The sequence below is a fragment of the Erythrolamprus reginae genome, chromosome 1 (assembly GCF_031021105.1).
Source record: "Erythrolamprus reginae isolate rEryReg1 chromosome 1, rEryReg1.hap1, whole genome shotgun sequence".
Classification (NCBI taxonomy): Eukaryota; Metazoa; Chordata; class Lepidosauria; order Squamata; family Dipsadidae; genus Erythrolamprus; species Erythrolamprus reginae.
Window position 1 is genome coordinate 111391880 of NC_091950.1, and position 1153433 is coordinate 112545312.

The 1153433-nt window shown below is 39.3% G+C and overlaps 2 protein-coding genes across 4 annotated transcripts; one reads left to right on the forward strand and one right to left on the reverse strand.

The window, feature by feature from the left end:
* Positions 1-304952: 304952 nt before the first annotated feature.
* On the reverse strand, positions 304953-306779 carry LOC139162605 (tigger transposable element-derived protein 1-like). The gene has a single exon (XM_070743199.1). It carries the CDS (start codon positions 306777-306779, stop codon positions 304953-304955), a length of 1827 nt encoding a protein of 608 aa, XP_070599300.1.
* Positions 306780-463986: 157207 nt separating this feature from the next.
* LUZP2 (leucine zipper protein 2) lies at positions 463987-941879 on the forward strand. 3 transcript variants are annotated; one of them, XM_070735253.1, is made up of 12 exons: positions 463987-464107; positions 716366-716483; positions 717359-717429; positions 735762-735843; positions 760443-760505; positions 823611-823673; positions 834197-834259; positions 861385-861459; positions 862237-862401; positions 907984-908073; positions 937534-937587; positions 941481-941879. In XM_070735253.1, the coding sequence occupies exons 1-12, from the start codon at positions 464046-464048 to the stop codon at positions 941583-941585; spliced, it is 1011 nt and encodes a 336-aa protein (XP_070591354.1). In that variant the 5' UTR covers positions 463987-464045; the 3' UTR covers positions 941586-941879. The 3 variants fall into 3 exon arrangements, with proteins under 3 accessions (XP_070591354.1, XP_070591345.1, XP_070591363.1); XM_070735244.1 differs by lacking the exon at positions 463987-464107 and adding an exon at positions 641572-641662; XM_070735262.1 differs by lacking the exons at positions 463987-464107; positions 907984-908073; positions 937534-937587; positions 941481-941879 and adding exons at positions 641572-641662; positions 867798-868077.
* The last annotated feature ends 211554 nt before the right edge of the window (positions 941880-1153433 follow it).

A 1153433-nucleotide genomic window follows, 5' to 3' on the forward strand; every position in this document is an offset into this window, starting at 1 on the left:
AAGAGGGGAAGTGCTAACTGAGGCAAGAAGGTGAAAGAAAATAAATCCCCAGGAGTCTCTGAGTTTATTGGACCCAATGCATTTTGGAAATGCAATTCCTTTCTTTAGGGAAAAATCTAAGGACTGCTTTCTACTTCATGGGTTTGCTTATATCATAGTATTCTTTTTCTATGTAGCCTTTAGAGTGCCCACAAAAGAGGAAATTGCATTTCTGAAAGTTATTGTGTTCAACTAAACCCTTTCACTTCCATGAATTTAGTTCTCCACCTCCTTTTTATTCTAAAATAAAAAATCCATAAGAAAGAATTCTGCCTTTGAAATAGTGCTTCTTAAACTATAATGGTACTTACTAACCAATTTGATAAAATTTTCTCAACAGTAGTAATAGTGTAGCAGAATTTTAGGACAGGGGGTCATAGTAACCTGAACCTATTTAAATCTTACTTTACAAAATACTGGATGGAAATTACCAAGAGTGCCAACCTGAGATTATGTCACTCTCTGATTCTGCCTAGAAACTAATCAGAGCTTAGTATTTCAAGATATTTAGAAACAAATCTAAACCTTCAGCTTGTGGCAGTCAGTCAAAATAACCATTTAAGAATCTTCTTTGCACCATACTTCTTTTTGACTCTTTGTCCTAGGCTAGTGTAACATAAAGTTGGCATTCTCTAAAGTGAAGAATTTCCCTTCGCACGCACACATATTCTTTGGTGTTTGTAACCAATCTGCTAAAATATATTGCTATAGCTATAATGTTGGAATCCTATTATTATATAGAAATAGAATTTCTATAATAGAGATCCCACTCTTTCTATTTTTTGCTCAATGTACTATTTCTTTTTTCAGGGTTTTTAATGTGGACATTGTGATCAGGGGTGGGCTTCAAAAATTTTAGCAACGGGTCCTCTGCCCAGTTGCTGGGTGGGCATGGCCATGGTGGGCGTGGCCTAGTCAGTCTTTTGCACAGAGCTGTGGGGGGCATTCTGGAGGCTTTCCTCGAGCCTCTGGGAATGCAAAAACAACTTCCCCAGGCTCTGGAGGTGCTTCCAAACTTCGTAGGCCCTTTGTAGATCCTGGTGACGAGTGCAATCCAGGCCCTGGGCTCAAACTGCTGCTGCTCAATGCCAGATCGGTCGTAAACAAAGCTCTCCTCATCCAGGATTTGATCCTGGATGAGGAGGCCGATCTGGTATGTGTGACTGAAACCTGGCTGGGCCCAGAGGGAGGAGTACCTCTCTTGGAAATATGCCCAGCCGGGTTTCAGATATCGCATCAGCCTCGACCCCAGGGAAGGGGGGGAGGAGTGGCTATTGTAGCCAAGGAGAACCTTCGCCTGTGTAGACTCGTTGCTCCTGAGATTGCGGGTTGTGAATCACTCCTTGTGAAGTTGGACTTAGGGGTTCAGGTGGGCTTGTTACTCACATACCTGCCTCCCAGCTGCGTGTCAAGAGCCCTGCCTGTGCTGCTCGAGGAAGTGGCCAGGTTGGCGGTGGAGTTCCCTGGACTCATTGTCCTGGGGGACTTCAATCTGCTGGATTAGCACAGGAGTTCATGGCCACCATGACAGCCATGGACCTGACTCAAGTAGTTCAGGGTCCAACTCACGAGGGTGGACACCCCCCCGACATGGTATTCCTCTCAGAGCAATTGAGTAATAGTCTGAGACTAAGGGGCTTAGAAGCATTGCCTTTGTCATGGTCAGACCAATTTCTACTGCGGCTTGATTTCCGGGCTTCAATCCTCCCCCGCAGAGAGGCGGAACTGATTAGGAGGTTCTGCACCAGATGCCTGATGGACCTTGAGGGCTTTCAGAAGGCACTTGGGGTTTTACCAGATTCACTCGTCCACAGCTCGGCAGAGTCTCTTGCTGAGGCCTGGAACAAGGCTGCAGCGGAGGCTCTTGACCAAATTGTGCCACTGCAACCTCTCTGTGACACTAGACCCCACAGAGCTCTCCATGGTTCAACGAGGAGCTCCGGGAGTTGAAACGCCAGAAGAGATGTCTAAAGAAGTGATGGAGGAAGAGTAAGTCTGAATCCAATCAAACACTTGTAAGAGCTTTTATTAAGACCTACAAAGTGGCTCTCAAGGTGGCAAGATGTGTGTATCATGCCACCTTGATTGCATCAGCAGAATCCCACCCGGCCGCTCTGTTTAGGGTGACCCGCTTCCTTCTAAATCAGGGGGGAGTTGGGGAGCCCTTACAGGGTAGTGCCGAGGAATTTAACTTGTTTTTCGCTGATAAAGTTGCTCGGATCCGAGTGGACCTCGACTCCAATTGCATAGCAGTATCGGCTGACGTTGAGTCATTTGAGGTGACTGGGGCTAAATGTCTTTGTTCATCTGTCTGGGAGGAGTTTGACTTGGTGACACTTGATGAAGTGGACAAGGCCATTGGAGCTGTAAGTTCCGCCACCTGTTTACTGGATCCGTGTCCCTCTTGGTTGGTTTTGGCCAGCCAAGAGGTGACATGGAGCTGGGTCCAGGAGATTGTCAATGCCTCCTTGGGGAGGGGGTCCTTTCCAGCCCTTTATAAGGAGGCACTTGTGCACCCCCCTCAAGAAGCCTTCCCTGGATACAGCTGTGCTTAATAACTACCATCCAGTCTCCAACCTTCCCTTTATGGGGAAGGTTGTTGAGATGGTGGTGGTGCTCCAACTCCAGTGGTCCTTGGAAGAAGCTGATTATCTAGGTCCTCAACAATCTGGATTCAGGCCTGGCTACAGCATGGAAACTGCTTTGGTCGTGTTGATGGATGATCTCTGGTGGGCCCGGGACAGGGGCTCATCCTCGGTCCTGGTGCTTCTTGACCCCTCAGTGGCTTTCGATACCATCGACCATGGTATCCTTCTGCGCCGGCTGGAGGGGCTGGGAGTGGGAGGCACTGTTCTTCAGTGGTTCTCCTCCTTCCTCTCCAGTCAGTTGCAGTCGGTGTTAGTGGGGGGGTCAGAGGTTGACCTCTAGGTCTCTCCCTTGTGGGGTGCCTCAGGGGTCGGTCCTCTCCCCCCTGCTATTTAATATCTACATGAAACCACTGGGTGAGATCATCCAAGGGCATGTAGTGAGGTATCACCAATATGCTGATTATACCCAGTTATACATCTCCACCCCATGTCCAGTCAAAGAAGCAGTGGAAGTGATGTGCCAGTACCTGGAGGCTATTGGGGCCTGGATGGGTGTCAACAAACTCAAACTCAACCCAGACAAGACGGAGTGGCTGTGGGTCTTGCCTCCCAAGGACAATTCCACCTGTCTGTCCATCATGTTTTTAGTAGAAATTTAGATTTGTTGTAAACTGTTTTTTCACTTTGTTGTGAGCCGCCCCGAGTCTGCGGAGAGGGGCGGCATACAAATCTAAATAAACATAAACAAACATAAACACCCTGGGGGGAGGAATTACTGACACCCTCAGAGAGGGCCTGCAACTTGGGCATCCTCCTTGATCCACAGCTGACATTGGAACATCATCTTTCAGTTGTGGTGAGGAGGGTGTTTGCCCAGGTTCGCCTGGTGCAGCAGTTGTGGCCCTATTTGGACAGGGAGTCATTGCTTACAGTCACTCATGCCCTCATCACCTCGAGGTTCGATTACTGCAACACTCTCTACATGGGGCTACCTTTGAAAAGTGTTCAGAAACTTCAGATCATGCAGAACGTGGCCGCGAGAGCCATCGTGGGGCTTCCCAGATTTGCCCACGTTTCTACAACTCTCTGTGGCCTGCATTGGCTGCCGATAAGTTTCCAGTCACAATTCAAAGTGTTGGTTATGACCTTTAAAGCCCTACATGGCATTGGACCAGAGTACCTCCAGTACTGCCTGCTACCACACGAATCCCAGTGATCGATAAGGTCCCACAGAGTTGGCCTCCTCCGGGCCCCATCGACTAAACAATGTCATCTGATGGGCCCCAAGGGAAGAGCCTTCTCTGTGGTGGCCCCGACCCTCTGGAATCAACTCCTCATGGAGATTAGAACTGCCCCCACCCTCCTTGTCTTTCGTAAACTACTCAAGACCCACCTATACAGTCAGGCATGGGGGATTTGAGACATCTTTCCCCCAGGCTCTTTATATTTTATGTTTGGTATGTATGCGTTGTCTGGTTTTAATATGATAGGGTTTTATATATTTCTTTTTAATATTAGATTTGTTTCACTATAATATTGTTTTTATCATTGTTGTGAACCACCCCGAGTCTTCGGAGAGGGGCGGCATACAAATCTAATTTTTTTATTATTATTATTATTATTATTATTATTATTATTATTATTATTATTATTATTATTATTTGACCTCCCTGAGCCCCCGTGCATGCCCTGCTCTTACCCCCTTCCAAAATGGACCACATGGGGATTCCTGGGAGGGGTGGGGTGGGATGAGCAGGACCAGACAGGAATTGGATTTGTGGGTTTTCCAAACTGCACAGAATCTTAGCTAGAGGTTCTCCCCAACCCATGTGAACCCCCAGCAGCCCACCCCTGAATGTGTGAAAGAAGATGGGAGAGAAATGGTACAGATTACTGTCCACTAGCAAGTTAGTTTTTTCTCAAGAATGCAATTGTGACTGTAGCATTTGGTCCCATCTGCAGCTACTTCATGTAATAATTCCAATTTACTCAGATTGATGAAATATAGGAAGAAACTATTATTTGGAGTGAAGTACGCCATGCTGTGAATTGTTAGTTCAGTTGTAGCTTCCAGGATTATCTCCTTCATAGTTATTGTAAAGGATTTGCTGGCCAAACTGCTTTTGAGATATATAAATACTCTGAGCCCTGTTTTGTGGGATATGAAATAGCATTACCTATACATAAAATGTGCTTCTTGAACAAAAGCAAAGCTCAAGTTTCTGGTAAACTGGATGCAATAAATCACATACGCAAAAAACAAAGAATCTGGCTACCTAGCATTTCTACAGAAAATTCATTCATTTATAAACTAGATTCTAATTTTGTTGTTGTGGAAAAGGTACTCTCAAATATATTTTGCATGAAACATTATTTATTTATTTACCCAGTTTATGTGGCTGCCCATTTATCCAAGAGACTCTGGCCAGTGACAGATCTTACCAAATAAATTTATGTTGGGAGTTAGTAAAACAGTAGAATCACTAATCACAAGCACCCATGCCAGAGCTTCCCTGGTAACATCTCAAATTCAATACCCAGAAGAAGCAAGAGGCCAATATAGCAGGTTCAAAAAAAGAAGAAGATGTCCCCATGGGTTTTATCCTGCTAGTTGTGACCAACTTTGTGTGTGTGTGTGTGTGTGTGTGTGTAAGCTTATCTCTATTTCTTAAGCCAAAGAGCTAGTGTTGTATAGAAATTTCCTGCAGTCATGTTTGTTTATTTATTTTATTTGCTTGTTTGTTTATTATGCCACTCACTCTCGATTGACATGGTTGGCATCCCATCACATTGCAGCATAAAGAGTACAGTGAAACATGGCATGCTCTTACTTTCTTACATGCGGTACCTATTTATCCACTTTCATTTATATGGTTTCAAACTTCTAGGTTTGCAGGAACTGGGTCAAGTGACAGGAATTTCATTCTTGAACTGCCAAGGTATGAACCTTTAATAGTTTAAGATTCAACATCTTAACAATCAAGCCATCACATCCCTAGAGTGGGAGGTAGACTACGGGTTCTAGAGTAGGGGTTGCTCATATTTCAGGAAAATAGCTGCTCCTTAGGACAGGCATCAAAACAGAGAAGACACACATTCAGGGATCTGCCAGATGGCATCTGAAACATGCTCACGTTGACATATCCAGCTCCAGTGGTCCTTGGAAGAAGCCAATTATCTAGGCCCTCAACAGTCAGGATTCAGGCCCAGCTACAGCATGGAAACTGCTTTGGTCGTGCTGATGGATGATCTCTGGCGGGCCCGGGAAAGGGGTTTATCCTCTGTCCTGGTGCTTCTTGACCTCTCAGCGGCTTTCGATACCATCGACCATGGTATCCTTCTGCGCCGGCTGGAGAGGTTGGGAGGCACTGTTCTTCAGTGGTTCTCCTCCTACCTCTCTGGTTGGTCACAGTTGGTGTTAGTGGGGGGTCAGAGGTCGATGTCTAGGTCGCCCCCTTTCGGGGTACCTCAGGGGTCGGTCCTCTCCCCCCTGCTATTTAATATCTACATGAAACCGCTGGATGAGATCATCCAAGGGCATGGGGTGAGGTATCATCACTATGTAGATGATACCCAGATCTACATCTCCACCCCTTGTCCAGTCAGCAAAGCAGTGGAAGTGATGTGCTGGTGCCTGGAGGCTGTTGGGGTCTGGATGGGTGTCAACAGATTCAAGCTCAACCCTGATAAGAGGGAGTGGCTGTGGGTTTTGCCTCCCAAGGACAATTCTATCTGTCTGTCCATCACCCAGGGGGGGAGTTATTGACCCCCTCAGAGAGGGTCCCCAACTTGGGTGTCCTCCTCGATCCACAGCTCACATTAGAGAAACATCCTTCAGCTGTGGCGAGGGGGGCATTTGCTCAGGTTCACCTGGTGCACCAGTTCTGGCCCTATTTGGACTGGGAGTCACTGCTCACAGTCACTCATGCCCTCATCACCTCGAGGTTTGACTACTGTAATGCTCTCTACATGGGGCTACCTTTGAAAAGTGTTCGGAAACTTCAGATCATGCAGAATGCAGCTGCGAGAGCAGTCATGGGCTTTCCCAAATATGCCCATGTTACACCAACACTCCGCAGTCTGCATTGGTTGCCGATCAGTTTCCGGTCACAATTCAAAGTGTTGGTTATAACCTATAAAGCCCTCCATGGCACTGGACCAGATTATCTCAGGGACCACCTTATGCTTCACGAATCCCAGCGACCAGTTAGGTCCCACAGAGTGGGCCTTCTCCGGGTCCCGTCAACTAAACAATGTTGTTTGGCGGGACCCAGGGGGAGAGCCTTCTCTGTGGCGGCCCCGGCCCTTTGGAACCAAATCCCCCCAGAGATTAGAATTGCCCCCACCCTCCTTGCCTTTCGTAAGCTTCTTAAAACCCACCTCCCATCAGGCACGGGGAAACTGAGACCTTCTTTCCCCCTAGGCCTTACAATTTACGCATGGTATGTTTGTATGTATGTTTGGTTTTATAATAAGGGTTTTTTTTAGTTGTTTAGTATTTGATTGTTACATGCTGTTTTTTTATCACTGTTGTTAGCTGCCCTGAGTCTGCGGAGAGGGGTGACATACAAATCCAATCAATAAATATCTGCATTTTAAAGGCTTAGTAGAATATTGTAATATGTTAATTTTGTGATTGTCCTTATTTTGCTAGTTAGAATTTTTGTTTCTTTTGTTCTTATGGGAGGAGGACATGAAATGACAAAGTTGTCAAACAAATCAAGTTAGGTCTGGTTTATTTGATGGTTTCTTTTATTCTGGATAAAAAATTAAGATGCAGTATCTGTAACCTTTCATTATATCCATTATCTTTCTTTTAAATCTTGTGATGACCTACCATTGACAGAATATAGATGAGGTGGGGCAAGCATCTTGAATGGGTCAACTTACTACTGAATATGCTATGCAGGAGCACCAATTAAGCCTATTCCATGGTAACCAGAAAAATGTAGTTTTTCTTTTGGATTGTGAACATAATCTATGAATGCAGAACTTCACCCTTCTTCAGGGATTTCAGGTAAATGTTTTGATCTTTGGCAGCTATAATTGCTGCCCTGATACAATCTGAGCTGAGTACCTTATATACTTTTCATTGAGAAAATTTGCTTGCATGTACAATGGGTTGGATGCCTTTTTGGCAATATCATACCTAAGATGTCCAGAAAACAGCTAATGATATCTGAGTTTGATCTCTTAAGGAAATAAATAAGATATATGGTCAGTTTTCATAAGTTTTTAATGTTTTATGAACCCCCAAGTTGGTTTGTAACTTTCTTCGAGATCTGTTCCTCCAAATGATGCCTGACAGTACTTATTCCACTTACTAGGACTTGTACATTTTAAACCCATTTTTGATATTCATCCATCCCTCCATTCAATAATCAAATAGATTTCAGTATGGCAGAATTTCACACGAAACATTAAAATACATTATACAATTGTCATCATAACATGTACTTCCACAATAAGAGGTGCTTAAATCACTCAGTGACTTAATGATGCTGGAGATGATCTTTGCTCCAGCAGTTCAAGTCCTAGCACTGCATGAAGGAATTAACTCCCATCACTTGCCTCATATTTGTCCACCTAGTTCAGAAGCAATTATATGCAAGTAGGTAACTAGTGAGTAAGCATGAACCAAACAAAGCTAGCAGTCTTAGACAGAGAAACCTGCAGTGTTCCAGTGTCCACTAGGGGCCACTCTAGGAGAGGAGTTATTGGTAAGCATTTATTGGCTACTCTGGTTGACAGCCTCCTATTTAAGGAGCTGTCAGAATCGTTTCCCTCAGATGAGTACTTAATGGTTTGCTGTTATCCTGAATAAATGTTTTGAGTTACCAAATTTTGTGTCCACTTCAGTTACTGCCCAGTTTGCTATTAAACATAGTACTGGTGATGAAGGATGAGAACTGAGACATTTTAGGCAGTCACTGAACAGATCACTCACAACAATATGTATTGCACTGAGTATTTTTTTTTCTTTCACCTTCCTGCTTTCTGACTGAAAATAATAAAGTCTACTCAACCCACACCTAGTCCTACCACACCTAGTCCTAACCATACTGAGCCTAGTTTCAGGGGACAACGTGACTCGTGAATTTTATTTCGGTTTCCCATTTGCATTGTGACTCCTGAATCATCTCCCCTGAATCTTTACTCTTCCAGTTTGCATTATCACTCTTGAATCTTGACTCCTGTGTTTTCTGTTTGCATCATCGTTCTTGAATCTTGGCTTCTATGGTTCCAATTTGCACTCCAGCTCAAATCTTGTTTCTTGCATCGTGGTTTCTGAATCTTGATTCCTGTGTGGCCAGTTTGCATTCCAGTCTGGTTCTTGTTTCTGGCAAAGGTAGCTTCTGAATCTTGACTTCTGCATTACCATTTTGCATTCCAATACTGGTTTTGGTTTCTTGCATTGTATAGTTTTGGAACTTGTGCCAAGTACAGTAAGACTTGCCAATTATCTCTTGGATTTCGGCCAGCTGTTAAGATAGTGAATTAATAACTGGGTTTTTTTTGAACAGAGTGACTTTTTCCTATCTTGTGCTTTGTACGTTTATAAGAAGTTATTATGAGATTTTGCTGTTTACTAAAAGAAAATGTGTTTGAAACTTTGTGTGTGTATAATTATTTGAGATTTTGGCAGAACAGCAGTGTTCTGGTGTCCCACTAGGGGCTGCTCTAGGAGCGGAGTTGTTGGTAAACATTGATTGGCTGCTCTGGTTGACAGCCACCTATTTAAGGAGCTGTCAGAAGCATTTCCTTAAGACAAGCTTAATGGTTATCTGATATCCTGAATAAATGTTTTGAGTTACCAGATTTTGTGTCCGCCTCAGTTATTGCCCAGCTCACTATTAAACATAGCAAAACTACCACTCTGTATAGCATTGTAGTTTTCTGGCTAATGTAGCATTGACATACAGTAAATAAAATGAAATATTCAACAATAAAACTAGCCATAGACATAGCCTAAATGATCAGAAATGTAATTTTGTTGTGGCATCTGAAGGATCCTTCCAACAGCACTTCAGACACTTTGGTTTAAATTTAATTTAATAAATTAATTTTGTGATGAATTAAGTAATACATGGATAAATATGCATCTGTAGGTTTATTTTCTATAATTATAAATAAGAGACTCACAATTGGCTCCAGCTCTTCAGTTAAAAACCTCTGCGCACTGTGTGAAAGTGATGCCCTGATTGACATATTTCAGACATAGAATAATCACTGCACACATACTGTACACACCTATCAAGTGACATTGATTAGGGCATTTTTCACTCTAGTATTATAAAACCTCAGATGCAGTTTTAAAGCACTTTCATAAATCATCAGAAAAGATTTCCTTCTGATAAGAATTGTTTGTGTAATATATGCAATGAACTTACCATAGCAACCAGTGGAATTCAGTAAACTGTTCACAAAACTGTTCAATATAATTCAAACCGCCAGCTTGTGTGGAATGGAAGTCTTCATGTGCCATCCAGAGTTCATCAACCACTAGACTAAACCTGCTGAGCAGCTGTCAACAGTTCAGCCACTTATAGATTTCCTGCCAATTTCCTGTCATGTAGAATTCATGTCATACTTACAAATTTCAAAGAATGGGCACCAATTGCAAAGTTTCTGCATTACCTGAGGAGATACAACAGCTATTTTGCATTAATTAGGACCAGAAATGTTTTTGCCAAAGGGAGGACTTTACATTACATAGAAAGAACACACTATTAATTAGGCCATATCATATTTTGATCACTTCAACTCATATTGTATAATATTGGCATGTTCACATAACCCTATAACTCCAACTGATTAGTGGGGATGAAAATGTTTCCCCTTTTCTCCTCAATCTGAATGATTCTTCAAACAGATGGCGGTCTCTTTATAGTTAAATATGCCCATGTGAATTTGGAGTGGCCATCACTTTGAGTAAGAAATAAATTCTTATTAGTTTCAAATGCCAAGAGCCAATTTGGTATAGTGTGTTGCAGTATAGCATGAATGTTAGAATAGGAATATATCATATTACCGTGTTTCCCCGAAAGTAAGACAGTGTCTTACTTTCTTTTTACCCCCAAAAGCCCCACTACGTCTTACTTTCGGGGTATGTCTTACATTGGAAAAAAATTGAAAGGGGCATCTCCCCAGAGTCCAGAACGGCAGCCGCGGGACAGGAGCCTCGTGAGCCCTTTTCCAAGTTCAACCTCAGGGCTCCAAGCGGCGTGCACGCGTGGAGCCACAGACGCGTGTCGGGGAAGCGTGTGTCTGGAGGGGAGGAGCCGCTCTGCGCAGTTAGGCAGCCCCACCTGCCTGCCGGAAAGGAGGCGGGCGAAGGAGGGCGCAGCTCCGGCCGCTCGCCTTGGAGCCGGTCGGCCTCGCTGGCCGCTTGCAGCCGAGCCTCGGCAGGGGAAGAGGTGGTGGCGCCGCGGCGAGGCGAAGGCAAGGGGCGCGCGGGGAGCTTGGAAGCGATGTCATCGGGCTCCCCCCCCGGCAATACCCCCGTGTTTCCCCGAAAGTAAGACATATGTCTTACTTTCGGGGTACGGCTTATATTAGCCGACCCCCCTGAAACCCCAGATATGTCTTACAATCGGGGGTGTCTTAGTATCAGGGAAACAGGGTATATATATCTGGACCTCTAGCATAAAAATGCTCTGCTTACCCTGATTCTATTATAGCCAGGATAGGATGGTATTAACTTGCTTAAGTCTGCACTTCTGGTGAATTTGCAACAGGAAGACAACTGACCATAAAAGGGTTCAATAAATATCTCACTGATAAACAAGGATACATCACTCCAAACAGGACGTTATATGATCAAAGGGGGAAATTTACATTGCCTGAAGCAAAACAGGATGAGACTGTGATAAAAGGAGATTGGTTGTGATAAGGAGAAGGCTTCAGAGAAATTAGGTGTGAGAAACATTTGCTCAAAGGAAATCATTCAAGGAAATTGGTTTGTGATATCTGGGGGAAAGGAAGGACTCAAAGATATGTCATGTTTGAAGTTATGTTATTGGATGTTTGTATATCACTTGACATGTACGTGTAATTATCCCCATCTGCTTATGCTCCCAAAATAAAAAGGGGTACACAGCTCCATACTGTGTCATTTCACCCAGAGAGAAATGTGTCCAAGTTTTCTTTCTAGGATTCGCGTTCGTGAGGGATCCCCCTTGGTTGGGTTGCTCTTAGCCCCTCTGAAGACATTGTCTTGATCAGGGACTTTGCAGCACCACAATAGTGGTTCAAGAAGCAGGCTAGATCAAGCTTTCCAGTCCTGTGTTTGCATGGAGCCAGATGGGTTACCTTGGTCCAGTCACTTTCTTTTAGCCCTAGGAGGGAACAGTGCTGAAAATCTGTGCTCAGGAAAAAAAAGTCACTTGTCTAGACAATCTCTGAAAACCTGACAACAAATGACCAGATTAAAAAAAAAATGTTTCAAAGTCCAGTTAGCTGTCACCAGCTAACTTATAGTTATCCACGGAGAACAGCCAATTTAAAAATCTGCTGGGAACAGAATGAATGACTAAACCTTATGAGTGTTAACTATGTAGAAGGGTTTAACAAAGTGAGGGACAGAGAAATTCACCTGTACATTTTAAAAACATTCTCATTCAGTTTGGTGAAAGCAAATATTATATGTAGTAGATATTTGGGATAACTTTTCATACTGATCTTGCGAAATGTAGAGAAATTTCGAACCAATTTCTGTGACACAAACATAATTTTGAGAATATCTTGGAACCAATTGTGTCCAGCCCAACTTATCATATAAACATGCATTTGAACCATATTTTTTTGACTTTGATTGAATGCAAAGTATGAAGACACTATGAGTCATTGGACAAAATTGCAGTTCATGACATGGAGTTTTATCCAAAATCCTTGTTAAATAAACCATGACCTATCTAAATCCAATATGAACGTTTACTGATTGATTGGTTGATTACCAATACCAAACAGAAACTTATATAAAAAGATAGACTGGTGATAGATTATGTTGCCTTTGGAATTTGTGGGAAAACTTAGCATGTCCAGTAACAATAACAAATTGCATACATGTGCAGGATTTCCATATCTATATGCAAAACAAGCTTTAGTTGAATATGAAAATGAATTATGATATATTTCATAATTCGCCTACCTTCATTACCACTAAGCTGTCATAATGCTTGCATAATGTTTAACTAATCACGGTTTAATATTCCTTAATCATTTCTTGAAACTAGCTAGTTTAAAACCAATTGTTTTTGAAATTAAATCTGCTTTGTAGTTAAGATTAATTATGTTTGGGAGGTAATGAGATTAACTGTAAACAGAAGAAAAAAAATCTATTTTCTTTGCAGCTGTGCTGGAAAAATGAGACAAAATCAGATGTTGGTGATTCATTCAGGTAACTCCTAACAATATTTAGCTTTATAATCAACCACTGTCATTCCGTTCAGCTCCCATATTTTACAGTAAGATTCACAGCAACAAAAACATATATTACTTGAAAATACAGGTATTTTACTTTTACTTCAATGTAATGATGAAGGATTCTTGTTTTTCAAGATTGTCTCAGTGGCCTGTCCTAGTGCTATAAATGGTGATATGAAATATAAGAATCACTTTAATAGGAATACAAATCTCTTAACTACTGAATTGAATAGTTCCTTTCTTTTCTACCAAAGCATTTTATTAATAGCTCTTTGCCTCATTTTTTTAAAAAAACTGCTGTAATGCCATCAAAAAAACTTCCGGTTCCGGTGGGAGGAGGGGGGTGGAATATAGCTCCACCGGACTATGGCTAAATATCAAAGAAAAAATATAGGAACCCCCCGTTGAGTCAGCAACTGCTTTGAAGTTCTGGGGAGGCGAAGTGTCCCCGTTTCCAGAAATCCTAGATTTGGCGGTGTTCGTGGCGGTGGCGAGCTGTTTGGCCACGAACGCGCCTGGAGTCGGGTTGGCGGAGACACGGAGGAATGGCGGCTGCTATTTACAACTGAGCCGCGCTGCCAGGAGTGAGTCGGGTGAGTCAGAGAAGGGAAGAGCAGAGGACCGTGACGGCCAGGGAGAGGGAGAGGGAGCCAACCAAGAAACAACTGGCTTGGACGACCCAGACTCCGGGGGAAGCCTTTTTTGGAGGAGGTCTCCTGAAGCTGACGGTCCCCTGGAGGGGTCTCGAGTGTGCAAGGAAGGACAGCTGATGGGAGGAGAGAGCGTGCACTGAGAGGAAAGGAGAGAGGGGAGAAAGAGGGGCGACGTCTGAAATTGCCCTCCCCCCACTGAATAGACTCGAGACGCCAAGGAGCTGTATGGTGGGAGCACCCGGCGCCGGAGGGACTATGGAGGAATGAACTAGTGGGAGGAAGGAGAGGAAAGAAAGAGGAAGGAGGAAAGAGGAACTGAGACTGAGGCAGTGCCTGGAGCTCGCCCCACTGAGCCCACATGGAGTTTCTATTAAGACCTCATAAGACTGCAGAGGGTCTGGAGACCTGGAAGCATTGTAAGAGCAGAGGAGTGGGAGTGACTGAGAACCCAGAGAAAGACCTGAGAGTGCCAGCCAGTGGCAGTGGCTGGCACCAAAAACTTAACAAAAATTTATATATGGTATGCTTGTGTGTGTGTCTGTTAGTATATGGGGTTTTTTAAATCTTTAAAATTTTAAATTGTTTGATTACTTATGATTTGTTTTTACATGTTGTGAGCCGCCCCGAGTCTTCGGAGAGGGGCGGCATACAAATCCAAGTAATAAATAAAATAAAATAATAAATAAATAAATAACAACAATATGCCAAGATTTCTCCCTCAACAACATCTTTCCCCTGATCAATTCTTTTTTCCCCCAGAACTCACCTTTAAGAACTGGTGTCAGTATTGCTGGCTTGATGGATAGTTGATTTTCAATTATTTCCTATATTTTTTAGCACTTTAGAACCTTGCACTTTACCAACTTTAATTCATAGCTAAGCCTTGATTTTATACTATTAACTATAAATCTATGAACTTTTTTATTCTCTATTTTATATTGTGATATATATTATTAGTATTTTAATTATTATTAATTTAATTCATTTTAATATTGCTAGGGGTTTTTGTAATTAATGGATGATTGGGGTAGATATGGGACGAATGATTGGTATGAATGTAATGGTTGGGGTGGGTGGGATTATGGTATGAATGTGATAAATGGAAACAGTATGAATGATAGACTTGGCCCACCTGACGTCGGAGAGGCAGGAGGGGAGGGGGCACTAATCTCTGGGGTGACAGAGGGTCAGAATATTCTGGTGTTGCTGGGGAGAGGCAGATATGGCGGGGGACACAGAGTTAGCCGTTCCAGGGGAATGAGGGACCGTTGCTTAATAACGGTCCCTTGTTCTGGCTCTGTGAGCTCAATCTTGGGTACTGGTGATGAGTGTAATTCTGGCCCTGGGCTCAGGTTGCTGCTGCTTAATGCCAGGTCGGTGGTAAATAAAGCTCTCCTCATCCGGGACTTAATCCTGGATGAGGAGGCCGACCTGGCATGTGTTACTGAAACCTGGCTGGGCCCAGAGGGAGGAGTTCCTCTCTCTGAAATTTGCCCAGCTGGGTTTCAGATATGGCATCAACCTCGACCCCAGGGAAGGGGGGGAGGAGTGGCTATTATAGCCAGGGAGAGCCTTTGCCTACGTGGACTCATTGCTCCAGAGATTGCGGGTTGTGAGTCTCTCTTGATGAAATTGGACTTAGGGGTTCAGGTGGGCTTGTTTCTCATGTACCTGCCTCCCAGCTGCATGTCAAAAGCCCTGCCTGTGCTGCTCGAGGAGGTAGCCGGGTTGGCGGTGGAGTTCCCCAGACTTATTGTCTTGGGGGACTTCAATCTGCCGTCACTCGGCGAAGCCTCTGGACTGGCACAGGAGTTCATGGCCACCATGGCAACCATGGACCTGACTCAAGTAATACAGGGTCCGACTCACGAGGGAGGACACGCACCCGACATGGTATTCCTCTCTGAGCAATTGAGCAATGGTCTGAGACTAAGGGGCTTAGAAGTGTTGCCTTTGTCATGGTCAGACCATTTTCTACTACGGCTTGACTTCCTGGCTCCAATCCTTCCCCGCAGGGAGGCGGAACCAATCAAGATGTTCCGCCCCAGATACCTGATGGACCCAGAGGGCTTTCAGACGGCGCTTGGGGTTATTCCAGAGGCACTCATCCACAGTTCGGCGGAGTCTCTTGCAGAAGCCTGGAACAACGCTGCAGCGGAGGCTCTTGATCGGATTGCGCCTTTGCGACCTCTCCGTGGCGCTAGACCCCGTAGAGCCCCATGGTTCAACGAGGAGCTCCGGGAGTTGAAACGCCAGAAGAGATGTCTAGAGAAGCGATGGAGGAAGTGTAAGTCTGAATCTGATCGAACACTTGTAAGAGCGTTTATTAAGACTTACAAAGTGGCGCTCAAGGCGGCAAGATGCGCGTACCATGCCGCCTTGATTGCATCAGCGGAATCCCGCCCGGCCGCTCTGTTTAGGGTGACCCGCTCCCTTCTTAATCAGGGGGGAGTTGGGGAGCCCTTGCAGAGTAGTGCCGAGGATTTTAACACATTTTTCGCTGATAAAATCACTCAGATGCGGGCGGACCTCGACTCCAATTGGAAAACAGAGTCGGCTGACGAGTCAGTTGAGGTGACTGGGGCCCGTACTTGTCCACCTGTCTGGGAAGAGTTTGATCTGGTGACACCTGATGAAGTGGACAAGGCCATTGGAGCTGTGAGTTCCGCCACCTGTCTACTGGATCCGTGTCCCTCCTGGCTGGTTTCGGCCAGCAGAGAGGTGACACGGAGCTGGGTCCAGGAGATTATCAACGCTTCCTTGGGGAGGGGATCCTTTCCATCATCCTATAAAGAGGCGCTCGTGCGCCCCCTCCCCAAGGAGCCTTCCCGGGACCCAGCCGTACTTAATAACTACCGGCCAGTCTCCAACCTTCCCTTTATGGGGAAGGTTGTCGAGAAGGTGGTGGCACTCCAGCTCCAGCGATCCTTGGAAGAAGCCGATTATCTAGGTTCCCAGCAGTCGGGTTTCAGGCCCGGTTACAGCACGGAAACTGCTTTGGTCGCGTTGATGGATGATCTCTGGCGGGCCCTGGACAGGGGTTTATCCTCTGTCCTGGTGCTTCTTGACCTCTCAGCGGCTTTCGATACGATCGACCATGGTATCCTTCTGCAGCGGCTGGAGGGGTTGGGGGTGGGAGGCACTGTTCTTCAGTGGTTCTCCTCCTACCTCTCCGGTCGGTCGCAGTCGGTGTTAGTGGGGGGTCAGAGGTCGACTCCAAGGTCTCTCCCTTGTGGGGTGCCTCAGGGGTCGGTCCTCTCCCCCCTGCTATTCAATATCTACATGAAACCGCTGGGTGAGATCATCCAAGGGCATGGGGTGAGGTATCATCAGTACACTGATGATACCCAGCTTTACATCTCCACCCCATGTCCAGTCAACGAAGCAGTGGAAGTGATGTGCCGGTGTCTGGAGGCTGTTGGGGCCTGGATGGGTGCCAACAGACTCAAACTCAACCCGGATAAGACGGAGTGGCTGTGGGTTTTGCCTCCCAAGGACAATTCCATCTGTCCTTCCATTACCCTGGGGGGGGGAATTATTGACCCCCTCGGAGAGGGTCCGCAACTTGGGCGTCCTCCTCGATCCACAGCTCACATTAGAGAACCATCTTTCAGCTGTGGCGAGGGGGGCATTTGCCCAGGTTCGCCTGGTGCACCAGTTGCGACCCTATCTGGACCGGGACTCACTGCTCACAGTCACTCATGCCCTCATCACCTTGAGGTTCGACTACTGTAATGCTCTCTACATGGGGCTACCTTTGAAAAGTGTTCGGAAACTTCAGATCGTGCAGAATGCAGCTGCAAGAGCAGTCATGGGCCTACCTAGGTATGCCCATGTTTCACCAACACTCCACAGTCTGCATTGGTTGCCGATCAACTTCCGGTCACAATTCAAAGTGTTGGTTATGACCTTTAAAGCCCTTCATGGCACTGGACCAGAATATCTCCGAGACCGCCTGCTGCCGCACGAATCCCAGCGACCGATTAGGTCCCACAGAGTGGGCCTTCTCCGGGTCCCATCAACTAAACAATGTCGGTTGGTGGGCCCCAGGGGAAGAGCCTTCTCTGTGGCGGCCCCGACCCTCTGGAACCAACTCCCCCCGGAGATTAGAACTGCCCCTACTCTCCTTGCCTTTCGTAAGCTCCTTAAGACCCACCTGTGTCGTCAGGCATGGGGGAACTGAGACATCTCCCCCGGGCATATACAATTTATGAATGGTATGTGCGTATGTATGTGTGTTTAGAAAATGGGGTTTTTAAAATGTTTTTAGTAGAAATTTAGATTTGTTATAAATTGTTTTTCACTTTGTTGTGAGCCGCCTCGAGTCTGCGGAAAGGGGCGGCATACAAATCTAAATAAATAAATAAATAAATCATTTTCCATGGTAGGGACCCAAAGCCTCATGGGGGTCATGTATTAGAAGAAGTGGTTTAGATCTAATCTTTTTATCTCAGTGATAAAAAATATGTCTTGATTTCTCCTAATCAGGTCTGAGATAAATTCATTCAGATACAGTTGTAGAACACTATTATTTATAACATTCAAGGTTGTTTTTTACATATTTGAGATATTTGAGCTTGTATCTAAATTCGGCACACTGCCAAAGGCTTCCCACCAGTGTCCTAAATTTTAATTAAACTAAAAAAAATACTAAGGGCAAGCAATTTGCAACTGTCCTAGTTTCAGATTTGCCTAAGATTATTACTTTCTTAGGAAAACAAAATTTAAATATTTAGCCCTAAAGCTAGTTTCATCATCCTCTTATCGACTCTCCCATGTTCTTCTGAAACACAATACTCTTTCAACTGATGAACCTTTGTCATATGAGCATGACACCATACTTGATAGTTTTACAAGAGGAGTATTTTGTTAATTTTCTTTTTTCTTTTAATGGTTGGTTTTACTCTATTGCTAGAAGTATTCTTGAGTTACAATACCTTTAGGGATACAAATCTCTCCCAAGAGGCTCAAAGTCTCAGTTGTATATTCCCACTTGCATAATAATAACATTATATAAATTTATAGGCTATGACTTTTAAGCATTTTCTGAATAATATGAGCATACTAATATTCTATTCATGGATTTTAGAAAACAAACACAGAGACATAAACAAACATACAGACATAAACTACATTTACAAAAATAAATTAAGAATATTACTACCCTAGCCTTCCTGATTTTGGTGTCTTCCATATGGATAGGTGTCCACATTTGGGAAGCCTTCTCCAAAATAAACTGAGAGTGTAATTTCATAATTATTCATCAGTATCTCTAATGGAATTTATTCTTAGGTAACTAAATGGGAATTGTAGCCCAAGTAAATAATGATCTGGGAGACATGTGAACTTGATTGGATCCTGCAGGAGAGGGAAATCACTTTTAGTTCAGTCAACCTTTTGACAGCTTTCAGAAAAGTAATTTTTATAACTTACCTGATTATTACTTGTACTTATATTTGATAGAAGGTAGATGAAAAAGAAATGCATAAAAATAATGTTGAAACTATTCAGCAATCTCTTTCCCGACAATATATTTAGGACTGGATCATTTTTTAAAAAATGGCATAAAATTACCATAAAAGATGTACAAACAAAAAAGCAAAAAATAAAATAAAATATAAAACATTGCATACCCATCCAAAATAGCCACTATAAGCCTTTGCAAAATCTTTATAACATCCATTCAATTGCTAATTCATGAACATGCTCAATGTTCTAAATTCACAAGCACAGACATGAAAATATGTCTGTCTGTCTGTCTGTCTGTCTGTCTGTCTGTCTGTATGTATGTATGTATGTATGTATGTATGTATGTATGTAACATATTATTACTGATACTGAAAAGGAAGGGATATTAGTATACATCTATTTCAAGCTATTTTGCTCTCATCAGCTAGCTATACCCTTACCGGGATTTCAACTTGCCTGTAAGGCAGCAGGTTTAACCGCTAGGTCATAGGTTCTCCTCCTCTCAGGTTGTACCAGGGAAGAGCTATAAGTTCTTTCCCCCTGTTGAATCAACCTGGTATACCCAAATATGGGAGGGAGCTTACTGCTTCCTTTTAGCCTCTCGCCCCCCTCCAGGGGTCATATCCAAGGCAGTTAAATTTGTTATAGCTGACAAATTATATTCTATATGTATAACATATTTTTGCTGATAATGAAAAGGGAGGGAGACTAGTTCAAGCTATTTTGTTCTCACCAGCTAGCCATACCCTTACCGTGATTTGAACCTGGAGACTCTGTCTGTATACACACACACACACCACACACACACAGTATATCCTCTACATTCCATTAACCTCATTATAGATTTGGTTTTTATGGCTCAGCATACTTTTCTTGAAGAAATCTGATTGCATTTCTCACATTGTGGCAGGACTGTAGCGCCTGTTATCTTATGCACAGATTATTTCCATAATAAGTCTTACACATTGAACAGCTTTACGTTTTTGAGTTTTTTAAATTAGTTATACAGCTACCTGGGAATATTGTTATCCAACATCTACCTAAGAATAGAATAGAACAGAACAGAACAGAATATAATTTTATTGGCCCAGTGTGATTGGACACACAAGGAATTTGTCTTGGTGCAGATGCTCTCAGCGTACATAAAAGAAAAAGATACATTTGTCAAGAATCATGTGGTACAAATAGGGGTCAAATAAGCAATGAAGAAACAATCAATATTAATAAAAATCTTCAGATACACGCAACAAGTTACAGTCATACAGTCCTAAGTGGGAGGAAAGGGATAGGAATGATGAGAAAAACTAGTAGAATAGAAGTGCAGACTTACTAAAAAGTTTGACAGTGTTGAGGGAATTATTTGTTTAGTAGAGTGATGGCGTTCAGGAAAAAACTGTTCTTGTGTCTAGTTGTCTTGGTGTGCAGTGCTCTGTAGTGACGTTTTGAGGGTAGGAGTTGAAACAGCTTATGTCCAGGATGCAAGGGGTCAGCAAATATTTTCCCCGCCCTCTTTTTGACTCGTGCAGTATACAGGTCCTCAATGGAAGGCAGGTTGGCAGCAATAGTTTTTTCTGCAGTTCTGATTGTCCTCTGAAGTCTGTGTCGTTCCTGTTGGGTTGCAGCACCAAACCAGACAGTTATAGAGGTGCAGATGACAGACTCAATGATTCCTCTGTAGAACTGTAGAAGCAGCTCTTTGGGCAGTTTGAGCTTCCTGAGCTGGCGCAGAAAGAACATTCTTTGTTGTGCTTTTTTGATGATGCTTTTGATGTTAGGTGACCATTTTAGGTCTTGAGATATGATAGAACCTAGGAATTTGAAGGTCTCTACTCTTGATACTGTGTTGTCTAGTATTTTGAGAGTTGGAACGGTGGAATAATTTCTCCTAAAGTCTACCACCTTTTGTACAGTTTTGAGTATGTTTAAGCATGTTTAACAAGATTTGCATGTATTTTTCTAAGATATTAGTCTGATACATATCCTTTGCAAGTCCAAACTATGTTTCTAGTGGTCATTGCATTGGTGTGAAGACAAACTTTAGCATCATTTCTTGAATCTATTCAAGTATCCGTGATATGCTTTCCACAGTATCTAAATTGAAAGCCAAGACCACTTAAAGGAGAAAAACACATAAAATGCCAAGTCCTGTTACTTACTGATCATATAGAGCCTTAAAACTCAAGGCTCCTAAGATTTGTAAATTTGCAAATTTCTTAGGTTGTACCATTTTGGTTTATTTCTCTGTCAGCAATTATAGTGCTTCTGCACACGTTTAAAAGTAAGCTGTTGCTATTTTTTTAGCTATTGCTTAATTCCCCTTAGAGTTAATCAACTTAGCTTGTAACAAATCTTACTACTACCATGAGTTTCTTTTTGTCTCTTTAGAGCTTGTCCTCCTCTGGAAATCTGTGGCGACTAGATCAATCTTTCATCATTTTGTCTCACTCATTAACTTGTCTCCCTCCCAGTTCTCTAAACCCACCAGAGATCACAATCTTGGACATGTTTTAGTTGGCTATCCTTTGCATTTTCCTGCTTTTTATTTATTGGACTTTGAAACACATGTGTGTTTTCTTTTTCTGCCCCTTTCTGCTCTATTTTATTAAGTAGAATATACAGTATTTTTCACTCGAGAAGGGAACATATAGTTTGCTGCATGGAAATGGGATGCATTTTAGTTGTTTTGCAACCTTCTGCTGAAGCCTGAATGAGAAATAGCAGTAATCAAATTTTGCTTATCAGTGTCAAAACACCATCTCTCTCCTGTCTGCTCTCACCTCTTGTTAACTCCCACTTTTCTTTGCCTTATTATTCTCAGTTTTCTCTTTTTCTCAACAGTTTTGTTCCTCAGCTCTCCTCTCTCAAGTTCCTCATTATCATTTCAGTTCATTCTGCATCATTTCTCAAGACTCTAAAGTCTTTCCTTGCTTCTTCTTCTTCTTCTTCTTCTTCTTCTTCTTCTTCTTCTTCTTCTTCTTCTTCTTCTTCTTCTTCTTCTTCTTACCTCTTACAAATGTATAATTCTTCCTTCCTTAAAGTTAAAAAAGAGTTCTATTCATCCATTTATTTACTTAGTTACAGAATGTGATTTATACTGTATTCTTAAATGTTGTGACTCTGATCATAACAGAAATTCTATATCTTAATATGTATCAAGGTAGATATTATGACAAATGGATATGATACTTATTGCAAATGAGTAATATAATGCATAGTTGGTAGATAGTCTATGCTGATTACTTCGTACTTGTAAAACTCTGATTTTAAGATGGAAAAAGCCACTACTAATGTGAAAAAATTGTTTGCCAGTCACAGCACCAAGCTGGCATTGATTTCTGGGAACACATAACAAGCATAAAGCATCCTGATTAACAGTGCTGAAATGAATACAATTATGTGTCATTTTTAGAAGTACAATATAATTAACATAATGGAGGCTTGACCTGAAACAAGGATGAGAAATGTCTACAGCAGAAAAAATACACACACAGGGTCAACCAAGAGTCACAGTCATTTGTTCTGATTGATCATGACAGATTAATGAATATTGAATGAAACATGTCCCCATTTATTGCTGATTTTAAATAATTAATGAGAAAGAGAAATAGGCACAAGGGTGTTTATTAAACATTACTGAGATGACTTGATTAATGTCCATTATTTTAAACTCTTTTCAGTGAAACCTCTGATGTGTCTTCTCTAGAGATAGATTTTTATCTTCAACCACCTTCCCTTATCACACAGCCAAGTGACAGGTCTATAATGGAAGTTCCCATGTACCCTTTCAACAAATTCTGCCTTATGATGGTTGATAATCATGCCAATTTTCATAATAATCTAGGAGCTTGGTCCTAACATATGCCGTACTTAGTTGTGTCATAATTGTGTTTTTCTGGTAATACTGAATAGCAAGTGTAGTATAGTAATTATTAGGATTTAGGAATACTAGTTTGAAGTCCAACTTCATCCATGGGACTCACTAGAAGACTTCAAATTGTCCACTGTCTCTAATCAATGTTTATTTTATTTAGCTGGGGTTGGGGTGGGAGATAGAGAAGGGAATTACATGTACTGAATTTAAAAATAACAAAAATCAGATGATAAACCTAATAATAATAATAGTATTAGTTATTGCCATAAAAACACCAACTAGTATTGTGACACACAATACTACAGAAATAAGCAGGACATATACAAAAAAGATTGGCACAGAAAAAGTGTCATTTGTAGCCTTGGCCATCTACCATGTTTTTTAAAAGATAAAAGTTTGGGGCATCATCTAAATATTTCAGCCTGATCTTCATGAACTCATTAAATCTCCTCAGAATTTCAAAGTACAGTTTGGTTATAAATTAGACTACTCAGCTTTGAGCCTATACCCCAAGTGCTGAATTGGATCCCCAGGAACATTGGCAAGATCAGCGCAAAGATGATTCATTTTTGTTGCAGAGATATTGTCAGTGTCAGCCCTTTGAAGTAGGGCATGTCAAGAAATGGATTCAGCAGGATTCTAGTCATGCTGATAAGGGTATTTATTATTTATTTATTTATTGGATTTGTATGCCACCCCTCTCCGAGGACTCGGGGCGGCTCACAATATATCAGAAACAATATAACAAATACATCTAAAAATCCAATTTATATGGCTAAAAATACTTTTAAAAGCTTTAATATGACTTAAAAACATTCATCACCATTCACTCAACTCAACTTACTAATACACTTTATTCTAATTTAGGGCATGGGTATATTAGCAAAATTTAGAAAAGCAATCCAAAACCTTGATCGCTTCTTCTTAAACAGAAAATGTCCTCAAATGAGTTTCTTTCTTCTGGTCTATTTTCCAGGACTAAGAAATTGTTTTTCTTAGTTTTCTTAGTTGTCTTTCTTAATTGTATTGCTGTTTTTGTTGTTTTTTAATTGGTCATCTCAAGATCAGATCTAAGAAGCCTGACAAAATATATGACTCTGAAGCAATGTTGACTAATGCAATGTTGCATTAGGAGAGATAGGAATCAAATTTAACATGATGAAATGCATAGGCCAATGACTCCTTTTTGTGACATATCATGTCAATCAGAGTTACCACAGCATTTTTCACATAAGGATACGATTTGGCCTCAACCACCTCAGAACTGAAACATCATCAAATCTACTAAAATGTCTGAAACATGATAAAATGCTTTGAGTGGGTCCCAGCTTTGATGCTGCTTCAGTGAGGTGATTTGATTGAAGCTTCGTGAAACCAAACCACTCCTTTGATGCTTTGCACAGCTGAAATGCTTCCACCTTAAGCCTTAGGAAATTGAAAAGAGCAATTCTGTACCATTTAAAATTTCTGGAATTCTACTGTAGCATCCAAAAGTCTGTGAGAACCAGTGGTGGGTTGTTGCTGGTTCAGATTGGTTCTTTAGAACCAGTAGCACTGACTCCAAGTCAAGAGAGAACCGGTTATCTGTATCCATGAAAATGGGCTCTCCTGCCGGCCTCTGGGTTATACTGACCTTTATTTCTGCTTCTGAAGCCCAACTGATCAGGGGATGCAGATTGAATGGCTGTTCCACAGCTGTTTTCCATGTTCATTGCAATGCTGAAGTTCTAATTGACTCAGCCTTCCATTCTTCCAAGGTCAGTAAAATGAGGACCCAGATTGTTGGGGACAATATGCTTATGCTCTGTAAACCACTTAGAGAGGGCTGTGAAGCACTGTGAAGCAGTATATAAATCTAAGTGATATAATGGTATTGCTATACAGTTATCCCTAGATTTTTGCGGGGGTTACGTTCCAAGACCTCCCGCAAAAATCGATTTTCCGCGATGTAGCGGCGCGGAAGTAAAAACACCATTTTTGGCTATGGACAGCCAAAAACTACCCCTCTCACCGGCTTTCTTCAGCCACGGGTCCTCCTGCAGCAGCGCTGGTGGCCACCGTTCCCCGTAGGCACTCGCCCGCCCGCCGTTTGCCGGTCCGCCCGCCGTTCGCCGGCCCGGCTGCCGTTCGCCCGCCATTCGCCCGCTCGCTCACTGCTCACCCGCTCGCCCATTCACTCGTTCACCCGTTCGCCCGCCCGCCGTTCGCCCGGCCATTCACTCGCCGCTCGCCCTTTCACCCGCCCGCCGCTTGCCCACCTGCTCCACCTCTCTTTCTCCTCTGCTGCAAGAGAGGCGGGACAGGCATTCTCTGGAGGCTGGTGGGTGCACGGGCCGGCGCATGAGAGAGAAAGAGGGGGGAGAGCAAGATATAGCAAGAGAGAGAGAAAGAGTGAGAGAAAGAAAACAAGAGAGGGAAAGTGAGAAAAAGAGAGAGAGCAAGAGGGGGAGAGATAGAGAAAGAGAGAGAAGGAAAGAAAGAAAGAGATGAGAGAGGGAGGAAGAGAGTGAGAGAGAGGAAGAAAGAGAGAGAGAGAAGAGTGGAAGGAAGAGAGAGAGAAATGATAGAAAAAAGGGGAGAAAAAAAGAGAAATGAGAAAATGATTGAAGCAGAGAATGACAGGAAAGAAAGAGAAAGAGACAGAGAAGTGATTCTTGGTGATGACATATGACGTCATCGGGTGGGAAAAACCGTGGTATAGGAAAAAAACCGTGGAGTATTTTTTAATTAATATTTTTTGAAAAACCGTGGTATAGCGTTTCGCGAAGTTTGAAGCCGCAAAAATTGAGGGATCACTGTATTCCTTCTGAATTGTACAGGCATGCACAGTGAAGCATGCAGTGAAACCCACTTGGAGAACCAGCAGTGATGAAAAGTGGAGCACACCCCTGGTGAGAACTATTCCTGTTTATTATAACATGATGTCTCATTGCTAGAAGATGGGAGGACAAGCTAACTTTAGAATAGAAGAGAAAAGATAAAAGGGTATAATAAAGAAAAAGAGATAAAAGGAACTTAGGTTTTTTCCTGCTTGTTCTTTTGTGCAGCTTTTGTTAAGCTATTATTCGACTTGCTTTGTTTTGGATTACCTAACTGATTTGCCTGTTTTGCTTGGTACATATAATAGGAACTCTGAAGTCATATTGACTAAACAATACTTTCAGCTGGAGTTTTCATCTATCAGAGTAAGGCTTCAGGCCTTTGAAAGACTTTAGGAGGCATATCAAGGACACACATAGGTTCTTTTGTTCAGAGAAGTTCTTTATCCATATGACAGTATCACCTGAACAAATGTCCAAGCAACAGAGATTTTGCTTTTATCATTTAGGAGTTAGAAACGTCTGTGTCACTGCTAATATGACTAAAGACTAGAAAACAGAAATGCACGAATGTTTTCTATTGTGAAATGTATTATATAATTTTCCAGTGTCTTTCTCCCTGCCGTTTATGAATTTGCTATTTTCATCTTCCTCTATGTCCCCATATGAAAAGCAATTTAAAGTGGATCTTTGATGGGCATAAATATCAAAATCGGTAAAATGAAGAGCCAATGATAAAAGTACTATGTCAACTTTTAAACTCAAGGTGAACGAGTTTGAGAACAATGACTCCGTACGCCAAAGGAAGTGTTTCGAGTAAATGAAGGCAAGGGTTACTATGGGATAATGATGGTTGAGTCATTTCATTCGTTATTGCAAGGGGAAGCTTCTATTGTGTGTGACATTCAGAATATTCTCACGCTGCAGAATCTGTTACTTTTTAAAGTCCAATGTAGCCTTTCAGCAGGTGACCTATTACAGTAGTTGGTGAAATATACTTCTTTAGATCTTTCTTCTTTGTTACCACAGCAGTTATGGAATATATTAAATGTGCAGCCCCCAGGAGGCTTAATCAACACTACAGCAGCACTGTACAGTTGTTCTGAGTTTGGCTTTTCTTCAAGGCTTTGTCTTTAGAAGATGAATTCCATTGGGATTCCATTTCCTGACTATCTTGATCCTCTTTTGATGGTCTATAGTTTACTTTTTATCCTATTTTTCCCAATGAGGGGCACGATAAAGTTGATATAAGAAGGCAGGATGTTATATACGATGTGCTGTTTGTTTCATAGGGAGAAAAAAGGAGATAAGTCAATATCATTTTAAGAATTCAGCCTTATTTTAAATTCCAGAAATAGCTTATTTGTGTGTCCGTTCCTCCATGCTGAGCATGCAACAGCCATCAAAATGAAATCTTGTCTGAAATACCGAGCTCCATTCTGAAGACAGCAGACAACTCTATCCCTCAGAGGGAAAGTGAGATGCCTACACTAGGTTTTATACCAGATTGCTTTGTTTAGTTATACAGAGGTAATTTTTGCTTGTTTTAGCTGAGTACTTAAGCAAGGATCTGTTTTAACAACTGCTGTTCCCATCTAAGCATGGTTCCACGGCCCTATAGAACAAGAGTGTCAAACTTGTGTCATTGAAAAGAAGCTGTAAAAACTTTTTTGAGAATGTTTGCACCTACTTAAGGAGCTGCTCTGAGACTAGCTATCAAATTACCTCTCTGACCCTTAATAGTTATATTAATCAAAGAGAGGCTGCCAGAGCAATTCCTGAAGGCATTAACTTGACCCAGGTGAAAATGATGGAGGCATAAATGAAATGATATAAAAATGCCACACTTGATTTTGTTTTTACAAAAAGTGCCAAAATTAATTAACTTTCTCCTAAAAATATTACGAGAATTGAAGGGGGGAAAAATACTGATGTGTCAATAGGCATTCTCAACTCCATTATTTGCGGTCAAATTCACAAGAGCTCCCATGGTTTTCAATGAGGATTCATTGTTATTTAGTGGAAGCATTTTGAATTAATTAATCCACTCCTTTGCCCTTCATGTCTGTTTAAAAAATAAAATGTCCCTGCATTTCCACCAAGAATGCACTTCCACCAGCATTTGTGTGCACTTCTCTAGCGATTTATAGAAGCAGGAGATATTTCAGCTCTTGAAATTCTTGATAAATGTTTCTTATCAGGAGAAAGCTGAAAACTTTCCCATAATTTCATATAAGCATGGAAATGGTATTTGTTATTCCATTAAGCTGATCACAACCAGAGCATAGAAAAAATCAAAGATATAGTGTAAGATCAGAAGACATGGAGAACCCTGGTCTATAGAATGATGAAGAGTCAGACTTCACTCTTATCATCATCATCATCATCATCATCATCATCATCATCATCCATCATACTACCATAACCACCATCTATTATTCATAGAATGGCAAATCACCTCCAGTGGGAACATCTTAGCATTAGCATTTAGACTTATATACAGTGGAACCCCGACATAAGAGCTGCTCTACTTAAGAGCAACTCGAGATAAGAGCTGGGAGGGGAGAGATATTTTTGTTCTACTTACAAGCCCAAATTCGAGATACAAGCGCCAAGGAGCTGTCTCCTGAAGCCAAACGCTAACTTCCGCGTTCGGCTTCAGGAGACAGCTGCGAAGCGGCGCACGTGTTTTAAAAGGTTGCAGCCGGCCTGGGGGGCTCGGGGGGGTGCTTGCAGCTTTCTTTCTTGCTCTTTTTCTTTCTCTCTTTTACCTTCCCTTCCTCTATTTCTTCTTTTCTTTCTCCTTCCCACCTTATTCCCTCCCTCCCTCCCTTCACTCATTCCTCTCTTACTCTCCCCTTTCATAAGTTTCCTTGCTTCCTTCCTCTGTTCCTGTCCCTTCCCTCTTTCCTTCCTTCCTTCCCACCCTCCGTCCATTCATTCACCCATTCCTCTCTTGATCGCTTAAAGCCGGTCCCTGGTGCAAAAAGGGTTGGGGACCTCTGTCCTACAGGATTGGGTGGCAGAGCAGTTGAACATATGTAAATTTAAAAGTTTAAGAAAGTTTACAAGTTAAGTGAAAGAAACTTCATTATTCATTTATATGTACATGTACATTTCTTCATTAAAAACATGTCTTTCTGCATAATTTAGACTAACTTTGTGAGTTTTTTGAGGGCTGGAACCAATTAAAATTATTTACATTAATTCCTATGGGGAAAAGTCGTTCGAGATAAGAGCTGCTCGACTTAAGAGCCCAGGTCCGGAACGAATTAAACTCGTATCTCGAGGTACCACTGTACTACTTAGTGCTTTTATAGCCCTTTAAGCGGTTTACAGAATCAGCATATCACCTCCAACAATCTGGGTCCTCATTTCACCCACATCGGAAGGATGGAAGGCTGAGTCAACCTTGAGCCAGTGGTAAGATTTGAACTGCTGAACTACAGCTAGCAGTTAGCTGAAGTGGCCTGCAGTGCTGCACTCTTTCCCAGTTGAATTGAAGGACTTTTTCCAATAATACAAAGTGGGCTGTTCCATCAATTAAAAAAAGAAAAAAGAAATGTCTGCTGTCATCTATAATTACCTGAGCAAAGAAGAATTTCTGGCTCTTCAGCAGTGAAGAAAAATCAGAATTTAAACATTTGAAATGAATCAATGCTAGCCTGCATTCAAAGTTTTGCACTTCACCAGGAATGTGTCCTACCAGAGGTGGCGCGGGGGGGGGAGTAGTTGACATAGAGCTTTGTAGCTATATTCTGGATAGTGTTTAGTTTCATGAATTTAGGTTGAGTAAATTCACATTAAACTGAAAAACAAAACTTGCCTTAACTTTAAATGTTAAATTTAGAGAAGCAAATGCAGTAGTAGGTCATCTTAAAATAAGTTGTTTTTGTGTTTTCATAGCTATGAATTGTGCAACATATTGTTTTGATTCTGTATCTCTATTGCTCATTAATTTATCATATCACTTTTAAGAGAAACAACATAAAATGTTCTAGAGGTGGCATTTAACACTGGCAAGATTGGCAAAAATGTATATTAATATGTGTATCACATGTGGTGGCGAAGTCCTAAGGTGAAGAAGTATTGGGAATGGATAAGGAGATGGCTATAAGAAATTATGAGAGAACAAATAGAATTTAAACTTGAACTATTTCTATTAAGAATCATTATCAAAAAGATAAAAAAAACCAACTCCAGTACATCTTTTTACAAATAGTAACTGCAGAAAGAATTGTATAAGCTCAATATTGGAAATTTGAAAATACACCAAGTGATGGATTTATCATACCACCTCAAGTCACCTTCCCACAGTGGAAGGCTGCCATCTGGGATTCCTCATTTATTGAAATAGTTCCATCCACAGCAATGAAAGGAAACCACAGGGGGAAAAATGTTATTGAAAAAGTAATACTGCATTTTTTATAGCCAGGTAAGATTACTTCTTTTGCTCTCTCGGTTCTAATCTCTCTGTGAAACCATCGAGATTATTAACTATTTTTTAAAAGATACAATTATACAATATTTCATCATTGCTGGGCAAGATGTGTTGTTAATTTTAGAAAATGAATTTTAAAAAAGATTTCCAGTTGACAACTTAACAGGCTAAATAATGAAATGAATGAAAGGATTAGGGTAAGACTGGAAAGTATAATTATGTGGAGTACCACATGTCTGAGAGGCTAACTATTGCTACAGTGTATCATTTACCCATCTTAAACAAGCATTTTAAGAATTTTGTTTTGAGGAAACTATTGTATCTGTTTCGTTTTCATGAACCCATGTTATTGTTTCAATAGGGATGACACTTACTGGAAAACATTTTCTTTTTATTGTTCTAAAGTGTAAGGCAGTTTCAGATTGGATTTTTACTTATTGTCATAATAAAGGCAATAGAGGCTTTCAGTAAAATCCTGACAGATCCAGAAATGATGCTCCATCTGCTATACTGTCACACAAGACATTCTTCTTCAAAAGCAGAACACCTCATGGGAGTCAATAAAACAATATGTGGAACTGAAATTCAAATTTGTGCTGCTGGATGACATGAGATCCTGAGCACTCCTTGCTATGCTGTAATTTAGGCGATGGGAATATATTCACTAAAAGAGAAATGTGAAATGTTATTAAACTTTTAATAACATTTGTTTATAATAAAAATAAAGTTTGATGGATCTCAGATTTTATTTTTGAAGATACCCAACTGTTAAATGTTGCATTTGATATGACAAGTAACCAACTCTTTATTTTCAATTAATAGCAATTACAAATCATTCAGGTTCTGCTGTGATGTCTCAACAAATCTGGGAGTGGAAGGAGAGAGGCGGCATACAAATCTAATAAATAAATAAATGAATAAATGAATAAATGAATAAATGGATAAATGAATAAATGAATAAATGAATAAATGAATAAATGGATAAATGGATAAATGGATAAATGGATAAATGGATAAATGGATAAATAGATAAATAGATAAATAAATAGATAAATAAATAAATAAATAAATCTGGGAGGGATGCATATGTTGAAAATATATACTCTCAGTATGGTCCTCAAAGGTTTGGAGATCATTCCAACTATGCAGCTAAAATAAGTATATCTATATTGGGTAACAGCTTGAAGTATCACTTACTGACAGTGGCAAAGGCATCATTTCATACTGCACAGGAGAAGACAATGCTTACCAAGAAATCTTCATGGATGGAGAGACAATATGAAGTAATTTATGATATGGGCCTCTTTCAAGGCAATATACTACTGAAGAATAGCTGAGGATTTTGGGAAGCATTGTGTTTTTGGTATGGCTAGTTTAGTGCTTCTGATGTTGTTATGCAGAAGAAGGAAAATTGAAGCTACAATAACAGCGGTGATCTGGAATATAAGAACATTCAACATGGTGAAAGAAATAATAAGAAAGAAATAATGTATTGATATCTGAAGCATCAGCAAATTGAAATGCATTAGAACTAAGAAAATCATGTTGTATATTATCTAGCACATGAAAAATGAAGAACAGTATTGCTTTTTAACCATCATAGATATGGCAAAGATGCTACTTCTATATAATGCAGTCAGTGACTGAATAATATTAATTATATATTTCAGACAACTCTTTAATATGATGGTTATCCCAATTTAATATACATCCATTGATATGGAATAAGAGGAGATTGATGGGTTTTATCATGAAAGTCAATCTGAAATTAACAGAACATGATCTTTCAAGGAGAATACCAGGCAGCCCTTCAGAGTCACAGGGATTGTGAAATGAAATAAAAGAAATTGTTAAGGCTGAAAGTGAAAACAGGGTTCCAAAGACTAAGAAACAGAAGGAAGCAAACCAGATGTCAGAACAAACAGTAGAAATTGCCAACAAGAGACAAGTAACCCAAACCAAAGATCTTAGGAAGGAACTGAATGAAGAACTTCAAAGAGGCATTAGAAGAGACAAGAAACAGTGTTACAATGACATGTATTAAGACATCAAAGGTGGAAATAAACAATAAGGAAGCATTCCAAAATTTTCCTAGACTCAGAAAAATGTTTCACTTGTTCTTTTTCTTTACAGACAATTGCCTTGTAGGCAATACTGTAAATGAATAATATGCAATCCCTACTAAGTTTCAGTTTACAGAAATTACAGTGTCAAAGGTTTTTTTTTTTTTAAATATTTTTTTCCACCAGAATATACAACTGAAGTTATTATTCTAATAATATGTAACATTAGCTTTTGCCAGCTGCTCTTACCTCACAATCAGGTGGTTGTGAGTTTGATCCTAGTTAGAGGCAATGTATGATCTTGTGCTTTGGCCGCGGATTAGTCTAGATGGCCTGCAAGGTTCTTACCAACTCTGTTAATCTGTTAGGTTTAATCTGTTTATTATTGCTGTCTTCATGCATCATCCCAGTGAATAAATGCATCTCAGATTCAGATGCATCATTTATGGTAATCATCGCATTTTTAAATGAAATTGCATTATATTTTTTTAAAAAAACCAGTTCCTGATCAGGTAAATGTGAATCTAAAATTGAAAAACTCAAGAGACAAATACTGTGATGGTTTAGAGCAGGGATGCCAAACTTGTGGCCTGTGGACCAGATGCGTCACATGCTGGCCACGCCCACCACCTGTTCTGACTCAGCTTCGAGTCCCCCAAAGTAATATGCACACCACCAGATTTAGTACTAAATGTTTACTACAAATAAAAGTCTTAACAGTTTTGAGTCTCTTCTAAAGCAAGTAAAATTTAATAAAGTCTTCACCACACTGCTAATAATTTCTTAGCAGCTGGCCAAAATTCCAAGAATAGATAAACACAACAATACTTATTAGATTGTACACAGTTCCTTATCATAAACTTATAGAGGTTGGCTGGAAGCCCAGAGCTAATTTATGCGGACAAGAATGGTTTTTTTAAAAATCACAAGCCGGAGACAATAGATACAGCAAGAATCTGGAACTGAAAATGGAAAATGAAGTTGTCCTCTGCATTGAAGTGTTGCATGACTTGCCTTAAATAGCCTGAGGCATGGCCCAGTAGCCAGCAGTTCTATTTATGAGTAATCCTCCTCCTGAGTAACCACTCTTGCCTCCTATAGGCCCTGCGAGTCCTAGCATCAAGAAGAGGCTCCTCCTTTTTTCCAGTCACTTATCTCAGGAGGTGCAGAAAGCCCTGGTTGCTCCTCAGCCTCTGACACCACATCCTCTTTGTTCTCAGGTTCAAGTGCCATGTCTCCACTGTCTCTGAGTCCTCTGGATCCATTGCTAATTGCACCAGAGGTGAATGGGCCACAAAATCCCCAGTTTAGCAAAGGAAGAAATAGTTGTGATATGCCACATGATGACAATGTGTCACTGTGAATTTGAAACCCCATTGTTTAGAGCAGGAGTGGGGAACTATGGCCCTTTTATAACCTGTGGATTTCAGCTCCCAAAATAACTGGCCCAGGAATTCTGGGAGTTGAAGTCTACAAATCATAAAGAGGCCAAAGTTCCCCACTTCTGGTTTAGAGAAAAGTGAATTTTAAATCCTGTTTAGAGGAATGAGAACTCACATATTGACTATTGTTAATAATTTATTAAATAAAATAATAGTGTACCTGAAAAATCAAATGTGCTTTTTATATGAAGACAATCACATCTGGGGTTTTTTTTCTGAAAAACAAAAAAATTAATGGGAACTATAAAAACCACAGAATTAAAATTCTTAGCCTATATGTTACTCAATTACTATTAGAATTACTCTAATTGTTTATTATACCTATTACATTTCACTAATTTCAATTTCTACATTTCTTTCCTTTTTCTTTTTGCAAAATACAGTGTTTCAGTCATTTCTGCTTTTCTTTTGTCCTCAAGTACCTGATGGGATTAGGATGAAGAATGAATGTGAAAAGGGAAATTGATTCTGTTGGAAATAATGGATGTCAAGAATGCTTGTTGACATGATTGTGTTCTATTAAATAAATACAAAGGATAACTAACTAGAGAGCTTGGGTTGCCAAGTGTTGCTGGGCAACAAAATTCACACTGAGCATGTGCCGTGACAAACTGATGACCCAGCATTGATTAAAATAGGGAAGAACTATTCAGTTTAAAGAAACAACAAATATGAGGAGTACAGCAAATATTCTCTTGATTGAATACAAAACAGTCTATCTAAGAGACATAAAAAGAATTGAAAGCTCAGGAATATAATCCAATATATTTATAGAAAATATTTTGTCAATTCTTAAACATCTTATTAAATTTAAATCAGTATCGAACAACTATTTAATTTCCTATCTACTTTAAAATGATAGAGACTGTCCTCAAATGATTATCTTCTATCTTGATTTGAAAAGACAAATTATTCCTATTCTTTTAAAACTTCATTTTAAAAGAGTTTGTTTTCTATCCAATGTTAAGTAGCATTGATTAAATAATTACAGAAATCCTTTATGCGTTTGAAATTATGCTAGGAAAATCACTTAAATATTACACAAGATTTTTTTACCCTTTCTCGTCTATCTGTCTGTCTGTCTGTCTGTCTGTCTGTCTGTCTGTCTGTCTATCTATCTATCTATCTATCTATCTATCTATCTATCTATCTATCTATCTATTTGATCTAATCTAATCTATCATCCCATTTATATGATACATATAAAGATATAAGAAAAGAAATTAAAGTTATATTGCCAAGCAGAGTTTTCAAGTTCCAAGCATATATGAACTTACTAATTCAGTCATATAAAATGTATAAATGCATAGCATAATTGGAATTAAATCTAACAATTGTCCAGCAACCTAAGACTTGATTTCTATATCTTATGTTCACTATTTTCTTCAAGATATTCATAAGAGTATTCTTCTGATGAATGCTAACTGACAAATCAACAGGCAATTTCTCCTTCTAGAAAAGTCATAGATATTGTTCAGTTCAATTTTGTCTACTTTTAATGTGTTCCTTGGGCAGGAGAGTGTTGGTTATAAAGATTTTTTTTTAAAGTGGCAATGAAATGACAGGAGTGAGCATGGAAGTAAATCTGTATTGTTTTCAATCTGGAATTTTAGCTTCTGCTATCTTTTTATCTCTGGACTGCATTCTTGGAATCTATTTATTTTATTTTATTTATTTGTTTTGTCAAGTATGTACTGGTAGTATACAAAGATATTTATATATATTTATATAGAACCCTGCATTCCTCTGCCCGTAACAGAATACCGTATGAAATTAAATTTACAATCCTGGGCCTAGAAAGCTTAGAACTACGCCTCCTTAAACATGATCTAAGTATTGCCTACAAGATCATATGCTGCAACGTCCTGCCTGTCAACGACTACTTCAGCTTCAACCACAACAACACAAGAGCACATAACAGATTCAAGCTCAATATTAACTGCTCCAAACTTGACTGTAAAAAATATGACTTTAGTAATAGAGCTGTTGAAGCATGGAACTCATTACCGGACTCCGTAATATCATCCCTTAACCCCCAACATTTTACCCTTAGACTGTCCACAGTTGACCTCTCCATATTCCTAAGAGGTCAGTAAGGGGCATGCATAAGTGCACTAGAGTGCTTCCGACCCCTGTCCTATTGTCTCTCCTGTATCCCATATATCTTCTCTTCTATCCCTTTACCTTTCTTCTATTCTCTCATTGATTTATTTTATCCTATACTCTCTCTTCTATTCCTTCTCTAATTTTATTTCCATGAAGGTGTCTTCTACTACCTTCATTGTGTATTATTGTGTATTGGACAAAATAAAATAAATAAAAAATTTAATTTAAAAAATGATACTAGTAAGAGAGAAACATTAGGACATTGCTTGTGAAAACTGTAAATACTTTTGAGGGTTTCCTAAATTGTCTTTCAACATAGATGTCAAGGAAAAGAAAGACATGTTTTATTTATTATTGTTTTTCTGCCCACATTTTCCATTACACTGAGGAAAATGTTGCCATAGATCCCAATGCTGTATATGACAAAGAAAGCAGTCCATGTCAACAAAGAATTCAGGAATTCTGGGAGTTGTAGTCCCAAAACACTTGAATGATGCCAAACCGGGGAAAGCTACATTAATCTTTTTTTTTTTTTTTTTGGCCAGCCATGAATGAAATGCACGTGAGAAATGATTGGCATATCTTGAAAAGCTGATTTAAACTCATATACACCTCTCACCATCTGTGAGTGAATATCTCCTTTTCTGGATATTCCAAAATTATTCCCTTTATTATTTTTGTTCTCCTTTGCACCAAGTAAAGCAGCTAAAAGCTATTCTTTGCACTCCTTAGAGAATGAAAGAAAGCATGAAATGCAATACTGGTTTTGATTATTCATATGTTCAGTTAGAAGGTATTTGCATAACAAACTTCATTGTTCATTAAATGTCACAAATTTCTATTACAGTAAAATAAATTGAGAAGAAGTAAACTACTATTCTTTATTCCACAAAAGCACTTCCTTCCATTTCAATCCAGCAGTTTCATAACACTATTTATTAACATTCATCTTGTGCTTACAGAGGAGGAAAGGAACTTTAATTCATGAAAGCACACCACAATATTCATATTATGCTGTCAGAAGGTCTTATGTATATTTCAGCCATGATATTCTTTTCCTTTTTGGTACCTGAAAGGTTATCGTTCCCAATTAACTTAGACATCTTTCAGGCCCTGGAGATCTTTCAGTCTTCATTTCACAACTGATTAAATATGTTCTAATAGAAAATTCCAGTGGCAAATGGAGCTAAGAAAACTGCAAATTAGAGTTTGCAAAGGTGATTTGGCACATGGGAAGAATAAACTTAGAACCCCGCTACAACTTTTTAAAACAGCTGCATCTCTTCCAATGATCAAGTGATTACCCACTGCAACTTCCACAGGATCCTAAAAAAATCCCCATTCAAGCTGTTTTAAAGAACCATAAATAGGTGCCACTCGGGTAGTTCTGACTTACCTCACTGCCAGTTCACTTCCTCACATGATGTGCATATGTGCAATGCGTGCATGCCATGTGTGTGCATGTGCAGAATTAAAACCCCAGCTTCTGCACATGCACAATAGCAAAAAACAAAATGGTGGTGGCATAGGCCACCATAGGTGAGAGAGCCAGTTCGGGGGCATGCCCAGCTGTCCATCACTACCGATTTGGTGAGCAGAGTGAAATTCCCAGTACTGGTTCTATACCGGTCTGAACTGGCAGGAAGCCCTACATGGCTTAGGACAAGATTACCTATGGGATTGTCTTCTGCCTCATTTATCTAAGCAACCAGTCAGGTCCCACAGAGTTAGCTTTCTCCAGATCCTGTCAGACAGGCAATGTCATCTGGTGGGGCCTAGAGGAAGAACCTGCTCTGTGGTGCCTCCATCCCTTTGAAACCAACTCCCTCTGGAGATTTATACCGCCCCCATCCTCCTGGTCTTTTGCAATGCTCTGAAGAGCTATATTTGCTGGCAGGCATGGGGAAGCATATAAGTGTTAAGAGTTAACTCCAGCTGATGCCATGACTGGCCAAAACCAGTTGGATGAATGTGGATGATTGCGTTTTTAGGAAAAATGGGGTTTTAGAAATATTATATTTCTCACATGTTTTGTATTTTGTATTTATTTTGTTGTAAGCCGCCCTGAGAGGTCTAGGCATATTCGGGTTTCTTCCCATGTAAGTTTCAGAGATTTCTGGTGACGTTTTGATGAGGTCCCACTCGTCATCTTCAGGCTGGTGCTTTTGTCCTTGTGCTAGGGTGAACACAGTGAGTCCTGTTTGTCAATTTGCAGCAACCATAAACACACGACCAGACCAGAAACTCGCGGCCAAATGAAAATTGTTATAACCCAGACACACATTACAAAACATCTAAGTAGTCTGCAAGCTCTCAGGATATCACCCCCAATCCACAAACATCAACTAATCAGCATACATCAATTACATAAATGACCCCAGGTGTTACCTCACTGACTCACCAGGAAGTTTCAACACAGCTTGCAGCTGCTGAGCCAGCACTCCACACCCACCCACCAGTATTTATAGAGGGAAGGCAGCTCAGGTCTCGCTGTGTTCGCCTTAGTACAAGGACAAAAGCATCAGCCTGAAGATGACGAGTGAGACCTCATTGAAACATTGCCAGAAATCTCTGAAACTTACATAGGAAGAAACCTGAATATGTCAAGACCTTCATACATGTACCCATGAAAATCTACGAAAACACACACACACACACACACACACACACACATATATATATATATCACATGTTTTTACTGAATTTGAAAATTAAGGGAGACTAGGATAGATCTATTTCAGCCTTATTTTGGCCTCATCAGGTAGCCATATTTTCACTGAGACTTGAACTTGCAACCTTGGCCTTGTAAGGCAGAGAATTAACCTCTAGGCTACAGTATCCAATCCCTTCAGCTCTGTACCAGGGAAGGGTTACATGTTATTTGTGTCGAACCCCCTGGTATATTGAAGGAACATCACAGCTCATTTTTTGCCTCTCGGCCCAACCGAGGGCCATACTATAATAGTATTTTGGAAGTGCCTTTTGGAAATCAAATTAGAAGCATTGTACAGATATAATGATTAGGATAATTGTAAATGATAAGGCTATACGTACTTAAAACTGAATTATTTCAGACCCTTAATGAGAATGGCAATTCTCATTAAGAGAATTCTGTCTATCTTTTCCATTGCTGCAAAAAATACATGATGTTGCCCTAAGATATTGTTAATCTGACTTTTAAAACAGAGGCTCTTTTCCAAGGCTGCTGAATTTCAAAGATATCCTTATGCTTGGAATACGTCTGAAATGCTTTTGAATAATTTTTGAGATGTTCACCTTAGCCTTAGGAGGTAACTTTCATGAATAGAATTATATACTTAAAGAAAATATTTTTGTTTTTTCACTCAGAGGAAAAGTCAGTTATGTGATAGGTTATTAATGTGTACTCCTAAATCACATCAATTGTTATAACACAGCAACCTAGAGGTAGCTTATACAGTATGTAGGTTTTATCAAAAGTAAATATGTAATAAATCAAGAGATGGAATTAAAGCAGTCGCAGAATGCTTGGAATGTCACAAAAGTGATATGCAGGTTTCATTCTTTACACTGAAATGTGTGAGCCCAATGTGCTTATTTTATGAAATGTGTCAAAAGCCATTCCCATCCATCTGAATTTAGATTATTTATCCTCTCTGCTTTGACTGCATTCCACGTATAAGTGTTGTAAAGGACTGTTTGACAAATATGTTCTAGGAAACAGCAGTACAAAAATAATCACAACCCTTGGAAATGTCACACAGCAATGTCTATAAGTCTACAAGGATATGGCACAATTGTCTGCTGAGTATTATTTATTTATTTATTCATTTATTTTATTCAACTTCTATGCCACCCAATCCCAAAGGACTCAGGGTGGCTTACAACAATATAAAAATACAATTTACAATAAAAAGAAGTCAACTATAAATATTAAAATGATAACCCCAGTTAATAAAACTCCCACAACTCAAACAATCTAATTCAACACACGCATACCATTCAATACAATTTGGCCATGAAAGATGTAAAATTCATGGCCCCCAAGCTTGCCTTCAAAGCCAGGTCTTTGGAGCCTTTCACAGCCTTTCAGAAGGCCAGAAGGGTGGGAGCAGTATGGACATTGGGGCGGGGGGGAGTTGGTTCCATAGAACTGGGGTGGCCTCAGAGAAGGTCCTTCCTCACAGCCCAGCCAACCTGCATTGCTTAGTCGATGGGATCTGGAGAAGGCCAACCCTGTGACGGTCCTGTAAATAGTCTGGACCTAAGCCAGAGTAAGTTTTTGTATATATATGAAAGCTTCCCTAAGCTAAATTCCATGTAATACAGAGTCCCAGCTAAAAAGGAACCATTCATCTCTGCATAAAAACTCCTTGCAATAAACAGCCATGTAGGGTGGTGCACAATCAACACTTCAGTAACATGATTTAAAAACAGGCTAACCACAACTCCTCAATATTTAAGCATATAATTTGAACATGTTTCCTCAGGAATGTTTACCTGTCAGTCAAAGTGTTTCATTTTGTTGGGCAATTTTTCTATTGGTTCCCCTGTTGGGGATTGACCTATTGTGGTTTGATAAGGTGTTAGGAAAACTATCCTATAATCTTCAATATTGCTAGGAAGCATGGAAGAAATACAAGGATTGGCAAAATGTGTGTTTTACGTTACATATGTGGATATTTCATTGATGAACAATAACCTGCACACACTGAACTCATTCTATACTGTCAATCCATGAAGAAGACTAGTCAAAAGACAAGACACTCCAAATATTACAGGAATGTTCTTTATTATTGTAGTATAGACTAACAGAATTGTGAAAGCCTGCCCATCTTATATTAAATAAAACAAGGGAGAGAATGCTCTGGATTTCTTTCTCATGCTTCTCTTTTTCTCAGAATTGTCAAATCACTTCTGTAGCCCTTCCTTAACAGCAATCTCATACCTTCCCCAAGGTCAGCTCTACATTCTTTTACATAAATTATGAATAAATGAATAAATTATCACCAACAAAATAATAGATATCTTTGGAGAGTTGTTTTGTTGCTTCTTTCCATGATTCTGATTTTTTTTAACCCAAATGATTACTTAAATAAAACTATGATCCACTGTTTACTGAGAAAGTTTCATATTGTATGCTTTCTATGATATATACTGCACAATGAACACAAGGACTAGAAGGGGGAAGGCAAGAGAAGAGATGAAATAATACCACAATGATTGCTTGAGTTATATTCCTTTGATGTCATAATTTCCAGTTTCATAAGCTGTCTATTTTATTGCCATGTAAAAGCTATCTGCATTCTTTTTCTACTCAGACCACTTCATCTGTGTCATATATCTCTACTTTTTATATCCTTTCAATTTTAAAATTAACATCTTTAATATCAACAAAGTCAATACCAGATATCTTTTTATCTTTCATTTCCTTTCTCTAAATCAGCAATATAATGCTGGAAACAGCAAAAGAACACATCATGTAAAATGTAATGTGTTTGAAGACATATCAGGACTACTCAAAAACTTGCTGGATATTTGTATGTGTTAAAAGTATGAAGTAATTTCTTCTGAAGATAAGACTAAAGCTGTTGACCACAATTACATTCCAAATGGTACTTTGTTGTATCATCATTGCTTATTATGTTAGCAATCTACAGCAAATGAAGTTCTGATGAAAAGGCCTGCCTTTATCACAGCTGTGTTAGATGCTAGGAACAAGGGAAAAGTCCCCTCAATGGAACTCACTGCCTATAGGTTAGGATGCTCTTTGGTTACTTTTGATGGATTGGTTAAGACTTTCCTATTTAACCCTGCTATTCTGCTCAAAAACACATCCTAAAGTTCTATTCCTGAGTCTATTTGACCCAGACTGAAAATTGTTCATTTTAGATACTTATATTTGGTCTTTTTGAAAGCTTTTTTCACTTGGAAACTAGTTTGAACATTTCTGCACACAATGAAATGAAAATTGAACTGAAAAAATTGATACTTATTGGTTTATTTTGCTCATAAAAGGCAGCCCCCATGCTTATACTCAAATAGGCTTATACTCAAGTAGGCTATGGTCTTATATTCAAAAATAAACCAATAAGCATCAATTTTTCAGTTCATTTATATTTTTCTTATGACCAGGAATGTTCAATTTTATATATCAAACCTTTTGGGGGAAAATCCCTTCGAGATTTGTAGCTTAAAAAAAGAATAAACTGACACGAAATGCTCGAAAATGGGGGTGGGGGCTTTTTGATCAAAATAAACCAATAAGCATCAATTTTTTCCAGTTCATTTATATTTTTCTTATGATCAGGAATGTTCAATTTTGTATATCAAACCTTTTGGGGAAAAATACCTTGGAGATTTGTAGCCTTAAAAAAAAAACCTGACACAAAATGCTCAAAAATGGGGGTGGGGGATTTTTGATCAAAATAAACCAATAAGCATCAATTTCTTCAGTTCAATTTTCATATCATTTTGTGCAGAAATGTTCAAACTAGTTTACCAGAAAAAAAAAGGTTTCAAAAAGACCAAATTTAAGTACCTAAAAAAATATTTTTGGTCCGGACCCTATATGACCCGAAACAGTAAAAGTGTAAGTTTTTTCCCCAAAAAAGAATTTGCCCCCACCCCCAAAAAATAGTTTTATGATGATCCCCAATGTTAAATTTAGTAAATCAATACCTAAGATGTTAAAAATATTTCGAATTTGGAGCGAAAATGAAAATGGTTGCAAGCAGCTGGGAGGGAAGGGGGGGAAGGAGGCCTTATTTCTGATTAAAAAAAACCCAATAAGCATCATTTTTTTCAGTTCATTTATATTTTTCTTATGTTCAGAAATGTTCAAACTACCAATCCCACACCAACTTTTGAACGCATTTTGCAGGCTAAACTATCTATAAATTGAAAAAAATATCACAAAAAAGCGGGGACAGAGGATTTTTGATCAAAATAAACCAATAAGCATCAATTTCTTCAGTTCAATTTTCATTTCATTGTGTGCAGAAATGTTCAGACTACCTTCCAAGTGAAAAATGTTTTCAAATTGACCAAACATAAGCACCTCAAATGAAGAATTTTCGGTCCGGGTCAAGCTGACCCGGGAACAGAACTTTAGGGACATTTTTTCAGCAAAAAAGAAGCCCCACTCCCCCAAAAATATCATAGAAAGAACCCCTGAAATGATGCAAAGTCATGAAATTTAAAGTTTCAGATATGCAGGGAAATTTTTTTACAGGGGCTCAAACTCACAGACCCGAACATAACATGCAAAAGCTTGTTACCTGGTTTAAAGAAAAATGACTAATAACATTATATGAAATCATATTTCAATCATAAGGAAAACATAAAGTTGGAGGATTTATACATCTCTGAAGTGATCGAGAAAACAGCATTTTTTTAAACTAAGGATTTTTGAAGTTATTTGAGGATATGTCTACACTTCGAGATTGCCCGATCATGAGTACATCTCATCAACAATTTATTGAAGGTAGGAATCAATGAATTTGTATTTTGTTCACCTTCAAGGCACTGAAAATGTTATTTATTTTCCTGCTCTGAACTGAAAGTTGTGTTTTTTAGCTTTGGCCATCTCAAGCCTTACTGGCCAGTTTGCTTGATGCACTCAGCATTATTCTAGCCAAACCCCTGTGGTTTGATTGACTACCGCACTGAGACAGGAACATCTTTTGACTTAAGTCAATGGTTGTAAGTCTGTAATCCCATTGCAGCTATTATAAAATAGATGCAGTAGGGGGGAAAAGGAGTCTCAAAAGTTTAGTGGTTATATCAGCAAACTGTCATGTAGAACATCACTCATTTGAAACCAGGCTGAATTAAAAAACAGAACAATATCTTTATTTTTTTCTTTTGGGCTACTCACTTTTTCATGAAGCATTTGTTTTTTAGTCCACAGTGCACTAATTCCCTGTTCATGTTTTTGTTTTGTTTTTTAAAATCATTTCTGGTAGAAGGATTTTCCAGTGTTACTATGAAACAGTATACGATGTCTTGCAATCTTTTTTAAAATTGTTGTTTTTTAGTACATATCCCAGATTGCTACTTCTGATCCATAGCTACTGACAACATTGAACATTAGGTAAAAGATTAGTCATCACTTGTGCACAGCAATCAATCCATTCTTTGAGGAGAAGATGATTTTTAAAATTATTATTATTTATTAGATTTGCATGCCGCCCTTCTCCAAAGACTTGGGGCGGCTCGCAGGATGCAGAAACAAAACAACAACCAATCTAATTAAAAATTACTACTAAAATCCCATATATATTAAAATCAGTCAGCCAATTTATTCACAACCACACATTACATCTCGTAAACAGGGGAAGGGGGCTTGATCTAATTGCCCCATGCCTGGCAACATAAATGAGTTTTGAAGCTCTTGCGAAAGGCAAGGAGGGTGGGGGCAGTGTGAATCTCTGGAAGGAGCTGATTCCAGAAGGCCAGGGCCACAGCAGAGAAGGCTCTTCCCCTGTGCCCCACCAGACAACATTGTCTAGCTGATTGGACCCAGAGAAGGCCAACTCTGTGGGACCTAACTGGTCGCTGTGACTTATATTATCACAGGAATAAATTCTTTCCGGTAACAGGGTTGTTATTCCAGCTCTGACATGAGAAGAAGTACTGAAAAGAACTTCATGAAGGCAATCTAGAAAATATATTCTGTGGCCATGGCTGAGTCAAAATATTAATATCAGGCTGTGAACTTTGTCAGGAAACTATCACTTTTAAAAAAAAAAAGTTTATAAAATGCAACACAGATTATGGAAGAGAATTTAAGCTGATATTTGTGAAGTGGAATATTACAAATACTTTAGTGTGGTTCGGTTCAATTTAGTTTAGTTTATTGTCATTGCACCTCCTACAATGAAATTAAATGCCAACTCCGGTGTACATTATAACTATAAAAATAAAACACAAACACACATCCTTCACATACCGTACTATACAATGAATTGAAAATGCCTGGTATTGCATTAATTTTGCACTCTACAGTAGAATTCAACATAGTTACTGCTTTGGTTTAGAAGCTGTTTTTCAGCCTATTTGTCTTTGTTTTTATTATCTTATACCATCTGGCAGATGGTAATAATTAAAAAAAACGGTGCCCAGAATGACATGGACCTTTAAGACTGTTTTGAACTTTATTAAGACAGTGAGAGCTATAAAGCTCTTCCAAAGAGGTGAGAGGGCAACCAATGATCCCTTGATACTTCAAGTTACATATAATTATTTCAGATATCTAAAGATCTACTGCCATTCATTGCTTAAAATACAATGGGTATCATGATTAATTGGTAATACCACAGATAAAGATACCTCTTTTTCTAGGAATTGTATTTGGAGGGAAATAAAGGATAGGTTTCTTCATATTAAAATCAGCCATCATTCTCTACATCAATAAGGAAACATACTAAATATATTTTTATTAAAATGAGAATAAGCATATGACTTTATTGAACATTTGTAACTATTGTGTCAATAACTATTCCAGAAACTGCCTTTCCCCCTAATGAATTTTGCTGTATTGACTCTTCAGTGTTACTATATAATCTGCATGTTTTCAAAGAAAACTGCTTTGAAGTTGTCAAGAGGTAGTATTGCATTGGCATCCTTCAGCCTCAAAAGACCATGGTATCATGCTCTGGATTCCCCAGAGCATGAAGCCTGGATAGGTTATTTCAATATTCCATTGAAATATTTCAGAGATGTAGAGAGGAGGGATCTACTGCTTGGGTAATAATCTACAGAGGTAGTATTATACAATCCTCATATCTATGACCTTCACAGATTTATAAAGCAAAGGAAACCAGTCACAATTTCAGTTAGCAATTGTTTCACTTAGTGACCAATTTGTCCATCATAATTGGAGTCACTAAATGAGGGCTGCAACAAAATATATCTCTGTACATTATAAAAAATCATACACAAACAAAAGCTGGTCAATTCCAAATTATTGTAATTTTGTTAACTGGGTGAATGGATTATTTGTTTAAACTACATTTTGCATACCAAATAAAAATGCTAGATATTAAAAAATAATCTGTGATACTGAAAATGATGGAGCAATTCAAATGACAAAATAAATTCTAACACAGGAATATCCATTCACAGTGACAGAATAACTCTTATCTAGGTTATTAAATGTGGCCTGCTGATCATGGAATCGATAGCAATGAATTTCCTTTCCGAATTTGAAAGCAAGTCTATGTATCAGAGTCAACACCAACCTTCAAATAACAATTTGATCATTATCATGGAGACCATCCTTTGCCAGAATTGTATTCAGGATATGAGGCCGAAATTACTTTGGAAGCTTAGGAGCATCTGTGCAGGAACTGTATTCAACAAGTTGGTCCTAGCGGGTTAATTCCTTCTCTAATTTTCTTTTCTTTTTTTTCCCTTGAAGGTGTCCTCTACTACCTTCATTGTGTATTATTGTGTATTGGACAAAATAAAATAATGAATGAATGAATGAATGAATGAATAAATAAATAAATAAACAGATGAGACACAATCAGGAGCAGCAGAGGGTTAATTCCAGTAAAGCAGCAGAACTGAATTTCATCACTTGAAGAAGGGAAAAAGTTGTGAGTTATGATTTTGATAATTGAACAGTAGACAGAGGAAGACCCTGGAAGGAAAATAAACAGGATTTAATTGTGAAGTGAGGCTTCTACTGGGAAAGCAAACTAACACTTATAAATGGATTATCAATAACTCAGAATTATTTTTAACTGAAAATTTCAGTCCCTAGGATAAAGAACCACCAGATGTCATTCACAGCTTCTGGTGACTGATTAAGTATCCAGATCATGAAAACTGTGCAGATTAGTTAAAATGACTTAGCGTTAAAGCATGGGGCTCTACTAAGAAATTAGGCATTATGATAATAGTAAACAAAAGCAGACTGCTTTACAAAATTAAAGTGTGATTTATCTCTCAGTTGGAGAATTCTAAGTTCCCACTAAGTTTTTTTCTCTCTCTCTCTCTTTCTCCCTCTCCCTCCCTCACTCCCCCCCGTACCAGCCATTCAGTAAACCTACAACCTCTTTCCGTATAAGATCCCGGTAGGAAGTTGTTGGCCAGCAGGAGATGAAAGAAGAAAAGATGTGATAAGAAGTGAACAGGAAGGAATAGGTTGAGAAAGCAATGCATTTCTCTAAAAATGGAGCCAATTAACAAGCAAACACGACTTGGTCTTATTTTAGAATTTCATGACACTTTGTACTTTGCATATTTGTCAGGATCTCATGGGTCATTGATATCATTAGGTTGCTTAAATAAAGGAAGAAACTGCTAGTGTGTAGGAATTTCAGGTTCCTTTGATAATTGTGAATAATTCTTCATCTTTCACATTTCCCTCAAGGATTTCTAGCTAGTGGCTCACTTTAATTGCCTTTAGTAACTAAGTGTGTAAGTCATGTGAGACCTGCTGTGAGCTTCCTGTAAGATTGTGATCAGCATTTTCTACTGTCTGGATCCAAGAAATGTTTCTTTCAAATCACAGACAACAAAAGTAGAAAAACATGATTTTTCTGTTTTGTATAGCATTTCAGTAGTAACCATATAATTATCTCCCATTCACCATCAAAATGGCAAATTGCCATTTTTGAACAGCTTGTTAATTTCCCCCCCTACAATTTTACTCTACAATTGTTTTACAGACTATTTTTAATTTGAACAAAATGTGATTGTACTATGGATTACTACTGCAGCATACAGCTGAGCATTCTCCAGTAATAGCAGTTTATCTATAAGGCCACAAGATTAGGTAATACCTTATCCATTTACCTCTGTTTCCCTTTAAAAGAAAATGAAGCCTCCACAAATCAAATCAAAATATTTTTCTATTTTGTTTAAAGCATTCATGAAATGCTTCCCACTAGGTAGAAAATGAAGACAAATGGGAACAGTGTACAAGAAAGCAGGTAGCAGGCATGTCAACAAAGCATTATGTCGTATTGACTTAAAAGAAAGAAAGCAAACCCTGCTGAACATTTGCTGCCAATTCAAATATCTGGACTGCATCCTCTTGTTTTTCTTCTTATTTAGATTTCCTTTCTGTTTCCTCCCTGCTATCTCTGAAATACAATGAATAATGCTTGTCAAAAACATATGTTTTCATAAGAGGAGACTTTAAACCTGAAAATAATTTCAGTCCCATTATGGGCTACTACGAGGGATTTGGAAAATTATTCCCATGCCGTCCACAGATGAGACCATGGCATATAAGAGTGAAATTATCTTCCTGATACTGACGTCTATTTTATTGATTTGTATCTTGCCTTTGTAGTTTTAATAAATAATTCAAGGTAGTGAACCTATGAGTAATATTCCTTCCTCCTCCCCCTTTCCCCACAACAATAGTCCAATGTGAGAGAGAATTATTGGCCCAAAATCACTAGCCAGCTTTCATGCTGGGATTAGAAGTCACAGTCTCCTGGTTTTCTAGCCAGATGCTTAGTCCAAACTTGCTCTCACCACATTGCTTCACTAGGACAAGTAAATATCCTTTCAGTTTGTTTCACAACTCTAAATTTCAAATTTTCAAAAGATATTGGTATCTTGCATAATTTTTTTCTCAATCTTTTCTGGAAAAGGAAAGATTGGGAAGAAATGGCTTAAAATGCTAAAGCTTAGTCAAGTAGCTGTTGTCCTGCAAACATTCTGGCCAGATAGTTGGTACAAGGAAAACACTGGGATAATGTTCTTTATCAGACTCTAGAGTCACAGAAGGCAATCTAGAAGCTACAGCTGGTACAAAATGCAGTAGGGATAAAGAATAACACCAATACATTGGCAGCTGCATTGGCTGATGGTTAACTTCCAGGTCCAATTCAAGATTCCATAAACCTCTTTTGTGGCTTGTTTACTGGTTAATAGTATAACTGAATTGTATCTGTAGAGTCTGATGAACCTTTACTCTGGCTGAATAAGCAACTGCACTATTTATCCTCAAGATGTAAAAGGAGAAGCCTATTCTAAAACAAGCCCTTTTGGCAAGAAATAGAATAGAATAGAAAATAGAATAGAATAGAAAATAGAATGGAATGGAATATAATTCTTTATTGGCCAAGTGTGATTGGACACACAAGGAATTTGTCATTGGTGCATATGCTCTCAGTGTACACTAAAATATATATACATTTTTCAAGAAACATAAGGTGCAATACTTAATGATTGTCATAGGGTACAAATCTATTGTTCCCTTCCTAGGTTAGGACAGTTTCTTCTTTGTTAATATTCTTGAAATCAGTGAAAAAAAGTTTAAAAAAATATTTAATCCAATACTTTTTAAAGATGTGTCTTCATGTGATACATTTTGTTGATAAAACCATGTTCCCTGAAATGCTTTCATATTATAAGTTTTACAGATAAAAGAATGTTCCCTGAAGAAGTTATAAAATGAAAGAAAAGAAGTTACTCAGTTTTTCTATATTTAACAATATGTTGTTAAACAGAGATAATTTGTATTCAATATATTGATTAGCTGAAAAGAAATATTCTTATTCTTATTTCTTATTATTTATTTGTCAACAAGTGCAAGGAACCAGGACACATGAAAAAATGAATGGATATAAAGAAGCAAAACATAGCAATAAACACATAAAATGATTACATATAATCATTTTGTCAGTAGGACAAGGATGGTAAGCACACTGATGCGCTTATGCATACCCCTTAGAGACCTCTTAAGAAATGTGTAAGATCCACGGTAAACAATTTAAGGTAAAAGGTATGGGAGTTAGGTAAACTAACAACAGGATCAGGTAAAGTGTTACAGACACTTACTACTCTATTGCAGAAGTCATATTTTCTGCAATCAAGATTAGAGTGGATTACATTTAGTTGGTGTCTGTTGTGAGTGACCCATGGCCAGCTCAGCTGGTCACGGACTTTGAGGAGGATGAGCTGGGTCCATCTGGGTATCCTAAGCCAGTGTTTTTGCCAGCTGAGTCTGAAAGTGAGAGTGAAGGGGAGTTAGAACCTGGGGGACCTGGGGGACCATCAGTGACTGTAGAATCCCCAGCTATGGTAATGTCTGAGTCAGAGGATGATGGGGACATTAAGGACCCAATATTAGAGGCTAGAATTAGAAGAATGAGAGACAGGCACAAATATCTCTATAGAGGTAGATTTAGATATTGAATATCTCTATGTAAATTCTGCCACCTCGGGCAGGATAAAAAGAGAGGCTCATGGGAAAGGGTGTGTGGAAAGTCAACATTCCTAAAATGGAGAGCAAAGTCTAGAAGCAAAAAAGCCTCTCCTAATCTTCCCGGATTATGAAACCTGGTTTTGACGAGAGCTGAGTGAGTAAACTGTCAAAGCCAAGAGTTAATGACTGAAAATTTATGAGCCTATTTAGGCTGGCATTCTAGACTCTGCTGATAGCGGCCGATAGTGGCTGAATTGGCAGTCAGCCCTGCATTCTGATGAAATCATTTCTGTTTTTTAGCATGTTACTCTATAAATATAGTTGCCTTTGCATCCTAGTTTTAATTGTGGATTAATTACTGATAATTAGTGGGCTGGGCAGAGCAGTATCTATTGATAGCCCTTGTAGTTGAAATTAAAGTAGTCATTAACAAGTAGGACGTTCGTTAAGGTAGATGATCTTGTGTACTAAGCTTAGGTTGGAATTTGGGAAAGACCTTGGGAGAAGGATGGAGAGATGCTACCTAAGGAATGTTCAGATAAGAGAGTATAGTTTGCAACTGGATAACAGATAGAGAAAAAAGGCTCAGAAAGGACCTTTAAGTTTTCAGGCCATAAAAATAGGATTTGCTCTTTCAGATTTGCAAGATTCTGCTAATGTAGCTTTGCAATAAAATAGAATTCGTTTATCTGATTCTGCTTAATGTTTGGTCTACTGATAACCTGACACTGGTTTGTTGAGCTCCTGGGTCAAAGTTGGACCTAGCTAGCATTTGGATGAAAAATCATTAGAAAACAGTAGAACTGTAAACTAAATTTAAAAGTTAGGGTAGCGGAATCAACTTTTAATCATTTTGTGGTTGTTGCATGTATATGTATAGGTATATGAAATCAGGAGGAGTTGATTCATATTGGGAATTTTGTCATTGTCATTATGTTTGTTGAATATTTAACAAATATTGCAGTTGTATCACTTATTAAGATACCAAATGAAGCATCAAGAGGTGAAAATGATTAAGTTAACTCACAGTAACAAAAATGATTGTGCCATATAATTTTAATACATAAATATATGTACTACATGTTCCCTATGTATAAGTCAGTAATACATTTATATTTAATGTATATGCAGAAAAGCTGTCTATAACAGAACTAAGATGTATAAATACACACACACACAAGCACACACACTCCTAATGTCCATAAGCTTTATATTCTAGGCATTTTTTTCTATTATCCTTTCAACTTAATAATCTTTCAGCTGTTCTTTTTCCTAGCCTTAAATGTTGGAGTCACCTTGACCACGTTTACATAACAGTTCCACCTGGCTGGATAATTGCTGGTCCCTACCTAGTCAGCATTCTAAACAGCTTTGTAAACATTATAAGTCAGCCACCTCGAATGAATTGGATTCTCAGTCCAATTCAGTAAATCACTGTATCTGATCCCTTCAATATAAGGTAGATATAACTGGCACAATTTCGAAGTCCATAAACCAGAAACACAGTTATTCTATGGCAGTTAAGAGTATCAGCAGCAGCCTGCACAAATAAATGAGGTACCTATTGCTGCCAGAGCTTGATAAAACAAATATGCTTGTGCAAATGTTATTCAGAAAGTTGTAACAAGGAATTCTGCAGGAAAGAGCATCCCTGCCTGAATTCATAATAAAATCTCATTAAACTCAATGGGCCAAATCCATCTGTTGAAACACACTGCCTGCACAACAGCAGAACCAATGAACTTAGTGCCAAGCAGTGGTTAGGCATTGTTATGGTGTAATGAAACTACACTGGAATAGTGGGGGAAAACTGTATATGTCATGGTAAATTGATTTGAGCTTCTCTGAATGACTCTTTGCCTGCAAGCTAAACATCTTTGAACTATATTTGAGTTGACTAAGAAATGGATACTATATCAGTCAGTCCTTCTAGCGTCATACTAAGGACAATATCTCCTGATGGTTTACTGTGTTAAGAACAAAAATATATATTGCTCATGTGCCAAGCTATTCTTTTACTTCTGGGTGCATTTAAGTCTGTATGCCAGGAATAAAACTGCTGACATGCTTTTCACTTGTTTATTCTGATCGCAGGAGAAATTTAGGTCTCCTAAATCAGAGTTTCTTTACATTGAGCACATGGTGATCACAGCTGACAAAATATTTCTTACCAACCCCCCCCCAACCATCTAATGCAATGATTTATATTAAATATTATTAAATGACAACTTTATGTCAATATCCCAGTACTAAAATATAAATGCAGGAAATCTATATAATGCTGCTATAATTTTGATTATATTATAAAAATTGCAATGATTAGATATGGACAGAAAAACAAACAACAAAAAACAATAGGTATATTCTTGGGAAAGAAATATTTGTTGAAATTTTCTGTCTGGAGAAAATCCAAAGTGATCAAAGAGTCAGCTTTAATTGCTGATGACTGCTTTAAAATAGAATTTCTGGAGAGGGAGGAGAGTGTACAGAAATGAGGAAAAACAGACTGATAAATAGTAGTATGAAATAGGTGCAAAAATAGGATATTAAATCCAAATATGCCAAGACTTTCATACCTGACAAGGTCCCACTCGTCATCTTCAGGCTGGTGCTTCTGTCCTTGTTCTAGGGTGAACACAGCGAGACCTGAACTGTCTTCCCTCTATAAATACTGGTGGGTGGGTGGGTGAGGTGTGCTGGCTCAGCAGCTGCAAGCTGTGTTGAAACTTCCTGGTGGGTAACACCTGGGATCATTGGGGTAACACCTGGGGTCATTGATGTAATTGATGTATGCTGATTAGTTGATGTTTGTGGATTTGGGTGATATCCTGAGTAGTTGGAGCTTGCAGGCTACTTAGCTGTTTTGTAATGTGTGTCTAGGGTGTAACAATTTTTGTTTGACTGTGAGTTTGTGGTCTGGTCATGTGTTTATGGTGTTTGTCGTTTTGCTTTGTGTGCATGTCAGAGGGGGCTGCAACAGTTGGAGGCACTGTTGCAGTTTGGCTTCTGGGTGGTGGTTATATTTGGTCTGTAAAGTGGGTGTGGGTTTGGGTCTGGTGGAGGTGATTGATGGTAGTGTCCTGTGTTGTCTGGTTTCAGTTTGTATTCAAAACAAGAAAAACATTCACCGGCTTCTGCACTTTCCTTGTTGCTCCCCCACCCCAAGTCCAATGCTCGGCTCCTTTGCACGACCTTGGAAAAGGCTGCACGGGGGTTTTTCTTTGTGTGCGCAGCCGCATGACCACGCACCTTAGAGGGAACACTGGCCAGGAGCACCTTCTGTCACTCACCCACGGGCCAGATAAATGGCCTCAGCGGCCAAATGCGGCCCATGGGCTGTAGTTTGGGGACTGCTGCGTTAAGTATATTAACAGTTATAGAACTTGATATATATAATTAATCTAATTATTTTATTTAAGTAAAGAAATATCTCTGTTTTATTTTATATAAGCCGATATAGAATATTAGGATGAATTGATTAGAGTGATAGGTTAACATTTTGATTAAACATAATTGATCATTAGTTTTAAAGATGGATAATTAAATATTAGAGTGAATGGAAATAGAGCGAATGAAAAACTTTTATTATTTGTTTATTATCTTATACAGGAGATCGGTTCAGGTCTATTTGGAAAATTTATTATGTTGAGAGATAAAAAGTTAAATAACTTGATACAATGTTGATTAAAAAATTAAGTTATAAAGAACATCAAAAATAAAACTGTGATACCCACTCAGTCCAATCATTCTGTTAGGAATTATATGCCAGAAACTAACCAAAAACCCTATGTGAATATTCTAGAATCAAAGCCCATGTTTAAAAATACCCATTTTGACCTGATGGAACATGGAAGAGAGTTTTACCAGATGAACTCACCTAAAAATGTTCTAAGGGAATACATAAACCTGCATCTCTGCAGAGATAACCAGTTCAGACTCTCATCTTTTAAACAGGATATGTAGATACAAGTACTAAATGTAATACCATGCCTTCTCCCCAGTAGTTTCTCTCTAGTACATTTTCCCCCAATCTTATCAATTTTAAGATGTGTGGATTTGAACTCTCAGAATTCCCCAGCCAGCCAACTCTCGGACAAAATACAAGACACCCAGCAGAGCTTCTAAATACAGCTAGCTTTCACCTATTTTCAAATAACTCAGGGTGGCTAGAGCTAGATTGAGAATGTGTTGCATTACTGCTTTCATGGAATAACATGATTTGTGCTGCTTTTAAATACTAGCATCAAACAGGATTAATATAATATGCTTTTCATCTTAGCTTCAGCAACTATAATACTGAAAAGAGTCTCTAGAAAGACAACTTAAAAGTTCAAGTAAGGCTATCTAAGTCTGGGAATGGGGATGCATCCTCAATCTCTTGAAATGAAGAAATTGACAGAATTTCCCACAGAGATCTGCGGCCTGACAAGAGGAGTTTAGCATAGACTGAACAGCACAGGCAGAACATGTCTATCTCTTTTAAAAAATGGAACAGGAGCATCTGGAATTGTGCTGGCATCTGGGAACTATCTGAATCTTATTGTCATCAACACTGATACCCAAGTTCAGTTTACATATTATTTGAAGAAAGCTATCACCACCTGCATATGAATTATCCATATCACTACACTAAAGTACAATCCAGAATTGTTGTGAGTTGAGTGGTGATAAATTTGAATTGGAAATGGATAAATGAAGTAAGTAATAGATTTACAAATTAACCCAGGGGAAAAACTACCCCTAATAAAAAGTCTTGGTATAGATGCACAAATTATTTTATTAACAGAGTAGCAAAAACTAGAATAACAAAGAAAAAGAATTTTTTTTTTTACCACCAGTGAAATTACAAGGAAAGCTAGAATCACAAAGAAAAAGAAACTATATTTACATACATACATACATACATACATACATACATACATACATACATACATGTGTGTGTGCATACGTAACATATTTTTGCTGATAATGAAAAGGAAGGGATATATATATATTACACCCCAGACACACATTACAAAACAGCTAAGTAGTCTGCAAACTCCAACTACTCAGAATATCACCCCCCAATCCACAAACATCATCTAATCAGCATACATAAATTACATCAATGACCCCAGGTGTTACTCCACTGACTCACCAGGAAGTTTCAACACAGCTTGCAGCTGCTGAGCCAGCACTCCACACCCACCCACCCACCGATATTTAAAGTATTTATAGTATAGTATTTATAGAGGGAAGGCAGTTCAGAGTTCACTGTGTTCGCCTTAGCACAGGGACAAAGGCAGTTGTTAGCTTTGTGCTGCTTTGAATATAGTACTATATTCATATATATACTATATATATAGTATATAGTATTATATATATAGTACTATATATACTATATATAATACTATATTCAAAGCAGCACGAAGCTAACAACTTCATCTTGTTAATGGTGAATATGATTTCACTGAAACGTTGCATAGACACTCAAAATATTACATGGGGTAAAACCCAAACTCAGAACAAACTGCATATATGTGTGTGTGTGGGTGTATGTATGTATATATGCACATTTTTTTGCTGAATTTTAAAACTAAGGGAGACTAGGATAGTACTATTCCTGCTTTGTTCTGGCCTCATCAGCTAGCCATACCCTTACTGGGATTTGATCCTGCAGCTTCTGCCTTGTAAGGCAGAGAGGGGTGGACATAAAAATGGAAACACTTGACTTTGGGGCATCATAATGTTTGAATATGTTTAAATCAATCAAAACTTGTCATATTTTAATATTTTTTAAAATTCTGTTATTTGATATGTTTTTTTAAACTACCTTTCCCCCCCCCAGAAATTTAAGGAAATTGGTTATAACCTTCTAGAAATGGCAGACCTCTCAGACTTTCAAAGAAGTCAAATTATTGGTGCTCGAACGGCAGGCGCTAATGTAACAGAAAATGCCCGAATGTTTGGCATTTCAAGAGGTAATGTCTCAAAAGTAATGACTGCTTTTGAAAGAGAAGGGAAAACATCCTCAGCCAAGCACAGGTCTGGCTGAAAGTCGAAGTTGTCTGAGAGAGACCGTTGGACTCTAAAGCGAATTGTTAGAGCGGATCACAAGACCACAGCTCCTAAAATCACTGCAGAGTTCAATAGACACATACAGAACCCAGTTTCCAGAAAAACTGTTCGAAGGGAGCTTCAGAAATCTAGATTCCACAGAAGAGCTGCAATTAGAAAACCTCTGCTCTCTAAGACAAATATTTCAAAGCGTTTAGAGTGGTGTAGAAACCACCAGAAATGGTCCCTCAAGCAGTGGCAAAATGTTATTTTCTCTGATGAATCATCGTTTACCATTTTTCTGACCTCCGGCCATATTTACGTTTGGAGACAGCCAAAAGAATCATTTCATCCAGACTGCCTGCTCCCAACCATCAAACATGGCGGGAGTTAAGTGATGATCTGGGGTGCTATTTCTTAGAAATCTGCCGGGCCAATGATTTCCCTTCATGGAAGAATTAACAACCATAACTATTTAGGAATTTTGGCCAATCAAATTCATCCTATGGTTCAAGAACTGTTTCCAGAGGGGGATGCCACCTTTCAAGATGATAATGCACCAATCCATAGAGCAGGGGTCCCCAAACTTTTTACACAGGGGGCCAGTTCACTGTCCCTCAGACTGTTGGAGGGCCGGACTATAAAAAAAACTATGAACAAATCCCTATGCACACTGCACATACCTTATTTTAATGTAAAAAACAAAATGGGAACGTACTATTTGGGGGGGGAAAGAAGTCTGAGATTCATATATGTTTATGTTTTGTTTTTAATTTTCTTTTGTTAACATCTGATTGGTTATACAAGGTTTTCTTGGTTTATAGAAAAATATAGAAAAATATTTATAGAAAAATATATAAAGAAAGAAGAAAGCACTTTGGCATAATGGTTAAGTTAGAAATATAATTGGTGTTGTACTTTTAGAAGGAACATTAAGGAGGGAATTTAATTAAAAGAAAAGTATGTACCTGGATCACAACATTAGAAAAAAAAACTTTTGCAACTTTTTTGATGATTGATATTAGTTACTGACAAAATACTGCATTTTATTCAGGGAAAATTAGATGGTACATTGTATTGTTTGAATGTATGTTGAGAGAAATTTTTTAAAAAATTTACACCGCCCCCCCAAAAAAGTCCTTCCTTCCTCCACCCCTCAATTCATTTCATTCTTCCTTCCTTCCTTGTTCCCTCCATTTCTTCTTCTTTCCCTCCCTCCCACTTCTCTTCCCTCTCCCCTTTTTTCCTTCTGTCTCATTTGTTTTGTTTCCCTCTCCCTCGTTCTTTCCCTCCATCATTTTCTCATTTTTCTCTTTCTCTCTCTCACATTCCCTCCCCCTCTCACTTGTTTTCTCTCCCTCTCTCTCATGCTTTCCTTCTCTCTCTCTCTCCTTTTCTTCTCTCTTCCTTCCTCTCTTCTTTTTTTTCTGCCCTGCAACGCGCCGCGAGCCAGTCGGCTGCAAGCAGAAGCTCCAAGACAGTGGCACCAACGTCGGGTCGCAGTACATTGCTGGCGCTGCGCTGGGCATGGGCACGGACTGGCACTGGCCCACTGGCTGGGCCGGGACAGAGGTGCCAGCCCCATGCCCAGCGCAGCGCCAGCAATGTGCGGCGTCCTGCAACACATCAAGCTGCCGCCGGCGCCAGTGCCTTGCAGCCAACCGCCCCACCGCCACCCCACGCAACTGCTCAGTGCCCTCCCGCTCGACCCACGTTTGGCTGCGCCACCTTCGCGGCTTGCCCTGCTGCCCCGCGCCCGCCAGAGCTGCCCGGTGCAGACTAAGTGCGGGGCAGAGTAGGCGGCGGCGGTGGCTTCAGGCCCGCCCCCAAACTGAGCTTCCTTTGGCTTTCTTCGAGGCAAAACTGCAAAGCTCACCTGCCGCCTCGAAGGAAGCCAAAGGAAGCTCAGCTCAACGAGGACCGGCTGTTGGTCTCTCGAAGCTGCAGCCGCCGCCGCCCACCAAGGAGATCCCTTCGCCCGAACAGAGGCGGCGGCGGCGGCGAGCTCAAGGAACCAAGAGCCGGTCTTTCTCCGCGCTGAATTGTTGCAGCTTCTGAGGCCGCATCCGCCTCCAGGCGAAGGGATCTCCTCGGTGGGCAGCCTCGGTCCGAAAAGGACCGGCTGTTGGCCCCTTGGCGGAGGCAGAGACGGCCTCAGAGGCTGCAACAATTCAGCGCGGAGAAAGACCGGCTCTTGGTTCCTTGAGCTCGCCGCCTCCGTTCGTTTTTTTTTGCGTTTTTTTTTGCACCGGTGAGGGAGAGAGAGAGCGGGAGAGTGCTGCTTTTTTGCTTCTTCGCTGCCCGCGGGAAGAGCCGGTCTTGTTTACTGCCCCCTCCAGACGCTCTTGCAGGGCTTCCAGGCTCCCCGCGGGCAGCGAAGAAGCAAAAAAGCAGCACTCTCCCGCTCTCTCTCTCCCTCACCGGTGCAAAAAAAACGCAAAAAAACCGAACGGAGGCGGCGGCGGCGAGCTCAAGGAACCAAGAGCCGGTCTTTCTCCGCGCTGAATTGTTGCAGCCTCTGAGGCCGCCTCTGCCTCCGCCAAGGGGCCAACAGCCGGTCCTTTTCGGACCGAGGCTGCCCACCGAGGAGATCCCTTCGCCTGGAGGCGGATGCGGCCTCAGAAGCTGCAACAATTCAGCGCGGAGAAAGACCGGCTCTTGGTTCCTTGAGCTCGCCGCCGCCGCCTCCGTTCGGTTTTTTTTGCGTTTTTTTTGCACCGGTGAGGGAGAGAGAGAGCGGGAGAGTGCTGCTTTTTTGCTTCTTCGCTGCCCGCGGGAAGAGCCGGTCTTGTTTACTGCCCCCTCCAGACGCTCTTGCAGGGCTTCCAGGCTCCCTGCGGGCAGCGAAGAAGCAAAAAAGCAGCACTCTCCCGCTCTCTCTCTCCCTCTCTTTCTTGCGTTATTTCTCTCTCACACTCCCTTTCTATGTCTCCCTCTTTCTCTCTCTCTCTCTCCCTCTCCGCAGCAGACCCCCCACACGCCAAAAGTGCCCAAGCGCGCGCAAACCTCACCGGTACAAAAAAAAAAAAAGGCAAAAAAGCGGCACTGGAGGGACAAAGACGGTCTGCAGCTGAGCGTCTGGAGGAGGAGGAGGCGGAAAGCCAGGGGGCGGGGAGGAAAGCAATTGGCCAATTTCTTTCTCAGAGGAACTGTTGCTGCTCTGCCATAGGGTGCTTTCCTCCCCGCCCTCCTGGCTTTCCTCTTCCTTGCCGCCGCCAGACGCTCGGCAGCAGAGTGGAGAGGACATTCGGAACTTAGTATATTATAGATGGTAAAATCTCGTACGCTGCCACGGGCCGGGTAAATGACCTCAGCGGGCCGCATCCGGCCCGCGGGCCGTAGTTTGGGGACCGCTGCCATAGAGGAAGAATTGTTAAAGAATGGCACAAGGAACATTCTAATGAAGTTCAGCATCTCATCTGGCCATCACAATCACCAGTCCTCAACATTATTGAGCATTTATGGTCGATTTTAGAGATTCAAGTAAGAAGTCGATTTCCACCACCATCATCTCTAAAAGAACTGGAGGGTGCTTTAACTGAAGAATGGGCTAAAATTCCTTTGGAAACAATTCACAATTTGTATGAATCAATACCTTGGAGAATTGAGGCTGTATGTGCCGCAAAAGGTGGACCAATACCATATTAAAATATATTTTGATGATTTTTCAAAGTGTTTCCATTTTTCTGTCCACCCCAATGAAATTACTTGGCTTACAAGGAAAGCACTTTCAATAACTACTGTACTGTGTCAATATGTATAATACCCGTGTCTCGTAATAGGATACATTGTGTTATACCTCCTCCCCTTTTCTTGGTCATTATGAATCCATTTGAAGAAATATAGACAAAGGAGAACAACACTTGCTAATAAAAAAGAGCAAATAAAATATGTTCTTAAATTGAGGGCTTGTTGAAAGGGTTTCTATTCATTACAGGTAAAAACAGGTAAGAGAGAATGATAATACCTGAAAATAATTTAAGAATTGAGTCCAGGGTAATTCAAGGATGGAAATCAGTCAATAAAAAGCGAAAGGGATAATGCATAGAAAACATTCTCATCATCTCAGCTGTACAGCTATTTCAGAAGTTATTTATAGTACACAGTCTTGTTCATAATAGTAGCAGATTTATTTATTTATTTATTTATTACTTAGATTTGTATGCCGCCCCTCTCCGAAGACTCGGGGCGGCTCACAACATGTGATGACCATTGATCAATCTATTGAATAGATCTTTGCAAAGTGTTGTAAACATGTCACAGTTCTAGACAGTGAAGGGCTACAATATTTTTACTACCACACTGTGGGCGTGGCTTATGCAGGACGCCCTGCATTTTCTTTCAACATCTTTCAGTGCAAATTGGGTGCTCTGGGGTGGAGCTCAATTTTTGCTACCCCACTGCGTCCTCCCCATCCTAATCCAGGCAATAGCCCACCCCTGATTCTAGAACAAGAACCTGAAGTACAAGCAGCATACAATTTATGACTTTAGCTCAGCTAGATGTTGAATCACCCATATAATATATATGTATTAAACCTCACATTAAAAGTTAAAAACAAGGGTGGAGGAAGGGGAGGGGATTTTTACGTATGAAAGACAGAAAGAACAACACTGAACTTTCTGTGTGATTTCCTAACATTGAGCTATAAGAAGTCATTAGATGCCAGCAAAGGGCGTTATGTTTTTCTGTATTATATTGCTGTCACCTGGCTATTACCCTTATACAGATTTTGGTCCTCGAATCTGATAGCTTTACACCAAATAACTACAGAGTTAAAGCCTTGATTAAAAAATACTGTTAAAACTGACGGTGCAGCTTATATAGTTAAGGAAATAATACAAGCAGTGCCAAAACATATTACCACTTTTAATAGAAGTGGAAGAATTCAAGAAATCAAAATGAAATCACACTTTCTATGAGCAGGAAAAGGGAAGCTTAACTCTCCCGTACCAGACTTCTTTTTTTTTTTTTAATTTTTTTATTATTTTTCATAAAATAGACATACAGACATACAAACATTAAACATAAAATGGGGATGTATTTCCCCGCTTCTTTTGAAAGTATACATTCAGATAGAAAAAAGAATACATAATCAAACATTTGTTAAATGTTAAAGAGTCTAGTAAAAAATTTTCAAATCTTAAATGCAATGTTAGTACGGTATAGGTAAAAATTCTTAATATGTTGTTTATGTGTAATATATTCATCTAATCAAACATTTAAACAAATCTCAGTTACTAAACATACATAAAACAAAATTCTTAATATGTTGTTTATAAGTAAACTATTATATCAAAGTCATCAACAAATACATTTGAACTAATATTAATATTGTTATTACCTAAATAAAAACAGATCTATCTCTTATTTTTTCTTATCTAACCATCTATATACATTATTCCATGTTTCATAAAATTTAGTGTCTTCTTGATCGTTTAATCGTCTTGTCATCATATCCATTTCAGCGCAATCTAATATTTTAGCTATAACTTCTTCTTTCTTGGGGATTTCCTCCCCCTTCCAGTTTTGCGCGTATATTATTCTAGCCGCGGTTAATATGTGTATGATTAAATAAAGAGTTTCTTTCTTATAAGTCTGTTTAGTAATTCCTAATAAGTAAAATTCCGGGGTATTATCTATATCAAGCTTTAATATTTCTTTTAATATCTTCTCAATCATTTTCCAATAGATTTTAGCTTTACCACATGTCCACCATTGATGGTAATAAGTTCCTATATCTTTCTTGCATTTCCAACATAGTGGGGATGTTTTAGGAAACATTTTTGCTATTCTGTTTGGTGGGAGGTGCCATCTATAAAACATTTTAATTTGGTTTTCTTTTAATGAAACTGACTTGGTCATTTTCCAATTGTTAATCCAAACTTTTTCCCAAGTATCTATGTCTATTTCCTTACCTATATTTCTGCACCATCTTATCATAGTATCTTTTAAAGTCAACTCTATATTTTTGTGAGCGATAAGAAATTTATATAGTTTCCCTATCATTTTTACTGAATTGGTAATAATTAAATTACTTAGCAAATTCTTACTTTTATTAAAAATGTAAAGAGTTTTATCCTTCTGGTATCTGGATCGAATCTGGGCATAATGCCACCAGTCTATTATTATTCCTTCATCTTGTAATTTATTCCTAGGTTTTAACTTCATCTGATCATCTAATAGTTCTTTATATCTATAAAATATTTTCGTGTCTTTTATAGATTTTGGGTGTGTTATTGCTTCTAGGGGGGCTATCCATTCTGGAACGTTTAAGAAGTGATTTTTCTTTATGTCTTTCCAAACCTCTAGTAAATACTTCCTTAATGTGTGTCTTTTAAAATATGAGTGATTTTTTTCCCTGTCATACCATATGAATGCATGCCAACCCAACATGAGATCATGTCCTTCTAAGTTTAATATCCTTTTATTCTCTAAAGTTATCCAATCTTTAATCCATGTTAGGGCGGCGGCCTGGTAATATAATTTCCAGTTTGGAAGACCAAATCCTCCTCTTTCTTTAATATCTTCTAAACAGTTTATTTTTATCCTTGCTTTTTTCCCTTGCCATATAAATTTTTTAACTAAATTTGTCAAAGTTCTAAAAAAAGTTCCCCCTGGATTTATTGGAATTACCTGGAAAAGAAATAAAACCTTAGGCAAAATATTCATCTTGATTGTAGCAATTCTTCCTAAAAATGATATTTTCAGGCTGTTCCATGTTTCTAAATCTTTTTTAATTTCTGATAATAATTTTATGTAGTTATCATTTTTTAATGTTATTGTTTTCGCTGTTAAATTTATTCCTAAATATTTTACTTTCTTTACGGTTTTTATTCCAGAAATATTTTCTAATTTAGTTTCTTGTATTTTATTCATATTTTTAGTTAAGAAAGAAGTTTTGCTTTTATTTATCTTTAAACCTGCTACCTTTCCGTATTGTTCAATAGTTTGCAATAACGAAGAAACTGTTGTTATCGGTTCTTCAATTATAAACGTTAAATCATCTGCAAAAGCTTGAAGTTTATAAGTTTCGCCTCCTATCGTTAAACCTTTTATTTCAGAATCCGCTCTTATTTTAATTAATAAAGTTTCAAGTGTCATAATAAATAGCAATGGTGATATAGGACATCCTTGACGAACTCCCTTATTTATATCAAGTGTTTGTAATTGGTTATTATTTAATATTATCTTAGTCGTTTGTTTTGAATATATAGTATCTATTAAGTTAACAAATTTTGGGCCAAATCTCATTTTGTTTAGTTGCATTTTTATAAATGTCCAGTTGACGTTGTCAAAGGCCTTTTGAGCATCTAAAAACATTAAAGATGCTGTCTTATCTGAATGTTGTTCATAATATTCTAATGTATTTATTACAGTTCTAAGATTGTTTTTAATTTGTCGCCCTGGTAGAAATCCATTTTGGTCTTGGTGTATTATTCCATTTATAATTCTTTTAAGTCTATCTGCATAAATGGCAATAAATATTTTATAATCTACATTTAATAAAGATATGGGTCTATAATTTTTAATTTTTACTGGGTCAGTACCGGATTTGTGTATTAAAGTTGTCAACGATTCTGACCAAGATTTCGGAATTTTACCCTCAAGTCTACATAAATTAAAGGTTTCTAACATATGATTTCTTACTATTTCATTTTCTATCTTATACCATTCTGCCGGTATAGCATCCGGACCAGTGGCTTTGTTGTTTTTCTGTTTTTTAATTATAGATAGGAGTTCTTCCATTGTTATTGGTCCATCCAACATAGTCTGTTGGTCTTCTGTTATTTGTGGTAATTTTGAAGCCTGTAAGTAATTAAAAACTTCATCTTCACTAACATTGTCTTTGGCATAAAGATCTTTATAAAAGTTATAGACAATATCTGCCTTTCCTTCTGTATCGTATTTTATTGTACCATCTTTATCTTCTAATTTTTTTATCAATTTGGATTGACTCTGCTTTCTAAGTTTATATGCTAACCATCTGCCTGGTTTATTTGCATGTTCAAAATAATGTTGTTTTGCTCTTTTAATTTTTTCAGTTATTTGATTTTGTTCTATAATTCTAATTTTATGTTTAATTACATTTATTTCTGTTTTAAAATCTCTGTTCTTGGTGTGTTGCTGCGATGCAAATTCCAGTTGTTTTAATTCATTTATTAATTGTAGATACTTTAATTTATTTTCCTTATTATATTTTGCTGTATAGGATATTGTTAACCCTCTTATATAAGCTTTGAGTGTGTCCCATAAATTCTGTGAAGTGGTGTCTGGAGTTTTATTAATTTCAAGAAATGTTTTTAATTCCTTTTCGATCCAATCCTTATATTTCTTATCATTCAATATATTTCTATTCATCCGCCAAGTATTCTGTTTATTATTCATTCTTATGTAAACCACTATTGGGTTGTGGTCGGCCCATGTATTAACATCTATCTCTACTTCCCTTATTTGTTCTGCAACCATTTTTGGTGTCCATACCATGTCTATTCTTGTCCAGATTTTGTGGGGATTAGAATAAAACGTAAATTGTCTTTTATGGGGGTGTCTTTCCCTCCATATATCATTTAACAGTAATTCTGTTTTCATTTTTTGGAAAGTACTGGGTAGTAGATTTCTTTTTGTTTTTTTCCTTTTATTATTACTCCCCCCCCCTGAATGATCTAATTGCCTGTTCACAATAGCATTAAAATCGCCTATTATTAATACATTCTCAATTGCTAAATCTATTATTATTTGATGTAAATTTTTATAAAATGTCATTTGGTCTTCATTGGGAGCATAGATAGAGACAACCACTATAGGTCTAGGTTCAATATCAACTTGTACAATCAGTATTCTACCGTCATTATCTTTGTATATTTGTTTGGAATTTATAGAATTCTCTACATACATCGCCACACCTCTTTTCTTTTGATCTGCTAATGCAGCATACATTTTTCCAATTTTAGGATTCAACAATAATTTTTGATTATCTTTTTTAATATGTACTTCTTGTAATATTGCAATTTGAGCATTTTGACTTCTGATTTTGGAAAAGATTTGTTTCCTTTTCCTTGGTTCATTAAGTCCATTAACATTTACCGAAAAGATCTTTAGATCTTTAGTTGTTGTCATTTAGTAGGTTTTTTGGTTTCTCGCTGGGGTTGAACTCTTCTAGCGCCTTGGTCCTGCTCTATTGCCATAGCAGTGGCCCCCAAAAGTTCTTCTTGTTGGATTACTAATTTCTCCCCTGGTTGGTGTTGTGCTGATTGTTGTTGAGCCTCTTGTTGGTTATCTGAAAAGTCCATGTGGCTGATGCCACTATTTTCAAAGAAATATCTAGCTTGTTCTACATTTTCCAGCTTGTATCTTGTAGAGCGCCATGTCAGAGAAAGACCTTGTGGGATTAACCAACGATAAGTTATATTTTCTTTGATCAAAATTCTGGTAAGAAAATGGTAATCTCTTCTGCTCTCTCTGACACTTTTTGGAACTTGTTTTAATATTTTTATTTCTACTCCTTGATGTTGGAGTTTGGAGTTTCTTGCCCAGTGGAGTATGTCATCTCGCAAAGTTTTCCTGGTAAATTTGATGTGAATCTCTCTTGGGAGGTTGTGGCGACGGATGTAACTATTCGAAGTTCGGTAAACTTCATCGATTTCTTTCACTAGCGCAGCAGGATCCTCCTGGAGTATTCCTCCAATAGTTTCCGCCATAGTCATTTTTAAATCTTCATCTTTTTCCTCTTTCATATTCTGAAATCGTAGTCCATACGAAGCACGTTGCATCTCCAGCTGTATGATTGATTCATCATGTCTTCTATGTCTTGCATCAGCTCTACCTTCAAGATAATCTATTCTTTTTGCGTTTTTGTCGGATTTCTCTTCAACCTTTTTCACTCGATCATCACTTTCTTGTAGTGTTTGTTGAATCACCTTTATCTGGTCTTTCACCTCAGCCATATCAACTTTCAATTGGGCCATCTCCTTTTTAAATTCTGTCAAGTCTGCTTTTATAGCTTCTCTTTGTTGTGTTGCATCCTCTTTTATAGCCTCTCTTTGTTGAGTAGCATTTTCTTGAGATTTGAACATAAAGTCCTGCATGTTGTTTAGAGTTTCTTGTAGTGTTGCAAAGTTGGACTGCATTGTTTTGTCTTTTTCTTTATCTTTGGAAGACATAGCTGACGCCTGGTGCGTCGGGGAAGGACGCGGCGACACTTGTGGAGAAGAGATTGTTGCAGTGGTTTGTTTTTTGACCGTTTTAACAACAGTTGAAGAAGTTGACATTATCAATTTTGAATCCACAGTTTAAAATTCAAATTAATTTAAATCAATCTAAATTTATATGTAGTGAAAGAGAGAAAATTTCTATAAATTCCAAATCTATTCAATCTGTTTTGTTAACAGTTACCCTTAAATTATAACTATTCAGTTGTCAGGAAAATTCAAAGTTGAAAATCCAATATATGTTATTATTGTTATTATTGTTATTATCTTGGAGATTTAAAAATTTAAAAATATAACAGCACAGAAAACAAATGTAACACTTTTAGGAATAAGAAACAAATAAGAGTTGAAAATAAATGGTCTGGTAAGAAAACAGAGTAAATAACAGCAAAGAAAGAATAATAACTATTTTAAAAAGGGAGATTCTAAGAAGGTAAAAGGAAAAGAAAAAAGAAGAGAAAAGAGACTTAATAAGGCAGTAAAAAGGGGTGAGAAAAAAGGAGAGAAAAAGGGGGAATATTTCAATTCAAATAATTGGAATAGAGCAGGAAACCAAGGTTTGCTAACAGTGCATCAAACTTCTTTTACAGATAGGTGTAAAAAAAAAGGAAAATCAGAAGGGAATCAAAAAAGAATTAATTAATCAAAAAGAAAACACAATATATATAGTTATAGTCTTCTTATAAATCAAGAGATTATACTGAATAAATGAAGAATATGAATCCAAATGTCAGAAGATACAGTTATACTTAATCCCAGTTGCAGGTCTCAAAACAAAAGTCAAATTAATAATTTCCTTGTGATTAAAATGGAGTCTATGTTCTTTTCGAAATTCAAGACAAAGGCAAAAAAAGTAGATCCCAAAATGGAGTCAGGTTAGAAGTCAGAAGTTCATATAACCAGGCAGATGTGAAAAGGTTCTCAGAAAAAAAATAATCCCAAGAATAAAGCAATCAGCAAGTAATCCAAAGTAATCCAAAGGCAATCAGCAAGTAGTCCAGCTAGGTTAATCCAAAGGAAAGGTATCAGTTCCTTCTATTTCCCTTTTGTTTTCAAGTTGTTATATAATGTTATTATGTTGCAAAGACAACAGGATGAGAGAAAAAAAATATGGCAACAAAGTTATATTCCTCCGCTGTTGAGATGTCAACCCGGAACACAATGTTTTTAACAGACTATAAAAAAAGAAGTTTTACTCATCATTGCTGATTTCTTTTAAGCATCAAAATCTTCTAAATAGTCATTTCCAATTTAAGTTCTTTTATTAAAGCATAAGGTAGAAAAATGTTTTATAGATTCCAAAATTCACTTGCAAGATGGAAACAATGAAAATGGGAAGGATTAGTCTCGGCTGTTATTTGCGGATGAGACTCAAAGAGAAAAACTTTCACTTTCGCCTCGTTAAAGAAAGCTTTCCCTTGAAGCTTCCGAACGATCAAATCTTCAAATTTTAGTCTTGAAACAAAGAGGAAATTTTTTACCTTGAGTCCTTTATCGAATGTATTCTTTTTCAGTTGGTTAAATATAAACTTTCACTTTAAAAATTTTTCTCAGCTTCCCGCTGGGCGAGGGGAGAAAGCGCTGGCCGGTCCTCTTAAGCAAAGAGGATCGGTTCTCCCGTCTTCGAAGCTGCGGGGCGAACCGCTGCCTCCGGAGTCTCAGCGATGGCTCCTCGGGCAGAGGAGAGCCCCCTGTTCTGGGATCGGGCCATCCGAGCCCGATCCGATCGCAAATGCGACCTTCGGAGGGGGTAGAAGGGATCGCCTGGCAGAGCCCTGCCAAAGATGTCCCGCCGCGATCTCCGCCAAGCCGGAAGTCCCCGTACCAGACTTCTAATTCTGCCACTTGCATATCTGATAACACATCAAAGATAGGGATGAAATTCAGTAGGTTCTGTTGTCCCACACAACTGGTCATGGATCCAGAGGACCAGGAGATGATTATGGCATGGCCAATTCATCCTGTGCACCTGGCAGCTGAATCCGATAGTGAGGAGAGCTTGGTACCAGAGGCTGAAAGCCAACCAGGGCCTTCTGCATCTGCTCAGTTTGAGCTGAGTGACTCAGGAGAAGAGGAGGAGTCTCTGCTTGATGCTAGGGCATGCAGGGCAGCTAGCAGACATGACTGGCTTTGTAGGAGGAGGTCTCCTCATGAGTAGAGCTGCAGGCAAATTGGCCACGCCCTCAGGCTATTTAAGGCATAAGCACATAGAGTCACTTGCTGGAGACAATGTGGTTTATTCATTATACCTGGCTTTGCCGTGTTCTGGCCTTCCTGCTTTTTGAACTCTAGATTATCGCTCTGTGAAAATAATTAGTACCAGGCTGCCAGCCAACTTCTGTGAGTTTTGATAAATGCAGAGTTAATTGCCTGTTTACTTTGAGGGTTTGATATCGGGTCAGTTCTTAAGATGAGAAAGTAACACTTTGACTTAATGAGAAAACAACCATTCTATTTTGTATGAACCTTCTATCACAGCCAATAAGACAATATATTTGTAGTGGATAGGATTGTTTGCCAAAAGTGGTCTGTGCGCCATTTCTAAGGGGACTCTGCACAGGTTCTGGAGAACCGGTAGCGAAAATTTTGAGTAGTCCAGAGAACCAGCAAATACCACCTCCGGCTGACCCAGAGTGGGGTGGGAATGCAGATTTTGCAGCATCCTTCCCCCAAGAGTGGGGAAGGGAAAGGGGATTTTGCAGTATCCTTCCCCTGCCATGCCCAATAAGCGATATCAACAGAAGTAGTAAGGAAATACTTTGAATTTCACCCCGATCAAAGAGTACATATTTGGAAGCTAAGGGTTAGGCTTTTAGGCAAAAATCAAACTTAACTAGGAGCTGGCCACATTAGGGTCCCGTATTGAATTAAACAGACAGACAGACAAACAGACATATGGCTCTGTTGAACCTGTTTGCAACAAAAAGGATTATAAAGATGTGATTGCATTTACTTCAATTTATTCTTGACTCAGATGATTCATGAAATAATAGCTTTAAGTTATAAAAGGACAGATACCCTTTATAACACATTTGTTGCATATTCTACTTGGATATGTGTTTTACAATATTGAATAGGATAAAATCCCAAAGAAGAAAATAATGCAATGTCTTCTTTGATTTTCATTGTAAATGTAGCAGACAGGCACTAGGGCAATGGCTTTTGATAATGACATAATGTAGAGTAAGAGGTTTTTTTTCTGTCTCACTGTTTAGAACATTTAAAAACCCATTTGAACTTTCTAATATTCTTTAACTGTTGTGTTTTCCAGAAGGGAAGATAACGGAATCAAAACTGCCAGTCATTCAAACTACAGAGATGTTCTAGGCTGAAACCTAGTGTCAACCTTTGTATGCATATAATGGTTTGAAGGAAGAAGAGGGAGGAGGGGGAAGCCTTAATACATATTATTGCTGTAGACATCAAGTTGGGATTTTAAACTGTTCGGAATATAAATTTAAGTTTGTAAGAGAAGGAGAAGTTTGTAAAAGAAGCAGCATCTTAAAAAGTCCTGAATTCAGGCTTGAATTTGGAAAATTATGGAACAGTTCTAAATCACTGAGAACTGAAATATCTTAACACGAATTAGAAATTTCAATACAGATTAGAAAAGGTTACTTCTACCAATGATGAATACCTGTGCCCTGGTGGCACAGTGGCTAGAATGCAGTACTGCAGGCCAGTGTTCCCTCTAATTTTTTGGGGGGTGGGCGGAAAAGTATAGTGTCTGAGCGGCAGTCCCTTCGGGACTGGGTGGCACAGAAATATTAAACAAACAAACAAACAAACAAAAAACCCACCCTGTTTTGCCTCAGAGAATTTCAAAATAAAATACTGTACTGTGTGTCTATAACAGTGAGCTCATAATAGGGCAACTCTATCAATATCAAAATGCCACTTAAATAGTTGAGCTAGTTTCAAACTAGATTTTGATTTTCTTTCTCTCTTCCTTACTCCCATTTTTTTTCTTTCTCTTTTCCTTCCTCTCTTTTTTCTATCTGTTTCTCTCTCTTCCTCTCTCTCTCCTTCCCTCTCACTCTTTCCCTCTCGGCTTCTGGGCAGGTTTGAAAAACTCTGAGTTGACGATGATTTTTAAGTGAGCGATTGCTCACTGCTCAGCTTAGAGGGAACTATACTGCAGGCTACTTCTGCTGACTGCCAGCTGCCAACAGTTCAGCAGCTCAGGTCACTCAACCCTTCCATCCTTCTGAGGTCAGTAAAACTAGGACCCAGATTATTGGGAACAATATGCTGACTCTGTAAACTGCTTAAAGCGGTCTGTAAATTTATTTATTTATTTATTCATTCCATTTTTTTTTAATGCCGACCTTCTCCTTAAACTCAGGGTGGCTTACAACATGTTAGCACTTTTTAACAGAGCCAGCATATTGCCTCCACAATCCGGGTCCTCATTTTACCCATCTCAGAAGGATGGGAGGCTGAGTCAACCTTGAGCTGGTGATGAGATTTGAACTGCTGACCTGCTGATCTATAGATCTACAGTCAGCTTTAGTGGCCTACATTACTGCACTCTACCATTTACTGTTTTCCACATTTGGTAATACATCAGTTCTCCCCCAAAAAAGCATATTCTTATTGGAATAAAAACAATAAATCATCTTTAATTATAAGTAGCCTATTGGCAAATTTTGCTCTTTTGTCATCTCCAAAGATCTTCCCCTAATGATTAAATTTGGCAGATTGCTAACAATGGGAAATGTCACTTCCTGCTAGTTTTGTTGGTAAATTTAAACAAATGAAATGGACAAATACCTTGGGATGGATTCTACTGTCAAGCTCTGAGGAAATCGGGAGAATCAGATAATTCAATGAGTACCAAGATTTATCACAAGCTGAAGCTCTCTACAAGAATCTCAGCAACTAACGTTCAAGGAAAATTAGCAGGAGTTAAGAAATGTATTCAAGATGGGCTGGACTTCGATGGACTCATGATTTATGATGTACTTGACCCTCCTTTAGGCTCCAATTGGTCATCTCTTATATCAATACAGTGAAACATTAAAGATCTTCAAAGTCTCTACATGACAAAAAATTCATTCAAAGAGAAAATTAAGCAGTTGTATAAAGTAAAGCTGACCTCCATATATCTAAAGACTATCACAATTATTTGTACACAAAAATATATAATGTCATGGTTGTTTCTTTTATGGAAACTATTTTTTAATATTTCAACCTTACGGGTACTATTAAGTAATTCATTTTCTCCAGAAACTACTTATGGGAATAAAAGCAACTTATTTTGCATTTTCATTAAAAAAAAACCCCAGCTCTGAGACTGTTCTGAAAACAAATATAGAAAAAACACACAACAACTATCACATGTTATTTTCCCAAAATGATTAGTATTATTTCATGGATACACATTTGTTTGTATAATGTATAAGCTGTGCTGATTGGCTCAGCCTTTGTTTGACCCCATAATATCTTGGCACTTCTGGCAATGCAGCTGAATAACTATAAAAATCATTCAGTTTTGCAACTGTTTCAAAAAATAGACAGAATCATTGCATTTATTCTAAAAATGTGAATGGATAGATCATTAATGGAAAATAACAACTTGCAATCCTCCCCACTCCTAGATTCAGGGTTCCAGAGTTTCTACTCTTTCCTTTAAAGGTCTTATGGTTCCTTGTTTAAACTTATATATATGTGTGTGTGTGTGCATCTTTGCCCACATGTACATTATAGTAATTTTTGCTCCTCTGAAGAACTGACTGAATGGTTTTCTTGCTTGACCTTTTTTCTGACCCCTGAAAGAAAATGCAGCAGAATTACATTAGTTAACTGCTGCTTTAAAGGTTTGTCCACTGGTGAGTTTACAGCAACATTGGTTGGCTCAAAAATTGAGAAAATGAGGACTGTTAAAGAAAAGTTCACATCCATTTGAATATTTTTGTGATAGTTTTGGATCAGGGAGAAGACCTTGGTTAGGAACTGGATGTCAAAGTTCCGACCGATGAATCCAACCAAGCAACCATTTTCATTTTATGATTGACACACTCATGCTCAATTGCATATCATCTTCTTGAGAAGAAGGAATATCTGATGAATGTTGATCAATTGTTGCATATTAGCAGGTAGCTCTTAGTCTGATTTTATGTAGACATTAATCTGTCCCTCCCCTGACAAAGGAGGAGGAGGAAGCGGAGGAGGAGGAAGGAAGATAAAAAGCAGAAATACACTACCTGTGTATATGCCATTTATGGTCTTAATGATCTTAATGAATTTGCGTTTGCTAAGTTCATTTGTGAGAACCACTCTGCAGAATTTGGGGGCTATTGAACCATCTCTATATTTGTATTCCGGGCCATCTCTGGTCACTTCAATGATTTTATCAGCTGGAAAATTGGATGCGATAATTTTTCAAATTTGGTCTATATCAGATTCATTAGTGACTTCAAACCCAAATACAATGGCATTATTCAATTTGGAATAGAATGTTATGTACATTAAAAGCTGACATGCCATTAAAAAAAATATGTGGGTAAACACACACAAAGAATTTGGCAGATAGCTCTTTGAAACTGAATTGGCTGACAGCACATAAAAATAAAATGGAAGAAGTGTCTTATTAAATTTACCAATCCAGAGTATCTGCCTTTCCTCTTCCACTTAACAAGTCTGGTCCCCAAAGGGTTAGCTTATAGAGTTTTGCTTTTCAGAAGCTGTTTCTTCTGTGTTTAATAAAGCACCCACACAATGTTTGAATACTAAAACAGCCAGATCAAACTGTTTCCCTACACTTTTTCATGGAATAAAAATTCTATGAATAAAGAGGTTAGAAATAAAAACAGAATATAAAGGACCTATTTTTTTTTCTTTTCCCCATCACGTGCTGTGAATATATAACTTATTGATATTATTTTTATATATTTGCCCCTCCCCTTTTCCTTATAAACTTAGAATCATCTGCCCTTATTTTATTGAACTCTAAAATAAATAGAGAACTGTGGGATTCCTTAAAATGGAATGAAGTTCTCAAATTTGTTTCAAACTTATTGCAAATGTTTGCACAAGAAAAAAAAAAGTACTGAAACATAATGAGGCCTTCCTCCTTTCCAGAGACATAATTCCTATATGTCTGTCTAAAATAATTCCTGGTTATTATTTTTGATTGAACAGACATGTACCATGGATGGGAAAGAGAGCGTCAGTGGTGTAGTGGTTAGAGTAGCTGCAAGCTACTTCTGCTGATCATTGGCTGCCAGCAGTTTGGCAGATCAAATCTCAGTAGGCTCAAGGTTGACTCAGCTTTCCATCCTTCCAAGGTCGGTAAAATAAGGACCCAGATTGTTGGCGAAAATATGCTTACTCTCTGTAAACGACTTAGAGAGGGCTATAAAGCACTGTGAAGTGTTATATAAGTCTAAATGCTATTGCTAAAGTTTATGTTGAGAAGAGTGATGGTGAAGCTATGGCATGCGTGCCACAGGTGGCATGTGGAGCCATATCTGAGGGCATGCAAGGCCCTAGGGCAGTGATGGCAAACCTATGGTATGGGTGCCACAGGTGGCATGTGGAGTCATATCTGCTGGCACGCAAGCCGTTGCCCTAGCTCAGTTCCAATGTGCATGTGTGTGCTGGCCAGCTGATTTTTAGCTCCCATAGAGGCACTGGAGGGCACCTTTGGCTTCCAGAGAGCTTCTGGGGGGATGGGGAAGGGTATTTTTTACTCTCCCCAGCTCCAGGGAAGCCTTTGTAACCTGGGAAGGGCAAAACATGAGCCTACTTGGCCCACCAGAAGTTGGGAAAACAGGCTATTTCTGTCCTCCAGAGGGCCTCGGGGGGGGGGGGCAGGGGAAGCTGTTTTCACCTTCCCCTGGCATTGAAGTAATGGTGTGGGCACTCGTGCATGCACGATAGCATGCACGCAGGCTCATTCGGCATTCAAGGTAAAAAAGGTTCGCCATCATTTCCCTAGGGTATTGCCCTCTGGCATCTCTAGCACACATGTGCATGCTAGTCAGCTGATTTTTGGACTTTTTTGGTGATTTTTCGCTATCCCCAGGGCTAAGGAAAGCCCCCTGAAGCCTCGGGACAGTGAAAGATGTCCCAATGACACAACCAGAAGTTCATTTCCAAACTTTCATTTGGCCCGTTTGGTCATTTTTCACTCTCCCCAGGGTTCAGGAGGATTTCCTGAACCCTGGGGAGAGCATAAAACAGCCCAACAGGCCTACCAGAAATCCAGAGGCTTCAGTGAGGCCTGTGCATATGCGCAGGAGGGGGATTGTGCACATGCCGTGGGGCAGCACATCTGCACAGGGGGAGGGCATTGCATTATGGGTGTGGGCACATGTGCACACACTATCTCGTATGCACGCATCCTTTTGGCACCTGAGCAAAAAAATGTTCGCTATCAATGGTATAGCATTTAGGAAGCCATCCCTCAAAACCCACCCAACTACCCAAGAATGTCCTAAATTGGGGCATACCCTTTTCTGCTGTGATCAACAGAGAGGAAGACAATATTTCAAAATGGAAGAAAGATATATCAAAAGGAGCAAGAAGGAAGAGGGTAATTATCACAATTTCCCAATATCGGTTTAATTTCTCTTGCGAAGTTTTAGCGGTGACTGGTGTTCCCTCTTCATCTTCCTCGTCTGGAAACACGAGAATATTTAGCCATCTACTGAATGTATGTGGAAGGAAAACTCTCCTATTTCAGTCTTTCCCCCCCAGGATAATCTGAATGCATCTATACAAGGTATAGATTTCTGTATTTTTCGGAGTATAAGATGCACCAAAGTATAAGATGCACCTTAGCATAGAGGGGGAAATCTGCCTATCAGATATTCATCTGGCTAACATCCTTAGTCTGGTCGGCTTCAGCACATTATGTTATCCCTTGGTTAAGGCTTTTAAAAAAACTTATTTGGAGAGAGTAACAATGAAAGAGCTTGCAAGTCAGTAAGAGCTGGCTTGGCAACTGGTTGGGGGAAAAACATTCAGAGCAAGTAAAAAATGGAAAAAGGCTGCAAAGACTTAGGGCTTGGGAAAACATCCTTCACAGAAAGTAACAATGAAAGAGCCTGCAAGGGCAGAGCTTGGAAGATTGTTAGCACCTAATTAGGGCTTGGGGAAAAAAGCTTTAAAAAATCTACATTCAAAGTAAAAGACACACCCAATTTTCCAGTTCACTTTTAGCAAGGAAAAAGGTGCATCTTAAACTCTAAAAAATACGGTACCTATCATGATCAGTTCCTATTGCGTCATGTTGTATGCAAGTCTGATTCTTAAGATTTGATACTTAAGATTATAAGTGGCTTGATATATACCTAGGAGGATCTGGGATAATGACTAGGGAAACTTAAGTAGCAGCCAAGAAGAAGAGATTTCCATAAACAGGCAGAGTAGGAAATAATTGCAAAACTCAATTATATAAAGATTATAGCTGGATAACTGCAAAGAAATGCAAAAGCCTCTTTATTGTTATCTGATGGTCTTCGGGATATTTTAAGCTCCAAACCAAATGCCTAATCTTTTTTTAAAAATATTGTATTTATTAAAATACAATGTTACAAAAATTTAAATAGCATAGAAATATAGTAGAAGAAACAGGATAAAAGATTATAAAAGATAAAAAGATAAAGAGAAGAATAACAAAAAGAATGAAAACTCAGCTAGAAAAAGCTCATAGACAATTAGATTTATATATAGTAACTACAGTGAAGTTCTTAAATGCACACAAAGGGAAGACTATAGAAACATCAACAATGAAAGGATGATTGTGAAGACGGCTCCATTTTATAGAAATGGTAAATTGACTTATTTGTAGGAAACTACAATTATTTTTATAAATGATGAGAAACTGTTTAGAGACTTTTGCTGAGAATGGATAAAAATGAACTGGTGACTTGAGGATTTATTGATTAAAAAGGTTTGTTTGTGGGAAGAAAATTATTATATGCAATGTAAGAGGGTAGAAATAGTAATTGCTATGTTTGTAACTGCTCCAAGGGAGAAATTGTTTCTTTAGATATTTTTCTTTCTAATAAGAAAAGTTCTGGTTTTATCTCAATGTAAAGATTTAAAACTTTCTGCATCACTTTGTACAAGTTCATCATGCATGATAAAATATACATTCATGTTTTTTACATTTTCGCGTTTAATATTTTTCTTTTCTTCATTCACTTCTTTCCCCCCTCTTCCTTTCCATTTTCATATTTACGGTCCTATTTTGTATCTTATTTTATTTTATAACCCATGTTTTTCACATTTTAAGTAATGATTACAAGTATTTTTACAAAAGTTAGACAACTTCTCTCGTATCCTAAACCAATGGTATATTGTTTTTAAAAAGTTTTCTTTTAAATTGTAAAACAATATGAATTTCAAATCTTTTAATTATTTTTCTTCCATTGATACATGTGAACGTTATACTCCAATCTTTGCTTTTTCCTCATTAATGCAATGCACCAAGCCATCAAATTATCTCCATTAATACACTCTCCATCCTAAAGTGTTGTCCAAAATTAGGACCAAATGATTGGTGAATGTCCTTAATTTATAGACTTCTTTTTTAAATTTTCACTTCAGCAATTATTTGGCTTATGCACTCTTGTCTCTGTTCAGAATAAATAGTCGGAATAAATAACAATTCTTCCTTTCTGCATTTTACAGTGTCATTTCCCTATTCACAATTATTTATGCTTTTTAACAAGTATATATTAATTTCACCCATGTAATAACATTTATATTCCAAAATGGAACCTCTTTCAGCATCTGTACTTTTCAAATTTTCAACAGAGCAGTTCAGTTGAAATTGTTTAAAGCTTTCTCCGCATCAAGAAATATTAAGACAATTTGTTTCTTATTCTGGAGCTCCCAGTACTTTAATAAAAAACATTTATAATATTAGTTCTTAGGTTCACAACCCTCCCCACCACCCTCCGCCAACACGCACACATTGGTCTTCATAGATAAAATCTAGTAAAATGTTTTCTGCTTTCCAGCTAAAATTGTCATAAATATTTTACAGTATTCATTAATGATATTGGACTGCAATGTGACCTAACTGGTCAGTCCTAGAGGTGAACAACCCTGCCTGCTCTTGGGCCAGATCCTGAAGATGAAACTGAAATACTTTGGCAACCTAATGAGAAGGAAGGACTCTCTGGACAAGAGCCTAATGCTGGGAAAGATTGAAGGCAAAAGAGGAAGGGGGTGACGGAGAATAGGTGCCTGCATGGAGCCACTGAAGCAGTAGGCGTGAGCTTACGTGGTCTTCAGAGGATGATAGAGAACAGGAAGGCCTGGACAAACATTGTCCATAGAGTCATGATGGGTCGGAAATGACTTTGCAACTAACGACAACAACAACAACAATAATATTGGCTTGTTATTATTTAAGATTTAGTCTTCAATACAATTCACAGTCTGGGACTGGTAAAAATGTAACAGTTCAAATCCTAAACAATGATCTAAGAGCTGTTAAGGAAAAAGTCTGAGTATATAGGCAATTCCGAGTAAGGTGTTGGGGTTTTGTTTTGTTTTTTCAAAATCAGAATATTTAGGTATGATAAGTTCAAATTTTCCATGTTTCTAGCCTTGGGTATTGTTCCTATTAGTATTGGTGCAACATTGATTTCTTTCTCCACAATTGTTCAATTTCAATTTGCAGATTGCACTATTTCATTATTTTTTCTAGTTCTTTCTCTTCAATTCGTGCATCACCTGATATTAAAATATCAATGAACCAGACTTCCCCCCACCCCCCACAATAGTGATGTCAGGCAAGTTATGGAGTAGATGTCTCTCTATTTGGATTCAAAAGTTTCACAAGATCTTGACCTGTTCATTTTGAAGAACTTTGTCAATTTGCTGTTCCCACTAATTTTTGCTGCATTAGAACCCAAATATCTGGCAAAGCTTCCAGTGTATGATTTTAGAAACTTGATCATGATGTTGTAAATAATCAGTTTGTGAGATTTTGCTGCAGCCGGTGATAAGGTGATCCACTGTTTCATATTTCTCATTACATAAGTGACATTTACTGTTGTTACTGACATGTTGAATTTTTGCTTTCATGGAATTGGTCTGCAGGGCTTGTTTTGGGGTAACCCAAAATGAAGCTTTCATTTTTTTGCTTGTCCACCCCTGATCTCAACAATCTCCATATTAGCTTTCTTTCTACCTTTCCTTTAGTGTTCTTGAGGCATTTACTTTACATAGGTTTTTTTCCACTTATAGGTAATGACCTATTAAGCCCTACATGGCATCAGACCAGAATACCTACGGGACCGCCTTCTGCTGCACGAATCCCAGTGGCCGATTAGGTCAAACAGAGTTGCCCTTCTCCGGGTCCCATCGACTAAACAATTTTGTGTGGTGGGACCTAAGGGAAGAGCCTTCTTTGTGGTGGCCCCGGCCCTCTGAAATCAATTCCCCCCAGAGATTCGAATTGACCCCACCCTCCTCACCTTCCACAAGATGTTGAAGACGCATTTATGTTGCTAGGCATGGGGGGGGGACTAATTCCCTTCCCCTCCATTTCTGACTGTAGCTTTTGAGAGTGGTATGACTGTGTAGTATTGATTGTTTTTTTTAATATTAATGGGTTTTAATTCTAGTTTTTATTAATATTGGATTTGTACTGTTATTGTTGTGAGCCACCCCAAGTCCTCGGAGGGAGCAGCATACATAACTAATAAATTATTATTATTATTATTATTATTATTATTATTAATTATTATTTTCAATATTCTGCTTTCAATCTCATCATTTTCAAGAGGTTTCCCTTGTTTGCCACCTTCATCAGAGGCTCTTTCGGGGGTTTTTTAATACAGTGGTACCTCTACCTAAGAACTTAATTCGTTCCGTGACCAGGTTCTTAAATAGAAACAATTTTTCCCATAGGAATCAATGTAAAAGCAAATAATGCATGCAAACCCATTAGGAAAGAAATAAAAGTTCAGAATTTGGGTGGGAGGAGGAGGAAGAAGAGGAGGAAGACAGTCACTGTCAAAGGAAGAAGGTAAAGTGAGGGGAATCAAAAAATTCCAAAAGTTTAAGAAAAAAAAGAGGGACTCTGAAGTGGTGAGGAGGAGCATGCGCCTCCCATACACCTGGGGTGAGGCTGCCTCCCATACACTGCGCTGGAGAGAGAAACCCAGGGGAATGGCAGGAAACTGGCCGGCCTTCATGCGGCTCTCAAGTTTCATGGGAAATTTTTCTGGGCTCGGGTTCTTAAGTAGAAAATGTTTCTTACTAAATCTTGAACATCCGGTTCTTATCTAGAAAAGTTCTTAAGTAGAGGCATTCTTAAGTAGAGGTACCACTCTACCACTCACTTGACATTTAAGCTGTGTTTTTTCTTCTTTCACAGTAAGTTTCATTTGTCCAGAACATTATCCATTGTCATTAGTTTTCTTGTCTTTCAATCCAAGTTATCAAGTTCTAGCTGAATCCAATTAATTATTCCAGTTGAGTATCAAATTACAGGCACTGCCCATGTGTTAATTGTCTTTCTAATGTTTCCTCCACTTAGATTTGATCTCAAGATTTACCTGACTTGCTTTTATGTATTTTGTTGTTCTGAACATATAAAGTACTTAAAATAGGAGTTATTTTCTAATTTTTCTTAATACAAAGTACCAAATAATGCCATTGATTAATTCCACAAACACATCCTATCAACAGACAATATTATCTTTCTCCTGCAGCAATAAACCTCTTTAAGGTCAAAGTATCGAGCCTTTGCCTTCTGGCACACAGCATTACTTGTACAAGGATTTAAGAGGTTCCAGATTAAGAGCAGTATTAATTTGATAAGGAAAACAGTTGCCTTCAGCCAACAGGCTTTCTTCTAAGATAATCAGGAAAATTGCTAAATTCTGTTCAGGAGCAAGGACTGTTGCATAGTCTTAAGTTTAATGCTTGAATTGTTAAATGGAAATTTGTATTTCTGTTAGATTAAGCATTGGTATATATTTTATTATTTTATATTTTATTAATATTCCTTTGTATTTATTTTTCAATCTTGTAATGATTGTCAGCATTGACCATACATTTATATTGTGTATAATGTAATGTGTGGTTGTGAATGAGTTGGCTGACTGATTTTAATATATATGGGATTTTAGTAGTAACAAGAAATTAGATTTGTTGTCGTGTGTTTTTTTTTATTCTGTGAGCCGCCACGAGTCTTTGGAGACCTCCATCTCATTGGCCATGCCTAATTTAGCTGTGCTAAATAAATAAATGAATAACCCTTTATTCTCTCTCTCTCGTGTATTGATATATTTTTTCCAAACCTAAGCTATTATGGGTTATTTTTAGGAAGGAAGGAAGGAAGGAAGGAAGGAAGGAAGGAAGGAAGGAAGGAAGGAAGGAAGGATACAAATAATTCCAAGGATAGTTTCTGGTATAGTATTTTGAAATGAAGGGAGGGAGGTAAATCATTGTGTTTGTCCAAGTCAAATTAGCAAATTAAGATATAAATTCAAAGTTCTCCTTATTACATTCTCTGAATGTAAAATACCATGAAGATAAACCTCACCAGGATTTGTGATGCTATTATCTAACACTGTGGTAAGATTAAAAAATATAGTGTGGCTTTAAAACCAGTTTATGTGCATTCATTTATAATCAAGCACATGAATAAATGTATTTATATATAGGCAGAAATTGTTCAATTATATATATATATATATATATATATATATATATATATATATATATATATATATGTTTTCGTAGATTTTCACGGGTACAGGTATGACGGTCTTGGTATATTCGGGTTTCTTCCCGTGTAGGATCTGGAAAATGTGTGGCTTTATATATATATATATATATATTTGTTTTCGTAAATTTTCACGGGTATATGTATGTAGATTGTTCTGAGTTCGGGTTTTGCCCTGTGTAATATTTTGCATGTCTATGCGACGTTTCGGTGAAATCACATACCTCAGCTACATCAACGACCCCAATTGTTACCCCTCTGACTCACCAGGAAGTTTCTACACAGCAGGCAATTGCTGAGCCATCAAACCACACCCAGCCACCAGTATTTATAGAAGGAAGGCAGCTTAGGTCTCGCAGTGTTCGCCTGAGAACAAGGACAGAAACACCAGCCTGAAGATGATGAGTATATATTTGTTTTCGTAAATTTTCACGGGTATATGTATGTAGATTGTTCTGAGTTCGGGTTTTGCCCTGTGTAATATTTTGCATGTTTATGCGACGTTTCGGTGAAATCACATTCACCATCATCAGGCTGAAGTTTCCAAGCTTCGTGCTGTTGTAAAATGTACAACAGCACGAAGCTTGGAAACTTCAGCCTGATGATGGTGAATGTGATTTCACCGAAATGTCGCATAAACATGCAAAATATTACACAGGGCAAAACCCGAACTCAGAACAATCTACACATATACATATACATATACATATACATATACATATACATATACATATACATATACATATACATATACATATACATATACATATACATATACATATACATATACATATACATATACATATACATATACATATACATATACATATACATATACATATACATATACATATACATATACATATACATATACATATACATATACATATACATATACATATACATATACATATACATATATATATATATATATATATATATATATATATATATATATATACAGTGATCCCCTGCTCGTTGCGAGGGTTCCGTTCCAGGACCCCCCGCAACGAGCGGGTTTTCGCGAAGTAGCGCTGCGGAAGTAAAAACACCATCTGCGCATGTGCAGATGGTGTTTTTAACTTCCGCAGCGCTAGCGAGGAGCCCAAGATTGGGGGAGCGCGGCTGTTTTAAAACGTCGCCGCCGGCATGGGGGGCTTCCTAGCAGCCCCCCAAACCCGGGTTGGAGGTCAGGGGGGTGCTGGCAAGCCCCCCATGCCGGCGGCGACATTTTAAAACAGCAGCGCGGCTTTCCAATGAGTCCCGAAGACAAACGTCAAACTTCCGCGTTTGTCTTCGGGACTCATTGGAAAGCTGCGCCGCTGTTTTAAAATGTCGCCGCCGGCATGGGGGACTTCCTAGCAGCCACCCAAACCCGGGTTGGGGGTCCGGGGGGTGCTGGCAAGCCCCCCATGCTGGCGGTGACGTTTTAAAACAGCCGCGCTGCCCCCAATCTTCGGCTCCTCGCTAGCGGGCAGGCAGGCGGCGGACAAGCCGTTCTCTGGCGCTCGCTCTCGCCACTTTCGAGCTGAGTCCTGAAGCGAATTGTCGGCTATCAATAAAATTAACTGCCTTGGAAATGGCCCTGGGTTGTGCCGAGAGGCAAAAAAGGAGCTGTGATGTTCCTTCAATATACCAGGGTGATTCAACACAAAATGTAACCCTTCCCTGGTACAGAGCTGAAGGGATTGGATACTGTAGCCTAGAGGATAATTCTCTGCCTTACAAGGCAAAGGTTGCAGGTTCAAGTCCCAGTGGGTATGGCTAGCTGATGAGGCCAAAATAAGGCCAAAATAGATCTATCCTAGTCTCCCTTAATTTTCAAATTCAGCTTAAACATGTGACATATATATATATATATATATATATATATATATATATATATATATATATATATACAGTGATCCCCCGGTTATTGCGTCCCCGACCATTGCGAACAGGGTAATTTGCGATTTTTGAACCCGGAAGTCAAAACACCATCTGCGCATGCGTGCCCTTTTTTCTATGGGCACACATGCGTAGATGGTGCCCGGCAGATCAGCTGCTGGGCGGCTTCCCTGGGTCTTCCCCCTCTTGCTGGCGGGAGGGCGAAGCCCCCCCCAGCACCCGCTCGCCCGCCCTTCGCCCTTCACCCGGGAAGTTCGCCAGGAGTCAGCGGAGAACGGCGCGCCTGTTTTAAAACGATCGGAGCCGGCCGGCTCCGATCGTTTTAAAGCAGGCGCGCCGTTCTCCGCTGACTCCTAAAGCGGGGAAGTTCGCCAGGTGTCAGCGGAGAACGGCGCAACTGTTTTAAAATGATCGGAGCTTTCCAATGAGTCCCGAAGACAAACGTCAAACTTCCGCGTTTGTCTTCGGGACTCATTGGAAAGCCGCGCGGGTATTTTAAAACGTCCCCGCTGACATGGGGGGCTCGCTAGCACACCCCCAAACCCCCAACCCTGGTTTGGGGGTGTGCTAGCGAGCCCCCCATGTCGGCGGGGATGTTTTAAAACACCCGCACGCCTTCACATCTGAGCCCTCAAGCCAAGCGCAGAAGTTCGCCTTTGGCGCTTGGCTTGAGGGCTCAGTTGTGAAGGCGCGCGGGTGTTTTAAAACGTCCCCGCCGACATGGGGGGCTCACTAGCACACCCCCAAACCTGGGTTGGGGGTTTGGGGGTGTGCTAGCGAGCCCCCCATGTCGGCGGTGACGTTTTAAAACAGCCGCGCCGCCCCCAATCTTCGGCTCCTCGCTAGCGCTGCGGAAGTAAAAACACCATCTGCACATGCGCAGATGGTGTTTTTACTTCCGCAGCGCTACTTCGTGAAAACCCGCTCATTGCGGGGGGTCCTTGAACGGAACCCTCGCAACGAGCGGGGGATCACTGTATATATATATATATATATATATATATATATATATATATATATATATATATACTGATGTTTCTGAATAGCATTGACAATTTTTTTATATGAGGCAAATTGGAAATTGAAATCCTACAACCAGAAATAGTGGTAATAGTAGTAGTAGTAAAAATAATAATATCCCTCAGTGAGATCTGTGTGTTCTGAGCTCACCCTGAGAGCTATGCCAGAAGTTCGCCCATACTAGGCAGATCTCATCAGAGGAGTCAGACAAAGAGTGCCTCTCCCATAAACAATATGATGAGGTGTATATTACAGAAACCCATATCAGCTTGTTGGCCACCTGGATCAATAAATATTGTATTAGATATTGAAATTTTCAAAGACGTCTGGTAAAAAATGATCTACAGGACTCAGGTCTGTTGGCTGAGCAGCCTAGGACAGTAGCTGCAAAATTACTAAAAGAAAAGGTGTTTACCCATGACAAATATACAGAAGTAGAAAATAGAAAACAAAGAAACAATTATCCGTTATTACAAATCAAGCCAATGAAAGGAGGAAAGCTGAAAAGAACACACCAGTTCTGGAAAGAACAATATCCAGGATCAGAAGAAACAGAGCAGATGCTAATGGATCAAGACTGAATATGAAATGAAGCATTAATACATTGGAAGGCTTGCAAAGGGTGTATAAATCAGTCTTGCCCAAAGTTGAGGCAAGCCAGGGGGAATCAAAGCTCTTTAACTAAAAACTCTCAAATGGAAGTTCTTGTGTCATGCGGTGGTTTCCTAAAGATGCAATTCAGTTGGTCCTGTCAGCATTTACTATCATTCAACTGGTATGTTTACCATTTTAAAATATTTTATTATTAAGACATTTTCTAGAACATCTTCATTGATATTCATTATTTATCAGTTAATGATGCTAACTTTAGCAAACAACCTATTATTGTACTTGAATTAAGATTTACCAAATTCTGCTGAACATAATTATTATTGTATGAAGGGATATAATATATGATAGATGAAAATAGTGCCTCTAATATATTGCTTATTTTAGAATAGCAGTATAGACATTAGCCACTTGTTTTGATAAAACTAAATTTCAGCATTCACATTTCCTGGAGACTTTATTAAAACTAGCCTTATCTATTTAATTAAAAGCAAACTTTACTATACTGAGGCAAACAGATTAACATAATATGTTTCAACAATCTTCTGGGATAATAAAAGTATTTATCCATTCTAATTGCTTCAGTTATATTTTTGTCAAAACTAATTGGTACTTTCAAAAAAAAAGTGCAGATATGAAAGATACAAGACAATGGTAAATAGTTCAACCTTTACTTATTCATATGAAGCATGTTATTTAAATGTAAATGCTTTTGTTGTTCTAATGAAGAGAAACAGTTTGGATAGCACGTTAATCAAATACTGCAAAATTCTTTGTGGAATTATATTGATTTCATAATCTAATGTATTATACTTTAAAAAAAATCATAACTATTTTTTTGTTACATGTGTTTAAACAAGAAGGATTAGTACCTTGACTACATAATGACACCAAGTGCATGGCAAACATTGTTCAGAGCTAGTAAATAAAAGCTTAATTTAAAAATATGTTAATATATCTCTGCCTATGGCACTGTAATTGTCAGTCTGGGTACATGTGCAACTAGCTGTTGCTACATCAAGTAAGAACTGGTGAAACTGATTTGGAAATCTGTGCACACAACTGTCTGCATAAATACACCTTTGCATATTTTGCTTCTGCCAAACTTGAAACCTGAGCCTTTCATTAGTGCAAGTTGGCTTGGGTGGAGGGGAGGAGAACTTGAGTTAAATATAAGGTATTTCAAGATGTAAAGGAAAGAGGAGGATTGTGTTTACCTGATCTGAAATTGTAGCCCAAAGGAATAATGTACATGACTGAGGGAAATTCTATTTGGGTCACTCTAGTTTTAGTTCAGGAGCTCAATTATGTGTATATCAATTACAGTTGAGTAAAAATATCTACATAGAAGTTAAACGCACTATCTTCAGAGGTTTCTGATTCAATATTAATCTTAAAAGATCTAAGCAAAGGTACTTACTTGTTCCTCTTCTTTTAAACTTTTGTATGAATTCCATCATTGAAGCTGTAACTAAAAACGAGTTTCTCCAACAAAGCTTTCCAAAAATCCATATCCATTCCCTCTGTATTAAAGATATAATCATCTTATCTCTGACAAAGCTGCCCTAAGGTGGAATATAGAAGTTTTAGAAGAATTTCTTTTTTCAGAAAAGAAAAATTGTCCATTAAAATGCTTTATTCATGAACAAGTGTATTACTAGTATTTACCTGAATTATGTTACATATTCTCTCTCACATATCTTAAATGGTACTTTGCATTGCAAAAGTATTATTTTATTTATGGAGCTTCATATGAATCTTGTCTATTAAAATATTAGCTAACATTAATGGAAAGAGTTTGTCCTAGTTAGCGTACTTATGACTGTACGACTGTAACTTGTTGCTTATATCCTTATAATTTATATTCATATTGATTGTTTCCTGATTGCTTATTTGTACCCTATGAAAATCATTAAGTGTTGTACCTTATGATTCTTGACAACTGTATCTTTTCTTTTACATACACTGAGAGCATATTCACCAAAGACAAATTACTTGTGTGTCCAATTACATTTGGCAAATAAATTATTCTATTCTATTCAGTGATGGGCTACCAAAATTTTTACAACCACACTGTGGGTGTGGCTTATGCATTTTGTTTCAACATCTTTCAATGCAAATTGGGTGCTCTGGGGTGGAGCTCCAAATTTTGCTACCGGAACTACGTTCCTGACCATTCCCATAGGAGCCCATCACTTGTTCTAGTCTAGTCTAGTCTAGTCTAGGTAGTTCTTAGATTGGCTAGAAATCACAAATGCTTTCTTCTAGTCTTCAAATGATTAGGAGACTAGAATCATTCTCCAGAAATGTCTGGAAGGATTCATTTGCTATAAGAGGGCCCAGGAAAGATTTATCTGGAAAGATTTATCAGATGTACATCAGGATATATTATTTTATTAACTTTAAGTTTTAATTTTAGCTTTATGTGATGGTGGTATCACAATAGTCTTTGTCCACAAATAAACTACTACTAAATGGTTAACCCATACATGTATACATGTATATATACCTAGTTACATATCAAATTGTAACTATCCTCCATCTGTGTTTAGCTATTGTAACATTGTACCCAAATTGAGTAAATTGGAGTGTGGTTTAGGTGTAGATATACTGAACTTTGTGCCATCGTGGAACTAATATTGAATAATCAAGTTTTCTGTTGTGTAAAACAGCATAAGCCATTTGATAAAACATTATTGTGCATTCATGGCCTGGTAATGTGGAAAGGAGAGAGTGAAGGGGAAGTTTAGAATAATAATCATCCTTGATTTTTATAATTTTGCAATGTGAGAAGCATCTAATAAGTCTCCTGCAGATGGAACATCAGTGTGTCTAGCAGTATGCACAGTTTTTTTGTCTCCATGTTAATTTGTTTTGAAATCTGTCCTTGAGTCTTTATTCTATATTGGTAAAGGAACACTGGCCCATCAGTGAAATTGCTTCCATTTATTTTAAAATGCATTATATCAGTGTCAAAATAAGGTGCAGCTGACAGTTTATTTACTCAAATGCATTGCAGAGATTGTTCTTTGTAAGTTCTTTGACCTCTAAAAACTTACAGCATATGTTTCTCCTCCTTTTGGAAAGAGGGTTAATACATTTAGGTGGGAACTGCAGCTGTCAGGAGCTGACAAGCTAATCCAGTGACCTCCTAGGCATGTGATTGACACTCAGTGATGATCTTGACAACACCTCTGGGACAAGGGTTAGTTTACACGTATCTGGCCAATCCATGCTATATTACTGCTGCAAGAAAACTTGATATTTTCAATTGCAAGTACATAAAGTGGAAAAGCAAAATATGTATAAAAATCAGTCATATGAGAATATACTTATTTTGGTTCCATCTTTTCATCTTCTTTAAAATTTTATATTTTTTATATTTTTCTTTAATAGTCTTTTTGATAAAGGAGGCAGTTTACAGATTATTGGCTATTCATCCTACATTCAAAGTTCTCCTGCAATCTATCTTGTCTGTCCATCTTGTCTGTCCATCATCCATCCCTCCATCCATCTACCCACCCACCCACTCACCCACCCACCCACCCACCCACCTACCCACCCACACACACACACACACACATCCATCCATCCATCCCCCATCTTTATTATTTTTACAAAAAACTTGATAGCGGACATATCCAACGCAAATTCCTCCTCTTCTTTTTCCCCAGAACAATACCTCTGTGAAGGGCTGAGAGACAGTGACTGATCCAACATAACCCAGCTGGATATCATGTCTAAGGAGGACTAGAATTAGTCTCTTGTTTTCTAGCCTGGTGCCTTAATCACAATCAGGGCTATCAAACTCCCAGCCCCCAGTCCAGATGTATCACAGCTAGCCACACCTATGCCCAGTTTAGCGAAGGGAAAAAAGTCCTGATACATAATGTGATGCTGCCATAATGATGTGAGTTTGACACCCCAGAACTAGATTAAACTGCCTATTAAATAATGAGCTCATAACTTTGACAGTGAGAGAGGAATGACAAAATAAGTGAAGGAAAGGAGTGGTTTCAGATTCAATCACCTTTAGCTCTAAAGCTCTTCTGCTTGCATACAGCCTAATCAATCTTTGTCACAAGAAGGGGGAAATGTTTTTCCTAATACCACTCTTGTTGAACAATCTCTCTTTTCCTCTCTCCCTCCCTCTCTACCCCTCTCTCTTCTACTTTAATTTGTATATGTCTATTAAAATCATTCATATGTCCCCAGATATCACAGGACCATATATTCCAAATAGGAAATAGACTTCTAAGTCAACCAAAATGTGATCATGGAATAAGCTGCTGATATCAGGGTAAACTGAGCCTTTATCTAGTCTCAAAGAAATGGAAAGCTGTTCAGAACAATCAGTCACTCCCTTAACTTTCTTGGAAATGTTTAGTGTTTGTTTTTTTTAAAAAAATAACTTAATAGGATAGAGACATGAATCTGCAAAATAATATTTCTCTAGAAATGAAGAACATTCAATCAAATAAACCCACGTGATTGCCTAATATCTACAAAACTAAAGACATGTATTTAATTCAATAATAATTAGATGTTTGGGTAACCCTGATCCTCCCCCCAATTTTCCCCCCCAATTTTTGCTTTCAGGAAATAAATGCCCCCTCCCCAGCCAATGGATTATCTCTGACTTTTATTCATTTGTCAACACAAGTCTTGTTATACCTAACTCCATTGAAGTGTCTTAGTCTGGGCTTTCAGATGGCTGCAGTAAGATAAAAATATATGATGAATGTAAGGGAAAATATTAGTCCAATCAGAAATACCCTGATATCAGAATTTATTCTGGGAGGGGAGACATTTTTCTACTAGTTTCTTCTCTTGGGATTCACCATTAGCAGTGGTAATGATTGATCATGATGATTTTGTGCCATCAGGTTGTTATTGACCCTTAGCAACCACATAGAAAATTTTTCTCCTAGATGATTTATCCATTTTGGCCTTTGGTCTCTAATCTGTCTATAACCTGGTCTTTCAGGACTTCCAATGTTGCATTTATCACCATTGTGACTCTATCTATTTTGCTACTGAACATTTTGCAACCAGTGATCCTCTTGTATTTCCTTTTTCGAGCATTAAAACCTTCTCCATAAAATCAGTGGTAATAAAATAGTTCATTTTTTTCCTTGATGTTTTCAGGTTTTGTTTTTCCGCCTCTATACACAATAAGAAAATGTCTATTGGGATCACAATGAAAGAAAAACTGCATCAACCACAGATTGATGCAGAATATTAAAAATGATATGTAGGTATGGACTTCTTTATCTTGTTTTTAAACAACAGAATTTTTCAATCTACAGAGTCAACAGCAGAATTGACAGCTCTGTAAAAGAATTACATCTCACAATGGCAAGAACATTTAATGTAATTTTAAGAAATGATTTCAAATTCTACTCAGAGATCAATTTAAAAAATAATTGCAAAACCTGATGTATACCAAACCTATTAATGAAATGTCCTATTAAACTAATATGTATGTAAACTGGTTTGATGATGTTGACTTTTTTCCTATTAATTTGATATGTTTTTCATCCACCTGAATAGGTACCATCTTTTTCTCTCTCCCTCGTTCATACACACATATGCACATCATGAGCATGCCCCTCCACACAGATATGCACAAATATATTGTATAGTCAGTGTTTGTGTAGAGTATATGTGGTGACGTTTCAACAAGGTCCCTTTGTTTGCCCAAGCACAAAGTTGAGGACAACAGCCTGAAGATGATGAGTGGGACCTTGTCGAAACATCACCAGGAATCTATCAACCTTACACAGGAAAAGACCCGAATATGCCTAGACCTACATATATATATATTTTCTGTCTCAAGTTGCAGTAATCCCAGTAAGGGTATGTCTAGCTGATGAGAGCATACACAAGAGGAGGAGAACCTGTGGTCTAGAGCAGAGGTCCCCAACCTTTTTTGCACCAGGGACCGGCTTTAAGCTAGACCAGTTTTCCATGGCCCGGTGGGGGGGGGAGCTAGCTGTCAGCGGCGCCATAAAAGGGGCGATCAAGAGAGGAATGGGTGAATGAGTGGACGGGGGGTGGGAAGGAAGGAAGGAAAGAGGGAAGGGACAGGAACAGAAGAAGGGTGCAAAGGAAGCAAGGAAAGGTGTGAAAGGGGAGAGTAAGAGAGGAAGGAGTGAAAGAAGGGAATGAGGGAGGAAAGAAGGGAGGAAGGAAAAGGAAAGCAAGAAATGGAGGGAGGAAAGGAAGGAAGGAAAGAAAGAAAGAAGGGGGGAAGGGACAGGAACAGAGGAAGGAAGCAAGGAAACTTATGAAAGGGGAGAGTAAGGGAAGAAGGTAGGAAGGAGAAAGAAAAGAAGAAATAGAGGAAGGGAAGGTAAAAGAGAGAAAGAAAAAGAGCAAGAAAGAAAGCAAGAAAGAGAAAGAAAGAAAGAAAGAAAGAAAGGCAACTTCAAAGAAAGGCTCACTGAGCATCTCTCACTCTCTCTCTCTTTCTATCCCTCTTTCTTTCTTTCTCTTCCTTTCTCTCTCTCCTCTTCCTTTATCTCCTCTCTCTCTCCCTCTCTCTTTCTCTCCCCCCTCTCTCCCCTTTCCCTCTCTCTTTCTCTCTCTCCCTCTCTTGCTATCTCTCCCCCCTTTCCCTCTCTCTTTCTCTCTCTCCCTCTCTTGCTATCTCTCCCCCCTCTCCCTCTCTCTTTCTCCCTCTCCCTCTCTTTCTCTCTCTCTCCCCCTCTTTCTCTCTCTTCTTCTCACTTTCTCTCTCTTGTTTTCTTTCTGTCTCTTTTGCTTTCTCTCTCTCTCACTCTTTCTTGTTTTCTTTCTCACGCTCTTTCTCTCTCTTGTTCTCTCTCTTGCTATCTCTTTCTCCCCCCCTTTCTCTCACTCTCTCTTTCTCACTTTCTCTCTATCTTGCTGTCTGTTGCTCTCACTCACTCTTGTTCTCCGTTCTTCTCAGCGGTGACGCGCGCACGCCTTGCCCGCCTCACCTTTGCGAGAGCACTTTCGCCCCGGGCTCTCAGCAAGGGGGTTTGCAGGAGAGGTGGGGCCGGCGAAGGTGATATTCAATGTCGGGGGCGCACAGGCGGTTGCACGCGCTCCCTATCTCCCTGCTAGCCCACTCGGAATATTCAAAATAAGAAAAGCCTTCGCCGGCAAAGGTTTTTCTTATTTTGAATACTCCGAGTGGGCTAGCAGGGAGATAGGGAGCGCGTGCAACCGCCCGTGCGCCCCCGACATTGAAGACCTCCGCTGAGAAAAGCCTTTGCCGGCATTTCCTCTCGGCGTCAAGGAGGCGCAGCGGCGGGCGGAGAGAGGGAAGGGGGGGCAGCGGCGTCCCTCCTGGCCTTGGCGGACCGCCCGACCCTCCCCACCTCCTGCAAACGCGGCGGGCAGCGGGGGGAGAGCGAGGAGCCGGTTCCGGCGGGCGCGGGGCTTGGCTGGCTGGTGGGGGGAGCGCCGCTGGTGGTGCGGAAAGGCTGAGGGGGCCCTGGCGCCGCGGACCGGCTGAAAACCCCCAATGGCCCGGTGCCGGTCCGCGGACCGGCGGTTGGGGACCTCTGGTCTAGAGGTTAGCTACTGCCTTACAGGCAGATTTCCCAGGTTCAAATCCCAGTAAGGGTATGGGTAGCCAATGAGAGCAAAATAGCTTGAAATAGAACTAAACTAGTCTCTCCTTTTCGTTATCAGCAAAAATATGTTACACCCACATCCACCCACTATATATATAGGTAAAATAGGTTATTTTCCATGGTCTTCTGTGCCAGCTCCTATCTGGACTTGTTTGCTTCTCTGTGTATGTCTGCATGTATTTATTTAATCATGGAGTTACAGCATACCTGCCCATGAGACAAGTAGTATTTTATGTTTCTTACTAATTTTCTATTTTCTCCCCACTATTTTCAGCCTTGAGGAAGTTAAAACATATTCCTAAACTTCTCATTGGAACTACTGTACTTCAAGGAACTCTTAAGAGATAACTTCAAAGTGTTCTGGAAAGACTGCAGGGTACATTTGAGGGTTGAAGCCACTTTCTCATTGTTTTGAATGATGAAAGCAGAATGTTATGATCTGGCTGAATGCATACTCTCCTTATTTAGAAAAAAGCGACTTCAAACATTGTATTGAATATTTAAAATGACATGATATGACTAAATTGCATACTGTCACAAAATCTGACCTTTAGAAAAAAAATATGCCCTATTCCAGTTAACAGATTTATAAATATGTATTCACAAGGATAATGAAAGAGGCTGAACTAATTTCTTTTGGTAGGACTGAAACGTCACTTTGGAAAAGCCACAAATCTGAACATTTCTTTTAAAAAACCATGGGAAGTGACTTTAAATTCAGGGAAGACAAACCTTCAAAGCTTCTAAAAGCATTACCTGTCATGGCCGGATATATTTGTTTCTTCAAGGTCAATTCTACAGCTTGCATTTTTTCCCCTTGCACTTGTTGTATTGCTGTTTCTTAGAACAGTGTCAGTAAAATGGGACCACTGACACCTGAATTTTCTTAAACAAAGCACGTCTACCTTTCCATGTAATCAAAATGCCTGAAGTGTGAATATTTTGAAAGTATTCACATCTTACTAAAGAGATTATCTGTACAGCTTGCTAGGAAAGGATTTCAGTTTTTCGTTCCCGGCAGAACCATGGTGGCATGATTGCTAACAGGAATGAATTCAGACTTGTGTTTATCTCTTTCCCCAAAGAAAATTCAACTTTCCCCTGCAAATTTATGAAATAGTTCTCTCCCTTTTCTTTTTACTCTTAATAAAATAAACATCTGGATGTAACTTCACCACAGATGCTACAAGCAGTAAATATACAAAAAGTATACAGTGAACCCTCGATCATCGCGAGGGTTCCGTTCCAGGACCCCAAGCGATGATCGATTTTTCGCGAAGTAGCGGTGCGGAAGTAAAAACACCATCCGCGCATGCGCAGATGGTGTTTTTACTTCCACCGCCGCCCGCCCTTCACCCGCCGTTGCCAGCTCCGCTTCCCAAGCCTGCTAATGAAATCCAACCCACGGCGGCCCTTTCCCTCTCCAGGCTGCGGGCGGGGTCTGGAGAACAATGCCTGGCGCCACGCTCCCGGCTGGGCTTTTTTCCCCCATTTCCCCTCGGGTGGAATTTCAGACCCTCCGCCGGTTGGATTTCATTAGCAGGCTCGATAGCAAGTTCTTCCTCCCTTTAGAAAGCCCCGCAGCCTCCTCCGCCCGGCGGGAGGAGGGAAAAGGCCGCCAGGGGACGGCGGGCAGGGGCATGAAGGATCTCTTGCGGGGGAAAAGCCGCTAGCCAGCTTTCGGAGCTCCTCCGCCATCACCTGGCTTCTGGTAGAAGCCTTCTCTCTTTTTTTTCGTGCGCTTGGCGAGGAAAGGCAGGCGGGGAGGAGGCGACGGGGCCAAAGGGGGCCGAGGGAAGCTCGGCTGCGGTCAAGAGAGAAACGGCTTGGGCTCGCCGCAAGAAAAAAAAGAGACAGGCTTTTAGTTTTGGCTGCGGGGGGAGGGAATCCCGCCGCAAGGTAAGCTTCGGGGCGGGGCGGGCGGGGCCCTTTTGTGCCAGTCGGGGAGGCGGTGGCGGCTGCAGCAGAGGCGGGCGGGGGAGGCCGGCCCGCCGGAGGGGCGATGCGGGCGGCGGAGACAGGCGAGGTCCCGGCCGCCCCCCGCCCACTTGGCCCCAGACCGGTGCAGCAGGAAAGGGACGGAGAAGGCTCACTGGCAGCCCTTGCCCATCGCCGCGCCTTCGCTTCCCCCCCTCCGTCAGGAGTTCCCTCCGGCTCAGCGGGGGGGGGTTTGTTTTGAAGGGGGGGAGAGGCCATGGGGCAGATGGGCAGTCAAAAAGGGCGGGGGAAGGAGGGTGCAGCGGCGAGGCGAAGGCAAGGGGCGCACGGCCGACCGGCTCCAAGGCGAGCGGCCGGAGCTGCGCCCTCCGTCGCCCGCCTCCTTTCAGGCAGCTCCCCGCACACCCCTCGCCTTCTGCCGAGGCTCAGCTGCAAGCGGCCAGTGAGGCAGACCGGCTCCGAGGCGAGCGGCCGGAGCTGCGCCCTCCTTCGCCCGCCAGGTGAGGCGAAGGCGAGGGGCGCGCGGCTGCAGCGAGGAGCCGAAGATCTGGGCGGGGAAGACCCAGGGAAGGTTCCTTCGTCCGCCTAGCAGCTGATCTGCTCGGCAGCGCAGCACCAGCGAGGAGCCGAAGATCTTCGGCTCCTCGCTGCTGCTGCGCTGCCGAGCAGATCAGCTGCTAGGCGGCCGCTCGAGAGCAAGAGGGGGAGAGATAGAGAAAGAGAGAGAAGGAAAGAAAGATGAGAGAGGGAGGAAGAGAGTGTGAGAGAGGAAGAAGCAACATAGAGAAAGAGGGGGAAGACCCAGGGAAGCCTCTGCCCGGCGGGGAAACTCCACCATCTACGCATGCGTGGAAGGGCACGCATGCGCAGATGGTGGAGTTTACTTCCGGGTTGAAAACTAGCGAAATAGCCCTTTCGCGATCCTTGAGGACGCGAAACTCGAGGGTTCACTGTATTTACAAATCATCTTATCTTGATTATCTATATTATGAACATAATCAACATACAGTGATACCTCATCTTATGAACTTAATTGGTTTCAGGATGAAGTTTGTAAAGTGAAAAGTTTGTAAGACAAAACAATGTTTCCCATAGGAATCAATGGAAAAGCGATTAATGCGTGCAAGCCCAAAACTCACCCCTTTTGCCAGCCGAAGTGCCTGTTTTTGTGCTGCTGGGATTCCCCTGAGGCTCCCCTCCATGAGAAACCCCGCCTCTGGACTTCCATGTTTTTGTGATGCTGCAATTTCGATGAGGTTCCCCTCGCTGGGAAACCCCACTTCTGGACTTCCATTGCCAGCAAAGCGCCTGTTTTTGTGCTGCTGGGATTCCCCTGCAGCATTGCAAAAACACAGAAGTCCGGAGGTGGGGTTTTCTATGGAGGGGAGCCTCAGGGGAATCCCAGCAGCGCAAAAACGGGCGCTTCGCTGGCAACAGAAGTCTGGAGGCGGGGCATCCCAGTGGCGGCGGCTTGGGTTTGTAAGGTGAGAATAGTTTGGAAGAAGAGGCAAAAAAATTTTAAACCCCAGGTTTGTATCTCGAAAAGTTTGTATGACGAGGGGTTTGTAGGATGAGGTATCACTGTATTTAAAAAATGGAGAGTAAAACAAAGTACAATTTAGGAATAAAATAATTCAAAGAATCTCCCAGGATCAACTTTTTATAATAAATTGATAAAGTCATAAAATAATTATTATTTCTCCTAAAGAAATCAATAATCCATCACTTACTGATAATTAACCCACTTATAAAAAGAACCCAAACCCGCAACTTTTCACAATTTTTTCTTTACCCAAAATATTTCACTATTAGTAAATTTACATTTTAATATTTCAGTTTTAATCAAAATCAGCAGGAAAATATGAATCTGAAAAAAGAATGATATTTATATAAATTAAAGAAGGGGTTATAATATTATTATACTCTGTTTACTTTTGCAGCTAGACAACCCATGATCTGTTCAGTCATTATTTCAGAGACATTTCTTTACTTTAACAGAAACAGAAAGAAGAGGAATGGAGGTGATTTCCAATTTCCTGTTGACTTTTCCATTGAGTTTCCTAGGAAATCTGAAATCCTTCCTTCCTTCCTTCCTTCCTTCCTTCCTTCCTTCCTTCCTTCCTTCCTTCCCATAGCTCATTTTAATGCTTTGGATCATTGTCATACATTGCATATTCTGTTTCCATGTTGTCATTTTTGGTGAATAGTTTGTAAATATACATTTTGTCCCCATCAAAATGGATAACCTACGTGGCCTTGGTCAGTTTAGAACAGTATTTTATAACCATGGCAACTTTCAGATACATAGATTTCAGCCATTTCCCAGTAACCCTGTCTGCTATTGACAATTAAACAAAGTCTCTGTCTGAATTTGGGGAATGATGATATCTTGGCTTTCTTTGGGATTCAAATCATCTGCCTTAATAGAACAAGGCTCCACATAAAAGCAGATTCTTTTGGCAGTGCTATGGCAATTAACAGGATAAAAAATAAAGTATAAAATATTACACACAAATCCCCAAATGTCTCTCTACTATGGAAGCAATAGTATATTCAAATTTAATAGATCCCACTAAAACTCTAACCTAGAAAGACATTTTACAATCAAATGGAGAATTGAAAACAAGACAAGAACTTGAGCAGCAAAATCATAAACTGGACTGGTGGATATACCTACAAATTAAATCAAGGTATAATAAAGATCGTGAAACCCCTGGAATTAATATCTTGACCCACACTTTGGATAAAATACTCACAGGATAGGATGATAAATTAATCACTAAAATTTACCAATATATGCTAGAAAAAGACAGGATACAGGAAATTTATTTATTTATTCATTCATTCATTCATTCATTCATTCATTCATTCATTTATTCCAATACACAATGAGGGTTTTAGTAGGTATATATCTATATACGCATAGTAAAATACATGATGAGGGTTATAGAGGAATTATTCATAGTAAAATATATCTAGGAAATAATAGAAAAGAAGATACAGTAATAGAACATATCAATGAAAGAATAGAAGAAGAGATATAGGAATAGAAGAAAGGTATAGGAGATATAGGAGAGCAATAGAACAGGGGACGGAAGGCACTCTAGTGCACTTGTACTCACCCCTTACTGACCTCTTAGGAATCTGGATAGGTCAACCGTAAATAATCTAAGGGTAAAGTGTTGGGGGTTTGGGGATGACACTATGGAGTCCGGTAATGAGTCCCATGCTTCGACAACTTGGTTACTGAAGTCATATTTTTTACAGTCAAGTTTGGAGCGGTTAATATTAAGTTTAAATCTGTTGTGTGCTCTTGTGTTGTTGTGGTTGAAGCTGAAGTAGTCGCTGACAGGCAGGATGTTGCAGCATATGATCTTGTGGGCAATACTTAGATCTTGTTTAAGGCGTCTTAGTTGTAAACTTTCTAGGCCCAGGATCGAAAGTCTAGTCTTGTAGGGTATTCTATTTCGAGTGGAGGAGTGAAGGGCTCTTCTGGTGAATTATCTTTGGACATTTTCAAGGGTGTTAATGTCTGAGATGCAATATGGGTTCCAAACATATTCGAGGATGGGTCTGGCAAAAATTTTGTAAGCAGTGGTAAGTAGTGTAAGATTGCCAGAGCAGAAGCTACGTAGGATTAGGTTTACAACTCTTGAAGCCTTCTTGGTTATATTGTTGCAGTGGGCTTTGGCACTTAAATCTTTTGTTATTAGTATACCAAGGTCTTTAACCGAGTGGGGATTATCTGTGATAATTTGATTATTCAGTTCGTATTTGGAGTTCAGATACTTCTTCCCAATGTGTAGGACAGAGCATTTGCTAGTTGAGATTTGGAGTTGCCATGTGTTAGACCACTCAGAAACAGCATCAAGGTCTTTTTGGACAGTAGTTGTGTTATCAGTGGTGTTGAAGAGTTTTACATCATCGGCAAAGAGGACCCAATGATTGCATGGGCCAAGAACATTCAACATAATATACATTTAACAGATTGGGAGAAATCATGGAACAATATTTGTAAAATCACGTTGTCGGCAACCTATAAGGACAATTTTTATAAACTCCTGTATAGGTGGTATTTACCCCCTCAGAGACTCGCTAAGATATATCCCAAACTTAAGGATACCTGTTGGAAATGTAAGAAACACCAGGGATCCTTTTTCATATGTGGTGGTCCTGCTCTAAGATTCAATGTGTATGGAAAACTATACATAAGTGGCTTACCAAAATTATGGAAGATGAAATTGAATATTCACCCGAAGGCATGCTTTTAGGGATCTGGAAACAAAATTAACCCAAGCAAAAACTTTATATTATGATGCATATAATTACCGCGGTCAGAATTTCAATAGCCCAAATGTGGAAAAAGGAACAAATCCTGTCCGAAAATCTAATTATTGAGAAAGTGTATAAATGCGCTGAAATGGATGAAATGACAAATGCAATCAAAGGAGTAAGAATCAAAGAAACTAAAGAGATATGGAAAAAATGGCACAAATGGATCCACAATAAAAATTAAATATATCAATATAAAGTATAAGGGTACATTTATTTAAGAAAGTTAAATATACTAACATCACAGGTTTTATTAACTTATGGAAATGTAATATAGTTTGCTTAAGACTCAGAAATATGATTTGTAATCTTAATGTGCAAAATGAAATTGTATTGGATCTGTAATAACAATTATATGAATTATCTTTTTTTAACAATAAAAGTTTAAATAAAAGTTTAAATAAAAAATAAAGTATAAAAATATTAAACTTATGGAAATGTATATAGTTTGCTTAAGACACAGATTTATTTATTTATTTATTTATTTATTATTTGGATTTGTATGCCGCCCCTCTCCAAAGACTCGGGGCGGCTCACAACAAGTGAAAAACAATCCAATACATAATCCAATTAATTAAAATATTTAAAAATTTAAAAAACCCCATATACTAACATACACACACACAAGCATACCATGTATAAATTCAATGTGCCCATGGGGAGATGTTTAGTTTCCCCATGCCTGATGGCAAAGGTGGGTTTTGAGGAGTTTACGGAAGGCAGGAAGAGTAGGGGCAGTTCTGATCTCCGGGGGGAGTTGGTTCCAGAGAGTCGGTGCCGCCACAGAGAAGGCTCTCCCCCTGGGGCCCGCCAACCGACATTGTTTAGTTGACGGGACCCGGAGGAGGCCCACTCTGTGGGACCTAATCGGTCGCTGGGATTCGTGCGGCAGAAGGCGGTCTTGGAGATATTCTGGTCCGATGCCATGAAGGGCTTTAAAGGTCATAACCAACACTTTGAATTGTGACCAGAAACTGATCGGCAGCCAGTGCAGACTGCGGAGTGATGGTGAAACATGGGCATACCTGGGTAAGCCCATGACTGCTCTCGCAGCTGCATTCTGCACGATCTGAAGTTTCCGAACACTTTTCAAAGGTAGCCCCATGTAGAGAGCATTACAGTAGTCGAACCTCGAGGTGATGAGGGCATGAGTGACTGTGAGCAATGAGTCCCGGTCCAGATAGGGCCGCAACTGGTGCACCAGGCGAACCTGGGCAAACGCCCTCCTCGCCAGAGCTGAAAGATGGTTCTCTAATGTGAGCTGTGGATCGAGGAGGACGCCCAAGTTGCGGACCCTCTCTGAGGAGGTCAATAATTCCCCCCCCCCAGGGTAATGGACGGACAGATGGGATTGTCCTTGGGAGGCAAAACCCACAGCCACTCCGTCTTATCCGGGTTGAGCTTGAGTCTGTTGACACCCATCCAGGCCCCAACAGCTTCCAGGCACCGGCACATCACTTCTACCGCTTCGTTGACTGGGCATGGGTTGGAGATGTAAAGCTGGGTATCATCGGCATATTGATGGTACCTCACCCCATGTCCTTGGATGATCTCACCCAGCGGTTTCATGTAGATGTTAAATAGCAAGGGGGAGAGGACCGACCCCTGAGGTACTCCACAAGGGAGAGACCTCGGAGTCGACCTCTGACCCCCCACTAACACCGACTGCGACTGGCCAGAGAGGTAGGAGGAGAACCACTGAAGCACAGTGCCTCCCACCCCCAACCCCTCCAACCGGTGCAGAAGGATACCATGGTCGATGGTATCGAAAGCCGCTGAGAGATCGAGGAGCACCAGGACAGAGGATAAACCCCTGTCCCGGGCCCGCCAGAGATCATCCATCAACGCGACCAAAGCGGTTTCCGTGCTGTAACCGGGCCTGAAGCCCGACTGCCGGGGACCTAGATAATCGGCTTCTTCCAAGGACCGCTGGAGCTGGAGTGCCACCACCTTCTCGACAACCTTCCCCATAAAGGGAAGGTTGGAGACTGGATGATAGTTGTTAAGTACGGCTGGGTCCAGGGAAGGCTTCTTGAGGAGGGGGCGCACAAGCGCTTCTTTATAGAGTGTTGGAAAAACTCCCCTCCCCAAGGAAGCGTTGGTAATCTCCTGGGCCCAGCTCCGTGTCACCTCCCTACTGGCCGAGACCAACCAGGAGGGACACGGATCCAGTAGAGAGGTGGCGGAACTCACAGCTCCAATGGCCTTGTCCACTTCATCAGGTGTCACCAGATCAAACTCTTCCCAGACAGGTGGACAAGTACGTGCCCCAGTCACTTCGACTGACTCATTGTCAGTCGACTCTGTTTTACAATTGGAGTCGAGGTCGGCCCGGATCTGAGCGACTTTATCAGCGAAAAACGTGTTAAACTCCTCGGCACTACTCTGCAAGGGCTCCCCAACTCCCCCCTGATTAAGAAGGGAGCGGGTCATCCTAAACAGAGCGGCCGCGCGGGATTCCGCTGATGTAATCAAGGCGGCATGGTACGCGCATCTTGCCGCCTTGAGCGCCACTTTGTAAGTCTTAATAAAAGCTCTTACAAGTGTTCGATCAGATTCAGACCTACTCTTCCTCCATCGCTTCTCTAGACGTCTCTTTTGGCGTTTCAACTCCCGGAGCTCCTCGTTGAACCATGGGGCTCTACGGGGTCTAGCGCCACGGAGAGGTCGCAAAGGCACAATCCGGTCAAGAGCCTCCGCAGCAGCCGTATTCCAGGCCTCCGCAAGAGACTGCGCCGAACTGTGGATGAGTGCCTCTGGAATAACCCCAAGCGCCGTCTGAAAGCCCTCTGGGTCTATCAGGCGTCTGGGGCGGAACATCTTCATTGGTTCCGCCTCCTTGCGGGGAAGGATTGGAGCCAGGAAGTCAAGCCGTAGTAGAAAATGGTCTGACCATGACAAAGGCACTGCTTCTAAGCCCCTTAGTCTCAGACCATTACTCAATTGCTCGGAAAGGAATACCATGTCAGGTGCGTGCCCCCCCTCATGAGTCGGACCCCGTACTACTTGAGTCAGGTCCATGGCTGTCATGGTGGCCATGAACTCCTGTGCCAACCCAGAGGTTTCGCCGAGTGATGGCAGGTTGAAGTCCCCCAAGACAATAAGTCTGGGGAACTCCACCGCCAACCTGGCTACCTCCTCGAATAGCACAGGCAGGGCTTTTGACATGCAGCTGGGAGGCAGGTACGTGAGAAATAAGCCCACCTGAACCCCTAAGTCCAACTTCATCAAGAGTGACTCGCAACCCGCAATTTCCGGAGCAATGAGTCCATGTAGGCAAAGGCTCTCCCTGGCTATAATAGCCACTCCTCCCCCCCTTCCCTGGGGTCGAGGTTGATGCCATATCTGAAACCCGGCTGGGCAAATTTCAGAGAGAGGAACACCTCCCTCCGGGCCCAGCCAGGTTTCAGTAATACACGCCAGGTCGGCCTCCTCATCCAGGATCAAATCCCGGATGAGGAGAGCTTTATTTACCACCGACCTGGCGTTAAGCAGCAGCAACCTGAGTCCAGGGCCAGAGTTACACTCATCACCAGTACCCAAGATTGGGCTCACAGAGCCAGAACAAGGGACTGTTATTAAGCAACGGTCTCTCGTTCCCCTGGAACGGCTAGCTCTGTGGCCCCCGCCATATCTGCCTCTCCCCAGCAACACAGGGATATTCCGACCCTCTGCCACCCCAGAGATCGGTGCCCCTTCCTCTCCCGTCTCCCGGGTGTCAGGTGGGCCAAATCTATCATTCACACTACTATCAAACCACTCATCCATGCCATAACCCCCACCCCACCCACCGACCCAATTATACCAATCATTCCATTCATACCTACAGGTATACTTATCCCAGTCATCCATTACTTAGCACCCCAATTATATTAAAAAACAATTAAATTTGTAACAGTATAAAATAACAATTGATAAAAATTTAAAACACTAAAACATTAAAATTATACTAATATAAATATAGGATAAAAATTATAAATTAGTAAAAAATGATTTTCTTTGATGGTATAAAATCAGATCTTAAAACATTTTATAATCATCAGTAATCAATCAGTCAGTCCAGGTACGGTGTTCCTTGGTCTCTATGGTCTAAGGTCTTAGTCTAGTTCAAAGAGTCTTGATGTTAAACCTCCTCTCTTCCTAGTTGTCTTTTTAAAATCAGACCACAAGGGGGCATAGTTCTTCAATCCATCCACAATCCACATAGTTCTTCAATCCATCCACAATCCACAAGGGGGCATAGTTCCTCAGCGATGATACACACAAATACACACAAATCAAGAATCAAGGTTAAGAGGGGAGGGGGAGAAGTTGGAGAACTAATCCTCAGTTCTTAGTTTTTTTTAATCTTGCCCCGGGCCCCCAGCAGCTCTCACCCATATGGGGGAGGGGGCTAAATTATTGCCCCTAGATGTCTTCATTCATCCATTGGCGTTGAAGCTGGTCACCGTCAATGGGCTCCATTCCTTCCCAAAAAAGCTGTCTCTCTCCCCCCGTCGTTCCCCGACACTGCCATCTCGACACCAGACCTCTCACCTCCGGAGTCGGGCTGGAGGTCTATCCCGGCGGGGACTCGGCTCCTCTCGCTCCCCTCGGCTCCTCTCATCGCCTCCCTGCCGGCGCTACGACCCTCCGTCCTCCATCCGGTTTGGTCCCTCCGCCCTTTCTCCGCATTTCTCCGCACCAGTAAGATGTTTCTCCAGTGCCATGCTCTCCCTCGGCTCTCCCACAGCATCTCCACAGCGGTGGCTCGCGTTCCTCCATCCTCTCCTTTCTCCAGAAGGCAGCATCTCCCAAAAGGCTGCTCCTCTGCGAGGCTCCATCAGACACCGCCGCCGCCGCCATCTCCGCGTCTTAACCGGCCACCTTTCCTTGCCGCGGTCTCACTCGGCGTCCCCCCCCAACAGGCGGGGACATTCCCAGCCCTCAAGCTCACAACAACAGGGGGACAAAGTGGCCCGTGGGCTCTGACCCAACGTCGACCGCCTCACTCCTGGACTGACCCATTTTTCTGATGATTTTCCGTTGTTTCAGAGGAGCAGCGGACCCACCATGCTCCTCACTGCTCGCACCGGAACCATGGTCATACAAGGCTCACATACATCAATTATTTAGCGTGATATATGATTAGTAATCTTAACATGCAAAATGAAATTGTATTGGATCTGTAATAACAATTATATGAATTATCTTTTTTTTAACAATAAAAGTTTAAATAAAAAAAATAAAGTCTAAAAATATAAAATATATAAAATTATTGTCTGCTCCAAATGAAATCTGAATTGGCAATAAATGACTTATCACATGCTGTAATCCCACTTGGGCCTGAAAAGCTCACATATTATTGTGATACTCTTTTTTAATAGAACAATTAATCATTGGAACAATTTGCCTCCAAAAGTGGTAAATGTTCCAACACCGGTAATTTTTAAGAAGATATTGGATAACCAGTTGTCTGAAATGGTGTAGAGTTTCCTGTTTCAGCAGGGGGTTGGAAAAGAAGACCTCCAAGGTTCCTTCCAACTCTGTTATTCTGTTCTGCTCTGATGATCAAGTAGGATTTGCAACCTAGTGCCAATTTTGGACTTCAATTTTATTTATTTATTTATTCAATTTTTATGCCGCCCTTCTCCTTAGACTCAGGTTGGCTTACAACATGTTAGCAATAGCACTTTTTAACAGAGCCAGCCTATTGCCCCCACAATCCGCGTCCTCATTTTACCCACCTCGGAAGGATGGAAGGCTGAGTCAACCTTGAGCCGGTGATGAGATTTGAACCGCTGACCTTCAGATCTTCAGTCAGCTTCAGTGGCCTGCAGTACAGCACTCTACCTGCTGCACCACCCCGGCAATTCTATAAGGTTTTATCAATAGTTATGTTGTTTATACTTTAAAGGAATATGGACCAGTTATGGGTTGCTACTTGTGCGGTAGGTGACTCACACTGGTAGCAGCCGCCAGATTGCGCAATTTGCATGGGACCACTCCAGTGCTGATACTTCAGGTACTGCCATCTTTTTTCTTGGATTTTTGGTCTTTTTTGCTTCCTGTATATGCACAGAAGCAAAATCTCATGAGGGGATGCGTGTGTGAGAGAGGATTTTGGAATGTGTGGAAGCCAAAAATCACCAAAATCTCTCTCCCCTCATGAGATTTTGGTGCATTTTTCCTTCCTGCACATACGCAGAAGAAATATCACACTAGGCTTGCGCACACATGTGCATGTATAGCGCATGCATGCACATGAGTGTTCTCATGCTGCACACACAGCGCACCACTAGCAGCAGGTAAGAGGAATCCACCTCTAGTATGGATGTACCATGTTTCTATTCTTTCAAGATAGATACCCAAATGATTCTTAATTGATGCTTGCTAAGGAAAAGGAGACCATTAAAAGAGGATGTTTTACTCTACTTTGCTGATTGGATCTAAGTCAAAAAAACATCCTCACACTGCTTTTGATAAAAGAGCAAAACAGATTTTTAAAGAAATGCATATATAAATCCATCAATAAAAATTGAGAGAAGTTGGATAGCATCTGGAAAAAAAAATACTACTAACCTGACTATTTCAGATATATACATTTAAAAGGACATTTTTTTCAATCATTACATATTTATATTCACCATAAAAGGAAGCAGAAAGAGAAGTGAAAGAGAAAACCATAGAAATAACAAAAACAGATTGCACATAACCTCCCACCTCCATCCCTGCTGTCTCGTTGACAGCTTAGTTTTCAGTTTATCATACGGTGAATATTACCAGCTGATTCTATTCGGACATAAGTATAACCAATTTTCAAATAACTTATGTTCTTTGATCCTCTTTCCCTATCTTCTCGCATACATAGTCAATTGTTACAAAGTTCCTCAATAAATGTAATACTTTTTAACCCTTTAAAATTTATTCACAAGTCTTTTACACAGCTTCCTTTTTTCTCCATTTTGTCAAACCATTCATAAAATTCTCTCCATATTTCATAATACTTTGAATCTTCTTGGTATTTAAGCTAACCTGACTTCCACTGAGGACCTGTGTCAAAAACAGGGCTGTAAAATATTTACTGACCCCTCACATCCCATAAATTGTTTCAACTCTTAACCTCAAAACAACTTTCTAGAGAACTGTACACCAAGACAACTAGAACATTTTCCCCTGAACAAATAAGTCCCTCACCACTGTCAAACTATTGACTAAGGCTGCATTACTATTACTATTAATCTTCTCATAATTTCTATCACCCATCGGCTCCCACTTATGACTGTATGCAGTGTTGGGTTCCACTTACCTGCATACTGCTGTACTGCCTGCACATCCTTGGCCAATTCTATTCTATTCTGTTCTGTTCTATTCTATTCTATTCTATTCCATTCCATTCCATTCTATTTATTCTATTCTATTCTAGTATGTAAGATATTAATGAATTATGCTAGTGTAAACAAATGTTTATTTTATGTCATTACATATAATTGATCATTGATCCAAGCAGATATGTATAGGATTAGGTAAGTGTTTTTATCATTTTGGTCTCATTCTCTGGACCGAAGTCAGTGTAAAAAAATTCATACATTAAAATTATAATGATGAGCAGTGACCACCTTTGGGTTTTTCCCCTATTCAGTTTCCCTCAGAAATCCAGGTCTTTATTAGTGAATTTGACAGGTCCAGAGATGTTTTATATTGTGTACTGAGTAGCATTGCTTTTTTTGCTTTGAAAATCATCTCAGCTGTTTCATAGACTGCTGCCTGGTAAATTGATAGTTGAATTTAGCCAAATGTCATCTGAACGAACACTACACATTTTGAAATCAAGGCAGCAAAATGAAAAGCTGGTAATGAGCAGTTGCATTATTAAAAACAACAAGGGAACTCCTGGGACTTTAAAACAAACTTCTCTAATTATCACAATTTAAATGTGCAGCATTAATACCCAACAAACCTATTATAAATAAAAGCTTAAAAGCTTTTAAGCAGAAAAAGAATTAAGCTCTTGAATTCCATTAGTGACATCTGATATTGGAAGACATTAAGAAAGTGAAACAGCATAGTGCTTGCTTATTCAGTTAAATCCATTTATGCTAAAGTGTATCAATTCCACCAGCTGCTCTTCTAAAGAAACCAAGACTTGAGGTCTAGCTTTCTGAATTCAGGGTTATGAAAATGAAAACAAAAAAGCCAATTACATACGGACTCACTCATTTACAATATTTGTGCTCCTTGTTGTAGCAGAAAGAACTGAACTTGTATAAGTGACCCTGGAAGCAAGAAAGGGAAGATACGTAGAATTTCATATAGAAGCTGAATTAGCGGTGAGTTATTCTATATATATTTTTCTTCAAAAATTTCAAAGGCATGGAGGATAGTGGACTGACAATTATAGAGTAGAGTAAGAGAATAACAGAGTTGGAAGGGACCTTGGTGGTCATCAAGTGCTCAGACAGAAAACCCCACAGCAGTGATGGTGAACCTTTTGGAGACTGGGTGCCTAAACCGCGACCCAAAACTCATGTATTTATCTTGGAGTGCCAATAGGGAAATTTACCCTATTTTTCAGACTATAATATGCACCAAGATTTAGAACAGGTAAGTAAGAAAAAAAGGTTTTGTCCTCACCAGCCTGCAGGAGCCCTTTTAGGCCTCTCAAACCCTCTGCATTTTTGCAAAAAATGGGCAAAAAACAGGCCCATTTTTGCCAAACATGGGCATGCAGAGAGGTTTGGGAAACCTGCAGAGGCCTTTCCTTAATTTTTTTTGCCTTGCCTTGCCCTGCCCCGCCCCGCCCCGCCTCGCCTCTATCTCCCTTCCTCTTTTTTGCAAAAAGGGGGTTTGGGGAAGTTTTTGCTGATTTTTATTTCCGTACATGAGCAGAAGCTGAGTTTCCAGCACTGCACATGCATCACCATCTTGATTCTGGCTTTAAAAAAAATTGCAAATTTTTGGCACTGCGCATGTATGCCTGTGTGGCCTGGCTACATGGCCCAGGGAGAAGCAAACTGCCAGTGAGCTAAGTTAGAACTCACCCTTGCTGCAGCACATATAGCTTCTCTATAAGAAGGAAGGTGAGTGCAGTCCAACAAGAAGCAGATACTGCAACTCTAAGAAAAACACAACAGCACAATTTCTTAACTTACCTTACAGTTAGTTTCAATAGAAGAGATTATTTGTAGCCCAGGGTTGAAATGAGAGCTCCTTGGTGTTTTCCTGAGCTTGGTTGTTTTCTTGCAGATGTTGCATAATGATGTTACCTAGTTTGGGTAATGAACCAATTGCAAGATCAACCAAACTCCCAAGAGTATCAAGAACTCCTTGCTTACAGTTAGTGTTAGGATATAAAATGAAGGAGAACTTTCCCATTAGTGCTATTTTGTCCTTCCAGAAGAAAAGTAGGACACTGATATAACCAACTAGAGCAACCAATGCCTTTTTCATCTTGTTTGTAAGCAGAGAAGTCAAAGGAAACATTTCATCCAATTTCCCCAAGGGCTAAATCAGTGCCAGAATTAATTCCCAACCATACAGTACTGTATGAAGAAAAAAAAATCTGACAGAAAGAGCCCTCAGATAAGCACAGAATACACATTCGTTTGTGCTTGTATTCTTTGTGCAAGATAAGTAAAGGAAATCTGCAGTGGGCAGAACTAGAAAAGTCTATATTCCTGGATTTTGTATTTTAACTATTGTCCCAATCTAATTATCTACTAGGCTGGTATAGCTAGCTATTGATTGTTACACACAATGATTTTGCTTGTTTTAGAGCCTATTTTCATACTCTGTGGGTTAAATTAGCTCCTTGGAGATCACATTTACTTCCTTAAGATAGAACTTTATTTACGCTTTTTAAAATTTCTAGCTGATTAATTTTCATTTATTTTTTAAGATTCCTTTTTCAGTTGGAAATGAAATAATGAATGATTCAATCAGCAAAACTGCCAATATATATATTAGTGTCTCCCAATCCAGCAGATCTCATGAAGACATTCAGGAGAAACAGCTGGAAAAGGCTTTCTTAGAGCATTCTGCTAATGAGAAGAGAAGGCCAGGAGACCACGGGAAATGCATGAAAGCCAGTTTGATTTAGTGGTTAAAGCACCAGACTAGAAATCAGTAGATTGTGAATCCTAGTGCTGCCTTAGACGTGAAAGCTAGCTAGGATAGTCACTCTCATTAAACCCTACCCACCTCACAGCATTGTTGTTTTGGTGGTGGGGGAATAGAAGAGGTAGGAATATTAGATATGTCTGCCATCTTGGGTTACTTATATAAATAACAGTGGGAAAAATAAGTTTTAAAAATGTACCCTCCTGAATATTTGCTCAAACTTCAAAATTACTGGCAAAGTAGTTTTTCTTACTATCTAGGATCTGCTAAATTAAGGTTATGGATAGTTTTACTGTCATGTTTTTAATATTTTCTATTGCAAACCCAATGTCAAAGTAGACTGCCATTTGATGATTGAGGAAAAATATGTATTTGGTCATGCATTGCTTTCCTACAACTGGGAATGGATTTTTCCATTAGTGGCAGCAACTTAAATCTCACTGTGGCACATGGACAGTGAATTTATCCAATTCTCCTTTTCTCTGCAAACCTGTCTGCCACTTTTAATTTAGGCCACTATCATTAGGGATTCACAGTCTTTAAGGAGCAGAATGTAATTAAGAATATGGTACTGAAAGGAGAAAGAGCAATTGATATGCTTGATATTTCCTATTACTTTTACGATATATTACAGTCTGCTTAAAGAGTGTCATTCATAAAGTATTTTGTAGGGTTCTTATTACTTGTTTCTTTATTAGTATATATCTATGTTAATGCCTTAGATCCTGCATAAAGAAGGCATTTATATTTTATCTTTAATTGTATGAATAGAATAGATATATACCTTAGATGTTAAGTGAAGTTATTAAGTTGTCAAATGAATCTGCTTGTAAGAAGTCTCTGCTTCTAAGAAGGTCTACTCTGCATTGGCTTTGTAAGAAGGTCACAAAAGACTTGAATTATGATACGGAAACAATAGCCCAAATTTGGATGAACACAACAAAATGTGTTGTGTTTATTTCTATTGACTATGTTAGGTTTAATTTAATTTGCTTATGTCACTGTTTGTCTAAACTTTTCTTTCTCGTTCTCTTCTACATTGCTACATTTACAGTAGGGGACACATTACGATATGTATCCTCCTAGAGCAGTGATTTTCAACCTTTTTTGAGCCGCGGCACACTTTTTACATTTACAAAATCCTGGGGCACACCACCAACCAAAATGACACAAAAAGACAGTAAATATTATTTATTTATTTATTTATTTATTTATTTATTTATTCATTCAATTTTTATGCCCCCTTCTCCTTAGACTCAGGGCGGCTTATAACATGTTAGCAATAGCATTTTTTAACAGAGCCAGTATATTTCCCCCACAATCTGGGTCCTCATTTTACTCACCTCGGAAGGATGGAAGGCTGAGTCAACCTGGAGCTGGGGATGAGATTTTAACTGCTGACCTTCAGATCTACAGTATTTCTACATGTATTTATACATAGAACATACAATCCCATGTAACATCCCCTTATAAATACAGTCAATCATCAATCATCCCTCCTCAAATTTATACTACTGTCTCATTTCTGTCTCTCCCCCCGCCCCTTATATGTCTGTGTGTACTCAAACCATTTCCAAAACCAGATGAGGGCTGGGGTTTTATTCTCTTTTATTCTTTTCAAAAACAGGTGAGGGCTGGGTTTTTTTTCTTATTATTTGGGTGCTTTTTACCATGCTTCAAGAATCACCTCTCTCTCTCTTGTTTCTCTCTCCTCTCATTCTCTGCCTCAATCATTTTCTCATTTCTCCTCCCCTTTTTGTTCTCATTTCTCTCTCTCTCCTTTCCTCTTCCTATCTGTCTCTCTTGCTTTCTTTTTTTCTCTCTCTCTCTTGCTTTCTTTCAGTATCTCTTGCTATCTCTCTTTTTCTCTCTTGCTTTTCTTCTCTCGTGCTTTTTCTTGTTCTTTCTCTCTCTCTGTTGCTCTCTCTCATTCTCTTATTTTCTCTCTCTCTCTTTTCTTTCTCTCTCTCTTAGTCTCTCTCTCTCTCTTGTTCTCTCTTATTTTCTTTCTCTCTCTTGTTCTTTCTCTCTCTCTCATGCTTTCTCTCTCTTGTTCATTCTCACTCTCTCTCTCTCTCTGTGTTGCTCTTTCTCGTTCTCTCTCTTCCTTTCTTCTCTGTGGAGGCCAGCGAAGGTTTCCCTTAGTTTGAATGTTCCGAGCAAGCAGCCCCTTTACTGACAGCCCAGTACGGGACTGTGAGAGGGGTGGGCGTTCCCACAGCGCTTGGAGTGGCTAGCGGCCAGATCGCCAGCGCCGCTGCAGCCACCACTGTGGAAGAAGCCGCACCCCAAAAAAGCCGGAGAGAAGGAAGGATCGGGTGGGCGGGGACAGCCACAAGTGGAAGCCTCAGCCCTGGAGCCCCCTCGCGCCCATGGCTTCTCGTCGATGTCTCTGCCTGCCTGATCCGCGGGAGTGCTAATAGCAGCGGCGGCGGGAATAGCGGGGGGGGCTCCTGCAAGTGGAAGCCTCAGCCCTGGAGCCCCCTCGCGCCCATGGCTTTTCGTCGATGCCTCTGCCTGCCCGATCCGCGGGAGTGCTAATAGCGGCGGTGGCGGGAATAGCGGGGGGGGCTCCAGGGCTGAGGCTTCCACTTGCAGGAGCCCCCCTGCTATTCCCGCCACCGCCGCTATTAGCACTCCCGCGGATCGGGCAGGCAGAGGCATCGACGAGAAGCCATGGGCGCGAGGGGGCTCTAGGGCTGAGGCTTCCACTTGCAGTAGCCCCCCCCCGCTATTCCCGCCACCGCCACTATTAGCACTCCCGATGCCACAAGGGAAAGCCTCAGCCACTGCTATTGCCATCCTGCCGAGTCCCAAGCTCACCTGCTGCAAAGAAGGCACGAAGAAGAAAGGCGCGAAAATGAAGGTGTGAAGAAGCAAGCCGGGACACTCAACTTCCGGTTTGGAAGCGGAACTTCACGGCACACCTGACCTTGTCTCGCGGCACACCAGTGTGCCGCGGCACAGCGGTTGGGAAACGCTGTCCTAGAGTTCAACTTTCATTATTCTGCTTTCCTTTTTTTATTTCTTGTTTTTATTCTTTTCTCTTTCATTTACTTTTCGAAAGCGGAGAGGATTTTACCAAGGAAAGCTATATTAGATTTCTCACAGAAGTTCCCAAAGACAGAAACCAAGTTGCTGTCAGTCTAGGAACAGTAATGATTGGTGGTGAAGGAATGACAGGAGAATGGGATCCTTAACTTCTCACTCTTTTTCTGCACAATACTAGAGTTTGATACAAAGAAGAATAGACCTCATTTTTAAAGGTTGTCAGAAGACAAACTCTCTCTGAAAAACTTCAATGTCCCAGGTCAGTTTTAATGATATAGATGCAAAAGAAGTAAAGGTTTGATGTTTTTAATTCTAGGACCTGAATAATATAGGAAGGCCAAGGATCACTTGGTTGCAATCATTGTCAAAAAAAGTAGGAAATTAGTTGTCATATGTTGTAGAAAATAGGTAAAAGTTTGATCTTAAACGTCGATTAATAACTCTGTAACAGCAATCTACTCCCCCTAGAAATTTCAGGGATAGCAATATACAGAACATTTTGAAGTATGTGCAATTACAAGCACAGATGATATGTTCAGGCAAGAGCATGGCTGGAAAACCAGAAAGGGCTTGTGATATGTTCAGAATTACCAGTTGCCTAGCAAAAAAGAGTATGTCCTCATATCCTCCATCTAGCAGATAGACTAAAAATAAAATATTGTCTGGATTTTGAGAGTCTTGGGTTCTCGGAGGTGTGGGTGGGAGGCTCCTGGTCCTGTCAAATTAGATTTCTTCATTGATGGAACTCATGACATTCACTTCCTGCTAGACCTAATGGGTCAGGTAGATGCATTTAGGGTAAGGCTGTCCCTCAAACAACCTGTCACATTCTATAGTTACCTGGATTTCACCCTAGTTTCCTGAAGATTCCAGCTATTTATCAGCCACTGTTTAAAAACTAATCTCATCTTTTCAGTATTGGTTGTAATATATTTTTGTGCAGGACTGATACTTTGTCTTCTTGCAATTTACTTTCATTCTTTTGGTTTAATATCTTTCCTTTCTTCTAAAAACATTTTCCCCCAGAATTTTTCTTTATGTTGTCAAATAATGAACCAAATAATAATTCATATTATTCAGAATATTCTATTCTTCAATAATTCTCTATTTCATTACAAACATTCAAATCAATCATGTTTTTATTCATCCCTTTTTCCACATAAATAATAATTAATAATAATAATAATAATAATAATAATAATAATAATAATAATAATAATAATAATTAATAATAATAATAATAATAATAATATTTGTATGCCGCCCCTCTCTGAAGACTCAGGGTGGCTCACAACAATAATAACAAGTGACAAATCCAATATTTAAAAAGCATCTAAAATCCCCTAATTAAAACCAGACAACACTGTCATACCATACATAAACTATATAAGCCTGGGGGTAGCTCAATTTCCCCATGCCTGGCGACATAGGTGGGTCTTCAGTAACTTACGAAAGGCAAGGAGGGTGGGGGCAGTTCTAATCTCTAGAGGGAGTTGATTCCAGAGGGCTGGGGCCGCCACAGAGAAGGCTCTTCCCCTGGGGCCTGCCAGAAAACATTGTTTAGTTGACAGGACCCAGAGAAGGCCAACTCTGTGGGACCTTATCGGTTGCTGGGATTCGTGTAGAGACGGTTCCAAAGGTATTCTGGTCCGATGCCATGTAGGGCTTTATAGGTCATTACCAACAATTTGAATTGTGACCGGAAACTGATCGGCAGCCAGTTCAGGCCATGGAGTTTTGATGAAATGTGGGCAAATCTAGGGAGCCCCACGATAGCTCTCACAGCTGCGTTCTGCATCATCTGAAGTTTCTGAACACTCTTCAAAGGTAGCCCCATGTAGAGAGCATTGCAGTAGTCGAACCTTGAAGTGATGAGGGCATGAACGACTGTGAACAATGACTCCCTGTCCAAATAGGGTTGCAACTGGTACACCAGGTGGACCTGTGCAAACGCCCTCCTTACCACACCCAAAAAATGGTACTCTGTTAGCTGTGGATCGAGGAGGACGTCCAAGTTGCAAACCCTCTCCGAGGTGTCAGCAATCCCCCCCAGAGTAATGGACGGACAGATGGGATTGTCCTTGGGAGGCAAAACCCAAAGCCACTCGGTCTTGTCAGGGTTGAGTTTGAGCCTGTTGACACCCATCCAGACCCTAACAGTCTCCAGGCACTGGCACATCACTTCCACTGCTTCACCGACTGGACATGGGGTGGAGATGTATAACTGGGTATCATCAGCATATTGATGATATCTCATCCCATGCCCTTGGATGATCTCACCCAGCGGTATCATGTAGATGTTAAATAGTAAGGGGGAGAGGACCGACCCCTGAGGTACCCCACAAGGGAGAGACCTAGAGGTCGACCTCTGACCCCCCACTAACACTGACTGTGACCGATCAGAGAGGTAGGAGGAGAACCACTGTAAAACAGTGTCTCCCACTCCCAACCCTTCCAACTGGTGCAGAAGGATACCATGGTCGATGGTATCAAAAGCCACTGAGAGGTCAAGAAGCACCAGGACAGAGGTGTTTTATCCTCATGTAGACACCTCTACATGAGGATAAACCCCTGTCCCAGGCCTGCTAAAATCATCCATCAGCACGACCAAAGCAGTTTCCGTGCTGTAGCTGCACCTAAATCCTGACTGTTGAGGGCCTAGATAATTGGCTTCTTCCAAGGATCATTGGAGCTGGAGTGACACCACCTACTCAACAACCTTCCCCATGAAGGGAATGCTGGAGACTGGACAATAGTTGTTAAGTATGGCTGGGTACAGGGAAGGCTTCTTGAGGAAGTCCTCCTTGTAGGGAGCCGGGAAGGACCCCTGCCCAAAAGAAGCATTGACAATCTCCTGGACTCAGCTCTATGTCACTTCCCTGCTGGCCGAAACCAGTCAGGAGGGACACAGATCCAGTAAACAGGTGGCAGAACTCACAACTCCAATGGCCTTGTCCACTTCATCAGGTGTCACCAGGTCAAACTCCTCCCAGACAGATGGACAAGGATGGGCTCCAGTCACCTTGACTGACTCATTGTCAGTCGACTCTGCTATTCAATTGGAGTCAAGATCCGTTCGGTTCCAAGTGATTTTATCAGTGAAAAACGTATTGAAATCCTCGGCACTGCTCTGCAAGGGCTCCTCAACTCTCTCCTGATTCAGAAAGGAGCGAGTCACCCTAAACAGATTGTCCGGACAAGATTCCGCTGATGCAATCAAGGCAGCATGATACGCGCATCTTGCCACCTTGAACTCCACTTTGTAGGTCTTAATATGAGCTCTTACAAGGGGATTTATTTTTCCTCCACCACTTCTCTAGACATTTCTTCTGGTGTTTCAATTCCTGGAGTTCCTCAATAAACCAAGGAGCTCTCCAGGGTCTAGTGCCACAGAGAGGTTACAATGGCGCAATGTGGTCGAGAGCCTCCGTTGCAGCCTTATTCCAGCCCACGGCAAGAGACTCTGCCGAACTGTGAACAAGTGAATTTGGTAAAACCCCAAGCGCCCTCTGAAAGCCCTCTGGGTCCATTAGGCGTCTGGGGCAGAACCACCTAATCAGTTCTGCCTACATGTGGGGGAGGATTGGAGCCATGAAGTCAAGCCATAGTAGAAAATGTAGTGTCTGCGGCTAAAACAGCTCTCACCACCATGGAAAACTGCCAAATCGGGGGGTCTCCAGAGTCAGGGGCAATTCACCTCACTGAACAGTTAGAACAAGTTTGCTGACTCGGATTAAAATGCCCTATATTCATGATGCTCCACAATAGTCCTGCGGAGCTGCAACTGCCTTGCTGCCCCATTGGAATGCATGGAAAGATATGTTTGAACTATATATTTGAGACAGACTTTTTCAATCATGTTTTTTATTCTATTTCCATTGATATGGATGAAATGACTTGATTAAACTATGTATTTTAAATATAGGCTTTTTGCTAAGCAGATAGACTCATCAGTCACAATTCTTATTCATTCTTGTATTTCCAAATGGTCTGTCACCTTTGCAATTCTCCACCGTCTATCCACTCATCCATTATTATCATCTAATGTAGTCACTTTTTAAAGAAAAATAATGGATCACAATCAATCAAAATGCAGTGCAAATTTCATGATTTTTTATGATTGAAATAAACTGATAAGTAGCATACAATTGTTCATGAACTTTCTATTGCTAAAATTTATATGATGTTATACCATTCTAGATGGCACCAATCCATTCATTATGACATATATTTAGCCCTGTCATTTATATGTAACTTATACACACACACAAACACACACACACACACACACACACACTCATTCAAATCTATAACATGTTTTTTTCTCCTATGATGTATTCAGACAGCTATTTTAACATGCATTCTTCCTAATTTCAGCAAACCAGATAACATTAAATAAATGTTCATGTAAACTGTGCTGCATCCATGGTTGAACTTTACTGATCTTAGCAGCAAGGTTGGTTGTTGTCATTGCCATTTTTAATCTACATCAATATATGGTGATATTTGGTAAGTTCCCTGCTGTCCTTTCCATCCAGTGACACTTGTTAGTAGAAAAAGCAACTATCGATATATCTACCTGGGACATTTGTATTTGTTCTTTGTTATAAGACTGTCATTCTTGTTAGAAATTAACAGCATAGTACTAACTGAAAGAAATACATAGAAATACATAGTGCCATTCACCTGAAATGCCTTGTGCAGAACAGCCAGGGATGTAACATCTTTTCATATAACTATTGATCTCCCAGGTTTACAGGAGATCTCTAGAGAATAGGAACCAGTGTGGTATAATAGTTAAAAGTGTTGCACTGGTCCCTGGGAAATCCAAATTTGAATCTACCTTTAGTCACAGTAATTGGTGTCTTTAGGCCAGTCATTCTCTCTCAGTGAATTCTATTTCATAGACATGTTGTAGGAAAATATATGGGGAAAAACTATGTACATTGCGTTAAGCACAAAAGAAAATATGACATATAAATGGATAGATGGAAAAAATACTTGCATACTTTCATCAGACCCTTTAAGGTGCAGAAGTCTGCACTCCCAGTGGTTATTGGTGCTAGGAGCATACCTGTTAGTACCTCTATCCAAACGGTTTGGTTGGTAATATATAAACAAGCCAACAATGTATGGTTATATGGATTCATGTAATATAGCTTTAAAATGTATGCTATGTTCTGATTTCCTATAGTGTTACAAATTGCCATAAGAGGGAGCTAGAAATCATGGCTTATTTTCCCTGTTGTTTCATTATTTCATTTATTTATTTATTTATTTATTTATTCATTCATTCATTCATTCATTTATTTTGTCCAATACACAATGAGGGTTTTAGTGGGTATATATCTATATACACATAGTAAAATACATGATGAAGGTTATAGAGGAGATACTCATAGTAAAATATATCTAAGAAAGAATAGAAAAGAAGATGTAGTAATAGAACATATCAATGAAAGAATAGAAGAAGAGATATAGGAATAGAAGAAAGGTATAGGAGATATAGGAGAGCAATAGGACAGGGGACGGAAGGCACTCTAGTGCATTTGTACTCACCCCTTACTGACCTCTTAGGAATCTGGATAGGTCAACCATAAATAATCTAAGGGTAAAGTGTTGGGGGTTTGGGGATGACACTATGGAGTCCGGTAATGAGTTCCACACTTCGACAACTTGGTTACTGAAGTCATATTTTTTACAGTCAAGTTTGGAGCGGTTAATATTAAGTTTGATTCTGATAATGACCTCTATGTTATACTGTTATTCTGATGTGTTTGTAAGCTATGATATCTTTGTTGGATGTAAATGACAAAGACAAAGATTATTGTTTTTCTAGAGATTGACTGATTTGAATGTGTATGACTTGGACTGTTTATTTGGACTGTGGTATTTGTTAAAGTATCTGTAAAGTGTATCTGTGTGTGAGAGACTGGATAATTGCTAATATCTACTGCAATATCCCATTTCTATGTGCATAGCCCTGATAACTCAAGGGTTGCTCTACATACACCTTAACAATCCCCAAAAGGAGGAAAGGAGAAAGGAACCCCTCCCACATATGAAGCAACCTATATTTACATCTTGAGCACCTCACTTCCTTGCTCCTTTTGCTGTGGTGTCCATCTCAGCCACCCCTGACTGACATGCCCTGTTTTTTCTCCTCACATATTTGGTTCAAAGTACAATTTTTGAACAGATCTGGCTGGAGAGCTTTTGCCTTCATTCATCACATATCCCTCACCAGAGGTGGGATTCAGCAGGTTCTGACCAGTTCTGGAGAACCAGCAGCAGAAATTTTGAGTAGTTCAGAGAACTGGTAAATGCCACTTCTCTCTGGCCCCACCTCCATCTATTGTCTGTCTCCCGAGTCACAGCTGATTGGGAGGAAATGGAGATTTTTGCAGTTCCTTTCCCCTGGAGTGTGGGGGGGGGATGGAGATTTTACAGTATCCTTCCCCTGCTATGCCCACCAAGACACATCACATTCCAAGCCACACCACATCCACCAAGCCACATCCACAGAACAGGTAGTAAAAAGTTTTGAATCCCATGACTGTCGCTCACTCAAGGCCTGATCTTGAAGTCAGCTCTGCTAGTCCCCTCCTTGTGTTAGGTTGTCTAACCTACATCTCTGGACAAGGAAGAAGACAAGGAAAGGTAGCAATAAAGAATGGTGAAGCTCTGATTGTCTGGAATGATTAGCCTGGCATTCCCTCCCCTAAAAAAAAATCATCTGGGGAATACTTCAAATGTTTTAATGTTTCCCCAGCGATTCAAGACAATTATTTTCTGTTCTATCTAATGAAGCACATTTATCACATCTCAAATGGGAAAACAGGAAACATGACCAAAAATGGCTAGGGTTTTTTTTTTTAGTTGAACTGATTTAATTATCAAAACTAAGCCTGGGGTTTATTTCTCTGCTTTCTTTCCCACCTACTTCCCCTTCTTTCAGTTGCCAAGAAAATTCTTGTTAGCTGTCTACAGTGGATGCAACTTTCTCATTACACATTTTTCATCCCTCTAAACTAGACCTGTTGCCTTTCTCTAAGATTTTAGTAAACTACAGGGAAGTTAATTATGTTGCAAGTGACCTGCTGAGCTATATTAACAGATCACCCAAGAGAACAAAGAGACATTTGATTGGGTGAAAGTGTGAATGGATATGAGAAAAATCTACACCATAATTTCACACCATCCCTACAGAGTCCAGTTTGTAGGAAAAATGATGTGAAAAGTTAAGCAACAAGTAAATGCAAAGGGGGAAAATACAGATCCTTTCAATTGAAATGCCCCACTTATAGAAGTCTAGGAGGGCAGTGAGCAATAAAAACTCTTTATCTTTGTAGAAGAATACTTCTTTCAAAAATGATGTTTTCATGGAAATATAGGTCCTTTTTCTGAGTTGCCAATCCTCATTTCTGTTATTTCAACTTGCAAGTGCTGAGGCAATGAGCCTATAGAAGTCCAATCTTTCTCACACCCAGAACAACATGGCAACAGAATTGTAGAGTCCTAAAACTGAAAAAGAAAGGAAAAATGCTTGCATCATTTATTTACCTAGCCAATAGACACCAAACAAATCATTAATTCATACCTTAGCATCCCCATGTTCATCAATGATCACTCCTAGATTGTGTACATGGCAAGATCTGTATATAAGAAAAAAGAGACAAAGTCCACTTCTACAGGGGAACAGCTAAACTGGGTTCTAGGCCACCATCTGAAACACAGTTTACAAAGAAGTCTCATGCTGTTTTATGAGGGATATGAGGATATGTTGCTAGTTTTACAAATGCACATTTTTGTCTTATTTTTATACTTGTCATTACCTTAGAAACTTTCTCTTTTTATACTCCAAATGGATTTTTCCACATATCAGGGTTGTCAACAGATGGACACCATGAATATGCACATCAAGGCTGTCATCTAATGCTTTTTAGAAAAAGAACAAGGAAAATATGCTACCAACCATACTCATTTCTCTGATATATGCATCATTTCCTACTATAACAATTGATAGGGACATAATCTCTGTCATTTTTGGCAGATTTTGGACAGAATGCCAGAAATTCAACAAAAGGTCAATATCACACCACGCACACATGTATATTATCCTATGCAAATGAGGATCTCTAATCTCAAGACTATCTTTCAATATTGTTGCTCCCAACCCACCAACTCAAATAACAAAGCTGGTTAAATATTCATGTACAGAGTTTGTCTAATGCAATTAGATTACGTTTAGAAATGTTGTCTATAAAGTCCTATCAATCTAAATAAAAATAAGATAAATAAAGCAATATACTCCTGACCATTTATTCTACCTTCGGTAGACTGAACTAAAATAAATGTTATTTTTTATTCATCTTGGGAAGGCACAAAATTGAAGAAAGCTGATATAGCTCAAAAACTCTGCATTATTTCAATAAAACATTAAAATATATCACATCTGGATATGAAGAACAAAATTAATTAATATGAATATGCCACTTAATGAACAATGTATATGTAATATAAATTGTAAAGCATTGTTTCTAATATTATAAAATGTAGAAAGGAATTGATTGGAACACCCTTTTCAATTTTATATTAGCTCATTTACTTAAATGCATTACTGATCCAGCTCCTATCATTACACCCACCAGCAAATTTTGCAATAGAACTTCACTTGTTTCATTATAAGCGGACAATGAATCTAACCTCCCTATGACATGAAGTATGAAAAGTATTCTACATATACTAGACAGATATTTTTATAATGATCAACCCATTGCTGAAACATCACATATTCTTTACTCTTTCACCACCATGAATAATGGATAGATATTAAAAAGCAACAACATTAAGAAACAACTCTGTCCTTAAAGGAATAGTGAGGGAGACATCATGGACCATGTAATATGTACATTGCAATAATCTGGCAGTATTAATTGTACCCTTTTGGAGAAAATTTATGGACAAGAAGTTCAAATATGTCTTCTCAGATATACCTATCTCTATCACCTGAATAAAGTTTTGCATCAGCACCAATCCTCCTACATCATCAGCAAGACATAAGATGCTTCAACATTATAAAGTTTATTGATCTTTTCGGGTTTTATTTTGATTTCATAGTATTAGAATTTCATAGTATTAGAAATAATTCATAAATCATGCTTATTACTGTACATATATGCCTATGCACAAACATGCACATTTTAAATATGTTTTAGGGCTGCTACTGTGATCCAATATTATTTTTGATACTGATTGCTTAGCTTTCTTCATTATTCTCCATTTTTATGGCATACTATGAAAACAAAACAATGCAAGCTCAATAGAAAAACAAACTAGTTAATAAAACAGACTATATTGTGTTCATTAATGATACTTCCATGTTCTCTTCAAATAAATTTTGTTTAATTAATTGAATGGTACAAATCATTTTAGCTATGCTGAAAGTACAGATTTTTTAAATGTATGACACTATTGTCCCCAGGTTAACAAAATAAATATTTTGAATGGATATTTTTGTAATTGCCAAACAACAGTAGTGTGTGTTAGATTCATTCTGCCTTTCAGTATGCCAAACTACTAGAAATAATTTGACATTAAGGTGGGCACTATATAAAAAAATTGAACAAACAAATATTGTGAGAGAAAGTTATCATAAATAGACTGATTTTTCCCGAATGTTTCCATTCTTCTTCTGTTTCTAAAACACCAAAGCACAAAGCACAAAAAAGAATTCACAGTTAAGGTACTCATGATACATGAGATTTGACAGATCCAGCCCAAACTGCTAGTGATATAGTTGCCAAGGCTGAATTACATTGACAATATTTATATAGCATGACTTATTCAAGAAAGAAAAAGAATCCTATGTGAAAACACAGAAAGCACTCCTGGGAAATATATTGACTCAGAAAATAATATACAATAATTTACTATGTGATGTAAAAGGTCTGATTGTTTTTTTATTACTGCACCACAGAGGATCATACATGGTAGACTATTGTCTTGACTTTGAAAAAAACAAAAACAAAAATTGTTTTGAAAGCTTTTACACAAGTTTCTCTAGGAACTGTGTTATTCACTAGATAGTCTTCCTAGAGAGAGTAATTAGGAGACTATTACATCTTGTTCCTGAACTTCTTCTATTTTTCAAGCAGTATTTATCACAGCACATTCTGTCTCAATAAAGTTCAGAGTTTAGCTGTCTTTTAATTGGCAAAATCATTAATGTGGGCTTTAGAATGCATACATTTCTGTGAACAATAGTGATGTCACATATCACCTATTTTTGAAAGAAGAAGCAGGGCTTTTGAAAGAAACTTTACCCATTGTCAAAGAGCTGACAAAGAATTTGTGGGAATGTTGCAGTTGAGTCAGAAAGCAATAAAAACAGCTGGAAGTAACCTTTTAGCTAATCAAGACACAGATGAGCAATTAACAAAATTGGACTTGAAGAAGGTTGGCAGATTGCCTACCCCATGAGGGTAAAAGTGCCTAAAAGTGGAATCTCAAACTTTTTGGTGCATGGGGCTAGAGGAAGGTGAGGAAAAAACAACAACTTAGGCACTATTTTTCTAAATATCAGTGGTGTACTTTATCAGGATTTTCAAGTGTATACGTTTTTAGTATCATTAATGCTGTGTTACTGATTTCAACAGCTATAGTTTTTTGGTGTTCTTATACTATTTCAGTTCCTATTACAGCTCCTTGAAACTGCAAACTAGCTGAGTTTACAGCATTTGGTTCACAATTATCTCAGGCTTATCAGTTTACTTCAGTGTAATTACTATTCTGTAAATAGAACTTTGGCCTTCCTTATGGTGTGCCTCTTAGTTAAACACTCTCAGAGAGCTCCAACTTAGGGCAGGATAAAAGCCAAAAGAAATAGCACATCCTTAAAGCCTAGAAAGCTCCCTGTTCAGGAATTGAACCATCCATCTATATAGTCTATTGTTGTAGACACAAACGAACATCAATCTTTCATGTTTTCAGTGAGGAATTTTCTTAACCAATCTGGAAATACCATAAGGATGTCTTTGGGGTTTCCAACATAGAGTAGATTTTATAACGTTGACTATGATTCAAAGGATTGAGTTTCAATGGGGAAAGAAGCGTACTTTGATTTGGCAATACAGTGAATGAAAAACAAGACCACATCATATCCCTTCTGCAGATAGAACAGAAGAAAGTTCAGCAAAAATGAAAATACCTGTAGAAACAAATGCTTTGTAGGGTATAGATAGTTCTTGTGGAGGAAATTTGTCATAGGAATAAAAGAAAGGAAACAGAATGTGCCACTGAAATTCTCTTGTTTTTTAAGGAAAAACGTAAAGCACATCTTTTAATTTTTTTTAAAAAAAGGTGTATCATTGATTTATCTCATTTCCATGAATAACACTTGCTTCTCAGATGAGAGTAATATGAAAGGAAATGGTTTGGAGATGTTGATTGATGTTTCTTATTGATCATGAAGGTTTGATTTAATTGACCAAATTCAAGCTTTTCATCATACAGTAGTGTTGACTGCATAGAACCTAAAAACAAAACCACCTACACTTTTTAGCATCAGATTTCCGATGAAACTTAAGAATGCAGAGGAATGTGACCTAAAGCCATAGCTGCATATTATGTTCTCTCTTTCTGCTGATAATTTGTAGAAAAACAAAAAACAGTATGATATAGTTGTGCTATTTGGTTTACTGTTGTAAGAAGTAGCCGCTTGGTGCCAGAAGCATATTGTCTTGCCTGCAGGCTACATGGTTTATAGATGGAGAAAGTTTATTTTAGGTGCCTACATGAATAATATAAACTTTAAAATAAATGAAGCTCTTCTATTTATAGTTTAGTTTGGATTATGAACAAATGCATGGACATTACAACTAGGCAATCTGTTTGGTGCAGGTGCATGGCTTGTGATGGCTTCATCAATAAAGCATTGTACAGCAAACAAAAAGGCTGTCATAGTTTGTTGGTGCCCAACAAAATCAATAACAAAACCTGAGATGTAACTATGGATCAGTGATGGGCTCCTATGGGTACAGTCAGGAACGCAGTACAGGTAGCAAAATTTGGAGCTCCACCCCAGAGCACCCAATTTGCACTGAAAGATGTTGAAACAAAATTTATTTATTTATTTATTTATTTATTTATTTATTACTTAGATTTGTATGCCGCCCCTCTCCGAAGACTCGGGGCGGTTCACAACACGTGGAAACAAATCATAAATAATTTGACAAATTTAAAAATATTTAAAGATTTAAAACAGACCCCATATACTAACAGACATACACACAAGCATACCATATATAAATTAAACATGCCCAGGGGGAGATGTTTCAGTTCCCCCATGCCTGACGGCAAAGGTAGGTTTTAAGGAGTTTACGGAAGGCAGGAAGAGTAGGGGCAGTTCTAATCTCCGGGGGGAGTTGGTTCCAGAGGGCCGGTGCCGCCACAGAGAAGGCTCTTCCCCTGGGGCCCGCCAACCGACATTGTTTAATTGACGGGACCCGGAGAAGGCCCACTCTGTGGGACCTAATCGGTCGCTGGGATTCGTGCGGCAGGAGGCGGTCTCGGAGATATTCTGGTCCAGTGCCATGAAGGGCTTTAAAGGTCATAACTAACACTTTGAATTGTGACCGGAAACTGATCGGCAGCCAATGCAGACTGCGGAGTGATGGTGAAACATGGGCATACCTAGGTAAGCCCATGACTGCTCTCGCAGCTGCATTCTGCACGATCTGAAGTTTCCGAACACTTTTCAAAGGTAGCCCCATGTAGAGAGCATTACAGTAGTCGAACCTCGAGGTGATGAGGGCATGAGTGACTGTGAGCAGTGAGTCCCGGTGCATAAGCCACGCCCACACTGTGGTACTAAAATTTTTGGTAGTCCATCACTGCTATGGATGGGCAAGCTGGCAAAAATGACTCATCAAATTAGGATGGCAATTGAATGTTTGGTGGACTAGAAAAGGAAAGGAATGAGAATTTTCCAGGTTGCAGAATCTGAAAATATCAAAGCAGGGCTGTGGGAGAATAACAGCTTGTTAAAGGGGAACAAGATGAAAGGACACTGAATGAAAGCAAAAGCTCTCTGTAAAAAAAAATACAGTGAGTATAAAGGTTATGCATGTCATCTAGCAATAAATACATGCATTATACCGAAAAGGGCAAAGCAAATGGATAGAGAAGTGCAAGAACAATCCAAGAATAGAGGAAATATCTAGCAGTTGTTATTTGAAGCACTTGGGCTGCACTACACTTGTTGAGCAAAATACAAACACAGCTAGAGAATCAAATGACATTAATATTTCATGGATGCATATTCATGGGGAGGCTGAATAATGAGGATTTGATTTAATGACAAAATAAACAGTACTGAAAATCAAATCCAATGCCAGCTTAATGTTTGGGGGGGAAATACAATTTCATCCTATAGACAGAATTGTCATATAATTCAACATCCATTTGGAAAGCACATTAAATTAGACTGCACGTTTTAAGCAGCATGACCCAATTTGGCAGGCCTGAAGGCCGGAATGAAGGGTATTGGTGATAAAACAAAGCAAAAGGAATAGAGAATGTATATGAGGGCTGAAAACAAATGTTAGAATAAGATAGCAGTTGCTTGCTTTCCCATCTGTTCCTTGTGGAGCATCTACCAAAGGATGGCATTTACCTTGTCATTTAAGCAAGCGCTTCTCACATTTTCTAAGAGAACAATATATATGTGTGTGTGTGTGTGTGTGTGTGTGTGTGTGTCACATGTTTTTTTTGCTGAATTTGAAAATTAAGGGAGACTAGGATAGATCTATTTCGGCCTTATTTTGGCCTCATCAGCTAGCCATACCCACTGGGACTTGAACCTGCAACCTTTGCCTTGTAAGGCAGAGAATTATCCTCTAGGCTACAGTATCCAATCCCTTCAGCTCTGCACCAGGGAAGGGTTACATATTTTTGTGTCGAATCACTCTGGTGTATTGAAGGAACATCACAGCTCCTTATTTGCCTCTCGGCCCAACCCAGGGCCATTTCCAAGGCAGTTCATTTTATTGATAGCCGACAATTCTATCTGTATGTATCACATGTTTTTTTGCTGAATTTGAAAATTAAGGGAGACTAGGATATATCTATTTCGGCCTTATTTTGGCCTCATCAGCTAGCCATACCCACTGGGACTTGAACCTGCAACCTTTGCCTTGTAAGGCAGAGAATTATATATATATGTGTGTGTGTGTGTGTGTGTATATAAATCCCAGTGAGGGTATGGCTACCTGATGAGGCCAAAATAAGGCCGAAATAGATCTATCCTAGTCTCCCTTAATTTTCAAATTCAGCAAAAAAACATGTGACACATACAGATAGAATTGTCGGCTATCAATAAAATTGGAAATGGAAACCGCCTCACAGCTGACCACCCTGCCGCCGCCCCATGGCTACTGCCCAATGCCGCTGCTGCAGCATGGTGTACGAGAAAGAGAGAGAGAAGGAAAGAGAGAGATAGCAAGAGAGAGAAAGAGATAGCAAGAGAGTGAGAGAGAGAAAGAGAGAGAAAGAGAGAAAGCAAAAAAGAGAGAGAGAGGGAGAGAGAGGGGGAGAGAGGAAGAGAGAGAAAGACAGTGAGAGAGAGAAAGCAAGAGAGAGAGAGAAAGAGGGGGGAGGAGGGGAGGGAAAGACATAGAGGGAGGGAAGGAGGGAGAGAGAAAGAGAGCAAAAAAGAGGAAGGAAGGGAGAAACAAAGAGGGATGGAGAGAGAGAGGGAAAGAAAGAGGAAGGAAGGAAGAGAGAGAAAGAGGGAGAGAGAGAAATAGAGCGAAAGGGAGGAAGAGAGATTTTTTTGTCCAAACATTTTTTAGCGCCCCCCCCCCCCGCTCAATGTTCCCCAGGATTTTGTAAATCTGAATAATGTGCCGCGGCTCAAAAAAGGTTGGGAAACACTGGTCTAGTTGACAGGACCTGTAGAAGGCTGAATCTGTGGGACCTAACCGGTCACTCGGATTCATGCAGAAGGAGGTGGTCCCGTAAGTAATCTGGTCCCATGCCATGTATGGCTTTATAGATCATAACCAACACTTTGAATTGAGTCTGGAAACCAATTGTTAGCCAGTGCAGACTGCGGAGTGTTGGAGAGATATGGACATGTCTGGGTAATCCTATGACTGCTCATACAGCTGCATTCTGGACTATTTGTAGTTTCCGAACACTCTTCAAAGGTAGCCTCATGTAGAGGGCATTGATTCATTATTAAGTTCTCTTAAGTTTTCAAAATAAATGGAAAAGCCAACTATAAAGACAAATGGTAAAGTTGATATAATATACAAATATGTGATTCCTCCTCCTCCTCCATCAATTCTCATTTTTCTCCAAAACACTGCAGATTATTTGACCAAAAATATGCTTACTGGTGGCACAGGAAAGTCTGTGAAAGTTAGCTCTTAAAATGAAGTTTATCCTGGATACTATTCCATTATAACTAGAATCTTATTGAATCTGGTATAGTTGAGAGAGCTTTTAAGGGAAACGAAAAGTGCATAATCTTCTCATGAACCAAACTCTTTAGAAACTCCTAGGATTTATTCCTTTGAGAATCAAACAATGTTTTGATTTCATTTTTTTTCAAAGCTCTTTATGGTGCTTCATTAATTCTATCTTTAAGTGGTTTAAAGAACAACATTATAATCAGCATGTCAGAAAACATAAACAACCCCATCAATGCCATCCACATATACTGTAGTATCTTTTAAATAATACTATGTTGTTATCAACTGTTCCAAATTGTAATCAAAACATCTCAAGTGGTAAGTACTAATTGCATTTTATTTTATTATTTGCCAATTCCCTATTCTCTCTGCATCATTTTTTATCATAGATTTAGTCCTTCTAGAAAGTCCTGGAACATGTCCAGAATCACTAAAAATAAACACCTAAAAATGATATGAAGAAAGTTGAAAGAAACTTTAATTTTAAAGGTATCTGTGTTACTTATTTATCTGTGTTATAAAATGATTCAGTTTACATAAATAAAATGAAATAGACAATAAAATTATATTGTATCACTATTTAATTAAGAACAGAAGACAATGTGCCATGTCTATATTAACTTAAGAAAACACTTCGCAAATATCACATGGGAAGTGGTAGCTATCATTGAAAGGGCTCTAGCTTAAACATCTAACATTCTGTTCTAGTACTAAGTATCAGAGGTGAACAGCAAAGTACTTTTCATTTCTAGAGTTAAGTGAAGGACAGTTTATGTTATGGAGAAGGCATTATATCTTGTATCCTGAATAGTTAATATGCTCCCATATTTAAAGGAAGCTGTGGATAGGAAGTTGCTTGGGTAGGAAATTGCACACCTATCTTTTCCCATCATTAAAGAAACTTTGGGGTGTGTTGCAAATAGTTTAGAAATACAATGGATTACACTGGAATGTATTAAATGTGGTAATTATGGTAAATGCTTCTTGGGCACTTTAAATTTCAGACTAATCTTGTTCCAGGGAAACATTATGTTATAATGTCAACAATTTAACTATAATTACAGGATCTATTTTTGGTCCCTAACAGGAATTTATTTCATATGTATTTATATTTATAAATTTCCTGGGAGCTCTCATTAATCTGTGGAAAAAAACCCCATTGCTTGATTTGCTTTTATTTAATAAACTGAAAAGTTAGCTATGTTGGGAAGAAAATATACTTTTATTATTAGAATAGCCCACCAGCATTTTTGTTAAAGTTTTGTTATAGCTTAGTGTTACTCTAATCATCATAGCTTATCTCAATTGCTTTATAACTGTGCTTAAATTATTGCCAATTAGTTAATTATTATCTTATTCAGCTGATTAATTAGTTGAAACATTAATCACTTTAAAAGCTTCCCAATGCTTGTGAATATAGGATAAGGAGTTGGTGGGACCTGGCAGCATCCAAATGGTACAGAACAGCAGTATGGAATAGCAGGTTAACACCAACATGACTTGAAAGGTTTTGAAGGTCTGCTAATATAATGAACAAGTCAGGATTCAGAGAAGCAATTGTGACTTTTCACTTTTGCAGCTTAAATGACTAGCAAAAAGTTAATCTATTTCTTCTGCTTGGTTAGGTGACCTATAGTTCATATCTGTGGCAATGACATTCTTTTTTGTTTTTTATTAAGCTTGTTGGTACTATGTACAAAACATTTGAGTTTGCAATACTCAAAACATTTGAGTTTGCAATGTTACAAGCTAACAATGAATATTTGTTTGTACTGAAGTACTATAGCTTTAAGAGGTAGTGTTGCAAATTGCCATAAGAGGGAGCCAGAAAGCATGATTCTTTCTCTCTGCTGTCTCTGCTCTTTCTGTTGATTCACTGTGACTAATGTAGTAAGCTCTGTGTGTTCTATAATAGTTTGATGTATTTTGTAAGCTGTAATGTTTGTCTGATATGTGAGGCAAAGACAGGCTTGTAATATTATTATTATATTGAGAGTTATTGACTGATTTGAATGTGGATGACCAGACTGTTTAACTTGACTGTGCTATTTCTAAAGTAAAAACTATTTTATAAACTTTAATGTATCTGTTTTGTATGACTGAATAATCACTCTTATCTCCTGGATATCTGCTGGAATTCCACATTTCTTCTGTGTATGTCCTTGATACCTCAAGGGTTCTGTATACCCATTAAAAAGCCAAATAGTTGTTCACAGAAAAAAAAGTGACAAGTTTATCTCATCTTATCTGCATTCTAGGAGATTTTCATCCTTTCTTTTATTCACTTTTGTCAGGGGTGGGTTCCACTTACATTCACCACCAGTTTGCATCACAACTCTTAGTGTGTGCGTTCAATCTGCTCATGCTCGCACGTATCCTCTCATGCAATTTGGCTTCTTCACATGCTCAGTAACAGGATTCAGCCTGAAACACAGCTGAGGAGCTGATCAGCTGTGCTTTGAGTGACAAATAAAGATCAGTATTAACCCTGAGCCAAGTAGGAGGGCTCTTTTTCAAGCAATAGAAGAGGAGAAGGCATCCAAACATAGAAAAGCTTGCAAAACATTCCCCAAAACAGATGGGTGGCATCTACAGAATGGCACTGACCAAACCAGATCCATGATGCCATCATCACATCATCAGCAGGTCACTAATGGTTCGGGCAGTCTGGTCCAAACTGGGAGGAACTCACCCCTGATTTATGTAGATTTAGTGGTCTTTTAGATATAATGCAACCCCATCTCCTTTGTTAGATCTGTTTCTTTTGAACAGTTTATATCCTTCTATCAGTAAGGGAAATCTATCAGGCAAACAGCAACAGAGGTTTTGTTCATTTCAAGCATGTATATATTGCTGAATTGGACTACAGAGACAACCTTAAATAAGGAATGAAAGAGTGGCTAAAGAAATGCCATCCCTGTAAAAGGGGAGGGAGGGGCAAACTCAAGGCTGTGTATCTTTAGGTCTGTTTGGTATAAGAAGAGGCAGAGAAAACTCTTTCAAACTTTCAAGACTATTTTATTATGCCTGACTATGATAAAGATTGTATAGTCTTTGGGGCAGCTGTTTTGTGACCAATCCTACCTAATAGTTGATAACAGCTATATGTCATCAAATAGCATTTCTATCTGAACTTATCTGACTCAAATGATAAGCAAAGAGTCAAGCTGATCATGAAGGAGACTTTATGTTTTTTGAAAAAAGTATGAACTATGTTCAATGATATCTCTATGTCTGAAGGACTCACTGAAGAATGTTGGGAAAGAGTGAGGGCAAAAAAAGATGGGCACACCAGAGAATTAGGTGGCTGGATTTGTTTGTTTGTTTGACTTCTATGCCACCCAATTCTGAAGGACTCAGGGCAGAGTCACTGAAGCAGTAGACATGAGTTAAATGGACTCCAGTGGATAGTAGAGGACAGGAAGGTCTGAAGGAATGTTGTCCTTGGGATTGTGATGGGTTGGACACACCTTCACAACTAACAACAAATGTATTTATATTTTATATTTCTTAACTGCCCACCTTTTCAAAGATGGGTGTACAATATAACCAATAAATAATGCAATGCATATGTCTACATGAAACAATAATAAACCTAATAATTGTTATATGAATGTTTTTGCAGCCTGCTTTCTGTTAAGAGATGAATCTTTCAAGTTAGGCTATTGTACAACAAATGCTAAAATGATTATCATACTACTGAATTGCACCCAAGAGCAACTGGATGTCAGTGCAGTTCACCCAATAGTGGTGTTACTTGAATGAACCAAGGAGCACCCAAAACCACATGTGTCATGTCATTCTGAACTAGTTGCAGCTTTTGGATGGTCATCAAGGGCAATTTCAAACAGACATGTATATTATGCTATTGTTATTGGGTTAGGGTTTGGTTTTGGTTTTGGTTAATTTACACTGTATTACTATTTTTTTTCTTTTAAGCAATTCTCCCCTCCTCTTTTCCCTCCTTTGTAGATTGTCGAATTTAGTGCTCTTTTAGGGATATAAATTCTTACTGAGTAACTTACATTGAAATTAATGTGTCTCATTTTTAATTATTTATAACATTCAATAAGAGTTATATTAAAAATGTATTAACTTGTTCAATATTATTCATAACTATGTTCCCCAGATAACTGCATTAGGATTCTAACATCCTTTGGAATTAAAAAAAAAGAAAAGAAAAGAAAAAAATGAACAAACTTTTTCATGATGCATTTCAAAGTGATAGTTACAAGATTGCCACTTATGTTAATATTGGTTGATCCTTTGTGTATTTTAAATCTTGTATGTCTAAGACTTTCCCAATAAAATAATCCCATTATTTATTAATTACAAAAGCTAAATCATTGGCAATTTGCAATCAAAATTTGTAGTCCGTACATTTTTTTTATATTGCTTTGGATCCTTTTGATACAATAATAATAGCCATATAACATCCCAAACTTAACAATTGCCAATAAGAAAGACAAAATGATCTGGATAACATATGTGGCAGTACTTGAGACAGCAGAATAGAAAAGAAAGAACTGAAGAAAATCACAAAATACAAAGATTTGCAAATATAAGTAGGATGACTGTGACAAGAAACACAAAGATAGTACCAATAGTAATTGGTACCTTGAATGCAATCTGAAAACATCTGGAACATCACTTATTAATACATAAGCATCAAACAGTGGCCATTAACTGAAGACCAAAATTGTTGGAGTCAATATGCTGATTCTGTAAACCACTTAAAGAGGACTGTAAACGCACTGTGAAGTGGTATATTAGTTTTGGTCACCATGATGCAAAAAGGATATTGAGACTCTAGAAAAAGTGCAGAGAAGAGTGACAAAGATGATTAGAGGACTGAGGCTAAAACATATGAAGAATGGTTGCAGGAACTAGGCATGGCTAGTTTAATGTAAAGAAGAACCAGGGGAGACATGATAGCACTGTTTCAATATTTCAGGGGTTGCCACAAAGAAGGAGTCAACCTATTCTCCAAACATCGGAGGGTACAACAAGAAGCAATGGGTGGAAACTAAACAAGGAGAGAAGTAACTTAGAACTAAGGAGAAACTTCCTGACAGTCAGAATAGTGCTGAGGGTCTTCATCCCCGGGCGCCTTTTGCTGGAGGCCCGGGAGACACTGGCACTTGGCGGAGCCGCCATCTTGGTTATCGGCCGAGATATCGTGAGACTTCGCGAGATCTTGGCCAATGATCAGGCCAGAATGGCCTGATCAGTGACGTGTCTGGGCGGGGCCAGCCAGGGCTGGCTGGCTTGGATTGTGCCTTTTCCCCGGACATCGTACAGCAGACACCCGCCCGTCCTCCCTATCTTTCAGTGTGCCACTTGGGGTCGCCCTAAGGGGCCGAATAGGAATTTTTGGTGGCCCTGGTGTTTTAGCAAGGGCCGTTTTTTCGCCTATTCCACACTGCGGAGACGGATAATCGGTTAGGGGGTGCTCGCACCTGTTTTAGGTTATTTGGCTTACCTCTGGTCATTTGGGTAGGCAGGTTAGGGGTGGAAAACTGGGTGGTGGTTTAGCAACTGCGTGTTCTCCGTTGGGCATCTTTGGGGATGATTGACAGGTTCTCTCCAAAGGCTTGTGGTTCTGACGGCCTGAGCAGTTGGGGGGAACCTGTGTCTTTGGGTCCCGCCCATGTTATTCCCCTTGTACGGGTTAGCCAGCGGGACCTCCCACATGCAAGTGCATGGCAAGGTCTCAGGTGAGGGAGTGGTCCCTCACCTGGATTAGCATGGAGCTATGCCCATAAGTTTCCCCGGAAGTTTATTATACGTCATTTTCCGCCCCGGAAGTAATTGTTTGACCCTGCGGGTCCTTGTTAGGGTTATAGTTAATTATGCTAATTATGCTAATTTATTTAAAATAAATTATGCAAATGTATTTTAATAAAAATGACCCAGTTTTAAATCCATCTCATTGTGTCTGTGTTGTTACTCCGCCTCTCCTGCAAAAGTTGATCAGTGGAACAGCGTGCCTCTAGAAGTTGTGAATGTCCCAACACTGGAAGTTTTTAAGCAGATGTTGGATAACCATCTATCTGAAGTAGTGTAGGGTTTCCTGCCTAAGCAATGGGTTGGACTAGAAGACCTCCAAGGTCCCTTCCAACTCTGTTATTATCATTGTTGTTGCTGCTGTTGCTGTTATATAAGTTTAAATGCAATATTTTATCAATATTGCTATTAACAAAAAATACCACCAGTCAATTGCAACATGTAGCTTTATTTGGGTTGGATTTCTATGCTGCCCTTCTAAATAGATTCAGGGCAGAGCTTTATTTGGAATAAATATTATTCTTAATTATACATTTAATATAATCAAACAGCATCTACCTATCTCAGGTCTTTGAGAAGGACTCTTTAGAGAGATAAAAATGTTAAATCCTGTGCAAATAACTACCCCTTTCTGCAAAGACCTATTAGAAAAATCATGTGATCATTTTGTGAAAACAAGTTACTTTTTAGACATTTTATTTAATTTATTCTGCTTCAATTGTTTTGATTAATTTTCTGACAACTGCTGGGTGACATCATATAACCTAAGCGTATAAAAAAGATAAAACAGATTAGTTTTATTGATCCTTTACTTCAGTCATTTGTGATGCTTAATCATTGTGTCATTCCATACACTTAATCTGCCCATTTTATTTTCAGCAAAGGCTCTCAATAAAAGTTTACTTGCCTCTCTAGCTACTGAGGAGTGCTTGCCAAAAATCCTTTGACACTGGAAGTCATTATATTGGACCATAGAAAGATTGTTAGTGAGACTCTGAAGTCGGAGACAAGCTTCCTCTTTCTTATTGTCCATGTCCAATACACAGCATACATTTGACAGAATGAAAATTATATATAATATATCTCCCACTTGATATTGATCAGAACATAAGATCTGTTATTGGTGTCCTCTAGATAGCAGAACAATGCTTTCAGTAGTAAATCTGGGAGTCTGATAGAAACATAGAAACATAGAAGACTGACGGCAGAAAAAGACCTCATGGTCCATCTAGTCTGCCCTTATACTATTTCCTGTGTTTTATCTTAGGATGGATATATGTTTATCCCAGGCATGTTTAAATTTAGTTACTGTGGATTTACCAACCACGTCTGCTGGAAGTTTGTTCCAAAGATCTACTACTCTTTCAGTGAAATAATATTTTCTCACGTTGCTTTTGATCTTTCCCCCAACTAACTTCAGATTGTGTCCCCTTGTTCTTGTGTTCATTTTCCTATTAAAAACACTTCCCTCCTGAACCTTATTTAACCCTTTAACATATTTAAATGTTTCAATCATGCCCCCCCCTTTTCCTTCTGTCCTCCAGACTATACAGATTGAGTTCATTAAGTCTTTCCTGATACGTTTTATGCTTAAGACCTTCCACCATTCTTGTAGCCCGTCTTTGGACTCGTTCAATTTTGTCAATATCTTTTTGTAGGTGAGGTCTCCAGAACTGAACACAGTATTCCAAATGTGGTCTCACCAGCGCTCTATATAAGGGGATCACAATCTCCCTCTTCCTGCTTGTTATACCTCTAGCTATGCAACCAAGCATCCTACTTGCTTTTCCTACTGCCCGACCACACTGCTCACTGATAGTTTCCAGATGCTTCATTAAAGTCCCTGTTACGTATTCTGAAATTGTTGATCCCATGATTTATTTGCATGTTTGTCCATAAAACTGAAAGTAGCTGGAGGCTGATAAGGTCCATGATTCTGAGTATTTCAACCTTAGTGAATTTGGTTAGATCAGAAGTATTGTGTAGGACTGCTGTTCTTATCTATGGATACAAATAGTCTTTTGAAGTCAAACAAAATCACATCTTCTATTTTTAGATTTTTGATTTTCTGAAGGGACTGTAGTGTGAATTGACACAATATTCACTCCTTTTGTGAGATGTCCAAACTCTTTTAAAAGTTGTTTAAACTCTGTTTAAACTTTAGCAAATGAGAGTCCATCATATCCTATGATAGTTTGTTCCATAGTTAAATAGTATTTATCTCTATGAATGTTTTTCTGATGTTAAACTGAAATCTGCTTCCTTTTAATTTAAATCCAATTTCTTTTAGTCTTGTTTTCTGGAAGAGCTCTGAACAATTTTGCTTCATCTTCTATATGATAGCCCTTTAGATATTTAAAGACAATCATTAGAATAGAATAGAATAGAATAGAATGGGATGGGATGGGATGGGACGGGATGGAATGGGATTGAATAGAATAGAATACTTTATTGGACATACAAGGAATTTGTCTTGGTGCATATGCTCTCAGTGTACATAAAAGAAAATATAGATTTGTCAAGAATCATGTGGCACAACACTTAATGATTGTCATAGATGTCAAATAAGCAATGAAGAAACAATCAATAGGATACAAGCAACACTTACAGTCATACAGTCCTAAGTGGGAGGGAAAGAATGATAGGAATGATGAGAAACAACTAGTAAAAATAGAACTGAGACTTATTAAAATGTTTGACAGTGTTGAGGGAAATATTTGTTTAGTAGAGTGATGGTGTTCGGGGAAAAAACTGTTCTTGTGTCTAGTTGTCTTGGTGTGCAGTGCTCTGTAGTTACATTTTGAGGGTAGGAGTTGAAACAGTTTATGTCCAGGATGCGACCTCTTTTTGACTCGTGCAGTATACAGATCCTCAATGGAAGGCAGGTTGGCAGCTATTTTTTTTTCCTGCAGTTCATCTTACATCTCTACACAGTCTTCTCTTCTCCATATTAAATATACTTCATATTGCAACCATTACTCAGAAGCTTTTTTCCCCTCTAGGTCTCTTACTATCTTTGTTCTTCTACACAGCTTGATAGTGCTGCCTGAGTGTGTATGATATTCACTTTCATTGTGAGTATTAATTGCAAAGGATGGGATACTGTTCTACTCGTGTTGTTTTCTTTCCTGTAATAAATTCTTAAATCAAAGTGTCTTAACTTCCTGCAGCAGCAAATGATTTAAAAGAGAAAACCCAATCCCTCTTCTCTCAAACCAGGTCAATTTGGCCATTGGACATAAGAGACATTTGGGCAGAAAGCTTCTTCCTACAATGTGGTACTCAGAACAATGCAGTTCTATTCTAAGCAGGTTCTGGAGAACTGGTAACAGAAATTTTGAGTAGTTTGCAGAACTGGCAAATACCACCTCTGGCTGGACCTAGAGTGGTGTAGGAATGAGGATTTTGTAGTATCCTTCCCTGGTATGGGATGGAATGGAAATTTTGTGGTACCCTTCCCTTGACATGCCCACCAGGCAATGCCCACCAAGCGACGGCCACTGAACCAATAGTAAAAAAAAAGGATTTCACCACTGATTTTCCCATTTCTGCTGGCATGCGAGCTGTTGCCCTAGCTCAGCTCCAATGTATATGTGTGTGCTGGCCAGCTGATTTTTGGCTCACACAGATGCTCTGGGAGAGTGTTTTTGGCTTCCAGAGAGCCTCTGTGGGGGAGGGTGTTTTTTACCATTTTACCCCTGGCTCCAGGGAAGGCTTTAGATCCTGAAAGGATGAAATATGAGCCTACTGGGCCCACCAGAAGTTGGGAAACAGTCCATTTCCAACCCCCAGAGGGCCTCCAGGGGGCAGGGGAAGCTGTTTTCATCCTCCATAGGCACTGAATTATGGGTGTGGGCATTCGCACATGCACGATAGCACATGCCCACTCTCTTTTGGCACTTGAGGAAAAAAAGGTTCACCATCATTGCCCTAGTACTTCACACAGCCTGCCCATTAATTGCTCTTCTGATCCCCCTAAAATAAAGACATCATTGAAGTAGGGGACCACTCTGAGGATGCTATGTAATAAGCATTCCATCATGCTCTGGAACAGACCCGGGCCCACACTGACTCCAAATTGCAGATGGTTGCATTTAAACACGCCCCTGTGTATCACTACTGTCTGGGTTTCTGCTGTGGCTGTGTCCACAGGCAGCTGCTGGGGTGTCTGGGCCAGGTCAAGTTTGGCAAAAAAAATTCCATCCCCAGCAAGTGAAATAGACGTTGCACAATGGGCACAGGGTATGCATTAGGTGGTAAGGCTTTGTTTATGGTCCCCTTATAGTCTGTGCAGATGGGAATTGAGCCATCTGGCTTCATTGGGGTCCCAATGGGGGTCTCCCACGTGATATGATTAACTGGTTGCAAGGCAATTTATTTGTCCAGTTGTTCATCCATTCATCGACTCCTTGGCCAGAGCATGAATGGGACTCTTCTGGGCTTAAATCTTAAATCTGGTTGCAAGGCAATTTATTTGTCCAGTTGTTCATCCACTCATCCACTCCTTGGCCAGAGCATGAATGGGACTCTTCTGGGCTTAAATCTAACACTGGGGTCTAGGTTAAATGATATGGGCTATTGAAAATGGTCTGGAGGTTTGCCAGAGGTTTGTCCAGTTTGTCCCCCATGATGTTAGTCATCCTAGTGATGTTGATGCCAAGTAGCTTGAGCGATTCCACTCCCAGCAGGGTCGGTCTGTGTCCTTCTACATTGGTTAAGGCTAGCTTCCCTCTGAAGTCATTGAAGGTAATAGGGATTTTTGCTTGGCTGAGCACTCAAATGGGATTTTCTTGGCGACTGTTTAGGCAAATATTTTAGGGTTATTGCCTTGGGATGGTTGGCATAAACTGCTTCAAGGTTTTCCAGGCCATAATGGTGAACACAGAGCCAGTGGCTAGCTCCATGTCACATGGAAGTCCCTCAATGGCTATGGTCATATGAAATTTCTTCCCTTGCCCAGTGTTGGAATGGCCCACAGTGGTATGGGAGATTCCCCTGGTATCTTGAGCATTTTGGTCATATCTTCACCTGCCCCATTGTCCCCCTGGATGATTCTGACTTTGTCTCCATGATCTCATGTGTGGGATTGGGGAGGTTGGTATAGGGATGGTTACATTGCTCTCCAAGCCTCTGCTATATGGCCCTGCTTTTGAATTTTCAGGCTGCCCTAGTATGACCCCCTAGGCAGTCAGAACACATTGGCTGCCTTTGTTCAAAGTCTCTGGAGCTCACCTGTCTTTCTTGTTGGATGAGGTGCATACGGTCATCATCCTCTGCTTCCTCCTCTGCATCCAGGACTTTGGTCAACCAATCAGTTTGGTGATGGGTGCAATGGATTCCACTGGTTCTCCAGATGTCAGCTGCTGAGTTGTCTAATGATTTGGTAGCTGTTGATTCTTTGATCACATCTTTAAAAGTTGTTCCCCTATGGATCAGCAATTTTTTATATAGATTGAGGTTCTTCATTCCTAAAATAATCCTGTCCTTCATAATCTTCTACAGGTTTATGAACTGGCACTTGGATTCGATTTCCTGGAGTTTTACCATGAAGTCATTGATGGATTCACCTTCGTGTTGGCACTGATGGTAACACACATTTCTGCTGATCATCATAGGGGCTGAGGGCTTGTAGTGTTCTTTCAATGTGGTTCATAGGGTTGTCAAAGAGATGGACTCAATGCCCGTTGGTGCCGCCAGTGTATTTTTGTGCCATCTTGTATGTTTGTGGCTCAGAGTAGGTGAGGAAGAGAGCCCTCTTCTATTGTTTGGTAGATTCTGGAAGTTGTTTGCCTCCTGAAACATGAGGAAATGAGACATGTAGGTTCACCATTATTCTATCTTCGGATCAAAGAAGGCTGGAACTGGAGATATTTGTGCAGCCATCCTCTATTTTGGCTGGAGCTGGTTTATGCTTGCTTCTAAGATGGCCACAGATGCCACAAGGTGCCTTTGTCCTGTAGCCTTTCTCAACCACCTTTGTTGCCAGGCCAGTGTTAGATTTGCATGCAAGTGAAGAGATGAGATGTGACATAGGAATTGTTCATTTCCTTTATTGTCTATTAGCTAGAACTAATGTGGACTTCCAATAGGTTGCAGGGAAGCCACTTTTAAGGGATTCCCTGAAAACTGCTAGCCACTGTCAGCAGTTTGTATCTCCTGCTGCTACATTAGCTAATCAACAGCGGTTATACAAGTTCATACTCCATACATCAGTACATAACAATCTTATACTAACAGTTAGGAAAACACTAGCAGATAGGGAAACCATCCCCCAATTTTGAAACAAAGGAGCAACATTTGCTTTTCTTTACTTTTCTGGTATGGTGTACATCTATCTTGGCCTCTCAAAAATGACAAAATTGTTTTCCAAGATTACATCTTAAAATATGTTATCAGATGTATTTGATTTGGCCTTGAAAGCTTAAACTCATTCATGATAATAGCACTTACTTCATTTACTTGTTTGCTATCTGCATATCATTTGATACCATCCTTATATTTTCTTCTAGAAACAAACCACCTCTTCCTTTTTCAGAAGGAGGAGGAGAAGAAATGATTTTCCCCTTTAATTTAGTTTTTCTTACAATTCTAAATTCCTATAATGATTTAGATATTAGCTACTTACTGGTAAATCTCCTGCTTGATCATTTCTTACATTTCCTTTTTTTCCAATCTAGTAATGTACCTGCATGTAACTGCATGTTTATTTTCTAGAAATAGCTTTTTATGCTCCCTGCCATAGATTTATGTACATGGGTTCCTATTTAAGATGTATCTTAGCTTATGATTTAGGAGAGAGAGAATTCCTCTGTCACTTCTTCCTTTGTCACTTCTGGAAAATAGGTAGGAAGATAACGGGAGAGTTGTGGAAATTCCTCTCAGTATTACTATGTTCTTCCTCCATGAAAGAGATGGTGTAAGAGCAGTTATCTTCATTCCATTTTGGCAAGAAAGAGCACATCCCCAGAATAATACATTTGTTGTTGCCTTTTGACTAAATATCAATACATATATGCACTCTTTACATATAATGTCCCTTCACTTCCCCACTCCTGTTACTTTTGAATAAGTTGTACCCATCAACCCTTCATGTTTCAGTAATGCTTGATAAATCATTTTTGCCTTTTCTGCATTACAATGCCTAGTTTTTCATGTTTCCCCCCCCCCCACACACACACACACTCTGCGCATACCCATCAACTTTTGCATCAGGCTGCTGAGCAGGGAGAGACAGGAGAAAAAGAGGCATTAGATCACTTCTTGCTGAGAGACCAGCTGCCTTTAATTCTTTTCAGCCTACATGAATTGTTTCAATGCCATCTGGTCGTGATAAGATCTATATCTTTAAAAAGTTGTGCAATGAGAGAGAAATTGGAGAAATGCTAACATACTGAGCCTCAAAACACCAGCAAGAATTGAGAAAGGAATTGGGGGTGAAGAGATTTTTTTAAAGTATCTGGGGTGGATTTGAGTACTGCTAACAGATAAACTGCGACTTGAGTTATATCAGTAGGGCACCACAGAAGTTTATAATTATAAGTTTATAAGTTCATTATAGGGATGTTTGGAAAACCATAGCTATATATTTCTATTTCATATGATTTTTTTAAAAAAAATAATTACATGGAATTGTAACAAGATCGAAGAAGAATGGAATGGAGTGGAGTGGATTAGAGTAGAGTAGAGTAGAGTAGAGTAGAGTAGGGTAGAATAGAATAGAATAGAATAGAATAGAATTTTATTGCCAAGTGGGATTGGACACACAAGGAATTATTTTACCTTCCCTCCAATGTGGTCCCTATTTTTTTTAACTTGCATTTTTACATGCTTTCAAACTGCTAGGTTGGCAAAAGCTGGGGCAAAGATTGCCTTGTTACTGATACTTGTAAGCCTCTCTGAGAAGCCTCTTTAAATTTATTTTTGATTATCAGAAGTGTTTATGCAACTGAACTGATTTTATTAAAATAAATTCAGTCTATACCATCAAATTCAGTTTCTTTCTCCATTGTTATAAATAAGCCAATTTGAGAGCTACACACACACACACACACAAATGTGTGTGTGTGTGTGTTTAACATATTTTTGCTGATAATGAAAAGGAAGGGAGACTACTATAGATCTATTTCAGGCTTATTTGCCCTCATCAGTTAGCCACACCCTTACTGGGATTTGAACCTGGAGCTCTGAGATATATACATATTCTCCCTTATCTTTGTGACTAACATGTATTTTTAAGTCAGAAGAAAAATATATGCCAACCTAATTTTGCTGCCTTGATCGGTGGACAGTAATCTATCTCAGTAGCAGAATAATAGAAAAACATGGTTTGGAAGCGGTCTCAGAGGAGGGGTGGGCTGCTGCCTGGACAGGGGGTGGGGAACGCAGAGGGGTAGCAAAAATGGAACTTCACCCCAGAGCACCCAATTTGCACTGAAAGATGTTGAAAGAAAATGCAGGGTGTCTTGCATAAGCCATGTCCACAGTGTGGTAGTAAAAGTTTTGGTAGCCCTTCACTGCCTCAGAGGTTTTCCAGTCCAACCCACTTCTCAAGCAGGAAACTCTATGCTAGCAAGGCTTACAAATGGACTGAGGCCAACCACTGTGATCAATTCAATTCAATTTATTAGATTTGTATGCCGCCCCTCCCCGAAGACTCGGGGCGGCTCACAACAATAATAAAAACAATATTCCAGCAAAAACAAATCTAATATTAAAAAGCACATAAAACCCTATCATATTTAAAAAGCAAACAACATATACATACCCAAATATAAATACAAAAAAAGCCTGGGGGAAAGGTGTCTCAACTCCCCCATGCCTGGCGGTATAGGTGGGTCTTGAGTAATTTACGAAAGACAAGGAGTGTGGGGGCAGTTCTAATCTCCGGGGGGAGTTGATTCCAGATGGCTGGGGCTGCCACAGAGAAGGCTCTTCCCCTGGCGCCCGCCAAACGACATTGTTTGGTCGACGGGACCCAGAGAAGACCAACTCTGTGGGACCTTATCAGTCGCTGGGATTCGTGCGGTAGAAGGCGGTTCCGGAGATACTCTGGTCCAATGCCATGCAGGGCTTTAAAGGTCATAACCAACACTTTGAATTGTGACCAGAAACTGATCGGCAGCCAATGCAGGCCACGGAGTGTTGCAGAAACGTGGGCGAATCTAGGAAGCCCAACAATGGCTCTCGCGGCCGTGTTCTGCACGATCTGAAGTTTCCGAACACTTTTCAGTGTTGATCAGTGATTGGAAGATTCCCCAGGTTTCATTTTACCTCCCTTCCAGGGTTTCCAGCTGGCAGAGAAGAAGACCAGAAATCTCTTTTCAAAGTGTGGAAGATAGGTTTTCAGGAATGTGAAGAAATACCTGGAATGGTATATTTAACTGGCTTTCATATTCTTCAGGACAGTGGTGGGTTCTAACTTACCTTGCTGCTGTTTCATTGCATGGCTGTACCTCATGGGCATGTGCAGGCTTTGCACAGTGGCAAAAAATCCCCCCACTCCAAAAAATTTTTTTTTAAAAAAAACTGAAAACAAGATGACCACATGCACAGTGCTGGAAACTGACTTCTGTGCATGTGCAGAAAATGAAAACTGGGAAATTTTTTTTTTTTTTTAAAAAAGTCCAAAATAATTCAAAATAAAAAGATGGCAGTGCCTGTGGACCGGCACCAACTGAACTGGTTTCATGACATCATTGTGACATCACCAGTAGGTCACTATTGGTTTGGGCAAACGAATCCGAACCAGGAGGAACCCACCTCTGGTCCAGGAGCAATGCCCAATGGGTCTACTACATCTATGCATGGTCCATTTGACAGATCAGTTGGTGGTGCAGCGGGAGTGAAGAGAGTTATCTAGGATACCTTTGAGCAGAGACTTACTAGTTTACTTACTTCTTTGAGTAAATTGGAAGAAGTTTTAAATTCCATTTCAGTCTCCAAACATTGTTTGTTCATAGGAGGGTAGTGCTGGCAATAAATGGCTACAATTGGCAGCATCTTGAAATATCCCACAAAGTACATAAACTAGCAGTACTCCCAGTGAAATAAAAATGATTGAAAGGATAGTGCAAAACTTCTTAGCAGGAGAAGCAACTGAAAACCTTCAAGGTACTCATCCATAGCAGAACCAATAATATATCTCTTTCCCAGTTTAAATCAACAGCAACCCTTATATTATTGCAACAGACAGGCCTAAGGGTCTACTGAAGGGCCACAAAATTGGTGTTTGATTATGGACTAGTGGTTTTCCAGAAGACTGGTTTACCTAGGAACATAAGGAGCTTGTGTTGGTCTAGAAATTTGTGAAGTATGAGTCAGGCATTAAACAGGTAGATATATCTATGAAAACCAGGTGTCTAGTTTCATATACAGTTCAAATTAAAATAGAATAGTAGACGGGAAGGGAATTCTCATAGCAGTCTCAGTTGGCCATCTGGAACTCAAAAGTGTCACAATCCCTTGACTACATCATAGGCAGATAATTTATAATTTATAATAAATTATACATCTTTCATGCACCAAAACTTGTGCTGCTATTTTAAATGTAGAAGTGTTATGAACAAACTTAGGCTGACTTCACCTTGGGCTAAAGACAAGACAAAGTTGTTTCATGAGAATTAAGACAGTTGCTGAAGGTGGGAAGCAGCTCGGCACCTCCTATCATCTTGGCTGAATCTATCAGCCCAGAATGCTCTGGGAAATTGTGGATGGGGCCAGGGCCCTATATCAAGGTTGGGTCACTTCCCACACTTCCCTTTTGCTTCTGAGCTCGTTCCCCTGCAGACACCCACCCTCCGCTCAATCCAGGGTTTTTCTGGAAAGGTTGCCCAAGAGGGGACTGAGTAGGAATTTTTTGCAATCTTAGAACACTTATTCCAGATTGTTTTTTTGCCTACTCCATCCTGGATGAGTGAGATGGAATTGTGGTTACGGGGTGCGTCTATTTGTAAATAGGCCTTTGTTGCAACATTCAGGTTTATATCTGGTCACTGTACGGCAGAAACGGGCGGAATGGGGTAGCAGTAGCAACTGTGTGTTCTCCCCTGAGCATCTTTTGGAAGATGATGGGCTCCCCAATTACATAACTCATGCTGTCTAACCATCTGGAGTGGTATGAAGGGGGTGCCCTTGGGGCTCACCTATGTCATTTCCGGTTCCGGGTCATGGGGGGTGAGCCCTCCCACACGCTTGTGTATGGCTTTTATGCCTGGGTGCAGGCGGGGCATGCTTCATCCTGACAAAGCATGGAGTTACACCCATTGGTTGCCCAAGCGTGTTGTGTTCAGGAAATTTTGCCCCATTTAGTGACTCTTGCAGGTCTATTTCTGTAAAGTGACCCCTTTATTATCCAGCTCGGTGTCCGAGTGTTAATTTCCCATCTGGTGCAACAAGTGTTAAAGTCAGTGAGATTAATTTGTCTGCAGTTTGTTTATTTATTTGTTTGTTTGTTTGTTTTGACAACAAGTACAAGGAAACCAGTATCAGTATAGACATAGACATGGACACATGAAAAAATGGCACAAATAAATAAGCCAAAACATAGCCATAAACACATAAAATGATTACACATAAATGGGGACAGCAGGACAGGGATGGTAGGCATGCTGGTGGGCTTATGCATGCTCCCGTAGGGACATCTTAAGAAAGGTGAAAGATCCACAGTAGACAGTTTGAGATAAAGCATAATGGAAGAATAATCCTTGTCTTTGAACAATTTGAAGCCTACCATCCTACATAGTCATTAAGCCATTAGAGGAGGCTTTGCTTCAAGACCTGGTAAAATGTTGTGGTATTACGAGGTAAGCTGTAGCCATATGAAAAAAAATTTAAAAAGAGAAATCAAAAGCTGCAAAATAAAGTTAATGGATTGCTGGTTTCTTAGTTTCAACTTCAGGAGTCAAAATGTAAATATGATATAGCAATATATCAAAATGACAGAAAGGTTATGGATCTCAAGAAATAGTCCCTTTCTTCTTGCATAAATGTTTCAACTTTGAAAAAGTACTTCCTGATAGTTAAGAGAGATAAACGATCAAAAATAGGCATGTTAAGTAAAATGGCCAAGTCAACTATGATACTGCTTAGATAATTTTCCAGGTTTAAATATGATACTCAGCCCATTTCTGACTAATTATTTAAAAAATCCATCACTGGCAATCATGACAAACACAATTTGTTGTTTAAAAGAAAATCTTATCTAAGAGTTCAATTTTTCTCTCTGAATTATTTGCTAAAGAATCTATTATTCATTTCCAGGTTCAGTACAATGGCAACTTATGCAGAAAGTTCTAGAAGAAATATCCATTTCAGATGTAACTACTGATACTTCGAAGTTAATCTCTGAAGACCTGCTGGTTTTGAATTACCCCAAGATTATTATCCATTGTGCCAAAAAATAAAAAGTATCGTAAATCTATAAAGGTCCTTCAAGGGAATCAAAGAACTGGCTTTGTTACATGATGAAAAAGGTCACTGAATCAGACAAAAAGAAAAAAGAAAGTAGCTACAATAATATGGACAGAAAAGGAAAGGCTGAGGAGAGAATATCTATTTCTATTAATTGATATTGTATTAACTCAATTGCACTTGACCTACTATGCATTTAATTATAAAATTCTGTGGTTCTCCATTTTTTAATTTTTTTTTCCACTTTCACAAATACAAATTCACATTTATATACCTTCCAGTACTACAATAACAATATACAAATACATATTTTTCTCCGTTGTCCAAAGAATTCAAAAGTCTATATTATTCATAACATTTCAATCCTAAGAATTAAAAAAGAAGAACCGATTTACTGGTTATGTAATGCCCAAAAATAATACCTCCAATAAAAAGTCTCCTTTTGTCTTCTGGGTTTTCTATAGAATTAACTCAACAATATAACCCCTTTAATTAATCACTATATCTTATTTAACCAAAATAATTATTACTCCATTTTATTTTTCATTTCTTAAGCTTAATACTTCCTCCCTTTCTTGAATCAGTTACTCAAAGTCTGTTTTTCTTGTCTCTCCTTTTAACGTAACCAAAAACCCCTAAAAAATATTTAAATATTTAGTCATACATATTATCTTAAATTCTTTTTCATTATTAATATTCAGATTTCATAGTAGGCAGGATTTCATCATACTATTTTAAAAATCATTAGTTAATTCAAGCTTCCCTATAATAAACATTTTTCCATTTAAACATGCCATAAATTAAAATATTTTTTAACTCATTAAGTATCAAATCAGTAGTTCATACAATCATTAATTATGTGATCTTTCCTCTATATAATAATATTTGTCTTACATGGGGGGGGAACCAAGCTCATAATAGATTTTACATACTAATACTTAACATCCAACCATTAGTATCAGAATTTAAATTCTTATAATATTATCATAACCATTGTGGTATTTACCTTCCATCAATTGTTTATAATTTAACATTTAGATTTTCTCAATACTCATACTATAAATCCTCAAATTATTACTGTTCTTATCTTAATATTTTAAAACCAGCATATACAATAAATGTACTTATTTCAGGGAGAAATAGATTTTTCTTTCAAATCTCTCATATATAGGTAACTTAAAAGTACTGTACTGTACTTGTTTCATTAAAAATAGTATCAGGAGCACTCAATAAAAGGAAAAAGAAAAGAACAATAAGAAATCACTCTATTATCTTCATCTCTATTTACTCTATTTCTAATTCTTATAAAAGTAAAAAAGAAAATCACAATAAGAACACAGAATGTTAATATTCTGACCGCTCTCAACCAATTCCTTAGTTTCTCAACTTTTCCCTTTTTAAATTTATATTTTCTCCATCCCCTTTTCTTTAATTTCCCCCTTTCCTTCTCCTTTTCTTTCTTTTTTCCTTCCTTTCTTCTCTTCTTTTTTCTATTATTCCACTGTCAATCTCCACTGTTTCTCCCAACTCTTTTTCTCTTTCATTAGTACTATTAGTCCCCACCTCTTAATAAAGAGCCCCCTCCCTCTTTTCCCTTCTTACTACTCTGGGTAGATCCATCATTTCCAAAGTAACAATCATATTTATAATTCTGTGCAGCAAATTCATTAGCAAAAGTATTGATTTTTATGTCAGTTCCAGTCCTTTATTTCTTCTTCTTCTTCTTCTTCTTCTTCTTCTTCTTCTTCTTCTTCTTCTTCTTCTTCTTCTTCTTCTTCTTCTTCTTCCTCCTCCTTGTATATTTTGATATTTCCATTAGTCTTCTTTTATAGCTTCTTCCTCTTTTTGTTGAGCTTGGATTTCTTTTCTGATCCTAATTTTTGGTTCCAGTCCCCAAATTTCTCTACAACCATCTATCAGTTCTTCAAGCATTTCTCTCAGATCTTCTAATTTTCCCCCCAAGAATTGCCAAAGACCAACGTTCTCTTCTTTTAAAGATACAAAGTCTCAAATAGTAGTGGAAACTCTGCTGCTGCAACTTTTTAGCTGTACCATAGAGTCATTACCATTGTCCAGCTGCTGCAACAATGCTTTCCCACAGCCTCCAATTCTCTGCCCAAAAGAAAATGGCGCTTCCATCTTGTTCTTTCCTACTCTCATCTTTTGTTTTCTTTTAAAGGTATATCTCCAAAACTATCCTCAAGTAATTATACTTAGGATTATTTGTACTGCCAACCAGTTTTAAAGAGTAAAATCCACTGTTTTTGAGTTTCTAGTTACAATTATTCATTTAAATTTAACTCAATAGTCTCCAATCGCCATGTTAGCTGCTTCCTGATTTCCGGTTTCTTTCAGTACCTTCTGACATTTTCAAAGTCTTTAAAAGTAGGTCTTTTGGCCAGATCACTCACCACCACAATTTCTGACACTTCTTCTCTGTTCCTCCTTCATGAACACCATGCCGTTCCAGTGTTTAGCCATGCTCTTCTAGATATGTTATTCATCCCATTTCTGCTTAATGGGGGCAATCATGGCAAGCACAATTGGTTGCTTAAAAGAAAATCTTATCCAAGAGTTCAATTTTTCCTCTCTGAATTATTTGCTAAAGAATATGTTGTTCATTCCCAGATTCAGTACAACGGCAACTTATGCAGAAAGTTCTAGAAGAAATATCAGTTTCAGATGCAACTGCTGATATTTGGAAGTTAATCTCTGAAGCCATGCTGGCTTTGAATTACTCCAAGATTATTATCCATTGTGCCAAAAAATAGAAAAGTATCGTAAATCTATAAAGGTCTTTTAAGGGAATCAAAGAACTGGCTTTGTTACATGATGAAAAAGGTCATTGAATCAGATAAAGAAAAAGAACATAGCTACAGTCTACAAGAAGGAAATGAGGAAGAGAGAATATCTGTTTCTATTAATTAATATTGTATCAACTCAATTGCACTTAACCTACTATGCATTTAATTGTAAAATTCTGTGGTTGCTTCCTACTGAGCTTTGTTGAAATTCCAAATTTATTTCCTCAAGGGAATAGTTTGTAACATTAGGAAGAATAGGAAATAAGTAGAGACATTTATTAGGTATTTGAACTAACTTTACCTGCTCATTTGTATAATTTCTGCAGAGATTTAGGAAAAATTACATCATTTTGGATTGACTATGTTTTCTTCTTTATAATTTGTGAAGCAGAACTTGTTCTTTTATCTAAGGTAGTCTAAGCTCAGTTAATTAAAAGTTTGCATTATCGAAACCAAATTGCAGTAATAATGATTTCTCCAAAGATAATTTTATTTTAACAGGCTCCAATCCTTTCATAATGAAAAGAGCTCTGATTAATTGCATCAGATGACTATCTATTCCTGAATTTCCTTCCCAGAATGACCAGCTGAAGCTATTGTGAAGATGAAATTTAGGACATCACCTCTATTAAATTATTTTGCTTGCATTATCTGGCAATATGAATTGTGCAATATATTGCTTTTGACATTGGAAGTATATTGCCTTCATGGCCAGTAGCCTCCCTAATATGTGTCTAGTATTTTGTGACTGAAATATGAATGCCATATTTTAATTAGGTGTTATGAGGAAAAACTCATTTTTTCTACATTTAATGAATTTACCACTTAGTAATTAAGTAAAATCCTTTCTATGCAAAAACATATCATTTCTAGTAGTGTTTAAAATGTGGCACAAATGAATAGATATCGGAGACTTAGAGGGTAGATATAGATATCGGAGATATAGATATCTATTTGATTATCTCTGAATTTCACCAGTGCAGTCTTGGAAGGATCAGAGAGTTGCTTGCAAAGTCTAGGAAAAATAGTTTGAATTTCCAATAGTTATTATCCAATAAACTTCTTAGGGACTATAGAGCTGCATGAAAATAAACTGGAATAAATAAACTCCTGTTTATTATCATAGCATCATAGATAATTGTAGGTAGGTAGGTAGGTAGGTAGGTAGTTAGGTAGGTAGGTAGATAGATAGATAGATAGATAGATAGATAGATAGATGATAGATAGATGATATACAATAGGTATAATGATAAATAATAGTAGAATAAAGTAGAGTAGAGTAGAGTAGAGTATAGAAGATGGAGACAGAGAGAGGCAGAGAGAGATAGAGACAGAGAGACACATAAATACGTTTTCTTGTGTCAGATGCTTTTATACCTATCTTTCATTGAAATATGCAGTATACACATACAGAAGAAACCTTGACTTTCATCCCATCATTGAAAAGAGACTACTACTGGAATCAGGTACAGCTTTGTAAATAATACTGTGCTTCAAGAAATATCTGAAATGTGCTATAAAATACAATGCATTTACAATATGATATTTTTCTATGACATGTTTTTCAGCAATTTTTTTGGTGAAATAGCCAATCAACATTTGGAAAATGAGAATATTGTTCTCTCCCTTTCCTGCCTCTTTCCCGTAAGAATTTTCAGTTGTAATATGGTAGATTTTGTCTTTCATGGATGATGCACAAGCAAATGAACATCGATTGTTTCGATGTGGGCTGCCTTGTTACATTGAAGTTCATGGAGATAAAACTGAAGCTAATTTAACCAAATTAAAAGATCAGTACTACAAGAATCACATATAGTGTGACATAAATAGAATGATGATCTAAAAAGCCTAAGGGTTTAAAAATGAATGTAAGAAAAACTTTTAAAAATTAAAGAATGTTTCTGCATAGGATGAAGTATGAATAAGATACACTGTTTTTCTTATTTTCAGGAGCATAATTATAAACTACCGGTAAGAGTGCATCTGAAATAATTTTTAGTTTATTGCAAACTACATCTATCTATTTTGACAACTATGAAAATCTTGTCATAATTCCCTTTTTTTAAAAAGATGCATACCTCCTTGCCTTAGGACAGTGATGGCAAACCTTTTAGGCACTGAGTGCCCAAATTATGCATGAGTGCATGCCCAAATTGACAGGTGCATGAGTAAGAGAAAATGTTTGCATAAGTGCACATGCACATACCCAAACACCAGCTGCCTTGTAGAAGGTGTGGGATCCCAACATTGGCAGCAGGGCAAAAAGTAAGATCTTTTTCTTTTGTGAGCTTCTGTTTTGTCATTTGCATTGATGGGAATAAGGAGATCGCTGACCATTTCAATAGCTACTTCTGTTCAGTTTTCTCAAAAGACACCTTACAAAATAATACTATAGAGGGATATAGCATTGCTTCCAGCTGTACGGATTCAGCTCCAGTGATCTTAGAAGCCGATGTCTTAGAAGAACTTGAAAGATTAAAGATAAATAAGGCAATGGGTCCAGATGGCATCCATCCCAGAGTTCTTAAAGAACTCAGATCTGTCATTGCTACCCCCCTGACTGATTTGTTTAACCAATCCCTGTTAACAGGAGATGTTCCTGAGGATTGGAGAATGGCCAGTGTTGTGCCTATCCACAAGAAGGGCAGTAGAGAAGAAGCTGGAAACTACAGGCCAGTTAGCTTGACATCAGTTGTAGTTAAAATGATGGAGACTCTACTCAAAAAGAGGATAAATCAGCATCTAAAAAACAATAACTTATTGGACCCAAATCAGCATGGCTTTACTGAAGGCAAATCGTGTCAGACTAATCTCATTGAGTTCTTTGACTATGTCACAAAGGTGTTGGATCAAGGTGGTGCCGTGGATTCGTGCCGCACGAATCCCAGCGACCGATTAGGTCCCACAGAGTGGGCCTTCTCCGAGTCCCGTCAACTAAACAATGTCAGTTGGCGGGCCCCAGGGGAAGAGCCTTCTCTGCGGCGGCCCCGGCCCTCTGGAACCAACTCCCCCCGGAGATTAGAACTGCCCCTACTCTTCCTGCCTTCCATAAACTCCTTAAAACCCACCTTTGCCGTCAGGCATGGGGGAACTGAAACATCTCCCCCTGGGCACGTTTAATTTATGCATGGTATGTCTGTGTGTGTGACTGTTAGCATATGGGGTTTTTTAAATATTTAAATATTTTAAATTTGTCTGATTGCTTATGATTTGTTTCTACATGTTGTGAGCCGCCCCGAGTCTTCGGAGAGGGGCGGCATACAAATCTAAGTAATAAATAAATAAATAAATAAATATTGCCTATCTGGACTTCAGCAAAGCCTTTGATACGGTTCCACATAAAGAGCAGATAGATAAATTAGTGAAGATTGGACTTAATCCCTGGATAGTTCAGTGGATTTCAAGCTGGCTGAAGCATAGACATCAGAGAGTTATTGTTAATGGCGAGTATTCTGAGCAGAGACAGGTTACAAGCGGTGTGCCACAAGGGTCTGTTCTGGGTCCTATTCTTTTTAATATGTTTGTGAGTGACATAGGGGAAGGTTTGGTAGGGAAGGTTTGCCTATTTGCCGATGACTCTAAAGTGTGCAATAGGGTTGATATTCCTGGAGGGGTCTGTAATATGGTAAATGATTTAGCGTTACTAGATAAATGGTCAAAGCAATGGAAACTGCAGTTTAATGTTTCCAAATGTAAAATAATGCACTTGGGGAAAAGGAATCCTAAATCTGAGTATTGCATTGGCAGTTCTGTGTTAGCAAAAACTTCAGAAGAGAAGGATTTAGGGGTAGTGATTTCTGACAGTCTCAAAATGAGTGAGCAGTGTGGTCGGGCGGTAGGAAAGGCAAGTAGGATGCTTGGCTGCATAGCTAGAGGTATAACAAGCAGGAAGAGGGAGATTGTGATCCCCTTATATAGAGCGCTGGTGAGACCACATTTGGAGTACTGTGTTCAGTTCTGGAGACCTCACCTACAAAAAGATATTGACAAAATTGAACGGGTCCAAAGACGGGCTACAAGAATGGTGGAAGGTCTTAAGTATAAAACGTATCAGGAAAGACTTAATGAACTCAATCTGTATAGTCTGGAAGACAGAAGGAAAAGGGGGGATATGATCGAAACATTTAAATATGTTAAAGGGTTAAATAGGGTTCAGGAGGGAAGTGTTTTTAACAGGAAAGTGAACACAAGAACAAGGGGACACAATCTGAAGTTAGTTGGGGGAAAGATCAAAGGCAACATGAGAAAGTATTATTTTACTGAAAGAGTAGTAGATCCTTGGAACAAACTTCCAGCAGACGTGGTTGGTAAATCCACAGTAACCGAATTTAAACATGCCTGGGATAAACATATATCCATTGTAAGATAAAATACAGGAAATAGTAAAAGGGCAGACTAGATGGACCATGGGGTCTTTTTCTGCCGTCAGTCTTCTATGTTTCTATGTTTCTATTTGCAGGGAAACAAAAGCTCACAAAAGAAATACCACGAAGATCTGACCTGGGGTGATGGCATAAGTTCACCATCACCAGCTTTAGGAACTCAATTCAGTAGCATATATTCTCATGTAAATATACTGCAACTTAAGAATGCCTCTACTTAAGAACTTTTCTAGATAAAAACTGGGTGTTCAAGATTTTTTTGCCTCTTCTTAAGAATCATTTTCTACTTAAGTACCCGAGCCCGGAAAAATGTCCCAGGAAATTTGAGAGCGGCACAAAGACCCAACCAGTTTCCTGCCATTTCCCTTTTAATCCTGGCCATCTCGGGTTTCTCTGGACTGCCAGAGGAGCCTTTTGGTGACGCTTAAGGAGGCTGTGGCAGTCCAGAGCAAATGAAACATTTTCCTTTCTTTGGGCCCTTGGAGAGGGAATAAACCTCTGCCAGCAACCAGAGAAAAGAAACACTCCCTTCACTCAGGGCAGCTGAGGAGTCGCCACAGCAAAGGAAAGGCGCTGGCTACAAAATGAGTGAGTGAGAGGAGAGGGGAGCCCTTCAGCATGGGAAGGAAGAGGTAGGAGGTAGCAGCAGCAGCAGCCAGTGTATGGGAGGTGGCGTATGGGAGGCAGCCTTGTACTGGGTGTATTGAAGGTGCATGCTCCTCTTCGCTGCCTCACAGTCCCTCTTTTTTTTAAGCCTTAAAGTTTTGGGTTTTTTTATTCCTCTCACTTCACCTTCTTCCTTCAGCAGTGACTCTCCACTTCCTCTCGGTCCTCAACCTCCTCCCACCGAAATTCCGAGCTTTTATTTCTTTCCTAATGGGTTTGCATGCATTATTTGCTTTTACATTGATTCCTATGGGAAAAATTGTTTCTTCTTAAGAATGTTTCTACTTAAGAACCTGGTCACGGAACGAATTAAGTTCTTAAGTAGAGGTACCACTACTTAATTATTATTATTATTAATAGGCTACATAGATCAGAAAGGAAAGCAGGCCATCTATACCCTTAGAGATATTCCAAAACTCATTTTTAATCCAAACTAAGGATTTTCTATCTACCTGGTATTTTTATGAAGCTAATGTACATTAGCAAATTTTCCCATCACATTCTCCCAATTAGTTGTGTTCGAATTTACCTGATATGCCTGTTCTCATAGGATGGAGCTAGCCTCTAAGAATGGAAAGAGACAGCGCCCTTAGCCAAGTTCCAACACCCCTTCTCCATGGTAGGTGGAGGTAGTCTCCAAGAATGGAACATTCCAAAGTAGTCGACACCTTGGAAGGGTAGTCTATGTCTGGCTGGGACACCCACTGTTCCGCACCACCTGTTGCATCACCCTTCTTCCAAAAGCCACCTCCTCTGAGACAAGAACATCCAGTTTATAATGATGGACGAACAGTGTAGGTAAATACATTTATTGTAAACAAATGCAAATAAACAAATCAATGATTGTGTGTGTGCGTGTGTGCATATGTGTATGTGTGTATGTATGCTAGCCTGTAATTCTACATTGTTTTGTAAGAAAAGAAACAAAGATTTTGTTAATTTGTAACTAGATACTCAGAGGTGGGAAGAAAACTTGCAATCTCACAGGACTTGCTGAGATTGTCCAACTTGAGTGCAGTAAAGACTGATTGATGTTCTCTGTAATGCTGCAGTCACAAAAGATATGTACTATAGATCTTACTTTAGGTCTGATAACAAATTAAAGAAAACCTGGAAGAGTCTTCTGTATACTCCTTTTATCAAAGGAAAAAGATTGTCTAGAACATTTCACAGTTAATGTTAATGGAAAAAATAGAATGGAATGGAATGGAATACTGGAGTCTCTATTCACAGCCGCTCACACCCTTATCACCTCAAGATTTGACTGCTACAATGCTCTCTACATGGGGCTTCCTTTGGAGAGTGTTTGGAAACTGCAAATCATGCAAAATGCAGCCGCGTGAGCAGTCATGGGCCTTCCTAGGCATGCCCATGTTTCTCCAATATTCCTTGGACTACATTGGCTGTCAATTGGTTTCTGGACACAATTCAAAGTGCTGGCAAGGACTATAAAGTCCTACATGGCATCGGGCCAGATTACTTGCGAGACCGCCTTCTGCCTTATGAGTCCTAGCAACTAGTTATGTGCCACAGAATCGACCTTCTCCAGGTCCCATCTACTAGACCAGGTTGGTTGGTGGGGCCTAGAGGAAGAGACTTCTCTGTGGGGACCCAGGCCCTCTGGAATCAGCTCCCCCCAGAGATTCGAACTGTCCCTATCCTCCTTACCTTCCATAAGAATCTTAAGACTCATTTATGCCACCAGGTTGGGACAATTAGACCTTAGCCCCCTGGCCAATGAATATTATGTATGGTTGTCTGAGTGGGTATGATTGATTTTTAATACAATTGGGTTTTTTAGATTTAGTTTACTTAATTTTAAATTAATTGGATTTATCTATCTATCTATCTATCTATCTATCTATCTATCTATCTATCTATCTATCTAATCTATCTAATCTATCTATCTATCTATCTATCTATCTATCTATCTATCTATCTATCTATCTATCTATCTATCTATCTATCTATCTACCTATCTATCTATTAGACTTCTTTGCCACCGCTGTATTTTATTGTTTCTTTTTATATGTTGTAAGCCATCCCAAGTCCTCAGAAAGAGGCGGCATATAAATCCAATTAATAAAAATAAAATACTTCTGTGATTGGACAAACTCAAGGAATTTGTTTCAGTGTACCTACAAGCAACAAAATAATATAATGAGACACAAATAGGAAAAACTAGTATAAAAGATGAAGGTAATAATAATAGAGTTCTACTACATTGGTAAGTATCCTAGACATAATATAGCACTGTGAGAATCAGATGTTTAGCAAAATGATGACATGAGATTAAAAAAAAGTGTCTAGCTGTTTTGGTATGGAATGCCCTATAGCAGTTTTCTGAGGCGAGCAGTCAAAACTGTTTATATCCAGGATGTGAAGGGTCAGTAGATATTTTCTCAGCCCCCTTCCTAACCCATGCAGTTTACTGCTTCTCAATGGAAGATAGGGTGATTATAATTGGTTTTTTTCCCCTTGAGGTCCTAACTATCCACTGAAGTACCTGCCCTGTTGGGTGGGAATATATTTTCCAGGCAAAAGAAAAGAACTCACCTGGGAGCTATAAATGATTCACTGAGCATGTGTAGAAGGACAGTGAAAAATAGATAGAAGGACCAGATTCAAGTTTATATTTGCAATAATTTTAGGCTTTGACAGGCAGAAAGGAAAGCTGCCTGGAATTGCTTCTAGTACAGAGAAATGAAGTTTGTGTAGTCACACACACATACAGAGAGAGTATATATTTTGAAATGAGGATGTTTGTGTAAGGATTGCTTCACTGCTAAAAGGACTAGGCTGATAACATAGGGAAAGCCAATCTCCTTTTCAGAAGATGGCTATCAATTATAATGAAAAGTGCAGCCTTTAGAAAAGCAGATGCTGGTGTATAGGGAGTTATTGGGCCAATTATACCTGCTTTGAGAAGCATTAAAAATTAACTACTGTGCAGGCAGATTTAGAAACAGTGTGAGCTATTTACCATGAAGTGCTGACTTGGACTCAAGCTGAACCCATTTATAAATGCTGCTGATTTTTGTAGGTTAAACAGAACTGTTAAGTCTGCTGTTTTGGCCTCAAAGCTGAGGCAGCAGCCATGCCTCAAGTTGACGTAAGTATCAATAGTTACATTATTTTTTAATACCTTGTATCGAGAGCAGAGCCTTGTATCCAAAGCAGGTAATACCCCATGATAGGTTAAAGCTGCATATTATAACACTCTTAATGTAGACTGCTCTTATGTATCTTTAAATATTCTGCATTTTTTTCTTAAGTCTTAGTTATGTTGTTTAATCAAATTTATACCCTAACAGGACTTTAGGTATTGTCGGTTTCATTCCTTGTCACTTAAGACATTTACTTTCTTAACAGATGACATTTCTCTGGGGTGATATATCATTTCTATAGAGTATAATGGAAATCGGCGAGTAGATCCAGAATTCCTCCCAAGGACTCCCAAGGCAGAGGGGTTTCCTGGGCATGCCAATGGACACACCGTTTAGTCAGTGCTCAGGTGGGAGTGGAGAGGAGAGAAGGGAAAGCCTCCGTTGACTGTCACCATAGAACAGGAAGCACAATCTTAGATCAGCTGCTGCCCTGACTGGTGGTTTGGAAGCCACAGAGCTGGAGTTGGGGCTGGGGGGGGGGGGAGAAAGAAATAAAGGTTTCTGCTGATTTCTTTGCATGCAGCCAAAAGTCTGTCTGTCTGTCTGTCTGTCTGTCTGTCTGTCTGTCTGTCTGTCTGTCTGTCTTTCTTTCTTTCTTTCTTTCTTTCTTTCTTTCTTTCTCTTTCTCTCCCCCATAACTCTAAGCTCTAGCCCTGCGGCTTCCAAACCCCAGACAGACGGCGATTGAGCTAGACTCTTCCTGGGGAGGGGAGCCTCACAGGGACCCTTGTCTGCCCTCAGGCTCTGCTTACTCTTTCCTGCAATGAGGCACCAGGCAACCATGCCGAGAGCAGCCCTGACAGACACAGCTCTTCCCGCAGCTGAGCTTGGCCTGTGGAGAGTAGGAGCTTCTGTAGCGCCTCAGTCATCCCTGCCAAACAGAAACCCCTTGTTCGGAGGGGCGGAAAAAGTGCACATTAAGACACAGCACCAAAACAGCGGACCTTTTGGCTGCATGCTGCATTATAAGAAATCTTTCTCCACTTTCACTCTGAGAAGGCTGCACAGGCGCGAAGACTCATTTCTGGCGGAGTTTGGCAGAAAGATTTCTTGCCTGCAGCCAAAAAGGTTCCGTGTTCTGGGGCTGTATCTCACCCACCTTGAGAGAACAAGAGAAGGAAGAAGGGAGGAAAGGCAGGTGCTTTACCTCGGACAGCCTGGACCCACCTTTCTGGAGGATTTCTTCCCGCTGGTGGCTCCCAGGCAGGATTGGTCACCGCTGTCGGCTGCAGAGACAGAAGCACCCTGTCAATCACTCCCAGAAGCCAGAAATGGGAAGAAATCCTCCAGGAACGTCGGCCCAGAGAGCATGCGCTTTCTGGACCCACCTAGTGGGGGGTGCTGTTGCTGCTGGCTAGGGCAGCGAGATTCGGCGTCTGCACATGCACAGAAGCCAAATCTCATGTGCACTGCACATACACGCATGTGCACAGCCGGCGATGATGGAGCTGTGCGTGCAGCTTCATTTTTGCCAGTGGAATGGCGTTTCATGCTGTGGTACTTGCTGCCCAACTCTGCATGTACAGGGTGCGTTCCAAAAGTAATGCAATTATTATTTTTAAGTAATTTATAGAACAGATTTGCACAAACACTTAAAATTCTTCAAAGTACTGTCCTTGGGCCTCTACACATTTTTTCCAGTGACTCCGCCATGATCAGTGTGTGCCCTGGAAGGCGTCTTTGGTGACCTCTCGCAAGGTCTTCGTCATGGCTGATTGAATCTCTTCTATGGACAAAAAAATGGGTTCCTTTCAGGGCTGCCTTAATCCGAGGGAACAAAAAGAAGTCTGCTGGGGCGATGTCAGGACTATAGATGGGCGGGGCAGCATTGGCACCTGGTGTTTAGCCAGGAGCTCGCGGATTCGTAGCGTGTTGTGGCAAGGTGCGTTGTTGTGATGGAGTTGCCAAGTAGCAAAGATGTCTTTTCTCATCCTGATGACCCTTTTTCAGAGTCTTTCCAGCACATCCATGTAGTAAGCAGCATTAACTGTCTGTCCTTGAGAAACAAACTCCTTATGAACCCCTCCTTTATTGTCGAAAAAGACAATGAGCATTGTTTTCACTTTTGATTTGCTCATTCTTGCCATTTTGGGGTTGGGAGACTGGTCATGTGCCACTCAGAGCTTTGACATTTTGTTTCTGGGTCGTATTCCAAAACCCAGGTTTCATCACCAGGGATGACGTTGTCCAAATAATCAGGTTCAATTCTATACATTGCAAAAGTTCATTTGAAATTTCCGATTCCATTTTTTTCATGACATGGTCGGCGCGCAGAGGTTTACAATAACTGACATCCTGCCGCTTCCACAGCTTGGAGAGCACTGAGACCAGTTTCGTGGCAAAGCTTAGCATCCCCCCCACCTACTCCAAGTGCTTCAGTCCCACTCTGACCAATAGGAGCGGTGTGAGAAATTCAATTGCATTATTTTTGGAATGCACCCTGCATGTTATATTGGTTGAAAATCCTCCTGAACTTTTCAGATATTTCTGCAATGTACAGAGTGACAGTGTTGCTACCTTTGTTGTTCTCTTCTTTGTCTGTAATGGAACAGCTCTAGCTAGGTCTTTTTTTGGATTTGATGCGGGCCCAGTTAAGGATAACCACAAGTTCTAAGGAATTCCTTGATTTATTTTAATTATTTTTCTCTTCCCTCTTTACGGTAAGCAAACTGAGCCCAGTGGTGTAGGGTTCTGATCACTCCTATTTTATGCTCCAGTGAGAGATTCAAAATGTAAATACCAATTGGAGGAGGGGGGGGGCGTTTCTGTAAACTTCAGTGTTAAAGTTTATATCAGTCTTTTTTTATTATTATTATTATTAAAATGAAAACATTTACATCATATAATACAACATAAGATACAATTCGAAACATAAGGACAAACAGTACAGAAAAAAAAAGGAAAAAAAAAAGAAAAACAAAAGAAAGACCTATAGACAAAACGAGTAAAAGTGTCGGCGAGTAAACGGGGGAGTTGTATTGAGAACGAAAATTGGGTCAAATTGTATATGCTCATTACCATGTTTCGAGGATTGTATCAGTCTTAATGTGCACAGCACAGTTCAGGAAAGCCAGATTGTTTTCCTTAACATCTTTTCATGCTCACTTATTTTATTTGTCCACAGAGTAGATGTATTCCACTTCCTGGAAACCTTCACCAAACATATCAAAACATATCAGTTCTCTAAGTATGGGTGCTGAAAATAACTATTTTGAGCCAAAAACTCAAAAGAGCTAAAAGAGCTGGTGTTCTGTTATGCACCAACCCCTACCCTGTTATAAGAGGTATATTAGCTTTAGACAGTATGGAATCTTTTGCTATCAAATAAAAATCCCTCTGCTAAATTGTGATATACACAGCAAAGGAGGGAGGAAGAGAAATGTTGAAACAACTTATTTATTAGGCCAGTTCAAAGTAACAGAATAATTTCCACATTTTTGAGTTAGTTAAAATTCTTCAATAGTGTTGGTTAGTTAAAATTCTTCAGTAGTGTTAAATCCTATTGGGGATTTAATTACTATGGAAGTTATTTTATGGCAGAAATGTTCCATTTTGATATCAACAAAGCATAACCCATTTACATTCTATTGATGTAAATGTGAAAGTTAAAATATGCTTAGCTATATTCTACATAAAGTAGTGAAATTGGAAACTGCATTGAACTTGATCAGACACCACACTGTTTTTCTATTTCAGTACTTTAAAAGATGTTAATTCTTTAGAGGCTGTAAAAATAAAATAAACAATAAGAATATTGTGTCATATTTTGATGCATTAATGGATAACACCAGATATGAATAAATTATTACACCCTCTTATCAGAAAGACTTCTTGTCTCCTCTGTTTTCCAAAAATGAAGAATATCTTCTAAATTACATCTAATTGTGCCATTGTTGTGATGCAGAACAAGTTTTAATATTGTCCCAGTCCCTACACTTTCCAAATCTGCTTTGGAAAGCTAGGGAACAAAATAGTGCACTAGGTCATAAAAAAGAAATCATTCACATAAGAGTAAATACATCTTTGCTATAGAGAATTCAGAAATAAATAGGATAAATGAAGTGACAAATTTCTGATACATTACTCTAATGCATTCTTCCTCAACCTAATAATCCTTCAAATAAATGGATTTTAAACTCCACAGTTCTTTGGACAGCATTATTATTGCTGAGGAATCACATAATTTAAGATTTTTTAAAATTTAAAGGATCTTTAGAAAATAATACAGTAATCTGATTTTTAGATAAATTCCATTTGAAAAATATACACAAGGATTTTTCCTATAAAATAGTTTGTTGAAGCATGCTAAGAGCACAATATTCTTATTGCAGATTTTATTATTAACAGCATTCTAAAGTATTAGCAGCTTTCAAAATACATTACCACGGTGGTGCAATTGTTAGAATGCAGTATTTATTTATTTATTTATTTTATTTATTTATTGGATTTGTATGCCGCCCCTCTCCGTGGACTCGGGGCAGCTAACAACAGTGATAAAAACAGCATGTAACAATCCAATACTAAAACAACTAAAAAACCCTTATTATAAAACCAGACATACATACAGACATACCATGCATAAATTATAGAGGCCTAGGGGGAAAGAATATCTCAGTTCCCCCATGCCTGACGGCAGAGGTGGGTTTTAAGGAGCTTACAAAAGGTGAGGAGGGTGGGGGCAATTCTAATCTCTGGTGTGGAGTTGGTTCCAGCGGGCCAGGGCCGCCACAGAGAAGGCTCTTCCCCTGGGTCCCGCCAAACAACATTGTTTAGTTGACGGGACCCAAAGAAGGCCCACTCTGTGGGACCTAATTGGTCGCTGGGATTCATGTGGCAGAAGGTGGTCCCGGAGATAATCTGGTCCGGTGCCATGAAGGGCTTTATAGGTCATAACCAACACTTTGAATTGTGACTGGAAACTGATCGGCAACCAATGCAGACTGCGGAGTGTTGGTGTGACATGGGCATATTTAGGGAAGCCCATGATTGCTCTTGCAGCTGCATTCTGCACGATCTGAAGTTTCCGAACACTTTTCAAAGGTAGCCCCATGTAGAGAGCATTACAGTAGTCGAGCCTCGAGGTGATGAGGGCATGAGTGACTGTGAGCAGTGACTCCCATTCCAGATAGGGCCGCAGCTGGTGCACCAGGCGAACCTGGGCAAACGCCCCCGTCGCCACAGCTAAAATATGTTTCTCTAATGTGAGCTGTGGATCAAGGAGGACACCCAAGTTGCGGACCCTCTCTGAGGGGGTTACTGATCCCCCCCAGGGTTATAGACGGACGGATGGAATTGTCCTTGGGAGGCAAAACCCACAGCCACTCCGTTTTATCAGGGTTGAGTTTGAGTCTGTTGACACTCATCCAGACCCCAACAGTTTCCAGGCACCAGCACATCACTTCCACTGCTTCACTGACTGGACAAGGGGTGGAGATGTAAATCTGGGTATCATCTGCATATTGATGATACCTCACCCCATGCCCTTGGATGATCTCACCCAGTATTGCAAACTGCATTCTACTGATTGCTGACCCATACATACAAGGGATATCCAAAATGGCTGCTTGCATTCTTTCATCGCATGGGGTTGAAGTGGTGCAGAAACCAGACCAAACATTGAGGAAGAGGGTGAGTGCCCGAAAGAAGCATTACTGAAGGAGGAGACATGCTCAATAATCTATCAAATTAACTGCAGCTATTGTGCAGGCCATTATGTAGAAGAAACAGCTAAACAACTGAGAACTAGAGTGCATGAACACAAACTAGCAATCTGACACAAGGAACAGTGTTCCCAAATTTGGATGCACATAAAGGAGCACATGGTCATGAGTTCAATTTCCAGGAGACCAATGATTTTGCCTATGATAAAACAAAATGACATCATTTTAAAGAAGCCTAGTTCTTTAATAACTATATCAATAGACATATTGCCATACCACCGGCATACCAAGCACTAAGATACCAGGAAGGTTTTATGGGAGACCGATCACTATAGAGGAATGGAGATCGGGCACATTTTCTCCCTTTAGACATAGAGATTGGCCCAATGAAGATGTGACAAAGCTTGATATCACATATACATATACAAGAAGAAATGATAGACATTGTTGTGAGTGTTCCTTGTCCACATTTCTTCTTGTATATGTATATGTGTTTAAATAAACAAATAAATACTTTATTGTCATTGTATGTCTATACACAGTATACCCATACAACAAAATTCACATGATGCCCAAAGACCAGTCCCAACACACATAACAATCCTCCAAAACATGCCTCACCCACTCACCAATTCCCCACCCTGAACCACCCAAATATAGACACAACAGACCAAGTAATACTGTCCAACAACTCACTGATAGTGACCCTTTAGTTCATTATTAAGTGCAAGTATAGTTTTGGGATTAAAAACTATTCAGAAAATGTGTGGTCTGAGTTTTAATTGTTTTGTGTCCTCTGCCAGAAGGTAACAGGTGAAAAAGACTGTAAGCAGGATGAAAAGAATCTCTGAGAATGTTATGCACCTTTCTAGAACAGCGAGATGTGAAGATATCGTCCAGGGCTGGTAGCTGGAGCCCAATGATATTCTGGACAGTTTTAATGATTCTCTGTAAAACTTTTTTTATCCACTATGGAGCTTCTCCCATACCATGTGAGAATGCCCTATGTCAGGACACTCTCAATGGTGGTGCGATAGTAGGACACCAATAGATGCTGAGATAGATTTATCTTCCTGAGCACAGCCTCTTTTTTGCCTTCTTCAGTAGCATGTTAACATTCATAGTTCATGAGAGGTCCTCTGAGATATGAATACCCAGAAACCTAAAACTACTAACCCTCTCACCTCCTCACCATTTATGTGCAATGGTAAATGTGCATTTTTCTTACTCCTGAACTCAATTATCAGTGCTTTAGTTTTTTTGATGTTAAGTGTAAGATTATTTTCTTTACACCACAATGTCAGCCCTTATACTTTGTTTCTATAAGCAGACTCATTGTTCTTATTAATGAGCCCCACCACTGTTGTATCATCCTCAAATTTAATAATTGCATTGGTGTTATACAATGAAGTGCAATCAGAGCCAGGGTGGTGCAGCAGGTAGAGTGCAGTACTGCAGGCCACTTAAGCTGACTGTAGATCTGTAGGTCAGCGGTTCAAATCTCATCATCAGCTCAAGGTTGACTCAGCCTTCCATCCTTGCGAGGTGGGTAAAATGAGGACCTCTGTTAAAAAGTGCTATTGCTAACATGTTGTAAGCTGCCCTGAGTCTAAGGAGAAGAGCGGCATAAAAATCAAATAAATAAATAAATAAAGAAGTAAGTAAGTAAGTAAGTAAGTAAGTAAGTAAGTAAGTAAGTAAGTAAGTAAGTATGTATGTATGTATGTATGTATGTATGTATGTGGGAGGGGGTATGGGTATGGATATTGCATAGGCATCCTTCAGTCTCAAAACACCATGGTATCATGCTCTAGATACACACACACACACGTGTGTGTGTGTGTGTTGACATATTTGGGTCTTTTCCAATGTAAGGTTGATAGACTCCTGGTGATGTTTCAATGAAATCCCACTCATCATCTTCAGGCTGTTGGCTTCAGCTTTGTGCTTAGGCGAACAAAGCTTTGTTTACTGGAGCATAAAGCCAAAGATAGATGACCAATTCGGACCTCGTCGAAGCACCGCCAGGAATCTATCAACCTTACATGGGAAAAGACCCAAATATGCCAAGACCTGTATGTATGTATGTATGTATGTATGTATGTATGTATGTATGTATGTATTCTTTTGAGACCAGGCAACAGAACTTCATTTTTATGTGTACCAGTATGTAAAAAATGTAAAAACATGACAATAAAATTTATCTCGTCTCGCCTATCCTGGCCTAATAATTAGCAAAGCATTGTTTGTATGGAAATAACCAATTTTCATACAAGACTTAATTGATCCAAAAATGTTTACTCCATTTTATTGAAATAAAATTTAATATTCCTGGCCTGTGCTTATTGCTGTGCTATAGACCAATGCACAAAAGTTTTTTTTATATATTAAAGGCATTAGTTTCTAGCTTGCTCAGATGATTACTCTGCTAAAAATTCTTTTTCAGAAAATAACTACATAAGTGTTTTTTTCTTTTATCTTGTGCTGCCAGCTCAGCTTTTCCTAACCTTGTGTTCTTCAAACATGTTAGATTTCAATTACCAGCTTGCTTTGAATTCTAGCAGTAAATGTTAAAACACATCTAGAAAGCACTCATTTGACCAATGAGTGTCTCCATTTAAGTAATGAAGATGACAATAATTATCCTCATTTTTAAATTAATCAAATCTAATCCTATGTGTGTCTCTCACTTGTAGGAAAATGGATTCAGAACTTCACCCTGAATTGCTTAGCTTTGTTTATAAACATTTCCTTCTTCATGCAGGCAACCAGGTAATTTGCTCAGTAGGGTTTGAATTGACTATTGATTTATTTATGATATTTTTAAAATCTTTATTTATGATATTTTTAAAATCTTATTACTTTCTAAATATTTCAAGATGGCGAACATATATTACTCTTTCCTTTGTCTGTTTTCTCCACAATAACAACCCTGTGAGGTGAGTTGGGTTAAGGGGGAATGACTGGCTCAAAGTCACCCAACAGATTTTCATGCCTAAAGAGGGACTAGATCTTAGCCTTCTGGCTTCTAAATCTTCTATGTCATCTGACCTTCTTAATAATCATATTTAGTTGCACCCTCAATAGTTTAATCACAACCAAATTTTTAATCTGTGATTGAAAGCTATTTTGACTCTCTGTATTTTTAATAAAGTTTAACTCTATTAAAAAAACATTGAATTACTACAAATAAGCCATGTAATAACTGCCTTCTCTAGAGTTATTCATGACTTTTATAAAGTATAATAATTTAATGTTTTAACTATTCTTAAGTAGGAAAAAAAGAAACATTACTGTTTGGGAGATTACTTAATTTTTCTTCCCTTATGTTGTTTTTCCTTTCTTTAAAATGCATGATTTTACATTATGTTCTCCTATATTACATATATCCTACATTACAATAAAATTTCATGTGTCATACTTTGCAATAAATGAGTATATATTAGATATAATGGTTTAGTCTTCAAGACAAACATATAATAACCGTAAATATTAGTTATACTTAAATTGCTTTTTCATCAGAAAATTTATGTCTGACCATTGTTTTTAACAAGTGCAACTGAATTAGCTTTCCTGAATTGGAGATTCATTTTAATACATCTTAAATAAATTAAAAATAAAGTTATGGGTCTGAAAAAGATTTATTCCTTGAGATGGACTCCACTATGTAATATTTTCTCAGGATATGTTCTATATATTCTATAGGAGTATACAATAGGCATTTATTATAGGATATAAAAATATACTAAGTACATAGGAGCCGGTGCAGATAAATTCATTTGGATTTTAAGTGGACATATATATGGATGAATACCTAGTGTATCAAATATTTGAAAATAACCTAAGATCATCTAGGAGGCTTCATAACTGGGCAGGGAACAATTTGGCCATCTCTCCCAAACTCTCACATCTTAGAATGGCTTTTGTATAATATGTTTGGGAATGGAGGGAGGTGAATAAAGCCCCCTTTCCAAATTTTTGTCTTAAAAACAATCATTCTTTAAACAATTAATTGGATAATCAAGAATTGATGTTTTGCTCCATAGTGTGTGAATAAGTGTGCCAGTGTGCCTACTTTCCCAGTCCTAATGTTTCCCTCTTATTAGTCCGCATCTCATGTATATAAAGACTGTAGATCTGTAGGTCAGCGGTTCACATCTCATCACCGGCTCAAGGTTGACTCAGCCTTCCATCCTTCCGAAGTGGGTAAAATGAGGACCCGGATTGTTGGGGCAATAGGCTGGCTCTGTTAAAAACTGCTATTACTAACATGTTGTAAGCCGCCCTGAGTCTAAGGAAAAGGGCGGCATAAAAATCGAATAAATAAACAAACAAAAAAACAAACAAACAAACAAACAAACAAACAAACAGCATTATATCTATGTATACTACCAATGTGTGCTTGACAAAATAAATAAATAAATGGTCTGATTGGAATAATGCACTTAAATTTAATTTTAGATTAAAAACTCAATGTACAATAAATTTCACCAAGTGAATATTATTTTCATTTTGATTCTTTAATGTGCTTAGCTTCCCAAGTTCATATGCTTGCTAAAATTCATATCCTGTGGTGCTCTACAAGATTAGGATTAAAGATTAGGAAGGGATTAAAAGCAAGACAAATGATTAATAGCTAAATTATTAAGATACTTTAAACTAATAAGAAAGCTAAAAGCTTAAGAAACCTTTGTCTTTATGCTAGGTTTATCAGCCAAGTGCAGTTTTTATTTAAGCCAATATAGACATATGTGTTTAGAAATAGTTCTGATGTTCACTTACTTTATGTATGTAAAATACACTAAAGAGTTTTTCAATTAATTTTAAATGTAACTCTCTTAACATTCCAATGTTTTAAAAGAGAAGCACATTATATTAAATGATAAAATAATGTAGCAAAAATTTAGACAGATAATGAAACCTTAACTATACAGTTAAGTATTGATTAATGTTTCAATTACTTTGGTGGTTTTCCTCATCAAAATCTTTCAAATGCTTGCTGCATAATTAAAAAATTGGTTTACATCTTAAAATATACTTATTTTATTACCATTACTTAATAAACATGAATATTAATACATGGGGTTCCACCTCTTACAATGCTAGACAACAAAGTATCAAGAGACCTTCAAATTTCTAGGTTCTACCATATTGCAAAATCTACAATGCACACCTAACATTAAAAATGTTATCAAAAATAACCAAGGAATGTTCTTTCTGCACAAGCTCAGAAAGCTCAAACTGCCCAAGGAGCTGCTGGTACAGTTCCACAGAGAAATTATTGAGTCTTTCATCTGCACCTCTATAATTGTCTGGTTTGGTTCTACAATCCAACAAGACAAACAGATTTCAGAGGATAATTAAAACTGCAGAAAAAACAATTGCTACCAACCTGTCTTCCATTGACGACCTGTATACTGCAAAAAAGAGTCAAAAAGAGGGCTGTGAAAATATTTACAGATCCCTTGCATCCTGGACGTAAACTGTTTCAACTCCTACCCTCAAAACAAAGCTATTGAGCATTGCACACCAGAACAACTAGATACAAGAACAGTTTTTTCGGAACTCCATCATTCTGCTAAACAAATAATTCCCACTGTCAAACTATTTACTAAGTTTGCACTATTAATCTTCTCATCGTTCCCATCACCCATCTCTTCCCACCAATATGACTGTAACTTTGTTGCTTGTATCCTTACAATTTATATTTACTAGGTCCTAATATAACTCTGTTGCTTATATGTACCCAGACTATCATTACCGTATTTTTCGGAGTATAAGACGAACCAAAATATAAGACACACCTTAGTTTTTTGGGAGGAAAATAGGGAAAAGAATCTGCTTACCAGGTATTCATCTAGCTAGCATCCTTAGTCTGGTCAGTTTCAGCACATTATTTTATCCCCTGGTTAAGGCCTTAATTTTTTTTTTAATTCTGAGAAAGTAACAATGAAAGAACTTGGAAGCCAGCAAGAACTGGGAACATTGTTAGCATTTGGAAAGAAACAGTCTGAGCAAGTGGAGCAGTGTAAAAAAACTCTACAAAGACTTAAGGCTTGGAAAACATTCTTCTTTGCAGAGAGTAACAATGAAAGAGCTTGCAAGCGGGTAAGAGCTGGGAACATTGTTAGCACCAGGTTAGGGCTGGAAAGAAACTTACTCAGAGCAAGTTAAAGTAATGAAACAAACCCTGCAAAGACTTAGGGCTTGGAGAATGTTCTTCACTTTTTGTATAGATTTTCTTTATAAGATGCTGATTTGGTCAATTTATAATTTATGTTCCATATTGTATTTTTTGATTTTTGAATTCTGATAGCCAATTTCCAATTGTGCCCATAATAGGGGTTTTTTTAAAAGGAAAACTAAATTCATAATTAATTGCATTTCATAAAGAAGTAAAAGTCAAACCATATGCCACTTAAAAAGTTTAAGAATCAGGAAAGTTAAGATTCCTGTCCTATATTCTAAATGTAATTTAGATAAAGACATCGATTTTTCCCATTAAATTTAATGATATCTACCTAGGAAGAAACTATGTAAAAATCATTTTGGTATATTTGCACCTCAAATGCTGTCACTTCTCATCTGTTCAACAGACATTTTAACCATCTGTTTATATTGGGGATTTTTTAAAAGATAAAAGCAGATGATTATAGTACACAGATTTGTAATATTTAATAGGATCATAATAATTAAAGAAGCTTTTTAAAGCAATCATCCATATTCATTTTACAACATATTGAAATCAAAGACTACTAGTAAAATATTCCCTGTGTTAACAAATAATCTCCTTGGTTATTTCCAGTGCTTGGAAAGTGAGACTAAAATTAGCTCTTTGGGGTGGGGGGAGGGGGAGAAGGAGTAAATATTATCTTTATTTGAAAAGCTCTAGGTCATTAAGGATAATTTGAGAAGATCTATTTTTTTTCTTTCACTTTATACGGGAGCTTGTTTTATACTAAGTGAACCATATATTTTTCCATGTTGGAAATGGTATTTAAGGCAAGACACATCTCTATAGTATGTAAAATAAAAAAGGATTAATAATAATTAACTGACCTGTTTTTTTTAAATTGGCATTTGTATAACTTCTAAGAAAACAAATTATATATCGTATATATTTAAAAATATGTTTTTTTTAAAAAAAATTAAGTGAATTCAATTTTTTTTGTCAATGTAAAGATCCAGATAAGAAAGCATGCAGAATTATTAGTATGAACTGGATTTTCTAAAGGAGAGCAACAGTTAGTGCTGGCATTTATGCTTTTAATAATGTCAATCATATAAAGCTTTGGAGGTAAAAGATACCAATCTGTCTCCATTTAATTTGGTTTTTAGTATACAATTTCTAGCATGCATAGCTTAAAATGAGCACAGACTCAAGAGAAAATTACAAGGCAGGTCTGAAGAAGGTAACGAAGCTTCTAGAGTGCTAGGGAAGATTTTAGTATTGCCCCAAAATGTTGTTTTCCCATTTGATAGAAATTCTATACTTCCAATCAAAAGCTATAAATCGAACTCAAATATATAAAAAGGAAGGATGTGTAGCTTATCTTCTTTTTAGCAAGGTGCTATGCATGCAAAAATGCAATATGGTAAATGAAAAACAGGCCAGGTGAGATAATTTTAAAAAGTGAACCAAGATATGTTTTCTTTGGATACCCTGAAAACTGGGAATACGCTGAGCAACATTATTTGATTTGTATGCCGCCCCTCTCCATAGACTCAGGGCGGCTAACAACAGTATAAAACAACATATGACAAATCTAATATTTAAAATAACTAAAAACCCTTATTAATAACCAAACATACACACAAATATACAATGCATAAATTGTATAGGCCTGGGGGGAATGAATATCTCAATTCCCCCGTGTCTGACGATAGAGTAAGGTTTTAAGGAGCTTAAAAAGGAGCAAGGAGGGTGGGGGCAATTCTGATCTCTGGGGGGAGCTGATTCCAGAGGGTCAGGGCCACCACAGAGAAGGCTCTTCCCCTGGGTCCTGCCAAACAACATTGTTTAGTCAACGGGACCCGGAGAAGGCCAACTCTGTGGGACCTAACTGGTCGCTGGGATTCGTGCAGCAGGAAGCGGTCCCGGAGATATTGTGGTCTGATGCCATGAAGGACTTTATAGGTCATAACCAACACTTTGAATTGTGACCAGAAACTGATCGGCAACCAATGCAGACTGCGGAGTGTTGGTGTGACATGGGCATACCTAGGGAAGCCCATGATTGCTCTTGCAGCTGCATTCTGCATGATCTGAAGTTTTTGAACACTCTTCAAAGGTAGCCCCATGTAGAGAGTGTTACAGTAGTCGAGCCTCGAGGTGATGAGTGACTGTGAGCAGTGACTCCCGATCCAAATAGGGTCGCAACTGGTGCACCAGGTGAATCTGGGCAAGCGCCCCCCTCGCCACACCTGAAAGATGTTTCTCTAATGTGAGCTGTGGATCAAGGAGGACGCCCAAGTTGTGGACCCTCTCTGAGGAGTCAATGATTCTCCCCTCAGGGTGATGGATGGACAGATGGAATTGTCCCTGGGAGGCAAAACCCACGGCCACTCCATCTTATCAGGGTTGAGTTTGAGTCTGTTGACACCCATCCAGACCCCAACAGCCTCCAGGCACTGGCACATCACATCCGCTGCTTCATTGACTGGACATGGGGTCAAGATATACAACTGGGTATCATCCACATACTGATGATACCTCACCCCATGCCCTTGGATGATCTCGCCCAACGGTTTCATGTAGATATTAAATAGCAGGTGAGAGAGGACTGACCCCTGAGGCACCCCACAAGGGAGAGACCTAGAAGTCAACCTCTGACCCCCCACTAACACCGATTGTGATCGACCAGAGAGCTAGGAGGAGAACCACTGAATAACAGTGCCTCCCACTCCCAAACCCTCCAGCCGGCGCAGAAGGATACCATGGTCGATGGTATCGAAAGCCACTGAGAGGTCAAGAAGCACCAGGACAGAGGATAAATCCCTGTCCCGGGCCTGCCAGAGATCATCCATCAACGCGACCAAAGCAGTTTCCATGCTGTAGCTGGGCCTGAATCCTAACTGCTGAGGGCCTAGATAATCGGCTTCTTCCAAGGACCGCTGGAGCTGGAGCACCACCACCTTCTCAACAACCTTCCCCCTAAAGGGAAGGTTGGAGACTGGCTGATAGTTGTTAAGAATGGCTGGGTCCAGGGAAGGCTTCTTGAGGAGGGGGCATACAAGTGCCTCCTTGTAGGGATCCAGAAAGGATCCCCTCCCCAAAGAAGCGTTGACAATCTCCTGGACCCAGCTCCATGTCACCTCCATGCTGGCCGAGACCAACCAGGAGGGACATGGATCCAGTAAACAGGTGGCGGAACTCACAGCTCCAATGGCCTTGTCCACTTCATCAGGTGTCACCAGATCAAACTCTTCCCAGACAGATGGATAAGTACGGGCCCCAGTCACCTCAACTGACTCATTGTCAGTCGATTCTGTTATCCAATCAGAGTCGAGGTCCACCCGGATCCGAGCAATTTTATCAGTGAAAAACATGTTAAAATCCTCGGCACTACTCTGTAAGGGCTCCTCAACTCCCCCCTGGTTAAGAAGGGACCGGGTCACCCTAAACAGAGTGGCGGGATTCTGCTGATGCAATCAAGGCGGCATGTTACGCGCATCTTGCCACCTTGAGCACCACTTTGTAAGTCTTAATATGAGCTCTTACAAGTGTTCGATCGGATTCGGACTTACTCTTCTTCCATCGCTTCTCTAGACGTCTCTTCTGGTGTTTCAACTCCTGGAGCTCCTCATTGAACCATGGAGCTCTACAGCGTCAAGTGCCCCGGAGAGGTCACAATGGCACAATCCGGTCAAGAGCCTCCGCTGCAGCCTTGTTCCAGGCCTCAGCCAGAGACTCTGACAAACTGTGGACGAGTGCATCTGGAATAACTCCAAGCGCCCTCTGAAAGCCCTCTGGGTCCATCAGGCGTCTGGGGTGGAACCACCTCGTAGGTGCTGCCTCCCTGTGGGGAAGGATTGGAGCCAGGAAGTCAAGCCGCAATAGAAAATGGGTTATGGGTGAATATAGATGCAAGCAACTTTTGTTACTAAGTAAACAGAACTTAACTGGATCAATTAGTCCAGTGTTTTAGTTCTACACTGCCATTAATACAATAGTATGGTAAGTGGAGACATGATACTTCTGTACTGAGAATATATGGAATCATGATTACCAGCCAAAAGTAGTATCAGCTTCTCTCATTTTGTCCAAGCAGATAACAGCACCTACTAAACAAAACTAAACTTTTAGGAGCAGCCATTGGGAAATTCCAAGATTACCAGGTGACAGTTTCCACTTTTTAATCTTTTCTCCCTGTTTTTTAAAACTATGTATTGGTACAGAGTTTCACTAGATAGGAAAATAGTTCCTTACTGTTTGCTGGTAAACTGATACTCAGGTGGTCACAAAGGATTGCAATTCACCAATTTGACATTGATTTTGATTTGGGGGGAAAAGTGACATGAAAATATCCTGACCTTTTCTTTCTGCAGCATTGAAGCTTCAAAATTGAGAGCCAGAATAAATGCAGAAGGCACCCCTCAATTCAAATGCAAATTTTAATGCAGTTTGCAGCCAGCAGTGATTACATTTCCTCAGATTACTATAGCCAAATAAAATGTGTTGGTGCCAGCATTGCTCAATCCATATCAGTATGATTTTGTATGTTGTAATATACAGTTTGATGAATTAAATTGTGACATGGGGAGTATCAAAGTCCATTTATACTTAATACTCTTTTTTTCTTCATCAATGTTATGAATGTCAAATAACAAGGAAAACAGTTGAGCAATTAATTATTCAAGGGAACAAAGCAGTAGCATTTCTTGGATAAACATTATTTATCTGTGGTATTTATAATTCATTATTTTTCCAAACAGGCTGAATTTTTTTTTCTTCTTCTTTGCAATATAGTTTTAAAATCAGATCATTTGAATGACTGGTCCATAGTTGTTTATTTATTTATTTATTATTTATTACTTAGATTTGTATGCCGCCCCTCTCCGAAGACTCGGGGCGGCTTGTTGCTGTTGTTGTTGTTGTTGTTGTTGTTGTTGTTGTTGATTATTATTATTATTATTAATATTATTAATTAGATTTGTATGCCGCCCCTCTCTGAAGACTCGGGGCTATCACAACAGTAATAAAACAATATAGTAGTAGAACAAATCTAATATTAAAAAACATATAAAACCCTATCATTTAAAAAATCCTGGGGGAAAGGTGTCTCAGCTCCCCCATGCCTGGCTGTATAAGTGAGTCTTGAGTAGTTTACGAAAGACAGGGAGGGTGGGGGCAGTTCTAATCTCCGGGGGGAGTTGGTTCCAGAGGGCTGGGGCTGCCACAGAGAAGGCTCTTCCCCTGGGACCTGCCAAATGACATTGTTTAGTCGACGGGACCCGGAGAAGGCCAACTCTGTGGGACCTTATCGGTCGCTGGGATTCATGCGGTAGCAGGCGGTTCCGGAGGTACTCTGGTCCAATGCCATGTAGGGCTTTAAAGGTCATGACCCAGAAAGATACTTTACTGGTAGTTTGTCTAACGTTATGTGCACTGTATAGCACTGGCAGTCAAATCAATCCCATCTTGTTGCAGGTCTTTTCAGAACTTCCTAAATTGAGGCTACTGTATTCCTCCTTAAAGACAAGCTTTCCAAGTAGTAAAGAATCTGCTATTGTTACAATAGAAATGGATGCTCATAAGAAGCTGTAATATCCTGTTTTATCTTAAGACAGATTGGTAGCCATAAACTCTATGTTGTTGTTGTTGTTGTTGTTGTTGTTGTTGTTTTTATGCAAAACTTTTAATAATAAGCTGCCCAGAGTAATTCAGAATCAGGCAAATCAAATTGATTAATTAATCAGTAACTGTCAGATTTAAACTAACAGAATTGGTTTATAGTACCTTTATATCCCTTCTTGTTTGCATCTCTAGATTAGAATCCCAGGGATGGGAGTATGGGAATAAGTCAATTGATTCTTACTCTCTTTTGTATCTTAATTACAGCCCCCCATTGCTTTCCATATGTTAGAGGATAGTATCTGCAGCAGGGAATCCGTTCCATTTTTTTGTCTCAGAGTTCTGGATGACATAGTGAAGTATGACAAGAATAGAACAAACCTTCAATCTGAAATACATGAACACCTATGCAATTACACTACTGTAGAGCTTCTTTTGCAATAATGAATCAATGCGTTGACTACTGCTGCTTTACCTGATACTGATAGAAGGATTGGTGCAACTAGACTCTAGAAGGTGTTTCATCACATGGTAGGTCTCATAATTCAAAATGATTAAATAATCATTAAGATTATGCCATCAACTAATCTTCTCTATCTAGCATGTGCCAAACTGAGCTGTACAATAATTCCTGCAGAGTAAGGCAAACCGCCGTATTCCTTTCTCATCTCATACAGAACAGAGGAAGAAAAACTGATGTCATTAAGGCTGATATGGCTCTTTGAAGAGGATTCCATCACTTGCTTCCTATTACAAACTTCACCATTCCTGGGTGGGACTTAGAAAAATGACAGATTTGTCTTATAGGGTCGTATAGTTTTACTTCCTCTGATTACTAGGTATAAAGCTTTGAATGCTTACTTGTCTCTGCCTAAGAAAAAAAGTGATAAAATGAGAATTCTTATCAGCTGTACTCCAGTTAAGCTATTCCACCATTCCTCTTATTTCACTTACTAGCTGAGGTGAAACTAGAATTCCTTTCAGTGGAGAAACAAAAAATATGTAGGATTTTTATTTCAGTTATATTTTGTTTTCTAGTAAGCACTATTGCCAGTTGCTAAATTCACTCCTTTTGGGATAGTTAGAACCAGTAATCTTTGAACTGAATGGCTATGTGAAGTGGAAAAAAATATAACTTCAGCAGCAACTTCTCCCATCTTATGACATATGTGACAATATGCAATAAACAATTTCCATTTCTCTTACATTTTTTTTTATTAACTTCATTCTATTGAATATTAAGAAACAATTTTTAAAAGCCTTATATAGACAAGAATTTGACTGGGATATTGTAGGGATTGTGTAAGCCAAATATTAGCTATGCTCTAGGATACACAGAAATAGTTATCTGAATAAGCATGGTGAAAATTTGCCCAGAGACAGTGATTCACAGGATAGCCATGAACTTTGGACAGACTAAGAAAAATTCCTCAACAGCACTCATGGCACGAGATAAGACACTAACGGTGTGATTGGCTAGCAACTCAGCCACCGATAGGTGCATTAAGTGAGAAGTTAGTAGCCTATTATAAGCTTTAGATGATACCTTTTGTAACCAATTAAGAAGCTCAAAAGAAATAGCCTATGAAAACTTGTGCATTTAGAAGCCTTATTTTTGCATATAGAAATAGCCTATAAAAACTTGTGTATTCAAAAGCCTTATTTTTAGCCTATAGAAACTTATATATTTGAAAACCTTATATTTGTAGCCTATAAGAAACGTATATTAGGAAAAATTAGACTTGTGTTTAGCCAATAGAAAATTACCAGTTGAACCCCTCATTTGCATATGAAGGGTATAAAAGAAGCATACTTGTAACAATAAAGCTTTGTCACTTTACCCAGACCATTGACTCCGTGTTTCATTGGTAAGCACTAGTAATGGTTTCAGGATCGGGCCTCGTAAAGTGAACCATCACAGGGTTGTCGAGACCCCCGTCCAGCAGGGATCGCGTCTCGTCAAGTGGTGAACCCAGACAGTGACCGATTGGCCTTAAGGACATCGCTGAGGGAGCAACGCTTGGATCACGCATCTCAGCGCACTCAACCTCCCATCTCTTACCAAGTGCACAAATACGTAAGTATGGAACAGGAACTTCATGTTCGGGAATTAGGACAGATAGTTGAAGCTAATAAAACTAATTTAAAAAAGAAAGGGCAATATCCCACAAAGAAGGGATTGGCCAAATTATTATTATATATCTGGCAAGAATGTCCAAGTTATCCTCATAAAGGAACATTACACACTGAGACATGGACAAAAATAGGTGAATATTTACATAAGAACAAAGGGCGCCTCCACCTATTAGGATATCATGCCTGCTGACTAAATTGTAGCTTAGTTTTATGCTATATGTTCACCTTGATTTTCATTAGTTGTAGGCTTTGGCTTTGTTTTCATTTGTGACAGTGATATTGCCTGTTTTCTGTTTAAATTTCTCTTTGAGCTATAAAGTGAGTAAATGAATGAATGAACCTGTGAGGTATAAATTGCCCCTGAGGAAGTCTCAGATCTGAGCCTGTTGGAACATAGATATAAATAGTTTCATATCACTTTTCTTCAAAAAGTATTTTCTAGAGAGTTGTCTCATTCTGTGCTCAGAAATAATTTCTTGTTTAGCCTCAGGAAAATTGGTCAACATCTATGGAGCAGCTAAATTAATATTGTCTGTTGACATCCCTTTCCCCTATCAGCCAGTGGCTGGACTTTCAGTGCAAGACAGATGCATCTGAGATTTCTCCATGATTGACAGCTGTAACACAGATTGGGCCTGGAAATCCCAAGGTCTTTTATTTACTTCTTCAGGCAATTGCCATATATAGTAACATCCCTTTAATAAAACAGATGGAGACAAATAGAAATTCTATGGAGAGTTACTCTGTAGAGAGAAGTCATAAAGGAAGACTGCCACATTGGAGCTACAAAAGTTCCAATAAACACTATTTGAAAACAGAAAGATATAAATTATTTATTGCCTATAAATAAGCTTTTGAATTTTTGTCACATGTGTCAGAGGTTGCCTGAGGCAGCAAACTTTTTTGTCCATTTCTTGCATGTTTTGCATATAGGCAGGGGTAAATTTAGGGCCCAGACCCTTCAAAAAAGGAACACGAGTATGTAGAACATGTAGCTGTCAACATTCAAGCTTCAAAGCATGGTCCTGTTGTGATGACGGGAGAGAGAAAGACGAGAAGTGAAATAAAGACTGCACAAGGACTGCAAAAGAGAAGTTAGAAATCCAAATAAATTAAGAGTTGGTGGGATCAGAAGCAGAGCAGAAAATGGTCTCTCAAGTATTCCTGAAATTGGATTAGGAAAGTCATCCTGGATACTTTCAAAGATAGTCTTGAAATAAGAAGAAGATGGAGTGGTTGAAAAAAGGAATAGTTTTTTGTTTGTTTATTTTCCTTCTGTACCTCTGAAATGCCAAGTGACCATTATCATTCCAATCGTGTTAATAGCAAGTGGTGAGAAAAACATCAATTCTAAAAGAAAAACATAAGAAAGTTGCTAACCACAAGAATTACCAGCCTTGAAAAGTAGAAAATGGAGAAAAGAGGACAAGAGACAGCAGAAAACAGTTTCAAGAGAGAGTTATCAGATAGCTGATATATAAATAAGAGGAAATGGCTGGATAGAAAGATAGATAAAAATTAATAATGCTGAGATAGAAAATGCACAAGTTTCTACAATTTGGTAAGTTAAAAGGATGAACTAAAATTAGGCTACAACAGAGTTAAATAAAGTCACTTCCAGAAAAAAGAGAAAGATTTTAAAATCCAGTTGGGATATTTTTAGAGCCATATTTTTTCGGAGTATAAGATGCACCAGAATATAAGATGCACCTTAGTTTTGGGGGAGGAAAACCTTGAAAAAAGGCCTCTGACTCCCAGCAATCTGCCAAACAGCAAACAGTACAGATGATATATACTGTTTGCTGTTTATTTCTGTACATTTGTGCCTGACCCATAGAAATAGCAAAGGATTGGAGAAATGTACATTATGGCAGTATATTAATCCCAAAACGTTTTCTTAAATATAATCACACTAACTCCTCCCAATTATTTAAATAGATCTGCTTCAAACATGAATAAGTCAGGATTTAACTCAGCTGTCTTATTTTAATATTACTACTTAATACTAATACTTAATATTAGAAAAGGACATTTCAGACTATACTTTTATAGATCTTTAAAATTAATGTGGCTTTCTGAAAGTATTTGCTGCAATTTAAAAGAAGATACAGTAGCTCTGGGCCTCTTCAGATCAAGCATTTATTTTAAAAAGCTTCTTCATTTTGTTAAGTTATCTAAAACAATAATAAAGCAGTCTTTAAAAAATAAGACTAATAATTTGAACATTCTATAGGCATTTATAGATATTGAGTTACTTCCTTGCAACAAAAAAACAGCCAGTTTCAGCCTTTGCCTCTCTCTGCAGCAATTTGCCTCCTGCAACTTTTGTTTCACTTTTATTTTAGCATGTAGATTTGCCGGCAACTTCAGCTGAGTGTCAGGAGGCAATAACCAGTGGCTTGTGCTATTCAGGCTTTGCTGCTATTTGCTGTGAAGAGGCAAATTGCTGGCAGGTAGAGACCAAACAGTGGGGATGGCTAGGTGGGGCGACATACAGTGTATAAGATGCACCCACTCTCTTTTGGGGGTAAAAAGCTGAATCTTATAATCTGAAAAATACTATGTATGATATGATATAAAAATATAAATGTGAATGAAAGAATGGCAGTGGATTAGAACAAAGATCCCAAAAAGTTCAAACATAAAAATAAACTCTAGGAGAGACACTGAATATGTTAGAATAAATAAGAAACAAAAAATATACAATAAATACAATAAGAACCAAATTCCTTGTGTATTTAATGAGCTAAATCCATTTTATAGTTAATATTGTCAATAATCATGATTAATACAATTAGTAATAATCATAGAATAACAGAGTTGGAAGAGACCTTGGAAGTATTCTAGTCTAATCCCCTGCTCAAGCTGGAAATTTTCCTATACCATTTCAGAAAAATGGTTGCCTAAATTCTTCTTAAGAACTTTTATTGTTGGAGCATTCACTACTTCTGGAGGCACTGTTGTTCCACTAGAGCCATGATGGTGAACCTATGGCACATGTTTTGGGGATCTGGGGAAGAAACCACAGAGTCAGGTAGTGCATTCCAGACATTGTTCACCCTGTTACTGAAATAGTACTTTTTGCAGTCGAGTTTCAAGCAGTTTACATTGAGTTTGAATCTATTTTATGCACGTGTTGTTGCAGATGGAGCTGAAGTATTCATTAACAGGTAGGAGATGTGGTATAAGATTTTATGAACTACATTTAAATCAGATTGAAGGCGACGCAGCTCTAGGTTATTTAAGTGTAAAATTTCAAATCTGGTGGAATAAGGTATTCTGTTGTGAGCAGAGGAGTGGAGGATTCTTCTTGTGAAACATTTTTGGACTCTTTCAATTGTATTAATGTTCAATATGCAGTGCGGGTTCCAGACAGGTGAGCTGTATTTGAGGATTGGTCTGCTCTGGTTAGCAGTTTAATATTGCTAGAGAAGATATGCAAGATTAGGTTAACAATTATTAGTGCCTTTTTTTGCAATGTTGTTACAATGAGCTCTGGCACTTAGGTCCTTAGATATGAGTACTCCAAGGCCAGTGATGGGCTACCAAAATTGTACTACCACACTGTGGGCATGGCTTATGCATTTTGTTTCAACATCTTTTAGTGCAAATTGAGTGCTCTGGGCAGTGTTCCCTCTAATATTTTTTTGGGGGGGGGGCGGAAAAGTATAGTGTCTGAGCGGCAGTCCTTTCAGGACTGGGCGGCACAGAAATAATAAATGATTAAATGATTAAATGATTAAATGATTAAACAAACAAACAAACAAACAAACAAACAAACAAATAAAAATCCCACCCTGTTTTGCATCAGAGAATTTCAAAATAAAATACTGTACTGCGTGTTTATAACAGTGAGCTCATAATAGGGCAACTCTATCAATATCAAAATGCCACTTAAATAGTTGAGCTAGTTTCAAACTAGATTTTGATTTTCTTTCTCTCTTCCTTACTCCCATTCTTTTTCTTTCTCTTTTCCTTCCTCTCTTTTTTCTATCTGTTTCTCTCTCTTCCTCTCTCTCTCCTTCCCTCTCACTCTTTCCCTCTCGGCTTCTGAGCAGGTTTGGAAAACTCTGAGTTGATGATGATTTTTAAGTGAGCGATTGCTCACTGCTCAGCTTAGAGGGAACTATGGCTCTGGGGTAGAGCTCCATTTTTGCACATACAGCTCTTCTAAAATTATACACATTCAACCTCATTTACTGTGATAGGAAAAACATACCCAGAGCCCGGAAGGGAAAAAAAGAAAAAAAATGAAAACTTTGCTACCAGTACTGCGTACCTGACCAAAATTTTGCTACTGGTACTGCGTACCTGACTGTACCTGTAGGAGCCCATCACTGTCCAAGGCCCTTAACAGAGTGAGGGTCATCTCCAAGTTTGTATTTTGTGTTCTGATTCTTTTTGCCAATGTGTAAGACAGGGCATTTATTGGTTGTGATTTGCAGTTGCCAATTATCAGACCATTGTGATTCATAGCTAGGTCCTTTTGAAGGGTAGAAGTATTGGTGTTGAATAGTTTATCATCAGCAAAGAGAATGCAGTTACTTATAATATGATCACAAAGGTCATTTATGTAACGAATGAATAGTGTTGGTCCTAAAATGCTGCCTTGAGGGACACCACTGTTAACAGGTACAAGATTTGATAGGGCACTCCCCATTTTAACACTTTGTTGTCTGTTTGACAAGAATACAGTTATCCAATTATGAAGGGGCAGAGATGCCATAAGAAAGGTGTTTCCAAAGTAGTTTGTCACATACTACTGAATCAAAGGTTGTTCAAAAGTCTATTGCATCTATTGATTTATCTTGATTGTGTTGTAAAGTCTATATGTTTTTGCAGTGTAGGAGTTGCAGGTTAGAGGTAATTTTTTTTCTGAAATCAAATTATTTGTTAGAGAGTAGGTTGTTAGTTTCTAGGTGAAGGACGATGGATTGATTTATGATCAATTCCATGTTTTTGCAGGTAATGCAATATAGAGAGATTGGTCTGTAATTTTCAATGTTACTTGGATCTCCTTTTTTGAAGATAGGGATGACTATGGCTAGTGACCATAAGTTGGGTGAAAGGCTAGTCCCAAAAGATTTTTCAAAAATTATGCTTGTAGGTTCAGCTATGGTTGAAGAGAGCTTTTTAAAGAAATATGCACATAGATCCCACAGGGTTGCTTGCCTTTGGGTCCCATCAGCTAAACAGTGTCGGCTTGTGTATCCATGGGAGAGAGTCTTCTCTGTGATTGCCCTCACTCTCTGGAATCAGCTACCTATTGAGATCTGCACTGCTCCCACTTTATTGGCCTTCTGAAATCCATAAAGACCTGGCATTTTTTACAGGCCTAAGGCCATTGACCTTGGTGGGTTTACTAGTGAGGTCGGCCCATGAATGTATGGATGGCTGCAATTATTTTAGATTGAAATATTTTTATAGTGATCCATGCTTATTTTTATTGTGAGCCACCCTGTCTCCCTTTTTTGTTTTGCTGGAAACTTATCTGTCTTTGATAATATGTTTGTTCTGCCTGCTGAGTCACAGTCACTGGTAAGGAATTATACCTGTCCTGATTCTTTAACTGGCACATAGCTAAGTCAACTTTCACTAATTTCCTGAAAGTGAGTATTGATTTGTATTAGACCAAAACAGTACTGAAGAAGTGAAAATTGATGACTTTTCCCCCCCAAATAAATATTTCACAGTCAGTGCTTTTCCTTTTAATCCAAACATGTTGAGAGTAAGGAAGGTGACCTTAACAAAAATATGCAGGAATCATGATGTAGGCAAGAGGCAGAAATATTTTAAAAGTTCAGAATAATAAAATAACAATAAATTTAAAGAACCTTACAAATTTTACTGCGCTATAAGAAAAGGGAGGAGGTACAGCAAATTCAGACTTGTAAGTCTCAATTATTATAGCAAATCTGAATTAAGTAAATTTTATTATTAATATAGAGTTGATTTCCTGATCTGGTCTAGCTGTTTTCTTTTTTAAAAATGTACTTCCATTTATGTTTTGTGCTTCATAATGAAAGTACAACTCCATCCACCACACTTAAGATCTTTTTTTTTGCATCTTATTGTCGGATTACATTCTCTTGTTACTGCCATCAAGTAACCCTACAAAGGGTCACAGATACTGAAGACCAAAAAGCTAGGAGAAGCTCCTAGAAGCTCCTCAAACTAGGAGTTCATTCATATATATATATATATATATATATATATCCTTTATAACCTACTTTTTCTTCATGTTTTTTTTAAAAATCTTTTTATTAATTTTCATAAAAGGACGCACAAACTTACAAACATTAAACATATAGTTTGGGGAGTTATCCTCCCCACTTATCTCAAAAGTGTAAATGCAGATATAGAAAAAAGAATACATAATTGAATACATAGTTAAATACTAATACATAAAAAATAGCTAATTAAAGAAAAAAACTAATAACAAGTAATTTAAACTAGGATAAAATCAAGCATTCTTCTCATCTTATTACTATTGTATATGTAAACTAATACTAATACCATTCTTTAAAAGAGGTAAATCTCAACCATTACATATATATTTGCTTCTTTACATATTTTGACTTTAATTTTCTTTTATTTTTTTCTTGTCTATCCATATATAGACTTTGTTCCATGTTTCATAAAATTTTGTTTCTTCTTGGTCATTTAAGCGTCTTGTCATCATATCCATTTCCGCGCAGTCTAATATTTTTGTAATGACTTCTTCCTCTTTGGGGATATTTTCCCCTTTCCAATTTTGCGCGTATATAATTCTTGCCACGGTTAAAATATGTATAATTAAATATAAAATTTCTTGCTTATAAACCTGGTTAGTAATTCCTAACAAACAAAACTCCGGGGTTATTTCTATATTTTGCATAACCATTTCTTTTATCATTTTCTCTATCATTTTCCAATATGTTTTAGCTTTACCACATGTCCACCATTGGTGGTAGTAGGTCCCTATTTCTTTCTTGCATTTCCAACATAACGGGGAAGTCTTGGGAAACATTTTTGCTATTCTATATGGTGGGAGATGCCATCTATAAAACATTTTAATTTGATTTTCTTTCAAAGACACTGATTTTGTCATTTTCCAATTATGTATCCAAACTTTCTCCCATGTGTCTATATCTATATCTTTACCTATATTTTTGCACCAAGCTATCATGTTATCTTTTAAAGTTAGTTCAATGTTCTTATGGGCAATCAAATATTTATATATTTTCCCAATTGTTCTATTTTGATTGATAGTAATTAAATTACTCAATAAATTTTTGTTTTTATTAAAAATATAAAGCGTGGTATCCTTCTGGTATCTAGATCTAATCTGTGCGTAATGCCACCAATCAATTATTGTTCCTTGTTCTTGTAATTTAATTCTAGATTTTAACTTCATTTGATCATCTAACAAATCTTTATATCTTATTATTTTTGTATCCTTAATAGAATTTGGGTGTATAATTGCTTCTAGAGGGACCACCCAGTCAGGGATGGTTAAAAAATGGTTTTTCCTTATATGTTTCCATACCTCCAATAGGTGTTTTCTTAATGTGTGTCTTTTAAAATATGAATGATTTTTATCTTTATCATACCAAACAAAGGCATGCCAGCCAAGCATAAGGTCATGATCTTCTAATTTTAATGTTCTTTTATCTTCCAGAGTTATCCAGTCTTTAATCCATGTTAAGGCGGCTGCCTGATACTATAATTTCCAGTTTGGGAGGGCAAAGCCTCCTCTCTCTTTTATGTCCTCTAGCATATTTATTTTTATTCTTGCCTTTTTACCTTGCCATAAGAATTTTTTAACCATATTTGTTAAATCTTTGAAAAAATTTCCCCCTGGATTTATTGGGATTACCTGAAACAAGAACAAGATTTCTTCATGTTTTTCAAATGCCGTACACAGTACTCCCTTGATAAAATCAACCCTTTATAGAAGGTTGGGTTGAAAGAGTGATTTCCCCAAAATCATCTGGTCTGCTTCCATGGCTGAACTTGAGTCAACTTGAGTCAACTTGAATTAGAAGCCCTCCCCCAGTGCTAGTCTAACACCTTGACCACTGCACCACATATTCTTCTTTAGATGATGGCAACTCTATAGAAGCGGATACAACAAACACATTTTTATTAGTCTGCCTTCCCATTGCAGCCTTGTCAGACTTTATCACATTTGGGGCGGACATCCTAAAGGTAAATCCTGTATCAGTCATACAGGGATTTAAATTACCGGTATGTGGGAATCTTCTATGCATCAAGAAGCTTCTTCTTTGAAATTTCCAGCTGCAATTTTGTAAGTAGTTGCTACTGAAAGAGAAAACAGTTGAGTTTACAGGGGTGCCGCTGAAAGAGAAGGCAGTTGAATTTACAGGGGTGGGCTACTACCCAGATTGGGGGAAGGGTAGCAAAAATGGAGTGCCACCCCAGAGCACCCAATTTGCACTGAAATATGTTGAAAGAAAATGCAGAGCATCCTGCATAAGCCACGCTCACAGTGTCATAGTAAAACTTTTGGTAGTCCTTCACTGGTGGAGTGGTACCCTATTGTCCCATCCCACATGGGCATGTTGGATAATGGAGTCCTAGGGACAAGTCTCTACTCTTTGCAACTATAGTCTGCAGTTAACTATGAGAAATATTTGGCATCCAACTACTTATAGTTAAGAGCACCTTTCTTGCAGTTCTTAACTGCAAAGCAATTAAACCAGTGGAAATTTGAAAGTCTGTGTGACATAGCATATTTTCAGATGTGGTGTTTTTCTCCTGAAAGCCACACATCTCTGATGTGAGGTTCTTGATGTAAATGTGGGAGTAGCATTCTATGATTTAAAAAGAAGCAATTAATTAGCTGCATTATAAAAATGTCTTTGGAAATTACTTCTTTAGATTTGCAATTCCTCTGAACAATGACTTCAGCCCAACAAATCATTCTGAGAATGTTTTGGATAATTGCTCTTTTTGTAGATTAATGGTTGTAAATCTACAAAAGATCAAATGAACTCACGTATAATTGAGATTATACAGCTTAGATGTAGGTTGTTCCTCTCATACCTGTTTCTAAGAAGGAAGTAGATATTGTTTGAACAAATTAGAACTAGAAGTGTTACAAGTTTTAATGCCCTTTGAAGACCTCAAGTTAATGATAGCACTAGACAGCAAGGAGAAGGCAGTGTTACATCATAACCTCCATGAAGTTATCTATAACTTCAGCAGATATATCTATAACAACTGGAAATTGATTAAAAATGAATCTGATATTAACTGCTCAGAGGTTAAGCCCTTTACTAAACCTAACCACAAGAAACTGACTGCATATATATTTAATTTGGAAGCAGAATGGAAAGAGTTTAACTTTTTGTTCCACTTCTAGTTTATGTTGCTGTCCTCTTAAATAACTTATCTCATGCAGTAAAAAATATATGGCTTTCTTATGACAAATAGCACTAGCATGATAGCAATTTAAACTGAACCTTCCTACCCTCAATGCCCTCCAGATGGATAGATTGATCTCTGCTTCCAGAACTCCTCCAGTCAACATGGAAATTGATGAGAATATTAGAAGTTGAAAATTATATACTGTACTTGGAAAGAAATGAAATTCTCCACTTTAGTTTTCATTTAAATTGAAAACCAGTGAAGTGCATTGAGCGAGGTTAATTAACTGCTGCTGAGTGATAACTCTTAATGGAGGAGTCAACATTGGGATCAGAAAGTAAGTAAGTTGAACTCCATAAATGTCTAACAAATTGCTATCTATCTATCTATCTATCTATCTATCTATCTATCTATCTATCTATCTATCTATCTATCTATCTATCTATATCTATCTTCTATCATCTATCTGAGTTCTCTTGTCAAACATCCTGCAATAATGGACTTCCAATGTCATAAAAAGTCTCATAAGATTCGAACAGCCCCCACCCTCCTCGCCTTCCGTAAAATGCTGAAGACCCACTTTTGTCACCAGGCATGGAGATAATTACCACCTTTCCCCCATTTTTTAATTATGTTTTTGGCCTTACTGTATGAGAGATTAGGTTGAATGTGTATGATTGCATAGTTAGGGATTTTATTATGTTATTAATGCTTTCTTAAATTGATTTAGTTTTTATTATTGGATTTGTAATGTATTGTATTACTGTCATGCTGTGAGCCATCCCGAGTCTTTGGAGAGGGGCAGCATACAAATCTAATAAACATAAACATAAATAAATTTCCTATAGAAAAATCAAATAAAACCACATTGAGAATATTCTAGAAACTTCAACATATTCAATACAAGTCCTATTCATAGTGGAATCAAAATTTAAATACTTTGGCCTATTTCTCATGCCTGCCTAGGCTATGGAGATACAAGTCATTCTTTGGAAGTGGGAGGGATAGTTTCATTGTATTTTATTTTGGAAATTAACTAAGCTAAGTCTGTTGGTTTTGAACTTACACTGCACAACAGGATAGTGAATCAATGTTTCACACCCAGGGAACAATGATTCAGCAGTCTCCTACCTTGCCAGTAGGGAGGTAGCTCTCATCAAGCTTATTCTTGTACAGTGATAAAGCAGTACAGCTTTCTGCTCTAGGCACATTATAACATTTACATATAAAATGATGTTCCACAATGGTAATTGAATAAACTGGAGATGGATATACTTAGAGCAGTAAAGTGGTAAGTAAGAAAGGGTAGACCCCCCCCCCCATTCCTTTCCTTCCTGGTTAATAATTTTGTAGCCTGTATTCTGTGGGACTGCATTATCTACACTGATTTATGGCGTCCACTAACTTATAACTTAGCCATTTGTAATAATTCTTAGGATTTCAACTTTTTAGCATAGTGCAGTTTGAGTGTTAACAAATGGAAGCAGCTAATGAAATTGTGCATGCCTCCAAAGAGTGATATTAAATATGTAAAGATATGAACCCAGTTTAAAGTACAAATGTCTTTTTTCTTCCGTGGGTCTGCACAAGGCCACCCAAAACCACAACTGCTTTTAATGAACTTCACAAGGATCTTGTTTTGCTCTTGTTTTTTTCCAGGCTTGCTTAGAAGTCTGGAGGTGAAAAAAAGAAGCAGTTTGAAAGTGTGTGTGTGTGTTTATACATACACACACACTCCCACACACATACACTGTATATAATGTGTGTGTATGTGTCATCCCACATTTTCTGAAACACCTGTTTCAAAGAATGTACCACCCATGTTTTCATTTTTATTAGTACATTTTCAAAATAATTTGGAATGTGGAGCTTATGTCTAACTAGAAATGCAAACCAAATTGCTGAGGTTGAGGAATTAATTGCTACCCTTCCTCAGAAATGAATGAGTTATTTCTTCTAAAGTTATTATGGAATTTTAGAGAGTTATCCTAATGTTTATTTTGCTCTTACTGTTTATTTTTCTTTCAATACTTGAGGAAATTTCTTAGTGGTCTTGGAGATTGGTTGTTTTTTTGCAGATGTAAGACAGTAACACAGACAGGAACACAACAAGATGAAGTGAAAACTAACTGACTAACAGCACCCAGCGAGTAGTCCTCAATGGGTCTATGTACACATGGAAAGAAGTAAGCAGCAGGGTACCACCCCAAGTCTACGGAGAGGGGCAGCATATAAGTCAAATAAATAAATAAATAAATAAATAAATAAATAAATAAATAAATAAATAAATAAATAAATAAATAAATAAATAAATAAATAAATAAATAAATAAATAAATAAATAAATAAATAAATAAATAAATAAATAAATAAAAAAATAAATAAAAAAATAAATAACACAAGGATTAGTCTTTAACATATTCATTAACAATTTAGATGAGGCAATAGAGGGGGGATTAATTAAATTCACAGACAACACCAAGCTGATGGGAATGGCCAATACCCCAGAGGATAGGCTCAGGATACAGAAAGATCTAGACAGATTTGTACAGTGGGCCAAAACAAACAAAATGAAGTTCAACGTAGAGAAAAGTAAAATCCTACATCTAGGTAAGAAAAACTCAAAACATACATACAAACTGGGTGAAACCACTCTCAACACAAGTGACTGTGAAAGAGATTTAGGAGTCTTGGTGGACAACCAACTAAATATGAGCCAGTAATATGCAGTGGCAGCTAAAAAGACCAACACAATCTTGAGCTGCATCATAAGAGGGATACAATCTAGGACTAAGAAGGTACTAATACCATTCTATAATACCCTAGCCAGACCACACCTAGAGTACTGCATTCAATTTTGGGCTCCACACTACAAAATAGTCATTGAAACTCTGATAAAGAAGAGAGCAACCAGAATGATAAATTGTCTGGAAATCAAAACATATGAGGAAAGGTTGCAGGAACTGGGCACGGATAGTCTAGCAAAGAGGAGGTCCAGAGGGCGACATGATAGCAGTCTTCAAATACTTGAGGGGCTGGCACAGTGAGGAGGGTGTCACACTGTTTTCAAAAGCACCAGAGGGCCAGACAAGGAACAGCTGATGGAAGCTGACCAAGGAGCGATTCAATCTAGAAATAAGGAAGAATTTTCTGATGGTGAGAGCAATCAACCAGTGGAATGGCCTGCCTGCGGAGGTTGTGAACGCCCCAACACTGGAGATCTTCAAGAAGAGACTGAACTGCCTTTTGTCTGGGATAGTATAGGGTCCCCTGCACCAGCAGGATGTTGGACTAGAAGACCCACAGGGTTCCTTCCAATACAAACTATAAATAAATAACATGTTTCATTACCCAACTATGTAACATCATCTGTGCTAGATGGGAGTAGGGTTTGCTCTCTCTTTATATGCAGTTGGCTTAACCTGTCCATGTTGGTTAACCTGTCCATGTTTTTGGTGATGCCCTGATTAGGTTATTTACTGTTTGATCATTTGTATGAATTGGTAGTTCCTTCATTAGGGTATCATACAATGCATTACATTATACAATATACAAATATTCTATTCTGTTGGCCTTTCAACACATTTTTGCAAGATACTATCAAATTTGTTGGTATAGGACACCATTAAAAAAGACCACTGACTTTCAGAAAATTATTTAATTCATGATCAAACAGTTAATTAAGCCATCCTTTCCCGTTTGGAAGACAGCTTTCCATGAGGCAGAATGGAATGTGAACACACCAAATCTTTATGGTTTTTAAAAACAATAGAAAATATCTGCTAAGAAACATTCCTTAATCCATAAAATGAATCTGGCGTGTCTTTTAAATGCATCACAATGCTGATATGCATAATTACTGAAGAGGGCTGGGGGGGGGGCTCTGATTATCAGTATTTGATATAATTAATTCTCAAGATGGGAAACAGAACTGTAGTTGCCGTTAAATTAGATAGATAGTTCTATTTAAAACAATTTTGCTGCACAGCACTATAACCTTCACCTTTTATAGTGCTTTCCATCACTCTATTTTGTAGGCATTTAGGCACCACTATTAAACTCAAGATGAAATTTTATTTCAAAAGAATATCTTGGTCTCAGACAACCCTAATCCATTAGTGTGTCTACATTTTCCTTCTTGTAGCAGGTAAACAATAATTGGAGTATCACCTTCTTTCTATGAAATGATCAGTAGATAATATTATATTTAAATCTCTCTTTCTCTCTCTCTCTCTGAAATCACAAGAAATATCTCTTCAGAACCTTAATGCTTGGGTAAAATAAAGTGTAATCAGTTTTCAGGGGACAGGAAACTATAATATACAAAGAGCGGTTGCACGAACTGTTGCATGGCTAGTCTAGCAAAGAGAAGGGCCAGGGGGGACATAGCAGTGTTCCAATGTTTGAAGGACTACCACAGAGAGGTGGGGTGTCAGGCTGTTTTCTAAGGCACCAGAAGGCCAAAGAAGAAATAATGGATGGAAACTGACCAAAGAGAGATTCAACCTGGAAATAAGGAGAAACGTTTTGACGATGGGAGCGATCAACCAGTGGAACAGCTTTCCTGTGGAAGTTGTGAGAGCTCCAACATTTGAGACTTTCAAAGGGAGATTGGACTGCCATTTGTCCAAAATGGTGTAGGGTCTCCTGCTTGAGTGGGGGGTTGGACTAGATGACCTACAAGGTTCCTTCCAACTCTAATAAGCTGTATTCTGTATTCAAATTTTCCTGATAAGAGACAACCCATGGATTAGTCTGTTAAAAAAAATCTAAGTTGCAACTCCTAATTATAAAGAGGAAATATTTTTCAACTGAAAGAAAAATAGCATTTTGTAGAAGTATAAGATGAAATATTTGTAATTGCCAATTTGTATATATAAATGTTTGATTTCCTCCTGGTCTTTTTATGTGTGTGTGTGTGTGTGTGTGTGTGTGTGTGAAACATTTGAACATTTCAAAAAAAAATTTTGGGGGGGAATGACTTAAATTACTCTTTTAGCTTATTGGCCATTATTCTTTAGTATCTTTGATCCTGTTCTGAATAGCATTTAATTCTTCAGGATGATGGGAAATATTGCTTTTTCAAATGTTGCCCACCTGCCCTGAATTCTGATTGGAATGAAAAATGAGATGGCCACATTACTCTAAGTAAACCCTAACTGTTAGCAAAACCATGATGAAGATTACATTTTAAAGATCTGAGTGAGTTAAAAGAAAAAGCTGTTGTGTTGTGTCATTCTTAACTCTACATCTTTGCAAGAAACTATAACATCAAAAAGGTTGCACATTTAGCCTAACATTGGCACAGTTTTAACTTTTCAAAACTGTTGTACAACATGAAGTGCATTCACATCTATGATATATACTGGAAAATACAAAAAAGCTAGCTATGAAGAAACAGCAAAAGCCTAAAAATTGTGTTGATGTTAATGGAACAGCTCCATGATTTTTTAAAAAAAGAATCTCATTTTAAATCAGTTGTGCAATGTACATTGACAAGTATCTAGCTGATTAGACTATAGTCCCTAATAACATGTATAAGTCTTAAAGTATACCAAGGTCATTGGTTTAATAATGCTCATGCGGGCTAGGGAATTCAAGTCCACAAGTCTTAAAGTTGAAAAGGTTGGACTCCCTTGCTCTGTAATTATGTTTTTCCACTTGGCACCTTATGAATCCAGATGGCTTCCCAAATACACTTGGAGAATTCCCAATATTGTTTGATGGTGATACATTCAGTGCCATGGATGATCCCTGGAATGCAGAGATGGCTCAGGTGGTTGATATAATTGCTCCTAATTGCCTTCTTCCCTCTTTGGAAGATAAATCATTCTTTGGCTTTATTAGTGACATTAAGTCATTTACTGTGCCCCTTGGTGTTGTTACCATTATATGATTATTATAATAATAATCCACTGCATGGAGAAAAGACATAGTTGATTGGATTGAAAGAGTTGACTGAGTTATGATTTAATGGGTTTTAAAGGAAGCTTGAAGTTATTCCCTAAACTCTGTTGCACGCTTTGGCTAATGCCTTAGTTGCTGTTTTCCCCCTTTTGGTTTCAAAGAAGGACTCTGGCAATGCTTTAGTTATTCTAAATTATGTCTTCTAAATTCTTTCGCTTGGTTTTTTTTCAGACAAGTGAGCAGAAGACAGATCTGGTGCTTTTGAAAGCATTCTTGCATCGTTGATTCTTTTGCACCAAGCAGCAGCCTCTTTTCAATAAGCTTAGGTAGTTTCAACTCATACATTGCAATCAGAAATATGGATTATTTACTCTTCCTTTCAAAATCAATTGTTCTGATGCTACAAGGCCTCAGCTGAAGAGTTTTGAAAGCCCAGTGGTATTACAGATGAAATCTAGGCAAAATGTTATGTGCTTGACCTTTCTTCAGTGTGCTATACTGCAGCCAAAAACAAAGCAAGCTGTCTAAATGTCAAAGCAGACAAATAAATAAGAAAATCCAATAACTGAGTCAGTAGCAAGCAGTATGTTTCTGTTTCTGCTCATGTCCTTGGCATGCAGCAAGGGAAATCTCATTTGTTCTCCGGCCTGTTTTCATTGTGTCATCTAGTTTTAGAGATGCTTCCATGTTGTTGGTAATCTAATCTTCAAATAATAGAATAAAATCATACTGGATAATATATAATTCAGTACTTTTCATTCCATCATAAAACTGAATATCCTTTTCAGATTAAAGTCTAATCCAGTGAACTCTGAAGTGGTCACCAACATTATTTCTTGGGAAAGGAGGATTTTGAAGTCAAAAGTGCTTTCATGAAAAGAATTGGAGAACAGATTCCAGTGAAACTTTGACTAAGACTTCACATAACTTTGTCCTATCTTTATAAGTTCCTCCAATAACCAAGTCCTGGATCTTCTTATAGCTGCCTGGTATACATTCATCATATTGCTTATATGGTATATGAAAGCATATGTATGATAGCAGCTCAAAGTCAATATCTGAAGGTTTTTCTATCTGTTCAGCCTCTTTATCTAAGAACTTGTAGGAAACTTGCATACATTTTTTCTATAAGAACTCTTATCTGTGTTCTTGAAGCTTAACAAAAAAGTAAATGATTAAAAGAAAGTCTCTTACTGCTGTCAATATTAAGGGTGCCCTTGACAAAATGCTCTTTGGAAAAACACTTGGCACTATGCTGCTATTTTCTACTTACAGGTTGCATTCTGGTCTCTTATGTACTACATTAAAAGAAAAAGCAAGAAAAATGAGTGTGTTTGCTGGTGCTGTTCAGTGTTGGTGTGGGTAGAGATTAAGGATTTAATGAAGATCTCTACCCAGATCAACACCACCACTAAAAAGCGCCAGTTTGATTGGAGCATCACAAAAAGAATTGGCCACACTCCCACTTGCCATGCTTGTGAGTTCATCAAAATCTGGCAGCTCTCAGAAACCAAATCAATTGCACAGCCATCAGACACAGCAACGACCTGCAACCAACCTATGCAATCCACCCCCAGTAGTTCACCTCCCAATGACCCTGACCTGATGTAACCTCCCTATCACAAGACCCATCACAAGACTCTCACTGATGATTCACACCTGACCCATCACATAACCCATCACAAGACACATCCACATCTGAACCCCTTTTAAACAGAAGAACAATGACACTGACATCCTCTAAACTCTCCTGAAGATGTCACCTAGCCTGGTAACAAAATGTTTGGAAACCAACCCACAAGCTTGGAGAATGAACCTTCATCCTCATTTTCCATTGTGACAGTCCACTTTTCTTTACTTCCACTTTTCCCAGAATTACAATCCCCTCAAGAGAACTTGATCTTCAAACTAGATGTTCAGAAAGTAATAATTTGAACCTGTTCGTCTGGGTTATTCCCTGAATTGTTCTACAATCCATGTTTATATCCTGGATTATTCATGATATTATATTGAGTCTTCTCCAGCACCAATGTTCAGATGAATCTTTCTATCCCGCTTCTGCAAAGTCCAACATTTGCTTCCATAGAATGTCACAAAGAAATGTTGACCTCTTTTTTATTTCTTTGCCTTTTTTGGTTATGCAGCTTGCATTAGTCATAAAATCTCTTGTTCTTCAGCCTTTATAAAATGTAACTTCAACATCTGGCTTTTCTTTTTCCAGGTAGAACAGTAATCTGTGCTGGATGATTCTAACCTTTATTTTGCTAGTATGTAGAATTAAGGCTATTATGCAATAGTTAACACTCACTACTAAGTCTCTTTTTAATCTCTTTATATGTAGATTGTAGAAGAACCTTTGAGTTCATTTAAACCAAACATTAGCACATCATCATTGAGCCAAAATGGTTAAATAAATAGTACCGAAGGCAAAAAAAAAAGCCTAAAAAGGAGAGGAGTTACAAATATGCAAATTACAATATATATATATATTTCATTTGGTTATAAATCATTGATTAGTTACAACATATCTATGTCAATGTGTTTAATAAGCTAGATGGGTGGGGCAATGGGTTCAAATACACTGGCTCCTTTGAACTGAAACAAAAGGCTGATACAGCAAGATTTAATCAAATTTAACCCAGTATTTGGTCACATCTAATGGACAGAATCCTGCAAAACTAAAGATATAACCTCAAACCTGGAAGATAAATTCCAAGGGGTTCTAGGCTGGGGTTACCCTGAACCTTTCCTTGATTCACCTCCTCCATTACAATTTATGAAATTGGGCAAAACACCCAGATCAAGTGGACTTTTATTGCATTGTATATATTTTTCTAGAAAACAGTGGCACCTGTGTTGTTAATAGTCTATATGCAAATGTTTCCTTCCTTGCTTCAGTAACATGAATACCTGAGAAAGATCCTACCTGATGTGCTAGTATTAGACCAATATATTCCTTTAATGCAGGTGTTAAAATATTAATTGCAACATTAGCTAGGTAACTACTGAAAGTAATATCATTCATAATACAGACAAGCATCCAACACCATTCATCAGGTGATTGACATTATGGGTATAATTGTGAAAAACTGGTATCCAACAATGTTACATGGTTAAAAAGCCTTTGATATCTTCCAAATTAAATATATGAAAAGCACCTTAGAAAGGTATGAGTTTTCATTGGATTAGATTATGTTCATTGGATGCAGTTCATTGGATCTCTGCATCTTGTGGCTAAAATTATCCCAAATGAAATTGTCTTTCAGTCCTTTAAACTACATTGGGATAGTCGCATAGACTCTTGTCTCTAATTTTCAATTTAGTTCTTGAATCACTGGATGCCTCTGTTAAACAGTATCACAATATTAAACACCTAGGGGCATTTGACATTGAAGCTAAACTTTCTTATATATTCTTTAAGCCAATTTATTATGATTATTCTTCATAATTATGTAATGTCATTATCAAACTTGTTGAAGTTATACAGCAATATGACTGATGTTCTACTTAGACTATAAATCAGAATCCATTTCATTTGGGATCTAAAACATCTATTGTAAGAAATTAGGATTTATGATTTGCATATGTTCTATAGAATACTCCCAAAGTTTATCCCAGTAAAGTTGAATTAAATATATTTAAATGTACAAATGCAATTTAAGTGGATATTATTCCATTGTTCAGGGTAAGATTAATGTTATTTAAATGAACATTACATTGAGGTTAATTACAGAGACCTCTAGAGGGATCTTTTTTTTTAAAGAAACTATATGGCAATACAGTAGTTATAAAAACATGTTTTAAGTCTCAAAAATGAAGAAAAAAGATGAAAGAAATCCAATTTCCCTCTGTCTCATCTTCATGCAGTATGAGAAAGGTTAGGAAAACATTATTGGGGGATACAACATTCTGTTACTTCAGCCTCTATCAGTAAAATCGAATTCTAACCTTCTTGTGGAATCTGTTTCTCGACTTTATCTACCTCAAAGAACTGAATATTGTGTATTTGGAAAGGGATTCTAAAATTAATTTTCATTAAATCTTCTGACTGAAACTATCCAATTCCAATTCAATTCAATTCAATCTGATGATGCCCAATATGTCAATCTGTGGTTGACTTAATCATTTACTGCAGCTTCCCACATTCATGTTCTTTTTCTGTAATTTGGTATCTGTGGCTTCATATTTTCTTCCTCAGCAGAGCAGCATCAGCAACTAGACATCTGGAAGAATTTAATTTAGCTGCATGATAAACATTGAAAGATCTTTAGCATTTTCTCATTAGCATGTTGAGTGCCATCTGATCTCAGAGGCCCATCCTCAGGCCCTATATCATTAATCACTTTATCTTGCCTATCTAGGTTATTTTCTTACTAAAATATGGAAATGGTTTATCACTTGTATCCAAGGGTGGGATTCTAGCACGTCAGACAAGTTTAGGCGAATCGGATGTTCCGATGATCAGCTGGAAGCAAACCAATTCACTCTGACAATCAGGTAGATCTGCCCATCCGCATGCCCCGCATAAACTCACATACATGACTAATTCCTGATTTTTATATATATTACCATATTTTTTGAAGTATAAGATGCACTGAAATATAAGATACACCTTAGTTTTGGGGGAGGAAAATAGGAGAAAAAAAATCTACTTACCAGGTAATCATCTCGTTAGCATCCTTAGTCTGTTCAACTTCAGCACATTATTTTATCCCCTGGTTAAGGTTGAAAAAGCCTTTTTCAGAGGGAGTAGGAATGAAAACAAGCCTGCAAAGACTTAGGACAGGAAGAAACTGCTTCAGAGGGAGTAGGAATTTTTTAAAAATGCTGCAAGCCAAGAAGATTGTTAGCACCACGTTAGGGCTGAAAAGCCTTTTTTCAGAAGGAATAGGAATAAAAACAAGCCTGCAAAGACTTAGGGCTGGGAAAAAAACCCTTCTTCAGAGGGAGTAGGAAGCCAGGAAAATAATTAGCACCTAGTTAGGGCTTGGGAAAAAAGCTTCAAAAAAGCTACATTCGGAGTATAAGATTCACTCAGTTTTCAGCCTCTTTTAGAGAGGAAAAGGGTGTGTCTTATACTCTGAAAAATATGGTACTTCTTTCTCTCATTATTCCACTCTCCCTCTCCGTATTCACTTTCCTTATTCCAATATATGCCATTTTATACATGTTTGCCAAATCATTTTTAAATATGCTTAAATTTCCTAAATATGTTTTTAATTTTTTTTAGTTTTCTGCTAGAATAGCTCAATAGAAATTATATATCAAGCTGTATATCTATTAATCTAGAAATTTTGCATAAAAATTAAAGGATTCGTGGCTTATTCTATTCCCTGCCACATGATTGGATAAACAAGTGCCTAGAAGTAACAAAAGTCACTAGAAACCCCAGAAGCTTTGTGTAAAAACCAATGTTACAGTAATAGAAGACACACTTGTTGGTAAATAATGACATACAAGAAGAGGTTGATATAAAGAGAGGAATCTTACAAGAAGAGTCTCTATCACCACTACTATTTGTCTTTGCATTGATTCCTCTGTCAACAATACTGAACAAGTATTGCTCTATCAAATTGATTATTAAACAACCAAACATCTGCTAGGCCAGTGATAGCAAACCTGTTTTGGTTTGCATGCCAAAAGAGTGTTTGTTGTTATGCTAGCATGCGTGCATGCGCCCACACCCCTTCTCCCCCCCCCACTGCCTTCACCCATGCGCACAATCCCCCCCACTCCTGCACATGTGCACAGGCCTCACTGAAGCATAGGCTGGTGAAAAAAGAAAAGCCAACAGGCAAACTGGAAGTTTGAAAAAACGGACTTCCAGTTTGCCCGTTGTGCTGTTTTTTGTACTCTGGAGTCTTCAAGGAAACTTCCTGAGGCTCCAGAGTGCAAAAAATAGTGCCCAGAGGTAGAAATGTCTTTTCTCCAAACCAAAAATTAACTGGATAGCATGTACATGCATGCTGGAGATGACATATGGCATTGCTTCATGTGCCCTCCAATATGGTTCCAAGGACTACCTGTGGCATGCGTGCCAGAGGTTTGCCATCACGGTGCTACATAAAGGCAGTGCTATCCATCCCCTTTATGTAGACAATTTTAAACTTTATGAAAGAGCATCATCTGAAAGAATCCCAACTCAATACTGGCCTTATATACAGCCAAGATATTGCAACAGACTTAACAAATGCACCATGCTCATTGTTAAACAGGGGGAAATAGTGAAAATAGAAGGAATCAAATTACCCTTATAGAAATAACATCAAAAGTCTAGATGAAGATGATCATTACAAATGGGATAAAATACAATTACCTTTGCTGGTAAGCTTGGAGATGTGAGCGCAGCCTCTTCTGCACATGTGCAGATCCATATTAAAATAGGAGCAATCCTCCTCTAGTACCGTTAATGTTACACTGTTTGCTATTGACACATCTGCAAGAAAACTATGAAATTCAGAGAGGAGTGCCAAGGACCCCAGAGTTCAAACTTGAGCTACAAATATTATCTTCTGTTGCAAAGCAAAGTATTACATGGGCAGAACACTAAAAAAATAATAATAAAAAGCATGCAAAATAAATAATAATAAAACCCATCAACGTCTAAGAGCCAGAAACTTCAAGAACGACCCAGAAGAGCTAATTCTGGATGCACAAGACCAAGCCTTAAGAAGGAATGTACTGTATATAAAGTCAGAATTGAACAAATAATAACAGACAGCAAATGCCACCTCTGCAGATAAACCAAAGAAACAGTGGACCACCTCATTAGCTGTTGCAAGAAGATCACACCAACTGCTTACAGACAGTGGCATGACAAAACATCAACAATGATGCATTGAAAGAAATACCATTTTCCTCCAAGCAAGATCTGATAGGACTACAAAATAAAGTAATAGGAAAAAATAATAATAAAGTTCTGTTGGACTTCAGAATTCAAACAGACAAGCACCTGTCACATAATATCCCAGATTTAACAATTGTTGATAAATAAACAAAAAACTCTGGATAATTGCATTACTTAGAAATAGCAGAGCAGAAAAGAAAGAACTGTAGAAAATCACAAAATACAAACAGAAGTAGAATAACTGTGGCAAAAGAAAACAAAGCTAGCACCAGTAGTGGTAAGTATCTTGGGGGCAACTGAAAAACATCTATAACAGTCCACTTGAATACCATCGGCAAAAGTTAATTGAAATTGCAAAAGTTAACTTTATTTCAAATAACTTACATCGTGCAATTATACCTTTAACAATCAAACATAAATATCTGCCTACCCCAGATCTTTGGAAGGGATGTAATAAAGGTTAAATCCAATCTAAACATCTGGCTGATTAGGCCACTGACAATGACAACAACAACAACAGCAATGCCTTGAATAGTAATAACTTTTAGACTTATATACCACTTCATAGTCTTTTACAGCCCTCTATAAGAGGTTTACAGAATCAGCATATTGCCATCAACAATCTGGGTCCTAATTTTACCCACTTCGGAAGGCTGGAAGGCTGAGTCAACCTTGAGCCAGTGGTGAGATTTGAACTGCTGAACTACTGCTAGCAGTGAGCTGAAGTAGTCTGCAGTGCTGCACTCTAACCACTGTGCCACCTCAGCTCTTGAAAAACAACACCTACCTATCAACACCTACCTATCAGTTTTTCAGGAAAGGTTTGAGAGACTTGTAAAAATTCAGCTTTTCATTCCATGAGGTCTTCAATATTATCAAAACAACAACTGCCTTTTCCACCTCATTTGAAAGGACTTGATAGGTGCACAAAAATGCCAAATCCAATATAACATCTGGATTATGGTGGAACTAATCATAACAATAAATACATTGCAGAGGTAGAAAACCCTTTTCTTGTAAGCTTTATTAATTTACATAAGAGTTGAAGAACTCCAGTTGATGAAGCTCCAATTTCATTAGTCCCAAGGAGTATAGCTAATGATCAAAGTTGGAAATTATTAGAATCCTATAATTTATGAGTGTCCAAAGGTTCCTCAAGTCTATTTTTCATGCTGATTGGTGGAGGTAATAAAAGATCTAACATTACAGAATGAGGTATATTTATATTCTTTGGAGTCATTTTAAATTAAAAAGCTTTGGAAATATTTTATTACACGAGATAATCTTCTATGTTTTTGCATTTTCTTTGTAATAAATACTTTGCATTTAATTATATATGGCTATTCATGCTGCCTTCATATATTATGCAAGAGACAAATTGGTTAGATATTTTTTAATTGAAAAAAGATGCTCACGATATATTCACCTGTACATTTGCTAGGTTTTCAATCAAATGATATATATTATTTATATGCTGCTCATAAAGCCTCTTGGAAAGGCTAACAATAGCAATACTGTATTAAAATACATAAATCAACTATAAATAAATAAAAACTAATTTAAAGGAGAGGGTAGAATGATTACAATCTGTGATATTCTTGCCTTTTCTTTCCTTTAATTAAATGTTGACTAATATCTGCTGTAGGAAACTATCCAAGTTAAGAGCTAATTTTAACTAGATTTTCTGCAAATGTATTACATGGTTAATAGCATCATCCTATTCATATCTATTTAAACATACACCTATACACATACATACACACACTCATGGTTGAAGGCTCTTTATATCCATTCCACATAGATACAGTTCTCCTTGAACTCACTTCCTACTATGAAATATAAGTAACTATCCATATTGAAAAACTTGTTCTTCTAAGACTTTTCCAGCTTTTTAATGGATTGATAGTATAAACTTAGGTATATAAGATCTGTTGTCAAGGTATTAAAAAGCTGAAAAGGTATTTACATTTTACTTTAGTTTGGTTTAGTTTATTTAGATTTGTATGCCGCCCCTCTCTGAAGACTCGGGGCGGCTAACAACAATAAAAAAACAATGTAACAAATCTAATATTAAAAAAGTAATCTAAAAAACCCCAATTTAAGAGATCAATCATACCAACAAACATACCATGTATAAATTCTATAAGCCTAGGGGGGAGGGAGAAAAAAATTTCAATTCCCCCATGCCTGATGATATTACTTTCCTAATGAATTGTTAATGTTTTAGTTTTGTGGAAAGCACACATAATGTATAATTATTACAGACTATTAAATGAAGTAACTAACTGATGACCCAGAAATTTTTTCATCATAATCACCCCACCCCCCGCTGCACATGTGCGCATGACCCCCTCTGATAGTCATTTTGAAAAATCCTTTCTTAGTGAGCCCAAGGAAACTAAGAGGAACATATGTGACAAATTTCAAGTTTGTAGGCTTTGCAGTTCTGGAGATGTCATGATTTCGCGTGAGTGGTTTTCACATAGACACACACACACACACAGAGAGAGAGAGAGAGAGAGTTTATATTTTTCTCAAATTTCTATTCTTTGCATGAAGTCATTAATCATTCTGAATCACTTAAGCAAAGATAAACGAAGTGTAAAATAACATTAATTCTCTACTTATTCCTGTTTTCAAATAGGTTGAACTTAGTTTTCTGCATTAGGATAAGTTCATACTAATTTACTTGCTCAGCTTAGAACACATGCTGACTCTATGATGGTTGAGGCAGGCGGCATGCCTTTGGGTACTATTTGTACACACACACACATATACCGACACCCACATATGTAACACATTTTTGCTGATAATGAAAAGGACGGGAAACTAGTATAGATCTATTTTGAGCTTGTTTGCTCTCTTCAGTTAACCATACCCTTATTGGGATTTGAACCTGTGGGTTCAATACACATACACACACACACACACACACACACACACACAATTCAGCAAGAAAGTTATAGTTGCAGTTTTTACAGCATATTCCATAGTGTTATTCCCATGGATTTCCTTGAACCTGCCATAATCATCAGTTTTTAACATTATTGTCAAAACTTTGAAACAACAATTCAGCAAAGTTTAAAAGCACAGGAAGCCAAGTTTGTTGCAATATGCTATGGCTATGCAATATGGTAAGCCTCATATTTCATGAACCATCCAAGACATAATTGTAAAATTGGATCCCTTTTTGTCACGCTGTGTATTGATAGCCCCAAAGACATTCAGAGACATTCAGTAATTAAATAGTTAACTCATGTATGTTAATTTAGCTCCGCCCATTATGATGTAAAATCCTGTCTAGTCACTTCCTCTCTGTCTGGGGAAGAAGGAGGAAGACCTCCATCTTTTGTTTTAACTTTCTAACCATGTAGACGTGCATGAAAGTCTGTGATCAGGCAAAATTGATTTTATTATTTTCTATCAATAAAAATAACTTTGTTTTGAAGCTTTTCTCTCATTTCATCCATCGACCTCGGGATTAGATCTTTGCAGCTCACGCGGGCTGTGATTGATGAGTTCTAATCCTTGACACTTTTAACATCCTTTTTCACACCCATGTTGAATACATTTAAGTCATGGTGCCATGTGACTTTGATTCCCCCCGCCAAACAAACAAACAAACAAACAAACAAACAAATCAAACAAATCAATCAATCAATCAATCCCTTAATGGGCATCTGATTTATTTTAAATGAAGAGATGAAAGAAGATTGACTAAAGAATCAAAGTATGAAATTCTTTCATGGTGACTTTAAAAAGCTTGTACGCTATTGTTAGAGGAATAATGGTGATTATGTGGAAGGCAAATTCAGGTAACCAAAGAGCTCATTTCAAAGAGCCTATTGTCCTGTTACATGTATTGAAATATCCCTACTTAAACTAAATATATGGAGGTGGAGGCATTAAAATCCATTTAACCTTCATATTTATCCTTTGCAATACTTTTATTTCAAATAGTGTTGGTTATTTCTAGTGTACAAAGCCCACAAAATTATTTCCATGTGGATCCCATCATCTAGGTACCTTACATATTTATTTGGAGCATGTGGTCTCAGTCACACCATTCCTTTGGCAAAGACCCCTACAGTTCATGATTATGTTACTAAAGTTTCATGCACTGCATGCCATTACAATAAAAAGAAAGTATAAATCAGGTATTTCACTTTGTTCTGTAAATATTTGTATCTTTTTTCCTGGCCCACGAAGCAAGCTGTGTGCATTATTTACTTTTTTTCTTTCACTATAATTGTTTTACACCTCAGGTACTAAAGTTTATCCTTCTACTTTTGTGATAACTTCTTAGTCATTAGTTACTTCCTTTTTACCCCGTATAATATTGGATTGTATAGAGCTCATTTCAAGTATTTTTGAGTAGCTGTGCCAATGTGCAGTCCTTTCAAAGCTTGTAAAATAGCTCTGAGCAACAACCAGACCCTTGAGTTTTTAAATAATTCTATTAGAAGTCTTTTACAAGTAGGCTCACCTTACTGATTCTTTTACTGAATCTAGTTTTCTAGAATTGGACTCTCAAAAATTTAATAATTTTAAAATCGTTTTCTCTGGCTATTCTGTATGGATTCTTCTTTACTATAGATGCTAGTTATAAAGACAACAACTGTCACAATATTATGATTTAGGAAGGCCATCCAAAAAATAAATAACTTCTGTGCTTTCAATACTTTTATTTCTGCTTAATCAGATCTGGGTGTGAAACAGTCGAGTCTTTAATTGCTTCTTTTGTCAATTGAAGAAACAAAATATTTTACCATTGTCTATCTTTTTAAACATTTGCTTTAATATTAGCACTATACTGTGAATTTCTCCTCATTAAATAGTGTATCTATATTTTGAACTGTTTATGATCCGCAGGTAACTAGTTATGGTCTTTGCAAACAGTCTTGAAAATTATTTTATTTATTTATTTATTTTATTACTTAGATTTGTATGCCGCCCCTCTCCGAAGACATAACAAACAAGGCAATATAGAGCGCTGGTGAGACCACATTTGGAATTCTGTGTTCAGTTCTGGAGACCTCACCTACAAAAAGATATTGACAAAATTGAACGGGTCCAAAGACAGGCTACAAGAATGGTGGAATGTCTTAAGCATAAAACGTATCAGGAAAGGCTTAATGAACTCAATCTGTATAGTCTGGAGGACAGAAGGGAAAGGGGGGACATGACCGAAACATTTAAATATGTCAAAGGGTTAAATAAGGTTCAGGAGGGAAGTGTTTTTTATAGGAAAGTGAACACAAGAACAAGGGGACACAATCTGAAGTTAGTTGGGGGAAAGATCAAAGGCAACATGAGAAAATATTATTTTACTGAAAGAGTAGTAGATCCTTGGAACAAACTTCCAGCAGACGTGGTTGGTAAATCCACAGTAACTGAATTTAAACATGCCTGGGATAAACATATATCCATCCTAAGATAAAATACAGGAAATAGTATAAGGGCAGGCTAGATGGACCATGAGGTCTTTTTCTGTCGTCAGTCTTCTATGTTTCTAAGATAGAAGTGGACTTTAGAAGTGAATAAACTATTGTCTCACTGAGATGATATACGTTTATATGGATGAATGGACGACCAAATGAGATATTCATATGCGCAAGCTGATGTGCCTGGTAGAGGAAAGAGTGATGCTAGAGTCTCGATAACTTGAGCTGTAAACTGAATTGACAATGACTTTTGATTTGCTGCTATGAAAAAAGTAAACTCATATCGGTAACTAGTAATCCATGCATACCTACATATCCATCATGATTTCCCTATATAGTTTATATAATTATAAAAACTATATTCAAAGCAGCACAAAGCTAACAATTTCAGCCTGATGATGGTGAGTGTGATTTCACCGAAACGTCGCATAGACACTCAAAATATGACATGAGGTAAAACCCGAACTCAGAACAATCTACATACATATACCCGTGAAAATCTATGAAAACAAATATAACATAACCCTTCCCAGGTACAAGCTGATACAGGAAATAATCCTGTAGCCTAAAGGATATCCCAGTAAAAGGGTATGGCTACCTGATGAAGGCAAATAAGCCTGAAATAGATCTATAGTAGTTTTCCTTCCTTTTCATTATTAGCAAAAATATGTTATATACATACTGTAATACATACATACACACACAGACACACACACCAGAACTCCATCCCCAGCACTATTTATAAGGAATAAATGGCAATTGCACACAAACCTTATTCAAAGCAGCATGAAGCCAATAACTTCAACCTGATGATGGCGAATGTGATTTCACTGAAACATCGCATAGACACTCAAAATATTACATGGAGAAAACCCAGAACTCAACAATCTACACACTCTAAACAGATAGAATTTAGCTATCACTTTTTGTTCATTCTTGGATGCTTAAATCATTTTTATCTGAAGGAGGGTTACTTTTTCATCTCATAGTAATTCATCCATTCACATTACATGCTATTTTTTTCTGGTTCATCAATTATCACTATGCACTGGAGCATAACGTGGTGCTATTACCCATGGATTTCTACTTCTATATGCACTCATTAAAACTAGATGTCATCAGTTCCTTCATTTTGACCTACATTTTAGCTCTTTTATTCATAATTAAACCTATACTTTTACTTCCATATCAGCTTCACAAAGTCAGAGAAATTTGATTCAAACATGTTATACTATTTCTCTTTCTCTTAGTTTTATAGACATACAATATGTCTATTTTTTACTTTACTGTATATTCATTTTAGGTTCCTATCTCCTGTCCTCCATATGCCATGGCTATTACCAGATGGACCTATAATGTACACTCCCAGTTAAAATAAAATTATTGGCACATTTTGGCCAGCATACAAAAATGTAACTGAAGCACAGTTTTATCCCTAGTATGCTTGAACTATTCTATGCAAGCTTGAATCTCTAATGTAGAAATTATCTTTCAAGTATATATGTTGTTATCTACATAAACAGATAACCTAAATTTACACCTTTTATACTTTTATCTCCCTTCTGTTTTCTTGCTACATTTCTTACTACTCTCCTCCCTCCACCTCTCTCCCTTTCCTACTTCTCTCCTCCCTCTCTCCCTTCCTTTCTACTTCTTCCTTCCTCTTGTTCTTCTCTGAGTACCTCTAATAACAATCCATTCTATAGTAAACAGACGACCAATTCAGTTTATCTATATTCGTTGTCTCATGTACCTCTTATTTTGGGGCAGTAATCATCCTGTTCCTCAATTTATATCTTTACTCATTTTTTATCCTGTCATCTCTAAATGCCCTAAATTTCATATCACCCTTTCAACTTTATTATAATTTTTAAAACTCATTCTCCATATTTAAATAAATTCTAATTTTATCACTACACTTCCATCCATTGGTTAATAACATTACCAACTTCCCAATATACAACAATAAAGAAAAAAAAAAGAACCCTTAATTATCTAAAATCTCTACAGCAAAAAATCCAGTTTATAAATTATATAATCTTATATAAAGACATTTAAAAATGATAATTATATAGATCTTACTAACATTCCAATGATTTCAGTAATTATCTAAATCCTTTTCAACATTAAATACAATGTATGTATTTACAAATCTTATGTAAAAACAAATCTTATAAAGAGAAGTACTAATTATTCAAATTTTATAACCTTCCAACAATTCACCTACTATAGTCTAATTTATTTCCCTTCTTTCCTTTATTTTTTACCCTTTCATTGTCAAAATTTAATTCAAACCATCACGTACTGGGGAGGCAGAGGGTCGGAATATTCCAGTGTTGCTGGGGAGAGGCAGATATGGCGGGGGCCACGGAGTTAGCCGTTCCAGGGGAACGAGGGACCGTTGCTTAATAACGATCCCTTGTTCTGGCTCCGTGAGCCCAATCTTGTGTACTGGTGATGAGTGTAACTCTGGCCCTGGGCTCAGGTTGCTGCTGCTTAATGCCAGGTCGGTGGTAAATAAAGCTCTCCTCATCCGGGATTTGATCCTGGATGAGGAGGCCGACCTGGCATGTATTAATGAAACCTGGCTGGGCCCAGAGGGAGGTGTTCCTCTCTCTGAAATTTGCCCAGCTGGGTTTCAGATATGGCATCAACCTCGACCCCAGGGAAGGGGGGGGAGGAGTGGCTATTATAGCCAGGGAGAGCCTTTGCCTACGTGGACTCATTGCTCCGGAAATTGCGGGTTGCGAGTCACTCTTGATGAAGTTGGACTTAGGGGTTCAGGTGGGCTTATTTCTCACATACCTGCCTCCCAGCCATTCTTAACAACTATCAGCCAGTCTCCAACCTTCCCTTTAGGGGGAAGGTTGTTGAGAAGGTGGTGGCACTCCAGCTCCAACGGTCCTTGGAAGAAGCCGATTATCTAGGTCCCCAGCAGTCAGGCTTCAGACCCGGTTACAGCACGGAAACTGCTTTGGTCGCGTTGATGGATGATCTCTGGCGGGCCCGGGACAGGGGTTTATCCTCTGTCCTGGTGCTCCTTGACCTCTCAGCGGCTTTCGATACCATCGACCATGGTATCCTTCTGCACCGGCTGGAGGGGTTGGGAGTGGGGGGCACTGTTCTTCAGTGGTTCTCCTCCTACCTCTCCAGCCAGTATGCTGATGATACCCAGCTTTACATCTCCACCCCATGTCCAGTCAACGAAGCAATGGAAGTGATGTGCCGGTGTCTGGAGGCTGTTGGGGCCTGGATGGGTGTCAACAGACTCAAACTCAACCCGGATAAGACGGACTGGCTGTGGGTCCTGCCTCCCAAGGACAATTCCATCTGTCCGTCCATCACCCTGGGGGGGAACCATTGACCCCCTCGGAGAGGGTCCGCAACTTGGGCGTCCTCCTCGATCCACAGCTCACATTAGAAAACCACCTTTCAGCTGTGGCGAGTGGGGCGTTTGCCCAGGTTCGCCTGGTGCACCAGTTGCGGCCCTATCTGGACCGGGACTCATTGCTCACAGTCACTCATGCCCTCATCACCTTGAGGTTCGACTACTGTAACGCTCTCTACATGGGGCTACCTTTGAAAAGTGTTCGGAAACTTCAGATCGTGCAGAATGCAGCTGCGAGAGCAGTCATGGGCTTACCTAGGTATGCCCATGTTTTGCCATCACTCCGCAGTCTGCATTGGTTGCCGATCAATTTCCGGTCACAATTCAAAGTGTTGGTTATGACCTTTAAAGCCCTTCATGGCATTGGACCAGAATACCTCCGAGACCGCCTCCTGCCGCACGAATCCCAGCGACCGATTAGGACCCACAGAGTGGGCCTTCTCTGGGTCCCGTCAACTAAACAATGTCGGTTGGCGGGCCCCAGGGGAAGAGCCTTCTCTGTGGCGGCCCCGACTCTCTGGAACCAACTCCCCCCGGAGATTAGAACTGCCCCTACTCTCCCTGCCTTCCGTAAAGTTCTTAAAACCCACCTTTGCCGTCAGGCATGGGGGAACTGAAACATCTCCCCCGGGCATGTACAATTTATGTTTGGTATGTTTGTGTGTGTGCTTGTTAGCATATTGAGGTTCTTTTTAAAACTTTTTTAAATATTTAAATTTAATTGAATCTATTTGGATTTGTACGATCTGTTTATGCTTTGTTGTGAGCTGCCCCGAGTTCGCGGAGAGGGGCGGCATACAAATATAAATAATAAATAAATAATAAATAAATAAATAAACCTGGTTCCAATCAGCTGGGATTCAAGTTTCCTGTTGAGTGTGGGAGTCCACCATAGTGCTGTGACATTGGCCATGCCCCTTCCACCATACATATGAATTCTAATGAAGAGGCAATGTACTTAGCAATATGTATGCTGATAAAATGTATGGCAATCTAATGACATATTAATAGCCATTTTCATTAGCCAAATAAGTATAATTGCTTGTTGAAAATAAACATTTTAAAAGTGATTCAGTGAGGACCTAGCTAATCATGAAAAATGTAATTTTGTGCAATGTGAAAAACTTAACATGGGTAAATGCAGCTGTAATCACCAATCATTATTAAAGGCTTTACCCCCCAGAGTCAGCTACTATCTTTAACTGCAATTATAGTACATAACTAAAGTCTAACCTTCAAAACCTGGAGGATGAATGTGACCTTAGTCAGTTGATTGCTAGCATAATGTCAGAAACTTCATTTAACCACAATAATTGAAATCACAAAGATATTTATTACTAAATAAACAACATTCTGTGTTGGTTAGAGAAATCTACATCCTCTTCTACTGATATTTGTCTATATATTTTGTTGTGGTTCCGTCTGAGGCCCTTCCGGGAACGGCTGACCTTCTGTCGGTTTCCAGCTCAGAGGGAGAGGCTGAGGAACAGGAGGTGCAGACAGACGAGGAGGAGGAATCCCAGGCTGAAGAAGAGGGAGGACAGCCAGAGTCCCACCAGGGGGAGCTCTCCCCAGCAAGCAGCCTGGATTCCTTAGAGGAAAGTGCACAAGCCATAATTGATCTGCGACAACGAAGAGCTACTCAGAGACGGAATCAATTGGCTAAATACTTTCAGCATTAAAGTGGCAACAGCTGGGTTTGGGTGTGGTGCTCTTGGGAAAGGTTAAAAGGCAGACCCACCCTTCCTGGCTTGTGGAGTTTTATCTTTGAAAGTCGTGGGACCTGACTGTGAACTTTGGCGTCTTGGAATCCTGGTTTGTGCCTTTGACTATTGAAACCTTGGGGGGGGGGGGTGCCAGCAAGAAGCTTGCTGTATTGTCTGGACATCAGGGCCCTGCTGTACTGTATTATAACCTGTCTGTTGGGAAGAACAGGTTTTCCTCTGTGCTTATTTTTTCCAGTTATAAAATACTTTTGGCTTTTACCAGAGTGTCTGGCTGTTTTTTCCAGTTGGTGTTGAGGTCTGGGGGAACCCAGACAGAACAATATATATATTTGTTTTCGTAGATTTTCACAGGTACAGATATGACGGTCTTGGCATATTCGGGTTTCTTCCATGTAGGATTCAGTGATTTCTGGCAATGTTTCGACGAGGTCCCACTCATCATCTTCAGGCTGGTGCTTCTGTCCTTGTTCTCGGGAAAACGCTACACTGAATCCTACATGGGAAGAAACCCAAATATGCCAAGACCTTCATGTGTGTGTGTGTGTGTGTGTGTGTTTGTGTGTGTAACTCACCATGCAGAATAAAATACGTTTCTTTCCTTCAAAGGAAAGCAACATTTAAGAGAAATGACATTTGTTGATATTTTACTAGGCTGATGAAGGCTAAAAACTAGGAGACTGTGAGTTTTAGTTCCACCTCAAGTATGAAAACCAGCTGGATTACTTTAAGCCTGTCACTTTTCCTCAGACCAGGGGACATCACAAGTTTGCTGTGGGGAAAATAAGAGGAATAAGGAATATTAGGTATGTCCGACATCTTGTTTTATTTATAAAAATAATTAAAGTAAGGTATAAATATATGAATGGATGAATATTTATTTACTTACTTACTTACTTACTTACTTACTTACTTACTTACTTACTTACTTACTTACTTACTTATTGTATTTCTATACCACCCCTTTCTGAAGACTCACAACATATAATAAAAAACAATAAAATACAATGGTAAATCCAATTAATTACCAAAATATCTAACCTAACATCCCTAATATTTTAAAAATCAATCATACACATTCAGACTTCAGCCACTCATAACATTCAACAGCCAGGGAGCCTAAGATCTAATTGCTCCAAGCCTGGTGACACAAATGACTCTTAAGACTCTTACGGAAGGCGAGGAGGGTAGGCGAGGAGGGTAGGGGAGCTGATTGCAGAGATCCGGGGGCCCCACAGAGAAGGCTCTTCCCCTAGGCCCTGCCAAGTGACATTGTCTGGTTGATGGGACCCAGAGAAGGCCAACTGTATGGGACCTAACCAGTGACCTAAGTGCTAAAGCCCACTGCAACAATATCGCCAAAAAAGCCTCTAGAGTTGTTAACCTGATCCTATGCAGCTTCTGCTCAGGCAATCTCACGCTACTCACAAGAGCCTACAAAACTTTTGCCAGACCCATCTTAGACTACTGCTCATCTGTCTGGAACCCATACCACATCTCAGACATCAACACCCTTGAAAATGTCCAAAGATATTTCACCAGAAGAACCCTTCACTCCTCCACTCGAAACAGAATATCCTACGAAAATAGACTTACAATCCTAGGCCTAGAAAGCCTAGAACTACGGCGTCTAAAACATTATTTGAGTATTGCCCACATGATCATATGTTGAAATGTCCTATCAGTCAATGACTACTTCAGCTTCAACCGCAACAACACAAGAGCACGCAACAAATTCAAACTCAATACGAACCGCGCCAAACTTGACTGTAAAAAATATGATTTCAACAATCGAGTTATGGAAGCGTGGAACTCATTACCAGACTCAATTGTGTCAACCCCTAACCCCCAACACTTTTCCCTCAGACTCTCCACGATTGACCTCTCCAGATTCCTAAGAGGCCAGTAAGGGGCGTACATAAGTGCACTGGTGTGCCTTTCGTCCCCTGTCCAATTGTCTTTCCTTTCTTTCACCTATCTTATATATTCTCTTCCTGTCATATATCCTCTCCTCTAAGCCCACTTTCACCCTTTTTATATTATCACATGTCTATTTTCTTCATATGTACTTGTGTATTGGACAAATGAATTAAAAAAAAAAGACAAATAATATATTATTTGTTCCCTCATTCATCCTTAGTTTCTGCATCATTTAATAGGGTTTAAAAATTAGATAGCCCCAGTTTTATTTTCCTAAACATTCTCAGAAATGCTCTAAAACGTTCTTGTCCTCTCCCTTAAAATAGAGAATGAGGCAGAGAATGAAATGCTCTCAGTTCACTTGTGCCTGCAGGTCATCGGAGAGCCAGTTGTGAAAGGAGTGCAAGGCTCCGTCTATCAGCCTGTACACTACCATTTTGGTTCTTTTATCCTCTGCACATGCACAGAACACTTTACGCAGGTGCATAGGGTAAAAGAACCCAAATGGCAGCATCTAGATGGGTGGGTGGAGCCTTGCACTTCCTTCGCAACTGGCTCTCCGATGATACAAAGGCACGAGCAAACTGTGAAAATTTCATCCCTGGAATGAAGCAATATAAAAATGATTGTTGGAATTTTTTTCATGGTTTGCTTTCTGCTAGCTGGGCATTCTGGAATTATAATACAAATCTACCAATAAAATACCAAATGGGGGAAAATGCTTTAAAATGTGTAATACAGATGTAATAACATATTGCACCATACAAAGTTTTGCTGTAAGTAAAAAATTAAGTTTTGATTCAAACCAGTGAACAAAAAAATTAGTAGATTTTTAGAAAAGAAACGTTACTATTTCTCAGCCTAAACTACCTCAGATTGTGGTTGTGTAAATAAGAGATAAGAAAGGCACTCTACATCATAGGTGAATCAGATCAAAAAACAGAATCCGGGGAGTTGACTTTTATAGATGTGAAGAGCTGACTTGCAGCCATGGTTCATAGCTTCCCGGCATAAGATATTTCTGTCAAATAAATAAATTCCATAGATTGCTGTGCACAGGTCCAAATTCTCAGTGCAGATACTTTTCTGCCAGTCAATCTCTTAAAAGAAAAAGAGATGGTGAATATAGTGCCATGCTTTAATAAAATTAAATTATGGAAGCTGCATTTTTATCTTTTATGCTTGGTACTTATAGAGGGAATTACTGTACTTTGTCTTGAACATCATGGCAGTTGAAGGGTAATCTGAAATGGAAGCTGGTATGAATTTTTGATATTACTATAGGATTTTTTTTTCAATAGGAGTCACCTCAACACACATAATGCTATTCTTACTATCTAGAGCAGATTAGGACAGTTCGTCAAGGAGAAATGAAATGAAGGGGAACAGAGACTGAAAGACAAATTGATTGTTAATATAGATTAAACTTGAATTACCCTGATATTTGGCAGGACTAAAATGAATAGAGCTTTTAAATACTGTACATGAAATCAGCTGAATATTCTCATTTAATGTATTCCCAAGGAAATGAATTACGGTAATGCATGACATCATGTTACCTTGAAATCAGATAATATTGAACAATCCAAAGGTGTTCCATATAACATTTGTAGGGCATTGACTCTGCTCCCCTCCTCCAAAAATAATATAATTTTTTTCATTTGTTTAATATAGTCCCCTAGAAAATAAAATGTGCATACAGTGTATATAAACCATAGCGTAATAGGAAGGAGCCAGTTAGCTGTTCCTGCAGAGAAAAAGAACAATTGTAACCAGCCTTCCTGCACATATTATTATTATTATTATTATTATTATTATTATTATTATTATTATTATGTCAATATAATACAGCAAACGAGATCACTATGCTGGATTTCGTATTTCATCACCAGTCGGGGGCTTCCCAAGTATCTAGGACTGCGTGATGTAGCGGCGGATTACGTTGGCCGATCCCAGTAAAGCTGCCTTTTGCAATTGACAGATGGAGATTTGTCAATTCCGGTGGTTTTCAAATGTCCACTGAGATCCTTTGCCTCTGTGCCCAGCGTGCCAAGTACCACTGGGATCACTTTCACTGGCTTATGCCAGAGTCATTGCAGCTCGATTTTTAGATCTTCATATTTCACTAATTTCTCTAGCTGCTTCTCCTCAATTCTGCTGTCCCCTGGGATTGCTATGTTGATGATCCATACTTTCTTTTTCTCCACAATCAGGATGTCTGGTGTGTTATGCTTCAGAATTCGGTCAGTCTGAAGTCAGAAGTCCCACAGTAGTTTTGCTTGCTCATTTTCGGCCTTATGATCCCACCAGTTCTTTGCCACTGGTGGGATCGCACAGACTGACTACAAGCATAGACATGATGCTGTGGCACAGATGATCCACTGGAACTTGTGCCGGAATTACCATCTACCTGTGGCAAAGAACTGGTGGGATCATAAGCCCGAAAAAGTGGTCGAAAATGAGCAAGCAAAACTACTGTGGTACTTGGCACTCTGGCATAAGCCAGTGAAAGTTGTCCCAGTGGTACTTGGCACGCTGGGCGCAGTGCCAAAGGATCTCAGTGGACATTTGAAAACCATCGGAATTGACAAAATCTCCATCTGTCAATTGCAAAAGGCCGCTTTACTGGGATCGACAAACATAATTCACCGCTACATCACACAGTCCTAGGTGCTTAGGAAGCGCCCGACTGCTGATGAAATACGAAATCCAGCATAGTGATCTCGTTTGCTGTGTTGTATTGACATAATAATTTATTAGATTTGTATGCTGACCCTCTCCGAGGACAGCAAAGTTGCATTACTGTTTATACAATTCTAAACCAATCAGGTTGTAGCTTATTTATCGTGACTCAGCAGTCTTTTCACTTTGCATAATTACACCCTTTCAATGTATTACTTCAGGACAGTACTAATCCTGACAGGTTTCCCTGTCAAACTGCTCTTATTGTTAGAAAACACCTGATACTGCCTTCCTGTAACTTAATCCCATTGTTCCATGTCCTGCATATTGGAAAGAACAGACAACAGGTTTCCTTTCTTTTATACGGCAAGTTTCTAGGTAGTGTATATGAAGAGTTCTATCATATTTTTCTTTATCCTTCTTTTCTCAAGGCTAAATATGCTTGATTCCTTTAACCTCTCTTCAGAGGTTTAGGGCTTAACTGTACTTCTCTGTCGCTTGTTAGAAATGAACATCATCCTATATCTATCCACTGCTCACCTTCAAAGTAAGCTCAGTATATGTTTTTCTGTTGTATTCCCAAAACATATTTTCCCATGTTATGTTGCCTCAAGTGCTCATGTTCCTTTGGATTAAGTTGGTTAAGTTAGTTGTAGCAATGCTCTGTCTACTTGGCCAAGGAAGGAATGGCCTTTCCATTCTACCAGTGATTACCATGTACCCTAATATGTTCTGTAACTCTCTTTAACTTCAAACACATGACTAAAAAAATAAATAAATGGCAATCCTTTGAACTTATTATTTTTTTAAGAGAAAGCTAGGAAGAAAACACATACTAAAGAAAAGAAGTGATTTTAAAATGTATTTCTATCAAGTTTTGAAATTATAATTTTTCTTTGGCTAAGCAAATATTAACATATTTCATCATTGCTGATAAAGGAAAATACAGAACATTTTATTAAATGTATGTGTTTCCCATCATTGTCAAGTTACAGTATTTGTATTTGTTGTTTATTCTTAACTTTTTTTTACAACAGTACACAATATAAGCAAAGTATAAGATAAACAACAGTAGCAAAATTAAATTAAACAGTCAGGAAAAAGAGGGGGGAAAGCATTCCACCTTTTATATGAAACACAGATAATCATTGCTTAATAATATAGACCATATACATTATAATTAGATAAAGTACATTATAATTAGATAAAAACATTGTTGTAAAATATAATAAAATCTGGGTCAAGATACAGAGCATATTGCTTTAATCTTTGATAAATATAAAATATTGTTTTTATTAGGACAGATACTTTATGCATTTCCAAAAGCCATTCCTTTACATCTGAAATAATGCCATTTTTTTCAATTGCTCATCTTGATTCTTTTAGCCAGCCCAATGCATTCTATAACCACAATTCCTCACAGATAGTCAGATTCCAGAGCTTTGATATATAATTCAATACCACATTAACTAATTTTGCATTTTAAGATTTCCCTACAAATCTATTAATATACAGAGAAGTGTCAAGAATGCATAGGATGAATTAATTCTCAAAGAATTTATCTCTAACAGTGACATTCTGATGTCCATTCTTTCAAGTAGATTTTTTGATAAAAATAACTGTAACTCCTGGGGTGGGTCCTAACTTACCTTGGTTCACTTAATCCCGTGCTCCATGGTTGCGCTGCATGGCCACGCATTCTCTTTGCATTTGTGTGCAGGTGCAGTGCAAAAAATAAAAAATAAATTTAAAAAGAGAGAGTAAGAAACAAGATGCTGACACAAGTGCAGTGCTAGAAACTCTGCTCCTGTGCAGGCAGAAACAAACTATGTTATGGATAACTTCATAACATGGCTAGATACATGACTAATGACTCTTCTTTTGTTGCTTGCCATATTTAGGTGAATATTCACTTCCTGTAGTCTTCTGACGTGGCAATGACTGATGCAATTTAACCTTCCATACTAGAGGTTCTTATAAGTAACAATTATTTTCTAATGTATTTTGGATGTTGACATATTCACTATACAGTATTATGGTTTACTCCTTTTATTTGATCCACCCATGACATTGGACCAGAATATCTCCGGAACCGCCTTCTACTGCACGAATCCCAGCGGCCAATAAGGTCCCACAGAGTTGGCTTTCTCCGGGTCCCGTCGACTAAACAATGTCGTTTGGCGGGCCCCAGGGGAAGAGCCTTCTCTGTGGCGGCCCCGGCCCTCTGGAATCAACTTCCCCCGGAGATTAGAACGGCCTCCACCCTCCTTGTCTTTCGCAAGTTACTTAAGACCCACCTATATCGCCAGGCATGGGGGAACTAAGACATCTCCCCCAGGCTTATTATATTTCATGTTTGATGTGTATGTGCTGTATGGTTTTTAATTGTTGAGGTTTTTATATATTTTATTATTAGATTTGTTCCATTGTTATACTCTTTTTATTACTGTTGTGAGCCGCCCCAAATCTTCGGAGAGGAGCGGCATACAAATCTAATAAATTGAATTGAATTGAATTATATGTAGTTCAATCTTCTTTAAAAAGATTCAACACATTTATTTCCACATTTAGAAATATTTGGGGGAATATAAAGTCCCAAGTACTGTACTTAACATAATTAGTTAAAATAAACTTCCCAACTCTTGGTATAAATGCGGTAATATATTGGAAACTAAGGAAAATAAAGATTTCTCCCAGTTAATCTTATAGCAATTTTGGATAAGTACTCCACTTCTCTGCCTCATTTTATATGGGTAGAAAAGATTTCAGAAGTAATCTTGTCTACCCATATAAAATGAGACAGAGAAGTAGAGTACTTATCCAAAATTGCTAACATATCATTGTCACGTAAAAAAAATTATTTACATTTACATCTCACCAAAGTAATACTCATAATACCCAAAGATTGCCTTTGCAATAATTTGTGTTCAAGAATCAAATTTAAAACCAAGAGCATAAGTGAGAATTTCCACTGAGTACTACATTGTACCTCAAAGGAGTCTGAAATCATTCTTATGTCTCTTGCACAGAGTTGCAGATAATGACAAAATCCCTTTGAAAATCTTCTTGAATCATCACTTTAAGCTGCTTATGCTTGCATGTATCTTAATTTTGATTGTATGTATAAATGTAACTTATTTTTGTGTATTTAAAATATATATGTGTCTGTGCATGTAAGACATATGTATTCATAAATACATATTCATAAATACATATGTCCAGGAAGTCCTGGCTACAGGAAGGAAAGAGATTTGGCAATTCTTTTTACTGAAAGAGAAAGATATGATGACATAACAGGAGGGAAGATAGGCTACTCTTAAGCATAATGGATCAGGTGCAGCTTAAATAATAAGTGTGGAAATGTTTTGCAAGATAAATGATCTCTCAAATAACAAGGACATATGCTATGAAGAGCTTTATAGCACTTTAAATTGTAACTAGAAGCCAACTAGTAAACTGGTGTGGCTCACCAACCAATGGTGTTACATGCAGGTAGTGTGGCATGCCCATAATTTTCTATGACATTGTATTCTTGAGTAGTTGCAGCTTCTAAGTGATATTCAAGGACAACTGTATGTGGATCACATTGAAATAAATAAATAAAATGTGAAGCTTTGATAATCACAAGTGTGGGTAAATTTGCCATACAAACTGAATTGTCTTCCTGCTGATGTGAATTTAAATCGCCTTCTCTAAATTACAGCTTCTACTTGATTTCAAGCAGGGGCTATGAGTCGTTGGTTTATGGAATTCACTTCCAGAAGAGGTCGTGACAGCTGTCAGCCTTGATAGCTTCAAGGCAGGATTAGACAGATTCATGGATGCCAAGTGTATCGGTGGTTATTGAGGCAGGCAGGATTCCCTTGGGTACCATTTGTTGGGGTCAGGGGAAAGGGAGGGTTTTGCCTTCTCTTTCTGCTCAAGATCCCCATGGAATATTGGTGACCCACTGTGTGACACAGAATGCTGGACTCGATGGGCTTTGGCCTGATTCAGCATGGCTCTTCTTATGTTCTTATGTAGTCCAACAAGACTTTCAAATTGCACACTGAAGATGGAAGTGCAACTCCATTCAGGACCAAATATTCAAATGCCTATGAAACCACTGAATCTTTCCAGACCAATGAATGACCTATCCAACACTCTCATAGACATTAAATAAGAAAAGCAAGAACCTTGAAATCGGGGGCACTCTATGATGATGTCACAGGAGAATGAAGCGGAATTATTACATCCCATTATCTGTAAATTTACATTGATTCCTGTATAATCCCCCATTAGAATCTTCTCAGTTTATTTATATTGGGATCATTTATTGGCAACCATCTGGATCCTTCTTTCATATTTTTTTTTGAAATTATAGTAATATTTATCTTCTTGTGATTGAACATCTGGCTTTTCACAGATTCCTAAGATTTCCAAAGATGAAATTTGGGTAAATTGTCAGATCTTCAGCATTTTAGCATGTAGGCCATCTTGTCCAACTTGGATGCAGTTCAAGTTGAAATTAAACGTTTAAGCTAATTCAGCCTTAGACATGAATCATGCTCTTTTCAGTTGCCCTACTGTGGTCTTGTGTTGTCTTGTTGTGGATTTGTGATTTAGCTGGTATTATTATAATTTTATCACAATATATCACATCATATCACATCACCATATCATATCACTCATTTCATTTGGAACTCCAGCTTTTCTGTTACAATTTCTACAATTATGGTTATCTATACTGTATGTCCTATTCTTCGGTAATCTGACACTCTTTTTGTCTCTTGTATGTATTTCACTTCCACATCTCTACTTCTTTCCTTCTTGTCCTCCCTCCTAAACTATCATACAATTCTTCTGCTGCCCTACATTTCTTTATCTCAATGGAATTGTTTTTTGACTGTGCACTTAATTTTCTTTCTAAAATAAATCCCCACTTATTTTCTCTTCCATTTAGTGTGGGAACGTGGGAACTAGTGTCTTGGAATGTGCGTGCAAAAAGCATAGACCTTGAGCATGACATGTATGATGACCCAGTTTCTCTAGCAACATTCTCCTTCCCAGCACTCTTATCTTGCCTTCTTTGCTGTTAGCCTAAGAAAGGTGCAACATTATATATCATGAGGTGGGCTGATGGGGCCCTTCTCTCGCTCTTGCTTTCTTTTTCTCATGAATCAGCACTTTGAAATGTAGCACAAGTTATGTGATTTTTATTGGTTATATTTTGTACGCTTAATACGTTATAAGTTTGAATTGGTGTAACAGACCCATGTGAAATGTAGCATCACAGAAGCCTGCCTTTCTTTGTTTGCTTTCAATAAAAGGGTCATCCTGGATTTAATCTAGGTTGCCTCACCAAAGAGAAAATCCAGGTTGTCTCACCAAAGAGAAAAAGTTGTTTTCAAGTTTCTTGTCCAAGGTTTTTTCTCTCAGTTGGATTTGTGAGTAACCCGCAGTCAGTTGCCAGCTGCGAGCCCCCATAATTTAGCTTCTCTGACATGGAACCTTACTCATGAAATGGTGTAGGGACTCCTGCTTGAGAGAGAGAGAGAGAGAGAGAGAGAGAGAGAGAGAGAGAGTATGTGTGTATACTAGATGACCTACAAGGTCCCTTCCAACTCTAGTAATCTAATTATGAGGGTTCTTTGGTGCTCTTCAAGCTTGGTTGTTTTCTTGCGGACATTTCATTATCCAAATTAGGTAGCATCATCAGGCCACTAATGATGTTACCTTATCTGAGTATTAAAGCACCTGCAAGAAAGCAACCAAGCTCAAATAGCACCAAAGACCCCTCGTTTTGACCCTGAGCTACAAACACTCTTCTATATTGGAACCTTATTTACCTTTGATGAGTTAATTAAAATATATTGTCTACTTTCTCAGGACCAAGAAAATGTCTTAAGCTTTGTTTCAAATCAGGAACTTCAATATCACATGGCCATCTTCTATAGTTTTCATCCTGCATCCATTTTTCCCCCACTGTCTTAACTTATGAATTTTAATGCCTATAGCTAAAAATATTTTGGATGAGATGCCCAATTCAATAAAGCTTCCAAAGTATCCACTTCACTGAAACATTGTAGGAGAATTCCCACGGCCGACTTACCGGCCGATGGGGTTTGCGGCGATCGGCGGGAGAGGAGGCCGCCATGTTGGGGGCGGGAGCCACGGCACCCACGCTGTACGGGGTGCCGTGATGACGTGGTGTGGTGCGTGTGCACCGATTGGCCGGGCGAGCCAGGCAGCCCTATATAAAGGGGCTGCCTCATGGCGCAGCAGTCTCGCCCGGATCAGCGTGAGGCAAGGCTGCTGCTGCTGCTGCCGGCTCGGGCTGCTGCGTCATAGGCCCGGAGGCCGGCGAAGCAGCCGATCGACGAGGGACGCTCGGCCTTTCGAGGCCAGAAGAGCCGCGAGCGGCGGCTGGAGGCTCAGTTCGCTTCGGCGACACCCCCGCACAGGGTTTGGAGGCGCATTTGAGCTGCGGCACATGGCGGGGGGGAGGGAGAAGCCGTTCGGGGGGCCGGCGGCGGGCTACGGGGGGCAGACCGGAGGGCCAGGCACCCCCCCCCACCGAGCCCCGCCGCACCGGTAGAACGCGGGCACCCAAGCGAGCGTGGAGCGAGGTTCCGGGGGCAAGGCTGGCCAGGAGGCCAGCTGTTGAGGGCAGTCCCATGGGGGAGGTGAGCCCCCGGGGGCGCGCATTGGGCCGAAGGGGAGCCTCATTAGGGGCGAGGGGCCGCCGCCAGGGCTGGGCCCTACCTGTGGAGGCACTGGGGGGGTCAGGCGAGGCTACTGGGGCGGAGGAGGGGGCCCTCAGCGGATCTGAACCAGGTCTGTCTGAGGCAGAGGCCCCCGCTGCTAGGCCTGCCAGGAGGGAGCAGGAGGTGGGGGATTCACTTTCGGTTTCCTCACATCTTCTGTCTTCCTTGCTTGAGAAACTTGATGAGAGGCCAAGGAAGCGAGGCAGGTCCCGGCGGGGCCTAGCCCCGCGCGTTGCCAGCGCAGAGGAGTCTCGGGGCTCATCGGAGTCGGCAGAGAGCCCGCAGAGAGCGCGGGGGGATCGTGCGCGCAAAAAAGAAGAGCAAGCGGAGGAAGGCCAGGAGGATGGTCTCCGGCTCCGAGGACGCAGACGATTACTCTTCTCACTGGGGTGAGTGCCCTGTGCCTAGGCACCGGTGGTCCCTCCCGAGGGGGCCACGTGGCAGGCTACGGGCTGCCAAACGCACGACACGGGTGGCTCACAGGACCTGGCGCTCGCGCACGGCTGCTCAGGTTTGGAGGAGGGGGCGTAGAAGGGAGTTGGCCAGGAGGCACAGGAGGAAGAGGGATACCTCAAAGGATAGCTCGGGGTCGACCACCTCTGGGTCCACCAGCACCTCTTTTGACAGCGATAACCCTTTCGCACCTGGCCTCCCGGACACTCCGCTCAGTATGCACATGTCCCAAGCCCTCAAGCGTAAGATTTGGCGTGGCGCTTATGTTGACATTTTTCAGATTTTACTACTTTTTTAGAAAAGTCTAAAAAGGATAGGGATAAGGAGGGCAAGAAGGGGTCGGATGACCCAAAGGACACCAAGATGGACAAAGGCATCCTGGCGTGGGCGTATGCATTTTTGGCCTACCACTCTGTGGTTGTGGAAGATGACGTCCATAAGACCCATGAGCTCATCTTGTACATGAACATGATTCTGAAGGCTTATCAGGAGTTTGGGGGCGAGGCTTGGAAGCAATATGACGAGACCTTTCGTAGGTTCGCCGCCCACAATAGACATTGGCCTTGGGATATGAGGCATAATGATTTGTGGCTTCAGGCCACGCAACAAGCGTCGACCCCGGCCAGTGGGCGGACCCCCACTGGTCATTTACTTTTGACGCCTGGCAAGGAGGCTACTCTTCCCCGCCCGGCGGTGGGTACGGGGACCCCGGCCTCCGGCCAACGTAGCGCAGCAGGTTCGTCCTTTCGGGGCCCGCCGTACTGTTACGAGTACGGCGCCAGGGGGGCCTGTTCCAGGTCATATTGCCGTTTTCGCCACGCTTGCGCCTTGTGCAATGGCCGGCACCCGACCTCCGCTTGTTACAGGGGAAGGGGAGGGACCGGCTCCAAAGACGCCGGGGCCCCAGCCAAACCCCAGCCGGGAGGAGCTCAAAGTAAGGGGCCCAACCCCCGTTAGGTTGGACAGATTGAAGGACTGGCTCACCGGCTACCGCCCCAAGAAGAGCGCTGATTTTCTGCTCGCAGGTTTTTCGAGGGCTTCAGGATCCCATACAGGGGGGCCTCGTAGGGCCTGCCTGGCGGATAATTTGAGGTCGGTGGCAGGTATGGGTCATGTAGTGCGGGACAAAATTATGCGGGAGGTGCGCGAGGGTCGGGTGTTGGGCCCCCTTTTCGGAGCCCCCCCTTCCCTTACTGCAGGTGTCCCCACTCGGGGTGGTGCCCAAGAGAGCTGCGGGGGAGTTCCGGCTCATACATCACCTGTCTTTTCCTCCGGGTGAATCGGTAAACGATCACATTCCCGAGGAGCTGTGCTCGGTATGCTACACACCATTCGAGACGGCCGTCGCGATGGTCCGGGCGTGCGGAGTAGGAGCGTTGATGGGGAAATGTGATATCAAATCGGCCTTTCGGCTTTTGCCTATTCACCCGGGGGATTTTGACCTGTTAGGTTTTCAGTTTGAGGGCGGGTTCTTTGTTGATAGGGCCCTGCCGATGGGTTGTTCTGTGTCCTGCTCCCTGTTCGAGAAGTTTAGTTCATTTTTGGAGTGGGCACATGTTAAAGGTACGGGGATTGAGTCTGTGGTGCACTATTTGGATGACTTTCTTTTCGCCGGACCGGCGGGTTCCAACGACTGTCAGCGGGGAATGACAGGTTTTCAGGATTTATGCTTGGATTTAGGCGTACCGTTGGCTCACGAAAAAACCGAGGGGCCTTCGACCAGACTGACATTTTTAGGCATCGAGGTGGACTCCGTTGCGCAAACGTGTAGGCTACCTGATGATAAACTGACGAGACTCAAGGTTGCGGTGAGGGTTGCCCGAGCCGCCAAGAAAGTGACTCTTAAGCAGGTTCAGGAGCTGGCTGGCCTGTTAAATTTTGCTTGTCGAGTGATAGCGCCAGGTAGGGCTTTTATGTTTAGACTGTATCGGGCGACGGTTGGCTTGACGAAACCGCACCACAGGATAAGGTTGTCTAGGAGTGTTAGGGAGGACCTCGGGGTGTGGCAAAGGTTTCTGGACGTGTACAACGGTGTGTCATTGTGGAGACAGGATATGCTGCTGAAAGCGGACTTTCAGGTGAAGTCTGACGCGGCGGGCATGACCGGTTTTGGAGTGGTATGGCAGGACAAATGGTTTTGGGCTGACTGGCCGCAGGAGTGGCGCGGCAAGGCCGTCTGTAGGGATTTGATGTTTTTGGAGCTATTCCCAATTGTCGTGGCCATCGAGCTGTGGTCCACCAGTTTTGCGGGAGAACGGTCCACTTTTGGTGTGACAACATGGCGGTGGTACACGTAGTGAACACACTCTCCTCTAGGAATGAACGGGTGATGGGTTTGGTCCGGCATATGGTAACGAGATGCCTAGCCAATAACATGCTTTTCCGGGCCCACCACGTTCCAGGGGTTCGAAACGGGGTGGCGGATGCACTGTCAAGGGGGCAGTTGGCTAGGTTCCGGCTGCTTGCCCCACAGGCCGAGGAGCACCCGGAAGCAGCCCCACAGCATCAGTGGCTGATTGGAGGGCCGACGTAAGCAAGGCCATGGATTTGTCCATAGCCCCAAGCACCAGGAGATCATACCAGCGGGCAGGTAGGGAATTTTGGGCTTTTCGTCATGATAGGAGATACGATCAGCTTTGGCCTGCCCCGGTGGAACACCTGCTCGAATTCTGCGCACTTAGCAGGCGCCGTGGGTTGTCGGCCCGGACGATTAGGGGCAAGCTTGCTGGCTTGGCCTTCGTAGCCAAGTCGCGGGGCTTTCCTGACACCACAGGGGATTTCAGGATTAGGAAGACACTGGAGGGTTGGATCAGGGAGAAAGGCCAGGTCCAGGGTGACAGTAGGCGTCCCCTAGAGCTCGCCCACCTGATGGGGCTTTATGAGCTGTGGGGCCAGCTCTGCCGCTCTGAGTATGAGGCAACACTGTACCACGCGGCTGCGGTGACTTTGTTTTTCGGGGCTTTTCGGGTCAGTGAGGTTCTTGCGGCTTCCCGAGCCGATAGCTCCGGCCAGGCTTTTACCACCAGGGATATCAAATTATGGAGGGGCTCGGTGTCCCTGAGGCTTAGACGGTCCAAGACCGACCAAAGGGGTCGAGGTGTGACGGTCAGACTTTCCCGGGCTGACAACCGGAGGGTGTGCCCGGTGGCGGCTCTGGTGGCATATTGGGCCCATAGGGGCAAAGAGCCAGGCTTTCTTTTTTGTCATGTGTCTGGCGAACCTCTTACCAGGTACCAATTTTGGGCTGTCACGTCCAAGGCGCTGGCCAGGCTGGGCTTGGATCCCAGACGTTACGGGACTCACTCCTTTAGGATAGGTGCAGCGTCGTTGGCAGCAGTCGAAGGCTTCAGCAGGCTGGATATAAAGACAGTGGGCCGCTGGAGATCTGGGGCCTTCCGGACGTACATCCGCCCTTAGGTGAGTGGGGCGGGGAGGGGTCCTGTCGGTGCCGCCACTTCTGATGCTGCTTTGTTTCCTCCCTTCCTCTAGACCGAATACAGGGCAGGCGCCGCAGAATCCTGATATGTGGCCACAGCATGGTGTACTGGGCCGAGAGGAGGGCCCGCGAGACGACGCCCGGCATGCAGTTGGAGATGGATCATCGAGTGGTTGTTCAGTGTCTGGGCCGTCGAGGCCTACGTTGGCGTGAGGTTCTTCCCCTGTTATTCAACAGTGGGAAGGTGCAAGGGGTGCCGGGCTGTTTGGTATTGCACGTTGGCGGTAACAATTTGGGATCGATGACAGGTGTCGATCTGCTGTGGCACATCTGGGAGGGCTTGCAAGTGATCTGGGAGCGGTGGCCAGACACGTGCGTGTGGTGGTCCAACATCCTGCCAAGGAGGTGTTGGCGGCAGGCTAGAATCCCTAAGGCGGTGGACGGGGCCAGGAAGAGAGTAAACAGAGCGGTTAAGAAGTGGGTAGTCCAGGCCGGGGGTGGAGTGATAGACCATCCTGAGATAAGGGCATCCTTAATAGACTTGTATAGACAGGACGGGGTACACTTGTCCGACAAAGGGAACGATAAGTTTATAGCGGACCTGCAGAGGTGCCTGCACATCTATGTGCAGGGGGGGGAGCAGGGGGAATAAATTAAAATTTCACCCCCTGCTGTGGCCGATAGGGGGCAGAAAATAAAGTAAATAGCAACTGGTGATCTCCTTTAGGGGCACCTCTACTGAGGTGAGGGGCGAGCTCCTTCTCGGATTACAGGGCTCGACCGGCTTGGGTTCGGGGAGGGGGTCGCTCCTGTGGCTCGCTTGCTGGTGATTAACATAGACCAGTAGCGAGCCATCCCACACGCCATGGGTGGCGTGGTAACGGTGCAGGGGACAGGTGTAGTTTACCAGGACCCGCACCCAGTTTTAAGGAGCTTTCGCCCGAGTGTTGCTCTGTTGAATTGGCTTAAAAGTTAATTCCGCCCCCATTTGATTTATGCACCCTGCAGGTCACGTGGGGTTAATTGTTTAAATAAGTTAATCGGTTAAAGAAGTTAAGTTGAGTTGTTTGAATAAAAGTGACCCCATTATACCCACACCTTGTGTCCGACTATTACTCCGCCTGCGCCGCAATTCCCACGGCCGACTTACCGGCCGATGGGGTTTGCGGCGATCGGCGGGAGAGGAGGCTGCCATGTTGGGGGCGGAGCCACGGCACCCACGCTGTACGGGGTGCCGTGATGACGTGGTGTGGTGCGTGTGCACCGATTGGCCGGGCGAGCCAGGCAGCCCTATATAAGGGGGCTGCCTCATGGCGCAGCAGTCTCGCCCGGATCAGCGTGAGGCACCCGCTCACCCTCCCTCTGTTACAGGGTGCATATGATGGGTCGCCCTCTGGGGGCCGAGTAGGAATTTTTTGCAGTCGCAGCAGAATTGGACGAGCTGCGATTGTTTTTTCGTCTACTCCACTCTGTGCGTGGGAGTGTGGTTAGGGGGTGGCCCCACCAACTAGCGCCCCCCCTTAGGGTCACTGGGGGAGGGGTGGCTGATAGGGGGCGGAAAATAAAGTAAATAGCAACTGGTGATCTCCTTTAGGGGCACCTCTACTGAGGTGAGGGGCGAGCTCCTTCTCGGATTACAGGGCTCGACCGGCTTGGGTTCGGGGAGGGGGTCGCTCCTGTGGCTCGCTTGCTGATGATTAACATAGACCAGTAGCGAGCCATCCCACACGCCATGGGTGGCGTGGTAACGGTGCAGGGGACAGGTGTAGTTTACCAGGACCCGCACCCAGTTTTAAGGAGCTTTCGCCCGAGTGTTGCTCTGTTGAATTGGCTTAAAAGTTAATTCCGCCCCCATTTGATTTATGCACCCTGCAGGTCACGTGGGGTTAATTGTTTAAATAAGTTAATCGGTTAAAGAAGTTAAGTTGAGTTGTTTGAATAAAAGTGACCCCACACCTTGTGTCCGACTATTACTCCGCCTGCGCCGCAACTGTATTATTCTATGATGGCAAAAAAATAAAAAAATAAAACCAGAAGGACTCTATTATCACCTTTGATGACTAAAACTTTTTATTAAAATGTGTAAGTTTTTTTGTGAGCTCTAAGAAATTAACCTTAGGTCGCAAATTCAGATGCTCTAACTAAGGTATCATCAGAAAACAGATTCTTAAATTGCAACAGGGATTTGCTTCAAAGTAGTAAATTGGATTAGGTGGCTTCAAAGTTTATTTTTAAAGCCCTTGATGCATTTAGTGATTTTTCTGCTCTTTCTAGGGCTCTTGCAAGCTATGTACAAAGCTGTAATTTCATTTATGTTTATGGAGAATACTGAATGAAGGATGAATTGTGTGCAGACTCTCTGACATTGACATGAGTATTCAACCAATTTATCACTGTATTTATCTATCAGAGATCTGCCAACACAATTGAGAATCCAATTTAGCTCCTTAGTATGAGTTCACGGCTAACCAATTGAGTAGATGCTCTTATGTTCCCAAAGTACATGAAAGCTAAGGAAGGCCTTTGCTAGGTAGGACCAGCTTGCCAATCAGGTAGATACCTAGAAATTTAATAATGAAAAAGAGCTGAATACACCACCTCCTTAGTTTTTAGATCATGCCAAACCCAACCACTTTAGAAATTCATTTTTTAGCAAAACATTTTTTTTATTCTTTGGAATTTTTAAGTCAGCATTAGATAAATGCTACTTTAGTTCTGACAGTCTAAACCTTTTGTTAGATAGATTTAAGGTTGCTGTGCTTTATTTTTCTCATTAGCATTATCTTTGAAAAGGAGATGCAGCAGATAGAGTTCAAGTTTATATTTAAAAGAGAAAACAACCTAAGATATTTAAGTATTTCAGATTGAATTGGCTTGCTTCCAGATCTTGAATCTGGGCCCTTTTTCAATGTTGAATCTCCAAATGAAATTAAATGAGAACTGAGTCATCCAGTCTTAATAATGTTTGCTGGCCAGCTCTCGGATGACATAATTTATCCCTTAACCAGAGACATACTATTTTGGCTACACTATTATAGACATGCGGTCATAATGAGCGCTCTAGCTCTTGGCCATAGTCCAGGTAATTGCATTACAATATTGTGACCATAGTTCCCTCTAAGCTGAGCAGTGAGCAATCGCTCACTTAAAAATCATCATCAACTCAGAGTTTTCCAAACCTGCCCAGAAGCCGAGAGGGAAAGAGTGAGAGGGAAGGAGAGAGAGAGGAAGAGAGAGAAACAGATAGAAAAAAGAGAGGAAGGAAAAGAGAAAGAAAAAGAATGGGAGTAAGGAAGAGAGAAAGAAAATCAAAATCTAGTTTAAAACTAGCTCAACTATTTAAGTGGCATTTTGATATTGATAGAGTTGCCCTATTATGAGCTCACTGTTATAGACACATAGTACAGTATTTTATTTTGAAATTCTCTGAGGCAAAACAGGGTGGGTTTTTTATTTGTTTGTTTGTTTGTTTGTTTGTTTATTTGTTTGTTTGTTTGTTTATTATTTCTGTGCCGCCCAGTCCCGAAGGGACTGCCGCTCAGACACTATACTTCCCCCCCCAAAAAAAAAAATTAGAGGGAACACTGATTGTGACTAGAGGTATTGCTTCCAAAAGGTGCAGAAAACCATTTGAATTTGTTCTTGCCATATAAATTATTCCATGATGTAGATTGTACCTGGTCATCAATTTCATTGGGAGCTTAATGTCAGAATCGGCAGTGGTGGCGGTTCCTCATTAGCTATTACAAACATTTTGTTGCAATGCAATTCCACTTCACTGAGATCATGCTCTGCTTCTTCATACCATGTTAGAACAGTTTATTAAATTTGGATCACCAAATTGCACTCTTTTTGGCAGAAAAGATGGCCCCAACATTATTTTTAAAATATATGTTGACAAAGATCTGTGGTCAAAATGATCACAACTCAAATTCAAACACCACTACAGAAAACACCAAATAACTGATGCAAGTGTAATGCTGCATACACTCTTATTGGTGGGAAAATGAAGACTATGTGCAGCAGAAATGGTTTATTTCTAAAAATAGTGTTTTTAGAAATTTAGGGTATTCTGAACATTTTGGAAAACTGGTTATGTGATAATTTAGAAAAAAATATTGGGCCTGATGTTAAAATTTGAACATCCATTAGAGCAGGTTTCTTGCGTTGTTTTCTTAGATAAATGGAGGGTGTTATCTGAAGTTCTTATTGTGAAAATCACCTCTATAGAGCTCTGTGTTGAAGAAAAAGAAGGAAAAAAATAATATTTAATAATGAGATTGCCTGGCCTTCACTGCTCCTTGTCCTCAGTGTTGAAGCCATCTCTGTCATCTTTGTAGATATCTACAGAGAAAAATTGTAATCCTGCTGATAATTTGCTACGTTTACACATCATGGTTATTCATGCCTTGCCTTTTACATCATTTATTTAATCGATTTAAAAGCTGCTCAATCTCTGAAGCAACTCATATATGTTTACAACAATAAAAGAATGCAAATTAGAGCAACGCAGAGATTGAAACCATTAAAAGAATGAAGAATCCGTATTGCAGAAAAAGCATAGAAATTGGACAACCTACAAGCATCAACTAGTTACAAACAAGTCAATATCAGAACCAGAATCATGAATCAACCTGTTTGGGGTTTCTTGAAAGAGCCAGGATTTTTTTTAACCACTATTTTTTAAACAAGCCAATAGCAATTCATAATATTAAGCCAGAAAATAAGCCATTATTGATAAGCTCATCCCTTTCAGTAAGCCATAGCCAAATAATTATATTGATTTAAATCAGGATTTTAAGCATTTTCATACAAACACTAGACAATATGTGACCTTTTGTATCATTTATTTATTTATTTTATTTATTTATTTATTTATTAATCAGATTTGTATGCCGCCCCTCTCCGTAGACTCGGGGCAGCTAACAACAACAATAATACAATGTAAACAAATCTAATATTTAAGTTAATTTTAAAAAAAACCAATTTAAGAAACCAATCATACATACTGACATACCGTGCATAAATTTTATAAGCCTAGGGGGAAGGGAAAGTCTCAATTCCCCCATGCCTGACGACAGAGGTGGGTTTTAAGGAGCTTACGTAAGGCAAGGAGGGTGGGGGCAACTCTGATATGTTATGTCCAGAAGTTTCCACAAAATTCTGTAACTGGGTAAAGTTTAAAACATGAGTTGTTAAGCAAGATTCACTATTTATAATAAGAATTGTTTACCTGCTTCTCATTGGCTGCTGTGGTTTGGCGCCAATCTTGGAGAGCTGTCAGGCGTTGCTTGTTGCCGGGCAAAATTGTATAAATAGAAGTGCCTCCGGTCTTACGCGTCTTCTGCCGAGCACGCGCCAGAGTGAAAGTGTTTCCGCGACTTGTTAGTCTCCTGCTGAGAATAAAGAATTAAAGTTAGAAACCATGTTTCTCGGTCATTTCACTGGCGACGAGGGTCTAGAGGCGATTTTTTCTTTACGGAAAAATCATTATGGCAACCCCTTCGATAATCCAGCCGCCTGAACTGTTTGACCCTGAGAGGTCAACTTGGACTGCCTATATGGCCAAATTTGAAATTTTTCTTGAAGCCACCGGCATGAAAGATGTGGATGATGGCCGGAAAAGGGCTTTATTTCTAAACTATTGTGGCACGCAAATTTTTGATTTGGCCGGTACTTTGACCGACCCTGAACCTGCTAATTCAGTGCCATGGCAAACTTTGAGAGAAAAGTTGGCAACTCATTTTAAGCCAACTAAACCTGCAAGGGTTTTCAGACACCAGTTCTCCCGAATGGCTCAAGCCGAGGGAGAAACTATTAACCAGTTTGCCACCCGCCTCAGAACTATATTAGCCAAGTGTCAATTTGAAAATCCTGAGGCAAGGTTGACAGATTCCATTATGTGAGAAATGTGTCCATCAGGAACAAACTGCTTGCAGCTGACGACTCTTCCCTACAGGATGTAATTAAGGCTGCTCAGACAGCAGAAGTTGCGGAAGCCGCTGCAGCTGAATTGAAGTCTAATGACAAGCTGACTACTGTCTGCAAAATTGCTGAGGCTCCGCGCGCCCCCGTCAATCATTCACATGACTACAACTCCTCTGATTTCGACGCATATGAGGACCACTGCTGCCACCTTCGAGGACCACCTGCCAGACAACCTCGTCCGCCTTTCCAAGCCTGTGCCGGATGCCGGGGTCAACATCCACAGTCCAGATGTCCCTTCAAGGATGCCTTCTGCCGCTGCTGTGACAAACGAGGCCACATTGCCGCCGTCTGCCGAGCCACCCTGCCCAATGACAGCCCCTTCAATCAGGACCTGCTGCCTATCTTTCCTGCTCAACGGTTCTACCGCCCATTCAGGCAACAAGGACGAGGAAACTGACGGCCATGGAACAACCAAGGTAACCGCACACACACAGACTGTGCCACCTTTCCACCTGCCCCTAATAAAATTGTTGTTCCTCTTTTGCTAAATCGGCACCCATGTCACATGGAGCTGGATACGGGCTCCAAATTTACCTTAATGCCGTGGCATAAACTGAGACTTTATATGCCTGGGTTATCACAGGACTCTTTGCAACCGCTGGACATTACAATCAAGGACTTCCAGGGGCACCCGATCAGGGTTTTGGGAAGCACTAGAGTGCCTGTAACGTTTAAGAATGTTCACCATCTGTTACTTATTCTGATTGTTGAGGGGGCTAATCATTCCCTTTTGGGTCTAAATTGGATGGCTCCCTTAGGGTTAGCTGTTACAGGTCTTCACAAACTGACTTGTCTGAAGGTACCTGATTTTGTACAAGAATTTCCTGAGGTTTTTAAGGATGGCTTAGGTACTTATAAGGGCCCCCCAATTTCTTTCTCCTTAGATCCTGCTGTTCCCCCCCTTCTGTTTTTTTGAAACAGAAAGCCTCCGCAGCTGAGCCGCTTCATCAACTTCTCCACAAGGGAGCGCCTTGGGAATGGGGTGAGACAGAACGACAGTCTTTTAATGCTGTTAAAGACCTCTTAACATCGCAAAGTATAGTGGTCCAGTACAGTTCTACGTTGCCCCTTAGGCTTACATGCGATGCATCCCCGTATGGGGTGGGTGGGGTCCTAGCCCATGTATTACCTAACAGCCAAGAAGCACCAGTGGCCTACTTTTCAAGAACATTGTCCCTAGCAGAACGCAATTATGCACAAATAGATAGAGAAGCATTAGCATTGGTGGCTGGGGTGAAAAAATTTCACAACTACTTATTGGGGAGACCATTCCAATTGGTCACAGACCATAAACCTTTGTTAGGATTGCTAGCCACCGGGCAGCCCACCCCTCCTTTTATGTCCACCCGCATGTCCAGATGGGCTATTTTTTTGGCAGGCTACGATTATATCCTTGTACATAAGGGGGGCTCCCTAATAAATCATGCAGATGGGTTGAGTCGCTGTCCATTGGGGCAGAGGGTGGAGGACCCAGCCCCTGCAGGGGATGTCCTCCTCATTGACTTAGGCACACCATCCCTTGTGACTGCTAAAGAGGTGGCCATTGAAACCAAACAGGACCAGGTGTTAGGGAAAGTGCTGCAGTACATTCTGAAAGGGTGGCCACCAAATGGGGAAGACCCCTCAGTGGGTGAATATAAAACTAAGAGGTTGGAACTCTCAGTGATGCACGACTGTATTTTGTGGGGTGACAGGGTGGTTATCCCCACTGCTCTTAGGCCACAGGTTATGCAAATGCTGCATGAAGGGCACCCAGGGGTGGTCAGAATGAAAGCCTTGGCCAGAGGATACTTATGGTGGCCAGGGTTGGACAAGGGAATTGAAGACTGGGTTGCCACATGTAGCCCATGTCAGTAAACAAGGCCAAATCCCCCCAAAACCACCCCTGCACAGTGGGACACTCCCCAGGGGCCATGGTCAAGGGTGCATATTGACCTGGCTGGGCCAGTGGGCACCAATATGTTTTTGATTGTGGTGGATGCATACTCCAAATGGTTAGATATAATTTTATTAGGGTCCACCACATCTACAGCTGTGATACATGCACTAAGGAAACTGTTTTCAACTCATGGGTGTCCAGATGTCCTGGTCTCGGACAATGGGCCCCAATTTACTTCCAGGCAACTAGAAATGTTCTTAGCCCACCTGGGGGTCAGACATGCCTTGGTATCACCCCACGCAGCTTGGGCTAATGGTATGGTGGAGAGATATGTCCGTGTGTCCAAGGAGGCCATCAAGAGGTCATTACCAGGGGACATACAGGAGAGACTGGATACTTTCCTACTTACACAGCACATCACGCCAAGCATAACAACAAATAAGAGCCCCACCGAGCTACTTATGGGGAGAAGGTTGAGGTCTCCCTTAGATAGGCTGCATCCCTCTTATGTAAAATTGAAGCCTGAGAATGTAACAACCCCTGAGCGCTCAGTGTTTGTGGGTCAAAATGTATATGCCAAAAATTTTGACAGGGGCAGACAGTGGGAGAGTGGAATAGTGACCGATCAAACAGGTCCTAAAACTTATATGATCAAACTGTGTGATGGCTGCCTCTGGAAGAGGCACATAGATCATATACAGGGGAGACTGGAAACAGCCAGTATAAGGGAAAATATGGCTAACACAAGTAATGGGGTCTCTACTCCTTCACGCCCCACAGGGAGTTATACCAGACCTAGCAGAACCCAGGAACAAATAGACTGGGACTTACCTGGGTTCAGTGACCAATCCAGCGCTGCCTCAGCTCGGTCATGTTCCAGCTATGGAAACTCTGCACCAACAACACCTGAGGAACCATCATCTTCTGTGGACACCCAGGTCCTGAACGAGCCTCGCAGGTCGGAGCGAACACCCAGGAGGCCTGCCCGTTTGGACGATTTTATTACTTGTTTGTCTGAATAAACATCTGTAAAAAATCCAGCCAGAAGGGGGAGGGGTGTTATGTCCAGAAGTTTCCACAAAATTCTGTAACTGGGTAAAGCAAGATTCACTATTTATAATAAGAATTGTTTACCTGCTTCTCATTGGCTGCTGTGGTTTGGCGCCAATCTTGGAGAGCTGTCAGGCGTCGCTTGTTGCCGGGCGAAATTGTATAAATAGAAGTGCCTCCAGTCTTACGCGTCTTCTGCCGAGCACGCGCCAGAGTGAAAGTGTTTCCGCGGCTTGTTAGTCTCCTGCTGAGAATAAAGAATTAAAGTTAGAAACCGTGTTTCTCGGTCATTTCATGATATCTGGGTGGAGTTGGTTCCAAAGGGTCAGGGCTGCCACAGAGAAGGCTCTCCCCCTGGGTCCCGCCAAAAGACATTGTTTAGTTGACAGGACCTGGAGAAGGCCAACTCTGTGAGACATAACTGTCGCTGGGATTCGCGCGGCAGCAGGCAGTCCCGGAGATATTCTGGTCCGGTGCCATGAAGGGCTTTATAGGTCATAACCAACACTTTGAATTGTGACTGGAAACTGATCGGCAACCAATGCAGACTGCGGAGTGTTGGTGTAACATGGCATATTTAGGAAAGCCCATGATAGCTCTCGCAGCTGCATTCTGCACGATCTGAAGTTTCCGAACACTTTTCAAAGGTAGCCCCATGTAGAGAGCATTACAGTAGTCGAGCCTCGAGGTGATGAGGGCATGAGACATTTCTGAGACATTTCCTTACCAGATTCCTTAACGCCTTCAGCAATGCCAGAGCTTTGAAAATAGACTATGTTGAACATAGCAAACACCAGCAAAGGAAATGTTTTATGATATTTTGTATTAAATCAGAAACTGTTTTATGACTATATTTATGTTACAAAGTGTTTTTGTAAAACTTATAAAACTTTCAATTCCAGAGAAGTTATAGATCCTGAATGTTGGAAACATTCTGTAAATTAAAGTACAGATTGAGGTATTTTTGTTGAAAAGGTTTTACCCTGTAGTGCACCATTTCACCCTGATAACTGCTGCAGAAACAAGATTTTTAGTAGCACATAGGTAGGTGACTGTAACCCTAATGCACCTGGGTATTTCTTTTTTTGTTCAGACTGGCTTTGCTTTAGCCTTCTCTGTAATGCAGTGTAATCCAGGCCATACAACATGATACATTCATTCTCCTACATTTATAGTACACCTCTCTTCTTTAGAACTTAAGGTAGATAGCTAGGGATTTCTCATTGTCTGCCATTTTATTAGCTTAGCTTCAGGAAAAGGGCTATTGTGTGTTTTCAGTCCAGAAGATATTGTAATAGCAGCTCTAGAAATAATAGCATAAGACTTCTTTAAGAAGCTTACATGGAGGTTAAAGGCCCCAGCTTACTCTCCTGAAGCACATTGTTAACCACTGTATTATAAGAATCTGGAGGGGAAAGGGAAGGATGGCTGGGATAAATTTGAAGAGGTCTAATGAGCAAGCATCCAAGTGAGTATCCATGAGATTTGTAATAGCAGCAAGTTAGAGGTCACACAAACTGTGAAAAAAGCACAAGTCTAATTTGATATGAAAAAGCGAAGAATTGAGCATGAAGTGACTGAAAGAAATAATGGGTTTCTCTTTTGAATATGTGATTCCATGTGATTCCAGTGGGGAATTGTAATGACACAGTAAGAATGCACTTAAATAGCTCTGTATTTCATAAATGGAATGCCTATTATGTGACAGGTATAATAAATTCCTTTATGCATGTACAGCTTTTGCAAAGAACATTAAGGACTGCAATGACACATCACAGAATCTGCATTCAAAATGGACTTATTTGGGTCCTCATTTCCAGTTAAAGGAATTTGGATCACAAGGTTAAAAATAAATCTCCTTGAAATTAGAGAGAGCTGTTGGCAATTAAAGAACTTGCAGAATCTTGTCCAACAAATTTGGGAAATACGGGAACTGATTCTAGCTGGACCCTCAGAATAGAGTTGCAAATTTTAGAATTTTTGAAATTACAGGCCTTGCGAAAGAATGTGACATGGGGATTGAAGAGTGATATTCAATCTTGGAAATGTTTGGTGTTATGAGAATGTTCTCTCCACTTTTTAAAATATTTTAAACTCTTTTAACTTTTAATATTTTTACTCTTAACAATTTACACTTTTAACTGCTCTTATTTATGCTTTCATATGATATCTTTTTAATTGTAAGCCGTTCAAAGTCATTTAAATGAATTGGGAGGTATAGAAATATGTTGATTAAGTAACTACTCAAAAAATCACTCCATCTTGTTTGGCAAAGCTTTTTGCAAGGAACAGTACAATACTTGCCCTTAGTAATAATAGAGATTAGTGATTACATTGTTTTCCTTTTCAGTTATATACTTTTCATCTTTTTCAACTTGAGTATATAATCAATATTCTTGCAAAATTCAATATATCTCAAATGTTCTTGACCACTTCCCACTCTTTAAAACAAGGGAGTTTTTTTTTCTTTTAAAAAGTCAGCAAGAATCAAATCAACTTGTTAGTTATGCCAAATACCATTTTGCATAAAACCAATAACCATTTTTACAATAATTTACTTAACTGTCAAAAACCAAAACTAAAATTTCATTTTTTTCTCTTTCATACAAGAAGTCCAAAAACAGTTTCTTAAAAATCGTAAAGCTATTTAGATTCTTGTCCCTAATTAATATAATCAGTTATGCTACCTTTGCAAGTTCTATCATGTTTTCAATCCATTCCTCCATTGTTGTAGTTAATGTTTCTTTTCATTTCTAGGTATATAGAATTCTTGCAGCTATCAACATGTAGTCATAAATTGTTGCTACAGAGTTCCATTTATTTTTCAATTCTTTACATATGGGTATGGCTAGCTGATGAGGCCAAAATAAGGCCGAAATAGATCTATCCTAATCTCCCTTAATTTTCAAATTCAGCAAAAAAAAAATGTGACACATACAGATAGAATTGTTGGCTATCAATAAAATTAACTGCCTTGGAAATGGCCCTGGGTTGGGCCTAGAGGCAAATAAGGAGCTGTGATGTTCCTTCAATACACCAGGATGATTCAACACAAAAATATGTAACCCTTCCCTGGTGCAAAGCTGAAGGGATTGGATACTGTAGCATAGAGGATAATTCTTTGCCTTACAAGGCAAAGGTTGCAGTTTCAAGTCCCAGTGGGTATGGCTAGCTGATGAGGCCAAAATAAGGATAGATCTATCCTAATCTCCCTTAATTTTCAAATTCAGCAAAAAAACATGTGACATACATACATACATACATACATACATACATACATACATATATATATATATATATATATATATATATATATTAGATTAGATAGATAGATAGAATTGGCCAAGTGTGATTGGACACACAAGGGATTTGTCTTTGGTGCATATTGGTGCTCTCCATGTACATAAAAGAAAATATACATTTGTCAAGAATCATGAGATACATAACTTAATGATTGTCATAGGGATCAAATAAGCAATGAGGACAAAAATCAATATTAATAAAAATCTTAAGGATACAAGCAAGAAGTTACAGTCATACAGTCATAAGTGGGATGAAATGGGTAACAGGAATAATGAGAAAAAACTAGTAGTGCAGACTTAGTAAATAGTTTGACAGTGTTAATAGAATTATTTGTTTAGCAGAGTAATGGCATTCAGGAAAAAAACTGTTCTTGTGTCTAGTTGTCTTGGTGTGCAGTGCTCTGTAGTGACATTTTGAGGGTAGGAGTTGAAACAGTTTATGTCCAGGATACGAGGGATCAGTAAATATTTTCCCCGCCCTCTTTTTGACTAGTGCAGTATACAGGTCCTCAATGGAAAGCAGGTTGGCAGCAATTGTTTTTTCTGCAGTTCTGATTATCCTCTGAAGTCTGTGTCGGTCCTGTTGGGTTGCAGCACCAAACCAGACAGTTATAGAGGTGCAGATGACGGCCTCAATGATTCCTCTGTAGAACTGTATGAACAGCTCCTTGGGCAGTTTGAGCTTCCTGAGCTGGCACAGAAAGAACATTCTTTCTGGTGCTTTTTTGATGATGTTTTTGATGTTAGGAGACCATTTTAGGTCTTGAAATATGATAGAACCTAGAAATTTGAAGGTCTCTACTGTTGATACTGTGTTGTCTAGTATTGTGAGAGGTGGAAGGGTGGAAGGGTTTCTCCTAAAGTCTACCACCATTTCTATGGTTTTGAGTGTGTTCAGTTCTAGATTGTTCTGGTCACACCACAAGGATAGTTGTTCAACTTCCCGTCTGTATGCGGATTCATCATTGTCTCGAATGAGTCCGATCATAGCATTTTATTCTTTAGGGTCACCCTTTATTCAGAGTCCAGGCCATATAGTGACATTCTTAAATGGTTCCATCATTATGGTCAATATTTATTCACTCTTGTGCCTTGCCATATTTTAAAATTTTAATAATTCATTTACATTTAAATAATGACTTTTCATCTATTTGTTTTAATTAATTGTTGTTCACTGTGGAAAGTCACTTTTTGTAAGATGAAGGGCCAAATACATTTGATAATGATGTTGATTGCAACCAATATATTAGGGAACATTTTTTAATTGATTCATTTCATTTATTTTGATTTTTCTTTTTCCCATAGTGAATGGTTTTTAATTTCCAGATTTAACAGGAAGGTTTTAGGCTGAATGCATTAGCAAGTACCAGGTGCACTTGATACTGGGTTCCATTTAGAATCCAGAAGCAAAGAATAATAGCAGACCCCTTCACCCTCTGAATTTTAAAAAGGCTTTTGATATCTTTTCTCCATGAGTGACAGGGTCGTTGCTATGATGAAAAGCAGACATTTCAAAAATGTTCATCATGACTGATGAAATATCATTTTCTATGGAGAAGAAAAGAATTCTCTGTTCTTCTCCATTTGTGAGTTGTGGGGGCAACTTAAAAAATTAGAACTAGTAGATCTTCCCCTTTAACAACTTTTTGGAAAAGTCATGTATGTAGAAAAGGTATAAAAGTGTGCACGAATGAAATAAAAAGGTCCCATTGTTTCCTGCTATTACATGCAAATTTCAGAGCAGAGAAAAAAGTGATAGCTTTCCCCACCCCCCAAATTAAAAGATTAGGATGTGAATAGCAAGAATCAATATTATCTACTACTTTAATTGACAGATGCAGATACAACGCTGATGAACAGGCAACACAACTTAACTATCACCATGGAAACTCACAAAAATCACAAATGTTCAAGTCAAGAGTAGTAATAATAGGAAAAAAATGTTCCACTTGATGTTTTTCTTTTAGATGATCATCTGTCATTAATTTTCCAGTTTCACTTATTTCAAGAAGATGAATTCACTCTGTCACAAACTGAAAAATCTCAGTGGCTAAGAATCCTATATAATACTAAAACTTTTGTGTTTCTTTGATACTTTGTAACCTACAATTAGGCAAAGTGCTGATTGCAAAGCAATGTACTTCAAATGGACTAACCTAAATATTGCATGCAAAATCCAGGATTCAGGGCCTATGAAAGTTGTGGATGTTTCAGTACCTCTATGTCTCCTGATTACATTTCCCAGAAATCTGTAGATTGTGTGGGAAAAGTCAAGGCACAATCTCCATTATGTTTCCCATCTGGCTGCTATATCCAATCAGATGGCACTAAATCTGCATGGGCGAGACTCCATTGGTTGGTTTGGAACCAAGACTGAAATTTGAAGTGTCTTAACAGCAAATGAGAGAGGGTCTCAGATTCCTGAATAGGGCTGGCTGCATCCATTTCATCCCTGGAGGGAAAGATGGAGTCAGTGATGCAATTTTGCTCATGGTCCTCCACTCCCCCCCCTCATCCCAGTAAAGTGGTAGGCAGTTCTGTGGGTCAGCCAAGAAGGACCAGGAAAAGGCTACCACTTGGTTCTCCTGAGTGTTATGAATGGAGGGAAGCAGTGAAAGCCTATACTATATCTAGAAAGAATGATGCAACTCTAAACGTATTAGATCCAAAAAGAGCCTTCTGCTGCACGAATCCAAGCGACCAGTTAGGTCCCACAGAGTTGGCCTTCTCTGGGTCCCGTCAACTAAACAATGTTGCGGCGCAGGCGGAGTAACAGTCGGACACAAAGGTGTGGGTATAAATAGGGTCACTTTTATTAAACAAAATTCAAATTAACTATTTAGCCAATTAAACCACGTGACCTGCAAAGGTGCATAAATCAAATGGGGGCGGAGTTAACTTTGCAACAAACTCACTTGAGCAACTCTAGGGCGAAAGCTCCTTGCCCGGGTGCAGGGTCAGGTAAAATTACACCTGCCCCCTGCCCAATGCTACGCCCCCACGGCGTGTGGGATGGCTCGCCACTGGTCTCTGATACGCCACAGGCAGCGAGCCACAGGAGCGACCCCCTCCCCGAACCCAAGCCGGTCGAGCCCTGTAATCCGAGAAGGAGATCGCCCCTCACCTCAGTAGAGGTGCCCCTAAAGGAGATCACACAGTTGCTGCTTACGCCCATTTCCGCCCCCTTTCGGCCACAGCAGGGGGTGAAATTATAAATTTATTCCCCCTGCTCCCCCCCCCTGCACATGAATGTGCAGGCACCTCTGCAGGTCCGCTATGAATTTGTCATTCCCCTCGTCTGTCAAATGTACCCCGACCCTTCTGAATAAAGCTAACTGTGATACTCTGAATGTTGGGGAGATCTATCACTCCACCCCCCGTCTGGAGTACCCATTCCTTCGCTGCCCTGTTGCCTCTCTACCTGGCATCCTCCACCACCTTGTGCTCTTGGCATACCACCGCACCTCCGATAATACATGGTATATCATGCGTGTGTCAGTCCACCTTTCCACATTCACCAGCAACAGGTGGTTGCCACCAGTGGGCCACACCAAACAATCTGGGTCCGGCCCCTCACTGCTCCCAACATCCACAACGGGAGAGGCCCATCATACGGAGACCTCCGAGCTCAAGCCCCTTCCACTGAAGCCCCAGTGACTCAGCAACTTCCACATTCCTGAAGACAATGTTGCAGCTGTACATCCAGCCGACCTGCCACGTAGTGGCCGCAGTTCGCTACTGTGGGCAAGGAAGGGCAACTCCATCGCACTTTGCGCGTAATAAAGTGGAGCAGGGCCAGGACCTAGAAAAACGATAAGAATAACAAGACAGTGTTAGCCACCCGCTCCCAAAAACGCTTGTACTCAGGCGCTCGAATCTACGCCATGAAAACCCACTGACTTCAATACGCCACCGTATTCGCTACTTTGCGGAGAACTCGCTGAAAACCGCAATCAGTATTGCTGAGGGAATACCACCCGATACCCCCAATCCTCCTAAAAACGGCCCCCACTGTTATTTGCTCATGGAGGCCAGTCTTATGGTACAAAGGGAACCATTCCCTGGCGTCCTCGCTGTACCTGGACTGGGTCCCTCACACCCAGGCCTCTGTCCTGTTAGCTACGCCTGGCCAGTGATCAATCCACCATCTGCGTTACTGGAGACTTCGAGCTCAACCAATGCGGTTGCCACAGCCTCCAAATGAACATCGATTTCCTGGCCCAGGGAACCGTACACGATCCACTACTGTGCGACCAGGACAGCACCTGGCATACCCCCGTGTCCCAAAGGCCATAGTTTTGGCTGTCGAGTGAAACGGCCTTGCCTCGCTAGGTGAGAAGCTGGGTCTCTCCCAATGCCGCTGCCCCTGGGACTGGGTAAGATATAGCGGCTTACTAATTCTCCCCCATCTGCGTCCTTTCCCTGGACCGTCCCTTGATCGCTCCCCCCGTCCTCAAATAGTCAGCCACCGGGTCTTTTGGTAGGAGAGCTAAGCCCCCCCTTGTTGCCCATACACGAGGGCGTGTAACCGTGCGGTCCCCACCTGCACTCCTTTGCTTGAGCGAAGGCGCCGCCCACCATTCTGGGTACCCTGTGCCCACGCCCATGCCATGTGGCTGCCAACCACCTGCCCCTGCGCACATACTCCCCGTTAACCGACCGGGCCTTCTGCTGCTGTCTCGCTTCCCCGCCACTACATCAGCTGTGCCACAGTCGCAGCCCCATGTTCCTGTATTCCTCTCAGGCAGTCACCATACTCTTCTTCCGCCTTAAAGTGCCTGGGAGACGCGCCAATGTGCTCCGTGGCCCTGGTCGCTCGCCCAGGGGGTAGAATAGGTGCGAGAAGTTTATGCAGTAAGCAAAGGCCCCTGCAAATGCCTTCTGCACCGTTAGCGCACGAATTGGCTTGACCAACATGACTTAGATCAATATAACCATAATTTTAATGGTAACATCCTGACACCCCCAACGTCGACATAGCTTGCGATAATAACCATTTATAAACAACCCCTCCCTGAAACAATTAGTATAATGCTTAATAACTCCTCTTAAGGTAAAATCCACTCAAGCGTGAATTTGATTCAGATGACCGCAAAACCTAGCATTCGTGCAAGCCCCCCCATTCCAGGAAAGGACCACACCCTTGCTCTGAACGACTAAAGGGGCTGCGATAAACTAACTAATTCGTTTATTTATTCATTTATGCCCTCGTCCTGCCGCCCTTTTCCCCAGACCCATGGCGGCTCACCACATGTCGGCCACAGCACGTTTCAAACAGAGCCAGGCTATTCCCCCACAATCCGGTTCCACATTGCTTACTTCTGAGTGGATTAACCAGAGATTAGGAGGGGGTCTGCAGGCTGTATTTATGACATTAATAGTGGCTCCCAGGTTTGTTGGCACAGAAAAAAGGCCTGCTACCAACTACACCCGTACTGTTATGGCCCTCAGTACAAATTGACATTTGAGAATGTGGCCAAATTCAGAACATTAGTAGTGAGGAGCCACCGACAGTCATGCCAACAGTGGTGATCTACCCCCCCAGTGTCGAGGGCAGTATTGATGCTATCGCATAATGGAAGAAATGCTTCCCTGGCGTAATGTCTCCCTTACCAATACCTTGTTCTCCTTATGTTTCTTGTCCTGAATGGAACTGCCATAGCATACAACAAGTTCAGGGAATCCCAAATTATTGGCCCCCATTGCCTAAATGGCCCTCGCCAATTTAACTACCTCCCTATGTAATAAGGCCAACAAGGACCTCGTGTGGACCACTTGCCCCGGCCAAATTGGCCAATGATAGAAACATAAAGGATTGATGGCAGGAAAAAGACTCCAAGGTCCATCCAGTCTGCCTCCACACTACTCCCCGTACACTATCCTGCAATGGATATGCTCATCCCAGACACGTTCAAATTCAGCCACTGCAGATCCACTGCCCCTGTCTGCTGTACATTCATCCCAAGGATCAACCACTCTTTCGATAGAACCATAAAATAATAAATGACAATGACAACGATAACACACGAGGCACCCAATCGGGGCGTGCTCACAAATACGCTCCACTCTGCTAGAGACGCAAGCCTTTACAGTGAGCGACTGTGCCCAGGCCGCCCACTGCAAGGGTGTGTATGTGTGTGTTCCAGGCTTTGCCCCAAACTGGGGAAAGGTGGGACTGCCATATGGGCAATCCCCCTACCTTGCAATGGGGGCATAGTAATGCTGCTGTCCAGCCAAATTACTGGTGCCTAGCTCATAAATCCCATAAAGTTAAAATAAAATATATCCTGAATAATAATAGTAATAATAATCATAATAACAATTCATTAATTTTCCATGTCACCCCCCTCTACCGACAATATATATAACATTGTAACGTTGATTGACTCTTTATGCATCCCGCAAGTCGAGAAACCCAACCTTTGGCTTATACCAGACCATTAGCTTGCAGGCAGGAGCCTTGTTTCTCTCATTCGGTATACTCTAAACCCAGTTAGTATGAAACTAATAAATTAAATTAATAGTATATTAAATAAAACTGAACCCAGTGGTTCAAATAATCCAACCACTTCATCAGCTGCAGCTTCCTAAAAAGGGGGGGAATTAGATCCATCAACCACTGTATTAATCCATATCTCTAGTGGAAGTTCCTCCTGAGCCCAGTGGATTAATAATAAATAGTACTTTAATTATTTTTTACAATTCATTGGTCAATAAATCAGTCAAGAATGAAATGCATCTTATCAAATAACTGGGTGCCATATTATATATATGCAAAATTAATCGGGAATAAATAATTCAATATTGGCATTATAATCGATAAATTACTCCTTTGTCCCGAAATGAGGGGAGAGGGGGGGGGCAATCCAATTATAATTTTATGACCAATTAATAAATCCCCCCCGCCCTCAATCCAGGCTGCCATGTCTCTACCAATTAATCCTGTGGGTTTCAGCGAACCAAACAACTTCTGCCCACAGCTGGAAACATTAGCCTTACCGATCACTACCATTAAAAACAGATTTATATGTAGTAATAATAATAATAATAATAACAACCACGATAATAATAATAATTTATTAAATTCGTATGCCGCCCCTCTCCGAAGACTCAGGGCGGCTCCCGCAAACGCTGTGTGCTAATAAATACTGGCAAGAGGCAACAACCATGTAAAACCTCTCCTCCACCAGGGGAAAAGGGGCCCCCAATCAGCGACAGCCAGTCTAGAGCTAATGGGGGAGGGGACGGTGGGAGGCAAGAACCCCCCCCCGGCGCCGCGCAAAGTCCAGCCACGTGGAGGAAGGGCGAACTGCCTATCTGCTGCTGTCGCCCACTCCCTAACAATCGCCCCGGCCTCCCCGCACTAAAACGCTCCAAGCGCTCAGCCCGCAGGGCCGAGAGAGCCCTGGCTCACCTGCCCGGGTGGCACACAGGCCCGGAAAACAAACAAACCCAGCCGGCAAGCCGTCGCCGCCCACGCGCGCCCTGCTGCCATATAAACAAAGTTGGGGGGGCGCCGGCCCGCGGCAGCCAACTGACCCCCTCCCCCCTTCCCAAGCAATCAAAACCAGGCAGGCAAAAGCAAAACGGCGAATCCCCCAAGTTCCCGCCGGCGCCGTCCTGCGCGCTGCCGGCAACGAAGAAGGAGAGGCGACGTCGCCATCCCGATGGGCGCCCGGCGAACAGCATGTTCCCGGGCGCTGGATGCCGCCGCCCCCCGTTCCCACAAACCCAAGCTGCCCCCGGCGATCGCAATCGATCCCAGGGGCTTCGCAAGTGCACCGCCGCCTCCTCATTTCTCCCGTCGGGGAGAAAAGGCTCGCTGGTCCCCCCTCGCCGGTAGGCAAGATCGGGGGGAAGAGATGTCCCGCGCCAGCGGGCAGGAGGCACTGCGCCACGAGGCAGCCCCTTTGTAGGGCTGCCTCCCTCCTGCCCGGTTCACTGGGTGACCGAGCACCCAGGCGCTGCGCTGCGGCCCCCGGGGATGACGTGGGGTCCGCAGGCTCCGCCCCAACATGGCGGCCTCCTTCCCCGGCCCACGCCGCAACCCTCGCCAGCGGTGAGTCGCCAGCGGCATTGTCTGGCGGGACCCAGAGGAAGAGCCTTCTCTGTGGCAGCCCTGACCCTCTGGAACCAGCTCCTCCCAGAGATCAGAATAGCCCCCACCCTCCTCGCCTTTCATAAGCTCCTTAAAACCCACGTCTGTCATCAGGCATGGGGGAATTGAGATATTCCTTCCCACCGGGCCTATACAATTTATGCATGGTATGTTTGTGTGTATGTTTGGTTTTTAATATGGGTATTTTAGTTATTTTAAATATTAGATTTATTATATACGGAGAGGGGCGGCATACAAATCTAATAATAAATAAAATAAATATCCTTACTAGATCCAAAAGAGCACAATGGGATTAATCTTCAGTTTAAGAAGTTTGTTACCTAAAAGGATTATAGTAACATCCTTTGCTAAATTGAAATAATAGGAAACAATTTCTCATCCAATCAATTCAAACCAAACCAAAGTCTCAGGACGGTACATTGCCCTTTGCAGGATACCAATAGATAGATCTAACCCTTCTGGAACATGGTGCGTGTGTGTACACATTTATTTTGGGGGTGTATGCATATGTTTTTGTGTGAGAGATGTGAATATGGAATCATATCTACAATTTGTTACCGAAGGTCATTTTTTTAAGCTGGCCTTATCAAGATTGCCTACAGTAGCAAATAGATCAAATTGCTTAAATACCACCTGAGGGAAATTTTAGAAAATATAGCCTAATAAGATGTAGTAGCCTGAAGAAACCTCAGAACATGAATAAAACTTCAATAATCAAAGTATGAGAGACATTTTGATTAGAAAGGGCAATGAAATAAAAGGAAGAATAGTTGATAACTGTGTATGTTTTGATATCAACATTTAACTGTTTCCTGTGTCATTTGATTTTTTTTTTTTAGTATTTTGGGATTTTCTTCATAGTGTTCCATCATCTTTTTATAAAAAGGCTTTTAAAAACTTCTTTCTGTCCTTAAATTGTTTGCTGTTTGAACACCAACTGAAACAGAGCAAGTCCAGGCAAGTCCTTTGTCGCCAGGCATGGGGGAGTTAAGATATTTCTTCCCCTAGGCCATTGCAAGTTATGCATGGTATGTTTGTTTGTTTGTGTGTATGTTTGGTTTTTATAATTAGGGTTTTTAGTTGTTTTATTAAATTGGATTGTTACATGTTGTTTTTACCATTGTTGTTAGCCGCCCCAAGTCTGCGGAGAGGGGTGGGATACAAATCAAATCAAATCAAATCGACCGATCAATCGATCGATCAAAAGATAGATAGATAGATAGATAGATAGATAGATAGATAGATAGATAGATAAATAAATAAATGAACGAATAAATATCCAAATCTTCTGTTGTGTGGAGAATGTGGAGAAGAAATTTAGCTTTTTCTCATCCACACACATAAGTTGATTAAGTTATCCAAGTTGAACAGAAACATGTCCAGGGGAAAAATGGGCAATGTATGCCTAACAGATAATATTGATTTTGAACTTCTAACAGTGCTCACCTGTACTGCTATTAGCAAGAAATGATGTACACTTATTGTAACTATTTTAACAAAGGATGATATCTCATGCAGAAGGTAAGGCTTTAAATATACAAAGTGTTTTACTGTAGAATTCTAAATTATATATTTGTGGTGTTTGCCTATAAATACAGTGATTTTTTTGTGCCCCTTTTAAACTTTCTCCTATATTTTATTTCCATATTATTCCATGGTTAAACTTTATCTGTATGTAATATCTTTGTCCATTCAAACACTATGTTCTTATATTTACTCGTCTTGTTCTCATTTCTCCTTTTTCATTTCTCTTTCAACACTTTCTTAATTCTCTTATATTTTAACTCTTGGGCTTTTACTACTTTTATTATCTTTTTTCTTTGTCTTCCCATTGTTTTCTTCTCCAGAGTAATTTCCTTTGCTTATTTTTTCAGTTTCTGCCTTCAACCACCAGGATCTGAGGTCACTTGTCCATTTGAGGTCAGTTGCTTATCATCTTCTGTTGCTGCAACACTATTCTTCTCTCAGCCTTTATCATTCTTCTAAGTTCTGAAATGGTGAATTCTATACTGGTGAATAAGCATCTTCTTTTTTGTCAACCCTCTTTTCTTGTTGTGGCTTTTCAAGGATTCTACAAAGCCATTTTATATTTTCTCCTTTCTTTGATCCTTTTTGGTCTCCTCTGAATGCCCCAAATTAAGGTCTGGAGAGGCAGATTACATATATTGTCAGCCTGAAGATGATACATAAAGATGTATAGAAATAAATGTAAATAACCACATGAAACATATGGCACAGTACTGCTAAACATGTTTATTGATATGTAAATTGGAAAAATGAAAAATTTAAATAATAAAAAAAAGAATGCCCTTAATCAAGTCACATCAAAATACCTTTTTCATTCCAATCACTTTTGCTCCTTGTATGACTTTAGTGCCTTCTGGTTTTCTTCTCCTTTTCCCTCTCCACCAGAGGTGGGTTCCTCTCAGTTTGGACCAGTTCTATAGGGAGTATACGACCAGTTCTAACTCGTAGTAATTTGGGTGCCTTGGTCATTGGAACCAGCAGCGACTCAGGCCAGCCACACCCCCAAACTAGTTTTCTCAGTGATGTCATAGGTGCCTCCATCTTATCTTTTGCTTTTGCGCAGCCTTTTATTTAGCTCACCTGTACTGCTATTATTTAAGTACTGGATATGCACAATGGGTCTGTCGTGATGTGAACTGGTGGGGAAGGTAAGTAGAACCCAGCTCTGCTCTCCAACCCTCGTTTTGTTGCAGACCAGTGAATGATAAGCTGAATATGAGCCAGCAGCGCGCAGCATCAGCCAGAAAAGCTTATACAATCCAGGATAAACAGAGGCATAAAATCAAGATCACATGAAGTATTAGAACAACTTTACAAAACTCTAGTACAGGAGTGGGCAATTAATTTTGCCATGGGGCCACATGAGAAATTGGGATGGTTTTAGAGGGCCGGACTAACATAATTAACTCAGTTCTACCCAATACTGTATAATTTCCTCCCTTCCTTTCTCCTCTCCTCTCCTTTCCTTTCCTTTCCTTCTTCCCTTCCTTTCTTTCCCTCTGTTTCATTTCTTTCCTCCTTCCCTCGTCTCCCCTCCCCTTCCTTCCCTTCCCTTCCTCTTTCTTTCATTTTCTTTCTTTCCTTTCCTCCCTCCCCTTTCCTTTCCTGTTCCATTCCTTTCCACCTTTCCTTTTCTTTTCTAAGTGGAAGTTTCATATTTTATTGCAAATCATTCTGATTGTGAAAAAATGAAATATAAATTGTTTTAATAAATAAGGAATGTCCTGTTATATTGCCAGCACACCTAAAGATGGGGTCCCCAAACTTGGCAACTTTAAGACTTGTGGACTTCAGCTCCCAGAATTCAACTCCCAGCTATGCTGGCTGGAGAATTCTGGGAGTTAAAAGTCCACAAGTCTTAAAGTTGCCAGATTTGAAGACTTCTGTTACAGAGCTTCTAATAAAAAAGAAAACCTTTTGTAGTATCATTTATCTTTTCCTCCATTCCCCCCCTCTTTCTCTTCCCTCTTCTCACCTTCTCTCCCCCCCCTCTCTTTCCCCTTTCCAAAGCTTTTTCTTTCATGGATTTTAACAAGCTCCACCATCCCCCACTGGCTTTGGCAAGCTGCAGCTCTTTTCTCTTGCGTCTGTATGAATACTCTGCCCAAGCCCATGCAGGAAAACGTACGGGTTTTGCAAGCTACTCCAAACTCTGAACTTTTTTCCTGCATGGCTTTTGGCTTGGAGAACAAGCTGCCTGCAGGTCTTTCTCTCTCTCTCTCTCTCTCTTTCACACACACACACACACCACACTGCCCAAAACCATGCAGGGAAACTTACCGGGTGTTCCAAGCCCCTCCCAACTCTTTTTCCTGCATGGCTTTCACTTTGGAGAACAAGCTGCCTGCAGTTCCCCCCCCCCCTTCTCAAAAAGCTCCAACAATCTCCAGCCGGCGTTCAAGCCTCTGGCTGCTAGGTAAAACCGAGACTCACAGATAGCTGACGGGCCAGTTACAGACAGTGGGCGTCTGAATGAGGCCTGTGGGCCGCACTTTGCCCAGGTCTGCTCTAGTAAGACCACACCTGGGCCTAAAATGTATGAAGAATGGCTGCATGATTTGGGTTTTGCTAGTCTAAAGAAAAGCGGAATTACAGGTGTCATGTTAGCAGTATTCCACTATCAAAGAGAGAATTGATCTGGAATTAAGGAGAAATTTCCTATCAACGAGGACAATTAACTAATGGAACAGCTTGCCATCAGAAAGGGTGAACACTCCATCACTGAAAATTTTAAAGAAGAAACTGGATATTCACTTATCTGAAATAGTATAGATTCTCCTGAGCAAGGGACTGGACTAGAAGATCTCCAGCTCTATACTATTCTAACCAACACCATTCCTACTCAACTGTCCTTATCTACTTCTTATTTCTAAGTGCCTCCTTCAAGAAAAGTTGTTCTGCATGTATTATAGGACCTTGTTGAGATGTCTTCACCAAGCTATTATCCAATAGTCGCTAGGAAATCACCTATAGCTTTTCCTGTTTCAATATAAGAATCCTTTACCCTGAAGGAAATGTTAACAAGAAAAATCTTCACATAACTGTACATGCCAGTATTAGAGTATTATCTCTAAAACAAAGAAATCTAATCCAAGATTCATTATTCTTAAATGTGGAAGTTAGATATGGTTTGAAAAAAATGGAAGCAGGACTTCCATAGCACTGCAATCATTAATACACATTTTTACAGCCCTTCAAACCAGGCAGAAAATTTTAAATGGCCTAATTTTCACCTTGTTAATCCCTGAAAGGTGTGACATTTATAAATTCTACTGCCAATCATAACTTCTTTTGACAGTGGTGAATTTTTAAAAAAAGAATGGGTGTTTCTAGGAAGCAGTGTTCCCATTCTACCCTTAAATTAGTGTTTCTCAAACTTAGTAAATGTGATTGAAGTCCATATATCTTAAAGCTGCTGAGCATGAGAACCTCTGCTTTAAGCTACTTTACCTTCCCAAATGCCTCATCTCCAAACATCAAGAGGGTGATATTGTTTAGCGTTTATAATATTAATGCTGGGAATATAAATTTGCTTTCAGAGATTTCCTTGTTCATTCTTTTTCCTAAACCTCCATCCCCCTCTCTCTTACACACAATGAAAAGATTCCGCCCTACCTGTTTCAATAACTTAATTACTTTGTCATTGGTTTTCTAAGAATAACAGAGTTGGAAGGGACCTTTTGAAGATCTTCTAGTCCAACTACTTAGGAAGCCCTATACTCACTTCCGTCACACCTATGGCATGTTTGCTGGAAGTAGCACACAGAGACATCTCTCTGGGCATGCCAGCCATCAGACATTGCCCTTCCAGGTTCTGGGATGCACATGCACCCAACCAGTTGGTGTTCACTCATACAGGAATGCCAGAAACTGGAAGGGCAACTCTCTGGCATGTATGTTCACGATGGGAAACTGAGCTTTCAGTTTCCAGCATGCAGTTGGTCTTCACATGTGCTTGTGTGCCCAAAACTGGAAGACCAGGTACATGTGCATACTAGAAACCAGAAGCTCAACTTCCCGGTGTGCGCATGCACACCAGGGAGCTGCACTTCCAGTTTCCGGTGCTACCATATGTATGCACTGCTGAGCTGCCCTTCCAGTTTCTGGAGCTTGCCCAGTGCTCCCATTTCAGCACTTATTGTCAAATGTTTCACCAACACTGCCCTATACCATTTCAGACAAATAGTTATCCAATCTCTTTAAAACTCCCAGTGTTGGAGCATTCACAACTTCTGGCAGCTGAAGAAGATATTCTGTCACCACCTAGGTGAATTTTATATAAAATTTCAATTAACATGTTCTGTCGCGCTCTCTGGTAAACTTCTCCCAAAAATTCACAGGTCCAAATTTCAGACACACACACGTTTGAAAATTAAAAACAATGTTCTTTATAATGAAAATTCACTTAAACTAAGCCCTCTTTTGGTATAGCAAAGAGCACTTGTCTCCAAACAAACTAGTAATTTGTACAAGTCCCTTATCAGTTCTGTGATACTTAGCTTGCAGCTGTGAGGCAATTCACAGTCCTTCTTCTTTCACAAAGTGAAACACACTTTGCTCTGGTTTAGTTTCAAAGCGGGGAAAAATAAGCACACAAAAGGTCAAAGTCAGTAAAGCAGTCACGAAACACAACGATCAGATAATCCTCCACAATGGCCAAACCCACAGGCTGCTATTTATAGCAGCCTCACTAATTACCACAGCCCCACCCAACCACAGGTGGCCTCATTTTCTTTGATAATAATCTTTCAATTGTTGTTGCCTATGCATCGCTCTCCGCATGCGTGGCTGTATCATTAACTCTTGTTCTGTATCCAAGGAGGAGCTAGATAATTGATCTCCTTCTGAGCTGTCTGCCACACTCTCCTCCTCCCTGTCACTCATGTCTTCTTGGTCAGAGGAGCCTTCATCAGCAGATTCCACCGGGGGAGGGGACAAAACAGGCCTGCAGCATGTGGATGTCTCCCCCACATCCACAGTCCTTGGGGCAGGAGCTGGGCTAGAGCTAACCACAACATGACATAGTTTATGTAACATACAAATATGCATAGTAATAAACAAAAATTCAACAATATTAGAAATCAGAATTAGTTTGTTGTCATTTTAAAACAAAACAACATATAGACTGTAATGAAACTTTAACTACTCAAACTTCTGACAAACTTGGAGGATACTAAAAAGAATTCTACATTCAGCCTCTAGTTCAGTGTTGGCAAATCTTTTCAGCACCGAGTGTTGAAAGGGGAGCATTGGAAACTGGAAGAGTAGCTCCCAGTGCCCATGTGTGTGCCAGGACACTGAGCTTCCAGTTTCCGGCACGTGCATGCACGCCAGTCACCTGGTTTTCTGGTTTTTAGCATATATGTGTGTGCAAAGACCAGCTGGCTGGCACATGCAAGCACTGGAAACTGGAAGTTCAGTGTCCCGGACTGCACATTCATGCTCCTGCATGTGAAGACCAGATGGCTAGGGCACATGTGCATACCATAACCCAGAAGAGCAACAGGCCATGGCTGGCATGCCCCGAGAGATGGTTCTGCATGCCACTTCCAGCATGTGTGTCATAGGTTCACCATAATGGCTCTAGTCTCTACTCTCCCTGAGACTCGAAGTCAAAGCAGATTCACACAATAGGTTTTTACTTTGGACTGCATCTGGTTGAATCTGACAGCAGACAGGAGGCAAAGTAATTCTGCCAACCAGGCTTTTTATCATGTAAGTTCCATAAAATAAAGATTTTATCTTAAATATGAGATTACAACCTATTTTCAAGCAATATTCTACCTTCCTCATTGTTTAATTTAGGATTACATCTGAGCTATAGTCCTATTTTCTGTGCTAGGCTTCTATTTAGTTTAACAATTTACCCATATCCTGTATTATAATCTCTTTTTTTAGCTTAGTTTTAATTCTTGCAATTTATTTTCTAGAAATATTCTGTCTTTTCTTGCCACCATTACTCAAAGTCACTCTGTGACTGTTGAATGTCCAGCTGTGTTGAGCACTGCCCGCTTTCTGATCTTCTTGGGATGACTGCTAGTACTCCAGGCCTTTCAGGGTGTTACAAGGATTCAGTGTTTTGTTCCAACACATCTGTGTTGGGTTTTTCCTGTCAGCTTCTGAGATGTCTTTCATTTCCAGCACTCTGAGCATTTTACAATTCCTAGCTCCTGGGCAGCTAAAAAACTATCAGCATCCTGGGCTTTGGAGGAATAACCAGGCTTTGACTCCAAAGCATTTGCAAGCACTTTGAGCTATTCTCAATTGCCAGAACTCTGAATTCTTCCAGTGAAATATCAGTTGATGTTTTCAGACATGATCCTCGGTTGCCAACTATTGTCACTCCTTGCAAACTCCATTCTCGCAGTTATGGTATCTCTTTATTTGTTCCCCTTTCTATCAGTTTTCATAGGGCTGCCATGGTCTCTTTAAAAAAAACATGCCTGTCTTGTCTGGAGCAGGACCTAGAAATTCCCCCCCCAAAAAAAAAAAAAAAATTAAAGAAGAAGAAAGTACCTAGGCTTCAGTAAGGTATCTTTAATGTTAATCTTGCAATAAATACAGAATCCTTGAAAGATAATATTTTAAATCCTATTGCATTAAACTGGAATCCCTTGGAATGATTTGAAACATGTGTTGGAAGAAATATCCAAACTGGGAGAAAGATACTAGAGACAAAATGGATGCTGGAGGCTGATTGGAAAGAGGGTCAATTTATTGAGGAACAGAATTACAAAGGTTGTGATTCTGGTCCAGCTGACCACATGGAGTTGAGTGTTTTATACCTTGCCTTGGGCTTTGCACTGGAGCTTCCTGTTCCTGTGCCAGAACATGTATTCTATTGGCTGTTGTCAGACTTCCATGGGGCCATGTCATAGTTGGCTCTATAGGTTGTCTGAGCTCCCAGGTTTGGTTGAAGTTTGAACTGCTGAGATGATGCAATGGAGAAGTTTGTGTTCTGAAAAGATGCTGGGCAATTCCTATTGTGGCTAAGGGCAAATCCTACCTTCCTTGGATCTTGGGTGAGGTATTAGCTTATGAATAGAGATCTATCTCTTTATTTCTTAAATATTGACATCTGCTGAGGGCTGCATAATTCTCCCTTTAGGGAAATATAATAGCCTACTTTTTAAATATTTCCTAAAATATTCCATTCTTTTAGGAGTGGGGTTGCTGCTAACTTTGTACACATGTATTACCAACTTTCTTGACAGTAGTTCCACCTTGAAAAACCAATGACCTGGATAGGGTTACCAGGTGTATAGTAGAAGGAGACCATGACATTTTTGTCCTCATGTTCTCAGTCTGGCAGGCATAGCTTTACAATGAAATTTTGATGAACTTTTTGAGCATCTAACAAGCTTCCTTTTCCTGACACATTTTCTCTCTGGTGCAAAGGCTCTCTAATAAGAGCTAACTACAAGTTCACAAGCTCTGCTCTGTGACCTTAATTATTTGATTAATACCCTCCTGCCTGGTTTCTGTTGCTGCCTGAAATTGACAAGAACTTAATCAGTTGCAGGCTGAACACTTTTATTTCTTAAGGCACATGCTGAGACTGAAAAACCAATTTTTTCTGATGCTAGAAGAAGTCATTTCATATACATGCTTATACATGCAAAAAGAAGTTCATATAATTCTTTCTGGCAGTTTTTCATTGTCATTTTTGACACCAAGGCCAAAAGGTTAAACAATTAGTGGGTCCTCCTTTTCAATTATCCATGCCCCCCACTTGCCTGTTCAGATAACTGGTAACACTAGCCTTGCATGATCTTATTAAGTACTTCCAAATAATTTCTGTAATGTCTGTTTAGCACAAGGCTGAGATTATAAATGTAGATTCATGCAGGTGAGAATCTGACCATGTCTCTATTTAAAAGAATGGTCTACCACGGTGAATGAAGAGTCTAACTTCATTTCAGGCTCTATGGAATGTCAGACATCTTACCCATCAAATATTGTACATAACTAGATCATCAGAGTTAACTGACTTAATCAACGCCAACATAACCAGTTCTGGTCAACTGGGAAAACTCCCTAAGTATTTGTTTTCTGCTTTGTGGGATAGTTGCTGAGTTCTTTTGCCTCAGTGGAGAGCAATAGAGTAGGAATAAAGCTGAATGCCTCCATGCTGCCATTCTTATCAATATTTCTGAAATAACTTAGTTGTAGTATAAACAAAAAGACTATAATGCAAAAGCAATAAGCTAAAATTAGATTTTGTTTTGTTTTTAGAATGTATAATCCACATTGGTGTTTTGCCCCACGCATATAAGCCAGTATCCTATAATAATGGTTACTAAGACATTCCGGTTCAACCAGCATACCTACCTATCTGCTTCATATAATCCACCAATGTGGATTATATATGGAGGAATTGATATATCCTTAGCTGCCTTTGAGTTTATGGATGGTGTGTTTGGGTTGTATAACTGTTTTAATAGGGGTTTTTAAAAGACATTGGATTTGTATATGATGTTTTATTTGTTGTGAGCCGCTCCGAGTCCTCGGAGAGAACCAGCATACAAATCTAATGAATTATTATTATTATTATTATTATTATTATTGTTGTTGTTGTTGTTGTTGTTGTTGTTATGTATGAGGAAAGAACATGTTCCCATTTATCCTATTTTTAGCTAGGTAAAAAAAAGGAACTGTTTTTACTCCCCATTGACTGAAACCAAGGAAAAACTGCTAAATGGGAAGGGGAGGGCACACCATGGAGAAAGAAGGTTCCACCAAATTAATTCAAGTCCAGTTGAGGAATTGTTATAGAGTAGAAACTAAAACAACCAGGGCCTGCAGCAAAATGTTGCACTATGGAATGCTTTCATATTTTATTCTCCTTTCCCTTGTAGCTGTCCTTTTTTCTCTATTTTTCTCAGTGAGCTGAGTTCTATCTGTATATCCATTTCTTTTAAATTTTTGTAGAAAGGAAAAAATATTAATGCCTGGAAATGGCACAATATACAGATAGGCAAATTCTCTTTTTAAGAAGTCAGAAGAGAGGAAGAAATATTTTTGCTTTTTCCCCCCCCAGGTTAATTTAATTTTTGGTAAAATATCTCCTCTTATACATTTTTCTCTGTCAGCTTCCTTTTTCATCCTGATGTCTTTCAATAACTCTACCTGAAATGTTACTAGGAACATTCTATATAGCACCTGGAGGTAAACCTGAAAATGACCTATCCAGACAAAGAACTTCTACTTTTTCTTTCTTAACAGCGATGTTTGTATTTCATTATCTCTCTCTTTCTAAAAATCCATGTTATATTTCTTCCATCCTGATCTGTATTGTTCTGAATCATGCAATTATGGTTTAGAGACATGGAAGATTTTAAACCAAAGTTTTAAATCAGGCCAAGTTAAACTCAAACCAATTTTGACTGTAATGTTTACATTTGTTTTCTCCCTAAATAGATATTTTTCTACATTAAATGATATCTTTTTCATTTTTGCTCAGTTTTCCACTCTGTCCAGATTAAACAGAAATCTTTTTCTGAGTCATTGTGATATAGTGGTTAAAGTGGAGTATTGCGGGCTCATTCTGCCCCTAGCCAGCAGTTTGATTCAGACTGCTCAAGGTTGACTCAGTCTTCCATCCTTCCGAGATCAGTAAAATGAGAACCCAGATTCTTGGGGGAAATTGCTGACATTTGTAAACTGCTCAGGGAGTGGTGTAAAGCACTGTCAAGTGGTATATCAGTGTAAGTGCTATTGGTATTGCCATTATTGAGGATTTAGGTGAGACAACATTGTGTTATTTTTCTCCTAGCATTTTCTCACAAGGGCAGGAGCCATTTTATCCCAGCTTGATAGAAACATAGAAACATAGAAGATTGACAGCAGAAAAAAGACCTCATGGTCCATCTAGTCTGCCCTTATACTATTTCCTGTATTTTATCTTAGGATGGATATATGTTTATCCCAGGCATGTTTAAATTCAGTTACTGTGGATTTACCAACCACGTCTGCTGGAAGTTTGATCAGGAATTGACCAACCAACTTGTTGCATAAACCTAATGTCATGGTGGACTGATGGAGAATGGCCCAAAGTTGCCCAGAGGACTTTCATGCCTAAGGCAGGACTAGAATTCAGTCTCCTGGTTTCTTAACCATCAGATGAAATTGGCCTTTCACTTCCCAATATGTTGTAATTTCTGCAAATTTGATAAGCAATCCATCATGGTGGTCATTTATAATCTTGAATAATACTGACCCCAAGACAAACCCTTATTTCATATGGTTATTTGATGTAGAGAAGCTATACTTTTCAATATATAGAGTTCTGGACAATTTGTCATTCTGGGCTCTGATGCAGCAAAATTGTATAGTTTACTGCTACTACAAGTTACTGCCGTGTAAAAATAAATGTCTGTGAAATATATATGCCTCTGCACATATATTTTGTACCACAAATTCTTAATGTAGGGTTCTTGTAGCAAAGGTAATCACTGAAGGAAACTCTTACTGTGGAAAACCTTTTAATGAACCCCTTGCATCACAGGCTAGACACACATTATAAACAATAGCAACAAATTAAATAACAGAATTATGCTTTGGTAGCCCCTGTTGCCTGCTTCTTCTTCCTCAACTAAATTCATTTAAACAGAAATTCCATTCATCTTCTTGCCATTCAGGTAGACAATTGATGTTAAAGAACCTTGTATTTTGCTCCCTCCCCCTTTTACAGACTTGCATATTAAACCCATAACTGAATTATTCACGTTTTAAAAAATGCTTGCCTTTTTTCCCCTCCCGCAATCCCAAAAATTAAAATGGAAACCCTACTCCCCCTTGCAAAACAAATGACACACCTTGATTTATTGGTTTATATTAAAATGTTTCCTCTAGGACCTTGGTAGCTCTTCTTCCTCCCCTACCGCAGAACAAGTAAAAGTCCATGCCTGTTAAACTCTCTTCTCTGGGAATTAAAATGCTCACAACTAGGCAGAATAAGATTCTATCCCTGGTGTAGATTTAGCCACACTAAAATAGACTGCCCAGTTTAGAAACAAGATGTGGAAAAATTGGATCTCCCAGCAGCAGCTACTAATCAGAGTAACACAGAGAAAAAGTAGGCTCCAGGCAGTTTATTTTTCTTGGTCTCCCTGGGTTTTTCAGGTGAACCAGAACAATTTAAGATTTATGCCATCACCAGAACTACAAGATTTCAATAAGTGCTATTTCCTCTTTCCAGTCTTGCATCTACCATATTTTTCATAGTATAAGATGCACCTCCCCCCCAAAAGAGGCTGATAATTTGGGTGCGTCTTATACTCTGAATGTAGTTCCCCTCCCAGCCCTAACTAGCTGCTAATGATCTTCCCAGCTCTTACTTTGCAGGCTCTTTCATTGTTTCTCTCTGTTTTCCAAGGTGCTAACAATGTTACCAGTTCTTAACAGCTTGTAAATCTCTTACAAAGAATGTTTTCCAAGCCCTAGGTTTTTGCAGGGTTTTTTCCATTGCTCTATTTCCTTCAAATATTTCTTTCCAGGTGCTAATGATGTTCCCAGCTCTTACTGGCTTGAAAGCTCTTTCATTGTTATTCTCCCAGAATAATTTTTTTAAGCCCTAAGCAGGGGATAAAATAATGTGCTAGCCAGATGAATACCTGGTAAGCAGATTATTTTCCCTATTTTCCTCCCCCAAAACTAAGGTGCGTCTTATACTCCAGTGCGTCTTATACTCTGAAAAATATAGTAGTTTCTGTTTTGTGAAGACTCACTGTTACTGTGTATCAGGGGTGAAATGCTCCCAGTTTGCTTGTGCCTGTCAGTCATTGGAGAGCCCGTAGTGAAGGGAGCGCGAGGCTTTACCCACCTGCTTGCATGCTGCCATTTGGGCTCTTTTACCCTCTGTGGTAAAAGAGGGTAAAAGAACCCAAATGGTGGTGTCCGGGCAGGTGGGCGGAGCCTCATGGTCCCTTCGCTATCAGCTCTCCAATGACTGATAGGTATGAGCAAACCTGGAGCATTTCACCCCTGCTGTGCATATAAAAGAGGGAACTCATATTTCAGATTCATATACTGGCATACTATACTTCAAAGTTACCCAAATCTCCCTAGTTTTAAATAACAGAAACCTCTAGCTCAATGTAAACCAGGAATAAAGTGAGGAAGCCAGCATATGGGAGAGGAGAAGGATGAGAGTTAAGTATGAAAGCCAGATGCTAGTACTTGGCTTCATGCTCTATGGTTGATCATGAGGGGAAATATATATATATTTTCAATCCCAGTGCAGCTCTTTACGAGATGTGTAGCATCTGCTGAAAATAGCATCCCTGTGTCTAAGTTGTAGTTGAATACAATCATATTCCGAATTGCTCCTTGCTCAGTTATTCAAGTAAATGAGGAACCTTGAAATGCAATGAAGTTACATGACAGATTATATTTTACCATCTGCTCCTCAAAGGAAGAAATGGAAAAGACGTAGCAATTATTTTGCTTTATCGTTCCCCCATCTCCTATCACCTACATTTCCGCCTTGAGATGATTTAACTGGAAGTTCAAGTCTAACATATTGAAACGGTCTCTTAAAAAAGCGAAACCTGCCTTGTGACCCAATGATGGGATGTTCTGTTAATGTTACTGGTATACCGGGGCAAAACACTCTTTCTCGAGTATGAGTATATCAAAGGGGAGGAGCTACAAAAAATCCAGTACTGCCTAATGATGCTGTTTTCTTTTGACAGTAAAGGCTGTATGATGACCAGGAAGAAATGTTGGAATAGAAAGAACTAGTTCAAAATTATTTAGCTGAAATATAGAATATACTTGAGAAATTTACTATAGAAATGTGAATTGGAATCAAAAGTGAGGGGGGGGGGATCACAAACATAAGATGTACTGATGATACTATTATGATGGATATTTGGGGGAAAGACTATGACAATGAAGACTATGCGGTTGTTAGTATGTAGTCATAACAAATTCTTTGTAGAAAGCCAAGGTCATCCTTTGTCTCTGCACCTCTGCACCTGCACGGAAGCAGATGGGTGGACTCTGACAGCATAGCAAGAGAAGATTGGATGGATCTGTGGGTGTGGGGGCAAGGACTTGAACTTTCAACTGGGTGGTGAAACCCAAAGGACTTCAGATTAGGGTTTCACCCAGATGAGCCAACAAGGCTCTATTTATAAATTGGAACTTTGAGGAATATTTATTTATTTATTATTTATTTAATTGGATTTGTATGCTTCCCTACGCCGAGGGCTGGAGGCGGCTCACAACATATATTAAAAAACAGTAGTAAAATCAATCCAATTAATATAGGTAAAAACAATCCTTAAAAATCTAACTTTAAAAGTTTCAATTAAACATTCATTCAACAAATCATACTAAAAACATTTGTTGCTCAGGGGGAAGATCTAGTAACCCTAGGCCTGGTGACAAAGATTAGTTTTTAAGCTCTTTCGGAAGGCAGGGATACTTTGCCTTGGACTCTGATTTAACCTGGGGTGCTATTTGGAATCCCGACACAAAGAGTGATAGAAGGCAAAATGACTAAATACTATCGCTGTCACATCAGCATAAGCTGAGAAAAACTATACAAACAGAAAAAGTTATATACAGTCAGTCTTGGCAAAATTAGCTCCATCAAGACATGAAGCATCAAAAGATATATGTCATGTTGATGTAAAAAATTATCTAGCAAATTATTTTTGTGTAATTACTTTTCCAAGTGTGGTGTTCACTATTCCATACACCAAAACAAGTAAAAACTAAGCTCATTGGCTTCCACATTGAGATGATTGTTTGCTAGAACGCTTATCCAAATGTTTATCTGTGGCTGAAGAATCTGTCCATTTATGGACTGAGATATATTAAATAGACTTTGAGCCTGGAAACTGAACGTTGGAACAAGAAAAATATTGAAAAGGATTATGAAATGCCTCAATATGTTAATTAATTGGTTTATAATGCCACGTATCTTAGGCAATTCTGGGTGATTCACAATAATAAATTAATAAATAATAACCATAAACAGTAAAACATTGAAACAAAAAGAAAACCCTACATCATAATTGCTCTCTTGGGATGCCCCATGCCAAGCTCAGCTGTTGTTCTTGTATATTTTTTAGGAGTGGCTTTTCAAAATGATAAATATAGTTCATTGTAAGAAAGTGAAAAGTCATGTATGTTGGTATCAAATTTTGTGTGTGCATGTATGTGTATGTATAAGAGATAAAGTGGGGAGGGAGGGTGGGACAGGGAGAAGTAGAGAGAGGGAGCGTATCTAATGTTACACATATATGAACCAACAGTGATCACAGAACTATACATTTTTCATTGGTCCTTCCCAATGGTGGGTTGCTCCTGGTTCAGCCCGGTTCTGTGAACCAGTATTGGTGGCAGCGGGAGACTCTGCCCACCCACCTGAGATGCTTTTGCACATGCACAGAAGTGTTGTTAGCTCGCACAAGCGCACACATGAACTAATAGTAATGGGTTTTAGAACCCACTACTGGTCCTTCCTGATCTTCAGAAAAGCTTATATAATTTTGATGGAACATACCAAATCATTTCATTTTTAAAGCTTTAAAACATTTTTATTAGCTGTATTTTATTTAAAAATATATCTACAGCTATATTTTAAGGCTTTGTTTATTCCACTGTATCTTTTTATAAAGGTGGGAATAAGAATATTATATCTTAATAGATCTGGCTTAATTTAAAATAATCTAAACTGGTTATTTGATTAATTAGTTAATTTTTAAACTACCCATCTCCCTAACAAAGGAACTCTGTGTTGTAACATATAACGAATGCTTACTTTGTCAAAAGACTAAGTTACAAACTCAAAAAAAAGTTATACTTGGCATAATCAAATCCAATTTATGCCACAGAACTGTAGGCTCTAGGTATGTTTAAGCATTCTACAAGAAGCAGAATGCTAGAGTTAAATAACTGACTTTTTTATACAGAAAAATAATGTCAAAGTGCATTATTTCACAGGCCGTACTTCAAGTGAACTTCAGTAATAAAGCAATTTGAACACACTCAGTAATTTTAAACTGAAGCCACCAGATGGCATAAGGAAATTAATATCATTAACTGTATATGTCCCCTGGTTTGGAGTTAATCCAAACTTAAATCCATGCTTCTTGGAAAGAAGAAAATTTGTATTATTTTAGCATGGAAGATAACATAAGAATAAAAAAATTAATAAACACATTTCAGGTAGGCGGGAACACAGTATGTCTTGGTATTATTTCCTGTATATTTGTTAGCCCAGTAACTTAATACTCAAAAGAAATATAATCTTACATGTTGTTCTCTTAGGACCTTTTTATTTCTATTTTTCATCTTTTTTTCTGCCATATGTTCTTCCCATTGAATGTGATGCTATCTGAGACTGAATAATTGGGAACGGCAGAAAATTGACATTTCTTTCTCTTTCTAAATTGCATTTTCCCAAGATAACTTTGTCTTTGAACAACACTCTCTGTTGTTCTATCAAGTGTTCATTAAACCAGTAAAAAAGTGAATAACATTTCTATATGAAACATTTCATACTGTCCATAGTCCTGGCTGAATGAGTCTTCCATTAGCCCAAATAAAAATAAAGCTACAAATTTCACAGCTTTGGGAAATTAAATGAATGTTAGGACAACCAGATCTGGGATGAAAGAATTCAGAAGATAAATAATGGTGGGAAAGTAATACAGAAAACATGAATTCTCCCCTGCATTTTAATACTGATAGGGATTTTTGTTATCCACACTTGATAGACCTAATAAATATTGATTAATGGAATGTAAAAGTTGCAAGTATTTAACTGGTAGGAAAATAGCCATATCTTTTGGAAGTCTTATGTGACATGATACTAAAAGTGCCTTCTTGCCAATATTCTTTGGAATAAATTACATTTTACTGTTATTTGGGTTTCAGAGTTGGGATTCAGCCAGTTTGGATTGGTTAGGATGAACCGGATGCTAATTTTACATGAGGGTTGCCAAACCAGGAGTTGCAAGGACTGGCTGGACCCACCTGCCCCACCCCTGCCAGGCCCATTTTGGATGCAAAGGGCATGCGAAGACTCTGGGAGGGCAAAAAAACAGGCCTCCCAGAAGTTCTGAAAGTCCAAAAATAGGCCCATTTCCAGCCTCGGGAAGACCTCTGGAACCTAGGGCAGGCCATTTTTGCCCTCATGGAGACTCAAGAACACCCCCCCCCCCATGGTTCAGGAGGCCAAGTGGGCCATGACCACAATGGGTATGCCCATTCAACAACCAGGCAAGAACCGGTTGCTAAAAATTTTGAATCCTACTTCTGTTCATCTGACAGGGGGAGGAGTTATTTTCACATATTCTTCAAACTCATTAGATGTCCTCATGGGGTTATCCTGCCACAATGGGTCAGCCCAGCTCCTTCAGTGTCCTGGGTTCCTGCATTAAGGGTCAAGTTCTAGAAGAAACATAGGGAGCCAGTCGGCCCTTCCTCAGCTATGTCCAGGTCAAGCCCTACAACACATGTCAGGACTTTCCAAAATCAAGAGATTCTGGCTTTGAAATCAGCTAGCTGAGAAGGTGAGAAAATGGGAGAAAGGATATCCAGTATTGGGTTTCTTCCTTTGAGTACAGAACCATTGGTGACCTTGAAAGGTATAATCTGACAAATCTTCAGGCTGTGTGTGAGGCTTTTACTACCTGCAGCGAAAGCTCTCTAGTGGAATATGAATACACTGAATAGTGTGAGATTGTGGACTATAGATTTATTTAAACTTATCTTTACTTAGATTTATTTAAACTTATCTTTACATAGAGTGGCAAGAGAATAGGATTTTTGACATTAAATGATTCTAGTGGTACTAAGGGTTTTTTCATAATTTTAGATGCTTTTGGAATAGTATAAAATGTATTAGCAGAACAAACTTTTACTGCCTTAAAGTTATACAATACGGATACCTGATTTTCTTACATATCCTTTGGGATCTCTTAGTCTAGATACAGTTAGAAGATTTTAAGTAGATCGATAGTTCTTACTAGTTTTCCTTGGCTTTAGTTTTCTGCACAATTGGGTGTGCTATTAGTTTGTCCATGTTACAGAAAATGCCAGAATGAGCTAAGCAGTTTAGGGACTTTAAGTTTTTATGATATAGTGTATCACAAAATGGAAAATGTAGGTTAGGGAAATGGAGAACATCAGTTTCACTCAGTTCTCATTTTTATATCTTTAAGATTTGGGGGGGGGGGGGGAAGGGTGTTTTGTTTTCTCATTTCCATCATTTTTCTTCTCGCCCTCCCCCCCAAAAAATGTTTATAGGAAAATTGATATGATTAGTTGCAAATTTCTTTATATATACACACATAGTTCATACATATTTTCCCTAATGCACTGACTTGAGTACACATTTCAATATGAGTATTTCTGTCTAAAGCTTTCCTTAATATAATAGATTGTTAAACAATGCCCTTAATTGATACATTATGCATATCTATAAAAGTGCAGAAATAATAGAATATATCTGCCTCTTCTGTTAAGTTCTTATGAATATAAAACATCAAGAAAAAAATGTTTTGCAAAAAAAGATAAAGCCGTACATAAACTTTGAAGTACTGACTGTTCATTCCCTAATGCTGTGCCTAGGGCTGTAAAGCTTTTTTAAATGCTACCATTGAATTTTAAATTTACATCACTTTTTTCTGCTGAATCAAAAACTGCTGAGCACATTGATAGAATCTCTTCTAAACTTTTCTGTTTTCATCTTACTAGTGAAATAAGTTTCCCTATATTTTGTCAGTGTATTCATATTCCACTAGAGAGCTTTCGCTGCAGGTAGTAAAAGCTATATAAAACAAAAGAATTACAGTCCTTTTTGTCTTCCTTGCTCCCAATAACTACATGCTATAGGAAACCCATGCACCCTGGAACATCAACTATTTAAGTTCAAAACATACCAGTTGAAACATACAGTATATCTATTTATACTGGATGAGTAAAGTAAGTGGAACATTTAAGTGTTCTTCTCAAACTGTGTAAATTAGGTGTGTTCTAGAGCCATGGTCACCAACTGGTGGTCTGTGGACCACTGGTGGTCCACAAGAAAATTTTGATGGTCTACTGAAAAATTATTTGCATTTTTTATATTGCACTAAATCAGGGGTCCTCAAACTATGCCCCCCTGGGCAGGATTTGTGCAATGAACACTTATATTGCTGCAGAGAATCTCCCCCTTTGGGGTCTTTTTGTGTGGGTTGGCAGGAGGGTAGAAATTCCGACATGAGGTCTGCTTCAGTGTCCCAGTGAAGGCTGGAGGGAAGTGCCACTGGTATAAAGAGCTGAAGGGCCTTTTTTCATTGGGACTGTATCATGGCCTGGAACCGACTGATCATCTCAGCCTGCTGAGCTTCCAGGCACTTCACTTCCCTCTGCTTGGAAAGCCTATGCTCATAGTCTTCAGTGAGGTGCTTCTGCTTAGCCTCCTTTTCGGTCAGATCCAGTATGAACTGAGCATGCTATTTTGCCAACTCTTTCTCATGGTGGCTGCTTAGCCCTAACAAATGATTCCTGTTGGGCCCTAAGGAACTTGAATAGGCAGGCAAATACTGGCTGGGAGGTAAGGGGTGAATAGAGACCGTCGAGGCACCCCTCAATGTGAGCAAGATCAAGTTGGCCATGCCCACCCAGTCATACAACCACTTACCCACGCTCACCCAGCCAGTCATTAAGCAGATCATATTAGTGGTCCATGGGATTTAAAATTATGAATTTAGCATAGCATTAGTATTTAGCATTTAGACTTATACAACATTTCACAGTGCTTTACAGCTTTCTCTAAACAGTTTACAGAGAGGAAGCATATTGCCCCCAACAATCTGGGTCCTCATTTTACTGACCTTGGAAGGAGGGAAGGCTGCGTCAACCTTTATTCTACTGAGATTTGACTTCTCAAATTGCTGGCAGCCAGAGATCAACAGAAGTAGCTTGCAGTACTGCACTCTAACCACTGCACCACCAAGGCTCTATAGTATTAGTAGTCCCTGAGGTCCAAAAGGTTGGGGACACCTGTTCTAGAGGTTATCAATCTACATTTCCAAATATGTAACTATTGATTATGATTTGAAAGGAGAAGGCTGCTGGAAGTTATATTTTAGCCATATTGGAATATCATAGCTTCCCTTTTCTTATTTAAGAAATACAAGCAGAGTTGACTGTGGGGATTGATCACGATGCCAATCCAGTTCCAATTATTTTCTTCAAGAAGACAGCATAACTTCTAAATATAATTTTATAAAAGGCTATTCTTGGGAAGTGTAAGGATGGTTGCTTTTGCTTCAGAAAAGTCTTTGGATCATGGCATTAATGTGATTTGCTTCATGAAGCTACTTTGCATTGCCTTAAGGTTTCATCTAGCAGTTCTACCTTCAAGAGACTTATGCACATGTACAATCCTTTTATAGAAGTAGAAATGCAATTGTTTCTTTTTGGAAAGACAAGAGAAGATTCTTTATGCCACAACTTTGAATACCTATTTTGAATTAAACATGATTAAAGCAAAGCACCCCTTCAAAGCGTTGCACAGATCTTCTACTTCCAAATGACAGCCAGTAGAGCAGCTCTTAACAGGATAGCATTTTCTGTTGTAATATTCACAATCTCTTTAAAAAATAACTAGGCTGTTAGCTTATGCATCACTTAACTTCCTTATTTGCACAGAACATCTATTCGTGCAATAACTTTAGGGTCAATTATATTCAGTAATTGGAGGAAGGAAAAAATATATCAAATATCTGAAAATATATTTATTGTACCATAATGCAATTCTGGCCATTCTATTACATTTCTAGCTTTTGAACTATCAAAGTGTCATGGTGGTTTCAAATTTGGAGGTGGATGATTTATTTATTTTTATTTATTTAATTTGTCATACATGTACAAGATAACAGGTGTAAGTATAAACAGGAAATGGATATGAATTATGGGGACAGTAGTACAGGGATGCTAGACATATTGATGCGCTTTTGTATGCTCTTATAGACCTCTTAGTAATGGGGTGAGATCCAGGGTAGACAGTTTAAGGTTGAAGCTATGGGGGTTTGATGAAGTAACAACGGAGTCAGGTAGAGCATTCCAGGCATTGACTACTCTATTGATGAAGTTGTATTTTCTGCAATCAAGTTTGGAACTGTTTACCTTGATTTTTTTTATTATTATTGCAGTTGAAGATGAAGTAGTCATTTACAGGTAGGACATTGTAGCAGATAATTTGTGTACTATTGTTTTGTCGGGCTCTCTGGTAGACTCCTCCCAAAAATTCACAGGTACAAATTTTAGACACACACACGTTTGAAAATTCAAAACAATGTTCTTTATAATGAAAATTCACTTAACCTAAGCCCTCTTTTGGTATAGCAAAGAGCACTCGTCTCCAAACAAACTGGTAATTTGTACAAGTCCCTTATCAGTTCTGTGATACTTAGCTTGCAGCTGTGAGGCAATTCACAGTCCTTCTTCTTTCACAAAGTGAAACACACTTTGCTCTGGTTTAGTTTCAAAGTGGGGAAAAATCAGCACACAAAAAGTCAGTAAAGCAGTCACAAAACACAACGATCAGATAATCCTCCACAATGGCCAAATCCACAGGCTGCTCTTTATAGCAGCCTCACTAATTACCACAGCCCCACCCAACCACAGGTGGCCTCATTTTCTTTGATAATAATCTCTCAGTTGTTGTTGCCTATGCATCACTCTCCACATGTGTGGCTGTATCATTAACTCTTGTTCTGAATCCAAGGAGGAGCTAGATAATTGATCTCCTTCTGAGCTGTCTGCCACACTCTCCTCCTCCCTGTCACTCATGTCTTCTTGGTCAGAGGAGCCTTCATCAGCAGATTCCACCGGGGGCAAAACAGGCCTGCAGCATGTGGATGTCTCCCCCACATCCACAGTCCTTGGGGCAAGAGCTGGGCCAGAGCTAACCACAACAACTATGATAAGGTCAGACTGTAGGTGGCGTAGTTGTAGGTTGTCCAAGCCCAATATTTGAAGCTTTGTGGCATAAGGTATTCTATTGTGAGCAGAGGAGAGGATTACTCTTCTTGTGAGGGTTGCTGACTGCTGATCCAGCTCAACCCAGCTCCAGAAGTGCTAATAGACAAGCAGCTAGGTCCACCAGATGGACTGCTTTCTGAGCAGTCAGAAGAGGTGGGGCAAGCCTACACCCATCAGAAATAGTTCCCATCACTCTCTGGAGATGAAGGCATATCATTATTTTCCTCTCCTTATGCAGTAGGCTGCAAAGAAAATAGCGCAAAGAAAGTTCACAAAACTGCTTTACATGTAAGCAATTTTGCTCTGCCAAATAAGCTGCAGTAGGACTGCTTCCATTAAAATGCAGCAGCAAGTACAAACAAGAGAACACCTTGCTGTGCAACAAAATTCTTAATGGAAAATAACTATCTTCATTCTTGTACGTTTGAAGAATCCAATCCTGTGAAGTCTAGTGTGGAATGACCTGATCCACACCGCAAGGAAGACTATGATTATTCATGAGCATGAACAGTTTTTGGTGTCTCAGTGTTGTGATTCAGTCTGAGGCTCCTCAGGGAACGGCTGGAACTCTGCCGGCTGCATGCTCAGAGGGGGAGGATGAGGAACAGGAGGAGGAGGAGGACCAGGCAGACGGGGAAGAGGAATGTCAGGACGAGGAGGAGAGAGAACAGCCTGAGACCCCCGAGGGGGGGGAGCTCTCCCCAGCGAGTAGCCTGGAGTCATTAGATGAGAACGCACAAGCCATCATAGATATGAGGCAGAGAAGGGCAGCACAACGAAGGGGACAATTAGCCAGGTATTTCCATCCCTAATAGGCAACAGCTGGGTTTGGGTGTGGTTCTCCTCAGAAAGGTTGAAAAGGCAGGCCCGCCCTTCCTGTATTGTGGAGAGTTATCTTTTGGGAGTCCTGTGACCTTGCTTCGATCCTTGGCGTCTCTGATTCTGGCTTGTGGCCTCGAAGGCTGAAAACTTGGGGGACGCGTGGGTTTTATTATCTACAGTGGTGTGTGTGCCAGCAAGAAGCCTGTTGTATTGTCTGGCCGTCGTGACTCTTCTGTGAAGATTCATAGCATTCCAGTTTGTAAGAACAGTTTTTGTTATCTGTGTTTGTTTTCAAAGATATAAAACTTTGCTTTTTACCAGCGTGTCTGGATACTCTTTTTAGTTGGTGTTGACGTCTGGGGGAACCCAGACAGAACACTCAGTGATGGTGTTTTTGGTGAGGTGGGGTGGAGTGGAGTTCAGAGTTTAACAAAAATATGTTTTGGAATATGCACTTAGATGGAAAGTACATTTGGAGACAATTTGATTTCATTTGTGTAATCAGATTGTAGGAAGTTAGCACTTATCCCTCCTCCTAGAAAAATGAAATATCCTAGGAAATATTAAAAAGGTGGAATATTAAATAGAATATCCCAGGCTGAAAAAGGGAGAAAGATGCTATTAGGCTAAAGTGACCAGATTTTAACATTGGTAAAGAGGGATACCATTGACCGGGTTGGTGTGGGGGTCTTGATTAAAAATTTGGTCTATATGGAGCAAAACAAAATCTCTTTCCTTTTCTTTCTGTCTCTCTTTCTCCCTCCCTTTCTCCCCCTCCCTCTTTCTTTCTCTTTCTTCCTTCCTCTTCTTCTCTCTCTGTCCCTCTTTCTTTCTCTCCCTTCCTCTCTTTTTTCTTTCTCTCTTCCTCCCTCCTTTCTCTCTATTTCTCTCTCTTTCTCTTCCTCCATCGTTTCTTCTTTCTTTATTTCTTTCTTCCCTTTCTTCCTCTCTTTTTTCTCTTTCTCCCTCCCTATTTCTCTTTCTCTCCCCCCTCCTTCCCTCCCTCTCACTCTTTCTCTCCCTTCCTTCTTCTTTTCTCTCTCTATTTCTCTCTCTCTTCCTTCCTCCCTTTCTCTTTCTTTCTGTCTCTCTCTCTCCTTCCGTCCCTCTCTCTCTTTCCTTCCCTTTCTATTTCTCTCTCACTCTCCCTTTCTATTTCTCTCTCTCTCTGCTCCCATTCTCTCTATTTCTCCCTCCCTCCCTCCCTCTTTTTCTTTCTCCTTCTTCCTTCCTCTTTTTTTTTCTCTCTGCAACTTTTCCACCCCTTCCCCTTCTAACTAAGGTGAGGTTGCCGGCCCTGAAACTGCTACTTTTCTGCTTCTGCTTCTGCTTCCTTGCAAAAGAAACGTCCCGGGTTTCCCCCCCACTGCACATGCCTCGTCCTCGTCCTCCCTCTGCCCCCCCCCCCACCATTTTCTTCCCTTGCTGAAAATGAAGTTGCGGGGGCAGTTAAACTACGAGGGGGCAGACATTGTTGAAAGTTTCCCTCCAGAGAGCCACCCAAATGGAGCAACAGGGCGCAAGTGGAGGGCACGTCAGGCGGGGACGGGGGGAAAGAGGCTCAAGGCGATGAAGGAGGACAGCTTCAAGACTCTCAAGAACAGCTGAGGCTGAGGTGGGAAGGGGACGAGGTTGGGCAAAGGCCAAAGAGGAGCCAGGTTTCCACTGACCGGCTGTCCATCCCCTTCCCTCCCCCTTCCCTCCCCCCGTCTTGAGAGAGAGAGGGAGGAAACACAGGCACACCAAAAGCCAAAGGAGAAAAATAAGTGCCCTTTACTGGTTAAAGGGGAAACCTCAGGAAATCATACTTAAAGAGACCAAACCCGAGGGCCGTTCCAGGGCTCAGTGCCACCGCCTCCTTGGCTCCTCGTAGTGCTGGCTCCTATGGTGGTCCCCGGGCACCATACCCCACCTCCAACTACTGCCTTTGACCAACCAAGACATGGTCAGCATGGCTTGGTTGGGGCAGGGATGGGGGCAGGAAAAAGACCTTGCTACCAACAAAGAGGAGGAGGAGAAGGGCAAAATTGAAACATTTATTTATTAAATTTATTTAAATTTATTTAAATTTATTTAAATTTATTTAAATTTATTTACATTTATTTAAATTTATTTACATTTATTTAAATTTATTTACATTTATTTAAATTCATTTAAATTCATTCATTCATTCATTCATTCATTCATTTTGTATGCCGCCCCTCTCTGGAGACTCGGAGTGGCTCACAACAACAAAACAGTATCATACATCTCATACAAACCATACATAAAGTAGAAACGGCCCAGGGGAATCAATTTCCCCATGCCTGATGGCAGAGGTGGGTTTTAAGGAGTTTTCAAAAGGCAAGGATGGTAGAGGCAATCCTAATATCCAGGGGAGTTGATTCCAGAGGGTCGGGACCACCACAGAAAAGGCTCTTCCCCTGGGTCCCGCCAGACAAGATTGTTTTGTTGATGGGACCCGGAGAAGGCCAACTCTGTGGGACCTAACAGGTCGCTGGAATTTGTGTGGCAGAAGCAAACATGCCCCTCCCCTCCTGCTCTCCCCCTGTTTGATTCCAAACGTTTTGGAAAACCGGCAGGATGCGGGACAAATAATTGGAAAGAATGACTGTACCGCGAAAAGCGGGACGTCTGGTCACCTTATTTTAGGCAAAACAAAAGACTTACTCCTAGTAGCCTCCACCTTTGTCAATGTGCCATCATGGAATGGCCCAGCTCACTCATCTCCTCCCCATCTTTGTTAATAGTCTGGACAAGTCTATTGTACATAACAAAGATCTATCCCTTCAAGCAGACCCATCTAGCAAACAGAAATTCAGCAAGGGTATCTGGGAAGATTACATCAGCCAAACCTGGGACACAGACAAAAGCCTAGAGAGTTATTAAGACCACCACCCCTGGAAATCTGATCACCAATCAGCAGTGAATTCTCAAATGGTATTTATGAAAGGGACGAAAGCTGATTCAAGTGATTGTTTAAATAAGGTCTTGCTTGTGCATAGAATAATGAAATTATTGGTTTTAGTAATTTGGTAAATCAGGTTCTGATCTACAAATCTGCAAAAAAAAATAATCTCAGATAAATATTATATTCCAGAATTTTTTAAAAAAAGATCAGCAAACATGAAAGCATAGGAAAAATCAGTCTTTGTAGTTATTTAATTTTCCTCCTGACGATTAAATGATAGGTTAGGATGTGTGCACTCTACCATGTGGTCAACACACTAATTTAAATATCCTAATTGAAACATTATAAATGGAGGTAAGAGCTGCTGTTGTTTACCTAATTAATTGGATAACACAATTAGCTTGAGAACATAGTAACAATATTACACATGAAACTACTAAAACTATCGCTCTTCAAGGCAGAAGTGCACACAAAGGTTATTCTTCATCTAGTCTACAAAACAGATGTAAAATAATTAGTGAGCTAAAACCATGATTTAGAATCGGTTGTTGCTTTATAAGGGGATAAATACACAAGGCAGTTGAATCTTCTTGGTGGCTAATCAATATAGTTAGCTTAAGTATGTATTCTTTATTCCCCTAAGCCAACCTTTTCCTTTCAATGAAAAAGAGGTCAATGGAATTCACATTTTACCTTCTTTCTTCTACGTGTATAATTTCCAAGCTGTTCCAAAGATCTTTACAACGCTTTGGATGTAGGGGGTTCATATGGAGTACAAAGGTAAGTAATTATTAGACATACCATCCAAATTCATTATGAACTTGATTGGATAAAAATAGTTCAAACTATTTAAGGTGTTTTGCTTTTGTGCACATAAGTGTGTGTGTGTGTGTGTGTGTGTGTGTGTGTTTTTCTGTCGAATCACCGTGGTATTTGGGAGGAAGCATCCTGTTTTCCTTTTGCCTTTCAGCCCCCACTAGGGACCATAGCCAAGATAATTTTTTTATAGTCGACAAATTATAAAGTCTCTCTCTACATGGGGCTACCTTTGAAAAGTGTTTGGAAATTTCAGATCGTGCAGAATGCAGCTGCGAGAGCAATCATGGGCTTTCCTAAATATGCCCATGTTACACCAACACTCCGCAGTCTGCATTGGTTGCCGATCAATTTCCGGTCACAATTCAAAGTGTTGGTTATGACCTATAAAGCCCTTCATGGCATCGGACCAGAATATCTCCGAGACCGCCTTCTGCTGCACGAATCCCAGCGACTGATTAGGTCCCACAGAGTCGGCCTTCTCTGGGTCCCGTCAACTAAACAATGTCGGTTGGTGGACCCCAGGGGAAGAGCCTTCTCTGTGGCAGCCCCGACTCTCTGGAACCAGCTCCCCCCAGAGATTAGAACTGCCCCTACCCTCCTTGCCTTTCGTAAACTCCTCAAAACCCACCTTTGTCATCAGGCATGGGGGAATTGAGATATCTCCCCCGGGCCTATATAATTTATGTATGGTATGTTTGTAGGTATGTCTGCTTAAAAATGGTTTTTTTAAACTATTTTAAATTTTAAATTGTATATTATTAGATCTGTCATGAATTGTTTTATTGTGTTGTGAGCTGCCCCGAGTCCACGGAAAGGGGCGGCATACAAATCTAATTAATAATAATAATAATAATAATAATAATAATAATAATAATAATATAAATATACATGTGTAACAGATTTTGCTGATAAATGAAAAGGAAGGGAGACTAGTATTGTCGAGCCAAGAGGCAAAAGGAAAGCATTATGCTTCCTTCCATATTTGGGAATATACATGTTTGAATATGGGAGGGGGAATTGCAGGAGAGAGGTCTTTATGTAGCCATAACAAATTCTTTCTAGATAGCCAAGGTCATCCTTTCTCTTAGTACTCCTGCACCTGCAGAGAAGGAGATGGCTGGATTCTGCCAGGTTGGCAGTTGAAGATTGGTCAATGTGATGGACTTGGCGGTGTGGGTGGAGAAACTCTGGGACTTCAGATTTGGGTTTCTACCAGATGTGCCAATATGGCTCTGTTAATAAATTGGAAATTTGAGGAATGCTTTGCCTCAGACTCTGTTTTAGTTTTTGTGCTATTTGGAACCCTGACACTCACTGAAATCAAGGGGAAAGCAGATATCACAAGGAAATTATACAATGAATGAAATTATAAGAAATGTAACTGAGTGCTATTTAATACTTACAGTATTGAATTAATAAAAGAAATTTTAAAAATAATAAAATGAAATAATGTTTGTACATTCAAATTATATGAGTTCTTACCTCGGAGTAAGACCATACATTTAAAAAGTATAAAAACTAAACAATGTTTTGCAGGAGTTCATTAACAAATATCTTGCCTTATTTTATTTTTTTTAAAAAACTACCTAGGTTTTTAATGTTGTTCTAAATACAGTGGAACCTCGGTTAATGAACACAATCCGTTCCGGAAAGCTTGTTCTAATATTAAATGTTCACTGTCCGAAATAATTTTCCCCATAAGAAATAAAGGAAATAGAAATAATTGCTTCCCAGCCCCTGCTGACTCGCTAATATAATAATAATAACATTAATAACATTAATAACATTAATAACATTAATAACATTAATAACATTAATAACATTAATAACATTAATAACATTAATAATATTAATAATATTAATAATATTAATAATAATATTAGTATTATTAGTAATATTAATAATATTAATAATATTAATATTAATAAGATGATTATTATGATAATTAATATTATTAATATTAACATTATTATTATATTAGCGAGCCAACAGGGACTGGGAACCAATTATTTCTATTTCTATTAATAATCATAATCATAATCATTTAGTTTTGTATGCCACCCCTCTCCGAGAACTTAGGGCGGCTCACAAAAATAAGTGTTACAGTATATAAGTAATAAATGTTACAGGTTATATAGGTACGTTTTTTTAATGAGAACAGTGCTGACCAATTGGCCCCCATCTTCACCCAAACCTTCAACAAATCACTAGAGTTGTGCTATGTTCCTTCCTGCTTCAAACGCTCGACTATCATCCCAGTGCCAAAGAAGCCCTCCATCAAGGAACTGAATGGCTACAGACCAGTTGCTCTAACATCTGTAGTTATGAAAACCTTTGAAAGGCTAGTGATGTTTCACTTGAAAACCATCACGGATCCACTGTTAGACCCCCTGCAATTTGTATACCGAGCAAATAGATCAACAGATGTTGCTGTTAATATGGCTCTACACTACATCCTTCAACATCTTGAATCTCCAATGACCTACGCTAGGTCTTTGTGGACTTCAGTTCAGCATTCAATAGCATCATACCAGACATTCTCTTAACCAAACTAAATCAGCTAGCGGTACCTGAACACACTTGTAAGTGGATCACAAGCTTCCTAGCAGACAGGAAGCAGCAGGTGAAGCTAGGAAAAATCACATCAGATACATGTACAATTAGCACAGGTGCCCCCCAAGGCTGTGTACTCTCACCACTTCTCTTCTCTCTATACACTAATGACTGCATCTCAAACGATCCATCTGTTAAACTACTGAAGTTTGCAGATGATACAACAGTGATCGGACTCATTCGAGACAATGATGAATTGCATACAGATGGGAAGTTGAACAACTATCCTTGTGGTGTGACCAGAACAATCTAGAACTGAACACACTCAAAACCGTAGAAATGGTGGTAGACTTTAAGAGAAACCCTTCCACCCTTCCACCTCTCACAATACTAGACAACACAGTATCAACAGTAGAGACCTTCAAATTTCTAGGTTCTATCATATCTCACGACCTAAAATGGTCACCTAACATCAAAAACATCATCAAAAAAGCATAACAAAGAATGTTCTTTCTGCGCCAGCTCAGGAAGCTCAAACTGCCCAAGGAGCTGCTGATACAGTTCTACAGATGAATCACTGAGTCTGTCATCTGCACCTCTATAACTGTCTGGTTTGGTGCTGCAACCCAACAGGACCGACACAGACTTCAGAGGATAATCAGAACTGCAGAAAAAACAATTCCTGCCAACCTGCCTTCCATTGAGGACCTGTATACTGCACGAGTCAAAAAGAGGGCGGGGAAAATATTTACTGACCCCTCACATCCTGGACACAAATTGTTTCAACTCCTACCCTCAAAACGTCGCACTGCACACCAAGACAACTAGACACAATAACAGTTTTTTCCGAATGCCATCACTCTACTAAACAAATAATTCCCTCAACACTGTCAGACTTTCTACTAAATCTGCACTTCTATTCTACTAGTTTTTCTCATCATTCCTTTCACCCATTTCCTCCCATATTGACTGTATGACCGTAACTTGTTGCTTCTATCCTAAGATTTTTATTAATATTGCTTCTTCATTGCTTATTTGACCCCTATGACAATCATTAAGTGTTGTACCACATGATTCTTGACAAATGTATATTTTATTTTATGTACGCTGAGAGCATGTGCACCAAGACAAATTCCTTGTGTGTCCAATCACACTTGGCCAATAAAAATTCTATTCTATTCTATTCTATTCTATTCTATAATACAGTACATAAAGAGTTAAATAAACATAAAAATATTAAAGAAAGCATTTAAACATTAAAAAACATTTAACTAAAGACAAGAAAAGCAAACTTTTTCACTGCAATGTGATGGCTTGAGTGGATGGAGGTGTGGGGTGGAAGCAGGGGTGGGCTACTGCCTGGATGGGGGGGGGGGCAGTGGAAGGCCAGTCCTAAAATGAAATATTCTGAAACTGTGGCCTTAAATTCAGAATACTGTGGAAACAATTATGTGACTTTAGAGTTTGGATATTCTACATAATACTTTTCTAAACTCACCAGTATTATTATATTATCAACTACCTACAGTTTTGCTAAATATTGGGACTAAAACACAGAATTTAACATATTTGATGTTCCATGTGAAATGAACATTCTATATAAAATATAACATTTCAATATTTTTCTCAAACAACAAAATTAGGACAAGGAGAAAATGTCTGGGGGTTTTTCTGCCTCCCACACCTTTTTTGAAAAAAAATATTTTGAAACTTCTTTCAAGGGAGAAGATAATTTTGATGAATTTCCGTGTGGAGTATAATTTTCTTATTTTACTTATGTGCCAAAGGTATATGTCTTTGTTCTGTTTTTATTGTAAATAATCTCCTCAGATGTCTGCAGCCTTTCCGCTTTTCCATGCTTCAATTAAATCTCAGGAAGGGATTCTTCCCTTGAGTTTTTCACAATAGGAAGTTTGGGCAGTCAGAAAGGTTTCGAGGAAATAGAATTAGAGAAAGAATAGAAGAGAGAGTATAGGATAAAATAATGAATGAAAGAATATAAGAAAGTTATAGGGATAGAAGAGAAGATATATGGGATATAGGAGAGACAATAGGACAGGGGTCAGAAGGCACTCTAGTGCACTTATGCACACCCCTTACTGACCTCTTAGGAATCTGGAGAGGTCAACCGTGGACAGTCTAAGGGTAAAATGTTGGGGGTTAGGGGATGATACTATGGAGTCCAGTAATGAGTTCCACGCTTCAACAACTGTATTACTAAAGTCATATTTTTTACAGTCAAGTTTGAAGTGGTTAATATTGAGCTTGAATCTGTTATGTGCTCCTGTGTTGTTGTGGTTGAAGCTGAAGTAGTCGTTGACAGGCAGGACATTGCAGCATATAATCTTGTAGGCAATACTTAGATCATGTTTAAGGCGTCTTAGTTCTAAGCTTTCTAGGCCCAGGATTGTAAGTCTAGTTTCATACAGTATTCTGTTACGGGAGGAGGAATGCAGGGCTCTTCTGGTGAAGTATCTCTGGACATTTTTGAGAGTGTTAATGTCTGAGATGCGGTATGGGTTCCAAACAGATGAGCTGTATTCTAGGATGGGTCTGGCAAAAATTTTGTATGCTCTGGTAAGTAGTGTGAGATTTCCAGAGCAGAAGCTACATAGGATTAGATTAACTACTCTTGAAGCCTTCTTGGCGATGTTGTTGCAGTGGGCTTTGGCACTTAGATCTTTTGTAATTAGTACACTGAGGTCCTTAACCGAATGGGGGTTATCTGTGATAATTTGATTATTCAGTTTGTATTTGGAGTTCTGATTCTTTTTGCCGATGTGTAGGACAGAGGATTTGCTGGTTGAGATTTGGAGTTGCCATGTGTTAGACCAATCAGAAACAGAGTCTAGGTCTTTTTTGGAGAGTAGTTGTGTTATTGGTGGTGCTGAAGAGTTTTACATCATTGGTGAAGAGAACACAGTTGCTTGTAATGAGATCACAAAGGTCATTGATGTAGAGAATGAAGAGAGTTGGTCCCACTACGCTACCTTGGGGGACACTGCTTTTAACAGGGACAGGGGTAGATAGATTGCGCATGTGCCGAATTGCTTTCTAGGCATTTCACCTCTGGCTCCGAACAAAGATAAAATGTAAAGAGTTTTCTCCCTCTTAAAAAGACTATAAATCTTCCTTAGAAAAATATAGGAAGAAACAAGAATCTGTCGGCATCAAAGTGAGTTTGAAGATTTATGATTTCAAGCAAAGACGGAGGCGCTTTCGCTGTAACAAGGAAGTGATAAGTGAGTACAATAAATCTTAAAATGGCGGAGGGAGGGAAAGACCCCTCTAGTCTGGCTAACATTGAGCAGAAGTTAGATAAACTTCTGGAGATTTGTAGCGGGTTTGAAGAGAGATTCAACAAAGTTGAGAATAAAATGGAACAGATGGATTTAGAAGTTAAACAAATTAAAAAGGAAGGGGATTCTTCTGCTGGAAAGATACTGAAAGTTGAGAAACAAGTGATGGATTACGATGGAAAAATAAGACAAATAAATGACAGAATCGCAAATTTGGAGGACAGACAGAGAAGGAGGAATTTGCGTTTACGAGGGTTCAGAATGGATTTGCCCTCTGAATTTAAGTTAACAGAAGCTGTCTGTGCTTGGTTAAATAAACAGACAGGCGTGGAGGTCAGCGTGGAGGAGCTGTTACGGGTTCATTGGGCAGCCCCCAGGAGAGACGGCAGACAGAGAGATGTGATCATCGCTTTCCTTAGTGAAAAAAAAGCAGAGATGATTTATAAAACTTTGAAGACTTCTACGAGCCTTAAACAAGACGGAAATGAGATAAGGGTTCTGAGGGATCTTTCCTGGGAAACCCTGAGAGCGAGAGCTGTGTTGAAACCAATTGCAAGCCGGCTATATCAAAGTGGAACCAGATTTAGCTGGGGCTATCCAGTGGCCATCTTGGTGTTCCAGGACAATAAAATGTACAGAGCACGCTCATTGGAGGAGGGAAAGGCTTTGCTGGATCAACTGGGGATTAAGTTTGATGAAACTGGAGCACTAGCATATGAAGAAGAAGAGGCTTTTGACGGTCGGAGTACCCCTGATGAGGAGGAAAGACGAAGGGAAGAGCAGCTGAAGGAGTTAAGCGGGCAGGTGGAGGCCATCAGAAAGGAGCAGAGAAGAACACGGGCTCAGCGTGAGAAGAGAGCCAGAAAGTGATGGTGTTTGGTCCCTTGTCTTGTTGTGGGGGGGGGGGGGGGAAAGGAAAAGGAAAAGAATTATTACTATTACTATTACTATTATTGTTGTTATTATTATTATTATTTTTCTTGGAGATGCCTTGGGATTCCTGTATATCTGTCATTCAGTGGGGGAAGTCTAAGGGGAAGAAAAAGGGGGTTTAAGAATTTAAAATTAAAGAAGAAATTAAAGAAGGAATTATTTAAAGGAGAAAGGAGGGGGGGAGAAATCTTCTCTTTTATAAAATTAAAAAGGGTTGAAAGAGGAGCTAGTTTGAGTGGGAACGCAATCCAGAAAATGTGCCTCAGGTATGGGCAAGGTTTTTTCTTGTCTTCTCCCCTCTCAGTGGGGGGAGCACAGGGGGAGGCACGTTGGGGGGGGGTAATAGGGGTAAAGAAAAGGGAAAAATATAAACCAAGGGCAAAACAAGAGGGGAAAAGGGTGTTTTTGGTATATTATGACGGAGTGTAAGATAATGGTTTTAAATGTGAATGGTTTGGGATCGGATTTGAAACGTTTTAGGATATTAAGGATGGCTAAGCAATATAAGGTGGATATTATGATTTTGACAGAAACACATAAAAGAAGGGGAGGAAGGGATAACTTGATTAATGATAGAAATTGGAAATGGGTGTTTGAGTCAAGAGGAACGCAAAATAGTCGAGGCACAGCGATTCTGATTCATCAGAGGGTTAATTTTGAAGAGGTGGGAATTCAGAAAGACAGAGAAGGAAGGTGGATATTTGTTAAAGGGAAAATAAATCAAAAGAAGTTGACATTAGCAGCAATTTATGCCCCAAATGGGAAAACAAAACAATTTATAATAAATACTAAGAAGAAGTTAGACAATTTTAAGGAGGGCTCAACTTTTTTGGCAGGAGATTTTAATATGCAATTAACAAATGGGAATGCAAATAGCAGGATGTTACATTTAAATAGACTTAATATGGTGGATCTACATGCAGATATTTTAAACAGAGCTACATATTATTCAGCAAGATATCACACATTTAGCTGCATAGACTACATATTAATGAACAGGGGAGGTAATATACAAGTTAAAAAAGTGGACATTAAAAGTATATGGATATCAGATCATGCCCCACTATTGGCAGAATTGGAAATAGGTCAGGAACGAAATCAAAAAATTTGGAGATATAATGCAGTTGTAACTGCTAGGGAACAAGATAAAGAGAAATTGCAAACAGAGTTATCAGAATATTTTAGAATTAATGATGTGGGTGGTATTAAACAATCAATTGTATGGGATGCATGTAAGGCCTTCATGAGGGGACAATGCATATGTATGGAAGCAGATATTAGGAAGAGGTGGGGTAGAGAGAGGGAAAGGAAGATAAGGGAAATAGATTTGATACAAGAGCAGTTAAGAATGACGAAAAGTAGAGATTGGAATAGTTTACTGAAATTGAAAAAGAAACAGTTGATGGTGTATGATGAGATTAAATGGAATAAGATGAGAATGGCGATGCGACAAAAAATACAGAGTTGGGGGACAAGATCAATGCAGCAAATGGCGAGATATCTGAAGAAGAGGAAAGAAAAATCATGTATTTTAGCATTGAGGGACACCAGTGGAGTGGTTAGATATGGTAATGACCAGTTAGAGGAGATAATGAGGAAATATTATGAAGATTTGTATAAAGAGGAGCAAGTGAAGATAGAAGTCCTCAAGGTTGGGAAAATAGTAAGTGAAGAAGACAAACAAATTTTGAATGCAGAAATTACACAAGATGAAATTGCTAGAGTAATTAAAGGGTTAAAACAAGCCAAAGCACCGGGCCCAGATGGGTTTACAGGGGAATTTTATAAAACTTATGTGAATGTTTTGCTGCCGCATTTGGGGAAATTGTTTAATAATATATTGTCAAATCGTGATATCCCGCAGACATGGAAGCTTTCAGAAATTGTTACCATTCCGAAGATGGGTCGAGATTTAAGAGAGCCTGGGTCTTACCGTCCGATCAGTTTGGCAAATCAGGATTATAAAATATTTATGAAAATACTGGCAAATAGATTAGAAAATATTTTACCAAAAATAATTGAAGAGGATCAATATGGATTCGTGAAGGGAAGGAAAATAAGTGAACCAATTAGAAATGTAATGAATGTGATGCACCATGCTACCGCTACTAAAAGGAAATTGGGAATTTTGAAATTAGATGTTTATAAAGCGTTCGATAAAGTTAACCATAGTTATTTATATAAATTATGTAACAAATTAAATATGGGGGAAAAATTTTGTGAAACTATAAAAGAGATTTATAAAGGAAATGAAGCATATATAAGAGTGAATGGACAAAGAACGCAGAGTATTAAAATATTAAACGGCACCAAGCAGGGATGCCCTCTGTCTCCAAAATTATTCGTAATAGCAATAGAGATCTTAGCTAATAAGATAAGACAAGATAACACTTGGGCAGGATATAGAATAGGGAAATTAGAAATGAAAATAAATTTATTTGCAGATGATGCAATTATATTGACCCAGACCCCGATGGAGATGATTAAAGGTATAATAAATATTTTACAAGAGTTTAAGCAGGAATCGGGACTGTCGGTTAATATGGAAAAATCAGAGATTATGTGTTTAAATACAGATCCGAGAGAACAGATAGAAATTAGGAAAGAATCAGGGTTGAAATTAGGACTTAAAAAAATAAAATATTTGGGAATTTGGTTATTAAAAAACCCAGTGAAAATGGAAGAGATTAATTATAGAATAACATGGAGGAAAATGTTGAAACAGATGAGGAGCTGGAAAGATAAAAAGCTAAGGAGACTCTCTAAAATAAGAGCTTTAAAAATGATGATAGCTCCCAAGATGATGTACCTATTTCAGGTGCTGTCGGGGGGGTTATCGGTATGTAAGGTTAAAGAGTGGGACAAAAAATTAAATTATTGGATTGAAGAAGATAAGAGACCAAGAATAAGAAAAAAGTGGTTAATTGCGAATGAAAAAGAGGGGGGATGGGGTGTTCCATGTTTGGAGCTGTATAGGGAAGCTTTTCAAATGGAAAGGTTAATGGAGTTGCAATTAAGTGAAAATAAATGGGCGAAATTGGAAAAACAGATAAACGGGATGAATAATAGAGAATTAATTTTTAGGAAGTGGAATAGGAGAGATATAGGAAAATTAATAGGCCCAATGAAAGGGACTATGGAAATTTGGAAAAAATGGCAAGGGAAAATAGGATTATATAAATCTAAACTGTCATCGCTTTATGTAATAAATAGAGAAAACGAAATTAACTTAAACAGGGTTATAGGAGAGTTGAAGGGAAGAGGGATAACTAAGATAGAACAGTTATACGAGAAGGATGGCAGGCCAAGTAGAAATCGCATAGAATGGTGGTTAGGTAAGGGAAGGTGGCTACAAATAAATGCAATATGTAAATATCTAAATGAAAGGGAGAATAAAGAAGTATTATGGCGGGAGGAGACAGGGTTAGAGAAAATAATAAGAGAAAAAAGTGAGGGGATAAAGGCGCAAGCAACTAATATATACAAACTGCTAGTACAGTCAGATGGGGACACGATTGATGGATTGACTAAATGGTGGCAAAATGAGATATTAGTAGAGGTACAAGAAATGGAAAATATAGTAGAAGATATAAGGAAAATTAAAAATACAAGAATTAGGGAAATGAGAAGGAAAATATTACATAAGTGGTATTTTACTCCCGTTCAATTTGCACATTTTCAGCAGAATGTTAGGGGGAATTGTTGGCATGGTTGTCAAGATAAAGGAGTGTTTATGCATATGTTTTGGGAATGCCCGATAGTGCAGGAATTTTGGCAAAAAGTGAAAGAGGATATCAATGGAATGTTAAATATACAATGGACAATCACTAAGGAAATGGCAGTATTAGTAAAAAGCAATGCGATGGGAGAATTTAGAGAAATAAAAAAAGCAGCAATAGAAAGTGCTCAGGCAGTAATAGTTTTGGGTTGGAAGGATGCGACAAAATGGACAATGCAAAATTGGTATAGGTACATGGTGGATCATATTCAATTTGAAATTATGGAAAAAAGGATAAATTTGGATAATGAAACTGATTTGGGACAGCTGATTGGACGGTGGGACAAGGCAAGACGATATATGACGAGCAGAATCCGAGACCAAGCTACAAGAAATAAACTAGAATCACTCTATAATATGTAGACAGATATATTGCTCTTGGGTTAAGTGGATTAAAAAAGAAATACCCCCAATTTGGTGGTGGGGAATGTGTGTATGTCGGGGTGATGGGCACAATTCACATTTCACTATGCACTGTTTTATGTTGTGTGATTTTAAATTGTTAAAAATCAATAAATAAAAATTTAAAAAAAAAAAAAAAAACAGGGACAGGGGTAGATATGGTGCTTCCTATTTTAACCACTTGTTGTCTGTTTCACAGGAATGCTGTAATCCAGCTGTGGAGGGCTCCTGAGGTGCCATAAGATTTGAGTTTTAGGAGTAGTTTGTCATGGACCACTGAGTCAAAGGCTTTGGAGAAGTCAATATAAATTGCATCTATAGATTTTCCTTGGTCAAGATGAGTAGTCCATATGTTTTTGCAGTGGAGGAGCTGGAGGATGCAGGATAGTTTTTTTCTGAATCCAAATTGTTTGTTAGACCTTCCCTCCCCATCACTTTTATTTTTTATGGTGATTCCGTTGCTATTGTTTTAGAAAAAAAATTATTTTATGGTTTTAATGCTTTTAAGGCTGTAAGACACCCAGAGTTGCTTTGAACCGAGATGGGCATCAAATAAACAAATGAACCAGATATATGGACTTCTATCCCAGAATTTATTTCCAGGAATTCAATTTCATAAATCTTAATCTTTCTAAGACTGAGAAGTACTGATCTAGCCTGATATGCTGCAATGCTAGATTTGACACAGGATGATACAAAGTGCTAGGCATAGGTGGAAAAGTTACTTCAAGATATTGTCTCCATTAAAGTGATCCATTATCTTGGCTATGACCTGTGATGTTAGGTGAGGAGGAGAATTACAATTTTGGGAGAAGCAGATATGCAGATGAAGTCGATGGAATAGTATGATCACAAGGTAAATGCATACATGTAAGCCAGGTGAAGAGAGAAGTCAACCATGAATTCAAACTCAGAGCAGAGGGTAGTAAAACAGAGATAGAAAAGTGTAATGCAGCGAGTCATGTCTGATGCAGCAACCTAACAGTCAATGAAAAGAAAGCTGAAATGATACATGATAGAATACATGTGATAAAAGATTTTTTTAAAAAAAAAACCCTATGTTGGGGATCTGGTCAGACTATCAGTATGGAGTGCTCCTGATTTCTGCCCTGAGTCTATGGAGAAGGGCAGCTTAGAAATCCAAATAACAAACAAACAAACAAACAAATAAATAAATAAATTTCTCCAATTTCTATACATCACTTGGCTAGGATACAGCTGGGCAAATGAATGTATGTGTATGCAGTGATGCTTAAACAATTGTATTTAGTAGACCTTTTCCATGTCAAGATCCTCTGTGTAACGCATGTTTCACTAAGCATTTAATTACGGCATGAGATCCCAACCTTCTCTTTTGTAAGAGAACTAAGAAAAAGTATTGCTGCTTTGTGGAGCAGGGGAGTTTATTGAAAAAACACTGAGGCAGTGGAGTATTTATTGTAGCTGTTACCTTTTCAGATTGTTATAGTTAAATCACATCTTTTTTACCATCTAAACTTCCAAGAATATGGATATGGATGGAAGAAAACACCAATTGCTTAATGCTGTTTATTAACATGTCATTGTATTTGTCTAAGAACACTATTTGCATTTCAACGGCTCATTAGATCTGATAATCCATGCTGCAAATCCACTTCTGTACATGATCATCATTCTGTGATTATGACTCAGAGGCATTTTAAAAATTTCCTTTAGGACATCAAATAGCATTCATAGCATTCCTTTGGCACATAGTTGTATAAAGATTCTTAAGATCCTTTGGACATTTTCAGATCTGGCTTCTTTTCTTAACCAATTTTCCTTTTATCTAATATGCTAATGATCTCTTCCATTTGCAATCAGCAATGAGCTTTATTAGAACAGTAGCATAACCTTTTTGCCTTACTGTTTCATTTGTGACTTAGCCTATGTTTTCTAATTCATTTATTAAGTGGTTTTTTTAAAATATCCAAGTTAATAAAGTTAGATTTTTACACACACCACACACACACAGACACACACAAATTCATATCCTGGCTAACAGTGCTCATAGCTATTTGTAGTTTAGTTTCTCCATCAATTTCCCAGATCATTTATGTTGGCACTGAGCCATACACAGCACAGAAGGGCTACATTGTGCGGAAGTATCTGTCCTGGAATTCAGCATTCATGGTTATTTAAAGCGAGATATAGATAATCTGGGTTTTTCTTCCAAAGGCCCAGCTGCATTCATTTAAATGATTACATATCTAGCAATGTCTGATTATGCTTGCTAGCATAAAACACAGCTGCATTCATTTAAGACATTACATGCTGAAATGTGTAGGGGCTGTACTTTGGTCTTGCAAAAATTAGAAAGATTTTTGTATGGATCAGATTTGGTCATTCAAGTGTGGCTTGATTATAAGCTTTTAATAACTCATTTACTTCCCTGCTGCTTCTGTTATTGTTCACCCAGACTGGAACACATCTTTCTCCTGAATGTTTTAGCTTGTTTTTTTCCCCATTACAATATCACATACTATATGAGTGCATTAAATATGACTGACTTGTGTGAGGCAGGTGAACATATACTATTAGTTACTACCGGTAAGAAGCAATTGCTTATATAATTTGGTATTTTTATGCAACCAGGGTTGTAAACTGCCTTGGTTCTCCAAAATAACTGTGTACATTCATCAGGTGATGGCAATGGGATTAAAATTTGCACTTTATTGTAATCTGATTCACATCTTTGCCACTGTAATATTTAGTCTTTGTTTTAAGGGAAAGAGATCATTTCTCACTCCTGATCTAAGCAGATAAAGTGCCCAGGAGGGAAAAGAAGAACCCTATCATCTCATCTTAGAACTACTAGGAAATAGTGTTGCTCAATCAAAAGCAAGATGCAGTCTTGATAGCAAAAAAAGGCTTGTACCATGAGTTTAGCACGCTTCTTTTGGCGCTGAATAGCAATTCAGAATTCAGTTATGTTTTGAGGTCCCTAGATATTACGAGGTCTGAATTTTAGACCAGCAATCAGGCCAAGTTTCAAATACAATCACCAAATGCGTTCCTTAGAACAGGAAGCAAGACAGCCCTCTAAAGAGAGGCAAAAAGTAGCTGTGATGTTCCTTCAATATACCAGGGTGATCCAACAGAAAAAACATATAGCCCCTCCCTGGTACAAAGCTGAAGGGATCAGGTCTGGTGGCCTAGAGGTTAATTCTCTGCCTTACAAGGCAGAAGGTCCAGGATCAAATCCCAGTAAGGGTATGGCCAGCTCATGAGGCCAGAACAAGGCTGAAATAGCGCTATCCTAGTCTCCCTTAATTTTAAAAATTCAACAAAAACATGTGATACATATATAGGTACATTATATATAACTTGGGGTTGACAAACTTATATATTTTTTCTTTAGGCTAAGATTTAGTGATAAAACTTATGTCATTGGAAACGTTTGAATGACTATTTATTTTTGTCAGTTAAGCATTGGTCTTAAGTGCCCTTCGTTTTCTAGCCTTACTTCACTACAGCTGGCTCAGAATGCAACAGTGATGGGAGAGAGTAATAAGTTCAACTCAAGCACCCATGTAACACTATGCTCAGAAAACTGCATTAGATGTCACACCCCTCCCAGCTTGGGCAATTAGGAAAAAAAGACCCTCAACTCCATTTGCAGTGAATGGTATACTTTTACTAAAGCCAAGCATAGGAAAAGTCAGATCTGAGGATTCCCATGTAAAGCTGTTACTATTCCCATCTCCTAAGCCCACCCTCCTGGACATCTTACTAGTGTCCAATAAAATTCAAATTAGGGTGGTTGGGGGTTTTTTTGGTAACAGTTTTGAAGCATTCACATTCCATTCCCATACCTGTGTCCTTGGATCTGGTTTTTGGATCATTCAACTGCTGTCTTTGGTTGGCACTTCTTATTCCTGTTATCTGTCCTTTTCTGCATTCTCCCTTCCTTCCCTATGTACTTTATGGCAGGCTGCCATCAAAGCAAAGTAGGGCTGAAGCAGGTTATAGATGCAATTAAAAGTGTTGAATTTCACCTTGATATCCCTTGTGGCTTGGGTTCTGGCTACCAGTCACTCATGCCCTTATCACCTCCAGGTTCGATTACTGCAAGGTTCTCTACATGGGGCTGCCTTTGAAGACTGTTGGGAAACTACAAATTGTGCATTAGAATGATGTGATGAAATGTGAAAAATAAACTCCAATCACTCTTTGAATAGTAAACAAATGCAAATTAGAGCTAAGGAAATAAAAGAACATAAACTAGTAAATATTTGAACCCCCTAATTGGTGGTGGTGGGTATTGTCAGTCGGGTGATGGACTGCACTGTGCACTGTTTTATTTTTGTTTTATGTTATATACTAATGTGCAAAACCAATAAAATATTATAATAAAAAAATAAAAAAGAGGTTCAATTACTGCAAGGTTCTCTACATGGGGCTGCCTTTGAAGACTGTTTGGAAACTACAAATTGTGCAAAATGCAGCCGCGTGAGCTATAGTGGGACTACCAAGATCTGCCCACATTTCAACATCACTCTGTGAGCTGCACTAGTTGCCAATTGGTCTCCGGGCCCAATTCACAGTGCTGGTTATGACCTATAAAGGCCTACATGGCTTAGGACAGATTATCTTCGGGGCAGTAGATTTGTAATCCCAATTACATATTGGGCAGTTGTCTGCTGCTTGGAGTCAACAGGTTGGAGTGGCCAATAATCTCTGTACGAAAGTAAATAAGTAAATAAAATTGCTTCCTGTTATGAAAGGAAAATGAAGCTGTCAAAAGAAAGAGGAAAGCCAAAGTTTCTTAGTGGAAAAGAAGATGGAGAAAACTGAGGGGAAACTCATTCTGCCCTCAGCAATTGTAATATCTTACCATTTCTGAAGCTAGTCCAATCATACTGTCCCTATTTTGCTGAGTCTGCAGTACCAGAAGCTGCATTTTGTGTCAGCAAATCACAAGAGACAGCTTCTGGCAGGGCTAATACACTAGAATCCAGCCAACCTACTGAAACTGTGTGATAAAAGAAATGTTAAAGGTCTACTGCCTACAAAGTGGATCTTTTCTAAGACTTAATAAAAAGAAAAGAAGAGATTTAGTAGTGCATTAGAATTGTAATGGCGTTTGTCAGTGTGGGCCAAACAAACATATATAACACGATAGCCTCTCTTGTTCAGAGGATGATAAATATGTGTTTTAGGGATAAGACACTGTCTCAATTTTTCTTTGATCTTCTATAAAAGTTGTGGCTTTTCAGAAAAGCTAGACTTGTGCACAATTCCATTTTGTTAATCCCCACATACCAAAGCAGTAGAGAAGTTGGGTTAAAATATACAGTTCTTTTTTGCTATGCAAGCTGCTGAATGATTTAGTAAAGGTCTAATGGCTTTACATTAGGCATTTATCACAAATATTAACAAAAACATTAAGTCTAATTAATCAAATATATGTCATTAATTCCCAAGGCTTTTTCCAATGAAATCATTTGGAAAGATGAAAAGAGACAAATAAAGTGAAACCCTGGGTACAATTTATTTAGTATTTAGAAATTAGATGGTGTTGATGGTGCAATGTATCATGTGTGTAATAAATGAACTGCCAGGCATTGGGTTCAAGTGTCAATTCAACCATAAATATTCCAAGCATCCAGAAATAAAAATCAGCTAAGGGGATTGGGAAGTTTTTGGAAAACTATAACAGATTCTTCACTATATCGGCTTGAATATGGACAACTTATAAAGGTATGTCTATGATTTTCACTGTCCCTTATAGATTATTGTATGTGTAACCTAAAAGTCTCACTGGGTATTTTGTTACTCCTTCCACACAACCAACAGATCACCTTGATATCACTGCTTTTTTTTACTGACAATTTACCCTTGCTTTGATAACTGGAATAATAATTTTGCCCCAGCAAGCCAACGGAAAAGAATGAGAATCCACTCATTCTCTAGATATCTACTGAATAAACATTCTTGATAGGAAATTCATGCTAAGAATTGTTATTTTGGCATGACATTCATAATACAATTCAAGTAATAAATACATTCTTAATTTGGGATTAAATATTTTGGTACACAACTTAGTTTTAGCAATAATAAAGCAAACATGATCTTAAAGCACAAAGCATAAAAGAGCCAGTCTGGTATAGTGGTTAAAGTGCTAGCATAGAAACCAGGAGACTGAGTTCAAGTTCCACCTTAGGCATGAAAAACAGCAAATTTGGGTCATGGTTCTCTCTTAGCCCAAGTAACAATGAATGTTAGGTATGTCAAGGTAAATAACTTACTTTGAGTTATTTATAACGTAATAAAGGTGTAAGTAAGTAAGTAAGTAAGTAAGTAAAATAATCTTATTCCCCAAGACATGTGAATTCCTATATACTTAATTATATTTAATGATAAAAAACCTGACAGAATATTTCTTTAATGAGATGTCCTCATTTTCTGAATGTTTTTTTTTCTGGCCCCCAACTGCAAAAAGTTTGATAAAACCTAATTTAAAATTATTTCAGTCAACTTGCCTAATAATTAAATAATTATGTAATTATAATAAATAAATAATAATCTATATATCAATAATGTAGATATCACTTGTCTTTGTGTGCAAACAATGTGTATGTATTTATTTATTTATTTGTGTTTTTATTAACTTATTAAATATGCATCCATGTGGGAAATATACCTATTCAAATTTGTAATGTAAATGTAATAAAAGACTACTTAACAATGCATAGAGCAAAAATCAACTACCTTGAAGATATATTGAGTAGATTAATGGTCATCTATAACAGAATGCCTGTTGCTTTTCTCTTAATTTTTTCTACATATAAATCAGAAATACAAAATTTGCCATTCAATTTTTATGTTGTTTATTTATCAGAACATCTTTTAAAAGATTGTAGAAATGCTACCAATATCATATGCCTTAATTTCAAGAAAATATTTGACAAAATACCCATAACATTCTGATTATTTATGTACTTGACTTATATGCCACCCCAATCATACCTTCCACATATAATATGAATAAAACTATATAAAAATATAGACAGGTATCAGTTTGGCATAGTGATTAAAGTGCTGGACTAGAAACTGGGGGTCCTGAATTAAATACAAAGTCAGCTAGGTGACCTTGAGCCAGTTACTTTCTCTTAGCCGTAGGTAGGAGATAATGGCAAACCACATCTATATGCTTTCCAAGGAAACTGTCCAAGAAGTTACTAGGAGCCAGCAATGACCAGGATCCATAGTAACAGTAACAACTAATCTATAGCACTAATTCATAGAGTGAACATTAACCTGAGGAGACAGCAAACATGCTCCGATTTATGAAGTACTAGGACAATCTGATTTTTAAAGTACTGAACTGCATATTAGATGGCATGACAGTTAAATGAATGGTTTATTAGCTCATCAATAGCAATACATCAAATGGCAGAGAAGGCCTAGGGGGCTTGGGTCTAAACTTTTTTAAAGGGAATTTTTATCAGATTTGCAGAGGACATTAATTAGTATCTAAGGGACAGAAAGTTATATTAGAAATTGTCAATAACAAAATTAACAGGAACAAATGTTCTTAATGTAAAAATGCAATATGAAGAAACTTATTAAGAAGTATCAGTGTGAGTTATAAGACCATGTGCCAAAAAGAGTCATGGAAAAACTTGATCTTTTTATTCTTAAGACAATATTGAACATGGATCTGATAGCATTCTATCAATATTTGAACAAATATGTCTCAGAACAAAGTCAAGATTTGTCCTCTATCATTTCAGAGTAGTAAACCAGAGAGAAATAAATGTATAAGTAAGTAAATAAGGTAAAACCAATAATAAAGATCAGTGAAATAATACCCTGAGATGTAGGATTTTCCCGTTCATTAATTATGGCAGAATTTCTCTATTTTGAATTCCTGCATTGATCAAAAACAGTCATACTTGATTCGATTAATATTCCCTTGCAACTGAATGAATCTTTGATTCCATTAATAAGTACAAAAACATTTCATTCAGGAGAAGTTTGCCTTCTTTTCCAAATAATTTTAAAAGCCATTTTTCTCCTACCAAATTGAATGCAATCTCATAAAGGAAAAAAAAATTCAAAGACATTTCATCCAAAGTAAAACAACTCTGTAAGAGCCAGTCATCAAAACAACCATTATGCTATTATCACACTGTTTTTTCTACCTTTCTATACAGAATTATTTTATTGTGATTTACTCAGTTGAGTCTTGGCACCTTAAGGCTGCTGAGAAACTGTTTCATTGCTGGCATCTTTGCAAGCAGCCTCAGGCAAAATGCTATTTTACTTGAGGTCACTGAAAAATTCAAGGCACTGTTTGCTAATAAAAAAAACAAGAGTTTGGCATTGTACATCACACAACTCATGCATCCCAATGTCCCACTCTGACTCCAGAGGTAATTAGCCCTCACAGACATGAGCATTTTACCCATAGGCCCAAACACAGAACTTTCTGATAGTTGGAAGCCAAAAGTCTACCTAACTGAACTAACTTGAAATTTTCACTCAATAACTCATCATGTACAACATAGAGAATGGGCCTACAGGCAAAAGAAAACAAAAAGATAAAAACTTAATGCCTTACAGAAAGAAGCACATAAAGAAGACCAGCATTGCTCAGTGGGAAAGTGCTTGTGGCAAAATGTCTTCAAATGGGGAACAGCAACCCTTGATTTATGATTAAATTGCCATTTTTAGTTAAGAAATATCATATTGGTAAACTAATACAAATAGTACTTGACTTACAACCATAACTGAGCCCCAAATTTCTGTTGCTAAGCAAGGCAGTAACTGAGTTGCACCCAATTTTATGACCTTTTTTTGCTTTACATTTAATCAGTCAAACAATAATAGCATGAAGCTTTCTAAATCAACTAATTTGTCCCAAATATAAAATTTGGTGCAATTGTCAACATGGGGAACAAATACAGTTCTGATAAGAATGTAGCATTTATGGCCTCTTCTCTGATCTGGAGAAATATGATGATATTTGTGGGCAGACAAATTAGATGAACATGGAGATAATTAATCCTACAGCAATTTCTCAAAAGCACAATTTCCGTTTGGAAGTGCAACCATATTTTAAAAGTCTTAAGTGAGATCATGTGTGATATCTGCTTTTGTGATATATTGAAATATGAAGGAGAGGAGCTATAGCTACTGAAATATAACTTGTTTGGTAATTAGCCATTAAGGCCTTCTTTACCCTTAGTGATTCATAATCAAGAGAGTGTTTGCAAAATGTGTACAGGAATTTACAGATTTCATATAAACAGTATTGTAAAAGCCAGATTAATGTTTTATGGTGTCCTCTTCTGGATTTGAAAATGAAGGAAACTTTGACTTTGATGGTAGACTATGGTAGTAGAATATACAAGCCTTTAATTTAGGCTGGAAATATCCTGGAAGAATGGAAAGGCAAATAACTTATTTAACATATTTCATGACAGTGTTTGTGAAATTGCCAGGTCTCAAATTGGAGACATTATCTTTAGCAATCGATTGTCAAACTATCAGATATTATGAAAAGGGGAAATTGGAGAACGTCTTTGATCCTTAAGAGTTCTAAAGATACTTCCCTAGTTTCAGACAAAACTTGACCTACATGTTCAGAAGCTGTGTCTTTCTAGTTATACAGTAATCAACTTCTAGGCATTTGCTACCCTTGAAAGTATAATTGAAGAAGTAGAGATAAATGATAACTGTCCGGCTGAACTCATATGGCAGCATTGGCAGCTGTATACAGTAGATGATGAAACACTATTATCTAATTTATGGCATCAGATATATTCTGAATACTGTAATTATATTATTCCAAGTCATCTACCTGTGCCAACCTTTTATGATACCAAGAACTATCTTTCTTGAGTAACATCAACTTTTATCATTTTGGTAGGCAGGCTGCTAAATCTCATATATAATTCATCCACAGATATTCAGTCTCATATACATATTAGCATTGTAACCCAGAATTATTTGTATTTCTGGATGAATAAACTTCCATTATGTTAACAATACACCATTCTGGATTATCTTAGAGTTTTCTGGTTTTAATCTTTGTAAACTCTGGTAGGGAGAAATAAAAATTAATTATCAAAAGGTTGCACATAGCAAATGTCATTACTACAACCTGTCAGCTCAAGAGCTTAATTTGCTCACAAATGCTTTGAGTTTAGTAGAAGTAAGGAATAGTGCTCCTTGAGGGCTTTAAAATTAACCTATTTCAATTATTTGGCTATCATAAACTAATATAGAAAGAGTAGATTGAATGTCACTGTTCTTGATTCCCATATATATTTATGGTGAAAATATGTCTTTAGAGAGTTCAGAAATTGACAGGTTTTGGAAATTTGTGTCTATATATGTGCATGTATATAGACCATCTTGACTCTTGTCCTGCTATAAGATGGAATCTGGGAAGAGGGAGTGAGGTTGACTATGCGTACTTCTCCCTCACTTTAATCCAATTCACGTGCAAGTCTTGACATCTCAGATATCAAGGACCTCTTCAAACATGATGGATGAACATCATCATATAGACTGATGCTTGGAAGATGGAATCAGAGGGGTACTACAAAGATTATTTATTCCTGTTCCGGCTAGTGTAGCTGTTATCACACAAAAAGGGATTGTTTGTATTTGCATGATATGAATTCTGATAACAATGCAATTATACTATTAGAATAGAGAAATCCGGTAGGATTTTAATCTCTTTCCATCTGGTCATCTGGCTTGCAAGAGAAAAGCCTTCTGGAAATAACTTTGAAGGATCATTGTATAAAGAGAGTTGCCTGATCATTTGAAAGGCAGAATCTTTGTGAAGTAGATAAGACAGGAGGAAATCTTTAGAAACCAAGCACCCATTTTTAAAATATATATACAGTGATCCCCCGATCATTGCGAGGGTTCCGTTCCAGGACCCCTCGCAATGATCGGTTTTTCGCGAAGTAGCGCTGCGGAAGTAAAAACACCATCTGCGCATGCGCAGATGGTGTTTTTACTTCCGCCGCAGCAGCGAGGAGCCGAAGATTGGGGTTTCCCCACCGCCCACGCAAACTCCTCGCTGCCGCTCGCCCGCCCTTCGCCCACCCACGCCGTTCGCTCGCGCCGCTTCCCAGCTGAGTCCTGAAGCCAATTCGCTTCAGGACTCAGCTGGGAAGCGGCGCGAGCGAACGGCGTGGGCGGGTGAAGGGCGGGCGGGCGCGCGGGCAGGCAGGCGGCGGACAAGCCGTTTGCTCGCGCCGCTTCCCAGCTGAGTCCTGAAGCCAATTCGCTTCAGGACTCAGCTGGGAAGCGGCGCGAGCGAACGGCGTGGGCGGGCGAAGGGCGGGCGGGCACGCGGGCAGGCAGGCGGCGGACAAGCAGTTCGCTCGCGCCGCTTCCCAGCTGAGTCCTGAAGCCAATTCGCTTCAGAACTCAGCTGGGAAGCGGCGCGAGCGAAGGGCGTGGGCGGGCGAAGGGCGGGCGGGCACGTGGGCAGGCAGGCGGCGGACGAGCAGTTCGCTCGCGCTGCTCGCTCGCGCCGCTTCCCAGCTGAGTCCTGAAGCCAATTCGCTTCAGGACTCAGCTGGGAAGCGGCGCGAGCGAACGGCGTGGGCGGGCGAAGGGCGGGCGAGCGGCGGGCGCGCGGGCAGGCAGGCGGCGAACAAGCCGTTCGCTCGCGCCGTTCGCTCGCGCCACTTCCCAGCTGAGTCCTGAAGCCAATTCGCTTCAGGACTCAGCTGGGAAGCAGCACGAGCGAACGGCGTGGGCGGGCGAAGGGCGGGCGAGTGGCAGCGAGGAGTTTGCGTGGGCGGTGGGGAAACTCCTCTCTGATGCCCGCCGCTCGCCCTCCCGCCAGCAAGAGGGGGAAGACCCAGGGAAGCCGCCCAGCAGCTGATCTGCCCGGCGCCATCTAGGCATGCGTGCCCATAGAAAAAAGGGCGCGCATGCGCAGATGGTGTTTTTACTTCCGGGTTCAAAAATCGCCATATAGCCGTTTCGCAATGATCGGGATCGCAATACCCGGGGGATCACTGTATATAAGTCAGATCATTTTCCTTGACAGACAGATGGACTGAAGAGGAGGCCTAATTGTTATAGGAAGTCTAACTGTTGCAGGTAAGAAGCTGGTAGTATTGCCAAGTAGTTTCTTCTTCCAACATATTCTGTTCAAAGACAAAGCCTTCTCTGTGGCGGCCCCGACCCTCTGGAACCAACTCCTTCCAGAGATCAGAATTGCCACCACCCTCCTCGCCTTTCGTAAGCTCCTTAAAACCCACCTTTGTCGTCAGGCATGGGGGAACTGAGATATTCCCTTCCCCCTAGGCCTATACAATTTATGCATGGTATGCTTGTGTGCAGGGCCACCGATAGACCGGTACTACTGAGAGTGCCGTCCCGGGCCTGGGCAAATTGGGGCCCGCAGTCAGCGGCTCCTTGCACATGCCCAGTCTGTACCCTCCCTCTTTTGCCGGCTGCCTGCCTTTACCCCACTCACTGGCTTCCATCGCTCCCACTGAAATCCCTGCCGCCGCCAGTGGCAACTTCGCCTAGCAGAACCGCTCTCCGAAGTTGACACATTTGGGGCAGGGCCCCCGAATTGGCTGGCGCTTCCGTCGCTCCGACTTGCCAAGCTCCGCCTTCCTCCGCCTTGATAGACAACCCTGCCCCCTCTTCTCGGCTTTCTCCCACCCCGCCCCCTCCCACCCCCTCCACCGCCGCCGCTTGGAGTACACGTGGGCGCTATTGCGGCTGGGCGCCTTTTTGGGGGCCATGTGCGCTATGCCCGGACGTTCGACCCACGGCCAGCCGGGAAGGGAGAACTTCTGGCAACAGGTGGGTTGAGTTAACGCCATCAATCAGAGCTTCCCTTTGGTAAAAGAAAAATAACCTGGATGAATGGACGTGAGGGAAACTCGAGGTGCCTTCCCAAAGCAAAAGAAGGGAGGTTTGTTGTCGTGTGGGGCTGGTCTTCAGAACCCGGTTGTAACTTATACCAGCGTTTCCCAACCGGTGCGCTCTTGCTCGATGCCGTGGTTTTCGGCGCTCTCCTGCTGGGCCCCAAAAAGGAAGGCAGGAAGAAGGAGAGCTTCATTCTTCGCGCCTTTTTCCCGCCTTCCTTCTTTGGGGCCCAGCAGGAGAGCGCCGAAAACCGCGGCATCGAGCAGAAGCCAGGGGACAGCTGTGAGCGGGAGCCCCAGGATGGAAGTACCGGCAGCGCCCCGCCCAGCTGGAGCTTTCCTGGCGTCGGCGGCAAGTGTCCTTTGTGGCCCGGGGGGAGGGCACTGGCGGTGGGAGGGGGCGGCTGCAGCAGCCACAGGCAGTCGTGGGGAGATGGCGGCGGCGAGAGGGAGCTCCAGGCAGCGGCGAGAGGGAGCGCTCTCTCTCTCTTTCTCTCTCAGCTGACTGCAAGCGGGAGCCCTGACATGGCGGTTGGACGTGCTGCTGGACGTCGTACATGCTGGCGCTGCGGGCCTGGCATATACGGTGTCCAGCAGCACGTCCAGCTGCCGCCGTCAGGGCTCCCGCTTGCAGTCAGCTGAGAGAGAGAGAGAGAAAGAAAGAAAGAGAGACATATAAGAGAGGCAGAGAGAGAGAGAAAGAGAGACATAGCAAGAGAGGCAGAGAAAGAGAGACAGAGCAAGAAAGAAAGACAGCAAGAGAGGCAGAGAAAGAGAGATAGAGAAAGAGAGAGAAAAAGAGAGACTTAGCAAGAGAGGCAGAGAGAGAGAAAGAAAGAGAGACATAGCAAGAGAGACAGAGAGAGAGAAAGAGAGAGAAAGAAAGAGAGATAGCAATAGAGGCAAAGAGAAAGAAAGAGACATATAGCAAGACAGTGAAAGAGAGAGAAAAAAGCAAGAAAGAGATAGCAAGGGAGACAGAGAGAGAGAGAGAGAGCAAGGGAGAGAGAAAGACAGAGGAAGGGAAGGAGGGAGAGAGAAAGAGAGCAAAAAAGAGAGGAAGAAAGAAAGAAAGAAAGAAAGAGGGATGGAGAGAGAGAAAGAAGGGAAGGAAGGAAAAGAGAGAAAGAGGGAGAAATAGAGCGAAAGGGAGGAAGAGAGAGGTGTTTTTTGTCCAAACTTTTCTTTAGCCCGCCCCCCCCCCCACCCCCCCTTTCAATGTTCCCCAGGATTTTGAAAATATGAATAATGTGCCGCGGCTCAAAAAAGGTTGGGAAACACTGACTTATACAATGATAGAATCCCTGTATTATCAGAGGGTCTCCAACCTTGGCGACTTTAAGACTTGCTGACTTCAACTCCCAGAGTTCCCCAGGCAGCTTTGCTGGCTGAGGAACTCTAGGAGTTGAAGTCCGCAAGTCTTAAAGTCGCCAAGATTGGAGACCTCCTGCTCTATCTACACTGCTCAAAAAAATAAAGGAAACACTTAAACAACACAATATAACTCCAAGTAAATCAAACTTCTGTGAAATCAAACTGTCCACTTAGGAAGCAACGCTGATTGACAACTTGGAGTTTATATTGTGTTGTTTAAGTGTTCCCTTCACTTTTTTTTGAGCAGTGTACTTTGAAATTAACTTGGATACCACAGGCTCGTTCAGACCTGCGTTCACCGATGGGCATAAAAACTAGATCGAAAAGGATATTGAGATGTGAAGCAATATGAAATTGTATTTGGGTTTTTTTTAACAGCTCCTATTTTAATACCACTGATAACTACACAACCCCCTGGATAATTAGAATAGAATAACAGTGGGAAGGCACCTTGGAGGTCTTCTAGTCCAACCCCCTGCTTAGACAGGAATCCTACACTACTTTAAAAAAGTAGTTATTATGTAAACATTAAAAAAATAAGATAGTACATAATCTATCATTTTACAATATACTTATTTGTTTGTTTAAATTTTGTATTTGCATTTTATAAGACAAGCAACAAAACAACACAACATAACAAACACCACCCCCGTCCCTTTTGAACTGTTATCCTCACAGTTCCTTCTTTATATAGTTATACGGCCTGTAACATCAGCGGTTATTATATGATTATTCTATAGTTCCAGTAAAACTAAGGTCAAGTTGTTGCTATCATAATCTTATGAATAAAGTTAATTCTGGGAACATCGGGTTTTATTTACAGCTATTTTCAGATGATTATCTAACATCTTCTTAAAAACTTAAAAAAAGTAGTTTTAAAATGGCGGCAGGGAGGGGGGCAGACACTTAGGCTGTATGGGGCCCCAAAATTCCTGATGGCGGCCCTGCTTGTGTGTATGTTTGGTTTTTTTAAATAAGGGTTTTTAAAATTATTTTAAGTATTAGATTTGTTACATGTTGTTTCATTATTGTTGTTAGCCACCCCGAGTCTACGGAGAGGGGTGGCATGCAGATAGATAGATAGATAGATAGATAGATAGATAGATAGATAGATAGATAGATAGATAGATAGATAGATAGATAGATAGATAGATAAATGCTTGTGAACTTGTGTTTGCACTAATACCTACCTGTGTTAGGTAGGAATTGAGTAAGAACTCTAAGTTTAGTTTAGTTTAGTTTAGTTTAGTTTAGTTAGATTTGTATGCCGCCCCTTTCCGAAGACTCGGGATGGCTAACAACAATAAAAAACAATGTAACAAATCTAATATTAAAAAGTAATCTAAAAACCCCCAATTTAAGAGACCAATCATACCAACAAACATACCATGTATAAATTCTATAAGCCTAGGGGGAAAGGGAAAAAAATTTCAATTCCCCCATGCCTGACAACAGAGGTGGGTTTTAAGGAGCTTGCAAAAGGCAAGGAGGGTGGGGGCAACTCTGATATCTGGGCGGAGCTGGTTCCAGAGGGTCGGGGCCACCACAGACAAGGCTCTTCTCCTGGGTCCCACCAAATGACATTGTTTAGTCGACGGGACCCGGAGAAGGCCAACTCTCTGGGACCTAACCGGTTGCTGGGATTCGTGCGGCAGAAGGCGGTCCCGGAGATATTCTGGTCCAGTGCCATGAAGGGCTTTATAGGTCATAAGCAACACTTTGAATTGTGACCGGAAACTGATCGGCAACCAATGCAGACTGCGAAGTGTTGGTGCAACATGGGCATGCCTTGGGAAGCCCATGATTGCTCTCACAGCTGCATTCTGCCTGATCTGAAGTTTCTGAACACTTTTCAAAGGTAGCCCCATGTAGAGAGCATTACAGTAGTCGAGCCTCGAGGTGATGAGGGCATGAGTGACTGTGAGCAGTGAGTCCCGGTCCAGATAGGGCCGCAACTGGTGCACCAGGCAAACCTGGGCAAACGCCTCCCTCGCCACAGCTGAAAGATGTTTCTCTAATGTGAGTTGTGGATCGAGGAGGACGCCCAGGTTGCGGACCCTCTCTGAGGGGGTCAGTAATTTTCCCCCCCCAGGGTGATGGACGGACAGATGGCATTGTCCTTGGGAGGCAGAACCCACAGCAACTCCGTCTAATCTGGGTTGAGCTTGAGTCTGTTGACACCCATCCAGACCCCAACAGCCTCCATTGGCTCCATCCGGCACATCACTTCCACTGCTTCATTGACTGGACACGGGGTGGAGATGTATAACTGGGTATCATCCGCATACTGATGATACCTCACCCCATGCCCCTGGATGATCTCACCCAGCAGTTTCATGTAGATATTAAATAGCAGAGGGGAGAGGACCGACCCCTGAGGCACCCCACAAGGGAGTAACCTCGAGGTCGACCTCTGGCCCTCCACTAACACCGACTGTGACCGACTGGAGAGGTAGGAGGAGGACCACTGGAGAACAGTGGCTCCCACTCCTAACCCCTCCAGTTGGCGCAGAAGGATACCATGGTCAATGGTATCAAAAGCCGCTGAGAGGTCAAGAAACACCAGGACAGAGGACAAGCCCCTGTCCCAGGCCCGCCAGAGATCATCCATCAACGCGACCAAAGCAGTTTCCGTGCTGTAGCCAGGCCTGAATCCAGACTGCTAGGGACCTAGATAATCGGCTTCTTCCAAGGACCGCTGGAGTTGGAGTGCCACCACCTTCTCAACAACCTTCCCCATAAAGGGAAGGTTGGAGACTGGACGGTAGTTATTAAGCACGTATGTAATTTCAATCTCACTTTTACTTTTGTGTGAAAATGTATTAATCAAATATATCCCTTTTCCTATTACCTGCATTTCTGATAAACCTCTTGGTTATGTAAAGGAACAAAAGGTTCAATTAAGCTATCTTAACAACTCATAATGATTCAAAGTGAAAACTAGTAGTGATAGTGTACAGAACTCTCTGAATCAGCCCATTGAAAAGTTTAAGAACGAAATGCCAAATTCAGCAAAATGTTGAGTAAACTTTAAATAATGTACACATCATCATTTTTCATACATAATAGCCCTGAGAAGATGTTGGTTTTTATGCCAGCCTGTAATGTACATCATAATGAGGATATGCAGAGGTCACAAACAACGCAACCCGAAAAGGGCAATATGTCACAAAATGTTCACTTATAGCAATACTAAAATGTTAATTTATTACAAAAACTGACATCTCTACCAATTACTTCAAGACTTGGATCTCCACCCCTCAGACCTCAAGAGAAAATGCCATGCTAGAATTTCAATCTATTTTTTTCTTTTTAGAAAAAGCCTTTACTAGAATTGATGAGAAAACAGAATACAAAAGGGCAAAATGTTCATACATTTTATCTGGCCCATAAAACAGTTATCATCTATACCTAAGAGGGAGAAATGAGTTTAAAATTAGTTCTTTTAAGGGTTTGGCTACAGGCTGACTAAACTCTTCTTTTTTTCTTTCTTTCATTCTGTGAGGCTGAAACACAATAGGACAAAATAAGATTTACTGCTTTTCTTTGTTGATAATAATTAAAGGAGGAACCCAATACTCTACAACTATACCATAAATACAATATAATATACAATATAATACAATATGACCAGTGATGGGCTACCAAAAATTTTACTACCACACTGTGGGCGTGGCTTATGCATTTTGTTTCAACATCTTTCAGTGCAAATTGGGTGCTCTGGGTGGAGTTCCAAATTTTGCCACTGGAAATGTGTTCCTGACCGTTCCCGTAGGAGCCCCTCACTGAATATGACTAAAGATCACTATTTCCTCTAGTTTCAACTACTTAAATTCATTTAATTGATTAGTTTTACTATAGTAAATACATTTTCCATTTAATATAATTTATAAATATTTTCTCCTTTAAATAAGGTATTCTCAAATAAAGTCTAAATAACTATACATTAATACAATAGTATTAATAAAGAATATTATGAAAACAATATTCAAGGAAACTGTGTTAGTCAGAATTTTTTATTTCTAAAATAGAGAAGTCCAAATAATAAAATAATAGAAAATCTTCTTCATGCCAAAGAAAATATTTAGGTGTACTTTGAGAATAAAGTAGGAACAAAATAACATCAACAAGTTTAAGTTTCACTAATTATTATTCTATTAAAATATGCTATTGTCTAGTTATTTTGACCATAATTTCAGGACACTGACTCAAATTCATAAGCATTTTATTAAACATGACATTAAAAAATTCTAGCACATTTAAAAAGAATAAATCATGAAAGTAATCTGAGAAGCACAGCTTTCCTAACAGACACAGCCCTTATTTCAAATGATCAAGTAAAATGAGGCGATGAGAAAATTCAGAATTAATTTCTTGCAGAGAAATTGTGTTTTTATTAAAATGCAGAATCGATTTCTTTGGCTCATGTAATTCAGAAAATAGCTTCTTGCGCTAATCGTTTATTAATTTATTTGATTGATTGATTTTTATCCTGCCTTTATTACTTTATAAGTAACTCAAAGCATGAAGATAGCTAACACTACTTCCTCTTCCTATTATTCCCATAACAACTCTTGTGAGGTGTGTTGGCTGAAAAAGGCTGGTTGGCCCAAAATCACCTAGCTGTCTTTCATATCTAAGGTAGGACCAGAACTCCTGATCTCCCAGTTTCTAGCCTGATTTCTTAAATAGTAGGCCTCAACCACTAGACCAAATAATGTAGAGTGAAATTCCTACAAATATTTCAAGGCTAGGCAATTTAAAGCAATCAACTGTATTTTTTGGCGTATAAGACACACCTTCCCCCCCCAAAAAAAGAGGGTCGAAATGTTGATGTATCTTATACACCAAATGCATCTCCCAAAGCCCTGCCTCCGGCTTGCAGAGAGCTCTTAAGTGATGGGGGGGTGGCAAAAAAAGCCCTGTTTTTGCACAGACACAAAAATGGACCGTTTATGGCCTTTTTTTTTTTGGCAAAAATGGAGTGGACAAAGGGTCTAGGAAGGCTGCAGACAGCTCCTGGGAACTGGGAGAAGACAAAAATGGCTCAATGTTTGTGAAAAAATGGGCAAAAAATGGGAGCACTTTTGCCATCCCCCAGCTGCCAGGGAGCTGCAGCCTTCCCATTTGCCCACCCTATTATAGTGAAAAAACCAGCAAAAAATGAACAGCCAGCCAGGAATTGAGAGGGGGCCAAGAGGGAAAAAATGCTGCTGCCGACTTGTGCTGGCATGGGGAGATCGTGTGAGAGGAAATTCAGACATTGGTAGACTGACTGCACACTAACTTGCCTTTCTCAAACAGATGTGAAAGGTAAGAAACAGAGGGATATACCTCATGGCTCCATAATCCATACTGAGCACTATTGTGAACTATTGTGAACTCATTGCAATATGGATTGCAATTTCTGAAATGGGCTTCAGAAGCACACGGGAATAGCGTGGAAGATTTGTAGCTTAGCTTGCATTGCAAAACAGCCCCGATACACCTCCCTCTCTAGCGGGAGAAAGAAGAGGAGGAAGAGAAATGTACTAATGTAGCCTGAGTAATGGTTAGGAAAAGAGAAGAAAAGTGAAAGGTTAGCATAAGGAAGAGGCAGCATAAGGAGATATTTATAAATAAAGCTGTAAAGCAAGAAATAAAAGGTGGAAAACATGATGGTGTGGGTTTTCCCCCCCCGCAGCACTTTGCCCAGCTGGAATTCCATCCTTTGAAGCTCACAAGGAAGCATAACTTTAATTGTGCAAGGAAACAGAAAAATTAGCAGCACTGCTTAGCAAAAGTGGCAAAAAGACTGGCTATTTTTATTAATGTGAAAATCGCCCAGTGAATCAGCTCTGAGAGGCTTGGGGGGCTAAAAAGATGAGAGGAGAGGCAGAAAGGATTCAAATCCACCAGGATGGAAGAGGTTCACCTCGGGGGAGATTAGGCATAAGAGGATGAAATGAACTGCATTTACACTAGCTTTGAGCATTTTGCTAAAAGGATGGGATAAAAGTGTTTATTTAAGTATGTGCTATATGCATTAGACATGTACTGCATGTTTAAGGAGACTGGCAGGCTGCCGTAGATAAACTGATGTACCTGAGCAATCTTCTCTGCAGGCTAGGAGGGGAATCATCTACTGGGTTCAATAGCTTAACATATTTTCTACTTACTTATAAAGCAAGTAATAAAATTATCCATATCTGCTGAGAACTAGGGATTTAATCTTTTTCATGAATGAAGGCAAATATATGTGTCCCCCAGAATAATGCTGCAGGATCCAATCTGGATTCATCACTGGGATCAGAAGTTTAATCTTTCAAGCTTTTGGACTTGTGCTGGAGCCCATCTTTAAGGAACTTTTCTCTACTGGAATGTTTTCATCTATGACACTGCAGGAAAGGGGTGGGGGTGAGAATCACCCCTTAAATATTCCTGCTTAGCAACAAGCTTTGTTTAAAGCAAATGGCTAAGGTTTCTATTGTGTAATGGGTTTCAGTAGGCAAAAAGCAGACCAGCATAGTTACATCATTTATTGATTCAAACCTGGAACAGCAAGCAAATGCCTGTAATTTATACTCTAGGTCCTACAGGACCTTACCCCATCATAATCCTTGAAAAAGCCCATCCAAATATGAATGTTCTAAATTTCCCTCCAAAACAGTTGGAGTTCATAGTTAGGTTCTCTAAAAGTTAGTTTCACTTTAACAGAGCTTAACACACCTATATATATTTAATACATAACAGTTTCCTTGCTTGGAAGATCTCTGAAAAGCCAGATTTTTGAACCAAAAACTAGTTTCAATGTCAAAATGGAAGCTGCAATAAGAAGAACAAATGTAGGGATCATTATCTAAAATGCTCTCCTACACATTTTGACCAGGTAGAAATGTAGAGGTATTATATCTTGGCTGTCAAATCCAAAATGACTACTTGATAGTATTTTTTCTATTTTCTTCTAGCAACAATCATTTTTTCCCAGTCCATATATATAGTTGATATAAAATCGAGTTTAGCAAATGTCTAATATTTTTGTCTCAAAAGCTCAGACTGCTCTGCCACAAGTTGTTTTAGATCTTGCTGATTACACACTACAAAAGGCCAAGAAGTGATTGTTTAAAACAAAAACAAAGAAATCTTATATTACAGTCTTCAAATGGGCAAAGTATGAAAAAATGTCCCCCCACATATCCAAAATTGCCAATCTCTGAAATAATGTTCCAGCACTAAACTAATGCACGCACATTTCTATAGCTCCTGAAATTGCTTTGTAAATTGGCCTGTATTCATTGGTGATTAGATGTGAGCTGTGTTTAACAGGAGAAAAACACAACTTATTCCTATTATTGTTTCCCATCTTCATGCTTAGACAAAATTGAAATCAGAAGTAAAAAGTGCACATGTCTATTTCAGGATAATAGATAAGGATGTTGACATGAAACAATATAATCCTTGGTCCTCCATATTTCCTCTTTATTTTTTTTTATTTTTTATTTTTTTTAAATATATCTATTTGCATCACCTGCACCAAAGAGTTTTTGATTTTGTGTTTTTTTGTTCTTAAAAGAAGAAAAAAATTCTACACATTGAAACCATTCAACATATTTTGAAGCAGCTAAAAAGAATCATTGTTGTTTCTGATGGAGGTGCCAGTCATGATGGCTTGGACATGACTTCACAACTAACAACAAAAGTAAATTATAGAACTAGTCTAGGGTCTGAGGACAAAATAGAGGTCACTATTCAAAACAATTAAAATTAGGTGATAACAACCCTAGATAATTATAAGCTTTTTGGCATGCAGTTAACATTTGACTCTAAAACTCGGATTTAATGAGTAAGGAAAAAGAAAAAAGAACCATAATGGAAAATAGAAGAAAATGTTGGTAATAACTTCAGCTGAAATTGGATTTGACATCAGAATAATAATGTCTTATATACATCATTTTTGAAGATTTTAATGAGCATCCACATGGATATTTTCAGTTTTCAGCAGCATCTTTTTCACATATAATTCAAATATTTCCTAATGATTTAAATGTTTCCACTAATAAGCAACTCCATTCATCCTAACATGACATTGGCCAGGCCAGGCGAGATAAATGAAAGAAATTCTTTGTCAGAGAAAAAGTGCATTGATTTGCCACTTGCTTATATTTAGAACTGGATGTATGCATATCTTCGAACAGGAATTTTGTGTGTGGTATGATTATGTCTACAGTAGTCCCTCACCTATCGCGGGTGTTACATTCCAGACCTGGCCGCGATAGGTGAAATCCGCGATGGGGAATTTATCGACTGACAGTTCTTATTAAAGTATTTATATTCATTGTTTTAAGTGTTTATAAGTGTTTATAAAGTGTTTAAGTGTTTATAAACCCTTCCCACACTCCTACAAAATACATATCACAGTAGTACATATATAATATAACTTAAAAATAATAAAAATAATAAAAAAGAAATTTTTTATGGGTACTCACCATATTTGTAGATCGATGATGATGAGTATAGTATTTACAATGTACAATTTACAATATTTACAATATTTACAATGATGATGTGATGAGCTTACTGGGCTTCTTGAGGTACCACTTCCTCAGGTGGTACCTCATCTTGGTTCTCAGATGTTTCGGCAGCACGGACTTCTACTTCTGCTAAAGGCGCTATCGCTGGCTTATCAGACTTCTGTTCACGAGTTAAGAACATCGTGATTGGAAGTTGCTGGCGTTCTTTCTTGAGCTGGGTCAACAAGTTCTTGTATGGCAGCATGCCCGTTTCAATGTAATTTCGTAACTGAATTGCACGGATCATATCCGTGTCAAACTCTTCGGCCATTTGCACAAGTTGTTGAGCCGTTCGTTGCATCATTGCAAGGCGTTCAAGCGTCAAGCCAAAGTCCTCTTCGACAGCATAATCGTTGTCTTCCTCCTCTTCTTCGCTAGCGGACTTGGTCAACTCCAGCAGGTCTTCGTCAGACAATGGCTGGGCGTGCGTGTCCAAAAGATCATTCACATCTTGGGCAGTCATATCAGTAAAGCCCTCTCCCCCTAGGGCTTTTGCAAGGACCACAGCCTTATTTATTGCCGAATGCTGAATTTCTTCTGCTGAGAATCCTCTGTAATCCTTCACTACTTCAGGCCACAATTTCTTCCAGCACGAGTTCATTGTTTCCTTTTTCATTTCAGTGAGGGCCTTCTGAATATTTTTGAGACATGATAATATCGTGTACTCACGCCAGTACGCTTTTAGTGAGAAATTGTCATCCACATCCATTGCTTCGACGAGTGCCTGTAACGAATTTCTCGTATACAGCGCCTTAAACGCACGAATGACGCCTTGGTCCATTGGCTGGATCAACGACGTAGTGTTAGGTGGCAAGAAGGTAATCTTGACTCCACTGTACCCAATGTCGGTAGCATGGCCACCAGCGTTATCCATGAGCAAAAGCACCTTGAACTCCAGGCCCTTCTCTTTTAAATATTCCTTGACCTCCGGAAGAAAACACTGATGGAACCAGTCCCTCGTAAGGTTCTTTGTGATCCATGCCTTGCGGTTGTGCATCCAATACACAGGCAACACATTCTTGTTTTTATTCTTGAGGGCTCTGGGATTCAGCGACTTATAAATAAGCCCTGGCTTTACCATGAATCCAGCAGCATTGCCACACATTACCAATGTCACACGATCTTTTTGTGCTTTAAAGCCAGGGGCTTTGGCTTCCTCCTTCATAATAAAAGTCCGCGATGGCATCCTCTTCCAGAACAAGCCTGTCTCATCCATATTAAAGACTTGTTCAGGTACATAGCCCCCTTCTTCTATAATGGTGCGGAATGTGTGGCTCACGTAATAGTCTGCTGCGTCGTTATCAGCAGAGGCAGCCTCTCCATGTAACGAAACGCTCCTAATGCCAAAGCGCTTCTGGAATTTTTCAAACCACCCCTTGCTTGCAGTAAATTCAATCTTCTGGGTGCTAGAAGCCGTTGATGTTGAAGGTTGGGGTTCTTCATTGTCGTCATCTCCCGTCATGGTGTCATACAGAGACTTAGCCTTTGTCCTGATCATGTTAGAGTCCAAAACAATATTTTTTTTACGGCAGTCTTCCATCCAAATTGCCAAAGCAGACTCCATTTTAATGATGCCTTTATTTCTGCTGCTAACTACCCTTTTTGCCGTTTTATTGAATGTAAAAGTCGCCGTAGACCTGATATTCTTCTCATCTTTCTTTATATAGCGTACACTTGATTCATTTATCCTGTAATGCCGGCCTACTGCTGCGTACGATTTGCCTTCCTTGAGCATGTCCAGCAGCTTCACTTTTTCTTGAATCGTCAGCGTTTTGCGCTGACGCTTCCCCTTGGTTTCGGCAGATGAAGAACTTGCCCGTTTGGGTGGCATGGTTGGGCTTGAATTAAAGTTTTTAGTCGTCTCCCTCTTCTTCCTTCCCTCTCCTTCCTTTCTACTTCCTCTTTCTCCTTCTAAACCAATGCTTCTGGTGAATTGAATGCTTGAATTAAAGTTTTTAGTCGTTTCCCTCTTCTTCCTTCCCTCTCCTTCCTTTCTACTTCCTCTTTCTCCTTCTAAACCAATGCTTCTGGTGAATTGAATGCGCTGCGCAGAGCACAGAGACCAATCAGACGCTGGGATACAAAGCTGGCCCTTCTCCTCCAGTTGGTCGCTTCTCTAGCAACCAACCAATCATGTGTAATTTACTATCTCATGTAGGCGAGTGGCATCACTGGCAGGCTATGAAGCTTCTAATTTCTGAGGACAGTATAAAAACGTACATACAGTATTGTAATTCGTAATACATTTTATTATTTATTGTTTAAATCTGCCGATCGTCTTCCTCAGAAACCCGCGAACCAGCAAAGATCCGCGAATGATTTTTTAAATTAATATTTCTTGAAAACCCGCGATGAAGTGAAGCCGTAGTAGGTGAAGCGCGATACAGCGAGGGACTACTGTACTTCCTTGTGCGTGTATTGAAAATTAACATTGACAAATGTATTCCAATTCTATGGTTTGCTTGCTTTTGATACATCACTGGATCCTATTGTCAGGGCCGCCATCAGGAATTTTGGGGCCCCATACAGCCTAAGTGTCTGGGCCCCCCGCCATTTTAAAACTACTTTAAGTCACCGAGCCACTCCATCCCCCAGGGATCATTTCCCGCTTTACACCAAGCGAGGCGGTCCCATAGGCCAGTGTTTCCCAACCTTGGCAACCTGAAGATATCTGGACTTCAACTCCCAGAATTCCCCAGCCAGATTTCTTCAAGCAGTGTTCCCTCTAATTTTTTTTCGGTGTGAGCAGAAAAGTATAATGTCTGAGCGGCACATTTCCATGCCTGGGCGTGGATCGGTTAGAAACAAAAGGGGGTCACGTGACCTCAGGACACACAGCAACGGTCATAAAAATGAAACGGCAGCAAAGCTTTGATCCTCCGATCATCGGGCTGCTGCGAAGGTGCTAAGTGTTAAAAAGGGCCATGTCACTTTATTCAGGGCCGTTGCGACTTTGAACCATCAGTAAATTAACCAATGAGGCCAATGTTTCTATCTCCTGAGTAAGACGGTTATTAAGTGAGTTCTGCCTCACTTTACCACCTTTCTTGCCACAGTCATTAAGTTAATCCTTGCAGCTGCTTGAACATCCCAAAAGATGTTCACATAACCCTGGGACATGGCCACCATCATAACTAACTTGTCAAGTGTCCAAAGTTTGATCCGATAACCCCTTTATTTTTCTAACAAAATCCTTTCTTCCTAGAAGGAAGAATAGAAAGAATAAAATGGAAAAGGGGATTAAAAGGGGATACAAAAAATTTAAAAAAGGGTTTGGTTCAAAGTTCTGCTCAGATTGAAGAAATTGGAGTTTGAGAAGGGTTGATTAAGCTTAGAGTATTGTTTTGTTTGCTCTTTTTTAACTTCTATTTTTCTATTTAGATATATGAATTTAGGAATTGCTGATCTGTTTTAATAAAGTTAGAAGTATTGATTATAATACAATATGCAGTAGGTGATACTGATTTGGATTAATGCATAAATGGAATTGAATTTAGCACTTTGGCATACTGGTTAACAAGTTAGAAAAAATTTTTGAAGGAACATTAAGGAGGGAATTTAACTAAAAGAAAATGTATGTAACTGGATGACAAAATTAGAAAAAAACCTTTTGCAACTTTTGGGATGATTGATATTAGTTACTAAGAAAATACAGCATTTTATTCATGGAAAATTAGATGGTGCATTGTATTATTTGAATGTTGAGAGACAAAGAAATTACCCCCCAAAGGTCCTTCCACCCTCTTTCCCTCAATTCATTTCATTCTTCCTTCTTCCTCCCTCCATTTCTCTCTTTTCTTTCTCTCTCATTCTCTCCTTCCAGGTCTCTTCATTCCTGCATCCTCTCCCTCTGTCTCCCCTTCACTCTCTCATATGTTTATCTCTCCTCCCTTGTGTATCCAATCATACTTGGCCAATAAAGAAATAAAGGAAGGATCGTCCCGGAACATATCCCAATGGCTCCAAAACCGGGGGGGGGGGGACCCGGTCGGTCGTGTTGGAGGGAAACGGGGTGGGGAAGAGACGTGCTGCCAGGCACTCGACTCCAGCCCCTCCTGCCTTTTCATCCTCCCTCTCCGAAGATTCGTCCTCCCTCTACCAAACCCCCACCCATCTCTCTGAAGTTTTACAACTCTGTCTCAGCACTCACAATGATCATTTCTCATCTCTTTTGACTGCTGGATTCTCCCTTTCAAAATGCGGGGGGGGGGGGCAATCTTCCAGCCCCTGCTTTAAACCCCCTGAGGAGGCTTTTGAGACACCTTCCCAGCAATCGGGTGGTTGCTATCAGCAGCATTGCTGGCCGTCGCGAGCAGATGCTTGCTTCCCTCGTTGGCGAGCCACCTCCTGCAAGATGGAACCATGGTGCCTGCACCGGCTCCGTGCTTTAAGGGGGCAGCTCCAAAACCGGCTTCTTCCTTTTCAGCTACCCGGCGGCCAAGCCTCCCTGCTTTCTCCCCTCCTTCCGGCCTCCCCCCTCTCTCTTGCCTCACCCCCACTTTCCCTCCCCTGCCCCTCACCGGTCGTGCAAGCCCTGGCTCTTTTGTTGTCTTGGTGCGGGCCACGGTCGGAGAAGCTCCGCAGTGGCAGAGTTTGTCTCAATCGGGGTTGGGGAGTTTTTGGCGGGTGCCGGGCCCCCCCTTGGCCCGGGCCCGTGACACCACTCCCAGTAATACCCGTCTATCGGCGGCCCTGCCTATTGTAAGAACTTCCAGCAGTGTCTGACCTCTATTTTTTAGGTAAGGTTGTAGAAAAAGGGGTTATGAAGCTTTATTAGAACCTAGATGAAGTTGATTATCTGGACCCTCTTCGGTCAGGTTTCAGGCCTGGACATGGATTAGAAATGGCATAGCTTGGGCTTCTGGAATAGCTGAATCTTGGAATGGGTGGGATGGATCATGTTTTAGAGGGTTGGGGTAGTAATAGAGAAGGCCTGTTTCTGACTCATGCTGTATGGATATATTCTTGGAAAGTAAATTAATCTGAAATAACATTGTGATTATTGCAGTAATTGAAGATATTTTGCTATCTAAAGCAAGCATCTAAAAGTTAATCATGGCTTGTCCAAACAGTTTAAGTTGCTCAATATTTCTCTACTAAATTAACAAACACTGAAGCCTAACTGCAAATGCCACACCAGAATACCTCAGACCTTGATCAATGCATGGAATTCACTACCGGACTCTGTTGTTTCTTCCCCCTATCCCAAAATCTTCAACCTTACATTATCTACAATAGACCTCTCCCCTTTTCTAAGAAGTCTGTAAGGGGTGTGCATAAGTGTACCTTTGTGCCTACTGTTCCTGTCCTAATGTGTTTTTATCTTTTCTATCTCTACTTTATACTTATATTATGTTAAACATACTATAATACAATACTATACTTGTATGACAAATTTTAAAAAAACCTTATTGGTATAATCCCTTTTTATGCATTTTATGAATACAATAATTCATTATACTTGTAAGCCATCTGTTTTTCAATGGATCTATTGGCTAACAACAATCAAATCTAGAAATGCAATAAAATCAGTAAAACAAACATTAGTTAAAAAAAAGATGGCAAACATGATGAAGCCAGTTGGACGCACTGTCCTTTAACCAAAGAAGAACCAGATCTTTGTGGTGTGCCTAAACAACGGTAAGTTGTCATTCATTCCTTGGATGAAACTTTGTTTCATAAAGCAGGCACGGCTATAGAGAGTCAAATAAGATCTGAAACCATGAGCCAGATCTTCAAAAGTTGTAAACATTATATACATACTGTTAGCACTGTTAGCTTGGTTTTACAATATATAACTTAAGCCAGCAATGTATGGTTAAAGGGATTAGCAAACTACTACTTTAACCTGCTGTTCTGTTCAGGTCGTATGTGACCCGAAAGCCATGTTTGAGTCCCTGTAAAAAAATTTCCCTGCATATCTGAAACTTGAAATTTCATGACTTTTCATCATTTCAGGGGTTCTCTCTATGAGAATTTTTTGGGGGTGGGTGGGGGGCTTAGTTTTTGCTGGGCAAAAAAAGTCACACTTCTTCTGTTCCCGGGTCACCCTGACCCGGAACGAAAACTCTTCATTTGCAGTGCTTATGATTGGTCTTTTTGAAAGCTTTTTTCACTTGGAAAGTAGTCTGAACATTTCTGCACACAATGATATGAAAATTGAAATGAAAAAAGTAAATCTTATTGGTTTATTTTGCTGATATAATGCATGCCCCCCCCGTTTTTGTGAATTCTTTTTCAATTTATGGATAGTTTTGCTTGCAAAATGCATTCTATTTTACTGAAGTTGGTGTGGGATTGGTAGTTTGAACATTTCTGAATATAAGAAAAATATAAAGGAACTGAAAAAAATGATTCTTACTGGTTTTTAACATCAGAAATAAGGCCTCCCCCCCCCTCGGCTGCTTGCAACCATTTTCACTTTATATTTACGCAGGCTTCAAATCCAAAATATTTTTAATATATTATGCATTCATTTACTCATTTTAACATGGCTGATCATTATAAAAATATTTGTGGGGGTGGGGAAAAAAAAATTTTCTGGGCAAAAAAAAAATCACGTTGACTGTTTTGGGTCATATAGACCCGGACCAAAATGATTTTTTTAGGTACTTGAATTTGGTCTTTTTGAAAACTTTTTCCACTGGAAAACTAGTTTGAACATTTATGAACATAATGATATGAAAATTGAACTGAAAAAATTGAGGCTTATATTTTTATTTTGATCAAAAAGCCCCTCCCCCCATGCTTTCTGAATTTTTTGTCAATTTATATTTTTTTAGGCTACTAATCTCTAAGGAATATTCCCCCAAAAGTTTTGATATACTAAATTGAACAATCCTAAACATAAGAAAAATAGAAATGAACTGAAAAAAATGATTCTTATTGGTTTATTTTTGAATATAAGACCATATTGTTTTATACTCGAGTATAAGCCTACTCGAGTATAAGTCTATTTGAGTATAAGCATGGGGGCCCATTTATGAGCAAAATAAACCAATAAGGATCATTTTTTTCAGTTCAATTTTCATATCATTATGTTCAGAAAGGTTCAAGCTACCAATCCCACACCAACTTTAGTAAAATAGAATGCATTTTGCAGGCAAAATTATCAATAAACCCGAAAGTTTTGATATACTAAATTGAACAATCCTAAACATAAGAAAAATAGAAATGAACTGGAAAAAATGATTCTTATTGGTTTATTTTTGAATATAAGACCATATCGTTTTATACTCGAGTATAAGCATACTCGAGTATAAGCCTATTTGAGTATAAGCATGGGGGGCCATTTATGAGCAAAATAAACCAATAAGGATCATTTTTTTCAGTTCAATTTTCATATCATTATGTTCAGAAAGGTTCAAGCTACCAATCCCACACCATCTTTAGTAAAATAGAATGCATTTTGCAGGCAAAATTATCAATAAACCTAAAATAAATTCACAAAAACGGGGGTGGTAGGCACATTTGTGTGCAAAATAAACCAATAAGGATTAATTTTTCAGTTCAATTTTCATTCCATTGTGTGCGGAAATGTTCAAACTTGTTTCCAGGTGAAAAAAGCTTTCAAAAAGACCAAATATAAGTACCAGTGGTACCTCGAGATACGAGTTTAATTCGTTCCAGACCTGCGCTCTTAAGTCGAGCAGCTCTTATCTCGAACGACTTTTCCCCATAGGAATTAATGTAAATAATTTTAATTGGTTCCAGCCCTCAAAAAACTCACAAAGTTAGTCTAAATTATGCAAAAAGACATTGCAAGAATAAATGTAACTTTACTTTTTAATAAGATGATAAGCTGAGAGCTTTCCTTCCCTTCCTCTTTTTACCCAAAACAATCAACATGGCAAACTTTTATTTTTATTCATTAAACTGTAGTTATTTATTCAACTTCACTGCCACCCAATCCTGTAGAGGGAGGAAAGAAGGGAGGAAGGAAAAGGAAAGCAAGAAATGGAGGGAGGAAAGGAAGGAAGGAAAGAAAGAAAGGAAGGAAGGAAGAAAGAAAGGAAGAAAGAAAGGGTGAAGGGACAGGAACAGAGGAAGGAAGCAAGGAAACTTATGAAAGGGGAGAGTAACTTCACTGCCACCCAATCCTGTAGAGGGAGGAAAGAAGGGAGGAAGGAAAAGGAAAGCAAGAAATAGAGGAAGGGAAGGTAAAAGAGAGAAAGAAAAAGAGCAAGAAAGAAAGCAAGCAAGAGAGAAAGAAAGAAAATGAAAGAGAAATAAAAATAGAGAGGGAGAATGAAAGAAATGGAAGGAGGGAAGGAAGGAGAGAAAACAAGAGAAAGAAAGAAAGAGAAAGAAAGAAAGAAAGAAAGAGAAAGAAAAAAGAATGAAAGAGCAAGAGAGCAAGAGAGAAAAAGAAAGAGAGAGAGAAAGAAAGAAAGAAAGAAAGAAAGGCAACTTCAAAGAAAGGCTCACTGAGCATCTCTCACTCTCTCTCTTTCTATCCCTCTCTCTTTCTCTCCCCCCTCTCCCCCCTTTCCCTCTCTCTTTCTCTCTCTCCCTCTCTCTTTCTCTCCCCCCTCTCCCCCCTTTCCCTCTCCCCCCCAGGCCGGCAGCGATGTTTTAAAACAGCCGCGCCGTTTGCGAGCTAACTCCTGAGGTGCGGAAGTTCGCCTTTGGCGTTTGGGCCACTCGGAATGTGAAATTCAAAACAGCGTTCGGATCCCCCCACCCCCAGCAGAAGCCAAGGACCCCCAGAATGGGGCGGCAGGGGAGGCGACCGCCTCTCCACTCACCAAGTGCCGGGATACGAGCCGAGAAGAGCCGGGCTGGCTTACTTTCCTTCCTTCCCGCGCTGATGCAGAGCCACTCGAACAAAGCGTCACGCCCCCCTGACGCTTTTGGCGGCAAAAGAGCCCAGCGTCGCTTCGGAAGCCGCCGAAAGCATCAGAGGGGCGCGACGCTTTGTTCGAGTGGCTCTGCATCAGCGCGGGAAGGAAGGAAAGTAAGCCAGCCCGGCTCTTCTCGGCTCGTATCGCGGAGAGGGGCGGCATACAAATCCAAGTAATAAATAAAATAAAATAAAAAAATGTCTCTCCTCTCCCAGCTCTTATCTCGAGTAGCTCTTAAGTCGAGCAGCTCTTATGTCGGGGTTCCACTGTACCTAAAATGATCAATTTGCAGTCCGGGTCAAATAGACCCGGGAACATAAGATTAGGGAGTTTTTTCGAACAGAACAGCAGGGTTAAGAGCTGGTGTTGCAGTCAGCTATAAGAGGGAGCCATCAGCATCTCTCTCTCTCTCAGAGCCTAATGAGACCCTCTTCCTATTGAGACTCTCTGATTCTACGCTGGTTTGTCTATGTGACTATTTCATTATAAGGACTTCTGTCTGTATTAAGAACTATGTGTTCTAATGTATGTATGTACAGTATATGTATTGAGTAATGTTTGCATTGTAAATGTATTAAGAATGTATTGAGAATGTTGAGAATAATATCACTAGCATTTGTGAATGACTAGGACTGTTATTGACTAAGATATTTGCCTAATGTAAATAATATTTCTACATTTAATGTATGTGGTCTGGTTATTTGAAGTACTGCTCATATCTCTGGAATATTAGCTGGATATCTGCTACCTCCACGTTTTTCCTCTGTACATCCTGTGTAACTCTTAAGAGTAACATTGCTTACTCTTTAACACCTAACACGTACATATGCACACACACATATACAGTATATACACAGACACACACACACACACATATTTATTTATTTATTGTTAGAGTTTGAAGGGACCATGCGGGTCATCAAGTCCAACCCCCTGCCTAAGCAGGAACCCTATAGCATCCTAGTCAAATGGCAGTCCAATTTCCTCTTAAAAATGTCCAGAGTATTGGAGTTCACAATGTCCGCTGGTGGGTTGTTCCACTGGTTGATCGTTCTGACCGTCAGGAAGTTCTTCCTTATTTCCAGGTTGAATCTCCCCTTGGTCAGCTTCCAGCCGTTGTTCCTCGTCCAGCCCTCCAGTGCCCTGGAGAATAAAGTGGTCCCCTCCTCTCTGTGGCAACCCCTCATATACCTGTAGACTGCTATCATGTCCGCTCTGGCCCTCCTTTTCTCTAGGCTATCCATGCCCAGTTCCCGCAGTCTCTCTTCATAAATCTTGGTTTCTAGACCCCTGATCATTTTGGTTGCTCTTTTCTGCACCTCCTCCAGAGTTTCAATGTCTTTTTTGAAGTATGGTGACCAGAACTGAACACAATACTCCAGGTGTGGTCTGACCAGGGCGTAGTAGAGTGGTATTAAGACTTCCCCGGTCTTGGAGTGTATTCCCCTGTTGATGCATATAATGTAGTACATGTTATTAGAAGCAGTAGGATAATGCAATTAGAGGTCTGGACTTGAATAAAGAAATTCAAATCTCCATTCAGTCTGGGTGATCTCAAACCATTTATGTGCTGCTTATTATACAAGTTGTTAGACAACTTATCTTCACAAGTTGTGAAGATAAAATGAGGATGGATGGAAAATGTGCACACTACCTTTAGACTTATTTTACATATAGATGAACTGGAGAATATGTATGCATGTACTGTATTCATTGTAGTATAATAAATGTTTCAATGTTCACTAGCTTAGGCTACTACATCAGCTGCAGTCCATAGTTAGTTATACTTTCATAAACTCCAGGTGACACTCTGACAATGCTTTATATATGGGGAGCCCTTGAAAACTCTGCAATTTGTTCAGTGACAAGCTCCATTGCTCCTGGTTCTTTCTGAGCTCCGTTCAAAAATGTGCTTTTTGCAACAGCAAAACCTTTTGGGTTTTAAAATCACAGCAAATTGCAGCTTCCAGCTAATTTTGACTAATTTGACTAAACTAAGAAAGATAGCTCCTAGTTGTTACTTGGATGGGATTTCATCTGGAAATTTCAGGGCTGAGTAGTTGAAAACTACCAAGAGTGCAGTGTTGGGAATTGCTGGTGTCAATAATATTGAAGGAAGTAACCAGAAACTGAGCTTGATCTGAAATAGACTGTATCTTAATTGTTAAGTTAGCTTTTATTGTAGTAGTACATTCTTTTTCTGAAGTTGCAAAACTTTTCCTGAAGCTACCCTACTTTTTAAGATCAATGGAATTCACTTTTAAAGAAGACTTTTCTCCCAGTTACATTTGTATGGCCTTATAATGTAGGACCATGTTCCTCCCCATGTTCAATATCTTAGCCAGTATAAATATTTTAATGTACGACCACATTCCTCCCCATTTTCAATATTTAAGTCAGCGTAAATATTTTGGCTAAGCGCCAAAGAATTTGAGGCCTTTGAACTCTGGTGCTGGAGGAGACTCCTGCAAGTCCCATGGACTGCAAGGCAATCAGTCCTAGAAGAGATCAACCCGGACTGCTCTTTAAAAGGCCAGATCCTGAAGATGAAAATCAAATACTTTGGCCATCTAATGAGAAGGAAGGACTCACTGGAGAAGAGCCTAACACTGGGAAAGATTGAGGACAAAAGAAGATGACAGAGAATGAGGTGGCTGGATGGAGTCACTGAAGCAGTAGGCGTGAGTTTAAATGGACTCCAGAGGATAGTAGAGAACAGGAAGACCTTGAAAAATGTCCATGGGTTTGTGATGGGTCAGACATGACTTCTCAAAGACTTCTCAAAGACCCAAATATTTTAATATCAACCAAGGCTTGGCTTTCTCTCAGGGGTGGATTTCTTCTGCCTAGTAAACCACCTTATCTATTACTGATCATTCTAATCCGATTAGAGACTGATTAGGTCCCACAGAGTTGGCCTTCTCCAGGTCCCATCGACGAAACAATGTCGTCTGGCAGGACCCAGAGGAAGGGCCTTCTCTGTGGCAGCCCCGACCCTCTGGAATCAACTCTCCCCAGAGATCAGGACTGCCCCCACCCTCCTTGCCTTTTGCAAACTCCTTAAAACTCACCTCTGCCATCAGGCATGGGGAAATTGATTCCCCCAGGCCATTCCATTTTATGTATGGTTTGTCTGGTATGTATGACTGTTTTTATATTAAAGGTTTTTAACTGTTTTTAATTATTGGATTTGTACTGTATATTGTTTTTGTGAGCCGCTCCGAGTCTTCAGAGACGGGAGGCATACAAATCTAATAAATAATAATAATAATAAAATAATAATAAGTGTGAAACTTTTTGGCACCAAATTGGAATGTGCACACACCTGAAGACTAACTGGCTGATGATCATGTGCATCAGCCATCTGATCTTCAGGTTTCCAGTGCCAGAAAGCAGCACACATACCCATAGAGTGCCATAGGTTTGCCATCATGGTTCTATACCATATGTTGAAAGCTATGTGAAGAAGGCATGGAATCCAATTCAGGTACTGGGCAGAGGGTGATAAGGGAGTTTTTAAATTCAGCATATGCATACATACATACATACATACATACATACATACATACATACATGTTTTTGTAGTATTCAGGTCTTTTCCCGTGTCAGATTGTTAGAACCTTTGTGATGTTTCGAAAAGGTCCCACTCATCATCTTCAGGCTGGTGCTTTTAGCTTTGTGCTAGGGCAAACAAAATGTGGATTGAGCTGCTGTCCTTCTATAAATACTGGTGGGCGTGTATGGATTACAAATGTACTGGCACAACATAGAAAGGGCTGTAAGAGCTGAACCATTTCATCTTTTAAAATGTGGTTAATGTATTCTGTAACATGGATATTTGGGGAGAGGGACATGAAAACCAATTTGACTTTGTAGATTAATTTCCTTGAAAAGAGAAAAGATAACTACAAGTTGACATCAGAAAATAATAATTTGGTGTCTCGTAGGCTACAGAATCCATTACATCAAATGTAATCAGATGGATCCAAACCATTTCTCTTTTCTCAGGCAGTGTTTAGGTTATTCAGTAAACACAGCTCCGTTCCTATTCTTCCCTTTCTTCTTCCTCTTATCATTAGCATTTTTCCCTCCAACAACATGAGGCAGAAAAGCTCCTTTTTTAATTATTGTTATTTCTGTTGAAAAGGAATACATGTTTTTCTTAGTGGGAGCGGAATGAGATGAAAGCTATATAAAACTGTTGTTTGCAGTAGGCTTTAAACATACAGTAGTTTTTTAAAAATCCTGTATCCCCTGAAAATGAAAAATAAAACTCCACAGACTTATTTGCTTTGTATTGCTTACAATTTTCATCACCAAATAATAAAGAAAATGCAACTCACAGCTTCTGAGATTTCTAGCTTTTACCTTAAGGTATGGGTGGCTAAGTTTTCAGAAGACAGAAATGCAATGTGGTTTATAGATTCAAGTTACCTTCTGAAAGGGACAGATCTTTATAGCTTTCCAAGTGGATGCTGAAACTATTTCTATTCAATTCAAGAAGTGGGCATTAAAAAGTTAAAATGGAGATTTGTGGTGAATTCTAACAGGTCTTACTGTGGAAGCCTTATATGCACAAACCACATGAGAAACCAAGTGACATGTCACTGCTTTTAACATTTTAGTAATGTGCCGGATAATACTTGAAGCCTTGCCAAATACATTTCATCCATGAACGAGAACAAGACATTGATCTTCTAATGTGCAGTTAATTAGAAAAGATCTCTGGACTTTAAAAAAAAAACTTTTGCGGCTTCTTTCACACCATGCATGCAAATGAAATAGAATCAGGGCATGCAAGGAAAGAATAATGCACACACTACACACTACAAATGACATTCACTAAGAATGCAATGGATGGGTCTTTCGTAGTCTTCCATGGCCTTTTATTTATGATATCCTGCAATCATCGAAATCAATGTCTACTTATTAAAGTGACAGGAAGAATTATCCAGTATAGATGTGCAATACTGTCACAAATCTTAATATATTAATAGAATCATAGAATATAAATGTAAGAATGTAATGTTGGTGTTGGAAAAGAGACTCAAGAATGCCATGGATAGCCAAGAAAGAAAACAAATGGAGTATCAAACAAATAAATTAAGAGTTCTCACTGGAGACACAAATGACCAAATTCAAATTGTCATATTTCAAACACATAATATGATCTTACTGGAAAAGATTCTGATTCTAGGAATGGTTGAGGAAAAGAGCACTATCAACAGCAAGGTACCAGATTAGGGACATTAAAAAAATCATTATATTTTCATCACATCACTATTTTTAGTCTTATGCTAAATTGGTAGTGGTTTAGATTTCTTTCCTAGTATTTCTAGAAGTATATATTTTACCTTATCCTTATTGTTCACAATTTCATTGTCACACTTTCATAGCTTGCTCCTGCATATAAATGCCATCAACTATGAATTCTAAGATTTCTTTGAAAACAAGTTTTGTGGTATTATATGCCGATCCAGAATCAAAACTGGCTCATATTTTAGCTCCTGTCTCGCTGCAGATTAACTGAATAAACCAATGGTAACATATTCCTTGCTTAATGTCACAATGCTTTGATACCTTCAGGAGAGTGGAGGCACTCAAAAGCCCTGGCTTAGACTTCCAGTTCCCCCTATGGAAAGATCGGAAACTGGGACTGTGAGCTTCATGGCCAGATCCGAACACTTCATCTTTGAGGGTCTGAATTTGGATCTAAGCCCCCTCTATAGAGGGCGTGAAGTGAAGAGGAACCATCATCTCCCCTGCCTGAGCTGGCAAGCCCCTAACCAAGGGTAAGAAGCTGAGGCAGCAAACATGGCTTCCATGAAGCTGAAGGAGGACCAGAATCAACAAGTTTTAGCAGGAGGAAAAGTGAGTCATTTGTGATGTGGGTCAAAAAAAAAAGACTGTTTGATTTTGAAAACAATCCCCAAGGGAAAAAAATGAGGGGGGGAAATAAGGAAGCTAAGGATTAGAAACTGGTCAAGCATTTTAAAACTGGAGGGAGGACCATTTGAAAACTTTCTTTTTGGAAGATTTAAAGAAGATGTGGCTTTGACTACCCTATTTTAAAGGGGGAAAACACTGATATTTGAACGGGAGTTGTTCTTTATTTAATATAAATTAACTATCCTATTGGATTTATAAATGTAAAACATTGTTGTCAACAATGAAAGAGCTTGCAAGCCAGTAAGAGCTAGGAACATCATTAGTACCTGGTTAGGGCTGAAAAGAAACATTCAGAGTATGTTAGAGCAATGAAAAAAACCTGCAAAGATTTAGGGCTTGGAAAACATTTTTCACAGAGAGTAACAATGAAAGAACTTGCAAGGTAAGAGCTGGGAAAATCATTGGCATTTTGACAGGGCTGGAAAAAAAGATCCTTTGAATAAAGCTCCATTCATTTTCAGCCTCTTTTAGGGAGGAAAAAGGTGTGTCTTATACTCTGAAAAATATGGTAATTTTAAAATATATTTTGTAAGGGGAAAATAATGATGTGAAAAAAAGGATAATGTTTAGGAAATAAGTGAAGTAAAATATATTAATATTATGAATATATAAGTTGGCAAATGACCACATCTTTGTTTCTTGAAATTAAAATAGGGAGAAAAAATATAAGAGAGGAAAAAGACTAAAGACAGATATTAAGAGGAAAAGAAATGTAAGAGATTAATTGAAAATGAAATGATAATGGACTGTTATTTTGTTATAATATAAGAGATATTGTAAAGAATATTATATGGATGTATGAAACTCAGAAAGCAAATGCTCGTGACATGAGACGTTGAAAGATAAAAACAAATAAAATGTATTGGGGAAAAAAACTCATGTCTTCAAGAGCCTCCTCCAATTTTCTAAGGCTTCGGGTTGGGTTGGGTTGGGTTGGGCTGGGCTGAGCTGGGATAGGTTGGGGTAGTTTAGTGTGTGTGTGTGTGTGTGATTGTTTGTTTATTTGTTTCTTCTGACTTCTCCAAATCTAATCATCTCAAGATGCCTCACAAAATAAAAACAAAACAGCAAGCATAGAATTACAGTAGAGTATAAAACACTAAACAAGATGGTGAATCTGGTCAGCAATAACAAACATCTCAATCTCAACAAGAATCTACAACACTGTAAGTCCTTTGAGGTAGTCCACACAAGAAGCACACCAAGGATACCAGCTTTATCATTATTGTAAGACTACATTACTGGAATCTTTGATATTTCTCCCCACAAAAGGAAAAGCAGGGAAGGCCCTTCTGAATCTCTTTCCATACCTTTATTTCTTCTGTATGCTGAAATATCAGTTACTTGCTGGTTGTCTAGTATATGGCTCTCCTTCCTGTCTCCCAAGGTCATTCTCACATACCATTACAACTAGCCTAGCACAAAGCCCAGAAAAAGTGCTGATTCTTTCAGGCCCAAATATTCTTCCATTTTTAAAGAAATAGGGACTTACCAAGGAGCTCAATAACCCCTGCTATTTTTCAGCAATTGAAAGTCACTTTATACATAGTGACAGAAAACTTAATTAATCATTTGCATTTCCATAGTCCAAAATGAGTCTGCCAGTTCTATAATGATAACAAGAGATGACATAATGTTATTGAGGCAGAGAACAGAAAGCAGGCTCTGTAGAAGTCCCCTGGTTCTGGAAAACTCTGTTCCCAAATGTATGCTGTCTCTGGCATTTAAGAATGCATAAACTGGCACCTGTCAGGGGCAGGAGATTATTTGGTACTCACAGTTCAAATATTGTATCCCTTTGGAACGCATGCTCTTCTATCCAGGAATACAAGTATATCACATGAGTAGGTGAAGCCTTGCATTTTAGGTATTTAATTTCAGGGGTAGATTCCTCCCGGTTCAGATCAGTTTGCCCAAACCGTAGTGACCTGCTGGTAATGTCACTGTTCTTCCACTTGAAAGAGGGTCCTCCCTCCCACCCGTGGGTTTATACTGACATTTATTCTTTCTTACGAAGCCCAGATTATCAGCTTCTCACATGTGCTTCAGGCTGATTTTAAGCTACTGAGCATGTGCCAAAGCAAAACGTGTGCATACAAAATGTGTACTTCCATCGCAATGCAAACTGGTGGGGAAGGTAAGTAGAACCAACTCCTGTTTAATTTTGTTGTGAAGAAAGACTTGTTATTTTTAGAGAGGGTGTTGTTATTGTTTTTAAAGAGATAATCAATATGATGACAATAATGATGATAAAAATCACACATATCCTTAATAAAGTAGACATCTCCCAGGAATTTACTAATAGCATCAACATAATAAAATCCATACAAACTATTGCAAATAGTAATACAAAACAACCTAAAGAAAGCTGTCACTGTGTAACCCAGAAGCCCTGCAGTTGGTGTTTTTTTTTAATGCTACAGAAAGTCAGGCTTAAATGCTAGGGAAATAATGTTCCACAAAGCTATTTTCTATAGAGAAACACTTCCAGGATCTCATTGTCTTGATTATGTAAATGAGGAATGTTGAGATTCCCAATGTCCCAATCAATGGTGGGCTCTTACCAGAATGGCTAATTGTGTGCAGCTCCACAGCTTTGGTGCACAAGTGTGGGATCAAGTGCAATTTTGCTTCCCGCATCTGTGCAGAATGCAAAATCTCACACAGGGACGCAAAAAACCCTTGCCGAAATGCATGCATCCCTGTGTGAGATTTTGCTACTTACACAGGTGCGGGAAGCAAAATTGCGCTCAATCCCGCACTCACGCACCAAAGCCGTGGAGCTGCACACAATTAGCCATTCTGATAGGAGCCCATCACTGGTCCCAATATATAGGATAAACTGCTTCCAATAATAAGAGATGGTAAAGCTTTATATAGAAGCTTTATAGAACAGCCTACATGAGAGCCAAGCCACAAAGAGCTTTATCATTTGTTTTTAGTTGAACATGGAAACCTGTCAAAAGGCAATGAAATGCCGACAACAAAAGATGTTACATGGCTATTGTAATTCTCGCCTGCCACCATGCAGGGGCTGCATGTTGCATTATCAGCCATTTCTGAGTAGCCTTCTTAGGCAATTCCATACCACGTAAATTTCAGTGGCCAAATATTGTGGTAATCAATCATGAGTTTCCTCCCACTCTAAATGGAACATTAGTCAAAGCCTGATGAGAACTCCCTAACTACATCCTTCACTACAAATCCAGCAGTAGTTGTTGGATCAAATGAATTTCCAGGTTCAAGACTTTTGAAGGAAGTACAACCCCAGCCATACTCTAAACAAGAACAGTTATCAATACTGTTTGGACAAAAAGGACACTCCATTTGCTAGCATTTAGCTTCAATGTATTTTCTCCCATCTAAACCTTCTCAATATTCTAGTACATTAGCAGGGCTTAAGCAAAAATCTTACACCTAGTTAGCTGGGACGAATGGATTCTGATATAAATTACAGTACTATATCACTATGTCATCCCAAGTAAATTACCTTAAGAGCAAAACTATTGTGGCACATCATATGAGGGGGTCTTATATTTTGAGCACAACATTTATGCTTAGTTGAACCTTTTGGTTTATTTTTGAAAAGATACATAAATATTCAATAGTCCAATAACACTATTTTTATTAAACTAGTTGAATACTAAATCTGTAGAAATCAGGTACACTAAAATAGTTTTCTATGGACATTTTATGCTCTGCTGTAAAATACATTATTCTTGGTACCTTTTATCTAGGTGAAATAATACATTAGAATTTTCTCTGTTCCTTGCTTTTTCTCTGATCTGTTTTAATCTGTTGTTTGAAAAGCTGATGAACTTAATCTCTTTCTTTCATCCTGAAGAACAAAAAGAATAGAGTACTTCTTCATTCCTTCCCCAATGGAACAGAACATTTACATTTGTGAGTTTTATAATCAAATTTATTTGTCCTTTGTGAGACAAACATCTGGCTCTAAAAGCTGTTAATGGTTTGGGTGTACAGTATTCACAGAGAAGTGAAAGAAAAACCATTTTCATGACTCTTTAAAAAAAATATGCAGTTTTCTTGATGATTCAGTCAACAAGAGTTGAGTTCAACTCAAGGGCATCTTTACATCTACTACTGAACACATTTGTTCTTTTAAATAAGCACCTCAGAAAATTGAAAGTTTTCAGCCAATGTTACACCAAAAATATCCCTGCACCATATTCTTGCATATGTAATTAAGTAAAATCTAGGTCAGGGGTGTCAAACCCAGGCCCCTGGGCTGTATCAAGCTGGCAGAGTACTTAGATATGGCCCATGGGGCTGGCCTGGAAATATCAAAGGACTGGACTGCTATGTCTCTGCCAGCCAAAATGGGCTGCAGGGGAGTCATTTGTGCCCACCCATGGTCCATTTTAAGCCTCCTGCAGCACTCTGCTGGCTAAAAATGGACCATGGGGCTTTGCACGCCCCACTATGGCCCCCTGTTTTTTTTGCCTCCATGGCCTGTTTTCAGCTGGCAGAGTGCTGCAGGAGGCCATGATGGCAAAAAAACAGGGGCCTCCTGCAGCACTCTGCCAGCTGAAAACAGGCCATGGAGGTTTCACAAGTCCCCCAATTGCCCATTTTCGGCCTCCATGGCCTAGTGCAGCATTCTGCCAGCACACTGCCAGCCAAAAATATTTTTGACCAGCAGAATGCTGCAGGAGGCTGTGAAGGCCAAAAACAGGCCACAGCAGACGCACCACAGGCTGGTCCTTTAATATTTCCAGGCCAATCCCATGGGAAGGAGGTGGAATGCTGCAGGAGAAAGAGGCACCTGTGGCACATTTTGTCTGGCAGAGTGCTGCAGAAGGCAGCACCTTCTTCACCTTCTCTTTAGCAGTCAACTAGAGCTAGATATCCACTTAAATGTTGTTCAGAAGAGCCAAAAACATTTGGCTCTTTGCCCAGGTCTTTGACGAGAGAGAGTGAGCCCCCTCACATCACTGAGTTTGTCATCTTTTATCTTAATCCTTTACTTATGATTGATTAAATTGTAATTTTTTTATTGTGAGCCACCCAAGATCGTTGAGCTGGCTGGATGGTATATTGATATTTGTAAATTATTACTAATGTTAAGTCCTCATCTATGGCACTTCTAGGGTGGTGTCAGAGGTGGTAACAAAGATGGATAGCTTGTTGGACAGACAGTTTTTAGAGACATTTGGAGAAATTGTCAGTTAATTTGTGTTCTGCTCCTATACAAAAGAGTCAAGTCCCAGATGGAGGGGAGCAACAGAAACAGATTTTAAAGTGGGTGGGTGGGGTCACAATGTTTTGAGTTCTTAGAACATAATGCTTATAAGCAATATCCTGAAAAACAGGAAGCAAGCTTCCTATAATATTCTCAACTGTCCTTACCATTCTCTGTATGGACTTTCTATCTATCTGAGGCACTGCTGCCAGCAAACAAGTGATGCGGTTTGTTAAAATACTCTCAATTGTGCCTCTGTAAAAAATGGCCAAGACAGAAGGAGAAATATGTGCTCTCATCTGATGCAGGAAATGCAGATGCTAGTTTGCACACTTTTCTAACGATTATGTGGATACACCAGTTCAGATTGTTAGTTATTTTCACCCACAGATACTTAAGTATTTTTCTCCTTTTACTGTAACATCTTTAGGTCCAACTAATGTCCAGACTTTTAAAAATTGTTTATCTTTATTTCATCATTCAAACATCTGAACATATATATTTCTCACAGAAAGGATTCTTTATAATTCTAAAATATTCCTCCAAACCTTAATCCATTTATTATTTTCTAGGATCGAAATCTTTATTTCATTTTGAAAAAATCTTAAATCTATTATTAAAAATCTCTTTTATCAAGAGTTAAAGGAAAACTCACTCAGTATTTTCACTCCAAACAAACTTGTAGTTAACAGGCAATTCCCAAATATGATTAGAAAAGGAAGTTTGTGAACTTAGTGTTTTTTATAAGATGCCAACATGGCTGTAAGCAAGGTGGTTATTCCTTACGCTCACCTCCCGCCCCAGAACACTCTGCAATCTCCTTGTTCAGAGAATTTTTAAAAAGCCTTCATTCATCTATAAATGTGGTACATGTAGTTACCATATTTCCTCAGACATTTTTCCAATGAAATATGGTCATTGTATGTGCAGATGAATCATTCATCCCAGGAGAACCTCTGTATTTTTTCTTGAAAGGATGGTTCCAGCTGGAAGAGCAGGGCAAAAGAGAAAATTTTTCAATTCTTCACTGGTAACACTTTTTTTCTTTGATCCTAAACTTAGTTTGAGGTCAACATATGATTGTGCAGGGAGGGGCATGAGTGTGCTTTTCTATGTGTGTCCTGCTGCCTTTCAGATCAGTAGACTTTGACTTTGTTGCTGTACTTTTGACTTCAGACTTCCCCTGTGAATTCTTCCAGGGCCAGAAAAATCTTCATTTATTTATTTATTTATTGGATTTGTACGCTGCCCCTCTCCGCAGACTCGGGGCGGCTAACAACAACGATAAAAAAACAACATGTAACAATTCAATTTAATAAAACAACTAAAAACCTGTATTATAAAAACCAAACATGCACACAAACATACCATGCATAACTTTTAATGGCCTAGGGGAAGGAATATCCTAACTCCCCCATGCCTGGCGACAAAGGTGGGTCTTGAGTAATTTGTGAAAGACAAGGAGGGTGGGGGCCGTATTCCAGAGGGTTGGGGCTGCCACAGAGAATGCTCTTCCCCTGGGGCCCACCAAACAACATTGTTTGGTCGATGGGACCCGGAGAAGGCCAACTCTGTGGGACCTTATCGGCCACTGGGATTCGTGCGGTAGAAGGCGGTTCTGGATGTATTCTGGCCCAATGCCATGTAGGGCTTTAAAGGTCATTACCAACATCCATCAACAGTTTCACTTTCCTTTTTTTTCCTGGCTTCTGTGTCCAACCTGAATATTAGCCCAATAATAGGTGATTGTATAGCAACTATAAAACATATATAAAACATATGAAGAATGGTGGCAGGAACTGAGAATGCCTACTTTAATGAAGAATGGGGGTGACGTGATAGTTGTCACCTAGAATGGTGGGGTCAATCTATTCTCAAAGCCCCTGAATGCAGAACAAGAAGCAATGAATGGAAACTAATTTAGAGAAGCAACCAAGAACTAAGGAGAAATTTTCTGACAGCTAGAACAATCAGTGGAATGACTTGCATCAGTGGAATGACTTGCCACTTGTAGATGCACCATTCCTGGAGGTTTTTAACAAGAGATTGGACGATTATTTGTCTGATATTCTATAGGATTTATTCCTAGAGCAGGGTCCCTTCCAACTCTTTTATTCTAGTTTTCTACTCTCCTATGTTTACATTCAGCACAATCAAGGTTGCCTGAAATTGTCTGTCTGTCTGTCTGTCTGTCTGCCTGCCTGCCTGCCTGTCTGCCTGCCTGCCTGTCTAACAATCCATCCATGCTTTATCACCTATCATATATTTCTATGTTGTCACATATCAGACATGGGAATACAAACAGTGATGACCTCTCTCTTTTCCAGCAACTCCCTCCTTGTTAAAACTACTGCTTTTTTCATAAGCGGCTTTGCTATTCTAACATTAGGGGAGGCTTCACAAAGGAGAGGAAGGAATGGTTATCTTTTTTCACCAGTTCTTCTTTTTGTATCTTTCTCCACTTTCAGAGTGGGGTGTGTATGGGAACCTCTCGAAAGTGTTTCTTTACTATTTTTTTCCTATTGTCATTGTTCTCTCTATATCTTTCTTGTAATAGGATAAAAAGTCAGCCACAAGGTTTTACTGTCCTGCTCAGTGATCTGTGATAAATCAATACTATTATAACATCATATATTATCTTGTTAAACAAAAGAATGTGTTGCAGCACATAAGCAAATGATGGTCTATTTTAGTTTAACAAGTCTTGGCCCTATACTGTAGGTACACTCATAAAGCTTCTGTTGTCCATTTCAAGCCATGTAGTTTATTTACAATAGTGCAGTATTTCTGTTCTCTGGATAAACGATTTTGACTGGTAGGTCACAAGTACATTCCTCTTCTTTATAGTTCTGAATTACCATAGCTCCCAATCAGTGAATGGCTACCAAAAAATTTACTACCACACAGTGGGTGTGGCTTATGCAGGATGCCCTGCATTTTCTTTCAACATCTTTCAGTGCAAATTGGGTGCTCCGGAGTGGAGCTCCATTTTTGCTACCCCACTGTGTTCCCCAGTGTCTGGCAGTAGCCCACCTCTGCTCCCAATCCTATAGTGTCAGTTTTGAGCAGGGGTGGGCTGCAGCCCGGATGGGGAAGAATGCAATGTGGTAGGGAAAATGGAGCTCCATCCCAGAGCACCCAATTTCACTGAAAGATGATGAAAGAAAATCCTGCATAAGCCATGCCCACAGTGTGGTAGTAAAAAATTTGGTAGCCCTTCACTGGTTTCAAGGATGAAAGGATGAGTAAATCTGGTTGTTTTAACACAGGGCTGGCACAAGGCGATATTTTTTAGGGGTGGGGGGGTGGACGTTGCCAAAGAAAGCATTTGACTGACATTTGCAAAATAAGATTGGGGGCTATAGTCCATTTACCTCTATCATCTAGGTTTTCTCCACTAGATCTCTTAAAACTTGACTTAAGTGAAAAAAGGACAGATAAATAGTTGTAATATCTTCCCAATCGAAAAAAATAGAAGACATCTTATTTTGGCATTGTGTGTTTGTTTTATTTTAGGGACCTGCAATTATTGTAAAGTAATAATCTTCCCTTGTTCTGGTTTTATCTCTCCTTCTCTAACCAGAATCCTAATATCAGCTTTCTTGTTTACCTAAAAACCATTTGTCCAGATTGATAGTTTCTACATGTGTCTAATTACTACTCTGAAGTGCTGCAGATATTAAACTGAAATTGCTTCTGTGGGATAGTAGAAACTATTTTTTCCCATATTAGTTTCTATCATAATTTTCTAATAGCCTTTTGAAAATTCAAGGCAAGAAAAAATATTTAGCCCCATCTAAGTCACTCAGAAGATGATTCATTTGAGACAGTAGATATCCATTATATTTTGTCACTCTGTTGACTTGTCAAAAGTTTTGGTTTGGAGCTTGGACCCAGCATAATTATAATATAGTCTTTTGATATTCCTGGGGAATCTTCCCCTTTGAATGAGGTCATCTAGTAATTCAGAATAATAACCTAATTTTTCCTACGTTTCCCCCCTATTTTCTACATTTTTTCTGTTTTATTTTCCCTTCTGAGCTTTGAACCAAAATCATTTGAAGGTGGGATCCTTTTCTCAAATTGACCTGTTGCAACATTATGTCTACAGGATCTGTTAGTGTTTTGCAAAACATTCTCATTTCCAGGGCAACTAATGAAGAAGCATATAGATACAAACAATCTGACTACAACCTATTCCTTCCACATATTTACAATGATATTTTCCTACGTTATTATGTTTTTTTAACCATAAAATACATCCACAACAAAATTCCATAAGCATTGCTCTACTAATAAAATGTTAAGAAGTTGATAGTACCTTCTGCTCATGATTAATGGCTGAAGGAAAATATACACATCCTTTTCAATTCATACATATACAGTATAAATAAAAGGAAAAACAACCTGCCATGATTAAATACATGCAAGAATCATGCATATTACATTAAACCACTCTCAGCAATCATGAAATTATAGTTTTATTTCTGATGTCTGCGTTGATCTTTCCTAAAAAATTTAAGTAGTACATTTCAATTTCATAAAATAAGTATGCATAACAAAAATCAAAACTGGGGGGAAATAATATGATATAATGTTTCATATTCATGGGAAAAAAAATACCTAATACATATCCAGCAAAATTCAGCCTACTATGCAAATTTGCATTCATTTAGTAAACATTCTTCAAAGAAGCAGTACAGCTTAGTTTTAGAAATCAGTCTTTCAAATCAACATGAGAAAATATTATTTTACTGAAAGAGTAGTAGATCCTTGGAACAAACTTCTAGCAGACGTGATTGGTAAATCCACAGTAACTGAATTGAAACATGCCTGGGATAAACATATATCCGTCCTAAGATAAAATACAGGAAATAGTATAAGGGCAGACAAGATGGATCATGAGGTCTTTTTCTGCCATCAGTCTTCTATGTTTCTATTGTATTTTGTCATTTTATGGCTAAGGATAGATATACTCCTTCAGTAGCCAATGCCACTGTCACTGCCATAATCATTATCATCAGCAGTGGATTGCTCCCAGTTTGGCCTGGTTCAGTGAACCAGTAGTGGCGGCAGTGGGAGGCTAAGAAGAGTCGTGTGTGCATGTCTGCGGAGAGGGGTGGCATACAAATCTAAATAATAAATAAATGTGCACGTACACAGCCGAACCAGTAATGACAGGATTTACAACCCACTACTGATTATCATCATCATCATCATCATTATCTAATCATTATCTATTGTAAGGTTATTATAAAGTGCCAGGTTCCTACCGGTGTGGTCCAGAGCGCTGCATCAGTAGGAACCTACTGATGATGCAATTTTCAGCTATTTTTTTTCTGGCATCTCCTGAGAAAGAGTTTCTCAGCTATGCTTCGGATTAAGAACAAAGGTCGGCATCAAGATGAGAGTGGGCAGGAGGGCTTCTTCCGACATGGAGAAGCCAGAAAAAAATTGCTGAAAATTGCATCATTCGTAGATTCCTACTGATGCGGCGCTCTGGAGAAAACTGGTAGGAAACCAGATGAGCCAGCACTCCACACCCACCCACCAGTATTAATATAGGAAAGGTAGCTCAGACCACGCTTTGCTTGCCCTAGCACAAAGCTGAAAGCACCAACCTGAAGATGACGAGTAGGACCTCATTGAAACATCGCCAGGAATCTCTGAAACTTACACGGGAAGAAACCTGAATATGCCAAGACCTTCCTACCTGCACCTGTGAAAATTTATGAAAACACACACACACACATAAATACAGTGGTACCTCTACTTTATTTATTTATTTATTTATTTATTTATTTCATTTGTCAAACAAGTATAGTATTATAGTACATATTAATGTAACATAACATAACATAAGTAGAACATAGTAAGAGAAAGGATAATAAGACAGTAGGACAGGGACATTAGGCACATAAGTGCACTTACGCACGCCCCTTACAGACCTCTTAGAAAAGGGGAGAGGTCAATTGTAGATAATGTAAGGTTGAAGATTTTGGGGTTAGGGGAAGCAACAACAGAGTCAGGTAGTGAATTTCAGGCAGTGCTGAAATCGTATTTTCTGCAGTTCTTAAGTAGAAAAGTTTGTAAGTAGAAGCAATTTTTCCCATAGGAATCAGTGTAAAAGCAAATAATACATTCAAACCCATTAGGAAAGAAATAAAATCTCAGAATTTGGGTGGGAGGAGGAGGAGGAGGAAGAGTAGGAGGACAGTCATTGCCGAAGGAAGAAGGTGAGGTGAGGTGAATCAAAAAAATCCAAAACTTTCAGGGGGAAAAAAGAGGGACTCTGAAGCAGCGAAGAGGAGCACGTGCCTCCCATACACTGTGCCAGAGAGAGAAACCCAGGCGGCCAAAAGGGGGGAAACCTCCTGCTCCTTTGACCAAAAGGCAGCAGCTGCTGCTACCTGCTTCCTCTTCCTTCCCATGCTGAAGAGCTGCCCTCTGCTCTCGCTTGCTCGCTTTGTAGCCAGTGCCTTTCCTTCACTGTGATGACTCCTTGGTTTGGCTGAAGCTGAGTTGATACGGCCGGGGCGAAGCACCCCTTTTTGTCTTTCCACACCCAGATGCTCCAGGAGGCAACCTTGCGCCAAGTGTATGGGAGGCAGAACGAGGGAGTCACCACAGCGAAGTGGTTTATTCCCTTTCCAAGCAACCAGAGAAAGGAAAATGCTTCATTCGCTCTGGACTGCTAAAGCCTCCTTAAGCGCCATCGAAAGGCTCCTCTGGCGCCCAGAAAAGACCAAGATGGCCGGGATTAAAGAGGGAATGGCAGGAAACTGGCCAGGCCTTCGTGCAGCTCTCAAATTTCCTGGGAATTTTTTTCAGGCTCAGATTCTTAAGTAGAAAATGGTTCTTGAGAAGAGGCAAAAAAATCTTGAACAGCCAGTTCTTATCTAGAAAAGTTCTTAAGTAGAGGCGTTCTTAGATAGAGGTATCACTGTATGTATGTATGTATGTATGTATGTATGTATGTATGTATGTATGTATGTATGTATGTATGTATATGAAGATCTTGGCATATTCGGGTTTCTTCCCATGTAAGTTTCAGAGATTCCTGGTGATATATGTATAAGTAGAAGACAGAAAAGGTAAATAAGAATGACATGTAAAAATGTAAATATATTGAAAATGTAAATAAGAATGACAAATTTTACATTTAAGACTCTGACTTTATTTAGAACTGTCTCTAAGTTTATTGTAGATTGAGCAAACAGTGCCAGACAAGTAACATAAGGAAGATTCTCTTGAACATTCAGTTGTTATTGTTATAGTAGATCTTTCTCAATGCTACTTCAAGATAAAAGACAAAAATATTTCTCTTCCGTATTTCTACAATAAATGGCGTAGAAAATACTGAACAATATTTCCCACAGTTTCATAAATGCATTCCACCAAAAGGATGTTAACATACCATTCCCTGGAAAAGCAAAGGACATCATTAGAAACCTCAATTTACTTTGAAAAAAACCCCACTTCCATGAATTTCTGGGTAAGATAGAACTGAAAATAGTATGTTTTAAAAGGTTCACAAAAAGCATTTCAAGAAATGAGAATCACAAATCATAGTCCTATCATCACCTGCATGATGATCATAAATCCAATTCCACAGGGCAAGGTGGAAATTATCTGCCAAAAAAGCTTCCATGCTATGATATTTCAGAGCAAAATCTGACAACTTCATGCTCACCATTCATCTCTCAACTGCTCCACCCAACATAATTTGGGGCAGCAAATGTCTTCAGTTCAATTCAACCTGCACCAGAATTATAACTAACACAGATCTATGCAGGCTTTGATAGATGAAAAGCCCAGTTTGGCCTTAAAAAAAAAGCTGGGAATTGCTGTAGGGAAAACCAATACCATCATCAGATATTTATTCTGCAGATTTTCTACAGTATTTATCAGCAATATTACACCAAACTTCCATCCTGAACTTTTGAATGATAGATTTAGAAACTTTAATAACAGGATCAGTTAATCATCCATTCTTGTGATTACAAAAAGCTTTTGTAATAATTTTGTAATTGTATTAGCGATTTGGTGGCAGCAAAATGAATTTCTCAGGAAGCTGAATTAAACTCAAATAATTAAAAGAGAATGCTCTTTCCAGAAAATGGTAATCTAGTGCCCACTCAAGTTTTCATTAGTGTTTCTCAAATGCCATTATTTTGGAGTAATTAAGAGAAAAGTGTTATTTTCTCTGCAAATGACTAAAGACTATTTATATAGTATTCTCAGGAGCCCTATCCTATTTTGAAATATCAAGATAAGGTCATGGTCACATAGGAAAACCACAATCTTTCATGTCTGAATCTAAATATTGAAAACAAAACAGTTATTAACTGGCCAACTATCATCATTTTAAAAGTGTCAATGGATATAGTTTTTTTCTTTCTCTGATATAGTTATGCAAATTAAAATTTATTTACAGAGTGTTATTTGGCACAATTTCATCATGGACTATAACAATCTTCTGTCAATATTGTTCACAGTCACAGTAGACTAAAGTTGATTCCTAATTATTAAATAAATTAGAGTTCTGTAGAGATCATTGTGATTTGAGTCTTTGATGTACTTTTGAATCAAGAAATTCAGTCAAAACACAAATCTGGTCAGTTGTACTAAGAAAAGGGCAACCATTCATGGCCCTGCTGGAATGCTCCAGTGGGGGGGGAGCACGTGTGTGCGTATGCACACCCACCCTTCAATTTCCTGTGCATGCGCAGAATTGTGGCCCGAAGCAGTCCCGCCCGGGAGCCACCAGTGGGAAGAAATCCTCCAGGAAGAAGAGCAGCTTGTTGGGGAGATGACATCGCTACCACTTCACCTGCTTGCCAGAAAGGGGAGCAGCTCGTCAGGAAGATGTCATCACTGCCGTTTCACCCACTTGCCAGGAAGGAGAGCAACTCATTGGGGAGACTGGCAAGTGGGCGAAGTGGGAGTGACGTCGTCTCCCTGATGAGCTGCTCTCCTTCCTGCAAGTGGGCAAAGCGGGAGCAAAGTCATCTCCCCAATGAACTGCTGGGTGGGGTGTTGTTGTGTACACTCCTGTTCAGTTTTTCAGATTCTGATTCGGAAAGTGTTTATGAATTAGTGGTAGGGCCTGATTTACAGGCAGAATAAGTAGGAGACCAACCACAGGATGTTTTTATGAGTTCAGATTCAAGTGAAGGAGAAACAGATGCTCGATGGGTATATCCTTATTTCAGATGCTTGCAGAGGCGAAGAGAGCAAGTGTCAGGAAAGAAATATTAAGGAGAAGAATGGGTTAATTAATTAAGTCATTAATTCATCACGTCCAGGTGTCAGCGGAAGAGAAGGGTTGAGTTGTCAATCTGCTATTAAGAAACATGGAGTTTTCTTCAAGCGGCTCTGAAAGTAAGCTTTGCCTTCTGTGCTTTTAATTGCAGTTTTTATTATCATGGGTTAACTCTGACTAGCCATAAATCTTAGAATGACTTGTGGAATGCTTTAATGATTTTGATGTTGCCTTGCCTACTGAAGTTTAAGTTAAGAGAGCAATGTGTGCTGAGATGATTCAGTGTGGAACAGAGGAAAGAAAAATAAAGATGGTATGTTGTTTTACAAATCTATGCATTTAGCAATCCTTTATTCCAATTAACAGTGGCCTTAGCTGGAGATCAGAACAGGGTGGTGAGATTCAGCTGCTGCACATGCGCAGAACCCGAATTGTGCATACATGCACATGTTTGCACATACACAACCAGTAGTGACGAAGCTGCATGTGCAGCTTTATTTCCACAGATGGAATGGCGTTCCATACTGTTCCTCTTGCTGTGCAACCCTGGTTGTACTTACTTCTCATATATGATGTAATAAAAAAATCCCTGTTCTCTCAAGAAATACTATTTTTCTAATTTAGAAGCTATACCTAAAAATAGGCAAAGGATACTAGAATAGTTTCTACTTGTAAAATGGAAGCCTACTAAAACTTACAAAAATGTTTCCCAATATTTTTCTTGTGGGGAGAGAGAACTTTGAGTTCAACTAAAAATTAGGAAGTTATTTTAGCAATTCATTGTGAAGTATGTATCTCTTTGGTTGACAATCTAAAAGATTTTCAGAAAATATTCAGTGGGTATGATAAGCTGATTGAACTAAACTGAATTGAACTGAAACATTTTTCTTTCAAATTCACCCGTATTGCTAGGCACATTTGATTGGGGGAGGGGGAGCCAGTAATATCTATTAAAGTAGCTATGTGAAAGAATTGCAAAGCTATTAAAGGAAATGTAAGTGTCATGAAAGTTTTAAAGTCCCAATTATTTTTTGGTAAATTTTATTCATAGTCTACTGTAGAATATGAATTTCTACAAGCTTTCTCTCAAGGGCCTAATGATACAGTTCTGAAAGAATATCTGTAGCTAGAGAATTTATATAAGATACAATTTGAAGATACCACTTCTAGCAATTGACCTTGAATTCCTGGATGTATGGTCAGTCTAGTTTGGATGTTCTTCATTTTAAATTATAATGACAGAGGGAAATTATAATTTGATCTTCTTGTATTCAAAGATAGTTATGGTACTAAAGAACCAAGGACAATCAAGCCAAAGTGTAATATATTCTAGCAGTTCTTTTCTCCATCAGCTAAGTAAAATAGCCTGCAGATTGTTCTGAGAAACTCCCACTGAAATAATAAAGTCAACTTAAATCAGAATCAGCCTAAATAAAATATAATCAATCACCGCTTATTCTTGCTCATATTATCATAAAATATGTTGAAGCTATTAAGGGAATGCTCAGGTCAAATCCAAATTACTTTAAGATATTAGGATCTTATCATATTATAACTTTCGAAGGAAAGTTAGGAAGAACAGCAAATATGGGAACAATATATTAGTCCTGCAGGGTACATGATTCAACAGTTTTACTTGATTTCTAGAGATCTTGCTTGCAAAAAGCTGCTTTAGAAATTTTACAAGCTATGGCAGTACTCCCAGAAATGAATTTAAAAATCTGTTGCAATCATTAAAGATATTATTTGAGCAACAGTTTTCTTAATTATCCCAGGAGGAAAAGTAAAGGTATTGTTTCAAAATATCAGGCAGAGAAAGACATTCTTCAAATTACTACGGTAGTACAATTTGATTAAGTGGATTTGTGTGGGGAAGGTTGATATTTGAATTTAAGCAATTCTGAATCACAGTTTTTGTTTATTAATGGGGTAAGATTTGTGTTGTGTTTCTTGGATAATTAAAATAGTATTTAGGAAGTCAAATATGAACTTTATTGTGAGTTTGAAAGTTTATGTATTCAATTAATTCCTGTATCACCACAATTTAAAAAGTTATCTTCTGTATGTGTTTATCATGTCTGGTGAAATAAGATAAATAGTACTTTCAGATGCGCAGGTCTTTTTAAACAGTAGAATGTGTTCTGATTGTAGAAATTATAACAACAACTATATGTTGTGACTATGTAGCACTGGAAGGGAACTGATAGCCAAACAGAATATGCTCTACTTCAATTATACAAGTATCGAGAAGTCAGACAATTGGTACTCAGCTATTGGGAACAATGTAATATCAAATGGAACACAGCCACTTCAGCAGTTTTCCTTACTTGCAAATAGAAATTCCTTGCTTGTCCAAAAAAAGAAATATATAAATGTCTTTTCTGAGCAAGAGGAAATCATGGTCTGCTGGAATAACTGCACCCAGGCTGTACGCATGTAGGGCATATCAATTAATTTGCAGAGGTACATTTGATTTTCTTTTTCTGGAGGAACTTGCAGACAAATAATTGTCTGTGTTTACAGCTATAGCACTGAGAACAGGTTTTATGGACCTACATGGAATCTATTGTCTTTGTGGAGACTTTTCATTTGGTAAGAAAATGCCAATGGTTGTTGATTGGTTTCTGACACAATTCAAAGTGTTGGTAATGACCAATAATGCCCTACATGGCATTGGGCCAGATTACTTGCAGGACCGCCTTCTGCTGCATGAATCTCAGTGACCAATTGGGTCCCACAGAGTTGGCCTTCTCCAGGTCCCGTCAATCAGACAATGTCACTTGGCAGGACCAAGGGGAAGAGCCTTCTCTGTGGGGCCCCCAGCCCTCTAGAATCAGCTCCCCCCAGAGTTTCGCATTGTCCCCCACCTTCCTCACCTTCCAAAAGAGTCTTAAGACTCATTTATGTTGCCAGGCTTGGGGCAATTAGATCCTAGGGCCCTGGCCAATGAATGCTATGTGTGACTGAACTCTGAGTGTGTACAATTGACTTTTAAAATATTAGGGATTTTTGGTTAGATTTTTAGATTTTTCATTGTATTTATTGTTTTTTATTATATGTTGTAAGCTGCCCCGAGTCTTTGGAGAGGGATGGCATAGAAATCCAATAAATACATAATAAATAAATTAACACACTTTACACTGTGGAAGCTACTGTATCTTACTACTTTTCCCTTCATCAAAGTGACTTTTACTGTCAGTTGTTTTAAAGCTTGCTGGAGTTTAGTAATAAAATTATGTGTCATTCTCTTGATTCTTTAAAAAGTGAGCCTTAGTGGAGATTGAACTAATTACATATTAATTCAGATATGTTGACCTAGAGATGGAACTCTTGCCTCACAATCAGGAGGTTCTGAGTTTGATCCTAGACAGAGGCAAAACTAGTGCCTCCTACTTGTGCAGGGGGTTGGACTAGATGATCCCTTCGAACTGTGTTAATCTGTTAAAATATTAAGAAATCTGATGGCCACAGAACTCCTACAGATCACATTCCTAAGGAGTGTATGTGTATGTACCGTATGTATGTATGTATGTATGTATGTATGTATGTATGTATGTATGTATGTATGTGGAGGACAGAAGGAAAAGGGGGGACATGATCGAAACATTTAAATATATTAAAGGGTTAAATAAGGTCCAGGAGGGAAGTGTTTTTAATAGGAAAGTGAACACAAGAACAAGGGGACACAATCTGAAGTTAGTTGGGGGAAAGATCAAAAGCAACATGAGAAAATATTATTTTACTGAAAGAGTAGTAGATCCTTGGAACAAACTTCCAGCAGACGTGGTTGGTAAATTCACAGTAACTGAATTTAAACATGCCTGGGATAAACATATATCCATCCTAAGATAAAATACAGAAAATAGTATAAGGGCAGACTAGATGGACCATGAGGTCTTTTTCTGCCGTCAGACTTCTATGTTTCTATGTTTCTATACAGATGATGATAGGAATAAACAGATATTTTAAATATATATATATATATCTGGCTGATAAACAGTCCTGAGAACAAAGTCTCTCTAAATATTAGGACTTGCTTTTATTGTAAATATGCATAGCATTGTGCTATTAATCTGGTAAGACAAGCTTTATACCACACATGAGCAAACCTATTGAGATTTGCAGGTGCAGCACACAAAATTGCTGGTAAGGTTGTAAATGTAAGTACTGATATTTATGATACTATTTCAAATGGCCATTTTCAGAAATAGAAATTGTCTTTGCAGTAAGTGTATAAATTGTTTCCACATTGCCTATTGCCATAGTTAATAATCTTACAGCTTGCGCATAACCTTTTGGCAAATTCACCCTTTGAGTTGACTGCTTCTTCTTTTAGAATGTTTGGAATGAAATGCATATGTTACTTTTAATAAGAAGAAATACTCCTGTTTTCATATAGAACTTTCTATGAAATATAATTCTTGACATAATTCAAATGATGTCTGAATGTGTTTGCCTATGTTCATATTTTGAATTCTGCCTTGTGACTGTTAAACACTGCTGGTACTTGAAACCAAACATCTTGTCTTCAGACTTAAATATTGTTCAGCAAATACAATGGCTCATATAATACAGAGAATGGAATGGAATGGAATAGAATAGAACTTTATTATCACTTTAAATGTACACTAATCAGCATACATTAAAATGAAATTTCATTATATACAGTTCTCAAAGGTTCACCACCTCCATTGTACCTACTACACAATGTAGGGGTTAAAGGAGCCAAGCTAAAAACTGGGAGGTGTGAATTCTAATTTTGCCTTTGGAACAAAGCCAACTGAGTGATCTTGAGCCAGTCACTCTCCTTCATTCTTAGAAAGGAGGCAATGGCAAGCAACTTGGAAAAAAATCCAAAACTCTAAACAAAAGCTCACAGTCAAGATAGACTAAAGGCTTTTTAAAAGTGACAATGTAATATAGATCATTTGTGCCAGAAGCGGAGTAACAATGCGGAGACAAGAGCTGGAATTTAAATTGGGTCACTTTATTTAAATTAACATAACTTTATATAACGTAACTTTAAACATTATAAACAAATTAAACAAAAGGACCTGCAGAGGCCAATCAAACTAATGGGGCAGAAATTACGTAAAAAACATTCCTTGGCAACTATGGGGCATAACTCCTTGCTGAACCAGGTGAAGATGGCCACCTTCACCTGGATCCGATCCACACCCTTAAATTGTGTGGGAGGAGCTCACCCTCCAATCCCATGGGCATCCCTTCTCCAATCCCCAAGATCATGCAGACCTATACTTCCTGGCAAGAGGCAGCCCATCATCTTTGAAAAGATGCCCAAAAGATCCTGACCCAAAAGGAGAACACGCAGTTGCTACCATTGCCCATTTCCGCCCCAACCTGCCAACCCCAGTGACCAGAGGGAAAGCCAATTGACCAAATATATGGCTAGAATAGTGTCACACCCCCTAATCAGTTCATCCTTAACGCCAGTGTGGAATAGGCAAAAAAATGGCCACTACCATTTGAGACAGCAAAATATTCCTATTCGGCCCCGAAGTGACCCCATTTAGGCACACTGTAAGATAGAGGCGGTTGGGCAGGTGTTCGCTTTTGGATGGCCAGAGCGAAAAGGAGGAGGTCTCAGGATGCCACCCATTTTATAGAGCACGGCCGGAACCGTCCTCCTTACCAAGAAAGCCGTGCACCTTGGCGCGCGGCCAAAAGCCGACGATCTCACCTGTTGGTGAGATCGGAGTCCAGGACCAGCTGCATCACTCAGAAGCTGCGCTTTCCCGGCTCCGGCCAATGGGCGAGATCCTGGCCTTGGCACGCGGCCAAAAGCTGACGATCTAGCCCATCGGCTAGATCAGAGCCCATGACTGGCTGCATCATACGGCACCATACAGATTTTCCCGGCTCCGGGTGCAACCTTCAGCCAGCGGTAAGAACTGCCGCCCGTGCATATGTTATAGAAATGTATATATATCTATCTATCAAGGTGATCCCCACCTATGTATAGATTCTAGAGGCATGTAGATATCTAATTTCTGATTTCTAAGCAGTTGTCTTCATGGGGGGGGGAATAAGAAGTCATTTCAAGCAAGACCAGAATAAACATTATGAAGAGAAAGAGAATGGATTGGAAACAAGGGACTCCAAGGCAGCACTGTAGAATGATAGAACCCATGAAAATACTATTAAGACAAGTGACAGGTTTCAGTAACAGCTTATGAGAAGCAAAATGAATCATCCAGAAGCAGGAGACCTGCATGGATACATTACGATTTCCTTAGAATGTGGGTGAAAAACTTGATCAGGTTAAGTGATGTATTGTGAGGTATTGTGACATTTTTTTGCCATTGAGGAGCCGGGGTGGGTGTGGTCTGCATATGATGCATCCAGCCAATGGGCCACCAGTTCGGCACCCCTGCCTTAGAGCAAATCTAAACTTTTGGAATAGACAAGAAGCATTACTAGTAGAGGAACAAAAGCAAAATACTGCCTCAATATGGTATGAGAAAACAATATACACTAAAAAGCAACAATACTTCAAGGTAACCATAATTATAATCATTTACAAACAAAATATTAATAAATAATAATAATAATAATAACAACAACAACAACAAGAATAGATTATGCAACAAATACAGATTGAATAGTATTTCTTTCTGAATATAAATGTGCATAAATGTGATAGACAATATCAAATTAACTATTCTTTTCTGCTTCTAACAGACTTCCCAAGCAGTCAAAACAGGTTTTTTTTAAGGAATAGGGAGAGAATAACTGAATAACTGCATACTATTTTAAAGGTGTGCATTTGCAGAAATCAGCAAGAAAAAAGAGAGAGAAAAAGTTAGAAACACCTACTCATCCTGTAACCCACAATGGGGAAAACTACAAGCACCACACACATATATAAGGAAAAATGAACATGAGAATAAAATTATATTCCATTGAGAAGGGGCAGGACCGCCGATAGGGCGGTACTACTGGTAGTGGCGTCAGGGGCCCTGCCAAATTGACAAATGGGGGGGGCGGATGGTTTTGCCGGCCCCTTGGCGCCCACAGTAATTTGTGCCCAGTGAGCAGCGCCGATGCCGAGCTCCAGCTCCTCGCTCACACAGGCGAAGGTAGGAGCCCCTTCGGGGTGGCAGCATTGGGGAACAAGGCTTGGGTGGCCAGAGCGTTCCCTGTAGCTGTAGGCTGCGCACGCCTTAGCCAGCGCACCCCAAAACACCCCCCCGGCCCCACACACCCTTTTCCAAGGGCATGCACGCCGTGGCCGCCCCCAGCCCCCCCGCGCCTCTAGCCCCCTCGCACCCCTGGCTACTCTCCACTGCCCCCTGCATGCCCGCCCGCCTCTCTTTCTCCTCCGCCGGCCAAGGTTTTTCTTGCCGAAAAAGAAAGAAAACCTTTGCCGGCTTTTTTTTTTTCTTAATTTGAATGTTCCGGGCGGGCTGGCAGGGACATTGAAAAGCACTTTCGCCAGCATCCCGAGAATGAGAGAGAGTGAGAACGACAGAGCAAGATAGACAGAAAGTGAGAAAGAGAGAGAGAGAAAGAGGGGGGCGAGAAAGAGATAGCAAGAGAGAGAGAACGAGAGAGAGAAAGAGTGAGAGAAAGAAAACAAGAGAGAGAAAGTGAGAAAAAGAGAGAGAGCAAGAGGGGGAGAGATAGAGAAAGAGGGGGAGAGAGAGAAAGAGAAAGAAAGAAAGAAAGAAAAAGAGAGAGTGATGAGAGAGGAAGGAAGAGAGTGAGAGAGAGGAAGAAAGCAAGATAAAGAGAGAAATAAAGAAAGAGATGAGAGAGGAAGGAAGAGAGTGAGAGAGAGGAAGAAAGCAAGATAAAGAGAGAAATAAAGAAAGAGATGAGAGAGGAACGAAGAGTGAGAGAGAGGAAGAAAGCAAGAGAGAGAAAGAGAGAGGAAAGAAAGAGAGAGAGAGATGAGAGAGGAAGGAAGAGAGTGAAAGAGAGGAAGAAAACATGATAGAGAAAGAGAAAGAAAGAGAGAGATGAGAGGAAGGAAGAGAGAGAGAGAAGAAGAAAGAGAGAGAGAGAAGAGTGGAAGGAAGAGAGAGAGAGAAATGATAGTATAAAGGGGAGAAAAAAGAGAAATGAGAAAATGATTGAGGCAGAGAATGACAGGAAAGAGAGAGGTGACTCTTGATTTAAAGCATATGGTAAAAGCACTTAAATAATAACAGAAAAAACCCCCAGCCCTCACCTGTTTTTATTAATAGTTTTGCTGGTTGTTTTAGTTTTAATAGTAATGGATTTTGGCTTTTTTTAATTATTAATTTATTTTAATTTAAAAAAAGGGATTTATTTATTTATATATATTCATATATTTATATATTTATATATTTATTTCTATGCCGCCCAGTCCCACGTTTTTCCTTATTTCCAGGTTGCATTTCTTCTTGGTGAGGTTCCGCCCATTGCTTCTTGTACTACCTTCAGGTGGCATGGAGAATAAATAGATGCCATCTGCTCTGTGGCAGCCCTTTAAGAATTGGGGAACTACTATTATATTCCCCAGTTTTCTATTTGTTGAGCTAAACATACTCGTTCTCTTAGCCCTTGGTCATAGGATTTAGCCTCTAGGCCAGGGGTATCAAACTCAATTTCATTGAGGGCCACATCAGGGCTGTGTTTGACCTCAGAGGGCCGGGGGAGGGCTTGCCCAGGGTGTGTGGCCATGGTGGGCATGGCACGGGATTTGGGGGCAGTAGTTTTAAAATGGCGGGCGGGGCCCCCAGACACTTAGGCTGTATGGGGCCCCAAAATTACTGATGGTGGCCCTGAGAAGGGGAACATCTGTGCACAAATGAATACATTCATTTGTTTCTCCTATGTCTAGCCTGTTTCTCCTTACAGAAAACTACAGTGCAGTTTGTACTGAACACAAAACCATTCAGAACAAGAGCTGAGCAAAGAGGGTAGCTGAAACCAGAATAAAAAGAACTTAAAGAAACACCATTCAAATATAGCCATTAAAGGGAGTAGTTGATGGCTAGAAAATGCCAACATTTTTTTTAAAAAAGTGGATACTTAAAATTTTCTGTAATGTGACATCACTGGACTTACATCCTTTCAAGTAAAGGTCACCATGGAGTACATAAATGTACAGAATATTCACTATCAGTGACAAAGAATTCAAGACCTCCCTTTAATATGTTAGATTTATTCATTTGTTCTACAAAATGATCCATACTTGAATGGTTTTTCTATCTTATGCCAGACATAGATACTTGACTATCTTTGGTATAAGGCAGAAAACTACCTATTTCTGAATTCAGCTCTGATTTCTCAGTACCTTTATTACCTTTATATAATCCAATTATTTCCAATTGATAGCTTAGTTGACAAGCTTACAGAGTTCCATTATTTTTATTTGATCTCTGGCTGGATCTATCCATTAACTGTTTTAAATTTACAAGTTTCAGGGTAGAGGCAAATGACTACTATTAAACTTTCTTAGTATCTTCTGACTAATGATATAACAATTTACAAACTGTTATATCGACAACTAAAGAATACAAGAAAATATCTCTACCACATTCTCAAATGAGAGGAGAGATCTGATATCACACACCCAAATACATACATACTCATACTGGTGGGATTACACAAACCACACAAGAGTTAAATCTCATGTAGAAGGAAACTCTTGGTTTCTATATGCCAATGAAGACATAAGTGATTTACATTTACAATTGTTAGTTGACTTAATTGATGTAGATTCAGGTAAATTCTCCTTAATACCATAGTGATAGAGAGGCATGCTGAATAAAGAAATAGTGCCTTCTATTTCTGTGTGGTTGAATATAAAAACTCAAATGCACAACAGATTTATAGTGGGGAAAAATAAGATTTGCAAAACAGATTAGCATGGTATATTAAGGGCATGTAAGTAGAATTTTTAATGGAAATTTTATGCAACAGAGTAACAAGAAAAGGAAATGAAAGCATCATGTTTATGATTAGTTAGGTTCTAAGAATCAGAGTTTGAATTTGGATTTCTGGCTTAATTTAATTATTCCCAAATGTCTGAAATTAATTGGCCTGACATATAAAGCTTTAACTGTTTGATTTTTTATTTTATTTTGCAATAAGCCCAGCTAGCTTTTTATTAGATTTAAATAGCTTTGTTGTAATCTTCAGCCTTTCCCAGATTGTTTCTGTGCCAATGTGTTGGACTATAGCTTTGCTCATCCCAGCTAGTTTAGCCAAGATGAGTTTCTAAGCATCAGGTTCTGCATTTAGCCAATTATAAGTAGCACTTAGTGATGATATGATTTGATTCTTTTGGTTAAGTGCCAAACATAACTTTTCATTTATTGAAAGGCTGCCATATATTTAATGAATGTTGAGTGTGACTGTAGCATAGAAACTATACTCTGTAGCTTCCACGCTGCAGTCACAATGTTTTTCATATATATTAGTTTCAAAAGCAGTTTACCATATGGTCGGCAAAGCATGAAAGAGAAGCATATTGGCTCTGAGTGAGAAAAACAAATCTATTATTTCATTAACATTCCAACTCACAGGATTCTCTGGAGACTATCCACAATGTAACAATATAATAGTACATGGCAGAAAGTGGCAACTAGGTACCTGTGTATATCTCACTTGCCAAAATTCTTATTTCATCTTATTTTAATTTTGTTTAGGTTTTTTTAAAATAAACATTATTATGGCAATAGCCTTAGACATGATAATGAAGTTATTGAAGCTATTGCAGGAGAAACCAGCAATAGTAGAGAAACAACCTACTGTAATGCTCTTTACATGGGGCTATTTTTGAAAAGTGTTCGGAAACTTCAGATCGTGCAGAATGCAGCTGCGAGAGCAATCATGGGCTTCTCTTTTTTTAAAAAAATTATTATTTTATTATACAAATAATACAAAATATAACATAATATACAAAACATAAAACAATGATCGTAACAATCGAGAACGATCGAATAGCGTGTCGATTGACAAGATACAAAATATGAGCTAGGAGAGGGGAGGGGAAAAAGTAGATAGGGAGAGGGTAGAGAAAAAGAGGGAAAAAGATAGAAAGGACAGAGAACGTAGAAAGGATAGAAAGGGTAAAAGGTTGGTGAATGTCCGGGGGAGCTGTACTGAGAACGAGAACTGTTTCCTATTTCATTAGCTTATTACCATGGTTCGGTTTATTTATCAAGATTGGTTAGTGCAGGTGTTGAATTAATCAAGTTAAAGAGATTTTAGAAAGCAATAGTAAAGATACTGTCAATATATATATAAAGTCTCTTAATATTATATTAAGTATAAAATAGTTATATACCAGATTTGTAACTGGTCGTGCTTGTATCAAACATATCATTCTTATGGCATGTTATTATCACTCTTTTTTCCTATCCAATTATAAAAAGGATCCCAACAGTTATTAAATGTATCCATTGTCTCGTTTCTTACTATTATAGTTAATTTCATCATCTCTGCGCAGTATGTAATTTTTTTTATTATTGCATCATTCGGAGGTATCTCCTCATTCTTCCACCACTGCACAAAGGTTAGTCTGGCTGCTGTTGTTAAGTGGACAATTAATTGTATTTGGGGTTTAGGTAATTTTTGTCTAATAATGCCCAAAAGAAAACATTCAGGGGTTTTTTCTATTGTTATTTTAAGTATTTCGTCAATCCAAGTTCCAATTTTATTCCAATAGGTTTTAGCTTTTGAGCATTGCCACCATAAATGGAAATAGGTACCTATTTCTTGATGACATTTCCAACAGTAAGGTGAAAGTTTATTATTTAATTTTGTTAATTTAATTGGGGTAATATGCCACCTGTAAAACCTTTTAACTAAGTTCTCTTTATAGGATGTGGCAATAGTCAATTTATAATTTCTACTCCAGAGTGTTTGCCACTCCTCTTCTTTAATTTCTTTTTTGAAATCCATATTCCATTGTTTTACGATGATTTTTGTGTTAATATTATCCAATTCATTATAGTTTAGGTAGCAATAGAATTTTTTAATTAATTGTTCTTGGGCTTCTGTACATAGTTTGTCTAACGGGGCATTTTTGATTATTCCAGGGTTACTTTTGTCCTTGTTAAATTTAGTTTGTATCTGTAAGTATTCCCACCACTCCGTTTTTTTACCTAAATTTTCCAATTCTATTCTTGATCTAATTTCCCCATTGGAATTTAATATATCCTTGTACCTTATTATATTGTGTTTTTTTTTGAAAATTAGGATGGACATATGCTTCTAATGGGGCATACCATGTAGGGATTCCTTTATAAAGTTTAAACTTAATTTTTTTCCAGGTAAGTATTAAAGATTTCCTAATCAGATGGTTAGTAAAATATTTATGGGTCCTCGGCTTCTCATCCCAAAGATAGTAGTGCCATCCTAAGTGAAGGTTGTGACCTTCTAGGTTAAGTAATCTGGTGTTAGCTAGGCTCATCCATTCTCTCATCCAAGTTAGTGAAGCGGCAATATAGTAGTCTTTCCAAATTGGGAGTGCCAGACCTCCTTCGTCTTTCCTATCCTGTAGGTATTTTAGTCGAATTCGAGGACGCTTGTTCTGCCAAATGAAGTTACTAGTAATTTTGTTCAATTTTATAAAGAATTCCTGTTTCAATTGAATTGGGATTGTTTGAAATAGGAACAGTATTTTGGGCAAAATGCTAAGTTTTATAGCCGCGATCCTCCCAAGTAAGGAGAGTTGTAAATTTTTCCATTTCAACAAGTCGAGTTGTATTTTATCTATTAGTTTATTGTAGTTGTTATCTTTTAAACTGGACACTTTATTTGTCAAATTAATGCCTAGATATTTGATTTTTTTAACTATTTGGATATCAAGTTTGGCTGTTAAGATAGCTTTCTGCGGTTCTCTCATATTTTTGGTTAAAATTTGAGTTTTAGTTTTGTTTATTTTAAGACCTGCTGCTGTGCCATATTCTTCTAGGATGGCCAGTAGTTTAGGTCCTGATGCTAAAGGTTCTTCAATGATAAATACCAGGTCGTCCGCGAAAGCTTGTAGCTTATAAGTTTCATTTTTGCATTTTAGCCCTTTTATATCCTCCTTGTTTCTAATGATTCTGGTTAGAACTTCCAATGTTAGAATAAACAATAGTGGGGACAGTGGACACCCTTGTCTCGTTCCTTTGTGAAGGGAAATTTTTGTCGATATATCTCCATTAAGGATGATATATGCTGATTGGTCTGTATAGATGGCTTTTATTGCGTTTATGAATTTAGAGCCAAATTACATATATTCAAGTTGTTTGAATATAAATTTCCAGGACACGTTATCAAAAGCCTTCTGAGCGTCGAGAAAAATTAATGCCACTTGTTTTTCACTATGGGCTTCGTAGTATTCCAGGGTGTCCAAAACTATTCTGATATTATTCTTTAACTGTCTCCCGGGGAGGAAGCCGTTTTGATCCGAATGTATGAATTGGTTTAGGAATCCTTTAATTCTGCTAGCTAGGATGGAGCTAAAAATTTTATAATTGGCGTTTAGAAGGGAGATAGGGTGGTAGTTAGCTATGTCTGTAGGGTCTGTATCTTTTTTTAATATTAGCGCTAGGTTTGCTTCTGTCCAGGATGTTGGAATTATGCCTCTATCTAAGGCTTCGTTTAAAGTTTCTAGCAGGGCCTTTTCCATTTCTTTGGGGAGGTCTTTATAGAATTCGGGTGGGAGGCCGTCAGGGCCCGGGGCTTTATTATTTTTCTGCCCTTTGATTGCTTCTTTTAATTCTATGTCGGTAATTGGTTTATTTATTGTGTCTATCATTTCCTGGGGTACTTTAGGGAGGTTAGCCTGTTCTAAGATTTCTTGTATTTTTTGGTCATGTTCAATGTTAGCAGTATTTTCAGGGTTATCATAGAGTTTACTGTAAAATTCCCTAGCAATCTGTTTTTTCCTCTCCAGGTCATGGCATATTTCCCCATTTGTTGTCTTGAGGCAGTTTATGAGTTTCTTTTCTTTTTGTTTTTTGAGTTTATTAGCTAACCATTTGCTAGGTTTGTTGGCATTTTCAAAGTTATATTGACTGCAACTTTTAATTTGTTGTGCTAGATTTTGTTGATCTATTAAATTTAACTCGTGTTTTATTTGTGACATTTTTTGTTTGAGTTCTTTTTTGGGGGGATATTTTTGTAGGTTTTCTTCTAGAGATCTATATTCTTCTTCAAGTTTAATCAATTTCTGTTTTTTTACTTTGTGTTCTTTGGCCATATACAAAATAGCTATTCCTCTGGTTACGGCTTTGGCTGTATCCCATACATTTTGAAGGCTAGTGTGTTCTTTAATGTTTTCTTGAAAGAAAAATTTCATTTCTGTTTGTAACTTCTGTTTAAAATGTTCCTGGTTAAGTATAGATTTTTGAAGCGTCCATCTAGGACATTGTTTCCTTTCCATATTACTTTTAGCGCATTGTGGTCTGAAATAAGGTTGGGTTCTATCTCTACCGATTGAAATTTGGTATTGAGTTCTATTGTGGTCCAGACCATATCCAGTCTTGACCAAGATTGGTGCCTATCTGAATAGAAAGTGAATTTTTTGAGGTTAGGATTTCTGTCTCTCCAACTGTCTTTAAGTTTTAATTCTTTAATTAAGTCAAAAAAGGCTTTGGGTAATATTTTTTTCTTGTGCTTATTCCTTTTATCGTTATTATAGTCCAGTTCCTTATCGATTATTCCATTAAAATCCCCCAATAAGCAAATATTGTCCGTAGCATATTCTTTTATGGTATTAAGTAGTTTCTTATAAAATCTTTCTTGGCCTTCATTCGGGGCGTAAATATTAATTAAGGTTATTGTTTCTGATTCTTTTTGTAGTTCTAATATCAAAACTCTACCTTATCTATCTTTATATTTCAGTTTAGCTTGAATGTTGGGATTAATATAACAAATTACACCTCTCTTTTTTTCGGAGGCTAGAGATGTAAACAGGTTCCCAAGTTTATTTCTATTAAGAAGATGTTCAAATTTGTTTTTAATATGCACTTCTTGCATTACAATAATATCTAAGTTTAATTTAGCAATTTTATTTAAAATTTGATTTCTTTTTTTTGGCGCGTTCAGTCCATTTATGTTAATTGAGTATAGCTCAATTCCCCTGCTAGATGGATTTTGTGCTAAGTTTTGGTTATCTGTACTTTGGTCTAGTTGCCCTAGTACTTCTAGTCTCTTTTGGTAAGCCTGCGTAGCCATTATTTCCCATATTTATATTATCGATTGCCAGTGTTTCTTCCGGTCTATTTGGAATCTGATCCACTGGCTGTTCACTAATTGATGTAGTAGTCCTGGTTTCTTTATTGTTTGTTATTTCGGTCATCCGATCATTAGTAAGGTGTTTTTCAAAAAATTCCTCAGCTTTATCGACCGAATCTATTTTAATCTTTCTCTCTTGCCAGGTCACAAGCATTCCCTCTGGGACAAACCATCTAAAGTTAATGCTGTGTCTAGTCAATTTAGCTGATAAGAAAGTGTATGGCCTACGTAAGTCTCTGACGTGCTTCGGGACTTGTTTTAGAATAACCAGTTGTCTCCCTTTGTAGTCTATGGGGTCTTCCCGTGCTCTATGAAGAATTTCGTCTCTGACTGATTTTTTTACAAGTTTGATGTGGACTTCCTTAGGGAGGTTATGGCGTCTGGCGTAGTTAGTATTGATCCTGTAGACTTCGTCTATTTCATTTAGCATTGTGTCCTTTTCAATGCCTAACGCCTTTGAAAGAATGTCGGCCATAATGTCTGGCAGATCCTCACTTTTCTCCTCCCTGAGGTTTTGAAATCTAAGGAAGTGGTTAGCTTTTTCGCTCTCCAGTTGAATTACAGTGTTTTCTAATTCTTTATTGGCATGGACTAATTTTTCAGTTAGATCTTCCATTTGTTTATGATCCTGGTCGATCCTATTTTCCAGATCCTGAATTTTTTGTTCTTGGTTTAACATCTGTTGTTCAAAAGCCTCATGCCTTTTATCCATATTTTGCATCCTTTCTTTTAACTCGGATTTATCGTTTCTCACTTCACCTATTTCTTTTTTAATATCTTCATGGTTCTTAAGCATTAACTCCTGCATTTGGAGCAACATGGATTGAAGGTCTTTGTATGAATTAGACCTTTCTCTGGGCAGCATATCATCCAGCGATCTCTGAGAAGAGGGGCTGAGTATGGCTGAAGTAGATTGATTAATTGATCGCTTCCCAGATCCCAATCTAGACAGATTAGATAAACTTGTCATTTTGGCGATATTCCACCCGCTGGCCCACTTATATAGATCCCTAATAGTCCGTTCCAGAGTTAGATAAGAAGAAAATGCTTAATTAGTGTGTTAAGTATTCAGATATAGAAATAGCAATTCAAATACTTTATATTAAGGATCCTCAAATCAATTGGCCTTTAGAAATAGAAGGGTAAGTGATAGAAGAAAGGTATGAATGCAGGTTTTTTATCAGGCAGAGCAAATAGGTATAGATAGCACTGTACACAGATATGTTAAGCTATTGGAAGGGAGTACAATAGCTTAGCTTCAGTTACATTCAATACTTGTAGGTTTTGTAATTAGTTTCCCCCAGCTGCGAAATTCAATCAAATTTTATAGTAATCACAGTATAAATATATCAATGGGGGTGTTTCCTTATGTTATTTGAGAAATAGTAAACCGTCAAAGAGAAATATTTGTACTTCAATCAAAATTCCTTAAAATCTTAAGAGCTTTGAAACATGCTAAATTAAATAAATAGTTAGGGCAAGATTATATATACAAGCTAATCAAGATTAATACAATTCATTTCTAACATTCAATAGTAAAACTAATGGCTAATGTTTTAAAAAGTAATAGTATCAATAAGCTAGAAAGTCCTAATAACCAATAATTAAAGGGGAGGTCTCTTAGTATAATAATAATAGTAACAGTATATTAAATAGCAATGTAGTGAAGTATCCAAGTGATCTACTGATAAATTAATAGTTTACTAGTAAGTTAATATATGCAGGTTAATATCAATAAGTATCTTGTTATAATAAATTATGTTAGTAATCCTTTAAATAACTAGAATATAAATTATACAGAGGTCCTTAATGGTCAGTAGAGATATACCTGTAGGTTTACCAATTAGTTAATAGTTAGCTCATATGTCAATGTATGTAAATATATAATAGGTATGTTACTATATATAATTAAATAATGTATAAATATCAATTAATATCTTATTATATTAAACTATTCTAGTAATCCTATATTTAGTTAGTATAGTATATAAATTATTAAAGTTATGTAAATATCAAATAGTATAGTTAATAATCACTAGGAGTACATACATAATTTTTTAGTTATGGGTGTAAATAAGGCGAATTCTGAATTCAGTGGGGTTATATATATATAGGTCAGTGTGTCAGACTTCCTTAGTTTCTTCAGATTACGATCAAAAAAGTTCCATTTGGGCTTCGATGTTGTAGCAAGCTATTAATTAGAATAGTAAATAGCTTGGAAGTTATGTTCGTTTAAAGCAACTCCAATTGTCGTCTATCTCAGGGGGTTGTATAAAGTTATTAAGTTCGTAGTGTCTGTCCGGGCTGTGCAAGGATCTTATGTGTCGATTCCTCTCCTTCCCGCAGATCTGCCAAGGCAGTAAATAGAGCCAAGTCAGCTCAGAGATGACGGTCTTTGATCTTTTAGGTGGGCTTCTCAAGGTATGCCTATGTTTCACCAACACTCCGCAGTTTGCATTGGTTGCCGATCAGTTTCTGGTCACAATTCAAAGTGTTGGTTATGACCTTTAAAGCCCTTCATGGCACTGGACCAGAATATCTCCGAGACCGCCTTCTGCCGCACGAATCCCAGTGACCGGTTAGGTCCCACAGAGTGGGCCTTCTTCGGATCCCGTCAACTAAACAATGTCAGTTGGCGGGCTCCAGGGAAAGAGCCTTCTCTGTGGCGGCCCCGACTCTCTGGAACCAACTCCCCCCAGAGATTAGAACTGCCCCTACTCTCCTTGCCTTTCGTAAGCTCCTTAAAACCCACCTTTGTCGTCAGGTATGGGGGAACTGAGACATCTCCCCCAGGCTTATACAATTTATGCATGGTATGTTTGTATGTATGTTTGTTTAGTAAATGGGGTTTTTAAAATCAAACCGGGGTTTTTTAAATATCTTAAATTATATTATATATCTGCGGAGAGGGGCGGCATACAAATCTAAATAAATAAATAAATAAATAAATAAATAAATAAATAAATAGATGGATGGATGGATGGATGGATGGATGGACGGACGGACGGACGGACGGACGGACGAACGAACGAACGAACGAACAAACAAACAAACAAACAAACAAACAAACAAACACAAGAAATAAACCACAGACCAGCACTTAGTAGAGCACCTGTGAAAGTCTTTGAAAAGATTGTTAGATGCGGTGATGCGTTTATTCCTATAAAAATCAGAAGAGTGCAAGCCATGTTATTCCCTGTGACACTTCTGGGAAGTGAATGTTGAACTTTGTAGAAGCAGGTAAAAAAAGAAGTGTTGATGCTTTTTAAGTTTAGGATTAGAAGAGACTCTTAGAAATATCCTGAAGGAAACAAATGAATGGACCATCCAACAAATCAACCCAGAGCTTTCATTCAGGCATGAAATAGGCTCACGTCTTACTGCAGATATGTATATTAGGTGGAGACTAGCTCATTGGAAAAGTCTCTAATCCTGAGAAAGATAAAAGGAAAAAGAAAAAGGAGATGAACCAGCAGCTAGGTGGATGAAATCAGTTATACTGGCAATGGGTGCACTACAGTAGTGGGTGGCTACTGGTTCGTACCAATATGGCAAACTGGTAGCGGCAGTAGGTTCTGCCCACCCACCCTGACATCATCAAAAATGCTGTGTGCATGGGCAGAAGAGTTGTGTGCACACAAAGCACCCACACGCTCCTGTTTCCAAACTGATAGGAAAGATAAGTGGAACCCACTACTGTTTCATTGTTTGGAAGATCATATTAGGACCAGATTGTCATAGAGGAGTTGATCAATCATCCAAAGAACAAATAAAACATTTAAAATGGGAAGCTGATGCAAGCAAAGAATTCTAATGGTATCCTTTTTGAATGAGCGTTCCATCAGTATTCTAATAAAAAATGAAAAAAATAAACAGCTGTACCAGGTACTTCATTAAATGTTGTCCCCTTCAAATTCTCCTTTTCCAAAATGAAAATTCATCATGTGGCAGTGAGCATTGAGAAAGTGTGTTAAATGGAATGGTGGGAGGTGATCCCACCAGTTTTCATCTTAGTTAATAGCAGTGATGGGCTCCTACAGGAACGATCAGGAACGCAGTACCGGTAGCAAAATTTGGAGCTCCACCCCAGAGCACCCAATTTGCACTGAAAGATGTTGAAACAAAATGCATAAGCCACACCCACAGTGTGGTAGTAAAAATTTTGGTAGCCAATCACTGGTTAATAGATATTTGTTTTGGATATGAAGATACTCAGGATAGTTATTCTGTGTACAAGCAGACTCACAATCTCTAATTTTATGTATGAATGGAATGGAAAAATATAATGAAACTAGAATTAAACTACTTCACGTGGATACAGTAAAAAGTATATTTAAAAAATACTTGAAACTTTCTGGCATAATGTGTGTGAATGCATCTAACTTATTTCTAACACAGATAAAAACCTGTGGTTTTTTGTCGTTATTTGGTAGCATAAGATATTGTACTACTGCCCTAGACAGTTATTTTTCCAAATCCTTTTAATGGCAAACTCACTTTCACCTGAAGTCTTGCTCAATTAAGAAAAAGAAACCCCTCTCAGCCACTTCTGAAGCTTTTAAGAGGTCTCAGAGAAAGCAGGAAATTCATTTATGTAAGATTCTTAAGACTCAGAATTGCAATGAATAGAACAAAGTAGGGAATACTTTACTAGTGAACTGTTCAGCAAAATTGGCAATGTGATTATTTTATGAATTCTGATTCAGGAGAAATGGAAAATAACGTGGGAGCGGGTTGAAGAAAACCTGATTCAATAAGATATTTTAAAGGGTTTTTATTGAGTGCTCACTTGAGCCCAATGCAATGACAGCAACCCAGCAAAACATATTCCCCCCTTTCTCTCTAACTAGTTTAAAGGAAGACCACAGAGGGGAGTAAGAAGTCCCATTACATAACTGGAAATCCTTGTGCTTGATGCTGGATATATGCTTACATTCTTAATTAAGAGTTTGTGCATTGCACATTTAGAAAAAAGTAGCTCGTGGGAAATCTAATTGGTAATTGAATAAGCCATGGGCACTTGGTCAGTCAATCCCCTCATTAGATTGGTTGTCAAGAACATTTATCCCACATTTAATGTTACCATTTTGTCAAACACAAATTTATTTGGCAGAGCAATTGAAGCTTTTGATATGCAATATATGGTAGATACTAACACTAATGAGTCATCTATTTAAATAACTGATTGTTTTAAAGACTTCAAAACTAGTTAGGAAACAAATGAAGCTAATTATGACAGATAAGTAGTGAAGAGTCTACCTTTAAGCTAATCATGTTTTTATAAGAATTTTACTTTGAGATCTTTCTTTCTTTCGTTCTTTTGTTCTCTCTCTCTCTCTTTCTTTCTTTTTTCTTTCTTTCTTTTTGTCTGTCTGTCTGTATTTCTGGGTTTTTTTATTTTTCAGCCCTGAATAGAAAACAACACACACACACACAAAACCATGTAAAAATATCAATCACAAATTACATTCCCCCCCCCCCAAAAAAGGAGGGGAATCACACTTCCTGATTGATGAAGTGGAAATTTGGTCCATACTCTGCTGGATCAACACTGTGAGCAGAAATTCCACATAATTTCACACCTTCCTGCATAATATGCAGATTTATTCTGGGTAGAAAGAATTTGTAATTTCAAGGAGAAAATTAAATTATTGTGAAGGAAACAAAACAGATTAATTAGTTCATAACTACCACATAACCGTTGCCCTGGGTCTGAGGAGAAGGGAGGCATAGAAATCTAATAAATAAATAAATGAATGAATGAATGAATAAATAAATAAATAAAATAAATAAACTTTTTTCAATTAAAAATAATTACTTTGTTGTGATAAAGGGGCCTATTTTAATTATTAGAATAGGCTGCAAATTTAACTTAGATGATGCTGATTATTATTATTATTATTATTATTATTATTATTTGGATAATATAGGCAATGTGCATGATTATTTATATTTATTTCACAATCCTATAAAGTAATCCACATTTGTTCCATGTATACAGCTGATCTGAAAGATAGCATCCTGGTCAGACTTCCTCCTCCTCCTCCTCCTCCTTCTTTAGCTATTGTCAATCCATTGCAAGATGAAGGCCTCTTTAGCATAGTATTTCCAACCAACACAGTCCTGAGCTTTCTTTTGTCAATTGGGCCTGCTATATTTGTTGATGTCCCCAATCCATATCACTTTAGATTTCATTCATGGAAACTTTTTCTCAAGAAGGATCCATTCTATGACTTCCTTGGTCTATCTGCCATAAGTTTTCCTTGCTATGTGATCAGCCTACACAGTATATGTTATTGTTTTAATACTATTAACCCCCAACATCAAGACATGGAAAAATGGTTTCACTGTAAGTGAAATGAAGCAAAAATAAAAGAAAAAAGGATAAAAGAATAGGAAAATGTAAAATATTAATCATAGTTGAATATACTATGTTGCAGTTGAATTCCCTCATTCAGAGATGATGATTTTAATACTAAACCATGAAATGCAGGTGTTTTTCAAGTTCTATATTGCAGTTGTTTATTTTGTATGAAAAGAAAAAAAATCAGAAGTGAAGGACACAGATTTGTTTCCATTGTTTTGTATTATGAATACTTTACTTCCATTCCTTTGAGATTAGTTTAGAGTTACAAATGCCTTTACCTCTATTTTTATGATAGCAGAGGTAGACTCAGTCCTAGCAATGTTTTGAAATTATAGAGACAAAAGATGCTGTTTAGGAAACTGTTATCAGCTCATATATTCTTCTTGTGATTTCAACAGAAATAAGAATATTTGGAAAAACATTTTATGATGTTCCTATCATAAATGAGTTGGGAATCAATAAAAGTTTCTATTTTCCACTATGTCATTCCGATTAGCAGGAGAAAAATCCTAAGTGTAAACATAGTTTTGATTGTCTGAAATGACTTGGTACCAATAGAATTTTTTTTAAAAAACCACGGTGTTTCCATGCTCTACATAACAAAAATGATTACTAAATACATCTCAATATCTATATAAAAAGAAAACATATATTCTTCTATTTACATACTTCTAAAATCCTCTACATATACAAAGACAACTACTGTGTCTCAGGCTGTGGGAAAAGACCAAAAAAGGAAAAAGGAAAAGGAAAAATAAAAGGGAAAGAAAGAACAATAACTTTTCTGATAGCTTGAGAGCGGTTAAAAGCACTGGCCTAGAAATTGGATGTATTCTCTTACTTTAGGCATGAAGCCAGTTGGGTGACTTTGGGCTAGGTTTTTTTCCTGTTACTGTAGAGCCTGACATTAATAAGAAATAGCATTAGCAATAGCATATAGACTTATATATCACTTCACAGTACTTTACGGCCCTCTCTAAATAGTTTACAGAGATTAAGCACATTGCCCCCAACAATCTGGGTCCTCATTTTACCGACATTGGAAGGATGGAAGGCTGAGTCAACCTTGAGCCTACTGAGAATTGATTTGCCAAACTGCTGGCAGCCGGTGATCAGCAGAAGTAGCTTGCAGTTCTGCACTCTAACCACTGCACCACCAAGGCTCTCCTTAAGACTGACCAAAAGAAAGAGAGTGATATCTCTAATAATTACCAATGACTTTGAAGAAGGTATATTTTAGAAGACACTTTTATCTAAACTGTGAAATTAAATATAATTCAAGGAGGAGGAGGAAGAGGAAGAGGAGGAGGAGGAGTATTCCATCCTATTAGTTCAACCAGGAGGTTGCATCATAGATCCTGTTTGTGAAAAGGTTCCATCAGCAAAAACTCAGGAGTGCCTTAATCCTACTGCTGTGACTCCCATCATGTAGAACATCATTCTCCCTAAGATGAGCGAGTCCATCCCTGCTATCCTCCTGGAAAGATTTTAAAAGATGGGGTTTTTTCAACAATCTTGGGAATTTTATGAGCAGTCTATAGACTGTATTGTGATTAGCTGATTGTTATTCTCCCACAATTGTGTTATCTATGTTCAACTGATTTTATTGGATGTTATATTGTTTTTAACTATGTTGGTTGAAAAACTGGGCTTTGGGATTCCATCTAATACCGGGCATATACAAAAAGTACAGAAAGTCAAAGAACACAAGGCAGATTCAGAAGGAGATGGACAGACAGCAGGAAAGACAGGCTATGCTGGCCTTAAAAAAATGAGGTCGCCAGTAGAGCAAGAATGAGAACTTGCTATCCAAAGAAGTAAAAGAGGAAGTAAAGAAGAGGAGGAGAAGAGTTGGCTGTACACTCTGAAGGGTGACATTTAGTAAGAAAGGCAAATCTGCCAAATAAATCAATCAATAAATGTTTAGATGAAGATAACACAATATTCTATAGTAAGTCAAATATATAAATTTTCTTGCTAGGCTCCTGCATTGGCTTTGGACTTTGGCTTGGATTTTCCTTATTAAAAAAAGTAGTTGATATAATAAAATTGCTGATGCCAGAGGCATGGAAGTTGGGAGGAAAAAAACACACAAATCCCAAGTGGCCTCTTAAAACACAGCAGAGAAGGTAGCGTTATTGAAACAATATTTTTTTTCCTGCCAATTTAAATCTAACTGGAAAAGTTAAACCAAAAATTGTCTGAACAGTAAGGAAAATTTCCCACCAAATAATAAACACATTCTTCTCATTTGAGGCTAAGTGGATCTGCCAGCCAAAGATCACAGATTAGTGCACAGTGTATCAAGTGTTTGATAAAGTTTGTGCTCTGGAGGTTTCTTTATAAGTGAGATGTGATATGCCCCAATTTCTTCAATGCAGAAAATCTTATAAAATTAGCAATTACAAATCCAGTTGAGAGTAAACTAAATGCCCAGTGACTTTGCACTATACACACATGAATTGCTTTCACATATGAATTGCTCAAGTAAAATGTTGAAATTTTATACTTTGGTCAATCATTTTCCTTATCTGTGGAAGGAGGATGAATCCATAATATAATAAACCAAAATCCATAAATCATATGTTCTGATGTTAAAGTAGAGGTTAAAGTAGAGGTATTCAGGGAAAATATGTCAATAACGGTGTAATGTTTGTGTGTCTGTGTGTTCCTTCAAATCAGTCTTGACATGATTGCATACAATTATAGGGATAACTCAATGCAATGTTCATGCTTAAGGCAGATTCCAATTTAAGGCATTCCCAATTTCCTACCTTCTAATCCAGGAGTTTAAGGGGAGGGAAGAGGAAGAGGAAGAAAAAGAAGAAGAAGAAGAAGAAGAAGAAGAAGAAGAAGAAGAAGAAGAAGAGTGGAAAATTGAATGATAGGTGTACTCTTCCTGAATTATAGTATTATAATAACATAACACTGTAATATAAATACATTTTGCATACAAATAAATAAATAAATAAATAAATAAATAAATAAATAAATAAATAAATGGATGGATGGATGGATGGATGAATGAATGAATGAATAAATAAATAAATAAATAAATATTGTAATATTTATTTTTCTTATATTTTAAGCAGAGCTGTAAAATAATGTGTATTGATATACAGTAGATACTTTTTAAAGGAATCTAGAAGAGTCCAAATTTGCAAAATGGTTAATTAATATTTCTTTAACGATATTAAATATAAGATTTCTTATAGACTTTACCAAAGCCACTCTACCATGGAGGCCCCTAGATGAATATTGAAATGTCTTTGGGAAAGTGAATCTAATGCTCACTAACAAATTCCTCAGCAACTGGGCCAAAGTTTGGGAGACCACTTTTCATCCACTTGAGAGATTCAGGCTAACCACTTGCATTGTGTGAAGTCCCTTACCTGCATACCTTGAGCAAATCCTTCATAGTTCTTCACAGTCTACACCAAAGCTATCCGCCTAGATGTCTTGAGACACACAGAAGGTTTTGAATTGGTCATATCTACATGTAATTGGATTCTCCACTTCAGTCTTTTAAATAAGGAAGCCACTGTTCCTGTGAAAAGCAGATATGAAGATGTTTTTTGTTTGAAATGCTATCAAAATGAAGCATTGCTTCAAAACTTTTCCTGAGCTCTGAGCCTGAGTGTTTCATAATTACACAGAAATATAGAAAACAGATGGCAGAAAATGATCTCGTGGTTCACTCAGTCTGCCCTTTGATTTTGTTTTTGTATTCTTTTTAATTTTATCTATATATTTATGTTTAATTGTTATATTTATGATTTTTTAAATTTTTAATCATTGTTAGATGATGGACATGTGTTTACTTCATGTTTAAATTCAGTTAATGATGATTGACTCACTACCTACACTGGAAGTTGGTTCCAAGCCTCTACTACTCCTTCTATGAAGTAATACTTTCTAAAGTATTTTAAAAATTACCATGACATTGTGGCCCAAAACAATATATACAACATTTTATTTCATTGTTTTGCTCATCATTAGAGAAAGGAATTTCCTTTTTTCTTGAGGAGGTAGATAGAACATGGAAAGTCTGATATTCTATTTTCAATCAGAACTACAATACAGTATGCACCTTACTTTAGAGGCAGGGCAAACCAAGGAATTCTACAGTCCTTTTCTTTTATATGGCCAAAGGATTGTGGTCTAAATAATTCATTATTACTGCAAGAAACCTTAACAATTATATATATATATATATGTATATATATATATACACATATTAGAAATAGAATGATAATGCTGTGGAATGACTTGCTTACATAAATTGTGTGTGCCTCAAATACTAGTGGTTTTAAAGTTGGACAACCATCTATCTGAAATAGTACAGGGCAGGGATGGCTTCCTCCTGGTTTGGACCAGATCACCCAAACTGTTAGCGACTTGCTGGTGATGTGACGATGGCATCACAGATGTGATTAGGTCAGTGCTGGTCTGTGGATGCCACCATCATTTTTTCAGAATTTGCCATCTTCAGATGGCTCTTCTCTTTGAGAAAAGCCCTCTTGCCCACTCCTGTTAAATCCTGAGCTTTATTTCCTCACCCGAAGCACAGCTGATCAGCTCCTCAGCTATGTTTTGGGCTGTATTGGACTACTGAGCATGCGCAGAAGCAAAATTGCATGAGGGGATGTGTGTGGAACTCCGCAATGTAAACTGGTGGTGAAGGTAAGTGGAACCCACCCCCCATAGAGGGTTCTCCAAGGTCTCTTTCACCTCTGTTATTCTGTTGTGCTCCCTCCTTTATGGAATATTCTTCTCTTGAAAATTAGAACAACGCGAGGCCCAATCCCATTGGCTTTTCAAAAAGCTTAAAAATGTTCTATACCCACATTTGGGTTTGGATTTATTGTCAGTTGGTTGATCATCACATCTTCTGTTTATACTTACTTATTTTGTGGATACTTATATTGTTTTCATATCTTTTAAATTGTTGAAAGTGTTTTAAAATTTTACAATTATATTTAGAATGTAAGCCCTCAAGAGTCACTTGGTTGAGTTGGGCAGCTATAGAAATTGAGCAAAATATAATATAATAAAATAAATATCTACTAACAATATTTTCCAGTGTGTTCTTTCTCTGATATATTTGAATTTCTGATTTTGGGGGGGTCACAGTAGTTCCATGGTATAAATGAGATGAGGAGATCTTTTTGTTAGAAGAGAATACGAGTAGCATTTGGACATATCTAGTTTAATGTTAATCTGGTTTTATAGGAGCCTCAAATTGTCCCATATAATTTTGCCTAGAAATTGGAAATTCCTTTTTCCAAATTGGGAAACAAATTAGTCATCAACACTTGTTTCAGAAATATTTTTGAAAAAGTCTGTGCAAACATTTGAAATCTGAATGTGGATGCCTTCACGACCAGACAATTGTACCAGATGCGTTTGGAAATGCATAAGAAAAGTAGTCTAAACAGTTGATGTACTCCATATTTTAATACCTATTTATCCATTCTTGTGTTTGGTAATCATTTTATATTTTGTCACAATGTATTCTGAAATGTTTGGTGAAAGAACTATATTCAGAGCTGCATATTTTAACACATAACCAACTGTCATGCATGCAACAAATAAGAAAAGTTTGCTTGCAAACTAAGAGTTTTACTTCTTCCAATATTGAATTTATATCATTTCAAAGCATAGGGTTCATTGGAGGACTTTTTTTTTTAAAGCATTTTTAGAGTTAGAGTCATCGACTCTACTTTCCCCATCAGAACTAATTTCACCCACTATTAGGTTAAGTTTAGTATTCAATGAACTGAAACTGAACAAAATTCTAAGTACGCAAACTTTCTAGAAATGGTATGAAGTACTTCATTTACTACTTGAAAACAGAATTAAACTTAAGAAGAAAGTACTTACTGACCAAGCAATTGCTTTGGGTTGTTTTGCACAGCAGAAGTAACTTCTGAACATGTGCAATGCAAGTGCCAAATTCATTGTTTTAAGTTCAGTTACCTATTTAAGACTAATCCTACTGTAATGTTTCATATGATATGAGGTGATATGATATGAAGTATGAGATGTTTCCCCCACAGTGTTGTGATATAGTGCATCTCTGCTAAGACAAACCACATACTATGTAATTTGCTTCAATCTAGGTCATCTGGTCTAGTCACTAAGGCACTTGATTAGAAATTAGGAACCTGTGAGTTCTAGTCCTGCATTCAGCATGAAAGCCCAGCTAAGTGACTTTGGGCCAGGGATACTCTCAGATCATGATGTCACATTCAGGTGACAAGCTGACTGATCAATTCCTGTCACAACCAGTGGATCAATATTGTAATTTAATAAATTAAATAAATAAAGGAAATATCAGAAAAATCTGAATTGGATTTATAGATCATTCTTGTTGTTATTTTCTAAATAATATATTTTCTTCTCAAACTTTCTTAAAATGGGAATTGAGAATAGTCCTTAAAGTGAAGAATATAGTGAAATTGTTATTTTAAGACACAGAAAACAAGACTAAGGGAAACAGAACAAAGTGAATGGAAATGCTAGAAATGCCAATGGATAAGTCTTTTTGTTATAGAACTTTCAGATATTCTAATGGTAGAAGAGTCATCCTTCACCCAAATTATATTGCCATTAATGCAGTCAAAACAATTGTCTTTTTGCAGTTATGTGACATAATTGACTCATATTCAGTTTGGCCTTCAATTTCAATTCATTCTTTGTTGGTCAATTCCAATTCCAATTCATTCCATCCCATTCCACCCCTTTCCATTTCTTTCTTTCTTTCTTTCTTTCTTTCTTTCTTTCTTTCTTTCTTTCTTTCTTTCTTTCTTTCTCAAAGTTGGAAGGGACCTTGAATGTCTTCTCATCCAAATCCCTATTCAAGCAAGAGACCCTATATTATTCCAGACAAATGGCTGTCCAATCTCTTCTTAAAAGTCTCCACAACTTCTGAAGGTAAGTTGTTCCACTGGTTAATTTAGGAAATTTCTTTTTAATTATAGGTTTCTCTTTTGGTGAGTTGCCATCCATTGTTTCTTGTCTTGCCTTCTGGTGCTTTGGAAAATAGATTGACCTCCCCTTCTTTGTGGCAGCCCCTCAAATATTGGAACACTGCTAATATTCATCCCTGGTAATCATTCATTAATTCATACATTTTCTCTCTCTCTCCTTTATCACCTTCAGGTTTAGAATCCGCCTGATACCTTAATAACTTTGAGTGGCTTGCAGATAAAAAACAATGAGAGAGATTGGCAGTTAAGAAATAACATTAAAAAAACATTACAAAAAACCATGGCACCAGCTTTGAACCCATTCCCAGTCAGCCTAAGACTGCATTTTTGTGAAAGATATCTATTGGGTGAAGAAAGAATTCAAACATTCTTATGTGTGTGTTTTTTTTAAAAAAAAAATGCCCCAAAGGCTTAATTTTATAATCTTGTGCTAAAACTACTGTCCTTTTGCTGCTTTCTGGCCATTTTAGTCAATGTTTGAAGAATTTGTAATATTGGGCTAAACTCATTACCCCTGCTGCTATCACCTGCTTTTGCTCATATAGACTTCAGTTTTAACCACTGAATGAATGGACACAAGGAGAATACAAATTTTCTCCAAATGTGTTACTTTTACAAATAAATATACACAGACAGTGATTGGTCGTTTCCCCAAACATTTTCTCTTCCTAAGAATAAGAACAAGACTACAATTGATCCTTCCAACTGAACTTTTTTTCCCTTCCCAAATCATTTTGAATGGAATTTGTCTCCCAAATGCTTAACTTTTTTTTTTTTTGGGGGGGGGGGGGAGGGGAGTAAAAGCAAAGTCTGCCTGGCTTCTTCTTCGTTCTCCAACCTCTCTTCACTGGCTCATCTCTAAGAGCCTTGCATTTTCTGCCAGCTTCCTCCTGATGATCCCACCACCAAATTCAGCTGCTAGCATGCATTGGTCAAAGATCCCTATCTCTATCTTGCTCAATCTCATCATTGAACCATTTTGAAGAAACCCAATTATATTACCTAGCCTGCCTTCATACTCTTGTGTCCAGTAAAGGGCAGTTATTTGCAGCCCTACTGGAACGGTCAGGGGGGAGGGGGTGCACACGTGCACGCACTCACCCCTTAATTTCCCGTGCATGTGCAAATTTGTACCTGAAGCACAGTGCTGGATGCCTGGACCAGAAGTGCCCCAGCCATGGCCCATGGCACCTGTTGTGGCTGCCCCTCTCCCTTTTATATCGGCATGCATTATAATTATTATTTTTCCCTGGAAGGGGGGGGCTCCACTGCCATGACGGCCATCCAGTACCTGACGGCCATGAGGATCCTCACATCCTGCTGAGTGGAGCCACGGTCTCTGATTGTACCTCCAACGCTCACCTTGCCCACCTGTCTCACAGCAGAGCCCTGCTTGAACCCACATCCTTCTCAGCAGTGGCTCAGAAGGAGCTCATTGTCACTCATTACCTGCCCATTAGAGAGGGAAGCTTTCCTGCAGCCCTCCTGTTCCTGGCTTGTTCCTGGCCGAGGGCAGCCTGGGCTCCAGCAGTGCCTTGCAAGTCTCCTCCCTGGATTCCTGTGACTCTTTGACGGGCTCGAGCCACCCAGCGTGTCTCCTGGCCAAGCAGTTTGGAGAGGTGGCCAATGTAGCACCTGTCAAGGAGCTGCAGGAGTCTGGGGAGGATACCAGCGAGGCGCTTCTGGAGCCCAGGCTGCCCTCGGCCAGGCACAAGTAGGAGGAGGGCTGCAGAAAACCTTCCAAGCCGTCCCGCCTGGAGTCCACCCCTACTTATGTCTATCTGGTGCCACAACAAAACTAAGAAAGCCACATTCTTCTAGTTTGCCATCCTATTTCCATCAATGTCTACATCCTCATCCTCACTTAGATCCTGGATCCAAATCTGAAGGTCACTTACTTCCCACCTCTTTGCCTGGCCGTCAAGATTATTTTTTCATCCTAATGCAGTTGATCATCTATGAAAGTCACTTTCTCCTTGCATGCTAGCTTTCTTTCACCAGCTCTACACCTGCTAGGCTGGCTCTGTCTGTGTCCCCTGCCTCTTGTAATCATTCCAATTCTGCATCAGTAGCCAGTCTGCCTCTCCACACGTGTTTTTTATTTGCATGTGCCAACCATACCACAGGTACAGAGGTAAACTATTGATCTCAATGGCCCAATTAATAGTTATGAGTATTATTTTTTGCTCTGTCTGTGTTTGCCAGCCTAAATCCACTGAAGCTTATCTTCCCCATCTGATGAAAATGTTCAGTTTGAACAATTCAGTGGCAATACAGGCTAGCTAGCCAAATTGCCTGCTTATGTTTTGTTCCAGTTACTTTAAGTCACTAACTCAAGATTGCTTTTTCAGCAATGCCTCTAAACCATAGAGCCTGTCTGTGACCTTAGTGCCTATTTAATCAATTGTTGGGTATCCTTGAGCATCATTTTAATAAAAGAAGTATACTTACCCAGACTAAGGCAGATATGCCAAGCTTTGTGACCAAGAAGCAAGTGGGCAAAGGGTAATTCTGAGAAGATTCTCAATTTGCCAGTACAGTGATACCTCGTCTTATAAACTTAATTGGTTCCAGGATGAGGTTTGTAAGGTGAAAAGTTTGTAAGATGAAACAATGTTTCCCATAGGAATCAATGGAAAAGCGATTAATGCATGCAAGCCCAAAACTCACCCCTTTTGCCAGCCGAAGCACCCGTTTTTGCACTGCTGGGATTCCCCTGAGGCTCCCCTCCATGGGAAACCCCACCTCTGGACTTCTGTGTTTTTGCGATGCTGCAATTTCACTGAGGCTCCCCTCGCTGGGAAACCCCACCTCCGGACTTCCATTGCCAGCAAAGTGCCCATTTTTGGGCTGCTGGGATTCCCCTGCAGCATCACAAAAACACGGAAGTCTGGAGGTGGTGTTTCCCATGGAGGGGAGCCTCAGGGGAATCCCAGCAGCACAAAAATGGGCGCTTCGCTGGCAACAGAAGTCTGGAGGTGGGGCATCCCAGTGGCGGTGTCTTGGGTTTGTAAGGTGAAAATAGTTTGGAAGAAGAGGAAAAATCTTAAACCCCAGGTTTGTATCTCAAAAGTTTTGTATGACGAGGGGTTTGTAAGACGAGGTATCACTGTAATTTGTTCCAATGCTGGAAAGATAATGTTGAAATTGTTATTTCCAGAAAAGGGCTAACAACAAAGTGAAAAGGGTGACTCTTCTACCATTATTGTTTCTGGGAGATCTATTGCATATGGACTTATCCATTTGGCATTTCTGGTCATTCCCAGTCATTTTATTTTGTGCCTTAAAATAACGGAAAAAGAAAAGTACTTTAAAAAAAAGAAAAGTACAGTGGTACCTCAAGATACGAACCCCTCGTCTTACGAACAACTCGTGATACGAACCCGGGGTTCAGAAAAATTTTGCCTCTTGTTACGAACTTTTTTCGAGTTGCGAACCGGCGTTCAGAGACTGCTGGGAAGCCGTGCGGCTGTTTTAAAAGGTGACAGCCGGGCAGCGGGGCTTCCCAGCAGCCTCCCGAACGCCGGTTCATAATTCGAAAAAAGTTCGTAAGAAGAGGCAAAATTTTTCTGAACCCCGGGTTCGGTTCGGGAGGTTGCTGGGAAGCCCCCCAGCTCGGCTGTCACCTTTTAAAACAGCCGTGCGGCTTCCCAGCTGTCTCCGAATGCCGAACGCGGAAGTTCGGGTTTGGCGTTCGGCTTCGGGAGACAGCTGGGAAGCCGCGCGGCTGTTTTAAAAGGTCACAGCCGGGCTGGGGGGCTTCCCAGCAGCCCCCTGAACCCTGAACTTTTGCCGAACTTCTGGGTTCGAGGTTCGGGAGGTTGCTGGGAAGCCCCCCAGGCCGGCTGTCACCTTTTAAAACAGCCACGCGGCTTCCCAGCAGTTGCCGAACGCCGAACGCGGAAATTCGGGTTTGGCGTTCAGCTTCAGGAAGCTGCTGGGAAGCCACGTGGCTGTTTTAAAAGGTGACAGCTGGGCTGGGGGGCTTCCCAGCACCCCCCGAACCCCGAACTTTTGCCGAACTTCCGGGTTTGGGGTTCGGGAGGTTGCTGGGAAGCCCCCCAGGCCGGCTGTCACCTTTTAAAACAGCCACGCGGCTTCCCAGCAGTCGCCGAACGCCGAACGCGGAAGTTCAGGTTTGGCGTTCGGCTTCGGGAAGCTGCTGGGAAGCCGCGCGGCTGTTTTAAAAGGTGACAGCCGGCCTGGGGGGCTTCCCAGCAACCTCCCGAACCCCAAACTTTTGCCGAACTTCCGGGTTCGGGGTTCGGGAGGTTGCTGGGAAGCCCCCCAGCCCGGCTGTCACCTTTTAAAATAGCCGCGCGGCTTCCCAGCAGTCGCCGAACCCCGTTTTTTGGCGGGGGGTTTTTTTGGTTGCACGGATTAATTGACTTTACATTGTTTCCTATGGGAAACAATGTTTCATCTTACGAACCTTTCGTCTTACGAACCTCCCCCTGGAACCAATTAGGTTCGTAAGACGAGGTATGACTGTACTTCCCTTTACAGTTTTTACTGTTTTAATTCTGCCAAAAAAGGGGGGGGGGTACTTGCAGGTGTTCTGATGCTTTTCCATTCTTTAAAATGTTTATGAAATCCAATATCAAATTAGGTTGAATGAAATCTTTTTATTTCAAGGCTCATATTACAAAATTGAATAAAATCTTTCCATCTTCAAATGATGAGTCTCAAACATGGATAAAATCTTGGCTGATTTGCAATACTTCTACAGGTTTTATCCATTTCTTACAGGGCAATTTGGTGATTGTTATTATTGTTTTGGCTTATCACAATGTTCTATAGATCTAAAAAATCATAAAAATAAATTCATGATTTATGAGAAAAACATATGAAATATGCTTAGTATAGCAGTACAGGGTTGTTGTTGTTGTTTTAACGGGAGACTCATTGTATCTCTGATGCTTCCTAAAATGATTAATTTTGGACATTCCAGGAATCTTGTCAGATAAGAAATAGCCTCTGCAAACAGCATCATTATATTGTATGCCAAATATTTATACTGTTAAGCATGTTTTGTTTTGTTTTGTATTGTATTTAGAACTCAGTATTTTAGGGCTGGAAGGAATCTCAATGGTCTTCTAGGCCAATCCTCTGCTCAAGGCAGGAGTCCTTATACCATCCTGGTCAAAGGACTATCCAGTCTATTTTTTAAAACTTCCAGTTGTGTAGCACTCCAACTCTGAGAGGCAAACTGTTCTATTGATTAACTGTCAGAAAATTTCTTCTTACTTCTAGGTTGGATCTCTCTTTAACAAGCTTCCAACCATAACTTCTTGTCTCCCTGGTGCCTTAGAGAATGTCAATCCCTTCTTTGTGTTAGCCCGTTAAGAAGTGGAAGATAGGTATCACATCCCTTCTAATCTTTCTCCTCTATTGGTAGACATAATAGCTCTCTCAGTCATTTATCATATGATTTAGGCTCCAAACTCTTTATCATCTTTATTGTTCTTTTCTGTATATTTTCTGGGGTCTTGGCATCTTTTTTTCATCATGGTGACCAGAATTGTAGTCAGTATTCCAAATGTGGCCTAACTAGTGCAGTATAAAGCAGCATTAGTTATTCTTGTGATCTTGATGTTATCCCTCTGATAATGCAGCCCAGGACTGTATTATCTTTTTTGGCAGCTGCAGCACATTGCTGGTTCATACTAGGAAACCTAGATTTCTTTCATGGTTGCTACTATTAATCCAGGTACTTCATAGAGACAAGAATGTCAATAATTGGGATTGAATGAAGAATCTCAACCTGAAGACTAATTTTCATTTCATAAAAAGTATTTAAAGAGGTGTGTTCTGACAATTCTAAAAGCATTGATGGTGTCTCCACAAATGGTGACAAAACATTTGCAATCAAATTGCTTAGCTTGGAGCCCAAACCAAGAGCCTAACTACCAACCCGAGTATTGTCTCTGAGATCTTGGAAATAAGAGAAGTATTTCAGCTAGCAGTTTATCAGGAGCAACTTAGAAAAACAGAAGGAATGCAATGCAACAAATTTGCAAAAACTTCAAATTTTCCAAAAATGCTTTAGTCTTAGTTAAGGAAGAAGAAATTGTATAAAAGTAAATGAAAGAGCAATATTAACCAAACTAATTATCAGTATTCCAAATATCATCCAAAATTAAATCAGAGTCCAAGGCAAAATATTCATCAAAGTTCCAATGTATTAATAGAGCCTTGTTGGCGCATCTGGGTGAAACCTAAATCTGAAGTCCTCTGGGTTTCACCACTCAGTTGAAAGTCCTTGTCCCCATACCCACAAATCCATTATGTTGTCCAATCTTCTATTGCCATGCTGGCAGAGTCCACCCATCTCCTTCTGTGCAGGTGCAGAGGTACAGAGACAAAGGATGACCTTGGTTTTCTAGAAAACATACTACATACTAACAACCTCATACAACCCCCATTCCATTTTCCCAGAGTAGAAAATGCATAGTGAAATAATATAAAGTGTGGCAGGCCTAAGCTTCCAAATAAAATGGCTTTGGCCTGACACTAATCTTACCAAGCATTGTTAGAACTACTTCATCAAGCATCATGAATAATGAAGTATTATTCTGTCTTTGCATACTCCTGAAAGGATTCAGCCCTCTATAAGTGACACTAAGTTCTTTATATTTTATTATTTGCATTATTGGCAGAATTATTCAAGACAACTGTAGCCAAATGAGGTGAGAATCATTCTTAGTAAAGGTAAAACACAACTGATATTTAACATAAACAAAGCAGAGACACCATGGTTACTTTGTCACAGAGAGTTGATCAGCGTAAGCATCTTTTGCTGGAGAGACGGAGTAACGACACGGACACCAGAGCTGGATTTAAAATTGGGTCATTTTTATTAACATAAAATTTGCATAATTTATTCAAATACTTTGCATAAATTAGCATAAAACTATGACCCGGAAATGGACCTGCAGGGTCAAACAAATACTTCCGGGGCGGAAATGACGTTATGCCAACAAACATTCCTGGGCAACTCATGGGCGTATCTCGATGCAAGGTCCAGGTGAGGGCCAGGCCGTCACCTGTGACCTTTTTCTGCCATGCTGTGCATGAGGGGGGTCCCACCGGCTAACCCGAATCGGGGAATTAAAGGTGCAGGACCCAAAGACAGGTTCCCCCCAGCTGCTCAGGCAGAAACTCCCTCCATGAGCTTGCGGAGAACCTGTCAATCATCCCCAAAGATGCCCAAGGGAGAACGCGCGGTTGCTAAACCACCCAGTTTTCCGCCCCTAACCTGCCACAGGAGTGGGGGTCAGATCTCTATCTTGGCCCCCCGACTCCCCCCTCTAACTGCGCCAGCTCACGCAGAGACCTCTGCAGGTCCTGTAGGAAAATGGCGTTCCCCTGCTCAGACAGGTGAACGCCATCATCCCGGTAAAGCCATGGCCGGTCTATTGATATAAGGGGATGAGGTACTACCACTCCACCCAATTCTCTAACCGTGTTACCCATAGCCCTATTCACCCGTCGCCTAGCCCGGTGAATGGCCCTAAGGGAAGAGGTGTCCCTCCACACAAGCCTAGGTAATATTTCTGACCACACCACTTGCGTGGTGGGCCATACCTCACGAAGCCTGCGCAGGTCTTCGCGTGCCTGGATGATCAGCGCCAGGCCTCCCAGTATGCACAGGTCATTGCCGCCTAAGTGCAATACCAGCCACCTGGGTGCGGCCACAGGACGCTGCCCACCCAGACCCCCTTGGGCGCGACTCCAGGAGCCGCCCCCCATATTGCCGGGCGCAGCCACAGAATGCTGACCGCCCAGCAACGCCGGTAGGAGACCCTCCCACCGCATACCTCTCCGGCCCATCCAGGTAACCTTGACCCACTGCCCCAGGGACAGATGGGTCCCGATGGTGTTCCTGGCTGCCGCGCGGCCGGCCCAGAAAATCATGCTGTGGCCACACAGCAGCGCCGTCGGTTTCGTGTTAGCCTGGGGACCTGCAAGAGGACACAGACACAGAGAGGTTACCTAGCCTAAGCCCTGCCTAGGATCCTCAGCGGGCCTAACATAACCCAAATATGCCACTGACCGCCAGCGGCCGATCTCCCGAATCCGATGGGCCGGGAAACCAGAAAGTGCCGCGCTAGTGGCGGCGCCGATACGGAACGAATGCGTTCCATAACCGGCGGGATCCATGCCCACCTGGGCCATCGCCCTAGATACTAAAGCCCAAAATTGGAAATGGGTCAGAGGGGTACCGTCACAATGCCTAAACAGGTACCCCTGACCTGACCCCCTCATGCCACAATAAAGCCGTAGGGCGGCCACCGGACACACCGACTGGTCGGTGGCCGCACTAAGTTGTAAGGTAACCCCTCTGCGGAGCTGATCCGTTTTAGACCTCCTTACTACAAGGGACACCCCCCCTTGTCTAAAGGCCAGATCAGCGAACTGGAAGGCCCGGAGCGAAGTGTCAGCCTGAGACGAAGCCATGGCCTCGCTGACCCGAAGGGCCCCAAAGAACATGACACAAGCCGCTGCCCTAAAAAGACGGGCCTCGTACAATGAGGAACACAGACTGCCAAAAACCACGTTGATTAAAGACAGCTGCTCCACCGTCAGGGGCTGACGAGTGTCACCTGGGGCCCCCGCTTGCTCCCTAAGCCAGCCTTCCAGCATCTTACGGATGCGAAAGTCACCCGAAAGATCAGCAAACCCCCCCGCCTTGGACAGAAAGGCGAGGCCGGCTAACCGTGACCGGATCGTCCTAACTGACAGGCCACGCTGCCTAAGCTGGACGCAAAACTCGGCCAAATGCTCTACAGGGACAGGCCAACTAAGCTGGTAACCCCTGCCCTGCCTGAACTCCCCAAACTCCTTACCTGCACGCTGGTATGCCCTGAGGGTGCCGGGCGCTACAGACAAGGAGATTGCCCGGGATGCCTCGCCTCTCCACCACTCTGGATCCCTCCCAGACTCCAGAGGTGGCTGGGGAACGCTTCTGGCAACTCTCAGGCCCACGGGGCCAGGGTCCGAAACCTGGACAACTGACCACGGGACAAGGCATCAGCTATCCCGTTCTCCAACCCGGGAACATGCTTAGCCAAAAACAATGTGTTTAGGGACAAGGACCTGTGCACAAAATGGCGGACAAGCCGCATCACCTTGTCGCTCTTAGAGGACAGGGCGTTCACCACATGGACAACCGCTAGGTTGTCACACCAAAAGTGCACGGTCTTGTCCCTAAACTGCTCCCCCCAAAGCTCCAAGGCCACTATTAAGGGGAAGAGCTCCAAGAATGTCAGGTCCTTAACCAACGAAGAGGCACTCCATTCCGGAGGCCATGCCGACCAGCACCACTGGTCACCTAACACCACCCCGAAACCACAAGTCCCCGCGGCGTCAGAGCAGAGCTGCAACTCAGCTTCCAAAAGAAGCTCGTGCCTCCAGAAAGACAACCCATTAAATCTATCCAAAAAATCCCGCCACACGCCGAGGTCAGCCCTGACCCCAGCGCAAAGGCGGGTACGATGATGGGGCAAACGGAGCCCCTTCATCGCATCATACAACCTCCTGGAAAAAGCCCTACCAGGAACAACTACCCGACAGGCAAAATTAAGAATGCCTGCCAATTCCTGAAGCTGCCATAGGGTCACCTTCCGGCAGCTCAGCACCTCATCAAGCTTCCGCTTAATCTTTACCAACTTCTCTAGGGGCAATCTGGAAGATTGCTCCTCTGAGTCCAATTCAATACCCAGAAAGGTAATCCTGGTGGCGGGGCCTTCGGTCTTCTCAGAGGCTAAAGGCACCCCCAATTGAGCACAAAGGGCTTCGAAGCCCCGCATCAGAGCAAAACATTGCTCCGAATGCGCAGGCCCCGCCAACAGGAAATCATCAAGGTAGTGAACGACAGTACCCAGACCACTTTGCCTCCTGAGCGCCCACTCCAAAAAGGTGCTAAAACTCTCAAAAAGAGAGCACGAGACAGAGCAACCCATGGGCAAGGCCCTGTCCACGTAATAACCCCCCTCGAAATGGAAGCCCAACAGCCCAAAGTCGTCTGGGTGTATGGGGAGGAGCCGGAATGCCGACTTAATGTCGCATTTACCCATAAGGGCTCCCACCCCACACTTCCTAACCATAGTCACGGCTGCATCAAAGGACGCATACCGGACTGAACATAGCTCGTCAGGAATGAAATCATTCACTGACTCCCCTTTTGGAAAAGACAAATGGTGAATCAACCTAAATTCACCACTCGCCTTTTTGGGGACCACACCTAAGGGAGACACACGAAGATTCGGGAAGGGCGGCTCCGGGAAGGGCCTGAGGACTCTGCCCTTGGCCACCTCCTTCCGAATCTTCTCCCTAACAATGTCTTCATGCCCGACAACCGACCTAAGGTTGTCAGACATGAAGGCCTTCCTAACACCCTTGTAAGGGATCCGAAACCCCTCCGAGAAGCCTAGCCAGAGAGCATCCGCTCTCGGGCGAGGGTGGTAGTCATCCAACCAACCCTCAAGCACACACAAATTAATTGGGCTGGGCCCCTTTTCCCCCAGCAGGTGGGGGAGGCTTTGGGGGACCCGAGCCTTTCTTTTCACTCCCCTTCTTGGGGCGGGGGCACACTGCTGCGGAATGGTTCCCCCCACAACTTCCGCAGGCGTGACGAAACCTGCAAACGGGACGGAAACACGCCCCCTTTGCAGCGAACTCGTGACACACCAAAGAGGCCCCTTTTCCAACGGCACCTGCCACGACCTTGGCCGGCGCGGGCGTCGCAGGCTCCTCTTCCATAAAGTGACCGCTATCGGTCCTATCGCAGCCCTCTTTCCCTGACATATGTGTGGCCTGGAACCACAGGTCCGGAACCACCATATCCCAAGGCAAGTAGGGGTCATGGGCAATACGCATCCTGAACCCATTGTCGTAATGCCTCCATATGGTGCCCCCATATTCGAAATGTGCCCTCGCTATAAGGTCGATGTACTTCAGCAAGGCAGCGGCCCTACCCGGCTGCCTCTGAATTACCACCGACGCAAAGGTCAGAAAGGCGTACAGCCACGAGCTGAAGCATTTCGTGACCTTTGTTTTCTTGACCTTCTCCCCAGGGACCACCTCCTTGTCCTGTTTAGGGACCTCCCTGTTTAAAATGGAGAACAGATCAACATACTCCCCCCGCCAGATTGCCTCCTTAACAGACGGGTGAAGATGATACCCCAAAGGCGTCGCGGGCAACCCACAAGGGATGGCCCCAGGTTTGATGCTGGCGAACGGGTCCCACACCGTGGTGGCCCCCGAGCCCAGCACCCCAAGCCCCGGTGGGTACATAAACGGGACTGGTGGCATAATGGCCGGAGGAGGAGGGATCCAACCCCCCACCCCCGCCCCGGGTGGTACAGGTACCCCTGACGCTCCTAATGGCGGAGCCGGTGGCGACCAGACCTGTCCACAAGTGCCTGCAGCAGTCCCCATAAAACTGTTGCCTCCCCCCAATGCGGGCGGGATAAACCCAGGACCCTGTACGGGCAGGAGCGGTGATGTGCCGGCATGTGGTGCAACCTCACCTGCCCCGTAAGGGGTAGAAGCCATCCACTGTGGGCCCATCCTGGCTGGGCCCTGGAACGATGACCACTGCCCCGACTGGGCCGTCTGCCCGGTGTGTGCCGCCTGCCCAGCGTGGGCCGCCTGCCCAGTACCGGCCATCTGCCCGCTGTGGGCCACTTGCCCCTCTGGGGTGGACTCCTCTTCGGGGGCTGCACCCCATGCTACGGTGGCAGTCGAGGCAAGCCCCTCCGGGCCTGCCCCCGACCGCCACCTCTCCAAGTCGTCAAGCCGCTCCAAGACCCTGGCCCAGGAGAGAGAAGGGGACATCTCGGGTTGAGGGACCGTGGGCATAAACCCAACCACCCCCCCCGCTGTGATCCCCCCCGGGGGCCCCTCTGCCGCAGCCCGAGCCCGGGCTGACGGCCTGGCAGCCCTCCTAGGCCGCACCACTGGTTGGGCCGGGAGGGCCTTCGCTGGCCGCTTCTTAGGGGCCATAACAACCACTAATGTTAACAGAGGAAAGGGATAGGGCGGGACAAAGCCCTCCCCCAATGGACCCTGCACCACTTGATCAAGGCCTGCCTAAAGCAGCAGGCCTCGCAGTGCAAAGACCCTCTCAGGCGGCTAATCCCCCCTTCCAATGGGCAACAAGGCCCAACACCAGGCCTTTATCCCCAGGCCACAAGCCCCCCAGCGACCCCCGCGGACCCGCGAGGCCACCAGAAGGCAGCACCTCCCACCACACAAAAGGCAATGAGGCTCCAAACCGGAGCGGAGCCCAGCCGATGCTGGCTCCACTGATAGCAGAAACAAGGCTTTTCGCCTAACTTCAGGCCACAAAATGGCGCCTCGCACGAGGTCGCCAAACAAAATGGCCGCCGGAGCAGACGAACGAACGTCTGCTCATCAGCTGCAGTCCGGGCGAAAAGGAAGAGCCCCGGGCCTGCTCGCCCTTATATAGGGCAAGCAGGCCCCGCCCGGACCAATCAGGAGCCTGGCCAATCAGGTCCTGATCTCCCGGGCGAAGTCTCGCATTGCGAGACTTCGCCCGGGATCCAAGATGGCGGCCGCCATGAGGGACCGTGTCTCCCGGTCCCTCCAGCAAAGCCTGCCAGCCGGGTAAGTCCGGCGCTGCCCTTCCCAGAGTGAGTAAAGAACACAAGTGACTTTCTTGGGGACTGAAATAACAGAAAAACAAACTTGGAACGAACTTAAGAGGCCTTCAAGTCCAGTCTCCTGCTTGACTAAGAGATCCTATACCAGTTCAGCTTCAGACAAACAGTTGCCCAATCTTTATTTCTTTATATACATTGGTCATCAAACTCCAATGGATTCTAGGTAGTGAATTGATGGAACATTGAAGGAAACCTCTCTTTAACCCAGGGGTGAAATGCTCCCAATTTGGACGTGCCTATCAGTTGTTGAAGTGCGGGTAGCGATTGCAGTGCAAGGCTTTGCACACCTGCCCGGATGCCACCATTTGAGTTATTTTACCCTCTGTGCATGCACAAAGCATTCTGAGCAGGTGCAGAGGGTAAAAGAACCCAAATGGTGGCATCTGGGCCAGTGAGCGAAGCTTCTTGGTGCAATCACTATTGGCTCTCCGACGACTGGCAGGCATGCCCAAATGAGAGTATTTCACCCCTGCTTTAACCCATTTTTTTTAAAAAAAACACAAAAACTAATGCTAAATAGATTATTTTACTCAAATTTTTCTATGGATAAATTCTCCCAAATCTTCTCTCAAAGGAATTCGTTTATGGAGTATTGTGCATCTCTCTCTTTTTTTGGTAAAAATAAGCAATGAAAAAACTTTCAGAATTCTGAATCATTAGACTCTGGAAGCTATCCCAAAGACCTGTAATTAAATTTGTGGTAAAAATAGGAGAAATTGCTGGCTCAGTTATAATTGCTTGGGATTATCGCATTTGCCTGCATGGGCCATCTATTCATTTTACTGGAAAGAGAATATTCATAAATACAAAACAATCTATACATAGAGTTTCCATGGATTATTCATTGTTATGATAGTTTATAGCTATATCTCACAACATTATTTTCTGCAGCTGCTATTGCTCTGCAAGTTTATGTCTTTACAGTCTGGGGGGGAAATGTTGCTACTGCTGTCTTTCTGTTATTTTCTCTCTCTCTCCCTCTCTCTCTCTCTGCCTAATGTTTTTTTACTTGTCGATCTCATTTGCACCATGCTGTATTCTCATTGGACACTTCGCAGTCTCAAAGTAATCCAAACATTTTAAAAAATCCATAACACAATACAATACAATACTGTAAAAAATGTGTAAAATGTACTATCAAAATAACCAGAAAATAATCTAGCAGAACAATACAAAGGACAGGCATCAGGTAAAATCGAGGTCAAGGCCATTTAGAGATGGTATTTACCAGTTCAGCAAATCAGTCCAAATTGTCACTACAGGTTCTCCCAAACTGATCGAATACCATCTCTTGTATATTATGATTGAAAATGAGATTTATAAATGCATGACTTTTATACTTCCTATTTTATATTTTCTTAACCTGCCCCCCCCCCCCACTGTTTCACACACACTTTCAGGAATGAAGTTTTCTTATTTATTGAGCTTGTTAGCATCTAGAGTCTTCACAAACGAGAGGCATACAAACAAAGTAAAAGTCTATAAATGTGAAAAGAAGTCAGTTCTTCAAAGAACTACAACTCCCTTCTACATATTTAACTCAAATGCCACCATTATACTCCATTCACAATGTTCTCTGACCCACATAAAACAGAAGCTGTAATAGTTTATTTCATCATCTGGACAGCATTTATGCATCTTTTGACCAAACCTAAAATATTTTACTATTGGAAATCTCATATGTATAGGTTCTCTACATACTCTCCACTACCTCACTTTTAGGTAGCTTTCTTTTTTACACAAGAGTTATTTCTGCATGACATGATTTCATAGTTCTATTTAGCAAGAGGATACCTTCCCATTGTTGAAAAGAAACAAAGTGAGGGCAGAATTAATTAGGAGGAAAGGCTTCTCACTTTTTAAACAGAAATTTTATTAAAAGTTGCAATTCAAAAGACAAAGAATAATTCAAACTAAAAAGAAAAATATAAAAAAGAAAAAAATAGAGGATGGACAAAATGGGCCAGGGATGTTCAGAGATAAAATATATCACAAAAATATTTTAAAACAACAATAACACAGATGTTCAAATAATGAAAGTGGGATCACAAAATAGCAACAAATAAAATGAAACAAATACCAAAAAGAGTGTTGACTGTTGTGGGAGAAACTCCACCATAGCCTTGACTCTATACACTTATGTTGGCAGGGTGTTTTTTTTAAAAAAAAGATTTCTTGTTTAAATTTCTTTACCTACTTCAATTTTTTTTGTTTTCAGAATTTAATTGGGATTTCTCTATTTTATTTAACTTTTCCTCAGCTAAAATGGTCACTTCACCATTTATTATTGAACTACAGATTACCGTACATCATATTATGAACTAAAGTAGTCTGATAATCCTGTGCAAGTAGAAATTTAAGAAGTACTTTTTAAAAATTGTAAAAGCAGAGGATGAGATTAAAAGGTCATCACAAAGGTTATTGGAAATTTTAAAAATTTATACGTGACAAAAGGTCAGTAAAGGAGATAGAAAGCTTCTTAAGTGACGGGAGCAGCAATATATTGACAAAAGGGAAACCTCAGTTTGATTAAATTAAATGAATTTCATTGCAGCTCTCACAAAGGAAGGCAGGGTGAGATGCCAGAGTAGTTATAAATTTCCCTTGGGCAAGAACTATTGGTGAATAAAAGCAGGCTCATGCCAAAATGAATGCTCTAAAAATTAGCGCATTTGATCTCTGAAGGCTAAAGAGACTCCAGGCAGCAATAGAGCAAGAGAAAAATCCCAGACCATTAGGAAGAGTCGTGGTTAGAATAGCAATACAAGAACTGATTTAAAAGGCAGCTGAATCCTATCTATTCCCAATCTGATCACAGATAATCTTTAGGGAATTTGGTCTCTGTGGCTTTTGCCATGTGCAGACATACATGCATTTTCTTTGAAAAGCTACAGTGGTTGTTTCTTACTTCTTCTTCTTCTTCTTCTTCTTCTTCTTCTTCTTCTTCTTCTTCTTCTTCTTCTTCTTCTTCTTCTTCTCTTTCTTCTCTTTCTTCTTTTTCTCCTTTTTCTTCTTCATTTATTTTATTTTATTTATTTGTCAAACATGTATAGTATAGTAGTAGTTTGTATAAACATAAGTAAAAAGTAACAATAAAAGAGGATAGTAGGACAGTAGACACAGTGGTGTACTTATGAAAGCCCCTTATAGACCTCTTAGAAACAGGGAGAGATTGACTATAGACAATCTAAAGTTAAAGTTTTTGGAGTTTGGGAGGAAACCACAGAGTTAGGTAGTGCATTCCAGGCATTGATCACTCTATTGCTGAAGTCTTATTTCCTGCAGTCGAGTTTGGAGCAGTTTACATTTAGTTTGCATCTATTACATGCTTGTGTATTGCTCTGGTTGAAGGTGAAGTGGTCATAAACAGGAAGGACATTTTGGTATATGATTTTATTAACTACATTTAGATCAGATTGGAGATGACGTAGTTGTAAATTTTCTAATCCCAGTATTTCAGGTCTGGTGGTGTAGGATATTTTGTTGTGAGCAGAGGAGTCAAGGACCCTTCTGGTGAAATATTTGTGGACTCTCTCGATTGTATTAATGTCTGATGTGCAATGTGGGTTCCAGACAGGTGAGCTTTATTCCAGAATTTGTCTAATACAAATCTGGATTAATCTTACAAATGTTTTATAAACTCTGGTTAGCAGTGTAATATTGTCAGAGAAGAAGCTACACAAGATTAGATTAACAAGTCTTTTTTGGCAATGTTCTTACAGTGGGCTCTAGCACTTAGGTCATTTGATATCAGTACTCCAAGGTCTTTGATAGAGTGAAGATCATCTACAAGATCATTTCCTCCAAGTTTGTATTTTCTATTCTGATTCTTTTTGCCAATAAGTAAGACAGAGCATTTGTTGGTGATTTGAAGTTGCCAGTTGTTTGACCATTCTGCTACACGGTCAAGGTCTTTTTGAAGGGTAGTAGCATTGTCAGTGATGTTAAATAATACAATATCATCAGCAAAGAGAACAGAGCTGCATATAATATGATCACAAAGATCGTTTATGTAGCATATGAAGAGCATATGTTGGTCTTTGAACACTGCCTTGATGGACACCACTTGACAGGAGCAGGATTTCATATGGCACTTCCTATTTTGACCACTTGTTGCCTGTTAGACAGGAATGCTGTTATCCAATCAGTAGAGATCCAGAGATGCCATAAGATTTTAGTTTCAGAAGTAGTTTATCATGTACTACTGAATAAAAGTCTTTATAAAAGTCTATGTAAATTGTGTCTGTTGTTTTATCCTGATCAAGCTGAGTGGTACATATGTTTTTGCAGTGAAAGAGTTGCAGATTAGAGGATAATCTGCAATAAATTAGAGGATTTTTCCTGAAATCAAATTGTTGGAGAGTAGTTATAAGTTTGTAAGTGGAGTGTAATGGATTTGTGTATGATTTATTCCATGACTTTGCAAGTGTTGCAACCCAAAGAGGTTGGTCTGTAATTCTTCTCCTTCTCCTTCTCCCTCTCCCTCTCCTTCTCGTCTAGGAGGTTTGTACAAATATTCACTGAAACCCCCCATTTCTTTGAATGGTTCTGAGTAGAGTACAAATAGTCTAACCAAATCAACCTGCAAACCTTCAGTGATAAATGTAGTGGTTTTCTTGATGAAGGGAAGATCCCCAGCTTGGAATGGAGGAAAATATGCTTCATTTTTTTTCCATGGATATTTTTGACAGTACGGTTGGGTTCCTCCCAGTTCAAACCAATGCGTCTGAACCAGTAGCGACCCACTGGTGACCTCATGATAATATAATTAAACCAGATTGGTCAGTGTTGATCTATGGGCACTGCCATCTTGCATTGGCTGCTGATCAGTTTCCGGTCACAATTCAAAGTGTTGGTCATGACCTTTAAAGCCCTACATGGCATTGGACCAGATTACCTCCGGAACCGCCTGCTACCGCATGAATCCCAGCGACCGATAAGGTCCCACAGAGTTGGCCTTCTCCGGGTGCCATTGACTAAATAATGTCGTTTGGCGGGCCCCAGGGGAAGAGCCTTCTCTGTAGCGGCCCCGGCCCTCTGGAACCAACTCCCCCGGAGATTAGAACTGCCCCCACCCTCCCTGTCTTTCGTAAACTACTCAAGACTCATTTATACCACCAGGCATGGGGGAGTTGAGATAGCCCTTCCCCCTAGGCCATTACAAGTTATGCATGGTATGTTTGTGTGTATGTTTGGTTTTATAATAGGGGTTTTAGTTGTTTTTTAATATTGGATTGTACATGTTGTTTTTATTATTGTTGTTAGCTGCCCCGAGTCTACGGAGAGGGGCGGCATACAAATCCAATAAATTATTATTAAATTATTATTATTATCTTTCTTTTTTAAAAATGATTTTAAAAAAGTACAAATATTCTGCACATGCGCAGAAGCCAAATTTCCAGTACTGTGCATGCAGTCATCATTTTGGTTTTGGTGGTTTTTCTTTATTTTGGGGGGGAAATTTTGTACTGTACATGGACACGTGGTTCAGGAGGAAGTGAACCAACAGTGAGGTAAGTTGGAACCAGTGGTGGGCTCCTACGGGTATGGTCAGGTACGCAGTACTGGTAGCAAAATTTTTGACACTCCCCCTTTTTTTCCCCCTTCTGGGCTCTGGGTATGTTTCTCCTATCACAGTAAATGAGGTTGAATGTGTATAATTTTAGAAGAGCTGTGCATATGTGTGTGTACATACACTTTATATATTAGATAATCAGGAGTGGGCTACTGCCCGGACATGGGGGAATGCAGTGGGGTAGTTAAAATGGAGCTCCACCCCAGAGCACCCAATTTGCACTGAAAGATGTTGAAACAAAATGCATAAGCCACGCCCACAGTGTGGTAGTGAAAATTTTGGTAGCCAATCACTGGTTGGAACCCACCTGTTTGACAGTTTATCGAGAGATGTTATATATCATAGATGTGGTCAGAGAATGAATCAATGAATATTTCTGACTATTACTAGTCAGAAATGAGTAGTGCATTATGAAAAAAAGTGGCTAAGGCTCCCTCCTTTTTCTTTTTCTTTTTTTGATGCTTATTGTCATCAAATGCATAGAAAGAAATGGATAGATAATTAATCTGTAGCAGAATTTGTCTGAGACATAAAAATGTGAACATCCAGTATTTTCCAAACAAATAACCCAACAATTTATCTTTCTAGATTCCATAAAAACATGTGTGAACTTTTTGTTTAGCTTTCTGCCATGAAATAATTAATGCTGAAGATATGTGGTAACACCACTTACTGCATTTAAAAATTAGAGCTGTTTGCCACAAAACTATTATTCCTTCTGACTTTTCAAATCATGGACATATCTATGCATTAAGAGTTCAGGGAGAATTGCAGTGACACAACTGCCTATGTTCCTGTGTATCCTTTTAAAAAATCAATGTAACTTACAAAGTTCAGGGTCAGAAAGATTTGGATGCAATCTACTATAAAAGAAATCTGCTTCAATTTGATAAATCTGCCTGAATTAGCCCCATTTAGAATAGAAGAGGAGAGGAGATCATATTAGGAAACAGATAAAACAATATACATCATAGAAATACAAGAAACAAGGTTATAGTCATAAGTGGGAGAAGATAGGTAATAGGAAGGATGAGAGGAATAAGAGTAAGGAGTTAAGAAGTGTGCAAAACCCTTGAGTTATCAAGGACATGCACAGAGGAATTCCAGCAGGTATCCAGGAGATAAGAGTATTATTCAGTCATACAAAACAGATACATTAAAGTGTATAAAATGGTGTTTACTTTTAGAAATAGCACAGTCCAGTCATTCACATTCAAATCAGACAATAACTCTCAAAACAATAATAAGATTACAAGCCTGTCTCTGTCTTACATATAAGATATACATTACAGCTTACAAATACATCCAGCTAGCACAGAGCTTACTACATCAGTCACAGTGACTCAGCAGAAAGAGCAGAGCAGAGTCTTGTACATAGTACTAACAATATAGTCTTAATAAATAGTTTGATAGTGTTTTGGGAATTAGTTATTTAGCAGAGCAATGGCATTTGGGAAAAAAACTTTACTTGTGTCTAGTTGCCATGGCGCGCAGTGCCCTATTGCATCATTTTGAGGATTGAAGTTGAAACAATTTATGTCCAGGATGTGATGGGTCTGTAGACATTTTCATAGCCTTCTTTTCTACTTGTGCAGTATATGGGTCCTCAATGGAAAGCAGGTTGGTAGAAATTGTTTTTCCTGAAGTTCTAATTATCCTCTGAAGTCTGTGTCTGTCTGCAGAGCCAAACCAGACAGTTAAAGAGGTGCAGATAACAGACTTAATAATTCCTCTGTAGAACTGAATCACAGCTCCTTGGGCAGTTTGAGCTTTCTGAGTTGGCAGAGAAAGAATTTTATTTTATATATAAAGTAAAATATATATAATTTTTTATTATTTATTTTACTAGATTGCAGAATGCAATTCACACCAGTATTAGGTATTACTACTAGTCAGAACTTCTAGGCATGACTGTGTTATAATTATGCCAGATTCTCTTCTTTCCTTGACACCCATCATCGATAATGGCAATCCACTAAAAGAATGCTTTTTGTCCCTGCGTTGTAAATATGACTTTTGTTGTAACCTGGATACATGAATCATTCCTGAGCCAAATAGCAAACTTGGAATGGATTCAGTCAATTTTCATATTGTCAGTGCACCAAGGCGATCAAGAGGATTGAATGTGAATATTTCTCAATGAGGTAGCTCCCATATGTGATAATGCAATTGGGTTGCTATGTTTTATTCTGTAGTCCACGGCAGAAAAGCTTTTTTGCTTTCACTTCACGGTCACTTCATAATCATATATAATTAAGAAATGCAATTTCAGTGCCATTTATATTTCCTAAATTCCCATTGGCAATTTTATTTGTGTGTTTATTTGTTTATACAATCTCCTTCCAGATGAGGAGTTTACCAAGCTATACAGCAGTCTCCCAAGCAAAAAGTAGTGAATACTACTAGATGCATAATTTATTAATTACACTTATTATTATTAATTAAACTTATAGGCCGCCCAACTCCTTCCGGACTCTGGGCTGGGTACAACATGCAAAGGAAAGTATAAAAAACAGTCTAAAACCCATTAAAAACCATTCATCTCATTTAGTGGCCGGAGCAAGCTGGTATCGAGTAGCTCAACGGCCATCATGTTCTAAAGCAGAAAACTGTTTATGAAACAGGGTATCCCATGGTGCTTCCTCTTCGGTAGTTCTACATCTTTGAGAGAACTGATTGAACTGTCTCACACTCACCACTGTGCTCAGCAGCGCAGCTTAGAAGAGACCCTTGAGGAAACGAAATACTGTACTCCAAAGCCTCATGAAAATTGTACGGCCCTGATTTTTTGAAAGCTTAGCTATACAATAGCAGATGTTGCTGTTTACAGTGGAGTGCCACCAACTTAATGGTCTCCACACTGAGAAATGAAGAGACTGGTGGCAATCTGTAAGACAAACTAGGAAAACTATACGCTCTGTTTCCCATTTGGTTTTAATGAAACTATTCAAATTTGATATGAGCACATATTCAGAATGAATGTACCACAGCTCTGTCAGGGCTGTAAATTAATTGCAAAATTCTAAGACCAAAGATTCAGGCTGGCTTTGACCACATTTATTTTATTCACTGTGACTATGGGAGAAATTTAGCTTCCACAGTGAGGATATAAAACAGTATGAAAATGCCTGCCGTGATGACGACAACAAATGTTTTATTTGCCAAATCAACAGTAGCAACAAAGATATTTTTCAGAAAATAAAAACTGAAATTCTCTCAACTCCCTTTTCTTTCTGGTTATGTTTATTTATTATTTTTGTTGTCCAAGGGCAGGGGGAAAAGGGAATTATGTGGTTTGCTTTGTATTTTTTATTATTATCTTTATTTTATTGTGTCTGAGTATGAAGAAACTGAGACTTCATTTTGTCTTCACACCATTGATTGGACACTTGTGGCAGCTACTGATGCCTGTCAAATACCTCATTTATTTTATCATCTGGAAATGTTTTTGAGTTCTGCCAGCTGCTAGTGTTACCCAAAGCACACAAGGATCTAAAAAGTTGTCACTCAACTTCCATCAATTAAGGACTTTCCCAATGTATGGGAAAATATGTTTCCACAAGAGAGTTTAGAGAAAATATATTTTTCTCTCCTTTTTTCTTTTTCTCTCACTCACTCAGAAATACCCCCCCCCCAAAGAGAGGGGGAGAGGAAGAGAGAGAGACCTATGAATAGTATACAATCTTTGGTAGATAATACACTACATAAAACAAACATTTATTGTAAGGAGGTATAAATGCTTATTAGTAGCTACTAGGTGGAAAGCAGAACTTTGCAAGTATTATTAATAATAATTAATTAATAATAATTTATTGGATTTGTATGCCGCCCCTCTCCGTAGACTCGGGGCAGCTAACAACAATGATAAAAACAGCATATGACAATCCAATAATAAAACAACTAAAAACCCTTATTATAAAACCAAACATACACACAGACATACCACGCATAACTTGTAATGGCCTAGAGGGAAGAATATCTCAACTCCCCCATGCCTGGCGGTATAAATGAGTCTTGAGTAGTTTACAAAAGACAGGGAAGGTGGGGGCAATTCTAATCTCCGGGGGGAGTTGGTTCCAGAGGACCGGGGCTGCCACAGAGAAGGCTCTTCCCCTGGGGCCCGCCAAACGACATTGTTTAGTCGACGGGACCGGAGAGATTTTTTGTACCAGAAGCATTCATGGATTACAATCTGCATAATAAATGAATGTTATGGGTACAAATAAAACTGAATATAGTGTTGAAAAACAACCATAATTAATCCCATATCTTGAAATTAAAAAATAGTTTGATTGATACATTCATTTGCTTTTGTTTACTTTGCAAAGAAATGCATCAATGAAGAACTTACCAACTGATATCGACATCCTTCAATCTTGATAAACTAATTAGTAAATTTTGATGTCTGCTTCACTGAATGATTCTATCTGGCTTTGCTGATCCATCCATTAATTGATAGAGTAATTACTTTGCTTTAAGTATTCACCTTAATGTGGATGATGAGGTATTTGCGCCTCAATTTCATATAGCTTGACAGTTTTGGAATAAGCCATCAGATCACATAATGGTTATGTTCTGTCAAGTCTATCACTAGCAAGAGGTAAGCTGAACAACTAAGCCATCAACATAAATTTATCTTATTTCTACAAATATTTCCCCACATATAGTGAATTTGCTATTCGTGGCAAAAATAGAAATCTGATAGCCAATCAAATTTAATTATATTACTTTTCTGTTTTAGAATAGGGAATAGGGGAAAGAAGACATTGCATAATGTCATATACAAAACACTTTCTCAGATCCTACTTAGCCCATGACAAAATGACGGGTTAATATAATATATTAGATGTGGGATAAGTAGGTTTGATTGCCCTTTCAAAAACAAAAAGGAAGTTGAAGAGCAATTTCTTCTTGAAATAGCTCTTCACTAGATATGTAGAGCTGCTTTGCATTATTGGCCCTTCTCCACACTTTCTATCTTGAGGGGGGGAAATCTAAAAACACACTTTATAGGCTTAAGGTTGACTCAGCCTTCCACCCTTCCAAGGTGGGTAAAATAAGGGTCCAGATTGTTGGGGGCAATTTGCTGATTTTGTAAATCGCTTAGAGAAGGCTGTAAAGCACTATGAAGTGGTATATAAGTCTACATGCTATTGCTGTTATCCAGAATTTTTGATCATGATGCTCAGACAGTTGTCTAGAGCAGTGGTTCCCAAAACTTTTCAGTCTACTGGCCACTTGGTGCTACAAACCCATCCTGACCACCCCCACAGGTGGGCATGGCTTGGTGGTCAGGGGACTGGATGGGTGTGGCTGACTTTTAAAATGTGACGAAACTCACTTAACAATGCTCTTGCTTAGCAACCAAAATGTTTGGCTCAATTGTGGTCATAAGTCTTTCTTTTGTTGTTTCTTTTTTTTCTCCCTTCCCCTTCTTTTTTTCTTTTTCTTTCTTTCTGTCTTCCTTAGTTCCTACCATATTTATTTTTCTTTCTTTTTTTCTGTCTGTCTTCCTACCATCTTTTTTGCTTTCTACCATCTTTCTTTCTTCCTTCTTTTTTTTCTCTCTCTCTTTCTCTCTCTTTCTTTTGTTTTTCTTTTCTCCTTCACCTCCCTCCTTTATTTTCTCTCTGCCTTTCTTCCTTCCCACCATCTTCTTTCCTTCCTTCCTTCCTTCCTTCCTTCCTTCCTTCCTTCCTTCCTTCCTGGGGCAAGCCATTCTGGAGGAAAAAGAGATTGCTGCCTAAAAGTGATCCCTTGTTCCGGCCCCATGAGCTCAACCCGGAATCCTGGTGACGTGTGTAATCCAGGCCCTGGGCTCAAGCTGCTGCTACTCAATGCCAGATCAGTCGTGAATAAAGCTCTCCTCATCCGGGATTTGATCCTGGATGAAGAGGCCAATCTGGCATGTGTTACTGAAACCTGGCTGGGTCCAGAGGGAGGGGTGCCTCTCTTGGAAATATGTCCAGCCGGGTTTCAGATATGGCACCAGCCTCGACCCCAGGGAAGGGGGGGGAGGAGTGGCTATTGTAGCCAGGGAGAGCCTCCATCTGCGTAGACTCGTTGCTCCTGAGATTGCGGGTTGTGAGTCACTCCTTGTGAAGTTGGACTTAGGGGTTCAGGTGGGCTTGTTACTCATGTACCTGCCTCCCAGCTGCATGTCAACAGCCCTGCCTATGCTGCTTGAAGAGGTGGCCGGGTTGGCGGTGGAGTTCCCCAGAATCATTGTCCTGGGAGACTTCAATCTGCCGTCGCTCGGCGGTTCCTCAGGATTAGCACAGGAGTTCATGGCCACCATGACAGCCATGGACCTGACTCAAGTAGTTCAGGGTCCGACTCACGAGGGTGGACACACACCCGACATGGTATTTCTCTCAGAGCAATTGAATAGTGGTCTGAGACTAAGGAGCTTAGAAGCATTGCCTTTGTCATGGTCAGACCATTTTCTACTGCGGCTTAACTTCCTGGCTCCAATCCTCCCCTGCAGGGAGGCGGAACCGATTAGGAGGTTCTGCCCCAGACGCCTGATGGACCCTGAGGGCTTTCAGAAGACGCTTGGGGTTTTACCAGATTCACTCGTCCACAGCTCGGCAGAGTCTCTTGCTGAGGCCTGGAACAAGGCTGCAGCAGAGGCCCTTGACCGAATTGTGCCACTGCGACCTCTCTGTGGCACTAGACCCCGTAGAGCCCCATGGTTCAACGAGGAGCTCCGGGAGTTGAAACGCCAGAAGAGATGTCTAGAGAAGCGATGGAGGAAGAGTAAGTCCGAATCCGATCGAACACTTGTAAGAGCTTTTATTAAGACTTACAAAGTGGCGCTCAAGGCGGCAAGATGCGCGTACCATGCCACCTTGATTGCATCAGCAGAATCCCGCCCGGCTGCTCTGTTTAGGGTGACCCGCTCCCTTCTAAATCAGGGGGGAGTTGGGGAACCCTTGCAGGGCAGTGCCGAGGAATTTAACTCGTTTTTCACTGATAAAGTTGCTCGCATCCGAGCGGAACTCGACTCCAATTGCATAGCAGTATCGGCTGACAATGAGTCAGTCGAGGCGTCTTTGTCCATCTGTCTGGGAGGAGTTTGACTTGGTGACACATGATGAAGTGGACAAGGCCATTGGAGCTGTGAGTTCTGCCACCTGTTTACTGGATCCGTGTCCCTCTAGGTTGGTTTCGGCCAGTCGAGAGGTGACACGGAGCTGGGTCCAGGAGATTGTCACTGCCTCCTTGGGGAGGGGGTCCTTCCTGGCTCCTTATAAGGAGGCACTTGTGCGCCCCCTCCTCAAGAAGCCTTCCCTGGACCCAGCCGTGCTTAATAACTACCGTCCAGTCTCCAACGTTCCCTTTATGAGGAAGGTTGTTCAGAAGGTGGTGGCGCTCCAACTCCAGCAGTCATTGGAAGAAGCCGATTATCTAGGGCCTCAACAGTCGGGTTTCAGGCCCGGTTACAGCATGGAAACTGCTTTGGTCGCATTGATGGATGATCTCTGGTGGGCCCGGGACAGGGGCTTGTCCTCTGTCCTGGTGCTTCTTGACCTCTCAGTGGCTTTCGATATCATCAACCATGGTATCCTTCTGTGCCGACTGGAGGGGCTGGGAGTGGGAGGCACTGTTCTCCAGTGGTTCTCCTCCTACCTCTCCAGTCGGTCACAGTCGGTGTTAGTGGGGGGGTCAGAGGTCGACCTCTAGGTTTCTCCCTTGTGGGGTGCCTCAGGGGTCGGTCCTCTCCCCCCTGCTATTTAATATCTACATGAAACCGCTGGGTGAGATCATCCAAGGGCATGGGGTAAGGTATCATCAATATGTGGATGATACCCAGTTGTACATCTCCACCCCATGTCCAGTCAACGAAGCAGTGGAAGTGATGTGCTGGTGCCTGGAGGCTGTTGGGGACTGGATGGGTGTCAACAAACTCAAACTCAACCCAGACAAGATGAAATGGCTGTGGGTATTGCCTCCCAAGGACAATTCCATCTGTCTGTCCATTACCCTGGGGGGGGGGAATTATTGACCCCCCTCAGAGAGGGTGCGCAACTTGGGCATCCTCCTCAATCTATAGCTGACATTGGAACATCATCTTTCGGCTGTGGTGAGGAGGGCGTTTGCCCAGGTTCGCCTGGTGCACCAATTGCGGCCCTATTTGGACAGGGAGTCATTGCTCACAGTCACTCATCATCTTGAGGTTTGATTACTGCAATGCTCTCTACATGGGGCTACCTTTGAAAAGTGTTCGGAAACTCCAGATCGTGCAGAACGCGGCTGTGAGAGCCATCGTGTGGCTTCCCAGATTCACCCACGTATGTACAACACTCCGTGGCCTGCATTGGCTGCCAATCAGTTTCTGGTCACAATTCAAAGTGTTGGTCATGATCTTTAAAACCCTACATGGCACCGGACCAGAGTACCTCCAGAACTGCCTGCTACCGCACGAATCCCAGCGGCCGATAAGGTCCCACAGAGTTGGCCTTCTCCGGGTCCCGTCGACTAAACAATGTCGTCTGGCAGGCCCCAGGGGAAGAGTCTTCTCTGTGGTGGCCCCAGCCCTCTGGAATCAACTGCCCCTGGAGATTAGAACTGCTCCCACCCTCCTTGTCTTCCGTAAACTACTTAAGACCCACCTATACTGCCAGGCATGGGGGATTTCAGACACCTTTCCCCCAGGCTTATTATAATTTATGTTTGGTATGTATGTGCTGTTTGGTTTTTAATTATGATAGGGTTTTTAGTTTTTTTTAATATTAGATTTGTGCCAGTATAATAATGTTTTTATCATTGTTGTGAGCCGTCCCGAGTCTTCGGAGAGGGGCGGCATACAAATCTAATAAATTATTATTATTATTATTTAATTATTCCTTCCTTTTTTCCTTCCTTCCTTCTAGGCAAGGAAGGCTGGGCAGGAAGGTGCAGCCAATTGTCTCATTGGCAGCTTGGCCAAGGAAGAGTGTTTGAAAATGCTGCTGCAGACAGCCCACAGCAGCTGAGCCAATCCTGCAGAGTGTGTGTGTATAACCGTCCCTTGATTGCTCTCTCTCTCTCTCTCTTCAGTTTATTAACTCTTCAACCTATGATCAACTGACAGCAAACATTTTGACACAGGTATCCAGAAATAGGTGGCAATAATGTCAAAATTATGAAATATCATTCTTGATCCTTTTTGTGACTATATCCTGAATTACATGAACATATGTAAAACTAGTTCCATTATGATGTTGAATTGAAATGCAAATTTCATTGTTTGTTCTTTATCAATTCCCATGCATTCTGGGGGAACCATAATGGTACAATAACACAATTAATTTGAAACTATGTTCTGGCAGACAAAGATTTATTATTATTATTTATTAATTAGATTGGTCTGCCGCCCTTCTCCGTGGACTCGGGGCGGCTAATAGTATATAGTATATAATAACAATACAGTACAACAGCAAATCTAATTCAATTTAAAACTAAAAATTGAATATTTAAAAACAATCATACAAGTTCAATCATATAACATAACTATATTCAAAAATCAAAGTTTAAATCATTACGTAACAAAGTTTCCTTTACCTACAAAAACCATCTCTTCTGTTTTTTTATGAAAGTCGAACTGATTGCTCCTCAGACAAGGCACATCTGTTACCACATATTTCATTAGGTTTTGTTCCAACCCAACCAAGATACCAAGTCTCAGACGTAATCAGAAAGTCCACTTTACCTATCTCTGTTACATTCACCAGTTTACAATCATCCAGAAAATAACATGCCACTTCTAAAGTGCATCCTTTTGTATTATTCCAAGCTTTTCTTGTCCAAATCATTCAACAGGAGAAATGAATTTTATTGCAGAGTCTAGATTAACATGAGTTATTTCTAAACCTACATACAAAGATTCTCAGCTAAAGGAAATGGCCTGCATACAATATATTCAAAGGTGGGTTCTTTTCGCTTTGGACCGGTTCACCCAGGGCCGCCATCAGGAATTTTGGGGCCCCATACAGCCTAAGTGTCTGCCCCCCCCCCCCGCCATTTTAAAACTACTTTTTTTAAGTTTTTAAGAAGATGTTAGATAATCATCTGAAAATAGCTGTAAATAAAACCCGATGTTCCCAGAATTAACTTTATTCATAAGATTATGATTTATTTATTTATTTATTTATTATTTTATTACTTGGATTTGTATGCCGCCCCTCTCCGAAGACTCGGGGCGGCTCACAGCATGTAAAACAAATCATAGTAATCAGACAGATTTAAGATATTTAAATATTTAAAAAAACCCAGATACTAACAGACACACACACAGACACACCATGCATAAGTTAAACGTGCCCGGGGGAGATGTTTCAGTTCCCCCATGCCTGACGGCAGAGGTGGGTTTTAAGGAGTTTACGGAAGGCAGGAAGAGTAGGGGCAGTTCTAATCTCCGGGGGGAGTTGGTTCCAGAGGGCCGGTGCCGCCACAGAGAAGGCTCTTCCCCTGGGGCCCGCCAACCGACATTGTTTAGTTGACGGGACCCGGAGTAGGCCCACTCTGTGGGACCTAATCGGTCGCTGGGATTCGTGCAGCAGGAGGCGGTCTCGGAGATATTCTGGTCCAATGCCATGAAGGGCTTTAAAGGTCATAACCAACACTTTGAATTGTGACCGGAAACTGATCGGCAGCCAATGCAGACTGCGGAGTGATGGTGAAACATGGGCATACCTAGGTAAGCCCATGACTGCTCTCGCAGCTGCATTTTGCACGATCTGAAGTTTCCGAACACTTTTCAAAGGTAGCCCCATGTAGAGAGCATTATAGTAGTCGAACCTCGAGGTGATGAGGGCATGAGTGACTGTGAGTAGTGAGTCCCGGTCCAAATAGGGCCGCAACTGGTGCACCAGGCGAACCTGGGCAAACGCCCCCCTCGCCACAGCTGAGAGATGTTGTTCTAATGTGAGCTGTGGATCGAGGAGGATGCCCAAGTTGCGGACCCTCTCTGAGGGGGTCAATAACTCCCCCCCCCAGGGTAATGGACGGACAGATGGGATTGTCCTTGGGAGGCAAAACCCACAGCCACTCCGTCTTATCCGGGTTGAGCTTGAGTCTGTTGACACCCATCCAGGCCCCAACAGCGTCCAGGCACCGGCACATCACTTCCACCGCTTCGTTGACTGGGCATGGGGTGGAGATGTAAAGCTGGGTATCATCCGCATTTTGATGATACCTCACCCCATGTCCTTGGATGATCTCGCCCAGCGGTTTCATGTAGATATTAAATAGCAGGGGGGAGAGGACCGACCCCTGAGGCACCCCACAAGGAAGAAACCTAGGAGTCGACCTCTGACCCCCCACCAACACCGACTGCGACCGGCCAGAGAGGTAGGAGGAGAACCACTGAAGGACAGTGCCTCCCACCCCCAACCCCTCCAGCCGGCGCAGAAGGATACCATGGTCGATGGTATCGAAAGCCGCTGAGAGGTCAAGGAGCACCAGGACAGAGGATAAACCCTGTCCCGGGCCCGCCAGAGATCATCCATCAACGCGACCAAAGCGGTTTCCGTGCTGTAACCGGGCCTGAAACCCGACTGCTGGGGACCTAGATAATCGGCTTCTTCCAAGGACCGCTGGAGCTGGAGTGCCACCACCTTCTCAACAACCTTCCCCATAAAGGGAAGGTTGGAGACTGGACGATAGTTGTTAAGCACAGCTGGGTCCAGGGAGGGCTTCTTGAGGAGGGGGCGCACAAGCGCTTCTTTATAGAGTGATGGAAAAACTCCCCTCCCCAAGGAAGCGTTGGTAATCTCCTGGGCCCAGCTCCGTGTCACCTCCCTGCTGGCCGAAACCAACCAGGAGGGACACGGATCCAGTAAACAGGTGGCGGAACTCACAGCTCCAATGGCCTTGTCCACTTCATCAGGTGTCACCAGATCAAACTCTCCCCAGACAGGTGGACAAGTACGTGCCCCAGTCACCTCGACTGACTCGTTGTCAGTCGACTCTGTTTTACAATTGGAGTCGAGGTCGGCTCGAATCCGAGCGACTTTATCAGCGAAAAACGTGTTAAAGTCCTCGGCACTACTCTGCAAGGGCTCCCCAACTCCCCCCTGATTAAGAAGGGAGCGGGTCACCCTAAACAGAGCGGCCGGGCGGGATTCCGCTGATGCAATCAAGGCGGCATGGTACGCGCATCTTGCCGCCTTGAGCGCCACTTTGTAAGTCTTAATAAAAGCTCTTACAAGTGTTCGGTCGGATTCAGACCTACTCTTCCTCCATCGCTTCTCTAGACGTCTCTTTTGGCGCTTCAACTCCCGGAGCTCCTCGTTGAACCATGGGGCTCTATGGGGTCTAACGCCTCGGAGAGGTCGCAAAGGCGCAATCCGATCTAGAGCCTCCGCAGCAGCCGTATTCCAGGCCTCCGCGAGAGACTCTGCCGAACTGTGGACGAGTGCCTCTGGAATAACCCCAAGCGCCGTCTGAAAGCCCTCTGGGTCCATCAGGCGTCTGGGGCGGAACATCTTCATTGGTTCCGCCTCCTTGCGGGGGAGGATTGGAGCCAGGAAGTCAAGCCGTAGTAGAAAATGGTCTGACCATGACAACAACTTGACCTTAGTTTTACTGGAACTATAGAATAATCATATAATAACCGCTGATGTTACAGGCCGTATAACTATATAAAGAAGGAACTGTGAGGATAACAGTTCAAAAGGGACGGGGTTGGTGTTTGTTATGTTGTGTTGTTTTGTTGCTTGTCTTATAAAATGCAAATACAAAATTTAAACAAACAAATAAGTATATTGTAAAATGATAGATTATGTACTATCTTATTTTTTTAATGTTTACATAATAACTACTTTTTTTAAAAAAAATCATCTGTCTGAAGTAGTGTAGGATTCCTGTCTAAGCAGGAGGTTGGACTAGAAGACCTCCAAGGTGCCTTCCCACTGTTATTCTATTCTAATTATCCAGGGGGTTGTGTAGTTATCAGTGGTATTAAAATAGGAGCTGTTAAAAAAACCCCAAATACAATTTCATATTGCTTCACATCTCAATATCCTTTTCGATCTAGTTTTTACGCCCATCGGTGAACGCAGGTCTGAACAAGCCCGTGGTATCCAAGTTAATTTCAAAGTACACTGCTCAAAAAAAAGTGAAGGGAACACTTAAACAACACAATATAAACTCCAAGTTGTCAATCAGCGTTGCTTCCTAAGTGGACAGTTTGATTTCACAGAAGTTTGATTTACTTGGAGTTATATTATGTTGTTTAAGTGTTTCCTTTATTTTTTTTGAACAGTGTAGATCAGGGGTCCCCAAACTTTTTACACAGGGGGCCAGTTCACTGTCCCTCAGACTGCTGGAGGGCCGGACTATTAAAAAAACGTGTGAACAAATCCCTATGCACACTGCACATACCTTATTTAAAGTAAAAAACAAAATGGGAACAAATACAATATTTGAATACTTTGGAAGAGTAGTAAATTGTTTTCATTTTGGATCTCACTTAATGTAGAGTCCAAAACTAATATGGAAATATCAACTGTAATTGGAATATACTGTGCCATTTGTTTCATAATTTTTTTTGCTAGCCTGATGACCTGTTTCAAGGATAGGCTGACAATCCAATTTGCAAAATTTCAGGGAAGAGTCCATGCTACAAAATCAAAAGATGAAGGAACATCAGTATAACTCACCCTTGCTAAGAATGTGCAATGCATCCAATATAAGCAAAGGGATTAATAGTCAATTTGTAAAAGAAAGAGAATTCAAATTTCAATATTTTAAAGGTGTGTCTGAGACACATAACCTTTTAAAAAAATCTGTTTTTTTTTGACAGGGAAGAATCCTTCAGATAAATGCAAACTACATTCTGTGAGAATGAACTGAGGAAATCTCTGATTTGTAATGAAAAATAATACTCCAGGATAGCCTTAAAAATGAAGCTTCTGAACTAAAGATACCTTAACTAGTAAAGCTATATCAACAGCACATTGGATGTTAAAGAAAGATTAAGAAGCATTGTTGATTATAATTAATTTGGATGTCAACAGAGCATTGCGTACCTGACCCTTCTCTAACTTTGCTTTTGAAGTTTGCCTTAGACAAGTGAATAAAAGGTGATCGCTTTGGCAACTGTGGCCTTAAACATGGAATTTACAAGAAACGTGATACTGGGGATAGCCTGTGTGGCCGTATGCAGTGCAAAAATATACAAATACTTTATGTAGAGGATCACACCTGACCCTTCTCTAACTTTGCTTTTGTACTATTATTGATAAAATTATTATGGACATTCAGTATTCTGAAGCTGCTCATTGACAACTGGAGAAAGTTACTCAGTCAAAACTCTTCTCATCAATTCTACTATGTTTGATCTCTTTTAAATAAAATGTTACAATGAGAGAGAGAGAGATTTTCCTAGAAACAAACTCTCATAGAATCACATCCCTGGTGCTCTTGATAAGATAGAGGGGTCTCATCCAGAAGGAAGAATTTGTCAAATTTTAATGGTACCCAACAAAGAAATGGAGCTATGTTGTTTTCTCCTACCTTTTCTTTTCAGGACATCATTAGAACACCTGCCTTTCTCAAATAACTTATTCCAAAAGCTTCATCACACAACCCCAGTGTGGCTCCCTCTCCCTTCTAGACTTAATGAATTAATTAATTAATTAATTAATTCATTCATTCATTCATTCATTCATTCATTCATTCAATTTTTTATGCCACCCTTCTCCTTAGACTCAGGGTAGCTTACAACATATTAGCAATAGCACTTTTTAACAGAGCCAGTATTATGCCCCCACAATCCAGGTCCTCGTTTTACCCACCTCGAAAGGATGGAAGGCTGAGTCAACTTTGAGCCGGTGATGAGATTTGAACCGCTGACCTACAGATCTACAGCCAGTTTCAGTGGCCTGCAGTACAGCACTCTACCTGCTGCGCCATTCCGGCTCTGAATGGCAATCCTTCAGCCTTTTGCTTCCAAGGTCGGCCAATTCTGCTTATGTTCATCAGAGATCTGGACTATTAGCGAAGAAGAAAGTCCACCAGCTCTGAATGCAGCAGATATTCTTCCATAAAGATCTGTTTATTCCTTGATCCATTGGTGTGTTACTCGCCTTGTGGCTTTTCTTTTTTTTTAAAACCACAATACCAATACTACTGGGTTTAATTGCCAGCCTTTAACTGCATTATGGTCTACTCACATATTTTTAAATTGTGCAAAAACAGGTTGTCATATCCAAAACGTGTCACACTAGGTAAATGAAATGAAAACGAGGGACCCTGAAGATGATTTCTTTCTGTTTTAATGTTATAGACAACAGGTGTCAAACTCAAGGCATCACATTGCTATCATGTGATGTATTGTGATGTTTTTTCCCTTTGTGGAGCTGGGGTGGATGCGGCCTACACGCAAGGATGGGCTGCTGCCCGGACGTGGGATAACGCAGTGGGGTAGTAAAAAATTTGGTAGCCCTTCACTGCCTGCATGTGACATATCTGGCCTGTGGACCGCCAGTTTAACACCCCTCTTATAGACTACGGTTGTCCTATCTAAACTGTTACTGAGTGCATACAAGTAGGATAAAAGTAACAGCTGTTCTACATTTGATTGTTTAAACTCTGCCTACATTCCAAAATCTATTGCTTTCCTGTTGCTATGTACATAATACCCATTTTCAATCTTTCAGTCTCTCTCTCCCTCCCTCCCTCCTTCACCCCCTAGCTCTGCCCTTGTTGAGATTCTATTTCTAGAATAAGATCAGCTTTTACTTTCGTTCTGCAAAAACTATAGGAAGAGAGAAGAGAAGAAGGGAAAACTCACAAGAAGAGGGATTTTTGAGAGACTAAAGAATTTTGGAGAGACTAAAGGAGAATGGGTGAAGAGGGGATGTTAATGGAATGGTTTCGTTAGTGGGTTTTAAATTGTCTTTTAAAATGTCTTTTAGATGTTGATTTTTTGCTGTAAGCCGCCCAGAGTCCCAAGGGAGTTATGCAGCATATAAATTAAATTAATAGTTAGTTAATTAATTAATTAATTAATTAATTAGTTAATAATGGAATAGCAGAGGGATGATAAGATATATTTTGTTTATCTATCTATCTATCTATCTATCATCTATCTATCTATCATCTATCTATCATCTATCATCTATCTATCTATCTATCTATCTTCCATCCATCCATCCATCCATCCATCCATCCATCCATCCATCCATCCATCCATCCATCTATCTATCTATCTATCTATCTATCTATCTATCTATCTATCTATCTATCTGACGTCTATGATGCCCAATCCCAATGGGACTCAGAGCAGCTTACAACAATATAAAAATATGATACAGTAATAAAAATAAGTCAAATATTAAATACTAAAACAATTTATAACAATTTATAAAACGGACACAGCAAAGCAGTGCAATCAAACCAACATGCACACCAATCAACACATGGCTGTCAAAGACCTGAAAACACCAATTATACAGGCACCGAGCAGTTAAGAATAAATGGCCACTGAGCACCCGAAATCACCACTTGTAGAGTGCGGGGGTGGGGGGTGTCTTTAAAAAGCCTTATTACTTGCCTTCCCTGCTCCTCCTCACCTCAGTATCAAGGCTGACCAGAGCAGCAAGGGGAGGGTGAAGGCAAAGACAAAGGGAATGCTCCTCCCTCAGGAGCGGTTCAGGAAAATTTCCCTGAAGCCTCAGAGGCAAAAAAAATTGCTCAAGGATGGTAGGAGCTATCTCTGTTTCTCTCCCCTTCCCCAGCAGCCTAGGGAACAAGGACAGCTTCTGCCCTTCGTTCCCTCCCCCCTCAGCAGCAAGAGAAGCTCCGAAAGTGCAGCCAGGATCTCAGGGATCCTCATAGGTTTCGGGGTTCTCTCACTCATGAGGAAGACAGGGAAGAGAGACAGCTTCTGCCCTTCGTTCCCTTCTCCCTCAGCCACAAGAGAAACTGCGGCAGGCTCCTTAAACCCGACTGAGTGGAATTAAAACTAGTTGTCAGGAGCCAGGGCGGATGGGCGCACACTGGGCAGAGCAGGCTCGGGCGGGCGTCTTTCCAAACTTTTCTTTGGAAAGGTTGGTGTGCAATGGATTTTATGCCCCTGGCTTCACATCTGGAGGAGTGAGAGCGTGAGAGGCTCAGAGTGCCCTCCTCTGGCATGTCAGGCCCCCAGACTCATCCTCCTGTGGAAGACTGGTGCATAGCGAGGTGAGGGAGCAAACGACCCCGGTACCTGAACCTGCAGGACAGCTAATCTGGCGCTGTTGCTTAAACCACGTGAGTGAGAGAATCATGGAGGGGGAGATGGACATGGACGTCGCCAGGTAGCCCCAGAAGTCACCGTCGGCAGCACAGCCCCAGCTTACAGGGCACCCCATGCCACCGGTGCCTCAGCCCGGTGGGAGAGCCATATCCGGGTCACCCTGGCCATATCCGGGTCACCCCGGCCGGCCATCAAGTTGTCCACATCTGGAGGAAGGCGGAGCTTGGCAAGTCGGAGCGACGGAAGCGCCAGCCAATTAGGGGGCCCTGCCCCAAATGTGTCAACTTCGGAGAGCGGTTCTGCTAGGCGAAGTTGCCACTGGCGGCGGCAGGGATTTCAGTGGGAGCGATGGAAGCCGGTGAGTGGGGTAAAGGCAGGCAGCCGGCAAAAGAGGGAGGGTACAGACTGGGCATGTGCAAGGAGCCGCTGACTGCAGGCCCCAATTTGCCCGGGCCCGGTACGGCGCTCCCAGTAGTACCCGTCTATCGGCGGCCCTGGGTTCACCTGAACAAGTAGCAATCTACTGGTGATGTCATATTGACTTCATAGAACCAGTTCAATCAGTGTAGGTCTGCAGCACTGCCTTTCTTTTTAAATCATTTTTTTAAAAATTGAATCTTTTTAAAATTAAATTTCTTCTGAGCATGGGCAGAAGCCTAGTTTCTGACACTGCACATGTGTTGCCATCTTGTTTTTGGTTGTTTGGGGGGCAGTTGGATATTTTTTTTTGGTACTGGGCATGTACACCCATAAGGTGCACCCATTATGCGCAGGAGGAAGCAAACTGGCAGTGAGGTAAGTTAGAACCAGGGGTGGGCTATTGCCCGGACGGGGGGGCAAACACAGTGGGGTAGTGAAAATAGAACTCCACCTCAGAGCACTCAATTTGCACTGAAAGTTGTTGAAAGAAAATGCAGGGTGTCCTGCATAAGCCATGTCCACAATATGGTAGTAAACATTTTGGTAGCCCTTCACTAGTTAGAACCCACCCCTGAGTCCACATTAATATATGAATGGACTTCCTCTAACACTAAGGCTAAGACTAATAGGACTTTAGGGATATTATGCATTGATATATTAAAATTGATAATAGCTTCTCACCAATGAAATAATCTACAATAACTCTTCCAGTTAAAATTATTTGACCTAAATTTCTAATGTCAACATCTACACCCACCCCTCCTACCAGTACAGCATAAGTATATGGACCGGCAATCAGACTTCTTACATTTCCCCAATTTTTTCCCTCCACAAGTTTAAAAACATTCTAGATTGAATTTTGCCATGGCTATTTTTGACAGGGAAAAAAAATTGCATCAAATTATTCATTGCAATGATTTTATATTAATTATTGTAAAATCTCCCATAATAGGGATGGAGGATTTTAATTATTGGGAGATGTTGATTTCAAGTCTTGGAGAGGAGGTTACTTTTCAGAACCCTCTATGCAGAATGTAATCATTTTAAGTACACCATTATATTAAAAATGAATGGCTTATTGTTAATGATTTTTTACACAAAGCTATAATTATTTTTACACAATTGGCTCCAAAGCAATTTTTTCCCTTAAAAAATTTACATTTTAATTATAACAGGAAGAAGAACAGGGTGGCATTAGGAGTTAATTTCTGAAAGTGAAAAAAATAAGATTTTTTTCTTCCTGGAAGTTTTCGTTCTTAGCATGTGAATAGCTGAAAGAGAACAAAATGCCTCTAATGATGAAAACTATTTACATCCTTTGATTGATTAATAACTGATTAATAACTTGGCAAACCACACCCAGCTAATTCATAAGATTTCTGCCTCCTCTTTCATTATCAGTAACAAATGGATTTTTAAAAAATGCTTTGGTCTTTGATTAATGAACCATTATTTTTCAAACGTTTTCTGATTATGCCTCTCCCCTTCCCCTGGTGATGGTATCTGTTAATTGTGTTCATGACAGGTTTAGTAATAATAGATTGAGTGAATATTTCTTTATCTGTTACCATCTCTAAGATCTGGGAACATTACTGCTGAGAAACAATGTCCAATCCAGTCTGCTAAGGGATCAATTCTCACCCAGAAGAAAATGTACGACAAATTCAAAGTCAAAAACATTTTAAACCTATGAATACACAAGTATGAGAAAATATCCCCCTTCTGAAAACGGTATTGTTTAGAATTGAAGTTTTGTGTACTATATTATATTTCAAACAGATTGCATGCAAAGGTTATTTATATTTTCATATAGGGCAAGCCACAGGGAGTATTTTAACTTACTGCACCCATGTATGGTTTGCCAATTGCACAGTTGCAGATAGGACAGCTCTCCAGAGGGTTAACATCATTGCCCAGGGGATCATTGGTTGCCCCTACCCTCTTTGGAAGAGCTATATAGCTTTCACTGTCTTAAGAAAGTTCAAAACACTTAAAGATCCATCTCATCTTGGCACCCCTTTTTTGAACTATTACCATCTGGCAGATGGTACAGGATAATAAAAACTAGGATAAATAGACTGAAAAACAGCTTCTATCCCAGGGCATTAATTATATTTAATTCTTCTGTATAGTGCATTATTAATGCAATATCTGTTTTCAATTCAATTGTAAAGAATGTGAAGGATTTGTATTTGTGTTTTATTTTTTATAATTATAATGTACACTTAAAATGGCATTTAATTTTGTTGCACAAAATGTAATGGCAATAATGGTAAATGGTAAAAAATGGTAATGGAAGATACATTATCTTAGGAAAGCTTAGGTAAATGAAATACTATATTAAAAGCCGAAGATAAGAGCTGCCACAAGATTTCTGAAATTAATTGTATTGTTCTTTGCTCTAAAGTGTCATATGAGTCCCCCTTAAATAGCCTGAGGGTGTGTGACCCACTAGCCAGCAGTGCTACTCATGAGGAAGCCTCCTACTGAGTAACCAATTATGCCTCCTAGAGGCCCTGCAGATCCTAGCATCAAGAAAGGCTTCTCCTCTTCTCCTGTGTCACTCATCTAAGGAGTTGCAGAAGGCTCTAGTTGCACTTCAGCCTCTGGCACCACATCATCTTCACTGTCAGTCTTGGGTGCCAGTATGCCTCTTCCGCATCTCCATTGTCTCTGAGTCCTCTGGATCCATTACTAAATGTGTAGGACACGAACAGGCCACAACAGTAATATAGTATCTGTAGCTTAGGAGGCAGCTCTTTGGTTCTTGATGTTCTCTGATGTTGGTTGCTTTCCTGCAGAGGTGTGTGTGTCTGTCTGTCTCTCTGTGTGTGTAAAAATCAGGGATGAATCAATAACTGTAACATTCTTTTCCTAAGCAGAATTTTATTTCTTTTTAATGCGTTTTGTTTTATTGTTTTTAAACATACAACTATTGGGAGAATCCAAGAATGTTGCAAGCAGGCTACTAGTTCATTGGCTGGGTTTCTCATTTGCATATGATAATTCTTGATTTTTTTTTATATATATCAGAAATGGGATCAAAATATATCATCCCGAAGTATCCAAATTATTTCAATGTGTGTAGCAGTGTTTCTTTGATATATCACAGTAAAATATTCAGTTCCAAGGTTTTTCTAATCCATCTAACTAAGTACTTTATATTAAATGGATCTTTTGGGGAAGTTGTCACTTACTACATTATGGGAAGAAGAATATATTGTTGAATTTCCAGAATGTGGAACCTCCCACATAATGAAATAATAATGATATTTAAGAGTTGTATGCTGCCTTCCAGCATCTCTCTGACTTATAATTTTTTGTCCTTAGGCTTGTCCCTAGTGGATGAAGACTAGAAATACTAGTATGCTTACAGCAGCCCCTATTTGATTAATGAACAATTATTTTCAGTTAATCATTAGATAGTTGCCTATGGGAACAGCCTTAATTAGCTAAATGCAAAGGATTTCCTATCTCTACATGGACATGCTGTGATTTTTTAATACAACAAAAATAAGATAAAAGGGATGTTAATCACACTCAGCTGCTTGAGTAGCTATTCTTCTGGGATATTTACTTTTTAAAGCTTCACATTTATAATGATTGCACAGGATGTAGACAATGTATATCCATATCACAAATGTTATTTATTAAACTAAGGTAAGGATAGGTAACCTGTCAACCTCTTGATGTTGCTGAATGCCAATTCCTATCTGGCAAAGACATCATGGTCAATTGTACTAGACAGAAGTTGCAGGCAACAGCATATGGAGTGCAACTTATCTCAAAGATTTCCAAGTGAGATGGTGCTATTTTATCACTAGGCAGCAGTGGAGGTCTTGTTGTTGCTGCCAATGTTTGTTTCTTGATATGTAAAATTACATTTCTACAGTTGAAAATGTTCCTACAATATTACCAGCTCTAGAACAAAGACATGACAAAAATGCTATTAGTGGAGTGATAATTTCACTGTGCATTAAATTATTATCAGAATAGGGTAATTAAGTCTGTTAGTTTATTTACCAGCTGAATGTAACTGTTATAATAGGTATAATAGGTGTTAATTAACTTTCAACTTTCTAAAGATCAAGGATCTAGCAGTATTGGCAGTGAAATTCACCAGCTCAATTCTTGTCAAGAGCAAATCAAAAATTTTATTCAGGTATCTCAGAGGCTGGATAAATGTCTTATGTAGCCCATAGAACCCTTTTCATATAAATCATTCAAGCAAGTCGGGCAGTCAGAAAGCTGGTGAAATGCATGAGTTAAGCCTTGTCTTGCATTTGGGAGAGTAAGGTTCAATCTCAACTTGATCAAGGAGTTCACTGAGATAGTGAAATAGTCAGTCTATAGTCAGATAGTCAGTAGTCAGTCAGTTAATTGACTACATACTAGTCATGTAGTCAATCAACTACATGACAGGGGAAGAGATAAATTTAGGTGAAAGCATGATATGAAGGCAAGAATGATACATAAATAACATGTTATGATTTCATTAAGAACACTATGCTGTCAAATCCCATTATCTGAATTGAAAATGTAGAAAAAAGCAATAGGAAATATTTGGGGCTAAAGACTGATACTCTGTAGAGATTCTAGCTTAAAAGTAATACACTTCTTCCAGGGATATTCTGCAATGTAACATCAGACAAGTAAGTCAAATATGGTAAATCATGGTTAGTTTGTCATATGACTGAAGCCTGGGCAACTATATTAGCTGGGTTGATTGTCATCTTCTGAATAACATCCAGACAATCAATAAGCGCAAACATTGGTATAGGCCCAAGATGTGCACATTTTTATTTCAAAAGAACCTTGAGCAACATTTCCCAGAACCACTTTCTTCTTTCAAAATGTTAATGTAATGAAAGAGAAATGAAAATCCAGAGAAAATAATGCTGGTGGCTGAATTTCATTTTCATTGTTCTTGACCTACCCTAATATTAGGGTTTAGGTGTCAGTGAATGAAACAAAGATAAGCAGGAGCTTCATACTAATGAAAAAAAGCTATGCATCCTAACATACCCAGTAGAGATAAAAGAAAAGGGAAACAAAGGATATAGACAAGTGAATCTAGTTGATAAAAAATAGTGTGTCGGCCTGGAAGGACCAATATCTGCATCAAAGAAGAATGCTATACCTTTATCAGTAATACATTCCGATTTTGGAGTTTCTGCCATTTTGGAATTTTAATGGTACAATTTTACTTTACCTAGGTTTCAAAAATCTGGACAATCACTAGAGAACAGGAAATACTTTCTATATCTCTTTTCTGCCATTAAATGGTTTTATGCCTTTTTTCAATCATTTGTAATAGCACTGTAAACTACAGAGCAGAGATTACGTGAATATTTAATTTTAACTCCAAAGTTCAGGTAAGATACAGTTTCAAACCTCTCTTTTTAGATAACAAATCTAAGACTTAGTGTGATGACCCAGGGCATGGCACAGAGATAACAAAAACATCTGGCAATTTAAACCAGCCCTTTTAGTGCTCCAAATCTACCCCAAATAAACTTCAAACAGCCTCTAGTCACAATTAGTCCATCCCAGCACTATCTGCACCAAGGCTGCCCAACAATAAATTCCAAATTTATCTAGCAGAACAAGAACAAAGCAAGGTATTCATGGAGCAAAAGATATAGATCAGAGGTGAGTTTCACCAGTTCTGAAGAACCAATGGAGGAAATTTTGAGTAGTTCAGAGAACCAGTAGCAGAATTTTTGAGTATTTTGGAGAACTGGTAAATGCCATCTCAGACTGGGCCTACCCCCATCTATTCTCTGTCTCCTGAGTCACAGCTGATCAGGAGGAAATGGTGATTTTTCAGTAGCCTTCCCCTGGAGTGGGGAGGGAATGGAGATTTTGCAGTATCCTTCCCCTGCCATGCCCACTAAGCCAAACTCACTGCCACCAAGCCATGCTCCCAGAACTGGTATTAAAACATTTTGAATTCCACCACTGACACAGATAATCAGCCCATTGCACAAGAATGCAAGGAGTCTTGCCAAGTTCAAATGTCAGGACACAACGTGCCAGGAACTAAACTAGACAAATGCTCCTCCACACTGCTTCTCTTTAAGTCTTATTTCCCAGGTCTGCCTAGTGAAGCTGGGAAGGGCACTCTCATCATGAGTTGTTTCCTCTGTCTCAGCTGATCCTGCCTTCTCTGCACACTTCAAGCCCCTGCATCAGAAAGGGGTGGTTCATGCTACTCAGCTGAGCTCTGTTTCTACCTGCCTGCAGGCCTTACAAATTCCAAACAGCCTTGTCTGGACCAACTCTGCCGTTCCCCAGTTTCCTCCAAAGCCAATTGTGCTGCCCTCTCACTCACTGTCAGTTCTTGTTCCAGCTCATCTTCCTCCGCAGAGTGAGACTCCGACAGGGGCATGACACTTAGTAAAAGAAATTCAGTTCACAACTGGATCAGCATAGAGGTAACCATGATCCTGCCTTTGTCTCTGGTTCCCGCTCCATGTTAAACAGCTTGTATTTCTATTCATATCCAATTCGCACAGCTTCATTAGTTTACCTTGCTTCTGATGTCTGCTCTTTATAACAATACTTGTTTTGATTGTTTTATCTTTATGAACTACTTCTGGTTTCTCAGGTATATTCATTTTTTAAAAAAAAATTGAAACATCATGCTTCTTGCTATGCTTGCATTGCTACTACAGCGGTACCTCTATCTAAGAACTTCTCTACTTAAGAACTTTTCTACATAAGAACTGGATGTTCAAGATTTTTTGCCTCTTCTTAAGAACCATTTTCTATTTAAGAACATGAGCCCGAAAAAATTTCCCAGGAAATTTGAGAGCAGCACGAAGGCCTGGTCAGTTTCCTGCCATCCCCCCTTTAATCCCGGCCATCTCAGGCTTTTCTGGGCTATCAGAGGAGCATTTTGGTAGCGCTTAAGGAGGCTTTGGCAGTCCAGAGCAAACAAAGCATTTTCCTTTCTCTGGGCACTTGGAGAGGGAATAAACCACTTTGCTGTGGTGACTCCCTCACGCTGCCTCCCATACACCCAGCGTGAGGAGCATCTGGGAGGTGCTTCACCCTGGTTGGATCAACTCAGCTTCAGTCAAACTGAGGAGTTACCACAGTGAAGGAAATGCACCAGCTACAAAGTGAGTGAGTGAGAGGAGAGGGGAGCCCTTCAGCATGGGAAGGAAGAGGAAGCAGGTAGCAGCAGCCGCCGCCTTTCGGTCAAAGAGTGGGAGGTTCCTCCCTCTTGCCCACCTAGGTTTTTCTCTCTGGTGCAGTGTATGGAAGGCAGCCATGCACCAGGTGTATGGGAGGCTAGTGCTCCTCCTCACCACCTCAGAGTTCCTCTTTTATTTTTTAAGCCTTAAAGATTTTTTTATTCCCTTCACCTCACCTTCTTCCTTCAGCAACGACTGCCCTCCTCCTCTTCTTCTTCTTCCTCCTCCCACCCAAATTCCGAGCTTTTATTTCTTTCCTAATGGGTTTGCATGCATTATTTGCTTTTACAGTACATTGATTCCTATGGGGAAAATTGCTTCTACTTACAAACCTTTCTACCTAAGAACCTGGTCATGGAACGAGTTAAGTTCTTAAGCAGAGGTACCACTGTATCACACTTTACTCTCCCACTTTTTTTTCCTCTGAAACTTGATCCATCAAAGTAGATTTGTGTCTCTATGGAATTTATCTCCAAAATACTATTTGCATTAAAAAAAAACCCAAGTGTAAGACAAGTAATGGTGTTGCTTTTCAAAATTCATACCTCATGTATACTGGTACATGTTGCAGATTTGTAAAGCAACACTTATAATTGGGTAAAAAGTGGATGAGCATCTGTCTTATAAATGGCATAAGTATGAAGAAGATATAAAAAAAGGGGCATAATTCAATGCTACTTCACAATAATGGAATTTCTTCCAGGGAATCAAGTAGTTTTGGTCATTATAACAATGATGTTCCATGAAAAGTGGAGATATTTATTGAGATTTAAAGGTATTAAACTCTTCTGTTCAATTGTGATATATTTTAAATTAATGCTGTTGTTGGTATGTATGTTGAACCAATAGGTTTGCTCTTTTTTGCAGGAGTCTTAAAAAATTTAAATATGCAGCTTAGAGCAGAAAGGAGATGAAAAGAGGCAAAACAAATTTTTTATGAAAACAAGCAATATGTCTGTAAAGGAAGGGCCCCCTTGTTAATGATACAATTAATCTTGCATGCAGGAAAATAATTCATTCAATTCAGCCATAATTGCTTTTGTTCTGTAGATTAATCTATATAACCTAGTTCCTGGACATTTCTGAATAGGTCTAGATAAATCATGTTTCTCCTTGGTGAAAGAAGATATGTGTAGTGTGATTGCCAATGCCTTTTCTAGGACAAGAACTAAATTTCAAGAACAGTTCTCGGATATAATTAAAATTCAGTTTAAAATCTCTTTCAACTCAAGTCTATTCAGTCATCCTAGCAACAGAACAAAAGCAGTTTGCCACTGTTTTCTTCTGCAATGTTTTTCAATTTCCTATTGTAACATGCAGCCCTGGGATTTTCCTTGTACTTCATCCATACAAATTCTAACCCGGAGTGACTCTGGTTACGTAGCTACTCAGCTGAAACAAGTTCTGCCAGTGTGCTGTTACTTATTGAGGCTTTTGTCATTTGTTTATTCTGTTTAGATAGACTAAAAATAATTTATTGAATTCTTCTTCATTTAATTATTCTTCAGATTTAAAATGTTTTATAATATGTAATTAAGTTTTCACAGGAGATAAAATACAAGGAAAGAGGGGGGGGGAAATAAGGAAAGAAATAGGTCAGGGGGAAAAAACACAAATTTGGGTGTTTTGACTGTTTCTTTAGATTTAGAACTACAAGCCATTAGTTAATGCTTTATGCGTAGTTATTGCTCTATATTTACATGTCTCTGAGTCAGTTTTGAAACTGCCTAGGGAAATTCTTGCAGTTTTCTTGACAAGATTTTCAGGAATGGTTTGCTACCACCTCCTTCCTAGGTCTAACCAAAAATGATTGACTCAAGATCAAACAATTGGTTTCATGCCTAAAGCAGGACTATAACTCCTAGTCTACTGGTTTCTAGCTTGATATTTTAACCATTCCTCCAAATTGGTGTACTATCAATTTAATACATTACTATATCACCATTTATCTGAGTTTCTACAACAGCTATACAGTTGTTCTGTGGTCCACCTGTGGGTTAAGCAGAAACATCTCTTATCATGTTAACTTTTTTTTTTTTTAAAGAACCTGCTTTTACAGCATTAACTAATCATAATTTTTCTTAAGGTGAAAACATTTCCTTGAGTTGAAATATATGTCTTTATCAGTGAGGAGCCGTATTTACCTCCATTTACCGGAACACCTCTGGGTGGGGGGTGGTTGCAGTTACACCCGGGCGGGATTGGGTGCATGTACCCAGTGTGAGTTTTGCTTCCTGCACATGTGAAATCTCATGTGAGGGTGCGCACAACTGCGAGATTTCATCGATTTTTGCCATTGTGCAGAAGCAAAAAGTCAGCGAAAATTGATGAACTCTCACATAGAGGAGGCGCAAAATCTCACACAAGGGCGCATGCACATGTGTCAGGGCACCAACACCACTTTCCGGAACCCACAAAAAATTCTTACCGGATCGTCAATCCCATTTCTACCGGGTGGGCCCATTATTGTTTGTATATGTTCAATGGCAAAAATGACCATGGAACTGATTATCTACAGCAGTGATTTTCAACCTTTTTTGAGCCACGGCACATTTTTTACATTTACAAAATCCTGGGGCACAATACCAACCAAAATGACACAAAATAACACTCTAAGACACTCTCCTCTATTTTCCCATCTCTGCCTCCCCCCCTTGTGTTTGTGTGTATGTTTATGTATACTCTTGAACCATTTCTTTCTCTCTTTCTCTCTTTCTTGCTTTCTCTCTCTCTCTCTTGCTTTCTTTCTCTCACTTTCTCTCTCTCTCTTGCTTCTCTCACTCTCTATCTCTATCTATTTCTCTCTCTTGCTTTCTTTCTCTCTCTTTCTCTCTTGCTTTCTCTCTCTCTCTTTCTTTCGTGCTTGTTCTTTCTCTCTCTCTTACTTTCTTTCTCTCTTTCTCTCTCTTGCTGTTGTTCTCTCCCTCTCTCTTTCTCTCTCTTGCTATCTCTCTTTCTCTCTCTCTTTCTCGTAGCAGCAGCAGCATTGGGCAGTAGCCGTGGGGCGGTGGCAGGTGGGTCAGCTGTGAGGTGGAGCTCCGGAAGGGAGGCACCGACAGTGACAGCTGGACGTTTTGCTAGACGCTGTACATGCTGGCACTGGGCATGGGCATGGGGCTGGAGCCTCCGTCCCGGCTCAGCCAGCGGGCCAGTGCCAGCCCCGCAGTGCCAGCATGTATGGCATCTAACAACACGTCCAGCCGCCGCTGTCAGTGCCTCCATTCGGGAGCTCCACCTCACAGCTGACCACCCTGCCACCCCCCCCCACGGCTACTGCCCAGTGCTGCTGTTGCTAGCACCCTCCCGCCTGGCCCCAAAGCTCACCTGCTCTAGCCGGGCGGGGTGCTGCAGCTGCCGGAAAACTTGGAAGGCGCGAAGAAGGAAGCTGAGCTTCCGGTCTCGCAACTTTTTGCTCTTCGCATCCTCAGCAAAAAGTTGTGAGACCGGAAGCTGAGCTTCCTTCTTCGCGGCACACCTGACCATGTCTCGCAGCACACCTGTGTGACACGGCACACTGGTTGGGAATCACTGATCTACAGGATACCCGTCACTGTTAGCAGAAAAAGTTCCTGATGCCATAAGCTAAATATTTTTGGGCAAAGGGAATGGGCTTCCTCTTACAGAGTTTCTGGGTTACGGAAATACAGAAATTTATTTCAGAAATACTTTTAATTCCTATTCATCCACTATTAAAAAATATAGTAACAGTTCATCTAATTCACTGCTTTTTACATTTTTAAAAATTTATTATTTTAATGTTTGATTCTGAATTTTGGCTTTGATTTTAATTGAATTTATTTTCTTCTGTTCACATCTTTTTTAATGTTGTAAAGTGCCTTAAATGTTGGAATAAGCAGAAAAGTGAGCTATAAATTTCAATAAAAATAAAAACTTTGGCTCGGTTCTTTCCTTCAATGACTGTTTATGCATAAGCAGCCCTTTGAAGATGCTTTGCAAAGCAACATGCAAGACCTTTTTAAAACTCAGCAAAATCGGCAACTGAAGCTGTATGTGCATAACAAGCAATTGTTGAACAAGAGTGACCTGAAGCACCTTATTGAGGAAAAATGCATCACTTTATTATGAGAATGAACAGATTGTATTGCTTGATTTCTTTCCTTGAGATCCCCTTGATATCAATATCCTCGCCGAGGCAAACAGCCACCATATAGAAGCATAGTTGTAGGAATTGCTGAGGCTGCAAAAGTTACTGATGCCATTTTTACATTCCAAATTACCTACTCCAATATGTAGAAAACAAGTGTCTGGAAACATCAGTACATTCAAAATGCAGTAGCTTGGCTGTTAACTAGTACATGGTGTCCAGAGCTAGTCATAACTATAATAAAACTGCTCTCTTTGCCAGCTGTTTGTAGAAACAATTTATATCTGATTTAAATATTTAAATTCTAATATGCTTGGAATTTAACATCTGAAGGACTATCTATTTCAGGGATGTCAAACTGGTGGTCCCCGGGCCATGCCCATCCCGCCTCTGCAAAGGCAAAAGCATTGTGATACATCATGATGTCATGTGATGTGATTGAATTTGACACCTGTGGTCTATTGGGATAGTTATACCAATTCCAGGATGCTTTGAGCTTTTCTGACCAAATTAGGGATACAAAACACCAGAAGAGTTCCCAAAGTACCATGAGACAAGATGAAGAATACAGAGGAGCATGAGTAATAGCCAATATTAGGGATTACATTGACAAGTAAAAGCAGTGACATATAGATATATTTGGGCTGTTATCATATCCAAATATAGTTGTCCATTAGACCTTTTTAATGTGACTCATTTGTTCCAGGAAATGGATGAGACGCAGGACCATATTTTTATGACTGCTGTGAGAAAAGTTCAAAATAACTGGTAAAGTTACAAATATTTGCTCAAAATTCATCTCAAGTCCTATCAAGATGACAGAATAAAGTTATTGGAAGGTTATTTGAAATGCTGCTTGTTTTGAAGGAGCAGTCAGACATCTCTTCTTCAAGAGGTCAGAAGACCTAAAATGGATAAGTTGGATAAATTTTGTCAGTTTTTAATTTTTAAGAAAAGATGCTGGTTAGGTTATAAATTTAAACACATTTCATAGAACAGATTATCTAGATCTTTTTTGAAAGATGTTTCAGATTGAGACATAATTCTGAGGTGACATTGATCATACTTATTGATGACTTCTGATGGAAAAAGATGGAAGTAGCCATTCTATTTATGTTTGGTCTCTCAGTGGCATGGCATATTTTTGATCATTTATGGGGATTAGGCATGGGAGTCATGGTGTTGGAGTGATCTCTCTCTTTCTCTCTCTCTCGTTCAGTGTTCAGTGTTGCAAGCAGGTTTAGATGGGGTAAAAGGAAGACAGAGATGGAGAGATGGGGAAGAAAGGAGGGAGAGTCAAAGAGAAGGTGATAGAAACAAAGAGAGAGAGAGAGAGAGAGGAGGATTGAACAAGAGATCCCTGATATATGAAGTGCTCATTGATCTTGTCCTTCCTGTTTAACTTCAAACGCGCAGCCCACGGACTGGATGTGTCATGTTCTGGCCCCCTCCCCACCCTGTTTAGTGAAGGGGGGAAGCCCTGATATGTCACATGACACCACCATGACATTGCAAGTTTGACATCCTGATCTACATGAAGACATTGGGGGAGAAATTACTTTGAGTTTCTTGATAATTCATTTCAATCCCAGGTTGCTCAGGTGATGCTGTCAAGCTCTTGTCCCAATATATGCAGAAGGAGAAACAAACTCAAGCTCAATTCTGATAAGATGAAATAAATTGAGGTATTTGATCACCTAGTCTAGAGATGTTCCACCTGGAGAGATGTGTCACCTGAAGAGTGGTCCACTTCCACTTCTGGATTATTGCTGAATATGGGTGTCTTCTTGGAGATCTTTCTTAAAGGGCAGGTGGTCAGGAAGACCTTTGTACAATTCCTTCAATTTTGTCCATATCTGGACCAGAAGGCTGTTAGATCAGTAACTCATGGTTTGGTGGCCTCACATGGTTTGGAGGGTGTAATTAGTTCAGAATAAGTGGCATTGCCAGCTATGAGCATACTGTGACATCCTCAAACAATACTGCTGCTTCATGACTTGCACTAGACACCAACAGGCTACCAGATTCACTTCCAGTAATTGTTAATCACATATAAAGCTCCTAAAGTCATAGGGCTAAGTTATTTGGGGGACCACTATCTTCTACAGTATCTGTTTATTACATGAGACTAAGAAGAGTAAACTTCTCTAGGTCCCATTGATTAGATGTCACTTGACTGGACCTAGAATGCAGGCTTTGTAGCCCCATGTAGAGTGCATTGCAATAGTCAAGACATGAGGTGATGAGGGTATAGGTGATTGTGAGCAGAGCTTCCGGATCCAGATAGGACTGTAACTGGTGAATAAAGTGAACCTTGGCAAAGTTCCCCCTGGCCACAGCCAAAGGATGATGATCAAGCCTCAACTGTGGATCTAGGAGGACACCCAGATTATAGACCTATTCTGAAGGGGTTATAGTCCCTCCCAGAACAATGGATGGACAGTTAGTGTGGTCCTTTGGAGGAAATGCCCAGAGCCTCTAGGTCTTGTCAGGGTTGAGCTTGAGCCTGTTGGCTCCAGACCCTTACAGTTTCCAGGCACATCACATCACATCAACTGCTTCATTGAATTGACAGGGTGTGAAGATGTATAACAGCCTATCATCAGAGCTCTTTTGATACCTCACCCCGTGCCAGTGGATGATCTCACCCAATGGCTTCATATAAATATTAAATAGTAGGGGAGGGAGGACCAACCCTGCGGCACCCTACAAAGTTGGGGCCTAGGAGTGGACCTCTGCCACACCACTAAAACCAACTGTGATGACCAAAGAGGTAGGAAGAGAACCACCATAAAAAGGTGCCTCCTACCCCCCAACCACTCCAGCCACTGCAGAAGGATACCATGATCAATGGTATCAAAGGCCACTGAGATTTCAAGAAGCACCAGGATAGAGGAATGACCCATATCCCAGGCCTGCCAGAGATCATTCATCAGTGTGACCAAAGCAGTTTCTGTGCTGTAACCATGCCTAAATCAGACTGAAAAGGGTCTAGATCAGGTGGCACTCAGAGCTATATCTGCTGGCATAGGAGCTGTTGCCCTAGCTCAGCTCCAACGTGCATGTGTGGGACAGCCAGCTGATTTTTCACTCACACAGAAGCTCTGGAAGGGCAGTTTTAGCTTCCAGAAAACCTCTGGGGGAATGGGGGAGGGCGTTATTACCCTCCGTCGGCTCCAGGGAAGCCTTTGGAGCATGGGGAGGGCAAAACACAAGCCTACTGAGCCCACCTGAAGTTGGGAAACAGACCTTTTCTGGCCCCCAGAAGACCTCCTGGGGATGGGGGAAGCTGTTTTTGTCCTCCCGAGGCATTGAATTATGGGTGTGGGCACTCGTGCATGCTCGATAGTGCATACCCACACTATTTCAGTACCCTAGGAAAAAAAGGGTTGCCATTACTGGTCTAGATAATTGGTTTCATCCAAGGACCATAGGAACTGGAATGCCACCTTGGGTAAAGTTCTCAACAACCTTACCCAAGAAAGGCAGGTTGGTGACTGACCTAAAGTTCTTCAACTCAGCTGGATCCAGGGACAATTTCTTGAGGAGGAGTCTCACAACCCCTTCTTTCAGCAGTTGCGGGAAGGACCCCTTGCTCAACAAAGCATTAATCAACCCCTGGATCAAGCTGCATGTCATCTTCCTGTTGGTTGAAACCAGCCAGGAGGGGCGTGGGTCTAGCAAGCAAGTAGAGGAACTCTCAGCTCCCATGGCCTTGTCCATTTCATCAGGAGTCACTGGGTCAAACTCCTTCTACACAACAGGACTAAGACCTGCCCATCATCTTGGTCTGAATTGCCCAATTGGAATCCAGGTCACTCTGAATCTGAACAACTTAATCTGCGAGCAACTGAACGAATTCCTCAGCTCTACCCTGTAATGTCTCCACCACTCCCACCACATTCATAAGAGAGTGGGTCACCCTAAACAGGGCAGCTGCACTGCATCAGAGGATTCGCTGAGCAATGGCAAATTGAAGTCCCACAGGACCAGGACCCTGGGGAACTCCACCACCAGCCTGGCTACCACCTCAAGCAGTGCAGGCAGGGCTGTTGTAACACAGTGGGAGGCAGGTAAGTTAACAACAAGCCCAACTGAGCCCCTGAGTCCAATCTCAAAAAGAGAGACTCATACCCAACAATCTTGGGGGCAGGGACCCTGTGAGGGCTTAGAGACTTTCGGACGATACTTCAGTGTTAAGATGAATTCAACTCACATAGAAATAAGGCCAGTAGTGTGTAGGTAGTCAGGGCCTCACAACCTCTTCTTTAATGATTGCAGGAAGGCCCCCACCCTCAAGGAGGCATTCACCAAATTCTGGAGCCAGCCTCATGTCACCTCCCTGCTGGTCAAAACCAGCCAGGAGGTGCATGGGTCCAGTAAACACATGGAGGAACTTGTCGCTCCCATAGCCTTGACCACATACTCTTTTTTGCTGAGATTTTTTCCTTGTACACAGGTTTCCTCCTTTGTTACTCTCAAAGTAAAGAAAACTAACACATTCTTAGAATCAGCATTTAAAAGCCTCTCTTTATCTGTCTGTCTTTCTGTCTGTCTGTCCATCCTATCCTTTTATGGAAGTAAGAGCCTTACCACTTCAATTAATTGGGATTTTTCATCCATCTGAATTAGGTTGTTGGCGATTTTAACTTTAGAAAAGAGATAAGGCTTAGATTTAATACTAAGGGTTTTTAAAAATGTTTTTTGGGGGAGGTTGTGGCTTTTGGACAAATACTATCTGGGAGGAAGACTGCATTTTCTCATTGAAAAAAGCTCAACAAAGAAACTATTTAGGAAATATAGTTCAGAATAAACTGCTTTCAGATAAATTCAGTCTAGGCCATGGGTGTCAAACTGGCGGCGTCACATTTCCAACATGTGATATTTTGTGAATTTTTTTGCCCTTTGTAGAGCTGGGGTAGGAGTGTCTGTCTGTGTGTGATGCATCCGGCCAATGAGCTGCCAGTTTGACACCTCTGATCTTTAGTTAGACACCTGTTATATGAAAGTATTCACAAAACAGCTCATACCTTTTACACCATAGAAACATAGAAGTCTGACGGCAGAAAAAGACCTCATGGTCCATCTAGTCTGCCCTTATACTATTTTCTGTATTTTATCTTAGGATGGATATATGTTTATCCCAGGCATGTTTAAATTCAGTTACTGTGGATTTATCTACCACATCTGCTGGAAGTTTGTTCCAAGGATCTACTACTCTTTCAGTAAAATAATATTTTCTCATGTTGCTTTTGATCTTTCCCCCAACTAACTTCAGATTGTGTCCCCTTGTTCTTGTGTTCACTTTCCTATTAAAAACACTTCCCTCCTGGACCTTATTTAACCCTTTAATATATTTAAATGTTTCGATCATGTCCCCACTTTTCCTTCTGTCCTCCAGACTATACAGATTGAGTTCATTAAGTCTTTCCTGATACGTTTTATGCTTAAGACCTTCCACCATTCTTGTAGCCCGTCTTTGGACCCGTTCAATTTTGCCAATATCTTTTTGTAAAACCACCAAAACCTCTTATTTAAATTGAGATGGGCTTTTCTCATCTTGTTGTCTTCCCAGAATTAATAGAAGATGAAGTTTACTAATACAGATGAAAATTCTACAGATGAATTATGTACTTCATCTTTCTTTTTCTTTTTCAGGTAATCAATCCAATGCCTTTCATAGCTACAAACAGTGCTCTACTTATGTACAGGCTACATTTTATCCACAAGTCGAAAGAAGCATATATATGTAAAATGTTGTAAACGAACCTTCTCCTGACTTCTGGGACTTCCTAGATTGTAGTTGCAGAAAAATTTGTTCATATTGATAAAAGTTTGTAACTCAAACATTCATAAGTAATATCTGTATTGCAATTTAATGATATAATTAAGCAAATTCATTTGTGAGGTATCATTCTCATGTTTTGGCAAATATATGTGTACTCATCATAAAGCTGCTTCACAAATCACTAGCTCTGAAACTCTCATTAGAAAAATAGCAACATCTGTTTACTGAACAATTGGGGTTATTATATTGAGATATGTTTCAGAAACACATTTCCTGAATTGCTTGTATATTCACCTGGATTGTCTTGCGGTTAAATTATTCACCAGAATCCAAAGATTTTATGTCAAAATTTATACATGTTATACAGTCATTAGTATTCAAGAGTTACATCCTTAATTCCTTTGTTACTTCTTGGACATTCTTCAGTGCACAACATCCATAATGAAGAGCACATAACAGTGAGTAACTAAACTAGCAGTTCTGTTTCTCCAGGCAAGACATTTTTCTCCCTCTATGGCATATAAAGAGTCCATGAACCCTTTTTAAGAGCTAAAATATATGGAATTAATAGTAGCAGCTGAGGATAGTGAAAGAGGATTAACTATGGTGCTATACATGTAACAGAGTGCAAGTACAGACAAATTGGATCTACTGCTTAATTGTAATCAAGAGACTTCCCACCTTTTTCCATTAGCTGAACTCTATTTTTAAAAATGCTAAGGCTCAAAAAATACCAGGTTATTTCTTTATCATAACACACCACACAAGAAACCATCATATCAAGAAATCAGTGTAGGAATATCACACTATTGATGGACCAATAGAAGATACTACCTCCTCTCCTCACACATCCCCATCTTTAATTATAAGGTGTGTTTTTATTGTTATCATTGTTTTATTTATATGTTTTTGTAGATTTTCATGGGTACAGGTATGTAGGTCTTGGCATATTCGGGTTTATTCCTGTGTAAGTTTCAGAGATTCCTGATGACGTTTCAGCGAGGTCCCACTCGTCATCTTCAGGCTGGTGCTTTCGGCTTTGTGCTTGGGCAAAAAAAGCATGATTTGAGCTGCTGTCCCTGTATAAATACTGGTGGGTAGGTGTGGAGTGCTGGCTCAGCTGCTGCAGTTTCAACACAGTTTGCATGTGTGTGTGCGTGTGTGTGAGAGAGAGTGTGTGTGTGTGAGAGAGAGTTTTGCAATGGAGCATTGGAGTTGGGAAAGCAAGAGGTTAAGAAAATGCAGGCATTAGTAAAAATAAACAAATAAAATGTAACCAAAATAAAAGAATTTCAGAAATGCTCAAGAGGTAGGAGGTAAGGTTAGCTGAGCATCAACGGGCAATTGTATGCCTCAGAGCCATAGAAAGAACATAGAAAATGAATTTGTTCCCACAGTGTCATGCCAAATTGATTGATTTATCTTAGCAGTTTCTTATGTAATTGGAGGTACATTGTTCAATGGAACAATAATAAGTCATGATAGAATGCTGCCCCTAGAAGCACTAAGGGAATAAAAAAGGAAAGACAATAATATTTGTCCAAATGCAAAAAAATAAAATACACTTCATTTGCAGACCATCCTCAAGAAGATTAGATGAAAATATGTATAGATAAGAAAAGGAAGAAAAGAGTTTGCCAATCAAATGACTCAGTGCCTATTACATATTTCTTGGGAATCTGATTGTTTAAGATATTTATATCATTATTTGTATAATCTAAATAAGTAATACTAATATCATAAAGAATATCAGTACCAGTTTACCACATACTTTCCATATTTAGCAGGGTAGCAGACTGAATGAATTACTTATATTTTATCATTAAATAGTAGGGATGGTGCTAATGTACCTAGGTATAAAGGCCTATATGCAAAGAAGGAAGGAAGGGAGGGAGGGAGGGAGGAATGTTGTGCCTCTATTTATTATGTTCCATGCAGTCAATTGATAATTATAATTTTGGGATAGTACCATTTGAGTCATTAGGCTCATCTTAGAGCATCAGTTAGAATGGTTAAAGGCGTCAGGCTAGAAACCGGAAGACTGAATTCTAGTTCCACCTTAGGCACAAAATCAGCTGTGTGACCTAGGCCTCAGCCCTAGGAAGAAGAAGGTAATGACAAACCACTTGTGAATTTTTGTCAAGAAAACTGCAGAAATCTGAGCAGTAATCAGGAGTTAACATTGACTCAAAGGCACACAGGCATACAAATAAAAAACATCTAACACTGTGTTAACATTTGTTACATTCAACATCTACGGAGAGGGGTGGCATACAAATCTAATAAATAATAATAATAATAACATCTATTAGATCTAAGCATTGCGCAGCAATCTCAGCAAATGACAATTCCCTGGTTGGGCTAAAAGCTAAGAGAGGTTGAGTCTCCTTGAGAATAAGAGACATAGAGGTAGATGGGAAAGATTTTTTTTAAAAAAACTTTCAAGGAAGAAAGTCCTTCTGTACTGTTGCCAAGGAAATTGCATGAGATCTTCCCATAGTCATCAGAAGTCTGCCTCAAGGGCATGTTTATGAAATGACTTTACAAAGATCAACATTTCTCCTAGAAAATATGATTCTCCCTCCTTAAAACAGAATCTGAAGGCTCTACAAATCTTATTGCAATGTAGGGAAACAACAGTCACTTCTCCTCTTTTGGTATTAAAAATCAAAAGGTCATTGCTTGAATGAATTATTCCTCTACCATTATCAGCCCAGTCCTCTATTTCTTGTGATTCAAAATATTATTGACAATCTTGCTCTATATTTTGGACACTTTTGCATGGATGGAAATGTTAGAAAATTCTTGCTATAGAAATGATATATTTAAATATTTCTGTAGCATTTTCATCTGTGCAAAGATTATACACTGCTCAAAAAAAAGGTGAACACTTAAACAACACAATAGAACTCTAAGTAAATCAAACATCTGTGAAATCATAGTGTCCACTTAGGAAGGAATACTGATTGACAATCAATTTCACATGCTGTTGTGCACATTCAATATTGTACAGAACAAAGCATTCAATGAGAATATTTCATTCATTCAGATCTAGGATGTGTTATTTGAGTGTTCCCTTTATTTTTTGAGCAATATAGTTGAATAGTCCTCCCATTTATCAAACATACATCTTCTTGTAAATTTCTGGTAAAATCCACAACAAGAATAATTAAGCTTTAAGTTCAATATGCTGTTGTATCATCTCCTGCAACATGTACATACCATATTTTTCAGAGTATAAGACGCACCTTAGTTTGGGGGAGGAAAATAGGGAAAAGAATCTGCTTACCAGGTATTCATCTGGCTAGCATCCTTAGTCTGGTCAGTTTCAGCACATTATTTTATCCTCTGGTTAAGGGCTTAAAAAACCTTTATCCTGAGAGAGTAAGAGCTTGCAAGCCAGTAAGAGCTGGGAACATCATTAGCACCTGGAAAGAAACATTTAGAGCAAGTACAGCAATGGAAAAAACCCTGAAAAGACTTAGGTCATGGAAAACATTCTTCTTTGCAGAGAGTTAACAATGAAAGAGCTTGCAAGCGGTAAGGCCTGTGAACATCATTAGCACCTGGTTAGGGCTGGAAAAAACATCTGGAGCAAGTAAAGCAATGAAAAAAACCCTACAATGACAGGGTTTGGAGAACATTCTTGGCAGAGAGTAGTAATGAAAGAGCTTGCAAGCTGGTAAGAGCTGGGAACATTGTTAGCACCTGTTTAGGGCTGGAAAGAAACATTTGGAGCAAGTTAGAGCAATGAAAAAAACCCTGCAGACTTAGGGCTTGAAAAACATTCTTCACTGAGAGAAACAATGAAAGAGCCTGCAAGGTAAGAGCTGGGAAGATCGTTAGCAACTAGTTAGGGCTGGTGGCAAAAAAAGCTACATTCAGAGTATAAGACCCACCCTAATTATCAGCCTCTTTTAGGGAGGAAAAAATGTGTCTTATATTCCAAAAAATATGGTATCTTCATCCAATATTGTTTGGTTTTTATACATCTCCAGCATATATGGCAATATGTCCCCAGTATCTGGTGGCATTTCCAATATTTTGCTGATTTATTTTTAAACATCTTTGCCACTGGACTGATAGTGTTAAACAGTAATCACAGGGGAAATCTGTCAGAACCCACCTCAGTTTCATCCAATTGAAACAAAAAGTAACTGGTATTTTATTATTGTTCTACTGAAGACAGAGTATTTCACCATTCCATTATGATGATGATGATGATGATGATGATGATGATGATGATGATGATGATGGTGGTGGTGGTGGTGGTGGTGGTGGTGGTGGTGATGGTGATGGTGATGATGGAGCAGGAGCAGGAGGAGGGCCTCCAATGGCCAGCCAGCCCAGCAAAAAACTAAAAAGTGGTAATTAGGGAGCGAGAAGGGCATGTTTGCCAGAGCACATAACAGTCAATTGGAATAGAGAGCTCTGTTTAACATATACTTAAAATGCAACAAATGAAGATATGCTATGTCTACAAAATCTGCATAATTCATTAAGGAAAGTACATAACATAAATTAAACAAGATTAATTCTTGACAAATACATTTTGATGGCTGGTCATTTCTTCATTGTTTTCAAGAGTCTTACAACTTATGTGATGTGCTATATAATCTTTCAGCTTTCAGTCTCTAGAGTACCACAGACCTTTCATTTCCCCTCCTCTCATTATTTAGGACTTTACTAGTTTTGAATGATTTTGAAATTAATCCATAAAAAATGACTTGAGTATGATGCAGACTGCAAATGAAGTTTTACTGTTATTTTCTATTCCTGAAATACTGAAGTGTTTTACCGTATGCTTCCATCCAAGTATTGAAATCTAAGAAGCAACCTAACAGTTCACATCTACAGGTAAAACTCAAAAAATTAGAATATTGTGCAAAATTTCATTTATTTCAGTAATGCAACTTAAAAGGTGAAATGAATATATGAGAGAGACTCATTACATGCAAAGCAAGATATTTCAAGCCTTGATTTGTCATAATTGTGATGATCATGGGGTACAGCTCATAAAAACCCAAAATCCACAATCTCAGAAAATTAGAATATTACATGCCATCAATAAAACAAGGATTGTACATAGATCAATATTGGACCACTGAAAAGTATAAATATGCATATGTACTTAGTACTTCATTTAGGCCTCTTTTGCAACTTGAATTATCTTGCTTTGCGTGTAATGAGTCCTTCTCATATGTTAATTTCATCTTTTACGTTGCATTACTGAAATAAATGAACATTTGCATGATGCTCTAATTTTTCGAGTTTCACCTGTATTAACTAAAACATACATATCAGTGAAAAATGATTAAGGCACTACAGTGATCCCCCTATCATTGCGAGGGTTCCGTTCCAGGACCCCCCGCAACGAGCGGGATTTCGCGAAGTAGCGCTGCGGAAGTAAAAACACCATCTGCGCATGTGCAGATGGTGTTTTTACTTCCGCAGCGCTAGCGAGGAGCCGAAGATTGGGGGCGGCGCGGCTGTTTTAAAACGTTGCCGCCGGCATGGGGGGCTTCCTAGCAGCCCCCCAAACCCGGGTTGGGGGTCCGGGGGGTGCTGGCAAGCCCCCCATGCCGGCGGCGACGTTTTAAAACAGCCGCGCCGCCCCCAATCTTCGGCTCCTTGCTAGCGGGCAGGCAGGCGGTGGACAAGCCGTTCGCTGGCGCCGCTCGCTCGCGCTTCCCAGCTGAGTCCTGAAGTGAATTCGCTTCAGGACTCAGGTGGGAAGCGGCGAGAGCGAGCGCTAGCGGGCGGCGGACAAGCCGTTCGCTAGCGCTCGCTCTCGCCGCTTTCCACCTGAGTCCTGAAGCGAATTCGCTTCAGGACTCAGCTGGGAAGCGCGAGAGCGAGCGCTAGCGGGCGGCGGACAAGCCGTTCGCTAGCGCTCGCTCTCGCCGCTTTCCACCTGAGTCCTGAAGCGAATTCACTTCAGGACTCAGCTGGGAAGCGCGAGAGCGAGCGCTAGCGGGCGGCGGACAAGCCGTTCGCTAGGGCTCGCTCTTGCCGCTTTCCACCTGAGTCCTGAAGCGAATTCGCTTCAGGACTCAGCTGGGAAGCGCGAGAGCGAGCGCTAGCGGGCGGCGGACAAGCCGTTCGCTAGCGCTCGCTCTCGCCGCTTTCCACCTGAGTCCTGAAGCGAATTCGCTTCAGGACTCAGGTGGGAAGCGGCGAGAATGAACGGCGTGGGCGGGCGACGTGCAAGCGGGCAGCGGACAAGCCGTTCGCTAGCGCTCGCTCTCGCCGCTTTCCACCTGAGTCCTGAAGCGAATTCACTTCAGGACTCAGCTGGGAAGTGGCGAGAATGAACGGTGTGGGCGGGCGAAGGGCGGGCGGCAGCGAGGAGTTTGCGTGGGCGGTGGGGAAACTCCTTGCTGATGCCCACCGCTCGCCCTCCCGCCAGGAAGAGGGGGAAGACCCAGGGAAGCCGCCCAGCAGCTGATCTGCCGGGCCCCATCTACGCATGCATGCCCATAGAAAAAAAGGGCACGCATGCGCAGATGGTGTTTTGACTTCCGGGTTGAAAAATCGCAAATTAGCCTGTTCGCAATGGTCGGGGACGCAATAACCGGGGGATCACTGTATTTTTATTTATAACTTGGAAAATTTGATATTCTTACAATGAAGAAATTTGCATTGAAAAGGTAAATGGAACCAATGACAAATAGATGATGGTTCTTTGCACATACACATGCAAGCACATATATATATGAGGTTGTTTCACTTAAATTTGAATATAACTTGATTATAGGTAATCCTGAATTGTATAGCACCAGAAGATTTGAAAGAACCTCGTCCACTGTGAATCTGACCATCTCTTGAAATCATCTTCAAAATCTTCTACTTTGTGAGAATTATCACAGTTTCTTCTAGTCAAGATTAGAGACATGATAATTTTTCCACAGGTATTACTAGACTAGAGAGCAATCTTTCAAGAAAGGTTCATCACATTTTCTCAGAAACAGCCTCTTAAAGTTGATGACCTTTATGATCTCATTGCAAGCAACTGTGTTCTCTTCACAGATGATGTAAAACTCTTCAACACCACCAATAACACAACCACTCTCCAAAAAGACCTAGACTCTGTTTCTGATTGGTCTAACACATGGCAACTCCAAATCTCAACCAGCAAATGCTCTGTCCTACACATCGGCAAAAAGAATCAGAACTCCAAATACAAACTGAATAATCAAATTATCACAGATAACCTCTATTTGGTTAAGGACCTCAGAGTACTAATTACAAAGGACCTAAGTGCCAAAGCCCACTGCAACAACATCACCAAGAAGGCTTCAAGAGTTAATCTAATAATACGTAGCTTCTGCTCTGGAAATCTCACACTACTTACAAAACTTTTGCCAGACCCATCCCAGAATACAGCTCATCTGTTTGGAACCCATACCGCATCTCAGACATTAACACCCTCAAAAATGTCCAGAGATACTTCACCAAAAGAGCCTTTCATTCCTCCTCCCATAACAGAATACCGTATGAAACTAGACTTACAATCCTGGGCCTAGAAAGCTTAGAACTAAGATGCCTTAAACATGATCTAAGCATTGCCCACAAGATTATATGCTGCAATGTCCTGCCTGTCAACGACTACTTCAGCTTCAACCACAACAACACAAGAGCACATAACAGATTCAAGCTCAATATTAACTGCTCCAAACTTGACTGTAAAAAATATGGCTTTAGTAATAGAATTGTTGAATCGTGGAACTCATTACTGGACTCTGTAGTATCATCCCCTAACCCCCAACATTTTACCCTTAGACTGTCCATGGTTGACCACTCCAGATTCCTAAGAGGTCAGTAAGGGCCGTGCATAAGTGCACTAGTGTGCCTTCTGACCCCTGTCCTATTGTCTCTCCTATATCCCATATATCTTCTCTTCTATCCCTATATCTTTATTCTATTCTCTCATTGATTATTTAATCCTATAATCTCTCTTCTATTCTTTCTCTAATTCTATTTCCTCGAAGGTGTCCTCTATTAACTTCATTGTGTATTATTGTGTATTAGACAAAATGAATAAATAAAATAAATAAAAATAAAGTACACAGAGAACAAAATAAGTAGCCCTAAATAATATTTTACAACTATTCATGGAGCTAGCTATAAAAGAAAAAAAAATCTTCAAGCCCAAATCCCTAGTGACATTCCAATTTCTTGTTCATTTTCCATCTGCATCATAAAATAGATTGATTAGCTATGTTATGATGAGTCAGTGCAATTGGAAATGGAAGCCAATCAATATTTTAGTTATTAGTAAATTGAAAAACAATGAAGTTGTAACTGAGAGGGTCAGAGCTCTATTAACAACTTGCTATGGAGTGTCTTGGTTTGTATCAGACATAGAGAAAAAAGGTTTGAGAACCTGCCTGATACACCTACAGAAGCTTTGATGGACAACTCAATTAGAGAGGTTAGCTATAATTCAGACTTGCTGCCAAAAAATCACAAATAAAAGGGAGAATACAACAATCCAGATTAAATATAATGGTTGAAGCAATTCAGGTTCTTCCTTCAAATGTTCTGGCAGACATAATAAAAATCCTGTTTTTGACAAACCCAGCTATAGTGCTTTAAAAAAAGCCTGATAGATCACTGCAAAGGCCGATCTATTACAGCTTGCTTTTTGTACAGAGGCCAGTCAGATGGCTATAGCAACTGCAGAATTGCATAAATGCAATGACACTGTCTTATTGTGCACCAAAAATGCAAACATTTCAGTATGGCAGCTATGAATACAGGGGGCCTTTGATTTACGACCGTATGTTTAACAATGATTTAGAGTTACAACAGTCTTAGAAAAAGTGATTTATGGCTTATGACCATTGCACCATCCCATGATCAGGTGAATGCAATTCAGGCACTTGGCAACCAATTCACACTTATAAGCAATTGAAGCATCTTTGTGGTCGTGTGATCACAATTTGTGACTTTCCTAACCAGTTTCCAACAAAGGATATCAACTGGGCTAGCTGGAATAATAATAAAAATGATTGTAATAATGAATCTGGTCACATGATAACTTGCTTTAGCACTTTACCTACTTACGTAGAAAAAATTACTCTCAGCTGTGGTAATCAATTAAGGACCACTATATTTTTCAGACCATAAGATGCACTGGAGTATAAGACATACTTCAATTTTTGTGGAGTAAAAAAAGAAAAAAAGCTTATTGGTGGGTGAATTGCCTAGAATACCACTAAACAGTGTTCCAAGAGGTGAACTTTATCAATAGGATTGTTGGCTGTGAGCTCTGCACCTTGCTTTCCTAGCCTCTGAAACCTCAATTTTAGAGACTTTTTTCAGCCCCTGAAATCTCCGTTTGAGAGGCTTTTCCCCTGTTTCAGAGGATTTTTTTCAGCCCCTGAAAACTCTGTTTGAGAGGTTGGGTGGGGCTACATTCAGTGTATAAAACACACGTAAAGTTTCATTTCTTTTAGTGGAGAAAAATATGTATCTTATACTCTGAAAAATACGGTACCTACCATAACTAGTCATCCCATTTCTCATTTTCCATGTGCAGATAGTCTTCAAATTATAAAAAGTGACTTATGACCATTTTTCACACTTACAACCGTGGCAGCATCCCCATGGTCATGTGATCAAAATTCAGATGCTTGGGCACTGATTCACATTTGTGATGGTTTCAGTTTCCTGGGGTCAAGTTCAGCTTCCTGGGGTCAATTAGCAATATAGTTGTTAAGTGAATCAGGCTTTTCCATTGATTTTACATGTCATAAAGTCGCAAAAGGGACTTTTGCCACCTTATGACATGTAAAATCAATGGAAAAGCTTGATTCATTTAACAACTATATTGCTAATTGAAGAACTGCAGTAATTCACTTAACAACAGTGGAAAGAAAGGTCATAAAATGGAGCAAACTTCACTTAATAAATGTCACACTTAGCAAAATAAATGTTGGGCTCAATTGTGATCGTATGTTGAGGACCACTTATATTTGCCTAATTTATTTTCAAATCCATTCTACAGAGCTGAGTATATCTTGTGATAGCAACTTCCATGATTTATAACTATTGATTGTGCGAAGCATTTCTTTTGCATCTCCACTGGGCTTTATTCTAATAGTAGGCAGAAAAGAAATATTGCTACTCGTTCAGTTTACTCTGCATATTTTTCTACCTTTCCATAATAAGCCCATCTTGCCTATATTTTTAAAAGAAAGCTAAAAGGTTGCAATCACTGTAACCTTTTCCCACAAAGATTCATACTAATTTTGACATTTTCTTCAACTATTTGCTCTATAACAACCTTTTTTCAGGTGTGTTAATTATTTCCAAGTGATTTATAGTAAAGATTAATATAAAAACATTTTTGAAATTGACAATTTACTTTTAAATTCTTAGACTTTGGAGATTAAACTCTCCCCCCCCCCAGCAACAGTGTTAATGTTTTAATCTAACAATCCTCACAACTTTAAACTCCCTTTGTTGATTAAATTAATCAATCGAGTTAGTAAAAGTGATCATCATCTGCTATGAAACAAATCTGTTTAAGATCAATCTTCTTCCACACCCCAGTGAGAGGCACAGATGGAAAAGATGGAGAGCTCTTGGAAGTCATCTAGGTATTTTTATTTTATTTTACTTGTGGTCTTTTTATATGGTTAAAAATCCTAACCAAAGGTAGGTTTATGTACTGTCATCTTCAGCTTGGCACCTCACTGACATCCTGCCATTATTTTTTTAGGGGAAGAGAGAGAGAAAGTAGACAATTGGCATGTAGAGGGTAGAGATGACCTAAAAAAAAAAAGGTGTGGGAAAGAATAGGTTGGACAGTAATAAGTGGTGTGAGAACCAACATGTTCTAATTTTCAAGGCCATGAAGACTGAGAAAGGAATGCAAATTGCACCAAGAGGCAACAAAAATCTGAGCAGCTCCAGAACACCTCATTGTTCCCAAATAATGTTGGTTCCCAAAATACAGCATTGGTTGAAGACGAACTGGTCAAGTGGAGTGAGCAGGGGACAAGGGGAAAAATTGAAACCTTCTGCATGGGAATTTTCATTCTAGCCTTTGTTTGCCACAATCAGTAATTCTTAGTAAAGAAACCTATCATTTCAACCAACTGGAGTCAAGGGTCTTTCTTTCCTAGCTACCTATCTAAGGCAAGCCTGACAATTACAGAAATTTCACAAGAAAAAAGCACCAGAAGTAAACTACAGTGATTTAAAAGAAGGTATTGCAATTTGATGTTGCCAGAAAGTAGAAATCTATTCCTCTAAAGGGTTTCATCCCAACATGCAACAATATTGACCAATCAAGTGATTGGGGCTGATGAATTTTTGTCAGTAAGTCTGATAGCAAGTGAAAGGCCTCAAAATAACCACGTCTCTCTTCTTAGGAGCGTATCTGTGGGTTCATTTGACATTTATTCAAATTGAATTTCATTTTCCACTTCAGTGTCCACTTTCTAATATGAAGAGAGTGCTATAATGAGTACAAAATGAGGTGGATATAGTGTATACTGAATTAGTCTTCATCACACATCAGTGAAACTTTATATAGTTAAAATGTCTTTTAATTTATTAAAATATTCAATAGTTGAAAATTCAATGACATGTCAACCATTTTTCCATTTCACATACACATTAATATCAAATTCCATGGTACAAAAAAGTCAAAATAATAGTGAATGCAGAGTGAACTTGAAGGTTCTGTGCAGACTTCCCTCTGCTTATACTCATTGTCCTCAGTGAGGTACATCTGCTGCATTGAATATGACACTAAGCAATAAACATATTTTTAAAATGATCATTATGATGGAGGAGTTTGTGTAAGTAGACAACTTACTATCGCATGCTACACTGAAGTTTTACTCCCTCATCATAAAAATCCCTGGGAACACTCATATATTGATTTTTACTTCCACTGGAACAATAGAATTGCAAAAGGATAATATCAAAATAAGAATCTTCCCTAGAGATGGCATTAATATACGGTATATATTAAATTCCTAGAGCGGTTTCTGTCATTGTCTATTAAAATGGAACTCAAAATATACAACTTAAACTTAGACTTACATTATTTTTTTTCAAATGTTACTTCATTTAGAATTTATGTGTTTCTATATTAGTTTATTATGGAGGAAAACTTTGGCAAGATTTTTCTAAATATAAAAAAGTTAGAATGTTAAGTGCAAAATCTACATATATATTCTACATTGATTTCCCCATAGATTCTAATAGAGTAACCCAAATCTATGCCCTTTAAATTAAGTATTAAAAACTCCCTACAGATTTGAAGAGCATGAGTGAATACAAGTGAATGTGTATAATGAATTCACAGGACATTATTTATTTATTTTTATCTTCCTGTTTTTTTTCTTTATAAAGAAAAAAACTACTGCAGGATGAATTCATTTACAGGGGTTTGTTTAGGCTGCTAAAAAAGATGGATGGATAGGAGGGTAAATTGATGGATATAAGCTAGTTAAGGCAAGTCTTCATTTTATTCTTTTCAGTTGGGGAGCAGGTACTTGAAATTCATAATATTACCCAAACTTCTTTAGCCATTCAAGAATAAACATTAGGGGATTTCTTTGTTTGGTCCAAATACTCTATTGATGAAAAACTTGCTTATTGTTATATTTTGTTTCTAGAATAACCAATAATTGTATATTGTATTGTATATTCCAGTCCGAGTCCTCGAAGAGGGGCGGCATACAAATCTAATAAATTATTATTATTATTATTATTATTATTAGTAGTAGTAGTAGTAGTAGTAGTAGTAGTAGTAGTATTGTTGTTGTTGTTGTTAAAATAATGCTAAAAGTTATACATTGAATAAATACTCACAATTAAACACTCACACATACATTACATATAACAAGTAGCATATAACCCTGTATTTACAGTTTCAAAGGAGATAGTGTTTGTGGACAAAATAATAATAATTTTATTAGACAATGTGTGAGTTCAACCTAGCAAACTTAATTTTATGTAGATAAAACCACAGATAGGCTCCTCATATTTCCCATTGTTGTTAAATAAAGACAAACATGTAATTTGAGAAATCAGAATAGCAGCTATAAATTATAAATAATATATTGTATTATATTACTTAACTTTGTAAAGGAATTGCACTTTACACAAAAAAGGATCTGTAAATGTCTCTATCAATGTGAAAGATGACACATAATTTCAGAAGGAAGAAATATAAGCGATTTCCTTCAGGAGGTGTAGAGTTTCAGGATACTTAACACAATATCATAAAAACATCTAACACATCCCATATATATACATACATAGATATCCCATCATTGTCCCAAAGGTGCTTTTACAAGTGGCAATTGGTCTTTCTGATTTTTCTTCGAAGATCTTTCACTTCTTATCAAAGAAAAAAAAATCCAGTTGCCTCTTGAAAAAACAGCTTTGGGATAACCATGACCTGGATGATTGAGAATCTCCATAGACATTTAGCAGTATCCAATCATTATTTTTCATATAGTTTTATTTATTTATTTATTTATTTGTTCGTTCGTTCATTCATTCATTTATTTATTAGATTTGTATGCCGCCCCTCTCTGAAGACTCGGGGCGGCTCACAACAATAATAGAAACAATATAACAGTGAAACAAATCTAATATTAAAAAATAAAACATATCTAAACCCCCAGCAATTTAAAACCATACAACACATACATACCAAACATAAAATATAAAAGCCTGGGGGAGGATGTCTCAGTTCCCCCATGCCTGGTGATAAAGGTGGGTCTTGAGTAATTTGCAAAAGACAAGGAAGGTGGGGGCCGTTCTAATCTCTGGGGGAGTTGATTCCAGAGGGCCGGGGCTGCCACAGAGAAGGTTCTTCCCCTGGGCCCGCCAAACGACATTGTTTGGTCAATGGGACCCAGAGAAGGCCAACTCTGTGGGACCTTATCAGCCGTTGGGATTCGTGCGGTAGAAGGCAGTTCCGGAGGTATTCTGGTCCAATGCCATGTAGGACTTTAAAGGTCATTGCCAACACTTTGAATTGTGACCGGAAACTGATCAGCAGCCAATGCAGGCCACTGAGTGTTGCAGAAACGTGGGCGAATCTAGGGAGCCCCATGATGGCTCTCGCAGGCGCATTCTGCATGATCTGAAGTTTCCGAACACTTTTCAAGGGTAGCCCCATGTAGAGAGCGTTGCAGTAATCAAACCTCGTATTCATATAGAAAACCTGGAAATAAGGCAAATGTTTCCTAGGCCATAGTCATGTTGTGGGAAAAGAACAGACCTCAAGTACAGGCCAATGGTTTATTTCACAAAGTTCTAAACTACTGTTCTTACAGTAGACTAGTTCTTTCTTCTGGCCCTTCCATTTCTTCTCATGTCCCAAATAGTGTTGCTTCAGAATGTCTTAGGCTATGGCTACTACTATATTGCACTAAATATGCTTGAGATTGGGAAACCAGAATAGGAGTTAACATCCACTGTGACAACCTAAGTAATGCCTCAAATATCTATCAGACCTGGTTTTTACCCTGGAGTAGATGAAACTAATCTCAATGTGGAAAACATTTCCATCAGTTCTTTGTCAAATCAGTTACTGGTATCATTGGAATTTTCAGATGTCACTGTTCTTTAAAGGACCTATTTCATCAGTCAGCCCAGGGTATCTATCAGATTCCTTCAGTTTACAAAAAATGCTTAGGACATCTTTCAGAATTCTGCCACTCTTCACCCCAGTTCAGTCTACTACTGCAATGAATTGTTGACAAAGGCTCTTAACAGGATTGTCACTAAATGCCCTTTTCTCATCCAACAATCCAATAATTGTCTGTGATTTAATCAGTGCCACTGAAGAAGGAGCAGCAAATGTCGTAATATCAGAGAAGAATGAATATTATTGAAAACAATTAAGTGCTCAGATTTGACCATACATTGACAGTAAGCAGGTCTAGCTATGTTTTTGTTCTTGCCAATAGTTGCCTGGCAGCTTTGTTTAAATGTTTTCTTGTTTCTGCTGGAAAAACCCAGGCTAAAAAAGTTGATGCTGGGCCATCATGCTTTAAAATTAAGTTCATGCAAAGTCTGGAGGATCAAACCACTTGAGGAAGTAAACAAGATTATCAGTGTTGTTACTCTGGCATAATTTTAACAAACTAATCTTCTTCATCTGATTTCTGAAGAGAAATAAAATATAGGACAGAGCCAATAAGCACGATAAAGGAACCAAAGGAGGGAAAATATCATATTTGATATTTCCATCCACAAATTACCTCATGGTAACCTTAATGCTCAAATTATAGGTAGAATAATTTTTTTTTCTCAGTGGCTTCCAAATCCTCAACTGAAATAAAGATATTAATACAGATTTGCATAATAGGATAGTTGGAACAATTATTTTGCTAAAAACCAACCATTGTGAAATCCATAAACATGATTTGGCCAAATAAAAATGTGATACTTCTTTACATGCATCATTTAGTATGGAAAATTTTAAGGAGATAACTGCACCTGAGAGGTCATCTCCGATACATTTGAAATATTAAATTTCTGAGTTAGCTACTATCTTTGTCCCTTGGCTCATTCATTTCATTAATGTTGGTTATATCCCTATATGGTGAAAAGTCTTGCATCTCTTGATCACAATTGCTAGTGCCAAACATGTTAAATTGAAATTTGCCTTGCCAAGTTACTTTTCTGAAAAAATTGCATCCAAAGATATGTCAACATTTAGAAAGTCTCTTCAACTTTAATATCACAGTAAACCTGGATTTTGTTTTACATATTTTATATATTGATGCAGGCAATCAGGGATTGAAATACAATTACTTCCAATCCAAAGCAAACCTCCTGCTGAGTTTTGTGCTATCAGGAGTTTACTGTGTACTAACTAATGCATGCTCTGAAGAAGTAAATAAACTAATTAAACATTTAAAACACTAAAATGCCATCAGAGCAATTTCCAGCCCCACTTATTCTTGTTAAATTTTCAAGTGTTTGCAAACAACCTGATGCTACTTTTGTCTAGTCCTTTTGGATGATATCCCCTTTACTATACCATCTGCTTTGGTTAGCAACTGAAGAATCTGATGGCTGTTTTTAGCAGCTAAAACTTAGCCCAAAGGATATGGAATATTTAGAATGTAGTATATGTAAAATACAAAATGTTCAGTGGGTGGAAAAATTTATTCAGGAAAAGTTCAGCGAATGCAGAGGAAAGTGAAATAAATGATTCAATAACTGCATGGTTATTATTGACTGACTTTAATATGTTAATTACATCTCATTGCTAATTGATCTATTGATAGTTTCTTTACATCTTCAAATTATTTTTCAAATATTTTTCTATTCCATTTATTTTTCATTTTTCCTCTTAATTAACCTTGTAAAACTAAATGTCTTAGGTTTCTTTAAAGGGAAATACTATGCATTTTGCCTAAATAAAAACTCCATAGTTTGCAATGATAGAGTTCTTAACTTCTTCCCAAAGGATGCATTTAATATTGATATACTAATGGATAGTTTAACAGGCACATTGTGTCAGCGTTCCAATTAGCATTCGAGAAATAAATCAGAGTCCAAACGTCGACCTTCTTCCAAGTTCCAAAATATTAACTGAGCCCTGTTGGTTATGAACTGTAGTCAACCCAATACTAACTTTTCCTACAGTTGTCCACCCAGGTTAAAGTTCATCTTTTGTCCCCACACCCACAAGTTCATCACATGGACCACTCTGGTTCTCTCAATGTCCATGATCCTCCCCTGTACTTCCGGCTAGTGCTGAACAAAATATGACCTTAAATGTCTGGAAAGAATTTGTTGTGACTAGTATTTTCCCCTCTCATGCAACCACTCCTCCTCTATCCCCACAGTACTATTCTACTTGTGGAAGGACAAAGTCTCCAACTCAAAATGATGGCTTCAACCTGACACTTTGACATTTTTAAACTGAAAGTTAGAAGCAAACCATGATGTGAAATTTTCCTCTCACTTTACAGTCCTACTGTGACTATATGCATCATGTATTTTTTAGAGCAAAGAATGACTCAATTGGTTCCCCTCTCTCAATATATGGATCTGAGCCCTACAGCTATTTTGAAATACATAAAATCATATCATGATGCGTATTACTAGTTTCAATATTGGATTTATAGATGTCAGGAATTCAGGTTCAAATGCAAGTTATCCTGAAGTGCCAAACAGATTTCAATGCAGAAGTTGGAAAGAAGGAAAATAGAACATATAAGCACTATGAGTTCAAATACCCAATATAGTTCATGGAAAGAATGTTAACAATGTACATATGAGATTTCTTTTTAATTCCATTTTATAAAGAATAAATTTGAAATTTATTCAATGGATATATATATGACTTTGACTAAGAAGCAAACTATTGGCTGTTGATTGTTGCAAACAAATGGAGTAATAGCAGTAGCAGTAATTGTCACTTTATACATTATTGTTACTATCGTTGGTTACTTATAGATAGATGTTTAGACTAGATTAGGCATTTTTGTCCAATGCTTGCTAGGTTTTTTGTTTGTTTGTTTGTTTGTTTTTAAGGAACCAGTAAATAGACCATCCTGCCACGTCTCTTTTCTATTCTCCAGTTGATTTTTTCTCATAGGCTAGTTTGGACTTTTTGGTATCCAGTAAGCCTAAATAGTGTACTAGATTCAGTTCACCATGAGGCACTGACTGTGAGATATTCTCCAAATAATTCTTCAATTGTTTGGTGTTCTTGCAACATTCCATATCCAACTATTTTTCTGGTAAATAAAGAAAAGGTGTGAAATAAGAACATGATTCATTGTCATTATTTTCTAGCTTTCATATCTAGGCCTTATACCTCAGCTTGTTATTAAGCAATAAATGTATAAGGATTATAAAAGTGGACTTGAAATGATTAAAGCCAAAATCAATAGAGCCTCATTAGGCTCTTATTAAACTTGCTAGATATTAAACAATATAGAAATAAATTATATTTTTGAAATCAGGCTTTTCAAATGTTTTCTAAAGTTATGTTTCATAACACAGAGCTACTGTAATTGAGAAGATTGCAACATCCGAAATGCAACATTTCAGCTAATCTCTGGATATGATGTATTGTCAACACAGTAGACTTATTTGTGATATATTGTAACAAGTTTATCCAATTATCCCATTTTGAGGGCTTGCATGACTTGGTAAACTATAAACTGATCTGAGATTTCACAACACATACAACTGGAAAAAATAACAACTAGAATGATGAGAGGAATAGTGTTCTGGTTTCTGGTAGAAATTCAGCAAGTACAAATAACTTTTATCAAACACATTATTTCATAAACAAAGAAACTCCATTTTATTCTCTTCTCTTCCAGCTAAACCCACATTTCATACTGGCATATCTCTCCTGGCTCCGTTATCTTTCTTAATTGCATTCCTTACATTCCTTCTCCTGCTCTGCTAGACAAGATTTATTTCGTAAAAGCATGATCACTAAAAAAACAGCAGAGGGACAGTTAATCTCACAGAATACTTGGCTTACTTGGAGAGCGGCATAAAAATCAACATCTTTTTGTTCGGCAACGTTGAAACTCCACCCTTCTTCTTCACTAGTCCCATGATGTGCCAATTACCTCACTCAATTATTTAACCCATTCATCTCCTTAATATCTTCTTCCAGACCTTTGCTCTCTACATTTCTGAATTCTTCTGAATTTAGGATTAACCCAGCGTGCCTCTAATTCTCCTGAACTCATAGCCCCATCCTGTGGCTGGCGTCCCACCTGTTCTACTACCTGTAACTCCGGACCCCCCACTACTTCATAAACAGTATCTGAATCTGAGTCCTCAATATCTTCATCATCCTCTAACTGATCAAGAGTATGTACAACAAATAGTAACTAAGATCTATGGGGACTGAAGGAATAGGAAAGGTGTAACCTAATTGTGATATGATATAATAGTACCTAAAATATTTTTACATGAAAATATCAAGAAAAGTTCTTCATTGCTCCTACTTAATGTAAGGATTGGAAGTAAACCCTCCCTAACTGTCAAAATAGGTCAAGAATAGAACCAATCATTCAGAGTGATAGGCAGATTTCTCATTGGCTGAACATATTCGAGCATTCCTGGATAATCTGATACTGGGAATACTTTAAATTTTATTTTTGTATTAAGCAAGAGGATTAGACACAATGCCTAAATGTTGTCTTCCAGCTTCACCTTAGATTAAAGCTGAGATGATTGAGTCAATATTTATATATTAAAAAAAGAGAGGAACCAGGATACAGTCCTATTTTCCTAATTTCTGGATGGAAAAATCTTGTGGCCCATTCATGTCCTGCACAATTAGTAAGGGATCCAGAGGAGAAACAGTGAAGGCATGGTACATGTTTCTTGTGTTCCTGGCAACTGATACTGACAGTGAAGAAGATGTGGTGTCAGAGGCTGAAGAGCAACCAGGGCCTTATACACCTCCTGAGACAAGTGACTCAGGAAAAGAGGAGCCTCTTCTTGATGCTAGAATTTGCAGGGCCACTAGGAGGCAAGAGTGGTTACTCAGAAGGAGGCTTCCTCGTGTGTAGCACTGATGGCTACTGGGCCACACCCTCAGGATATTTAAGGATGAGGTGATTCAGCACAGAGAACAACACAGTTAGTTCCAGAGATCTTTTTGCAGCTCCTGTATCTGGCTTGTGTTTTAAAAGAATCAAATTCTTGGCTGCAGTAATTAACTCCAGGCTTCCAGCCAGCCTCTTTAAGTCTACTATATTGAACTTTGCTACAATCTAGTAATTACTGTCGTGTTTACCTATTCTTGGGACTCTGGCCAGCTGATAAAACTTGATAATAATTTACATTATTTTTTGAAAAGACTCAAACTGCATAAGACTCTTATAAATAGTAAAACCTTTAGTAGTGTGCATTTTATTTGGAGGGGGGCTCTACACTGGGACAGAACCTCTAGAAAGCTAGCAATTTCTGCCACGGTTAAATTGTATAATAGTGTTATCATGCAGCATCTTAATTAGGCAGAATAATTGCCAATAGTCTCTTTGCCTTAAAATCACAATACTGTATGATATCCTTATCTCATTTATCTTTTCTTCCTTTCAAATATGTTCCCCTATATTTTTATATCTTTTCTTCTATTCGTTTCTTTACTTATATTATTACATATCTTTCTCTTCAATGTGTATTATGTATTGGACTAAATAAATGAATGAATGAATGAATGAATGAATGAATGAATGAATGAATGATCAGGATCTCTATAGTCCAAGTTTTGTTTTAAATAAACCCACAGAATTTGAATTAATGATCTTGCCTAACAGAGAGAGAGAGAGAGAGAGAAAGAGAGAGAGAGTGTATGTGTGTGAGAGTTAGGAAATATATGCTCATATATGTCTGTCTGTGTCTATTAGCCTGCTTGCCTATTTTCTTTCTTTCTTTCTTTCTTTCTTTCTTTCTTTCTTTCTTTCTTTCTTTCTTTTCAATTTATTCTTGATTTATAATATTTTAAACTGGGAACTTATCATATTTACAAAATATAGAGTGATTCCAATTTATTCTTTATAACTTGGTCTCGAACTCTACTAACCATAAAACCTCTAACCCTATCCCATATTCCCATTAGTTTTTTCACTTTATTTTCATTGATCGTATTCATTTTAGTATCTATAATTTCAAATTGAATGTGTTCCACCAGATACCGATACCAATTTTGTATTGTCCATTTTGTTGCATCCTTCCAACCTAAGACTATTATCATCTGGGCACTTTCTAAGGCTGCTTCTTTCATTTCTCTGAAATCACCCATATCCCTCCTCATTACCAATACTGCCATCTCCTTTGCAATTACCCATTTTATATTTAACATCCTATTCATCTTGTCTTGCACCGCTTTTCAAAATTTCTGCACTACCAAGCACTCCCAAAACATATGCATGAACACCCCTCCCTCCTGACATCGTTGCCAACAGGCTGCCTTAACATTCCGAAAAATATGCGCAAGTTGTGCAGGTGTGCCACTTATGTGATCTTTTCCGTCTCATTTCTCTAACCCTTGTATTCTTGATTTTCCTTATATTTTCCACTATATTCTTCATCTCTTGTACATGTATTTGAAGTTCACTTTGCCACCATCTGGTTAATCCTTTGATTACACACCCGTTTGCCTGTGTTAACATCCTATATATATTACCTTCCTGTGACCTTGTATTGTCTCTTTCATCTCTTAACATTTTCTCTAATTCTGTCTCTTCCCTTAATGGTACTTTTTTATTCTCTCTTTCATTCAAATATGCATAGATTGTGTTTATCTGCAACCACCTCTGTTGCCCCAACCACCATTCTATATGACTTCTACTAACTCTTCCATCGTTCTCATATAACTGTTCTAAGTAATAAATAAATAAATAAAATCCTATTTATGCCCCTACTCTTCAACTTATCTATTATCTTATTTGGGTTTATAACCCTCAGATTTTTGATAAAGGTTTATCTGTAATGTGCTCTGAAATTTTGACACATGCCAAAATGTGTATTATTATAATTAATAAGCTTTTAAATGAGCAGAAAAATTAATCCATATACATTTTTAGGTAACTTTGTTAAATAAATATATATTGTAAAAGTGAAATTTATTTGTAACATTTTTCATCCTTTCATCTTTTTTTAGATAAAAGCTATTAAATATCAGTCCCTCTGCAACTCTATTTCTTTTAGAAATAAAAGCTGTCATTCAAAAGTCAAGACAAGATTTTTTTTAATGATAGAAAAAAAAATTCCCAACAGTAAAAAAATTGTAAAATATCAAAAACATGGCAGTGCCCAGAACCAGCATTGACTGAACTGGATCTGTGATGCCATCATGATGTCACCAGTGGGTCGCTACTGGTTCAGGCAATCTGGTCCAAACCAGGAGGAACCAACCCATCGGACATTTAGTTTTGTAAGCTACAAAAACACTTACATACTGTATGCACAAATAAACTCACACACCATTCCCAGAATTACTGCTACCAACAGGTTAAAATACCAATTAGAGAATTTTAACTTAATACAGAATTCTATGCACACACACACAAAAAATCACTCAGCTTTCCAAGTGTTCTTTTTAAGCACTCAAAAATAATTGTTATGCTTATTTACTGTCTAAAGAAATTTATGCAACAATAAAAAAACACCCACTAGGAGTTTTAGATGCATGAATGATTCCAATCCAGAATTCACAATAACTTCATTAAACTATTGAAGTTAAAATGTTTTTGAAAATGCTGTTACTGTGAGTGACACATTAACTGATTTTATTGTTACTTGCTTTGTAGATTTATTTATTAATTGGATTTGTATGCCGCCCCTCTATGAGGACTCAGAGATAGATGATAGATAGATAGATAGATAGATAGATAGATAGATAGATAGATAGATAGATAGATAGATAGGAAGAAACCAAGACAGAACTATTAGACATTAGTACATTTTGACAGTTACTCACTTAATAACTGAAAGTTAAATTTGTTTAGTCAATTGGAGTTAAACATCTGAGACAAACATATTTGAATTTTCTGAGCTTAGGCATTAACAATACAAGGATATTTTTTATTTGTTAATGGACATGTGGGAATCAGATTGAAACAGTAAGATTTAAAATACAATTTTTCATTCAATCCTGCATGGTTGGCAGGATTGAACTTTAATCAAGTTACTTCGATTAAATGATGTGATTTCTCAAGGCCCTGGAAATATGCATTTTCTTAGTGTTTTCTGTCTACAATGATATTTTTCCTAAGATTCAGATGCATCCGCCCTCCCATTTTTTTCTGCTGATTAGAAGAGCAATGAATACCTGGCTCTTCTTTACTCAAGCCTTTGGTGAAGGAGAGTGGGATGCATCATTACATTGTTCTTACCACTTCTTACCTTTAAAAAATGTTTTATGGATATTATTGTAATTTCTTTGCCATGAGGCAGCCAAAATCACTGAGAGTTGGACAACATACTGGTTTGATAACAAATTGTTTGTTGTTATTTGTTGTTTTCTGGGTTTCTAGGTGATAATCTCGGGAGATACCAGCCCGATTTCAGTAATGGGATGACTGATGGTTCAATTTCCTTCCTGTTTTTTCCCCATTCTGTTTTCCACACATACTCTTACAATTGTAGAATTTCTTCTGTATAGAATTTCCTATTAGTAGCAATGTTAAACTTATGTCTAGTATGCCACGGTTTCCATATCTCTTGAGGGAAGAGAAAATACATTGGACATTCCCAGTCTCCATTTTTATTTGATCTGAAAGAGAAGAAATGGAGAGGAAAGATGAAAGAACCTGGAGTAGGTTTCCCTCACTTTAAGGAGAAGAAAAACTACTTTGGTTAAGTTAAAACTAACTGGGTCCCCCTCATCCCCACCCAGTCTTGATTATGCATCACTCCAGAAAATAAATTAATTTGGAACCATTTCTCAATTAATTTCAGCAAAGCCATCATGGAATTTAGAAATCCAAAGATTTTTGTTCCCCCATCATGGCAACACAAAAATAATCTAATGAAGCAATTCAGTGGCCAGAAAAATATGTTTCCTGCACTTAAGCAGGAAAAATCAGACTCACAGATACAGGGCAGGCAATACCTGGTTTCACACTAGCACCTGTGAGAGGAATATATATGTGTCCTGGTGGACCACCACAACTATAAATCAGCACTGTGATACAGCTGCCAAAAAAGTCATCAACACAGCATCAAGAACAAAGCAGGTGATAGTGCTGCTCTATATCACACTGGTGAGATTATATTTGCAATACTATGTCTACCATAATTTAAAAAAGAATAGAATAGAAATCTTTATTGACAAAGTGTGATTGGACACACAAGAAATTTGTCTTTGATGCATATGCTCTCAATGTACATAAAAGAAAAGATACCTTTGTCAAGAATCATGAGGTGAAATGCTTAATGATTGTCATAGGGTACCAATAAGCAATTAGGAAAGAATCGATATTAATATAAATTACAAGTATACAAGCAGCAATTTACAGTCATACAGTCATAGGTGCGAGGAGATGGGTGATAGGAATGATGAGAAGATTGCTGGAATGATGAAAAGCTGCTGAGGCCTTATAAAAAGTGCAGAGAATAGCAATAAAGATAATAAAAGGATGGCAATTAGGGTGGGCTACTGCTCGGATGGGGGGAACGTGCAGTGGGGTAGCGAAAATGGAGCTCTACCCCAGAGCACCCAATTTACACTGAAAGATGTTGAAAGAAAATGCAGGGCATCCTGCATAAGCCACCCTCACAGTGTGGTAGTAAAAAAAATAGTAGCATTTCACTGGATGGAAGCTGAAGCCTATGAAGAGCAGCTAAAGAAACTAAGTAGGTTTAGTTTGACAAAGAAAAGACTAAAGAGAATTATGACAGCAGTCTTCCAATACTTGAAGAGCTGCCACGGGAGAGGGCATCAGTTTAGTCTCCATAGAGTATGAGGGAAGAACTAGAAATGATGATGATGATGATGATGATGATAATAATAATAATAATAATAATAATCAGAATTGAAAAATCAACAGATGATCCAAAGTGCAGCCTCTGTAAAGAAACACATGAAACAATCGATCACATACTCAGCTGCTGCAAAAAAATCGCACAGACTGACTACAAGCATAGACATGATGCTGTGGCACAGATGATCCATTGGAACTTGTGCCGGAACTACCATTTACCAGTGACAAAGAACTGGTGGGATCATAAGCCCGAAAAAGTGGTCAAAAATGAGCAAGGAAAACTACTGGGGGACTTCCGACTTCAGACTGACCGAATTCTGAAGCATAACACACCAGACATCCTGATTGTGGAGAAAAAGAAAGTATGGATCATCGACATCGCAATCCCAGGGGACAGCAGAATTGAGGAGAAGCAGCTAGAGAAATTAGTGAAATACGAAGATCTGAAAATTGAGCTGCAATGACTCTGGCATAAGCCAGTGAAAATGGTCCCAGTGGTACTTGGCACGCTGGGCGCAGTGCCAAAGGATCTCAGCGGACATTTGAAAACCATCAGAATTGACAAAATCTCCATCTGTCAATTGCAAAAGGCTGCTTTACTGGGACCAGCAAACACAATTCACCACTGCAGTCCTAGGTGCTTGGGAAGCGCCCAACTGGTGATGAAATACGAAATAGTAATAATAATAATAATAATAATAATAATAATAATTTATTAGATTTCTATGCCACCCCTCTTTGAGGACTCGGAGTGGCTCATGGGTGGAAAGCTCATTAGAGGGAGATCCACCCTGCAAATAAGAAAGAATTTCCTAGTGAAAACGATTATGCAGTGAAGCAGTTTTCTTTCTGGAGTAGTGGGAGATCTATCGCTGGATATCTTCATGAAGATTGGACAACCAGTTGTCTGAAATGGTGTACTCCTGCCTTGATACAGGGTGCTGGATTAGAAGACCCCCAAATCTCTTTTCAATCCCATGGTTTTATGATTCTATGACTCTCCCTATGCAAAACCTCCTCAAATGATACAATGCTGTGTAGGGAAGAAATCTGTTACACTACAGAAAAATAACGGCAGGGTTTTTTAATACTAGTTATATATATGGACTGGGGTTTAATGGAAAGGGTTAAAACTGATTTTCTTTTGCTTTGTTGACAGAAGTGATGACATTTGCATGAATAATTGTCCTTTCTGTAGGAAAGCCTGTGGGGAACTATGTGCACACAGAATGTGTAGGAATAGTAAAATAGGTTTTTTTAAATCTTCATTTTCCTCCCTTAGATATAATGATTACATGATGAAATACACTCACCAGATCATGTCACATATTGGCATAGCTGCACAGGACAGATTTTGCTACACTGATGTTGCTGTTATGTGAGTAGTCATTCAATGTCACATTTGGAACTATCTACTTAACATCTTGTGACTTATTTTAACTAGACATTGATTCAAGTCCAGATACTTAATTTAGAATGAATTTAAGTTCTGAATCCTCAACTCTAACCAGGTCAAAGAATTGAAATGACAACTGAGAGTCCAATTTATTTCACAAAGAATGCTGATTTCTGAAGCAATTTAATCTGATGAATAACAACTTGTCCTTTAGCAGGAAAAGAACTAGAGTAGAGCTGATACCCAGTTTCAATTCTATCAGTGATATGCTAAGATGCTCACAAATCCCACACACCTATACATGTCCCTACAAGATTGGTATCATGATTATGAATAATAGCAATTAGCAGGAGCAAGAAATTTTCATAGAAATGATATAAATGCTGATAAAATTAAACTACTGTTTGAACAGCATGTACGTGTTTCGATGGTATGTACTTACAAGAGTACAAAGCAATATTTTACATAATTGTCATAATTTTTATATTATCCTGATCTTTAAAAGTTGCACAGATGTCCTGGCTGTGGTACCTACCTATATCATTCAATGCTTGAAGGGTTATTTTGTTAATGTGGCCTTATGTATATGCACAACCTATTTGTTCCCCAGTAGAAGAAGAAGACTTTAGGAAAAACAATTAATCTCATTATGAAGCATACTAGTAGTTTCTTAGAGATAATAGAATATTCCTACAACAACAACAACAAACAACAACAACAACAACAATAATTTATTAGATTTGGGGCAGTTCACAACAATTCATTTTGCCTTTGCAGAATCTTTTTTAAGGAATTAATATTAAGCATGGTGCTTGTCCATTGTGTTCAAAGAGGACTTTGACATCTAACAAGTGTGTGGGTTGTCCACGATGTATCCGCAGGTGGCTGGTAAGGCCTATACAGGCATGAAATGTTCTGCCACATGTTGGGCAGACATGTGTGAGCCCCATTGTCACAGCATTGCAGCTCTGGCTTTGCACAGTGCTTGCTTCTCTTCTGCTATGATTGTTCTTCTGTCCTCAGATATCTGGCAATTTGGTGGATCAGCATGTGTCATGTTGATCGATCTTGTGCCAGGGTTTCCCAGGAAGTAGTGTTGATATCGAAGGAGGCTTTCAACATGACTTTGTATCACTTCCTTTGTCCCCCATTTACTCACTTTCCTTTAGACAGCTTACAATAGAGGAGTTGTTTTGGGATGTGATGGTCTGGCATCCTTGCAACATGGCCGGCTCACCATGTCTGGGTTTTCAGCAGAAGGGTTTGAATTGATGGCAGGCCTGCTCTGGAGGGGTCTCTGTGTCTGGCATCTTATCCTGCTCCCTGAGAATTCTAGAGAGGCAGGTCACGTGGAAGCAGTTCAGTTGCTTAGCATATCTCATGTATACAGTCCAAGTTTCACTGGCATACATCAAGATAGATAGCACTACTGCTTGGTAGACAATAATAATAATAATAATAATAATAATAATAATAATAATAATAATAATAATTTATTAGATTTGTATGCTGCCCATTTCTGACACCACTTCTTGGGAAACCCTGGCACAAGATTGATCAACATGAATTCTATCTTGTAGGTTGATGGAGAAAAATAATCAGTTTAAAGGAAATATGACCAAAGCCATTCTTTAACATTGTTGTTATTGCTTCTACTCCAATACTAGCATTTTTAATATTGTATCTACCAAAGGAAGATATAGGAAGCAATGTGATGTGGAGGAACCAATCTGACAAATTTATGCACACCTACAGGAAGTCAATGTCTGACATTGTCCTAGGCAAGTATGAGACACATGCATTTGAGGAAGTCTCTCTTCATCTTTTCCTTCTAAAATATTGCATGTATCTTCAAGCACAGTGGTGGTGACTGTATGTTTTTGGACTTTGTAAATTAGATCTAGTCTTTGGATAGAAATTCAGAATTTGTGAAAGTGGGACCGGAGCTTACATTTCTGTACTTGAAATAGTGTTCAAATGCTTACTGAACTACTTCAAATCTAGAAGTAGTTCATTTTGGATTTGAGCAGCAAATGCAAGAGCGGAATCCTTTTCCATTTCTGTAGAAATTCTGCTTTTCTAACTGCAATAACATTACCAAAAGGAATTCTAATACAGACATGTAAGCATTTTCACAATACTTAAAAAAAAATTAAAGCACAAGATTGTATCTCCTCATCACATTAGTTACTGCTACTTAAAACAAAACTGGACTCTTCCTTTTTGAGAAGACTGACAGCAGAAAAAGACCTCATGATCCATCTAGTCTGCCCTTATACTATTTCCTGTATTTTATCTTAGGATGGATATATGTTTATCCCAGGCATGTTTAAATTCAGTTGCTGTGGATTTACCAACCACGTCTGCTGGAAGTTTGTTCCAAGGATCTACTACTTTCTTTTATTAAATTAAAGCCTAGGTAAGTGAATGTTTCATTCATTTAGCCCCAGAAAAATGAATTTGAAATGTTTATCTCGAACATACTTAGAAGAAACTGTTCTACATCAATTCAAATAATTAAAGGTCAGAGCAGCATCTGGGCTCAGCTAAAATGGATAAACTTAGCATCTTAATTTATAGTGAATTGTATCCTATAGTGCCTTTAATATAAAGTGACAATTTATTAGGGAACAAAAGTTCCTACGGGCCCATCTCTGTCATTGAAAATGTGTTTTTGCTGCAAAGAAGCACTTATGAGTTAAATTGGTAAGATGTAAAATGAAATAAGGGCTTGTGGAATTGTATTCTGGGCACAGTCATATCTCAGTCATTTGGTCTTCAGTCTAGTTTCCTGAAATTTTCCTCTCTACAGTGGTTATCTTCAGTGCCAGCTTCATTATATTCTGTTCAAAAAATAAAAGTCATACAAAATGTGTTAGTCTCTTAAAAAAATTAAAGGAGTAGAGATCAAAAACTTCTGCCTCAACTGCTATGAAATTTGATGCACTCCATCCAACATTTCATAGCAATTTAACTTTTCAAATGTCACACTGTTCAGATGAAAGGCAAGATATTTAGTCATGTGTTCCCCCCCCCCTTCATTTTAGACTATATGAAAGTACTGACCTTTTTTTCCTAAATTCTGAATTTCATCCAGGAACCAAAGCAGTCTTTACAAGAGAAATCTGGAGCAGATGTGACATTTGTTACAGTCTTTGTGTTAATCCTGGCTGTAGAGAAACTATCCAGAATTTAATTGTAGTGAACTAAATGGCAAATTATTATAGTCTGTAATATATTTAATAATTATCAATTGGTTTTGTGATTTTACCTATGTTGAAATATTAATAGTAAGAATAGGAAAAACACATTAATATATATATTAAATTCATAACAAGTCCAACAGACATGAATTTTATACCTTTATTGGATCCAAGGTGCACTATGCACTATTTTCTTTGAAACATAGTACTTTTTTTTTACAGGGTCTCAAAACATGGTTTCGGGTCACATTTGACCCGAACAGAACAGCAGGGTTAAATATAGGAAGTATCTAGGTATATGATCATTCCAGAAAGTAATTTTATACTACATTTTATAGTACATTTTATTAAAAATGAGTGGGGATAAGTGAAAAGAGGGAGGGAAGAAGGAAGGAAGGAAGGAAGGAAGGAAGGAAGGAAGGAAGGAAGGAAGGAAGTTTCCTTGAGGTATAGTAGGATTTACTAGTTACTGCAGAAGATTTGAATCCAGGTTTTGGCAATCATTTTAACTAAGTCAGAGAAAAAAATGTATCAGTTTTATTGTTCAAATAAATATCCATACACATAAAACAGTCAAAGAAAAATTATGTTCCTAATTTCTTGAGCTACAGATACTTTATTTGGATTATATGGATGGGTGAGAATTTTAGTTTGTTTTCCTATCAAACAATATTAAATATTTTTCATGATTGTGATATAAAGAACCCAATACATTTTAAAACCATTTGAGAAAAAGCCAAACTATTATATTTACCCAACTGGGCAAAGGTCTTTAAATGTTTAATAAGTTTTGAAAAAAATGAAGAGGTGATTTTATTTGAAAGAAGTTTGAAAAACACCTTTCCTTTACATTAAATGTTTAAAATGACTCTCAAGGTAAATTCAAGATGACTCATATACGTTTAAATCAGTAAATCACTTCTGAAGAATTTAAAGCTACTTAGGACATTCATTGGACATTCTGGAATTTATGGCATTTCAGAGTTCCTTCTTGTAGCATTTCTTCCATAAATGGCGAAAGCTTAGAAATATGTCAATTGGTATAATGCAGTGATGGCGAATCTTTTTTTCCTTGGGTGTCCAAAGAATGTGTGTTTGTGCTATTGCACAGGTGTGACTGTCCACAACCATAATTCAATGCCTAGGGAGGGCGGAAATAGCTTTTCCCCACCCTCAGAGGCCCTCTGGAGGCCGGAAATGGCCTGTTTCCAAACTTCTGGCGAGGCCAGTAGGCTCGTCTTTTGCCCTTCCTAGGCTCCAAAGGCTTCCCTAAAGCGTTTTTACCCTACCCCATCCCCGGAGCTCTCTGGAAGCCAAAAATGCCCTCCCAGAGCCTCTGTGCAAGCCAAAAATCAGCTGGCTGGCACACACATGCACGTTGGAGCTGAGCTAGGGCAATAGGTTCGCCAGCACTAGTATAATAAAACAACAGAGGGAATTTTATCATGTCTTCCCATTTGTGCTTCTCTAATGTTGGTGTGTTCTTTCACTGTTAGAATCTTTTCAGGCAGGTTTACTTGAAAGTAGACAAAAAGTGACTTTCCAATTTAATCTGGTTTGGGCTTTCTTGTATAATCCTGTTCCTATCTTCATACCTTTATATTTCCTTACTCATAATCTACGTTTTTATATCCCTGTCTGCAGTTTTTCAGCAACTTTAGTCCCATTTTATTTTCTCTTAGCCTTCTTGAAAATGTAATGTATGTTTATGTATATGGATATGTATTTTATATATCTCCATTTACATCTCCATCTCCATCTCCATCTCCCTCCCTCCCTCCCTCCATCCATCCCTCCATCCATCCATCCATCCATCCATCTATCTATCTCTACACATACATATACACACACATGCACACACATGCACACTTCTCTCTAACTAGCCTTACACTAAGTGAATTTTGTGAAGAGAGCCAAGATAGGATTCTTGCTACTACTTACATAACAATATAACAATGCATTATATATATCAGTGATGGTGAACCTATAGCACGCATGCCACAGGTGGCATGAGGAGCCATATCTCTGGCACATGAGCTCCCTAGCTGAGCTCCAGCATGCATATGTGTGCTGGCCAGCTGATTTTTGGCTTGCACAGAGGCTCTGGGAGGGCATTTTTGGCTTCCAGAGAGTCTTTGGGGGGGGATAGGGGAGGGTAAAAACGCTTTAGGGAAGCCTTTGGAGCCTAGGAAGGGCAAAAGATCTTTCAGCTTGCATGGAGGCATTTTAGATTTCTGGAGGGCCTCTGGGGGGAGGGAGAAGCCTTTGGAGCCTGGGGAGGGCAAAAAATGGGCCTATCAGTCCCACCGGAAATCAGAAAAATGGGCCATTTCCAGCCTCCAGAGAGCCTCTGCGGGGGTGGGGGAGGCTGTTTTCGTCTCCCCAGGCATTGAATTATGGGTGTGAGCACTCACATATGTGTGATAGCATGCATGCACGTGCTTTTGGTACCTGAGAGAAAAAAGGGTTGCCATCACTGATATATACAGTTGATGATAATGAAAAGTGTCAAAGAAATAACATGTATTGCATTATCCAGAAGAAACTAATTCTGCCAAAAATCTACAACAACAAAACTTGAAGGGCAGAAGTACCAATGTTAAGGAGAGTTCATTCTTCACTCCTTAGTGAGAACTTTATTTTCTAACACTTCTTTATGGAAGTTGTGATTTTTTTTTCAGTTATACTCAGATTCTTCAGAAATGTTTTAGCACAAATTCCCTATAGACTCTTTGCTGAACAGCTTGAAGGATCCTGTATTGTCTTTTTCTCATACTTGTTATTTTGGCTTGAAAGAAAACAAGTATTTAGGTGTTTTTGCTTTATAGATGATGAGTCTCTCTTTTATGAAATATCAATCCAATTTGAACTGAATTCTGAATAGTTTTGAACTTTGAATCTCAAATCTGAACTGACTTTATGATCTTCAAATCTTGAGTTTATATCAAATCCTAGCTAAAATGCAAAATGCTAAATGCAAAATTTGTAAACTCATCTAAATGCCTATGTTAGGTGGGTGTTAATTAATCTTGCCACCTTTATTTTCTGAGTGCCTTTTCATCTTTAAGAGATATTTAGCAGACAGGCTCAAGTAAGAATAGTAAATAAAAGTGTTATGAATCTATTTTCAAGTGATGTGAAATAATCCATCATAATGGAATATCTGATACAAACAAAAATGAAAATCTGGAAATCAATTAGCATCCACCATAAAAATATTTCTCTTTTCAAAACAATATCCGTACAAAAATGCTTATATTTAGAAATGTACACATAAAATATGTAAATTTGGAAACATTTCACATTCGAACATAAGGAACTGTAATAAAAATATTTTTATTTCATTAACAGGATGACATAAAAATCACAGAACAGATGCACAAGTTTGGCAGTAAAGCAATTTTACGGAATGACCCCTATTTATCGTGTGTGTGTGTCTGTGCATGTGTGTACAGCAGAGGTGGGTTCTTCCCAGTTCAGACTGGTTTACCTGAATTGGTAGCAACCTGATGGTGACGTCAGGTGAATTTTTTGCCACTGTGCATGTACACATGTGCAAATACACGCATGACCATGCAGTGTGGGATAAAGCAAACTCTCAGTGAGGTGAGTTAGAACCCACCCCTGGTGCATACACATACACACAGATCTCATCTCACTTTTTACTGTCAGGAATCCTGAAGACACTTACAATAATAATTAAAGAGAATAAAACAAGACTAAGGTATATAAGTTCATGCATCTAATTAAGCATCACATTTTTCATGCTATAGGTTTATTCTGGTATGAGGCTTGAATATTTTATATTATTTTTAATTTAAAGGGGGGGGCATCAAATTTAGACATTTATTTATAAAGCCAGATTGTTTTGTTTTAAGTAAATCTATTTTAAAACCAAGCTCAAGTCTGATAACTTCATGGACATATATTAGCCTCAGTATTGAAGTAAATTCCCACTACCACTTGTTTCAATATGTTTCAATATGACATGTTTCAATTTCTCTATTTAGCCAACAATCCCAGTATTTCTTGATACATTTTCATTCAAATGCTAAATAGGTCATAGCCTTGATAAGTCAGCTAGGTGCTTCAGCATAATAGCCATTAATGGGAGAAATGTGCAAAATAGATATACTTTTTTCAAGTTGGTGTGCTTTCTATGTTATTATATTCCCTACACTTTATATATATATGCTTTTCTTTAGATAGGTAAACAAACAGAAGCATTCACAGCAAACTACCACGATGCCTAAATAATGATACACACAAAATAACATAATCATCACATTGCTGTGATTATATACAGGTACTTTACCAATACACTTGTTGATGTCTCTTGTCCATGCTTGATTTTTCAAAAAAAAATCTGCTCTTCACAGTGGGAAACATCACACTATTTCCCATGAAGCTACTTACAAAATATGAAGAGAAGATCAAAACAGATCTAGAAATCAAATGCTATGGATGGCACAAATATTGTTTTCACTGATATGGCTATTTACTCATAGAAAACAACTCTTCCTTGATGTTTCTTTGTGCATTTGGGGTAGTTCTGTTTAGGGTTCCACTTCCCTTCCCTATTGATTTGCATCACATTCAAAGTGCATGTTTCGCATCACATTGGGGAAATTATGATCTGGGCATGCACGGAAGCTTTTGACCATGCACACAGGGTATTTTGCCAGCTGCTTTCAAGGAGTGTCCACCGGAGAAATGGTTTGAGGGCATGACCAACTGGCCATCACTGCCAGTTCGGCAAGCGGGGGCAAATTTCTGCCATTGGTTCAGGCAAATTGGTCCAAACCAGCAGCAACCCATCATTGGTCCTCCAAATACAGCACTTGCATTTACAGCTAGATCTATTCCATAGAACAAGATGGATCATTGACTATGAAAGGAAATGTAGAAAGTGTAGCTAGGAGGAGAAGATCATACTTCATTGATTGATTGATTGATTGATTGATTGATTGATTGATTGATTGGATTTGTATGCCACCCCTCTCCAAGGACTCATACATGTTAGAATGTAATGCCTCATTTTTCATGGAATAAATGTCTTTGTATGTAAGGCTTTGCTATGAGCCTTACATACATACATTCTGAACAGGATCCTTACTTAAAAAAATGAGGTTACCTTCATAGTTTTAAAGAAATAATATTTAAAATCTGAATAAAATAGAACAGCATCTATATATTATATATCATGAAAGATGAATCCTGAAGAAGCTAAGTTAACCTTTCTTTCTTTCTATTCAGACATAGTAACAATAAATAATTTTACAAATTCAGGTTGAAAGATTCGTAATTCCAAAGGAGAGAAGATTGAGGTCTTTCTCTGTTTGTGGTAAGTGAAAAGCTCTGACAATTTTTGACAATCTCTGAAATGGACTGCTGCCAGTGGGGGATTTTTCATCCCTGCAAATCTTTCAGGAAGGAAAACAAAATAAAAGCTCCAAGAAAAAAGCAAAAAGCAAAAGCAAAACACATCCCGCGAAAGAGAATTTGTACATACCCATATGCATGACTACACCTGCCTTGTATGTGCTTTATAAGTTGGGAAGAAATATAATAATTAAACACATGCTCGTCCCTTTTATGAATGAATTATAATTATAATTGCAATCTGTCAGTTTGAATTAAAGAATGGTTCCAGGTTTCAGGGCAGAGTGTGCTTCATAGGTTAATCAGAGCAGCATTATGCCATAAAAACATTTTGGTACCCGAGTTTCATATTTTGGTCATGATGCAGTTGCCAATTTTAGATACAACTCAGTGATTCAAAATTAAGTGCCTAATGTTTATTTCTTATAGGTAGCTGTTTGAAAAAAGAGTTTTGATTAGAAAATTATACTCTAATTTGGCAAAAGCTCTGTGTGATTGTGGGCCTTTTAGCTACTGTATTGGTTCATTTACTTCAGCTAGGAGAGTATTTGGCACAACTATGTCCCCCCTTTTTTGTTGAAATGGATGGGAAAACCTTTGTAAAAATGGAATTGTGAAAGTAGGGTGTGAAAATTAATTTTGGCAAATTTTTTCAGTGAGGATTCTAAAAATGTGCTTTTGCCCTGAGAATTCAAATCTGCTGTTAACTTTATAATTGTGCAACATTGCCCGGCCGGTGCTTCACTCCCCGGCCCGGATTTGCTGCAGGGCCAGGGAGACACGGCTCTTCGGCGCAGCCACCATTTTGAAAGCCGGGATCTCGCGAGATTTCGTGCGATCCCGGCCATTTTGGGTAGCATCGGCTACAGCCGATGACATCATCAGGGGGGGGCGGACCCTGCCAGCCCTATAAAAGGGGCTGTGCAGGCTTTGGGCCTCCTTTTCGCCCCGGCGACGACAAGCAGCGAACACCCACCCGCCCTCCCTATCTTTCAGTGTGCTAATGTGGGTCGCCCTTAGGGGGCCAAATAGGAATTTTTGGCGGTCTTGGTATTTTCTGTGACCGTTTTTCGCCTATTCCACACTGTGGTGACGGATAGGTGGTTAGGGGGTGCTTCGCCCCCCTTTTAGGCTAATTGGCTTACCTTTGGTCATTTGGGTAGGCAGGTTAGGGGCGGAAAACTGGGTGGTGTTTAGCAACTGCGTGTTCTCTGTTGGGCATCTTTGGGGATGATTGACGGGTTCTCTCCAAAGGCTCATGGTGGCTAGCCGATCTGAGGAATTGGGGGGAACCTGTCTTTGGGTCCCGCCCATTTCTTTCCCCTTGTAGGGGTTAGACGGCGATACCTCCCACATGCAGGTGCATGGCAGAGATACAGGTGAGGGAGGGGCCCTTCACCTGGATCAGCATGGAGCTCCGCCCATAAGTTGCCCCCGGAAGTTTTTCTGATGTCATTTTCCACCCCGGAAGTAATTGTTTGACCCTGCGGGTCCTTGTTAGGGTTTATTTAAATTTATGATAATTTAATGAATAAATTATGCAAATTTAATTAATAAAAATGACCCATTTTAAATCCAGCTCTTGTGTCCGTGTCGTTACTCCGCCTCTGCTGCAATTAGCTTGGTATGGTAAATCCATGTCCGATCACATACCCCACAAATACTGTTAACTTTATCTTCTTAAAATTACACCTTGTGCTACAAAAATTAAAGGGATTTTTTTTTCTACATGAAAAAAAAGCTTATCTAGCTAAGCAAAAATATATAATGCATGCAAACATAAACTAACATCAGAAAGACCTGAGTTACAAAATGTTTCATCAAGTTTCATCAAGTTTTGTTTTGATTTGTTCTTCAACATCAGCCACGGACTTGCTCCTTGACCTCTGATATAACCCTCACATTTCTCACATGTATGCACCATACTTACTGCCTCCCTCACAGAGAAATGGGACATGAACTATGACTCTCAGCATTCTCAACTAATGCCTGTGATAACAGAAAAATATTGTTCATCAACATGACTATGCCAAGGTTTCCAATTCCTGCCTTAAAATTATGTTAATTGATTGATACTCAGTGATATAAATAGATGGGCAGATATATCTGTTTGATGCTACTCAGAGTACCAGGCTAAGCAATTTAACAGAGATTGTAGATAATTACATCATATCTTACCAGAGAATGGTATCCCCGAATGCATCATATTTGTGTAATTCATAATGTGTGCCATTTCTAGCCTACAGTATGCCTCTTCAGATTTGAGTTTTTTAAAAAGTGCTTTAGGATTTGTTGCAGTACAAATGCAGTACATGATAACAACTCTTCATAGCAGCTCCATTTCTTCCAGGGACTGGGTTCTACTACATGATTCCTGGGGAAGGTGAAAATTAGCAATTTTTAAAAGGTTGCCGCTAGGTGTTATATTCATAAGTTTGTGTGTTCTGAAGCCCCCCCTTTTTTTTTTTAAAAAAATCATTTTTAAGCACTGCCCTAACTTATAGCTCGTGAAATAGTAGAGCCCATTTTTATGTTTATTTTATTTTATTGGGTTCTTGAAAACAAAACCAACAAAGTGCATGGATAACATTAGGAAATGTGTTGAAATAAATCAACAACATCTAGGCAGTGAAATTTTGTGTAAAATGTAAGAAAATATACAACACTGAAATGTATTTGAAACACCAAAGGAGTTGTGCACTTTCACAGTTAGTCAGCAGTGAAAATTCTGCTCCTTTGGTTTTATTTGACAAACCACTTATATTTGTCTACAAAGAATTACTATAATTGCATGTGCTCAGTGTAGATAAGCATGCTGTTCCATACAAACTCTAAAAGATGTGTACTATCTCTTTCTACTCCCTATACCTATTAATTTAATGCCTACCTTTCTTGGTTGCATAGGATAAAGGTTATTTTTAAATTTTATTTATGTTAAATATAAAAAGTCACCGAGTTCTATGCCAATTACTCTTTATGGATGCTACTCAATGTCATTAAAACACAAAACAAACCATATATTATAATTGGGAAACTTCAAAACATTTGAGGTTCCTTTGCCTTTTGCAGAAAGTATAAAAAATACAATGGATGGAAGGCCTTTAGAAAACTTCAATATGTCCAAGTATTTGGATACATTAAATTTTCAAATTTACCCTTTTTGGTGCAAGGAGCATAGCTGCAGAAAGGACAGCATAAAAACATTCAAATTTTCCATTTAAAAAATAGAATCAACCAATGCAGAGACTAGGCTAGTTCAGTTTAAATATATACATGTTTATATTTGTTCTATATATTCTATTTTATTATCATCAATATAATCAAAGACCAAGCCAGCAAATATAAAAAGTTATATTACACAACTGATGAAATGAGCCATAGTGGCACAGTGGTAAAAATGCAGTTACTTCTGCTGACTGCTGGCTGCCAGCAGTTCAAGTCTCACCATCAGTCTTCTATTCTTTTGTGGTCAGTAAAATGAGGACCCAGATTGTTGGGGGCAATATGCTGACTCTGTAAATTGCTTAGAGTAGACTTTAAAAGCACTGCGAAACAGTATAAAAATTTAAGTGCTATTGCTGTCACTAAATGCATATATTAAAAATAGCTTGGAAGCTAAATCATATATCATCATCTCCTTTGAGGAAGGCATCAGTCAATTTCTGTAAGCTAAAGCTACAAGCACAATTTTCCCCCAAAATACTTTGATGCCTATAAACTTAATCCCTTAAAAATAAGTCATTTCTCTTTTTTGGGGTGAGAGAGATTACATTTTTGACAACAGGAGTTTTAATTCTTAGTACCGTAGGAATATTTTAAATTCTAGGTTAGGCTGGTATTGATAATATGAGGATAAATAAAAGAAATGAATTTATTTATAAACCATTTTAGTTATTTAACTTAAAAAATCATTTTGTCCCCTTTTCCTGTATTAATGAAGCATCTGTTCTATTCTATATTAAAAATCACATTTGACCTGGCTATATTAGCTTGGATACTTAGAGAATTCTAAACCTCAAAGCGGGTTAATGTGTGTACACTGTAGTAGAAAAAAAATAATAGTCAAAAGAACCCAACAAGAAGGAAAATATACTGATGAGTGATTCTTGAATAGCGTATGTTGAAAAGGTGTTGCTTTTAATTATTTAAATTTGTGGGATGTTAGGAAAGTTGGTATGACTGGTTGGTATGCTTGGATCTTCTAAGAAGGATGGTGCAGTGGTTAGAATGCAGTTTTGCACATTAATGTTGATTACTGTCAGGAATTTGATTTTCATGGGCTCAAGGTTGACTCAGCCTTCCATCCTTCTGAGGTTAGTAAAATGAGAACCCAGATTGTTTGGGGCAATATGATGACTTTGTAAATTATTTAGAGAGGCCTGTAAAGCTCTGTGAAGAGATATAGAAGTTTACATGCGTTGCTATTGCTATCAATTGTGATTTTCAGAAAACATTCAGTTAGTTAGCAGAAGTAAGCTAACACAATGGAATACAAACTTAAAGATGGGTAGGCCATAGAGAAAGATGTGGGCCTAGAAAAGTGACTTTAATGGCCTTGGTATTATTAAACAGTAAATATTTGGGCTCTGCCTGTAAATGCTAGCTTGGCACTGTTTTACTTATTTTTGAGGAAAAAAACTGTCTCTATATTGCAGAATATTTTAGAAAAAGTCTTGATCCAATGTAGATGATGAATCATGAATCATATGAAACTGAAATGAACTCATATGCATGATTACGTCTATTGGGATTTCTTTTTTCCATTAATGTTCCTTTTAAAATATGATGCTTATTATAGGAACTTGTATAACTGCATTTTCCCTATCATTTCCCCTTATTTTATATTTGTTAAATTAATGTCTTGCTTTTATTCAACACAACAACCATAAGGCTGTATGTCCATGTTAGTCCAAAAAACAACCCAGTAAGGTAGGTTGGCTAAGAAGAAGGGACTGGTTCAAAGTCACCCACTGAACTTTCGGGATGAGGATGAGCTTGAATCTGGCTTCTCTTGGTCCTAGTCTTCTCCTTGTTGTACTATATATGTCATTGGATGTTGGCGATCCTTTTTTTATCGACAGCTGCATTAACAATTCACCAGTCCCTTAGATTTTGAAGCCACGAATCCTTTCCTTGGAGGATTAAGTGAAATATGCTGTATTTTTTGGGGTGTCGCATCACATGTCCAAAATGTTCCTAGTCTAGCACCTTAACTGTGCTTACTCTCATTTTGTTGCTTTAATCAAAAGGCTTTATTATATTTCTAACTTATAAGTGGTCTTAAATAAAGGCATAAATTAGAGAGGAAATACAGAAAAGCTATTAAGAACAATTGGATTATAATCTTTTTTTCTAGAGTTTGCAATTGTCAGTATTTTGCAACTTAAAATTTGGGAACTAATGGTTTGGTTAAGAATTATGAAGTGTAATTAAAAAATGGCATGACTCGTTCTATCTTTCATGGTGAATTATTAATTCATTTGCAAATTGTAACTGATGCACCAGAAGATACTTTACTGTCTTATGTTAAAAATTTGTTAGATGCATTTTAATAGAGTTGTTCTTTAGTAAGTCCGGATAGACTTTTGGAAAGGCTGGTTTGATTGTGGCACTCTTGTAAGCAAACTCTGCATTTCCATGACCAGGAAACACCCCTTCCAGGAACGGGGCGAAATAAATAGCTTCTTTAGAATCATTCTGGGAAAAGTACCACTTGGATTTAATATTATGATATCACCTTCATCAGTGATTATATTATGAGCTTGATGTAAAGCCTACTAGGTAGACCAGGTCAGGAAATCAATTCCATGGAAGGCTAAAAGTACTTTTAAATGGGCTATAATAACAGAAACCTGCAATTGTGCTGTACCCCTTCTCCTTATGGTCCAATGATTAGGGCAGAATCTGTCTGAGTCACTTTCAAATATTATCTCAGAAATGTATTTAAAAACATTTTAGGTGTTTTTACCTAAATTGCAACCCCTGAATATTATCAAAGTCCTCTTCCTTACGTTCTGTACTATATGATTCATTTTATTAACCATACATTCCATCATATTGTGAAACAAATTCTTCTAGGTCAACTAATGGCATTAAATAAAATAATGGACTAAATCGAGGAACAATCTAATCCAGCCACCACCACCCAAAAAAAATTTGAAGTCCGCAAATTTTAGAGTTGCCAAGTTTGAAGATCTCTGATCTAATCCAACAGTCTTTTTTTTAAAGAAGGGGTGAAGGAAACCCCAAAGACAACATCAACAGTGATTACAAAAGTAGAATATAAATCTCTATGTCATGTGGCCATGGTTGGCTGAATGAATAGAATGGAATAGAATTCTTTATTGGCCAAGTGTGATTGGACACACAAGGTATTTGTCTTTGGTACATATGCTCCTGAAATTCTCCATGAAAAGAAAAGCTGTCATGATATATTCTGATAGTAAAATCTTATAGTTTGTTATGGGATGAATAATTCAGATTAATATGAGTTCATTTTAGAATTATAAATGGAGGAAGAAAATGTCTTGCTATCTATTTTGTTTTCACTATGCACATTTTTTAATTTATTATTTTATTTTTTAGTTACATTTATTGACTTCAATGGGCTCTTTTTATATATTTCAGTCCTGTTTTCCAAAATCAACATTTAATTTCTTTCAGTTATGGTCGAAAAAAATCCCAAAACGTTTTCCAAGTAAAAATTAAATTAATCAAATTCTTTTCCTTAATAAAAGCTGTCAGTTTTTTCAACTTCACCAATTCCATCAGCTTCACTTCCCCTGTAAGTAAATCCTTCCACATTTGTGCCTATAAAAGTATCACTGTTGTTTTCTGATATAAGATGTATTCCATGTGTTTATCCATTAAACCCAATACACAAAATATCTCATACATTTCTCTAAAGACATTATAATGGCTGTTAATATTTATGCCTTCTCTATCATAACATCAAAATATATCTTGCCCTATCATCCTTCCATCATAACCTACATAACAATGCCGAATAGTATTTGCCATTTTAATGAACACTTCCTGAATTTTAGTAGCATTTTAAACCTCCTCGTGATCTACTCATTTGCAGCATACCAAGTATTGAAACATCCTCTGGTTGCTTCATTTGCCCCAAATTCATATAATTTAGAAACAAGTTTAATTAATCATTTAAGAAACCACTTTTCACATCTATTGGCAACTTATTGCTTTTCTATATACTTTTGTCGTTCTTTAATTTCTTTGTAGCTCATTAAAAAAAGGCCCTTTATTATTGTAATTCAACTCCTGTATTTTGATGTGATTACAGAATACCTTTTGAAATACCAAGTTAAAAGGTTTGGCTGCGTACTCCTCACATTTGTTAATGCTAAGAATTTGATTAGTGCATAGCACCATACGGAGCACAGAGTTTCATCATGTTCACCAGGGATGAAATACTCCCAGTTCACTCATGTCTGTCAGTTGTCAGAGAGCCGGTTGCAACGAGCGTGCGAGGCTCCTCTCACTCGCCCGGGTGCCGCTATTTGTGTTCTTTTACCCTCTGTGCATGCACAAAGCATTCTATGCATACACAGAGGGTAAAAGAACTCAAATGGCAGTATCCGGGTGGGTGGGTGGAGCCTCTTGCTTCCTTTGTGACCGGCTCTCCAACGACTGACAGCACAAGTGAACTGGGAGCAATTCACTCCTGATGTTTGTTTGTTTGTTTGTTTGTTTGTTTGTTTATTTATTAATTATAAATTTGTATGCCGCCCCTCTCCGCAGACTTGGGGCGGCTCACAACAGCAACAGAAAACAATATACTGTATAATACAAATTCAATAATTAGAAAGCTAAAAACCCATATTTTTTTTTAAAAAAAATTGATTATGATCTTGAGAAATCCAAAATAACAATAATAATAATAATAATAACAACAACAATAATAACTATTGAATGAGAAGAAATTTATAGAGGTGGGATGAGGAGATGTAATCAGAGATAAATGATCATCAGAATTAACCATCACTGCCCTTTACAAGAAGAATTCAGATAAGACACAGACACTTTTGCATTGAATGGCTGGCTAATATAATTAATAAGGAACTTTGCATTTAGTTCATTCTATTTTAATTATTTTTAATTCATCTCTTTTTTTCAAAGAAATCAATCGTTATAATTCCTTTCCTCAGTCTACCCACTTTGAAGTCAGTGACAGAATTGAAGTGTTCCCTTACTGGTGTAGTAAAGCATTGCTGACAGATTTGTTTTGCTTTCACATTTTTATACGGTCCAGTGTCTCTGGGCAGCTTATTACACACAGACATATAAACCACGGCATAAAATAAACAAAAACTGCTAACAAATAAGAAAGTCTGAAGATACATCAAGAAGACAGAATCTCGGGATGGATATTAGCATCTCAAGCCATGAATTGTAATTATATGCTAATCATGTCATGTTTGCACTTACTCAACCAAAGGAATTTTTAGAATTGATAATGCAATACATACTGCAATAAGGTTTGGTATACCTGATTATTGGATTAATAACAGTAAAATTAAAATATTGTCATGACAGAAAAACAAATATTTGCACCAAATAACAGGGTTTGGCATTATTGCTAGAAAGGTCAAATAGATAAGAAAAATAAATAAATAAACAAAGACCCATTGAAAAATAATTATTCACATTTCTTATTCCTATTTCCAGGTGGAAAAAGCTGAAATTATCTTGCTGAGCGTAAATTGCAGCTGCAAACATGAATATTCTACTAAGCCTTAATTTTGAAGCCAATAAAAATTAAAATTAGATTATTAAATGACTGGCAGAGCAAGTAAAAACTTACATATAGTCCAATAAAAGGCATGGATTAAATTCAAGACACTACAGGATTTGAAAGGATGAAGTTGTCTGGCAGCCCTCCAAATTTCAAACTGTATTATCAAGCTAGCTTTACAACTTGGATAACAGATTGGATTGTATCACCTTCTGGCTTGGCTACATCTATCGATAGAGCAGAATTACCAGATGGACTGAACAAAATTTAATTGGAATGATACAATACAATATTAAATGTTGTAAAGAAATCCACTCAATGAAACTGCATAGACAACAAAGCTTGATTATCAGTAAGAGTAAGAACTTTTGAGACATTTCTTTCAAGATGGCCAGAAATAACCAAATGTTTTCAATATCTTCAAATAAGCAGTGTGACACTAAAACAAATGCAAAAATTAGGTAAAAGATTGTAGAAGGTTTCTTGGCTGGATTTGAAAAATCTTAATAATTGCTAAAATGGGCATGCATTATCTAGAATTTGTTGGATTTTATTTGTTTAATGGCTTTGTTGTAAAGTGCAGCTATTTTTGAATGTGATATATTCCACAAAGAAACAAGTTCTAAAAGCTGGATTTTAATTCCAATCTATTTTCTTTAAAAATATTACATTCCCTCAAAGTATATTAAAATACCATTGTGCATGGATACTACTTCAACAATTTTCTATGCCTCTTACTTGAAAGCAATTATAATTCCATTCATGGAAGAATGGCTAATTCAGTTGTGGAAATTTGCTTCAATGGTTAAGCAATTTCATATCTCAGAAGTAAAGTTGACAGAATTTTTAATTTAACTTGGAAGCCAATTCTGGGCTATAATTTGAGCTTCCAATATCTCCAAATTTGGGTTTTTTGGTCTCTAAAGTCTTAATATTTATTTATTTATTGTTAGAGTTGAAAGGGACCATGCAGGTCATCAAGTCCAACCCCCTGCCTGAGCATTATTTTGTTTCTATTAGGATTTATTAAATCAGAATACATCATCAGAAGCTTAGATAGAATTTATTGTAATTGTTAAACTTATTTTAGAATGACACTATGTTTAATATTGCTGCTATATATATTTACTATATATATAGCTCATGTTTTTTAAGAATGGCTGGAAACATTAAAATGCATAAGAAAATTACTTAAAGCAATTAATGAACTACTGTATTGAAATTTTGAACTTCTTATACTTAAAAATTCTTTGTTTTTCATATTTATCTTTAATTTTTCTGCTCATCTTTGTCTTTTTTTAAAAAATCATTCTTAAAATGCTTAATAAAAATATTTACAGTAAATAAAACACTCGAATAAGAATAAAAGGTTAAGTGTTCTTAAATTGCCTTAATTTTTTCCCTCTACCCTTTTTATTGTAGTTCCTACACATGACATACTTCATAGTTGTAGATAAAAAGTAACTTGTTAATAATGGTTGACTAATACTTCATATACTTAGTTATATCTACAAAGGTTTTTGACTGTTTTGGGAGAAAAATGTTTTCATAGAGAACATTTGAAAGTTATATTATTGGAATTGTAAGGAACAAATATTTACATAATCAAGTTATTAATATGTTGTCCTATATTTTCTCCAGTGATAGTAAATATCCCTTTAAACTTGAGGAAACTTGAGAAGAAACTATTGCCAGCATTATTCTAAGGCAGTGTTTGCTGGCTGGGGAATTCTGGGAGTTGAAGTCCAAATATCTTCAAGTTGCCAAAGTCAAACTCCTGCCTGTGGGCTGGATGCATCACATGCTGGCCACACCATGCCCAGTTTAGTAAAGGGGGGGGTTAGGGTTAGGGTGATGCTGCTGTGATAATACCCCTATTCTAAGGTCATACATTAAGTCTATCTGAATGCTTTTTTCCCTAAGGATAGAGGCAAGCTTCCAAACTTGGAAGCAAGAATCTAATATCAGCTTCTACCATCCTACCTCTTTCTATGCTTCTCCAGCTAGGGGAGAGAGGGAGGAAAGAAAGGAAGGGAGGGAGGGAGGGAGGAAGGAAGAAAGAAAGAAAGAAAGAAAGAAAGAAAGAACCATTTTGATATTTACAGATATATATTTTTCAATTAATGTTTTATAATTTACAACTAACATCTCAGTATGGGGGGATTCTGCAGCCCAATAAGGGCTCCCTTTGATTTTACTTTTAAAGAAATATTTCAATTCTTTTATTTTCTGGGGAAAAAATTAACACAAAGATGGCTTCATAAAAAAATATTCACAGCCTTCAGTATTATATTGGTTTCCAAGAGGCATTGTGTAGAAACTATAAATATTCTTACAAAAATAATTGCTGCAATCCAATATTCCTACAAAAATAATTGCTGCAATCCAATATTCTGTTTAAAAATATATCCAACCTGCTGAGAGATTAAATAGTTAGACAAACTGGAGGGGGGAGGCTTTATATAAATTCTATATCCTGCTAAAACATTTGTGTTTGATACTTCATAGCTTTCGGGCAACAAGTTTACTCCAAATGAGCAAACACTGAACAACAGGACTCATTATTCCTGAGGGAATTAAAATTGGGGAAGTTGTGGCTACTTAGGCTCTGGTGATCTTCTGCTGCTTCAGCAACACTGCTATGCTACTGTGGTCATGTGATCTTCATTTTCAATGTTACTTGAATATTTTCCAGCTAATCTTACAATCCTTTGCTCTTTCCCTCAGCTGTCAGCAAATACTTACCTGTCTGCTCGGAGGGGAAAGGAAGAGAATGGAAAGAAAGAGAGGGAAGGAGAGAAAGGAAGAAAGGAATGATCACACACCATTTCAAGCCCACACTGCCCTCATGCACCCTCACTGACCTATGCAGCACTTTCTGTGCATCTTGATGGATTCCCATCATCCTCTTTCCACACACACTATCCTGGGTCTAGAAAGCTTACAACTATAACGCCTTAAACATGATCTAAGTATTGCCCACAAGATCATATGCTGCAACGTCCTGCCTGTCAACGACTACTTCAGCTTCAAACACAACAACACAGGAGCACACAACTGATACAAGCTTAATATTAACTGCTCCAAATTGGACTGTAAAAAATACGACTTTAGTAATCGAGTTGTTGAAACATGGAACTCATTACTGGACTCCGTAGTATCCACAACATTTTACCCTCAGACTATCCACAGTTGACCTTTCCAGATTCCTAAGGTCCTAAGGTCAGTAAGGGGTGTGCATAAGTGCACCAGCATGCCTCCCGTCCCCTGTCCTATTGTCTCTCCTATAATCTCATATATCATATCTACTATTCTTCTATTCTATTCTTTTTATACTACTCTCATAATATCCTTCTATTCTCTAATTGATATATTCTATTCCTAAATTTTCACTTCTATTCTTTCTCTAATATATTTTACTCGAGTATAGCCTCTATAACCTTCATTGTGTATTGTTGTGCATTGGACTAACTAACTAAACAAACAAACAAACAAACAAAAAAACAAACAAACAAACAAATACTGCTCCCTGCATCTCCTCCCTGACCTGCGTGGTATTCATGTGAATCCTTCTTATCATGTCCTATCTGCATAGCACCTCTTGCACATAGCATACACCCTTCCCAACCTGTTGCCCAACACAGATGGATGGAAGGAAGAAAGGAAGGACGGGGAAAGAGAGAGTGGAAGAAAACCTAGAAATACTGAGGGCAGAGTGTATTTTTCTCATTGAACTTGAACACAAAATGTCATTCATTAATAAAACAATATAATGCATGCATTAAATGATTTCTATTAAACGAAGGAAATCTTACCATTTTAATGTGTGACAATTAATTTCCACATGGGTATTTTGCCATTTAAAGGAGATTTGCTTCTCTTTAGCCTGCCTCTACTTAATAGGTTTCAAATGTTCTTTACCCAATCTTCTGGAAGCTTTTGCCTTCGATATATTGCTCACTGTAATACAGCAAATCATTTTAAATGTTTTAAATGCCTTTCTGCATGAGCAATTTATGTATTCAGGCAACTGAATTCTCTTTTATCTTGACCTGCGCAACCACATTTCCTTTCCAGACCAAGCTATCCTCATTTCATAAAACTGCAATATATGTTAAAGTCTAAATTCTGACACAACCAAAATATACTGTAGAAAGCTATTACTACCCAAGAGTAGAGTTTTATTTATGTTTGGGGACTGTGAAGGACATTCAGGACTTCAACCTTCATTGGGAAATGGATTTTGAGTGATGTCAAAAAACCCTCTTTAAGGAGTTATAATTCTCTCACTCTCTCCCTCAAATTAAAATTGTAATAACTGATGCCAAATGTTGCTTCTTTAAACAGAATAATTATCAGGAAAACACCCAAAGAAAGCTTACATTTGGATTGACCTTTATAAAGATTTCCAATGATGACAATTAGATCTTTAGAGAAAAGACTCACTTTGGGTTTTTAAAAAAAATCCATTTAGTGTTGGCTTCCTAGCTGCTAAGGAATGTGCCTTTTAACTTCTTATTCATAATGAGTTGAAGAGCTGCCTTTCACTTGCACTAGGCAGGAGGTGAGTTTGAAACTTGGCTGCTCATTTAAACAAGTCTTCACTCTGGCTCTCCATGCAAATGACCAAATTTCATTCGACAGTTTGATTTTTGGGGTGAATTTAGGATGAGCCCTTAGCACGAAGCAGCATCTGCTGTTGCCCCTGAAAGTGCTAGTAATAACAAATCCTTCAGGACATCAATAAGAGTCCCTGTGTTGAATAATCACAGACTATCGGGCATGAGACGCAGCAGCAGTAGCAGTAGCAGCTCCGTTGCCTGTGACATCACTCCCGAAGCTCAAGCCCCACTAGGCTGCCTTCATTAGTCAGTGTGTCGTTCTGCCTGCTTTTTCAGATCTACTGACTATCACACGCGGGAGCAGCTTCTTTGCAGAGGAAGGACTTTAGAAATCGGAGAGCTGGTGGGAAAGACAAGGGGGATCGAGAGTGGAAGAGTGCCGAGCAGCTTTAGAGAACGAAACATCCACGCTTTGCAAAATGAAATTCATATTGACTCCGTATTTGCTCTTCCTTTTGCCTGTTCTGGTTCTCAGCACTAGGTGAGTACCCAGCTGCTTCTGACTTGGAACGGGGGTTTGAGAAGCGGTTAAGGTGATTATTTTATAAAAAAACCCACAGGCTTTTTGTTACAGCTTTTTCCTGCTTTTGGAAGTTCAGACAGCATCTTCTGTTTTGCAGATACTAGCGTATTTTTTATGTTCCGTTTTCTCCCTTTCACAATGCTTCTCTCTGTCTCTCTCATACATACACTGCGAGAGAAAGGGAAGAGAAACAGTGCTTAAGAGACTTTGATTCTGGGTCATTCGCTAGTTAGTCAAGTCCATTCATCTTCTTAGTCGATAAGAAAGAAAACTCCAAGCTCTGCAGTGACCCAGTGCATTTGTGATTAAGCAAAACAGTTTCTTATGTCAATAAGTGTTCATCCAGCACTAGTAATTTTTCATGTGATCCAACGCACCCCCCCCCCCCCCGCCCTCCAAACCCTACACTAGAAGAATAGGGAATGTACTTGGCTTTGTTATACATTGTATTTGATTTCAAAACAAAACCTTAAAGCATGGACCGGTTTTATTTCACTGGCAGTTTTGCAACAGAAAAAAAAGCCTTGTTGGTGCTCTGTTCTATTCGTGAAGAGCATAAGGGTGAGATGACATTGGGATGCTATCAGGATTATCTAAAAGTTCCATTAATACTGGAAAAGCATGCAGGATACCTTTTTAGCAATGAAAGCTGGTAAAATGTAGGATTTGCAGTTGAGGATGTGCATGTGACCTTTATTATGGAGTTATATGTATACACATACAAACACTGTCCTGCAAGTCAAATTTGATATAGAGTCACACAGATAGAAAGTTAATGCTATATGAAAGTTAGGATCTGAACAAATCATTTCTTCAGCAGCCTTACTATCAACGTGTGCTTTTTCAATTTTCTGAAACCTATAAATGATAGTGACAGTCTTTTGCTTTGTTGCTTATTAAGTACTTGGTAAACTTCTAAGTCTCTGAGAAATGCAATAAACAGTCTGCACAAAGCTATGCCTATCCTGGGAGCAGTGCTTGTAGGCTTTTCTGCAGAGTTATGTTTTCTAGCAAAATTTCTTTACAGTGGATTTGGAAAAGCTTTTTCTATTTAGAGTTTTAAGTGTTTAGTCACTGAAGCAAAATTACTTGCTAAACTCTTGGATTTTTAAAGATAATCCAACTATAGAAGGACTCCTGTCAAATACAAGTGAAACCAAGAAGAAAAAAACCCTGAAGTTACCACAAATAACCAGATAATAAAACATAGTAGGACTAATTACTCAACTGTTTATATTTTTGGGGGAAAAACAAACCCTTGTATATTCTCTCCTGCTTAATCAGTCATGAACCACTATAATAATTATGTGCCTTGACAGACTGTATAGATCTCTTTGGAACTTTGTACTTTGAATTGCCCATTAGATGATTCACTTTGGTTTAGGAAGTAATTTTGGAAATATTCTCTTATGAATCTCTGTATCAATCTGTATGAGTAATCTAGAGTAGTTTTAAATTTTAGGTATCTCTCCAAATGATACCAGAGTTAAATTCAAGTGGAGAATAGAAATTGTACAGCAAATCATCAAATGAATGGACTTTTGAATGAAGTTCTTTTTAGCCTTTCTAATTTATCTCCTTTTTGTACTGTGTAGAGAACGAACATAATAGTTTGCCTTTCCCAAGAATTTTTTTAGAAGAAAACTTGAGGAAACTTGGTAGAAAGACAGTTGATGAAAAGATCAGCTTTAATTTAAGATCTTCTCTAGTAAACTTTGAAAGGCTATCACAAAAAAAATAAAGATATTCCTCACCTATACAATACATAAAAGCTGCAAAATTATAAAAAATCTTTTCCCTTTTCTTTGAGAGGGTTTTTAAAAAAATAGAATTACAACACCTACCCACCCCAGGAAAAATAGATTTTCATAGATACTGCAGGTCAAGCTTCTTCTGACAACTTTCAGAAATAAAGTTACTTCACATTAATTCATCAGAAACTGCACACAGATTCAGTCTTTAAAAATGACTTCTTGGAACTTCTTTAGCTTTTTGACGAATGCCAATTAACGGGTTTTAAATGGAACATTTGGCATTGGAAACTAACAGAAAGTGGTGTTTTAAAGAAATAGATTGCATTCCAGTAGCAATAAAAATATAAAAGATTTGAGATAATGCAATCAATTTTTTTGTTGAATCTTTCTTCCATTAAACAGGTCCAATAAATCACATATTAGGACCCAGTAGCAATAATCTGCGTATTTTAGGAGATTTCTCTCTTTAGGAAGACAAAAGTTTGTTGTAAGGTGTGTTTGGAGGTATGTATTTAAACAATAAAAAATCTTGTTTATTGCTTCATTGCAATGACATTGCAATTAGAAAATGTGGACTGTGGGACTGTAGTCTTTGATTAGACTTTTACCTTGACAAAATTACTGAAATCGGTGACATTTCTCCTATAATTTCTAGAAGAATGTCATTTAGTTTTCAACATCTCCAACTGTTCCTTTCTAACATATGGTTAATGTTCAGGCAATTGCCATACAGAGAAGATTTTGAAGAACAGTTGCTATACTAAAGATGGGACTCTGCTATCCTGCTGTGTGAAAATGCTTAGCTAAGGCATAGTTGCCTTGTAAGCAGGGGGGGAAATATAAGAAGCATTTTTCTGTCAACTTACCATGTAAAAATTTGCAAAAATAAATCTCTGTAAGTAGCCTCTTAGTTTAGTTAGTTGTTGAAACGAAACAAAGTATGGAAGCTGCATTTCCTTTCTAGCTTGACTTTAGCAGTAGGGGCACTGATGGAGGGATTGACTTTTCTTAGATGGGGCACTTTGGGTATTTCTACAACACTCCGTGGCCTGCACTGGCTGCCGATTAGTTTCCGGTCACAATTCAAAGTGTTGGTAATGACCTTTAAAGCCCTACATGGCATTGGACCAGAATACCTCCGTAATCGCCTTCTACCGCACGAATCCCAGCGGCCGATAAGGTCCCACAGAGTTGGCCTTTTCCGGGTCCCGTCGACCAAACAATGTTGTTTGGTGGACCCCACGCCTTCTCTGTGGTGGCCCTGGCCCTCTGGAATCAACTCCCCCCCCCGGAGATTAGAACTGCCCCCACCCTCCTTGTCTTTCGCAAATTACTCAAGAACCAGCTATATCACCAGGCATGGGGGAACTGAGACACCTCCCCCAGGCTTTTATATTTTATGTTTGGTATGTATTATTATTATTGTATAGTTGGCCTAGGGGAGAAGATTTTAATTAAAAAAAAACACCTTCAAACCTTTTCTGGATTAAACTGTCTGTTCCTAACTCCATTTATTTTCTGAATGGTGTGCATGCATAAGATTTCAAGTCTTCGGAGAGGGGCGGCAAACAAATCTAATAAATTATTATTATTATTATTATTATTATTATTATTATATTGGTTTTTATATAAATGGGTTTTATTGGAGTTAGTTTTTTAGAGTTTATATTCGACTTCTTTTTTATTGCTGTATCTTTTTGTATTGTTATTATGTTGTAAGCAGCCATGAATCTTTCAGGATTGGGCGGCATAGAAGTCAAACAAACAAACAAATAAATAAATTTCTGATTATTCTATTTCTGACTCCATTTCAGGCTAGTCATATTACATAGTGATTTTACTGATAGCCATGAGTTAATACATACATAACATTACATACAAAAATGAAAAAAAATCCCTTCTGTTAATATACAGCAAATGAATTAATACATAGAAGAAGCAATACAAAGTATTACGCTCTAATCCCCTGACTACTTATAGCAAGCTATATCAGCTAATATACTTCCATTAAAGATGCTTCAAAAGGCAACAGTGCATCAAGAATGGAAAGGTAGTGGTTGAACTTTAAGACAGAGCTAGTTGATATATATATGTCCTTCAGATCTACTCTTAAATCTTCAAAGGTAATAAGTTAGTATCTTGAACTGTATTTACCAGCATATTTCAATAGTACTAACTGAATTTTCAACCTGGTTTTAAGAATTGTTACATGCAATTTATATTGCAGTAATTCAACTCAACTGCTTTAAATTAAAACAAAAAGTTACAGCTAAATTTGTTCATTCAATTAAAAGTATTCAGCTGACTCATCAACAAACTTTTAAATACCTATATATCTTCATAGAAAAGTTGAGTACAGGAATGCCCCAGATTATAAACCTGATTTTTTTTAATGGGATGAAACACTATCCTTAATGAATTGAAATTCAACTACTTGTTTTTAGTTTCTTTAGCTTTATCTAGCTCATCATCCATATAGAACAGAGGTCTTCGAACGTGGCAACTTTAAGACTTGTCACAATAAACATACCTTTAAAATCACCTTTCAAATTTCCCAATGATTTCTAAAGCACTTGAAAAGCATGGGCAATATAATATATTCCTAGCTACAGCTTAAATCAAATAATTAACTTCAGAAACAGGTAATAGAAATATATTTTTACGGAAGATAGCATGGAAGTGAGTAAGGTAGGTAGAGTCACTTTTACCTACAGAAATGGAAAATGAACTAGCCATTATAGTCCCTAAATTATATAGAATTGGACCTGATCATTAAGTACATGAGTGAGAAACAGTTAGAAAATCCCAGAATAATAGCCTAATCTGGGAAGTTGAACAAAATATTTTTGAAAAAGACCGGATCTCTTTTTATTTCAGAGAAATTCTAGAAATCAATAGTAGTTAAGCTTGTCATTGATAATGGAGTGAACTTTGATAATGAATTTCCTTATTTCTATCTCAAGCCATCCTTATCCATAAATCAAAACATGTCCCACTAAACTAATTAAGGATACATATCGACTGTGAATACCCTTCATAGAAATTGTTCCAAGATATATTGCCTAGAATATTGGGGAGAGGGTAATCATGAGTTTTCTTATGGATGGCCAAATAAATAGTAAAAATTTCTGTATTTGTCTTATGGAAGTGCAGCAAGATGGAGTTAGTGAAACAGATCATCTTGATAAGGTCTATGATAGACTATAATGATTCTCACCTTGAACTTTGATTACTAGTGAATACTTCTAATGATATTCTTCTCACTATGTTCCTGTAATAGATATAAAATCAAATATGATAGCGCTGAAGATTTTCTATTATTAATGAATCCTATATTAGCTAGCAGCATGAGTATCAAGTTTTATAGGACTGAAATGAGAATATATAGCCACACAAGCACAATTGAAGATCACAGTAAGAGGAAACAGCAGTCCATAAATCACTTAAGTCTTAGTATTTTAATTGCATCTGCCCTGTTAGATTAGTTTATTGGGGTGGGTGGGTATAGTTTGGAAATAATGGAATGCAGTTATTGCTGTTCTATTGAAATAAGAACCAATAAGAACCATTTTTTTCAGTTCATTTATATTTTTCTTATGTTCAAGATTGTTCAATTTAGTATATCAAACCTTTTGGGGGGAAATTCCTTAGGGATTTGTAGCCTTAAAAAATATAAATTGACACGAAATTCAGAAAGGATGGGGGGAGGGGCTTTTTGATCAAAATAGAAATATAAGTCTCAATTTTTCCAGTTCAATTTTCATATCATTATGTTCATAAATGTTCAAACTAGTTTTCCAGTTGAAAAAGTTTTCAAAAAGACCAAATTCAAGTACCTAAAAAAAATCATTTTGGTCCGGGTCTATATGACCCGAACAGACTTTTTTTTTGCCCAGAAAAATTTTTTTCCCCCCACCCCCACAAATATTTTTTTGATGATAAGCATTGTTAAATTGAGTAAATGAATGCCTAAGATTTTAAAGAATATTTTGGATTTGGAGCATAAAAAAATAAAAAGTGAAAATGGTTGCAAGCATCTGAGGGGGGGGGAGGCCTTATTTCTGATGTTAAAAAACCAGTAAGAATCATTTTTTTTCAGTTCCTTTATATTTTTCTTATATTCAGAAATGTTCAAGCTACCAATCCCACACCAACTTCAGTAAAATAGAATGCATTTTGCAAGCAAAACTATCCATAAATTGAAAAAGCTTTCACAAAAATGGGGGGGAGGCACATTTATGTGCAAAATAAACCAATAATGATTAATTTTTTCATTTCAATTTTCATATCATTGTGTGCAGAAATGTTCAGACTACTTTCCAAGTGAAAAAAGTTTTCAAATTGACCAAACATAAGCACTTCAAATGAAGAGTTTTCGGTCCGGGTCGTATGTGACCCGAACAGAAGATTTGTAACTTTTTTTGCCCAGCAAAAACTAAGCCCCCCACCCCCAAAAAAAATTCTCATAGAGAGAACCCCTGAAATGATGAAAAGTCATGAAATTTCAAGTTTCAGATATGCAGGGAAAATGTTTTACAGGGGACTCAAACTTGGTTTCGGGTCACATAGGACCCGAACAGAACAGCAGGGTTTTTAATGGACATAGTAGCATTTTTGTTTCTATTAAATATTAATAGATACTGGAAATTTGTCACTACTATTAAAGCACTATGTAACGAATCAAAGTGTTCCTTTTACAAATCCAATGCTACTTTAATTTCTGAAAGGGATAATATAATAATATGTGGGAAAGACTTGGGAGACCGGTCAAAGAGATACTGCCTAGAGCAGTGATGGCTAATCTTTTTCTCATCAGGTGCTGAAAGTGCATGCCCAAATGATAGCGTATGTGTGCATGTGCTTGCACCCATAATGCAATGCATGTGTGATACCTCCCATATCCCGCCCACCTATCCATGCATGCATTTTGGATCTAGCAGGCCTCTCTGCAGCCTCGTGTGACCAAAAATGAGCTGCATGGTGATGGTGGTTTCCCCATGTTTTTCGGATATCTACCATGCATTCACGTGGTAGGGCAGGGTGCATGCAGGAGATGAATTCATCTCCTGCATGCTCCCTGCCCTACCACGTGAATGCATGGTAGATATCCGAAAACCATCTGGCCAGTGGGTGACATGCATACATGGAGCTGAACTGGGCGATGACTCGTGTGCGCACAGAGAGGGTTCTATGTGCCACCTGTGACTGCTTGCCATAGGTTCGCCATCACAGGCCTAGAGAATGGTTGTTGTGGTCTGCAGCTGGTAGCAGGTTCAGACAGTGAAGAGGTTCTGATTTGCCAGTGGCTAATGCAGATGGTACCAGATTCGGAAAGTGAGGAAGCTGGAGTGTACTCGGTGCCAGAGGCAGAGATTCAGCCAGGTCCTTCAGAACCTCCAGAGGCTGCCCCAAGTGAAGACAAAGAAGAAGAGGAATCTGTTCTCAATGCACGTGCACACAGAACTGGAGGCACAAAAGGCAGGAATGGCTCTTGAGTAGGAGGACTACTCTAGAGTAAGGCTGGGGCAGCTAAGTTCATTGCAAGTCTTGGTCATTGAAATTCAAGGGACTGATGTGCCTGGTCCCATTTGAACTTATCAGAGTAGCCTGCAAATTTCTCCTGGGCATTTTGCCAAACAGCCAGGTTCCCGTGCTGTTATCTTGAAGAGGCTTTGACCTGTCTGAACTATTCCTGGCTGTTAAAGAGTTTAATTGCTCTGAAAAGACTGCTTTATAATTTGTTGCACTTTAGAATGACTGCTAAACAAGCTAATTAGTAGTTGTTATTATTAAACAAGGTTTGTACAACGTTGTGTTGGGGTTTGCTATCAGGTCAGAAGAATGGTCAGATAAGTGATGACATAGCCCACAGCTGCATAGTGGACAGAACAAGAGGCTCAGAAGGGACCCTCCCTGATTTCTCGATCTGTAAAAGTGATGGCAGAATTGTATTTTCAGACATGCAAGAATCTTAATGTAACTTTACAATAAACTAGAAATTATCTGATCATGTTCCCTGTCTGGTCTACCTGATAAAACTGACAGATTAAAATCCAGTAGAAGTTATTTCTGCATGCTGTCTCTTGCCCTCTGCAGATCTTCACATGATTTCTCAAGGTTTGGAGTGCAGCTTTAGAATGGTATATATAGTACAGTATATTGTATAAGAAGCAACAAAAGCAAAAATTGACATGATGAAAGTTTCATTCTACACATTTTGTTAGCAGGAATGATTTGTAAATGAACTTTTGCTCAAAGAACTTCTATTCTGGTCATAATATAATATATATAAATTATAGAAGACTATTGGGCTCTGCTGAAAATTTTCCATTTTTATTATTTGATCAAAATGTATTAGTTGCAGGACTGGGGCTTCTCATTCTCATACTACCAACATTTTGCCTTTAATTTAACCCTGTTTCCCTTGACTATTGCTTCTTTTTTCCTTTGTAAGACATAAAAAAACCCCAAACAATAATATATACAACCAGATTTCTTAACACATTACTTATCAAATATTCTGACATATTCTGAACATCTATAATCTTCCATGGGAAAAACTATTTAACATCTACTCAATAATATAATAGTTAAAAGTACTGGACTATTATTCGGTGTCTAGCAAAATTATGACTAAATAGTTCTAGAAAAATAATCTACTATATCTATAGATTGATGGAACTTTCCATCTCTCTCATATATCAATGTTTTTGCAAGTGGTACAAACATACCATGCATAATACAGATTTTGGGGGGCACTATCATGATAATTAGTTTTGGCTTCCCTCCAAAAGAATTTTTTTTCCTGATAATACATATCCAGGGAAGATGGTGAAGAATCTCTTAAGATACATTACAATTCCTGTCTTTAACTCTGTATATCATATTGATCCAACTTGGTCTCATGTTTAGTTATTGACGTAAGCAAATTCTATAACTGCACTTGAACATCTGTAGATGAGTCAGGCTGAATTATAAATATAGAAAGGAAACATAATTGGTATGGCACTGTGTAAAATTTAATAAACTGATGTAAATATAAGACAGGATCAAGCTCTGTGTATCATTTCCAATGGAATTTAAGAATAGAATTTTGGATTAATGATGAGATGAAAGATAGCATCCAGTTATTTATGGAGAGTTTGGATGTATATTCATTTTTATTCATGTATCATTAACCATTGTCCAAAAGGTCTAGGGCCTTTGCTAGATGATGACGTCTTACTTTAAAACAAGGGCTTTCATAATTTTGTTAACTTAAGCAGTCTAATCCTTCTGACATTCCAGGAAGTGTGCAGTGCAACATCCAGCAATGCTCTGAGAAATATCATTTCTCAGATAATGATCCTGTAATGTTGTATACTGTGATTCATTTAGACTTCTAGTGAATTCTTGCTGGTGGGAGAGAAGGAGAGAGAAGATAGTTGTTTGGATGAACTGCTCACAATAACTTTCATTTAATATATGCAGCTGTTCAGCCCACAGTTTGGATATATTATGAAAAATATTGATCTGTCATTTTCACAGCTTTGTGATCTTGCTTAGCTCCTTTTTTCAAAATCAATCAAGCTCATCTAGATGTTTATTTGCCTATTGCAGCAAACAGTCTATATAAGCAGACTAATCAAATTGGTATCTTTCATATGAACTATATATATTTATTATCTGCACTTGTCTATCTGCTCTTTCTCTATCTTTCATATTTATTTTTCTATCTATCTATCTGTCTGTCTGTCTGTCTGTCTTTCTTTCCTTCCGTCCGTCCGTCCGTCCATCCATCCATCCATCCATCCATCCATCCATCCATCCATCCATGGTCATGTTTTTCAATTTAAAAAGCTAACTTGCTTCTCAAAAGCCAACACAGTTCTAGGCTACATAAACAGAGGGATATTATTACTGTATAATGCCTTGGTAATGCCACACTTGGAATACAGCATCCAGTTTTGGTTGCTACGATGGAAATAATATGCTAAGACTCTAGAAAGTGAGCAGAGAAGAGCAACAAAGATGATTAGGGGACTGAAGGCTAAAACATATAAAGAATGGTTGCTTGAATTGGGTATGTCTAGTTTAATAAAGATTAGGAGTAATTGTTGTGGCCTGCCAGCAACCAATGGAGTTGACAGCAGATTCAGACAGTGAGGATTTTGGGAAGGAACATCCTGGAGTCTGGGGAAGCCCTGGACATGGGCTCTGCATTGGAGGCAGAGAGGGGGCCAAAGCCACCTGGCAGTTTTCAGCTGCTTCCGGAGTCAGACATCAGTGAAACAGTAGGAACAGTTGGAGCCTGTTCCCAGTATGTAAATGTACAGAGCTGCCAGAAGACAAGAACAACTAAGAAAGCAGGGTCGACCTGGGAGTAAAGCCACACCTTGGAGATAATTGGCCCCTCCCATAGGACATAAAAGAGGAGTGTGGGCTTTTGCAGGAAACAGTTTGGTGATTTCAAGAGTGGAAAGTTCTATTTGTGACTTTAAATAGACTCTGTGCCAAGTTTTGACTTTGGAAACTAGTTCTCTGGCAGCATTCCAAGTGAGACAAGGTTTGTGTTGAGAAATATTCCTCTGAAAAACTGTTTGCCCAGCCTTGCGGTCTGTGAATGAAAAGAATTCACAGTTGTGTAAAAAAGAGGTTTTTCCGGGACTAAGACTCTGCTTCATGCTTTCTAAGGAAACCTAGATCAGAACATGATAGCAGTGTTCCAATATTTCAGGTGCTGCTACAAAGAAGAGGGAGTTAAGATATTATCCAAAGTAGCTGAGAGCAGGACAAGAAGTAATCGGTGGAAGTTGTGAATGCTCCAACACTTAAGAAGAGATTGGATAGCCATTTGTCTAAAATGGTATAGGATTTCCTGCCTAAGCAGGTGGTTGGACAAAAGACCTTCAAGTCCTTTCCAGTTTTCTATTCTATTCTATTCCATTCCATTCCATTCCATTCCATTCCACTTCATTCCCCATTCCACTCCATTTTCATTTTCCATTTTCTATTTTATTCTTTGATGCTTTGCAGAACACAGACACTAGCAATAAATTTGCACGACTAGTTTTAAAAAGCAAGCTCTTAAAAACACAATGCTAAGCATTGCTAAGCATTGTCTTTAAAGCTGAGTAAATGGGTCTTCTCTGTGGATACCAATTTTTTGCTTGGCAACAGGAAGAAACAAGGATACTGTGCCATTATTTATTAAGGGACACTTTTGTTGCTTTGCTTTTCCTTGCATAGCAAATACTTACATCTCTAGAGTTAAAGAAAAGAAAAGAAAAAGAAGCAGAGCCAAATCATGACTTTTAATTCATGACATAAAATCCCAAGGAAAAAAAAATCAATGATGGTGTTTGTAATAATATGCTTAAATGGTTGTTATATTAGGTTAATAGTGAGGAGGAAAAGAAAGGAAGAAAGAAAAGAAGAAAAGAAAAAAGAAAAAATTTAAAGAGGAGAATATGGTCATGTATTGCACTATGCATTATTATACTTTTTAATTCAGTTTACAGGAACAAATTTAGATTATATTAACAGAGTTGGAAGATAGTAGAACCCACCACCATCACCACCACCCCCAAAAAGCAGGAGATCCTACATCAGTGATGATTAATCTTTTTGGCACTAAGTGCCAAAACTGGAGTATGAATATACATCTACATGCACATGCATGCCAGAGAGCCAGAAGCTGGAAGAGAGCACATGTATGCTGGACTAGCTGTCCGGCATGATGCACATGACGGAACCCTGAAGAGCAGCTAGTGATGATGAATATGTCAACAGAGATGGTTCTGCATGCCACCTCTGGCACATGTGCCATAGTTTCTCCATCACAGCCCTACACCATTTCTGATAAATGGCAGTCCAATCTCTTCTTGAAAACTTCCAGTGATGAAACTCCCACAACTTCTGAAGGCAAGCTGTTCCATTGGTTGATTTTTCTCACTGTGAGAAAATTTCTCCTTATTTCTAGGTTTGATCAGTTTCCATCAATTATTCTTTGTCTAGCCTTCAGGTACCTTGGAAAATAGCTTGACCCTTTTCTCTCTGTGGCAGCCCTTCAGGTATTGAAACACTGCAATCACGTCTCCTCTGGTCCTTTTCTTCACTAGACTAGCCATGCCCAGTTCCTGTAACCATTCTTCTTTTATTTTAGTCTCCAAACCACATTAGACTTTCAAATAAATTTTTTTTAAAAAATTGGGTGTGTTTGTTCTGTTTAGTGCTATGGTACAGAATAACAGATTAATGTCAAAGAATCTCTATTGATCTTAAAGATGGCCATTTTGACTGCTGTTTTGAAGACACTTCTATCAAATTAAAATGGAACTGATGAAACTCAACGTTTACAAAACTCAACCTTTGAAATAAAAATATTAACATTGTTTTAAAAATCCATTAAATATTTAATTGCTTTTAATATTGTATCAATTCACTCTTAGACAACTTATTAAATTACCGTATATACTTGAGTATAAGTCGATATTTTCAGCACAAAAAATGTGCTGAAAAAATCCAACCTCGACTTATACTAGAGCCACTGATTTTCACTGACCTGAAAACTGTCCCAAAACTCCACAGTTCCGATGTGAAAGGCAGGGAGGAAAGAAACCTCATGGCTGGCAACAGGAGGGTTTTTTTTCTTTCTGCTCTTGCTACTCCTCAGCTGCCTGATTGGCAGCAGGCTGAACTAATCACAGCTCCTTCTCTACACAGAAAGGAGGCACCGAGAGAGCTATCTGATTGCCAGCAGGCTGTACCAATCACAGCTCCTCCTCTACAGGAAGCACTGGGGGAAGGGGCGGGAGGGTTGAAGAGACTTTCAGAATGAAGGAACCATGGCTTTCTCTTCTGATCAAGCCAGCAACAATATTTTGCAAGTAAATAAAATGTACAAGTAAAATGTAAGTTACCCATTTAAATTTGATTAACGGGATAGGTTATTTTGTAAGAAAATGTTGCTTAAAGTGGGGATAACTCTGTGTAATTAAACTTTTTCTTCCAACTATACTTATCCTACCCAAGAGGATTGTTAATGCTGACTTGTTTAAAACAATACAAGGGTTAGGATAATATAATAGTATGAATTTTGTCATTAATCATTTGTTCTACATAATTAATATGAATAGATTTACCTTTTTTAAAGAGTATGGTTTCTCCTTATGCAAGATAAATATCATGTAGAAGAAAGATTTTACAATTAACGATTGAGTAACCCTCAATTGTTATTTACTGATCTATTGAGATAGTAATAATGATTTTAACTTATGAAATAAGTTTTAAATGGAAAATCTGAATATTTATCATATGGAAGTTTGATTTAAGCAATTGTTTTGAAAGAATATATGAAATCCCAATTATTAAGAAAATTATAATGATATTGTAATGAAGATTAAGATAACAGTTTTTAAGATTAAGCTAACATTCCTAAAGATATTTTAAGAGGTTTTTGGAATTTAAAAAAAAGAAAGATTTTGGAAGGGGAGGAAGACAGATGCAAGAAATAAAAAACATTTTGGAAGGAAAAAAGTTACATAATATAATAATAACAACAGGGTTGGAAGGGACCTTGGAGGTCTTCTAGTCTAACCCCTTGCCTAGGCAGGAAACCCTACACTACTTCAGACAAATGGGTATCCAACATCTTCTTTAAAACTTCCAGTGTTGGAGCATTCACAACTTTTGGTAGCAGGCTGTTCCACAGATTCATTGTTCCAACTGTCAGGAATTTTCTCCTTAGTTCTAAGTTGCTTCTCTCCTGGTTTAGTTTCCACCCATTGCTTCTTGTTCTGCCCTCAGGTGCTTTGGAGAATAGGTTGACTATTTCTTTGTGGTAAACTCTGAGATATTGGAAGAATGCTATCATGTCCTTCCTGGTCCTTTTTTTCATTAAATTAAATATACCCAGTGCCTGCAACCGTTCTTCACATGTTTTTTTTTATTCTCCTACAAAAACAATTTTAAGAAGCTACAATAGAAGAATATTCCATTTTCATAAGTTACCAGTAGCCACTGTATTTTCCACCCTTGACTTATATTCGAGTCAATAAGTTTTCCTAGTTTTTGTGGCAAAAGTAGGTGCCTCGGCTTATAATCGGGTCGACTTATACTCGAGTATATATGGTAACCAAATCTTTGATGTATTTTTAAAAAAATAATCAAAAATTACTTCTTATAAATGTCTTTGAGCCTCAACTTGTCGTTTTAGAAAACAGCCTATTTTCATTTGACATTAATCATTTGACACTAATCAGTATTGCATGATTCATTTGGAGCTAGAATATACTGGTAAGTATACTGCCCATTGATTATGCTAGGAAAATCACAAATGATAGTAACTTTTTCAATGTGTTAAAAGGTTAGGATGAATGGAATGTTCAGGCACAATTATTCATCCTTCAATAAGAATGGAATCTTGTTGGGTTCAAAGAAAGAGGTGCAGCAGCTGAGGTGAAGAATCTTTTACATGCTGTTTTCGTTTTTAAAGGAAAATGGTTACAGTCTTGCTTTTAATAAAAAGAATGCAACTTGTCGATATATGCCTCACACAAATTATTGTGGTTTGGAATGTCTTATTACCTATGATCAGAAAGAGTTGGCATTGTGCTTATACTACCTTTCCTTCTCTTTCTTCTGCCTATCATTATGTTGTATGGAGCAATTGTGCAGTTTTCCACAATGTCTAAGTTTCTGCTCTCGTCTAGAGTGCTGAATTGCACGTTAAATATTTCCAATTCAATAACAGAACTGAAAAGGACCTTAGAGCTCTTCTAGTCCCACCCCTTGCTCAAGCAGGAAACCCTTTACCATTTCAAATAAATGGTTATCAAATCTCTTCTTAAAATCTTCCAGTGTTGGAGCATTCATGGAGGCAAGTTGTTCCTCTGATTATTTTTTTCTAATTTTCCTAAAGAGGAACTTTCTCCTTAGTTCTAGGTTGATTCTCTCCTTTATTAGTTTCCATCCATTGCTTCTTGTCCTGCCCTCAGGTGCTTTGGAGAATAACTTGACTCCCTTTCCTTTGTGGCAGTCCCTGAGATATTGGAACACTGCTATCATGTCATTCCTAGTCCTTCCTTTCATTAAAGTACCATATTTGGGTGCTTCTTATACACTGAATGTAGCCAAAATGTGAGGCATGGAGGAGGTGAGGGTCTGTGGCGATCCCTGCAGCCTGGAACAGCCAATCAGCTGCTCGTGTTGAATCAGGCTGTAATATTTATTTATTTGTTTGTTTGTTTGTTTATTTAGATTTTTTATGCCGCCCTTCTCCTTAGACTCAGGGCGGCTTACAACATGTTAGCAATAGCGCTTTTTAACAGAGCCAGCATATTGCCCCCTCAATCCAGGTCCTCATTTTACCCACCTCGGACGGATGGAAGGCTGAGTCAACCTTGAACCAGTGATGAGATTTGAACCACTGACCTACAGATCTACAGTCAGCTTTAGTGGCCTGCAGTACAGCACTCTACCTGCTGCACAATCTCAGTTTTGTGCTGAAGCTGACCTGATAGTTTGCCATTTGCTACAAGGACGTGTCAGAGTTTGCAGCAGCAATCACATCCAGAAAGCACACACAAGTAACTAATTCAGCAGGGTTACTTGCAGCAAGGTAAAAGTTAATTAAGCTAATTAATTAAGCTAATTTCTGAGGTTTCTTCAGGCTCTGACATCTGTTTTTCTTCATTCTCTTGCTTAACCTGACTCTGCACCCGGAAGAACTTAATACATCATGCTCATGATTACCAATAACTAACCTGGTTTGTTCTACCTCCTTATTTGAATGTATTTTGTCCCATCCTTGATGATGTTCAAAATTTACGCTCCTTGAAATAATGACCTTTTTAAATAAGCTAGAAAATCTGTAACTTTTTGATCTGTAACCTAAGTCTTGCCATCTAGGCTGCCCCTTTAAACATTTCTCTTCAGGAATAAGAACATGGACAAAAGAACCAAATATCCTTAAATATTTTAAATTAGGACACTTTTAAAATAACATGTAGTATGGAGTCTGCTTCACACTGGAACTCCAAGTCCTATTAACTAAATATGTTGCAGTATTAACAGCTTCTCCCCATGCAGGAGGTCGTGTGCACATGTAGGGGTGCATGGAGGTTGCACATGTATGCAGAGAATCACACGTATATACCCGGAGTGGTGGGGTACATGCATGGGGTTGTGTGCACATGCGTAGGGATGGGAGAATGGGTTTGTGAATGCATGCAGGGGGCATGTGGGGAGTTATGTATGCATTGCATTAAGGTTATGTGTTCATGCTTTTGGCACGCAACAACAAAAAGGTCTGTCCGTCTGTCCATCCACCCATCCATCCATCCATCCATCCATCCATCTAGATTTATGAGCCACCCAACTCCAAAATGGACCCTGAGGTGGCATACATTATAAAACCACCATAAATATAATAACAACAATAAATAATAAAACCCTAATCATAGTAAACGCCCTCACCCCAAAACATTCATTAATTTAAGGCCAGAGCAGAATACTGTGGCTCAATGATCACAGGCCTGCTGGCAAAGCCATGTTTTTAAGGCCTTTTGGAAGGCCAGGAGGGTGGGGATGATCTCTGGGGCAAGCTGATTCCAATTAACCAGAGCACCCAAGAGAAGGCCCTCCCCTGTGGCTTCACCAGTAGGCATTACCTGGCCGACGGGACCTGGACAAGGCCAACCCTGTGGGTCCTGATTGGCTGCTGGGAAGTGTGCAGCAGAAGACAGTCCTGTAAATAATCTGGTCCTAGGTCAAGTAGGGCTTTATAGGTGATATCTGACACTTTAAATTGTGTCCATTGACCAATAGGAAGCCAGTGCAGCTCACAGAGGGATGGAGTTACATGGGTGTACCTTGTAGACCCACAACGGCTCATGTGGCTGCGTTCTGAATCAACTGTAGTCTTTGAACGCTCTTCAAGGGTAGCCTCATGTAGAGCAAATTGTACTAATCAAGATGTAAGGTGACAAGGGCATGAGTGACTGTGAGGAGAGAATCCCTATCCAAATAGGGCTGCAACTGGTGCATAAGATGAAATTGTGCGGAGGTCTCTCTGGCAACAGCTGACAGATGTTCTAATTTTAGCTGTGGATCCAGGAGGAACCCCAATTTGCAGACCCCGTCTGAGAGGGTTAAGATTTTCCACCTCCCCAGAGTTATGGATGGACAGATGGAACAGTCCTTGGGGGGTAAAACCCATAGCCACTTGTTCTTGTTGGGATTGAGTTTGAGTCTGTTGATTCCCATCCAGACCTAACAGCTTCTAGGCACGTTTAATTCGTTTAATTGACATGGGGTGGAAATGTACAGTTGAGTATCATCAACTTACTATTAAAAACTCACCCCATGCCATTGGATAATCTGACCCAGTGGTTTCATGTAGATGTTAAACAGAAAGGGGAAAAGGATTGACCCCTGAGGCACCCTACAGGAGGAGCCTAGGAGTCTTCCTCTGTCCCCCTACTGACACTGACAGTGACTGACCAGAGAGGTAGGAGGAGAACTGCTGTAATACATTGCCTCTCACTCCCAATCCCTCCAGTCAGCACAGAAGGATACCATGGTTGATGGTATTGAAAGCCGTTGAGAGGTCAAGAAGCACCAAAACAACCCTATCTTGGGCTTGTCAGAGATGATATATCAGTGTGACCAAAGCACTTTCAGCTGGGCCTGAAATCCAACTGATAAGGGTCTAGACTCTAGATAATCAGCTTCATCCAAGGACCACTGGAGCTGGAGCACCACCATCTTCTCAACAACCTTCCTGATGAAAGGAATGTTGGAGACAGGACAATAGTTTTTCAAGTTAGCTGGATCCAGGGACGGCTTCTTGAGGAGGGGTCGAACCACAGCTTCTTTAAGTGGCTGTAGAAAGGACCCCGCTCTCAAGGGGGCATTAATCAACACCTGGATCCATCCTCAGGTCACCTCCCTACTTGCTGAAACCAGCCAGGAGGGGCACAGGTCCAATAAACTGGCAGAGGAACTCACAGCTCTAATATCCTTGTCCACTTCCTTGGGTGTCACCAGGTCAAACTTGTTCCACACTATCTGACTAAGACATGCCCCTGTCATCTCAATCTACATTGCCCAGTTGGAGTCCAGGTCTGTCCGGATCTTAGCGACTTTATCTGCTGGACAAATTCCTCAGCTCTTCCCTACAAGGGCTTGTCCACTCCCCCTGAATTAAGAAGGGAATGGGTCACTGAGTGAGATTCTGGGTGAGATTCTGCAAATGCAATCAGACCAGAAAAAATGTGTGCATTTTGCCACCTGGATCGCCACTAAGTTCTAAAGAGTCTCTTAACAGTCGGATTCGGTCCGGTCAGATTCAGATTTACTGGGTCTCCAATGCTGCTCCAGATGTCTCTTCTGGTGCTTCATCTCCTGGACTTCCTCACTAAATCAAGGAGCTTTCCAGGATCCACTGCCAGAGGGATGTTGCATAGGCTGTCTAGAGTGCCTGTTGAGGCCCGATTCCAGGCCGTTACCAGGGACTCGGTTGGATTGTGTACAAGCGAGTCCAGTATTTCCCCAAGTGCCCTCTGAAATCCCTCTGGGTCCATTAGGTTCCACCTCCCTGCAGTGGAGGATTGGTGTCATAAAGTCATAAGGTTAGCCATCACTGATGTATACTATACTGGCAACTTCTGAAGTCAAACTATTTCTCTGGCTAATAGTTAATTTAACAATATTGCTATTAATAACAATTTTAATACAATTTATTTTTTTAAAAAAATAATACAATGAAACATGTAACAATATGGTTACTTGTCAAACTCTAATTGGATTCTGGTGACTTGGGGTTCCATTTCATCTCAAATGCCTCACAATCAGTTTACACTTTTCTAATTTAGCTGGAGATTTCGATGAAGCAGCAACATACGTTGTTCTTTACTGAACTAATCAAAAGCAGAACAAGAGCAACACCCTTAAAAATGAATAAATGTGTGCTTATTATCTCCAACAATTCTGCAATTAAAATTGGCAGAATTAAAATGAAGTTGCCAGGGTCTAGATAGTTAAAGCATTACCTTATCTCCTTAGATTGATTAGGTGCATAAAATTGTTTTTAGCACTTAGCAAAAAAAATAAAATAATTAGGCTTCTATAGGTTATGAAAGAATACTATGTTTCTGTAATCATAAGACATCTTCATAATGTCTTATGATTTCAGAAACATAGTACACTATTCTTTATTTATATACTGTATTTTTAGTTCTCCCTTTATTGCCTTTATAATAGTTCAAGGGTGTGAAAATATTTAATACTTCTTCCTCCTCTTTTCCGCTACAATTACTGCATGAGATGAGTTGAGCTGAGGGAAAGTGACTGATGCAAGGTCACCTAGTTGACTTTCATGGTTAAGACAGAACTTTAACTCATCATCTCTTGGCTTCTAGCCTGGCACCCTAATCATTAGATCAAACTGGCTCATTAAAATTCCTTCTACCATCCCAACCTCCTCCTCCCCCAACTTTTTTGGGTACCTCAAATCTGTTCTCATCTTTACATTAATTACAAAGTGTGCCAATTTGATTGTATTCAGCTAGTAATTTTTTACTAATCCCCCCCAAAAAGGACTACTCAAACTCTAAACTACTATCAGAATGAATTCCCATTATAATGTTGGACACATTCAGAAAAAATAGGTCTATTAATGATGGCTACAGTACTTTATGCAGTACTTTATGAGCTTTTTTTCTAAGCTCTTATGGCTGCTTCAAAAGTTGTTTTTGGCTATATCAACATATATGGACATAAATCCACTTTGATAGTCAAGGCTTTATCCAAGGCTCATCTTATATCTATGTAAGTTCTAAGGTTTAAGACCCAGGCCTCTTCCTCCCTTAAAAAAAATTGGGCTGCTGTTTTTCCTACCCCAACTCCCCAAAAAATCTGGGCTATCTTTATAAAATATCTACTGTGATAATTGAAAGGTCCTGTTTCATCACTTTCAACCATCATATCAATTTGCAAAGATGATGGGCACATTGATACAGTTAGGAACACCTTCCAAGCACTTGTCCAAGACTGGGGGGAAAAAAGCTGCTTCAGTGATGTCAAGAGATCCCTTGAATGCACCATCAGTGCAAAGCAGTCATTTGTACAACTATTCTATCAAAGGCTGTCTTTTATCGAATATAGTTGTGTTTCTGCACATACTTTGTAGGAAGCATAGAACAACAAAGGAGGTATATTGTATTTATAAGTGGACTAATACTGGCGGCACAAGAACAGGCCATTAGAACAAATGCTGTCAAAGCCAGGATTGAAAAATCAACCAACAATCCAAAGTGCAGACTCTGTAAAGAAACAGATGAAACAATCGATCACATACTCAGCTGCTGCAAAAAGATCGCACAGACTGACTACAAGCATAAACATGATGCTGTGGCACAGATGATCCACTGGAACTTGTGCTGGAACTACCATTTACCAGTGGCAAAGAACTGGTGGGATCATAAGCCCGAAAAAGTGGTCGAAAATGAGCAAGCAAAGCTACTGTGGGACTTCTGACTTCAGACTGACCGAATTCTGAAGCATAACACACCAGACATCCTGATTGGAGAGAAAAAGAAAGTATGGATCATTGACATCGCAATCCCAGGGGACAGTAGAATTGAGGAGAAGCAGCTAGAGAAATTAGTGAAATACGAAGATCTAAAAATCGAGCTGCAACGATTCTGGCATAAGCCAGTGAAAATGGTCCCAGTGATACTTGGCACGCTGGGCGCAGTGCCAAAGTATCTCAGCGGACATTTGAAAACCATCAGAATTGACAAAATCTCCATCTGTCAATTGCAAAAGACCGCTTTACTGGGATCGGCAAACATAATTTGCTGCTACATCACGCAGTCCTAGGTCCTTGGGAAGCGCCCAACTGGTGATGAAATACGAAATCCAGCATAGTGATCTCGTTTGCTGTGTTGTATTGACATAATAATAATAATAATAATAATAATAATAATAATAATAATAATAATTTATTATATTTGTATGCTGCCCCTCTCCAAGGACTCGGAGCGGAAAGCTATTAGGGGACAGTCCATGCTGATTTAAATAGCTTTACATAGCCTCTGAAATAATAAGACCCATTCCATATACCTGTCTCTAATATTTAACTCTGTTTCTATATAATTTCATGACCAACATGAGAGAAGGGGTTGGTTTTTAATCAGGAGTCTTTTTTCCGGAATTCAGCATAGTTTTGTATTGTATTTTCTCTCATACAAATTGTAATTTAGCTACTCCTACCTTAGGTTTTAAAGGTTTCTGGTTAACCTCTCTGCGGAGAGGGGCGGCATACAAATCTGATTAAACTTAAAATCCAGCCACCAAAGGAGCCTCCTGATTCTCCCCGCTTCTCTGTCCCGCTCATTGCCCGTGTCCGGCAGAAGCTGCTGCCCGATTGCTCTTAGCCGGCGGGATGCAAAGTGCTGGGGTGGGGTGGGTGTCCTGACAGCCCCCCCACCCCAATGCGAGCGGCGGGGAGTCACCCATGGCCGGCAGAAGATCGCTCTTGCTGACCTGATGCCTCGCGGTGAAGCCGGGCAAGAGCGATCTTCTGCTGGCCATGGGCGACTCCCCGCCGCTCACCCATGGCCGGCAGAAGATCGCTCTTGCCCAGCTTCCCCGCGAGGCATCAGGTCAGCATTCTGGACGGGCGGGCGGCGGGCGAGGAGGGGGGAAGCCTCGCAGGGAAGCCGGGCAAGAGCGATCTTCTGCTGGCCATGGGCGAGCGGCGGGGAGTCGCCCATGGCCGGCAGAAGATCGCTCTTGCCCGGCTTCCCCGCGAGGCAGCAGGTCAGCATCCTCGGCGGGCGAGCGGCGGGGAAGCCGGCGGCTGTGGCAGCTGCTGCAAGAGGCTTCCCCGCCTCCTCAAAGCAGCCTCCCAAACCCGAACTTTCGCTGAGAAGCCCCACCGCCCGGCTGTCACCTTTTAAAACAGCCGGGGGGCTTCTCAGCAGCCTCCCAACGCCGAACCCGGAAGTTCGGGTTTGGCGTTCGGGTTCAGGAGGCTGCTGGGAAGCCCCCCCCCGCTGTTTTAAAAGGTGACAGCCTGGCGGCAGGGTTTTTTTGCGGGTTTTTTTTGTTGTTGCACGGATTAATTGACTTTACATTGTTTCCTATGGGAAACAATGTTTTGTCTTACGAACCTTTCGTCTTACGAACCTCCTCCTTGCACCAATTAAGTTCGTATCATGAGGTATTACTGCTTCAAATAACCCCAAATAAAACAATTGAACAATAGGTTGTGCTTAATCTCCCAAGCCAAATACATTTGGGATCATTTTTAATGCCTTGTGAAAGTCCAAGAGGGATGGGACCATCCATATCTAACTGGAATTATTGACCTACATGTTGGCAGCATGACAAAACTTCATGACACATAGATGGGAACCAGAGCATGCAAACTCTCTTGGTTTTGGTGTGATTAGAGGAGATAAATGTTTATGCTTCTAGAGTAATTCTGTGCTAACAGGAAGTTTGGGAAGAAGCAGGATTTGTTTCTCAGTATAGCAGAAATACAACCTGCATTAGTTGTACAGGGGTTGGTATCATTCATCTAAATGAAATAAGGGATCAACCTGGATAAAAATAGTATGGCTTTAAATGAAAAAAGCAATATCTAGTTTCCCATTATGCAACATTCCCAAAGAGTAATAAACCAGCAATGTCTGGTGTGGAATTGTCTAATGGGGACATGAGGGAAATATGATATTTTATTGCACACAGGACAGTTTATGCTAATTAAATAAGATTATGGTAAAATTGTTTTAGATCTGGAAGATTGTGTTATAGAAATTGATAATTAAATTGAATAAGCATAGTTTTCTTGTTGAAAATAATAGTTCTTTATTATTTTGCTAAATTGAATATCACTGGAAGCTGAAAAATGCCCACATTTTCACAACTGAAAAGCAAAGAAAGAATAATATTGCTATAAACTTAGTTATTTTTAAAGGCTATATTGGTTAATATACAGTAGAAAATTGTATACTGTATAGCCTTCTGTCATGGGATGTTGGGTTTTTTTTTTTGCAGTATTCTGATAGTTTTTAATGTTACTTAATTAGATACCTTAAAATAGTGCATTTAATAGTCTCTTTGAAGCAACAATACCTCATCAGTGTTTAACTTGAGGTGGAGTTTTTTTGCTTCAATCAACATATTTGATTGAAATCTGAAAACTTATTTCTATGTAATGAAGGAAAACATTTTAAAAAAATAATAAAAGGGTACAGTGCTGAAAGAGAAGATGATCCTGGAGCTGGAATTGTAGGAATAAGCACTCAAAAACTTAAAATATGATAGGAAGCAGAACACTGAAAGTAAATCAGAAATTTGGGAATAGGGCTAAGAGAGGTCAAGATACTACTAGGTATTTTATTAGCAAAAAAAGCAACAGGCAAAAATACTGCAGAAAAGTTTCTACCACAGCCAGCCAAAAGATGAAAAGAAGGGATAAATCAGATAAATTAATCTGTAAAACAGAATAGAAGGGTCAATGAGACTGCAAAATATCCCACTTAGAATTTTTCAAGTGATTCTACTCACCTGTGAAGAGGCTTCAGTTAAAAGCAGATTATACATATATCTTGAGAGTAATTGTTGTTAAATTTAGTCAGACTTTATAACTGTAGTGTTACCTTCCAAGAATTAAAATAGATCCTTACTAATACCAAGTTGAGAAAAATATATTGACTGTCCATATTTTTGTTTTTATAATACTAATCCTTTAATCATAACACTTAGAATCTGCAGCAGTTAGGATTTAACAGAATTTCACTGAAGAAATGTGACATTTTGACCTTGGTAAAGACACCATTGCAGATTACATTTTAACTTGGAAATATTTATAATAAATATTTTATGATAATAATATAATACATATATTTATAGTATGTATACTACTTTTGTGTTCTATCGGGCTCTCTGGTAGACACCTCCCAAAAATTCACAGGTACAAATTTCAGACACACACACGTTTGAAAATTCAAAACTATGTTCTTTATAATGAAAATTCACTTAAACGAAGCCCTCTTTTGTATAGCAAAAAGCACTGGTCTCCAAACAAACTGGTAATTTGTACAAGTCCCTTATCAGTTCTGTGATACTTAGATTGCAGCTGTGAGGCAATTCATAGTCCTTCTTTCACAAAGTGAAACACACTTTGCTCTGGTTTAGTTTCAAAGCAGGGAAAAATCAGCACACAAAAAGTCAAAGTCAGTAAAGCAGTCACGAAACAAAACGATCAGATAATCCTCCACAATGGCAAAACCCACAGGCTGCTATTTTTAGCAGCCTCACTAATTACCACAGCTCCACCCAACCACAGGTGGCCTCATTTTCTTTTATAATAATCTCTCAGTTGTTGTTGCCTATGCATCGCTCTCCGCATGCGTGGCTGTATCATTAACTCTTGTTCTGAATCCAAGGAGGAGCTAGATAATCCTTCTGAGCTGTCTGCCACACTCTCCTCCTCCCTGTCACTCATGTCTTCTTGGTCAGAGGAGCCTTCATCAGCAGATTCCACACGGGGGGGGGGATAGGCCTGCAGCATGTGGATGTCTCCCCCACATCCACAGTCCTTGGGGCAGGAGCTGGGCCAGAGCTAACCACAACACTTTTGTATACAGATTCTTCTGCATGACGTTTTTCCGAATGTATGTTTTCCTACATAAACTGTTAGTTGCTTTTTAATAATCACTACTTTCCATGTATCCTTTTCTTTTAACCTAAACAAGTTCATCAGAATATTAAAAATGTGTAGAAGCCAAAAGAACTTTGCATTCAGTTCATGCTTTTAAATTTTGTCTGTGTCTCTATTCATGGAACAATTAAACCAACTAAGACTTCCAACTTGTTCCCATGAAATGGATTTCTCATTGTACCCATTAGATAATCCTAATCATGTAACACATCTGAACAAAATACAACAAGCTATGACTATGACTATTATGACTATGCTTACCCAGTCCTAACTATGTCTTGGCATATTTTCTATTGAAATCAACTTTATACTCACACTGTTCTCTTATTTGGCCTAATGCCAACATGACTGAAGGTTCAAACAAAAACAGCCAAATTATACCAATTAACTCTAATGACCTAGGTTTGTGTGTGTGTATATACACCTACACACACACACACACACACACACAACAGGGCTACTCTGAGTTGATTTGGAGAAATCTCTTTTCTCCCTACTGTTTGTAAAAACAAAACAAAAAAACACTCCAAGCCATTATGTTAAATTCTCTTAAGGATAAATAATTTGTTCTGCATTTTTAAAAGCAGTTCTTTTATGAAAATTAATTTTCTTCAAAATTTCTTTTAAGAAGAAAGTGGATTGGTAAGAAATTGTTGAATATGAATTATTGTATAAGTACAAGAATTTAATTTGAGATGACCAAGAGATTTGTAGAATATCCTTTTTAAAAAAATTGCAGATATCTCTAGTGGTCTTGGTTAGGCTAGATTTTCCTCTGCTTCAATCAAATCACAGTCAAGGACATACAAAATTACTTATTTCTTATTGGGCTGTTTCAATAGCAAATGTATTACTAAAGCAAAGTTCTGACTTGCAAAATTGCTGGATACTTTTTCCTTCCACTCAAGAAATATAGCAGAATCATCTACCCTTTCTTCTGCTTGTAATTTGACTAAAGAATATTTAAAGTCCATTTGCATACAGAAAGTGAATTCCACAGCTATCAACCCAAATTGACATTTGTCTAAAGCTGAGATCCAGCTTTAATATTTCAAGTAATCTCTCTCATACAGAACCCTAAAGTGTAATAAATAGATCTCCTAATTCTTGTAGGGATCTGTAAGAATCAATACTCTTTGGTCTTTCCAAATTCCAAATGTTCTATGTAGATATTCAATACAGAGATTTCCCAACTGTGTTTTGTGGTTCTGTAGAAGACTACAAAGGAAAGGAAGAGAGGGAGGGCGGGAAAGGAAAGAGAAAAGAAAAGGGAAAAAAGAGAAAAGAAGAAAAGAAAAGAGAGGAAAAGAAAAGAGAAAATGAAAGGAAAGGGGGAAAGGAATTGAAAGGAAAGGAAAGAAAGACTTTTGATTGGGGGTTAAATCTTAACTAAAAAACAATCCAGGTTCTCCAATTTGAAAAAGTGTGAAACTTTCCATTGCAGAACTACCATTGGAGTAATAATCAGTCATCCAGTTACAAGAGTGCTAAAATGCATCTGTACTTTGACAATAATATATGAATTTGTTATGTAAACAGTCATCATTAGAATTATTACTGCCTCATCCATTAGTCTTTAAAAAATCCTTTTGCAGCATTTTAATTATGGGCCTGTGACATGTCACAGAGAAAAACTGCAGTAAGTTAGAAGAAAAAATGTGATTTGTAGCACACAGCCTCAAATAATATCCCACTATTGAGGAATACCCATATACCGGTATATTATGCAGTGAAGTATGTAAGCAACTAAAGTTAAGTTTGTATAGTCTTCAGAGATTCAGTCTATATCGTTCCACTCAGTAGACAAGCATTATTTCTTGATTAACCTAAGTAAAAAATGTCTCTCTTGCTGTTTCACAATTTGAGTATTTCTTGGAAAAGTTACATCATTACATTTATTTATTTATTTATTCAATTTTTTTTTTATGCCACCATTTTCCTTAGACTCAGGGCAGCTTACATGCAGTTTTCAAAATAACTTTTGAATGGAGCCAAGATAAACCTTTAGAAGAAGGGCTGTGTAAAAAACGTAAAACAATTCCTTGGAAAAACACTGGAGTGCATACACAACACTTCTTTTTAGATTGTTAACTGCAACCATATAATTGGTAGGGTAGAAAGGGCTGCATCCAAGGTGCAGGGTTTTTATTATGAATGCTTTTCAAAAGCCAATGGAAGCTTTCTCTATTGTAATTTCTACTCCTCAATCTGAAATAATATTCTGGAATTATTAGTACTGTACTCTTCTCACTACAAGTAGCCTTCTATGTTACCCTGCTGGGTTTCTCTAGGAAAAAAAACTTATACCCCCCAAAAAATCACCTTGGTGATTTGCATTTACTTGAAAGAAAAGTAATAAAGCAAAACATTCTTTCTTATGCAGTTAAAGATATGTAGGTATATTTCTGAAAACCCCCTAACTGTGCTTATAAAATATGAATACTGTACAAAACTTTGCCAAATTATTGAACAAATATTTGAAAGAATGGCCAAGGAAAATATTTAAAAGTGGATGGAGAATAAGGAACTACAATAGTTTGTAGCTTCACAATGATATCTTGACTCCAATTTAGCAAAGGGAAGGCAAAACCTCTCTTACAAGTATAATGTTAATAATGACTAATTACTTATTATCTGTCTGCATTGAAATACTCAGCTTAATGAGACAGAAATGAACAAGCATAAGATTAATAAAGGAATGGTAGAAATTGTTTTTATGGGTACCAATTGCAATAAGCTAGCATCATCATCATTATCATCACCTGAAGGTTACTGTTTTAAGTTACTGTGGTTTTAGATAACATTTTAGACAATTATTTTGTTGATGTATAAAAGTCATTAACATATATCTGAAAAACAAAAGTGACATTGGGGGGCATTCTTGATGTTTTATTTGGTGTAAGTTGACTGCAGTTTTGATTTATTGGATTGAAGTTGGTTAAAGTTATAGTCAGTGTTCATACAGCTTGTCAGTTATAGCTACCTGCTATCTAATGTTGATTAGGAAAATATTAATGGTTTCATTAGCTTTTTACAATACTGAAGATAATAATAACTGCTATGATTAATAAAGACACAATTATGTTCTGATGTGTTTAACCTCACTTTGCTTTCTTTGCCTCTCCCTATGGGCATCCATATGCTTAATCTGAATAACTATTGCTCCAATTTCATGGAAGCATATAAATTAATTCTACATAACTGAAGATAGGTTTAAGGTAAAGTGAGCTGATATTAAAGTTTTTTTCCCTATGCCTTTTGAGGTATGAAAATATATTCCTTTTTGTCAGTTCAGTTACACTACAGTAATAGTGTATTTTCTTTAACTATTGTTTTTTGTGTAGGTGGATAAGGGATATCTATAGTAGTTTTGTAAAAGATTTGAGTTTGGTTTAAAACTTATATTTATTTGGATATTGCGAAGTTTTCTTTTTCCCCAGTTAAAATGTTTTATGTCCATTTTTAATAGATTAGCTTCTGGCAGTGGATGGGTATCAAGGTGTGAATATAGCAAAATCTAGATGAAGAAAAATATGAATGTGAAAAAACTGAGATGACAGATGATGTTGAAACAGCTTTACCATTCCTCATGATACAGTAAAGATGAAAGTTTTGCTTGCTATGCTAATAGTATGCCCTATATAAAAAAATAACTTATATTTTGCTAATGTTTTAGATTCTAAGCTCAGCATTTCAGAAAAATGGGCCCCATTTATGTTCCAAGAAGCATAGCCTGACAGAAATAGCAATTTCTTAGCCTGTCACTCATGCTTTAGGACAAATACACTTTTCAGTTGGGCATAAATTTTGTTTTCATAATTATTTTTATGTTTTTTTCCTGGCAAGGCTATAATACAAAAGTAGCCTGCCATTATCTTCCTAAGCAATTAGTGCAGAATCACTAATCAGGGTTTAGAAAAGGCAGGCATAGCTCTATCCGGGGTGGGCTCCGCCCAGTTTGGACCAGATCACCTGAACTGTTAGTGATTCCCTGGTGATGTAATTTTTGGCATCACAGATCCATGCTTGCTGCCATCTCCCCCCATCCCAATAAATTTTACTTTGTTTGGATGGCTTCTCCTCATTGTGTGCTGTGAAAAAAAAGCCCTCCCAACCTCCCACCCACCCTGGGTTAATACTGACCTTTATTTCTTCATCTGAAGCACAGCGGATCAGCTCCTCGGCTGCGCTTCAGGCTGAATCCTTCTTTGGAGCATGTGCGGAAATGAAATTGTGCAAGGATTCAAAATTTTTAACAGCCAGTTCTGGCTTGGTGGTCATAGTAGTTTTTTAATATATTAGATTTGTTTTGTACGCTTTGTTTCTATATTTATTCTGTGAACCGCCCCAAGTTTTCAAAGAAGGGTGGCATACAAATCGAATAAATAATAATAATAATATGATTGGGTGGGTGTGGCCAACTCAACATCACTCACATAGAGTGACGCCTTGCCTTGCCCTGCTTGCTGGGTCTCCCAAGCTCTTCTTGTCTTGATTTATTAATTTGTCCACTACTACAGTGTCTGTTGATTACTCATATCTAATGCCTGCCAGTCCTCCTGGATTTGGAACTCCTGCAGATTCTTAGCTCTAATATTCTCCACAGTCTTCTGTGGAAACTCCTTGGTGGCTGGCTGGAGAATTCTGAGAGTTAAAGTCCATTCATCTTTCAGCTGAGAGACACTGATCTATCCCTTGGGTTATATGCAGTATGGTAAATCCCTGTTTCTGTGGACCTGGTGCCTAGTGCCTGGTTTTGTACTGTTATGATCAGTGATCAGTGCTGCCTTTTACACACACACCACTTCAGGAATAATTCTAAAAATGATGATTTCTCACTCATTTCTTTGCTGGTAGTAGAAACAAAAGAAGCAGCCATAAATGTCACCTAAAGTTGGAGCCCAATATTTGGATTCTGATGCTTATTTATTGTCGTGAATGCTTTTGTGGCTGGGAAGACTGGCCACAAATAAGTTTACAAATAACATTTCTTAAATAACATATATATTTTGGAGAGCACCGAGAAAGGTATGCTGCATCTATTTGCAATTCTTTAAGGCAGATGCATTTTTTTCCTGGGATTATGCAGTTTCCTAGGATTATGCAGCTGCCTGCCTTCTCCAGAAAAGGCCATATTTTGTTTAAACAATTGCAGACAAATTCATCCCTGTCCGCCATAGCAATACAGTACCACACTTATAATTTTTCTGCTTTTTCAAGACAAGTGGACACACTTCTAATCAAAACATTGACTGCAGATAGTTCTCTTTTTCACATTGCAGGAAAGTACAGAAATGGCTCAGTGAGTTTATTTATTTTTATTTGTTTATTTTACTTGTCAAGTAAGTATTGGTAGTACTGTATACAAAGAAGTAACTGTTTATATACATGATATTGGTACTAATAAGAGAGAAACCTAGGACAGGGATGGTAGGCATGCTGGTGCACTTATGCACACGCCTTATGGTCTTAGGAATTAGGTGAAGTCAACAGTGGATAATCTAAGGGTAAAGGTTTGGGGGTTTGGTGATGATACTACATAATCAGGTAGTGAGTTCCATGCATTAACGACTCGGTTGCTGAAGTCATATTTCCTACAGTCGAGTTTGGAGCAGTTTACTTTGAGTTTGTATCTGTTATGTGCTCGTGTATTGTTGTGGGTGAAGCTGAAGTAGCTGTTGACAGGAAGAGACTTGCTGATGATAGGTTGATTTTGGGACAGTCATTCCTTCTCTCAGCCCAGCCTACCTCATAGGAGTGTGGTAGGGAAAATAGGAGGAGGAATGATATTTGGAATGTTTGCTGCTTTGAATTACTCATACAAATAATGATGGAATATAAATACAGAAATAAATGATTTTTCTGGTGTTTTGCTTTGTGACAAGTCAGCTTCTCATTTTTTAAAAGTTTAAATATATTAAACATATGCATGTATGTTGAGTGGACTGTTGTCTTTCTAGGTTTTATAATGGGGTTTTAGTGTTTTAATATTCAACTTCTTTTATATTGTTCTGTATCTTTTATATTGTTGTGAGCCCCCTGAGTCCCATTAGGAATGGGTGGCATAGAAGTATAAATCAATCAATCAATCAATCAATCAATCAATCAATCAATCAATCAATCAATCAATCAATCAAGCAAGCAAGCAAGCAAGCAAGCAAGCAAGCAAGCAAGCAAGCAAGCAAGCAAGCAAGCAAGCAAGCAAGCAAGCAAGCAAGCAAGCAAGCAAGCAAGCAAGCAAGCAAGGAAGGAAAATATATAAATACAGGTGGAGTAGATAAATTGGCAAGCAACTAGTGATGTATGTAAAGGTATACATTGGCCCTCTGGGCAGTGTTCCCTCTAATTTTTTGGGGGGGTGGGCGGAAAAGTATAGTGTCTGAGCGGCAGTCCCTTCGGGACTGGGCAGCACAGAAATAATAGATAGATAGATAGATAGATAGATAGATAGATAGATAGATAGATAGATAGATAGATAACCCACCCTGTTTTGCCTCAGAGAATTTCAAAATAAAATACTGTGCTGTGTGTCTATAACAGTGAGCTCATAATAGGGCAACTCTATCAATATCAAAATGCCATTTAAATAGTTGAGCTAGTTTCAAACTAGATTTTGATTTTCTTTCTCTCTTCCTTACTACCATTCTTTTTCTTTCTCTTTTCCTTCCTCTCTTTTTTCTATCTGTTTCTCTCTCTTCCTCTCTTCCTCTCTCTCTCCTTCCCTCTCACTCTTTCCCTCTCGGCTTCTGGGCAGGTTTGGAAAACTCTGAGTTGATGATGATTTTTAAGTGAGCGATTATTCACTGCTCAGCTTAGAGGGAACTATGCTTCTGGGTGGTACAAATGGGAACCCTAGGCCTCAGATAATTGGTAAAGCATATAGAACAGTCATTAAATCACCATTCTCTGTCTTTTTTTTTTATACTGCAAATCCATCCTTCTCAGAGGACCCTTTTTGCAAACTCAAAACTTTCTGCCTATCAAAACAGTCAACAGGAACAGTTTGTAGGAAAAGATACCACATGAGCTTATTTAAATAATTGTAAAATACAGTACAAAGTAATTCTGTGGAAACAGCGTCCAATATTTTTATTTTCATTCTAAATTCTAAGATACCTCTAATGTACTGCCATTAAATACTTTTTGCCTTCAAAAGTGAATATTTCCAAAGGTTTCAAAGAGATTAATTCCAACACTTAAAATCTGTAGGGTCACTAGGAGCTGACCTATAATCCATTCCAACACCAAAATATGCAAGGCTTTCTCCTCAAAATTCCCTCATATTATTTTCTAATCTATTAAAAAATTAATCTTCCCTTTTCCACTCACCATTCTCCTCCCAACTTTTTCCATCCATCTTGGGCCCTAAGTGATTGCCTGTTGTAGCAGCCTATTTCGATTATGTAAAGTAGCTGCCTCTGCTCGTCCAAGAGTTTGCCAAGACAGTAGCCCCTGTGGAGGAGGTAGTCAAAGAGGCATCCTTGGAGTCTTCCTGGGGTTCCATTCAGCCCCAGCAATACTCTGTGATACTTGCTGATAGCTTCCTGTAACTTCTTCTCCTTGTAACACTGATCTCCTTGGCTTTTGAAATCCAGCACTCTTGGAATGCTCGGGCTTTGCAGACAGAGAAGTGGTATTGGAAGCAGAACATCTAGATTCAGTCACAGTTTTGTTCTATGTAGCATTAATCTTGTGAACAATCAAGTTTCCTCTTTCTGGGAGGAAGAGGGAGAGAAAGAGAAAGAGATATGCAGGAATATACAGTATGTATACATGTTCTGTCCAGCTCTCTGGTAGAATCCTCCCAAAAATTCACAGGTACAAATTTCAGACACACGTTTGAAAATTCAAAACACTGATCTTTATAATGAAAATTCACTTAAACTAAGCCCTCTTTTGGTATAGCAAAGAGCACTCGTCTCCAAACAAACTGGTAATTTATACAAATCCCTTATCGGTTCTGTGATACTTAGCTTTCAGCTGTGAGGCAATTCACAGTCCTTCTTTCACAAAGTGAAACACACTTTGCTCTGATTTAGTTTCAAAGCGGGGGGAAATCAGCACACAAAAGTCAAAGTCAGTAAAGCAGTCACGAAACACAACAATCAGATAATCTTCCACAATGCCCAAACCCACAGGCTGCTATTTATAGCAGCCTCACTAATTACCACAGCCCCACCCAACCATAGGTGGCCTCATTTTCTTTGATAATAATCTCTCAGTTGTTGTTGCCTATGCATCGCTCGCTGCATGCGTGGCTGTATCATTAACTTTTGTTCTGAATCCAAGGAGGACCTAGATAATTGATCTCCTTCTGAGCTGTCTGCCACACTCTCCTCCTCCCTGTCACTCCTGTCTTCTAGTTCAGAGGAGCCGTCATCAGCAGATTCCACCGGGGGCAAAACAGGCCTGCAGCATGTGGATGTCTCCCCCACATCCACAGTCCTTGGGGCAGGAGCTGGCCCAGAGCTAACCACAACATATACAGCATGTGTAAATGTATGTTTTGTATGTGCTTGGGTAGATAAACACTTTCTCTTGAGTGCAGGCAACAGAATTTTATTTTTAATGTGTATCAGTATGCTCATTAAAGTTATCTTATCTTAATCAACAAAACAAAGATTTACCTTCACCTATTCAAGATCTGACCTTTTTTAAACCTTGTTTAGTTCAGGATTAGTAAGTATCAGCTAGGTAATGTCAATGAGTATCAATATCTTTCTAAAGCATCCTTCAAAATTCTACATAAGAAGCAAGCTATAATGCAACTAGCTTTAAAATGGAAGTGTTCATAAGATAATGCATGATAATACTTTTTTCTTTTTTGCCTTATTTCGTTTTTCTTCCAATGCATGTTTTTTGCTTTATTTCCTTTTTATTCCAATACAAGGGGTTTTTTAAAAAAAAAATCTATGCAAATTGGGAGAAAACTAACTTAAGAAGCTACAAAGAAAAGTTTAAATGTTTTTATTATGTCTAATCATGATTTTTGGCTAGCAGGTTTCTAAATCATAACAGGATTTTGCCAAAAGTAGAAATCAAAGAGAATATGTCACCAGAATTTCAATGTACACCAAAAAGCAATTTGATAGAGCAACATAAATTGTCAGGGCATAATGTGATGCTGTTTTTTATTAGGCACTATCATATTGTGTTGCATTTGTAGATCCAAATATTTTGATATAGTCTTTTTGTGCAAAGTACTGAAGCTAAACATTCTAATGAGCATAAGTGCTATACAGTGTTTACTTTATAATCAGTATTATGTTGTATGAATGTCAGTTTTAAAATGCATTCTAAACACTCTTTATTTTGTTAAAATGAATGCTGCACCCTTTGATGGGCACAGGAAATAAGAGCTTTTGAAACCCTGTATCATTAGAAAACAATGAAGTGACATTAATTCACTGGTTATTGCAAAAACATGCCACCGGAAAATAGAATCGCTAGTACATCATGCCATTTCTAGCAAAATGCCAGTCATTTCCAGTTGGCATCAACCTGGTTTGTAAAAATGTTTTAATTCTTTTAGTTTTGACAGGTGTGTTGTGTTTATCTTCCTTGGAAGAGGAGGGAATTATAAACTTTACTACTTTATGTATGAGTCCAGATGTGGAGACTCATCATATATGGAAGAGATAATCCTGAGAATGTTTAGTTCTATTAGTCATACAGAAGCAGATGGAAGCTACAATTTAGCTTTATGTAATTTCTCATATCCTCTGCTAGGCAAAATAATGATGTTTATAGGTAGATTCTAGTCATCTATTGAAATAAATCATTTTTTTCCCATCTGGTATAGGAAGATGGCCACAGCAAAAGCTGATCACTGCAATCAATTTTTTTCTTAATACCCATCTGTCTTATATTTTTTGAACCTCGAAATAAGTGTTTGGCTTATTTGCAGGGAGGTCTTATTATTTTGGAATGGATGGAGCAAGATTAGACTCCTCTTGCCATCTTATCTAATTTCCAGCTCTGTCTCTGTAACCTTAACCAGAGGAAATGCATTTTGGGAAGGGGGTTTATTTTGGGGGAGGGTTTATTTTGGGGGAGGGTTTATTTTTGGGGAGGGTTTATTTTTGGGGAGGGCTTATTTTTGGGGAGGGCTTATTTTTGGGTAAACACGTTATCTACAAAAATATGGTGTTATTTTAATGTAACATTTTATCACTTGCTGTGGGTTATAGGAAGATGCCGCAGATTACATTAGTGTTTCTCACTCTATGAAATAATGAAAACAAACTTTAACAACAGCCTAAAAAAGATGAAGGAACTAAATTAATAAATAAATACTAATATTCCAATCCCAATGGGAATGACTTTTCTATGTTAAATACTGTACCTGGCTAATCACACAAAAGTTGATATACATGCTTGTTCTGCCAGGCTCTCTGGTAGGAGCCTCCCGAAAATTCAAGGGTACAAATTTCAGACACACACACATTTGAAAATTCAAAACAATGTTCTTTATCCATAAATTCAAAATTAAAATAAACACTCTTTTTGTATTACAAAGAGCACTCGTCCCAAAACAACCGGGTAGTCTGTACAATTAACCTTAAGCAGTCATTAAGTACTTAGCTAGCAGCTGTGAAGAAACTTCACCCCCTTTGTTTTCAAAGGCGTGAAAAATCAACAAAGTCCAGAAACCAGCAACACAGGATTCCTGATAAACTGCGATCAGATACTCTTCCACAACGGCCAAACCCACATGCTGCTATTTATAGCAGCAGCCCTAATTACTGGAGCCCCATCCAAACACAGGTGGCCGCTCTTATCTCCTGCAATATGTCCTTCCTTGGTCTCTTCTACGCATAATTCTGCACTTGCGTGGGTCTTCATCCAAATCAATGGAAGATAAGGGAGATTGATTGCCTGGACTGTGTGCCAAGCCCTCCTCTGCTGAGTCACTTCCACCTTCTTCTTCGTCCAAGGAAACTAAACTCTGAACTGACTCTGTCGGCAATAACACAGGCCTGTGACATGTTGAAGTTTCCCCTGCATCCACCTCCACATTACCTGGGGCAGGAGCTGGGCCAGAGCCAACCACAACACATGCTAAGTACTGTGTTTGTGAGAAAGTCACTCCCTGCTCCCTTCCCTCACTCTGGTTTTATTCACAGATCTTTAGAAAGGAAGATACACTGCCAAAACTTCTGACTGAACTAATAGCTGCAAAAGAAAGGTTCAATGATTTTCAGTCTACCACTAGAACAGAATTCTCAGATAAAAATTATAAATAGATACAAAACTCATCTAGCTATTGAAAAATAAAAGCTGGAACCATCTTGTATATCAGTAAATTTTCATCCACTAAGGCTGCTCAGGGAACCAGAACATAAACATACAGAGAACGCCCAGTTCAAGCTTGCATTTGTAACTTTTATCTCCTAAAAGTCTATTTCGCAAAATGAACGCAAAACCACTGCCTTTTTAAACCAAAAGTTCCATTTGCTTCCACTGCCTGCATTTTTGTCCAAACTTTGTCCAAACTTTTCAGAACATTTAAGCCATAACCTGTTGCTTTTATCTGGTATTTCTACCAGATAAAAGCAATCCCCACTCCCTCCCCCACCCCTAATAGCTAAATCTAATAGCTAAAGAGAAGTAGAATATATATGTATATATATATATAAACATATTTCCTTGTTTAGAAGAAACTCTTTGTATCTCCTTGAGAAAAAAAGTTATCCCTGTTTAAGAACATTATCTTTTACCAAGAATAAATGACCAAATGGTATGGAGACAAGAAAAAACATGCTGGATAAAGAAGCAAAAACAAGTAGAAATTATTTTTTACAGATTAGATTTTACAAATGTACGCAGACAGAGCTGCATTTCTTTCTTTGTAACTGAGTTGCTGGCAAAACTATCTCTAGTGGTTTTAAAGGGCAACTTATTTTTTTTTTTGGCATTTTCTTCTTAGAAGAACAACAGCCTCGATTATCTTTGCTTCCTCAGCTGCGCTCACTGCCAATCAGAAGCATTGGAGGAGAGATGGCTGGGATGCTTTTATGAGCACCTGCAGTGGTGATTCACAATTGACGTTACAGCAGAAAAAATGTGGCTTAATTTATATGAACTGAATTCTGTGCTCTATACCAATGCCTTGATACATAACGTACAAATTGGGTTGTCTTTCAAATCTGTATTTTTTGCTACAGAAATGTGCCTTTCTTTCTAGATTCCACAATTCTGCATTCAGAATGTTTTGGGATCCTAAATGCATGTGCAGTAGTTAGAAATTGTGCCTGAAAAGTGCACCTGTGTGTGCACGCATTCACACATGTGCACACATAGACACACACATGCACACAAACAGACACACACAAGTTTAGGATCCATGCATCCCAACTGAGCCGAATTGTCAGTACATTTCATATATTTCCTAGCAGGGCACAATACATAGGCTTGCAAAATAGTTTCTAGATTAAAGATCGTAGCCTACGTAAAATAATACATTTGGGATAATACTGGGCTTTTGTAGTACTTACACTGCCCAAATGTGGCAATTTGTTATTTTATTTAAATGTTTAAAACACCCAGGAGCCAAACCTCTCTGGGTGATTTACAAGAAAATGCAACCCAAACCGTACTAAAATAATATCTACAATAAGTTTAAATAAAATGCAAAATGGAAAGCATACAAACTGGTCAGCAGTAAGCATTAAAAATTTAAAAGTGTATAAATTAAATTATACTTAAATATTAAGGATTAATGCCCTTGCCATTCGCAGGAATGCTTTTCTAATGCTTCCTTATCTTATTCAAACATGTGAAAGTTTTCATTGATTAAAGCTATCATGAGTGACATAATTCAATATCTATAGCCCTTTGGTAGTCGAGATGTTGCTGATTTTCCCTTTTATCCAGGAAATATAATAGCTCACATTAGGAAGGGCAACATAAAAAAGGTGGAATATATGATAGGCAGGTAGATAGATGGTTGGTAGAAAAATATACAGTGGAACCTCGGTTAGCAAATGCTTGGGTTAGCGAACAATTCAGTTAATGACCAAAAATTTTGCTAAAAATTTGCACTGGTTAGTGAACAAAATTTCAGATTGTGAACAGCTGACGTCACCCCCATGCGTCCCTGCATCTCAAACCAATCATCATTTGCTCAAGACACAATTATGTTCATTCGGTCGGTCGTTATCTTTATTGGGTTGCTTCCTTCTTTTTTAGTGATTTTATTTTAACAAAATAGCCCACATTGTTTGTAGAAAAATATTTCAATAAAAGTGTGGTAGGCAACAGCAGCCTAAACATGTTCAATGATAATGTGGTGTCATATTAGCTTAAAGTGTAACAAAAAAAGCAGAAGCAACAGACAATCTCAAAGCAAAAGAGAAGGGAAGTCACCCCCCGAATTCCCAATGCCAGTTATTCTCATGGAGGCGGATTCCCCCTCCAAGCAGTAATTCCACCCTTTCCACCCCACACCTCTATCCACTCAAGCCATCACATTGCAGTAAAAAAGGTAAGTTTTCTTATGTTTAGTTAAATGGTTTCTTATGTTTAAATGCTTTCTTTAATGTTTTTATGTTTATTTAACTCTTTGTGTACTTTATTATTTATTTATTTATTTATTTTTATTTATTTATTAGATTTGTATGCCGCCCCTCTCCTCTGTTCTCATTAAAAAACATACCTATATAACCTGTAACACTTATATATTAGCGAGTCAACGGGCTGGGAACCAATTATTTCTATTCCTTTATTTCTTATGGGGAAAATTATTTCGCATAGTGAACATTTCAGATTGGAACCAGCTTTCCAGAACAGATTGTGTTCACTAACCGAGGTTCCACTGTAGTTGAATGCTTAATATCACACATATACAACAGACATTGTATATTGCATGTACCTATCTGCATCTATGAAGGCTTTCTCCTTAGAGTTGTCCAAACTGTATGCATGGACAACAGCAGAAGAGAGCTTAATGTACTGCATATAAAGGTCAGTATGGGTCTTCAGTATGGGTCTTCTACCAACTTGTATTATACTTACTTGGTAGCATTAAGAATACTACTCAGTGTAGTCTATCAATCGTTCATATATCATGTAATAAAAGTGCTTGTGATTTTGTGAATACAAATGGATCTACCTCCTGTTAGGTTCTAATTATCGAAGACTACCTGGGCATGCAAATATATTTAGATTTTCAAATTAAATGTTAAAAGATATCGTACACTGGAAGTTGATCAGTAACAGTACTGATTGTAAGGAACACTGTAAGGTAAGAAACACAGGCTATAGCATTAGAAGGATAGAATTGCCCTTAGTTTGTAGAACTGTACGAAGAATGTTCTGTTTAAGGATGATGTATGCTAAACATTTTGCAGAGTATTTCATGAGAAATAACTGGGATACTATATCTCTAGCCAATTGTATAGCTAATAGACTTTTCAGTAAAGAGTCTCCTGCTGTGGATCAGCTCACCACTCAAAACACAGATGGTGCCCATTCTTATGACCTTACAAACCTTGTAAAAAGTTGGCTGTCACAGGTCTTCAGGACGTGACTAATGTGAGTTTGTCACCACTAAATGTGTTTTTATTACAATGTGAGTTTGTCACCACTAAATGTGTTTTTATTACAGTATCATGAGAGGTTTTATTGTGTTTTGTTGTTTACATTGTTTAGGTTGCTGCTGAGTTTTTATAATCTGTTTAGACTCATTTAAGATTAAAGTGATCTGAAAATTCCATTAATGTGTCCAAATCTGACCTCTCTGGGTTCAGAAAACATAGAGGAGAAAGATGGCAGGGGGGCGGGGAAGCTACCAGTATATCTTCCTTAAACATCCTTTCTTCTTTACAAGCCCCAAGGACTAGAAAAAAATAACCTTGGAACCTATCCAAGAATCCTACAAAGTGTTAATACACTGCAACATATTGCATGCAGGTCAAAAGTCTGTCTAATATCTTATTATAGAAAGCAGCTTTGTAACAGAGTTTATTTGAATAGTCAGGGTCATCCAAGACATGGCTCAGGTTTAGTGTGAGCTTACAGCTTGTCCTTGAATTATCTGCTTTTCATTTTACCTATACATAAATGATTGCCATATAATCCTATGATAAATACAAAATGCAACTCTTAGGAACATGACCGCAAAAAGAGTAAGTCATTTGATCCTACGCATCTGAGCTTCTTGTGATCCTGATGGCAATCTGTATTTTCAAATGTCTGATTAAAGTTTTCATGAGCTCACATGTTGGATTGCTGAAAAGTTGGATTGAGTGTTGGATCACTTGCAACTTCTGGTGGGAAGTCATTCCACAGATTAATTAATTGTTCTAATTGTCAGGAATTTTCTCCTTAGTTCTAGGTTGCCTCTCTCCTTGATTAGCATCCAGGAGGAATTTCATTTAGAACAATTAATCAGTTTGTCTGAATTGGTAGTTTCCTGCTTCAGTAGAAGGTTGTAGTAGAAAACTTCGAAGGTAATTTCCTACTCTGTTATTGTGTTACTCCCAAAGCTATTCAGAACATAAAGAGGAAGATAGTAGGGGCTTGGGACTGGGGTTGGAATTATGAAATATTTGTTACTCTTATAGTAAGTTCATTTATAATTAAGGTCATTGGAAAATTATAACTAATATGCTACATTCTAAACTGAAATTGAAAGGTATCATATAGATGGGATGATGAACTGATGTTCAACTGAATTGTTTAACTAGAATGTTTTAGCATGGATGCACTCCAGTATTTCTAAAAACCCTGAGAACAGCAGAGAATAGAGCTGCATATCAGAAATAGCAAAAGAGAGATGTACAAATATCTTAATTATAATTCTGGATATTTTTTTGTTTTCTTTTTTTTATAACTGTTTCAATTAAACAGAATTAAATTAGACTTGTTCCAGCTGTTTCCCATGAGACAATCTAGAGGATATTATACACAGAAGGATTTTCTGTCCCTTCCAGCATTACCTGCATGCCATTAATTGCTATTTTTTCAGCGTCAGAAAGTCCTATCTATAAGTTGACAGGGAGACAGAAAATCTAACAAATTCTGTACCCTCTGAGATACTGTCAGGGACTGATATGATGCAACAAGAAGTACTTTGAAGTTTTCATTTAGGGAAAAAGCTTCCCTCTACAACTTACAAAAAGTGTTTCATCTGTGATGAATTATGACTTGTTCCATATTCATGCTAAGAACATTATGTTTCCAAGTAATTTACATATCCCCAATATTCTCTTTTTCCATCCATCTCTATTCTTTTCCGGCTTACTCCACTTGTTCTTATCATTAAAATATCTTTATCTTTGGAGTAGGTAAAGTTTTAAAACTTTTCCCTCATCTACTCTTGAGTAGATAATTCTTCAGTCATGAGATCTTGCTTTAATGATATAGGTATTTTAGAATTTGAATTCAATTTCTTTCATGGGCGATTTAGACTAGCATTATCAATGCAGTGGGCTAGAGAGACTGGACTTCATCATGCCCGGAGCCTTCCATATTGAGATAGTTGGATTAGAAATGTTTAATTCCCATTTATTTTATGGGGGGAGGGGGAAAACAGGGGTAATTTTATCTGTCTGAAATGTTTGCTGTGTGCTATCAAGTTGGTATCAATTCCCAGAAAACACATTGACTCAGTATAGGTTAAACCAGAGGTAGGCAAAGTTGGATCTTCTAGCATGACTGGCTAGAGGAGTTAAAATTTCACAAGTCATAGAAGAGCCAACTTTGCCTACTCCTGGTATCTATCTACAACATCAGCACTTCAGGTTTTCCAGTGATGCACCATCACCTCTGTAATAGTCCATCCACCTCCCTGTATTATCTTCTTTTTTTCTCCTTCCAGCTTGTGGACTTGTGTTATGGATTTCATAAGAGAGTGGTCTTCAATTAAACATCCAAAATATAATAATTTGAACCTAGTGAGGTAGAGTGAGATTGGATTGATTGATCTATGCTCTATGTGTTTGATTTTTTTTGGGCTGTATCTGGTATTCTTAAGAGTCTCCTCCAACACCAACATTTAAAAGCATCCGTACATTTTATGTCCTGCTTTTCCATAATCCAATTTTTGCTTTTATAGAATGCAAAAGCAAAAGTCATTGCCTGCACATTACTTGAATATTTCTGATCTTTATAGGTATAGAAATGTCACTATATCTCAATATCTTTCTTCATTACTCCTTAGCAAATGCTATCCTATAATGTATCATTGACTACTAATTCCTGTTGAAAGTTTATTGAAAAATGAAGATGCCATCTACCACCCCATCTTCAGGCCTAAGGCTGGATGCTGTACTTATCATTAACTTTGGGAATGATTTCTTTCTATCATGTATCGCTTTTATTGCATTCAGAAATCAAATTATAATTCCATATTCACATGAAATATTTCATAATTTAAACACATTCAATTTATCACACTTAAAAACACACTGTAAATGCTCTTATATTTCTATATTTCTGAATAGCTATCAAAAGAACAAGAATTTGGATGCAACATTCTTTGCCTGGTATATAAAACCATAATGAACTCCCAGACGTTGTCAACTTTCATTTCTTTATCTTTTCAGTACTTTAAATGCCTTCCAGATACCTTGAAGTTTGAACAGTATGATGCTCCTGTAGGGTTTTTTTTTTCCATTTCACTTTTGCTACCTTTTTTCATCGGGGAACAATAATGTGTTTTGGGAAAAACACAGAAGAGAATCAAATCAAATAAAATAAATAAAGAGACACATTGACATGTGTTAAGTAAATATAAAATAATAATGTGTATGTGGGTTCATTTCTGCATATATGTATGGGTTTGGAGGGATGCTATATTTCTAAATATATTGTATATAAATATATACAATTATATTGTATTATATTTTATCTAAAATACATATTTAAATACACATATATTTAAAGGGTAATAAGACATTCAACAAAACAGCAAATTAACAAATGGCTTTATATTGCTCTTCTAATTAAATATTCAAGATGTAAGCCCTTTGAAATTCTTACACAATATTAGTTAAGGTTATTAATGTAGTTTATCTCTACTGCAAATAGGCTGCTCTGAGATTTGGGAATAGCTGAGTTGTAGTTTTCACCCAGCGAGAGAGGAAATTAACAGTACTTTATCATCTTACACTTGCCAAATATTTTGCCTCTTCATGAGCCATTTTATTTTGATTTAGTTATCTGTTATAACTAAAGTTAACTGTTATTGGCAATCAATTCTACTGTGACCTAGTAGAATTAAAGTATTGCCATCTGTTCCTTCCTTCTCACAACCCAGGATCTCAAAGTTCTAAAGTATTGAGGACACTTCTCCATAGCCATCATATTCAACCCTCCAAATCTTCAGAAACAAATCCACATCTGTGCACGATTGTCTTCACTTCCAACATGCTTGGAGTGCCAAGATCCCAGAAAAATCCCCATGTTCCCTCTAATTGGCCATAAAAGAAAAAAGAATAAAATGGAAAATTGAAGTTAGTTAGAACCTCTTTGCCACCATTCTTCTACTTTAATTGCTATATGTTTGTTGTTGGACAACTGAGGAGGGGATAGCAGCAAAATAATGGTTTGGCTCAATTTAAAATATGTGGTGAAATGTAGGTTTATTAAATTATCCTCAACTAGAGGAGGACGAATCAAACAGATGGGGAAGAATGAGGACAGATTTCCTGCCAATTTAGAAACACTTGCTTCCAAACTTCAACATTATCAAACTGTTTTCACCATGGTTCTTCTTGTTCCACAGCTGAGCTGAAAGCACATTGGCTCAGAGGGCAAAGAAAGTTGAAGGTACGGATGCCTGGATACAACCTGAGTCCATACTGATGGTATTGCTTTATGGAAGTGCCCTAGATCCCTTTTCTTCATCTTTTTAATGCCTGATTGTAAATCTCAAGCATTACCAGGAATGAAGGCAATACAAATAAGCTGACCCAGTTCTGACAATTAGCATCATGAAGAAAAATTATCTTCTTCTCTTTCCTCTTCCCCAACATTGTCATCCACATATAGTTCCAAATTTGAAAGAGTAAGTTAGATACGGAGAAGGTATTAAGATATTCACTCAAATACTTGTGATAAAAATAGTCTTCACAGAGAACTGCAGAAAGGTTTCAATAAATATGTGATAATGCACACTGCTGCCATATATCTTCCTCACTGAGTAGTGGGCAAGGAAAATCTGATAATATGAAGTGCTCAATAGAGCTGTATGTAAGCAGTGCATTCACAATGTATTCTTTGGAGCACTTATAAAACAGAGATGGGTTCTGGATTCTCCCGCTGATGGTTTGCTCAGTGACGCACCATGTGGACACTGCCCACAGTGCATACACAGTACTTTTAAAAAGTTTGTGTGCATGTGTAGAAGCAAAAAACAAGATGGCTAGGAGAACAGGCTTGGGGGCATGGCAGTCCTGGGTCGCTGCCAGTTCTAGCGACCCAGGCCGCCAAGTTACTACCGGTTCTAGAGAACTGGTCTGAACCAGGAGGAACCCACCTCTGTAACATAAAGGATATGTGTAGTTCCCATGGATGAGTGTATGGAGATCCCTCAAAACAAATCTTAGTTTTTTATGTTATGATAAAAATGAATATATTACTGTGCCCAGATTGAAAACTGATTTGGAAGAAGACTGATGTGGAAGTCTAACAAAAGATAAGCTATGTTAATGAATAGTTGTAAAATGTTGCACTCTTTACAAAGTCTGAAACATTTCTGAATCATTTGCAAAGCATATGCCATCCAACTGTATTGTTTTAGTACAATAGTAGGAAAGACTATTTCTTAAATTGATAGAGTTGTGCTATTTACACCAACAACATTTCTCTAAATCTACCCTGTTTCCCCGAAAATAAGACGTACCCCGAAAGTAAGGCATGTCAGAGGTTTTGCAGAATTTGCTAATATAAGGCACCCCCAAAAATAAGGCGTAGTCAAGTTTACATACGGTACGGTGGAAAAACATACGGTACCTTTCAAAGCTGTTCATAGCGGTACCTTAATAATGTGGCGTCCATCGCTTTGTACCGTCCAGTACAGCAGACACAGTCTGCTGCTGTCTCACCGCCATTCCAGTCTCCACTACAGTGCGTAGACTGTAGTTCCTCTGGTGGCTGGAAGCTGCAATAGCGGGAGTATACTATTGTACCATATAAGTGCCGTCGTTTGTGTGGGTGGGTGCCATACTGACAGGTACCGTACTGTAATCAGTGTACCGTACGGTACACTTTCTTTGGGGGTGTCAGCTTTTCTGCCTGTGAATTTTTCTTATTTGAGAAATATAAGGCACCCCCTGAAAATAAGACATAGCACAACTTTTGGAGCAAAAATTAATATAAGACAGTGTCTTATTTTCGGAGAAACACGGTAGAAAGTCCCATATAGATTAAGAGACTTTAATTAAAGCTTCTGCTTTCTAAAATCAAGCACAATAATGTTCTGAAGAGGACTTTTTATTTTTAAGCTCTGGGCAATAGGGCTTTGGGCTTTAATCAGTGCTTTGAACTGTTGGATTTCACCTGCATATGTATATGCCTTACATTTAATTTATGTGCCTGTGGTCTTTGCTGGCTATGTGAGTTCCACAAGAGTTCCATGAAGTAGCTTCTCAGTTTTTGTTTTTAATATCAGGTAAGTCGAATTGCATTACATTGGTGAACAGCCATGTGAACTTCACATAATTAATGTTAAGTCAAGTAAAATTACTTTAATTCAGTTTAAGGTTTTGTTTTCTTTGGCATAGAGTATAAGTAAGATACTGTAGGGTTTATGCTTTGACACTCCTTTTCACACACTTATCATTTTATTCAGCAGCATGTCTAATAACTATTTACAAAATAACAGAGTTGGAAGGGACCTTGTGCGTGATTTAGTCCAACACTCTGCTAAGGCATGAGACCTTACACCATTCCTGACAAATGGCTGTCCATCTTGAGAAATCCTTTACTGATGAAGCACGCACAACTTCTGGAGGCAAGCTGTTGCATTAGTTGATTGCTCTTCATGCCAGAAAATTTATCCTTATTTCTAGGTTGAATCTCTCCTTGATTAGTTTCCATCCATTTTTCTGGCTTTTGTATGCTTTGGAAAGTAGGTTGTCTCCCTCCTTTCTGTCATAGCCCCTCAAATATTCAAACACTACTATCATATCACTCTCGGTCCTTTCCTTCACTAGACTAATTAATACCCAGTTCTTGAAATCTTTCTTCATATGTTTTAGCCTCTAGAGTCCTAATCATATTTTCTGCTCTTCTCTGCACTTTTTCTAGAGTCTCAACATCTTTTTGAAAAATAAAGTATGGTGACCAAAACGGCTCTTTGAATGTCACATCAGGGCTAAGATCTTTCACACAATGAAAGGTGGCATAGTCCGCTTTTCAAAATATTTTGATAGTTAACCAAGATAAATTTCAGTTCTTAGATTCAGCCTGATCAATCCTTTCTTCCTAACCGGGAGATTTAAAAACTAAATAGAACAGCTTTGTAATTAAAATAGGAGCCTTCCTATACAGCAGTGGTTCTCAACCTTTCTAATGCCATGACTCCTTAATACAGTTCCTCATGTTGTGGTGACCCTCAGCCATAAGTCTAGCACCAATTTTTCCAACAGAGCTTTAAGCTGATTGGCAGGAAGGTCAGAGGGACATCCCCACTGTAAGCACCTACCTTGTTTCCCCAAAAATAAGACGTACCCCGAAAGTAAGGCATGTCAGAGGTTTTGCAGAATTTGCTAATATAACGCAGCCCCCGAAAATAAGGCGTAGTCAAGTTTACATACAGTACCTTTCAAAGCTGTTCATAGCGGTACCGTAATAATGTGGCATCCCCTGCTGGCCCCTTCCATCGCTTTGTACCGTCCAGTACAGCAGACACAGTCTGCTGCTGTCTCACCACCATTAAAGTCTCCACTACAGTGCGTAGACTGTAGTTCCTCTGGTGGCCGGAAGCTGCAATAACGGGAGTATACTGTTGTACCATATAAGTGCTGTCGTTTGTGTGTGTGGGTGCCATACTGACAGGTACCGTACCGTAATCAGTGTACCGTACGGTACACTTTCTTTGGGGGTGTCAGCTTTTCTGCCTGTAAATTTGTCTTATTTGAGAAATATAAGGCACCCCCAAAAAATAAGACGTAGCACAACTTTTGGAGCAAAAATTAATATAAGACAGTGTCTTATTTTCGGGGAAATACGGTAATTGGTCGGATTGTAAAAATATGTTCCAAGGTGCCAGATTAGAAGCTTTCTTTGTCTTTTCCCATGATTTTAGGCAACCCCTGTGAAACAGTCGTTCGACCCCCATATTACTATGACTATAACAAAAGGCACGTACATGTTTGTAAATAAATAAATATCACTCAAAAGGAATTTTCTCTGAATGGTATGAACATCTATAGTAAGCTAAAACTTCAGTTTTCAAATTCATAGTGTAATGTCCTACAGATAATATGCTTATTTGTATGTAACATGAAATACAATTACACAATATTACACAATGTTCTAGAGATAAGAAATGGAAATACCTTTGGGTAGATTACATCTACAATGCAAGATTTTGTCATTTTTGTTTTTCCTGTCTGGAATTAAGTAAGTATAATTAACTTTACTCTTTGCCTCAGTTAAATTGATAGCAGTGGGAAGAAGGCTTTATTATAATACAGTGATCCCCCGCTCGTTGCGAGGGTTCCATTCCAGGAGCCCCCGCAACGAGCGGGTTTTCGCGAAGTAGCGATGCGGAAGTAAAAACACCTTCTGCGCATGTGCAGATTGTGTTTTTATTCCCACAGCGCTAGCGAGGAGCCGAAGATTGGGGGCGGCGCGGCTGTTTGCCGCCGGCATGGAGGGCTTCCTAGCAGCCCCCAAACCCGGGTTGGGGGTCCGGGGGGTGCTGGCTCTCGCCGCTTTCGAGCTGAATCCGGGAGCGAATTCGCTCCCGGATTCAGCTCGAAAGCGGCGAGAACGAACGGCAAGGAACGCCTTTTCCACGCCGTTCATTCTCGCCGATTTCGAGCTGAATCCGGGAGCGAATTCGCTCCTGGATTCAGCTCGAAAGCGGCGAGAATGAACGGCGTGGAAAAGGCGTTCCTTGCCGTTCGTTCTCGCCGCTTTCGAGCTGAATCCGGGAGCGAATTCGCTCCTGGATTCAGCTCGAAAGCGGCGAGAACGAACGGCAAGGAACGCCTTTTCCACGCCGTTCATTCTCGCCGATTTCGAGCTGAATCCAGGAGCGAATTCGCTCCCGGATTCAGCTCGAAAGCGGCGAGAACGAACGGCAAGGAACGCCTTTTCCACGCCGTTCATTCTCGCCGATTTCGAGCTGAATCCAGGAGCGAATTCGCTCCCGGATTCAGCTCGAAAGCGGCGAGAACGAACGGCAAGGAACGCCTTTTCCACGCCGTTCATTCTCGCCGATTTCGAGCTGAATCCGGGAGCGAATTCGCTCCTGGATTCAGCTCGAAAGCGGCGAGAATGAACAGCGTGGAAAAGGCGTTCCTTGCCGTTCGTTCTCGCCACTTTCGAGCTGAATCCGGGAGCGAATTCGCTCCTGGATTCAGCTCGAAAGCGGCGAGAACGAACGGCAAGGAACGCCTTTTCCACGCCGTTCATTCTCGCCGATTTCGAGCTGAATCCAGGAGCGAATTCGCTCCCGGATTCAGCTCGAAAGCGGCGAGAACGAACGGCAAGGAACGCCTTTTCCACGCCGTTCATTCTCGCCGCTTTCGAGCTGAATCCAGGAGCGAATTTGCTCCCGGATTCAGCTCGAAAGTGGCGAGAATGAACGGCGTGGGCGGGCGAAGGGCGGGCGGCAGCGAGGAGTTTGCGTGGGCGGTGGGGAAACTCCTCGCTGACGCCAGCAAGAGGGGGAAGACTCAGGGAAGCCGCCCAGCAGCTGATCTCCCGGTTGCCATCTACGCATGCGTGCCCACGGGCACGCATGCGTAGATGGTATTTTGACTTCCGGGTTGAAAAATAGCGAAGTACCCTGTTCGCAATGGTTGGGGACGCAATAAACGGGGGATCACTGTATTTTGATTTTTTTCTCCAATAAGAGAATGGGATGTTTTTCATGTTTTTCAGTAGATTTGACCCTTTGTAATATGGACTAGGAATGATTAAATATGTGTAGTCCTCAATTTACAGTTCCGTCCAAAATTTATGTTTTTAACTGAGAAATTTGTTAAGTTTTGTTACATTTTTTCTTGCTCATTTATTAAGTGAATCACTGAAGTTGTTAAATTAGTAACATGGTTGTTAAATGAACTGAGCTTCTCCACTTTCTTTGCTTGTCAGAATGTTGCAGAAGGTGATCACATGACCCCAGACGCTGCAACCATTCTAACTATGAACCAATTGTCAGGCATCCAAATGAAAATTAAATGACCATGACAATGCCACAATGGTCATAAGTATGAAAAAAGGGTCATAAATCACTTTTTTCAGTGCCATTAAGTTCAAATTATCACTAAATGAACTGTTGTAAGTTTAAAACTACCTGCATTTTTAAGAGTTTTAAAAAACCTCATACATTATAGTATTGATCCAGGGGTGAAATTCAACATTTTCCCCTACCAGTTCTGTGGATGCGGCTTGGTGGGCATGGCAGGGGAAGGATACTGCAAAATCTCTATTCCCTCTCCACTCCTGGCAGAAGGATATTGCAAAATCTCCATTCCTATCTCACTATGGGGCCAGCCAGAAGTGGTATTTGTTGGTTCTCCGAACTTTTCAAAATTTCTGCTACTGGTTCTCCAGAACCTGTTAGAACCTGCTGAATTTCATCCCTGGAAAGGATACCGCAAAATTTCCATTTCCACTCTACTACAGGGGAAAGATACTGCAAAATCTCCATTCCCACCCCATTCTGGGGCAGCCAGACATGGTATTTGCTGGTTCTCCAAACTACTCAAAATTTCTGCTAACAGTTCTGGAGAATTTCACTCCTGTATCGATCCCAGTTCTATGATACATGGTTACTTTATAAACAAAGCTTAAAAAATAAGTTTATCTGTATGAATATGATTTATTTGTATGAATATTGAGGCTAGCTGCAAATACATCAATCATTTGGGCAGAATTCTTGACAAATGCCATTTATATTTGTTGAGCTCGTTGCAATATCAAATTGAAACATACTTTAATTCTGACTTCTTTTTCAGTAATGTTACAATTTGTTACTATTTTTGTGTAGTGATTATGATATGTGTGTACAGATAGTGAAAATTGTTAACTTCCTCCGTCCATCCCTCCCTCTCTCCCTGATTCTTTCGGTGAAGTCCTTTAAAGCAGTGATTTTAAACTTTTTTGAGCCGCGGCACATTATTTACATTTACAAAATCCTGGGGCACACCACCAACCAAAATGACACAAAATGACACTCTAACGCAGTACATATTATACATATAGTTAATAATATAGTTTCTAAATGTATTTATACTCACTTAGTGTGAAACCTGGGACTGTTTCAATGAACACAAAAGGGATATCCTGGCAGGAATGGTAGTTTGGGGACCCATATTTAATTTCCCCACGGCACACTGGTTGAAAAACACTGCTTTAAACATGCAGGGATATATAATGTATCATGCAGCTGTTTGAGGCAGTCCTATCAGATTACTAGGTCCCCAGAATGACCTAGCAATTATGGGCAGCAGCCCCTGATTCTCAGGAAAGGCAAAGCAAAGCAGTTTGAAATAGTAGGATAAAGGCTTACCTCTTTATTTTAGTCCACTGTGGAATGGTCTAAACTACTGCATGTTTTGCCCTAATTAGAATATGTAATTAGAGTTTTAGGCTATTATCTGATATGTTTTCTTCAGTACAGCAGATTTTGCATAACCACATAATCACCTTATAATGAATTAGTCCAAGTATGGAACTTTCTTCTCCAGACCTGTTGTGTTCTTAAAGCTGCCTTTCTACTGAAACTTTAATAAGAAAACAACCTGTACCTCTTATCAGCAAGTTAGCAGTAAAGAAGACTTTTCATGTGGTCCTTACAGATTTGAAAATAATATCAACTGGTAAGGAAATCTGCTTTAATTCATTATAAAGCAAAAATTTTAGGAAATGGCGGTGTTCGGGGGGGGGGGGGAGAGAAATACTGATATTTGACTTTTCTCAAAACTTGTATTCCTACATTAATGTGATGTTTTATATAAGTTATTCAAAGGAAATAGATTTGGAGAGAAAGACTAAACCTTCAAATATCTTCTTCCTTTGCCGATATTGCCAGCAGCCCTTAAAATACACCCCCACTGTCATGAATAGGACAGGTATAGAGCAGGCAAGGATTCCTTATCACCACTATTACTGGTGTGTTTGCGCATGCAGCTCCAGGTGACCAGTAGACGCATGCCCGTGTCCACATGAGATTTGGCTTCTGCGCATATGCAGGAAGTGAAATTTTGTGTGAGGATGCTTGCATTTGAGATAGTTCAACAAATTTTGGTGATTTCTTTGCGGAGGTCAGGGTCTGCTCCCGTATGAGGATGAAAGAGCTCACCGCGTCTGCCAGGACTCCTCCGGTTCCTGCTTTCTTGATGAATCATGAGGAGAGCAGGAACCAGAAGAGTCCTGGCAGATGCAGTGAGCTCTTTCATCCTCGCACGGGAGCGGTCCCCAACCTCCTACCAAGAGCCGCTGAGCACAGAACCCATGCAAACACTCCAGCACAGTGACTGTGGTGCACCGTGTTGCCGTAAAGCAAACAATTAGGTGTCTGTAGAGTGGGTCTGCATGTTTAGGTCAGGCCAGGGTCTGGGTCTTTACAGTATTGGGTAGAACTGAGTTAATTATATTTGTCCGGCCTTCTAAAACCATCCCAATTTCTCATGCGGCTCCATGGCAAAATTAATTGTAGAGCCTAAAAGCAGTTCTAAATTATTACTTGCTAGTCCTCTCTGCAAAGTTGTGACTCCACTTTTGGTGAAAATACACCTCCAGAGTGTAATCACAGTTTAAGGGTGTGCATTTAACAGAATTTTAGGAATATGGCTATAAGGGTTTAGTTCCCTCCAGTTCGGACTGGTTCGCCCAAACCAGTAGTGACCCGCTGGTGACATCATGATGGGTGTCACCATCTTTTTATTTATTTTATTTTTAAAAATTTCTGAGCATGTGCAGAAAATGGATTTCTGACACTGTGTATGTAGTTTCCATCTTGTTTTGAGCTTTTTAACAAATGGCACTGTGCACATGTGTGTATGCAAAGCACATGTGCACCCACGGGGTGTGGGAGGAAGAGAACTGGCAGCAAGGTACCCATCGCTGATGGCTACATATACATGTAGATTATGCTCTAGAGCAGTGTTTCCCAACCTTGGCAACTTGAAGATATTTGGACTTCAACTCCCAGAATTCCCCAGGCAGCAAATGCTGGCTGGGGAATTCTGGGAGTTGAAGTCCAAATATCTTCAAGTTGCCAAGGTTGGGAAACACTGCTCTAGAGAAATGCATTAGAAATCTCAGTCCTGCCCACTAATGGGATATAATCTCCAATGAACTTGTTCAGAATCAATTTGGGAAGCAAAAACAGGAGGGATTCCAGAAATCGAAAGCAGACAACTGTTATAAGAGGCTACATACCTTATAGATTTCTGAGTCTTGGTGTACTATATGTCCTGGCAATAGTAAGAAGTGTGCATGTTTAAGACCATAGAAAGAACAGATTGGATGGTTAAAGAGCAAAATTAAAGAATTAATCTGAGAAAATATCAACACATAACCCATTACATTTTAATATTTAAGAAATCATGGCTCACATTTAAAATTGGAAAAAAAGAGGGACTTATTGCAACTGACAATAATGTATTATTCTCTGGACCGAATATAATTCCTTTAATAAGAAGGTCTTAAGCATAAAACGTATCAGGAAAGACTTAATGAACTCAATCTGTATAGTCTGGAGGACAGAAGGAAAAGGGGGGACATGATTGAAACATCTAAATATGTTAAAGGGTTAAATAAGGTTCAGGAGAAAAATGTTTTTAATAGGAAAGTGAACACAAGAACAAGGGGGCACAATCTGAAGTTAGTTGGGGGAAAGATCAAAAGCAACATGAGAAAATATTATTTTACTGAAAGAGTAGTAGATCCTTGGAACAAACTTCCAGCAGACGTGGTTGGTAAATTCACAGTAGCTGAATTTAAACATGCCTGGGATAAACATATATCCATTGTAAGATAAAATACAGGAAATAGTATAAGGGCAGACTAGATGGACCATGAGGTCTTTTTCTGCCATCAGTCTTCTATGTTTCTATGTTTCTATTAAGAAGATCCATGCCTCACACGTAGCTTGAAGAAATAGTAAACACGATCCATTTCATGAATGGTGCAACCAAGGAACCTTATTTAGTTGACCTGCTGAATGATTAGTCCTGCCTCTTTAAAATGCTCATGATATGCAATCCTGTACCTGTTATTCTTTCATATAGCTACTGAAAAGTATCTAAGTCCTAATAAAATATGGCATGATTGTGTCCTATTCTTCGCTGAAGGACTATTTATTTAATTGGGTTAATAATGGTAGTTAAAGAAGAAGTCATTAAAACTGATTTTACACCCATGGCAATGTGACCTGGCGGTATTGATTTTATCCCTCTAAAACAAATGACAAAATTCATTTGGCATCATTGGAGTGACATGCCATTGTGATTAAATAAACTTTTTTTGACAAGCAATTTTGAGACTGAAGGATGTTACAGTCTTGGCTGGAAGTTACTGAATACATTTAAATTTAAGCATTGGAAAATGAAAATCTGCCATTTTAAGAGAAATATTCTTTTTTGTTGCAATGTAAAAACTAAAATCTAAAAGGTCAGCCAATTACATATTTTAATGAAATCCTGTTGAGATACTGAAGCCAGGTGAAAAAGGAAGATAAGATGGAATAGTGTCCTACGCCAGGTGGAAGAAAGAGTTCCAAACAGAGAATTTCTGTCAGGATTTATTGAGAACAAAAGAAACTTAATTAAAATGTTTATTTCTATATTGACTTCCATGCCCAAAATAGCCCTGTCTTTGTTTTGCTTTGTGGATTGGATCACATTGCCTCCACTCATCCCATTTATTTCAAGCATTTTCTCGTCCCATTTATTTCAAGCATTCTTGAATAGAATTGATTTTCTGGATTCCTTTCAACCTACTTACAAACCTACTTTTGGAACAATGAGCTGCTTTGATTGCCCTGTGAGATGCATTACTTTGTGAGGTAAATATGAACCTGTTACTTTTTGTGATTATTGAAAGATGCTGCGACATTAACCATGGCACTCCACCTGGAGAGCTGTCCTAGTCAGAATGTAGGAAGACTGTATAATTGTTCCTCCCTTTGAATTGCACAACAAATTGCAGGAGATGGTGGTAATAGATTATAGCACTTCCTTATGAGTCATTCCGTGTCAAGTGGACCAATTTTAAAGATCATCCCCACCTTACCATCTCAGATTTTGATGAAATTTGGCACATAGTTTCCTTATGATATAAAACTATGCTGTGCAAATTTTTAGTTCAAAAGACTAAACATTGGAAGTTCTAGGATATCTCAAGTAAATGGTTTGAAAATGCTAAGTCAGCAAAAATGACATTTTGGGCCAACTTCCAGAAGCTGTAAATGTGGCAGTTTCAGTAATATGTTGGAGATATTTGGAGAACCTGCACACCTTGTAAGGCTTTATAAACTGGCGAAACCCTCTTACTTTTTACATGGTTCAGGCTCAAACTTTGCAAAAAACCCCCGTCAAAAATGAATTTATAGCAATCTTCAGGCTTCTGTAGTTTCAAAACTACTTGGCCTTTCAGATTGATTTTTGGCAGATGTACTAAGTGCACAGCTGCAATAAGGACTTTCAATTTGCAGCACTTTCCTTCAAGTTGTTGAAAAATATAAGGGTTCAAATTTGGTATTTAACGGATTTTTGCCAAATTTTGGCTATCTTTGATGCCCTGTCTGATCTGTGGAACAGCTTCAATCCTCTTCAATTTATCACCATTAGAAAGAGCAGACTCTCTTCTTTAAGAATATATTGTTTAAATTTTTGTGTCTCTTCATATAAGGATTGGAAAAATGTCCTCAACTGTTTGCGGGCAGCCTGCGATTTCTGCACTGCACTCTTGATACAAGTGCAGTAAAATTGATTCTTTTTTCAATAAGTAATTTTTAGTCTTTTGAACTAAAATTTTGCACAGCATAATTTTATATCATAAAGAAACTATGTGCCAAATTTCATCAAAATCTGAGGTGGTAAGGTGGGGACCACTGGTCCACTTCACACGGAATGACTCCCTTAGATCCCTTAGATCTCTGGTGTGTTCCCCACGGTTATACATATATGTCAGGGGTGGGGTCCACTTACCTTCACCACTGGTTCCCATTGTGATTTTTTGCACATGCATGCACATCCTTTCATGCAATTTCACTTCCGTGCATGCTCAGTAGCTGGAATTGGCCAAAAATATAGCTGAGATGCTGATCAATTGTGCTTCGTACGAAGAAATAAACCTCAGTATCAGCCCGGGGGTGGGCGAAAAGGCTCTTTTTCAAGCGGCAAAAGTGGAGAAGCCATCCAAACAGGAAAAAATTCTCAAATTATTTTTTTTTTTAAAAAGACGGCAGTGCCCACGGACCAGCACTGACCAAATCAGATCTGAGATCACCAGCAGGTCACTACCAGTTCAGGAGATCCAGTCCGAACCGGAAGGAACCCACCTCGATATATGTGTATGTGTATCCATCTATACATACATACATATACATATGTACGTAGGTACGTAGGAAGCCCCGGAAGTTTTTCTGATGTCATTTTCCACCCCGGAAGTAATTGTTTGACCCTGCGGGTCCTTGTTAGGGTTTAGTTAAATTTATGCTAATTTAATGAATAAATTATGCTAATTTAATTAATAAAAATGACCCATTTTAAATCCAGCTCTCTGTGTCCATGTCGTTACTCCGCCTCTGCTGCAAATCATTATCAACGTAATGTAAATTTTCATTGTAGTAGCAGAGAGACATTTATGCTAAGATGACACACTGTTTAATACGTACGTACGTACGTACGTACGTACGTGTTTGTTTGTTTGTTCATTTATTTATTTATTTATTCAAAGTGGCATTCAAATAAATAAATAAATAAATAAATAAATAAATAAATAAAAGAATGAATGAATAAACAAACAAACAAACAAACAAACAAACAAACAAACAAACGTATGGATAGATGGATACAGAGTGTACGTATATGCATAGGTACACACATAATCAGCCTTTAGATGAGATAGTTGAAAAAGCAATCTTAATTGTCACTGATATGAAGTTTGTATCCAGTGCTTTTTTTCTTATTATCTTATCAGATGAGGCAGTTGGTGTTCTACATGCATGTTTCTCAAACCTGGCACCTTAAGAATTTCCCAGTCAGCCATTCCTGATAAAGTCTACATATCCTAAAGTTGCCAAGTTTGAGAAATACTGTTGTAAACCAAACACTGAAGAGGATTAAGTCCACATTTCCATTTTATATATATATATTTATTTCAACGTAATATAAAAGAAATGATTTTCAATAAAGTATGAAAGCCAAAGAAATCTCTCAGTAAAATACTCTGGAGAGGAATTCTTGTGTTTATTTTGTAATAAAATGGCTGATAGGTATATTGATCAAACTGTCCACTAGAGTTTGTTCATAAATGGAGGCTAATATAAAAGGACACAGGGACTCAACCCCTATGTACAGTTTTAGTGTGTATGTTTGTGTGTTCGTGAATTCACACACACACACAAACAAATATGTGCACATATTCATAAACATACATACAAACCTATGTACAGTACATATAAACATACACACAAACCTATGTACAGTACATATAAATATACATACACACATACACTGAATAGAACAGAATAATTGACAAGTTATAGCAGCAGCATAATTTCATTGCAGCACATTAGTGTGGTAGCTGTGGCAGAACTATGAGGTAATGAAGGTAGTACGACAAAGACAATAGCTTGTAAGACTTAGGCAAAAATAATTTGTTCTTTGAGTAAGATTTACCTTTGATGTATTACTTTTCTGGCTGTTATCTTTAAACTGTGTTGCTTCCCAGCACTGTTTCTATCTCCTAGTGTTTTAATCAACATTCTTTATGCCCCAATGTTTCTGTGCTTATTCAGTTTATTTCTCCTGGGAAAGTTAATTAATTTGAAGTGGAATAATTTGGTTGCTTTCACTATCACCATATTTTATTGTAAAGGTAAAAATGTTACAGTAGCCTAAAGTATACCTGGCTCTTTGTTCATTAAATACCTTAAACATTGGGGCAAACTTGACAAAACATCTACCCTGAAGCTATTTAAGCATGGTTTACTTTGAAAGGATGCAAATATTCACAATAAAAAAATAATGCATCTGGACTTTTAGCGGTGACATCATTGTGGAGTGGGCGAGGAAACCTGAAAATATCTTCCCCAGGAGCCTTTTGAGGGCATTATTGATACCCTAGAGATCAGTAAAACAAAGAGGAAGCTCTGGGAGACATAGAAGTCGAATAAATAAAATAAATAAAATCCTCACAACTTGGAAAAACTTATAAATCTCACTTTTAGGAAGGATTGCTACAATTAAATTAATACCCTCCCAAGAATATTATTTTTGTTTCAAGTTATCCCAATCAAATTGGGCAAAAACCTTTTTTTGAAAATTTGAATAAATTAGTCACCAAATTCATATGGCAAGGAAAAAAATGCTAGGATTAAAGTAAAGCTCTTATAAGATACTAAAGATAGAGGATGATTGGCATTACTAGAGTGGGAATTATATTACAATGCAGCTACTTTAATTTGGTTAAAATTGGATTGAACTAAAAAATAAAAGAATTTTAATTATAGAGGGCCATGATTTTCAAATGGGATGGCACACAATTTTATAGGATGAGAAATACAAAACACATAATTACTTCCAAAAACATATAATATAAAATGCTCTCTTACAGACTTGGAATTTTTTAAAAAAAATAATCACTATATAAAAATTCCAATGTGGATATCACCAATAGAAGCAGTGACACGTCCAAATTTTATACCCATTGACAAAGTAATTAGATGTAAGAATTTGTTAAGTGAACAACTAAACTTTAAAACAAAACAATTAGAATATGATGTAGGCAGAGGAATAGATCGGTGGACATATATCTAAACTCATTCCAAATTTAAAAAGACAAAATATTATATGATATAAACTTTAGATACACCAGCAAGAATTGGATAAAATTATACAAGGAACTGAGGAAAAACTAATTAGTAAATCACATAAATTTCTATTGAGATATAAAATGGAAGAGGAGATTGTGAAATAAACAATGATCAAATGGGCAAAAAGTTTTTAGATATAACATAGAATTGGAGAAATAGGGGGAAAGGGGGTTAAAAAAAATTAAATTGACAATGTTGGTGGCATTCAAGGAAAACCAGTTGAAGATGTTCTACAGGTGGCACCTCTCTCCTGCAAAATTGGCAAAGAGATATCTTAAAATTTCACCAGTATATTCAAAATGTAAAAAATTGAATGGTACATATTATCATTTATGGTGGACTTGTCCTGAAGCAAAAATTAGGAAATGGTTAGATGAGACAATGGAACAACATATAGATCTGAGACTGGAGATATTCTTATTGGTATTAGAAAATATACTGAGGAAATATAATAAATACTTCTACATTTAATCACAGCCGCAAGAATAGCATATGCCCCAAAATGGAAAAATAATAAAACACCATCTGAGGAAGAATTGATAGGGAAAATGCTTGCCTGTGCGGAGATGGACAAATTAACAAAAGACATAAAAGAAAAAAAGAGACAGAGTACTATTTGGTTTCTATAAATTATATAATTGGTTAGAGATTAGAAATAGAGATTAAGGCTCAGTGATAAAAGGTGAAATAAGAAGCAGTATGAGAAAAACAGAATGATGTTATAAGCAATTAATGTGAAGAAATAAAGACATAAATGTACATAGGTCAATAAATACAAAGATAACTAGAGAAAATTAAAAGAGAAAATGTAAATAATAGAATAAATACTGTAACGAAACAGGTGTAAAAAGTGAATTTATGTTTATATGTTTATGTGTAGTTTTGTATGTTTGCGCTGTTTTTTAGTTTTTTAAAAATAAAATTAATAAAAATATTTTAAAAATTATAGGAAATCTCATTGTTAAGGTTAGGGCTAAAACATTAGACCAGGGGTCTCCAACCTTGGCAACTTTAAGACTTGTGGACTTCAACTCCCAGAGTTCCTTAGGCAGCTTTGCTGGTTGATGAACTCTGGTAGTTGAAGTCCACAAGTCTCAAAGTTGCCAAGGTTGGAGACCCCTACATTAGACAACATTAGATTTGTTTAATAGCAATAGCTTCTCTTTGTCTAACGTTTTTAGCTCAAGAAAAATCTACTGATATTAAACAAATCAGAATAAATCAAAAGAAATACAGGGTTGTTGTTTTTTCTTGAAAAATGAACTATTTTACAAAATTAGGGATGAGTTACCATCTTAATGCAGAAGCAGGCAGAGAGGAAAATGCAAGCTGTTCAACATTTCAACCCAAATGTAATTTAGAATAGAAAGCTCCAGGGACTAATCAGCTATGCTATAAGGTTTACCTTCCATCATTTCACACCGACAAACTTTTGTGACATTTGACCAAGTAAAATAAAAGTGTTATAAGCTCCAAGAGAACAAATTGCAGTTATACCATTTTTGACCCCAGACAAATTTTGTAGAATAATTGGAATTGCAAATCCAGTCAAACTTTTAAGCTATTTTGATGCAATAAGTAATAACTCAAAGCCATTTTGATACAATAAGTATTAAGAGATCATAACATTCATAAACAGGAGGAAGCTTGGCAACTGCATGAAATACATTTTTCATTGTGCCTTTTTTATTTTTCACATTGTGCTGAAGTAATTAACAAAAAGAAATAAAAATACTATACTGAATAAGAAACACAGTTACAACTTCAACATTTTGTTTTACACATTTAGTAAGTACAGTATCTACCCATTTCTATAACCATAGATTTCATTTAAAACCTAAAATGTAACCTAAATGAACCTAAAATCGCTTTCCAAGTGGAAACTAACTGGATAAGTCATTATATTTAATTGAAGCAGTTACTTTTTCATTGTGCCTTTTTTATTTTTCACATTGTGCTGAAGTAATTAACAAAAAGAAATAAAAATACTATACTGAATAAGAAACACAGGTACAACTTCAACATTTTGTTTTACACATTTAGTAAGTACAGTATCTACCCATTTCTATAACCATAGATTTCATTTAAAACCTAAAATGTAACCTAAATGAACCTAAAATCGCTTTCCAAGTGGAAACAAACTGGATAAGTCATTATATTTAATTGAAGCAGTTACTTTTGCCATGTTATTGATGTGTCCATTTTTGTACAAATAGGATTCTCAGTACAGTCAACATACTGTACATAATTTAAAAATTCCAAATTTTCTTTCAAGTTGATTATCCATAAAAGAACAAATATAATTTCAATGGTACATTTGTTTTATATTTGTTTTAATAATAGTTTTTGTGCAACAAATATCTAGCCCAAATTTTAATTTTATTTACGACAAGTCCTTAATCTCATGGTTTTTGATTATGAAATTATAGGGTTATAAATGCTAGTCCAACTCCCTGCCCAAGGCCTGAGTTCTTATACTGTGCAGTACAAATGATTATCCAATCTTTTCTTGAAAAGTTCCAGTGATGGCGTATTCTAAATTTGGGGAGCGGGGAGTTGTGTCATTGATTAATTGATAGATTAGACAATCTAGCTGACGATGAAGAGAGGAGGCACTAATTTGGAAAGGATTTGAAGAGGTGTAATTAAGGGAAAAGGAAAACTGCAAATAATAACGAGATTCATATGCTTAACTATGTATTGTTATGTTAGATTTAAAAAGTTATCTTCAAATTAAATGACTATTCATGCCCATAATAATTGATTTCCTGACAGTGATCATCTTACAAAGGTGATCAAATACTCAGGGCATAAGAAATAAGGATAATTTATGACATGCATAAAAAAAATAGCAATCCCAAAAAGAGAAAATGCTTGGGAATGCTAATATCACTATTAATGTTTTAGATATAACCTCTGTTATCCTAGAAATTTATCCTTGAAAGCAATTATTGACATGGTAGAAAGTAAAAGGAAGCTGATCCAATTTGCAGGATGATCTTTTATTTTCTTCAGCTGAGTAAAATATCACACTTCACTCCCTGAGTGAGAAATCCAAATGAAGTCTGGTCTAGTCTCTTCAATATGATTATCACAGTTAATTATTTCTTCCTAGCCTACTTTTCTGTTTTGGATTTACAAGAATAGGAATATTAAAAAGAAGGGATATGTACTTTAAAATGTATATTTTTAAAGCTTCCAAATGTCCATGCTGATGCAAGACAGTGCATGCTATCTCTAGAAGAAAATGCTTTCCTACAGAAACATTTATATTTCTGTGCACCAAATGTCAAGGGTATTATCCAGGAGTGGGCTCCTAAATTTTAATAAGGGATTCTCTGTTAAAATTGATTTGCTGGATGGTCGTGGCCATGCTGGGTGTGACCTCAGCCTCCTGCACCATATTGAAAGGGGGCATTTTCGTCCCCTGTCCAATTGTCTTTCCTTTCTTTCACCTATCTTATATATTCTCTTCCTTTCAAATATCCTCTCCTCTAAGTTCACTTTCACCCTCTTTTATATTATCACATGTCTATTTTTCTTCCTATGTATTTGTATATTGGACAAATGAATAAATAAATACATTTTTGCCCTCCCTGGGCTCTGTAGGCTTTTCTCAAGCCTCTGGAAGGATGAAAATGGCATCCCTGGCTCCAAAGGGCCTCTGGAGGCCAGAAGCGGGCCCATTTCTGGTGTTCCCAAACTTCCAGTAGGCCTATTGTTCACCCTCCCAGAACCTCTGCATGTGCCATGTTCTTACCTGCATCTAAAATGGGCCTCATGGAGACTCCTGGGAGGGGAGGGATAGGGTAGATGGGGCCAGCCAGGAGTGAGGTTTGGGGATTCTCCGAACTACACAGAATCTTAGGTAGAGGTTCTCCTGAACTCCTGTGAACCCACAGCAGCCCACTCCTGGTATTATCTGATGATAGCCAGGCAAGACAGGAAACAGATTCTGGATATAAAACACGCACACACACATACTCACACACATACTCCAAACAAATGATTTACAATAGCAAATTCCTGAAAGATGATGTCTGAAAGACATCAGAAAGGTGTACAGATTTTCATTGGTAATGAAATGAAAAAGCAAATAAAATTTGGTATAAGTAAGGAAACAACAATGTTTGTACTAATATGGGATATTACTACTCTACTACTTCATTTCATTGCACCTCTGTCTGATTTTATCTATTTCTTTATCTCCTTTTCAAACAATCATTTACAATTCATAAAAATAGAACATATTCATTTTGTCTTTTATTTTTTAATTACCATTCCCCTGGAACAACAACCCCCCCCCCCCCCCCCCCAAGAAAAGCTGCATTTTACTTCCACAAAACTTGGAAGGTTCTCTTTCAAGTTATGAAATTCTCTCTTTGGCTATGCTGGGTAGAATTAAAGAAAAAGTATTAAAAGGTGTAGAAGAGCTCTCAGGTTTTGTAAAGTTGGAAAACAGGTAACAAGAAAGATTGCAGTTCACAACTGAACTGTAACATCTTTACCTGATGACTGTCCAACTTCCAGTTAACTATTTCCATGATTGGTGAGGCTGTTATCTCCAAAGAAGGCCTATGCTATTGTTGAACATCAATAGGGTTGCTTTTCTGCAATTTCTATGAACTGATCCCTGCTTGCTTTCTAGAGAAACAAGTAACAACTTGTATTTGTTTAGAAGCAGAGAACAAATATTACTGGTGGTAGCCACAACTTTGCAATTTAGGCCTCCTGACATATTATATCTCAAAAATCAATCCACACTCTATCTATAAGTTGATAACTTATGCAATTCCAAAAATAAATCCACTTTTGTAACTGACAGACAGTCCCATGTTAAAATGTCTAATATTTTAATGAGTACTAGCTCGCTGATTCAACTTTGTTTTCTTTTTTATATGATGTTATTAGCATTTTAAAATGAAAGAATAAAACTAACAAAAACTAGTATAAAAAGGAGAGAGAGAAAATCAGAAGAATAAATGCAGAAAACAAGGAAAAGAAATAAAAGGAACTTACTTCCGATTTTATTTTACAGTAGTTATAAATGTAAATATAAATTAATATATATTAATTATTATATTAATTATAAATTAATATTTTACTCTATGGGTACAACATAAAATCATAGAATCATACAGTTGGGTCCAGGGTCATTGGGTCCAACTCCCTGCTCAATGCAGGATTCACTAAACTATCCCAGCAAGATGACTGTCCAGTCTCTGTTTGAAGACCTCCAATGAAGGCGAGCTCACCACGTCCTGTAGCAAACTGTTCTACCGGTTTATCACCCTTACCGTTAGAATGTTTTTTCTGATATCTAATCTAAATCTATTCCCTTGTAGTTTCATTCCATTGTTTCTAGTCCTTCCATGTGCTAATGAGAACAATGCTGATCCCTCTGCTCTGTGACAGCCCTTCAGATATTTGTAGACAGCTTTCAAGTCTCCTCTCAGTCTTCTCCTTTGCAGACTAAACATCCCTTGATCCTCATGGTTTCCAGACAACTCACCATCCTTGTAACTCTCCTTTGAACTTGCTCTAGTTTATCAATGTCCTTTTTAAATTTGGGTCCCCAGAACTGAACATAGCATTCCAAGTATTCCAACATTGTATACTTTTTTCTATCATTTACTTTTCTCTAATAAAACTATGTTTCATAATTTCATTTTTTTTTAATTTCATGCAAAAAGTCAATAGAGGGTTTCCCATCAGCATTAAACAATGTCTTGCCTCCAATTAAAGCCATCAATTTGGCTATCTCAACAAGTTCATCACCATCCATTCGTCTACATCTGTGGATAAATTCAAATCCACTTTTGTGCAAATAATAGTCTTGCTGTAGTTGTATTTTTCCCATCTGCTTATTCATGAATCACAAAAGAAAAATATGTGGCCTCAAAATTTTCTGTATTACTGTTTGTATTTGCCTCCAAAATTTTCAAATTATTTTACACATCTACCAAGCATGACAAAATGTCCCTTTCTGTTGATTACATTTCCAACATAAATTTGAAGTGTCATTAAACATTCTGGACAGTTTTTCTGATGACTTGGACAGCTAAGTAAATTTCCAAGTGCTGCAGGGTCATTAAGATTGACTGATTATGCATCATCAAATTGGTGCTAACTTTGAGAAATCACATAGACAAATATTCCCCAGGATGTTTTACTTTATTTTTATCTTATTTACGCTCCTTTTGGTCTTCCAACATATACACTTAACACTGCTGCAATTGAGTCTATTTTCCTTGCTGCTAATCTTCCTATTTTTGTTTTCCATCTCTTTTTTAATATTGTACATTTCTCAGGAGTGTTAGAATAGAATAGAATAGAATTTTTATTGGCCAAGTGTGATTGGACACACAAGGAATTTGTTGTGGTGCATATGCTCTTAGCGTACATAAAAGAAAAAGATACATTTGTCAAGAATCATGTGGTATAACACTTAATGATTGTCATAGAGGTCAAATAATTAATGAAGAAACAGTCAATATTAATAAAAATCTTAGTATATAAGCAACAAGTTGACATAACTAACCTGATGTAATACATTAGTTCCCAACCCTTATATTTTCCCAATAAAGTAGATACAGTTATCTATGCACAAAATGTCACACATATTGGTGGTGGATATACTTTTACAAGAAAGAATAACCGAGTAAGAATTGTTGGTGCACAACTGGGTTGTTATATTTAATTTAATTCAATTTATTCAATTTCTATGCCGCCCAATCCCATAGGACAGTGTTTCCCAACCTTGGCAACTTGAAGATATCTGGACTTCATCTCCCAGAATTCCCCAGCCAGGGAATGCTGGCTGGGGAATTCTGGGAGTTGAAGTCCAGATATCTTCAAGTTGCCAAGGTTGGGAAACACTGCCATAGGACTCAGGGCAGTTTACAACTATAAAAAATAATACCAAAGTATAATAATTGTAAAAAGTCAAATCTCAACAGTAGATTAAAACCCCATTATAACCCTAACAAACCCATTATATAAACCCAAAAAAAATCAATCTAAAAAACATACATACCAGCCAAACATAATTCAGGTATGTCTGATGTTGAAGTTCATGGCCCCCAGGCCTGTCGACAAAGCCAGATCTTAACAGCTTTTTGAAAAGCCAGTAGAGTGGGAGCAGTGCAAACATTTTGGGGGCAGCAACAGAAAACACCCTCCCTGCGGTCCCGCCAACCCACATTATTTCGTCGATGGGACCTGGAGGAGACCGATTCTGTGCAATCTAATAGGCCTCTGGGAGATATGTGGCAGGAGACGGTCCTGTAAATAATCAGGTTTATAGGTGATAACCAAAACCTTGAATTGTGACCGGATACTAATCGACAGCCAAAGTGTTGGTGTTATATAGGCATACCAAGGTACACCCATAACAGCTCATGTGGCTGCATTCTGGACTATCTGCAGTCTCCGAACACTCTTCAAGTGTAGCCCCATGTAGAGTGCATTGCAATAATCGAGACGGGAGGAACTGAGGGCCTGAGTTACTGTGCGCAAGGCCTCCTGGTCCAAATAGGGCTGTAACTGGTACTCCAGGTGAACCTGGGTAAAGGTCTCCCTGGCCACAGCCAAAGATGATGTTCAAGATTTAGCTGTGGATCCAAGAGGACATCCAAGTTATGAACCATATCTGAAGGGGTCAAAACCTTCCCCTCCAGAGCAATGGATGAGCAGATGGAACAGTTGTTCGGAGGGAAGCCCAGAGCCACTCAGTCTTGTCTGGGTTGAGCTTGAACCTGTTGGTTCCTATCCAGACCCTAACAGCTTCCAGGCACCAGTGCAGCACGTCAACCACTTCACTGAATTTGCATGGGGTGGAGATGTATAACTGGGTATCATCAGTATACTGATGATATCTCACCCATGCCATTGGATGATCTCACCAGCGGCTTCATGTAAATGTTAAATAGTAGGGGAGAGAGGACAGATCCATGCAGCATGCTACAAAGGAGAGGCTGAGGGATGGACATCTGCCCCCCTCACTGTAACCGCAGTCACTGCAACACCGACTGCGAACGGCCGGAGAGATAGGAGAAGAACCACTGTAAAATGGTGCCTCCCAATCCCTACAGCCATTGCAGAAGGATACCATAGTCCATGGTATTGAAGACAGCCGAGAGGTTAAGGAGCACCAGTATAGAGGAATATGCCCTGTCCCGGGCCCACCCAAAATCATTAATCAGCATTGTTCTGCTGGCGTGTGCCAACCACCCGTAATTACAGGGTAATTAGTCCAAGCAGACACACACACACACGTTTGAATGCAAAATAAATGTTCTTTATCAACAGAAGAGAAGAAAAAACTCTATTTTAACTTCAAAGGGATTTCTTGTACAAACAAGGCACAGTTTAAATGCAATCCAATTTCTAACCCAGTAACTGGGAAATTGAGTCCACTAATGTTCTCCAAACAGTGATAAACACTCACAACGAAGTATAATCCAGAGTCCAGGAATTTCACACACAGTCTTGAATACAAACAGGAAACAACAATTCACGGTCTTGACGAAACTACGATCAGATAATCTTCCACAATGGCCAAGACAGCAAGTTGCTCTTTTATCAGCAGCACTAATTACTGGAGCCCCACCCAAACACAGGTGGCCTCTCTTATCTCCTGTAATATTTCTTAAGTTCTCTCCTATGCATAACTCTACGCATGCGTGGGTCTGTCATACATTCCTGATCTGAATCCAGCCAAGATAAAGATGATTGATCTCCTCCTGAGTTGTCTGCCAAACCCCCCTTTTCCATGTCCCCCACACTTCCTTCATCAGAGGATACTTTGCTGGCAGACTCTGTCGGGAGCAAAACAGCCCTGTGGCATGTGGATGTTTCCCCCACATCCACCTCCACATTCCTTGGGGCAGGAGCTGGGCCAGAGCTAACCACAACAAGCATGATCAAAGCAGTTTCCGTGTTGTGATCAATCCTAAAACCAGACTGAAAGGAGTCCAGATAATCAGGCATATATTTCTGCTGTATTACATTATACATGTCTCCTAAATTGTTACTATCATTGACTACAAATCCTTCCTTCCTTCCTTTCCCTCCCCTCCTCTCCCCTTCCCTTTCAATTTGATTGCCAAAATATGTTTAATTAAAAAAGAAATAATTACAAATTTAATAATCCAGATTAAGTAAAAGCAGAGACAATGGAAATAACAGATGTTCTACATTTGAAAACAGATGGCTCCTTTCTTATTTCATGCTGTGTATTGATGATAAGCAGAATTATAAAGTGTTGTGACATCCACCTACCACACAAAGTATTTGTCACATACGTATTTCCTGATGATTTAATGATGTCTGATTTAGAAATATATACTCAAATGTTCTCAGGAAAATGAAGATGTTATTGATTTCCACAAATGGAAAATAGCTCCATAAAGTTTTAAGTTCTATAATTTTGATCAAATTGGTTTGACATTAGAATAAATGTTACAATCAAGAATATACATGCGATTTAATTAATATTACTATTAGCTGTTTTTGCAGCTGCCTCAAATTGAAAGTAATTCTTTCAGATTGAATTCTCACAGTGTTCTTTAGCAAGATTTATTAAAATAAAGGAGAAATATAAGAATTAAAATTGTCACATTTTAGATTATTTCAAACATTATTTACCCCTGTTTCCCCGATAGTAAGACACCCCCGATTGTAAGACGTATCGGGGGTTTCAGGGGGGTCGGCTAATATAAGCCATACCCCGAAAGTAAGACATATGTCTTACTTTCGGGGAAACACGGGGTATTGCCGGGGGGGGAGCCCGATGACGTCGCTTCCAAGCTCCCCGCGTGCCCCTCGCCTTCGCCTCGCCGCAGCGCCACCGCCTCTTCCCCGGCTTGGCAAAGCGAAGGACGGCGCTGGTCCGAAGCGAGCCGAGCGGGCGGCGGCTTGCAGCGAAGGCGCTCGTCCCAGCAACTGAGTCCTGCTGAGGCTCGGCTGCAAGCGGCCGGCGAGGCCGACCGGCTCCGAGGCGAGCGGCCGGAGCTGCGCCCTCCTTCGCCCACCTCCTTTCCGGCAGGCAGGTGGGGCTGCCCAACTGCGCAGAGCAGCTCCTCCCCTCCAGACACACGCTTCCCCGACACGCGTCTGTGGCTCCACGCGTGCACGCCGCTTGGAGCCCTGAGGTTGAACTTGGAAAAGGGCTCACGAGGCTCCTGTCCCGCGGCTGCCCTTCTGGACTCTGGGGAGATGCCTTTGGGAACGCGACCCTTTCAATTTTTTTCCAATGTAAGACATACCCCAAAAGTAAGACGTAGTGGGGCTTTTGGGGGTAAAAAGAAAGTAAGACACTGTCTTACTTTCGGGGAAACACGGTAGATGATCCAGAAAAGAAATGACTCTTTTCATTGATTATGGAAAACTTGCAACTAACTGCCTGTTCACATTGTCATTTCCTCAACCTCTATCAGTATGGTGCCAAAACACTACAACCATTCACACTATCAATTATGGAATCATAACTTTGGACTTTGCCAACTCCCTAATAGTTCATGCATAGAAGAAGAATGATGCAGACTGACTACAAGACTGTTTTCTAATATGGTATGAATGTTAGCCATGGACACCTTGGGCCACTCTTTCTTCCTCTCTCAGTCCAACTCTCAACCATCCCATGTGGCACATTCAACAAAAGAAACTCTTAGTTCTTTGGATTAACCAAGAACACAATTTTATTGAAAAATCCATCTAGGTACGGCAGAAACAAAATTAGTTCTAGGATTTTTCTTGCAAAAACCCACCTAGGCAACTCCCCTTTTCTATTCCGGGCCATTCACAGTTCATAATTCACCAACTGAGTTCAGTTCTTTTGCTTTGGGAAAAGCTGTCTGCTTCGGTCAAAACAATCTTCATCATTTGGACTTGTGAAATAATATATCTCCATCAACAGACAGTTCACTTGCATTCCATAGCCTGCCCCCACCCATAGGAATTCACCACCTTCCTCCAATCACTGTTGGCAAAATAGTGAGCGAAAGCAGATACAGGCAATCCTGGAGTTGTCAGGTTTGACACTAACACTTCACAGAGTTATTTTTTTGTGGAAAATGTGTGTGTGTGTGCATATATGTGAAATATACAGTATGTGTGCATAATCTCAAATCAATTCAGTGTTAGAGTAAATGGTAAAATCGAGGGGAGGGAGGGAGGGAGATATTTTGAGAGAGAGAGACTGACAGACAGGCAGACAGGCATGCAGAGACAGAGAATAAGACTATATTTGACAGCTTAGGATATGAATCCAGAAAAGTACTGTAGTCATTTTTTTTTTTTAGAAACAGAAACATAGAAGACTGACGGCAGAAAAAGACCTCATGGTCCATCTAGTCTGCCCTTATACTATTTCCTGTATTTTATCTTATAATGGATATATGTTTATCCCAGGCATGTTTAAATTCAGTTCCTGTGGATTTACCAACCACGTCTGCTGGAAGTTTGTTCCAAGGATCTACTACTCTTTCAGTGAAATAATATTTTCTCACGTTGCTTTTGATCTTTCCCCCAACTAACTTCAGATTGTGTCCCCTTGTTCTTGTGTTCACTTTCCTATTAAAAACACTTCCCTCCTGAACCTTATTTAACCCTTTAACATATTTAAATGTTTCGATCATGTCCCCCCTTTTCCCTCTGTCCTCCAGACTATACAGATTGAGTTCATTAAGTCTTTCCTGATACATTTTATGCTTAAGACCTTCCACCATTCTTGTAGCCCGTCTTTGAACCCGTTCAATTTTGTCAATATTTTTTTGTAGGTGAGGTCTCAGAACTGAACACAGTATTCCAAATGTGGTCTCACCAGCGCTCTATATAAGGGGATCACAATCTCCCTCTTCCTGCTTGTTATACCGCTAGCTATGCAGCCAAGCATCCTACTTGCTTTTCCTACTGCCCGACCACACTGCTCACCCATTTTGAGACTGTCAGAAATCACTACCCCTAAATCCTTCTCTTCTGAAGTTTTTGCTAACACAGAACTGCCAATGCAATACTCAGATTGAGGATTCCTTTTCCACAAGTGCATTATTTTACATTTGGAAACATTAAACTGCAGTTTCCATTGCTTTGACCATTTATCTAGTAAAGCTAAATCATTTACCATATTACAGACCCCTCCAGGAATATCAACCCTATTGCACACTTTAGAGTCATCGGCAAATAGGCAAACCTTCCCTACCAGACCTTCCCCTCTGTCACTACTGAACAACTACTTTGTGTTTTCTTAAATACTCAATCCGAAGTACACTTTCAGCATTTTACAGTTCTGATAGGATATAGTCAGCGGTGGGTTGCTCCCAGTTTGGACTGGTTCTTAGAACTGGGATCACCAGTGGCAGGAGCTCCGCCCACCTGCCCAGGATGCTTCTGCGCATGTTCAGAAGCTTCTGTGCATGCATGAGCACCCACACAAATTGATTGCAAAATATTTTACAACCCACCACTGGATATAGCTAGTTACCCAGCTCGAAAGAAAAAAAATCTAGTGTTCTTTTGGGCTTTCCCTTTTTAAGTAGCAAATTTCTTCCTTTTTAAAAAAAAATTACTGTGACATCTTTTGTGGAAGATGAATCCATATCATCCTCAGAGGCCTCAAGGGAGAATGAGAGAATTCCTGGGACATCCGGTATTGTTGACCCTGAGCTGCCGGCAGAACATGCCTCGACTAGGGAGAGTCGCAGGCCAATGAGGAAGAGGGAGAGGAGCTGCCGGCCTTGGTGGATGCTAGCGTACGCAGGGCTGAGAGGTGGTGATCTTTCAGATTGATGGGAAAAGGCCCTGCCCCTCTTAATGGACTGCCTTGGGAAGGGCTATTTAGCATGGCAGGCAGAGAGAGGCATTGCCATGCTAAATAGCGTGGTTCATAGACAGATGGTTGTTTGTGTTTCCCGGACTCTGTAGCTCGTGGATTTAATTCAGTTGCAGAGAGTGTTTATGTTTGCATTTGGAGCAGATGGTTATCTGTCCGGCGGATTAATTGGCCATTTCCTGGAAGGTTAGTCTGAAGCTTGTTTGCGGCTGGCCTTGCTGAAAATGACTTCCTTCATTCCTGGCTTTGACAATTCCTGTGACTTTACCTTGCAAGCTCTGAAATTAGACCACGAGATGTGTTGACACACCTCACTGGAGGCCCTGGACCTAGGAGGGAATTTGGGCTGTTTATTTTTGGAACCTACCTAGGTAAAACCTTTATTTCTAAGACTGTTTTTTTGTTTGGCTGTAAGTTTGTTTTGCTTTTGATTATCCAATTGGCCGCAAGTCAATTACTAAACTTGCAGCTGTGGGTTAACTGAAAACCTGAAATAGAACTGTTGAGATAACAGACTGAATATAGCCCTCTATACCAACCCTGACATGGGGGTGACATTGGGACAACACAATTACAGTCATACCTCGTCTTACGAACCTAATTGGTTCCAGGGGGAGGTTCGTAAGACGAAAGGTTTGTAAGACGAAACATTGTTTCCCATAGGAAACAATGTAAAGTCAATTAATCCGTGCAACCCCCCAAAAAAACCGCAAAAAACCCGCTGCCGCCCGGCTGTCACCTTTTAAAACAGCCTGGGGGCTTCTCAGCGACCTCCCGAACGCCAAACGCCAAACCCGAACTTCCGGGTTCGGCGTTTGGCGACAGCTGGGAAGCCGCGCGGCTGTTTTAAAAGGTGGCAGCCGGGCTGGGGGGCTTCCCAGCACCCCCCCAAACCCCGAACCCAGAGGTTCGGCAAAAGTTCGGGGTTCGGGGGGGTGCTGGGAAGCCCCCCCAGCCCGGCAGTGACCTTTTAAAACAGCCGCGCGGCTTCCCAGCTGTCTCCCGAAGCCGAACGCCAAACCCGAACTTCCGTGTTCGCCGTTCAGAGACTGCTGGGAAGCCGCGTGGCTGTTTTAAAAGGTGACAGCCAGGCTGGGGGGCTTCCCAGCACCCCCCCGAACCCCGAACCCGGAAGTTCGGCAAAAGTTTGGGGTTCGGGGGGGTGCTGGGAAGCCCCCCCAGCCCGGCTGTGACCTTTTAAAACAGCCGCGCGGCTTCCCAGCTGTCTCCCAAAGCCGAACGCCAAACCCGAACTTCCGTGTTCGGCGTTCAGAGACTGCTGGGCAGCCGCGTTTCTGTTTTAAAAGGTCACAGCCGGGCTGGGGGGCTTCCCAGCACCCCCCCGAATCCGGAAGTTCGGCAAAAGTTCGGGGTTCGGGCGGGTGCTGGGAAGCCCCCCAGCCTGGCTGTGACCTTTTAAAACAGCCGCGTGGCTTCCCAACTGTCTCCGAACGCCGAACGCCAAACCCGAACTTCCGCGTTCGGCGTTCGGAGACAGTTGGGAAGCCACGCGGCTGTTTTAAAAGGTCACAGCCAGGCTGGGGGGCTTCCCAGCACCCGCCCGAACCCCGAACTTTTGCCGAACTTCCGGGTTCGGGGTTCGGGGGGGTGCTGGGAAGCCCCCCCAGCCCGGCTGTGACCTTTTAAAACAGCCGCGCGGCTTCCCAGCTGTCTCCCAAAGCCGAACGCCAAACCCGAACTTCCGTGTTCGGCGTTCAGAGACTGCTGGGCAGCCGCGTTGCTGTTTTAAAAGGTCACAGCCGGGCTGGGGGGCTTCCCAGCACCCCCCCGAACCCCGAACCCGGAAGTTCGGCAAAAGTTCGGGGTTCGGGCGGGTGCTGGGAAGCCCCCCAGCCTGGCTGTGACCTTTTAAAACAGCCGCGTGGCTTCCCAACTGTCTCCGAACGCCGAACGCCAAACCCGAACTTCCGGGTTCGGCGTTCGGCGACAGCTGGGAAGCCGCGCGGCTGTTTTAAAAGGTGGCAGCCGGGCTGGGGGGCTTCCCAGCACCCCCCCGAACCCAGAAGTTCGGCAAAAGTTCGGGGTTCGGGAGGTTGCTGGGAAGCCCCCCAGCCCGGCTGTGACCTTTTAAAACAGCTGCGCGGCTTCCCAGCAGCTTCCCGAAGCCGAACGCCAAACCCGAACTTCCACATTCGGCGTTCGGAGACAGCTGGGAAGCCGCGCGGCTGTTTTAAAAGGTCACAGCCGGGCTGGGGGGCTTCCCAGCAACCTCCCGAACCGAACCCAGGGTTCAGAAAAAAATTGCCTCTTCTTACGAACTTTTTTCGAGTTACGAACCGGCGTTCGGGAGGCTGCTGGGAAGCCCCGCCGCCCGGTTGTCACCTTTTAAAACAGCCGGGGGGCTTCCCAGCAGCCTCCCGAACGCCGGTTCGTAACTCGAAAAATGTTTGTAAGAAGAGGCAAAATTTTTCTGAACCCCGGGTTCGTATCACGAGTTGTTCGTAAGACGAGGGGTTCGTATCTTGAGGTACCACTGTACTTACTTCTGTGAACTATACAGCCCAGACTTTGGTGAATTGTGGTAAAATAATTTTTATAATTTCGGGTTTTTTTTAATTAAGATGTTACCTTTTGTAATGAAAAGAAAGTAAACATTTATGAATCCTGTGTAGCTAACCAAGTGGAATTTGCATGCGTACAGGACTTTAACACTTTCCCTAAAATATATGGTTATAAACATAAATTTAGTAACTATTTATTATAGTTGTCAGGACTACTTTTCAGGTACAGTGCTTGGATACTAAGCAATTTACTGTTTCATTGTAAAGCAAATGTTTCAAATTCTCTAGAACAGCAACCTACAAAAAGTGCTTTAGGCGACTTTATTCATTATGTAAGTGAAATATTAAAATATAATTGTGTTTCTGAGGTATGTGGAGAGGTGTGTGTGGAATAGATTCAAATTTCCATCATATATTTTACTAGCTAATTTGCTGATACTGCCTAAATTAGATTTTGTAAATTTGACAAAACTGCCTTCTCATTTTCATTTTATATGCACTGCAATGAAATGTATTTATCTTGTTATTCCAGAATCGGAAGGTTTCCAAGGTAGGAAATGACTAAGGTTAATAGTTTCCCCTGTGTATTTTGCTTTCCATAGCAAAATATTATAAAAGCTACATGGAACATTCATAAGGTGCATTTGATCAACATTCAATGCATTCCAGAAAGTTGATCTAAACAGATTAATCTAGTGTTCATATTCTCTTTCTTTTCAGATATAGTATCCAGGGAGATAAATATATGTTTATGCTATGGAATTTCATATGGCAATTCATTTTCTCTCAGCAAGCACCATATCATTTGAGCAGACCTCAATGTGCATATATACACTGTATGCATATACTGTATGTTTGCCCACATAATTTATTTTGCAGCTGTAGTTTCTGCCCTGAAAATGCTTAAGGATGTAGAAGTAAAAAGTTCACATCTAAAGGGCACCAAGGCGAAGATAGCTTTGCTTAGTTCTCAATAAAATGAGATGGCTGCATATGCAGATACAGTGCAGATAACTGGGATCAGCTTCTGAAGCAGCTGCATGAGCCTTAGAAAAACTATAGTGACAGCATTGATAGTTATAAAGCATGGGTATCAAACTCAATTTCATTGAGGGTTTCATCAGAGTTGTGTTTGACTTCAGGGGGTTGGGGGCATGGTCAGCTTGGGCATAGCCAGACAGCATCACTTATCAACATTTTGTTGTTGACATGACATCCTCCCCAGGTTCTGTTTTTGTTAGCAGAGGGCTGCAGGAGGCTGTTGTAGCCAAAAATGGAGCCTGGGAGGGCCACACATGGATCTCCTGAGCTCCATTTTCATTGGTAGAGGCACTGCGGCTGGTCCTTCACTTTTTCCAGGAAGTTGCCCAGGCCAGATCTTAGCAGTCTTCGGTTTGATACCGCTGTTGGTGCATTGTGAAGCAACATGTTAAATGATTTGCACACTCATAGATTTTATATACCTATTTATTATTTATTTATTGTTACAGTTGGAAGGGACCTTGCAGGTCATCTAGTCCAACCCCCTGCTGGTGCAAGAGACCCTATATCATGCTAGTCTTATAGCAGTCCAGTCTTTTCTTGAAAGTCACTAGTGTTGGAGCGTTCACCACCTCTGCGGGCAAGCCGTTCCACTGGTTGAATCTCTCCTTGGACAGCTTCCAACTATTGCTCCTTGTCTGGCTCCTCTGGCACTTTGGAAAATAATGTGTTCCCCTCCCTGTGCCAGCTTCTCAGGTATTTATAGACTGCTATCATGTCCCCCCTAGACCTCCTCTTTGCTAGACTATCCATGCTCAATTCCAGCAACCTTTTCTCATATGTTTTAGTCTCTAGTCCCTTTATCATTCTGGTTGCTCTCTTCTGCATTATACCACTATATATATTGTACCACTGTATCTATATTATACCATTTAGACTTATATACCTTATAGTGCTTTACAGCACTCTGTAAATGTTTTGACAGAGGCAGTAGATCTCCCCCAACAACCTGCATCCTCATTTTATCAACCTTGGAAGGATGGTAAGCTGTGTCAATCTTGAGCCGGTCATGACTGAACTCCGAGGAGTGGGCAGAGTTAACCTTGCCATCCTACATTCTAACCATTGTGCCATATATTAGTGATATAGTGAGCCATAGTGGTACAGTGTTTAGAATGCATTACTGCAGGCTACTTCTGCTGACTGTTGGCTGACTGCAATTTGGCAGTCCGAATCTCATCAGGCTCAAGTTTGACTTAGCTTTCCATCCTTCCAAAGATTGGTAAAATGAGGACCAAGGTTGTTTGGGGAAATATGCTGACTCTGAAAACTGCTTAGAAAGGGCTGTGAAGCACTTTGAAAAAGTATATATACATCTAATTGCTATTGCTATTTTATTCATTGTAAACATTTTTTAAACTACACACACAGAGAGATAAAGTATATGGTCCTGATTACTATCATTAAACAAGGACTACTTCATTTTTTTAAATTGCAATAGAAATTTGGATAGCCTAAATTGTTAAATGGCAGTGTAATGTATTCAAATTTATCTTGATTTCAATATTTGGTCCAGATTCATTAGCAATATTCACAGTATATATCATATTATTAATATTAGTGTATGTTTTGGATAAGTCTAATAATAAAAAAAATAGTAAACTAGATATAAGTTACTTATAAAAGTTCTGAAGAATTATCTTGTTAAATCTATTTTACCTGGAAAATTCAACCTGGAAATAAAGAAGAACTTTCTGACGGTGAGAGCGATTAACCAGTGGAACACCCTGCCAGCAGAGGTTGCGAACGCCCTTCACTTGACACATTCAAAAGAAAATTGGACTTCCATCTGGTTGGCATGGTGTACAGTTTCCTGCTTGAGCAGGGGGTTGGACTTCATGACCTGCAAGGTCCCTTTCAACTCTAATAATAATTATTAGATAAATGTTTTAGAATTATCTAACCATTGATCTTGGGAAGCACCGTTCCCTGTAGGCTGCGCGCCCGCGCGCCCGAAAATACCCCCCCACGCGCCCTTTTCCATGGGCACGCAGTCCCCATTCCCCTGCCAACCCGCGGGGGGGGGGGGCGGGGAGGTGCCGGCAGCAGAAGGGAAGGGAGCCGCGGCTGCCCCTGCCTCCCCATGGTGCCTCCGGCCCCCTCGGCCTTTCCGCGCTGCCCACTGCCCGCCCGATCTGCCCCCTCTGCTCCTCCGCCACCTCCTGCCTTTCAGCGCAGCTCCTCCCACACCCAGAACGCACACCCTGCTTTCTTTCTCACTTTCTCTCTATCTTGCTGTCTGTTGCTCTCACTCACTCTCGTTCTCTCTCCGTTCTTCTCAGCGGTGACACGCGCACGCCCTGCCTGTCTCACCTTTGCCGAGAGCACTTTCGTCCCGGGCTCTCAGCAAGGGGGTTGCAGGAGAGACGGGGGCAGCCGTTCCCTCAGCGGAGGCCGGCGAAGGTGATATTCAATGTTGGGGGCGCACGGGTGGTTGCGCGTGCTCCCTATCTCCCTGCTAGCCCACTCGGAATATTCAAAATAAGAAAAACCTTCGCCGGCAAAGGCTTTTCTTATTTTGACTATTCCGAGTGGGCTAGCAGGGAGATAGGGAGCGCGCGCAACCGCCCGTGCGCCCCCGACATTGAATATCACCTTCGCCGGCCTCCGCTGAGAGAACGCCTGCCCCCGTCTCTCCTGCAACCCCCTTGCTGAGAGCCCGGGACGAAAGTGCTCTCGGCAAAGGTGAGACAGGCAGGGCGTGCGCGTGTCACCGCTGAGAAGAACGGAGAGAGAACGAGAGTGAGTGAGAGCAACAGACAGCAAGATAGAGAGAAAGTGAGAAAGAGAGAGAGAGAAAAAGAAAGGGGGAGAGAAAGAGATAGCAAGAGAGAGAGAACAAGAGAGAGAAAGAGTGTGAGAAAGAAAACAAGAGAGAAAGTGAGAGAGAGAGAAAGCAAGAGAGAGAAAGTGAGAAGAAGAGAGAGAAAGAGGGGGAGAGAGAGAGAAAGAGAGAGAAATGAGAGAGGAAGGAAGAGAGTGAGAGAGAGGAAGAAAGCAAGAAAGAGAGAGACAGAGAAAACAAGAGAGAGAGAAGAGTGGAAGGAAGAGATAGAGAGAAATAATAGAAAAAAGGGGAGAAAAGAGAAATGAGAAAATGATTGAGGCAGAGAATGACAGGAAAGAGAGAGAAACAGAGAGAGAAGTGACTCTTGATTTAAAGCATATGGTAAAAGCACTTAAATAATAACAGAGAAAAAAACCCCAGCCCTCACCTGTTTTTATTAATAGTTATGTTTTTGGTTTTGCTGGTTGATTTAGTTTTAATAGTAATGGATTTTGGGTTTTTTTAATTATTAATTTCTTTTAATAAAAAAGAAGGGATTTTTTTCTTATTTATTTATTTATTTATTTATGTGTGTGTGTGTGTTTGTTTGTTTGTTTGTTTATTTATTATTCCAAAGGGACTGTCCAAAGGGACTGTCGCTCAGGGTCTGTCCAAAGGGACTGTCGCTCAGACACTATACTTTTCCGCCCACACCGGAAAAAAATTAGAGGGTACATTGTTGGGAAGTGAAAAAATTGTTGAGCCATCTACTGTTATAAAAATAGTTTGTTGCCCTATTGCTTTCTTTCTTTTAAAATTATTATGTTTGTTAATATGAAATTTATAAATCAATATTTCAAATATTGTACTGTAAGGGCAACTGTACTTTTTGAGCATGGGGATAAATATAGAAATGACCGTGCAACTAACTGAGACATCTCCCCCGGGCCTATACAGTTTATACATGGTATGTTTGTGTGTATGCTTGCTTTTAATAATGGGGTTTTTAGTGTTTTTTAAATTATTAGATTTGTTCTTACATTGTCTTTGTTATTGTTGTGAGCCGCCCCGAGTTTACGGAGAGGGGCGGCATACAAATCTAATAAATAATAATAAATAAAAATAATTTATAATTCTGGTATCAGCCGTATATGGCTTGATATTTTATTTATATTCTGGTTCTTTACTGACATAATGGAAGACTGATCCATATTATTTTGTGGTCCCAAAGTTTAATTATGTCTTTAAACATTCAGTTGGGTGATTATCCATCTGGGATTTTTTTTAAAAAACAACATTGTTTTTCTCTTTTTTTGTGTGCTTCACTTTTTCTTGCTACATTTTGTCTTGTTTTTCCTGTCCCTTTTTATACAAAAGCAATAAATTAAAAGAAAAAAACCTTTTGTGTTCACATAATATTGAATGCACAAAATGCTACATGTCATCCCTTTGAGACAGCATGATCACAAACAGGTACAGAAGGGAGTTCAGGATTGCTGTTTATTATTATAGAGTAGAATAACATTTGTCTGCAACAATGGCTGGTTGTATCTATTCCATTAAGAGGAGGTAAGCATCCAGGCTCTCGTGGAGAAAAAAAAAGATGGCAAGAACTCTGGAGGATAAGATGCAGGTGCATAAGCCATATACTGATTGAAAGGGAGACTTCCCAATAGAGGAATGTACCAATGTATTTTAGGCAAATTCTGCAGGAGGTAATAATTCAGTTTTCTTGGGAGATAAGAAACTTGGTGGTACAAATCTTATTTGAGAAAGGAATTCATTTTCTCCAGTGATCTATTAGATTCCAAATGATAAAGGATGGTAAATGACACTGAATGACCAGTTAATGAAAGAAGGCTTTCAAAATGTGGATGTCAATTGAGAATTTTAAACTAAAATCACATGATTGATTAAGTGCATGGATCAAAAATGAAAGTCCTATGCTGTCCCTTGAGCTGACATTAGTTGCTTGCAAGGAACAAAATACACCATCTTGGTAAACCAATCTACTATGACTGAAATTGTTGTGAATAGCAATAGCAATAGTACTTAGACTTATATACCACTTTCTACCTGTCAGTGACTATTTCAGCTTCAACTGCAATAATATACAAGCACGCAATAGATATAAACTTAACGTAAACTACTCCAAACTCGATTACAGAAAATACGACTTCAACAGAGTGATCAGAGCCTGGAATTGATTTATTGATTTATTTATTGATTGCATTTCTATGCTGTCCCTCTCCAAGGACTCGGGGCGGCTCACAACATATAATATACAGTACACAAAATCTTGAATCCAGTTAATTAATTAATTAAGAATCTAAAACCCCAAAAAAGCATTAAAAACAATCATTCAATTCACTCAACATTCTCTCAACACATTCATTGGCCAGGGGGCAAGGATCTAATGGCCCCAGGCCTGGAGGCAGAATGCACTACATAACTCTGTGGTTTCACTCCCAAACCTCAAAAACTTTAAACTTAGACTGTCAATTGTCGACCTCATCCCATTCCTAAGAGGTTTGTAAAGGATATGCATAAGCTCACCGTTGTGCATATCATTCCTATCTTACTATGCTCATTTGTATGTATTTACTTTGTATATGTTTATGTTTATACATATACCTTCTATTTTGTGCATGTTTGAATGAATGAATGAATGAATCAATGAATGAATGAATGAATAAATAAATAAATAAATAATGCCTTTACAGCCCTCTGTAAGCAATTTACAGAGTCAGCATATTTCCCCCAACAATTTGGGTCCTTATTTTACTCACACCTAAAGATGGAAGGCTGAGTCAATCTTGAGCCTAGTGAGATTGGAACTGCCAAATTGCAGGCAGATAGCAGTCAGCAGAAGTTTCCTGCAGTATTGCACTCTAACTACTGTACCACCATGGCTTATGCTGTAACACAAAATTTTAAAGAGATTGGACAACCATTTGCCTGAAATGGTATAGTGTGTCCTGTCTGAGCAGGGGGTTGGACTAGAAGATCTTCAAAGTCCCTTCCACCTCTGTTCTTTTCTTCTATTCTAAATAATTGTGTCAACTTGTGCAGCTTCAAGATCAATAATAACATCTATGGGAACTCTGACCTACATTCCAGGAAGGTAGGGGATACTAGAGTAAAATGACTGAGCGACTCATAATAATCTTAATCTATCAAAAGACATGACAAAATGAAACAGTATTTGATATCCATTCTCAGCCTGTAAGGCTACATGGAAATCATCCACACATACCCATACATATGGGTCTTGTTGTGGCAAGAAAATCAAACCCAACTGATCTACTGCCTGATTCCTTGCTCCTAGGTTCCCTAGAATTTCAAGGAAAGTAAGAAGTAGCAAGCTTGTTCTGTTCATAGGAACATGAAATATGTAAAGATTGAAATTGCTGTCCATCTGATCTATTGTGAAATGAAGACTTATATCTTCTGAAAGTGCTCCATAATATCTGCAACCTGTGTGAGGTGGGTTGCTTCCTGCAAGAAATCCTTCCACTGCTACAATACTGCTTTTATGGCCAGCAACTTGTTTTGAAAATATAATAGTCTGTTTGAGCCAACATAAAGATAAAGAACCTGAAGCCTGCTGAAGCCTGCAAGAAAATATCTCCCAAAGTTGAGGCTGAAGCGTGTTTGCAGACAAATTGACCATAAAAAAATGTCAATGCTTAGAAAATACTGGACATCTTTCACATTTCTAGGACCCTGCCATGTGAAAATTTATTGTACTTTTCTTGAATCTATTTATATTTGTGGAGATCATACAATCAAGTAATTCAATTGGGGAAGATCGGATGCAGATTTATACAGTTTTATATTTATTCATATTTAGCAAACAGTTTGCAATTGAGAAATTGTTCATTGCTGATGTAAGTTTGATATAAGGATGTGTCTTCTGGGGGCAAAAAAATCAGTATGTCGCCCAGACAACCATTATATATTTGCCTAAAATATTTATGAATCTAAAGATGACCATGGAGCACTTAGCCAAACCAAGTTATTATATACTCAGGTTTGCCATATGGTTATCAAAATTCTACATATTTATAGCCTCTAATTAAAGTTAGATTATAACTTTCTTTCAAATCTACAGTTTAATGAAAATGTGCACCTTCCCAGATCTGAAAAAGGGGGCAGTAGGTAATGGTTCCAAATGATTGCTGAATTCAGAAGTCTATAATCCTGCCCAATTCTTAGAGAATCGTTATTTTTATTTCAAAATAAATAATTAAAAATAGACATAGATACTAGATTAATAGAAAGGTAAACAAATTATTTCGCTTGTCATCCAAAATGTATTTAAACCAGTTAAATTAGGAATAGATGTAGGATATTACTTTTCATCTGGAATCTGGATTCCAGGTTTTAAGAGGCTGTTATGGTCACATGAGGCAAAGTAGCTGCTTCATCCTCCTGCAAAGCATCTACAAAATCTGTTAACCTTTCTAGTAAAGACGTTCCACATAGAAGGAGACACCTGAAGCTTTTACTCACACCTTTGAAAGGAAACAAAATTTGAGTTTGCATTCCACCTATGCTCAAAATTATGGGGACATATCAGGAAATGGTAATGCAAAATCTCAAGGTGCTTTTTGAAGAGGTAACTAGACTTTCTGGAGGTTTTTTTTTACCTTTGCTTCTCATTCAAGCAGCTCTGGCTAGATGGTAGGGAATGATATACTCCTTGCAAACAGCTGGTAATTTGCATTCTTTTAGCAAGTTGTTAAGGCCACCTGGAGGTTTATCTGTGTCAAAAGGGTCACCTGAGTGGTGTAAATGGGTGTGCAGCCTTCTTGGAACTGTTGAAAGGACTGTGTTGGAGCGTGGTCATAGATGATGTTGAGAGAGGGCTGTTCAGTTTTGACAGTTTTGAACCCTCTTTCAAAGTACCAGTTCTCTTTGTCCAACATGTGGTCTTTGCTGTCTTCAAAACAGTGGCCTTTGTTTTGTTTTTTTAAAAAATTACAGATGGACTGCCGAATCTAGTCCTGATAGGTTTGTTCTCCTACGTTGTGCCATGTTTTATGAAATAGTTGTTTTGATTCCCCAATATACAGATCTGCACATGTATTTATTTATTTATTTATTTTGTCCAATACACAATGAGGGTTTGTGTGTGTGTGTGTGTGTGTGTGTGTGTGTGTGTGTGTATATATATATATATATATATATATATATATATATATATATGTACACACACACACATATATACATATATACATACACACACGACGGTCTTGGTATATTCGGGTTTTTTCCCACGTAGGATTTGGAAATTTCTGGCGACGTTTCGACAAGGTCTCACTCGTCATCTTCAGGATGGTGTTTCTGTCCTTGTTCTAAGGCGAACACTGCGAGACCTGAGCTGCCTTCCTTCTATAAATACTGGTGGCTGGGTGTGGTTTGATGGCTCAGCAATTGCCTGCTGTGTAGAAACTTCCTGGTGAGTCAGTGGGGTAACAATTGGGGTCGTTGATGTAGCTGAGGTATGCTGATTAGTTAATGGTACTGCCTCTGCCTGCTGTGCTAAATATCTTCCCAGTGTAGCCCATCAAGAGGGGTGGGGCCTTCTCCTGATAATCTGCCAAACCTCCTTTTCTCTGTCCTGTTCTGAGATCCACCACAGAAGGCAACTCCTCCCCGCTTCTCCTCACTGACCTGAAAGCTGAAGCCTCTTTCTGCTGGCAGTTCAGGATCAGTAATTAACTCTGTTCCCTATGTGCCAGGAATGTTCTCTTGAGTAGGCCTCTGAGGAAGAGTCATAGGAGTTGTCCAAGGGAGACATCACATTATATGATAGGGCCATGAAGTACCGTAGTTTAAATGACTACCCATACCACAGAGGAGAATAATGAGATTTACTTCTGAGAAAAGGTGTATAGGGTAACGTCTCTATTTAAAATGTGCATTGTTTGTACATGGCAATTGCCTCTACTTACTTAACAAAATAACTGTAGATGATGTTGGCAAAATATGCAAAAGCAATCAAATTTGTGCACCTAGCATGTGCAGTGTCTAATCAACAATGAATAATTTGAGCTCAAAGATTGCTAGGGGATCACAAGTGGGGGGGAAATTGTGGGCTATGCAAACGAAGCCAGGATTTAACCTATAACGATTCCAAGCACTAATGAATTCAATGTTAGTCATTCAGGTTTACTCACGCCAGGGAACTGTTCATTTAAAATGTATGTCAAAATATTAAGTAGCAAATGCAATATTTAAAGGAAGAGTTAAAATATACTTGTATACACTTCTTGGGTATACCATCCTTGAGAGAAATTTTATATCCAACACATTTCTTTTGGTCTATTGGTTATTTATGTACCAAGCAGACACTCATATTTCATTAACTTAACAGTAGATGCAGAAAAATGGAAAAATTATCATATTAAACTTCATGGGAGTTAGGCATGTCAATTTTAATAGATAATGCCAGAGTTAGACAGAGATGGCTGCTGCTGAAATAATAAAATAAAATAAAAAGACACTTTTCCAGGGATATGCACAACACATATAATTTAATTGGCTCTTAGTTTTTTGTGTGTGTTTGCTTCTTGATTTGCTGTGGTGCACTACATTTGCTGTAGTGTGTTTAATTGTGCACTGCTACAAGACCTAAGGGCATATGGTACTATATAAATATAAAAATAATAAAAAATAAAATCTAGAAGATTCAGTAGCAACTTTTTAAAATTAAACAAAATTATAATTTTAAAATATTTTATGTTTATGTAGATTGGTAAAATCTCAGGTAAAGTTTGGTCCTAGTTTTGTTTTACTTTCTTCCCCAGAACTATTTTTCTGTTTTAATTTCTTTGAGTAATAGCTTAAACTTTGAAATACATATCTCCTATGGTATTGAAGTTTCCGTATATAATAAGCAATTTATTTGAGAGCTTCAAATATGATAGTGGTATTGCTTTTGCCAATGATGATGCACAGAAGACCTCAATTTGCCATTGATTTCAAGGAGACAGTACTGTTGTCTAAATTACTGGAAAATTATAGCCTAAGTGAGCATGAAGAAGCAAATCCTGGCCATCTATTTCTGATGAAAATTTCATGGCAGGCTAACAAGGTGAATTAAGTAACAAAATCCATTATTGTGCAGATGAATCACAACACCCACATGAGAATAAGATACTCATCTTTTGTTTTTAAAGGTTTAGTAGACAGATAGCTGGTAAGAACTTTATGGATACTGAACAAAAGGAACCACATTAATGTTTGTTAGTAAAAAGAAAATTGTTCTCTTCTGCTTCTGTGAAATTCAATTCACGTCTGCTTTAAAAACCAAATAGGGACATATGATTTTATCATAAAGTTTCCAGTTTAGTCATCTAATCTGAAAAAAAAAAGGAAAATATAATGGCAAAAAGTAGATTTTAACTGGGCTTGATAATAGGTTCCCAATTTGAAATCATTATGAAAGAACTATTACCCAATTTGCCCTATTACCAAAGAGGCTTCCTCAAATCTGATTGGAGGAAATACTGCAGGTGGAAGAGGAAAGGGCTAGAAAAGTGACTAAAATGAGAGAGGACTGGCCAATTTTGCAAATCATGACTTTCGTTTTTTGCTTATTGTCCAACAATCCACCATTTATACCAATATTATTCCTTCTGATTTCAGAGCTTTTTAATTTAGCTGAACAGTTTTGCCTATATTATTGTTATTTGTTTACTTAATAATACTTGCATTTTATTTTGAAAGGAAATTATAAAATAGTACTGGCTTTATCCCTGCTGAAGTTTTCAGAGTCAAGAGAATGAAATGACATTTGGAAAGCTGTGGTGGCACAATAGTTACAATGCAGGCTGACTCTGTTCACTGCTAGGAGATTGATCCTGATCAGCTCAAAGTTTATATTTCTGTTGTGGTTAGCTCTGGCCCAGCTCCTGCCCCAAGGAATGTGCAGGTGGATGTGCGGGAGACATCCACATGCTGCAGGCCTGTTTTGCTCCCAGTGGAATCTGCCGACGAAATCTCCTCTGATCAAGGAGGCCTGAGTGACCAGGAGGAGGAAAGTTTGGCAGCCCAGGAGGAGATCAATCATCTGTATCATCTCTGGATTCTGAACAAGAATTAGTGACACATCCACGCATGCGTAGAGTGATTATTATCAAAGAAAATGAGGCCACCTGTGGTTGGGTGGGGCTGTTGTAATTAGTGAGACTGCTATAAAATAGCAGCGTGTGGGTTTGGCCATTGTGGAGGATTATCTGATCGTAGTGTTTTTGTGCCTGTCTTGCTGACTTTGACCTTTTTGTGATGATTTTCCCCCGCTTTGAAACAAAAGCAGAGCAAAGTGTGTTTCACTTTGTGGAAGAAGAAGGACTGTGAATTGCCTCAAAACTGCAAGCTAAGTATCTAAGAACTGATAAGTGACTTGTACGAATTACCAGGTTGTTTGGAGATGAGTGCTCTTTGCTATACAAAAAGAATGCTTAGTTTATTTGAATTTCTGTTATAAAGAACATTGTTTTGAATTTTCAAACGTGTGTGTGTCTGAACTTTGTACCTTTGAATTTTCGGGAGGATTCTACCAGAGAGCCCGACAGAACATATTTCTATATAAGTCTAAATGCTATTGCTTTTTTTATTTGATAAGTTATGATTGGTTCAAAATTAAAGTTGGGTTTCATGAAGAAAATGGGTAAAAGGAAGAGGAGCATAGACAGCAAGGCAAACAGTTCTAGGGTGGGGGAGTCCTTAATTTACATACTATATCAGCAGCTACAAGAACATCCTTATATATTCAGGTTTGTGTTATTCAAAGAAGTAAAGAGATCTGGCCATTAGAAGTGCACTGTCTCTTTCTCTCTTCTTTATAGTTAAGAGGATCTGTAAAGTCTCAATGCAAATGGTTAGCTAAGTTTCTCTGTGGTGTTTATTTATATTCTTGCTTTGTATCTATCAGACTACATAACAATGTTGGTTTATTTTTATGTGATGTGTCTTAGCCTCCTAGACAGAATTCCCTCTGATCTTTTATGAGATTGCACCAAAGAGCTTATCCTCATATTTGTATATTATTTTATGGTTCCAGGAGAACTCCAGTTTGAATTGCAAAAATTGCAAATCTCTTTTTGGAAAGATAGTAATACATCTTCTCAAATATGAACCTGCTAAGTGTTTCTAAATCCCTCTCATTACAACAAGAGAGTAAGTCTTCTGCTGTAAATATATCCAACCTAACTTGGGATATAAAAATAATTAATTAGTCATGATACAAAACATCCCATTCTCATCTGGTTTAAAAGTTGCGCCGGAAGCGGAGTAACAATGCGGAGACAAGAGCTGGAATTTAAATTGGGTCACTTTATTTAAATTGACATAATTTCAAATAACGTAACTTTAAACGTTATAAACAAGTGAAACAAAAGGACCTGCAGAGGCCAAGCAACTAATGGGGCAGAAATTTACATCAATAACATTCCTTGGCAACTATGGGGCATAACTCCTTGCTGAACCAGGTTAATGTATCCAACTTCACCTGGATCCGAGCCACGTCCATAAAGCATGTGGGAGGAGCTCACCCTCCAATCCCCATGGGAAATTGGATTAGGTGAGTCCCATAGGCATCCCCTCTCCAATGCCTGAGATCGTACAAACCTATAGTTCCTGGCGAGAGGCGGCCCATCATCTTTGAATAGATGCCCAAAAGGAGAATGTGCAGTTGCTACCACTTCCCATTTCCACCCCTAATCTGCCAACTCCAGTGACCAGAAGGAAAGCCAATTGACCAAATATAAGGCTAGAATAGCACCACACCCCCTAACCAGTCCATCATTAATGCCAGTGTGGAATAGGCAAAAAAATGGCCGCTTCCCATGGGTGAGACTGCAAAAAATTTCTATTCAGCTCCGAGGTGACCCCATTAAGGCACACTGCAAGATAGAGGAGGGCGGGTGGGTGTTCGCTTTAGGATGGCCGGGGAGAAAAGGAGGAGGTTCCAGGACACTGCCCCCTTTATAGGGTGCTCCCAGGACTGCCCTCTTTACCCGGGAGGCTGCACACCCTGGCGCAGAGCCAAAAGCCAATGATCTCGCGCTCTGGTGAGATTGGAGCCTGGGACCTGCAATTCAATGCAGAGCCAGGTTTTCCCAGCTCCGATCGACGGGCGAAATACCGGCCCTGGCACCTGCCCAAAAGCCGACAATCTCACCCATCGGCACATAAACCCAGAACAAGCAGAAGGCGCAGGAGCTGCATTTCCCTGCTCTGTCGCAATCTTCGGCCAGCGGTAAGAACTGCCGGCCGTGTATAAGTGTTACAGAACAGCAGTGTAATATTGTGGAACTAAAAATGAGAATCCAAGGATAACAAAAACAATTGTTTGTGTAGCTATTTGTGGAAAGAGCCCAACACTTCTCCGTGTTGTTCTCTAATTCTTCAGTTTTTAGAAGAAGAAGAAAAATGAGAAGGGTAAAATATATTGTTCCATTTGTTTGCTCTTGCTTCTAGGAATTCAAATTGATGTCTTCTCATGGGAGAGATTATATTGCATTATTTGATCAAAACATGATGGCAATGCTTTTTCAGATGAAAATTCTGGAAAAATATTTTCAAGATTTGCACATTTTGTTATGGAAATGTATGTTGACAACATGGGCATCAGGCACTTAAACACATTCAGATTCTGAGATGCAGCCAGGATCTAATTGGGGAGAATCTCAGAGTAGAAGAACAGCTAGTATGGTGCTTTCCATTGATAACCTACTTTTAAAACTATATTTGGACTCATGACACAATACTTTTGAGGTTTAATGTTTGAACAGAAAGAGCCAATTACCTGTTTCATATCCCTTGGAACATACTCGTCATTTTGAGCTTTTACTGTTATTTTCTTGTCAGGCTAATTTAAAATTTTGTCTCTATGTGTATGTGTGTGTACATGTGTGTGTGTGTGTGTGTTTGTTGTATTTGTATATGCACGTAGAAATCTGATCATCCCTTGGCCTTAACCTTTCTTGCCTCAGATTATATTATCATGTTTTCTGAAAAAGATACACACACACACAAAAAGCCTTGAATTAATATATGATACCAATTTTTGATTATTTTTTTTAAGATGCTTTACAGTTTGGCTTGTCTTCCAAATAAATAGGCTGAATTTCATAAGCTTCTTGCCTTATGTTCACCTTCTAATCTCTTGCATTATACATACTTTTGGTTCCTTTCCATGAAAGCTTTTCAACTGAGTTCTTTTGCTAAAGGCGATTATGGTTGTTATATTCATTGGGAGCAAAATAGCCAGTTCCTATATATCTTTGTATTTCCCTTTAACAAAGTGTGGTTCTTGAAGACTTTACAACGAGTCAGTGAAAAGAACATGCAGAACCTATAATATATTTTACTTTACTCTTTCTGCTATTTATCAAATAATAATAATTTTTTAAAAATGAGGTCTAAGTTTATCAACATCTCTCTCTTAGGCCACCTACATCAAGAGAACAATCTCCTCAACTGCTGGATACTGACAACAGAGATTTGTCCTTTAGAGGCACTTGATCACCCTGTGAGAGAAAATGTGGTGGATCGATTACTCTTTGTACTCTTTGTATTAACCCTGCTGTTCTGTTCGAAAAAAGTTCCTAATGTTATGTTCCCGGGTCACCCTGACCCGGACCGAAAACTCTTCATTTGCAGTGCTTATGTTTGGTCTTTTTGAAAGCTTTTTTCACCTGGAAACATGTTTGAACATTTCTGCACACAATGGAATGAAAATTGAACTGAAAAAATTAATCCTTATTGGTTTATTTTGCACATAAATGTGCCTCCCCCCCCGTTTTTGTGAAAGTTTTTTCAATTTATGGATAGTTTTGCTTGCAAAATCCATTCTATTTTACTAAAGTTGGTGTGGGATTGGTAGCTTGAACATTTCTGCACACAATGATATGAAAATTGAACTGAGAAAATTAATCCTTATTGGTTTATTTTGCTCATAAATGGGCCCCCATGCTTATACTCAAATAGGCTTATACTCGAGTAGGCTTATACTCGAGAATAAAATGATATGGTCTTATATTCAAAAATAAACCAATAAGAATCATTTTTTTTCAGTTCATTTCTATTTTTCTTATGTTTAGGATTGTTCAATTTAGTATATCAAAACTTTTGAGTTTATTGATAATTTTGCCTGCAAAATGCATTCTATTTTACTATTCTATTTTGGTGTGGGATTGGTAGCTTGAACCTTTCTGAACATAATGATATGAAAATTAAACTGAAAAAATGATCCTTATTGGTTTATTTTGCTCATAAATGGGCCCCCATGCTTATACTCAAATAGGCTTATACTCGAGTAGGCTTATACTCGAGTATAAAACAATAAATCAATAAGAGTCATTTTTTTCAGTTCATTTATATTTTTCTTATGTTCAGGATTGTTCAATTTAGTATATCAAACCTTTTGGGGGAAAATTCCTTAGGGATTTGTAGCCTTAAAAAATATAAATTGACACGAAATTCAAAAAGGATGGGGGGAGGGGCTTTTTGATCAAAATAAAAATGTAAGTCTCAATTTTTCCAGTTCAATTTTCATATCATTATGTTCATAAATGTTCAAACTAGTTTTCCAGTTGAAAAAGTTTTCAAAAAGATTAAATTCAAGTACCTAAAAAAAATATTTATGGTCCTGTCATATACGAACAGAAACAGATTTGAAGTTATGATTTTTTTTTGCCCAGAAAACAATTAGCCACCACCCCAAAAATATTTTTTGATGACCAGCATTGTTAAATTGAGTAAATGAATGCCTAAGATTTTAAAGAATATTTCGGATTTGGAGCATAAAAAAATAAAAAGTGAAAATGATTGCAAGCAGCCGAGGGGGGGGGGAGGCCTTATTTCTGATGTTAAAAAACCAGTAAGAATCATTTTTTTCAGTTCCTTTATATTTTTCTTATATTCAGAAATGTTCAAGCTACCAATCCCACACCAACTCCAGTAAAATAGAATGGATTTTGCAAGCAAAACTATCCATAAATTGAAAAAAAATCACAAAAATGGGGGGGGGCGGCACATTTATGTGCAAAATAAACCAATAAGGATTAATTTTTTCATTTCAATTTTCATATCATTGTGTGCAGAAATGTTCAGACTACTTTCCAAGTGAAAAAAGTTTTCAAATTGACCAAACATAAGCACTTCAAATGAAGTGTTTTCGGTCCGGGTCGTATGTGACCCGAACATAACATTAGGAACTTTTTTTGCTCAGCAAAAACTAAGCCCCCCACCCCCCCAAAAAAATTCTCATAGAGAGAACCCCTGAAATGATGAAAAGTCATGAAATTTCAAGTTTCAGATATGCAGGGAAAATTTTTTACAGGGACTCAAACTTGGCTTCGGGTCACATACGACCCGAACAGAACAGCTAAGATCCATTTATATCCTGCTTTCAGCTTCCAGAGAAGATCAGCTAGAAATGTATTCTATAAACATATACTGCAGGGGGAATTTATGCTGTGGGGTTTGTTGCCTATTCAGGTTAAATACTAGTGCCATATTTCAGTGGTTTTTTTTTTCTTTTTTTACAAAACAAAACAGACACATAAGGCAAAAGCCAAGGATGTGACACCCTTTTATAGTCAGGTAAAAACACCTATTTTGTGCATTCCCAGTTCTAAAATTCTCCAGCTTAATTTCCCTAATGAAGATTAGTCCAATTTCCCACTTTCTAAATATACATTTTGTATCCGTTTCTCCTCATTTTTTTTCTTATCTGCCTTTGTGGCTTTTGTTTCTTTGTAATGGCAAACCATTAACTTTTCTTCTACATTGGCATTTAGATTAGCTTTTTGGTGATTATTTTCCAACAATAATTTTAGAATGGCCAAGCTGAATGATTAATTATAAAGTAATATTCTAGTAAATGAAGATAAATATTTTTGTCCCAGTATAATGTTGCAAGATCCTTTGGCCACTCATCAGTACCAAAGTACCAATGCTTTTGGGGATTTGTTCTGGAACCCATCATCAGGGAACTTCTCTCCCTCTCTCTCTCTGTCTCTCTCACTTTCTGCAGAATATGTAGAATAGTGAGCGTGTGAGTGAGCAAGCGACAGGGGGGCCCGAATGATGGGCTCCGCCACAAGCCCACAAGTATGGAAGAATAAATCTTTGGTCCCAGTGATCAACCCAGACTTGATCTTGACATTTTAGTGTTCCCTCCAAACTCAGGCACCCTTGATGAATAAGATATCTGAACTTGAGGGAGAGTTTTACAAATGGGGCTCCTTTGCTCACTTAAAATTTGAATCTCTAAGTAATTCAGGCAAAACAAAAATTCAGGCAAAACAAAAGCATTTATTAATGGGGGGGGGGTAGAAACAAATTACATTCACTTGAAATACATCAGAAAGTGATCGAACAATAAAAGACATTGATTACACATGAGACATAAACAATAGAAAACATTGGCTCCAGATAATATTCAACAAGTGACAAATTTACAAGTTATATTGCTCCTTCCCAGCTGGGTTTCTCTCTTTTTCAAAACTTGGCAGTGTATTCAAGAAATTTCACAATACCTTCTTTATTGTTTAGAGCTGAAAAGACAAGTTCTCGCATATCAAAAGAAAATGGTTCTGGCTAAGAAGAAAACAAAAATGTTTCCCTAAAATTGAGAAAAAAAGAAGACCTAAAGTGCCATTTTAAAAGCACTAATATTTTGAAATGCTAATGATGAAACCTAAAATTCCGGGCAACACCATAACTAGTGATGGTGCTGCTCTTTCTCTCCCCCCCCTCCAAATTATCGGGGAGAGGAGAAACGCTCCCCACACACACCACATGTGCCCATCCTTTTTCCGACGTCAAAGGGGAGGGGGCGGTGGCAGGCAGAATCCCCCGCTCCTGCTCCCCCAGCCTCTGCACCGGAATCCCACGATGGGATTCCGTGGGCAGGGCTTTGACGTCATGGAGACGTCAATTCCTGGCCAACCGAAATGGGAGGAAGGAGTCTGTGACCTCAAAGCCCTGCCCCCGGTATGCCTCTAGATGTTGGGTGAAGAGAAAAAAAAGCAGTTGCTAAGAGTCTCTGAGTTTTTATAACTTCTTTTAGGCCCAACCTGTATAAGAATTGTGCTCTATTGGGGCCATGCAGGGGCAATTCTGTAGACTATGTTTTTGAGTTCAGGTTTGACTGAGCCTTGCTGGGTGATGATGTAATGAAAGTGCAATAGGCAATTCCTAATATAGCTGTCTGAAGGAGGTCAATCTTTATTATTTATAATAGATTGGTCCAGGCTATTAACAAAGGTGAGGGGATGGGTGGGCTGGGCCATTCCTTGATGGCACATTGACAAAGGTAGGGGCTACTAAGAGTGAGTATTTTTTCTGCTTAAAAGCATGTCTCTGGCGATATTCAGTATAATATTCTGCCTTTTTAATATTTCCTAGGATATTTCATTTTTTCTAGAAGAGAGGTGGATGCTAACTTCCTACATATAATTTTCTACTGCGACTTGACTTCCTGGCTCCAATCCTCCCTCGCAGGGAGGCGGAACCGATTAAGTTGTTTTGCCCCAGGTGCCTGATGGATCCAGAAGGCTTTCAGAAGGCTCTTGGGGCTCTTCCAGATGCACTCGTCCACAGTTCGGCAGAGTCTCTGGCTGAGGCCTGGAACAAGGCTGCAGCGGAGGCCCTTGACCAAATTGTGCCACTGCGACCTCTCTGCGGCACTAGACCCCCGTAGAGCTCCATGGTTCAACGAGGAGCTCCGGCAGTTGAAACGCCAGAAGAGACGTCTAGAGCAGCGATGGAGGAAGAGTAAGTCCGAATCCGATCGAACACATGTAAGAGCTCATATTATGACTTACAAAGTGGCGCTCAAGGCAGCAAGATATGTGTATCATGCCACCTTGATTGCATCAGCGGAATCCCACCCAGCCGCTCTGTTTAGGGTAACCCGCTCCCTTCTTAACTAGGGGGGAGTTGGGGAGCCCTTGCAGAGTAGTGCCGAGGATTTTAACACGTTTTTCGCTGATAAAATCGCTCGGATTCGAGCGGACCTCGACTCCAATTGTAAAACAAAGTCAGCTGACAACGAGTCAGTTGAGGTGACTGGGGCTAAACGTCTTTGTCCATCTGTCTGGGAGAGGTTTGACTTGGTGACACCTAAGAAAGTGGACAAGGCCATTGGAGCTGTGCGTTCCGCCACCTGTCTACTGGATCCATGTCCCTCTTGGTTGGTTTCGGCCAGTCGAGAGGTGACGGGGAGCTGGGTCCGGGAGATTGTCAACGCCTCCTTGGGGAGTGGGTCCTTTCCAGCTCCTTATAAGGAGGCACTTGTGCGCCCCCTCCTCAAGAAGCGTTCCCTGGACCCAGCCGTACTCAATAACTACCGTCCAGTCTCCAACCTTCCCTTTATGGGGAAGGTTGTTGAGAAAGTGGTGGCACTTCAGCTCCAGCGGTCCTTGGAAGAAGCCGATTATCTAGGTCCTCAACAGTCTGGATTCAGGCCCAGCTACAGCACTGAAACTGCTTTGGTCGCGTTGATGGATGATCTCTGGCGGGCCCAGGACAGGGGCTTGTCCTCTGTCCTGGTGCTTCTTGACCTCTCAGTGGCTTTCAATACCATCGACCATGGTATCCTTCTGCACTGGCTAGAGGGGTTGGGAGTGGGAGGCACTGTTCTTCAGTGGTTCTCCTCATACCTCTCTGGTCGGTCACAGTCGGTGTTAGTAGGGGGTCAGAGGTCGACCTCTAGGTCTCTCCCTTGTGGGGTGCCTCAGGTGTCGGTTCTCCCCCCCTGCTATTTAATATCTACATGAAACCGCTAGGTGAGATCATCCAAGGGCATGGGGTGAGGTATCATCAATATGCCAATGATACACAGTTATACATCTCCACCCCATGTCCAGCCAACGAAGCAGTGAAAGTGATGTGCCGGTGCCTGGAGGATGTTAGGGCCTGGATGAGTGTCAACAAGCTCAAACTCAACCCAGACAAGACAGAGTGGCTGTGGATCTTACCTCCCAAGGACAACTCCATCTGTCCGTCCATTACCCTGGGGGGAGAATCACTGGCCCCCTCAGAGAAGGTTCGCAACTTGGGTGTCCTCCTCGATCCACAGCTCACATTAGAGAAACATCTTTCAGCTGTGGCAAGGGGGACGTTCGCCCAGGTTCGCCTTGTGCACCAGTTGCGACCCTACTTGGACCGGGAGTCACTGCTCATGGTCACTCATGTCCTCATCACCTCGAGGCTTGACTACTGTAACGCTCTCTACATGGGGCTACCTTTGAAAAATGTTCGGAAACTTCAGATCGTGCAGAATGCAGCTGCAACAGCAATCATGGGCTTTCCCCAAATATGCCTATGTTACACCAACAGTCCGCAGTCTGCATTGGTTACCGATCAGTTTCCGGTCACAATTCAAAGTGTTGGTTATGACCTATAAAGCCCTTCATGGCATCGGACCAGATTACCTCAGGGACCGCCTTCTGCTGCACGAATCCCAGCGACCAGTTAGGTGGGTCTTCTCCGGGTCCCGTCAACTAAGCAATGTTGCCTGGCGGGACCCAGGGGAAGAGCCTTCTCTGTGGCGGCCCCGGCCCTCTAGAACCAACTCCCCCCAGAGATTAGAACTGCCCCCACCCTCCTTGCCTTTCGTAAGCAACTTAAAACCCACCTCTACCGCCAGGCATGGGGGAATTGAGATCCTCTTTCCCCCTAGGCCTTTACAATTCTAGGCATGGTATGTATGTATGTATGTTTGGTTTTTATATTAATGGATTTTTAATCATTTCTAATATCAGATTACTATTGTACACTGTTTTATTGTCGCTGTTAGCCGCCCCGAGTCTCCGGATAGGGGCAGCATACAAATCCAATAAATAAATAAATAAATATCAATAATATTCTTTTTTTTTTTTTTGGCAGAATTAAGCTCTACTTAGCATAAGAAATTGTAAAAAAACTGATACAAAATGCTGGCAAAGTGGGAGCCTCTCATTTTATCATGACAAACATTTTTTTTTTCTGTGAAAGGTATATTATTTTTATTACACTTACATCTTGCTTTAACTTGTGAAATAGAAGTAACTCAGTTCACATGGAAATGGCTTTGCCAGGAAGGGGGAAGATAAAGTTGAAATATCCTCAGTCCCTGAAGTTAGTCTTCCAAAGCACATGACGTTTTGAGAAACATGCTAGCTTTCAGATGCTAAGCCAAGCGTAACCTTTAATAGTTGTAGTTGCTCTACTGAATGTGGAAGATATTATTCCAATCTTTTCCTCTGCCAAATAAGCGTACAGCTTTCCTCTGATAGAAAAACATCTAGAGAGGGAAAGAGACAGGTGCAGTGACAGCAGGACCTCCTTTTTTGACATTATGTAGGTGGAATGGGAGCTGTTTGTAACAGCTTGCAGGGTGAGGAAGAAGTCACATGAACATCCTGTTCTCAATTCTACAAAAAAAATGGGGGAGACTAAGTGAATTTTTCAGTCACTGAGTGAAATGGATAGGTATGTAGATAGGCTAGATAAGTAAAGTAGGTTAGATGGGGGGGGGGTATTCTTCTACACACAGAGAAATGGGTACATACATGTTTGATAGTCTATTTCTTTTTTCTAGGTACCTATTTTATGAAGCTATTCATTATTATTCTCATTTTAAACAGAAAATGATTGTTGCCTTTGCTCTATAAAAATGTGAGGTCTAGGGCAGCATTTTGGTCCTCAGCGACCACTAAATTCGTAATTTTAAATACTGTGGATCACTAATATGCATTTTTTAGAAAAAGATAAATAGTATTTAGTATATAAATAGTATTTAGTATATAAATAGTATTTATATAAATATATAGTATTTGCATATAAAAATGCAAATAATTTTTCTGTGGACCACCAAAATTTTCTCACTGACGACCTGTGGTCCATGGACCACCAGTTGGTGATCACTGGCCTAGAGGAACTCTTTTAAGATGGTTAAAGTTTTTGAAACCTGGTATATTTACATGGACTGGCATACAAACAGCAATTTCCCATTCCCCAGCGCTTTCTATAATTCCAGTCTGATTGCCATGCAGATTCTCAATCTCTCCTACAACAGTTATATTGTTGTGTATATATGCATATACTCATGTATTTAGTGAATTAAGCAACATTATTGATTTCAGTGGAAGAGCAACATTCATGCTCAAGATTAAAACAAGACCAAATCCAACTCTTTTAATCAAGAGTAAGCTCCATTGAAGGCAGTGGAGACATCACACAGAGGTCCAATGTTAGGTAAATTTCTCCTTGATTAAGGAGCAGGAAGAAAAAAACAAGTAAATGAACCATACTGGCAGGAAAAAAATGGGAGGGGCAATATGTTGGGAAGAATATTTCTAAGTATGGCACGTTAATACATTCCCACCAGTCTCTAGGGACCAGTTGTGAATTGTCTTTGCACAGCTTTTCCTAAGAAGAAGCTTCTATGGGTTCTATCGGTTAATCTTCTCATAACAGAAGTGCAAAGAACTAGATCCACAAACTCCTCTACCCAACCACTATATAATGCACCTTAAAGGACAAACATTAAAAGCATTTATCTCTGGTTTCCTTAAATTTGTTGTTTTAATATTATTTTAATGCTTTAATATGCTTTAATATGGGACTGCTATAACATTGTTATATCTTGGGGCCGTCAAGCAATAACACCTTGCTCCAGCCAGTAGTGTGTTAGTGGAGTGGATGAGTGATGGATGGTTATCTTTTAATATTGTGAGATTTTATATTGTATTTTGGTTTTTAATCCCTGAATCCACTGGAGAAGGACGGCCGTTAAATTTGATTAAATAAATATATAAATAAATAAATATACATAGAGTAAGCTGTTGTATATTGACTTCCATGAATTGCTCATAGGACAGGATAAAATTTCCAAAAGTGAATAGTTGCCAAGTCTCTTACCTTATAAGGAAGTTGTTAATTGACTGGCGGTGGTTTGATTACTGTAGATCAGAAATGTCAAACTCAAGGTCTGGAGAGCCATATCTGGCTCACAGGGCCGCCCTGGAAACTGCAAAGAACCGGCTCATGGTGCTTTTGCCACACAAGGCCCTTCTGAGCTCCATTTTTGCTGGTAGAGACCATCAATATGATGGCAAACAGAAACTGCATTCATACATGAAAGAGTTGGAACACTTAAAGATGCTTATGCTCTAAATCCTGGAGTAATCTTGGAAAGTATGATAAACAATATTATTAACATCTTTTGAGAAAAAAATATGTTGCAATGTTTTAAAGTTCACATAAGGAATTGATAAACTGGGATGAGAGATTTCACAGAATTTTCAATTCATGGTCTTAAACCCTATATTAAAATTGCTCTTATGAAAGGTCAGGTGATCTATTTTTACAAAGCATAAGACATGAAAGGCTTGTACTTTATGTTGATGATTAATGAAAATGTTTGAAGGTCTGTTATTATATAGACAGGCATCCAGTAGATTAGCCTTGTTAAAGTGTTTTTCCTGATATGTTGGGACAGAATAGAGGAGGTGGTGATGGAGAAGGAAGCTCCAGATCAAATTAATATATACTAAAAGTTACATTTTCAACAATATATAAAAGAAATATACAGCAAAGTTTCAGGGTTATGCACAGATATAATTGCTTTATTTGATGTTTGTATAATAATGGCTTGACCAGTTTATTTTCATAACTTTTATGAGGACAGTAATATATATAATAATAAAAAGCAAGCTGTGTTAACTTTGTAAGCATAAAAAGAGTTAATATTTTTTTCTGTAATATAGAATGCTTTGCAATATGGTTTTTGAACTTCTTCTATAACACTTTAAAAATTTTACTTCTACTTTAATTTAAACTGTAGACAATGTGATGATTTCAACTTCCATCATCATCATATATGAAATTTCCTTTGAAATCTCTAGTAGATCAAAAAGCAAAATTATACTTAATTATTTTCTTCCCAGAAACTTGTCAGGGTTTGCTAGATCATGTCAAGTGTTTTGAAAAGTCTCATTAGTGTCATTTCTAAAGAAGCTATGAAGGATGTAGCATCATAAAATGTTGAGAGACTTTTATTCAACAGCTGTTTACTCAAGTGCTATGAGCTGTTGATTTAAAATAAGTATTTGCTCCTTAGAAGAAATTAGTTATGTTGCAGTATGTCAGGATTAGTATGAGCTAGTTTATGTGTACATAAACACATTCACTTGAAGACATAGAAAGTAAATATGTCAGTATCTGATTTTAGACTGCCTGATCTACATATATAATCGACATAAAAATATGTCAGTGAATTTGAAGATTGTGACTTAATCAAATACTTTGCTTCCTACTCTCTCTTACATATTTAGTCCCTAGAAATTAAAGTATATGTATACAATCTATCACTGACCTATCCAACATGGGTTATTTTGTGTATTTGTGTGTGTGCATGTGTGGTCAACTAATTAACAAAAGAAAAGTATGTGTATGTGTGTTTGTGTGCATGTGTGTATTCATACACACAGGGAGACATATATACTTACATACAATATATTATAAGTGTAGGCACTATATTAAAGAAACAATATTAATACATAATAAGTGCATACATATTCAGAATGGGAAAAAAACCAGCTCTGCAAATAAGCCTAAGAAACAGTGAACCACCTGGTTAAATGCTGCAAAAAGATGCTACAAATAACAGCATGACAAAATAGCCACAGTGGTGCATTAGAATATCTGCCAGAAATATCATTTTGTCCACAAACAGGAACTGGTAGGACTGCAAAATATAGAATGTAATATAAAAGGAAGAAACTAAAGTGCTTGAAACTTTAGAATTGAAATAGACGTACCTGCTACATAATACCCTAGACTTAACAATTACTGATAAGAACATTAAAATGTCTAAAAATGTCTAATATCAGACTTCCCATTTGAGGAAGATATTTGACAAAGTGATTGTGAAGCAGCTTCAGATGATATGAGATGAAGTGGATTGTCTGGATCCTTTACAGTTGGAATGAGTATACTAAGATCTTAATATAAGGTGGAAACAGCATTGGTTGCTGTTTTGGATGATTTGTGACTAGTGTAGGATGGAATTATGTATTCATCCGTGCCTCACTTGACTTTTCTGCAGCTTTCTATACCATCAACCACAGTATCCTTATGGATTGATTCAGAGAATTGGAAGTGGGTGGCAAATGTGGGTCGATGATTGGGAGGAAGAAATCCTGCCCTTGGCTTTCCACTGTGAGGCTCATGCATCCTCATGTGATGAAGTATCAGTAGAGTGATGATATACTGATAACAAAAGATTTAAATGTATACCTCGGTATACTAATATTAGTATACCTCGGTATACTAATAACAAAAGATTTAAGTGCCAAAGGCCACTGCAACAACATAGCCAAGAAGGCTTCAAGAGTTGTAAACCTAATCCTACATAGCTTCTGCTCTGGCAATCTCACACTGCTTACAAGAGTTTACAAAACTTTTGCCAGACCCATCCTCGAATACAGCTCATCTGTTTGGAACCCATATCACATCTCAGACATTAACACCCTTGAAAATGTCCAAAGATACTTCACCAGAAGAGCCCTTCATTCCTCCACTCAAAATAGAATACCCTACGAGATTAGACTTTCAATCCTGGGCCTAGAAAGCCTAGAACTAAGACACCTTAAACAAGATCTAAATATTGCCCACAACGTCCTGCCTGTCGGCGACTACTTCAGCTTCAACCACAAAAACACACAACAGATTTAAACTTAATATTAACCGCTCCAAACTTGACTGTAAAAAATATGAATTCAGTAACCAAGTTGTCGAAACGTGGAACTCATTACCGGACTCCATAGTGTCATCCCCAAACCCCCAACACTTTACCCTTAGATTATCTACAGTTGACCTATCCAGATTCCTAAGAGGTCAGTAAGGGACGAGTACAAGTGCACTAGAGTGCCTCGGTATACTAATATTAGTATACCTCGGTATACTAATAACAAAAGATTTAAGTGCCAAAGGCCACTGCAACAACATAGCCAAGAAGGCTTCAAGAGTTGTAAACCTAATCCTACATAGCTTCTGCTCTGGCAATCTCACACTGCTTACAAGAGTTTACAAAGCTCTCCTATATCTCCTATACCTTTCTTCTATTCCTATATCTCTTCTTATATTCTTTCATTGATATGTTCTATTACTATATCTTCTTTTCTATTCTTTCTTAGATATATTTTACTATGAGTGACTCCTCTATAACCTTCATCATGTATTTTACTATGTGTGTGTATATATACCCACTAAAACTCTCATTGTGTGTTGGAAAAAATAAATAAATAATATCTTTATCTCTGATAAATTAAGAGATATTGTACTTGTATTAGCCCACTGCCTGGGGCCTATGATTCTTTGGATGGAAAACAAGATTTGAATGGAAAAGAAAATACTTCAAATAAATCTTCAAATGAAGACTGAATGGTTTGGGTTTTAGATTTAGTTCTAGTATACAGTAATAGCATCTTTAGTGCCGTATGGGTTGCATTGCCCCAAACAGTTGCTGAACAGATTCTGGGGGTCCTCCTAGACTGGTGAATCCTGCTCAAAGAGGAGGTGACAGTCACAATGATGAGAGATTTTGCACAACTTCCTGCTGTGTGCCAGCTGCATTTATTTCTAGATGCAGTTCTGCTCATGGTGACTCTGGTCATATTCTGATACACCACTATAATGTTTTCTGTGCAGGGCTGCCCTTGAATCTGGCAAATTCACTTGATGCAACACACAGGGTATCGACAGCAAGGCAGCTTGTTTTTTGGGTGTGTTCAGAGGTGCTGATTTTAAGTTTTAAAGCCATGTGTGGCATAGAGCCAGGTTATTTGAGGGGCTGCCTCTCTACAACCGTAATCCTAGGAAATCAGTCTTTTTTGCTTTGGCACCTGATTTATGGATTTCCCCCCCTTTCCTAATCTGTTAATTTTCAGAAGACTCTCAAAAAATGGTTATCACGTTAGGTCTCATTATTTAAGGGGCTAGTGAAACATCATGGAACTCCAATGTTATTAATACACACTGTTCTGTCTTAAACCTGCATTTCTTAAAATATTTAGTAATTGTTTTTAAATATTGTTTTTAATCCTAATGTACCACCCTCAGAGTCAGTTTCTTATGAGATAGGTAGCCATATAAATTTGATGAATGAATGAATGAATGAATGAATGAATGAATGAATGAATGAATGACAGTATATCTCAAGATGCATACTATATCATGTGGCATTATTTTTAATACACATTTTTGTCAGGTTACAAACATTTTTAGGATTCATAATTCAGAAGAGAAATAATAATGATAATGATAAACTATATGAAAACCTGAGAAAAATTAAATGAGCAGACTATATCTTAAAGAATTAAGATCAATGAGAGTTTTAGATATTTCTAGTAGGAGGAAGACATGAGAAATATTTTTTTTGGTATATCACTGAGAATATAAAATAAGAGGTAAATGTCAGATTTTTTAAAATGTACTAGAACATTGTCAATATAATAAACCTTTTTAAATTATAAAAATGTTTATGGAGCTTTGAAAAGAATGTCCCTGTATTTGGCAAGTGTGCTTTTAACTAGCCTTCCCTATTTATGCGATCATCCTGACATATTGGAATAACTCCCAGAATTCCAAGGTAGCATAGTGATGCTGACTGAAAAGTTGGAGGCACCAAATTGAGGGGAAATGATTGATTAAAGAATATCTTTTCTATTAAGAAAGGATAATGAAGTCCATAGTGTTATGTCCTTCCCGGAAACCTGGTATGGCTGTTCTATTGGTTGTGTTTGTTACTAAGGAAAGTGAGGTTGTTTTGGTGGGAGATTTACTACATGTTTATTGGTTGGTTGTTCTTTAGTGGGAGGGTATAAAAACCCTGTCATGCTGGTTGTTTCTCTCTCCTCATCTATGAAACTGAACTCATGTTAATTCTAATAAAGTTGTGTTCTACGCTGACTGAGCTTCCAACTTAATACATAGGTTAGCTAATTTCTTTCAAATAATTCATTGCTTGTATTTTATACAGTGCATTGCTTATAGAACAACTTTATCAGAGGTGAAAAATACCTAAAAAACAAACCTTTAGAGTTAGCAGCTCCAGCTACTGATGAGCTATTTGCAGCAGAGGCGGAGTAACGACGCGGGCACAGAGCTGGATTTAAAACTGGGTCATTTTTATTAATTAAATTATCATAAATTTAATTCAACCTAACAAGGACCTGCAGGGTCAACCGAATTACTTCCGGGGTGGAAATGATGTCAGAAAAACTTCCGGGGCAACATATGGGCCTAGTTCCATGCTGATCCAGGTGAAGGGGCCACGCCCTCACCTGGATCCCAGCCATGCGAATGCATGTGGGAGGTCTCGTCGTCTAACCCCTGAAAGGGGATAGAAATGGGCAAGACCCAAAGGCAGGTTCTCCCCAATTGCTCAGATCGATTTAAAGGCACCATGAGCCCTTGGAGAGAATCTGCCAATCATCCCCAAAGATGCCCAATGGAGAACACGCAGTTGCTAAACACCACCCAATTTCCACCCCTAACCTGCCAACCCAATGACCAAAGGTAAGCCAATTAGAACTAATTGGGGAGCGAAGCAACCCCTAACCATCCGTCCCACATCACAGTGTGGAATAGGCGAAAAAACGGTGGCAGAAAATATAGAGACTGCAAAAAATTCCTATTCGGCTCCCTAAGGGTGAACCCAGTAGCACACTGAAAGATAGGGAGGGCGGGCGGGTGTTCGCCTGCTCGTTGTCAGGGGCGAAAAGGAGGCTCTGAGTCTGCACAGCCCCTTTTATAGGGCTGCCAGGCTCCGCCCCCTGACAACGTCATCGCGCCAGGCCGATGACAGCAGGGCCGGGATCTCACAAAATCTCACGAGATCCCGGCCTTCCAAGATGGTGGCTGCGCCAGGAGCTGCGTCTCCCTGGCCCTGCCGCAAATCCGGGCCGGGGAGGTAAGTCACCGGCTGGACATTTTATGGCTCTAAATCTGAAACTTCCAGTGGTTTACCTTTTTGCACCATCCTCCCTACTGGAAACAAGTTACATAAGAACAAATTAAAAAATCAAGTGATCACAGGTTATTCTTTTTTTAAAAAAAAAATTTAATTATTTTTTTAAATCATTCGTGGGAAGAAAGCAGAAAAGACCAATCTGTCAGTTCTGGAGGACACAACAGAATGTTGAGTAGAATTTCCTCTAGGACTTTACTTAGCAGCAGACCAGTCAGCTGGAGAACTAATTAGACAACAGGCAGACAAGACCAACTTGAACCATAATTCCCTCCCATGTTGACTTGTCCTGTCCGCCAGTTCAGTCCTCCTCTTTCACAACTTCTTGGTTTCGTTTTTCTGCAATTTTGTATGGACCACTTTCAGCCTGGTGAGGAAGTTTCCAAGGAAAAGAATCAAGACCAAAACTCATCATTCTTAACATTTCTCATACCTGGATAGTCCAAAAAAGATATGGTTGTGTTGCAGAGTTGCCAAAACTGTTCAAAGAAAAGAAATTGGAAATGAAACTTTATTTTATTTTATTTATTTATTTATTTATTCAAACAATTATAGGGTGATAATTTGTACAAATAAAACATTAGATAAGTAATGATAAAAAGTAACAAAAGAAGACAATAGAGATGGTAGGCACAGTGGTACGCTAATGCACGCTCCTTAGTTCTCTCTACATCCAGGACTGTGAGATCCAAATGGTTTATTTTCCCCACTGCATGAAGTTGATAAAGGCAGCCACTTTGATAGTAATATTGAAGGCATAGTTTGTTCTTAAGGGAGAATATCAGCAGTATTCACCATCAGCCTCTAGACCACAGTCAAGCATAAGCCATGTGTCTCATAGCAAATCAGACTTCAAACAGAAACCATCTCTTCTGATTCTACTCTCCTTTGAAACGGCTGTCCATTTAAATTTCTGACTCAAACATTTACCTCTTTTTCTGACCCAGCCATTTTATACATGGAGGTGATAATAGCTTTAAACCCTCCTTCATTTGATATAGTTGCTATGGCAATATCCTGCCATTTCCAGCATTGTAGAGCTCCCAAGCTGCATATCAAAGGTTCATAGAGGGATTTGAAGGGGGACAGAGTGGTCTAGAAACATTTGTCTTGCTTTGAATGTTAGGATGTGTGTTCAGGCTCTGCTGCGAATCAGAACAGAACCCTAGTGCTTAATATACACCATAAAAATAGTCAAAGACAATTCTCCATTTAAAGTTTATCATTTTTAATATTAAAAATAGATATGCCTGCACAATGAAATATTCATGTAAAAGATGTACAATGACCTGATGGTGTAAATTCAGGTTACAGAACACAAGTATTTATTTATTGTGTATAATTCAGTTATTGTATTTTACCCATTTTTTAGCTACCAAATTTAGACCCATTTTATCATTATGATTAAATGTCTCTGGAGTACATTAAAGCAAAATGGACCAGACTCAAAATCATACACTCAGTATGCCATATGACAGTGCCAAATTGCTTAAGGGGTGGGGGGGAGGTTGTTAATCATAAATCATCCAGCATTACATTGGTACACAAATACAGTACTTCAGAGCTTAAAACTGAAAAAGTAAATGGTACTTCCTATTATGATGTAATAAAACTAATAAAGAAGAATAATTGCAAATTGCTTTATTGGAGCTTCTCTCCCAAAGATGATCCCTAACAAAGGGTTTAGAACAGAGGTGGGATTCACTTACCTTCCCTACCAGTTTGCAAATGTGAGTGCACGGGATTAGTTCATGCACATGGCCTTCTGTGCATGCACAGTGCTTGCATATTATGTCAGGGAGGGTGGGCGGAGAGTCCTGCAGCTGCCACTTACATTTTATGTGATCCAGAGAGAATCGTCATCAGGATATGATGAGGGATGGACAAAAATAGAATAGAAAAATGGAATACCCTACGATCAATCCTGGGCCTAGAAAGCTTAGAACTAAGACGCCTTAAACAAGATCTAAGTATTGCCCACAAGTTCATATGCTGCAACGTCCTGCCTGTCGCCAACTACTTCAGCTTCAACCACAACAACACAAGAGCGCACAACAGATTTAAACTTAATATTAACTGCTCCAAACTTGACTGTAAAAAATATGACTTCAGTAACCGAGTTGTCGAAGCGTGGAATTCATTACCGGACTCCGTAGTGTCATCCCCAAACCCCCAACACTTTACCCTTAGATTATCTAGAGTTGACCTATCCAGATTCCTAAGAGGTCAGTAAGGGGCGAGTACAAGTGCACTAGATTGCCTTCCGTCCCCTGTCCTATTGATCTCCTATATCTCTTATACCTTCCTTCTGTTCCTATATCTCTTCTTCTATTCTTTCATTGATATGTTCCATTCCTATATCTTCTTTTCTATTCTTTCATAGATATATTTTACTATGAGTATCTCCTCTATAACTTTCATCATGTATTTTACTATGTGTGTGTATACACACACACACACACTATAACTCTCATTGTGTATTGGACTAAATAAATAAGTAAATAAGTAAATAAATAAATAAATAAATAAAAATTATCAGATTCCCAGTACTGAATAGAAATACAGTTCTCTTTACAGATTGAGTTAGTTCATTGTTATGTTGCTTGAATGTTCGAATATAGTTCTCCAATAAATTGTTGTTTTAACTATTCGGTCATGCCCAACTCTTGGCGACTTTATAGGCAAGTGCTCTCCATGCTAACCTATCAATCACACCTTCATTCAATTGCTGGATGCTCATTTTTGTATCAGTTTTGGTGTTATCAAACCAGCATGTTCTTTGCACGCCCCTTCTTCCTGTTCCACAAACCTTTCCTAGCATCACTCTCTTCTCCAATGAATTTGCACAGAAGACACAATCATTGTAAATCAGATATAGTCTTGTGATTTAGGCTTCAAAAGATATGTCTGGGTTTTTTTCTCCAATAAATAGGCATCTTAAAAAAAATGTATACACTAAAACGTATTTTGATCCCCAGGGTTGGAAATGTTCCCAGAGAAACCTCTTTTGGTGCCTGTCAAGCTTTTTGTCCCACCTTCATTTTTATTCTCTCTCTTCTTAAAAACAACAACAACAACCCCGCCCCCACACACAACTCTTTAATTACACTTTTGGGGAAGCTAACATTTTATAAACATTAGCCCTTAATGTTCTTTTTATTTCCAAGAATGCCTTTGGGTCACAAATGATTACCTTCCAAGTTTTCTAGGAAGATGAAAGTCATGGGTGATTGCAGCCTAATGATTATTTGCTTAGGAAAGAGACAACAGAAAGCAAGAAAAAGACTGTAGATATGATATGGCATTCTAAACATTCTAAAATGTATTGGCTTTTGGATGGATGGTATCATCTACTACATCCATATGGATAAAGTCTAGACCTGCAGCAAGACTTTTTGTGATGTTGCCCAAAACATGATTTCAATATTTCAGTGGTGCCTTTCGGTTGCAAAGAAAGATTGGATTTTAGTGAGACGAATATGCCAAAACACATTATTTAATGACAAAATGCTAACAAAATGCTCAGCCCTTCATGGCATCGGACCAGAATATCTCCGGGACCACCTTCTGCCGCACGAATCCCAGCGACCGGTTAGATCCCACAGAGTTGGCCTTCTCCGGGTCCCATCGACTAAGCAATGTCGTTTGGCAGGACCCAGGAGAAGAGCCTTCTCTGTGGCAGCCCCGACCCTCTGGAACCAGCTCCCCCCAGATATCAGAGTTGCCCCCACACTCCTTGCCTTTCGCAAGCTTCTCTGTCGTCAGGCATGTGGGAATTGAAATTTCACTTCCCCCTAGGCTTATAGAATTTATACATGGTATGCTTGTATGTATGAGTGGTTCTTTAAATTGGGGTTTTTTAGATTATTTTTAATATTAGATTTGTTTACATTGTCTTTTCATTGTTGTTAGCAGCCCCGAGTCTTCAGAGAGGGGCGACATACAAATCTAATAACTAAATAAATAAATAAATATAAATGGAAATTTAAACTAACACTGCAAAAAAAAAATGCTTGTGTCAGGAAAAGTATTCACACAAAAAATGAGGATGAGCACTTGAGTAGACTTTTATTGAAATCACGAAACAACTGATGCAAAAATTTAAAGGCAGGAAATGGTGGATGGGGTAGATATGAAAACGGATAGGCTGTTTTCCCTTACATGCAAACTTTTTTTATTAAGTTGATGGATAGAGAAAGCAGTTTCCTCTTTAATAGCTTCCTTTATATTGTTAGGTTCCTGAGATGGCTTCAAGGTGAAAGCAGTATTTTGCAAGTGAATTAACACTGATGACATTCGGTGTAATGCTTGCCACTGTTTCTTTGATGCAATTCAGATCTAAGTCTGAAATGCTCTCAGTTTCGCTCATTCCTGTGTGTCATCGGAGAGCCAGTCACGAAGGGAGTGTGAGGTTCTGCCCACCCACTGCTTCTTTGACCCTCTGCGCATGCAGAGGGTAAAAGTACCCAAATGGTGCTGTCCTCATGTGTGGGCAGATTGTCGCACTCCTTTCGCGACCATTTCTCCTACAACCCACTGGTAGGACCAAACCGGAAGCATTTCACCCCTGCGGTAACTCAAATGGCTTGATTTTGCACACATCTCCTTTCCTGTTCACTATTCTGGATGCAACGATTCCAAAAGAGAGTATAGCAATGGGAAGCTAACGTGTGGCTTGTTTATGCTTAAGGGCTTTTTCTTGTTTGTTTTGTGGTTTAATTTGTGGTTAGGCCACAAAGCTCACATGAGAAATACAAACACCTTTTGTCTAATGTTGAATATATTCATGGTTGAGGCTTTCATGGGGCACATTCATTAATTTCTACCATGTAAGATAATAAAGTTTTCACCAGCAGAAACTCAAATTCAATAATAAGTGTGTGCATTATGTACAATTGCTCTTCCAATTGGTACCCATTTTGTAATATGTCACTAAAGCCCACTTTTATAAAATAAATGACTCTCTTTTCTGGCAGATAATTTTTCTTTCCCTGTTTTATTCCATTCCATATACTATTACTCTTGTATGACTAAAAGCTGTCAGCTTCGGATATTGAATGATTTTCTCCCTCCTTCCCATCTTATTTACAGGAACAACTTTCATCTTCAGTGTAACTTTGAAAAAATGTAGAGATGAATTGTACTCTGGGCACTTAATATGGATTAGGACTACATCTTTTATACTATTCCTGAATCTGTATAGAAAAAAACTCCCATGAGATTTTAAAATTGGTTAATATAAGATTCTAGCTCTTTTTTTCTGCCAAAAGAGTATAATCATTAATTACTTTTATGTCCCTTGATAACAACAAGAGAGATAGAAAGACCAGGATACAATGATCCAGATGAAATAGCTTTTACAGATAATGTACTTTAATTAACCATAAATCATATAGCAGTTTTCCAGTGTGTTCACATAGATCCATATAATAATGTCACATGTAATGTGATATAATACATTATGGTGGCACAGTAGTTAGTGTGCAGTACTGCAGGCTACTTCTGCTGATCATCAGCTGCCAGCAGTTGGCATATTGAAGCTCACCAGGCTCAAGGTTGACTTAGTCTTCCACCCTTCCAAGGTGGGTAAAATGAGGACTCAGATTGTTGGGGGCAATATGCTGATTTTCTAAATTGCTTAGAGAGGGCTGCAAAGCATTGTGAAGCAGTATATAAGTCTAAGTGCTATTGTTATCATGCTAAGCCATGGTTTGTTTTAAGGATTATTTATTGAAAAAACCATAATGAACCAAGAGATAGTTCATGAATTTGGGTAAAAGTTCATACAACACACTAAATCAAAATCAGACAAACTACAAACTTCAAATCAATCATTTCAACTTCAAATCATAGATGAAGAATAATGGTCTTCCTGAAGCCACATTACAAGTAATCTGAGCAGAAATTTAAATTCTTGATTTCTTAATAATGTTAACCAGAAGATTTTAAAAAGTGGCAAATATTGCAGAAATATCCCTTTGTTTTCTATTCTGGATATTGCAGCTCTCAACAATTTGAAGAACACCACAGTTGGGAAACTCCTATAATTTTGTACACATATTTCCAAACAGAAAATCTTAATTACATATACAGTACATGTACTGTATATATAAAACTATTTTCAGCAGAGGTAGGGGGTTGGTTGGTTTTATTTTGAAGGTTAGCCATTTGATAAGCATCAATATTTCATTAAAAAAACTCAACTGTTTTAAGTTAGTTTTTCTCAACTATGGATTACCTTCTAAGAACATAAGAAGAGCCATGCTGAATCAGGCCAAAGCCCATTGAGTCCAGCATTCTGTGTCACACAGTGGCCCACCAATTGTCCATGGGTATCTTGAGCAGAAAGGGAAGGCAAAACCCTCCCTGTCCACTGACCCCCAACAAATGGTACTCAAGGGAATCCTGCCTGCCTCAACCAACATAGAGGTGGCACTTCTACATTATTCATAAAAGTCATGATGTTAGTCATGACTGTATAATTGAAATCCTACTCCTTTTAAAATGTATGGCACATGTTCAACAAATGTAAAAACTGGTGAAACTTTGATTACTTAATTTGTGTTTACCATTTTTTAAATCCATCTCCTATGATTGTCCCTGAAACTCAATGAACAATTGACAAATTTATTAGATCTTAATAATTTGTTTCACACAACATGCCATGTGTAGAACTAAAACTACTTGATTGGGTTTAGTTCTCTTTTGGTCATATATTTAAACATATTTCTATGGACATTTAGATAAAAGAAACAGCTGTCTTTTAAAGGTTCAGAAGAGGGGCATTGTGAACTGACACACAAGGATGCAAATATACTTTAAGCACCATTCTTGCAGGTATGAATTTCCTCTGGATTGTGTTCTTTTCTTTTTTCAAAGGATTTATACCATTTCCCCTTTTTCCAGATTTTTTTATTTGCAATCAGAGCCATTTGTGAATAATTTTTATATCTACCTTTAAGTGTTAAAAAGGATGATCAAAAGCCCTCTCAAGTCTGAGAAGTAATTTCTGACCATCCAAGGATTAAAAGTTTCATTGTTACCTACTACATTATTCTTCATAGTTTGAGCAATTATCGTCATGTATTTAGGTCTATTAGTTGGCAGTCATATGCATACAAGTTGAGAACTTACAAACCAATCCATTTATGGCAGATTTATGAAATTAGAAGCTATGAATCATGCAAAGCATTTATGGGCTCACAATTTCAAAGCAGAGGAATCAGATAAATAATACTCTATTTCCCCCTCCTCCAACCCCCCCCCCCCCCAAATTTCCGTTCATTTATGGCAGGGGTGTCAAACTCAAGGCGTGCAGGCTGAATCTGGCCCATGGAGTGGTTAAATTTAGCTCATTGGGTCACCCTCGAAACAGCGAAGGATGAGCCTGCGGTGCCTCAACCTGGCCTAGGCTGACTGAGAGCTGATCTATAACCTGGTGGTGTCTGGTAAATTGCTGTAGGAGGCTGTCACAGCTGAAAACAGAACTCAGAAGTGCTGCCCGTGTCCCTCCCAAGCTCCATATTTGCTGGCAACATGCTGATGGAGACCATAACAGCCAAAACTGTTGGAACACTGTTCCATACTACCTATCAAGCATATACTTGAATATGCTCATCTTCTCTAAGAACAGAAGTAAGTGGAGGAGGAGTAACACTAACTCTGCATTTATTTATTTATTTATTTTCTCAAAAGGAAAACATACAATTGGTGTAAATCTTTGTCAGCGTGAAGTCAATGACCTGGTGCCTGATGTTTTCCATTCAACATACATAAGCATTATTCTGATTGTATGTATTTTTTTCAAATTATGTGTAATGTTCATCAAGTTTAAAACACTTCAGAATAAAATTTGATAACATAGTAATCTAAATATTTTTTTTTAAATTAAGTTGTTTATTGTCTTAAGTAATACAATCTGGAAAATAAGTGTGGACATGTGATCCCACTCACAATGTTGTCATACTCTCATTGTTCAAACTGCACCACAATATTGTGGCACATTGATGTCATTTCTTTCTTTTGCTCTTCCACTGCCTCTGCCTAAAAAGATATAAACATAAAGACAAGTTTGCAGGCTATTATTGAACAGCCCTCCACTCCTTTACTTGCAACAGAATATCTTATGCAAGCAGACTTGAAATTTATTTATTTATTTATTTTTATTTATTCATTCATTCATTCATTCATTCATTCATTTATTTATTAGATTTGTACGCCACTCTTCTTCGAGGATTCGGGGGCTCACAGAATATAATATAACAATGCAACATAAAGGCAAATCTAATTAAATTTAAAGTTACAGTTTAAAAGTCCAATAATTATTTAACATTGTTCGCTAAAGTGGGGTTGAAAATGATGCAACTGAAGCATGAGTTACAAATTAAAAAAAAAACTTTATTTTTTTTCTCATTAAAAAATAAATTTGAATATCTTAGGAACCATAGAAATGCAGCATTTTCCCCATGATATTGGCTAGAAAATTATGCTTTTGGAAATGGAAATCTCATTTATGAGATCAGAATTGTCCCCACCCCCCCGCTTCCTCGCCTTTCGTAAGCTCCTTAAAACCCACCTCTGTCGTCAGGCATGGGGGAATTGAGATATACCTTCCCTCTACGCCTATACAATTTATGCATGGTATTTTTGTGTGCATGCTTGGTTTTTAATAAGGGCTTTTAGTAATTTAAATATTAGATTTGTTTTTATGCTGTTTCTTCTTATTGTTGTTAGCCGCCCCGAGTCTACGGAGAGGGGCGGCATACAAATAAATAAGTAAGTAAGTAAGTAAGTAAGTAAGTAAGTAAGTAAGTAAGTAAGTAAGTAAGTAAATAAATAAACTCTATAATCTACATCCTGAATTAGGAACTGTTCTCTGAAGGCAATCAAAATAAAATATTTGTGGGAAAATGTAGAGAAAATGCAGAATCCTCTACCATTTCTTGGAAATTGTGAAGGTATCATTTTATAAATGTTTTAGAACAGCTAGAAAAGAAGAGAAGGATTCAAGGGATCTTTATTGTATGCTTCAGTTTATCACATGCTTCTAAAAAACCCATAGGAATATTCTTCTCTGTTACAAGATAAGCAGGAGTTGGTCTAGAAGACCTCTAAGGTGCACTCTATTCTACTCTATGCTATTCATGTTTTAATAGCGATTATTTTAACCTTTAGCCAGCAATCTATGAAATTTAGATAATTGTCAATTGTGGAAAGGAAGCTGATTTCTGAAACCCCTAATTTGGGAGATTCTTTTTATGGTATGAAAAAATAATACATAAATAGCTTTCATCACAAGACAATTATGTGATATTTTACTTGTTTGCTATCTCAAGGATTAATGAATAATATGTTAGCTCAATATCTAAAGGGTTAGTGAATAATGTTATCCTAATATGTGTAAAACAATCTGTGTCTGAACTGTGTGAAGCAATCCATTTACAAATGGCATCCAGTGGTTACATGAAAAAGTATCTAAAACATGTCACAGATATATACAATTATGGGTAATGAGCTTTTCAGTGGTTTTTAAGAGGCATGATTTAGGAAAAAAGAGGAAAATGCATTCACTGCAGAAATACAACAGTAAATTATATCCCATCAGTACAGAACAAAACTGGTTCAGATTTCTATTTCCAGTGCCTCTTCAAAATGTCCCTATATTTTTCAGTATCTGTTAACAACAGTTTTATAAAGTGATAGATCCATAAAATCCATCCAAGCATTGACTCATCAGCCTTCTTTTTACCTGAGCATAACAAAAAAAAAACCTGTGCTTGACTATAATAGTTTAGAAAGCTTCAGGAAGGCATGAAACTTTTTCTAAACCAAAGGAAAAATCAGAAACAACACCATGGCCATTAGTTTTTATAGTCGATACTCCTGATGTTAAATTCTTTGGTATATGTACATTGTACCACAGTTTAGGTTAAAAGTTTGTTCTAGAGACTCCTTACTCAGATTTATCTTTGAGATAGATAAAAAGAGTCAGAAGTTGGTGCTCTTTTTAATTTTTTTCTTCTGTTATACTGTACCCCCTCTTTTCCCCTTCCTCTCTACATTTCATTTCTAATATGTATCATATGTTTGTCAGATAATGAAACAGTATACAGTAATACCTCATGATACGAACTTAATTGGTGCAAGGAGGAGGTTCGTATGACGAAAGGTTCGTAAGACGAAACATTGTTTCCCATAGGAAACAATGTAAAGTCAATTAATCCGTGCAACCAAAAAACCCCCGCAAAAAAATGGCTTTCGGCGACTGCTGGGAAGCCGCGCGGCTGTTTTAAAAGGTGACAGCCGGCCTGGGGGGCTTCCCAGCACCCCCCAAACCTGGGTTCAGGGGGGTGCTGGGAAGCCCCCCAGGCCGGCTGCGACCTTTTAAAACAGCCGCGCAGCTTCCCAGCTATCTCCTGAAGCCGAACGCCAAAGCCGAACTTCCGCGTTTGGCTTCGGGAGACAGCTGGGAAGCGGCGCGGCTGTTTTAAAAGGTGACAGCCGGGCTGGGGGGCTTCCCAGCAACCTCCTGAACCGAACCCGGGGTTCAGAAAAATTTTGCCTCTTCTTACGAACTTTGTTCGAGTTATGAACCGGCGTTCGGGAGGCTTCTGGGAAGCCCCGCCGCCCGGCTGTCACCTTTTAAAACAGCCGCGCGGCTTCCCAGCAGTCTCCGAACGCCGGTTCATAACTCGAAAAAAGTTCGTAAGAAGAGGCAAAATTTTTCTGAACCCCGGGTTCGTATCACGAGTTGTTCGTAAGACGAGGGGTTCATATCTTGAGGTACCACTGTATATCTATCTATCTATTGAGATAAAACAGGCTTAAAAAAACCTTATTGGGAGAGAGTAACAATGAAAGAGTTTGCAAGCCAGTGGGAACATCATTAGCACCTGGTTAGGGCTGGAAAGAAACATTTGGAGCAAGTTAGACCAATGGGGAAAAAAAAACTTGCAAAGACTTAGGGCTTGGAAAACATTCTTAACAGAGAGTAAACAGTGAAAGAGCTTGCAAGCCAGTAAGAGCTGGAAACATTGTTAGCACCTGGTTAGGGTTGGAACGAAACTTATTCAGAGCTAGTTAGAGCAATGAAAAAAACCCTGGGCTTGGAAAACAGTCTTTGCAGAGAGAAACAATGAAAGAGCCTGCAAGGTAAGAGCTGGGACGATCGTTAGCAGCTAGTTAAGGCTGGGGGTAGGGGGACTACATTCAGAGTATAAGAAGCACCCAAATTAGAAGCCTCTTTTAGGGAGGAAAAAAGTACATCTTATATTCTGAAAAATACAGTAAGTACAGATAGGGTTAAAATACCGAGACACATATTCTTCTAACAATTAAATAGGATATATAGCTAATAAAATTGCTATCCACAAATATTTATGATGCCATAGAATATTTTCTGAATATAGTTCAACAAACCAAAGAAGAAAACGGACGCAAAAAATAAAGAAAAGGGGAAACAATGTTTAATACTTTGAACTAGGAACTATAGGTAGAACTGAAGACATACATAAGAAGCAGCAACAATATTGTGTTAAAAAACAAAGATTTTGCTTTGGATTTGAAGAGTTCATACAATACCCGTGTAGGTTTCTTGAAGACACCTTTCCTTATTAGAGTTTTAACAGGAATATTTACAGATTTTTGTCTATCTGTGTCCCAAGTTAATAACCCAACGACTAAGAACTTTCCTAGCAATTGTCCCTTAGAGCAGAGGGAAACTGAGATATGGCAATAAGAAGCTTCCTTTGGTTCCAGAAAGACTTTGTTGTCTCATTCTAAGCTACTGAAGAATAGCATCCATGAGTCTTAAACTAAAATAGAACCATCCATGGAAGTATCTATGGAGATTCTCAATCATCCAGGTCATGGTTGTGCAAAGGGTGCTTTTTCAAGAGGCAACTGGACTTTCTTGTTTTTCTTTGAAGATGTTTCACTTCTCATCCAAGAAGCTTCTTCAGCCCAGTCGTCTGTAAGGAATGTAACTTATCCCATTCCCAACCATGCAGTAAGAGCTGAAGAAACTTCTTGGATGAGAAGCAAAAACAAGAAAGTCCAGTTGCCTCTTGAAAAGGCATTTTTGGGACAACAGCAGAAAGCTCGGATTACATCACCTAGAACAGCCCTTGGTTCGATATAAAAGACTAGCAATGTTAGAAAAATTTAGATTTTAAAATGTGTCACAGAAAAGTAATATGGAAACGGAGTAATATTAGGAAGCACATACAAGTTAATTTGTTCATTTTGCTAAGGAAGTTACATAAAATATCAGCATTTTTGATAGTATTCATTTCTTGTTTCACACAATGGCCATTGCCAATTCCCAACCTTTTGAATCCAATTTTCCATTGGAAGAAGGCTTCACTCCACACCTTTCCATTTCTCCAATAAATGCTAATGATTTGTTCATGTCTAATCTGGAAGAAGTGCTTTTGCCTATCTGTCTGCAGTATTCCTTTTCTCACAGAGGTAAACCCACACTGAATACAATCAGGGACCTTTAAAAGAGTACTAGATTATTGGATGTGAAAGATGGGCTTGTATCAGCCTGCTTATATAAAGAAGGATGAAACAGAAAAGCAGAGGAAATATCTATAATGCAACAGATTTTTCTCATTAATTAATGAGCATATCAAGGCAGATGACAGGTATAATGACTACAAATGCAAAGAAACTGCTATTGATCAGAGCTCTACTACATAAAGATGCTCACTTTAAACTTTTCTCCTTCACTAGGATTTTTGAATTGAGTAAAGCTGAGTGTGATTTGGCAGTTGCTTTAAAATTTAATAGCCGGAATCAAGAGAAGTTCCACTGAATACATTCTATAAAACCACAAATTAAATAGTTGAAGTGCTAAACTCTCTGAATGTCTTTTCACTCAGCTGCTTAGTAAATGAACACTATAGATTGTCATCAGAGATGGGTTCCTCCCGGTTCAGACCAATTCTCCTGAACTGGTAGTGACCCACTGGTGACATCACAATAATGTCACTGAACAGGGTCAGTCGGTGCCGGTCCATGGGTGCACCATCATTTTTTTTTTAAAAAAATAATAATTTAATTTTAATTTTTTTAGATTTTTTTTTAAAAAAATTCTTCTGCACATACATAGAAGCCAAGTTTCCGAAACTGCACTTTTTTGGCATTTGTTTTTGGCTTTAAAAATGTGTAGTTTTTTGCACTGCCCATTCATTCATATGAAGCATGCATGTGGCCATACGGTGCGACAACATGGCATGGGAGGAAGCAAACAAGCAGTGAGATCAGTTGGAAACCATCTCTGATTGACATCCAATAAACACTATAAAGAAACACTTTACAGAGGAACAATTTATATATTTTAAATATTGAAACCAACTTCATTTGCTGCCAAGTATTCGTCTTCTTTCTTCTGTTCTTGCTTTGCTTTCCTCTACCCGAAACAGAATTCCCTACAAAACTAGACTTACAATCCTGGGTCTTGAAAGCTTAGAACTACGACGCCTTAAACATGATCTAAGTATTGCCCACAAGATCATATTCTGCAATGTCCTGCCTATCAAAGACTACTTCAGCTTCAACCACAACAACACAAGAGCACACAACAGATTCAAGCTTAATATTAACTGCTCTAAACTTGACTGTAAAAAATATGACTTTAGTAATCGAGTTGTTGAAGTGTGGAACTCATTACCGGACTCCGTAGTATCATCATCCCCTAACCCCTCACATTTTACCCTTAGACTATCCATGGTTGACCTCTCCAGATTCCTAAGAGGTCAGGGGCATACATAAGCGCACTAGAGTGCCTTCCGTCCCCTTTCCTATAGTCTCTTCTATATCTCGTATTTCCTCTCTACTATATCCTCTATAACATTCATTGTGTATTATTGTGTATTGGACTAAATAAATAAATAAAATCTTGCAATCTTCTTCTTGGCTCAGCCTTGCCAATTTCACATGATGGCTATTGCAGAAATCTAACACTAAACTTTTAGATGCAGGCCAAAACTTTAACAGTGTAATAAAGATCCACAATATAAGCTGGGTTTATAAAGGACTCAACTGGATGGTTACAGCTGGATGGCTACAGCTGTCCATCTCCAAACCTGTCCATCTCCAAACCTTTGGAGCTATCCATCTCTAAAGCTTTCACGACTAAAAGTAAGAATCGTCCAATTTAAAGGTAAATATAAGTGGATTTTCACCCTACCTTGATACTTAGGGTACTGCCAAAAATCCCTCTACAGATCTGAAAAAAACTTTTCAGAATAAGTTTCCAGTTGCAATTTCGTGATTCGCCTAAGCCTGATCCTGCTTCACAGGCTCATCATAGCTTCCTGAATTACTAATTGGGAACAGTTCTGTTACTGTAGCAATTGATCTCCAGCAATGGAGAAGCTTTGCTTTTATTCTGTATATGTGAAGAAGACCCGCTAATTGAATGCACATTTTTTATTCCCAAAGACGTTTCATTAAAATAAATGCAAGCTTTGTATTGATTAAAATAAAACCATGTTTTATATGCTAGCAATGTAGAGCTGAAGTACTGCTTACCCTTTTATGTGCAAATATGGGCGAAGTTCTTCAGATTTTAGTCATTCTTTAAAAGCTGAAAATACCTACTCCTTTGCTATTTGAGAGATCTAGCAGTGCTGACTTATTGTGGAAACAACAAGCAAGGTTATTATAAAGCATTTTTCTCCTGCTGATTCCAGTTGAAATCTAAATATAAATTAGCAGTTACATGAATAACATAATTCTAAAAATGAAAGCAGGAAGGTTATGTTCCTCCAAGAATATTGCTGTTTTCCTCTCTCATAACTTTAATCCTGTAGAAGTTTTTCCATTGTTCCAGTATTTGTTTTTGATAAAATGCCAGACAGTAGAGGTTTGAAAAAAAGAAAAAAGAAAGGAAAAGAAAAAAACATGATAGGTCAGTTCAGACCATTAGAAAAAAAAACCCCAACCTTTCCTGCCCATAATTAAAATTGATTTTATTTATTACAGCCCATTCAAGATGCTTATTTAGAATACAGTGCTGGCTGAACATCTGGAAGTGATCAGTGCAATTAAATTTCATTGGGGATTGGAAATGGAAGAGTTCTTTTTTAATTAAAAAAGGGGGGAGAGTTTCATTCTTACGTAACTAAATGATTTTATTCTATTTCTCTCTTTTGGCTTAGAATAAAAAGTGGCCCGAATTAAATTAAACAAAAACCACCCTCCTGGATTATATCTATTCTATCTAGGCATATTTTTAAACCACAAAATTCTGATCAATGAAATTTAAGCATATTATTCCACACTGAAGTATTTGCTAATTCTGCCTGAAATATTTTGTCCAATTTCCTTAAATGTGATTTTTTTTGTTCCCTTTCTTCTACAGCACTGTAAAGTTTAAGTATTTGTAAAGTATTTTTGAGCGTCTTTTAATATAGAAAAAAGTGTTCCTTTGCTAAATCTTTATAACTTAAAAAAAAATCTCCATATGAGAAATTACCTTAATAATTCTTATACTTGGATTTTTTATTTTTTTTTTACCTTTAAATTCAAGTCTGGGAAATCAGAAAAGCTGCAGACTTCTGAGGTAATTATTGTAAAATTGGCTAGTTATTGCAGAGTCATAAAATGACTCCCATAGTTCACCAAATTTTCTTCTCATTTAAAGGTCCAGTGCAGGAAAATAGTAAAAAAAAATCAAGAGAGGTTTCTTACACATCAGTACTATTGTTAAGTAAGAGTAAAAAAATCAGCTTTAAGATTTAAACACAAGAGTAGGTAGCTTCATTGTCTTATTTATGCAGGCCAATTCTCACTAGTTCTTCTTCAAAGTGAAAATCCATTGATTAGCTTCAAAAATATATCCATCTGTATGCTATATACATTAGGATCTATGACAAATAAGAGAACCAGTGATTAATTAAACCTAAAGAAATTAAATTTGAAGTTAAAAAAACCCATGAAAGAACATTAACCAACTAACTCTCATTTGTTTGGGGTTCAGGCAAGTTGAATTGATGAAAATGGGTATGGTTTTAAAGCAGTATAATTATGTGCATTTAAGTCTCATTGATTTCAGCTGGACAAATTCATGTCATTGCACATTGAATGACGGGAAGTCTTTCATTTAATTAGTTAGGTCTCTGAACTGCTGCGGTCAGCCTCTTATTTTCATGACATTGATTACATTTGATTCAGTAAAAGATTTTTCAAGAACAATTTTTTTTACCTTTAGTTTTTTTTGTTTTACTCTGCAAGAATAATTGCAAGCAATTTCCTCATATATCAAGCTTGACTGAGAAAGATTAAAAAGGAAAAAAAAGAAGAGGTATGTCTAGAGGATATTCTGAGACATTCTGCATTTTTTAATATAATTATCTGTTTTATTGTACTTATCTATGTTTTCCTGTTATTGTGGCAATTAAAGAAATATTGTACTTATTAAGCTTTTCAGGTGGTGAGGGCATGACTCACAAGATAAATTTGCATATCATTAGTTCAATTGGAAGCCAAGTCTGGTACTGTGAACAGACTAGAGATGGCATCAGGTATTGGAATCAGAATATTTAATTGACAATTAATGCTTTTGGTTGGAAATGTAAGATACATGCTAAAACCTAGTATAGTTTGTAAAGAAGCCAGTTTGGTGTACCGGTTAAGGTATCAGACTACAAATTAGATAAATATAAGTTCTATTCTACCACCTAAAACATGATTTAAGTATTGCCCACAAGATCATATGCTGCAATGTCCTACCGGTCAATAACTACTTCAACTTCAACAGCAACAACACAAGAGCACGCAACAGATTCAAACTTAATACGAACCGCTCCAAACTTGACTGTAAAAAATATGACTTTAACAATCGAGTTGTCGAAGCGTGGAACTCATTACCGGACTCAATTGTGTCAACCCCTAACCCCCAACATTTCTCCCTAAGACTATCCACGATTGACTTCTCCAGGTTCCTAAGAGGACAGTAAGGGGCATACATAAGTGCACTACTGTGCCTTTCATCCCCTGTCCAATTGTCTTTCCTTTCTCTCACATATCATATGTATTTTCTTCTTTTCATATATCTTCTCCTCTAAGTTCACTTTTACCCTTATATATATTACTACATGTCTATTTTCTTCCTATGTATTTGTGTATTGGACAAATGAAATAAATAAATAAATAAATAAAAAATAACAAAATAAAAAATAACTGGAAACTGTTTCTGAAAAATCTTGCGAAGACAATTGCAGATGGTTGTCAGGACTCAAAAGCCAATCCAAAGGCACACAGCCCCCAAATCCCTAGAGAATAATAATAGTAGCAGCATTTTTAAAGTAGAGCTTAAAGCAGTGATGATGAACCTATGGCACGTGTGCCACAGGTGGCATGCGGAGCCATATCTGTTGACATGCGAGCCGTTGCCCTAGCTCAGCTTCAATGTGCATGTGTGTACTGGCCATCTGCTTTTTGGCTCGCACAGAGGCAGTCAGCAGAAGCAGCTTGCAGTACTGCACTCTAACCACTGTGCTACCAAGATGTTAGTAGTATAATCTCAGGTATCTATAACTTTCCTATATCTAACTGTACATCTGTCAATTCTTATTTCATGAATAGTCTAGTTTGAAGCCTAGGTTTCTAGAATTAGTAAACTATGTACCAGTGTTTTATTAATGTGTGAGAATGGTGTGATTCAAGATGCAGTTATTCAGTTCAAGCATTCCTTAGCATGTTTTCAAACTTTTTCAGTCCATGGAAATTGATAGTTGGTGATAATGATTGATAATGATTTCTGGAATCCGAGAGCAAGAGGCAAATCTCTAATGATAGAAGAAAGGCTTTACTCAATGGATTTTCACTCTTGATCTCTCACTGAGCCCTTTTAAGTTCTAGAATTCATGGAACAGAATTACTGTATACAAATCATGTTTCCCAACAGTGCTTTCTATTTCCTTTCTCTCCTGTCTCTTAACCATCTCCATGTCTCCAACTGCAGACCATTTGTCCATTTGACTGCTTTCCATTTCTTTTGCATTGTCTTTTGCCACTTCTTTCATCTGTAACCTGCCTTTCATGGGTGACCTTCTTAAGTGCATTTCATTACTGTAGTTGTAAATAGGCTTCCAAATCTCTATAATAACTTGAATTACAGATCCATAAAAGGACAGCTCATACAGGATAACCTAGTTACTATACCCTGAAGTTTTCTACATCCATCATACTACAATAAATGTGTTTGTTTTAGGGCCATTCTTTGTCAAGTGGACCTGGTGAAATTGAAACTTTATTGGAAAAGAAACCATCACCAAAATAACATATATGATAGGAAAAAAATGTGCTCTTGCTAATGAAATAAAAACAAAGATGATTGAAGGTGAGAAAACAGAGAGCAATGGGAAAAAACTTGCTCTTTCTAATGAAGATGATTGAAGGTAATGAAATAGAGCTCTCTGTTTTCTCACCTTCAATCATTTTCATTTTTATTTCATTAGAAAAAGCACATTTTTTCCTATCATATATTAAATCATTCATTTATTCATTTATTGGACTTATATGCTGCCCCTCTCCATGGAGTCAGGGTGGCTTACAACATTTCAATAAAAATACAATATATAAAAAACATCTAAATTCAATTAACATAAATCATTAATTTAAAATATTCTAAAAAGCTAAACATATAAAAAGCTAAACATTTAAAAATCAAACATTCAAATACATACTACAACATCCTACACATTCACTGGTCAGAGGCTGGGGTCTAACCCCAAGGCTTGCAGCATAACTATGTTTTCAAATTCTTACGAAAGGCAAGGAGGGTGAGGGCAGTGCGAATATCTGGGAGGGAGTTGATTCCAGAGGGCCGGGCCCCCCACAGAGAAGGCTCTTCCCCGAGGATCCACCAAGTGCCATTGAATTGGGTCCGGAAAACCATTGTCAGCCAGTGCACTCTGCGATGTGTATGTTGTATATGTTGTTTTTGTGATGGTTTCTTTTCAAATCAGGCTGCAAAAATCAGTCAGTGGACACCTGGTCCACTTGACAAAGAATGATCCTTTAAGAACCCAGTTTCCACTGGGTTCTTAAAGGTTTGGACGCTTCAGCAATTCCCACATTTACATGGACTGTATTTGTGACACTGTCCAGAAAGGAACTCTACTCAATGTATCTCCTTATGGATGGGAAGAAACTCTGGAACAAACTTTTAAACCTGAACTGTGGTACAATGTACATGTACCAAGGAATTTAAATTTACCTATCAACCAAACCCATCAAGCAGTGAATTGGGCTTTTGGGATGACAGGGTCCTTATTTTCCAAGGAACAATTTAACAACATGTTTCATTGCATTATAACTTTCTGGATGCCCTGCACACAAGACAACTTCATAAATCATCAGCTAAATGACATATTTATTTAGCTAGCTTCAAAGTCTTAGATACAAACTGTGCTACATTATGAATAAATATACAGACATAAACTTGTAAGAAATATGCAACAATAGTTGTGATGAACATTACAAAGTATACAGTCTGAATTATGATGCTAAGACTGATGTAAGCTTTACGGTACATTTTTTTAAAAAATGGTGCCAAATTGTTGCCTTATGCCTTATGAATAATGCAGATTAATCTTTCCTCTCTCCCTCCTTCAGAATATATGCCCTTCAGAAGTACAAATCATCGCCTAAGATAGCCTTCTCCCAATGAAACTGAAACAATGAGACCATACTTTTGAAGGTTCCGTCATATGAAAATCTAACATGGCAGGAAGAAAGTTTGTAGTTGTCTTTATTAAATTGGACCCAATATATAGAATCCTATGTGCCCAGATGTTTTGTTTCCCAGTCTCAAATACTTTTTAAGCATGTCCAGTCAAACATGCTTACAAAAAGTTTGCATTAAATATTACAAAATTAACATGCAAAACTGAGTGTATTTCAGACACTCATTGTGCCTCTACATAGATACCTATGTTTCATTCCTCTTTCATTGGATTTGATGGACAAATTATTGTTGAGAACTTAAACCCAAACTACTTTTGCAGACTTTATGCAAGGAAGGATCTGCAAAATACTTTAAGTGAACTCATATGCAGGTTGGTCTTTACATGGTGATCTTTCTCTTACTTCTGAAGAAAACAACAGATATGGAATTTGAAGCTATTGGCTGATCCAGAATCTATTGCACAAATGAAATGAAGAAACAGAAAAATAAAATAATATGTAATCATGGAACCAAAAACTAGCTTGACATCAATTCTATACTAATGATTCCAAATTGGATTTCCTTAACTTACTTGCAGTGTATATTTCCTAGTTGGTGTTCCCTACTTAGCAGCTTCTAATTATTCTTTTTAAAAACAGCAACATTATTTTTTTTCAAACTAAATAAAACAAAATTCCAATTGGAATCCTACCTTGTACCAGTCAAAATCTATGATATACCTTGATTAATTTTAAGTGTAAAAATGTGTGTGTGTGTGTGTGAGAGAGAGAGAGAGAACATATATAGACATACACACAGTAAATGCATATGGAGTATTCCCTTCATTTTAACCTCACAAGAACCCTGTGAAGGAGAAGGACGTGGGAAAAATTGAGACAGGTTACTCACACTCAGTGAGGTGCATCTGCTCAGTAACAAACTCAATAGAAGTCTCTTTACTAGTTTACTGGCTTCGGCATAGAAAACCAGCATGTTTAATTAATAAAATGTTTAGCTATAGTTTCCTCGACATAAATACAGGGAGTGTTTAAAGTAGCCTTTCTCTTCTTGACTTGCTTTTACAACCTTGTTTAGGTCAGGATAAACATCTACAGACTCACAAAAGAGACCGAGACACATGCCACATGTTATTTATTTTGTTCTACCTAAGGAACCAACATTTTGAAAACAGAAATACTTGGGTCAAAGTCTTCTGGCTCCAGGGAAACATTTTATTTCCATGGCTCATTTGTTCTTCCAGATACTATCCAGAAGTGAAGAGGTAGCTTAGACATTTTTTGGAAGACCGAAAGATGAAACACTCAAAACTTTCCCTGTCACATTCTGCATCAGATGGAGCATCCAAATTGTTTTTAGAGGCAGTCTTATGCATAATATATTGCAGTAATCCTATTTTTAGTTATTGATGTTGTAAATTAATATTAATTTCTGGATTTTTTATACTAAATTAGAAATTCTAAATTTCTTTAGAGTCTTGAAATTTTAACACATTTCCTGTCAATACAAGCATTTGGACATTTAGGGAATGCAGATTTTTTTTTGAAGGGGCCTTTGTAAATGTAATAAACTTTATTTCAAGGAGCTTGCCGATGAAACCCTTGACACATATGCAGGTGGAGTAATAGATGGGGTTTGTGTCATTTGGCTTAATTAAATCCCAGATACCACCTAACAGACCATGTTGTAAAATGAATAACTATTCACAGAGATCTTCTAGGAATTGCCTTTCAAAACCCTTGTCTAGGCCACATAATCTAATTTGACTTAGACATTTAGAGTTTAGAGATGTCAACAGTGATTATTACAAAATTTAGCGGAACAGGGAAGTAGCAGTGGGTATAATTATTTAATACTGTATCTGCCTTTTGTTTGCTTGTTTTAAGGAGAAAATAAAGTTAATTGTAGTTGCATAAAATTTGGGAGCTATAAGAAGAATCGGTTTATGGAAGCATCCATTAAGGAAAATAGAAAGTTAACAAAACCAAATCAATACAGGGCAAAAAATTATGTGTGCATTAACTGACAGTACAAAGGAAGATGAAGGAGAAAATGGCATGCTAGATTGCAGTTATAACAGGCAATCTTGTCAGATGGCTGAGTTTTTATCATCCTTTTTAAAGTGAACTATCTATTTTCATAACTATTCTGTTCAATATTGTCAGAGCCTTTTCACTGCTAACAAACTGCTAATCAATGTGACTGAGAAATGCAGATTCGGTCACCATAGTAGGCATCAGGCTCATTGGGAAGGAAATGTTGAAAGGGCTTTGAAATTAAAGAAGTCTAATAGTAGAAGTTGATTTTAAAAATCCCAACAACAAGATTTGTGTGGTTCTCCTCCACCCACCCTCCAATGTCCTCAGAAATTTATTGTTAGGTTGCAAGGCTTTTGAATTTTTCTTAGTTAATAAGCATGAGTTAGAACGGAACTTAAGTCATCTAATCCAACCTCTTTTCAGTGTATGAATCTAGTTAAAAGAAAACTTCTTTTAAAAAAATCTCTAGCACAAGAGAGTCCATCATTGTACTAGACCAGTGTTTCCCAACCGGTGTGCCGCGGCACACTGGTGTGCCGCGAGACATGGTCAGGTGTGCCGCGAAGAAATAAGCTCAGCTTCTGGTCTCGCAACTTTTTCCGAAGAGAAAAAAGTTGTGAGACCGGAAGCTGAGCTTGCTTCTTTGCGCCTTGCAAGTTTTCCAGCAGCTGCGGCGCCCCGCCCGGCTGGAGCTTCCCTGTCAGCAGGTGAGCTTTGGGGCTTGGTGGGAGGGCGGCGCGCAGCGGGAGGGTGATGGCGGCATGCCGTGGGGCGGTGGCAGGGTGGTCCCTCTCTCTCTCCCACTCTCTTGCTTTCTCTTTCTCTCCCCTCCCCTCTCCCTCTCTCTTTCTCTCCCCCCCTCTCCCTCTCTCTTTCTCCCAGTAGCCGTGGGGCGACGTCAGGGTGATCAGCTGTGAGGCGGAGCTACGGAACAGAGGAACAGAGGCACCGACGGCGGCGGCTGGAAATGCTGGAATTGCGTGGCTGGCACTTGCCTGCTGGCTGGACCAGGACGAAGGCTCAAGCCCCACGTCCATGCCCAGCGCAATGCCAGAAATGTACGGCGTCTAGCCACCGCCGTCTGTGCCTCCGTTCTGGAGCTCCGCTTCACAGCTGATCACCCTGCCGTCGCCCCACGGCTACTGGGAGAAAGAGAGAGGGAGAGAGGGGGGAGAGAAAGAGAAAGCAAGAGAGGGAGAGAGAGAAAGAGAGAGGAAGAGAGGGGGGAGAGGAAGAGAGGGGGGAGAGAAAGAGAGAGAAAGATATAGCAAGAGAGGTAGAGAGAGGAAGAGAGGGGGGGATAGAAAGAGAGAGAAAGAGATAGCAAGAGAGGGAGAGAGAGAGGGGAGAGAGGGAGAGGGGGGAGAGAAAGAGATAGCAAGAGAGGGAGAGAGAGAGGGAGAGAGGGAGGAGAGAGAGAAAGAGATAGCAAGAGAGGGAGAGAGAGAAAGAGAGGGAGAGAGGGGGGAGAGAAAGAAGGAGAGAGAGGGAGTAGAGAAAGAGAGAAAGCAAAAGAGAGAGAGAAAGAGAGATAGCAAGAGAGAGGGAGAGAGAGGGGGGAGAGAGAGAGAGAAAGAGAGATAGCAAGAGAGAGAAAGAGAGAGGGAGAGAGAGGGGGAAGAGAGAAAGAGAGAAAGACAGCAAGAGAGAGAAAGCAAGAGAGAGAGAGAGAGAAAGAGGGGGAAGGAGGGTGAGGGAAAGACAGAGAGAGGGAAGGAGGGCAAAAAAGAGAGGAAGGAAGGGAGAAACAAAGAGAGATGGAGAGAGAGGGGAAAAAAAGAGTAGGGAAGGGAGAGAGAGAGAGAAAGAGGGAGAGAGAAAAATAGAGCGAAAGGGAGGAAGAGAGATATTTTTTGTCCAAACTTTTTTTTACACCCGCCCCCCCCGCCCCCGCTCAATGTTCCCCAGGATTTTGTAAATGTGAATAATGTGCCGCGGCTCAAAAAAGGTTGGGAAACACTGTACTAGACAACGATGCTTAACAAAATACAGTACATTCTTGCTAATATTACATCTAATATTTAATGTCAATGCGCTGATCTTTGTCCTGCTCTCACTTTTCAAACAAAACTGTTTGAAAAGTGAACTGTTTGCTGTTAAGCATGACACCAGATATTTCTAGATATTTGGTGTCAATACACATTCCTTCAATCTTCTCTTTTGCAAGTTAAACATGATCAGCTTTATGAACTGTTCCTCCTAAGGCAGTGATGATTGACTTTTTCCAGATCGAATGCCCAAACTGTATGTGTGCATGTGCAACCCCCCAAAATGCAATGCATGCACGGCCCCTACACAGATGTACTACACCCTGTGCATGTGCTCCGCTTCCCACACATGTACATCAGAGACCTCAAGACCAGCTGGCAGGTGGGAGGCACACGTGCATGTACAGCAGAACTGAGCTGGGGCAACAGTTCACATGCGCACAGAAAGGATGCTACATGCCATTTTTGGCACACATACTATAGGTTTGCCATCATGGCCCTAAGGTTTGGTTTTTATTCCCCTTAAAATCCTGGTAAGTGTCCTCCGAATCTGTTCCAGTTTTTCCATGTCACTTTTAAATTGCATGGTCCAGAAATGGATAGGTTCCTTAGTCTTGTAGGTGTGCATTGTTTGTCCTCTACATACATATATGACATTATATTTGCTCTATAATAATAATATCTAATGTCATTCTGTTGGATTTGCTTGTGTGTATTAACCATAACATTAATGCTTTTGTGCATTTCATAATATTTCCTTTTATTCCAACTGTTTGATCATTGAAGGTATTGGTTCAAGCCTTGAACCTTCACTTCAGGACAATCCAGAATCATTTACAAGCCCCTCTTGTTCACATTCACATTCTTGTTCTCATTCTCAGGCATCAATAGAAAAATCTAACAGACCAATCATTTTATTCATCTTATTCACCAGCATATCGTATCGGACCCTGTCAAAGCCTGAGATCAGGGAATACTAAGTAATCTATTGCATTTTCCTAGTTTATCAAAACAGCCCTTTGCCATAAAAACAGATCAGGTTAATTTGACATGACTCATTCTTGGCAAAACCATTCTGGATCATGGTAACCTTATTCATTTATAAATGTTCACATATGTGCTGCTTTATAATCTGTTCTGCCCACTCTTTAATACACTTTAAACTAATTGGTTTTTACAATAAGTTTGAAAAATCTTCCTCCTTGAATTTTGGATATTTGGATAAGCTTCTAACATCTTTTTTCTTCTTCAAGAGTTTTTAAGGATGGCAGTCAATGCATTTGAGCCGAGGTGGAGCAGTGGGTAGTTACTGCAGGCCACTAAAGCTGACTGCTAGATCTGCAGGTCAGCGGTTCAAATCTAAATCCCATCACCAGCTCAAGGTTGAGGATCTGGATTTTGGCGGCAATATGCTGGCTCTGTTAAAAATCGCTATTGCTAACATATTGTAAGCCGCCCTGAGTCTAAGGAGAAGGGTGGCATAAAAAATTGAATAAATAAATAAAATAAATAAATAAATTTGATGTGTCCTAGGCTAGTTCTTTCAATACCCTGGATTCATCACACCTTGGAGACCAGTGGTGGGTTGCTCCTCGTTTGGCCTGGTTCTAATGTATTTTATTGGTAATGTATACGGCAAACTGACAAGGAGCAGACTCAAAGATGTATCTGTGTCTCAGCATTAAATTTAGAAATTCTCCTTAAGAAAAATCATTAAAATGGCTAAATAAAATCAATTCATTCTTCTCTTTGTAAAAGTTGCTTTTCATCTGCAAAAATCATATTGATGTAGATTGAATGGAGATGGCTTTTTCCCATATTACATTTACATGGCAATAGGTAGTCAATTTATATCAGGCTCATTATATGACAGAACTCATTGCTCTAGGGTGAGATCAAAATAGGAAGACATATCAAATAAATGAAATGTCTTCTTAGTAAGAAGGAAATAGGAACAGATACTCATAAGAAGCTATAAGACAATGCGATCTGGATAGAAAATAGGTTGTATCAAGTACAGTATTGTGATATGGCACAAAACATTCTTTGTTTCTTTCTAGAAATATTAGATAAAACATTGCCATTTAAGGTATTGTAATTTTGCAAAATTATATATCAAGGCCCTCTTGATCTAGTATTTATGTTACAACCCAGCTTTTCATGAATTTGCAAATAGTGTAATCCAATTGGTGAGTTACAAGTCTCATATAATTAAATGAAGATTTGGATAGTCCTATAAAGCAGCATTTCCCAACCGGTGTGCCGCGAGACACGGTCAGGTGTGCCGCGAAGCTCCTAGGGAAGCTCCAGCTGGGCGGGGCGCTGCCAGTGCCGGACCGCCAGTGCCTCTGACCTGGAGCTCCCACTCGCAGCTGTCCCCCGGCTACTGCCCGATGCAGCTGTTTCCGGTGCTCTCCTGCTGGGCCCCAAAGAAGGAAGGTGGGAAAAAGGAGGCAGGGGCGGGGAGGTGTGGCAGTAGGAGTAAAGGGAGCCGCGGCCGCCCCTGCCTCCCCACAGTGCCTCCGGCCAAACGCGCCTCTGGCTTCTCTGCCCTGCCCCATTGCCCGCCCGATCCGCCCATTCTCCTCCTCCGCCACCGCCGCCTTCTGCCTTGGGGCGTGATCCGCCCACTCTCCTCCTCCGCCGCTGCCACCTCCTGTCTTGGGGCGCGATCTGCCCACTCTCCTCCTCCGCCGCCTTCTGCCTTGGGGCGCGATCCGCCCCCCTCGCCTCTGCCGCCGCCTTCTGCCTTGGGGCGCGATCCACCCCCTAGCCTCCGCCACCGCCTCCTGCCTTGGGGCGAGCAATCCGGGAGTCCGGGACTGTGTGGCTTTGCGCCATGAAGAGAAAATGGCCGACTTTTCCCTGCTGCCGGAGCCGTTTTCTCTTCATGGCGCAAAGCCACACAGTCCCGGACTTCCGGATTGCTTGCTTCTCCGGTCAGCAAAGCCATCGGCCCAGGAAAGCGCCGCGCATTGAAAAAGCGCGATGCTTTTCTGGGCAGCCGGCTTGCTGGCCGGAAAAGCAAGCGATCCGGGAGTCCGGGACTGTGTAGCTTTGCGCCATGAAGAGAAAACGGCAGCAGGGAAAAGTCGGCCGGGCTAACGGGAGGCGGCGCGTGGCCGGGCGCTGGGAACGTCTGGGAGGGCAAGGGGGCTGATGGCTGCTGCCTCTTAGCTGCAGAGCCGGCAGGCAGAGGCGAAGACAACGGCACCCTCCATTCTCTCTCCGGCTCTCTCTCTCTCTTTCTTTTTCTCTCTGTTGCCGGTGTGGTGAATGAGAGAGAAAGAGAGAGAGAGAAAAAGGAGGGGAGAGAGAATGAGAGAGAAAGAAAACAAGAGAAAGAGAGGGAAAGAAAGCAAGAGAGAGAGAGAAAGAGAGGGGGGAAGGAGGGAGAGGGAAAGACATAGAGGGAGGGAAGGAGGGAGAGAGAAAGAGAGAAAAAAGAGAGGAAGAAAGAAAGAGGGATGGAGAGAGAGAAAGAATGGAAGGAAGAGAGAGAAAGAGGGAGGGAGAAATAGAGTGAAATGGAGGAAGAGATATTTTTTTGTCCAAACTTTTCTTTAGCCCCCCCCCCGCTCCCCCTCCTTCAGTGTTCCCCAGAATTTTGAAAATATGAATAATGTGCCGCGGCTCAAAAAAGGTTGGGAAACACTGCTATAAAGGAATAACATATGATGCTTTGATTAGCTTGGTGGTTCAGATGCTCTAAACATTAATAGACCCATTCTGGGAGCCACTACTGAACCACCATCTCCCATAAACTGGAAATATCCAATTAGAAAAAAATGAAGCAAGTGTAAAACTATTATTATTATTATTATTATTATTATTATTATTATTATTATTATTATTATTTATTAGATTTGTATGCCGCCCCTCTCCACAGACTCGGGGCGGCTCACAACAATAGTAAAACAGTGTACAATGATTAAATCTAATATTTAAAAAATATCTAAAAACACATTAATTTAGAAACATACAACACAAGCATACCATACATAAAACTATATAAGCCTGGGGGAGATGTTTCAATTCCCCCATGCCTGACGGCAGAGGTGGGTTTTAAGGAGTTTGCGAAAGGCAAGGAGGGTGGGGACAATCCTAATCTCTGGGGGGAGCTGGTTCCAGAGGGGCGGGGTCGCCACAGAGAAGGCTCTTCCCCTGGGTCCCAGCAAACGACATTGTTTAGTCAATGGGACCCGGAGAAGGCCAACTCTGTAGGACCTAATTGGTCGCTTGGATTTGTGCGGTGGAAGGCGGTCTCCCGGGTTGAGCTCATGGAGCCGGAAGAAGGGAACGCTATTAAGCAGCTGGAACGGCTAACTTAACTTTCACATGGAATCTAAAAGGATATCATGATCAGTGCTAGACCACACAGAAATATAAAAGGACCAAGAGAAGCACACTACCACGTCCATGTTCTGACAAAGTTTGTATGCAAGACTGATCAATGCCATTGCTGACTCACCTCCAGAATGGACCCCTGTCACGAAAGGAATTCAGATATTCTACTATTTCTAGCCACTCTATAACTGCCTTTCTACTATCATTTCTGTGCCTTTCCTCAAATGTTAGGATTAAAGACTAAATGATAATTGTCTAAAATAATAATATTGAGGAAGGTCTTTTTAAAAACTAGCTACAGGTACAAAATCCTCCAATGTGACGTTTTGTCCAGATAGTCTTATTCCTATGGGTCATAGTTCTAGCCTATAGATAGTTGCAGATATGCCAGAGAAGATGCTATAATTTCATCAGAGTTCACATATCAGAAGTAATCTGAAGTAACATGGTAAGATACCAAGTCATCATCATACCATATATTGTAGTATGGTACATGAGAAATCAATACCTTAGTGAATCTGAGTAGCACTGAGTTTATCAGTACTAAGAAATCTATCTACTGCTTACATATATGTATGGACACCAATATGGTTGCCTTCCCTGTTTCCAGATATTGATGCCATGAAATATTTCCACACACATATAAAAGTGAACATTTCAAGGAACAATCTAGAATTCCATAAAACTCATAAATAAGGTCCTATTTTTATTATGAAGTTTTGGATATTTCTAATTTCATATTTGTGCCTCATTTTGTTTCTTGTCTATGAGAGTTTCCAAAGTATTAAAATATCTTCATGCTTTTTTCATGCTTCATACTTCATTTTTCTTTCAAAAATATAGAAGAAGAAAAAAATTAATGAAATTTTTAAAAATCTAGATTAGCACTATAGGTCAATTACAGATGCTAGCATCTTGTTAGCAAATATACACTATATTTGTAAACATTTATCACAGAAGTTCACACTTTTCTTCTCTTCTAAAGTTTCAATGAACTATCTTTTCAAATATATATTAATGCTGAATTCTCCATTTCATATTATAAGAAAAAAAATAGCACTCTTGTTATTGGGCAGATTAAAAGTACCATAAGTGAATAATTAATTAACACAGAAATCATTGAAAGATCAAGCAGGTATTGGTAACTAGGCAACCACCAAACACAAATAGTAATTATTATTTTTTTAAAAACAGAAAACATTCAGTTTGCTGTACTGCTTTCTGTTTGCTGATTTTTTTTTTCAGACTATGTTATTATATTTTAATAAATACAGAGAAAATCACCTGTTTTTGAAGCGGAATTAAACATGCTGCAGTCAAAAATATGATTTAAGACAGAAAGTTATCTTTAATGGGACCACCTTAAGAAGAAAAACAACCCCATAGTTTATTTATTCATTTATGTCCCTGTTAAAAGCGGTGTCCCCCAAAGTAGTGTTCTGGGACAAACGCTCTTCATTCTCTACATAAATGACCTTTGCAATCTCATCACAAGCAACTGTGTTCTCTTTGCAGACAATGTAAAATTCTTCAACACCACTGATAACACAACTGCTCTCCAAAAAGACCTAGACTCTGTTTCTGATTGGTCTAACACATGGCAACTCCATATCTCAACCAGCAAATGCTCTGTCCTTCACATCAGCAAAAAGAATCAAAATTCCAAATACAAACTGAATCAACAAATTATCACAGATAATCCCCACTCGGTCAAGAACCTCGGAGTACTAATAACTAAAGACTTAAGTGCCAAAGCCCATTGCAGCATCGCCAAGAAGGCTTTAAGAGTTGTTAATCTAATCCTATGTAGCTTCTGCTCTGGCAATCTCACACTACTTACCAGAGTTTATAAAACTTTTGCCAGACCCATCCTAGAATATAGCTCATCTGTTTGGAACCCATACCGCATTTCTGACATTAATACCGTCGAAAATGTCCAAAAATACTTCGCCAGAAGAGCTCTCCACTCCTCTACCCGTAACAGAACACCCTACGAAACTAGATTTACAATCCTGGGTCTAGAAAGCTTAGAACTAAGACACCTCAAACATGATTTAAGTATTGCCCACAAGATCATATGCTGCAATGTCCTGCCTGTCAAAGACTACTTCAGCTTCAACCACAACAACACAAAAGCACACAACAGTTACAAGCTTAATATTAACTGCTCCAAACTTGACTGTAAAAAATATGACTTTAGTAATCGAGTTGTCGAAGCGTGGAATTCACTACTGGACTGTGTAGTATCATCCCCTAACCCCCAACACTTTACCCTTAGACTATCCACGGTTGGCCTCACCAAGTTCCTAAGAGGTCAGTACATAAGTGCACCAGCATGCCTATCATCCCCTGTCCTATTGTCTCTCCTATATCTCCTATATCTTCTCTTCTATACCTATATCTTTTTCTGCTAATCTCTCATAGTTATATTTCATTCCTTTATTTTCTTCTCTATTCCCCTTTAATACATTCTACCTGATTATATCCTCTATAACCCTCATTGTGTATTATTGTGTATTGGACAAAACAAATAAATAAAAAATAAAAAAATAAATTGTGTGTGTGTTTATGCATATGAATTATGTGTTTATGTACTTGCATAAAAATAACATTTAAAGTTCATAGGAGTTGTACACCTTAGTTTTAAATTAAAAATTAACTAATTAGCTCTAAGGAATATTAGTTTGAAATACAATACAGTGATCTCTCGATTATCGCGAGGGTTACGTTCCCAGACCTCTCGCGATAATTGATTTTTCGCGATATAGTGGTGCGGAAGTAACACCATCTGCGCATGCGTGCCTTTTCCCCATGGCCGCGCATGCGCAGATGGTGGAGGCGGGGAGTGACGAGAGTGCGGAAGCCGACAGATTGCTTTGAATGCCGGCTGCCCCTGCCCCCCCAGCACCCGCCGTTTGCTGCTCGCTCGCCCGTTCACCCGCCCGCCCGGCTGCCATTTGCCGCTCGCCTGTCCGCCGTTTGCCGCTCGCCCGTTCACCCGCCCGCCCGCCGTTTGCCGCTCACCCGCTCGCTGCTCGCCCCGCTCGCCGCTACCCGCCCCTCTCACCGCCGAGTCCTCCTGCAGCAGCGCTGGCGGCCACCGTTCCCCGTAGGCACCTGCCCGCCCGCCACTCGCCCGCTCGCTCGCCGCTACCCGCCCCCTCACCGCCGAGTCCAGCGCTGGCGGCCACCATCTCCCGTAGGCACCTGCCCGCCCGCCACTCGCCCGCCTGCCCACTCGCTCGCCGCTACCGCCCCTCTTACCGCTGAGTCCAGCGCTGGCGGCCACCATCCCCCGTAGGCACCCGCCCGCCCGCCGCCCCCCCGAAAGAGATGAGAGAGGGAGGAAGAGAGTGTGAGAGAGGAAGAAAGAGAGAGAGAAGAGTGGAAGGAAGAGAGAGAGGTACAGTATAGCAAAAAAACCACGGACGTATTTTTAATTTATTATTTTTTGAAAAATCGCGATATAGCGTTTCGCGAAAACCGAGATCGCAAAAATCGAGGGATCACTGTACACAGAAAGCAAGTGTGAAAACAATCAATGGTCACAAAAGACGGAGCTTACTTTATAATAATTTTTATGCTGTAATCTTATCATTTTTATGGATTTTTTTATGTGGTGGATTTTTAAATGTTGTGAAATGTGGGCAGTGGGCATACTGTGTGAGTTGGGTGGCTATATAAAATTAATAATAAATAACATAACATATACATTCATACAAATTTGAAATAAAAATGATAATAATTTATGACAAAAAGGATGCATATATATTATGTTCCACTTATTGTTATTTTGCATCCATTTTATTATACATTTTCTGGTATCTTTGTCAAAGTTTGATTATATTTAAATATTTTACAAAGGAATATGAATTATCGATTATATTTAGGCATGAGATTCCTTTCTTTATACGAATCTCATACACTTGTCATATCATAAGTTAATTTTTTAGAACTGAAAGTATGCATTGTTTGGTATTCAAAGATAGTATCTTGCTTAATTAGAGGTAATTAGATATATATATATATATATATATATATATATATATATATATATGTATATATATATATATATACACAATAGATATACGGTATATGTGTGTGTGTGTAATCTAAATGCTGAATGTGTTCATCCAATTTTTTCATATGCTTAACTGTATCAGTTATGTGATAAATTGCTGTTCTCATTTGTTACTTTGCTTATCTTAAGCTTCCTTGTAGAATTATAATCATATTCTTTTCTGTTTTAGCTTCGTCAGCTGACTACTGATGAAATAAGAATATGGCATAAAAAGTACAGATTATTGAATGATTCATATTGCACATCTCATAGCAATTTTTTTTTAAAATGCTTTTAAGCTAATTAATAATGTAAACTCACCAACGCTTTGATTTTCCAAGTGAGGCTTAATGGGATGTAGAAGACAAAGTTTATGCAAAATATTCATGATTCAAGTAGTCCTTGTTTTACAACCATTTGTTTAGCAACTGTTTATAGTTGCAATAACTAAATCTTGAACTTGCTTATGGATAAGCCAATCAACAAACATTGCCATAAGATGAGTGACTCAAATACCCAAAATGAACAATTATAATTGCCTTTTCCGTGTGTGTGTGTGTGTGTGTGTATGTGTGTGTGTGTGTTGGGAAAAGGCATAATACATACATATATATATATGACATAATTTTGCTGATAAAGAATATTTATATTTATATTTATATTTATATTTATATTTATATTTATATTTATATTTATATTTATATTTATATTTATATTTATATTTATATTTATATTTATATTTATATTTATATTTATATTTATATTTATATTTATATTTATATTTATATTTATATTTATATTTATATTTATATTAGTAGGTTTTCACGGGTGTATGTATGTAGATTGTTCTGAGTTCAGATTTTGCCCCGTGTAATATTTTGCATGTCTATGCGGTGTTTCAGTGAAATCACATTCGCCATCATCAGGCTGAAGTTGTAAGCTTCATGCTGCTGTAAATATAGTTTACATTTTACATTACATTACAAACTATATTTACAGCAGCACGAAGCTTACAACTTCAGCCTGATGATGGTGAATGTGATTTCACCAAAAGGTCGCATAGACATGCAAAATATTACACGGGGCAAAACCCGAACTCAGAACAATCTACATTTATATTCATATTCATATTCACTTTAAGCAGGGGAAAAAAGAAACAGATAGATAGATAGATAGATAGATAGATAGATAGATAGATAGATAGATAGATAGATAGATAGATAGATATGCATATGTGTGTGTATGCATACATGTGTGTAACATATTTTTGGTGATAATGAAAATGAAGTGAGACCAGTTTAGATCTGTTTTGAGCTATTTAGCTCTCCTCAGCTAGCCATATCCTTCCTAGGATCTGAACCTGGCAGTCAGCATATTGTTCCCAACAATCTGGGTGTTCATTTTACCCAGCTCAGAAGAATGGAAGACTGAGTCAACCTTGATCCTGGCGAGATTATCAAACCCCTTCAATCCATTACAAAAGTCTACATCTCCTTTCTTTCAGTTCAATCCAGATTTAAAACATTATAGTACAGAGGCAAACAAGCTTTACACTTGCTGGCCTGCAGCATTCTCAGGGAAAGTGGGCTCATTCAAGACTTTCTTCTATCAGCCCTATGTCAATCCAATGCCATTTCCAGATCCCTGTCCAGAATACAGCCAGCATTTTCCCACCACTGAAATGGTGGTATCTATCTACTTAAACAAACAATACTTCTGTGCTTGGTTGGCAGTGCTAGCTAGAGACAAGAGATAGAAGCTCACCCAATCCTGTGGAATTGGACTCAAATTACCAGAATGCTGGCAATTGCTCAGCATAACCAGCATTTTAAAGCCTCTGTGCCACCCTCTCCCCTCTGTTAATAGTAATAACTAACATTGTCATATTGTTATCAATAATACTAATTTTATTTATTTATTTATTTATTTATTTATTTATTTATTTATTTATTTATTTATTTATTTATTTATTTATTTATTTATTTATTTATTTATTTATTTATTTATTTATTTATTTATTTATTTATTTATTTATTTATTTATTTATTTATTTATTTATTTATTTATTTGCGAAAGGCAAGGAGAGTGGGGGCAGTCCTAATCTCCGGAGGGGTGCTGATTCCAGAGGGCCGGGGCTGCCACAGAGAAGGCTCTTCCCCTGGGTCCTGCCATATGGTATTCTTTGGTCGGCAGGACCCGGAGAAGGCCAACTCTGTGGGACCTAATCGGTCACTGGGATTCGTGCGGCAGCAGGCGGTCCCGGAGATCTTCTGTTCCAATGCCATAAAGGGCTTTATAGGTCATAACCAACACTTTGAATTGTGCCCGGAAACTGATCGGTAGCCTTGCTAACTCAGAAAAAGCAAAAATCTAATTACTAATATCTGTAAGGCCTTTCTTAACTCTAGAATTGGAAAGAATAAGAAGAATAGACAACATCTAGCCCACTTATATTAACCTTGTGCAATAACCTGAGCACACACACATACCCATGTTTCTTCGAAAATAAGACCAGGTCTTATTTTCTTTGGGTCCCAAAATAAGTACTACAGCTTATTTGTGGAAGATATCTTACTTTTTCCATGTAAAGGAGGACAGCTTCTCCTGCTTGCTCATAGTGAGGTAGGAGGACACACTGTGTGCCAGTTCCACTACCATGAGGCAGGAGGTTGAGCTGTCCAATGCGCCCCACACCGGCTTACCTCAGACCCGTTCAGCCACCTGCTTCCCTGTAGTGGCTCCGGCAGCCCCATCCAGCAGGCTGAGCATAGAAACATAGAAGACTGACAGCAGAAAAAGACCTCATGGTCCATCTAGTCTGCCCTTATACTATTTCCTGTATTTTATCTTACAATGTATATATGTTTATCCCAGGCATTGGATATATGTTTACAATGGATATATGTTTATCCCAGGTAAATCCCAGTAAATTCAGTTACTGTAGATTTACCAACCACGTCTGCTGGAAGTTTGTTCCAAGGATCTACTACTCTTTCAGTAAAATAATATCTTCTCATGTTGCCTTTGATCTTTCCCCCAACTAACTTCAGATTGTGTCCCCTTGTTCTTATGTTCACTTTCCTATTAAAAACACTTCCCTCCTGAACCTTATTTAACCCTTTAACATATTTAAATGTTTCGATCATGTCCCCCCTTTTCCTTCTGTCCTCCACACTATACAGATTGAGTTCATTAAGTCTTTCCTGATACGATTTATGCTTAAGACCTTCCACCATTCTTGTAGCCCGTCTTTGGACCCGTTCAATTTTGTCAATATCTTTTTGTAGGTGAGGTGAGCAATGTTCCAGTGTTATGGTCATGAGGTTAGATGAGGGTGGGTGGATCTGCCCCAAACGCCCTGCACTGGCTTATCTAAGGTCCCCACAGCCAGGCCATCCACTTCCTGAAACCTGCCTTGCCTTGCACCCAGCACGCCCCTTAGCTTCCTGATCCTTTGCAGCTGCAAGCAAGCAGAAGTGGGCTATATGGTCACATGGGCTCCTGTTGCACATGGGTTCCTGGGGCTGCCGCCATGAGGTATTTGTCAGGGCATGGATGCTGTGGCTGTGGAGGTCTGAAGTAAACAGATGTGGGGCACATGGGGCAATTCCATCATCACCGCACTTTGCCCTGCAGCTGCAACTCTGTGAGCAACCAGATGAAATAACCTGGCCGACTGTGCAGGCAATTAAGTAGCGCTTATTTTGGGGGCAAGGCTTATTTTAGGCACACACATAGAACATGCTAAAGCTTATTTTCTGAATAGGTTTTTTTTCAGGGAAACGGTATTTAGAACTAAGTAGAATTGAAAGTTGAACTTAAGAAACAAAATGTTTTCCCCTCTATTTTTTGAAACACTGATGTACTAAAGGAAAGGGGCAAACTGTTTGCAGGACATAGCAAAGAAATAGTAATTCAAGGTTATCATGAGTTAAATAGCAAAGTATCTTCTTTGCTATGTTTTGTCTCTAGCAAAAAGTTTTTTGGGGGGAGATAAATGCTGCTTTGCACTTTTCTTTCAATCAGAACCTTTGAATTCTTAGATATAATTATTTCAATGACAATTTATCAAATTGTTACCTATACATTGTGATTTTATTCTGGAAGTGAATGGCAATTATGTGTCTCTCCCTTCATAGTACCTTTGAGAAATAAAGTCTCTGTAAAAAGTCCATAATGTCAATATTCTGCATACTGGAAGAAGACCTGCCTCTGTACAGTAATACCCCGGTTATTGCGTCCCCGACCATTGCGAACAGGGTAATTTGCGATTTTTGAACCCGGAAGTCAAAACACCATCTGCGCATGCGTGCCCTTTTTTCTATGGGCACGCATGCGTAGATGGCGCCGGGCAGATCAGCTGCTGGGCGGCTTCCCTGGGTCTTCCCCCTCTTGCTGGCGGGAGGGCGAAGCCCCCCCCAGCACCCGCTCGCCCGCCCTTTGCCCTTCGCCCGGGAAGTTCGCCAGGAGTCAGCGGAGAACGGCGCGCCTGCTTTAAAACGATCGGAGCCGGCTGGCTCCGATCGTTTTAAAGCAGGCGCGCCGTTTTCCGCTGACTCCTAAAGCGGGGAAGTTCGCCAGGAGTCAGCGGAGAACGGCGCCCTGCTTTAAAACGATCGGAGCCGGCCGGCTCCGATCGTTTTAAAGCAGGCGCGCCGTTTTCCGCTGACTCCTAAAGCGGGGAAGTTCGCCAGGAGTCAGCGGAGAACGGCGCCCTGCTTTAAAACGCTCGGAGCCGGCCGGCTCCGATCGTTTTAAAGCAGGCGCGCCGTTTTCCGCTGACTCCTAAAGCGGGGAAGTTCGCCAGGAGTCAGCGGAGAACGGCGCCCTGCTTTAAAACGATCGGAGCCGGCCGGCTCCGATCGTTTTAAAGCAGGCGCGCCGTTTTCCGCTGACTCCTAAAGCGGGGAAGTTCGCCAGGAGTCAGCGGAGAACGGCGCCCTGCTTTAAAACGCTCGGAGCCGGCCGGCTCCGATCGTTTTAAAGCAGGCGCGCCGTTTTCCGCTGACTCCTAAAGCGGGGAAGTTCGCCAGGAGTCAGCGGAGAACGGCGCCCTGCTTTAAAACGCTCGGAGCCGGCCGGCTCCGATCGTTTTAAAGCAGGCGCGCCGTTTTCCGCTGACTCCTAAAGCGGGGAAGTTCGCCAGGAGTCAGCGGAGAACGGCGCCCTGCTTTAAAACGATCGGAGCCGGCCGGCTCCGATCGTTTTAAAGCAGGCGCGCCGTTTTCCGCTGACTCCTAAAGCGGGGAAGTTCGCCAGGAGTCAGCGGAGAACGGCGCCCTGCTTTAAAACGCTCAGAGCCAGCCGGCTCCGATCGTTTTAAAGCAGGCGCGCCGTTTTCCGCTGACTCCTAAAGCGGGGAAGTTCGCCAGGAGTCAGCGAAGAACGGCGCCCTGCTTTAAAACGCTCGGAGCCGGCCGGCTCCGATCGTTTTAAAGCAGGCGCACCGTTTTCCGCTGACTCCTAAAGCGGGGAAGTTTGCCAGGAGTCAGCGGAGAACGGCGCCCTGCTTTAAAACGCTCGGAGCCGGCCGGCTCCGATCATTTTAAAGCAGGCGCGCCGTTTTCCGCTGACTCCTAAAGCGGGGAAGTTCGCCAGGAGTCAGCGGAGAACGGCGCCCTGCTTTAAAACGCTCGGAGCCGGCCGGCTCCGATCGTTTTAAAGCAGGCGCGCCGTTTTCCGCTGACTCCTAAAGCGGGGAAGTTCGCCAGGAGTCAGCGAAGAACGGCGCCCTGCTTTAAAACGCTCGGAGCCGGCCGGCTCCGATCGTTTTAAAGCAGGCGCGCCGTTTTCCGCTGACTCCTAAAGCGGGGAAGTTTGCCAGGAGTCAGCGGAGAACGGCGCCCTGCTTTAAAACGCTCGGAGCCGGCCGGCTCCGATCATTTTAAAGCAGGCGCGCCGTTTTCCGCTGACTCCTAAAGCGGGGAAGTTCGCCAGGAGTCAGCGGAGAACGGCGCCCTGCTTTAAAACGCTTGGAGCCGGCCGGCTCCGATCGTTTTAAAGCAGGCGCGCCGTTTTCCGCTGACTCCTAAAGCGGGGAAGTTCGCCAGGAGTCAGCGGAGAACGGCGCCCTGCTTTAAAACGCTCAGAGCCGGCCGGCTCCGATCGTTTTAAAGCAGGCGCGCCGTTTTCCGCTGACTCCTAAAGCGGGGAAGTTCGCCAGGAGTCAGCGGAGAACGGCGCCCTGCTTTAAAACGATCGGAGCCGGCCGGCTCCGATCGTTTTAAAGCAGGCGCGCCATTCTCCGCTGACTCCTGGCGAACTTCCCCGCTTTAGAAGTCAGCGGAGAACGGCGCGCCTGCTTTAAAACGATCGGAGCTTTCCAATGAGTCCCGAAGACAAACGTCAAACTTCCGTGTTTGTCTTCGGGACTCATTGGAAAGCCGCGCGGGTGTTTTAAAACGTCGCTGCCGACATGGGGGGCTTGCTAGCTCCCCCCCAAACCCGGGTTGGGGGTTCGGGGGGGTGCTAGCGAGCCCCCCATGTCGGCGGTGACGTTTTAAAACAGCCGCGCCGCCCCCAATCTTCGGCTCCTCGCTAGCGCTGCGGAAGTTAAAAACACCATCTGCACATGCGCAGATGGTGTTTTTACTTCCGCAGCGCTACTTCGCGAAAACCCGCTCGTTGCGGGGGGTCCTGGAACGGAACCCTCGCAACGAGCGGGGGATCACTGTATACCAATTACGAACAATTACTAACCCAAAGAGCTCTTATTTTCTTTCACAGTGCAACAAAAATCAGGTTGAACCAGGATTAGTCAATAATATAAGTTAGATACTAATGTGGCAAATTGTGCAATATAAAAGTTATGGGTACATTACTTAGAAGTACAGTATATTAATGACTGTTTTTGTTAATGAATCATTTTCAATTAATAAATATGCAATAAAATGATGTGATTCAGAATGGGAAGTAAAAATAGAAAAGCTTATTAAACTCAGTAAATGTGCTAAGATTACCTATCAAGTGAATAATTCATACACTGCACAATGCACTTACTTTTGAAAAAAAAAATCCACCTACCCATAAATTACTTTTATTAGCAAGCTAATTTTACTTTTGTTTAGAGGAATGCACATGCACACATGCACACAAAGACACTCACACACACACACACATAGCATAAAGGTCCAGAAAGTTTAATTGCAAATTGATTAACATGGAGCTCTGCTAAATAAATCAGCTGAAAGACATTTAGGTTGACGCTATTCTAGATGCTCAAATTAAAGGACTGTCCCATTGCATTAAATACAGTACATTTGTCACTGATAAACTAACAGTCACTTATTTGAGCTGAGAGACAATGGCGCAAGAAAGCAATCTATACAATATTGGATTTAATGAATGCTTAAATTATTGTCTATCCAGGAATCCTAACCATAAAAATCTTTCTGGTTTTATATTTTCTGGTGGAATATTTTAAAAATGATTTAAAACTGTTTCATAAAGATCAACTATGTGTGTGTGTGTGAGTGTGAGAGAGAAAGAGAGAGGGAGGGAAGGAAGGAGAGAGCGGGGAAGATCTTGAGATTAATTCATTCAACCCTGTGCCCACTTTTCAGAGATTCGCAGGACAAATCTCTCTGCAGTTTTCTTGGCAAGCTTTTTTCACACAAATTGAGATTTCTGCATATATTATCTCTTTTGTGGTAACTGACTTGCTTCAAGAAAGATTCAATTTAAAGCCCAAATAGTTGGAGCCAGGTTATTTGAAGGACTACCTCCTCCCAGTGATATCTTCCTGGCTTACCAGAACGGTATAGCAAGGTGTGTTATGGGTCTCATTTCTTAGGGAAGTACATCTGGTGGGACCCTGTAGAATATCATTCTTCCAGAGAACACAGTGGAACCCAACTTGGATAATTTTCCAAAAGGCCTGAAGATATGATTGACATGGAGCTGATTACTGCATTTTTCAGCGTATAAGACGTACCTTCCCTCCTCACTAAAAGAGGGTGGAAATATCTGTGTGTCTTATACACTGAATATAGCCATTTTGGGCCTCCTGAAGCCCCACCCCTGCATCCCATTTTTGGAAAAAAAAAGAGGACCTTTTTTTTTTTTTTTTTTACAAAAATGGGGTGTGCAGAGGGTCTGGGAAGCCTTCATAGAGCTCCCGAGGGCAGTGGGAAGGCCAAAGCACCCATTTTTGTGAAAAAATGGGCAAAATTTTATTTACATGTTGCCCTATTCCCAGAAAATGGGTCTTTTTTTGCAATGATGGGGGCATTTTTGCCTTCCCCCAGTCCCCAGGAGCTCTCTGCAAGCTTTGCAGATGCTCTGCTCACCCCATTTTTGCAAAAAAAAAAGGGGGGGCAAAAAAGGGCTCATTTTTGCAAAAAATGGGGCACACAGAGGGTTTGAGAAGCCAGGGAGGACAAAAACTTTTTTCCTTACTGATCTCTTATACACTGGTGCATCTTATAGTTGGTGTGATTGTGCCTATTGGTAGGAGAGAGGGTTATGTTTTTTTACACTGCAGTGGTTTAATGTAGCCACCTAGAGTCGTGTGAATATAATCTCACCATATAAAAAAATAATAATAAATAAGTAAATAAAAAAAATAAGATAGAAGCAAAAAAGAGAAGTAATTGAAGTAAAAGATTAGGTGAAAGGATAAAGGAATAGAAAAAAAAAGCTATAAATTAGAGAACTTTGGCTGATTCCAGAAGCCTAACAGGGTAAGCCTTGAATGAAAAACTATATCAGAAGTCCAAGGCTGTAAGATCAAGAAGGTTGGTGGGTGGAGGAAACCCCTGAAAGGAAGCAATAAAAACCAATTTTGTATTGTGTATTTGCTAAGAAAACTCTATGGATGCTAGTCATGAACTGACCAGGTTTTTTTTATTTTAACTTAACAAAATTTAACAATATACTGTATAACAATCTTATTTGCTGTTGGGAAAGCTGTCATAAATTATTGCCAAAGCAATAAAGCTTTTATAACTCTCTGCTCCTTGACTGCTACTTTATCCCTTTGCAGTTTAACTATTTCTATAGTATTTCTAATATTATAGGATATCTAGCCTATGTTTATTGTTAGGGAAACCCTTATTAAGTTTATTATGGTTGGCACAACAAGTTTAGACTGGATTTGACATGTTTATCCATCTATTGAGCTCTTCCCAAGGACTTTGAATAGGCAGGTATTGTTTGGAGATATTAAAAACATCTTCACAGGATGTAAGCTTCTCCAAATAAACTTGCCTTTTGCAATTGACTGATGGGGAGTTTGTCAATATCAATGGAGTTCCAATGGTATTTCAGATGTTTTTGGGATTGCTAAAGTACTGCTACAATTATTATGTTACTTTCTTTTGCCACAGTCATCTAAATTCCATTTGTAGGTCTTTGCGTTTTGTGATTTTCTCCAGTTCTTTCTCTCTGCTGTCTCCAAGTATTGCAACATCTACTGTACAGACATTTTTGTCTTTCTTAACGATTAACAATTAGCAGAGGTTCTCAACCTGTGAGTCGGGACCTCTTTAGGGCAGTCAAACGACCCTTTCACAGGAGTTGCCTAAGACTATCAGAAAACACATATTTTCGATGGTCATAGGAACTGAGACACCACTCCTCTATCTGTCTCCAGGTGGGTCCACCCACATGCAAATAGAGTACTGGGAAAAAAATCTCTACCATGGGAACTTCTGAGCATGCGTAGAAGTCAAATTTCCAGCACTGCGCCTGCGTCGCCATCTTATTTTTGGCTTTTTTTCTTTTGCAATCTTTTTTTTTTTAAATTCAGCATTGAGCATATGTGCAAATGCAAAGTGCATGCTCACCCAAGAGGCGCAGTCATGCCGTGCAAAAAGAAACAAACTGGCAGCAAAGTCAGATAGAACCCATCCCTGAGTTTCCTAATAATTTTATTGTTTTATGGTTGGGGTCACTACAACATGAGGGATTGTATTAAAGTGTCAAGGCATTAGAAAAGTTGAGAATCACTGGTCTAGAGTAATATTATTATTGCAGAATAGTCAGATGTTGGGTAATATATTAAAAAATAAGTATAGATTTAATAAACAACCAAACACATAAATAAATCATGGTTCAAATCATGTGGAGAACATTGATTTCATTTTTGTCTTAGAGATTGCCAAATATCAGCAGATTCAGATTCTTATGACTAGCATTTTAACTTATCATGTTGGCAGTGAAGTATTTATGTATGTGAATGATGCACCACTTTTGTTTTGCTGTGGGGTGTGGTTTTAGACTCTTCCTATACCACTTACATCAAATGACTCCTCTAGGTAGATTTATTTCATCCATAATCCATAATGCGCGTATCATGCCACCTTGATTGCATCAGTGGAATCCCACCCGGCCGCTCTGTTTAGGGTAACCCGCTCCCTTCTTAACCAGGGGGGAGTTGGGGAACCCTTGCAGAGTAGTGCTGAGGATTTTAACACGTTTTCGCTGATAAAATTGCTCGGATTCGAGCGGACCTCGACTCCAATTGTAAAACAGAGTCGACTGACAACGAGTCAGTCAAGGTGACTGGGGCTAAACATCTTTGTCCATCTGTCTGGGAGGAGTTGACTTGGTGACACCTAAGGAAGTGGACAGGGCCATTGGAGCTGTGTGTTCTGCCACCTGTCTACTGGATCCATGTCCCTCTTGGTTGGTTTCGGACAGTCGAGAGGTGACGCGGAGCTGGGTCCGGGAGATTGTCAACGCTTCCTTGGGGAGTGGGTCCTTTCCGGCCCCTTATAAGGAGGCACTTGTGCGCCCCCTCCTCAAGAAGCCTTTCCTAGACCCAGCTGTACTCAATAACTACCGTCCAGTCTCCAACCTTCCCTTTATGGGAAAGGTTGTCGAGAAGGTGGTGGCATTTCAGCTCCAGCGGTCCTTGGAAGAAGCTGATTATCTAGGTCCTCAACAGTCTGGATTCAGGCCCGGCTACAGCATGGCAACTGCTTTGGTCGCGTTGATGGATGCTCTCTGGCGGGCCCAAGACAGAGGCTTATCCTCTGTCCTGGTGCTTCTTGACCTCTCAGCGGCTTTCGATACCATCGACCATGATATCCTTCTGCACCGGCTGGAGGGGTTGGGAGTGGGAGGCACTGTTCTTCAGTGGTTCTCCTCATACCTCTCTGGTCGGTCGCAGTCGGTGTTAGTGGGGGGTCAGAGGTCGACCTCTAGGTCTCTCCCTTGTGTGGGGTACCTCAGGGGTCGGTCCTCTCCCCCCTACTATTTAATATCTACATGAAACCACTGGGTGAGATCATCCAAGGGCATGGGGTGAGGTATCATCAATACGCCGATGATACCCAGTTATACATCTCCACCCCATGTCCAGCCAACGAAGCAGTGGAAGTGATGTGCCGGTGCCTGGAGGATGTTGGGGCCTGGATGAGTGTCAACAAACTTAAGCTCAACCCAGACAAGACGGAGTGGCTGTGGGTCTTACCTCCCAAGGACAATTCCATCTGTCCGTCCATTACCCTAGGGGGAGAATCACTGGCCCCCTCAGAGAAGGTTCGCAACTTGGGCATCCTCCTCGACCCACAGCTCACATTAGAGAAACATCTTTCAGCTGTGGCGAGGGGGGCGTTTTCCCAGGTTCGCCTTGTGCACCAGTTGCGACCCTACTTGGACCGGGAGTCACTGCTCACAGTCACTCATGCCCTCATCACCTCGAAACTCGACTACTGTAATGCTCTCTACATGGGGCTACCTTTGAAAAATGTTCGGAAAATTCAGATCGTGCACAATGCAGCTGCGAGAGCAATCATGGGCTTTCCCAAATATGCCCATGTTACACCAACACTCCGCAGTCTGCATTGTTTGCTGATCAGTTTCTGATCACAATTCAAAGTGTTGGTTATGACCTATAAAGCCCTTCATGGCACCGGACCAGATTATCTCAGGGACCGCCTTCTGCTGCACGAATCCCAGTGACCAGTTAGGTCCCACAGAGTGGATCTTCTCCGGGTCCCGTCAACTAAAGAATGTCGCTTGGCGGGACCCAGGGGAAGAGCCTTCTCTGTGGCGGCCCCAGCCCTCTGGAACCAACTCCCCCCAGAGATTAGAATTGCCCCCACCCTCCTTGCCTTTCGTAAGCTGCTTAAAACCCACCTCTGCCATCAGGCATGGGGGAATTGAGACCCTCTTCCCCCTAGGCCTTTACAATTCTATGCATGGTATGTATGTATGTATGTATGTTTGGTTTTTTTTATATTAATGGGTTTTTAATTGTTTCTAACATCAGACTACTATTGTACACTGCTTTATTGTTGCTGTTAGCCGCCCCGAGTCTCCGGAGAGGGGCGGCATACAAATCCAATAAATAAATAAATAAATAAATAAATAATTTTCCTTTCTTCCAATAATTTACTTTGCATTCACCTTGTGATTTATGCATCTACATGGCTGAAACATGCCTTCTTCTCTTCATTATCATTTTAGCTTCTTCTGAATTGTTCCCAGAGAATTTCTTCTTATGAATGCATTTATAAGTATTCATTGCATTGAAGCACATCATTATGCATTATGTAACTGCACAGAAAACCAATTAACCAGAGTCACACACCATAAATAGCATGGCTCTTATTCCCTGCAATGAGTTTTATTCAGAAACTTTGCATCTCTTATCCTGGATTCAAATCTGCATTTTGCACACATTGTCCCATTAAGGTAACTTGCATCTGTTGCTCCTGCCTATTTATTATCTTACTTCATTGCTTGATTTTAGTTGCATTGGTTTAGCTGTCACATTACTATTAGTACTCTGTACAAGACAGAGTGGGTTTGCATTATATAAACAAGCTAACAGTGAATGTTTATATGTACTGAAGTACTACAGCTTTAAGAAGTAGTTTTTCAAATTGTGATAAGAGTGAGAATATCTGCTGGAATTCCACATTTTCCTCTGTGCATGTCGTTGATAACTCAAGGCTTCTGTATACTCCTTAACAATCACTTTGGACTAAGGAAAATTACTCTGGACTGGATAAGATGATTATTTTCTCCTGAACAAGCCCAGACCATCATGAATTATTAGTATTGTTGTTGTTGTTGTTGTTATTATTATTATTATTATTATTATTATTATTATTATTATTAATTAGATTTGTATGCCGCCCCTCTCCGCAGACTCAGGGCGGCTCACAACAGTAATAACAACAGTATACAATGTAACAAATCTAATATTAAAAGAAAGTATCTAAAAACCCTAAGTATCTAAAAATATTCATTATCCAATGGTCCTTTATGGCAATTTTTGCTCACCCACACATGCAAGGATGCAAATACTGTACCTTCTGTATATTATTCAAAAATAGATTTCAAGGATAAAATATTAAAATGTCATCTTTTTAAAATAAAATCTAGAGGAAGAAAAGCAGACACACATTTGTGTGTTTGTGGGTGCAGACATACACACACACACACACACACACACACACACACACACACACACACACACATTGCCCAAGAGCAGATTCTGTGGCCTGAATCATAGTGCTTAATATCAAAGGAAAGGCTTGTGGTAATGTACTAAAGGATAACAATATTTTTCCATTAATTAATACCTAATTCATTATGCTTAAACCAATCTGATTGATGGGAAAGTAAAATTCCGAGCTAGACTAGTTACCTAATTCCAGCTAATAAATGATTCACTAATCCAAATTAATATAAAACTATACTAAGGGACGAAAGGGCCATCAAGAAGAGTGTATGCCATCAAATCTAGCATACATTCTTTTTCTCTTCCAAATAAGAACTGATGGCAATTCCATTCTGCTATTTTGCTTTTTCACTCTATTCCATCCTTTTGTTCAATTCTAGCTGATAAAAAAATGCAGTGGAATTCGGTTGCATAAAAAGCACCACAAGAGCCCCGGTGGCACAGTCATTAGAGTGTAGTGTTGTAAGCAAGCTCTGCCCTACCCAAAGTTTGATCCTGCCTGGGTCAAGGTTCACTCAGCCTTCCATCCTTCTGAGATCGGTAAAATGAGGATCCAGATTGTTGGCCCCAATATGTTGACCCTGTAAACCATTCAGAGCGTACTGTAAAACACTATTGAGCAGTATGTAAGTCTAAGTGCTATTTCTATTTCTATGATAAAAAGGCATGATTGTATTTTTTTAAACCTACAATCATTAGACTCAGACAGGAACACTTCTACAGAGAAGTGAAAAAGCTGCAATGGCAACTGCAAATGCGGCTCCACAGAAAAGAGGTAGCAATTTGATTATGTGATCATGACTGCCATTTTGACTTTTTGACATCTACTGCAGATGCCTCCAAACTCAAGTAATTATTCATCTATTGAAATGATAGGTAGGCAGTTAGGTAGTTAGGTAGGTATGTATTTGTTCTGTCGGGCTCTCTGGTACACTCCTCCCAAAAATTCACAGGTACAAATTTTAGACACACACACATTTGAAAATTCAAAACAATGTTCTTTATAATGAAAATTCACTTAAACTAAGCCCTCTTTTGGTATAGCAAAGAGCACTGGTCTCTAAACAAACTGGTAATTTGTACAAGCCCCTTATCAGTTCTTAGATACTTAGCTTGCAGCTGTGAATCAATTCACAGTCCTTCTTCTTTCACAAAGTGAAACACTTTGCTCTGGTTTAGTTTCAAAGCGTGGAAAAATCAGCAGACAAAAGGTCAAAGTCAGTAAAGCAGTCACGAAACACAACGATCAGATAATCCTCCACAATGGCCAAACCCACAGGCTGCTATTTATAGCAGCCTCACTAATTACCACAGCCCCACCCAACCACAGGTGGCCTCATTTTCTTTGATAATAATCTCTCAGTTGTTGTTGCCTATGCATCGCTCTCCGCATGCGTGGCTGTATCATTAACTCTTGTTCTGAATCCAAGGAGGAGCTAGATAATTGATCTCCTTCTGAGCTGTCTGCCACACTCTCCTCCTCCCTGTCACTCATGTCTTCTTGGTCAGAGGAGCATTCATCAACAGATTCCACCGGGGGCAAAACAGGCCTACAGCATGTGGATGTCTCCCCCACATCCACAGTCCTTGGGGCAGGAGCTGGGCCAGAGCTAACCACAACAGTACTGTAGATAATTACTAGAGTTGGAAGGGAGTTGGAAGTTGTAGATCATCTAGACCAATACCCCCCCACACACTCAAACAGGAGTCCCTACGCCATTTCAGACAAATGGTTTTCCAATTTCCTCTTGAAAGTTTGAATTCCCCATCTGACTTGGAGCATTTAAAAAAAAAATGTTCCAAACCAACAGTGTAAAATAAAGATATTACTTTTATTTACTGAATGAATTTTCTCTTTTTTCATTTCATAAACTTTATATGCTTGTTAGCTAATAATGGCTTCAGAATCAAGGCCTAAATGATCAAAAAGAACTCACTTTCCACTCCAGTATCCTGCTAGCAGGAGGACTATAAAATGGTCATCTCCTCTGAAATATGCAAATCGCATACTTTTTGATGTATGCAAAACTGAGTTGAAACACTCAAACCTACTTTGAAGATTTTTTTTCTCAGTCCAACCAACTTCTATTTCATCTTTTTCACAAAAATGATATGATGCATTTATTTTAAAAACCAGTGAAGAGGTTTACAATGCGTCTTTGATAGCTTTCCCAAACTGATATGTACGTTTTCTTAAAAGAACAAAATATTTAAATATATGCAATCTGTAGAATTGTTTGAAACTTCTAAAAGGGATTCATATATTGCTGATAAAGATATTGCAGAGCACTGTAGTTGCAGTAAAGTTAAGCTAGTTTGGCAATCCTGGGTTTTTCTACTAAAAATATTGAGATCTGAGAAAGCAGAGGTGGACTGAATACTTATACCTTTCCTCTAATTACTTTTAAATAATTATATCTAAAGAGGTTTTGTGGAGTTATGGAGACAACACTGAAGTTATGGAACCACCACTGAAAAGGAATTTGATTCAGTTAACCTGGTTTTTACAGGGGAGAAAGGGTTCAGAGGGTTAGCTGCAGAGTCAGTGTGAGGAATATATACTAGGCAGGTGTCAGATCTTGGATTTTATCCATTTGACTCTAGCCTTGAAGCAGATCCTGTGCATTGACTGAAACTGCTTTGTTATTCCTGATTAATATCTATAGAGATTCTCAATCATTCAGTTCATGGTTGTCCCAAATAGTTTTTTTCAAGAGGCAACTGAACTTTCTTGGGGTTTTTTGAAGATGTTTCACTTCTCATTCAAGAAGCTTCTTCAACCATGAATTCCTGATGAAATTGAGAAATTCTTGGTACAGATAACTTGGCCAACATCATTTTAGTTTCATGTCCCACCTGACTAATGGCATGGGGTGGGAGGGTTTCCTGGAAACATTAGGATTCAGGCCAGCTGGAGGATTCACATCATTTATTCATGTCATTTATTGCTCCAGCTGGCCTGAATCCTGATGTTTCCAGGACCCTGCCCCCATGCCATTTATTGCTTCAGCTGGCCTGAATCCTGATGGTTCCAGGACACCCCCCCCCATGCCATTTATTGCTCCACAGGCTCCCTTTCCTTGCCTCTACAAGCACTCCGCTAGCATTGCTTTATCCACTCACCACCCCAGAGCGGAGAGCTCCTCAGACACGCCATTTTGTAGCAGATGGGATGGGGGAGGGTGGAGACTCCACATGGGAAAGTCTGGCTCCAGTTCCCTGCTAACTTAAAATTGCTTGTTTTGGCGGCTGCTTGCAGCAGCAGCAGCCGGGAGAGAAGTGAGGGTTCGTAAGACGAAATGGTTTGTGAGAAGAGGCAAAAAAACCCTGAACACCCCGTTCGTATCTCGAAAAGTTCGTATGAAGATGCGTTCATAAGACATGGTATCACTGTATAATCAATATGCAAATGATACTCAGGCAGTCTTCACTGTGCAACTGTCTTGTTAATTTACCATTCCTACATGTAACAAAATAAATAGTAACATCATTAATTATTTTATTTATTAATAAATTAATTAATTAATCAATTTATTAATTGATCAAATTTCTATGCCACTCATCTCCCCTACAAGGTAATTTTGGGTGGGTTTGGGATTGAAGTTAATCCAGAAATTAACTGGAATTAATTTCACCTTAATGTGTAACCATATAATCTGTAACCATATAATCTTATCTCTTCCTATCTCTCATTTATCCTATCTAAAATGTTTTATATCACATTATTTTATATGAACTCATTATTTAAATGAAAATATGCATTGCTTCCAAATATGGCAAGACAATAGAACTGCATTTGGAAACCCTTCTACATATTCTAATGCTCAATGCTCTAAATTTCTCTCACAGAATCCTGCTTTTGTGGTACCTTTATACATATGTGTGCTTATAATAACACAACTAATTATGAGATTCTCATCCATGGCTTTTCTGGTATAATTTTGTCATCTTAATGACAAAATGTTAATAGCCATTTTCTGACTGCTTTTTCTGTTATATCCAGTTTACCTAATTTACCATATAACTGTATATTTCTCAAGGAAGCTGGGAGCTTTGTTGTATAACACTTTATGGTTATTTATTTAATTGTGATGTAAATGTATTTTGCAAATATTGAAAGTATCTGGCAGTCTTCCATCACATTCCACAGAAAGCATTCAGTTTCGTCCATATAATTATTTTTAACTTTTGAAAACTCAAAACATGGAAAGTGATATTCAGATTGAGTACTAAAATAACTGGAAGAATGATTTTACATAATTTAACAATTGAAGCCTTCATTACTGTTTCCTTGAGGCATATTCCTTTGTAGTACAATAGAACTATATTAAAAATGTACCCTATGGGTACATTTATTTAAGGACAAAGATGCTAGATTGCAGACAATAATCTTTGATATGTATCTCATTTTCTCTGTATTCAAAGATACATAATAACTCAAATTATATGGTATTTCAAAAGTATTGTTTAGAAAATGTGGGCTTCCAATATTGTTTAATTTTTAAAAATGACCCATGTACTAATATTAAAAGAAGAAACTAGTTTAAGAATAGGACTTCTTACAAATTATGATCTTTTATTAAAATGATGCAAATTATGTTATTAAAAGTTTTGCAATATATTCATATTTAGAAATACTGTACATAATTTCTGAAACTTAAACAACCAGTTCTGTTTTGCAAAAGGGAATTTTATAAAAACCTTTCTTCATTTTAATTAGGCTCATCATTAAAAACCTAAAAGCCAAAATTGACAATAGCTCCAAGTCATAACAAGAATTTGCACTTGAATCATCCTGATTGAAGTACTCTGACTCATTGTAGTTACCTATAAATAAAAAAAATAAGTTTTCTATTTCTATACATTTCATAAATTCCATCACAACCAAAATATGTTTATTACCAGAAGGCATTGAATATTTACTGGCTGGATGCCCTTTCTGTGCCACATGGAGTTCACAACAGATGTTTTTTTTATTTGCACTCTAGGAGAAAAATATCTACAGCTATCTAGGATTGAACTCTCAACTTTAGAAATAGGAAGTGAACATCTTCTCCCATAGACCACCAAGCTGCTTATTATCTGCCTACCTGCCTGCCTGCCTGCCTGCCTATCCATCCATCCATCCATCCATCCATCCATCCATCCATCCATCCATCCATCCATCCATCCATCCATCTATCAACAAACTACTTGTTTGTTTGGACAAAAGCACCACTGGTGGTGAAGAGATGGAGCATCTTGTTCCAATGGGACTGCATCATGGCCTGGAACTGACTGACCATTTCAGCCCATTGAGCCTCCAGGGGACAGTACCTGGCTTTGCACTCCCACAGGTCTTCCCTCCTTCTCAGCCAGATTTAATTTTAACTGAGCCAGCTGTTTTGCCAACTCTTTCTCATGATGGCTACTTAGCTCCAACAACTGGGGAGCCCTAAGGAGGATAGGCAAGGAGTGGCTGGGAGGGGTGAGGAGAGGCCTGTGAGGTGCCTCTTGATATTAATGACATCGAGCTCACCATACCCACCCAGTCACATGACCAACTAGCCACCCAGCTGATCATTAGACAGATCATATTAGTGGTCCGCGGGATTTAAAATTATGAATGTAATAGTCTCTGAGGTCCGAAAGGTTGATGATCACTGATAATGAAGATAAAAGACTAGAGATTAAATGCTGAGAAAATAAATAGAAGGCTGATGAAATAGTTAGCCTTGGGAAGGTTGGTTGAGGACTCTTGGAATACCTTAAAAAGTGCATGTAATATCCGAGATTTCCTATAGGCATAATATGAATTTAAGATATAAGAAAATGTTACTTATATGTTAGAGAAAAAGGAATTCAATGATGAAGTCAATTACCAAGATATATGGTGAGATTTATTTCATAGTCCAAGAAACTGGACAACTATATGTCATGGTAATTTAAATTTTCCTGCAAGGACTAGTGTGTGCTAGCTTGCAAATCTTATTGTTACATATTGTGCAATTTTGCAAGCCATTTGAGATCAGATATTGTTCAGATATAGATCTCATGTGGCTATATTGCATAAGTGCTTTTATGAGATAAAGTATCTTATTTAGGGGATTACCTCACCTCTGCAAAATCTGCATGGATTTAAGACAGATGAAGCCGAGATTTTGAGATATGGAGTGGAGGGATGAGAACTTTTACTAAAATCACCTTGGGATTTAATTCAGAACTTCCATTTAATTTTAATTTTATCCTTGAAAAAAACAAGGAAACCAAAAGAATCTGAAATGCAAATCAGGAAGAAACAAGTTCTGATGGCTCTGTCCATGAGACTTCATGAATTACAGGATTTATTTATTAGCATTAAGGAGATGTGAGTTTCAATAACTTTGTGATTTAGAAACAGCTATTTCCCCAATTGCCAAAAAAAACCAGCCCCACTGTGCATTCTGCTCAAAGATCCTTGAAGTTGGTTCATAGCTGTACATATTGTGGAGCATGGTGGCTCACATGATTAGAACTCTGTGTTGGAGGCAGGAATGGGTTGTGGATCCTTTTGCTTCAGTTCGCTCAGGGTCATGCCGGGTGTATGTGTGTGCTCACAGTAATAAAAAATAGCTTCTGTACGCGCAAAAGCAAAATCCAAAATGGCAGCCTCCACGGACTAGCACCATGGCTCCATGACATCATCGCTGATTTACTAATTGTTCTGCCTGACTGGGCTCAGGCAATGCGTAACAGTCCAAGGAAAAGAAATCAAACACACATGTGCTCTGCTAATCAGCAAACTTGTATTAGATAAACAAAAAAGGGTTACTCAAAAACAGTTCTTAGTGTCTGAAAACAATGAGAGTGCAAGGTTTACTTCAGCCGCATACAAAAACACAGGAAAAAAACAAACAAAGACAACCTGGAATGAGCAAAGACTTTTCAGGAGTCCTTTTGAATCTTTGGAGCAAACAGCAAGTCCCAGAGTTTTCACCTCCCACTTGTCTGAAAAAGCTGGGTTGAAAACTCCAACGGCACGGAACAGAAACTTCAGAGCAGGAACCACAAAATAACACAGATAAACAGCCACAGTTTGCCTTGGCCTTTGTTCCCTTTTATCCTCTTAGCCCCCATTAAGGGAACCACACCCAGCCCTCAGTATAAGAACCACACCCAGCCCAGGTGCTCCTATAATGATTTGTAATACTCCTTAAAGCAATCCCTTCTTTGCATAGCTCTTCGGCTACGCAGATCAATATATTGATCTGCAGAAGAACCCAGGGACAAAAGACTGTCTGAGGGACTGCATGCCAAATCCCCTGGGCTGTCTGCTGAATCCTGCATCCCAGTGGCCTTGTCCTTCTGGCTGTTTGCCACGTCTTCCTGGCTGTCTGCCACATCTTCCTGGCTGTCAGCCAGGCTTTCGCATTCACTTTGTGCCATGTCTCTCCCATCAGTGGGAGCAGCGGCTGACCCAGGCCCAAACACAACACTAATGGTTCTAAAGAACTGGTTTTGTAAAGAAAAAGGTTAGCAAGCCTGCCTTCAAGACCCAAATGCTGCTGCATATCAGGGTGAGCTTCCATCATTCACTTCACCTCCTTGACAGGAACATGAAATGAGTTCCCATGTGTGTCCCCTATGCAATGGTGATGTTGCCAGCAAGTCCTTTTAACCCAGAAAGTGCCTTAACAATGCCCACAAAACAAATGTAGGCATAAATAAATAAAATAAATGAATTAAAAAAACATTTTCACGAAGGTCACCAATGTAATAGAAAACAGTTCCTATAACAGCCAATTTATTGTGATCATTGTGAAGGCTATAACCGTAGTCCAAGTTTAGCAACAGCCGGTTGTATTAGTTGACCTTTTTCTGGTATAATATTAACTTTTCAAGGGAAAGAAGAAGACCACTTGCAAATTTATAGTAGAAGAGCTGATTTGTTATTCTTCATTTTAGCTGAATGTCTGGATAAATACAGATTGTAATGCAGATTTATTTCCTTAACAATTTGCATCTTGTTTTTCAGTTTTTGCAGTGGAGAAAAAAGCTTTATTTTTCTTTATGGTTTTTTTCTAGTTTCATCTAGATAATTGCACTGAAGCCATGGCAAGTTAGTAAACTAACTGCTTTAGTACATTTAAAATGATGTGACACGCAAGTAGGTATAAATCTGACAAAATTAAGTACACAAGTGAAGGTTTTTGTTTTTGTTTTGAAGTATATAAAATATTTATTTGGATGTTTTGTGGTAGACTTATGGTGAGTCAGGCACTACTGGGTCAAAACATCACCCCAATTTGGCTCAAGAGATTCAGGACAGGCAAATGTGTCACAATCTCAACTACTGATATTAATATCCTTTAATTAAATATGCTATCATTTTTTTCCCTGAATTTTAAATTACCTCTCAGATCCTATCGCAGAGGAAAGACAAGTGGAATTGTTACTGTAGATCATGTACCTATGAAAGGAAGAAAACAAACAAACTTGACAGCTACTCTGTCAAAAAAATCATAAGCTACATTTCAGAAAGATATCCCTTGATCTTGAGCTGTAAGTGCACTATAATTCTGCAAGACAGAAGCAAAAAAAAAAAAAAATCCCAAGAAATACCTATTGCTTGTGAAATACAAGTGCTTTTGTGGTTTTAAAACATAATGTTTGGAAAATCTTGGATGAAATATGAAAGAAATACAAGATAAAATTTGTGAAATAACTCTGGATGTATCCAGTATTCGCTGTCTAAAGCAAGTACTGTAAATGCATATGAGTGGTTAAAATAAGGACTTGAGTTAAGCAGAAACTGATTATTAGAGATATAATCATCTGCTGATAAGGTAAAAGCAGCAAGAAAGTAGCCACTGCGTTACTTGGGGAGGGTTCAAGATATTACATAAAAAAAGAGAAAATGAGGCTACACTGAGAGTACCCACACCGCATGTCAGACATCTCTTTAGAAAATGCCCTGAGATACTTTACCAGAAGAGTCTTGAATACCTCCACTCGCAACAGCATATCCCACGCAACTAGACTTACAATTCTAGGATTAGAAAGCTTAGAATTATGTCACCTTAAACACAACCTAAGCATAGCCCATAAAATCATCTGTACGACATCCTTCAAGTCAACAACTACATCAGTTTAAACCACAACAATACACGAGCACACAACAGCTACACACTTAAACTGCTCCAAACTCGACTGTAGGAAATACAACTTTAGTAACCAAGTAGTTAATGCATGGAACTCACTACCTGACTCTGTAGTATCAACACCTAACCCCCAAAACTTTACCCTTAGACTATCCACTGTTGACCTCACGTAACCCCTAAAACTTTACCCTTAGACTATCCACTGTTGACCTCACCTAACCCCCAAAACTTTACCCTTAGACTATCCACTGTTGACCTCACCCGATTTCTAAGAGATAAGAAAGGGGCATACATAAGTGCACCAGTGTGCCTTTCATCCCTTGTCCTAATGCCTCGCTCTCTCACTAATACCATATATATAAACATTGTTATATCTTTTTATGCTACCAATACGTACTTGACTAAATAAATAAAATAAATAAATAAATGGTACACATTAGATTCCAAGATTGATAATTTCAAGAAGCTTTTAAAAGTACTTAGCATTTAATAGATTGAAATCCTAATCTTAAATAGTTTACACACTATCATATACTATTCCAATAGAAAAAAAATGGGGACAGCTTAGGAAAAAGTTGTAGAATCAATAAGGAAACTTCAGTTGTCTAAAAGCTAAAAGGAACATGAACAGGAAAATAAAAATGGTTGTTTTCTTTGGATTCAAATATCCCTTTTGAACAACTCAACATTCTCCTCCCCAGTGGTGGGTTGTTCCTTGTTCAGATCGGTTCTTAGAACTGATAGTGCCATCAGCAAGAGACTCCTGCTGAAGTGTCACACGCGCATGCGAACCGGTAGCAAAAATATTTACAACCCACCACCTTCTGTTTTCCTGAGATAAACCAACATTTCAGCACATTCTCCATTTCTAACTAACTAAAGGAAAAAAAGGAAGCTTGTTACTTAAAAAATCTGTTTTCTGAAACATCGAGTCTGAAGTACATAATCTATCAGTGACGGAAATATTGAAGAATCCATGTTACCAAACTGTAATGCTGTAACCTTCTCTTTTACACATTTTTTTTTAAAAAAATAAGAAAGATACATAGTTATTGAATTTAGCTCCATGCATCTCCCGGTTTCACTTTCTGGTTGGTTTCTTTAGTTGCATCAACTTCTAACATCTGAAAATGATAGCGTAGCTTCATAGTAGAGATGAGTGATAATAAATGATCGCTCCAGATCTGCATGAAATTGATATTATACACTCTAACGCAAGCAATAGGACTGTTGATGTGACTAGTGGGAATTCTCTCAACATCTCTAAAAGATCTGGTCTGTGAAATTCTCATTAGTATCAAAAAGAAAAATGTAGTTACACTTCCGTGTACCTCTCTTGGCAGGTTTATGCTGCTATCTCTTCTCCCTTTGCCTGAGCCTTGCCAACACTATTTGAAGCATCTAAGCTGGATGGGGGAAAAAGTCAATCAGGAGATGTATTTATCTAAAATGGTACTCATCTTTATTCTAGAAAACCAACTGGAAGTTTGCAAGATGAATAAGTATAGTGCAATGTCTTAAACTGTATTATGCTTACCACTTGCCCTTTGTATATTCTTTGATGTTAATGTTCATTGAACCCAAATCCAAAAATGGAGAATAAACTGTCTGTGACCAATAAAGCCACCTCCTTGTCTCTGTTTGAACCTATCATCACCTCAAGCATTACTTACTCAATTAACACATCTTTAACATATCTTCCTGGATCATAAACTCACTGAAGTCATTTAACATGGTAAAATAAAATATGCCTCAGTATGCTGGATAAGTGTGGACTTTGTCCTGATCATGTATTCCTTCCTATTTAAAAGGCCACCCAACTCTGTAATAATTCTGGATGACAAACAATAAAAATGTGATGCATTACAGCATCTGACCATTAGGGCAACATTGTTCCCAAACACAGAGCTCTGGGAAATGTGTGAACTTCAGCTTCTGCTTTTTTGGAATTTCCCCTATAAGACACTCTTAAAATACATTGTTCAACACTTTCCTTTTGGTATTAGTGCCTATTGGCACTGTTCTTCAGTGGTTCTCCTCCTACCTCTCCAGTCGGTCGCAGTCGGTGTTAGTGGGGGGTCAGAGGTCGACCCCGAGGTTTCTCCCTTGTGGGGTGCCTCAGGGGTCGGTCCTCTCCCCCCTGCTATTTAATATCTACATGAAACTGCTGGATGAGATCATCCAAGGGCATGGGGTGAGGTATCATCAATATGCCGATGATACCCAGTTGTACATCTCCACCCCATGTCCAGTCAACGAAGCAGTGGAAGTGATGTTCCGGTGCCTGGAGGCTGTTGGGGCCTGGATGGGTGTCAACAAACTCAAACTCAACCCAGACAAGACGGAGTGGCTGTGGGTTTTACCTCCCAAGGACAATTCTATCTGTCCGTCCATTACCCTGGGGGGGGGAATTATTGACCCCCTCAGAGAGGGTCCGCAACTTGGGCGTCCTCCTCGATCCACAGCTCACATTAGAAAAACATCTTTCAGCTGTGGCGAGGGGGGCGTTTGCCCAGGTTCGCCTGGTGCGCCAGTTGCGGCCCTATTTGGACCGGGAGTCATTGCTCACAGTCACTCATGCCCTCATCACCTCGAGGCTCGACTACTGTAATGCTCTCTACATGGGGCTACCTTTGAAAAGTGTTTGGAAACTTCAGATCATGCAGAATGCAGCTGAGAGAGCAATTATGGGCTTCTCCAAGTATGCCCATATCACTCCAACACTCCGCAGTCTGAATTGGCTGCCGATCAGTTTCTGGTCACAATTCAAAGTGTTGGTTATGACCTATAAAGCCCTTCATGGCACCAGACCAGAATATCTTCGGGACCGCCTCCTGCCGCACAAATCCCAGCGACCGGTTAGGTCCCACAGAGTTGGCCTTCTCCGGGTCCCGTCGATTAAACAATGTCGTCTGGCGGGACCCAGGGGAAGAGCCTTCTCTGTGGGGATGCCGACCCTCTGGAACCAGCTCCCCCCTGAGATTAGGATTGCCCCCACCCTCCCTGCCTTTCGTAAACTACTTAAGACCCACCTTTGCCGTCAGGCATGGGGGAACTAAAACACCTCCCCCTTGCCCATGTTGTTTTGTTGATTGATTGACTGTGTGCCTGTTTTTTATATATACTGTTTTTATGAGATTATTAATTTAAATTGTAACTAGATGGGTGGGCATTGGATTTGGTATTATGTACTGTACTGTTTTTTTTATTATTGTTGTGAGCCGCCCCGAGTTTGCGGAGAGGGGCGGCATATAAATCCAATAAACCTAACCTAACCTATTACTCACAAAGCTGCACGACTTTCTCCATTTCCTTCATCCTCCTAATAAAGTGTTTTGAAGATCCAAATATTTCTTCCTCAGAATGATGCCATTGGCCTATTTCCTTATTATATACTATAGCAGACAATTAAGGTCTAATTTTTTGGCTAAATGTACATGATACTTTTAACTATTGGCAGGACACCATTTGCTTGGTAGGAGTCACAGATTACCATTTTAGAAGACTAGGCTGCAGTAGGTGGGGAAAACATTCAAATAGATTAATTCTATTTTGTATGTGTGTGGTCCTTGAATTTTCCATTTTCCAAATCTGGGATACAAGTTTGGATGAATGTTATTTTACAAACTTTGGGAAACCCATCTTTATTATCTATGTTCCAACTTTAAACTGTTGGAAATTTGCAAGTAATTCTCCCACTAAATTTGAAGAGTTTTAAAAAAGGCGGAGGAAGATGAAGAATGCAGGGTCCCTAATTGCCAATTTTCTATTAAACCATTGTTTGCTTAATAATTCCATTATGTCATGGTGTACACCTTGATTTACATACTTCATTGTCTAGATTTATTAGATATTTATTAAATGTAACTTACGAGGTAGGTCATTCCAATTGCTAGTGTAAATCTAAACTGTAAAATATAATAAAACTAATTGATTAATATGTGGTTTAAGTATTACAAGGAGGTGAAATACTCTCAGAGAGAGACAACACAGAACAATATCATATGGAATAAAATTTCCCTTATTACAAGCCCAATCATATTTGTGAAGAAAAATTAACTTTGACATTAGATAGAAGTTATAGTCTGCTTATGGTAGGAATAGTAAAAGAAAATGAATAGTGAAATGGAACTAATGAAAATGAATAAAAATGATATAACACCCTCCCCAACAGATATAACAACATAGGAAGTGTGATTTGGCACAATTTTAGAAAGCAATAACTAGAAATAAACAGTCAAGTGTAATATGTGTGGTTGGCAGTGAAATTTAAAGAATCTACTTTCAAGCAAACAAGAACTATAGCTGCAATTTCACACCCCCGCACAATGCTGTCAACTTCATATCAGTATTTGGTAGTAAATCTCAGTCCTTCAAACACTTAACCCTGTAGTCAGGAATGGGCTTATTCAGCAGAAGACTGGCAGGCATCACTTGAGTGAATTAGACTCAAATTTGCAGACAACAGTGAAACTATGTACAGAGAAATGATTTGCCCTCTGAGATCAAAGGCATCAAAGCCTTTATAGTAGTTTATATTTCTAAGTATAAAAACTACTATAAAGGGAAAGCAATTGACAGTGACATGGGTGACATATAAATTTAATAAGTAAATATACAATTTAATCAATAAAAGTGTCATTGTGGCAGTCATGGCATCACAGTAGAAGTCCTTCTCCTTTTGTATATTAATCACTGTCGCACAGAAGTACAAAGTAGCAGGACTTAGATCAAATTGTCATAACCACCACCTTGATTTTTACACACACACACACTCACACACACACTGGGTTTTATCCCCTTGTCTTTTAAAGTTATAGATAGGATGCCACGGGTTTGACACCCATGCTGTAGAGCAGCAGTGGGTTTCTTCCAATTTGGACAGGTTCTTAGAACTGGTAGTGCCAGTGGGAGGCTGCACCCACCTGCCTGGATGCTTCTGTGCAGGAACTGGTGGCAAAATTATTTATAACTCACCACCGCTGTAGAGGATGTAAATGCCAGCTAGCCGCATTCTTATGAGTAAAGATACTCTACTCATGCTTCACCCATGAATTTTCTACTCAGTCTTGTTGATGTGGCAAGCCAGCTGTGTTTTACTGCTCTTAATCAGAGGAAACCTAACAAGTGAGATTAAATACAACTTTGAATGATTTGACATTGAAATCTAAAATCTTTAATTCCACAAGCATTCAAATATTAATTCTAATTTAGAATAGAATAGAATAGAATTTTTATTGGCCAAGTGTGATTGGACACACAAGGAATTTGTCTTGGTGCATATGCTCTCAGCGTACATAAAATATGCATTTGTCAAGAATCATGTGGTACAACACTTAATGATTGTCATAGGGGTCAAATAAGCAATGAAGAAGCAATATTAATAAAAATCTTAGGATATAAGCAACAAGTTTCAGTCATACAGTCAACATGGGAGGAAATGGGTGAAAGGAATGATGAGAAAAACTAATAGAATAGAAATGCAGATTTAGTAGGAAGTCTGACAGTGTTGAGGGAATTATTTGTTTAGTAGAGTGATGGCATTCGGAAAAAAAACTGTTCTTGTGTTTAGTTGTCTTGGTGTGCAGTGCTCTGTAGCGACGTTTTGAGGGTAGGAGTTGAAACAATTTGTGTCCAGGATGTGAGGGGTTAGCAAAAGGAAAGAAGGAAATTATACAAAAAGGAGGCCATTTGGTGGCATTAATCATCAAAACTTGAGATAAATTATCAATAGTTATTAAAACTGATAACTTCACAGAAGTTACCAATAGTTGTTAAAATTCTTCAGGAAATCGCTAAACCTCTAAGAAGCAATCCACAATATAATAACATAAAAATAATGACTCCTGTTCTATTCTATATCCCAGCAGACTAAAGAAAGCATTTTCAAAAACTTAGGCTCAGAGAAAAGGCTTTTGATGAGCTCAGCCCTTGAAGCTGTGCAGTGCTGAGAAGGGATGATTCAGGTGATGTACTCCAAGGTCACCATTGAATTTCCTTAGAAAAGTATATTGTTACAAAACAGAATTAAAATCAACAATAACCCCAACAACATAGGGATGGGGACTGATTTTCTCTAAAGAAGATTGTAACACTTATAGGAGAAAGCGTTACTATAACCCTGGCCAAGATACATCACTCCAGACATTTTCTGGGATTTGCTTCACAAATGGCAGGTCTCTAATCCAGTTTTTCAACTCAGAAATTTCCAAAATGGCAGGGAGGGGGGAGGATATAGAATTACTAAACCAAGGAAATGAAGCCTATTTGATTTGTACAAATTATCTGATGTCATTAAAATAGTTCACTGAATTGTGACCAATAGATTTTCATCTAGGGCAATGGTTCTCAACCTGGCGGTTGGGACCCCTTTGGGGGTCGAACGGCCATTTCACAGGGGTCGCCCAAGACCATGGGCAAAAGACAAATTTCACATGGTGTTAAGAACTAAAGCTTATATTCTGGCACCTTGGAACATATTCTTACAATCGGACCAATCAGGCATTTACAATGAGGGTGTCCCTCTGACCTTCCTGCCAATGAGCTTAAAACTCTGTTGGGAGAATTGGCACTAGAAGTATGGTTGGGGGGTCACCACAACATGAGGAACTGTATTAAGGGGTCGCGGCATTAGAAAGGTTGAGAACCACTGATCTAGGGTTTTTGACGAACGAAGATCATTGCAGATCATTGCAGATTTATATATATTTCCTACATCATTAAGGGCCAATTTTATAAGGGTTTTACCTACTCCTGTTTTTGATCCTTCATATTATTCACTGCCAAACAATGTCATTGAGAATCTAATTTTGACTAGAGCCACCTGATAGTTCAGTCTTTGTATGAAATATGGCTTTGCAATAATTAGGTGGCCTTGTGTTATTTACCATAGGCTTTCATTAAAATAGAACCCAGTTTTCGTGCAATGCATAAACTATTACAAAAAGAAGAAAATATAAAGCCTGAGAGGTGTGAATGACTCTCATATGGGTTTTTGTGATAGCAAAGTATTCATTTTACACATATGTGCTAAATGTTTTTATTCATTCAAGCCTTGTTCAGAAATGCATTAAACATAATCAGAATCTAATGGGTTTCAACCTTGAAGACATAAGATAACTTCATTTCAAATCAAACTCAAGAACAGGGACAAAAATGGATGGGCTAAACTTAAATATTGGACTGAAGACCCCGGATTATTTTATGAGATACTGATAATAAGGATATGCAAAAATGTATTTGGTAACATAGATGGGGTTATAGGGACGGACTAATACAAATGTTGGCAGTATGGATTAGACATAATCAAGAGTGGGTTCTAACTTATCTCACTGCTGGTTTGCTTCCTCATGTGCCATGTGGGCACGTATGCAGTGCTGAAAACTCAGCTTCTGCGCATGCACAGAAGCAAAAAACAGCTCCTGCGCATGTGCAGAAATGAAAACAAGATGGCAGCACCTATGGCGCTGCAGAAAGAGCCAGTTCAGAGGAATGTCCAGCCGGCCATTGCTCCTCGTTTGGCAAGCGGGGGAAAATTCCTGCTACCAGTCCTAAAGAACCTGTCTGAACCAGGAGGAACCCACCTCTGGACATAATGAATTGTATCATCATCAAAGTAAACATGACAATTTAAATTGGCCAATACAGAAATTTGCCTGTTTTTGTGATCAGGTGAGAAAAATGTCAATAGGACAAAACTATACTGGAATATATGTTTTCAGCCATGGACTAACCAGAATGCTAAATTGCGCTCACTGTCGCAACTCGTAAAGGCTTGCAGGGCCAGCATGATTTTGTTTCTGCACCTGTGGAGGTAGCAAAATTGCACACGGAGCCGCAGGTGCACCCATGTTTCAGCATGCGTGGAAGCAAAAAAACCTCACCGAAACATGGGCGCACCTGTGGCTCCATGCATGATTTTGCTACCTCCACAGATGCAGAAGAAAAATCATGCTAGCCCCGCAAGTATTTATGAGCCATGGTGGCGAGTGCAATTTAGCATTCCAGCTAGTATCCCACCACTGCACTGCAATGCACCACACTGCACCGCACCGCACAGTACAGCACAGCAGTCTAAAATGGTCAAAAACAGACCAGAATAGTAAATGTAAAATTGTTGGAACGTGAAGCAACACCAGGAAGTTTAATTCTTCCCAGTTGCAATCTGCGATTGAATCTGTTACCAATTCTCAGAATAATAGTTCAATTGGAACCTTACGGCATGAAACCTCAGGCTTACATCAGACTTTGCCATTTGATTTTTTAAAAATTTAAATTGGTTCCTTAATCATTTTATTTTAAATAATGTTTGTGTTCAGAAGTGGTTCCTCCTGGTATGCACCGGTTCTATAGAACCGGTAGTAAACCAGTGGTGACATCATGGAGCTAGTTCTCTCCGTGCTGGTCTGTGGATGCTACCATCTTTTGGAGTTGCTGGTTTTTGCTTCCACGCATGCCCACACAGTACGCAATGCAGCCACGCGGTGTGGAAGGAAGCAAACCACCGGTGAGGTAAGTTAGAACCCATCCCTAATGTGTATGTGAGTGTTTGTTCATAAACATGCTAAACTTATAATTTTTATGTGTTTATGTATGTTCATTGATTGTACATTTGTGTATATACTAATATATTTAATTACATACATTATTATTATTATTATTATTATTATTATTTATTTTATTTATTTATTTATTAGATTTGTATGCCGCCCCTCTCTGTAGACTCGGGGCGGCTAACAACAATAATAAAAAACAGCATATAACAAATCTAATATTTAAAATAACTAAAAATCCTTATTAAAAACCAAACATACATACAAACATACCATGCATAAATTGTATAGGCCTAGGGAGAAGGAATATCTCAATTCCCCCATGCCTGATGACAGAGGTGGGTTTTAAGGAGCTTATGAAAGGCGAGGAGGGTGGGAGCTGGTTTCAGAGGGCCAGGGCCGCCACAGAGAAGGCTCTTCCCCTGGGTCCCACCAAACAACATTGTTTAGTTGATGGGACACGGAGAAGGCCCACTCTCTGGGACCTAACTGTTCGCTAAGATTCATGTGGCAGAAGGCGGTCCTGGAGATATTTTGGTCCGATGCCATGAAGGGCTTTATAGGTCATATTATTGTTGTTGTTGTTGTTTGTTGTTGTTGTTGTTATTATTATTATTATTATTATTATTATTATTATTTAGATTTGTATGCCGCCCCTCTCCAAAGACTTACCGTATATACTCGAGTATAAGCCGAGTTTTTCAGCCCAAAAAATGGGCTGAAAAACACAACCTCGGCTTATACTCGGGTCATTGACAAAGTCACCAAACGAGGGCGCCATTGCTTGAGCCAGAGCGAGGAGGCACCAGCTTTTGTCCCCTCTCGCACTCCGTAGTTCCTCTCCCTGGCTCAAGCAAAGGAGGCAGCCATTTGCTCCAACCGAGAGGGGAAAAAAGCAATGGGAAGCCGGTGAGGTCGTGTGTGTGTGTGTGTGTGTGTGTGTGCATGCCCCCTCTCCCCCCCACCGTGAAAAAAGCCAGCTACCTCTTGCTGAAACCCAGGGGCTTTTTTTTTTACTCCCTGTGTGTATTTGTCAACAGGTTTACAGTAACTATTCCTTGCTCTCTCTGCATTGCCCTTAGTTGGATTAAAAAGGCCCCTGCTGTCAGATTCTCCTCCGCCTCCTTTGAAAGGATTTAAACTGTTTAAAAAATGGTATTTTGTGGTAGTTGCTGTCCTTGCTTGGATAGGATCTAATAATGTGTTATGAGGCAGAGCTAGACAGGAATTCTTTTTCTATCTGTCTATCTTTCTATCTATCTATTTTTCTATCTATCTATTTTTCTATCTATCTATTTTTTTTTCTATCTATCTATCTATCTATCTATCTATCTATCTATTTTTCTATCTGTCTGTCTGTCTGTCTATCTATCTTTCTATCTATATCTATCTGTCTGTCTGTCTGTCTGTCTGTCTGTCTGTCTATCTATCTATCTATCTATCTATATCTATTTCTATCTATCTATCTATTTTTCTATCTTTCTATTTTTCTATCTATCTATCTATCTATCTATCTATCTATCTGTATCTATTTCTATCTATCTATCTATCTATCTATCTATCTATCTATCTATCTATCTATCTATCTATCTATCTATCTATTTTTATAGCTGTCTGTCTGTCTGTCTGTCTATCTTTCTATATCTATCTATCTATCTATCTATCTATCTTTCTATCTTTCTATCTATCTATCTATCTATCTATCTATCTATCTATCTATCTATCTATCTATCTATTTGGTTTTCTATGCTGATAACCTCACAGCAGCTAATGCTGAAGCTCTTCTTTGGATACACTTATTTATTTGTTTGTTTGTTTGTTTATTTATTTAATTGGATTTGTATGCCATCCCTCTCCAAGGACTCAGGGTGGCTCACAGCATATATAAAAACAGAACAATAATGTAAATCCAATTAATGATGAGAAGGAATCCAGTTTTTAATTTATTGTTAATATTGTTAATTTGTTTACCCTCTTTTAAATTTACAGAGCTAGTTTACTGGTTTTCTTTAAAATAAATATTCTAAAACATGTCTCAATTAATGTAATTTTATTGTTTTCCATTTTTATAAGTTACCAGTAGCCACTGCATTTTCTAACCTCGGCTTATACTCGGGTCAATACGTTTTCCCAGTTTTTGTGGCAAAAATTGGTGCCTCGGCTTATACTCGGGTCGGCTTATACTCGAGTATATACGGGTAGTTCTAATTTTTAAGTTGTTCCACCCCTCTTTGGAACTTCATATGTTTAGATTATTATTTTTTAAATAAATAAAGTTTTACTTAGCTCACTGTAGGAGTTTTGCCACAATGCATATAATAAAAAAATAACTGTATTTCCACCCACCCATCTATACACCTACACACACTCTTAATTCCTATAATTCTTTTTTTAGGTAGGCTTCTAATTTTTCCCCCCAAGGTTATTTTGGACTAGTTGTTGTGCTTTTCATTTGGGGAGTAAGGAAAGTCAATTAAAGCATTCATCATGTCTCTACTGCTGTATGAATCAATGATCCATTTTAAATAGGTGAAAATGTAGTATACCATGACAGTTTCTTTAAAGAGTTATGGAAATGTAAAGTGTAATCTATTATAACTATGGAGTAAAGACACTCTCGTTATTCTTTACAGAATGTAAAATAAATTACTATATTGGTTTAAATGTAGTATGCATGAACTACATAATACCTGTCCACAACTGATTCACAATTGTAGATTATATTCAGTGAACCAAGTAGGCCTTATTTTTTTTTACCATCTGTTCACTTACTTTCTATGAAAGTAGAGTTCTATTTCCTTTGACATATCACTCCCAAAAAAATGAATGTAAATGTCCAGTATGGGGTAGGTTCTAACTTTCCTCATCACCAGTTTGCTTCCTCCCGCGCTGAGTGGGCGCACGCACATTGTGTGCCATGTGGCCGCATTGCATAAGTGTGCACACACAAAGTCCATGCATGTACACACAGCAATGCCAAAACACAAGCTTCCGTGTATACGCAGAAGCCAAAAACCAGATGGTGGCATCTATGATAGTGGCATTAGAGTTCGTTCAGGGGTGTGGCCAACTGGCAATTGCTCCCAAGTTTGGAGCAACCCATCTCTGATTCAGTAGTCTAATAAATTCAGCAAAGTTTACTTTCAATTTAAGTTAATGAGGATTCAAGCATAAGAGTAATAATTAGAGGATTCTTGCAGTTGGAAAGGTATTTATTTCTTACCGATGCTGGCAGTGATGATGATGATTGATGATGGTTGATGATGATGTAAAGCCAAATACTGGACTCAAAATATAAAAATACAGTTGACAATAAAAAGAAGTCCAATATAAATTAAAACAATAAGCTCGTGTGGCTGCATCCTGGACAATTGGGAGTCTCTGAACACTCTTTAAAGGTAGCCCCATGTAGAGCATGTTGCAATAGTCAAGATGGGAGGTGATGAAGGCCTGAGTGACTGTGTGTAAAGCCTCCTGATCCAGAAAGGGCTGCAACTGGTATACTAGGCAAATCTGGGCAAAGGCCCCCCTGGCCAGAGCCGAGAGGTGGTGATCAAGGTTCAGCTGTGAATTCAGGAGGACACCCAAGGGGTGAGGGGATCGGAGTTCCCCACCACCAAGAACAATGGATGGACATTAGACTAGTCATTAGGAGGAAATGCTCACAGCCACTCGGTCTTGTCTGGGTTGAGCTTGAGCCTGTTGGCTGCCATCCAGACCCTTACAGCTTCCAGCCATTGGCACATCACCTCTCCCACTTCACTGAATTGACATGGGGTGGGGATTTATAGCTGGGTGTCATCAGCATAGTGATTATACCTCACCCCTTGTCGTTAGATGATCTCACTAAGCGGCTTCATATAAATGTTAAATAGCAGGGGGGAGAGGACAGACCCTTATGGCACCCCACCCCACAAAGTCGGGGTCAAGGGATGGATCTCTGCCCCTCCACTAACACCTACTGTGAATGATCGGAGAGAGAGGAGAACCATCGTAAAACGGTGCCTCCCATTCTTACATCCTCCAGCTGTCGCAGAAGGATACCATGGTCAATGGTTGTCAAGCTTCCAAGTAGCATCCAACTTAAATCAGAGTCCAAGTAAAAGTATTCCTCAAAGTTCCAATTTATTGCTGGAGCCATACTGGCACCTACACTGGGAAATCCATATCAGAGCTTTCCACCCAGTTAAAGTTCACAGGCCTTGCCCCCCACCCATAAACTTGTCATGTTGCCCACTCAGGTTGCGCCAGTGTGGCAACTCCTCTTTCCGCTTCCACCCAGATGGTAGACATAGGATGGCCTTGAACTTCTCAAAAGAATTATTTGTGGCTGCATCTGCTCTGACATGAAAATCACTCCTTCCAAGTTCCCAGAAAATCAAGATTTTACAGACAGTGTGCCAAGCCATTGATTTATCACCAGCTTCTGCACTAGCTTGACAGGAGTAACAATATGGAAACAATAGCTATGTGAAGCTAGTTTCCTTAGGAGACTATTCTGCAATTGAGTTGGCACCTCCAAGAAGCTTGCTTAGCAATTTTAATTTAAAAAATAATAATTTGAAAATAATCTTATCGATGGTCATTTTTGAAAAATAATAAATTTCATTACAGAATTTAAAAATTGTTGGGGCTATGTAAAATCATCTATCAATTTTGGTTAATGAAATTGGTATTCAGTTTTAAACCAGCAAAAAAGTCAAAGTCATTTTTTGCACAACAAAAAGACTAGAACTGGAACAGTCACCTGGTTTCTAGCTTGATGAATTAATCACTTCATCAGTCTGGCTCTCACATATATATTTTGAAATGGGTTTATTTAACTAAAATTAAAAATGAAATAAAACAAAGCTCATTCTTTTGATTTCCTATTTGATGTAAAAAGAATGCCACTGCACCATGTGGGATTGGTTTCCTTGCAAATATTAAAGGAGTGAATGAATAAAAATAGTTTGGATCCTTGTATAAGTGGTACAATGTAATGGCAGTGTCTCTTGTTGATTAATACTTGGTTGTAAGGGCTTGTGCCATTGTTAAAAAGAACACAGTATGGTACCATATTATGCTCTGGAACTGCTGATGCTTGATTGTGGCGGGATGTCATTGTATGCTTAGATCGGCACAGATAGTTGTATGTAGATTTAACTATAAATCATAATTGAAATATATTTTAGCAAAAGTCATAAGTGGTATATTTGTTTATTTGTTCAGTAAAAGTTGGAAAGGCTATGTTAGGGGACAGAAATGTTGGCAATTTCATAAAGATATATGATATTTAAATTTTTCTCTTCTTAACTTTGAGTTCCACTAAATTTATTTCTAACTGAAGCATGCAAAAAAACATTTCTGATTGAGTTTTGCATTATGTATACAGTGATCCCCCACTCGTTGCGAGGGTTCCGTTCCAGGACCCCCCGCAACGAGCGGGTTTTCGCGAAGTAGCGCTGCGGAAGTAAAAACACCATCTGCGCATGTGCAGATGGTGTTTTTACTCCCACAGCGCTAGCGAGGAACCGAAGATTGGGGGCGGCGCGGCTGTTTGCCGCCGGCATGGGGGGCTTCCTAGCAGCCCCCCAAACCCGGGTTGGGGGTCCGGGGGGTGCTGGCAAGCCCCCCATGCCGGCGGCGACATTTTAAAATAGCCGCCCCGCCCCCAATCTTCGGCTCCTCCGCGCTGGCTCTCGGCGCTTTCGAGCTGAGTCCGGGAGCGAATTCTCTTCCGGACTCAGCTCAAAAGCGCCGATAGCCAGCGCCAGCGAACGGCTTGTCCACGCTGGCTATCGGCGCTTTCGAGCTGAGTCCGGGAGCGAATTCGCTCCAGGACTCAGCTCAAAAGCGCCGATAGCCAGCGCTAGCGAATGGCTTGTCCACGCTGGCTCTCGGCGCTTTCGAGCTGAGTCCTGGAGCGAATTCGCTTCAGGACTCAGCTCGAAAGCGGCGAGAATGAACCGCGTGGGCGGGCGAAGGGCGGGCGGCAGCGAGGAGTTTGCGTGGGCGGTGGGGAAACTCCTTGCTGATGCCCGCTGCTCGCCCTCCCGCCAGCAAGAGGGGGAAGACCCAGGGAAGCCGCCCAGCAGCTGATCTGCCGGGCCCCATCTACGCATGCGTGCCCATAGAAAAAAGGGCACGCATGCGTAGATGGTGTTTTGACTTCCGGGTTCAAAAATCGCAAATTACCCTGTTCGCAATGGTTGGGGACGCAATAACCGGGGGATCACTGTACTTCTAATTGTGATATTTGTGTCCTTGCTTCATTTAAAATTGGTTTACGAGGTTTCTTTTCCCTTTCTACCTGAAATATATGATTGTATATTTTCAATTTTATTACTTGCGTTTGAATGTGTACATTCCTCAGTATAAAACTCTAATCTAGTTTAATAAATTCAGTGGAAACAATAGATAAAAACCTCATTGTACTGAAATGAGAAAGTTATAAGTTGTCTGAAATTAATGAAAATAAGATTGCTTTGGTTTGAACGTTTCCTCCAGTGGGTATAACAATTACAAGGGTAGGTTTCAAAACAGAAATTATCTTGCTAAAAGAACAATTTTTCTGCCATAGATATCTCCATAAATTAGTATTAATCCAATTCTTGCATGAGTCCCAAATATATTTTTTCTTAGCTAAATCTCACTTGAAAAGTGATTCTTCATAATTCATATTTCCTGTGAAACAGCTAATAACAGTGATTTCATAAGATGTTTAGCATATAAATATTAATAACTTTTTAATTATTGGAAGGGCCGCATCGCAGTGGTTAAAGTGCAGCACTGCAGGCTACATCAGCTGTAGCTAGCTGTAACTTAGCAGTTCAAATCTCACCACTGGCTCAAGGTTGACTCAGCCTTCCATCCAGTGGCAGGCTAGTATTCTGGCAGTTGGCTCACCCCTCCACTGCACCATGAGCTCCTGTCGCGCCATGAGCCCCCGCCCCCCGGCACTACCACAAGCAGCCTGCCCACTCTGCCTTGAGCAGTTGCTCCATCGGCTCGCCCCTCTACCATGCCATGAGCCCCCACCGCACTGCACTGTGAGTCCCCACCACTGCCATGAGCGACCTGCCCACGTTGCCACAAGCGGCTGCTCAGTCAGTTCGCCCCTCCACTATGCCGTGAGCCCATGCCATGCTATGAGCCCCTGCTGCCTCTCTGCTGCCACCACAAGCGGCCTGCCTACTCTGCCATGAGCGGCTGCTCGGTTGGCTTGTCCCTCCACCATGCCATGAGCCTCTACCATGCCGCCCACACCACGCCACCTCCTGGCACCACTGCAAGTGGCACCTCTGTCTGCTCTCCCCTCCACCGCGCCGTGGCCCTTACCTTGCTCTCGATGTCCTGCAGGTCAATGGGCTATGGCGTGGGGAGCAGGCAGGGCAACCCTGAGTTTCAGCTGCGTGGCCTGCTCTCCATGTTGAGGGATGCCTGCGGCGCAGGAGAGCAAAGGGCAGGCCATGCAGCTAGAGCTTGGGCAGGCCGCTGTTGCTGCTGGCCCTAGCTGCCACTCTAGGCGCTGCATCAAGATTCGGCTGCTGCGCATATGCATGTGTCAAAATCTCATATGTATGACCTTGCGGCAGCGAGATTTGGACAAAAAATGCTGATTTCTTCTGCACATGTGTGGAAGCAAAAGACCTGATATTTTTTTACCGGAATCACGTTGGTGGTGCGTGCATGCCCAGCGGCAATGGAGCGAGGTTATGCACTCCATTTCTACTATCAGAATGATGTTCCTGCTGTTCCGGTTTATAGCCCATCCCTGCTTCCATCCTTCTGAGGTGGGTAAAATGAGTACCCAGATTGTTGTGGACAATATGCTGATTCTGTAAACCACTTAGACAGGGCTGTAAAAGCACTATAAAGTAGTATATAAGTCTAAATGCTATTGTTCTATATTAATAACATTTAGCAATAGCACTTTGATTTATATATCACCCCATAGTGCTTTACAGAACTACATATAAAGGGTACCTGTACAAAATAGAATTAGAGATAATATTGCTTGAAAATAAAGTGAGACAGTGAAATGACGGAATGCAAATCACAGACATGAGTGAAAAAGCCTAATGCAAATAATATTTGAGGAACAGCCAATTAATTGTTCAATACTATTAGCTGAACATTGGGATAATTTCCAACTGTAAATGATGTTCTATATTAGATACATATAGAATAAGAATGCTGCCAAATATGTAACATTCTTTTAAAAATAATCCAAACAACCATCAACAACTAATTCTTCTACCCTCCTATATATACTTTCCTATATATATTTAAGGAAGCAGTTATTAATATATTCATATATTGAAGATATTTCACATATTCCAACAATAATTAAAAAATATAGGGTCCATGATAGAAAATTGCAGAATTTTATAGGCCCTTGGAGCACTTCAATTTTTATGAGATTGATGAAAGCAATCAGAAATATCCTACATTTTCCCAACTTCCACTTTATAAAACAAATACAAAATGCATCGTTCCCAACACACAATATTTTGCCAACTAAATGAGACATTTGCCTGATGAATGTCATAGAGCAACAGAATCCCACAGTGCTGTTTGCTATAAAGGATACATTGACATTGGCCTCTCTCTTGTAGGTTAGTAGCAAAGTGATGCTGTGAAGATCATTAAACAGTTCATCCAAAAAGTGTTAGAATTAACACCATGACTCCTCTACCGAGTTAGATTAACCCTGAATCATTGTAATCTGCAGAGTTTATAGAAAAGGTTCCACCACTTAAATCTTCTTCTTCATTCCATAATTACATGTCTGCATTTAGCTCATTCGTTTCTCATAGCTTGGATTCCTTTTTCGGTTGAAAAATAGGAGAGCAGGACAAAACTGGGCACCACACATATGCTGTAATTCATATGGATCGAGACTTGTCCAATAGTTGAATGGGAATAAGCCTTCTATGCCTTTCACTGTGCTGATTTGGAAAGAACCAACATATCATTTCAGTAATTGTTATTTTTGTATGGTGCCTCCAATTGAGAAAGGTCTTAATAAGAAAAAAGAAGTTACTTGTGTGGTATCCAAACATTCCATCAGCAATACACCCAGAACCTCATGGAGAAGGTCTACCAATTCCAAAAGCGCCTGAATTTTGTAGTTGAGTCCAGTGAGGAAGAACCTTAGAAAGCTTGTAGTAATGAACAAACAAGCTTACATGATGCAGATTATCTGCCATCCACATCCGCTGAACTGCATCTCATATCACAAGTGGAATTGAATGACTTAATAAGAGATCTGGATCTTCCGAAGAACAAGGCAGAGGTTTTAGGTTCAAGACTAAAGCAGTGGAATCTCCTGGTAAGTGATGTTTGTACATCTCTATACCATGACTATCAAAAAGATCTTCCATTCTTTGACCAGGAAGGTGACATCAAATTTTCTTCAAAACAATAAAGCAGCAAAGTACAAGGAATTAGTTGAAAAACACATCCAGGCCTACAAAAATCTTGTAACATGTCCTTCAAAATTCATTTTCTACACTGTCATCTGAATTTCTTTCCATCAAATTGTGGAGCAGTGAATAATGAGCATGGGGAGCACTTCCATCAAGATGTTTCAGCTATGGAAAAAAGATATCAAGGTAAATGGAGCCCATCAATGCTTGTAAACTACTGTTGGAAAATTATAAGAGACAATCCTTTCCTTGAATACAAAAGAAAAGTCAAAAGAAGGAAAAAGGACACAAACGGAAGACAAGTTATATGAAGACAAGAAAATGGCAGAATTTAAATAAGAAGTTTAAACTTTAGAATATTTTAAACTTGTTTACAAATTTAGTTTTTCTTGATAAACATACACAGTATATACTCGAGTATAAGTCGACCCGATTATAAGCTGAGGCACCTAGTTTTGCCACAAAAAGTGGGAAAACTTGTTGACTCGAATATAAGTCCGGGGTGGAAAATACAGTGGCTACTGGTAACTTATAAAAATGGAATATTCTTCTATTGTAGCTTCTTAAAATTGTTTTTGTAGGAGAATTAAAAAAAAACATATAAAGAACGGTTGCAGGAACTGGGTATATCTAGTTTAATGGAAAAAAAAGACCAGGGGAGACATGATAGCATTCCTCCAATATTTCAGAGTTTGCCACAAAGAAGAAAGAGTCAACCTATTCTCCAAAGCACCTGAGGGCAGAACAAGAAGCAATGGGTGGAAACTAAACCAGGAGAGAAGCAACTTAGAACTAAGGAGAAAATTCCTGACAGTTGGAACAATGAATCTGTGGAACAGCCTGCCACCAAAAGTTGTGAATGCTCCAACACTGGAAGTTTTTAAGAAGATGTTGGATACCCATTTGTCTGAAGTAGTGTAGGGTTTCCTGCCTAGGCAAGGGGTTAGACTAGAAGACCTCCAAGGTCCCTTCCAACCCTGTTGTTATTATTATATTATGTAACTTTTTTTTTCCAAAATGATTTTTATTTTTGCATCTTTCTTCCTCCCCTTCCAAAATCTTTCTTTTTTTAAAATTCCAAAAACCTCTTAAATATCTTTAGGAATGTTATCTTAATCTTAAAACCTGTTATCTTAATCTTCATTACAATATTATTATATTTTTCTTAATAATTGGGATTTCATATATTCTTTCAAAACAATTGGTTAAATCAAACTTCCATATGATAAATATTCAGATTTTCCATTTGAAACATACTTCATAAGTTAAAATCATTATTACTATCTCAATAGATCAGTAAATAACAATTGGGGGTTACGAAATCATTAATTGTAAAATATTTCTTCTTCATGATATTTATCTTGCATAAGGAGAAACCATACTCTTTAAAAAAGGTAAACTATTCATATTAATTATGTAGAACAAATGATTAATGACAAAATTCATACTATTATATTATCCTAACCTTTGTATTGTTTTAAACAAGTCAGCATTAACAATCCTCTTGGGTAGGATAAGTATTGTTAGAAGAAAAGGTTTAATTACACAGAGTTATTCCCATTTTAAGCAACATTTTCTTACAAAATAACCTATCCTGTTAATCAAATTTAAATGGGTAACTTACATTTTACTTGTACATTTTATTTACTTGTAAAATATTGTTGCTGGCTTGATCAGAAGAGAAAGCCTTGGTTCCTTCGTTCTGAAAGTCTCTTCAACCCTTCCGCCCCTTCCCCCAGTGCTTCCTGTAGAGGAGGAGCTGTGATTGGTACAACCTGCTGCCAATCAGATAGTTCTCTCAGTGCCTCCTTTCTGTGTAGAGAGGGAGCTGTGATTGGTTCAGCCTGCTGCCAATCAGGCAGCTGAGGGGTAGCAAGAGCAGAAAGAAAATAAGCCCTCCTGTTGCCAGCCATGAGGTTTCTTTCCTCCCTGCCTTTCACATCGGAACTGTGGAGCTTTGGGACAGTTTTCAGGTCAGTGAAAGTCAGTGACTCTAGTATAAGTCAAGGTTGGATTTTTCAGCACCTTTTTTGTGCTGAAAATATCGACTTATACTCGAGTATACACAGTAATTCACTTAATTTTAATAAAAATATACGGCTTTATATATGCATATTAAATTTTGACACATTGTTTGCCTATAACCTGTAATTGGAAAATGTAAAATGTCAGTTGCATGAAAACAAGAGCCAACTAACAGATTTCATTATTATATTTGAATTCAGCATGTGAAATTCATTAAAAAATGGCACATTTCATTTCTGAAACATAAAAAGAAAATGAAATTTTTTTGAACAGTGAATCAGTTTCAATAGATTTGGAGATGATATGTTCCTGTTTGTTCATTTCGTCTGAGTCAGAGAATTTCAGGAGGTGTTGTTGAAGCACATGTTGATCTCATTGGGCACTGGGACATGGTACATTATCTGAAGTGATTCAATGAATGCATTCCTATTTAGAGGACTGAGAGAGGCAGAAATGCACAGGAATTGTAGAAATAATAGCCAATGGTTGTAAAGGTATTTTGATGTGCAAATTTAATGTTAAAAAATTCAGTACTAGGAAAACAGAAAAGCAGCTGATTTATAATATAAATCCTAAAAACAAAAGTTTAGGGGCACTGAAGGGCTACCAAAAATTTTACTACCACATCTTGGGTGTGGCTTATGCAGGATACCCTGCATTTCTTTCAACATCTTTCAGTGCAAATTTGGTGCACTAGGGTGAAGCTCCATTTTCGCTACCCTACTACGTTTCCCCCCCATCCAGGCAGAAGCCCAGATAAAAAATCCTCCGTCAGTTATAGAATGAATACTAGAAGCCATTTCTGTTCTGTTCTGTTCTGTTCTAGAGATCAATGAATTTAGGAATGGTAATACATAAAGGATATGATCTATGGTACTTTAACTTCCCACATATAGGAGAAAACCTTTTATAATGGGTATTAGGAATGTCAAATCAGTAACATTAATCAACACAATGACCAGTTGTGATTATCATTATATGCACGTATATCTTGAATTATACAATGGAACATCTGCTTGAGTGTCACCTTGCAAGTTGGATTCACAGATGGTGTTCATCTGTATATGGAAACAGAGTTCCTGCTAAACAGGACAAAGCTAAAATGCATGCTCAGTGATGAGTTTTGTGATATATTTGGAAAAGATTTCAGAAAGCTAGTTTTACTTTGGATTTTTTTTTTTCAAAACAATGAGCATTCCTGACTACAGGTTGTGTTGGCTTAGGACTGCTTAAGGGTTTCGAGGAGTGTACTTCTGTGAACAGAAATTGGTCCTTATTCAACAGGATCAGTGCTTGAAATAATCACATTCAATGCTACAATTCTATTTGCTGAATGACTGAATTTTGTTATACAATTATGACAATAGAGCCGGACCTATTGCAGTTCCTGCTTCACATAATGGTGTAACCAAATTCAGTCATTCAGAAACTGGAGTTGTAGAGTCTGGATACCCACATTAGTCAAAATTAAGTTGTTATGTCTGGCTGAGTTTAATAATAAAATGCATAAATGTGCTTATTAATTTGTATGCTTTGCTTTATGGCTGTAAATAAACCAATAGGAAATTAAACACTCGGAATGCTTAGACTATTCTACATATGTTTCAGACTTTTCTTTTTTGATGTTCCCCAGTTCAGAATAGGAGCATTTCAATTTAAAAGCCACAGGCAACACATTACTGGAATTACAATATTCACATTGATGAGGATGATCGGATTTGACTTTGAAGTGCTGCTTGGGGCTGAACAATTTAAATAAATGAAATGATTAATTTTCTAATTCAGAAATGACCTTTCCACCTTACTGAAGTATCACTTTGGATTTTAGATGACTTTTGTTTATTTACTTTTCTGAATATAATTTGGAAACTACTTGATGATTCCAAATGACACCTGGAAGCTTGTGCTTAAAAGTATAAGAAATAATATAGAGAGAAATACAGACAATATGCAGTCAGAAGATAAATCATATAGCAATAACGTTTAGACTTATACACTGCTTCATAGTGATTTTACAACCTTCTCCAAGTGGTTTACAAAGTCAGCATATTTCCCCCAACAATTTTTTATCTACCTCCGAAGGATGGAAGGCTGAGTCAATCTTGAGCAGATGAAAATTGAACTGCCAAACTGCAGCTAGCAGTCAGCTGAAGTAGCCTGCAGTACTGCACTCTAGCCACATATTCCTACATAGAATTTGAAGATTTTTTTTCAAAAACAACAACAACATGTTTTCTTTCTGGAAATTTCAGATGCATTTTGAGATGAGCAATTGATTGATTACATGTCATCACGTTGGTGTTGAATCTGGTAACCACATAAATAGTTCCTCTCCACGACGAAAGATTAATTCTAAAAGAAAAGAAAAAAAATCAGGATTTTTTTTCCCCTCAAAGGGAAAATAGATTGACAGTAAAATGGAGTGGAGTATAGTTTGAAAAATGATGATGTGTCTGAAACATTTTCTTCTTCTTTCTTTAAATTCTAAAGATTAATCTCTTTGCAAACCAGAGCTTTTTCCTCAGTGCTTCTAGTAATTTCTATTTAAGGGACATGATCCAATTTTGGGGGAAGCAGTGTATGCTATTGAAGACTGTTAGGAAATGTTCCATAGTATTTTATTCCATCACTCTGTAGCTTTAAGGCTTGTGCATAATATTAAAGACATTAAACCTTGTCATCAGCAAGGAGCCCACACAAGTGTCATAAAATTCAACCTAGATTGTAAGTCCCTGAAGCATGATGGTAGTGCTCTATGTTACTTTAATCAGTCCCTGGCTCCATGCATTTGTGCGTTTGCATGCATATGGAGGACAAAAGCTGTTACAATTTGGTAGCAAAGCAGAACTAAGTATATTCTGCACTAGAAACAGAATATTTTGATTTTTGAGATTCCAAACTCTCAGTGTTGCTTTTTGTGAGATAGGCAGTCATATGAATGCGATAAATAAATAAATAAATAAATAAATAGATAGATATTTTTAAATTAAAAAAAATGAAAAAAATTAAGAAATATATCTTTAAGAATCAGTTTTGCCTTCTCGAATTTTTTTAATTCACATTTCTCTGCTCTGCAGCTAATGCAGTGTTTCTCAAATAATGGGGTGAGCCCCCTGGGGGGTGCAGAGTGATGCGGGGGGGGGCTTACCCTGGGGAATGTGCTTTTGTTGCCAGAGGGAGTAACGGGGCATTGCACTGAACAGTACACAGCACAGAGTAGGAGATATGAAGTACAAATAACAAACATTCAAGAGGCACCATGGCAAAATATTTAACAGGGATGAAAAGAAAGGAGAGAGACGGAGATAATGAGACAAACATAAGTCTCCCGAAAGCTAAGAAGAGGAAATATGATGAAGCGTATATAGCACTTATAGTGGGAGATGAGGAAAGATCGGTATGTTTACTACATCTAAAAATGTTGGCAGTGGGTAGTATGAGGCCAAATAAATTAAGCTGTTCTGTTCGGGTCGTATGTGACCCGAAGCCAAGTTTGAGTCCCTGTAAAAATTTTTCCCTGCATATCTGAAACTTGAAATTTCATGACTTTTCATCATTTCAGGGGTTCTCTCTATGAGAATTTTTTTTGGGGGGTGGGGGGCTTAGTTTTTGCTGGGCAAAAAAAGTTACAAATCTTCTGTTCCCGGGTCACCCTGACCCGGACCGAAAACTCTTCATTTGCAGTGCTTATGTTTGGTCTTTTTGAAAGCTTTTTTCACTTGGAAAGTAGTCTGAACATTTCTGCACACAATGATATGAAAATTGAAATGAAAAAAGTAAATCTTATTGGTTTATTTTGCGGATATAATTGAAATTTTTTTCAATTTATGGATAGTTTTGCTTGCAAAATGCATTCTATTTTACTAAAGTTGGTGTGGGATTGGTAGCTTGAACATTTCTGAATATAAGAAAAATATAAAGGAACTGAAAAAAATGATTCTTATTGGTTTTTTAATATCAGAAATAAGGCCTCCCCCCCCCCCTCGGCTGCTTGCAACCATTTTCACTTTTTATTTTTTTATGCTCCAAATCCGAAATATTCTTTAAAATCTTAGGCATTCATTTACTCAATTTAACAATGCTGATCATCAAAAAATATTTTTGGGCTGGTGGCTAATTGTTTTCTGGGCAAAAAAAAATCATAACTTCGAGTCTGTTTCTGTTCGTATATGACCGGACCAAAAATAATTTTTTTAGGTACTTGAATTTGATCTTTTTGAAAACTTTTTCAACTGGAAAACTAGTTTGAACATTTATGAACATAATGATATGAAAATTGAACTGGAAAAATTGAGACTTATATTTTTATTTTGATCAAAAAGCCCCTCCCCCCATCCTTTTTGAATTTCGTGTCAATTTCTATTTTTTAAGGCTACAAATCCCTAAGGAATTTTCCCCCAAAAGGTTTGATATACTAAATTGAACATTTCTGAATATAAGAAAAATATAAATGAACTGAAAAAAAATGGTTCTTATTGGTTTATTTTTGCCACAAAAGGGCCACCACCACCCCGGCCTTGCTATGTGCCATTATTGTCACTGTTTATACATATTTGTCTAGAAATATTTGGAATATCCTTTTGAAAATCAACCACATTGTAGCCAGAGAACTAATTTTATGAAACAAATCCATTTTACTAAAAAAAAGTATGTAAGTTTGAAATTAACAGCATAATTTTTATATAAATTGAAATAATTGAACACGGGGGGAGGCATACATTTATGTGCAAAATAAACCAATATGCATCAATTTTTCCAGTTCAATTTTCATATCATTATGTTCAGAAATGTTCAAGCTACCAATCCCACACCAACTTTAGTAAAATAGAATGTATTTTGCTAGCAAAACTATCCATAAAGTGAAGACTATTTTAAAAAAACGGGGGGGGGCGTGCATTTCATCAACAAAATAAACCAATATGCATCAATTTTTCCAGTTCAATTTTCATATAATTATGTTCAGAAATGTTCAAGCTACCAATCCCACACCACCTTTAGTAAAATAGAATGTATTTTGCAGGCATAATTATCAATAAACCTAAAGAAAATTCACAAAAACGGGGGGGAGGCATATTTATGTGCAAAATAAACCAATAAGGATTAATTTCTTCAGTTCAATTTTCATATCATTGTGTGCAGAAATGTTTAGACTACTTTCCAAGTGAAAAAAGTATTCAAATTGACCAAACATAAGTACTGCAAATGAAGAGTTTTCGGTCCGGGTCAGGGTGACCCGGGAACAGAAGATTTGTTACTTTTCTTAAACAGAACAGCAGTGTTAAGGCATCACTTAAGCACATTACATCCCTGAGTTTTTTTCAATGAAAACATGCTGAATATTGCAAACTGTATTCCTGTCAGAAAGTTGGGGGGGGGGGCACAAATGTTTACTTCTTCCTAGTGGCGTCCTAACAGAAAATAATTGAGAAACACTGAGGTAATGAATGTGTCAATGAATGTTTGCAGCAGAGGCGGAGTAACGACACGGACACAGAGAGCTGCATTTAAAATGGGTCATTTTTATTAATTAAATTTGCATAATTTATTCATTAAATTAGCATAAATTTAACTAAACCCTAAGAAGGACCCGCAGGGTCAAACATTTGCTTCCGGGGTGAAAAATGATGTCAGAAAAACTTCCAGGGCAACTCCATGCTAATCCAGGTGAGGGGCCTCACCCTCTCCTGGATCTCAGCCATGCACCTGCATGTGGGAGGTCTCACCATCTAACCCCTGCAAGGGGATATAGATGGGCGGGACCCAAAGACGGGTTCCCCCCAATTGGTCAGATCGAGCTAAAGGCACCATGACCTTTGGAGAGAACCTGTCAATCATCCCCAAAGATGCCCAATGGAGAACACGCAGTTGCTAAACACCACCCAGTTTTCCGCCCCTAACCTGCCTACCCAAATGACCAAAGGTAAGCCAATTAGACTAATCAGGGGGGCAAAGCCCCCCCTAACTGCCATCTATCACCACAGTGTGGAATAGGCAAAAAAACAGTCGCAGAAAATGCTGGTACCGCCAAAAATTCCTATTCAGCCCCCTAAGGGCGACCCACAGTGGCACACTGAAAGATAGGGCGGGCAGGTGTTTGCTACTCATTGTCAGGGGCGAAAAGGAAGCCCCGAGCCTACACAGCCCCTTACATAGGGCTGGCAGGCTCCGCCCCTGACAACGTCATCGGTCGAAGCCGATGACAGAAAAATGGCCAGTATCTCGCGAAATCTCGCAAGATCCCGGCCTTCAAGATGGCGGCTGCGCCCAGGGCCGTGTCTCCCTGGCCCTGCGGCAAATCCGGGCCGGGTTTGACTCACTGGCCACACATTTTGAAAATTAAACATTTACAGTCCATGATGAAAGTGTCAGCATAAGCTTGACCTCTTTTTTTAATCATGTAGAATGGTGAAGGTTAGATATAAAATGCGATTTTATCCATTATTTAATTTTTTATTCACTTTCATTTAAATGGCTGGTAGGAAAAGCCATTTTTACTGATTGCCACATTTTTTTCAGAGCAGAGGGGAGGGAACACAAACAAACCTGAGAATTCACATTTTATTTTGCTGATTTCATGTTTGATCCCATTTCACAGGCTCTGTTCACTTTAGAGTGTTTGTTTACAGGAATAGATTTCTTTTATATAAACACTTCATTAGAAGAAGTGTTTATCCAAAGGGACACTACATTACCAAGCTATAAAATCGAAGTTGTCAAGATTTGAAAGATTCAAATGTTCTTGTCAGGGAAAAAAAACCTGTGGCTCATTTCTACTCTCTAATTAACAAAGCAGCAGAAATGAATCTAATGTTGAACACATTTCGTGTTCTTCAAGAGAAATTTGATGTGAAAATGAATGATAGAAATGATAGAATTTTTGTAACATATGATGAACAGGGAACTGGAGAAAGTGAAATATACAATGGAAAACCTAGAAAATGTTAATCATTCTATATTCAATCACTTTTTATAGCTGCTCATTGAGACATCTATTCCATTATATTAAATCTCATTCCAATTGAGTTCCACTTCTGGTGATTTAATGGACACAATCATGTAGTTTTCATGACTGCATGATTAAGTTTTGTCTTATTTCAGGAATATTTAAAAAAAACACATTCTCTTAACATTCAGTCCAGATAGTCTATGGTGGTCTTCCATTCAAATAGCCCAATTCTGCTTATTTTCTGAAATAAGAATGTAATGTTTTTCTATTACTGTTGTGAACTGCCCCGAGTCTACAGAGGGACGGCATACAAATTTAATAAAATAAATAAATAAAATAAACATTGCAGTCTTGACAATTGCAATGTGCTTTACATGGGGCTACCCTTGAAGAGTGTTCGGAGACTTCAGCTGGTGTAAAATACATTGGCGGGTGCAATAACAGGCGCACCAAGGTATGCCTGTATTATTTTAACTTTACGCGAGCTGCATTGGTTGCCATTTGGTCTCTGAACGTAATTCAAGGTGTTAGTTATTACCTTTAAAGCCTTAATGGCTCAGGGCCATACTACTTAAGGGACCGCCTCCTTCCTCATACCTTGCTGCAGCCAGTAAGGGCACAAAGAGTCAGCTTTTTCCAAGTCCCATCTGCCAAACAATGTCGATTATCAGGGCCTTGGGGAAAAGCCTTCTCTCTAGTGGCTCCAACCCTTTGGAATCAACTGCCTCAGACATCCACACTATCTCCACCCTACCAGACTTCCGGAAAGCCATTAAAACCTGGCTTTTTTGACAGGCCTGGAATTAGGTTGTTTGTAAGTGTGTATGGCTTTTTATGACGTCACTGTTTTTATAATATTCTTGATTTTATTATTAGATTTTAACTGTTTTTTATTGCTATTATATTTATTTTTGCTGTTAGCCACTCAGTCTGTTTTGGAGTGAGCGGCATATAAAACAAACAAACAAACACACACACACACACATACAAGATCACTCAGGTGTTTTTGACTGCTCAGATTATTACAAGGACATGTGGTAGATACATTATTATTCATGATTTCCCCTGTGTTTTAAATTGATGACTAGAAATAACACCACAGCATAATACAGTATGTTCTATGAGAATAAAATGAGATGGTTTCCAGATGCACATGTTGGAAATAGGAAACTTCTGACAAACTTCTAGATCACTGATGGCTAACTTTTTCTGCATTGACTGACCAAAGTGTGCATGTGTTGAAGAAATAGTTAAAGGAACTATGATAGCGTGGTCACAAAACTTTGGGTACACAATTTATTTAAACGAATGGGAAAAAATTTGGACTGCTAACTATAAACTAACGATGGCAACCTCATATAAGGAAAACCATTATAAAATGTTCTACAGATGGCACTTGCCACCTGTTAGACTTGCAAAAATGTATCCAAATCTATCACCATTATGTTGGAAGTGCAGGGAAAAACCAGGTACATATTACCACATCTGGTGGACATGTGAAACCACCCAAAAATATTGGGAAAAAATCAAAACTATGCTAGAACAAATTACTTCTCAGATCATCCATGCGAAACCCGAACTATTTTTACTAGGAGTCATAAGACAAAATTTTAGTAAAGAAAACAGATATATTATAATCCACATCATTACAGCCGCACGGATTTTATATGCACAATTTTGGAAACAAGAAAAAAACCCAACTGCTCTATCACTCTTGATTAAAATAATGGAATGCGCAGAAATGTCCAAACTAACAATGGAACTGCAAAACAAGGATGAGACAGATTTCTACAAAGCTTGGGATAAATGGTACCTCTGGTTAAAAAAAAGGAATTATCTAAAAATTATTCATCAAGAAAAATATCCAACAAAAACAACTTGAAAAATTAGCAACCTACATCACAAATCATAACATCAAATTGAAACAACAAACTGTAAACATAGATCGACACGGACTTCAATTTTACAAAGAAAATAAACCCCCAAATCACTTATACATATTGGCACTAAAAACTACATTCAAAACATATCGATAAAACCTTAGGGTAAAACACACCAACTACGACCTCAAACTACAGGCCGCAAATCATGAAAGACCCAGCTCTAACGCTGGTCTTCGCTTCTTTAGCCCCCCCTCCTTCTTTGCCCCTTTTTCCTATCCCCCTTCCTTCTATATCTACTTCCCTCCCTTCCCAACCCCCTAACCTTCTCTCACTCCCCAATTACTACATAAGTAGATTGTAAATGTTAAAATGTACAGTATGCATATCCCTTTTGTCTTTCTGTATCTTGTTTTTATTGTATATATTCAATAAATTTTTTTTCAAAATTTTTTTTAAAAAAAACAAAAAACAAAAAAACCAAAGTGTTCATGTGCTTGCACAAACCCCCCAAATGCAATGTGTGTGCGGCCCCTTCACATGCATCCCAGCTCCCCTGTGCATGTTCCCTATGCATGCATGTGCAGCTCCCTGCATGCACCCCATCCCCCATGCATGTGTGTGTCCCCACATGTCCACCCCTCCTCATGTGCACCCCACCCATGCAAGCATGGCAGAGACCTGAAGAACAGCTGACCAGAAAGAGTCACACAGGTATTCAACTGCTTCTCAATAGTTTGCCCGAACCATTAGTAAATTGCTTGTGCAGTTTGGATAAAGTGCAGGATAAGTTTTTTATCCTTCTCCCTTCAGTTACTAGATCCACTTAACAGTTGCAGCTGGAATGCAGCCACACATTCTGAATCAAGTTAATAAACAACAGAAACTGATATGATTAGGGCAGGGAAACTCATCAATCACCCATCTAGGGATGGGATTAATCTCTTCCCTTCAGGAAGAAGGGCAAGATTACAAACTTTTTCATTATAAAGAATATTAATAGTATTACTTCTATGATCAGCTGATATTCCCTGGAGTTTCCTAAGACCTTTTATAGCTGCTACAGTGTTGGCTACTTTTTGTTTCTCCCTGGGGGAGAGGATATAGGAGGGGACAATGATGCTTGATCATACTTAAATTTGATACATGTGTGGCCACCAATTGTATTGTTTCAGCTGTAAAGTACACAATTTAGAACATAGAGAACATAAAATATAGAGTTGGAAAGGTTAATGGCTTTTGACAGCATGGCCAGGCTGTAAATTAGCCTGAGCAGCTGCTCTTAGTTTCTCTCTCAACTGATGCATTTGCTCTGGGCTTGACTTTTTTTTTTAAAGGGGAATAGCTATTTTAAGTTTTCTGCATTACTTTAGTGGTTCCTGGTGCTGTCCTTTTGGGCTGTACTTCCCTCACTTTTTTGCCACAACTTCTGAAGGCAAGCTATTCTATTGGTTGATCGGTCTCACCCTTAGGAAATTTTTCTTTAGTCCTAGGTTGCTTCTCTCTTTGGTTAGTTTCCATTCATTGTTTCTTATTGTGCTTTTTGATGATTTGGAAAATAGATTGACTCCCTCATTTTTGAAGAATTAATCAGTGAAACAGCTTGCCTCCAATTGTAAATGCTCAAACATTGCAATTTTTTTCAAGATTGGAAAATCATTTGTCTAAAGTGTTGAGATTCTTGCTTAAGCAGAGTGTTGCACTAGAAAACCTTCAAAGTCCTTATCAAATACTGTATGTTACTCCATTCTAGTCTAAATATTGGAACAGTGCTATTTTATTGTGCTATTTTAATATGAGTTGGACTAATATGGATGAATCTTCTTCATGATAATGTCAAAGTGTGTTATTAACCAAACAGAAATAACAATGAAACATAATTTTTCACAGTTGATGGACCAATGATGTACTGTAACAATGTGAATGGCCTCTTTGAAGAACTGAGTCAAGACTATTTTGTTGCAGATTGGTGATTGTTTATTGAGTCATCCCAGATAAATTTGAAAGCAGTGTTGCTTCACCATGGAAATATGAAACCATCAGTCCCTATTGCTCACTCATGTCATCTAAAGGAAAGTTATGAAAATCTGTCAGTTGTTTTGGATGCTATACAATATAAGCATCATCAATAGAATATCAGTGAAGATTTGAAAGTGATTGGTCTGCTAATGGGGATGCAAGGAGGTTTCAAAAAATATTGTTGCTTCTTGTGTTTATGGGACAGTAGAAATACAGTAGAGCATTATGTTTCATGTGATTGGGGACAAAGAAACATATATGCTCCAGGTAGACACAATGTACAGCATAATCCTTTAGTTGCCCCAACAAAAATCTTTCTTCCTTTACTATATATAAAGTTGGGATTGACTAAAAACTTTGTGAAAGCCATGGCAAATACAAATTTACAAGGGTTCCAATACATTTCACAGAAATTCTCCAACATTTCGCCAGCAAAACTGAAGGAAGGGGTATTTGTTGGTCCTCACATCAGTGAGCTTATAAGAGATGAAGTGTTTGAAGGAACTCTAAATGATAAGGAATTGAGAGCTTGGAAAAGCTTCAAGTGGATCTGTGAAAACTTCTTAGGAAAAGATAAATCTTCAGAATCTCCAGAAATCTTCTTAGGAAAAAATAAATCTCCAGAATATGTTGACAGTGTTGAGGAACTGCTAAATACATACCAGTGTCTTGGATGTTGCATGTCTCTGAAAATGCACTTTTTGTATTCACATTTATTCCTCACAATTCTTGGAAGGAAGAATTCACATTCTTCCCTCCAAATCTTGGGGATGTAAGCAATGAACAAGGCAAGCGATCTCATTGATGTATTCATGCATACATATTTAAGGCAGCATGAGATGTATTAGGTTTGATTTATTACAAAAGTCAATAATAGCTTAATCTATTTGTCTGTCTCCAAAATGTCCTTTTCAATAAAATAAATATATCAAAGCTGAACCTTTCATTTACCACTTCTGCAAAGCAGAAATTCTGAACCTAAACTGTTGCATGGAGACAATTAGCAACAAGTCATGTCTCATTTAATCACTCTAGGGAATTTAGTAACATTTGTATCTGTTGACTTATGTCTATCCTAAAGTTGGATGAATGGAACAATGCATATATATTTTTCTCTGCTTCTCTTCTCTCTCTTCACAATCTTTCAGTTCCATGTCAAATGCTTCTTAAATTAGCCTGTATGATGGATTTGTAAGTTTGTGCTATTTCTTTTTGCTACATTTGATCTTATAAAAACATAATAAAAAACATTAACATGAAAGTTAGGAAAAGCACAAAGATGTTTGAGTTCATGACTATTGGTTTGCATTTATATTTAAAGTAACAGTTTATTACCAGCAACAATATTTCCTGTTTCAGTACTCAGTTCTGCAATGTAATAGTCATGGTTTTGTAGTGAATGTGAAGATATTTGTATGCATATAAAATATAAATTACAATCCTGCTTGCTTATACACCAGTACCAGTTAAATCTCTTACCAGATAAATGACATATACACACATGGGGGTTCACAACAGAGATTTCAGTATCTTAGGGGTTCATGGTTAGAATGGTTAGAATGTAAGCTAACTCTGTCCACAGCCTGGAGTCTGATCCTGGCTGACCCAAGGTTATCTGATTTTTCCATTTTCCATTCCTGAAATCAGTAAAATGAATACTTAGATTATTGGGGGCAATTTGCTGACAACTTAAACCACACGGTGCTATAATATACTATGGGCGATATATAAGTCTAAATGCTATTGCTGTCACTATTCAGAATGCAATAGACATGATTGTCATGTGCAGTGCCAATCATCTGCTCCTCCTACACATTCAGAGAAGGATAAAGTCCAATTATGAATAAATTCCAAACCTTTTGGCATCCCTAGTTGCTGTGATGACCCAGGGCAAGGCACACAGATAACATAAAACAGCTGGCAGTTCAAACCAGCCCTTTTAATACTCCAAATCTTCCCCAAACAAACCTCAAACAGCTTCTGGTCACAATTAGTCCAGCCCAGTGCTGTCAGCACCAAGGCTGCATGGCAATAGCTCCCAAATTTATCTAGCAAAACAAGAAAAAAGCAAGGAGTTCAGGGAGCTAGAGATATAATCAGTCAAGAACACAACACAGGAATGCAAGTTCAAATATCGGGACACAACATTCTAGGAACTCAGCATTTGTTCTCGAAAAATGTCTCTCCCAACTGCCTCTCTTTTAAACTCCATCCCTGGGTGTGTCTTGTGAAGGGAATCAGGGCCCTTTTCTTCCTCATGAGCCACACAACCCACCTTGCTCTCTTATGTGTTCTTCCATTCATGCCCTAGGACGAGAAGAGTGTGGCCCTTGGTCTTCATCTGAACCCCCTCCCCTTGTTCTACCTCTTCCCTGCTCTGCCCAGCCTGACTTTTCTCTTCCCCCGTTTTCTCCACAACCAACAGAACCATTCTCCTATTCTCAATAAGCTGTTCATCTTCCATCTCGGATTCAGACTCTGAGGGAGGCATGACAATTGCTGCTATTGGGAGTAAGACAAGGGAATGTCAAGGAAATTGTTAGGGAAGGTTGTGCTGAAACTTGCATTTTCAGCCAAAGTAAATGGCAAAGGTTATGTAAGCACAGTGTTGGCATATCTAAGCAATTGGAGTTTTTGCTCTGATAAATGTTTTTACCTGTGAGTTTCTGCACTTTGTACAGATGTTAAATAGTGAGTTGCTGTCAGGAAAGGAAAAGATGGCAATTTTATGTAACCCAAGCTAGAAGGAAGAGTGAAGTTTCTGGTGATTTGTGGAACAATTCTTATGTCGTTGCTTTTTGATAGAAAATGCTTGCAGTGCTATTCATTTCCTATTCTCATCAGGTCATTACCTTTAGCCTTTCTTGACATCTGAAGTCTAGATGTTCTGCTTTATTTCCATCCTTGTTTCCAGCAGGAAATAAATCGGTGGCAGCATTTGTCTAAAGGTAATTGTTTTGACATTGTTCTATCTGAAAATCTGTTACTTTGCAACTATAACATATTTTGTTTTAGGTTGTGGTTTAAAGAAAACAAAACTTTTAAACAAGACTTGTGTCTGTTCCACTGAAGGTATGTAGATTTATAATTAGAGCTTATAAAACTTATGCTAGATAAATTTTAGAGTATTGTTCAACTGCTTGGAATCCCCACTATATATCTGACATCAGTACAATCGAGCAGGTTCAGAAGTATTTTACAAGAAAAGTCTTGTGCTCTTCTGTACACAATATAATTTTTTATGCAACTAGGCTCAAAATTCTCAATTTGGATAATTTAGAACTACGTCACTTGCAGTCAGATCTAGGTATGCATACAAAATTATATGTAGTAATGTTTTACCAGAAAATGACTTTTTCTGTTTTAATCGCAATAATACACATGCAAATAACCACTTTAAACTCAATGTAAATTGTTCTAAACTTGAGTGTAAAAAAATATGATTTCTGTAAAAGAGTTGTCAAAAACTGGAATGCCCTACCTGACTCAGTTGTCTCAGCTACAAATTTTCATAGTTTCAGTCACAAATGGGCCCATGGACCTTACTTTATACTTAAGGGATCAGCAGAGGGGGCGTGCCTAAGTGCACTAACATGTTTCGTAGATTTGCCTAATATAAGGCATCCCCTGAAAGTAAGACGTAGGAGATGTTTCATTTCGCAGTATTCCCGAACAGAACATATATAACACTGGTGTCCATAAATTGCATCGCAAAACGCTGCATCAATCAGATTTAAAACACATCCAATACACATCCAACATGCAGCTGCGTGTTTGGATGCATTTTTGCTGCAGCAGGATGATACAGGATACAATTCATTGAAAAAAAATAAGACATCCCTTGAAAATAAGACGTAGCACATCTTTGAGAGCAAAAATTAATATAAGACGCTGTCTTATTTTCGGGAAAACACGGTAGTAGTACAGAAATACTGGCTTTGTGATACTTATTTTCTTCTGAGTCTTGTCAAAAAAAATAGAAGTGATGAATCTTAATTGATGATTTGTTTTATTGGCAGTTTGTGTGCAAAAGTATATAAAGCAGAGCAGTTAGAAAAATGTAGATAAATGAAATAATTTTTATAATTGGAATGGCAACATATATGTGATTATATAATGCTGTGCTTTTTAAAACATTATTTTTAGATTGTATCTTAATACTGCTTTCATTTTCTTTCTTTCTTTCTTTCTTTCTTTCTTTCTTTCTTTCTTTCTTTCTATATTATGCACCATCTCAGGAAATCTTTTAGGCTTCAGTTCTATGATTTCTTTAGAAGTTTGGCTGGCACCTTTTTTGTCTTTTTCTCTTTTATTCGGAGAAAAGGGGAAAAAAAGATTGGAACAAAGTTTAATCTCAAGCAATGTCAGACTCAAAAACCAAGAAAGAAAGACACATTGTCATTCTTGCAAAGCAGATTTCTTTATTCTTCCTCACTCATAGACAGAAACTTACCAAACCAACTCAAACTACTATCTCTTTAATACATATAATGTGATCATTGTTGGGCAGGAGCAGTTTTCATTCTCTTTCTCTAACACAATTATCTGAACTGAGTTGTTTCTTGCTCCTCTGGATCATTCTCTCGCTCTCTCTGATAAATTCAGACTACGCTACATTACAGATGGCCTCTGCCTACTTCCACATCTCTATATTACAGGGATGAAAATAATTTAGTACATAATTTAGTACATATGTCTACATGGAGATTCTGCACATGCACAGAAGCATCATGCAGGTGCAAAGCACATGTGCACTCCTGTTCCCAAACTGGTAGCAAAGGTAAGTGAAACCTACCACTGAAGTAAATCTGGTTTTATCCTCTCAGTTTGTTTATATAGCAGCAATGGGCTGCAATTAAAATATACTGCAATTAAAATATACTGCTCAATAAAATAAAAGGAACACTCAAAGAACACATCCTAGATCTGAATGAATGAAATATTCTCACTGAATACTTTGTTCTGTACAAAGTTGAATGTGCATAATAGCATGTGAAAGTGATTGTCAATCAGTGTTGCTTCCTAAGTGGACAGTTTGATTTCACAGAAGTTTGATTTACTTGGAGTTATATTGTGTTGTTTAAGTGTTCCCTTTATTTATTTTTTTTGAGCAGTGTATAATTTCTCTTGTGAGTTAGAACAAAAGAAGTAATGTACCAATAAGGAGAATATTTGTAGCTCAGGATTGAAATAAAGGATCCTTGTGCTCTCTGAGCTTAGTTGTTTTCTTGCAAATGTTTCATTACCCAGACTAGGTAATGTCACCTAGTTTCGGTAATGAAATCTCTGCAAGAAAACAACCAAATTCATAAAGCACCAAGGATCCCTAAAAGTAATGCTGGATTAAATGGTAATAGAAAGCTAACAGCTTTTATCAGTTACTTTGCTTTGTTTTCCTTGATATTTGAAGAGTGTTCGGAAACTTCAGATCGTGCAGAATGTGGCCGCGAGAGCAATCGTGGGTCTCCCCAGATATGCCCATGTCTCAACAACACTCCATGGCCTGCACTGGCTGCCGATCAATTTCCGGTCACAATTCAAAGTGTTGGTTATGACCTACAAAGCCCTACATGGCATTGGACCAGAATACTTCCGAGACCGCCTTCTGCTGCATGAATCCCAGAGAAGTTGGCCTTCTCTGGGTCCCATCAACTAAACAATGTCGTCTGGCAGGATCCAGGGGGAGAGCCTTCTCTGTGGCAGCCCCGGCCCTCTGGAACCAACTCCCCCCAGAGATTAGGAGTGCCCCCACCCTCCTTGTCTTTCGTAAGTTATTAAAAACTCATCTTTGCCGCCAGGCATGGGGAAACTAATACACACCCCAATGGTCAAGGTTGGTGTATGGTTTGATTGTGTGATTATTTTATTTTATTATAAGGGTTTTAAATTGTATTTTAAAATTGGATTTGTACACTGTTTATGTTGTTGTGAGCTGCCCCGAGTCCTCGGAGAGGGGCGGAATACAAATCTAATATATTATTATTATTATTATTATTATTATTATTATTATTATTATTATTATTATTAGACTCCCTATCCTGAGAAGATCAAAACATGAAAACCAATTGTGAAAAACAAACAAACGTGCAAATGGAAAACACAAATAATTCTAAGGAGAACAGGTCTCACCGTTGACTCTCTCCATTAAGCTCCTGCAATTAGAAATAATAATAAGCTTACTATTCTGCCAAATGAATTATGCTAGGGTAGAGACACCATTGCAAAAAGAGAGAGAGCAAAGATTAGTAGTACTGAAGGAGAATAATAGCTTGTTTGGGTTTTAATCTGTGGAAGCAGTTTGTTTGCCAAAAAGCACATTGTAATTGGATTGATTTTTCTCCAATGTTTGTCTCAGTCTTAACAATCATATTCATTATGTCAGTGTAGGCTGATAAAAAGTATTCCATGCCAGACAGATCACCACTAAAGAGATGTACAGGAAATTCACTACCTATTTTAGTTTGCAAGGACATTCATGTGTGTTTATGAGAGAGAGGGGTGGGGAGGAGAGGGTGACAGTACCAATTGTAGTCTCAATCCTCATCCCACCCTACAAATGCCCCTACAAAAATATCACAGTTGACCTCATTCATAACATCCCAGAGAGGCAGCAACAAATAACGTATAGCATCACCTAATATTTTCTGTTCAAAAATTCAAAGGAAAATACATATATATTTCCAGAAAATCTACTCATCAAAATGAATATGCTATCATTATGATTAACAGTGTTATGTAGGTAGGTCTTAACTTAGCAACTACGTGTTTAGCGTAGCACTTTAAAAAGTAATTTATGACTGACTTTGTACTTACAACCATTCTATCATCTGCATGGTTGCAGGATCAACATTTAGGTGCTTTGCAACTAGCCTAATATTGATGTGATGTGATGTGATGTGATGTTATTATCTTCTACATCTTCCCAACTCTCTCTCTCTCTCTTTTTTAACTAGAGATGTAATGTGTGGTTGTGAATGAGTTGGTCGATTGATTTTAAAATATATGGGATTTTAGTAGTAATTTTTAATTAATTAGAATTGTTGTGTTGTTTTTTGTATTCTGTAAGTCGCCCCAAGCCTTCGGAGAAGGGCAGCGTACAAATCTAATTAATAATAACAACAACAACAACAACAACAACAAAACAACAACAATAATAATAATAATAATAATAATAATAATAATAATAATAATAATAATAAATGGGAAACTGGATTTACTTAATGAACATCTGATTCAGCTACAAATTGCAGCAATTTTCTTATGGGAAAAATATACTATAAAATTCAGGTTAAATGAATGTATCACCTTATTAACAATTATCTTATTTTAAGAATGGAAATTCTGGTCCCAACTGTGATTGTAAGTTAAAGAGTACTGGTATATGTTAGTCCGATTTAAAAAAAAAAGAGAATAGTTGCATTTGAAAGAATATATATAAAGGAAAATTGCTTTCAAAATGTCCTGTGTTAAGGATAAACTTTTTGTTGGCAACATGAACATGTATTTTCTAATTATGTTTTCTAACAACAAAGCGAGATAAAACTTATGACAAGTGAAAACCTGGGATAGTGACTCAAGCATTACACAGACTAATCCCCATATTTCTATTTTATTTATTATTATTTATTTATTTATTATTTAGATTTGTATGCCGCCCCTCTCCGCGGACTCGGGGCGGCTCACAACAAGGCATAAACAAATCGTAACAAATCCAAATAAATTTAAATATTTAAAAAAGTTTAAAAAGAACCCCAATATACTAACAAGCACACACACAAACATACCATACATAAATTGTACATGCCCGGGGGAGATGTTTCAGTTCCCCCATGCCTGATGACAGAGGTGGGTTTTAAGAACTTTATGGAAGGCAGGGAGAGTAGGGGCAGTTCTAATCTCCAGGGGGAGTTGGTTCCAGAGAGTCGGGGCCGCCACAGAGAAGGCTCTTCCCCTGGGGCCTGCCAACCGACATTGTTTAGTTGACGGGACCCGGAGAAGGCCCACTCTGTGGGACCTAATTGGTCGCTGGGATTCGTGCGGCACGAGGCGGTCTTGGAGGTATTCTGGTCCAATGCCATGAAGGGCTTTAAAGGTCATAACCAATACTTTGAATTGTGACCGGAAATTGATCGGCAACCAATGCAGACTGCGGAGTGATGGCGAAACATGGGCATACCTAGGTAAGCCCATGACTGCTCTCGCAGCTGCATTCTGCACGATCTGAAGTTTCCGAACACTTTTCAAAGGTAGCCCCATGTAGAGAGCGTTACAGTAGTCGAACCTCGAGGTGACGAGGGCATGAGTGACTGTGAGCAATGAGTCCCGGTCCAGATAGGGCCGCAACTGGTGCACCAGGCGAACCTGGGCAAATGCCCCCCCCCCCCTATTTTGCAGCATGAGTCAAATGTATAGAATTGCAATTGTACTACAATCATTAAGTGTTGTACCCAGTAAAGGGCAGCCATTCACAGTCCTACTGGGACACTCTGGTGGGGGGGAGGCACACAGAGGCAGAAGCGTGTGCACCATTTCTCCAATTTTTGGCATTTCCTTGCTTCTGTGCATGCACGGAAGCAAGGAACTGTCAAGCAACTGAAAAACAGTGCCTCCCCCACCAACTCTGGCCACGCAGCTGCACTCCAAGAACGGCGAGTATTCTGAGCAGAGTCAGGTTACAAGCTGTGTGCCACAAGGGTCTGTTCTGGGTCCTATTCTTTTTAATATGTTTGTGAGTGACAGAGGGGAAGGTTTGGTAGGAAAGGTTTGCCTATTTGCCGATGACTCTGAAGTGTGCAATAGGGTTGATATTCCTGGAGGCATCTGTAATATGGTAAATGATTTAGCTTTACTAGATAAATGGTCAAAGCAATGGAAACTGCAGTTTAATGTTTCCAAATGTAAAATAATGCACTTGGGGAAACGGAATCCTCAATCTGAGTATTGTATTAGCAGTTCTGTGTTAGCAAAGGATTTAGGGGTAGTGATTTCTGACAGTCTCAAAATGGGTGAACAGTGCAGTCAGGCGGTAGAGAAAGCAAGTAGGATGCTTGGCTGCATAGCTAGAGGTATAACAAGCAGGAAGAGGGAGATTATGATCCCGCTATATAGAATGCTGGTGAGACCACATTTGGAATACTGTGTTCAGTTCTGGAGACCTCACCTACAAAAAGATATTGACAAAATTGAACGGGTCCAAAGACGGGCTACAAGAATGGTGGAAGGTCTTAAGCATAAAACGTATCAGGAAAGACTTAATGAACTCAATCTGTATAGTCTGGAGGACAGAAGGAAAAGGGTGGACATGATCGAAACATTTAAATATATTAAAGGGTTAAATAAGGTCCAGGAGGGAAGTGTTTTTAATAGGAAAGTGAACACAAGAACAAGGGGACACAATCTGAACTTAGTTGGGGGTAAGATCAAAAGCAACATGAGAAAATATTATTTTACTGAACGAGTAGTAGATCCTTGGAACAAACTTCCAGCAGACGTGGTAGATAAATCCACAGTAACTGAATTTAAACATGCCTGGGATAAACATATATCCATCCTAAGATAAAATACAGAAAATAGTATAAGGGCAGACTAGATGGACCATGAGGTCTTTTTCTGCCGTCAGACTTCTATGTTTCTATGTTTCTAAGAAGAAGAGCCGGCCAGCGGCGCCTCTGAGGGGGAGGGAAAACCAAAGGGAGTTGTAACGGAGCCCAGCTGCTCAGACCATGGCGATGGAGTGGGTGAGTGAGTCATCCCATCGCAGTGGTCTGAAAAGCAGCAGCGCGGGAGAGCCTAGCGAAGCTCTGACTAGCTGCCACTGCTGATTCGCTCGGCATATCATTGATTCTGTGGTGGAAGCAAGAAAATGCCAAGCGAAGCTCCAGCAACAGCGGCAGTCAGCCCGAGCTCTGCTATACTCTCCTGTGCTGCTGCTTCTCACTTGCCCATCCCATTGCCGTGGCCTGAGCTGCTGGGCTCCGTTACAACTCCCTTTGGTTTGCCCTCATCTCAGAGGTGGTGCCGTTCTCCTCATTCTTTGAGCCTCTCCATTTTCAGGCTTCGGCCCTCCCTGGTGCAACCCCCAGGACTCCTGTGGCACTTGTCCCTTCCAAGCATGGGGCGAAATTGAGGCGGGCTCAGATGCCTTTGAACTCTTTTGCCATTGCCTTTGCCCCTGCCCTGGCCTTACTCCATCCGACCAGCAGCCACCTGGTCTCCATGGGCTTTTCTGGGCCCTGACCGGCCAAGCTCAGCGTCCTCCTCAGCACCTGGGCAGAGCCATGGATGGCACCACTAGGGTCCCTGGAGAGAGTCCAAGCCAGGCCAAGCAGAAGTGTCCAGCGGCCATTGGCTCACATGGTCCCCGGGCTCCCTGTGTTGCCTTCCCTGCCATGGAGCAATGGGGGTGGGGTATGGGAAGAAGGGTGGCCCTGCCTTCCTGCGAGGGGTGGTGTCAGACTGGCGCCATCTCACCACCCATGCATCAACCCGCGTCAGGCCATTAGCAGCCTTTGGGGCTCTGCCGTGCTTCAGCATGTATCCAGGGCAGCCGAGTGAGTCGTTTTGGCCACAGCACTGGAGGCCTGGGTGGGTGATACACCATCTTCACCCAGCCCGGACCCGGATGAATTGGCTGCAGCAGTGGAGGGTGAGGTGAACTGACAGACTGCCCCTCCGCCAAGCAATATCCTCCCTCCAACACTTTTGCACAGGTTAGACCACCACTGCCTGCCCTCTCCCTCATTCCGTTCTGGACCATGATGTCTTACCTGTGCAGAAGTGGGCGTAGAGGAGGGAGGATCTCGTTCTGTGGTGGAGAATTCTGTCTGTTCCCATCGCCCTCTGAGCAGCAGCCGATTCATCCGGGACTGGGATCAGCAGAGAGCGGTGTCAGGCTGGGCCTCCAGTGCTGTGCTCCCAGAGGCCATGAGTCGCTTGGGGCAGCCACCATTCCCGCTCTGAGGGCACAGCAGGCTGCACAGCCAGAGCTGGGGGAGGCGCTGTTGTTGCTGGCTGGGATGGCGAGATTCAGCTGCTGCACATGTGCAGAAGCCGAATCTCTCACAAACATCCTTTGCGCCTCGGGATTTTGGAAAAAATTGCCAATTCCAGTACATGCATGGTGTGCGCATGCTGCGTGCACACCAAGCGGTGATAGAATTGCGCATGCAACTCCATGTCCACTGGTGGAATGGTGTTCCATGCTGTCCTCCCCTGGAGCCCATCCTTGGTTGTACCTCATGATTCTTGACAAATGTATATTTTCTTTTATGTACACTGAGAGAATATGCAACAAATTCTTTCTGTGTACAATCACACTTGGCCAATAAAGTATTCTATTCTCTTCTCTTCTCTTCTATTCTATTCTATTCTATTCTATGGCAGTTGATGGGTGTCTATAAAAATTAAATAAGCCATATATACTAATGGTTTAATTGATGATATCTTGTTGGTTCTTGAGCTTAGTGGACCTTATTGAAACTCTTATAAAAGCCAGACACCAAGTGTATCTCTTAAGAGAAGGAAAGTGACAAAAGTAAAATGGAAGAGAAAATATTGATAGAAAATATTTGACATAGACGTTAAATAGTTTACAGCCATTTGATAGAGACTCAAGCTGAACTCTTATCCTGGAAATAGCAATACAAATATGAGTGAAACCTTTGCTGAGTTGTATTGTCAATAACCAATTAATCCTTCCCTAATGGGATACTATAGTCAACCATTTAAATACTACCAAAAAAGTCCAGGGGATTTTAAAAAGTCCATGTCCTTCTATCTTTCTTGCAGCAAAGTTTATCTCACAAATTATTGTAACAATTTCAATTGCACAACAGGCCAAAGACCAAGACTTTGCAATGCAATATACAGTTCAGAAACTGAATGCAGTACTTGATTTCAACTCATTAATGCAACTATATCTGTTTCCAAGGTAATTGCACAAAAAAGGATGAGATTAATTTAATGAATGATAGCCAGAAGTTGCATTCCTGCCTCCATATTTTTAAATTAAAAGAAAAGTCTTGTACAACCCTATCAAAGGTCAGTTCAAATTAATTATAATCATTATTTTTATCCATGAAAGTTTGGCTATTACTTGCTCCCATATTCAGAATGTAGATACTGAATTTTGCTCAGAGAAAATGAAGTAATGCGGACAATTCATTCTCTTTAATATAATGTGCCCTTTCTCCTCTAACTAATATTAAATGTTGAAGTGTTATTGAAATATTTGGTTTCATCAACCAATTAAATGAATATGATTTAATTGATCCAAAACCTGTAAATGAGAACAAAAGAAGCCCAAGTAAACCAGCAAGTAAAATGGCAATCTTATAAATGTCTATGTTTTGCTCCAGACTGAGACAATTTGGGTCCTTGGGTTCTGAATACCCTGTATTTCACAATCACAAAGTTTCAGTGAGTTGTAATGTAATTCTATTTCATTTTGTGAGCAACAAAATATTCAAAAAATGGTGCAGCGGTAATAGTCTAATGTCTTTATGCAAATTCATTAGAGACATAGGTGTTGGTTATCATCTTTAAAGCTCCACATGGCTTAGGGCCAGGCTATCTTCTATCTTCTACCACATACCTCCCAGTGACTGATAAGGGCCCACAGGGTGGGTCTTCTCCAGGTCCCATCAGCTAAACAATGTTGGCTGGTGGGTCCATGGGGAGAGGACCTTCTCTGTGGCTGCTCCGGCTGTTTGGAACCAGCTACCTCCCGAGATCTGGTCAACCCCCAATCCCCTGCTTTTCTGGCAGGCCTGAGGGAGTTGTCGTTGATCAGATGGTATACCATCAGGATCCATCCACAAGAGACATACATGTCTCTTTTTAAAAACTATTAATTGTTTGATTGTTGGTTTTAGAAGTTTTGAATTGTTTTTAGGAGGTTTTATGTAATATTTTTCATTGCATTTGGCTGGGAGCCATCCAGAGTTGGCTTCAGGAGTTGGGAGGCATAAGAGTCGAAATAAATACATTAATAAATAAATAGAATATGGAGAAGGATTGAAATCTTCCTTTTGTGTGTTATCATAATTACCGTTGCATAATCATTTTATTGATTGAACTTATCTCTCCATTGAATAATACATTGGAGAAATTTCAAGTAGCCATATAATCACTGTCACTATATTATGTTATCGTGTAGCTTTATATTTTTAATATATTATGTCATTCTCATCTATATTTTCTCAATAAGGAAAGCACACAGAACAATCTGTATTCTCTAAGCAGGGTTTATTTAAAATATTAACATTCATTTCCACTGGAATAACCTTGATGGACAATTTCTATGATTGTAGAATATTAAATATCTTGCTTGAAGCCATTTAGTGCTTTTGTAGATGCAAAGAAAGAAAAAAGTAAAGTTTTGTTTTACTTCCTTAATGAGGTGTGGAGAAGCTGTGCTATTTTTCCCAGTTTGTTTTTTGTTTTTCACAATAAAAGTAGGCAGTTTCTCACACACGGACCTTATTAAGATGTTGGTGAAAATATATCTAATCAGTTAACTCTTTTAATAATAAGAATTTTGCTCTGTATGTGTGTGTGTGTTTGTGTTCACTGTCGGGTGAAATCCTGGTGTTTCCTTGGCAAGTAGTTTGCCATTGTCTGCTTTCTAGGGTAGAAAGGTCTGAACAGCCCCAAATCAGCCAGCTGGCTTCATGTCTAAGGCAGAACTTGAATTCAGAGTCTCTTGCTTTAGCCTAGTTCAGTGATGGTGAACCTATGGCATGGGTGCCACAGGTGGAATGTGGAGCCATATCTGTTGGCATACGAGCCGTTGCCCTAGCTCAGCTCCAATGTGCATTTGTGTGCCGGCCAGCTGATTTTTGGCTCACAGAGGCTTTGGGAGGAAGGTAGATAGCTTCTGGGGGGGGGCATTTTTCCCCTCCCCCAGCTCCAGGGAAGCCTTTGGAGTCTGGGAAGGAAGAAATACAAGCCTACCAAGCCCATGGGGGGGGGAAGGTGTTTTGCCCCCCCCCAGGCATTAAATTATGGATGTGGGCACTTGTGCATGCACGATAACGCATGCACACGCTCTTTTGGCACCTGAGGGAAAAAAGGTTTGCCATCACTGGCCTAGTTCTTTTAGCCATTGTACCATAGTGGTCATTTCTCTGTCTCTTTTTCTTTTTTTTCTCTTTCTCTTTCTCTCTTTCCCTTCCTCCCTCCCTCCCTCCCTTCCTATTACACCTCGATTCACAGTCAGAATATTTTGAAAATATTTTGCAAAGAGATAATATCAGTTTCAACAATTTTTTCATATGTGTGTGTATGTGTGTGTGTATCACATGTTTTTGCTTGTATATACATATACATACATACATACATACATACATACATACATACATACATGTTGTGGTTAGCTCTGGCCCAGCTCCTGCCCAAAGGAATGTGCAGTTGGATGTGGGGGAAACATCCACATGCCGCAGACCTGTTTTGCTCCCGATGGAATCTGCCGACGAAGCCTCCTCTGACCAAGGAAGCGTGAGTGACAGGGAAGAGGGGAGTTTGGCAGACAGCCCAGGAAGAGATCAATCATCTGTATCATCCTTGGATTCTGAACAAGAATTAATGACACATCCATGTATGCGTAGAATGATGCATAGGAGACAACAACTGAAGGATTATTACAAGAGAAAATGAGGCCACCTGTGGTTGGGTGGGGCTGCTGTAATTAGTGCTACAGATAAAAACAACAGCGTGCTGGTTTAGCCTCATGGCAGTTTATCTGATTCATTATTTCGTCAAGATCATGGTTTTTGTACTGTTCAAGATTGTGTGGGGACTCTCTGGACTTTAGAATTGGACTCAATTTCCCAGTTATTGGGTGAGCAATTGGATTGCATTTAACCTGTGCCTTGTGTGTACCAGAAAATCCCTTTGACATTTCAAAAGGGAGCTGTTTCTGTTTTTCTGTTTATAAAAATGTTTGGGTTTTCCCTTTTATCGTGTGGTGTGAGTCTTCCTGGACTAATTACCCTGTAATTACGGGCGGTTGAAACACGCCGGCAGAACACATACATACGTATGTATGTATGTATGTATGTATGTATGTATGTATGTATGTATATACAAAGACATTAATGAGGAGGTAAAGGAGGTAAAGGGGGAAAGAAAAAGATATAAAATCTCCCCCTTAAACCAATAACTTTTGATTTGTTGTGTAGTAAGATGCATATTATAATTATAGTATCAACTTTTTACTTATACAAAATGGTAACTACTAACCATTCTACAGCAGTAACCCAATGGTCAAAACCCAAAGTCAAAACCATTTTCAGCCAATTGTGTTCAGACTACTTAGAGACAATAACAAACGTGTGGCTTTTATGTTAAAGACTTCACATTTTGAAATACTCACCTCATTCTTCTTATTCAGATGAAATTATGAAAGGTACCATAGAAGAATCTTTCTTTTAAAAAACTGATTCTCATAGATATCATGAAATATTGAGTTTAAAAAAACCCGGAATTAAAATGTAGACCTGGGAAATCACTGTTTCTTTCCCACAGCGCAAATGTTGTTTGTGTAGATATTATTTATAAGAAATTATCATTTCCCCCCAAAATTTGAATAATTCTTTAGCTCTAAAACAAAGAGCACAATCATTGATTATTCTAAATTGGATTTGTCTTTCAGAAAATTATACATTAAAAAAGCATAGAGTGGCTTTATGAACATGTTTATAAAGGCATTATAAACTGTCCACTCAATTAATAGTCAAATAATTTGGGTAGGTAGGTTATCTGAATTGTTCCAGGAATCAAAGGAGATTTGCATCAGATTTTCTTCAGCAAGCTAACTCCTCTAATATTGTAATTGAAATAAAGCATTGCAGAAGGAATTACGACATGATGATTTCCTATGGAATATAATGGTAAATTTGAGAGTCAGGAAGGCTGTGGATGACTGGATAGATGCTTGCATTATGAAAGAAATGCCATTCACACATATTTGTCCTCCAACTCTCAAAAAAAATGCAAGAATGCTACATTCTACCCAAGATAGATTTATTTTTTTATCTTGCCTTTATCATTCTTAAAAATAACTGAAGGCAACAACTATGCCAAATACTTCTATTTTCCCCATAACAACCCTGTGAAGTGGGTTGCACTGAATTCCTTTTTTGAATTGCTAAAGCTCATTCCTTTTCTCACAAAAAAGGATAAAAAACAGAATGATATCTCTGCTCAGAATAAAAATGCATGGGAAATTTTCCACGCCAGCCATAGCAAACCTCACAGAGAGAGTCTCCTTTCTCAAAGTTTGACTTTGGCTAAAATACTTTTAAAATGCTTTTTAGATTGCTACAATCTGCCATATAGTTATTAAACTATACATACCATTAGTAACCCAAAGAACCGGAGGAAAAAAACCCAAATTACCCATAACATCTTTGGTAAAAAAAACAAAACTGGCTATGTAACTAACATTAAAAGCCACTACAAACCTTATGCCATTAGATAAAGGCAGAATGTACCAATTACCACTGCAAACAAGAGGAAAACATTTTATGCACAAAATCCACCTGTGCCTTCTATAATTTTGTAAATGCCAAACTTAAAGACTCGAGAACCATCCCACCCCTAAAGGCAGAATGTACCAATTACCACTGCAAGCAAGAGGAAAACATTTTATGCACAAAATCCACCTGTGCCTTCTATAATTTTGTAAATGCCAAACTTAAAGACTCCAGAACCATCCCACCCCTAAAAGGACCTAGCAGGAAAGACTGTAATGATGAAGCTTTTAGGGACAACCTCTTCAATATGTTCTTCAGTTCAGTTTTTGTAAGCGGCAATGGCTCATGCCCCACATTCTCAGTCATACTACAACTAATTGCAACAATATGCCACATATTGATTTTACAGAAGATAACGTTGAAAAGGCACTATGCAACTTAAAACCATTTCCATCTATTGACCCTGATGGATTATGGGCCAACTTCTTAAAAAAAGCTACTCTGCCATAGTAGAACCTCTAGGCATAATCTATGAGATACCTTTCAGAACCAGCTCCTTGCCCACCTATGGTCATTAGCCACAGTCATCCCTATTTTCAAAAAGGGAGACCCCAGCCTAGTTGAAAATTACAGACTAATATCATTATGTTTTATCACCTGCAAAGTTATAGAATCAATAATTAACCAATCAATTACCCTCCACTTAGAGACAAACAACCTATTCTCTAACAAGCATTTTTGTTTCAGGAAAAATCTGTTTTGTAATCTGCAACTCCTATACTGCAAAAACATATGTACTACACAATTCGACCAGAGTAAAGCAATAGACAAAATTTAGATAGACTTCTGCAAACCCTTTGATTCATGGTACATGACAAACTAATGTTAAAATTGAACTCTTATGGCATTTCTGGATCCCTACATAAGTGGATAGGTGCACTCCTGTCAAACAGGCCTCAGGTAGTCAAAATAGGGAGTGCCCTACTGCACTCCTTAAAGCAGCATTTTAGGACCCACACTCTTTATACTTTATATAAATTATCTTTGTAATCATATTATAAGCAACTGTTTCCTTTGTTGATGATGTAAAACTATTCAACACCACCAAAAATGCTGCTGTTCTACAAAGTGACCTTTACTATATATCAGAATGGCCGAACAATTGGCAACTTCAAATCTTAGCCAATAAATGCTCTATCTTACATATTGGCAAAAAAAATAAATAAAATAAATCAGAACACCAAACGCAAGCTGGGTGGATATGAACTTGTAGACAACCCTCACTTTATCAAGGACCTTGAATCATCTCAAATGATCTAAGTGCCAGAGCTCACTTTAACAACATTGCCATAAGGCATTAAGAGTTGTTACCTAATCTTGTGAAGCTTTTTCTCAATATTGCACAATATTGTAGTGCAAACTAGTGCATACAAAACCTTTGCTAGACCAATTTTTGAATACAGTTCATCTGCCTGGAATATGCACATTAATACAGTTGAATGAGTCCAGAAGTATTTTATGAGATGAGTATTCAGCTCCTCTGCTCCCTCCTCTCCATACATCAGGCTTGAAATTTTGGGCTTCAACAACCTACAACTATGCAGCCTACTGTCTGACTTAAGTGTAATATACAAACTTCTGGTGCCATGTCCTACCTGTTAATGACTATTTCAGCTTCAACCACAATAATACACAAGAACAAAATAGATACAAACTTGAGGTAAACCACTCCAAACTTGATTGCAGAAAATATGACTTTAGCAATAGAGTGGTCGACGCTTGGAATTCTCTACCTAATTCCCTTGTTACTTCATCAAATCCCCATAGATTCAACCTTAAACCATCTACCGTGGCATCATCTAAGAGGTCTGTAAAAGGCATGCATAAGAGCACCAGCATGCCCATCAGCCCTGTCCTACTATCCCCATTTATTCATACACATTTTCTGTGTTCATATTCATGTTTATACATATACTTGTTATCTTATATATGTTTGACAAATTAACTAACTAAATATATACATGAATAAATGCAATGGAATATAACTCCAAGGATATAGAGGCCAAAGTCAGAAGACCAAAATGTTTAGTTTACAATTTACATCCTTTTGTGTTCTAAAATATATTTGGAGAATGGAATCCTTGATCCTTGGGGTTTACTTCCTGATTAAATATAGTAGTTGCCAGTTTTTGTGAGGCTGTGACTTTTTCCTTGGTAGTTCCTTGATTAGTGTATTGTTTTTTTGTTTGTTTGATACCTTTTTTGAATTGCTAACTTTGTTTGTCTCCTTAGTAGTTTCTTGTTTAGGATGAACGATTGGTGAGTCTACATTTAGATTCAAACATTATGATTATAGCCTGTTGTGTACTTACTTTTCTCTCTTCAAAATTCCCCTTTTCAACTTGCTGCATTTAGAGGCAAGCAATGAGCTTTATTCATAAGGCATAATGGGTTGCATTCATAACTATCCAAGGTACAATGACTAATGCCACAAATTTTATTCAATTTGCCTCAACGCTATTAAGAAAGCATGTGCAGCAAGCATTCGGGAAGTGTCATCCTAATATCTGCATAAGAGTCTTTGGTTCAGATATTATATGAACCTCAGGGAATTAACTTCACCTACAGAAGATGAAAATGGCAGAACTAATGCAGGACAACTTAAATAGCAATTAACCCCAGGTGCTTGTTTATTGCGTTTTGTCCTTTCTCTGTTAAAGCATGGAACTTGATTTCAAAGATGTTGTCTTCAAATTGTTTTGCACAAGGACATATTTGTTCTCACAACATAATTTACTTTCATTAAATTGGAAGCAGGATAATGCTTAAACTGATTTAATCTCTGAACCAGGTCTTCCCATTTTCATTCCTTCTAGTAGTATCAGCAAGATCATATCACTTTGTGATTGCATGTGATTTGCAATGCAAAAGGAAAAAGAGATGGGCCTTGATGATGATATTGATAATGAGGAAGGGGAGGAGGATAATGTGCTGCTGCTTTCATATGTCTGATGTGCCCACTGATTCCCCAGCAGACACTACTGGTCCCTTTTGTTTATATTTGTGGTAAATGAGAAAACGCAACAGGGTAAGTCTTGAAGTAGGAGGAGAAGAAGAGGAAGCAATCTGCCTACACTAGCCCTAAAGGTTTTTCTCCATTCTGCCAGTGCAAAGGAGATAGAATAAAAGATTGCTGAGAGCTATGAAAGAAAGCAGATGACTTTTGAGGTGGAGATGAAGGAACACCTAGAAGAAGGAGAAAGTGGGATTGGTGGGAAAATATATGGAGATTAGGTCTTGGGGAGCTGGTTCCAGCAGAAAAGGGACAAAGTGGGAGGAATTGTGGTGGGGGAAAACTGTTTTCTCTGGGATTGGAAGTAAGGAAGGTAAGGGGCTACCTTTGAAAAGTGTTCGGAAACTTCAGATCGTGCAGAATGCAGCTGTGAGAGCTATCATGGGCTTTCCTAAATACGCCCATGTCACACCAACACTCCACAGTCTGCATTGGTTGCCGATCAGTTTCCGGTCACAATTCAAAGTGTTGGTTATGACCTATAAAGCCCTTCATGGCACCGGACCAGAATATCTCCGGGACCGTCTTCTGCCGCACGAATCCCAGCGACCAGTTAGGTCCCACAGAGTTGGCCTTCTCCGGGTCCCGTCAACTAAACAATGTCGTTTGGCGGGACCCAGGGGAAGAGCCTTCTCTGTGGCGGCCCCTACCTTTTGGAACCAACTCCCCCCAGATATCAGAGTTGCCCCCACCCTCCTTGCCTTTCGTAAGCTCCTTAAAACCCACCTCTGTCGTCAGGCATGGGGGAATTGAGACTTTCCCTCCCCCTAGGCTTATCAAATTTATGCATGGTATGTTAGTATGTATGATTGGTTTCTAAATTGGGGTTTTAAACTAACTTAAATATTAGATTTGTTTACATTGTATTATTATTGCTGTGCGCCGCCCCGAGTCTGCGGAGAGGGCCGGCATACAAATCTGATTAATAATAATAATAATAATAATAATAATAATAATAATAATAATAAAGGTGTGACTAAGAGTCAAGGAAATCTTCACAGCAGAGAATTATGACTGCTTTGTATAGAAATGAGACAGAGACTGGAGGGACAAAAGCCTCTGGGAAGATAAAAAATATATTTCTGGGATGAAGGTGATGAATGTCCTCAACTGTGACCAAAAATGTCTAAGGATTCATCCCCTAGATCTTAAATCATTCAACCCTAAACCATTAAGGAAAGACAAACATGTTCTTAAAAGTTTGTTTTAAGGTTGCAAGATAAAAGAACATTGTTTTCTTTTTGAAAATAAAGCTTGCTCTTCAATCTTATGCTGTTTTCATTTCTTCATAAGAAGAAATGGCTGCTGTTTCTTGCCCAGATAGCTCAAATGTGCTAATTCCAGAAGGTGATGCTAAAAAGTTGATTCTCTTCCTCCCCATTCCATCCCACTCCTCTTTGTCCTCCATTATGACCAGATTATGGACAATTAAGTTAGAGTCTGTGACAGCCCATCTCTCTCAAGAACTAATGTTAATATGTGGTAATGAAAATGGTCCAAGATTACATCGAATATAAATATAAATATAAAGTGCACAATTCAAGATGAAGGTTTTTACTTTTTTCCCCCCTGAAAAAAGCCCTAATCTGGGAATTGCTCTAACCTCTATTAATATTGACTCTCCCTTTCAATACATTTTCTAACTCTATAATAACTTTTTTTAAAAGCATGGCCTCATACATTTTTATAAGGCATTATTATACTGATAGTTTATTTTTTAATCTACCCCCTACCTAGTAATTCTGAACATGGAATTTGTTTTTTTCATGAAGTGTTTGACATTTTCATTGAGTTGTCCTCTGTGATTCTAATATCTCTTTTCTAGTTGATCATTGCCAGCTGAGATCCCATGAATTTATACTCATTATTGTATCATAAGAAATGCATAATTATGTATCCAGTTAATAAATTTTTGGCCAGATCAGCTGGAACAGAATCGTATAGCCCAATGACATCTGAAAGCTCCATTGGAGCTTCAGCCATTATATCTAAATTATCTCTCTCAAACAGAAGTTTAGAAATTCTGTTTTCCTTTTCGATGTAATCTTGGACCATTCACCACCAGCACTACATCTTTAATTTTATGTAATATCCCATATACAGTATGGGATATTCACTAGCAAGACATACTCAGCATGTTTGAGGATTTCTCCGTTAAATGTTTGAGGCATGCCCAAATAAATGGGTCATTTCATACTTTCCAAAACTACTAAAACTATTTTACTACATTATAGATTGGAAAATAATAGCCAAATGCAATGGAATTTATACAACAGGAACTTGTACCTATTAACACCGTAATGACTATGTAAATTATGTAAAAATCTTCTTGCAAAAGACACGGACTGTTTTTTTTATTTTATTTTATTTATTTGTCACACAAGTATAGGATAGTAGTTTATATAAGCATAATATAAGTAGAAAGTAATGATAAAAGAAGACAATAGGACAATAGGACAGGGATAGTAGGCACAATAGTGTGCTTATGCACGTTCCTTACAAAACTCTTAGAAAAAGGGAGGGGTCAACTGTAGACCATCTAAGGTTAAAGATTTTGTAGTTTGGGGAAGAAACTACAGAGTTAGGTAGTGCATTCCAGGCATTGATCACTCTATTGCTGAAGTCATATTTTCTGCAGTCTAGTTTGGAACGTTTACATTTAATTTGTATCTATTACATGCTCGTGTGCTGTTGCGGATGAAGGTGAATTAGTCACTAATAGGAAGGACATTTTGGTATATGATTTTATGAACTACAGTTAGATCAGATCAGAGGGGATGTAGTTGTAAATTGAAGCTTTCTGCAGAAAAAAAAATAGTGAGGGAAGTTGCACTGCTATATCAAAGAGTATCTCAGCCTAAGCAGCTCCATCATCAGGTATGGAAAATTCCACATCTTATGTGTGAGATATTAACCTGAAAGATCTTAGTCACACTTAATGGCTCTCCCAATCACTGGTTTTCTTCAGTAAAAATGGTAAGGAATTCATAACTCCATGCAAAAGGTGGCCAACTCAATGGGTTATGAATAAACTTACTATATATGAACAGTCTTCAAAACTGAACAGCAGTGATACTGTCATGTTAATATGACAACATGTTAACATACATTTATTTATTTATTTATTACTTAGATTTGTATGCCGCCCCTCTCCGAAGACTCGGGGCGGCTCACAACATGTAAAAACAAATCATAAGCAATCAGACAAATTTAAAATATTTAAATATTTAAAAAACCCCATATGCTAACAGTCACACACACAGACATACCATGCATAAATTAAACGTGCCCAGGGGGAGATGTTTCAGTTCCCCCATGCCTGACGGCAAAGGTGGGTTTTAAGGAGTTTACGGAAGGCAGGAAGAGTAGGGGCAGTTCTAATCTCCGGGGGGAGTTGGTTCCAGAGGGCCGGGGCCGCCACAGAGAAGGCTCTTCCCCTGGGGCCCGCCAACCGACATTGTTTAGTTGACGGGACCCGGAGAAGGCCCACTCTGTGGGACCTAATCGGTCGCTGGGATTCGTGCGGCAGGAGGCGGTCTCGGAGATATTCTGGTCCGATGCCATGAAGGGCTTTAAAGGTCATAACCAACACTTTGAATTGTGACCGGAAATTGATCGGCAACCAATGCAGACTGCGGAGTGATGGTGAAACATGGGCATACCTAGGTAGGCCCATGACTGCTCTCGCAGCTGCATTCTGCACGATCTGAAGTTTCCGAACACTTTTCAAAGGTAGCCCCATGTAGAGAGCATTACAGTAGTCGAACCTCGAGGTGATGAGGGCATGAGTGACTGTGAGCAATGAGTCCCGGTCCAGATAGGGCCGCAACTGGTGCACCAGGCGAACCTGGGCAAACGCCCCCCTCGCCACAGCTGAAAGATGTTGTTCTAATGTGAGCTGTGGATCGAGGAGGACGCCCAAGTTGCGGACCCTCTCTGAGGGGGTCAATAATTCCCCCCCCAGGGTGATGGACGGACAGATGGGATTGTCCTTGGGAGGCAGAACCCACAGCCACTCCGTCTTATCCGGGTTGAGCTTGAGTCTGTTGACACCCATCCAGGCCCCAACAGCCTCCAGGCACCGGCACATCACTTCCACCGCTTCGTTGACTGGGCATGGGGTGGAGATGTAAAGCTGGGTATCATCCGCATATTGATGATACCTCACCCCATGTCCTTGGATGATCTCGCCCAGCGGTTTCATGTAGATGTTGAATAGCAGGGGGGAGAGGACCGACCCCTGAGGCACCCCACAAGGGAGAAACCTAGGAGTCGACCTCTGGCCCCCCACTAACACCGACTGCGACCAGCCAGAGAGGTAGGAGGAGAACCACTGAAGGACAGTGCCTCCCACTCCCAACCCCTCCAGCCGGTGCAGAAGGATACCATGGTCGATGGTATCGAAAGCCGCTGAGAGGTCAAGGAGCACCAGGACAGAGGATAAACCCCTGTCCCGGGCCCGCCAGAGATCATCCATCAACGCGACCAAAGCGGTTTCCGTGCTGTAACCGGCCCTGAAACCCGACTGCTGGGGACCTAGATAATCGGCTTCTTCCAAGGACCGCTGGAGCTGGAGTGCCACCACCTTCTCGACAACCTTCCCCATAAAGGGAAGGTTGGAGACTGGACGATAGTTGTTAAGTACGGCTGGGTCCAGGGAGGGCTTCTTGAGGAGGGGGCGCACAAGCGCTTCTTTATAGAGTGATGGAAAAACTCCCCTCCCCAAGGAAGCGTTGGTAATCTCCTGGGCCCAGCTCCGTGTCACCTCCCTGCTGGCCGAAACCAACCAGGAGGGACACGGATCCAGTAAACAGGTGGCGGAACTCACAGCTCCAATGGCCTTGTCCACTTCATCAGGTGTCACCAGATCAAACTCTTCCCAGACAGGTGGACAAGTACGTGCCCCAGTCACCTCGACTGACTCGTTGTCAGTCGACTCTGTTTTACAATTGGAGTCGAGGTCGGCCCGAATCCGAGCGACTTTATCAGCGAAAAACGTGTTAAAGTCCTCGGCACTACTCTGCAAGGGCTCCCCAACTCCCCCCTGATTAAGAAGGGAGCGGGTCACCCTAAACAGAGCGGCCGGGCGGGATTCCGCTGATGCAATCAAGGCGGCATGGTACGCGCATCTTGCCGCCTTGAGCGCCACTTTGTAAGTCTTAATAAAAGCTCTTACAAGTGTTCGATCAGATTCAGACCTACTCTTCCTCCATCGCTTCTCTAGACGTCTCTTCTGGCGTTTCAACTCCCGGAGCTCCTCGTTGAACCATGGAGCTCTACGGGGTCTAGCGCCACGGAGAGGTCGCAAAGGCGCAATCTGGTCAAGAGCCTCTGCTGCAGCCTCGTTCCAGGCTTTCGCAAGAGACTCTGCCGAACTGTGGACAAGTGCCTCTGGAATAACCCCAAGCGCCGTCTGAAAGCCCTCTGGGTCCATCAGGCGTCTGGGGCGGAACATCTTAATTGGTTCCGCCTCCCTGCGGGGAAGGATTGGAGCCAGGAAGTCAAGCCGTAGTAGAAAATGGTCTGACCATGACAAAGGCACTGCTTCTAAGCCCCTTAGTCTCAGACCATTACTCAATTGCTCGGAAAGGAATACCATGTCGGGTGCGTGCCCCCCTTCATGAGTCGGACCCTGTACTACTTGAGTCAGGTCCATGGCTGTCATGGTGGCCATGAACTCCTGTGCCAGCCCAGAGGTTTCGCCGAGTGACGGCAGGTTGAAGTCCCCCAAGACAATAAGTCTTGGGAACTCCACCGCCAACCCGGCTACCTCCTCGAGTAGCACAGGCAGGGCTTTTGACACGCAGCTGGGAGGCAGGTACGTGAGAAATAAGCCCACCTGAACCCCTAAGTCCAACTTCATCAAGAGTGACTCGCAACCCGCAATTTCCGGAGCAATGAGTCCACGTAGGCAAAGGCTCTCCCTGGCTATAATAGCCACTCCTCCCCCCCTTCCCTGGGGTCGAGGTTGATGCCATATCTGAAACCCAGCTGGGCAGATTTCAGAGAGAGGAACACCTCCCTCTGGGCCCAGCCAGGTTTCAGTAATACATGCCAGGTCGGCCTCCTCATCCAGGATCAGATCCCGGATGAGGAGAGCTTTATTTACCACCGACCTGGCATTAAGCAGCAGCAACCTGAGCCCAGGGCCAGAGTTACACTCATCACCAGTACCCAAGATTGGGCTCACGGAGCCAGAACAAGGGATCGTTATTAAGCAACGGTCCCTCGTTCCCCTGGAACGGCTAACTCCGCGGCCCCCGCCATATCTGCCTCTCCCCAGCAACACAGGAATATTCTGACCCTCTGTCTCCCCAGAGATTAGTGCCCCCTCCCCTCCCGCCTCTCCGGCGTCAGGTGGGCAAAGTCTATCATTCATACTGCTTCCATTTATCACATTCATACCATAATCCCACCCGCCCCAACCATTGCATTCATACCAGTCATTCGTCCCATATTTACCCCAATCATCCATTAATTACAAAACCCCCTAGTGATATTAAAATGAATTAAATTAGTAATAATTAAAATACCAATAATATATATCACAATATAAAATAGGAATAAAAAGTTCATAGATTAATAGTTAATAATATAAAATCAGAGCTTAGCTATTAATTAAAGTTGGTAAAGTGCACAGTTCTAAAGTGCTAAAAATATAGGAATAATTAAAAATCAACTATCCATCAAGCCAGCAATACTGACACCAGTTCTTAAAGGTGAGTTCTGGGGGGAAAGGAATTGATCAGGGGAAAAATGTTGTTGAGGGAGAAATCTTGGCATATTGTTGTTAAGTTTTTGGTGCCAGCCACTGCCACTGGCTGGCACTCTCAGGTCTTTCTCTGGATTCTCAGTCACTTCCTCTCCTCTGCTCTTACAATGCTTCCAGGTCTCCAGACCCTCTGCAGTCTTATGAGGTCTTAATAGAAACTCCATGTGGGCTCAGTGGGGCGAGCTTCAGGCACAGCCTCAGTCTCAGTTCCTCTTTCCTCCTTCCTCTTTCTTTCCTCTTTCTTTCCTCTCCTTCCTCCCACTAGTTCATTCCTCCATAGTCCCTCCGGCGCCGGGTGCTCCCACCATACAGCTCCTTGGCGTCTCGGGTCTATGCAGTGGGGGGAGGGCAATTTCAGACGTCGCCCCTCTTTCTCCCCTCTCTCCTTTCCTCTCGGTGCACGCTCTCTCCTCCCGTCAGCTGTCCTTCCTTGCACACTCGAGACCCCTCCAGGGGACCATCAGCTTCAGGAGACCTCCTCCAAAAAAGACTTCCCCCGGAGTCTGGGTCGTCCAAGCCAGTTGTTTCTTGGTTTGCTCCCTCTCCCTCTCCCTGGCCGTCACGGTCCTCCACTCTTCCCTTCTCCGACTCACCCGACTCACTCTCGGCAGCGCGGCTCAGTTGTAAATAGTTGTAAATAGTTGTAAATAGCGGCCGCCATTCCTCCGTGTCTCCGCCAACCCGACTCCAGGCGTGTTCGTGGCCAAACTGCTCGCCACCGCCACGAACACCGCCGAATCTAGGATTTCTGGAAACGGGGACACTTCGCCTCCCCAGAACTTCAAAGCAGTTGCTGACTCAACGGGGGGGTTCCTATATTTTCTTTGATGTTTAGCCGTAGTCCGGTGGAGCTATATTCCACCCTCCTCCTCCCACCGGAACCGGAAGAAGTAGCTACTCAAAAGCCTGAAAGTCCACTGGAGGGGGGAAATGTGTTGAAAATAGGCAGCCTGAAACTTCCTTCATCCTTCTGTTCCAGGGTGTTTTCATCTCATTAGAACCTGCTCCTTGCACACCTTATTTATTTATTGTTAGAGTTTAAAGGGACCATGCAGGTCATCAAGTCCAACCCCCTGCCTGAGCAGGAATCCTAAAGCACCCCAGCCAAGTGGCAGTCCAATCTCCTCTTGAAATTTTCCAGAGTTGGGGAGTTCACAACCTCCGCAGGCAGGTTGTTCCACTGTTTGATCGCTCTGACCGTCAGGAAGTTCTTCCTTACTTCTAGGTAGAATCTCTCCTTGGTCAGCTTTCAGCCGTTGTTCCTCGTCCGGCCCTCTGGTGCTCTGGAGAATAGAGTGGCCCCCTCCTCTCTGTGGCAACCCCTCATATACCTTTGTACAGCTATCATGTCCCCTCTGGCCCTCCTTTTCTCTAAGCTATTCATGCCCAGTTCCCGCAATCTCTCTTCGTAAGTCGTGGTTTCAAGTCCCCTAATCATTTTGGTTGCTCTTTTCTGCACCTTCTCCAGAGTTTCAATGTCTCTTTTGAGGTGTGGTGACCAGAACTGGATGCAGTACTCCAGATGTGGTCTGACCAGACCTTAATTAAGGAGAAACCTGCCAACAGTGAGAACCATTAGGTAGTGGAACAGCTTGCCTTCAGATATTGTGGCTGCTTCATCACTGTCTCCCAGCTGCTGTGCTCTAGAGGTGGAGCTTTTGATTCACAATCAGAAGGTTGTGAATTTGATCCTAGGTAGAGGCAGATATAGGGTCTCCTGCTTGGGCAGGAGGTTGACTAGATGATCTGCAAGGCCATGCTTTTAATCTGAATCCAATCACTAGAGGTTTTTAAGAAGAGACTGGACAACCACTTGTTTGAAATGGTTTATAGTGTCTTCTGTTTGAGTAGAGGGTTGGACTAGAAGACCTCCAAGATCCCTTGCACCTCTATTGCAGCAGAGGCGGAGTAACGACACGGACACAGAGCTGGATTTAAAACTGGATCGTTTTTATTAATTAAATTATCATTAATTTAATTCAACCTAACATGGACCCGCAGAAGTCAACTGAATTACTTCCGGGGCGGAAATGATGTCATAAAAACTTTCGGGGCAACATATGGGCATAGCTCCATGCTGATCCAGGTGAAGGGGCCGCGCCTTCACCTGGATCCCAGCCATGCAATGCATGTGGGAGGTCTCGCCGTCCAACCCCTGAAAGGGGATAGAAATGGGCGAGACCCAAAGGCAGGTTCTCCCCAATTGCTCAGATCGATTTAAAGGCACCATGAGCCCTTGGAGAGAGTCTGCCAATCATCCCCAAAGACGCCCAACGGAGAACACGCAATATTCTGATTGATTGACCTATGCCACATCTCTTAACCTTGGAACATCCTCTAATATACTCACTGAAGTGGTTTAAGGTAAATTGCTTTCAGTGTACATATCAGCACTGCTGCATCTGCATAAACTTGTAGAAGACTGAAGGACTTCTAGGTTAAGCAGTTTTGAAGAAATGCAAATCTTCCTAGCTAGGAGCATTTTAGCACTGGGAAAAAATGCAGAAGTCTTTACCTGTAGTTCTGGTCTGAAGTGCTTTGAAGCACCCAGATTGGTTTGTTGACGAAAATCAGATGACTTCCTTGCTTTAGTGCAGTGAATCAAGTTGAAATACCTTCACTGAAGCAAATTGTCATTTTGGAAAGAGCTGCTAAAGAAGATGGAGCATGCCCTTGATTCCATATAGGGAAAAAAAGACAATAACACAATCACATATCAATATCATACAGCTGTGAGCTAAAGAAACTTTTAAACACACAGTCCTATACATAAGCATCACATGAGGGACAATGTATTAACATTTTTAATGTTTAATATGTCTTACTTAACTAAAACTTAATTAATAGGTTTGATTGTTTTCAAGGAACTGAGGTAACTACAAATGGAAATGTTTTGACGTACCTGCTAGAATTGAGAAAACAAAGCGACTTCTTTCAACATGTTGTGAAAAGCCATTTTAAATATGAAAAAAACCCTTTGTAATAGCAAATTCAGCCATTGTTCCCCAATAAAATAACAGTTAGATGTAATTATTTTGGTGGGAGAGGGAGGAAAAGTAAGTGTATTGTGGAGAAATAAACATGTAATCCCTATAGTATAATGTATAGAGATTGGGTTTATTTTTCTTTTAGAGTTGAGCAGTGATCCTATAAATTAAGTTTTCAGCATATGATGAAGCAATTAATTTGAGATGCATGCTACTTACTATTTTCAATGCAATGGGCATCATGAAAAATGTTCCCTAAGAGGGAATAGATAGTCTAAATAGTTTATATTTGTTTGTTTTTAATGTAACAATAACAAGAAGCTGTAAAGTATTTCTATTTTTTTTAATGCGAATGTTCAAATTCTCCAAATGCTGAGAAATCCTTATGAGCTGAATAATATTTATATTTAAATCAGTAGGAGTTTCTTTTTCATTGTAAGAGCTTCCTCCTGAATTAGATGAAATAATTTGCTTCCATAAGCTTTGGGGACGTTTGGAAATAGCTACTGTTTCATTAGAGGTGCCTTAGAACAATTGTGTTCCATCTGTCAAAAGTGCAGCCTTGCAATAAGAACTGTCAGTCTAATGCACAAGCATCTTTCAGTAAACTTGACAGCCTTTCCATTAATCTTCCAACAGAACAAGAAGGAAAGAGATTGGGGTAAGCTCTTGTCACTTAATGTAAAATCTCCTTCACTAAACATTGATGAAAGGTGCCAGAGAGAGACGGGGGGGGGGGGGAGAAAGAGAGGTGTTTTGCATTTGTGCATTCAGTCAAGGCGAACCATGAACTTCCCAACACCAACAAGTTTCTGTTGTGATTATATGAACCTAGATAAGCATCAGACACCATCAGTCAAGCAAGAAATTCAATTTTATCCTTAGAGAACACTAGATAGCACTACTGCTTATAGGCTTCTCCCAGACCAATATTAGAACCAGAAAGCTCATAGGCAAAAACTTAAGAGAGACACATCTGAAGAGATGATTTTGTTCTGCATATTAGAAGACCTTTAGTAAAAAGGAAAACCAACTACTACACACTCTAGGATTCAGGTTCTTTTCAAAGCAATTCCTTGAATAAAAACTATATTTCTTTCTCTTTTCTTTGCGTTATAGGGGATTGAGCCATTTGTTTTTGATGGAAGAGGTGGCTGGCTCCTGTAATAGGTCAGCCTACTCTGAGGCTCTGCTTTAGACCTTTCAAGTTCTTTCCTTCATAGGGTTTGCAATATATTCAAATAAGACTTTTACATTGTTGCCCAGAAGACTATAGGGTTTTTTCCCCAATTCTACTTTAGAATTGTTTCAACTATATTAGTTTTTTTGTTTTTTTTCAGATGAGTGGATTAATACATTTAATTGCTGGCACAATAGCAATTCCAAAACATGTCGATTTCGTGAACCGAATCAGATACTCCAAAAAAAAATAAAAAATGCTCCATTAAACTCCAGGCTGTGAGCAGAATCCACTGCAATACTGCATTCTAACTATTGCACCACAAGGGCTTGCTTTTTGATGTGTGTGTTTATATTTATGTCTTGTGTGTATCTGTGTCTTGTGTGTATTTGTGTGTATCTGCTTTTGTTCTATGTGTGTTTGCTTTTGCTTAAAAGAATTTTTTTTTAAAATGGGGAAGAATGCTAAATACAATTTGGAGTACAGATGCAAGGCCACCTCCTTTGGATCCGTATTACATTTTTGTAACTGCGAAACAGCAATATCGCTTCCTTTATGCATTTCACACAGAGTATTCATTAAATTATAGAAAGTAATATTAGAAGTGCTGTGAAAGATGATGAGATTTTTAGCTGAAACAACTACAACCTCAAAAAACATGGGGAGGAAGAGTTGGGTGTCAAAGAGAGTACATGCCAGAAACAATGTTACATCCTCACAACGTAAGCGGTAGAGCTTGGATCACCAAATCATAATGCCACATTTATTATTGTGACAAAAGCAATGTATTCTGCAGACGTCTCAAAATAACATTATTGTTTTTTTGTAATAAGCACACCATGGTAAAATATATAATGATTCTGACTCAATAAAATTAACATTTTTAATATTTTCCCTTGACTACACAATACCAAATTCAATGCAACAGGGGAAGAAATTAATCATTTTCATATAATAGAGCTCTTCCTAAGATTATGCATGATCGAGCTGCCTATTTAGCCGCATCATTATCTCTACGAGAAATAATAGATGCCATTAAATCTGTGAAACAGAAAACAGTCCCAGTCCAGTAGGTTACCTTAGTGAGTTATATAAGAAATAAAATTGAGATTTGTGCCCCACTGATACTAAAGATTTATAGTGAAAACTTTTAAAATAAGTTTTTCTAGTCTTCTTTAGAAAAAGCTACATGACTCTGACTCTGAAAGCTGGTAAATGTTGTCCTGCTTAAACAACTGATCCACTTTTTTCTCTCACCATTGGCACAAATATATTGACTCTGATTTTGACGCATAAACTATAATAGCCCACCTTCCTCAAACTGATTTTATAAAATGTAATCAAGCATTTGATAACAATACTTTATAGAACGGTATCTTGGCTATTCATTCAGAAAAATTGAAAAAAGCTGTGATGGTCTCTATGTAAAAAAGGCCTTTGATCTGATCCGACGGGATGTCAAAGTTTTGCTGAAATAAGCATAACCTCTCTTTTTATCAATTGTATTAATAAATAGTATTCTGTATCACTTGCTGCTTTTAAAAACATTTTGCATTGCATGCTGTCTACTCCACAGCCTCTACTATTGCCCAACCGATCACCAATCACATGCTACCCCTACAGCACCATTGCTTCTGACTGCCATTTGATTGGCTGGGGGTTATTTGTCCCATGCAGCCAAAGGCCTGGATTAAATAGTGTCTGAATGGGCAGAGATGAAGGGTGAGGGGAGGATTGGCCATAGAGAATGGCCAAGGGATGGCCAGCAGAGGAAGAAAGCCAGTTATATATCAGCTGAGGCAGGTAGCTGAGGGCAAAGGGAATGTAGCCAAGAGTCAGTGTCTAAACATCCCATTCTAGGTAAGATGCCATGATAACCTTTCTACATGGTGATTACAATAACAGTTTATTAACGGAGAATTTTAAAGCTTTAATCTTATCCTTTTTTATTATTGTTGTTTTTTCTGTTAACTATTTTGTCATTAATATAGCATATAGATGACAGATCAATAATTTACAAATAGATTTACAACCTTAAAAAATAAGGGAAACTGTTTCATAAGGAGTAGAAACTAATATCCTAGTAATGTACTAAACCGTATTCAGCTAGGGGGATAGTATGTGTTGGGCTTTTCCCCTTTCAATACTTTTAAAATGTAATTTAATTTAATTTAATTTTTTTGGAGTTTTATATTTTAACTTTTTTTCAAATAAAATAAAAATAGAAGGAAAAAAATCTGAGATTTTTTTATTCAAAACTACTTGGTCTATATGCTAGAATTAAACTTGATTAGGGGCCACCAGATATTTCGTAAACTACTCAAGACTCACTTATACCGCCAGGCATAGGGGAGTTGAGATATTCCTTCCCCCTAGGCCATTACAAGTTATGCATGGTATGTTTGTGTGTATGTTTGGTTTTATAATAAGGGTTTTTAGTTGTTTTATTATTGGATTGTTAAATGCTGTTTTTATCATTGTTGTTAGCCGCCCCGAGTCTACGGAGAGGGGCGGCATACAAATCCAATAAATAAATAAATAAATAAAGTGGCCCAACATTATTGCACTCTGTCAAAGTAAGGATCTGAATTCTAATATTTTTATTTTGTTTGTTTGTTTGTTTTGTCAAGTACATTTTAGTAGTATACAAGGATATAACAATGTTTATATGCATAATGCTAGTAATATCTATAACACTTGAAAAAAAAAATGCAGCCATTTCTTCCATCGGAATTTAATGGATTCTGCTATAGACTACATACATTATTTATATATATCTCCTCTACCCTTTGAATAGCTAGTTTTAAGCTTAAGTTTCCCTCTGTCCTTGTCTCAAATTTCTAGCTATTCCCCTTCTCTGTCTAGAAAGGCTGGGACTCCCTCCTTTGATTCTGAGGGAAATCTTTCTCCTTCATTTACATTTTTTCTTTGGTTGGTGAGAATTGCACTCTCCAGAAGTCATTTTCTCTCCTTTGAGTGAGTCAGTCTTTGTGCTCATTTCCTCAGCCATACCTTCCTTTCCATTTCCCTGTCTTTTAAGTGCCTTCCTCTTTAGTATCCAAATCATTGATATCTGCTAATAATATAAGAATAGTCATGGAGTCTGAGTTTGTGAGGAGGCAGCAAATGGAACTGGTGAAGGAGATATGGATGTTTACTATTAACATTTTGGTTGTGAGCCACCTAGAGTGGCATAAAAACTGAATGAATGAATGAATGAATGAATGAATTGAACCCAACCCAACCCAAACAAACAAACAAACAAACAAACAAACAAACAAACAAACAAACAAACAAATAATGTATTGAATGTTTATAGAACATTCAGATCCCCAGTAGCCCTCCCAATAATTTAAACATTTATGCTTCTCTTGTATTGAGAGTAAAAAAGTTTAAATTATTTTCTTTTTGGTTCCAAGATGAGGAAAAATAGCAGGATCAAAGTTTATAAGAGGAAGTGTCTTAAAAGAGGTCTAAGAAAGAAAATTGGAAAACTGGGTCTATTTTAGTGTGGTCAGAAGCTACAATCAAAAATCTAAAAGATTGATTTATACTATCATAAATAATGAACTCAAATATTGGACACCCAGCCTTTTTGTTGAATTCCAGGGAGAGAGCAAGGCAGAACTTCATACCCAATAGTTAAAATAGGTTTCTGCAATGATGAGCTGTGATAGTTGAGCTCCTATTCTGAAATCATATGACAGAGGCAACCCTGGTGCTAGAAAACCTGAATGAAAAGACAAGTTCATGGCACTTCTCCTAGATAACTAGATAAGTGCGCATCTTAGAATGAAAAGTGGATGACCGTCCTCTGTCAGAATGATTGTATAGTTCAAACCTGTTACCCTTTCTTCCTGCTCCATTTCAATACGATTCATGGCCTTGGCTGGTGGTTAATTGCTTATGCTAAAAATAATGGGTATTGATATGACTGCAGAATTAGCAACACTTTTAACAAAAGAAGCATGCTACATATGCAGGTGGCTGTTGTCTCTGTTTTCCTTGAGAGTTTGTACATGCATGGGATGTTGGCTGTACACCAGTAATGGGCTCCTACGGGTATGGTCATGTACGCAGTTCCGGTAGCAAAATTTTGGTCAAGTGCACAGTACCGGTAGCAAAATTTTGACAACCCCCCCCCTTTTTTTCCCCTTCTGGGCTCTGGGTATGTTTTCCCTATTGCAGTAAAAGAGTTTGAATGTGTATAATTTTAGAAGAGCTGTGCGTGTGTATGTGTACATACACTTTATATAGTAGATAATAATACTGCCCAGATGGAGTAGAACACAGTGGGGTAGCAAAAACGGAGCTCCAGAGCACCCAATTTGCACTGAAAGATGTTGAAACAAAATGCATAAGCCACGCCCACAGTGTGGTAGTAAAGATTTTGGTAGCCCATTACTGGTGTACACAGTAAAAAGAATAGGTTGATAGGATCCTTCAATTTATAAATATGTAATACATCTTATAAACTTAAAAAATCTTGTTAACATTTTGCTCTTTATATTTTTTCAACATTTTCTCTTCAAAGATGGTTGAAATGTCTTTTTATTTTTCTCTTCCAAAGAATAAGTTTAGTGAAAAATCTCATGGGTGTTTGTACTAATCTAATTACAAGGTATATGAAATTGGATCAGGAGAGTTCCACGCTTATATTATATAACCACTTTTCCAAGAGTCTGCATACTTCTGATTTTCCATATGTAGCTTGAACTCCAAGATAAGATATCATGAAAGGAACTCTTCTATGAATTCTTTTCACACCAGAAATGGGAAGGTAAAAACTGTCTTCTTTAAAAAAAATGGACTAAACTCAAAGCACCATAAAAAAACCATTTATTTATTTTTTTAAATAATTTTTATTATTTTTATCTTTAAAAACAAACATACGTTTCACCAACACTCTGTGGCCTGCACTGGTTGCCGATCAATTTCCGGTCACAATTCAAAGTGTTGGTAATGACCTATAAAGCCCTATATGGCATTGGACCAGAATACCTCCGAATCCTCCTTCTGCCTCATGAATCCCAGCAGCCAATCAGGTCCCACAGAGGACGCCTTCTCTGGGTCCTGTCAACTAAGCAATGCTGTCTGGCAGGACCCAGGGGGAGAGCCTTCTCTGTGTTGGCCCTGGGCCTCTGGAACCAATTCCCCCCCGGAGATTCGAATTGCCCCTACTCTTCTCGCCTTCCACAACATGTTGAAAATCTATCTATGTTGCCAGGCATGGGGGGACTAACTATCTTTCCCCCCACCACCACCTTTTTTCCGGACTGTAATACATGAGAATGGTGTGATTGTGCAGTAATGATTGTTTTTAATATATATGGGTTTTAAATTTTGTTTTAAATTTTTATTGGACTTGTACTCTGTATATTGTATTGTGGTTATTGTGAGTTGCCCCGAATCTTCGGAGAGAGTGGGCATACAAATCTAATAAATAATAATAATACAACATTACAACATACAACGTACAACATTAAAACATACACATACATGAAAAAGAAGAAAAAACAAACGTAAAAAGAAGTTTCCAAGCTTCGTGCTGTTGTAAAATGGAATGTTTGCAACTGTCATTTCTTCCTAGTGTATAGTGTGGGGGTGGAGATTTGGTTTGAATGTAGCAATTAGATTGGGTGATTATGTTTCAGTGATCTGATTGGTTGGTGTAATCAACTTGGAAACTTCAGCCTGATGATGGTGGATGTGATTTCACCGAAACGTCGCATAAACATGCAAAATATTACACAGGGCAAAACCCGAACTCAGAACAATCTACATACATATACCCGTGAAAATTTACGAAAACAAATATATATATATATACAGTGATCCCCCGATCATTGCGAGGGTTCCGTTCCAGGACCTCCCGCAATGAGCGGGTTTTCGCGAAGTAGCGCTGCGGAAGTAAAAACACCATCTGCGCATGTGCAGATGGTGTTTTTACTTCCGCAGCGCTAGCGAGGAGCCGAAGATTGGGGGCGGCGCGACTGTTTTAAAACGTCGCCGCCGGCATGGGTGGCTTCCTAGCAGCCCCCCAAACCCGGGTTGGGGGTCCGGGGGGTGCTGGCAAGCCCCCCATGCTGGCGGCGACGTTTTAAAACAGCCGCGCCGCCCCCAATCTTCGGCTCCTCGCTAGCGGGCAGGCAGGCGGCGGACAAGCCGTTCGCTGGCGCCGCTCACTCTCGCCACTTTCCAGCTGCAGCTGGGAATCGGCGAGAATGAACGGCGTGGGCGGGCGATGTGTGAGCGGGCGGCGGACAAGCCGTTCGCTCGCGCTCGCTCTCGCCGCTTTCCAGCTGAGTCCTGAAGCGAATTCGCTTCAGGACTCAGCTGGGAAGCGGCGAGAATGAACGGTGTGGGCGGGCGATGCGCGAGCGGGCGGCGGACAAGCCGTTCACTCGCGCTCGTTCTCGCCGCTTTCCAGCTGAGTCCTGAAGCGAATTCGCTTCAGGACTCAGCTGGAAAGCGGCGAGAATGAACGGTGTGGGCGGGCGATGTGCGAGCGGGCGGCGGACAAGCCGTTCGCTCGCGCTCGCTCTCGCCGCTTTCCAGCTGAGTCCTGAAGCGAATTCGCTTCAGGACTCAGCTGGGAAGCGGCGAGAATGAACAGCGTGGGCGGGCGAAGGGCAGGCGGCAGCGAGGAGTTTGCCTGGGCGGTGGGGAAACTCCTTGCTGATGCCCGCCGCTCGCCCTCCCGCCAGCAAGAGGGGGAAGACCTAGGGAAGCCGCCCAGCAGCTGATCTGCCCGGCGCCATCTACGCATGCGTGCCCATAGAAAAAAGGGCACGCATGCGCAGATGGTGTTTTGACTTCCGGGTTGAAAAATCGCAAATTAGCCTAGCCACACCCTTACTGGGATTCGATATATATATATGGTTCACATTATTTCTTCATACTTTCTGTATATTCTATTTCTTACATGTTCAATGTTTAAATTAAAGGAACTATTATAGCACTCTATTTCTTTTAAAGGAAAATTTAAAAAAAATGTCCAGGAGACAGGATGATGTACTCCATCTAATTTCCCCCCGAAGGATAATATTTTTTTTTCATTCTTGAAGCATAAGTAAGCTGTGTAAAATAGTTTGTGTATGTGTTGACTTCAAGAAACCACCTGGACAAGTCCTTGCAGTTTTCTTGGCAAGATTTCAGAAGTGGTTTGCCAGTGCCTCCTTCTTAGGACTCAGAGAGTGACTGGCTCCAGCTAACTTTGTGCCCAAGACAGGATTAGAATATATGGACTTCTGGTTTACTAGCTTGGCTCTTTAAAGTAGTTTTAGTAACCAAAATTGACCAAACAAGGACGTTTAGATGTTTTATGGACCGCGCTGCTTAATGGCCTTGAAATAGAGATGGGCACCACTCTCCATAGCCAGCAATGATTAGTGGAGTGAAATTTACAGGGACTCCTTTACTTTACACTATTTACAAAGCAAAAATATTATCTGGTGGTATTATGTCTTGAAGATTTGTAGAAGGATTAGCTTAAAGGTGTTGAAATCATATTATTGACTTTGTTTATTATAATTTCATAATATTATTATTAAAGTGTGAAATGTGTAATAGATAAACATGTTAAAGATGGCCTTTTTTGTGGAATGAAAAACTTCGATTACTATCCATCTCTATTCAATATATACTATTCAATATCTGATAATACATAAATGTGTTTGCTTTGGTAGCATATAATTATTTTATTAATTTATTGCTCAGAAAATTAGTTTAAACACTGTATTCGTTTTCAGATTGATTTTATTAAAATGTTCCTCTTCAGTGATATTTGAAGCATCTTGACAATCTCCTTCTCCCAAGATATTTCAGAGAAGAATAACATTTATTTATTTTGTTAACCAATGACAAGGCTGAGTGATCTTTATAGCGAAAAATATTGAAATAGTTATACTCAGAAATGTAGAAATATTTGAGACATTTAGTTGTGCTAATATTTAAATGACTGGAATATTGCTCCATAAAAACATTAATATCCCTAATATATAAATGTAAATAATAACTTTTTTTGAGTTGTCAGTCAAACACCATTTGACAAATATAAACTCTCTACACTCATCCCAAGAGCCTTTGCCTATTAACCCCACTATAGCAACATGGCCACTATTGGCTCTCCATGTTGGTTTCATCTCATTCTACTGCCTATGAGTGAATCAGAGTTAAGTCATCCTTTGCTGAACCAATATTAATATAGCATTGTTATTCTGGTATCATACAAGACCACCTGTAAATTGAATAAAATCTATCTCACTTGGGGAGAAGTCAGAATACTGCAGTGACTTGATGCAGGCAAAAGAGGCAGGATAGCAATTAGCAGTGCTATCAACTGGCATCATCTAGTACTGATTCAATGATAATGTCAAAGTTCCAAGTAATGAACTCAACCAATCCATTGAGACTTTCGACTTTCTCAAAGAACTGCTTTATTGAGTACATTATTTTGGCACTTTTGAAATGCAAAACCAACTCTGGCTATTTCCCATGCTTTCAATATAGTTAAATAATAGATGGAAACCATCCCCACCCCCTTGTCACAGGTCACATTGTCCAATTAGGTGTTCTGACGTCTTTTTGATAACTTCTTCCAGTCTCTGGCTAGCATTTATTGAGATGACCTTGGTTCCCAAGATAGTAAAGTTGTTGATGTCTGGTCTGACATTTCAGAGCTTCCTCCTCCCCCAAAGAGTGTCAAGCTGAGAAACAGAGAAAATGGCTGTTATAGGCCTGATCCATCTCAAAGTTGACAGATGGTTGGATAGCTCTTCAACTCAACAGTAGGAAAAGGACCTAAATCTTCTCGAAAGTTGCAAATAGATCAATAGAAATGTGAAGGGTAGTGTGAAGACAACAACATGTGGTAAAAAACCCAAACCTTAAAAGATACTTTTATCCAACAAACCTTTGATCAGCTGCTATGAAACTTCTATCTTTTTCAATAAGCAGATGATGTGACTAGAACATTCTCTTTATTTTGAATTGGGCTCATGGTATTATTTTAAGAAAAATGTAATATATCCATGATGGTGAACCTATGGCACACATGACACAGGTGGCACATGGAGCCATATCTGAGGTACGCAAGGCTTTGTCCCATGCATGTGGATGCTGGCCAGCTGATTTTCAGTTTTCTGGAGGGTAGGGGAGGCCATTTCACCTGCCCCAGGCTTCAGGAAAGCCTCTGGAGCCTGTGGATGGCAAAAAACCAGACTCAACAGGCCAACTGGAAGTTTGGAAATGAACTTCCGGTAGGCTCATTGGGCTGCTTTTCACCCTCCCCAGGCTTCAGGAAAGCCTCTAGATCAATTCAATTCAATTCAATTTATTGGATTTATATGCCGCCCCTCTCCGAAAACTCGGGGCGGCGAACAACAGTCATGAACAATATACATGAACAATATACAGTAAAAAATCCAATACTAAAAACTAACTTAAAACCCCTAAATGTATAAAACCAACATACGTACAAACATACCATACATACAGTTATATCAGCCTAGGGGGGGGGGAAGAAGTCTTAATTCCCCCATGCCTGGCGGCAGAGGTGGGTTTTGAGTAGCTTACGAAAGGCAAGGAGGGTAGGGGCAGTTCTAATCTCTGGGGGGAGTTGTGGATGGTAAAAAAAACAGCCCAACAGAACAACCAGAAGTCTGGAGGCTTCAGTGAGGCCTGTGGGGGAGATCTCAGGGGGTTTGTGCACACATGCAAAGGGGGGAGGGCATTACATTATGGGTGTCGGCATGCACATGCACACTATTGTGCGTACACACGTCCTTTTGACACTCAAGCAAAAAAATGTTTACCATTACTGTAATGTATGATATTTGGAGTTGGGGAATTAAAGACAAAGATATATCCTTAAATTTAAGAATTTCTAAATTTTGATCCATAGTGCTCATTTTCCAGCCTGAATAATTAGCAAAACATACTATAGATAATTGTTTCCACCTGTTTACTTGGACTAGGGAAATTTAAGATTGGAAATGTAACTGCTTTATTTTTTCATGAGGTCTTGTGCTCAGATTTAGTTTAGTGACATGATTTTAGACTGTTATGGGCTTCAAGGCTTCATGAATAAAGAAACTCCATTTATTTCTCTGCTCTCCTGTAATTCAAACACATTCCATACAGCACTTGGTCTGTTATCTCTCTCTTAGCTACATTTCTCACATTCCTCCTCCTACTTCACTTAAACAAGATTTATTTTTTCCTAACAGTATAACTTTGAAAAACAGCAGCACTGACTGATAACAATACAAAATACTTTGGCTTACTTTAGCGTGGCAAAAAACACATCCCTTTTCCTTTCGGCAGTGTTGAAACTCCACCCTTCTTCTCCACTGACCCCCTGACGTGCCAAATACATCACTACAATATTTAACCCATTCCTCTCCTTATTATCTTCTTCCAGACCTCTGTTCTCTACATTTTTGAGCCCTTCTGAATTTAGGGTTAACCCAGCGAGCATCTGATTCTCCATCACTAGATCCTGAACTCATAGCCCAATCCTGTGGCTGGCCTCCCACTTGTTCTACTACCTGTAACCCCGCCCCCCCCACTAATTCATAAACACTATCTGAATTCGAGTCCTCAATATCTTCATCATCCTCCAACTGATCAGGAGTATGTATAACACATCCTAAGATAAAATACAGAAAATATTATAAGGGCACACTAGATGGACCATGAGGTATTTTTCTGCCATCAATCTTCTATGTTTCTATGTTTCTTAATAATTTATACACTAATATTCAGAATATAGGAGATAAATAATATGAACTCAAAATCTCAAAACAGAATAGCAAATATGATTTACTAGGTATAAAGCCATCAGAATGAGAAGAATTTCATGATTGAAAGAACTGAAGATGTAACTTTTTCAGAAAAAAATAGAGGCTATACAAAAAAAGGAGGTGCCATCATTATTATTATTGCCCACCTAAACCAAATGTTTATTAGATCTGCAGGTTCTACAAACATGTTACTTTAATTATTTATTGACAAGATTTATATGGCTGTCCATCTCCCACTTAGTTGATCAGTTTATTAATATGGTACAAGACAAAAGTAAAATTTAATGTAATTTTGTTAGATTAGAGGAATAGATGAATGAGTAATAAAATAGGGATATTCAGTTTGGTAGCACTAGAGAAAAACATCTCAGAACAGCTGGATACAGTTGCAAAATGAATATAATTTTAGGCTAGTTGAACAAACCTGTAATTCTGAATCAAAGTAAGTTTCATTTTCTTTTGTATTTGGTCAATACCAGGGGTGAAATGTTCCCAGTTCACTTGTGGTTGTTGGTCCTCGGAGACCTGGTTGCAAAGTGAGTGTGAGGCTCCACCCACCTGCCCGGATGCTGCCATTTGGGTTCTTTTACCCTCTGAACAGAAGATTTTGCATATGTGCAGGGGGTAAAATAACCCAAATGGTGGCGTCCGGGCAGGTGGGTGGAGCCTCACACTCCCTTCATGACCGGCTCCCCTATGACCAACAGCCACAAGCGAACCAGGAGAATTTCACCCCTGTCAGAACCCTTTTTGAGTATTGTTTAAAATTCGATATTCCATATTTTAAAAAGAAGTCAGACAAGTGAGAACATGGTAATGAGAATATTTTTTAAAAAACTGAAAAATAAAGCCCTGTGAAGAATGATTTCAGAAAGTGGAAATGTTCCTCCTTGAGGAGAGAAGGTCAAGGAGTTAGACAGTACTATTTCTATAGTATTTGAAGAAACATCAGTCAAAGGAAAGTCAAGATCTGCTTCTCTCACTCCAAACTGTAGGACTGAAATAATGAATTTAAATTTCAGGAAGGAAGTTTCTGAACAAAAGTCAGTCAGTGGAACAAATTACTCAGAGAGTGAACATTCCTCTTTCACAGGATGCATTCAAGAAAAAGGCTAAGCGGCTTTCAGTCAGGGCTGTTTCAATTTGCATAGAACACAGTGTCCTAAATGCCCTTTTCAATAGTATGATTCTCTTATTCTAGATTATTTCAAGTTTGTCCTTCTAGCGTTTCCAACTCAATTGATAATTTTGAAAACCAAAATAATCTTTTGGGAATTAAAAATTGCAATAGATATAATAATAATATGCAGCTGAGGCACCCTGGAAATGCTTTTTGCTTTTTTTCCTACAAGTTTTCATTCAATTGGAAGAAACAATAGTTGCACTGACATTGCATTCAGAGGAAAAGTTGTATTGCTAAATGCTGCTGAGTAAAGTTGGTGTTCTTATTCATTATAAAGTAGAGAAAATGAGGGGGGATTCATCTCGTTAAAGAGTGGGTGGCTAAATTGTTGCGTTTCCTTGTATACTCTTTCTTCTTGTGCAATCATCCTGGTTTCTTAAATTTTAATAAATCCCAACCAGTGGCATTCTAGGGAAAATTCAGAAAGATCTCTCAAATCAAGAATTATGGGAAAATATCAGGTTGCTGAGACTTCAGGATAATAAAAATGTAATAGGAAATAATGTTACCAACCAAAGATTTTTCTCTATTTCCTGCAAAGCAGAAAGCTTACATTTTTTTTAAAAAAAAGTAGATGTAATGTGCTTAGTTCATTCCAGCAATAGTAAAAGAGCAGTTGTGAACATGGACCTTGGTTATTTATTTATTTTGTCAGGCACTTGTAGGATTGTCTTACATTAAAAGATCATTTTAATTCATGGAAACAACATATGTTGTTTTATAGAAGACATTGATATTCACTTAGATTGGGGAAAATTTTGAGCTCAAATTGCTTTTAAAAACTCAGAGACATACTATGGAAGAGATGTGAATGTGAAAAGCAAGTTTTAAAAATAAAAGATGTTTCCTTTAAAATGTTATACTAAGAACTATCTGCACAGAGGGGCGGTATACAAATCCAATTTAATAATAATAATAATAATAATAATAATAATAATAATAATAATAATAATTGGCATCAGCTTGAAAGGAGTTCATTGGCTATTGGACTGAGATTGTTTTTAATAAAAGAATTAAACTTTTTTAAGGCTAACTCTTGAATTAATTTGCAGCAATACTATTTTTACAAATTCGCAGTTGATATCTTAAGAACATATATATACTTTGCATAGGTACTGTTGGAATAACAACATTGACGGTGCTTCAGAGAGAAAGTCCATACTTTTTTGAGTTGAGCAAGGTATTCTCAGCTGAAATATGGTTTTGCTTGGTGACATACAGCAAAGGACATTGTCTAAGGAGCCATATCTGCCGGCACATGAGCTGTTGCCTTAGCTCAGCTCCGCTGGCGAGGTGATTTTCGACTTCTGCAGAAGCTCTGGGAGGGCATTTTAGGTTTTTGGAGAACCTCCAAGAGGGCAGGGGGGTATTTTCACCCTCTCCAGGCTCCAAGGAACCCTTTGGAGCCTGGGGAGGGTGAAAAATGGGCCTACCAGGCCTACTGGAAGGCAGGAAATGGGCCATTTCTTTCCTCCAGAGGGCCTCTGTGGAGGCGGGGGAAATTGTTTTTGCCCCCTCAGGCATTGGGTTATGAGTGTGGGCATTCGAACATGTGTGATAGTGTGTGCACATGCACTTTCAGTACCCGAGGGACTAAAGGTTTGCCATCACTGATCTAAGGGTTCCCTTTCTGTAAAGACTTTGTCTTCCAAAATCACAACCACACTCTGGGTCCTGAGGTGGTAAATGAGAGAAACAATTATATTCACCTGAACCTCTGATAAAAGGAAAAAGAGCAATTTCCATATTACATCTATATTATAACCTTACACTGTTACCAAAAATCTTCCTGGCATATTTCAAAATGCTATGTTTGATTAATTAAGTCCTTTACTTCAAGTCTCAAGTAAAGACTCTCTGGGCTCAAAGCATGGCCATAGTCAAGCTACCTGAGGAGATTTTCCCAAGCAAAGCTGCTTGTGGTATTTGCAATTACAAGAGAAAGATGGGTTTGAAGTCAAAAATTATGTTTTTCTAGCATGTCATCCTTATCCCCTACCAGCCTCCCTTAACTATGACCTTCCAGAAGTCAGTGAAGAGTAGATTCATTTGGAAGAATTTAGGGAATGATTGTGTACCATCTGGACCTGGATTTATCCATTATTAGTGAAGTAGACCCAGAGGCAGGGTTTTGAGCAATCGGTACTTTTATTCAGCTCAGAGAACAAGTGACAGCTCAGCAAAGCAAAGTGACAATTCAGCGAGTACCGACTGACTCTGCCTGGAGAAACCGCTCCTTTTATACATTTGCGGTTCCCGCCAAAGCTAGAGCCGGCCGCGTCTGAGCCAATCAGGAGCGACTTCCTGCTTGGGCTCAGACAGCGCTGGAAAGAGGAACAAACTATTTACAGAGTTACAAGGTAGCCATTTCAGGATACAACACCCCTCCCCTCATAGTTGGACACATCCATCAAGAAAGCCATGTGACAAAGTCGTCCAATCGGTGGGGCCTCCGAGGAGCTCGTGCTGACCTGCGCAGTTCAATTTCTCCTTCGCCACCGACTGTGGAGGATGGCTCGCCGCTGTTCTCCCGGCGCGGCGGACTTGGCCTGGCGGGCCCAACGAAGGCTTCGGAGGACGAGGATGGCTCGGCGTCGCTGGATGGTTCCCCCTGGCCCGATAAGTCTCTTTGCGTGTTTCTTAGCTCGGGCAATGTGCTAAAGTCTGTTGAAGGGGGAGAGTCCATGTCAGCGGTTTGTGGCAATTGACTTTCTGCTCGCTTTCGAATGTGGTCTATGTGTCGTTTCCACAAACGACCATCCTCCAGTTTTACAATATAAGTCTTGGGTGCATTTTGCTTAACAACAATTCCTTTCATCCAGTTTACATTTCCATCAAAGCTTTTTACATATACATTTTGTCCCAAATACATTTCTCTTTCAGGTTTTACACACATTTGGTTATTATTAATACAGAACCTTGGGTTTAACCTGTCTAGTGGTGACCTCAACTTTCTTCCCATCAATAACTCTGCAGGGCTTACATGTGTGTGTGAGTTAGGGGTAATGTGCTGGGTTAGTAAGAATTGGTCCAAGTTTTGTTGCACATCCCCAGGGCCTGACCTGCGCAATGCCTCCTTTGCCACCCGAACGTAACGTTCTGCCAATCCGTTAGCCCAGGGCGAATAAGGTGAGATGAGGGCATGCCTGACCCCTAGGCCATCTAAGAACAATTCGAATTGCCTGGCTGTTAGCTGAGGCCCATTGTCAGACACTAAGATATCTGGGCAACCATGGGATGCAAACAGTCTACTCAATACCTTGATGGTGGCACTTGTGGTTATATTGTTCATTGCTATTATTTCCACCCATTTGGAGAAGGCATCAACCGCTATTAAAAAATACTGGGACCCCACCGGGCCAGCAAAATCAATGTGGATTCTAGACCAAGGACCAGCAGGCTGTTCCCACTCAGCCGGAGTTGTTTTGGGGGGACTAGGCCGTGACTCTTGGCACGGGTCACACTTTGAAACCCAATTTTCAATATCAGCATCCAGCCCTGGCCACCATAAATGCCCCCTTGCCAAGCTCTTCATCCTGACAATCCCAGGATGACCCACATGTAACATTTTGAGTACCTTTTCCCTTAGATTTTTTGGGATGATCACTCTATCTCCCCACAACAGACAACCCTTAACATACGATAACTCAAGTCTTTTGTTTTTAAAATCACACAATTCAGGTTTCACAACATCATTCTGCCATCCCTTAAGAACACAGTTCACCACTTGTTTAAGGATTTGATCTTGCTGCGTGTGTGCAGCTACCTCTTTTGCTGTGGTTAGTGGGTTTTCCTCGAGATCTATCATTAACACATCTGTGGAAGGAACAGGGTCTTCCACTAAGTCTGTTATGGGGCACCTGCTGAGGCCGTCTGCGTGATTGATTTCCTTTCCCCCCTTGTGGGTGAGCTCATACTGATACCCTGAGAGGAAAAGAGCCCATCTGATTAGTCTTGGAGACATAAAAGGTGGAGTGGGCTTGTTGGGGGCTAGCAGACCTAGTAGGGGCTTGTGGTCAGTGACTAGCTCAAAACTTCTTCCAAAAATATAATTGTGAAACTTCTTTACCCCTGCCACTAATGCTAGAGCCTCCTTGTCTAACTGGCTATAATTCCTCTCTGTGCTGGTCATGGTTCTTGAAAAAAATGCTATCGGGGCCTCTGTCTTATTAGGTAGAACGTGAGCTAGGACTCCTCCTATGCCGTACGGCGATGCGTCGCACGTGAGTCTAATGGGTAGCGAAGCACTATATTGGACTACTACACTTTTAGAAGTTAATAAATTCTTTATTTGAGAAAAAGCTTCACGTTCAGTTTTCCCCCATGTCCAGCGGGCTTCCTTCTGGAGTAAACGATGGAGAGGCTCTGCTACTGTTGCCTTCTGCTTTAAAAAAACGGAATAAAAATTAAGGAGGCCTAAAAATGCCTGCAACTCATTCTTATCTCGTGGCTCTGGGGCTTCTCTAATTGCTCTCAGCTTCTCTGTTGTGGGGTGGATACCTTCCTTATCTATTTTATATCCTAGGAATTCTATACTGTTGGTTCCCCAGACACATTTATCAGGCTTGATCCTTAAACCTTTGTCCTGCAACCTCTTAAGTACTTCCCTTATTCTTTTGTTTACTTGTTCCTGGTTTTCCCCTGCAATTAAGATGTCATCAAAGTATGGAATGGCCCCATTTACCCCTGACAATAGGCGTTCCATAATGCTCTGGAATATTCCTGGGGCTATGCTTACCCCAAACTGTAACCTCGTGCATTTGAAAGCCCCCCTGTGCGTTACAATTGTCTGAGCGTTTGCTGTTTGTTCATCGACCGGAAGTTGCTGGTAAGCTTGCGCCAGGTCGATCTTTGCGAACCTTTTCCCCTCCCCCAGGGAGTGTAGAAGTTGCTGCACAACTGGGATGGGGTAGGGGTGGTGTTGGAGTGCCTTATTCAGGGTCGATTTGTAATCAGCGCAAACTCTTAAAGAACCATCTGGTTTCAGAGGTGTAACTATTGGAGTTTCCCATGGCCCCTGTTCCACAGGGACCAAGATACCTTGGCTAATGAGTTTATCCAGCTGTATGTCTAGTTTGGGGAGAAGCGGAAGGGGGACCCTGCGAGGTTTTAGTCTGATCGGTGGGACCTTGGGGTCAATAGAGAATGATATAGGGGGCCCCTTGTACAATCCCAAGGTGGGGCTGAACACTTCAGGGAATTCTTTAACAAAGTTAGGCATATTATCACAGTTAACATTATACACACCCGAAATCTCGATTCCCAACGGTTCCATCCACGCTAAACCCAGAAGAGAGTGCTTGGCCCCCGTTACAATAAGCATTGGAAGGGTACATTTAACATTCTTGAATGCGATAGGTACATTAGCTGTTCCCAGGACCGAGATTACCCCCCCTTGGAAGTCTCTGATTACCAAAGAGGTTTGATTTAGGTCAGTCTTAGACACATTAGGCATATACAGTTTAAATTTTTCCCAGGGCATGATGGTATATCTAGAGCCTGTATCCAGCTCCATTGAGCAAGGCTGGTTATTTAGTAACAATGAGATAACAATTTTAGCCCCCTTTTTAGTTGCCGTGTTATTCACGGAAAATTGAGAGTTACCTCTATAGTAGTCGCGGTTAGCGTTTGGGTAGTTCCGTTGACCCGAGTTGCGGAACGGTCTCCTTTCTCGCGATTGGGGGGTCTGGTTTTGTGGTCGCTGGTATTGTGGCGTGGCGAAAGTGTCTTCCGGTGTTGTCGCTCTGCAAGCGATGGCGATGTGGCCTCTCCGGTTGCAGCGGCGGCATGTAGCGTCTCGGAAAGGGCATCGATGGCGCTGGTGATTTCCCCGGCAGCCCGCGCAGGGGGCTGGGTGAGTAGCTCTCAGGTGTCTTGGCTGGTCTTGCACCAGGAGGCAGTTGTCTCCGCTGTGAGTTGGTTGGTTGAGGTCGTCTGATTCCACGGCGCTGGAAGACGCGGAGTCAATTTTGGCAATGAGTTCTCGCCTTCCGTGCTCTTTTAATTCTCTAGCCGCTGCGTCGGCTGCTTCTGCGGTTTGCGCCAGTTTAATCACGGTTTGTAGAGTCGGCTCTTCTTCGGTGAGGAGTTTATTCCTCACTGTGCTGTTTTTCATGCCGAAAACCAAGGCGTCGGTTAGGCGAGCTTCCGGGTCTTTAAACTTGCATTGGGCAAGTACCGTTCGAAGCCGCGTTGTAAACTGGTTGATCAACTCGGTTTCCTTCTGAGCCATCATGGAAAATTGATGCCGAAAAACCATGGCCGGTTTTGTCGGCTTGAAGTGGCTCGCTAGCTTTTCCTGTAGGACGTCCCATGCTACGGTTCTTGCTTGCTCCGGTTCGGTGAGCGTTTGGGCCAGTCCACGGATTTCTGCGCTGCAGTAATTAAGGAAAATAGCCCGTCTGCGATCGGCTTCGGCGTCCTGTATTCCCGCCGCCTCGAGGAAGATCTCGAAGGTGGTCATGTATTCGTCCCAGGTCGTTTTCTCGGGATTGAAGAGTTCCGGAGCCTGGCCGATCTGGACTTTGTTCATTTTTGCACGCGATGTTCTTTCGTCCGTTCGTCGCCAGTGAAGTAGACCCAGAGGCAGGGTTTTGAGCAATCGGTACTTTTATTCAGCTCAGAGAACAAGTGACAGCTCAGCAAAGCAAAGTGACAATTCAGCGAGTACCGACTGACTCTGCCTGGAGAAACCGCTCCTTTTATACATTTGCGGTTCCCGCCAAAGCTAGAGCCGGCCGCGTCTGAGCCAATCAGGAGCGACTTCCTGCTTGGGCTCAGACAGCGCTGGAAAGAGGAACAAACTATTTACAGAGTTACAAGGTAGCCATTTCAGGATACAACAATTAGTATATATTTATAATTGCCATTTTTGTAATTGTTTATGAGATTGTAGTCATTAGCCGCTCAAACTCAATCTGGAGTCAGGCTATGCCGAAATGGGTTACATTACATTAAATTAAGTTTGTTATACTGTACTTATTTCATTATATGACTGCTGGTATAATGTAATTTATTTTATTATTATTGATTAAGGAATATATTTTATGTTGGATATTTATGTTGCTCTATGTTGTGGTAAACTGCTAACAGATTTGGTGGCATACAAAGTTAATAAATCAGCACAATTAGCTTCAACCTCATGCAAAACTCTATATAATTTATATAGTGAAGTCAACACGTAGTGAAGCCAACAGTTAGAAGAGCAAAAATCTGATCCTACACACTGCCTGGCATAAAATAATTTGCACTGTTTTCTTTTTGTTGCTCTGCAATCTCAATTATGTCAATACTGTATCTTCCTAGACTCAATTAAACTACTCCCTATAATTTTTATTTCATTTTTGTTACATTTAAAAGCATTTTTTAAACCATCAGACACAAACGGTAATTAAACAAGCTACATACCTAGCCTTAAGCAAATTATACTTGAACCTTATCTTTTCTACAATTACAATTATAGCATTTACCTTTCCAAACCTTATTATTTTTCACAATGTTCACAGCATTCATGACATTAACATTTATACTCTTTCGAGGTGGCGCAGTGGTTAGAGTGCCTCACTGCAGGCTACTTCAGCTAACTTCTAGCTGTAGTTCAGTAGTTCAAATCTCACCATCTGCTCAAGGTTTTTTCAGCCTTTCATCCTTCCAAGGTGGGTAAAATGAGGACCAAGATTGTTGGGGGCAATATGCTGATTCTGTAAACTGCTTACAGGGGCTGTAAAAGCACTATGAAGCGGTATGTAAGTCTAAATGCTATTGCTCTTCATATACACAATGGTACCTCTATTTAAGAACTTAATTCATTCCGTGACCAGATTCTTAAGTAGAAAAGTTTGTAAGTAGAAGCCATTTTTCCAATAGGAATCAATGTAAAAGCAAATAATGCGTGCAAACCCATTAGGAAAGAAATAAAAGCTCGGAATTTGGGTGGGAGGAAGAGGAGTAAAAAGAGGAGGAGGACAGTCACTGCCCAGAATGAAGGGATAGTTTCTTTTCTCTGGGTGTTGTTATTCCCTCTCCAAGCACCCAGTGAAAGGAAAATCCTTTGTTCACTTTGGACTGCCAAAGCCTCTTTAAGCACTACCAGAAAAGCCCGAGATGGCTGGGATTAAAGGGGGAATGGCAGGAAACTGGTCGGGCCTTCATGCCGCTCTCAAATTTCCTGGGAAATTTTTCCAGGCCCGGGTTCTTAAGTACAAAATGGTTCTTAAGAAGAGGCAAAAAAATCTTGAATGCCCGGTTTTTATTTAGAAAAGTTCTTAAGTAGAGACGTTCTTAAGTAGAGATACCACTGTACATTCTTATAAAAAATTCTAAAATACTCTTTTCTGCATGCCCACCCTTGATTTTTTACCCTAAATAATTTCACTGCTTTAACTTGTTTTAATATTTTCAAATAATGTTTTATTTGCATAACATTTGCTCATTATTTTGCTTCTTTTCATTGTAATCACTCTTTTCCTTATTTGAATTCTCTCTCCCACCCTCCGTTATTTGAGTTCTCTGTTTGTCTGTCAGGCCTGTGAGCCATTTCTGGGCCTTGAATCTTCAGACTTGCCACATTTGGTGCTCTGGGAAATTGCAAGGGAAGATTGCGTGGAGCTGGGGAAATATATCGTCAAAATAACATACCTTTCTCCAAAAGCTAAATGAGATTCAGAAAAAAAATATAATTGAGATTGAATGATATTTTTTAAAAAATTAAACAAACATACATTTTTATGCAAGCATATCCAGCCAGTCAACAGATAATGATACCTAAATTTAGAAAATGTATTTCTGCTGCTTTTTCTATTGTATCCAGGTGTGTCAGAAATACTTTTTAAATACAAGGGAGAAAAATCCACCACTATCAGCAAATAAGCTACAAGAATGAGATCCTAGTGAGGGTTAAGAAGGCTTTATACAAACATACCTATTTTGTTCAATTATATCCAACCAAAAATTAATGAGAAAAAAATGTGAAGCATTCTTTCCCCCTTTTCCTACTTCCTCTCCCCCTTTTTTAAGGCTTTCAGCGAGGGACATATGCTTCCAGTTATTTACCTAGCTTATAACAATGACATTAAATATAGGTCATTCCCACTCTAGTGATTTATTCTAATTTATAGTGTCATCCCACTGTTGCTGTGTTGATATACCAGTAATGAAGACAGACTTTATATAGCCACAATTATAGTTGGTTAATGTTATGAGATCCTATAAATCACTAGTGAGGAAATGGCTATAGCAAGCAAGGTATCATGTTTGATTCCTTCATATTACAGAGCTCTGTAATGAAATTATGTAAAAGGAGGCAGGATTGTCTCTGTCGGGCCAGCATTGACGACATAATGCTTGAAAATAGAACAGAACTGAATCAAACAATGGTGAGAAAAACAAAACCTGTCAAAAAAATACTGGGTTAAAAAACCCTCTGCTGAGGACCACAGAGGCAAAAAAAAAAAAAAAAATAGAGAAAAGGTCACTCTTATGTTCCCATGGGACAGAAAGTTGTTGTTGTTGTTGTTGTTATTATTATTATTAATTTATTATTTATTAGATTTGTATGCCACCCCTCTCCGTAGACTGGGGACGGCTCACAACAATAACAAAGACAATGTAAGAACAAATCTAATAATTTAAAAAACACTAAAAACCCTATTATTAAAAGCAAACATACACACAAACATACCATGTATAAACTGTATAGGCCCGTGGAAGATGTCTCTGCCCTGACGGCAGAGATGGGTCTTAAGAACTTTACGAAAGGCAAGGAGGGTGGGGGCAGTTCTAATATCCAGGGGGAGCTGGTTCCAGAGGGTCGGGGCCGCCACAGAGAAGGCTCTTCTCCTGGGTCCCGCCAAACGACATTGTTTAGTCGACGGGACCCAGAGAATACCAATTCTGTGGGACCTAACCAGTCGCTGGGATTCGTGCAGCAGAAGGCGGTCCCGGAGATATTCTGGTCCGATGCCATGAAGGGCTTTATAGGTCATAACCAACACTTTGAATTGTTAGGGAGAGTCTTGAAATGTTGTTAACTGTTCCACTCTTAAGCTATTTGAATGAGCCGTGGTGGTGCAGCAAGCTGCTTCTGCTGACTGCTGGCTGTAGATCACCAGTTCAAAACTCAAAAGCTCAAGGTTGACTCAGCCTTCCATCCTTCTGAGGTGGGTAAAATGAGGACCCAGGTTGTTGAGGTCGATATACTAACTCTGTAAACTGATTAGAGAGGGTTGTAAAGCACTGAAGTGGTATATAAATCTAAGTGCTCTTGCTACTTTCTCTCCTGGTTCTGTGGCTCAGACTGGAGGAAAAGCGTTTGAAAAGTCATGCTTCTCTGTGAAAAGGAAACTTTTCCCCATACTTCATTTCTCCATTCACATTTCTCCACACACCCCTGAATTTTATTATAACACATCTAATGGTTCAGTTCAATAATAAATTTATCAAAACAGTCTAGAACTTTAATACATGGCAGAAATGTGTATTAATAATATTCACTTTTAGTGTTTGACTAAATCAATGCAATATACTTTGCGAGGAATACTGCAGCAGGCATTTATGACATAAATCAATGGTCCACAATGGAGCTAATTTAGGGAATTGGATAAATGATTTCTGTTACCACTACCCTTGGCAACAAGGAATCTAATATTAATTCATTATAAAGTCCGGGCATTTAAAATATATGATTAAATGTGCTTAAGGTTCACTATGAATATATTTTAATGATTTAATTATACATTAATAGGCTGTTGCTTCATAAGCACACTTGATGTGAGCTTCTCCATTATTACTCTGGATGTTCTCTTGTGTGTGTTTGTTTGCATCTTATTCATAGTAGGTTCTTCAGAGATACTCTTACCACGAATCCTTAAATTCAATATCCCAGAACAAAGCCTGGTTCTACCCTGAAAAGGACCCCCTTTAATTGGTAGTGCCAAATATTAAGTTGAGGTCATGTGAATATGAAACATGCTTTCTTAAATAGCCTTCCTAGGGAATATACATCAGTTCATGAGAATAATGGACTTCTAAATTGCATTGAAACACAAAAATACCATTTTTGTTGTTATTGTTTTGGTTTCATGGGGGGGGGGGTTGAGTAACACAGTTTTCTAAATTTTGACTTAAAACCTAATACTTACTTTTAATATAAAAAATGCTGAAAATTACAAGACTAACCCTCACACAACATTTTCCAGATCAGCCATAGCAATGGAAAGCAATCAATAATAGCTTTCTCTGGGGTACAGCTGAAATCCCTTTATCCCAGCAGTGATGATGTATTAGCATTTAAGCCTCTTTAACGTTTAGCACTTTGAAGTCTTCAAGGCAAATTTACATAGCATTATAGTAATTTATATAACTCACACTGATAATCAACTTTTTAGCCCGCTTGGATTCTTAGAACTATTCTGTATAAACTATGTTGTTATAGTATATATTTGAATGTATTGTCCCAAAGGTGCTTTTTTCAAAAGTCAACTGGAGTTTGTTTTTCTTTGAAGACGTTTCACCTCTCATCCACAAAGGATGCTGCTTGGAAGAGAAGAAAAATGTATTCTAGGAAAAACAAAGTTCAGTTGCCTTTTGAAAAAGCAATTTGAGACAACCATGACCAGGATGACTGAGAATCTCCAGACATTGGAATGTATTACAGTGGTACTTCGGTTTTCGAACGCTTCTCAGTTCGAATAAATTGGTATTCGACCAGGAAATTCAAGAAACTTTTGCCCTGAAATCCGAACAAATATTTGGAAGTTGAACACTCGAGAGAGCTGAAGACAGAAGCCGGCAAGCTACACAGACAAAGAGAGAGAGCCAGGGACAGAAGCAGGCAAGCGAGAGAGATGAAGACGGAAGCGGGCAAGCTACAGAGAGAGAGACACGGGACAGAAGCAGGCAAGCTAGAGGGAGAGACAACTGAAGAGGGGAATTTATCTTAAATTGTTTCAGTTCTCAACCAAATCGGTTCTCGACCACACTTCCAGAACGAATTGTGGTCGAGAACTGAGGTACCACTGTATTTGCCTCTTAGTCTATACTCTATAATGTCACACAACTATACCCCAATAGGATCACCTGATTCCTGGAGTACAAAACTGATGAGTTATCCCTAAAAGAAGATAAAGACAAAGCCTTAGCTGTACACTTATAGTTTATACATCAGGATTTCAAAAAGCCTTGGCAATACCATAAAGGTAATGCAATACCTCTTTGCCACCTTTATCAGTATAGATGATTTGATAGCAAGGATAGAACCTGCCCCTGCCATTTAGCTTCCTAAGTGCCATTTGGGTGCACGTGCTTCATGTACAGGCATGCATAGTGCTAAAAATCTAGTCTGTGCATGTGCAGAAGTGAAAAACAGAAGAGAAACAAGCACTTAGGCCAAGTGAGCCAGTTTGGCATTATGTCCAGCTAGTCATTGCTGCCGGTTTGGTGAGTGGGGGGAAATTCCCACTACTGGTTTTATAGAGACTGTCTGAACCAGCAGGAGCCCATCTCGATATGGTACCTTTATCAGTCTGGTATGGTCTGAATCAGATTTCAGAAGAACCTACAAGAAACTGTGGGAGATTTATACCTGTGCATCTGCTTTGTGGGTTCCTTACTTCATTTTATAATGCAGTTTTGCAACACTGAGTAACAGGTTTTTTAAATTTTTGTCCTGATTTACAATACCCTGTCCCTATTATTTAAATTATTTAGGAGCTTCTTTAGTCTTTAACAATCATAAATACTATAGATCCTACATCATAAATACTGCTAATTGATGCAGACTAACAGCATGATAAACTATTTCATTAACTATAAAAGAAAGAAAGAACAATTTTGTAGAGTTTTGGGTTCTCTCTGAGCTTGGTTGTTTGCTTGCAGTGATTTCGTTATCTAACTAGGTAAATATCCTCGGTGATGTTACAGTGAGGATCATTGGTGATGTTACCTAGTTGAGTAATTAAATGTCTGCAAGCACCAACCAACCTCAGAGAGCACCAAAGATTCTACTGAGTTATATTTATTCTCTTCTGTTGGAAAAACAATATTGTACCAACAGAAGAAAATAACAGGGCTCACCAAGGACTCCACAGAATAATATTGCTTAGGAAAGAGTAATTAAAGACTAAAATTTATAATCTCTTGGTAATATTAAAAGATTGCCTTATCTTCCAGTGATTTACCAGTAATAAACCATGGATTTAGAGTGTCCCTGACTCTCTAAAATTATTATTTCTATTTCTTCTATATTAGAAGTCATTAGGTGATGAAGTATACAACCAAATGAGTCTTAATTGCCTCTACCTGGTATTTAAAGATGTGTATGTTTTAATGCTAAGATAATGCATGTACTAAAAAAATGTATATGGATGAGATTGAAAAGAAAAATTTTTCTTTTTCCCTTAAGTTCAAACACCCCTTTTTTCTGGGTTTCCATTCTATTTTTAGTATGCAAGAAATAAATATATTCAGCATTGGATTCAAATGCTAATACCTGAGCAAGAGCAATGAGAGAACACAGAGAAAGTGGATTTTATAATGGTAATGAGGCTGCAACTATCCCAACTCTTAACTATCACCTTGAATGTCACTGAAATTCACAATGGAGTGGTTATGGAGGATTTAAATGCAAATGCTAGCATTTACTTCTTTTTTACAAGTTTGGATATACTGTAGTCTTACCATAGCCTATTTAGCTTTTTCCTGGAGGCTGAGAATGTATAATCTCAGTTGTTGTCACTGACCAGCTGTAGTGATGAAGAAGAACTCCAGTCAGATCTACTGCCAAAGAGAAAAACCATCTGGAATGGATGATGGGGGGGGGGGGGAAAGAGGCAGCATAAAGAAAGAGGCTCACAAATTTAGAATAGGATGGGCCTATATACTCAATGAAATCCCCAATGACTTCTCTTGTCACTATGGGCAAGAGAAAAAATGGAAAAGGCTCATTGGCCATCATCTGAACACAACAAAAAAACATTAGAAAAACCAATGTCTTAAGCAATAAATAAATGTGTTCTTTCCAACAATTAAACGTCCTGACTGTCAAAGACTACTTCAGCTTCAACCACAACAACACAAGAGCCCACAACAGATACAAGCTTAATATTAACCGCTCCAAACTAGACTGTAAAAAATACGACTTTAGTAATCGAGTTGTCGAAGCGTGGAATTCACTACCGGACTCTGTAGTATCATCCCCTAACACTTTACCCTTAGACTATCCATGATTGGCCTCACCAAGTTCCTAAGAGGTCAGTAAGGGGTGTACATAAGTGCCTACCGTCCCCTGTCCTATTGTCTCTCCTATATCTCCTATATCTTCTCTTCTATACCTATATATTTTTCTGCTATTCTCTCATAGTTATATTTCACTCCTTTATTTTCTCCTCTATTCCCCCTTTAATACATTCTACTTGATTATATCCTCTATAACCCTCATTGTGTATTATTGTTTATTGGACAAAACAAACAAACAAACAAATAAATAAATAAATAAATAAATAAATAAATAAATAAATAAATGAACCTTTTTACATCTTGCTTTCAATTGTCAATCATAGTGTACTTTGACATATTCTTGTTGTACCCACACACATAACACACCTACCCACACTCTCATGTCTATATAAATAGCTTGGGTTTTGTTCTTTTGAATACAGTTAATCCCTGACTATCACTACATTGAGCAAATGTATCCCACACAGACATATGCCTTCCTTATCTCCGTCACCTTCCCATTTTTGTAAAAACCAATTTTGCTTCCTTGTATAACCTTGTATTATGCTTCATGCATGTCAAATGATAAAGAACAGTCAACTATCACTAGAATAATGTGGTCTTTATTATTTGCTGTCTCCTCATTTGTGGTTTTGTGTAGCTGCAACTCAGGGACCACAGTTTGAAAAATATAAATGTTTTTGCACATCTACAGTTTTGGCTTTGTTTAACTTTTATGACTGCACAGAATAGCAGATTAGTTTTTGCATATGTGTAAAGTACATTTATTAACACAGTCATGGTAATGCAGTGGACAGAATACAATATTGCAGGCTGCCTCTGCCCACTGCCAGGAGTTTGATTCTAACAGGGTTCAAGGTTGACTTAGATTTCCATCCTTCTCAGGACACTAAATGAGGGTCCAGATTACTGGGGAAAATAAGCTCACATTGTAAACTGCCCAAAGTACTATGAAGCAGCGTATAAGTCTAAGCACTATTGCTTATTAATATGACTTAATTTCAGAATTGCCTTTGCTTTCTGGAGCAAGTACTTTGGCTAATGATGGAAGGTGTCTTCCTGCTCATATCATCTGGTTCATAGTGTTCCACATTAATGATGGAAGGTGTCTTCCTGCTCATATCATCTGGTTCATAGTGTTCCACATGGCTCTTTCACAATCTCAGAAAAGGATTTCTCAGTTGCACTACTGGACTTTATGCCTGAAGATTGGTCACGGCTGTCTCAGGTCACACTTACTCATTTGAAGCTAGCACTAGCATCCAGTTGCACAAGTAAAATCACCACAAGTGTTCCTTAGGCAACACTAACATCCAAGGTTTCTCAGTTTCATCATGGAATGCTAACACTGCCTGAGAGCCTCTTAGAGTGATTTCATGCTCATATCACTTATCACAGGATACTAGTATTAGTAGCAGATTGCTTCTGACTCCCTCTGATCACCATAAGCCATTTCATTCAAAATTAAGTCTATATCTTTTGCATTCCTGTGTGAATTAATCAATTCTACTCCACAGGAACAGATTAGTTTCGTTCAGATCTATTACATTTCCCACATTTCTTTTAGTCTCACACTAAACATATCTATTCCATTTCTTGATTCATATACTTTGCCATTTTTTTTAAAAAAAATCTTAATTTGCGGTTATAGGCTGCTTCAATAGTAGATGAATCTTAAGTGGCATTCACTCCAGTAAATGAACAGAAATATATTAAAGCAATAAATAAGAATACCATAGTCAAAAACAAGTAATAGCAATAATGTTGCATTAGTTCTCACAAAGGAATAACACTTCCTGTAACAATCTTCTGCTTAAGGGTGGAAATCAAGCATTTGCTCAGTCCCCAAAGGCTTTCTAAAATAGCCAGGTATGTGTCTTTTGACTAGAATTTTAATAAGGTTGATCCAACCGAATCCTCTTGCGTATCCCATGTTTTATGATTGTCATCCGATGATTTCATAAGTATTATCCTGTGTCCCTGTAGTATTCCTTAAAACATGGTTTTGGTCAATTAAGACTTTCAAATAATGCTCTTATATATAAAATGGTTATATTGATTTTAGCCATTATCATTGGCAATGTATATGCTGAATTCCATTTTAATGACAAGGAGCATATAGGTCAATGTGGGAGCATTTGGTTAATATACCACACATGAAATTCAAGCCCAATTTTACTGATTGTGTTTACATGATTCTATATAAGGTAAAATCTCTATATAAGAGGTTATTTTGAAAATCATTTTACTGCTATCTTATCAAACATTATTGTAATATAAAATCTACACACTACCCAGATAACTCTAGAGTTAAATTTTACATGTTCATAGGGAAGTGTATTGAACGTATATATCTAAAGGGATTTCAGAGGACAATTATAATAAGTGTGATGTAAATGTATGCAATTGTCTTATCTTGGATCTGTTCCTTTCTCCAATCTGCTATTCTCTCCTCTATTTCACACATGCTAATAAGATTGTTGAGTTTTCCCCTTCCTTCAGCTTTTCAACCATTATAGTGAAATCTTAAAGCTAGAACCTTCTATAGTTGATATGCATCTACTATTTCAGATAATTTCTTTTTCTGGAATTTGATTTCAGAACAATGAGTTACATTTCAAAAAAGAAAATGTAGAAAATGTTGTGCTAACAAATGTTAGCATGCAGTTTGCCCTTGTTCCCTAAAGAAAACTATAGTTCTTAAGTTCACACAATGATTCATGTCTGCAGTACTGGAATCATGAGAAATAATGCTATTAAAAGCACAAATGAAGATAATGTTTGAGTGTCTTGTCATTTCAAGTAAAAAGAAAACAAAGTAGAATTGTTCTGAATGTTGACCAGTTTGGTTCCAAGCATGCATCAGCATATAAAGTAGAATTGGTAAATTGTCCTTCCAAGACACAAAGGTCTTTGTCCTTCCATGATACAAAGATTTACTCTGCCGTGGTGGCACAGCGGTTAGAGTGCAGCACTGCAGGCTACTTCAGCTAACTGCTAGCTGTAGTTCAGCAGTTCAAATCTTACTACTGGCTCAAGGTTGACTCAAACTTCCATCCTTCTGTGGTGGGTAAAATGAGGACCCAGATTTTGGGGGGCAATATGCTGATTCTGTAAATAATAATAATAATAATAATAATAATAATAATAATAATAATTATTATTATTATTATTATTATTTATTAGATTTGTATGCCGCCTCTCTCCAAGGACTCGTAAAATAGTACAGATGAACTGCTGATTGTTTAGATTAGAGATATGAAAAACTGCTTAGAGAGGGATATATTGTATATTTTATTTCATTAACTACTAAAATTAAAGAAAAAATATTATTGCCTTGTTCCCTACTTTTTCCAAATGAAGGACTGACATTCCTAGTGTTTCTGACCTCATAGCATTTTCTACATATGAGTAGAATGCATACCTATTCTTTTTCCTCTGTCATGAGGGTAGAAAGTTCAGATAGAGTGTTACTAAAGAAGGCTTTAATAAACTTTATTTATCCTCTTTTTTGGTTGTGGGTAGGACTTTACACTTCTGTCCAGGAATATATGCAACATTTTGAATTTTAATTACTTCAAATTCAAAATATCTCATCTGGAGTCCTAACTGTCACATTTTGAGTGCTAAACAGCTGTTCTGAATGTGAAACAAGATGGTCTGAGAAATAATGGGTAATACTCCAAGCCAAAAACAAGAGAGTCTCTAACTCAAATTGAGCTGCTTAACAGCATCCCTGAGATCAGAGTATTTCAAATTTTAAGTTATTTCACTCAGAAATTCCTTATATATTCTACATCTGTCTCTGGCCACTGTTAGCTATTTTGGTTTGCTCATACATCTGTGCTTTGCTAGATATAGATTCCAATGAATTAACTGTAAAATTCCAATTTGGGCTAGTTTAATATTTTAGTTTCAATTTTCATTTCTCTAATCTAAACAATCAGCTGTTCATATGTATTATTTTCTATTCAGTTGATATGAATCGTGAAAATTATGTCAGAACAAATACCTTCCTCTTTTATATGCCCAAAATAGTTTGACTATCTTTTCATTTCCTAAGAACCTTCTAGATTTGTTCAATATTAATATTAATCCTTGCTTCTTAGTGGCCATTTTACCATAATGTTTTCTAAAGTCCATAATTAGTGAACATATTCATTACTGAGTGAGAGTTCTCAGAATCTACGAGATTCTGATCTTTGAAACTATTTCCAGGGATTGCTGCTTAAGACAAATTCTAGACTACCCATTGTGTACCTCTAAAACCCTGAGAATATTTCACAAAATTGACATTAACTATTTCTGTAAGTCAAGCTGTGTATGATTAGAGATGGGAAAGGGGTTTCGAAACAACAGTGAGTTTTTATCATGCTACCTCGTGATCAAAGTTCCACTTCTTCCAAGTGTGTTCGCAATTTTGAAGGGTTTTTTTTGAAGCTGTCAGATTAATTTCAACAGTTTATGACTTGATTTCAAAACGTGTTTTTCAAATGTTCCTTGCAAAGTGCTAAAAATCTCTGCCTCTTTCCTAATCTATTATTTGGAAGACAAAAAGGATGATACTGACTTTTGTTTCTTTTTTTTTTCTGATGTAGCCCACCTATCATTTATTACAACATATTGTACCTGTAGGCATGCACTGCTTAATACAAATAGGACTTTTCTACTTCTAGTGCAATTGAACATGCTAAGATCAATAATGGGGACAAGTAATTCATGAACCTGATCTAATCTCCCTGAAGAACCTCTGATAAACTCTCAGACAATTCCAAGTTCCATGGCTGGTATGAGGAAAATGACTTATCTCAGAACTTTTTAAATCAGTTGAATTAAAAAAAAACCCACTAAAATGACTAAAAGATGCCAACAAAGGTTTTTTACAGTAGTCCTGTATTGCTATTTATACCAAGAAACATGTAAGAAGTGCAAAAAGAAAAAGTCCAGGAAGATCTTGTTGTGGTTACTGAAACTGAGACAATAATTTATAAGCATTTTTTATGGGTCACATCCTAGGAAAATGGCATGAAGTCTCACAGCATCAAGGATTTTAATGGTTTATTACTGATGCTCTCTGAGGCATAAACAAGAACTAGCGTTGTGATGGAAATAGCCAGCTGTGAGGTTTTGCTGTAGAAAAAAATCAGATCTCTTTCTGGTGGATGTTTAATGTTTACCAATGGATACCATTGAAATGTTTAATGTTTAATGTTTACCAATGGATACCATTGAAAAAAGGCTGGTAGTTTGCATGTAGCTTTTATACTAGTTGAAGCATTCAATATTATTTTAGCTACATTTATCTGGTGCAGGGCTGGTTCACCCCAACCTTGTGATATCATGATGTCATATTTTTTAATTAATTTATTAGAGTTAAAAGGGACCTTGTAGGTCATCTAGTCGAACCCGGGTTCGGGGTTTGGGGGGGTGCTGGCAAGCCCCCCAGGCTGGCTGCAACCTTTTAAAACACCCGCGCCGCTTCCCAGCTGTCTCCTGAAGCCGAACGCTAAAGCCGAACTTCCGTGTTCGGCTTCGGGAGACAGCTGGGAAGCGGCGCGGCTGTTTTAAAAGGTCGCAGCCGGCCTGGGGGGCTTGCCAGCCCCCCCCGAGCCCCGAACCTTGGTTCGGGGGGGTGCTGGCAAGCCCCCCAGGCCGGCTGTCACCTTTTAAAACAGCCGCGCGGCTTCCCAGCAGTCGCCGAAAGCTATTTTTTTGCGGGGGTTTTTTTGGTTGCACAGATTAATTGACTTTACATTGTTTCCTATGGGAAACAATGTTTCGTCTTACGAACCTTTCGTCTTACGAACCTCCTCCTTGCACCAATTAAGTTCGTATCATGAGGTATTACTGTACTTGAATTTCTAATTCACCTTGTTTATTCCTCATACTCTGCATTGGTGTACAGTATAGACATTTGAGTCCAATTTGATTGACCCTGTGTTTGCTGTCTACATAACCTGTGTTGTGCCTGACTGTTCCTGCTTTCTTGCCACCTGTTTGATTAGTGCATATGGTATGATACTCATTATATAGTTTTCTTATATTTCACAAGTGAAGTAAACTTTGTTTCCATTTAATAGCCAAATACATTCACAGCTGGGAGTGTGATAAGATTGAAATTACCTAGTCACATCATTGCTTAAGTCTATTAATTTATGAATAAGCAACTTTAGATTGAAGATAATAAGTTCTTTTTTCTTGTCACTAGTTCAGAATTTATTGTCTGCTTCAGCTCTGGTGACAGAAGGACTAATTTATTGCCTTTCCAGATTAACATCAGCATGCATGCTTTCCTCTACTCTCTGGTTACTTCATATTTTATCACTGATGCTTTGGAATCCACAAAAGAGTGCATTGTTTGACACTTATTTCTTTCTTATAATTGCAGTATTAACATTCAATTACATTCAGAGGAAATAGCTTTCAATTCTGCAGCACAAAGGATACTTTAACAATTCATTCCCGCTTTGTGCTGACTTTTCCCTTCAAACTATTAAATCATCATCATTGTCATCATCATCATTATCATTATCTTCACCATCATCATCCCTATTTTTCTCCTCCATGGATATTGACTCCAAACTCAGAACTGAATTGTGTTAATTTTCCTAGCTTTGAATGTATCTTTGGTATTGATTTATTTGTAGAGAAAAAGGATAGGCTCAGGAAATGTGTATATAAAACAGCAAGAGAGTAGTAATATTGAATGGCAAAGAATACATAAGACAGCTGAGCTGAATACTTTTCCCAATATTTATTTTTCTTCATTTCTTCATTTTCAATATTAAAGTCACCCCAAAAGGTAACATTTGTTGAATTTAAAATATTGCCTCACAGATACTGGTTAGAATAAGCAGATTTTTTGATGAAAATGGTATATCACAAAAGCCTAACAGATAATAAGGCTGCTGTCCAAATACATGAGAATTTGGCTGTTGGTGTTTAGATCGTGGACTAAAAACAAGCATAACAAATAATCCTCTTTTTGGTCAGTAAAGAACTGAGGACTGCAGTAATCAAACCAAGGTGTAATTCCAGTTGTATTTGTGCTGCTTCAGTTATTTTGAGACAATCTCACTGCTGTTTTTTAATGTGTTAGACAGGGCTATGAAGAGCTGGAAAGACAACTTAAAGAAGTCTTTAAAGAAAGAAGCAACATACTTCGCCAGCTGTCGAAGACATCCAAAGAGCTTGAGGGAATTAAAGTAAACCTTCAGGTCAGAATTTATGCCTTTCCTCCTCCTCTGCCATAGCTATAAAATGCATTTGATATTAGATCTGTGATATTGTTTATTCAGCTCACATGACGGTAAAATGTGGACATGTGATGCGGACAAAGATACAGTTGCCTTTCCTGATTTTCCTTTTACTGTGGGGGGTCCTCTGAAATGTCAGTACAAATAGCAATAGCACTTAGACTTATATACTGCTTCATATTGCTTTATAACCCTTTCTAAGTGGTTTATACAATCAGCATATTGTTCCTAAGAATTTGGTCATTATTTTATCGACTTTGGAAAGATGGAAAGCTGAGTCAACCTTGAATCTAATTTATTTATTCAGTTTCTGGAGTTACCCAACTCAGTTACTTACTCTGGATAGTTTACAATTATATTGTGTATACTGCAGGGGTAAAATTCAAAAATTTTCCCTACTGGTTTTGCGAGCTTGGCTTGATCAGCATGGCAGGGGAAGGATACTGCAAAATCTCTATTCCCAACCCACTCTGGGGCCAGCCAGAGGTGGTATTTGCTGTTTTTCAATTCAAAATTTCCACTACCAGCTCTTCAGAACCTGCCAGAACCTCCTGAATTTCACCTCTGGTATACTGATATTTAGATTAATTTCATGTTCGGGTTCAGGTTGAATTAACTTCGTGCTTATGAACCACCTAATTTGTTTGAGCATGCTGTTAAGTCTTGGCAATAGAAGAACAAAGTTGTATCATTCTTACTTTCTTTTCTGTCATATACACATATATATATATAATGTACTTTTCACATACAGCCTTTAATACAAAAAGTCACAATGAATAATTTTAGTGAAATAGGGAGCACTTTGGTAACACCTGGTTTCTTCCTTTTGTTATCAGTCTTTGAAAAATGATGAGGCATCAGCGAAAAGTGATGTACAGAAACTCTTGGAATTGGGGCAGAAACACAGGTATGATTCAGTATTTATTTGCCCTAACTATTATATTTTCTCATATAAACAGAAAACAATGATGCATTCTTACCTTGTTCAGCCAGTCAGCAAACCAAGACATTCACATAAGAAATGGATCATAAAAATCAACAATCTGATCTAAAACACTAGTTTCATGTTTTGAAGTTAAAAGGGGAGAAAACCTCTTGCTATAGTAAAGTTAACAAGAAAGAGCAAGATCAAAATCTTTTTGTTGAAGCAATTTTCTGCATGGGAAGTTACTTCTATGATATACTCTATTCCATTTTCCAGGGGGGGGGGGGGGTATCATTTTCATTTTACATGCAAAGAAAGACTCTTCAACTTTGAAGTCTCAATTTGTTAAAGCTATGTAACACAAATTTTGTTCCCAGCTTTTAAATGTTATATTCCAATTGCTTATGTCTAAAACAAATTAAAAATTGCTTACATTCATTATAAACTTCGCTTTTGTGACCACGGCAATGAAAATTATGCATTTTTTACTATAAAAACAGATGATTTTGCATCTTCTCATTTATACATTCAGACTAAGAACACTATATGCATTGCAGATTTACACAGATTACCAAAAACTATTCAGAAGTGTGCGGTTTTCCAAGATTTACAACTATACTGCAAATTAGTTTCATGAATCAATCCCCAAATATAGTCGCCCATCATGTTTTCGTTTCCTCGGATCTGTGACTTGGACGCTTTCATCTAATAAGTTCCATTGCTTGAGCCTTGATATCAGAAGATCAGCATTGGACTTGGTGAGACCAAGGTCTCTGATCAGATCGTTGAGGTCTTTTTGGTTGGGGTCGTATGGCTTCCGCTCCTCATCTTATATGAAGAGAAATCGTGATCTTCAATGTCTTCCTCGGTGTCTGACCTGCTGCTTTCTTTTGAAGGTGGGGTAGCTCTGTCTGGATGTGTTGGTACAGGAAGTTCAGGGCAGTGTGGTACTGGGGCAATAGATGAAGGAATGTCAGGATACGTTACAGGCGGTGCATTTTTGCCAGTGCGACGTTTGGAAGGGTCCACCATGCAGAAGTAGCAATTTGTTGATTGATCAGTCGGTTCACACCAAATTCTTGGGATAGCAAAATGCATGGCTCTCTTTTCTCCCCTGTACCAACCTATAAGCAAACAAAATAAAATTCAGATTGAGAATTTGATTTAGGCCTATTTCACACTAATGACTAGTGATATTTACAATATTAACACAGTTAATCTGCTATTTAAGAAAGTAGCATTTATCCACTTACCTTCAAGAGTTCTCTTGCAGTGCTCACATGTGAAATGAGGAGCCCATGGTTTGTTTGGTCACCAACAGGCATGCCGAAGTATGCTTTGTAGGCCTCACACATCTTAGCAGATGCTTCCACAGAGTACTTTTTCGCTCTTGTCTTTATAAACTGGCCACATACGTAGCAAAATGTGTCTGCTGGATGTATGCAACCTCTTGATGCCATCTAAATTGACTAAGTTGTTGTATACTGTAAGGAAAAAGGATGTCTCTCCAAACTTGATAAAAATGGTCTTTATTCCATGCAGTATTAAAGTACAAGAGTATACTGAGGATTCAGCAGAGCAAGATTGATCACCCAGTACCAGAGTAACACAATATATATACATTTACATTACTAAGCTCCTCCTGTAATGGGTGTGGGGTGAAGTGTGAATACTGTCGTTATCAGAATCTGAATAGATATTGAATTCACACCTGTCTGTCTAGGTCAATTCCCCCGTTGTCCGTGATGGCCATTGCCCACTTACTATGCAATCCCAATCAATTAGATCCTGTTTCTCAGGAAGGGCTATAGTGGCCGTATATAACTGTAGTTATGCAGCTACCTACAATTCTGTACAGTCCCAGAAAATTCTACATAATTCTGGACAGTTCTAGAAACTTCTTGATAGTTCTTTCAATTCCAGAAGCTTCTTAAGTATCTTGAAATATTGTGAATATCCTTAAAAATAGATCAATTTCAAAATATCATGGTGCTGACCACAAAAGCAAAGTTTACAGGGAATAATAACCTTTTTCTATTCATTTAAAGTACAAACAATCAGGAAAACACACTTAACAACTGGGAACATTTTTTTTTGAAAATTGTTACATAATCAGAAACTTTATTCAAGTGCATATCTTCAGATTTATTTTATAGAAATTTCCTAGTGATGGAAAATTTTTACACTGTCTGGCAGATAAAATCTACAGTGGTACTTCTCAAACTTTTAAAGCTGATAGATGCCAAATGTCAGAAGGAACCAATGTGCAGAAAATCAAGGACAAATGTTAAGACACAGGATTTAGAGGAGCCCAATAATTATATTAAGAAATCCAAATGAATATATCGCAACTATACATTTATACTTTCTAAATAAATTTCAATTCAAGAATATCTATATACAGTAATACCTCGTCTTACGAACCTAATTGGTTCCAGGGGGAGGTTCGTAAGACGAAAAGTTTGTAAGATGAAACATTGTTTCCCATAGGAAACAATGTAAAATCAATTAATCCGTGCAACGAACCCCCCCACACACAAAAAAAACGCCGCCGACCGGCTGTCACCTTTTAAAACAGCCGGGGGCTTCTTGGCAGCCTCCCGAACGCCGAACCCAGAAGTTCGGGTTTGGCGTTCGGGTTCAGGAGGATGCTGGGAAGCCCCCCGGCTGTTTTAAAAGGTGACAGCCGGTCGGCGGGGCTTCCCAGCGGCCTCCTGAACCCGAACTTTTGCTGAACTTCCGGGTTCGGGGTTCAGGAGGCCGCTGGGAAGCCCCGCCAACTGGCTGTCACCTTTTAAAACAGCCGGGGGGGCTTCTCGGCGGCCTCCCGAACGCCGAACCTGGAGGTTCAGGTTTGGCGTTCGGCTTCAGGAGGACGCTGAGAAGCCCCCCGGCTGTTTCAAAAAGCAACAGCCGGGCGGTGGGGCTTCTCGGCGGCGGCGGGGGGTTCGTAAGAAGAAAAAAGTTCGTAAGAAGAGGCAAAAAATTTCTGAACCCCGGATTCATATCTCGGGTTGTTCGTAAAACGAGGGGTTCGTATCATGAGGTACCACTGTACTATGCTTACCTACTCAACATATAAGCTCCAAGGTGAACTAGGTTTATTTTATTTTTATTTTTTAAAAACACCTTCTAATTGTGTGAGTCATATGTGGATATTGACTCAAAGCAATTAATACAGAAAGGAGTTAGTAAGATGAGGCTCATTACACTTCATACCTTCTAGACTTTTCCACTGTTTCTCACATATTTAGAATCACTGGCCAATAAAGATTTTGCTCCCTGAATACGTTATGATGTATTTTACAGATTTCTGGCTGATAACCTCCTGCTGGTTATTTTGCATACATGAAAGAAATACGGGGAATAATGGAACTGCTTTTGAAGCACATTCAGTAAATCAAGTAGCATGGAAAAGAGGGATAGAATGTTGAGAGACAGCTAATTTGCATATTGGCATGTGGCCAGTTGTGGCAGTTGGAAGATTAGAATTCTTAGGGGATTTGTATGCTGACTGTTGGTGAATCTGCATCATAGAGAGCAGATGTAGAGCCGGGGTGGCGCAGCAGGTAGAGTGCTGTACTGCAGGTCACTGAAGCTGACTGTAAATCTGTAGGTCAGTGGTTCAAATCTCATCACCGGCTCAAGGTTGACTCAGCCTTCCATCCTTCCGAGGTGGATAAAATGAGGACCCGGATTGTGGGGGAAATATGCTGGGTCTGTTAAAAAGTGCCATTGCTAACATGTTGTAAGCCACTCTGAGTCTAAGGAGAAAGGCGTCATAAAAATTGAATAAATAAATAAATAAAATAAATGTATACAGAAATATTGTTATAATGTCAAGTTGTTTACTTGTGTAAATCTGAAACCTGTTCAATGATAAAAGAAGAAATAAAACCATAAGTTTTATATTGGGGTCATTGTATTTGTGCCCAATATAACATAGAAGCACAGTTCTGCTATGAATAGGTTGTGCTGGATGAAGTGAACTATAAATCATATAGAAATCCAACAGTATTGTACAGACTTTTTGCTAATAACTCCCTGCTTGTTATTTTGCATACATGAAAGAAACACACAGAATCATGCAACTGTTGTTGAAGCATATCCAGTAGATCAAGTACCAGTAGAACATCTGTGAAGATCTAAAAGTAATGGCTCTTCTGCTTGGAATGCAGCTTGAATATACTGAGTATTGCTGTTACATTTATGAATAGGACAGCAATGCTAGAGAGTCACATTACATTATAAAGAAATGGCTACTCTGAAAGAGTTTGGTTCTAAGACAGAAAAACAGGTACCTGAATTACTTGTTGACCTGATGGAGATAAAACTTGGGCTGACGAAAAATGTGATAAAAAAGGTGATGAAAAAGAGGGAAAATATTTTGTTATTTGAAGTTGTTATTTCCTAGAATAACTGATGCCAAGATTAAGGAAGACATTTTTATTGGTCCATGGATCAAATACATCATCGAAGATAAGTGATTCAAAGATATGTTAGTGAGGTCAAAGAAAATAGAAACATAGAAACATAGAAACATAGAAGACTGACGGCAGAAAAAGACCCCATGGTCCATCTAGTCTGCCCTTTTACTATTTCCTGTATTTTATCTTACAATGGATATATGTTTATCCCAGGCATGTTTAAATTCGGTTACTGTGGATTTACCAACCACGTCTGCTGGAAGTTTGTTCCAAGGATCTACTACTCTTTCAGTAAAATAATACTTTCTCATGTTGCCTTTGATCTTTCCCCCAACTAACTTCAGATTGTGTCCCCTTGTTCTTGTGTTCACTTTCCTGTTAAAAACACTTCCCTCCTGAACCCTATTTAACCCTTTAACATATTTAAATGTTTCGATCATGTCCCCCCTTTTCCTTCTGTCTTCCAGACTATACAGATTGAGTTCATTAAGTCTTTCCTGATACGTTTTATACTTCAGACCTTCCACCATTCTTGTAGCCCGTCTTTGGACCCGTTCAATTTTGTCAATATCTTTTTGTAGGTGAGGTCTCCAGAACTGAACACAGTACTCCAAATGTGGTCTCACCAGCGCTCTATATAAGGGGATCACAATCTCCCTCTTCCTGCTTGTTATACCTCTAACTATGCAGCCAAGCATCCTACTTGCCTTTCCTACCGCCCGACCACACTGCTCACCCATTTTGAGACTGTCAGAAATCACTACCCCTAAATCCTTCTCTTCTGAAGTTTTTGCTAACACAGAATTGCCAATGCAATACTCAGATTTAGGATTCCTTTTCCCCAAGTGCATTATTTTACATTTGGAAACATTAAACTGCAGTTTCCATTGCTTTGACCATTTATCTAGTAACGCTAAATCATTTACCATATTACAGACCCTTCCAGGAATATCAACCCTATTGCACACTTTAGAGTCATCGGCAAATAGGCAAACCTTCCCTACCAAACCTTCCCCTATGTCACTCACAAACATATTAAAAAGAATAGGACCCAGAACAGACCCTTGTGGCACACCGCTTGTAACCTGTCTCTGCTCAGAATACTCGCCATTAACAATAACTCTCTGATGTCTATGCTTCAGCCAGCTTGAAATCCACTGAACTATCCAGGGATTAAGTCCAATCTTCACTAATTTATCTATCAGCTCTTTATGTGGAACCGTATCAAAGGCTTTGCTGAAGTCCAGATAGGCAATATCCACGGCACCACCTTGATCCAACACCTTTGTGACATAGTCAAAGAACTCAATGAGATTAGTCTGACACGATTTGCCTTCAGTAAAGCCATGCTGATTTGGGTCCAATAAGTTATTGTTTTTTAGATGCTGATTTATCCTCTTTTTGAGTAGAGTCTCCATCATTTTAACTACAACTGATGTCAAGCTAACTGGCCTGTAGTTTCCAGCTTCTTCTCTACTGCCCTTCTTGTGGATAGGCACAACACTGGCCATTCTCCAATCCTCAGGAACATCTCCTGTTAACAGGGATTGGTTAAACAAATCAGTCAGGGGGGTAGCAATGACAGATCTGAGTTCTTTAAGAACTCTGGGATGGATGCCATCTGGACCCATTGCCTTATTTATCTTTAATCTTTCAAGTTCTTCTAAGACATCGGCTTCTAAGATCACTGGAGCTGAATCCGTACAGCTGGAAGCAATGCTATATCCCTCTATAGTATTATTTTGTAAGGTGTCCTTTGAGAAAACTGAACAGAAGTAGCTATTGAAATGGTCAGCGATCTCCTTATTCCCATTAATGCATGTATTATTCCCGGTACTAACCCAGAAAGCATTCAATGATGTCATTGAGAATTTTATGACGTACACAACGTACACAGAATATCATGAAATGCAACAATGTCTCTGAATATTTGTTTTCTGCATTTACGTATGGACTTATCCCCCAAAATGATAAATGCAGTCAGTGATGAATATGGTAAAGGTTTCACAGGATATTGCCCCAATGGAAAATTGTATTGGGGCAACTTTAATCTATCAGTTTTTGCTGACTATTGTTAGATATTATATTGAAACACTGAATACACATGAAAATCAGCAGCAGAACACTTTTAGTCCTGTTGAACTAATGCCCTGTGTTGGAAATTGAATGCATTGTTCTCATTAAAGGTTAATTTTGTATTTCTCGAGATTCCAACTGTACATGATAGTTATTCCAAAATTATATTTATGTTAAGGTTGAAGGGAGTCTATCATAACCACCAAATGTTTTTTTTAGGAAGCAAAACTTTTTTAGGGAGGGGGGAAATGTGTAGCATAAACTTCTTCAACCCAGATATCTGGACTTCAACAGTGCAATCTGCTATTTGCGGCGCAGGCGGAGTAATAGTCGGACACAAGGTGTGGGTATAACGGGGTCACTTTTATTCAACAACTTAACTCTTAACTTATTAACTTGTTTAAAAACCTTAACCCCACATGACCTGCAGGGTGCAAGATCAAATGGGGGCGGAATAACATGCCCAATTCAGACAGCAACCCTGGGGCGAAAACTCCTTGAAACTGGGTGCGGGTCATATTGAACTACACCTACCCCCTGCACCCTTACTACGCCACACCTGGCGTGTGGGATGGCTCGCTACAGGTCTACGTTAAACTCCCGCCAGCGAGCCACAGGAGCGACTCACTCCCCGGACCCAAGCCGGTCGAGCCCTGTAATCCAAGAAGGAGCTCGCCCCTCACCTCAGTAGAGGTGCCCCAAAAGGAGCTCACCAGTTGCTATTTATTTTATTTTCCGCCCCCTATCGGCCCCCCCCTCCCCCCCCAGTGACCCTAAGGGGGGGGGGCACTAGATGGTGGGGCCACCCCCTAACCACACTCCCACGCACAGAGTGGAGTAGGCGAAAAAACAATCGCAGCTCGTCCAATTCTGCTGCGACTGCAAAAAATTCCTACTCGGCCCCCCGGAGGGCGACCCATCATATGCACCATGTAACAGAGGGAGGGTGGGTGGGTGCCTCACGATGCTCCGGGCGAGACTGCTGCGCCACAAGTCAGCCCCCTTATATAGGGCTGCCTGCCCTCGCCCGGCCAATCGGTGCCCACGCACCGTACCACGTGGTCACGGCACCCGACGTGGGTGCCGTGACTCCGCCCCCCAACATGGCGGCCTCCATACCCCCGCCGATCGCCGCAACCCCCACCGGCCGGTAAGTCGGCTGTGGGAATTGCGGCGCAGGCGGAGTAATAGTCGGACACAAGGTGTGGGTATAACGGGGTCACTTTTATTCAACAACTTAACTCTTAACTTATTAACTTGTTTAAAAACCTTAACCCCACATGACCTGCAGGGTGCAAGATCAAATGGGGGCGGAATAACATGCCCAATTCAGACAGCAACCCTGGGGCGAAAACTCCTTGAAACTGGGTGCGGGTCATATTGAACTACACCTACCCCCTGCACCCTTACTACGCCACACCTGGCGTGTGGGATGGCTCGCTACAGGTCTACGTTAAACTCCCGCCAGCGAGCCACAGGAGCGACTCACTCCCCGGACCCAAGCCGGTCGAGCCCTGTAATCCAAGAAGGAGCTCGCCCCTCACCTCAGTAGAGGTGCCCCAAAAGGAGCTCACCAGTTGCTATTTATTTTATTTTCCGCCCCCTATCGGCCACAGCAGGGGGTGAAATTTTTAATTTATTCCCCTGCTCCCCCCCCCTGCACATAAATGTGCAGGCACCTCTGCAGGTCGGCTATAAATTTATCGTTCCCACTATCGGTCAAATGAACCCCGTCCTGCCTGTACAAATCTGTGAGGGATGCCCTGATGTCTGGATGGTCTATCACTCCACCCCCAGCCTGAACCACCCACTTCCTAACCGCTCTGTTTACCCTCTTTCTAGCCTTGTCCACTGCGCTAGGACTTCTAGCCTGCCGCCCACTCCTCCTGGGCAGGATGTTGGACCACCACACACACGTATCTGGCCACCGCTCCCAGATCACCTGCAAACTCTCCCATATGTGCCACAGCAGCTCTACACCTGTCATCGCCCCTAGATCATTCCCACCAACGTGCAATACCAAACAGCCCGGCACCCCTCGCACCCTTCCACTGTCGAACAACAGCGGAAGAACTTCCCGCCAACGTAGGCCTCGTCGGCCCAACCACTTCACCACCGCTCGATCGATCTCCAAACTCGTGCCGGGCATCATCTCACGGGCCCTCCGCTCGGCCCAGTACACCATGCTGTGGCCACATATCAGGATCCTGCGGCGCCGGTCAAGTCGTCGGGCTAGAGAAAGGGAGGAAGCAGAGCAGCGTCAGACTGGCGGCCCGGCGCCTCCCCCCCCGCCCCGCCCGACTCACCTAGGGGCGGATGTACGTCCGGAAGGCCCCAGATCTCCAGCGGCCCACTGTCTTTATATCCAGCCTGCTGAAGCCTTCGACTGCTGCCAACGACGCTGCCCCTATTCTGAATGAGTGAGTCCCATAACGTCTGGGATCTAAGCCCAGCCTAGCAAGCGCCTTGGACGTAACAGCCCAAAACTGGTACCTGGTCAGGGGTTCACCGGACGCGTGGCAAAACAAAAAACCCGGCTCTACACCCCTGTGGGCCCAATACGCCACCAGAGCAGCCACCGGGCACACCCGCCGGTTGGCAGCCCGGGAAAGTTGGACCGTCACACCTCTACCCCTCTGATCGGTCTTGGACCGCCGAAGCCTCAAGGACACCGAGCTACGACCTAACTTGATATCCCTAGTGGTGAACGCCTGGCCGGAACTATCGGCTCTAGAAGCTGCTAGGACCTCGCTGACCCGAAAGGCCCCGAAAAACAAGGTCACCGCCGCGGCGTGGTACAATGACGCCTCATAAGCAGAGCGGCAGAGCCGACCCCACAGCTCGTAAAGCCCCATCAAGTGGGTGAGCTTGAGGGGGCGCCTGCTGTCACCCCGGGCCTGACCTTTCTCCCTGATCCAACCCTCTAATGTCTTTCTAATCCTGAAATCCCCTGTGGTGTCCGCAAAGCCCCGAGACTTGGCGACGAAGGCCAGGCCTGCCAACTTGCCCCTAATCGTCCGGGCAGACAACCCACGGCGGCGGTCAAGTGCGCAAAATTCAAGGAGGTGTTCGACCGGGGCCGGCCAGAGCTGATCGTATCTCCTATCATGACGAAAAGCCCAAAATTCCCTACCTGCCCGCTGGTACGCTCTCCTGGTGCTGGGAGCTATGGACAAATCCATGGCCTTGCTTACGTCGGCCCTCCAATCAGCCACAGATGCTGTGGGGCTGCTTCCGGGTACTCCTCGGCCTGTGGGGCAAGCAGCCGGAACCTAGCCAACTGCCCCCTGGACAGAGCGTCAGCCACCCCGTTTCTCACCCCCGGAACATGATGTGCCCGGAAAAGCATATTGTTGGCAAGGCATCTCCTAACCATATGCCGGACCAAACCCATAACCCGCTCGTTCCTAGATGAAAGCGTATTCACTACATGCACCACCGCCATATTGTCGCACCAGAAGTGGACTGTCCTACCGGCAAAACTGGATGCCCACAACTCAATGGCCACGACTATTGGGAATAACTCCAAAAATGTCAAATCCCTACAGATAGCCCCACCGAGCCACTACCTGCGGCCAGTCAGCCCGAAACCATTTGCTTTGCCACACCACTCCAAAGCCAGTCGTGCCCGCCGCATCGGACTTCACTTGGAAGTCTGCTTTCAGCAGCATATCCTGCCTCCACAATGACACACCGTTGTATCCCTCCAGAAACCCTTGCCACACCACGAGGTCCTCCCTAACACTCTTTGATAACCTGATCCTGTGGTGCGGTTTTGACACTCCAACCGTTGCCCTGTACAATCTAAACATAAAGGCCCTTCCTGGCGCGATCACCCGACAGGCAAAATTTAACAGGCCGGCCAGCTCCTGCACCTGTTTCAAAGTCACCTTCCGTGCGGCTCGTGTGGCCCTCACCGCTTCCTTGAGTCTAGTCAGTTTGTCATCGGGTAGCCTACACGTTTGTGCAACGGAGTCCACCTCGATGCCTAAAAATGTCAGTTTGGTTGAAGGCCCCTCGGTCTTTTCGTGAGCCAAAGGTACACCTAAATCCGCGCATAAAGCCTGGAAACCCATCATTCCCTGCTGACAATCGTCGGAGCCCGCCGGCCCCGCGAATAGAAAATCATCCAAATAATGTACGACAGACGCAAAGCCCGTACTCTTAACATGTGCCCACTCCAAAAATGAACTAAACTTCTCAAACAACGAGCAGGATATGGAACAACCCATTGGCAAGGCTCTATCAACAAAGAACCCGCCCTCGAACTGGAAACCCAACAAGTCGAAATCCCCCGGGTGAATGGGCAAAAGCCGGAAGGCCGATTTGATATCACACTTCCCCATCAGCGCCCCCACTCCGCACGCCCGGACCATCGCGACCGCCGTCTCGAATGGCGTGTAGCGCACCGAGCAGAGCTCCTCGGGAATGTGGTCGTTCACCGATTCACCAGGGGGGAACGACAGGTGATGTATAAGCCTAAACTCACCCGCGGCCCTCTTGGGCACCACACCGAGTGGGGACACCTGCAGGAAGGGCAGGGGTGGCTCCGCAAAGGGGCCCAAAACCCGGCCCTCGCGCACCTCCTTCATAATTTTGTCCCGCACAACGTGGCCCATTCCCGCCACAGACCTTAAATTGTCCGCCATGCATGCCCTGCGCGGCCCCCCGTACGGGATCCTGAAACCCGCGGTAAACCCTGCGAGCAGGAAATCTGCGCCCTTCTTGGGGCGGTAGCCGGTGAGCCAATGCTGCAACCTGTCCAATCTAACGGGGGTTGGGCCCCTTACCTTGAGCCCCCCCAGGCTGGGGTTTGGCGGGGGTCCCAGCGTCCTTGGAGCCGGCCCCACCGCGCCCCCTGTAACAAGCGGAGGTCGGGTGTCTGCCACTACATAAGGAGCAGGCGTGGCGAAAACGACAATATGCCCTGGAACAGGCCCCTCTAGCGCCGTACTCGTAACAGTACGGCTGACCTCGAAAGGACGACCCAGCCGTGCTGCGTTGACCGGAGGCCGGGGTCGCCGTCCCCACCGCCGGGCGGGGAAGAGTAGCCTCCTTGCCCGTGGTTAAAAGCAAATGACCTGTGGGTGTCCGCCCACTGGCCGGAGTTGACGCCTGCTGCGTGGCCTGAAGCCACAAATCGTTATGCCGCATATCCCACGGCCAGTGCCTGTTGTGGGCGGCGAACCTGCGAAAATCCTCGTCATATCGCTTCCAAGCCTCGCCCCCAAACTCCTGATACGCTCTCAGAATCATGTTCATGTACAAGATGAGCTCGTGTGTCTTATGGACATCATCTTCTACCACCACAGAGTGGTAGGCCAAAAATGCATACGCCCACGACAGAATTCCCTTGTCCATTTTGGTGCCTTTTGGGTCCTCCGACCCCTTCTTGCCCTCCTTATCCTTCTCCTTCTTTGACTTGGGCGGTAGCAAAATCTGAAACATGTCCACGTAAGCACCCCGCCAAATTTTACGTTTGAGGGACTGGGACATGTGCATACTGAGCGGAGTGTCTGGTAGGCCCGGCGCGAAAGGATTATCGCTGTCAAAAGAAGTACTGGTAGACCCCGAGGTGGTTGACCCCGAGCTGTCCCTAGAGGTATCCCTCTTCCGTTTATGCTTCCTAGCCACAGTCTTTCTACGCCCCCTCCTCCAGACCTGCGCAGCTGTGCGGGAGCGCCATGTCCTGTGACCCCCCTGTGTCGTGCGTTTTGAAGCCCGTAGCCGGCCACGAGGCCCTCTTGGGAGGGACCACCGGTGCCTAGGCACAGGGCACTCACCCCAGTGAGAGGAGTCGTCATCCGCCTCCTCGGAGCCGGATACCATCCTGCTGGCCTTCCTCCGCTTGGTCTTCGACTGCGCATGCCGGTCCTCGTGGGATCTCTGCGGGCTCCCAGCCGACTCCGAGGAGCTCCGAGCCCCATCCGCGCCAGCGGCTGGCGTGGCCCGGCCCCGACGAGACCTGCCCCGCTTCTTTGGCCTCTCTTCCAGTTTCTCGAGTAATGAAGACAGTATACGTGAGGAAACAGAAAGCGAATCCCTCTCCCCCTGCCCCCTTCTGGCAGGCCGTGATGCAGAAGCCTCTGCTTCAGAGAAACCCGATTCCCTACCACTGAGAGGCCCCTCTTCAGCGCTGGAAAACTCCTCTGGGGCCACCAGTGGGTCCACGGGCGGGGCCCGGCCCGGGCGGGGCCCCCTCGCCCCCACTGCCGCTCCCCTACGGCCCCTCGAGCGCCCCCTGGGGGTCGCCACCCCCCTGGGGCCTTCCTCACTCTCCTGCCTCCTGGCAGGCCCTGCCCTTGGGGCCTCACTCCACGCCCGCTTGGGCGCCCTCCTTCTTCCAGTGCGGCGGGGCTCAGTGGGAGGGGCCCCCGGCCCTCCGGCCTGCCCCCCCGAGGCCCGCCGCCGCGCCCCCGAGCGACCACGTCCGCCCCCCGCCATGCCTCCCTGTTCAAATGCGCCTCCAAACCCTGTGGGGGGTGTCGCCGAAGCGAGCTAAGGCTCCAGCCGCCGCTCGCGGCTCTTCTGGCCTCGAAGGCCTGTCGCTCCGGCGCTCCTTGGCTGCGCGCGCGGCCTCCAGGCCTGTGACGCAGCTCGCTGGGGGGAAAGGCAGCAGCAGCCTCGCCTCACGATGCTCCGGGCGAGACTGCTGCGCCACAAGTCAGCCCCCTTATATAGGGCTGCCTGCCCTCGCCCGGCCAATCGGTGCCCACGCACCGTACCACGTGGTCACGGCACCCGACGTGGGTGCCGTGACTCCGCCCCCCAACATGGCGGCCTCCATACCCCCGCCGATCGCCGCAACCCCCACCGGCCGGTAAGTCGGCTGTGGGAATTGCATTCACTACCATTGCAATATTTTAGTATCAACTTTCTAAATCAATTTGTGTCACTATTTGGAGATATTTGTAGCCCCAAAGCATGCAAGAAAAATACAATTTAGGAGCAGGACTATGTTTAGGCTTATAACATAAATATTGAAACAACAAAGGAGAAAAGGGACAAAAGCCTTTACCCTTGTATGAGAAATAAATTCATCTGTTTTATATTCTCCTTGAAGAATTGTAAACAATATTTATTACATTATATTACCGCATCTAATGAAACTGCATCTGAAAGCAATTTGTAGTACAGCATAGCTTTCCACACTTATGGAAAGTGGTGGAACTTGGTTTTCCCACTCCCTTACAAGATCATCTGAATTTGCACAGCATCTAATTTAAATCATTTCATATTTAACTAGATAAAGGAAAAATAGTGAACCTTATAGAATCCAAAGTCTTGCTTTCAAGCCTTGGAGATGTTATATTCTTTAGAAACAGATCCTGTTTGCCATTTTCAAAGCAAAAGTTTCATTTCAGAGTTGTCAGGAAACAAAATATGGGACAGCATTTGATTCCTAGAGACCATTAGATGCAATCTTCTATAATTTCATATTGAAATACGAACCCACCAGGTTTCAGTCTCTTTGAGACATCAAACATACCATATCAAAACAAAAAAATATCTACAGAGCAAGGAGGTGAGTTTTATGAATTCCCATCTGAGACAAGTTTTTAAAAAAATGCTATACACCCATGTGTATCCATGTGCGTGTGCACACACACTTTGCAAATAGTGTCAAGAGTGTAAGGGAAGATTTTCAATCCATTCAAAACTTATGAAATGTATTGTCTGACTTCCAACAATACTTCTAAGTATTGTAATTTGAGTCTCTCTTCTAAAATGTTGGTTATTCCCCTCATCTTATCTTCTGATTCTCCAAACAATGGCAATGAAAATCATATACCAATTATTTATTTATTTATTTATTTATTAGATTTGTATGTTGCCCCTTTCACTTCCTTAAAGAATTCCTGGATTTGGGAGCCTTTTTTCTTGGAAAGACACACATTTTAAAATGTGCGTAACAATTCAAAACAGTAAGGCACACAATTGCCCTGTAATTCATGCAAAGAACAATCCACATGCATTTCCAATTCCTATTTGATGGTTTAAAAACCTATATAAATCCATCAGCCTAAAGGAAGCTATCAGATAGAGATCTGAGCCTTAATGTATTATCTTGTGTACCCTGCAATAAATTTTCCAAAACAACTAGAAGACATTTCCCCATTTTATTTAGTGAAAAAAATTAGCACTCTGAAATTATTCCATTGAACCTAATTGGCAGTGTACATGATAGCTTTTACATTTAATATGTCGCTCTTCCATTCAAAACATGTTATAATCAGAATTGTGATTCTTTAGCAACATTTCTGTATTAAAATATTAAGATGTGGTGGAAATTAAGACTCTACAGCAGCAGTCCCTAACCTCTTTGGCTCCATGGACTGGAAGTGATAGTAAAGACAGGGGAGAAGGAATGGTTTTGGGTGTGTGGTCTCTGTTTGAGCAAAAATAACTTTTCATTCTCTGCTTGTGTGGTCCAATTGCCAATAGGCCTCAGCCCAGTAGCAGCCCACAACCTAGGGGTTGGGGACTCCTCTCTACAGGTAGCCTTTTTTCAATGACTATTTGAAGATTCAGTGATGCCAAATAAAGATTTGCAATTGTAATTGTAGCTGTAATTGTAATTGTAGCTGTTGCAGTGCAGTTACAGAGGCACATTCATGATTCATCACTTGGCAACTGACCCACAGTTATAACAATAACAACAGCCCATGGTCACATGATTAGAGTTTGTGACCTGATCTACCAGCTTCTGACAAGAATAACCAATGGGGAAGCCAGCGGGAGGTTGCAAATGGTGATCACATGACAGAGAGATTCTGAAATCTCGCAGGATTTACCTGACGATCGCAACTCGAACTGCTGAAATTGCTGCCATAGGTCAGTGAGGTCACATGACTTTTCACTTTAGGACAGACACTTTAGGACAGACTTGCTAGTCCCAATTATTGTACTTAATGAGGGACTACTTGTACCTAATCTCTATTCTTGATGATTTTGCACCTGGGTTCTAATACCATCCATTGGCCGATGTAAACCAGATGGATATCATTGCCCAACAAAATACTGCAGATATATGCAAGCTGAAAATCATCGGTCAGTGGTAGATTTTTACATTAGCATGTTCTTGTTTAACCTTATTTTCATCGCTGACTATACTGCTTTTGTTTTTCTACTTTATGCTTTTCTTCCAAGCATAGATCAGGATGAGTTTATTTTCTTTCTTTAGAAAATTTATTTGCTGCCCATCTTATATCCAATGACTATAAAACCAAAAAGACATTAAAATCAACAGTAATGCGCATAATAGATAAAACCATTGATAATTACAAACCATTAAAATCAAGGAAAGGTGGGAGTTGGACACTTAGCAAGGTGGGGAGATGAGATAAGGTTTTAATCAGAGAGTAAGATATTCCAGAAGGCAGAAGCCATAGCAGAGAAGGCTGCTTGGAACCTGCCAGATGAAATTCCTTGGCTGATGGGATCCTCAGCATGCCCCCTCTACTAGCATGGGAGTTGGGGCTAGTCACATTAGGGTGAGATGGTACTAGGGGTGGGTTCCTCATGATTCAGATTGGTAGTGACCCACTGGTGATGTCACGATGACCTCACCAACTTGGTTCGGTCGGTGCTGGTCCATGGGCGCCACCATCTTTATTTTTAAAAAAAATCGGAACATGCGCATAAGCCGAGTTTCCGGCATTGTGCATGTGGTCACCATCTTGTTTTTGGCTTTTAAAAAATTACTATTTTTGGATTTTTGGGCACTGCACATGCGCACACCCATGAGGTGCACCCATGTAGCACAAGAGTAAGCAAAGCAGCTGTGAGGTAAGTTAGAACCCACGCCTGGATGGTACCTGAAGAAATATGGACCATTCCTTGCAGGGTTTGCACAAACATTTCCTGAAGCCATCCAGCCTGGAGGATTCAAGTACATTTATGCCAGCCCTAGATAAAAGGGCTCTCTGCCTTCTTTGCTAATGCAAATCCCCCAGAAGACCGAGAAAGTCTCCAAAACAAAATGAAGGGGCTCAGCATAGTCACATATCAGGAGTGAGGTGATCTTATTCTCTTTCTGAAGAAGCTTTGAGAGGATGTTGTGCTTAAAGCATCATCCAACTGAAACTATACATAGTTCTCATAGAGATTAGCTCCTTAGTGACACTTCTTAGAGAAAATAGACTTCTACAAAACTTCTACCTTTATTATCACCAACCCATTTTCCTTCCGTCAATCCCATAATAGACCTGACTATCAGTCCAGGATCTAGTTCTTTTCTTCCTGTTTCCACAAACTCAAATCCAGCCTTCCCTGACAGGAATCCACTTTTGTTTTTCCTTGACAGCCAACTTTGCATCCAGTCTTCCTTTTTCATTGCCTTCCAGCTTTCTATTTATTATTGTAGGGATAGACAATGAAGAAGATTTAGGAAGAGAATATGTATGCATGATTATGTATGAGTCTGTGAGTAAGGATGGGTTCGCTCACATAAAAAGTTGGATTTGAGGACCTCCGGTGACCACTTGGGGTACAGCAGCTGCAAGGAGGGGATCTCTCCCTCCAGAGGTTGCTTTTTTCTGAAATCTCGAAACCTTTTGGGGCATAGTTCGTTTTTAGGACAATGTGGAATGAAGCGAGACTAACCGGGTATGGATGATAGAAGGCGTTAGGTAAATTTGGATCGGACATTATTTACCAGCTTTCATTCACATCATCTAAGATTGTTGAAATAAAATAAAATGATTCCCTCATGCTCTATATGGCACCTTGCGTTGCCAAAAAAAGTACAATGGAATACAAATATAAACACTTTTGTACATTATTTTAGGAAATCCAAATATGATTTTAGGAAATCCAAATATGATAACATTATTGCATCTCACAGTACATTAGAATCCTTTTGGCACAGATATCTAAGTAGGAAATATAAATTCACTAAATGAATGCTATGCAAGCTATTGGAAACATAGTAAGTATTCAATACGAACAAAAGCTCGGTTATGTATTAAAGCAACAGCACTTACATACTATTTCATCTTCCCTAAGTGGTTTACAGAGTCAGCATATTGCCCTCAACAATCTGAGTCCTCATTTTACCCACCTCAGATGAGTGGAAGGCTGAGTCAACCTTGAGCCTGGTGAGATTCGAACTGTCAAATTGCAGATAGCCAGCAGTAAGCAGAAGTAGCTTTATAGTGGATGTGTCTTTGGAAACAGGTATATTCAATCTGATCTCTGCAATAGAAGTTCAAAGGGCCTGCGATTTGACTCACAGAAAAACCATATCATTTTCTGACGCTAATGAAGCTTAAGATCTGCCTTTATTTCTCCAAGAATTCAAGATTGTATGAGCATGTCTTTTGCTAGTGATTGTTTCTGAACCTAATTTTGTAATTAGGGGACTTACTTTGGAAACAGGAATACTAACAATTATTTTTAACATTTAACAAGCATTTTTGCTCATTTCTTTTAAAATAAAATGCAGCATGGTTTCCACTTACAATAATTTCTTTCTAATTCAACATACTCATTGTTCAGAGTTTCTTTGCTTATGGCAATTGCACTTTTTTTGACCAGCTAGAATTATTCAAGTGACAACATCTTGTACAGCAGGCTATATAGTAGATACAAAGATAGGCAATTTCCTATTTTTGAATTTTGCTTTAGGAATTTTACTGGTGTGCACTGGTTTTTTATTTAGCTTTATTAGCAAACCACTTCAGGAAAGCAGAAACAAAAGCAGTTTGGTGTAATTAAAAGTGCCTGGTCATGAAATAAGAGAAAACAAAGGCATTGTTTCTTAATGGACAATAGAGATGAAGTTTGTGTTTTGTTTCTTCAATAAACTAGGGAAGAAATGAAATCGCTCCAGGAGACCTTTCAAAAACAACTTAATGAGGCAACTGAGAAGGCAGAAAAGCAGCAGGCCACAGTAAGTGACTTTCCTCTTATTTTTATCAGTTTTTTCCATGTCTCATTCTTTTCAAATTCTTCCAACACACCATTACAAATGGATATGGACAAGCCTAAAAATTTAGATCTCTTCGGTTTTCAAATTTCAACATCTATCTATTCAATTCAAAAATGGGTGTGATACTTGGTAATACTTGGTAATAGATTTCTTTAAAAAATGGAACACAACAAAATTCTCACTGATGCCTGTTCATGACCAAAGCTGTAGAAAATGTGTGTTTAGGTGTATGAATATACATATATCTAAATAGACACACACACACACACACACACATATGTCTTGGCATATTCGGGTTTCTTCCCGTGTAGGATTCAGAGATTTCTGGCGATGTTTCAACGTGGTCCCACTCGTCATCTTCAGGCTGGTGCTTCTGGCCTTGTTCTAGGCCTAGGACGAACACAGCGAGACCTGAGCTGCCTTCCCTCTATAAAGTGGGATCTCGTCGAAACGTTGCCAGAAATCTCTGAATCCTGCATGGGAAGAAACCAAAATATGCCAAAATATGCCAAGACTGTCATACCTGTACTTGTGAAAATCTACGAAAACAAATATATATATAAATTGGGGGATATCATTTGAGTAAATACAGTATTGGATATAACTATGAAGCCTATCTTGTGTCAGCTATCCAATGGAACAAACCAATCGTTTGGTAATTCCAAAAGCAGACTCATTCGAAAATCTCCTATGTATTTATGTATGCGTTCATTACACAATATATTTATATTTTGTATGCCGCCCCAAGTCTGCGGAGAGGGGCGGCATACAAATCCAATAAATAATAATAATAATAATAATAATAATAATAATAATAATAATAATAATAATAATTTAGATCACCCAACTTCCATTAATGGGAGATGCCCTAAATGAGTAGCATATATCACTCTGTCAAAAATATCCTGAGGCATGTTTTGTGTGCTTTCATGCATGTATATATGTTTGAGTATGTTTAAAAAGTTTTGTTTTTACAAAAGTTTTGTCTTACATAATTAACAAATAACACAATCTGTTTCCATGTTACTGTATGTTATTCATTAGGCAAGCTGACACAGCACATTTTGAGCATACAGGAAACACATTTAGGAAGTGTATAATTGAAGCTGATGTATTTTAAAGGGGAGCACTCTACATTGAAACACCATAATCAATTCAGAAAAAGTAGTGTGTGTAAGTAGTGGGGGGGGGGGGAAGGAATCCATAAATTATACAGGATTCTTTACTGGATTTCATGGGTTCAGGATGACCCACATGGTGGCAGAAGGATGATATAATTGATCCACATTCTTCTTAGCTATCCTACTTGATGAAAAATAACAGGGCTAGTAAGCTCTTTGAAATGGAGATCTTTATACAATGCAACCTTTGCTGCAGATCTAATTATAAATAGGTTGTGACAAATAGGTATGCATGATGAGTATATACATTATTTCTCACATTACAGTAATCCCTTGATACTTCGCGGTTCATCTTTTGCAGATTCGCTACTTCATGGGTTTTCAAACGGGGCTTAAATCCATTAAATCCATTGAAAATTTTAAATCCATTAAAATTCATAAAATTCTTCTACAGTACTACTGTACTCTATTAAAGAAACTGGTAGGATATCACATGTAGTTCCAGCTGAGAAACATTATAGAATGACTGTTTAATGCGAAGGGTGGGTTTTAAAAGTCCAAATACTCGTTAAATACATTAAAAAATATATTTCCTCTACTTCATGGAAATTCATTTTTCATGGGTGGTCTTGGAACACATCCCCCGTGAAAAATGAGGAATCATTGTATATTTGTCTTTCTTTCTTTCTGTCTGTCTGTCTGTCTCTCTCTCTCTTTCCCTCCATCTATCATCCATCCATCCATCCATCCATCCATCTATCTATCTATCATCTATCTATCTGAATACAGCACATTGCAGAAACAGCATTACAATAATATTATGTACCAATTTATAAAAAAATAAGATCCATTGATCTTGATGGGATATTTCTGAGTAGACAACTATACAAAATAAAAATGACAAATGTGGTTTGGATCAGTGCAAGTGTTATTATTTAAAACTACAATTAGCAGAAGGAGAAAAAACTAAAAACAAAAGTCTCTCTCCCTTGGCATTTAAGATTAATATCTTGAGGGTGTGATCTGTAAAAATATCTTCACACAGTGCAAAGGTTGTCAGCCTCTCTCCTTATGTGAGCAATAAGTTTGATGAAACACCCCAAGCTTATTGCTGTAGCAATTCTGATGACTGAAATGAATTCAACTAGCAAAGTATTATAAGAAATAGACCTACAATGTTTTAGAACAGCCACAATAAAAACGATGATAAAAGGAGGAGGGAACATACATTTCTATTTCTTCTTCTGCCACTGTTTTGCATTAAATGTAAAAGGCTATGTCACTAATTATATTTTGCTATTTCATGTTTGTCTTAAAAGAGAATGAACTTATTTCTAGTTCCAATTTCACTTATATGCCAACTTTCAAACATGCAAAGACAAATAATTAAGAATCAAATTCACATGAAATAGGAGGTCTTATTTTCTGCAATTTTGTTAAATTCTTTGGAAGATGGATGTATCCATATACAATTTCAGTCCAGAAAAGGACTTCCAAATAAGTGTTTTCAACTGTCTTAGCAATTATCCTAAAGAATACATTTGCAGATTCAATAAAAAAATGACACTATTTTTCAGAAACTTTAAGCTTATGGCATATCCAATGGGAACAAAATGCATATAAAAGATATTATGCCAAAAAGTCCTAGAAAAACAGGTTTCTGTTGTTATTATTAGTTGCAAAGTCATGTCCAAACCATCGCAACCCCATGGACAATGCTCCTCCAAAACTTCCTGTCTTTTACCATCCCCTGGAGTCAACAAACAAACAAACAAATCTCACACCTACTGCTTCAGTGACTCCAGCTCTGTTTTCCCCTTCTTATTTTGCCCTCAATTTTTCCCAGCATTAAGATCTTCTCTAATGAGTCGTTTGTAGAAATCAGACACAGAGACATGATTTCTTGAGAAAAGCTTGTCTGGGCCAGAATTTCTCTGTGAGTGAACAGCCTCATTCAGAAGCTTTGCACCTGGACTTGCAAGTTTATTATTTATAACAAGTTTCTTGTGTATATAATTATAAAGTATTAACTCTCTACTTAACCTAATTACAATGTGAATGGTTAATACATAGCATACAGACAAAATCCTGTCAAGGTATGATTCCTAAACCCAACAGAAGAGTATTTAATTAGTTCCTACCTAAGACAAACAGAAGGGTTTTAATTACCTTATGTAAACGGAAGTTTAAATGGATAATTATTTCCTTAAGCTAATCATAGGAGTGGATTGCCTTAACCAGGTATGTAGGTTTGATCTGATCATATCCACAGAAGGCATTCCACATTTTTTTTTTCTTATTGAATTTTTTTTATTTGTTTAAATATATATATATATAGATAGATAGATAGATAGATAGATAGATAGATAGATAGATAGATAGATAGATATGTTTTCGTAAATTTTCACGGGTATATGTATGTAGATTGTTCTGAGTTCGGGTTTTGCCCTGTGTAATATTTTGCATGTTTATGCGACGTTTCGGCGAAATCACATTCACCATCATCAGGCTGAAGTTTCCAAGCTTCGTGCTGTTGTAAAATGGAATGTTTGCAACTGTCATTTCTTCCTAGTATATAGTGTGGGGGTGGAGATTTGGAAACTTCAGCCTGATGATGGTGAATGTGATTTCGCCGAAACGTCGCATAAACATGCAAAATATTACACAGGGCAAAACCCGAACTCAGAACAATCTACATATATATATTTGTTACGTTTTGTAAATGTGTATGTATGTATGTATGTATATATATATATATATATATATATATATACATACACATTTACAAAACGTAACAAAAAGAAAATAAACAAAAAATAAAACAAAACTAAACAAAACAAAACACATTCAGACAAAATAATAATCATCATCATAATAATAGTAATAATAATAATAATTAATTACTTATTTAAGTACAATAAACAATATTAACTAAAACAATAAACAAACAATATAATATATATTATTTAAATTCTCTTATGAGGAGGAAAGTCATAAATCATCTTCTCTGATATCAAAAAGGGCATTCCACATTCTTATAGACATAGATAGTTAACCCACAGTCCTTCCTTTTCATTAGGTGGCCAAAGTATTTGAGTTTCAAAAGGTGTTTGAGTTTCAGAAAAACAGGTTTTTTAAAAAAAAATGTTGTAGGCAACATTTATATCAACACATATCTACTGGTATGTATTCTGAATCTTCTGGAACATAGTAATCAGAAGCACTGTTAAGACTGTGCCTTCTTGTCCATGTGCCTGTCTCCTGTCTACAACTTAGTCCTTTCAGCAGTTCCAAGAAGATTTTACATCCATTGACACACTAATGCAGGTGACCCTGACAGCATAGATAAATCCCTAAGTAGCCTCAATGTCTCTCAGACAGAGTGCTAATGACCAAATGATTGCAAAATAATTGTGATACTTCCATCCTGCCTCCCCGCCACTCCCACCACAAATCCTGTCAGAACTGATGGAGCTTTTTGGATGACAAGTGAAACATGTTCAAGGAAAAAATAACAAGGAAAGTCCAGTTGAAAAAGTACTTCTGACACAACCATAACCTAGTCCTAGATGATTGAAAATCTCTATAGATATGGATCAGAATAATTTCTTATTCAATATACTCTCTAGTCAGATTCAAACAGAAAGACTAAAAAATAAAATAAAATCCTACATTCTAAATAATTGGAGGAAAGTCAGGTGGAGCAGTGGTGGGCTCCTGCTGGTACGGCTAATTATGCACAGCTCCGCAGCTCTGACACACAAGTCAGGGATTGAGTGCAATTTTGATATTATTATTATTATTATTATTATTATTATTATTATTATTATTATTATTATTATCATCATCATCATTATCATCATCATTATTATTAATTGGATTTGTATGCCACCCCTCTCCGAAGACTCAGGGCGGCTCACAACAATAATAAACAACAGTGTAACATTAAAACAAATCTAATAATAAAAAGATATATAAAAACCCCAAGATTAAAATCATACAACACATACATACTAAACATAAAATATAAAAGCCTGGGGGAGATGTCTCAGTTCCCCAATGCCTGGCGATATAGGTGGGTCTTGAATAATTTGCAAAAGACAAGGAGGGTGGGGGCCGTTCTAATATCCAGGGGGTGTTGATTCCAGGGGGCTGGGGCTGCCACAGAGAAGGCTCTTCCCCTGGGGCCCCCCAAACGACATTGTTTGGTTGACGGGACACGGAGAAGGCCAACTCTGTGAGACCTAATCAGTTGCTGGGATTCATGCGGTAGAAGGCGGTTACGGAAGTATTCTGGTCCAATGCCATGTAGGGCTTCCCACATCTGTGCAGGTAACAAAATCTTGCGAGGAAGAAAAAAACCCTTGCTGAAATGCACACACATGTGCATCCACATGCGAGATTTTGTTACCTGCACAGGTGCAGGAAGCAAAATTGTGCTCGATCCCGCACTCACATGCCAGAGCCGTGGAGCTGCATGCAATTAGCCACAGCGGCAGTAACCCACCCCTGAAATAGTGGTAGAGAGAGGTAACCCATTTAAGTTTTAAAACTTTAAAATCATTTTCTCAATTAATAAGAGACATAGAATAGAATAACTGCAACAAATACTGTATACTGGATGCTATTAAAAAACAGTAATTAATAATTGTGTTCCTTTAAAAAAAATAATGAAGATGATCCTAAAATCCTTGTTCATGAAACATTTATTTAGGCACCTGAAGACTTTTTACAAATGAGTAAATAGATGTCCATATGCTCTACATCTGATGTTTATTGTTATATTACTTCCTCAGAGGATAGTTAGTATCATAGTGGTAAATTACATGGTGAAAAGACTTAGTAGAATGACATAGCTATACAGTCTCTATTGACTGCTCCATTGTGAAATTGCTTCACTTGTAGATTAAATCTCTCTGAAGAAATAAAACTGCAACCCTCTATGGACATTCAACTCAGAGATAATGGTCACTGAAGTGAGATATTCACGATTGTAATATCAATATAGCATGCATTTTTAAAAGAAGTTGCTATAAAAAAATCCCCAAGGCTTCTACATGTGTTACATCACATTTTATTTATACATTTCCTAAATTCATACAAATATTTGGTGAGAAAGCAATATAAAATCAGTTTATTCATAATGTTTATTCAATCATAATGCAGATACTAATAGGGATGAATGGCAAGAGGGATAACTAAGATAGAACAGTTATATGAGAAGGATGGGAGGCCAAGTAGAAATCGTATAGAATGGTGGCTGGGTAAGGGAAGATGGCTACAAATAAATGCAATATGTAAATATCTGAATGAAAGGGAGAATAAAGAAGCACTATTTAGGGAGGAGATAGAGCTAGAGAAAATAATAAGAGAAAAAACTGAGGGTACTAAGGTGCAAGCAAGCAATATATATAAGATGTTAGTGAAGTCAGACGGGGATGTGCTCCAAGGATTGACTAAATGGTGGCAAAATGAGATACAAGTAGAGGTGCAAGAGATGGAAAATACAGTAGAGAATATAAGGAAAATCAAGAATACAATAGTTAGGGAAATGAGAAGGAAAATATTACAAAAGTGGTATTATACACCCGTTCAACTTGCACACTTTCAGCAGAACGTTAAAGGTATCTGTTGGCATGGGTGCCAAGATAAAGGAGTGTTTATGCATATGCTCTGGGAATGCCCAGTGGTGCAGAACTTTTGGCAAAAAGTACAAGAGGATATTAATAGGATATTAAATATAAGATGGATGATTACTAAGGAAATGGCAGTATTACTAAAAAGTAGTGAGATGGGAGAATACAGAGAAATAAAACAAGCAGCGATAGAAAGCGCTCAGGCGGTAATAGTCTTGGGGTGGAAAGACATGACAAAATGGACAATGCAAAATTGGTATAGGTATATGGTGGACCACATTCAATTCGAGATTATGGATAAAAGGATGAATCCGATTAATGAAACTGATTTGCAACAGCTTATGGGGCAATGGGACAAGGTAAGACGATATATGGCGAGTAGGATCCGAGACCAAGCTATAAGAAACAAGTTGGAATCACTCTATAATATGTAAAGAAATATTTCACTCTTGGGTTTAAATGATTTATACAAGAAATACCCCCAACTGGTGGTGGGGTATGATTGATTGTCTGGTAGTGGGATCACTGAGCAAATGTTATATGTTGTGTGTTTTATATTATAAAAATCAATAAAAATATTAATATAAAAAATAGTAGGGATGAATACATCTTTCAGTTTTGATTTCTTGCATTTAAAGTCAGCCCATTTTCGATGGGTTTACAATTTTTCAAAAACTGAAATGATTTTCATGCATTTTTGTCCACAAAGAGGCATATACAGTATGCACAATTTAACCAATATAAATTTTTGTGACTGAATGCCTTCAGTGACAATATTAGTAGGCCTTCAGTCACAAAAATTTATATTGGTCAAATTGCACATATATGCCTCTTTATGGAAAAAATGCATCTCATTTTTTCTTTTCTTTGAAAAATTGTAAACCAATGCAAAAATTGAATGGGCTGAATTTAAAAATAAGAAATCAAAACTGAAAGCTGCATTCATCCCTACATATGAATAAACTGCTACATAAACTGCTAATAAACTACATGGCTTTGAGAAAGAGAGCGAGAGCGATAGAGAGAGGTATGTGATATATCACCCTGGTATATTGAAGGAACGTCACAGCTCCTTTTTGCCTCTAGACCCAACCCAGGGCCATTTCAAGGCAGAGGCAAATGCCTAGAGGCAAAAAGGAGCTGTGACGTTCCTTCAATATACCAGGGTGATCCAACATAAAAAAAACAAAAAAACAAAAAACATATAGCCCCTCCCTGGTACACAGCTGAAGGGATCAGGTCTGGTGGCTCAGCTGTTAAAGGCAGTGGCTGCCGGATGAAACCCCACTAAGGGTGTGGCTAGCTGATGAGGCCAGAACAAGGCCGAAATGGTGCCATCCTAGTCTCCCTTAATTTTAAAATTTCAGCAAAAAACAGTCTGAAAGCTTGGGGAACAAACCCCCCCCCCCCCCATTTAATGAGTTGTTTCTATTTTGTCACTGATATTACCACATTCTACAGAATAGATAGATGTAAACTGAATAGATTTCCATTACAATATGAACCAGGTTATTTTTCTCTCCATCTGTAGGCATTAGCCTTTTCAAAAATGATACCTATTCAATTAAAGGCAGCTTAAGTTCAAATAAGTATAGAGATAATTGTTGAGAAATGTGCTACTAGATGTTATGTTTCTACTTCTATCCTAAAGTCTTTCTGTGATGAATTTCTTCAAGAATTCAAACCATTGGAGAAGATGCACAATTTTAGATGGACAGGAAAATATATTTGAAAATTCATCATTACCTATGAATTTATTGTATGCTCAGTGTAGAAATCTAATTTTAAGTACAATTCCAAGTAGTAAAATAGTTGCTTTCAGAGACTGCAGGCAATGTGGAATATTGGATTTCAAATGGAAAGTGCTCTTATATAATGTTGTCAGTGCACTCAAGAGTTGTTAAAGGTTTTTTTTACTTAGTATATCAGTTATAGTTATATTGAATTATATATGTTGGGTGATGCATAAGTAGTCTAAAAGCAAGCAACTAAAACTGAATGATTTCAAATGTACTATTGGAATAATTATTATATAATGTTATTGTTCCATCCTACATATTTATGTTGAATAAAGAAACACTGTCTGAATTCTGGGCATTATCAAAGGTAGGAAAAATATAATATGAAATGTTCAAGGTCAAAACACTGCTGTAATGAATTTCTGGCAATACCATTAACTGTTTCCGTATTAGAAAATTGATAACGTTATGGATTAATTTTTTAAAAAAAATAGTAGCTTAATATGCCTTTTTCTATGCATTTTTTTCTAAGTGAAAGATATAAATTTAAAACGTAATGTAGAATAGGTTGCAATTCACCTGAGAAATATCAATAATCTACAGTATTTTAATGACTGGCCTTGTCTTTAAAAAATTACAAAAATATTCCAGATTCATCACCGTACTGTACTGTACTGTATTGTACTGTACTGTATTATTATATTTGGTTGTTGATTTGATTTGATTTGATTTTTATGCTACCCCTCTCCAAGGAGGATAGATAGATAGATAGATAGATAGATAGATAGATAGATAGATAGATAGATAGATAGATAGATAGATAAAAACTAAAAATGTCAATTGCATTTAAGGAAAATCTATGTAAAAAGTTTTATAGGTGACAATTATCACCGGCAACGCTGGCACAGATGTTTGAAAAAATGTCCACCAAATGTTGGAAATGTAATCAGATACTGGATTCGTATTATCATATGTGTGGACATGCCCAAAGGCAAAATAATATTGGGCATGATTGGGGAAAATAATAAAGGAACATATTGAGTTTAGACTAGACTTCAGATGGAAGTGTTATAAAAATATTAGAATGATATTCTAATCACATAAATGGATACATTAACATTAAAAATAAAGGAAAAGGAAGAAACAGAAGATTTCTTAAAATGGGATTTGTTTTCCCAATGGCTAATTAACAGAAACAGAGGTTAGAAACTAAAAAGATTAAGAGAATGATTAATCATATCACAAAACGTTTCTAATATGGATAAGCTAATGCCAATAATATCATGTGACCATTATTAAGGTTATGTATATTATGACTACTACTGGTTTTTTATTTTTGTTCTACAAAACAAATTGTACTGAGATCACCCACTTTTCATATAGATTTTGAGGATTTTTTATGTTTATTAAAGAAAAAATATCAATAAAACACACACACACACACACACAAACATACATACATACATATATACATATGTGTGTGTGTGTGTGTGTGTTTCCGTAGATTTTCACGGGTACAGGTATGACGGTCTTGGCATATTCGGGTTTCTTCCCGTGTAGGATTTGGAAATTTCTGGCGACGTTTCGACAAGGTCCCATTCATCATCTTCAGGCTGGTGCTTCTGTCCTTGTTCTAGGGTGTTTGCCCTAGAACAAGGACAGAAGCACCAGCCTGAAGATGACGAGTGGGACCTTGTCGAAACGTCGCCAGAAATTTCCAAATCCTACACGGGAAGAAACCCGAATATGCCAAGACCGTCATATATATATTTAACACATACAGAATATAGTTGTCGGCTATAAATATATTAACTGCCTTGAAGTGGTCCTGGGTTGGGCCTAGAGGCAAAAAGGAGCTGTGACGTTCCTTAAAATATACCAGGGTGATCCGACCTAAAACATACACACACACACACATATATATCTATCAGCTACATCAACGACCCCAATTGTTACCCCTCTGACTCACCAGGAAGTTTCTACACAGCAGGCAATTGCTGAGCCATCAAACCACACCCAGCCACCAGTATTTATAGAAGGAAGGCAGCTTAGGTCTTGCAGTGTTCGCCTGAGAACAAGGACAGAAACACCAGCCTGAAGATGATGAGTGGGACCTCATCGAAACGTCGCCAGAAATTTCCAAATCCTACATGGGAAGAAACCCGAAAGCTGCCTTCTGCAATTGACTAATGGCAAATTTGTCAATGCCTATGGTGTTCAAGTGGTGCTCCAGTTGTTTTGGGACTTCGCCCAAGGCACCTACTACTATTGGTACCTAATCTTGCTTGCCTTTGCCATAGTCATTCTATTTCTATTTGTAGGTCTTTGTATTTTGTTTATCTTCTCCAATTCTTTCACTTCTATTCTGCTGTTTCCAGGCACTACCACATCCACTATCCAGACTTCTTTATCTTTCTTATTGACAATTATTAAGTCCGGGGTGTTATATGGTTGATAATGATAATGATAATCGTGATCAAGATCAAGATCATGATCATATTTGTTTGTGTATAATAATATACACAAAAGGAATGCATCAGGAGGTCCACAAAATATTAAAATCAAAGCTGTATACTGGAAACCTAATTAAAGTCTTACTCAGCTGGAATCATCAAGTGGACTTCACCTGAACTGGAAAACCTGAACCAGAAAATGTACAAACTTTTGAATATGTTCTACACTTTACATCCACAAAGTTACATCGACAGGTTGTACCTGCCAAGAAAATAGGAGGTAGAGGGCGATTGCAAATCTATCAAACTGTAGGAGAAGAAAAATGAAGTTTGAATGATTATGTGAACCAAAGTACAGAAAAATTGCTGCAGGCTGTGAAACAGAGAACATTATAAAAACAACAGAAACAAAGGCAGGATATAAAGAAAAACGGCTGGATGACAGATGTAAAACCAAAGCTTTGCCTGGACAACACTTGAAAAACATTGAAGGAAAATTTGATGACATGAGCATGGCTTAAAATGGGAAAAAATGAAGAGAGAAATTGAAGGTTTAATACTCGCTGCTCAAGAACAAGCACTACAAACTAATTCTATGAAAGCGAAGATACAAAAATCCATTGACAATCCAAACTGCTGAATTTTGCAATGACAAAGTTAAACCTGTTTTACACTTAATTTATGAATGCAGCGAAACCATGCAAACTGTGGAAAAAGTTACTGAAAATTAGACACTGAAGACCTTGTGGGACTTTACAGACAGATCATCATTTAGAACACAGCACACCAGATAACATGATTGTCAAGGGCAGAAGAATACAATTTATTGATATCTCTGTACCAGGAGATGCTAGACATGAAGAAAAAGAACTGGAAAAAATTATGAAATATCACAACCTGGCCAACAAAACTACATGGCTATGGATTAGACATATAACAGTGATACCCATTGTCATCGGGGCACTTGGTACCATGTCCAAGAATTTCACAAAACATCAAGAAATTGCAGCTTCCTGCAATAACACCAGTAGAACTGCAAAAAACTGCTACTTGGAATACCATATATTTTAAGAAGATACTTGGCTGATATCTAGGATGCTGGCAGCCACCTGTATCAACCATTAGCACCAATCAGTGGTATTTGTGAGACTTTTTTAAATGTTCAGTTGACTGAGTTTCATGTCTAGTGAATAAAAGTGATAATAATAATTAATATAGTATCCTTCTCACTAATGCAATGACTCTGGATGGGGCACTAAAAAGTGCTAAAAACTATTGAAATTAGAAGAAAAATAATGGAAAAGAGCCAAGGTGATAGGTAAGCTGGCAGTTAGAATCATCTCTACCCCATCAGCCATCCCACAAACCAAGTAACAGAGCTATGATTTTAGGCTCTTCCAGAAGGCCAAGACTGTAGACGTGGATCTCACCTCTGATGGGAGAATATTCCAAAAGACAGGGCGACAACAGCAGGTTCTTCTATTGGATTCCACCAACTGAATTTTTTTGGCTGATTGGAACCAAAGTAGACCTTCTTCATTTTTAGGGAGTAAGAAGGATAAAATGGTTCTTCAGATACCACGTCATAAAGGTCTTTAAAGGTGATGACCAGCACCTTGAATTGAACCTGTAAGCAAATTGGTTGCCAGTCCAGTTCATGTAAGAACAGTGTTGTATATGCCATCCAAAGGGGCCACCAGAGCATAAAACATAAACTTGCACAAAAGTTCTAGAGAAAACTGCCACCTGCTTTTAGAGCAGAAGTTGCTACTTTAGAAGAAACCCCAAATCAAGATTCCATGCAGGCCTTTGCTTCCCATCTAGAGGTTTTTTTAAAAAATGAATTCGATATTTGTTTGTTGCTGTTGAAGAATCCAATCATTTGTCCCGCAATATTGAAGAACATAAAATACAAGTTCATAAATGCTGAACTAGGTCTTAATTTTCTAAAATGAAGAGGAAAAATGCTTACTAGCTATGCACATTTCTAAATCAAGTCTATTATATATCCTTTATCCACAATCTGGAGTCTTCTTTATATTTATAGCCTGCTGTCTCCACAATATTAGAAACAGTTTCATTTCTTTACTGCCCTTAGCTGGATGTAATCCATGCATTTTGTACTGAATTCAAGCTCAGTGATGATAATTCCCTGTTGGGCAATGAATAGTTTGGGCCATCTAATATGCATTTCAAATTGAATATGCTTTTGTGCTGTTGTATGTACCTACTTCCAATTTTGTCACATCTAAATTTGGTAAATAGGAATAGAAAATCAGAGTAATAGTAGTGATGGGCATATAAATACCAGTGCCAAGACATTTTCATTTTCAAAAATATAGTTGCAGTCAATAGCCACAATGTACTTGCAGTATGAATCATGTTGCACATTCCATGTCAATAACTAACACAAGGGGGGAAAATTGCACCTGTCACATAGAATTCTTCCCACTATATTTCATTTCCCATTCTCTTCTGCAAGATAAATACAATTTCCAGGACAGGAGTTTGGGTTTCTATCACCAGCAGCAAAAAGGTCATCGGGAAGATTCACCACCAATTAATAAAGGTCTTCAGAAAGCTCAACAGGAGTTTTATCAGGAAGATTGATAAACTAAATATTGTTTCAGCTACCAATTACTTTTTAAAAAGTTTTTTTAAAAGCTGGCATTTTAGAGTGCACGTTGATCTGCCAGCCAGCAGAGATTTTGTTAGTGTGATTCATATTTTCTGGTTTGGTTTCTCAGGTAGGCACCCTGCACTTGTCTATTATCGGTTGTGTCCTTTTCTATGGACACAGGGGCTAAGTGGGCTCTTCTGGAGGGAAGTAGGAACCCCAGGCCCATCTCGGCATTTCCAGAACTAGTTTGCTGCTGATAGCTCTCCAAAACTAGGGATTCTAGATTTTCATTTCAAGAGGACCCTCGCAAAGACAGACAGTTTTACTCTCCTATGCTTATTAGCTTTCCAGTCTGTGCTCGATCCATATTGTGGACTCCTTAGTGCTCTGAGCTGTTATTTGTAATTCCTCCTTGGGGAACCCTACCTTCCCACCACCTGGAGTAAACCTCACCTTCACTAGCACTGATGATGTTACCTAGTTGGATAATGAGATGCCTGCAAGCAAACAACAAACGAAGCACAGAGAACACCGAGGATTCCACAACTCAACTCAAGTTACCAATATATATTTTTTTCTTCTATTTAATTCATATTCCATGAATTCTCACTGAACTGTTTGTTCTCACCCCCTCACCCCCCTAAAATGTGGCAGAATTTCTGCCTTGGCAAAAGCTGAGTAGAAATTCTTGGATGCACAACATGGCACAGTTAGATAAGCACTTCAATTGCATACTAGGTTGAAGCTGTAAAAACAGTGCAAATTTCCCTCTGAGAGAGGGCTCATTTTCACAACAAGCTTGTTCATTGTGAATATGAGCTGCAGACCACTTCTCAATGTATGAATGCATTATGTCATTCTCTATTCATCCACAGTCTACCTGACGGCAATTCCTATCCACCTTTTCCCAACAACAAAATGTTTTTTGACTCAGATGGTCTGCCTGATTTCCTGCTGTTTTTCATTTCATTGTAGACAAACAACTAATTTATTATTTGTGTACTGCAGCAGGAAAGTCCTCTCTGGTCATTGCATCTGCTCTCCACAACCATTTGTAAACAAATAACCGCTTTCCTGGAACACTGGAATAGTAAAGATACGTACCTGCCTATTTTGTTTTGTTTTTAACCAGGTGAAATTTTCTTGTAGCCTAAGTGGCAGGGAAAATAATAAAACCAGTGGCTTTAAAAAAAACACTGATCCAGGAATTGTAAAGAAAAAAAGGTAATATGTCAGGCAGGAGCTGTAGTGGGAAATTAAAATATCATCATGGCCAAAGCAGTGGAAAATAAAATATATAAAAAGGATTTTAAAGCAGTCTTTACTTTTTGAGTTGGCTTAAGCACAGGAGTTTATCAATTTAAGGGTGTAGTGTGGAAAAACTCAGAGTAAAGATTCAATGTCTACCTTATATCCCTAAGTCATTCAAATCCATTGCTTTTTCTTCTAGTTACATTGCACTGAACTATTGGATAGATTGCCAGATTATTTTTAAAACTGACATTGCAGTTTGGGAACTGTCAGTTCTAAATTTGATTTAATAACTTCCCTGAAGTCCCTTATGTGTAGGTGGTGCCACTTTATATTAGCAACTGCTTTCACAGCCTGAAGATAGAAAGAGAAGCAATTATGTAAACCTTTTGATAACTTTTTAAAATATAGATTCCACTACTGGGGTTTTTTTGGCAATGACCATGTGAGTAGGTGTTTCATAATTATTGTATATATAGTATATTGTACTGGCTGGTTATGTGAGTAACAATTTGATATAGGGGTTAAGACACCAGAGAAGAATTTGGGACACTCTGGGTTTTAATCTGGCTCTAAATATGAAGCTTATTGGGTAACCTTGGGCCGGGCATTGTTTCACAGCCCTAGAAAAGAGGCAAGGGCAAACCGCTTCCAAAAATGTTTGCCAAGAAAACTGCAGGGACTAATCAAGGTAATCAAAGGCTGAGGCACCAAAAAAACCCCATATGTATATATGTAGTGTATGTATGTATGTACGAGGGTCACCCAGAAAGTAATGCACCACATTTTTTTTTCTCAGCCTACAGTAATGGTACAAATGCAAAACTTTAGATATACATTTTGTGAATTATCATGAGTGCGTGTATAATTTTTGTGTTTCTTCAGACAGATAGTGTAGCTGCAGCAATGTTTTGAAATGGCCTCTGTAAGTGATGTACATTACAAGCAGTGTGTCGTCATTGAATTTCTCACTGCGGAGAAAGAAACTGTTGGGAACATTCACAAACGTTTGTGTACAATTTATGGAAAATCTGCAGTCAACAGAAGTATGGTTAGTCTCTGGGCACAGAGGTTGAAGCCATTAGAAGAACAGAACAGAAGAACAAAGGGTGAGGCCATTAGAATAAGAAATGGTACCGACAGGGTGTACACACCCTTGTGTCTCTGGAGAAAGGCCATAGAACGGGATGGAGATTACATGGAAAAATAGGAAGTGTAGAAGAAACATCATTGTTTCTTGTGTGCAAGTTTCATTGTGTTCAATAAATAATTGTTGAAGAAAAAAATGTGGTGCATTACTTTCTGGTCAACCTATGTATGTAAGTATGTATGTATGTATGTATGTATGTATGTATGTATGTATGGATGGATGGATGGATGGTTGGATGGTTGGATGGATGGATTTCACATAAGCTGTTTGAACTGAGACTAGTTCTACAGTTTCCAACTTCTTATGCTCAGATTGAGAACAGAATTAAAAGGTTGTTGTTGTTGTTTGCATATACCAGCACAGCTGGTGGGCTTTTGAAGAAATTAACTGACAAGATGTGCTTAATTCTCTTTCAGAACTTAATGTAGCATGCACAGTTTAATTGTTTCCATATATATATAAAGTCTACCATTATTACTTTTTTCAACCTGTTAATGATTGTTTGGTTTTACAACCTAATTATGGTATATTTATTAAATTTGAAACATATGAGAGAAAATCATCAAATTAGGATGATTATAGAAAATTTAGAGAGGGTTTGTGACTTCTGTATTAGATATAAAGGATAATCAGTGGCTATTGGTTTCCATATGCTACAAGTTTGTTAGAAGATTTGAGCTTTGTATATGGTTTCTTCACCAAGTTAATATTTGATCATTAATAGCCCTACAAGAACAATAGTTTCCAAATATTTTGGGAAAGGTTTTTGATACTACTATAGGGCCTCTAATATGTTTTATTTTAAAACTGGAAAAAAAAGTCATAACTGTTCTTCCATGCATTTTCAATCATACCTTCTAAATTCTTTTTCAAGGGTGCCCTACTTTATTAGTTTCTACACTCACTATGTCTGATTTTTTTCAGATATTTCAGTCTCTCTTTACCTGGTATTTAATTTTCTCTATCCACCCTGAAATAAATTGAAATGCAAACCAATTACTTATTTTTCTGAGCTTTTCCACTATTCTTGGCCTAAGGTAGTATAAAATCCAGAACATTGTTTCATAGCAAAGGTGGAAAAGAAAGAAAGGGAGAAAGAAAGAAAGAGAGAGAGAGAGAGAGAAAGAAAAAGAGTTAGTTAGGATATATTGTAGTTCATTTTAATCACAATATTGAAAGCAAGCAGAGTTCCCAAACTTCTCAAAGAGGAGAAGAGAGGGAAAGGAAAGGAGGGAAATTACATAAAATATTAAAACAAATAAAGAAATAAACAAAAAAGCAGTACATTAGTCATCTGCTAAAAATAAGAGCCCTACCAATAAACCATGCTGACAAGGTTGCCAGCGGTTCTTTGATATGTGTATAACCTTGCTTTTAAAACACTTTAAGTTACGGTAGGATATTTTTCAGCATTGTTTCAGCACAACTTTTGTAAAGGCTCTTTTATGAATGATTTGTGGGCTGGTAGGCTTTATCATTTTTATCTTTGCTATTGCTGCTTTGAAAGAGAGGAAGGAGATATTTCAAGAAATTACTACAGTATAACCTTTGAGGTGCTCAGCCAAAACCTGGCAGCACAGTTCATATCCTCTAACAGACCTCTCAGTCCTGTTATTTTCAGTCTCACTTCATCCCATTTGGCCACAAAATGAAGAAGCTGCAGGCAAACATAACTTATGGTTTCATTGATCAAAGAAAATTTCAAATCAGTTTGATTCAAACCCTTTTGCCTTCAAAACTCACATTTCAATAAAAGTTTGCTGAGTTTGAATGTTAAATTGAGATTTCAGCTAATTTGTAGTGCTACATCTATGTCAGAGGTGGATTATTAATTATTTTGCCACCAGTTTGTGCATGTGCTCTCACGTGCGCAATGCTTCTGAACATGCACAGAAACATCCTGGGCAGGTGGGTGGATCTTCCTGCCACTGGTGCTACCGGTTCTTAGAACTGGTTCAAACCACTGTTCCTTTTAAGCTGTGCATGTGTGTGCATGCACAGCCATCAGGAAACTGTCGTGCATCATTTTTCAAACCCGCACAGTTGGCAATCGCTCGCTCACTTGGTCACTTCTCTGTTAAGCTCGCTCACTCGCTCACTTCTCATTGCCAAAGAGGAAGTTTGGCCCCGCCCATTTTGGAAAAGATAGTGGCACCCATCAGGTACTTCCGCCCTTTCCCGGAGTGATAGAGTCCCTCTTTCGGCTGGCTTTGTTGAGCCTGGGTGGTGAGCACATTGGCAAGTAATGGGGGGGATGGGTGCTGTGGCAGCTGCTACCGATAGGAGCCAGCCAGAGAGTGAGTGCAGCTGGGCAGCCTGCTTTCTCCTGCCGGGGTGCCTGCGTCTGGCTGCACTCTGCCCTGATCATCGTGGAGAGTGAGTGCAGTTGGACCCTGGCAGGAGAGAGAGGAAGGAAGGAAGAGAGGGGGGAGAAAGATAGGGAAAGAGAAAGGGAGGGAGGGAGAGAGAGAGAAAAAAGCCCTGTCTCCTTTCCCCCATCCTCCTCCCTCCAACTCTAAAGTGTGGCATGACTTTAAAACTGACTGGATTTCAACCCTGGGGAGGGAGAGAGGAAGAGAGAAACAGAGAGAGAAAAAAGAGAGAAAGGAAGAGAGAAAGAAGGAGAAAGAAAGAGGGAGAGGGAGGGAGGGAGAGAGAAAGAGAGAGAAATAGGGAGGGAGAAAGAGAGTGAAAGAAAAAAGAGGAAGGAAGAGAAAGAGGGAGAAAAAAGGAAGAGAGAGAGAAAGACAAAAAAGAGAGGAAGGAAGGAAGAGAGAGAAAGAAAGAAAAGGAGAGAGAGAGAAATAGGGAGGGAGAAAGAGAGAAAGAAAAAAGAGGAAGGAAGAGAAAGAGAAAGAGGGAGAAAGGAAGGAAGGACGGAAGAGAGAGAGAAAACCCTTATACAGACAGCAAGAGAAAGACAGCAAAAAGAGAAAGACAGCAAAAAGAGAGGAAGGAAGGGAGAGAACGAAAGAGAGAAAGAAAGGGAGAGAGAGAGAAATAGAAAGGAAAGGAGGAAGAGAAAGAGAGAAAGAGTGAGAGGGAAGGAGGGAGGGAGAAAGAAAGAAGAGGGGGGAAAGAAAGAGAGGGAGAAAAAGTGAGAGAGGAAGAGAGAGAAAAACAGAAAAAAGAGAGAGGAAAGAAAAGAGAGAAAGAATGGAAGAAAGAAAGAAAGAAAGAAAAAGAGAGGAAAGAAAAGAGAAAAAGAAAGAAAGGAAGAGAGAGAGAGAGAGAAAGGTTGAATCTAGCTCAAATCTTTAAGTGGCATTTTGATACTCAGCATATTTGTCATCTGAATATCTGCTATCCAGGCTTTTTGTGGAGGATTTACAAGGTCATGTATGTAATCAAAAGCAAATTGATCATGTTTAATCTTTCTATGCAGGATAATGACAAATTCCCTTCCAATTTCATTGTAAATGTATTGTACAGATATCATATTTTTAGTTTTTTTTTTAAAATCAGCAACTTCTTTCTGTACAAATGTTTAAAAGTATGGCTTTTTCTAATTGGATATTGTATTTTTTTAGTCTCATTGAAGGTGCTTTTAATTCCTGCTAAATGATGTTGATTTTGCTTTTGCAAGAAACAAAATAAAAAAAATCAAAACAAACTCCTTAGATGCAAGTCATCTGAAAGTCCTAGAGAGACAGAAGGTAGATAATTCATTAACAATCAAGGCATGCGAAACTGATCTGTGTTTCCTGAACTAGATACTGGATACTAGATGTAGAAGTTGTTTATGGTTATTCTCAGTTTCTAGAAGTACTGTCTATAAGGTGGGAAGATATTCCTCTAAAGAGATGTCTCTTGAGGCTTGTATAGATATTTTAAAATGTGAAACATTTTCTAACTGCCTTTCTAACTTTAATAACAACAAAGTTGGAAGGGACCTTGAAGGTCTTCTAGTCCAACCCCCTACTTAGGCAGGAAACCCTACACTACTTCAGATAAATTGGTATCCAACATCTTCTTAAAAACTTCCACTGTTTTTAAGAGCATTCGCAACTTCTGGAGGCAAGCTGTTCCACTGGTTAATTGTTCTCACTGTCGGGGAATTTCTTCTTAGTTCTAAGTTGCTTCTCGGCTAGATTAGTTTCCACCCATTGCTTCTTGTCCTACCCTCAGAATAACTTGATTCCCCCTTCTTTGTGGCAGCCTCTGAGATATTGGAACACTGCTATCATGTCACCCTAGTCCTACTTTTCATTAAACTAGATATTCCCAGTTCCTGCAACCGTTCTTCATATGTTTTAGCCTCCAGTCCCCTGACCAAATCCGAATGCAGTATTCCAAGTGTGGCCTTACTGTCACAGAACTGTCACAAAAGGGCATATTGAGGTACTCACCTTTGCAATAAATGTTGGGCTTAGACAGATTTACTGATATTGCTTTTAGGCAGTAAAGATAGTTTCCTGAACAAAATTGCAAATAAGCTGTCTCAGACAGTTCTCTTAAAACAGCGCTCTTATAAAATTGAACATTAAGTAATATGCTAATTTACATTTCCAAACTTTGAACTGGAGGAATCAGCAAATGTATGATACTTTAGTGTTACTAAAGTAAAGATACTAAAGTGTTCCCTTTATTTTTTTGAGCAGTGTATTAATTGATGCATTGGTGTTCAGATAGATTTTCATAGTATTATTAGATTACTATAATACTATGATAAATATTTAAGAAATGAAAATTTTAAACATGGATTTATTAATAGTTGTGGTTTTGGTTTTGCTGGTTGTTTTAGTTTTAATAGTAATAGATTTTGGTTTTGTTTTATTATTAATTTATTTTAATAAAAAAGAAGGATTTCCCCCCCTATTAATTAGAAAAAGTTTGTATAAGGGTTTTAGTTTCTTTTGAGAAGAATATATAAGAAGGAGGAGTAGGCATGATGGCCTATCTGGATTTGTAAGAGGATAATGAGATTAATTGAAATATAAAATAACAGAATAACAGAATGTGAAGGGACTTTATTCTGCCCCAGCACCGAGCCCCAAATAATTACGCAACAAGTTGTCTTGGGTGACATCTGTGCTCAGGCATGAAAATGTGCCACTCAGACACTATACTTTTCCACCCACACACACACACACACACAAAATTATTAAAGGGAACATTGGTTCAAACTGGGAACAACCTTCGGCTGATCTATGCTGACTTTAGAATATTATTTGATTTAATCCTTACATATTTGCTTATTAAAAAAAATATTTGCAGGTACCATTGAAATATGCAAGACCAGCATTCTGAGATTTCTCTGCTTTCAGCATAACTTGCTAAGATTTGCCCATTTAAATTAAACACAGCTTATTCGGGGTAATCTCATGATTTAAGGTGCTAAGGTAGCATTATAAGGACAGTGGGGAGCAAAACAGAGTAGTATAATTATAATAAGACTATTACTGTGAAAAAGGGGGATTTTTTTTACAGTTGCTTTAAATCAGAATGCAATGAAGAGATGGTTTTATTGAAGAATTATCCCAAAGGTCAACTGGTAATTCTCTGCTCATATTCAGCACTATTCATCTGACTATCTCTTGTATTGCCCTCCACAGATAAAAGCATAGTTGTCTAGTAAAGATCTTCTGTATGTATTAAGGATTCTATGAGTTTCCATAACAAATGGTTATACCAGTAGTGGTTCTAAAACTTGTTACTACCAGTTTGCATGTGTGCTCATGCGACACTTCTGCACATGTGCAGAAGCGTCCTGGGTGGATGGACGGATCCTCCCACTGCTGGTGCTACCAGTTCTTAGAACCGTGCTGAACCGGTAACAACCCATTGCTGGGTTATACTCTGCACTTGAAGAATAGTATGACAGGATATAGAGAATTCCTTAGTCTCTCTCTCCACTGGCAATGTAGATTATTTATAATCAATCGGTATAGTGCTAGATAGAAGATAAACCAGATGTTTCAACAATAAGAGACTTCAGTTAAGGTCATATCTCCAAGATGGTCATACACTGAAGCTTATCTTGCAAACCTTGGTTCTCACATTTATAGCCTTTAAACTGAGACCCCTGTTTCAAGATGAATGTATTTTGGAATCTCAAGACATAGCTGTTATTTTGCATATAGTCCCATTTTTCACGATGAGAAGTATTACCTTTCTAACACAAATGTTTTCTCTTAAAATGTTTCTTTCTCCGTTTAGGAAACCACTGCTAACTTTGGAATGTAGACTTAGAAAATTGGTTCACTTTGTTTTCTCTCTCTCCCTCATCCACATATTATCTTTGTTATAAACTAAACAAGATAGTTTCTATAACACAGGGGTGTCAAACTGGCATCATCATGGTGTCATCACATGACTTATTCTGATGTAACTTCACTAAACCGAGTGTGGGCTTAGCCAGTGCACGATGAATCTGGCGTGCAGGCCATGAGGTTATCAGCCCTGCTGTAACACAAAACAATGCAGAAATATACTACTAATTAGTTATAATAATTAAAGATTCCTAAAAAGCTCAAAGGGAAAGCTTTCCTATAATTAAGAAATCTAATAATGCAAGATCCGAGTAAGCAATCTTAGTATTGGTTGTGTCAAGGCTTCTCTCTTGATAAAGAATTGAAAGCATGAACTTCTGCAGAAAAATGTGTCATTGTAGTCAAGAGGCGGGCAGGGTTAAAATAAACTTTAAAGTATTTAAGATTACTAATTTTTAATATCTGAATAAAACAACTGGAAGTTGTAATATATCTGGACATTTTTAAGAGAAGATTGAACTGCCACTTGACTGGTGTGCTATAGGGTTCCTGCTTGAGCAGGGGGTTGAACTTGATGGCCTTCATGGTCCATTTCAACTCTAACAATCAATCAATCAATCAATCAATCAATATCAGCTCTGAATAAAATCTTTCCTCTCATGCCACAGAACTCTCAAGTTGGTAGGGATGGTTGACTAGGCCTTCATTCAACATAAGCTCATTCACACAGACTCTTATTATTTAGACACTAAATAATAAGAATCTGTGTGAATGAGCTTGTGTTGAATTTTAGAGACACGAACACATTTCTAAAAATGCTAACACAGGAAAATTTTGGCTGCTGGAAAATAAAAATAGGTTCCTTGATCTGGACTGCAAAATTCTGAACATTTACTAGTAAGTAAACAGAGATTTTACCTGCTGTTATCTCTTTGCAGCCTGGATATGAAGAGCTATTGAAGCTTTGATCTTTTTACTATACTTTATCAGGATTGCTTTGAAGAATTAATAACCCACCTATAAAGTAAGCGAGCCATCATAAATAATTTTAGGGCAGCCTTAAAACATCCTCTGTGCTTCTTTTCAGAAAAAAGGAGGAAGAAAAAAAGTAAGAAAAAAAGAATAATAAAGGTAGCAGTAGAGGAAATTAACAGAAGAAATCCAATAAAGCCTATTTAAAGGGTTTTTGAAGTTATTCGTGAAAAATGTGTGAAATTAATTTACTTCAGCCTTACCTCATCAAGCGGTTCAGTTATTGGAAGTCTGCTGAGAACATGGAGATATTTTTTATTATTATTATAAACTTAATAAGCAATCTATAAACAGGAATGCTATTCCTGGAATTAAGCAGGTTGGCAGTCCAATAATACAAGTATTATTTCTAGCAAGATAAATGTGTGTGAAAAAATCTATTCAGTATAAACTGCTGCTATAGATCCTGTGCAAACAATTCAGAGGTATTTTTAGAGACTGAATCTTTTCATTTTCACTGCAATACAGGAAAAAATAATTTCTGGAATCACACACAAAAATCACAATCCCTAGAGAACCTTTCATTATGATTAATTATAATTATAATATATTATATTATAATATAATAATAATAGTTAGACATACAAGGCTAAGTTCTATATTTTACCTATTCTATGTGTTCTATCCTTTTAATTTATCTATACATCAATACAGGATTAATAAAAGTATTATTTGGAATACTATTTTATAATAAGCTATAGCAGCTTGTTCAATATTTGACTTCATTTTTTCCTCCATTTTTTTGTGGGAGCAGGAGGAAAACAGTCCTGAACAGAGGGAATGATGAAATATAGTTTGTTGAGTTGTTCAACAGTCTTCCTCTACAGTATGTCCACAATACCCTTTTACTCTGAGTTAATAGGCCTGGAGTAAAGATAATACTCAGAATTAAGAAGAGGCAAAAGGCACCTATACAAGGATTGGATGGGTCTTGCCAGGGGTGGGCTGCTGCCCAGATGGGGGTGAATGCTGTGGGGTAGCGAAAATGGAGCTCCACCCCAGAGTACCCAATTTGCAATAAAAGATGTTGAAAGAAAATACAGAGCATCTTGCATAAGCCATGCCCACAGTGTGGCAATAAAATTTTTGGTAGCCCTTTACACGGTCTTGCCATCAATGAATTGGTGATTCTGAAACTCCAAAAAGGTTTTTCAGAAATAATTAAATTTTGGATTTAAAACAGACTAAGATTAAAACAGACTGAAACTGGCCTAGGTACAAATGAGCTACAAAAGAAATCTATCTGACAGCTGAAGCAATGTAGCCATTAATAGATACTATTTTATTGCCTTCTAAGCCTACTCAGAGCAAGATTTACAATAAATTCTTCAAATTTACATTTCCAGATTAATTTTCTGAAGACCGAAATGGAGAGAAAAAGCAAAATGATCAGAGATCTCCAAAATGAGGTGAGATTATTATCATTTTTTCCCAAAAGATGTTGAATAATTGCTACACATTTGTTAGGAAACAAATACATGGTATCCATGAATTGTTTTTATGGGAAAAAGAAAAGGTATTAGATGCCCATCATATTCCCAATAATACATTTCCTGTTGTTTTATTATATAATAAAAATGATGTATTTCAACAGAAAGAACTAGTTTGAATATTTAAACATTCAAAACTTATAAAATTGTAGTTAATACCATAAATTGTCCTGAATATTTAAATATAAAATAACTCTGTTTACTAATTTGTGGGTACATATAGAATACGTGGATACTTGCTTTGTTACAACATAATCTTGATAAAAACACTATTGAGAGTTTTTGGTTCTTTCTCATAATTTTGTTATGTGTTATGTATTTATATAACCAGTTATTCTGGCTGAATAGAGCGGATCGTGATTATGGGCCAGAATGCAAATAATGACAAATCACTTCCATGTTATTACTAAAACAGTCAAATGGATATTCCCATGATTCAAACTTGACTCGAAAGACACTGTTGACATTTTTTATAGTTATTTCTCATTATTTGCATATTCAATATTTGCCAGTTTGGCTGCTCGCTAAAATTTATTTATAACTGCAAAATCAATGCTCACATCACTTCTTTGTCATTCATAGACATGAATATCAGTGAAAAAATTGTCAGCCAATGCACTCATTCCAGCTGACCAATTATTCAATAATTCAGTATTTGAGTTACTGATGATGTAGTTTCAGTTTTCAATTCTGGTTGGTAGAAATTTTTAATTTCTCCCAATGAAGGATATTTAATTATTTCCTTCGAAAAAGCTTCATCTTCAGCTCTGCTTTACAACATTCAATGAAGTGAAAACTGAAGTTACTTTTTTGCATTTTCTGTAAAGATTTGAAAAAACACAAATTATAAAAATACAAACTAAAATAAATGAGCCTCAGATGCTCAAGGGTTAACCGGTTTATTCTCCAAGGTTCAGCAATAACATTGTCTCCAAGCCGCTACTAAGTATTCAGGCGCGAACTGTGAACAGCACTTGGGTTCCTGTATTTATACTCTTTTTTCCCGACCAAAGACAAGGTTGACAGTTGAACAAATCTCCCGCTCAAACAGAGGAACCAATCAAATTCAAATTCAAACTATTTACATTACATATTCAAAACAAACAAAATGCATTCACTTTCATTTTGAGATTTTGGAATTGTTCTTTGTTCTTCCATCTCCTGTCCTATTGCTCTCCTATATCTCCTATACCATTCTTCTTTCCTATATTTATTCTGTTCTTTCACTGATATATTTTATTCCTATTTCTTCTCTTCTCTTCTTTCTTAGATATATTTTACTATGAGTATATCCTCTATAACCTTCATTATATATTTACTATATGTATATCCAATATAACTCTCATTTTGCAATGGACAAAATCAATCAATCAATAAAAATAAATATTATGGATGCCAGCTTCATAGGGAAAGTAAATTTCCCTATGCACCTGGCATCACATAATACAGCAAATACGTTTTAATACAGGTGTGGAAAATATTCTGCATGCAAACTATGGAACAGTTAGTGTTCAATGTCCACTTCTGAACCAAAGAACATGTTCATTCTCAAACTTGGTCTGAAATGTGTGTTCCAAGCAGAAATTTAGGGTGAAGAGAATCAGCATAAATGTAAAAACATTAGTGATGACACTAAGAAGGAAGGGAAGAAAGGAGGGCAATCGGAAGAACAAGAGGAATGATTGATAGGCTGGTTGGATGTGCTATGCTGGAAGTCAGGACATCAGTTATAGTTAAGGGTTGTTGTAGAAAATAAGATGCTATGAAGATAAGGAAATAGGTTAAGGAAATTGCTAACTGTGCCACACTTGAAGCCAAGGACACTGATAACTAAGAGAAGAATATTGCAGGAAGGAGAGGCTGGAGAAACTAAATATGTTGTGCTTGAAGCTAAACATTTTGGCAGTGAAACAGGGAAAGAAAGAAGAAATATTGACAGTAGGCTGATACATCAAAACCATTCAGAGAAATAAAAAGGAGATGAGTGAGGTTTACTTATTCACTTAGCCTGCTTGGCCATAACATTTTGGATTTTGTTTTGATCAAAATCTGAAAACATCACAATATTTGCAGATACAGCCTGCAGCCCAAACAATTTGGCAGGACAATTGAAATAAAAGATTCTTCTTTTGGGTTCCAGTTAAAATACATTTACCATTTCATGCAATAGTTTGTCAAAAGTTATGGCTGGCATCATATAATCAAGGATGGGCTACTGCCTGGATTGGGGGGAATGCAGTGGGGTAGCGAAAATGGAGAGCACCCAATTTGCACTGAAAGATGTTGAAAGAAAATGCAGGGTGTCCTGCATAAGCCATGCCCACAGTGTGGTAGTAAAAATTTTGGTAGCCCTTTACTGCATATAATCATTCAGATACAAAAATGTTTTGGAAACTGAAAAAGATTTCAAAATTATGATTAATAAGTATAATAAAGTGTTAATACTTATTGATAGAAGTCAGAATGATAAACAGGTCATTCCGTGTGAAGTGGAACAGTGGTCCCCACCTTACCATCTCAGATTTTGATTAAATTTGGCACATAGTTTCCTTATGATATAAAACTGTGCTGTGCAAAATTTTAGTTCAAAATACTAAGAATTGGGAGTTCTAGGAGACCTCAAATAAAGTTTGCAAAATGCTGAGTCGGCAAAAATGACATTTTGGGCCAACTTCTAGAAGCTGTAAACGTGGCAGTTTCAGTAGTATGTTGGTGATATTTGGAGAACCTGCACACCTTGTAAGGCTTTATAAACTGACAAAACCCCATGTACCTACTCCTCTTACCTTTACCATGGTTCAGGCTCAAACTTTGCAAAAAAATCCTGAAAAATGAATTTACAGCAATCTTCAGGCTTCTGTAGTTTTAAAATTACTTGACCTTTCAGGTTTATTTTTGGCAGGTGTACTAAGTACACAGCTGCAACGAGGACTTCCAATTTGCAGCAATTTCCTTCAGGTTGTTGAAAAAATATAAGAGTTCAAAGTTGGTACTTAACGGGTTTTCGCCAAATTTTGGCTATCTTTGATGCCCTGTTTGATCCTGTGGGGCAGCTTCAATCCTCTTCAATGGAGCACCATTAGAAAGAGCAGATTCTGTTCTTTAAGAATATATTGTTTTCATTTTGGTGTCTCTTCATATATGCATTGAAAAACCTTCATTGATACAAGTGCAGTAAAATGATTCTTTTTTCAATAAGTAGCATTTTTTTAAACAAAAGAACACAAGATATTATAAGACTGTGTTCAAAACTATTAAAAAACAGGAATGTTTGTTAGGAAATGAAAGGGTGAGGCCAGGTTTCAAATAAGGCTCCAAAAAAGTGGGTGTTTTGTGTTTTGTCAGTATGGTTGCATAATAGAGGAAACAGGCCCATTGATGTTTCTAATGGCTGTATAAGTCAATTAGTGCTTTAAATATGCATTGGTCCATGGTGGCTCACCATAGCTAGGCATGTCCAGCCACGGGTGGGGCACTTGGCACAGGTTCCCAAGCCTGAAGGTGGACATCTTACACAAGGTTCCCAAGCTCTTTTGGGTGTCTTTGCCTAGGTTCCCAAGCCTAAAGGAAGTGTCTCAATGGTTCCCAAGCCGTAGTAAAACATCAGAGCTGCAGAGACAAGAATTTTTCACTGATAATTTAAGCTGGGTTTTTTGGTAATTTATACTGCTGTCCAAGTGCTGTAGTTGCTGGTGCTGGAAGAATTGCTAGAATATGCTGTTCAGGAATCCAACAGTAATTTTACAGCTTCTAGAAGTTGGCCCAAAATGTCATTTTTGCCGACTCAGCATTTTGCAAACTTTATTTGAGGTCTCCTAGAACTCCCAATTTTTAGTCTTTTGAACTAAAATTTTGCACAGCATAGTTTTATATCATAAAGAAACTATGTGCAAAATTTCATCAAAACCTGAAATGGTAAGGTAGGGATGATATTTAAAATTGGTCCATTTCACACGGAATGACTCAAATATGATTTTTGGTTTAAAACCTTCTTAGGTTTTAGCAAAGGAACCTCAAGAAAAATTGCATGCCAGAAAAAAACCATTGATTTCCTCCGCATCAAGGAAGGAAACAAGGGGATTAACTAGCAAAAAAACCCCAACCTATTCCTTATTGTTGCTATATTGCATTTAATTTTCACTTAAATATATGACTAAAAAATAAACTCATTTGAGATTTTCTTAAACTGCCTCAAATTGTTTTGGCACATTTTGGAAGTATAATGCCTCCAGCTGTTTGAAATATTTGATCCAAGGTAGCATACAGAGCTTTGATTTTCTCTGCCACTTTATATTATAAAGTAACTTGGATAAAACATTTGTCACCCACTAGCTCCTCTAAGACAATTTCATTTTCCAAATGCTCTCTCACCAACCTCTTTGGGAAGAGAGTAGCATTAAAATGTCACTTAGGGAGTTATACAAAATCTATGTTCGTTCCCCACATAAAACGCTTAAAAAGATGCATAAAAAGAAGAAAATATGAAATGGAATTTGAAGGCTGCTTTGGGACTGCCTGAAAGGCTTCAGCTAAATGCTTAGCAGTGTCTAATGAATTTTGATGAATATTGTTCTTTAAATGAAATTAGTTAAGCTTTGATGGTGTAACCTCCTAAGCAAAAATGCAATGTATGGGGATTTTCCCATTGTAAATATCTAATTCTTAGATGCATTAATTGATTATGCTTTTTCTATAAAGTTTATTTTTTGCACTTCCAAAATTCCGAAGAGACATTAAGAAGCTCTGTATATGATAGATCATAGTGTGTGTATGTGTGTGTGTGTGTGTGTGTGTGTGTGTGTGTAATTAGAGATGAAATAAGCACACGGGACAACCACATTTTGTCTCTAAAGGTTTTAGTGATTTTTTTAAATTACAAAAGCAGATACACTTTAACCAATTCAGGATTGAATGATTCTCCACTGCACTGCTCAGAGAGTCCAAGGTGGGTATTACTTCAGCCTTATAGGCAGGGACTGAGTTAAAAATTAGCATAATTATTATGTCCCGCCCACCACTGCCCCCTTCCAGTCAGTTTTTAAAACTCAGTCATAGTATAGGGACTATGAGTTTTGTTCTCTCTAGTTAAGGAAATAAATTCCTGCTTCTATTTCTTTAAAAAATAACCTTTTCTCCCCTTTTTTTCTCCTTTTCTACAGGATGAAGTTGGAGTTCCTGGAAGTCTGAGAGCCTCTGCCCTCCGGGGTATCGTTCTCCAACTCTTCAACCCTGAGAAGCCTCTGCTCTCCGGAGCAAGCTTTGCAGACAGGGTGCGCTGGTATGGGGTCCCTGACGTGAGCAATCAAACCCCCCTCCCATCCATACCCAGGTTCCCCTTTGGATGCCCAGCGCGAGGCAGCACCTCCGGATCGGTTCTTACCGAGTGTGAGGAGTCCCGGCTGCCTCCATTCTTTCCGACCGCCTAGATCAGCTGTTTGGCGGCTGGAAACCCGCGTTTTAAGCGCGGTGGCACGTAAGCCTCAGAATCGCTGGAAGAGGGGCTTGTTGGCCCCCATCAGCTGTTTGGCGGCCAGGAAACGCCGCGGTCGGAGCGACCAGCATGAAGGGCTCTAAATTGCCGAGAGGGGGCTGGGGCGCCGCCCGATATCTAACCGGCAAAAATGGCAGGCTCAGGGGACCATAGGTTCTCCTTTGCCATTTTAAGGGACAGTTTCTCCTCCCGCCTGATGTCACGGCCGCCATCTTGGGAGGAAATCAGGCTGGGATGCAATGACTCAGCTACATCAAGCTCTTCCAGAGCCGCCATTTTTTACTAAGAGCTGTTGCCATGACAATGAGGTCAAAGGAGAGGCCTCTCTAGTCATAGGCCAATCAGCCACAAGGGGGCGATGACGCGCTATTTGGGCGTCGCAATTCCCTAGTCATTTCGCAATTTACCTAACATCGTGAAAGAGCCTCTTCATATTACTGTCTGTCGCAGTTGCCTCAAAGCAGCCCTAGTGAACCTACAGTACCCTCAAGAAATAAGGGGAAGGACAAGACACATGGCACTAAATCTAAGGGGAAATCTTCCCAGTCCTCAGGCCTAAAGGAGGCTGAGAAGAGAAGGCCCTGGAAGCCCAATTGGAAATAACCAAGACCAGCTGCTTCCGGTTTGGCGGTGATCGCGGCGGGACATCCTTGGCAGGGCTCTGCCAAGCGATCCCTTCTACCCCCTTCGAAGGTCGCATTCGCGATCGGATCGGGCTCGGATGGCCCGATCCCAGAACAGGGGGCTCCCCTCTGCCCGAGGAGCCATCGCTGAGACTCCAGAGGCAGCGGTTCGCCCCGCAGCTCCAAAGACGGGAGAACCGATCCTCTTCGTCTGAGAGGACCGGCCAGCGCTTTCTCCCCTCACCCAGCGGGAAGCTGAGAAAAAGCTTTAAATTGAAAGTTCTACATTTATCTAACTGAAAAAGAATACATCCGATAAAGGACTCAAGGTAAAAAATTTCCTCTTTGTTTCAAGACCAAAATCTGAAGATTTGATCGTTCGCAAGCCTCAAGGGAAAGTTTTTTTTTTAACGAGGCGAAAGTGAAAGTTTTTTTTTCTGAGTCTCATCCGCAAATAACAGCCGAGACTAAATTCTCTCATCTTCATTGTTTCCATCCTGTATTTGAATTTTGGAATCTATAAAATATTTTTTCTTACTCTATGCTTCAATAAAAGATTTTGAACTGGAAATGGCTATTTAGAAGATTTCAATGCTTAAAAGAAGTTAGTAAAGATGACTAAAATTTCTTTTTTATAGTCTGTTAAAACATTGTGTTCTGGGCTGACATCTTAACTGCGGAGGAATATAACTTTGTTGCCTTATTTTTTTTTTCTCTCATCCTGTTGTCTTTGCAACATAATATCATTATATAACAACTTGAAAATAAATGGGAAATAGAAGGAACTGATACCTTTCCTTTGGAATATTTACCTTTGGATTAACCTACTTGGATTACTTGCTGACTGTCTCTGAACTACTTTGGATTACTTGCTGATTGCTTTTTTTCCTTGGGATTATTTTTTCTTCTGAGAACCTTTTCACATCTGCCTGATCATATGAACTTCTGACTTCTAACCTGACTCCATCTTGGGATCTATTTTTTTTTGCCTTTGTCTTGAATTTGGAAAAGAACATAGACTCCATTTTAACTACAAGAAAATTATTAATTTGACTTTTTTTTTTTTTCGTGAGACCTGCAATTGGGATTAAGTACAATTGTATTTTCTGACATTGGGATTCACACTCTTTATTCATCTAATATAATCTCCTGATTTATAAGAAGAATATAACTATACATATTGTGTTTTCTTTTTGATTAATTAACTCTTTCTTTGTTCTCCTTCTGATTTTCCTTCTTCTTATTTCTATTTTTGAAAGAAGTTTGAATTGAAGACTATGCATTGTTAGCAAACCTTGGTTTCCTGCTCTATTTTAATTATTTGAATTGAAATACTCCCCATTTCCTTTTTTTTTCTCTCCCTTTTTCTCCCTCTTCTTGCTGCCTTATTAAATCTTTTTTCTCTTCTTTTTTTCTTTGTACTTTTTCAAACTTTCCCTTTTTAAAATAGTTATTACTCTTTCTTTGCTGTCATTTATTTTGTCTTTTTATTAGACCATTTATTTTTAACTTTTACTGGTTTTTTATTCCTAAAAGTTTTATATTAGTTTCCTGAGGTATTATATCTTTAAATTTTTAAAGACAATTTAAATTTTTAAAATAATTAATAACAATATATATTGGATTTTGAATTTTGAACTTTCTTGATAATTGAATAGTTATAATTTAAGCGTAACCGCTAATAAAATAGATTGAATAGATTTGGAATTTATAGAAATTTTCTCCTTTTCACTATATATAAATTTAGATTGATTTAAATTAACTCAAATTTTAAACAGCGGATTCAAAATTGATAATGTCAACTTATTCAACCGTTGTTAAAACAGTCAAAAAACAACCTACTGCAACAATCTCTTCTCCACAAGTGTCCCCACGTCCTTCCCCGACACACCAGGCCTCAGCCATGTCTTCCAAGGATAAAGAAAAAGACAAAACAACGCAGCCCAACTTTGCAACATTACAAGAAACTTTAAACAATATGCAGGACTCTATCTTTAAATCTCTAGAGAATGCCACCCAACAAAGAGAGGTTATAAAAGAGGATGCAACACAACAAAGGGAAGCCATAAAAGCAGACTTGGCAGAATTTAAAAAGGAGATGGCCCAACTGAAAGCTGATATGGGCGAGGTGAAAGACCAGATAAAGGAGATCCAACAAACACTACAAGAAAGTGATGATCGAGTGAAAAAGGTTGAAGAGAAATCTGACAAAAACGCAAAAAGAATTGATTATCTCGAAGGGAGAGCTGATGCAAGACACAGAAGACATGATGAATCAATTATTCAGCTGGAGATGCAACGTGCTTCGTATGGACTACGATTTCAGAATATGAAAGAGGAAAAAGATGAAGATTTAAAAATGACTATGGCGGAAACGATTGGAGGTATACTCCAGGAGGATCCTGCTGCGCTAGTGAAAGAAATCGATGAAGTTTACAGGACTTCGAATAGTTACATCCGTCGCCACAATCTTCCAAGAGAGATTCATATCAAATTCACCAGGAAAACTTTGCGAGATGACATACTCCATTGGGCAAGAAACTCCAAACTCCAACATCAAGGAGTGGAAATAAAAATATTAAAACAAGTTCCAAGAAGTGTCAGAGAGAGCAGAAGAGATTACCAGTTTCTTACCAGAATTTTGATCAAAGAAAATATAACCTATCGTTGGTTAATCCCACAAGGTCTTTCTCTGACATGGCGTTCTACAAGATACAAGCTGGAAAATGTAGAACAAGCTAGGTATTTCTTTGAAAATAGTGGCATCAGCCACATGGACTTTTCAGATAAACAACAAGAGGCTCATCAACAACCAGCACAACAGCAATCAGGGGAGATACTAGCAATCCAACAAGAAGAACTATTGGGGGCCACAGCTCTAGCAATAGAGCAGGACCAAGGTGCTATAAGAAGAGTTCAGCCTCAGCGAGAAACCAAAAAACCCACTAAATGACAACAACTAAAGATCTAAAGATCTTTTCGGTAAACGTTAACGGACTTAATGAACCAAGGAAAAGGAAACAAATCTTCTCTAAAATCAGAAATCAAAATGCTCAAATTGCAATATTACAAGAAGTACACATCAAAAAAGATAACCAAAAATTATTGTTGAATCCCAAAATTGGAAAAATGTATGCTGCATTAGCAGATCAAAAAAAAAGAGGTGTGGTGATGTATGTAGAGAATTCTATAAATTCCAAACAGATATATAAGGATAATGATGGTAGAATATTGATTGTACAAGTTGATATTGAACCTAGACCTATAGTGGTTGTTTCTATTTATGCTCCCAATGAAGACCAAATGATATTTTATAAAAATTTACATCAAATAATAATAGACTTAGCTATTGAGAATGTATTAATAATAGGTGATTTTAATGCTATTGTGAATAGGCAATTAGACCATTCAGGGGGAGGGAGCCATAATAAAAGGAAAAAAACAAAAAGAAATCTACTACCTAGTACTTTCCAAAAAATGAAAACAGAATTATTGCTAAATGATATATGGAGGGAAAGACACCCCCATAAAAGACAATTTACGTTTTATTCTAATCCCCACAAAATCTGGACAAGAATAGACATGGTATGGACATCAAAAATGGTTGCAGAAGAAATAAGGGAAGTAGAGATAGATGTTAATACATGGGCTGACCACAACCCAATAGTGGTCTATATAAGAAGGAACAACAAACAGAATATTTGGCGGATGAATAGAATTATACTAAATGATAAGAAATATAAAGATTGGATCGAAAAGGAATTAAAAATATTTCTTGAGATTAACAAAACCCCAGACACCACTCCACAGAATATATGGGATACACTCAAAGCTTATATAAGAGGGTTAACAATATCTTACACAGCAAAATACAATAAGGAAAATAAATTAAAGTACGTACAACTAATAAATGAATTAAAACAATTGGAATTTGCATCGCAGCAACACACCAAGAACAGAGACTTTAAAACAGAAATAAATGTAATTAAACATAAAATTAGAATTATAGAACAAAATCAAATAACTGAAAAAATTAAAAGAGCAAAACAACATTATTTTGAACATGCAAATAAACCAGGCAGATGGTTAGCATATAAACTTAGAAAGCAGAGTCAATCCAAATTGATAAAAAAATTAGAAGACAAAGATGGTACAATAAAATATGATACAGAAGGAAAGGCGGACATTGTTTATAACTTTTATAAAGATCTTTATGCCAAAGACAATGTTAGTGAAGATGAGGTTTTTAATTACCTACAGGCTTCAAAATTACCACAAATAACAGAAGATCAACAGACTATGTTGGATGGTCCAATAACAATGGAAGAACTCCTAACTATAATTAAAAAACAGAAAAACAATAAGGCCACTGGTCCGGATGCTATACCGGCAGAATGGTATAAGATAGACAATGAAATAGTAAGAAACTATATGTTAGAAATTTTTAATTCATGTAGACTTGAGGGCAAAATTCCGAAATCTTGGTCAGAATCGCTGACAACTTTAATACACAAATCCGGCACTGACCCACTAAAAATCAAAAATTATAGACCCATATCTTTATTAAATGTAGATTATAAAATATTTATTGCCATTTATGCAGATAGACTTAAAAGAATTATAAATGGAATAATACATCAAGACCAAAATGGATTTCTACCAGGGCGACAAATTAAAAATAACCTTAGAACAGTAATAAATACATTAGAATACTATGAACAACATCCAGATAAGACAGCATCCTTAATGTTCTTAGATGCTCAAAAGGCCTTTGACAACGTTAACTGGACATTTATAAAAATGCAATTAAACAAAATGAGATTTGGCTCAAAATTTGTTAATTTAATAGATACTATATACTCAAAACAAACGACTAAAATAATATTAAATAATAACCAATTACAAGCACTTGATATAAACAAGGGAGTTCGTCAAGGATGTCCTATATCACCATTGTTATTTATTATGACACTTGAAACTTTATTAATTAAAATAAGAGCGGATTCCGAAATAAAAGGTTTAACTATAGGAGACGAAACTTACAAACTCCAAGCTTTTGCAGATGACTTAACGTTTATAATTGAAGAACCGATAACAACTGTCCCTTCTTTATTGCAAACTATTGAACAATTCGGAAAGGTAGCAGGTTTAAAGATAAATAAAAGTAAAACTTCTTTCTTAACCAAAAATATGAATAAAATACAAGAAACTAAATTAGAAAATATTTCTGGAATAAAAACCGTAAAGAAAGTAAAATATTTAGGAATAAATTTAACAGCGAAAACAATAACTTTAAAAAATGATAATTATATAAAATTATTATCAGAAATTAAAAAAGATTTAGAAACATGGAACAACCTGAAAATATCATTTTTAGGAAGAATTGCCACAATCAAGATGAATATTTTGCCTAAGGTTTTATTTCTCTTTCAGGTAATTCCAATAAACCCAGGGGGAACTTTCTTTAAAACTTTGACAAACTTAGTTAAAAAATTTATATGGCAAGGGAAAAAAGCAAGGATAAAAATAAACTGTTTGGAAGACATTAAAGAAAGAGGAGGATTTGGTCTTCCAAACTGGAAATTATATTATCAGGCCGCCGCCTTAACATGGATTAAAGATTGGATAACCTTAGAGAATAAAAGAATATTAAATTTAGAAGGACATGATCTTATGCTGGGTTGGCATGCATTTATATGGTATGACAAGGAAAAAAATCACTCATATTTTAAAAGACACACATTAAGGAAGTATTTACTAGAGGTTTGGAAGGACATAAAGAAAAATCACTTCTTAAATGTTCCAGAATGGATAGCCCCCCTAGAAGCAATAACACATCCAAAATCTATAAAAGACACGAAAATATTTTATAGATATAAAGAATTATTAAATGATCAGATGAAGCTAAAGCTTAGGAATAAACTACAAGAAGAAGGGATAATAATAGATTGGTGGCATTATGCCCAGATTCGATCCAGATACCAGAAGGATATAACTCTTTATACTTTTAATAAAAGTAAGAATTTGCTAAGTCATTTAATTATTAATAATTCAGTAAAAATGATAGGGAAAATATATAAATTTCTTATCGCTCACAAAAATATAGAGTTGACTCTAAAAGATACCATGATAAGATGGTGCAGAAATATAGGCAAGGAAATAGATATAGATACTTGGGAAAAAGTCTGGATTAATAATTGGAAAATGACCAAGTCAGTTTCATTAAAAGAAAACCAAATTAAAATGTTTTATAGATGGCACCTTCCACCTAACAGGATAGCAAAAATGTTTCCTAAAACATCCCCACTGTGTTGGAAATGCAAGAAAGATATAGGAACTTATTACCATCAATGGTGGACATGTAGCAAAGCTAAAACTTATTGGAAGATGATTGAGAAGATATTAAAAGAAATATTAAAATATGACATAGATAACACCCCGGAATTTTACTTATTAGGAATTACTAATCAGACTTACAAGAAGGAAACTCTTTACTTAATTATACACATATTAACTGCGGCTAGAATAATATACGCGCAAAACTGGAAGGGGGAGGAAATCCCCAAGAAAGAAGAAGTTATAGCTAAAATATTAGATTGCGCTGAAATGGATATGATGACAAGACGATTAAACGATCAAGAAGATACAAAATTTTATGAAACATGGAACAACATATATAAATGGTTAGATAAGAAAAAATAAGAGATAGATCTGTTTTTATTTAGGTAATAACAATATTAGATGTATTTGTTGATGATTTTGACATAGTTGTTTACTCACAAGCGATATATTAAAAATTTTGTTTTATGTATGCTTAGTAATTGAGATTAGTTTGAATGTTTGATTAGATGAATATATTACACTTAAATAACATATTAAGCATTTTTACTTATACTGTACTAATATTGCATTTAAGATTTGAAAATTTTTTACTAGACTTTTTAACATTCAACAAATGTTTGATTATGTATTCTTTTCTCTATTTGAATGTATACTTTCAAAAGAAGCGGGGAAATACATCCCCATTTTATGTTTAATGTTTGTACGTCTGTATGTCTGTTTTATGAAAAATAATAAAAAAATTGAAAAAAAAAAAAAAAAAAAAAAAGGAAATAACCAAGACCAGACAAGGGCCAAGCCCCTCAAGCATTCTCCCCCCACGTCAACAGAGTCCCTCGGTCTCTGAGACTGCATTGGAGGGCTTTCATCTCACTGGTGCAGGAGGCTTATCACCTGATCGCCCTTTGAGTGCTCCACCTGCAGAAGGGTTTCAGAGGACAGAATGGTCTAGACCAGCTATACAGCCAAGGTCTCAACCCCCTCAGGCTGCAGCAGCCACATTTACACCAACTGCAGCGGACCTTAGAGGCCCCATAGACAACTGGCAAACAATGTCTCCATCCTTACAGGATATGATAGCCTCGGCCTACTCTCAAGGCATTGCAGTGGGTGCCCAGCAGAGGCCTTCCCCTCTTCCTAGAACTAGCAGGCAGGATCCTTGGACTGTACCTGATATTGCCACATCTGTGCATGACTCCTTCCAGGAGGACCAAGGCCTTGGAGAGATGCCCATGGATCCAGAGGATGAGCTATCCGGAGATGAGGCCACCTTGCCTGAGCAGCCTCCTTTAGCGGGCCTATTCAAGCAGTCTCTATTCAGAGTTTTGTTAAATAAGGCCAAGGCCACTTTGACTCCTGACAACTCAACAAAAGCAGCAGCTCAGGACGTAGGCATCATGCCAGCTGCCAGGCTCATCAATGAGCCCCAGAAGGAATCTGAACACATTCCTGCAGTACCCATTTTTGCAGAAAATATCAAAAAACCTTGGCAACAGCCAACTGCAGCCCTAGGACCCTCAGCCTGGGATAGGAAGTTTTATACGTTTGACCCGGAGGTGGAGGATTTACTCCAGTATCCCTCGGTGGATACCCCGGTAACGTCCTTGATGTCCAATGCAGTTGTGCCATCAGACATGGCGGACGGGCTGAAGCCAGATGATAGACGAGCGGAGAATATGATCAGGAGGATTCATCAGCTGTCCGCCTGGGGCCTCAGAGCGGCGTCGGCCGCATCCTTCTTTAACAGGGCCTCCATCATATGGTTGAAAGACATGCTTACCAGGTTAGGACCGGAAGATGCCAGACTTCGCCAGGATGTTAACAAACTTATTGCCACCACTGAATTCTCCGCGGACGCCACCTTGGCGGCAGCGAGATTCTCCTCTCGCGCCTTGGCATCAAACCTGTCAGCCAGACACCTTCTTTGGCTTCGCTCGTGGCAAGCGGATGCTAAATCGAAATGGCGCCTGGCCGCAGCACCGTATCAGGGCTCTAATCTCTTTGGAGAGTCCTTAGACTCAGTCCTCATCGAGGATAGAGACAAGAAAAAGGTTTTGCCACGATCAGCAAGAAGTCAAGACAGGCGGGGAGCCCCATATTTTCGTAGGCAGTCCTTTCGTTTGGAGCCCTCCTCGACCTAATCCCCGGTCACAAGGGCTTACGGACAGGGGACTTACACACCCTCTTACCGAGCTGATCGAGGTAGTTATGGGAACAGAAACCAGCAGTTTCAACAATCCCGTAGATCATTTAGAGGAGGCAACAGGGGAGGATATCGCAAACAAAAGTGACTCCTCCCAGGACATTCCCATCGGTGGACGCCTGCAGTGCTTCACCGGATTTTGGGAATCCATATCCACAGACGTATGGGCCTTAGACACCATAGATCAAGGCCTACAACTAATATTTCTGCATCGACCTCCCAACAGATTCATAGAGACACCACTGAATCATCCAAAAAACGATCCCTCATTCTTCAGGAGGTCCAGCACCTCCTGGATATAGGAGCAATAGAGCCTGTCCAACCACATCAAGAGACACTAGGGTTATATTCCATTGTATTCGTGGTCCCCAAGTCTTCTGGCGGCTGCCGTCTGATATTGAACCTGAAACAGCTAAACCTTTACATAAGGTATCAACGCTTCAAAATGCATTCTCTACACACCATACTGGCATCCATTCGCCAATGGGACTGGATGACTTCCATCGACCTCAAGGAGGCGTACCTCCACGTCCCGGTCCATCCACTACATCGGCAATTCCTCCGTTTCTGTCTTACCAACCAGCACTACCAGTACAGGGACATGCCCTTCGGTTTGTCTTCAGCCCTGAGGACATTCACCAAACTTTTGGACACCTTAACAGCAAGCCTCAGGGCACAATCCATATGTCTTCTAGCATACTTGGACGATGTTATTATCCTTTCCAGGAGCCCCCAACAAGCCAAGCAAGACCTGACCTGGACAATAGACTCTCTGGAAAGGGCAGGTTTTACCATCAATCGGGGCAAGAGTCATTTGCAGCCAACCATGCGCCTGCTCCACCTAGGCACCATAATAGATTCTTCGACGGGCATGGTCTTCCTCTCATCAGAGAGGAAGCAAAGGATAGTAACACTGGTTCGTTCTATCTCCTGTCGCAACAGAATTTCCCTAGCAGAGCTATCACAACTGTTAGGGATGTTCATCTCTTGTATCAACATCATTCCATGGGCCCGGTTACATGCTCGCACTCTGCAATGGTTCCTCCTCCCCTTCCAAAAGGCTCGTCTCAGCAATTCAAAAAGACAAGTGCACCTGACCACGACAGTTCGCCTCTCCCTTCAGTGGTGGACTTCATCCGCCATAGCCAAGGGCTCCCCCTTTTTGTCTCACCAGGAGGTGATGATCACTACGGACGCAAGTCTCTCCGGCTGGGGAGCTCACTCAGGGGGCCAGGGGGCCCAGGGCAGATGGTCTCCAGAGGACCTGTCAGACCCCAACATAAACCGGTTGGAGTTACGAGCAGTGTTCAAGGCACTGCAGTCGTTCATGTACAGGGCCATGATATTAACGGACAACGTGGCGACAAGAGCACATGTGAACCACCAAGGAGGCACACGCTCAGGACGCCTGATGCAGGAGGCCCACGCGTTAATGTCATGGGCAGAAAAACATCTAGCCTCGATTCGAGCCGAGCACATCTCGGGGGTGGAGAATACCCAAGCAGACTGGTTGAGTCGCACAACAATCGACCCCAGGGAATGGACACTGAACCCGGAGGTTTTCCAACTGATTGTTCACAGATACGGCGTACCAAAAGTGGACTTATTTGCCACGCGCCACAACCACCAGTTGCCCAGGTTCTTCTCTCGCTTCCCGATGCCGGAGGCGGAACAGGTCAACGCACTGCTATCACCATGGCCCAAGGGGCTTCTGTACGCCTTCCCCCCGGTCTGCCTGTTACACAAGGTGGTTGCCAAGATCATTTCCAAGGAGGCGGAAATTCTTCTCGTAGCCCCATTCTGGCCCAGACGCCCATGGTTTGCCGACCTGATGGGGCTGTCAATCCTTCCGCCGTGGAGAATACCGCACCAGTATCTAGTTCTGACACAGGGCTCGATAGTGCATCCAGAACCCCAGTGGTGGAGGCTTGCCGTGTGGCGATTGAGGGGAACCGCATGAGGGCAAAACAGATTCCGGAAAGCATCATCAATACCATTCAAGCAGCACGCCGTCCGTCAACGACACGTATCTACCAGGCTACCTGGGCAGCATACTGCACCTTTTGCAGGGCTCAAGGAGTCTCTCCCTCATCATCTTCAGTGCTACACCTTCTAGAATTTCTCCAGAAGGGACTGGAACAAGGGCTGGCACCCAACACCCTCCGCCGACAGGTTGCGGCCATAGCAACAATTCTTAGGCCAGACCCCTTTTGCCCAATTTCTCATCACCCTTGGGTGAAGGACTTCCTACGTGGGGCAGCAAATCTGTCCCCTCCAGTCGTACACCATTTTCCATCCTGGGACTTACCATTGGTCCTGAGGGCATTGACAGGACCCCCCTTTGAACCACTGAGGGAGGTGTCGCTTCGCTTTCTCTCGATAAAGGTGGCCTTCCTAGTAGCCATCACTTTGGCTCGTAGAGTCTCCGAGCTGGCAGCACTATCGGTCCGCCCAGACCTATGTGTTTTCCATACAGATAGAGTGACTCTACGACTGGACCCTTGCTTCCTAACCAAGATCAACACCAGGTTTCATAGGGCTCAGGACATTGTTCTGCCGGATTTCTGCACCCATGGCTCTCATCCATCGGAGCTACGGTGGCATAAGGTGGACGTTAGAAGAACCGTAAAAATATATATCTGCCGCACAACCACCTTTAGAAAGTCGGAGGACCTCTTTGTGTCCTTTCTTCCATCCTCCATGGGAGGGAAAATATCAGCTAAGACGATTAGCAGATGGATCAGGACCTGCATCATCGAAGCATACAGAACCACATCGACACCCTTACCGGGTAGGATTACTGCTCACTCCACCAGAAGCGCGGCTACTACAGCGGCTTGGACTACACAAGCACCGATTGAAAACATTTGTAGAGCAGCAACCTGGGCTGCCCCCATGACTTTTATCAGGCATTATCGTTTGGACTCTTTCGCTTCGACGGAGGCAGCCTTCAGCAGAAGACTGCTACAGGGAGTTTGTGTTTCAGCACCCCTGGTCCAGCCTATCCCTCCCTGAAGTGTGGCTTGGGTATATCCCACCTTGGACTCTCTGAGCAGGGCAGTGGAGAAGAACCGTTGAACTTACCTGAACGGTCTTCTCGCTGCACTGCGAAGAGAGTCCAAACCCGCCCGGCTTATTAGCCCAGGTGCGCAGTTTCTTGAAGGTTAATAGTTGTTAAATAAAGCTTGGTTCCTTTCACTATTCCTTCGTTTTTATTACTGACTGGAAGGGGGCAGTGGTGGGCGGGACATAATAATTATGCTAATTTTTAACTCAGTCCCTGCCTATAAGGCTGAAGTAATAGCCACCTTGGACTCTCTTCGCAGTGCAGCGAGAAGACCGTTCAGGTAAGTTCAACGGTTCATTGAGATACAAATAAATATTTATTCATGCATTCACCAACTTTCTTCCTACAGTGGTTCTCAACCTGGGGGTCAGTATCCCTTGGGGGACTGAATAACCATTTCACAGGGGTTGCCTAAGACCATGGGAAAAACAAATTACCCATGCTGTTAGGAATTAAAGCTTCTATTCTGGTGCCTTGGAACTTGGTCTACGGAGAGGGGCGGCATACAAATCTAATAAATAATAATAATAATAATAATAATAATAATAATAATAATAATAATAATAATATTTTTACATTCTGAAAATCAGGTGTCCCTCTGATTTTCCTGCCAATCAGCTTAAGGCTCTGCTCGGAGAATTGGCACTAGACTTATGGTTGGGGGTCACCACAACATGAGAAACTGTATTAAGGAGTTGCGGCATTAGAAAGGTTGAGAATCACTGTAGGAGAATATTTGTAGATCAGCGTTGAAAAGAGGGCTTCTTGGTGCTCTCTAAACTTCCTTGAAAAGAAGCAAGCTCAGAGAGCACAAAGTACCCCTCACTTTTTTGTTATAGATACACTGTAATGTAGACTCTCATTCAATGTCAATTCTTATCTCATCATCTAGAAGAAATGACATGTAACATTTTATCAAACAGTGAAAACAAACTAAGGAAATTAAATGACTGAATGATCATATCCTTGTGACAAATTAAACCATGCAGTGATTAGAATTAACAAACATTTGAAATTTAATTCATTGGCTAAATTTTAGTTTCCATTTATTTACCTAAACAATACTTTGAATAGGGGATAATAAAATGCAAGATTCTGGCCTCTGGTAATAGAACTGGACAGTTAGAGTGGCTGTCTAATCAAACCATTCCATTTCTATCTCTATTCTTTGTTTTTTCCTCATATATCCAACAAACATGGGTATTGTAACAGGGACAAAATAATGAACTAGTTTATTTTAATCGACTTGGCTTTATTTTATTTTTAAGAAACTATTGTCAATCAACAATTAAAAAGTCTGATAAACAACCAATTACAAGTGCCACAATTTGATGCTTTAGCAGGGAATGAACTGATGGATAAGTAGTTTACCCATACTTAGTGTCAGATTTATCTTAGATCTCATATGGGAATATACACTATGATAGCGAGTCCTCGGAGAGGGGCAGAATATAAACCCGATTAATAAATAAGTAAATAAATAGTGATGTGTAGCCGCATGAATAGATCAGACATAATCCATAACTTAGCCAAAGAGATTAAAATAACATATTTGTACAAAAATATAATACAAGCATTTAATGTTAACAATGAGAAAGCTAAAAAGTCCTTCAGTGTTAAAACTGCTATCCCTTTTCATTGCTAAGTGACACTCTGCCTTGCTCTGGAGAATCCACTGTGATTATCCCTTTTGTGTTTGCCTGTGTGTATGTGCTGAGCGTAGACTACAAATAATTATCTGCTGGATATCCTCCAACACTTCACACTGATGTCTTTAATATCTCAGCCACCAAATAAATATATGAAAAGATTGGCCCCATGATGGCAGCTGTTATCCTGGTGATGAAAATGGAAAGTAGATTAGATGGTCCAGTTAAGGATTCATGGCAAAGAGATTTCTCTGCTTAAGCACAGAAATATGATGTGCAGGAAAAACAGGTGAACTATTTCATTGGTCTGATCTCTTTTAAGCCATCTGAGTCTTTTCTTTTTTTCTTTGATAATCTTGCTAGGAGAAAGGACGGGTTTGTTGTTGACTTTACTTGTTAGATTTTTTTTACAGTTGAAGCTATGAATTCAAGAAAAGAATAGAATCCCAACATGAAAGATTAACCATTTCAAAATGTCATGTGCCTAGACATTTCAATATGCTATGGGCATGTAAAATATTTATTGTATAATAATCAGCAGAATCAAAGAATGACCCCAGAAGCCCCCAGTGAAATAGTAAAAACACCTTGCTACAAAATCAAAACACTGAGCTAAAAGATTTTATAAAATAGGAAGGTCATTGTAATTTAGTAAAACATTACAGACTGCAGAACAAGCATCCCTAGAAAAAATTGGGTCAGCTTTAAATTGCTGAGAATGACTAAACCAACTGAGCAAAATAAAATACATAATTGACTGGTGCAATTTTAGAATGGGTGATCTGTGTTTTGTAGCAATTAAGCTGTTGAGAGTGGAACTATCTCAGCTCAATCTATCCTTTTGTTTCCGCAAAACTAATAATTAGGAAAAATGGAGGGGCTGCTACCTATATTGCATTGAGCTGTGGGAATAATGGTAGGACATAAATTAAATCGAAACCTATAGATATATAGCTAACATGCCATTGAAGATTTTTCCAACCTAATATATATATCTCAGCGCTATTTTCTCTTCATGTCCAAAAATTCATAACTATTTGCTCAAAGCAATAAGCAACTAAATCTGTTATATGCTGTTTTATTATTGCTGTTAGCCGCCTCGAGTCTCTGGAGAGGGGCGGCATACAAATCCAATAATTAAATAAATAAATATGAATTTTCTCTGCTTCGTATATTAATCCAGAATTTCAGTTCTTGCAACCCCCTGAAATTTCTTGGAATAATGATTTTTCAGAAATATATAGTAAAGATGGACATTGTTGTTACGATAGCAGAGGTTTAGGTCTCAGTTTTGCACTAGGGATTAATTAGCTGGAATTTTAAAATTAAGGGAGACTAGGATGGTCCCATTTCGGCCTTGTTCTGGCCTCATCAGTTAGCCACACCCTTCCTTACTGGGATTTGATCCTGTGGACTCTGCCTTGTAAGGCAGAGACTTAGCAGAGGTGCTATCAGATCAGATCCCTTCCAGCTGTGTACCAGGGAGGGGCTGTATGTTTTTTTTATGTCGGATCACCCTGGTATATTTCAAGGAACGTCACAGCTCCTTTTTGCCTCTAGGCCCAACCCTAGAGTTGGGCCTAGAGGCAAAAAGGAGCTGTGACGTTCCTTGAAATATACCAGGGTGATCCGACATAAAAAAACACACACACACACACATATATATATATATATATATATATATATATATATATATATATATATTTGTTTTCGTAAATTTTCACAGGTATATGTATGTAGATTGTTCTGAGTTCGGGTTTTGCCCTGTGTAATATTTTGCATGTTTATGCGACGTTTCGGTGAAATCACATTCACCATCATAAGGCTGAAGTTTACAACAGCACGAAGCTTATATATATACCCACTAAAACCCTCATTGTGTATTGGACAAAATAAATAAATAAATAAAAATTAAAAAAAGGATAAAAAGGCATAAGAGTACAAACAAATAAAAAAGATGACAGCCCTGGAAAAAAAATGTTAGCCCAGAAAAATGTCTTCCTCAGTAACAAATGTCAGGGAAAAGAAAGGAGATGGGAGAAAAAATGGCATTCTGCTCATTTGCAGAGTTTTCCATCTAGTTACCTCAGTGTCACAGATGAATGAATGAATGTCTATTTCCAAACCTGCAATAATAGATCAGGGGGTAGAAACAGACCGTTTATTTTTCACTGAAATTCTTAGACTTGATAGCCCAAAGTGTCAACATTTAATACGTCCTTTAGTTACTTCCCTGTCCCTGTGATGCTAAGTAATTCTGAAACCTGTCTGGCTGTCCTATTGCAGTTGTCACATTCTGCCAATTTTCAGGGGGCAGCAGGCTTATGAGGCTAAACATGTAAGCGTGAAGGGGAGCTATAAATCTGCCCATTCTCCTCCCCGATAAATTTATTTGGTCTTTGGCTAGAACACACTGTCTGACCCAGTACTGAATGTCAGATCAATGGTGGTCATACTTTGATCTATGTACAAATGTTGGGCAAGATTCCAAACTGGCAAGAGCTGCTGCTTGTTTTCTGTTGTTCCTTCAAATATACTTGCAATATGCCAGTGGTTTACTGCCTTTACTCCTCAGGACAGGCATAATGGAACAGGAGAGTAGAATGATCAAAGAGAATAAATGAACAGCAAATATCTTTTTAGCAAAGATAGGCTAAAAAGGTAGCATTGGATTCCTATAATTTATTAACCCATGTTATGAAACTTGGCTAATGATCATGACTGAATTTAATGACCCAGTCTAAGAGTGACAATTTTTTTTTGTACAGAAGAAAATATAATCCTTGTATTCTAAGGTTTAAATAAACAGGATTTATCTTAGCGCATTCAATAAGCAAAAACATATACTGAATACTAACTACTATTGTTTATTCGTACTGAGTAATATTGAAATAGGGTAGTATGTTATAAATAGGGGTTGGTTGGGGAAGAATGAGGGTAGTAGATTTCTTCATTGAAAAAGAATAAAGTTCCCTTTCAGTTAATCAGTCCCTGATACACTTTCCTCAGTTCTAAGCTTCCCCCCGCCCTTTTATTGAAGGGATCAAAATGTAATAGTGAAATATTTATTTACATGAACCTTGACTTTGTTGAGAGTGGAGAGATAGAATAATAATGGTTCTTGAAAGAAATGCATAACTCTCCGAAGATTGATTGATGCTCGGAAGACAGGGTAAATTACCAGTATATAGTGTTGGGTGAACCGAACTCACACAATTCGGGTCCATGAGGATTTTGCAGTGTTCGGCATGCCGAACACAAACCTGAAAGTTTGGGTCGCATTCGGCATTTGGTTGCCTCGGCTGGCCAGGAAGTTATGTCTCTGTGACGTCCAAGCCCCACCCCTGGAATCCCATCGTGGGGAGGCTGGGGGAGTGGGGGCAGGGGATTCCTCTCTGCCTGCCACCGCCCCCTCCCCTTTGACGTCGAAAGGAAGATGGGCGCGCACGGTGTGTGTGGAGAGCGTTTCTCCATTGGGAAAGTAAGACGGTGGCAAGTTTCTTGGTTTGTTTTTTGACCCCCCCCTCCTTCAAAGAAGGCAAGGAGAGATTTGAGGAACACCTGGCAACTTTATTTCAATTTTTCCGTCCAGGGGATCCCAGGTGTTTCTTTCAAAAAGACTAAAAAGAAAAGCGTCCTCTCCTGGGCTTTGAAATAAAGGGGAACAGAGGCAGGGGGAGAAAAAAAAACCTTTGGCATTGCAGACTCCAAAGGTTTTTTTTGAACAATTGGTGCCTCCTTCCCTGTGCGGGAGGAGCTTGAGCAGACGGACACTGGTGGGGGATTTACCTTCCTCCACGGAGGGGAGGGTTCCTGGCACTGAAGCTTCAGGATCCCCAGCAGGGAAGAGACCATTGAAGTTTCAGCTGCTCTCCATTCCTTTTTCTTCTCTCTCTCCCCCTCCCTTCTCCTCCTCCTTCCCCTTTTTTCTATCCTGCCTTTATCCCCTCTTCTTCCTCCTCCTTCCTCTTCCTCCCTTCCCTTCTTCCCCTCCTCTTCTCTCCTCCTTCTCTTCCTTTCCTTCCTCTTCCCCGTCTTTCTATCCTGCCTTTCTCTCCTCTCTCCTCTTTCTCCTCCTCCCTTCCCTTCTTCCCCTCCCCTCCCCCTCCTCTCCTCCTCCTCTTCCTTTCCTTCCTCTTCCCCCTTCTTTTTATCCTCCCTTTCTCTCCTCCTCTTTCTCTCCTCCTCTTTCTCCTCCTCCCTTCTCTTTGCTCTTCCTTCCTTCCCTTCTTCCTCCTCCCCCTCTGTGCGAGAACGCCCTCTCCTCCTCCCTCCCTGCCAAGGGCCAAGCCGGGGTTGCCGGGTGATGCCTGGATCACGCTCCCTCCTTTGCAAACTGAAAAGACAAAGAACTGAAACATGCATATTAGGCTCTTGATATTCCATGTATAGGTAGAATCTTTGGTGAATTATTTTTTGAGGCACCTGAAGAAGTGAACAAGTGAGGAGAGAAGAGAGAAGTTTTGGGTGTGGTGAATTATCTGTGTTTAATTAGAAAGATGAAAGAGAAGGGTCTCCTTTTCAGTGAAATTCCTGAAAACCTTTCAACAGACAGCCATTTTAAAGTACAGGTATTTTAAAGAAATTGTAAAAGTGCTTCAAAGGAAGATTATATAATATGAATCACTGCTTAAGGACTCATTTGAAATATTGCAGAGATTTTCACATGTCAGATGGACAGCACAATGAGAGAACTGATAAAATGTGTAAAATTTTATTTCCCCCCCCTTCAAACGAAAGGTAGACAGGTGGAATCATCACATAGGTCTAGCAGAGTAGAATGAAATGTGTTACTGATAAAGAATATATGAAAAAGGCACCACTATTTCTAGATTAACCCAAGCAATGACTTATATTTTCTGTGGAAAAAGTGATCTAAACCAAAATGATAGCTTTAATCTGTGATCAAGTACGTGAATCCAAAACTTTTTTATCTCTAAGATGTTCAACTCACACAGTGTTGCAAATTCATGTTAACGTGAACTCTGTGTAAGAGATTGCAGAATAGGTCATAGCTATTATTTGGGACTGATTTGAAAATATGAAGTGTGTTCTAGTGATTGGAGAAGCATAGTGACATTCTTCAAGTTTTAATTACCTCACCATAGGTAACATGGTGTATGGTAAAACATAGTTTTACAAAAGTAAATGAGCTTATTTCACCTAAAATGACCTATTATTAATAAACCACCCTAGATATGGAACTGTCCCAAAATCCACAGGATGTCTAGAAGTATAAAATCATAGAATGCAATTACATTTTGGAGATTGGCCAGTGTTCTTCTCCATATAAGAAAACTACAGCTAGAATTGTTTTAACAGGAGAAGAAGACAGCTTACTATTCCTATAATTTCCCATTATGTCCAAGTCCTGTAGTTAGCAAAAAAATAACATTTTGCTGTCTTTTCCTTATCTCCTGTGATTTTTGAATAGTGCTATTAGATTTCTCCATTCTTTTCTTTTCTATCAGTCTTGCTTGAGACACACTACCCAGCATTTGATTGCTGAAGTAAAATGACCACAGCACAGAATGTTTCCACATTTATACATATTAAAATTTCCTCCTCAAACTTTAAGATTTACAGGTTGGAAAATTTATGGGCAAGGCCATAATCAAGGCCTTAGTAACACTCTAATCCCATGTTGTCAAAACAGCAACACTTAATAGGCTGAGCTGAATAACTAACAGTTCTCAAAGCGTTGGTCTGTCTTGCATTGAGACGTGCTCCGTGTTTCCAGCCCTGAGTAGGACTTTATTATTTCTGTCTATCTGAATTCTATAGTTTATCTTATTCCTTGGAACTATCATGGACACCAAACCCGAATTCAGCCAGCTGTTGTTTTTTTAAGTTTTGGGAAGACTCAGTTTCATTTTTCTTTTTGTAAAAAATATCAATAGATGCAGATGTTGTGAGTGATAGTAAAAATTTATTTTGGCAGAAAATCCAACAACAAATAACAACAACAACAACAACAACAATAGTAACAACAACAACAACAACAACCGAGTTGGAAAGGACCTTGGAGGTCTTCTAGTCCAACCCAATGCTTGGGCAGGAGACCTTACACTATTTCAGACAAATGGTTATTCAACTTCTTCTTAAAACTTCCAGTGTTGTAGCATTCATAACTTCTGCAGGCAAGCCGTTTCCCTGATCAATTGTTCTAACTGTCAGGAATTTTCTCCTTAGTTCTAAGTTGCTTCTCGTCCTACCCTCAGGTACTTTGGAGAATAGTCTTCTTTGTGGAAACCCTGGAGATATTGGAATTGTTATCATGTCTCTCCTAGTTCTTTTTTAAACTAGACATATTTTTATTTATTTGTTTGTTTGTTTGTTCGTTCGTTCGTTTGTTCGTTCGTTCCTTTGGTCACGTACATATTGGTGATATACATACCCAGTTCTTGCAATCTTTCTTCATATGTTTTAGCCTCCAGTCCCCTAATCATCTTTGTTGATCTTCTCTGCACTTTTTCTAGAGTCTCAAAATCCTATTTATATCGTGGTGACCAAAACTTTATGCAGTACTCCAAGTGTGGCCTTACCAAGGCATTATATAGTGGTATTAACATTTCACATGATCTTGATTCTATCCCTCTGTTAATGCAGTCTAGAACTGTGTTGGCTTTTTTGGCAGCTGCTGCACACTACTGACTCATATTTAAATCCACTAGGACTCCTAGATCTCACTCACGGTTACTACTGTTGAGCAAGGTACCACATATACTGTACCTGTGCATTTTGTTTTTGTTGCCTAAATGTAGAACCTTACTTTTTTCACTATTGAATTTCATTTTGTTTGATAGCGCCCAATGTTCAAGTCTGTCAAGATCCTTCTGTATCTTGAGTTTATCTTCTGGAGAGTTGACTATTCCTGCCAGTTTGGTGTCATCTGTAAAGGTGATGAGTTCCCCATCTATCCCTTTGTCCAAGTCATTCATGAATATATTGAAGAGTACTGGGCCTAAAACAGAGTCTTGGGGTACTCCACTACATACTTCCCTCCATGTACATGCAGTTCCATTGGGCACTCCACATTGAGTGTGGTTGGTTAGCCAGTTTTGAATCCATCTGATGATGTTGCTGTCTAACCCACATTTTTCAATTTTATCTAGTAGTAGGTTATGGTCTAGTTTATCAAATGCCTTACTGAAGTCCAAGTAAATTAAATCCTCTCATTCACTAATTTTGTCACTTTGTCAAAGAATGCAATAAGATTAGTCTGGCCTGATCTGTTTTTGACAAACCTATGTTGGCTTTTGGTTATTACTTTGTGTGCTTCTAGGTGCTCATTGATTTGTTGCTTGATTATCTTTTCCAAATCTTCCCTGGTATTGAGGTCAGGCTGATAGGTCTATAGTTTCCTGGATCTATTTTTCCCCCCTTTTTGAAGATGGCACTATATGAGCTCTTTTCTAGTCCTCCAGTCCTATTTTATTAGGTTCTGTAGCAAAGTGACTATAAAGAATATGAGAACTGGAGAAGGCAAGGAAACATGCTAAGGAATTAAATTCACATGCTAATTCCAAAGAATGAGCCAGTTTGCAATCTACCTTAAAGATGTTGAATTGAACATTATGCTTAGGGAATTATAAGGCTTATTCCAGCTAAAGTCAGTTAAAACAATAGTCTTTACTTGGTGAAATCTAAATAGCTAAAACTCTTTGCTGTTTAAAAGGTATATTTAAAAGCAGAAAAGAAAATTCTAGGGAGAATCAGTTTTTATTCCACAGTACTTTGAGGCAGAAAGTATAAACAAAGCCATTTCGTCTAGATGTTAGATTGTTCTTGAAAGTGATTTTCAATAACATTCATGCTAATTTGAACTCCAGTAAATCTTAACGTGATCAGCATCTAAATTTTATGAATACGTACACATGGATAATAATGGAACACCGCAACTGTATTATTAGATCAAAGGGGAAAAAAGTTCCATTTTAGTCCTTTTTTTTTAACCTATCCCTTAAGTGTTGGTTTTCTTGCTTCTAGTTGTGTAACATTTGCCTTCATTTTTTATTCTATAGAATAGAGGAAATGGTGTTCTTTGTTTTAACTCAGTAAAACAGTCATGATAAAATGGGGAATGGTGATATATAGCACTTAGCACGTAGACTTATATACCGCTTCACAGTGGTTTACAGCCCTCTCTAAGTGGTTTACAGAGTCAGCATATCACCCCCAAAAATCTGGGTCCTCATTTTACTCACCTCGGAAGGATGGAAGGCTGAGTCAACCTTGAGCCTGGTGAGATTTGAACTTATTATTATTATTTATTATTATTTATTAGATTTGTATGCCGCCCCTCTCCGAAGAACTGGTAAACTGCAGCCAGCAGTCAGCAGAGGCAGCTTGCAGTTCACAACCACTGTGCTACCAAGGTTCATAAGGTGTAAATGATTATGGATTTAGTGATCAACTAAGGCTATACCTCAGGACAGAGATCTAGGCCTGCAATGAAGACACAGAGTCTTGTAGGAAAAATCACTGAAATAATTAATGCAGTAAAAGCAAAACAAAGAATAGAGCTAATGCTGCTTACATAGAAACATAGAAGTCTGATGGCAGAAAAAGACCTCATGGCCCATCGAGTCTGCCCTTATACTATTTTCTGTATTTTATCTTAGGATGGATATATGTTTATCCCAGGCATGTTTAAATTCAGTTACTGTGGATTTGTCTACCACGTCTGCTGGAAGTTTGTTCCAAGGATCTACTACTCTTTCAGTAAAATAATATTTTCTCATGTTGCTCTTGATCTTTCCCCCAACTAACTTCAGATTGTGTCCCCTTGTTCTTGTGTATACTTTCCTATTAAAAACACGACCCTGATCCTTTGCACTTCACTCTAAGAGCATCACTCTAACCCTAGTCTGTTCTCTAAAGATACTTAAAATGAGATGTTCTCGTCCTGAGCAAATAATGTGGACATTTTTATTTGTTCTACTTTCCTTCTGTTATAACTGTTTTTCTTTTTCTTTTTAGCATATTTTAATATTCTATGTCCCAGTATATTTGTAACTATAGGCTTGATTGATAGATTCATGGATACTTGACTTAGGCATACCCACAATGCCAAATTGACCCATTATGATCATGGCACAAAATCAGTTTAATTTTGATTTTGCGCCATAGACTTAAATGCCTTGATTTCTTTTACTGTTTTCTCTCTCTGCTCACATCAATATTCTTCTAAATCACAGGGTACTATTAGATCATTTGGCTTTCTGAATGTAGTTTTGTTTAATTCACAAATCTACATAATTCTTTGAATCAAAATCTAGAACAATATTAATACTATTATCTTAATTGGCTCTGTTTGGCTCTGACACTGATAGGCAATTAACCTGAATCAAGATATGTAAGCTGATGTTTAAAATTATTATTCATGATAAATTTCTGCAGGAGAATTCTAGCTATCTTTTTGAGTTTATGTCAATGCTGCAAAACTAAATTACTAGAATGAATTGACCTGAAGACAGACATAATGTATAATACTCTATTTTTAAAAAAAACAAAAAACAAGGTTGTAGAATATAGAACAGTGATGGTGAACCTTTTTTTTCTCGGGTGCCGAAAGAGTGCATGTTCACACTATTGCACATGTGTGAGTGCCCACAGCTATAATTCAATGCTTGGGGAGGGTAAAAACTATTTCCACCACCCATAGAGGCTCTCTGCAGGCCGGAAACAGCGTGTTTCCAAACTTCTGGTGGGCCCAGTAGGCTCATGTTTTGCCCTCCCCAGGCTCCAAAGGCTTCCCTGGAGCCAGGGAAGCGTAAAAATGCCTTACCCCATCTCCCTGAAGGCTCTCTGGAAGCCAGAAACCCCCCTCCCAGAGCCTCTGTGCAAGCCAAAAATCAGCTGGCCAGCACATGCATGCATGTTGGAGCTGAGCTAGGGCAACAGCTTGCGTGCCAGCAGATATCTGTGCCATAGGTTCGCCATTACTGATATAGAATGAACACACACACACACACACACACACACACGTATGAATATATATACATACATATTGTTTCCTGATTTCTAATTTGTACCCTATAACAATCATTAAGTTTTGTACCTCATGATTCTTAACAATTTTTTTAATGTACATTGAGAGCATATGCACCAATGGCAAATTCCTTGTGTGTCCAATCACACTTGGCCAATAAAGAACTTTATTCTCTCTCTCTCTGTGTGTGTTTATGTGTAATCTATCTCTTCACTGTAATTTCCAATTTTTCAAAAAAGTGTTAACATTTATATTCAAATAAATAAATTCCCTATTTTATAGTAAACTTTTTTTATTTTTAACTGAACAATAGTAGTTTATTTTGCTTCTTATCTTTTTTATACTTAAGGTTATCCCTTGTATTACCTTAATCTATAATTCTTGAATATTGATATTATTTAATTCCTTAATAGCTGCATCTGATCCATGTATGAAGTCTCTTCAAATGTAAGCTGACTCCTTGAATCAATGACTCAATTGCTTATAATACTTGGAAACTCCATAGGAACTTTAGCATTTTCAGCCCACGTATTTGGAAGCATTTACTCTAGTGGTGTGTGCAGAAATATCATAAATGTGCAGCCAAAGAAAAACAAACTATAATACTATAAATATTATAATAATATCTTTGTTGGAAACCATTTTTATTAATGCAGAACTAGAAACTTAAGGCCACCAAATAATATTGCTTACTATTGTCACTTCTTTTTTCCCATAGTATAGCAATGTTTTGCTTTATCCAACATTTAACCATAATATAATTAATATTATATTTAATATTCTTCATAATATGATTTCACTTAGGTTTTTTTCCCTGTGGTTCATATTCATATTCAAGCACATATATTTTTAGGTGCTTCCAGGAAACAGTGCATACGTATTTGGCCTTATGGTTTCAAAAGTAAGCAAGCTTTCATAAAAATAACAGAGATTAACCAGCTACAACTTTATTAATTGTTGAAGTCAATGTATCTGTATGATGGATATGATCTTCAGAAAGTTTAGATATGCATAAGATGAAATTAGAAGCAAAATCTTGTGCTGATGGGTGTACGTGTGCCCAATGGTCGCCCTTGCGTGCTTAGGGTGGGTATGCATCGTGGCGACCAAAACTGAATGCAGTATTCCAAGAGTGGCCTTACCAAGGCCTTATAAAGTGGTATTAACACTTCACATGATCTTGATTCTATCCCTCTGTTAATGAACTCTAAGATTGTAGTGGCTTTTTTGTCAGCTGCAGCACACTGCTGGCTCTTATTTAAGTGATTGTCCACAAGATTCCAAGATCCCTCTTGCAGTTTTTTTCTAGGGAATAAATATGCTCAGTTTATTTAATTTTTCCTTATTACTGTACTTTAATTCTCTTTTATAAGGTGCAGAACTAGATACACAATCAGGTCTATAACAACTCAATGGCACTAGCTTGACACTACCAGCAAGAGATAAGCCTTCTCCCCACTATTTATATTGCTTTATTATTTTATTGTTGGAATCTGCCCTGAGTCTATCGGGAGTGGGCAGTATACAAATCTAAAAAAATAAAATAATAAAATAAAGTAAAGTAAAATAAAATAATAAAATAAAATAAAATAAAATAATAAAATAAAATAAAATAAAATAAAATAAAATAAAATAAAATAAAATAAAATAATAAATAGTCGAGTCCTTGCTACCACAAGAATGCTGCCTTCTGCTGGCTGCATTCAGCTAGGGTGTCAAGTTCTCCCATTCTGATTGCAATCAAGGTGAAACCTGATCAAGGAAGAGAGCAATGTAATGAGTTTGTCATGTGCAGTTTGTGACTATGACAAAGGATGTGACGGCTCATAAAAATATGATACCCTAAAGCTATGCTTCAAAAATGCACTTTCCTTCCTGAGAATAGAATATATTCTGCTTATGCAGTTCAGTAATCAATCCAATTTGTTTTATATTTCCCAAATGTAAACTATATGTTATTGATTCCATTATTATTATGGGTGAGAACATTCAGCACAAGACTTAAAAAACACTGAGAATGGTATTTGTTATTTTCCTATGTCTTTTGTTTATAAGGAACATTTGTTGTGTTTAGTCTTTGCTGCGTATAATTGCCATTTAAGAATTTAATGCTTCAGCGGCTTGGAAATCATAGTGCTTGGAAAATATGTTGATATATGGAACTGCTAAATAAAGTGAGAATGTTTGTGCATATCTGTGTTTCCCACTAAATAAACATGCCATGGGTAGAGCATACTGGTTTAGGTTTTAGGTTTAGGTTTATTGGATTTATATGCCACCCCTCTCCGCAAACTCAGGGCGGCTCACAACAATAATAAAAAAACAGTGCAGTACACAATACCAAATCCAATGCCCACCCATCCAGTTACAATTTAAATTAATAATCTAATAAAAACAGTATATATAAAAAACAGGCACACAGTCAATCAATCAACAAAACAACATGGGCAAGGGGGAGGTGTTTTAGTTCCCCCATGCCTGACGGCAAAGGTGGGTCTTAAGGAGTTTACGAAAGGCAGGGAGGGTGGGGGCAATCCTAATCTCAGGGGGGGAGCTGGTTCCAGAGGGTCGGGGCCCCCACAGAGAAGGCTCTTCCCCTAGGTCCCGCCAGACGACATTGTTTAGTCGACGGGACCCGGAGAAGGCCAAATCTGTGGGACCTAACCGGTCGCTGGGATTCGTGCGGCAGGAGGCGGTCCCGAAGATATTCTGGTCCGGTGCCATGAAGGGCTTTATAGGTCATAACCAACACTTTGAATTGTGACCGGAAACTGATCGGCAGCCAATGCAGACTGCGGAGTGTTGGAGTGATATGGGCATACTTGGAGAAGGCCATAATTGCTCTCGCAGCTGCTTTCTGCACGATCTGAAGTTTCCGAACACTCTTCAAAGGTAGCCCCATGTAGAGAGCGTTACAGTAGTCGAGCCTCGAGGTGATGAGGGCATGAGTGACTGTGAGCAATGACTCCCGGTCCAAATAGGGCCGCAACTGGCGCACCAGGCGAACCTGGGCAAACGCCCCCCTCGCCACAGCTGAAAGGTGTTTTTCTAATGTGAGCTGTGGATCGAGGAGGACGCCCAAGTTGCAGACCCTCTCTGAGGGGGTCAATAATTCCCCCCCAGGGTAATGGACGGACAGATAGAATTGTCCTTGGGAGGCAAAACCCACAGCCACTCCGTCTTGTCTGGGTTGAGTTTGAGTTTGTTGACACCCATCCAGGCCCCAACAGCCTCCAGGCACCGGCACATCACTTCCACTGCTTCGTTGACTGGACATGGGGTGGAGATGTACAACTGGGTATCATCGGCATATTGATGATACCTCACCCCATGCCCTTGGATGATCTCACCCAGCGTTTTCATGTAGATATTAAATAGCAGGGGGTAGAGGACCAACCCCTGAGGCACCCCACAAGGGAGAAACCTCGAGGTCGACCTCTGACCCCCCACTAACACCGACTGCGACCGACCGGAGAGGTAGGAGCAGAACCACTGAAGAACAGTGCCTCCCAATCCCAACCCCTCCAGCCGGCGCAGAAGGATACCATGGTCGATGGTATCGAAAGCCGCTGAGAGGTCAAGGAGCACCAGGACAGAGGACAAGCACCCTGACCATTAACCTGTTTTCTTGCTGCTTCTACCTGCTATATTTATTTGATCTGGCAATGAAATCCCTCTAAGCCTCAGTCCTTCCCAATTATGCTTTTGTTTCTTTGTTTGCTTTAAATACTCCATAGGCTTTTTTTTTTTCTTCTGTTTTGTGATTGATTGTCATGTTCTGCACCTTCTTCATCATACTGAAGTAGGAGCTTTTGCACATTGGTTGCATATATTATATCAATATTTCTTTGAAGATGAAGTTTCAGTAAAGAGCTGTTAATAGCATTCATTTTATAAACATTCCCAAATTGTTGCTATGAAAATTGATCCAATCATGTAGTTTTATCTCTGTTTTGTTCTATTTATGGCTTTGAAGCTTCTAAAATTAGCTTGTATGGTGACTCAGTATATTCAGATTGCCAGTAACCAAGCATTTGGCAGGACTTAAATTTTCCATAAGGGATAAATGAAAAATTAAAAGCATAAAACCAAATGGTTAAAGGATTTAATTATTCTTGGATAAACTGATGAAATGGAGTAAGAAAAGAAGATGCACAAAGTATAGACTTAGTAGGTAGAAGTAATTGGATAATGTTGCTTGAAAATTCAGTGGACAATTAAGAAAACCAACAAGTGGAAATCAAATAAATCAACCCAGTATTCTCACTTAGAGTTCAAATTATTGGGCTCCAATTATCTTACATCTGACACATTATGTAATGATTTAGTTCTTTGAGAAGGCTCTAATGGTGGAAAAGGTGGAAGGAAAGAGAGAAGCAGAAGAGGGTGGATGGATTCAGTTGCAGTGGGCATGAGTTTACCATTGGAAAACCAGAAAGACCAAGCCAGACACTGATGGTCATGGAGAAAATCTACTTAACTGGTTACTAACAATTTGATGGCATATAACCAATCAATATTTAAATAGGAACTATCAGGTAATAAAAAGTTTGCAAGCTAGACTGAGAAATTGGAAACAAGATTCTGGAAGAAGGAAATAGCAAATCAGTCCCTTACTATTTTCAAGAAAATATCAAAATTGTATAAAGTCACCTTGACTTGAGATGAATTTGAGGACATCAAGTTTATATTTACCTTTCATGAGAAGGTCATTTAGATAGTGGTTGGTGCTCAGTTTTGGAAAACTGTGGCTGAAGCAGATTATGTGGACTTTTTCAGTCTGGATTCAGGTGGGCATACAGTACTGAAATGGCATTGTAAATGATTGTGAATGATCCAAGCTGGGGTGGTATACCTACCCTGGCCACCCTGAATATCATACCATTGGCCATGCTATCCTTCTCAGCTAGCTTTGGGAATTAGAAGTGAAAACCATTGTTTTCATGTGGTTTTCCTTCTTTCCCCACAGTCGTTTCAGTCAGAGTTAGTGGGTCCTAGGAAAGTAAGACTTGGAGTCCATTTTCAACTTCAAAGAGCACTTTTACTATATCAGAAGTGAATGCAGTGAAAGCAAAGCAAAGTCAGAAGAAAAAGGCATGCAGAATACCTATTACAAAGCATCCCCTAACATCCTCCCAATTACCCCCCTTGGCAATCTACCCAACCCTCTGAGTCCATAGGCATCAGGTGGGTGCATCTTCTGTTGCATGTCACAATCTGGAATGTAGTGGCCTTGGGTTGGTGATAAGCAGGCCTGCTCTGCATAGCTGTGCCAGGCAGATGATGGTGTGATGCACGTTCCTCCCCACCCTCTTTTCCTTATGCATAGAAACTTTACTATTTCTCCTTTCTTTTTTTTTAGCATTTACAAGAAACTGTTGGGTAAGATTGTTCACCATCGTGGGGTACAATATTGTCAATGTGCAGATGATATAATATACCCAATTATACATTGCCATTGGCCAAATAGCTTGTGCTGTTGTGCCTAGAGACTATGAGAGTTTGGATGGAAAGGAAATTGTTTGGATTCAGACTTGATAAGCAGAGTTGCTTTTGGGGTTGTGGCACCCCAGCATTTAGTGTTATATCATCTTTGACTTTGTATGGGGGTGCAGTCCCCTTGACTAAGCTGGTGCTTAATCCTGTTGGATTTATGGCCCCTGGTCAACAGCTGTGGCTAAAATGACCTTTATACAAATTTGTCTTGCGTGCCAATTATGTCTTTGTTCATTCCAGCCTTGTTGAGGCCCCTAGTTGCGGATGATATTACATATATTTGTTAAATCCGTTTCCCCATTTTCCTCCAAGCCAAATAGGATGGTGTTCTGATGCTTTTGTTCATGCTCCATGGTATCTTTAACTAGGGTGGGGATGCCTGTAGTTGGGTTTGGAGGTTGAGGTTATGGTGGCCTAGGTGGAGTATAAAGTGGTGGTAGTGGAGTGGTGTAGGGTACTTCTTTTGGTGTTTTAGCGTTTATCAGATCTTGGATGTTTTTTTTTCTATGAAGGCAAGCCTTAGTTCTATGCTTTCTGTGTATGATTGTTGAGTTTTAGAGACTGCTGTTAGGATTACATTGGACAAATTGCTGAAGGAGTCTGGTTTGGGAGTGCAAATTGGGCAGAAATAGTAGAATGAGGGATTATCTTGAAGAAAAATGGCGACATGTTTATTTATGTTAAGGCAGGTATGGTGAGCTGATTTTTTGCAGGAGTGACATTTTGTAAATCCTTCTTGTATATTAATAGTGTTGTTGCATATAAAGCAAATGTTATTGAAGTTATCGGAATTATTTACTTGGGGTTTCTTCTTGATTGGCATAGTTGCTGGGGTGAGTCTTAATAATCCTACTGGGTTCCTTTGCAGCCACCGGGGGGGGGGGGGGGTTTGAAGATTTTAGATGTGACTGCTAGGTTACTTTACAGCCACTAGGGGGGGTTGGAGCATCACTGCTAGATGATTGGTTTTAGGAGTAAGAGCCCAGTCTTTGTTAAGTAATTCTGATTTGGATTACTGCAGCATGTTCTGCAGAATATAGTTCATATTGAAGACCATCTAGAAGTTACAACGCATGCAGAATGATAAAATATATGTAGTTGTGGGTGTCCCTAAGCTTGCCCGTGCCTATTGCCCAAGTTACAGGCTCCTAGTTTCTTTCTAGATGTAATTCAAAGTATTGGTTATAAGATTTCGGCCATGCACAGGGGATTGGACTAGAAGGCTTCTGAGGTTCCTTTCAGCTCTAAGATTTGTCAGAAATTAAAAATCCCTAGGTAATATCATAATGCAGAAAGTAGGCCTGAGATAAGAATGCTGAGTCATTCAGAGGCAGTTGAGCGTGCAGCAACTTAGTAATTATGTGAATAGTATTTAGTTAGGCAAGAGCTCTCTGCTCTCTCTGTCTGCTCTCTCTGTCTGTTGGCTGTTGTTAGCAGTGTGCTGTTGCTGTTGGTGGAAATATGCTTTGAAGAAGCTGAAATGCTGTACAAGTTGGTTCCTGTGAGTTATTGAACTAAGGTAGTTGTAGCTAGATACTAGTTAGAGACTAGTTTATTGTATGTATAGTATAGACAGTAGTAGTAGCAGTAGTATAAAGAAGTAAATATATTTTTCCACAACTTCCTTCTGCTGCTGTGTTTCAACTCCATTTCTACTGGTCTGTGGCTGGCTAGCTGGTTGGGTTGGTGGGCTGGCTGGAATGGTTTGCTGCTTGGGCACAAACAGATTAGCTTCTGCAAATGCAGGCTCTGATAAGATTTTATGATTTTATATAATGATTAAAGAATCACATAAGCCAGGCCACAAGCAAATGTCACCTATATTTTAACACATCTTTACTTATACCATATACCCTTCCAGTCTAACCATTTTTTTTTACATTCTCATAGCATTTATGATTTCCTTTTCATCCATTTCTAATGTATTCCATTCCTTTAAATCCTATTCTTCAACATATTGTAATGCTATTGTTCCTTTAGAAATCTCTAAAACATCCCTCCACTTCTGTCTCATCCCAAAGCAGTTCAACGTTGTTTATTTTAATTCCCATTCACTTTCCTGTAGGCCTTTCCCCTACTTCCAAAACAATTTTACTCCCATGAAAAATGGCCGCATTTACTCTGCCTCTTAATCTTTGCTCCTTCCTTGCTATATTATTTCTGACTATCTTTTTAACTCCATATACAATGCAATGTATTTTTTTCTTTAAAAAAACCCCAGTCATTCTCTCATACCATTTTTCTCATTCACAGCCTCTTTTATTTTATCGTTCCATCAAGCATCCTTTTCCATATTTTTCATTAGCATGACTCCACACACTTCTGGGACTCTCTGTAATGTAATTATTTTCATTCTGTTCCAAGCAGCTCCTGCCTCCTCTTCTCTTGGGCTCATTTCTCATTCATTCTGTTGAAATGGAAGCTAATACTCTTTCATACATGCCTTGAACTTTCCTGTTTCTGCCGTCATTCTGTTTTCTTTCTCTTGCCTTGTTTTCTCCCTTCTCCAGCTTTTTCTCAACTTTGACACCATTTAAAACTGATCTGTACCAGATGCAGAATTCTCATCTCCCTTAACATTTTTCATGAATTTTTCACATCTTGACATCATAAACATTGAAATAGCTTGCTTTTAGATTTATATTCATTCCTTTGGTCTATTTATATATGATTTATAGATTTATGTTTAAACCATACATTAGATACAAATAGAGTCTCTTATAGGCAATACTCACAAGGTAGGCATCATTTTAATTTTCCTGGCTCTATGAATATTGATTTGATTTGATTTGATTTGATTTGATTTGTATGCCACCCCTTTTCATGGACTCTGGGCGGCTCACAACACAATAAAACAATTCATAACAAATCTAGTAATATATAATTTAAAATTTAAAATAGTTTTTTTAAAAAAACCCATTTTTAAGCAGACATACCTACAAACATACCATACATAAATTATATAGGCCCGGGGAAGATATCTCAATTCCCCCATGCCTGACGACAAAGGTGGGTTTTGAGGAGTTTATGGAAGGCAAGGAGGGTAGGGGCAGTTCTAATCTCTGGGGGGAGCTGGTTCCAGAGAGTCGGGGTCGCCACAGAGAAGGCTCTTCCCCTGGGGCCCGCCAACCGACATTGTTTAGTTGACGGGACCCGGAGAAGGCCGACTCTGTGGGATCTAATCGGTCACTGGGATTCGTGCAGCAGAAGGCGGTCTCGGAGATATTCTGGTCCGATGCCATGAAGGGCTTTATAGGTCGTAACCAACACTTTGAATTGTGCCCGGAAATTGATCGGCAACCAATGCAGACTGTGGAGTGTTGGTGTGACATGGGCATATTTAGGAAAGCCCATGATTGCTCTCGCAGCTGCATTCTGCACGATCTGAAGTTTAGACCTATCTTTCCCTCCCTATGATTTCTTTTTCTATTTCCATGCATCAATTCAGGTTTGATAACCCATTTTCCATCTCTTACAATAATAGACAACACAATACCAACAGTAGACACCTTCAAATTTCTAGGTTTGACCATATCACATGATCTAAAATGGACACCTAACGTCAAAAATATCATCACAAAAACTCAAAAAAGAATGTTCTTTCTGTGCCAACCCAGAAAGCTCAAACTACCCAAGGAGTAGTTGATACAGTTCTACAGAAGAATTATTGAGTCTGTCATCTGCACTTCTATAGCGGTCTGGTTTGGCTCTACAACCCAATAAGACCGACACAGACTTCAGAGGATAATCAGAACTGCAGAGAAAAACAATTTCTACCAACCTGCCTTCCATTGAGGACCTGTATACTGCATGAGTCATAAAGAGGGCTGTGAAAATATTTACAGACACCTCACACCTTGGACACAAACTGTTTCAACTCCTACCCTCAGAACAATGCTATAGAGCACTGCACACTAGAACAACTAGACACAAGAAGTTTTTTCCTGAATGCCATCACTCTGCTAAACAAATAATTCCCTCAACACTGTCAAACTATTTACTAAGTCTGCACTATATAAATCTTCTTATTGTTCCCATCACCCATCTCTTCCCACAAATGACTGCATGATTGTAACTTCGTTGCTTGTATCCTTACAATGTATACATTTATACTGACTAGTTCCTAATATGATTGGATTGCTTATTTGTACCCAGATTATCATTAAGTGTTGTACCTCATGATTCTTGACAAATTTATCACTTGCTCTCGCTCTCCTAACTGGGAACCACTCTTTCTCTGGTGGGCACGTTTTTGGCTGGGAGAGAAAGAGAAAGAGAGAGGGGGGAGAGGGAGAGGGACAGAGCGAGCAAGAGGTGGGCCCGCACACACTCCACGGGACTAGCTTGGCTGCTCTGGGCTGCCTCCAGCAGCTTTTGAAATGTGCTCCTGCCTGCAAGGAAATGGTGAGGCAGGGTTTGATGATCGCTTCCTGTTCTTCGCAGTCAAGAGCATTTTTCAAACTGCTGAGGCAGAGCCCAATGGAGTTGAGCTAGTCCCATGGGGTAGGCACGCACCTGCCTCTTACTTGCTCTCAGTCTCATGGTCAAAATATGCCCCCTGCAAAAAGAGTGGCTCCCGGCAAGTCCCCCCCTCCCTTTCCCTGGAAGTAGTTGGGTCTAAGCTTATTTCTGGGAGGAGTTATTTCAACACATTAAAAAAAGAAAGAAAAATATTTTCTTTCTACACATTGAATGCAAACCTGGAGAGGGACCTATACCCATACAAATGCAATGTAAAGAAACACATTATAGAAAAAGACCCTACACATCCCAGAGAAAACATAAGAACAGGAAGTGTTTTTAATAGGAAAGTGAACACAAGAACAAGGGGACACAATCTGAAGTTAGTTGGGGGAAAGATCAACAGCAACGTGAGAAAATATTATTTCACTGAAAGAGTAGTAGATCCTTGGAACAAACTTCTAGCAGACGTGGTTGGTAAATCCACAGTAACTGAATTTAAACATGCCTGGGATAAACATATATCCATTGTAAGATAAAATACAGCAAATAGTATAAGGGCAGACTAGATGGACCATGAGGTCTTTTTCTGCCGTCAGTCTTCTATGTTTCTATGTTTCTAACATAAGAAGAGCCATGCTGAATCAGGCCAAAGCCCATCGAGTCCAGCATTCTGTGTCACACAGTGGCCCACCAATTGTACATGGGGATCTTGAGCAGAAAGAGAAGGCAAGACCCTCCCTTTCCACTGACCCCTAACAAATGGTACTCAAGGGAATCCTGCCTGCCTCAAACAACATAGAGGTGGGAGAAGAAATGGGATTCTAATAAAGACCTTCCTAAGGTATCAGTGGAATGTATAGATAATTGCTGGGTAGTACTGAACCTTGATTAGAGACACAAAATAATAAAGAGTTTTAATTACAGTGATTAAAAAAACATCCTGGAACTCATTCTTCTAATTCTCCTGATATTTGGGTAAGATACACAGGGCCCTAGATTTACCTTGATGCTGCAGTCTACCAATTGATCAGAACCACTCCCCTTCATCTCTTTTTCTTTCTTCCGTGTTCTTGAGCTTAAAAATGCTTTAAAAAAAAGCTTAGCTATAGAAGCAAGATGCAACTAAGACAAGAAAATCACTACTTAAGAGGATGAATCACCCCGAGGCTCACAGGAAGCATTGTTTCTTTGAAAATAAAAGATTGGGTTGATTTCTCTCCCTTAGGTTCAAGAGAAAGGAATTCAAAGCTTAGAGCAGCTGTGAACCATCTATAGCTCCTCTCTGTGCAGAAAAAGATTTTCACGCATAGGAAGAATAATTGCAGGCTGACAGAATACGATCCATTGGAATTAGTACTTATTCAAGAAGGTTCTGTAGAAAAGAGATGGGAAGGTCCCTGGATGAATGACTTTCCAAAAGGTAGACTGGCACCTTACCCTGCCTCCCAATGATTATTGAAATAAAAAATAAGGGGGAAAGGAAGAATGCTGAATCTGCTAGGAAAATGCCTGAAGTTGGAACGCTCATTGTTGATTTTCTGACTGATTCACCACCTGCTGGGGAAATATTGACAAACTAATATCAGTGGTGTAATCAATTAGCCATCTATTAGCAAGACATAAAGACCATTCCATACCAATCTTAGATTTATTAACTACCTGAGAAACAGATAAAGATTATGAGTTTTCACTGTGAGATTCTCCTACAGTACACATTCCTGGCTTCTCAAAAAACACATATAATCTCTTTGCCACTTGGTATCCTTCTAAAATCGAACCCTCATACTTTTCAGTGACAATATCTTTGTCATGTATTGATACAGAGCAGTCTGCAATAAGGGACTCATCTTCTAAGAAGCTTGAACTAGTTCTATACCAATTCAACCACTTAGCTTGTAATTAGGGAAATAATTGGGTCAGCTCTTAATTTAGCTCTCTCTCCCAGCAGATCCCAAAACAAGGAGAACTTGTCTAGATTTTTAGTCATTAACCACTTGCACATAGTCTTCAACTTACAACAGTTCATTTAGTGACTGTTCAAAGTTACAATGCACTGAAAAAAAGAGACTGTTTTTCACCCTTACGACCATTGCAGCACTCCATGACATTGTAATCAAAATTGAACGGCTTGGAAACTGGCTCATATTTATGATGGTTGCCGGGTACCAGGAGCAAAATCAATGGGAAAGCCAGATTCTCTCAACAACTATTATTAACAACTACAGTCATTCACTTAATAACTGTGGTAAGAAAAGTTGTAAAATGGGACAACATTCATTTAGTAAAGGTTTGGGGCTCAATTATGGTCATACGTCTAGGACTGCCTATATCAGAATGACTTGAAATTTGATACTTCTGGATTCAAAGTTTATGAAATAACGATCAAAAATGCATACTTATCTTTTTAGCAATAGCATTTAGACTTATATACCATTTCACAGTGTTTAACAGCCTTCTCTAAGTGGTTTGCAGAGAGGAAGCATATTACCCCCAACAATCTGGGTCCTCATTTTACTGACCTTGGAAGGATGGAAGACTGAGGATTGAGCCTACTGAGATTTGATCTGCCAAATTGCAGGCAGATGGTGATCAGCAGAACTGCAGTCTAACCACTGCACCGAGGCTTTCTTTTGGCCTCGATATTTATCCCTGGTCTCCTCCATTGCAAATTTAATCAGTATTGTTTCTGTGTGAAAACCTTCTTGAAGTAAACATAAACTTGTAAACATGCTGATTTACAACTTACAATTTACAACAGATTTCGCTAGTAATATTTCCTAAAAAAAGTAATGCCTGCAAGAGAAGTGCCAGGTTTTGTTATTTTAAGATGGTCTTTGTGGCTTTAGTTTTTTGCAGCTGTCAACAACATGTTCAACCTCAGGGATAAGCAGGATTCCCCCCCTCTCCTTTCTCCAACTATTTGGTGAGGGCAATTGTTTTTGCTTGCAACATCAAACAGCTTGTTAACTATGTGTCTTACTGTGCCTATTGGCTCATTGGAATGTGGCTTTTATCTGCAGATTTGAATGATGAATACAAAAACATCAATTTAAAAATAACAAGCAGAGAAAAAGGAATGGAGTGAAAATAGTGTTTTTGCTTACCATGCTTAGCATGCATACAATTTCTAGAATCCTAAGTGACATTCAAGTAATGTTTTCTTTAAACTGGAGCTACTGCTGGTAGGATCATTGAGATGGAGATATTCTTCCATTTAAATGTAATGCAAACTTAAGCAGATCCTACAAATATATTTTCCTGATCAATGCAAAACAATAACAACCAGAAAACAGTTATCCTTCAATTTTTAGTAATTTTCCCCCCTGAAATTTGCAATGTAGTTTTCAAGGGAAAAGGCATGACACTGAATATGTAATGTAGTGTGTACAGTACTACGATATTAATATTAATTAATTGTATATTAATAAAATAAAACTGTACAAATGTGTTTGGAAAACTTCCAGTTTTCAGTAAATATCACACATACACACATAACAACAACAACAACAACAACGAGAAATATCCATAAAAATGTTTGGATGTGATCACCCAAACTGATAGAAAAATAGATGAAAAAAAATAGAGTTATAAAATTAGAAATTTAATCAAACTTGAAAGATTTTTTCTCTTCTTTTGTCCTTCCCTGGTACTTTACTTGGTGAAATAAATAAACACAACCAGCTTCTACAAGCTTCAAGCAGCTATCAACTTCACTTTGTTCCAAAGTATTGACTCATTTTGAGAAACATTACATGATCTTAAAATAAAAAATGACAGTCTTGTTTTTATGCAACAATGACCAGGCGATTGTTCCCCTCCATCATTTAAAAAAAAATTCTTGTAGTTTTATGGGAAGGTTGGCATAGAGAGCTACCATATATTTAATAAAAAAAAACTATGCATAATAATACTGCCAGCCTTTACACAAAAATCTTTTTTTCTTTCTGAATTAAGTGTCTTGTTTTCTTGAATGATTTAACTTAACAAAGTAAATAACTCATACAATTTAAATTATTCAACTAAAAAGAACACACATTTATTTTCCTGATGCTTCAGGATTCAGTGCAAATAAATTTTGTTTTGGGGGGAAGGGGAATTTTCATTGATTATAATAATCAGTTATCTGAATGATTTCACAAATACATGTGTTATGAGAAATATAACACTGGCTGAGATAGCTAGATAGAACTTGAATCAGAAGAAAAATGAAGAGACAAAAAAGGGCATAAAAGAAGAAAGCCACCAGACCAGGCCTAATTCCACCCTTTAGGTAAATAGGTTCAAGATCAGAAGACAACAACTGGAGATACAAAAGCTAATAATTAACTGCCATGAACCAAGTCATATGAGACCCACCAAGTTACAGGTTCAAGAAAGGTTAAGATGATCCAGAAAAGAATATGTGATAAAAGTTTCCTGCAGAGGATGTTCCCTAATTAGTACACATTCTGATTTTCCCAAAACCCTGCCCATTCCTTAGCCTTGTTGTAGAAGACAAATGAGCATGAGTTGTTAATAATAATAATAATAATAATAATAATAATAATAATTTATTAAGTTTGTATGCTGCCCCTCTCCGAAGACTCACGTTCATACACACGTTCATGTGTATTATTTATTTATTTATTTATTTATTTATTTATTTATTTATTTATTTATTTTGTCCAATACATAATACACATTGAAGAGAAAGATATGTAATAATATAACTAAAGAAAAGAATAGAAGAAAAGATAAATGAGATAAGGAGAGACAATTGGACAGGGTATGTGTAATGCTAATGCAATTGTAATTAATAAAGATTTGTAAATTTACAGAAACTAACTAAATTTCACTATTGCATAAAATATGAACTTATATCCCCATCAAAGGTAAATGAGGATGTCCACTAATAAATTCCATTTTCATACATCAGCCAAGGTCGTGTTCCAGGAACCCTCACCTGTCCCTGTCTTTCGACTGGATGTAACACAAGGGAGTCAGTAGGCACATATGCCTCAGTAATTTGCACAAAAAAGAAAAGTGAATGAAGTGTAGATATAGAAATGTATAAGAGTCTCTGTTGATTTTACTTTGTTAGTTGTTGCCAATTCTAGGGATTACTGCTCATGGCTATTGAGCCAGTACTACCTGAAGACATTTCCATATTCATGTGGCCAGCATGGAATACTGTACCTTTGTTAAGGAGTGTGCAGAACGCCCCTTGAGTTATCAAGGATATGCACAGAGGAAATGTGGGATTCCAGCAGACATCCAGGAGATATGAGTAATTATTCAATCATACATAATGTATCAAACAGATACATTTAAGTTCAATTAGTGCTTACTGTAGAAATAGCACCGTCAAGTTAAACAGTCCAGGCATACACATTCAAATTAGTCAATATATCTCAATACAATAATAATATTACAAGCCTGTCTTTGTCTTACATATCAGACATACATTGCAGCTTACAAATACATCAAACTATCATTGAACACACAGAGCTTATAAATACATCAAACATCCTCAACACACAGTAGTAACAGAGCTTACTATATCAGTCACAGTTAATCAGCGGAAAAAATAGAGAGAGCAGAGAAAGAAGATCATTCTTTCTGGCTCCCTCTTATGGCAATTTGCAACATTACCTCTTAAAGCTATAGTACTTGAATACTTACAAACTTGTTAGCTTGTTTGTATATTGCAAACCCAACTGTCTTGTCCATAGTACTAACAACCTTCCCACTGAAATGGTACTTATCTATCTACTTGCATTTGCATGCTTTCAAACTGCTAGGTTGGCAGGAGCTGGGGTAAGGGCAGGGGTTCTCATATGGCACTCTGGTCTCAAACCTGGCCTTCCAGCTTTCCAGCATACAAGCTGAGCATTTTAACCACCTTGCCACCCAATATAAAAATGTATAAGAAATTATAATTCTTAATTGTAGTTTAAAATATAAAGTACTTCCTTTTTCCACAAAGAAATGGCATGCATGAAATACAAACTGGAAACTCAAAATCTATAAGTATAGGGACTTGCAGCATCTTTACCGAAGAAAAATAAATAGCATGCAAATTATATTAGAATTACTTAAATGCAATGCCTCTTTACAAAATTCTCACGGTTTGGCCTTGTTATACTTTATTTATGTCATGATCCCAGTGAAGTTCATTATGCTGATATTTACTTATTTAATGAGATTCCTATACAGACCACCACAGTAAGGGAAACAGGAAGATCTGGAGCCCAAAGCACTTGTTCAAAGTAGAGAAGTATTTGTTTGGAAGTCAGGAATTCAGTGCAGCATTTCATACTTAAATTACTTTGATTTGCATATATGGCTTCAGGTTGTTGCTCACTTAATTTTTTTTTACCAGCTTGCTTTTGGTAGCACTGTCTGCTAGCAGTAATGGTGTTTTTAAACCTAATCTTCAGCCTGTACACATGAAAGACTTCAGGGTCATTTCTCAATTAGATGGGAAGTTAGTGCTTAAGGGTGACAAGATTCTAAAAAGGTATTCCAGGTTGACTTATATTATAAGCACCCCGAGACCCTCCCAGTCACCCCATTAGACAACTGCCATCCTTCCTTGCTAGACAACTCTGAATAATACAAGAAATTATTTGGCACCTTCAAATACAGTCCTGTAAAATGTGATTCTCTGTTGAAATCCATTCCTTTGATTTAATTGGAAATGTTTCACACATGCAGAAAATAATTAAAGGGCATGTACTTTGGAATCACATTTGATGTGAGCCAGGTAAAAATAAGTGTCTTATTATAAGAACTCTCTAATACACATGAGTACATGTCATGAGTACTGTTGGAAGATGTGCTTTTATGTTTTCCTATTTTCCCTTTTATTTATTTTCCTTCTCTGCTATTGTTTATTTAGATTACATAGAGGAAGAGATATTAAAGCAAATTACAGCATCTCTTTTTCCTCTCTGATACAGATGAAAGACTTGAGTATTAGATGAAAGACTGAGTATCATTCTAGGTGGAAGCAAATTCTATATTAGTTATATGAATCAGGCTTTCATCTTGCTTTAAAACAAATTGCATACTTTAAAATATTTAGGGTGCCAAAAACATGTTTTTCCTTCTTCGATGTCATCAAACCATGCAAAGAACCATCATTAAGAAGAAATAACTTATTTTGGCTATAAATCCCTAACAAAATTGCAGAAAACTATTTTGTGGGGAATTGGAGAAATGTAAATGTCTATGTTGGCATGTCCTCGGAGAGGGGCGGCATACAAATCTAATGAATGAATGAATGAATGAATGAATGAATGAATGAATGAATGAATGAAAATTATTTTCTGAAAGACAACCTGATTTATCTTGTGGGGTCAAATATCTGGTGTAAGGATATATCTTTGTCAAGTCGTCTTGATTTTACTTATGAGCTATGCAATTTCTTCTTTTTCTTATTAACTTTAATTTTGATCGTATCTAAATTTGAATCCAGCGGTCAAAACTTCCCTCAATTGGTTGAATAGTATCGCTGGTGTAACTCTAAAGGATCACTTCTTTGATTAGATCCAGTAGCGTTCATAGGATCTTGCTGCTTTTGTTACAACAGGTCTTTCTGGATCTTCATGCAACTTTGCAAACTACAGTATATAGAAAAAAAATTAATGACACAATACTGCAATGCTGCTTGTAATGAGTGTTTAGAATAAAGCTTCAGATGTCGTTCTTTCCACTATATTCTATGTATAAGTCAAACATGTATTCTGACATAAGCTCTACAAAACTTACAAAACTCGATCTTCCAATGCATGCTTATTAACTGACTTGAGATTTTACTTGATTGCAATAATGTCAACTGAACCTGCCAAAAGCAACCTGCCAACATGCTTATTCAACAAAGGAATAGTGACTGAATTGATAGATCCTTTTTCAAACATACTTATTCATCAAAAACTCCCTACTTCTTCAGAAAAGTCATTTTTATTCCTTTTTTCTAAAAAATAATAATAATGATGAATTAAGTGAATTTTAGGAGAGCAATTATTACTATGATAATCAGTGTCACTCAGTATGAAAGGTAAATCTCAAAGGATATGGGATTCTTTGTAATACTCTAATTAACATATCTTGATGATGTGCCACATAGAGCAAAATAAAATAATGAGTATAAGTTAAAATAATATTTAAAAATATTTTAAAAGCAAACTAATTGGGGCAGAAAATTTTGCTAATATTATTGTCTTAGAAAGCACACTTTGAGAGCTGTCAACACAGCCACACTATTTAGTCAACCTAAGCACAGCTGCATTATTCTTCAAAAGTTCTTCTTCTTGTAGAAGAGGGACTATCATCAATATTAATCAAGATGCAAAAGCTACCTGTCAAAGCAGTGAGGTTACAACTTAGTAATACCAAAGAACATTCCAACAATGAACACAATGCTCATTTGCTCCTAACCGGGTCCCATGAGGTTCCTTGATAAATTTAACCTGTCATGTGGTGAGATTTGTGGAGTATAGCTTTAATAAGTAAAGATTATATCATTTTTCATTATGCTGTCAGCAAGGTTGTAATGTGATCGCTGGTGCACCAGCGCTTTGAGGACCAGAAAACAGGGAGGTGGACTTTGAAATGAATATATTTAAATAGATTGGTTTTTATTCCAATCAGACTGATCCATAACCATTTTTTAAAGTATACAGTACTGTGCTAAAAAAAAAATCTATGTAAACATGTACTGTATATAGAGTCCTAGAATTGAATTTTAAATTGAAGAAATGTTATATCTTTACCCTTTTACCCTTTTTATTTTTTAATTATTTAGGAATTATACCACTCCTCATTGGAAATCAGGGCAGTCTGCTTGTACATTGTAGACTAACAAACTGTACTAAAGGAGATAGGTTTTTGTGACCACAGCTCACTTCATCCCCAGAATCTCATCCCAGTATAAATCTTACATCAATTTAGCATTTCCCTTGAATCTGATGCAGTGTCACAAAAGCTTGTGTCTTTTAATACAATTTATTAGTCAGGAAAAGGGCAACCAGAGTATTCCTTATTTTTTGCTACCAAAGAACAATATGGCTGTCTTTTTATAGACCAGTAACAGAAAGCTCAAGATTTAATATCTGGTATTTACAGTGGCAAAGATATGGAAGCTAAAAATTGGAAGGATACTTGCCCAAGGGAGACCCTGGAGAGATAGTGCCAGGCAATGTTGGACTAGCTGAATAAATATATAGTATTCTAAGTAAACTAAGTTGCTGGAGAGACGGAGTAACGACACGGACACAAGAGCTGGATTTAAATTGGGTCATTTTTATTAACATAAATTTGCATAATTTATTCAATACTTTGCATAAATTAGCGTAATCAACTATGACCCGGAAATGGATCTGCAGGGTCAAACAACTACTTCCGGGGCGGAAATGACGTTATGCCAAAAAACATTCCTGGGCAACTCATGGGCGTATCTCGATGCAAGTCCAGGTGAGGGCCAGGCCGTCACCTGCGACCCTGCCATGCTGTGCATGAGGGGGGTCCCATCGGCTAACCCGAATCCGGGAATTAAAGGTGCAGGACCCAAAGACAGGTTCCCCCCAGCTGCTCAGGCAGAAACTCCCTCCATGAGCTTGCGGAGAACCTGTCAATCATCCCCAAAGATGCCCAAGGGAGAACGCGCGGTTGCTAAACCACCCCAGTTTTCCGCCCCTAACCTGCCACAGGAGTGGGGGTCAGATCTCTATCTTGGCCCCCCGACTCCCCCCTCTAGCTGCGCCAGCTCACGCAGAGACCGCTGCAGGTCCTGTAAGAAAATGGCGTTCCCCCGCTCAGACAGGTGAACGCCATCGGCCCGGTAAAGCCATGGCCGGTCTATTGTGATAAGGGGATGGGGCACTACCACCCCACCTAGTTCCCTAACGTTTTTACCCATAGCCCTATTCACCCATCGCCTAGCCCGGTGAATGGCCCTAAGGGAAGAGGCGTCCCTCCACACAAGCCTAGGTAATATTTCTGACCACACCACTTGCGTGGTGGGCCATACCTCGCGAAGCCTTTGCAGGTCTTCGCGTGCCTGAATGATCAGCGCCAGGCCTCCCAGTATGCACAGGTCATTGCCACCTAAGTGCAATACCAGCCACCTGGGTGCGGCCACAGGACGCTGCCCACCCAAACCCACTTGGGCACGACTCCAGGAGCCGCCCCCCATACTGCCGGGCGCAGCCACAGAATGCTGACCGCCCAGCAACGCCGGCAGGAGACCCTCCCACCGCATACCTCTCCGGCCCATCCAGGCAACCCTGACCCACTGCCCCAGGGACAGCTGGGTCCCGATGGCGCTCCTGGCTGCCGAGCGGCCGGCCCAAAAAATCATGCTGTGGCCACACAGCAGCGCCGTCGGTTTCATGTTAGCCTGGGGACCTGCAAGAGGACACACACACAGAGAGAGAGGTTACCTAGCCTAAGCCCTGCCTAGGATCCTCAGCGGGCGTAACATAACCCAAATATGCCGCTGACCGCCAGCGGCCGATCTCCCGAATCCGATGGGCCGGGAAACCAGAAAGTGCCGCGCTAGTGGCGGCTCCGATACGGAACGAATGCGTTCCGTAACCGGAGGGATCCATGCCCACCTGGGCCATTGCCCTGGATACTAGCGCCCAAAATTGGAAACGGGTCAGAGGGGTCCCGTCCCCATGTCTAAACAGGTACCCCGGACCTGACCCCCGCATACCACAATAAAGCTGTAGGGCGGCCACTGGACACACCGACTGGTCGGTGGCCGCACTAAGTTGGATAGTAACCCCTCTGTGCAGCTGATCTGTCTTAGACCGCCTTACTACAAGGGACACACCCCCTTGTCTAAAGGCCAGATCAGCGTACTGGAAGGCTCGGAGCGAAGTGTCAGCCTGAGATGAAGCCATGGCCTCGCTGACCCTAAGGGCCCCAAAAAACATGACACAAGTCGCTGCCCTAAAAAGACGGGCCTCGTACAATGAGGAACACAGACTGCCCAAAACCACGTTGATTAAAGACAGCTGCTCCACCGTCAGAGCCTGACGAGTGTCACCAGGGGCCCCCGCTTGCTCCCTAAGCCAGCCTTCCAGCATCTTCCGGATGCGAAAGTCACCCGAAAGATCTGCAAACCCCCCCGCCTTGGACAGAAAGGCGAGGCCGGCTAACCGGGACCGGATCGTCCTGACTGACAGGCCACGCTGCCTAAGCTGGACGCAAAACTCGGCCAAGTGCTCTACAGGGACAGGCCAACTAAGCTGGTAACCCCTGCCCTGCCTGAACTCCCCAAACTCCTTACCTGCACGCTGGTATGCCCTGAGGGTGCCGGGCGCTACAGACAAGGAGATTGCCCGGGATGCCTCGTCTCTCCACCACTCTGGATCCCCCCCAGACTCCAGACGTGGCTAGGGAACGCTTCTGGCAACTCTCGGGCCCACGGGGCCAGGGTCCGAAACCTGGACAACTGACCACGGGACAAGGCGTCAGCAACCCCGTTATCCAACCCGGGGACATGCTTAGCCAAAAACAATGCGTTTAGAGACAAGGACCTGTGCACAAAATGGCGAACAAGCCGCATGACCCTGTCGCACTTTGAGGACAGGGCATTCACCACATGGACAACCGCTAGGTTGTCACACCAGAAGTGCACAGTCTTGTCCCTAAACTGCTCCCCCCAAAGCTCTAAGGCCACTATTAAGGGGAAGAGCTCCAAGAACGCCAGGTCCTTAACCAACGAAGAGGCACTCCATTCCGGAGGCCATGCCGACCAGCACCACTGGTCACCTAACACCACCCCGAAACCACAAGACCCGCGGCATCAGAGCAGAGCTGCAACTCAGCTTCCAAAAGAAGCTCGTGCCTCCAGAAAGACAAACCATTAAACCTGACCAAAAATTCCCGCCACACGCCGAGGTCAGCCCTGACCCCAGCGCAGAGGCGGGTACGATGATGGGGCAAACGGAGCCCCTTCATCGCGTCGTATAACCTCCTGGAAAAAGCCCTACCAGGCACAACTACCCGACAGGCAAAATTAAGAATGCCTGCCAATTCCTGAAGCTGCCGTAGGGTCACCTTCCGGCAGCCCAGCACCTCATCAAGCTTCCTTTTAATCTTGACCAACTTCTCTAGGGGCAACCTGGAAGATTGCTCCTCTGAGTCCAATTCAATACCCAGAAAGGTAATCCTGGTGGCGGGGCCTTCGGTCTTCTCAGAGGCTAAAGGCACCCCTAATTGAGCACAAAGGGCTTCGAAGTCCCGCATCAGGGCAAAACATTGCTCCGAATGCGCAGGCCCCGCCAACAAGAAATCATCAAGGTAGTGAACGACCGTACCCAGACCACTTTGCCTCCTGAGCGCCCATTCCAAAAAGGTGCTAAAACTCTCAAAAAGAGAGCACGAGACAGAGCAACCCATGGGCAAGGCTCTGTCCACGTAATAACCCCCCTCGAAATGGAAGCCCAACAGCTCAAAGTCGTCTGGGTGTATGGGGAGGAGCCGGAATGCCGACTTAATGTCGCATTTACCCATAAGGGCTCCCACCCCACACTTCCTAACCATAGTCACGGCTGCATCAAAGGATGCATACCGGACTGAACACAGCTCGTCAGGAATGAAGTCATTCACTGACTCCCCTTTTGGAAAAGACAAATGGTGAATCAACCTAAATTCACCACTCGCCTTTTTGGGGACCACACCTAAGGGAGACACCCGAAGATTCGGGAAGGGCGGTTCCGGGAAGGGCCCGAGGACCCTGCCCTCGGCCACCTCCTTCCGAATCTTCTCCCTAACAATGTCTTCATGACCAACAACCGACCTAAGGTTGTCAGACATGAAGGCCTTCCTAACACCCATGTAAGGGATCCGGAACCCCTCAGAGAAGCCTAGCCAGAGAGCGTCCGCTCTCTGGCGAGGGTGGTAGTCACCCAACCAACCCTCAAGCACTCGCAAATCAATTGGGCTGGGCCCCTTTTCCCCCAACAGGTGGGGGAGGCTTTGGGGGACCCCCGCCCTTCTTTTCAGCCCCCTTCTTGGGGCGGGGGCACACGGCTGCGGAATGGTTCCCTCCACAACTCCCGCAGGCGTGACGAAACCTGCAAATGGGACGAAAACACGCCCCCTTTGCAGCGAACTCGTGGCACACCAAAGAGGCCCCTTTCCCGACGACGCCCGCCACGGCCTTGGCCGGCGCGGGCGTCACGGGCTCCTCTTCCATAAAGTGACCGCTGTCGGTCCTATCGCAGCCCTCCTTCCCTGACATATGCGTGGCCTGGAACCAAAGGTCCGGAACCACCATATCCCAGGGCAAGTAGGGGTCATGGGCAATACGCATCCTGAACCCCTTATCGTAATGCCTCCATATTGTTCCCCTATATTCAAAGTGGGCCCTCGCAATGAGGTCGATATATTTCAGCAAGGCAGCGGCCCTTCCCGGCTGCCTCTGAATTACAACCGACGCAAAGGTCAGAAAAGCGTACAGCCAAGAGCTGAAACACTTTGTGACCTTTGTTTTCTTAACCTTCTCCCCAGGGACCACCTCTTTGTCCTGTTTAGGGACCGCCCTGTTTAAAATGGAGAAAAGGTCGACATACTCCCCCCGCCATATTGCCTCCTTCACCGACGGGTGAAGATGGTAACCTAAAGGCGTCGCGGGCAACCCACAAGGGATGGCCCCAGGCTTGATGCTGGCGAACGGGTCCCACACCGTGGTGGCCCCCGATCCCAGCACGCCAAGCCCCGATGGATACACAAAAGGGGGCGGTGGCATAATGGCCGACTGAGGAGGGATCCAACCCGCCACCCCCGCCCCAGGTGGGAAAGATACCCCCGGGGCCCCTACTGGCGGGGCCGGCGGGGACCAGACCTGTCCACAGGTGCCCGCAGCAGCCCCCATGAAGCTGGTGCCACTCCCCAATGCAGGCGGGATGAACCCGGGACCCTGCACGGGAAGGAGCGGTGAAGTGCCTACGTGTGGTGCGACCTCACCTGCCCCGTAAGGGGTAGAAGCCATCCACGGGGGACCCATCCTTGTTGGTCTCTGCAACGATGACCATTGCCCCGACTGGGCCATCTGCCCCGCCGGGGCCATCTGCACGGTGTGTGCCAGCTGCGTGGTGTGGGCAACCTGCCCTTCCTGGGCCGGCTCCTCTTCGGGGTCGGCACCCCAGGCTGCGGCAGCAGTCATGGGAAGCCCCTCCGGGCCAGCACCCGACCGCCACCGCTCCAGTTCATCGAGCCGCTCCAGGACCCTGGCCCAAGAAAGAGAAGGGGAAACCTCTGGTTGAGGGACCGTGGGCATAAAACCCCCCCTCCACCACTGGGACCACCCCCGGGGGCCCATCCGCCGCAGCCCGAGCCCGGGCAGACGGCCTGGCAGCCCTCCTAGGCCGCACCACTGGTTGGGCCGGGAGGGCCTGAGCTGGCCGCTTTTTAGGGGCCATTAACCCTGCTTACAACTTGTTGTTCAACAAATAAAGGAAGAGGGCGTGAACAACCCCCCCCCAAAGGACCTTGCACTCACAAGGCAAGGCCTGCCCTAAGAAGGAGGCCTTCGAAGTGCAACCCCCCCAGGAGGCCAAACCAGAACCCCTCTCTACGGTGGCAGCAAGGCCCACCACCAGGCCTTTTATGAATAAGGCCGACAAGCCCCCCAAGGAACCCCTGCGGGCCCGCGAGGCCACCAGCAGGCAGCACCCCACACCACCTCCCCCAGGAGAACAATGGGGCTCCAAACCGGAGCGGAGCCCAGCCGATGCTGGCTCCGCTGTGAGATAAGGCTTTTCGCTGCTCCACAGGCCACAAAATGGCGCCTCGCACGAGGCTGCTCACAAAATGGCTGCCACGAGCAGACTACCAAGTGTCTGCTCGAGGCTCTGCAGTCCGGGCGAAAAGGGAGAGCCCCGGGCCTGCTCGCCCTTATATAGGGCAAGCAGGCCCCGCCCGGACCAACCAGGAGCCTGGCCAATCAGGCCTGACCTCCCGAGCGAAGTCTCGCATCGCGAGACTTCGCCCGGGATCCAAAATGGCGGCCGCCATGAGGGACCGTGTCTCCCGGTCCCTCCAGCAAAGCCTGCCGCCGGGTAAGTCCGGCGCTGTCATTTGCGTAACCATATGTTTATTGAATTAACTACAACTTCATGAGTTTGCACAGCATGCTAAACTATTGATCATGGTTTGAGCCATAAAGCCTGGCTTCATAGCTCATTATATAAAAGTGAAGCATCTTTGCTTTGACTATATATTATGGAGACAGAGTGAAAGTCTGCTCTAGTATAAGGCAGATTCCTATTTTCCTGTAGACATACTTCAATGCTTTCCATTTAACTAGAATATTACATGCAGTACAATTCTCCCTGCCTGTACTTTTCATATTATCTTCCTGCTTTGAAGATTTATCTATAAAGAGAAAGTTTTTTAAAAATAAAGTTTTGCCAGAAGTGACTTTTATAGTGTGTATTTTGGAATATTTTGTTGGCAATTTAATCATACAATCTGCAGTGTGGAGATGTAGTGCCCTGGTGGTTTGCAATGGCATGCAGGTATTTAGGAACTTTGAAATCCCTTATATGAGGATCCTAGCAAAATGAACAAAGCAACTGTAGATTAGGTACTCCTGAATTTAATACGTTCTGTTTTAATGGTAGATAGAAGTAATTTTAAAAGTTCTTTCTTAATTTCAAATAAAGAGTTCTAGCCTTAGGGTAACCTTTCCACTGCAGCTTCTCTCCAGATTGATTTATAATTAATCACACTATCTTTTTTGAGATCCATCATGCCTTTGACCTTTCCTGCCCTGGATGACAAGCTAGAGCAATGGTTTTGTATCTCTAAAGTTATGCTTAAAATGAAAATTAGATTTGTGCCACATTCCCAGTTCTCTTTTTCTTCCCTTGATATTCTTTGCAGGAATAGTTTTATGGAATCCCTTGCATCCTAAAATCTAAAATAACAAGAAACAGGTGGACAAATCACAATTCCAGTTTATATGCTATCATACATAAGGGGGGGACGGGACATTTACTATTTAGTAATTTAGCAGTACTTATAAAACTTTGTTGTTAGCTTGTTTCTTGAGGCTGTCTGCACAAAAATCTAATATCAACCCATTAACCAAAAATTCCTGTGGCAAGACATAAGGATTGATAAGTATTAAGAAGCTTAGCAATTGTCTTATCAGAGCAGGGCAACCTTGGTACAGCTTCCACAGTTTCATGTTGCTTTCCATGCTTGTTGTAGCTGATGGGCATTAAAATCCAAAACATTTTGGGTCACAATCATTTCTGTCTATCCCAACTGGATTTTTTCTAACAAAATGATTCTGTTCTTTTTGATAATAAGTAGAAAAATAATTGGACTGTTCCAGACCCTGCTTGGCATCCATGCACAGCAGAATAAATGCTAGTCAAAAGTATAATCTTGGTAACATTCATCATTTTCTTTTCCCCTCCACCCCAAAAAGTGATGGTATTATTATTTATTATAATTTTATATTTATTTGTTTATTTGTTTGTTTGTTTTTTATGATTTGATTTGATTTGATTTGATTTTTATGCCACCCTTCTCCTTAGACTCAGGGCGGCTTACAACATGTTAGCAATAGCACTTTTTAACAGATCCAGCCTATTGTCCCCACAATCCGGGTTCTCATTTTACCCACCTCGGAAGGATGGAAGGCTGAGTCAACCTTGAGCCGGTGATGAGATTTGAACCACTGACCTACAGATCTACAGTCAGATTCATTGGCCTGCAGTACAGCACTCTACCTGCTGTGCCACCCCGGCTCATATATTATTATATATGAGATAAAGATGGAAACCTAGATCTTATGTCTATGGGTTAATATTTTTAATCAATCTTTTAAAAAAGAACAGTCTCAGTAAAATGTACACAAGAATAAAAGGAATTTTTGAGAAATCTCATATTTGGCTTAAAAGCAATGCTTAAATACCAATTTTTACAGGAGCTTTGATCAGGGACAAACTCAATTAGCACAAGGCAAAATAACTTTCAGTTTTCCCCGAGTGCTTTGAAAATAAAAGTTGTGATAGGAATTGAGTTCTCTGTATTGTAATTCCCTGGTTACTCTTCATTGCCTCACAGTGGCACACACACCTGCAAAAGGCAGCTTGGAGCAATTTATCATTGCAGAAGGAGCCACTTTCACTGGGTAATAGACGAGAACAAGTTAAAATGTGTGTGAAACAAGATGCGGGATGCTGTCATTGCCCAGAAATTCTGCAAAAAGACACGAGGGAAATTCAAATGTAAACAGTGCCTGGGAATTATTTCTTTTTCCATTGACTCTATTTAGCTCATTTATTTAGATTTTAAAAAGTGTCTAATTTACAAATCAAACTTTCCATTAGAATATGGACTTAAATCTGTCTATTGAGTGCAATTAATATTCTGATTCAATTGGCAACATGTTTCCTGGGCACATATTTTGCAGAATACTATTACTAGCTAGCAATAAATTTGTACTGATACTACAGAGTCCTTAAGTAAAAGATCCAAATGCTTAGGGACCAGGTTTTCATATTGTTTACTGCTGGTTAATATGTCACATATTTTATTTAAAAATATGCTTGGAGGCAGTGTGTAAAGTAAAGGCATTCCCCAGCACTCATATACACTGTGGTAATGCTATTTTTTCTTCCCCCTAGAGAGAAAGATAGATTCAGTCCCTTTTAGATTTTCTTTCTCGGAGGATCTATTGAAAGCAAAGCAAAATAAAACAAAACCCTGCTCCCAACAGTAGTAGTCATATATTATAGACAATGATTCAGTAATTCAGTTCATCTGGAGAGTAGCAGTTTGGGAAAAAATACCTATGGCAATTTTGGGATCATAAACAAATTCCTGATTATATTCTTACATTCTTCCCCTTCTCTTTCATATCCCCACTCTCTCTCTCATCTCTTGCTTATCCCTGATCTCTCGGTCCTCTGTCCTCTTATTTTCTATCTAATAGGCTGTGATGGCGAATTTATAGCATGTGTGCCACAAGTGGCACTCAGAGCCTTATTGGTGGGCATGCAAGCTCAGGTCCAGCGCACTTATTATTATTATTATTATTATTATTATTATTATTATTATTATTATTATTTAGATTTGTATGCCGCCCCTCTCCGCAGACTCGGGGCTGCTCACAACAATAGTAAAACAGTGTACAATGAAGAAATCTAATATTTAAAAAATATCTAAAAACCCATTATTTTAAAACATACAACACAAGCATACCATACATAAAACTATATAAGCCTGGGGGAGATGTCTCAATTCCCCCATGCCTGACGGCAGAGCTGGATTTTAAGGAGTTTGCGAAAGGCAAGGAGGGTGGGGGCAATCCTAATCTCCGGGCGGAGTTGGTTCCAGAGGGTCGGGGCCGCCACAGAGAAGGCTGTTCCCTTGGGTCCCGCCAGACAACATTGTTTAGTCGATGGGACACGGAGAAGGCCAACTCTGTGGGACCTAACTGGTCGCTGGGATTTGTGCGGCAGAAGGCGGTCCCAGAGATATTCTGGTCCGATGCCATGAAGGGCTTTATAGGTCATAACCAACACTTTGAATTGTGACCGTAAACTGATCGGCAACCAATGCAGACTGCGGAGTGTTGGTGTGACATGGGCGTATTTAGGAAAGCCTATGATTGCTCTTGCAGCTGCATTTTGCACGATCTGAAGTTTCCGAACACTCTTCAAAGGTAGTCCCATGTAGAGAGCGTTACAGTAGTCGAACCTCGAGGTGATGAGGTCACGAGTGACTGTGAGCAGTGACTCCCGATCCAGGTAGGGCCACAACTGGTGCACTCTGGCCAGTTGATTTTTGGGCCTTTTGAGACCACTGGGACTGAGGAAGCAGTGTCTTTTCAACCTCCAGAGGGGCTAGTGAAAGCCGGAAGTTGTCAAATAGGCCATTTTCTGCCTCTGGACGTCCTCTGGGGGGAGTGGGGTAGGCCATTTTCATCCTTCCCAGGCTCCTTGAAATACTCTGAAGCTTGAGGAGAGCAAAAAACAGCATGCCATTGTGTGCGGGGGTGTCACATGTACATGTGTGTGAGCTCCCCGCATGGAATTATGAGTGTGGGCACTCATGAACATGACCCCTGCAATTTCCCCCTTTTGACACGTGAACCAAAAAAAGTTAGCCAACACTGTCATGGGGCATTTGTTTGTTATTCCAATGTGTATTACTCTTCACCAGTGGTGAAATTCAAATTTTTAATGCCAGTTCCATGTGCATGGCTTGGTGGGCATGAGGCTTGATGGCCATGGCTTCGTAGGGGAAGGATACTGCAAAATCTCAATTCCCACTGCACTCAGAGGCCAGCCAGAGGTAATATTTGCCGGTTCTCTGAACTACTCAAAATTTCCACTACCATTTCTCCAGAACCTGTCAGAATCTGCTGGATTTCACCCCTGCTTTGCACTTAAATTAAAACACATTTGCCATTGGGTTGACCATTTTGAAGAGATCTTTCTTTAGCTCTTCACAATCATATCTGATTTTTAATACTCAGAATAATTTAGAATCTTCTGCAAACTGTGTATCCCTAAGTCCTTAGCCTTTATGAATGTGATTAATGTATAAACCCCAAACATCTTCCCTCTATTGAGGAAATTATCCTTTAAAATAGTAAAATAGTAAATAGTAAAATAGTAAAATCACATGGCAACTTATCCACTGATTGCTAACTTTGTTCAAGAGCTTTTGATAAGGAATATTATCCAAGACTTTTTGAAAGCCCATGCATATTGTATTACCAGGATTACCTGTGTGTATGGTGCTTCTCAGCCTCCGCAACATGCTGGCCAGGGAATTCTGGAACATTTAGTCTACCCATCTAAAAGTCACTGAGGTTGAGAAACACTGGTTTAGTATGTTGTACTTTGGCACATATTTTTAAGAGGGATACTGCACTGAATACCAAAGCAGAGTTTAGCTAATTAGCACTGGCAATATTACAAAGTGCATAATCTTCTTTTGTATGTGACTTGCATGTAGAACTAAAAATGTCCCTTTCTCATGGAAGAGTGTAAATTCTTGTTTATATTGAAAGAAACCAATGTTTACTCCCATTTGGAGGGGAAAAAACAACTTGATGACCTCCCCCTCCAGTTTCCCTATTTAAAGATGATCCTTTTGAAAGGGCTTCTATCCTGGATCATTATGTTGCTCTCTGGATTTTGCATTATTAGTACATTTGAAACATAACAGAATAAATGGGTAATCTGAATTTGAATCTGAAAGGACTTTTGCATTATGCCTGTCAGTTTATTTGAAAGGATCAGCCTGCATATGCTCAGCACATTAATGTCATGTCAATAATTGTTTTTTTTTAATGTAATATTCATTATGTAAGCTCTGCTCTATGGAATAGTATGATATTTAATAATATATAAGATCCATTAGAAACCACTTTAGGGTGTTTTTTTTAACAAGACTTCTTAACATCCACGTGCAATTAAATATATATGGTAATGGGTTTCTATATAATAATAAAGATAGAAAATGTAGGTTTGAAAAAAAATAAGGAGTTTGGCATAACTATTGTTGCAAGTCTGCGGAGAGGGGCGGCATACAAATCTAATAAACTAAACTAAATTAAATTAAATTAAATTAAATTAAATTAAATTAAATTAGTGGAAAATTTTCCATAGATGTTTTGATTTAAATGCCATGAACTAAAGTGTGTCTATTCCTGTTTATAAGGAAACATTGTTACATTGTTAGTATATTATTGTATAATAATAGATATAAATAAGATTTCCAGTAGAGTGCATCTTGAAGATAAAGCCAACAGACATTTTGCATCACCCTGCAGTGGTTTTTGCATTACCTTATTTTGTAAAATTTGAACAATAGTGGCCATGGAGAATGAATATACAAACATCTTTTTAATGTTAATTCTCCATACCAAGCAGAGGTGGCATCCAACATACTTCGCTGCCAGTTTGTTCCCTCCCACGCCACATAGTAACAATTTTTTTAAAAAAATGCCAAAAAAAGATAGTGACTGCATGCACAGTGTTAGAAACTTGGCTTCTGCACATGTTCAAAAGAAGAAGAAAAAATAAAAAGTAAAAATAAAGCTAGAAACAAGATGGCAACAACATGCACAGTGCCTCAGCTCAGTTTCTGTGTATGGTCAAAAAGAAATAAAAATAAATAAATATTTTTAAAAATAAAAAAAAGATGGTGGTGCTCAAGGAACAGCACCGACCAATCCGGTTCAGTGACATCATCGTAATGTCACCAGCAGGTCGCTACCTATTCGGTCAAATTAGTCCAAACTCACCTCTGATGCCAAGGTTATTGTGCACCAATGATATTGACATACAAATGTTGAAATATTCCCCAGAAGTTAAGTCTTTACTTAATCATTGCATTCCAGCCTCTACTGGAAGCTATACTCAGGAGCTATATGAAACAGTCATATGAAGGGAAGGAGAACCATATATAAAGCTTCTCCACAAGTAATTCTCATTAGTCTGAGATTCCTCCTTGGTTTAAGATGAGGAAGAACTAATCAAGTCCAGTAAACTGTACTCCTGGACATAGAAGTTCATTAGGTAACTTTGTCTCAATGGTTCTTTATCTCTCAGCTCAAGTTTTACCCACAGGATTTTTCACAAGGGAAAAACTGAAGAAAGGAATGTAGTCCATCTTGAATTTTCAGCAATAAGGCAAGATATATATCTAATAAATAAAGTAAGATTAAAAACAAAAACAAAACTATCTTATGAATAAAATATGCAGTTCCATTGGGTTCCTAAGTCATTATCTTCTTTTAATTGTGTTGTGGTTAGCTCTGGACGAGCTTCTGCCCCAAGGAATGTGCAGGTGGATGTGGGAGAAATATCCACATGCCACAGGCCTGTTTTGCTCCCGATGGAATCTGCCGACGAAGCCTCCTCTGACCAAGGAAGCGTGAGTGACAGGGAAGAGGGGAGTTTGGCAGACAGCCCAGGAGGAGATCAATCATCTGTATCATCCCTGGATTCTGCGTAGAGTGATGCATAGGAGACAACAACTGAAGGATTATTGCAAGAGAAAATGAGGCCACTTGTGGTTGGGTGGGGCTGCTGTAATTAGTGCTACAGATAAAAGTGCAGCTTGGTGTTTTAGCCTCATGGCAGTTTATCTGATTCATTGTTTCGTCAAGATCGTGGTTTTTGTGCTGTTCAAGATTGCGTGGGGATTCTCTGGATTTTAGAATTGGACTCAATTTCCCAGTTATTGGGTTAGCAATTGGATTGCATTTAACCTGTGCCTTGTGTGTACCAGAAAATCCCTTTGACATTTAAAAAGGGAGCTGTTTCTGTTTTTCTGTTTATAAAAACTTTTGGGTTTTCCTTTTACTGTGTGGTGTGTGTCTTCCTGGACTAATTACCCTGTAATTATGGGCGGTTGAAACATGCTGGCAGAACAAATTAACACCCAAAATCCCATGCAAGGTGGAGTCTGGACAACTGAATGGAGCTAGTATAGGCTGGATGTCCTCCAGTTGGCAATGTGGAGTTTAGTTTAGCAGTTATTTATTTATTTATTTATTTGTTTGTTTGTTTGTTTGTTTATTGGACTTTTATGCCACCCCTCTCCAGAGACTCTGGGCGACTCACAACATACAATAAAACAATGCATAATATCCTAAATCCAATTAATTAAATATGAAATCTAAAAAATCTAAAAAAAACCAAAACCATAAAAAAATCATTCCCATTCGATCAACTTTCTCTCAGACATTCATTGGCTAGAGGGCAAGGATTTAATGGCCTCAAGCCTGGTGGCATAAATTAGTTTTAAGACTCTTGTGGAAGGCAAGGATGGTATGAATTTCCAGGGGGAGCTGATTCCTTAGGGCCGGGCCCTCCACAGAGAAGGCTCTTCCTCTAGGACCTGCCAACCAACATTGTTTAATTGACGGGACCTGGAGAAGACCAACTCTGTGGGAACTGACTGGTCACTGGGATTTGTATGGCAGAAGGCAGTCCCGTAGATATTCTGGCCCGATGCCATGTAGGGCTTTATAAGTCATAATCAACACTTTGAATTGTGTCTGGAAACCAATTTGCAATGAGATATATTCTCATTGTGCTCAGAGAGAGAAATATCTACCTGGGATAAAACTCACAGCCTTCTGATTGTTTATTTATTTATTTTATTTGTCAAGTACGTATTGGTAGCGTACAAGAAATAACACTGTTTGTATACATTATATTGGTACTCAGTTTAATCCCACATCAAATCTATTCCAAAGACCTAGTTTCAATTTCAAGTCAAGCTGACTTTCTGGTGGCTCTTTGGATACATCTACAGTATGTGGTTTTCTTGGGAACAATAAAGAAATTATTTGACACTCTCTTCTCCCAGATTCGTTTATTTATTTTCATGTCTCTATCTAGCTTATTTTCCTGGTGTTTCATGGAAGTCTTCCAATTAAACCCCACGTTTCTTTGCTTCTCAAACCAGACAAGATAATCTGATTCTACTGTCACCTGAGACTTGTCCAAAACAAGAGAATCTTCTATGCCATAAGTGATCTTAAATGCATAATGTTACTTGTAACATTATATATTTAGATTTCAGATACGTAATAAGTTATTAGGTAGATACACTTCCTCATAGTCAACTTGAAATAACATCTCACCTATTATGCTTATCAGTTACTGAAATTTGATTTCACATTATTAATTTCAACATATTTATCTCGTTTTCATAGAACAAAAGCCTGAAAAATAAACTCCTGTCAGGGAATAAGCTTTGTGGAATTCATGCAGAAGAGGTAAGAAAAAAGTATACAAAAAAAATGTTATCCTGACTATCATAAGGACAGCTAAATAAAACATTCTCCCTCAGCAAATTGTCCTGTGGATTCTGAACACTTTAGAAGCAACTCTAAGACATTCTGGAAGATCTACTTGATAGCAAACAATTTGTCTTACATTCCAAAAATTCACAATTCACAAATTAAAGAATGTAAGGAACTAGTTATGGCAGCATAGATTTTTAATATTCTTAATTGAAAATAGTAGAGTAGTAGTAGTAGAGTAGTAGGAGTAGTTATAAGGCAGCTTTGGTCTGCTAAATAATTTGGGCATCAGCAAATAATTTTACAAATTTGATATGGAACTGAAATGAAGAAATATAGAAAGTGTTCAGTATTAAATTTTTTCTGTATCAGATTCAGTGTCTATATAAGATTTTTCATAGTGTTAGGTAATACCAAAATCATCTTATTTCTTTTTCATAATCCCCAGGTCTATATTGTTTATGTATGGTATGTTGTATGTATGGAATGTTGTGTTTTTTAAATTATAGGTATTTAGTTTTAATTATTAGATTTGTATTGTACATTGTTTTTCTATTACTGTTGAGCCGCCCCGAGTTTACGGAGAGGGGCGGCATACAAATTTAATAAATAAATAATAATAATAATAATAATAATAATAATAATAATAATAATATGAAATTTCCTTGTTTACTACCTTGCCCTTTGGAGTCACATTGGGCAGTCTACACATTGTGGATCCATTTGTTATAAAGATAACTGTCTTTTCTTTTTCCATGTTCATACTTATTTATGTATATGTTTATCATACATTTATATGCTTCTAGGCATCCACCTCTGTCTGTCTTTGACAATAGGTTGTTTTTTTTAAAAAATCCAGGCTCTGATCTAGAATAAATTTCTGAGATCAGGAATTTTATCTTAAAACATGTAACCTTTTAAAAACATGGGTAAATAGTATTTTCATAATTGCAAAAAACATAATATACAATTTGAAATCTCAACTATTAATCATTGATATATTTTTCAAATCAACTTAATTTTTATTTCCATGCAGAATAGACATGATCTATGTGATCATATAAATATTGCTGTTTCTTATTAAAAGAAAAGAGGACATTTACCTTCAACATTTCAAATAATTTAGTGCCACATTTTAGGCAGAAAGTTTTGTACTTTTGTACTATTCAAGGTGAATAGATGAAATGCATTCCTGGTCCTGCTACTATAGCTTTTGCATGATCCTGCTATAATATTTCTCATAAAATGAAGAATAACGCTTTCCAGGTTACTATCTCATATAATCATACAGTGATCTTGGCATATTTTCACATATTCACCCAATGTTATGTGCTTGCTTGCAATGTCTCTGATATATTCAATGGGCTTGAGTCCTTAGTGTAATCAACTCTTGGTTATTTTGACTGTGATTGACTAAATAGTTGACTTTAGCAATTAACTTTGGCTTTTGCATTGTCTCAGGATTGCTGACAAGGGGAAATGGTTAATGAACATGCTTCTATCTTTAGTAATTCTCAAGGGAATATGTTATGATGGAACAGATTTGCACAAATAACTATTGGAGGCAATCCATCACAGTTTACATTATGGGGGGGTGTCGAATTTTCGAAGCACACCTTTACTTATATTTGTTCTCATGTTTCAAAATACTATCATCAGAATATTTTTATTTATGTCAATGGATTTTAAACTTTTTCACTTCAAGGAATAATTAATCCTGTTTACCTTCTGCTACATTAAAAGATGGTATAAGTGAATTGAGCCATGTTCTAGAATAAGCAAAATCCATATCAGTTGAAACTCTTCTCTAGAATATGGTAAGGTCCTACAGAAAAATATCAGTCACCACAAATCAGCTTCATAGCTTATTTGGTGGTATTTATTTTTTAAAACTAAGTCACTAGCAAGCTTTCCAACATCTTAAGATTCTGTGGAATTGCTTTGAAATGTCTACTTCATGTTATAAAGGCAATTAATTGCATATAACATATAACAATGCTAATAATTGGCATGGATTTATTACACAACAGACAATGATGGGTTATAATCAATACTAGACTTTCTATTTAAACATATGCCAAAATTAAAACAAAATTTTGTCATACTAAAACAGTAATAAATAAAGGTAATGCTGAGCATAATGTATTACTTTAGCTTCAATTTAACTTTTTCTGCAGCTGTTCACATAAGAAATACACACAAAGAATACACACAAAGCTATAAGAACAAAACAAAATGACAAAAAACAACAGCAAGGAATATCCATATGCTGCAAGGAAACTATTGCTTTCCGTGAACAATAACACAATTTGACTCAAATTTATTGCCACGACTATCCATCCATAATAATTGCCAGAAAAGAGAAGACATTTTTGGAGCCATTGTTTCAACCTAATTCTAAATAAATTATTGGAAAATGACATGCACATCTTTCTCTAGGAAGTAGGGGACTTCTACTTCCCATTCCTAAAAGGTCAAATTAAATTAATTCCCAAAGCTGAGTACCCATTAAACATAGTAACATAACTATGTAAATAAATGCTGATAGGAGTGGTTACAATCCTTTGGAGATTTTGTTCTGAGGCGCCTCACTATTCCCCACTGGCAGAAGATAAATTGAGCATCTCATGCAGCCCAGCCTGAATTGCTTAAAGCAGCTTATTTCCCTCAGGTGTACTCGAGGACTTTCATCTGTTACCCATTCAAAGTTATGACTCAATCGCTACTCTGCTTTTTCTATATGTGGAATAAGGAGTGGTACCACTAGCTCCAAATCAAGACAGACTTTCACTCAGTCTGTTCTACTTTCACTTTGCCTGATCTACTTAAAACATAGCAAGAAGCATTCACCATTCATTGCTATTTATACCATTGAGCTTATTTGAAGTCATCATTGAAAATACTCTATTCTGTGCTCAAGATGATCAACTCTGAAATGTTTAGGAACAGCATGTCTGGATTGCAACACTTTAGAAAGGGCTTTCAAAGAGTTTAGTCCAGATTGCAGACTACCATGTCATTCTATTGAATAATTCTACTGTCGCTGTGCCCACCATCTTCCTGCTCCAGGAAAGGTGCTGTATACATACACAAAGTACAATAAGTAAAATAAGCAACAAAGATTATTAAAGAGCTAGTGGCTAAAACATGATGAAGGTTGTAGGATATGTCTAATCTAGCAAAGACTAGAGGTAACAAAATAGCATTACAGTATTCCAATACTTGAGGAGCTGTCAAATAGAAGAGTGGGGCAACTTTTCTCCAAATCAGCCCCAAATCTGGTGAGGAAGAGATTGATCATATGGTCTGATCCGAAGGCATGATAGCCTCCATTCCTTCCATGGAATGAAAGCGAAGAGAGTGGAACAATAAAGTGTGTCAAAGTTTTAAATTTGATTACAAGATATTCCAATTGACTCTGAAATTATTATTATTATTATTATTATTATTATTATTATTATTATTATTATTATTTATTAGATTTGTATGCCACCCCTCTCCGCAGACTCGGGGCGGCTCACAACAATAACAAGAACAGTGTAAAAAACAAATCTAATAATTTCAAAACACTAAAAAACCCATTATTAAAAGCAAACACACACACAAACATTCCATGTATAAACTGTATAGGCCCGGGGGAGATGTGTCAGGTGGATCCTCTAAAGAGATTTGAAATTAGCCTCTGTAGTGAAGAGTTTTGAATGAGGAGTTTGATCAGGGAAGAACTTTGAAAGAACTTTAAAATCAAAAGGTTCGAGCAGAGAAAAGGCATGGACAGTGACTGTGGCATAAAAAAGAGTAGATATTTTGGACTGGAAAAAATGGAGCTGAAGAAGTAATACAAAAGAATTCTTGGGAAAGCATGAATTTAGAGGGAAACTTTAACCTATACTCCTTTCTACATACATTTACAACAACAACAATAACAATAATAATAATAATAACAACAACAACAACAACAGTAATGAATTAAAATCTATATAATTGTTAATTAGATTTTACATTTATATCATTTATATTATGGTGAGACCACACTTGGAGTATTGTGTACAGTTATGATCACCACACCTCAAGAAGGATATAATGGAACTGGAAAAGGTGCAAAACAGGGCAATAAGTATGATCAAGGAAATGGAGCACCTCCCTTTTGCAACACCTTGGTCTCTTCAGCCTTGAAAGATGGCATTTAAAGGGTGACTTGATCGAAGTGTATAAAATCATGCATGGGATAGAAAAGGTGGATAGGGAAAATTTCTTTTCTCTATCACACAATACTAGGACAAGGAGGCACTCCCTAAAGCTCATAGGTAAGAAAGTGAGGACAAATATAGGGAAAAATTTCTTCACCCAGAGGGTCGTTGGTGTATGGAATTCACTTCCAAGAAGAGGTTGTGACAGCTGTCATCCTTGATAGCTTCAAGGCCGGATTAGACAGATTCATGGATGCCAAGTGTATCAGTGGTTATTGAAATGGATGTCCATGTGCCGCCTCTATGTTGGTTGAGGCAAGTAGGATTCCCTTGGGTATCACTTGTTGGGGGTCAAGAAAAAGGGAGGGTTTTGCCTTTTCTTTCTGCTCAAAATCCCCATGTACAATTGGTGGGCCACTGTCTGACACAGAATGCTGGACTCGATGGGCTTTGGCCTGATTTAGCATGGCTCTTCTTATGTTCATGTGTTCTTATTATTATATCATTGACTTTTTGTAACTGTATTACATTATTAGTATGTCAATTATCAATATTATTAGGAGTATTAGAGTGTATGATTGGTGTTAGAATAAAAAATGTGGATAGAAAGGATAGTTAATAGATAAAAACAAAAAAAGAAGATAACTGTGAGCAAAGAAGGCTTAGCAGAGAAAAGGATTACAGGGAAAATGAAAATATATATGGTATTGAGGAATTTTTTTTTACAAACTTAAGATGACAAGCACAGCCACTACTAAAACACTAAAGAAAATTATATCTATGATAGCCTCTCCAGCTGAACAGAAAACAATTGTAGATATGTCAAGTGCAGAGAAGCTAGGAACTATACAAATTTGCAAAACATCCAAACAACCTTAAATATGATACAGAAGGTAATGATCAAGACACAGGAAATTATAATTAACAATCATGAGAATACAAAAGGGAATTTTGGAGCAGTAAGAGAGGATATCAAGAAACTAGATGTAGAATGGAGAAAAATCTGGGGGCAATAGATAACAGTGAACACGTAATAAAAATAATAGAAGAAAGAACAAAAAACTGAAAAAGTTGGAAGAGATGGAGGAAAGACTATTGTTGAGAAATAAGCAGTTAGAGGATGCAATTATCCATATGGAATTAGAAAAATAAGCATTTTATCTAAGGTTTCAAAACATCTTAGAGACCAAAGAAGAAAACTTATTAAAATTAATGACAGACCTGTTGGCTGATTTGCTACAGATAGAAAAATGGGAAATAAAAAATAATATTGATGATATTGTTCCTATAGGGTTCATATACTGTTCCTATAAGGAACCTATAAGGTTTATAAAAATTATGCACGGCACCACAGATTGCCAAGGGAGATACATATTAGATTTACAAAGAGAATGATCAGAGATGAAATTTATCCAAAAACCATGGATGAACAAATGTACAAGGGAAAGGAAGTTATTAGATTCCCAGAAGGACAAGAGAGCAGAGGAGGAACTATAGCTTCTTTTCCACCAAATTAATCAAACAAAGAATAAGTATTTCGTTGGCTGGTTCCAGAGGGGGTGTTAATAACGTAGCAAGACAAAAAGGTTAAAATCAATACTTTAGAAAAAGCTCAAGAATTCTATGAAAAATATATTGAGGAAGAAGAAGAGAAAGATAGTAGAGAGAAATTGGAGCCTAAAATTCAAGAGGAACAATGAGAGAAAGAAAAAGAATCAGACCAAGAAGTGATAGAAAAAAATAGAAACAGAAAGCCAGGAAAGATAATAGATAAAGGCAAGGAACCAAGAAGAATCAAAATCAAAGATAGCAACAAGGGCAATAGCTAGCTAAACAATAAAAAATGGAAAAAGAACTCAATTTAATATCCATTAATATAATTGGATTAAACTTTCCAACCAAAAGGAGAAAAATATTCACTAGCTGCCCCGAGTCCTCGGAGAGCGGCGGCATACAAATCCAATAAATGAATGAACAAGCAAACAAAGGAACAAACTTATAAAGCAAAATATGGACATTATATGATTTCAAGAGGTTTATGTTAAAAAAGAAAATAGGGGAATTTTAGAATTCCCCAAATTAGGGGAACTCCATCTGGTCCTGGCGGTGTTGTATGTGTATTGCAGTATATATTAAGAATTGGCTAAATCCCCCAAAAATACATATGCAGATGATGATGAGAGAATGTTATTAGGAGAAATATTGATTAAACATAAAAAATAATAATTAGTGGTCATATATGCACCAAATACAAATCAAAAGGAATACTATAAGAATGTACATGAACAAATAATGAAATCAGAACTGTAAAATATATGCATAGTGGGGGACTTTAAAGATGTAGTTGATACAAAAAAGGATTACAAAACAGAAAAAAAGAAGTTACTAAAAGAGAAAATTGCCAGACTCATTTTTTGAAATGATATGAGAAATAAATCTAAGAGATATATTGAGAGAAGCCAACCCACAAAAAAAACCAGTACACATTCTTTTCTAATCCTCATGGTTCATAGTCCATAATCTACATGATATGAATGAATCTGGAATTGGGAAAGAGATAGATATAGCACCAAATTTCTGACCACAATCCCGTAGCATGTAAGTTGAAAGGAGAAGTGGAAAGGAAAGGGAGATGGACCATGAATCAGAAGGTCATAATAGAAGAAAAAATATGTTCAATACATAGAAAAAGAATGGACACATTCTCAAGCATCCAAGAACACATACATACACATTGCAGCATAACTCTGAATAAGCTAACACACCAGTTTAATTGGGGGATGGGAATTTGCCTTTTTGCAAATAAAGTAATAAAACTGTGTTTCTGAGTATTCACTGTAGTAGACTGTAGTTTTATCATGGAGGCCTGAAGTGACAATTTCCTGGAATTGCTCACTGAACAAATTCCAATGGAAAAATATATTTTATAATAGAAGATGTGTAAATAAACCTGCCTGGCTGTGAGTTTCCTTGAGATAACAAAATCTGCAGTAGATTTCTCCTGCACAGCAGGAACTTGGTGCAACAGATGCATTTGGAATCTAATGATAAAAAAGCACTTTATGAGCTATATATTTGAAATATGGGTAACTTCAAAGTAGTGATATTATGCTGAATTTTAATAATCAGTTAAAATACTTCAAATATTGACCTATCAACAGAAATGGCAAGAAATGTCAACTAGACAGAGGTGATTATGCATATAGGATACTGAAGAAGAAACAGATTTTGGTGATAGAGCACATAGTTTGTATGGGAGTTGGTGCATAGAAATTAGCTAGATAGCTACATAGCTAGATATCAAGGTAGCTTGATGATAGATAGATAGATAGATAGGTAGGTAGGTAGGTAGGTAGGTAGATAGATAGATAGATAGATAGATAGATAGATAGATAGATAGATAGATAGATAGATGACAGAATATTATGATAACTTTTTCCTAAGCACATTTTGAATGACAAGGTGCATACTGTTAAAACCTTAAGACAGCAGCTAGTTTTGATTAAATATCTTATTGGGCTGATAGCCTTCATGTGGCCACAGGAACATGTGGCTGTTTGCATGAATTAAGAATTCAAAAGTTATTTTGGATGCTTCTTGTGAATTGTTGGCACCTATCCTACATTACATACTAATTGGGTGATATGCAGTGACAGAAAACATACAAGCAATAAATCCTTGCCAGAAGTATCATCTGTTTCCTTTTCTAATTCATTTGGAACTCTAATTTTCAAAGGGAACTTCATATTCCTTCCTCCTTTTTCTGTTTCTTCAATTCAGTTCTGCTTCCTAGCAACTATATAACCACTGGACTCTTTTAGCAACAATATTAGTAGTAGTTTACAATTTCCTCCTTCCTAGGGCTGAAAGAGAAAGTGTTCCACTCAAGGTTACACCACAGGTTTTGTGTTAAATCAGTATTAGAATTCTTGGTTACCCATCAACTCTAGCCACTACACCAAATTGGCTTGTTATAATTATCTATCAATATCTGCTTGGAACATAGTATGTTAAAAAGGCTTTCAATTTTTCTTGTATCTGCTGAAGAATGATTTTGATGCATCCTTTTTATTATTTTGTTTTTTCCCCCACTCATTATTTCACCAAAGTCTTGGATTTTACATTGGCCACCCAATTTGTGAATAACATTTTGTAAAATCCATAAAACAGGAAAAAATAATGAAGGACTGGGAAGTTACCTAGATTTGGATAAATAAGGAAGGAAGGACAGTCACTGAAAAAACTAGGGGGGGGGGAGTTAATGGGGTTCCAAGTTCAGTGATTAGAAATGTTCATAAGACAAATTTAGGGTCATTATAGTAAGATAGGGTTAAGAAAGGCATTTTATAAACTGGTTGAATTCTGTTTTATTGAAATTATTTCATTAATGAGGCTTCATCTATAAAGAAACTTCCTTTATTGGCATTTGGTATTCCATTGCCTAACTTATTTGCTATTAAATGAAGTAAAGACAGTCAAATATTTTAAGCAAAATATTTTTGCAGTATTGCTTCAATACTTTGTCCACTAGTAAGTGAATAATTTTGAATTTAGTTTTGTTTAATTAAGTTTGGGGTTTTGTTCCAAACTTGTGGAAAATCTTTTTTTTTTTGTATGACAATTGATTGGTGCCGAGCTCTTCTTCCTCACTCAGCAATATTACCACATTTCAATTCTTTTATTTTTGACTTAATGATATCTGCTTGCTCTCTGGAAATAGCAGTGTGCATTACTTCATTGTTTTAAAATGTGGTAGCCTGACTCAACCAAGTGCGGGACTTCTTCCTATGGCCTAGACCAGGAGTCTGCAACTTAAACCCTCAAAGAACCACATGGGCCTGTTTCCCACAGAAAACAAAACAACGGGAACCACAAAACCTGGGTGAATGTGGCCAACTTGATGTCACTCACTCCCACCCAGTCATATGGCTCCCTCAGCCACACCTTCCCAGGTTTTGTGCCTCCCTGTGTTTTTTTTTCCCTATGGGAAATAGGTATGTCCTTCTCTCTGTCTCTCTTCCACCCTCCCATCTCTGTCTTTTTTTCTATCTTCCTATCTATCCCTCTCTCATTTTTCTTTCTGTGTGTGGAGCAGGGAATGGGATCCAGGAAGAGGGCGGGACCCAGTCTCCCCTATTGTAAAGCACACTAGCTTTTACTGTACTGCCAAGATGCTGCAAGAGCACCAGACAGGCCATGGAGGGGGTATTGGATCTTTCCCCCATTCAATCATACTTTGGGACAGAGTCTATAGAGAGGGGCGGCATACAAATCTAATAAATAATAATAATAATAATAATAATAATAATAATAATAATAATAATAAAAGAGATGTATGTGTAAAAACACATGTTGGGGTGACATTGGAATGCACCTTCTGACCCTCTCATGATCACCTGCAACTTCCTGCTCTTCTCCAGGCTTGACTTGCTGAGAGTGTTGAGCAGACCTGATGTCTTTTCTTCCCCCCACCCCCCAATGGCCTCAGCTATCTCTGCCCAGGGAAGGAACAGGAAACAGAAAGTGGTGCATTTCAAAAGTGGCAAACAGCATCCTGCTGCTTCTGCCAGGCCATCCTCCCACTCGTTGGGCTGTTGTGCTCAGTGCTCGATCAAGGGCAGTGCTTCCCTACACTACCCCTTCTTTCTCTTGGCCCCACCGACAAGGGAGGAGGAAGGCCAGGCTTGGGGATGGCCCCCACTCTGTAAGGTCCACCCTCGCCATTCTTTCCCAGCCCTTTTTGCTGGTGGCAACAGCAAATATACCACAATGAAGCAAAATGCTGTTGCTACGCAAAGGTAAGTAGAAGGCTCCATCCATGCCACTGTTGTGACAGGATGATGGATCATTCATTCTTCTGTAGCACAGGGTGACAGGGAGCTGCAGCAGAAAGCCCAAAGATACACCTGGCTCTGGAGCCCTAGGTTGCAGACCCCTGGCCTAGACTAAATGAGTTGCTGTGCTTCTTCACAAATCTTATCCTAGTGCAGCTACTTGTCCCCTGCAGAAGAGCACATTTTTATATGAACTTCCCTTTCCATATATTGACTTATGTTCTAACCCAAATATTTGTTTCTATATAGCTTATTATATCTGTGGGATATTGGGATTATTTTTTGTCCTGAACTTTATGTGTTTTGTCCTGAACTTTATGTGTTTTAGGTTCCCCAAAAATGTAATTATTCAGCAGTTCTCTGCAAAATCTCAGGATACGTTTTCATATTGCCTGAACTTTATATTTAAAACTCTGTAAATGAAGCAGTATTACATTACTTAAAAGATTAATATATTATCCTCTGCTTACAGTCAAAAAAGATTCAAGCTCAACTGAAGGAGCTTCGCTATGGGAAAAAGGATTTGATATTTAAGGTGAGTTTCTCACTTGAACTGGCAAAGATATTTGGTTAAAGACAGTACAACCTTAATCTAATCTGACCAAATAGTTTTATTCCTCTAACGCCAAAGGAAGAAAACCACAAAAATGTCAACATACATATTTAAAGGGATTTGGGGGGGGAAATGAAAGGTAAATTTGATTTCATGGTACATTATCCAAATATTCATTGTTTCTGCTTTTTTTTAATGGAGAAAGCATTAGAAGGGAAAGTTTCCTAAGAAAAATCAACTAGCTCTAAAACTCTGAAAAGGATTATTTATTTCACATGTAAATATCTCAAGATTTTTTCAAAGGGGTATATTTTAACTTTTTAAAAAATATTTGGTTAAGGTTGTACCATCTCATAAAACTTTCCTGTCTTATTTTTAGATTGTTTCTATATTTAATTTTGATTTAAGTTTTGCACGATGGATGATTTATTTTATACCATATTTTAGCTTTTCATTTACTACTAAAAGTGCATGATTGTCATGGTATAAATGTAAAATGTATTGCACTATTGTAAAATACTGTAAGATGCTGAAACAGATCATCTTGTGTGCTTTTTTAAAAAAATAGCTAAATAATTGAAAACTGACACAGGACAATAATGACTTTTTTTGGTTTGTTTCCTTCTATTACTGTCAGTACATATCTTAAAGCACTCTAAAATCTGATTTCCTTTTATGAGAGCAATCCACTGATAACCATGTGCTGAGGGAAAAGGTTTAGCATGCTTGTTAAAATTAATGGACTAAAAATGTTGGTTTTTTTGTCATGGAAGAGAAAATGTGTATAAACATTTAATTACCGTCTTTATTTTAAATCTGAAATCAGAACATACATCTTTTTGTTTGCTTTTTAATTAGAATACAAGATAAGGATCAGGAAATAAGGTCCATGTATCATATATGCTAATCCCACTTGTTCTCCAACCTCTCTAAAGTTCATTAACTAAAATAATGCATTTATTTTAAGACATTATATTGGGCAAAAAAAGAACCCCAAAATCTATCAGGACTGCTGGAGGGCCTGTAGATTAAATGATCCATTCTAGAGGCCTTTGAACCTGCAATATAAATCAGGGGTGAGTTCCAATTGCTTCACTGCCAATTCACTTCCTCTCCTGTCGCATGGCTGTGTGTACATTGCCCGCTGTTTAGTAGCGCTGCAGGGGCATGCATGCACAGTGCCAAAAACCAAGCATGCGCAGAAGCAAAAACAAGCAAAAAAACTATTGCCACCCCAAAAAAACCTTTTCCAAAAAAATGACGGCGTCCATGGACCAACACAAACAGAACTGGCTTTGTGAAGTCACCACCAGTTACTACTGGTTCTGTAGAAGTGGTGTGAACCAAGAGGAACCCACCTCTGATCCAAATGTCTGTGATATGTCAGTTTGCGTATATATAAGTTAGCATTCAGTTGTCTTCAGGGAAGCCAAGAACAGTAAAGTCCTTTGAGTTTACATTCAGCATTCACTGGAGAGAAAGGCTCTTAGAGACGGACACAATCTTGATACACTCAACCCCTTTTTCAGTATTCCCCTTGGTAAATTAGGTGAATGTTTTCTAAATATTTGGTAATATTTTCTAAATATTTGGTTGCATGAAGATACAGAGGCATAACTATAATAACTATAATATAATAATATATATAATAACTGTAATATAATAATAAAATCTATATATGATATATAGTAACCAAGGAGTTGATTATGGAACTCACTTCCAGACTCTGTAGTACCATCACCTAACTCCCAAAACTTTACCCTTAGACTATTCACTGTTGACCTCTCCTGATTCATAAGAGATCAGTAAGGGGCATGCATAAGATATAATATTATTATATCTTGGTATACCACCAATACGTAATTGCCAAAACAGACAGACAGACAGACAGACAGACAGACAAATAGAATAAAGTGTGGTGATGTTATTCCCTTAAGTTTTGTCTGCTAAAAGATCCACTGAATTTTTTCCTGGGTAAAACATCAGCAATATGCATTACTGTTAATATGCAGGAGATGGAATTGCCTTGCTATTTATTTTTACAAGTTAAAATCTTATAAAGGAGGAGGAGAATGATCCTTATTGGAATACTAATGCAGAAAAGGAAAAGTTTTATTTTCTAAGTGCTGTCAAAACCAGTACCACCACAGAGCAAATTAAGGGACTATTAGCTCTTAGTTCCAATGTATAACATGCATATCTGTTTTTTAAGATAGCTTTAAAAGGATGTAATACAAAATTTATTGTATCAGTTGTGGCTGATGTACTACCGGTTTAAGAAATTTAGCCATCCTACATTTTAAATTTTTGTCAGATACTTGGAAGAATTGTAACCTAGCTTCTATCATCTTGATGTCCATTAATATGACATTGAGTGACATTTATGTGGATAATGCTATTTATATGATACAAATCTATCATCATTATTGCTATTTACATAATATAAGCCTATCATCAATATTGCTATTAACATATTATAATTATGTCATTATTACTGCTAGTCTGGGGTGAATTTGTGTGGTGTTACTTCAAGCATTTTTATCCAAGGGATAAGGTCAGATATATGCTTAAAAAGACATAAAATAGAATTGTTTATCTCACTGCAAACACAAATACACAAGGGACAAAAATCTGTAAACAAAACATTGGAAGAGAAATGAGGTTATTATGTCAATTCAATAAGTACTAACACTTATTTTAAAAATTTATAAGTATTGAATGTAAAGAGGAAGTGGAAATTTTCCCTTAGTGATATTTCATAGTGGTGAGTTTGTTGAAGATGAAAAAGAGATATAGAAACTCCTGGCTAAATCCAATATGCTATCTTAATAACAAGAGATGTAAACCTGAGACAAGGATCTAAAGCATGTTAGATTTTTTATTGCCAAACCACTGTTAGCGTATTGTCTGCCAGAGTAAATACCATAACCTATTTAATTCAGAATGGATATGGATATGCTGTGAAGACATCTGAAATGGCAGCTGATAGGTGAGGGGCTTGGTCAGCGCCACAAGGAAATGGCAACCCTTGTGCTCCTGTGGGGGGATGCCAAATCCCAACTGATTCCAGTTGGATCGGCCCGGAACCACCATTTTTGGGGATGTCATTCTCTGCAGTAGGCTGGCAGTCAACCTCCACTGCCAACATCGGGAGTCCTCTGGAAGGAGAAGGAAACCAAGTTTTTGTGCTGGAGGTGGAGGAGAAAGAGGATTGTGAAGAAAGAAGAGCGGTTTTGCTGGAAGAAAAACTTGATATCAACTTTACTAATGCTTTTTCTTTGAAGTCAAGCTAGAGCGAAGTGTGGAAGCAGCTGGACTATCAAAGGACTTTTTATTTAACATTAAATGGATCTAAAAATCAACTAAAACTCATGCATTATACATTTGCTTTGCTCTTGCAATTTTGGAATTAAAATCTGATCTTTGGAGACTATCGAAATTTGAACTGGAAAAATCTTGAAAGAAGTTAAAAGCTATTGTGAAATTTTGTATTGTGGACATCTGCTGGCTGAATATGACTTTGACTTGATGGAGCTGAGCAAATTGTTTCCATAACAAGTGATAAAGAGCACCTGGGAACTAACTGGGAACCAGAAGAAAATATTTCTGATTTGAACTTTATTTGACCTTGGAAGAAGTAAGAAGACAGACAGTTGGTTTTATTGGAGAAACATTGGTCTTTTCAAACCTGGACAAGATGGAAGAAATAAGAGATTTATTCAAAGACATAATGGAAGACATTTCTGATGGGACAGATGAATAGAGAAATGCTCATATTGTACTTCTAACTGGAAGGCTTAATGAAGATAATATAGAAAATGTAAAAGAAGAATAAGAGTGGAATTTTGAACAGATGGAAAAGATTCCTCAACAACAAAATAATATAAAAGCACTGCCAATTGAACTTTTTTATGAGATTGATCAAGGCAGAAAGGGATCCCAAAAGATAAACCATTTAGAAGGAGGTTTGATTAAAGAGGGGGTAGGGGGTCAAATGTTTGATGACGATTATATGAAAATAAGCACTAGAATTGAGAATAGATGTGACCTGATACCTTGGAATGGGCAAAATAAGAAAGAAATTGGGATGGAAAATGGGAAATCTGGGGGAAAAAGTTTTTTGTTTTGGCAGAAAGAGACAGAGTAAGAAAGTATTTGACTTTAAAAAGACAAGAAAGACTAGATATAAAACAACTGGGGTTTGGCAAGAGGAATGGAAATTTGAGGATGGATAATTGAATATTAAAATGAATTGATGCAAGGATGAAATTACATGGAATTAGCAATTTTTTTAATAAAAAAGATATATGAATTTATAAAATTGTATCAGAAGTATAGAATTATATGGATAATTTATAGCTACATTTACATTTATAATAGTAAAAGACTGAAGTGAGTTAATAATTTTAAAATGTTAAGTTTTCTTATTTTTTTCTTTTTTAATACTAACCAAGCTTGTAAATATTGAAATATATACAAAAATGCAAAGGTGGAAAGGTATTATGAATGTATTGTAGTATTGATACAATTTTACAACATGTTACACGTTATATGATTATAATATTATGATAAATGCCTAACTAAAATAATGGATTGATTAGATTTTGGTTTCTTTTCTTTACTTTTTCCCTTTTTTTATTTATTTTCAAATTATTTAATAGTAATAGTGCTCGGTTCTTTTTTATTTTATTTTTTTATTATTATACTTTATTTTCTTTCTTAGCTTATAATCTTTTTATTCTATTTAGGAAGAGATAGTAGGGGGGTTTAGTTATTTTTTTAAGGAGAATACATGAGAAAGGGGAGTAATTGTGTCTGTAAGACTAAGATGAAATTATTGTAATAAGATTAAAAGAAATCAATGTGGAATTCAATTAGACAAAAATTTGGATATCTGGATGACAAAGTTAGAGGTCAAGATTGTGGGGGTACGATTGATACCGAAAATAATTAATTTGGAACTATTAATTTTTTGGGGGTAAATTATATATGATTTACTAACTAAATACTGTTTTTACTGTAATCTGATTATTTTGAAATGTATGGAAAAAAGTTTGTATGAAGGGGAAAAAATTACCCTGAAATGGCAGCTGCTTTTTGCAGATTATGTCCTTAGCAAACTTTCTCTTTTTCATCAAAAATGATTTATCTAGGAAAAAAAATTATATCTTACCTTAGATATAAGGCAAGATATCTAAGATATATAAGGCATTGCCTTAGAATTTTACAAGTTAAACCTGGAAATTATTGTTGTGAGCCTCCCCAAGTCTTCGGAGAAGGGCAGCATACAAATCTAATTAATAATAATAATAATAATAATAATAATAATAATAATAATAATAAATCTTCTGTCAGAACAAAAATGGATTTTTATATCCTTCAAGATAGAATTGAAATATTCATTTGTTCAAGAAATCAAAGGGATTCTTGAAGTCTGAGATAAAACATGGTAATGTACAGTTTACCTTTTTTATATAGTTCTTAAGCCCTGTCAATGACATGAATAGTGACTAGGAAGAATGCTCACTCACCTATTGGCACCACCATCTTGTTTTTTGCTTCTGCACATGTGCAGAAGCTGTTTTTTTAGCACTACATATGCATGCGTCAAGGAGCGAACCGGCAACAAAGAAAATCAGAACCCACCCCTGCCAACTGTGGTTGTAAGTCAAGAATAACCTGTATTACAAAAATACTTCAACTCTCTTATGACAATAGGAGCTGTGTGTAGCAAAAAGGATAAACAAAAGTAAGCTTTGCCCATTGTTTTTGTATGTTATTGTATATTTTATTTTATGTACGTTGAGAGCATATGCACCAAGACAAATCCCTTGTGTTTCCAATCACAATAAAAATTCTATCTATTCTATCTTCTATCTATATCAGTTTATGTTAAAAAAAAATCTAAGGAATCCAATGTAAAAATAGAATGTAATAGGAGTATGTACTGTATATATGAAAAATCCATGCATAAAGTTATGTGAAATGATTTTGATATATTTGGGAAGGCTGATTATAGAGCCATTCCTTGTCAAAGAGAAGAGTTATTTTTAAGTATATGGAGTAGGGACTGTAATGGGGTGCTAAACAGAAACAAATCAAACAGATGTGTCTTAATGCTTTTAAAAGACTATTGTTTCAAATCTTGTCTTGAGGAGCAAATTAATGGCATGAGAATTGCATGCTTAATGGGCTGTAGTAAAGATATATATATATATATATATATATATATATATATATATATATATATACACACACACACACACACACACACACACACACATATACACATACACACACACACACACTCCTGATGTGAGGGTGTTTTTTTGCATGCTCATTATATACAGTAAGGCTCTTAATTCCAAATTCCCTAGCACAAGAGAGAAAAAAATCCTTTGATGTGGGTTTGACTGTTGTTGCAATATATATATGGTATATCTAATCCATTTGGATAAGCACATTTGCATGAAAGCAGCCTTCTGAACACATGTAAGATGTGGGCTAAAGAAGCATTGCAAGCCTGTTTATAATGCAAATTATTTTTAAAGCTCACTTAAAACTGGTCCAGGACACACATTTTTAGGCTGATCATTTGTTTGTTTTTTCTCTTTAAAATGTCCTATATTTAACTGAGATTTTGTTACATTTTTAAAAAATATGGAATCATACTTAATGACAATAAAATGATTCAAAATAAAACAAAACCTCCCTTTAGGATTTTAGTATTCATAATATTAGAATCAGACATAATCAGAGTATGTATCTTGTAATCAATAGCTTTAATTTCTCCCCCCCCCCCGATATCCGTACTGCTCCCACCCTGCTGGCCTTTCGCAAAGCTACAAAGACCTGGCTTTGCCGACAGGCCTGGGCTCCATAAATTCACAGCTTGATGGCCAACTGTAAGAATGGTGTGTATGTATATGAGCGTTTTTCTTTTTATAATAACTTTTTATGGGGTTTTTTTAGTTTGTTATGTTTTAACCTCAGTTAATTGTTCAACTTCGGAGAGGGGCGGCATACAAATCTAAATAATAAATAAAATAAATAAATAAACTTCTTTTACTGTTTTGTTGTAAGCCACCCTGAGCCCTTCGGGATTGGGCAGCATAGAAGTCGAATGAGTAAGTAAGTAAGTAAGTAAGTAAGTAAGTAAGTAAGTAAGTAAGTAAGTAAGTAAATAAATAATTAAAAATTAAAAATTAAAAATTAAAAATTAAAAATTAAAAATTAAAAATTAAATTAAAAATAAATAAATAAATAAATAAAAATTATTTCAAAGAACGATATCTAACAACTACTGTTCCTTTGTGTAAAAGTATTCATTATCCAAACTCTGATCCTGGGAATTTAGTTGCCGTTAGTCAAAATCTAAATGCAAAACATCCTTTCAACAACTAAGGAGGACAATAGGTATCATCAGCAGTGGGTTCTAAAACTCATTGCTACCAATTTGCATGCACACAATGCTTATGTGCAGAAGCATCCCAGGTGGGCGGGCGGAGCCTTCCGTCACCACCAGTTCGCAAAACCAGACTGAACCAGGAGCAACCCACCCCTGGTAGCAAGGGAAATACTTTTTGATACCATTCTGTGATAGCATAGTTTTGCGATAGTGGTGAATATCTGTAGCTCAGTTATAGGATGATAGTGGAGGTTTGTTCTTCTGGATTGTGGGTTGGTTTACAAACATTTTATTACCAGGCTAGATAATATCTTCAGTGGAATTTTGGGGATGTCAGTGTCAGTGTTCTGCTTATAAGGACTTAATAGCATGATAATAATAGCATAAAAATAATAGCATAGTTTTCCCATTAGAAACCAGAGGGAGCGTGCCTGTTTTTAATCTCAGAATTTTAAGTATGCATTTATTAGAGAGACAGGTGGTATAATAATTAACATGATGGACTAGATATAAGGAGAACATAAGTTTTAGTTCTCCCATAGAATATGATTATGGGCCATTCATACTCTCTTAGTCCAGCAGCCACACAGGGCTATTATTGTGAAAAAATAAGGAGAGACTCAAGTGGGAGCTATACTCACCAAAGAGTTATGTTTCAGAACAACAAAACTACTTATTAATCCATCTTTCCCCACAAAAAAAGCAAAAATAAACAAAAATCCCTCAAAAACAAAATCTGCAAGAAGAGAATATTTTAGTTCAGTCTTACAAACCTATACTGGTAAAAAGTTCCTATGACTAATTTGTTCTATTTTATTTTATTCACATAATAATTTAAAAGAGAGTTGGTTAGTTAATTTAAAAGAGGCTCCTAAGAGGTCAGTAAGGGGCGTACATAAGTGCACTAGTGTGCCTTTCATCCCCTGTCCAATTGTCTCTCCTTATCTCATATCTCATATATCTTTTCTTCCTTTCATATATCTTCTCCTCTATTTTTATATCTTTTCTTCTATCCTTTTCTTTATATATAATACTACATGTCTGTTCTCTTCAATATGTATTGTGTATTGGACTAAGTAAGTAAGTAAATAAAGTAAAATAAAATAAAATAAAATAAATAAAATAAAATAAAAAATAAAATAAAATAAAATATAAAATAAAATAAAATAAAATAAAATAAAATAAAATAAATAAAATAAATCCTGGATTGGGTTGGCCAATCTTTTCCAGTTGATTTTTTATGATACTGAATTTAGGAAAGACTTTCAAGTAAATTGCTTAGTAAGCCCTAAGAGAAAGGGTGCTTTAAATATATTTAACAAAATAAAAACAATAAATGAAATTAGTGACATCAAATATAAGTTGGATTCTGGAAAATGGAATGGCATGTAGGAAGGGGAAGGGGAAGGGGGAGAGGAGAGGACTATTGACAGAGTTTTTTATCCAGAATGGAGAGTTAGAATACTAATAATTTGGATGTTTGAAAAATGTTGGTGTTAAATTTCATTTATATTTTTCATACCAATAAACTTATAGGAATCCTAGCGAAACTTATTTCTATCAGAAAGTTGAGTTCACAGCTTTGTACTTAACTTCTTCACTTTAGAGACTTCTTCTCCCCTACTCCTTCTTTTCCAGCTTTTAAAAATGGCTGGAATTTCCAATTCAGCTTCTTAAGGTAATGTTGGTTCTCAGTATTTGAGCAACAGTACTGTATATTTACATATTCTCACTAAGGAAAAAGACAAAAACAAAACCAGAATCACTTATTTCTCCAACATTCAGATTTTAAAGCTTACTTGAACAACGCTTATAAACATGAATCATTATGGTACTATTTTACTATTTTACTTGATGGTGTAATTAAACCGCAGGTTAACTAGCTGAGATAATCCCTGAAAGCAAACATTTCTGACTGTAGAAAGCTGGCTACATTATTTTATTATAAATAAGGATATAATATTTAAATTATTTTTTCATTATAAAAAGATCAAAATAGCATTTAGCTATTTTATAGCTAAAATAGTCTATTCATTGGTTTTTATTTCTTTTAACATTTGCTCCTTGCTTCTGTCCCTTTCTTATTTTTGGACTGCACTCTTTGAGAAGAGATTCATAAGACCATACTTAGCCTTATGATAGGGATAGGGTATAGAAGGTGTTATGGTTGGCTCTTGGCCAGCTCCTGCAACTGGGAATTTGGACGTTGGTTTAGGAGAATCTCCAGGTTCCCAGAGATTTGTCTTATTGCCAGCATCTTCTGATAGTGAAGATTCATTGCCAAGGTCAGACGCTGGGGGAGTGGAATCGGATGCAGAGGTGGATGCAGCCAAGCCATTAGGTAATGACCCCATTATTTATTTATTTTATTTATTTATTCGATTGTTATGCCGCCCTTCTCCTTAGACTTAGTGGGACATCAGACTCGGAGGAGGATCGGTTGATAGATGCCGGTATGCACAGGCTCATATCTAGAAGGGACCAATTGCGCAGGTATCATAGAAGATAAGGGAGAACACCTGTGGCTGAGGCAATTAGGTTAATGGGGTTGCTAATAAATTACGGGCATTGCGGAGTGCACATGTGGGCGTTTATCCATTTGGAGAAAGACCATTGTTTTGGTTTGAACTGTTCCAGGACTTACACCGACTTCTTGGATAGTTCCCAGTTAAGTACATCTTGTGGACTCATTGCAGGGGGGGTGGCTGTGACGCTTTCACAGCCACCCTTTATCTGCTCTGTTTGTTTTTGCCTCTTGCAGCATTCCAGGACTGTAATCTGTGTGGGAGTAATTTTGGCTCTGTTTAAAGTGTGTGCGTACAGCACTATTTTTGGATAAGCGGATTTTCTTTTTACTCTGAGATGGTGTGTGTTTGAATTTACATTCCTAACTCATTAGGGAGGCTCTTAGTGAAGGGCCTGGCTTAACAGAAGAGCGAGGATTTATTCTAATTATTTATTTAATTTATATAGTCATCCATTTTACATTTGTGACTCTGGATGGCTCACATTGACAAGATAATTGTCAAAATCCAGAATAAAAAAACCTCATGAACAGTATTTAAGATAAAAATAAGTAAAAACCTAAAATGCCCAACTGGAGAAGCCCAATAATTCAAGAACAGTACAACCAATTTATAGGTTCCACACCTCTCTCTGATTTTCAGGCCAGAGGCAAAGCCAGATCTTCTAGGGGGATTACATGACTAGACCTTGACCTCTGGCCAGGGATAGGAGATTGGTGTTCTATAAGTTGGGTGTGATAACAGTAAAAGACCTCCTCCTGGGTCCCATTTCTAGTGGATTGAACCAAACAATCTTCTTTTCTGGGACCTTATGAACAGAAAATGTCACTTGAGTGATGCAATCTCTCAACCTATCTACCCCTATCCCATTTTTCAATAATATTGCTTTCAAAATAATTTAACTCTACATGCATTGTGTTTAAATCTTCCACTACAAATGAATAAAAATTGCAAATGCCTGTAGCATCTGCTAAAAGGGCAATTGCTATCTTATGATACATTAACAAGAGCACAATATTTAGAAGTAAATGCTCCAATATTTCCTCTGCTTGATTAGGCTCCATTTGGTATACTGTGTCTGGGCACCAGAGTTCAAATAGGCAATTGACAAATTGAAATGAAATCAGAGAAGGGCTACCCAGAGGGTAAGAGGTCTGGAAAACAAACAGCTCAAAGCACATCTACTTTAGTAAATAACATTCAGATAAGTAGTCGGGGAGTGGGGAAGCAATACCCAAGTCATTTAACTTATAAGGAGGAACCTATACTATAACCATGACTGGTGAAGCAAGTTGCTACAGGTATAAACAATCAGAAAACTTCACTTTCTCATACAGTGTTGGGGTTACCTAGACTGGTAAAATTGTTAAATGTCTGTAGGAAAACAACCAATGTCAAAGAATAACAATCCAATAAAACTAAGTTGGTGAATTAAAAATAGAAAGTAGGTTAAGGCTAGTCAATAGAAGGGACTTTCTGCCTATATGACATGTGACAGATTAGATTAAGCTATTGATAGAAAGATGGATGTGATATTATAGGAAGAATCATGGTAATTAACATCTACTCATTTAGCAACCATGCAGAGTTATGTTGAAACAAATGGGATTTATTACTGGTTCACATAGTTGTGGTTGCTGCAGTGAGTCCTTGATCACATAATCACTTGATGACTGACTCACAATTATGACATGAAGCATCTGATGGTCACATGATTATCATTTGTATCCTTAACCACTGATTCTGATGAACAATCTAAATGGAGAAGCCAACAGGGGGTCACAACTGATGAGTCCTGATGGCACAGTAGCTAGAATGCAGTAGTTAAAATGCAGTATTGCAGACAAACTCTGCCCTTAGCCGGGAGTTCAATCCTGATGGGCTCAAGGTTGACTCAGCCTTCCATCTTTCCAAAGTAGATCCATATTGTTGGGGAAAATACCGTATTTTTCGCTCTATAAGACGCACCTGCTGATAAGACGCACCTAGATTTTAGAGGAGGGAAATAGAAAAAAAATATTTTGAGCCAAAAAGGGGAGAGGAAGAGAGGAAGGAGTGAAAGAAGGGAGTGAGGGAGGAAAGAAGGGAGGAAGGAAAAGGAAAGCAAGAAATGGAGGGAGGAAAGGAAGGAAGGAAGGAAAGAAAGAAAGGGGGAAGGGACAGGAACAGAGGAAGGAAGCAAGGAAACTTATGAAAGGGGAGAGTAAGAGAGGAAGGACTGAAGGGAGGGAGGGAGGGAAGAAGGTAGGAAGGAGAAAGAAAAGAAGAAATAGAGGAAGGGAAGGTAAAAGAGAGAAAGAAAAAGAGCAAGAAAGAAAGCAAGAAAGAGAGAAAGAAAGAAAATAAAAGAGAAATAAAAATAGAGAGGGGGAATGAAAGAAATGGAAGGAGGGAAGGAAGGAGAGAAAGCAAGAGAAAGAAAGAAAGCAAGAGAAAGAAAAAAGAATGAAAGAGCAAGAGAGCAAGAGAGAAAAAGAAAGAAAGAGAAAGAAAGAAAGAAAGAAAGAAAGAAAGAAAGAAAGAAAGAAAGGCAACTTCAAAGAAAGGCTCACTGAGCATCTCTCACTCTCACTCTCTTTCTATCCCTCTTTCTTTCTTTCTCTTCCTTTCTCTCTCTCCTCTTCCTTTATTTTCTCTCTCTCCCTCCCTCTCTCTTTCTCTCCCCCCTCTCTCCCCCTTTCCCTCTCTCTTTCTCTCTCTCCCTCTCTTGCTATCTCTCCCCCCTCTCCCTCTCTCTTTCTCTCCCCCCTCTCCCCCCTTTCCCTCTCTCTTTCTCTCTCTCCCTCTCTTGCTATCTCTCCCCCCTCTCCCCCTCTCTTTCTCTCTCTCCCCCTCTCTCTTTCTCTCTCTCTCCCCCTCTTTCTCTCTCTTCTTCTCACTTTCTCTCTCTTGTTTTCTTTCTGTCTCTTTCTGTCCCGGGCTCTCAGCAAGGGGGTTGCAGGAGAGGCGGGGCCGGCGAAGGTGATATTCAATGTTGGGGGCGCTCGGGCGGTTGCGCGCGCTCCCTATCTCCCTGCTAGCCCACTCGGAATATTCAAAATAAGAAAAACCTTCACCGGCAAAGGCTTTTCTTATTTTGAATATTCCGAATGGGCTAGCAGGGAGATAGGGAGCGCGCGCAACCGCCCGTGCGCCCCCGACATTGAAGACCTCCGCTGAGAAAAACCTTTGCCGGCAAGGGAAGGGGAGGCAGGGGCATCCCACCTGGCCTTGGAGGGCCACCCGACCCTCCCCACCTCCTGCAAATGCGGCGGGCAGCGGGGGGAGAGCGAGGAGCCGGTTCTGGCGGGCGTGGGGCTTGGCTGGCTGGCTGGCGGGGGGAGCGCCGCTGGTGGTGCGGAGGGAGACCCTCCTCCGGGAGGGAGGGGGCCAGGCAGCAGCTAGCCAGCCAGCCGGCGGGATGGCGCTTCCGAGTTCGCAGCCTCCCCCCCCTCCCTGCCTGCATCTTCGCTCCATAAGACGGGGCTGATTTTTCTTCCTACTTTTGGAGGAAAGAAACTGCGTCTTATGGAGCGAAAAATACGGTATGCTGACAGTCTCAAGTCTAATGTAAAGCACTTCAGGGTGGGATATAAGTCTAAATGCTATTTCTATCAATCTTAATAACAGCATGACATTCACTTAATGCCAGCAATTGGATGGGCTAGAATTGCCATAGCTAAGCAGCTCATTAACATGATACTGCATTTTACAACAGGGATGGAAATTCCAATGGCAATTACTGTAGTTAAACAAGTATCAACTGTACACTACAATCTATAACCAAATGTAATTGATAAATTCCTAGCATCCATACCTATCAAGAAAATGAAACAGATAGTTCATCCTTTTTCAGCTTGGAAATAAATGTGTATAGTTATCTTACTAATACTAACAATTAAATATTATCTGAAAAAAGTTTCACTGTGGAGAGCGTGGTGGAATTCAATTTTTTTAACAACTGTTTCTGCGGGCATGGCTTATTTGGGGGCATGGTTTGGTGGTCATGTGATTTTTTAAATTTTTGTTATTTTATGGTTGGGAGTCACCATAACATGAGGAGCTATATTAAAGGGTCACAGCATTAGGAAGCTTGAGAACCACTGTTATAAACCAAAGATTTATATCACTTCAGAAACTGATGAGATGCAGAAAGTGAACTATATAATTTTTTCAATGCCTAAGAATTTTTTTCACCTTAGACATTTTTTTTTGTACGAAATTTGCAATAGTATTACCTTGACTGAATGCTTTAATGGTTGCCTTCTCTAATGGATTGTGTTAGGTCTGTTTTTTATCTATGATTTATCTATTACTTGCTCATCATGAGTTACTTTTTTGTATACATGTTCAGATGCTCCTTCACCAGCACAAGTTAATGTTCCATGAAGGGGAAGGAATGGTATTCTATTAAAATTTGAAAGCTGCTATTTTATCTCATCACTGAATCATCAATGTATTATTTTTATAATGGTCTACATAAAACACCTAACCTAAATTGCATAGTAAAGAGAAATAAGAACAAAAGAGAAGGGGGGTTAGGATACAGAATCAGAACTAGGTGGAGATTTTCTTTTGCTTCCATAATAATTTAGTATAATAATAGGGTGGCTGGTTTATATCAATTTAAGTTTTTGTGTTGCTGGGATTTAAAGAAGCCAGAGTTTTAGTCGAGAAACCTCTTCATATTTATAAACAATAAAAGAAAAATCTTTGCTAAGTTAAAAGTATTCTCCCCCCACCTCCTTGATTCTTCTGTAGTTTCTTTGAATCTGGTATGTGTTATTAAGGAAGTTATTACATCTTTAATGAACTGAGAAATCCAATTTAGAAACCATCTCTTGCCTGCAAGGTGGCTTTAAAGTTCTGGACTCACATTGGAAGTTAATGGGATGCTTAATACCTAGCTCAAGCTGTGTTCAGTGTTACAAGGTTAGATAGATAAATTCAAGTTGAGTGCAAGCAGCAGCTCTACAGCCACTGCGAAATGAATGACCACAGCAAGAGGGGACCTTCCAGCTTGTTATATGACTACTCACACTATAGGGCAATCACAGTTGTTATTTACTCTGCAAAATTGTACAGTTGCTTCTTAGTTGAATTTGCTCTGATTGGAACATGAGAAGCAGAAACAAATAATTAAGATACCAAACATCTCTAGAACTCAAAAACAGGCAATCCCATGACTTATATAATACAAGAACAGAAAAAGGCAACTGAAAGAGGAAGAGAGGGAGGGGGAAAGTCCAACTATCTGCTATACTGTAAGTTTTGGAGGGATTGGTATTCTTATTCTTTAAAATAAATTATCTCATTTTGAAAAAATTGGATTCCTTTGTTACTTCTTGATCCTTCTAAAACCAGTTACCTTGTCTAAACCAAACAGATTTCTTTTTGGTTGTCTTTTAATTCTTCACACCACCTGAATGCACATTTATTTTCTTGATGTAGACAAAACAACTATAAATCTTAAAAGTGGAAAGACTTGACTTGTAAAAGAACTTGGAAAATAAAATTGGGGCACAGGTGGTGAATGACAGAACATGAAACTTTCCTGCAATCAATAAATTACTATTGTACACTGTTTTATTGTCGCTGTTAGCCGCCCCGAGTCTCTGGAAAGGGGCGGCATACAAATCCAATAAATAAATAAATAAATGATGAAATAAGATTCATAGTTGTAAGTGTGCTCTCCCACTGGTTTTCCTTGGCCTTAATTAATAAACATGGACATATTAAAGCACATGCAGCAAAAGCCACATCTGATATTTTTACTTTTGGAGCCAACATGCTGAATGGAATAGTTATTATTGCTAAGTGTTTTCCAGGTTCATCTTTAAGGGAGTAGCCTCTATTACCATTTTCAGATACTGTCTTTATTATGGAAAGGAAAGAAAGGTTATTTATTCTGTTCTCAGTCCTGAAAGAAATCTTATACAGGCGTTTTATTTAGTGCAGTGCAAAGTATTCCTGAAAATTTACCAAATAAAGATTGATTTAGAAAATATTTTAGATATTGAACTGCAATTCCTCAGAATTCTCCATATTCTTTAATCTCAAGTATTATAGAATAGAATAGAATAGAATTCTTTATTGGCCAAGTGTGATTGGACACACAAGGAATTTGTCTTGGTGCATATGCTCTCAGTGTACCTAAAAGAAAAAGATACATTTGTCAAGAATCATGTGGTAGAACACTTAATGATTGCCATAGGGGTCAAATAAGCGATGAAGAAACAATCAATATTAATAAAAATCTTAGGATACAAGCAACAAGTTACAGTTATATAGTCCTAAGTGGGAGGAAAAGGATTATAGGAATTATGAGAAAAAACTTTTTCATTCGTTCGTTCGTTCGTTCGTTCATTCATTCATTCATTCATTCATTCATTCATTCATTTATTTATTTATTTATTGGATTTGTATGCCGCCCCTCTCCGCAGACTCGGGGTGGCTAACAACAATGATAAAAAACAACATGTAACAATCCAATTTAATAAAACAACTAAAAACCCTTATTATAAAAACCAAACATACACAAACATACCATACATAAACTTGTAATGGCCTAGGGGAAGGAATATCCTAACTCCCCTATGCCTGGCGACAAAGGTGGGTCTTGAGTAATTTGCAAAAGACAAGGAGGGTGGGGGCCGTTCTAATCTCTGGGGGGAGTTGATTCCAGAGTGCCGGGGCCGCCACAGAGAAGGCTCTTCCCCTGGGGCCTGCCAAACGGCATTGTTTGGTCGACAGGACCCGGAGAAGGCCAACTCTGTGGGACCTTATCGGCCGCTGGGATTTGCGCGGTAGAAGGCGGTTCCGGATGTATTCTGGCCCAATGCCATGTAGGGCTTTAAAGGTCATTACCAACACTTTGAATTGTGACCGGAAACCGATCGGCAGCCAGTGCAGGCTTAGACTTAGAAAAAAGTTGACTGTGTTGAGGGAATTATTTGTTTAGCAGAGTGATGATGTTTGGGGAAAAACTGTTCTTGTGTCTAATTGTCTTGCTGTGCAATGCTCTGTAGCAAAGCTTTGAGGGTAGGAGTTGAAACAACTTGCGTCCAGGATGTGATGGTTCAGTAAATATATTCACTGCCCTCTTTTTAGGTGTATCCTAATAAACTATTAATATTTTAATCACTTCTATTCTGGTTCCTTTCAGTCTATGAACAGCTTCACTACTACTGTTTATAAATGTACATTTGGCTCTCTTTCAGCTGTAACTTCAAAGCCTTTAATGATGTTTTCAAAGGAATTTAGAACAAACTAATTTTGTTTTAAAACCAACATAATGCCAGATTCTTTTTACAGTTTTGTTGCAACTTGTGGACTCAAAATACCATATGATTACTTGCTTTCTTTAATTGAAAACAAATTTCTGAGATGAATTAAAGTAAACTAGCAATTGGCTCAAATTTACGTATTCGTGAATCCAAGCCAGACTCATATTTATATATTGACTAGTAGATGCTTCACTAACCTAAGCATTATAATTTGTAAAATCAATAAGTTATAAAAAAATTTCCACACTTCAAGAGTGGGGTGGTGAAGCAGGTAGAGTGCTGTACTGCAGGCCACTGAAGCTGACTGTAGATCTGTAGGTCAGCAGTTCAAATCTCATCACCGGCTCAAGGTTGACTCAGCCTTCCATACTTCCGAGGTGGGTAAAATGAGGACCTGGATTGTTGGGGCAATATGCTGGCTCTGTTAAAAAGTGCTATTGCTAACATGTTGTAAGCCACCCTGAGTCTAAGGAGAAGGACAGTATAAAAATATAATAAATAAAATAAATAAAGAAAGAAAGAACCTTGAACAGGAATCCAGGAATAAAGGTTGCCATAATCCTTCTCCTTCTCCTTCTCCTTCTCCTTCTCCTTCTCCTTCTCCTTCTTCTTCTTCTTCTTCTTCATGTTTTAAACATTGTCTATGTCTAAATGACCAATCTCTTCAACCAAATAGCTTTTCACTAAAAGTAAAGTGGTTATACAAGTAAAGTGACAGCAAGATTGATACTTTCACCCTTTTGATTCAATGGCCATTGAACAAAATGGGATTTCTGAAAGATATTCAGACATTAGCCTCAATCACTTAAATTAAATTGTGGTTGAAAACATATAAATGTGCCCAGCACCAGGTTAATAGCTAACTATTAAATAAGATTAAATTATAAATAGGACAATGTTTACCTCCACTCTAAAACTGATCTGCTATATGACAAATGATATGCTTTGTAGGAGTGAAACAGATTAAATTATGTTAGGTTTATTATTTCTGGCTCAGAAAGAAAGGCAAGGTGCAATCAAAAGTAATCACACACAAACACACACACATACCAAACATTAATTATTATTTTTTGCTTGTATGCATAAACATCCTAAATTAGAAGTAGTTTAGGATTATGTAATTATAAAATTACATGGCAGAGTAAACCAAACTGCCTATGATTGATTTTTAAGGGGGGGGGGGAATGTAATGGAAGTCTCAGATGTTTTGAAAGCAAGGGAATTAAGAAATTCACTTTATTTGGTCTATCTCTATTCAAACTTCCCTTGTATGATATTCTCATACTAAATATGTCAGAGTAACTTGCAAAGCCAATGAAATCTATTGACTTTTGTCTCCTCCCGCATTTGACTGTTTTAAATTGAGTTTAAACTATGTATCAATAGATGTACAAAAATAATATATTGTTAAAAAAACCTATCACCAAAATATTCAAACCCATTTGTACCAACTACCTTCCATGGGTATGATGCTCCAATTCATAGTAGTAAATGGAGCATACCAATCAGCAGTTAAAAAATCAAACATCTAAGGTAAAAATCCCTACAATCATGCTGATTGCCTAAATGGCCACCTATTGCATAGCTCATAGGATTGAAAACAACAATTTAGAACAGAGATCTTCAAACTTGGCAACTTTAATTTCATTTATTAGATTTGTAGGCCGCCCCTCTCCGCAGACTCGTGGCGGCTCACAACAACAATAAAAAACAATATACAATGGCAAATCTAATAATTAAAATATCTAAAAATCCTTATTTTTTATATAACTTTAAGACTTGTAGACTTCAAATCCCAGAATTCTCCAGCCTACAAAGCTGGCTGGAAAATTCTGGGAGTTGAAGTCCACAAGTTAAAGTTGCCAAGTTTGAAGACCTCTAATTTATAACATAGAATAATAGAGTTGAAAGGACCTTGGAGTCTTCTATTTCAATCTCGTGCTTAAGCAGGAAACCCTATACCAGTGATGGCGAACATATGGCACGGGTGCCACAGGTGGCAGGCGGAGACATATTTCCTGGCACGCGGGCTGTTGCCCTAGCTCAGCTCCAACATGCATTTGTATGCCAGCCATCTGATTTTTGCTTTGGCTTCCAGAGAGCTTTGGCTTCCAGAGAGCCTATGGGAGGGGGGGCGAAGAATGAAGGTGCTTTTACCCTACCCCGTCTCCAGGGAAGCCTTTGGAGCCTGGGGAGGGTGAAACATCAGTCTACTAGGTCCACCAGAAGTTGGGAAACAGGCCATTTCCAGCCTCCAGAGGGCCTCTGGGGGGTGGGGAAAGCTGTTTTCACCCTCCCCAGGCATTGAATTATGGGTGTGGGCAATGTAGGCAAGCTCTTTTGGCACCCAAGGGAAAAAAGGTTCACCATCACTGCCCTATACCATTTCAGATAAATGGTTATCCAGTCTCTTTTCAAAAACGTCCAGTGATGGATCATCCACAAATTCAGAAGTCAAGCTATTCCATTAGTTAATTGCTCTAACCATTAGGAATGTTCCCCTTAATCTAGGTTGCTTCTCTCCTTAGCTAGTTTCCATCCATTGTTTCTTGACTTGCCTTTTGGTGCTTTAGAAAATAGTTTGATTGTTGGTGATCAAACTATTTAAGTCATTGGGTACAACCACTTGATCAGGAATCCAAAGGAAAATATTTCAGAAAGATGAGTATCTAGCCACCATTTAAATGCATCCAGTGAAGTGATCCTACCATCTTTTGGGAAAAAATTTGAGTCTACCATCAAACTTTTTTTACTGCTATGAAGCTATTTCTATTATTGAATCAGAATTTGCCTTACTGTAAAAGTGTTTGTTCATGCAGGTCTTTACTGGTTCGGGCAAATGAACCTCTGATTTTATGTATTTAAAGAGTTCTATTATATCCATACTTTATTCCATTGTTTTGATATTTCTTATTGTCTTTCTATGATCCCGTTATTGTCTGATGGTGTGATAACTAGATATTCAAACAATCTTGGTAGTGAGTGCTGACCAAAATATACTGCTCAAAAAAATAAAGGAAACACTCAAATAGCACACCCTACATCTGAATGAATGAAATATTCTCATTTAATACTTTATTCCGTACAAAGTTGAATGTGCACAACAGCATGTGAAATTGATTGTCAATCAGTGTTGCTTCCTAAGTGGATAGTTTGATTTCACAGAAGTTTGATTTACTTGGAGTTATATTGTGTTGTTTAAGTGTTCCCTTTATTTTTTTAAGCAGTGTATAATAAAATGTGGAGTTTAGCCCATGTTTTTTTCCAGCTTACTCCAAGATATTTTTAATTATTTTAATTATTTAAATTTAATTTAAAATCAGTTATTTAAATTTAATTATTATATAATTAATTAATTATAGAGCTAGGTATCCCCCATCCGAAACATATGCATAAGATTCATAGAGAGAATTTTTTTTCTCTGTCAACTTTGATACTTTTATTTTCAACTAATTTTTCTAATCTATTAGTATTGTTTGGAATTTTATTTCAGCCTTCTAGGTTGCTAGCTACACATCAATTTAATGTCATCTCCAGATCTGATAAAAAATGATCTCCCCCAGTTTAGTAAATTTAAAAAATGTTAAAGTATATACCTATATGCATGAATAGACTCATATCTGAGTCAATTTCCATATCTGAACTATCATCCTCTTTTTTTCAATTTATCTTTCCTATTGGAACTTAAACTAAAGATGGACAGTTCTGTATTTCACCTAGAACAATATGTGTTATGTAAAATTTGTACATCTGGACACTTGCCACAAATGTAATCCTAATATAATATTCCTATATTCTCTTTATATACACTTTATACACTGCTGATTAGATTGGATCCATTTTAATTAACTAAATTATTACATTATTATCCATATTTTATATTTTTATATTTTTATGTGTATCTATTACCTCTGTTAGTATTTTAATTTTTAGTATTTTTAACTATAAATTGATTTACTTTTAACTAAATTATTGGGAGGGTTTAATGATGGACAATTGGGGAGGGTGTAGTATGTATGGAGTGAATGATTGGGATGGATGGGATGGATGGGTTGGATGGGAATGGGGTTACAATATGGGTGAAATGAATGGGAAGGATGAAAGTAACATAGTTGGCCCACCTGGCGCTGGAGAGGCAGATATGGTAACAGAGTTAGCCATTCCAGGGGAACGAGGGATCGTTGCGTAATAACGATTCCTTGTTCTGGCTCTGTGAGGTCAACCTTGGGTACTGGTGATGAGTGTAATTCTGGCCCTGGGCTCATGTTGCTGCTGCTTAATGCCAGGTCGGTGGTAAATAAAGCTCTCCTCATCTGGGATCTAATCCTGGATGAGGAGGCCGACCTGGCGTGTATTACTGAAACCTGGCTGGGCCCAGAGGGAGGAGTTCCTCTCTCTGAAATTTGCCCAGCTGGGTTTCAGATATGGCATCAACCTCGACCCCAGGGAAGGGGGGGAGGAGTGGCTATTATAGCCAGGGAGTGCCTTTGCCTACGTGGACTCATTGCTCCAGAGATTGCGGGTTGCGAATCTCTCTTGATGAAGTTGGACTTAGGGGTTCAGGTGGGCTTGTTTCTCACATACCTGCCTCCCAGCTGCGTGTCAAAAGCCCTGCCTGTGCTGCTCGAGGAGGTAGCCGGGTTGGCGGTGGAGTTCCCCAGACTTATTGTCTTGGGGGACTTCAACCTGCCGTCACTCGGCGAAGCCTCTGGACTGGCACAGGAGTTCATGGCCACCATGACAGCCATGGACCTGACTCAAGTAATACAGGGTCTGACTCACGAGGGAGGGCACGCACCCGACATGGTATTCCTCTCTGAGCAATTGAGTAATGGTCTGAGACTAAGGGGCTTAGAAATATTGCCTTTGTCATGGTCAGACCATTTTCTACTACGGCTTGACTTCCTGGCTCCAATCCTTCCCCGCAGGGAGGCGGAACCAACTAAGATGTTCCGCCCCAGACGCCTGATGGACCCAGAGGGCTTTCAGATGGCGCTTGAGGTTATTCCAGATGCACTCGTCCACAGTTCGGCGGAGTCTCTTGCGGAAGCCTGGAACAAGGCTGCAGCGGAGGCTCTCGATTGGATTGTGCCTTTGCGACCTCTCCATGGCGCTAGACCCCGTAGAGCTCCATGGTTCAACAAGGAGCTCCGGGAGTTGAAACGCCAGAAGAGATGTCTAGAGAAGTGATGGAGGAAGAGCAAGTCTGAATCCGATCGAACACTTGTAAGAGCTTTTATTAAGACTTACAAAGTGACGCTCAAGGCGGCAAGATGCGCGTATCATGCCGCCTTGATTGCATCAGCGGAATCCCGCCCGGCCGCTCTGTTTAGGGTGACCCGCTCCCTTCTTAATCAGAGGGGAGTTGGGGAGCCCTTACAGAGTAGTGCCGAGGATTTTAACACGTTTTTCGCTGATAAAATCGCTCAGATCCGGGCGGACCTCGACTCCAATTGGAAAACAGAGTCGGCTGACAACGAGTCAGTTGAGGTGACTGGGGCCCGTACTTGTCCATCTGTCTGGGAAGAGTTTGATCTGGTGACACCTGATGAAGTGGACAAGGCCATTGGAGCTGTGAGTTCCGCCACCTGTTTACTGGATCCGTGTCCCTCCTGGCTGGTTTCGGCCAGCAGGGAGGTGACATGGAGCTGGGTCCAGGAGATTATCAACGCTTCCTTGGGGAGGGGATCCTTCCCATCATCCTATAAAGAGGCGCTCGTGCGCCCCCTCCTCAAGAAGCCTTCCCTGGACCCAGCCATACTTAATAACTACCGGCCAGTCTCCAACCTTCCCTTTATGGGGAAGGTTGTCGAGAAGGTGGTGGCACTCCAGCTCCAGCGATCCTTGGAAGAAGCCGATTATCTAGGTCCCCAGCAGTCGGGTTTCAGGCCCGGTTACAGCACGGAAACTGCTTTGGTCGCGTTGATGGATGATCTCTGGCGGGCCTGGGACAGGGGTTTATCCTCTGTCCTGGTGCTTCTTGACCTCTCAGCGGCTTTCGATACGATCGACCATGGTATCCTTCTGCAGCGGCTGGAGGGGTTGGGGGTGGGAGGCACTGTTCTCCAGTGGTTCTCCTCCTACCTCTCCAGTCGGTCGCAGTCAGTGTTAGTGGGGGGTCAGAGGTCGACTCCGAGGTCTCTCCCTTGTGGGGTGCCTCAGGGGTCGGTCCTCTCCCCCCTGCTATTTAATATCTACATGAAACCGCTGGGTGAGATCATCCAAGGGCATGGGGTGAGGTATCATCAGTACGCTGATGATACCCAGCTCTACATCTCCACCCCATGTCCAGTCAACGAAGCAGTGGAAGTGATGTCCCGGTGTCTGGAGGCTGTTGGGGCCTGGGTGTCAACAGACTCAAACTCAACCCGGATAAGACGGAGTGGCTGTGGGTTTTGCCTCCCAAGGACAATTCCATATGTCCGTCCATTACCCTGGGGGGGAACTATTGACCCCCTCGGATGGGGTCCGCAACTTGGGCGTCCTCCTCAATCCACAGCTCACATTAGAGAACCATCTTTCAGCTGTGGCGAGGGGGGCGTTTGCCCAGGTTCGCCTGGTGCACCAGTTGCGGCCCTATCTGGACCAGGACTCACTGCTCACAGTCACTCATGCCCTCATCACCTCGAGGTTTGATTACTGTAATGCTCTCTACATGGGGCTACCTTTGAAAAGTGTTCGAAAACTTCAGATCGTGCACGATGCAGCTGCGAGAGCAGTCATGGGCCTACCTAGGTATGCCCATGTTTCACCAACACTCCGCAGTCTGCATTGGTTGCCGATCAACTTCCGGTCACAATTCAAAGTGTTGGTTATGACCTTTAAAGCCCTTCATGGCACTGGACCAGAATATCTCCGAGACCGCCTGCTGCCGCACGAATCCCAGCGACCGATTAGGTCCCACAGAGTGGGCCTTCTCCGGGTCCCGTCAACTAAACAATGTTGGTTGGCGGACCCCAGGGGAAGAGCCTTCTCTGTGGCGGCCCCGGCCCTCTGGAACCAACTCCCCCCAGAGATTATAACTGCTCCTACTCTCCTTGCCTTTCGTAAGCTCCTTAAGACCCACCTGTGTCGTCAGGCATGGGGGAACTAAGACATCTCCCCCGGGCATATACAATTTATAAATGGTATGTGTGTATGTATGTATGTGTGTTTAGAAAATGGGTTTTTTTAAATGTTTTTATTAGAAATTTAGTTTTGTTGTAAATTTGTTTTTCACTTTGTTGTGAGCCGCCCCGAGTCTGCGGAGAGGGGCGGCATACAAATCTAAATAAACATAAACATAATACAATGTTTTAAATTCTTATTTATTTCTGTGGACAAATTCAAATAATTCATCATTGTTCTAGTGTATGTATGTACAAATTCAGAAGTTATTTATGTTTCATTTTCTTCAAACTATTCTGCAGCAAACAAAAATCTCCCTTGTTTAATTTTAAAAGCCACATCCCCTCATTTTAATTCCTAACTTTTAATTGACTCTTCATTCTTATTTTCATTTCTGAAACCTGATAATTGAACTATTCAGAAAATTCTGCAAAGTTAAATTTTATTCAAGTTAGTTCAGTCTTGCAAGGTTTGAGAGCAGCCATCATGTGAGCCTGGTTAATACTTTGGGACCTAAGTCTATACTAAGCAGCTGCGTTTTGCCCAAACAATGACCCCAGAGGCCACAGCTGCAGTGCAGTTCCTCTTGTTCAATCAAGTATGTGACACAATTCTCCTCAATAAAATACTTTACTTCTGAAGCTGTTTGTCCAGTTCTCCTTGTTGCTATAAAAACTGGATGATAGGCTCAGAGTGACACAAAGTGAATAAAAGTGTTAACTTCATTTTGTTTTAAAATCTGGCCAGGGGATCATTTTGCTTTCTAAAGCAGTTATCAAGAGGTGCTGTGCACAAATTTTCATTAAAGGAAGCATCCCTTAATAGTTTTGCACTATTGCCCAAAAATCTAATTTTTCCCTTAACTGTTTTAATTTACCTTCCATATCTGTAGAAGGATTCCAAATTAGTTTTATATTTATTTTGCTTTGAATGTTTTGTTAATTTGTGGTAGAAAGTAAAAGCCATTCCAATTTTTCTTCCATCCACTGGTTCATCATAATGGCACATTAAAATGTAAAGGATGAAACTGCCTCTTCCTATAATTTTATAAAGGAAATATGAAAGCCAGACATCTGGATGGTGGCAACTTTGGGAAAAATTAGCAACGGACTCTAGTAATTGCTTGTTTGGCAATGTTTAGCAAAGAGCCCTAAATGCACTGTCCTTTATGACTTGTGAGATAAAACCTTGCAAAGCAATTCATATGCTAAAAATGTCCAGTGCTGTATAAAAATTTCTTATAGCTAACATAACCATCTGGTCCACTATCCTTTCCCCACTTCTTTTACATAAACATTAGACATAACCATAAAATTATTTAAATTTGGGTGGGGGAAAACAATTATCTACCTATCACTGTTGTAGTCATATTTCTTTAAAAAAAACAGTGCTCAGGTTCTCTTTCATATATAGTACTTAAACATGGATGGATTGTAGATAACCCAAGTCATCGTGTTGCTGGAGTAATAATTAACCAATTTCAAAGCATAGGTTTATAGTCCCAATGACACTATCTATCTATCTATCTATCTATCTATCTATCTATCTATCTATCTATTTATTTATTTATTTATTATTTAGATTTGTATGCCGCCCCTCTCCGCAGACTCGGGGCGGCTCACAACAAGTGAAAAAACAATCTACAACAAATCTAAATTACTGTTTAAAAATATTTAAAAGACCCCAATATTTAAAAGACTAAGCTCAAACAAGGAGCATTTCCCTTTTCACCACTATAAGGAATGACTGTATTGGTGTTAATGGCCATGATACATTAGAGATTGATTCACTAATGTTAGAAGTTGCCAATTATGCAGGGTCCTCTTTTATATAATCGGGATTTTTTATTTTTTATTTTGCAAGCTCAATCATGTTCAGTTCCATTCCATATTTAGTAATGTTGCACTGCTATCAGTGGGCAGAATGCTGCACTTTCAGTTTTGCCCCAAAGGACATATTTTCCACAACCTATTAGAAAGCATGGTGTGGTCACATAAATCTTTTATAAAATGACTGGCCAACTGATATAGCAGTTGTTTCATGTTCAAAGGACAATTGGAAATGTTGCAAAGTATTCAAAGCAGCTGATTATGCAAAATGAAATCACTGTTTATCTGATAGCAAAGATCAAAATGTATGATGTGAAGAAAAAGTTATTAAATAATTAACATATCTCTTACAATCTGAGAAGGGGTATCCGAGAAAGAAAAGTGATAGGAATTCTTTATTTTTCCTTTGTTCAAATTATGACTCCTAATTGGTTTTCTCCTGCAAGATTCCAATGCATAGCCAAGAATAAAATAGGGAGACTTGTGATGCAGCATATGGAAAAAGTTAAGCGAACACTTTTTCATATGTTCTTTCCGTTCTTTTATTTTGTTTAAGAAAAAGAATGGAGAAAAGTTGTCTTTTCACATGTATGTGAATGGTAGTCTTTTTTTTTTATGAATAAAGTGCCTTTCAATGATCCAAAGTTGTGCAAGAGCTACCAGCTATGTGTGTCAATGAAATTTCTAAATACTTAAACACAAGATGAAATATTTTTGGCCCATTGAAACTGATAATAAAATAGTCATCAGAAAGGAATTTTAAAATCTTCCTTTTTATGTCTTTCTTCTATATTCTCTGATACTCCCTAAAGAACCTATTACATTGTCAAGATTTTTTTCCCCAGCATTTGATCTATTTCAGTTACCTTATTTTTCTTCCAGATACAGTATGTTAGATGAGTTTAGTGGGTGAAAAAATAGTTAATAATTTATACTAGCTAATTTGGTGTTTTTTTAAAATAATTTCCCACAGGCACAGCAGCTTACAGACTTGGAACAAAAACTTGCAATTGCAAAGGAAGAGTTGGAAAAAGCAGCTCTTGACAAAGTAAGTTCTCTTCTGAGCATAGCCACGAGCTTTATTAATAGGCAGCTGTTGGGCACTCTAATTTAGAACTAAAGATTTTATTCTTGTAAAAACATAACCATAATTTTGATTTTACATGTAATGGATGCTTCTTTTGAAAAGTGAAAGCTAGCATGTCGAATCCTGACGTCCCACTAAGCCATTATTTCTTTCATCTATGCAGTATTGAAACAGATACCAAGAGCTGATTCGCGCTGAACACTGAATTATAAATTGTGGGTTTTGAATCACATGCTAAGCCAAGAGCAAACTAACCATTTTGTGGTTCAGTGAGGTGATTTATTCCCACCATTTCGTTTGATCATTAGTCTAGCTAATTCAATGTTGTTTGTAACAGTTGTCACACTATACTTTTCCTTTCCCAAGGATTGTCTCTGGGCAGCTGAGGTGAGGAACAACATATTTTTATCGATTCTTCCTGTTATGTCTGAGCAGCAGCCGGGAAAACACCTGAGTAGTCATTTGCTAGCTGAGCCTGGCAGTGGGGGATATATATAGCCGCCAGGCATGGCCATAAATTGTTCGGTTACGATTAAACTAGTTGGTTGGTTGTTGCTGTTGTTCCAATTAACGTTCTTCTTGGTTTCCCTGCCTGGCTGGCCTCTTTATCGTGAGGATTTAACACTTCCTACATTGCATCTGATCACTTACTTGGTGAATGTGGTTTCATTGAAATTAGGATTTGGTTAAAACCTGAGTAAATTATTCCTTATAATACTGTGACATTTCCACCCCCAGGAATCACAGCTGAAAGCTCTGAAAGAGACTGTACAACTATGCCTCTCATCTGTTTTGCACAATCAGTCTCCTACTGCCAATATAATCCCTTCAAGATCAGTCGAGAGGCAGACATCGCCTTTTGCAAATGGTTCAAAAGCTCCATTTCAAGTGACAAACACCAAGGTATCTGGCTTTGCTATTTTTTAAATGGAAGTTTGAATATTCTACCAAAATAGGACTAAAACTTTATTAAAACGGGAGAAATTTTAAAAACTGTATTAAAACTATCTTTATTGTCACTGAGCTTTGTTTGCTTGTTCAAATAGAATTTGAGCTATTTACTGTCTGATATCTATCTACTATCTATCTATCTATCTATCTATCTATCTATCTATCTATCTATCTATCTATCTATCACCATTTGATACTGCATTACAGCAAACTGATTCTATTTCCATTCATTGATACAATAAGGTTTCTTATCAGTTAATCTCATCTCCTGGTGACCTCATACTATTTTGTTACAACACTTCCAAAATAGTTTGCCAGTGCTTTCTTCCAGATTCTTTGTTTATTTATTATGTTTACTTCCAAATTTGGGCTTATGACCTGAAAGTCTCAGCTAGGAAATTTCCATTCAAGTAATTGCTAGGTTCTCACCTGTTTAATTTCTGAGTCCAGACGAGGTTGTAAATTCAGTTCCTGTTCATTGTGCTAATTGAAAAAAGTATTATTCAACAAAAGCTTATCTGTTAATGGTTGCCATTAAAATCAATGGCACACGTTGGCCTTGGCACTATTATATATTATATTACATTTATCAACATAATTTTGTTTCATTTTTGTTTTTTGAGAGGGTTTTTGGTGCTCTCAGAGCTTGATTGTTTTCTTGCAGACATTTCATTATCAAAGTAGGCAATATCATCAGTGCACTGTTGATGTTACCTAATTTGGGTAATGAAACATCTGTAAGAAAACAATCAGGTTCAGAGAGTACCAAGGATGCTTCATTACAACCCTGAGCTACAAATATTCTCCTTTATTTCGATTTTGTGTGCAGTACCACAGAAACTTTAAATACTCTTCTAATATATTGTAAGAATGGTTAAAATGCCATACTATACTGTGACTATACTTGGATATAGTTCCCAAGGATAATTGAGATTGCTGTGTCAATATACAGCTGATAATTTTATGCTGAGCAATATGCTTCAGCTATGATGTGTGGGCACTTTTAGAGTTGTTTTCTATTTCCAAAATCAACTTCTTTATCCTGGTACTTTGTGTACATTTAGAGTCCAGCCAAAGTTATCTCAGCAATCAGATTATCTGAGCATGCTTTATTTACATCTTCATATACTTCTGATGGTTGTCCTGTGTCATAGATATGTTTTTGTAGGAGAGTCCAGACATCATCACATCCCTCCCATACAAATATATTCAAGTAACTACTAATTAACGCTATGATTTTCTACCAATAATGTGCCTGAACCTATGGGGTTAGTGTGATGGATCAATACCATTGGACCATTTCTCATCAATAGGAGCTTTGATCATATAAGTATTCTGGCTTACTTGAAAATGTTCCAGTTATGTAAAGATTCATAGCCATCTTTCATTCTGAAAGTAGGAGGATCTATCTATAAGTAATCTTTGACTTACAATATTTTGTTTAGTGACTTATTTCATTTGAAGCTACAAAAGCACTGAAAAAAGTGAGTTATGACTGTTCCTCACACTTAGGACGATTGCAGCATCCCCTCAGTCACATGATCAAAGTTCGGATGCTTGGCAACTGGCTCATATTTATGAAGCTTGTAGTGGTCCAGCCTCATGTAATTACATTTTGTGATCTTCCAAAGCAAAGTCAATAGGGAAGCCAGATTCGCTTAATAACTGTGTTACTAACTTAACAATTGCAACGATTCAGTTAACAACTGTGGCAAGAAAGGCTGTAAAATGAGATAACTGTCTTTCTTAGCAACATAAACTTTGGGTTTAATTGTGGTAATAAATAATGGCATACATCTACCTACCTACCTACCCATTAATCTTTGGGTAATTAAGACAGGAAAAAACAGAATAAAACTAGATTTTTTAAAGGGTTGAATAAATATCATTCCTGATTCTCTTGTGTAGCACCTAATTATTTGTATGCCGCCCTGAGTCTACGGAGAGTCTGTGCATATGTAGAAGCTGAGTTTACGGTACTGATGTGTGTCACCATCTTGTTTTTGGAATTTTATTTTTATTTTTTTTCTGGATTTTTTGGCACTGTGCCTATGGGGTGCAAGAAGAAACAAACCAGCAATGAGGTAAGTTAGAACCTACCCCTGATGCATGGTGAGAACCACGGTGGTGCTGTGGTTGGAATGCAGTACTGCAGGAAAGTGGATAGTAGGAAAGTGAACATAAGAACAAGGGGACACAATCTGAAGTTAGTTGGGGGAAAGATCAAAAGCAACACGAGAAAATATTATTTTACTGAAAGAGTAGTAGATCCTTGGAACAAACTTCCAGCAGACGTGGTTGGTAAATCCACAGTAACTGAATTTAAACATGCCTGGGATAACCATATATCATCCTAAGAGAAAATACAGGAAATAGTATAAGGGCAGACTAGATGGACCATGAGGTCTTTTTCTGCCGTGAGTCTTCTTTGTTTCTATGTTTCTGCTGACTGCTGGCTGCCAGCAGTTCAGCAGTTCAACAGTTCAATTCTCACTGGCTCAAGGTTGACTCCCATCCTTCCGAAGTCAGTAAAATGAAGACCCATACTGTTGGAGGCAATATGCTGACTGTAAACTGCTTAGAGAGGGTTGTAAAGCACAGTATGTAGGTCTAAGTGCTATTGCTATCATGAAGTCACCTCTTTTAATCAATCAAGAAATGGAAGTGATGTGTGTGTGTGTGTGTGTGTGTGTTTGTGTATGCTTCCTCTCATATTTCCATATTTGGGGATACCAGGGTGATTTCAACAGAAAATAGCCATATGGCTCTTACCTGGTAAAAGCTGATCCAGTGGCGAGCCTGTAGCTTAGAGATCAATATCCTGCCTGGCATGCAGAAGCCTACAGTTTCAAATCTTGGTAAGGGAATGTCTAGCTGAAAACAGCATAACAAGCTTGAAATCTTGAGATCTATACTATGCTCCCTTCCTTTTTAGTTATTAGCAAAAATATGTAACTATATATGTGTGTGTGTGTGTGTGTGTGTATACAGTGGTACCTCTACTTAAGAACTTAATTCATTCCATGATCAGGTTCTTAAGTAGAAAAGTTCTTAAGTAGAAGCAATTTTTCCCATAGGAATCAATGTAAAAGCAAATAATGTGTGCAAACCCATTAGAAAAGAAATAAAAGCTCGGAATTTGGGTGGAAGGAGGAGGAGGAAGAAGAGGAGGAGGACAGTCGCTGCCGAAGGAAAAGGTGAGGTGAGGGAATAAAAAAAATCCAAAACTTTAAGGCTTTAAAAAAAAAGAGGGACTCTGAGGCAGTGCCCAGAGAAAGGGAAATGCTTCGTTCACTCTGGGCTGCCAAAGCCTCCTTAAGCGCCACCGAAAGGCTCCTCTGACAGCCCAGAAAAGCCCGAGATGGCCAGGATTAAAGGGAGAATGGCAGGAAACTGGCTGGGCCTTTGTGCCACTCTAAATTTCCTGGGAATTTTTTCTGGGCTTGGATTCTTAAGTAGAAAATGGTTTTTAAGAAGAGGCCAAAAAAATCTTGAACACCCGGTTCTTATCTAGAAAAGTTCTTAAGTAGAGGTGTTCTTAAGTAGAGGTACCGCTGTATGTGTGTATGTATGTATGTGTGTGTGTGTGCAGGTATATGTATATGTATATATACCTGTATGTATGAATGATTCTGAATCAAAAAGGCAGAGATTGTTGACTGTTAAATATAAAATTTCAAGGCTGTTCTTATGGGAAAACATAAAATAGTAAATTCAGTCTTCCATTTTATTTGGTATATAGTCGGTGAAGGACTACCAAAATTTTTACTACACACTGTCGGCGTGGCACCCTGCATTTTCTTTCAATATCTTTCAGTGCAAATTGGGTACTCTGGGATGGAGCTCCATTTTCGCTACCCCATTGTGCCCCCACCCGGTCTGGACAGCTGCCCACCCCTATATATAATATACCTAAGGAAGAGTTATTTTGCCTTTCATTAAATAGCTTATCTATTACAATTATTTCTACAAACAAAATACTACAGCAGCAATAAAATTATTATTATAAGTAGTGTCCTTATTACTATTATTATATACACAACAATGTGAAATCATAACTGTCAGTATTTGGGGTTTACCTTCATTTTCCCAACAACCTAGGATGCCATAATGTATCAGTATAGTATATGTGGACTTTTGTAATTGACGGATTGTGTTGTAAGTTTTATTGTATTAAATGTATTAATATTAAATGTAAGCTGTCCAAGAAAAGAAACTACCATTTGTTTCTTTTGCCAAAGTTGTTCTTCATAAAAGTTTTTTTAAACCAATGTCCAACTCAACAATGTCTCCTAGATATATTTCAAAATGTCTCCTTAGGCAACATTTCTGAGGCACCCTTGCAGACTTTTTCTCTAGGGTTCAGAATAATCAATAAATAGATTGTAATTCATAACATGTTCCTTCAATATCTTTCACTGAGAAATGTGATTGCTTGTGAGATATTGTTGACACTAGGCCATGTCATGAATATATCTTGGAAAATTGGGTCATGAATTGTTCGTGAACATCGTATTGTAAAGATATATTACCCATAGTTATTCTTGAAGTCTGCTACTGTAGTAGCAGTGAATTCTCAGTGAGTAAGGATCCAGTTTTGAATTATGCTCATCACAACCAAATTATATTAATCAACTATTATTCTATATTATGATACTGAAAAAGACTATAAAGTATAAATTGGATTAAAAACTCCTTGAAATAATACTATCTGGAAGGCAAGCCAATCTAGTTGCTGCTTATCAAAAGTAACAAGATTCCCAAATATTACATTTATAATGGTCACGAACCAGATCTGTGACACCATTGTGACATCAATAGCTGGTCGCTACCGGTTCAGGCAATCAACAACATAGAGAGCAATTTGAAACAAGTTGTTAAAATGATAGGAAAAGTTACTTAAAAGGAACACATTCACTTTTATATTTTGTTAAATGTTCATGACAAGCCTGGTTTTTTTTAAATTTAAAAAATCAATACCTTTTAATGATGGAGAGTGTAGAAATGGAAAAGCTACATTGCTGTTTTTTGTCTTAAGGGAATCTGTTATTTTATCATTTAATACAGTTGTATGTACACGGATATTTCCAACCATTTTTTTTCCATTTTTGAAAAGGGACCTTTCTACCTTGTTCTCAGAATATTGATTGCATGCACAATTAATTAAAAAAATAAAAAAGAGATCGCCTCCAACAAATTGCAAATGGATAAGGGGGAGAGAAAAAGAAGAAAAAGTTTTAGAATATTTTTTGTTAGTTATGAACTGTATTATTGTTATACAGTGCTGTTTATTATAACACATTTTCCATCCTTTTGAAATTTTCCTATTTATTCTTCCTCTTTTTTAGCTTAAAAAGTTCCAGACAAACAGCTTCTTAATGATGCCCTTAGGATATCATTAAAATATGGTAAATGAAATATGGTACTACTGTTGTAGAAGGTTTTTTTGGGGTGAGGGATAAATAAAGACATGGTACTGTTGAATTGACACTGTTGTGTCAGTTTTACATTTTTGGAGAAAATCAACTGAATAGCAAACAACTAAATGAGAATTAAAGTAAATGCAGGAAAAACAGGAATGCATCAATACCTCTAATAATTAATCTGTAATATCAGTGTTGTTCAATCCTTACTACTGCTAAACAATTGATTTGCTCTACTGTCATTACCTTTGGAAGATCTGGCAATAATCTCTATTTGTCCTCAAAATTATAATGTATTTTTTCAAATAAATCATTTTTGTTTGCTAAAAATGGAACTGCTTGCTTATAATTTCATTTATCATAATATCCTATTTTAAATTCAGATTCTACCTTTGGTTCAGAATATTCTGGCTCTACAGAAGACAAGACTATATAAATTTAATGATTGGGGTGGGGAATTCTCTCATATAAATACAAAACTCAAATTCTCTTAATGCACATACTTTTTTTTTTACTTCCATATAAGAAGTCTTAGTAAAATATCTTTTTCTCCCCTTTAAAAACAAAATTATTTTAGGCAATATTTCCAAGCTATTGCTATGAAACTCTGTCACAAAACATCCCCTGATAATAAACCCAATTGAGCTTTTGAGTGCATGGCAATAAGGCCAAACACTTTTTCAGGGTTCAAAAAAAATATAAGGCAGGGTCTTGTTTTCCGGAAAACAAGATATAAACAAGCAAAACTGAAACTCAAAACAACTAAATCAGAAAGCAAATTTAGCTATTTATCTATCAAACATAGCCCCCTGAGGTTTTTGCTTTTTGTTTTGTTAAATTAGAGTTGCTGTCTATTTTTTCTCTGTTTATAATAAATATTAAGAAGACAAATATATATGTGCCAATAAGTTAGAATTAAAAACAAACACATATTTCTTTCAAATAACTGTAAGTTGTACAAAATGCAATATGTTTTTGTTCCTTCCTGCACCCATCATACCTTCTAACTCCAGTTCCAGAGATAGATGCCACAAAACTAGACTATATGTCTGAAGCTGAACCAGAGTTTGGCCTATGAGAGCACAATGTCCTAAGTCCAAACAAATAAATACATCAAAGATTGGGTGAGGATTAATAAGGCTCAAATATAACATGCTCTCCTTAACTTTTAAGAGACTTTTTTTTTTTTGCAGGATTCTATATCAATCTTATTTTGCTGGGTGAATTGGGTTAATTTAGTTGTCATTCAGTAGAACTGCATTGTTTTAAAATAGTTTTTAAATCAACACAGACTGTTTCAAATAATTGTGCATTTTGCATACAGTTTGGCTGTAGCATGCCATTTTTTGATTTCCCTAAAGAACACCTTGATTCAATTGTTATTTGTTTTAGTAATTATTCTGGAGGCTCTTCCCAGAAAGCATCACTATTGGAAAAGAGTAACACATATTTCATAAATGAAAAATTATGTAAACAATGATTGCCCAGAGCTAGATAGTTAATGATAGCTAATGCCAATATTGATACCGAATTTACTTTCATAAAGCAACTGACAAATAAATCTATTAAACTTTGAGACCATGTGAATACTATATAATTTTGTTTACTCTAGATCACTGGAAATTATTCCAGAAGATAATCTACCAATGTGCAGTTCAGATTTTCTTTCCCTACAGGATTAAATACAATAAATGCCTTCATTGAACAGGAAATTTTCTTTCATATTTAGCAAGATACTCAGGTGAATCGCTTTAACTGAGTGCCTGAAAATTTCAAATTAATCATTCATTATCTATTTGCTTTAAAAACAAAGACACAGCAAAGTATATAAATCATGTTCTAATTTCTAATATAGGTCATATTCTAATTTATTAAAATCTTCCTATGGTTTTATCATCTTTGTTTCAAAATGATATGTTTAGTAAAGCTACTCAGCTTAATAGGATGAGTACTTTAATCAAATCTTAAAAGATCCATGTACAGTTTTTGGATTAAAAAATCCTTTATATTAAAATGTTATTCTGCTTGCATTTAAAAAAGCATGCCAGGAACTACCTGTTGCCAGGAAGATCATATATATTCTTTCTTGTAACATGAATCGTTTTCATGTTACTGAAATACTAACCTCCACATATGGACCACTGCAAGATGTTATACATGAGGATGTTCTTGAAGGTCATACAGCAAGTCCAGAATGCAAAGTTGCAAGCAGTTTTGACGACACCTTATTATACTCATGTAGCACCTCTGCTACATGAACACAGTTTAGTAGTATTAGTAGATACCAGTGAGCTTCTGCATACAATTCAAGAAATTGGTTATCTTTCTGGAACACCATCCAAGGGTTCAAATTATCCAAATTCTTCAGTTCTTTACATAAGTATTGAAGCCTTGGCCTTTTATCTCACGTTCTGGGATAAGGTGGAAGGATGGATAGCAACCCACATTTTACTATATTGTTTTCCTATGGCATATGTTCCACCATTATGGTTATTTTGTTGTTGATAATTTTTTAATTGCAGTTATTTTTAATTTATAAATCATCCAGAACAGTAAAGGTAATTTGAGTAAAATCAAATCAGTAAATTTATGTTCCAAAGTATTTTACTAACATAAAAGGACATCAAAACTAATAGGATTACAATGTATATGACTATTCTTTCTCTGATAAGATTTAAGAACATTCATTAGAAATGAACATGAAATATCTTAATTACATTGAGCAACTAAACTTTTTCTTTGACTCCAAATTCTATATCTAAGCATTATAATTGAAATGTATCAAATTCTTGGCCACAAAAATGCAGAAAGCATTGTTCATCATTGATGGATTGTTTTATCCTGTAGTATTTAGAGAAATAACTTAGAGAACTGAACTATAATCCATACAGTTCCTAATGGTACACATGTATGCCATTCCTCTCTAAAAGCCTTAGCAGAAACCTTACATTTTCAAATGATCAGTGGAAAGCTAATATAATAAACTTTGTTGTCCAATATTTGGGACAGGGTTGAGGTAGGGAGGAAACCTTGACATTCAAAAGTTAGCACAAAAATGATAATGTAAATTAAAATATAAATGAAAACTATCTCTTGAAGTCTAAACAAGGCTTTCTGTTAACATTGATTAGGATAATGAGTAATTAATATTTCTTATGCTAAGACATTTCATTTTAGTTTATTATTATTATTTATTATTATTATTTATTAAATTTGTATGCCGCCCCTCTCCGCAGACTCGGGGCGGCTCACAACAGCAACAGAAAAACAGTGTAAAATACAAATTCAATAATTAGAAAGCTAAAAACCCATAATTTAAAAAAAACATTCACACAACATACCATACATAAATAGTTTGTGATTATTATTGTGATTATTATCTCTTTTATTCATTAAGCATGAAACTCAGTGAACTGAACATTTGAAAATGTATCATAAATATCATTGACTAGTGTTAATGGTTGATATGGTTTACTGCCAACATCCCAGGTATCAACCAAGTAGCGTCTTAAAGTATGCAACATTCTGAGTAGTGCAGTTTTTTGCAGTTCTGCTGGTGTTATTGCAAGAATGTGCTGGTGTTATTGCAGGGAATTATTCTTATTCATAATAATAATAATAATAATAATAATAATAATAATAATAATAATAATAATAATAATTTATTAGATTTGTATGCCGCCCCTCTCCAAAGACGACTACTACTACTACTACTACTACTACTACTACTACTACTATTATTATTAATAATAATAATAATAATAATAATAATAATAATGTGAAATCACAGCTGACAGTTCTTTAGCTGTGTTGACTTACATATGCATCAAGTACTTCCCCAAAACCTGGATATCATAATTTCATCATAGTATAGTGGTACCTTTATTTAAGAACTTAATTTGTTCTGTGACCAGGTTCTTAAGTAGAAAAGTTTGTAAGTAGAAGCAATTTCCCCATAGGAATCAATGTAAAGGAAAATAATGTGTGCAAACCCATTAGGAAAGAAATAAAAGTTTGGAATTTGGGTGGGAGGAGGAGGAAGAAGAAGAGGAGGAGGATAGTCGCTGCTGAAGGAAGAAGGTGAGGGGAGAGGAATAAAAAAAATCCAAAATTTTAAGGCTTTTTTTTAAAAAAAGGAACTCTGAGGAGGCGAGGAGGAGCACGTGCTTCCCATACACCCTGCTCAAGGCTGCCTCCCCTACACTGCGCCATAGAGAGAAACCCAGGCAGACAAGAGGGGGAAAATTTCCTGGTCCTTTGGCCGAAAGGTGGCTGCTGCTGCTACCTGCTTCCTCTTCCTTCCCATGCTGAAGGGCTCCCCTCTTCTCTTGCTCGCTCACTTTACAGCCAGTGTCTTTTCTTTACTGTGGTGACTCCTCAGTTTGACTGAAGCCGAGTTGAAGCCACCTTTTGCCTTTCCCTGCCCAAATGCTCTGGGAGGCAACCTCATGCTGGGTGTGTGGAAGGCAGTGCAAGGGAGTCACCACACCCTCTCCAAGTGCCCAGAGAAAGGAAAACGTTCCATTCGCTCTGGGCTGCCCAGAGCGAAGGGAGCATTTCTTTTCTCTGGGTGCTGGCAGAAGTTATTCCCAAGCACACAGAGAAAGGAAAATGCTTTGTTCGCTCTGGACTGCCAAAGCCTCCTTAAGTGCCACTGAAAGGCTCCTCCGGCAGCCCAGAAAATGCCGAGATGGCCAGGATTAACAGGGGAATGGCAGGAAACTGGGCCTTCGTGCTGCTCTCAAATTTCCTGGGAATTTGGGTTCTTAAGTAGAAAATGGTTCTTAAGAAGAGGCAAAAAAATCTTTAACACCCGGTTCTTATCTAGAAAAGTTCTTAAGTAGAGGTGTTCTTAAGTAGAGGTACCACTGTATAGGTATGAATTCACCCGTAATTTTTTTTTAAATGTTCCAGTTGTGTTCCAGTTGTGAAATTGATTGTGTAATGCTTTTCCTTGCCAACAAGGAATTATTCTTAACCAGTAATGGGTTCTAAATTAGTTTGCTACTGGTTTGCGGATGCGTGTGCGCTCCCATGCACAGAAGCATCCTGGCCACCCACCACCACCGCGACCAGTTCTAAGAACCAGTCTGAACCAGAAGCAACCCACCCTTATACTTAACTTTCACCCATATCTCACTTAGGTATTTTAAACAGTGCTTGTTATTTTGGAAATGCAGTAAAAAGAAAATTGCCAACATATTCTGAAAATCAACAGACTTTTTGTTTGTTAGTTTGTTTAAACAATAAATAAATATCCCTCAATAAAAATAGGAAGTTCTTTTCTTATTTTCTTTCTTTCTATTTTTGATTCCACTGGACAAGTTTCTCACTTCAATTTTTTCTAGCTATTCATTTTCATAAATGTGAACATAAATGACATTCTGAAGAGTCAACAGAACCATGAACATATTCAACAATTTAATAGCATATCTTCTTACAGATTCCAGAGAGAAAAGCACTTTAAAAGGAATTAATTAAATTGTTATGATCCAATAGGATTAACACAAATCGAGCCCATGGTTCTATATTATTTCATATAACATCATGCTTACATCCTTAGCATTAAGGGGCATGCATAAGCACACCAGCGTGCCAACCATCCCTATTTTAATGTTCCCTTTTATTCATATCCATTTCGTGTATTCATAATTATGTTTATACTTATATCTGTTATCTAATACATGCCACATAAAATAAATAAAATTCAAAAGCCTGATTATAATATGTTGAAAGATTTAGGTGTGTCCACTGGGATTTTCTTTACTTTCCCATCTTTGAACAGCAGTCCATAACAAGGTTTTTTTTTAAAGAGAAATGCTGAAGAAACTAAAATCCATTGTAAATTGATTTGATCATATCTTTCAGATCAAAGTGTTTATTTGAATTACTATTCAAATTTTGCATTGCTTCATAATTGAGTTTGCTTACAAAGAAAATGAGTGGAAATTAAAATTTTACTTTAATCAACATATTAGTCTGATTAAAAGCAATGGCAAAAGAACCGGGAATGTGAACAGAAGATATCTGTGAACAAACAAGACATGCTGAAACAATTTATGGATGAATATATAGATTTAAATACTTTTCTTTGAAGTATCTTCTTTCAAAGGTAATTTGTTTGTACTGTATCTTTGTTACATGCAAATGTATAGCTTTTAGACAATATTATAGCATCAAGAGCAATGAACAGAAAGAGAAAGGCGGTATTGTGGAATTAATGGACTTTTCTAAAGAAATCATTATACTGCAATTTAATATAAAACATAGGGCTAAGAAAGCTGGGAGTTACTTAAAAACAAAACAAAGAACAAGAAAAGTCAATTGCTAATCCTTTTAGTTAGGATGCACTCTTCAATGAAAGCACTGATCTGGCTTCAGTCACATACCTGACTGATAGAAAGGGAGAGATTCATTACTCCAAGACTTTCTTTTAACAAACTTCTCTGTGGCATAGAAGGCTACCATTGGAGGACATTCCATCTTTCTGACCGTATGTTCTAGTCCAGTGATGGCGAACTTATGGCTCAGGTGCCACAGATGGAATGCGAACCGTATCTGCTGGCACATGAGCCTTTACCCTACCTTAGCTCTGGTGTACATGTATTTATTTATTTTATTTATTCTTTTGTCCAATACAAAAATACATAGGAAGAAAAATAGACATGTAGTAATATATATAAGGGTAAAGTGAACTTAGAGGAGAGGATATATGAAAGAAAGAAGATATATATGATAAGAGAGAGAAAGGAAAGACAATTGGACAGGGGACATACCAGCCAGCTGATTTTTGGCTCGCCCAGAAGCTCTGGGAGGGCATTTTCAGCTTCCAGAGTCTCCAGGGGGACAGGGAAGGGCATTTTTGCCTCTGGAGCCAGAGTTTGGGAAATGGGTTGTTTCAGACCTTCAAAGCACCTGGGGGGGGGGGCAAGAGTGGCCATTTTTGCTGTCCCCAGGCATTGAATTATGGGTGTGGACACTTGTGCATGCACATACACTTTTGACACCCGAGAGAAAAAAGGTTTGCCATTAACGGTTGTGTATTCCATTATTTTGAGGGGACAGCAAGTTTACACTATTATACAAGCTACTCATCACTTTACATTGTAGCCAAGTGTCATTTCTTCGATGTTATACTTAAATATTTACAAACTGTACTCACTCTGTGACATATTGTATATCTAATTCTATTGCCCTTTACCAACCAATTGTAAGGAAGTGATCAGTTTACAAATAGTCTGAAAAAAAAGATAAAACAAGACAAAATAAAATGCAGGTAGGATAGAGGTGCCATTAGTAAACAGGAAATTAAAATTCAGAATTTCAGTGATGTCCTTTGCTTGAAAGATTAGTCTAGGGATGTTGCTTCAATTTTACTAGTTACTAGATTGATAGATGGCAGCTATGGCCATACATGTTTTAACACATTTATATCTGATGTTACAGCCTGCTTTGCTTAATATAATGCTTTGAACTTCAGGCTAGAATCTTTGAAATTGGTGCAAAATATAGTAGTGAGCATGCAAAATGAACCAAGAAAATGGATGATATAATGCCTGTTCTTAGAAATCTACATTGGTTTCCTGTTGGGTAGCTTGCATAATTTCATATATTGATATTGATTATTTCAGGTATAAATAATGCAAGGCACAAATATTCAAGGCTCCTTTGTTTCTGGGATGTTATTGTACATAACAACCCCTGGCATAATTCCTAGGACTGATATCCCTGCTTTCCTGAGGAAGCCAGGAAAATGATATGATTGTCAGCCACAGAGAATTTTTCAGTCACTTCAATATTTTCAGAAGCAACTGAATCATAAACCTTTTCTAGTGGTTATTGTACTATCAGGAAAAGAAAAGAAGGAGATGCAGTGATACTCCATGGGCAGTATTTCGACAGCCCAGAATCAAACTGATTAAGACCTAGACAGGGCAAGCATGAGCAAATCAGCTTGCCTTGGGGATTTTTCATTTCAAATTTTGGACTAGTTGACATCCTGAGCTTGACAGCTGAAATGACCTTGCCTTATAAAGTGTTTCCTATGTTCATTTTTCATGACTGTGTGATTCTTGACAGACTTCAGGAATGCAACATGAGTCTTATTCTGTTTTACTAAAATTATATTCTCAGATCAGTTTTTCTGAGTTGTGTTATATTTGTTGAACGGACTTTGTGTTTCATATGCATTGCCGAAAGGCACCAAGACTTCTACCTGCTTTGTAAAAAATCACAAAAGTTGTGACAATGTGACACAATTTTTTTTTACTTCAAATCCTATAAACACTATTACGCTCACAAAAGATTCTAGGAACTAATCACAAGCAACATTTTTTTGAATTACTGTGTGTTATATTAACACAATTCATTAATATAACACATTATACATAATACATTAACAGTGTTGATTCAGGTGTGTATGAATAGAAATATATACACGTGCAGGTGGGCATAAATCTTGTTAGATATTGTACTGAGATGGACAGCATGTAGGTAAGTATGCATGCATTCATGTATAAGGAAATGTATGCTCTTTTGTAGTCTTGATATGTCTTTGTAATTTTCCTGGCAAACGTTTTGGAAGTTATTCCTCAGTTCCTCCTTTCTAAGGCAAAGAGAGAGTGACTGCCTCCAGGTGTAAAATAAATATTGGGGATTCCTTCTTTTTTATTTTTAAAATGAGTGTTCATGACAGTGTTTGTGTGTGTTCATTTGTGCAGGGGAGGGAGCTTCTTTTCAGACACATTTTTCTAAAATAATACAAAATCTGACCATATGGGTATCTCTTCAAGAATTAGTGAGTTTGTGTCCTTGGTGCCAGGGAGATCTCTCTTATGCTCTCGGAACATCCCAATTTCTCTTTGGTAACATTTGCCCATTTGATCCCAGATGCAGCTGCTGGGAGTGGGTAAGAATTTTCTTTGGCATACTTATGGTGTGTGTTCGTGTACATGTGAATGTGTGTAAAAAAGAGGTAGGGAGAAAGAAAAAAGCAAAACTGACATTCTTCATCCTTAGGAGTATGGATTTTCTTTTTTCCCCTAGGGCATTCAGTCAAAATGGAAAGTAGAGGGGAGACAGTTGAGTATCCTGCTTCAGGCTTCCATCACACATGTTCAAATACAGTTGCTTTGAAGATTATCAGTTTTACTTCCAGGCTGAAGAGTTAACAAGGAACAAAGAATGTAAACAAAAGCAGAGGCTTGCCTGCAGAGTTTGCTCTCAAATAAGAGCATATAGAAGAACTGTCCAAAGTCAGTCCTGGGTTCCAAGAGCCAGGTCAGAATTATCAGCCAGCCAAGAAGTGCAAGGTTTTGTCACACAAGATTTGGAGGTCAGACATTGTTTCCAGCAAAGAAGCATGGTGAGACCTGCTTCTTAAATAAAGCAGTAAATCAAATCTAGGCCATGACTTTGAAGAATAGGGGATTTGAAAAATATGTAAGCCAAAACCCCTGTCCTTCCTGGGTCTATTCAGCTGGCATCAGAAAATAATATAAGAGATGATTATAAGGGGGTTAGCGTTTGTTTGTTTGTTTGTTTGTTTGTTTGTTTGTTTTGGCAGAAGACAAGAAAATGTTCTTAGTCTCCCCCATTCTTCAGTAAACATTATTATTACTGATAGATAATAATACCAAGGGACGCCATAGTCAAAAAAAAAAAAAGAACTGGGAAAAAAAATCACAAAATATCATGACCTGGCCATCGAAACTATGTGGTTATGGGTGAAACATGTAACAGCGATATCCATTGTAATCGTGGCACTTGGTGTACTATGTCCAAGAATTATAGAAAATATATCAAGAAATTACAGCTTCCAATAAAAACACCACTGCAAAAAACTGTGCTACTCGGAACATTATACATCTTAAGAAAATACTTGGTTGATACCTAGGATTCCGGAAGCAATCCGTATCAACCATTTGCACTAGTCAATTATATTTGTTATACATTTCTAAATGTTCAATTGACTGAGTTTCATGTTTAATCAATAAAAGAGGTGATGATGATGACATCAATAGCAACAATGATAATAATAATTGAAAAGTCCAGAGACAAGGTTTAGGTAAAGACGGTTCCTTTATTCAGCTCTTAGAAGGAAGTGACAATCAGCGGAACACGTCTGCTCTACCTGGAGAGAAACCGCTCTTTTTATACATTTGCGGTTCCCGCCAAACGAGAGCAGCTCGCGTCTGAGCCAATCAGGCGCGACTTCCTGTTTCCAGCTCAGACAGCGTTTCTCATGGAACCAACTATTTACATAGGATACAACACCCCTCCCTCCTTAGTCAGAATACATCAATCAAGAAAGCCACGTGACGAAATCCTCCAATCTGCTCGGTCTCCGTAGGGCTCGCTCCGACCTGCGCAGTTCATTTGAGTCCTCGCTTCCAACGGTGGAGGTCGGTTCGCCTATACTTCCCCAGTGCGGCTGGGGCCTAGTTTGGGCTCCGGCCCACTGAGTCGATTTGGCAGGCACAGCACCGACCTCTGAGGATGAAGATGGCTCGGCGTCGCTGGAGGACCCTTCCTGACTCGATAATTCCATTTGAATGTCCATTAAGGCGGGTTGCGCGTTACAGTCTATTAGAGTGGGAGAGTCTGTTTTAGCAGTTTGCTCAGGGGAGGTTTCAATGCGCTTTCGTACATGGTCAATGTGCCGCTTCCACATTCGACCATCATCCAATTTTACAATGTATGTTTTAGGAGCAGTTTGTTGTACAATTATTCCCTTCATCCAATTCAAACCCCCATCAAAATTCTTTGCAAAAACACTTTGACCCAAATACAATTGTCTTTCAGGGTTCACATACATAGGATTATGAGTACAATACCTTGGGTGTAATCTATCCAGTGGGGACCTAAGTTTCCTTCCCATTAGTATTTCAGCAGGGCTTATGTGTGTGTGGGAATTTGGTGTAATATGTTGTGTTAACAAAAATTGGTCCAGATGCTGTTGTACATCTCCAGGGCCTGACCTGCGCAATGCCTCCTTTGCCACCCGAACGTATCATTCTGCCAACCCGTTAGCCCAGGGCGAGTAAGGCGAGATGAAAGCATGTCTGACCCCCAAATTATCTAAGAATAATTCAAATTGCCTGGCTGTCAATTGGGGTCCATTGTCTGACACTAAGATGTCAGGACAGCCATGGGTGGCAAACAAATGGCGCAGAACCTTAATTGTGGCACTCGTGGTTATATTATTCATTGCAATGATTTCCACCCATTTGGAAAATGCATCTACCACTATTAAGAAATATTGTGACCCCACTGGTCCTGCAAAATCAATATGGACCCTGGACCAAGGCCCTGCCGGTTGTTCCCACTCTGCTGGAGTTGTTTTGGGGGGAATAGGCCGAGACTCTTGGCATGTATCACATTTGGCTACCCACTTTTCAATATCTGTATCCAGACCTGGCCACCATAAGTGCCCCCTAGCTAGGCCCTTCATCCTGACAATACCAGGGTGGCCCACATGTAACATTGTGAGTACTTTGGTCCTTAGACTTTCAGGAATGATTACTCTATCACCCCACAACAGGCAACCTTTAACATATGACAATTCCAATCTTTTGGTTTTAAAATCACTTAAATTATTTTCTACAGGGTCATTTTGCCACCCCTTAAGTACACAGTTTACCACCTTTTTCAAAATTGGGTCTTGCTGCGTGTGCGCAGCCACCTCCCTTGCTGTTGTTAGTGGGTTATCTTCGAGCTCTATCATTAAAACATCAGCAGATGGGGCAGGGTCCTCTACTAACTCTGCCATTGGGCACCTACTGAGACCATCTGCATGGTTGATCGTTTTACCCCCTTTGTAAATGAGCTCGTACTGGTATCCTGATAGAAACAAAGCCCACCTGATTAATCTTGGAGACATAAATGGGGGGGTTGGTTTGTTGGGGGCTAAGAGGCCTAGTAAAGGCTTGTGGTCGGTAACCAATTCAAAACTCCTGCCAAAGAGATAATTATGAAATTTCTTCACCCCAGCCACTAACGCTAGAGCCTCCTTATCTAGTTGGCTGTAATTTCTCTCCGTATTGGTCATTGTCCTTGAAAAGAAGGCAATTGGGCCCTCTGTATTATTTGGCAACACATGTGCCAAGACCCCTCCCACGCCATATGGGGACGCATCGCACGTAAGCCTGACGGGCAGTAAAGTGCTATACTGGACTACTACACTTGCAGAAGTTAACAACTGCTTTATTTGTAAAAAGGCTTCGTGCTCAGTTCTCCCCCATGTCCAAAGGGTTCCTTTCTGAAGTAGCCGGTGTACAGGCTCTGCTGCTGTTGCCTTCTGTTTTAAAAAGACAGAGTAAAAGTTTAGAAGGCCTAAGAATGCCTGCAATTCTGTTTTATTCTGTGGCTCTGGGGCTTCCCTGATGGCTTTTAATTTTTCAGTAGTGGGGTGGATGCCTTCCCCATCGATTCTATATCCTAAGAATTCTACACTGTTGGTTCCCCACACACATTTGTCAGGTTTGATCCTTAACCCTTTATCTTGTAGTCTATGTAATACCTCTCTTATTCTTTCGTTGAGTTGAGATTGGTTTTCTCCTGAAATTAAAATGTCATCAAAATAGGGAATGGTCCCTTTAATTCCTGACAACAACCGTTCCATTATGCTTTGAAAAATCCCGGGAGCTATGCTTACCCCAAATTGTAATCTGGTACATTTAAATGCACCCCTGTGGGTGACAATTGTCTGTGCGAGTGCTGTCGGTTCATCGACAGGGAGTTGCTGGTAAGCTTGGGCTAAATCGATTTTTGCGAACACTTTCCCTTCCCCCAGGGAGTGAAGGAGCTGTTGTACCACTGGAATGGGGTAAGGGTGATGTTGGAGGGCTTTGTTGAGCGTAGACTTATAGTCAGCACAAACCCTCAAAGAGCCATCTGGTTTAAGGGGCGTGACTATGGGTGTTTCCCATGGCCCCTGCTCTACAGGAACTAAAATGCCCTGGCTTATGAGCTTATCTAGCTGCAGGTCAAGCTTGGGGAGGAGCGGGAGGGGTACCCTGCATGGTTTGAGCCGGACAGGAGGGACCTTGGGGTCAATAGAAAAGGAGATAGGGGGCCCTTTATACGATCCCAAGGTGGGGCTAAACACTTCTGGGAATTCCTGTAAGAAGTTAGGCATGCTATCAGAGTTAACAGTACAGATACCAGAAATTTCAATTCCCAATGGTTCCATCCAAGCCAAACCCAGGAGAGAGTGTCTAGCCCCTGCAACAACAATCATAGGAAGGGTACATTTAACAGTCTTAAACATAATCGGTACATTCACTTGGCCTAGAACAGGTATTATTACCCCTTGAAAATCTCTAATTACCAATGAGGTTTGTAAAAGGTCAGACTTTGAGAGGCTAGGCATGTACATTAAAAGCTTTTCCCATGGCATAATGGTGTATTTAGACCCCGTATCAAGTTCCATAGAGCATGGCTTGTTGTTTAGGAGCAGTGAGATTACAATCTTGCCCCCATTTTTTGTTTCCGTGCTATTCACGGAAAATTGATTGTTACCTCTTGAGTAGTCGCGGTTAGCGGTTGAGTAGTTCTTGCGGCCGGAAAAACGGGGAAACCGGTTTTCGCACGGTTGAGATGTTTGGGTCTGGAAACGAGGAGGACGAGGAGTGGAGAAAGATTCCTCAGGCGAAGGTGCTCTGCAGGCTTCGGCGATATGGCCGCGTTGGTTGCAGCGGTGGCAAATGGCGTCCCGGAAAGGGCAGCATTGGCGCGGATGGTTTCCTCGGCAGCCGGCGCAGGGGGCGACGGGGCGAGGGAATCTGGGTTGTCTCGGCTGGTCCTGTTGCAGCAGGAAACAGCTGTCCTCGTTGAGGGCTGGTGGGCTGAGGTCGTCTGGGGCCTCAGCGCGGGAAAATGTGGAGTCGATCTTGGCGATGACTTCTCGCTTGTCGTGCTCCTTCAGCTCTTTGGCAGCAGCGTCGGCGACCTCTGCGGTTTGTGCCAGCTTGATTACTGCCTGGAGAGACGGCTCGTCTTCGGTGAGGAGCTTGTTCCGGACCATGGCATTTCTCATGCCAAAAATTAAGGCATCAGTGAGGCGAGCTTCCGGGCTATCAAACTTGCATTTTGAAAGCACCGTTTGAAGACCCGTAGCGAACTGATTAATGGATTCGGATTCGAGCTGGGCCATTCTTGAAAACTGGTGCCGGAAAACGACGGCTGGTTTCGTAGGCTTGAAATGGCTCGCGAGCTTGGTTTGCAGGACGTCCCAAGCGACGGATTTGGCTGGGAGCGGATCGGTGAGAGTCTGGGCGAGATCGAATATTTCTGGGCTGCAGTAGTTCAGGAAGATTGCCCGCTTTCGTTCGGCATCGGCGTCCCTTATTCCCGCGGCTTCGAGGAAGATCTCGAACTTGGCTATGTAGGCGTCCCAGGAGGATTTCTCCGGATCGAAGAACTCAGGAGCCCGGCCGATTTGAATGTTGTTCATTTTGCATGTGTGGTTCTTCCGTCCGTCGTCACCAGTGAAAAGTCCAGAGACAAGGTTTAGGTAAAGACAGTTCCTTTATTCAGCTCTTAGAAGGAAGTGACAATCAGCGGAACACGTCTGCTCTACCTGGAGAGAAACCGCTCTTTTTATACATTTGCAGTTCCCGCCAAACGAGAGCAGCTCGCGTCTGAGCCAATCAGGCGCGACTTCCTGTTTCCAGCTCAGACAGCGTTTCTCATGGAACCAACTATTTACATAGGATACAACAATAATGATGATGATGATGATGATGATGATGATGATAATAATAATAATAATAATAATAATATTTGTGATGCATTTTTGAATGTTCAGTTGATTGAATTTCATGTTCAATGAGTAAAGTATATAATGATATTATATTAAACTTGTATGCAACCTAACTATCAGTGACTCAAGGCAGTTCACAACAATCAAAGAAATTACAATAATACATTTACAAAACTATGCTAAGCAAGTAATCTGTGGAGATTCTCAATCTTCCATATCATGGTTGTTGCAAATGTGCTTTTTTTCAAAAGGCAACTATTTCACAACAGTGAAATAGGGACACCTGCCTCTCTGGGGGCATTCCAGAATGTAGACACTCCTACAAAGAAGGCTCATTTCTGCAGTCCTGAGAGATGACATTGTTTAATCAAAGGAACCTGGAGCATGCCAATCCTGTAAGGTTGAATTGGACATGATAATGTTAAATGCAACAAGGAGTCTTTCAAGTAACCAGGTCTTATGCCATGCAGGGTTTTTTTTACATAACAACCAGAATCTTTAATTGTATACAGAAGCAAACCAACAATCATTTCAGCTCCCTTGCCTTACATAGGATTTCATAATACTTAAAATTTGATTGCATTCTGATGAAAACTAGAATTTAAAATAGAATTGACTAGCCCTTCTAAATCTGTTATCTGCCATATACTTTTAGGAAGGCTTTAGTAGGGTAAGACATCTTCATACTTCATTTTGTGTTTGGAAAATACAGTATATGAATATAGTTTATATCAGAGGTGGGCTTCAGTCAGTTTGGACTGGTTCAGGAAAACTGGTTGTTAACATTTGGCACAGTTCAGTGAAGAAGCAAATCCCACCACTGGTAGGGCCACTGGTCTTCTGACTTGAGCAGAAGGTTGAACTATAAGACCTCCAAAGTACTTCTAGCCTTTGATTCTAAAGTTTGCAAGACAAGAGAATTTGCTTAAATTGACTGAGGGAGAGAGAGCGGGGAGGGAGGGAGAGAGGAAGAGTTGTGGCTTCTTGGGGGGGCCATACCTTTTGGAAAAGTATCAAGAGAAATTCCAGAAGGGCAATCAGTTTGGGATTAAATCACAAATGAAACTGAGTCTTCATGATAAGGAGACATGAAGAACTTTCAACTGCATGTTTCTAAAAATCTTATTAAAATTAATATCTAGAGGCAGCTCTTTAACTCATTAGTCCAGAGGGAGCAAAAGAGATAGGATCCCAATGTGGATCTTAGCTATTTAGCTCGGGAATAACAGAGTTGAAAGGGATTTTGGAGGTATTCTATTCTATTCTATTCTAATCTATTCTATTCTCTCCTCTCTCTCTCTCTCTCTCTCAGAGAGAGATAGAGAGACAGACAGAGAGACACAGAGACAGAGAGACACAGAGAGAGAGAGAGCGCCCACATACCAAGATGATTTACAAACTTCTGAAAATCATATCACAGTAGAATGGGGCCATATCTTTAATGGCACAAATGTCAGTAGGGCAACAGCGAGTTCTTTACCTGTGTAATAAAGCATCAGATTTGCTGACATATTTAGTGACCTATCTAAACAGAATGGAAAATATTACAAAAAGCCTTTTGGCAAGTGTTCTGCAGCCTTTGTTTTATTATTTTCCCTATGTTTTTTTTCTTAGTTTGGGACCACATACATTATGAGAGGCAAAGGCAACACTTTGATATAATTACACATTGTATCCAAATTTTCATATTTGTTGGTTTTTGGAAAAATGCTTTGAGTCAAATGAGTCAGAAAGTGACTTCAGATTTTCATACAACTTCTTTCCTAAATACTAAAAATAATCAGAGTAATAATCAGGGAGATTTATGTTTATCCAATTACTTACAAATAAGTAGATCTGAAATACAATTATCCTCCATTCATGCACAACTATCCTCACTCCCATAAATATGCTTGGGATCTGAAAGTTAAGACGTCTTTCTAAAATTCTGTTATTTTTTAAGGTAATCCTGAGGAATTTTATCATTTGCAATGGTATCCTTAGATACTAAATAGATTCTTGCAACATTGAGCCGGGGTGGCGCAGCAGGTAGAGTGCTGTACTGCAGGCCACTGAAGCTAACTGTAGATCTGAAGGTCAGCGGTTCAGATCTCATCACCGGCTCAAGGTTGACTCAACCTTCCATCCTTCCGAGGTAGGTAAAATGAGGACCCAGATTGTGGGGGCAATATGTTGGCTCTGTTAAAAAGTGCTATTGCTAACATATTGTAAGCCGCCCTGAGTCTAAGGAGAAGGGTGGCATAAAAATTAAATGAATGAATGAATGAATGAATGAATGAATGAATGAATAAATAAATAAATTTAAACCAAATGTCCAAACATCACATAGACAATCAAAATATTGCACAGGGTAAAACCCGAACTCAGAACAATCTACATGATATATATATATCAGCCTGAAACACAGCTGAGGAGCTGCTCAGCTGGCTTCAGGCAAAGAAATAAAGGTTGGTATTAAAGGTTGGTAGGCAGGAGGGCTTTTTCCCAAGCAGAAGATGAGGAGAAGCTGCCCAAACACAGAAAAAAAATCAGAGAAAATTCTCCCCAAAAGTTGACGGTGGACATGGATCGGCTCAGAGCGAACTTTATCTGTGATGCCATTTTCATGTCACCAAAGGGTACCTAACAGTTCGGGCGATCTGGTCCAAACCGGACAAACCCAACCTTCTTGTAGGGCAGAGGGCAGAGTTGAAGTCTACAAGTCTTAAAGTTGCTGAGGCTGGAGAACTCTGTTCTAAAGTAATTACCAACCCAGTAATGTAATCCTCATAAATTTTCAATTCTGAGACTCCTCACTGTCTTCTGAACAGGTGCTCCCCTGAATCATATCTGGGCCTGTACTAGGTCTTCATCTTCATTTGTAAATAATAACATTCATTATGGACTAAATGTAGTCTATATATAAAGCTGAATATAAAGTGCAAATGGAGCCAGTTCTTTCAGACGAGCCTTGCTTTTCATATTTTATCATCACAGATGGTACTATACTTAGGAAAATTCCTGAATCATTAGCTAAATTGCCTTTAATCAAACACAATTACATAACAGAAAAGTATTTGCCTCTCCTTCAGAATCCAGAAGGGATATTAAAAAAAAAAAAGCCACAATGGAGCAAGAGCCAGTTAAATGAGTCTTATTTTCTTTGTAGGTCATCAAAGAGTTTGTTAACATTGTTCCTTTCAATTCAAAGAAATTGCATGCTGATATGGTTACATGTGATAAGGAAAGTTGTAGCTATGCTATTTTTTTTACAGGTTACATAATTTCTCTATTCTGATTCCCAGTCAATATGAGCAGCAAGCTGTTGATGTAGAAACATTTGTATGTTCTAAACCAGTGTAATTTCTCATACAGAGCAATTAATTGATATGTGAGTGTACTGAATTTTTTTTGTGTGATATGATTCCGGGAACTTTTGAATTTGCTATTGTGAATGATCATGTTTACCATTAAAATGTCCTTATTTTTATGTCCGCACAGGCTGTTTTCTTAAGTAGTAGAGTTTTATGGTGCTTGACAAGTAATTTAGAAAAGATGCTGCACATGAGGAAGCAAGAACTAGATCTTCCCCAGAGATCACAGTTTCTTTTTGCAGCTGCTTCGTGATCCCAGCGAAAGGGATCATAAAGGCTGCTGATACTCCTAAACCCCTATATAGAATGGTCCAATGTGCTGCATAACCCTATTTTCCAATAGAATTTTCACAGGCAGAAGCCGAAGAACTGAGCATTAATACTCAATGTAGAATAACATTATGTCCTTTCAGCTCACCTTGAAACGGTTCATCTAACAGCCACAAAATCTGTAAACAATAAGGTAACCTTCTACAGGTAATAAAGGAAAAATTATGTAGATTCTTGATGCTAAACACTACATTTTGCATTGGATTAGCATAAAATTACTGACACAGGTGTTCTGTAATTGGGAGTCATTTGGAGAATTCACTCTTTTCAATTACCCTCTGCTGGATTGTTTGCCCAGTTGTGATGGAGGTAATGTGTTAATATTGTGGATTCTGTCATGTAAAATAATGCAGCACCCCAGTCCTGACAGCATTTATGATGATAATTTTATTCTTTGTGAACTTCTGTCCATTATTTAACTGGATTTCTTTTATATAGAAACACTAGAGAACTTCATTTTTAAACAAATTATTTTTTGATTGGGACTAACAGAAGGGCAGGCTTTTCTCACTGGGAGAGAAGATTCAATTAACCTGAGTATTTATTTGACAAGGCCTGTTTTTTTTTAGTTTGGGTTCAATAGGCCAGTGGACTTGGAGAATTATTTGAAATGCTGGCTGCGTCTATGACTTTTAGCCCTGTAAGAAGGCTCAAGAAGCTGTCAGGTATAGAAAGTTCCACCAAATCTCTAACAGAATTTAACACATACAGCCTCTACTTCACTTTCAGCTGTTCTGCACTTTTTGTGTATGCAAGCCTTACTTTTATAGAAATATATTACTTTTCATTGAAAGGGAAGGTGACAGTGAGACTAAAATAAATAAGTAAGTAAGTAAGTAAGTAAATAAGTAAGTAAATATATATATATATATATATATATATATATATATATATATATATATATATACATACACACACATATATATATATATATATATGTTTTTCTTATGTCGGATCACCCTGGTATATTTTTAAGGAACGTCACAGCTCCTTTTTTTGCCTCTAGGCCCAACCCAGGGCCACTGCAAGGCAGTAATATATTTATAGCCGACAAACTATATTTTGTATGTGTTAAATGTTTTTAGCTGGAATTTTAAAATTAAGGGAGACTAGGATAGATCCATTTCGGCCTTATTAGGCCTCATCAGCTAGCTTATTAGGCCTGTGGCTAGCTGATGAGGCCTAATAAGGCCGAAATGGATCTATCCTAGTCTCCCTTAATTTTAAAATTCCAGCTAAAAACATTTAACATATATATATATATATTGATCTAGGATTGATCTATGGAGTCCTTGATGCTCTGAGCCTGGTAGTTTGTTTACAGAGTTTTAATGTCCAATTACCGGTATGTAACATCATTGCTAGTGACTGTGGGGTTTGCTCCTTGTTTATGTATACTAGCTTGCCCTGCCAATGTAAGGATGTGGGTTTTTTCCCTTCGTAGAACTTTGGTTAGGTTACTGTTTTGCATTGGATTTTCTGTTTTGGTGTTAATCCCTGCTTATCTGAGTGTTGGCTGCTTGACAGTATGATTTGTTTCTATATGATCATTGATGAGTGATTTGTCTGAAACCCAAGATTCCAAAAATTCCCTAAAGATTTTGGCTTTATCTTGGTCTAGGACACTCAATTTCCCAATTGAAACTATGCTTAAATCTGTTCAAGTATTGTAATATTAAAGAGGTACCTCCAGAGCCATAGAGGCGAGCCCAATTAGGCGTTCCAGCTAGCAGCCCACCACTGGTTGCAATCCTTATTCTATAAGTTGTAGGTGACTTCTGGTTTTATTTCTCCCTTGGGCTACTAGGTCTTTTGATTTACTTAAGGTGTTTTGAAGGGCTTTAGCCAATTGGTGTGCTATCATGATGCTATGTAGTTATAATAGTCTACTAGTAGTGTCTGAGATGACGATATGACAGTATTATCCTTTTCATAACTTGCACTGGGTTGAATGATCAGATTTTTTTAAATAAGGTTGCATATGTGTTCATTTTGTTGGGAGATGTTATATACGCAGTTTGGTTTCTCTTCCTGATGTTTTGGACTGGTGCAATGGATTTATATCTAGCTGAATAATGTTCTTATACAGCTCGTCTTGTGGGAGATTGTGTTGTTATTTTGGAAATGGAACAACCAACTTTGTATGAGTTGTTTTTCAATAGACTTGTGTTTCTCCAAACAATTTCAGATTCTAGATGCTGCTTTTATTTCTTTTAGTTTTAGTTTTAAAACTAAATTGAATAAGTAACTGTAGGAAGACACCCTCCTCAGATTAAAATATTCTTTATTCTTAATATCAAGAGATGCAGAATATTATATTTCCACAAAAGAGAAATGAAGAAACACGTGTTTAAAGGCAGAAAGCAGCCCCAGTCTTCCTGCTACAGCAAACAATCTACAACAGGTGCCAGAAATCTTTAGAGATGGATATTTTGTGCACATTAAGAAATTCAGGCCAGCCTATTCATAAACAAAACAGCTTCAGCACAGTTCCCCCAGAAGGAATTAAAAGTAGAAAAACAAATATTCATAAAATGTACATTCCTTGCCCAAATTCTAGGGACAGGACATGACCTCTAGGACATAATAGGATTAACCCACTTCCATTAGAATAGTGAAAAGCACAAAGTTCACTACATTTCACAACTCCCTGGAGCATCTCAAATAGAATCCTATAAACATCCATTCATTCATTCAGCCACTTGGTCAGCCGTCCAGAAACATTGCTATTATCACTGAAGTTTCTGGAAATCAAATAAACCTTCTTTCCTTGCAATCAATCAGCCTTCATTTTATTTCCAGCACCTTTCTACCAGCTTGGAACTGGATTGGATTTTTCTTCCTACATAACATATAGAGAAGATAGATTACCAAGAGACTATCAGAGTAAATAGTGTTTCTGCAATCACCTTTATTTCCAATTGTCAAATAAAACCTTAATTATTTGGGGTTCAGACTATAGCAGGTTTTCTTCAAATATTCAGAACTGCTTTGAATTGCATTTTAAAAATTCAACAGGCTCAAATATCACTTACTACCTCATTCAATGAATGAGAATTGCAGGGGACACAAAAAAGTTTGAAAGTTTAACTTGTGGTTTCATGTATGCATTTTCTTATTCTTAACTTTCACATCAACATAGTTATTTTAGCAGTGATTTCTCATGTCAGCCATCATACTTTCTATATCTCCCAGCTTTTAAAAACACACGATTGCATGTATAATAACATCTATGGCTAGAAAATATTATATCATACTGACTATCAGTGAAGCAGTAGAAGTAATGTGCCAGTGTCTGTTAGGGTTTGGATGGGTGTCAACAAGCTCATACTCAACCCCGACAAGATGGAGTGGCTGTGGGTTTTGTCTCCCAAGGAAAAATCCACCTGTCCATCCATTACTTGGGGGGGGGACTTTTGACCCCTTAGAGAGGGTCTGCAACTTGGGTGTCCTCCTTGATCCACAGCTGACCTTAGAACACCATCTTTCTGGGGGGGGGGTTTCGCTCAGGTTCACCTGGTGCAACAGTTGCGGCCCTATCTGGACAGGGAGTCTCTACTCAGAGTCACTCATGCCCTTATCACCTTGAGTTTCAACTACTGTAATGCTCTCTACATGGGGCTACCTTTGAAGAGCATTTGGAAACTACAGATCATGCAGAATGCAGCCGCGCAAATGGTCATGGTGCTTTCTAGATATGCCCATGTCTCTCCAGCACTCCATGGGCTGCATTGGATGTCAATTGGTTTCTGAACACAATTCAAAGTTTTGGTTATGACCTATAAAGCTCTACATGGCATCAGACCAGATTACTTATTGGACCGCCTTCTGCCGCATGAGCCTCAGCGACCAGTCATGTCCCACAGAATCAGCTCCCTCCAGAGATTCATACCGCCACCACCCTCCTCGCCTTCCGCAGGAGTCTGAAGACCCACTTGTGCCAATAGGCCTGGGGATATTGGACATGTATGGCTGATGAATAGAATGTACGTTCGTTTGTTAGAGTGAGAGTGACTGGTTTTAAGAAATTGTGGTTTTATATTAGTTAGTTTAGTTTTAGAAACATAGAAACATAGACACAATAGATTTACAGTAGATTCTATTCTATGTTAAGTGTGGAATTTAGAATCTTTTTTTTACAGTATAAAAAACTAAACATCAACAGGTTGGAATTCTGATTTTAAATATTCCACAATATTCAGTTCCAAATACCTAGTTACCAGGTACTGTGTGATACAGGTCTTTAATTGTGTAACTTCAGAGATTTAACCATAACATTTGCAGAACTGGATTTCCCACCGACTCCCTTTCTGTCCACCAGCACAAAATCCTGCCATAAACTACCCAAATAATATTTATTTGCCAATGTACAGGGTTACAGGGTTTTTGAAATTGGATTGAGGATATTCTGTATTGTTCTTTTGTATGCTGTAAATCACCCCAAGTCTTTGGAGAGAGCCGGCATATAAATCAAATAAATAAATGAATAAAATTACATGGACACTTTCACTAGACTGTTTCATAACTTTTGCAAACCACCCTATATCCATAGACAAACTACATATGCCACATCTTGGTATGTTTTAGTACCCTGTGATACTTCATATTTGTTGAAAAGCTGGAAACAGTACAGCTTGCTAAGTAGGCTCCAGGTTAGAAGGACACTTTGCAGAGAAGAGTAGTATGATAGTATGGGATAGCATGGGATATAAGTAGGTTTAGTGTGTTTGTGATATACCATAGTTTATACTGTTGAATACTGTATTTTATACTGTTGGAATAAACTTACATAGCCAATTTTTCTTTTACATTTATTACTATCTTTGAACGTATAGATAGTATAAAAAGTATTTGAGAACTCTGAAGTTCATTACTTTCAAAAATATATTCATTGCTTTAAATTCAGTACCTCTAAATAGTACTTAAAATTAGAGTTTTTTCTTTGGCAATTTCTCTCTCTCTCTCTCTCTCTCTCTCTCTCTCTCTCTTTCTCTTTCTTTCTTTCTCTTCTTTCTCTTCTTTTGTGTTGATGATGCCAATTGAGGCTCATTATCTAGAATTAGATGCATATTGGTACCAAGCCATTCAGAATGTGTCATGATAGAATAGCATGCCTAAAGGAGATTGAAGAAAAGCATACTGTGGTGAGATGTATATCTAAAAATAACCCAGGGTATTGTGAGTTCAGTTGTACTGAGAAAGCAGTTTGAATTTCAAAGATTGCTGTCAATTAATATTGTTGGGTTGCTATCCTACTGAGAGCTGGTTCTTCCTGTGTTTGGCATGCTAAAACATGTTGCACTGGTTCTTCCTGTGTTTGGCATGCTTGCACTTGGAATGTTGGGTACCTTCACAAAGGTAATATCATCTGGCAGGATTTAGGAAGTATGTCTTCTCCATTGATTTCTCCATTTCCCTTAAGATATAATTTGTTTCATTCTGCCTTCCTTTGGAAAAACATTAAAGAGTTGGATTTTTTTCTCCTTTCAAGCACTGACTCTGAGGGATAATAAGCTATTGGATGAGCTTCTTCCTGACACAAATTATTTTGAGTTACATTTTTATGTTTTATTTTATTATGTGGCTTTTGTTACTGTTTATTGTAGAAATACTGTACATCAGCCAGACCCATGTGGTAAATAAGGGAAATGTATACATAAATATTTGCAAATCAGCTCAAACCAGAAACTTCCCAACACTAACCGAGAACCTATGCCTGATTTTCATAATGCCTACAAACTACAGTAGATTCTGGGACCATATTCTCATTTCCCAATCTTAGCTATTTTAGGATGTGTGGACTTTAAATGCTGGCTGGGGAATTGTGAGAGTTGAAGTCCACACATCTTAAAGTTGACAAATTGAGAAAGATTTTTTTCTGAGGAGAATGTGGTGTTACAATAACTTTTTGTGGTAAAAAAAGACTGCCTTAGTGTGGCTTCCCGTGCTGCTTTGAGCTAATGGGATTATTGTATCCTGCATTTTCAAATGCAGTAGCAAAATGTTGTGATACTATGCCTTGCTCTTCCACTCACTCAGATTTTTTTCTGCAGACATGTCAATTAGCCAAGCATAAAATTGCTGCCATTTTAAAATAATTGATTATGACAGATTATGCGTTGTTAAGTTGTTGGCGATCACATAAATAGATTTTCTCCATGGCAATCTATCCCTAACCTTTCAACAAGGGTCCAACACGTCTTCCAACAATGCAATAATTATCTCTGTAACTGGGAGTAATATTTTGGGGGGTTTTGTGATGAGTAAGTCAGAACTACTGCCCAGACTCCATGTGTCTAACCCCGATTCATGCAATTAAATAGGCTTCAGAAAAGAAAGCTGGCACTGGTATTTTTATTCTCCTTCCAGGACAAGTGCTGCCTGCTCTATGGAAACTTCTAGGGTGGCAAAACAACAAGAACAAAAACGTTGCCTTCTGCAGCAGCAAAAATGTTGCCTTCTATATGTTGTGATTCAGCCTGAGGCTCCTCAGGGAACGGCTGGAACTCTGCCGGATCCATGCTCAGAGGGGGAGGACGATGAACAGGAGGGGGAGGACCAGGCAGAAGAGGAAGAGGAGGAGGGAGAGCAGCCTGAGACCCCCCCCCCCGGGAGGGGCTCTCCCCAGCGAGTAGCCTGGATTCATTAGATGAAGACGCCCAAGGCTATCATAGATATGAGGCAGAGATGGGCAGCCCAAAGAAGGGGCCAATTAGCAAGGTATTTCCATCCCTGAATTGGTAACAGCTGGGTTTGGGTGTGGTTCTCCTCAGCAGGGTTGAAAAGGCAGGCCCGCCTTTACTGTATTGTGGAGAGTTATCAATTGGGAGTCCTGTGACCTTGCTTCGATTCTTGGCGTCTCTGATCCTGGCTTGTGGCTTCGAAGGCTGAAGACTTGGGCGAGGCGTGGGTTTTATTACCTCCAGTGTTGGTTTTGCCAGCAAGAATCCTGTTTTATTGCCTGGCCGTCGTGAAACCTTTGTGAAGCTTCATAACGTTCCTGTCTGTAAGAACAGTTTTTGCTACCTGTGTTTGCTTTCAAATATATAAACTGCCTTTGCTTTTTACCAGTGTGTCTGGATACTCTTTTTAGTTGGTGTTGGCGTTTGGGGGGACCCAGACAGAACACTATCAATCAATTATTTATCTTCCAGCTATATCAGTAACTAACAAGGTGGTCTCTTTTGGCTCTTTCATCACTGGAGCTGCCACTGTTAACATTCAGTCTTATTGCTGCTACTAATTTAAAATCCCATAGAGCGGCCTCAAATGGAAACTGTTAACTGTTTTCATACAGATTGCAAAATCTTACAGGTTTTAAAGAATTTTGGCACCAATCCCTCTCCTTTATTTTCCCCATGTTATCATTTTCACTCAGCTAAGCAAACTTTTTAAACTTTTTGTCGGACTTGTGTTAAACACTTACTCATCGTCCCAGCAACATAGCCCTTTTATTTTCCCTCAGCTGTGGTGACACTGAAGCATCATGGTGCCTTTTCATATGACTTCAAGATTTTTTACAGCCACATTGTTCTCTTTTCTGCCTGTCATAATGAATATGACTAAGCAAGGACAGGGAATGTATGGCTTCAGTGATTAGAGGATTTGAGGGTGGATGCTGGTTTCTCTAATCCTTTGTAGATCAGGTGGAGAAATGATAGGTGGGTTCTGGCAATATTTGCATGCCTACCGAAATTTCTATTATAGGCATGTGGCCAATTGACAAAGATGGCTCAGCTTTTGTAGAATGTTAAAGACATAGCAAAAGTAGTGATCTCCCAAAGATGAGCAGTGATGCACATTAGATTATTCACTGATCAATATGTCTGAAAGATAAACATGAATCCTCGGAAAGGGGCGGCATACAAATCTAATAAATTATTATCGTTGTTGTTGTTGTTGCTGCTGTTGTTGTTGTTGTTGTTGTTGTTGTTATTATTATTATTATTATTATTATTATTATTATTATTATTATTATAAGCTGAAGCATGCTGAAACCTGGCGAAGTTGTGTGAAAGAGAAGATCTTAGCCAGGCATTTACTGGTAGTTTTCATCATTAAGTAAATGTCTGGTTTTAACTGAGGGAAGCATATTTTACTTGAAATACAAAGCTTTATTTAATCCCACTCTAATTTGGTAGAATCAAGGATCACAAATCAATTTAGAAAAATAAAGGTGTGGGATTAATTTAAAAAGCCAGATGTTTAAAAAGGATCAGTGTTCAACTGAACTTGTGTATTTGTATACAAAGGGTTAGGGATACAAAGCACTGACAATAATGGCTGAGGAGAGGACAGTGCCAAAACAGTGTTTAGAGACTTGCCAAAATTTTAAAAACATCTGAAAAAATACCTAGAGCACTTCATCTCCAACTGGCAAAACAGATGCTATTCTATGGTCTGTTTGGCTGATAAGCATTTTTCACAGGTATAAGAAATTTAAATTAGTGCATCATGGAAGAACTTAAGACTTGGAGCAAACTGACTAACAGAGGAAAACATGTATTTTATATGTTCTACACCATTGTTTGTAAAAACAGTCTGTTCTATATAAGAGATCTTCCTCTATGACCTTAATCTACTGTTCTTTTTCCAAATATGTATAGATTTTCTATAGCAGGAGTGACAAACTCATGTCATCAAGATGGCATCACATGACATTTATTTATTTATTAGATTTGTATGCCGCCCCTCTCCGTAGACTCGGGGTGGCATACAAATACACAAACACAATTCTTGGGCCTCAACACATTTTTTCCAGTGACTCTGCCATGACTGGTACGCGTCCTGGAAGGCGTCTTCTGGGACCTCTTGCAAGGTCTTCGTCATAGCTGATTGGATCTCTTCTATGAGTAAAAAACGGGTTCTTTTCAGGGCTGCCTTAATCTGAGGGAACAAAAAGAAGTCTGCTGGGGTGATGTCAGGACTATAAGGGGGGGGCAGTGTCGGCACCTAGTGTTTGGCCAGGAACTCACGGACTCATAGCGTGTTGTGGCAAGGCGTGTTGTCGTGATGGGGTTGCCAGGGAGTGGAGATGTCTTTTCTCATCCTGATGACCCTTTTTCAGAGTGTTTCCAACACATCCACGTAGTAGACAGTGTTAACTGTCCTGTCGAAAAAGACAGTGAGCATTGTTTTCGCTTTTGATTTGGTCATTCTTGCCTTTTTGGGCTTGGGGGACTGGCCAGTGTGCCACTCAGAGCTTTGGCGTTTTGTTTCTGGGTCATATTCAAAAACCCAGGTTTTATTACCAGTGATGACATTGTCCAAATAATCAGGTTCAATTTCTATACATTGCAAAAGTTTACTTGAAATTTCCATTCGGTTGGTCTTTTGGTCGTCTGACAAACCTTAGGCACGAGCTGGTCACACACTTTCCGCATCGCTAAATCTTCAGTAACAATGCGAAACATGACAAGTTCAGTTCATTGGCAACCATCTTGATACTCAATCGACGGTCAGAGTCCAACAATTGTCGAACACGAGTCACATTGCTGTTGTTTTTGCTGGTTGATGGCCGCCCAGAGCATTGTTCATCATGAAACTCTTCCAGACCCTCCTTAAAGGCCTTTAACCACATCAAAACTTGTGAGTAGGACAGAGCAGAATCCCCATAGGTCTCTGTAATTTTTTTTGTCAAAGAAATGGATGTTAATAAATTCAGAAGTATTTTTCAGCTCAAAGAATTTCTTTCCTGAAGATCTGGAAGGTTTATTGAGTGGACTGGCTTAATTTTCAGTGAGAGTTGTTGAGTTTCTGAAAAACGTGAACTATTTTCAGAAAATGTTGGAAAATAATGTTTGTGCACTAAAGGAAATAGTAAGCCAGTATTAGACAATGGACAATATATGGAAATCTTTTGTTATACTATCCATTCAGCAAAAATCTTTATTGCCCCTTCATTAGCTTTACACTGAATTATTATGAATGATAGCTAATACTAGAGTATGCGTTTAAGTTGTGAGTGAATAGCTTCTGCTGCTTGACATATATCAATTGAGTTTTTTAGGTACTAGATTGCATTGCAAAGTCAGAATCCTGCAGTCTTGATTCTTATGCCTAGAACAACTTTATTTTTAATGAAAGATTTCATCATTAAAAAAAAATTAATTTCAGACCTGTCATAACTCTTCAACTATCTCGGTTTTCCTTTTGTAGCTTTGATCTGCAGCTTTGATATGACTCCTTCATATGTTATATTTTTCATTGCATGCCATGCGCCTAAAATTCCTGCATTATGGCTTTAAAGTTATTTATTCCTTCATCTATGAAAGTGAATATATTATAAACATCAAGAGGATCTGCTCTGGCCACTGTCAGGAAGAATGCTATTTTCTGTTCATCCTCTTATACGTGGCTGACAATTGCTCTTGTACAATAAAACCCTTTGTTGAAAACATCAATATTCATTTTCCACGTTGCTGGGAAGTTTTATTCTGTTGGTGACCTCAGACCATGGTAAGAAAGAAAGAACTAAATTGAGTTTGTTACTTCACAACTCACTCCAAAAAATGGTGATTCTCTCTGACAGAAGAAGGGAATTGACAGCAGAATTGTTAATTAAGATTAAGTTGGATTCAGTGCAAAAAGGACCTTTATTATTGCAAGAAACATTCCATTATGCTTCTTCTTCCACAGTTGCATAGATTATCATTTCCATATATTGAAAATTGAAAAGCATATATTTTTTAAAAAAACAATTCTGATATTCAAGGAAAAAAATAATTGAAGTAGAGGGTACTACTAAAAAAACCTTTGCATTAAATCCTTCAGAATTGATATTTTTTCCTCTTTGATATGCCAACTCAAAGATTTTTATTGTTCTTATGTATGAAACAAAGATGGCACAGCAGTTAAAGACACTGTGCATGTCAGCTGGCAAGCTGACAGCCAATGTTAAATACCCAAGTATCACATAATGAGATGATCTCCCATTACCTTTCTCAACTCCTGCCCACCTAGCAGTTTAAAAGCATGCAAGTGTGAGTAGATAAATAGATACCACTTCAGTGAAAATATAACAGCAATCTGTCTACCTCAGCAAATAGTTATGTTGGTCACAGAAAATGTCTGATCGCTTAGCTAAGAAACAGAGATGAGCCCTATTCCCTGGAATCAGAAATGAATGGACAGGGGAAACCTTTACCTTTTATGTATGAAACATCCATACATATAAACCAGGCACAATACTGACGTTGGTTTTGCATGGCTATTTTATTTTATTTTATTATTTTATTTTATTTTATTTTATATATTTTTATTTTATTTTATTTTTTATTTTATTTATTTAAATTTATAGGCCGCCTTTCTCCAAGTGGACTCAGGGTGGCGTACAATGTTAAAAAGGCACAACAATAAAAATGCAATTATAAAAATACAATTTAAAACCCAAGTAGGGCTTACTTGGACAGGGAGTCACTGCTCACAGTCACATATGCTCTCATCACTGAGTACTACCATTTTTCCAGGGTTTTTTTCCTTCTGTGCAGGCACAAAAGCTGCATTTCCAGTACTACACACGAATCGCCATCTTGTTTTCAACTTTTAACTTTTTTAAAAAATTTGCCACTGCGCATACGCGCATGCACATGTAAGTGAATCATTAGCAAGGTAAGTTAGAACCCACTCCTGCCTTGAACATCTTCACAACAGACAAACGCAGTTCGAGAATGAGGTATTCATACACTCACTAAATTGCACATATATTCCATTTACAGTTTTCTTCCCATGAAAGACCATACAAAAGAATTATTTCCTCTGGTAATACAAAGTCAGCCACTATGCAATTGAGAATTTGTACAGAATATGTTTGATATTAGTTTGACTTAAGAATAGAGCAGGAAAAACCAAATTTTTGGAAATCAAGGAGGGTACTAATCTTGTTCAAACAGACTGGGGAAGCCAGCCAGACTTAGCCCTCCCAATGGACAGACGGATAAGGTAATACACATTTTGAAAATTATTCAGAATAAATGCATTGGGCCCAATGTGGGCACAGAAGAGCCCGTATTCATTAAAGTAGCCCTACTTTCTTAAAGCTTTTTGTTTCCCCTCAAGTGTCATTGCTTAAAGAGATATACAGTATAACTTTATTTAATGGGTTTCTTAAAACAGTGTCATCCTTATTTCAGATTCAGGTAGAAGACTGAGGGAAAAAAGGGTGAGCTTATGCTAATACCAGAAGGGCAAATGAACTTGCATGGCATACAAAATGAATAATTGTCAAGGCATGCACAAACCTAATATCTAACTAAGCCTGAAAGCTTTAAGCTAATTTTCACTCAAAAGTAGTTGGAGCATGTTGCTAAAACCACATTTTTAATTTGTTTTCCTCCTTTGAATCATGGATGTGGGATTATTTCTTGCTTACCACTTTGAATGAGTTCTTTAAAATGCAAAGCATTACTATCAGAGTTCTGTGTCAGAAGTATTCTAAGAAGCTAAAATTTAGTTTTGGTAAAGAAATAACACACCAATATTTTTTTTAAAAAACCCATCTATCACTAACAGTATCCTACATAGAGATATGGCAGCATTGGACAAGGCACAGATAATGAAAGACCAAGAAGATTACAATAATGCAAAGAAAATACTAAGCAGTTTCCCAAGGAAGGAGAAATAAATAGAATCTGTTAAAAATTGGAAACCATGCAATGGAACGGGAATGTGCATTATTTACTCCAGCAGTAAATTTGGAAAGCATTTTAGGGAGAAATAATGACCTTGGCTGGCTTTCTGTTTTCAACATGTTTTTTTATATATGTTTTCATTTTGTACTGGCAAGCACAAATGGAGTTTAGCTTCATCTGTGTAAATTAAATTGACTGCAAATTTAAAACTTGATATTCAGTCAAGCATGAGAAGATTTCACCTGTCACTCTATAATTTATAAAACTCATGAGCCAACTTCTGTGTGGTTCCACAAAACTGTTTTTTATCCTTCCATTAATGCCAGTTCAATCTTATTTTATTATTATTTAAATGTGATAGTATGTTTTAAATTTGTTTAAGGGGGAAAGATCATTTGAACCAGTTTTCATTTATACAGGGCAGAGTATAGAGAATAAAACTGTAGAAAGTCAGCAACCATGCACTGTCCTAGAGAATGCAAGATTTTGGATGTGAGAAATAGACTCACTAGTCAGAAATTAAATGTATTTCTCACATGGGGAATATTAAAAAGGCAGGATAGAATATTCCCCTAAAAGAGAAATGGGGAAAAAATCTTAAGGGAGGCAGAAACCAGTTCCAGTCTACCTGCCCCAAGCCGAAACTGAGGAGGCCAGTTTTTAGAAATGCAGATTTGGTAATCCATTCAAATAAACTGGGTCAGACAGAAACCTCAAGCAACAAGCCAAAAGTTGACAGAATTAACTCAGATAAACACCTGAATTTGCATTTTTTCCTTTTGCCTGTAGAGCCAGCCATGACCACTACATGAATCCATAGAGATCCAAAAGATATAAAACTCACCCACTGTCAACTCCATTTTGGTAAGCTGTCCCAGAATTACATGCCGATGGTAGTTCTGCTCATCAATAAACCAACTTTCTTTCCAATCAGCCTCCATTTTATTCCTAGCTTGGAACAGGAGCTTGATTTTTCTTCCAACAAAATCCTCTCCTTGACAGATTGCAGCTTCAACCAGTTTGTCCTCAGATTAAAGTGATCTTTAATTTTATTAATTATTATTCCAATGTTTCTGCCTAATTTTTTTCTAGTCTCTCATGAGTGGCCATGTGAAGCCTTTCCTAAGAGGTTATGTATGTGGCCTATCAATAATAGATATAATAGAGTCTTCGGAGAGGGGCGGCATATAAATCTAATTAATAATAATAATAATAATAATAATAATAATAATAATAATAATAATTTTACTAGAAAATATCAGTAAGTTCATTAATTTTATTTTTATTTCAATATGTAGCAATCAGTTGTATTGTATTAATCTTAGATTTTCCCTTACTCATAACTCACTATAGTGTAGGTATCTGGAATCTGAGTAGTTTTCCAAAGAAATAACTACTATTACCTGGGGGTTGAGGGCATTTCCTGATTCACAATGGTGTTTTGTTTTTTTAAGAAGGAACATTCGTGTGTGGGGAATAGTTTGGTTTTATTTACTAGGTAAACAAACATCAAATGAAAAGAGAAAAATAAAGAAAATAGAAAATGATACATATTCTAGACTGCAGGTAGAAGAAAAAATATGATTATTTGTTAAAAAAAAAGAGGCCAAACAAAAGACAAACCAACAAAAAAAGGAAAAATATGGAAAAAAGAATTCTTATAGTCCCCTTGTTTTGCCTCTTAAATATATTTATACTTTGCTTTGGATATATGGGGCTAGTTTTATTTCTTTTTGATTTGTTTTAGTTAGCATTAAAGAACTTAAATACTTTTTTCAAAAGTCGTATGCTCTCTTAGTTTGCTCTGCTTGTGTAATATGTTATATATAAGAGAACCTTCCCTGCTCATTTCTGCTGTGAATGTATATAGTCCATTTTTCCATTTCCATATATTATATTCCGACTTTTGTACTGATAAAAAGGTTTCTTTTTCCCAATGTTTTCCCAGATTGCTTTTTAAAACAGTCAGTATTTGCGATGCCTTCCATTTTCTTTCTTTTTTGAGGGGTGGGGGGTTACTTATCTATCTATCTACCGTGTTTCTCCGATAGTAAGACACCCCCGATTGTAAGATGTATCGGGGGTTTCAGGGGGGTTGGCTAATATAAGCCGTACCCCGAAAGTAAGACAAATGTCTTACTTTCGGGGAAATACGGGGGTATTGCCGGGGGGGAGCCGTTCCCGGAGGGCTCTTCTTGCCCGGGGTTTTCTTACGCGCCTTGCCCGCTGCCGCACCCCGGCCTTTGCCCGGGGAGCCCCGCTCGCCGGCCGAGCCTTGTGCGGGGCTGTGGCGTGGAGCGGCCGGCGAGTGGCAGTGGTCCATTTTCAGGCTGCCCAGGATCTCCGCCTCGAGGAGGTCTTCGGCATTGCTCAGCGAGCCCGTGGACATGGCCTCGGGATGGCGGGGGCAGGGAAAGGGAGTCGTCCCGCCGCCCGGGGACCCCCGCTAAGCCTTCTGCGCCTGACTCAGCGAGGCGAGAGGGAAGAAGGAGAAGCGCAAGTGGATGCGGAGCGCCCGGGAGGCATTTATCCATCCTTCGCTTTGACGGCGCTGGTCCGAAGCGAGCCGAGCGGGCGGCTGGGACGAGCGCCTTCGCTGCAAGCCACCGCCCGCTCAGCTTGCTTCGGACCAGCGCCGTCAAAGCAAAGGACGGATAAATGCCTCCCGGGCAGATAAATGCCTCCCGGGCACTCCGCATCCACTTGCGCTTCTCCTTCTTCCCTCTCGCCTCGCCGAGTCAGGCGCAGAAGGCTTAGCGGGGGTCCCTGGGCGGCGGGACGACTTCCTTTCCCTGCCCCCGCTGTCCCGAGGCCATGTCCACGGGCTCGCTGAGCGATGCCGAAGACCTCCCCGAGGCGGAGATCCTGGGCAGCCTGAAAATGGACCGCTGCCGCTCGCCGGCCGCTCCACGCCACAGCGGCGGCTTGCAGCGAAGGCGCTCGTCCCAGCAACCGAGTCCTGCCGAGGCTCGGCTGCAAGCGGCCAGCGAGGCCGACCGGCTCCGAGGTTGCTGGGACGAGCGCCTTCGCTGCAAGCCGCCGCCCAGGAGAGTCTCCCTTACGCAGCCTGGTGCCAGCTGGCGGTGGCGCGCTGCGCCCAGAGCTTGGGCCACCCGGCGGGCGAGGCGGCAGCCCTGGCCGAAGCGGCGCGGTTCTGGCTGTGGCACGAGCGGGAGCTTCGAGGCGCTCGGAAGAGGGAGTCAGGGCTCCCTCTGTGGCGGGTTGAAAAGCAACGGGACTGTGGGGAGAGGAGTCCTTTAAGGGCTGGGAGAGGACGGTTTACAGCTCGCGACGTCGCGTTAACCTTACGGTGCCTCATGCTCTTCCCGCCGCGGCTTCTTTTACGATCCGAAGGAGGGAGCGAGCGAGCTGAGCCCTCTTTTGCCTCAGGACTGCAACTCAGTACTGGCTGGGGAAAAAGGGAGGGGCGGAGAATTCGGGCCAGAGGAGGCCGCGATTTTCTCCAGGGCCTTTAGGAGGTGGGAGGGGAGGAACCAATCGGAGGTGACGTTTAAGATCTGCGGAAGAACCACAGAGAAAAACTAGAACGGAGGGAAATAAATCCTTCTCCCTCACATTTCCTGTGCAGTGGAGGACTCTTCTCCATTTTGCGGATTGGATGGCAATCTCCGGAGCGGTCAGCGAGATCGGGGAGCGGGAATGGCGGCCGGGGGTCGGGCCGAAAACGAGCCGGCCCCGGTGCCTGGGACAATATAAGACATACCCCGAAAGTAAGACATAGTGGGGCTTTTGGGGATAAAAAGAAAGTAAGACGCTGTCTTACTTTCGGGGAAACACGGTATCTATCTATCTATCTATCTATCTATCTATCTATCTATCTATCTATTCGATTTTTATGCCGCCCTTCTCCTTAGACTCAGGGCAGCTTACAACATGTTAGCAATAGCACTTTTTAACAGAGCCAGCATATTGCCCCCACAATCCGGGTCCTCATTTTACCCATCTCGGAAGGATGGAAGGCTGAGTCAACTTCATACGTAATAGAAATATTTGTGGCTTTAATTCAAATGCTATTTTCATGTTTAGTATTATTTCCAATACTTCTCAGTCTTTTTGCACGACCATCACATATGACGAAATGTTCCTTCTTTCTTATAGCATCCCCAGCATTTTTTGTCGTATTATTGCAATGTACTCCACTTGAGGCTACCTTTGAAGAGTGTTTGGAGACAGCAGATAGTCCAGAATGGAGCCGGGCGAGCTGTCATGGGTGCACCTAAGTACACCCATATAATACCAATGCTCTGCACACTGCACTGGCTGCCAATTAGTCTCCAGTCACAATTCAAGGTGTTGGTTATTACCTATAAAGCCCTACATGGCTTAGGACCAGACTATCTGCAGGACCATCTACTGCCACTTACTACCCAGAGACCAATTCAGTAACACAGGATTGGCCTCCTCCGGGTCCTGTTGACCAAGCAATGCAGGTTGGCGGGCCGCAGGCAAGGACCTTCTCTGTGGCTGCCCCAGCCCTATGGAACCAACTACCCCCTGATGTCTGCACTGCTTCTACCCCACTGCCCTTCCAAAAGTCATGAAGACCTGGCTCTGCCAGCAGGCCTGGGGGCCGTGAATGTTAACATCTAGTCATGGTTGAACTGTGATTAACTAGTATGCATGTGTGTTTGATTAGATATTTTGCTTGGGTTTTATCATGGAGTTTTATTGTTTTTATTATATAATATTTGACTTTTTTATCAAGGTGTTTTATTATTTATTGTTGTACGCTGCCCTGAGTCGCATGGGATTGGGCAGCATAGAAGTCAAGATTAAATTAAATTTGTCCATTATAGCAATGATCAACAGAATTATATGTCATTTATTCTTCCTCAAATTGTACCATTGTTTAAATTTTAATCCTCAAAGTTATTTTGCCAATAATTCTTCCCAAAGTTTTGCATCCATGAGGTGATTTGTTCTGTCATATCTGAGTAAGGATTTGTAAATACATCGTAATGACTTTGTATGATTCCACATAAGTGTTTTAAATTCTGTAATCTTTTTTATGTTTTTCCTTTCTTCTTGGGATCTTTTTTATTCAGTTAGTTTTGCAAAAAATATTACCAAATGTATTATCTATAGAATATTAAGCAATTTTTATTGGGTTTTTAGTCTGCTTGTTGAGACCAGATATATAATACTAGCTAGTAAAATATTGTAATTGACCTTGAAACAAAAAGCCTTTTATGGTGATGCTAGTGGCAACATTATTACACATGTTCTTACTTTTAACTCCAATTTCTTTTTTCTTTTTTTAAATATACTTTATTAATTTTTTCATAAAAGGACATACAAACTCACAAACATTTAAACACATTACAATTACAATTACCCCTCTTTTCTTGAAGTCAATTTTTAATACATAAAAAAGGATAAATTCTTAAGTTTTTAAGTCAACATAGTATTCTAAGTGAAAAGAAGAATTTTTTTTTACATATTCTAATAAACATAGGGTTAAGTTAATAAAGAAGAAAAACCAACAACAAGAAAGAAAAAAATTTCAATAACATTTTGATATATTCATGCAATTTTCGTAACCTTAATTTTAATTTTATTTTTGTCTATCCATGTATAAACTTTATTCCAGATAGTGTAAAAGTCAGATTCTTCTTGATCATTCAGCCTTTTTGTTAACTCCAATTTCTTAATACATTTATTTTTATAAAGAATATTAGTTTCAAAAAATGTAATAGTTTCTTCACTGAATTCTATTAAATGTGGATGGTTCCCTAATGTTCTAGGTTTGCTTGGAAATTTCTTCCAATTTTTCTAGGAAAAAACAAAAACAGGTGTAGTTTTCTTGTAACACATAATGGCAGAGGAGTTCTCTTTTTCTAATCTCATTCCACTTTTAGAATTATAATATTTCATAGGGATCTTTGTTAAATCCAACCATTTTGGAACTTTAGGTCAGATCCTTCCAATTAGATCTCATAATCTCTACATAATCCAAATTATATAGAAAAGTAAATCCTGTTTTAAAAGATGTGAAACTAATATTTTAAAATCAAACTGTTTCTTATCCTTTCGAGTAAACGACCTTTTGAATGTCAATATTCCTGTACCAGAAGAGTTATAATGCAATAAGAAGAATTAAGTACCAAGAACATTTTAACCTACAGCATTTTTAAATAATTTATCTGACTCTGTATTCATCTTTTTTCTTAGCGTCATTTTAATTAGCTTTGCATTGTTTCATAATGAGAAGAGAGGATTTCTGAGATTAGTTGTTATTTTTAACATTTAATTTTAATTGGGTGGGATTTTCAGGTGCTGCATTATCTACCAAGAAAATAACTACCTTTTATCAACTCTCTTCACATTTTATGCCAGTACTTCATAATGCAGGAGGCTCTTAACATTAACTCCTCGCTCTACAGTCTTTAGTTATCATCTTTTTTTCTATTACATCTGTCAGCTGGAACAAAAGTGATTTAACATGCTTTGTTGAAACCAGAGTTTGACTCAAACTTTTGCTAACTTATTTTTCACAGTCATCTAGGATCAAGAAATTATTTTCAAATTTATTGAAATCTGTCTGTCTACCCACTTATCCTTATTCTGTGAAAGACATTTGCCACATTCTATAAACACAGAACAACAGAATTGGAAGGGACATAGGAGGTCTTCTACTTCAAAGTCCTGCTCAGGCAGGAAACCTTATACTATTTCAGACAAATAGTTGTCTGAGGAACACTTGGTATTTCTTCCCATTTGTGAATGGGTTCATCATTGCCATCATCATATGTTTCAACGCTAAAATGAAAGACTATTGAAATTTGTTAGAAATGCTTAATTCAGTTCAATTTGCCCTTATCGACTGAATTGATTCAGCAAGTGCTAGAAAAGATATTAATATGAGGCTGGTACAGTAGAGGGCTACCAAATTTTTTATTACCACACTGTGGGTGTGGCTTATGCAGGACACCCTGCATTTTCTTTCAACATCTTCCAGTGCAAATTGGTTGTCTGGGGTGGAGCTCCATTTTTGCTACCCCCACAGCGCCCCCCCTCCATGGGCTGGTCAACATTGTAAACTACTCAAGACTCATTTATACCGCCAGGCATGGTGGAGTTGAGATATTTCTTCCCCCTAGGCCATTACAATTTATGCATGGTACGTTTGTGTGTATGTTTGGTTTTATAATAAGGGGTTTTAGTTGTTTTAGTATTGGATTGTTACATGCTGTTTTTCTCATTGTTGTTAGCCGCCCCGAGTCTGCAGAGAGGGGCGGCATACAAATCCAATAAATAATAATAATAATAATAATAATAATAATAATAATAATAATAATAGGATGAAAATGAATTACTAGCATTTTTTAAAGATAATGGTTCTGTAGAGTACTTGGTTGTTTGCTTGCAGATGTTTAATCCATCTAAGTAACATCACGATTCTCACCACCCAGCTAGGTTATATGATGATGGTATGTAATTGAATGATGTATGGAATATATGGGTGAGGTACTGAGCTTAGAAGACAAGGAGAAGAAATGCTATCTAAGAAACAATCAGAGGAGGGAAGGAGGGAGAGGTTGGCTCTCCTCTATTGGATGACAGTTGTCTTCCCTGGCCTGCTGTAGAAATAAACTCTTAGGTTTTCTTCCTATACATACAGAAAGTTTCCTTCCTTTTACTGGCACATCCCGGGCAATTCAGTCCCTAATGTCTGCCATAGTCCACCATTTCATGTCTCTCAGCCATGAAAGACAGAACCTTTGTGAGTTGGTTTTTTCCCCTTAAGATTCAGGATAGGAATTACAGTAGCAGTTTCTTTGTTCATGCTTCAATAAGATGAAATTGAGAAGAATTCTGCCTTTCTTCCCCAAGTGATGGATTGAACTTGAAAACTGCTTTGTTTTCAGTAAACATATTCTCCACAGAAAGAAGAGCAATTGATGCTCGATTTCCTGGCACGAAGAGAGAGGTGGATGGATGAGCAGTTGCAGACGAATTCGCCAATTCAGAGCCATGATAACTGGGATTCCAACAACACACAGAGAGACAAAAAAGGGAGTCTCAGTATGGCCAAAGTGGAGGAAATTTAGAAACTGAGTCATTTGCTCCCAATTTACACACAGGACCCAAACAGTTGAAGACTCCAGTGGGGGGGAAAAGTACTTAGCCTGTAAGGTAGAAACACATTAATATATACAATGTTATAGTTTATGACTTCTAGAATACAGATGTACAGAGGACATTTAGTTCTGGACTATCTTTCTCTTAGCCTTTGAAACACGGAAGCAGAATGCACTACTTGACTCTGTGGTTTCTTTCCCAAACCCCAAAATCTTTAACCTTAGATTGTCTACAGTTGACCTCTCCCCTTTTCTAAGAGGTTTGTAAGGGGCGTGCATAAGCGCACCATTGTGCCTACTGTCCCTGATCTACTGTCCTATTGTCTTCTTTTATCATTACTTTCTACTTATGTTATGCTTATACAAACTACTATTCTACACTTGTTCAACAAATCAATCAATAAATAAATAAGCTAATGTAAGTTGAGATAGGTAGTGAGAGGAAGACTCTAACTTTTTAAACAGTTTTTGAACCCCACTCCAGGGGCCATCCAGACACCAAATCACATTTTCAAATTTGTAAAGAAATAGAAGGAGACCCTATTGAGTAGAATCTGTGGCCTAGTGATTAGAACCTTTAATGCAGGTTTGAATCCTATGAAGGTACTGCTAGCTGACAAGAACTAAAAAGCTCGAAATAGATATATCCTGGTCTCCCTCTATTTATTTATCCGTTCTCTATGTGCAGGGTTTCTCCTTCCTAATGCATTTCCTGTAATTTGTACAATTCCATACAAGAATGGGATAAGAAGATCTCAGTGGAGAAAATGTCATTCCACTTCTATATCTCAAGAGCAATCCCTAGACATTAAAAAATATGTACTATTGAATATTTTAATGCAATGCACTATAACAGAATTCCAATTTCCAGGAAATAATTGTTTTCAACTGTAATCAGGAAAGATGTTGACATATCTGTTGTTTATCTTCCAGCAAAGAATTCCTACAGGCAAAGAGATTCCTCAAGTTTCTTCAAAAAGAGTGGATACTGATAAAAGCACATCAGAATGCAACTCAAAAGATGTAAGTACTATCCATTTAGATTGGTAGTCAAGATCTAATCTTTAGTATATGTGAACCATGAAATATATGGGCCCATATGACATGCAGAGTTATATTAGGTGAACACAAATATTTGATATTCCTGGTGATATAAAAGAAGTGCTTTTTGATGTAATGGTGTTCCCCCCCCCCCCCTTTAGCTGTGTTTGACTAAATTAGCAAAACTTTCAAGAGAATGAAGCAACTAGAAAATATGTGATCTAACTACAGATTACCTATAGTCCACTTGGAATTCACATATGAATTCATCGCACTAGATCTGTTTATTTATTTAAAACAGATCTAGTGTGTTGTGGTTCAGCCTGAGGCTGCTCAGGGACCGGCTGTGTCTCTGCTGGCTCCATGCCCGGAGGAGGATGACAGCGAAGAGGAGGGGGCTGAACAGTCGGATGGGGGAGAGGAAAATCAGGAATGGGATGAAGGAGAACAGCATGAGAGCCCCGGAGGGGGGGGGGCTCTCCCCAGCCAGTAGTTTGGAGTCATTAGGTGATGAAGCTCAAGCTGTCATTGACATGCGACAGAGACGGTCAGATCAAAGAAAGGAGCAATTAAAGAAGTATTACCAGCACTGAATTAGGAACAGGTGGGCTTGGGTGTGGTCCTCCTTAGCAGGGTTTAAAAGGCAGGCAAGCCCTTGAAGCCATGTGGAGTGTTATCAGTTTGGAGTTGCGTTATCCTGTCTTGTTTCTCGGAGTCTCTGTTCCTGGCTTGTGACCCAGCAGCTTTGGAAGACCCGTGGGAAGTGTAGGTCTGCTATCTACAGCCTCGGCTTGGCAGCAAGAATTCTGTATTGCTGCATGGACTTTTGCCTTCGTGGATATATCTGAAGATACAGCATTTTCCTGTTTGTAAGGACATTTTCTGTTACCTGTGTTTTTCTTGAATTTTATAAAACTGCCTTTGCCTTTTACCAGTGTGTCTGGATTCTCTTTTTGGGTTGGTATTGGCTTCTGGAGTGACCCAGACAGAACATAGTGTATATAAATATTATATCTTTGTCTACTAATACGTATTTTGTCACAATACGTATGTGACAAAAAATAATAATAATAAAAAAAGAAACAAATAAATAAATATTTTCAAAATCAGCGGTGGGTTGCTCCTAGTTTAGCCTGGTTCTGTGAATCAGTAGTGGTGGCAGTGGGAGGCTCTGCCCACGCACCTGGGATGCTTCTGTGCATGTGCAGAAGTTTTGTGTGTGCACGGAAAACATCAACAATGGGTTTTAGAACCCACTAATGTTCAAAATATATACTACCTTGGAGCCTATGTGTGCTTTAATGCTAGAAAGTGCCTGGTGCAAAGAACAAGGTGTAGTAAAGCTTTATACTATAACATTTGAACAAAAGTTGTACGTAGTCCTTGTGAAAACAAGACATTTCTAGTTTTTTAAATGCAGAAAAGCAGAAGTGAGGTGAAAGAAAGTGTAAATTACTAAACTATTGCACTAATTTATCTTTCAAGGAAATATTATGGTGTTACAAGAAAAATGAATTATATATGGAGAATAAAATGACTACTAAGCAGGTGTTGCTTGCAGGTTTAATCCAACTAAGCAACATCACCATTCTCAACACCCAACTAGATTATATGATGATGAAGAGACACATTGTCAGATAACTAATATAAGATGGATAGCAGAGATAGCAAAAGAATATAAGGAGCTAGATCTTTACTCTGTAAATTGTGAACAGACTTTTGAATTTTCAGATCCTGGCAGAGAATGGAATATATTAAGGTAATGGGAATGGCAATGGTTGGTTATTTTTCTGGGGAACTTCAATAATGGTAAGAAACTATTTCCTGAATTGAATCTGGAGAAATTAAATAATTCAAAATAAGAAAGGAAGTGAGATAAGACTCTGTATTGTCCCCATATCTCTTTACTTATATATCAGATATAATATATTGGTAAAGTAGGGGGCATAAGAAAACTGTAATCAAACTTGAAGTCTCCCAAAATCACTATGAACTATCCATAGGAGTGTGAGTTGGAAGGCCATACAAATTTGCTAAACAAATAAAATAGAATAAATGAAATAACATCATTTTTTTAAGGGAAAGTAAAGAAGAACTGAAAGATTTATTCTCAAAGTTAAAGTGGAAAGTGGAAATTTGGGGGGTAACGTTAAATATTAAAAAGGTCAGTGTAATGTTTATCTATTTATATTTCCTATTTCTAAATCACATATTTCCTGAAGAAAGGGCTGTAGGTGATGTACAGTATACTCTCAGCAAATAAAGCAGTTTATAAATTACTATTTGAATATTTAAATTAATTTAGGATTAAAATTGTAAAGTTATAAAATTAAAATAAATCAGACCAAAAAGAAAATCCCAAGTAGACAATTCAAGTAGAGTCCTCGGAGTGGGGTGGCATATAAATCCAATAAAATTAAAAATAAACTCAATCCTTTTAACATTGGATTAACAGAGGGAGGGGAGGCTTTTCATGGCACCACACCAGTGGTAGGATTAAAAAAAAATACTAGTTCTGTGGGCATGGCTTGGTGGGTGTGGCAAGAGAAGGATACAATAAAATCTTCATTCCCGCTGCACTTCAGGGGAAGGATATTACAAAATCTCCCATTTATAATAAACTCAGACAAGATCAACAAGAATAGGACATTCTCCACTGCACTGGGAAGGAGAGTCCAACATGGGGTAATTACCAATCCTATTGGTAGAGACTGAGTTAATTTAAATATTTAAATGCGAGGTAGTCACCGCCCCTTAGCAGCCCCCAATACCTCAGTTTTTAAAAACTCAGTCTAAGTGTAGAGACTGTTTTTAGTGTTGCTTCTGTTGAAGTTTTAATGTTTAATAATGTTTAATAATAAATTGATTTGTTTAATTTTTTTCCTTTGTTCCCTTCTCGTTTCAGAATGAAGAGGACTTCTTCGAAAGGGGTTTCTGCCCTCCGTGGGCATTTCCCCCACCGTTTCTCTCCTCGGGGATCCCTTCCCTCAGCGGGCATATCCTGAGCGGGGAGCAACTCAGCCTTGGGTCACTGGCCTCAGAGGCCATACCCGGCTGAGAGCCGAAGGTGAGGGGGTCCGCCCCCCTCACTGGGAGGCTCGGGGATCGCTTTCCCCTTGAAGAAGATTACCTGGCTTCGCGCCAGCGCCTCTCAGCTGTTCGGCGCTGAGAAGAAAAGCCGCGCCGCCGCCGCCGCCGTAGCCGCCGCCGGTCTTTTTGCTGTCAGAAAGCCCCTATAAGCCGCTGGAACGGCAGAAGGGATGTTGGGCGGGCTCGGCAGGATCCTTCCAGGTGGGGAGACAGGTCCCCGGGAAGAAGACAAGCGGCAAGGGTTTGCGGGGAGCGCTAATGGCCGCGCCCGCCATTTTGGGCAGTTGCCGCACCGCGCCCGCCAAATTGGATGCCTATTAACAGCGCCCGCCATTTTGAAGCGGGAAAGTGTTGCTCTCCGCCCACTTTGTGGGCGCGACCAACGTTGGGCTTACACAGGGTCATTCCCTAAGGAGCCTAAAATCTCCATTTTGGCTGTTAGCTCTCGTTCCGAACAGCGTGGATTGGCAGATCTATTGTTAACAACTGTACTTGTGAGTAATAATGGAGGAGAAAATAACTGAAAAGGCATCCTCTCCCACCTTGGTGTCCAAAGATAAGGGCAAGTCAAAGCCCAAAGAAAAATCCAAGGCGCAGGCCTCTTCTTCCTCTCTCAAAGAGGCAGAGAGGCGAATTAAAGCATTGGAGCAGAGGCTGGAGGCAGCCATTTTAACACCAAGAATTGCCTCGCCTCTCCCTGCGCAGGTTGTGTTCCAGGCCAGGGATCCACTAGCTCCTTATCCTGGGTTGAGACCAACTGACACCCTGTCAGAAAGGGATTGGTCCCCAGAGAGGCAGGGGCCATTTCTGCCTGCAGCTGGTCAATCTGCCTCAGGCCTTAGTCAAGCCAGGCCTCCTTCAGCACCTCATTCTATGAAAAGTGTGCCTTCAGCAACCTTCACACCCACTGCAGCTGGGCTTAGAGTGCACCCTGACACATGGCAACAGATGTCACCAGCGTTGCAGGAGCTTGTCACTGATGCATATTCCCAGGGGATGGCAGCAAAAGTCCAGAACACACGTCATCCTTGCCCAACAAGAAATCCTTGGTCAGTACCGCCCCTCTCGGGTATGGGGTCCTGGGTTGAAGAGCCTTCCCAGTTTGAGGAGACTGAGAAAGACTATGATTTCTCAGATGACGAGGCCACTCCTGAACACCCGGTGGTGGCTGGTCTTTTTAAGGCCTCTTATTTCAAGGTTCTACTCCATAAGGCAAAGCAAACAGCTAACTTGCCATGTTCTACTAAGACTACCGATTCTACTGAGGAACCTAAACCGTCTACTGTACTCTTCAAGGAGCCTCAGCCCGAGACTGACCATGTGCCATCCTCGGATATTTTTCTTCAAAGCATCAAGCGCCCCTGGCAGACTCCAGCAGCGGCCCAAGGACCTTCGGTCATGGAGAGGAAATTCTATACTCTGGATGAGGAGATGGAGAAGCTGTTGGAGTTTCCGCCCATTGACCAGCCTGTAATGACTCTTATTTCAAAGGCTTTGGTCCCATCTGAAACTGGCGATAGCTTAAAGCCAGAGGACAGAAAGGCGGAGATTTTATTGCGCAAGTCGCATCAAATGGCCAGTTGGGGGTTTAGGGCAGCCACGGCTGCTTCCTTTTTCACTCGGGCCTCCATAATCTGGCTGCAAGAGGTGCAGGCCCGTTTAGGCCCAGAGGATGGCCGTTTACGCCAGGACATCAGCAAGTTATTGGCTGCGGCGGAATTCTCTGCAGATGCTACCCTCAATGCAGCAAAGTTTTCGGCGCGAGGAATGGCAACTTCACTGGCTTCCAGGAGACTCCTTTGGCTAAGGAACTGGCCAGCTGACCTTAAGTCCAAATGGAACCTGGCTTCCTCTCCATACCAAGGAGAGAAACTGTTTGGGGAAGCCTTGGATCCGGTCCTCATTGAGGACAAGGACAAACGGAAGTCCCTTCCCAGAGCATACAGGCGACAGGAGCGTCGCGCTACCCCCTATACTCGTTGCCAGCCATTTCGTTGGGACTCTTCCTCCTCGGGGGGTCAGACTAGGCCTTTCCAACAAGCCCAGTATGGTCAATCAGGATTTCGAAGTGACCGGGCGGCCTTTCAGGACCGTCCGAGGGGATATCAACAAGCGAGGCGACCCTTCAGGGGAAACCAAAGGGGCTTCAAGCGCAACTCCAAGTGACTTGCATCTGTTAGCGCCCATAGGAGGCAGGCTACAACTTTTCAGTGTCTCCTGGAGAAGTATCTCCACCGACAAATGGGCGCTAGCCACAATTTCTCAAGGGTTGCGTCTGGAGTTTCTTCAGCCCCCACCGCAACGATTTGTCCAATGCCCATCAACACGAGATCCGTTGAAAAGGCATCATTTGCAGCAGGAGATAGACCATCTTTTGGACATCAAGGCGATAGAGAGAGTGCCCGAGCATGCCAAAGGCACGGGGTTCTATTCCATGGTTTTTCTCGTGCCAAAGGCGTCCGGAGGCTTCAGGATGATCTTAAATCTAAAGTCCCTGAATGCCTTCATCCGGTATCGGAGATTCCGAATGCACTCTCTCCAATCGATTCTCTCCTCTATTCGTCATCAAGACCTTCTGACGTCGATAGACCTGAAGGATGCGTACCTACACGTTCCCGTTTGGCCGGCCCATCGTCGTTTTCTCAGGTTTTGCCTGCACGGTACACACTACCAGTACAGGGCGATGCCCTTCGGCCTGTCCTCGGCACCTCGGTCATTTACAAAGCTGATGGACATTTTGACGGCGCATATCAGGGCCCAGTCTGTACGGGTGATGGCATACTTGGACGACATCATCGTCATGTCCAAGTCACTGCCCCAAGCGCAACAGGATTTGACTCTTACACGAACCGTCCTGGAGCGACATGGCTATACCATCAACGAGGAAAAGAGCCATCTTGTTCCTTCCACAAGCATCCAACATCTGGGGTCGATTATAGATACTGTTCAGGATACGGTATCCTTGACTCCGGAGAGGATCCTCAACATACGGCGACTGGTCAGCAATCTGTGTCGTCAACATCAGGTATCGCTGGCCCTGTTGTCCCGGGTACTTGGAACTCTCGTCTCATCCATAGGGATCGTACCATGGGCTCGACACCACATCAGGAGCCTCCAATGGTTCCTATTGCCGTACCAAAAGGGCAAGGTGAGCCATTCTCAACGGAAGGTGAGGCTTCCCGCTTACGTCAAACATTCACTGAAATGGTGGTTGTCCCCAGCATTATTCCGGGGTTCCCCTCTCCACAGCCACGAGAGTTTGGTCCTGACCACAGATGCGAGTCTGTCGGGTTGGGGGGCTCACATGGGTCCTCATATGGCCCAGGGCCTATGGTCTCAGGACGACCTAACCCCTATCAACATCAATTTCCTGGAGCTCAGGGCTGTGTTCCTGGCACTTCGAGCCTTTGCTTGCTGGGTTCAAGGCAGAGATATCCTGGTCCTAACAGACAACGTAGCGACCAGGGCCCACCTCAATCATCAAGGGGGCACGAAGTCACAGCGGCTCATGCTCGAGACTACGGCTCTCTTCGATTGGGCCGAGCTTCATCTGTCTTCATTGCGGGCGGAGCACATTGCGGGAACCAGCAACGTGCAAGCGGACTGGTTGAGCAGGGCGACCCTGGATCCATCAGAATGGCGACTCGCCCCGGTTCTTTTCAACGACATAGCCCGCCGCTTCGGAGTTCCATCGGTGGATCTTTTTGCAACTCCGGAAAACGCCCAATTGCCCAGGTTCTATTCCAGGTTCACAACGCCAGGAGCGGAAGGGGTCAACGCTCTTCTGTCTCCATGGCCCAAAGGTCTACTTTACGCATTTCCACCAACATGCCTTATTCAACGAACAGTGGACAAGATGGTGCAGGAGAGAGCGGAGCTGATACTTATGGCTCCCCATTGGCCGAGACGCCCTTGGTTTGCAGATCTAACAGCCTTTTCTGTGTCTCCTCCGTGGAGGATTCCAGATTGCGAGATAGCGTTGAGCCAGGGGTCAGTATGTCATCCGAACCCTCAATGGTTCCAGCTGACCGCCTGGCACTTGAGAGGCTGAGATTGGTAAACCAATGTATCCCGGACAATGTTGTATCTACTATGCAAGCTGCTCGTCGTCCGTCTACGGTGCGAATCTATCAAGCTACCTGGGCGGCATTTTGTAAATTTTGTTTAACACAGCGTGCTAATCCGCAGCAAGCCTCAGTTATTCTGGTGTTACAGTTCCTGCAAGCAGGAGTGGATAGAGGTCTGGCACCAAATACTTTGAGAAGACAATTAGCGGCTCTCGCGACCATTGTGCACGTGCCTCAATCTCGTTCACTAGCACAACACCCTTGGGTGCGAGACTTTATTAAAGGAGCGGTCAACTCTCACTCACCTCAGTTACATAGGTTCCCTACTTGGGATTTGTCTCTCGTGCTGAAGGCTCTCACTGCACCTCCCTTTGAGCCGTTAAGATCTATTCCACTTCGACTGCTCACCTTTAAGACGGCATTTCTTGTGGCAATTACTTCGGCGCGCCGAGTGTCCGAATTGTCAGCCCTGTCTACTCGTGAGGATTTGTGTGTGTTCCACTCAGATAGAGTGGTGTTGAGACTGGACCCGGCCTTTGTTCCCAAGGTCAACTCTGGATTCCACAGATCGCAGGAATTGGTCCTTCCTGACTTTTGTACACATGGCCAACATCCTTTGGAGTTAAGGTGGCACAAGGTGGATGTTAGGAGGGCCTTAAAGATTTATATCAGAAGGACTGCTCTATTTCGGAAAACTGACAGAATGTTTGTTTCATTTGCACAAAGATCTATGGGACTTGGGGTATCATCCAAATCCATTAGTCGCTGGCTTAGGGATTGTATTGCGGAAGCGTACAAAGCTAGGTCTCAGTCGCCTCCGACTGGCATAACTGCGCATTCCACCAGAAGTGCGGCGGCGTCTGCAGCATGGCATACCCAAGCTTCTATCGATGACATCTGTAGGGCAGCGACTTGGGCTTCACCTACAACCTTCATTCGTCATTATAAACTTGACTCGGTTGCTTCGGCTGAAGCTTCCTTTGGGAGGCGTGTGTTGCAGAGGGTTTGTTCCTCTCCGTCGACCGTGGCACAGCCTTTTCCCTCCCAAGGGATGTGAACTTTGGTATATCCCATGTTGGACTCTCCTTCCCAGTGCAGTGGAGAAGAACCGTTGTACATACCTGAACGGTCTTCTCGATGCACTGGAAGGAGAGTCCAAACCCACCCGGCGTAGTTGCCAGGTCGCCGGAGTATTTGGGTTGCGAGGTTTCTATGTTAATTGTTATATGGTTGGAATTCAATAAATTGTGTTACCTCTATACTGTCTTCGTTTTTAAAACTGAGGTATTGGGGGCTGCTAAGGGGCGGTGACTACCTCGCATTTAAATATTTAAATTAACTCAGTCTCTACCAATAGGATTGGTAATTACCCCATGTTGGACTCTCCTTCCAGTGCATCGAGAAGACCGTTCAGGTATGTACAACGGTTCTTCTCTGAGAACAAAAAAAAATCAGAGACAAAAAAATATCCCAAGAAAGCAATTTAATCCTGTTAACATTGAATTAATAGAGGAAGGGGAGTATTTCCTGTAATTCTGTATGGCTGTGAAAGGTAGACATGGAAAAGGAAGAAACAATAAAATGAATGAACAGTTTCATGATTGCAGGAATACACTTGGAAGAGATAATAATTATTATAGACAGATTGAGATGGCAAGCATTTGTCTCTACAGATGACCAGGAAATTAGCCTATTTTGAAAGCGTCCAATTAAGTAACTAATTGGGCAAGATATATAAATAAAATAAAGTTTTCTCACCTAATCTTTACATTATTTTCTGTGCTTGACAGGTTACAAATAAAATAAATAGGAACTCTATTACATAATGAAATTGAATAATCAAAATAGATTCTATGGGGTTTGATGTGAAAATAAATTACTACTCCTTAGTACCGTGTGAATTTCTTAGTGCTAGCATTTCTCATTAAGCTTCTGTTTCCAATACTGATCTACAAGGAACTGTGAAAGAAAAAAAGAAATAATATGTAATTAATGAGCCCAAACTATATAAAATGACACTATGCTGAAAATACATGGTTCATTTTTATTGCAGTAGTTGCTGAATAGAAAACTAAGCAAAGGAGCAGTTTTTCCCCGTGTGTATTTTCTTCCTTTGCATATATATGCTGAATTCCTTCAGTGTCTGAAACTGAACACATAGTTTTGCAAATTTTGCAAAACTAAAATATTCATTATAGTGCAAGTACAAAACAAAACAAAACAAAATATGGTAAGAGTTTTAAATCTTAATTTTCCACGATTGTATTCTATTTTATTCCATTCCACATTTTAAAAATCAAATTACATTATATCCATGCAAAACATAATCCATATTTATTCATTCAAGTAACTGATTAAGTTAATAAATTTATCATGACTAAGCTAGGTACAATTTATTGCAATTAGCCTCTTGTCAGTATGATTTATAATTATAGTTAATCTTTTGTTAAGAAGGAGACGTAATCCCTTAAATTAACTAAGGGGTCATTTATTGAGTTTGCACATCATGTTAAGCCTTAGTGATAAGCTTAATTCATTTATACCTGGCATGATGTCTGAACAACTATTGTGGTTCGTAAAGAATGGTTTATGGCATAAAACAAAATGAAAAGTATGTGGGAATGACCAAGAGATCAGTCAGATTAGATGCAGCATAGCCAGCAGTTGGATAGTAGGCAAATCAAGAGGCATAGAAGAAACCCTCTCTTTTTTGGGTTATAAAGGGCAGCAGGCAAGTATAGTTTAAGACTTGCAAAATTGTATTGTATTGTATTTATTGGATTTGTATGCCACCCCTCTCCGCAGACTCGGGACGGCTAACAACAGTAATAAAACAGTATATGACAATAATCCAATACTAAAAACAGTTTAAAAACTATTATATAAAAACCAATCATACATACAGACATACTATGTATAAAATTGTAAATGCCTAGGGGGAAAGTGTATCTCAATTCCCCCATGCCTGGCGGCAGAGGTGGGTTTTAAGCAGCTTACGAAAGGCAAGGAGGGTGGGGGCAATTCTAATCTCTGGGGGGAGTTGGTTCCAGAGGGCCGGGGCCACCACAGAGAAGGCTCTTCCCCTGGGTCCCACCAAGCAACATTGTTTGGTTGATGGGACCCGGAGAAGACCCACTCTGTGGGACCTAACTGGTCGCTGGGATTCGTGCAGCAGAAGGTGGTCCCTGAAGTAATCTGGTCTGGTGCCATGAAGGGCTTTATAGGTCATAACCAACACTTTGAATTGTAACGGGAAACTGATCGGCAACCAATGCAGACTGCGGAGTGTTGGTGTAACATGGGCATATTTGGGAAAGCCCATGATTGCTCTCGCAGCTGCATTCTGCACGATCTGAAGTTTCCGAACACTTTTCAAAGGTAGCCCCATGTAGAGAGCGTTACAGTAGTCAAGCCTCGAGGTGATGAGGGCATGAGTGACTGTGAGCAGTGACTCCCAGTCCAAATAGGGTCGCAACTGGTGCACCAGGCGAACCTGGGCGAATGCCCCCCTGGCCACAGCTGAAAGGTGTTTCTCTAATGTAAGCTGTGGATCGAGGAGGACGCCCAGTACTATAAAATACTGTTATAGTCCTGTAGCTTTGTAATAAAGTAGAATTGGCTCATCAGGCTGTGGGGATTTTTTTTATCTGGTTTGCCCTGCAAGGTTTACAAACAAAATAATTTAAACAAAATATTAATCTGCCAATCTTGGTAATCTAGTGGCACCAGGCAATCACCAGGAAACTGTGAACTCTGATCCTTTGGCCAGTCTCTCTTCCTCAACCCAACTCACCTCACAGTATATTAGGTGTGATGTTCACTTATCCCACTTATCACTTGTTTAAATTATTGATTCCCTTAGTGTTAGACTGATTGAATTTTCACATTGATTGGCTATTTTTATATAAATCATGTTCAGATAAATCAATACATTTGGCTTATTTCACTTCTTCACTTTGGAGGGAAAGATTTAAATAATCCAAATAATTCCTGAGTCAAGATTTATTTTTCTGTTTGTCTTTTGATTATTTTAAATCCTAATTCTAATGTACCGTAAACATTCGTACTTATTACACATATTCCATTTTCATCTCATTATTATAACTGGTAAAATAAACCAATTGTCTGAGATGAGCCTTGTCTGCAGTATGCAGTTTTTGTAACAAAAACTTGCTTCACTAGTTTAGCTGAATATCTTTGTCGTCCCATTGTTACTATTTGATGCTTCAATTGCACTGTTTAATTGTCAAGAGGCGTGCAATTTTATGATACTGATTCCCCCCCTACAAATTATTTTAATGAAGATGCATACTTGAGTAATCCACTTTCATAATTTATGGTCCCAGTTGTGTACCTTGCCAGCTTTCCTGTATAATTCGCTGGCTGAGCTATATTTGGGGATGGCTCAATTTTTACATATTTTACTGATCAAGCTGAATATTTTATCATTTGAGTTTTTGTCACTGAGGTACTTTTGTGGATCAAAGTGCATGGTAAACTGATCAAAGAGGAATTACTTTCAAGCAGAAGCTATGCTCCTGTTTGCTGTGCCTATTTTAATATCTCTCTTTATGAGTCTTTCTTTTATTCCTTTTTGCATATCAGGAATAATATATTGCATCATGGTTATATTTTATTTTTTTTAAAAGGCTGTTTTGCATAATAAGCAGAGGTTCGGCATCAATAAATTTTGTCCATTTAGGCAGTGCCTTTTCATAGCCAACCTAATGTATTTTAAAAATGGCTGATAACTAATATTAGCTGTTGTACATACTCCTGGTCAGTTGGAGGATGATGAAAAAATTGAGGACTCTGATACAGATAGTGTTTATGAATTAGTGGTGGGCCTGGGGTTACAGGTAGTAGAACAGGTCGGAGGCCAGACACAGGATGTGGCTATGAGTCCAGAATCTAGCGAGGAAGAATCAGACGTTCTCTGGGTCAATCCTAAATTCAGAAGGGTCCCAAAAAGTAAGGAACAGGTGTTTGGAAGAAGATATTAAGGGGAGGAATGGGTTAAATACTGGAGTAATGTATTTGGTAGGTCAGTGGGTCAGTGGGTCAGGTTAGAAAATAAGTGTCACAGAATACTGGAACTCTATTGTTGCAAGATATAGTAACAGTAATTTTAATGTATCTCTTCTCCCTCTTTTACTCAAGAAAATCAAGGTAGAGTAACCATGAATTTCTTTCTCACCCCTTTATCCTTTGTAAGGCTTTGTTGGTGTTTAACAAACTGTTCTTAGATTCCTTCTTTGAGGAAGAAAAGAATGGTAAACATTTTGCATATATTCTTCTTTTTTTCTGCAAGGGCAGAGTCCATTTTTTAAAATCAAGCATTGAACTATTAATTGCAACAGGAGTTGTCAAAACAGTTTTTCAACCAAGCCTGATGTAGTGGGCAGACAGACAGAGTGAGTGACCCAAAGTCAATCAGCTGAATAGATGTCCTTAGTAACAATCCCACATGTTTCCAAAGATAGTATAACTTCAAAGAATACCCAAATTATATTACTTAAGTCTTTAGGATAGTACCAGCACATCAAGCATTGGGGTTAAGACCATTGCTAGTTATAGAATGCCCAGCAGAGAATTTCTGTCTTCTGGACATTCAGTGTAAAGCCATTGGCTCCTTCATCTAGTCTATGCAGTCCAGAACCACTAATAAATTTTTTTAAAAAATAACTCCTTTTCCTGATTTTAGATGAAAAGATGAGATATAATCAAAATGTCATCTAGGTTTCATTGCCAGTTGGAAAGCCCAAATGTCTCTGTGTCTGCATGCCTGCCTGCCTGCCTGTCTTTCCGTCTATCTGCCTGTCTGTTTGCCTGCCTGCCTGCCTGTCTGTCTGTCTGTCTGTCTGTCTGTCTGTCTGTCTGTCTGTCTGTCTGTCAGGGAGCTGGTCATAGAAACATAGAAACATAGAAAACTGACGGCAGAAAAAGACCTCATGGTCCATCTAGTCTGCCCTTATACTATTTCCTGTATTTTATCTTACAATGGATATATGTTTTTCCCAAGCATGTTTAAATTCAGTTACTGTGGATTTACCAACCACGTCTGCTGGAAGTTTGTTCCAAGGATCTACTACTCTTTCAGTAAAATAATATTTTCTCACGTTGCTTTTGATCTTCCCCCCAACTAACTTCAGATTGTTTCCCCTTGTTCTTGTGTTCACTTTCCTATTAAAAACTCTTCCCTCCTGAACCTTATTTAACCCTTTAATATTTTTAAATGTTTCGATCATGTCCCCCCTTTTCCTTCTGTCCTCCAGACTATACAGATTTAGTTCATTAAGTCCTTCCTGATAGTCTTATGCTTAAGACCTTCCACCATTCTTGTAGCTCATCTTTGGACCCATTCAATTTTGTCAATATCTTTTTGTAGGTGAGGTCTCCAGAACTGGACACAGTATTCCAAATGTGGTCTCACCAGCGCTCTATATAATGGGATCACAATCTCCCTCTTCCTGCTTGTTATACATCTAGCTATGCAGCCAAGCATCCTACTTGCTTTTCCTACTGCCCGACCACACTGCTCACCCATTTTGAGACTGTCAGAAATCACTACCCCTAAATCCTTCTCTTCTGAAGTTTTTGCTAACACAGAACTGCCAATGCAATACTCAGACTGAGGATTCCTTTTCCCCAAGTGCATTATTTTACATTTGGAAACATTAAACTGCAGTTTCCATTGCTTTGACCATTTATCTAGTAAAGCTAAATCATTTACCATATTACAGACCCCTCCAGGAATATCAACCCTATTGCACACTTTAGAGTCATCGGCAAATAGGCAAACCTTCCCTACCAAACCTTCCCCTATGTCACTCACAAATATATTAAAAAGAATAGGACCCAGAACAGACCCTTGTGGCACACCGCTTGTAACCTGTCTCTGCTCAGAATACTCGCCATTAACAATAACTCTCTGATGTCTACGCTTTAGCCATCTTGAAATCCACTGAACTATCCAGTCATGAATAGAGCGCAAGGCCCAGACACCCACCCGGACACGCCACTTGGGTTTTTTTGCATGCACAGAGCACTTTGAGCATACAAAGAGGGTAAAAGAACCCAAATGGCGGCATCCAGGCAGGTGGGTGGAGCTTCACACTTTCTTCGCGACTGGCTCTCCAACATCTGGCAGCCATGAGCAAACCAAGAGCATTTTATCCCTGTTGTGTATGTGTGTATTTGTATGTTGTATTAGATTTTCTTGCAAAACCATTGCACATTGAAACTGATAATGTTATTAATTATCTTTACAATTTTCCAATGATTTTGTTGAATAGAAATTCCTTGCAATCTTGCATTCATTTACATTTCCTCCATAATCCAGAACTATAGCTATTTTGCTTGCTGTTAAAGAGTAGAATAGTTTGGCTTTATACGACAATGGGAGAATTTGGTGATTTGTTTGTTTGTCCAATATGGGTTATTCTCAATCCTATTGGTCGAGACTGAGTTTAAAATTAGCATAATATTAGGCACCGCCCCTTGCCTGCCCCCAGTGAGCTCAGTTTTAAAAACTCAGTCAATGTAACGAGACGTATGAGTTTGTTGTAATAAAGAAATGTTTTATTTTAAATTGTTTTTTAACTGTTTTTAACTATTTCTCTTCTTGTTTTCCTGTTTCTTCAGGTACTACAGAAGTTGGAAGGGGTCTCTACCCTCCGTGGGCAGATTCCCCCATCGAATTTCCCCAGGAGACCTCTTCCCTCATAGAGGGTACCGTCCCACAAGGGGATCAGCCTGGTGTCACTGGCCTCCGTGGCCAAACTCGGCTGGGAGCCGAAGGTGGGGGGGTCCGCCCCCCCCCACTGGGAGGCTCGGGGACACGGAGTTCCCCTGAAGAAGAAAGAATTCCCTGGTTAAAAGCTCACAGAGCTAAAATGCATACCGAGAGGCGAATTCAAACGGAATTCAGCGCCGCAGCCGCTGCCTTCAGAACAACGCGGCAGACTTCAAAGAGCTAATTGCCGCCGACCATATGTTCGGCGGCCGAGCGCGCGCGCGCAATTCAAAGGCTGGGTGACAGGAGAGACAGGAGAGCGAGCGCCCTACTTAATACCTGTTTGGCGGTCACCCGAGCCAGGGGGAATGCGAGGGCATGATCTCCCCCACGTTTAAGGCGGCAGTAGAGGCTGTAGGGCAAGCAGCCCTTTTCGCGTCTCTTTTTAACAAACGGCAACCCACGCCCGCCATTTTGGACGGCTGGCGGGAATGACTCGCTCCCCCTCCCAACCTGTTTTCTTCAACGGCCTCATTTAGGCGCGAGGAGCAGTTGGGAGGGCTGGGTCACGCATGCGCCCTTCAGGGCAGGCACCGGAGGCCATTTTGAGGTGTTTTTGCAAGTGGTAAAAAGCAGCAATAATTAAAGCTCCGTGCTTTCTTTGCCTTTCGTTACCATCTTCTCTTACCTCACCGTGAGTACAATGGATGTCTGTGGCAATCCAGATCCAGCCCCAGCCTTGGGTTCTGCCATTTCTGTTTCGGTGCCCAAGCCCAAGGAAAAGGGGAAGGTCAAAGCAAAATCCTCCCAATCATCTTCCTCAGCCATCAAGGAGGCCGAGAGGCGAATTCAGGCCCTTGAGCAAGGTTAGAGGCAGCCCTCAATAGTGCTCCTTTGGCCAAACCAGGACCACCACTGGGCTTTGATGTAGCTGCTGACCCACATACCCCAAGGGAGAGGGTGGATAGAGACTGGTCCCCTGATCATGCAACCCCTGCTCAGCTGCAGGCACCCAGAAGCAGGCCCGGATCAGTGTGCCAAGAGAGACCAGTGTGGGGTTTCTCCCCTCAGGCCAAAGCGGTTCCAGCAGCTACCTTCACACCTACAGCTGCCGGGCTCAGGGATCAACCTGATATGTGGCAGGATATGCCACCGGCCTTTCAGGAGCTACTAACTAATGTCTATACAAAGGGCATAGCGGTTGGAGCTCAACAAGGGCCTCAACAACCAAGACAAGCACCAACCCGGGACCTCTGGTCTGCACCGCCCCTTTCAGGTTTAGGATCAGTGACTGAGGAGCCCGTATTAATGGAGGATAGTGACAAAGACTACGATATGTCTGAGGATGAGGCACCTCCAGAACAGCCACTGGTAGCTGGACTGTTCAAACAATCCTCATTTAGAACTCTGTTATATAAAGCAAAACAGACAATGGAGTTGAAGGATCCGGCCCAACCATCTCAGGCCGTACCATCAAGATCCTCTACTCTATTAAAAGAGCCTAAGCCTGAAACAGACCATGTCCCGGCATCTGAAATTTTTGTGCAAAGTATCAAGAGACCGTGGCAATATCCAGCTGCGGCCCAGGGACCATCAGTGATAGAGAGGAAGTTCTACACGTTTGACGACGAAGTAGAGGCCCTCTTACAGTTTCCTCCCATAGATTCACCAGTAGTGACACTGGTTTCCAACGCTCTGGTCCCTGCCGAGATGGGAGACAATTTGAAGCCAGAAGACAAGAAGGCTGAGGTTCTCCTCAGGAAGACCCATATGATGGCCGGATGGGGGTTTCGCGCAGCAGCGGCTGCTTCCTTTTTTAATAGAGCCTCCATCGTCTGGATCGAGGATATGATGTCTCGCTTAGGGCCAGAGGACGGTCGGATGCGCCAAGATCTAAGTAAGTTGTTGGCTGCAGCAGAATTCTCAGCTGATGCCACCTTACATGCTGCAAAGTTTGCGGGTAGAGGGATGTCCGCCACCCTCGCATCACGCCGACTTTTATGGCTACGCAGCTGGCAAGCAGACACGAAATCTAAATGGCGCCTGGCATCATCGCCTTTTCAGGGGTCTCAACTCTTTGGAGACATATTGAAAAAAGTCCTCATAGAGGACAAGGACAAACGGAAAATACTTCCAAGGTCCAAGAGGGGTCAAGATCGTCGTCAGGCTCCGTACAATCGACGTCAGTCCTTTCGTTGGGATACCTCACGGTCAAACCAGCAATTTAGGTCATTTCCCCAGGGCAATTACAACCAAAATGCCTATAGGAATGACCGTACCTCCTTCCCAGACAGGACCAGAGGTTATCAGTCCAACAGACGCCCCTTTCGTGGCTCCAGCCAGCGTGGGTTCAAACGACCCAAATGACTTTGCCTTGGCACAGCCAGTAGGAGGGAAATTACACCTTTTCAGCGCCTCCTGGCTAGCCACCTCATCAGACAAATGGGCTCTATCAACAGTGACACAAGGACTACGGTTGGAATTCATTCAGCCCCCGCCCAACCGATTCCTACACTGTCCAACACCAAGGAACCCCTCCAAACGGAAGGAACTACTTCAAGAAGTAGGTCACCTCCTACAGATTCAAGCCATAGAGCCGGTGCCAAAACACGCAGAGGGCACGGGATTTTACTCTATGGTTTTCGTAGTCCCCAAAGCATCCGGGGGCTGTCGATTGATTCTGAATCTGAAACATTTAAACCAATTCATCCTGTACCGGAGATTCAGGATGCACACCCTGCACACCATTCTAGCAGCAGTGCGTCCTCAGGACTTTCTCACTTCCTTGGATCTGAAGGAAGCTTATTTACACATACCGATATTTCCACCACATCGCAAGTATCTACGATTTTGTGTGGAAGGGACGCATTATCAATACCGGGCCATGCCATTCGGCCTATCATCGGCTCCTCGTACCTTCACAAAATTGCTCGATGTGCTCACAGCTCATCTCCGTGCACGGTCCGTCCGCCTGATGGCATACTTGGACGACATTATCGTGTTGTCCAAGTCCCAGGCAGGGTCACTCCGAGACCTCCACCTTACGATGACCTTTTTGGAAGAACACGGCTTTACCATCAATGTTCCCAAGAGCCAATTGATCCCCTCTACAAGACTCCTACATTTGGGATCGGTGATAGACACCGCTGCGTGCAGGGTGACACTTTCGCCAGACAGACTGGACAATATCTTGGCTCTGATAGCTTCTATCCGGAGACAGCCAAAGGTATCTCTGGCCCTTTTGTCCAGGGTACTGGGCACCATGGTCTCCTGTATAGGGATTGTGCCATGGGCCAGGCATCACATTCGCCCATTGCAAGGATTTCTGCTACCGGCACAAAAGGCGAAACTCAGCCAGTCAAACCGGCCGGTCAGACTACCACACAGTGTCAAGATCTCCCTGGATTGGTGGACTTCTCCAGCACTGTTCCAGGGCTGTTCGTTCCAGGCTCCCGACCAGCTAGTCATGACCACAGATGCAAGTTTGTCGGGTTGGGGCGCCCACATCGGTCCCCAGGTGACTCAAGGACTTTGGACCAAGGAGGACCTCAACCCTGTGAACATCAATCTCCTAGAGCTCAGGGCTGTGTTTTTGGCGCTCCAACATTTCGTGGCCTTGGTTCGGGGACGTCACGTCTTAGTCCTGATGGACAACATGGCAACAAAGGCCTACCTCAACCATCAGGGAGGCACCAGATCACCTCGCCTCATGAGGGAGACCATGGCCCTCTTCAATTGGGCCGAGCACAACCTGGCTTCTCTATCTGCGGAGCACATAGCAGGCGTCAACAACGTCCAGGCCGACTGGCTCAGCCGAACAACCTTGGACTCCACAGAGTGGAGGCTGGACCCGCAGCTGTTCCGCAAGATCACACGGCGATTCGGGACACCGCTGTTGGACTTGTTCGCCACTCACAGCAACACACAGCTCCCCAGGTTCTATTCACGGTTCCACTCTCCTATGGCGGAGAAGATCGACGCCTTACGGTCGAGCTGGCCGCGCGGTCTGTTGTACGCTTTCCCTCCGACAAATCTGGTACAGAGAGTGATCGACAAGATTATAGTGGAGGAAGCGGAAGTGCTACTTATTGCCCCACATTGGCCACGCCGCCCGTGGTTCTCGGACTTGGTAGCGTTGTCGATCTCCCCACCTTGGAGGATACCGGACAAAATAATCTCCCTCAGTCAAGGGTCAGTCTTTCACCCAGACCCTCAATGGCTGCAATTAGCCGTTTGGCATTTGAAAGGAACAAACTGAGGGAGCATTGTTTACCGGACAGTATCATTGCCACAATGCAAGCCGCCCGCCGGCCATCCACGTCCAGAATTTACCAGGCCACATGGTCCGCCTTTTGTAAGTTCTGCGATGGGAAGGACATACAACCAGGACAAGCCCAAATACTGACTGTCCTAGAATTTTTACAATCAGGCCTTGAAAAGGGACTGTCTCCAAATACCCTTAGGAGACAAGTGGCTGCATTGGCAACCGTCATCCGGCTACCAGAATTCCGCTCCTTGGCAATTCACCCTTGGATACGGGATTTTCTTAAAGGAGCTTCTAACAGTCACCCCCCACCTCTTCATAGGTTTCCATCGTGGGACTTATCCCTGGTGTTGAAGGCCCTCACTGGGCCTCCCTTTGAGCCTCTGAGAACTGTTCAACTTAACTTCCTTTCCATCAAGACGGCCTTTTTAGTGGCGATTACTTCGGCCAGACGTGTATCGGACTTGGCTGCATTATCCATCAGACCAGACCTTTGTATATTTTATCCGGACAGGGTAGTTCTACGTTTAGACCCATCATTCCTTCCTAAGGTTAACTCGCTTTTCCACAGGAAGCAAGAACTAATTTTGCCGGACTTTTGCTCGCACGGGAGTCACCCTACAGAACTTAGGTGGCACAAACTAGATGTTAGGCGAGCAGTTAAGATCTACATTAGAAGGACCGAGGCCTTTAGAAGGTCCGAGTCATTGTTTGTTTCATTTGCAGAACCAAAGAAGGGTCTGGGCGTCTCTCCCAGTTCAATCAGCCGATGGATCCGGGACTGCATAGGGGAGGCGTATAAGGCTAGAGCTCAGAATCCACCTCAAGGGGTCACGGCGCACTCTACTCGCAGTGCAGCCACGTCAGCGGCTTGGAGGACTCAAGCCTCGATCGAGGACATCTGTCGAGCTGCGACGTGGAAGACTCCCTCTACTTTCACTAAACATTATAGACTGGATGCCTATGCTTCAGCTGAGGCATCTTTTGGGAGAAGGGTATTACAGAGAGTGTGTTCCTCTCCAGCTGCCCTGCCTTAACAATCTCCCTCCCATTTAATTGGAACTTGGGTATATCCCATATTGGACTCTCCTTCCAGATGCAATGGAGAAGAACCGTTGTACCTACCTGAACGGTCTTCTCAGTGCACTGGAAGGAGAGTCCAAACCCACCCAGTATTGGATTGTTTCAGGGAAGCTGGGTTCGTTGAGTTGGTTGATGTTATAAATATTAGTTCAATAAAATAGTGTTGGATTATATTACCTGTCGTTTTTAAAACTGAGCTCACTGGGGGCAGGCAAGGGGCGGTGCCTAATATTATGCTAATTTTAAACTCAGTCTCGACCAATAGGATTGAGAATAACCCATATTGGACTCTCCTTCCAGTGCACTGAGAAGACCGTTCAGGTAGGTACAACGGTTCTTTTGCTTGCTGTTAAAGAGTAGAATAGTTTGGCTTTATACGACAATGGGAGAATTTGGTGATTTGTTTGTTTGTTTATTCAATTTTTTAAAAATTTGTATGCCACCCAACTCCTGAGGGACTCCGGGTAGCTCACAATTAAAAAAAGATAAAACATACAATGTAATTAAAACCCCTTTTAAATATAAAACAATTTAAAACCAACAATTTAAAATAGTTAAAACAGTTAAAAACCATGCATATCAGAGTTGGCCTTCTCCGGGTCCCGTCGACTAAACAATGTCATTTGGTGGGCCCCAGGGGAAGAGCCTTCTCTGTGGCGGCCCCTGCCCTCTGGAACCAACTCCCCCCGGAGATTAGAATTGCCCCCACCTTCCCTGTCTTTCGTAAACTACTCAAGACTCATTTATACTGCCAGGCATGGGGGAGTTGAGATATTCCTTCCCCCTAGGACATTACAAATTATGCATGGTATGTCTGTGTGTATGTTTGGTTTTATAATAAGGGTTTTTAGTTGTTTTATTATTGGATTGTCACATGCTGTTTTTATCATTGTTGTTAGCCGCCCCGAGTCTACGGAGAGGGGCGGCATACAAATCCAATAAATTATTATTATTATTATTATTATTATTATTATTATTATTATTATTATTATTAACCAGATCCAGATGGTGTACCATCAGATCAACAGCTCCAAGTCTTCCAGAAAAGCCAGGTCTTTACAGTTTTCCAGAAGGTCAATGGGGTGGGGGAAGTCCAGATCACAGGAAATAGTTGTTTCCAAAGAGTTGGAGCAGCCACAGAGAAGGCTCACGGTTTAGCTGATAGGACCCAGAGAAGACCAACTCTGTGGGCCCTTATCGGTCGCTGGGAGCTATATGGTAGAAGGCAGTTTTGACAATAGTCTGTCCCTAAGCCATGTAGGCCTTTAAAAGTAATGACCAACACCTTGAATTGTGCTCAGAGACCAATCAGGAGCCAGTGCAGTCCGCAGAGAATTGGTGTAGTGTGGGTGTACTCCAACGGCTTGTGCAACTGCATTCTGGACCAGCTGTAGTCTTGAGGCTATTATTGAGTTTCTAATCAATGCTTCAATGAAATTGAGCTGTCTTTTCCCCCAGAGAACATAATTTAGGTTCAGTACCTTGCTCTTAATGTGGTAGCGATATTCCTTCTCCAAATTAAACAGTTCAAATATATGTTTATTACAGCCACCACATTGTGTTCTTCTTGCTTGATACAGGTATACAGCCTCTTTCATTTAGTTATCCTCTACCTCTATATACTTTATTTGTGTGTCAGCCCAAATAGAGATTCTAAGAACAAGCACTGGAAAAATGAAAAAGTGTTTCCAGCATTGATCCTGAAACATTTGCTGAGCTCTGCAGATTTGCAAGAATGAACAGAGCAAGAAAATTATCTAGGGAAGATTGCCCTAATCTTCCACACAGTCCTCCAAAATTCCTTTTATTATTTTTTATTACCATAAAAAAAAATTCTGTGGAAGCAGGCTGAAAACTCCAAAGAATCACCTAAAGAAGAACCATTATTATTTTCCAACATATATTAAGATGAAACTTGAACACTCCATTGATTTTTAAAAGTAGATTTAGAACAGATTCAGAGGGATAGTCACTTGCTCTTTTCTTCGACACTGATTATAAACATTGCATGTTGTGGTTATTGTCATTCTCTCGTCTTTATCAAGCTGGTAATGGAATGGGAGTGATAATTCATAATAAACTGGTCTTTGTTGATCAGTTTTATATTGCACTTTTTCATTCATGAGATCAACACAAAGCTGTTTCCACCGCTTCCTTTCCCAAATCACAAATATCTTTGTGATTGAAAGAAAATACCTATCACAAAGTCATCCTATGAATATCATGGCTAAGTATAAGCCAGAACGTGGGTCTTTCCTATACCAATTCAAGACTTGTTTTATGCAGCCCAGAATCATTTCGTGCGTGATAGGCTGCTAATTTGATTAGAAAATTAATTAATAATCATTACATGGCTTCCGTTTCATTCTTATTAGGTGAGAACAAAACCTTTTTTTAAAAAAACCTTGTATTGTCTATGCCAAATCACAAACTTTAGGAAGGTGGGAAATTCTTGGGGATTCAATGGGCAGCCTGTTCAATGTTTGGATTGATGCTTTTTTTATAGCATCTTGCTTTTATTTAATTATTGTTTAAACATTTGTGATATTGTTTTAGTTGTTGATTATGTTGTATGTTGTTGTTGAGTGGGAACGATTAATTTTTAATATAATGAGGATTGTAGATTAGATAAGTGGGTTTTATATTAATTGGTTTTATATTTATTGTATTGTTCTTTTTATATGTTGTAAACTGCCCCGAGTTCCCGGAGAGGGGCAGCATATAAATCAAATCAATCAATCAGCGAGCAAGCAAACAAGCAAGCATACAATAAGGTGGCAGCCATATGAATTTGTTAAATAAATACACTCCAGAAAATATTCAAAGTGGGACATGATTGGAACAACAGTATATGTAATTATTTCCAAATTTCTGCATTTTGTCACTTTTCTGTAGATAATATTAATGGCAAGAGATTGAATCTAGAACATTCAAAGTCTTTCTTCCCAAAAAGTAACAAGTGAGCAGAGATAGTGTATCTTTTTTGGGGGGGTGGGGGGGTATCTTTTTTTTCCCTTTCCATATACCTCCATACAATGAAATATGCCCTTCCATTTTCAATGAGGAAAAATCCAATGTAGTGTTATATAATCACCCACAACCCCCCCCCCCCCTCTTAATCAATTTAATTTTGGTATAAGTCCTTCTTTTTCCATGGCCATTCTCATTTTGTCATTTGGATAACTCAGTTTTCTTCTAATTGAATTCATCATCGATGTTCCTTCGTCTGAAAGAAAAAAAAGTATGTCCAGCATCTTAAACAATAAACCGTAGTTCCTCCTTCTCCCCTTTATACATTTTCTAAACACATCTAAAAATCATCTGTAATTAAAACTACTAACAAATAAAAATACAAAAAAGAAAAAGAAAAAAACCCAGATAAATGGGAGCTAATTCATAGATGGTTGGAGAATGTAAACAGAAGTGAGAAATAAATGGAGATCAGTGAAATAAAGAACATACGTTAAGATAGAGGTGTAAACAATATGATGACTTTTATCAATATGATTATTAAGTTTATTATATTTAATATAATATATTTTAAGTATAAGATATGTTAAGAAAGAAATGAAGTTATAATGCTTATTGCTATTATTGTAAGATTAGATAATTGTCATCAATGTAATGAATGGTGTAAGTGTTAACTAGTAGCACAGAGACCTTTGTACCCATACGACACACTGTTTAATAGAAGATCATATGTTCAAGTTAAAAAATTTAAAAAGATATTTTTAAAAAGATATTTCTTGATATACATAACAAGATAATACTATCAGCATGTAACAATTGAATCCTTTGCATAAATGTTAAAAAGAACTTCCAATGTTCCCCTAAATTATGCTTCATTTGACTAATGTGCTTATCGTAATAGGGAGATAAATTTATTAATTATTTCATTATAGTTTCATATCTATAAGATCTAATAAACAATTCAGGAAAATTTCCAGTTTCAGTTTAGCAATTTAGTGTCCCATTAAATCAATGTCATAAAACCACACTATTAATTAAACATATCATTGGTCTGTGGAAGGCTTACCTTTTTCATTCTTTGAATTATTGTAATATTCACCTAGACACCTACATACAGTAGGATGGGGCAATAAAAGTAAATGTAATCTAAGTTGTATGAGCTTCTTGAGCTAGAATAATTAAATCACATTTTTTTGCCATGTATAATAGTAAAGAAAAGATTCTTTCCCTGTCCTATAGTTAATAAATGTGCTCATAAATTTTTACAGCCTTATTCGCAAGTGCTAGTTAACTCAAACATTTTTTCACAAAGAAACTGGGTACAGTGAAGGCATTTTCTCCATATTTTGTATATCTGGGTTATAATGGCAAAGAAAGACGACAAATGAAAATTTTATTTTAGCGTTGTTATCTATGCTATTCATCCAGGTCAGTGATGGTGAACGGTTTTTTCCCTCACGTACCGAAAGAGCATGTGTTCATGTTATCGTGCATGTGTGAGTGCCCACACCCATAGTTCAATGCCTGGGGAGGGCAAAAACAGCTTCCCCTGCCCCCTGGAAGCCATCTGGAGGCCGGAAACAGCCTGTTCCCCAACTTTGGTGGGCTCAGTAGACTCGTGTTTCACCCTCCCCAGGCTCCAAAGGCTTTCCTGGAGCTGGGGGAGGGTAAAAACACCCTCCACCACCCCCTGAAGGCTCTGGAAGCCAAAAACGCCCTCCCAGAGCCTCTGTTTGAACCAAAACTCAGCTGTCCAGCACACACATGCACGTAGAAACTGAACTAGGGCAATGGCTGGCATGCCAGCAGATATGGCTCCACGTGCCACCTGTGGCACCCATGCAATAGGTTTGCCATCCAGGTTAAAAGCTCATCCTAAGGATCAGGTTCCTTCACCAACTTCAGCAGGATGTAATACATCCAACTTTGTTTTCACCATTAAAAGTTTTCCTTTATATTTGGGGCAAGATCTGCTCCTAGTCCTCGGAGAGGGGCGGCATACAAATCAAATCAAATCAAATCAATAAATAAATATTAATTAATTAATGGCCATTTTGATCAAATAGTAATAGTAGCACAAAAGAAGTGGGGGAAGGAATGCACAGCTAGAACCATGCAACAGAACGGTAGATGTGTGAATGAGGGCAGAAAGGAGCTTTGGCACAAAAATGCTCAAGCCATTTTGGCAGGATAAAATATTGGCATGTTTCTTTGGCACAAATTGACTTTGCTGGCCCAGCCGTCATAATAGTTATTTTTTATTTTTATTTTTTGCATCAAGTGAATTCTTAGACAAAAGATTATCAATCACACAATGGCAAATCCAGATAACATGAGGGAAACACATTCTGAAATTACTGCATTGTGAAAAAGGAAAACGTTATCTGAAGCATTTGCCATATTGTTCATTCACCCATAAAGCAGGTTCATATTTGTGAAAGCATTGTGGGAGAAACCTATTTCTAATTGAGCTGAAAATAAACTCAACCCTTGACTTGCATTCATTAGAAGGGGAGAAATGATGAGAGAAACTCATGATATGGTTTTGATATTAAGAGTTATGTATTTGGCTTTATGAAAAGGTCTTTAGAAGGTCTGAATTTAAACCAGGGGTGAAATGCTCCTGGTTCACTGATGCCTGTCTGTCATCGGACAGCTGGTCACAAAGGAAGCACAAGGCTCTGCCCACCTATCCAGGTGCCACCATTTTGGTTCTTTTATCTTCTATGCATGCCCAGGATGCTTTGTGCATGGCCAGAGGGTAAACGAACCCAAATAGTGGCATCCGGGCAGGTGGATGGAGCCTCACGCTCCCTTTGCGACCGGCTCTCTGATGACTGACAGACACGAGCAAACTGGGAGCATTTCACCCCTGATTTAAACACATATTAGTTCCTACATAACTTTGAGTGAAATTTATTTTCCAATTTGGAGTAACTCTATTGTTTCTTGGCAATATTTTGTCAGTCACTTGTCATCACTTTCTTTCCAGAGCTGAGAAAGTTCAAGTGGTTGATACATGTGTTTTTGTTTTGGTTTTCTGAGGGGAATTAATAGACATTACTCCAGATGTCCAACCTGCTTTCCACTTAGTAGAGAAAACTTATTGTTTTTCTAAGGAGGACAATACTTCCTGCAGATCATCCTTCAGAGAAAAGATGTATACTCTTCATTGCACTACTAATTGTATAAAGATCTAACATAAAAATTCAACAGTCAGTTCCTTACAAATCATGTTCTTCTCAGTTTAGATTTATATTTTTACCTTTACAGACTGACCAACTGATAGAGCTACTATTATTCTCAATGCAATCTAATGTATGTGAGAACTAAGTCAATATGTAGGGAAATCATAGTGAAAAGATGATGCAATAGATTGCAGATACAGCATAATCTCCTATTTTCACTTTTGCAATATTTAAACAGGAAATAAATTGCAAAACGGATGATCAGATATTATGCTAGTAGGGGGAGAGGATTTCTTAATTGCCAACAGGATCTATAACATAATGTAACTTGTTATACATGTTTATTCTTACTACCTGATTTCACATATTGTAGAACAAATAAGCTTTTATCGCTATGACAAGTACAAGTCCATCTGCATAAGACAAAGAATTGAGTGTTTCTATCCCATACAGCTGTGCAATTTGAATTGTTCTCCTTCTTCCAATTTCCCTTAGGCCACATTTATATCCTTGGAACAAATTATATGAAACCAAAAGAGACTTCTTTTTGAGTAGTCCTGGGTAAACTGATAGATATCTTGATGTAATTGGTAAAAAAAAAAGGCTTATAATCGCAGCGAAACTCTAGCTCTCCGAAGGGTATGGCATATCACAGCTTGATAAGATTTTTTTTTTAAAAAACCGTGTTTTCTCTGATTATCTTATCAAAAGCTATGGTAGTCCGAAAAGACCCATCACCTTCTTTGCCTTCATGGTTGCTGCTAAAATTCTGCTGTCTGATCCCTCCCCTACATTGAGTCAACAGGGGAGGAAGGCCCACATGTCATTTTGTGATGGGGCTGTTGTGGTATTTGGCATCATTAAGGGACTTTTAAATTGATATTTATTGCTTCATCAGTTGTTAGCTGCCTGGAGTTCTTTGATGTAATATGATTTATCAGTTCAACAGGAGCTCTGCTGGATCAAAATATTGACTCACCTTATCCATTATGTTCTTTTCTCCCTGAACCAATGAGAGAGCTCTGGGATGTTCACAAATACAAGCTGCAAAGTATAATCTCCTCATGCTGCTTATGGCAATTGAGAAATCACCAGGGACACATAAAAACATGTTTGCATCTTTCCATCATAGATATGTTTCATGCCACTTTAAAAATAGCAATTTGCCTTTTTTTTAAAAATGTGTTTTGAATGTAATTATTTAAAGGTATTTTCTCTCAATTTTATCCTGACTTTTATTAAATGAAACCAAAATAAATACTGCTTAAATTTTCTATATCCATATAGACTACAGAAAGATTACCTGGTTTAATTATAAACTAGGATAGTTTTTACATACATACATACACACACACACACACACACACACACACACACACACACCATATTTTTCAGAGTATGAGGTGCACCGGAGTATAAGATGCATCTTAGTTTTGGGGAAGGAAAACAAGGAAAAAAGGCCTCCACCTCCCAGCAATTTGCCAAACAGCAAACAGCCCAGATGATGTACTGTTTGCTGTGTACTTCTGTGCATGCATGCCTGACCCATAGAAATGTACATTATGGCAGCAGGTTAATGCCAGAAAGTTTTCTTAAATGTAAGAAATTATTACATACCTCCCAGTTATTTAAATAGATCTACTCCATACATGACTAAGTCAGGGTTTAACTCAGCTGTTATATCTTAATACTAAAACAGGACACTGCTACATTTCAGATTATACTTTTGCAGATCTTTAAAACTGATGTGGATTTCTGGAAGTATACATTATTCTCTATTATTTAAAAGAAGATACAATAGCACTGGCCCTCTTCAGATCAAGCATTTATTTTTAAAAAAGCTTCGTCATTTGTTTAAGTTGTCTATGTGGAGTAAAGCAGTCGCAGTTTCCTACCGGTGTGGTCCACACCATCATACCGGAAGTGAAAATTGAGTTGCAGGTGCAGCTCTGGTGCGTGCACTTGTCAGAATGAGAATTTGCTTTTGCACATGCGCAGGAAGTAAAATCTTGTAAGGGGATGCACACGTGAGAGAAATTTCAGCATTTTTTTGCTTCTGCGCACGTGTGGAAGCAAAAAAATTAACTGAAATCTTACGCAAACGCAAGAAGGGAAATCTCACTCAGATATGCACAAGTGCATGCCAGAGACATGGAGCTGTGTGCACAGCGCACCAGTAGCAGCAGGAGCAGCAACCCCCACCTGGAGTAAAGTGTAGAGTAAAGTGTAGAGCAGTGATTTTCAACCTTTTTTGAGCCACGGCACATTTTTTACATTTACAAAACCCTGGAGCACATTGAGGGGGGCGGGGCGGCTAAAAAAAGTTTGGACAAAATTTTTTTCTCTCTCCCTCCCTTTCGCTCTATTTCTGTCTCCCTACTTTCTCTCCCTTCTTTTTTTCTCTCTCTCCATCCCTCTTTCTTTCTCTCTTCCTTCCTTCCTCTTTTTTGCTCGCTCTCTCCTTCCCTCCCTCCCTCTATGTCTTTCTCTCTCCCATCTTCCCTCCCTCTCGTTCTCTCTCTATCTTTCTTTTTCTCTCTCTCTTGCTCTCTCTCTCTTGCTCTCTCCCTTGCTTTCTTTCTCTCTCTTGTTCTCTTTTTCTCTCTCTTGCTTTCTTTCTTTCTCTCTCGCTTTCTCTCTCTTGCTTTCTTTCTCTCTCTTGTTTTCTTTTTCTCTCTTGCTTTTTTTCTCTTTCTCTCTCTCTTTCTTTCTCTCTCTCGTTTTCTTTCTCTCTCTCTCTTGCTTTCTCTCTCTCTCTCTCTTGTTTTCTTTCTCTCTCTGAGCTTCGCGGCACACCTGACCATGTCTCACGGCACACTAGTGTGCCACGGCACACTGGTTGAAAAACACTGGTGTAGAGTATATAGAGTAAAAAGGGTAAAGTAAAGATGGGCAAATATTGAAACCCTCATTTAGGAAAGTAAGATTTCAATCATGTTTCTTTGAATTACTCCTACATGTGTTTAATAATCCAAATCAATTGTGTATCAATCATTGATTTCTAAATTATAGATGATGTTTAATACAGTTTTTTCCACTTTACAGATTGGCAACGCTTGTTTAGGAATCCAGAGTAATGTAACAGATCCTAGCATGCAGGTATGAATCTTGTACTTTTTATACATACTGATCACCAAAATTAAATTCCTTCTTTCTCCCTTGTTATATGAATCATCAGTTTTGAAAGAGAGAACATTTTCTCTACAATGTTATTTTTAGCCTTTGGGCGTTTTTTTCCCCCTTTTCTTTTTGTTTTGCTGTGTCTGAAACTTCATTTCTAATCTATAACTCTAAATCATGTAAGGCAAATGTTGCAGGAAGATATTGATGTAGGATGAAGACAATGAAGAAAAACTTAAAATTGAGGCCCTCTTATCACAGCTTTTTATTCATTATCCGTATATTGGTATATTATCCATACATTGGTATAGTCCAGTATTTTTTTACTTTATTTTGCAATAATCTGGTATTTTTAAAATTTATTGATACTATACCATGGTTTACTTTGGCAATATATTCCTATTTTAGTTAGTAGAAATCAATACTGGATAAAAATTTAGAAGTCAGCAGGCAGGACATTCATAACTACATATGAATCACTTTGCTAGAGTAATCTTCTTGTACTTATGGCATTCTACCCGAAGGAGAAGAATGAACAATTTGAACATTATAACCACTAAGACATAGATTTGTGATGGCCCACATGTTGATATATGTCTTCATTGTGTAGTTGCGGATATCACAACCATCTAGATAGGTTTCTGGAGAGTGTTGGGGAGGAAATAGAGATCATAATCCACAATGACACCAGTAACATTATAATCAGTCCTGGAAGACAAATGAGAAGCCCAGGGCTACCAGAATATTTTCATTCTCAAAAATTATATTTGTATCCTGTATAGGGTTACAGAGAATGAAATTCAAAATTTCAAAATGTGGTTCAATTAATGACACTATGGGACATATTTTATATGCTTTAAATAGAAAATTAGTGATTTGTCATAACAGGACATCTCATCTCAATATTCCAATGTTACTGCAATTTTCATCTTCATTTTCTATAAAAATAAATATATAGTTTTACATTTGTTCTAACCACTTTTCAACACATTGAGAAATTTGCAAATATTGTCCCATAATCTAATAGATAAGCCAAATTTTATAGATAAACACATTGTATACAACAACATTGTATATTTTCTTCTCTCTGTTATTTCCTAATATAAAGTTAGGATGGTAGTGGTCTGTCTTCCTTGCCTTGTCTATATTGACAAAAATATATAGCAATTCTTGATAATATACTATAATAAAACAATTTTGTTCTCTGCTACACTCCAAGAGTCTTCCAAGTGATAGGATTAAATTTTTAAAAAAGAATAATTCCTAGATTGTCCATGCCATATTTTCAAATTTTCTCAAAAAGTTAATAAAACATTTTCTGGTTAAGAATAGACATGGCCTGGATGAACCTTGAATTGATAAATTATATAGAGGAAATGGAGATATTATCAAATGTATGGGCTGATCATAACCCAGTAAAAATAAAATGGAACTAAAGAGCACAAAAGCTGGATGGACATTTAATCAGAGAATTCTAAAAGAAAACCCCTATTTACAAATGATGGTGAGGGGGAATAGATTACTTTTTTAGAGGAAATAGAAAAGAACAAACATTGGTCAAAACTTATGGGACACTACGAAAGGGATTAACAATTGCATATGTAGCAAAGAGAAACAAGGAAAAGAAGAAACAACATAAGAACTTGTATGCAAAACTTAAAGAACAGGAATTTGCCCCGGAAGTGGAATGACGATGCTGAGACAGTAGCTGGAATTAATATAGGGTCACTTTATTAATTAGCATAAATTTAAATGATGTAAATCTTAAATAACGTCAATCAAACAAAACAAAGGACCTGCAGAGGCCAAGAACTAGTGGGGCAGAAATTACCTGTCAAAACATTCATAGGCAACTATTGGGCATAATTCCTTGCTGAACCAGGTGAAGGTAGCCACCTTCACCTGGATCTAAGCCATGCCCATATGCGTGTGGGAGGAGCTCACCCTTCAATCCCCAGAGAAAATTGGATAAGGTGAGTCCCATGGGCATCCCTCCTCCAATGCCCGAAGTTGCACCAACCTATAGTTCATGGGGAGAGGAGGCCCATCATCTTTGAAAATATGCCCAAAAGGAGAATGCGCAGTTGCTCCTACTGCCCATTTCTGCCCCTAACCTGTCTACCGCATTGAACAATGAGAATATTTCATTCATTCAGATCTAGGACGTGTTATTTGAGTGTTCCCTTTATTTTTTTGAGGAGTATATATTGATGTGTCAATTTATGTGTATATTTATATTTTTATGGATGCTATAGTTATATGTATATTTAGGTTAATGTTGATATGTAAAACTAAACAGAAATTACAAAATGTATGAAAATTGTATCCTCTAAGTAGGAAAATTGAAATAAGGACTGACACTGATAGTGGACAGCTGTAAAAGTGAATATGTAATTTTAAATGTTGTAAAAATTCAATAAAAATTATTTTAAAAAATATTTTCTGGGAAACCTTCCTAGTGCATAGAAATGAGTGTTTAGTTATGTAATGTCTTGCTTTTTAAATAAGGGGTTTTTAGTTACTTTTAAATATTAGATTTGTACATTGTTTTATTATTGCTGTGAGCCGCCCCAAGTCTACGGAGAGGGGCGGCATACAAATCTAATTAATAATAATAATAATAATAATAATAATAAGAAGAAGAAGAAGAAGAAGAAGAAGAAGAAGAAGAAGAAATATTTGCTATATTAAGAACATAAGAAGAGCCATGCTGACTCAGGCCAAAGCCCACCGAGTCCAGCATTCTATGTCACACAGTGGCCCCCCAATTGTACAAAGGCAAAAGCCTCCCTTTCCCTTGACCCCCAACAAATGGTACCCAAGGTAATTCTGCCGACCTCAACCAAAATAGAGGCAGCACTTGGACAACCGTTTCAATAACCACCGATACACTTGGCATCCATGAATCTGTCAAATCCTGCCTTGAAGCTATCCAGGCTGACAGCTGTCACGACCTCTTCTGGAAGTGAATTCCATAAACCAACAACTCTCTGGGTGAAGAAATATTGCCTTTTATTTGTCCTCACTTTCTTACCTATGAGCTTTAGGGAGTGCTCCTTCATCCTAGTATTTCATAAGAAGGTGCTCCATTTCCTTGATCATACTTGTTGCCCTTTTTTGCACCTTTTCCAGTTCCATTATATCCTTCTTGAGGTGCGGTGACCAGAACTATACACAGTACTCCAAGTGTGGTCTCACCATCGATTTGAACAGAGGCAATACAACACTTGCCAACATATTTTCAATTCCCTTCCTAATCAGGCCAAGCATGGAATTTACTTTTTTTTTAACTGCTGCTGCACATTGGGTTGACGTCTTGATTAAGCTGTCCAACAAAACCCCAAGATTCCTTTCTTGGGGTGTCTCAGAAAGCTTGGTCCCCATTAGTTGGTAGGTATAATTGGTGTATTTGCAAAAAATTGGAAAACATGTAAAATCCCTACAAAAGGAGAAATAATTAAGAACATACTGGAATGTGCAGAAATGAATAAATTAACAATGGCAATTGAAGTATTATGATGTATGGGAGCGTTTTTTTATCATTGGATAGAAAATGAATATAAATGAAAAGAGATATGGAATTAAATAAAATGAAAGGGAACGGTTTTGATAGATGATAAGTTTAATTAAATTGTAAAAGGAGAGTTGTTTATGTTGTAAGAAAATAGTAGTAGAAGAAAAGATATTGATTTAAAATGTTGTACTCAAATGACACACTGTGATTGATGATGTATTGTTTGTTGAAAAAAATAAAAAAAACTTTTTATTTAAAAAAGACCTTATTCTTTAGTGTCCAAACTTACGTTTCCATTCCTTGCAAATCCCATTGTAACATTTGAATATTGATTGTGTTTTCTTCATTATACCCACAGAAATTACACAGTCCTCCATGGATTAAATCGGAAAATAACAAATCAACTGAGAGAAAAGGAAGCAATGCTGAAGAGTCAGCTAAAATCAATGAAAAGACTCTGTAAATGCCATCTTACTATCTTTAAAATGTTATTCATTTGCTATCGTTTTCATCTTTTTAGTCCAGAGGCATGAAAATGTACCAGGTTTCTAGAGCATGCAATTTTTTCACTATTTTATGGATGTTTGTAAATTAGTCAAGAAATTTCTGAAATAGATTGACTATTAGTATCTTTCAGCAATAATCCAACACAAATGGATGTTTGAAAAAAATGCTTTGTAATACAGTCCAGTTTTTTGAAATATTATTCTGCCCTGATCTGTAACTTGCTTATTATAAATCTGTTTTGTAAAGAAAAGCTATTAAGAAGTTTTATTTTATTAACCAATTCTGTTTTGTAAGTATCTTTATTGCATACTAAGGTTAAAGCAAAGGAACAAGTGTCTCTACACAAATGCACATATTCAATCTGACATTGTAGTGTCTGTATTTCAGAACAAAATAATTACCTATTTCAAGTTTTTTGATCCTCTGGAATTGTTATGTAGTAACCATTTGGTTCCAAGCAGAAACATGTGTGCGGAGCAATATTTATTATCCAAACAACTATTGAAAGTTTTAGAAATTACATCTAATCAAATAAAATACATTTTATAGCAGATTGGTATGGAAAACAGCTCAAAAAAGATTGCTAGTAATTAAATCTTGTTAAAAGTAAATGAAGCTTAAGATGATCAGTTCATGTTTTATAAAATTGTACAGAAAACACAGTTGGTTAAAATGGTTGAAGCAATACATTTAAGAATCATTCTCTTTGAACTGTAGCCTGTTTTAGTTATACTCTTCATATGGATTTCATGTCTTTGAAATCCTCCTATGTAATTATGTCCAGACATATAAATAACTATTTTCTAAACAATAGATAATTAGAATTCAGAGGAAGAAATGGTGTTCATTTAATGCAGACATACTAATTTTCTATTATCAGATGTTTGCCTTCAAGTAACAATGATCACATGGTTAATATGTGAAAATTTGTTTTTAGAAAGTTGTAATGTTTCATACATTGTACTAATAACATTCATTTGCCGTGATTATGGCAAATGATTATGAACAGATTCCTTACACTAACACAGTGCATCCTATTCACCTGGTTTCCAATCTTTAGCAGTTCACTGAAAGGCACTTGTGAAAATTCCTTGTTTATTGGATTGGGGAGTGGAATATCCTTGCCCCCTTTTAATGGAGACAGAATCTCATATGTCGTACACTAATAGTCTATAATTCTAGTTTTTCATTTTACATTAGATTCCACCTTGCCCATCTGCTCAGCCTCATATCCATTGCCCCGGAAGTGGAGTAAAGACGCTGAGACATATTGTGGATTAAATAAGGGTCATTTTATTAAATTTGCATAAATTTAAATAACGTAACTTTAAATACGTAAATTTAAATATTTAAATTCAACATAGCTAAGGACCTGCAGAGGCCAAAACTAACGGGGCGGAAATTCCTACCAGAAACTTCCTTGGCAACATTGGGCAAAAACTCCTTGCTGAACCAGGTGAAGGTAGCCACCTTCACCTGGATACAAGCCATGCCCCTTCATCGTGTGGGAGGAGTTCACCCTCCAATCCCCGTGGGAAATTGGATCCGGTGATTCCCATGGACATCCTCTCTCCAATCCCCAAAGTTGTTCCAACCTCTAGTTCCTGGAGAGAGGCGGTCCATCACCCTTTAAAGGATGCCCAAAGGAGCATGCGCAGTCACTTCTAATTGCCCATTTCCACCCCTAACCTGCCAAACCCCAATGACCAGAGGGAGGCCTATACTGACATCTAAGTGCGCCGCACCCCCTAACCAATCCAGTCCATACCGTCAGTGTGGAATAGGTGAAAAAACGGCCACCTCTAAAGGGGAGGCCGCAAAAAATTCCTATTTGGCCCCGAGGCAACCTCCTTCGGACACACTGTTAATAGCGGAGGGTGGCCGGATGTTCGCTTCCAGAAGGCTGCAGGCAAGGAGGAGGTCCTGCTCGGATCGCCCTTAAATAGGGCGATCCAGGACCTCCCCTGCCTCCCAGGAGGCAGCGCGCCAACCTGGCGCGCTGCCAAAAGCCGAACTTCTGGGTTTTTCGGAACCCAGAAGTTCGGGGCTCAATAGAGCCGCGCGCAGCGTCCCCCTTGCTCCAGGGCAATTTCGGCCGGCAGTTTAAGCCGCCGGTCGTGCATTTCTCTGAAACAAAGAGTTAAAGCAAACTAAATGCTGGTGGCGATTTGCTGGACCCTTTAAGGGCCCTGTGAATAGACATACCAAAGGTACTATCTTCAATTCCCGTGTCATGAGCATGAGGGTGGTGAAAAAAGCCAGCAAAGTTTTATTGCTGGAGTGATTCCTGAACAGAGTGGAGTCTTAATAGCCTGACGCCGAGAATGTGTCAGCAATGGCAAAGTCAGTATGGTTTCTAGTAAGGAAAAAGAAGGAAGTGGTATGGTTACACCTTCAGTTCTATTCCAAACCACCTAATTATTCTTAGTGCAGCAGCAAATGCTCCCCACAAATACTATACACTTATATAGAACTATTTGTAATAGTATTTAAGCCATAATGGTGCAACAATTATATTGCAATATTGCGAGTTAACTCTGCTCACAGCTAGGAATTTGTTTCTGACAGAGCTCAAAGTTGAGGCAGCCTTCCACCCTTCCGAGGTTTGTAAAATGAGGGCCGAGATTGTTGGGGACACTATGCTTACAGTTGTAAACTGCTCAGGAACACAAAGCAGAAAAGAGTGTGGATCAGGTTAGTTTATACAAAAATATGGGGGGGAAGTCATCTGGGAGCTGACGTAGTATAGCAATATATGTATAAGTGCTTCTGCTATTGCTAATTAAACCCCGCAACATTTGGCAAGCAACCTAATCAACTTTAGCTATTATAGTGATTTCCAACAATATTGAACTCTTATAAAGAGCGATAGCAGATATAAGCATTGTTAATTCTAATCTCTTTTGTCATCCTCCTCCTTGGCCTCCATATATAAATAATGGATTTTTGCATCCAGCTGTATTAACCATGATGGTACTCCACAGAATTAAGACCACTGATTTTCCAAAGTTTTAACCTGAAGTGAGGGAAATAAAGGGAGTAGAAGTAGAATTAGCCAATTCCTACTGCATTTTTTTCTATGCAAAAACACTTGAAGAAATAAAAAATAACTCATATTTATACTTAAAAGAGTCCCAGGCAGTAATGGGCAGCCAAACGTTTTACTGCCACACTGTGAGTGTGGATTATTTTGTGGGTGTGGCTTGATGGTCATGTGACTGGGTAGAATCTGGGGTGACAATTTGCTTCGCGTTTCCTGCGCTCTCCTTCCTGGGTCACCGCCTGCCTCAGGTTGGGTAGCTAGGCAAATGGGTGCCAATCAGCTATTGAGAAAAGATGGGGGAGGAAATGGACCACCTGCAACTCTTGCTGGTGTTGGTCTCCCTGCCACTTTCCGAGGAGGAGGAGGATGGAAGGGTTGGATAGTCAGTTGGAGCTGGGCACAAAGCTTTATTTATGTTGTGAGCCGCCCCGAGTTCTCAGACAGAGGCGGCATACAAATCCAATAAATAAATAAATAAATTTCCACTGGTGGAACTACATTCCACCCCATCCTGCCTGCTGCCCACCCCTGGTCCTGGGTAAGTACCTTGTTCTGGAGAATGGTTGCCATGATCTTGAGTGTAAGTGGCATTGTATGGGATCTACTAGTAAACATGCACAGGATTGTATTGTCAGCAATGTTTAACTTGTATCTACTTCTAAGGTATATTTAAAGTCAGAATCACCATCTCTGCTGCTGTCATATAAGTGTAATGTAAGAATTAGCATATATAATTATTGTTCATGTACTTTATTGACAGCCAGTTCCACATTTGAAGGACAATTGAAGTTTTAGCACAACCACTGAAAAGGGTAATGCCGGTTTTATGTAATAAAGATGCAGTTATTGAGGTTTATACAGCATAACAAGGAACACAAAGCATAAATGGCTATGGATCAGATTAGTCTACACAAAAATATGAAAAGAAAATCATCTGATAGCTGACAATCTCTTTAATCATAAAGAAATGCACTATATCCTAAGATCCATGGTTATAAGATTATAGTAAATACACAAATGTGAGTTGCTTAAATATTTGCCATAGTTACAGTAACACAATGTGGAGCCTTCTTTCACTAGGTATGATAATACCTACAACTGAGAATTTAAATTGCCCAGTTAGTCATTTCGAGCAAGATTATAAACAGCATTCCTAAAAATAAAACTTGTGGCAGCATCAACTATTTAATAACAATAACAACAACAACAACAACAGTTGAAAGGGACCTTGGAGGTCTTCTAGTCCAACCCCCTGCTTAGGTAGGAAACCCGGCACTACTTCAGATGGATGGTTATCCAACATCTGCTTAAAAACTTCCAGTGTTGGGGAATTTACAACTTATGGAGGCAAGCTGTTCCACTGATTAACTGTTGCAACTTTCAGGAAATTTCTCCTTAATTCTAAGTTACTTCTCTCCTTGTTTAGTTTCCACCCATTGCTTCTACCCTCAGGTGCTTTGGAGAATAGGTTGACTCCTTCTTCTTTGTGGCAACCCCTGAGATGTTGGAACACTGCTATCATATCTCCCTTGGTCCTTCTTTTCATTAAACTAGCCATGCACACAGTTCATGCAACCGTTCTTCATGTTTTAGTCTCCAGTCCCCTAATCACCTTTGTTGCTCTTCCCTGCACTTTTTCTAGAATCTCAATATCCTTTTTCCATTGTGGCAGCCAAAACTGAATGTAGTATTCCAAGTGTGGCCTTGCCAAGATCTTATAAAGATGTATTAATACTTCACATGAGCTTTACATGATATTTCACATTCAATAAAGGAAAAGAGGTTTTGAAATGGGACATGGTGATGACCTACACATTCAGGAAAAACAGACTTTTAGAGTAGAGGGACCTAACTTCTACAAGCTCAAAGATTATATCAATCTTTTTTATAGATGTAGATTTATATAGGTTTGTATAGATATATAGATATTTGTTTTCGTAGATATTTATATAGATATATAGAATCCTCAATCTGAGTATTGTATTGGCAGTTCTGTGTTAGCAAAAACTTCAGAAGAAAAGGATTTAGGGGTAATGATTTCTGACAGTCTCAAAATGGGTGAACAGTGCAGTCAGGCAGTAGGGAAAGCAAGTAGGATGCTTGGCTGCATAGCTAGAGGTATAACAAGCAGGAAGAGGCAGATTATGATCCCGCTATATAGAGTGCTGGTGAGACCACATTTGGAATACTGTGTTCAGTTCTGGAGACCTCACCTACAAAAAGATATTGACAAAATTGAACGGGTCCAAAGACGGGCTACAAGAATGGTGGAAGGTCTTAAGCATAAAACGTATCAGGAAAGAGTTAATGAACTCAATCTGTATAGTCTGGAGGACAGAAGGAAAAGGGGGGACATGATCGAAACATTTGAATATGTTAAAGGGTTAAATAAGGTCCAGGAGGGAAGTGTTTTTAATAGGAAAGTGAACACAAGAACAAGGGGACACAATCTGAAGTTAGTTGGGGGAAAGATCAAAAGCAATATGAGAAAATATTATTTTACTGAAAGAGTAGTAAATCCTTGGAACAAACTTCCAGCAGACGTGGTTGGTAAATCCACAGTAACTGAATTTAAACATGCCTTGGATAAACATATATCCATCCTAAGATAAAATACAAAAAATAGTGTAAGGGCAGACTAGATGGACCATGAGGTCTTTTTCTGCCGTCAGACTTCTATGTTTCTATGTTTCTATTTTATAATGGTATGCTGCAGAAACAGATGGTGACAGAATCTCGTCTGAAGAGGGATTCAGGCATTTTACAGAGTGAATTGATGTCTTGCAAAAAAGCGACAGCATTTATTTTGTGTTTGTATATTTTTTGTCATATCTACTCTAGAAAGGGCTATAGTGGGTCAAAGTAGGAAAGCTTGCAGATAATTCAACGGCCACACTTCTTGCCCTCTTTAGTAAAGTTTGGTATAAAGTGGAGCTAAATTTTGGTAGATCTCAACATTCACTTTTCACCTTCTGGTGCATTAGTTTGTTTTGGGCTGGTTCAGAACATTTGAAGAAAATAGCTATGAAGCTGCCTTCCTCAGCTTCTGTAGCATTTGATTTTCTCAGGTGTATTGTCTGCAGGAAGAATAGAGTGACTATTTTAGTTCCCATGACAACTTTATTATTACCCATTGAAACATCTTTGCCAAAAGTTGCCTTAAGGCAGGCAGTTGAAATTCACTTGGCAATGACAGAGGCAATTCTTTCTCAATGGATTTTGATTGTGAGAAATTGTTAAGTTTATATTTCTAATTACAGGTATTAGCAGCACACTTTCTTTCTAGCAGGAGTGGGGGATTTTAGTGTGAACTTTTGAATCAATACTCAAGTCTATTCCCTTCAGAAAATTATTTTCCCTATTATTCAGAAATACAATTCTTCTGTATAAGAAGATATGACTACACAATGAGAAACAATTTTATGGTTATAACTATCTGAACGCTGTCAGTCTGGCTTTAGACTGGGGTATAGCAGTCAAATGGCATCGATCACACTTAAGGACTTTTGAGGGCTCAGGATGGAGGTGATGTAAAAATTCTGGCCCTCCTGGACCTCTCATAGGGTTTCAATACCATCAACCATGGTATCCTTCAGGACCAGCTTCTAGGACCAGGAGTGGGAGGCACTGCATTATGATAGTTCTCCTCCTTCCTCTGTGACCAGTTTCATTGGTAGGTGATAAGACATCAAGTTTTATGCCTCTGCAATGTGGAGTACTCCATGATTTGAATATTTTACCACTTCTTTTAAATATCTACATGAAACTGCTAGGAAGTCCCTCTGTTGATATGGGGTTCAGTTGATAATACGCAATTACATATCTCCAGTCTTGGTTGTCTGTTAGTAATGCTGTAAGAATTGTGTGTATGTATAAGAGTGTGATTTTCTTTTTTATAATAACTTTTTATGGGTTTTTTTTAGTTTGTTATGTTTTAACCTTAGTTAACTGTTTGACTTCTTTTACTGTTTTGTATTCATTCTTATTGTAGTGTAAATAGATAGACAGACAGACAGACAGACAGACAGACAGACAAATAAATAAATAAATGCTGAGTGGCTGTAAGCTGTAGATTGTAGGCTTAGGGTATGGACTGAGAGGAACCAGTTTCAACTCAAGTCTGTCAAGATGGACCAGTTCTCAGGTTTGTTTGTTTGTTTATTTATTTGCTTGCTTGCTTGCTTGCTTGCTTGCTTGCTTGCTTGCTTGCTTGCTTGCTTGCTTGCTTGCTTGCTTGCTTGCTTGCTTGCTTGCTTGCTTGCGTACTTACTTACTTACTTACTTACTTACTTACTTACTTACTTACTTACTTACTTACTTACTTACTTACTTACTTACTTATTTGGATTTGTATGCTGCCCCTCTCCGAGGACTCGGGGCGGCTCACAGCATATATAAAAAGCAGAACAGTAATATAAATCCAATAAATGCTACATTTAAAAACAGTTAAAAGAAAAACTTATCGGCCAATCATTCAACAATCATATTTAACCATTAAATGGTCAGGGGGAAGATCTAAAAATCCCAAGCCTGACCCCAAGGTCCAGGTGACATTTCATCTTGGTCTCTGAGAGGTTGGCACTTCCCCAGACTGAACTGGTGTTCAGTTTGGGTCCCCCCCCCACATCAAGGAGCTAGTGGCAACTGTGATTAGTGGAAGTTTGCGCTTATTCATCTAGTGTGCCACTTGCATCCTTTTCTGGACTGGGAAGCCTTGCTCATAAACACTCATGCCTTGATTACCTTTCATTTGGATTACTGTGATGTGCTCTGCATGGGGCTGCCCTTGAAGACCACCCAAAAAGTTCAACTGGTCCAAAATAGAGCAGTGCATACAATGATGGGTTCCCCAAGGTTTACATCTCTGTTATGCAACCTATACTGGCTTTCAATTTCTTTCCAAATGCTATTCCAGGCATATGGGGTTGCCTCTACCTAAGGACATCCATCTGTCCTATCAGGTTTGAAAGGGTGGGAGTGCTCCTTGTCCCTTTCTTTAAACGGAAGTGCTACTAGTCCCTTCCTTAAAAGGTTATCTGAGGAACTGTTCTTGCCAGTCACATTTGCGTGACCATCAGAGCAGGGAGGCAGGGAATGCTTTGGGTCCCATCCCCTAGGGCAGGGATAGGCAAAGTTGGTTCTTGTATGACAAATGGACTTAAACTCCCAGAATTCCTAAGCTAGCATGATTGGCTTAGGAATTTTGGGAGTTGAAGTCCACATGTCATAGAAGAGCCAACTTTGCCTATCCCTGCGCCAGGGTTCCACCTGGTGGAACCCAGAAAAGGGCCTTCTCCATGGTGGCTCCCTTCTCCATTCCCCCAGAGATTAGAAGGGCCCCCACTCTAGCACTCTTCTGGAAGTGGGCCTGGAGAATCCAGAGTGGGATGAAACCCATTAAATGGCTTGTGTGATCCATTGTCATGGTGGGTGGGAGTGATTTTAGTATATTATATAAATTTATCTGATTATTTTTATTATTTTAAATGAAATTTTATAGTCTGTAAGCCGCCTTGAGTCGTCATGGGCAAATAGCCAAACAATATAAATTTAAACAAACAAACAAAAATGACCATCCTATGGGTGTTAGGAAGGAGGTCTTTTCCATGGTAGTACCCACCTAAACAGTCTTCCTCTGTAAGTTCCAGAATTCATGCCTCTACCCCTCCTAGCTTTTCATAAAGCACCGAAGACCTGAATGTTTTCAAAATCTGGAATAAGATATGTTGTGTCCAGGGGACAGTTAGGCCTTGTACCCGCCCCACATTCCTTGGGCGGGAAAATACTGCAAGGTGATTGGTTGGCTCAGCCTGGCAGCCCGGGATATATATAGCTGCCAGGCACGGCCATGTTTTGTCTTGTTCTGTTCTGTAAACTGTTACCTCCTGTTCAATAAAGAATCGTTCTTATTTCAAGATTGCAGTCCTTCATTCCAGCAAGGATTTAACAAGATAGATAACAGAATATTGAAAGCTTGACTTGATGCCAGGTTTTTATTTTCATGGTGTTGATTTTAATAGTTTTAATATTGGGGATTTTTTAAACATTATTTTAATTTTTGATTAGGAACCATCTAGGACAGTGATGGTGAATGTATGGCATGTTTGCCACAGGTGGCATGTGGAGCAATATCTGAGGGCACCTGAGGTGTTGCCCTATATCAGCTCCAGTCTTCAGGAAAGCTTCCTGAATCCTGGGGAACAGTAAAAAAAAACATCCTAATAGCCCAAGCAGACGTTTGCAGGTGTCAATGAGGCCTTTGCATATGTGTGGGAGTTGTGTGCATGCACAGGTAGACAGTGTGGGGTTGTGCACTTATGCATGGTGGAGGGCATTGTATTATGGGTGTGGCACCCAAGCCCAAAAAGGTTTGCCATACTCATCTAGGGCTCGTTATAAGATGGCTGTTTTAAATAAAATAAGTACATTTATAAAAATGTATTATATCAAGGGAAATTGTCTGCAAGAAATCTGCACATTAAGAAGAACTGCAAACAAAAAGGTAGGTTTTTAGAGCCATCAGTGCTCTCCTCATGCTATCAATTCAATACTTTCAGAAAAGTTTCTTTTTATTTTTATACATAAGTTTATTTTTATTTTTATCTGAAATACTGGATGGAAAAGACACAAGAGCATCTTGGGTGATTTTGTATTTTAGCATCTTTGGATTAATTTTGTCTCTTGGGTTGACATAATAATTATAGACAAGTACACATTTTTCAAGCTCTTTCTAATCAATGGAGTTTGAACAGAAGAAAAGTCTTGCATCTTTCAGTTCTAATCTCACACACTCAATCTAAATGAGGCTTTAAAGAAGAAATCTTTCAGCCCAGCCAAACAGTTTATGTAGTAGTTATGGAAAAATAGCCGCACATGAGTGCACACAATGTTCATTTCAATTGTAAAGAAATATGAGTGTAGACCTCTCTGGGAATGAAGACAACTGGTTTATTATTTAAATGTTATTTAACATGAGATAAATGAGACTGTGAATCAAAATTATGCAAAAAAAATGAAGAGGTGGTGGTAAAAATGGACACATTTTTACAAGTCTAATACTTTTATTTATTATTATTAGAGTTGAAAGGGACCTTACAGGTCATCAAGTTCAACCCCCTGCTTGAGCAGGAAATCCTACAGCACCCCAGCCAAATGGCAGTCCAATCTCCTCTTGAAAATGTCCAAAGTTGGGGAGTTCACAACCTCCGCTGGCAGGCCGTTCCACTGGTTGATCGCTCTCACTGTCAGGAAATTATTCCTTATCTCCAGATTGAATCTTTCCTTGGTCAGCTTCCAACCATTGTTCTTTGTCCGGCCCTTTGGTACCCTGGAAAATAGTGTGTCTCCCTCCCCTCCGTGGCAACCCCTCAAGTACCTGTATACAGCTATCATGTCCCCCCTAGCCCTTCTTTTTACTAGACTATCCATGCCCAGTTCCAGCAACCTTTCCTCGTATGGCCTGGTCTCTAGTCCCCTTGTAGGGCAAGTTGGATCAATATTTCTAAATAAGACAGGAAAAACTATCTCAGAGCAATGTCAGCTTTTTATAGAAAGAAAGCAGGAAGTCCTCTTTTTTTCTTGAGGGTTTGCCCCAGTGATGGGATTCAAATTTTTCTACTATTGGTTCTGTGGGCATGACTCAGTGAATGTGGCTTGGTGGGGCAGCACCTTGCTGTGAGTGATATAGAGCTGGCCATGCCCACTCAATCACATGACCATCACCAAGCCACACCCACAGAACCGGGAAAAAAGACAGTTCCTGAAGCCTGTCCCTTCATGGTCCCTCCTCCCCCCTCATCAAAATGCCTTAAAGGGACACTGTTTTGAGCACCACTGCTGCGACACCATCCGTCTGGTGCAGCAGGCCCTTCTTCTGGCTGCACCTGACAATGGAGTACAGCACACATGTGCACCAGCAGGAAATGGGGTGCACAGGTGCGGCTGTGGTAGTCTCAGTCCTAATCTCACTTGAACTGGCCATAGACATTAGTTTTACTTTCAAAAGAAACCTATTCAGATTAATCATGTACCAAAAGTTTTGTTTCATTTGACTTTCAGTTATCCTTATACGAGGTCCTGACTCATTTCCACCAGCATCCTGCCCTTCACAGTGTACAACTTTGCATTCTGTCTTATCTAATCCCATATTTTACAACCCATGATTTATAAATAAATTAAATTCAAATGCAGCCTTCTGGGATAGGAGAATGGGAATATATAGCCATATGAAAACGTATCCCCAAATGTTCATTCACTACTCCAATCAGGGTAATTTATGATTTAGGTCAGGAAACTTCAGGACAGGAAAATAGTCCGTTGATGAAATAAATCTATTTCCACATATAGAAGCAACTAACATTAACAATTTATTGCATCATTGAGTTATAATTATGGCGCTAGTTGATTGCTATGAGCAGGGATGGCTATGTGGTGCTAAAATGATTGGAATAATCTTTTTAACAAAAACAATGTAAACGGGAACCAAACTTACTGAAACTTAACATTCCTCTATTCTTTTGAAGATAGAACTCTTACTCAACATCTTTGATTCATTATATCTTATTTATTTTGGAAATAACCCCCTTTAATTTAAACAGTATAGGTTGTGTTGTAAGAAAGGATCTGAATTTCTTTTCTTGTTCTTTTCTCCACTCTTGAACCCTTGACATATTGCTGCCATCCCTATTTCCTATTTTGCCATCAGTTCAATCAGTGCTCTGGAGTTTTTCCACAGAATGTACAAAAAGACTAAAGAGAGCATATCTCAGAATACTCCCAAAGAGCTGATAGTTCTCTTTTCTCACTGCCCATATGCACAACCAGATTGCCCCAGCATGAACAGAGCCCATTGACTATTTCTCAAGAGTGAGAACACAGCATATTATCTTTCACCCAGACCCTAAAGAAGACAAGCTCTGCTGGTCTTTATTTGCCATATAGTGCTTATATTGGTGTTTTTTAACTTGGACCATCAAACTGGTGTTGTCTGATATCCTGCTGTGTTTTATGTCACAGTAGGCAAATACCACCATTCCATCTGGTTACTGTGCAATGTGGCAGAAACACTTTCTTCCTTCTAGGCACTGGTTTTTTTTTTAAAAAAAACTACAAATTCAACAGAGGAACTGAGAAAAACTGGCTTTGTTTTTGCCCACTTTGCTTTTTGCATGTTCACCAATGGAAGAGCAAAACAATGCTGCTACCTTTTCTTTCAGCCAGCTGAAATCAACAAGATTATAGGACTTTTCCCTTGTAACTTAAGAAATAAGAAAAACATGGTAAAATGTTTTTTATTTATTTCTTTTCTTCAGTCCAGGAGGACTAAAGAAACAGGGCAATGTACCCACAGGAGTTATGATAAATGTGGCCTATTCGACGGACCCGAAGTCAAAGCATCCCCTGGAGTTGAAGGGCAAATCTTAACCTGTCTTCGTTTGCAGCTCTTGATGTATAAGAAACAAACAGGGCAGAAGAGTCCTGTTCTAAAGAAGAAGAAGACAAGGCAGAAGAGTCCTGTTACTCTATTCCAGAGATGGGTAACCTTTTTCTCCTCAGGTGCTGAAAGTGTGCGTGCATGATGGCACCCATAATGCATGTTTAAACAGGGCAAGCTGTACACACTGCACATTGCACACTCTCTTCCACATGCGCACATGCCCCCCATCCCATTTTGGACCTAGCAGGCCTCCTTGCAGCCTCCTGGGATCAAAAATAGGCCTTGTGACAGGCTCCCTTGCACCATTTTGGGTCTAGCAGGCTTCTGTGCAGTCTCCTGGGACCAAAAGCAAAACATGTGGGGGGAACCCCCAAGTGCTCCCACATCCCCTGCGCATGTGGCCCTACCTGGACCGGGGGTCACTGCTCACAGTCACTGATGCCCTCATCACCTCAAGGTTCGACTACTGTAACACTCTCTACATGGGGCTACCTTTGAAAAGTGTTCAGAAACTTCAGATCATGCAGAATGCAGCTGCGAGAGCAATCATGGGCTTCCCTAGGTATGCCCATGTTACGCCAACACTCTGCAGTCTGCATTAGTTGCCGATCAGTTTCCAGTCACAATTCAAAGTGTTGGTTATGACCTATAAAGCCCTTCATGGCATCGGACCAGAATATCTCCAGGACCGCCTTCTGCCGCACGAATCCCAGTGACCGATTAAGTCCCACAGAGTTGACCTTCTCCAGGTACCGTCAATGAAACAATGTCGTTTGGCGGGACCCAGGGGAAGACCCTTCTCTGTGGCAGCCCCGACCCTCTGGAACCAACTCCCCCCGGAGATCAGGACTGCTCCCACCCTCCTTGCCTTTCGCAGGCTTCTTAAAACCCATCTCTGCTGTCAGGCATGGGGCCGCTTCATTTTATGCATCGTTTGTCTGGGATGTATGACTGTTTTATATCAAGGGTTTTTAAATTGTTTTTTTTTAACTGTTGGATTTGTACTATGTTCTGTTGTGAGCTGCTTCAAGTCTCCGGAGAGGGGGGGCATACACATCTTAATAACAATAACAATAACAACAACAACAACAACAACAACAATAACAATAACAATAACAATAACAATAACAATAACAATAACAATAACAATAACAATAACAATAACAATAACAATAACAATAACAATAACAATAACAATAACAATAACAATAACAATAACAATAACAATAACAACAACAACAACAACAACAATAACAATAACAATAACAATAACAATAACAATAATAACACGCTAGGCGCAGTACCAAAGGCTCTCAGCAGACATTTGAAAACCATTGGAATTGACAAAATCTCCATCTGTCAATTGCAAAAGGCCGCTTTACTGGGATCGGCAAACATAATTCGATGCTACATCACGCAGTCCTAGGTGCTTGGGAAGTTGGGCTTTCAACTTTGCCAATTTATAGGCCTCTACCTTGGTTTTCAAGTTATATTACCAAATCAGTGTAAAAGCATTTAGGTTATATCTAATACCAAAGGTGACTTAAGACAAAAAAAGCTTTTATTGCAGCCAATGTAAGGTTTTTTTAAAAAATTATATAACTGAGAGGGGAAGATATATTTTCCTCGTTGTGTATTGCTTTCCCAATTAAAATCCCCTTGTGTCTGTAATTAAAGGAAATTTGATGATGTAATTGCAAGCAAGAGTGCCATTTATAGTTGACCCTTACAGCAGGACATGGTCCAAACCTCCTAAAGAAGCATTAATGTTAAAGTAACTAGAATAATTAGCCATGTAGCAAAAACAGAGGGTTTCTTTTAAATGAAACAATGCTAATGCTGATTAGCTATTGAAGAGGATTCCATCGCAGTTCTTGTAAGGAATTAATTTGGATAATATACTAAAACAAAATAAAAACCAGTCTAAGTAACATCTCAGTCCGTAGAAAATTCTATGCAAAGAGACTGGATTTGTAAGACAAATTTGTAAGTATTTATAAAATGACTTATAACAACTTTGGGATTAATAAAGAATAGAACATCTCCAGGTTTATGAAATTTAACATCTTACTATCCACAGTGACAAGTTACACAGTTAGTGTTCAAACAAGTGGGGGTGTCATATCCACTTGGGTCCAATTTTTCTTCATATTTTTAATTTTTTTAAATGGGAAAAAGTAGTTTCTGGGCCAGAAACCCATTTTCAAAATGGTCAAATTCTCTGATGTAGTAGGTTAAGGAGATAGTATTTTTGTTCTTGAAAAGGTCGTTGTCTGGCACCAAAGAACAGGTCCACATGTAAAGGTGCAATTAAACTTATTGCTACACAGGCCTATGCACAGGAATTGTTTGAACTACAATGATACTTTGTCTTATGAACTTAATTGGTTCTGGGAGGAGGTTTGTAAGGTGAAAAGTTCGTAAAACAATGTTCGATGAAACAATGTTTCCGATAGGAAACAATGGAAAACCGATTAATGCATGCAAGCCCCCCCAAAAAAAATCACAAAAAGACACTCCGCTGGGTGCCGCCGTCCGGCTGTCACCTTCTGAAACAGCCGGGCGTTTCTCAGCGTTCTACCGAATGCCAAACCCAAAAGGTTTGGCAAAAGTTCAGGTTCGGGTTCGGGAGAATGCCGAGAAGCGCCGCCACCCAGCTGTCACCTTCCCAGAAGAGCTGTGGAGCTGTCGGCCAGTCGGTAGGCTCAAACAGAGGTGGGGAATCCCAATAGGGAATTCCGGGGCGGAGCTTTGACGTCAGGCAGATGTCCTTCCTGGAGTCCACGTTTCAGCCATCCAGGAAGGACATCTCCCAAACCCGAATGCCAAACCTGAACTTTTGCTGAAGTTCCGGGTTCAGCATTCGGGAGAATGCTGAGAAGCCCCGCGACTGTTTTGGAAGGTGACAGACGGGCAGTGGCACTTCTTGGCATTCTCCTGAACCCAAACTTTTGCCAAACTTCCAGGTTCAGCGTTCGGGAGAATGCCGAGAAGCGCCCCAGCTGTTTCAGAAGGTGACAGCCAGGGGGTGGCACCCAGCGGAGTGCCCGTTTTTGTGATCCTGGGAGGTAGGGTTTTCCACGGAGGGGAGCCTCAGGGGAATCCCGGGATCACAAAAAATGGGTGCTTCGCTTGCAACGGAAGTCCGGAGGCGGGGTATTCCGGCAGTGGTGGCAGGTTCGTAAGGCGAAAAAAGTTTGTAAGAAGAGGCAAAAATATTCCAAACCCCAGGTTCATATCTCAAAAAGTTCGTATGACGAGGGGTTCGTATCACGAGGTACTACTGTAATGCTTAGCATCTTCTTGGAGTTAAATAAGGGTCAATAGAATTCAATGGAGGTTGGATTTACTTTGCTTATGCCTATATACTGTATGTAAGGATTCTAGGCTGATCCTCTTTTAACTCCATCCCCAGGTCCTGCCACTCTTTCTCCTACAATCCTAGTTCTGTGGTATGCAGTAGGTAAACATACCTACTTGATTTAGGCTACTTTTCCTTCCTGTTCTCCTTGCATTCCATTCCCATGAACCAGAAAGACCTGCAGCAATGATCCATAAGAATGTTTTGCTAAATATGGTGTGCAAAAGGCTTGAAAATTTTTATCTCGATGTAAAGAATGCTCTTTTGTGACATTTATGGTCCCTGGTACAAAAACAAAGGACAGTTTTGTACATCCTGATAATGAATATTGTGATTCTCCAGGTGCAAGCACTAGAAGCAAAGACTGATTGCAGGAATCATGAGTTTTTTACTGCCTATCTGCTGCCCAAGATCTTGCTATACAAAATGGATGTAAACGAGAGTTACCTTGGAGGCACACTTTAGTGACTGGTTGGAAACACAATGGATATTGTATTTGTCGTACCGCTTGATAAAATCTGAATGTGATCTTCTTACACTGCTTCTGTCATGTTTAACTCTCTGATTAAAGGACTCTAGGTATAAAGTGTTCCAACTCTAAAAACAAGATGATGAATATCGGCAGAAGTGGATATATGATGGAGGGGTGTCATAGTTCAAATACTGCAGTTTCTTCCATCACAGTTGTCAATCTAACAAGACATATGCCCATGTGAGCACATATTTAATTCAGTATTCTTGAAATTTAGTAAAATATAAAAGGAATAGTAATACCATGATCATATTCACCCTTCTCTTTTAAATGCTTCTAGGTTGCTTCCTTATTTATGTTGAACAAAACACTGAATACTTTTAACTTTCCATCTTCCATACTTTCCATCTTCAAGACTGTTTTAATAGCTTCTACTCATTATTTTCCACTTCTTTGATTTTATTTTAAAATCTATGAACTGTGCACTGTAGGATGACTTGTTCCTCCCTCCCTTTCTTCTTTTCTTAGATTTATATCTTGCCTTTCAATTAAGAGTTTTTCTTTCTTCTAGGATGGGTTGAGAGATAATTGGCCCATAGTAACTATATGAAGCTGAACTACAATCTGAACTTCCTAGTCCTACAGTTTTACCAATGTTTGCATAAAATAGAGGGCACCCTAACTTTTAGAACGTCTCCCATTGCTTGAATTTTCTTTTCTAATGGAAGCTGAAGCAGATAAAGGAGATGGTGAAAACTAGGCAGAGTTAGTTTCATTCAAATGCCTCTTGAAATCTAATGCTGTATATTCCTATATTTTGTAATACAGGAAGAGTATGGAAATCCATATTTTTTCTTGTTTTTGCAATGCAGTTGGCAATTAAAAAAAATGCAAGGTATGGAAATATGTTACTCCAGTGCAAATGAGTAGAAAAAATTGTATTAAGAACACTGTGCATCAAAGTTTAAGGCAAATTAATATCAAATGCACACAAATGTTTACATCTCTGTGTCTGGGTATGTGCGCACGCGCATGCACAAATGCACATACATTAATTTGCAAAAATGGAACCAAATTAAAATACATTTGAGAGAGCTACCCGTCCGTAAGTATTAGAGCCTTTTGTCTCCTTTTCCAAGCTCTACGTTTTGCCATGCAGTACTGATTGTTTCCTGGCTCCTGACCCCTTTAAAGTCAATTTTGACAATGTGATGTCTTTCCTTGCCTTTTGATCCTTCTGTTCTATCATTTTGTTAAGTACCATAGACATCTGGATAAGGCAAAAAATGAAAGATGTGGGGTTTGGAGCACTCAAAGCCTTCCAGCTTTACTTTGGACTTGCTATCCCCTTTTCCCATTGCCATTATTAGAGCAGCAAGTGTGGGTCCATGCCTAGAAGAAACAAGCTTTGAAGAAGAGATATTTCTCACCAGTAGAGAACCTCTATGTCCATAAGAGAATCGGATATCCTCATTATTTCAGTCGAGTGAAATGTTGTTTTGACAGGTAGAAAATAATACATTCTTGGCTAGAAAAGATTAATTTCTCCTTTCGAAAATGTGTATCTGTGTCTGTGTGTTTGCGTATAGAGAGAAATGTGTGTATATATAGAGAGAATTGTGTATGTATAGTGAAAGATAAGGGATCCAATGTTATCCAGTTAATAACTATCATATAGGTATGATGACTCATTTAATTTTCTTTTGCAATGAAATTCTGGAGAGAGAAGGCCAAAATAACCCCACAAAAACCCACATTCAGCTTCAAACCCAATGACTGATTGTCTCTGAATATTGGTGGCTATTCGGTTTAAAATTGTGTAACTGTGTAACCATCAGGTTTCCAGATATAAACTTGAGAAATCTAATTGTGAATGCCTTATAGTTCAGTCTTATCTGAATCCTTCTTGTTTCTTATAGAATCCTCTTTGGTTTCCTTAGAATTTGGTCTGAGATGGAATCTCCATTTTATTTGGTTGTTGTTTCAGATTTATGATGAAAGTAGAGAGCAACATTTTAATGCATGAGTACTTCCACCATCCTTTAGAAATTCTGTGAAGCTTTTAAAAATATTCCTGCTCTTCACAACTCCTCTGTGGATATAGCTCATTAAAAACCACATTAGTAGATAATTTTTGATTCATTATTTTTAATCTTCACACATTGAAGTTAATAGGAAAGTGTGAAGTACATTTCAATAGAAGGACTATGAATGTTGCTCTGATGACTAGCAATTAATCTAGGCAGCTTTTCCCCCTGCCTAGATTTACCTTATCTTTGCTGGTAAGGGTAAAATGAGTCTCTAGTAGACCAATACAAAATTTAAGTTTTTGATCTTAGAATTTTAGTCAAAACTAAGGCATAGAATTATTTCCAAGACTAATTCTTATATTTTGTCAATAAAGCTTTGTTTGTTTTACACAATATAATCAAAGTTTGAGTGTATGGAAAGGGACGGCATACAAATTTAATAAATAAATAAATACATAAAATCTATAGGCCATATAGATTAAAAACACATAATGAAAAATAATTTCAAAAGGCACGGGGAAAGTCAAAATAGTTGGATAATGATAGGGGAAGAGAGGGGGGAGGGAGAGAAGGAGGGAGGGAAGATAGAAGAACAAAAGCAATTTAAATAAAAATACTGTATTACAATACAGTTAGGTAAAGTTATAACAATTGGAGTGTCTTGCTAATTATCTAGATTATGGATTATCTAGCCCCTTTTCAAATGGGCTTCAGACCTGGCTACACCACAGAAACTGCTTTGGTCACCCTAATGGATGATCTCTGGCGAGTCCAAGATGGAGGTCATTCCTCTATCTTGGTGCTTCTTGACCTCTCAGGGGCTTTCAATACCATTGACTGTGGTATCCTTCTGTGATTACTAAGGGAGTTGGGACTGAGTGGCATTATGATACGGTGGTTCTCCTCCTTCTCTCTGATTGATTGCAGTTGGTGTTGGAAGGAGGACAGAGATCAAAACCAGGCCTCTACTCAGTGGGGTACCTCCCGGTTTGGTACTCTCTCCTATTTAACATACATATAAAACCACTGGGTGAGATCATCCAATGGCACAGCGTGAGGTATCAGCAATATGCTGATGATACCCCAGCTAAATATCTCCATTCCGTGTTCAGTGAGCAGTGGATGTGATGTGCCAGAGCCTGGAGGCTGTAAGGGTCTGGGTGAGAGTTAACAGGCACAAACTTAGATTTATTTAGATTTAGATTTATTAGATTTGTATGCCGCCCCTTAACCTTGACAGGATTGATTGGCTGTGGGTAGTGATGGGCGAACCTAACTCGCACAATTCGGGTCCGTACCGAATTTTGCGGTGTTTGGTATGCCGAACACGAAATATTTTGAAACTTCAGGCAAAGTTTGGGGTTGTGTTCAGCATTCGGAGCTTTGACGTCACTGGCAGGTTGCTAAGGACGCCAAGGTGATCACTTCCTGGATTCCATGGAATCCAGGAAGTGATCACCTTGGCGTCCTTAGCAACCTGCCGGTGACATCAAAGCTCCACCCCTGGAATCTCTTCGTGAGAGGGATTCCCCAGCTCCTTCAAAGGGAGGTCTTCACGTAAAAATAAACATTGTTATTTTTACGAAAAAGGACGCCGCAGCAGCACTGCAAGCAAAGGACGGTCCTTTCATGTAAAAATAAACATGTTTATTTTTATGTGAAAGGACTGCCCTTTGCTTGTTTTCAACTTCCATGTTTGAGAACTAACGACTATTCAACAAAGATTGACTGGAAGAATCATTTCCTACAGGACCAAACTATATATTACAGTAACTTTGGAAGGAAATAGCCATAAGGGTGAGGGCTAATTTTAGGAGAACATTGGCTTGGAGTTTCAATTTGATAGGGGACAACTTTCCAAATTGTGGCCTATTGCTACTTGGTAATTAGAGCTTATAGCTCTGTAGAAAACTAAGGTACTATTAGCAAGCTGGAGAGTATTTCTCTCCCTTCAATTTGCTACAATTTCATTTTGATGGCTATTACATTTCCAGGCTTGGTTTGATTGTGTTCATTTAACATTTAGAGGCCTTTGAAAGAATAGTTTAGAAGTAAGTATTGTCAGGACAGGTTGATATGGAAAGTTGGCTGAAAAGCATAAAGACCTATACTTTACATACTAAAATCAAATGTTGTCAATCTCTTAATTAAAAATCTCATAGAAAACCAACTGTGAACAACAGAAACAGATGCTGTTGCAATTTACTAACTGCTTCTTTGCCTATTTGTGCTGTGTCCTAGAATTTTATATCTAATGACTAATCAAAGCCTATGTCTCAAAAGATTAAAGGCTAGCTCACATTTGAAAATGTTTGTGGGATGCTCTTCTAGCATAAGGACAAAATGATGACAAAGACAGTGACATGGCATTATTTGTACAACAAACTGATTCATAAAGGACTTAAACTTACAGTAACTTGAGGCAGCCTGGTAGGATTAATTTATAGATTAGCATGTCATCCACACCCAGAACACTGTGAGAATTCAGCCAATCAAATTAATTCAATGTAGTTTAAATTAAGAAAGCATAGATGAAGAATAAATTATCTTTTAAGTTCTTCACCATCATTTAGTTCAAAGAATAATGTCATATTAAAAAAAACACCATAACAGTCATCTAGGGTTCAAAATTAAATAGAAGTTCCTGGAATATAAACATACTTAATTTACCTAGGGCAAAAGCCTATTTCCTTTATTTGCATTCAATTTGGATAGTAACTACATATTTAATTTTTGTCACTTTTATTTCCCATGAGAGGCAAATAATTTTTTCATATATTATTTGTTTTTGTCCTTTAAAATCTATACACGTTAAACTATAAAGTCTGAAAATTACATAAAGTGCTAATTTACCTGCCAAATTATAAATTGCATTGTTCCAGTTTTTCTTACATAAATTTTGTCTCAACACTTCTTTGCTGAAAAACAAAAAAATCTAAATGAAAAATGTCAATTTAAAATCACTTCACAACTAATTTAAGAATCAAGGATATATAAAACTATATTTTCCATTTATCTATCTATCTATCTATCTATCTATCTATCTATCTATCTATCTATCTATCTATCTATCTATCTATCTATTTATATTAGAAATTTAAAATATATTAAAAGTATAAAGAATCAAAGAAACCATAAATTACATTCTTGAATTCCTTTCCATGTATCCTTGGCCTCTGAAGTTGTATTCATACAAAGCAGAAACACTTGAATATCTCTTTCAATTTTAATGATGGTAAGGAAATATTTTGAACTTTTAGACAGCCATTGAGTTACCTTTGTGGGAAAACCTCAAAAAAAGACACTGACCCCTGGAATATTAAACCATTACCCTGTTTACAAAAAAAAGGAGGCAAGTTAAAATAACCTTCCACTCTAAAAAAAGATCCTAAAAGTTTGATTTAGCCTTTAAAGAAACAACAATAAAGATATATTTAAGAATTACTATGTGTGTGGAGATATGGTAAGGTAGTTAACTCCTGATCAACATGTAAAAGAAATGATGATGATGATGATGATGATGGAAAAGGAGGAGGAGGAGGAAGATAGATAGATAGATAGATAGATAGATAGGTAGGTAGGTAGGTAGACAGACCTAATGTCACAATACTATGTAAAAAGAAGGGCTATGACATGCCACTTTGAAACCCTTCTGGTCAAAGAAATTAACACTTTCATTTCTATAGTGAAACTATTATAGAAGTATGTTCCTTCCAATTTGAAATGGATGGTTCTGAGCAGGCAGGGGTTGAAACTTACCTCCGCTACCAGTGCGGATGCGTGCACAGCTATGGGTGACCAGCATCTGGGGGGGCACATTGGAGAGAGATTTGGTTTCTGCACATGGTCAGTAAGCAAATATTGTAAGAAGATGTGCAGGCTTGTGAGATTTCAGCAATATTTTTGCTTCCGCACATGCACAGAAGCAAAAAAAAGTCACCGTAAATCACCGAAATCATGTGCGCCCACACCTCTTTCTCATGAGATTTTGCTTACTGCATGCACAGTTCCATTTTTGCTAATGGAATTCTGACCTCTGTCCAGGTAGGAACCCAATATTGGTTCTAAGGATGTAGGATGAAGAGTTAAGGGACCTTGGCCCATGATAAAGTGGTCAAGTTTTCTGTTTTATTCCATGCACTTTTGGAATGTTGGTGGAAATATGATATCATTGGTTTTTCAGATGTTGAAGCCTAGGAAAGGAGTTGAAAATTGAACTAACATCTCCAGTAATGGTATATATCCCGAGTTTATGGAGAGGGGCAGCATACAAACAAACAAACAAACAAACAAACAAACAAACAAACAAACAAACAAACAAATAAATATTGCATCTTTGGCATTCTGGGAAAATTCTCCATTATTTCTCTATCCAAGTACCCTTTCTTGGTTCCTTCATCCTTCATAATCCCTTTTGGCTGGAATCTATTCTTGGTCATGTTGCCATATACTTCCCATCATCCCTAAGCAATTGAGGAAGCAGCATGGTTTTCCTGAATCATTTCTCATTGATCATTTGCAGACTCTAGCCATGGCCTCATCCTGTATTCATATGAGAATATTGTATATTCACATAAATATAAATTGATCTATTCACCTTCCATTTCGTCAGCTGCAAACCAAGTATAAGCAAGAGATAAATGTAAGAAACAATATTTGTTAAAAAAAATTAAAAATAGAGCATAAATAATGTATTTGGAATTTATCATTCTGATAAGAAGAGCGCTCCTCAAGCTTATCCAGTGCAGTTCCATAAAAGTTACATAATATATATGGGTTTTGCATGCCCAATCTGGTAATTCAAAATTTCTGACTGAGTAGAGCAATGGACTTTTATTCAGAGCATTTACTTTCCAAATCAATGTAGCATTTCTAAGCTAGTTCAAGTTCAATGTGTTTACTCTGGCACAATGAGAATTCAATACTTAGGAGAAAATTCTGTATAAATTACCCATGTCACTTTTTGAAACTTCCATCTTCCACTTTTCTAATTCCACTGTCTTCCTGTTGTGGTTCCTTCAAACCTGACAAACTTTATTGGCATTTGATTTATCACTAAGCTGTGCCTTCTGCTACTCATTAGTTCAGTAATCAGATGAAATGGAATTCATAAATATCACCATTCATTTGATTTGGCCCTTAGGAAAATTTCTGTTGAAGATGGTAGGACTGCCAGATTTCAGTTGCCAAAATCAGGACTACTGCATGATGAAATAATTTTCTGTATCATCTTCATGCTAAATAGTTTTATGTATTTAGTAGAAGAAGAACCCAGGGAATAAACCCATGGACTAAGTCTATTCCAACATCCAGCTTCTTGAAAAGGATTGATTAATATATTGACCATTTTCCACCCAGTCATTTGGTATCTCTTTAAAATTAACTACCTATCCAAAATTTATAGATAAACAGAAAGGATATATTTTTAGAGTTTTCCATTAAACTGCAGAGACTTATTTAGAGATCAATTACAAACGAAAATTTCAAGTTGTACTATGTGCTGCTTACATTGCATACAACTAAGTATTTGGTGATTTACTATCCCTATCAGAAAAACTCCATGTATTTGGAGAAGACAAGCTTTCTTCCCCCTAAAAATCCAGATGCCTTTAGGTCTCGAAATTTGTGACAACAATGTTATTCTCATAGTCCTTTAGCTCAAGAAGCTTTACCTCTTATTCTGAAAAATACATTCCTGAGATGAATAATTAAAAATGCTATAAATATAATTCCATGTGAAAACTTGATAACTGCATGTTTGGAAGCAGATAATATTGTAGCTTGATTTCAGTAATATTTTTCCCCAGTTCTAATGACCTATCATCCTGCAGGAATATTGAAAAAGCTATTAATATATACACTCATTGCAGAGTCCATCAGGTTGCTGAACCAGGCTGTTATACCTCTTTATTTTTATTTTTTATTTATTTTATTTGTCAAGCATGTACAAGGCATTGGTATAAACATAAACATTAGCAAGGTAGGTACAGGTAAATTAGGCAATAGGACAGTAGGACAGGGACGGTAGGCAGAATGGTGGGCTTAAGCATACCCTTTACAGACCTCTTAGGAATGGGGTGAGGTCAACTGTAGATAGTCTAAGGTTAAAGTTGTGCTTGAAGCTGAAGAAATCATTGACAGGTAGGACATTGTGATAAATGATTTTGTGAATTACATTTAGGTCAGATAGAAGGTGACAAGTCTGATGAAATAAAGTATTCTGTTGTGAGCAGAGGAGTGGAAAACTCTTCTTGCGAAATAGCTGTATTCAAGAATTGGTATAGGAAATGTTTTGTATGCTCTGGCTAGTAGATTAATATTGTCAGAGAAGAAGCTACACAAGACTAGATTAATAACTCTTAGTGCCTTTTTGGCAATGTTGTTACAGTGAGTCTGGCACTTAGGTCATTGGATATGAGTACTCCAAGATCTTTGACAGCATAAGGGTCATCTATAAGGTCGTGTCCTCCAAGTTTGTATTTAGTATTCTGATTCTTTTTGTCGATGTGTAAGACAGAGCATTTATTGGTTGAGATTTGAAGTTGCATGTTGTTTGACCATTCTGATACATGGTTAAGGTAGTTTTGAAGGATAGCAGTATTGTCAATGGTATTAAATAATTTAATATAGTCAGCAAAGAAAATGCACTTGCTTGTAATATGATCACAAAGGTCATTTATGTAAAGTATGAATAATATTGGTCCTAAAACACTGCTGTGAGGGACACCACTGTTGACAGGTGCAGGATTTGATAGGGCACTCCATATTTTAACCACTTGTTATCTGTTTGACAAGAATGCAGTTATCCAATCATGAAGGGGACCTGAGATACTTCTTCATTGAAATAATTCATAGCTTCACTTCAGCTATAAATGTTGCTATTATTATTCAAGTTTTAAAAAGCTATTGGGCAACTTTACCAAGAAAAAGCTGATCTCTCTCCTTTCTTTTCCCTATTGATAATGATAGTGGTACAGTTCTGTACATGGGTTCATATGGAACATCTTCATGTGATGTTCCATATGAATGCATACTTAAGACCTCCTCTTCTTTTTCTTGGTAATGAAGCCCATATTATCGTTTTTATTTTCCTTGCAGCTCACTGTTTTTCACAGAGATTGAGATGGCTAACTTGAGTAATAACTACAAATGTATCTTTCATTTGTCAGTAAATTCACTAACCGAAATTTTCTTAAGTAAAAGGAATCAAAGATGTGTAAAAACAATTCACAAAAGCAAAATAGTACTGTTGGGCAAAACAGATTGCATTCTAGGAGAAATGGGAAGCAATTAATTGTAATTACAAATATTAATAAGACTTTTTTAAAGAAAAAAAAGTAAAAAAGCAAGTAAAAATATATAGTGAAGAAGTCATAATACAGGAAAATAAGATATTGCATGAATTTTTGTAGTATATTGTTCTGTCTGGGTCCCTCCAGAAGCAAACACCAACCCAAAAAGAGAATCCAGACACACTGGTAAAAAGCAAAGGCAGTTTATAGAATTCAAAGCAAACACAGGTAACAGAAAATGTCCTTACAAACAGGAACACGCTGAAACTTCAAAGATGTTTCACGAAGGCCATGAAGTAAAACAGGATTTTTGCTGTCAAAAACAACGCTGGAGATAACAAACATATGCCTCCCCCAAGTCTTCCAGTCTTCTAGGCCACAAGCCAAGATCAGAGACGCCGAGAAGCAAAGCAGGGTCACAGAACTTCCAGTTGATAACGCTCCACATGGCTGAAAGGGCTTGCCTGCCTTTTAAACCCTGCTGAGGAGAACCACACCCAAACCCAGCTGTTGCCAATTCAGTGATGCCAATACCTTTCTAATTGGTCCCGTCTCTGAGCTGCACGTCGCTGCCTCATGTCAATTATAGCCTGTGCTTCCTCATCCAATGAGGCCAGGCTACTGGCTGGGGAGAGCCCCCCCCCCCCGGGGCTCTCAGGCTGCTCCCCCTCATCCTCTTCCTGACTTTCCTCTCCCCCGTCTGCCTGGTCCTCCCCCTCCTGTTCACTGTCCTCCTCCTCCGGGCCTGGATCCAGCAGAGACGCAGCCGGTCCCTGAGGAGCCTCAGGCTGAATCACAACATATATGTTGCAGTAGTTGGAAAATAATGTCCATATATTAGACAAACTTGTAAAAATTATATGGCTATTTCTTTTTTCATTTATTTGAAAAATGAAATAAATAAAAATGATTGAACAAAACTCAGTAATATATGAAACCTATTATCCCAATGCAGATCAGATTTAAAAGATTTTTGCAAGCTTACAGAAAATATGTTTTATATGCAAGCAAGCATGTGAATATTTATTACAAAAGAATTTTTTTAATTCTTGAGAAAGTGAATCTTCTCCTAGATTTCTTGAAATGATATCAAATATGTAAGATGACATGTAGGATTTAACTTTCTCTGGCCACATTTCCCCTCATTGGTAGAAATCTCAATGTTTTTTCTAAAACTACAGTTTCCATGGTATCTCATGATATATCTTTTATGTGAAAATTACTTTGAAAGTTGCGACAAAGTTGTTAATTCTCCAGCCATTTATTTTTAAAAATGTGATTTTGATTGGACAATTGAAGCTTTCAAAATTAAATGGCTACAAATTAGGACTTTAAAATCTTTAGAATTTATGTCCTCTGTTCTTCAGGAAAAATGTAATAATAATGGTTAATACACATAATGATCACCTTAAAACTAATCCTAAAGGAAGTTAAAGGATACATCAAGAGAAAACAGACACATACAATACTCTATATTGCTCTTAAATTAAAGGCAGATTAATGGTATTGATGCAAATTATGGGTTTATTCCAAAACTATTGTTTGTGTTCATTGGAACATATCGTAAACTTGTGAAATTCAAAAGCATAGAAACAAGCAACTGAGGGGTGTTTTTGTGTGGGAGGGGAAGTATTTCTTAACTGAAGAATATTTATCAAATAATTTAATATGCCTTCTCTAGGATGTCACTACTTTGTACCAGAATCAAACACAATACATGGAACTAAATTACATTACTTTTATTTTTGTCTGTGTGTGTGCAAATGAAATGACAATCTTATGCAAGTTGTAGCTTGTAATTAAAATTAAGTAGATGAATCTTTTTTCTAATGATCCAGTAGCTTAATATTGTAATATTGCTTATAAGGGGCAAACAATCCAGCAATAATAAAAAGTTATTCATGGCCTGTAACATGGGTGACAATTCTTTTATCAGAAGAAAACTAATCAGACTCTTATGCTTCTTCATTAGACATCAATCTATCAAAAGCCTATAACTCAGGGGTGGGTTCTAACTTACCTCACTGCCAGTTTACATCCTCATGCGCCACTTGGCCACAGTGGCAAAAATCCAACAGTGTCAGGAATTTGGCTTCTGTGCATGTGCAGAAGGAAAAAAAAGAAAAAAAATTCCAGAAAATACAACCCCATCCCACCCCTCAAAAAGCTTAAAACAAGATGGCAACTGCATGCACAGTGCTGGAAACTTGGCTTCTACGCATTGATATATTTTTTAAAAAATCTGGATTTTCTTTTTAAGATGGAGGCACCAGTCTGAACCAGGAGGGAACCACCTCTGCTATAACTTTATTTTAATGATAACTTTTTTATTTTACCAATTATCAGTGAATGGAAGAATTTTATTTATTTATTTATTCATTCATTCATTCATTTATTTATTGGATTTGTATGCCACCCCTCTCCGTGGACTCATTGTGTGGGACTAAGGAAAAGACTATTTGGTTTCAATGATGATTTTAGAACATTTATCCCTTCCATCTGGATTAGATCACATTAACCTAGAGAACTCAGCGAACTTAGTTTTCGTCACCTTCAAGAGATCTACCTCAAAGCTAAAGTGCAACTTAGAATGATTCCAATCAACTTTATTCAATGTGTATAGCATATTCTTTGCATTAACACTATAGGTGAAACTCCACTTCCTTCTTCCCCAGGAAGGTCCAGGTTGTTCTAAACAGACTACAAAATGGAGAGATAAATACTGTCATTTTCACTCACATGACAAGGAAGGACAACAATCTGAGTTTTGTTGTGTATCTCCATTCCAGGATCATCGTTTCAGTCTCTTCCCATGAATTTATTCAGGGGTTTTTGCTTTTTTTAATTTAAAAAAACCTTTAAGTTATTGAATTAAACTTCTACAATATCAACTTACTTTCTTAGATATTTGTCCTTTTGAGTTTTGGTCATTTTTGTGATAGTTTAAAGGTCCCCTTGGTTTCTCTAATTTTCTTTTTTTATATAATCATCTTATTACAGGATATAATTGAGAAGTAAAATAAAAGTAAAGCTACACAATACAAAGTATAAAAATGTGTGAGAAAGATAAAAAGGATTAACAAGAAAAAAAGAAAGTATATGAAGAAGCAATTCCCGATTTCATCACAATCATAAACAGTTTTAATAACTTACCACCATCTCTTAAAATACAGCAGATATTCTTTTCTTCCCATCTCATATCTTAATTATAAACAAAATTCAAAAGCCTCATTTGCTTATCAGCAAAAGTCCATTAAGAGTTATAAAGATACTGAAACTACACATCTATTTTAACCTTGATCAGATCTCAACTCTATATTCCTTTGTAGATCCTGTTTCTTAATCCTTTCAAATAATATCTTAGTCCCCATTTTTTTTTCATTTTTTGTCTGTTCTCATAAAATCCTTCAAAACTTTAATATAACTCTTTTGTCCTATTCTTTGTACAGTATAATGTACACTGAAATACTTGTTTATCCCTTTAATATTTAATGTTAATATTTGTATATTCTTTTCAAATGTTAAAACATCAACTGATTTTGTTTGTAAATCCACTATTTCATCTTTTTTATATTATACTTGTAACCTATTATAATTAAATCCTCATTCAATTTCAGTTTTATGTAGTATAACTTGTTTATCTTCTATGACATCATTAGCACAGCATCTATCTATTCTTAAAATTAATTTCTGAGTCCATTGTTTAAAATATATTTCAAAACATTCATTGTCTGGTTCCATTCTTTGTTAACAAAATGAATTGAAGTATTCTTCTCTTTTAATTGAAATCTTTAGTTTCTTCTAATTCCCTTTGTCAACCTTCAAAATCCCATCTTATCATATAGTTATTGTTTTCCCAAAGAATGCAAACAATATATACATATCTATACATGTGTGTGTGTGTGTGTGTGTGTGTGTGTGTGTGTGTGTGTTTTCGTAGATTTTCATGGGTACAGGTATGACGGTCTTGGTATATTCGGGTTTCTTCCCATGTAGGATTTAGAAATTTCTGGCAACGTTTCGACGAGGTCCCACTCGTCATCTTCAGGCTGATGCTTCTGTCCTTGTTCTAGGGCGAACATAGCGAGACCTGAGTTGCCTTCCTTCTATAAATACTGGTGGCTGGGTGTGGTTTGATGGCTCAGAAATTGCCTGCTGTGTAGAAACTTCCTGGTGAGTCAGTGGGGTAACACCTGGGGTCATTGATTTAACTGAGGTATGCTGATTAGTTAATTATAGTGGATTAGGGGTGATATCATGAGTAGTTGGAGCTTGCAGGCTACTTGGTTGTTTTGCAATATGTGTTCTGAGTCTGGTTTCAGTTTCTATGGCTGGGATACGTTTGTTAATGAGGGCTGGTTTCCAGATGTCTGGTAGGCAGGAGGTATCATCCCACTTGTTCATATTTTGGGGATGTTTTTCTATCTCGATGGCCATCCCCAAATATGAACAAGCGGGATGATACATTTATTTATTTATTTATTTATTTATTTATTTATTTATTTATTTATTTATTTATTTATTTATTTTGTTTATTCATTAGATTTGTATGCCGCCCCTCTATGTAGACTCGGGGCGGCTCACAGCATACAATAGGACAATTCACAACAAATCTAATAAATTTAAAAAACATTTTAAAACCCATTATTAAACCAGATATTCTGGTCCGATGCCATGAAGGGCTTTATAGGTCATAACCAACACTTTGAATTGTGACCGGAAATTGATTGGCAACCAATGCAGACTGCGGAGTGTTGGAGTGACATTGGCATACCTGGGGAATCCCATGATTGCTCTCGCATCTGCATTCTGCATGATCTGAAGTTTCCAAACACTTTTCAAAGGTAGCCCCATGTAGAGAGCATTACAGTAGTCAAATCTCAAGGTGATGATGGTATATATGATGGTCTTGGCATATTTGAGTTTCTTCCCGTGTAGGATTCAGAAATTTCTGGTGACAGGCTGGTGTTTCTGTCCTTGTTCTAGGGCGAACACAGTGAGACCTGGGCTGCCTTCCCTCTATAAATACTGGTGGCTGGGTGTGGTTTGATGGGTCAGCAATTGCCTGCTGTGTAGAAACTTTATGGTGAGTCAGTGGGGTAACACCTGGGGTCGTTGATGTAACTGAGGTATGCTGATTAGTTATGATTTTGGATTATAATGATTGTGCAAAACAACATTGCAAAACAACTAAGTAGCCTGCAAGCTCCAACTACTCAGGATATCACCCCTAATCCACAATCATTAACTAATCAACATACCTCAGTTACATCAACGACCCCAGGTGTTACCCCACTAACTCACCAGGAAGTTTCTACACATTAGATTTGAACATGTTATCGGTTCTTCAAACATCTCACCAGAGTAGATATTTCCTGATAGACATCTCATATACTTGTCACCTTATACATGTACTGTGAATCAGGTGGGACATTTTCCTAACAGTTAAAGGTGATAGAATTAAATTAACAACATGGTTACAACTCTCTTGGGAAGCATAGGGTCAAAAGAGTGAGATACTTGTTTTCCTGGTAAAATTAAAATGTGAACATATTATCTAAGGATTTAAATAGAGAAGAATAAATTTCTTGAGTTGCATCTAATTGTATCTATTTTCAGCAATATATATCTATATAGATATACAGTGATCCCTCGAGTTTCGCGATCTCGATCTTCGCGAAACGCTATATCGCGATTTAAAAAAAAATATTAATTAAAAAAAAACCACTTCCGGGTTTGGCTTCGGGAGTCAGCTGGGAAGCGGCGCGGCTGTTTTAAAAGGTTGCAGCCAGCCTGGGGGGCTTCCCAGCACCCTCCCGAACCCCCAACCTGGGTTCGGGGGGGTGCTGGGAAGCCCCCCAGGCTGGCTGCGACCTTTTAAAACAGCCGCGCCACTTCCCAGCTGAGTCCTGAAGCCAAATGCCAAAGGCGAATTTCTGCGTTTGGCTTCAGGACTCAGCTGGGAAGTGGCGTGGCTGTTTTAAAAGGTCACAGCCAGCCTGGGGGGCTTCCCAGCACCCCCCCCGAACCCCCAACCTGGGTCTTCCCGGCCGCCCACGCAAAGGGGAAACCCCGGCTCCTCGCTGATGCCCGCCGCTCGCCCGCCCGCCAGCAAGAGGGGGAAGACCCAGGGAAAGTTCCTTCGGCCGCCCAGCAGCTGATCTGCTCAGTAGCGCAGCAGCAGCAAGGAGCCGAATCGGGGTTTCCCCTTTGCACGGGCGGCGGGGAACGCAAACTCCACCATCTACGCATGCGCGGCCATAGAAAAAAGGACGTGCATGCGCAGATGGTGTTTTTACTTCCGCAACCCTACATCGCAAAAAATCGATTATCGCGAGGGGTCTTGGAACGGAACCCTCGCGATAATAGAGGGATCACTGTATATATATAATTTTACATATATATAATTTTACCCTATATCCCTCTCCACTTCTGAAGATCCCAAGTGTCTTACAAACAAGTAAATGTGACTTACAAATACATTTTAAAAAACTATTCACAACAGCAAGCAGGCTCTGATGTAACACCATCTGGGCAGCAAGATCTTCAAACCTCTTAAAAAGCCTTTCTAAAAAAGCTATTTTATAACTATTTTAAAAGTCTCGGGTGAGGACAGATGCAGCTTTCTCCTTACTTTCAGGAGGGAGTGGATGCATGGGATGATTGGATGTACTTCTTCCTCTCTCTTGCTATTGTACTGTGGTTTTCGTGACAGAGCATCAGCAATGAGGTTCTTCACAGCTGGGATATGTTTCATTGTAAAATTGAACCGTCTGAAATATTGGGCCCATCGTACTTGCTTAGGGGAAAGCCTCCGAGGGGTCTTTAATGCTTCCAGGTTCTTATGGTCAGTCCACACTTCGAAAGGAATGGCTCCACCTTCCAGAAAATGCCTCCATGTCCCCAGCGCTACACGTACAGCAAATGCTTCCTTCTCCCAAATAGCCCACCTCATCTCAGTGGGGATCAGCTTCTTGGAAAGTATGAACAAGACAGCAACTGTCCCCTTCCATTGTCTTGTCCCCTTCCATTGTTTCAACCCTGATAAGACGGAGTGGCTGTGGGTTTTGCCTCCCAAGGACAATCCCACCTGTCCGTCCATCACCCTGGGGGGTGACCCCCTTGGAGAGGGTCCACAACTTGGGCATCCTCCTCGGTCCACAGCTCACATTAGAGAACCATCTTTCAGCTGTGGCGAGGGGGGCGTTTGCCCAGGTTCGCCTGGTGCACCAGTTGTGGCCCTATTTGGACCGGGACTCACTGCTCACAGTCACTCATGCCCTCATCACCTCAAGGTTTGACTACTGTAATGCTCTCTACATGGGGCTACCTTTGAAAAGTGTTCGGAAACTTCAGATCGTGCAGAATGCAGCTGCGAGAGCAGTCATTGGCTTCCCCAGGTATGCCCATGTTACACCAACACTCCGCAGTCTGCATTGGTTGCCGCTCAATTTCCTGTCACAATTCAAAGTGTTGGTTATGACCTTTAAAGCACTTCATGGCATCGGACCAGAATATCTCCGAGACCGCCTTCTGCCGCATGAATCCCAGCGACCAATTAGGTCCCACAGAGTACGCCTTCTCCAGGTCCCGTCAACTAAACAATGTCGGTTGGCAGGCCCCAGGGGAAGAGCATTCTCTGTGGCAGCCCCGACTCTCTGGAACCAGCTCCCCCCAGAGATTAGAACTGCCCCTACCCTCCTTGCCTTTCGTAAACTCCTTAAAACCCACCTTTGTCGTCAGGCATGGGGGAACTGAGATATCTCCCCCAGGCCTATACAATTTATGTATGGTATGCTTGTATGTATGTCTGCTTAATAATGGGTTTTTAAAAATATTTTAAATTGTAAATTATTAGATTTGTCATGAACTGTTTTATTGTGTTGTGAGCCACCCCGAGTCTACGGGAAGGGGCGGCATACAAATCTAATAAATAAATAAATAAATAAATAAATAAATAAATAAATAGCACCACAGCTATTGCCACATCGCTGGTGTTGGACTGGATCACAAACCTCCGCTTGGGGTCAGGATGTTGCAGAATGGGCTCCTTTGCAAAAAGTCTTTTGAGCCTTTTGAGCATTCCGAGAAATAAAATAATTCCATGCCTGTGCTTCTCACCAGATAGGATTTATTAACGGCCATGTCTGGATTCGACTGGAATCATTCCAACTCTGAGTCCCTTAGATTACATCCAGGTCAAAACCCCATCTCACATCCCCACACCCACAAGTGCAGTCATGACGGCCAATCCTAAGCAGGATTCCCGATTCCTTCCTGTGTTTGTTACTATGGCATCTGGAGAAAGGAATGTGTGGTGGCATCTCTCTCTCTCTCCTCACTCCCAAGCTGTGTCAGGCCCACCTTGAACTTCACATAATGACTTTGGGCCTGACAGCAGTAGTAAGAACAGCCAAGATACAACAGAGTACTAGGAACAGCCAAGATACAGCAGAGGACCCTCAAATCATAGGTATATGATAGAGAATCTGAGATTGAAGAAAATACAGACCACCCCTAGTGATAAGAAGGGATTTTTTTTTGTATATGCACATTACTGGAAAATCTCTCTCATTATATGAAGGTTGCCCAGACAGTAATGCACCACATTTTTTCTTCAACAATTATTTATCGAACACAATGAAACTTACACACAAGAAAGAATGATGTTTCTTCTACACTCTCTATTTTTCCACGTAATCTCCCTCCCGTTCTTTCTCCAGCAAAATACAAGGGCGTGTAGGTCATGTCGGTACCACTCCTTGTTCTGGTCACAAAGCCATTTCTGCACTGCCGAACCGTCTTCTAATGGCTTCACCCTCTGTGTCCAGCGACTAACCGTACTTCTGACGACTGCAGATTCTCCATAAACTGTACACAAACATTTGTGAATGTTCCCAACAGTTTCTTTCTCCGCAGTGAGAAATTCAATGATGACACGCTGCTTGTAATGAAACACTACTGCAACTATGCTTTCTGTCTGAAGAAACACAAAATTTACACATGCACTCCTGACAATTCAAATAATGTATATCTAAAGTTTCGCATTCGTAAAATTTGTGCTTTACTTTCTGAGCAACCCTTGTACCATGCATGTACACACATAGATGGTATAGCAATTATGACTTTTATTCATGCCTGAGCTTCCAAGGCCCAGTTGTTCATGCCTGAGCCAGGTCACAATCCTTTTTTTCCTCCATTAAAATTGTAGAAGGAGAAATTTTAAAATTAGCATAGGACACTAGCAAAACCCTGTTTTTGCTTTGTGCGGTTGTTTGTTTATTTATTATATTTCCATAGCACAGTCATATGACCCTAGTATGTCTTACTCAGTGAAGTGCTGCAAAATATTTTTACTACCACACTGTGGACATGGCTTATTTTATGGGTGTGGCTTGCCGGCCATGTGATTAGGTGGGGGTGGCTTGACAATCATGTGACCGGATGTGGCTTAAAGGTCATGTGACTGGCTTAACCCTGCTGTTCTGTTCGGGTCGTATGTGACCCGAAGCCAAGTTTGAGTCCCTGTAAAAAATTTTCCCTGCATATCTGAAACTTGAAATTTCATGACTATTCATCATTTCAGGGGTTCTCTCTATGAGAATTTTTTTTTTGGGGGGGGGGGGGGCCCTTAGTTTTTGCTGGGCAAAAAAAGTTACAAATCTTATGTTCCCGGGTCACCCTGACCCGGACCGAAAACTCTTCATTTGCAGTGCTTATGTTTGGTCTTTTTGAAAGCTTTTTTCACTTGGAAAGTAGTCTGAACATTTCTGCACACAATGATATGAAAATTGAAATGAAAAAAGTAAATCTTATTGGTTTATTTTGCGGATATAATGCACGCCCCCCCATTTTTGTGAATTTTTTTTCAATTTATGGATAGTTTTGCTTGCAAAATGCATTCTATTTTACTAAAGTTGGTGTGGGATTGGTAGCTTGAACATTTCTGAATATAAGAAAAATATAAAGGAACTGAAAAAAATGGTTCTTATTGGTTTATTTTTGCCACAAAAGGGCCACCCCCCCTCGGCCTTGCTGTGTGCCATTATTGTCACTGTTTATACATATTTGTCTAGAAATATTTGGAATATCCTTTTGAAAATCAACCACATTGTAGCCAGAGAACTAATTTTATGAAACAAATCCATTTTACTAAAAAAAAGTATGTAAGTTTGAAATTAACAGCATAATTTTTATATAAATTGAAATAATTGAGGCATACTTTATGTGCAAAATAAACCAATATGCATCAATTTTTCCAGTTCAATTTTCATATCATTATGTTCAGAAATGTTCAAGCTACCAATCCCACACCAACTTTAGTAAAATAGAATGTATTTTGCTAGCAAAACTATCCATAAAGTGAAGACTATTTAAAAAAAACGGGGGGGGCGTGCATTTCATCAACAAAATAAACCAATATGCATCAATTTTTCCAGTTCAATTTTCATATCATTATGTTCAGAAATGTTCAAGCTACCAATCCCATACCAACTTTAGTAAAATAGAATGCATTTTGCAAGCAAAACTATCCATAAATTGAAAAAAAATTCACAAAAACAGGGGGGGCGTGCATTATATCCGCAAAATAAACCAATAAGATTTACTTTTTTCATTTCAATTTTCATATCATTGTGTGCAGAAATGTTCAGACTACTTTCCAAGTGAAAAAAGCTTTCAAAAAGACCAAATATAAGCACTGCAAATGAAGAGTTTTCGGTCCGGGTCAGGGTGACCCGGGAACATAAGATTTGTTACTTTTCTTAAACAGAACAGCAGGGTTAAAGGTGGCCAGCTTGACATCACTCATGTCAAGATTTTGGGTTAGAGTTAGGGTGCCTGGCCTCTCCTCACCTCAAAGAGATACAATTTCCCTATCTATTTAATATTACTGAACATCCAAAATATACTATCAAATTCTATGTATACATGTCATATGTGTACATATTACACACAGGCACACAAAAATATACATTACCTACTGTATAAACTGTATCTGTATGTACACACACACACACACCTCTTCTAAAATTATACACATTCAACCTCATTTACTGAGATGGGAAAAACATAGCCAGAGCTACCGGTTCTGCGTACCTGACCATACCCACGGGAGCCCATCACTAGTCTTACAGCAGATGGAATTGTTATATGTTACAATATCAGTCAGGGCTGCAATATTTACTTTGACTGAATCTGTCATTTCCACCAGCTGCCCTGAGTCCCATGGGATTGGGCAGCATAGAAATCCAATCCAATCCAATCCAATCCAATCCAATCCAATCAAATCAAATCAAATCAAATCAAATCACCAATTAACAAACAAACAAACAAACAAACAAACAAATAACTGTCAGAACTACAATGGAATTTGCTGTTGCTTTTAATGCAGTTTTCACTACTTTTTCAAGATAATACAAGAAGCTTTATTTTGAAGGAAAGACATGTGGGTTTTAAAGTTAATGGGTTATTTGCTCATTATCCTAAAAATAGAAGCATGTATTCCTTCTGCCATGTCTTACTTTGTAAAAAAAAATGATTTTGATTAAGAAAGATAAATTTTCTTTAGCACTATAAATTTCCTTTAGCACTTTAGGTTCAAAGGCAAAAAGAAGGCTGCTCATGCAATAGCTATCTGCAACTTTTTAAAGCAGCTTTTCCTAGGATCGTCTTTGCAACTGCAGCATGATCTCAGGAAAACATGAATATGATTTAAGGTATTGCAAGTAGTTGCAGCATGCACACTCGTAGGTTCTCCAAAGTACTTTTTAGCCTTGCATGACCCTAATAAACATGTATGCTCCTAAATGATTCTGAGGCCCTTCTTAATGTAACATTTCTATTATTTCTTTTTTACACTCATTATCTTAAAATGTTCTCAGAAACTCTGCACGTTCCGTTATTTCTTTTATCAAGCAACGGAAGATAATATAAAGGAAAGCATGCATACATAATTAACACAGAAAAGAAATACGTTCATCTATTTCTAACTCATTAGACTAGTTCATATTTTCTGCTTTGTATCTTGTGAAAGGACTAAGCTTTTAGCATTTTGGATGACAGTTTTAATTCTATTACATTCATTCTAGTCATTAAAAATAAAGTGAGAACTTGGCTAGGGAGAATTGTGCTTCATTGTTCATTTGGCTTGGTCTCATCTGGTAATGATGTTTCAGCAGGTCATCAATGTTCTGGCTTCTTAATTTGGGCATCATGACAGCAAACGCTATTAGGAAGCAGATCTATGACAAAAATAATAACAGGCTTTGACAGTTAAGTATTGGGCAAGGGGAAGTCAGATCACTTATAAAATACTATGTAACTCTTGCAGGGACTATGCACAGAAAAATACAGCTGGGAAGGATAGTCACCACCCAAACAAATATAAGGCTTTGAGTGAGCATGGAACAGCCTGTATTCTTTAACAATTAAATTCATCTATATTGTTGTATAACATTGTCAACAACTCTTCTCCAAATGACCAAGTAAGTCTTGATTCTTAACAATTCTAGGAGACATGTCTATGCAACTATTTTGGAAACATTTTGCCACAATCTTCTTTCTAGTATTTAGAGTGAATGACTGGCCCAACGTCCTCTAATTTACATTCATGCCTAAGCAGGCCTCAGATATTCACAATCTCCCAGCTTCTAGTCCAGCGCTTTTAACCACAATGGCAACCTGGCTCTCATTCTTAACATACTATAACTGCTGAACCTATGGCATGGGTGCCACAGGGGGCACATGGAGCCATATCTGCCGGCACACAAGCCATTGCCCTAGGTCAGCTCCATCATGCATGTGTACGCTAGCCAACTGATTTTTGGCTCACACAGAGGATCTGGGAGGGGATTTTTGGTTTCTGGAGGGCCTCCGAGTGGATGAGGGATGGTAGTTGTGCCCTCCCCAGGCTCCAGGGAAGCTTCTGGAACCTGGGGAGATTGAAAAACAGGCCTACTGGGCCCCATTAGAAGTTGGGAAATGGGCTATTTCTAGCCTCCAGGGGGCATTGAATTTTGGGTGTGCGCACTCACACAGGCATGATAGTGTATGCACACATGCTTTTGGCACCCGAGGGGAAAAGGGTTCACCATCACTGTACTATAATACTGCTTATTCATATATTCTCAAAGGTCAGGGGATAAAGCAAAGGGATTGTGTTCAGTTCATAGGAAAAAAAGGGACAGGAAAGGTTGTGTTGATAAAGAAATATACAAAAATATGACAGTTCTTTATGTGAAAACATCAATCAATGACTCAAGAAGAAAAATGAAATTAAAACTTTGTGATTCTTTTGAAGAAGCCAATTTTGAAACTGCAGGACAGAGAAAACTTCTGATTTAAAAAACAAACAAGAAAAACATAACCCTGGTGTTTTCAAATTTAAATTTGAAAATTTAAATTTAAATTCACCAAGCTGGTGTATTTATTAAATCTGAAACAAAATGGATCAATAACATCACCAAGTATTGCAGGCTCAATTGGCAAAAGAAAGCTCAGGACTGCATTGGTAGGAAATATGTGGGAGATGCCTTCATCATGCAGTGGATAGACAATGGCTAAGGTGATGATAATGGTAATTAGGATGACTATGATTACGGTGACAACAATGATGACAATGAGGATTATTTGATTTTATACAGGGGTGAAATGAAGCCAACTGTATCCAGCTCATGCTTGTTGTTAGCACTATCAACAGATGGTTCAGTGAGCCAGTAGAACCCATGGCAGAAGTCACCCCCCCCCAAACCAGGACATCATCATGTCCCGGTTTTGAGCACTAACATTCTTACTTTCCACTTTAACATGTTTACTGATAAACAAGTCTTGAAAATCAGGGTCTTTCTTCAAACCTTGGGCTAGGATAATTTGAGGTTTTTTTGTGAATCTTCCACCAACTATCCATTTCCTTCCTTCCCCCCCTCTTTCCCTCCCTCCCTCTTTCCCTCCCCCCTCCCTCCCTTCCTTCCCTCCCTCCTTCCTATTGTTGTATTTCTTTAGTTTACAATTTGTACACCATTAAGAATAATTGAAAAACTGGGCAATTTTAGAAATGTGGATAGGATAGGATAGGATAGCATAGCATAGCATTGGATAGAATAGAATAGAATAGAATTCTTTATTGGCCAAATGTGATTGGACATACAAGGAATTTGTCTTGGTGCATATGCTCTCAGTGTACATAAAAGAAAAAGATACATTTGTCAAGAATCATGTGGAAGAATAAATAAATAGAGCAAATAAGTCAATCAGTCACAACAGTCTTTTTTATGGCAGAATTAGAGAAAGAACACAGGCTGAAAACCACAGTGAAGCAAACCATACTGAATTTCTTAAGCGTCTCAATGCACTAATGGATTTCCATGTTAAAGGAAGAAAATATCCATGTGAAAAATAACACATTTCACATAGGCTTCCCCACTAAACATCAATATTCACAACTACTTTATATTTTTCCGTTCTTTTTAATAGTGGAGCTTTGATGCAAAGAAAGTTCACAATAAACTTTTCTTTTGTCTTGTAAACTCTAAAGTCCAGCATATTTCCTTTGAGGATGAATCAAATGATGCATTAGAGTTCAAGGAAAATTAGTTAGCTATATTGAATATTATTATAGTAGGATTTTTTTTAATGAGATAATGGGGATGAGTTAGCTATTGCTTTGTGAGGGAAATATATTAATTGATTCCTACCTTTTCTAACAGATAGCAAATGAAACTGTAAATAGGAAGAAATGAAGGGAGGGAAGAATTGCTGGATAATTCCAGAATTTCATATATCTGTTAATTAATGTACATATTTTTATGACTCATAATGTACACATTGTGGGACCATTTATTTGTCCAGATGGCAAAACCTAAGTCAGGTAGCATGGAGTAATTCATGACTGTAATAAATAGAATAAAAGGGCAATTACAGGACACACTGGCAGCTAATATGAATTCAAGTTTTTTGTCACATTTTATTGATGTATAATATGACAAACTGCTGCAGTCTGAAAATTGCAGTCTCAGAACTTTTGTGACCATTTAGCAGCAAATTATGGAAAACTTTAAAGCGTATGAAAGGGAACCGTCATTTATTTTTCTTCTCACATTAAACTTCCTGGTTCAAGTTAGTATAAAAAAATCTTGCTTCATTTTATAAATATATGGATAATTTGTGAGCTGATAAAAAGAGAGAGAGAAAGAGACAAAGAAAATATTTATTAAAGGGAAATACAGTATTACTTTTCAAAGACATCCTTGAAATACAGGATTATTCAAAAAGAATGAAGTGATTTCATGACGCAATATTTTATTAAGGAAAAGTAATACAAAACTCCAGCCTAGTCGCAAGTATTCTACTCACAATCAACTTTTATTTCCAGCCTTACATTCAATGTGGCTGCCTGCACAGGCAACATCAATGCGATAAGATAATTTTTCCCAGGCGTGTAGAAGGGCGGCATAAAAATCAAATAAATAAATAAATAAATAAACAAACAAACAAACAAACAAACAAATAAATATCACAATCCACTGAGTTGATTGCTGTTGTTATTCAATATTTAAGGTCATTGAGGTTAGTGAATAGCAGTAGAACATAAACATGATCTTTTGCATATCTCCACAAAAAAATATCACATGCGGATAGGTCTGGGGATCTTGCAGGCCAAACACAAAGAGCAAGGTCTTGGGTCCCCTTCTGACCAATCCATTGCTGGGACATTCCCAGGGCATGACATGACAACATCACTTTCATTATTACTCTCTCCGAATAAGGGTTTTCCCTAAAGCCCTAACCAGGGGATAAAATAATGTGCTGAAGCTGATATGACTAAGGACACAATACAGTCATACCTCATCTTACGAACCTAATTGGTTCCCGGGAGAGGTTCGTAAGATGAAAGGTTCGTAAGACGAAACATTGTTTCCCATAGGAAACAATGTAAAGTCAATTAATCCGTGCAACAACAAACCCCCCCCCCCCACAAAAAACCGCTGCTGCTCGGGTGTCACCTTTTAAAACAGCCCGGGGGCTTCTCAGCGGCCTCCCGAACGCCGAACGCCAAACCCGAACTTCCAGGTTTGGCGTTTGGGAGGCCGCTGAGAAGCCCCCCGGCTATTTTAAAAGGTGACAGCCGGGCTGCGCGGCTTCCCAGCAGCCTCCCAAACCCCAAACTGGACGTTCGGCAAAAGTTTGGGGTTCAGGAGGCTGCTGGGAAGCTGCGCAGCCTGGCTGTCACCTTTTAAAACAGCCGGGGGGCTTCCCAGCAGCCTCCCGAAGCCAAACGCCAAACCGAAACTTCCGGGTTCGGCTTCGGGAGGCTGCTGGGAAGCCCCCCCCGGATGTTTTAAAAGGTGACAGCCGGGCTGCGGGGCTTCCCAGCAGCCTCCTGAACCCCAAACCCAGAAGTTCAGCAAAAGTTCGGGGTTCGGGAGGCTGCTGGGAAGCCGCACAGCCTGGCTGTCACCTTTTAAAACAGCCGGGGGGCTTCCCAGCAGCCTCCCGAAGCCGAACGCCAAACCCGAACTTTCGGGTTCGGCTTTGGGAGGCTGCTGGGAAGCTCCCCGGCTGTTTTAAAAAGTGACAGCCAGACGGCATGGCTTCCCAGCGGCCTCCCTAACCCGAACTTTTGCCGAACTTCCGGGTTCGGCATTCGGGAGGCCGCTGGGAAGCCCCGCTGCCTGGCTGTCACCTTTTAAAACAGCCGGGGGGCTTCCCAGCAGCCTCCCGAAAGCCGAACCCGGAAGTAAGATGAAAAAAGTTCATAAGAAGAGGCAAAATTTTTCTGAACCCCGGATTCGTATCTCGGGTTGTTCGTAAGACGAGGGGTTTGTATCTTGAGGTACCACTGTATCTGGTAAGCAGATTCTTTTCCCCATTTTCCTCCCCCAAAACTAGGGTGCGTCTTATACTCCGGAAAATATTGCTGCTACTGCTGCTCATTCTAAGCTGCAAAAAAATATCAGTCCTGCCAGTTTGCGTTCTCTGGCCCTTCCTCTTATTGGCTTCTGAAAATCTATTCAATTCCTCATGCTTTTTCTTGGGACAAGTGACAATCTCCTCCTCCATTTATCAATACTCCTCACTGTTTTGCCTTAATTTCCTTTCCAGCTGATCCATTGGGTGGATTCTAGTTTTGGATGGAACTTGCACATCAAGCTATCTCTTTTTGAACCTATGCTGAAGGCGAGTATTCTAGCAGAGTACCTAGTGGGGGGGAGTCTTGGACAGTAGCTTTTCTCCTCTTATGCACAAGTAACATTTCTGTCATTGGTTTCCTAACTAGAATGGTTTATCTCCTATATCTAGATTGTCTTCTTAAATTGCCTGACTCATAAATAATATCTCTTACTTAAAGCTTTGTTTCTTAAGTGATTTTCCTATACAGTACAATGAAATAAAATATTTAGCTTAAAGTCAGTACAGTATAACTGGTAAAGGATATAAATGTGTATCCATAAGTGGATAAATAAAATGCAAACTAAAAGAATGACAACCCATCACAATAATTAATATTATTTTATAGACTCACTCATTACCCTAGTTAATTAAAGCAATGTACCAATAAATATATTTGCTTAAGGCAATGTGAATATATTTATTTATTTCTGACTCTTTTTTATTTCTTCTGGTTATTGTGCTAAGCCTTTTTTCTTCTTTTTCTTAGTAATTCCTTTCAGGCTTGTTCTCTCTGGAAAAGGTCTTTGTACCTTAAACTGTGACTCTTAGTCAGCATATATTTTTTTGCATTCACAAGTCTATTCCCTTTGACCTTTCCTTGTCTTCTAAGGCAACTTGCTTCCCTTTTTCCTTTGTCTATTAAGACCTGTCTTATATTAGAATTCAATTATCTTAGTTTCCTTGTTTAGCATCCTCTTCCTTATATCCTGCTAATTATGAATCCTTTGGCACTAAGGATTTGGGCATCCAAATCCTTAGTATCCTTCCTATATCTTTCTTTTCATGATAACTCCCCAGGTTATACCAGATCATTCATTTCCCCAACTTTACTTCAATCACTAAATGAAGAAAATCTTTGAATTGACATTTTTTAACTTTCCAACATGGCATGTAATCTTTTTATAGACCATTGATCCTGCATTCAATTATTTTGTGTTCCAATGATATATATGCCTATTATTCTCTTGCTAATACTTAATATTGAGAAGCTATTGTTACTGAATTCTGTAGAAACATATTTGCATTGCTTTATTAACTAGAGTACTGATTGAGTTTAAAAAAGAATTATTGTGATGATTTTTCATCCTTTTATTGTAAATTTTATTCACCCACTTATGGACATGCATTTATATCCTCTTCTACTTATACTAACTTTAAATTAGATATATTTATTTTATTTCAGCAATGTGTTTGTGTGTTTGTGTGTGTGTGTGTGTGTGTGTGTGCTTGTATGCAGCTTACTGACTCATTAGTTTCTAACAAATGTATTAAACTTCAAAACTATTTTATTTGACAAGATATAGTACATTTTATTGGGAGTATAATTTTATGCTCATATATGTATCAATCGGATTCTATCAAATATGACAAAATTCATTTTTCAGCTTTTTAAAATTGAACTGTAACATTATGATGATTAAAATATTGTCCTGCTGATTTCCCTTATAGACTATAAAGGAAATATAGCTATTTTTAATGCAGTTGTATTACTAATCCTTAGAATTGGTGTTTACTGTTCAGTTTCCACAGCTAAAGTAAACTTCTTAAAGTGTAGAAGACAAACTAACTTTAAACACATGCAAGGAAATAATAGTGTAGGTATTTTTGGAATAGATTAATGAGCTGTAGATGTATTGAGAGAGCTCATTACATTTGTCAATCATTGTAATAATCAACATATTGATAATTCTGCATTAAGGGAAAGAGCCACCTCAAGGTCAAAAGGAAACAAGGAAAGGCTATATTGTCTTTATCTTTTCTCTCTCATCAGTTTCTTTGCAATATGAGTTTGGTACTTTGAAAGCAGAAAAAAATGCTTCATTTCTTTCCCTGAGAGCCAGATGATATACTGCAGACTGTTCTTACATATATCTGTTGAGGAAGTAATTCTCTTTGTGAAACATTGCACTGACAGATTTGAAACAGCCGAGCCCTAGTATCACAGATAATGAATAGTTACCACAGTTGAAAGAATAGCATTGCTAATTAGTACTTATTTTCCTTCTAAAAAAATAGTTTAAGGGGAAAAAAATCTAAGAAGAGAAGAACAGGGGTTCTTGAGCTTGCCCGCTAATCAGTAACACATTTCTTAAAGAAATATTATTTTAAGAGAATATTATTTTAAGAGATTAATGGATGTGTTTTCTATTATTTATTATTAATGAATGGGTTCTCTCTCTACACCCCCCTCCCCAAATGCTTATTGATAAGAGTATATATTTCAGTCAGAGAAATAAAAAGAGTTCTAAAAATTCAATCCATTTTCATTGTTAGAAGCATCCTCCATCCTTTGGTGTAGATTCAGAAATGTAGAATCCTTCAAGTCTTAGTGGACAACCAACTAAACATGAAGCAGCAATGTGAAGTGGTGGCTAAAAAAGCCAACACAATCCTGAGTTGCATCAACAGAGGGATTCATTCTGAGACTAGGGAGGTATTAATACCACTCTATAAAGCCCTAGTTAGACCACGCCTAGTGTACTGCATTCAGTTTTCGTCACCATGCTACAAAAAAGACATTGAAACACTAGAGAAAGAGAGCGACCAGAATGATAAGGGGACTGGAAACGAAAGCGTACAAAAAAAAGGTTGCAGGAACTGGGCATGGATAGTGAAGAGGAGGTCCAGGGGGGACATGATAGCAGTCTATAAATACTTAAGGGGCTGCCACAGAGAGCAGGGGGTCACGCTATTTTCCAAAGCACCAGAAGGACAGACAAGGAGTAACGGTTGGACACTGACCAAGGAGAATTTCAACCTGGAAATAATAAAGAACTTTCTGACGGTGAGAGTGATCAACCAGTGGAACAGCCTGCCTATGGAGGTTGTGAACACTCTAACATTAGAGACATTCAAGAAGAGATTGGGCTGCCATTTGTCTAGAAGGGCATAGGGTCTCCTGCACCAGCAGGGAGTTGGACTAGATGACCTATGAGATCCCTTCCAACTCTAATAATAAATAAAATAAAACAAATAAGAAAGAGAGCAAGTCACTTAAGATTGCCTCCTTTCCCATGCTATTCATATAAGTCCCTACTCTACAAACTATGTAATTATTACTAGAGAGCTAACATAGCTGAGAATTATGGTCATTTGGCTCATGTTGTATGGTTTACTTTGTAATATAAGGACAATTAGAGTTTTGAAATAAAAATATGCAATTTCTTTTGCTCACTGAGAACATTTTACTTTTGGGCAACAACAAGGATGAGCCTGAGATACCAAGCAAATAGATATTGTAATTCTTCTTCCTTAACTAATATGTAATAACAGTAACTACTGTATTGCTGTAGAGAACAATGGAGGAACATGAGATGGAAAACAGAACCAACCCATCAACCCTGTTGAAACACTACTTCTGTTTCTCTCCTCCTCTGTCCCAGTTTGTTCTTATTTGAAGACTAATGCTTAACTTTAAGAACATGTGATTCAAAGTGGAATCTTTTTTTGCACTTTCCTCTTTCCTTTTTTTATTCTCATTTTATCTTTTATATCCTTTGCCCTATGTAATTGTATCCATTCTCCTATGAGGCCCTATATGAAAGAAAAACAGAATCAATGTCATAAATAAATATTGGAAAATTGATTTTGAGAAATAGTATTAAAGCAGCATACAAACTCAAAATCTTTACTGGAATTCCCATTTATTTCCAGAACTGAAGATGGTAAGGAAGAAGATAATAACTCTAAATTTTCTTTATTGCACTAGATCCAGACATTATATTCATAGAAACATAGAAACATAGAAGACTGATGGCAGAAAAAGACCTTATGGTCCATCTAGTCTGCCCTTATACTATTTTCTGTATTTTATCTTAGGATGGATATATGTTTATCCCAGGCATGTTTAAATTGAGTTACTGTGGATTTATCTACCACCTCTGCTGGAAGTTTGTTCCAAGGATCTACTACTCTTTCAGTAAAATAATATTTTCTCATGTTGCTTTTGATCTTTCCCCCAACTAACTTCAGATTGTGTCCCTTTGTTCTTGTGTTCACTTTCCTATTAAAAACACTTCCCTCTTGGACCTTATTTAACCCTTTAACATATTTAAATGTTTTGATCATGTCCCCCTTTTTCCTTCTGTCCTCCAGACTATACAGATTGAGTTCATTAAGTCTTTCCTGATATGTTTTATGCTTAAGACATTCCACCATTCTTGTAGCCCATCTTTGGACCCGTTCAATTTTGACAATATTTTTTTGTAGGTGAGGTCTCCAGAACTGAACACAGTATTCCAAATGTGGTCTCACCAGCACTCTATATAGCGGGATTCAGAGCAGATCCATTGGAATCAGTAAAGCTAATTTCTATAAGTCTTTTCTAAATACAATTGACTTATTGGATAGTAGATAGCTTTATAAGAATGTTGGAAAGAGAAGTGTTAAAAGTTAGGAGTGCAACTTCGGTAAGAAAATATTCCTGAGACTGATTCTTGCATGAAATTCTTGCAAGCTTTATTTGAGAAAGTGCATGATAATAGGGAAGGTGTGTAAGCCTTTCTACAGCAAAGAACCAGCATCGCGCTCCCCATTAAGTAAGAAAGTAGGACAAATAAATCTCTGAACTGAACAGGACAAAGAAGAATGAACTCAGAGGTGAAGGAAATGATAAAAGCCTTGAGAAGAGGATTTTAAGAGAAGACACCTTCCACAGTGGCATGCAAAGTCAGCCTTTTGGACAAGGAAGGATATAAAAGGGAAATGTCTTTCTGCTAATTGTTTCTATATTAATAGCCTCTACTGGTCGATAGGTTTATAGGTGCATATAGCTGGTGCATGCAAAGTTGAATTCCAGGATGACTGTGAACCTAATCCGTGCATGTACAGTTAATAGATATAATTAGCAAACTCTCTGTTGTGATTCCGTCTGAGGCTCCTCAGGGAACGGCTGAACCTCTGCCGGCTCCCTGCTCAGAGGGGGAGGATGAGGAACAGGAGGAGGAGGAGGAGGCCCAGGCAGAAGGGGAGGAGGAATATCAGGCCGAGGGAGAGGGAGAACAGCCAGAGTCCCCCGGGGTGGAGCTCTCCCCAGCAAGCAGCCTGGAGTCCTTAGATGAAAATGCTCAAGCCATCATCCATCACAGGCAGAGAAGAGCAGAACAACGAAGGGGACAATTAGCCAGGTACTTCCAGTCCTAAATAGGTAACAGCTGGGTTTGGGTGTGGTTCTCCCCAGAAAGGCTGAAAAGGCAGACCCATCCTTCCTGTCTTGTGGAGTAGTATCTTTGGGATACTGGGACCTGGCTGTGATCTTTGGCGTCTCTGATTCTGACTTGTGGCCTTGAAGGCTGAAACCTTGGGGGGAAAGGCGTGGGGGCTTATTCTCTACAGTGGTGTGTGTGCCAGCAAGAAGTCTGCTGTATTGTCTGGCCATCAGGACTTTGCTGTGAAGCCTCATAGCCTGCCTGTTGGGAAGAACAGGTTTTTCTCTGTGTTTATTTTTCAAACTATAAAGTGCTTTTGCTTTTACCAGCGTGTCTGGCTGCTTTTTCCAGTTGGTGTTGAAGTCTGGGGGCATCCAGACAGAACACTCTCTAACCATTTAAATGAAAGTTTACGCCATATTAAAACTGTCAATATGGCTACATCCCCTAATGCCTTTTGAAACAATTCTAATTTGGCCAGCAGTTCCAAATGAATAGGATGATTTCAAGAAGTGCTGTAGCTGGTATATTCTTAAATTAATCTGTTCCTTCGCGTTTCCACAGAAAACATTAAAGTGTCCCCAGTTCTGCAATTTCATATTGTGATGTAGGTAATGATACTTGTAACATGATTTACTTAATTGTGAAATGAGACTCCTAAGTGTATTCAGTTTAGAGATTTATTTATTTTTTCCACCCTAATTTCATGCCCATTGTTTCCCCACTGTCTGAACGAGTCTCCCTGATATAATGAACAGCCGTGCAGAACGAGCAAAGCTTCTCCTGCAAAATAAGGAAATGATCTGGATTCAATCTCATTCAGCAAAGATTTCCACTGAGATCGCTCCAGCTGTTTTCATGAGAATTTGAAATAAACAGCCATTGCTTGCATGCTGAGAGGGATGCAAAATAACAGTTCTACTAAGGCAAAATTGGCATTTCTAAAGCATTAGAAGCATAACACTTTAGTCTTCTGAGCTAATCAACAGACAATAGTTCAGATATTTTCAATCCATATTTATAAAATAATAAGAAAAAACTCATTAAAAAGTAACTATATATACTTGATTTGGATACCCCTTTCATCAATCCATATTGAAAATAATTGGATAAAAGACAAGAAATGCTCAGGTTCAATTTTGTCAGTTCATTTCTGGTAGTATCGTTGGATTGTATAGTTTGATCATTTCAAATGCACTGGTGCATAGCCAGAGCCTTCCTCCAGGCTAGTAACTCCAGATGTCTCAACCTGCAATTCTGATAATTTCTAGGGATTATGATATTAAAGCCCTAGGATACCTTTTATCAGAATTGGTCAGTATCATGGCAACCATATCCAGTAGCTCTGATAACACTCTCATCACTTCACAGCAGGGACTGAAAATTAATTGATACAGAACATTTCTGTTCCCAGCAATCTAAAATTAATAGGGTTATAGTACACTGTTTTTATGGATGTTAACGATCTTTGCGTTTTGCAATATATAGAGATTTAAAAACTGCAAAGAGTTACAACTATGGCTTTCTGGTTAGAGGGTAGATCTACATGATCATATTATTGACACAATTGTATCATTTTCCTTTCCCCCCCCCACTTTTTCTTTCTTTACCCTTTACCTTTTTAAAAATTTTCTCCCTGTAGCTGTAAATGGGTGTAGGAACAACTGCACCTTGAACAAGATCTCAAACTGATAGTTGCTACCTTGAGCTTAGGAGACGAGAGTTGCCATGATTTATCTATCTATCTATCTATCTATCTATCTATCTATCTATCTATCTATCTATCTATCTATCTATCTATCTATCATCTATCTATCTATCTATCTATCTATCTATCTATCTATCTATCTATCTATCTACCTACCTACCTACCTACCTACCTATCTTATCTATCTATCTATCTATCTATCTATCTATCTATCTATCTATCTATCTATCTATCTATTAGATTTGTATGCCGCCCCTCTCCGAAGACTCGGGGTGGCTAACAACAATAAAAAAGACAATGTGAACAAATCTAATATTAAAAAGAATCTAAAAAAACCCCAATTTAAAGAACCAATCATACATACAAGCATACCATGTATAAATTCTATAAGTCTAGGGAGAAGGGAAAATTTCAATTCCCCCATTCCTGATGACAGAGGTGGGTTTTAAGGACCTTGCGAAAGGCAAGGAGGGTGGGGACAACTCTGATATCTGGGGGGAGCTGGTTCCAGAGGGTCGGGGCCGCCACAGAGAAGGCTCTTCTCCTGGGTCCTGCCAAACAACATTGTTTAGTCGACGAGACCCGGAGAAGGCCAACTCTGTGGGACCTAATGATGCTGAAATACAGTTGAATTTATTATTTTTATTATTATTTTATTTTTGAGAGAGTTCAGAAAACCAAGCATCTCAGAAAGGCATTCAGAAAATTTAATTAGATCAAGTTTGTCTTTGTTTCATTTAGTAATAATGCAATGGTCCTCTGGGTTTTTGCAGTCCAAGTAGGGTGGCTCTGGAAGCAAGTGAGAAGAGAATGGGAGAATGGTTTGAAGTTATACTGTATGTGACCCATGCAAATCCAAAAAGGATATCACTTAAGTCAATTAGTGATATATACAATTACAAAGAAATCAGCCCTAATGATAAAGTTAAGTATTTTTTTAGCCAACCTAAGCTGCAAGGCAGACTTATATAGTGATATATTAAATAAGTAAAAACATGGCATGTTGGAACAATACATTGATAATTTTAATGATATGTACAATATAATATTAGTGAATATTAGAGTAGAGAATTTAGGGTTATTATATCTCCAATTGAATATGTACCGCTGGTGATTAAAACCCCCCACACTTTAGTGATTATTGGGAGAGAGAAGTTGCAATATGATGTATTTATAAAACTCTAAAGTTGTCGCTTAGCAACCACATTTGTAGAATATCATGTCCTGTTCTTGTTGCTGCGTTTAGAAAAGAAAAGAACAGAGTTGAAAAAGCTTGAAAAGTCTGTTCAAATGATGGAGAAGTAGAATGTTGTTTCAAAGGGTTTTATTTGTTTGTTTGTTTGTTTGGCAAAAAGGAGAATGCTGGGGAACAGATATTAGGGTGTTTTTTTAACCATAATTTTAGGCAATAATCCCTCTAAAATTTGGGTTAACAAAGATTTAGGAACTAAATCTTGATTATAATGCTGCAGCATCAAAAAGTCTGCAGTGTTTGTATAAGAGAGAGAAATTGTTCAAATTTTTACATCGAAGTTGTTTTGAACTTAATAAATGCTCATCTCCCATTTTTTTCCTTTACAAAGAAGGCTTAAATTTTCTTTTTCACAGATGTCCAATGTTTGTCCTTTGAAGTCAGCTTCCCATTGTTTACATTCGTAATCTCCTGATCATGTATTTCCTTCCGGTAATCCATCTACTACACATAAAAGCAGGACTGCAGGTACAAATAAAATGAACATTATGAACAAATGAACATTATCCATGAGCAAAGTTCCACTTCTGCTGAGAAAAATAAGATGAGTTTTAACTCATCCTTACAGACTCTGGTATCCATCAAAAACTGCTTTTTAAGGGACAAGTGGTCAAAAATCACCTCTCCTTTTTCTGTTATGTTTTCATACAAGCAACACATTCAAACAGATTGCAAATACATAGCAGTACTCTGTTCTGTGAAAAGAGTACTCTGGATGTGAATGTTGTTTTTAAGATTATGCCTATGGTGAAGAAGAAGGGAAAGAGTCTATGGAGATTCTCAGTCCTTTGGATGCGAAACGAAATGTCTTTAAGCAAAAACATGAAGTCCAGTTGCCTTTTGAGAAAATAACTTTCAGCTTTTACAAGGACAGTTTAGAAATAATCAGCAAACATTTTCTTTTCTGTTTTTAAAGCAATCCTCTATCATATTTCCGTTTTATGTATGGTTTGTCTGGGATGTATGACTGTTTTTATATTAAGGGTTTTAAACTGTTTTTTAAAGTATTGGATTTGTACTGTGTTTTGTTGTTGTGAGCCACTCCAAGTCTCCGGAGAGTGGAGGCATAAAAATCATCTTATTATTATTATTATTATTATTATTATTATTATTATTATTATTATTGACAATGACAACAACAACAACAACAACAACAACAACAACAATAATAATAATAATAATAATAATAATAATAATAATAATAATAATAATAATAATAATAATATTTAAAAGCTCTGTATTCCACAGTAGATTTGGAACGTGAACTGGCAACCATTAACACTTGAAGCTGAATCTTCCTGAAAATTAGCATAATAAAAATAAATCAATGGGAAATGAGATTGAAGGGAAAAACAGTGGTCATTGAGAAATAATATTCAATGAGAACACACTGTTTTAAAATAATGAAGAGTGTTGACATAATAGAATAAATACATGAAACCATTAGTAATGAACTCCCATGGGGAAAGCAACAGCAACTGGAAAATGACAGTGAAGGAGGCAGGAACAACTGAAGAAATAGTATTCAATTAAAAAATGAATCTTTAAGTGGTATTGAGGGAAAAGAAAGGAACAGTCCCAGGAGGTTAGCGTGCTTTAGAGAAGACAGCAAGTGCAATATATGCACTGCATGAGCCTCGTGTGTGTGTATGTGTGTGTTTGTGTGTGTGAGAGAGAGAGAGAACAGGGAGCTTTTAAGCTTTTAACAATTTGGCTGAAGACAGCCTCTTTGTAATAGATAAATAGAGTACAGAAAGGACAGGGTAGAAAGAGAGAATTAATAGATGGTAAATGGAGGAGTGAGTGAGAAAATATAGATTCTACTATTGCCTTAATCCTGGCTTTCAAAATAATAGTGGTAGATAGAAGTTCAAGGAGTTTGTGGAAAGAGAGGGTAGAAGGTAGGAGATACCTACAATATTAATAGTTGCTCAGAATACTCAGCAGCAACATGAAGCTATGGTTCCCCTGGAGCTGGATGCTCATGCCCGTTTAGAGAGCAGGCATTGATATACAATTCTTTACCTGAATTGAACGCGTTGATCAGGTAAAACTTGATAGTTCTTCCAGGTTGTGAAGGCCAAATCAATAGGAGATGCTGCTCTAAGAATTCAAGAAGGCTGTCCTTTAGAAATCTAAGGGGGCATCCAGGGATGGGTTCTAATTTAACTCACTGCCAGTTCGCTTCCTCTCGCGTAGCATGGGAACACCTTGTGGGTGCACACATTCTTTGTGTGCATGCATATGCACAGTGGCAAAAAATTAAAAAAAATTAAAAAATGCCCTGAAAACAAGATAGCGATGCATGTTCAGTGCCAGAAACTCAGCTTCTGTGCATAAGGGGGGGGGGGGGGGGGAGGGGATTAAAAATTTACTAAGAAATAAATATTTTTTTAAAAGATGATGGCGCCCATGGACTGGCACCAACCACACCAGTTCTGTGACATCACCAGAGGGGTCGCTACCGGTTCAGGTGAACTGGTCCAAACTGGTATGAATCCACCTCTGGGGCAATGTTTGAAATCCAACAATTTGAGTGGAGGGAATAAATCCAACTCTGATTCCAACAGGTCTCTGTCTGCATCTTAGTTGGGTTCAAGCATCTTCAAAGAAGACTTGCTCTTAGGTGGTCCTAAGAGGTTTCTGTCTGGAATAAGCAAAGACTTGCAATTTGCTTAGTAATCTTCTTGAGTAATGTGAGTTTCTGATGGAGATTAATACTCAGAATTAGTATTAGTATTAAGTATTAATTAGTATTAAGCCCACTGCAACAATATCGCCGAAAAGGCTTCTAGAGTTGTTAACCTGATTCTACGTAGCTTCTGCTCTGGCAATCTCACACTACTCACCAGAGCCTACAAAACTTTTGCCAGACCTATCCTTGAATACAGTTCATCTGTCTGGAACCCATACCACATCTCGGACATCAACACCCTTGAAAATGTCCAAAGATACTTCACCAGAAGAGCCATTCACTTCTCCACTCGAAACAGAATACCCTACGAAAGCAGACTATCAATCCTTGGTCTTAGAACTGTGACGCCTAAAACACGATCTAAGTATTGCGCACAAGATCATATGCTGCAACGTACTACCTGTCAATGACTACTTCAGCTTCAATCGCAACAACACAAGAGCACGCAACAGATTCAAACTTAGTATTAACCGCTCCAAACTTAACTGTAAAAAATATGACTTCAGCAACCGAGTTGTCGAAGCATGGAACTCATTACCTGACTCAGTAGTGTCAATCCCTAACCCCCAACATTTTTCCCTTAGAGTATCCACGGTTGACCTCTCCAGGTTCCTTAGAGGTCAGTAATGGGCGTGCATAAGTGCACCAGTGTGCCTTCCATCCCCTGTCCAATTGTCTCTCCTTATCTCATTTATCTTTTCTTCCTTTCATATATCTTCTCCTCTATTTTTATATCTTTTCTCCTATCTTTTCTTTATATATATTACTACTTGTCTATTCTCTTCAATGTGTATTATGTATTGGACTAAATAAATAAATAAATAAATAAATAAATAAATAAATAAATAAATAAATAAATAAATAAATAAATAAATAAATAAATAAATAAATAAATAAATAAATAAATAAATAAATAAATAAATAAATAAATAAATAAATAATAAATAATAAATAATAAATAAATAAATAAATAAATAAATAAATAAATAAATAAATAAATAAATAAATAAATAAATAAATAAATAAATAAATAAATAAATAAATAAATAAATAAATAAATAAATAAATAAATAAATAAATAAATAAATAAATAAAAGAATGATGTTTTTCTTGTCACACCAATTTGTCAGAAACTCTAGATGTTTGTATAGTCCCTTCCCAATATGGGTAATTTATAGACTTTCCTTGGCCATATTGAGAACTTGCAGATTTCATGAGAATTAAGATTGCCACTCTTTTGGGAACAATTTTATGTCATTTACATCTGAATGACAACCAAAATCTTAAGGCAAAAAGTTACTTGGGATTTGACAAGTTAAGTAGAGAAACCGAAAGCATCCTTCCTATAAAAATATCGAAAGATAATGTATATATTCTGTGCAAGCGAATACCTGAACCCACATTGATATTTTCAAGAAAAGAGAAGGGAAGGGAAGGGAAGGGAAAGCTTCCAATTTTCTTTTTTGGACACAAATACATTCATCATCTATCTCCCCATGTTAAGGTTACATCATGATTCCCTTTTCCCATATTTTATCCTTTCTAATCATCAAATTGTAAGTGGCCATTTTGTGGTTTTTTTTTTCATTTTTAGCAAAAGCTCCATAAAGGCTTTTCATTTTCCAGTAAATTATATGTTGTCTTCTTCCTGCTCTAGCAAATTAATGTGTCTCTTATGTAAATTTTGCCATTTTCACCAACCATTTCTCCATTGTGGTTATTTTGGAATCTTTCCACCTTTGTGCATATTGTGGTCTCACTGCAGTTACCATATACAGAAATAATCTTCCATGAATCCTTCAAGGATTAATTTCTGGAACGGTTTACAAGTATGTGGAGTAACGGTTTGGCAACAATGGATTTAATGAGCTCATTGAAGAGAGTCCTTGGGCAAAATAAATTTTATAAGGAATAAATTAACCAAATATGAAGTCAGAAAGGGTGAGGAGTGATAAGTCACCTCCATGATTTTCTTCTTTACTTTTAAGAGAAACAGCTTTGTACTTCTTGCCTTTGACTGGACAAAAATGTTTCCAGAGAATATGAACTGTGCAATATAATTCACTGTGTCCTAGTTTGGTAAGGATCAGAAAAGATCAAAAGAGTCATATTGAAAATTGATATATTCATTAAGGAGAGAGTTACTTAAGAGTATAATAATTATTAAAAAAATATTTTTTCTCCAACACTGGAATATGAATTATCATAAACAGGAGGTCACTGGGATGGAACTTGTAATAAGTGCAATACACAATTTCTAACTATTTCTTCTTTATTCACAGCAGGAGGTTAACAAGCGGCTGTAACACTTTCGCTTAGGCGCGCTCTCTGCAGAAGGCGCGTAAGACCAGAAGCCGTCCTATTTATAACATTTAGCCCAGCAACAAGCGGCGGCTGACAGCTATCCGATCTTGGCGCCAAATACAACAACCAATAGGAAACAGGTAAACAGTTTACATTACATTTGATGATTTCTGCTTAACAACAACTATTAGAAATTTACCTAGATACAATTCCTTTTTTAATAACTTCGGACATAACACCCCTCCCCCTTCTGGTTAGTTTTTTGTTACTGTTTATTCTGACAGATAAGTAATATAATCATCCAACCGGGCAGGTCTTCTTGGTGTCCTTTCTGATCGGTGAGGATCATGGGATACTTGGGTGTCTACGGAAGAGGAGGGTTCCTCATGTCCTGATGAATAAGATTCTCCACGACTGGCATGCGGCAGAGAAGGGGCAGCGCTGGAGAGGTCAGCGTGCCCAGGTAAGTCCCAGTCTATTTGTTCCTGGTTTCTGCCCGGTCTGTTATAACTCCCTGCGGGGAGTGAAGGAGTAGAGACCCCATTATTATTGTTATATCCATTTTGTCTCATACTGGCTGTCTCCTGTCTTTCCCTTATGTGATCTATGTGTCGTTTCCATAGGCGTCCATCAGTTAACTTGATCATATAAGTCTTTGGGCCAGATTGCTCGGTCACCATGCCACGTTCCCATTGTTGGTCCCTGTCAAAATTTTTAACAAATACTGGTTGACCCACTCACATTGCCCTTTCTGGAATAGACATATTTACCTTTTTGAATTGTACAAAAGAGGGGTGCAGTCTGTCCAGGGGAGACCTCAACTTCCTCCCCATAAGCAGTTCAGCTGGACTCTTGTTGGTGGTTAAACTGGGTGTAATATGTTGAGTAAGAAGAAAGGTGTCCAGCCTCTCTTGCATCTCCCCTGGTGATGACCTTTTGATGGCCTCTTTGGCCACACGGACATATCTCTCAGCCATCCCATTAGACCATGCTGCGTGGGGCGATGTTAAAGCATGTCTGACCCCTAGATGTGCCAAGAACACCTCAAACTGCCTTGAAGTGAACTAGGGTCCATTGTCCGACATTAGAACGTCTGGACACCCATGCATTGAAAATAATTTTCTTAAAGCAGTTATAACAGCAGTGGAAGTAGTGGACCCCAATAAAATAATGTCTAACCACTTAGAGTATGCATCCACTACAATTAGAAACATATGGTTGCCTACCGGTCCTGCCAGGTCTATGTGTACCCTTGACCATGGACTTTGGGGCATGTTCCACTGTGCAGGGGTGGTTTTTTGGTGGATTTGGTCTCGTTTCTTGACACTGTGCGCAAGTGGCAACCCAATCCTCAATTGTTTTATCCAATCCAGGCCACCATACATAGCCTCTGGCCAGGGCTTTCATTCTGACCACTCCCGGGTGACCCAGATGTAGCATCTTCATGACCTGTGGCCTTAGAGTAGTGGGAATGACCACTCTGTCACCCCACAGAATACAATCATGCATGACTGACAGCTCCAACCATTTAGCTTTGTATTCCCCCACCCCGGGGTCTTCTCCATTGGGTGGCCATCCTTTTAGAATATATTGTAGCACCCTGTGTAAGGTAGGATCCTTCTTTGTTTCAATAGCCACTTCTTTGGCCGTAACCAAGGGGTCAGTATTTAAATCTATGAGGAGAACATCAGCTGCAGGGGCTGGGTCCTCTACCCTCTGACCTAAAGGGCAGCGGCTAAGTCCATCTGCATGGTTTATCATTGAGCCTCCTTTATGAATGAGAACATAATCATACCCAGCTAAGAATATTGCCCACCTAGACATTCGTGGGGACATAAATGGAGGAGTAGGGCGACCAGTGGCTAGCAGACCTAATAGAGGTTTGTGGTCAGTGACCAATTGGAAGGGTCGTCCTAATAAATAGTGGTGAAATTTCTTCACCGCAGCCACCAGTGCCAATGCCTCCCTGTCAATCTGGGCATAGTTCCGTTCGGCCATGGATAACGTTCTTGAGAAATAAGCCACTGGGGCTTCTTGACCGTTAGGGAATACATGGGCGAGTACCCCACCCACACCGTATGGTGAAGCATCGCATGTGAGTCTAAGTGGTAGGGTCGAGCTGTATTGAATAACAACACTATTTGATGTCAAAAGATTTTTGACAGCTTTGAAAGCTAGATGTTCTTTCTCACCCCATTCCCAAGCTGCCCCCTTGTGGAGGAGCCGATGAAGCGGCTCAGCTGCGGAGGCCTTTTGCCTCAAAAAAACGGAATAAAAATTTAATAACCCCAAGAAGGCTTGCAGCTCTGCTTTACATGTGGGGGCTGGTGCATCCTTGATAGCCTTAATTTTATCGTCAGTGGGGTGGATTCCTTGTGCATCTATACGGAATCCCAAAAAATCAACGGAGGGTGTCTCCCACACACATTTCTCAGGCTTAAGTCTTAAACCCTTATCCCGTAGACGAGAGAGTACTTGCCTAATTCTGCCATGCAACTGCCCAGGGGTGTCCCCACAAATTAAGATGTCATCAAAATAGGGGACTACCCCTTTAAGCCCACTTAGCAGTCTTTCCGTCAACCTTTGAAAAATACCAGGGGCCACACTGACCCCGAATTGTAACCGTGTACACTTAAAGGCACCCTGGTGCGTAACAATTGTTTGTGCCATTGCTGTGGCATCATCAACGGTTAATTGCTGGTATGCTTGGGCAAGGTCCAGCCTTGCAAACAATTTACCTGCCCCTAGGGTATGCAGCAACTGCTGTACAACTGGTATGGGGTAAGAGTTGTGCTGCAACGCTTTGTTAAGGGTCGATTTATAATCTGCACATACTCTGAGTGAGCCGTCCGGCTTCAAGGGGGTCACTATAGGGGTCTCCCAAGGGGCATGTTCAACAGGGACTAGTATGCCTTGGACCTGCAGTTTCTGCAATTGTGCATCCAGCTTCTCTAATAAGGGCAGCGGTACCCTCCGTGGTTTTAAACGAAGGGGGGGGACAGTGGGATCCAAGGAAAAGGAAATAGGAGGACCCTTGTACGTACCCAAACCTTCTTGAAATACCTCCGGAAATTCGTGGATGAAATTAGGCACCCCCCAGGTGGTTATTTTGTGGAGGCCAGTGACAGCCAACCCCAAGGGAGCCATCCAATCCAGACCATCCTTTTAGAATATATTGTAGCACCCTGTGTAAGGTAGGATCCTTCTTTGTTTCAATAGCCACTTCTTTGGCCGTAACCAAGGGGTCAGTATTTAAATCTATGAGGAGAACATCAGCTGCAGGGGCTGGGTCCTCTACCCTCTGACCTAAAGGGCAGCGGCTAAGTCCATCTGCATGGTTTATCATTGAGCCTCCTTTATGAATGAGAACATAATCATACCCAGCTAAGAATATTGCCCACCTAGACATTCGTGGGGACATAAATGGAGGAGTAGGGCGACCAGTGGCTAGCAGACCTAATAGAGGTTTGTGGTCAGTGACCAATTGGAAGGGTCGTCCTAATAAATAGTGGTGAAATTTCTTCACCGCAGCCACCAGTGCCAATGCCTCCCTGTCAATCTGGGCATAGTTCCGTTCGGCCATGGATAACGTTCTTGAGAAATAAGCCACTGGGGCTTCTTGACCGTTAGGGAATACATGGGCGAGTACCCCACCCACACCGTATGGTGAAGCATCGCATGTGAGTCTAAGTGGTAGGGTCGAGCTGTATTGAATAACAACACTATTTGATGTCAAAAGATTTTTGACAGCTTTGAAAGCTAGATGTTCTTTCTCACCCCATTCCCAAGCTGCCCCCTTGTGGAGGAGCCGATGAAGCGGCTCAGCTGCGGAGGCCTTTTGCCTCAAAAAAACGGAATAAAAATTTAATAACCCCAAGAAGGCTTGCAGCTCTGCTTTACATGTGGGGGCTGGTGCATCCTTGATAGCCTTAATTTTATCGTCAGTGGGGTGGATTCCTTGTGCATCTATACGGAATCCCAAAAAATCAACGGAGGGTGTCTCCCACACACATTTCTCAGGCTTAAGTCTTAAACCCTTATCCCGTAGACGAGAGAGTACTTGCCTAATTCTGCCATGCAACTGCCCAGGGGTGTCCCCACAAATTAAGATGTCATCAAAATAGGGGACTACCCCTTTAAGCCCACTTAGCAGTCTTTCCGTCAACCTTTGAAAAATACCAGGGGCCACACTGACCCCGAATTGTAACCGTGTACACTTAAAGGCACCCTGGTGCGTAACAATTGTTTGTGCCATTGCTGTGGCATCATCAACGGTTAATTGCTGGTATGCTTGGGCAAGGTCCAGCCTTGCAAACAATTTACCTGCCCCTAGGGTATGCAGCAACTGCTGTACAACTGGTATGGGGTAAGAGTTGTGCTGCAACGCTTTGTTAAGGGTCGATTTATAATCTGCACATACTCTGAGTGAGCCGTCCGGCTTCAAGGGGGTCACTATAGGGGTCTCCCAAGGGGCATGTTCAACAGGGACTAGTATGCCTTGGACCTGCAGTTTCTGCAATTGTGCATCCAGCTTCTCTAATAAGGGCAGCGGTACCCTCCGTGGTTTTAAACGAAGGGGGGGGACAGTGGGATCCAAGGAAAAGGAAATAGGAGGACCCTTGTACGTACCCAAACCTTCTTGAAATACCTCCGGAAATTCGTGGATGAAATTAGGCACCCCCCAGGTGGTTATTTTGTGGAGGCCAGTGACAGCCAACCCCAAGGGAGCCATCCAATCCAGACCCAACAGGGAGTGATTTGCCCCTTCAACAACTAAGATTGGCAACACATGGTGGACATTTTTAAAAGTGACAGGTATGCTAGTTCTCCCCAATACCTGAATAGGGTGTCCCTGAAAGTCATTAATTGCAATGTCCAGTGGCTGTAAAAAGTCTCGAGACAACGCTGGCACATAGAGCTGCAACTTATGCCACGGCATTAAAGTAAATTTTGAGCCAGTGTCAAGTTCCATGTGGCAAGGCTGGTGATTTAGGAGGAGTGGGACAACAATTTTATTAGGGGGGGAGAAATAGGTGCCACAGTTGGTGTATTTTTTGTTACCTCGGGGGTTCCACGGACGTCTGCTCCCTCTGCCTTGCTGCCTGAAGGGGCGATAATAGCGCTGGGAAGAAAAGGTGGGTAGCAAATCTTGGTTTCCAAAGAGGTCATCAGGTAGAGTGGCCCAGCAGACGGCGGCAATGTGGCCGCGCTTGTCGCATCGGCGCCAGAAGGCGTCTTTGAAGGGGCATCGGGATCTTGGGTGCTGGCCGCGGCATCCGGCACAGGGCTGGAACGGTGGAGGGGGCTGCCTCGCTGGTGGTCCTCTAATTTGACAGCAGTAATCTTCATAGGTGTCGAGGTCTTGAGGATGGTAGTCGTGGGGACGATTCCCTGGGGTGCGATGAGCGTCAGAAATTTTACAAACCGTTGGCAGCTTGTCATTGGATTTCAGGTCAGCTGCAGTGGCTTCGGCTACCTCAGCTGTTTGAGCAGCCTTGATGATATCCTGTAGGGTTGAATCCTCTGCTGCCAGCAGCTTGTTTCGAATTGTCACATTTCGCATGCCAAAAATGATGGCATCCGTTAATCGTGCTTCAGGATTCTCGAATTGGCATTTTGCTAAAATTGTCCTAAGACGAGTAGCAAATTGGTTGATAGACTCTCCTTCAGCCTGGGCTGTGCGCGAGAACTGATGCCTGTAAACCCTCGCAGGTTTTGTGGGTTTAAAATGAGATGCCAATTTTTCCCTCAACGTGTCCCATGGCAAGGAGTTAGCGGGTTCTGGATCAGTCAAAGTACCCGCTAAATCAAAAATTTGGGAGCCACAGTAATTAAGAAACAAAGCTCGTTTTCTGCCGTCTTCAGCATCCTTCATTCCTGCTGCCTCAAGGAATATTTCGAATTTTGCCATATAGACAGTCCAAGTTGACCTTTCGGGGTCAAATAGCTCAGGAGGTTGAATGATCGATGGGGTCGACATGATTTTTTGTGGAAAAAAAAATCACCTCTAGACCCTTGTCGCCACTGTAATAAGTGCGATACACAATTTCTAACTATTTCTTCTTTATTCACAGCAGGAGGTTAACAAGCGGCTGTAACACTTTCGCTTAGGCGCACTCTCTGCAGAAGGCGCGTAAGACCAGAAGCCATCCTATTTATAACATTTAGCCCAGCAACAAGCGGCGGCTGACAGCTATCCAATCTTGACGCCAAATACAACAGCCAATAGGAAACAGGTAAACAGTTTACATTACATTTGATGATTTCTGCTTAACAACAACTATTAGAAATTTACCTAGATACAATTCCTTTTTTAATAACTTCGGACATAACAGAACTGCCTCAAGAAACCTGTCACATAATGCTATTACTTACCCATTTCTTGGAGAGGCCTTTAAATATACAGAGGGATCAGGTCTGGTGGCTCAACTGTTAATTCTCTGCCTTACAAGACAGAAGCTGCCAGATTGAATCCCAGTAAGGAAGGGTGTGGCTAGCTGATGAGGCCAGAACAAGGCCGAAATGGTCTCCCTTAATTTTAAAATTTCAGCTAAAAACATTTGACACACACACACACACACATATATATGTAGATTGTTCTGAGTTCGGGTTTTGCCCCATGTAATATTTTAAAAATTCAGCAAAAACATGATATATATATGTGTATGTGTGCGTGTATGTATATGTATGTGTGTGTTTGTTTGTGTGTCGCCCTTCAGTGATTCTCAAATAGTGCAATAGTGAATTCTGTCCCCAGGTTAGAAATAAACCTGAGCTGCTATTATCTCTCCCCATTCCCTGTTTATAATCAAAACTGCAAAGCAATGCTCTAGCTGCTATTATTTCCTGGTTAAAGCAGCCAGCCACTCATACAACTTTTTCTTCCTTAATATTTCTAGTTCTTCTGTGCCGGGAGTGAATTAAATTAGCAGGAATATAATCTCACTTTAAGGCTCCACAAACACCTGCCATTAAGGTTAATTGGCATTACATGCTCCAGTTGCATTAATGAAATAATGAACATTCCTAGCACGAACCCCTTTTATACATGTTTGAGAGAAAGGATAAGGCACAGCCAAATATGTCCAGGGAAGATTATATAATACACGTGCATGTTTTTTTAAAAATAGGATATCTTTGAGGATTCTCCTGAACTCACAGCTACTACTCAAAGACCAGGTGCCAGTAAATTCCACAAATAGATCTTATGTTCCAGTTGTGACTTATTTTCCAACCCGGAGGCCTTCAAAAGGCGTTTCACATATTAGTCACTCACAATTGGACAAGTGCAATGTATACTATGCTGCTGCCCTGGAAACTACAACTGGTTTAAAATACAGCTATTTAAGCAGTAACAGGCATTCTTTCTTACACATATATGTCACCGTAGCTACATATAATACAATGTGTTGAGGGGCTTGAGGCATACAGGGAAGAGTGCCTCGATAACAATAAGACATGAGAGGAAAAAGCCCTCAAGGGTTCTCTAGTCATAGAAAGAAATTTAGGAATGACCCATCTTAATGGTTCTGACAGTTAAAAGTAATGGCAGAAAGTTTATACCTTCAGACTATCAAAATTGATGTCATCCCTCCTGAGTCCTCAGAGTCCTCAGAGAAGGGCAGCATACAAATCAAATCAATCAATCAATCAATCAATCAATCTGACAGGGAACATGACCAAATGTTAAATCTACTTATGGTAAAACTACATAAATAGAATTATTTATTTATTTATTGGATTTGTATGCTGCCCCTCTCCGCAGACTCGGGGCGGCTAACAACAGCAGTAAAACAGTATATAACAAAATCCAATACTAAAAACAGTTAAAAACCCATTATATAACAACCAATCATACATACAGACATACCATGCATAAAATTGTAAAGGCCTAGGGGGAAAGTGTATCTCAGTTCCCCCATGCCTGGCAGCAGAGGTGGGTTTTAAGCAGCTTACGAAAGGCAAGGAGGGTGGGGGCAATTCTAATCTCTGGGGGGAATTGGTTCCAGAGGGTCAGGGCTGCCACAGAGAAGGCTCTTCCTCTGGGTCCCGCCAAGCGACATTGTTTGGTTGACAGGACCCGGAGAAGACCCACTCTGTGCGACCTAACTGGTCGCTGGGATTCGTGCAACTAGCTAGCCACGTAATAACTATGCAAAGAATTCACAAACACCTCACTAAGCATTAAGAAGTTGTTGGAATTGCGTTAGCCTTGGCTATGGTCAGCAGCAGAGGCAATGATCTGAATTTGCGTGCCAATATACCAGTCAGCATGCAGAACTTGGTCCTCTTTATCCAGGTTCAGAGTTTGGGGACTTTCTTTAAGTAAGCACTATCTCTAAAAGCACAAGTGATCCCAATGGGCCGTCTTGCCTGCTGAAAGATCAAGATGACAAATAGCTTCTGATTTTTCCTTTGAAAAAGTAGGTTTAGCCTTTGTTGTGCATTTACTTCTTGTCTCCAAAATAGACTGTTGTGTTATTTTCCTCTAGAGGCTCCTTTTGAAGATCAGATTGGAAGCGCTGGAATTTCAGCCTTTGTAGATGCAATTACAATTTAGTTGCAGACTGCAAATAGGAAATTTTCACTCGGGCCAGATAATCAAAATACCCTGGCTTTAAATTTAAGCAAGTTTTAGAAACCTGGCTGTACCCCAGTTTGGGATTAGCCCTGTTTAAATTCTTCCATGCAGATACTAGGTTGGAATAGATTTCTGTCAGCTAAAGGATGGTTAGATAGCTTTGTAGCTTGGCAGGGAGAAAATCCTAACAAATGTCTTTATTTGAAAAATTCCTTAATAATTTCTGGTTTCACAATGTTGTACACACACACACACACACACATATATATATATATAAAAAGTTACTAATATTTCTGAAAAATAAATTAAGTTAACCTATGCTCCCTACTCGTTTGAAATGTATAATGGTACTATCATATTACAATAATATGAGATTTTACACTGAGACTCACTTAATTAGGCATAATAAATGCATTAGGGTAAAGAGTAGCCACCAGTTTTGCATTTTTGAAATATATATTTCTTTTGGAAAGAAATGATGAGACATGCAGAAATGATTAATTTGCATGGAGAATATAATAAATGAATAGAAACAAAATATGTGATCTCTGTTAAATATTAGAAATCAATTATTTAGGCATAAAATAGTAGTGGCTAAATTTATGAGTGAAAAGACATTTCAGGTCAATTGAAAAAGAAGATTCTGTATAACAAGACATATGAGGACATATTAATTCTAAAACATATTTTAAAAACCTCTCAACATTTATTGGTCATTTTTCCTCTTCAATAGAAAACCACAAGTAAAATTTATAACATAGAAGGAGACAGTGGAGACATATCAAATGTAATGGCTGTCTGAAGGAAAAGAAAACTTTAAGCAGGTTAAAAAACATTCAAATTTAAATTTTTAAAGTAAAGTATTTTAAGAACATTGATTGTTAATACATGTTGTAATAATTTACATTACATATCTGGGAAGATATAGTGCACCTTATTCATGAAAACAGCTTTATGACTCCAATATATATTATTTTTATGTATGCTCACTGTTCTGTCGGGCTCTCTGGTAGAATCCTCCCAAAAATTCACAGGTACAAATTTCAGACACACACGTTTGAAAATTCAAAACAATGTTCTTTATAATGAAAATTCACTAAGCCCTCTTTTGGTATAGCAAACTAAGCCCTCTTTGGTATAGCAAAGAGCACTCTCCAAACAGACTGGTAATTTATACAAGTCCCTTATCAGTCCTGTGATACTTAGCTTGCAGCTGTGAGGCAATTCAAAGTCCTTCTTTCACAAAGTGAAACACACTTTGCTCTGGTTTAGTTTCAAAGCAGGGAAAAATCAGCACACAAAAAGTCAAAGTCAGTAAAGCAGTCATGAAATACAACAAACGATCAGATAATCCTCCACAATGGACAAACCCACAGGCTGCTCTTTATAGCAGCCTCACTAATGACCACAGCCCCACCCAACCACAGGTGGCCTCATTTTCTTTGATAATAATCTCTCAGTTGTTGTTGCCTATGCATCACTCTCCGCATGCGTGGCTGTATCATTAACTCTTGTTCTGAATCCAAGGAGGAGCTAGATAATTGATCTCCTTCTGAGCTGTCTGCCCCACTCTCCTCCTCCCTGTCACTCATGTCTTCTTGGTCAGAGGAGCCTTCATCATCAGATTCCACCAGGGGCAAAACAGGCCTGCAGCATCTGGATGTCTCCCCCACATCCACAGTCCTTGGGGCAGGAGCTGGGCTAGAGCTAACCACAATACTCACATACTTGGATCCCTTTAGCTGATATAGTTTTGCCAATACAGATCATCTATTTTACCCTGATCTTTCCTCTTTTAAAGAAAATGCACCATGGAAGCTTCCATTTTAAGGTTGAATCAGGATTCTCCCTTTTTCCTTTCCTCTTTGTTTTCTTTATCTACCATATCAGTCTATCTACATACCATACACAAGTGTGCCTACCATCCTTGACCTAATGTTCACTTTTATTCATATCATTTCATGTACTCATAGTTATGTTTATACTTGTATCTGTTATCTAATACATGCCTGATGAAATAAATAAATAAATAAAAACAAGAATCCTTTTTTTTCTTTGCATTTTTGTGAATCTGTATGGAAACATAGTACACAAAACTATGGAATTTGAATAAATATTCATACATGATGCCTTTCAAAAAATAAAATAAAACAAAAAACAAAAAACCTCTCTGCAGAAAAAAAGTAAACTAATGAAGTATTTCTAATTCTTGATTCCTAAATGCAGCCTCCCACAGTGATCATACTGTGATGTTTGAAATTTGAAATTGTGTGTTGTGTACCATCATTTCATGAAATTCTTGAGACAAGAAAAATGTGTGTGTGTGTGTGTATGTTTGTGTATTTAACTAAATTAGTAACATAAATATATGAAGGGTTTTTTTACAGAACTAAGCAAACAATCTGAATGTAGATCCAAAGGAATTCCAGACACAAGATAACCATTTCCCACAACTTCCCCAGAAGAAAAACTTTCCCCAATATTTTTCCCCTTGAGAAATCACTTCGGTCTTCTTTATTTTGATAAGGAGACCAAATTTGTCACATGATGCTGTAAATTTTTCCACACTGGCTTGCGTTTTCTGCTCTGATCCAGCATTCAGGGCACAATCATCAGCAAAGAGGATGTCACATAGCCCAGTCTCCTTTATCTTGGTGACAGCCTGGACTTTTCACAGATTGAACAGTTTCCCATTTATTCTGAATCTCAAGCTAATTCCCATGGAACTGTTCTGGAAGGCATCTGACAGCATTGCTGAAAACATTATGCTGAACAAGGTGAGCCAACAAGCAGCCTTGCTTGATTCTGTTTGTAACAGGAAATCCCTCTGAAACTTCTCCACCATCTAGAACATGGGCCATCATACCATTGTGAAACTGAGGTACCATCAGGATGAGCACCCAAATTTTGACATGATGCGCCATAGACCTTCACATCTAACAGTGTCAAAAGCCTTAATGAGATCCACGAAGGTAGTGTACAATTCACAATTCTACTCTTGACACTTCTCACAGTGTCACGCTCTTTGTGGAAGCTGCACTGTGCCTCAGGTAGAAAACTCTTTTCCAGGTGGTCAGTCAGGCAATTCAGCAACACTTGTGCAAAGATCTTGCCTATGATGTAAAGCAGTGATATTCCTCTATGATTATCACCGACTTGTCAATTCCCTTTCCTCTTGTAGAGATGTATGATGGATGCATCTTTCAGTTCACATTAGTTGATATGCACCTGGGACATTCTATCAATTGCCTCATTGTTTAATCCAGTAGAGGGGAGCTCCTTGAGGGCTGAGGTCCATACAAGGATCTGGGGACTTTGTAGAATCATTTAGCATTGTTTCTATCAGCAAACCTTTGGTATTTAACAAGGAGTCCTGCATCTTGTGAAGCTTGCTCTGTATGGTCCTGCAAATATTGTTGAAGGCATTTTTCTTAGCTATTGACAATGGGTCGTTCTGATAAGCAGAATGAAGGCAGTGCTTTTCAGCAAGTAGGTCTTTGCTCTCTTTATCATTGTCTTCAAACTAATCCTGCTGTTTTCTGTGTGAGGTCCTAGAACTTTAGTCCAGAAGAGTGCACAATATTTCCATTAGAACATTAGATGTGGTGACTATTTTGAACAATACATATTTGGGATAGTAGTATAATTTGAAAAAGTTCACAAATTCTAGGTGTCTACAGATAGCCTGGATATTACCTGCTTAGCAATAATTCACATCTACTAGGCTTCTTGACAAAATTATGATTATTTTTCATAAACATTTTGTGTCCAAAAGCATGTTTTCGGTGGAAGAGTCTGTGAAAATAGAACTTGACATTCAGATTGAAGGCAGTTTTCTGGCAGGTAGCAAATTCTATTTTAGATGTGAAAATTGAATCAATTTACCATAATATTCACTACATAAAATATAATTTGCAGTTCTGCATTTTGATAATGGAGGAAATATCATTTATTTTCCCACACTACTTTCTGCTGTTACAAATATTTATTTGCATTTAGGCAATCTAGATTTCATGGGGATTTACTAAGGAGGACGTAGGTGATTTAAAAAGGGGGGTGGGTGGAGTGGAGGAATACAGACTGCCTAATTTCAAATGTGCAAACTTAAATCTAATGCCAGTCTGTTCAGGGAACTACTGTGCAAGCAACAAGAACTACCTATGGATAGACCCAGGTAACTATGGCTTCCGGGTGGCGGCGGCACTGCGACAGGACGCTGGGGACAGAGCTCCATCCCCGAGCCTCCTCTTTCTCACTGGCGGTCGCGTATCTGCGATCCGATCGGTCCTGGAGGGACCGGCCTGAGAACAGGGGATTTCCCAGTTTCCAAGAGGTTGTTCGCCACTGCCCCAAAAAGAAAGGGATTGCCCCTCAGCACCAGGTGAGAAGAACCGAACTCCAGACATGTCTGACACTGGGCCATAGCAGCACAACCACAGAGAAGGAAGAGAAAACATAGAATCAAGAAGTCGATCGGAATAAATAGATCATCAGAGAAGACGAGAAGGTAAAGAAAAAAAATATTTCTACAAGATTTGCTATTAAAAGATTTTACAATCGAACTAAGGCATTTAAGAAAAGAGAAAGTTATAAGCAAATTGCCCGTGAGAGTAGAATTTTACAAACCAGAACTTGTTTTGCCTCACATGATTATAACGAAAGAACAAAGAACAAATAATCCATTCAACTTGTTTTAAATCAAACTTTTTTTTTTTGGTAATCCTATCCCCGGAAAGTTTTGCACTTTTTGCAAACAAGAGCTGGGGGGATACAGAGAGGGGCGAGTCTACGGAGAGGGGCGGCATACAAATCTAATAAATAAATAAATAAATAAATAAAATAAATAAATGGTTTGAATTAAAAAGAAAATTTATAGTTGTTGGATTTCCTCTTTTCCCTTTTTTTCTGGAATTAAAGTAGCAATTGGATTTAAAGAAATAGTAAAATGGATTTAAAGAAATAGTAAAAAGAACAGTGTGAAACAGTGTGAAAGAAATAAACAGTGTGGAACAGTGTGGGATTAAATTACACCTTTATTATTCGGGACAATATGAATTGCTGATAAATTGGACAATTGGATAAAATGGACAATTTGACAATTGGACTCCTCTTATAAAAGTCTCTCTGGATTGAAGAACTTCTAATTTGGATTATAAGAATTTTGGATTATAAAAGTATTCTCTTTTTTCTATTTGCCTGAATTTAAATTGAACTGTATAAACCGTAAATTGGACTATATACATTTTATAAATTTTGGAGTAACAAGACAATACAACTGGGTTTACAAGACCCAGTTGTATTGTTAAATTTTTCCTCAATTGATTAATGGGTTAATGGACCTATTTGATTAATGGATTAACGGACCTACAGTATTTGAAAACAAGAAAAAGGATTGATTTGGACTCTTTTTTTTCTCTTTTGGATTAGCTCTGAAATAATAACCTGTTGGATCACAGGTTGTCTAATGCAAAATAAGCATTTCATTAATATGTATCTCCAGCATAGATACCTTTAGTTGATCATGTGAAAGGGATCATTATGCCCCATTATATGTTTAAGTAAATAATGGTTTATTAATGATTGTGCAGTAGTTCTGAATCAGAGCCACTCTCCATTCAGCAAAATGCATGACGTTTTCCTAGAGAAAGTTTCTCAAAGAATGAGAAATTTGAAATAGACTAGAAAGGAAGGAAAGGATCTCATGCTGTTGGAGCTGTGTGGGAAAATAGAAAAATGGCTTATACATAAAAATGGAATTTGGCAATCTTAGACTGAAGAGAAGTAGGATCAGGGATTCGAATCACCAAGGGGCAATTGGTTTGTAAGACAGAGAGAATGACATAGTGTTTGTCTGACAATAGCATTTAGGCTTATATACTGCCCAATTTTTTTTACAGCACTCTCTGGGAGGTATACAATGTAGAAGCATTATTTTCTGCCAACAATCTTGGCCCTCATTTTACCAACCTTGGAAGGATGGAAGGCTGATTCAATCTTGAGCCCCATCAGGATCGAAAGCCAGTCTACCCAACAGAGATCCTAAAATAGAGTTTTGAATTAAGCCTTTGATTAACCATTTGGAGAATTTATTAATAGATACATTACACCCCAACCTACAGTTTAGGATATGCACCATCTCATATTAGGATGTTAAACAAAGTTACCGTAAGCAGGAAATGGCATTTTGGAGAAAGAAAATGGGATCAGAGTGATGCACACAGTGACCTAGATTGTGATTTAAACCTTGCCTGTTTTCTAGGTATGTTGTAACATCACAAACATACCCAAAAGGCATATGGTTGCAGCATAATGCTGTGAAGTTGCTCTTATTATTCTGTTAAAAGTTGGGAGACTTTGGAAATGCTGCTGAAGAATAGAAAAAAATTGTCTCAGAAAGATAGGATATAATTAGGCCTTGAAGTCACCTATTTTCTTTGGAACAAAGGCAGAATGCAGAAGAGAGGGAGAGGGAAACTGAACCTCTATTTTTATGCTGAATTCCCCTTCTATAATCATTTAACTAATAATTACAGAAACTAATGTCTTTCTGTATTGAATATGGTATGATTTAAAAAAACCTGACCTGGTTTACAAGAGAGCTTTTGCCATGCTATCAATCCTGAGAACTTAGAGCACATGGACATGGACTGCCTGGCAAGAAAGGGATATGGTTATGGAAAGTCACTATGTTTCTTCTCTTTTCTCCTGCATTTATTGAGCAGATTTCTAAAAAGAGTGTATCCAAGAAGATTCTGAAGACCATTTGATAAGCCAGATTTAAAGATAAAAATTAAAAACAAGGATAGAAAAAATATCAAAGGCAATACCAAGTATTTTTCTTCTTGGTGAAGAGACCATTTTTCCCATTAGCAAATAAAAAAGGACTTTTTCTGGAACCCCTTTGAAATAAATGTAAAGTTTTCAAAGTTTATTTTCTCAGAATTAAGGGCATTGTGGTGTAATCCAAGTTATTGAACTAAATAACTAAATAACTTGGTTCCCGTTTCTAACAAATCTGCTAGGCATTGCTACACGGAGGACCCTGAAAACATCATACCTTCCTTGCTTATAAATTGCTGCTTAACATCTCCTGTTGCCCTCAGGGTCACATAGATCTTTGATTAAGTATCTTGTTTCATTTTGTCTTGAACTTTCCCTTTTGGTCAGCGTTTCTTATCTCTCCTTTTCCTTTCTCAACTTCTGAGATGGCTATTAATAGTCAGTCTAGGGCAACCTTGAATAATAACATAGCATTGCCCACTATTTGGTGGAAACAGCAAAATTTAAAGAAGTGGGAAAAATGCTGAAAAAGGAGTGCAGAACTCCTGGGAAGTGAAATAAAACCTGAAATCTGAGTGGAAATCAAGTTAGATTAGAACCAAAGTATCACCAATACCCACTCATATAAAATGTAAAAACATAAAAGCAGTATGATTTTACAAAACTCAGTAATAGCAACAGTCAGTTATATCAAGAAAAGAGATGGTAAAATGGAATATCCACCAGCTGAGACATTGCCTCAAGCATTACAGGAGAATCAATATTCACATAGCACAGGTAAGTATTTAAAAAGTGCAAGACTCAGAACATGGTACATTTTTTCATTATTCACATACCCAACTGCTTATTAAAGGTGGGTGCATAGCAGAAATCATGGTTCTATTAAATGCTTTTATTCCATTTCTCCCTTCACTTGTTTATCACTAATAATTTGGTTGCTGTATAAGTCATTATAGATTCAAGGAATAATTCTGCTTTAACAATTTGAAATGAGGGGGGAAATATACTTTTCCTTCTCAATCAATATAATTTTAATATGTCTTGGCATCCAAATAGATACTTAGATCAATGTGAAAGATTTGAGGGACATCAAGAAAAGTATGCCATATTTTAGATGGCAAATTCAGTGTCACTAAAGCTTTTAACTAGAGCAAAATAAAAATATAAAGTTCTTTTATGAACAGTTATTGCAATCGATACTCATTTTTTTTAAATGACTGCAATAAATACTTTCTGAATAGGAAGATGTTTTGTTTTATTTCTCAGTTCTACGAAGTTTGTTTACCCCCTTCAATTTTCTTGTTTTGTTTCCATTCTATCATCTTGTAGCCCAAAGTGACTGATTAGGCAGCATGGTAGTAATATTCTTTTCAATATGTATATAATTAGGGTAGTCCAAAAGCAGAAAAAAGCAACAGAATTAAAAATTAATTTAAAAAATTAAAGTGAAAAATATGACGAAAAAATTGGAAGAGAAATTGGGCATCCAGATAATAAAAAGGTTAAATATATATATAATGACAAGATGTGTAATGATAAAAGAAGATAATTGCTCATTGCTTCCTTGACTTCTTTTTATTATTGTCATTGTTATTGTAATGAGGACCCGGATTGTGGGGGTAATATGCTGACTTTGTTAAAAAGTGCTATTGCTAACATGTTGTAAGCTGCCCTGAATCTAAGGAGAAGGGCGGCATAAAAATCAAATAAATAAACAAGCAAGCAAACAAACAAACAAACAAACAAACAAACAAACAAACAAACAAACAAATAGACAGATGGGTGGATGGATGGATGGATGAATAAACAAACAAACAAATAAATAAATAAAACAAATTGAGAATGCAAATTGAAATAGACTTGGGAAAATGGAAAACAAATTACAAATGTCATTAATGAATAGAATAGCGATAATTAAAATTAATATACTGTATTGCTGAGAATATTATATTTGTTTCAAACAATTCTATTTAATAATTAGAGAGACCTTTTCTTGAAAAGTTAAATAATACAATAAGGTAATTCATTTGGCAAGGGAGAAAAACAGGAATTAATATGAAACTTCTATAGGAAACAAGATTGAGAGGTGGTTTTGGTACACCTAATTGGGAAATATACCATCAACCAGCAGCATTAAAATGGTTGAAATAATGGATTCTGCTGAGAAATGTAAGATTATTAACTTTGGAAGGTTACAATTTACAAATAGGTTGGCATGCTTTTTTATGGTGTAACAAAATACATTCATATTTTCAGAAGCATTGTTTAAGGAATAGTTTGTTAACAGTGTGGGGAAAAATAAAAGGAAAACATTATGTGGAAATATCAATGTGGCTTTCCACAATGGAAGCTGTTATGTACTAAGGTGCATTCCTAAATTTTCATATCGCTTGCTGATTGGCAAAGCCACGAGTGGTAGTTTTGAATGGCTGTCAGAAGCTGTCCGCCTCCAAAGCAAGCTCTTAAAAGTGGCTTGCCTGGAGCCAGCTGGCATTCTGCACTCGCTACACCTGAGATCCAAATAAAGCCTTTACTGTTGCTATGCCTCTGATCTCCTTTTGTTATGCAAATCTAACAGAAGCACATGTATATCCAAATATTATTAATTTAAGAAATGTTATAACATATAAGGATATTTTAACAGACAAAGGAGAACTGAAAACAAACAAGAGCTAGAGAAACAGGTAATTAAGACAGACTGGTTCACACATACAATCAAGAAATGAAAATTATAAAAAACAAAATAGATTTATGATGGGAACTTCAGAATTAGATGAGATATTGACATGAAAAAATGATGAAGAAATTATATAATTATTTGTTACAAGTTGAATTAGAGGAAGAACTGGTAAAGAAACAATGATAATTTGGAAGAGGAATTTTGGATATACAAATGGAATTGGATAAATGGCAACACATATGAGAAAGAAATTACAAACTAACCATGGCAACTGTTCTGTCCCCACGAAGCACACAACCACACAAACAGTTTAAGGCAAGACTTTTACCAATGAATCCTTTATCAGTAAAGAATGCCTTTCATTTTGTCTTGAAAATTGAATTGCTTTGATATCCAATTCACATGATTTTTAAATGCATGCTTTCAATTCCATTCCATAACAAGTTTTTTATAGACTTGATTTGATTTTAATCTTTTTCTGCTACTGAAAATGTCTTGCTAGCTTTTGCAGCATTTGCCCAAGGCAGATCTTGCCAACTATGTTTGTGGGGATTCAGCCACTCAGGCCCTATTAGGATGAATGAAAGCATCCAAGAACAAAAGATTTTTGAGCAGAACAGAAATCAGAAGGAATGCAAACGAGCAACTTATAATTTATACAGAGGGGACAAGGTTCTTGACACATAATGCTTCTTATGAACTGATCTTGTTTTGATGAAACTTTAGCAATCAACAGTTCTTCTCACTATCAGCAGTTTTTGAAGCTGTGAGTAAAAGGATTACAGTCTAATGTCTCACAAGGATTGCCAACATACCTGCAATTTTGCATCTTTTTTCATTGTAGGCATAGATTTGGAGCAAAAATGGAAGCAGAGTTCCCACTGTAGGAAGTGATGTGCCGGTGCCTGGAGGCTGTTGGGGCCTGGATGGGTGTCAACAGACTCAAGCTCAACCCGGATAAGACGGAGTGGCTGTGGGTTTTGCCTCCCAAGGACAACTCCATCTGTCCGTCCATCACCCTGGGGGGGGGGAATTATTGACCCCCTCAGAGAGGGTCCGCAACTTGGGCGTCCTCCTCGATCCACAGCTCACATTAGAAAAACATCTCTCAGCTGTGGCGAGGGGGGCGTTTGCCCAGGTTCGCCTGGTGCACCAGTTGCGGCCCTATCTGGACCGGGACTCATTGCTCACAGTCACTCATGCCCTCATCACCTCGAGGTTCGACTACTGTAATGCTCTCTACATGGGGTTACCTTTCAAAAGTGTTTGGAAACTTCAGATCGTGCAGAATGCAGCTGCGAGAGCAGTCATGGGCTTACCTAGGTATGCCCATGTTTCACCATCACTCCGCAGTCTGCATTGGCTGCCGATCAGTTTCCGGTCACAATTCAAAGTGTTGGTTATGACCTTTAAAGCCCTTCATGGCATTGGACCAGAATATCTCCGAGACCACCTCCTGCCGCACGAATTCCAGCGACCGATTAGGTCCCAAAGAGTGGGCCTTCTCCGGGTCCCGTCAACTAAACAATGTCAGTTGGCGGGCCCCAGGGGAAGAGCCTTCTCTGTGGCGGCACCGGCCCTCTGGAACCAACTCCCCCCGGAGATTAGAACTGCCTCTACTCTCCCTGCCTTCCGTAAACTCCTTAAAACCCACCTTTGCCGTCAGGCATGGGGGAACTGAAACATCTTCCCCTGGGCATGTCTAATTTATGTATGGTATGCTTGTGTGTATGTCTGTTAGTATATGGGGTCTTTTTAAAATCTTTAATATTTTAAATTGTCAGATTATTTATGATTTGTTTCCACGTGTTGTGAGCCACCCCGAGTCTTCGGAGAGGGGCGGCATACAAATCTAAGTAATAAATAAATAAATAATAAATACTGTATGCTTAAACAGTGAATGGAACTGCTACTGAATTCAGAAAATGTAAAAATAATAAACAGAATAAAAAGAGACCACTCAAAATATCTTTGCAATACTCTAAATCAGTGTTGGCGAACCTATGACACGGGTGCCACAGGCGGCACGAGGAGCCATATGTGCTGGCATGAAAGCCATTGCTCTAGCTCAGCTCCAACGTGCATGTGTGCACTGGCCAGCTGATTTTTGGCTCACACAGAGGCTCTGAGATGGTGGTTTTTTTGGCTTCCAGAGAGCCTCTGGGGGATGGAGAGGATGTTTTTACCCTCCCCTGGCTCCAAGGAAGCTTTTGGAGCCTGGGGAGGGTGAAACACAAGCCTACTGGGCCCACCAGAAGTTGGAAATCAGGCTGTTTCTGGTCCTCCAGAGGGCCTCCAGGGGGTGGGGGAAGATGTTTTTGCCCTCCCCAGGCATTGAATTATGGGTGTGGGCACTCACACATGCACAATAGTGTGCATGCATGCTCTTTTGGCACCAAGGGAAATAAAGCTTCACCATCACTGCTCTAAATCATAGCAATGGGGGATTATAAGAATATATTTTCCAAGTCTTTTTTTGATGCTTTGAAGGAGCTGACTAGTGAAAATGAAGGAGCTGACTAGTGAAAATGAAGATGTAGGCTCTATTTTCTACCTGGGGCTTCGTGGCTTAGTCCTTTTGTCATTGGACATTCATAATGTTGCCTTCAGAAGCTGACAACTTAAACCAAAGAGAAATAGAATAGGAAAAAAAGAAATATCCTGGGACTGAGATAACTTGCATTCTTCTTGGAGTGTGTAAAGAAAGAATCAATACTGCAGTGAAGATAATGAAAGCATCTGAGACAGCAAGAAATTGCCTAGCTTTAATAGGTTATTGGAAGTCTTGTTAAAAACATATTTTTTTTTTTTTGCAGTAGACTTCATAAAAGTTCTCCGTTGTCCACTGAGTTCTCAGATTTGTTTGGGGAAATGTCTCATTTTACAATGGTAATCCAGTAAAATGGAATTCACTTTAAATACTTATAGCTCAGAAGCTCAGAAGTAAGATAGAGATTTCCTATTGGGTAATCAAAAACATATTAAGTCTAAAAATAGAAGGTATATTTTTTAATCACAGAAATACCTATTGAACTATTGAAGTATTTTCATGAATTTGGAAACGTGGGGGGAAATGTCCAGAAATTTTCTGGTTATGATTTATGCAATTCTTTTTTCCACTATCTTGCTGATTGCCTTCTTTTATGTCCAGAATTGCTATAAATCACACATAGGTAATTTTCATAATTAGCCTAATATCAACAAAAAAGCCAAAAGAAAGAGACTAGATAAACTAAGACCAAATCTAAAAAGAAGAGAAAATTACAAAGGGATGCTCAGTTCTCCTAAGTGCATATTGAAACATTCACAGGACCATTTAGAAAAATTCTCAATGGAAAGCAGTGCTGATGGGATTCAAAAATTACATATAAATCTGCAGAAGAAGGTATCATCTCAGCTCTCATTTGGTCATATCTGAATTTCAGATGCTTTCTCCATCCCTCTTCAAGTCACCTTCTTCCCTTCTTCATTTCTCCATTCAATTTCTATTATATATTCCCATTAACATGGATCTGAAAAAAATGTTAGGATACCATAAGTACATCCTCTCCATCTATATCCCCTTTAGAATATATGGTTGCTTGGTGTTTTTCCATGGTAATTAACTGGGATTCACAATAAAGAGATATTAAATGCAAATATATAGTTGATACATAGTTTGGTTAGGAATACAGGGTAATTGACATCAAATTCCAATCAAATTTTGTTCTTGTGCATACAAATAATAGGTGGATCTGAATATTAGCAATGTCACTAGCTGATTCACCTATATTATTCTACTACTATATCTTCTAGATCTAAAGAGCTTTTCTTTCTTTCTAGCAGTCATAAACTCTATTTTTAAAAGCTCAATCAATACTATAATCCATCAATTGGTAGAGCTAAATAGAAACCTTTGATTATTCTTTGTTCTGCGACCTGCTGCATCTTTTAATTACTGAGAATTATAAAGGGAAAGGGGATAAATTTGTTAAGCTAATGCCCATAAACATGATTAAATATGTCACTTTATTCTTACTATTGGTTTTCCATTTTTTCTTCTCTTGTTTGCAACAGGAGTAATAAAAACAGCTGAGGCAATCCATTGACAAGCTCAGACTATTATTAAAGGGTATTTATCTACTAATAAAACCCTTTTAATAGTCCTACGGATCTCAATAAGCTCATCAACAAAATGACTAAGAAGTAGGACAAGTCTTTGTTAGAGTTTTAATGAGGAGGAAAAGGAAGATTTCAGCTTTTACTCTAATAATTACACTTTGCTTTCATAAGGCGAATGGGTGACTGAAAAGCTCATCAAGGTATTATTTGAATTTTAGAATCACTATTTGAGCTCTAGTTTAATTTGTGCTTTTGCATTTTTTCCCACTAAAGCAGATTTCCATTAAATAAGGTTTTACCCATTTAATACAAAATCTTTTTAGAAATGTCACTGGATTATTACGGTACTTGTTTCTACTCCATAAAAATATAAGTCTTAGCGTTATTACTAGAGTGAGATTGATGACTGAACAATACAAATCATTTGTTTCTACTTTAGCTAGTATTACACTTTATAAAACAAATATATATATATGGGATGGGTGGGTGAATAAATAACTAGATAGATAGATATAAATAAGAGAGAGAGATGAATATATAATTAGATTTTTTACTAAAATGAAATTTGACTATTTTTAAAATTATTTATATAATTCTAGGGCATGTTGTTAAGGTAATATCTAAACAATAGATTGAATAAAACAATCAAGAAATAAAATGAAACAATTGCAATAAAATTGCAATAAATGGGATTGTAACACACTTTTTATTAATATGTATGAAACAAATCAATACATCAGAATCAGAGAAAAATGTGAGTGAAGAAATGGTCTTCAACAAAGATTGTTTCTCAATAGAGCACTAATGCACAATGATCCATTCAGTACATCTCATTTTTTTAGAGTGATCCTTTAACTCCATCTTAATACCCGTCCCATGCAATTTTTGTTTTATAAAGTTTAATACTACAGTATATATTTCTTAGGGCTCTTCAAAAATGAAGTGAAATAAGTGCTTCAATTCTCACAGGAACAAGGCAACGCTCTGCTGGCCATAAAACACCCCTTCTGTTTTCAGGCTTTCATGAGAGTCTAGAAATGAAAGGGTTTGTATGTGTGCTGTTTTAACATTTGCATTCATTTCAATGGTGCTTCAGGTGTTTGCCCTACAGCCTGATTAAAAGAGAAAGAGAGAGGGGGGAGGGGGGGAGAGAAAGAGACCATTTTAATAAATGGCAGATACAGTAGTTCTGGTGCTGGTGCTTGTACAAGATCCAAAGCAATATTTTGTAGAGATTAATAGGAATGCTTTTCAGAATAGGCTTGGAGTTTTGACTTTATAATAACTTTCATACTAAGGAAAGAGTGTTCCACAATCATATCAAGTCACTATTCTAATAAGCCAGCACTTTCCCTGTCTTGTAATCACATCCTCATTTTTTAGAAAGTTGTCCTAGATACCTTTATCTTTGAGAAAATATTATATGGTTCCTTAAAGGATATTCATTACCACAGTGTAATGAAGCTTAGTTGAATTTATGGGTTTGCCAGTAGCTTGACTATGAGTGGAGTAAATTATCCATACATAAGATTGCAATACTCATTGTGGAACAACCTATTTGTCATTTATTGCCCTTCCATCTCTCTTTCAATAGTTTTCACAAGGCCAAGAAAGGAGTGAGAAAGATCAGCAGACAGCGGAAGTTATTTATTTGTTCAATGGCAGCCAGTATCCTGCAAAAGTAGTAAAACAAACTTAAACTAGAGCCTTTATGGGAATCACTATAGAAAAAAGCTAATTATATCAATTGTCATATCAACCTCTTTCTTTGTAAATATCAATGATTCAAATACTTAACGATGCACTAAAGTGTACCACTATTAGTCTGTTCACCTGGAAGCAAAAGGATAACCAATTCTATCATTGCTTATTAGAATAGAATAACAGAATTAGAAGGGATCGTGAAGATCTTCTAGTCCAACCCCCTGCTTAGGCAGGATACCTTACACCTTACAACATACTTATCCAATCTCTTCTTAAAAACTTCCAGTGTTGGAGCATTTATAACTTCTGGAGGCAAGCTGTCACACTGATTAATTGTTCTAGTTTTAATTTTACTTTATTAAGTTTGTCAAGCATCTATGAGAAAGCAAATATAAATATGAACATAAAATATTAATATATAAGTATAAACAGGTATGGGTATATATAGAGGTGGGCTGGAACAGTGATGTGTGCTTGCACCCGTGGCTCTCAGTGGTAGAGGAGTCCAGTGTGATTTTGCTACTGCACTTGTACAGGTAGCAAAAACGCGCTGAAACACAGGCACACCTGCATCTCCATGTGCGATTTTGCTACCTACCCAGGTGCAGTAGCAAAATCACACTGGACTCTGCTACCACTCAGAACCATGGGGGGGGGAGCACATGTCACTGTTCCACCTTAGCAGCCCACCTCTGGGTATATACATAAGAAATGAGTAAGAATAAATGGAACTATTGGACAGCGATAATAGGCATGCTGATGTGCTTTTGTATGCTTCCTTACAGACCTCTTAGGAATGAGGTGAGGTCCACTGTGTACAGTTTAAAGTTAAAGGTTTGGGGGGGGGGGGGGGTTGAGTATGTAACAACAGAATCAGGTATTGCATTCCAGGCATTGACCATTCTGTTGTTGATGTCATATTTTCTGAAATCAAGTTTGGAGTGATTTACTTTGAGTTTGTATCTATTGTTTGCCCATATATTATTGCGGTTGAAGCTGAAGTAGTCATTGACAGGTAGGATGTTGTAGCAGATGATTTTGTGTACTAAGCTAAGGTCAGGCAGTAGGCGGCGTAGTTCTAGGTTGTCCAGGTACAAAATTTCAAGTCTGGTGGCATAAAGTATTCTATTACAAGCAGAGGAGTAGAATACTCTTCTAGAGAAATACCTCTGGACTCGCTCAGTTGTATTAATGTCTGTTATACATTGGGGAATCCAGGAAGATCTTGCCAACTCTGTTTGTGGGGATTCAGCCACTGGGGTCCTATTAAGATAAATGAAAGATCCAAGAACAAAAGCTTTTTGAGCAGAACAGAAATTAGAAAGAGTGCAAACAAGCAATTTATAATTTATACAGAGGGGACAAGGTTCTTGACACATAATGCTTCTTATGAACTGATGTTGCTTTGATGAAACTTTAGCAATCAACCGTTCTTCTTACTATCAGCAGTTTTTGAAGCTATGACTAAAAGGATTACAGTCTAATATCCCACAAGAATTGGAAACCTACAATTTTGTTACAAACCTACAATTTTGCATATTTTTTTTCATTGTAAGCATAAATTTGGAGCAATTGTTACAGTGAGCTCTGGGGATTAGATCTTTTGAAATGAGTACTCCTAGGTCCTTGTCATATCCCCCCAGTTTGTATTTGGTGTTCTGATTTTTGTTGCCAATGTGTAAGACAGAGCATTTGTTGGTTGAGATTTGAAGTTGCCAATTGTTTGACAATTCTGACACATAGTCAAGATTACTTTGTAGGGCAGCAGTTAAGTGTTGAATGTGCACAGTAACCCTTGAATTACCAATATAATATAAGCTTACCTACAAAATACATTAAACCATCATTTGAATACATAGTTCTACAACATAGTCACACAGACAAACCAGAAATAGCAAAGTAATGAGAGGGGGGTAGAGGGAGAGAGGCAGAAAGAGAAAGAGACTTCTGGCTCCCTCTTATGGCTAATTGCAAAACTAACTCTTAAGGCTATGTTATAATTCATTTAAACATACATTGATAGTTTGATTATATATTGCCAAAGCCAACCAATTATGTACATAGTACTAACATATGTCAGTGGTATTAAATAGTTTTATGTCACCAGTGAAGAGGACGTACAGTAGTTGCTTATAATATGATAACAAAGGTCATTTATGTAAATTAGAAAGAGAGTAGGTTCGTAAATTCTGCCTTGGGAGACAGGGTTTGATAGGGAACTCCTTATTTTGACTACTTGTTGCCTGTTTGACAGAAATGCAGTTATCCATTTGTGCAGTGATCCAGAACTGCCATAAGAGCATAATTTTAACAGTAGTTTGTTGTGTACCACTGAATCAAAGGCTTTGCAGAAGTCTAGGTAAATTGTGTCTATTGCTTTACCTTGGTTGAGCTGTATAGTCCAAATGTTTCTGCCGGGTATGAATTGAAGATTACAGGGCATTTTTTCCTGAAACCAAATAGTTTGTTAAAGAGTAAGTTGTTTGTCTCTAAGTGGATGGTAATGGATTGGCTGATTAAGGATTGATTCCATAACTGTCTGTCAGGAAATTTCTCCTTAATTCTAGATTGCTTTTCTCCTTGATTAGTTTTCGCCCATTGCTTCTTGTTCTACCCTCTGGAGAATAATTTGGAGAATAATTTTATTCCCTCTTCTTTCTGGCAGCCCCTGAGATATTGGGACATTTCTATTATGTCACCCCTAGTCCTTCTTTTCATTAAACTAGACATACCCAGTTCCAGCAACTGTTCTTTATATGTTTTAGCCTCCAGTCCCCCATTTTTAAGATTAATCTTCCTATGCTACAAGATGGTTCATTCCTGTTTATAGAAACAAGTGAAATGTTTATGTAAATATTTCAGTATGTGTTAGATCAACACAGTTCTTCCTGTATTGAGAGAGGAAAATAGGTGCATTTTTAGACTATAATTTCCAAAAGCTCAAATGAATTCATGGTATAGGAAGTGAGATTGTATTACTAAACATCTGGAATTCAAGTATCATACCCAAGAAACAGTAATATAGTTATTGCTTCTTTATTTTATTATTATTAACTAATAAATTGCTTTATTAGTTTGGAATTTTAAAAAATATAACAGTTCATACCAAGCTGTTTTGAACAAACTTTATTCTAAACCTGGTTACCCCTGAATACACTTAATTGGCTTGTTCTTAATTGAATCTCTGCTCTGCTGGGCACCATTCAAGGATGTTTGGCTCTTTAAATGGTAAACACTGATCTGTCCATAGACTATAGTCACACAGATTGAAAAGTAAAGTGCCTATTTTAAACTTATACTTATTTCATGTAACATTGGCAACCTTCAGTTTCGAAAGACTATGGCATTGTGCTCTGGAAAGAGTTCCTAAAACAGCATCTAGTGTGGCTAAAAAGGTCAATCCGAGAGTGGCAATTCCTTCCACACTGAGGGCAGATCCATTCTATCCCTTGCCCATCCCCTGGATTTTGCCAAACAAATGTCTCTTTGAAATAGAGAAGGCCATGCTGTGTCTTTTATACTGTCAATTATAGGTGACAGTCATGAACTCCTGTAAAACCAACAGAGTGATGATTTCGCTTGAAAACCTTGGCTAATATTTTCTGTCAATACATTCTGAATTATTAAAAATGTTCTTGTTTCTTTTATTTGAACACAGATGACTTATTCATAGCTTGGCAATTTATTCTGATTCCCAGGGCAGCTATCTGGAATAATATATAATGTTCTACTTTATAGCATATCTTGAAATTTTGAATATGCAAAGAAGTTGTAGGGTTATTAATAATGAAAAAATGGCATTATTTTATTTATACTTCTATTAGAAATGGTATTATTTTATGTATACTTTTATTTTATACATATTTTATATAGAAGAAAAAGGTTGAATTTAACACTGATATAAAAAAGAATTTTTTATGTGATTAAAATGGATTAGCTAATCTTAAAGGCAAAATCTCCATACACACGCACATACACAAACACACATACCATCTTTTGATGACTGGATAGCATGCTTAATGCACATACAATGATGCAATTATTTGAGTGGATTAACTTAATGAAGATGTACTTTCACTGCAATTGTTAATTGAAAGAGATGATCACAAAAGCAATACATCATGGGGTATTTACATCTTTGTATTTGGTTGTAATATCTTTGTATTTGGTTGTATTTGGTTGGTTGGCATATAAATCCAAATAATATATGAATAAATAAATCATAAAGTTGTTCAGAAAACCAACAAAGAATGCTTTACCTTCATAAGGCAATTAGCACAGAGACTATCAGTAAATCCATCATTGCTATAATGCTAATAAAACTGGTGGTAATGGCTATATTTCACCTGTACTATCAGTGGAAATTTCCTTTGAATAGCAATTACCAAGAATGCCAGGAGCACCCTCTTGCCTTAATGTCTTCCTTGTGGCTTTCTACTGAACACAAATGGACTTTGAAGGAATAGAATGCTGACCTAATTGGCCATTATTCTGAACTATCATTGGTCTTATGTTCTTACCATTACATCTTTATAATGCCAGACATGAATATTACAGCCAGGTGATTTGGTCCAAGATGATCTGATCTATAGTAATCTTCCAAAGAAGGAAGGTGGAAAAAAAGAATGATGGTTTAGTTCCCAGAAATTACAAGTAAGGAGAGAATTTCTTCCCTCTACTTTAAAATAAGAATGAATTATCTAGGTTAATTTAAAAAAAAAATCAAACAAAAATACCAGCAGTTCTTACTTAATCATCAGTCACTTAGTGATCATTCATTATGACAAACCACTTTACAACCACCAGTTTCAGAGTTCCAATGACCACACCCATCCTACAACTACTATATGTGATATCATTTTAGGTACTTGGCACACAGTTTCCCACTGTTACGTAAACATAATTTTTTATTGGGTTCTTTTTCTGGTTTCCTATGTTTACATTTCATTTCTGGCAAAAAAAATGCTCATTGGGTAAAACAAATTTGCTTAACAACCACCATATTTTCCTAATGACTATGGTGTTCAATTAAGAACCATCACAAAAAATGTCATACAATCAGGCATGGTTCTATGGTGACCAGCTTAATGACAGCCATAATTATAGGTGACAGTGGAGAACTACTTCTAAAACCAACGGAGTGATGATTTTGCTTGAAAACCTTGACTAATATTTTCTGTCAACAGAGTCTGAATTTTTTTAGAAAACTTTCTTGTTTCTTTTATTTGAACACAGATGAGTTATTCAATTTATTCTGATTCCCAGGGCAGCTATCTGGAATAATATATAGTGTTCTACTTTATTGAATATCTTGAAATTTTGAATATCCAAAGAAGACATAGTTGTAGGATTATTAATAATGAAATAAATGGTATTCACGAAGAAAAGTATGGCTGAAATTCTTAGCAGCCAAGTGATATTTATGATTGTTTTGTATTATTTTATTTTAAGATGCATTGCTATGTTTAAATCATGTACTGTTGAGAAACAGAAACAATAGGAGAAAATATTGATGGATGACATGCTGACTTGGAAATTGTGGCAGTTGAAGTCCACACGTCTTAATGTTACCAAAGTTTAGAAACATTGATATAGATTAGTATCTCCTTAATTCTCTATCCTACAATAAACACTTGTGTCTTGGGAAATGCATTAAAGTTATAATTATATGGTAGGAGTCATACAAGCATTTCAATCATATCCTCAGCATATGGAGAGGAATCTACAAGTTTGTTTTTTAAATACCTATTTTTGGCTTCTGTTGTTGACAATTTCACAAATATCTGCCATATTTGGTCCTCTGCAGCTAATGTTTCTATGGTAAAAAAGGGGATACATTCTGTGGGAGCAGACTGGGAAAACCTAGAATTAAACTGACATGACTTCAAAACAGGGATAATGGATATATATCAGCTGCCTTGAAATTTTAATAGCTGGAATGTCAAAGGTCTTTCATTTGGCATTTTCCATCGGAGTGTCCTGCCTACTCACTATACATATCAATATAAGCTTCCTTTTATTTCTTTGGAATCATGAATGGGGAAATGGGGTAAACTATTTTTTATTGGACTCATACTGCACAGAAATATGCATATGTGGAATATCATTTTCACAGTCCTTTATGACCCTTTCCTAAATCCACCCCAGTATAGTGGGAGTATAGGAGGAGCCGGGGTGGCGCAGCAGGTAGAGTGCTGTACTGCAGGCCACTGAAGCTGACTGTAGATTTGAAGGTCAGCGGTTCAAATCCCATCACCAGCTCAAGGTTGACTCAGCCTTGCATCCTTTCAAGGTGGGTAAAATGAGGACCTGGATTGTGGGGGCAATAGACTGGCTCTGTTAAAAAGTGCTATTGCTAACATGGTGTAAGCTGCCCTGAGTCTAAGGAGAAGGGCGGCATAAAAATTGAATAAATAAATACAATAAATAAATAGCTATATGTGTTAGGAAAAAGTCCCACAGAACCAATGAGGGTTTTTTGTTGTTACTGTTATTGTTGGTTCAGAAATGGAAAAAGGAGGCTCCATCATTTTTTCCTCTCCACATATTCTGCACCTTTCAAAAATTCCATCTCTAGGATACATGCTATTTTTATTTCAATTTATCCTATCCACAAAGTATTCCTGAATAGGAAAGGGTTCAAAATGTTGTAATAAACCAAATGAATGTAATAACATTAATAAACGAGAAATTAAGAAAACTGAGCTTTCAACAAATGTTCGTTTTTAAAGAAAACCGAAATATTTTCAGAACTTAGGGGGCAAAGTGAATGTTTGCTTTGGCATTGAAAACAGACACCAGTCTTTTCTCTTTTGCAAGAGCATTCTAAAATCAGTCACACACCAAACTCTCTTTTCTAAATACAGATCATATTTCTCTGGTCATGGTCCTCAGGCCGCTAGTGATACCTTTGGGAAGTGTATGTTGTTAAATCATTCTAGCATTCCAAAATGCCAAGGTGAAAATAATAGTTGCAAAGGTGGCCCAGTGATAGCTTAGTCCTTCATGCTGACTACCTGTGACACTTTATGATGATTGTGTCAGCCATGCAACAACACTGATGTGATAGACAGCCATGTGGCAATTTTCCATGTTTCACATGCCAGTTTTTAGAAACATTTATTTTACAGATTGGAAATGTCAAGTAGCATGAAATAGAAGTATAGTAATTCACATATCACCTGTAATGTTTGTGAAGTATACCTACATTGCACAGAATGGATGTTGCAGGATATTAAATCAGTGGCTTCTCTGAGCAGTTGCCATAGGTTTAGACCTTCTCTGATTTATATGTCTTCCTGGAATTTGATCTCTACTTTTATAGCCCTAATTCTGATGGCATCTCTTTGTGACCAGTAATTTCTTTAGATTTTCTTATGATGGTTTATGCCAGTGCTGGCTTCTAAGATAGCAACAGAGTGGGTTCCTACCAGTTTTAACTGGTTCTTTAGTAGTTCCATGATAATGCCATGGAGCTGGTTATGTTGGTGTCTTCCTGGGCACTGCCATCTTGGATTTTGCTTCTACACATGTGCAGAAACTATTTTTTTTATTGCTATGTGCATGTGCGGCATGATCCTGAGTGAACTTTCAGCAAAAGGATTCAGAACCCAGCTGTGGATAGCAACTACAGGAAAGTATAAGAGCCTAAGGACAATGGGATAGTAAAACAAATAGGGAGAAAAAGTAATATGAGCCGGGGTGGCGCAGCAGGTAGAGTGCTGTACTGCAGGCCACTGAAGCTGACTTGTAGATCTGAAGGTCAGCGGTTCAAATCTCATCACCGGCTCAAGGTTGACTCAGCCTTCCATCCTTCCGAGGTGGGTAAAATGAGGACCCGGATTGTGGGGGCAATAGCCTAGCTCTGTTAAAAAAGTGCTATTGCTAATATGTTGTAAGCCGCCCTGAGTCTAAGGAGAAGGGCAGCATAAAAATCGAATAAACAAACAAACAAACAAACAAACAAATAAATAAATAATCAGGTTAACAGAAAGAATAAGAAGATATGTAAAAAGGTATCTCTATCACAGATGAATTCCAGAGATTCAATTTAAAATGTTATTTAACAACTTTTTGTTAAAATATAAAATGGAAGATCAGCTTGTAAAATGGAATGTGACCAGCTGGAATAAAATTTTTGGATATAAACTTGGATAAATAGGGTGTAATATGGCAAAAAATTACAAGCTGGCCAAATTAGCAACATACAAGGAAAACTTATATAAAATGTATTTCAGGTGGCATCTCCCACCAGCACGATTGGCACAAATGTATCTCAAATTCAAACCAAATTGCTATAGATGTAAAGAAAAAGCAGGAACTTATTTTCATATATGGTGGACATGTCCGCATATTAAGAAATTTTGGAATAAAATACAAAATTGGCTAGAGGAAATGACAAAATTGGAAATTAATAAAAAAACCAGAGCCTTTTTTATTAGGAATAATAGATCAAAAAAATGAAAAAAAGCAGTATTATATAATATTGCATACACTAACAGCAGCCAGAATCACAATAGCACAATATTGGAAACAAAGGGAATTATCAGATGATTATACATTAATAAAGAAAATTATGGACTGTGCAGAAGCAGACATGTTTGTCGAGGGATGGATTTTTAATTAGGTAGACTCGGCAGGCAGGAATCAAAGTAAAACAAACTTTATTTAGAAAAACAGAAAGTAAAATAGAGTGTGCCAGGAGCGACATTTTATCAGCAGCTGTAACATGGCTGAACACAGAAGAATACAGATTGGAATGCATGCCTACGTAAGCAGGCGGATGTGACATGTAGGAAAGATAAGAATTGTGGGAGTGATGTATAAGGGGGTGTGATTAGAGGGGAAAACACACATTAACTCTTTAACTACTGAATGTCTCTGTTGGCAATTCTCAGCGTGACAATGTTGACATTAAAATTAAATAATAAAAAATTCAGACTATTACAAAACTTGGAACACATTTTATGAATGGTTAGAAACAAGGAAAGAACAAAATTAGCATTTAATTATGAATCAGACATAAGAATAAGGATAATGTTATTCAAATAATAACCTTTTAAATATCGATAATGAATTATTTGATTTGTATTAATTGAGATATTGCAATACTGATTGACACAAGGTGGTAAAAAGCAGAACAAACATGTATATCAATTAAATAACAATTTTTGTTTTTCAGTCTTACCGTCTGTAAAAGCTGTAAAAATGACTATGGAGATAATGTGTTTAATGGACGAGAATATTTTAATTTGAATATTGTGTGTGTGTGTGTGTTTATGTGTATGTAGTGTTTATTTTTTTCTCTATATATTTTTTTTTAATGTACATACTTCAATAAAAATTATTTTTTAAAAAATAATAAAATGCTATGCAGAAGTGAAATGAGTTACGCCCTTTTATTTCCCTTAATAATGAGTTTGCATCCCTGGAAGAGGAGATTACAATACAAAAAAAAATGGGATGCAAAATAAGTTACACCTTCCATCCTTCTGACCTTTAGTAAGGACCTGAAGACCTGCCATTACCAGCTGCTTGGGGCCCTAATGGGAGGTGGTTGACAGAGTATGAGGAGATTCCATCTTCCCCCTTCCACATCCTGTTCCCTTCATCTCCATCTTTTTAATAGTAATTTTTATTATGGTATTACTAGAAATATTTACTCATTAGTTTTATTGGCTTTTAATGGTGTAAGCCTCCCTGGGTCTCCTCAAGGTGGGATGGGCAGCAAATAAATCTAATAAATAAATACCTACATGGATTCAAATTTGGTCTTGTTTACTAACAATACAAGAAGTAATTTCAAATATATGAGTTGCTAATGGCTGCTAAGAAAAAGTAGATATGTTAAGATCATCACAAGGAAAAGGTAAAAATCACAAATGTAATCATAATGGTGGTTGGGAAGAGAAAGGAGACAATAAAATAAAATGGAATGGAATAATTTTCTTCTTCCCTCATGGACTGTTTATACAGGTTGCTGAGGTCATTCGTAAATTCAGTATCTTGCAAACAACCAAAATGATGCTGCAGTTTGTTTTGAATAGCAATAGCACTTAGACTCATATACTTTACAGCCCTCTCTAAGCAGCTTACAGACTCAGCATATTGCTCCCAACAATTTGGGTTCTTATTTTACCCACCTTGGAAGGATGGAAGACTGAGTCAGCCTTGAGAGCTTAGAACTACGATGCCTAAAACACGATCTAAGTATTGCCCACAAGATCATATGCTGCAACGTCCTGCCTGTCAATGACTACTTCAGCTTCAACCGCAACAACGCAAGAGCACGCAACAGATTCAAACTTAATGTTAACCGCTCCAAACTTGACTGTAAAAAATATGACTTTAACAATCAAGTTGTCAAAGCGGGGAACTCATTACCGGATTCAGTAGTGTCAACCCCTAACCCCCAACATTTTTCCCTTAGACTATCCACGATTGACCTCTCCAGGTTCCTAAGGGACGTACATAAGCGCACCAGTGTGCCTTTCGTCCCCTGTCCAATTGTCTCTCTTTTATCTCATATATCTTTTCTTCCTTTCATATATCTTCTCCTCTATTTTTATATCTTTTCTTCTGTCCTTTACTTTATATATATATTACTACATGTCTATTCTCTTCAATATGTATTGTGTATTGGACAAAATAATAAATAAATAAAAATAAAAGATTTGAACTGCCAAATTGTAGGCAGTCAGCAGTCAGCAGAAATAGTCTGCAGAACTGCACTATAATCACTGCATCATGGTAGCTCATATGAATGAGATCCATAATGAAACATGACATAATATAAAGACATGCTGTGGGTCCTGTCAACCCAATTATTTTGTCTAACAGGGCCCAAGACAAGGACCTTCGCTGTTGTTTTTCGTGCCCTCCTGAACATCTTAACCCTCAATGTGAGGTTGGCTGCATAAGGTCTGGTTATGCCAGTTGGCTTGGGGTCCCAAAATCGAGGATTGAACAGCAGCAGATCGTACTTCCTTCCACCCTGCCTGCCCACCCCATTAGATTTTAATGTTTATGTTTAATATTTATGTTTTAATGTGCACATATCAATATACTTTTTATTATTGTAAGCCGCCCAGAGTTACCCTGTGGTAAGTTGGGTGGCTAATAAATGTTATAAATAAATACAATTAATAAATAAAGGGCAAGCAATTTAGCATTTATTTATTTTTGGCTCAGTTTCAGGATTCTATTATTTAGATTCTACCAATCTAAAACATATTCTATGCATTCCCATATATTTTGGAAATAAAATAATTGAATTATTTTTAGGTGCAACATTTTGCCATTAATGATTCTTAGAATGAAAGGCTACTGTATATGAAGAGATTGCACATTATTCCTGTTTTCAAAGATGATTATATTTCTGTGATGCTAAAACACAATACAAGAAATTGCCAGAGCTCATAATTAATTCACTTGAAATATAGAAAATAGATTGTTCAATCATTCCCAAGGATATGAAATACAGTTTTTCTGAGTGAAAAAAGAAGGGCAGAAGGCATTCACAGGAAAAGAAAAAGAAGTGTTAGAAATGGGCCCTGAAGGACATTTGATCCTCTAAACTCCACCACCACGCTGAATAAAACAAAAATATTATATAGCCTGAAGGCATTAAAAATGATGTTGATAGAAAATGCAGCTGCCACAGAATTACTGAATACTTTAAACACCAATAAAAAATGGAGAGCAACAAGCATCATTTGATTTATTGAAGAATATAACAGATTCATAGTGGAGCAAGTTTAAGGCCACCACTTTAAAATAATAATGATAATGATAATGATAGTGATAACTATAATGATAACGACAACAACAAGAGTAATTCAATTCCAAGTCTCAGGAATAAAGATCACATCAGGAGATTGTTGCACAAGATGTAGGAAAACAATGACAAAGTTATTCAAGAGAAGCAACAATCCATAGTGCTTGTGAATTTGGCAACTTAATCAATAAATTCTTTTAGTAGGCAGCAAATAGATGCTATGAATTCAATGATTAACATGAAAGAGTAGAATTTCTCACAATTAAGAATGAACTATTGGAGGACAGCATTCAAGGGGACAAATGTTTTAGGGAAAAGAAACAGTCTGTAATTTCTCAACATTCCCTGTGTCAATTCTTCATCTGAAACATTATTCACTAAATTACAGAATGAAGTTGAAAACGTTTCCCTGCTATTTTGGGAGGAAAGATTCCTTCTTAATTTTCATTTCAAAATATGGTAATTATAATTGTTGAGAAACCCTGGACGTTATCTTAATGTAACCCTTTCAAAACAGAAGATAGCCTTCAATGGGGTAAACCCAAAGGATAGCTGGAAGCGTTGGCTTTCATTATTTTATATGCAACATCAGTAAAGTCACTCTTTGTTTAAGCAATGCTCTCTAGCACACAATTTATTTTAAACACTGCACTTTGGCTGTAATTAATAGTTATCTCTCTCTACTGAGATAATCCCATCAACTCAGGAAATAGTTTTCTGAATGAGGCCTTACTTAACTGACATCCCATCCCTTACTGGTCCATACATATGCAGTGGTTGCAGCAGAGGTTAAATTCAAAATTTTCCCCTACCGGTTCTGTGGACGTGGCTTTGTGGACATGGCAGGGGAAGGATACTGCAAAAGCCCCATGCCTCCCCACTCCTGGGGGAAAGATATTGCAAAATCTCCATTCCAACCCCACTCTGGGGCCAACCAGAGGTGGTATTTTCCGGTTCTTCAAACTACTCAAAATTTCCGCTTTAAATAAATATTAGATTTGCCCGCCAAAATGCTTGCCTCTTCTCATAACATGTAATTTGAAGAATAGTTGGTGGATTACATAAGAATCCATTTAGATTTCATGGTTACTATTGATAATATGTACCATTTTCAAAGGTTCACTCCAAAATTATCATTCAGAAAAAAACCATTTACTTACTGGGAAATAATGTTAGTGCAGTAACTTAAGCAAAAGTGGCTCTATAAGCAAATTATCAAAGATAAGAAAAAAAATTATCACAATGGAATATACTAGGCCAGGGGTAGGCAAAGTTGGCTCTTCTATGACATGTGGACTTCAACTCCCAGAATTTCTGAGCTAGCATGATTGGCTCATGAATTCTGGGAGTTGAAGTCCACAAGTCATAGAAGAGCCAACTTTGCCTACCCCTGTACAAGGCAGTCATTCAGAGTTAGTTAGAAGATGGGCAGCTATATAAAAGTATTAATTACATCCATCCATCCATACATGCATAAATATGTCAACTAGACTAGACTAGACTAGACTAGACTAGACTAGACTAGACTAGACTAGACTAGACTAGAATAGAATAGAATAGAATAGAATAGAATAGAATAGAAAGAATTCTTTTTTGGCCAAGTATGATTGGACACAGAAGGAATTTGTCTCCGGTGCATAAAAATAAGAAATTCTGTGTAAGAATTTGAAAACGCAATTATGTCATCAGGCTTGGGGTCATTAGACCCCAGCCTCTGCCCAATGAATGTATTCAATGTGATGGTATGTATGTGACAGTTTGATTTTAAATGTTTAATTTTTAAGATAATTTTTAATTTAACTAGTCTATTAATTGGCTTAGAAATGTTTTATATATTGTATCTTTTTATCAAAATGTTGTAAGTCGCCCCGAATCCACGGAGAGGGGCAGCATATAAGTCAAACAAACAAACAAACAAACAAATAACCTCCCAGTGTAAATACAAGCAATAAGTGATAGATTAACAAATATATAAGTTGTAAATAATTACAATTCAGGTTTTTTGGGGTAGATCACTGTAGATTACCATAAAAATGGCCAGGTTCCTTTCACTCTTCAGATGTGTGAGAATTAGTCTTGGCAATTACTATATTCAACAATGACTCACTGGATTGAAACAGATCTTGATATTCTGTAGAAGACCTGCTGATTTGGCCTTCAGTAATGGTTGCAGATGTTAAGGATTTTATTACCCACTTAAGATAATAGAAAGTCTCAGGCAATAATTTGATACCTCTTAAATTAATTAAGAATAACCAAGTCTGGTGGGTAATTCTCTTCTCTGTGTTTTTTTCCTCCAGCCATAAATAATCATGGTTGCATCTCTAAACAGTACATTAGATTGCTAGAATAAATGTATATGTATACATATATATGCAGACAAACAGGCATAGATATATATTCCAACTTACATTTTTGCTGATAAAGAAATAAAGGGAGACTAATATAGATCTATTTCAAGCTATTTAGCTCTCAGCAGCTAGCCATACCCTTGGCCTGTTTGCCTTGTTAGGCAGTGGTTTTAACTTCTAAGTTCTCCTCCTTTATCAACTGTGCCAGGAGGGATTAAATGTTTTTCTGTCGAGTCACCTAGTATACCCAAATATGAAAGGGAGCATACTGCTTACATATACATACATACACTATATAGTACATATACACATATTTACAGGAAGCAAAGGGATTAGCTAGAACAGAAAAATCATTTAGAGGAGAAAAGGTCACGAGCAGTGTCTAATCCTTCAATTCTTAATAGAGAAATATTCTATCTGTTGTATAATTTTCTTGTACATATCTGTATTGATTTTAAGATAGCACATTATTTTATTCATAAAAATAAATTCTGAGAGAGATTGGATGCTTCTTCAATTGACCAATACTGGCTACTTCTAATTCATAATCGAAAACACAAAGCTTAAGGTCAAACATAATCCCCAGGGACATTTAACATATGTTCTACCAAAAAAAAAAAGGGAACTAAACTAAACTGCATCCAAGTCCTTATTCTTTAACTATCATTTGTCTACAGAAACAACTTGGTAGTAGTTGGATACCTAGCTAATTTGGATTTTCATTCTTCTAAATTAAGAAAGAGAAAATTTGTTTCCACTCTGTTAATTTCAGATGAGTTAGTTATATCATCAAGGACATCTACAGATTACATAAAATCTCTAAGAGGATAAGTTAAAAATGTACTGTCGCGATATCAAAGCCAACACTTTTAAGAGGAGACCTGCCATCTAGATTGGCACACAACTGAACAGGTAACCTCCTTTAAGTATTTGGTACTGAGTTTTCATATATCTGGTAGTATGAAATTCCATGCCTTTTAGAATGAATGCTCAACTGAATATACTTGCCATCCTTAACTGCTTGCTAACAAAAGGGGTGATTATATACCTATTGTTTCCAAATTATTTAAAGCAAAAACAAAGTCTACATTTTTTAAATATTGCAATGCAGATTTTTCATTATATTTATTTATTTATTTTATTTATATATTTGTCAAACAATTATATTATGGTAGTTACTGTATAGTATGTGTGTATCTGATGAAGGCAAATAAGCCCAAAATAGATCTATAGTAGTCTCCCTTCCTTTTCATTATCAGCAAAAATATGTTACACGCACACACACACACATACATACATATAGATAAAGTGGTACCTCTACTTACGAGCTTAATTCGTTCCATGATCAGGTTTGTAAGTAGAAAAGTTCATAAGTAGAGGCAATTTTTCCCATAGAAATCAATGTAAAAGTGAATAATGCATGCAAACCCATCCCAAAACTCACCCCTTTTTGCCTTATTACCGCCAGCATTCGGATCCTTGTTTGGGGGCAGCTGGAAGAGGCAGGGGGAGGGTAAATACAGTGGAGGCTGCCCAGAGGGAGCCTCATGGATGTATTGAAATGCACAGGAAGCTTCCTGGCACCCGCCTTCCTAGTCCTGAAATCGCCTTGCAAGGAAAGGAGGCAACGACGTCCCTGCGGGTGAAGATGGAAGGAGAAAGTCCCTTCTGGACAGGAGGGAGGGCTAGACGATGCCCAGGGGTGGAATGCCAAGGTGGCTTGTGTCCCAATGGGAAAAGATTCCTTCTGATTTGTTTTCACTATCGCTGGGATCGCTGCTCCTTCTTAGTGACTTTTTTCTTTTCTTTCATTCGGTTAAAAACAACACCCTTCATTTATTCCTTCTTTCCTCTTTCCCTCTGTCTCTCCGACCATCTGGGCTTTTTGAGTGAAGGAGGCTGTTTATTTTCTTTCTCGGAGTTTGGGAAGGTAAGCTCCGAGAAAGAAAATAAACACACATGCATAAGCACATTCACCTTTCTTCCTCCCCCAATCCCCTCAACTCCTGCTCCGGGCTGTATAATCATCAGATCAAAGTTTGAGGAGTGTTTGTTTTTCAGAAAGCACCTGGAACAAAGGAAAAAAACCCCACCCCACTGTGGGGTTTTAACGGAGATGTTAATGAATGTTCCACCGGCTCTTAAAAGGGTGCCTTTTCTGTTTTAGGAACAAGTTGGTTTGTTTTCACCAAAGAGAACCTTGCAGCTTCGAAATGTCTCTTTTCTCTCCTTCTCTTTTCCTTTGTGCCGCTCAGATGGAGGCTTTCCAAGGGCTTTTAAAAGCATTAACACCTCCATTCTCCTAAGGTCGAGGTTGAAGGAGAAGAACGGCAGCCTAGTCACTGGCGAGATATTTTTATTACAAAGTAGCTGGACAGGGGTTTGCATTGGGAACTTTCCCCACTCCTCAAACTTTGACCTGATACAGCCCGGAGCAGGAATTGAGGGGATGGGGTGGTGGTGAAAGAAAGGTGTGTGTGTTTGTATGTGTGTGTTTATTTTCTTTCTTGGAGCTTTCCTTCCCAAGCTCCGAGACAGAAAATAAACACAGCCTCCCTCACTCAAAAAGCCCAAATGCTCAGATTGGCAGAGGGAGAGAGGAAAGGAAGAATAAGAGAGCGCATGTGCAGTAAGAAAGGGCACGCACCCGGGCTCGGGTTCATAAGGTGAAAATGTTTGGTAAGTAGAGGCAAAAAAATCTTAAACACCGGGTTCATATCTCAAAAAGTTCATTAGTAGAGGCATTCATAAGTAGACGTACCACTGTATATATGTTTTCGTAGATTTTCACGGGTACAGATATGAAGGTCTTGGCATATTCAGGTTTATTCCCATTTAAGTTTCAGAGTTTTCCTTATCAACAAACGTATCCCAGCCATGAAACTGAAACCAGACCCAGAACAACACAGGACACCACCACCAATCACCCTTACCAGATCCACCCTATAGACAAAATACAACCACCACCCAAAGCCAAACCACAGCAGCACCTCCAACTGCTGCAATCCCCTCTGACACACACACAAAGCAAACTGGCACACACCATAAACACATGACCAGACCACAAACTCGCAGCCAAACCAAAACCCAGGATGTTACACTACAGACAAACATTACTAAACAGTTGACTAGTCTGCAGGCTCCAACTGATACAAATACTCAGGATATCATCCCTAATCCCCAACACAGCTTGCAACAGCTGAGCCAGAACTCCACACCCACCCACCCGTATTTATAGAAGGAATGCTTTGATATGTATGTATGTAAGTATGTAAGTATGTAAGTATGTAAGTATGTAAGTATGTAAGTATGTAAGTATGTAAGTATGTAAGTATGTAAGTATGTAAGTATGTAAGTATGTATGTATGTATGTATGTATGTATGTATGTATGTATGTATGTATTTATTTATTTATAAATGAAGAGGAGATAGCCATCATGAATAGTGTTGGGCGAACCCAACAAAGTTCGGGTTTGGCAAACTCACCTGAACTTTGCTGTAAAGTTCGGGTGAGTTCGCCGAACTCGAACAGGAGCAGCACCGCTGCAGCATCCTTTTCCGTAAAAATAAACATGGAGGTGGGGAATTCCCCACCTCCTTTTGCTTCCTTTTATTTTTACGGAAAATGATGCTGCAGCGACGCTGCAAGCAAAAGGAGGTGGGGAATCCCACTATGGGATTCCGGGGGCGGAACTTTGAAATCACAGAGACTCTTTCCTCCCTGTTTTGGCCGGCCAGGAAGGAGTCTCCGTGATGTCAAAGCCCCGCCCCCGGAATCCCATTGTGGGATTCCCCACTCTCCTCCCTTTTTAAAAAAGTTCAGGTTTGGGTTCGGTTTGCTCAACACTAATCATGAACTCTAGAACATTTAAAATTTATTTAAAACTACTAAAAAGTTATTGAGCTTTTGTCAATCCCTATTGACTTCATCAGAGTATTAAAATCACCTGAAAATTGGTTCTAAAAGCTTGAAAGACAAAACCTCTGCTCCTGGTGACCGACCCAGATTGGTTCCTGAAACAAGGAATAACTTATGAGCCTCAGATGTTTTCTATTATCCTTAAGTAGCTCATAAACCTTATATGGACTGATTCTTGAGGTGAAGGAAAGCACAATTAGCATTGTTGGGGAAATGGCAGTGAAACAGATATGCCTTCAGATTTATTAATGCTGTACTCCAGTTAGTAAAAACAACAACAGGAAAACCACTAAAAAAACCATTTATCAACTTAGTGGCTCTCTCAAAGGAAGTAATTACTTCTATATTTATAGACTGTATGTCATAAATACCTTATGAAAAACATTGCATTATGAAAAACACTGCGACAAAGCTATAATGTTTGGCATATGGGTGAAATTTAATGAAATATTTTGTCTGACTCATATTCCAATTAAGAATTCAACTGTCAGAAGAAGATAATATTTTATCTATTGAAAACCACATAATTTAAAAAATTGGATTTAATAAATAGGCATAATTTCCTGCATTCCCTTTCTTTCTCTCATTTGAACTCTGAAAATGAATATCTTAATTGGCTACTTTTCTCTCTATTTTAGATGCTTTCTGCTTTTTTCATTTGCTTGCATACCTTTTTTTTTTGTCCTCTAGTTATAACAGCATGAAAGATGAAGAATGAGATTCCAGTCAAAGCTCTACTTCCAATTTCCATCATATTTAGTTAAAATATGCAAAAATTCTATGTATGGAAGAATTGTATGTATTGCTGATTATTATAGAGTATAAATCTTAGATTCTAAGACAACAGGTATTAATCCACATTCCCTTCAGGAATTTATTCTCCAAAATGTCATGTAAGCAACGTTACTTACAAAGGCAGGGTTTGGATAATCCATAAAAAAACCCCTCCAAGCTAATTCGAGAGAAGAAAAAAAGTCTTGTTAAAACTATTTTCTTTCTCTTGAACATGCTTGAATATCTTGCTTAAACAACTATATAATTACCATAATTTGTTCAGTTAAAAGTAAGAAAGCCCCAAAGAGAAATGCAAATTTAGATTGTATCAGTACATGAATATCCCTATAGAATTATACAGCAGATTCTTCTTTCCTCTTCAAGAGCGTTGGAAATCTCAATGGATGACCATTAGTGATTCCATGGAATCCAGGACGTGATCACCTTGGCGTCCTTGGCAACCTGCCAGTGATGTCAAAGCTCCCCCCCCCGGAATCTCTTCGTGGGAGGGATTCCCCAGCTCCTTCAAAGGGAGGTCTTCATGTAAAAATGAACATTGTTATTTTTACAAAAAAGGACACTGCAGCAGCGCTGCAAGCAAAGGGCAGTCCTTTCACGTAAAAATAAACATGTTTATTTTTACGTGAAAGGACCGCCCTTTGCTTGCAGTGCCACTGCAGTGTCCTTTCACGTAAAAATAAACATTGTTATTTTTACGAAAAAGGACACCGCAGCGGCGCTGCAAGCAATGGGTGGTCGTTTCACGTAAAAATAAACATGTTTACGTGAAGACCTCCCTTTGAAGGAGCTGGGGATCACCGGCAGGTTGCTAAAGATGCCAAGATGATCACTTCCTGGATTCCATAGAATCCAGGAAGTTATCACCTTGGCGTCCTTAGCAACCTGCCGGTGACGTCAAAGCTCCGCCCCCGGAATCTCTTCATGGGAGGGACTCCCTGTTCAGGTTCGAGTTCGGGTTCGGTTCGGGTTCGGCCGAATTTTGCATAAAATTCGGCCAAACTTGCCGAACCCGAACATCATTGGGTTCGCCCATCACTAATGACCATATATAAGGGAGACAGGAGGTTAGACTACTGGGCAGAGGTCTACTCCATACATAGTAGAGTTTCATTTCCATGCATTCACATCAGTAGCGGGTTCCAACCCGTGCATGCACAGAAGCAAAATCTCATCGGATACACACACACACACACACATGCGGAGCTGCATGTGCAGTGCACTAGCAGTCCTGGGAGCAGCAAGCCCCACCTGATTCTCATATGTTGTTATTCTGTCTTCTATTCTTATCAGCAATCTTCATTTCTGTCACAGAAGAACTGTACGCACCACTAATTTCAGCAGAAGAATCTGTAAGTATCCATCAATGTCAAATAGAACCATACAACCCAGACTGTTGATACATGCAATCCTCGACTTACAACCAAAATGAAGCCCAAAATTTCTGCTGCTAAGTGAGACATTGGTTAAGAGTGAATTTTGCCCCCTTTTACGATATTTTTTGCCACTGTTGTTAAGTGAATCATTCCAGTTGTTAAATTAATAACACGGTTGTAAATTGAATCTGGCTTCCCCATTGCCTTCACTTGTTTCACCATTGACTTTGCAAAAACTGATCTTAAGACCCCCCCCCCCCAGGACACTGTAATTATCACAAATATGAACCAGCTGCCAAACATCTGAATTTTGATCATATGACCAAGGGAATGCTGCAACAGTTGTAAGTGTGAAAAACAGTCATAAGTCACTTTTTTCAGCACTGTTGTTAACTTTAAACAGTCACTAAATGAACAGTTGTAAGCAGTGTTCTCTCTAAATTTTTTTTGGGGCGGGCGGAAAAGTATAGTGTCTGAGCGACAGTCCCTTCGGGACTGGGTGACACAGAAATAATAATAAAATTTCCCTCTCGGCTTCTGGGCAGGTTTGGAAAACTCTGAGTTGATGATGATTTTTAAGTGAGCGATTGCTCACTGCTCAGCTTAGAGGGAACTATGGTTGTAAGTCAAGGACTACCTGTATTAGAATAATAGTAAATACTATTAAAGCAAGTCAAGTATTATGCTGCTCCTATTAGATACATTTTGAATGTTTCATTAAGCTGGGAGTCAGAGAGAAAGAGGGGTGAGTGAAAAGAGGGAACCATGGTATAGGTCCAGAGTAGGGCTTTTAATGATTTTCTGTTATTTTGTGTTTGATTACAATTAAACACACTTAATTCTTTGTCTCAACAAATAGGGGTAATAGGAACTATGCTCGCCTTTCTGTGACATTAAAAGCTCTTTTTTTAAAAAAAATCAATACATCTAAAAGAATGAAGAACCAGAAATCTGCAGTGAAAGAGCACTATTAAAAATTGGTTAGGGATTTATTTATTTATTTATTTATCTATCTATCTATCTATCTATCTATCTATCTATCTATCTATCTATCTATCTATCTATGTAGTTAGTTAGTTAGTTAGTTAGTTAGTTAGTTAGTTAGTTAGTTAGTTAGTTAGTTATCTATTTATTTATTTATTTGATTTGTATGCCGCCTCTCTTCATGGACTTGGGGCGGCTTTTGTTTTCTTCTTTTGGGGGGGGGGAACCATTTAGACAGAAAATAGCCTGGAAAATTCAATATAGCATGAATGAAAAAGAGCTTCAAAATGAATGTATATGCTGACTGTGTAATGTTATTATAGTCAGGATATGATCATTATAAGCAGAAACTATTTATTTAAGGACAAAATTGTTAGCGAACTTTGAGTTGGAGTATGCAAATTTCATTCTGATGCTCTTTTTCTTAAGCTGATTCAGTTTATATTCAGTTAATATGAAATATTAGGAAGTACTGGACAAAAATTACTACACCATGACTTCTGAACAAGCAATGTAAGAATTGGAAAAAAAGAGGTGGTTTTTTTTTATGATCCACCAATAGATACTTCATACACATTCCCTCTCATTCTGAAGCATCTTTATAGAAAGATTCGCACAGCTCTAATATATACTGTGTTTCTTAGAAGCACACAATATGTGTGTGTTTCAGGCTACCATTACCCTAATGATGGATTTAAAAAATGATCCTATCCAGTAATACTATCTGTGGAAAACAAAGTAATCTGAGAGGAAAAAGAAAATTAATCGGTTTTCAAGGGACAGATAAAAATTTAATAAATTTTCTTATCGGTCTTTTAACCATACAATATCTATTATTTGGCTCCAAATCTTTTGATCCAATGGCTGTTGCCTTCTCCTTTATTTTATATAGGATTTTAAAACAATTAGCCCCTTTTAATAATTTAAACAATACAGCCAGAAGACGAACAGAGGTAGATGCAAGCATTTTGTATTGACTAATCAGTACCTACATTACAATAACCGGTATGTTGATGATGACGATGACGATGACGACGATGACGACGACAATAAGAATAAGAATAAGAATAAGAATAAGAATAAGAATAAGAATAAGAATAAGAATAAGAATAAGAATAAGAATAAGAATAAGAATAAGAATAAGAATAAGAATAAGAATAAGAATAAGAATAAGAATAAGAATAAGAATAAGAATAAGAATAAGAATAAGAATAAGAATAAGAATAAGAATAAGAATAAGAATAAGAATAAGAATAAGAATAAGAATAAGAATAAGAATAAGAATAAGAATAAGAATAAGAATAAGAATAACAATAACAATAACAATAACAATAACAATAACAATAACAATAACAATAAACATTTATTTATAATGCCCTTTTAACAAAGGGCATGACAGCAAACCATATACAACTAACAAGGATAGACAATTGGCAATATACACACTTAGCTAAAACACAACTAAAACCACAAACCATGTTAAACCATTCCCAACCTCTCCAATATCCTCCCCTCTTGCTGATCCCTAGAACAAGGTTAAAATCAGCGTCAAATATAAGATCTAGCAAGAACATTAATTAAGCCTATAATGTACGCAGGAAAGCAACCTATGGCAAGCCTTACGCCCATGGGAGGCAAAGATTGACATAAAGCCATTTCTGCATGCACAAGGGAGGCTTCAAATGGCTAATGGCAATTGCTTCAGTAAACCACAGGAAACGAGAGTTCCTATGGCATAGTAGAACTTTAAACACAGAGTTTTGATACACCTGGTAACCCATAGATAGTAAGGAGCATCTTCTGAAATCGGTCCAAATAGCCTTGAGTAATCCAACAACAGCAAACCATGGCCATAAAATGCCTTCTTCGGCTATTGTGAGACTTACTATCTGTGGTTCACCAGGTGGATCAAAACTCTGCATTTAAAGTTCTATTGTGCCACAGGAACTCTCATTTCCTGTGGTTTGCTGAGGCAGTTGCCATTAGCTATTTAAATGCTCCCTTGTGCATGCAGAAACAGCTTTATGTCAGTCTACTCCTCCCAGGGGCTTAATGCTTGCCATTGGTTGCTTTCCTGCATATGTTATAGGCTTAATTAATGTTCTTGCTAGATCTTACATTTGACGCTGATTTTAACTGTGTTATTGTAATGGTAGGTACTGGTGAGTCAATACGAAATGCCTGCATCTACTTCTGTTCATCTTTTTGGCTGTATTCTTTAAATTATATAGGAGTGTTGATTATTATTATACGACATTTGAAGGCTGCATGTGGACTTCAGAATATGCTAAATTTATTTCACAGGTGGTCGATTATATGCATTTCTTGCAAATCAGATGCCATGATAAATAACCAGTGGAGTAAATCATAGGGCTTTGCAAACCTTTGATGCAGCAAATAAAGTCAATGGTGATTTAGTTAAATTATGCCAACTGAAGCAGAAATGCTTCCAGGAGCTGCAGAGGCTTCTTCTAAGAGACTTGAATAAAAATCAAGGCTGCAAAGTGACAGGAGGTCTCTTATCAAGAGAAGTTGTGTTTCCTCAAGAAGAAAAATAGTGTAGTCTCTCATCTACAAAGCATATATGTAATATGTCCTTTTGTTTGGGAAAATGGTCAAGAAGCAGTTCTAATGACATTTGAATCTATGGATAGTTGAGTTTGTATCCGCCCTTAAGATTGTTTTGATTGAACAAGTTCCTGTCCATTATTTGGGATCCCTCTGGGCTCAAAGTTGTACAGCCTTTAAATTTATGCTAAACAGCATAGTTGCATGTATAGGAAATGAGTTTCTAGTGATTTAAGACTGGGAAATAAACTGTTGCATTGCTGGGTACTGAATGCTTATGACAAGAAACCATTTACAAGAAACTGTCTAAGAAATGGCCATTAATCACTATAGACAAGGGAATATATTTTTTAAGAATAAATTGTTAGGGATGAGTAAATCTATCATATTCAAGCTAGCTCTTTTTTTACTCACAATATTAATGCTATTTAGTCTAGTTTCCTCAGGAATTTACGACTACTTATCTTCTAAAACATTCATTTTCTTCAACACTCTTTTTGTGTGACTCTTTGGATTATTTAAAAAAAGGAGTCTAAGAACCTGTAATGGGGATTGGACCATGCTAATGTTTCAGGGTATTATGTCTAAATTTAGGGCAGAAGGTATTCTAGATCCACAAAAGTTTATTTTGAAAAAAGGATGTACAAAGTTAGAAAAAAGTGTCTACCCCAAAACATTACAGAGCGTTTCAAAAAAAGGATGTGATATTGAATATTTTTGACATAAATTTCTAACCCAAATTTTATTAGAAAGGTATACCTCTACAATATAATTATATCTTTTTTAATGGATATATACATATAAATTCTGAAACCATCAAAGATGCATATAATAAATGTTTTTGTGGGGAGGAAGAAATCGGTATACTTTGATCAAGAGCCGGCTCTGTATTTGAACTTCAGTTCATTTTTAAACATATTATTAAAAGCTGAGACCATGATTTCAATATGTGTGGAATACTGAAATAGAACATTTTGTATACAATCACACATTTTAAAAAGTTCAGTTGATAGATGTTTTCCTTTTAAATACAGTAAATATACTTTAACTTGACTGACAGTGTAGCATGAACATATTCTGGTAACCATTTTTTCTGTGCCATGGCCTCAAAACATCGCCTTCATTTCAAGTCTAACCCATAAAGAGGCAGGTTAATATAAGCATTGGCTGTTTGATTTTTAAAACACTACACGTTTGAAAATTAAAACAGACACATTTGAAAATTCAAAACAATGTTCTTTATAATGAAAAGTCACTTAAACTAAGCCCTCTTTTGGTATAGCAAAGAGCATTGTCTTCAAACAAACAAGTCCCTTATCAGTTCTGTGATACTTAGCTAGCAGCTGTGAGGCAATTCACAGTCCTTCTTTCACAAAGTGAAACACACTTTGCTCTGGTTTAGTTTCCAAGCGGGGAAAAATCAGCACACAAAAGGTCAAAGTCAGTAAAGCAGTCACGAAACACAACGATCAGATAATCATCCACAATGGCCAAACCCACAGGCTGCTATTTATAGCAGCCTCATTAATTACCACAGCCCCACCCAACCTCAGGTGGCCTCATTTTCTTTGATAATAATCTCTCAGTTGTTGTTGCCTATGCATCGCTCTCCACATGCGTGGCTGTATCATTAACTCTTGTTCTGAATCCAAGGAGGAGCTAGATAATTGATCTCCTTCTGAGCTGTCTGCCACACTCTCCTCCTCCCTGTCACTCATGTCTTCTTGGTCAGATGAGCCTTCATCATCAGATTCCACCGGGGGGCAAAACAGGCCTGCAGCATGTGGATGTCTCCCCCACATCCACAGTCCTTGGGGCAGGAGCTGGGCCAGAGCTAACCACAACAAAAAGCAGGTTGTTTTTCTCTGAATATGATTCAGAATGTTTGCCGATGATGTATTTGCTGACTCAAGTTAAGGATGGGAACTGTCCTATTTTTTATTTTATTTTTTTTTTCTTTTAGCTACTATGGACACATCTCCTCACATTTCTCAGAATGGCTGATCTTTTATGGATGCAGTAAAGTACTAGTTTCCATCCAGCATTTACTTACATAATCCCTGACATGCTTTCTGAAATGCTTATCTTATCTTATAGATTTAGTGATACATTGAAAGAATAGTACACTTGTTGTTTAAATAAAATTTTATGGGCTCTTGGGAAAAAAGCAAAGGGCTTGGTTTAAAATGCAGGACTACCATAGTTTTTAAACAGAGCTTTGCTTTTTGCATTTTACATAGAAGGTTTAAATTAAAAAATAAAGTACATTATAGGTTTCCATTGCTTCTGCCAATGAGAGGGTTATTTTATTGTATTCATCACTTTTATTGAGGGAACAATGTTATTTTCCTTTCTATTTTCCTTTCTCTAACTACTTTCAACTACTTCCATTGCTTCCACCCACAAGGATAGAACTGGACAGCCTATGATTAGAAGATAACATCCACTGCAATTATTGAGTGGAAACCTCTTATGGATTTTTTGCTGGAAAAAAAAGGGAATTTGTGATTTATGGGTTTCACAATTAGAAAGTATGGAAAGAAGGAAGTTATTATCCAAACTTAAGGGTAAGGGTAAAATATGAATATATTAAGATGATTGGAGACCGCTTCTGTCTATTATTTACTCTTTCTTTCTTTTTTCTTTGTTTTCTTTGTTCCCTTATCTTTTCATTGTTTCTCTTCATTTATTTTACTTTTTCCTTAAAGAATTTAGAAAAAGAAATGTTTTTATCTTGTTAAATGTATATATGTTTATGTATAGATAAAGTGGGAAATCTCTGAAGGATATGTGCCTTCTTTCCTGTCCAGTGCAGAATAGAGTTGTTATTTGCGAACTCCGACATGAACCATGCGCCGACCAAACATGTACAAAACTTTCTTACAACTTATCAAAATGATAAAGGTTTATTTCAATGTAGTGTAATGTAACTTGTTCCATGTTAAAACAGTAAGAACAGCTCTCTTTCCATTAATTAGCAGATTTTGTCAATGTATCTGTGAAGTTTCCAAAAGATATCCTAATTAATGAGCCACGAGCTAAACTTCAAAAGAAATATAATAGTTTATTAGGAACGACATTTCAGCAATACTCTGATGCAGTCAGAACTGAGCTCAGGTAGTTATATGCCCTCATGACCCTGTTTCACTGGACAGGTCATAAATCATATTGTCTAATGAATCAAGTTGACGAGTGGTGAAAACCCATACCCTACCTTTTGACTCTGGTAACCTAGGACACAATCAGTAAAAAAAACATGTGTTGAATGTAGTTTAAGTTAGTACAGCCACTCCATCAGCTCTCCTCATTCCGTCTTATGGCAACTTGAAAGCTTTGCAAGTTGACATTCAGTTCCCCTCACTTCCCAAAGGTGACCTTTTAGTACAGGTATAGAATTTAGGGATGTAATCTCTTCCCAAGTACCTTATAGACAAATTTTTCTCATGAAATTTGACTATTAGGTGATCAACCTGGGTACCCACGATGCTTCTGATAAGGGGTAACCCTTCCACTATCATGGGATAGTGGCCTCAGGGTTGATCTAACTATGGGCTTTAGGAGGCTACTATGGAATATTGGGTATATTTTCCCTAGCAATCTGGGCAATTTTAATTGTACCGTTACTGGCTTGGTTATCTTTACTATGGGGAATGGGGCCATAAACTTTGGCCCCAGTATCTTGTTAGAAGTTTTAACCTTAAATATTTTGTGGAGAGATAAATGTTCTTCTCCAATTGGAATGGCCATTGGGGAGCTCAATGTTTATCTGCTGTTTCTTATAGGTTTGTTCTGCTTTAGATAGTGCCTTCTTGACATTCTCCCAGTTTGCTTTTAGCATTGACATCCAATCGGTCAAGCTGACTGAGCAGGGGTGCTCTCTTGCCTGAGCCAACAATTTATTTGGGACGACATTTCGACAACACTCCAAGCAATCAGAACTGAGCTCATGTAGGTATGTGTGCTCATGACCCTGTTTCTTCATCCTCATTGGACATGTCATAAATTGCATTCTCCAATGAATCATGATGGCGATCTGTGAAACCTCATACCCCTCCTTCTGACTCCAGTAACCTAGGGCACAATCTGTAAAAGAAATATTTGTGGAATGTAGTTTCAATTAGTACAATAGCCACTCCATCACCTCTCCCCCCTCTGTCTTATAGCAACTTGAAAGCTTTGCTTTCTGTCAACTCAAAGACTTGTGAAAGCATTTTTTAAAAAGTCTTCAGCTTCTGAATTCATTCTATGAACCCAAGGATTTCTACAGCTAGCCAGCTTGGATTTTTTAATTTTTAAAATCTGAATATATATATAAAAAATAGGTACATTTGTGTAAAGAAAAGAAAAACTTATAAAGAAAGCTGAATGTTGTACAAACTGTGGGAAGTATGTGTTGGAAATATAAGAAATGAACTTGCTGGTTCTTTTTTTTTTTAATCAGTTGTTGGGTTGGTTTGAGCTGTTCATAATACCTTAACACTCCTCCCATTTAAAGCTGAACAGCTAAACATATTCCCAATGCTTTCTATTTATATTATATCCTTGCCTCCTGCTTCAGTTACTATTCTCATTGCTTCACACCCTACTAGTACCATTACTACTATAGCTGCTTATTGTTACGATCATTATCTATTGACTCTGTACATTCTGTCTCATTAATTTCCATTACATCCTGTTCACCATCTGGCTGGATATCTTTACTTTCTATTTTCACTAGCTCAATTTCCTTGATTTGGTTTATCTGCCTGTCTGTCGTTCTCTTTAACTGCGGCTTTCTCCACTTATCTTTTTCCTTGGGCAATGATCATGACCATATCTCTTGAAGATTATAGGGTTTGTTATGAATACCATCCACTCTAACCCCACTTGCAGTGAACTCCTCAGGAGGTATAACTTTATTACACCATTCAAGTCTCCTAGATCTAACACTGTTTGCTTGCCTTGCATTTTTTCTACTAACAGGATACATTCTGTATTGCGCCTCATTACAAACAGTGCACTCCTGTACTGTTTCAACTTTTTCTGTGACCTATGCAACAAAGCTGGGTCTGGCATCTTCTGCAGACTTCTATAACTAGCATGCTCCACTCCTCTATGCAACCCAGTTGCCATGTGTGGTAGCATTCGTATGTGCACATACACAACTATTTTCCTGCCTTCTTAGAATGTACAGGCCATCATCTCTGGAGATGTTCAGTAGAACCACATGTGTAGCATCTCTTCACAAAGTTAACTTTTTCAACTGCTCTGTCTGCATCCTGAACTGTTGCAGAGGCTGGTCTGTGCTGAACGCTTTCTCCTCCCTTTCCTGAGGTTCCTGAGGTTGAGGACACCAGGTTTTTCTGCTACTCTTCCAACAACTGACCAGTCAAATATGCCTTAGTTAAATCCTGTTCTTGCATGGATTCTAGACTAGTCACAAGAACGTCCCATGAACTATCCAAGGAAGTAAGCACCACGTACACTTTGTATGCTCTGTAGTAAATATCATTCCTCTGTCCTCCAACTCATAGAATTTATCCTCATATTCTGCAGATTTGTGGACATACACTCTCCAGGTGCCAGCTGTACCTTGTACAATTTCCTAGTAAATAACACTTTGTTGCCTGAAGTATCTCTCACATACACCCTGCACAATGCCTCACAGCACTCTTTTGCAGACTGGAGACCCCTCATGTGCATCAGCTGACTGTCTTCTAAGACAAGTATTATCCTCTGGTCCCTATCATCCAGGATTGCTGGTAAATCAGAAACAATTGTCCACAACTCCTCCCTCCGCAAGTACACCTCCATCTTCACACTCCAGGAGAGGCAGTTTGTCTCATTCAGCTCAGACATCAGGAAACCTCCTCCCATTACATTGGCGGAAGCCATGCTGCCTGCTAAGCATAATTTAAACCACTTACTTTGATGCAAACTCACACTGGGATTCTCTTCTCTCTAGGCTCACTAGTCACTCCTGCCTTCTTATGGGCCCATAACCTGTCAGAGTTTTGCAGCATGACTAGTATTATGAGATAAATCCAGGAGCAAAACGTAACACACAACACAGAGAGCCTTTAGATAATTAACTGTGGTTTATATACAAGTAAATATATACATCTGACGTAGTCATTGACAGGGAGGATGTTGTAGCATATGATCTTGTGGGCTATGCTTAGATCATGCTTGAGGCATCGTTCAACCCCATGGTTCAACGAGGAGCTCCAGGAGTTGAAACGCCAAAAGAGACGTCTAGAGAAGCGATGGAGGAAGAGTAGGTCTGAATCTGATCGAACACTTGTAAGAGCTTTTATTAAGACTTACAAAGTGGCGCTCAAGGCGGCAAGATGCGCGTACCATGCCGCCTTGATTGCATCAGCGGAATCCCGCCCGGCTGCTCTGTTTAGGGTGACCCGCTCCCTTCTTAATCAGGGGGGAGTTGGGGAGCCCTTGCAGAGTAGTGCCGAGGAGTTTAACACGTTTTTCACTGATAAAGTCGCTCAGATCCGGGCCGACCTCGACTCCAATTGTAAAACAGAGTCGACTGACAACGAGTCAGTTGAGGTGACTGGGGCACGTACTTGTCCACCTGTCTGGGAAGAGTTTGATCTGGTGACACCTGATGAAGTGGACAAGGCCATCGGAGCTGTGAGTTCTGCCACCTGTTTACTGGATCCGTGTCCCTCCTGGTTGGTCTCGGCCAGAAGGGAGGTGACACGGAGCTGGGCCCAGGAGATTACCAATGCTTCCTTGGGGAGGGGAGTCTTTCCAACACTCTATAAAGAAGCGCTCGTGTGCCCCCTCCTCAAGAAGCCCTCCCTGGACCCAGCCGTACTTAATAACTATCGTCCAGTCTCCAACCTTCCCTTTATGGGGAAGGTTGTCAAGAAGGTGGTGGCACTCCAGCTCCAGCGGTCCTTGGAAGAAGCCGATTATCTAGGTCCCCGACAGTCAGGTTTCAGGCCCGGTTACAGCATGGAAACCGCTTTGGTCGCATTGATGGATGACCTCTGGCGGGCCCGGGACAGGGGTTTATCCTCTGTCCTGGTGCTCCTCAATCTCTCAGCAGCTTTCGATACCATCGACCATGGTATCCTTCTGCACCGGTTGGAGGGGTTGGGGGTGGGAGGCACTGTTCTCCAGTGGTTCTCCTCCTACCTCTCTGACCGGTCGCAGTCGGTGTTAGTGGGGGGTCAGAGGTCGGCTCCGAGGTCTCTCCCTTGTGGGGTGCCTCAGGGGTCAGTCCTCTCCCCCTTGCTATTTAACATCTACATGAAACCGCTGGGTGAGATCATCCAAGGACATGGGGTGAGGTATCATCAATATGCCGATGATACCCAGCTTTACATCTCCACCCCATGCCCAGTCAACGAAGCGGTGGAAGTGATGTGCCGGTGCCTGGAGGCTGTTGGGGCCTGGATGGGTGTTAACAGACTCAAACTCAACCCGGATAAGACGGAGTGGCTGTGGGTTCTGCCTCCCAAGGACAATTCCATCTGTCCGTCCATCACCCTGGGGGGGGGAATTATTGACCCCCTCAGAGAGGGTCCGCAACTTGGGCGTCCTCCTCGATCCACAGCTCACATTAGAAAACCATCTCTCAGCTGTGGCGAGGGGGGCGTTTGCCCAGGTTCGCCTGGTGCACCAGTTGCGGCCCTATCTGGACCGGGACTCATTGCTCACAGTCACTCATGCCCTCATCACCTCGAGGTTCGACTACTGTAATGCTGTCTACATGGGGCTACATTTGAAAAGTGTTCGGAAACTTCAGATCGTGCAGAATGCGGCTGCGAGAGCAGTCATGGGCTTACCTAGGTATGCCCATGTTTCACCATCACTCCGCAGTCTGCATTGGCTGCCGATCAATTTCCGGTCACAATTCAAAGTGTTGGTTATGACCTTTAAAGCCCTTCATGGCATCGGACCAGAATATCTCCGAGACCGCCTCCTGCCGCACGAATCCCAGCGACCGATTAGATCCCACAGAGTGGGCCTTCTCCGGGTCCCGTCAACTAAACAATGCCGGTTGGCGGGTCCCAGGGGAAGAGCCTTCTCTGTGGTGGCACCGGCTCTCTGGAACCAACTCCCCCCGGAGATTAGAACTGCCCCTACTCTTCCTGCCTTCCAAAAACTCCTTAAGACCCACCTTTGCCGTCAGGCATGGGGAAACTAAACATCTCCCCTGGGCACGTTAAATTTATATATGGTATGTTTGTGTGTGTGTTTGCTATTACATGGGGTTTTCTTAAATCGTTAAATATTTTAATTAATTGGATTGTTGTGACTGTTTTACTTGTTGTGAGCCGCCCCAGTCTTCGGAGAGGGGCGGCATACAAGTCCAACTAATAAATAAATAAATAAATAAATAAATAAATAAATCGTAGTTCTAAGCCTTCTAGGCCTAGGATTGTAAGTCTAGTTTCGTAGGTGTTCTGTCTGGATCACTCCGGAAGCTATGACCAACCCAAAAAGATAAGCCAGACACACCGGTTGAATCCAAACATAGTTTTATAATGGTAAAGAGAAAAGAAGCCAACAGAAAATGTCCTTACAGATCAGGAAAGCACTGGAACTCCAAATAGATACACGAAGGCAATTGTTCATACAGAAACACAGGATCCTTAATGCCAGACGAGGCTGTTGAAATAACAGACACCAGTCCCACCAGTCTTCAAGGCTACTGGGCCACGAGCCAGGAACAAAAATGCTGAGAGAAAATGCAGATAACACCAGCTCCCCTTTGATAACACTCCACGCTGCCAGAATGGTTCTCATGCTTTATAAACCCTTCCCTGCTAATGAGGACCACACCAAACCCTCTGGTGTTTCTCATTCAATGCTGATAATATCTACGCAGTTGATTCCTCCTTTGAGCTATGCATCTCTGCCGCATACTAATGATAGCTTGTGCATCATCATCCAGGGACTCCAGAGGATCAAAGCTACTTGCTGGAGAGAGCCCTTCCCCAGGGCTCCCAGGCCTTGCATCAGCATCACTTTCGTGACTGCTGTTTGCACTGTCTGACTGCCAAGAACTCTCCTCTCCGCTCTCAGCCTCCCCCGGGCATGGAGCCAGCAGAGACGCAGCTGGTCTGTGATCTGGCTCAGGCTGAACCACAACACCAGGGTATTCTGCTTCGAGTGGAGGAGTGAAGGGCTCTTCTGGTGAAGTATCTTTGGACATTTTTGAGGGCGTTAATGTCCGAGATGCAGTATGGAGTCCAAGCAGATGAGCTGTATTCGAGGATGGGTCTGGCGAACGTTTTGTAAGCTCTGGTAAGTAGTGTGAGATTGCCGGAGCAATCCCATAAATATTATCCCATAAATATGATATTTAGATTATTGGTCTACATGTTGATACTATTTACATATTTTCTACCAGATAGTTCTGACTGGGTATGTTTACTTTGTTGTTTGAAGCAGTTTTTGTAACTGATGAGTTGAGATTCTATCTGTTTCTATTGCATACAAATGTTTTAATTTGCCAGCAGTATTCCTAATATTTGACAAAGAGTGACAGCAGCAAACTTCAAGAAATTAGGAAAATTTAAAGGTTTATTCTATTCATTATTCCTTAAAAAGTGAGATTAGTTAGTGACAAATGCACTGGGAATGAATTAGAGATTCTTTTCTGTTTAATATTAAGACTTTTTTAAAAAAGAGAAATTGAACTTGGAAAGATTCATGTAGTCCAATACTCATGAGAAAGAAAAAGGTATCCCTTTAAAGCATCCCTTTTGCAAAGAGGTTTACAAGAATTGAACTCTATCATAAAGATGTCTTAAATGTGGATGAGCATACACAAAGCAGTTTATTTTGTACATGACTAATGGCTTTCAGAGACACCATTTTCTCCATAATTTCTAGAGACACAACTTTCTTATCTTGCAAATCTGTACTTAGGAAAGTTTTTACATGGAAAAAAATGACAATCGCAGCATAATAGCTGGATGATAGTTATTCCCAATTAGTTGCTATTTTCAAATAGAAAAGGTGGGGACTGCATTTTCTTTACTTTTCAGTTATTGCTTATTCTAAAAGAAAGAATATTAATCTTTTAGAAATAGGAAAATAGGTGCAAAGATCAATGAACTATATTAAGTAGCGCTTCTCTTTCTTTTTAGAATTAATAATCAGATTTCTCTTTAATCACTATCGGAATAGAAATGAAAATACTAAATGTTCAAAGGATAATGATCATTTTCTTCTTAATGGGTTATAAGGTAAAATTAAAGTCAAAATGATAAATGACTCCCTTTTGAAGTTTGGCACAAGCAGCATTTTGAAGGACACAAACAAAGTGAGAGATTCTCTCTAAAGATCACCTTGCTGGGTAATCTGAGTGATAATAATGGGAAATAAGAGCATTAAGTCAATTTATCAATCAAAAGAAATATTTCTGGATAATTATTTTTAGTTGCAGTGCAGGCCATCAATGTGTTCTTGAGCAATTCTCTTTAACTATCTTTTAAAAATTTTGAATTTTAAATTGTACAGGGCTCTTTTCCATTAGAATGCAGCTCTTGAAACTGTTTTCAGCTCAATACTGGAGTGGCAGAAATGAATAAAAATAAATATCAGGATCAATCTTACTTTAACAAATGAGAACAGATGTATGGAGGTAAGAAATATGATGAATATTACATTAAAAAAGTATTCATCCTTACAGAATTGTAAACACAATATTTGATATTTACAACAGACCTTATTCTTAATTATATATCACCATTGGCAAGGCCTCAGTTGATCTATCAATAAATTAATGTACATTAAACTTTTCCCTGATATTAGAAACTAACACCTATTGTTAAAAACTGAAAATCCTGTTAGAAAATTGTCAGTTCTAAGATGTCTGGATTTCAAGTCCCTTGTTGGCTGGGGAATTCTGAAAGCTGAAGTCTACATGTCTTAAAAGTAGCGAAGTTTAAAAAACGCTGGTTTAGATAGTGTTTCTATCACAGTTCCACAAATAGTTGGACAACTGATTCCAATCAATAGTATTGGAGAATATTATTTTACCCCATGATATTTCTCCATCTCATATTGCTGGTGTTCAGCCTCTACTTGGAAGTGCTAAAAGAAGTCATATGTAGATTTCAGTGCCATCAATATATTAATAGCATGTGGCCCTCTCTCTTTTATCAGTTGCAGGTGAGAAAATTAAGTTGGTCAGTGAATGCCTGGACAAACAGTGGGCTGAATAAGATCCACAGACCAATTCTAAATCAAGAGAAAAAAGACAAAAGCCTGACTGAATTGTGTAAATTCTGAAAAATGGTGTGGAGGTTGTACTTTATCTAGTTGTATTGGCAGATTCATCTTTGTTTTCATAAGATAAGAATGCTAAATGCATGCATTTCATTTCACTAGCCGCAAAATTACTTGGACAGATTTTTAATATCTATGCCTTGGTAATGAATTTAGATTACTGGTGGTCTTCATTTAAATGACCAATCATTTGATGAGTTTTCAAATTTGTGACAGCACTTAACAAGTGAAAATTATGATGAGTCCTCATACTTATGGCTGTTGCAGTTTCCTATGGTCATATGACCATAATCTGGATGTTTGGTGCTCAGTTTCTGATTACATCGTAAAATTCTATAGACAGGTGACAAAGTCAATGGAGAAGGTGGCAGCAAATTAGAGTCATATGAGGTCATATAACTCTAATGCACAGTCCTTGTTTAATGATGGTAGCTGGGACTATGAAACTGTTGTCACTAGGTGCACAGTCACATAGTTTTTTGGATTATAAATGCATCACTTAATGACGTGAGTTTCTAGTTCGAATTAACATTACTAAGTGAGCACTGCCTATATTATTACATGTTAGATTAGGGTTTTTCTACAAAATCAGTTGGTGCAAAATATAGCAATCTAAAAAACATCTGATAGAGATTTTAAATTATATATCTACTGTAGGTTCCCTTTCTTTGTGTGGAAAAAAACCCCAACTAATAATTTGTCCTACAAAAGCTGATTTAATTGAAGAAAAAAGTGTTAAACAGTCTTTCATTAAACCTAATTCAAAATGCATTAGCCTTTTATAGTTTTGCTGTAGTGACAAATGATCTTGATATTATATATAAAAAGTCCTGGAAAGATTAATACTGTAGTAACAAAACCATAGGGTTTTTTAATATATATATTGCAACATAGCCGATACAAACCAGATTCTACTAAAGAGCTAACTGATTTAAATCCATTGTGATATACTTCTCTTCTAAGATTTTATATTGCTCCTGGACATATTTTAATTATACTTCCTAGTTTGTATATTAAAATGATTTTTTGGAAGCAAAAACAAAGCAAAACAAAAAGCAAATATTGCAGCACAGCCCTGAAACAACTTTGAGTAGTGGTGCAATTGTTTCTCATTAAAGTCTACTTTGCTACTGTGTTAACTAACTTTGGCTTTTTACTATTGCTGTTTCTTTCCTACATCTATCAAGCTGATAATCTGTTTTCATCTCACCTTCTAAAACTGAATAGAAAAATTGCCAACACAAGGACCAGATCTTCCTACTTCACGCTCTTTTCTGTGCAAAACTGATTTGAATATTTTCTCGAAAGGAAGCCAATCATTGGGGAGCTCTCTGTTCAGCAATAATTAGGCTGAAAAAGTGCTCCCACTTTAGACAATTGATAGCATTCCTCAAGGACATATGGTAAGCCTACATTTTTATATAATGATTAATGAGTTGCCAGCAATTACCTCATCAAGTATGGGGGTGAGTTTATATATCAATGACTGCCCTTTGGAGAAATATTTAATTTGCTGAAAGATAAATAAAATGAAGTTGTGAGTAGCTTAATGACATTGAATATAAATGGCCTTTGATTTTCACTAACTAGAAATAATAGCTACTATTCAGAAGAATTCTTATTTGAATCCAATTGAATGCAAATTTTATTTTGAGAATAAATGCATTTCACGATACATTTATCATGAATTTACACAAAGATGCATCATTGATATAAGATTTGTAAACAGGGTAAAATATTGGTAACTTAGCTAAGTAGTAGATCAGGTAGTTTCTAATTTTCAAAGATCGCCTGGATAAGCTATGCAGTTTTCTTGGCAACGTTTTTCAGAAGTGGTTGGCCATTACCTCCTCAATGGCTGAGAGAAAGTGATTCACCCAAGGTCACCAGTAGGCTTTCTGCCTAAGGCTGGATGGGAACTCATGCTGTTTTTTTAGTCTGATGCCTTAACCGCAGCATCAAACTAGTTCTCTAGCGTAAACAACAATGAATGCTGTGCAGTGCTTTGTATATGAAAACAAAGTGGTCTTTTGCAAGGGCAGTGACAAAGAAACATTTGTCTACAACTCCTAAAGGAGGGTTTTTTTTAAAAGGCAATTGGACTTTCTTTATTTTTCCTTGAAGAAGTTTTGCTTCTCATCCAAGAACTGAAAAAAGCTTCTTGGATGAGAAATGAACCATCTTCAAGAAAAAATAGAGCCTGGTTGCATCTTTGGAACAACCATGTACTAGATCAGGAGTATCAAATTGCATCATCATGGTGGCATCATGTGACATACCGGAACATTTTCCCCCTTTGCTAAACTGGACATGGGTATGGCCTGGGTGACGCAGGCCACAAGTTTGAGAGTCCTGATCTAGATGACTGTTGAATCTTCATAGATGTTTTTAAATCAGATGTGTCAAATTTGTGGCCCACACGCTGGATGCATCACACACTGGCCAAGCTCACCCCCATTTTAGTGAAGGGGGGAATAGTCACAATACTTCACGTGATGACAATGTGTTGTCATGAATTTGACACCCCTGCTTTAAATTGAGCATATCTTTCTTTTGGATCAGCTGCAAAACACAATCCTGTGGTGCAGAATGCTCCAAAGAGCCTACTTGCCCCTAAATCTGAAACATCATCCAGCCTGAATAAGGATAAATAATAAACATTATATGCTCTCAGTTCCACACCTAGGAATTACAGAGCTTAGGAAATGGCATGCATTAAATTTATTAATAAGTATGAAGTTATTAACTCTAGAAGCCAAATTACATCATTTCAAGTTTCATTATAAGAAAGATAGAAAGCAGCAAGACTGCAAATGTTCAAAATAATATTTCACTTTAATGAAAGTTTGAAGCTGCTTTGTGGAACAATGTTTCCCCTTCTGAAAGTTAATAAAATAATCACATTGTTTTGCAGTTCCTTCGCTGTTCTGGCTTTGACAAGTGTTTTTTTGAAAACTTGGAGAGCAGAGCAGAAAGCTTCAAAGTAGTGGTCTCTTGTGACCTGCTTCCTCTGCAAAAAAGCTACTTCTGACTTTTGCAAAAAAGAGATAGGAGGCTTGTATTGTGCCATTTTGCTTCAGTGAAGAGAATCACACCACCTCCAGAGCACAGAATCAAATCTTGTTGCCCTGCATCTTGCTTTTGCTCCTGATAAGGACTGCAGCCTAAAATGCTTACATACTGGGATTTGAAGAACATAGATCTATAATCTCTTCACACTGAAAGGCTGACTCGTGAATATTAAATACAAATTATATCAAACTGTTTGAATATCATTGTCACCCACAGATAGTTCGTGTTTAGTGATTTCCTGATTTAGCAATTGCCTCCTTTAGTGACTGTTTCCATTTGTAAAAATAATGAAAAAGTAATTAAGCAACAAAACTTACCATTTATGAATTTCACAGGTCTCTAAAGAAAAGCTAAAGTAAATTCATAAGCAAAGTTGTAATTTGACTTAATGACTTCATTTAACAACTAAGTTGTGGGTCCCAACTGTGGTAACTAAATGAGGTTTACCTATATGTGTTTCTGTTCTCGCCATAAAATTAAATGGAAATGGAATCACACCATAATAATATAATTTTATTAAGTTGTATCTCATGTATTGATCATAAGGATTTTGAATTTAAGAACTATTTTAAGAACAATTACCTCTGTTGAAAACAGTAAGAAAATACTTAATTCTAGTATTTAAGTAGTCTTAAATATTTACCACTTAAGAATTGGATGTGTGCCAACTCAATTTAAAATAATTACTTTGGACCACAGAAGCTTTCTTGAAGAGTTTAAAATGAAAACTAGGCCTTATAAAATAAGCAAAACATTTCACTACCGTAGCAATATATGAAATATGTTAGCTAAAGCTAAATGACAAACAGCACTGTTTTAAACATGCATCGTCCTAAGTAGATTGTTTGTTTAGTATTTGTTTTGGTAATATTTGAATGTTTGCCACAAAACTTACTAACTTAATCTTATTTTTGCAATAATGGGAACTGCTCAATGTTAATTGTTTCTCTACCCAGAAATAAGAAAATCAAATTAAAATAAGTGTACTTATAAGTAATTGTGTATGTGATTGCTGCCACAATTTAAAAACAAATCTACAGTTAAACTATAAGAAAAGTTGTTTCTGTGTAAATATGCCCATTGATTAATTTTTGTAAGGGGATTATTTTACCCTTTTATGGGACAGGTAATTTATGTATTCTCAAAGGGGTGAAATAATAATTTAAAAAACCTGGCTTTAAATAAGATCATATAAAATTGGTTTACTGCAGATTATAGTTGAGGCCTTCTTCAAGACATTATGGATTTATTTCTGTAGAAGGATTTATTTTTTACTTCCTAATTGCCGAAGAGACGGAGTAACGACACGGACACAAGAGCTGGATTTAAACTTGGGTCATTTTTATTAATAATAATTTGCATAATTTATTTAATTAAATTAGCATAAATTAGCATAAATTAGCATAAATCAACATGCTTAACTATGGCCCAAACAGTGGACCTGCAGGGTCAAACAAATACTTCCGGGGCGGAAATGACGTAGCAATCAACATTCCTGGGCAACTATGGGCGTAGCTCGATGCTAGTCCAGGTGAGGGACCTCTCCCTCACCTGAGACCCTGCCATGCACTCGCATGAAGGGGGTCCCGCCGGCGCACCCCTACCCGGGGACTTCAACGTGCGGGACCCAAAGACAGGTTCCCCCTAACTGCTCAGGTAGCACCCCACCATGAGCTTGGAGAGAACCTGTCAATCATCCCCAAAGATGCCCAAGGGAGAACGCGCAGTTGCTAACCACCACCCAGATTTCCGCCCCTAACCTGCCTACCCAAATGACCAAAGGTAAGCCAATCAACCTAATTAAATGCAAGCACCCCCTAACCGCACATCCATCTCCCCAGTGTGGAATGGGCGAAAAAACGGCCATGCCTAATGGGCGAAGCCGCAAAAAATTCCCATTCGTCCCCCCTAGGGGCGACACCATAGTAGCACACTGCAAAATAGGGAGGGTGGGTGGGTGTCTGCTCCAGCTGCCGGTCCGGGCGAAAAGGCTTGGCCCAGGGCCTGCAGGCCCTTAAATAGGGCCAGCAAGCCCCGCCCCCAACCGGCAGCAACGTCAGGCCTCGTAGGTCTGATTTTCGGCCGAAATCTCGTTTCGCGAGATTTCGGTCGAAAAACAAGATGGGTCTTCCAGCATCTTCCGAATGCGGAAGTCACCAGAAAAATCACTAAACCCCCCCGCCTTGGACAGAAAGGCGAGGCCGACTAACCTGGACCTAATAGTCCTAACTGAAAGGCCACGCTGCCTCAGCAGGACACAAAATTCCGCCAGGTGTTCAACTGGGGCAGGCCAACTATGGGGGTAACCCTTACCCTGCCTGAAATCCCCAAACTCCTTACCTTCACGCTGGTAGGCCCGCAGGGTGCCCGGTGCTACCGAAAGGGCGATCGCCCTGGAGGCCTCGTCTCTCCAACGCTTGGGAGCCCGCCCAGGCTCCAAAGGTGGACTGGGAATACCTCTGGCGACTCCCGTGCCCACGGGGCCAGGGTCCGAAACCTGGACAACTGACCACGGGACAAGGCGTCAGCCACTCCGTTATCCAGCCCGGGGACGTGTATAGCCAGAAACAAGGCGTTTAGGGACAAGGACTTGTGCACAAAATGGCGGACAAGCCGCATGACCCTGTCACTCTTAGAAGACAGGGCATTAACAACATGGACAACCGCTAGGTTGTCGCACCAAAAGTGCACAGTCTTGTTCCTAAACTGCTCCCCCCAAAGCTCTAAGGCCACTATCAAGGGGAAGAGCTCTAAGAAAGTCAGGTCCTTAACCAGAGAAGTGGCACTCCATTCCGGAGGCCACACCGACCAGCACCACTGGTCACCTAGCACTACCCCAAAACCACAAGTCCCCGCAGCATCAGAGCAAAGCTGCAACTCAGCTTCCAAAAGAAGCTCGTGCCTCCAAAAAGACAACCCATTAAAGTGTTCCAAAAACTCCCGCCACACGCAGAGGTCAGCCCTGACTCCTGCGCATAAGCGGGTACGATGATGGGGCAAACGCAGCCCCTTCATCGCATCATACAACCGTCTAGAAAAAGCCCTGCCCAGCACCACTACCCGACAGGCAAAATTAAGGATCCCAGCCAGTTCCTGGAGCTACCGAAGAGTAACCTTCCTGCAGCCCAGTACCGCCTCCAGCTTACACCTGATTTTAACCAACTTGTCCAGGGGCAATCTAGAAGATTGCTCCTCTGAGTCCAATTCAATACCGAGGAAGGTAATCCTGGTAGCAGGGCCTTCGGTCTTCTCAGAGGCTAAAGACACCCCTAGTTGAGCACAAAGGGCTTCGAAGTCCCGCATCAGAGCAAAGCATTGCTCCGAGTGCGCAGGCCCTGCCAACAGGAAATCATCAAGGTAGTGAACGACCGAGCCCAGGCCACTACGCCTCCTGAGCGCCCACTCCAAGAAGGTGCTAAAACTCTCAAAAAGAGAACATGAGACAGAGCAGCCCATTGGCAATGCCCTGTCCACATAAAAACCACCTTCGAAATGGAAGCCCAGGAGCTCGAAGTCGTCCGGGTGTATGGGGAGGAGCCGGAATGCTGACTTGATGTCGCACTTGCCCATAAGGGCTCCAACCCCACACTTCCTAACCATGGTCACGGCCGCATCAAAAGATGCATACCGCACCGAACACAGTTCGTCAGGAATGAAATCATTCACTGACTCCCCCTTAGGAAAAGACAAGTGGTGAATCAACCTAAATTCACCACTCGCCTTTTTGGGGACCACCCCCAAAGGGGACACTCTAAGATTCGGAAAGGGCGGCTCCGGGAAAGGCCCGAGGACCCTGCCCTCGGCCACCTCCTTCCCAATCTTGGCCCTAACAATGTCCTCATGTCCGACAACCGACCTGAGGTTATCAGACATGAAAGCCTTCCTGACCCCCACGTAAGGAATCCTAAATCCCTTTGAAAAACCTAGCAAGAGAGCAGCCGCCCTCGAGCGAGGGTGGTAGTCAACCAACCAACCCTCAAGCACAGCTACATTAATTGGGCTGGGCCCCTTTTCCCCCAGCTGATGCGGGAGGCTTACCTGGACCCCCACCCTTCTTCTCCGCCCCCTTCTTGGGGCGGGGGCACACAGAAGATGCATGGGGCCCCCCACAATTCCCGTAGGCATGCTTATATTTGCAAAAGGGATGAAAACACGCCCCGTTCGCAGCAAATTCATGACAGGCGGGTGAGGCCCCCTTACCAGCTACAACAGGAGTCACCTTGGCCGGCGTGGCCACCGCAGGCTCCTCCTCCATGAAATGACCGCTGTCAGTCCGCTCACACCCCTCTTTGCCAGACATATGCGTGGCCCAGAACCACAGGTCCGGTACCACCATATCCCATTGCAGGTTGGGCTCCACAGCCATCCTGATCCTAAAGCCCCTATCATAATGGCGCCATATGGTGCCTTTGTATTCAAAATTAGCCCTGGTGATCAAATCAATATACTTAAGCATCGCCGAGGCCATGGCTGGCTGCCTCTGAATCACCACTGACGCACACGTCAGAAAAGCGTACAGCCAGGAGCTGAAACACTTGGTGACTTTTGTTTTCTTGGGCTTTTCCCCAGGAACTACGTCTTCCCGATTGAGCAAGGAAAAAAGGTCCACGTACTCCCCCCTCCAAATAGCTTCCTTCACGGACGGGTGGAGATGGTAACCTAACGGGGTGGCCGGCAGACCACACGGGATGGCCCCCGCCTTAATACTGGCGAACGGGTCCCACACCGTGGTGGCCCCCATCCCTAACACCCCCAAGCCCTGGGGATAGGCCATCAATGGAAGCGGGGGCATAACTGCAGGAGCTGTAGGGGTCCAACCCCCCACCCCGGGCACCCCGGGCACCCCAGCCACCCCCGGCCCAAGCAGCGCCGCCACACCAGGCGCCGCGCCCCTGCCAATGGGGCCGGCGACGAACAGACCTGCCCGCATGCGCCCGCCTGGGGGCTCCCAAAGCTAACCCCGTTCCCCAGCCCTGTTGGGGGAAAACCCGCACCGGCCAAGGGGAGAAATGAAGGAGGTGTATTGTGTGGTGCAACCTCACCTGCCCCGTACGGGGTTGAAGACATCCAAGGGGGCCCCACCACGGCGGGGACCGGAGAAGCCGCCAAGTGCCCGGACTGGGCCGCCTGCCCGGTCTGGGCCACCTGCCCGGTCTGGGCCATCTGCCCGGCCTGGGCTGCCGCTGGAGCTCCTCCCGATGCCACTGGCACCTGCTCGAGGGCCCCCCAAGGGCCCGAGCCGCTCCGCCACTGCTCGAGCTCATCGAGCCTCTCCAACACCCTAGCCCAAGAAAGGGCAGGAGAAACATCAGAGTGAGGGGCTGCAGGTAAAAGCCCCACCGCCCCCTCCGCAGGCACCACCCCAGGGGCCCTCTCCATACTCGCCCGAGCCCGGGCAGAAGGCCTAAGGGCCCTCCTGGGACGCGTGGCAGCAGGCTGGGCCACAGGGGCCTTGGCTTGCCTCTTCTTAGGGGCCATGCCAACTAATTAGGAATAAAGAAAAACCCTTTTGTTTATTTTGCCCCAACACACCTGCAGCAAGGTAACCTTGCCAGGCAAAAATTACCCAGGGGCTTACACCACTAAAATCCACCCCCTGGAGCAATAAACAGGGCCCAACCCCAGTTGCCCCATGGACCCCCAAGGCCAGTCACCCCGAACCCTGGGCTAGGCCCAACCAAAAACCCCCTCCCAGCCGGGAGCGAATCACCACTCCCCCTCGGGCCCGAGGGGGACCAGGACACCAGCGCCGCCGATCCAACTGTTCTGCAGTCCTCAGGCACCGCTGGGCTTCGAAGAAAGGCCTCTTCGACGGATTCAAAATGGCGGCCGCAACACGAGGCCACCACAAAATGGCTGCTAGGAGCAAACACAATTGAATGTCTGCTCCAGCTGCCGGTCCGGGTGAAAAGGCTTGGCCCAGGGCCTGCAGGCCCTTAAATAGGGCCAGCAAGCCCCGCCCCTGACCGACAGCAACGTCAGGCCTCGTAGGCCTGATTTTCGGCCGAAATCTCGTCTCGTGAGATTTCGGCCGAAAAACAAGATGGCGGCCGCCATGAGGGAGTCCGGTGTCTGCCCGGTCCCTCCGGCAAACGCTGCCAGCCGGTAAGTCGACCGGCGCTATTTCATTAAAACTGGTGTTCTGTTCAAGGAGCAGAATGATGAAATGTTGAAAACATTGGTAGATATGTGCAGTGCTACACATAGATATGTCCTGTTTACAACTCCCTAAAGCAGCTTCATCTTTTCCGAGCTCAGTCTGAAGATGGTGAGTATGCTAAGTTTGCTAACATTTTATTTTAATACTTTTTCTCCTGTGGTTTTTATGCAGATTGACATGGAGAAATTAATATTTCCCTAGTACAGAGAGATACATAATAGATTCTTAATAAATATGCAGGAATAATAAATAATATGACGTTTTATTGAACAGCCTTTCCATCAAATCCCTGATGTATAAAGGAAAGATTAGGCTTTGGTAATTTATAAGATTTTTGACTACTCCTAATGATATAGTACTCTGTGCAACTCTTTTTAAACCTCTAAAACTGTCACTTGAAGAAGAAAACATAAAGAACCCCTATTAAATAAATATTTTCAGCCAGTAAACTTTTAGGTAGATATTATGTCCTGAGAAGCTGGGAAGTTTTCACTCCAGTCAGACAAGGAAGTGAAGCAGGGAAATTCTGATTGGCTCCTTCCCAAAAGAACTCCCTATTTAAACCCCTGCCAAAAGCAGGCAGGGCTGGTGTTTGCTCACTATAACCATAAAGAGCTGAAGTCTCACTGCCAGTCTCCTGCCTCTGTATATTACCGAAAGAAGACTGGTGGATAATTAGCTGGATCTCTATTATCATTTCTAATGCTTAATCATACACATATATTCTTGGTTTTCATTACATACCTTTGTATATAGCAGAGATTGACTATGTGTCATGTCATCCCCAAATCATTAATCTAAATAAATAAATCACTTAAATTCAACGATATGATGGTCAAGACACTTTGAGGTAGGCTTTTGGGTCTGGCGTTATCGCCAGGTCCCAGGGTTTTTTTGTCCGATTCTCTGGGGGTTTCCTATCATAAAAATGTTAGAGGGATGGGTGAGAGAGCAGCTAGCACCCTCAGTAGATAATAGGCAAGCTTTATCTCTACACAACTGTCCGACATCAATAAGACCAGGTTGGGCTGTGCGCCTCTGTATACGCCCTTCCCATTCAGGCGGCGGGTATTATAATGTTTTTGGCACTTTCTGAGTGAGTGAGGTTCTCGTCTCCTCCCGATCAGACGGGTCACTCCACGCCTTACAATTTTCAGATGTAAGGTTTGAGAGGACAAATGCTTGCTGCCACCGCCGATCAGTCCGTCTGCCCCATTGGTGCCCCTTTCTGCTTTTTATACCAAGCGTGGAAGTGATAGGGGTTACCTGTTTAGCTATCAAGATGGTTCCCCTTTGACTAGATATCAGTTATGGGTCGAGGGTGCTTGGGGAGATAGGTCTTGACCCTGCTTTGACCCTGTTTCAAGTTAGGGCTGCCTCTACGGCAGCGGTGTTCGGTTTTCAGGATTCCAGGATGCCGGCTATTGGCCATTGGTGGTTGGTAGCCTTTAGAACTTATGTGCAGGCCCCGGTTCATAGGGACTCAGGCACCGAGCATGTTTAAACTTCTTTTCTACCCCTAGATAACTGTCTTGGGGGAAGCCAATGGCGTGGCTGTGCGGCCGCAGCATGGTGTTCTGGGATGGCTGGAGCACAGCAAGATTCACCGTTGGGACCCTGCTGTCTTCAGGCCATTGGGTCAGTGTCGCTGGCCCAAGGGAGATGCCTGCATTGCAGGGGTTCCTCCCTTGGCTCTTGGGCAGGCACCACTCTGTGGTAGCACCCAAGTGTTTGGTCTTGCCCATCGGTGGCAATGACCTATGTGAGTTGGGGGCATGGCAGTTATCTGTCAGGCCCGTGACGACCTTCGGGCTCTCTGTCTGTTAGCGATCCACGCAAGTGGTATGGTCTGAGATCCTTCTAGGATCATTTGGAGTGACACCAGCTCCGTGGGATAATCACGGGGCAGAAGGAAGGTGAATAAGGCCATAAGCGAAATTGTTTTAGAGTGGGCTGGAGTAGTCATTCTCCCCTCCCCCTATCTTATGGTAGACAAGCCATGGCTTTATTTTGTCAAAGGCGTTTACCTGCCTGGGAAGGTAACACCTTCTTTTTACAGGACTTGTAGGGGTCCCTGTGAGAGCTGGCGCAGGTTGAGGGGGGAATCAGGAAGTCAAGATAGAGATCTCGCCCCCCTCCTTGGCAGGTTAGGGGCGGAAACTGAGAGGTGGTTAGCAACTGTGTGTTCTCCTTTGGGCATCTTTGGAGATGATTGGCAGACTCTCTCCAAGAGCTCATGGTGTCAACACCTGCCTGAGCGATTGGGGAGGGGTTGGCCCTGGGTCTCACCCCACCCAATTGCCTGTCAGAGATTGGGCGGCGAGACCTCCCACATGCATGGCATGGCTAGGATCCAGGTGAGGGCGTGATCCCCTTCACCTGGATCAGCAAGGAGCTACGCCCATAGTTGCCCAGGAAGTTTTTATGACATCATTTCCACCCCAAAGTTCTTAGTTGACCTCTGCAGGTCCCAGCTATTTGTTTATTTATTTAAATAAAGTTATATTTATTTAATAAAGTGACCCAATTTAAATCCAGCTTTGTCTCCGTGTTCTCACTCCGCTTCCGGCGCAAAAGAAAATTTTAGATAAAGTGATATGCATAGAGACAAAAAGAGCTAATAAAACAGACATCCATTTAATTGAAATGGAATGATTTAAGTATTTAAAAGGAGGTTTTAAGAGGGGGTGGGGGAAAATAAATAATTTGAAATTGTAATATAAATTGTGATTGATATATAATTTGTCCACACATAAATAAAAGAGTGTTAGCGTTAGAATTTTCATGTAAAGAAAAAGACCTACCAGTAATTCATCTCATTTTAATCATTTCAAATATTTTTTTATTGTTCAACTAAAGTCAAATAACCCTACCCCACTTTTAAAAAAATATCTTCATATTATGCCGCCGGCGACTCACCGCTGGCGAGGGTTGCGGCGTGGGTCGGGGAAGGAGGCCGCCATGTTGGGGTGGAGCCTGCGGCCCCCACGTCATCCCCGGGGGCCGCAGCGCATCGTTTGGGTGCGTGGTCACCCAGTGAACCGGGCAGGAGGGAGGCAGCCCTATAAAAGGGGCTGCCTCGTGGCGTAGTGCCTCTTGCCCGCCGGCGTTGGACACCCGCCCACCCTCCCTCTGTTACAGGGTGCATATGATGGGTCGCCCTCGGTGGGGCCGAGTAGGAATTTTTTGCAGTCACAAGGAATTGGCCGAATTGTGGCTGTTTTTTCGCCTACTCCACTCTGTGCGTGGGAGTGTGGTTAGGGGGTGGTCTAACCAACTAGCGCCCCCCCTCAAGGTCACTGGGGGGGGACGACTGGAAAGGGGGTGGAAATGGGCGTAAGCAGCAACTGTGTGATCTCCTTTAGGGGCACCTCTACTGAGGTGAGGGGCGATCTCCTTCTCGGATTACAGGGCTCGACCGGCTTGGGTTCGGGGAGGGGGTCGCTCCTGTGGCTCGCTGCCTGTGGCGTATCAGAGACCAGTGGCGAGCCATCCCACACGCCGTGGGGGCGTGGCATTGGGCAGGGGGCAGGTGTAATTTTACCTGACCCTGCACCCGGGCAAGGAGCTTTCGCCCTAGAGTTGCTCAATTGAGTTTGTTGGAAAGTTAACTCCGCCCCCATTTGATTTATGCACCTTTGCAGGTCACATGGTTTAATTGGCTAAATAGTTAATTTGAATTTGTTTAATAAAAGTGACCCTATTTATACCCACACCTTTGTGTCCGACTGTTACTCCGCCTGCGCCGCAACAGGCTGCTATGGCTAATACCATTACAAAGTAATATATAATTAATCATAATTATGAAGACCTGGCATAGATTTTTTTTCCAAAAAAGCAAGTCTCACTATTGCAGTGACGTAAGGCTTTTCTGAAAAAAAAAAACCTCTCCCACGTCTTCACAATTGTAATGTATTTCAGTGGTGAAACCACCCAATTATAGAGGATTTTATGTGATATTTCTGGAGGGTGAAATATGAAACTGATAACAATCCCATCCTTTCAGTACAGTGTCAGAAATTTACTACTGAAAGGATCACTGATCATAGAGTATAGCACAAAAAGAAAGCAGTTTTCACTTTCACTTCAACAGCCCATCATGAATAGCTTCCCCCCAAGTGACTAAAGAAGAGTTTAAAAAACTTCCATATAAGGAGTATGTAACTAGCACATTCTCTTTCTGGCTGCTTTAGATTGAAGATTCGGCTTGTTTTCCAGCCAAATTATGTCACAAAGTAATCCAACTGTTTCAGTCGCTTCTTCTTCTTACACCCAGCTCCAGTCCAATGCTTAGATCTATGCAAACCTTTCAGATATGCTGTGCTATTAACATTTTTCTATGTTCTAGACAAACTATTTCCTTCTAGATAATTGCACAGTTAGATTATAAGGATTTGGGAAAGCAAGATACAGATTGAAAAAATAAGTAAGTAAACAAACAAATTAAATAAATCATTTCTTCTATAGGAGAAAACTGTAGCATTGTTTTCACAATCATTTACATAATTACACAAGGCAGCATGTACTAGCAGCTCAGACTGTTAATTTAAATTGCAATTTTTCATCCACTCACTCAGGAATCAATCCCATTGAATTTAACACAAATTACTTTTGATTAGGCATGTATAAAACTTTGCTGATGGATGAGTCAGATTGTACTATCTCTGTCTGAAATTATCGTTATTAATTTCAGAGTTTGATTAAGGTTTACCTTCCGTAAAGGAGATACTTTGTTTTCTCCCACAAGTTTTCTGAATACAAAGTGAGAAATATTTTAATGAAATCACAGAAAGCTGTTCTCATATCAAATTTCTGTTTCTAATATTAAGGGTATATGAAATATTAAGGGCTCAGGTTACCAGATATTCTACATAACCAAGGACAGCTGAATAAAATATCTGGACATAAACAGAACCAGCAATTTAATCTTATATTCTTACTGGGTTTATGACAAAGATGAACATAGGACTTGTTAACCTCAGGGATAATATATAGTTCTGTTTAATTTTGAATATGTGTGAATTCCAAACACTACAGAAAACTTCACAAGAGTTGTGAGATTTCAAAGTTTTCTTCATGGAATATATTTAATTTAGAGATTTGTAGCTTGAGATATTAAGCATAGTATTAATTGACTGATTGTATATAGTACTATAGATTCATCAAGCATTGGTATCTAAGTTGAAATTAATTATTTTCTTAAATCTAATACGTACATCTTTAAAATTCAATAAATCTCCTTCTATAATCTAAATATTTATGACATGAATTATTAGGTTCAACTCAACATTTATTTCTGGACTAAAGAAATTCAGTACCTTCAAGTTACCCTATTTATCTACTATTGTCACTTCCATCTGTTCTCAATATCGCTTTCATTTTTGATAGCTAACATTGTCATTATTGAATTTCCTTCCTGCTGATTTATTTCACTTCAAGTTAATTCAGACAGTAACATATCTGCAAACAAAAATCCTATGGCTGCTTCTTTTAAACTGTTTATAATGGCTCCCCATCAGGATTGAGTTGAGTGTTACAGACCACATGCGGAGACCATCAAAATAGATTTCCACAAATCCGTGTTCTATATGGTAACTAGTTAGGCTCCCTCCTTATATAGAGTTTCTATAATCTGAAGTTGGTGTCACCTTCACATCTCCATGATATTGTAAGACAGATATGAGCAGTTGAAAAGCCTAATCAACAATCACCTGCCACTCTACAGGAAATACTCTCTTGCAGTGTTTCCAATGAGACTACAGAGCAGGCAGTTTCCCCTGGTAGTAAAGTGCAGTTTTGTCCTGCCTTCAATTGCATAAAACACGGGTGTGAAACTCATTGTGTCATGTTGCCATCGCATGATGTTTCACTACATTTTTCCCATTCAGAGAGTTGGGTTCAGTATGACCTGTGTGTGATGCATCTGGCCTGTAACTTGCCAGTTTGACACCCCTTTCCTAAGAAATATAAATTGCTATTCTTTCTTCTTGCCATAACCCATTAACCACAGCTGCACTCCAAGAAGTTTTGTTTCTCTTCTGTAGCTCCACCCCCCTCCCACTGTAAAAAGAATGACTCTGGGGGTAGCTGGCTGCTATTGTTCATACTTTTCCTTTTGGCCAGTTGGAGGAAATTCTGACTGGCAACAAGAAGGGATGGAAATCACCAATGTATACACCCAGCGATGCAAAACTGCTTTTAAGTAGGGTTGCCAGTTATCTATGGCCTACTAAATGCTAGCCAAGATGTATACAAAGCTCCAAACTTGTTTTCTGGCATTAGTTGCTATCCATATTTTTGCAATCCACATCAGATAATCTTAATAGAGAGGTTATGTTAACAGTAGAAGGACTATATCAAGCATCATATCAGGGTTCATCAGTAAGTCATATCTCTCCATATAATTGCCCTTTCTCATTCCTTGTATTGACAGGGCAGAAATCTGTACAAAGCCTTAATTGCCTAAATATTCAGCGAATAATTTAGAGCCTTCATATATTTATGCTTCTGTCAACATTTCAGTACCTGCTTCTAATTGAAAGTAGGTTCTTATGAGCCTTCTTTAACAAGATTAATTGAGATGAAAGGGATAACGTTACAAGAATTTAAACAGCTGAACTATTTCCAATTTAGAAGAAATTTATTCCCCAATATGTTATGTGGAGTCTATGGTAACTCCTTTCAGCAGTTTTCATGAAAACTGGTGAAAAAGAGGGTTTTTTTCTTTCATAACGGAGGAATATGCAGATGGCTGCTTGTAAAACCATATCCTAAATCCTATCTGTCTGTAAATATTACAGCTCCAGAATTTAAATTCCCATTTCTTTGTGCTTTTCTATGTTAACAGGTATTTTGATGGCTTCCTTGATGACTTTAGATAGCCAAAATATAATTAGATAATGATTCTCTCTAGCCTGGGAACTACTATTTTCCACATCACCAGCTTTAGCTTGTCAAGGCTGGTGGTTGTATATCTTTAGAGAGCAAAATGAATTAGAAATTGTCCTTTACTTTCTCTGTTAACTTTGGATCTATTTCCTCAGTCTAAATACCCTAGAAGTAGGAAAAATGTCTTCTCATTATCCACATTTATTTTGAAAATTGAACTTTTAAGAACTCACTCAGTTTATTTACTGGTTAGATTTATACCTTACCTTGTTTCCAGGAGCTCAAGATGTTTATACGGCTATTTCCTTTATATTATTCCCACACCAGCAATGCTTTGATGTAGAGTTATGCGATAGATTAATTGATCCAAAATATTTCAATAATTTTCCCTGTTTTGTAAAGAATTACCATATGTAAAGTTGGAATTGTTGAAAATACCATTAAGATTCTTCAATGCAATATTAGCTCTTTCAGTTTTTCTCTTCCTGATTTATATGTTCTAGACAAGATTACAGTATTCTCCTTCCCACACACTTCATTATCTGTTCCCTATGCTTGCCCCCCCCCCCATTCTAAAACATGGAACTGTTTGAGTAGCAGTATTTTTTTCTTCTTACTTTCTTGAACAAAGACAGTTATTTAGAAAAGGGTATTTTATTTTCTGTTACAAGAAGGTCAAGAAGATGAGGTCAGATCAGCACTTTGGTTATTTACAAATCAGAAGGAACTTCTTACACATGCAATACTGACAGAACTATAGAAGAAAATAGAAGAAGAATCAGTGAAAGTTCTAACTAAGTTCTAACTAAGCTAACATAGTTCTAACAAAGCCATGCCAGTAAATCTGGAGAAGAACATAGTGACCAAACAACTGGAAGAGTTCTAATATCCCCAAAAGCAACTTTACAGAGTATGAGAATCATCACACAATACTACAATTGTGGCTTTCTGATTTGTAGCATAAATGAGTTTCACAAAAGGATAAGAAGATGTTAAGGGTTTCCATTTTTCTAATCACAATCTGTAGTCTAACAGGATAAGCATAACTGAAGGATTTTCTATAAACAAATATCTTTTCTATATAGGGCTTAATCTGCATTGAATGATTGTAATCATTATTTTACTACCTCTTATGAAACTCATTTATGATGCAAGTCAGAAAGACACAGTACAGACTCAACAAAGCAAAAAAGGATAGTTCCTGGTAAACAAAACAAAACAGCACACACACACAGTGAAAATTGGGGGCTTATATATAAATATAAGAAAGACCTAAGTAATTGCAACAGATACAGAAATCAACCTTATAACTGACAAGATAACAAAGTGCTAGATAGCTTTTTTCTTTAGGAGCAACTATCAATAGCAAAGGAACAGACAATCAAGAGATATGCTGCAAGAGTAACCATGAAAGTCTAGAGAAAAGAAGATAATTATCTGCTAGGTTGTGTCTATATCTATAAAGATTAGAAAAGTGTTAGCAATAGTTTTCACTAAACACTGTACAGAAGCGAAAGTTGGACTTTGAAATAGTAGACTAGAGTATTGATGCTTTTGAACTTTGGCATTGGAGGAGATTTCTGAAAATATATTGCTCAAAAAAATAAAGGGAACACTTAAACAACACAATATAACTCCAAGTAAATCAAAGTTTTGTGAAATCAAACTGCCCACTTAGGAAGCAACACTGATTAACAATCAATTTCGCATACTGTTGTGCACATTCAATTTTGTACAGAACAAAGTATTCAATGAGAATATTTAATTCGTTCAGATCTAGGATGTGTTATTTGAGTGTTCCCTTTATTTTTTTGAGCAGTATATTATGGACAGTCAAGAAAACAAACAAATGGATCATTGAACAAAACCAGTCCAGAATTCTCAGATGGCACAAATGACCAGGTTCAAATGCTTATATCTTGCACACATTACACAAATATCTACCTATCTGGAGATTGTTCTAAAGCTGGAAAGAGTAGAAGGGAAAAGAAGAGGAAGAATAGTAATAAGATGGATAGATTCAGTTGCAGTGGCAGTGGGTAGCCCCATTGGAACAACTGAAAGACCAGATCAGATCAGATTATCTTGGAAGGTTCTTTAGAAAGAAATATTTTCTGAAACTGCATGTTTTCTACTTTCATTTGACCTTCTTAATCACTCATTTCCTCATTTAATATTACTGGACAACAAAAAGTCTATCAACAACAGGAACAGGACAAGGATGTTTATTTGAGTCAGGACCTACTTGAAACAGATCATTTGAAGGGAAGATGAAGGATAAGACAAGGATAGAACCCATGATGTGCATGCATAGTGATTATTCTCACTTTTTGTACGTATTGATCAATTGTTCCTCACTTATCCTTTTCCCTAGAGTAAACTCATACTGTCCCACTCCGTGTTTATTCATTTTTATTTATTTATTATTAGAGATGAAAGGACCTTGTAGGTCATCTAGTCCAACCCATTGTTCAAGCATGAGTCCCTATTAGTGTTGGGTGAACCCAACGAAGTTCGGGTTCGGATTCGGCACCCGAATTTTTTTTTAAAGTTCAGGTTCGGCACCTGAACCCGAACCTTTGCTGAATTTCCGAGTTCAGCATTCGGGAGACCACCGGGAAGTGCCACTGCCCAGCTGTCACCTTCAGAAACAGCCGGGGCACTTCTCGGTGGTCTCCCGAACGCCGAACTCGGACGTTTGGTAAAAGTTCAGGTATGGGTTTGGGCTCCGGAGAATGCCAGGAAGCAACCAAGCTGTTCCAGAAGTTAACAGCTGGGCGGCGGCGCTTCCTGGCACTCTCCCAAACCAGAATTTTTGCCGAACTTTTGCAAAAATTCGGGTTCGGGTTCGGTATACCGAACCATGCAAAGTTCGGTAGGAACCTGAACTTTGCGGGTTTGGTTCACCCAACACTAGTCCCTATACCATTTTGGACAAATGACAGTCCAATCTCCTCTTGAAAGTCTCAAGTGTTGGAGAGCTCACAATCTCTGCAAGCAATCTGTTCTGCTGGTTGATCGCTCTCACCATCAAAAAGTTCCTCTTTATATTCAGGCTGAATCTCTCCTTGGTCAGCTTCCATCTGTTATTCCTAGTCTGGCCTTCTGGTCCTTTCGAAAACAGCCTGACTGCCTCCTCTCTGTGGTAACCCCTCAAGTATTGGAACACTGCTAGCATACAGTATCTCTCATGGCTAGACTAGCCATGGCCAGTTCCTGCAACCTCTCTTCGTATGTTTTAGTTTTCAGCCCCTTATCATCCTAGTTGCTCTCTTTTGCATTTTCTCCAGAGTTTCAATGTCTTTTTTGTAGTGTAGTGACCAAAATTGAATGCATTCTCAAGGTGTGATCTAACTAAGGCTTATATTAGTTTATTAGTACCTTCCTAGTCCTCAATTATATCCCTCTGTTATTGCAATTTAGGATTGTATTGGCCTTTGTGGCTGCCACTGCATATTGCTAGCTCATATTTAGTTGGTTGCCCACCAAGACTCCAAGATCCCTCTAACAGTCGCTGCTACTGAGTGTGGTTTCACCCAGTTTATATATATGTCTTTGGTTTTTCTTACCTAAGTGTAGGATTTTACTTTTCTCTGCATTGCATTTCATTTATTTGTTTGGACCCACCAAGTCTGTCAAGATCCATCTGGATTCCAAGCTTGTCCTCTGGAGCATCACAGTATATGAAAAAGTGAAAATCCTAATCTTTTGTTCCATCTTCCTCATTCAGAAGAATATTAATAGAGAGTATGTATCATTGAGGGGAAAATGTTTTCCTTTCAGTGTACAATTATTTCAGACAAAAATAATATTTAGCTGCATTTTACATAAATAGTTGCTCTTTGAAAACTGCTAATCAAATATGCATCTCCATGTGTATTTATTACAATAATAATTCTGCCTTGAATATGATAGAGATCAGCCTAAATAATGTAGCTCATAAATGAATGTCTGTGGGCTAGAAAGATACTATTTTGCATTTGACTGCCTGCCAAGTAAGGATACATTTTAGTGATGCATGGATCCACCTGAGATTAGATCTCACTAATCTAATTCTCACTATTTTTTTAACACTTGAAAAATCATATCAACTCTTCCTAAAGCAGAAGTTTCCAAAAGAGTCTACAAATTTAGTGGCAAATGAAGCATGAAAACTTTGTAGCATTTTTCAAGTTTTTCTCCAAACCTTTTAGATGTAGTATGTTCCTCAGAATTTTGTACTGCACAAAGCATTTGTGACACAACAGTAATATCTTGAGTGATAAATTCACAGTATGTGATCTGCATGAGAGTCTGGGGTTTATTTATTTTATTTTATCAGGTTTTTTTTAAAAAAACCCTAGAAGATTACATCATAAAAATGTATTAAACGTTGAGGGGGGGAAGGGGGATATCTTCCTAATAATAGTGATGACAATTCACTGTTCAAAACCTTTTACAATCTCTTTGTATTTTAGGAAGGACACCAAAAAGTACACCACCTTAAGCTGCAGGTGGAGGCTATAAAGGAATGTAAATATAGATTTAGTGAAGGAATGGATAAGGAGGACAAATAGCAATTTACTTCTGACAAAGGATAAAGCTTGAGAAATAATCTCAAAATAAATTGGCCTTGATTTCTTGTATTTGGAAAAGAGAGAAATTGCAACTAATAACAATGATTGTAACAGAATAATAACGATGATTGCAACAGTAAAACATTGCAGGCAAATCCTGGCTTCCTTCATTTTATCTATTTGGTGAGCATTAATAGACAATAAGCTCACATTGGAGGAACTGAGTCAGCCATTTTTGCACAGAGGAAACAGTTTGATAAATACTTTGGCACCAAATCATGTAGGATTTTATAGGCCAAAACCACAACTTGAATTGTACCAAATAACAGACATATCATATTACAAATGCTATACAAAATAATGACTGATTTGAGAATACATAGGTAGCCACATTTTATACTAATTGTGGTTCAAATTGACCCTAAAGCAATCTACAGACTCATTGTAATCTAAGTGAGTGAAGATAAAATATGATTTACTATAGGCCATTGTCCTCTACACTTCAGAGAGGGCTGCAACTGGTGTACCAACCCAACTTGGCAGTCACAAACACCCCAATTATGGCTCTGACGTATGTCTATCCAGAAGTGAAGTAGGAAGAGCCCATAGCAACAAACTTACTCTTCCAAGGCAGACTGTCACCCCAACAAGAATTTCTTACTGGAGCTAATAGGGATTACTTATGAAGAAACAGCAGTTCTGTTCTTGTCTGAATTCAAATTCACACTGAATTTATCACAAATACACATTTGGTTGGCGGAATCATGCATAAGACCAGGAAATAATGAAGGGTAAATGTTGTTGTAATATTTACTTTTGATTAAAGAGCTTTTCATTATTATATGTATTTATTAAAATTGAGGCATTCTGGGTTTACTATATGAACTTTGGATAGATGTAAAATATAAATTAATAGAATAATGTACAAGCTCATGTTGAGCTAGAGTATAATGTGGACAACTACAAGGATGAGTTCCTCCTGATTTGGACCAGATCGTCCTAACTGGTAATGACCAGCTGGTGACATCACAATGGCATCACAGATCCAGTTTGGTCAGTGCCAGCTTGTGGGCACTGCCATCTCTCTTTTTTGGAACTTTTAACATTTTTTTTTACGATTTGGAAGGTTTTTTCCCTCTGATGCTGCTTGAAAAAGGGCCCTGCCCAAAGCACAGCTTATCAGCTGCTCAGATGCGTTTCAGGCTGATTATAGCTACTGAGCATGCGTGGAAACAGAATTGCATAAGGAGGAGTGTGTGTGTGTGTGTGTGTGTGTCTACGTGCACGTGCACGCATGTGGGTGAGGTAAGCATGCATGTGCAAAATGTCACGATGCGAATCAGTGGCAAAGGTAAGTAGAACTCACCCCTGGACCACTATATCTTAGACATAGACACAGAAATGAAAATACACTTCAGAATTATTTCAGGCTCCTGCTGTATATATTAATACTTGCTATATACTTCAAATTCTTACAGTAAAAATCAATTTTCCTGTTATATTTCTTTTTTTTCCAGAATACAAAATTAGAGGACTAAATAGCGGATAAATTCCTGTAACATACCTTTTCTTTTTCCAACCTTTCAAATCTCGGTAGGTATTAAAAGGATACATTATACCTTCTCCTCTCCATTAATCATTGCAGAATTAGTTATATAATTGTACCAAAGAGACATTTTTCTGAGCTGTTCGTGTATAATTAAATTCATTTTGCTTAATTCATAAAAGCCAGTTCCATAGCTATAAAAACTATGAGCAATAGTTGGACATGTGAACCTGTAACTAATTTGTGAGAGGTTTTGTATGTGTGAGAGAGATTCTGTGTGAGAGAGGGATAGAGAGAACATTACTTATGGGTAATTATTCTGAAAGCATGTCTTCAAAATTTAGTTGCTTCACGTCTATCTGAACTGAGTGATGCCTCAAATTATAGGATCCAAAATTCTCCTTAGTAAAAGTTCTGTTTGAGTTATTTTTCATTCACATGTGCATTGTAATATTATTGAGTGCGACCTATATGAATTGAGTTATAAATGAGTTTTGGGTTCATGAAAAATACAGAATCTGTAGGAAAGAACTTTATTGATGTATAATCAAGCAGCTACCACAATCCATAGAATTGAAAGACTTAGTTTTTGAACTCCTCTCCTTTATGCTAATTAATTTCATTACAAAAAAAAGATCAATTTGTTTGCCCAATAAAGGCAATTTCTATGTTTCTTAGCTGAAAAATCAAAAACATAAAATTTTATCACTGAATTGTTCAGACTTAATTGAATAAAGAATTTAATATCTACATATGCATACAGTGGTACCTCTACCTAAGAATGCCTCTACTCTGGGGGCGGGGAGTAGCTGGTAACGTGGTGAGCCAATGGGAGATGGCAGTTCTCATTGCTCATGCCAATGTCATGGGGCGGGGGATGGCGTAGAGGCAGCTGCCAACATGGGGGGCCGATGGGAGCTGGCAGCTCCCGTCACTTGTGCCAGCGTCATGGGGCGGAGGCAGGGGGCAGCAGCTGACAGTGTGGCAGCCTGCAGTGCAAAAGCCTGCAGTGCGGCAGGCAGATGGGAATGGGCTGGGGGGCATCACGGCGGGGCGGCAGGGGCTGGCAGCGCAGTTCTTACCTTATCTTCAGTTTCTGGGTTATTTTGCTTCTGCATATTTGTGGAAGCAAAAAAACTCCCGGAAATCTTGCACATGCATCTTCGCACGAGATTTGGTTCTGCGCATATGCAGAAGCCAAATCATGCACTGGGAATGGGCGCGTGCAGGGCGTGCGCACTGGAGCACACTCCCAGCACATTCTGGTAAGGCTGAAATTGGTAGCCCGACCCTGCCTTGGACCCCTCTCTCTCTTTCTCTCAGTCCTAGAAAACAGACTGTGGCAAATCACTTCTGAAATGCTTATGCACAGACATGTCCCCTCAACACTAAACTTAATAAATAAAATTTATGAAATTGCGGAGATGAACAAAATGACATTGGAAATACAAAAAGAGACTACTAAATTCTACCAAACCTGGAGCAGGTGGTACGATTGGGTCAATTAAAAAAAATATTTAAAAGCTCAAATATCTATAATACAGTCAAATCTCTCATAATTTGAATGTATAGAAGAAGAAAAAAGTAAGCAATCTTGTTATTCCTTTCATTTACTAGATATACAAAATAAAATAGTTGTCTAGCAAGTAACTTTGGACAATTTATGATTTAGGTAATATGATTGAAATTAATAAAGATTAAGATTTAGGTAACAATTATATAACATAGCAATGTAAAACTAGTAGGCTGATAAAATAAAATTAAAAAAGCTGTAGCAATAATGTCAACAGGTAGGTTGGCAAATGTGTAAATTGTTGAGTGTTTAAGACTTGATATATAACTGTAATTATGAATGATGATATCTATATATCTGTATAAGTTGTGTTCTGTTTTTATTTTTGTCTTTGTTTGTTTTATGGCATTTGTGTATTTTTCTTAATTTAAATACTTAATAAAGATTATTATTTTTAAAATAAATCCATTTGGGCAATTTTTGGTTTGGGTTTCAACCTCAAGCAGTTTTTTTATATACCGACATGTTATTTTTCATTGCTAATTAGCATTGAAAGAATTAGACTATGTTTTATAACTTTTAGTAGAAGCTCTGTGTATTTAAAATTCTTACAGGGTTACAGCTTCAATTAGTTAATGTTTGTAAAGCACTTTAGTAGTGGAATTCATCAATGAATTCCAAATATTGTTCTATTCTATCTCTGATAGTACTTTGATCCTTTAAGAGTTAGTTCATCTCTGATTAATTAGTTCATATTTATAAATCACTTCATTATACTGTACAGAACATTTGATATAGAATAGATTCATTAACAGACAGCAAATTATATTTTCCATGTCTTTTAGCATAATAGTCAGATTCCATGTTGTACTAAAGCTTTTCCAGAACACAATGACTGACTTACAAGAAGAGGAATATTATCTATCTATCTATCTATCTATCTATCTATCTATCTATCTATCTATCTATCTATCTATCTATCTATCTATCTATCAGATTTCTATGCTGCACCTCTCCAAAGACTCGGGATGGCTTACAACATAAAGAAAAACAGTAAATTATAATAAAATTAATTCAATTAAATTTAAAATTACATGGCTATCTAAATCCCTAATTGTATTAAAAATCAATCACACCCATTCTTACAACAATCTTACAATCATTCATTAGCTAGGGGCTAAAGTTTAATGGGCCCAGGACTGATGACATAACTGAGTCTTAAGACTCTTACGAAAGGCGAGGAGGGTGGGGGCAGTATGAATAATAATAATAATAATAATAATAATAATAATAATAATAATAATAATATATTAGAATTTTATTCCATCACTCTCCGAGGACTGAGTGGCTCACAACAACAATAGATACAATAAAATACAAATCCAATATAAACTATATTAAAAATCCCATTATTATAAAAACTAGCAATTCTAAAACAATCATACCAATCTCATATGTTGAGTCAGGAAAGGTAAGGGGAGAAATCAATCCCCCCATGTTTGGCGGTATAGATGGTTGTTCAACATCTTACGGAAGGCAAGGAGGGTGGGGGCAATTCAAATCTCAGGGGGGAGTTGATTCCAGAGGGCCGGGGCCGCCACAGAGAAGGTTCTTCCCCTGGATCACGCCAGATGACATTGTTTAGTGGACAGGACCTGGAGAAGGCCGACTCTGTGGGACATAATCGGCCGCTAGGATTCATGGGGCAGTAGGTGGTCCCACAAGTAATATAGGCATTCAGGAAGAATATAATATAAATGCTATTTACAATCTCAAGCCTAGGCAATGTAAAATGCTTCAATATTAGCCTTTAATTAGTCCCTGAAGAAGGAATGAAATGGAACACAATGCAAATTTTTTAGCTTACACATGATAGTGTTAACAATAACAATGACTTTATAGAAATGTTTCCTCCTTCTACATTAGCCATCTGAATTCTGCCTTTTTGAGGGGGGGGGGTATTATCTCTTAGTATAATCACCATAGATTTTAAATGGTTTTCCCTTTTATAAACAATATTATTTTTAATACATAAACCTGTTTGCTTTTATGCAAGTAAACAGAGTTCTTATTCCTTAATACTGATAATGACAAATTGAACATATATGATTTGAATATATTCTCCATTAATTAAAAAGAATTCTAGAGTATTTAGATAGATTACCACAAAGTATTAAAAAAGCATTCATTTTACTCCGGGTACATCCTGGAAGTAAATACAAGTTGCATGATTATTGAGGTAAGTTTAAAAAGCTACATAAAAAATTAATTTTCATTAATGAATATCCAATGCTGGAACAATCAGATTATAAGGTCACAATGATATTACTTTCTACAAATCGATTAGAAGCTCTAATACAAGCAGACCTGATTTTTGTCTCTTTTTATTTGAACATAAATAAAAATTCAATCAGACTTACAAAAATGATAGCTTCTGAAACATTGGCACCTAAACTTTTTATATTCTTCCTGTGTCCAAGGTTGTTTTGTCTTTGTTATCTGAACAGTTAATGACCATCGTGTTTCGATCTTTAGATTATACCATTTGGGGAGGGGGTGTTATTAGTGAGTGGATAACTGTTTTCCCTTGAATGGGAGTCAGGACTTAAGGTACCCCCCCCTCTCTCATTTCCTAATTGTCCAATTAGATTTGGAGAAGGTGTGCCTGCACAGGTGGGCTGGATTGCTAGCCATTATATTACATTTCCCAGTCTGTAGTCTTAGAGTGGTGGGCTGACATCTCGGGAGAGCACGATGCTTAGTTTCAGTCCCCCCTGTCCTCAGCTCCCCCCCCCTTGCCAGTAGTTCATGGCAGATTGGCATCTAGCAAAACAAAACTGCATGGCAGTCCTGACAGACAAGCTCTTCTGTAATGCACGGCTAAGGCTCTATCTAAACAATATTTTACTATGGTTGCTAGGAATCAAGAATGAGTTGAAAGCACAACAAACAAACAAAATACCCCAATGTTATTTCAACTAAGCATATAATGCAGTCTTCCGCATAATTATGCTAGACACTCACTAAATCCTCTTCCCTTTAGCAAATGTAATCCCAGCTCTAATGCTGAAGCCGTCCATGAGTTTAAAAATGGAATCCCTGAGATTTGCCAGATTTCAGTTCCTATAGAATTTATTCCTCTCAAGCCTGCTAACCTGCTAATCTTCATGAACAGAGGGAACTCCAAGAGGATTTCCTATTTCTCTCTTGGCACTTCCAATAAGAAAACAATAACAAACCTCTAATTGTGAACATTTCACAGCTTTTATTTATATCAGGGGAAACAGTACACACACACACACACACAACCAGCATGTACACTACTATAATAAGAACTTTAAACCATACTAAGCTATTGAATGAGCAGTCCATTATCCCAAAAGATTTCCTCCCCTATTCATCTAAGTATATTCATGTCAATGTGCTTGGTATAATGCATCAGAGTGCCAAATTGGTGCAGTGATTAAGATACAGTAGAACTTCTGGTCATGATCATAATTAGTTCCATAACTTTGGTCGCAACCCGATTTATTTATTTTTATTTTATTTATTTATTCATTTGTCCAATACACAATACATATGGAAGAGAATAGACATGAAGTAATATATATAAAGATAATATGTAAAAATAGATGAGAAGATATATGAAAGGAAGAAAATATATATGATATATGAGATAAAGGAAAGACAATTGGACAGGGGATGAAAGGCACACTAGTGCACTTATGTATGCCCCTTACTGACCTCTTAGGAACCTGGAGAGGTCAATCGTGGATAGTCTAAGGGAGAAATGTTGGGGGTTAGGAGTTGACACTATTGAGTCCGGTAATGAGTTCCATGCTTCGACAACTCGATTGTTAAAGTCATATTTTTTACAGTCAAGTTTGGAGCGGTTAATATTAAGTTTGAATCTGTTGCGTGCTCTTGTGTTGTTGTGGTTGAAGCCAAAGTAGTCATTGACCGGTAGGACGTTGCAGCATATGATCCTGTGGGCAATACCTAAATCGTGTTTTAGGCGCCATAGTTCTAAGCTTTCTAGACCCAGGATTGTTAGTCTATTTTCGTAGGGTATTCTGTTTCGAGTGGAGGAGTGAAGGGCTCTTCTGGTAAAGTATCTTTGGACATTTTCAAGGCTGTTGATGTCCGAGATGTGGTATGGGTTCCAGACAGATGAGCTGTATTCAAGGATGGGTCTGGCAAAAGTTTTGTAGGCTCTTGTGAGTAGTGTGAGATTGCCAGAGCAGAAGCTACGTAGGATCAGATTAACAACTCTAGAAGCCTTTTTGGCGATATTGTTGCAGTGGGCTTTAGCACTTGGGTCATTTAGTTGTGACCAGAACCTAATTTTGGAAATTTGGTGCTTACAACAACAAAAAAAAGGCATGGAAAGGGAAATTGGCTGAAGAAAAAATGTGATTTATTTTGGTTGGAATCCAATTTGGTTGTGGTCACAAACATTCATGACCAGAGGTTCTACTGTACAAGACTACTGAGAAATCAGGAGACTGGGAGTTCTAATCCTGTGTTAGAAACAAAGCCAGCTGGGTGACTTTCAGCCAGGTACTCTCTGTGTGTGTCTTAGAAAGAAGGAGGCTACAACAAAATACTTCTGAAATCTGGTCATAAAAACTGCAGAGATTTGTCCATACTGACTCAAACTTTCCAAAAGTGTGTGTGTGTGGGGATCTGTGTAACATGTCTTTTTGATATCATAAGAGAACTGCTTGTACTGCTGGGTTTCTCAATTATTTTCTGTTACTCCCCCCCCCCCTCCAGGAAGAGGTAAACATTTTGTGCCCACCCAACTCTCCGCCGGGATGATTGTTTGCAATATTCGGCACGTTTTCGCTGAAAAAACTCAAGCGACTTATCAGCGTGATTGGTGTGTAATGTGTTTAAGTGACACCTTAATTTATTTGGCTTCATGCTGTCCACTGCGAACATTTTTAGACACAGTAAACATACCGGTCTTTCCTTGTCTCCCAGTGTAGTCACAGAGAAGCCAAGCGCTACATATGTTTCATCATATTTCCTCAGCTTTGCTTTTGGGAGACTTAAGTTTGTCTCATAATCTCTGTCTCTCTCCTCCTTTCTTTTCAACCCTGTTAAATATTTTTCCATGGTGTCTCTTAAGGGTTTGTTATCTGCACTTCATATCTCCGGTTTTGTGCTGTGAGCTATTGTTTGGTGCAAACCCCCCTACTCCCTGTGGCATAAAAAGCATGTTAACCCAGATCACACACCCCACGGGCATTGTTCCATGCCCCCCCAGGTGTCCCCTCCGCACTATTTGAGAAACACTGTTGTAGTGCAAAGTTTCATTCCAGATGAAGCTTCCAGACATCCCCACCCCCATTCCCTTAAATCCAAGAAAGAATCTCCATAAAATTCTAGTCCTGCCATACAAGCAAACTACTGACTATAGTTTGCAACCAATAAAATCAAATACAGTGTCCTTAAAAGGCCTAATATGCTTAGCTTTATTGCTATTAAATAAGACTGGTTAAATTATATTTAATTTGAAATAAACTCATAATATTATGAGCATGTTCATGCTGTTTAATACTGCTATTAAATATGCTCTTCATTTCTGAAATCCAGTATTTATTCTGGATTTAAAATATAGTTTCCACATTTACCATATTTGGAAATCTTGACTCAAAGTAAACACAATAATCCTTTTTTTTTCAAATCTCGATAGCTGTTGTTCTTATTAGCAATATTCTTCAAAGGTTAAGATATAAAATTAACTGATGTATATATCTGTATAATATGTGATGTCCAAAAATCTCCAAAAATGTCATTACTCCATGACTATTTTTAAAAATTGAATAACTTTGCAAACTCTATTATCATTGCTTGACAATACAGGTAGCGAAAAGGTGTTCGTTTTTCATATAGGAAGAATAGATGATCTAAAAAGCAGAGCAAATCCCCACTTTTGCAACTTTCAGACAGCTAGAAATAGTTATAGTAGCATTGCAAAATTCTAGGGAAAGATGAAAAACAGCCGAGATTTGCAACTTCCATGGGGTCAAGCACTATGATGGAGTTGTGAAGTAGATATAGACTTTCACTACAAAACTGGCCTAAGCCAACATTTAAATGGTGCGATTATTATATATTTTACTTTGTTATTTTTATTCTAACAGTTAAATGTTAACATTTTTTGTATCTAGAATTGCAATACAAACATCCACATTTAGTAACCACAACCACAACTTGGATGTTAAATAAAGAAGTCCCTAAGCGAAACCTAAGCTTCTTTTACCGCATAATTCTTTTTCCTTATAGACCTGCAAAGGTCATAAATGAGAGGATTGGTCATAAAGTTAGTTTTGCACCACTTTTGCAATGTGAATGGTCACTGATACTATGTGGTGTCATTTCCAGCATTGTTGCTTCCTCCCCGCCCCCTCCCACATACACAAACATCTAGTCCCCATTTCATTGTACGGTAAGATCTATTATGTCATTATAAACAATGCATTTTATGTATTATGATTCCTTTTATGTGAATGATCTACAGAGATTAAATAACATTGAAATCTTTTGAAAATATGTCACCAGAGTATTATAAATGTTGGGATGCTGCCTTACAATGTTCCCTGCAATTTAATTTAAAGAGTTGCAACATTTTTTAATCTATGCTCCTATCTCCGGGACCGCCTTCTGCCGCACGAATCCCAGTGACCAGTTAGGTCCCACAGAGTTGGCCTTCTCCAGGTCCCGTCGACTAAACAATGTCATCTGGTGGGACTCAGGGGAAGAGCCTTCTCTGTGGTGGCCCCGACCCTCTGGTACCAGCTCCCCCCAGAGATTAGGATTGCCCCCAGCCTCCTTGTCTTTCGCAAACTTCTTAAAACCTACCTCTGCTGTCAGGCATGGGGGAAGTGAGACATCTCCCCCTGGCCTATATAATTTATGAATGGTATGTTTGTATGTGTGTCTTGTTTTTTTAAATAAGGGGTTTTTAGAGACTTTTTAATATTAGATTTGTGATACATTTTTTTTGTTATTGTTGTGAGCTGCCCCGAGTCTGCAGGGAGGGGCGGCACATAAATATAATAAATAAATAAATAAGTAAGTAAGTAAGTAAGTAAGTAAGTAAGTAAGTAAGTAAGTAAGTAAGCAAGCAAGCAAACAAACAAACAAACAAACAAACAAACAAACAAACATATCCTATTAATTTCCCAAAATAGTATTTAGGTATCACAAAATAAAGTACATGTGCTAGACCATAAACACTGGTATTTTTAAAAATCTTTTACATATGTATTTTTAGAAGTTTCATGTGTGCAATCAATATTGCGACATTTACAACTACATGTGTTTGTTTGTGTCTCAGCTTAGCCAGCTTCAGTAGGTTGTGTTACACAAGTAAAGGTATAAGAATACAGATACATTAAAGAATACTGAGAAAAGCTTTGTGTACGTACTACAGTAAACTCTGGGTTATATCACACAAACAGCAAGTACATCATTAAATTCAGTATTCCCTTTATAGTAGGGACTACATTAACATTCCCAGGATGGAAAAATCCATTAAATTTTTTGTAAGTTCTCAAATTTCTCCATTGTCTATTTTCAACTTGATACATTTTGAAAGATTTCTATAAAAAATACAACAAAGGTAATACAATTCTCATAATGTATTTATTTATTTATTTATTTGTCAAACATGTATAGAGTAGTAGTAGTTTGTATAAACATGACATAAGTAAAAAGTAATGATAAGAGGGTAATAGGACAGTAGGACAGGGATAATAGCTACAGTGGTGCCTACTGTCCCTGTCCTACTGATAGGACTACTGATAAATAGACTCTAGGATATCATCAAGGATAAGAGACATTAATGTGATCCCCTAATGCTGCTGTTTAGCAAACACATCCATGTTTATTGTGCAGGCAATAATATCAGAGCCGCATTTGCAGAAACTAGCCAGTTTGTGGCCAAGCAGAAAACCAGTCCAGCCAGCCCACCAACCCAACCAGCCAGCCACAGACCAGTAGAAATGGAGTTGAAGTCTTCAATGAAACACAGAAGCAGTAGGAAGTTGTGGAAAAATATATTTATTTCTTTATACTACTACTACAACTAATACTATCTATACTATACATACAATAAACTAGTATCTTACTAGTACCTTGCTACAACTATCTTAGTTCAATAACTCGCAGGAACCAACTTATACAGCATTATAGCTTCTTCAGAGCATACTTCTCATGAACAGCAACAGAACACAGCTAACAATGAACAGAGAGAAAGTAGCAAAGAGCTCTTACCTAGTTAAATACTTTTCACATAATTACTAGGTTGCTGCATGCTCAACTGCCTCAGAATGACTCAGCATTCTGAACTGAGGCCTACTTTCTGCATTATGATATTACCTAGGGATTTTTAATTCCTGACAATTAATTTTTTAATTATTTTCATTTTTAGTTGTACTCATATGACAAATTTCTGGGTATCACTCGATGGCTTATTGGAAACTGATTAATTTATAGAACTAGGTCACCTATAATAAGAAAGAAAGAAAAATCTCATATGCTTGATTTTACATCTACCCTCTTAAAAATTGGAGTGCATATTCATATGTATCTTTTTTAATATGATGCCTATTTTAAATTTCTCCCTTCCAGCTGAGGCAAAAATAACTCATACAGAGATGTTAAATCTAAAAAGCAAAAACAAAGCCACAAGTTCCTCTCACTTCCAATAGATAAACAAACTTGTTTGCATTATTTATGCTATATACTATTTCTATGGTGCCAAATCTATATTTATAAGTGCAATTCAACAATTCATGATTAGCAATAGCTAGTAGTCTCCCATATGGTGTCAGAGCCAGGTTATAGGTTAGGCTTATCAAAAGCTGCTTAGAAAGCTTCAACTGAGTCCACAATAACTCTGAAGTATATGATGAAGCCAAAGATTTTGCTGTTAAATAGAAAATTAAAAATATTGAAATTCTATGTACTATTGTGTGTAAAATGAAGGAGAACAAATTTTAATAACTTTTTTAGCCACATCTATGCAAAAATATGCCAGTGATAAGAAGCTAGACATGTTTATAAATGGAAATCAGCAAAGGATGGAGAGCACAAGATTAGCATCATGCAATTAATCTCTTCAGATGAAATATGCAGAGTGGAACATAGTTCCAAATATTATTCAAATTTGACTCCTCCATTATACAATTGCAGGCCTGTATAATATCCACTGGACAAAATTGAAAATTGTATCATTATGCACATGCACAAATCATAATAAAGGACTAGAGTCAGGGGTGGGCTATTGCCTGGATGAGTGTTTGGGTGTGTGACGCAATTTGGTAGCAAAAATGGAGCTCTACCCCAGAGTGCTCAATTTGCACTGAAAGATGTTGAAAGAAAATGCAGGGCGTCCTGAATAAGCCACGCCCGCAATGTGGTAGTAAACATTTTGGGAGCCCTTCACTAACTAGAGCATAGTCAATTTTAAAGGCTATTCTCCATTTGTCCATAATTTTGGCATGAATATGTTCCAGTAAATTCTTTTTCATGACATGGCCTCAGGTCCACTTTATAGCCCAGGAGTGTCAAAATTTGTGTTGTCAAATCATCATCACATGACCTATCACAACTTTTGCTAAACCGGGTGTGGGTTTGGCCAGCATGTGATTCATCCGGCTCATATTCAACGAGTTTGACAACCCCTGCTCTAGTCCATATCTGAGACAACTTAAAACCACTCTTGGCTGTTCTGGTGTTAAAATAATGTTCTACTCTTTATAATAAAAATATTCTATGATAGTTTTGGTAGCGTAACTGAAAAACTTTAACCACTGTTCAAAGAGCATGGCAATCAAGTGACATCGGTGTAATTTCTCTCCAGGGGCACTGCCTTCCACAGTCATTCTGCTTTGGGCATGGAGGGTCTTTGCCTTTTTTTCAAAATCAGGCCCTACCCTTGAGTAGGTCAACTTGGAGACTAACATAAACCTCATCAACATATGAACAGCACTGTCTAGGGTGAAATGGGCAGTCTGCTCTTCCCAGTACAGCTTCCTTTACACTAATAGCTGAATAATAGTTCCTCCTTTGGAATTCAGATTTAGCACTATTCATGCATGAATCTGATGTTCTGTTAAGAGTTTGTTTGTTTGTTTGAATTTATATGCTGCCCAACTCTGGCTGGGCTTTTTCTCAACACATCCCTGCAAAATCCTTTCTCAAAACCAATTAGCATCTGTTCTGTCGGGGTCTCTGGTAGAATCCTCCCAAAAATTCACAGGTACAAATTTCAGACAAACACACATTTGAAAATTCAAAACAATGTTCTTTATAATGAAAATTCACTTAAACTAAGCCCTCTTTTGGTATAGCAAAGAGCACTGGTCTCCAAACAAACTGGTAATTTATACAAGTCCCTTATCAGTCCTGTGATACTTAGCTTGCAGCTGTGTGGCAATTCACAGTCCTTCTTCTTTCACAAAGTGAAACATACTTTGCTCTGGTTTAGATTCAAAGCGGGGAAAAATCAGCACACAAAAGGTCAAAGTCAGTAAAGCAGTCATTAAACACAACGATCAGATAATCCTCCACAATGGCCAAACCCACAGGCTGCTATTTATAGCAGCCTCACTAATTACCACAGCCCCACCCAACCACAGGTGGCCTCATTTTCTTTGATAATAATCTCTCAGTTGTTGTTGCCTGTGCATCGCTCTCCTCATGCGTGGCTGTATCATTAACTCTTGTTCTGAATCCAAGGAGGAGCTAGATAATTGATCTCCTTCTGAGCTGTCTGCCACACTCTCCTGCTCCCTGTCACTCATGTCTTCTTAGTCAGAGGAGCCTTCATCAGCAGATTCCACTGGGGGCAAAACAGGCCTGCAGCATGTGGATGTCTCCCCCACATCCTCAGTCCTTGGGGCAGGAGCTGGGCCAGAGCTAACCACAACAAAGATATTACTCCCTCTCAACTTATACACATAAGAATCATGACAGAGTTGTTTCAGGCTTCTCTGTCACATTTTCTCCTTTTTTCAGAATTCATACCTTTTTATAATGCCTTCTACAAGTCAAATATGCATTATCATCACATTATTAAAAAGTTTATTAGTGAGGTACTTTTTCATATGCACCTTATTTCTCCATCATGAAAAAAAAATATTTCAAGTTGTGTTTGATCCATTGATCCATTGACTATTGATTTCTTCCAGGACTTTTTTAAAAAAAATTCTGCCCTAGTCTTCAGTATTTGGTTTCGGTTGAATGGCAGTTTTCCATTCAATCCAAATCTATTTAACTTTTTTAGATCAATCAAAGTTGACTAGCTGCCAGTATGTAATACCGCTATAACCAAAGTGGATGAATGTACTAGTTGAGGTAAAAATACATTGGGATATTTACCTCTTGGTTGGGGCACCCGAAAGGGTATGATCCACATACATAATTTTTCCCCTCTTCTAGCAGAATTTACCATCTAAGTATGTATTTATTCATGTAATAATTTCTATTCTACATATTCAATCCAAATAGGTTCTTTAGAATGGCTTACGGACCCCACCCTCCTTGCCTTTCGCAAGCTCCTTAAAACCCACCTCTGTCGTCAGGCATGGGGGAATTGAAATTTTCCCCCTTCCCCCTAGGCTTATAGAATTTATACATGGTATGCTTGTTTGTATGATTGGTTTTTTAAATTGGGGGTTTTTTAGATTATTTTTTAATATTAGATTTGTTACATTGTTTACTTTGTTGTTGTTAGCTGCCACGAGTCTTCGGAGAGGGGCGGCATACAAATGTAATAAATAAATAAGTAAGTAAGTAAGTAAGTAAGTAAGTAAGTAAGTAAGTAAGTAAGTAAGTAAACAAACAAACAAACAAACAAACAAATAAAAACACACTTGCAATTATAAACAAAATAACTAATTAACTAACTAAAGGAACATAAATTCCTATGTAATTGCAGGACCCAAACCTACTTAGACAAACAAGTTAGGTCTTCAAATTGGTATCACTAGAAGCACATTTAAAGAGAAGATTTCACTTCTGTTTATACAAATCCAGAGAGTTCCTACAAACAAGAATAGATCTGAATTGCACAAAGTTGTTTGTCATGGGATCAGCCTTATTTACATATATTATTACCTGTGGAAGGCCAATTAGATTTTGAAGGGAATGGGGAAGCACAACACTCACTCTTATCCTCTTTTGCTCTGCAACCATACATTAGATAAATTGGGTTTGGGACTGTATCAACCATGCCACATTAACTGCATCTTACAGATGGAAAGATAAACAAATTTGGGAGATTAATGTAATTTTACACTTTTCAGATACTTGCCAGGCGAGAACAACAGGGACACAGATAAGACTCTTTTCTATTTCCCATGTCGAGACACATAGATGACAAGTTTCACATACACTCAAAGACTTCTAAGCCAAAATTACTTTATATTTATCTTTCAATACAGTTATCCAGAAGGAGAATTATAATGGCAACGGAGGCAGATGTGTTTTAATAGGCTCTTTAAATTCTTCCATAGCAATTAAGCCTGGCTCTTTTGTCATCTATTTCTCCAGGCAAAACAAAGTTATTTTCATGATTATAGCACTCTTAGAGAAGATCTTTCATATGCTAATAGTAAAATGGGAATAGAGATCTTTTTATTGATACTCAAGAAATAAAAAGAGGCTAAAAGCAAGGCCTCCTTGTATAGGATATTTACCTTCAAAAGAACAAAATAATGTAATATATGAATAAATAATGTAATATATGTTATTTCAAATATATCATGAGACATTCTGCCTGGCTTAAATTCATCCTCCAAAGTCAAAGATATTAGCTACAATAAAGGTAGGCAAAATTGGTGGTTCCCAGGTTGATCATATATAGCATCAGAGAAAAGATAGAACTGTGTAACAAAGTACAATGAGAAAGCAGCAGAAATCAGATTGGAGAGATATTTTCTAGAGATGTGGTACATCCAAGTGATCAGATGGCAAACTGATTTTTAGATCCACATTGGAAATATAATAACTTATCAGCAAATTTGGAAGAAACATAGAAGTTGTCTTTGATATAATTGGTAGTTTTCATTGGGAGTGGGTCAAGATTAAAATATGGTCTCCACAGTGGATATATTAAACTAGGGTTGTCAAACTCCTGGCCCAAAGATGTGTCACACGCTGGCTACAGATACGCCTATGCCCGGTTTTGCAAAGGGGGAGAAAGTCCTGATACGTTATGTGATGCCGCCACGATGACATGAGTTTGACACCCCTGTATTAAACTATTGGCCTATTTCCTTCCTAACTGGTCGATCTGTTGAGACAATCATTCAAAGCTTTGTATATATTTGTTTAAGCCAGGTTTTCTAAAATGAATTCAATCCTCTTCCTGGCTGAGGATTTGGTGGGGATCACACTGACAAGATTGTTAAATAAATGATCTAAATGATAACATTAATACAGAGAAGATAGAGAAACCAATAGGTCTCTCTTTTACCTGAAGGAATTTGATCAGAAATTAAGTTTAAACAATTGACTCATGGTCTGTAGGGTTTTCCCTCACACTTCCAGCACTTCCTTAAGATGGGAAGAAAAACATGCTGCTTTGAAAACATGCTGTGCCTCCAACAAGATGAATTAAGTTGCTTTCTTCATAGAAGGGTGAGGACTACTTGGGCCACCAGAAGCTTCTGTGGTGGAATCACATCAATCATAGGTGAATCAAGGGAGAGGAACAAGGAGAGTGAAGTGCTTGCTGGAGAGGAAAAAATATAGAAATAAAGACTACCTGGTGAGAGGCAGCTGCACATTTACAGGTAAGAAAAGCAATTCTTACAGTTGTTATTCCTAACTAATCATTTTTTTAAAAGGAGGGAAGAAGAAAACTTTGGTGGCCAGGAAGGTTCTGTTCTCTCCAGCAGCTAACACTGAAATAGTCACAGAGGCACAGAAACCCATGGTGGAAGAAGGTGTGGCCCTTTGGTTGGGCCAGTTGCAGATGTGCAAGCTATCAACTTCCCTCAAGATCCTCCATTGCTCAATTCAGAAAGTTTGCACAGTAGGTATATAGCATTTGTAAAATAGATTGTCCTGTCAATCACTTCGCTATGCTGCTCCTGAGATGAAAGATCTGTTATAACATGGGTGTCAAACCCAATCACCTCCAGGACTGTATCGTGACTTCTGATCACAACACTGTTTTGCCTTTGAGAAACTGGAGTAGGCGTGGCCTGTACATGACATACCCAGCCTGCAGGTTGCCAGTTTGACAGGCCTGTGTTAAAAGGGCATATCTTCAATAAATGGCTAGCATGTCAAATCAATGCTAAAGCAAGGTAGGGGTTTAGAGGACATATTTCCTAAAATCAGAATACATTAGTCATAATTTCTAGTGAAAATGAGTCTTTGTTAGTGATACTAGATATAGAATAGAATAGAATAGAATAGAATAGAATAGAATTTTTATTGGCCAAGTGTGATATATGGAGATAATTTGCTCCTACTCTACAGTAATAACTTCAACAAGAAGACCATGAATAAATTGTAACTAAGCCATTTAGAAAAACTGAAGACTAAGTAAATAAAAGATGGTAGGCATGTGTAATGTCCCACTTATGCACATGCACATATTCTATGGGTATAAGGAATCTTTACTAAGGCTCTCTAAGCCTGAATTGGTAGAAACATAGAAACATAGAAGTCTGACGGCAGAATTGGTATTCCCCAGCAATTCCCTGTGCCCACAAAATAAGTTACACAGGCTACTCAAATGAAGCCAACTCTAATCCTCAAGGCAAAAGCAAGTCCAGTCTACTAGGTCGAAGCAAGTTCCCAAGACAAAGGCAAGTTCCAAGACAAAGGCAAATCCCCAGGCAAAGGCAACAGCTGAAGAGACACAATCTGAAGTTCAAGGCAAGAACACACTACAAGAAAATGAACACGTTGTCCCCAGCATCATCTCCATATTTTTTCTGTACTAAATAGTCAATCTCTGGCACAGCCCATCATGAGGGATAGGATTGCTCCTCATAAGTAATTTGACTGACCCTAGTTGCTCCTGCCTTTTCTATGGCCTAGATGTTCTTGGCAGTTCCTCATTGCTGACCGCTGCAGCTGCATTCTTTCCCACCTGTCCTGCTGCAGCTGTGCTTTAGTCAAATCTCTCTCAGATGGCTGCTTGGAACCATTGACCAATTCCCCTCTTGATGTGCCTGGAACTGGTTCATCTTCCTCCAAGCTGATATATGGAGAGACATTTGGGGAAGCATCTGGAGGAGTCATCACAGCAGGCAAGCTATAAGAACAAAAAGCAAACTGCCAAAATACTGATCATTCTAATACTCTAATAACTTGATAAGTATAAAAACTTGATCAGAAAGAGAAAAAAACATAACTCTATAGTCTCTTTATAGGAGATAAACTTTGGAGATAAACAGAGGTCTTTCACACAGGCTGAAATGCACATTGCATTAAAACTAATATTTAGGTAGGGTATAGCACCATCATAAATGTTTGTTTGTTTGTTTGTTTGTTAGATTTGTATGCTGTCCTTCTCCAAAACCTTGGGGTGGCTCGCAGGATACAATGTAAAACAAAGCATACAAAACAAATCTAATAAGTTAAAAAACCACAGCTAAAAACCCAATATGTTAAATCAGTCAACCAATTAAATCACACCATGCATCACATTTATTTATTTTCTTAGAGTAATGCACCTTCTGGCTAGGAATTGTTTACATATATCAGTTACATGGGGTGGGACTTTCAAGAATAGCTACTCTCTTCAGTGATGCTTATATACAAAGAAGAGGACAAGACAAATCCATCGAATTACCAAGCCATTGCTTTCATGGAAAACAGTTGCAGATTGCACGCAAGTTATTCTTTGCATAAACTTCTCGATCATGAAAGAGTTAAATCCAATATTCCACCAGTTCAGGCTGAATTTAAGAAAGGTTTCAGTATATGAGCTCTGTGCTTTATTTGATTTGGAAGCTACTTGAAAGGCCACCTAGGGGCCTTTATAAGGTATTTGTCATTCTATCCTCAGCTTTTGATTATCTGAGCACAGATAGACTGTGGGGAAACCTGTAAACCTCAGACATGGACAGAACGTGGATTGCTCTGTTGTATACACTTTATAAAAACATATCTATGCTAATATATGTAGATTGAGCTTAACACATAAAATATAGCAGAATGAGGTAGAGATGTAACTTGGCACCAATTGTTTTGCTTTAATATTCATGATATATGTACAGAGCTTTATCCTCTGCCCCCCCCTTGTTTCCACTATCTACTAGTAAATGTAAAATCCTTTCTTTACAGATGACATAAACAGACAACATGGCATTCCTTTTAACCATCAAACCTAGTTTTACATTACCTACTGTGCAAATTCTGCAATTCAAATTATTTAGAATTAACTACAGGGAGTCTTCAACTTAGAACAGTTATTTTAGTGTCTGTTCAAAGTGACAATGTCCCTGAAAAAGGTTACTTATGATGGTTTTTCAAACTTATGAACTTTGTGGCATCTCTGTGGTCACATGATTGAAATTCAGAGGCTTGGCAACTGGTCCATAGTTATGACTATTGCTCTGTTCCATGGTCATGTGATCCTCTTTTGCAACCTTTTGACAAGCAAAGTCAATGGGGACCCCAGATTCACTTAACAACCATGTTACTAATTTAATAGCTGCAGTGATTCAGTGAACAAGAAAAGTCACAAAATGGGGCAAGCTCACTTAATAAATGTTTCTCTTGCCTCAATTATGGTTGTACGTTGAGGACTACCTGCAGTCTTTTTTTATTTGTTTGTTTGTTTTGGACAAATGACAAAGAATGGTTGAGGATATTGGAGTAGATTAATTGTTTTGTGTCTCTTGGTACAGTGGTACCTCTACTTGAGAACGCTTCTACTTAAGACCTTTTCCAGATAATAAGTGGGTGTTCAAGATTTTTTTGCCTCTTCTTAAAACTATTTTCTACTTAAGAACCCAAGCCTGAAAAAATTTCCCAGGAAATTTCAGAGCGGCACAAAGGCCCAGCCAGTTTCCTGCCATTCCCCTTTTAATCTGGGCCATCTCGGGCTTTTCTGGGCTGCCAGAGGAGCCTTTTTATGGTCCTTAAGGAGGCTTTGGTAGCCCAGACCGAATGGAGCATTTTCCTTTCTCTTGGCGCTTGGAGAGGGAATAAACCACTTCACTGTGGTGAGTCCCTTGTACTGCCTCTCACACACCCAGCGCAAGGTTGCCTCCTGGAGCGTCTCGGTGTGGAAAGGCAAAAGGGGGTAATTCATCCCAGCCGAACCAACTTGGTTTCAGCCAAACCACGGAGCCACCACAGTGAAGGAAAGGCACCGGCTACAAAGCGAGCGAGCAAGAGAAGAGGGGAGTCCCTCAGCATGGGAAGGAAGAGGAAGGAGGTAGCAGCAGCAGCTGCTGCCTTTCACTCAAAGGAGCGGGAGGTTCCCCCCTCTTGCCCGCCTGGGTTTCTCTCTCTGGCACAGTGTATGGGAGGCAGCCTCATGCCGGGTGTATGGGAGGTGCGTGCTCCTCCTTGCTATCTCAGAGTCCCTCTTATTTTTAAGTCTTAAAGTTTTATAATTTTTTTTATTCCCCTCACTGTCTTCCTCCTCTTCCTCCTCCTCCTCCCACCCAAATTCTGAACTTTTATTTCTTTCCTAATGCGTTTGCACACATTATTCGCTTTTACATTGATTCCTATGGGAAAGAATTGCTTCTACTTACAAACCTTTCTACTTAAGAACCTGATCATGGAACGAATTAAGTTCTTAAGTAGAGGTACCACTGTATTTGCTTTTTGCTCTCGTTGTCATTAAGTTTGTAATTGATGAATATTAAAATGTAGCCCCATGTACAGTGCATTGCTGTAGTCTAAATGGGAAACTACCCAAAGCATGAGTGGTCATGCATAGATCTCCTGATCTAGAAATAGCTGCAATTGGTGCAAAATATAAATTTGTGCAAAGGCCTTCCTAGCCATGATTACCACCATTCTCTTTGAGAAAGAGTAGTAAGTTCAGAAGGACCCCCACGTCTGCTGGAAATTTGTTCCAAGGATCTACTACTCTTTCAGTGAAATAATATTTTCTCACGTTGCTTTTGATCTTTCCCCCAACTAACTTCAGATTGTGTCCCCTTGTTCTTGTGTTCACTTTCCTATTAAAAACACTTCCCTCCTGGACCTTATTTAACCCTTTAACATATTTAAATGTTTCGATCATGTCCCCCCTTTTCCTTCTGTCCTCCAGACTATACAGATGGAGTTCATTAAGTCTTTCCTGATACGTTTTATGCTTAAGACCATCCACCATTCTTGTAGCCCGTCTTTGGACCCGTTCAATTTTGTCAATATCTTTTTGTAGGTGAGGTCTCCAGAACTGAACACAGTATTCCAAATGTGATCTCACCAGCACTCTATATAAGGGGATCACAATCTCCCTCTTCCTGCTTGTTATACCTCTAGCTATGCAGCCAAGCATCCTACTTGCTTTTCCTACTGCCCGACCACACTGCTCACCCATTAGGAAAAGCAAATAGGATGCTTGGCTGCATAGCTAGAGGTATAACAAGCAGGAAGAGGGAGATTGTGATGAAACATACAAACATATAGAAAGGAAAAAAGAAAAAGAAAGAAAGAAAGAAAGAGAAGAGTAGAGTAGAGGAAAGGAAAGGGTGGGCGGGTGTATGGTAGATCTGTATTGAGATTGTGAACTAGGTATATTTTCAGCAGCTCATTTCCTTATATCTAATGTTTGAAATTATAGGTAGGGACAAGAAAGCGTTGAATAAATCTAAATAAAAAGGTTTTTAAAAAGCCAGTCAAATTTTAGAGTATATATTGATGTCTCATACATCTATTGAGAAAGAAAGAAAGATTTAATACCAGATTTGTATCTGTTTGAATATATACAGTTCTTGACAATTATTCGGCAAGTTGTTCTTTTTTTCCTAACCAACAGTAGAAAGGTTCCCAGCAATTGTTGAATGAGGACTCAGTATTGTTTCTAACTGCCATAATTAACTTGGTCATTTCTGCGCAATATTTAATATACCCATTTTTCAAAGGTATTCTATAGCTGTGGAAAATTTGTCTCACTAATGTAAGGATTCGTTAGCTTCTGCAAGACTCTTTATTGAACTGGCCTTCAGTGTACAGTTTCTATTTTGTTTTATGTGGTAAAATTGTATAATGGCATGTTTCTGCATTTATATTCTTTGATAAGATCCTCTCTGGAGTGAGCTTTTGCAGAAGAGCATTTCTAGACTCTGCCTTCAGCATACAACGAACGGAAGTAGATAGGGAGATCCTGTAGTGCAGAGCTTATTTATTTGTGGAGAACCTCCAATAGAAAATTTAATTCATTACATGCTACACTGCCGTCCCTAGAATCAGATTTATCTACTCACATCTATGGAGACTTACTTGGACTTCACAGAGCAAATAATTTGCTTCCCGCTGACAGATTTTGGTCCCTTTAAAACAAACCAAGTTGGGTGATTTGCACTCGCTGCAAAGAAGTTAAGAAAAAAAGAACGGGCAGCTAAAGCAGTAAATTGTGCAGGATATGAGCATTGTTCAGGATGTGCAAATTCTGCATTAAAAGTTAGCTGGTTGTGCAATAGGATGACTATTCTGGTTGGGTGACCTTTTATAATGGGTAAAATATATAATAGATAAAATATATAATTTTATTATGAAAGTCATTTTATGTTGGAATTGCTAAATCCAAAGATTTCAATAAAGAATAGCGATAAATGCACTTTTATCTGACTTGTGATCTTTATTTGGTTTATGCTCCAGTTTTTCTTCAAGAGCTCAAAATGTCATATTGCTTATATTTTTTCTTCTCTCTCCCCCCCCCAACAGTAATCTTATGAGATAAATAGCATTAATGATTGCTGCCAAGAGGCCTACAACAACATTAAAGGAGCTGCAGAAAATTCTGGCAAGTACTCGTTGTGTACCACATGTGATATACCCCAGTACTTCCCATATTCTTTATCTGTCTGGGCTGTAGGTTGAGGTGGCAAGATTGAAGTATTATTTTTAACAACAACAACAACAAAAGAAAGCATCCAAGCCTGAGTATATTTTGTAAAAACTTACATCAAATCTAACAAAATCAGGTGGGAAAATGTAATGATATCAAAATTGAACTTTTTGGCCATATTTACATAAAATAATTTGTTGCAAAAATCACACCGTGCATCTCCCAAAGTACATCATATCCACAGTGAAGCATGGTGGCGTCCTTCGGCCGCACAAATCCCAGTGACCAATTAGGTCCCACAGAGTTGGCCTTCTCCGGGTCCCATCGACTAAACAATGTCATCTGGCGGGTCCCAGGGGAAGAGCCTTCTCTGTGGCGGCCCCGACTCTCTGGAACCAGCTCCCCCCAGAGATTAGAACTGCCCCCACCCTCCTTGCCTTCCATAAACTCCTTAAAACCCACCTTTGCCGCCAGGCATGGGGGAATTGAGATATCTCCCCCAGGCCTATACAATTTATGTATGGTATGTTTGTATGTATGTCTGCTTAATAATGGGGGTTTTTAAATGTTTTTTAAATTATTAAATTTGTTATAAATTGTTTTATTTTGTTGTGAGCTGCCCGAGTCTACGGAGAGGGGTGGCATACAAATCTAATAAATAAATAAATAAGTAAAATAAATAAGATTATGTTTTGGAGCCGCTTTTCTTCAGCTGAAACTGGGCTTTAGTAAAAGTAGAGGGAAATATCAACAGTTCAAAATGTCAGTCATTTTTGCAAGAAAACAATCTTCAGGCCTCTGCTCAACTATTGAAAATGAAGAGGAATTTCACCTTTCAATACAATAAGAATCCCCAATTGTACCTCCAAATTAACGAAATAATGATTTCACCAGAAGTAGAACAAAGTTTTGGAATGGCTGAGCCAGAGTCCAGACCCAAATCCAATTTAAAATCTATAAGGTTGCCTGAAGAAAGATGTGCACAAGAGGTGCCCTCACAATCTGACAGGTTTGGAACGCTTTTGCAAGCCACAGTGGGCAAAGATGCCCAAGGCAAGATGTGCCATGCTGATAGCTCCTACCTGATAAGATAAAATGCCATCAAAAGATAGATAGCTAGATAGATAGCTAGCTAGATAGCTAGATAGCTAGATAGCTAGATAGCTAGATAGCTAGCTAGATAGCTAGATAGCTAGATAGATAGATAGATAGATAGATAGATAGATAGATAGATAGATAGATAGATAGACAGACAGACAGACAGACAGACAGACAGACAGACAAACAAACAAAATCCCCTCCCAAAAGATGTCAGTTTGTTTTTCAATTGAATTGTATGGCTTATATTATTATTATTATTATTATTATTATTATTATTATTATTATTATTATTATTATTATTATTATTTTATATTAAAGGTAGAAAAAATTACGCAGTGATTTATCTTATTCTGAATTTTCTTTTTCTTTTTTTTACATCTCACAAACCTGGCATTTTAACAGAGTGTGTAAACTTTTTGTATCCATTGTACTTTCCACTTCTTCAGCCCAAGCTATGTTGCCTAACTCCATATCTATCTTAAAATATTCAGCACTGTTCATTTGTCTAGCCTCCCTAGAGAAACCTCCCTCTCCCAGCTGCTGAAGGAGGTTGTAGTAGTTAGGGAAGAATGATAGGAAATGATTAATGTTAGAATTGTTGATTGGCTATACAGTGGTCCCTCGAGTTTCGCGATCTCGATCTTCGCTAAACGCTATATCGCGAGTTTTCAACCCGGAAGTAAACTCCACCATCTGTGCATGCGTGCCCTTCCACGCATGCGTAGATGGTGGAGTTTCCCCGCCGGGCAGAGGCTTCCCTGGGTCTTCCCCCTCTTGCCCCGGTAAGGCGCGAGCAACGGCGTGGGCGGGTGGGCGGCACACGCGCGGGGAAACCCCAGGGCCGCTTCTCAGCTGAGAAGCGGCCCCAGCAACAGCGCGGGGGGGTGGGCGGCACGCGCGCGCGTGGGGAAACCCCAGGGCCGCTTCTCAGCTGAGAAGCGGCCCCAGCAACAGCGCGGGGGGGCGGGCGGTGCGCGCGCGCGCGGGGAAACCCCAGGGCCACTTCTCAGCTGAGAAGCGGCCCCAGCAACAGCGCGGGGGGGCGGGGCGGCGCGCGCGCGCGCGGGGAAACCCCAGGGCCGCTTCTCAGCTGAGAAGCGGCCCCAGCAACAGCGCGGGGGGGGCGGGCGGCACGCGCGCGCGCGGGGAAACCCCAGGGCCGCTTCTCAGCTGAGAAGCGGCCCCAGCAACAGCGCGGGGGGGGGGGGCGGGCGGCATGCGCGCGGACAAGCAGCAGCAGCGAGGCGGCGGGGAAACCCAATCTTCGGCTCCTCGCTGCTGCGGTGGAAATAAAAATACCATCTGCGCATGCGCAGATGGTGTTTTTACTTCCGCACCGCTACTTCGCGACAAATCGATCATCGCGAGGGGTCCTGGAACGGAACCCTCGCGATGATCGAGGGACCACTGTACTGCAGTGTCCCTGTCTGATCATAGTCAAGCATTGATTGTACAGGGATATTGTGCTCCAGAATGGATGTATAATACATAAATCTGGCTGATAGACAGAAATGGAAAGCATGTATACATTCAGAAGGTTGGCTGTAACTAAAATATGAACAGATTGCTTTGGCATTGAAAGACAAACACAATTTTTATTAGCACAGTGTGCTTATTTTTAGTGTTGGGTGAACCGAACCTGCACAATTCAGGTCTGTACCGAATTTTGTGGTGTTCCGCATGCCATGCCGAACACCACGAAAGCCACCGCCTGGCTGTCCTCTTCTGATAAGAGGAGGAGGAGCCAGTCGCTGGTCGTGGCGGAGGAAGGCGAACACCGGGAAGCTGTCAGCTGGTCAGAGGCTGCAAGGGAGGCACCAAAGGAGCTGGGGAATCCCTCCCATGAAGAGATTCTGAGGGCGGAGCTTTGACATCACGTACACCGGCAGGTTGCTTAGGACGCCAAAGTGATCACTTCCTGGATTCCATGGAATCCAGGAAGCGATCACTTTGGCGTCCTTAGCAACCTGCCGGTGTACGTGACGTCAAAGCTCTGCCCCCGGAATCTCTTCATGGGAGGGATTCCCCAGCTCCTTCAAAGGGAGGTCTTTTCATGTAAATTTTTTTAAAAAAAATTTATGAAAAAGGACACTGCAGCAGCACTGCAAGCAAAAGGAGGTCTTTTCATGTAAAAATAAAAGTTTTTATTTTCACGTGAAAGGACCTCCCTTTGCTTGCGGCGCCGCTGTGGCGTCCTTTTTCGTAAAAATAAAAATAAATAAAAATAAAAAATCCATAAAAATAAAAAATGATGGTATTCCAGGGGCAGAGCTTCGGTGCTACGAAACGTTCACGTTCGGGTTCGGCTGAATTTTGCGCAAAGTTCGTCCGAACTTGCTTAACCTGAACATCGTTGCCTGAACACCGTTGGGTTCACCTATCACTACTTATTTTGTAATTTAAATCTGAGTCTATCCAGCCTTGCTATGCATTTGGCTTTCTCAGAAATAAAACCTGAAAAGATATCCTGGGGGGGGGGGGGTGTAGGATGGGGGAAGGGGGGGAAACCTGAAAAGACTTTAAAAGATCAAACCACATTTATTTATGTTGTCAAACCTTTTCATTCCCTAATTTATCAATCTAAAGCTATTATAAAATGTCTTTTCAATTAAAAAAACAATTAAAAAGACAAACTAATAATGGCCAACATAAATTCACTTGGTTTTAGGATTAACATGTACCAAAAATAGAGCCTTGGGTGATTTTTGCTCCATTTTGCTACCTTTGTGCCACACTTGTTAAGTGAATCACCACAGTTGTTTAGTTAGTAATGTGGTTGTTAAGTGAATCTGTCTTCCCCATTGACTTTGCTTGCCAGAAGGTTGCAAACGGGGATCACATGACCTTGGAACATATCAACGCTCATAAATATGAGGCAGTTTCCAAGCATCTGTATTTTTACCACAGGGATGCTTCAAAGTTCATAATTAGGAAACACAGTCATAAGTCACATTTTTCAGTGCCATTGTGACTTTGAATGGTCACTAAACGCAAAAAAGCAAAAACTACCTGTACCAATGAAATCAAATGCAAGGTTCTTATTGGGTTTCCCTTTTTAGTAATTGTCTGGCTGACCTCAATGCAAAATCATTACGTCATGGCATCAGAATACCTATGGGACTGCCTCCTGCCGCATAAATCCCAACAACTGGTTAGTAATTATTTATTTATTTATTTATTTATTTGTTTGTTTGTTTGTTTGTTTGTTTATTTATTAGATTTCTATGCCACCCCTCTCCGCAGACTTGGGGCAGCTAACAACATATAACAAACCTAATATTTAAAATAATTTTAAAAACCCTAATTTAAAAAACCAAACATACACACAAACATACCATGCATAAATTGTATAGGCCTAGGGGGGAGGGCATATCTCAGTTCCCCCATGCCTGACGACAGGTGGGTTTTAGGGAGCTTGCGAAAGGCGAGGAGAGTGAGGGCAATTCTGATCTCAGGGGGGAGTTGGTTCCAGAGGGTCGGGGCCGCCACAGAGAAGGCTCTTCCCCTGGGTCCCGCCAAATGACATTGTTTAGTCGACAGGACCCGGAGAAGGCCAACTCTGTGGGACCTAACTGGTTGCTGGGATTCATGGGACAGAAGGCAGTCCTGGAGATATTCTGGTCTGATGCCATGAAGGGCTTTATAGGTCATAACCAACACTTTGAATTGTGACCGGAAACTGATTGGCAACTAATGCAGACTGCGGAGTGTTGGTGTAAGTGTAACATGGGCATATTTAGGGAAGCCCATGATTGCTCTCGCAGCTGCATTCTGCACGATCTGAAGTTTCCGAACACTTTTCAGAGGTAGCCCCATTTGAGAGCATTACAGTAGTCGAGCCTCGAGGTGATGAGGGCATGAGTGACTGTGGGCAGTGACCCCCAGTCCAAATAGGGCTGCAACTGGTGCACCAGGAAAACCTGGGCAAATGCCCCCCTCGCCACAGCTGAAAGATGTTTCTCTAATGTGAGCTGTGGATCGAGGAGGACGCCCAAGTTGCGGACCCTGTCTGAGGGGGTCAGTGATTTCCCCCCCAGGGTAATGGACGGACAGATGGAATTGTCCTGTGGAGGCAAAACCCACAGCCACTCCGTCTTATCAGGGTTGAGTTTGAATCTGTTGATACCCATCCAGACCCCAACAGCCTCCAGGCACTGGCACATCATTTCCATTGCTTCGCTGACTGGTTAGGTCTCACAGAGTTGGCCTTCTCCAGGTCCCGTCAACTAAATAATGCTGGTTGGTGGGGCCTAGGGGAAGAGCCTTCTCTGTGGGGGTGGGGGTGCCTCTGGAATCAACTCCCCCAGGAGATCCATACTGCCCCATCCTCCTTGCCTTCCACAAGAGTCTTAAGACTCATTTATGCTGCCAGGCTTGGGGTTATTAGATTCTTGCCCCCTGGCCGATGAATGTACTGAGAGAAACTGTTGAATGAGAATGACTGGGGTTTTAGGGTTTTTAGTTTTATATTTTACATTTAATTAATTGGACCTGAAATGTTATGTATTGTTTTATTATATGTTGTGAGCTGCCCCGAGTCCTCAGAGAGGGGCGGCATAAAAGTCCAATTAATAAATAATAAATAAATCATGGCTTGATATTGCTTGTATACACTTGGATACTAATAAACCTACTAGTTCGGTGGGGGAAATGTGAAGGTGTGATAATGACAGGACTTCCTCATCTATAAATTACTAAAACCAGTTTGAGACAACTGCAAAGAGCCATTATGAATAAGCAATATTTTATCCGTGCCAACACTTCTAATGGCTGAGATTGTGTCAATTCCTTGTTTTAAGGAATCTTCTCTTATCTCAAAGGCTCCCTAAACCAAGTTTAGCACATCCTTCTTAAGAGACATTCGCATCATCTATATTCCTGATTTGTAAATGGCCTAATTAGAATATATTTACCAAGGGTGCAGTAAGTAAAGTGTGCTTAATGGGGCTTTGCAGAGTTTAAAGGGCTGTTTCAATTTCACAACGCTTTAGTCAATCACCCCAAAAAGGTAGATTCATGGATAGCAAGGGAAATGTGCACAGAAGCTGTGGATCAGAGCAGATGGCTTTGAGCCTTTTTGAAGCCTTTCAATACTTTACACGGATCCAATGAAAGAGAATGGTTCTCTAGCATTAACATGAGTAGCTAGCCAAGAAATTTTATCTTCTCATAAATTCTTTGCTCTTTAGTGGTGGCCAGGGTAAAAGGGCTTTGAATTTCATTCACTTTATCCGCTCTCAATGTCTTTAATATGGCTTGCCATAAACCTTGACTTTGCTTTCTCATTTGCTGGTGAAATATTACATTTATGCAATGACCTTACCAGCAGAATTCAGAGTTCAGCACTGCTCTTAGCTCTCTCAATTTAGGATCAAGACTGATTAATCCAGTCGATATTCTAGGACCAAAACAGTATGTAGTTTTTTATAGACTGATTGCATTGTTGTGGCGGATTCTCAAAATGGCTACAAATGCCTGCTTAAATTTGTGGTATTGTTATCTCCCAAGGCTAGCCTTCTTCAGCTGCTCTACTAATTATTTCCAAGAAATCTCAGTCTGAAAGAAACAAGTCTTGCCAATGATATAGGAATGTTTAGTGTCCTTTTTTTAAGAAGAGACCAAGCTTGCCAGCCTTCCCTGCCAATCCTCAGAGAACCATATGGCAACACAGCGAAACCAGGACACCCCATGAAGCAAAGCACTAGGTAAAAATCAGTGTCATGTCAAGCCTGGTATCTAAAATAGGAAGTTTAAAAAAAGATTGTGTGTGTGGGGGTACTGTATTGAATCATCTGCCGGAATTAGATTTGTTTCCTGATTAATTGGGATGCTACCATGCTGTTACTTTGTCATTTGTTCCTGTCTTAAAGGTTGTGTGGGGAAATAGTTTTGAAAAAGAGTAATGAAACAGCTGAAGATATCTGTCTGGAACCTGGCAGTTTAATGTCTACTGAATGACATTATGTCCACTAATATTATTGGTATTTCCATCTCATTTTGTAAAAAATAAATTTAAAAAAAGCAGTAGCTGCAGCAGCTATTTTGATACTTTCTCATGATACACTTTGGACGAATTATTTTGCAAAACCAATTTCAAGATTCAAAGTGGCTCAGGTTGAACTGATTTGCCCTTAGATCTTGAATTTCAAATCCAAAATAACCCTTTCTTCATTGCTCTTATTGTACATTTTACAATTGAAATTCCTATTAGAGACTTGGGTAAAAGAACTATCTAATAGTGTAAGTTCTTTTGCAATAGATTGCCATGCCAGCATAAACTGGCTAAGTATGCATCATAGCTCATTTATTTTCCTACTAACTTCTCAGTATCTGACAATAGAGCTAATTTGGTGCAAAAAGTGATAAATGACTCATCTCCTTTATCATATATCACTGATTCTCCAGAATGTTCTGTGTAATGAGTAGAGCATGACAATTCTTTCTTTTCCCTTTAAGATCACTCTTTGTAGAGGCATAAAACACTTTCATTGCTATAAAAAGTATCAGATGGTTGCAGAATGTCACTGTAAGTTATTTCAAAAGAGGAGGAAAAAAAACATACATTTGGAATAAGAAATAATTCACATTGTCAAGTGGTATTCAATTTGCCTTTTTTCACACTTCTTTAGCAATCTTTTTTAGACCAGTGTGAAGAAAGTAACAAGCTTTTGTTTAACAATGAAATAAGAATCGTTGGCCAATGAGCAGGACTATTGAACCCATATGATTATCTTTATCTGCAAAATTTGGGACAAACTATCAAACCATGAGATACAAATGCTCTGGGGAGGGAAGTTCTGATCCCCTCAGATAGGGTTCATAACTTGGGTGTCCTCCTGGACCCACAGCTAAACCTTGAATAACATATTTTGGCTGTGGCCAGGGGACCTTTGCCCAGGTTCACCTGGTATACCAGTTATGGCCCTATTTGGACCAGAAGGCCTATTTGGACCAGAAGTCACTACCTCCCGTCTCAATTATTGCAATGCGCTCTACACGGGGCTACCCTTGAAGAGTGTTCAGAGACTGCAGATAGTCCAGAATGCAGCTGTGCAAGCTGTTGTGGGTGTACCTCAGCACAGCCATATAACACCAACATTCCACATTGCACTGGCTACCGATTAGTCTCTGGTCACAATTCAAGGTATTGGTTATCTTGGAGTCTAAGTGGACAACCACTTAAATAAGAGCCATAGTGGCACAGTGGTTAGAATATGTATTGCAGGCTACTTCTGTTGATTGTTGGCTGACTTCAATTTTGCAGTTTGAATCTTATCAGGCTCTAGTTTGAGCCAGCTTTCCATCCTTACAGAGCTGTAAAGCACTGAAAAGTGGTATATATATGTCTAAATGCTATTGCTAAATATGAGCCAGCAGTGTGCAGCAGCAGCTGAAAAAAACCAATGCAATGCTAGTTTTCATTAATAGAGGGGAAAGCATCAACATCATGTGAAGTGTTAGTACCACTTTAGTATGGCCACACTTGGAATATTGCACCCAGAGTATTATTTTGATCACCACAATATAAAGAAGATATTGAGACTTTGGAAAGAGTGTGGAAAAGAACAACAGAGATGAGTAGGGGGATAGAGGCTAAAACATATGAAGAACATATGCAGGAATTGGATATATCTAGTCTAGTGAAAAGAAGGACTAGGAGAGATATGATAGCAGTATTCCAGTACTTGAGAGGCTTTTGAAAAGATGGAGGGGGGACAATTTTTCAAAGCAGCAGGCAAGACAATGGATTGAAACAATCAAGGAGAGAAGCATCCTAGAATTAGGAAGAAATTTCTTAACAATGGACTGGTTTGCCTTCAATACCCGTGTGTGCCTCATCACGCCAGGATTTCAAGAAAAGATTAGACAGACATTTGTCTGAAATGATACAGGCTCAAGCAGGGAGTTGGACTAGATCAGGGGTAGGCAAAGGTGGCTCTTCTATGAATTGTGGACTTCAACTCCCAGAATACTGAGCCAATCATATTAGCTGAAGATTCCTGGGAGTTGAAGTCCACATGTCACACAGGAGCCAACTTTGCCTACCCCTGGACTCCATGATCTACAAGATGCCTTCCAACCCTTTTATTCCATGTTTTTCCTAATCAGGGATAGCAATCCACTTAGTTGCAATTGATTCAAAGTGTCCATTGAGATAAATACACTCATTATCTGGTTATTGGATGCACTATTTTCAAGAACATTTTGGTTTTGGGTTCAAGAGACCCCAACATTTTCTTTTTTAACTGGATTATCAAATTCCCAGGTCATTAATATATTTGTCAGCTGAAAATAATGCCATTTTGGTTTGCATATATAAAAATCTAAAACAGGGAAAGTGCACGACACACATAAAAATAAATGTTGAATGAGGGTGAGAGTGATAAAAGTTTCTTTGCGAGACCCCACCCCCCAAAAAAAGATTTGGAGCCACAGTAATATTTTGAAAGTCTCTGGTTTAGGTTTCTCTGTTTTGTATTTCAAACCTGTTCTTCTGATGAGTGAGGGAGACTTTGAAGGGGAAGAGAAGTTGGCATAAATATCCTGATCTTTTATTTATCTCCTCAGGAGATAAACGGCCTTATGAAACCATATCATATATTTCATCTAGAGGTCATTCAGATTGCAACAGATAAAAATCAGAAATTTAAATTGGCTGTTATTTTCTTATAATTGACCCTGGGAGAACAGGGAAAGAACAGCAAAAAATCCCCCCACTTAAATCACCCTGCATTAAGTTATGTGTGGGCATCAACACTGCTTGGCCTGATTGCTAGAACACCTAAGAGCAAATTGTGAGACATTTGTCTCAGGTGCAAAATCAAATTTGGTGTGATGGCTCCTGTTTTCATGGTTTGTTCCATTTGTTGTTAAAAACAATGGCTCTTTAACGGCCTTGTGAAGGAAATGGGGATGTTAAGTGTAAGAAAAGCAAGAATGCATACATATAACTGTTTAATTTTGCAAGATATTGTCCCACCCAGAGTTAATAATAATATGCCACTCAGACAACCTCTCTGGAAAGGAGAATATAGGTAAATGCTGACACTGGAAAGAAAGAGATGAAAGGATGATATCTGGGCTTTTACTTTTGTCAAGGAAAATTGGTTGTTCACAGGCAAACAGGCAAGCTATCCAAGCTATCCAAGTGCCTGAAAATAAGGTACAATAATTTACTCCAGTTAAACACAGTGATTTATTATTCTTTTCATATAGGTGGTTCTAGCCCCACCAAGCTTTCCTCTTCTGCTTCAAGCTAATTATAAGCTTTTCACATTCACATTTAAATGCACTAGTTTTCCTTTGTTCTATCCACATCAGAGAACATTGCATAATATGAAGCTCAGCAACTATTCCTATTTTGTGGTGGGACCCTTTATCATTCCTTTATCTTATTTTTCCCCCACTAGATGTTTTTAATACTCTGTAGAACAGTGATGGTGAACCTTTTTGGCACCAAGTGTCCAAACCAGAACATGTGTATGCATGCACGCACATGTGTGCATGTATGCACCAGAGTCCCGGAAGCTCAAAGACCAGATGGCCATGCATGCATGCACACCAGGTCTTTTGGTTTCCGGTATGCACATGCATGCCAGCCAACTGGTCTTTGCATGCATCAAAGTTGGGGAAACCTGAAGATCAGCTGATTGATGTGGGTGCCCACAAAGAGGGCTCTGCGTGCCACTTCTGACATGATTGCCATAGGTTTTCCCTCACAGCTATAGAATAATACAAGTATGCTGATTGCAAAAAATTCAATTTTAACTCTGTTTATGTGTGACCTTAATTAAGCATATTTTGATTATCTTCTAGGATCTCAAGGAACTGCAGTATAGAGAACATTCTGTATTCTTAACTTTTATCATCAAAAGATTTTGAAGTACTCAAATCTATTACTAAGGATTATATCATGCATATGCTATGATATCAATGTATCTACCTACCATACCAAGGTCCATATCCTAGCTTCATCCAGTTTTGGTTAAAAATTACATTCTAAAGTCCCAAAATATTTTAGGTACTTCATTTGCTATTACTTTGTCTAATTTGTGGCCCCACCAGTTCTTGTTTGTAGGCAAATGGAATTTCTTGCCACTATTCCAGTGCACCATTATTGCTACTTTGTTATGCTGTTGTTTGAAGTCAATCTGTGTAACAAACTTGCAGCAGCTATAAAGGTTGTCCACTGTTTTTTCAGTTTCTTTGCAGAGGAAACATTTGCTCTGCGATACTATCTTCTCCATTCTGGCTTTGTATGCATTTGTTCTTAAGGCTTGGTTTTGTGTAGAGCTTCCATTCCATTTTCCTGCTCTTAGCCATTGCCAGGTCCTTGCTGTTATCATATTTGCTTGATAGTTTGTGTGAATTCTTTATTTTATTATTATTTATTAGACTTGTATGTTACCCCTGTCCGAAGACCCAGAGCGGCTCACAACATATTTGTAGGGATCATGTTCATCCAGAGTATTGCTATTTCCATAGGGAATCTTGATTCATTTACTTTTTATCAGTTTGCCCAGTTGATGTGAGAGTGCTACATTTGTTTAGTCCAAAGTCCATTGCAATACCTTAGTTGTACATACAGACATGATGAAAGAGTGACTCTATTTCAGATGATGTTTTTCATACAGCTTCAGACCATCCACGTATAGGAACCAAAATAGCCTGACAAGATGTTATTAATGTTTGATAGCTATGGCCATAGTTCCCTCTAAGCTGAGCAGTGAGCAATCGCTCACTTAAAAATCATCATCAACTCAGGGTTTTCCAAACCTGCCCAGAAGCCGAGAGGGAAAGAGTGAGAGGGAAGGAGAGAGAGAGGAAGAGAGGAAGAGAGAGAAACAGATAGAAAAAAGAGAGGAAGGAAAAGAGAAAGAAAAAGAATGGGAGTAAGGAAGAGAGAAAGAAAATCAAAATCTAGTTTGAAACTAGCTCAACTATTTAAGTGGCATTTTGATATTGATAGAGTTGCCCTATTATGAGCTCACTGTTATAGACACACAGTACAGTATTTTATTTTGAAATTCAATGAGGCAAAACAGGGTGGGTTATTTATTTATTTATTTGTTTGCTTGTTTATTTCTTTATTTCTTTATTTCTTTATTTATTATTTCTGTGCCGCCCAGTCCCGAAGGGACTGCCGCTCAGACACTATACTTTTCCTCCCACCCCCCAAAAAATTAGAGGGAACACTGGCTATGGCCTGATTTGTTCAGCATTGTTGGAAACAGTGCAGTAATATACAGTACTGGGGAGAGGCAGTCTCTTTGAAAGTTTCCTCTTTTAGTATTAAGCTCTTTCAGTCAATCACTATTGATCAGCAGCTGTGTCTTTTATTGTGCCATTGAACATTGCACATAGTTTGGTGTTTCCACTATAATGCTTTATATTTTTAGATACTTGATTATCCAGGGAGTCAAATGCCTTCTTCTATTTACTCCAAGCTTCATTCATGTTGGTCTTCCTTCTCTTTTAGTTTTCAGAAATCATCTTGTCAATTAGGAACTGATCTTTTGTTCCTCTGTTGTTTGAGCAGTTTCCTTTCTACACAGGTAGAAAGAGTTTATTGTTAACTAGATGTTGACAATAAACAGCTACCACACTAGTGAGCAATTTGAAAGATGTTGGTAAGCAGGCAACTGACTTTATTTTGTGCCTTTAACTCAGTGTTGACTGCTGGCAACTGCCAGGACAAACCTATTCTGACCCGGCTTCCTTTTAACAAACCCCAACACAGCATCCGTACAAACGTTGTTTAATAATAACAACTACTAATTGGCTTGTTTAGCACTCATTCTAAAGTCCAATAAATTATAAAGCAGTCTTTTCAGAGCAATGGCTGTTAATTAAGCTCCTTAACAGCCGGCATAGTTTAAACAAAATAATGTAAGTCAGACAAAAAGCCTTCAAGATAACAACACACAAACCTGGCTGTGTGGCAAAATGCCCAAGAGGAATTTGCAGGCAACTTTGATGAGTTCAAATAGGACCAGACACAGAGGCTTAAATTTCAAAGATCAGGACTTGGAATGAACTTAATTGCTTCCTGCAAATTCCTTCCTTGATTCCACCACAATAGGGAGTAGCCAATTACCCCCAAGACGTACTCTCAATAATCCTTCTCCTCAAGAACCATTCCTGCCTTTTGGTCTGCACACATGAGCATTGAGAAAAGGCTCCTCTTCTTCATCATCTTCACTTCTGGCAGCCTCTGGAGTTTCAGAAGGTCCTGGCTGAATCTTTGCCTCTGGCACTGAGTCCTCTCCAGCCTCTTCAGTGTCCGAATCAGCTACCAGCTGCCCAGGCCACTGGCTGGCCACAACAAAACGCTAGCAATTTTCTTGGCAAGATTTCAGAAGTGATTTGTCAATAAATACTGCCTGCCAGGCACATTGAGAATTGTGTAGCATATAAATTTAATAAATTGTGTTCATATTATAAATTGTGAGTATAATATAAACTAAAATTTAAACTTTAAATACTTATAAACATAGAATTTGAAGGTTGTTTTTGAGATGATATTTTAGCAGGGAATGCATGAACTACTAGGTTTAGCCCAGTAAATGTAGAGTAGCTATGCAGGAGAAAATTGGAGAATTATTTAATTAGTTTATTTATTACTAAAGTAGTATATGTTTCTGAATTTGTATCACCTTGAGTAAAGGATAAAAATATATAGCTACAACAACTTGATGGCACATAAACAGGCAATATTAAAAGTAGATGAGATATCAATTTCTATGTTCCTTTTATTAACTTTCCTTCTCCACTATTGCAAATGTCTAACTGCTGAGAGTCCTAATTTTACCAGTTGTTAAAGCACTAGCTATTCCATTAACAAAAATCAACAAAAAGTGCCATTTTAGCACTTATAAAGATACATTAAAATGCTTTATAAAATAGTTTCTACTGCATGGATTATAATGCATACATAGTGACTATGGCAATTTCATTTTTCTAGTGTGTGAAAATTCTAGCTTTTAAAAGAAATTGAAGAGTGCTTCTGCCTCTGAAGCCAATACTATATTTCTTAAACTACTCACACTTTCTGCCTTCTGAGAAAATGGAAAGAACCAGAGTAAAATACAGGATGATAATTGAAATTTGAAGAAGTCATATGGAAACACCCACATTAACTGTTTTGTGTGAAAGCAATGTGGCAGAATATAAGTAGGTTACCAGAGTTTTCTCAGGAAACTGTTCAGTTCTACCAATATGCTCAGTTCATCACAGTAAATAATAAAATTAATTCATAATTGGCTTTTCCACTTCTATTGGTATTAACTTCTCTTGCTAAATCATGCTTGTAACATTTTGCTTTGGTTTCTGCTGAAATATGTGGAATTACAAAATGGTATACATAATTTTGCCAGATTTAAATGTTACTTTTTCACTAGGGTTTACACGGGACTCACCTCTATTTTTGTTCCTGCACTCCCAATTGTATAAGGTTGGCTAAACTTAAAGAAAGTAATTGGCTCAGTTAACATTATGGACAAGGATAGAAAATTTTTCATAAATAATTTTCAGAAAAGCTAATGCTTATCTAGAATCTTCAGACTGAATCTGAATAAAATTGTGGAGTAGCTCAAATCTAGTAACTTGAGTTTACACCAGAGGTGGTATTCAGCCAGTTTGTGCCAGCTTGCATGAACCATTGGCAGAAATTTGGCCAAGGTTGCTGAACCTTGGATGGATGTCATTTGGTGGGACCCAGGGGAAGAGCCTTCTCTGTGGCGGCCCCGGCCCTCTGAAACCAACTCCCCCCAGAGATTAGAATAGCCCCCACCCTCCTTGCCTTTCGTAAGCTCCTTAAAATCCACCTCTGCCATCAGGCATGGGGGAACTGAGATAGTATTTTCCCCCTAGGCTTCTACAATTTATGCATGGTATGCTTGTATGTATGATTGGTTTTATAAGAAGGGTTTTTAGCTGTTTTAGTATTGGATTGTCACATGCTGTTTTTACCACTGTTGTTAATCGCCCCGAGTCCACGGAGAGGGGTGGCATACAAATCAAATTAAATTAAATCAAATCAATCAATCAATCAATCAATCAATCAATCAATATGCCCCCAAACCATTCCACCCCTTACCACTAGCTCACCTACCCACCATGTTCGTAGCCACCATGTCCTTTGTGCATGCACATCCCATTGCGTTGCAAGTCCAGTGGGATATGCATGCATGAAGAAAATGGTAGCAACAGCACAGCAGAAACATTTCCCCTGACTTCCAGTACTTTTCATTGGCCTGTGGCCAGCTGCTGCCAATTTACAAACCGCTTTCTAGCAGTGGCAACTGGCTGGAGGCTGCTGAAAACATCAGTCAGCTTGCTTTCCGGACTCTGGGCCAGCTGCTGTGGAAGGTAAGCAGCCCGAACAAAGAGGTGGTGGCAATGAAGGAAGTGGGGCTAGGGCCAGAGTTGCTAAAAGAAGTGAAATAGGGTGACTGGCAAGGGCAAGGCAGGGGTAGGTTGATGGAAATTCTAAAAAAAAATCTATCTTTTCCTGTGGGCATGGCTTGGTGGGAGAATCATGTGATTAAATGGATGTGGGCATGAGTGCTGTCAAGTTGGCCATATCCACTCAGTCACATGCCCCCGCCCAACTAGCCACAACCTCCAAACTGGTAGAAATTCTTTTTGAAACCCACCACTGGTTTACATATCTGACATATTCTACTTGTAATTACACACTGCAGCCACAGAAACATGGTTTATGAATTAGAACACATTGTAAGTTTTAATTAAGACTTGAGTCATTTATAGGTAGACTCTCACATGACCCATCTTTTCTTCCATTGCATCTATAGCATGAAATTTAAGGAGTTAAGAGCAAAATTAGAATATTTAAAAGTAATAAACAATGTTTCAGTTTAGGGTTTTTACAATTTCTACTGTCCCATATGGACATCATGTTGGAGATTTAGGCATGAGAGTAGGACTAGCACTAGCACTTAAACTTATATACTGCTTCATAGCCATCTCTAAGTGGTTTACAGAATAAGTATATTGCCCCCAGCAATCTAGGTCCTCATTTTACCAACCTCAGAAGGATGGAAGACCGAATCAGACTTGAGCCTGGTGAGATTCAGACTATATCAAATTGCAGTCAGCCAATGTTCAGGGAATGTGCTGACTCTGTAAACCACTTAGAGAATGCTGGTAAGCACTGTGAAGCTATATACAGTGATCCCCCGAGTTTCGCGATCTCGATCATTGCGAAACGCTATATCGCGATTTTTCCACCCGATGACGTCACTCCCTTCCTTTCTCATCTTTCTCTCTCTCTCTCTCTCTTTCTCTATCTTGCTTCTTCCTCTCTCACACTCTCTTCCTCCCTCTCTCATCTCTTTCTTTCCTTCTCTCTCTTTCTCTATCTCTCCCCCTCTTGCTCTCGAGCGGCGGGCGGCACCCAGGGAAGGTTCCTTCGGCCGCCCACCAGCTGATCTGCTCGGCAGCGCGGCAGCAGCGAGGAGCCGAAGATGGGGTTTCCCCGTTGCCTGGGCAACGGGGAAACCCCATCTTCGGCTCCTCGCTGCTGCCGCGCTGCAAGCGAGCTGCAAGCGATCGGCAAGTGAGCAGCCGGGCGGGCGGGCGAACGGGCAAGCGGCAAGCGATCTTGGGGTTTCCCCTTTGCCTGGGCGGCGGGAAGACCCAGGGAAGGTTCCTTCGGCCGCCGAACAGCTTATCTTCTCCGCAGCACGGCAGCAGCGAGGAGCCGAAGATGGGGTTTCCCCGTTGCCTGGGCAACGGGGAAACCCCATCTTCGGCTCCTCGCTGCTGCCACGCTGCGGAGCAGATCAGCTGTTGGGCGGCCGAAGGAACCTTCCCTGGGTCTTCCCCGGGTCTTCCCCGCCGTCCACACGCAAACTCCACCATCTGCGCATGTGCGGCCATGGAAAAAGGGGCGCGCATGCGCAGATGGTGTTTTTACTTCCGCACCACTACATCCCGAAATATCGATTATCGCGAGGGGTCTTGGAACGGAACCCTTGCGATAATCGGGGTTCACTGTATAAGTCTAAGTGCTATTGCTATCAACTAGCTCTAGTGTCCTTATGTGCTTGATTGCGCGTCTTTCATTGTACTTTTTTTTTTAAAAAAACACCAAATGAAAATCCTTTTATAAAAGCTACTACTCATAGAGGAAAGTTGCATGGTTTTGTTATTCATGACTGCCTTCCAAAATGCTGGCTAATGTGCTCATGTGACATTTGTGCAATTATATCCCAAGTTATTTTAGTGGAGATGTTCATTAACTAATCCCTTTTGCTCCAAACACCTGTTTGTAAAAAGACAAGTCTACATATACAGTAAGAAAACAAAACCTGAGGTAGCAACATGAATCATTTTGCCTCAGACTGCAGGATACAATGCTGCCATTTTGGATTATACTCCTATGCGTCAGAAGACGACTTACATCAGGGAGTCCATATGCTGATATGGTGATTTTTTTTTGTTTCTGGAGAATATTAAAAAATAGAATTCTCCTTCTTTAGGCTGAAATGATGATGTGTGCTACATCATGTGCCATTTTAGTACCTTTCTGTTGTACAATGTCCTGCTGTTGCTGTCTGTAAAGAGCTTAGAGAGAAAACACTAAATGCTAGAAAAGCTGCTGTTTCTATGCCTCAGTACTGGTGAGTTGATATCTGTACACAATCAAGTAACAATTGCACCATCTATCTTTCATCAGTTCTAGCCAAAGCAGAGACTATTATATTCTCTGGTTGGTAAGAATTAAAGTTCATTTTCCTGGCATTTAGTTTATTAGCTCTCCTGTCTTTATTCCTCCCTTAGCAGAGGAAGTGCCTATCTTATAAAAATGACTTTGTCCTACATTTTTGAGTATGCATACAATTATGCAAATGAATATGGATCACATCATTTTTGCACTAGTCTATGAAAAGGGCAGGCTGACTTATTGGATTTCACCTCTTTTGTTTGTTTTAAAATAACCTGATTCAGCAAGTAATTTATTCAGAAAAAAATGTGATATTGACATGCTTCAGTGGCTAGGATATTTGGGTTGAAAAACAAAGAAAGAAAAACACCCAAACAAAACAAACAAACAAAAAACAGAATACCTTATGCAACCAGACTTGAAATCCTGGGCTTAGAAACCTTAGAACTATATCACCTTCAGCACAACCTAAGCATAGCTCATAAAATTATCTGCTACAACATCCTACTTGTCAGTTTGAACCACTAGAATGCACAAGCACACAACAGATATAAACTCAAAGTGAACTGCCCCAAACGTGACTGTAGAAAATACGACTTTAGCAACAGAGTGGTTAATGCCTGAAACTCACTAACTTACTCTGTGGTTTTGTCATCAAACCTCCAAAACTTTATCATTAGACTGTCCACTGTTGACCTCAATCAATTCCTAAGAGGTCAGTAAGGGACATGCATTAGCACACCAGCTGCCTATCATCCCTGTCAATTGTTCCCTCTTAACAGTACCCATCTTATGTACAGTATATAAACAATGTTTCATCTATGTCGGGGTGGATTGATATTACTGGCTGCTACAGGTGTGCTGCACACACAGATTGAGTCATCTCACATGCATGTGTGTGCTATGCATGTGCACATGAATGAATCCCCAGCATCATTTTGCTTCTGCACATGCATAGGAAGCAAAGATGCACTGAAATCTTGCAAGGGGACATTTGTGTGCATGCGATTTTGGTGATGTATGGAAGAAAAAAAACCAACAAAATCTTATGCACGAGAGATGATGGTGAAAACCTCTGTTGCTGCCACCAACTAGATTTCTCAGATAATTATATATAAATTCCAATTTCCTTCACAAGCTCAGGATTGTCATTTTCTATTTTCTCTCATCAGGTGTTACAGAATGTAACTGGTGACTGATTTCTTTTTTTTCTTCTTTTCCCCTGTGAAAATCACATTTTAGCGAGGTCCAGACTCCTTTCATGTAGGAGAAAGATATAGTGACTTGGCACATTTTTAGATTTATGACCTTGGATATACCACTACTGAGCTCTGACATTGACCGGACAAACACCCAGATCAAAAAAGGCTATTTTAGGTCTTCAACAGGATCATCTCTGCTATTTCCCTTTCATCACTTCAGAATAGGTCTTCCTTCAGTAATGTCATGTTCAAATTGTTGGACATGACAGCCATTCATATTCAGCCTTCCCTACATACTCTCACTTCAAAGAGGGAGCTAAGGTGAACAAGTCTTAAATGACTATTCTGAGTATCACTATCTCACCCCATTAAACAGACAAAAATCATATAAAAGAAGAGAAAAAAATATAGAACATAATAGGGAAGAAACAATGAAAACCACATTTGTTTTACACACACACACACACACACACACACACACACATTTGTAGCCTGAAATCGAATGGCATAATTTTAAACATCCATATTCAATAGCTCTGTGCAAAAATTACACATCTGTAAGGGGGGTAAACTTTGTAATCTATAAGGATTTATTTCATTATTACAATTAAGAAATTACATTATTATAACAAAGAAAACAAATAATGTCAGTACAATACTTCATAGACAAAGGATCCAATATTTTAACTGGTCTATTAATTTTAAAGATGATGCTACTTCCTAGAGTTTAAAATGTTTATTCAGAAATCATTGTGCATTAGTTTTCCAGTGTTTTTGCTATGATAAATCCCATATGAACTTCTAAAAATGGATTAACTATTAAATCATTGTATTCCATCACTTCTTATATTCTAATTCTGTTGCATTAGAATTATTTCCCCAAATTTGTGTAAAGTTTCTGATTTCTACTGGAAGTGATAATATGTGTGAATCTGATTAAAAATGGCTCCAAAAATAATAATAATATTTTAAAATTATTAGTGTAATAAATTGCTGATGATATGGCAAAATAATTTGAAATAAATCGATACCACAAAATTACAAGTTTACTTACTTAGTTCAAATCACCTTTTCCCATACCTTTATTTTGCTTTTTAAACAGCTTATTATGTTTAATAAAATATTTCACTTAAAATTAAAAGATCTTTATACAATTTTTCCATTTAACAATGGTCTCAATGGGAAAAATTTCAGAAACATACAATGTAATAATAGTGCTTGACTCACAGAAAGTAAGGTTGGAACTGATTGTAACTGATTCCTTTGCAAACTGCCTTTAATGCGGATAGGATTTTTTTACTAATTAGGTATCAAAACCTGAAGTATATCATCTTTTTAATCTTTGAACTGATTATATTTAAAGCTTGAGTGAGAAAGAAATGAGAGAAAAAGGAAAGGATCATGAGCAGAAATGTTCCACATTTTTTCCCAAGATAAATTTGCAGTGAATTATTTAGTTCAATTCCAATGGACAGTATTAATAAATCCTCAACTTATGAACATTTGTTTAGTGACTGTTCAAAGTTTTGACAGCACTACAAAAAATGGTTTTTCTGACTATTTCTCACATTTACAACTATTTTTCCAATTTGGGTGCTCATAAGCTAGTATATACAGTAATACCTCGTCTTATGAACCTAATTGGTTCCGGAAGGAGGTTCATAAGGTGAAAAGTTTGTAACACGAAATAATGTTTCCCATAGGAAACAATGTAAAAGCAATTAATGCGTACAAGGGGGGAAAATCGCAAAATGGCACTCTGCTGGGTGCCGCCGCCCAGCTGTCACCTTTTAAAACAGCCGGGGGGCTTCTCGGCATTCTCCCAAACCTAAACCCGAACTTTTGCCGAACTTTTTGGGTTCGGGTTCGGGAGACCGCTGAGAAGCGCCGCCGCCTGCCTGTCACCTTCTGAAACAGCTGGGGGGGGGGGGTTTCTCAGCGTTCTCCTGAACGGCAAACCCAGAAGATTGGTAAAAGTTCGGGTTTGGGTTCCGGAGGCCGCCGAGAAGCGCACGGCTGTTTCAGAAGGCTGAAACGGAGGTGGGGAATCCCAATAGGGAATTCCATGGGCGGAGCTTTGACGTCACGAAGACGTCCTTCCTGGTTGGCCGAAACGTGGCCTCTTATAATCTTCTGAAACAGCCGGGTGCTTCTTGGCGGCCTCCGGAACCCGAACCCAAACTTTTGCTAAACTTGCGGGAGAACGCCGAGAAGCCTCCTGCTGTTTCCGAAGGTGACAGGCGGGCAGCAAAAGTTTGGGTTTGGGTTCAGGAGAACGTCGAGAAGCCCCCCGGCTGTTTTAAAAGGTGACAGCTGGGTGGCGGCGCCCAATGGAGCACCATTTTGCGATCTTGGTGGGTTCGTAAGTCAAAAAAAGTTCGTATAGGTGGCGCAGTGGGTAGAGTGCAGTACTGCAGGCCACTAAAGCTGACTGCTAAATCTGCAGGTCAGCGGTTCAAATCTCATCACCAGCTCAAGGTTGACTTATCCTTCCATCCTTCCAAGGTGGATAAAAAGAGGACCCGGATTGTGGGGGCAATATGCTGGCTCTATTAAAAAGTGCTACTGCTAACATATTGTAAGCCGCCCTGAGTTTAAAAAGAAGGATGGCATAAAAAAATTGAATAAATAAATAAATAAAATAAATAATTGCAGTCTCCTGGGTTCATGTGATCACCATTTCTGACCTTCTCAGACAGATTTTCACAAGCAAAGGCAATGATTAAAGTTAGATTCATTTGGTGATCATATAATTCACTTAACAATTGTGTGGGGGGGGAAAGGTTGTACATTTAGACACAATTCATTTAATGATTGCATTGTTTATAGTAGTGACAGTTCCTGTCCCAATTGTGATTGTAAATCAAGTATTATTTGCAAGGCAGTTATAATGACATTCCTTTTCTTTTTTGTTCACTTCTATGTAAATAGTAGAGTGATGTTTAAAATATCGCTGGAAGAAAATTCAACTGAATTAACACCAAAGGCAATACAAATAATTTAAAACTTAATTCATTTTATTTCCCCACGTAAAAAATTCTGACTTAATATGTTCTTTTTGTGAATTGAAGATGTTGCAAGTCAATCACAACAATGTTGAAGTCATTAGCCTTTTACAGTGTAAAAATGTGACATTTTTCTCCTCTCCCAATCCTACACCATCAAACATGTTGGAAAGTATTGTCTCCAGATAATAGAATTAGGGATATTTTAGAATCAGTCTGTGATTTCTGCATATGCAGGCTCAGGAAGCAAGTTTTTTATTGTCAAGCAATGCAAATTTGCAAGAGCACTTTCAGAAACCTAGACTAGGGGTGTCAAACTGGCAGCCTGCGGGCCAAATGTGTGGCATGTAAGCCATGCCCACCCCAGCTTTGCAAAGGGAAAAAAAATGTCATAAAATGTCATGTGACAGCATTGTGACACTGTGAGTTTGATACCCATGACCCAGACTGTTTAAATTAGAAAATAAACTAGCTATTCAATTCAAAGAAATTTCCATGAAGCCAATGGCACCATTATTATTTTCTTTGTGCTACAGAGGTTAATAGCATTTCAAATTCTTTCAAACAGAAAATAAGTCATTGCCCTGCTGTGAAATGTTATCTATCTTTAAAAAGGAATTTTAAGGAAAGATTCTTTTCAATCAGGACTTGAATTTGCAGCTTTTCTGCTTTCTTTCATCATATTCAATTCTATCTGGTGCTGCTCAGAGGCAAGAATTTACAAATAGGAACTTCATTGCTACCAATTGCTAGCAATTGCTACCCTCCTTGACAGGTTTGCCCCCCTGGTTAATAAATGTGATGCAGAACTATGATTTGAATTTGTTTGATTGATTTTTAATATATTGGGATTTTAGTTTATGTAGTTTTTAATTAATTAGATTTATCTTTGTATTTGCTGTTTTATATTATATGCTGTGAGCTGCCCCAAATCTCTATTTCCTCTATTTCTACTAAATTACAGACCCACATGGTTGTGGAGCTGTGTATGTGGGTGTGCTTTCAAGTCAGTCTAGAGCTCTGGCAACTGTTTGGGGAAGTCCATGCACTTTTTAAAAGAAAGATTTCAGAAGCAGTTTGCTATGACTTTCTTTTTTAGGACTAAGAGACAATAGCAATAGCACTTAGACTTATACACTGCTTCACAGCCCTCTCTAAGCAGTTTACAGAATCAGCATATTGCCCCCAAAAATCTGGATCCTCATTTTATGACCTCAGAAGGATGGAAAGCTGAGTCAATCTTGATCCTGGTGAGATTCAAACTACCAAACTGCTGCAGCCAGTGATCAGCAGAAGTAGCCTGCATTATTGTACTCTAATCACCACCACAGCTCATGATTGGTTCAGGGTCATCTAGCTATGACAGGAGTAGAATGTAGTCTTCAATTTCAAGTTTCCTAAAATAGGTTTCCATATATTCAGCTACATTGGGTAAAAAAACAACAACATCCAGTCTCCAATCTTTCCTGAGTTTGTTGAGAAGATATTCTCAGATGGCTTAGCAACTGCCCTTTGCAATCCATATTCAGGTCCAGACATGATATTGGTATGACATTCATTGCAATGATGGGATTTGGATTGTGTGGTGGATATATCCTCTTTGTCCTATTTTACCTTCCCGTGGTCTTTAGTACCATCAATAATAGAGTCTGATATACCTATGAGGGGTTAGAGTTGTCTACTCTGTTCTGAATAGGTAATTCTAGGCAGGTGAAACAAAGAAAAAGATGCAGCATCCTTAAGGCCTTTCTTGTGAGATACCAAAGATTAATAGATAGATAGAACAATAGAATTCTTTATTTTTCAAGTGTGATTGGACACACAAGGAATTTATCTTTGGTGCATATGCTCTCAGTGTACATAAAAGAAAATATACATTTGTCAAGAATCAAGATAATATTTTCTTTAACTTCTGTATGAAGCTGCTAGATGAGATTATTTATCAGTCTGGGGTGAGATATCATCAATATGCTAATCAAAAACATTCATTGCCAGTCCAAATCAAGTTGCAGATGCTGTCTAAATTTCAACTCAGTTACTAGAGGCAATAAAGTCTGGATGGGATCAAATATATTGAAACTGATAGGATCCAAACAAGATGCCATTTCTGTTTCTCGAGAAATTGCCTATTTCCCCCGCCTTCCTCTGATTAGTGATTTTAATTATCTGGAGTAGTATTTTGCCTCAACAGCAGTTGGAAACTTGGATTTCTTCTGGACTTTTATGGATGAGCAGATGGAGCCTGTGAGCTTTTATCTAAAGTGAGAGGTCCTGGCAATTTTATCGCATATCTGGCAATACTATCTACTCATACAATATTATCTCTTAACCATCAGCAATGCAATCTACATGGAATTCTACTGGCTGACAGTAATTTTCTGGATTTTATTTTAAGTGCTAGGCTTTTGGGTTTATTGTCTTCACTCTTAAAGACCTTAATGACTTGGCTCCTAGGTTCCTATCGGGCAGGGGTGGATTCCACTTACCATCAGTTCACATCGCAACGTTTCGACTTATGACAATTTTTCACATTTGCAACCATTGTAGCATCCCCATGATCGTGTGATTAAAATGTGGACATTTGGCAATTGACTCATATTTATGCATTGTTCCAGGATCACCTTTTACGGCCTTCTGAAAAGCAAAGTCAGTGGGGAAGCCAGACTCACTTAACAATCAGGTTACCATTTTAACAACTACAGTGATTCACCTAACAGCTGTGGCAAGAAAGGTCATAAAATGTGACAAAACTCACTTCACAACTGTCTCACTTAGCCCTGAAAATTTGGGGTCCAATTGTGACCATAAATGAAGGACTATTCTATACACTGACCACATGAAGTCAATGGAACATGTTTTTCTGTGGTAGTGCTCATGCTGTGGAAAATCTTCCATCAACAGTGGGGGACAGTTAATAGTTCATCTGGTTCCATTTTGAAAAGCACTTAAGGCAGAATTATTGTGAAAGGTTATTTTTTGAGAACTGAGGTTGCCTTTTGCTGATTAGTTTGGTCTGAGTGTTAAAATAATGTGCGTTATGTTGTACTGTTGGTAAGGCTTTTCAGGTAATGAACTGGAAAATGTGAATACTTGGTTGGTTTTGTGTGTATGTGTGTGATTTTCTTCCTAGCTTTAGCATGTGTACTCTGTAGGTGGTCTTGTTGACAGTGAACTTTCAAGCTGCACGAAGAATGCAAAAACTATACTCCTGTAGTTTGCTTATTGAACATTGTTGTCAGGATGCCAGTGAAGACGTATCCTCTATATTCATACATGAGAAAGAAGGAAAAGTTTAAAGCTGCAATCAGAGAAAAGTTTAAATCAGAGAAGTTTATTGTGTTGTTGTTGTTGTTGTTGTTGTTGTTGTTGTTTAAAGTCTGTGTGGTAAATCACATTGTATATTGCTAGGGTTGGATGGATATGTGTGTAGGCAGCTGAAACATTTTCCTTAACGTGTTGCTTCCATGTTTCTTTTCTTTTCTTTTTTTGGATTGGACAGCGGGCGGCCCGCGTGACTGCTGTACCCACTCATCATACAAGAAGAGGCGTTCAGGTAAACAATCAACGCCTATTTTCCCCAGTTCTCACAAAAGAATAATCATTCTCAAACCATTTATAATGACCTATAAAGTCCTACATGGCATCGGACCAGAATGCCTTCGGGACCATCTTCTGCTGCACGAATCCCAGCAGCCGATTAGGTCCTACAGAGTTGGCCTTCTCCAGGTCCCATCAACTAAACAATGTTGTCTGGCGGGCCCCAGGGGAAGAGCCTTCTCTGTGGTGGCCCCGGCCCTCTGGACTCAACTCCCCCTGGAGATTAGAACCGCCCCCACCCTCCTTGCCTTTTGTAAGTTGCTGAAAACCCACCTATGTCACCAGGCATGGGAGAATTGAGGTATCCCATTGCTAATATGGTTTATGTATGGTATGATTGAGTTGCATGGTTATTTTAATGATATGGGTTTTTAGATGTCTTTTTAAGTATTGGTTTTGTTTACATTGTTCACTATTGTTGTGAGCCACTCTGAGTCTTCGGAGAGGGGTGGCGTACAAATCTAATAAATTATTATTATTATTATTATTATTATTATTATTATTATTATTATTAAATAGTTTATTGAGTTTTAAATATTCAGGGAGGAAGGGAAAGGGGAAATGTAAAGGGAAAATATACATAATAATAGCAAATCTCTAGATATGCATATGCTCGGTTGAGATACATCATAATATGACTTGTATATATTTAGGTGTATCTTACAATATTTACAAGAAAAGAAAAAAGGAGTAAGTAGAAGAGTAGAGAATATGAAAGAGATAACTTAGCAGGTGTACAGAAAGGTTAGGTTTGGAGAGGGGGGGAAGGAGATGCCTGCAATATAGAAGGCATTTTTAGAATTTACGACTATTCATTTTGGTTGTATGATTGGTGTATATGTTGAGAAAAAGGAGGTAAATCTGTAAAGAGCTTAAAGTAATAAGTTTTTAGTATTTATATGTAGGTATAAACAGGATAATATTTCAAATAATTTTTACAAGTTGTGCACTATGTTTCTTCCATGCATTTTTTAAATGCATGGTGTGGTTTTTTTAAATGCTATTTAACTAATTTGGGTAAATTTCAGTATTTACTTCTTCTGTGGCCCTGGAACAAAAATTGAAAGAATTGAGTTCTCATAATTCCCTATGGCAAATATTTTTTTAAAGCATACCTTTTGGCCCAAGCAGAACAGAGAAAACTCCAGGTGTTCTCAAATTTATTCTGAGTTTTAAAACAAAACAGAATCCATTTTGTGCATGCTCACACTCGCTGAAACACTAAATAGTCTGTTCCAGACTTTGACAGAAACAGATGGAGTATAAATATATAATAAATAAATTTTCCTAATAGCACTTGGGAAGACATGTTCACTTTTTCAGTGGCTGCGTTAAGATTTAAAGATCTTAACAATAATCTCTAAGGAAAAAAAATGAAGAAACTATTTTATACCATCAGTTAAGTGTAAGACAAAGGTTGGAGGAGAAACTCACTTTACCCTGGTGAATTTATCATAAAAATGAGTATTTTACACCTCTAGCCACAGTCATTGTGATTTAAAAAGACTGTAACATCTTACAAGAATTTTATAGTTGTCAATTCAATCAAATTTAGCAAGACTGAAAGAATTAAGTGCAGCATTGTGTATAAATTTCATCTGAGGGTTTTTTTTGTCCACTTTCATCTGGTGCTCCAGTTGCACACTTTTCCAGATACAGGGGTGGGATGGCTTCAGACCGTCACTCACTCCCTGATCACCTGCTGTGAGTCCAAGACTTGTGGACTCACAGCTTGATTACTACAATTGGCTCTACATGTGGTTGTCCTTCAAAACTACCTTGAAGCTTCAGATGGTCCAGAATGCAACAACAAGGGCAGCAGTGAGCATGCTTCACTATGTCCATATAACACCTCTTCTTCATGAGCTGAACTAGTTATCAGTTATTGTTCATTAGATTAAGGTGCAGGTTGCTACCTATAAAGCCCTACCATTTCCTTCCTATAGGGGCGAGTGAGTTCTAAATTATATTACTACCAATTTTGTGGGCATGGCTTGATCATCATGTAACAATGGGTATGGCTTCATGATCCTGTGACTGGGTGGACAGGACTTTGTGGTCATATGACTCGGATATGGCTTAATTGTCATGTGACCGGGTGGGCGTGGCTGGGTGATCATGTGACTGGGTGGGGTTGGCTGGTTGGTCATGTGACTGGGTGGGCATGGCCAACAACATAACTCATGTCAAGGTTTAGGGTCAGGATGCCTGGACTCTTCTCGCCTCAAAGGCCATAAAGTGATACAATTTCCCTGTCTTTTTATTTACTACTGAACATTCAAAATATACTATTTAACCTATGTTCTTTCTTTCTTATCTCTCTCTTCCTCCCTTCCTTCCTTCCTTCCTTTTTCTTTTTTCTCTTTTTCTTGTCACTCTCTCTCCCTTCCTACCTCTTTCTTTCTTTCTTCCTTCCTCTTTGTCTTTGTCTTCTTCTTTCTTTCTTCCTTCCTTCCTCTCTTTCTTAATACGCTATATGAGCCCTAGACTCCATGCACCACAAATGGATGGCTTCAGATTCTAAAACACTTTTTTATAAAATGCAATAACCTGGTCAGTATCTTCATTTTGACAAATTTATCCTTACCAGGAAAATTTAAGCATTTATGAGCTTCAAAATAATCTTATTTTTTTAAATAGGAGATGAAATGACAACACTGGTTGTAATCATTGTAATCATGGATAGAGTTGATAAAGTATGGTACTATATATCCCTGTGTAAATTTCACTGATATTCATTGAAAGGGACACTCTTTTTCTCATTTATTCTTATGGAAAGTAACCAATAGTTCAGCAGAAGATATTGCATAGCAAAAGCACTTAGACTTATATACCACTTTACAATGCTTTACAGCCCTCTCTAACAGAGTCAGCATATTGCCCCCAACAATTTGGATTCTTATTTTTCCCACCTAAGAAGAATGGAAGACTATGTCAACCTTGAACCCAGTAAGATTTGAACTGCCAAATAGAACTTATATGTTCTACCCTTTTCTAAGTGGAAATTTCATATTTTATTCTGATCGTGGAAAAACAGAATATAAATTAATTTAATAAATAATGGATGTCCTGTTACATTTTCATCACACCTGAAGATGAAATATTTTGTGCTAGTTTCTTTAAAGCACTAATGCGAAGTTAGACATTATCTCAATTGGGAAAGAATTGGGTGGGGGGAGATAAGGTAAAGAGGAAGAATGGAGACATCTCGAATTGCCTCCCAGATGACTTTTCCATCAGGGTTCTCACATGTGCACTTTCTGTTGAATATTCATTAACCTGATGTAAATAGTTGAGTCATTGAGTGTTTGAATTTGGTTGGTTAAGAAATTACCGGGAAATTTAAGTGAGTGTCAGTTACTTTGAACGGGAGGAAACAAAGTATAAAAGCTGTAAACCGACACTGTTATTAATTCGCACCTGGAGTAGAGTTAGTAGAGCAACCTTGTATTCTCTTGACAGTGAGAAATATAATACTTAATTTCTACCAAGGATGGGCTCATTTCAGGGGAGTGGGGTGGTTATAATTTGCCTCTCTGGCAGTTCACTTCCTCCTGTGCCGAGTGGCTGCACACATGCACAGAGCAAAAATAAAAAAATAAACGCTGAAAATAAGATAGCAATATACAGTGTGTGCAGTGCTGGAATCTCAGCTTTTAATCATGCACAGAAGAAATTTTTTAAAAAAATCAAAAAAAGATGCCCATGCCTACAGACCAGCAACAACCGAACCGGATCCATGATATCATTGTGACATCACCAGCGAGTTGCTACCAGTCTGGGTGAACTGGTACGAAACAGGAGGTACCCACCTCTGTCTTGCAGCAACCTATAAAAAATAGTAGTGTATGATTCAGTCTTCTTGCATAACAGCACTGAGTTTTAACACAGTGTCTCGCAACCTAGTCATTTCTTTTCCAGCACTTCCCTCTAATTTCCCCACTCTTAATATTGCGGACATATTTTCCCTAGGACTTGTATCTGGAACAAATGAACCATCTTCTCACTGCATGGGCCAGCCTTGATCACTTTCAAAAAGCCTATCTTTGTAATTACTTTGAAACAAGGCTGCACACCCATTCAGCCTTATGCATATGTCTCTGCTGTCGTTCAGCTACTGCCATCTTCTGACATGATATATGTTAGTCACAAATGTGATTTGTCACTTGTCATAAGGATTACTATTCCAATGCTGTAACTGGATAGTATAATAGTCAGTTGGTTTTCTAGGCTCTTTTTCTTTGACTTTTTCCAGTGTATTACTAGTAGTTTGAATGTCAGAATTTCCTTTAGTAAGAATTAAAACTTTTTCACCACCTCTACTTGATAAAATCACAGACATCCCCTCTTCCCAGATATTGAGATTAGATGGCATTCAGTCTTTGTGTCTTGAATTCATTTATAATCAGAATAAATCTCTCGAGTAAATGAAATTTGACCTTAATCTTTCTTTTCTTATAAATTTCTTTTATTTGGCTTCACATTCAATAGAATATAACAAAGAGAAAATTAACCCATACTGAGCTCAAAAGATTTCTGCTGGATGTTGCTGAGTAAATACAAAAGAATGCTTCAGAAATAGAATTGGTACAATGCCTTACTGTTTGGAGAAATACATTATAATAGAAGTTGATGTATTGAAATAAAAAAAACAAAGCGAAAGACAACACGCTCAGAGTAAATCTACACTCAGTTTCATTGTAGTTAGAAAACACAGGGAATTGCTTCATCATAATTCAAATCTTTAGAATAGAATAGAATAGAATAGAATAGAATTTTTATTGGCCAAGTGTGATTGGACACACAAGGAATTTGTCTCGGTGCATATGCTCTCAGTGTACATAGAAGAAAATATACATTTGTCAAGAATCATGTGGTACAACACTTAATGATTGTCATAGGGGTCAAATAAGCAATGAAGAAACAATCAATATTAATAAAAATCTTAGGATACAAGCAACAACTTACAGTCATACAGTCCTAAGTGGGAGGAAAAGGATGATAGGAATGATGGGAAAAACTAGTAGAAATAGAAGTGCAGATTTAGTAAAAAGTCTGACAGTGTTGAGGGAATGATTTGTTTAGTAGAGTGATGGCGTTCAGGAAAAAAACTGTTCTTGTGTCTAGCTGTCTTGGTGTGCAATGCTCTATAGCGATGTTTTGAGGGTAGGAGTTGAAACAGTTCGTGTCCAGGATGCGAGGGGTCAGTAAATATTTTCCCCGCCCTCTTTTTGACTCGTGCAGTATACATGTCCTCAATGGAAGCCAGGTTGGCAGCAACTGTTTTTTCTGCAGTTCTCATTATCCTCTGAATTCTGTGTTGGTCTTGTTGGGTTGTAGCACCAAACCAGACAGTTATAGAGGTGCAGATGACAGACTCAATGATTCCTCTGTACTGTATCAGCAACTCCTTGGGCGGTTTGAGCTTCCTGAGCTGGCGCAGAAAGAACATTCTTTGTTGTGCTTTTTTGATGATGTTTTTGATGTTAGGTGGCCATTTTAGGTCTTGAGATATGATAGAACCTTGAAATTTGAGGGTCTCTACTGTTGATACTGTGTTGTGTAGCATTCTGAGAGGAGGAAGGGTGGAAGGGTTTCTCCTAAAGTCTACCACCATTTCTACAATTTTCAGTGTGTTCAGTTCTAGATTGTTCTGATCACACCACAAGGATCAACCTCCCATCTGTATGTGGATTCATCATTACTTATAAAGTTTTATTGCTTTCACTGACAAGCAGTAGTTTTCAAAAGTATAACTGCTAATATTTTGAAATTTCACAGATTAAATCTGGAATGTTTTACAGCAAAAGATAAGCCTCCTCAGTAAAGGCCAAGCCATAATCATATTCTTTTTATGTAATGTACAGCTTGCCATTTTATTCTTTTCAAACTCCAATCCCCCAATGTGAACCAAAGGCCAGTTTATTATCTTTTCTTCTTCTCAGGCTAGCTACTTGAGAGGCCACCTGTCACTCTATGTTTCCACTTACCTGGAAAAGTCAGATAGAGTGAAGATGCTCTGGCTCAACTGCCGATTACATTATATCTACCTTGTGCATAGTGTAACCTGTGGACATGTTACCTTGTGGAGGCATGTCTCGTTGATGGCCCTTGCCCTCTTGAATGACATTCTCTTGGATATCCATTGTGCTCCCATCAAAACCTGGGAAACATGGATGGTTTCCCAGGCTTTGAGCTATACAGTGAGTTTATGCTGGCTGATGAATTCTGGGAGCTGAAATCCACAAGTCTTAAAGTCCCCAGGCTTGGAGTCCCTTGGGTTAGGATATGGGTTGAGACCTCTTATTTGAGGGGTACTTTTATTCTGTTTGTGAGTCAATTTTCTAGTCAATTATATATTCCTGCTTTGGTATATATTGTTTCTTAATTCTCTTTTAATTGCAAGCTGCCCAGTACTGCTGTAGAGTCAGACTGCCTCAAAATTAAAGTATTAAATTACATTCTAAGCATGTAAAGGAAGAAAATTAATTGGCTCATATTTAGGGTGTGAAAATGTATTTTTTGTGTCTTGTGTTGGAAACAGATTAGTTGTCTATTTAATGATTCAGGGAACAGCACCTAAACTAAAGACAACACTATCAAATTAACCTTTTGCAGAGTTCACACTGTGAATACTTTGCCTTCTCCATCTTGGTTTGGTATTGCCTTCAGGCTCATAATGTAAAATTGTTATACGGGCAGATAGAATGGATTTTTAAAAAGTTTTAATTTCCGTTTTTAGCAATGATGAATTATTTGACTGTTCTTATGAATCTTATGATTAGAGTTATACTAATGCAAATACTAACCTTGGACTAAATGCAGGTTAAAACTCAAATTATTAAATTTAGCTTTAAAAACATGTTGCTAGGTTTTTAGTGGGATCAGAAAAGGGGCTGTTAGGGAATATTTTAAATGTTGTCTTAGGATTCACTAAGAGAATATGGTCTTGTGAGTTACTTATCTGTAAATATAACTACATTATCATCAAAAAATATCATAACCATAGTCATAATAATCAAAAGCAAAAATAACTTAAAGCAGCGTTAGAAGATTCCTACATTCAGGGACTGAAATTTTCAAAAATGTAGAATTCTTTTCGATTCATAAACAAACTTTCAAAAACATGGGAATATATCTCTATCTCTGTCTCTGTCTCTGTCTCTGTCTCTATCTCTATCTCTATCTCTATCTCTATCTCTATCTCTATCTATATCTATATCTATATCTATATCTATATCTATATATCTATACAGTATCTCTACCTGCATCTCTATATCTATCTATCTATCTATCTATCTATCTATCTATCTATCTATCTATCTATCTATTCAGTTTATATATATAAATTGAATTTATTGGATATTCAATTCAATTGATTATTTCAATAATTGGATGAGGTCATATGTATTGGGGATTTTGTGATGTCTTGGTTCTGTTTCTAATAGTTTTCGATGGTCTGATTTGCTAGCCCCTTGGGGATAGATGAGAACAGTGAGGTAACATCGAATGACACCATTATCTCATCTCATTGTTGCAATTCCCTCCCCCTCCCCATAGGCATAAGGAAGGATTGACAAACTCAAGCTGCATGCAAGAGAGTACGCTGGAAGAGCACAGAGACAGGGTATGTGTAGAACAATGCAGACCCAATACACGATCATGGGCAAAAAAGATGTTAGAGGAAACAATGTGGGTACCTAAGGAAGGGCGGAATAACAACAAGGAAAGTGATGATAAGTGCACCCAAAGTAATGCCTCATAACCCTACTCTACCCTCTGGGGAGAGAAAAGAGAAATAAGCAAAAGATAAAGAAAGAACAGCAATTCCACCTAGCACAACAAGGCTAATTTCAGGAGGGAAGGAAGGGTATGGGCCTGTGATGGGGGCAATGAGCAAACTAAGCAGCATTGAATAAAATCAACTGTCTTCAATGGGGATTTTAACACTCTGACGATGTTAGTAGAGGACTAATGAAAGTTCATGGTAAATGTCCCTCAAATCTTAAATTCTCAGAATATTTAAAATCTTGTTTTATCATGCTTATTTTTTTTTTAATGCTACCAAAAAGTTTCAGGCTTATTCTTTTTCATTCTTTTTCAGCAGCTGATGCCTTTGTGGTGAGTTTGTTGTTGTTTTGTAAATCTGTCCTTGGTAGAAAAAATTATTTACTGTCAATTTTACAAGGTTCTTTTACTTTATGACTTCACCATAATGAAAAAAACACTGGAAACTTAGTTTGTTTTCTTCCATTTGAAATCATTCTCTAGGGTGCTGCATTATGTTCTTAATGAGCCCAATGCTTCCTTCATAATTTTAGAGGTGCAGAGGGCTTTCTAATTAATGTGAACTATTGCAGCACAGGTTTTATCACAGGAAAAGACTAAAAATTGCTGTAGTGTAAGCCTGAAATGACAGTTTTCTCTAGGAAGATGCTGATTGTATATCTAATTGTGTTTTTCATCTTGGCTCCTGTGTTGAACTTCTAAGAAGTCTCACGGTGATGCTTGACTGCATTTGTAATTAATGGCCACTGAATTGTTGAAAGGACTGTTTCAATCTGTGTGTACTAGCACGCTGTCATGACCAAAACCATTCTTGTGACATTTGGTTAATAGGAATGACAGCTTCATTTATTTCATGTATGTATAGCCTAGTTCATTATAGTAGAAGCTGCAAAAAGAATTCAAATCTCAGCCCGCTGGAGATGTTTGTTCATTTTCTCCTGAATCTCTACATCAGTGTCACTGAGCTTGCATTCAATGCAGAGAAATAATGGTGCATAATGTAAACAGTAATGGAAATAGCATTAGCACCACTTCGCACTGCATTATCATTCTGTCTAAGTGGTTTACAGAACCATCCTATTTCCTCCAACAATTTGGGTCTTCATTTTACCAACTTCAGAAGTATGAAAGGCTGAATCAACCTTGAGCTGGTCAGGATGAAACTCCTGGCAGCGAGTTGAATTAGCTACTGCATTTTAACCAGTGCGCTATCACAACTCAAGCTCAAACTAGTGATAAAGAATAATGTACATGCTTGTTACCATATCTTAAAGAAATTGATGGAATGTTGTTTTAAAAATGTGGAGATCCAACTTGGTAAGCCTCACTGATGCCATAAATGCCTCACACTTCAGCTGTTGCACAGCATAGGGAAAGAATGAAAGGGAGTAAACTCTCCTTCAGGTATGCTTGTTAATTTTCTTATAGATGTCTTTCTGACAAACTGCCAAAATAACCTTACAATGCCCCAAAACACAAACAGTCTAAATTTACCTCTGTTGAAACAAATGACAATAGGGCAATATAATCAAGAAACAAGGTGTATGTAGAAAGCTTCCATCTCTTTGCTTTTCTTTTTGATGCTGAGCTTCTAAATGCATTAAAATAATTAGAGCTATAAAAACAATTAATCAGCATTCAATTTACAACAAATCTGAAAGAATTGTACACTGTTGTCAGTTGATACAGAAATGACAACATTATCATTAACAGACTAAACTGTCAATACCCAACACCTATTTGAAAGGCAAAAATCTGGACATGCAAATTTAAAATGTTTTTTTTTTAAGATTAAAAATTCACATGTTTCTGAAAGTTTAATATATAAAATCTGGCTATTGGTTTAATTTGTGCCTTGAAAGCATATTTTGTTATCCTATGAGGGAAAGTTACATTAAAGGCATACATTAGTTGGAAAAAGTTACATATAAGGGTTTTCCATGTAAGGGAAATAAAATAAACTCTTACATATAAGGGTTTTTCATTTGATTAAAATAAAATTTAAAAAAATAATATTTATCATTAAGCTGCAAGCAACTTAATTTAAAATTTTAAAATTTTATTTATTTTTTGTAACTTTTATCCCACATCAACCAGGTTTGTCTGTAATACAGTCTATTTTAAAAGTTATTGAAATTAATTCAACATCCAAAGGGCTGGAATACTACCTTATAATGCGAAGAGACCTAAATATAGATGTGAATTCAGGGCAGCAATGGCTAGCAGGCAGGAAAGTACTAAGCATAAAGAATTAACTACAATTCAGCTAGAAATTGATTCCTATTGCTTCTAGTTTGCAGAGGAGCAATGAGTGAAATAATTGGCTAAAATGATGGGACTGCACATAACTACAATACTACAAATATTGGCAATATCACAGAGTTATCCTAGGGTGACCCCCCGAGTAGTTTTTTCCTATAGAGATAAAAACCTGACCAATCAGCTTTGGTATTCTGTGATGAAAACACAACAGAGTCTGCCCTATCGATTCTTATTCAAATCTTTGATGTTCATAAATTCTGAGTAACTGACCAAATTATAATATAACCCAGAACTACAATGAATTTATTGACATTGAACATTTCAGTTCAGATTTATATGAAATGATAAATATGAGATCTTCCAGAAAGGAGATCATATATCCAGGGATCATTTCTAGCCACCAGAAATTTATATATATTAAAGAGACCTAAGAGATCAGCAAGTATTGCAAGACCATTTTGCAAAAAAAAAAAAAAAACCCTCAGAGCTGTATTGGTTGCAAACATGCAGAAGATGCCTTCATCCTGCAGTGAATAAACAATGGCTAAGATGATGATGAAGATGATGATAATGATGATAATTAGTGATGGTTGAACCCGACGAAATTTGGGTTCGGAGGATTTGGGCGCACTTTACAAAAAATTCGGGTGATGTCACTGAATCCAAACCCGAACCTGAACACTCCATGATGTCGAAATTGTGGGATTTCCCAGCTCCTTTTGCTGAAAGGACCTCCCTTTACTTGCTTGGAAGAGAGGCTGGAAACATAGCCAATTCTATAGTGTAATGGTTAGCTCTCTCAACTTTGAATCTAGCGATCGGGGTTCAAATCCCGGTGGAACCACCTTTTAATTTTTAAATTTTTAAGTTTTATTTATTTATTTATTTATTTATTTATTTATTATTATTAGTAGTAGTAATATTAGTATTAGTATTATTAGTATCATCATCATCATCATCATCATCATCATCATCATCATCATGCTTCTTTACATAATAAAAGGGGTTTGGGTCATTTTAATCCTTTCTTAGTGGGAAAAAATAAAGCATTAAAAAGACCCTCCAGCTCTTCCTGATGTGCTCATGGAAATAATTAATAAATGATGATGATGATGATGATAATAAATAAAAATTAAAAATTAAAAAATTAAAAAAGGTGGTTCCACCGGGATTCGAACCCCAATCACTAGATTCAAAGTCGAGAGTGCTAATCATTACACTATAAAATTAGCTATGCTTCTGGCCTCTCTTCCAAGCAAGTAAAGGGAGCTCCACTGACATTAAACAACTGGGTCATGTGGGATGAAGGGACAGGATTGGGAAGCATTTTCATCCCACACAGGATTTTTTTTTAAAAAAACCCACTCCATCCGCCCCTCTGAGCCTTTCCTGCCCCCAGCTTTAGCCTCCCAGATGGAATCAAAGAGAAAAACAATTCACTTTTCCATTCTGGGGAGTGGTGGTGGTGGTGGTGGAATTGCTGCTCTTATGTGGTGCTGGGATTTCTTTCTCACTCTGAAGTTGGAAGAATTAAGTAACCTGTTTTGCATTTAGCTAGATTCAAAGTCAAGCGTGCTAACCATTACACTATAGAATTAGCTATGTTTCTGACCTCTCTTCCAAGCAATTAAAGGGAGGTCAGGAAGAAGTATACATGACATCAAAACTCCGCCCCCGGAATTCCATCATGGGGTTTCCCAGCTCCTTTTGCTTGCAGCGCAGCAAGCAAAAGAAGGTGGGGAATGCCACGATGGGATTCCTCACTCTCCTCACAGGTGGCAGCATTTTGCAGTGTTTGAGGGAACGTCGAACCCAAACCCCAAACACCGGCACGGATTTTTAAAAAATCACAAAATTCGGTACGGAACCGAATTGTGCGAGTTCGATTCGCACAACACTAATGATAATTGATGATTGTTGATGAAGAAGATGTATGATAATATGGTGTGTGTGTGTGTGATGTTGTAAGCCACCATCCTTAGTCACCTTGCAACAAGGTGAGCAGCACATAAATTTAACAAGTAATTAGATAAATAAATATTTTGCTGATATATTGAATATGATCACTTTTAATTTTGGCATTTAGTTAGAGGTTTATGTTAGTACTCTGTACAAAACAGTTGGGTTTGCAATATATAAACAAGCTAACAATGAATATTTCTTTGTATTGAAGTACTATAGCTTTAAGAGGTAGTGTAGCAAATTGCCATAAGAGGGAGCCAGAAAGCATGATTCTCTCTCTCTGCTCTCCCTGTCCTTTGTGCTGATTCACTGCGGCCAATGTAGTAAGCTCTCTCTGTGTGTGCTAAGATAGTTTGATGTATTTGTAAACTGTAATGTATATATTATATATGGGTCTATGGAGAGGGGTGGCATACAAATCTAATCAATAAATAAAATAAATAAATATTATTATATTATATTAATTAGATTTCTATCCCGCCCTATTCCTCCGACTCATGGCAGCTCACAACAAAGCTGCTCCTAAATTGTCTGATATGTAAGACAAGGACAGGCTTGTAATACTATTATTGTATTGAGAGATATTGACTGATTTGAATGTGTATGACCAGGTTGTTTAATTTGACTATGATATTTCTAAAAGTAAACACTAATTAAACTGCAATGTATCTGTTTTGTATGACTGAATAATTACTCATATTTCCCGGATACTTGCTGGAAGCTCACATATTCTTTTGTGCATATCCTTATGCACAACTCAAGGGTCATTCTACACACTCCTTAACAGTTTAGGAGCAGCTTTAGATATTAGAAAACAAATTAGACATTGTTATTAGAAATAACAAATATATACTTACTGGATACTATTATTTACTCAGAATAGATCAGATTATATTTTGGAAAATTTAAATAGAAGCTAAATTACTAAAAGCTGTAAATTCAGTATTAACTGTGGTAGTGCAGTGGTTAGAGTGCAGTATTGCAGGCTAAACCTCTTGACTGGCACCAGTTCGATCCTGACCAGCTGAAGATTGACTCAACCATCCAGTCTTCTGAGGTTAGTAAAATGAGGAACCAGATTTTGAGGAAAATATGCTGACTTTGTAAACTACTTAGAGGAGGCTCTGAAGCACAATAAAGTGGTATATAAGTCTAAGTGCTATTGTTAAGTGCAATTGTTATATCATATAAATATATATTTATAAGATTTGGCACAATTACTGAATTTTGCTCTGCAAAGAATGAGACATTGTTGAAAACTCTGGATTTTTTTCCTTTGAAAGTGTAAACATGTTTTAATCATCTTCCAGAATCTATGATAACTGAGCATAATTACAGTAAATGTTGGTGTTAGTTCCCACTGTTCCCAAATCCAACTCATCAAGTGGAGCACAAAGAATTCCTCCGTATATAATATATAATTAATGTATAAGACAATATTAATATGATATTTAAATATCTAACTAAATATATTTCAGATGCAAAATCTTTTCTATTTCCATTTTCCAGCTGGACACCCATCTACCCCTTCAATGAAGAAAGTAAGTGAAACCAAAATTATTAAGTACTCACTTTGGAGATCTGTCTCACAATTATTTTCACATCCCAGCTTTATAGTGAAGCTCCAAATCCAACACCTTGTTGATCAGTAGAAGGCACATGCTGGATTGGAGGGACTTATTTTTAGATAAAACCTAGTTCAGCTCAACTCTCTGATCATCCCATCTCTTATCCTCAAAAATGTGCAGTTCAGGATCAAGGAATAAAAACACCACCAGGAGGAAAAATAAGATATGATCTGTAAAATTAGTTTCTAACTCTAATGCATTCATTCTAAACAGAAAATCAAATAACAAAATCAGGCCGGATAATTAATTATCTTCCAATTTGTGATTAAGCAGTAGTGCAGATTTCTTGGGATATGAGCAAGGGAAGAGATCATTCAAATTCCAAATTCTTCTTATTCTGTCTCCAATTAGTGGCAGAGAATTCCCAAATGTTCTTAAACGTTTGAAAGAAAACCTGCAGGGAGTAACAATAGCAAAGAGAGTTGGAAATATAAGTTCCTATAGTTTTAAATTTTCAGTTAATGAACCCAAGAATACTACTGGGGCAACCTATATGTAAATTAAACTGGCATACTGTATGTATGCAAAATATGTATTTGAGTAATAAAATATCTCTGTGGAACAGAAGGAAATATATTTATTATATAGTTCTTTTGTCACTATGGAGAATTTATTGAATCTTAACTCTCACTGCAGCATGGGATTGAAATCAACCTGTAGAAGGTATAAGATTAAGTATTGGAAAACAGCTTTAAGGAATACTTGTTTATTCAGAAAACATCACCACTGGCTTTAGAAAAATATAACCCAATAAATGTTGTTGGCAACCTTTGAACTATTCCCAGTCTAGTTAATACAGTGATGAAGGCCAAATCAGGTTGTGATGTAGGTGTATTTTATTTAGTTTTGCATCCTGCAGTAGCTGTTTTTTATTTAGTTAGTTAATTCTTCAGAATCAATGTTAAATTCCTACAGTCAGGAAGAACTTTAAGCAATATTTTGATTTTGATATCACCACCAAGGACTTTTTTTCCCCTTTCTCCTTCTGCTTTTAAAACATTAAAACTGGCCCTGGGTTTAGAAAGTTTATTTACTGCAAAGATCTGGCAAATGGATTATCTTCCAGCTACTACTGAATTTGCTCTCTTCAATTCTGCTACTGAAACCTTCCAGCAGAAGGGGGCCTGAAGCACGAGTTATCTCCCTTCTGGAGCATCCAATAAGAAAAAAAATATTTCACCCAACGAAGGACTACCAAACTTTTTACTACCACATTGTGGGCGTGGCTTATGCATTTTGTTTCAACCTCTTTCAGTGCAAATTGGGTGATCTAGGGTGGAGCTCCATTTTTGCTACCCCACTGCATTCTCCCCTGTCCGAGCAGTAGCCCACCCCTGATTATCTACTATATAAAGTGTATATACACACACGCATGCACAACTCTTCTAAAATTATACACATTCAACCTAATTTACTGTGATAGGAAAAAACATACCCAGAGCCCAGAAGGGAAAAAAAGAAAAAACACTCCAAAATTTTGCTATTGGTACTGCGTACCTGACTGTACCTGTAGGAACCCATCACTGATTTCACCTCTAATTGTGAACTTGAAATCCAATTGTGCCTTTGCTTATAAGATTTGAAGTAATATACAGAGATATGCCCAGTGATTGTACACATCGGTACTATCAGAACTTTAAATCACACCAAACCATTGATGGTCAATAACAAACAACATTCATCCCATAGTGTAATTAATACAGACTAGACTTTCAAAAACATTTTCACATAGATTGTTTTTCTAATGTTTGGTTGTTGTAACCAACCTGTGAAGCAGTTTGAAGTGATGTGCCAGTGCTTGGAAGCTGTGTGAGGGTCTGGGTGGGCATCAACAGTCTCAAGCTCAACCCTGACAAGATTGAGTGGCTGTGAGTTCTGCTTCCCAAGGACAGCTCCATCTGTCCATCCCATCACTCTGGAGGGGGGACTCTGACCTCTTCAGAGCGGGCCCGCAACTTGGGAGTCTTCCTAGATCCACAGTTGAGGTTAGAGCAATATCTCCCAGCTGTGGCTAGGGGGACTTTTGCACAGGTTCAACTGGTGCACCTGTTGTGGGCCTATTTGGATGGGGAGTCTCTTCTCATAGTCATTCATGCCCTCATCACTTTGAGTCTCAATTACTGCAGTGCGCTCTACTTGGGGCTGCCCTTGAAGAATGTTCAGAGACTTCAACTTGTCCAGCATGCATCCCCATATTCGTCCAGCACTCTGAGAGCTGCACTGGCTTCCAATTGGTCTCCAAATGCAATTCAAGGCATTGGTTATTACCTATAAAGCCCTACATGGCTTGGGACCAGATTATTTATGGGACTGTCTTCTAACTCACATGTCCCAGTGACTGGTTAGGTTGCACAGAGTTGGCCTTCTCTGGGTCCCATCGGCCAAGCAATGCTGGCTGGCAGGACCACAGGGAAGAGCCCTCTGGAATCCTCTGGTCCTCTGGAATCAACTCCCCTCAGAGATTCACACCACCCCCACCCTTCTCGTCTTCTGAAAGGCATTGAAAACAAATTTATACTGGCAGGCCTGGGGCCCTTGAGCGTTCCAGCCTAGAGTAGAGTAGAGTAGGGTAGAGTAGAGTAGAGTAGAGTAGAGTAGAATAGAATAGAATAGAATAGAATAGAATAGAATTTTATTGGCCAAGTGTGTTTGGACACACAAGGAATTTGTCTTGGTGCATATGCTCTCAGCGTACATAAAAGAAAAAGATACATTTGTCAAGAATCATTGCTCTGCTAGTATGAATGAATGATGACTGTATAAGGTTTATACTAGGTCTTATTTTTTTTACTTGTTTATATTCTATGTGTTGGGGTATTTTAACTTTATAATTGTTTTTATTGTTATAAGTACCCTGAGTCCACTAGAAGGGCGGCCTATAAATTTGAACGATAGATAGATAGATAGATAGATAGATAGATAGATAGATAGATAGATAGATAGATAGATAGATTTGTGCCAGATTTGCTTTTATCTTCTTGCAAAACCTTCAAGGTAATTCAGACAAGAAGCACAAATCATTAATATTAACACTATCTTTCTTGCAAGGCTATTTCATCTATCTATCTATCTATCTATCTATCTATCTATCTATCTATCATCTATCTATCTATCTATCTATCTATCTATCTATCTATCCATCCATCCATCCATCCATCCATCCATCCATCTATCTATCTATCTATCTATCTATCTATCATCTATCTGTCTGTCTATCTATTATTTTTTATTGCCACAAACCTAATGCTTTCTCTCCTTCACCTCTTGCTCATGCTTTTTCTCCTTCTGCAAGACTCATTGCTCTGCTAGTTTCTTTTTTTCCTTCCCCTTCCCCCAAATATCTTAATCTTCAAAGACCCATCTTAAAATTTAAACTGGGAGGCAGTCTTTCAATGATAATTCTAAAACCTAGTTGGCTGGCTGCCTAGCAAACAATTATTTTCTCATTTTTAAACAAATTATCATTTTTATTAAAACATTTATTTTGAAAATGGTAGTCATTTTCTGGGCAGTTTTTGGTGAGAAAAAGACATTTGATTTTAATCTAGACAGAAGACAAGCAATTGAGAAAAATTAGCCCAGATTTTCTTTCAGATTCCAGACAAAAATTCAAAGGAATCTAAGAACATAAAAATTATAAATGGCCTTTTAATGAGAAATGCCTTTTTTTTTTAAAGTAAGAAGCTCAGCCTTGAAACAAATTATTGCTAAAGATGACAAGCAGTTAGAAATAGCTTGCAGCAATTCAGGGATAAAGTCTAATTTAAAGTGAATAATTAAGGGATCATTTTAAGCTCTATTTTCAAATGTCAAGGAAGCCTATATATTAGGGAAATAGCAAGAATGAGAGTTTTTGATATTTTAAAATGCAGATCTGGATACTTGTTTGATTTTCGATAACTGTTATATTTTGATATTGTGTTAATTGTGTAAATAAAAACTGGTTTTTGTGTTCTAACATAACTGGCATTCTAGCCTGCGGTTTAAGAATAACGATTTGATTGATCTTCATCTCAGTTAATTGAATGTTAAATGATCTTAAAAACATGACTGTTTTGTTTGGAGTGTTCTATAAATTGATAAACACAAGTACAGTCAAGTAACCAAGCTGTATGCTTATGTTTCCCTCACGAGGGTCACAAAATAATGGATAATAGCAAAAGCAATAGCTCTTAGACTTACATTTATTTTTATTTATTCATTTTTAAAATTTATTGTCACCCACGTTACCACAGGATAACTCTGGGTAGTTAAATATAAATAAAAATAAAATAAAAGCTAAACATATAAACATAGAAATATAGAAGACTGACGGCAGAGAAAGACCTCATGGTCCATCTAGTCTGGCCTTATATTATTTCCTGTATTTTATCTTAGGATGGATATATAAACATATATCATAATAATAATAATAATAATAATAATAATAATAATAATAATTTTTTTAAAAATCCAAGAACCGTTTCAGATTCTTAGAATATAGACATTTTAGTATCTCTTTGATCCTAGTAGCAGATTCTTGGATGATAAATGTAGTACTTAACTTACAGAGGTTTGTTGACCATCCAAAGTTGGTTGTCACCCAAGTCAACAAAGACATGCTAGGTGTTGAGATTCTTGGACATCTGGAGACAAATGACTTACAAAATTCATGACTTTTGGATGACCAACCAAAATTGACCCATTGTAAATATACAAAAGATGTACATATCTCGCTATGATGAAGGCACACATTTGCGATGAATCTCCACAGCTGCTGTGCAGAATATGGTCACCTGTGCTGTAATTATGGCCTGTTCATCTTTAAGCAGCCACTGGAGATAGGTAGTTTCTGATTGGCCAGGATACCTTGCAATTAGTGGCAAAATATGTTTTTTCCTAATGTCTGTATAAAAGAAGCATCTCAGGAGCATGTGTCCCTCAGTCTCCACCTCTCCTGAGCCACAAGGGCAAAATCTTTCAATGAATGGTATTCTTTTGTACTTACTGTACAAAATGGCGGATGGAAGCACATGGCACCGTATAAGAGCAAATGCTTTTTGGTGGTTTGTTGATTCCAGCTGTCTAAGATATCTGGCAGGAGTCACAACATATCTAGTGGCATGTGTGTGTGTGTGTGTGTGTGTGTGTCACACGTTTAGGCTGAATTTGAAAATTATATGATTGTACCTCCTTGTTTTTGTGTTCACTTTCCTATTAAAAACACTTCCCTCCTGAACCTCATTTAACCCTTTAACATATTTAAATGTTTCAATCATGTCCCCCCTTTCCCTTCTGTCCTCTAGACTATATAGATTGAGTTCATGAAGTCTTTCCTGATAGGTTTCATGCTTAAGACCTTCCACCATTTTTGTAGCTTGTCTTTGGACCCGTTCAATTTTATAAATATCTTTTTGTAGGTGAGGTCTCCAGAACTGATTATTAACATTAATTTTTTTAAAATGTTAAACAGTTTTAAAAAACATTAAAACCAAGTACACATGGAGAAAGTGGGTGTTGGAGTGAGAGGAGGTGGGATTTATTATTAATCAACCACCTCAATTGTGCTGTTCCCCCACTGGGACCCCAAGACAATGGGAAAATCCATGTCTTTAGGCCTTTACAAAAAGATAGGAGTGCTGGGACCAACCTCACATTGTACAACCTGCCTTTTCCCCTAGATGTTTTCTTTGGAGCTTCAAAATGGACTCCTGATCTGCTGATCTGCTTCCGACAGATAATCCTCGACTTCTGGTCTGATCCCAATGGAGGCCAAAGTTTCTATCACCTGAGTAAGATTATTAAGTGAGTTCTGCCTCACTTTTACCACCTTTCTTGTCACAGTCGTTAAGTGAATGCCAACAATTGCATTTTGTTCATGGAACACTGGCTACAGTGGTGGGTTGCTGCTGGTTTGGCTCTAGCCACCCATCCGGACGTCATCACAGACAATCTGCATATTTGCAGAAGCTTCTGTGCATGCGTGCACACACACCTCTAAAATGATAGCAAAAGTAAGTGAAACTCATTACACATCATGCCTCCTCTGCTGGCATGGGGTAATCCCATTGGGGTGAGATGGTCTCTTTAATAACCAAGACACATGCCATGAAGGCAGTGAAGGTCTGCCAAAAATTTTACTATCACACTGAGGGCGTGGCTTATGCAGGACACCCTGCATTTTCTTTCAATATCTTTCAGTACAAATTGGGTGCCCTGGGATGGAACTCCATTTTCGCTACCTATTGCATTCTTCTGCATCCGGACAGTAGCCCACCTCTGCATGAAGGGCTTTAAAGGTGATCACCAACAGAAGTAGACTGGTAACCAATGCAACTTGTGGAGCAGTGGTAATTACAGGAACCTTTCTTGGGGGGCTGGCAGAACTATCCATGTCCCTGCATTCTGCACCAACTGTACCTTTTGAATGCTCTTCAAGGGTAGCCCAGTGTTCAGTGCATTACATGATATGACTAGGGACTGAATTACTGAGCTTTTTGTGGTACTTTATAGCACCACCTGGGTGGTTTACATTGTCAACATATTTCCTCCAACAATCTGGGTCCTCATTTTACTCATTTTAGAAGAATTGAAGGGATGAACTGGTCAGGATCAAACTCCTGGCTATGAGCAGAATTAGCCTGCAATATTGCATTCTAACCAATGAGCCACTACAGTTCCAAGTGGGCCATCAGACAATATATTCCTCTTGCTCTTAACTAACCAAGCTTAAACAATTTGATTTTTTTTAAAAAAAAATGTTGATTGGAAGTTGGCATGATGAATTGAGATCCCTGTATAAAATTGGAGAGCCATTCTTTTCAATGCATTCTGTTTGTATTCAAAGGAGGAATAATCATATTTAGAGAGCCTGAGGCTTTTATGCAAAGTAGTGACTAAGCCCAGCATGCAGAAGAAATGATGACAAAGAGGAAAATGTGAGACTGCAGCAAGAAGAAAATTGGAAGAGTGGCAGGAGGGATTTACAAGCCTCAAACTGAATACAAAAAGAAGTCTGGGCAGCTGTACCAGGGGCTAAAAAACCTGTAAATGTTTCCCCTGTCCAGTCATGTCCAACTCTAGGGGAAAGTGCTCATACCCATTTCCTGTCTGAAGATGCTTCTGTGGTCACGTGGCCAGCATGACTATAAAAACAAGGTACAGGAATGATGTTACTTTCCCACTGAAGAGGTGCCTATTTATCTATTTGCATTTGCATTCATTTGGATTGCTAGTTTTGTAGGAGCTGGGGAAGGTAATGGGAGCTCACCCCACCATTTGGTGCTTAAGACTCAAACTCTCAATCTTCTGATCAACAAGCCCAGCATCTTAAGGATGCCAAGAGTAATAGATAATTCTTCAACAGTTTCCAATACCAACTTAAACCAAAGAAAGTTTACCTCCTTTCCCTCCTCACCTAGTTAGTTAATTAAATTTTCTGTTTTTAAGCAAAATTCAGATTTCAGAAATTATGCTAAGAATTTCATTCTTTTCTGATAAAAAAACACAGTGTCATATTTTACTGGAATTTGTTTGTTTACTTATTTCCAATGAGAACATTTTATTTTATGAAATTCTGAAGTTCTATCAATGGGAAATGTTTCATGGTCAGCTGCATTTTAGACAAAAAACAAGGTGGAAATTGGATCCTATTAGTGAAGATCAAAAAGTCTCATTTTACTAGCTGGTAATTCATCAAAAATGCCATCTTCTGAAAGGATGATTTGATTCTTTCTTTCCTATTTCACCCCCCATTTTTCCTTGATGTAATATTTCATGATTTCCAGAAAACTCCTTCAAAGTTATTTTAAATAAATTGGTTTTTCATTTTTTTCATTGTTCAACTTCATTTCTGAAAAAAGTCACTTCATCCATATTTTTTCATATCTTCATTTTACTCCTTTTGCCTAATATAATTTTAAAAGCAAATAACACATTTCAATAACACATTTTTATCTATAATTATGCATATGTTTCAGCAGGGAAGGGTATTACAAATGCTTATGGATAAATCATTTTGGTAGCAAGCATTACATCGGATTTAAAATTATTTATCTCACAACCTCACTTGGAGTTTCAGTTTATGCCTGGATTTTATAAAGCCATAAAATGCTTATGGAAAGTATATTGTTAAAATTTAAAAAAATATTTCCATTTTAACAGAACAATTAATAAGTCAGTTACACATAAAAGAATGTGCTTGTTTACCCTTCTGGTTTATATTTGGATATAGAGTTTGTCAAAGTAATTTGACTTGGTGTGTCATTTTAAAGTTTTCCAGTTGTCACTGCTTAAAAATATGTTAAATTTTGTTAAGCACAATATTCCTCAAGGCAATTTTCAGTAAATTAATGTGAAGTCACCCAAGAACTACACCAGCTAAGTCTTGAGATTCCTTCCTTCTAAAGCCATATAACTTTGTATTTCTGAAATATCTTCCTTTTTAATGCAAATAGGACTGTGTGAACAATTTAAGAAACAGCATGATCTTTCCTTTCACTTTGCTGAATTCCTTACTTTGCATTTTTATTGTGGAATATGAATATAAATTCAGAAGCCTGGGTGCTTTCTCCTTACACGGTGTATGAAGAATCTCTTTTCTTACATATTTGATATTCAAGAGTGGCATATTTTTGATTTTTTTTCTTTAGACCTTTTTGGATTTTCCTTGGTACATGCTATTAGGAACAGGTATATTGCCTAAACATATCAAAATGTTTCAAATAGAAAGAATGTATATGTTCTTATACCTTGAATTTATGTTCCCAATAAGAACATGTGGCATTTCTATGTCTACCTTGCCTGAAGTGAAATACATTATTGTGCCTATTTTCTTCAGAGATGCCATTTGTCTTTATTTTGAATAATATCTGGAATTTTGGTAGCCTAAAAGTTAAATTGATCACTGTTCCTTAAAACAAGGGGTTGTGAAGCAGTAATATTTAGTGGTAGACTGCACTCTTATGCTTCCTGTTAATGTATGAGCAGAGTAATCCTTGTTTACCAAGGTTTTGCACACACAGAAATGTTTAGATTGAGATTAATTGTGACTAACTACTCAGCCACACACAGATACAGTAACTCGAACCAAAGTTTACTTTAGCATATAATATATTCAAATGAACAGTATAAAGTCATACACATTATAAGTCAGAATAACAATCCAAATATTACCAAGTACATAGTCGTTCTTACCAGTTGTCTTTGTCATAATCGGTAAACAAATTTATCAAGCCTAAACACATTTTAGCTGATAAACATGACTACAATACAGAGAGATTGCAGAGCTAACCTAACAGCGAGTAGCCATTAAGAGTGAGTAGCCAGACAAAGAAGAAGGAAAGAGGATGACTCAGAGAAATAAGTTATCAACTCTAGCTCCCTCTTGTTATGTTATGGACAGAGTCCTAATACTTCCTTACTTAGGAATCAGTTCCACTAAACTCAACAGAGATTGAGTGGTTATTACTTAGAACAGATTTATAGAATTGCACTTCACACAATTCTGGAATAGGATTTTGGAGAATGCTACCACTTTATTTGCCCTTATTTGTTTGTTTTCAAGTCTTTCTTCTACAGGAATAATGGGTTACCATTGTCAAAGCACAGATGATCAAAGGGTAAAATCTCTCTCTCTCTCTTTTTAGAAAAGGTAAAATGTAGATATATGTACTTGATCTTAAAGTGACCAGATTTTAAGATTGGGAAAGAGGGAAACCATTGGAGAGGGGGTTTCTAAAAAAGTATTCGCCAAAAAAATTCACAAAAAAATCTTTCTCTCTCTCTCTCTTTCTCTCTCTTTCTTGCTATCTCTCTCTCTCTCTTGCTTGCTCTCTTTCTCTCTCTCTTGCTATCTTTCTCTTTCTCTCTCTATCTCTCTCTCTTGCTATCTCTTTCTCTCTTTCTCTCTTTCTCTCTCTCTCTTTCTCTCTCTCTCTTTCTCTCTCTTTCTCTTTCACTTCAATTTTCATTTCATTGCGTTCAGAAATGTCCAAATTAGTATACTAGTGAAAAAAGTATTTTAAAAAACCATTCCAGTAGCTAGAACCAACAAGTGTATGGTAAATGGGAGGATAATATCAGGGTTAACAGAATTCTGGAAATTGAAGTCCACAGGTCTTAAAATTGCCACAACTGAGAAATTCTGACTTAAATAGCTAGTTCTCCAATTGTAGTAGAAAGCAAAATCCAAGATCCTGATCAGTAATATACAGTATTAGAAAGAAAAGTTAAGGTCGTAGCACAAAAATTTCAGGAGGGCTTTCTTTTCAAATTAAACTTATTTTTGGTGGAAATATCTTCTTTTGTTTTTTACTAAGGCTAGAAATAGGGACAGGAGCTGTGAATTGTGTGTTTTTGTGAATCTCATAAATTTGACAGTTGCCACCAGGGATAGTATTCACTTATCCTCGCTAATGGTTTGCAAACATGCACACACACATGCTTTGTTTTCCCACATCACCCGCGTGTATGTGCATGGCCTTCTGTGCATGCACAGAGCCTCAAAAGCATGGATAAATGGGAGATCTTTATGTCTGGGCAGATGGGTGGGGCCAGCCACAGTTGCCACTACCAGTTCACCCAAACTGATTAGATCCAGCTGAACACCAGCTCTGTGTCAGAAGAAAATGTCTCACAACAAAACTTCCATGCTGCTTGGGATTGTAAACACAACTATTTTTTATCCAAGATAACTTGAGCTTTGTAACTTGGTATGGAGTTAGGAGTAACAATATTCTGTATTTGTTTCCCCATTTCTGCTTTTAAAGTTCATGATCTATTATACAATTTGAGTCAAAAAGCAATGTCGTCTTGAATCATCCAAATATTATGCTTTAACATACTGTAAACATGATACAGAATGAACTGTCAGGATGAATTTATTTAGTTCCACTTTTGATAATCCATTGTTGGCTTCATTGCTCTCTATATCTTGAGAATAACTTTCTGCAGTAGAAAACAGTTGTTTCTATGTAGGCTTCATTTAAAAACACACACACAATGACATTTCCAGTGATTATGAAAGGAATAAAAATGCAGAGAAAAAATTCCCACTAAGCATTTCATACTCAATCCATGAAAGGTAGAGATACAATACAATATTTCAGGAATCCCATACTAATATGCTCATCTTTGTTGTTCTTCATGCATACACACTGTACCCTAAAGCAGAACATTTGAATCCTGGGCATCTGTGAGGGGTAAATGGAAAATGCTGAGATGCTATATTAACTATCATTTGCATAATGATATCATAACATTTTGATATTCTATGGTGGGTAACAGATGTCTGTGATTTGAATATAACTATTTCAATTCTGTTCTGTGCAACAGAATTTTAAAAGCCTAATCAAATGGTTATCACCATATAAATGATAGTAACCAATTCCTTATAATGAATTATAGACCGGCTTAAAGAAGGTATACCTGTGTAATGGTGAGTTCATATTTTAAACAAAACTGAACACCTTTTTTGGGTGGGTGGGAAGATTGAAGACTGCACTTGACCTTTCCAACACATGATAGGATCTGCATTTTAACAAATGACTGACTCAAAGACAAAAATATGAAGGGAATATCCAAAGCTTGATTTAATTTAATTTGAATAGAGTCAGCATGATTGCTTTTCATCTAGTTAATAATATTCATCTGTGACTGTTTGAGGACTAAATTCAAGACTGTGATAATTCACATGGCTCTGAATAATGGAATATGCCTTGTACTAGCATGAATATAATAATTGGTTGCCTTTTTTGAGGGTGTGTCTCTTTTTCCTCTACAGTCTAAATTTTCCCATAGCAACAAAAATAGTCCTTAATTAACAAGTAAGAAGTCTCTTTTGTTTAGAAGCAGGGGGAAAAATTAAATAATAGTATAAGGTGGCAAGAATCTTCCAATGTCTTCCCAGAAGTTGGAAATCAATCAATCAGAATAGAGCTGGAAAGAACCTAAGAGGTTTTATAGTCCAACCCCCTTCTCAATCAAGAGACCCTATGTTATTTCAGACAAGTGACTGTGCAGTTTCTTCTTAAAAACCTTTGGTGATAAAGCACCCTCAGCTTTTGAAGGCAAGCTGTTCCACTGGTTAATTGTTCTCACTAGTAGTGGGTTTCTCTTACCTTTGCTACTGGTTCAGGAATTGGAATACAAAGCTTCTGCATATGCACATTGCATTTTTTATTATGTTTGAGTGGGTGGGTGGAGCCTTGCCTATCGCCTATCGCCAACCCCCTATCATATCTATCCATCTATCTATCTATCTATCTATCTATCTATCTATCTATCTATCTATCTATCTATCTATCTATCTATCTATCTTTCTATCTATCTATCTATCTATCTATCTATCTATCTATCTATCTATCTATCTATCTATCTATCTATCTATCTATCTATCAGAATAGAGCTGGAAAGAACCTAAGAGGTTTTATAGTCCAACCCCCTTCTCAATCAAGAGACCCTATGTTATTTCAGACAAGTGACTGTGCAGTTTCTTCTTAAAAACCTTTGGTGATAAAGCACCCTCAGCTTTTGAAGGCAAGCTGTTCCACTGGTTAATTGTTCTCACTAGTAGTGGGTTTCTCTTACCTTTGCTACTGGTTCAGGAATTGGAATACAAAGCTTCTGCATATGCACATTGCATTTTTTATTATGTTTGAGTGGGTGGGTGGAGCCTTGCCTATCGCCTATCGCCAACCCCCTATCATATCTATCCATCTATCTTTCTATCTATCTATCTATCTATCTATCTATCTATCTATCTATCTATCTATCTATCTATCTATCTATCTACATATCTTCTATCTATTTTCCTGAACACAACACATTCAAATCTGGCACAGAAAAGACACAGATTGTTATTTTTCCACTCACCCACCCCAAAAAACCCACCAAAAAACATCATGTAATATTAAACAGCCAAAAAAAAAGCTTGCTAAAGGATTTCACTGCACTACAGCTGAGGTTCACTTTCTTCCTTCTCCTGCTGCCATCCCTCTTAGCCTCAACACAGCAATTGCATCTCCCCCAAGGGCTTCCCGCTCACCTACTAGCCAGGCCTGACCAGAAACAGCGATTCTCCCATCATGGGCTGGATGCCAACTTCAGAAGGCAAGTGGGTGTAGGGAGCTGCTGGGAAGGCTATGTGGAAGCATGTCAGGGCTGCAGGGAAGGGAGTAGGCTGCTACCTCCCTTCCCCATGCCTTTCATGAGGCTTTCTGATTGCCTGCCTTCACAAGCTGGCCACAGGGACACTGGGAAGACCACATGGAAGGCCGCCAAGCATGGCAGGGCTGTGGCAAAGGGAGTAGCTTGCTACTTCCCTTCCTCATCACCCCTCATCCTTTCCTGCCTTCCATGTGGCCTTCTGCTTGCCTGTCTTTGCAAGCAGGCCATAGGGATACCAGGAGGGCTGCGAGGAAGGCTGGAAAGTATGTCGGGGCTGCAGGCTGCAGGGAATGGAGTAGGGGAGACAGGCTCGAATGGTGGGGGGAGCAGGGGCAGCTAAGTAATCCATGACTTCTCAGATTGATCTGGCAGACAGATCAGGGGTGCAACACTTCAGGCACACAAGCTGCAGGGTAGGTTGAGCGAGTGGCAAGCGAGCGGTGATTGGTGGACCAGTTCAGGGGCATGGAGAGCCAGCGATCACTCCTCGGTCAGCGAACCACTGGCAGAAGCTGCTACCAGTAAGCATGAACCAGTCCAAACTGGGAGCATTTTACCCCTGGTTTCCATCCATTTCTTGTATTGCCTTATGATGCTTTTGAAAATAAATTGACCCCCTCTTCTTTGCAGCAACCTCAAATGCTGGAACACTGCTGTTTCATTCCCCTTCAACTGGATGAAACACTGTTGAAATACCATTTCAACAGTATATCATCGAGTTGAAAAATAGAAAAAAGCACCATAAAAGAAATGAATGTACACAAAATAGACAAAATATATTAAGGAGCTTGTTGATAATTTTATTACTCTAGTTTTTCTCATCATTCCTATCATCCATCTCCTCCCATTTATGACTGTATGACTGTAACTTGTTGCTTGTATCCTCATGATTTATATTAA

Excerpts from the sequence above, each read along its gene's own strand:
- LUZP2 (XM_070735253.1), top strand. The coding sequence starts at position 464,046 with ATGAAATTCATATTGACTCCGTATTTGCTCTTCCTTTTGCCTGTTCTG. Across the intron at positions 464,108-716,365 it reads GTTCTGGTTCTCAGCACTAG|ACAGGGCTATGAAGAGCTGG; the intron begins GTGAGTACCCAG and ends TTAATGTGTTAG. Across the intron at positions 861,460-862,236 it reads AAAAAGCAGCTCTTGACAAA|GAATCACAGCTGAAAGCTCT; the intron begins GTAAGTTCTCTT and ends TTCCACCCCCAG.
- LOC139162605 (XM_070743199.1), bottom strand. The coding sequence starts at position 306,779 with ATGCCACCCAAACGGGCAAGTTCTTCATCTGCCGAAACCAAGGGGAAG.